Here is a 1,139,580-nt window from a genome sequence, read left to right as displayed (position 1 = left end):
CATCACTGCATTTCCATCATCTGCCGAGGAAGTACCACTCATCCTTTAGGGACCAGCTCTCATGCCCCCTCTTCTGTTAAAGCATCCAGCATCTGTGCCTTCTCTAAATTCCTGTCAAATTGGGCTCCACTTCTTTTCCCTAATGTTTGGTAGTTCTCTGCCTATTTTATGCCCATTATTGGATTGTTAGCTCCATAAGAACTATGATTTTTATTCACCTTTTTGACCACTCACACAGCATTTAGTAGGGGCATGATACATAGGTGACGCAATTGCAGAAGTTGATGGTCACCGTATTTTTTTGTTTGTTGGTAGTTTAATTTCTGCTTCCTAAAGCTTAAGAGATGGGAGAAAGATGCTGTAAACCAGATCCACATAAGAGATGGGAATTCTTTTTCTCTTGACTTCATGCTTTAGGCTTCTCGGATTTTAAGAGAATGGAAAGGGTCTTCGTCAAAAAAAATCAAGAAACGCAACCCATTCTTGGAATATAAGGTGGAGGCATAAGTCTCCAAGTTTACAATTTTTTCACCTTTAAGATAAATAATAATTCCTAGTCTAACTACCTCACAGGACTACCATGAGGCTCAAATAAGATAATGTGCATATGAGAGCTCTTTGCTAGTAGGAACACATGATACGGGTGTAAGGTATTATTATCCCTTTAATCTTTCTAGTCTCATAATGGAGAAAATTTTCCAAAGACAAATTGGGAGCTCATTTCAGTCTCTCAGCTGCCTCTTGCTACATGATGTCCATGACAATTAAATGCTGCAGAAGAGTCTGGCTGAATTCAAATAAACAGCAGCGTGAAATACATTTGTCAACACTCTAGTGCTGCTGAAGACTGGCAGAATTCTCCTTCAGGCCTCTAGGACTCATCCGCTGGCAGAGATGCCTACTCTCAGAAAAACCCCACAACTGCCATTCTGGTAAGACCTTCATTGCATGCATTCCAGTTTTCTGCTCTTACTGTGACACCAAGGGCTGCTCTGCAGGAGAACGTGACTGTTCTCTGTGATTGTGGAATGCAATGCCTCCAGAAATGAACGTGGGGAGCTCTGCCCCAACCCTCCCACCCCTTTGGGACTGGGGGACCCCTTCCCCCAGCTCCTGGGAGTCATGGCAGTGACGGCTCTCAGCTGAGTCCCAATCTGGGCATTGCCCTTAGCCTAAGAGAGCCCCTTGTCCAAAGCCACCTCTCCTCCCATCTCCAGTGACTGTTCAGTGGTGGGGAGAGGTGCAATGAAGGCCTGGCTCCCTTGTCTCAAAGTGGGACAACTCCAAAAGGAAATCCCAGCTCCAGAGCTCCCACAGGGTCCGCTGAGGTCTCTGAGGCCATTTTATTGCTACTCAACTTCTCCCTTTTCCCAGTCCTGTGTTCCTCACCCCTCACAGGTGTTGTTCTTGAAAACACTGCTTAATAAAGCTCCTGCATGCTGATGGTGGAGAAACTCTACCCACGGCACCTCTCAAATGGTTTAACTGTGAATGGGCTACTGCTCTGCAGGGATATTGATCCTCACAGCCCTTGGAGAAGCTAGGTGGGTCCATGGCAGCCCTTGCCCCCAGGCAAGTTGCCTTGGCTGGAAGCAGCATCTCCATTCATCCTCGTTTGCCATAAAAGCATTATTTTCTCAGACTCATGATGAGAAAAAGGTTGGGGAACACTAATGTAATGCGGAGCACACTCGAAATAAATCTATCTTAACACAGGGTAGTTGCCTTTCCAATATCTCTTTCTTTTCTTCCTTACTAACTCAATCCTGATTTTAATTCCAGGCAGTAATTTTCTTGGCTGAAAAAAACAAACCAAAAAATCCCATTTCCCAGCCTACTCTGCAGCCCTAGAGAGCCATGTACATGGTTCTTCCTCAGTGGATAGAAGCGGAAATTTGCTGCCTCCCTAATAAAGGCATCTCCCCACTTGCATGTTGTTCCCTTTTGTGTCTTCCTGCCTGGAACAGGGCTAGGAGGCTGGTGACCAAGAGGAGACCCACGTGCTGAGTGTACATTGTCTATTGCTGCATTTAAAAAATTACTCCCATACTTGGATATTTGAAACAAACGTTTATTATCTTATAGTTCCTATGTGTCAGGAATTATGGGGGAAGGGGTAACTTTGATGTATTCTCTTGGTCACACAGAGGAAATTTGGTATAATGTGGGAGAGAACTTCACAAGGATGTAAATACCAGGAGGCAGGGATCATTAGGGGCCTCCTTGGAGGCTGCCTACCACCGTCCACCCTCTGGCCCCAATGATGCACACCTATCCCACATGCAAAATATACTCACTCTCTCGCCAGATCTCCAAAAGTCTCATCCTATTATAGCATCAGTGTACAATTCAGAATCTTCTCATCTAATTCAGGTCCAGGTGTGGATGACGTGCCTTGGATGTCGTTCCTAGCAGCTCCTTCAGTACAGCTCCATCCCAACTCATGTGTTCTCTATCGCCTGACATTTCGGCTTCATGACTTGCACGTGAATGTATCACGAAGCAGGAAAAAGAAGGATAATTTGACTATCTTCTATTTCAATCATCTCTCTACTTCACCATCCACTGCATGGTAAAACTAGAGTGTGTCTATGAACTTGTACATGCACGCACCCACATACACACTCCTCCCAAAGCAAATTGTAAGAAATGATGCTCTCACCAATAGGCAAGACAAAGAAGGTGGCACGCAAGCAGAAAAGCCAAAGCTGATATCTTTGCAATGAGAACAATGTGATCAGAATGGAGCTGATGAGTGGCTGATCCAACAGATGTCAGCTGGGGATCCAAACTCTTGTTCAACCCTCCTTGAAGCTCCCCATTGAAAGCAGGGATGGAGCAAGAGTGGCATGGGGTGGGAGATGCTTGGCAAGTTTGAGACTGGGGCAGTAAGAGATGGGACCGGGAAAGGAATAACAGTTTATAGGGGGGCAGCACACCTGTTTTCCTTTAACATCCTGAGGAGACATCTCTGATTTTTTCCAATGCCATTCAAAACACTCTCTATGTTCTGCAAAACGAGGGGCACAGACGTACCCCTTGTGAGAATACCTTCACTTGCTGAACCGCTTGACTGTGATCTGAGGTCCCTCACGCCTATCTAGTTGATGGCACATCTTTGGCATCTGCATTAATTTCTGGTAACTCTCTCAGGTATGGCCAGCTAAGCCTTCCTTCATTGTGCTATCTGTGTAAAAAGTCACACTTAAGGGTCCTCAGAGGACGAGTCCAGATACAGATATAAAAGTCTGCCTTCAGGGGCCGGCTCCGTGGCCGAGTGGTTAAGTTTGCGCACTCCACTGCGGCGGCCCAGGGTTCGGATCCTGGGCACAGACATGGCACCGCTCGTCAGGCCACTTTGAGGTGGGGTCCCACATCCCACAACTAGAAGGACCTGCAACTAAGATATACAACTATGTAAAGGAGGGTTTAGGGACATAAAGCAGGAAAAAAAAAAAAAAAAGAAGATTGGCAACAGTTGTTAGCTCAGGTGCCAATCTTTAAAAAAAAAAAAGTCAGCCCTCAATACCACTCTGCTGGGTTTGCTGTCCGTGCAGATGTTCCCAGAGGTTCTCTCACTCTCTCTGCATTTTTAAAGTTCATTCTACAAAATTAACATTAATAACCAACTGAAATGCACTTCTTTATTCCAACTGAGACCACCAAGCCAGAATTTTACATTCAGCCCTTCCCATTCCATACCCAGGTAGGAGAAATCTAAGAGTCTATAGCTGGTAGCTAGTATCAACCCACCTTGGCTATAGTCCCTATCTGGTCTTGGTCCCTTGGTTCCAATAATTCCCTCTGCCTTGTTCCATTTGGCCAAGCTTTTGCCATAAGCCCCAGTTCCAAACGAATCTTGGCATTGCTTCCAATGACTTCAGCACATCCAAGTATAGGATAACACCTTATCCTGCATCTCCTGAGGACTCATGTGCCATTTTTTTTAATTGAAGTATTATTGACATGCAACATTATGCTAGTTTCAGGTGTATGATATCTGAAATATAAATTTGATATTTATAAACATTACAAAATGGTCATCACAGTAATTCTAGTTACCATCTGTCTCCCTATAAATATGTTCCTATATTATTGACCATATTCCCTATGCTCTTTATTACATCCCCATGGCTTGGCTTTTTTTTTTTTAAAGGAAGAGCTAATTCTTTTTTTTTTTTTTAAAGATTGGCACGTGAGCTAACAACTATTGCCAATCTTCTTCTTTTTTTTTTTCTTTTTTTTCTCCCTGAATCCCTCCAGTACATAGTTTTATTTTAGTTGTGGGTCCTTCTAGTTGTGGCATGTGGGACGCCGCCTCATTGTGGCCTGATGAGCAGTGCCATGTCTGTGCCCAGGATCTGAACCAGCAAAACCCCAGGCCACTGAAGAGGAGCGCTTGAACTTAACCACTCAGCCATGGGGCCGACACCCATGGCTTGTTTTATAACTGGAATTTTGTACCTCTTAATCCCCCTCATCTATTTCACCTAACCCCCCAACCCCCTCCCCTCTGGCAACCACCAGCTTGTTCTCTGTATCTATGAGTCTGTTTCTGTTTTGTTTTGTTTGTTCGTTTGTTTTGTTTTTTAGATTCCACATATAAATGAGATCATATGGTATTTGTCTTTCTCTGTCAGACTTATCTCACTTAGCAAAATACCCTCTAGGTCCATCCGTGTTGTCACAAATGGCAAGATGTCATTCTTTTTAACAGCTGACTAATATTTCATTGCATACATATGCCACGTCTTCTTTATCCATTCATCTATCAGTGGACACTTAGGTTGCTTCCATAGCTTCACTATTGTAAATAATGTTGCAATGAACGTAGGGGTGCAGATGTCTTTTTGAATTAGTGTTTTCATTTTCTTCAGATAAATACCCAGAAGTGGAATTGTTGTATCATATGGTAGTCCTATTTTTAATTTTTTGAGGAACCTCCATACCGTTTTCCATAGTGGCTGCACCAATTTATACTGCCACCGACAGGCATTGAGGGTTCCCTTTTCTCCACGTCTTCACCAACACTTGTTATTTGTTGTCTTTTCAATAATTGCCATCCTGACAGGTGTGAGAAATCTGATGTCCCATGTTTTAGCCCAAATTCCTGAAGATAGACATGACCTTCTACCTGGCTAGAGTCTCCCCTGGTGCCCACTTGTTCCAATCCAATCTTTCTTCCTGCAACTTGGGTTTGCTGGAACCTTATATGTTCCCAGGTCAAGGTTGGTGGCCTTTCCGCTCCATCCCTCACTTGTCAGACCACCTAAGAGAAACATGGCATTCACAGCTGGAAGGGACTTCAAACCATTCCAGCTTGCCTTGACTGACAGTAAACTCAGGAATCATTCAAACAACCCCTCAAATTCAAAGTTGTCACCTTGTCATGCTGAATAAGAACTACTTAGGGTGCAGCCCCATGGCTGAGTGGTTAAGTTTGTGCATTCTGTTTCGGTGGCCCAGGGTTTTGCCGGTTTGGATCCTGGGCACGGACATAGCACCTCTCCTCAAGCCATGCTGAGGTGGCGTCCCCCATAGCAGAACTAGAAGGACCCACAACTAGAACACACAACTATGTACTGGGGGGCTTTGGGGAAAAGAAGAAAAAGAAAAGGGAAAAAAAGGAACTACTTAAAGTCGAATATTTCAAAAAATTTCTCTTTACTGCTAAGGGCCAGGGTTGCCTTTGGAGGTCTCTGGATGCTAGACTGTTTTACTATCTGGATAACAGGTAGAGGAAGCCTGGCCATCACTGTCAGATGCACAGAGCCACGTTTCAGACAACAAAGAGATGACAGAGGATGAGAAGGAGGCAACCTCACACACTTCTGACTTCTACAGTGACAGCTAGCCTGCTTGTCCTCTCTAAGACTGGGCATGGACATCACAGCTGCCTCCTAATTCAGTCCCAAGATGAGGCCACCTCTTCAAATACTGTAGAAAAGGCTCTTGGCTAAGCAAGGAGGACTAACTTTATGGGTTTTGGCTTTTCTGTTTGGCGGATGATCTAGGAGTATGTGGATCTGAACTGATCTAGATGGCCCTCCAAGAGAAAGAATCTCCTTCCTGGAATCACGTTCAGCTAAGGAGCTATGGACAAGCCATGGAAACAAGCTCCCACCTCCACCCAAAGCTTTGGAGTTCTTCTGCAAAGCAACTACTCTCCCACAGTCCTCCTTCTAGCTTCACCCCCATCCAATCATAGAGCTGAACCTGGGTCCTTGACCCAGTCCGGGTCAGTATTTGTCTGAAACTGCACCCTTATAGACAAACTAGTCCACAGGACACCCTTGTCAGGATGTCCTGGATGCCCAAACACATCAGAGGAGGCTGGGGATGTGGGCGTGGTGCTTTTTATAGGTGTGGAGAAGGCCCAGTTAACTAAATCCGGGAAGTCCATGAAGTACGGCAGATTCAGGGCAAAACAGAATAAACAGGGACAAAAATAATTCAAAAGGTGCCCTGCTGGCAGCTCCAAAGCCTCTAATTGGATGCTCTTTGATTGCATCAAAGCTCCCACAAGTCAAGGGCACACTAGGCCATGGTGATGGTGACGCCTGGGCAGAAGGAGAAAGGAGTGAAACCACAGCGACTCAGATGTTCTGGCTGGGCCACTTCTAGATTACTTGTCGAAGCAGAGAGTTTGGAGGTAGCTAACCAAATAGAGACAAATTAGTTAGTTGTTCAACTAGATGTAAATAAATCGCTGGCAAGCGATGAGGCTCACCCAAGACTTTTAGAAGAGTTGGGGGAGGGGGCAGTGAAATTGTGCAACTCTCAGCCAATGTGTTGACTGTCACCACAGAGAGCCCTGATGTCTGGGGGCCAGAAAATTCCAGTGGGACCCCCCAGCATAGGGAAGACTCTGCATGGGGGTCTAAGAGCCAGAAGAGGACCAGCCTCCTTCCCACCCCGGCACAGGCAGGCCGGCGGAATCGGTGGGGCCCACCCAGATACGCAGACCTCACCCAGGAAAGGCAATTGCAGAAGGAGGAAGCCGGCCTGATTAATGCGCTGCAGGCTTTGAGAAGATTAATGTGCGGACGAGGGGAAACCAATGAATGTAATTTATTTAGACTTTCAGAAAGGCTCCACACTAACGGCTATTTTTTAAAAGTCACCGTGGAATCTGGGTTTTAAAGCACTAGCTTTTTGAGGTTAATACCAACGAAAACACTCACATTTTCCCGCTGCCACTGCCACAAAATATGGATGACTTGTGACTTTCACCCCGTGTAGCAATTTCTAAGCAGAGTCCCACCTCCTCTCGCCCCTCGAGAAGTGGCCTCTCTCTCCCTTCTGAATTCCCATGTGGTTCCTCTCTTGCTTACCACTTCCCACATTATGTGATTATGTGTGTGCACCTCCCCCTAATAGACCGGAAGCCATCTCAGGCCAGGGACAGTGCCTTGTCCATTTTGGCATCCTACACAGGACCATGACTAGGATTCCCTAACCCTGAGTCAGAGAAGACACCGTGACTTCAGACTCAATAGTCTTAACCACTACAGTTTATGCCTGGGAATTTTGCATAAGCACCTCAAATTCGGCATGGCCATCTCTGTGCCCGTCATCGCCCAGCCCACCACACACAGCTGTTCTTCTCATGCCCCCTCTTGGGTAGTAGCGCCACTCCCCACCCAGGGGGCAGTGCCCACCTCTCTTCATCCCCCCTGCCCCTACCTCAGCCTGGGCCCTTACTGCTGCACCCGGGGTACAACACCTCCCCACCGGTTAAATCTTACAAAGGCCCCAGCCAGCATGCAGGGCTCTCCATGTCCCCTCCCGATTTCCCCTCCAGTCTTAGCCTTTGAACTTCCTTCCGTCCCACCTGCCCAGGGGTGGAGCTGCTGCCAGATGGGGGCCCCCGACGTGTCCTTCAACACATCTTGATAACTCATGCTATCCTCCTATTACTTCCCACTCCTTCTTTCCCTCACTTCCTCCAGCTTCTTCCTGTAGTGAAATCCTACTTGTCCTTTATATCTCAACTCAAGTGCTAGCTCCTCTGAGAAAATTTCTCTGAACCCCGAGTCTGGTTTATTGCTTTTCTTGTGTGCTCATTCATTCAACAAATATTTCTTGAGCAGCTACTATGTGGCAAGTGTTATGTTAGGTGAGGGTGATGTAACAGGGAACAAGACAGACATGGTCTCTGCTCTCACAGAGCTCAGCATCTAATGAGAGGCACAGACAGTTTTACAAGGAATTATAAAATATACATGATAAGTGTTAAAATAAATGCTCCCTTCTGCCACAGGGCCTTTGCCTGTGCTATTCCTTTCCCCTGGAACTTTCTCTCCCCTTTGTCTTGTACTCCTTCAGACTGAAACTCAATTAATTCCCCTGGCTAAATCAAATCCCCTTCCTCTACGCTTATTTTGCACTTCTCCATCAAAGCATTTAAGATAATTATATTTCATATTTATTTGTATCATAACTCGATTAATGACTGCTAACTCCTCTAGACTGGAAGCTTCATAAGCACAGGGCCATGTCCAATTTGCTCACATAGATAAGCCTTACATAACAGAAATTCAACAGGTATTTGTTGTGGGAAGTCGTGGGGCGGCACATAGTAGAACTCCTCCTGGTTTAAGGGGGTGGGCAAAGCTGCCGAGAGGAAGCGATAAATCAGAGACCTTGAAGACAGTGTCAGAAGAGGCTGAGAGTAAATGGGCAGCAAAACTGTTCCGGGCAGCAAACACAGTTTGGGGAAGACTCTGCAGCGAGAAGGCCTGGTGTCTTCAAGCACAGGGTTCCACAGTAGGGTGCTTGCTCCCCAGGGGATGCACAAGATAATCCATTAGGAACACGAAGAAAAAATATTCATCCACTTATGCTGAATTTTTAATCTACCTAAGAAAAAAATTAAGCTCTACTATTATCTAATAAACAGGCTGAAACTGGTGACTTCCTTTGTATTAGAGGATCACGTGCATGCAAAATCCATGATTTATTCTGAAAGAAGAATGTCCATGCCCTGATGTCCAGCTTATGTGTGTCTATTACATGAACTCGTGGATTATATTACACAGTCAAAACCAAGCCTTACAAAATGAAATGTGGCTTAAAGAGATTCCTGCAAAGAAGTCACAGATTAAAGTAATGCTAATAATGTAAGTGCAAGAGAACAAGTATTTTCTTGTGAACTGACACAGCCGCACACATGTTCTTTGTCAGCCACGTGACGAGATAAAAATAATGATTTAATCAGACCTGACAAGAACTATGCCAAAAGAATACAAAATTATCACCTAGTCCTTTTTGAAATATGGATTTCAAATCCATATTTGAATTAATACTGTTGTTAATGTTGAATCTTGCTGTATTTATAATTCTCCTCATCTTGATATATTAGTTAATAGTGATAATACATGTATACTATTTGTAAATAAATATACATTCCTTGGAGTATGTATGTAGGTATATATATTGGATCCAAGAAAGATTTTGCTTACTTGCTGTTGTTCTCTAATTGAGGTGTACAACCAGACTTTGGAAACTGTTTCAACAAAGAATGAAAGGTCAATATTGTAGAACAGGTCATAGGGGCGGGCAGTGCTGAGAAAACGGACTGGAGAGGCAAGCAGGACACATGTCTCTACCATAGTATTTATCATCCTATTATAATTGTTTATTTTAGGGGTTCTTAACCTGGAATGTAGGGTTAAATTATACCCAATAATTTATGTGTGCGAGTATTTTGTGGAGATGATTCATAACGTTCATACAATTCCCTAAAGGTCCACGTCTCAGTAAATGTCAAGAACTATTGATTTAGTTAATGGTCTGCTTCTCCCGACTACACTGTGTTCCTTGTAGTCAAAGACTCTCGTCTTACGACCATCATCACAGTAGGTACGAAACAGGGCCTCAATAATGGTTGAATGAATGAGTGATTCGCCTATTGCTTTCTCCTCCAGCATCAGAAAGACAAAGGAATCAGAAGACCACATGCAGCCGAAAGTTGATTCTCTGGCATGGAAAGCGAGTTTTCTAGATTTTATTCAATATGTGCTTACATAACACTTACCGTATGCAGATACTAGTATAAGTCTTTCAGCAACATTAGCTCATTCAGTCCTCATAATAAGTCTAGGAGGAAGGCACCATCATTGTCCTATTTATTGGATGATGAAGCTGAGGCACAGAGAGGTTAAGTGGCTTGCCAGGGGTATACAGCTGGGAAGTGGCAGAGGCAGGGGGCAAACCCAGACCATCAGGCTACAGAATCTGTTCTTGTGATCACTATACCATGGCGTGACCTGCATGTCAGCTCACATTGCCAAAGGGCCAGTGTCATCAGAAGATGCCAGTGTAACCTGACAGCCAAGACCTGCCAGAACCTCCCCCACTCCTTGGCAAAGAGTGACCTTCAAAAGCAAAATAAGAGAAAGTAGAGTTCGAGTCCAAAGGCTTGGATTCATGCCCAAGGCTTGACAGGGCTCGGGTGGATAGCCCTGCTTTGTAAGAAGCAAACTGCTCACAAAGCTGTGAGTTTATATTTAATGTTTTATTGTGGAAATTCTCAAACATATTCAAAAGCATACAGAAAAATACAATGAACCTCCATGTACCCATCACCCAGCCCCGGCCATTATCAACACATGGCCAATCGTGTTTCACCCATACTCTCACTCACTCCCTCCTTTTATTATTTTTAAGTAAACTCCTGATGTCATGTGATTTCACAATGGGATTTAAAAATATTGTACTACTCACTTGGAAACTGTCTAGAATTGACGTCAATTCTAGTGATTGAATTTGAGTCTTGCAGCTACAATTTTCCAGCTGTGTCCTTGGGCAATAACTTCTGAGCCTCAGGTGCAACATCTGTAAATTATGGTTGATGACATCTGTTTCATCATGGGTTTTTAGGATTAGATAAGCCAACATGTGTGAAAGTAATTTTTAAACTGTAGAGTCCTGATCGAACCAAAGCATAACTCCGCTTCCATCTTGCCCCACCATGAGCATTGGGATGGTTAATTTTACGTGTCAACTTGACAAGACTACTGTGACCACACATTTGGTCAAAATCAGTCTGGATGTTGCTATAAAGGTATCTTTTAGATGTGATTAACATTTACAATCAGTTGACTTTCAGCAAAGCAGACTACCCTCCATAACATGGGCGAGTCTCATCCAATTAGCTGAAGGTCTTCAGAGTAAAGTTTCCCAAAAAAGAAAGAATTCTGCCTCCAGATTGTAGCAGAGAAATTCTTCCTGAGTTTTCAGCCTTTCCAGCCTGCCACTCACCTATAGATTTTGGCTTTGCCAGCCCGCACAATCATGTCTGGCTTCAAATCGGGGTTGGCCAATGAGAGTCAGCAGCAGGCGATTGGAAGGTGAAGGGAGAAAGAGGTTGGGTTATTTATTCCCATGGCTCTCTCCTGGTAGGTTGTTCCAGGCTGGTCTACTTCCCCTGCCCAGGCTCAGTACTGCTTCCTCCTCTCCCCTCCAGGGTTGGGCTGGTGACGCTCTCCTCACATTGTTCCCGGCCCTGGGCACTATCCCTTGAGGTTTCCTCACACTGTGCCTATGCCTTTGCAAATCGTCCTTTTATTAAACTCTCCTCAATTACCCAGTTTGTTTCCTACTGGAACCCTGAGTGATTCACATGCTAAAGATAGCAGTTTAACAGAGATTCCATACTAGGTCTGTGAATTAAACATATTCGCTAAGAATTCCATTAGGAAAACTTCAAGTGCTCATCAGTATCACTTTTCCTGAGTCCTCGAACTGTCGTGTTTAAGCTGTTCAGCTCTCTAGAAAACTCAGCTAATGCCTCCTCCACATCCTCCAGCTCCTCCTCTTCCAAATGCATCCTCAGCTGGGAGCTGAACTCACTCAGGTCCTTCAAGTCTGCCCTTGACCATTTACCACATCTTGGCAGTGGGGAACACCAGCTCCCCCTCTTTCCCACAGTATCACTTCATCTCCTTCCTTCCACACCACCCACATCCTCTTTCTCCATCCTCTGAGCCCTGCTCCCTCTAGAACCACCAGCCCACAGCCTCTGAAGGCAGCTCAGTCAAGGCCAGTGGTTCGCCGTCAGCTCCTAAAGACCCCCTCCTCAGCCTACCCTCCCTCATGGGCACACGCAAAAACATTTTGGTTATTTAAATTGCTGTTGTGACTTTTCTTTTAGATGTGGTGATTCACCAGTTTGGTCATTTCTGCAGCACAACACGGTGAATTTTCACCCAGAGCTAATGTGATAACCTCTCATTTTCCCCGCTAGTCCCCTAGCGTGGTTCCCACCACCCCTCACCCCCTTAAATATTTATAACTCCACTCCAAATATTAGCAGCATGTTTTGAAAAACACGTCCAATTTTACAAGGAATCTGATCTTACATTCAAGGCTAGTCACGGCCTTCCTCTCCTTTGCAGCTAACTTTGGAAGCTGAAAAACAACCTTTCTTGTTAATAAAAAAAAATAATAAAATAAAAATAAAACCTTGACCTCTATTCACCAGCACAACAGTGTGTGGAAATTTTGCTTTAAATAATTAAAAATACTAATAAACTACAAAGCGGCCCTCTACCCTGTTATAGCAAGAGATTTCTGTTTTAATGAGACATTGATACAATATAGCGATTTTGGCTTTCCCCTGATTTCATTAAAATGAGATTATGTGGGGGTGAGTGTGTGTAGCCATGAGAACAAACTCAAAGACAAAAAGCAGAAAAAGCATGAAAGCTGTTTGAAAGCTAATTAAAATGGCCTTCAGGATTCAGGGGCCAGAGACAAAGTAAACACCATCTTCCTGCCAGCCACCGTCTCTGTCACCAGCATCCAGTTTGGAGTCAGCTAGCATTTCTGCTTTTCGAGTTTAGAACCCAGCTGGTTAATGGCCCATGGACGTGAATATTACCTACCTCAGAGTCATCAATAAGCTAGGGCCTCTGACATTCCCCACCCAACCTTCCGTTAAGCCACAGCGCCTTGAAATAGGGAAACTTCCCTGAGCAGATCTGTTCAGCTGTTATGGCCAGGAAAGGATTTTGTACTCAATAGTGCGGAGGAGCAGCCTCGGGGACAAGGCTGAGGGTGTCTGGGAACCAGGCCGGCTGGGGACCACAGCAGGGACCTGAGCATCCAGGCCAGCCTGACCCCCACCCGGCTCTCTCCCTGTCAAGAAGAGGCAACAGAAACCAGAAGGCACACAGAATCCTCACAGCTTTTAAGAGAAAAGTGGCTTTTCTTTGTCCTGGTTAGCCATTAGCCTCCAAGCCTCGGGAGCCACTTAGAAACAGTAGGTGAGAAGTAAAGAAATATGCCTGAGTCAGCGTCTTCCGGACACACCCTACTATCCTCAACTCTTTCTCTCAAATCTCCCCACCGACCCTTCCTTCACTCACTCCACCATTCCCCGAAAACCCACTTAGAAAGAGAGTGTCAAACAGTCCAAGAAAAGAAAGAGGTTTTACATGGAGAGGTTTGTCTTCCATATTTTCTCTCTAGAATTAAGCCGCGAGGCCAGGTGGGGGCGTGTCTGTTGGGCTGTTGGGTTCTTTCTCACTAGTCTGTCTTCACATGTCTCAGGCAGGGCCTGGCCTTCAGGCTCAGGTGGACCTGGATGCTGCTCATTACCGGATGATTTGGGGACGATATTTAACCTCTCTGGGTCTTCAGTTCCTCGTTTGTCAAAAGGGACAACGATAGGACCTAACAATGGGATACTTATGAGGATTAAGGTAGTTGATGGATGTAAAGGAACTTTGGGCAGAGCTTGGAATATATCAGGTCTTCAACCACACAAAGACACTGCTATCTGCCCAAACCATTCCGGGGGCTCAAAAGTCACATTTTCTTTGGAAACTAATAGTTAAGCCCCATCTGAATATAGAAATCATGAGATTTTACCATGGGGGAAACCCAAGCCTGGGAACTTTGAGGAACAGAATGGCTTCACCAAAATAGTCTGGACTCCTAGGTTTCTAACAACTCTCATGGGAGTTAAATTTTCCCCAAGTTTCTGTTCTCCTGGTTGTACTGGGAGCCAGTCTCTTGTTTAAATGGATCAGAAGCTGAAATGAGGACACGATCCTGGTTCAGGGTTTCCCTGTGACACTTCCTCCCACCAAGTCTGCAGGACTTACATCAGGTCGCCTAGTTCCACGCTTGCCCCCACTACAGTTCATTCTTCTCACAGCAGCTAGAGGAACTTTGTTAAAAATAAATCAGGGCTAGCCCCAGTTGCCTAGTGGTTAAGTTTGGCATGCTCCACTTCAGCAGCCCGGGTTTAGTTCCTGGGCATGGACCTACACCACTCATCTGTCAGTGGCCATGCTGTGGCAGCGGCTCAAATACAGAAAGAGGAAGGTTGGCAATGGATGTTAGCTCAGGGAGAATTCTCCTCAGTAAAAATACATACCTACATACATACATACATCAGATGGTGACATTCTCTGCTCACAATCACTCAGAGGCTCCCCATCTCACTCAAGGTAAAATCCTTGTTCTTCATAGTGACCTACAAGGTCCCCCATGACATGTCCCTCCCTCCCCCCACTGTCTTTTCAAGCTCATCCACTCCAGCCACACTGACACCTAACACAGTAAGTTCATGCCAGCCACAGGGCCTTTGCACTTGCTTCCCTTAACCTGCAGGGGATTTTTCCCACTGGAAATCCATATGACTTGTTCTGCCACTTCTTTTAAGACTTCTCAAGCATCACCTCATCAGTGATGTCACCCCTAACTACCTAAAGAATAAAATAGTTTGGGGGCTGGCCCAGTGGCTCAGCAGTTAAGTGTGCACGTTCTGTTTCAGTGGCCTGGGGCTCACCGGTTCGGATCCTGGGTGCGGATGTAGCACCACTTGGCAAGCCGTGTTGTGGTAGGCGTCCCACATATAAAGTAGAGGAAAATGGGCATGGATGTGAGCTCAGGGCCAGTCTTCCTCAGTAAACAGAGGAGGATTGGCAGCAGTTAGCTCAGGGCTAATCTTCCTCAAAAAATAAATAAATAAAAATAAATAAATAAATAAATAAAATAGTTTGCACACAGGCACATACACGCCACCATACCATTACTTCTATACCTGTGTGTTGCTTTATTTTTCTTCATAACACACATCATCGTGCAACACACTATGCATTTTCTTAAATGAATAGACTTTATTTTTAGAAAAGTTTTAGATTTACAGAAAAATTGAGCAGAAAGCACAGTTTCCACATGCCGCCCTCCCCAAGTTCTCCTCTTATTAACATCTTGCATTGATGTGGTATATCAGCTACAATTGATGAACTAATGTTGATCGTGATTATTAACTAAAGTCCATGGCTTACATTAGGGTTCACTCTTTGTGTTGTACGTTCAATGGATTTTGACAAATGCGTAGTCATGTATCCACCATTACAATATCCTGAAGAAGACTTTCACTGCCCTAAAAATCCTTGTGCTTCACCCATTCATCTCTCCTCTCTCCCCCCAACCTCCTGGCAACCACTGATCTTCTTACTGTCTCTACAGTTTTGCCTTTTCCAGACTGTTGTAGAGTTGGAATCATACAGTGTGTAGCCTTTTCAGGTTGGCTTCTTTCACTTAGCAATAGGCATTTAAGGTTCCTCCATGTCTTTCTGCAGCTAATAGCTCATTTCTTTTTTATCACTAAATAATATTCCACTGTACGAATGTATCACAGTTTGTTTATCCATTCACCTGTTGAAAGACACTGTGGTTGCTTCCGCCTTTTGGCAGTTATGAATAAAGTTGCTATTAATATTCTTTGCAGGTTTTTATGTGGACGTAAGTTTTCAACTCATTTGAGTAAATACCAGGAAGCATGATTGTTGGGTCATATGGTAAGAATATGGTTAGCTTTGCAGGAAATGGCCAAACTGTCTTCCAAAGTGGCTGTATCATTTTGCATTTCCACCAGCAATGAGTGAGAATTCCCATGCCTCCACATCCTCACCAGCATTTGGTGTTGTCAGTGTTGTGGATTTTAGCATTTTAACGGATATGGATGGTATCTTGTTGTCGTTTTAATTTGCAGTTCCCTAAGGACGTATGATGTTGAGCATGCTTCTGTATTTTTATTCCTAGTTCATCAGCCCTATGGTATCAGAGACTCCTCTATTTCATTCATTGCAGTTTCCCCCGTGCCTCAGAATAGCATGTATGCAAGGTAGGTACTTTATAAGTGTTTGTTAAGTGAATGAATGAATAAATCTTAAGAAGAGCAGGTTTTAGGACTTTTAGTCCGCAGTTGCATGTCACATCCAAGATGACCCCCAGCATCTTGTGGAGTCTGGTCTTCTACTCGTAGAGCACTGTGGACCTGACACTGTGAGACTAAATACAGCTCCAGAAGGGGTGGGGTGAGACGTGCACTGTTTTTTATATTTTGGGGGAGGTGGTGGACTGAATAATGGCCCCCAAATTCACCTACATCCTAATCCCCAGCACCCATGCATATGTAGCCTTATGTGATAGAAGGGATTTTGCAGGTGTGATTAAATCCTGAGACGTGGAGATCATCGTGGACTATCCAGGTGGGCTCAATGTAATCATGAGGGTCCTTATGAGAGGGAGGCAGGAGGGTCACAGTCAGAAAGAGGATCATGTGATGATGGAAGCAGAGGTCAGAGTGTTGTGGGGCCACGAGCCAAGAAATGTGGGCAGCCTCTAGAAGCTAGAAAAAGCAAAAAAGACGGATTGTCCCCCAGACCCTCCAGAAGGAACATGGCCCTGCTGGCCCATTTTAGACTTCTGACCTCCAGAACTGTAAGAGAATAAATTTGTGTTGCTTTAAGCCACTAAGTTAGTGGTAATTTGTTCCAGCAGCAATAGAAAACAAACAGGGAGAAACTGCATATGAGAGAATATGAAAATGTATGAGAAATGCTAGAATCAAAACTAATCTCTTTGAAGCACTGATCTCTAAGACGCGGAAATGATGAAAAGCTCTTGAGATGAAAAGCTTTGCATCTCAGCACTGTGCTCAGAAGGCAAGGAGGAATAAGGGGTCAGTTCAGGCCCTGGAGCCCAGCCCTCCAGTGGTGCAGAGAATCCCTTCCTCATAGCTTGTGTGTTGCTCGTCTCCGTGTGCCCAGACCCTGGTGCGCATTAGGCACAGAGTAGATGCTCAGTGAATGTGTGTGGGATGAGTGGACTGGCATGGAAGGGAATGGAAGAGAAAACTGGGACAGGGGCAGAGATCCCACTGGAAACTGCAGAGATTTGGTCACTGGCAGCTGTCCAGGTGCTGAGGCCCTTCTGAGTCTGTGGAGGCCCCTCTTTGAAGAGGGAAAGAAATGGTACTGCAAAGAATGTCGGAGAGAGTAGTCCTTGGGTTCACTTTTGCTTCCATTTTCAGTAGTTCCTGAACAGCCTCTACCCTAGGCTACAGACCTGTCTGAGTTCATCCTGGGCCCGGATGGGGCACAGACCCTTGGGCTCAATTAGTATAATCAAGGACCATGTAGGCTGCACAGGTTTGATTTCAAAGATAAGGACACTAGTCTAGCTGTACAGATGGCTACTGGTCTGCCTCCCCTTCCTTATCTGTACCTGCGACCTCTGTTTTGCCCACAGCCAGCGTATACACAGTTAGCCCCACTTACTGGTTGCCATAGGAAATCCAATCAAAGTGAGCATTTTATGGTTCTTAATATTAGTGAAGATGAATCCCATCATGCAACACGTCGTCTCCCACCATCTCTACCTCCTTTTTACTCTCCTCTTTCCCCTCTCCAAGACAAAAACATAAATAAATAAATTTTGTTTCCTCATGCAGAATAACTTTGACTCTTTCTCTGAAAGCTTGGTGCCAGAGAACAGCTATGCATCAAAGGAATTGACTGCACAAGTGAGCTTATCATTTTTCTCAAAAAGCCAAGCCCTTTCCTAAGATGAATTCCTGTACCAGCTGCTAAGGGGATAGCATTTTTCTCATCTCATTGTGCCTGAGAACTGCAGCTGAGTGGAGTAAGGCATCTGTCCCACGGACCATCTCTAGGCAAAAACCCCAGGTGCTCATTGCTGAGTTCTGCAATAAAAGAGCAAATCATATCTCAGAGAGCTTTTTCATTGCTATTTCCACGGGGCTCTGACAACACAAGACACCGCCATATTGGTCCCAGCATCTCTGCAGTGGTGGGAGATAGTGCCAGGGCTTCAGAAGTGCCACACTCCCCTCCTCAGATATATAGGCCTTCAAATCAGACATCAACTGGTGGCAGCTGCAGTGGTGATCTAAGCAGAGAACCCATGCCTAGATGTCGCTTTTGGAGTTGGCCCAATCTAGCGTCATCCAATGAACAGGAAAAAGAAAGCTGCAGGTGCCGCTGCATAGACAAGATAACTAATTCATAGAATTCACCTGAGACACCCTCACCTTCAGGGCACCTTGAATGCTCTGGGAGGAATCTGAGCCTTAAAAAGATTAACTGCCCTAGGTTCTCAGCAGGGGATGGCAGGAGTGACCTATCAGGGGTCTCTCTGTCAGATTTCTGTAACAAATGGGAAATAATTCATAAAGTAAAACATGCGCTCTGTGAATTTGTCTTCCATGGCACATAGCAGCGTAACCTGTCTTGCTCAAGGTTATTTAACAATAACTTCAGAACGTGGAGGAAAGAGAGCTTGGCTGACCCGGCCCTCTCTTCCCTTCTCTACTACGCTCCCGTTTCCCTTTTTCCTTCCTCTCTGAAGGACACAGATATGGGAACAATGTGACAAAGGTTCTTTCTACTGATCCAGGAAAGGGTGGAGACACAGTTGCATCTCTGGCTAAAAATAATCCTGAATTTCCTTAACAACTTCCTCATCCCTCCATCTTTCCTAGATCTCTCAGCAATCCTGCCAACGCATGTAAGCTAAGATCTCGGTACCTATGGATATGGGATGCTAGAAGTTACTTCTGTGGGGCTGGAAGTCCTGTTCCTATAAATCTCAGATCAAGCGAGTGGCTTTATGGCCTGTCAAATCATGAAATCACTTTTACAAAATGTGAGCTAGAGCCCGTTCTCCCATCAGCTCCGCACGCATTGAATTGTCATCAATATCCTCCTCATCTCTTTAAGCTGTAGATGGACAAGCCACAAATTGTGGAAGATGAGAAATATACTGGAAGAGAGTTGAGCTTTCAGTGCTATTGTAAGCTTTACTTGATGTCAATACCAATTTGTTTCATATAATGGTCTGCATAGGAATAAACATAAAGAGTATAAGCGTGTCTGTGTTCAAGGTTATAATTCTTGTACTTGAGTTCACGGGTACGAGCAGCTTCCATGGAGACCCTTTTGTCTATGCCTGACTCTCTCCCACTGCTCAGGGTGATTCAAGCATTCCCCCAAGCAGCATTACCTCAAGGCAGAGGTCACCCACATGCAACAGGACCCTCTGACCTCATGCCATTTTCCCCCTCATCGCCGTAACTGCTGTGTCCTCCCTAGCACATAGGAATGAGGTTCAAATCAGCTTCTCAGAGGCTGGATGTATTGGCATCAGCATCCTTTCTTTCTCCCAAAGCTGAATTGCAAGTACTTCTCTGGACCGTGCACTCTACCTGCCATCTCTTCATGATACCAAATGCCTATGCATTTTCTCTTCTGTGGGTTTACTAGTATTTTTAACCAGCATCAGTATTTATAGTTTTCCCTCATAGTGTGCATCATTCAATTTTTAATCTTTTTTATTCTTATTTTCTCCCCCCTCCCACACATATGCACACTGTTAAAATATCTCTATCCAACACTTCACTGTTAGAGTTCCTTTTATCTACACAGTTATGCACTTTTTGCTGCCCTGTGATGAGAAACTTAGACTTACAATGACCACCATCTCTTATACCAAGTAACTTTGGCTACCATTTGTTGAGATCTGTGTAATCCCTAATGTAGAGATGAGGAACTTGGGAGTCAGAGTGTGTAAAGAACTTGTCTAACATTAGACTGCTAGTGAGTGATGGAGCTTACTTATTTCATGGTCTTTTTGACGCTGGAACGTGTTTTCTTACCCCCTGGCTTGTTATGTGCTGAGTATTTGAAATCAGTACTAACACTAACATTTGAGTGCTGTGCTACTCCCCCTGTCCTTCTAGACTCCCCATCTTACCCAGTAATACTCATATGTTTTGGAAGAATGGGGAATCCTTGAGCATTCTGTCCCTGCCAGGCCCAGGTACCCTGGGCCTAATCAGTCCCACCCAACAACCTCCCCAAGACCATGCTCCCCTTCATCAAAACCCCTATTCTTTCCCTCAGATGTCAGACGAAGGCAACTTACTGTATTTCTAGACCCTAAGTACAAAACAAACCCACATTTAGAATTATCATCTGTCACTTTAGAAATTCTTTATAAATGGTAGCGTTTGTCCTTGACCAACAAAGTTAAAATTTGAACATGACCTTCCCGCACTTCCAAGCCTGAAAACAAGAGAAACCCTATGGTGTGAAAAGAATCAAAAGGATCTGTAATGGCTCAGGCATGCCAAATTCCTTTGGTGATTAACATAGATGTTTTTGAAATAAATAACAAACCCAACAAACACACATGATCCCATAAGATCCAAAGATATTTTTGTTTTAGGGTTTCACTGTTTTTCTGGGCTCATATTGAGGGATACAAGAGCAATTTATTCTCTGTCTTTCTGTTATTTGATACAGTGGCCTCTACATCCAAGAGGCAAAAGTATCTGGCACTGGGGCTGAGAAGGTGTGAATTCCAGATTGATGGCAATTGGTATTTCAATAAGGTATCAGACTGAGTAAGGTCCTTTTTATATTGATATCATTTGGCTCTCAAAATAACTTTTCTTCTGAATCTAGACTGTTCAGATGAATTTAATAGTAGAATGTTTTCAAAATGTTCTTAGCTATTCTCACCTGTTCTCCAGATGAACCTCATAATTACCCTGCCAATTTCCAAAAAAAGTCCCATCAGCATATTGATTGAGTTTTTAATAAGGGGATAAACTAATTTGGGAAGAATTAGCATTTTCACAGTATTCGGTCGTGTTATCTAGAAGCATGCATACATCTCTATCTTTTTAAAACTTAAATTTATAAGTGGTGAGTATATTTTGCTGTTTTACCTCTCAAATTATACTAATTTTATGCTATCTTTTAAAAAGTGATTTCTGCTTTTACCTCTGCCCTTCTGCTCCTTCTATTTTCCTGAGATTTGTTTGATTCTTACTATTCTATTTTTTTCCCCAAAATAAGAAAATTGTTTGAGTCTATGAGTTTACCTATTAGTAGAGCTTTGGCTGCGTTCTGTTAGAGTCCATACCTTCATAGCTGATCTGTTTTATTATTTTCCCCTTGTTTTATAATTATAGTTTTGGTATTCTATTTGATTCAACAGTAGTTTAAGAATTTTTCTGTTTTGTCTTAACTGATTGGGAATTTAGATTTATTTCTTTAAATTTTTATTATTTGGAGTAATAGAGGATGTGACTAAAACAATAACAAGAACAGTAATAATACCAACAGCTAACACGTACTGAGTGCTTATTCTGGGCCAACCACTATAATAAGTTCTGTAAAAACTCATTTACTCCTCACCACACCCATAGAGGGGAGCTATTACTAATACTCACATTCTACAGATTCAGAAACCAAAGCTCAGTTGGCAAGCCAGAACGTGACCCCAAAGCTTCTGTGTTGTGCTTTCGATCCTCATAAAGATTTCCCCTCAGTTGAATTTACTGAGGTTGTCATTAGGGCTTAGGATTTACGATCAGCTTCGGTAGTGCTGCCTAGGTGCTTGAGAAGAAACTTGCCTACAGGTACCAGCTTTGGAGTAGGTCTACTAATGAGCAGTCCCCTTGTCCTCATTTGTATCGCCTGCTTCATCCAAGACTAAGAGGCTTGCTAAAGTCTCAGTGATTGTGCTTCTCTCCCTTTCTCCTGATTGTGCCTGGAACAAGTAAGACTTTTATATTTAGTAGAGATGTGCCCCATCATTGAGCTTATTTGCCACAGTTTCACTTCTGTCCTTTACTGCATCCAAAGTAGATTTTTAAAAATTCTTTTAAAAGATAAAATAAATAAAAAATTATTTTGCCTTTTCGTTTCCCTGCAAGCCCTTGTTATCTCCACTATCTCCATTCTCATCTCATCCCACAGCCTTTTCATCTCAGCTGCTCCTCTCATTACTTTATTCCGTTTCACAGAGTCCATGTCTTCTTACACACCAGCAATATCAAATTACCCCCTAAAAATTTCCTCTGATTTCAGAGATCTGCCTTCCCACCGAGCCTTGGAAACTGCATCCTTCTTTCTCCCCTTGTTTTCTCTCTTTCTTTCTGTTTATCCCAAACTTGGTACCTGCTAAAGCCGGAAATGAGAGTATCATTGGCCATCCTCTCTGGCCCCCCTTTCAGCTCTGTAGTTGGCTTATGAGTCAACGTGCGTGATCCCTACCCTGACTCCTAGTTCTGTCATGCTTTTTAAATTCAACTTTGCTGAACAGAGATGAAACGTCTGCTTCACTTTCTGATACTCTGACTAATGTGAACAGTAAAAGACGATCTTCGCTTGCACGATAGAGAGCTCTTCCTGTCTCCACCTTGGCTTCCAATAATTTTTCTCAAATGCGGATCCAGGAATCCATGAGTTCTGTGAGAATTTTTTAACTCTGTATTTTTATTTTTATGATAATCTAACAACATTTATTGTCATAGAGATTAATCTCTGTTTCCTCGATAATTTGCAATTGAAAGATATTTGCATAGAACCAGATTTAGTTTTTTTACATCACAGTTCTTAAAAATATCATGAGTCGTTATTAGCATAATTAGCACAATTGGATTAGATAAGAGTATTGTATCAATGTCACGTTTTCTGATTTTGATAAATGTTTATTGTTGTTATAAAAAGAGAAAGTTCTTGTTCTTGGGAAATAGATATTGGAGTATTTACGAATGTGCATAAGAGGTGCAAACTACTCTCACATGGTCCAATGAGTGTGTATGTGTGTGTGTGCGCACATATAGATAGGTAGGTAGATAGATAGATGGAGAAAATGGAGCAAAACATCAACAATTTGTTAACAATTAGTGAATCTGGGTAAAGGTTATATGGGAGCTCTTTGTATTTCTTGCCACTTTTTTATAGGTTTGAAGTTATATCAAAATGGAAAGTTTTTAAAAATGTCATGACTCTCATGGACATTGGTCTACTAAGTGTTCTTGGAGTTTAAGAAACAATTTTTTTTTCATTTAACAGTTACTTAAGTTGAAAAACATCAATAAATCCTCCACTGTTCCACCAGGTTGATCATGGGATGGACCAATTTTAGAAGCCCCAACCATTGTGCTTTCCTGCCTGACGTTTTCTGCTGATTCCTGAACACCGTGTTCCACGGACCTAGTCTGGCCTACGAGACCCTCCGTGACACAGCCCTTGCTCAGTCCCAGCTGCAACTACTCCTTGTTTTTCATGTAAAAACACTAACTACTGTGGCTTCCTAGGATCACTCCATAGTTTCACTGTTCTGTGACTCCCGCCAGGTTCTTTGCTTTGTGCAAACTGCCACTCCCTAACTTGCCCTCCTCACACACCCTTTTTTCTTTAACTGAATAACTTAATCATTTGTCCAAACCCAAATTTGATAGTGCCTCCTCCAGGAAGCCTTCCTTGAATCCTTCTAGGTTAAGTATGTCCACTCTGGGCTCCGATAGCTCCTTGAGGAACCCTCCATCCTAGTCCTCTTACTCCTGTCAATGTCTCCACCAGATCATGAGCTCCGAGAAGGTAAAGAAGCCTGCCCTCCTCTGTGTCCTCCACACCTAGCACAGTGGCCAAGAACAGAGAGAACATTGCTTGACCTGAGGAGTGGGGAAACTTTGCAGATGGCTCCCTTGGTGGGGTCCTGTCGTGCATGCAGGAAGAGAACATGGCTGTTCTGTGATGGATGCATTGCTGAAAGCTCCAAAAGAGTCTGCCTCCTTCAAATGCCTCCACACTCCTTTGCCACATGCAGTATTTGAAATTTCCACCTTAGCGTCCTTTGCTATAAGTACTGGTTCTAGAAGGATAGGTTTAACTGCACTGATGCTTTGGATATGGATATGGATAACATATCAGCATGCATTATTATAATGGCCCAGATGATTATCATTAATAAGTGTCTTACATGTTTGCAGAGTACTTTATGATTTACAAATGATGTTACTTCTTGAGAGTCTCAACTATCTTTGTGTATATTTTTGTTTTTTCCATTCCAGCAAAATTCCTGAGCACAGTAAGTGCTTAATAAAGTGTGTTGAATAAAGAAATGAATGAATGATTTTCACGCATGTTATCTCACTAAATGCTCACATCCCAAACTCGAAGCCAGGAGAGACCCTGGCTATAAACCTCCTGACGTCGTTTACCTAAAGGATGGGCTGTTTGGGGTCAGGGGGAGACAACCTGAGCTGACACACTTGTCCCATGGGCGTGCATGTTCACTCATGAACTGGGGTTCACAAGAATAAACTTTTTGAGGAGGATGGACAATGACAGATCTACCCGAGCCCCAAATAGGTGCTGAAATACCTCTTCTGACTACTGACGATTCAGTAAAGGGTTAATGGAAGCTTCCAAGCAGGCTAGATAATTAACGGGATTAAATCTCTACCTGTCAATTAAGCCAATATATTTGAGTATAATGCTATTTAATTCTGTACCAGGAACAGTGCAATAAATCAAAGTTTACAGATGTCTTCAGCAAGCCCTTGATGGATGAAACACCGTAACTCAGAGGTGCATAGAAAATCTCAAATAAGATAACCTCCCATGTGATTAATATAGCTGTCTACATTGGCATTGGCTCCAGAAGGTTCTAATCCAAACATGTTTAACATCACATACTTTATTGTGACAGATTTAGACACCTGAACTAACTAACCAGGCAAATGGTGCTTAATTATTCTGACTCATTATGGGCCTCAGCATTAAAGCTGGGACATAGAATTACATGTTAATTCCCGTCACCCATAGTCACACACACATAAGCAGCCAGTGTCCAGAGGGCCTCACAGGGCCTGCTGCACAAAGCACAGGGTGCAGGAGCAATCTGATTCCTCTGAAGGACTCTCTCCTTCTCTCTGTTCAATGGTGCTCATCCGCAGGCCTCGTTCAGACCAACCGGCCAGCAAATGCATATTACTGATCACAAGAGGAAAGAGGCAAGTAGACTTAATGTCTCTATGAACATTTCCCCATTTAAAAAACAAAAGGGATTAAGATTCAAATCTTTTTTTTTTTTTATAAGATTCACCCTGAGCTGACATCTGTTGCCAGTCTTCCTCTTCTTTTTTTGTTTTCCTCCCTGGAGCCCAAGTGCATGATTTCATATTCTAGTTGTAAGTCATTCTAGTTCTTCTATGAGAGCCACTGACATAGCATGGCAACTGACAGACAGGTGGTGTGGTTCTGCAACCAGGAAATGAACCCAGGCTGCCAAAGCAGTAAGAGCACCAAACCTTAACCACCAGACCATCAGGGCTGGCTCTCAAGTCTTTTTTTAACATGCAAAGGATGGTACCTACAAAAGTACATATGCACGACTGGAACTCTGAGGTTTAAGAGGCCAAACCAAATGCTTATCAACCTTCTGTATTTATTCTGGAATGCAATTTCAAAAGCATGGCTTTCTAAACAGGTATACAAATTCGAGTTATCAGAAGTGGGCTAGAAATTTCCAGGTACAAAATTCAACTCCCAGTCCTGTTTCTAAGCTCAACTTACTCATAGGGGACCCCTTTCTGTCTCAAAAGAGTGTCAAAATGATGTGCACAATTCGGGCAATTTTTCCAATAGGATCAAATTGTTTGACCCCATCTGTGCTAATGTCACAGTGTAATCATGAGGAGAGGGTCTCAGTCATTGCTTGCTGATTGGCTGAAAGATCAATAAGGTGTGCCAAATATTGTGTAAAGATGGTGTGGGACAGAAATAAAGCAGAACAACAGTCTCTACTCTCAAGACATATCCAATTTATTTGGGGAGAGCAGCTTAACACATACTAAGGATCAGAGATATGGTGTTGGATAAACATGAACTAAGAATTCAATGGAGAGGAGAGACCAGTGTTGACTGGAGTTAATCAAGAAAGCCTTCATGAAGAAGGCGAGTTTCAGATGAACCTTAAAGAAAGGGAAGGGTTTGGGCAGGCAGAGAGGATGGAACAGGAGGGTCAGGATGAGAGAAGACACCAAAGTACAGAAGCAGGAATTGGCGTGTTGGGTGAGTGACGCGCACGGACAGCAGTGTAAAGAGTGCAGATTGTGTATTGGTGGTGGATGGGATCGGTATGATAAAACCACATCCAGAGAAACACCCAGAGAAGCCTGAACCTCAAACCAATGGCAAGAGAGAGGCACTTAACGTAATTGGATAAAGATGAGACAACATGAGAAGAGGGTTTTAAGAACCTTAGTCTAGCAGAAGTGTGCAGACTGGACTGGAGAAAAACAAGATGAGCCAGAGCAAGCAAATGAGAACTTCTTACTCAATCTAGGAATAAAAGCATGAGCATCGTGGCTGTGGTGGCGATAGTAGAATTAAGATAAAAGGAATCAATTCAGGAGAATCAAAGGAAAACATGACCCAGAACATCTGTTTCTTTGACTACAAAATGGAAGCAGATAACGTCTGTAATAGATTCCCCACCATTCCATCCACCAGTGATGGCATCAGGATGGGGCATGTGGCTGCTGCTGGCCAATGAGAAGTGGCTTACTGGGAAATATTTCCTCTCTTTAAGTGAGGAACGCAAGATAAGACAATCTCCCTTCTTCCTCTGGACATCGTCTCATCTGGATGCGGTGTCTGGAACTGCTGCACTCTCTCCCTATCAGCTTTGGAAAATAATCCTTGACGCCATAACTGAGATGCTGAATGAACTCACTGTGAGTCCACAAAGCCCCCAGACTTTCAATAATGTGAGATAATTCATGTCCTTATTGTCTAAACAATGTTTGGGTTAGGGATTTTTGCTACATGTAGCCAAAAACATCCTAACTGATCCAGAGGTCTATCTTCTTGAGATGAGAATAGAAAACCTTTGTAACACACTAAACAATGAAAAGACAGGGAAAAAAGGAGGAGGAAGTAATGATTCAAAAGTTACAACACGATTTAAGTTAAGACTTGTTTTTAAGTCGTTTCATTGTCTATTGTTTGAGTCTACTGCTAAACAAAACAAAAATTTTAAATTATGGCACAACAGACTAGAATTTTTTTCCTCAGATTTGCTAAAATTTATATTTTCTTTTCACTTTTATCAACAGAAATGCCACTAACTCAAATGGGAATTAGTGCCTTCCCCCTCACCTTGCGTGAATAGTTACTAATGATGGCAATAGATATTTTGGTTATTCCTTAAGAATGTTGTGGGATGGTGGCCAAGATTTAAAATCTAATATTCTGTGTGATTCTAGCTCCTTTTGAGAGCTGACAAGAGCGACAGCCAGCTAAAAGCACGCACTGTAGCAGCTAGGAAAAGCTGGATGATGCTGTAGTAACAACATGAATATTTCAGGGGCTTAACAATAAACATTTACTTCTCAGTCACACAAAGTCCACTTCTGATCTAGAAAACTTTCCAGGCCCCCGTCCTGCATATGGTGGCTCAGTGGTACTGGGCACTTTGCTCTTGTGACTCTGTCAACACAGGGTTCCATGATCACCATGACAGGAGAAGAGAAGGCTGGTGGCTCTCACCCCAGCAGGTAAACATTCAGCCCTGATATGACACCCCACTTACAGCCCACTGGCTGGCACTAGTCACCTGGTCTGCCTTACTGCAAGGAGAGCAGAGACAGGTAACCCACCCATGTGCCCCAAAGGAGAGAAGAACTAGGTATGGGTGAGCACCAGAGTCTCTGCCACGTGTAGTAACCTGTGATGCACCCAGCACGCTCTTTAAGTTGTGAAGTTCTGAAGGGCATTATCCAGTCCTGCTGGTTAGAGTCTAAGAGAACTATAAGGCCTCTGGTAAAATGAACATGAATTAAGAATCAGAACCACTCCCATAATGATGCTTGTCTTGGTGGACTTTTAAGGAGCTGCTTTCAGTTATTAAATGTCTAGCTTAAACAATTGCCCACTTTGACCGTTGTCTTCCCAGTGACTCCTAATTCCCTGAGCTCAGCACCTTGCAAGGAAAATAGAATCAGAAAAAACAGTAAAGACAAGATGGAACTGGATCCAGCTTGTGTGGGAGGGAGACTGTGTGAATAACATACCCAAGAAAATCAGATGCTCCAGACTTTACAAAGCCGTACCACATGGGAAATGTCATAGCCTGGGCAGGCACTGCTCTAAATTCTCCTATTGAGAAACTGTGAAATGCTATCAGTTGCTTTGTGAATGAACATAATATAATGTGATAGATTTCCCCAAAATTTCTCAGTGTTTGGAGCAAGGAAGCTGTTCGGGAAAAGTCAGTCTCCAGTCCTTTGGGTTTCACACTAGCAACAGAGTTCCTCTAACCAAATTCTTGAGGCTCGGCCTGAGAAATAGCCATCAAAATTGTCATTTCTAGTTGATACTTATCAGCATCACATTTTACCAAAATCTTTGAGCTTCCCTTGCACCCTTTCCTTTAGATTGTTAGTAAAAATAGAAAATCATGACAGCTCTTTCTGAGATTTGGGAGATCCACTATTTATACTTCTCCTGGAGTTCAAGGGAAATATTGCTCAGATATGAGTGTGTGAACGGGCAAGATGGGAGGTAAGGGGGATTCTCTTCGCCCTCCCTCGGCACATTTCCACCTCCAGCTCTTCTTGCTCTTCTTACTAGCTCCTCCTTCCCAGAGATTGACCCGTCAGAGTATAGGGCGTTTATTGAGCTGCCTATTAGCAGAAGTTGGGATATCTGCATCTGGAGCCAGTAACCTGGCATCCACCATCTCCCCTCCTGATTTGGGGGGGCTTAACCAACCACCAATAAAGTGAAAACCTCATGGAAAAAGAAAGCCACCTTGATCTATTCTCTTGCTGCAAGTGGCTAGCCTCACCACAGCCTCTATAGCACCCGAAGTAGACAGAAAACTCCTGAAAGGAACTCTAAAAGACATGTGTTCTATATTTAAGGAAAGTTAATCTACTGGATATGTCGCAAAGATCGAATAGTGCCTGCCACTTAATAGATGCTCACTAAACCTTTTTTAAACAAATAGCTGAATTGGTTAACTGGATTTGCATCTGATAAATTTTTTTCTCTTATAATTCAAACAGGACTGTTTTGAATCTCAGCAGCACTGCCAACTTGCTCTGTGGCCTTGGGCAAGTTATTTAGTCTCTTTGAGATGAATTTCTACATCTATAAAATGGAAAATGATGATATAATGATAATAATGCCTCACAGTGTTGTGGGGAGGAACAAGTGACATAAAACGCCTGGTAAGTAACTATGATAATGATGATAATAAACCTTAAATGGGCTTTCCACCTTCTTTCCATAGTTAATGGATCTGACTAGAGCATTTTGGGTTACTTGTCTCAAAGTTCCTAATAACAGCAGAGCACTAGGGTCCTATCAGTAATTGTAACTTTTCCCCAAGCCCTTTGTTACTAGAATTTCAGTTCTGTCATCAGTCATCCAGTAAATCGAGTCAGCTTCTATCTCCTATTTTCCAGTTTTCATTTGACAAAAGAAACTCAGGAAGAGAACCAGTCTGTGTTTTATTCAATTTTTTTTTTATTATTTGGGGGTAAGCAATGCATTGGGTCAAATATCAAACTGAATAAAAGTCATATGTTGAATAGGCCACTCTCACCCCTGTCCTCACCCGCCCCATTCCTCTGCTTCCGGCCCTTTCTGGTAATCATTTTTATTATTTTCTCATATATTTAGTTTTTTTCCTTTCCATATACAAAAGGTAGCATAAAGTGCTCTGAATCTTGCTTTTATCACCTAACAGCATGTCCTAGGGCTCTTCCATATTAGAACATACACAGTTTCTGGATTTTTTGTTGTTGGAACAGCTGCATGGTATTCCACTGTGCAGATGTACCATGGTTTATTTAACCAATACGCTGTTGTAAACACTGCCGCTGCTTTTAGTCTTTGCTATTACAAACAATACTGCAATAAATAATTTCATGCTTAAGTATTTCATATGTGTGCAGCTAATAGGAGAATAAATTTTCAGAAGTGGTTTTGATGAGGATTTTTAGGCTGCTTAATTTTAAAATGGCTTATGATGAGGATTTTTAGGCTGGTTAGTTTTAAAACTACAGATGAGATTCAGGCTCCAAGGAGTGGAATTTGTTTGCCCCTTTGTTGGGAAACATTTACATTTCTAAGGGAAACCTCTATCTGTGAAGATGCCTCCCTCTCTGTGCCAGGAAGAAGGGGGGATGGTCTTATCTCTAGAAGCTCTTAATCAATGCCAGAGGCAAGAACTTAAGTTGGTTGCTGTCTGGCAATCTCATGTAACTGGTTTAGGGTGGTGGCGTCTAACCTTTCTAACCTTTACTTAATCCGATTTGATTCTTGTCTAAAAGTCATGGGATCACCCAATGACCAGACCCCACCTGCACTGATACCATTTTAACTTTTTTTCATGTTCTTTCCTTTGTCTTGTAAAGAGATGAATCATATACCTATGCCTTAAATTTAGCCCTAACCCTCAACTCGGGGCAGCAGCAGGAGCTCTGACTGCCCGTGGGTCCTGTCCCCATGCCAGCGGGGGCAGCAGCAGCGGCTCTGCCTGCCCATGGGCTCTGTCCCCATGCCAGCGGGGGCAGCAGAAGCGGCAGCAGCAGAAACTCTGACTGCCCGTGGGTCCTGTCCCCACGCACCAGCTCTGCCTGCCCATGGGTCCTGTCCCCATGCCAGCGGGGGCAGCAGCAGCTGCTCTGCCTGCCCATGGGCCCTGTCCCCATGCCAGCAGGGGCAACAGAAGCAGCGGCAGCAGAAGCTCTGACTGCCCATGGGTCCTGTCCCCATGCTATTCCACACTATTCTCTAAATAAAAGAGCACTACTGCCAGATCTTGAGAGTCTAAGAAATCTTTCTTTCGACTCCTCGGCTCACCGACCCCGCATCAGTTTTGCTGGCCCAAAGGGTACATGTACTTATCATTTTGATAGATATTGCCAGCTTGGTCTTTATATGAATTTTGCCATTTTCTCCTCCCAGAAGCAATGTCTAAGTGTGAAACAAGCATGTTTAAAATAATTTAACAAAAGATAAGTGAGGATAAATAATGAAAGCAAATGGAACTGGGTAAAGAGCATTGGTACGTTGTAGGCTAAAATTGCATTATTTCTTAGAAATGGGAAAGTTGTGTGTTGGTTATACTGAAGGTGGGGAAATGAGATTTCCAGCCCAAGCAGCCCTCACACCACTGTCTGTAAAACCACAGCAGCACATCGTGGCCTGTAAAGCCCTCTGTACGCATTAGCTCGGTTTGCTCTTCACGACATCACTGTGAAGCATGTGAGACAAACAGAATTACTAGTCCCATTTACAGGAAGGTCAAGGACTAGAAGCATGTGAGACAAACAGAATTACTAGTCCCATTTACAGGAAGGTCAAGGACTAGTCCAAGGTGAAACAGTTGGATCCCAGCAGTGCTGGGACTTAAGCCCTAATCTTCTCACTCCAGATCCTGGACTCTTTCTGGGAAGGGAACCTGTGTGGAAGCCAAACCCTCCTCCAACCACTAGACGGTTCACCCCCAACTGCCCCTCCACGCAGCGTCTCACCCATCTACTCACTCACTGTCCTTCCCACTTTTCTTGTCATTTTTTTCTTGACCTCCAACTCTCTTGAAGGTAGTGAAGCAGACCCTTTAACGCCCAGGCGCCATCCGCTCAGCCCATCTCCAATTTCAGCTGCAGCCATGGTGGACGGTTCCGGTGCACACTGCCTCAACAGTTCTGACAAATAAAAATGGCAAGTAATAGGATATATTGGAATATATGAGGAAGCCATTTGGTGTAAACCTAATTCGGCCTGACCTTGTCTTTCCAAAAGGGCCTGACCGAGGCCGTTGAACATGCATTGTATATCTGCTTTAGAGATTCCCTATGGCAAGAGCAAAGGCCCTTGAGATAAAGGTGCAACTTCCCTCCCCCTCCCAACGTTGGCATCTCCTTAAGGATTAAGTATCTTTCCTCAGGCTAGAAACTGATTGCTGCGCTCACCTGTGACCGCCCAGCCTGAGACAATAGACTTGCCTCCTGCTACGTCCACCAAGACAGCAGACCCACTACCTGCTGTGTCCATCAAGTGCTGTGCCGACAGGGTAATCTTGTGACTATTGTGGGAGGGACATTTCAATCATATGTGAAACACCCTCTTTGAGGGTATATAACCACCCTGTGTACCCCCACTTCTTTGGAGTGCTCTGTTCCTTTGTGGAAAGACTCTCCCGGGTTATAATCCTAAAATTTAAGCTCAGAATAAATTCACCCAAATCTTCATTTATAGATTGGTTATGGATTATTTTCGTTGACAGTTCCCACTTCAAGCACCTGCCACATCTCTTCATTTTTCTCTCTCTGAAAAGTGACAGGGCATCTTCTGAAGCCACAGGACCTCACTCAGCCTAGAACTGCAGGTGAGGGGGTATCAAAGCTCTGTGAGTAGTCCTCAACCAACAGGGGGCAGGATTTAGGGGAAAAATGCCCCAGCTGCCATCCTTTGGAGGGAAATCTGAGGTGCATTCCACACGGTTCCTTGGAGGACCCCCAGCACGATTGAGCCCCAGTTGGTTGTCTATAATCAGCTTCCCCTCCTTCTCCATCTCACTCTCCCTACTCTCTTACTCCTGCTTCCTGGAACCTCCTCCCAAAAAAACACCCACACCTTAGTCCTTGTCCAGACTCCACTTTCAGGGCAACTCCAAACGAGGTGGGTGGATGTATGTTTCAGCACATGTCAGGACACATAGGTAAATAATCCGGTAAGTTTCTGGGGGTGAGGGTTGGAGAGGAAGATGTGGAAGCTGTGGACTAACCTGGGACAGTGGAAAAGCATGACAGGGAGTCAGGTAAGCTGAACCGTTCTTGGTTTTGCTTCTAAATCATCATGTGATCTTGGGCAAATCACTTCCCCTCTCTGATCCTGTTTCCTCACATGCAGAGTGGAGATAGAAAATATTCCCTGCTGCCTCACAGGGCTCTTAGGAGTGTTCGTGTCCCATTTAACCTCTACGAGGAGTTCAACGTTTTCTCTTTGCAACAGCGACTCCACCCCACACTTGGAGGAGAATAGCTGATTGGTTCAAAAGGTCACTGCTGGACCCTGAGTTGGAGGGAAGAGTGCTTATGAAGAGGAGCAAAAAGGTTGAAATTCCTATTTTCTATCTTCTTTTCAGGACTGTCTTAGAAGTGTGTTCACCTTGGATTTTCTTGGTTATTCTTTTCTGAGGTGGCCTCCTTGCATTCTCTCCCTCATGTGCTGGTGCAGTAAGACCTGGGAGGTCCCTTACTTGAAAGAGCCCTGCCCTAGGAGCCTCAGGGGACTAGGCCAGTGTCTCATGGAGGAGAGGCTCCAAGGGGGTGGCTGGGGTCAGATCTGCTCCGGTCCCTAGGAAGAAGGGCTCTGAGTATTGCAACCCAGATGGCTGAGACCAGGGTGTGTGCTTTAGGGACAGGGGACAGGGGACAGGGATACCCTTCAGCTGATGCCAAACTAGACCTAAAGTTCAGGGTACAAATACAATCATTAACAGTCCCTCCTGGCCTGACCCGCCTCACCAGGGAGGAAGACCACACGGAGAGGGGGCAACAGCAGGCATGCTCCCTGCAAGGGAGCCCCAAGAGTGATGGTGCCCTCAGGGACTTGGGATCCTACTTACTTATCTTTCTCTAAGAGACACAACCAACAGTGTGAACCAAATAAGGTAAAGTGCGACAGGATCTGTAAGTCACGCAAATATTACTATGGAAGAAAAATGAGGAATCAGTGCAGAGCTGTGCTTCATGGCTGGTCAAGTTCTGCTGCCCCTGTCCCTTAAACCTTTCTCCCTTCCCTCCTAGAGCTTTGCCCAAGTCCCCACACTAATGAAACCTGCCAAGGAAAAGGGCTCAACTGTGGTTGTGTCTTGACACACAGAAGTTTGTGAATGATCTACGATTTTTTAATATCTGAGCGTGGAGTTCAGGTGAACCCTGTGATAACTTCACTCTCTCTTACCATCCCTAGGACTTCTAGAGAGGGAGAGAGTCGGGTGGCGTTTCAGCTGGAGGACCCCAGCCCAGCTTACCCCGGCCTCAATCTGGAGTGAGCAGGGCTGTTAGAATTGTGGGCATCTGGGACTAGCTGCGGGCTTTACTTGACCACCAAATTTGGGAGAGTTTCTCCAAAATCTGAGTCTTTCCACGAGAATGTGGTACCCTCAGGGACTTGTGATCCTCATTACTTGGGGTTCTAGTGAATATGTGAATGTTGTTCATCATATGTGTTATGATGGGGAAAGAAAAAGTTGCGAACCATTGTCTTGGGAAAGGCTCTTTAATGTGGAGTCTTTCCTATTTGGCGTGTTTGAGTACCAGTGGCTGTACCACTGTGTTAGGGTACAGTGGAGGCTACTCCAACAAGAACCCTAATGGACAGCAGACTGAACTTTCAGAGAGTTTGTTTCTCTAAGTACTAAGTCCAGGGTGGGCTGTCCTGGCAGGAGGGGCAGCTCAGTTCCCAACACTTCCTCTCTTCTGTGGCTTCACCATCCCGTAAGGCATTGGTCTGATGGCCAAAGCTGGGTCACTGCCTCACCCACACTCCAGCTTGCAGAAATTCAGGAAAAGTAATGTTCTTTTAAGCAACTATTACAAATTTGGAGGAACAAATTGCAGTCTACCACATCCACCCCAGCCGGTTACTCCCCACTCTCTTCTCCTTGGTAATTCCTCGAAGGGCCAATACTATTGGTTCAGGGATAACGGGAACCCAGAGGACTAGGGGTAAATCTATTATCATAAATGCAGAGTGTAGCATTCGCAGTGAGCAGCTGTTCTCAATGTGCCAGTAAGAAGGGAATATAAAACACAGACTTAAAATTCAGTACGGAGACACACTATTGATGTAAGAAAGGACTGTCTGTCGTATTGGAGGGGTTAAAGCATGCAAGCTGGGATATTGAAAAAGACTGTAGAATCGTCTTTCCAGCAGGCTCTTTCAGAATGTCATTGTTAGTGATCATTTCCGCCTGGAAACCAGAAGCTGAGCAAGGTGACCCCTTGAACTCCCTCCAGATTTGTGATTTTTATTATTCTCCTCCCTAACAGGCTTGTCATCCCCTTATACCAAAAAAAAAAATCAACTTAAAAAATAATCTGTGTAAAAAGAAATGCTACCTGAGGAAAAAAAATCAATTCCTAGGTAATTTTATTTTCATGTTAAGAGATTTTCTTCCTTTTATTTTTCTGACTTAGACTATTTGCGTGGAAACTGAATCACAGTTCCTTTGCTCGTGCTATTCTCTTTGTCTTCATATTCTTGTCTGCTCTGTGGCATGACAATCAGTTGCTGTGGAGATAACTACACCTGTCAAGAATAGAGAATTCCATAATTTCAGGTGTATGATGACTGGCTACCTCCTTGGCTAATAGATTCTGTGGTAGTTTTGCCTCTTCAGCTGCTTTTGTAAGAGCAAGAAAGATCTGTTAAAAAGAATTCTTCTGGGGGCTGGCCCCGTGGCCGAGTGGTTAAGTTTGCGCACTCCGCTGCAGGCGGCCCAGTGTTTCGTTGGTTCGGATCCTGGGCGCGGACATGGCACTGCTCATCAAACCACGCTGAGGCAGAGTCCCACATACCACAACTAGAATGACCCACAACGAAGAATATACAACTATGTACCGGGGGGCTTTGGGAAGAAAAAGGAAAAAAATTTAAAAAAATCTTTAAAAAAAAAAAAGAATTCTTCTGATTAATATTTTTAAAATTTGTTTAATTCTTTTCTTATTCTCAACCCATAGATATGGTGCCCATGTAAAGTCACTGTCACTTTACAGTTGTGGCAATTCCAAATGTTGGCAGAGGACTATCTCCTGGTTTTAAGTATTGCAGAAAATAACATGATATGTATACATGAACAAAACATCACAGTTTCCCCAGGGCTGTGAGTTACCTGACATCTGGCAGAAGCCTAGAAGGTAACTTATTTCAAGGCTCTGGCTAGCCCTCTGTCTCTCCCAAAGCATATTTCTTAATCAGCTGAAATTTCATAATTGAAAATTCCTTCCTTGGTCACCCGCTAAAAAGCAAAAGCTGCCTTTGAGTCCCTACTCCACCCACTTACCTGGAAAAGACACAGGGAGTGGGGACTCCAGTGGGTGGGACAGAAAGGGAAATGCATGAAGCACAGGAAGAGGGAGAAAGGGGCAGCTGGGAATCGAGGGACCAACGTCACTTTCTTAGTGTTTTCTTTGAGGGCAAGAAGAATGCATGGCAGAAGCTGAGGTGGCCCATCCGTCTCTTCTCTACACACCTGAAGTCACCTGCCGTTTGGTGGACACTTCCCATGCTGGGTGATGGCTAACTGCCTCAAGCACCTGTTTCTCCAGCCTCATAATAGGAGCATGCTTAGCTTACTCATGGGGAAACCGGAAGTGCCAGGGAAGTAGAGTCTCAGAAGCAACTTTCAAGCCAGTAAGATGGAACTTGATGGATCAAAACCTCAGCTTCCTCTTGCCTCAGTGGGATGGTCCTGAAGTCTTATTCATGACTGCATCACTATTCATTGGCAAACTTCATTGGAATGCTTTCATTATACTTGATAAATCCATCTTCACTCTCAGCTTTATTTTATTTTATTGAGCAATGAAGTCTAACTTCACGTTGAACTTTCTCATGCATAATCTCAGGATAAATGTAAAGGATATTTGTAAAGTTTGAATAAAATTCTGTTTACTCATTTTTAGTTAAGTGTAAAGAAAACTGATTGTATGTTTAAAAATTGAAATTGTTCATTTTGTGATTGATTCCAAGAAAGAAAAAAACTTGAGTGTTCCTCAAGTCTCTCGGAGGACCCCAGAGGGACTGAGTCCAAGTCGCCCACAGTGACAACCCTCTCATGAACATACCCTTCACTGGCTTTCCCTCCTCCCCTCTCACTTTTCCTCTTGTTCTCCATGCTTCCTGGGGTCACTTCCCGAATAAATTACTTATACCCAGTTCCGCACTCAAGGTTTGCTTTTGAGGAACTCAAACCAAGACATCATGTCTTCTCAAAACAATAACAGCTCATTCGCATCCCATCATGGCACCCACCACCCTAAATCAATTTCTCACAAGTCCCTACAGAGAAATGTCTGCTCCAGTCACACCCCTTCCTAGCTGTTCCCTGATGTCCACCTCGTCCCACTTCACATCTGTCGTAACAGTCTTGCCTTCTCTTGAAGAGTGTCCTAGTCTTTCTTTCTGCCTAAGTTCTTCAAGACCCATAAGGCCAGTCCTTGACATTTCAGACAAACTAAGTGATTTGCCAACATTGTAAACTTCTGGTGGGTTCTTGTCATCTACTTTTCCTCATGACCATCTCTCTGTTTGTTTCATTAGATACAAGTCCATGCCAACGATCCTATCAGAAGATGCAAAAGTGAAATTCACCCTTGAGTTACCCTGATGACCAGTGGCCCCTCTATATACTTCAAATGACAAAGGCTAGTAGCAAAAACACCTGTCCAGGTATAGCATGATTAAAACAAGGAGGATCATGCAGGCGGTGTGCATGACTTTCTTAGAGGAACCAATAGTGGGTTCCTATTTTCTATCTTAAAAAACTGTAAATTTTACACTTATAGAACAAATAGAATTGTGACTTATGCTTCACAATTTATGTAATTGATTTCTTGGATTTTTGACAGCTCTATCACACTTTCAACAAACATCTCTTTCCTCACTGGGAGGTTGGTCATATGGTGTTGGGAGGGGGTATTTCAGGGAGCCCTGATTATTTTCCTTTCCTTCAACTGCAAGGCAATTACTGACTAAATCATTTATTTGGCACTTAGCAGAGGCCACCTTGCGTTTTTAATTCCTTTTTCTACCCATGAAAGGCCAGCTTCCCCAGGCAGGCAACTTACCTTGGGCTTCTCCCAGGATCTGATAATTGTCAGTCATCTAAAAATAGTAAAATAATTTTTTCTTTTTATTGATGAGAATGTTGACAGTTTTCTGAAATATATTATAAAATTCTCTGCCTTCTCGAAGAAAGATTTTGGCAGAACTGGATCTCAGCGATTGCACCATACACCATTACAGTTCTACACCGGGTTTAGATTTTCTGTCTTGTCCTCAGTATCAGGCGATTAGCCAGCTCCCCCTCTCCCATGGCACCCACCTCAAATGCCTCCCTCTCCCACACTACAAGCCCAGTTGCCAGATCATAATCTGCTGCAGACTAGGAATCCAACAACCCAGATGGCATTTGGCTTGGAGTGAAGAAGAGACCAGGGGTCTGCCTTTGTCCGGCAGCTCCGTGATGGACATATCCAGTGCTCAGAGACCATTCCCCTCCTATCTCCAGGCTGGTGCTGTCAGTTGCAGAAGGCCAAGATTCCTATGGACACAAGGTCTTGGGCAGGTCTGGGTAGTGCCTGGCCCATGTTAAATGATACAGAGGAAGGAATCTTTGATACCCTAAAAGCGAGCGTGAAAACCTTTTGTGCATGGCTGTGACTCATGCAACTTCACTCCAACCCTAGTTTTCCATGATTCTGGGACTGGAAAAAAATAAGGCAACTCACTTCCTCAGAATTCAAAAACACCTATTGAGTCATCTATTGAGCCAGCTTTGCCCACACGGGTCAACCTTCCTCAGCGCTCCCCTCTATCAGTTAACTTTGCTTTGGCCTGTGGCTGGAAACCTCATCCCTTCCAGGCAACCTTGGGCAGCCATCCTGGATCCACCACAGAAACTAAATGCAACCTATGTCCGACTCAAGGTGATATGGCAGCAGTAAAGTTCACGTTCAGATGGGAAATATATATATAAAATGCTTTTTAAAAAATACTCCTATCTCTGTCTTTTCTAAAAACAAATTTTATTGGTTGTACAGGCAACCTGCTGTTGTACAAAAACAAAAGGCCTCGTCTAATTGAACAACCAATCTTGTTTCTAATACAAGATCTTGGGAAATTTGAGATAGATTGTTAGTGGGCATTGGGCTTCTCCTTTGTTCCCCCACTGCCTTTAGGATAAAGTTCAATGCCTTCATGTGGTTTACAAGGCCATGCATGTGCTCACCTTGTCTTTCCCTCTCTGTCTCATCTCTTGGTACTCTGCCCTTGAACTTCATGCCTTAGCAATATTACATGACTTGCTATTTCCTGAACTTGGAGAAAGGTCTTCAGGACTGTGTATAAGCAGTTTCATCACAACACTTCATACACACATCCCCTCCTGCAGTATCAAATCCCCACCAGAAAAGCTTGCGCTGGCAGAAAGAAAACCAAGAGCTTTGGTTCGACTTCCATGGAAATCCCAGGAAAGTTCCATTTTCATAGACATGTTAAATGTTGCACACGCCCACTGAGAAACAACCTGAGAAGTCCATGCTGTCAGCATGCTGAGAAGTTTCTGCAGCTGAGTGAGGTCAGCTAAAGAATGCTCCGTGTCAACAGTGGCCCAACCCAGGAGAACCATGGAAATCAGCAGTGAAACCAGCAATTCCTACAGAAGAATTCACCAGCTTTTTGGTAGCCTAAAAGGGTATGCGGGCATAACAGATACTCTGAGAATTCAATGTTAGGCCACGGTCTACTTGAAGATCCCTTGATGATCCTGTGACGACAAGCCAAGCCAATGAGCAATGTGGTGCCTCAGATACACCTTGTGTGGACAAAGGTGAAGCCAATGAGTCCTCACTTATTCCAAACCACCCTGTGTAGGTTCTGGGGCAGGTATTTTTTATTCTCATTTTATAAACGAGTCTCATAAGATTAAAACAACCTGCCTGAGGTCGCCCAGTTAGTAAGAATCAGTGCCAGCATTAAAACCTATGACTTTTCCACTGAAACTACACACACACTCTGAGGAAGATCCTATGTGGAAACCAAGCTTCTGGTGGTACAAATTCTTCTCCAGGGGTGATATTCAAAATATGTAGCTGCCCGTATGCCAGAGTATCCACCAATCGGAAGGGAGCCAGCAGTAAATAATGTGAACAACTGCCCAGGTGCGTGTGAACTGGATATCCGCCCCTCCTCACTCTTCCATGAACAAGATTCAGAACTGTCTGAGTGGTTGCGGAAGAGCACATGGAAGGTCATTGTCATCAAAATATTTTTGGTAATAAAGAAATGTAGATTAATTGTATAAAATTACAAAATATTTAAACTTATAAAAGAGAAATAAAATATTGCGTGTAATTCACATACACACACACGCATACACTTCTGTCACAGGTAAGATATTGTCTTTTTCACTTATATCATAGACATGTTTTCATGTCATTAAAAAAACCTCTGGTGACTTTATGTTGATGGCTGCTTAATATTTCATTTTAGGGACGTAATATAACTAACTTAATCTTCCTCTTATTGCAGATTTTGAGTCTTTCCGAGCTTTCATCTATATAAATAATGCTTTGATAAATATTTTTTGCCTGAAGCTATCTTTGCCCTTAAGTTTATGTCCTTAGGAAAATTCCCAGAACAGTTACTGGTAAAGATAATCACAGAGCCATCTAACATCATGAACTGGACTCTCAGCTACCAATTATTGTCTCCACTCACCTCCTCAATAGGGGAAATTTCCCTTCCACTCAATATAGTTACCACCAATACTAACAATTATCATCATCACTGTTATGCTTGTTGCCTTCATGTGATCTCTTACCCTGGATCTGATCACATTGTGTCGCACCCCTCATTTGTTCCCCCACTGCTTTTAGGATAAAGTTCAATGCTTTCGTGTGGTTTACAAGGTCATGCATGAGCTCACCTTGTCTTTCCCTCTCTGTCTCATCTCTTGCTATTCTGCCCTTGAACTTCATGCCTTGGCAGTATTACATGACTTGCTATTTCCTGAACTTGGAGAAAGGTCTTCAGGACCGTGTATATGCAGTTTCCCCTGCCTGGGCCACTTCTTCACCTCCAACCCCCAACTTTCCTACTAGTCTCTCCAGTTTATGCTTTGATGTTATTTTCTCTAGGAGATGTCTAAGAAAACTTACCACTGCACTGTACCTCATCCAAAGACTGGGTCACCTGCCCCTCCTCATGTCCCCATTGCTTTGTGTAGTGTCTACCCCATCACTCATTAGACTGTCCTCAGTCCTTGAAGGCAGGGACTGTGTCACACTGACTATTGTATCCCCAGAACCTTTTGCAGGTCTGGCATATGGTAAGCAGGGAATAGATATTCGTTAAATGAACAGAACACAACCTATCTTTAAAGTATGTAGTTTACTGCTCTGATTGAAAGAACCAGAGAAAGTACCCAAGAGCTGAGGAGTTGTGGATCTATGAGGAGCTGCCATTTTCTTGAAGGACTTTTTTTCTGATTAGAAAATGATATGCTTCAGCAGAAATGGCAAGAAAGTCAAAGCCAAATTCATAAGGCTCTGGTTGGTGGGAAACCACAAAAAGATGAAGGAAATGCATGCATCCCTCATCCCACAGTAAGTATAGACAGTAGATCTAAATGCTAATCTCAAGGAGGAAATTCCCATGCTCATAGATTAGTAGCACAGGAATGGGTGAACGATTCCAATTTTTAAGAGCCCAGTCACAATATGGAGACATAATCCCATCATGGCCCAGGGAGCAAAAAGAACCATGTCCAGGGGAGGTGGCATCTCAGACCTGTCATAACTGCTTTCCAGACACAAAAGAGAAACGTCTTCTCATGTTTATCAACACTTGTGAATCATCCCCCTAACTTGTCTCATCACCTTTGCAAAGATTGAGATACCAGATTCCAGCACTTTCTAGAATCTTCAGAGGAGATAGGATTGTGGTGACTTACTCCTCTGTGATCTGCCCATGGTCTTCTCACCCACTGGGTTGATGTGTCTGTACAAATACCTCAGGGCTGGCCAGCTTCCACGTTATCAGAAGGCTTTACAGTGCAGTGGTAGAATACAAAATTCGACATCAAATGACCCTAATTCTGGTCCAAATTTTGTAATTAATTTGATTGTGTCTATTTCTTTATGAGTCAGTTTCCTCACCTGAAAACTGAGATGTCTTGGAGTCAGGCCACGTTTGAGATCCCTTCCAACTCCCAGATTTTCCTAATTCAACTCCCACATAACCCTGTGCTTGACATCGTTGGGAAATGGTGAAATGTAAAAAATAATTTCAATCCTTAGGCAAACTTATGGGAGAGAAAAGACTACCTGGAGAGGTTCACATATTCTCCTGTTTGTGTAAATGCCAAATAAAGGTTCCACCACACTGTTGGAAACAAAGGAAAGCCTCCAGGAATGGATGAGACTTGAGCTGGTGCTTGAAGTAAACCATTTAGCAAAGGCCCCTAGCAAGGAATAGCCCCTGCCGTGAGCCACAGCCAAATCACAGTGCTTGTGTTATAAAATTCAGCCCTCCACCAGAGCCCTAGAGGCTCTCTCAGAGGGGCGGGTGCTCAGTCCAGCTTGTGGGATGGCATGGGACAGGGTGTATTCATGTCCAACCTACACTTTACTGCCATGCTTGCCTGTTATTCCTTATCCGGAGCCTAAGTCTCTCAGTGCTTCTCTCTGTGATACCACTGTTAATAATGCTTTAAAAAAATCCTTTTAGCTCAGTATATGTATGGCATACTTGCCATGAGTCTGTGAAAATGGAGTCTTGATCTCTGACCCTTCACCTGGGAGGAAAGAGGGAGAGTGAACTAAAGGTGGCAGGCACAGAGTCCAGATTAGAGATTAGGCCACAGGGCACTCTTATGACTTGCCCCTCCCCATTCTTTCCCCCCAACCCTGGCTTCTTGTTATCCAAATAAGTCATCTCCTGCTCCCCTCCCTGGGGAGGTTAGCTGCCCAATGAACCATGGGGTTTTAATGGCTGAGGAATTTTCCTATGGTTCATCATGTCCACTGTTCACATAAGATCATGCTTCTCCCCTGTGTCCACCTTTGGATTTGCAAACGGAAAAGAAAAAAAGGAGCACATAGAAATGGAGGAAAGGAAAAGAGAGGAAAGAAAAGAGGTGCTCTGGAATTGTTTATCTGGCTTGGAAATAGAGGACTTGAATGAAAGCAATGGAAGAATATCTATGTGCCACTCCCACTGACCCCCACGTCCAGTCTCAGGCTTCAAGTCTCCGTGACGCACCTGGTTGCCAGCTGCAGGAGCAGGGTTACCTGTAAATCATGTAATGCAGATTCCCTTTCTTAATTGCATTTTTCATATGCTATTAAAATGAATTTGCACTTGACCTTATTAAATGACAGGGAACTATCACAGGTCATTATCGAGGGTAACACTTGAATACAGCAGCTTACATTTTGTATCTGCCAGAATCATGGCAGGAAACAAATGGCACGTTCTAACGGAGTCTTTGCAGAAAGCGCATTAAAGAGATGCTGTGTGATGGTGTGGGTGGCGTTTAGGGAAGCCCACAAGGGATCGTGCAGGAGACCCCCAAACAAGTCTGCAAGTGGACCAAGCTTCAGTTCTAGGAGACAAACGGTTGCCTGCCAGAAGCTGTGGGCTTCGGAGGAGGAACACAGAGTGGCCGGAATGGAGGGAGCTGGGAAATAACCCTGCCCCCTCTTTCCTCTCACCCTCCAGTCTCCTGTGGGTGACCAAACCCAATGTGAGGCCCAGTGAGAGGGCAAGAGAGCCCCTGGATGCCGTCCATTCAAGACAGCTTCCCAGCCTCAGAGCAGAGACGGGAATTGAGGGGCTGGGTCTGCAGAGGCAAAGAGAAGATCGAGCTTACATTTGTGTAGCACATTGTGATATCCAGAGATATAGATATCTAGATATAGGTAGAGATCTAGTTTCTAATCTCATTTGATACTCACAACAACCCTGCAGGGTTTTCTTGTTTTTCAAATAAGGTAACTTGGGTTCTCAGAGATCAAATCACTGGCCCAATCAGAAGAGGTGGCAACATGAAGGCACCAGTCCAGGGTATTGACCATTATGGGTATCACTCCCTGCCTCTGTCTCTTTTCACACTCTGCCTCCCCTTATCCTCCCCTACCCAGGGTTGACCTGTCCTTCGAGTCTAGTTCAAACCTGTCCGAGTGAAGCAACTCCATTGATCCCATCCCTCCGACAGCTGAGAGCCCTTGGTGGTGGTTAACTACACACGCCTTACCAACTATCCATTTACTGACTTTGCATTGTTCTGGGGTTTTCGTCCCTGAGCTCCAGAGTCTATTTTCTTAAGACAAGATCAATAGAAGTTTCCTTCGTCAACTCCGACAGCACTTGGCACATTCTACTGCTCAGCAGATGATTAATAAATACTTCCCAAATTTAAATCAGCAGCGTGAGAAGGCAGTCGGGAACACACATGTGTATGTGAGTGAACATACATGTGCCAGGCAGGGTTTGATGCAGGAACCAGAACCCACCTACCTGAAAGGGATTGAATATAGGGAACCAGACAGTCCTGAGATCACTGGGCAAACAGAAGTAAGGAGGCCACTCTTAGACTATTGGTTTCACGACCAAATTACTCCAGCTGTGATTCACAGGTCAGGAAGCTGTTATTGCTAACGACGCCAGACAATTACCCCACACCTCTCAACGAGTGACCAGGCACTGGGACGTGGAGATGGAGTCAAGCCACCACAAACATTCACCTCTGACTGACCTTCTTCCAACAGCTACAGTGCAGGCAGATGACCGCTGCCTGCTTCCCCACTATTCATGCAAGTTCAGCTCACTTGCACATGCTAAACTGCATTGAGAACCCTAGCCCTAAGAAAGAATGGGAGGGCAGTTTTTGGCTTCTCCTCCCTTGAAATATTGAAGGGAGCATAGGAAGGAGTGGGAATGGATTCTGGGTGCCAACAGAGCATGTGCAGCACATGACTATACGTGTGCAGACGTAGAGCATCCATTTGCTGCTGTCATTCAGAAATCAAGACCGTAGTCGTGGTTGAATATCTAGGAGCATCAGTGGGCTCGGCGAGGTGAATTCTTTTGAGATATTTTAGATTGAGCACTTTTCCTTGCAAGGAAGCTTGGCCCTGAGCTAACATCTATTATCAATCTTCTTTTTTTTTTTTCTCCCCGAAGCCCCAGTACATAGTTGTATATCTTAGTTGTAAGTCATTCTAGTTCTTCTATGTGGGATGCCACCACAGCATGGCTTGATGAGTGGTGTGTAGGTCCAAGACCAGGATCCAAACCAGCAAACCCTGGGCCTCCAAAGCAGAGCATGCAAACCCAACCCTCGGCCATGAGGCCAGCCCCTAGATTGAGCACTTTTATTCCAATCAGTGAAATCTGATGGCAGCCTTCAAGACCAGCCTTGGAGAGAAAGGATGTCCAAGAAAGATGATCTGTACCATGAAGGGGTGTGTGGAGAGGAGAGGCAACCCGCCTTCCCTTGGAGCCAGCAGGGGTGCAGCAAGATGGGGCCAGCATACCAGAGGCTTTTGGTCATGTGAACCTGTGTCTTTTGAGCACCAACTGCTCATTAAAAGCCCCCCTCTCCAGCCCTCTATTACTACCTCACCACCTCACTCCACCCCCACACACCTTGGCTACCATCTTGAGCCTTTCTTGGTAAACAGCTTCCCCTAGTGGTATAGCACAAAAGTTTGTGTTTTCTGTAGCATGGCAACAAATCAGCTTGGTTTGAACTCAACTTTTTTTTTTTTTTCCTGAGGAAGACTGGCCCTGAGCTAACATCCGTGTCCATCTTCCTCTACTTTATACGTGAGATGCCTACCAAAGCATGGCTTGCCAAGCAATGCCATGTTGGCACTCGGGATCCGAACCGGTGACCCAGGAGCCGCCGAAGTAGAAGGTGCACACTTAACCGCTGTGCCACCAGACCGCCTCGAACTCAACTTTTACATGGAGGGAAAAACACAAATCTAAACTGAGACAATGAGCAAGTTGGAACTGGAACTCATAATGCTTAGCTCCCGGCAATTGGGGCAGGCTGTACCTCTTCTCCTGATGCGAGGGAGACTCTAGCTGGTCATAACTTAGACAATGGTTCCCAAATGGCGGCTGTTCTGCCCCCCAATGCACATTTGGCCATGTCTGGAGACATTTTTGATTGTCACTACTCAGAAGGGATTGCTACTGGCGTTCGGTGGGTAGAGGCCAAGATGTTCCTTCAACGTCCTACAGCGCACAGGACAGGAGAGGAGTATCTGGTTGAAAATGCCAATAGTGTCTCAGTTGAGAAATTCTGCCTTAGAAGAGGACAGTTTCCCCCCCAGGACCCTCCTCAAGATGTCACCAGCCTCAAACCGTCTGCATTGCTCACAGTTCTAAAAACTGAGACACTGAGAGAGACGCAAAAATGAAAGCATAAAAACTCACAAACCGCACACCTATTAGGATGGCTATTACAAGAAAAAGAAAATAACAAGTGTTGGTGAGGATTGGAGAAATTGAAACCCTTGTATTTTGCTGACGGGAATGCAAAATGCTACAGCCATTGTGGAACACTGTATGGATTTTCCTCAGAAAGTTAAACACAGAATTACCATGTGGCTCAGGAATCAGTATATATCCAAAAGAGCTGAAAACAGGCACTAAACAGATACTTGTACACCAATGTTCATAGAAGCATGACTCACAATAGCCAAAAGTGGAAACAACTAAAAAATCCATCAACAGAAGAATGGGTAAACAAAATGTAGTTTATATATACCATGGAATTGTATTACACTACAGCCTCAGGGAGTAACAAAATTCTGATATACGCTACAACGTGGATGGACCTTGAAAGTATTGCGCTAAGTAAAATAAGTTATATACAAAAGGACAAATGCTGTGTGATTCCACTTACATGAGGGACCTAGAACAGGCAAATTCATAAACACAGAAAGTAGAATGGGGGGGGGTGCCAGGGGCTGGGAGATACGGGAATAGGGAGCTAGTGTTTAATAGGTACAGAGTTTCTGTTTGGGAAGATGAAATAGATCTAGAAATGGACAGTGCAATGCTCCCACAACATTGTGACTGTACCTAATGCCCCTGAATTGTAGACTTGGAAATGGTTTAAATGGTAAATTTTATGTTATATGTATTTTATCACAGTTTAAAAAGCCAAAAGACTTGGGTTCTCAGCTCTTTTAGACCAAACAGTAGCTAAGGTCAGCAGGGTCCCCAGCTTGCCAACAGCCTCTGACATTGACCTACAAAGGCCCAAAGCAGTGTTTGCCAGGACTTATGCCACGTCATGACATATTAGCTGAGGATTTGCTGCACATGGCTTTGATTACCCCGGGCTTATTGGATTTCATGGGACCGAGGACAGCTGGCAGCAAGGTGGCCACCTCTTCAGCTCACCAAGAGGGCATCACATGAAAGTCTGAAATGTACTGCAAGAGGGAGCTCCTCAGATGCCCTTTGGCTTCAGTTGCAGAGTTAGCAGGACTGTCTTTCTGTGGGAAAGAAGATAAGAGAAAGGGGCTGGAACTCGTCCGAGGAATGAGGACATTACCGAGTCCTTCTGGCTGTCCCTAAGTCTCTGCTGCACGTATGAGGTGCCAGCTCCACTCAAGTTAAGACAAAGCTACTTTCCTTATCTTAGTTCATTTCTCTGTGGCATCTCATTCTGTGTGTATGTGTGTATGCACTCATGGGTGGTTATTTAACATTTTCCTCTAAGCTAGTGATCTCAGTCTTTAGAACAACAGGTTGATGAGTCCAAGGTTGTAGGTTCAATTCCAATTACAAACCAGCTAGCATTAAACAGTGAAAATTGGTTTGGGTCACAAAGAGCACCCTTGCCTTAGCTGGCCTGCTGGCCAGGGAAATAGGTAAAAGAAGGATGACTCTGGGCAAGCCATCCACAGCCAGCCACACCCAAGCTCTCCAGGAAACAGAAGCTTTCTAAAGCAGTGAGTGATGCTGAAAGACGTTAGTAAACGGCATGTGACATATACTGTCTTTCACCCAGAAGATGCTGCAGACCCCAGAAATACCCCATAGGGGATAATAGTCACTTCCCATCATCTGAATCCCCAAGCAGCATGATTTCACAATTCTGTTTCTAAAGCTGCAGGTGGTGTCCACTGTGTATTCCCCAACAACCTCTTTGGGTCCCCACTGAGAGGAGTCAGCAGCCAGTGAAGGTAGGAGCGGGGCGAATGCGGCTCCTCAGCTGTCAGGAGGTATCTATGTGACAAGACCAGCCCCTGCAGAATCCTCAGGCCATCAAGCCACCGTCCCCGCTGGGGGCCTTGACCAGCAGTTCTGGAATTATTACGGCACCCCCCTTGGACAACCACAGAAAAGCAGTTTCACAGTGGAACTAGGTATAGGGTCAGGAAAGCCATGGATGGTCTAAAGCCTGGATGTGGGGGTAATGTGACCCCAGACCACACCCTGGGGCCAAGCAGTGCCTCTGTCCATTGCCTGCTTGTGCAGGGTTTATGATACTGTGAGAAACACCAAATTTCTTGAGTCTCTTTAGTATACCTTCCCCACCCAAAACTCAGCGTACTAATTCCCATCTCTGTTTCTGTTTCTGTTATTCTCCCTGAATAGGATGCCGCCTCATCACCACCTCTTTATTCCATTTCCCCAGGTTTTATCCATCGTTATACAACCCGTTATCTAAGCAAGTTAAGTTAAAGCAAGCCGTCTTATAAAAAGTGTTTTCTTCTGGAGCCTTTTATCTGCAATTTCAAAACCTGCCACCAAGTGGCGGTGGCACCTTGCGCTTTGCTATTCCGGTTCCCACCGGGAACTAACGTTTACTGGGGACCCAACACGTGGCAGGCAGTGCACGAGTCATCCCCGCGTGACCTCAGTTTATCCTACAATGACCCTAGGTATTACCATCCCCATTTTACAGACGAGGAGACTGAAATTCTGAAAGGTTAAATAACCCGTCCAAGTTCACGCCCCTCATTAGAAGCGGAGCTGACGTTTTGAACCCAGATCTGGCGGCTTTAAAAGCCCCCAGTGTTTGCATTGAGTTTTGCTCTCAGGGCGGAGTTTTCTGAAGAGCTTCCTTACTAGACGCTGCCCTCTCCTCTCATTTTATGAGCCGCACAGTTTAGCCTCCAGTCAAGCCCCGCTTGTTCCTGTCCAGGTCTCTCACCCTGCGATTAGCTTGCCACTTTCCCTGTTCCGAGCCTGCCCCGCAATCCAGGCTCAGCGAGACTGCGGAAACGGCTCAATGCATGTTGAGGGCTTGACTGGCATGAGCTCTGGGGTGTAGGGTTGGGTGCTGACTGGACTTGAACTGTGGGAGGGTGGGGCTGCAGGGCTGCCAGAGGGACAGTTAACAAGGAAGAGCTAAGTGAGGCTGTGCAGTGGGGGTTCCTCTGTCAGGGCAGCCTGAATCAGCTGTGGGTCTGAGTCCAAAGGGTGAAGTGAGGACTCACCAGGGTCCCCAACTTCCCTTGGGTGCCCATAGGTCTTGTGAGCCGTGGGGCCCGTGCTTGCTAAAACAAAAGAAGGTGCCTCCAGAGACGGGTGGACCTCCGTGGGGGAGGAAGAGAGAAAGTCTGGGGCCCTAGAGGTGTTGAGAGAAGGGCAGGTGAGGTGAGCAGGAGGAGAGCTCAGGGAGGCCTTGGCAGGACTCTAAGTGCTCCCTGGCGCACAGCCAACGGGAGCTGATTATGTCAGCTAAAGAGAAGGGGAATGGGAGAACCCAAGAGAAGGAGACAGGGGACAGGAAGAGCCAGGGATGTGTACGAAAGTGGCAGAGGTTTCAGGCAGAACCCTAGGCATGAAGAACACTGTGAGTGAGACCGCTTGGTGTTCCCAGGCCAACGATCCTCTCAGGTTCCGAGTCTCTACTTGGTTCTGAGTATCGTTCTCTGGGGATGATTCTGAACTAGCACCACTTGTTCAAATAGCCCCCTCCCCAGAGGAGGGGCAGAGAGTCAGCCAGCACGGTGCGGGCTCCTGCAAGGCTGGCGGGGAAGGTTTTTCACTAAATTTCTGGATGGTAACAAAAGCAGAGGAGCAAGTGGAGCCCGGAGCCAAGATGTGAGCAGAACATAGAAATCCAGAAGGTGGCCGGCGGAGCTTACAGGCCCGCCAAACTGAAAGGGCGAGAAGCAGAGAGTAGACAGAGATGGGACCAGGAATCCACGGTCAGGGAGGCAGGAGGAGGGCGCTGAGAGGCAAGGAGGAAGGGCCCAGCCTGCCTCCAGCAGGTGCTCTTGGCCTCACCTCCTTTTAATGCACTCATGAGGCCTCTCGCCAGGGAGGGTCAGTGAAGGGTACAAGCAGGTTGGACCCCACAAATGGAAAACAAGGCTCTGGAGGTCGGCTTCTGATGGTAGCTTCCAGTCTTAGGAAGAAACCCCCAAAGCCACAGGTCAGGCTGTCAGTTCTACCTGAGCCAACCCACATCTCATGGTGCGCCTTCGTTAAAAGTGTTACATGATATGGAAGAGCACCACCAGAAAATGCTGCCGTGCTCGGAAAATAGCGTAAAATCTACCGTGCTGCTGAAGTGGCTGGGCTGGGATTTAGCAAGAATTAGATGACAGTCCAGATAGCAATTTCTCTTGTCCCTTTTAAAGTAACCGAACCCAAGGAACCAGAAGCAAGGGGAAGAGGACTCAGTGAGTCTCGGAGCTTCGAGAAAGCTCTTTAGGATAGTTTGCAAGAATTCTCTGAAGAAGCAATTCTGAGGAGAGGCGAGGGACGCTGCCGGGCACAACATTCAGAGTCAGCATGTGGTCAGGAAGCCAAGGAGAAGGCACCAGAAATGAGAAGAACTTAAACACTAAACAGGACGGACAAACCCCAGCTCACTCCTGCCTGTACCATCGATGCTGTCACCTAAAGAGATGCCCCTCAGGGACCCGCAGGACTGGCCAGCCAGAGCGTCCTGCCCCTGTGACTCCTCAGCCCTTTTGCAACCAAACAGCCCTATTGGTAGAGAAAGAATACTTGGCTCCTCTAAGAAGAATTGCTGATAAGAAACGAAACTGTCTGAGCAGCTGGAGTTGAACCATCTCTCATATCATTTTAAGATTAGGAGGAAGGGGGAAAACGGACCCACACAGCTCTATGCTGCCTTGGTGATAATATTCGACCTGCAGCCTCCAGAGTCTGGGTGTGGTTGACTCCGTCTGTCTCCTGACCATTCTCAAGGCCCTTTCACGTATGGGGTCTCACCGGCGTCTCATAGCAGTCCTGAAAGGTGGGCTCGTCACCCCCATTTAATGACTGAGAAAACCGAGGCTGAGAGACCGCGAGTCGCTGGCCCCAGCCACGGAGCCGATGGGGAAGTGAGCCACGACTTGAACCCATGTCTTTTAAGTCCAAATATTCCTCCCTCCACATTGTTTTTGTTGTTGTTACAGATCTGGACTAAAGGATCAAAACTAAGATCAACCTGGAGAGTTCTTTAAAAGCTAAATTTTTCATTTTAGAAGATTGTCCTGTATTCTGTGATAATTTCCTTCTCGCTTTTTTGGCATTAAAATGTCCTTTCTTTATGAAGTGATGCTGACTGTGGATAGTAGATCAACATTTTTTATTTGAGGCCTACTTGGTGAGATTAAATAAAATGACAGCCCCACGTTTGCCCCCAAGATTTCCATTGGGAGCTTCGGTAGTGTTTGACGTTGGAAAGCACGGGAACCAGTGCCTGCAGTGCACTGTATCCACAGACCACGCAGGCGAGTAAGACAGTGGGGAACCCAAGGATGCTGGGGTCCAGCCAAGCCCAAGTCCTCAGACGGTCCCTGCCGCAGTCCAGGTCAGGGATCCTGGCTCCTGCTCTTTGCTCTTCTTCTGTTCCACGGCTGGACATCGTCATTGCTGCTGATCTTAGTCTCATCGCCACCTCACAGGTGTTATTGGCAAGGAAGGACTCCCCTCAGGGCAAACAGGTGATGGACTCCTTCCGGGGCTGCTGCTGCTTGCTGGGTCTTGGGAGAGAAAAAGACCTCGCCATATTTCTTCAGCAACTTTGTTCCCTAAAATATTCACTTATGCAAAATGGATTCAGCACCTCACCGTTTGGAGGAGAGGTGGTTGGTGAACAACCAGATCGTGCCTGTGCATTAGCACAGCTCTGGCCCTGAACCTTTCAATGTCTCCTCTTTGCCTACAGATTAAAATGCAAAATCCTAAACTTGGATCAAGCCCATGCACAGTCTGGTCCCATTGTCCTTTCTAGCGAACTCCAGCTACCCACCAACCATTCCCCCAGTATTCATGGAAGCCAGTCCATTCTCCAGCACCACCTGCATTCTGCGCCAGCACTCTCCTTCATCTGTCTTCTCTCACTTTTATTCTGAGTGGAGAGGATGGATGAGCTGCAGCTCACTTCCCCGTTATCCAAGGACCTCTGTCATATTTACCAACACTTAGTGTCTCCCTATCGTGATACTTACTATCCAAATTGTTGCCTGTCTTTTTTGTTTTTATGACTAAAGCTCCACCAAACTACCCCTAATCAGATGTCAACATGGCCAGGGACCATTTCTAATAGAGTTGTAAAAGAGTGAATATGACTTGATTTGCTTTATGTGTAATATAAACAGTGGATGTTATGTGGGCTCCAGAATTCCCCCGCAATCCACTCTGGGCCCTTATAGTGGTGACACTTGCTGGTCTAACCTTGGGATTTGTTGGGAACACTGAGAATCCCTTGGCTAAAGTCCCTCACACTGAGCATGAGACAGGAGCTATGAATTCTGTGTGGTCCCTTGGTCTGAAGACCTCCCCTCTCCATGTCCTTTTGTGCAATGACTCTTCCCTCCCCAAGACGGCTGTGTTGGTGAGATGCGAGATAGCCCCTATCTGTTCTCTAGAATCTTGGTGATAGAAGACAAGACTCCAGAACTACTAACCTGTCTGCCCAAGCCCTGATGTCTCAATGCATCTCCATGGTGCCCAGATCACTGATGGCTGTCTTTGTTGAAGGAGCAAAGTCACCAAGCTCTGCTCTTTGGTATAAAATCTTCTGTGACTGTCTCTTCCACTTCCCCCTGTGGCCAGAGCTATGGCACCTGGCCAGTCTCACCAACACTGCCACTGGGAGAGCACACAGCCTGCAGCCCACCTCTGCTTGAGGAACTCCCACTGCCCCACTAAAGCTGCTCCACTGCTGTCCTGCTTGAGGGCGAGTGAGCCCAGTGGGGATCTTCCTGTTTTCTATTTCAGGCAGAAGGGAGAATGGACCTGAAAGTGCTGTGTCTCCCAGGACTAGAACTGATTTGGGAATCTAACAGCATCCAAGTATTTTCTGTCCTTCTGAGAACCTCAGAAGGTGGTCCCATGTTTTCGCTATCTCCCATAGGGAAATATAAGCCAGGGCCTCTCCATAGGGAGGGGCCAGAGAAACCAACTCAGCTCACCGGAAATGGGCCTTCTCAATGCCACACACAGCAGCCAAGCTGAAGGTGTCTCTTATCTTTAACAATCCACTCAGTAGAGGGGTGTCCAAATGTGCCTTTCTGATCCTCACTCCCCATGATGTGAAATGATGAACAATGTCCTCTAAAACAATTTACCTGGAATTAGCCCAACTCAAGGTTAAGGGCATAGTCCTCAAAGACTGCCAAGTCTGCACAAGACTTCTGGCACTAACTCCAAGTTTGGGGTTTTCCCAAAACCATCCTCAGTTTTGATAGTTCACTAGAATGACTCACAGAACTCTGGAAAGTGCTGTATTTATGATTATGGTGTTGGTATAGTAAAAGGAGACAAATCAGAATCAACCAAAGAGGCACAGAGGGCAAAGTCTGGAGCTTCCAAATGTGAGGTTTCCATGTCCTCAGGGACACAGTCTCCTCCTGTCATCCATGTGTGACAATATACACTGAGGATTATCAAGCCAGGAAGTTCAACCAAGCATCAGGGCCGTAGTTTCTATCATGTGAGCATGATTGATTGAATCATTGCCCACAGGGTTGCCCAAAGCCCTAATCCTCTACTCACATGCTTGGCCTTTCTGGCATGGCTAGCCCCACTTGGAGTCACCACGTTAACATAAACATTCAAGTGTGGTCTGAGGGGTTCAGTACAAAGAACAAGACATTCCTGCAACGTGGGAAATCCCAAGAGTTTAGAGGCTACCTCCCCGAAGCCAGAGCCGGAGCCGGGACAAAGGCCAGACCTCTGTTTGGGTAAAGTTACATCTTCACTACACACATCTCTATGATAAAATACCGTCTCCTGGTGCTGTTTGTTCTAACGCTCCAGGATGTCTCATAGACCAATGGCATAACGCTAAGCACAGCCCAAAATAATGTGGCCCAAGTGGGAGGCTTTTTAGCTCTGCCTCAATATAAGGGTAAATTTAGAGTATTTAGTAGAATAGCTGCACTGCATGCCCTAGAAGGAAAGTTCCATAAATAGAATTCCTCTCAGCTAAGCTTGTATGAGCTATTGAGTCAGTCTACACTCATGGATAACCATTGGAGAACTGGTATCTTATGTTATGGCTAAATGGCAAACCATATGCCTTAAGAGTCTGTCCAGCTAGGAGTAGCAGTGACATCCTCTGATGAACATAGAAAAGTTAACAAGCATACATACCTACAGTGACTCTCCCCACCCCAATGTGACAGGCTTTGGGATACCCTAAAACCTGAATGGATTAAAAGTATATCCCTCTTTCCAAAATCTTTGGGTATATATCGAATTAGCATCATTCTTTCTGCCAAAAGAACTTTCTAAGTCTATTTTTAAGTTGTAATACTTTGACAATTAAAGTTTTTCGGAACCCTTTAAGCTCTGGGAAACCTTGAAACTGTGAATGAAGTGATTTTTTCTTAAGTTTCAACAGCCCAAACAATATATTTTAATGAATCTCTGAAAGCATCACTCTGAGTGAAAATGGGGAGATATAGTTACCCTTGGATCCATTTTTGAACAATTGCGTCTATTCCTGGCTGCATATGATGCTTATTTAATTGGTACCCATCAATGGTGCACAGTCTAAACTACGGAAAATGGTGGACAAGCATCCCTCAGTGGGTCATCACAGGACAGGCTTGTCGAGCCTGGATCTGAAGGCCTTGTCTACCTCACCAAATCTACATCCACTGTTATTTGGAGACGCTTATATCAACTTCCCTGATTACATCAATTTCCTCCCATGTTAATACCGGTAAGGAGCAGATCCATATAATAACATCACTTGCAAGAGTAAGTATTATGTGGTCAATGACAAGAAAAACTGGCAAAATTAACATCCTTTTATGAAGCAGAAGTTATCAAGATAACAACTGCTCAGGCACCCCCACAAAAGCCACAAGCCAAGATCATCTCTCTGCCCTCCTTTCTTCTGGTGCCCATGGCTTCATCAGCAAATTGGCTGTGGCGCCCTCCTGTCAACTTGTCTTGCCCTAAGAGTACGGTTGCATCTAAAGGTTCATTGTCAGCCAGATTTACTTTGCCTTAAGCTTCCCACAGTCAAGAAAAGAAATGCTCAGGCCAAACTGCTTTATGACAAGTTAAGAAGCAATGTCCACCAGAGGAGTCTTTCTGGACCCTGGGCTGCTTTTGTGTTTTGTGATAATATGGCATTGTAATGTTTAGTGACACCATTGTGCCACCTTCCCAACCATGCTGGGCATATTACCAACAAAAATATAAGATCCTTTTTATAAATAATCCTCAGTTCACTTTGAGTGAATATTTACATATATCTAGTTGTTATTACCTTGAAAGAGAGTTATTACATGCATTGTACATAAGTTCCATAGAACTCGGTTCTGTGCCTTACATGAAACAGGTGTGTAATAAATGTTTCACTAAATCACAGATGGTTCTAAGTCAACCAGTTATAGAATCCCCTGTGGGGGGAGTCCATAGGAGAACTCCTTGTGATGTTAGAGTTTGGATATATTCGGAAATATTACTGGTGCAGTGTCCCTGAACTAACCGCCTTCCAGCTAAGCATGCCAAGGAGGTTTGAAGGTGATCAGAGGAGATTCTTATTGGTGAAAGAAATGAAATCATTTGAATTCCACTTGACAGTTCCAGAAATGTAGGTTACTCCTGGAGCATGTGTAGCCCTGGAAGGTTCTAGTCCTAGCACATCCTAGAACAAGTTGATGGATTCTGGCTTCAAGGTGAAAGCAGAGAAGCCAACAGAGCAGCTATAGCACCAAGTGTGTAAATAGTCAATATCATGTACGTATCAGGTGCTGTGAAAGCGCCAAAAGTTTTTTTTGCTATTTTGACCAGTCATTGCTGAAAACTTGCTCAGAGCCTAGAGGAAAAGTTCTAATATCTGTAGATTCGCAGTTTGCAGAACACTTTCACATACAGTATCTTATCAAATTCTTCTGACAACCAGGTGAAATAAATATTACTTTCAGAAAAGGAAGGCTTAGAAATGTTGCAACTTGTCCAAGTTGGGTGGGAAAATTGTGTCTCAAAACCCGGATTTCTAACTCCAAAGCTAGTTCTCCCCAACTATGCCATGGCTTTAGAGCATCTGACCCTAAGAAACTTACCTAAATGGATCAAAAGGATAATGTGGATTCAAACCCAATTTGATTAAAAATTATTATCTTGCACATTAGTGATTTCAGTGCATTGTGGGGTTGTTTTGTAGCCCTTATTGCATCTTTAGAGAATTCTGTCAAATTTTCAGTTTGTTTGTTTTGAGGAAGATTAGTCCTGAGCTAACATCTGCCACCAATCCTCTTCTTTTTTGCTGAGGAAGACTGGCCCTGAGCTAACATCCATGCCCATCTTCCTCTACTTTATATGTGGGTTGCCTGCCACAGCATGGCTTGACAAGCAGTGCATGGGTTCACGCTCAGGATCCAAACTGGCGAACCCTGGGCCGCTGAAGTGGAATGTATGAACTTAACCGCTGAGCCACTGGGCTGGCCCCCAAATTTTCAGTTTTGGAGGGAAGTTTCAATCCTTTTGCTGTTTACTTATAATTCATCCCCAATCAGGGGTTCCCTGTCTGCCTTATTTGTAGTTGCAAAATATTGGAACGAACAAAGTATCCAACCACAGAGGATGTGTTAGATCAACCTAAATATCTTGGCTTCTCTGCTGGAGTATAGAGGATTTCTCCCTCTTCTCTGTTTACACCCCAGTGACACTGTGGAATTCAAGTTCCTGAGCAGTGCTGGTCTCAGCCTCTAGTCTTGCTCACCCAGGCTCAACCAGGAGGCCAGGGGCCATGTGACCATGGGAGTGACAGACCCTCTCACTGATGGGTGTGGAAGCAGCCTCTTGATAGCATGTGTCACTGACACCGAATATTAAGTGCCACACAGCAAAGTGCTAATAAGAAACTAAATTGTGAAACAATAAAAACATCCATCCCCTTTACTAACTTCAGCTGTGGACAAAGGCAATCATTTTTATCCTAAGCAAGATTTCATGTGCTTTTCCTTCACTCCTCTTCTATCTCCATTTTATTGTGAGTGTGTGTGTTTTACACACATACACACAAACACATACACACACTCACTTCTGAGGTCCAGTCCTCCCATGGCAAGAAGGATTCAAAATGGAAAAAGATGGAGGAGGGAGGGTAGAGAAAGAGAAACAAGCTAGCTAGATTGACATGCCTCCAAATCTCTGGGGTACTGGCTAATGTTAGTGCAGCTTACAGACCGCCTAGTCATTTAATGAAACACATAGAAGAGAGAGATGCATTTGCTATTTTAAAAAGCCACAAGTCAGTGAATGCAAATGTGCCCTATTCGAGAAAACCGAATTAAAGGAACTGCTGGGAATTCTCCGCATAGTTAAGCAGAGCAATTTTCCCCTTTAAGGCCATGTTTACCCTTCCGAAATCACACACCCTTAAGCACAGAAACCTAGAAATGTGTCATTTTCAAGAAGGATGTGTTGCATTTGCCCAGCCCTGTCCTTCAAAGGAAGAAATTCAAAATCCATCATTGCCGTGGACAGCTTCTGCCGCGCTGCAGTTACAAAGAGAGAGAACCGGCTGCAGGGCTCACATCTGACTCTGCCTTGAGGTGACAGATGTCTGGGATGGCCAGAGCCTTGGCCTTCCTCTCGCCCACAGTCACACTCCAGCATGAAGACACCGCAAGAGATTGTGGACCAGAGAATCACCTTCCAAAGCCCGAGACAGGTAACTGGCAAGTGAACAGGGCTGTGGAGAGCTCATGCCCCCGTTCCTGAACTTTGTTACTGGGTCAGTTGTAATGATTGACTCAAGATATATATTCTTTGCTTAAATTGCTAAGGGAACTTCTTCCAGTTGTTCTGTCTTCATCTCCAACCAGCTCATGTTGGTTTCAGGTTATGGAAATGTACAGAGCCTAGCCCAGGTTAAAAGGGTTGATGTAAGGATTCTGGGATCGCATGAGAAAACAAAACAAAACAAAACCAGAGTGGGCAGGAGCATATCTGCCTCTCTCTGGGTCTCTGTCCCTGTGTCTGGATCTCTCTCTGTTTCTCCGTCACTGGCTCTATGTCTCTCCTCTTGTGGGGGTCTCTCCTCTTGCTTTCCCCACATTCTCTTCTCCAGCAGGAGAATCGTTCCCACAGCTCCTGGAGGACTTGTCTTCAATGCAGGCAACCAGCAAGACTGACATCATCTCTGATTCTTAATTCCACATTCCTAGAAATAAAACTCATGAACAAAGAGAACATACCCGCTGCCTTATGGAATTATAAGTTAGTAGAAAGAAAAAGATGCTACCAAAAATAGGCACATAAATTTATAAATTATGAAGTGAGAAGAAGGCGTACGCAAAAGCACAGCCTGCCGTGGTGGAGAAGAATGGCTGGGGGCGTGCTGTAGACTGACTGTGACCCCCCACTGCATATGCTGAAACCTAAGCCACGGTGTGATGGTGTTAGGCCATGAGGCCTTTGGGAGGTGATGAGGTCATGAGGGTGAAGCCCTCATGAATGTGATCAGTGCCCTTATAAAAGGACCCCAGAGAGCTCCCTCACCCCTTCCACTAAGTGAGGATACGGTGAGAAGGTGGTCATTTATGAACCAGGAAGTGGGCTCTCACCGGATGCTAAATCTGCCAGCACCTTGAACTTGGACTTCCCAGTCTCCCAGTTCCGGACTTCCTCGTTCTCAGAACTGTGAGAAATAAATTTCTATTGTTTATAAGCCACCCAGTCCATGGTATTCTGTTATAGCAGCCAGAATGGACTAAGACTGGGGAGATTACATAGACGGGGGGTGCCAGGACGTGCTATCCTGAGGGAGTGACATTTAGGCTGAACCCTGAAAAAGAAGTAGGAATTAACCATCCAGAGGGAAGGGGGAGAAGGACATTCCAGGCCAGGGAACCCCATGAACAAAGGGCAGGGAAGAGCTGAGCTTACCTGAGGACCTTAAATGCCAGTGTGGCCAGAGGTGAATGAGCAGAGCGTGAACTGGGATGAGCTAGAGAGCTCGCAGGAGCCACACTGTGTCAGGTCTTGTAGCCAGGTTAAGGGATTTTATCGGAAGCGCAGTGGGAAGCAACGAAAGAGTTTTAAGCAGATGCATCGTTTTTTTGTTTATTTTAAGAGATCATTCCAGTGACAACATGGACTGATAACTGGGAAGCAACAGTGGGAGCAGGGAGGCCAATTAGGAGCCCATTTGAGGGGTCCAGAGGAGAAACTATGCTGGCTTCACTGTCCCAGGTTATGACAATAGAGTGGAGAGAAGAGAAGGATTCGGGATCAATTTGGGAGATGTAAATGACAGGTGTTGGGGATGTATTTTCTGTGTGTGGGGTGGGGGGTAAATTAGAACCAAGAATCCTCCCCAGATTTCTCATCTGAGCAACAGGGTGGATGCAGGTGCCAGTACTGAGAACAGAAACCCCGAAGCAGGAGCAGACAGGACGGAAGGGGAAACTGCTCTGTTTCAGACACGTTGCACTTCAGGTGCCTCTGAGACATCAAAGTAGAGTTGAAGAGTAGGTAACTGTGTATATGAATCCAGCGCTCAGAAGAGAGGTCTGGCCACGAATGATAAATTTGAGAGCCATTAGGATAAAGAGAGTTTTTAAAATCATGGGAATGGGTGAGGTCACCCAAGAGGGAAGTACAGAATGAAACAGGGCCTAGGACTGAGTCTGGACAACTCCAACGTCAGGAGCTTAGGTAGAGGAAAATCATGTAGGAAGTCTGAGAGGGAATGGCTGGAAAGGAATGAGGAAAACTAGGCAAGCAAGCTGTCACAAAGCAAGGAAAGAGAGGGGGTTGAGAGCTAGAACAAAAGCTGCTGAGTGATTTAGTCACCTAAACCAACACTGACCCAAGGCCTACGTGTCAGGGTGGTGCTGGTCAGTGCCCTAGAAGGAGTTAATTAGTTAATGATGGCACTAGCCCTGTTTTCCTTCCAGCCCTTTCCTGTTTCACAACTGTCCCAGGTAACCTTTTTACTCTAAACTGTAAACATCCAGTCATCCATCCATCCACCTATTCATTCATCCATCCATCCATCCACCTATTCATTCATCCATTCATCCATCCAACCACCTATTCATCCATCCGTCTCTCCATTCCATCTACCTATCCATCCATCCATCCATCCATCCATCCATCTACCTATCCATCATCTACCTTTCCATCTATCCATCCATCCACATCCATTCATTCACCCATCCATCAGTCTGTGCATCCATCCCTTCCTTTGTCCATCCATCCATCCAAGTCTGACTTTCCACTAAGGTGCACAGCACACAAGAGTCCACAAGGAGGAGCCCTCAGTCCTCTTTCCTTTCATTTTTCCCTTTCCTTCTCTACTGGTTTTTGTTTTCTGGCTCTGAAGGAATTGTGCAAGATTTTCTCCACATACATACGATGATAGCCATTCTGGTACTTGGTCTTGGTAAAGCACCTCAGATCCCAGTTTAATTACGTTGAGTTAGTTGTAATAATATCACCAGTAGTAACACCATGATTGGAACAATCTTCCTTTTAATGAAGAGAAGGAATATTTCTAGCTTCCAGATTACCCACACTGTTTTCACACAATCTAGATTGCTTCTAACCCATTTAAGCCAACCTTCCCTCTATTCACTCAGTTTCTTTCAATATTTGCATTTTCTTTCAGCCTGTCAGCATGAAAAACTCTCATGCAGCAATGCCTTAAAGGTCAGCGTGGTACCTTCACAAAGACTCATGAGGCTATTTGCTGTTGTGCTACACTTGATAGCAAGTTTCATTCTCTGCTTGCTGCAGACAGCCTGTCCTGGCTTAGCCAGCATTCCTGCTCGTGGGCAGCATCTTCCCTAACTGTCACCACCACTAGAACCACAAGTTCTCCCCTTCTCAGTAGGTCCTTCTTCCTACTCCCCCCTGGACTTGCCTTTTTAATAGATCATTTATCCATGCAGCTTTGGAATGACAGTAGATTTCACTCGAGCCTCCCCACATAGATTTACATATTCCTTAATGATCCTCTGTGACACAAGTTACGAACTCAGACACCACCAGCCCTTCCTCAAATCTTCTGCTGTGTCAGAATTTACATACTGCCAGTTTCTTCTTTCTCTAGACTGCTTCAAAGCAACTCACAAATGGTTCTTTCACTCGGTGCCACCTGCAGCCCCTGGGCCTCTACTCACTGCGACTCAGCCCGTTCCAACGATGCGAAGTCCAGTCCAGATTTTCACGTGCCGAGGCCGTCCTTGATCTTAGGGGCAAATGCCACAGAGCACTCAGCTTTTTTACATCCTCCTTTCCCTAAACTCTGAGCCAGCTCCATCAGCGGGTTGCCTCATCCCCATTTTGGAAGTAGGTAAGGGCATAAATCCTTAGAAAAATAGATGGGCTCCATCGGCTTGCTTTTGCTGTGGCAGGTGATGAATTAGGGGGATTAAATTTCCAGCGAGGGAGAGTTGTTAACGCCACAATGGCTCCACCAAAAAGAGGTCTCTGAGTGTCTTTCCCTGGGGGTCTTTCCGAATAAAATGAGCCTGCCTCAGATGATTTAGGGGGACAGGTTAGATGACGTTTCAAAATTCCTTCCAGTCCTGAGTTTCTCCTCTTCATCTCTCCCTGACCCTGCCCTCTGATTTCAGAACCATGAGTGAAGTTCTGTGTGGATGCACCCATCCTCCCTACTTGTGTTTTCTGTTGCCGCAATTTTATTACCGGCGTGATGTGCACTTCTTGTAAATCCATCAAAAACGTATCTGAAGCATACTCGGGAACATATTAAGTCTAGGAACCTGATGTCCTTTTATTTCTGTCCCCGAATAACAATTAGGCATCTATTCCCACACTTGACCATGTCTCGGATTTGCTGATTTGCTGATTTTCTTTGCCCGTGTTCATCTTTCCAAGTTTTGAGTGAATGGGCACTTCTCTGAGCCATTGAACGTCTCCTGAGACATAATTAAGCCATGGAATTCCTCGCTTGAGAGGGCAACTATGAACCCAGACGCGTATTCCTGTGAAGGCTTCTGAATTTAAAAGCCCGAGAGCATTGCCATCTTGCTCAGCACAGATGTACTGAGTGGATTAACCCGGTAGGTGCTACTCCAGCAGTTCACTCGCTCCACAAACATTACCAAGCACCCACGATGTGCTACACCGGGTGCTAGGGAGACTCCCACAGACACAGCACAGTGCTGGTGGCACAGTGGTGAGCAGAGCTGCCTTCCGAAGACGTAGCACCTTCTACAGCAGAGCTGGGGGGAAAGGGGCCGGGAGAGAGAGCCCCGGCTCTGGGGCCAGGGCCACCTGTGCTTCTAACCAACCCCAGCTTCCCCACTGCACAGCTGTGTGACTTCACCCACTCTGGCGGTGCCTTGATCTTCTCCCGTAACTTTGAGAAATAAACGTTTTAATTATTTAATTAAAAATAATTTTTTTAAACAATCCTCCTTAGCTTGGTTTCTTCCTCCGTGAAATGGGATAATGTAAGATTGCTGCAAGGGTTAGGCGAGCAAAGGAACATGAAGCGTTGAAGCGGTGTAACATGTCCAGGGCGAGTTTTAATCGTGGGTCAGTATATTCCCTGGGGAGGAAAGCAGTGTCACTAAGCACAGTGAGGTGGAAGAGGCGTGCATTTCATGGGCTTCACAGACCCGGCAGTTACTCACCACCACACCCCACTTCACACACCCTCACCTTCCCCCATCCCCCCACCCTCCAGCCCCCTAACCTCCCAGCAGGGCTTCCAGCAGAAGTCCCGACAGTGCAGCAGAGCATCTGCAGCTCCCTCTCCGGGAGGACCTGCACATTCCCTACCCAGGCAGAAAGCATGAAAGAGACGCTGTTTGGTCATGTCATGGTCACCCAGGCTCCGCACTCCCAGGCCAGGCTGACTTCCCCAAGGTCACGCTCCATCTCCAAAAAGGCACAAAGCAGGAGAGGATCTGGATTTGAAACGAAGTTGATGTGCAACGAGCCACTGCCCAGCCCCCCATGGGGCCCCGCAGCCTCCTGGCGCTCTGAGGTTGACCTGGTCGCTGGGGAGCAGGCATCTGGAGACACATTCAGCAGCGGCACTCTCTAACATTAAACAGACTCTTCTTAATTAACCTTGGCTCTGCTTTAATCACATGCACTTTAAGGTGGACAGAGGGTGGCAAGAGACTGAAGTTAATTGAGTGCATTTCATGTGCCAGGAGTTTCACAAATGTAATTTTACTGACTTTTCAGAGATATAATAGGTACATGCTATTATTCCCTCTTATGATGAAGAAATTGAAGCTGAAGGGTTTTTTTCGTTTGCTTTTTAAAGATTTTATTTTTCCTTTTTTTCTCCCCAAAGCCCCCCAGTACATAGTTGTATATTTTTAGTTGTGGGTCCTTCTAGTTGTGGCGTGTGGGACGCCGCCTCAGCATGGCTTGACGAGCAGTGCCATGTCCGCACCCAGGATCTGAACCAGCAAAACCCTGGGCCGCGCAAGTGGAGGGCAAGAACTTAACAGCTTGGCCATGGTCTGGCCCCCTGCAGCTGAAGGTTTTTAAACAACTTGTATAAGGTCATAACACCCAGTAAGAACCAGAGTCAGGTTTCAAAGTGAGATCCATCTGATTTGGAATATCTACTCTTTCCATAACTCCACCCAGTTTCCCCTTCTTCAGTGTTTTACATTAAAATTAAAGCCCGTTACCTCTTATAGATCAACTTACAAATTCCTAAATTGAGGCTTAATAGAAAGACCCTCAAAAAACTCATTCACTTATCACTCAAAACACTGCACATACCCTGCCACTTTCATCTCTGGTTTTATTTATTTCCTGGGTGTGTTCAGAATGGACAAATGACTGTGATATCTGACATACAAGTAAAAAAAATTTCTCTGCAAATGAAGGAGAAAATTCTCTTTTTGAGAACATTATGGTCCAGGCCTCACCCCAGCACAGGCTCGGAGCAGTTGAAGACCATCCACTGAGTCAGCCACAATGTCCAGACCATCCTGAACAATTATTCGTGCAATGCTGTCATTCACCACTTCGGGAGCCAAAATAAGTCTATCTGTGTAATTTTTTTTCACAAAATTTTTTACACAAAACTTTTTTTTCACTAAATTCCGCATAGACTCAAACAGCAAATAAACCCAATTCCTTCCCTTGTAAAGCGCGTTGTCTAAATGGGCTTCCTTTGTTCACCCAGTTAATGAACTCTCCTCACTGACAGGTGAAGAAACAAAAACAAAAAAGAAATCTTTGGGGCCGACCCCGTGGCCGAGTGGTTAAGTTCCCGTGCTCCACTTCGGTGGCCCAGGGTTTCACTGGTTCAGATGCCAGGTGCGGACGTGGCACCACTCATCAGGCCATGTTGAGGCTGCGTCCCACATGCCACAACTAGAAGGACCCACAACTAAAGTATACAACTATGTACTGGGGGTATTTGGGGAGAAAAACCAAAAAAAAAAAAAAAAGATTGGCAACAGTTGTTAGCTCAGGTGCCAATCTTTTAAAAAAAAAAAAAGAAAGCTTTGATTAAAAAGAAAGAAGGGGGGCCAGCCTGGTGGCATAGTGGTTAAGTTCATGCTCTCTGCTTTGGCAGCCCAGGGTTCACAAGTTCACCTAACTACAGACCTAGCACCGCTCATCAAGCCATGCTGTGGCAGCATCCCACATCAAATACAGGAAGATTGGCAAAGATATTAGCTCAGTGACAATCTTCCTTAAGCAAAAAGAGGAAGATTGGCAACAGATGTTGCCTCAGGGCCAATCTTCCTCACAAAAAAAAAAAGAAAGAAAGAAAGAAAGAAGAAAGAAGAGAGGTCAGCCCTGTGGCCTAGTGGTTAAGTTGGGCACACTCTGCTTTGGCCACCTGGGTTTGGATCCCAAGCCACCTGGGTTTGGATCCCAGTCACTGGCAGCTCTCCTGTGGCTGCAACCCACACACAAAATGGAGGAAGATTGGCACAAATGTTACCTCAGGGTGAATCTTCCTCAGCAAAAAGAAAAAAGAAAGAAAGAAAGAAGAGAAGCCACTTATTCATTACCCACCTAGTCTGGAAAGTCTGTGCAGAGTGTCTGAAGTGGCTTTAGTAACGCTTTCTTTCAGAAAAGGTACTTCTTAACCTGCACCAGGCTTTTTTGCTCTTATATTTCTAACTTGACCTTCCCAAACGACATCTGGGCCTATAAAAGATGGGAGAAGGGGGGTCTCAAAGAGAAGGAATTGAGGGAAGTCAATGGGCTCCAGAATCTGTTCTTTTATCATTTCCCCTGCCCTCATAAGTAGGACCAAGAGGTCTGACCTTACTTGCTGAGATTTTGGGCAGAGTAAAGCCTTCTGCAAAAATGAAGCAAAACATCAACTCTCTGAATGCAAAGGCGTGTTCAGGAGCCGGGAGAGGAGAAGCCAAGCCCAGGTGTCCTCTCTGTCACACGGCCTCACACATGTCGCTGGAGGTTGTGTTTGCAGCTGATAGTGCCGGATTGCCCTTGGCCAGATGATTGCCCCTGAACTCCCTGCCAGTGAGAGAAGTGGTTCCGGAGGTTCCCCACATGATGACTGGCGCCACATGGCCCCACTTTCCAAGACAACAACAGTCATCATTTGTGGTTCAGCTTCTCAAATCTCCTGTGACACTGTCTTGTGAGGACTCCGCCAAGGACCATGTCTGCCTCCTCCAGGACCCCAGAGAGCTATCTGGCATATTGTTGACTCTATATTAATGACAAAAATTAAAGTGATGCTGACACCTGCCAATAAGGGAACTAGAGGGGAGAAACCTCTGTATGCTCTTGTTGTATCAGCAAATTGTGAGTTGAAGACGATAGTTGAAAACTTAGGTTGGAAAACACATTACCAGCCATGTACACAGCCATTAAGAATCTCAACCAGATGGAAGGGAAGAAAAAGCACAGCAGCCAAGCACCTCTTTCACTCTCCCAGCTACGTGGAACAGCAAAGCGCAAGACCATTTGAAGTATATATTGTGCAAACGACCTGTGCCGGAGACTTGAGGCACCCATAATTAGCGGCAGAGGGAAGCTGGCCCACATTTATAGATTTCCCTATAATGAGATCATTACTTTATACACTTATCCGATTCTGCGTGAAGAGCTTCTTTATAATCCCTTTATGGCTTTCTACAAGTTTATGCAATGTAGGAAGCAAGGAACTTACACGCATAAAACTTGGACTGTAGTAGGAGATGCCCAAGGGCCCCAAGAAAGATCTGGAAACTCAGCAGCTCTGGATTTAAATCTGGCTCCTGCAATGTAAAGTTTTCCTCAACTTGTAATTTTGTGCCTCAGCTTTCCTATCTGTAAGTTGGAGAGAAGACCACTAGTGTATCCCATAGGACTATTGAAAGGGTAAGAATTTTAAGAGATTAAAAACATGCTGGAGGACGAGAAAGAGGAGAGGGTGCTGCCATTTTAGGCAGGGTGGCCTCTCTAACAATTTGGCATTTAAGAGGAAACCCAAATGAAACAAGGAAGTGAGCCCTGTGGATATTTGAGGAAGGAGCATCCTAAGCAGAGGGAGCAGCAAAATGCACAGGCTCACCCATCGCTCAGGATCACCACCATAAAAGAGACCCAGATTTGCCTCCCCTAGAGGAGGCTGGGAAAGCTGAGGACCAGAGTGAGCATGACACCACAGAAGTCACACCTCTTGGCACTCTGGACAGGAGAGGGGCAAAGACACAGGAGGTCTGGCTACAGTCCAGCCTGCTCCATCAGGGAGCTGACAACCTGAGACTGTGTTCAGAACTCAGCAGTAGCAGCCCGCCACGGTTTTCTGAGACCCGTATTTCTCTGACTCTGAAGTGTGTGTGCCTCTGAAAATAGCAGCGGAAAACTTTGAGAGTGGTCTCCGTTGTACAAAGCAACACTCTTCTCCGCCTACGCTCTGCCTGTGAGCGGGCAGCAGGCGAACAAAGCCAGGGCACTCACTTCATACACAAAGTGCTCATTACCCTCTCGCTAAATATTATTTTTTGCAAAGGCTTTAGCTAAGTTACAAGCCACTTTACAGTCTGAATATACCCCACTGTAGTGTGTATATTATACTGAGCCATAAAATGTTTTGAGGTTTTTTGGGATGGGAATAGGTATGAAATTATAGTTCATTATTATTATATATTTCTTTTCATTACTCTTTGTTGTATTTCTTAAGTCTAACCAAAATAATTCTTACTCTGCTGCCTGTTTACAACCTTCAGATCTAAGTAGATGGCCCCCGGGTTCCCCCGATCGTCATTTACAGAGGCCTACCCATTCAGCTCTTTTAATCTTTCTTCATAAATCTAGTTGTCGTCCTCCATCACTCTGGTTGCTTTTCCCCCAACGCTCACCCCATTTGTCTGTACCTGGCTGGTAATCAGATGCTCAGAGCTGAGCACAGCCTTCCAGGTGGGGTCTCAGCAGGGTCGTCTGTTACTCCAAGTGTTGCTTAGCAGACCCATTTCCATTTCCTTCTGGGCCCCACATTTCACTCCAGACAGAGACAGGTCAAGAGAGCACAAAGGAGTGTAACACAAATATTACCAGACCCAGAAAATGGGTCCTGGGAGGAATGACTCCAAAGCTGGGCTGAGTTCTGTTTAGAACCCAAAGCAGGCAGGGGGAGACGGTGTAAAGAGGGCAGGGGTTCAATTTCTCCTCCATCTTCAAAGAGAATGAAAGGACTGGTTTGACACCACAGCAGACACATTTTATCTGAAGTGTCACTAAAACCTGCATGGGGCTGAGCTTTCTGGGGTTTCTCTCCTTCCGGAAGTCGCTAGAAGCCTCCTCTACAGTGAGGTGAGACACAAGGAGGAGCATCCCATCCCATGAGCGCGCTGAGCGCACAACCCAGCAGCTCCTTCTTTCTTGGCCATGTTCCCTGTCCTCTGCACATGCCCCTTCCTCTCCTGAGCCACACAAAGGGCACTTTCCGGCTGCTCGCTCACCAAGATCTGGGATTAATTCATTTTCTCATCCGCAGGTTTATGGAAGGGGAGAAAACCACATCAGCGGATAGCTTGCATGAGTTCATGTGAGTCAGTCACAACTCTGGCAACTTTGTTAGCTCGGGTTTTCTTCATCTTATATGCCCACCCAGCCCCATGTATAACATTTATCGTAGAGTAGGCATCTGACAGATAACTTGAGAGATGGCCCAAAACAGTGGATTAGAATGTATTTTTAAAGCAGACAGCGCTGGGCTTGTTGCCTCATTCTCTTATCAATTGTGTGATTTGGGGTAGATTACCTAACTATCCCAGGCCTCAGATTCCTCGTATATAAGACAGAAGCATTTCACTGGGGTTTCATGAAATGTAAGTGAGAGGCCGTAAGTAAAGTCCCTGATACCAGGCATTTATAGAATGTTAATTTTTCTCCCGGGGAGGGAAAACCTATTATGGTGGCTCACTCTGGTAGACCTCACAATCTCTCAGACTTACAAAATTTCTATAATCATCTCTACTTAGGAAAAGTTAGTGTTTGAAGGGGAAAAAAATTCAAAGAATACAGTTAGTCTAATCCATTAGCAAGACAGCGTAGAAGTTCATAACCTAGCTTTGATCTGCAATTTGGAGGAAGGAGTTTCCAGTACTTGAGGGATCATTTCTCCCCCTTGATGTGCTGTTGGAATTTAACTCCCATTAACCATTACAGGCATAATGAGTCGGCATCCAGGGGAAACAGACCCTCTAGTGCTTAATGAACACAAAATACAACATTTCCTTTTATCTTCGACATCTACCAGAGTAATTTGAATAATGATATTCATATTCATGACGCATAAAACCCTTCCATCGGCTCTGTATTGTCACTAAGGCTCCTATGGAATGCCAATAAGTACGCCAAGATCTTTTTGACGGTATTGTGGTGTGGAAGCTGCTGCTGCAGACGATTCATGGGATCCTAGATCAACACAAGGTAAAGAACATTCTACAGTAGCTGTGTCTTTCCACTCAAACCGATGGAACTTGGTGGCCTTGAAGGGTTGACCTCCAAACAGAGCACGAATCACCTTTAATAGAGCAGGGGCCTCAACACCTGATAGGATGAAATTAAAGTGGGGGCGATAATGAAGGGCATTCCGCCAAGCATGGGCTTCTGCAGGTTGCCCAGCTGGGACCAGAAGGGACAGACTTAGGAGCTTAAAAAGGACCAGGGGTTGGCTAAAGGACCAGGGCTCAGGCTATATTATAGTGCCAAACTGAACATAGATAATCTCTATAGTGAAACCATCTCTCTTTCTCATTATATCTGGGTGCTCCTTGAGGCAAAAGACTGTGTTATATATATCTTTGTATTCCCATCTCTTAACACAGGGGGAAGCGCGCAGTGGGCTAACAGTTTTGAAGCACTCACTCTGTGCAGGCCCTGTATTAAGCATTTTACATCATATAATCTTATTAATTTCTCATTGCAAGTCTATGTGGGAGGGAGGGAGTATTATTATTACCTTTCTACAGATTAAGAAACTGAGGTTGGTTTAGAGAATTCCAAAAACTTGCCCAAGGTCACTCAGTAGATGTCATAGCTGAGACTTGAACCCAGGTCTGTGTGGTACTGTAGCCTGCGATCCGAGCTGTACACTCCAGGCTGCTCAGAGAAATGTTCATTGAACAGTGCTGGAGTCAGGGGGGGTGGGGGGGGTGGGGGGAGTCAGCATGCGCAAAGGCTGTGTGGCTTTTATACATGAGTCTGTGGGTACAAACAGTTATTCCAATATGGGGTAAGACTAGAGGAGGTAAATTCATTCTGTAAAGGGCCAGAGAGTCAATATTTTAAGCTTTGTCACAACTATTCAACTCTGCCGTTGTAGCATGACTAACGCCAATAAAACTATTTACAGAAACAGGCAGTGGCTGGATCTGCATTGCCTCCCTCTGGAGTTTGCCAACAAAATCAATAGCTAAATTAAGTTGGGGAATAGGTACACAGTCTTCTGTGCTCCCCAGCGAAGACGGAGCAGAATTTGATGCTATCTCTGTCAGGGTCTCAGAGGGAAACAAATGACATACACAAAGAGTTCATCATATAGAGTTTTATGATATAATTTTCCACAGAATTGTGCACATGGATTGGAGAACCAACAAAGGATGGTGAAACGTCCAGGGACTAGCAAGACTGGTAAGCAGTTACCAGCCCTGGGCCTGAAGGGACAAATGGAGGAACATTATGATTGGAGACTGGCATGAGCTATATTGATGGGAAAGGAGCCGTCTGTTAGGGGTTGTGGCCCTAGATAGAATGATGCAGCCACTCCTAGAACCATGGCCCACGGGATGAGGGGCAGGACGAATAAAGACCCAACCTCTCTCTCTTTCTGCCTTCTGGTCTCCTCGCTCGTGACTTCCATTTGCCAAACTCAACTGGAAGCCAGTGAGAAGGGAGCCTGGGTGATGCATTCCACAGAGCAGAATTCCCAGGGCTCAAAGCAGGACGGAGAAGGGTGGAAAAGGGATCTGGAGGGTCAGTGGAGAATAACCAGCCCAGTTTTCAGTGATCAAGTTAAGCATTGCTGTTCCACTGAGATGCTGACTAATTTCTATGAGTCAATTAATATTCTTCTAAACCTCCTTTTCACCATATTTTTTAGGAAAAGACACTAGAGAAGGGCCATTTTCTGGTCAAACTATTACCAGTCCTACAGAGAGTAACTCACAGAACCACCGTACAATTTCGTCCAGAACTGTTGGAAAAGGCTCCTTATGCACAGCTGCCCAACTGCCGTCTGTCCCATATTCCAAGTGCAAATTAAAACTATGTCAAACCAGGTAAAAACTGAACAACAAATACTGAGTGAATGGATACTGAGAGAGAGACACTATTGAAAAAGAAGATGCTGGAAGGTTGTGATCTCTGAGTGATTTGGGGTTTGTTTGTTTGGTTTTTTTTTGATACTTTTCTATATTTTCCTTTTATTCTGCGTCAATAGGAAAAAACACCCCAAAAACAGGTAAATAAGAGAAGGGAAAAGAAAGATCTGTTCTAATAACACACTTTATGGTTCAGAGGGATGTCAAGGTTTACAGATCCAGGCTCTCCCAAGAATATGTTACTGCTGCCCAAATAGAGGCATTTATTCTTGAATCACTCATTCATTTAGCAAGTATTTATTGAGCATCTATTATGAACCAAGTATTATGCTAGGCTTCCAGTGCTGAAAAGGTAGCACAGCCCTGCCTATATGGAGCCAACAGAGCAAGAAATAGATGAATAAGACACAGGCTCCTTGCCTTTGAGGTATCCCTGATTCAGATGGCCTGAGCATCCAAGAAAGTAAGTGCTGTGAGAGAGGCAGGCAGAGGAAGCCGTAAGGACCTGAGGATGGGCACCTAGCCCAGCCGGGGTTCATGGAAATGACCTGGAGGATTTAATGCCTGAACTTATATCAAGAAATATGGAAAACTGATCCAGGAGAATAGGATGGAAAGGGCAGTCCAGGCAGAGGGACCAGCACAAGCAAAGGCACAGAGGCACAAGAAGTTCCAAACCATTAGACTGTCAAAGGTAAGGCAAGAAATGGAGGTAAATGGCTCTAGAACAGTGCTGCCCAACAGAAATTTCTGTGATGCTGGAAACGTTCTATAAATCCATATAATGTGGTAGCCACTGGCCACATGTGTCTGCTGAGTACTTGAAAATGGGGCTAACATGACTAAAGAACTGAATTTCTCATTTCATTTAATTCTAAATACTTTAAACTTAAATAGTCACATGGGGCTAGTGGCTTCCAAATGGGACAGTGCAGTTCTAGAGGGAAAGGTTGGGGTAGGGTTCACAGCAAGGGGCCACAGATCCAGTGCCTCGCTCTGGACCTTATTCTGTAGGCAATGGGAAGCCACTGAAGAGTATTAGTCTGGAAATGACTAGTGGTTAGATTTGTGCAGCATTGTGGAAGGTACACAAAGCATCGGGTGCTATAGGAGCTCTTAAGAGGGAGCCCCAACTCAGGATGAGTTTGGGGGGACTTCCTGGAAGAGGAGGCCACACCTGAGCAGAGCTAAAGAAATGAGCAGACATTCGCCAGGTGGCCCAAGAGGGAGGGCCCTGGAGATGGAAATAAGAGAGGCAAAGCAGCGAGGCGGGACAAAGGTGGTCCTGCTCACGCTCAGGGAGGCCCAGCCAGTTCTCATTACCACGGTCCCAGTGCAAGTGGTGTTGGGTGTGAAAACGAGGCTGGGAAGACAGAGTGTGAAGGGCCCTGGAAGGAATTTTGGATTTTTTCCCCCACAAAAATGTAGGAGATAATGACGCCTTTTAAACAGAGGAATGAGTCTTAGGTACGTGAGTTCAGGTTAACTCTCAACCTGTCCGAACTTCTATTTCATTTTTTGGCAACTGCAAACTGCGGACACTGAGGTCCACCTCACAGATCTGCCTGAGGACGGGCCCCTCTCCTACGGCAGAGTAGTTTCACATACATGTTCGTTCCCTGAACTCCCCCTCCACCCCCCACTGTCTCGTCAACACTTGGCATCTTGGGGTGTGCTGCAGTGTCCCTTTCTCAGCTGTCACCTCCACAGTCTTGATGCTGTGCAATCTGGAACTTCCACTTTGCAAATCCACCCAGCTCCTCTGCACCACTTCCCATACTGTTTCACGAAATTATGGGTGTTGGGGGCCTGGGGAAGGAAACCAATGCTGACTCCATAACAACGACAAAAAGAGCATCTGTGTTGTTACCGGGTTTGTTAATAAAGAAATGCCAAACTTTTATTCGTAACAAAAACCCAGACCACCACATTGGTGCCTCATGGGAAACCAAATTGATGTTAATTCTGAGATGTTTTGATTTTGCAGGAAAGAACTGCCTTCCCCTCCCCATCCCCCAGGAGCAAGCTGAAGTGAATGGCTTGTGTTCTTGAAGGTGGAATCTTCCAGGTCCACATTCGGAATCCTCTAGGATTCTCCAGCAGGAGATCAGGGCTTGAGTCTCCACTTTCCGAGGGCGCGCTGCAACTTCCAGCAATCAGAGCAGCATGAGGAAAGCAGTTTTCAGGAACGACACTTGGAGAAAACCTGTTGACGCACCATTGAAAACTTTGGAAAACATTCTGCTCAGGAGCAAGCTTTCCTTGTGTCAAAGACGTGGCAGGAACATAAAACCTTCTCTGCTTGGGGTTCCTCTGACCACTCCCCTCATTACTGACCATAGAGTTGTTTGTTCTTTATAAGCCGTCTGTCATGGCTGAGAAAAAGTAGGGGGGGTCTGAAACATCCTGGAAGAAATCTGGTCCCGGACAAGGGGCCGTTCCGGGATCTGACCCTGATGAGGTTGTGCTGTGGAAGTTAGGCTGGAGCTTAAAAAGCCCATGATCCAGTTTTCTTCTCTGTCCTGTTAGAACTTGCTGAAATACCAACAATGCAAAATGGGAGAGAAGCTAGTTGCTGCTAACAGCTCTGGAGATAGAGACTGTAACCCTAAAAGAAAAATAAAGCTGGGGAGAATGAACTCTCAGGACACAATCCGTAGCAGAAAGAGCACGTCCAGACCCCAGCTCAGCCACCAACTGCCAGGAGCACAGGTTATCAACCTCTCTGAACTTGGGTTTCCTTATCCGTGTCTGTACAATGAGAAGAAAATGATATACCTCTCCCATAGGGGTGTGACAAAGTAATACATGAGATGCTGTAATTTAAAACATCTGACAAAATGGCTGACACAGAATTGCTCTTCAATACTTGTCAATTATCTTAAAGAACACTGACATGTAATAAAGTAATTCGTTCACTCAACAGGCATATATTGAGTGCAACTATGTGCCAGACACTGTTCTAGTTGCTGGAGGTACATACGAAGTCCCTGGCTTCTTGGAGTCTACTGTCTAGTGGAAGACACAGAAAATAAAAAATAAATCTGTAAAAAGATAATTAATATCATGTTAGGTAATGCTAAAATAAAGAAAATAAAGCAGGGGAGGCCAGATAGAATGTCAGGGGATGCTATTTTAGATATGGTAGTCAGGAGAGGTCTCTCTGAGGAAGTAACATTTAAGCGCAGAACTGAATGAAATGAGGGAGAAGGCCAGGTATACACCTAGGGGAAGGGTGTTCCAGGCAGAGGGAGCAGTAAGCGCAAAGGGCCTGAGGCAGGGATGTGCCCAGCATACTGCAGGAACAGCAAGGAACCCAGCGTGGCTGGAGAGCAGGTTGCACAGGGAAGTGTGGTGGATGAATGAGAGGTAGCAGGGGCCCGGCCATGAGCTGGAGTTTCAAGAAGTCTTGGTGTTTTCATCTGTGTTTATCTTGCTTGTCTGATGAAACTGAAAATCTCTTGGGTCAGTGGAGCAGAGCAGCTATGACTGTGGTCTCTGGTATCAGATAGATCTGGGTGTTAGCTAAGCTCACAACTTTATGTCACCTTGAAAAGGTCTCTTAATCTCTCTAAACCTCAATTTCCTCATCTATAAAATGTAGATCATAATAGTGCCCATCTCATTGGATTTTTATGAATTTAAATGAGATCATTTAGGTGCCCGGCATTGAGTAAGTGCTGCATACGTTAGCCATTATTATTGAGGGCAGCTGGACCGTGCTCTACACCTTTCCTTTATCAATCAGCAAATACATATTAAGCTCTTACCTTGTGCAAGCCTTATGAAGTATAATCCCAGACTTCCTAGTATTGTGCTGACCACATAACTCGACTCCTAATGAATTTTTGTAGACTTATGAAACAACAATGACTTTCCAACCTAGCAGTCAGCTGACTGACAACTCTATTCAGAATCCGAGAACCAGAAGGAAAACAAAATATGTCTTTGAATTCCCAAAACACCTGTCAGAAAGTTTATGTGCTAAAGCTGTGAACCAGAATCACAGAGAGCTCCCCGTTCCTCACTCATTCTTAAGCCAAATCACACACTTAGCCAGCCGGTTTCCCAGGTTATGGAGAGTTGGAAGGGACAGTGGCCAAAGGCCAACAGCTTAATGTAAAGAGAGCAAAGAGCGAAAGAAGACAAAATTAAAACTATAAAAAGTAGAGAGAAGAACTCAAAAAAGGAATACAGGAATCTATTCACTTACTCCTTCATTCGTTTATTCAATAATTCATTCACTCAACAAATATTTTTGGATGGCTACTATATGGCTAATAGGCTAGGTACTATTGTTGGGAGCTGGGTACACTAAGTGACAGGAACCTCATCCTTACCCGCACAGAGCTTACGGTGTGGTGGGGGAGGGAGGCAAGGAAGCAATTTCCATAGTGTTACGTGGTAGACCACGGGGAGCACAGGACGCTAGAGGGCGCTGGAGGAGCACCAATCAGTTTTCAGCGGGCAGATGCCGTTTCCGGGAGGAAATGGGGGCCATTTCGTAGCAGGGCGCTGAGACCCGGGTTCATCCCGTAAGAATCACCACAGTGCAGTAATGGATGCTCAAAACCGCAATGTTCAGGGCACCAGATGAGGATAGCCCATGTTCTCTGTAAGATATTTGATAAAGCAGGGAATTACATGAAGATTTCCATTCAAAATTATTTCAGTACAGCAATTTTCAGTTCTAACATTGATGTGTTATCTGGAAATTTTTGCTTACTTGGAATCTTGACCTTGTGGTACTAAGATTTTTTTTCCTAGTGGTATTAGATCTATGAGGAATTATTGGTAGACTGTAGTTTTCAATGTATGAGGTATGCTATATAGTATTTTATCTTGTACATAAGTATTAGTTGAAGTATCTACTTTGGTCTTTTTTTTTTTTTTTTAGCTGTCTGGTTATTGGGAGAAGGTTTAGGAAGAAGTATCCTTAGCTATGGGAGTCCTGTAAAAGCTTGGTACTATTAATGCTACAGTTTGAATCTAAAATGAATAAGTCATTTAACTTGACTATATTTCATGGCTAAGTCATGGCCAATTGTCTAACTATTTGGCTTACTCAAAAATTCATGCCACTGATATTCACTGCAATGCTGTTTGTTAGAGCAACATATTGGAAACAACCTGAAGATCCAACAAGAAGGGACTGATTAAATAAAGGATGGCACACCCATAAATAGAATATTATGCAGTCATTAAAAAGAACAAGACAGTGCTAATATGAAACATTCCCCAAGACATATTGTTAAGGAAAAGAAATAGCATCCAAGTGGAAAAAAAAAAATCCTACCTATTTTATAGTAAATGGAAGGATGCACAAAACATTAGTGACGATGGTAGCCTCTACCTAGGGGTGCTGGGTGACTGGGGTTCAGGAGTGGAAGGAAATTATTTTACACTGGTATCCTTGTGCCTTTTGAATTTTGTATCATTTGCATGTATTACAAATTCAAAAATAAATCTAAAAAAAAAAATTTAAATGAAGAGAGAGCAAAAAGTGTCAGAAATCCTAAAGGGAACAGGTTGGGCTAAGATGGTGGAGCAAAATGAGAGATGTTAAAGGAAGGCTGTTGAAGGGCTGCCTTCCCCATTTCCGGGGTCTGTCACTTAGGGTATGATCAGGGGTTATAAGCCAGAAACTTACAGAAAAAATCTGGCTGAAAGATTGGTGTGCTCTGTGCCTTAAAAATGTGTATTCAAAGGACTTGAATAGACATTTCTCCAAAGAATATATACAAATGGCCAATGAGCACATGAAAGGATGCTCAACATCACTAATCATCAGGGGAATGCAAGTGAAAACCACAATGAGATACCACCTCACACCCATTAGGATGGCTACTATCAAAAATAAAAATAAAAACAAAAACAGAAAATAACAAGTGTCGGAGAGGATATGGTGAAAAGAGAATCCTTATGTACTGCTGGTGGAAATATGAAATGTTGTGGCTGCTGTGGAAAATAGTATGATGGTTCCTCAAAAAGTTAAACATAGAATTGCCATATGATCCAGCAATTCCACTGCTGGGTATACACCCAAAAGAATTGAAAGCAGAGTCTCAAGGAGATATGTGTAAACCCATATTCATAGCAATGTTATTCACAATAGCCAAATGTGGAAGAGACCCAAGTGTCCATCGACAGATGATGGATAAACAAAATATTGTAACTACATGCAATGGAATATTATTCACCCTTAAAAAGGAAGGAAATTCTGACACATGCTACAACTTGGATGAAACTTGAGGACATTATGCTAAGTGAAATAAGCCAGACGCAAAAAGACAGATACTGAGTGATTCTGGTTATACAAGTTATCTAGAGTAGTCAAGCTCATAGAAACAGAAACAAGAATGGTGGTTGACAGGTGCTAGGGGAAAGAAGGAAGGGTGAATGATTAACGGGTACAACGTTTCAGTTTTGAAAGATGAAAAGAGTTCTGGGGATGGTGGAGAGGGTTGCACAAGAATGTAAATACATTTAATACCATTAAACTGTACACTTAAAAATGGTTAAGATGGTAAATTATATATTATATGTAAGTTACCACAATTAAAAATAAATTTTTAAAAATGTAAATTTGAATGTATCCAGACAGAGTTTACACTTTCCAATTCCCTAATAAAACTCATACATTTTGCAGCCAGTTTCACACGTTTACCTTAAAAATCAGTTTTGCACATTTACCTTACCTTCCTGGCCCCATGTGCATTCAAATTTGTGAGCCTTAGAAAATATGTTTAACCTTTTTTGACCCTCAGATTTTCTCCTAGAAATGATAATCCCTGTCTACCTCACGTGACTGATGGAGGGGTAGATGAGCTGAGCGTGGAAGCATTTATAAACGGAAACAGTCCGACACTGTGACGCGCTGCGTCCCCCACCCTGGGAATAGATCGAAGTGTGTTTCAGTGTATGGGTTCGTAACATCTGCACATACTCTCCATACCTGAGTTGGGGAAAAGGCCACAAAAACAATGTAGGAAAATTAAAATTAAATGATCCCATGGGTTTGCTTTTTTCCTTAAAATATTATCATTTATTCTGGGGGCAGGGGGAGGTGGAAGCACAGGAAATAACTTTGAGACTTATCACACTTGATGTAAAAAACTTGGTTCTCTGACATCGTTCTTTTCCTAAAGGTGGCATAACAGTGTCTTTTCCTCATAGTTAGACTTGCCACCTCAATTCAGTCACACAATTTGACAAGCATGGATTCAGCAGCAATGAAAAGGAACACTGTGAGGCATGTAGACCAAGTTGACGTGGTTCCTGCCGTGCCATTCGGGAGCTCACTCACAGCACCGGGCACTAAGGACTGTTTCTTTAGGTGATTACTCTTCCTAGTAGCTTCTCCCACGGCAGATGCCATTTTCAACCTCTCTTCTCTCTTGCATCTAAGAGTCCCTAAAAAAGGAGCTGGTTTTTCTAAAAGTCCTTCTTCCTCTTCACTCCCCTCTCCTGCATCTGTTCCTCTGTTCCTCCATTCCTTCTTTCCCGCCTTCCAACCTTTACTTATTAAGCACTTACTGTGAGCCAGACGCCATCAAGATGTGGAGGACATTATGACCAACAAGACAAAATCCTTGACCTTGTGCCACTAACATTCTGGTCGAGGTTTCCTTCCTAGCCGAAACTCTGTGCCTTAACTACAGCACCCCAAAAAAGAACATCTTTGAATAACATCCTTGAAGAAGCTAGATTACACAAATCTATCAATACGCTGGGGCATTGCTTGAATCTGACCTATGAAACAAGCAACAGCAATATTTTGACTTTATAAATAATATCTTAAGTATATTTATAGCGCCTTTCCCATGCACAGTTCCAAGCATCTCAAGATTTATATGATAGAGAGAGGAGAAAATCATCCTCGTGTATTAGATATGGAAAACCGGTTTTAGACAACCAAGTGACAAATCTCGGTAGGATTGTCAACTTAAGGACACTTGTCAAGCAGTATCCCACAGGAGTCATCTTACTTAATTTTTTGTCAACAGCTTAGTTAAAGTGGATTTTATAAATGATTCAAAATATGTCTGAGTGGCTGGAAGTAGAAGCAAAGATGGCTTTTAAAACAACCTTGACAGCTTTTCCTGCTGACAACACGGGGGCAAGAGATGATGAACGTTCCGAAAGTGATAGGTCCTTCCTCACAAGGGAAGAGGACTGTGTAAAGGTTTGAACACGTTGAGCCCAGCTTCTGTCTAAGAAGCTGCTATTCATTCAAAGATGCAATAAGTTTGAACTCGGGGGAAAAAGAAGGAAAAAAAGTCTGGGAGATGAAGCCATGCCTACACTTCATAACTTTGGTTTTATGATGAAACAATTAAAATATTGAAGTTGAAATGACCCCTGAAGAAACCCTGGCGTGTCCCAGTTGTCAATTTACAGCTTCTCAGCTCCAAATCTACCCTTCATGCCCCTGCTAGTGATGCCGGAGCTGGATCCTGCAGACATTTCTCCTCTGCCAGGAGGTTCGATATGGGGCCTTGTCAGGGAGGTGCTGCAAGAACGCTACAGGAGGAGGGGGCTTCTCCTCCTGGTTCTGGTGGGTTTTCCTCTCTTCTTGTTCTGGCAGCACATGGGACATCCTATGGCACTCACTCTAGTGAGTTGAGCAATACCATTATAGTTGGTTACCAGAAAGTTCCACCAGAGCCCCAGCCAGCTTCCTAAAGAGTACAATACCCCCACCAGCAGCTTCCCAATGAGTTGGCAGGTGCCCCAGATGAATGCCAGAGGGTGGCTCACAGAGAGTTTTATCCGCACCTCACTGAACTTCTCTGCTAGCCAGAGGGCTACAGCCATGCCCTCCTCAGTAAGGCCGGAATCTCCACTTGAGAGGGAGACGTTCTTCTTCCAAATGTGTTCCTTCCTTGGGTAGTCTGCCTCAGTCCTAGGTAGTTGCTGCTCCCTGTATCTGCTATTCTTATAATCTAACCTCTTCTCATAATATAACCCTTACAGTAACTAATCCTCTGTTACTGATTAATAGTTCTTTATATTAAACTTTCCCCATTCAAACCACTGTGTTATTTCTGTTACCTGACTGGACCTTGATTAATAAACTGATATCCACGGAAATGTGTATTTATGTTCACCAAAACTATGTGCAAGAAATTTCATAGTAGCATTATCGTAATAGCCAACTCACCCATCACCAGGAAAAGAGAGAAATAAGATGTGGTATATTCATACAACAGGATGTGGCACAGCAATGAGAATAAATGAACTACAAACAGACACAACCTCACGGAGGAACTGACAAACATGACGTTGAGTGAAAGAAGCAGAAACTAAAGAAAATATTCTGTTTGTCCATTTATGCAAAGTCCCCAAACAGGCAAAACCGATCTCTGGTGCTAGAAAGTAAGGAAGCTGGTTATTCCTCGAGGAGATTAGTGATTGGAAGAAGGCACAAGGAGCTTCTGGGATGCCAATAATGTTCTGTTCCCTGCCTGGGGTGTGGGTTATATATCATTGTTTATGCAAATTCATTGAGCAGTACATTTTTGATGTTCATATTTTAAAAATTATGGCTGAAAAATATTACAAATGTATTGAGTTTATGAGGTGTGATTTATTTGATGAAGTCAAGATCATTCATTCAACAAAAAATATATGCACATATTATGTACCAGTCACTGTATACGATGCTAAGGATCTAGAAATGAATTAGTTATATTGGTTCCTGTCCACAAAGGGGCACGGTCTAGAGAAAAGCTACACACAGAAAGGTGATGTCTGAGCAAGGGACCTTCCCCTGCACAATGCAGAAATGCCTATTCACCCCACTGTCCCCCATTGCCATAAAAGGATGAGTAGAAGTTGGCCAAAGAGAAATGGGTATTCCGAGCAGGCAGAACAGCATGTGCACAGATGTGAATTTTGACAGTCACTGTGCACTCAGAGAACAGAGAGTGTTTAATGTGGCCGGAGTCCAGGTTGCACTGGAAAGGATGGCAGGAGATGAAACTGCAGAGTAAACTACAGTATACTTAGTTCACCACAGTCAACTAAGGCTTGATTGTGACGTGTTTGCATGTCTTCTACTGAGCGTGAATTTTACACGAGAAGCCAAGAGCTAGTCTTCAAAGACACCCCTCCCATACAAACACAACTGATGCCTTTGTTTGTCCCCTCCCACAAGGAATCTCGATTGGCCCTATGGAACCAACAGAATTCGGTGCAAGTGACACTGTATGACTTCTGAGACCGTTGCAGCTTTTGCCTTGATTTCTTGGAACACTTGTTCTAGGGAAAGTCAGTCATCACGTAAGAAGTTCCACTATCCTGAGTCCACCATATTGTGAGGAAGCCCAGCATAAGAGAGACCACGTGGAGAGAGCTGTTCATCAGCCCAGTCAAGCCTTCAGACGACTCCAGCTTCAGCTGACATCTGACCACAATGCATGAGAAGCCCCAATGGAGAGCAGACTAGCTGTGTGTTGAACATGGTCAAAATACAGAACTGTGAGAGGGAGAAAAACACTTTTGCTCTACATTATATTTTGAGTCACTACATTGTGGGTGGTTTGTTACACAGTACTAGATAATTAGAATAGACATCTTGGAATATCAGTGTGACATAAAGAGTTTGAGTTTGTTTTTGGAAACATAGTCTGGAGACAGACTGGAGGGTGGGCTGAAGAAGGCAGAAGCTGAAGGGACCAAGAAATGTTAGGAGGCCTTTATAGGGGGATAAGTGAATGTCAATGGGAATGGAAAGGAGAGGCTGGAACCAAAGATACTAATCTACAGATTCTAGAGGCAGATCGACAGGATATAGAGATCTCAGGCCACAACGCAGGTCTAGTCAATTAGAATCTGCATTTTAACACGATCCCCAGGTGATCACAGCTTTCAACCCTCGCAACGACCAGGGAAGATAGGCATTACTGTTCCCATCTTTACCTAGTGATGAGACAGAGGCTCAAAGAAGTTGCTTGAGATACCGAGCTGATTACCAGCTGAGCCGAGATTCAATCCCAGAATTTCCTGAGTCCAATATTCTTTTCAAGAGGTAGAAAAGTAATGTCACAGGAATTCCTACTTTCACTCTATTCAGGAGGATTATTTCAGAAGCCGGAACATCTCCAACGAACAATCACAGGTCTGAACTTGCAGTGCCGCCAGCTATGAGCTTGTGACAAGTGGTGGACGAATCTCTTTCTGAGCTCTTAGCGGCTCCGCAAGAAACGACATTGACAGAGTCCGAACTTCACTTCCCAGCAAGCCCCGCGGCCTCCCATCGCGAGAGGCATGACGGGCATCTCGCCCCACTCTGTTTTCCCGTGGAGCTACCCGGCAGACGCGGGACACGTGACAGCCTGACGTAAGGGCGCGCGGCATCCTGGGATGTGTAGTCTGGCCCGGAGTGGGACGCCCCCTCGGATGAATGGGGCCCGAGCGGACTGCGAGCTACACCCTTCAGCCGGCAGCGTTGGTGGCGGCCGCCGGGGAAGGGGAAATCGCGGCGGCCCGTGGAGAGAGCAGCGCCCCAGGACAGTGGCGATGTTCTGTGCAGCAGCCCGGCTTCCTGGGGTAGCGGTCTAGGCGGGCGCTTCCTCTACGCGCTCGCTCCCCTTCCCCCGCACCGGCCATGCGCGCGGCCATCGCGGTGGGCCTGGTGTTCGCAGGCTGCTGCAGTAACGTGATCTTCCTAGAGCTCCTGGCCCGGTGAGTGACGCCCGCGGACCGCCCCCTGGCTCCCGGGGCTGCGCCGAGGAAGTCGGAGGAGAGGCGCCCCCGCTCGCCGAACCCCGGATGCGCCCCCAGCCGCGGCGCGGGGCGGGGGTGGGACGGTTTGAGCCCCCGTCGGCTCGGGGCAGCCCGGGACCCTGCTGACCTGGCTATTTCGTCGTCTTGCGCACCCTCCGCTCTCCCGTCCAACACTTTCACAGCATCCCTCTCACCGGAAGGCTTGGGGTGCTGCTGTCGTCACCCATCTTTCACAGGAGAGTTTTTCACATGACTGGTCCAAGGTCGGCAGGGAACTCGAGGCAGAAAAGTTCCTCCAGCTCTTTTCTCAATACCGTCAATGCCTCATGTTTGACTTAAGCAAAGCTTCCTGACTTATAAAGTAGTCTGATTTTGTACACGCTGCAAAGAAAGTTTTCATCTGTATTAAAGTGGCCCGCAAAGCATTTGTTTTATTGGCTTTAGAGATGATTGTGAGTGCTTTGCCCAAACACACCTCTCAGCGATGTAGTAGATTCTTGTTTATACAGAAGATCCACCCAATTGACCCCAGAGACCATTTCCAGCTTTAAGATGTTATAGTCTTTACATTGGGAAGCTTGCATTTTGAGATGTAACTTTATAAATTAAGAATGACTGTGACACATTCCCAAAGGGAAACTGGGTTAGCTTTATTGAGGTGACATGCAAGTAATATTGAGTAATGTGCAAAGTTCAGTGGATAGAAGCTGTTACAGGAAAGTCAACAGGTGGACTGGAAAAGGCTCAGGACTAAATATCTTAAAGGTATGAATTTTAGTCTTGGCTCTGTCGTCCACTGGCTGTGTGACTTTTTTCAAGTCCCTTAGCCTCTGTGGACCTCCTTTTTCCTCTGCTGTAAAATATTATCTCTATGGTGCTATCTAGTGCCATGTTTCTGAATCTACACATTATTTCCATCAGAAATTATTATTGACCATCAGAACAATCTTGTGTACAAGATAGGTCAAGAATTAAAGTCTCTGTTTTACTGAAAGTGAAACAGGTCCCAAGAAGTTAGATGGTCTTTTACTACTTACTTGTAAGTGGCAGAGGCAGAACTGGAATCCAGGATATCTGAACTTTTAGTCCAGTATCTTTTTCAACCTCCTGATAATTTTTGAACTTGAGCAGCCCATAGGTTTTGGCCACCCAATTCCCCATGTGGTGCCTACTAGAAATGTATTTAATCAAGGATACCATTGATTAAGTCATTCTGAAGCAACCAGTTTACTTAAGGTAAACTCCATGTGGCGTTAATTTTTGCAGTTACAGAGCTTGAATTTTATTATGCAGAAAGCATTGATAAAGATCTGTTATTTGTCTTCTTGGAAATAGATGGTGAGAAATAGGAAAATGAAAAAAAATGGACCAGCCTGGTGGCTTAGTGGTTAAGTTCACCCACTCTGCTTCAGTGGCCCTGGGTTTGCAGGCCCGCATCCCAGGTGCAGACCTACACTGCCTTTCAAGCCATGCTGTGGCAGCAACTCACATACAAAACAGAGGAAGATTGGGACAGATGCTAACTCAGGGACAATCTTCTTCACACACACACAAAACGAAGATGAAGAAAAGAATGTATCTGGCTGTAAGCTAGTACACTTCAAAGGATGGTCACTTTGGAAATTGATTTAAAAATATAAAAAAGTGATAAAATCAGGCCAGCCATGGAAATGAAGGTCAGAGAATAATAGTGTAATATTCACGTTGACTATGCCATTAAATTAAATCTTGCCAAAGCCTGTATGATTTCAGAATATGCTGGCAACTGAAGGCCCTCTTTACTAGTTGTGAGCCCTTAGCTAAATTACTTGACCTCCTGTGTCTGTTCTCTCAGCTGTAAAAGCGAGGTGATGGTTCTACCAGCCTCATAGCGTTTGGAGGATTAAATGAGGTGCATGTTCAAAGCCTCTGCTTCCCCTTCTCTCTGACAACTTTGGTTTCATACAAATATATCTTGTTTTATGAGCTGTTCCTGAAAAGTTGTGGATAAATCTAACTGTACAGAATGTTTCCATGCATGATAGGAGCTTCTATTTAGAACACTGAGTAATTTGTGAATAAATCATCACTCCTTATTTATCTTTTTATAAATCTGTATTTTGCATATAGCAATAGGTTTTCATAAAGTGGTGAGGGGTACATTTACTAATTTCCTGAATGGTACACCAGACCGAATAGCAGCTTTTTCTTGATTTGCTTGGACAACTCATGACTTCTCATGTTACACATCAATAAAATAAGCGCTGCTTGGACCAGATGGTCTTTAAGGTTCTTTGTAGATTTAGCCTTCTCATAATTTGTGACGTTATCTTGGGACACCACCGTGGAAAGCTCATAAATTTTTATAGAGCAGGAACTGTGCTTCTTGTATGGCTTCCTTGGAACCATTAGGTGCCCCAATAAGTGGCAAGAAGAACACTAAATATAAAAGGAAATGCTATTGTGACTTGCAGGGTGAAGCAAACATTTTTAGCCACTTTCCCCAAACTGGAAAACAAATTTAGGTTTTTCTTTCAGATTTTTATACCTAAAATTGGGACCCATAATAAAATATAAAGCACCATGCAGTAGATGCAACGTAATGAATGAGTCCTTGATCTCCCTTTTGAAAGACCTTACCTTCCACCGTGGAAACAAAGTACACCCACGCCAGCTAACTAACTAGGCGAGGGGTTGCATGTCTTCTGGCAGGAAACCAATCTGAAACATTTTCTTTATCCCCCATTTTATTTTTCAATCCAGTACATAATGTTGAATCCACTAAGGAAGTTTCCTAAATCCAGAATAAGAAATACAAGAGGGATAAAGTATCTGCCCAATTCTTTCTCTTCGAAGTTGGTTTTTTTAAAGGTAAAACTTTGGATTCCTGCCAAAGAGGATTCAAAGTAAGAGAAACTGCAGTTAATGATTATTAAGAGAAATAAAGTTCAAGAAAACAAGGGATTTAGGGAAAAGGATTCAAGTTTTTACTCTGAAGTTTTAAAACGAATTATTCCAGTTAAAATAAATAGTTTCATTGGTAGCCATACAACGTCTTCCTAAAAAGCTCTATAAGTTGACTTTTTTTTTAAATTGAATTATGTGAGTTCATTAGGGAGATTTAAAATTCCTATGGAAATGGAGTAGGAAACGAAGTAGGTTAGGGTTGTCAAGGGAGGGGGGAGGGGAAATAGGAATTACTCCTATGGGTATGAGATTTCTTTTGGAACTGTCCTAAAAGTAAATAATGGTGGTGGCTGCACAACTCTAAATATACTAAAAACCACTGAATTATAAAAATAATAACAATAATAACAATAATAAGGGGGTCACAAACACCATTTATTTGCCATGTGGCCCTGGGAGACTTACCCAACTCAATACCATGTGGCCCTCAGTGTCTTTAGCGATGAAATGGGCATAATAATACCTACCTCCATAAAATAAAGATAAAATTAAAAATTATTATGATTCCTTTTAAAAAGTCCTATGGAGAATACACTTATAAAGCGAGTCATTTTTTGAAATAAGTTGTTTCTTTTTATCTTTCGTACAATCCTAATATTCTAGATCATATTTGCTAAAAGTGAGGCACCTCCGTGTTCATTCTGTTGCTTGAGTGAAGTCCAGACTGTGCCCAGAGAGCGGGGCACGGAGCTGCATGAGACATGGCTGGTCCTCTGACCATCCCTGTATGGCGCTGGGTTCTCACTGTCTCATAGTCTATTTGGCTCCCTCATCCTATTGTCGTTTCCTTAAAGCCAGGGATCAGGGCTCCTTCACACTGGGCGCTCCCTCACAGCTAGCACCTAACTTTACACATAATATGTCCTTGATAATTGTTCTTTAACTGAGTTGGCCTAGGCTTTTGGTAAAAATGGAAGGGAAAGCAAGGAAACTGAATGTGTCCCTTTTTGGCTAAGTCTCATGGTTGGCACTTGATGTATATTTTCTCATTGAATCCTCACTACAAGGTTAAAAATATAGCGCTTTCATTTTATAGGTGAGAAAAATTGGACCATATGTCTTTAAAAAGGTTACTATACTTAGACTGATGACCTTTCAGGACATAAGGTTCTAAATCCTGCTCATCCTTGTGGTTCTAGTCTTTGCCTTTTTCCCTGTGTGGCAGGCACTATGCTAAGTGCTTTTCTAGGACTGGCATGTTTACTCTGCCATAAACCAATGAGATAGACACCAACACTATTCCCATTTTAAGGGTAAGAAAACTATAGATAGGGTAATTAACTTCCACTGTCACAGGGTGAGTGACAGAGCTGGATCCTGCATGTCCCTGTGCACATTTAACCACAGTGGAGCACGGTGGTTCTCAACCCTGTGACGGCCACGTGGGAATGACCCGCTCATCTTCTTCACATACCTCCCCTCTTTTCCCCAGACCTGCGCTAGTGCCTCTCAACTCCAGCTGCTCCTTAGAATCAACTGGGAAGCTTTCAAAAGTACAGATTCCAGGGCCCCACCCCAGACCAACCCTATCAGAACTGGGAGGATGAGCTCCTCGGGTGGATGGGTTTTTAAAGCGCAGCCAGAGTTGAAAAGCACTACGCTTGGAACTTTCTAGAGCTCAAGTTCTTCCTCCTGTCCCTCATATTTAGGCTAATGGTTTTAATTAGCTCCTTGAATGAGATAGATGTTTTACACAATTGTTTATGGATTCCTGCAATGTTTAGCCCTGGCCCTTGAACGTTAGAAGTGGTAAAAGAAATGGTTGAATTGCATATAAAGCAGTAGTTCTCAAGGAGACCTTCACAGGCAGGAATGGTAGCGACAGTCCTGCTTCAGATGGTAAGCATAGCTCTGGATGAGGATGGCTTATGCCTGGAGTTGTCTATTTTTATGCCTGATGGATGTGTTTAAGAATTTGTCTATCATGGCACTGCTTTTTAATATTCGTACCACCAATGGAGAATGGTGTTGTTTTTAATAAATAGCGTTATGTTAATATATGATAATACAGTTAACTCCCTTTAATCACTGGCTTCAGGTAAATGTCTCTGGTTAAGATGAAAATACAGAATATGAAGACTGGTGAGTATTGGTAATATGGGAAATCTGGAAGCTTCAGGAAAACAAAGACAACTGCTGATTTGTACTTCTTCCAGTGATTGAGGAGAGCCCAAGAGAGGACAAGCTCGAGAAAACCACAGACATTTTTGTGTGTGTGTGAGGAAGATTGGCCCTGAGCTAACATCTGTTGCCTATCTTCCTTTTTTCGCTTGAGGAAGATTGTCACTGAGCTAGCATCTGTGCCAATCTTCCTCTATTTTGTATGCAGGACACCACCACAGCATGGCTTGATGAGTGGTGTGCAGGTCCACAGCCGGGATCTGAACCCGTGAACCCTGGGCCACCAAAGTGGAGCACGCAAACTTAACCACTCTGCCACCAGGCCATCCTCCACAAACATTTTAAGTAACTCGAAGGATGTCAAAGGAATTTTCCACCTTCTAAATTTGTTCCTAATAGTCACTGTGGAAGATTCCCCAACTCTTACATAGATCACTGAAGAGGTTCGATTGAATTCCAGGAACATTTGTTGAGTGTCTAATGTATTCAAAACACTGTGTTAAGGGTTGTGGGGAATAGTAGATTATAGTGGCATTTCTCAATCTTTTCTTCATTTCTGCTTCTCCCCAGCTCTGAAACACTGCTTAGACATTTTTTTCCCTAATCACCCCTCCACATATACTGTATGCTGGTGTATATAGTGTGTGTATATCTGTGCTTTATACTTACAGAAAGAGTTAAAATTCCCCCCACCCCACCCCACAAGCCAATTGTTGCCCCTGGTGGGGATGCTATCTAAGGTAATGTCCCTGTCATCAACACTGGGTACGTGTCTTTGATTGACAGCAGTCTCGGAGATTCCTGGTCGGGAGAATATCTAGACATTCTAGGAGACCTGAGGATATTTCTGTCCTTGGGCTTTGCTGCCTAAGCTGACTAGGATCCTGACTAAAGCTCTCTTGGTTAAGTGAGGACCCTAACGAGAACCTGTGACCAGCTTCCTACAGTTTACTAGCAAAGTTGTGTCGTAGTTCCAGGAACGAGCACATCACAGTGATTCTTCCTCATGGCCTGCTACACCGAGGCAAGAGTGACATGAGAAAGCCTGACATTCTTTGTGAGATATATTGCTAAATGAGTGTGGTCTGGGGTATGAAAACTGAGATAAAGAAGGACAGTGGGTAATGGAAATCTTCCCTGTTATTCTGAACTATCCATATAACAAGGCTTAGTGTCCTTTATCTCAGTTTTTTGTGACTTTTTTTGTTGTTATTCACTATACAGGAAGCATCCAGGATGCGGGAACATTGTGACATTTGCACAATTTTTATTTATCGCTGTGGAAGGCTTCCTCTTTGAAGCTGATCTGGGAAGGAAGCGGCCAGCTATCCCAATAAGGTAGGGCTCATTGAAGCCTCTTTTAGCTTTTGTTTTTTAAAAAAGTTAAGAGCTTTTCTGGTACCTACATAAAAGGAATATGACACATGCTTTTATAAGATTTGTATCAAAGATATCAGTAGAATAATAATTCATTTTCTGAATTTAATATGTTGTGAAACTCCAGGGAACCTGTTTTAAGAATAAAATTCCTGCTACAACACTTAAAATAACTATGATGGAGACAACAGTGTATACATGTGAATGTGTGTGTGTGTGTGTCCGCGTGTCTGTGTGTCCGCGTGTCTGTGTGCATCGTATATGGTCACTTAAAGGCCTACTGTGACCACAAAATTTTTAAATAGTTATGTATGCTATCCTCATGTTGATAAAGTTATCACGTATGCTAAGAGTGGTTTCATTGTTCGTTTTTAGAAACAAATGGCTTTTGGAAATAAATAGAGGTGGTTACACAACAGTGTGAATGTGCTAAATACCACGGAACTGTTCACTTTAAAGTGGTTGATTTTATGCTATGTGAATTTCACCTCAATTAAAAGAAAATGAATGACAAGCTAAGGCAAAACTATTGATTCCATGCGTCTGTCCATTGGTCCAGATTTGCATAACTGTACTCACGGGGCCAAATAGAAAACAGAGCTGTTCTTATAATAAACAACGTGTTGAAAACTCAGCATTCTTGCTGTGAGAGACTTGAAATAAAAGTGTAATCCATCCAATTGTATTTAGTAGGATAGGGTCACTCAGTCCCTTTGAGAGGGACCTTCTGGTGCCAGTGTATCCAAGGACTGGTTAATTCTCATCCTTGTTGGTGTTATTTTGCAGCATTCCTGAGTAACCTGCTATAGAAAATCTGGCTGAGTTTTGTTATTAATATTGTATTTTTAAATTTCCCAATGTGATGCTGAATATTCTGAATACTTTTTTTTTGTTTGTTTTTCATTGGCTTTAGTATCTGCGTAAAACTTCTGCTCCCAAGACCAGGGTTTTTTGATTCCTCCGACACTTTCCCTCCTCCCTCTACTATCTCTTTCCATTCTGGCTGCCACTAGCATAGTTCAGGGACATAGTTACTCTCACCATAACTTTCATAATGGTACCCTAGCAGACTGAACTCCAGCCCATCACCTCTTCATCCCTCCGTTTCAGCTTCCTACCGTTGTATGGTGGCACCCTCTCTCACAAGCACTCCAGTCACCATTAGGTTCAGAGTGAAGCCAAAACTCCCTGCCCTTTGAGGCTCCCCATGACCTTGCCCTAACAGCCATGTTCCCGTCTGTGTCCCATTTGTGCTGGCTGTTTTATTTTCTATCTGTGAAACCATAATCAAAATCTTGCTCATGTCATTCATCCCCATGAGCAATTTCTAGGCAGCACTGTGTAGGCAGCAAGGTGGAATCGTTGGAATTGATTATCCTGAAAGAACTGATGAACTCTCTTTATTTCCAAATGGCATCTTTTCAAGACAGGACTAAGAAAATTTGGCAAGAAACCTTGTGAAGTCACCAGTAGTGTATTACATAGAAGCTGTGAAATAGCTATTGCCAGTAATTTTGCGTGTGTGTAACACTGTTCTGTATTCATTGTAAAGCTTCTCAAACTTTCCAGACTGTGTTAACTTAGCCATGGTGTGGCTGCCTACAACATATTAAAGCATATAGCTCCACACCTAACCAGCAATGAAAAATAGGTTCTTATCAGGGAAAATAATTGAGACTCATGCTGTCACATCCTTCAGATGTGCAAAGGTGAAAAAGGGTGGGGATCTGTGCTCAAAGATCAACATTTCCGGAAGGATATGGAACCACCTATTTACCTTTGCCCTGCATTCTTTATTCATGTATTTCAAATATTGTTTTTTCTCTTTTTGAATGTATTAGGTTGAATCGTATGAAATTGCTGATTGAACCCTTTTTGACCTACAAAAAAATATATAGTTTTATATGGTTTGACCTGATACATATGAAAAGCATCTTTATTTTCCAGAGCAAAATGGGGACATACAAATATAAAATTATTTATTTTATTCATTTATTTGTTTATAAGTGTTCATTTCTATTTATCTCTTCATCTTTCTAAGTTATTAGGGTTACAGGATTTGTTTTTAGTTTTTTTTTTTTATTATTTAAAGACCTATAAATGCTCAAAAACCAAGGGGCCTGATTTTAAATAGAAGTCTATACCAGTCAAACGATGTCCTCATTAATTTGGAGGCCACTGGTTCAGAATGTGAGACAATTTTAACAGTTGCTAGGCTGAAAGTAACCCTTAACTTAGCAAATCTTTTCTTTAGAAAAAGTGAAAATTAGTAGTATAAACATGTGTTGTATTGAGGAAATATTTTAACCATTTTCAAGTTCTTTAGAGGTATATGAAAATTATATACAAAGAACTGATCCAATAATAAAAATTATCCACTTACTTTTAAAAACCTATTGATGTCTATCGGGTAACATTTTTTATAGCCTAGTTTTCAGTTGCTTGAAAAATATCAAAATAGTACATTTGAAAAATGTTTAAATAGTGTTTCTTGAAACATATTCTATGATTCAAGCTTCTTCCAAGTTAGTCTGGCTTTGTGAAGTATTTTCATATGTGCTTGACTTCACTTTATATGTATTTGACTTCACACTATAATAGTAATACAATCTTTTACTACAGCGGAAATAAGCAAAATACTTTTTTAAACAAAAATATCTATTTCCTTCTATACTTGATTTTTCTTGAAGTAATAGATTCTGTGCGCTGAGCTGTGCTGCCTGCATTTCAGGTACTACGCTGTGATGGTAACCATGTTCTTCACGGTCAGCGTGGTGAACAACTATGCGCTGAATCTCAACATCGCCATGCCCCTGCACATGATATTTCGATCTGTAAGTGCTGCCGGCTCACACGCCTAAGTTACTCTGGAAGATACAGCCAAGTGGGTGGATTGTAGTAAAGACTAGGGTCTAAGAAGAGGTCTCGTGGATGAGGGAACAGAGGCTGGCTTTCATCTGAGAAGTAAGGCGAAGAGAGAGAAATGTAAAAGTAAACAGTTTACTTTTATTTATCTGAAGTCTTATGGGTAATGAATAAAAAGTTAAAATTTCCCTGGGAAACAGATTTTACCTTTAATTTCCTTCATCTGGTTGATTTTGTATTTAGACTTGCTGTCAGTGTTATTTAGCTGAATTCTCATCTCTTACTTTTTGTTTCTTTCTTCCATAAAATTACATTTGCTTCTGGTACATGAAACAGATACTTCTCTTTCTGTTTTTTTTTTTTTAAAGCAGAGACTTAAGATCATTAAATAAATGGAAGTTCTTGATGGAGGTAGGCTTCTCCCAGAGCAGCGAGGTTTTCTTCTTTGCATTTTGTGTGGTGGGAGAGCTGTGTTGAGTGTGGATGTAAATAAGAACAGAGTGTCGCCTGAAGAGCAGGAGAGACCTCGAGGGGGATGTGGTGAGACCTGCAGCAGAATGCAGGATGGGTGACGATCGGAATTAGAGCATGTCTCTGTGCTCTGAGATTTTTGTGAGCTCGAACGTGCTATTCCTAAAGGGACTTGCTAGAGGTAATTCTAATTACTAAGTCACCTGCAAAGCATCAAGCACATAATAGACTTTCAATAAACTTTTGCTGCTTGAGCGACACCTTTCCAGAGAGGAGGGAGACCCCTGCACGACTTCTTTCATTAAGGCTGGGGGTGAGGAGAAGCTTATTAAAAACTCATAAATTAGATACTAAAAAATTTGACAAAAATAAGTCTTTAATTTATTCCTGCTAGCCCTAGCTTCAGCTATGACCAGTTATTGAGAATTGATCATTTTTATTCTCATTACCATCTTTCAAAGGTTTCCTTGTTTTACATGATAGATTTTTCTGGTTTATACTTTTTGCCATCATAAGAACACCTGAACCTTGCTAATTATCCATCAGGTGTCTGTCCCCCTTGTCCATGTCCATCTGGAATTATGTTATTGTCTTTCCGTAGTACACTAAAACTCTCTGTTGTCTCCTTTTACAGGGTTCTCTGATTGCCAACATGATTCTAGGAATTATCATTTTGAAGAAAAGGTAAAGAATGCTCTTTTATATTTTATGTATAGGAAGGATATCCAGAGCCCCAGCCATAAGCTAGCCATCTGGATTCCTCTTCTCGTAGTGGTGATACGTTTGCTCTTGGCCATCACCCTTGTTTCTTAGTTCTCTCTGTGACAATGACGTACCTTTCTGAGGCATCGGATCAGGTAAAAGGCCCCACCTGTGGCTTTGGAGCCACATTTTCTCTCTGTAGAACTAATTAGCTCTTGTCATCCTTGAATCTTTAGTACCATACTCTCCTATGAAGCCAATTGATCTGAAACTACACTGTCCCATATGGTCACCACTAGCTACATGTGACTATTTACATTTAAATTTGTTATTGAAAATTAAATACAATGAAATATTTAGTTTTTCACTCTCACTAGTCACATTTTAAGTGCTCAGTAGCCACATGTGGCTAGTGGTCATCATACTGGAGGACCCAGATATGGAACATTTCCAGCTTCACAGAAGTTCTGTGGGACAGTGCTGTCATTCAAGTACTACAAAATGAACTAAAGAATAGTCATGAGAAAGTATTTGTCTCCCACCTTGATTCTGAGCCTCACCCCTCACTCCCAGGGAGAGGGGCATTGGGGAGAAACAGCACAAACAGTCTGGAACATTCCTCAGGGGAAGTTCACCATTACTATTAAGACTAAAATTATACAAGTTGATGCCAACTTTTCACTGTATTCAATATCCACCCCCAGCATTAGAACTCTCTATACCAGCTTGGAAAGTAGCCATCAATTCAGAGGGTAAGAACCTAGAGTTTAAATAATAAAGGCTGTGTCATAAAAAAGACAATTGTCCTGTTTTACCAGGTTCCTTATCAGGAACTCTTTCTCTCCTGAGGCTTATGTATTCCCCAGATAAGGAGGATTGTAGTTGATTTCTTTGCTAGGCTCTCTGCATGTAAGCATATGTATATATTGTCAGGTTCGTTGCATTGGAAGTACCCATTGTGCTTCTAGGTAGCGCAGAATTCATCTTGGGACAGACCTGTGGTCTTTCCAACCTTTGACTTAGCTCAAAGCAGGGATACAAAAGAACCTATTAAAGGAATGTATTCCACTGATAGTGCCCAAAATGTCAGGAGTGTTTCTCAGACATCTCAGTTTCCCTGAAGAACTTACCTGTCTGTCATCTTGAGTCTCTGTAAGCCTTTTTGCCTCTCTTCAGTGTAGATCACCCAGAGAGCAGGAATTTCCCTAAGGTAACTATCCAGTCCCGTGAATTAGTAACCTACTAACTCCTTTTATTTATCTTGAGTTATTGAACTTGAGAGTGCCTCAAGTTCATAGTGTGCTCCTCATTCCAGGATTTGGAGGCCAGGTCTATATTTACCTGACCCACGCCCTTCGTTATTTTTTAGGCCTGAGTTATAAACCTGTCCGTCTTGATTTTCCGTTATTTTCATATCTGCCTCCAGCAGCCTGTTTCCTCACCCGCCCCTCTTCTCTAGCTTGGGGTCTTGGCCCCTTGCTCTGCTGCTTAGCCAGTTCCCTGGGCCTTTTATGGGGTGCTGTGACCAGAACTAAACAGTATCTGAGTAGAAAACCTCGGATGGTTCATCTTGTAAGTTTAATTTCTCCTAATTCTTTCCTGAGGCCTTTTGCTTTATCTCGGAGAGGGATGTTAATGATACTATTTTAGTTAATTTGAAGTGCCACTGTTATTATTGCCAATAGTCCTGTTAGTTTTTAATGTTCCTCCCTTTATCCAGTTATGACAACATTTAAAAACAACATTTAAGTCATTCAGAGACTTTAAAAAAATACACTCCCTGAAATTGGACGGTTGAGTTATTTCCTGAGTATTGAATGCTGCTACTTGTCCCTGATACTCCATTCTTCCTCTTGTGTGGTGTGTCTCCTCACACTCAGGCGTGGGCTCCCTGAGGACAGGAAAAGCAGCAGGTGCCAGTTAAGGTCTCTGTCAGGCTTTCGTTTGGACTTCTGAGAGTGGAATGGAATGTCATGTCTGGTCTGTGTCTGTTTTTGTGTTTGTTTTCTGATGAAACAGTCTGTTTGTCCACAAACTATTGGAAACAAACTATTTTAAACAACACCATGACAGGCGTTGTTTAGAAACCAGTCAGCATCCTGATTCTTCCATGCACAGACTTAACTTGGACTCTGCTGGGAAGCGACCGCTCGATCCTGTTTTGGTGGTTTGTACTCTGATGCGCCATCTGACTGTGAAAATGTGGAAATTCGTATCTGTGCTTTCCTAAGGTGGTGTTGTTCTTATTTTTGCAGATACAGTATATTCAAATATACCTCCATTGCCCTGGTGTCTGTGGGGATATTTATTTGCACTTTCATGTCAGCAAAGCAGGTGGTAAGGATCGATTCACAAATCGTTTATATTCAGTACTTGCCATGAGGGCCTGGAGACCCAGGTACTTATTAATGACGCAGTAAATTTAAATGCTTGTGTAATACAGGGATTCAAATCTCTGAAAGAGACTAGTGGAGGGAAATGGGTAACATAAATATTTCCCTTGTATCTGGGCACCTTGCCTGTAGTTCCAGTCTCTGTACCTAGTATTTTTTCTTATTTCCCAGACTTCCCAGTCCAGCTCGAGTGAGAGTGACGGATTCCAGGCCTTTGCATGGTGGTTACTAGGCAAGTACAGTAATTACAATAAAGTTAATTGCCTCTGCAGTTCTGTTTGCTGAGTTTCTTCCTAAGGGACATGTTTCTTGGCAAGAAGCTTCAGCTAAACAAATTATACCATGGAAGAGAGAGGCACCTGGGATCATATATCTCTGAAACTTCATGTTCCAGAAATGAAAAAAGAAAATGTCCACGTTCATGGAAATGTGTTCTACAGCATGGATCCATGTTTTTCTTGGTCGCCACTGGTAGAGAAAGAAAAGTACCTGACTGCTTGTCCATCTCACTCTCTGGGAGCAGTGCCGAGAGTGTCATCCATTTCTTCATGATCTGTTTGCTGAGTAGAAGCTTCTACAAAAGAAGGGCACATTGCAGCACTTGACTCTTTAAAATTTCCAAAGGTCCCATTTCTAAATCTTAAATTTATTTTCTTCATGACTTAGCTGTTCCATATGGCAGTGTTCCCAAACCCGACTGATCATCAGAATCTCCTGGGGAGTTTTTTAAAGTATAAGTATCTCTTCGTGGAGTTAATTAGACAACTGCTGTAGAGCTTTGCCTTCTCAGTGTGTGAAACGGAGGTGAAACTCTTTCCAGGTGCATTCGGTGATAGTGATAATAGATTGCGACTGACCAAGTGAAAGAGAAGGAGCAATGAAAGAACTGTATTCTTGCTTCTTGGCTCTGCAACTTTATCCCTTTAGGTTGTTATTCTTAACATAGAAGGATCTTTATGGACTATCAGAAGAATATCAAATAAAAATTTGCAAAGGATATGAACATACAATGCATGGGGGAAAAATTAATGCTCAATAATTTTATGTTCAGCCTCATTAGTCTAGTAATCCAAGAAATGCAAATTGAAACCAAAATGCGGTCCCTTTTGATTTTTGGTCTATTATATTGGCAAGATAATAAATGATTATTCTCATTGCTGCTGAGGTGCAATAAGACAATCATTTTCATATAAACTGTTTATGGTATAAATTGACACAACCTTTCTGGAAAAAACTCTATGTATTGAGTTTTTAAAATGTCTACAACCTTTGACTCAGTAATTCCCTTATGAGAGTTTATCTGAGGGAAATAATCAACATTTTGTTTAAAGATGTGTGTATAAGAATGAACATTGATTTTAATAATGAAATAGTTGGAAGTAATGTAACTATTCTCATATTATAAGACATTTAAGTATGGTACATCCACATGATAGAATAATATGCAGCCATTAAATTATACCTTTGAAAAAAAAATTTTAGTGAGTGACTTGAAGGAAAATCCAGGAAAAAGATCATGGAGAAAGAAGATATAAAAGTGTATATTCATTATGAAACCATCTTAGCATAAAATATATACATAAACGTATAGAGAAAGGAGCCGGCCCCATGGCCAAGTGGTTAAGTTTGTGTGCTCCGCTTTGGTGGCCCAGGGCGTGGCCAGTTCAGATCCTGGGCGCAGATCTAGCACCACTTATCAGGCCATGCTAAGGCGGCGTCCCACATAGCACAACTAGAAGGACCTGCAACTAGAATATACAATTATGTACTGGGGGGCTTTGGGAATAAGAAGAAGAAAGAAAAAAAGAAAAAGATTGGCAACAGACATTAGCTCAGGTGCCAATCTTTAAAGAAAAAAAAATGTAGCAAACTATTAAGGACTGGATTGTAGTATCGTGGTTGATTTTTATTTCTTTTTACAATTTTGTACATGTTCTACAATTAGTTTGTGATATTTGTAGAACTTAATGAATAAATGTTCTTTTAAGAAAACATCTGAAATGAGCACATGCAGGCCTCTTGTAACCCGACGTTCATCTTTCAGGTATTGGCGCACTCACTTTTGCTCTTCTGATGTCAGCGAGGATGGGTATTTTCCAGGAGACTCTATACAAACAATTTGGGAAACACTCCAAGGAGGCTTTGTTTTATAATGTAAGCAATTTCTTAAACCTGAGGAATATGAAAATATGTTATTATGTTATTTCAAACATAATATTCCATCTTTTTGATTAGTTGAAGGATCAGTGTATTATCTGGTAAGCTGCTTTGGGCCCCACAGACTACTTTTAATGGGCTACTAATGTGTCTTCTGAGCCACGGTTCTCTACATGAGATCGTCGTGATCAGTCAATGTGAAGAAAACGAGTCTGCTAACCAGGAGCAACCCCAAGAGACAGGGAACCTTCACCCCTAATGTTCCTACAGATGAAATCAAGTTAAAACCAATATTTAAACCTGGAAAAGGAAGATAAGTTCCAAAAACAGCAGGCCCAGGGGCATATGTGCAGGAAGTCGTTGAGAGAGTTGGGGGGTTGGGGTGAGAGGTGTCTTCCCTCGTTGGGCTTTGTTCATTGGATGGAGAATTTAATGAGTGAATCATACAGGCTTCCGCTTCTTTGTGTTAAACTGCTGACCTAGAGCCACCTCCTCTCACTTTTCTCCTCCTGCTCCCTCTTTCCTGTTGAGAGAACCCCCAAGGCACAGCCCCTCGGGGTCAGGGTCAGGGTGATGTAATTGCCTCCAGCGTCAGTGACCTCAGGGATTCCTTCACTGCCCGCTTTTTGTACTAAAGTTGCAGATGAGCAATTTGAGATATTTCATTGGAGCTAGAGTATGTGACTGGGGATTTAAGAAATAAAGGAGCATTTTGTCTGGTTCACGTCTTCCTTTTAACATAGTAGCTGGTACACAGTTAACTGTTCAGGAACTGTTAGCTGTGATTCCTGAACAGTATTGTGGTGATGGTGGGAAGTTGTCGTCAGGCACACCAGCCTTTGCTTACCTCATGTTTCCCCTTCCTCTTCAACCTCTTTTTATTCTTGTCTTTGTTTCTTTTTCCCTGACCTCGTATGGTCCTCCAATCTTTTTTCTCGTTAGTTTCCTAAACTCCCTGAAATCTGCCTTCACATTGTATGTCATTTGTATGTCATATTTGCTGAACCATCCTTAAAAATAGTAAAACATAGCAAATCCTTTGGGCAAAATGACTGTGTTTAAATTTCTCATTCCCTTTTGTTGAGGAAAGGATGCTGGCTCCATTTTTTTGTTTTATATGTGATGACCAGCAGACTCCATAAGGGCAAGAACCGTAACTTTGTGGTTAATGTCATGCCATACAATGTCAAGTGGTCAGAAGCACTGGATACATTAAGAAGTCTAGCTTGCTTTTCTTGATACTGCTTGTCAAACAACTTGTAAAACTTTTAATCATTGTATTATTCTGTAATGTTTTTGCATTTAAATTTATGTGAACTATTTCTTCCCATAGCACGCCCTTCCACTTCCTGGTTTCATCTTCTTGGCTTCTGATATTTATGACCATGCAGTTCTGTTCAATAAGTCTGGTGAGTTTGGGGTTATCCAAAAGCATTACTGACAGTTTCTGAGGCAGAGTCTCAGTTTGGCTCTTGACTTGACCACTGCCATTTTCCTGATCTTATCAAGCTCATCCATCCCCCGCTTCCCCCTTCCAGGAATAGAGTGCCCCATTAATCTGTAGTTGCAGCAACAAAAGCTTTTACAGGCGCTTCTCAATTATTTGCAAATGAAGTAAGAGAGTATCTTCAGATTTTCTATTTTGCTTTGGAACTTTTGTGTTTGCATTTGAATGTGGAATGTTTGATGTTTTGAGAATGCAAACAAATAGTAATAACCCCCTGCAGAGACTGGAGCTATGAGAAGTTGGGCAGCAGTCCAGCTCTCTCTCTTCCTCTTCCTCCTTTTCTGCTGAGAAAGGCAGACCTGCTCGTAGATCCAGTCCAAGCCGCCTTGGAGCAAAGGGACGCAAAACTTATGACAGGGCTTCAAACAACCTACAGGGTAGACAGGTGGCAGAAATATGTAAAATTAAGTCAAATGTATACAGTGTAAGTTAGTTTTTACTTTTTAAAGTGGCTATTTAAGAAATTAGCTATAAATTGCCAGTTAACTTGAAAGAAATTACATATGTAATCTAACTATCTACTAAAAGGCCTAGTGTCTTATACAGACAAATGAACACACAAGGAACAAATAAACTTTTTAAAATTAAGGCTTTACGTTGCTCATCCCTAAAATGGAAAGTATATTCTGTAGAAGGATGGTGGGTGCTAAGTGAACATTAGTTTCCTATCTGAACATGAGTTACCAAGTTGTAACTGTTGTAAACTGTTGTTTGCAATGTCGCCTCTCCCATTTGCCCACCAACAAATGTGTGATGAAGGTAGTGTGTAAGAAACTTGTTAAGGCTCTGAATTAATCATTTCTGATTTTTTTAATTGAGATATAATTGACATATAGCTGATCTTTGACACAGCGATTTTTAAGGTCTCTGAGAGCCCCTAGTAGCAAAGGGCTATTGAAATAAACACATAATCAAATCCCCTGGAATTGATTTTGATTTTGATTTCGTTATTAGAAAGCTGCTTCTAAAAGTTGCGGGGGGCTCGATAGTAATATAACATTTTTTTAGAATCTGCCTTCAACTTCTTCAGACTCATCTGCATGTTAAATATACATTTTTTTTTTCCCCTCTTGCTTGTCTTGAAGTCAAGTGTCTCAGATGAACCTGTTATTCTTGAATTTTCTAAGGGACCTGAATATCCATCTAAATATTTTAAGTCATACTGATTGTCTCTTTCCTCAGCAAATTAATACAGTGATGCTCTAAAGTTATTAAACAGTAATAGCATTAGTTAACTTTCTTCATTTCAATACTTGCTGAGTCTTTCAAAGACAACAGAATACCAGATTATTGGGATTCCCCACCCGTCCAGACCTACAGTTATAATAAATTATTTATGTATATAGCTTTCTATTTTTTTGCAAAAGAAAATTAATGTTCGTTTACTAACTAGATTTCAGCATCGCTTTGTTAGAATTTTCTAAGTTATGCTATATAATTCAAACTTCCAAAACAATTTAGCAATATTAAAAAACTGACCCTTTGAAGATTACTATGTCCTTATTCTCGCTGATCTTGAATATTTTATTTCCTCCCAAATATTTACTGTGCAAGCTTTCATTTTGTAAAACTAACATAAAAATGTATTTAAAGGAAGAAAAGTTATAATTCCATCACCCTACACATTAGCTAATTTCATTTTACCAGTTTCCTTCCAGATGTTGTATTCTCACCTAGCTGTAATCCTTGTTAGATATAATTTTGTACTTGCTTTTTTCATTTTCTTCTGAGTTTTTTAACGAGGCTATGTATCATCTTTATGATCTTTTTTATCGACTGTATAATGCCTCATGTAGTTCAAGGACCTTGGCTTACATAGCCATTGCTCCATCAGTGGGCATTTAGATTGATTCAGAGTTTTCCTAATTATAAATAGTACTGCAATGAATGCAGGACTTTTTTCTTCTTTTGTATTGTCTAGGATTATATTCCTAAACAGGGTATCAATATTTTTATAGCCTCTTAATAAGTATTGTGAAATTAATTTTTTAAAAAAACACCACAATTTATACTCCCACCAACTGAATGGCTGCCAGTTCCACTACCACCTTGCCAGATTAGGATATTTATACATTTTTTATTGCTAATTTGATAGATATAAAATAGTACAATCCTATTTAATTTAGAATTCTTTGATTACAAGTAGGATTGAACATATTTCCAAATGGCATTTAGTTGCTGGTTCTTTCTTCTTGTGTTGTCAGTTAAAACCATATCATTTTGAATTTTTTTGTGCTTTACCGTCTTTCTTTGTAAAGTAGGGTCGTATTCAGGTGAAGGGTTAAAAGTTTATTTTAAAATTAAAACAAATTATAATTTGTTTTAAGAAATCACTGTAATGACTCTTAAGACTGATGTAGCCTGGAATCAAGGTAAGTGAAGTGGTGTATGGTCCAAATCTGTTTGCAAAGGAAGTAAAGTTGCCATCTCTATTATGTTCAGTCTGTATTGCTTCATTCAAAAAGATGAAAACTTTGGTTGTCAAAAGTGATGTAACTGTCCCCCCTCTTAATCTTTGCAGAACTCTATCAAGTTCCAGTCGTTGGTGTGACAGTGCCCATCATGTGGTTCTACCTCCTCATGAATGTCTTCACTCAGTATCCTTTCTACTCCTCTGCCGTGTGGTCTTCTCTGTGTTACTCTGGCATAGGGACCTCTGTTCTTTTCTGCTAACAGTGCAGTAACTGAGTTTTGTTTTCGCCTTGATCTCTTCTGCCGTAAGCAGAAGACAGAGAGACCCATCCAGTGAGCTCCTTTGTGGAGGGCAAAAGAGCTGCTAGTGGTGCAGGAGGGCCGCGAGTCCCAGGGCACCATGAAGGAAAGGCTCTGGGTGGAGGTGTGGAAGTCAGTGGAGAATTAAGGATCAGTCTATGACATGAACGTTCTGTGATTTCTACCTGGAGTTTTCCAGTATCCTAGCATATTTCACAAGCTGCCACAAATTTCTGAAAGAAATTTCAAATTAATTAAAACAATTTTTTTAAGTGGGTTCTTTTGAATAACCTTAAATCCTTTATAAAAATTATCAAATGTTTGAAACAATTGAAACAGATTGGACCTCATTCTTCTAAAGTCACCTCATAGATTTGCCCTATAGTTTCTTTGCAAAGGAGAGGGTGGAAGGGCTGGGGACCAGCTCAAATAAAGGTGGGGTGATCTCCCTTACTGAGAGTGCGACCCTCTGTCATTACTTGGGAGGTGACCTTCACTGTAGACTGTGGGAAGAATCTAGAATAAGACTAATGGGAGGTCTTCAGGCAGTTTCGAGTTGGGATCCACAAATGGAATGGCAGGACAGGAATTCTGTAGGATATTCTACCAAGCCTCAGAGCAGTTGTAGCCGACCCCCATGTTTTCTGGTTCTCAGAATATGAACATTTAAGCCAAGAGCCATGTCAGAAGGTGCTCCCCACTGATCTCTCTGTAGTCTACAGGAAACCTCCTTAACGCCCCCCACAGGTACGTGTGCATTCGGGGTGTCTTCATCCTCACCACAGAATGTGCCTCCCTCACCGTCACTCTCGTCGTGACTCTACGCAAGTTTGTGAGCCTCATCTTTTCCATCCTGTACTTCCAGAACCCTTTCACTCTGTGGCACTGGCTGGGCACCTTGTTTGTCTTCATTGGGACCCTGATGTACACAGAGGTGTGGAACAACCTAGGGACCACAAAAAGCCAGCCTCAGAAGGAGGACAAGAAGAACTGAGGTCTCCCTGGAATAGAGAGACGAGTGTCATTGTCGTGAGCGAGGGTCTGGCCACCATTTCTCTCCTATTAATGCTGACTTACTCCCCAGTGTTGAACCAGCCAGGTACTAGAGAAACCTCAGGAGGAGGGGACTTCTCAGATTTCTCATAGCTCTACAGACCAACATTGGTGGACTCCCAGTAGAAACTCCTCAACCCTGAAAGAGAAAAAAGAAGTCTCTACTGCTGAGCAGCCTGTTCACTTGTTATGTCTGTCTTGTTTACCGAACTATTCAATACTGCACTTGTTTGTTGAATTCTGAGCTCCCAGCACTGCTAGTTTTATATCCGTGGTCTCGGAAAAGATTAGCCCTTTTGTTGCTGTTCTGATGATTCTCTGCCGTAGCAGTCATTATCTTCCTGTGACCTTGTCCCTTTGTCCTGTCAGCTTTCCACTCCACAGCAGCGTTTCGCAGTCAGTCGGACGCTCCAGGCGTCATCGTCAGGAACGACTGAGGGGCCAGGTGAACTGAGACACCGGTGATATTGGGGTTGGACTTTCTCCAGCTTGTTGGGAAAGAAGCAGTGGTCTCTGTGAGCCGAGCCCTGGTGACACTGGAGCAAGACTGGTGGGAACTCTTTCCCACATTTTGCTTTTTTCTTTTCCTATGCAAAAGTCATATGCTTTCACATCTGCTGTTCCCTGTGCTTAGAACAAACCTGCAGCATATCTCTATGCAGTGTTAATAAGGAGGAAAGGCTGTGTGTGAATTGGGAAAGAGAGACTTTTTCCCTCCGTCTTCTACACGAAGCCTCTGAGCCTAGAGCTGAGCTGATGACGCCAGGATGGCCCCGGAGAAGCTGGCCCTGGTGGGTCCCCAGAGAGCCACACCTTCCCCCTTGGACCCAGCCGGGCACTCGCAGGGCTGGCTCCAGGTCGGGAGGTTAAGTCTTCGGCTTCTTAACCAAGGAGATTCAGCTCCGAGTGGCAGCTCTGATAGATTCATGACCAGCCAGGCTAATGAGGGGACTAATAGGTACAGTGGGTGTGGGTGTGGTGTAGCAATCAAGTCAAATCACAACTAAAATGGGAAGTTTTTCTTTTTTTCCTATAGGTTTCTTACTATTCTTGAATGGGTATTTGTGGGGGTAGGGGGTTGTATGTGTTTTATTATTCATAGAAACATGCCCCCCTTTTGCTCATCATTTCAAAGGTCTGGTTTTTCTCCCATGGGATACTTTTGAGAAAGAGGACCGATGTCAGTGTAGTGTGTGTAGGCGTGTGTGCTCTCGTGTCATTTGTGTGTGATCACTCTGGAGAAGAGCATGAAAATCAGGTTTCTCTTTCCTCTCTTTTCACTCAGCTCTGGGCCTTTGTTAACGTCACACAAGTACCTGCTGTTTGGTAGGCAGTTAATTAACAGCCACTCTCTCTTTGCACACAGACAAAGGCCTTTCTCTTTGTGCTGGGTGCAGATTGCCATCTTAAATCGAGCCGTGGCTTCCAGGTCCCCGGTTTGGTTTTGGGGGGGCGGTACTATTTCTCCATCTAAGTCACAGGGTTTTTAGACCAATTTGTTGTTCTGGATGTTGACAGCTTTCCAGTGCCCGTAAGGGTCTACCCTAAAAGATGCTGAATTAGGTGTGAACCCATTCACGGAATCAAAAGGTACTTTCTGTGAAGTATGTGGAGCTCCTCAGACTGATGGTGCCAGAAATAACGTGTGTTAAATACCCCCTTAAAAACAAAAACAACAAAAGCTACTTTTCTTATGGCTTAATAGAAGAATCTGTCCCTATGGGCTGTTTGATTGCTACATATCTGAGGTCTTCACAGGATAATTCTTAACAGGATAGAGCCTTACATAACATAGTTATCACTCTTTTTATGTTGATGGGAAATATTAGAATTTTTAGTAATTGAAATACGTCGATGTACACAGTCAGCATTTTCTTGGTCCATTAGATTTCAGATTCTGGTTTTAGAAAGTGTGTGTTCCTCTAAGTCTGAACGCCTCTGCTGGTCTTACTAACAAGAGGTTATGTATGGACAGAGTAGGGCACTCATACAATGAAATGAACCCCTGTGAGAACAGAATGTCTTATATGCTCTGGGAATTGATTCTTCTCTCTAGTGGTAGGATATAAGTAAATATGTCTATTGGATAATAGTTAATACTTTTTTCAACTACTTTTTTTAACCATTTATTCCCCTTGAATAACTGGTTTTTTGATCCAGGTTGAAACTGATTTCAACCTTTATTAAAGGGGCAAATAAACCCTTTTGTCAGGATCAGACTCATACATAACTGGAGGAGAAATGTCTATTAAATGCCTCTCCTTTTTCTCTGGATCAAGACCATGTAACTTTGTGCCCCAGAGAGAGAAGATATAGTTTGTTTACAAAAGAGATTGATGTTTAAGACATCCAAACTCTACCCTTAGAGCAAAGATCGAATACCAGATGACACTAGCCACAAAACGTAGTGTGTGTGCGCGCGTGTGTGTGCCCCTTGTGCCCAGCTTGACCAGTGTCATTGATAAGGTAACAGGAGAAAAGAGTGGATATTTGAATTGTATTAATTTCATTTCTACATATACTTTATCACAATTCTTTTGTCGCATTATAAGTGCTAGCTTTTTCATTTTTTATTAGTAATTTATTTTTGATCCTTTATTTTCTTTTTCATCTAGCTAAAACAACCATTAATGCACTTGACAAGTTTCTGTCAAGCTCTAAAGTATTTAGACCCCATCCAAATAGTTTTTTTTCCCTTCTTCCTGCCCAGTTATCCAAAATGGAATGCTACCGTACTTTAATTTGGTCAGTGGGACAAGTGAAGATAAGCCATGAAAGTGGAGTTGATCTGTGCCACTCCCAGCACACCTCTTCTATTCTGGGAAGATCATCTGACGTTGTTAAAGGATTCTAATGTCTTGTGGTCATTTCCTAGGCATGTTTCCTCCCTTCTGCCCTATTTTTTCACTTCCTAACCCCGCCCTGCACTGTCTTCACTGCAGCCTCCCTTCACTCCTGTAGTTTTCTCCTTGCGACACCGATAATCTTGTATCTGTTTATGCCTCTGTTCTTTGGGGCTCTGGATATTTTTGTGGATTTTTACAGGATATTTTTACCTGTGTAGCATGTATTTTATTATACATTGTTTTAAACCTTGATATTAGGAGTGTGTGTCTATAAGGATGAGAATATCTGGCAGAGTATGTAAATATATGTGTAGATGAGTATGAACATGATGGATTGATGTAAAAATATTTATATATTCTGTTACAGCTCAAAGTGGGACTAAGAATCTTTGCCACTGGTCCCTTGTATATTTGGAAAGCAATAGTTTTCTTATTTTGCTCTTTTTACCTTACCTCTAGCCAACTTCACTCAACAGTACCAAATGCCTGTGGTGAGGGGGAGTGGGAAGCACGAGGTCAGAAATAATTCTAAACCAATGAGTTAGCTCTGGGCTGGTGGGCATACTCCTCGGTGGGCCATCCAACATATTGGAAAATGTCGCAAAGACCTGAGCAGATAGACAATTACACATCGAAAAGAACCGCATCATCAAGATCTGAAATCAGGAGCCTACGTTTGTTGTAATTTGTTTCTCTTTGGCTTGGAGTAAATGAAATTATGAGTAATTGTGCCCTTATTAGATAAACAGAGCATTTTAGTCTCAATAGCTTTATCCTAAAAAATGTGAGTGGAACTTACCTGTGGCAGTTCACTCTTAGGCTGAAAAGAACTGTCAATATAGAAAAAATCTATTATTACTGATTGGCGTGACATCTGAAAATGAGTATAGACAATATTTGTAAGTAAAAGAACTAGTCATAAGTATTGGGATATGTTCAGTACATCCCAAGCTGGGGTGGGAGACTGTATGTGTTCTCTCTTTCCAGCAGCTTCCTCACAGTAGGCACTGCAGAGAAGGGAGGGACCCGGGATCATGTCTTAGTCAGTTCTGTATTACCAGCCCCAGCACAGTGTCTGACTTGCATCTCATGAATAAATGAATGGCCCCCAAGATCTCTTATTCCTTCAAGTTTCTGAGAAACCTTCTAATGGTTCCTGATATCTCTTCTCACTTTTCATCAGCTGGTTGGCAAGAAAGCAGATAAGAGGAAACATTCCTAAGATTCCAAGCCAGAGAAGGAATAGAGGACAGACATCTAGGATTGCTTGGGTCTGCAGCTTTTTGCTCTCTGATTGCCTGATGGTAGGGGAAAGAGCATTATATATTTAGCACTTCACATCATTGGTGCTCAGTGCAAGGAGAGGCCTATCAGGGCAGCATTAAAGATTCCTAAACGTGTTTGAGGTAGGCTGCCTGGGGTGACCCTACATCTCCGTGGCGGGTGTCGTTGGTTTGTATCGCCTGATGCCTGGAGTTCACCGTCTCTTAGTGTCATACTGAGACACTTCCCCTGAACTTTACCTACTTAAATCGCTGACCATCCTGCCAAATGTCCTCAATGTTAATCACGTAAGGCAAGCTGCAAGGGTACCAGAGATAGCTGGTGGGGGAAGTGTGGTCTATGCCAGAAGAAATAAGACCCATAGTTTTTAAGGAAAAAGTTGTAATGATTCCTTGGCACGTTGAATTATTTGTATCTTGAGATGTAAAGAAGACTCCTGTGAACGAACGAGAGAAGCAGTAGTTATTCCCCAGCGCAATAAAAATGTCTTTGTGTATCACTTGCAATCACAAGTCATTTCTGTGCTCGTTGCTTTCATTTTAGAGAATGGCATCATCCTCCAAAAAAGAGGCTGATTTTTAAAGTCGAATTTCCTAACAGATCACGTGGCGTTGGCATGGGGAGGGCCGGTGGGGATTCAATCTGTGCCGCCTCTGAGCTCTTCACTTAGTCTTAGGTTTAAGAACAAAGATGGGGGGCGGGGGGCTAGACAGCAGGAGTGTCTGTGGAACAGCTAAAAGGCATTAGTGAGTATTCAGATTTGGAGCTGTGTAAATATCAAACATTGCTTCCAGCCTTATGAGTTATTTGAGCAGAGGGAAGGAGGAAAGGGAGGTTTTGTGAATAAAATGTTTTACCAAACAAACTGAATGAGGCTTTTTACCATGATTTCTTATAAAGAGCGGTTTTCTACCTTCTGCAACAACTCATCAGACACCTGGTTTTTCTCTTGAATTGTACAATCATTGTTTCTTAATAAAAGTGATAAATTTATTGCAGGTGTTTCCAATCACCATTACCTTTCAAGTGCTAGTGTGCCCTTTCAAAGGCTCTCCAATTTTTCCTTGCATGGTGGTGGTGATACATTTTACTAGAAATGACTGTAAGCAACTGTCTTCCTCATGCCTAGCAGCTGGATCGATCGCAAACCACTTCTCAGGCTGCAGGTCTGTTTCTACTGCAGAAATTTAAAGAGGATCAGCCTACTTCTGGAGCTTTTAGGAGGTCATGGCGGTAAGTTTCTGTAGCACATCTCTCAAAACCTCTCCGCCTTAATAGAAGCACATTGATTTTTGAAATGCTGCAATGGCCAGCTCTCTTTATCTTCAGTCTGTTACTTTTAAATAAATCTTAATGAGAAAGCAACTTTTAAAGCAGTTTACCACACCCAGTCTATTTTTAATCACGTTATTCAGTAGCCCCAGGTGGAGAACACTACAGGGAAAAACAACTGGGAGATTTTGCACAAAATATAGCATAATTCTAATTCATCTTTTAAAAATCTCAGCACAACTTTATCAGGAGGACGGGCCTTGATCTTCAACAGTCCTGAGCCTGGAATGGCATGCTGGAATGGCCTCGGCTGCTCCTGAAGCCCCTTCAGTCAAGTCATCCGCATAGAGGGTGGTAAACTCTAAAATGTTATGAACCGCAAGCCCGCACATAGGTGGATGTCGGAAAAGAACCGATTTCTTTGTCCCCATCTTATATTGGGCATTCAAGCAACTATCAGAAATGAGTAGGGATCAATGAAATGAGTGTGTCTTAATGTCAAAACTTCTCTCGAAAGGAGAGAAAAAAGCACATCTGGCTATGCAAGTATTTAATAGTCAAAGCTTTTCAGTGATGTTCTTGATCTGCAAATTAATTTAATAAAATCATCCCATCATTAGAATTAAGTTATGTTCATGTCTGATTGTTTCTTAATCAGCACTTCAAAGATTTAGCATCTGGCTTCATTATTGCCTGTGGCTCTGTGGTGCACAGATGTGTTCTTAGCTAAGGGAGCTTATGATGATGATTACTGGAATTTTATTGTTTCCCACAATAGCTTACAATGAACTTTTCTGTGTGAACACATTCCTTTTGTGCAGGCCACACATCTGTATCAATTTCCCAGAATCTTTATCATTGGTAAAACAATGGATTTCATCCCAGCAATTAAATGGAGTGAGTGACATGGTAGTGATAGTAAACATATTTACCATGTGTGAGGCACTTTGCTTGACAGATAGTAATTTATTCAATCCTCGTGACAAATCACTGAAGTTAGAAAATTATCCTCATTTCACAGATAAGGAAACTGAGGCACAGAGGAGCTAACAGACTTGCCTCAGTTACTCGTGTGTGTTGGAGCTTGGATTTGAGTCCTTGGAGACTGATTCCCGACTCTGCGCTCTCTTAATCACTGCACAGGGCACCTCTAAATCTCAGAAGAGACTTCACCGTCTTCCTTGCCCTGTCTCCCTGTTTGGTGTAGAGCTCTACATGCTAACTCAATAATTAGTCTTGTGTCTGTTGTTTACCATTATGTTAACGTGTCTTTGAATTCATATCCTGTTCTCTACCTTTCCCCTAAAACTTGTGATCTGTTCTGTAGTACGAGCAAGAAGAAAATAAAATTGAGAAAGCCCAAAACAGGGCTCAGAAACAGTTCTGGTTCCTAAACGTTCACATCAGAAGGTACCCTGTATTCCTGGTACCTGAAGCACACTGCATTCGGGTTAATCAGCAATATCAAATATGCAGTTTAGAAACTTAAGTAATTAAATCACAGAGCCTTTTATCAATGATTTGCTTAAGTAGCTGTGATTTACAGAATGCTTAATATATGCATTAACCGTTCTTTTAGTTTCCTCCAAGTTCTGTCTCAGAAAGCATTTAAATTATGTTATCTCCTCTATCTGGATAAATGCCATCCCTGAATTATACTTTGATAATAAACCTTCAACTATTATGCAAGGATCATTACAAGAGTTTTCATTTCCAATGATTCAGTATCTATGGCACAAGTGGAGTTTAATGCATCATCCATTATCCAGTGGATTGCCTAATATCCCCTTTTCAAACAAGAATCAATGTTACAGTATTGCTCAAATTTTAGTTCTAGCAAACATTTGTCTCTGCAGATGTGTTTGCATATGTAATTTTGTCAGGAAATGAAAACTTAACTGTCATCCCTTTTATACAGATTTTATCAGGATTAGGTTTAAGTGCCTGTAATAGAACTCCAGACTGCAGTAACTTAACCTAATGGTTTATTTTTTCACACGAGGTAGAGAGATTGGGGCTGTGCAGCCACTGAAGGAAGTCCGCAAGGGAAGCAAGCAGAAGCTGCTGTAAAATGACTCATCTGCGAAAGCCCATGTGTCTGCCTACCGTCGCCAGAGGAGCAGTTACATGGCGTCTGTTTCATGTTTGCTTTCCACATCACACGAGTACACGTCATCAGAGGAACCTACCCCAGAACACAGCTGGCGAAGACTCTGGGGAATGTAGATTCCAAGACTCTCCAACTCTCTGGTACAAGGGGAGATGAGGAGTAGATGGGGAAGTGGCTGAATTGCCAACAGGGAGTCCAGCACAGTCTGCCCCGTGACTGCACTATTAAACAGTAATGTTTAACTTCCAGACAAACAATTCAAGTAAAACAGCATGCTTCTGCTGAACATGATGGGACTATCCCTCATCCCAGTGAACACGCTCTCCTGCTTTCCCCTTACGTCACCGTATCCATCTCTAGTTCATTCGCAATTCCCCTTTGCTAGCCTGTAATTTGAAGCCTAGAATTAAAAGTTAACTGCTACATGTCTTACATAAAATGAAAAAGGCAGGGGGAGGGGGATTTGTTGCTGATAAAAAATTTAATTTGCTAATGTTAATACACTAATATCTTCACCACAATGCAAGGAGCAAAATAGGCAGCCTTGTTATCGTCCTCATTTTAGCAACTGTTCATGAGGCCATAGTTGGTATTTATAACTTTCTTATCCACTCCTCATGCTGTGTTCCCTTTGCCCTCTGGCAGCTCCTCAGCTGGTCAAGGGTCTTTACCTTGTGGAATGACCCAAACCTTTGTTCCTGAAGAGTCTGAGCCTGTTCTGATCCACACTGGTGGTGGTATCTTCCATCAACTGGTACCTTTGGACATGTAAGTACTAAGAAAGGTTCCCAGAGAATGCCTTGAGTTGCAAACATTCCTTATTCCTCTGTTTCTCCTTCATAATCAGGATCAATACCCGCGCCCCACCCCCACCCCCGCCGCCACACACACACACACACACACACACACACACACACACACACGCAGTGACAGTGGGCTTCTTCTTTGCCTATTGATTCAGTGACATAAGAAGTCAAAAGTGACCAGGTGGCAGTCTCAACTTCCTCCTCAACTGGGCCTCTGTTGCATTCCTCAGTGAAAACATTCCTCCCTTAGGATCTAAAACTTCTAGACCAGTAGTATTTAAAGGTGCGGGAACCAGAAACAACAATTTTGTAAGTAGGACTTTAGGGGTAATGATGTGACACCACTTCACGTCTCCCTCCTAGTTCTGGGACCTGTGTTGTCTCTCTGGATGAAAAGGGACCATGTATTGGTTGCAGATTCAAGCAGAAATTACATCTTGCAGGACAGTGGGTTTTAATTGCCCTTCCAACACATTGAGACTGAACCGGGCCAATGAGGATGTGTCAACTTGCCTAGATCCTTTGTTTCTGGCTGCCACACAAGCAACCAGGTCTCAGGTGTTGGGTACTGGTGTAGAACAGCTTGAGTGACAGAGTTGGCCCAGCTTCCTCTGTCTGTCTCTGGCATCTTCCTCCAACACTGCTTAAACACATGTAAATGAAACGCACATGCATTTGCAGTGTTTCTGGTGTGAATCCTGAAAGCTACATTTTTTCTTTTTCTTTTGAAGGCTCCCCGGTCCATCCGCCCCTACTCTCTTTCCTCGGTGGGCCCATTTTAAATGTGTTAATTCTAGGCAAAGATGTCATCGAAAGGAGAAAAACAGGTGGGGAAGAAAGAGATGAAAACACTCTTTGACAGTTCACTTCTCTTTTGCAGCTGTGAAAGCTGCAGATTTGAATTGTTACCTCCCTCACCAAGCTAATTAATTCTCTTTCTTTAAAAAAAAAAACACGTCTCCTTCCTTCAATCAGTGTCAACAGCCAATTACAATCTTTCATCATGTAAAGTGTAATAACACAAATGTTATCAAGGAAGAAAACAGTTGGACTGACAAGATTAGCAATTCACTCCTTTCTTAATCTTGTAATCACATGGTATGCAGTAGTTTACAATAATATACACCCAAGTTTGCCAGTAAATTACTCTATAAAGGCCGTGTGTAAATTCCCCATCGTGTCATGTCTACTTTTGGCAGGGAAGCACGTGTCTTCCTGTAGGAGACACGGGATGAATTAAGATCGACTCCTTAGAGAGCTTTCTCCTCATCCATTAACCACTGCAGAAGGTTGTTAATTATGTAAAGAGGGCACACTGGGTAGAATATATAACCGTGATGGCATTTAGGGGTAACAGAAAACTGAGACAGCTGACGGTGACAGAAGGTATTTCACCAATGCTAAGATTAGCACTTTGCTGTCATGTGCTGGAAGACAAAAGGCTTCTTGCCTTATGGGAGTCAAACATTTGTTGATATGACTTGGGTTTTTTCCCTAACATCTTTGGGAAGCCCAACTTTGGAATCAGCACTCAAAAACCACACTCCCCACCACCCTAATGGTGTGAGTGTAATGGGTATGAATTTTAGACCACAAACTGGATTGTGAAAGGAGTGTCAACATATATAATTGATATAAAGAAACTGACTTAAAGAACTGATTCCCAGCCACTTTGTGCCAGGCCGGTGGAGGTCTCAAGCTCTGTCTTTGCCATGGCTCCCACCTCTCCCTGGGGTTGAACAAAGACTCAGGAGGCTTATATGATAGTTAGAAAATGAATGAGGGGTTCCAAATTTCTGCCCATTCTTGGTTGTTGGTGTCCCTGGAGCCTGTTGACCCAGCAGCTGCAGCGCCTCCCCTGGGAACATTGTCTTGGTTTCTCCTTGGCTGTGTTACTCTTAGCATTTCCCTGGGTCCAAATGCCTGGCTTACTTCGGGCAAGGGAGCACAGAGGGCCTGGAGGAGGAATTAAAGCCAGGCAAAGAATTTTTTTTTTTTTTTCCAGGCAAAGAATTTTAATAAAGAAAAATGGGAGGGCAGAGGCAGATGAATGCTCAGTGAAACGCTGTGTACACCTGCACATCTGGTTCTCTTGCCGTGGGGAAGAAGAAGGAATGGAGGCTTGATTCTGAGCCTTCTGTCTGCCTGATGTCTTCTCCCAGCTTCCAAGAGGACTTATCACCCCCTGCCGCCCCACCCCCACCTCCATGGCTGGGATGGGGGAGTGCGGCCAGTGCCCAATGTGGTCTGTGGGGCCCCCTGGCTTCTGCTGCTGCATCCACGCCTATTCTTTGACTCTAGATCCTGTAGGAGGACAGCTCCTTCCTGAGTGGCTACAGGAATTTCAGCCAATCTTAGAAGATCTTATCTGAGACTGATCACACCCCTCTATTGAGGAAGCTGGAACACATTCCCTACTTTCCCAAAGTCCTGTTCATCATTTCTGCCAGGGCGCCTCGGGGGCCCTCATAGTAGGAGGACCTGTGATCCTATAACTGAATAGCCCAGGAAGGCGTGAAGATCAGGCCCCATGGTAAACACCACTGGAATCACGCACTTTTGATACAGGATCAGATCTTGGCAGTCAATGGGTAATACGACAAAATCAGAATATTTCTTAATGAAAACATATGTCCCAAATTTCCACATCATCTTTAAGTAGCCAACATGTAACCACTGTAGACAACTTATGGAAGACATCACTGAGCTCAGCATGCTTAGTGCCTTGTGCTTGAAAATCTCCCACCAAGAGTGAATGAAAATATATCTATTTCAAATCAAAGATGCACACACTCTGTTGTGGATACTGCACGTTGAGTTCATTTCACACAGCTAAGGCATAGATTCCACAGATATACTTTGTTGTGACAGTCTGCAGGCATTCAAAGCGGCTGGTGAAAAGGATGGTATGTGCCTCTGCCATTTCCGGTACCCATACTGCCCTTGGTGGATGTGGCTGGCGTGGCATGCCAACCACTCATTTTGCAAGCAGGAATATATGATGATAAATGGATTTTAGAATACATGATTAATGACAAGTTATTGATAATGAGCTATGAAGGATTAAGAATTCTCACTACTTTTAAGTACATTATTCTAATTAATTGTTGAGTACCACAATTCACAAACTCCATGCCAAACTATAGAAATGCCAAGGTGGAGAAACCTGGTACTAATTTCAAGGCACTTACGGTCTAATGTGGTAATTATGCTTATTGGCGAGTCCCACCACCCAGAGACAACTACTGAAAAATATCAGTATATTTCTTTCTAGTTTTTTCTATGCCTACATACCATATACCAAAATTAGGATCATACTAAATATACAATTCTATATTCTGCTTTATTTATTTAACACTGTTTTGTATGCTTTTCTTACATTCTTTGAAAATGTGAGTTTTAATGACTTCATGATATTCTATTGTGTGGATGTTTCATAACTGAACAAATTTATTATTGTTGAATATTTAACGTTTAATGTTTCCAAACTTACTTTATTATAAATAGTGATTGCGTGAACATCCTTGTATATAAATCTGTCTGCACTGATCAGATTTCTTTCTTAGAATACATCCCTAGAAATAGATTTATTGGTCCATTTTTTGATTCTTAAACACATATAGCCAAATTTTTGTGGATCTATGCTTCACGTAATTCACCAGGCAAATATTTTTTGAACAAGCTGCTATGTGCCAGGTATGGCGCTCTGGCACTAGGAACACACTGGTGAGTAAAATCAACAGGATATCCTTACAGAACTTATAATTGACTGAGAATAGCTCTAACCTAGGAATAAGAATCTCTGTAGATTTAATGTTAAATTTCATGCAGAATTAAGAGCTTTGCAGAAGGAAAAAACAGGAACAAAATGAAAACTTTGACTCTCAGAATACCGTTTATACAAATAATTCCAACAAGTGGTATTAAAATTTGCTAAGCATTGGGCTGGCCTGGTGGCACAGTGGTTAAGTTCACACGTTCTGCTTTGGCAGCCCCGGGGTTCACCAGTTCAGATCCCAGGTGCAGACATGGCACCACTTGGCAAGCCATGCTGTGGCAGGCGTCCCACATAGAAAGCAGAAGAAGATGGGCATCAGGGCCAGTCTTCCTCAGCAAAAAGAGGAGGATTGGCAGCAGATGTTAGCTCAGGGCTGATCTTCCTCAAAAAAAAAAAAAAATTGCTAAGCATTATAGCAGCTGTCAAATTACCTCTAAATTATGCAATTACTAATAAATTATGTGTTCAATTTGTTAAGGTTGTAGAGGAATATTAGAAATTGGTTTAACTCCAAATGGTACTCAGAGGGAGAAATAAAAAATAATTATTTTATTTCCACAATTTAAAAATGAAAATAAATAACTCACATGTCAAAGGTTTATCTATTTATTTTTCCAAAAACTTATCTAGGAAAAACTGCCCAAAATGCTAGGAATGGGAAAATTTAAGAGGAAGAGTCTGTTGGGAATTTCTAATGTGATGGTTTGAGCTGACATTGACAGGTCCCCCTCCTGTTCCAAATCCATAGCTATGCTGGGGAAAAGTGTAACAAGCAAGGGAAGAGGAAAGAAGAAAAGTTAAGCCTCAAACTAGGAGAACATATTTGTAATACTCATATACCTGAAAAAGGATTAATGTCCAGCATTTATAAAGAACTCCTAAAATCAATATGGAAAAAGACAACTGACTAGAAGAACAGGCAAAAAAGACGTGAACAGTATTTCACAGAATAAAAAACACCCAGTGGTCCCTAGACATGAAAGGATGCTCAATCTTACTAATAATTAGGAAAATATATCCTAAAACCAGAGTGATCTATCATGTTACATTCATCAGACTGGCCGACAGAGAAAAGTCAGGACATAGCAAGTGTGGACAAGGACTATATCAACAGGAACTTTTTATACACTGCTTTGGAGTGTAAATTGGTACAGCCGACTTGGAAAATAATTTGACGTTATCTTTTAAAGCTGAAAACATGTCTATCCTGGGACTAAAAATTTCACTCCTGCTTACACCCATGTGCACCAGCAAACACATCCAAGACTGCTCATAATAGTGCTGCTTGCTTTGCAAAAAAAAAAGAAAAGGAAAAAACCAAAATTGTCATTGACAAGAGAATGAAAAAATGGAAAAGGAATGAATGAATGATAGTTTCACTTGTCAACGAAGATAAATCACAAAAACATACTGTTGAGTGTAAAAAGTAAATCTCAGAAGGCAACAAACAGAATGATAGCATTTTCATAAAGCTCAAAAATTAGCAACATCAAACAATATATACTATTTAAAAAATACACGGTAATGGCAAATGAAAATTCAGGATTTGGGTTATCTCTAACTCCAGGGGATACATTTTAATAAGGGGAATACACAGTAAACAAGATAATTAAATGTTAGATGGTGAAAAGTGCTCCACAGACGAATGAAGCAAGGAAAGGAGATGAGTATTGGGTGGAGTGGGATGGGGGCTCTAGACAGACAGATTTCAAATAGGATGATGACGGAAGACAGTGGTGTGTGAGCAAAGACCTGGAAAGGTGAGGGAGTGAGCCACGTTGGTGCCTGGGGGAAGAGTATCAGGGATAGAGTTACAGGAAGTGCATATACTCTCATCAGTAGGTTAATTTCATATGTAAAGCTCATCTATTAACGCTGGTCCATTGCAACCAACCAACATCCTTCTCTTTCCTTTCTGAATCATATATTGATTGGGTTTTTAAGGACCTTCCCCAAGAATAAGCAAGTGGAGTAATTATTTGGGTAAAATTAATGGCCCAAGCAAAATCTGTATTTGGCAGAATTCATTGTTAGATCAAGAATTTTGCTACAATTTACAAGTACTGCAATTTCAGGAAAAATAGATTGGATGTCTGTACCTAATCTCAATGATCCAGTAAATATAGAATTTAAATATTCCGTCATGGCAATTGAGAATATTTTTGGCTTTACAAGGGGTAGGAAGTAGCATTTCTTGTAGGAGTTAGAGAATTAGAAGCATGCGTTAGGATAATAGAATTTTCAAGAGAACCTTATAAACTAGGGTGAAAATTAGATTTGAGGCTTTAGTGTCTGGGATTCTAATTTAACATGCTGTGGAATTCACCTCAAGAAATTGCGAAATTAATCTCTCATGCCAACAACTGCCTGGGTTAATAAAAAACCTGAAGCTTTTCACATGTTAATAAATAAGAGAAAATATAAAACGGCAGAACTCTCTCCTTAAAAGCAAGCAAATAGTACGTGACCTGAGCTGAGCCACTTTGATTTGATGGAGGCATTCTAATTAGTGGATCAGATTGCTCTCATTTTGCATAGTTCTTGTTCAACAAAACTTGCCGGGTAAGTTTTTTTAAACCAGTGATACACAGCTTCTGTCTGGTGCTAGGCTATCATCTTGAGAGCTGTTCTTTACATGTGGATTTCATCATCTTTGTAAGCAACTTCCTTCGTCATCAACAGAGTTTGGGATTGGGGTGTTTCCAGTAATCAGATACTTTAAGGAAGAGTTTTTACACATGACCACTTTTTAAAAAAGTTTGAAAACAATAACATACAATGCTTACGCATTTGGAGATCTCAGCAGCATAGATTCAGATATAGAGCATCTCCCCAACACTGTTGTGAGAAGTCTTTGTTTAAGGGGTTTGATGTGGTTTGGGAGAAGAGGATGGGGTGGTTCTCTGGGTGCCCTCACACCTCTCCTCCCTCCAGGGGCTCTGTGTGTGCCCTGCACTGTGAGAAAACCACCTGAGCACAGAATTCAAGGAGTTGCCATTCACTGGCTCCTAGCCATGGCCCGGTTTTCATTTTTTTCCCTTTTAGTTTTTGGTTTGTTTATTTATTAAGCAGATAAATATTATGTATATTTAACTATACTATAAACATATATGTATGTATTATGCACAGAGATATGTATGGTTTTAGTGAGTTTCTCTCACTCTTTTTATTGTTTTATTTTCTATTTATGTGATTATCCTATTTTACAATTTATCCGTTTAATCTTTGGGTTCTCTATTTTGTCTTCTAAGATTTATTATTACGTGTCTTAATGTAACACTTTACGATTACTTATTTTGAGCTTTCAGTTTGAAATAGTTCTTTTAATGTCCGAAATGTTTTTCATTTAACAAGTCCAACATGGAAACTTTTTCCATTGTGGTATTTCTTATTTTTTTCTTTTTAATTTCACTTTTTATTTATTCTTGATTTCTTGGTTTTTAAAGTCTGGTTCTTAAACATTTAAGTACTTCATTAAATCAATTTTTTATCCTTCTATATTTAAATTATTTTATTTCTTACACTGTATGAATAGAAATGGAAAGATTAACTCCATACAACCCACATGGAGAGTGAGCATATAAATTATTATCTACAATAGAACTCTTTTGAGAAGGAAAGGGAGCTCTGTTAATAATTTTGCGGGGACAATAGCCATAAACTGGGACAGCAGCAGGCAAACCGAGGTGCATGATCACTCAACCGACAAGGGAATTTTTTTTTTTTTCTGCTCTATCTCCCCAAACCCCCTCTGTACATAGTTGTGTATCTTAGTTGCAGGTCCTTCTAGTTGTGGGACGTGGAATTTTGAGGTCTTCCCTACCCCAGCATTCCCAGGCACATGAAACAGAGTAGCATTGCTGGTTTTCCCTAATAAATCCTTCATATCTTCCGTTAAGCCCGTCTTGCCAAAAATACCTACAAAAATAGCTAATGTTTATTGAGCATTTTTTATTTGACAAGTATGTTACACAGACAGTTCTGGGGGGAATATGGTGTGAACTTCCCCTGAAGGTAGATGCAGCTTCTTCCCAGACTGGGACGGTGTGGCTCTTCAGTCTGCCCTTCCAGTGCTTATGTGGGGTCCTGCGTACTCCAACAGTGGTCTCCGACACCCTTCCTGTTGGATTTGGGGCCAGCCTTGCCAACAACATGCTACCACACAAGAGGGAAAGGCCAGAGGGAGAGTCTGCTGACAATGATTTCTCAATAGTCCTGGCTGACTTGGGGCAAAGAAATATGTAACCATAGGCTAGTGGCACTGGAGGGGACCCCGGCAGGCTGTCCATTTGCTGTCTACCTTCCTCTAATTGTGTACTCTTATGCTTATTTGTGGTTTGACTCTTCTGCCTTGCTGAAGAAGGAATTTCTTGGTTCTTGCAGTTCCTTTCCCTCATTATGAGGGAACTGGAAGATGGCTAACACAAGGATTAGCCCTGTAGGGCTTCTTTTTACAACAGGAGAGCCATGTTTCTGCTGAACACCTTCTTGGACAGAGCTCTAACCAGACGGTCAGGGTTCTCTTAGATTGCTGGAAGTTTAGAGGGATCCATTCTACTGCCCCAAACAGACCTTGGCTGCCCCTGAGGAAAAACTGGTCTCTTACAATAATTACTGCTACCATATTTATTGCATCTAAGATGTTATAAATTTTAATATACATCATCATTTTATATTTCATCAAAAAAGAAAAACAATGCTGCCAATTCCGCTATGGTATGCCATCAATTTTAAAATGTGCCCTGGTTTTAAAGATGTAAAATGTGTCTCTTAGAATCGATAGAATACGGTTTTTTTCCCCTTCAATTTTTCACCACTTGATTATTAATTCTCTACTAAGACCCACCACAGGGGTCGGGGACTTGAGGCTGGAGACCTGCCTGCTATTATTCAACCTGATTTATTACCTCCCCTCATTCCACTCTACTCCCAGTCCTGTGGAATGACATCTCCATCATCCCCTCCACCACTGAGCCTAGCAGTGTAAATTGCCTGAGGTCAGACTCCTAGCAAATGGCTGACTCAGGATTCGAACTCAGGAATTCCGACAGCAGTCTCACACAATTATTCATGATGGTATAGTGCCTCCCTATATATTTAGACAGGGCCTCTCAAAAAACTGCTTTTGGGGAGGGAGCAGGGATTGTGATTTTGTGTTATATAGTTTACCTTGGGGAACATTACGAGAAATGGTCGTGTCAAACTCAAGACTGTATGTAATGCCTGTAAGGTATTGAGAACGTGGTCCACGTGTTCATACAGCGCCCCATGGGAGAACTGGGAAAGAAATATCTCCGAAAGTCTCATCAAGCAAAGCTGAGCTGCTCCTGGGCAACTATTTGACTTGATCTTAAGGTCACCATGAATCTTAAAACTGTGGAACTGACGTGCTTCCGTCTTTACGGTGACTGCTAGGAAGCTTAATTTCATGATTCGCCTCTAACAATTAGGCCTGCACTTGATACATTAAACATCATCTTTTTTCTCTTCACCCCAGTATGCTTATTTTTTCATGTTTTGTCTGATTGAATTGAATGTACTACTCTAAGTGTCCTCAAACCTTTCTGGAATGCAGTGGTATATAATACATACATGCATACATACACACATCTTTCTAAACTTTTGGAAATTTAGTGCCTTCTAGAAATTGAAATACAGGTGTCCAGGTTAATATGACAGCATATTAGCAGCTACCTGTCCTAACTACCCACACAATGAATTATGAGAGACACTCCCCCGATAAAAGCCAAACAAAACAACAATAACAAAAGTAACTGGCACTAGGAATAAATCTAAAGTTAAGTCCATATGCCAAAGTCTTGCTATACCCCCCACTGAATGCAGCATCCTGGGGAGGGCAGAAAGAAAATATAACCTTGAAATAGCAGAGTAAGTGTTTAAAAAATGTTAAAAACTTTGGTCTCCTCTCATTTCTCCTACCGGAATACAGAAGTTAAGCAGATTCCTCCATTACTGTGGAACTACTTCCTGAAATATTCCCCTCCCCTCACTTTCTCTTCAGGCTTTTAGGTTAAGAATTTGACAATGAGAAAGTAATCATATACAAAACTTGGCCACAAATATTGGAACTACTGAAAAATCCAGAGAAAAATAAAATAACATAAATATTGAATATAAAGCCAAAACAGCTTTTGAAGATTTATTTGGCAAAAAAGAGGGGTGGGGGGGTCCTATAAACTGAGTCCTAATTAGATTCCTAAGTAAATTTATAATTGTGGGAATGAGAAAGACAAGGAGAAATAAAAACATTTTAAATTCCATGATATACATCCAAATAGGGAAAAATATGCCTTCCAAGTCACTATAAATGAAAAGAGCAAAATATACAGCAAAAGACGTAAAACAATGAGTGAAACAGCAAAAAAACACAGTTCAAAACTCACCACAAAATATAAGACGAAATTAAACAAATAGGACTGATCAGTGTTAAAAAGAAATAAAAATAGTTTTTCTCCACAACTGAAGTAAAAGGCAGAGACTCAGACTGAGTTCAAGAAGAGGATCCAGCTATAAGTTTCTTACAACAGTGAGACCAAAATCAAATTACACTGAAAAAATAAGATTAAAAGGGTAGAATAAAATCTATCAGGCAAACACTAATAAGCAGAGGTGGCACTGGTATGATCAAAGGACAGTTCAAAGCAAAAAGGACCAATGCAACAAACAGGACCTTTTTATACTGAAACAAGGGGAAATCCATAATCGTGACGTAATATTCCTGAGCATTTATGAGCTCGTTAAGGTAACATTAAAATTTATATAGCAAAAAACTATTTGATATGCAAGAAGAAAGAGACAGAAACACAACTATAACGAGGTTCTAAAATACCAATATCATCTATGACAGAGAAAGTTGATAAAATAAAGAGGATATACCAGGTAATTTCAATAATGTAATTAGTAGATGTAGCAAAATTTTATACCAGGGACTTTCTTTTCAATTCCACTGAAGGCTTTTTAAAATTGAGCACATTCCAAAGCATAAAGAACATCAATAAAGTTTATAAAACATAAATTACATAAACCATATTTTTATTTCTTCACTATAATCCACCAAAAAGTAGAACTTATAAGAAAAGAACTCTCAAAATAACTATCAGGCCAATAAAACCCCCAAACTATAATGATAAATCCTTTAGAATTGCACTGTCCCACGTGGTAGGCACTAGTCACATATGCTTATTTACATTTAAATTAATTAAAAGTAAAACTAAAAGTTCAATTTCTCAGTCACAATAGCCACATTTTAAGTACTCAATAGGCATTTGGAGCTAGTGGCTGCCCTCTTGGAGTGTGAAGATATTTCTATGCATTTCCATCATACGGAAAGCTCTATTGAACAGCACTGCTTTTAGAAAATAGAGTTCATGACAACAATGGGGACCAAATGGTTAATATTTAATACACATAGTTCTCATAAAAATGTAAGAGAAAACACTAACATCCCAGGATGAAAATCTAACAAGGACAGGAACCAACAATTCATAAGAAGGAAATACTAATAAAAACTAAGCATATAAGAAATATTGAACTTAATCAATAAAATATCATTTTTCAACTATCAAATCAGTAATAATAAAAAATTATAACACACTTTATGCTAATGAGATTGTGGTGAGATGGTCATTCATAAAGTGCTGAAGGCTAATAAAAACTTTTGACAAAGTCATTCTAGAAAGCCCCTGACTCAACCCTCTAGGAGAAGTGGTTCTCGAACATGGCTACACATTGGAATCACTCTGGGGACTTTTAAAAAAATACATTGCCTGAGCCCCAGAGCCCACAGATCCTTATTTAATTGGCTTGGGATGGAGCCTGGGCATTGGTACTTTTTAAGCTTATGGAGAGTCTGATGTGCAGACCAGGCTGAAGACCATTACTCTAGAGACATAACCTCCAGCTCAGGGTACAACAGAAATCCCATTCAAGTGTCGGACTTTAAGAGCAGGGGCATTTGTGCTTCCCATATAGAGCCCCACCTGACACCCATTCACCGAGTCCCCGATATACCCACATGGTGGGAACTGGTCAAGGAAAGAAGACTGTGTGGGTGTCAAGGCATAGAGGGGCTGAGACAGACCTCTGGCCCCGGAATGGCACAAGGGAGCAACTGGTTTATTATGTGCTTTCATGAAAAGAACTAAAGTTACGTAAAAAAGAGGCTTGACATACCTGGACTGGTCAGAACGATGGGGATGCTGCAGCAGCTGCAGTCTTGGACCTTGGAAAGTAGGCAAGACCCAAGACTTCCTCATGAATGCAGGAACCAGAAGCTTTCCCCGATGTCTTGAAACTCTGTAAACTGGAAGTTGGATGCAATCCCAGGTAAAAAGCAAGAGGGAAGAATGGAAGTGATTGAGATTTTTCTGAATTGACTGAGAATACGATTAAGTTCCTTTCACTTTGATTAGAGTTTAAAATTAAGCGTTTGTGGCCTGAGATATTCTTTCTTACTACACATGCATTATCTAGCTTAATCATCACAAGCATCTTAACAGGCAATCCCTTTACAATCCTAGTTTTATAGATGAGAGTGCTTTAATTCAGACAGCAAGTAATTTACCTATATAAGGCTTTTTGCTTTATATACTTTGATGTTATATGACTCAATTCATAAGGGTTTTTGACTGTTATATCTTAGTAATGGGATGCATCTGGTTTAATGTAAAAGAGTGTTTTGTGTATCATTTAGTGATTTTTGTCTTGACCTCTTTAATTGTAATATTGCTACTTGTTTTTCATTTGTGTGATGTTACTTTGGATGCTTCTGTAAGCTCTTCTTTTGTGTACCACCTACCTTTCCACAGTCAGCAGGTAATCCAGGGACAGAGCAGGGGAAGGGAGGGAGGAAAGGCACAGAAACCCAATCACTGTGAGAGGTTTTTTTAACACAACAGTGTCACTAAGCAGACAAAACTAGAAAGAAGATACAATTAATATGATTCAATTAATACATATCTCAGGGGGCCAGCCTGGTGGAACAGTGGTTAAGTTTGCACGTTCCGCTTCTTGGCGGCCCAGGGTTCGCCGGTTCAGATCCCAGGTGCAGACATGGCACTGCTTGGCATGCCATGCTGTGGTAGGCGTCCCACGTATAAAGTAGAGGAAGATGGGCACGGATGTTAGTTCAGAGCCAGCCTTCCTCAGCAAAAAGAGGAGGACTGGAAGATGTTAGCTCAGGGCTAATCTTCCTCAAAAAAAAAAAAAAAATACATGCATACCTCAAATTTTTGTACCCTACAAAGAAAACACCTCTTTTCTATACTCAGTTGTGGTAAAACTCACAGTAAACCAGGAATTAAATGAAACTTCTTTTTCCAAAGAAGTTTATCTGCCAAAAATCTATAGCAAACCTCACACTTACTAGTGAAGCATTAGAAAGATTATTTTTATAATCAGAAGCGGGTAAACATGCCCACTTCTATTCAACATTTTATTGAAGGTTCTCTCCAGGGCAGTTTTTAAAAAGAAAAAAATGAAGTAAAATAAAAAGAAAAAAGAGAGTAATAATAGGAATAGAAAAAAAGGAAAAATTGTCATTTTGATGATATTATCTGGATGAAGATCTGAAATAATCTACAAATATACCATCATATTATATTGGAACTAATACACATGATATCTATAGAAATGAATTGTATTCTATACACCAGTCAGAAAATATAATCTTAAAGAATATTCCATTTACCATAACCAAAATAAAAGGCATCTAGAAATAAATCTTAGTAAAGATAAACATGTCCTTTATGGAGAAAATTATACAACTTTATCAGAGGAATTAAAAAAACCCGACACAAATGGAGCATGTTTATACATACAGAGATCCAATGTTATAAAGAGGACAAGCCTCTCCAAACTTATGAATTAAGTGTAATTCTAGTCAACTCCAAGCAAGGCATTTGTGGAGTTTGATAAACCAATTCTAAAATTACTTGGAAAAGCAAAATGTGAAGAATAGTCAAGATAATTTTAAAGAAAATCAAAGTGCACAACTTGTCCTCCAATGCTGTAAGTCTTACTATAAATGTATAGTAAATAAAACAGTAACATAGAGCAGAGAGCCCAGAAGCAGACCCAGGCACTGATGGAGGCATGGTCTTACAGATAGAGAGGAAAGGGGTGAGACACCTGGAAAAAGAGTCAATCCTACCTCACACCTTACACAAAAATCTATTTCAGGTAGAGACCTAAATTGGAAAAGCAAAATTTTTTTTTTGAGGAAGATTAGCGCTGAGGTAACATCCACCACCAATCTTCTTTTTGCTGAGGAAGATTAGCCCTGAGCTAACATCTCCCATCAATCCTCTTTTTGCTGAGGAAGATTGGCCCCGAGCTAACATCCATGCCCATCTTCCTCTACTTCAAATGCTCTGCTTCAGCAGCCCAGGGTTAATAAATAAAATAGGGGCTGGCCCAGTGGTGCAGCAGTTAAGTTCGCACGTTCCACTTTGGTGGCACAGGGTTCGCCATTTCAGATCCTGGGTGCAGACCTACACACCACTTTATCAAGCCATGCTTTGGCAGGCCTCCCACATATAACATAGAGGAAGATGGGCACAGATGTTAGCTCAGGGCTAATCTACCGCAAAAAAATAAAATAAAATAAGTAAAATAATCAAGCACTTAGAAGAATATCTAGGAGACTACATTTATCAGCATGGGATAGGGAAAAAAATCATAAGACATAAAAATTACAAAACATAAGAAAAAGATTGACAAATTTGGCCAGATTATAAACTTTTATTCATTAAAAGATAACACTTTAAAAAGTGAAAAGACAAGATACAGCCTTGGAAAAGACATTTGCGATTCACACAGTTAACAAAGAATCAATAACCAGAATATATCAATAAGTCCTGCAAATTGATAAGAAAAGGATAATTATCTGATTTAAAAAGGCAAAACATACAAATAGGCAATTCACAGAAAAGAAGCCATAAGCGGCCAATAAATTTATTAAAAATGTTTAACTTTACTAGTCAGTGTAAAAATACCACAATGAGTTTACGTTAGCCACTGGATTGGCAATAAAAAGACAATCAGTTCCACTTTTTGCTGAAGAGACAGAAAAATGGGAACTCTCTTACATGTTAGTAAAGGTATATTAGAGTAACCAGTATAGCAATATGAGGTAAAGTTAAAGATTTATATACCTATAATAGAGCAATTCAACTCCTAGACAAGAATGTTTTTAGCTACATCATTTGTAAAAGCAAAAAAAGTGGAAAAAAATTTAGCATTCATCAGCAGGAAAGTAGGTAAATTGTGGAGTACTCCTACAATGGAATACTACATGGCAGTGAAAAACATTTCAAGTCAAAACAACACAATCTACCTGGATTAATGCAAAAAACATAATATTGAGAAAAAAATTAATTGTTGAATACACACAGTATAATTGAAGTTTAAAATCATGGTGAGCAAAAGTGTATATTGTTTAGGGAGAGATACATATGTATCAGTCTTTATCAAGCTGAGGAAGGTCTCCTCTATTCCCAATTTTTGTCACAAATGGGTGTGGGACTTTGTTGAATCTTTTTTCTGCATCAGGTTGATTTCAACTATTGAACTAACCTTGCATCCATGGGTTAAACTCCTCTTGGTCATAGTGTATAATTCTTTTCATGTATTCCTGAATTTTATTTGCTAATACTGTGTTGTTAAGGATTTTTGCATCTATATTCATGAGTGATATTAGTCCATAGCTTGCTTTCTTTATACTGTCTCCCTAATTTTGGCATCAGGGTAATAGTGACTTCATAAAATATGTTGGGAAGTGTTCCTTCCTTTTCTATTTTCTGGAAGAGATTGTGTAGAATTCGTGTGAATTCTTCTGTAAACATTAGGTAGAATTCTCCAGTGAAAGCATCTGGGCCTGGGGACTTCTTTTTCAAAATTCAATTTTGAATTCTTTAATTCAATTTAATTCTTTAATTTCTTTAATATATTTATAGGGTTATTCAAATGATGTATTCTATATTGGGTGAGTTGTGGTAGTTTTTGTATTTTTCAAGGAATTGGTACATTTCACCTAAGTTGTCAAATTTCTGTATGTGGAGTTGTTTGTGATACTCCCTTAGTCTCCTTTGATGTCTGCAGAATCTGTAGTTTCATACCATTTTATTTCTAATGTTGGTAATGTGTGTCTTCTCTCCCTTTTTTGTCACTTTTACCAGAGAGAGGTCATCAATTTTATTGACCTTTTCAAAGAACCAGCTTTTTGTTTTATTGATTTCTCTCTATTGTTTTTCTGTTTTCAGATTTTCAGGGATTTCTGCTTTTTATTATTTCCTTCTGCTTACTTTGGGTTTATTTTGCTCTTTTTTTTTTAGGTTCTTGAGGTAGGAGCTTATTGATTTAAGAATCCTCATCTTGGAGCCAGCCTGGTGGCAGAGTGGTTAAGTTTGCACACCCCGCTTCAGCAGCCTGGGGTTCATGGGTTCAGATCCCCAGCGCAGACCTACACTACTCATCAAGCCATGCTGTGGCAGCATCCTATATACAAAATAGGGGAGGATTGGCACAGATGTTAAATCAGGACAAATCTTCCTCAAGCGAAAAAGAGGAAGATCGGCAACAGATGGCAGTTCAGGACCAGTCCTCCTCACCAAAAAAAAAAAAAAAAAAAAGAATCCTCCTCTTTTCTAATGTACACATTTAGTGATATAAATTTCCCTTTCAGCACTGTTTCAGCTGCATCCCATAAATTTTGATATAGTGTATTTTCATTTTGATTCAGTTCAATGTATTTTTTTTATTGAGTTATTGATAGGTTACAATCTTGTGAAATTTCAATTGTACATTAATGTTTGTCAGTCATGTTGTAGGTGCACCACTTCACCCTTTGTGCCCACCCCCCACCCCACCTTTCCCCTGGTATCCACTAAACTGTTCTTAGTCCATAGTTTTAAATTCCTCATATGAGTGGAGTCATACACAGACTATCTTTCTCTCGCTGGCTTATTTCACTTAACATAATTCTCTCAAGGTCCATCCATGTTATTGCAAATGGAATGATTTTGTTCTGTTTTGCAGCTGAGTAGTATTCCATTGTATATATGTACCACATCTTCTTTATCCATTCGTCTGTTGCTGGACACTTAGGTTGCTTCCACGTCTTGGCTATTGTAAACAGTGCTGCAATAAACATTGGAGTGCATAGGACTTTTGGGATTGCTGACTTCAAGCTCTTTGGATAAATACCCAATAGTGGGATGGCTGGATCGTATGGTAGTTCTATTTTTAATTTATTGAGGAATCTCCATACTGTTTTCCATAGTGGCTGCACCAGTTTGCATTCCCACCAGCAGTGTATGAGGGTTCCTTTTTCTCCGCAACCTCTCCAACATTTGTTGCTATTAGTTTTAGATATTTTTGTCATTCTAATGGGTGTAAGGTGATATCTTAGTGTAGTTTTGATTTGCATTTCCCTGATGATCAGCGATGATGAGCATCTTTTCATGTGCCTATTGGCCATCAGTATATCTTCTTTGGAGAAATGTCTGTTCATGTCTCCAGCCCATTTTTTGATTGGGTTGTTTGATGTTTTGTGGTTGAGTTGCGAGAGTTCTTTATATATTAAGGATATTAAGCCTTTGTCAGATATATGACTTGCAAATATTTTTTCCCAGTTAGTGGGTTGTTTTTTTGTTTCAATCCTGTTTTCATTTGCCTTGAAGAAGCTCTTTAATCTGATGAGGTCCCATTTGTTTATTCTTTCTATTGTTTCCCTTCTCTGAGAAGGCATGGTGTCCGAAAAGATCCTTTTAATACTGATGTCAAAGAGTGTACTGCCTACGTTTTCTTCCAGAAGCCTTATGGTTTCAGGTCTCACCTTTAGGTCTTTAATCCATTTTGAGTTTGTTTTGGTGAATGGTGAAAAAGAATGGTCAATTTTCATTCTTTTACATGTGGCTTTCCAGTTTTCCCAGCACCATTTGTTGAAAAGACTTTCTTTTCTCCATTGTATGCCCTCAGCTCCTTTGTCAAAGATAAGCTGTCCATAGATGTGTGCTTTTATTTCTGGGCTTTTAATTCTGTTCCATTGATCTGTGCACCTGTTTTTGTATCAGTACCATGCTGTTTTGATTACTGTAGCTTTGTAGTATGTTTTGAAGTCAGGGATTGTGATGCCTCCTGTTTTGTTCTTTTTTCTCAGGATTGGTTTAGAAATTCGGGGTCTTTTGTTGCCCCATATGAATTTTAGGATTCTTTGTTCTAATTCTGTAAAGAATGTCATTGGGATTCTGATGGGATGGCATTGAATCTGTAGATTGCTTTAGGTAGAACAGACATTTTAACTATGTTTATTCTTCCAATCCATGTACATGGAATGTCTTTCCATCTCCTTATGTCGTCATCCAATTCTCTCAGAAAGGCCTTGTAATTTTCATTATATAGGTCCTTCACTTCCTTAGTTAAATTTACCCCAAGGTATTTTATTCTTTTTGTTGCGATTGTGAATGGTATTGTATTCTTGAGTTCTTTTTCTGTTGGTTCATTACTGGAGTATAGAAATGCTACTGATTTATGCAAATTGATTTTATACCCTGCAACTTTGCTGTAGTTGTTGATTACTTCTAACAGTTTTCCAATGGATTCTTTGGGGTTTTCTATATATAAGATCATGTTGTCTGCAAACAGCGAGAGTTTCACTTCTTCCCTCCCTATTTGGATTCCTTTTATTCCTTTTTCTTGCCTGATTGCTCTGGCCAGGACCTCCAGTACTATGTTAAATAAGAGTGGTGATAGAGGGCATCCTTGTCTCGTTCCTGTTTTCAGGGGGATGGGGTTCAGTTTTTACCCATTGAGTATGATGTTGGCTATGGGTTTGTCGTATATGGCCTTTATTATGTTGAGGTAGTTTCCTTCTATGCCCATTTTGTTCAGAGTTTTTATCATAAATGGCTGTTGGATCTTGTCAAATGCCTTCTCTGCATCTATTGAGATGATCATGTGGTTTTTATTCCTCAGTTTGTTGATGTAGTGTATCACGTTGATTGATTTGCGGATGTTGAACCATCCCTGTGTCCCTGGTATGAATCCCACCTGATCCTGATGTATGATTCTTTTGATGAATTGCTGAATTCTGGTTGCCAAAATTTTGTTTAGAATTTTTGCATCTATGTTCATCAGTGATATTGGCCTATAGTTCTCTTTTTTCGTGGTGTCCTTGTCAGGTTTTGGGATCAGCGTGATGTTGGCCTCGTAGAATGTGTTAGGAAGTGTTCCATCTTCCCTAATTTTTTGGAATAGCTTGAAAAGGATAGGTATTAAATCCTCTCTGAAAGTTTGGTAGAATTCCCCAGGAAAGCCATCTGGTCCTGGGGTTTTATTCTTTGGGATGTTTTTGATTGCTGTTTCAATCTCTTTCCTTGTGATTGATCTGTTCAAATTGTCTGCCTCTTCTTGAGTGAGCTTTGGGATATTGTAGGAGTCCAAGAATTTATCCATTTCCTCTAGGTTATCCATTCTGTTGGCATATAGTTTTTTGTAGTATTCTCTTATAATCTGTTGTATTTCTGCAGAGTCTGTTGTTATTCCTCCTCGCTAATTTCTGATTTTGTTTATTTGAGCTTTCTCCCTTTTTTTCTTTGTAAGTCTGGCTAGTGGTTTGTCAATTTTATTTATCTTCTCAAAAAACCAGCTCTTTGTCTAATTGATCCTTTCTACTGCCTTTTTCGTTTCAATAGCATTTATTTCTGCTCTGACTTTTATTATTTCTCTCCTTCTGCTGACTTTGGGCTTCATTTGTTTTTTTTTCTCTAGTTCAGTTAGGTGTGCTTTAAGGTTGCTTATTTGGGATTTTTCTTGTTTGTTAAGATGTGCCTGTACTGCAATGAATTTTCCTCTTAATACAGCTTTTGCTGTATCCCATATGAGTTGGTATGGCATGCTATCATTTTCATTTGTTTCCAGGTATTTTTTTTATTTCTTCTTTAATTTCTTCAATGATCCATTGCTTGTTCAGTAGTGTGTTGTTTAGTCTCCACATCTTTGTGCCTTTCTCAGCTTTTTTCTTGTAATTAATTTCTAGCCTTATAGCACTATGATCTGAGAAGATGCTTGTTATTATTTCAATTTTTTTTTAAATTTGTAGAGGCTTGCCTTGTTTCCCAACATATGGTCTATCCTAGAGAATGTTCCATGTGCACTTGAGAAGAATGTGTATTCAGCTCTTTCAGGGTGAAGTGATCTATATATGTCTATTAAGTCCAATTGTTTTAGTTTTTCATTTAGCTCCACTATTTCCTTGTTGATTTTCTGTCTGGATGATCTGTCCATTGATGTGAGTGGGGTGTTGAGGTCCCGTACTATTATTGTGTTGTTTTTAACATCTTCCTTTAGGTCTGTTAATAGTTGCTTTATGAATCTTGGTGCTCCTGTGTTGGGTGCATAGATATGTATAAGTGTTATTTCTTCTTGATGAAGTGTCCCTTTGATCATTATATATTGTCCCTCTGTGTCTCTCTTTACCTGTCTTATTTTGAAATCCACTTGGTCTGATATGAGAATTGCAACACCTGCCTTTTTTTCCTTGCTATTTGCTTGAAGTATTGTCCTCCACACCTTCACCCTGAGTCTGTGTTTGTCCTTGGGGTTGAGGTGTGTTTCCTGGAGGCAACAAATTGTTGGATCGTGTTCTTTAATCCATTTTGCCACTCTGTGTCTTTTTATTGGAGAGTTCAATCCGTTCACATTGAGAGTGATTATTGATGCATGTGGACTTAATGCTGTCAATCTGTCGCTCATTATCTTGTTTTCCTGCGTTTCTTTTCCTGTGTGCTTTAGACTATCCATTTAATACTGAAATTTCTTATGCTGGGTTTCTTAGATTTTTCCTTATTTATGATTTGTGACTCTGTTCTGTACTTTACTTTAGTGTCTACCTTGAAGTTTGTATTTAGAATCTCATGTATAATATAGTCTATTCTCTGGTGGTCTCTTACCTACTTGACCAATACTGATTTAGACCCTTTGCTCTTCCCCTCCTAAATAATTATTTTCATTTTTTATTCCAACTCGTCTTATTCATTTGTAGTTAGAGTGCTAAGATAGTCCTTGTTTTGGTAGTTTCCTTACCTTTACCCTAATGCTATAATTGAATATTTGCTATCCTGTTCTGGTTCTATCCATCGGTCTCCCTAGTCTGTGGATTGTGTCCCCTTTCTCCCTTTTTTCTTTTTTCAAGTATGAGAGCCTTCTTGAGGATTTCTTGTAATGGAGGGCTTTTAGTTACAAATTCCCTTAACTTTTGTTTGTCTGGAAAACATTTAATTTCTCCCTCATATCTGAAGGAAATTCTTGCTGGATAGAGTATTCTTGGCTGAAGGTTTTTGTCCTTTAAAGCTTTGAATATATCACTCCATTCTCTCCTAGCTTGTAGGGTTTCTGTAGAGAAATCTGCTGACAGTCTGATAGGGGCTCCTTTATAGGTTATTCTCTTTTTTTTCCTTACTTCCCTGAGTATTCTCTCCTTATCATTCCTATTTGCCAACTTTACTACTATGTGCCTTGGGGTAGCTCTTTTTACATTGACATATCTAGGAGATCTAAAACCCTCCTCTACACACATTTCTCCGTTGATCCCTAGATTTGGGAAGTTCTCTTCAATAATTTCGTTAAGCACACTTTCTGCTCCATTTTCCTTTTCCATATTCTCGGGAATTCCTATGATCCTTATGTTCTTACTCCTCATTGAATCCATTATCTCTTGGAGATTTTCCTCATTTTTTTAAATTCTTAGTTCTCTTTCTTCCTCTGTCTGGCGCCATTCAGCCTGTCTGTCCTCGATTATGCTAATTTTCTCCTCTATGTTGTCTACACGGGCATTCAGGGAATCCATATTCTGTTTTATCTGGTCCATTGTGCTTTTCATCTCAAGTAATTCTGTTTGATTCTTCTTTATGATTTCAATCTCTTTTGTGAAGTAACTCCAGAACTCGGCTTGTTTCTCTATCTTTCTCTCTACCTCATTGAGTTTTTTGATTATAGCTGCTCTGAATTCATTATCACTTAGTTTACCTAATTCCAAGTCCTCAGGACTTAATTCTGTGTTTTTATTGTTTTCCTTCTGGTCTGGGGCTTTTATAAATTGCTGGATGGTAGAGGAGCGGTTTTTTCTCATGGTGGTAGAATTCAGTTGCAGTTACAGCCTGTCGCCACTAGATGGGGGTCGAGAGCGGCGTGTTATGAGCTCTCCGCCTTGGGGCAAGATGGCTGCGCCCACTGGCTTCGCTGGGGGGGGAGGGGCTGTTACTCACAAGTGCTGGTCTGGGTTCAGATCAGTTCTGTTCTCTGGTCTCCCAAAGCCCTTGATCTATGGGGTGCCTGTGGACGGAAGCTTTCCCCCCGTCAGCAGGTCTCCACTGAACCAGCGGCAGGAGTCCTGGATGATCCCCCGGTCGTGCGGCCCCTCCCCCGCTCCTTCCCGACCCACGCCACAGCGATCGCAGACTCTAGGGGAGGGAGCGATGTTCTCTCCTACCGTTCCAGCGCCTCCGAGGGTGTAAGCAAGGTTATGATCTCCTCCTTCTTGGTATAGTAGGTCTCTAACGAGCTGGCATTATTTTTGTTCTCTGAAATTCAGTTCTTCCAATCTTTTGTTGTATTTTGGAGGGGAGAGAATCCCGGGTCAGCTCACCCCGCCATTTTGCTCCGCCCCCTTCAATGTATTTTTTTTTTTTAATTCCCTTGAGACCTTCTCATAGACCTCTGGATTATTTGGGAGTGTGTGGTTTAGTTTCTAGATGTTTGGAGATTTTCCTGTTATCGTTCCATTAACTTCTAGTTTGATTCCATGATGGTCAGAGAACATACTTTGTATGATTTCAATTCTTTATAATCATTAGGTTTCTTTCATGGCCCAGGGTATGGTCTATCTTGATAAATGCTCCATGAGCACTTGAAAAGAATGCTTATTGGACTGTCATTGAATGGAATGCTTTATAAATGTCAATTAAATCCTATTGGTTGATGATGTTGAATTCTTATATACCATTGCTGATTTTCTCTGGTTTTCCAATAATTGTTGAAAAAGAAGTGTTGAAATCTCCAATGATAATTGTAAGTTTGTCTATTTCTCCTTTCAGTTCTATCAATTTTGCTTCACATATTTTGCAGCTCTGTTGTTTAATGTCTACATATTTAATCTTGTTTTGTCTCTTTGGTGGATTGACCCATTTCTCCTTACATAATATATCTGTCTCTGGTAAATATTTTTTCTCTGAAGCCTACTTTATCTGATGCTAATATGACCACTCCCACTTTCTTTTGATTAATGTTTGCATAAGATATACAAATACTTTTCCATCCCTTTATCTCCAACCTGCCTACATTGTTATATTTCAAGCGAGTTTCTTGTAGACACTGTATAATAGGGTCATGTGTTTTATCCACTCTGCCAACCTCTGCCTTCTAAGAGGTATATATGGACCATTTACTCTAATATAATTCTTGCTATATGAGTGCTTAAGGCTGCTTTTGTTTTGTCTTTTGGTTCTCTGTTTTCTTTTTCCCGTCTTCTTGTGTGTTACTTGAACATTTTTTTAAATTCTATTTTTATTTATCTATAGTGTTCTCGAGTGTATCTCAGAAAGAGTTTTTTTTTAGTGGTGTTCTAGGTGTTGCATTATTTGTATATGACTTATTACAGTCTACTGGTGTTGACATTTTAACAGATCTAGTGAAATGTAGAAAGGCTACCTCCCTTTAAGTCCCTTTCCTCCTATTTATAATTGCCTTAAATTATACATACCTTCTACATATATTGAGAACCACATCAGACAATGTTATAATTTTTGCTCAACCATCAAACATAATTTAGAAAACTCAAGATGAGAAGGTACTTCTATTGTATTTATCCCTGTTTTTACTCTTGCCATCGTTCTTTCTTTTTTCCTTCTTGATGTTCCAGATTTCCTTCTTTTATCATTTTCATTCTGTTTCAAGAAGTTTCTTTGGCCATTCTTTTAGGATTGGTCTACCAGCAACATACTCTCAGTTTTCCTTCGCTTGAGAATGCCTTGATTTCTCTTTCATTTCTGAAGGACATTTTCACTGAATATGGAATTCTAGATTGATGAGTTTTTTTCTTTTAGCACTAGAAAATGTTGTTCCACTTCCATAGTTTCTGGTGGTACCATGGTTTCTGATGAGAAGTCCACTATCATTTGATTTAGCTTTTTCCCTGTAATTAAGATATCATTTCTCTCTTGCTGCTTTAAGGTATTTTTCTTAGTTTTCAGATGTTTGATTATGTCTTGTTGCAGATTTATTTGGATTTATCCTATCTGGGATTCACCATCTTCTTGAATTTGTAGGATTTTTGGCTTTTGCCAAATTTGGGGAAACTTTAGTCACTATTTCTTTGAATACTTTTTCAGCCCCATACTCTTTTTTGCTCTCTGTCTGGATGTCTAATGACATAAACAATAGATCTTTTCATCATATAGCCCTACATGTCCCTGGAGCTCATTTTGCTTTTCAGTCTATTTTCTCTTTGTTGTTCAGATTGGGTAATTTCAATTGCTCTGTCTTCAAGTTCACTGATTTTTTTTCTCTGTCCTCTCCATTTTAATGTAGAGTTGATCTATGAGTTTTTAAATTTCAGTCATTGTATCATTCAGTTCTAAAATTTCCATCTGGTTCTTCTTTATATTTTCTATTTCTTTGCTAAGACTTTCTCTTTCCTTGCTGAGATTGTCTTTTTCATTTATTTCAATCATGTTCATAATTGCTTGTTGAAGCATTTTTATGGTAGCTGCTTTAAAATCCTTGTCAGACAATTCCAACATCTGTTTCATCTTGGTGTTTGCATATCTTATCTTTTCTTATTCAAGTCAAGGTTTTCTTGACTCTTGATATTTTTTTTTAAACTACATCTTGGACATGGTAAGCTATGAGACTCTGGTTCTTTTTTAACTCTTCTCTCTTAGCAGCGCTTCTCTGACACCACACCAGTGAGGGAGGGGGCACTGATTCATTACTGCCAGGTGAAGATGGAAGTCTTAATTCTCCACTTGGCATCTCTTGACACTTATGGTGGGAAAGGGGAAAACGATGCCTTATTAGAGCTGTGTGGGGTGGAATTTTAGGGTTCACCCCTAGGCCTCCACTGATACCACCCTGGCTGAGAGGAGGAGGGGCACTCTTTAACGTTCCCCACATGGCCTCCACTGACACTGCAAGGAGATAGGTCAGGGGTGCGAGTGCTAGATCTCCATAAGACCTTCTCTGACACCACCCTGATGGGAAGGGAAAGAGGTACCTCATTACTACCAGCTAGGGAATAGAAGTCCAGGTCCCTAAGTGTCCTTCAACGGTATTGTGGCAGGGGGTTCTTGTCAATATTGGGTGGTGGTGAAAGTCCTGGCTCTCCACAAGAACTTCTCTGACACCATCTCAGCAAGAAGGAGGAGGGGAACCTTGTTATAGCCAGAAAAGGGTGGAAGCCTTTACTGATGGGGTGGAGGGGTGAGGGTGGGGCCACAGTTTTATCCATGGTGGTTGACTAAAGTAAGGCAGTTATTATCCAAAGTTTTCTGTCCTGCTAGGCTACCCCTTTCCTAGTCCTTTAGCTAGAGAGAGTAAGCTTTCTGTTGGAGATTTTGTGGTCCGTACTGTTAGTATTTTGGGTTGTAGCTTCTCCAGCACCCAGTTCAGGATATTTGAGTCAAAGAGGAAGCTCTGGGAACTCACCACTATGTCATTACTCAGGTCCTGAGGTCCCCAGCTGCTCCGCCTTCTTCCTTCTTCCTTTCACCTCTCAGTCTTGTTGTGTTTATTTTATGTATAATTTCTAGGCTTTTTGCCATACTTGTTGGAGAATTAGGAAAAGTGCATCTCCTCCATGTTGTCTGAAATTGAAACTTTCATTTTTATATTTTCTAGTGTGTCTAAAATATTTTATAGTAGCTTTTTAAAAGGCTAAATGACGCTGGTGAAAGTTAAACTATTCTTTAAGATTCTTGGGGCACAGCACCCACTCTGCCTCCCCACTTCTCCAGAAAGGACTGCCTCCCTTTTCCTGTTGAGTCTTGTCCTCTCCTCCATGTTTCCCTCTCTCATTCCCTCCCACCAACCCCAAGAAAAGAACTTTAACCAGCTCTTGCTGAGAATAGAGCCAGATGCAGATCGTGTTACATCCAAATTTGAGTTATGGGAAAGGGAGTTATTAAAGAGGATTTTGATATTTTTTTAAAGGGAAGTCATTAGAGAGTCTTGATATTTGACATATTGAACAATTAGTACAGTACTACATGAAGGCTTATGTTCCCAAGAGTGGGCATCCACAGAGGATTCAGGGAAGAGACCACCTACCAATCTAAAGGGATGTGTTTCAATGTTCTAACAACCAGGATAGTCTTACTGGCACATGTGAGCTGAATACCAGCCTTACCTATAACTACTCAATGTTTTTTTCTGCAAACAGCAGGTAGTGAAACCACAAAGAGGATGAAAGTTGTTTAAAAACATTTCTAATGACAAGCAGTAATTAACCAGATTCAGGAAAGGGTAAAATAAAAGAAATATCTGATACTTTTTATTCTTTCATATTGCTAAATCAAGTCAAGAACCATGAAAGATTACATTAATTAATTCCTTTTGAGAGATGCAGTCAATATCATGTTGCCCACAACTTAAATAGAACTCTACAATCCTTTCAAAATTAGAAGAACAAAATATTTTAATCCCCTAGAGAATACACTAATGTTATAAATGGACACATTGAAATTTCAAGAGCGCAATTCCAGTTGGATAAATCCAAAAATCACTACGCACGTAGCAACACAGAGATCTTGGAAGATTTTGCTATCTGATATTTCACAGCAGGAAGCATCTGGAAGAATCATTAACAGCTTAGAAAAAACTGAAATTACACTTCTACAAGCTAAGAATAACTTACATTAAAAAAAAAGGATAGAGGAGCCAGCCCTGTGGCCGAGTGGTTAAAGTTCCGTGTGCCCCACTTCAGCGGTCCAGTTTCATGGGTTCAGATCCTCGGTGCAGTCTTACTCCACTAATGAGCCATGCTGTGGAGGCATCCCACATACAAGATGGAGGAAGACTGGTACAGATGTTAGCTCAGAGCTGATCTTCCTCAGGCAAAAAGAGAGGAAGATTGGCAATGGATGTTAGCTTAGGGCGAATCTTCCCCATTGAAAAGAAAAAAAAAAGATAGAGGAGCCAGCCCAGTGATGTAGTGGTTAAGTTCACACACTCTGCTTTGGCAGCCTGGGTTTGCAGGTTCAGATCCTGGGTGTGGACCTACAACACTCATCAAGCCATGCTGTGGCGGCAACCCACATACAAAAAAAGAGAGGAAGATGGGCACAGATGTTGGCTCAGGGCCATTCTTCCTCAAGCAAAAAGAGGAATATAGCAACAGGTGTTAGCTCAGGGCCAATCTTTCTCACCAAAAGAAAAAAAAAAAAAAAGAGCCAGCCCTGACAGCCTAGTAGTTGAAGTTCAGTGCTCTCACCACTTCAGTGACCTGGGTTCATTTCCCACTTGTAGAACCATACCACTTGTCTGTCAGTTGCCATGATGTGGCGGTGGCTCACGTAGAAGAACTAGAAGGACTTACAACTAGGATATACAACCATGCACTGGGGCTTTGGACAGGAAAATAAAGGGGAAGATTGGCAACAAATGTTAGCTCAGGGCCAATCTTTCCCTGCAAAAAAAAAAAAAAAAAGGTTGACACTATTCAGAGAATCACAAAAGAAACCGATTGAGAGAATTAAGGCATAGAAAACATTCTTTTATAGGTAGTTGGCTGAGTGAGAACAGCCAGGATCCATGGCCAGGTAAGATAAAGGGATTGGACATGATCAATGCAAGTTTTCCATGTTAAGATCAAGCCTCAAGCACTGGTCCGCTTGCCACCCTGAGGGATTGGAGGGAGGGGGGGTTTGGTGTTGGAACCTGGGCGACTGATGACTGAGCATGCATGTCTTCTGTGTTGGAGAGTCCAATTTTCACGTGGAAATGACTGCTTAGATAGTGCTGTAAAACATTAAGAAAAAAAGAGACAGTACATATAGTTAACTCTTTCGTATACTAAACGAATAAGCACTGTACGAGGTAGGCACCAGGATAATTTTTAGAATTTACTCATAACAAACTATAATAAACGAAATCCAGACAAGAAGAAGAAGGGATGAGGTTCAGAATATATTACGTGGGAGGCTGGACAAGCCTTGGGTTGTATAGATTTGCCCAAAAATCAGAAGGTTGCTACAGCAAGCAATTCCTATGCCACTCTTCTCTCCTGCTCATATCCTCTGTAACCATATCTTCACCATATTCTTTCACAATCATACATAAGCAGACTCAGCATGCATGCACACACGTGCGCACACACACACACACACACACACACCCTCTCTCTCTGAAGTCCCTCCTAGAAAAACCTCATCTAATGTCCTCTAAGGTTGGTCTGTCCACCAAGGATAAAATACCAAGGATGAACCATGGGGCTAGGTTCCTTCAGAGACCGTGGGAAGCACGTGGAGTTTGGAAGATAGAGACTGAAGGTAGAAGCATGGTAGTCACAGAGGAAGCCAAATTCGCCCTGGGGAGAATGCAGTGTCATAGGAATTGAGAAAGTGAGGCAGAGGATTCTACAGGGAGTGAGAGAAATGGAGTGGCCTATAACATAAGATCAGGAAGACTCAAGCTATTGGGCAAACTGAAGCAACCCAAAATGTTAAAGGCCAAATGGACTTTTCTAAGGTATATTCAGAGAAAGGATGGCATACTCCTTGAGAAGATGATGTCGTGTTAACAGAGGACAAAAAAGAAAAGAAAAGAAAAGGAAAGGAAAAGCTCCCCCTTGTGCTCCAAAGAAGGGAGAAGATAGCAGAAGATTGGGCCTCCTTTCTCCATCGGTTCAGGTTTACACACCCAGGTAAGTCACATCCCGGGGGCTGAAATAACTTACAGAAGTAATTTAGAGTTTCTAGTCTTTGAGAATTCACTGACTGCAAAAAAAGTACTGGAGACAAATAATATTGCCATTTTCAAAATGGAAATAAAGATATACAAACCAGTACACCTCACTTTAAACCTTAGCAAATTTGAGTGTATTAAAGAAATGGTTTGTGCATTTAGAGAATACTGCAGAGTGACAAATGTTAGAAGAGATTTGCAAAGAAAAATTACTTCAGATTAACTTAATTTCCCTTCTACTTAGGCAGGGGTCAACAATGTACAGCCCATAGGCCAAATCTGGTCTGCATCCTGTTTTAGTAAATAAAGTTTTATTGGAACCCAGCCCCACCTCCATTCATTTACATCTTGTCTACGGCTGCTCTCACACTTCAATGGTACGGGTGAGTAATGCAAAAGTCTATATGGCCCTCAAAGCCCAAAGCATTTACTGTCTGGCCCTTTACAGAACGTTTGCTGACCTCTGAGTTAGAAAATACCACTGATTTAATGTCTTGATTTCTCCAAGACACATGTCAAAGTTTCTCATATGAATACTCTAGAGAGATGTGAGAAGGACCACACACCAGGTAGAATCTCCCTGGAATTGAGTCTCCAGAGACTTCTCACAGGGTGCTGCTATTAGCCAAGTTCTGGGTCCTATTGTTGACAGTGACTATGCCAAAGGCATAGGTACCATGCTTGCTGGCTTTATAGAAATCTATAAGGTAGTTAATTTAGGAGATGAATCAAGACCCAAAATGACTTAATCAAGTAAGAATTTGGTGCTGAAACCAAAATGATAAAAAGATGAAAATAAAAATTTCATTTATGTAAAAAAAAAAAATCAAGTGTGCTTATATTGAATGATAGAAAACTGGTTAGGCATTTCATGTGAATAAGAGAGTTTAACTGACCCAAAACCAGTAATGTGATGCAATTGGTAAGAAAACCACCACAAAAAGATGTCAGCAGGATGGCAGACTAGGAAGCTCTAGCCCTCGTTCCCCCATGAAACCATCAAATAAACAACAAGAGACTAACACAAAAACCTCACAGGAGCTCTGGAAATCAGTCAGAGATCTACAGCAACCAAGTGTACGTCCAATCGAGAAAGAGCTACTTTAGAAACAGTGGGAAATTTCACGGAGTTTTTGCTCCCTTTTGCCCCATCCCTTCCCTGGCAGGTCAAGGTTTGGTTTGGGGGAAGGGAGGCCTGGCCCCCAGTTCCTTCTTTTGAACCAGAGAGCACAGGGCAATGTATAACCTGTCTAGGGGCTGGCTGCCTGGTGGTGACTTAACTCAGAGGTCAGATGGCCAAAACTGTCCAGACTAGAGGAAGCCACAGGAAGCAGTGGGCAGGGCACAGCTCGCGAAAACTGTAAGGAGGCCATAGGCCCACAGAGGTCTGGGACAAGAGATTACTAAGTGAGGAACACAATAGAACTGCTAAGCCCCAAGAAGCAGCAGGAGTAAGACTCTTAGGGAAATAAAGACATTTAAAAAGCATCTGTGTAGACCGGAGAACTGGGAAAAAGCACACAGGTCCAGGGAAAGTGCATGGTCAGAAAAGGACTGAAAAGACCTTAAGCCCTCAGACTGGGCTGATCCTGGGCTCAGAACACACTCCGCTAGTTAGGCAAGGTCTTCCCCTGCATGAGCCAGGCTGCAGACTTCAAGAGGTAGCTGCTTTTTCAAATGCCCGGTTTTCAACAAAAGATCACAAGGCATATCAGGAAAGAGGAAAACATGGTCCATTCAAAGAACAAAATAAATCTCCGGAAACCATCCTGGCAAAGAATTACCACACTCTTCTGCTATGTGTATAAAAATGTATAATCATAATACCTAGCAGATATCTAGCTCTTTACTTCTTACTTACACCATACCCATCTTGTCAAACCTGTGTTATTATACATAGATAATATATAGTATAATTACTAATATATGTGTATATGTATTATATATAACATGTATAGTTACTAATATGTAGTAATATGGGATATTACTATATTATTGTAGGACAGATATTACTACTCCCCAGGCTCAGACATTAGCTGATTTGCCCAACACTAGGCAGTCAGATAATAGTAGAATGGAACTAGATCCCAGGTCTTCTGATTCCTCATCTAATGTTCTTCCTACAGCACCACCCCACAGGTAAGAGCCCCACGTTGTTCTGGCTAAAGTATGTTTGGAATGCAGCTTTCAGCTCTAAGTATCCCATTTAAGGAAGGAGACAGGCAGAGGAGAGAAAATGTCCTATGGGAGGCCAGAACCATGATAGGCTTTGGTGACGTGTTTGGTCCTGGGCTCCTGGGTGCCCTCAGGCCCTGGAGTGGCAGGTCGCAGCCTTTAAGGGGTTCCTAGATCACTTCCCACATCTTGTGAGATGACATAAAGTGTCTACTTAAGAATTTTGGATTATTTCCTGGAACTTTGGTCTTGGGCTTCTAATCCTCATTGCTTGTGTCCTCCTTCATGAGTCCTTGAAAATACCTTATCTCCGCCAGCTCTCATGAATACAACAGCGGCTGAAGTGGGAATCCACCTTTGAAATGGTTAGAAGATGCCTGTTTTAGGTGATGCCATCCACTGTGTCCTCTTGTCCCTGGCAATCTAACAAGTCTATATTCTCTTTCTGGTTCCCCTAGTCACCTGAGCAAGCAGGGGATCCTCACTTCCTCTTCGGGGCTTAGGCAGAGCATCCGCCCTCAGGCTACAACTGGTGGTTCCCTCTGAGCCTCCACAGCCTAGAGAATTCCCCCAATTTACTCTTTCCTTTGTCAATTGCTCACCCAGCCCCACCTTCTATCCCAACACTGGGCCACTTTCTCCCTTTCCCATGTTCACCTCTAGCCCTTCAGTCTCCCCACACCATTCAAGGTCTTTACTGACTGTCATTTATGAACATGACCACTGAGCTCACACACAAAAATGCAATGAGCATTCTGTCTGTGCCTGGAGATATGCATTCACATGTGTGTTGGGGAGCAAGGAACAAAAAGGGAGTGGGGTCGTTGGGGGCACCGGGCCAGATTCGCCAAACCCAAAAGCATTAGGATTCTGCCAGATCCTCAGAGCAGTAGATCGGCCAGCAATCTGAAACCTTCCATGCTTCTCCTCACCTTCACTGAGAGGAGCCCCTCGTCCCAGAAGACACCTTGGGAGTGTGGCCATGTGGCAGAGCAGCAGCATTCACTCTAAGCAGCTAAGTCCCTTTCAGCACATTCCCGACCTTTCTGAACTTTCTTTCTCATCTATAGCTACGGCCGACAAATAACCACCCCTACCTCAAAGGAGAGATTCAGACTGAAAACATTCATTTAACTAAAAAAATCAGGAACAGTCAGAAAAACAATGGGAAATAGATATGATATTAATATTAATATTTATATGAGAATCATACGTAAAACAACTCAAACCTTTTAGGTCCTGATCCGTCACTCTATAACTTGTTCTTGATCCTGGGCGTGAACGACTCCTGCCCTCTGGAGGCTGAAAAGGCAATTCTTTTGACCACAGACAGGACTGAAGTAATGCAGAATATTTCCTGATGACAGGGAAATCCATGCCGCTGTAAAACGAAGAATGAATGATATCTTTGAGATGAAAAACTAACAGCCATATGACCTCTGCCTCCAACTTCTTTGGGCCACCTTTATCAAGTCACGTCAGTGGTCTGTGAACATGTTTTCAATAGCATCTACGGTAAGAGCTATGTAGCAGCCGACATATTAAGTACTTTACCTTATAGCATAAACTTCTCATCCATTATACAAACATAACTAAATATTCACTAAAAGCAAGGCATCGTGATAGGTACTGGAGTATGAAACAAGATGAACAAGGCAAAGATCCTAATTCCTAGGACTTTAGAATCAAGTGCAATTTACATACGGCAGTTCCTACTATTTCAAGGATAGAGAAAATGAAAGCGTGTTAGGGGCCTGATCTGGACCACACATTGAGCACACACGATGCCAGTTTTGGGGACTGATTTTGTTCCCCTTTTTAGAACAGAGTTAGGGTGTGATCTGGGTGCCTGAAGTCTCTGTGTCTGGGCCAGCGCACTTCCTACCACTAGGCTGCTCTCCTTTGAGATCCACCTGCTTCCTGGTTCCCTCGCAGGGGAGGAAGCTCCACGGGGGAGCTCATCCTGCAGAACGCAATGAATAGCTGAGCTTTGTTCACAGCAAGATTAAACATTATTCCTCATATTTATTAATTAGTCTTTCTCCCATCTTTTGTGAACTGTTTGTCTTTTCCTCATTCATCTTTTGAGGATCTTAGTGTTTTGCATATTAATTTGTGTGAACTCTTTATATATTGAATGTTAACTCTTTGGTTGTATTTTATATAGCTTGCTGTTTTCCTTTTAAGTTTGTTTTGGGCCATGAGAAACTTAAAATGTTTATATAATCAAAATATATTCATCTTTTCTTCTGTGACTTTTCTTATTTCTCTAAAAACATTTCATTAACATTTTAATCAGCCTACTATCTACATATAGTTAAAACTAAGTCATATGATACAGAAGAGCTTATAATAAAAAGCATCAATCACCCAAGTTTGACTTTCCTAACAGCCAACCATTTTTAACTGTCTGATTTTTAGATATTCTGACAATAATCTTATTTCCAAATAATATGTCACTGACTTTTATTGACCTATTGGTTTTAAGCATATAGTTGATAGATATGGACTTCTGCTATGATCGGAAAGGATTTAGCTCTATTTTTCTCCCCCCAAACAGTTCTTTCACTATTTTCAGTTCCTCCATCTGTCAGATCTACATCTTCATGTATCATATTTAAAAACCTCCATTTCTTGTTCCATCAATGACAGATGATCTATATTGAGTTTCCACCTCCACCTCCTAAACTTTGTCATTAGAGCTCTACTTTTCACTGTCAAGGTTGATTATGTTATGTTTTGTATTCATGGTTATGTCTTTTCATGATTTAGCCAAAGGTTGACTAAAAATGTTGAAAATTAATAGATTTTTGTTTACTACAGAGCCTAGTGTTTGGCTGTGATTTTACCTTCTTCTCTGCAGTTCCAATGTAATGATTCCTATCTCAGCAAAGATGTATGTTTCTAGGATGAAGTTCAAGTTGACCGCCACTTGTTCACACTCCACATTTAGCTTAAGATCATATTTGGCAGTAGCAAAGGCTGATGCAAATTGTGTCTATTCAAGATAAAGCCTGTCATTTAACTGAGGGTGTCTATGTCCACCAGGATGATATTAGGACCATAGCAGAGATGAAAAAGGTAGAAGCAAACCTTAATGTGATGTCTCCAGGAGTTCAGAGCTTTATCACTGGAAACACAGTCCAATTAGCTATCTGGGCCTGTCCTTAAGCCAGGATGAAATGTAGTGGGCAGTGTAGGCCTACTAAGGGGACATGTCCAATGTGAGGCCACTCACATTGTCTGTATTATGTTTGAATGGTAAGCAGAGGCTGCAGCATTTGGTGGGTAATGCGTGGCTGGAATCCAGAATGAGCCCTCCTGGAAAGTTCCCATACTGTGAGCATGGACACCTGCCTCCTGCTGGACCTGAGCTTCCTAGCAACCACAGCTAGGGCTAGATGGTACCAAAGTTCCCAGGCAGAGATAGTCCAGGATGGGGCAATCTCCCTGTCCCCAGGAGTTCTGCTTAGAAGTTTTGACTACTTGTTATCAACTGATAGAGAAGTCTAATTGCTTACCTTAAGGAGGGGATCCCTCTTAACAGCTTGGACTGAGTTCTTGATTCTCTCTTCTTTCTGCTAGACCACAGCTTTTGGAACTCCCTCACAGTATGCTGGCCTCCTTCAGGTTGAGCACCCAAGCTCCTAGAAGACTTTGCTTCCCAGTCTCTTGCTCTCACATAAGGTAACTGAGCTTGTCCAAAAAGCACTTTCTAGAGAAGTATAAACTGAGAACAATACTGCCAACATCTAGATTTTCCAGTGACTGAACAACCCTTTCCTCTACCCTTCACAGTGGAAAAGTGCCATTACTAACCCATGCTTGGGACCTTCTCTCTAGAAGTATAACTAGACTGAGTCTTTTCCCCCTAAATACGCCTTAGATGTGTTGATGTTTTATAGGCTAGATATTTTATTCCAAAGTATAGAAACATAAAGATGTTCTTCTCTCTTTTAGTGAAAAACATAATAACCTATAGATTTTATGACTAAGTCTCTAAAGTGATATAAATATAGTATGCTGAAGGAAACACAGAAAGAAAATGGCAAGAAAAATTGCACTGGAATTTTAATACATATTGCACTAGTTTGCTAGGGTTGCTGTAACAAAGTACTGTGAACTAAGTGGTTGAAATGTATCTTCTCTCAGCTCTGGAGTCTAAAAGTCTGGATCAGTGTGTCAGCAGGATTGGTTCCTTCTAAGGGCTGTGCGGGAGCATCTGTTCGGGGCCTCTCCTCTAGCTTCTATGGTTTGCTGGCCATCTTTGGCGTTCCTTGGCTTCTGCATCATCCCAAGCTTTCTCCCTGTGTGTGTGTCTGTGTCCAAATTCCCCCTTTTTATATGAACACAATCATATGGGATTAGGGGTTCGCCCTAATCCAGCATGAACTCATCTTAAGCTATCGAATTACATCTGCAACAACCTTATTTCTAAAGGTCACACTCCGAGGTACTGGGGGTTAGGACTCCAACATATGAATTTGAGGGCAGGGGACACAATTCAACCCATAACACTTATGTTTTGGTCTCTTATTTTTGGAAAAGAATACTTCCTCATTTAAAACACACACCACAAAGGGATCACAGAGCAAGTTCCGCCTTTCAACAATTACTTTTCCTTTGTATCAAAGAAAGTATTAGACGAAAATGCTTTGAAAGTCAGAAGTCAAAAAGTGGTGGAGTTGAAAGATACATGTATTACCATATGTGAAGGGTCAGACTTGAGTGACAGGTCTGACCTACCCTTTCCACTGTGGGAACAGATGATGTATAAATCCATTGCAGCCTATTAAGATTCTTTTGTTTTTCTTCTGTTATGCACTGAATGTTTGTGTCCCCTCCCCAAAATTCATATGTTGAAATCCTAACCTCCAATATGATGGTATAAAGAGGTAGGACCTTTGGGAGGTGATTAGGTCAGGAGGTGAAGCCCATGAATAGGATTAGTGCCCTTATAAGAACAGACACAAGACAGCTTGCTTCCTCTGTTTCCCCCCATGTGAGGACACAACAAGAAGACAGCCATCTGCAAACCAGGAAGAGGACCCTTATCAGAACCCGACCGTGCTGGCCCCCTGATCTCAGACTTCTCAGCCTCCTGCACTGTGAGAAATAATTGTCTGTTGGTTGTGCCCCGCAGTCTACAGTAATTTGCTACAGCAGCCTGAACTGACTAAGACATTCTCTTTTTCACTGGATTCCCATCAATCCACCTTACTGTACTAAAAATTTAGAGCTTTAATAATTCCTCAGTGACGCACAGTTTCAACATTGTCACAGAAAGCGAATTAACTAAGTATAATGCTAGAGTCTCTAGCATCTAGTGAAGTGTGCAGACTTGGGGGGACTATTTGGAGGGCACGGTTATTTTTCATCATCAAATTTATGAACGGAAGCTCAAAGTGTTACAACAATAAAACTCAGAAATGAAGGAAAGCATTACTCATTTCTTAAATTCTCCTTCTCATTATGATACATCACCCTCATAAAATATCCCTTTGCTGTGGCAAACTTTTAAAATAACTTTTTAAAGTTATGTTAATAATTCAAAAATTATAAACTGCTCATTGTTGAAAATACAGAGAAGAACAAAATTTTTAAAAATTGGCCATAATCCCATTACTAGAAGATAGTAACTGATAATATTTTGGGGTATTTCTTTTCAGTGTTTTTTTATTTTCTATACATAGAGATGAATATTTTTAAACTTACATTATGCTGAATATACATTTGCATTCGACTCTTAACACATTATTTTATTATAGGCATTGATTAGTATTTAACTGTAATTTATCCAGAATTTGTTTTAATATATAGAGTGATATGATAAACTTAATTTTATCTAAAGGACCATTTTTTCCCCATTTATTGAATACTTCATCATATTCTCAAGGATTTTTAATAGCTTTTTGAGGATATTAAAATAAAAAATATGTATCCTGTGCAGACAATTTAAAAGTTACAGAAGAAGATAAAGAAGAAAATAAAAATAACTGATAATTCTAGATCAATAGCTGCTGTTAACGTTTTAGTGTACTCCCTTCCAGTCACATTTCTTCTCAATTATGTTGCCATGCACTCAGACACTCCAGAGAGACTGCCAAGCCCACAGACCCCTTCGATGACTTCTTTACTTGGTTCTCTGTCACAGCTTTGGCCACAGACAATTAGATAAAGGACGAGTGCTTGACATAGGGGCAACCAATCTATAGACCCGCCTGCTACATATGAGGGCCCTGATTGGAGGTCTCTGTCCAAGAGTGGCACTCCTTAGTAGATGGCGACTGACTCAACCAGCCAGATGTTTGCTTGGGAGTTTGGATTCAAGACCTACAGAGAGATGGTCAATTGTAGTGGCAGGCAAAGCTGAGGTAGAAACAGAATGCAGCAGAATGCGTGCAAAAGCCAAGCACTTAAACCAGTGCTGGAGGGTCTGCTGTGGTCCCTATGGGGTCCTCAACTTACACACATTCAGACTTTGAGCCACACTTTGATGTGTTAAGCACTGGGACCCTGAAATGGCCTTTTATATAGTGGACATCAGCAGGTAAACATTTTGAAATATAGCATTGTACTAATCAGAGATGTTAACTGAAAATTACAGACACCAATGCTGGCCAACTTGAATATTAAAAAGGCAGTTATTGAAAAGCTATTAGGCGGGGCCCGCCCTGTGGTCCAGTGGTTAAGTTCGCTGGCTCTGCTTTGGCGGCCCAGGGTTCGGATCCTGGGCGCAGACATGATACCGCTTGTCAGGACACATTGAGGCAACATCCCACATACCACAACTAGAGGGACCCACAACTGGAATATACAGCTATATACTGGGGGGAACTTGGGGAGAAAAGTAGGGAAAAAAAAAAAAGATTAGCAACAGTTGTTGGCTCAGGTGCCAATCTTTAAAAAAAAGAAAAGAAAAGCTATTAGGTAGTCTATAGACAATGGAAAACCAGACAACTTGGCTTAAAAACTGGGCAGAACCAAGGTGAGCTAGGTGCCAAGAACAAAGATGAGTCACAATACAGAAAGAGGTTGGTAGATCATCGTTATCTGCACTGCACAATGGATTCTTGATTCTTCCCCGACTGGTGACTTAAATGATCTCTAACTGCCCCTGTGTCTTTGTGTCACTCCCTCAAGATTCAAAGTCTCAGAGAGAAGCTTCCAGTTTTATGAACCTACGTTACATACCTGTGCCCTCCCTAGAGAGCCAGGATCTACTGTCTTTGAATTCCACAGTGGGAGGTGGGGCCTTGCTTTCCAGTTTTCGGATTTCTCTGAAGCTAGGGATGAGCGCCACGATCTTAACTAACCAGCAGAAAACAGCCAACTCCATCCAGAAAAACTCAACTCACCTCTTTTCAGGATATGGTCGAAAGGCAGTTTTAAAATAATCTTCACAAAGTTCAAAATCTTTCTGTACTTCTAAAGCTGTAAAATAACGTGGACTATTGATGTTGGGTGTTGGTACTGAACCCCTGAAATTGGAAAAAAAAAATCCAAAGAATTTTGTAATGGTATCAAGCATACACACATATAATACCTAAATACTGACCATTACATCCCTCGTAAATGCAAATGCCAATAAAATCTACTTGGAATAATATAACGTATCCACTCATAAATGTTCATGTCACTGCTTGTCTCAGACACTGGCATTATCACATTCTAATTTGTAGATTAAGCAAATTTGTATTGTTGAAGCAAATTTGTATTGCTGTGAATATTCCTTATCCATTAAGCCATAAATATAGGCAAATTCTCTTCCTACTGATTAGTACATATTCTATTGTAAATCCTAGTCACATTTGTTATGTGAGATCCAGCAATATATCAACTGTTATAAAATTGAAATAGACATTTTCCAATTTTGTTTATAACCTAATGCTTTGAAATGACACCAGAATAAAATATTTCTAAAAATTCTAATATTATACTCCCAACTGAACTCTAGTATAAAATGTTATTTTTTTTGTCTATACTAGCCTGTTTCCCCAGAGTGACCAGAAAGAATCATTAACCATTTTTAGTGAATAAATCCTACTGCTCTTCACCCCAGACATGCTAAATAGAGCTGCTATGTGCAAAATAGTCCAATTGTATATAAATGCATGCAAATTCAAAGCAACTATCTGCCCTAGTTCAACCATTTGGAGCTCATATTTAAAACTATTTAGCGTCTCTGTCCACAGTGTTTCAATAGGCATGGCCGTTCTGTGGGTCAGAGGTCACACAGGCCCTGGCTTTAGCTGCTCTGGAGGACACTGCTTCTCTCCTGGCCACCACCATCCCAATCCCACAATAGAACTTTGTAGATACCACACAGCCTGTCTTTTGAGTCAGACTAGCCAAAGATAGCCAAAGATAGCCAAAGATGTGAAGAAAATTAATCACACTTTTTTTGATATATATTAGACAAATAGACGAAACAATTTTATTTATATTGGTTAAAGATTTTCAACAGATAGCTTAAAATTACAGACAATAAAAAGATCTGAAATCGAAAAAACCATTTAAACGGCTCTTTTATTCTGCTTCCTCAAATCACTGCACTCTAAAATAATGCAATAATTAATGTCTAGTCAATGCTCTTAATAACTTTCTGAAAACAGGGGCCTCACTTTATTACTCAAACTTTCTAAAAGGTCACAAAGAATTCAGAATACTGATGCCTGTAACATTAATGAGAAAATAAACCGCAAACATTTCATAAACATCCTGTGACCTGGTTAATTCATTCTGAGTAAATTTCAAAGCCTAAATGTGTCTCTTCATATGTAATAATTAATAGGACAATAATTATTATAGCCACTAATATCTATAAAGCCTTTACTATGCAGAAAGGACAAAATGAAACATTTCATATTAAGGACTAAGAATTCATGGATTAATAAAGATACAATGGTCCCCCCCTTATGGAATTTAAAGGTTAAAATGGAAAGGAGACATTCAACAAATGATCCCACAAATCATTAATTACTGTTGTTTTGAGATTCATGACACACAAGTACAGGATAAAAAAAAAACAGAATACAATTAACCTTCAGTTATAAACAGCCTTACCAGAGGCTGATACTAATATTCAGACACCACCAGAAATATCATCATCAGTTTCTAGTAGCTGTGAGCATATTATGCCTTTAAAAATATACACAAACGAAAGGGAAATACAACTTCTAGAACTAGATTTACTAGTTCACTGGGTCCATTTTAGTACAGAGGTCCCTGTCTATGTTGATGGTTTAGGATTCGTTTGGTATATTTGGATGCTAGAACAGCAATCTAAAGATGCCCAGGTATAACTAACCGTGACAAATCACTACCTTTGAAATAGGAGTGTGTGATGAGGAGGTGTCTTTCCTCTTAGGGCCTTCCGGGCTGTCTCATACTGTCTCTCCATGGAATCTCTTTCCTAGGCAAGAAATAGGATCAGAAAATTACACTGATGTCAAAATTACATCAGATAATTAAAATAGCTATAATTATTCTCTTCTTACTAGAGATTGTCAAATATGTGGAAAGAAAAAGGGGGGGAAAGATAAGCCTAAAAAACAATTGATATTTGTTCAGTGGGAAGAAAAAAAAAACTTTATAAATCAAATCAAAAGATTGTTATGATGGCTGCCATTTAATATATAAACTTTATTTGACAATGTGGCTTTTTTTTTTTTGAGGAAGGTTAGCCCTGAGCTAACATCTGCCACCAATCCTCCTCTTTTTGCTGAAGAAGATTGGCCCTGAGCTAACATCTGTGCCCATCTTCCTCCACTTTATATGTGGGACACCTACCACAGCATGGCATGCCAAGTGGTGCGCAGGTCCGCATCTGGGATCCGAACTGGTGAACCCTGGGCTGCCCAAGCGGAGCCTGCAAATGTAGCTGCTGCACCACTGGGCTGGCTCCACAATTTTTTACTAACAGTTCATGTTTATATTTTTTACCTTTCAATGAGAGTCTCTCTTAAGGATACAGATTATTATTGTCTTTTTAGTCTTCCCAGATCTTAGCACACATAGTAACTAACTGACTGACTATATCCAACAACCTTCAGCTATGATCCTGAAACAGGACAAATTGGGAAGTCTTTCTTCCGAATTTCACCAGCATCACCGTCACCATCACTGAATACTTAGTGAGCATTTGCTAGGGATACAAAAACATAAAAGACACAGTCTTTGAATTCAAAAGGTTTATAAGCTGGTGGCAAAAGGGGATTAAAGAAGATGGAGGAAAAAAACCACAAGATCGTGTATGCTGTTTTATAAACAGTACCACATGTGTTTACACAGATTATCAGATGGAGTATGACCTGTTTAGCAACTGTCCATGGGGTGGATTTCCTCAGTTTAAGCAAACCTAATATATACAATTCTTAATTTACTGAAACGATAAATTAGCAAGTGTTTATTTGTTTTACATAAAAGTCCATCATTTCTAAAGGGATTTATAATAACACTTATTCAAACAGCAATAAAATACATTTTAAAATACACTAATCTTTGCTTGCAGTAACTTAACCTGAGATAAACCTGACTTTTTATTTTAATGTCATTACCAGGCCCCTCTCTAAGTTGACATTCACTTAAAATTGCATAGGAAATAATAACAAACAAGTATGCGAGTGAAAGGATCAACACCATCCCTGTGGTGGTAGGCCCACAGCTCCAGGCTAACCACTGTTTTAGCCGTGAAGACTAACATAGTTTCAAGTGTTTGCACGTCTTCTGGGGGAATTTTTTAAGAATCAATTTTTAAGGATTAAGTTGATATGATTCTAAAAACATTTTTGCTTTACAAAAACTTTTCTGCAGGAGTGGCTCGGCTCTGCGGTGATGCCAAGATGGGCACAGTGAGCAACTCTGGGAAACAAGTTACATCCCAGAGACCAGAAGTCCCTTTGGTCACTCCTGTATCCTTGGCACACAGCACACAGGCCTTAGCACAAAGCAGGAGCTCAATAAATACCTTTAATGTACAACTGTGTAAATTGGGGGGTAATAAAGAGTGAATAACATATACCATTCTTTATAATCTGCCTTAGAATTAGCTGTCAACTGTTGCTAGCTTGAGAAGTTCTAGTTCAAGCTTTTGAAATTGTTCTTTAGAAACCAGGACACATGAGCGCTAACATGTGGCTTCACTGAACACAGGCTCTCAGGTGGACATTTGATGGCTGAGACCATTTTATCGTTTGCTTGACCATTAGCTCTGTGGTTCTGTGTAAGCAGGATGAGGAGAAAATAGCTGTTGGGTGGCAGGGAGGGGTCTGCAATAGGACAAGAAAGGAAGACAGGAACGAACACTATGTAAATTTCACCATTTAAAAACTGTATGTTTAAATAACTCCATGAACATCTAATTTTTCATATTAATATAAAATTACTTATATCGACCAAATGTGCTGTCCTACTCTCATGTTAATTTGTTATTACTTTTGCTCAAATCACTCTGTACTATCACACACATTTACTATTGTGATTTCACTTTACATCATCCTTATTTTTTTCCTATATTGATGTTTGATTTAAATTACATCATGATTGGGAAGATGACAGTGGTGGTGGAAGCATAGTTTTTGGATCTTCCAGAATCCCCACATAAAAATAGACATAGCAATTAAATAGCCACATCAAAAACATATCAAAACATTTACAACCAACCAGGTGGCAAGGTATCTCCTCAAACCCTAAAATACAGGTGACGCCTTAATAGTGACACACCTGCACAATATCCCTGTCTGTGCAAGAGGAAGCAGAAGGAAGCAACAGAGTGACTAAAAGACCTGAGAACAGGAGAACCTCCAAAAGGATTAGCTAAAAAGTATTTACTGGAAAGCAAAGCAGGACAATTTAGGAAACACACTGAAACATAGAAGGTGTTGTTCCCACCCTAACAGTGGGTAAGCATAAGGGGTTCATGGTAAGTTCTGAAGGAGCTAAATCAACTGTGAATTCTTGAAAGTGACCCACTGGGGCTCCCTTGTGAGACAGGGCCCCACAATAAGGAAAAAGCTGATGGGATGGGATGAAAACCAATTAGGACAGGATCAACAGAGACAAAGGAAACAGCAAGTCTATGCCTAAGTGGGGAGGGGAACAGAGGCAGGAAATCGCAGGAGGGAAGCTGCCATATAGGTGAACACTATTTGAAAAAAGCATGTTGCCTTCTACAAACTGAGAAAACTAATTTCACATAAAAATTAAAAATTTTCTAGTCAAATTCCACGCAAAGTTATTATAAGAAAAAAGAGAAAGAGGAGCAGAGGAACACCTCGACAGACAATGAATGCTTGCTCATAGAGCAGATAAAATCTGTAATCTACTGTTTTGAAATAAATTAAACAACATTAAGAAATGACATAGACATCAAGGAACAAATAAATTACAATTTTACAAACTTATAAATGAGGTGACAGAACTCAGGAAAGAATTAGAAATATAAGGAAAAAAATCACTTCGGAAATGAAAACTAAACTAGAAGGAATACCAGAGTGAAGAAACACAACAAATAATGCCTTAAGAGAAATAGAAAATGAACAGAGGAAAATTTTTAAACTTGAAAAGAAACAAAGAAAGACGTAAAAAGATTCAAGAGAAAATGACAAATAAATAAGATAAACAAAGAAGATCCAACTTACAAACAATGAGTCCTTGACAAAGTAATCCAAAACAAGGAAACAGGATGGTTGATAAAAACTACAATCCAAGTATAAAAAGTATATCAGCCTCTTACCAACAGGCAAGAATTCAGGAAATATTGCTCCCATAGCCCTTTCTTTTTCTAGCAGAGAATAAGCTTAGACAAGAAAACAACTAGAGAGACACTGAGGTAAGATCTAATGACGAATATTAAGTATGTACATATTTGAGAGCTAAGACAAAATGAGAGTTAAAGGGAGAGAGTATATAATGACTATATGCTCTGATAGTGTAGCTATAGTGCAACCATAAATAATGAGCGGAGAACATTTGCAAAAAAATCTTTTTAACTGTTTTCAGTTTTTATAATGAGTGCTGGTAGTATTAGTACTGTTATTCTGAGACATGAGAATTTAATGAGATATTATAATTCTATCCTCCCCTACATCTTTGAGGATCAGAATTCTCAGTGTGAAAGAAATAAAATAGGGAAGAAGTTAAGTAAAGATCCTGAAGTCTTGAATCTGAATTGGAAATATTAATGTGAACTCAAAAAATATTTTATCCAACCGTAGAAAAGCCCTAGAAACAAGGACCACCCCAACAGCAATACGCATACCTAGCAAACACAATGTGTTCTTGTACTACCATCTCCCACTTAAAGCAACCAAGGCTTCTTGGAGAAAAGATTGATTCCAGGTCTGGGACAGTTACTGAACAAAAGAGCATAGAATATCTTGTCATACCAGATAGATGGGTATCAAAGACCACATGGGTCATGTTAAAAGGACACAGGAGCCAACTCGAAGAGGCCCTCACTGGCCAAAGCTAGGATAATTTATTTTATTTTTTTATTTTATTTTTTTGCTGAGGAAGATTAGCCCTGAGCTAACATCTGTTGACAATCTTCCTCCACTTTATATGTGAGTCGCTGTCACAGCATGACTTGACTAGTGGTGTAGGTCCATGCCCAGGATCCAAACCCACAAACCTGGGCCCCTGAAGTGGGGCACACTGACTAAACCACTATGCCATGGGACCAGCCTCCAAAGGTAGGATAATTTGAGTTTCAACAAGGATAAAAAATGCAGCAGGTGAATACCCTTCAATATGCATAAATCAATATGCATAAATGCAAAATTGACATGCATAAATCATAACGATGATAAATGATATTTGAAAATTAGTCACCTTCAGAGAATAATAGGAAACCAATTTATTACCTTGAAAAAAGCATTCAGACTGCTGATCCAATACGAACTGTACCACATGGTAACCAGGTGGTAGATGAGAGAAGCATCTCTTTATAGTATTATTCCAGCTAATAAACATGGTGCTGAACACCAAGCAGTAAAAAATGCACCTGTGTAGAAGAAAGTATTTTTCTTTTGAAGTCAAAATAGACAGTTCTGAGCTGGGCAATCTTGGACAATCTCCTTGAGCTGACCCACCTCACAGTATTGAAAGGAAACAGTGCTTGGTAGACGTAGGTGCCCAATATGTTGTCACCACAGGCCCGCTTTCTCTGTGGCTGTCATACATTTGGGTACTTTATAGGATTGCATGGCCTTATCTGCTGCACACACACTTGCTAAACTGGCTTTCAATGAATGAATTGGCCGTTCAGCAATTTTTTTCTGGAGATGTGGCTTTCAGTGACTTAGCCTGCTTCAGGAGTAAGGGTGTCCCCTACAGAGGCTGGAGGAGCTGGTTGAAGAAACAAATCTTACTCAAGTTCAGAAAATCAAGCTTCTCCTAGGAGGCAAAGATAGAGTCATAACAATTCCGGAGCAAAAAATCCTCACAAAGCCGGCATGGCCTTCAGTAGATTTTCTAGGGAACCAACCACGCAAAAGGGGGTCAGGCGATAGACTGATATTCTGACAAGCAAAACACAGGAACTTAGATTTCTGTAACCAACGGTACAGTTGTTTTTCTTGTTTCATTACAGTTGTTTTATTTAATTTATATAACAATATTGTTATTGTATAAATAAAACCTCTCACTGGATAGTATTTGTTAGACATTTTTTACAGCAGTAAGAAAAAAGCTGTACATTTTCATTATTCAAACCTAAAAAGGAAACTGTAAGTGATGAAGCAGTAAGGCTGATTAAAGTTGTATTTATAGTTCTCCAAGAATGTTTTAGAGATGTTCAAATTAATGTGCTTTGGGAGTTATTTGGAAAAGTAAATAGTATTTAAAATATGAAGAGAGAAGTCATAAAGCAACAAAGGATTGCATAAGCAAGGAATGAGAAAATGAGTAGATTGAATAGTTTATGAAATTATTTAAATTCATATTAAATTACAGCCATATTCATACAGAGCATTTTATATTCATGAACTATTGGAGTCATAAGCAAGAAAAGTGTTATTAGCTGATTTTTTCAGACTTGAAGAGCAAAGAATAATACTCTTGGACATTTCTTCCTAAGAAGGACAAGTCAGTTGGGTCCTAGAGTAAATCCCTAGTGACTTTAACGAGGAGAAAGAAAAACAGCTGTCAGTGTGTTAGGAGTCAGTGATATACTGAGGGTCTCCACGCTCCATGAGCCCATTTTCTACTCAAAGAAAGAAGGCAGTAGTAGAAGGGCTAGAGATACCCTGACCTCACCCTGCCAATGAGAGGAGACCAGACGGGGTCACTACTTACCACACGTTCCATAAGGGCAGGGATCAGGTCCACCTTGTTCTAGCATCTGGAACAGTGTCTGGTCAGCAAATACCTGCCCTCTACTGAAAAGCAAATCCAGATCCTACATACGTGGTAGAATTCAACAAATACAGGATGGATAGATAGACGAACGAGTGAGAGGAAAGGAAGGGGAAAGGAGAGGGGAAGAGGGGAAGGCATAGGAAGGGGGGGAAGGAAGCCTTCTGCATATGGGCGCGGAGAGGATGGCTATGAGAGCAAAGGTCCTTCCTAGGCTTGCTAAACTAGCAAAGACAATGAACTCATCCTGCAATAAACTAGCACACAGACCACGGACACTACTCCTTTCACACATGGCCACAATTCCCTTAGCTCATTATTTCACTTTTCTCAGTAGGATAGTAATATGGGTCTCAGACCTTAACAATTCCTAATCTGTTCTATTTCTTGATCTAGATTCCTCACTCTCTTCAGATTCTTCAGATTGATCATCTAGTTGGACCTTTGTCTGACTTTGGTTTCAGCATCACCCTTGTACCCCCCGCACTACAGACAGCCCTTGGTTTTTCAAGCTGCAGCCTGTAGGAAACCCTACCCAAGCCCAGAATGGTTAAGTAACCTACTGAGGCTTGTACAGCTAATGAACAGACAAACGACACTCACTGCACTACACCAGGTGCCCTCCTCCACTCCACAATTGCCAGCATCCCTCAAGCCCCTTGAGATTCTTTTACCTTCTTCTTCCTCCACACCCCCACCCCAAACAATAAGCACTCTCTTGACTTTTACAGTAACCATTTCTTTATAGTTTTATCACCTAAACTTGCATCCCTAAATATTATGGTTTAGTATTGCCTGTTTTTAAATTATATATTAACAGAACCATATAGGATGTATTCTTTTGAATCAAGAACTCTTTGAATCAACTGCATGTTTGTGAGATACATCCATGGAGCAAGTTAGTCCATTTTCAATACCCACACATCTTTGATCATATGAAAATTTAAAATTGTGTCTGGCCACTCTGCTGCTGATGGACATTTGAGTTTCCGGTTTAGGACCACTATGAACAATGCTACTACAAACATTCCTTACATATCTCTTGGTGCCCATGGCCTCACCTTTCTGTTGGGTATACACTCAGGAATACCACTGCTGAAGCACAGTATGTTCAATTGCCTGTTCAACTTAGTAAATGATGCCCAACTATTTTCTAAAGTGTATGAATTGAACCCCTACCAGTTGTCTTCCAAGAATTCCCATTGCTCTGCATCTTAACAGTCAGTTCATCATTTTAGTACTTTTAATCTATGTCTAGTGGTATCCCATTGTGGTTATAGTTTGCATTTTCCTGATAGTGAGGTTGAATCTCTCTTCATATGATTATTGGCCATCTAGATCTTATCTTTTGTGAAGGTTTTTCTATAAATTATCTGGCTTTTTTCTTAATAATTTGTAGAAGTTCTTTTTTCTGGATACAAGCACTTTTTCAGTTATACTTAATTGTAAATATCTTCTCCTTTTCTGTGGTTTGCCTTTTTCTCTCTTTAGTGTTGTTTTTTTATTAACAGAAGTTCTTATTTTTAATGTACCTCAATGTTATAAATTTTTCCTTTGTAATTAGTGCTTTTTGCATTACATTTAAGAAATCTTCCCCCAATTCAAAGTCATAAACATATTCTCTCATATTATCTTCTAGAATTATGATTTCATACTGCTCAGCAGTGCCACTCTCTTCATAAATCATCTTTCCACATGTGCTTGAGTCAAATGTTTGGGGGCGCTTATTCAGCCTTTTAAGTTATTTTTGTGCCCATACTAGTATTTCCATATAAATATTAAAATCCACATCAATTTCAAAATGAAATAACAAAATAAAAATTTTCAATATCAAAATACAATCAATTTCCACAAAAAAATTTATGGAGATTTTGACTCGATTATACTGAATCTGTAGATCTATTTGGGGAGGGCTGACATTTGTAAAATATTGAGTCTTGCAATTTATGAATGTGGTCTATTCCTCCACTTATTTAGGTTTTCAATTTTTCTAAATAATATGTTTTATGTTTTTCTAGGCACAGATATTACACATCTTTCATTAGATTTATTCTTAAATATTTGATATTTTTAATGCTATTCAGAATATATTTTTAAAATTTTAAATGTTTAAAATTATTTCTATAGTATAAAGATCCAATTTATTTTTGTATATTGATATCGTATCTAATAACCTTGACAAATGCACTTATTAACTGTTCCAAAAATTTATACCAATTATTTCTTTTTTTAAAGATTGGCACTTGAGCTAACATCTGTTGCCAATATTCATTTTTTTTTCTTCTTCTCCCTGAAGCCCCCCAGTACATAGTTGTATATTCTAGTTGTAGGTCCTTCTGGCTCTGCTATGTGGGATGCTATTGTCTTAGTCCCACAATACTGTCAAAAGTGTCAGTTCAGCCCCTCAGCCATGCCTACCTCAATTGGCAAAGGTCTGGAGGGAAAAGTGGCCTCCAGTACCAGGCTCACCTCTCAGGATCATCTTTCATCCCTAATTCCTGGCCAGATAGTTTTTCACTCTTCTGTTTGCCTTCCAATACCTTCAGGAAGGTTTTTCTTTCATTCTTTTTGGTCCAGCTTTTCTAGTTGTACTCAGCAGGAAGGCTAGTCCAAATTACCAAGTCTGCCTTTATTGGAAGTAGAAATTACCTTTCATAAATCTGAAGGTTCTTAATGTTACAGGGATGTTGATGATGCTCCAAAGGAGAGTTGCTGTTCTTGAACATAAAGGAGTACACCTGGCGGCCTGAACGCTTTCTCTCTTCCCTGCTAACCATTATCACCATAACGACAACTAACATTTGTTTTGTGGTCAATAATTTACAAAGAAATTTCATATGCATTTGATACAATAACATTGTAAGGTAGGTATTATTAGCTCCACTTTACAGAAGAGGAAATGACATGTCATAACAGATAAGCAACTCCTATAAGACTATCCAGTAGGTAGCAAGGCTGTCACATGAACCCTGAGTCAGTGCATTTCCTCTCAGGTCAAGGAACCAACAGCTAAATGTAGATAGAAGCAAGCACAGACTAAAAATACACACAGAATCAAACACACACATAAATATACACTTACCCAACTGGTTATGACATGTGTATACGTGACTACCATGGAATAAGACTGGTCTCCGTAAGACACACACAAAACTAGCCTTGTTATTTTGTAATCACATCTTGACAGACATATAGTTATAAACTATGCACAAAGAAAGAGTGGAACTTTAGAATAGAGGGATTAGACTGAAAGATCTTTTGTACACAATGAACTCGGGGTAGGTGTGAGTGGAGTAGAATGCAGTCTTTGACGAAAGTGGGAGGAGTGCTCCAGAGAAACAAAATCAAAAAAGCACTGACGATGGGAATTTCCACTTTGTCCATCACTGTCAAATGGCTGTCTTGATAGTTTCCAAAGGTAAATACGAACACTTGAAACCCATAGTTAAGATACCAAAAAAAGCCCCAAAATTTCTACTTTTTTTGGACAATGTAAGACACAGATTTTTGACAGAGGAAGCTGTAATTATTTTCTTCCATTCACTAAAAAGTTTCAAAACTACATGAAAATTTATGTTGGGAAAGTAAAATGAGGAAAGTAACATCTTCTCCTAAGGGTTGCAATGAGCAGTACGGGAGATAATTTACATGAAAGCCCTTTTCAGATGATAAATGCTGCACAAAGCCCATATAGGTTCTCTCACATAACATTGCACCATCTCACTAAGGCTTCTGTTGTGATGATCTTAAAAAGGTATGTTGCTCATTTTGCAGTATTATAACAGCTATGCAAAATGTTAATAACCTATGAAATATCATAAAATTTGATAAATAGTTTCAAAATAGCATTGAATTCATAATCTTTAAAAGGAAATGAGGCACCAAAAATAATCTTAGGCGAATTCAGCCTATATCCATGACAGTAGCAATTTAGTATTCCATTTGCACTAATTTTTTTTTTATTAATGTTATGATAGATTACAACCTTGTGAGATTTCAGTTGTACATTATTGTTAGTCATGTTATGGGTACACCTCTTCCCCCTTTGTGCCCTCCCCCCACCCCCCCCTTTTCCCTGGTAACCACCCATCAGATGTCCTTGTCAATATGTTAACTTCCACCTATGAGTGGAGTCATATAGAGTTCGTCTTTCTCTGACTGGCTTATTTCGCTTAACATAATACCCTCGAGGTCCATCCACATTGCTGCGAATGGGCCAATTTTGTCTTTTGTTATGGCTGAGTAGTATTCCATTGTGTATATATACCATATCTTCTTTATCCAATCATCAGTTTCTGGGCATGTAGGTTGGTTCCACATCTTGGCTATTGTAAATAATGCTGCGATGAACATAGGGGTGCAAGGGACTCTTGGCATTTCTGATTTCAGGTTCTTAGGATAGATACCCAGTAATGGGATGGCTGGGTCATAGGGTATTTCTATTTTTAACTTTTTGAGAAATCTCCATACCATTTTCCATAGTGGCTGTACCAGTTTGCATTCCCACCAACAGTGTATGAGGGTTCCTTTTTCTCCACAACCTCTCCAACATTTGTCGCTCTTGGTTTTGGATGTTTTTGCCAATCTAACGGGTGTAAGGTGATATCTTAGTGTAGTTTTGATTTGCATTTCTCTGATGATTAGCAATGATGAACATCTTTTCATGTGTCTATTGGCCATATTTATATCTTCTTTTGAGAAATGTCTGTTCATGTCCTCTGCCCATTTTTTGATCGGGTTGTTTGTTTTTTTGTTGTTAAGCCGTGTGAGTTCTTTGTATATTATGGAGATTAATCCTTTGTCGGATAGGTGGCTTGTAAATATTTTTTCCCAATTAGTGAGTTGTTTTTTTGTTTCAATCCTGTTTTCCCTTGCCTTGAAGAAGCTCTTTAGTCTGATGAAGTCCCATTTGTTTATTCTTTCTATTGTTTCCCTCAACTGAGGAGTTATAGTGTCCGAAAAGATTCTTTTGAAACTGATGTCAAAGAGTGTACTGCCTATATTCTCTTCTAGAAGACTTATTGTTTCCGGCCTAATCTTTAGGTCTTTGATCCATTTTGAGTTTATTTTGGTGTGTGGTGAAAAAGAATGGTCAATTTTCAATCTTTTGCATGTGGCTGTCCAGTTTTCCCAGCACCATTTGTTGAAGAGACTTTCTTTTCTCCATTGTAGGCCCTCTGCTCCTTTGTCGAAGATTAGCTGTCCATAGATGTGTGGTTTTATCTCTGGGCTTTCAATTCTGTTCCATTGATCTGTGGACCTGTTTTTGTACCAGTACCATGCTGTTTTGATCACTGTAGCTTTGTAGTATGTTTTGAAATTGGGGATTGTGATTCTGCCGGCTTTGTTTTTCTTGCTCAGGATTGCTTTAGCAATTCGTGGTCTTTTCTTGCCCCATATGAATTTTAGGATTCTTTGTTCAATTTCTGTGAAGAATGTTCTTGGGATTCTGATTGGGATAGCATTGAATCTGTAGATTGCTTTAGGTAGTATGGACATTTTAACTATGTTTATTCTTCCAATCCATGTGCATGGAATGTCTTTCCATCTCTTTATGTCGTCGTCAATTTCTTTCAAGAAAGTCTTGTAGTTTTCATTGTATAGATCCTTCACTTCCTTGGTTAAGTTTATCCCAAGGTATTTTATTCTTTTCGTTGCAATTGTGAATGGTATTGAGTTCTTGAGTTCTTTTTCTGTTAGTTCATTGTTAGTGTATAGAAATGCTACTGATTTATGTATGTTGATTTTATACCCTGCTACTTTGCTGTAGTTGTTGATTATTTCTAATAGTTTTTCTATGGATTCTTTGGGGTTTTCTATATATAAGATCATGTCGTCTGCAAACAGCGAGAGTTTTACTTCTTCATTACCTATTTGGATTCCTTTTATTTCTTTTTCCTGCTGAATTGCTCTGGCCAAAACCTCCAGTACTATGTTGAATAGGAGTGGTGAAAGTGGGCACCCTTGTCTTGTTCCTGTCCTCAGAGGGATGGCTTTCAGTTTTTGTCCATTGAGTATGATGTTGGCTCTGGGTTTGTCATATATGGCCTTTATTATGTTGAGGTACTTTCCTTCTATACCCATTTTATTGAGGGTTTTTATCATAAATGGGTGTTGGATCTTGTTGAATGCTTTCTCTGCATCTATTGAGATGATCATGTGGTTTTTGTTTTTCATTTTGTTGATGTAGTGTATCATGTTGATTGACTTGCGGATGTTGAACCATCCCTGTATCCCTGGTATAAATCCCACTTGATCCTGGTGTATAATCTTTTTGATGTATTGCTGTATTCCATTTGCCAGAATTTTGTTGAGGATTTTTGCATCTATGTTCATCAGTGATATCAGCCTGTAGTTCTCCTTCTTTGTGTTGTCCTTGTCAGGTTTGGGGATCATAGTGATGTTGGCTTCATAGAATGTGTTAGGGAGTACTCCATCTTCCTCAATTTTCTGGAATAGTTTGAGAAGAATAGGTATTAAGTCTTCTTTGAATGTTTGGTAGAATTCTCCAGAGAAGCCGTCTGGTCCTGGACTCTTATTTTTGGGGAGGTTTTTGATTACCGTTTCTATTTCCTTACTTGTGATTGGCCTATTCAGATTCTCCATTTCTTCCTGATTCAGTTTGGGGAGGTTGTAGGAGTCTAGGAAGTTGTCCATTTCTTCCAGGTTGTTCAATTTGTTGGCATATAGTTTTTCATAGTATTCTCTTATGATCCCTTGTATTTCATTGGTATCTGTTGCGATTTCTCCTCTCTCATTCCTAATTTTATTTATTTGAGATTTCTCTCTTCTTTTCTTGGTGAGTCTGGCTAAAGGTTTGTCGATTTTGTTAATTTTTTCGAAGCACCAACTCTTTGTTTCATTGATCCTTTCTACTGTCATTTTTATTTCAATATCGTTTATTTCTGCTCTTATTTTTATTATTTCCCTCCTTCTACTGACTCTGGGCTTTGTTTGTTCTTCTTTTTCTAGTTCTGTTAGGTGTCGTTTGAGGTTGCTTATGTGAGCTTTTTATTGTTTAGTGAGGTGAGCCTGTATTGTGATGAATTTCCCTCTTAGGACTGCTTTTGCTGCATCCCAAATGATTTGGTATGTTGTGTTCTCATTTTCATTTGTCCCCAGATAATATCTGATTTCTTCTTTAATTTCTTCAATAATCCATTGTTTGTTCAGAAGCATGTTGTTTAGTCTCCACATTTTTGCACCTTTCTCTGCTTCTTTTTTGTAGTTGATTTCTAGTTTCATAGCATTATGATCAGAAAAGATACTTGATATTATTTCAACTCTCTTGTATTTATTGATGTTTGCTTTGTTTCCCAAAATATGGTCAATCCTTGAGAATGTTCCATGTGCACTTGAGAAGAATGTGTAACCTGCTGTTTTTGGATGAAGTGTTCTATATATATCTATTAAGTCCATCTGGTCTAATTTTTCATTTAATTCTATTACTTCCTTGTTGATTTTCTGTCTGGATGTTCTGTCCATTGGTGTTAATGGTGTGTTGAGGTCCCCTACTATTATTGTATTGTTGCTGATGTCTTCTTTTAGTTCTATTAAGAGTTGCTTTACAAATTTTGGTGCTCCTGTGTTGGGTGCATATATATTTATAAGTGTTATGTCTTCTTGGTGGAGAGTCCCTTTTATCATTATATACTGTCCCTCTTTGTCTTTCTTTATCTGTTTTGCTTTGAAGTCTACCTTGTCTGATATTAGAATAGCGACACCTGCTTTCTTTTGTTCATTATTAGCTTGGAGTATTGTTCTCCATCCCTTCACTCTGAGTCTGTGTTTGTCTTTGGGGCTGAGGTGTGTTTCCTGGAGGCAGCATATTGTTGGGTCTTGTTCTTTGATCCATCCTGCCACTCTGTGTCTTTTGATTGGGGAGTTCAATCCATTTACATTTAGAGTGATCATTGAGATGTGGGGGCCTACCACTACCATTTTATGTCTTGTTTTCCAGTTTTCTTCAATTTCCTTTGTTTCTCGTCCCATGGTTTAGTCTGTTCTGATGAAGAGCTGCTACTCTCTGTTGTTGTCCTTCTACTTATCTCCTCTGCTCTTGGTTTTGTAGCCCCTTTCCCTTTTTTTGATTTTTCAGGAATGAGGGTTTTCCTGAGGATTTCCTGAAGAGGAGGTTTTGTGGCAATGAACTCCCTTAATTTTTGTTTATCTGGGAAAGTTTTTATTTCTCCATCATATTTGAAGGATATTTTCGCTGGGTAGAGAATTCTCGGCTGTAGGTTTTTGTCCTTCAGATTTTTGGATATATCATTCCACTCTCTTCTAGCCTGTAAAGTTTCTGCTGAGAAATCTGCTGATAGCCTGATGGGGGTTCCTTTGTAGGTTAGTTTCTTTTGCCTGGCTGTCCTTAGTATTTTCTCCTTGTCGTTGACTTTTGCTAGCTTCACTACTATATGCCGTGGGGTTGGTCTTCTTGCATTGATAAAGTTTGGAGATCTATTGGCTTCTGTCACCTGAAGATCCATCTCTCTCACCAGATTTGGGAAGTTCTCAGCCATTATTTCTTTGAATAGGCTTTCTGCCCCTTTCTCCTTCTCTTCTCCCTCTGGTATACCTATAATCCTTACGTTGCATCTCCTAATTGTGTCTGATAATTCTCGGAGAGTTTCTTCATTTCTTTTTAGTCTTACTTCTCTCTCCTCCTCTGCCTGTAGCATTTCTATATTCCCATCTTCCAAATTGCTAATTTTTTCCTCCACATTATCGGCCCTACTGTTCAGTGCATCTAGATTTTTCTTAATCTCCTCTATTGTGTTCTTCATTTCCAGTATTTCTGTTTGGTTCTTCTTTATTGTATCAAACTTTTTGTGACATAGCTCCTGAACTCATTGAGTTGTCTATCTGAATTCTCTCTTAACTCATTAAGTATTTTAATGATGGCTGTTTTGAAGTCATCGTCATTTAGGTTATGTATTTCATTTTCTTTGGGATTGTTGTCTGTGTATTTGTTGTTTTCCTTCTGTTCTGGGAATTTTTTAATGTATTTTTTCATATTGCTTGATGTTGCAGATTTGTGCCTCCACATAGAGATAGAGATTAGTTGCTCCTTCCACTTGTTTCTGCTGGTGTGGTGGGGGAGCAGCTGTTTATACTGCACCAACCAGGAACCCTATCCGCAGTTGCTAACTGGGCCTGGGCCCCTCCTCGTAGTCACAGTGGTCCTTTGGATTCCCTATTCTGCCATGGGGGCCGTCACGGGGGGGGGGAGGTGGGCGGGCTTCAGGCTGCTGGTGCCTACTGTTGCAGCCCACCTAGATGTGCTCCCTCCTTGGGGTCTGCAATGGTGTTATGGGCTTTTCCAGCAGCCAGGGGTAGGATCACTTATATTTGCCGCTCCGTCACTGTCGGCACCCACAAAATCTCACTTGTCCACTATGGGGCGCAGCAGAGCTATTGGCATCTTCTACAGTCTGTGGTTAGCTCACCTAGCTATGCTACTTTTGTCCCGGGGTCCTCCAGCCTTGTGGCTGCCAGATGGGTGCTCTCTACTAGTGCTGCCATTTGCACTAATTTTTGAAGAGTGAGTCTGCTCTATATACCACAGCCTGAGACGTTTCGTCTGACATAACCTGTCTGATTCTTTTGAGCACCAACTATGGTTCTGACTTTAGAAGATGATCTGATTATCTGCTTGGAACAGCCTAGCCTTAAGGAAACACAACCAGGGAGTTGACAACCAAAACAAAATTTCTGTTGCTTTTGTGGCAACTGCAATTGCAGTGATTTTGGTCTCTTTGTATTCCCAGATCATCACATAAAAATCATTACAAATGGAAAATGAGCACAACCTAACTTGAAGGCAGTGCAAATTCTGAATTCAGTACTCCTGGACACGCTGATTTCTCTGAGTTCTCAGAGAACCGATTTGGGACTAAGCTTTATGACTGATTAAACAGTGCTGAGCTATAAAACAGGGACTCACTTTGAAGGCTCAGTACAAGAATACTCAAAACTACGTCACAACAACAAGGGAAATTTTCCCTTGAAATACATACTTTACAGCATTAATTCTATGGTAGTGCTTTTCTATTCTTGCTAACTGGAAGAGCTGAGTGTCAGAGTTTTGACAAAGAGCCTGGGGAAAGGTACTCACAAAATCTACACTGGATATTCTATTTTTAGAACCTATGACTATTCTATTAGAGGTGTAGAAAGGCGCAAAACAAATTGTCTTCAGCTGACACTAGTGAGAGAATAGTTTTGGGGAAACTTATTAATCTCAAAATATTAAATCCCTTTTTTGTCTGACGCTGTAAGGCTCCTTTGCAGCTTCCCCCTTCTGCCCCTCCTTACCACTGGTGTTTTTCTGGCTGCAAGTTTGGCCCATAATTCCACAAAGTAGTTTCTGTCTGTAGGATCCAGGAAATCCCATAAATTTGAAGTAGTAGGTTTCCTAGGAGACTCTCCATATTTCAGCTGAGGTGTCTTAATATCTGGTAGGGGAAAAAAAAAGTTTAAAATAAAAGGCATAAAATAGGATAAGGGGACTTTCTGAAGAGAGAAATGTTTCCTATCTGGATTTGCCCAAGCACAACAAACTGTATAAAGTATGTGCGTTTCAACTTGAAAGTAAGGTAAAACCCTGTCTTAGAAAAAGATAATAATAATTACTGTTGACTTTGCCTGGGCACGGAGTCTCACCTGGACTAGAGGTGGAAACACCCACAGGAAATCAGACCTCTTATCTTGTGCTGTGTGCTGGTATGGAAACTGAACTTGAACTCACACCCAATTGTGTGGCAATCCCGAGCCGATAAAACAAGGTAAAGGCCATTGCAGATGAGTAAAAGTATTTAATCACGGTAGGGAAGTCTAAAATTCCACAACCCAGCACCTGTCTTGAGAGAGGGGAGAGACTCAGAAGACACAACAAATGGGCAAACCCATACCCAAGGAACCCCAGGTGAGAGAGAACTCTGAAAAGGAACATTAGAGTAACTGTGTTTATAACAATCACAGTGATAATAGGAGACAATTGTACGTGGAAACGTTCTCTGTGAAATCTTCGTGATGGGAAAGCCATTCAACCCATCTTTGCTGAGCATCTACTATGTGCCAGACAGTGCTCTGGATGGCAGGGATAGAGCAGTAAATAAAATGTCCTTGACCTGTGGGAATTACACTCTCATGTTGGAGACAAACAACACGTCAGATAATGTCAGGTAGTGACAAGTGTGACAAAGAACCAGAAAGCTGGATAAGGGGACAGAGTGAGAGAAGGCATGACGGTCAAAGGAAGTCCTCTCTAAGGTGATGACATCTAGACAGTGACCTGAAGTCACGAAGAAGAAAGGCATTCAAATAACTGGAGCAAGAGTATATGAGGCAGAGAGAGTGGCTATGTGTAAGGACCCAGGAACATGCTTAAGACAGCTGAATTACAGTAAAGAATTCAGCATGGGTAAGCAAGGGGAAAAATGAGATGGAGCGGATGAATCCCTGTGATCATTTTTTTAAAAAACACTTGTCCATTTGATGGAACCCTAAGAGCAGAGCATTGTGAAAAAGACCAGATGAATTTGAAAAAAGTCAAGTAAGATAAAATTGGAAGAAACAGAAGCTATATTCATTGAAATAATTCCAATAGAAATGACCCATACGTCTAAAAGCTTATTCAAAACATAGTATTTGTGTTGGGGTTCCTTTTTCTAGCTTTCTGAGACAGGCCATTTGTACTGTGCTGTAAATAAGCCAAGTTCAATCTGATGATACAACGCAGCTGTAATTCCAACAATGTAAGGTCTTAATGATTTCTCAGCAGCAAAATATGTTGGGTAAAGATAACATGTTTAGATTACTATTAAACTACATCGTAATGCCACCACCATAATGACTTGGACTCCTGTAATAAAGAATTTCATACACTTCTTAATATAGTTTCTAATGTTTTAATACATCAATGTACAAGAGATCGCATTTCTCAATTTTTAAAAAAAACATAATTACCAATCTTACAATACCCTGCAACAAAGTTTCTTAATGTGGCCTTATTCGAAGTATCTAAATTAAAGTCAACCTTGAGGCAACATTAAAAATATATACATAAATTACTTTACAGTCCACAAAAAGTACCAAGTGCTTCAGTACATAGGCTAAATTTATTTAAACATAAATGAAACATAAATGAATTTAATGATGCATGACGGATTTTAAAGTTATTTTATGGATTAGTATCATTACCCAATGCAGGAAAATATAAATGAAATATCTGCAACAATGGGAACTACATCTCAAATTAATTCTAAATAGCTTAGACCTTTTCTTTCGACTTATATCCCTTTGCAGTCAAGTGAATTAAAGTAATATCTGTATAAAACACTTTTAAAAAATGAGCATAGACTTCAACCTAAATAACAAATGCAGTAGAGGCCAGGTACCTGAGAATAAAACATTTGTATGTATATTAAATATCATATCATCACACACACTAAACAGGGCCTTTTACTGTATAAAAGAAAGGAGAAAGTAAAAAAATGTGGATGATCTGATATTACAGGCACATAGCCATGTCAATAACTAGTAATAAAATTAGAATTTGGGGGTCAGACTGTGAAAATTTTGAAAAATGAAAATCCCTAGATCAATAACGAATTTTTCTACATTGAAGAGATTACTTTTATAGCAAAGCAACTAAATCATCCTATTGTCCAAAAACATGAGACTGAACACTTCTAAATATAAATTTTTTAACATTTAAATAAAACGTTGCAAAAAAAATGAATCAGTACTAGAGTCTGCCTCTCCTTAAAAACACTAGGAAAGGTAGGACGGGGAAACAGGCTTTCATTTTCAGACCAAAGTTCTCAGTGAGCCAGATGGTTTCAGGATCATTCAGTGTTTTCTCACTCAAATGGGGCTTTAAAAAAATGCTTATTTGGGTAATAGTGAGGTTGTTTTAACTAACAAGAGTAATTTATACCTACCATAATTAAATATATATAAAATGTAAATACCTATAAAATCCCTGTAAACGTCTCAATAACCATAAAAAGGGCCCAAAACAAATTAAAGCACAATAATCCACTATACAATTTAAAATATTTATTTAGTTTTAATAGGACAGTTACACAATTTGTAGTGGAAAATTAAGGGAAAAGCTCAGTTCATATCACAAAATTGAGTGTGCCAAAAGAAGCTATTTTTCCAGGACAGAATTAAATCTTAAAAGTCTTGTCTATCCGTGCTTCTAAGAAAGGAATAATAGCAACTAGAAAAATAATCATTTTACATAATATCCATAATAATTTTCCACAGACAAATAAGCTTTTATAGTAGAAAGCTACCACATAAGTCCAAGGAACCATAGTAATAATGTTCATGTTATAGATGGTAAAATGAACACCCTCCCTATACTAGCCTAACAAGAAAGTGCTATATTCTCGAGTGTCCAATCAAAGGAATAATCAGGTGTTTAAACAGGGAACAGATTCTACAACAAGACAAAGGAAACCATGCAAATGCGTATTCTCACACAGAGAGAGTGAGGTACAAGAAATATTTCTTTCCACTGAACTTCATACTTTGAAATGTCCTCAGTAGAGTTGAACTAATGGGCTTAATATTCGGGCACTGTATTCAGAATCTCCTAATTAAAACATATAACAATAGTGCCCCGAATTTCATTTTCTTTTAATGGATGAATTTATCATGAAGTAGTTCATTGACACTTTGAAGGACAAAAGATACAGGGCAGGTAAATTTCAAGAGTGGAAACTTCATACATAAGATCTGCATGTGTACAGAATTTGGGAGAGGGAGAGAAGAAAAGGGTAGCAATGATCGACAGGAAATGGGATAGAAAGCTTCAGGAAATTAAAACTTTCCTCTCCTTTGAGCAATACATTTGAGAACTAGATTTTTGATGTGATTTCCACCCAACTCTACACCCCCATCTCTGGTAAGTGTGGTCTTTTCTTGTCAAGGGCTCATCTTTCAAGAACAACTTTTCAAAGATGTTGTTTTGTTGGTCACTTCCTCTAACAAAGATATTTTTTGTCTTTCTTCACTTTGCTTTTCTATCTTTGTCCTTGGAAACAGGGTCTTTAGATCTGGTAGCTCGTAAAAGCCAGTCTTTCTCTCAACCAGCCACAAAGAGAAAGAAAAATGCACAATATCGGGTAGTTTATTCCTGAGTCAAGTAACTTGACAGCATTTACCACCTAGCCAATCTGAAACACAGAATATAAATGCCTTTAATTTTATCAACAATGAAATGGTAATAGTAAAAATAATAGGTAACGTTTATTGAATATATACCATGTGCCAGGTGCTATTACAAGTCTTTAACTGTGTGTCACAGGAAAATTTCATCATAACCTCAGAGCTGATGTTTCCCCACTCACTTCTCCACGCTGCAATGCTGCAGGTGAATGCCCAGGAAAGAATCTCTTGATCTCTGTAATATTTTGCTGAACCACAATTTCTTTCCAATATTATTCTAATTCTGTTTAAGCTCCTTAATTCAATCAAGGTTGTCAACATTTTAAAAAGGATTTTTAGAGGAGATCATTCCATTTGCCAAATATTTCCATCTAGTTTAAACAGTGTTATCCTATTCCAATTAAGGATAAAATGCTATTTTTAAAAATGTTTTTGCTGCTTACACGTTAATACTAACAAACACTCATATGGGCGCTTACTGTGTGCCAGACATCTTTCTGGGTCTTCTTCAATATATTAACTCAACTAACTAATCCTCACAATAAGCTTGAAATGGCTACTATTATTATCTCTATTTCATGCATGAGAACTTTTAACTTTGTAACTTGCCCAAGGTCACACAACTAGATCACAATGGAACTGGAATTTCCTATGATTATTTTGACTTTTAGTCTTATTTGAAATCATGAATTTCTAAGTTTACAATCTTTTAAAAAAAAGGTCATTATCTTTGATGATTACGACAGCACTCTCATAATCACATTTAAGATTAAAGATTTGGTCTTCTAACATTATTTGTCTATCATCAACACAAAGAAACAGTTAGGCTCTTCTTACTCTCGTCTCTGAAAGTCTGATCAATAAAGGAAAGTGACTTCTAGAATTATGTTTTTCAAATTGAACTAAGCAATTAATTAAATTCATTTATGAATATCCTGTGCTAGACACTGTATAAATAGTGCAATTATCTGAAGTAGAATTTGAAGGATCTTTTAGGGTAACAAGATGATCTTCAGTGTTGTCATGGAGCAAAAGGAAAGGAACTCAACAAAGTACTTGGCGGCAAAAAATCTATTGATCAAGATTGTTTTGAAGTCGGTATTTTGAGCTCTACAAAAGAACTTATTACTATGCATGTGAATTTTGGATATATTTTATCTGAAGTCCTAACATTGACAAAGAGCATAACTGCCAATACACTGGATCCTTGCTATTGTCCCAGAAAAGAATTCAGCATAAATCCTGCCAACTTGTCCCACCGCCCTTGAAGGCAACTAGAGCAGGGAAGCCACTGGTCGACAGGCTTCTAAGAACAGCACCATAGCAAAGCTCAAGAGCACTCAGTCCAGGGTTTTTGAAACTGCAGGCTGTGAATTAAATTGTGAAATCAATTTAATAGGTCACGACCAGCACTTAAAAAAAATCAAGATTGAGTAGAATAGAAAAGATCACAGCAGATCATGATAGTGAAGTTGTTTTATGATACTTGTTTCCTACGAGTGTGTAGTGTAGGTCACAATATTGTAAAAGATATTCCTAGCTATGGATCTTGGACCAAAAAATTTGAAAGCTACTGATCTAATGAGCATACTAACTGTGTGCAATTTTCTAGTACTAAGCACTATATTTATAAAACAGACTGCTGGATTCTTCACAGCTAGCAAGCAGAGCCAGGTGTCGTAAATGGATCATAGAGCATAAAAGGAAACTTAAATTCCCTCAAGTTCAACTGATCACCCCACACATGTAGACCTGTAAGATTCCTATCACAGAGTATCTAAGTTCTGGAAAAATCCTGTTTGCTCCTCTGCAAATGACTTCTAACTCTCAGAAAGTTCTTCATTATGTCAAATCAAAATAGAACATAAGGTTGCTGCTTTCACATGACAGCTTTTCAAGTATGTGAATTTAATTTTATATAACTTTTTCTGAATAAACAGGTTCACGGTAGAAAATTTAGAAAAAACTAAAAAGCGTAAATGAGAAAGTAAAAATTACCTATAATCTAACAACCCAGAGCTAACAACAGAACCATGCTGGATATACCTCCTTAACCTGCTTTCTCCTTAACATGCAACAAATGTTTTCCTCTCCCACATATTCTTCTAAAACACGACTATAATAGCAACATGGAATTCTAGCATGTGGCTGTAGCATATATAACCTTTCTTCCACAACTTATTTTTAAAATCCCATTAGGTGGCTAGATTATTTCCAGATTTTATTATAATAACATTAATATGAACATCTTGTACATAAATTATTTCCTTATGATAATTCTTGGATTAGAATACTAGGTTAAAAATATGCAAAGTTTTAAGGCTTTGATAGATATCTGTAAAACTATCCCCAGAAAAGTTGTACCAATTTACTTTCTGATGACACAGAAAGTGTATTTACCCTTAGCCTCACCAAGAAGAGGCATTAATTTGTTTTCCATCTTTGCCAGTTTGGTGCCCCAAAAGAGTCTATTCTCTTTTAACTTAAGTGAGGTTAAATACTTTTTGACATATTTATTGGCCATTTTTATTTCTTCTTTTGTGAATTACCCAATCATGCCCTTTGTCAAACTATCTTTTAGGCTCTAAAATAATTGATTCAGCTCTTTAAATATTTGAAGAAGGCTCTCATGCCCAGTGGAACTATTATCTTTGTTGATCTGAATACTATGCGCCAGACTTCTACTAAAAAGCTGAAAATTGTATTACCTAGTAGAGTGACTAAAGTCCACAATGGGTTTTTTCTTCCTCGTAAAGATCAGTTTGCTGAGAAACAAACCAAATGGTAGCTATATGAACTTTGTTTGCAAATGCAGATGGAAAATGACAATTTTTAAATATTTATATTATACAATTAAAAAGTAGAAGTTTCCCTCATACCAAGAAAATCAATAATAGCAATAAAAACCTCTCTCACTAGAGAGGAGTTGATGATCTTTTTAATCCTTTCCTCGGACCACGGACAAAACATTGTGCAGTTGCACTGAATCTGAGACATTTATACCACCAAAACAAAAACACAAACACAGACCAACACCTTACCATCATGGACCCCAGAGAAAGGAGCCAGAGCTTCCTTCAAGGCAAATGGATGGATATTTGGCTTCTCACTTCCTATATGAACCCTAATGAAAACGCACCCCCGAATGCTTTAAGGAGCCTCAGAACAAGTTGGTCAAGGAGGAAACCAAGTAAATTTCTAAAGTTCTTCACCTATCTGAAGGATGGCACCTCTAAAATGCCCCATACACAGCTCATATAAAACAGGTGGTTATCCTTATTTTCTTCCCCTCTTTCACAGTCTGCCTTCTCCCACATCCAATCCAAATATTTCTTGAATCTGTCCATTCCTGCCACAGTGTCTTACTTCAGGCGTTACCATCTTGTCAGGACTAAGGCAATAGTTTCCCAGCCATTCTTCCTGGCTCCTGTATTGCCCTCCTTAAATTTATCTCTATACTAATTCTAGACACACGCTTCTAAGACAAAAAAATTAACTATTCAATGGCTCCCCATTGTTAGAAGATCAAGTTTCCAAGTTCATTAGCATAGCACAAAAGGCCCTTTGGCTCTACATATGCCTACTGCTCTCCTGACATTTGAATCCTTAGAAGATGCTCTTGCCTCCATGGTTAGGCGTATGCTGTTCACTCTTCTAAGAAACCTTCCCTTCTCTCCCATCAGTCAGCTGACTAATCCTGCAAGCTTGATGACTTAGCTGAAGGGTGACTTCCTCTTGAAAATGTTTTCTGATCCAATTCTCACATTGCCAGCTGAATTCAGTGTCCTTCCTTGGTATCTTTTATGACATTCTAGAAAAGTTAACAAACGGGTTTTCTTATCTATTTGATGCTAAACATAGCCTAGCATTCTGTGGGGCCTCCATTTGTCCTAATCACATGGTGTTGTAATGACACCTCTCATCTGTCTCCCTTGAAGCATCCTCATCATCTTACTGTCTGGCAACTATCAAAGTCTGGCACATAGGAAGTGCTCAATTAATGTTTGTTGGATGACAAACTAACTAAATAAAAATAAATTATGATATGTTAAAAATTCACTTTACTACTTTCATCTTAGACAAAACAGATAAATTAGCAGGTAATTATTAGTATAACATAGTCTCTTCATTTACAAGAGGATTCCTGCATACTGACTCTTTAAAATATCAATTTCCTCTACGACACGCGAAATAACATTTGACATACAAACAATTTTGTGGACACATACCTTTCATGTATGATAAAACATATTTATATTGGCATTTGGCCATCAAGTTTTTAAGTACAGGATGCCAAATATAGCTTAGCATGCTGCTGTTTACACAGATGCACTCAATAAATATAACTTTTTAAGAGTCGAATCTTGGATTGGCTACTTTGCTCACAATTATTCTCTTTTCTGGGTATGCAGCCTCCATACACTCTAGGAGTAGGCCCAGTGGGTATGTCTATGTGACCCTGGCCCCCGGCCAGAGAAGACTGGTTTAAGAATGAGCATCTGACCCAAGCCAGGCCAAGCAGGGTCTTCCCCTGAATTTTTTTATCTTAGGATCAAGGAACATCCGAGTCAACCCCTTTCTAGTGGTGAGAGCTGCCAGATGTAAAGCCAGATGTAAAACTCGAGAGGAGTTGGTGACCATGTTCCCTGCCACATGTACAGAAACTGATACATGGTCATTTCTATCAAAGAGAACGAAGCCAACATGGAGAAAGAAACAGAGATGAGAAATGATGAGAGTCCTGGAGATGACAAGTATCCAGGAGATGACGACAGTCCGGGAGATGACGAGAATACTGGAGATGAAGAGAGTCCAGGTTATGTTCAATAACTGGTCCCCAATCTCTCGGAGGCTCTGCCTCACCTCTGCCCTCCCCATAGTTTAGCTGTGTGAGATATTTCACTTCCTCCGAATAGATTCACACAAGCTGGCTCAGGTTGGACTCCTGTCACTTGTCAGCAAAAGAATCCTGACAGTACAAATAGATAAATGAAAAACTGATTCACCTGAATGTTCCCCCCCACTAATTCGTTTAGCAAATTCAACCAGATGGTTTGGCATAATGAAGGCATGGGCTAATTTACATGAGGTTCCTATTCAGAGAGAAGGAAGGTATTCATTTTGACATATATTTAAAACAAAAGTAAGTTTCAGGCAACATACACCATCGCGAATCTGAAGTGTTCGATCAGTGTCACACGAACAAAGAACCTGTCCTCTTCCCTTCAGAAGGTTCTCACAAATTAACTGTGGGTTTGGAATCTCTGTGGGAGAGACCAAGCCCCAGAAACTGCAAAGGCTTCCTTTCTCAGGATTCTTTTAGCTTATGGACCCCTTGATAATGCAAGATAATGAGAGAATTTTCCAATCTAGAAGTGAATTTTCCTAATGAATAGAACAAAACTCAATAGCGTTGCTTCAGCCAGATTTGGAACTCATGGTGGAATCTGTGCGAATTTGAAGACAAAGACTTCTTGCTGATGCCAACCTTTAAGACTGGCTCTATCAGTTGGCAGAGGGGAAATTACTTTCTGATGCATCTCACTACAGGGGCTGTTCTTCCAGGCTGCAACGGCAAGACACAAAGGAGGCAGAGAAGTGCAAAGACTGGCGGCCTTCTAAGAACGGTGGCTGGACAGCGCTGGCAGACCCCTCCACCTGCGCGGACTTGGAGTTGCAGAGGGAAACTGATGTATAGACTCATAGTGCCCTGGCCATAGCTTTCCATTCTGTGACAGCACGGCTTCAGGGAGGCATAGACGTTAATGACCTGGGGACCCCAGGGATGGCTTAAACCTTGGTGCTCTGACTGCCCCTAGCCCGCAGTCTTCCTGTCCGACTGTCCTGCTCCTCAGCAGACACTTGATTCTGAGGTGTGGCAGGACTTTTGTCCTGTGGTACTCCCCCGTGTTTTGGGGTGTATTTCTCTTCGGTTTGCTGCCTGGAAGCATTGTCCCTTTGGACAGAGCTCTCTCTGATTTGACTGGTCCCTTTATGGACTTGCGTCTCTTTGACAGGCTGCTGGGTGGGGGCCACACCATCCCGCTCTGGGGGATCCAAAGCAGTCTCTCTCTTCTGAGACCTTCCCCGTTTGGGAACCTGTTCTCTTCTCCTTGGACGCTCCCCGAGAGCAGAACCATCCACTCCTGACTCTGCTGAGGCCTTTGCCCTCTGGAGAGGCCTCCTGTGCTGGGGTGGACCCTCTTGAGTTGGTTGATCACCACTGAGGGCAGTTTTATTTTCTTGAGATAATCCTCCAGAATTCTCTCTTTTCACAGATGGTCCTTTTTTGGACACAGCTACCTTTTGAGCCAGGTCATTTGAGGGGAGCTTGGTATGGGCCTTTTTCCTGGAATAATGTACTTTTTCCCTTTTCTCTTCCTGTACTTGGGGATCTTCAGGCAATGATTCAGTGTGGGGTGGTTCACGAACTTCTGGTGTATGGACTTTTCTCCTCTGGTTCCCCCCAGGGCTCTGAGGAGGGCTGGGGTTAGGGTGGTCAGGTACTTGTGGGGTGGTCAGCTTACTCTGGGCTTCCGGTCGCCAGGCTGTCTGATGACTTCCAGGAGGTGCCTTTTTCAGATGTGGTGGTCCTTTAGCTGTCTCTCTTTGAGAAGGGAGTTTTTTTTTTTTAGCCCCCACCTGCTGCACTGGCTCTTGGTTTTGGGGTGAGGGCTGCATATCTGGAATCTTCTTGCTAGAGGAGAGGTCTGCTTCTGGAGCTTGCCTTTCCTTTGCAGGCCTCGAATCATCATGAGCTGCCATGTTCTGAGGCAGCTGCTGCTTTGCAAAGGGAGTGGGAATGCGAGGGAGCCTGACTACCTGGGCCTCCTCTTCCTGGGGTGGAGCGGTGGCGGGTTGCGGTGCCTGCTCCTGGACGGGTGGACTGATTTGAGGGAGCTTCACCTCCCTGACTTTCTCCTCCTGGACTTGCTGAGGACTGTGGTCTGGACGGGAACTCAGATTCTGTGGTGGTTTGGACTGGGGAGGGCTGATGGGAGGAAGTCTACTGGGATCTCCGTCCTGAGCTGGCGGAGGCCTGGGAGAGGGAGTCATGATTTGACCCGAGGCCGTTCCTAGAGCCTCCTCCCTGCTGGGGGAGAGGAGTTTGGGTGTAGGCCTCCTACTCTGGAGGGGAGCGAGGATGCGAGGCTGGGGCAGCCTGGTGGGAGCCAGCCGGCTTCTGGGAAGCAAAGCCACTGCGTCTTCCTTGTCTTGGGTCTGTTTGGTATTTGTTGAGTCTTGGGGTTGTGGCAATTCTGGGTAAGGAGTGCCGACCCGGACAACTTCTGCTTTGGAGGTTCCCTCCTCCAGAGGTTGTTGAGACTCTCCCAGAGATGGTCCGAGGGCCTTGGCCCCATCAGGGTGAGAAGGATCTCTTGGAGGATCATGATGGGAACTGTAGGGTGGCAGATTGGCTGGCTCAGTTTCCTCACCCTGGGTTCTCTGGGGGCTGAGGGATGCTGGGCCAGGCCCCTGTGGAGGTTCAGATAGGGGAGGGTCCCTAGGGGTTACCTTGGCCTCCCCCGATTCCTCATCCTGGTCCGGCTGAGGGCTGTGGGCTGGAGGGGCATCAGGGTGCTGAGGAGGCCCTTGGGAAGGAGTGGCGGGAGGCTGCCCTACTTCACCTGCTTTCACCTCAGATGTCCGGGCCTCATTTTCAGGGAGATTTGTGGCTAATATTTTTGAAGGAAGATCTGATTGTTGAACATCCCCTTCTTTCTGGTTTGGGGATAAGTCTTGGGCCTGCTGGGGAATACCAAGTGCTGATGAACTGGGCTGGGGAGGAGGCTCAGCAGTGACATGGCTATTGGGAGAAAGCTCCTTTTGATGGGTTGCTCCCTCCTGAGTCAGCTCTTGATTCTGGGAGGGAGCTAGGTTCTGGTTTTCAGGGATCTTTGCATGAATCTGCATTCCAGAGAGATGCTCTGTTATCTGGCCATCTGCTTGCAGTTTTGCCAAGCGCCTCGGGGATGGAACCAGGTGTGCTGGAACCCCAGAGGGAGTCTTCTTGCTAGAGGGAGCTCCTGCTTTGATATAAAAAGAAGTTAGCTAAACACATCTTAACAAATACGATTATGTAGCTTTAGAAATTAATAACAAAAAATATCTTTCCTTTTGGGATACACATAGGCACTTAAAAAGAATAAAATTACACATATAGAAGAATTCAACTGTCCCTTCTCCTTGGGGATACTAAGTGCCCAGAATTCTCTTATTTAGTGGAACTTAGAACAATTTTATTCAACTGAAAACATGAACTTTAATGAATAAACATAAAGAGGCTTTTTCACAGAAGCAAAATTTATTTCCAGGTCTGATAGCGGCAAGAAAATATTCTAAGCAAATGAGATTTTAAATTTTCACCACCTTAGAGGTCAATGCTGCTTTAATGGTAGAAACTAGAAGATGGACATCTGAGCCAGGTGGAGTCCTGTCTGTTTCCTTGGTTAATGGCAGTCCTCTTAAAGAAGCTGTGAGCTCTGTGAGGAGTCATGTCAGTTTACCAATACCTGGCATTGGTAAATGGTGCACAGACCTTGGCGGGCACCCAAAAGATAAGTGATAAAGAAAAAAGGAAAGAACAGATCTATGGAATCATAAGGCACCACGGCTCCGAGAAGCTGCTCCCCAAAATCCATGATCCAAACTCCTATTCTCTCCCCCACTCCCAGGGTCACCCTTTTCCCTCCAAGTCTGCCCTGGCTTCAGAAATGGATCTCAGAGGCCACTAGCAAGGTTGATGTTGCAGAGAGGGATTGTTCCTTCAATCACCATGGGAGCAAGTTCTCAGAGTGAGTCTGTTCTCATGGACACAATCATCCCAGCGGGTACTTGTCTATGACAGAAGCCTTGATATACTCGGGTGGCCCAAATAGCATCTTAACCCAGTCCCAAGAACACGGCTCTGAAATGGTACTGGTCAGAGGCTCACGCCGCTCTGGAACAGCCTTGAAGAAACTAGTCTCAGCTCACTTTGGGGGAGGCCTGATACTCAGAGACTCCAAACCAAATCAGACCTTGGAGGTGATCCCAGAGTGCTCCATCCCCAGAAGCAAACCAGGCTCCTGGCCACCTCTGCTGTCACAAAGCAGGATGAGCTTGGACTACTCCAGGTTCTCATTGAAGCTCCTAGTCCAGGCATGTACCCTATGCATCCAGGCAATCCAGATGTCTCTGAGGAGGGCAGCGGAGGGGGTGGGAGGTTGAGGGGTGGGAAAGGGGGAACAAGGGAAAGATTGCCTCTTGGTGGGGCTTCTGAGGGGATGCCCTGTTCATCATTCTTATCTCCCTAGTTTATAACAGTTATAAATTAAAATATGAATTTAGCCCAGAAACAAGGTTAAAATAAAATAGAAGAACAGGGGCTGGCTCCGTGGCCGAGTGGTTAAGTTCACGCGCTCCGCTGCAGGCGGCCCAGTGTTTCGTTAGTTCGAATCCTGGGCGCGGACATGGCACTGCTCATCAGACCACGCTGAGGCAGCGTCCCACATGCCACAACTAGAAGAACCCACAACGAAGAATACACAACTATATACTGGGGGGCTTTGGGGATAAAAAGGAAAAAATAAAATCTTTAAAAAAAAAAAAATAGAAGAACAGTGAAAATATCTAGAGTAGGTAAATTCATAGAGACGGAAAGTAGATTAGAGGTTACTAGGGTATGAGGGAAGTTATTGCTTAGTGGGTACAGAGTTTCTGTTTGAGGTGGTAAAACATTTTGGAAATAGGTAGTGGTGATGGTTACACAACGTTATGAATGCAATTAATGCCATTAAATTGTACAGTTAAAGTGGCAAATTTCATGGTTTTCTTTTTACCACAATAAAAAAGTAAATTTAAAAAAGGTAGAATAATATAAGAACAGTGAAACCCAAAGCTGAAGTTTCTTTCCATCTTTAAGCCTCCTGGTTTCCTATAATCAGATATACAGGATTTTTTTTTTGCCCACTTTCACAATTTAACAATTCACATAATTTGGCAAATGATAGCATGCCCTTTATTAGAGATAAAGGCACCACTTTATGGACTGGTAAATTGCTCAATTTTCCCCTGTTTGACTCATCATCACCATCATCATTTTCCTCTATCATTAGTCAGAATTCTGAATAATAATTTGCAAATATAATTTTATTTTATGATCTTTATGGCAAGAACTCTGGGTGGTAGCTGAATCAGCTTTTTAAAAGCTTTGCTGGAAGCACTGACTATTCCAGAAATAGGTTGTATAGAGACAAATGGAGGGTAAAAACATCCCTTATATGAGTTGTGAATATAGTGAGTTTTTCCTTATTTTTATAGAGACTATGTTGTTTACTCAGGCTTTTTTTCAGTCTCCATGCTTTAGAAATGAATATTATCTGCATTGCTATAGGGGGAAAAAATAAGACAATTCTGTACTTTAATTGATATACATTTTCAATTAATGGTACATCTAAAGATCTCGAGACTTCAAATCACTGTGTACCCAAAGTTACTATTTTATACATGTATTAAATGAGAATTCCATTTGTCTCTCCCCTGGTGTAGGTTTACATTTCTGGGTCCAAGGTAATGGGCCTGCTCTACTCAGACTGATGGACTGCTGGCTTACTTTTATCACTTTGTGCCTTCCTCACCATTGAGAATAGAAATTAAAATTGCATTCTCAGTTACAAATTAGCAACATAAAAATTACTAAAGATAAGGCTATGCTTTATTATATTGGGGAATAATTTTCAGTTTGCACTGATACAGAATTACTGCTTCCATGACAACAATGCCGTTGGCCCTCAGATTTCTGTTTGTACTGAAACCTAACACATGAATAGTCTAATCCAGCTGGGAAAAACCTCAGCTCTGGAAGATCAGATTCCAACAATGTTCCATAATATTATACATAGTTGTTTTTGTTTTTTAGAAATGGGAGTTCAAAGTGATCTCTAACCAAATTTATGATTATTGGTGAAATTGAGAATACAAAACTAAGGCTTCCTATTTCCTTTCAGTTTTCTAATTGCTCAGACAAAACTGTCTTTCAAAATAAAAAAAAAATAAAAAAACTGTCATTCAAAGAATCTTAAATCTTTTTTATTTCAATTTCTTACTGTTGACAGCTCAATTATATAAAAAGAATATAGCGCTATATGTACTAAAATTACTGACTTTTGTTTCTAGGGATCCCACTTATGTAAGTAAGGTAGGTACTTACGTAAATATACCTAAACCACAGAACTTGAAATCAGAGTGACCCAGCTCAGAGCGGAGGCAAAGAGGTAAGAGCCGGGCAGACCCAAGGAGGTGACCCTGCTGGGGCTCTGGGCCTTGAGGTGATTTTGGTTGGGCTCCGCTCACCTTCAGGGAATCTGTAAACATCTGGCCCACGCTCCTTGGCACAAGCTTCATGGCCCTGAAACCCAGAGAGGCCTCTGCCTCTACTCTTTGGCCACTAGAGACACTGTAAGGCTTATTAAGGAGGACTATGTTAATTGGAACTTTTAATAGTCACTTGAATAATGTCTGGCCTGCACAAAGTCACTTTATGTGCAAGTTTATCCTTAAACCGTCAACTGAAAAATGAAACTTCCTCCACAGATTAACTGTATACATAAAATAAAGTGTTTGGCTCCTTAAGAAAACACATTATTTTCCAAAATACTAAACCCTGCCAGAAGAACAGGGGTCTGTTGAGGCCAGTGAGTTGATACATTAATTACAAACCCTCCCATCTACTTTTTAAAGCTGAGATTATATTAGTCAATAATCGGATGGCCCAGTTTAGTTATTAAATGTATCTGAGAGTGATAACATTTTTACAAATTCTATAATTCATACTTTTCATTAAATCAGACAGGCCTAACCCAATTGGTCCAAATAAATGAAGTTTTATTATGGCCCTTAAAATAGGAGTCCACTTTTCTATGCATACATTGTCTGGTCTATTAATTCACCGAATGGCAACTGCACCCAGTAGTCAGTGTTCTGATGCTTGTAGAATAAGAAAAGATGGAGAGACGGAGCCTGGCTGGCTACTGAGGCAGAGAGCTGCTCAAGCGCCACCATTCAGAGGCCCCCCTGTGCTGCTGATTCAGAAACACACTGTTTTCAGTTACTCAGAACTGGTCGGGCTCAAGGGACTGACTCATGTTTATCCAAACCCACAAGGGGCTGATTTGAAAGCCAGAACGCCATTTTATTAATTTACAAAGAGAGATGGGCTGGCTCAGGGATCGGGGCAGGGTGTCCTAACGTAGGGGACAAGCCCCACAGGGACAAGTCTGCCCCGGGACCAAATTAAAGATCAGAAGGTTGCTGGGTTTGCAAAGATTGAAAGCAAAGGGAGCCAGACTTCCTCAAGAGAAACTTCCACGGAGCTACAGATGCCTCATTAGATGCACTACGCAACTGGGCCGGCAGAGCTTTCTAAAGATCCAATGCCCGAGGCAGCGAATCGGAGCCGAGCTGGACAAGCACACCGCCATGCCCCTGACTGAATGTTCCCCCTTTGGAGACGGAGCACAGTCCTCCACTCCCCTGTTAATGCCTGTTTTCAGGCAGGGCGCACTTGCTTCAGGTGCTTTCCAGTCAGTAGGTTGTCCCCGGGTCACTTTCTCCTGTGAGACATACCTAAGAAAAACCTCAGTCATGATCTGTTGGTTGTTACAGTTTCAGACTGGCCTCATTCCAGAATTCCAGGGGCACCTGATCTAGGAAAAGTGTCTAAAATGGCAAAACAGCACAATTAGTTTGAACTCTGGCAAAATCATGACCTGGCCTGCCTCAGCCTGGCCAGGATGCAACCGGGCAACCAAAATCCTCCTTGGCCGAAGGGTCACAAAGGCTAAACTACACGTGACCACAAACCTGCGCAAGGACTGGCTGTAACAGCTGTGCAGCAGCAAGGGGCCCGTGCTAACATTTGACAATACGTGATATGCGAATGCAGTTCAGTTCATTGGGAGACCTTCTGTTTTTAGTACTATGGTGGCAAAACCACGTACCATAAAATTTACCATCTTAACCACTTTCAATTGTACAGTTCAGTAGCACTAAGTACATTCACATCGTTGTGCAACCATCACTGCCATCCATCGGCAGAACTCTTTTTGTCTTGCAAAACTGAAACTCTGTACTCATTAAGCACTAAACTCCCCATTCCATCCTCCCACCAGCCCCTGGCAACCACCATTGTACCTTCTGTCTCTGAACATACAGTATTCATGTTTTTGTGACTGGCTTATTTCACTTAGCATAACGTTCTCAAGGTTAGCCACATTGTAGCATATGTCAGAGTTTCTTTCTTCTTTAAGGCTGAATAAAATTCCATTGTCTGCATATAACACATCTTGTTTATCCATTTATCCATCGATGGACGTTTGGGTTGCTTCCACATTTTGACCATTGTGAATAATGCTGCTATGAACATTGGTGTACAAATAGCTGTTCAAGGCTGCTTTCAATTCTTTTGGGTATAAACCCAGAAGTGGAATTGCTGGGTCATATAGTAATACCATTTTTAATTTTTGAGGAACCACAATATTGTTTTCCACAGCAGCTATACCATTTTACATTCCCAATTTCTCCACACTTTGCCAACATTTATTTTCTATTTTATTGTGGGTTTTTTGTTCTTTATAGTAGCCATCCTAATGGGTATGAGGCAGATTTGGGGCGAACCTTTAAAATACATCTTAAAATACTCATGTACCAAAATTCTAAGTAGGGCTTTTGAATTCCTAGATTCCAAGGAGATATACTCTTACATATCCTACATCGTTTGCTGTGCATGATCCACGAGGCAGGTGGGGAACATTAACTTCAGCTAGCAGGACAGTAACGGAAGCTCAGAACAACTAAGCTGCTTGCCCAAGGGAGCAGCAGGCCAGGACCAGACTCATGTCCTCTGCCGTTATACTCTGCAGTGCAGCCTTTCCAGGACTGGGGCAAGGCAAAGTAAAGGAGATAGAAATTCCTTGGACTAAAACAAGACTACATACAAATCTGCCAATCAGAACACCACCTCAGCCCCACAAGGCAGCCAAACCTCTGGAAGGCTGAGTTCTGAACCATGAGGCTGACTCTTATCTACTATGAACCTCCAAGGCACTGGCCTGCATGTCCTTGAAGGGCAGTCCTCTGAGTTCCATCACGGTCACCGAGACAAGCAGAAGCTCAGGTTCAGAGGGCTGACTCATGCAGCTCTTTTGTGGGGACAATCACCCCAGGGAAGTAGAAGTATAGGGAGTAAAGAATTAAAACCAGCTATGGCCTGGGTGATGAGCACCCAAAGAATAAGTCACAGATTTGTTTTCTTTTCCACACACACACACACACACACACACAATTCTGGCACGAAAGGGATAGGATGATACCTGCAGTTGGAGCCAGACCCTTGGCAGTTTCCTCAGACAGTCCGAGGTATTCTCTAACAAGCTGACTCAGTTTTTGGTAGGCAACATCCAGATCATCTACAGTAAATGAGAGAGGGTACTTTAAAGCAACAGAATCACATCAAAATACAGTCAATTTGGTGTATTTTTTTTTTGGTGGCATTTTTTGGTCGTAGTGATTTTTTAGCTACGTTTAATTTTATGACTACTGTGGTAGGCAGAATTCTAGGACCCAAAGCCACTTCACCCGTGTACAAACTCCCCTAGAGTGGGTAGAACCTGTGAACACGATGAGATAATACTCCCGTGACTATGTTGCATTACATAGCAAAAGGAATTTTTGCAGTAATTAAGCTTACTTATCAGTTGAATTTGGGCAAATAAGGGAGATTACCCAGGTGGGCTTCTCTAATCACATGAGCCCCACAAAAGCAGAGTTTTCTGGTAGCAGAAGAGGAAGGCAGAGACTCAAAGCATGAGGGGGATTGGATGTGCTGTTGCTGGCCTAAAGATGGCGTGAGCCACATGGATAAGACCTGGGAGCACGCTCTGGGAACTGAGGGCAATCCTTGGCAGGTGGCCAACAAAGAAACAGGGACCTCAGTCCTACAACCACAAGAAACTGCATTCAGCCAACAATAAGAATGTACTTTGGAGCAAATTTTTCCCCAGGGACCTTACACTTCAAAAACAAAACTTGGCTGAAAGTTACTGACCTGCATTGATTACCGCATCAAAATATCCTGGAAATTTCTGATTAATTTTAACATAAAGGTCCACCCTGGAGACAGCAAATTCAATCTCTACACGACTAAATAATCCTTTCCTCCGCAAGTATCCCTCATAATTTTTCTTGTCCATGGGTACCACCAGGATATAGCGAGGCTCAAAATAGGAACATTTCAAACTTCTTACACCCTATGCGTTTAAAGAAAAGATAATAAATTAGAAACAAATACATGACTTAGAAATCATTTTGGACATGTCTGACAACATAGGTATAATAAGTAGTATTACACTGAAGAATTTATCTGTATAATTAGCTATTATTTTACTATAAATATCTCAAGATTGGATTACTTCTCTCTGTTCATCAAACATTAAATTATCATTGGAAATACAAGAATTCATTCTACCTGGTAACTTCTAACTAATGACTTTAATGAATATGACTGTTAAAAAAAGAAAATTGTGGGGCAGGCCCGGTGGCGTAGTGTTTAGGTTTGCGTGCTCCACTTCAGCTACCCTGGGGTTCACAGGTCCAGATCCTGGGTGCAAACCTACACACTGCTCATCAAGCCATGCTGTGGCAGCATGCCACATATAAAGTAGAGGAAGACTAGCATGGATGTTAGCTCAGAGCCAATCTTCCTCACCAAAAAAAAGGAAGAAGAAGAAGAAAGAAAAGAAAATGGCTAGATCAAATAGGTACACTGACAGCAGTACTGCATCTTCATTACTGAAGAGTAATTTCAATTTTACATTTCAAAAGGCATCCTTGCAGCACCAGGAGATAGTGATCTTACCAGAGAGGAAAGGCTCCTCTATTACCCTTCTGTCTCCTTGGGACCCTTCCTTTTCCTAAACTGGCAGCCTGGTTGGTTGGTTCCTATTATACCTCACGGCTTCTTCCCAGAGCATGGGAAAGCCAAGCTCATGATACCCTGATACCAGGAGCTCAGAGCGTGAACACTGGCAGGTGGTGGTCTGCGGATCTGGGGGGCTGGGTTGTGACTGCAGCTCTCCAGCTGCTGTAGACTCTGTGCAAATCCCTCCAACTCCCTGACTGCCAGCGTCCTCATGGGTGAAATAGAAGAGCTATTCCACACGAACTCTAAAGCTCCCTCCATCTAAATCTTATCATCAATAGTTTAATTCAATGTTCCAAATCTTTGCTTTAAAAATTTGGGGGAGGAAATACAGGCTCTTTTAAAAAAAAATTTCTACGAGAGTCAATACCAAGAGCAGTTTGGAAAAATGCTATAGCTGGGGAGAATCAGGAGAATAAAACCTGATTTATAGACTCAACTTCTAGGCAATGAGTAGGAGAAAGCTCTCAGGGAGAGAAAAAGTACAACAGGAGCCAGCACTCAGAGGACTGATGAACTGGAAACAGGTAGACACAATTTGCTGGAGACTTTCTGCATGCAAAGATGTCTTAATTTTTATTTCTGCCTTGTCCAAAGAAGACATTTTGGGGAAAGGCTTTTTTGTTTATTAGCATAGAAACAATGGAAATCTTCCTAAAGATGCAAAATCAATCAATTGCAGAAAGATAAGAATTGCAGGATTTTGAAGGTGGGAAAATTAAAGAGCTGGAAGAAACGCGGCCAGTTTCACTGAAGCTAGGCAACACTTAAACCAATGCAAGGAGCCAAAAGGACTCAGTCTCCTGCTCTGCGAAGTTATCAAGGAAATAAGTTTTAAGAAAGATTCAGAGTCGATATAAAGGAACACTAGATGTGCCCAGATTTGACTTTGAATAAGTTTGGTCTCATGGAATCATTTTTATTGCATCTTTTTCTTCTGACTACAAAAGTGTTATACTGTTTGGAGAAGTTAACTTGAAAAAAAAATCAGCTGTCTTTGAAGATTTCAAATATCTAATAAAGCCATATATTTAAAGACAAATGGGTGGAATATTCATGCTTTTACTCTGGATCTGAATTTTAGAGAAATTTCTATGTACTCTAATATAGATCACTGGGGGAAGACGGCATGTTGGGGCAGAGAGAGAAATCTGAAATCTGCAAGTCTAACTTGCTGGAAGAATGAATACACTGCAACCAGTGAGCAATGGGAGTCAGGTGACAGCCTAGCCCACACAGCTCCCATGAAGAACGATGGAACGTCAACTGCATGGAGCTGCCATGGTCCTGAGGGGACAGGGAACCAGTTCCACATCCTGTAAGAATCAGGCTTTATCTAACATCACTTTACACAAACAAAGACCGTGCTCTAAAAAGAAAAAGAATAATTTAGTGTGGAAATCACTTAGAAAATAAATCTTGAGTGGCAGTTTCACTCATAGCAAAAGTGCAATTTCTTGTACTGTCATTTAATCCCTGCCATTTAATTTTTCATGTGTCTTGCCTCCACATACTAATTATAAACTTAAAATCTCACTTTTGTATGCACTCCTCTTGTGCCTAAGGTGCTACCTGTACATTGTAGCTCCCACCCCAACCCCAAATATATATATATGTACAAACTCACTCATGTAAAAAATAAATTGATTGAATGAAAAACACTTACTTCTATTTCCATATGAATACAGCTCGCTAAACCATCTCTTGCGATACCTTCTACGGTGTCCCTATTTAATCCATAATTGTGATTACCATAATTAAATGTTAGAATGAATTTCCCCTGAAATTTAAGAAGTACAAAGATTTTCATATAACAGCTGCCATAATGGAATTTAATATAAATAAAAGTATTTGGTGTCTTACTTTTATATGATTCCACAAGACTTACAAATATTAGCAACTATATAAGAATGACAATGGGTTTATGAAACTCAATATCAAACTGTGATAGAGAAATTTATTCAGAATTCTCAGCTGGCAAAAACATTAAGCTTTTGGAAGTAATCTGCTGACAAAATGGTAGAGGAGAGCGAAGGTACTAAAGCTTATGGGAGAAGAGATCATTTTGCTTACTTACCCACTTCCTGCCAAAGCTGCACCATAAACCTTCGTTACTGAGAGAGTAAAACTAATAGTTCGCCCTTGCCTCAGCCATTTTGGCTATCCCAGCAAACCAGGTAGCCCAGAAAAAGCGTCCACCCTCAAAAGCCTTACAATCCCAGATAAGCCTGAAGGCCATGAATTACAGGGACATCCTAAAACTTTTGCATCCTGAGATAAGCCATAAAAAACAGATTCATCCAATTTTTCCTTATAAACACAGCTTTTTATTGAAACCGCCTCAAATGTTATTCAATAGAACTGTTGTGTGCCCATAGGCATTTGAAGTATAAATACTGCATTCTCTCTGTATTCTGGAAGCCCAGTTCCTCCAAAAGCTATCTTCTGTGTCTGCTGTGGGTGAGGAGGAAAATCCACAACACCCCCCATAATCAAAAGAAGTTTATTTCATGCTTTCTAAAGTTAAAATCTCAACAATAAATATCCTTAATATTTTACTTCCTCAGTGGTATACCTTCTTTGTTCTACGGAATAAATACTGTGACTCCTTTTCTTTTAATATACGTATTATACCTATATAGATAGATATCTGAATCTCCTGTCAGGTATGTACATTATCTTGTTTACTGTGACTCACTCCATTTTCAAAATGTACATTTGAATCACTTTTCAGACATATACTATGAGTGTATTTACTCATACGTAAGGGCCTCCCTCTGTGGACCCCTAAAACATTTCTTGAAAGGATGTAGGGTTGGGAGGAATCTTGCATTGTACTAATGCATATACTACTAATGTATATAAAACAGGCCCTATTAAACTGATTTTTTAAGAATTGAGCTGAAGAGGTACCCCAGCTCCTGGATGATGATACTCCTTTCGTCTCTTCCTGCCTGTGGACTTCTTAATAAATAGCAATAATCACATTTCAGAGACTCCAGATCTGTGGTCTTATTTCCACAAGCGGGGAAAAGTCTCTGCAGGTAAGTGATTGTGTATATGTCCTTAAAAAAGGTTCATGTGTCTGTGGGCACGTGGGGGTGGTGGAAGATCTGTGTATTGGCGGGGGGGGGGGGTGAATGTATACAAAGGGTGTACCAGTCTATGTGTATCTGTCAGAGTGGGTAGGTGTGACTGCCCACAGTAGGTGTGTGCCAATGGGGTATGCCAGGGTTGTCTGTCGGTGGTGGGGGCTGTAACTGACAGGGACACAGGCTGTCTGGGTGCGTGTTCTGTGGATGGGGGGTCCTGTGTACAGAAGGCTGAGTGTGTGGCTGAGGTTAGTGAAGATGACAATGTGTCACGAGTTCATAATCTCTAGGTTTGTCTTTCTTCATGAAACAGGCTCAAACTCACTTTAAAGAAAAGGAGATCAGAAGGAAAATTCAAGTCGAAGAAAATGACATTATATTGAAGTAATATAGGTTAGCAGAAGCAGTAAAAATGAGTACTTCTCAAACACATATGGATTTTTGTAGAGGGAGTAAAACTGTAAGACTAAATATAGTATACAAGTACAGTGATTTCTAAGAGGAGGAACTGAACCAGACTTACTCTATTACAGATCCGACAAGGTACGGAACACCAGGGGAGCATATGGGGTACTGAGAACAGATGAACTGAACCAAGAAAAAAATGCCTCAGACTCTAACAAGAGAAGTTAACATTAATTTTAGGAACTAGTTGTCTTTAAACCCAAAGAGTCCTTATCAATATCATTCAAAGAGAATGTTCCTTACTAATATCAAGATAACCCCTCAAATCTCTATTAAAGCTTTTAGAAATATAAACTCCCAGAGTACTCTTGATACATGAAAATGAACTGCCAAAATATAGCCCTAGGAGAGCAAATTATAAAGAATTTCCAATAGGTTCTTTTGACAAGGTTAGAGGGGAAATGGCCTAGGGATTATAGGACTTTCTCAGTGGGGGTTCTCCGTGAATACAAGAGAAACTACGTGCCATGTGTAAAGTTGGGCATTCCAAGTTAAACAGGTAGAAACTGCAGGGCCTGCACTTACATGTTCCACAGTTATGTACACTGAGGGACAAGCCAGGTCCATTGTTTGGGGATGGAGGACCGCGAAGGAGGGAGGAAGGGGACGGGGAGATGTAGCTACAAGAGCATCACTCGTTTGATGGTGATTTTTTGTAAAAAGAAATAGACTAGTCCTTAATCCGGCCCTTTGGCAGCTTCAGAAAAAAAAGTGGTGCAGGATTCATTTGGTGAAAGAAAGGATGATAATATAAACAAAATTAAGTCCTATGGTGAAGAGAAAATAAAAGGATTACAGACTCATCAGTAGTGATGAAAATCTGAGATACTTTTTCAGTTTAACTGAAGGCATGGGTAGATATGTATTGACATTAGCATATACTTTTGAGAGAAAAAATACACTTGGGTATGAGGAGTCCCTTTGCAGGTAAAGGCCAAGAAAGAAGAAATAAATTGTTTTTAAGAAAATGAACTCAGAGAAGAGGGTGTTGTGAATTATTACCAATAACTAGATTAACAGGGTTTCAGGGGATAAAAACTTAGTGGTCTCTGGACAGAACACTCCAATCCTAAGAATGCTTCGTACATCACATCAGGTCTGTGAGAACTGTCTATTTTGAGTAAAATCTGATTGATAATGGCAGCACCTGATGAACACAGATCACAAGAATTTTTTGTAGAGCTTTTACTTCTATTTTCTTAAAACATCTACTCATTCAGTTTTATTGGAAATTCGTAATATTTTCTCCAAGATCATAAAATAAGACAGCATGTGAACAATGATATATTGAGTGGTTTAAGGAAAAAAACAACTCATTGAGAACATCTTTCTCATAACAAATACAAAATCTGTTACCTTTCTGTCGCTACTTCCTAATATTTCTACCAGAGAACATATATGTCTCATGCAATAAAAATACAGGAGAACATTCTTACCATGTTTAGCATTTCATCGAAAACTTCTTGAGAAATAAAATGATAATCAACTCGATCCCCTTCTCCAAAGTAAGGCGGTCTTGTGGTGTGACAGGCCCTGAAAACGTAGAACAGATAACCTAGTCTATTTCTATTAACCTAAATTCCAAAATGGAAAAGGTTTCCGCATAAAGTATGTTTTAAAAATTGAAATTGATCCATGAATCATAAATCGTAAAGTAACATAACTGTGAAAACCCTGTGGTTTTGAAGCGCTAGACTATACTCAGCCACTACGCTCCACAGGGATTAGACACATTTTATATTATTGACACCAAATTCTTACTCATTGATATTTGTCACCTTCTGAACCACCTCCTCTGCTCTCACATAATAATACTTTAAGAAGTATAACAATATTTATTACTCACATATTTTCCACCCACGTGTTTTCACGTTCTCTCTGATCTACGGGCATTTTCCGCGTGCTCCCCTCCTCACCCCTCCTCCGGGCTAACCCATTTGTCTTGTAGGACTCAGTTGAAGTGCCATCCCCCTAAGAAGCTGTCCTTGACCTCCTATCACTGGGTTATGCATCTCTTTATACTCCTGAAGCCTCAGGGTCTTCCGCCAGCTGCATCCCAGCTCCTTGTTCAGGACCCCATCTCCTCTGCAGTTTGAGGGCAGAGATGAGCTCATTCCACTACGCTGCCAACACTTCTCAATACTCTGCGTGAACCTCCTATGGGAATCCATGATTCCAATGCTGAATGGAATTCTCAACTCACCCAGAGAGGGCTTCTCTGACCACGGTCGGAAACAACACTCCCAGCCCACCTCCCACACCTGCAGTTACTCTCTATCCCCAAAACTGCCTGCTTTTAGATGCATGTTAGGTTTTTTCCTCTTTTCCAGCAAGACATATGAATCATGAGGGGAGTATTTCATCTTGTTCGTCTTCCTGGCCACTGCATTCTCAATGCCCTGCACATAGTAGGCATTCACTAATATTTGTAACATGAATGAATAAACGAAACCTGTGCAGCGGCTAACAGCCATGATAACAGCCATTTTAGAGCTGACTATAACAATGACTTGTCCGAGGCCACAGAGCAGGCCAGTGTCGGTCCCAGAACTAGATGATGGGGGTCCCAACTAGCCCAGGACTCTTCACGTCATCCCATTCTGACTTCTCAGTGTTAAGCTCTGGGAATACAAACCAATTTTTAGATCATCCTGTAGTTTTAAAATAGGAGATGAGAAGAGCTAGACCCTTGATAGGTTATTTCATTTATTCCCAATAAAAACCATGAGGTAGGTGTTATTGTTTTCATTTTACAGATGATGAGACTGAGGCCCAGCAATTAAGCAACATCATTAAGTAGCCATGCCAGGATGACTCCAAAGTCAATTCTTTTTTTTTTTTTTGGTGAGGCAGATAGACCCAGAGCTAACATCTGTTGCCCATCTCACTCTTTTTGCTTGAGGAAGATTGTTGCTGAGCTAACATCTGTGCCAGTCTTCCCCTATTTTGTATGTGGGACCCCACCACAGTGTGGCTTGATGAGTGGTATGGAGGTCTGTGCCCAGGATCTGAACCCGTGAACCCTGGGCTGCCAAAGTGGAGCATGCAAACTTAACCACTATGCCACAGGGCCAGCCCCACCGGAGTCAATTCCTTTTAATATCATACTGAGAAGGTAAAGTCGTAACCTCAAAAGCCTCTCCATTACAAAGTCAAAGACTAATAAATTTTTGTAATTCATTCCACTGTTCTCCTTCCATTATAATCAAGAATTAACCACACTAGTAAATTTTAAGGTCTTAACAACACATTTAAACCATATACTCAGGAAAGAGAGTACATTCTAAGAGAAGACTGTCAAAACACCATGACATTTGTTTTGTGGTTTGAACACACTGGCATTGCTTCACACACCTCAGTAGGGACCTGAGACGCCCTGTCTACTGGTGACCTTGACAGCCAGGACAGATAAATCAGCGACTTGGCATCCTGTGCTGCTCACCCTCAACATGGCCTTTACACACTGCCTGGAATTTGCATTTCTCAACCAAAGGATTAAGCGGCAGGAATTTTTCCAGAATTTCTAAAAGGAAGACAAAGTAGAGAAGCAATTTGAAGCTTCTAGGCAGGTAAACAAAGAGATGGCTTCACTGACGTGGCAAATGCTGATGACAGAACTGCATCCTCTGTGGCACTTTCTATTAAGAAGGGCCTAAGATGACCTGCGGTTTTTTTAATCTGTCATCCAATTTTCACATAAAGATACATTCGCTGTGTAGTATGCCGCTCAAATATGAAGACCTTAAAAAGGAAATATTTCATAGTGAAAGCAATGTTTCGCTAAACTCACTTTGAAAAAATGATGCCAAATTTTAGACAAAGAAACTTGGGCCACCACCTTCAATATCCCTCCTCTCCCCTGTTTAAATATAATTTCAAGTGTAATTTAAATTTCCATGAGTTTATTGTTTACTAATTAAATCATGGTGAATTAGTTAAATCATAGTTTATAATGGGGGCCATATTCCCTGCTAGTTTCAACTAACAGATAAAAGAACTGAGTTAGAGATTAACCCCAGACCACAGCACTGCCCCTAAAAGTCTAAGGGTGAGTTTAGACATTCTAAAGGCCAATTCATTGGCCAGCTGTCCTGGAGGATCCTAATAAGCCAAGCCCACAGAGAGGAGCAGATGATCAAGAGAAAAAGGCATCTGGAAGGCCAGGCCAAATAAGGGAATGTTAAAATATCCAGGGAAATACATGAGGAAGAAAAGATGTGTAAGAAGAGCTCACAGGTGGATGAGGAAATAGAAATTTTTTAGTTTGATTCAGAAGCATGCAGATTTAGAATCTCAATTGTGGACCAGACTGTCTCAGGAAATAATGAACTTCTTGTTACTGCAAATATTTAAGCAGAGGCTTGGCTGTGAGTGCATCTAAAGTCAAGCATATTGAAGCACATCGTATTGTTGGTAAGTGAACTCTGTGAATGGGTGTCCACAAAAGCCCAGGTACTCTTGGAGCACTTGGTAGGCAAATTAAATTGATCCGAATGCCCAATGCAAATATATGTCAGTAAATTGCAGGACACGATTTTTTTTTTTTTTTGAGGAAGATTGGCCCTGAGCTAACGTCTACCAATCCTCTTCCTTTTGCTGAGGAAGACTGGCCCTGAGCTAACATTCGTGCTCATCTTCCTCTGCTTTATATGTGGGACGTCTGCCATAGCGTGGCTTGCCAAGAGGTGCCATGTCCGCATCCAGGATCCAAACTGGCGAACCCCGGGCCACCGAAGCGGAACGTGCACACTTAACTGCTGTGCCACCAGGCCAGCCCCTGCTGGACATGATTTAAGAGATCATGAACACAGAAGATTCCAGCACACACTGTGTCTGAGTATCAAATTTCAGGAAGCCACTACTTTGTCCACTTTCCAGTAACAACACACCACTTTCTAACTCATGCCATCATCACCTGTCGCCACATCCTAACTGTTCTCCTTGTCTCCAGCCTTCCCTCCCCAAGCTGTCTCCCATACGGCCGGCAGGGTGTGCTTTCTAAAATGCATCTGTGATCGTGACACAATTCTGCCTAGAAGCCCTTTATGATCAAACCTCTGTCTATCTGTCTGGTCTCACCTTCTGCCATCTCCCTTATACTTCAAGTGTAGCCATTCTAGAGAGAGTCCTTTCAGTTAACCAAACGTGCCTGTTGTTCTTTCCGCCTAGAATGCACCCCCGACTCAAGCCCCACATCCTACTCCACTTTAACATCTATCACAGAGGCTCTTTACTTCCCTCCTCACAGCACCCACCTAAGTATCTTGTTAGACAGCATTTGCTTATCTAAATCTCACCCTAGATTATAAGCTGCCAGGAGGACAAGACCCGTGTCTGTCTGTTTCAGTTTTACCACCAGCACATGGCACGTGGATGGCACTCAGCCAACACTGATTGAACAAATGAACCATTTCTATATAAACAGACTTTAGATTAGACTGTACTGAGGTAGCTGAACCACATACCATCTCACTTAGCTAAATAGCTGTGGTTTTTTATTGTACTGTTTTACAGGGCTAAAAGTAAAATATGTTTAGTAGTCAACACCACGAGAAAGGTTATGAAAATAGAGATTGCTAGAAAATAGAGATCTAAAGAAGAAGAATAAAATTTTTCTTTCATGACCATTCAGATCACTTTGAGGGCCTCCACTCTGGAAGATGAGCAGGCAGGCTGGTATTGTTTTGTTCCCCTCATCATCCAGCGCTCTTCAGGAAGCCACTGATCTGTGTGGTAATATTAAGGATGGAAATAGAGAGACTCTGACAGCAGTAAATGCATATGTCCAGCCCACTGATAACTAATACAGATAAAGAAAGAACATCTAACCTATTTCTAAAACCAACAACAAATAGTAAAGTTAAAACCTAAGACAAGAGCAAATCCCTCAGTCACACCAGTACTCGTTATACCACCGAGTTATGTTTCTAATATTTATGTATCTGGATGTGCAAGTTAGCACGCAAACATCACATTGAATGTCTTGGTCTTGGGTCAAGGCAATTTAAAAAGGAAGACAAAACACCAGGAAAAATGAAATAAATAGGAGGAAAGAAAAGATTCAAGCAAATGGCAAAGTGCCTCTGTAAATGCTTACATGTCTCACGATGAGATGGTATTCATGCCTTTTTTTCTTTTCATTTAATTAAAAATCAATAAAATTTATGTTAGATAAAGAATAAAATAAAATAGAATATAAACAAGAGTAATGAGCTGCTCCCAAGTCTGTGCTTGGTTTGATCCTTCGTTTTAATTAGAAAGTTGCTGCATATAATAGTAGTAGTATCTTATTCTCTCAATGGATGGAATTACTAGCTGTCTACTATCGTTTTGTATCCAATGCTATGATCTTTGATTCACGTCCTGATGGGATTTTTTAGAATGATTTGCCATTGAATAAACCCTGATCTCTGCCTCCACGAGGATGTCAACGAATGGCTGGACGATGCTTCTGAGCCTGTGAGGGAGGTGGGTGAGTGAGGGTGCAGTTGGTAGTGGAAGAGTCAGGAGCATCTTTGCGTTCACCATGAATACTACCCAGAGGAGAAAAATAGCAGTGGCAGCAGTAACAGTATAGACACGATGCTAATTTTAGGATTTTGTTTTGCCATCTTGTGCCTCCACACACACTGTACACACCACCAATTATTTAGGATCTGAGTTCCTCACTAGATCACAAATTTCATTAAGGAAAAGACCTTGCCAATCTCATTCTCACTGTGTCTTCAGGGCCTAGCACATGGGAGGAACTCAATAAACGCTTACTCAAAGAATGAATGAGCAAATGAATGAATCCATCCTTCTCTCCATATATCCATCAGCACAGGTTGGGCAAAATCACCTATGCTTCTTATCACAGTAATTTCCCACTAAACGTTGCATGCAATGCCATTCATTCATTCATTCACTCATTCAATCAGTTACTCATTTAACAAATATTTTTCATGCATGTATTAAGTGCCTGGCCATGTGCAGGGCACTGAGAACTCAATGGTAAGCAAAGCTGACATTAGTCCCTACCCTCACTGGGCATACAGATGAGCAGGAAAAACAGGCATTAAATCATTTAATAACAAGCCTAATGGCTAAGCCTTCTAATAGGGGAAACAGAGGCTTTAACGAACATGAATAATTAGGGGGCCTACCCGGGTGAGAATGTAGCATCAGACTGGATCAGAATCTTAACTCTGATGATGAGTGAATAAACATCTCCAAGAACACATCTGACCCTGTGTGTGTCAGCAGCGCTATCACAAACAAACATGAAGGACCAGGCCACCAACCATTTGCAAAACAACTGGTACCAAGATGTGAAAGGAATTCTAACCAGAGAAAGGCTTGGTTCTCCCAAGTCACTTTGGTTTGCTAAAAGGTTCCAGGTTTACATCTTAGCACAATAGTCAGGAGGCCCCCCTTTGCCCTAGTTTGACCTACCATTCATTGCGTTCCACTTATTTTTTAAAACAGGTTCAGTACTCCCATATGAGCATAATGGCCCTCTATCCTTTTTATTCTAATATTAAGTTTTAATTTAGTTTTCTTACTTCAGGGTGTTTAAGACATATTAATGAATAAACTATTCTATAGTATTTGTATCCTAGAGTTGTTCAAACGAAGGATATAATTTTAGATATCTAAATAAATGTACCTATTTAAAATAGTATTTACATTGTTTGAACATGTGTAGCCTGAGGGAAGGAACTTTTCTGTAATAGCATTAGAAAATAATTTGCATTTATTTTTCTTGCTGTCCAATGCATCTTTGCAGCCACATCTTCAGGTCACTAACAAACATCACTAATCTAAAAGCGATTTCTTTGTTATACATAAAAAATACAAGAGGAAACCAGTTCAAAAGACGACAGTGATAATTTGAAATCTGATTCCTGGAAACCTTTAAAAAGTCTGTAGGGGCTGGCCCGGTGGCGTAGCAGTTAAGTGCGCACATTCTGCTTTGGCGGCCTGGGGTTCACCGGTTCAGATCCCGGGTGTGGACATGGCACCTCTTGGCAAGCCATGCTGTGGCAGGCGTCCCACATATAAAGCAGAGGAAGATGGGCACGGATGTTAGCTCAGGGCCAGGCTTCCTCAGCAAAAAGAGGAGAATTGGCAGCAGATGTTAGCTCAGGGCTGATCTTCCTCAAAAAAAAAGAAGTCTGTAAATCCAGCTGAAGGAGTTTTTGGATGGTTCTAGTTTTTCGGATATTTCCCTCTATTTTAACTGGGTCATTAGGGAATCAGGCAGCAAAACAGTTGCTCCAGAAAACTGAAAGCATATTGACGGCTATCCTGGGGACATGAGAAGGGAACACTTTTGCTGCCCCCTTCCATCCTCCTCCTTTTCCTTCCTCCTGAAATAGGCCTCAAAAAAAGCAGACCTGTGTGGAGATAAAGCTGAAGTGCTGTCAGCATGAGTGCCGACAGAGCTGAGGAGAGGCTGTCACCGGTGCACAGGCTTGCCCATCACGCATCACAACATTGTGATTCCTGCTGTCACACTGCACAGCGACAGGATGAGCCTGCGTTCCAGCGCCACGATGCTTAATGAAAAACACCTGCATTTTCAAACCTTGGAGAATGATTTTGGCTGGCACTGAATTAAGTTAAATATTTGGAGAATTAAAGGAAAAATATATATATATTACCCAGTGTATATCACAGTGTAATAAATGGCAAAGAAGCTGATAAGCCTTCTATGGAAAAAGTGCACAATGGCATGGATGAATCATGTTTCTGTTTTCGTTTTCTTTTTTTGAGGCGGGGGTCACTGCCATGTGTTTACTGTCTGCTTCACAGAAGACAAAATATTTTGTTTCTTCTTGCTATTTGTTAAGCTATTCTTTTACTTGAAGTATACTTAGCAATTGTCTCTACCACGTCAATTAGAATGACACGAGAATCAAGATTTCTAGCCATTCCAAGACCAGGTAATCACATTGATCCTATATTATTAATAATGCACCTTCCAGGACTACAGCACTCAAGGTGTGCTGTCCTTACCAAGGTTAACATCTACTGAACATTCAAGTCACTTACCACTTTCAGCTCAGCTGTAAAATATAACGTAAATATAAAGTTGTTTTGTACATTTTTGAACTTGCTTAAAATCAATAGTCAAAATTAGCAATATCCACGATTTTACAGCCTTACCAAACAATAAGCAAACTTACCCGTATCTGAAGTAAGTGTTAAACTCTCTGCAGAGGCGGTGAGCGAGTTCTCGTTTCCCACAAGCCTGAGGACCGACTAATATCAACATGGGGTAAGGGGCATCCAGACTGGGAAGAGTGCTGCAACACAGGGCAGAGCAGTGACGGCCCATTCCAGTCACAGACACAGCGTGTTAGCTGCATCCAGTGTGCAGAGTGTCTGGGTCACAATCACAACTAATTCAGCAGACAAGCACTTGCTATGTAGACCCTGTATAGAATGAAGGTCCTACTTTCCGGAAGCAAGTTGATTATAACATGCCAAAAATAATACTCAAAGCATAGATAAAATCCAAATACATGTAAATTTACTTTAACAACCTTTTTAAAAGGAAAAATACGGTAAGATATATTAGTTCTTGGTTGATAGAATTCTCCCCTAAGAACTTCAAAATCAAAGAAATAAGACTGCACTCTGAAAATTAAACTTTAACATCCATACCTGTTGAATTAGAACTCAGATATGCAAAGAAAATGGTAATAACTAAAATTTACCTGAGCAATTACTATGTGCCGGGCACTACTCTAGGAGTCTTACACACATTACCCCATTTTAATTATCACAGGAAGCTAATGAAAATATTTCCAGCATCATCCCTATGTAAAACATGAAGAAACTGAAATACAGAGAGGTTAATTAACTTGCTCAAAATAATAGCTAATAAGTAAGAGCTGATGTATGAATCTAGGCATGGCTTCTGGGCCTGAAAGATTGAACTAAAGAATGAATTTATTAATAAAATCTCCTGCAACATACTGAGCTGGTGTCTGGATTCCACTCATGACACAAATTATAGAAATAAACAATAAAATATAAGATTTTTTATTTTTTTTTTCCTGCTTTATCTCCCCAAATCTCCCCATACACAGTTGTATATCTTAGTTGCACATCCTTCTAGTTGTGGGATGTGGGAGGCCGCCTCAACGTGGCCTGACGAGTGGTGCCATGTCCGCATCCAGGATCTGAACCCTGGGCCGCCAGAGTGGAGCGTGCGAACTTAACCACCCGGCCATGGAGCCGGCCCCAAGATTTTTTAAAAATACATGGCTGAGGTGTAGATTCTATGAAGAATGGGGGCAGTGGCAGCATAATTTTTCAATCTCTCTGAATACCCACGTGAAAGCAGAAAAACTTAGGAGCAAAAGCTCAAGGAAAGCATGGACAACAAAAACAGATGAAAAACTATCTTCATGAACCACAAACCCACGAGACTATCAGAGGAAGAAGCAAGGGGGAAGCATCTGACAGACCTGAGAACAAGGGAACCCCAAAACAGTCAAGGGATATCCAGTGGAAAGCAGGCAGGCTGAACCTGTCCACGGATAAAAGCTTGAACGTGAACGTGCATGGCAGCTGTATTTGCAATAGCCAACAACTGGAATCAGCACAGATGTCCTTCAAGAGATGAGTGGTTATACTGAGTATGGTGCATCCACACCAAGGAAGCCTACTCAGCCATAGGAAGGAAGGAACTAGTAATAAACCCAACAACTTCGATGACAATCCGGGGAATGAGGCTAAGTAAAAATAAGCCAGTTCCAAAAGGTGATATACTATATGATTCCATTTGTATAACGTTCTTGAAATGACAACATTATAGAGATGCGGAGCAGACCACTGGTTTCCAGGGATTAGGGAAGACGAGGAGGGGGGAGGTGACTTTGGCTATAAAAGGGAAGCACAGGGATTCTTGAGACAAAACTCTTCTGTATCTTGACGGTAGTGGTGCTCACAGGAATCTACACGTGACAAAATTGCACAGAACTAAATATGCACACAAGTACATGCAAAACGGATAAAATCTGATAAGGCTGGGGGATTGTATCAACAGCAATATCCTGGTTCATATTCTACTATAGCTACACAAGATATTACCACTGGGGGAAACTGGCTGAAAGACACATAGAATTTCTCTGTGTTAGTTCTTACAAGTGCATGTGAATCTAAAATCATCTCAAGACAAAATTTTTCAAAAGATTAAAAAGAAAATAATTTGAAAGCAAGTAACAAATATGGAAGCAAAGCAGATCTTCTTCCTGAAGAAGAAAACCAAAGCAAAGGAATAGAACAAATGTTAAAGAGTGTAATTCAAGAAAATTTTCCTGAAATAAAAAATAAAACAACACTATATATTGAAAGAGCACAAGGCATACCTGAGAATATTAGCCCAGAACAACTAATATCAAGACATAGTCTAGGGGCTGGCCCAGTGGTGCAGCAGTGGGGTGTGCATGTTCTGCTTTGGCAGCCTGGGGTTCGCCAGTTCGGATCCCGGGTGCGGACACGGCACCACTTGCCAAGCCATGCTGTGGTAGGCGTCCCACATGTGAAGTAGAGGAAGACGGGTGTGGATGTTAGCTCAGGGCCAGTCTTCCTCAGCAAAAAGAGGGAGATTGGCACCAGTTAGCTCAGGGCCAATCCTCCTCAAAAAACAAACAAACAAAAAAGACAAAGTTAGGGACTGGCCCCATGGCCCCGTGGTTAAGTTCGTGCACTCCTCTTCGGTGGCTCTCGGTTTCGCCAGTTTGAATACTGGGTGCAGACACGGTACTGCTCATCAAGCCATGCTGGGGCGGCATCCCACATGCCACAACTAGAAGGACCCACAACTAAAACTACACAACTATGTACTGGGGGGCTTTGGAGAGAAAAAGGAAAAATAAAATCTTTTAAAAAAAAAAGACATAGTCTAGTAAAATTACTGGACTTTAAAGAAAAAGGGAAAAAAATTGCTGAGTTAGAAAAAGAGAATACACGACTTATCAGGGAAAGAAAATTAAATTGCCATCAGATTTTTGAAAGCAATGTTTTACACCAAAAGAAAATGGAGTGACGTCTTTACTATATTCAAGGAAAAAAGTGTGAGCCATGGACTTTATATACAGCAAAAGTGACTTTCATGTATAAAGGGCAGAGAATATTATCAACATGTAAGAGTTCAAGGGATATTGATCCCATAGCCCTTCCTAAGGAATCTACTAGAGAACAGGCTTCACAACCAAAGTGACTCGCGAGAGATCAATATCAGGGCTGGTCGCGAGCAATAAATATGCAGTTATCCACAGAATCAAGATTAAATGACAGCAAAGGAGAAAGCGTTGCATGTGATGGATATATCTTCTGACAATATAAATATAGTACACTATTTTTAAAATGGGGTGATTGACACTTATATGAAATATATACCATAGGCAAATTCATACAGACAGAAAGTAGATGAGAAGTTCCCAGGGACTGGGCACGGCAGGGAATGAGGAGTTACTGCTTAACGGTGGCAGAGTTTCTGTGCAGGGTGATGAGAAAGTTTTGGAAATAGATGGTGGTGATGGCTGTGCAACATTGTCAACATAGTTAATGCCACTGAACTGTACACTTTAAAAATCATTAAAATGGCTAACTTTATGTTGTACATATTTTGCCACAATAAAAAAAAGGGGGTGGGTTAATGGGAAGAGCATAGGCAAAATGTGTTTTTAATGTTTTCAGTAATCATGTTGGCGATAATATTAGTATTAGATAATGCTGTATAATATGGGATTTTAAAAAAAGACTAATTATGGAACATTTTAATTTCATCTTCCTCTGTGTTCTTGGTGTGGGAGCAAAGGAGATACAGATGTGATAGTGAAGAGGTTAAGGAAAAGCTCAACTGTGTTCTTGAAATTGAATTGTAAGTGCCAATATGAATTCAGAAGGTACTTTATCATCTATCTATAGATCTAGCTAGATATAGATTAGATACAAAACAGATTAAATAGATGCAGATAGATAGGTACAAATAGACAGGATGGATGGATGGGAGGAAAGAAGGAAGGAAGGAAATATATTCCTAGCTCTGTCCACTAAAAGGCCTAGAAATGATGACCAATGCAGTAGTAATGATTATCTCTAGCACCCAGACTGTGATTGAGAAATACCAGCTCTCACTAAAACAAACCATGGCTTCTTAGAGAAAAAGCTGATTCCAGATTTTGGACAGGACTTATACAAGATGAGTCTGGAGAACTTTGTCATGAGTCAAAGTTCTGCTGTGTCATTTTAATATTGTGTCCTCATCCCAATCCACCAAAAGAGGGGCCAGTGATTCCCTAATAAGGCAGCATAAAAGTCCCAAGGTCGGGAGTCAGGGTTCCTCTCCTGGAGCCTGACTTCTGGGACTGCCAGAGAGCTGTGCCCCGGCTCAGAGTGGGAAGAGCAATGGCAGACCTGCTCCTGCCTCCACGAGTTTTTCACAGTGAACACTGCTCCATCCTGGAGCATCCAGGGCTGCTGGCCATTTGCTCTTGTCTGTCCGACAGCCAGAAATGATCAAAAATATGTATTTATGAGACACTGCTGTAAATTCCTTTGATATATATTTCTATATAAATGCACTCTAAAGCATGAAACAACTAGCAATCTCAGAAACTAGAAAAGAAATACAATGAGGACATAAATGCCCTTCTTTTAAATCAAATGTGCTTTTCCAGATGTATGCAAATAAATGGTAAATCATTTCACCTACATGGTTACCATAAATACATAAAACTGTCAATGTTTGTATTATTAAATTACATGTGAAAAATCATGTCCTGGCTGCAAAATAAAACATTTTGTTCTCTGTGGGAAACCAAGCACATGAAGTACAAGCACAAATACCACATGAAGAAGAGAAGCCATTTATAACCAGAAGATTCTACAAGTATTTTTAAAAAGCCTTCGGGTATCAATAGAATTTCTGCATTATACTTATAGCATAAATGGCCATCTGCTCCAACAGATTGTTTAAAAAGAAATGGAGAAACCATGGTAAATCTGTCTTCGAACTTAGAGGTGAGAGACTCTATTCATGTGTTCAACCATGCTGGGAGACTCCTCCCTGCTGGGTTGACTGCAGCTCAGAGCACTCACTAGAAAGGCTATTTCAGGTTTCGCTTAGGCTGGCTGGGCTTCCTTCTAGAAACTCTCTAATAATCTGCATTCATGGGATGCTCTTTGGCAGGAGTATCTCACAGCTAAGGAAAAATTTACAATAGATACAAATTATCACATTTCTCTGTTAATGAGGCTAAGGTCTGTGGTTCTATCCTACAGCAGAAAAGCTGACAGACTTTTTTTTTCTTTTTCACTGTCCTATGTCACATGCTAGCCACCATTCAAGGGGCCAGATGAAAGAGGGAAGATGAATCCACTCATCGCCACACTTGGGAAAACACCAACAAGTGAGCGCTATATTCAAGCATGTGATGACAATACACTATAACTGAGACAACACAGCTATTAAATAAAGACCTGATCCCTTCCCTCAGGGCAGGTGAGAAAGGAATGCCTCACAAAATAGAGCGCCAGGGAACATGACGAGGTGTCCTGCGCTTACCGCTCTGAGTTCTCTCTACCCCGTGGGTCCCTAACGAATACCTGTCAAAGATCCTCTGTGGCTGCATCACGCTGTTGACAACATGGGTCAGGTGATCCTGGGCTGCCACCACTTCTGGGGGAGGGTCATATTTATTCACTGCTGAAACCTTTTCCCAATGAGAAATGCAAAAGGAAAACAAATTTAATTTCTAAAAAGAAGATGAGGCTTAGATTTTCTTCAATAAAATATTCTAGACATGCATTCAGATATTGAAAATATTTTAATGCATGCTCAAGAATCTTTGTCTTCAGTCTTACGTCTACTCTAACTTTCCTAAATCCTAAATAATGAGAATTATTTTAAAATATTCAGCTGGAGCCTCTTGATCCCCTATGTCTCTATAGTCCCTGGTTTGGGAGGGAAAAAGCAGAAACAAAGCCCAAGTTTACTTTTAATATAGTCAAAATTCCAACTTTTAGGATGAGAAGAAAGAATAAAGTTCACAGTTCTAGATTCCAGGTAGTTGGTACTGCAGAATTCTTTTCTCATGCCATCTCACCAAGAACTATTCACTTATCTCAAATTCTGCCAAAACCTCCTCCTTCTTTAGCACAACTGTCTCTGTTCAAAGATATGGGCCTTTGCCTCACAACGTACAGTTCTCTATCCTCTTGTCTTTGTCATCCCTCTAAATACATTATCCTCTTCTACCACACCTTTACTTAGTACATGATTTTAAATTTATTCACTTCACAAAACATTAAAGGGGAAGAGAAATCTAAGTGCCTTTGAATGTGAGAATAATAACACACTAGCATGTGTAACTGTTTTTAACCAAGATTTCAGAAAGGCATTTACAAAATGGAATAGCTGCCTCTCAACATATTTATACCTGTTTTCATTCCCACTTCCAGTTTGCATCCAATGAAAGAAATCCCTCGTTAGTGGAGATTTCAGCTGTTGCCAGTCACTAAAGCATGACAAAGTAGCTACCACAGGTATGGGGGGAGGTAGGTCCAGCGTCCAAGATCTGGCGACTCTGGAACTACATGTCCGGAGGAATCATTATCTTAAAGAGCAGAATTAAGGACTCAAAATACCAGAGTCGTGATTTATTTGAGTACCTTTTCATTATGTGGTAGAATGGCATTATAGTACATTCCAGTACTAAATGAATTTTTAGAGTAACACAGAAAGAATCACACGCCCTCCAGATATGCTGGTTATCCAAGTGAACAGACTGCCACAATGCTGCCGGCCTACAGAAATGCGGCACTGCTTCTGCCCCCACTGCCACCCTTCACTGTACCAAGAGCAGAGCTTTCACTGCGTTCATGTTGACGCTCAGCTTTGCAGAGGGTCAAACGGACAGATCCCAGGACAAGGAAACACTCCCTATATAAATAATTAATTTACATATTGTTATGCGTGTCATTTATTGATTATATTAGTCCGCAGCAGGCAGCATGAGCTCTCAAGCGTGGTAACTCCTAAACATACAAAATGATGTGATTACATACCTTTTCTTCCACTTTAATCTTCTTCTGATCTAATTCTGTTAATCGTAGCAGCATAAAAATTACGAAGTACCAATATTCAGATTTTTCCTATTTAAAATATCAAGAGGACTATTCAGTTGCCTTTCTTTTCCACAATTAATAAGCACCAGCCCTCTACTTCCATGAGGCCTTTCCCCTACTTCCCCTGTCATTCACACACCACCCCCATAGGTCTCTACCTTTTCACGCTTACCAATCCCCTTATATTAACAACTCAAATGCAGACTGTGCCTGGTAACTTACAAAGCTCTTCAAATGTGTGAGCTTAATCTCCCTGGGAGATAAGCAAGATAGGTATGATCATCTTCAATTCTAGGGAGAAAAACAACTCAGCCTCGGAGAAGTGAAGCATTTCACCCAAAATGCCACGGCCAGTGATTCAAACCAAAGAGTTCACTATTGCAAATAACGAAACATTATTTATTATTACTTTTTCACTATTTATTTATTACTTTGTATTATTTTATATAAATTTGTATCATTTATTATGAATTTGTTTTACAATAAAAAATAATATTCATTTATAGAATGAATTACTTATTTCTCTCAACTATCTGCTGTGTTAGGATTACCTGAGTTTTAGAAATATAATTAAAGTTTTTTGTATTAAGAAGCCACATCTCTTTGAAGAGAAAGATATTGGTGGATGATAGATTTTACAGATGAGAACGCACATGAAATGAATATACAAAGATGTCTCTTTTGTACTTCAGTGTGTAAATGTGTCTATAAATGAGTTATGCGTGAAAGGGTTTGTGCCGTGTATTTATGCATATGCACAAGCACCCTTCACAGATCTGAAACGGGGGCTGATGGCCAGTTCAAGCTCTGCTCCTTTCTTTCCCAGAGGTGGTTTTAAATTGCCTGCCACTATTCCCATACCAAGAACTGTTTTTATCTTTAAATCTTATTTTTCATTTTTGATTTTGGTTTTTTGCCTGTCCAGACGTGTTCATCAAGACAGACACAAAAAGAATGACACCCAGAGATGCATATAAAGCTAAGAGTCTGTGGAAAGGTAAGTGAAGGGTAGATGTAGAAAAGCAGAATGAAGGACAAATGGACAAAAAGGGAGAGATAGAGGCCAGGGAGAAAGGACCTGTCAATGAAAGGAAAGAGAGAGGCCTAAGAAACGGTCATGGATCTTTGAATCCCAAAGGTGAAGAATTTGTGAGAAATACATTATTTTTTTCTAAAATCATTTTATAACAATACAAAATTTCACAGCTATATCCAGACAAATTATATTAGGAGTCTAATCTTAGACTTTCTTTCCCCTATTGTAAAACAGGAATCACATTCTGTCTACACCTCTGGCATCACGCATTCTCTAATGGGAAAGGACATTGCTCCCAAACGACCACACACAGTAGGCAGCCTCAGGCTTTACTCGCACTGACAGCGGTGCAGAGGCGCTACTTTGCTTAACCCTTCTAACTGTTTCCTGAGAGAAGGAGAACAAAGAGAAACACACTGTCTTCACGTTCCTGATGCTCTTTACCAAAAGTATTTCTTGAAGAACAAGAATTCCAAGATCGTCCTCATCCCCCTCCGCTGATGTAAATGATCTCTCACCTGAATTGGATTCCCTAGAAGACTGAGAACTCGAAGGAGGGGTAGATTTTCAATATATTCTATTTCACCCAGCTCAGCAATCTGTTTAATCAGAGAAACAAAACATCTTCAATGGACTAAATGCACAAAGATTATAGAAAACAATACAAGAGGAGCTACTTGAGATCCTTTAAATTCAACTTATTTTCAAAATTGCTCTGTTGAATATTCACCTTTTTAATGAGAATCCCACAGAGCTATGCAGAACAAGAGAATTACTGCACGCCCCTTCAATAAATGTGAACACACACAGCCACATTTTCTTTTTTTCCTCCCTGACCAGAGAACAGTGAGGTGTGCCTCATCTCAGCCATATTTATTTTAAGGCAGAAATAAAATAGCACATAGAATCAGAGAAATAATACCAAATGTGCATGCAAGGGCCAGCTGGTCTTCCCCACCCCGAACCCTTCCCAGCCCTGCTGTTCCCCCAGCTCCCTCCCCACCCCGCTTCTGCTCACCTGGCTATCTATGACTGGGGAAGCCTGCTGACTTCATGCACATGTGTAGCTCTACCATTTTTTCAATAAGAAATTATTTTAAGGAATGATATAAATGGAAAATTGCATGACATATTTCTTGATGTGGGTGTTACATGGGTATTCACCTTAAAATTTTGTCTTAAACTGTACATTTATGTTTTATACTCTTTTTCTGGGTAGGTTATGTTTCACAACTTTAAAAAGTAAAGGAAAAAAGTTTGCTTGGTACTTCCTTAATCTGCCCAAGGACGGAGCTTGGGTTGTAGCATGTCTGAATTTTCCACTAAAGACAAAGAGTTTTACTTAAATTCCCTGTAATTAGCATAATTATAATTTTATTTCAAATGTAGATATTGAACTTATGCAGAAAACTAATAATAATTTTTTCATTTGTATGTCTCCCCAAGTCATCTCTGCATGCATTGCAAAATTACTCCAACAGCAGAGTCACTGACAATTCCCTGGTTATCCAACCACAAAACATAGCTAAAATGTAAACTATTCCCAAAGCAAAATCAGGGGCAGAACACACGTGCCATGTTCAAAGGATGCCATTTTCAAAGATATAAAAGGCAAATTCTGAGTTACAATACACAACTTGCACACGTTAATCTGGTTACAGCAACTTTGTGCTACTACACACAGCTTTCTCCATAACATGACCAGACTGTCCATTAGACTGTCATTTGAATCATCTACAAGATAAAAGGATCAATTTTTGCATGTTGCATTATTCAGGAAGGTGGAAAAATAAACTTGGTTCATACTGCTCAGTCAGTGGATTGATTTCCCTCTAGCATAGAGTTCTTGTGCTTGGACCTGACATGAATGTTAGGAGGAGGCATTTTCCTGCAGTCAACACGTCTCACCAACAAGTCCCGGCCACCTGTACTAGCAGACATTGCTGATGACAGTGGACACTGGCACTTTCTTTCTAACATGCAATCTCATGTGTTACATACGCATAAGCTATGAATCAGCTATCCCATTTCAAGAGGTTTATACTGAAGGGCTCATCAGACAGGCAAAAATTAGAAACAAGAACGTTTAGTCTAATGTTTTTCAGTAAAAGTTTAAAATTATCTAAATTCCTAAAAAATCCATCATTATGAGATTAAATGAGTCATACTACAGTCTCATAATAGGAACGCTATGCAACCATTTTAGAAGATGGTGACATCTATGGTGACTGACTTGGAAAGATCTCCTTGAAATGTTGCAAGCACCATGAATAAAACGATCACGGACCACATACAATCACATTATCACTAAGATATCCGCTGGGATTGGCTGGTCTTCTGAGAGTCAAACAAGAGGGGTCCAGCTTCCCTCCCAGTCCTTCCAAAGGTAGGATGAGGTGGGGAAGTGCAGAGGGCAGCAGGTGTGCAACAGCATTGCTTTAAATTCCCACTGCGGAATTAGGAACAAGCAACAGATACAGGTTGTCCTGTTATGTGCCCGCCCTCTCCTGCAGACCTCCCCACATTCACCCTCACATCTTCTCCCCTCAAATGCCAAGACCCAAGGCTGTGTGTCTCATTGCACAAGGTGTAGGGACACAGCACCCCAAAAGACCTAAAGTGAAATATTGCCAGAAAGCTTATATTCTTAAAGGAACTTCAGCTGTCTGCTAAGAATGTCAGACAGGCACAGTTGATCCCATATTCCTGTCTGTCCCTCTTTTTGAACCTCCTCTGCGCTTGTTGGCTACGCCCCAGCCCCTAGAAGCCTGTCAACTTTGACCTCCTAGGGAGAGCAGTTTAGTTGACTCTTTTTTTGCCATTTCCTTCTAGGCTATGCTCTCCGAGCCTCACCATCCAGACCTAAAGGGGCCGATAAAGCCTTTTTCTTAAGATAGATAGATAGACAGACAGACAGACAGATATATTGATTTGTGAAATAATGACACTAAGATTCAGAGAAGTAAAATGGCATTCTCTAAGTAACTCCCAGACCAACATCTTGCTTCTGGAAGAAAGAACTGAGGTTACAATAGAGTGAACATTTGGGGGATAAGTTTTAGAAGTTAGAAATGACATCAAATCTAACAAGGACTTCATAGTGGAGAGTGATAAAGGCCCCCAAATCACTAGCTGATGGTAAACATTTGCAAGAACTTAAAAGAGATGTGCAAATGATCACGTGAAAGAACGCCGATGTTTCAATGGCGAAAACCAAGTAAATAATACTGATGGAAGCGCTGCCACTAAACAATCTTCCTAACATCAAATTAATCATATGAGAAGCAACAGCTATGCTATGTTGCTTTCAAACGATAAATTTTCCATCCCTGATACATAGTACTCTCAAGAGCACAGGAGAAATCTCTGAGGAAATCTTTAGATGGCTCAAAGAATATTTGGAAGTACTGTTGGTTGCTCCCCAACCTGCCCAGTGGGGAGCCAGGGAATCATGTTATTGTTACAGACCCAATTGTTGCCAAAGGATCCCCCCCTTTGGGACACGTGGTCACTTTTTTTTAATGGGGTCTCTTTAACATTTAAAAATTATAGACTCCTTTCTTCACTTGATGATACTCCTTTTTCCTTAAACTTTTTCAAATCTAATTTGAAAAGTCTCTTGAAATGGAAGAGAAAAATATATTATTTGCGAGGTCCTTTCTAGACCAGTGCTATCCAATATGGTAGTTATTAGCCCCATGTGGCTACTTACACTTGTAATATTGCTAGGATGAATTGAGACGTCCTGTAATGTAAAATATACACCAGATGTCACCAACTTAGTATGAAGCACTAGAATATAAAATATCTCATCAATAATTTTTATGTAGATTACATGTTGAAAATGATAATATTTTGGATGTATTGGGCTAAATAAAATATTGTTAAAATTAATTTCACCTGTTTCTCTTTACTTTTTTATTGTGGCTACTAGAAAATTTAAAATTGCACATGTGGCTCACATTTATGGCTCGCATTATCCTTCCATCAGAAAGCACTCTTCTAGAGCACTACACTGTACCCTTTTCTTGTCTTTTCTTTTTTAAGATTGGCACCTGAGCTAACATCTATTGCCAATCTTTTTCTTCTTCTTCTTCTTCTCTCCAAAGCTGCCCAGTACATAGTTGTATATTCTAGTTGTAAGTCCTTCTAGTTCTGCTATGTGGGACGCCACCTCAGAATTGCCTGATGAGCAGTGCTAGGTCAGCACCCAGGATCCAAACCGGTGAAACCCTGGCTGCTGGAGCAGAGCACATGAACTTAACCACTCGGCCACAGGCCTGGCCCCCTCTGTACACTTTTCTGAAGGGAGGGCCATTAGAATTTCATTGACAGTATTATCCTGCAGGGTCAAGAACATTGACCCTGGAGGCAAACCATTCTATACGTGAATCCTGGCTCTGCTATTTGCTGGATATATAACTTTAGGCAAGTTATTTAGCCTCTCTGTGCCCAGTGATAATAATAGGGTTATACTGAGGATTAAATGAGACGATACGTGTAAAGTGCTTAGAACAGTGCCTTGTGCATAAGTACTCAATGAATAGCTCTAGGTTATTTTACGACTGTAATTGTTGTTGTTATTATTACCATCACTCCTTTTCCTGAATCCTGAGATGCACTGAGTTGGCATTTATTGAGTACATTCCACCTTTCCAACACCCCCTCGATAATTTGAGCAGCATTTTAATGGCAATTTCATGAAAAAGACACTAAACGCATATGAAACAGAGATTGTGCTAACTTCACAAAACCCATGGCATAGTGAACAAAAGTCAACCCTTAGAATCAGCTTTAGAAGTTTGAGAAAACAATTGAATTTACAAATCAAGTGAAAATGAGGAAGAATAGTCTTGTCTGTGATTAAAAATCCACTGTTGCCAGACCTAATGACTGCTTTTTCTTGATTTTTAGAAATCTAACAGATGATAGCAGTTCATGGGGGAAAGAGCCATCAGACATAATTGATGAGCACTGTCACAGCTGCACAGAGAAATGTCTCCACAGTGCGTCTCACCCCAGGTGGGACCAAGGTCTCTTTCAGGGTCAGCCAGAACTTGTCATTTTCAAGAAGAAATACGAATTCAATTTCCTTATGAAATCTTTCAGAAACATGATTAAGGTATTCAGTAAGAATGAAATCACTTGGTAGACCTTACTGCATAAGAAGTCAGACACGCCATGATTACAAGCACAAATGCTTCATTAGAAATAAAGGGTAGGGGCTGGCTCTGTGGCATAGTGGCTATGTTTGTGTGCTTCACTTCGGCTGCCCGGGGTTTGTGGGTTTGGATCCCAGGTGTGGACCTACACATTGTTCATCAAGCCACGCTGTGGCGGCATCCCATATACAAAATAGAGGAAGACTGGTACAGATGTTAGCTCAGGGATAATCTTCCTCAAGGAAAAAGAGGAAAATTGGCAACAGATGTTAGCTCAGGGTCGATCTTCCTCACCAAAAAAAAAAAAAGAAAGAAAGAAAAAGAAAAGAAAGAAAGTGTAATTAAGAGTGAAAGCCTGGGGCTGGCCCCATGGCTGAGTGGTAAAGTTCGTGCACTCCACTTTAGCAGCCCAGGGTTTGCCGGTTCAGATCCTGGGTAAGGGCCTAGCACCATTCATCAAGCCATGCTGAGGTGGCATCCCACATGCCACAACTAGAAGGACCTGCAACCAGAATATACAACTATGTACTGGGGAGCTTTGAGGAGAAAAAGGAAAAATTTTTAAAAAGTTAAAAAAATTTAAAAATTAAAAATAAATAAATAAATAAAATCTTTAAAAGAAAAAAAAAGAGTGCAAGTCAATTTATATAATTTGTGAAATAAAATGTGCATTAAGCCAGATATGGTAATGTGAATAAATCCAATCCCCAACTCACACAGATTGGGAAGATACACCATTGTTACCAATAGGATATAGGAATTCTTGTTCCTCTTCCCTTTAAAGGACAGGCATGCGCAACACCAGCCTGACGCTATTCCTGTCTCTCCACTCTCCCTGCTCTGACATTTCAGACGTTCCTAATGCCATTTTTCTACACAAAATTTCACAGGAACACATCCACTTCACAAAGTCATGTGCAGTTGGTTGCAGTTAAACCTTTAAAACAGTGTAATTAGGGATCATCAAATTTTCAAAAATTAAGAATTGTAAGTATTTGTTAAAAAACAAAAACAAAAACAAAATAGTCCTTCTGCAACTGTTGCTCTCAGAGGTGTTCTGGAATAACATTTCTAAGTTGGCGTTTAATGCAACAGCCCTTGAGAAACTAATAATGGGTTCTAATATGTCCTCTTGTGTAGACACAGAGACTATGACATCACCTTATTATCTTCCAGGTTGATCACCTCCAAGAAGTCATGATTCTCTAAGCCTTGGAGGCTACTGATCTGATTGCAGGACAGATCCACGATCTGCAGGGCTTTCAGTTCCTCCAATCCTGTGATCTTCTTAATCTGGTTATTGCTCTAAAATTGATAACATACCCTTAATGTCTTAAAGGCCTCCAGGAGGAAAAAGCATAATGACGAGCTTTCATTCTGGAAATTGGCCCAAATCTCTTAAAATCAGTAAGCCATTCTTGTTCCCCACATTCTTATTTTCATCACTCACCTTCTTAAACACATATACATAAACCCCAGAAAGAAATTCCAGTTTTTCAGCTGAAAGATTCAGAATACAATATTTTCACTAAAGTTAAAGCAAGATGAACGTTCAAGTCAGCAGAATAGACAAAAGTTAGGTAGTATAAGCTTTTAACATTCTGACCTAAAGCCCAATGATGGCATAACTCCATGTTTATCTTTAGAAATAAAAATTTAATGCAATCCTTTCATTACCATCACAATAAATCACTTGAATATTGTAACTCCCACAAACACTTTATTTTCAAAAACATTCTAAGTATAATCACTTCACATTACCAGGGCTGTGGTAGTGTGATACATGCTCCAGTTATTGATGCTCCTGTGCAGTTCCCTCCTCCTGAATCTAGGTGGACCTATGACCTGTCTTAACCAAAAGAATACGGCAGAAGTGTGCCAGTTCCAAGTCTAAGAATTAAGAAGGCCTGGCGGCTTCTCCTCGTGTGTCTTAGATTCCCTGAGGTTCCATGTAAGAACTGTAGCTACTCTGTCAGAGAGAATTTGTGGAGAGGTCACATGGAGTAGGAGAGGTCCCATGGAGAGGGGTGCTAAGTCTAGATAGAGAGGAAAAACCCAGCCATTCCAGCATCCCAGTTGAGTCCAGCCCCCAGAAAATCTGCCAGCTGAATGAGGCAAAACCAGCAGAGGAACCACCCAACTGAACTCAACTCACATTGCAGAACTGTTAGCTAACAAAACGGTTAGCTAATAAAATTTCTCCACGCCACTATACTTGGGTGGCTCGCTGTTCAACAATAGATAACCAGTCTACGTTCTTCAATAATTCACACATAAGCATCCTTTCAGACAATGAGCATAAAACAAAGAAAAATTTAAGACTCAAATGTTGTCCTCTTTCCCAACCCCTACGTACCCATAACAATAGATTATAGTGATAACAATAATTTGCATTCTCTTGTACATTTTCCAACATACTCATAATTCCTTGGGTTCCTTAGCCTTGAGGTATAAGAATATACCACAGTAAAATTAAACTTTTAGTTCAAGTTGAAAATCATAATAAAGAGAATTTTGATGTTTCAATTAATGCCATATTATGCCCATCTTTCAATTTTTTAAACTTTTAATAAGCACTTAAAAACTGAAAAATTACAGTATTCCCATCCATCTACAGTATTTTTCCTGGTATATGTTTCCTGGTACATTTATTAGCAAGAGCTCATTTTCATCCTATTTTTCATAAGATTTCATTTCAATAATGAGTAACATTTGTATTCATTGGTATAATTCTATGGTTCTTTAAAATATATTAATAGAATGTTGATAATCTATAAAGTTGGGTGATGGTGCATGGGGGCTCATTAAATTATTCCCTATATTTTTAATATGTTTTTATATGTTTGAAAAATTCCATGATAAGAAGGAAAAAATACTCACAATCCCATTTTGCCTAAGTCAAACTTCCAACTGTTCAGAGTTCAAAGAATTTCTAGAGAGTGATAGAAGAGGAAAAGAAAAAAACTACACTAAACATAATATCCATATTAATGTAACTTACTGAAAAAGGACCTTAACATCCTATCTAAAATATGCCCACATATCAAACTTATATACAATATTCTTCTTCCCAAAGAACTTTGAAGTGCTGCGGATATGGAAGATAGATTGTAATAATTCTTTACAGTGTCTCTGATGGCTTTCAAAGTGGTAGATGCATAAAAGTAGAGTGAGGCATAGAAAAGTTTAATTAGATAGCCTATGGTCATCAAAGAAAGTAGAACTGAGAAATATTCTGAGTTGAAAGCCATCTATTCAAACTCTTTATCCAAAGCTGAAAAATTGATACATCACTCCTCAAAGTAGACATCCAGTTTCTGCATGAACAGTTCTTGTTTGTTTTATCATGATTAGCAGGGGAAAGGGGGCCTTTAGAGAGAAGCTATTTTCTTAAATAAATGAAATGAGAAATAGTCTTAATCTCCCCAATTTGAGAGGGAAAAAACAAGCGCCTCTTACTAAGAAAAAACAAATTTTAAAGTTTGGGATGCAATGCCCTTACTTGCTAAGGAAGGTGATTGACAGAATAGCCCATAAGCAAACCACATTTTTCCCTTACATTTATCATAAAAGTTGATGGTAGTGAATTAACAATTGTTTTGTATGGTGAATTGTTCTTTGTTCTCTAAATTGTCAAATAAATTATTGTCAATAGTAAAAAGCAACTGGCTTTATGATTCCATGAATTAAAAAATAAAAGCATTAAAAACTGTTGAAACAAATGTGTAGCATTTTATTTTCTATATTTTATTAACATTTGGAAAAGACACCCTTGCTATTCTCAAAAATTTTAAGGAAAATGAATGATGGCATAGTCTGTATTTTCTAGTTCATCTTGAGTGATGGGGGCAGGGACTGGGAACAATCCACGTAATCCATTTGTAGAAAAAATGTCTTTTATGCTTTTTCTAAAAGCTACTTGAAATGGAACTGTCAACATGGATTACTTATTTAGTTATTGAAACAAACTCTTAGGATAAAAGTGGTATGTGTTGTTATTCTTAATAATGAGTTCAATTCTCATTCCCTAAAGCACACCCCCATATCTCTTTCCACATATCATGCTCCACTTAAAGTTAATGGGAATGCCAATAAAAAAAGATATGTAAAGAAAAAGATAAAGTTCTAACGAGTTACAGATTGAATAGTCCATACTGCCAATAATCCTTCAAGACAGCATAATTTTAAAATGTGACTTTCTTTTATAATTTTAAAATTTACAATCTAACTTATCAAATTCATTTTGTTTATGCTTTGCTAACATGCCTAAGTGAACAGAAAACATGAAACCTTAGGGAAATTATTAAACCTTTCCACGCCTCAGTCTCATCCTCACTACTGGGAAGGACTTTACCCTCACCTAACTCACTGTAGGAGCGAAGGGTCATGGAAAAGCAATTCAAGCTCCAAGCTCGGGGAAAGAAAAATTAACACACAGCCAGCCTTCAGGTATCTGCGGTTAAATAAGACAGGAACAGTACATCGTACATGTCAAAAATCTGCAGATAACCCAAGACATCATTTCAAACAACAGTCCGACACTCTTCGGTGGGATAATTGACATAAGAAATTAATAAGCTACCAGCCTCATGGCTTAAAGTCCTCCCTGTCCACTTTGTGACAGATATAGAGATATAACAAAGAACAGCAGAGCCAACCAAGGGTAAGAAGTAGGAGAGAGGAGGAAAGGAAGAAGAAAGAATCCTGGATAACCCAAAAACTGTATTATCAGCCCCCAAATTAGTGAGCTATACTGTTATTTTAAAAATACTGTGTATATCTTTGGAACTATTATGATCCTGTTGATTTTTTAATAAATTGTCTGTACTTTCATTCAGTCATAGTCACATAGCATGTCATGTAGCTTAAAAAGAGTGCTCTCTATGGGAAAAATCTTAAAAATTTAAACTTTCTGATTGGAATTTTTCATTTATTCTCAGCACTAATTCTGCTTTCCTAGAATGGGAGACTAGCATATATTAATATAAAAGAACTGCCAAAATTCAGCGCCCAGAGAACATCTTATTGTTCATTTGAGAGCAATGAAGTGTTAACAGCAATAAATATTATCCTTAAATATTATTTCATCAATAGGACATTAAAAAATTCATTTTTAATAGTTGTTAAAAGTACACTTTTCTTTTTCAGTGTAAAAAAGTCAATCTTTTTAAAAATTGAATTTGAGTACCAAATTAGAAAACCATTTTACTTTACCATGAAATATTGATATCACACGCACAAACACACACACCAGATATGGAAAGAAGCAAACAAAACTGAAGAAAATAACATTTCACAAAGGAATTAGCTCTTTATAAACTTGAAAAATCCTAATCGTCATTCATATACTTACTAAAACATTAACTAGCACTTCTATAAAGAATAACATTTCTGTCAGACTCACCAGACAAAGTATTTTGATTGGTAACACGCCTAAGCCAGTAATTGTTGTGATTTTGTTTTGGGCCAAACTAAGGTGAGTTAGATTGTTGCACAGCTCAAGTCCACTGATTTCTTCTATCTCATTGCCTATATACCGTGACTACGTTTAAGGAAAATGTTATTAGAAACATTTTGAAGAAAAAAAGAATCAGTGTTAAATCATCATTAGAAAAATCAGACAACAGCATAAACAAAGCAGTGCTATATGCCGTATACAGAATGAACACTAATTCTTGAAATACATTTTTCATAGAGAAATTAATACTAGCACCACTTCAAATTAATTGTTTTTAAAAAGGCCTAGCTTTTGAGTGTGCTCAGTTGTATTTGCATTCACATGTGCTGATTTCATCAGCGAAGAAAGACATTTCAGAGTGGTTCAAAGCTGCCTCATTGGCAGTATGTTTTTCCTTGGTTCCTGAATGGTCTCCATGAGAAACTCCTCTGCTTTCCCACAGGCATGGCTTCTGACTACAGGGTCACCCTGGAAAGACAACATGTGCCCAGCTTTCTCATCCTCATAACCAGGTAGCAGCCTGGGAGATGTCACCTGCAGCAAGTGAGTGGTAAAAAAAAAAAACCAATACCCCGATAGAGAGAGGAACAGCCTTTTCTTTCTATCTATATCGGGTTCTCTTCTTCTTTTAAAATAAATGAGGCCTAAACTCTGCATTCATTTTCTCATTCATTGATTACGTTTCTACTCATTGCTACAATTTTAACTTCCTCTCTTCTGTGTTCCATCCTTGTAGTCACCTAAAACTGCAAACTCACCCATCTCTGTTCTCAGTCTCTTTGGCAAATTTCCAGTATTCAATATCATTTCCCCACCAAAGCTCAGTTTTCCCTCCAAAGTAACTAAGACATCACCATTTTCTCAGCCACTTATAATCTTCAGGACAGCCTACAATCACCAAGACCTGGCATTTTTGGCTTTAAAACATCGCTTTAGCCTTCCTTTTCATTCACTCCTCTGCCAACTTAAGTCAGCTTCAGCACCAACAGGGACCTCTAACTTCTAATTCTTCCTGCCCTCAAGTCACCTTGCCCACTGTAGTCAGGTTAATTTTTTCAAAATATTGATTGGATATCACGCTTCAATTAAGAAATTCTCATAGGATGAATTCCAAGTTCCTCACTCTGGCATTTAAGGCCCTTCACTTTAAGCAAAACCTATTTATCTAATTTTTCCCCATTATAATCCAATGAGAATTCTCCATTCTGCCAGGTCAATCTTCTCAATAGTTCTGGAATGTACCAACAACTTTCTTACTTGGCAGCGTACCTTTTTTTCATACTACTTTCCTCCTCCTTTCTAAACCCTGCCCACTCTTCAGGACTTAATTTCAAATTCCACTTTCTTTTCTTTTTCATTTTTTTAACATTCACATTAAACCAACATGTTAAGTATTTCTTTTTGACAGATAACCTTATTTTCTTACTTCTATTACTTTTGTAGTTACACAAGTAAGCACGATGGACTGGAAGAACATATTCACAATATATATAGTAATGCATATGTATAAAAAATATAACATATATAAAGGATTATTATCTAGAATACATAAAGAACGACAATAAATTAATAGGCAAAAAAAGGCAAAACAACCCAACAGAAAATGGAGGAAAAAATATGTCCAAGGAATTCCAAGAGGAGCAAATCCAAGTGGCCAACATAATAAATTTATGAAAAGACACTCTGCCTCACCCACAGTTGGAAGACCGCAAATTAAGACAAATGTCATCCTTTACCCAGTGGCTTAGCAAACACTTTAAAGGTTTTGAAGAACAGATACTTTCACACTCCTGGGTGAGAGGGTTCATTATGATATAGCCACTTTGGCGGCAATTTGGCAGTGTCTATCATAACTGTAAACATGTCACAGCAATTCCAATTCTTGGTATCCACTCTAGACAAACCATTTCTTCCTCAAAGGCTTTTCTGGTCAACTTCTAACCCCTCACCTATCTCCTTCCATTAATCATAGAATCAACACATTTTTTAAAGAGGATAGAAGGGATCATAAGGATCACAAAAACAAATAGTTTTCATCATAATTATTTTTAGTTATCCTAACTCTATTACTTTCCAGCTAGGTGACTTATCTTCTCCCTGCTCCTACTGTTCATTTGTAAAGTGGGGATGACACCAGGTTGCCAGGAAGGCCAAAAGTTAGATCATGCGAAAAAATTAGACAATGGGCGTGAATGAGTTGCACAAATTGTAAAGCACCTCCTAACTGCAAGCCATCATTATCATTAGTGAATTACAAGCACATGAGGCCAAGGAACCACATCCTGTACCTCTTGGCCAACAGCACAAAATGGACTATTCAAGGCCAGGATTAACTCTGAAAAGACCTCGGCCAGAGAAAGAGATAAATTAGGAAACTAGAAGCAATGACAATACAACATTGCCCAATAAACCACAAATTCCTAGATTTTCTTCATTGGTTTCAGATTCAATCCTTGGGCTGAAGCATAGTTCTGCTTGTTGTCAACATGCATTTTCAAATCTACTTTCATAGAGCTTCTGGCCAGAATAGTTCCACAAATAGACATTTATGCTCACAAACACTATGCTCCTTTCTGCTTCCATTTTCTGGGCCATTTAAATAATCATTCTGGAACTAGAACAAAGACCAGATTTTTGCAGATACGTATTACAATAAAGGATGTGAAATGTAGGATATAGGAGATTAAACTCTCATACAGCTAAGGATGAAATAAAATATCCTTGTGGTAGCAATCTTTGGGAAGAAAAATTAGCCAAGGAAAACTTCTTCAAATGGCCATCTGTCTCAATTTAGCCGAGGAGGCGAGAGTCTTTAAGCCCTGTTTCAGGAGCACTCGTGTCCTGATAGCTCTGCTCCAAACAAAATGAAGATACTCTGAATTATGGCAAAGAAAAAAACAAATGCTAGTGTGTAGCTGAGTCAGGAAGCATTCCCATGGGAAGCAGGCAAGAATCAGAAGACTAGAAAACAGGAATCCTGAAACTATCAAGAGATAACGGGAATTGAAAAGGAAAGCTTGTTTATTGTGTACACAGTAATTTTCCAAGACGTTAGAGGCCAACCACAGTTCCCTTGGTACATCCAGCTTTGACTAGTACGACAAGACAGGTTTTAGAAAATTACTGTTGCATGAGCCAAAAGGAGTGGGAATATAGTTGCCTCACTGCAATCATAGCCATGGCTCTGCAGCCACCATGCTGTCACTCACACCACTGGGGCAAAGGGTGAGGAATTGACTGAACATCTCTGTTGAGTAATAGGTTCATTTCAGAAAAATTGTCTCCTATTTCCCAACTCTTCACACGCCCTTAAATTTCAAGGAATTTCAGGCGCTATAGATTAATCATGTTCTTGAGTAAAGAGTACCTCTTACAGTGGCACAAGAGCTTTTCCCCTAAGACCTCCCACAGTCACATCATATGTGGCTACCAGCAATGGTCATGGTCAACACGCAGGACTGGTCCGTACAGAGCTCTGAGCTGCAGCCAGCTTCCAGAAATACCTTCATCTCCTCAATCTCACATTTTCTTATTTTAAGAACCTTCACAAAATGTTACTTGTCCTCCCTCCTTACATTATTCTTTCATGTTCTTTCGTAAGTCCTGAGACTTTCTGATAAGGAGAAATATAGTCTGATAAATTGCTAAACTATTACAATGAATTAGCTACTGGGTTAATCCTCTCAGGTACATTTTTATTTTAAAAGGCCACTATCAGGAGAAAGAGACTCAAAGAACTCAAAATGATCTTACTGCATTCCAGCTCTAAAGTTTTACGATTCTGTGAATAAATCTTCTACAGTAGAATTTTAGACACTTGTGGAAACTGAATGAAGGAACCCAGTGGCATATTAGCATAAGTTTACAGCTAGGGAAAAGTCCAACAATATATTTTCACATTTTGGCGATGCTGTCAGCAGTTCACAGTGCTTGACATGAATTATTCACTAGTTCAGTATTCGCTCTTATTCATTTGTCTACAATCATAAAATATGGTTTGGGTGTATAGAAAACAGTTACTGAGAAATAAGTAGGAAATCCATCACAATTCTCTTAGTGGAGAGAACCACAATGATGGCTTTAATCAAAACCAATCCTGAAAGATCTATATCACCTTACCAGTGAAAAATGTTCTCCACTGTAAGAGGGAATCTCTCTAAGAAATGAAACACACACACTTTAAATGGCTATGTGATAAAAGTAGTAATTACCGAGTGAATTGCAACACGGGAAAAACAATGTAACTCAGAAAACTAGCCTCAGTTCAACCATTTACCAAATAATCTTGGACAAGTCACTGAACCTCCCTGGGTTTCAGGCTCCTCTTTCGTGAAATCACAGTTAGCACTAGACAATCACTAAAGTTCTGTCTGGATTGAAAAATTCCATGTCACTTTTTAAAAATTCCATGATTCTATAATTATAAAATAAATTCCAATGGTCAGTCAATATTTACAGGTAAAGAATAAACTATACTCTTTCTAAAGACAAACAAATATTCTTATCCTTGTCGAAGTTTATCATCTTGTGATTTAGGATGATTATCAATTAGTCCTCAGTTATCCACATATAAAAGGACAAAATAGCATTATAAGATAAATTAAAAAGTTGATATCTTATAGTTAATTTATTCTGAGGTATTAACATAATCTACTATAATCACATTGTCAGCATTACTAGCTTAACTGATCTGTTTTTATCTTAAATAACTGCTTTTTAATATTGATAATTACATTTTAATTTAACGTTATTTTAAACAGAAGTGCACTTTTTTCCCCTTAAGTAAAAGAGACATATATGCCCACTAAGGAAAGCTTGAACAAACATAAAAAGCATAAAAAAGATAACGCATTCAAAAAAGGACAAATGGAATGGCATCAGATGAGGAAAGCATGCCTTGCAAGGTATAATAGAGAGGACTGAAGAGCTTAGAGCTATGGTTCCCAAAGTGTGGTCCTCAGACCAGCAATATCAGCATCATCTATCTAGGAAGTTGTTAGATATGCAAATTCTTGGGTCCCACGCCAGACCTACTCAACCAGAAGCTCTGAGGATGGGGGCCAGCAATAGGTGTTTTAACAAGCCCTCCAGGGGATTCTGATACCGCTGAAGTTTGAAGCTTGATAAATAATTGTTTTCAAAAAAACTTATAATTTTCAGATTTTAAAAATTTTTAATGGACACAGGTATATCATTGGCCCATACATGGCCCGCTTTTATTTACTTTAAATAATATGATGAACACTCTTGAACCGACCACCACCCTTAGCCCAAGAAGCAGAACATTAGCAGTAACTTACGTCTACCTCTGTGCACCTCTCCTTCACACCCTGCTGTCTTGCTCTCAGAGACAACCACTATGCCGAATTGTCTATCTTCCTTGGTTTTATACCTAAATTAAATCTGTTTTATTAACATTCATCCTTATTGCTGCATGGAGATACATTTCACTCATTTTCACTACTGTATGTTATGCTCTTGTGTGAGTACACCATAATTTATGCTTTCTCTTATCAATGAGAATTTGGGCTATTTCAACTTTTGCTTTTACAAGCAATGTTGCTGTGAGCATTCTCATACAAATCTCCAGATACATGTATGCTAAACTTCCCAAATGTAGGAATGAAAGTGCTAAGGCATAGGAAATTTGGATGTCCAACTTTACAAGACAGTATAAAATAGTTTTCCAAAGCGTTTGAATTAATTTCATAAAAATAAGGACGAAAAAAAGAGATTCTCTTGATCTACATGTTCTCCAACACTTGGTATTTTTAGATTTCTTAAATTTTGTCAATTGAATAGATATACTATCTCATGTGGTCTTGAGTTATATTTCTCTGAAAATAAATGAGAAGGACATCTCTTCACATGTTTATTAGCTTATCTGATTCATTTTCTACAAAATTCTTTTTACGTGTCTTCTCCCATCTTCTGATCCAGGAAGATGGGATATATTTCTCTTTAGTTAGGTCTTTAATACCCATCAATAAAGTTTTATTATGTTCCCTCCACAGGTCTTATTCACCTTTAATAAGATTCATTTTTATTGTTCTTGTAAATGGTGTCTCTTTAAAGTTGTGTTTCAGAATTGCTTGTATATGGTATAGAGAAATGTAATTGATTTGTTTATCAATGTCATATCTAATTATCTTGTTGAACTCCCAAAACTCTACTATTTTTAGTGGGTTTTTTGCAAGTTTTTCTTTATATTCATTGTAGACAATCATACCATTTGCAAAGAATTACTTATATTTTCTCCTTATCAATCTTTATACCTTTAATTTCTTTCTCCTGTTTTATGGTGCCGGCTAAGACTTCAAAACAACGATGGATACAGGTAGCAATGGTGGGCATCCTTGTGTGGTTCCTGATTTTAAAGAATGCTTAGAACTTGCCCCCAATTAAGATAAGGTTTGTTTCAAATGTTTTTATAGACATTCTTTATCAAGTTGAGGAAATTCCCTACTACTAGTTTATTAAGAGTTTTTATGGTGAATGAGTGCTAGATTTTATTAAACTTTCTAAATCTGTTGAGTTTCTATATCTATTGATCATATGGTTTATGTCCCTCAATCTGTTAGTTTATTGACATTGTTGATTTTCTAATGTTAAACCATCCTTACATTCACGAGATAAACCTAACTTAGTAATGGTACATTATCTTTTTCATATGCTGTCAGATTCAGTTTTCTAATATTTTGTTTAGGATTTTTACATCTAAGTCATGAGTGAAATGAGTCTGTCATCTTCCTTTCTCTTATGCTTCCTTGTCTGATTTGGATATCAAAGTAACCTCATTAGAATGAACTGTGGATATGTCTTCTATTTTTAATCTTTGAAAGAACTGTTGATTATTGGAAGATCAGCTATTGAAAGTTTGTGTCTGGTGAGCTTTTCTGCATGAAGATTTTTAATTTAATTTATTTTAATTTTTAGTGAACTCCTTTCATAGTCAAGGACTACTCAGGGTTTCTATTTCCAAATCAGCATTTTTGGTGCATAATATTTTTCTAGGAATTTGTCCATTTCATCTGTTTTCAAATGTAGTGGCATAAAAAACTTGTATAAAAATTCTTTTTTATCTCAAAGGTTTTTAGTCTTTTCAAAAATCTAATCTAATTGTGTAATTAGATACAATATAATAGGCTTGAATGAACAAAAGAGAAGCATATTTAGTACTGTTTACAAACTAGCTTACTATCTTTTCAGAATTGTAAGCTATCTAAGAAGTTTCTTTCATTAATAGTTTATGAAGGGTAGTTTGTTTTGCCTACTTGTCTTTGCAGTTTTAAATACTCAGGTGAGGAACATTCTATGTTACATATTACATTCTAATTAAGTGTCCATGTTCTGATGTAATAATTATAGCTTTTTATACTTTGGAGATAAGATTCAATTGCTACATCTAAAGTCAAGTTAAAAAAAACCCTAATTACTTTCTTCATGATATTTGACATTTACAAAGTCATAATACTTTAGTTTTTTACATGGAAAGATAAATTTATATAGAAGTCAAGACTCTCATGATAGAAACGGTTTAAACTGCATTCTCTGTTTGGAGACCAAAATACTGTGGAGTTGTTTTCTCTGGCAATTCCATGCTGCATATAGGAGAATAACTTTCTGAGAGACAGAGCACAGATGCTCCAACCCCAGACTGTCACGTCCCCATCCTCATTCAGGGTACCCTGAAGATTAGAAGGGGCTCTGGAAGCTCAGTCTCTTCTGGCTGGTAGGAGTTTAGGGGGCAGCTGACTTCTAGACCAGTGCTGCTCAAGCTTTAATGTGCACTCACATCACCTGGGGGTCTTGTTAAAAACGCAGATTCTGAGGTCCAGCCCCGTGGTACAGCAGTTAAGTTCATGAGCTCTGCTTGGGCAGCCCAGGGTTCGCCAGTGTGCATCCTGGGTGCAGACCCACGCACCGCTTATCAAACCATGCTATGGAGGGCATCCCACATATAAAGTAGAGGAAGATGGGCACAGATGTTGGCTCAGGGCCAGTCTTCCTCAGCAAAAAAGAAGAGGATTGGGAGTGGATGTTAGCTCGGGGCTAATCTTTGTTTAAAAAAAAATGCAGATTCTGATTTCATAGTTCTGGGATAGAGTCCAAGAGGCTGCATTTCTAAGAAGTTCCAGGCAATGCTGGTGCTGCTGGTCCTCCTTGAGCAGCATTCTTCTAGATGGCCTGAGATGAGTGGATTTCTGAGCCACACGGCTTCTGGGCTGTCAGACTCTATCTCTTTGCAAATTCAATCTAGATGACACTGAAGCATAAAGTGAGGTTCTGTGGACAGGTGCTGCTAATGTATACTACTTTTAGTTTGTCATCAAACATTTCATTTTCTCATTAGGCTATGTTCAGGAGAACTTCTCATTTCGAGAGCACCATCTAAATGTCTATTCATTGCTTATTTTCACACACAAGTTCTAAAGAGAGTGGTACGGTGTTATAAGCTTTCCATCTATGAATAAAGGTTTTTTTCTACAAAATATGTCTTCAAGAAAATGTACCTTCCCTTCTCCCCACATCTCAGCCCTATTACGAGTGTAGTGTGTACCAGCTGCTGCCACATCCCTGGAATGAGGCACCCAAGGGCAATCACTTCATTCTCCACTCTCTCCTGAAAAATCCTCAGGGAGGTAGAAAGATGCTTACTGAGAAAGAGAAGGTGCTGCTCCCCCATCACCCAGAGAACATCAGCCCCTGGTGTAAAGAAGAGACTCGAGCTCATTAAACTCACAGATCCCCAATTAACCCCCTAAGCTCCAGAAGCTGGAGGTTGCCGCCTACTTTACAGTAGGTGCTGTTTGCATGGGAGCCTGACTCGTGCAATAGATATGTTCCTGAAGTAGGCTGATAACCAAAAGCTGTTGGTTTTGCTTTTTTTTTTAAATCAATAGATATTTTAAACACACTAGAGATGCTCGCTATTTAAAGGGAGCTTGGTACGAATTCTTTTGTGAAATAACTAATCACTAATTTTCCTTTTGGCTTTATCTGGATTTTCAGATATTGAATTTATATAAAATAGGGCACGGGTTTAAGTAAATTTGAAAAGGAGCCAGTTAAAACAGAACTTCTTATCTGGTTCTAGACTTAAAGATAAGCCTATGTTAATCAGAAGAATGACTGTCCTACTTAGCTTTTCGGATATAAGATGCTCTTGGCAAGCTTTGACTTGCAATCCCACTCCTTGGCAAATAAAATCTTTCCTCATTTTGTGAATATCAATTCTTAATCATTTCAATGAGCCACACATCGCTAGCAAATTGCTTATCTGGTGCTATTCCATGTCATCTGATACACATTTATTAATGGGCCTATTAACCAAATTTTCCCCGTTACTCATTCAAAGGATACTGTCCAAAATTAGTTTAGAGAGAGCCTGGTATGCCGACAAATCACACATTTCAGATATTTGGTTGCGGGAAAAATCCACCTTCTGATGAGAAAAAGAGAACATATATCACACTTCATTTTTCATTTTTATCTTAAACATAATAATTAATTGCACAAGAAGAATGTAGTTTTGGATGTGGGGTTAGAATTCACTATTGAAAATACACTCAGGCTGTCATATTTACCCATATGGAATCATCTTCTAAGTAGGATCCTTGTCTGTCCCCTTGAGGGATGCTGAGGAGAAGACCCCCTCCTTGCGGCCATGCAGACATCCTCGAAACCTCAACACTTTCAATTCCTGTAGCTATTCTCTCCGTTTTCAGCATTTATTTCAATTTTTCTTGATCTTCCTTCAGGATTTACCTCAATTTCACCCTTAGTTACCACCATTTCTTTCATTTTCTCTAATGCCTTGTAAACTCTATTCACTTAGTTTATATGCATATCTTGTTTCTCTTTTCTTTGCCTTTTCTATTTCTATCTCAATGTATTCTCCCATGCTACCCCCTAAATGCCAGAAAAATCTTTCTTATTCATCCCTCAGGCCATGCCTCTTCACTTAACACTCTTTCTCAAAACTGACTATTTTAGCAACATCAGTTGTTCCTACTCAAAAATATGAGACTAAAGAAAAGCAACATTAAGTAACTTTGTTTAATTATTCACCTACCGGCAAAAGATAAGCAAAAATGATTTCTTTTTTAAAAAGGAAAGGAAAACCCAACTTTTTTGAAGCCCTGCATTGATAACTTGCTGGGGACACTGCAATCATTTTCTGGAAAACCAGCAAGCAACTATACAATAAGCACAATTCTCATCTTCTTGTGCCCTTTAAAACTGTGATTCCACCCCAAAAAATGTACCACGGTTACTTTATCAATATATTAAATACTTTACTGAAAACTTTAAATACTGAATCCAAAAAAAATTTTTTTGAAAACAACGCCAAGGGCAAGAGCAGACAACTGGCTAAAATGATTGCAATGTGGCAACAGAACTAGTCAGTAAAAGACAAGCTTGAGGACCATGGAAGAAGCAGAAATGTGCAAACAAAATATTGTTTGTAAAAAAAAATGAGGGGCTGGCCCAGTGGCTGATTGGTTAAGTTAGCGCGCTCTGCTTCAGAGGCCCAGGGTTTCACTGGTTCGGATCCTGGGCACGGATATGGCACCGCTCATCAAACCATGCTGAGGGGGCGTCCCACACAGCACAACCAGAAGGACCCACAACTAAAAATATCCAACTATGTACCGGGGGAGCTTTGGGGAGAAAAAGGAAAAATAAAATCTTAAAAAACAAAAAGAAATCAGAACACAAAATTTTACGCGTGTACAAATTGCAACTATGTAAAATGCATACCATGACTGAAATAAGAGGTCAGTTTGGCATGATGTAATGAAGTTTCACATTCATTTTTTTTCTCTATAATAATGATGGACTATAAATAAACATAATTTTCCGGGCTTGCTTATAACTGATACTTTTTCATCAACACCGTTCATTCTTGTGCCATAGCTGTGTCTGCTCGTATCTATCAGCTATACCGCTGTCGGGCCATATGCCAATATTGTGCCCTCTTCACACCTATGATATTAGGTCTGTGGAGAGACCTTAAAAGGCTTATAATATCGCTCTGACTCCCACTGGGAGTTCCATTGGAACCCAAGCCTTGTAGGAAGTACCCAACAATCAAATGAACCTTCTATACCTCCTGAGAACAAAAGCATTCCAGGAAATACAAAAAGTGCAAGAACAAGCCCCTGCTCTTTAGGAAATGTATGTTTTCTCTGGTTGCTGGCACGAGGCCTTACATAATAAATGAAAAGGAAACAGAGCTTTCCAAGAGGATGGGACGCTGTCCATGAGCCTGATTTACTGGGAAGATGTGGCTTTGGGTCTCAGGCATCGGGTTCAATCCCAGCCCTGCTGGCTCCCGGGAAAGATTAAGTAAGTTACTTAACCTTTCTAGACTTCAGTGTTCTCATCTGTGAAATGGGACTGTTCCAGCTGCCTCAGAGCTTTGTTGAGAGGATTAAATAAAATAATGCACTGAAAACACTGGAACACCTCCATCATTGCCTCCCAGGTTCACAGAGGGCTCACAGAGAGCTGAAGCACCTCCTCAGGGGCAGTCTGGAACTTTCTAAGCACTTCTCAAAAGTTACCAATACATTTACTCTTAATTCTTTGGGAGCTCGGAACCTTAGATGGGGTGTCCGATTTGTTTTTGTTCATCTGTGGAATCTTCTTGTGCGGGTGGGGTGAGGTAGGGTGTGAATGGAAGAACTCCAAGGAAGTTTTTCCCAGGGCAAGGGTCACGCTGGTGTCATGACTGACTCCCTGGGGTGGGGGAGAAGGCAAAATGGGACAGCAAAGAAGGCAGAGTTGAAACAGCCCTGCAAATACAATTCCTGCCAACCTGGAGACCATGTGGCCCCAGACTGAGTACAAATGGGCACTTGATGTGGCTTATTTGGACAAAGAGATGTCATCTTGGCAATAGCTATAATTTTATAGTGAAAAAACACACTATTGATAAAGATGGAGTGACGTGAAAGAACAGAAGAAAAATTAAGAAGGTGTCTCACTGGCAGTCTGGGGGAATCAGATTCTTAATTTCAAACAGATTTTGCATATTTGTGCAAGCCCCAGCAGAACACTTTGGATCTAAGTTAATTTGGTTTGTAAATAACATAAAACTAATGCATGATAAAGGGCAATGGTTGATGTCCATTCCTAAAAGTAACTTTTTGATGAAATATTTGAGTCCAATAGAAGAACATTCATCTTAAGTTTGTGGCAATGATTCCCAACTTTGTCGGCACTTTAGAGCCACCTGGGGGTCTTTTAAAAATTCCCATGCCCAGGTCTTACCTTGGACCACTTGAATCAGAATCTCTGGCAGTGGGATACAGGCATCAGGAGGTTTTAAAACTCCCTGGGTAATTCCAATGTGCAGAAAAGCTTGGGAACCACTAATCTATGACCTCTCTGCTTAAGTGTGGTCCATGGACCAGCAGTAGGGGCATCACCTGGAAAGGTGCTAGACATTACAGTCTCAGGCCCTACTTCAGACCTACTGGGTCAAGAAGCTCATTTTCACAAGAACCCCAGTGTATCCGTGTGCGCATGAAAGCGTGAGACACGGCACTCTACAGTATAGCAAGCTGCTCCATCAACCCCTGTTCACAGACCGTTTATTTCTGCCTCTGAAATGCAAAAGCAAATTCAGAGAAGCAAGAATGAGGATCTGAAATCACTGGTTTCTAAAAAAACTAAAGGCTGGATAAGTAAGGAGGGCAAAATTTGAGCGCCCCAGACATTTTTATACATTTTCAGGTATAAAATTGTTCTGCTATGATAAACATATACAAATAATAGCTAGTATTTAGATGAGGGAGAGCGAACAGAAGGAAGTTAGTTCTTCAGTTTGAACTCTAGGTTTTCAAAGATCCCTAAAAAGATTATCTGTTGATAAACCATCTCCCTTTTCCAAAATAAATGATACACGAATCCTTCTCCTTTTTTATTTCATCTCAGATACTAATATTATTTACCCCTACATCTTATTCTTTCTGAATTCTCTATTTTAGTGCTGTTTTGCTTATTAATATACTTTGCAAACTAGTTAAGATAGGTAGTTGGTATATTGATAAAGTCTACCTTGAGATTTTTGGGTGGCTTGAAATTGAAGAATGTAGTCAGTTTATTTTGAGAAGCATTAAGTTCTAGAAGATAAGGCATACAACTCACACAAGACAAATCTGGGGGAAAAATAAATACAGAATAAGGTAAGTCAATAAAATAAAAGTCATACAAAGTCATTAAAAATAGCATATGCTATATCAGAAAATTTTTAAAATTGTCAGAGACAAGCACATCTTAGTCATTCCAGATGAGTGAAATGAATAAAAACAGGAGTGTGTGGAATGCACATATACACACACTGTGCACACACACTGTGTGGAAAACTCTCCATGAGCCTACAATTTAACCTTCCTCCCCAGGGCCTCCCCACCTCTTCCATCCCCCTCTCCAAGACAGCCAGGTAAAATATGACCGAGGCCGCCTCTGTGTCTCGGCTCACTCTCCCACAAGCTGCGATCAGTCAAATGCTTCAAAGGTTGCCAGTCATGGAGGAAAGGATGAGGAACTAAAGCCTTAGACAATCCTCTTGACAATTAGTCCCTAAATAACTAAATTAGGTCTTTTCAGAAAGACGGAAAATGCCACAATTAGAGAACTTGCTTCGTTATAAATTAAATTTTGTTTTAGTTGGACTTAATCCTAAATCTCATTAATTATTTGAAGTGATTTAAATGATTGCTATTATTTTACTTCGACTGTGCATTGGTTCAGACACATATCTGAGTTTTGCATTTTATCCCAAGCAAATATTCTGAAATTCGAATACTAAGAAAAAGACTATAGTGCTAATATTCACTCCTAAGGAAATTGCATGTAAAGGATAAACATGGTGAAGTATTGTGTTGCCTTTCTTTGCCACTTTCCAGCAGACGCACTTGGAAGCAGCAGGAGGCATCAGGGAAGCCTCAGGAAGAATCACAGGATGCGGGTTTACTGTCTGTCTCTGCCAGTGACTTATTTCTCCACCTGACAATGGTAATAATAATGTCTCCTTGTCTTCTCATTCTAGGTCATAGACCCAGCAACTACACCTCCTCCAAGGATGTCCCTGGTGGGAGACTGGAACCTCCACACCAAGCAATGTGCGTCTACCTTTCACCAGGTGGCAAAGACACATCCAGCCTAGGAGAAGGAAGCAAGGCCAAGCGGCTGGGGTTGTGCCCTGGAGTGGGTGGAACAGACAATGTGAGGGTCACCTCCCCACCCACCTCCTGCAACATCTTTCCCTCTCAAGGGTCCTTGAGGCCAGAAGATCCCCACCAATTTCTACTTCACTTCTCTGGTCTAAACCACACCCTTCTTTAGCCTGTCTTTTTTATGAAATCAATCTAGGAGGGACAATACATTGAAACATTAACACTTGGGTGGGAATTAGTGAGTGAGCCCAGGGAGGCTGCCTGGGAGGGGAACCCTAAGGAGAAACTGTCATTGCTTTACAAGTTTTGCCTATTTGTCCATTCTGAGCTCAGCTCTGTGTCTTCCAGGAGTGGTCTCAACCATTAATTTCCACTGGCCACCATACTCCCATCTTTCTGTGGGCAGGTAAGTGCTGTACCATGGAGTTCTGTCTTGAAGCAAAAGGAGCAGCTACCATTTAGATAAACAGATGGCAGGTACAGTTCATACTTTGTAGATGGCCAATGCTTTCATTGTAAATGGCCAAATCACTGACAGAAAAAAATCCACGGTCTGGGTTGCTGGCCGTCTAACTCCGGTGGGCCCGTTCATTCCCTATCAGTGTAGTGACCTCTGTGTCCACCAGATGGCAGGAGCTCCTCACGTCTACACCTGTGGTTCTCAAAGTGTGGTCTTGGACCAGCAGCATCCGCTTGACCCAGCAACTAATTAGAAATGTACATTTCAAGTCCCACCCCAGATCTACTGAATCAGAAACTGTGAGAGTGGGGCACAGCCATCCATGTTCCAACAGCCCACCGCCCCAGGTGATTCTGATGCAAGTTGAAACTTGGTCTACCTCAGATCATCCATAAAGCTGTCCTCACAAAAAGAGAAATATACTGTACTTAACACAGTGTGTTCTCAAGCACTTGATGAGTTAATCAAATGGGCCATAAAAGATTAAAGAAGACTGATCTGAAGAGGAAAGCCTCGTTGGCAACTGTGGACTCCTTGCTCAAGCGGCGAGGGTATGAAGGCACATTTTCCTCTTCGCTAGCACTAAGCGTTGTTGAAGACTCCCACCACTCTGCAATTCCTTATCCAGTAAATGAAACCAACCCAGGAGATGTGGGGCGCAGGGAGCGGTCCCACCAGCAGCACTAAAAAAGTCTTTCCAATGCTATGATATGTGGCGCTTGCTTTAAAATAACTCCGGGGAAGGGCGGCAGGGAGGTATAGATGAAGAGGATGGGCCAAGGGCAGATAATTATCGAACCTGAGTATTCACTACAACCGTCTCTCTACTTGTGTACATGTTTGTAATCTTCCATAAGGCAGTTTTATAAAACTGGAATAAAAAAAATTTCAAAAACAGTAGCATTTTAAGAATTAAAATATGCTAAAATATTTTTTAGTCATTGAAATGAAAGTGGATTTTAATTATTGCAGTCATGTGAGTGGAAAAAATTAAAAATGAGCCAGAGAAGACCATATCAGCAATATTTAATTGTCATAAAAAAGACAGGCTAAAGAAGTGAGTAGAAAGATTATCAGTCAAGAAAGCAGATCAGAAATAAGGATTTGCTTCCTCCCCTAGAAGTCTAAAGAAAAGAAATTGTACACTTTAACTTCAAATAAGTTCAGAAAATTAGAACCGAGGATTAAGTTTTGAAGAAAATGTGACTAATGTCACTAAATGTGAACAAGGTGTCACAACATATATGTTATACAGAACTAAAAATGGCAGAGTTAGAGTTAAAAGGATCAGCTAAATATCCAGAGACAGTAAGAAGACGGGGAAAATTAACTTGTGAATTCCTGGTGCTCACACAAGAACGGAAGTAGCCAGCCAGGATTAAAATGCAGGTGCAAACGCAAAATAAAGAAAAGAATTCATTAAAGGAAAAACGAAAAAAGACCAAGTCATCTACACTGAATAAACTAATAGAAGGAAAGAAAAGGGAATCATCAAATATTCAGGAAGTATTAAAGAAGGAACAATTCATCTCTTAAAAGGAAAAAGCAAAGCAAACCTTCCATCTGGTACTCTCCAGTATCACCAAGTGCCTCTCAACCATAAGATAAGATCACATGTTTGCTGACCTGTGCTGTTTTCTTTACTCATTAGTCATTGGTGCCTTTATTACATGGAAATCAGAGGCACAATATATAAATTGATCCACAATAGTACTTATATCAAGTTTTTTAGCATTAAACTATATTACATACTGCAAAGCTTAAATTTGGAAATAATTCAGTGATCCATCAATTTACTAGAATGACAATTACGTACCTTCAATTTTATTTACTGAAAGATCCAACTTCTGTAGGTGAACATATCCACAGAGAATGCTAACGTCAATTAAATCATATCCCTAAGAAAATGAAAGGTAAAAGCCTTTAATGTTGTTTTAACAGGTTAGTACTAGCCTTCTCATGACATCTAGAAATAATAGTTGACAAAAGAAATCCAAGGGGGCTGGCCTGGTGGCATAGTGGTTAAGTTCACATATCCTGCTTTGGCGGCCTGGGGTTCACCGGTTCTGATCCTGGATGCAGATCTACACACCGTTTGGCAAGCCATGCTGTGGCAGGTGCCCCACATATAAAGTAGAGGAAGATGGGCATGGATGTTAGCTCAGGGCCAGTCTTCCTCAGCAAAAAAAAAAGAGGAGGATTAGTGGTAGATGTTAGCTCAGGGCTAATCTTCCTCAAAAAAAAAGGAATCCAGAATTTCTTTCAAAAGTAAGGTAGAAGTGAGAGAGCAAAATCTGAAGCCTACTACTAATAGGATCTCAAAACAGACTACATACACCATCAAAAAACGCATTCCTCTGAAGAAAATAATACCTTAGAAAATTAGTGTTGTTAGCAAGAAGAAAATACAACCTGAAAAGGCAAATTAAAGCGGTGTCATGAAGACCTTTACAGCAGAGTTCTATGTTAAAAAAGCCCCACACATAATAGCGATAAAGCCAAAGCCTTTATCTAGCAGAAGAAAAGAAAAAGCAAATGCCTAGAATTTAAATGAAATGTTAAAGAGAGCTCACACCTAATCGGGAGATCATTAATAACGATACCACCTACACTTTCACAGGGTTCATTTTCAATGAATTTCAAAGCTCTCCTACAATAATCTCATCAGATCAAACAAACCTGAGATCCGTAGGGCAGATTATTCCCAATTTAGAGATGAAGAATATGAGGCACAAAATGTATGTAAACAGCCTAAAATCACCTAGCAAGTCACGGATAGAGAAGTGAGTCCGAGTCTCCTGAATCCTTGTCCAAGACTCTTTCCATGAAATCTTGTGTGGGGATCAGAATTTGCCACTACAAAATGTGTCTCTTTGGCTTGATTAATTTTAAGGACAAAAGATGCTGAAAGAAACTTTGATCTTTCCCCTAACTGCCTACAAGAATTTAAGACAGAAGGCCTGCCCCAGGACAGGCCATCACCATAGACAGCTCTGGGTACAGCAGACTGGGAGGATGCTTGCTAAGTCCATTTTTAACACAATTCTCTCTCAGGTCACACTGTCTATAGATGGCCCAGCAAACATTTATTTGCCAAACACTTGCATTTCCATCTCCATGTGAATTGTCTTCCTCCCCTTTGAAGTCCCAAACCACTACCCACAATATCCTCCTTTGTGTTTAGCTGAAAATGGTATTTAAGGTGGTGGCGTTTGCCATTTTGGCAAGTTATTCATTCTCCTGAGTTTCTCCCATGTGTACATATTCTTAAACTTTGTTGGATTTTCTCCTGTTATTCTGTCTCATGTCAATTTAATTCTTAGATCAGCCAGAAGGACCTAGAGGGTAGAGGATAGTTTTTCCTCCTCTACACTGGCTTCTAGTGAACTTCAAGAGGAGCTGGAGGGGAATTTGGTCCCTCGGAACAGACTCACATCACTGGTTTATGTTGTGATGTCAGAATCAGAAAAAGCCAACCAAGGAAGTGTCATTATAAGCAAGTTCTCAGGGACTGGCCAGGTGGCACAGCAGTTGAGTGCGCACATTCCACTTTGGCAGCCCGGGGTTCATCAGTTTGGATCTCAGGTGCAGACATGGCACCACTTGGCAAGCCATGCGGTGGTAGGCGTCCCACGCATAAAGTAGAGGAAGATGGGCATGGATGTTAGCTCAGGGCTAGTCTTCCTAAAAAAAAAACTAAAAAAGCAAGTTCTCAAATACAATAACGATAAGAATGTTTAATGATGGCCACTAGAACAGTAACAAATAAATACTTACTGAAAACCTACTGTATACAAGGCATTGTACTTAGCATGGTGAGAAATACAATGATGAAAGAGAGCCATATTGTGCCCTTAAGACATGTAACTTTGAAAGGAGAGAAGCTAGGTACATAAGTAATAAGAGAAAGTAAAAAATAACACATAATATAAATAAGATATAAGGGGAAAAGAAATCACTAAACCAGGCACCCCTGAGAAAGTGTATTCAGTAAGACAGGTTATTAAGGCAAAGTAATTCAACATGTAATATCTCAAATGTAAGGAGGTCAGTGGCAAAGTAAGTTAAACTTCAGTCCATCTAGCTGAAATAAGATTTAAAGGATTGTTGTTTTCTATAGATCAATTTAAGGCATAGCACTACGTACATAAGCAGAATATTGATTGAAAGGGAGTTGTGTGGGATGTGTTGGCTGCTGGAATTACCTACCATTCCAATGCCTAACAGTGCAATGCACACAGGGTGCTCCCTGTCTGCTACTGCCTGACGGGCTGAGTCATCCAAAAAATGTTATAAAGTGAAAACAGTAAAAGATTAGAGCCTTAATATGCTGTCCTCAAAGGACACACCGTGGAACCAGCATGGGTGAAAAGAGCTTAACATTTCTTGGATAGTTTACTAGTTCAAATCCAAGACAGAAGAGCCTTGCTATGAATTATCTATACTTTAGCTAAATTATGGTGCTACGAAAAAATTTCAGTACACTTTTTTCACCTATGTATCTGCATTTACTCTGTGGCTCTCCAAGGAATACTTAATGCTTTACAATATAAGGAAGCAAGAGGAGTTTGCTTCCTAGCAAAAATAATAAATATTTTTATTTATATTTCTTTAGTATTTTATTTTATTATTTTATTAAATATTTATTATTAAATATATTTATTATATATTTAAATATATAAATAAAATAAAAAATAAAATTAATTTTTTCCTAGGACTATGGAGAAACAAAAGAAGGAAAGAAGCTAAAATACTCTGAGTACTCTGTTCTTATAGCTTCTCTTATGATAAAACTGGAGCTAAGATTCTGTGCTAGTATCGAAATCTTGAAAATTGATGAATAAGAATATTTTTTTTTTCGTTAATAATAGGTATCTTTTGGAAAGGTAGCTCTAGCTCAAAGCTATTTATTTCTTGACATGCTTAGAGGGGAAAAGTCAATACCAAAATACTTTGTTCCCTTGGATTCAGATATAAATTTTAGTCCTGGCACTGATCAGAGAGAAAATTCTTAAAGAGTTTTTGATTGGTTTTACAGAATCAAATTCAACCTTCCGGAAAGGAGGCATTGATTACTATAATATAGACTACTTAAGATGAAAGAAATAGACTGTGAAGGGAATGGAAGCAGAGGAATTTGGAGGGCTGATTGCTGGATTGGCCAGGCTCTTTGATGTCTGACATTTACATAAGTAACTCTTATTGCCAGTCTCCAGCAAATGAAAGACTCTGAAATTTGGAACCACCACAAAAGCTATGAGTACTAGAGAAAATGGATATGGTCCAACCAGCGTCAAGATGTAGCCAGCCAATGGCAATGTTGTCATACTCACTGATAAAGTTAGATTGAGGTAGACCTGCTCAGTCCCAGAGCCTGAGCGCCCCAATTGGTGAAGTGCCCCAGCCACGACATCCTCTCTCAGGACCCCATCAATTTCCTCCTGCAAAGAAACCAGAGAGCTAGGTGAACAAAGAAAGGGCTTCCATTGGCAAAGAAACTATCTAATTCATTGTATCCACCACTTATTTAGTATACTACGTATCCAGGAGCGGAGCCTTCCAAAATTTACCAGCCCCAAAGAAAATTCTGTGTTAAGGACACAAATATTATGAATAATTAAATAAATACCTATCAAATCAATGTTTTTATTACAACTGAATTTTTAGGTGGTCACTTGCATTAGGTATTCCAAGTGGAATGAACACAATAGCAGTAGAAGCATCAGCATTAGTAATTATAGCTACATTGACTGAGTGCTTCTCTGTTCCAGGCACTGTGCTAAGAACTCTCAATGGATAAATTCATTTATTCCTCTTGAGAACCCTGAGGTAGGTACTCTTAGCTCCATTTTACAAATGAGGAAACTAAGGCTTTGAGATGTTAACTTGCCTGAAACCACATAATTAGTATGTGACAGAGCCAGAATACAAACCCAAATCTGTCTGACGCCAGGGCAGTTTTAACCACTACACTTAACTGCTCGCCCACACCTCAAACAATCATTACCTCAAATTAAGGCAATTACTTCTCTAAATTTGGTATTCTGGAGAAAACAGGTCCCCAGTTCACTTCCTATTGGCTAATTTTGCTGGATTTATACAATTTGTAAGATTTATTAAAAGGGCAATGACAATTTCCATAAGGAGGTTGGCTCTTGGTCTGTAGACATCTGTGGACCAGTGGTGATCTGACATGCTCCCCAATACTGACAAACAGAAGAGACAACAGGTGAGTCGGTCCTAATGTTTGTGTGTCTTCAACTCCATAATGACCAACACATTAACAATGACATCAGAAGGAGGACACAAAATACAGAAATCACACCAGTCACACCAGTATAACTAACCATGACTAGTATTTGGACTATGATAGCAAAATACCCTTTTCCAGGTAATCTATATTAATTCAGGAACCAACAATGCTGCTCAGATTGCTGGGACTGATGACATAAGTATGTAGGCTTGTGCTAGTGTAAAGAGTTTCTTTCTCCCCAGATTTCCACTACCCTAGGGAAGCAAATTATTGCCCACATTGAGATAGCATCCAGGCTTTGGGGATGGGCAGGCTCGGGTGGAACTCCAGATCTGCCATTTTGGATGCATGACTTTGAGGATGTAAAGTTTTCTCCGAGCCTCATATTCCTCATCTATAAATAGGAAATGTTATTACTTTCCTTTAATGTTTTGGGGAGAATGAATAAAAAAGTGTATGTAAAGCTCTTAGCACAGTGCCTGGAACACAGCAAGTGTTGCCAATAAATGATAGTTGTCACTACCAATTGACGAAGTCGGAAATTCCATATCGTAATGTTTCATTCATCCATACCAATCAACTTGTCCACAAAGTGAGGGAAAGATATCTACTTTTCTAAATAAAGTTCCAATTTCTTATATAAGGCCTGGGAAAGAAAAGAAGTGGGGGAGTGTTATCTTCCCTGCAAAACTTTCCACCTGAACCTCTGTAGTTTACCTGACCCACTCCCTCCATTTCCTGGAAATGGGAAGATATTGCATCCCTCACTTATAGTAGGTGGATGTCCATTTCTCAACATAGCCATTGATATGGAGACAGGCCACACTGTCAGCATTTTCCCAGAACCCCAAGACAAGACCCCCCCCATGGCAACCCTATCACACCTCCTTTGAGGTTCCTGCCATTCTCAGTATCATGCCTTTCCCTTCTGGTCTTTGGTCATTTTCAGACCTTTACAAGCCCTATCCCTATCTTGGGTGGCTTCAGAATCCCTAAGGATGGCCATTCAACACCCCTACTACTCCAAGCGCATGCACATACGCACATTACTTTCCCAAGTCCAGAAACCTTTAAAATGGTCTCCACCCAACTTCAGCCACTCACTCCCATGGCGATGCCCTGGACCTACTCATCATGCCAAACTGCTCCACCCTAGAAACCTCAGAAGCCAGTATTCCACTTTCTGATTCTACAACTGCCTATCCTTCAACCTTTCCAACACCTACTGAACTTGTTCTTTAATGACAACAAAATCTCCAGTCTGTTCATCCTTCTCTTTCTCAGAGTCTATCTGTCCCCTCCTAACTATATTTCCTTCCCTAATGCATATCCCATGGACAATTTCAGCATCTCTCTGCCCTCAAGTCTCTGATTTCTTGTCCTCTGACTGCAACTACTGCATACATACCAAAACCTGAATCAAGATCACAATCAACCACTGCGCTAAGGCAGGGATTGTGTCATATTCATCTTTCATTTGGGATAAAAATCTGTATAGCATGCCAAGCACATGCCAGCCACTATGCTCCACTCAGTGGAGAGAATTATGAATAAGATATGGTGCCTATCCTTAAGGGATTTACAGTTCAATCTGGGAGACAGACAAGTACATAAGCAATTTCAGGAGTTTGATAAATATTACAATACAGGTAAGCAGAGTGCTTTGTCTAGAAGCAGTGCATCCATTTTATGTTAGTTCTAGTGGGAGCAGGAGGTTAGCAAAGGCTTCCTGGGGAAAGAGTGATTAAGTTGAGACCCAAGTTATGAGTTATTCTGGCAAAGGGGAAGAAAGGGCAGGAAAAAAGAGCCAAGAAGGGTCTTGCAAGCAACAGGGGCAACATGTACAGAATCCCAAAGGCCAAGACAAGTGTGGCCCATTGGGGAAACAACAAAGAGTTCAAAATAGCTGGAGCACAAAGTGGGAAGGGGGAATACAGCACCTAGTACATGGTGGGCACTCAAATATGGGTTAAATGACCTAATAAACCTACTCCTCTCCCTGAGCTGCTGAGTGGGCTGGGAAGGGCCCCACACCCATGCATGCTGGTGCCATTCTAAAGGCAACTTTTAGCTGGACCTTGATGCTATTAGACAGTCTCCCATTCTTCATCAACTGCCTTTCAACTCCCCACCTTGGCTAATCAAGTCTTCATCACTCTCCTCAAGATGCATGGTGCCTCCACTCCTTGGTCCTCACTCTTAGCTGATGCCCTTCTCTTCTGCTTCCAAGGCAAAGTAGAAACAATCAGACATTAACCCCTCGATGTTCTGCACCTGTCCTAATGCTTCTCTCTCAGGTCTCAGAGGAAGCCTCTCCTTCACACTCAGGGCCCCAGTCCCTCTGTTTCCTCAGGGACCTTGCTCAGGGACCATCAATTTTGCCCTCTTTCACCTGTGATTTCAACCTGTCATTCTTCACTGTCTTTCTCCAACCTGTCACTTCTCCAACTATACAAGTATGTGAGTCTCTGCTGTCCTAAAAAGGCTCTCTCAGTCCTGCACGTTCCTGCAGCTGTAGCTATAGTTGCCTTCAAAACCAAGCTCCTCCAGAGTTACTGTTTCATCCTTTAGATCCCCTCTTCACCTTTATTCACTCTTCAAGTCACTTCAGTTAGGCTTCTGCCTTTGTTGCATCACAAAAACCACATGGGCAAGGTCTCCCAGGAACCTCAAATAGGCAAAGCGAGGGAGCACTTTTTAGGCTTCTTCCCACTTAATGTGCTGGCAGCACAACCCATTCCCATGTTCTCGAGACTCTTTCTTGCCTTGGTTTCCCTATCAGACAGCTCTTGTTTCTTCTTTTTCTCTTACCAGTCCTTTCCAGTTTCCCCTCCCTGATTGCTCTTCATTGGCTGGCCACTTAAACACCTGTACCCCTAGACTTCTTTCCTTGGCCCTCTTCTTCACTTCTCCTCTCTTCTCTTCCTGGATGATCTCACAGACTCCAATGCTGATGATTCCCAGGCCTTCTACCCTGATTTGCAGAGTCCTCTGATTCATATATCCTGTTTCCTATTGAAATTAATGGCCTTAACATCCTCGCAGACCATGGCATAGACCTGGCAGTCATCCTAGACTTCTAATAGTCAGTTAGTAACCATCTCTTCTTAGATATTTGAAATATGTCTTCATCTTTAGCTTCCCCACTCCCACTTCCATTGCCTTAATCCAGACTCTTGTCTCTCCCCCATATATATTGCTAGAGCCTTGTCACTCATCTCCTTGCCTCCAGACTTACTATCCTCTAATCTAATCCCACTCGGCCAGCAGAGCAGTTCCCCACTGCTTAGAGACTCAAGTCCACAGACCATACAACAGCACAGAGCCCTTCACAATCTGGTCCCCACAGCTGCCTTTTCTGTTCTCCCCTATAACTCATCAGGAGGAAAGGCTGCCATCTGCCTGCCCACACACCACCTGTCCACTCAGACAGGGTCTACTTCTCTTGAAATCTTCCATGATCCCTGCAATCCGGCTGTCAACTGTACACATCTCTGTATATAATACTTCACATGCTAAACAGCTATGATTTACTTACATTCTTATCTCACCTTGAGAGCAGAGGCCACGTATGTCCATGATCATGTTCTCTTCTTCTTCTATTACGACTGTCACTACTAAGGATTAATTCTATAATATTTTGAGAGCCTACTCTGTACCAGACACTATATTAGGAACTTTAACATAGAGTTTCTCATTAAATTTAATCTTCATAACTATCCAATGAGTAGGCATTATTACCCACATTAAGTTACTGGCAAAAAGTGGTTTTCATGGATCAGACACATATCATGGGCCCAGACACTTCTTCTGCCCTATTTAGTCAGAGTGCTTCCCACATAGCAATCATTCAATGAATGTTTGTTCAATGAAGGCTAAATTGATTAAATCATTTAATGAACTGTAGTTAGCAGATAAAAATAGGCCAATTATTTGTATTGTAACAGTGTAAATAATATATGATGCTAAGTATTTTACATATAGGATCTCATTTAATTCTTACAACTCTCCCATGAGACAGGTATCATTATAATTCCCATATTACAGATGAAACAGAGAGAGGCGAAGTAACTTGCTCAAAACCTCATAACTAACAAAAGACTTTACACGCATCTTTCATTCCAGAGGCAGTATTCTAAACAACTGGTCTGCACTACCTCCCTGAAGCTCACAAGGGCTTTTGAAGTCTGAGGCTAATTGCGTGATAGGCCCTCAGTACTCATTGGGACCATCACAGCCTTGTAAATCTTAACCGGGAGAGGATATGGAAAATAAATTACTGAACATCAAAGTCCAAATGTTTCCTTTTAAAACTTTTCAGTCTATTCAGCCTATTAAAACTAATTGAGACATTATAAAAAGCTAAAATAGAATGTGAGAACGCAAAATAAATATTAATATTTAGAACGTAAATAGAAGAAATAATAAACTTTTTCCACACACAGCCTACGAGCCAAAAAGAATAACTAGTTCAAGTCAACCCCCTCAATGGTTTGTTGATGGCATACTGAAGACAGATTAACAACGGTACTAATGAATCCCCAGCCGAAGAGCATGCGTTAATTAGAATAATAAAGTAAACGGTGATTCATTTGTGAATTCCTCTGGGGTGGAAGCTGGTGGAAACCATACAAACATCTCAAAGTTCTAAAAACACTGCTAATTTTGCAATAGTCACTATTAAGAATAGCGAAGTAAATAACAGAAGACGAACAACAGAAATAATATTTTTCTCTGGTCCACTTTAAGCAAAACGAATGTAATCAGCACATGTGGAAAGAGATAGAAGAAGAGGAAAGACAAAACGGGGAACAAGGGTGGAAAAAATGGGCCAAATGTTGAAAGTGAGCAAAAGAACATTATGAAAGACGGGAACCCAAGTGGGGGAAGAGTGTACATGGTTCATGGCTGAATCAGAGTAACAGAGAACATTGCAAGTCACAGAGGGGAGAATAAGAAGAAATAGGACAAATGAGGAAAGTACTTTGTGAAAGAGAGCAGGCATCACAAAGAGAAACATGTTTTACCTCGAGGAGGAGAGGCGGCTAGAAAAGGTGCAAAGATGCAAAGAGGGGAAATCAGAAGAATATCACAGAGTGGGGATATTGGAAACATTTGATTTCTCTGTATTATATCTACTTCTGAAAAGAATTTGAAGCAATTTATACTATGAAGGAAAAGGAAAGGGGAGAGAAAAACCTAATCTAAGAAAAATATTGATTCTGCGTTTCCTGGCAGCCAAGACAAAGGGAAAACCTAATAGTTTATTGAAAGGCAGAAAATCAGTTTATGTTTTTGAAAGAAAGTAAATAATATATCAGAAGCCAAGAGAAGGAAGTGATGTGATGAGAAGTGGAAAGGGACAAGACCACAGGCAACAGGGTAAGGAAGGAACAGGATGACGATAAGTGTAAAAAAGAAGTGGGATTGGGTGGTGGTTAGAACATGTATTGTAGAAAAGACGGAATTTGTATTAATGTGAAAGGCAAAGCCGTCACCCTAGGCAATACACATGGAAACGCTGAGAACATTTCCCACATCCTAAAATACTCCCACAGTGAACTGGCTGTTTGAACATTCTATGGCTCCTTTCTGGGGTGTGTGTGTTGCTTGTATAATGCGTCATATGCCCCTGGCAGAAGTAATATATTAAACTTTTAAGTCATTTAGTCTTTGGGGAAGAACTTACATTATTTCAAGTGAGTAATTTTTTTTTTCCTGGGGAAGAAGGATGAAGGGACCAGAAGTGGGAGAGAGCGTTGGAGTACTTCACAGTCCAGAGGAAAGGTGGAGAGGATGCCAAAGACGAACTCTGCCTAGTCACAACATATGCACTACTGTGAAGGAATCATTTTGAAAAAGTTAAAGCCGTAAGTAACTTCCACACAAATAGATACTTTTTCATAACGGCGCTGTGTAAGCTGACGCTTAAGAAACCAAATGTGCTCCTGAAAAATAATGGAGATACTTGGAGGTATTTCAGGCAGGGGTTGAGGAAACGGGGTAACAGAAATGGGAAGAAGAGACGGGGAGCCTCGGAAAGGTCAGGAAAAGGCGCTCCTGGAGGCGAGAGGCCAAGAAATGGGCTCAGCCTTGGCCTGGTGAGGGGGGCGCCTGGGGGCCGCGGCTGAAGGAGCAAGGCCCGACGGCCGGAGAAGGGAGGGAGGGGATAGGCGATGCGGGGGCAGGCACACCTCCAAATTCGGCATTTCGGATTCTGAGGACTCCTCGGATTCCGCTTCGGTCTCTCCCTCGCCCTCGATCTCGTAGTCTCCGTCTGCGTCCCACTCCTGATAGCGGCGACCGAAATGCTGGAGCAGGTAGGAGGAGGCTCTGAGCAAATTATCTTTCGGTCTCTGCCCCATGGGAAAAAAAGACGGGCCAGACTGACGATCTCTCTCTGAACGCAACAGTACCGACTGGGCTCCAGCTCGTGAACTGCCTAAGCCTCCCTGGAGAGAGGAAGGCATCGGCCGCTGGGGATCTCTCCCGGAGGTCGCCATCTTGTTTACCCGGGTTGCCTAGGAGACATCCGGGGAGGAGGCGCCGCCAGGGATTCTGGGAGCTGTAGTCTCCGCCCCTCCGCGCGTCCCCGCTGTCTGTGTGGTGCTGGCGTGCGCCTTTCTCTTTCCTTTTGTGTACCTGTTCTATTATTTTTCTCTTTTTAGTCCAGTCAGTCACTGGCTTTGTTTCTTTTTGCTTGTCTTTCTCGTTTTCACCTCTTTTCTCCGCACGCCTTTTGTCTTCAACTGTTTTCTCCCGACTTCAAAGACCGTCATAGATTTTTCATACTACCCTAAGATCGCCTCTGAGCCTCCCATCCTGCTTCATTCACAGAGGCTCTTTCTACAAAGTGGCACTTTGGAAGTGTTAGAGGTCTCTAATGCTATCTCTCCGAAAACTAGTAACACTGAAACATTACTCCACGCAGAGCGCAGTGTTAGGAGATGAGGGGGTGCAGAAATGAAACAGAAGGCCTGGCTCCTGTACGTATGATTTAATTGCGAATAATAAAGTGAAACTACCAGAGGATGACTGAGAGCTGATTTGTAATTAATTTACGTTCTCCAACCTCCCACACCCACGCACCACCCGCGCCGTGATAAGCCATGTCCTTGGGGAGAAAAACTGGCAGTGGTCTAACAGTCCAAACAGGGAGAGAAAAAAACGACTGTCAAATTGACACTGTATCTGAAAGCCTCTGAAAAGCTGTTAGCATCCCATAAATAATTGTATTAGTCAAATGACCTGCATTGGTAATTATTTTTATCTCGTTACATAGGTTCTCTTTGCAGTTTTATAAAATACTCTTGCAAGATTACAAAGCATGATTTTATGCCAGTGTGATTTTATGTGACCCAAATCCCATAGCCTTGAGCTCCACAAGGTAGACAGTCTCTAGAAAAGCAGAATGAAAATTATAGTAACTATTATTGCCATAGTGATGACAATAGAGATCCTTGCAGGGAACTTGCCCTCGTCCTCCTGGCCTTACAGGGCCTTTTCTCCATGCTTCAGTGATAGCAGTTGCAAATACAAAATGATCCTGTCAATGGCTGTCAGGGGAGAAGGAGAAAAAATCCTTACGGACACCATCCATTGACTATTATCTTTCTCAGTGCTTGAGGGACCGGTAAAACTAACATAAAGCTTTCAGAATTACCTCCCTTCATTATCTTCCTAGTCGTAAATGTAAAGGCCACAGGGAAAGTCTCTCTTTTTCTAGGCTCATCTTGCTGCTTGCTTATTTCTTTTTTCCAGTGGGTAGAGACTCCTGCAAGCGATTTTTCCTCACCCTCGCTCCCCGTAGAACCTGGCTTTAGCTAACTGACATAGGGAAGAAGAGGGCAGAAAACACAAAAATGGAAACCCAGTGTGTTTTTGTTTTTTCAATAACTTAATCAGCATTTCTACCAAAGCAGACTCTGCCAATGTCAAACTATCGAGGAAAGTATCTTCAGGCAGAGTTAGGACCTGTTGAAGAATAATCTTCAAAAGGTTAAAAACATGATTCTCATACAAAAATAGAATGAAACACATGTGAAAGATTTTATTCAACTCATTAATTAATGAGGGAACCAGTAAGATGATAACAGGGTGTTCATAGTCCATGAAGAAAGACATTCTGAAATAAGTTCACTAGGTTAAAACGAGCTAATGCCTTACAGGACATTAAACTAGAGCATTTGGGATTATATATTTCCGAGTGTTTTGTCTCTTTGCATCTTCACATCTACCCTCTGTCTTTCCCCTTTTGACAGACAAGGTAACCGAAGTCCAGAGAAGTTAAATAACTTGCCCAAAGTCAAGTGGTGGTGCTGAAACCCAAACCCAGGATGACCCACTCCACAGTCTACCTTAATCTACCACTTTTGCAGGCAGAAAATGTGAGGCGAGTTAAAGCTATTCAAGGTCTCAGAAGAAAAAAACATGTATCAGTTAAAGTTCTTAAGTATAGGTAAAAGTATAAGTAAAAGGTCATTTTATGCCATGTCCCTTTCATATAGAGTCATAGCATGTCAGAAGTAGAAAGAGCTTAAAAGTGCATCTTATCCCAACTTTTCCTTTTACAGAAGAAGAAATCGATGGCCTTCCAGGGACAATGACTGGCCCCAAATCACCTGACTTGTTAGCAGGCAAGCAGAAACTAGAGTCTAGACCTCTTGTTGCTCAACCTTTGTTCTTGCTAGTTCACCAAAATGCTCTCTAGGCTGGAATTGTATGACCAGAGGCCCTACTTTGGGATTCAGGGCATCAAAATAGAAGGCATTGTCTCTATAAAAGCTATTTTACCAGGTAGAGACAACAGAATTAGGTAGAAGGAGAGGAGGGGAGGGGAGGGGATATTTTGTCTAAACTCTTCTTATTAGCATAAAACATCAATATTCGCTTCCATTTTATTCATGCGTACTGTAAACCAGACCTGTGCTAAGGGTGCTAAGTATACACATCTCAGTTAATTATTCCAACTGCTCTCTGAAATAGGAATTGATATCCCCATTCTACAACGGAGAAGAATGATGCTCAAAAATGTTAAGCAAGTTGCCCAGTTGCACAATTTGTGTCCAAACCAAAATTCTAACTCAAGTCTTCCTGGATTCAAAGGCCCTGATCTTAACCATTATTACTCTGCTTTCTCCAGAAGTATGAATTAGTTTCTCAGGAAGTAATTTTGAGGCACAGACAGTCTGGCCCTGATGAGATACTGAAAATGGTAGTGTGTGTGTGTGTGTGTGTGTGTGTGTGTATCTGTTGGGAGCCAGGCAGGAAGACCCCAGGTTTCTGGGGCCAGGGAAGCGGAGTGGGGTGGGCAAAGGCAGTGGGATATGATAATCCAGGAGAGCAGGGTCTTCTGTGATAGCTGTGTATCCTTACCACCTTGGGTGAGGAGAAGGAGAAAATGGAAGAGGGTCTCCATGACACTCGAGAGTGCCTCTCTTGAGAGGACATCCAGGACAGGCTGTTGGAAGCAGAGAGTCAAAAGGGTAAAGAGCTGAAGTTTGCAAGAGAGTGGAACTACTAGCTTCAGCTACTTGGTGGCTTTGCCTCAGAAGTATTATTTACCCTTACCCCTAATTTTTCTATGTGGAACAGAGGTTTCCCACAGTCTGGAGCCAGCACCCTGGTATAAGACCTTACCTCACTGAGAATGGAAAGAAAAGGCAGGACGAACCCTCTGTTTCCTGCATTTGGGAAGAGTATCTTCCCAGGAGTGTAGCCCTCAGGCAAAGCAAAGAATGTGTGCTCCCATCCCCCATGTCATGTACCTACACCCTCTCCCCAACTTTGTGTAAGGAAAAACAGGTTGAACAGGGCTTCTCAGGCATGTTGAGGTGGCAGCACCTTGAACTCACAGTGGTTTGGTTTTTTTTAATTTTATTTTTTCTATTTCTCCCCAAAGCCCCCAGTACATAGCTGTATATTTTAGTTGTGGGTCCTTCTAGTTGTGGCATGTGGGACGCCACCTCATCATGCCCTGATGAGCGGTGCCATGTCCACGCCCAGGATCCAAACTGGTGAAACCCTGAGCCGCGGAAGCAGAGCGCACCAACTTAACGACTCAGCCACGGGGCCGGCCCCTCACAGTGTTTTTTATTGAACACTTAAATTTTTACAGAATATCATGAAATGGGGAGAGCAGACAGGCTGTAGAAGGCACCACTGATATAATAATAACAATGAAACAAAACCACAGGGGCCAGCCCGGTGGCACAGCAGTTAAGTTCTCATGTTCCGCTTCGTTTATACAAATAATCGATTATACAAATATTCATTTAATTTCAATTGCCATAAGGGCCAAGGAGGGACAATATTGGGACCATGAGAATATCACCTGGGCCTTGACCCAATATGGTGTGAAAGGGTCCTTCAAAATGTCAGACACTTTGAGCCTCATGAGGTTCTTCATTTGTTGTTATTGTTAGTGCCATTGAGTCGATTCCAACTCCTAGCAACCCAGCGCACAGCACAGCGGAACCCTGCTGGGGCTTTTTGCGCCTTCCTCTCACTTCCTGTGCTATATCAAACAATGCTCCACTGCTATTCACAGGGTTTTCATGGCCAATTTTTTTGGAAGTGACTGACCAGGTCCTTCTTCCTAGTCTGTCTTAGTCTGGAAGCTCCACTGAAACCTGTCCACCAAGGATGACACTGCTGGTATTTGAAATACTGGTGGCATAGCTTTCAGCATCACAGCAACATGCAGCCTCCACAGTCTGACAACCAACCGATGGGTGGTGTGGTTCCCTGACCAGAACAGGAACCCAGGCCAAGGCAGCGAGATTGCTGAATCTTAACCAGCAGATCACCAGGTCTGGCTTCATTCATTATCTTTGTAGAAATCAGCTATATTCAGATTATGATGGTAGAAATTAATTGGGTTTATAGGGCCTGATAAAGTCCAGGCAGGATTTGCCTGAGCCAAATAGTAGCTGTTCTAAGGAGATATCAAAGGCATTTTGGGGAGCACCTACTAATAGATACCCTGGATCAGATACTGCTGTTGAGATTAAAGATAAAAATTGCAGTCTAGGAAGAGATCATCTTAAAAGCTCATGGACAAAGGCAGAAAAATCAAGCCACAGAAGAACTGTTTGCAAAGGAATTTCAAGCATCAAGTCATGAATAAAATCTGAACAGAGGACTAGATAAAGATTACTGAGAATTTCTAGCCCCAGATTACCTTCGCAGACAGAAAAGTGGATTTCATCACGGAAGTCACAGCAATTTAAGACCAAATTTTTAGAATGTTAAAATGATGACCAGAAGGGACTGTATGAAATCTGTTAGAAGAAGATATGAGGACTTGAGGATGTTATGCAAGGACATTCAGAAGATCAAAGAAGACCAGAAGGAATTAGAAAGAAAGAAGCACAAGATTTGGTAGAAAGGAAAGAGAGTTTGAGAGACAGGAGGTTTAATAAGCAAAGCGTCCCAATGGCACTGAATAATAAGGACAGAGGGAAGAGTAAACAGAAGACAAGGGAGCGAACTGTGCAAGAAATCTCACCACGACCCATACCCTTCAAAAATCACAATATACTTCACCTAGTTGAGAACAAGTTTGGAACAGTGGTGTTTTGTGGAAAAGCACATCGTGCAGGCTCTGACGTAAAGCACAGGAAACACCCAGGTCACCATTATCCCCCATTGATTACACAACCTACGTAAGTGGGGTCTGTTTCAGGCACTGGGAATACAAAAAAGTTAAAGTCTTGGTGTCTTTATTCAAGAGATTTGCATTGTGGTTGGGGCAGGACGATACAGAGGTTTTAAAACTGAATTAAAGGTACACAAGAGAAGGTAAGTCCCACTGATTGGTCTGGAGTTAGTGTTACAGGCCCTCGGGGAAGGACTGAGTTGGGAGCAGGTGCAGACTACCATTCCCCTTTAACACTCGTGGCAGACAGGGCTCACTCCATGAGGCAGATAAAGCAGTGCCCCAGGCCAGTCCATGGGAGTTGTCAGTAGAGATCAACCTGTGTCCCAGGACAGGGATGCTCAGAAGCTTCATGGATGAAGTAAGAGTTGAGCTAGGTCTTCAAGAAGGAAAGAGGCACACAGGGGAGGAGGTGGGCAGTCCTGGAATGGGAAGTGGCATAAATAGAGGCAAGGAGGCTGGCCTGGATGTGTTTCAGGAAGAGTCTCTGAGAAGTAATTGATATAGAAATAAAACCTGCTCACAGGAAGTTGGGAAGAAGGGGGAAGGTGCTGCCTTCCTAAAAGAAAAGGGGCATGAGTGAGGAAGCAGATGAAATTGCTTCATGTGTCAAAATGTCTTAACAGAATCTAGGGGATGAGACCTACAAAAGAGGGAGAAAGGATGGGCCTGGTGAGAGATTTTGACAACCATGAGGAGAAGGCAGGAACCGTCTAATTCTTGGTTTGACACAAAGTTCATTACACATGGATGATGCTTTCCCATGAGATTGATAACAGGCTCTGATATACCATGTATTTTAGGCACTACTCACTATTTACATCTACACCTATGGCCAAATTTCCTCAGTTACTTTTCTCTACTAGGGGTCCTTCCCTTCCTAGCAAAAAAATGCCTTGCGCATAGTAGGTGCTTCATAAACATGTATTAACTGCTTAAAAGTTTAGCTTTATAGCTATTATACTGAATGTAGCTGCGACTTCATTCCTCCTGAGTGAAATGACATCTGTGCAGATGAATGTTTGGAATTAAATTAGCAGGACACCTATCTCAGTCAGAAAGGTGTACCCAGACTCTGGAACCTCCAAAGAAATAAAAGACACAAACCAGCATTCAAAGAGTCTAACAGGACTTCTTTTGAGTCAGACCTGGGATCTAATCCAAGCCAGTCCTAATGCCTGCCTCCCAAGGCTATGGGGAGAGCTAAATGAGATGAGTGTAAAATTGGCTGATTTAGTGTGGTGAATTGCAAACACAGCCACTGATTCTCATCCTTACGTGCACACCCCTTGCAATGTGATTTCGTAGCCCCTCTCATTAAGAAGTGGAGTCTATTTCTCCACACTTTGAATCTGGGCTTGGCTATGTAACTTGGTTTGGCCAACAGAACAGTAGCAAATGTGGCACCAGCAGAGACTTGAAAATGCTTGGGCATTGGGCTCCTCTTGGGACCACTGTGAATACCCAATAAAGAAGCTAGGGCCGGCCTGCTGGGTAATGAGAGACACCAGGCCCAGTTCCCTGGGGCCTTGGACAGCCAACTCTCATTGTCAGACATGTACATGAAGTCAGTCTTGGTCCTTCAGTACCAGCCAACCTGCCAACTGACCCAAGATTCCAGAGGGAACCCAGCAAAACCAGACCAGAACTGCTCAGTCAACCCAAAGAATCGTGAGCTAAATAAATGGTTGTTTTAAGCCACTAAAATCTGGGATTGTCTGAAAGGCAGCCAAGTTAACGTTCCCATGTAGTGTCTGGATTGCCTACAGTCTGACTCAACCAGTTAGTAACAGACTGAAGTTAGAATCTTTATCTTCTGACTCTTATTCAAGTGATTATCATATTGGCCTTTGATACTGTCAGTATTCTGTTGCATCATAAACAAATCTTTGCTGCTATCTGGGTCAAAAAAGAAGCTGCAAATCCTTCCAACATTGTAGGTATATTAGTCAGGGTTCTCCAAAGAAACAGAAGCAATAGGAGATTTGATAGATAGATAGATAGATAGATAGATAGAATCATGGCTCACATGATTCTAAATGCTAGAAGTTCCAAGATCTGAAGTTGGCAGGCTGGAGAGCCAGGAGAGCTGATGGTGTAAGTTCCAGTTTGAGAGCAGAGGAAGGCCTTGAGTCATGTCACAGGGGCCTTTTATGAGTCATAGGACACTAGCAATGAACATTTCTGGAGAACAAAAATCAGTAACCATCAGAAGAATAGGACAGAATCCTGACCTTTGGCCTCACTGCCCTTAACTACCCAGGTGAGCACATTTGTGTTTCAATTACTTATCTGCTTTGTAAAGAGTCTTGCAGATACACACAGCTCTGAATATGCATAGTATTTTCATTATAAATAAATAGAGGCTTAGGGCAGTTTTCAAAGTTCATTAATTATTGAGGTCCCCTCAAGAAGCTCTCACTCTGTCATGTTTTGATTTTTGTTCCTGACCAAATCAAGTTACTCAAGAGTACATCTTGATTGTGAATTCATTCAGAAAATGATTCATGGGTTTCATAAAATTATTTTGAATAAAAATCGTGTTGGAGAAATTTGGTTTTAACTATTTAGGTACTGAATTGCTCTTTACTACAGCTTTTTAAAAAATTGTGATCAAACACACATAACATAAAATTTACCCTCTTAACCATTTTTAAGTATAAGTTCCGTGGCATTAAGTATATTCATAATGTTGTACATTATCACCATCCATCTCCACAATTCTTTTCATTATGCAAAACTGAAACTTGATACCCATCAAACAATAACTCCCCATTCTCCCTTCTCTCCAGCCCCTGAAAACCACCATTCTGCCTTCTGTCTCTGAATTTGACTAGTCTAGGTACTTCATAGAGTAGAATTAAACGGTATATAGTTGGCCTTCTGTATCCACAGGTTCTGCATCCACAGATTCAACCAACCACAGATCTTCTACTATGTTTATGGTCTGCAGTTGGTTGAATCCTCGGATGCAGAACCCATGGATACAGAGGACCAACTAAGGAACTTCAGCATCTGCGGATTTTGGTATCTGAGGGTGGTCATGGAACCAATCCGAGGAAGATACCAAGGGACAACTGTATGCCTTTTTGTGGCTGGCTTATTTCACAAAGTATAATGTCCTCAAATTTTATCCATGTTGTAGCATGTTTCAGAATTTTCTTCCTTGTAGAATGAAGAATGTTCCATTATATGTATAGACCAGATTTTGCTTACCCATTTTTCTGTTGGTGGGTTGCTTCCACCTTTCAGCTATTGTAAATAATGCTGCTATGAACATGGGTCTGCAGAGACCATGAGTATATACCTAGAAGTGGAATTGCTGGATCATACGATAATTCTATTTTTAATTTTTTCAGGAACTGCCATACTGTTTTCCGTAGTGGCAACATATTTTACATTCCCACCAACAATGTACAAGCGTTCCAGTTTCTTCATATCCTCAGCAACACTTCTTACTTTGAGTTTTTTTTTTAATAGTAGCCATCCTAATGGATGTAAGGTTGTATCTTATTGTGGTTTTGGTTTGTGTTCCTCTAAGCTTAAGCCTCTTTTCATGTGTTTATTGGCCATTTGTACATCTTCTTTGGAGAAATGTCTACTCAAGTCTTTTGCCCATTTTTTAATCAGGTTACCTATTTTTTTGTTATTAAGTTGAGTTTCTTATATATTCTGTATATTAACCTTTAATCAGATATACGATTTCCAAATATCTTCTCCCATTCCATGGGTTGCATTTTCACTCTGTTGATTGTGCCTTTTGATTCACAGAAGTTTTAAATTTTCATTTAGTCCAATTTATCTATTTTTAACTTTTGTTTCCTGTGGTATTGATGTCATGTACAAGAATCACTGCCAAATCCAATGTCATGAAGATTTTCTCCCATGTTTTCTTCCAAGAGTTTTATAGTTTTAGCTCCTATGCTTAGGTCTTTGATCCATTTTAATTATATATAGTATAAGGCAAGGGTCTAAGTTCATTCTTTTGTATGTGGACATCCAGTTTTCCCAGCATCATTTGTTGAGAAGACACTACTACTTTTCTATGTTTAAAATTCTCAAAAGAACAAAGATTGTCTCTTTAGGTAAAGAGCACTAAGACTTTGCAAGATGGGAGTAATTATAGGCAGGCATTACCAAGCACCTGACCAGTACTAATTCAATAATCTGTAAGGCATAGGCCTTACTTAGTTTCCATTTCTCCCCTGGCCCATCTGTTCCCTTCCAGTCTCTGGATCCCTGGAGGGGCTGACCCCTGCAGAGAGTATCACTTGGCCCCCTTGTCTTCTGTCTTTTGATTGATTTTGGCCAAAGGGTGGCAGGAGATAGGAGGACAGGCGAGAGAATGGTCAGTTTCCCTCACGCCTCCTGCATCCCTCTGTGACTATAATTCCTGTCTGGAGTCCCTCTTCCACAGCTTCAGCTCTCATCAGGCTCTGGAACATTATTTGCATCCCTTGATCTTTCACCTTTCTACTGTGGCTAGGCCCTGGGTATTTCAACATCCTTTGTTGGTTTCCTTAACCCTGCCCATCCCTCTGTAAATAGTCTCTTCATTAAATTCTCTTCAGAGTGCTATCTGAGTGGGCCTAATATTTCCTGCTGAGCCCCTGACTGATAAGAATGGTAAGTAAACATAAAGACAACCATTTGAAATGAGCTAATGAAACTAATTAGTCTAGTGAGATATTCACTGTGGTACTCACATTCTGTTTGGAGGTTGAAGGTTGAATGAGAGAGGCCCAGGAGTCCTCTCTCTTATTCTTTTTTTTTTTTTTTCTTTGGATGGGAGAGAAGCAGGGAGGAAGAGAAGGGAAATTCTGAAGTTATTTTTGTAAAGGCTAAGATTCCAAAGGGGAAATTTGACGTAAAAGACCAACATCCTCTGCCCAGTATGAAAGCTAGGTATTATAAGCAGATTAGAAGTAGGATTTTACACTGCTAGCACCTTTAGCAGCCAGAGGAGTTTCTCCAGTCTCCCCAAACCTAGTCAAGAAGTTATACATTGTTTGTATATCACTCAGCCATATAAATATGTTTACAGTTTGGGCATAACAAGTAAACCCAGGCCTGGATTGCATTAAGCAATAATTTATCATATCAGATGTTAGTGAGAGAGATGGCACCTATCTGTGAATACCCAACTATTCTATTTCTTTTAATCTTACTCCTTTAGTCATCTCTCAAAGGGATTCTATCTTCCCATGGCTCATTTCTCTTCTATGCATTTGAACTTAACTAATGGGCAAACTCAATCCACACTCAGGCCTGCCTCAGTTATTGAACTAACCTGATTGTCTGCGGAAGGAAACTGCCATCCAGCTGGACTGGAATTAAATCATCCTGTGAACTAGACCCAGAATTTTGTACCCTAGAGGTGAATCCTGGGCACACAGGTAATCAGAATTACAGGACTTCCTCCACCTGGCAGGTACCTCCATTGCTGATTCAATCCATAAGACGATGCTTCTGCCCTGATAAACATCCCAATCGCCTCCCGACAGCAGCTATCAGAATTGCAGGCTTACACCTCAGAAGGGAATAAACAGCATCCCAGTACTTGTGGGATATTTTGTAAACCCAACCTATTCCAAGGATGACAATCATCACAATTTACAAGCTTACATGGCTAATTCCTAGTCCTTGGCCATCTCAAAAATTACCCTTTATGTTAAAATTTAAAAGAAATAAATGGATATGTATCATAGTTAAAAACATAGATGGAGAGATCTTCTCCATGCCCAATCAGCTCATACTTATTCAAGTAATGACTCAAGGCTGAAAGAGAGGACTTCCAGATTTGATTCATATCTCCTCATCCTACCATTTCTCAAGCAAGCTGCCAAGTCTTCTTAGATAAATCCTAAACAATATTTTATATTTTCATTATGCTTGTTCTTAAAAATGAAAGTAAAAAGACAAAGTATTTTTCACCCTGGCAATAAACCTGCACAGGCAGAGAATTAGATGTCAGAATATTTAGTAGCAGCCACGTTATTTAGCTGATGAATTAATAGGAATTTGTGGAAAGGGAGGTAGGATTTAAAGTTAAAGCTGAATAGCAATTAGGTCTTAGTGTCATTAAAATTCCACTTTCAGCTGCTACTAATTTTCTTTTTGACCACAAAAGACATTAGTTTTTCTGAGTAAAGAGGAAAAAGATCTATATTGTTTTACAACAGTACCCACCGAAGAGGCTGCCACCATGGTAAGAGGTTGTCATTTGAATTGCATAGACAGGAACAGATGAATAGAAGACGGGAAGATTGAGGAAGAAAAGAATGCACTGGGGTGCATGTGACAATCTTAAAAGCATGAGCAAACTCAGATTGGAAACAGTAATACTGTTTCCAGTGGTAGGAAAACAGATGAGGGAGAGAAAGAAGAAATAGCAGAGGCCGGCATCTGGACCCGGCCTCGACACAGGGGGTCACAAGCACGGGACACCAAGGTGTCCACTGTGGAGAAAAGGATCAGGTGCTTTGAAAGCGAAGGTTGGGGGTGTCACGCAAGGCCAACAAGTCCACTTAACCAAATGACAGTGTGGTTATTGGTTTTAAGCCTTTAGCAAATTTCCATCCTTGAGATACCAGTCAGTATTTGGAACTTACTTGGGGAGCAGGACTTGGATTTGCAGCATGATTTTGCCTTACCACCTTTCCCTTCCCTCCCCCAAACAAATGCTGGTCTACTATGAGTGCCACTGGAACTATCTACGCACTTAATTCCCGATTAGAGATAACAAATATGGAAGCTGAATACATTTCATTGTTAAGCAGGTCCATTAATGGATTAATTGAGAGCAAAAAAGCATAAGCATTTTAATTATGTGACAAACTGTAGAATCTGACCTGTAGGCTGTCAAAACGACAATTCTGAGCTCAACCAATCAAAAGCTGAACCATCTAAGGTGGAGGAAACATCACAGCATGAGTATTGTATGGAATTCCAAAATAGCAACTAGGCCACCATTGCTAAACCTCAAGAATGTTTAGAAAATTGGACATTCTTCTTAATGCAAGTCTGGTAAACACATAGCTCCTTGAGAAAAGCAGCAAGGTGAAGAAAGCTGATTCTATAAATTTTGAACCACTCTATAGAATAGAGGAACAAGAACTCCCTCTCAAGGAGAAATAGTTAAAAAGAGAGCTGCCTAGAGAGGCTGAGATAAGAAAGGAATGACTCAGCAAGAAGATGGCAGCCCTGTAAAAATGAAATGTGGGTCAGAGCCTCAACCCTCCCCAGCCTCCCTAATGGCTCCTCTGAGGGTGGTTCTGTTAACTTTGCAGTCATCCCTTAAAGACAAAAATGAACATCCCATGACCTCATCACAGCATTAAAAGGGGTCACATATTAGTTGGCAAATGGCAGTCTCTCTTTGTAATTTACATACTAAACAGAAGCTTCTAGATTCCTGGAATCTCCCTTAGGGAGACAAGATAAATAAGAAAAGGTGCTTATGCTAACCCATGGTCTAGTAGGAGAAACTGAACTAAGGACAGATGATTCATAAAGATGGGTTGGTTTTGTAACACAACGTGAGAGATGCTAATGATGGAGCCATGGGCCAAGTGCCAAGGGAAAACAGTGGAGGCCATGCCTAACTGAGCCTTTTTTGAACCCAGCATTTCTCACTCTCATAAACTAGAGACCAAGCAGACAATCAAGTCCTGGAGAGGAGAGAAAGGGCATGGCAATATCTTCCCTTTTCTTTGGGTCCCCTAATTTGCTAGACCGACTCTAGATGCCTTCTTTCTTCAGAATTTATGAAAAAATACCTCATTCTACCAGTTTTCTCTGTGGACTCTGGAACTATGAATTATTTCCTCTGTTCTCCCTGAAAACAAACCCAGGATGTCACCCTCCCTGGCAAATTGATAAGCAGCTGGCCCACTCACTACTGTCACAATTTCTAACACAGATGGAATAATGGGATTTCTCAATAAGGACAGCTGCCATATGCCAGGCACTAAACTGGTTTCTTTATGTACTTTCTGTTTCTTAATATTCAGAATAGTAGGAATTATTATCCGCATTTTGCAGACCAGAAAACAGAGTTTAGGAGGTTAAGTGACTTGCCTAAGAGAACATAAGCCGGTAGGCAGTGCAGCAAAAAATGTAAACCCAGGTCTTCTGATCCCAAAGCCAGTGTTCTTTCTGCCACACTGTGCATCTCATGGAAAACTGAAATATAATCATGTACCACTGAAATCTCTTGGAGGAACAAAGCTGAGATTTCATTAGTTTAATAAGTAGAATTAAAAACTGGGCCCAAGATATGCATGCTGGTGCTCACCCAATATCATTCTGGGTGGTTATGATATAACCACGTTGAAATACGGCAGAGAGAGGCTGCATTCCAGAAAGGTGTAACATGTGAGCGAATCTTTAAAGGACCTTGACATTAAATGCTGAGGCTTTAATAAAATACACACGTATTTTATTCCAAGTTATAATGGTGGTCTGAACAAGGCACTTGTAAATAAATCATTTATGACCAGAAGAAAAATGATATGGTCTTGGACTTTTATTTTAATATGCAAAATTTGTAAAGACTAAGGCCAACTAGGTCTACGCACAAAGAAAAAAGAAATTTGCCTTATCCGTTACCGACAGCCATGCAAAGTTGCTGTTTGTTAGCTCAAGGAAATCTGACAATAAAAGATATTAGCTAAAACAACAACAACAACAACAACAAAAAACTCTAACATCTTACCCCAACACTCCTTTCTAACAGAGCCTCAACCCGCCCCTCCTCCCACCCCCGAACCCCTCCTTCCACCACCCACCGGCCCTGCTTCCTGTTGCCTGGAGGGTGGCCCTCACCTAGCTGCAGCCTCCATTGAGCACCCTGATTGATTTCAGGCAATCAGAGTGTGCCGTTCCCTGCTGATGATTGGTTTAGGATGGTCACATGCAACTCGTCTGGCCAATGGTATTTCTCTACTGGAGGGCCTTCTGGGAACGGTTTCCCAGCAGTTTAAAAGTTCAGAGACAGAGGTGATCTATTCTTGAGTGGATTGGTGATGGTTCCACATAGGGTGCTTGGGACTACGTCAGGATAAAATCGCCAGCCTTTGTAAGCCAGGGGATGGGGTCAGAGGGAGCCTGGGTTTCCGAAAAATGGCAGCCTTCTGCCCAGGCCAAGGACCGATTTGGGTCTTTCCTTATTTCCTCTGGTGATGGGAACCGCTCTTGGATGTTTCTAACGGTTAGACGGTTACTCAAGCTATTTTGCTTTTTTTTTTTTTTCTTTTAGTAGAATCTGGGGCAGTTAATCACTTTACATTCATTACTCTTTTGTAATGTAGAGAGCTTTCTCTGTGAAATGCAGCGCAATTTTCACAGAAGCCATAGGAAACTTCCCTCCCGCGTCCCTTCATAAGATCAAACAGGTATCTGTCAACAAAGGGCAGTCATCCCGCGCTGGAGCTCTTTAATGTGATAATGAGATAATGCCGGTCTCTGATTTCTCCTGGGCTCTTCAAGGGTCTGCAGATTCCATCCTGCCCGCACCTCTTCTCCCAATTCCGTCCTGCTCAGCATCCTCCTCCCACTTATCTCTCTCAAATTCAAATGAACTTCTCAATATTCTGTGTGTTCTTTTAACCCTTTTACTTTACAACTTTATACTCACAGGGCACCACAGATTTTTATCCCTAAATGTAATTCAACAAAGGCTTATGGAGTGCCTACTATGTGCGCAGAACTCTGATAAGCACAGTGCAAGATCTAAACCTGAGCAACATTCCTGCCCTCGGTTAGCTTGTACTGGAGTAAGGGAAATAAATCAGGGTAAAGTCAGGTAAGCAGAAAGTACAAATCAGGGTCCCATTTTTGACCAGCTGAGGCAGAAAGGGCAAGTGGGACTGAGGGTGTGAACAGACAGGAGGGACCCGGCAGAAGGGGGCCAGTCAGCTCCTTGTGCCCTTCATCCAGTTTGCAGATCAGCTATAGGACCGGTTGCAGGTGACAGAAGCTTCCACAGCATCTTTTCCACCTCATCCTTTCCTTGACCTCTCTTCTTACCCAGCCCGTGGACCCTTTGCGTGCACTTCTGCCTTCTCTCTCCAATGAGAAGCATTCTTCAACTATGTCCTTTTAAAAACGTGTTATTATCGCCATTAGCTGAAGCTCCCATTTCCACCTACAAGCTGGGTATTTGCTGGGCTCTTCTAAGGCTGGATGTGAAGCAGAGGTAGCTCCAGGACGTCAAGACCCATCGCTCAGCCTGTGGGGACAAGAGTTTAATAGGAGAGAAGGGGCTGGGACTTCCCAGGGTAGTGGGCAGCTGGCTTAGCCTCCTTCTCTGGATAATGTTCCCTGCCCAGCTTCGCTGCTGTGCTGAGCCACACCTGCATGGTGCTGTGTGGGGTGGGATGAGGGGAGGTGGATGGGTCCACTGACCCGTGTGCCTTGATCAGAATGTGAGATAGACTTGGAATATCCTCTGGCCTGCATCCATGTGACTCGTTCACTGTCAAAGATAAGGAAATCCACCAAGTATCCTGTCTGTAGGATTGGCCTCTGTCCTAATGTTACTCAGAGCTAAAAGGACTACTAATAGTGAAAATTAGGACCTCTTACTGGTACCACTTGTCAAAATGGACTTTAGTGGAGCCATTTTAAAATGAAGTCAGGGATGCCTTTCCAGAGAAACTGCTTTGCTGTCTTGAACCTTGAACTGGGTCAAACCTGTGGACTGGGCCCAAACATCAATTGTTTTACAAGCAATTCTGTGAGAAGTCAGCAGGAGAACTAACGTCCTGATCATAAAGACTGAGGATTGTGGACTGTCTGAAGGTAGAATCGAGCCAGTGGATGTCTAGCCAAGCCTACCTCTGTGTCTCCAACTCCACTTAAAGTTCTTTTTAATACAAACTCCTCCCTTCTTTGCCTTTTAAAGCCCAACTTTTACTCCCTAGTGAGACACTATTTGAGTTTCTACCTGAATCTGTGCTCCCTGAATTGCAATTCTTGAGACCCCAAATACACTTTTTTAAAAAATGGTTGAGCTATTTATTTAATTAATTTATTTTTTGAGGAAGATTAACCCTGAGCTAACATGTGCCACCAATCCTCCTCTTTTTGCTGAGGAAGGCTGGCCCTGAGCTAACATCCGTGCCCATCTTCCTCTACTTTATATGTGGGACGCGTGACACAGCATGGCGTGCCAAGCGGTGGTATGTGCACACTCGGGATCCGAACCATCGAACCCCGGGCCGCCGAAGCGGAATGTGCGAACTCAACCCCTGCGCCACCAGGCGGCCCCTTTTTGCTTCTCTTGTAGTTTATGCCTCTTATTCGTTGATGCACTTAACAACTGTTACTGGTAACATGTAACATGTAAAAGGCAAGGTATTTAGCCTCTTTTATCTTCAGTTTTCTTATCTGAAAAATGGGGGTAATGAACATGTTATGCAGGCTTGATGTGAGAATTAAACAAAATAACGTAAATGCAGCATCTAGCACAGGATGCAGCACATAGAAAGGACTTCGTAAATTCTAGTTCTCACCCACCCCCCGACAAATCCCTTTCCATAAACATTTACTCGAGATTCTAGTTTGGCCATAACACGAAATAATATTTGCAAACTGAGTCTTGCAGCCAACCTTTCCATAGGAGGAAATACCATGTAATTTTGAAGAGCTTTCTAGCAAAATATTTGGTGAATAATTTTGAAGTGAAGAAAGGTCATCCATTTTGAAAATGAAGTTCATGACTAGAGAACTGAGGTGGATGAATAGCTTAGCAAGGAAGAAGTCCCCATTCAGAAGAAGTCCAACAAGGTGGTTGCATGTGGCTATTGAAATGTGGCTAGTGTGAATTGAGATGTGCTGTAAGTATAAACACGTACTGGATTTTGAAGACTTCATACAAAAAAACTCCATAAAATATCTCAAAATTTTTAAGTATTATATGTTGAAATGGTAATATTTTGGATATATTGAGTTAAATAAGATACTTTACTAAAACCGTATTAAACTATTAAAATTAATTTCACCTGTTTCTTTTTACCTTTTTAATGTGGCTACTAGAGAGTTTTAATTACTGAGGTTCACATTATATTTTTATTGGATGGTGATGAGGTAGTGAGTAGTTTTGGTGACAAGCCACCACATGAGATCTTAGTGACTTTTCTTTGGCTTAATAAGTTTTGGTGATGAGATCTTACGAGATATTATTCACTTTTACCTGGCTTAATAAACACTTAAGCACAGAAGGAGTTAAGTATGGCTGGGGATGCGTTAAACAGATTCTTCTGCCACCCTTCACTGTTGATCTTAACCAAGGCTTTTCTTACTCCCTTTAAAGAAAGTACTTTCTCTCATTCTGGTGCTAAAAGCATTTAAGGTCTTCCCAGATGCTGCTGCTTTTGTCTCTTTCTCCTGATGCCTCAATTAAGACTCCTTTGACGACTGGAGCTTCCTCTGTCAGAGAGCTCAGTGTTCACCCACTAATCAACTCTCGAAAGAAAGCCCAGCTGCTATCATTTCAGCTTGGCTTTCTTACTCCCTCGGTGTCTCCACTTCCATTTCCTGCTATGACCAGGAGAGCAAAGAGGGGAGACCACTCTGGGGCTGGGGGGCTGCAGGGCCTCACGCTTGAGTTCACTCTTGTTTTTCCAGATGGGAGAGACTTTCCTTGACAAACAGCACATTCATTTCGTTCCTTCATCCTTCCACAGAGAGGAACGACTGCTAAAAGCAAGGTTTACGCAGTTTTGCCACTGACTAAGCCTTTTCTTTGTTAATAGTACTTAAAAAAAAGCAACCCACATTTGAATAGATTAGAACAACTTTTAAATGGATTAACAGTCATTCCCCCCCCCCCCCCCATTTCATTTCATTTCGTATATGGTAAAACTGTTGTTTTTCAGCTGGCTTCAAAATTTCAATTCTTGTGTCAAAGTGAATGATGTCATATTTTCTTTCAACTTCAACTGCCTGCTGGGTTCCTCTACTTGGGGGCCCCACAGACACCCCAAATCAATATGTGCAAAGAAACTCAACTCCTCCCACATGGTCCTCCCCTCCTCACTAACTCTGTTACTAGCACTACTGTTCTCCCGGTGACCAGGCTCAAAATGTTGGCAACGCGTAGTTCACTTCCTCTCTCTTCCTTCCTCTTCACCGACAAACATCTGCCAGGTCAACAGAGGATTTCATCTCTTGTCTTCATCCCCTCTTCTCTGTTTGGCTGCCATGTTCCTATTTCAGTCCTACTTTGCTTCTTTTTCAGGCGATTGGAGCAGCTTCTTACCTAGGCTGCTTCTTGTCACTCACTTCTCTAAGTAGATGTATCCCCGTTCATCTTTCTGTAGAGACTCTGATCAAGTCGCTTCCCAGCACACGACCTGTTCCCCATGACCTACAGACTAAAGGCAGACACCTCAAATCACTTCCTGCCAAAGTGGATATGAATAAATATAGACACAAAACAACCAACTGAGAAGCAAACTACCCCAGATAAAAAAATTTCCTGGCACTCAGTGTTCTCTATTGCCTGTCTGCAGTATTCCTTCCCACAGCTCCTCTTAAGACTTTTGCTTCCAAAAAGAACTGAAATATTGAGTGCTCCTGATATGCAAGCCCAATTCTTAACTTTCTAAGCTTGTGCTCGCCTCTTCATCTGAGGTTTTCTTTTTCTGTATCTAAAAAGACAGTCCTACAAATCTGTCCTAGTTGGCTAGAGCTGCTGTCCTAAGTACCACAAACTGGGTGGCTTAGAACAACATACATTTATTCTCTCACAGTTCTGGAGGCCAGTCCAAAATCAAGGTCTCAGCAGGACCATGTTCCCTCTGAAGGCACGAGGGAAGGGTCTGTTCCAGGCCTCTCTCCTAGCTCCCAGCAGTTGCTTGGTTTATGGCAGCATAACTCCAATCTTCACATGGCATCACTATGTGTATGTGTGTCTCCAAATTTCTCTTTTATACAAGGACACCACTCACATTGCATTAGGGGCTCACTTTACTCCAGTATCATCTCATACTAACTAATTACATCTACAATGATCGTATTTCCAAATAAAGTCCCGTTCTGCTGTACTGAGGGTTAGGACTTCAACATATGAATTTTGAGGGGACACAGCTCAACTCATAACATGAGCCTTATAGCCAAGTTCAAATGTTACCTCCTTATGGAAACATCCCAGGCCCACTCTCCCTCTTCCTCCTCCAAGCTTGACATAGTCTTGTGGGGGACTGGAATTGGCCACCCCAAGATATGTCTCTTTGGCATGAGGATTATTTTGGGCTGGTTACTTTTAAAAACTGCAGACAGGAAAGAAACTCTGAAAAGCAGAGTTTACTTACCCTTTGTTAAGAAACATTTACATTGTAAAGGAAATCTCCATCTGCAAAGATGTCTCCCTCTCTGTACAGGAAGATGGGGGATGACCTTATCTCTAGAAACTCTTATCAGTGCAGAAGGCAAGGACTTAAATCTGCATAATAACCTGACCCTTGTTTATTGCACTTGTCTGGTAATCTCCCGTAACTGACTCTCCCCACCCCCAACATCCTCCTTTGTCTTTAGCTGAAGATGATATTTAAGGTGGTGGCTTCAGCCATTTTGGCAAGTTTCTCAGTTTGCCTGAGCCTCTCCCATATATACATGTTATAAAGCTTTGTTTAATTTTCTCCTGTTATTCTGTCTTATGTGAATTTAATTTGTTCTCCAGCCAGAAGAACCCACAGCAGCTAGAGGAAATATCTTCCTCCCCTACAGTCTCTATCCCTCCTTGACTACCTTCAGTGCTTTACGACATGAGCACTGGCTTTCGTCTGGTTCAGGTATTCAAATTGGCTCCAAGATATTTTTTGAAGGGAATGTTGACCTGCCTGCAGGATCTCTAACTCCCACACCCATCTCTCATCTCAGAAGATGGAGGAGGAAAAGCATAAATGCTTTACAGAGAGCTCTCCTTGGCCCTGGGAACCTGCTGCGTGTGATGAGGAGGTGTCCCAGTGGTGATTCCCTGCCATGACGGTTGTCCCCAGAACCAGTGCTGGAGTTCTGAAGACACCTCTGAGGACTCTTTCACCTCCAACTGCTAGAGGCTGCACTTCCAATTGCTACCACTGAAGAACTGAGGATGCTCTGAGCCATCCCCACTCCTGCCAGCAGCTCTCAGATCCAGCAGTTAACCTACTATTTAAGATGCACATCTTGATTTCTTTTCACAGCCCGCTCAGTCACATTTTGCAGTTTTGACTAGGAGATAGCACCCTACGTGCAAGAATTAGGTCAGGTCACACCATTTAATAAAGCTATCATGAACGATGTGAGCACTACATACAAAAGGGAAGAGGAGTCACACAGCTGTACTCTTTGTGGCATGAAATCATGCAGCTTCCACTTGGGTAGGGACCTTTTTGATGTCACAGGGTGAAGGATTAAGTCATAATTATGTAGATCTAAATTACCTTCCAGCAAACCCACTGGCGATTCTTCATTAGCATCGCAGCAGGCTTTAATTCCAGCATAAGACTGATCACCCTTCAGCTCTCTGACATCCAGCCCACAGAATATGTTTGGAATTAAGCAGGGACTTTGTTTGAAAAGAACATCAGGTGCTGTTTCTCTACTTTTGTCTCAGACTTGAGTTTGATTAGCAAGTGTGCATCCTCCTTTCATGTTGGTACATGGGATGCGTGTTTGACCTCACTGCCCCAAGCTCACAACACTGGAATCTGAGAACCCACTAGTTATTAGGGACCTTAGTATCACTGGTCACCTCAGTTTTCATCAGAAGGCAGTAAAACTCCAGGTCAGGTTACTTTCAGGAATTTTTATGACTAAGATGGCCAACTGATATGACCATGAACGTTTTCTAGGCCCAAATCATACTCAGAATCAGAGCTCTGACATCTTAGTGTCTTTTCCATGCACATTGAAATAACCAGGAGGAGAGGCTTAGGGATAAAAGGGATCTGCTAGCAACTTGGATGTTTCCATCTCATTTCAGGTTGTGGAGGTTGATCCTCAGTCAATGTGCAGGATCTTTAGGATTGGTTAGTTGACTCTTGGTTTGGGTCACCCAGAAGCTTGTCTCAGCAAAGACTGTCTTTGAGCCAAAACATCTCCATCTTCTAGGGTAACCAAGGAGATTGGTTCCCAGTGTTAGGCAGGATAAAACAGCCTTGTTTTAGGGGAATGTAGGACAGTCCTTGTAAGCAATAGATGGTGAGATCTGCTTTTCTCCATTGAGGAGGGAGCTAGGCTTTCTTATACACATCTTTCAGGACTGGTTATCCATAGACTTTTTAAAATCTGTAACAGGGGATATTATTCACTTAAATCAGGTAATATTTAGCAGCTGACTAAAGCACAGAGGAGATAACAGAGTTGAGAGGGACAGTCTTGGCCGGTAGATCTCCAAACAGAATTAGCTAGTGGACTTAAAAAAAGGGAGATATTGCCAGGTCTCGCTATAGGCCTATGAAGTCAACATCTGCAGTGGTTCTTTAAGCTTCCATGAGGCTTAATTTTAGTTGTAGCAGCTCTCCTAATTCTTCTATGTGTTTTCTTGTCTCCGTTTGTTATTTTTATCTTAGCTTGTTTATGGATATATGTCATAATTCCAGTCCACTTCAAATTCTTTCTGGAAAACAGATGATGGTGGTAGTGGTAGGTGTCAAGTTATAAGTAATTTGAAAACAGAAGTCATCCACAAAAATCCTCTACCCACTAGATAAGGAAATCACATTCATCATCTGTGATAAATGACCATTTATCTTTGCTTGAAATCTTTAAGTGAAAAGCAGCTCACTACTTTAAAATGTGACCTATTCCACTGTGGACTGCTTTCACTATATAAAGTTCTTCCTTGTATTGAAACAGAAGTAGCTTCCTGGTAACATTCCTCTATTGGTCTTAATTCTTTCCTTTGATTATTTTAGAGGATTTTTCCTCCTAGCGTTTATTCGTGTGAAATGAATAAGAGAAACCTGATTAAATTGGAGTCAGGAAGGCCTGCAGGGGGAGTTCTCACACCCTATCATACATCGTCAATTACTCCAAACAGGAAGAGACTTATGCTGGCATCTCCAACAGGAAGTACAACTATTTCACTATTGAAGGAAGATTTCTCTCCCCACCCGGCAACAGCCCAGCCAATGAGAAGCACCACAGCTCAGCCAATGAGAAGCTATTGCCACCCTAAACTTTACTTTCCCCCAATGGACTTTCATTTGGAATAGCCCCTCCCCACTCTCCTTTTTCTCCATAAAAGCAAGCTCCTTCCTTTATTCTTCAGATTTTCCTATGGTTAACCACAGCATGCACATCCCAAATTGCATTTCTTTTGGCTATTCCCAAGTAAACTTGTTTTGAAGGTAAAATAACAGTCAAATTTGTCTTAAGTTGACATTAGTTACTATTGCTGAATAACAAATGATCTCCAAACTTAGCCGCTTAAACAACAGACACGGTTTGTGTGAGATACACAGCTTCTGAGGGTCAGGAATCCAAGAGGAAATTACCTGTATGGTTCTAGCTCAGGGTCTTTCATGATGTCATTAAGATGTCAGTTGCTGGGGCTACCGTCATCTGAAGACTTGACTGGAGCTGTAGGATTCACTTCCAGGATAAGTCACTCACATGATTGTTGGCAGGAGGCCTCAGTTCCTTGCCATGTGGCTCTCTACACAGGGCGGCTCGAGTGTCCTTATGACATAGCAGTTGGCTTACCTCAAAGTGAGTAATCCAAGAGAACAAGGAGACGTCTCAATGTCTTTAGGCCCTAATATGGTCACATACCATCACTTCTGCCATATTCTACTTGGTAGAATTGAGTCACAAACTGCAGCCCAACTCAAGGGGAGAAGATTAAGCTTGACATCTTCAAAAAATTTTTTCTATGTCTTTATTGATAGTCTCCTTATGGTAGACATTATTCTTATGCTTCCCTTTAATTCTTTAGACATGGTTTCCTTTAGTGCTTTGAACATATTTATAATAGCTGATTAAAAGTCTTTATAGGGGCCTGCCCAGTGGCATAGTGGTTAAGTTCATGTGCTCCACTTTGGCAGCCTGGGGTTCATGGGTTCGGATCCCAGGCATGGACCTACACACCACTCATCAAGGCATGCTGTGGTGGTGTCCCACATACAAAAACATAGGAAGATTGGCACAGATGATAGCTCAGGGCCAATCTTCTTCGAGCAAAAAGAGGAAGATTAGCAACAGACATTAGCTCAGGGCCAATCTTCCTCACCAAAAACAAAAATTCTTTATACAGTAAGACCAATATTTGGGCTTCCTCAGGGACAATTTCTATTGATTGCTTCACTTCATATGTATGGACCACACTTTCCTCTTTGTTTGTGTGTCTTATTTTTTTGTTGAAAACTGGACGTTTAAAAAATTTTATATTGAAATATGTCACATATCATAATATTCACACTTTAAAAGTGTGCAATGCAATAGATTTTGGTATATTCACAAGGTTTTGCAACCATCACCACTGTCTAATTCCAGAACATTTTCATCACCCCAGAAAGAAACTCCATATCCATTAGTTGAAAACTGGACATTTAAAATAATATAACGTGGCAACTCTGGAAATCAGATACCCTCCTTCACCAGGGCTTGTTGTTGTTGCTGTTTTGTTGTCATCATTGTTATTTGTTGGTTTGTTTGGTAACCTTCCTGGACAAATTCTGTAAAATATGTATTCCCTGTCATGTGTGGCCATCATGTGTGGCCACTGAAGTCTCTGCTCAGTTAACTTAATGGTCAGCAAATGACTGAAAAGAGATTTTCATAAATGCCTTGAACCAATTAGTCTCCAGCCTTTCCCAAGGGGTGCTGTGTATGTGCGTGTGCTGGGGCACATCTTCAGTGATCCTGAAGTTTACAACTTCCTGCTTGTATAGGTGCTCAAGGTCGGCCAGAGGTGCAAAGTTAGGTTCCTCTTAAGTCTTTCTTGAGTGTACACAGTCCTGCACCGGTGTGGCCTGCCAGATCCCAGGTGCTATGTTGGAACTTTTCAAAGCCCCCATGAACATCTCAGTCCCGAGATCTTCCTTTTAAGTTTTTGGCCAGGCTCTTGTCTGCCCCAATGGTATCACAGCCTCAGGCAGCTACAATGCTAAACAATTGCTGTTTATTGTTTTTGACAAATGCCCTAAGAATTAGGTCTCCTCCTCCCTCCTGCCCCTAGTGAGCTCTCAATCAGGTCAAATAATGACAATGTCCTATGGATGAGGCTTTTCATGGAGCTGCAAGACAGGTCAAATAGTGACAGTTTTACAGGAATAGGGCTTTTTGAGGAGCTCCAAAGCCGGTCTACCCCTCCAATGACTGTAAGGCTGCTCATTCTCACAGCTACCATGATTTTGAAGCTGCTGGTTTTCAAGGCTACTGTAGAGCCTGGGTAAGGGGTACTGGAATAGTGCGAGTTAAAATGCCACAAAGTTTGCTATTCTTACCCAGAGTTTGGAAAAGTTGATTTTGACAATTTTTTTTCTTTTTTTTTTTAAAGATTGGCACCTGAGCTAACAACTGTTGCCAATCTTCTTCTTTTTTTTTTTTTTCTGCTTTACCTTCCCAACCCTGCCGTACATAGTTGTATATCTTAGTTGCAGGTCCTTCTAGTTGTGGGATGTGGGACGCCCCCTCAATGTGGCCTGACAAGCGGTGCCATGTCCGTGCCCAGGATGCAAACCCTGGGCCGCCGCAGCGGAGCGCACGAACTTAACCACTCGGCCACAGAGCCTGCCCCATGATTCTGACAATTTTTGCAAACATTCTTGTTGCTTTTGGGAAAGAGTGGATTTTTAGAAGTTCTTATTCCACCATTCTGAAAGTCTCCAAGGTCTACCTCTTGAAGGGCGGTGAACCAAAGAATCTGTGGACGTGTTTTAAAACTGCCACACAGCATCTGTACTCAGAACTGAAATCCAAAATCTCACCTGCCAACCTGGCCCTGAGCTGCCATTAGCAGTCATGAGACTCAACAATGGAGTTAAAGAGGTGGGCAGGCCCGTCCTTTCGGGGAATATTTTCTTTACAGCTGAACCAGATGCATTTTCAGGGGAGCTTGTCCTCTCTTTGACTACTTGGAAAGCCTGTGCCCTCTGTGACCACCTGCCAGCCTTGCAAAGGCTGGGGGGTCAGGGGGCATCCACATTCAGGGAAGCATGCTGGAGGCCCTCCTGATATAAAGACAATCCAAAGGCAGCCCAGAGGTCAACCCGTGATAAGATTTGCCGGCCTCTTGGGACGTTCTCTGATCAGCTTTCCCAGTGAGTCTGGTGGCTCTTCTTGCCTGGATGGTGCCCCACCAATTGGCAGCCATATTCTTAATTTTGGCCAGCCCGTTTCACAGAAGGGAGCCAGTGCCCTTCTGTGAGAGTGTGCCTCAGACATGAGCAAGGGGCCAGGGTTAGCCCCTGATTTTCTGCACAGACCCTCTTAGGGTGCTAGGACTAAGGGCCCTGCTCTGTGTGTCACTGGATGGGGCTCCTAGGTGCATGCTTGGTGTGCAAGCTGGCCACACTGAAGTAGAATTCTCTTGGTGGATAGCAGATCTTGTGCTTATGACAAGCAAATATCTAGAAGGGAAATTATTGAGTCATGGATAGTTAAATTTCTAAGTATTTTGATACATACTGCCAAATTGTATTCCAGAAGGCTCCTACCAATTTCTAGTGCCTTCTACAGTCCATGAGCGTGCCTGCTCCCTGTCCCCTCAGTAACACTGGCTATTATTAACTGCGGTAGTAGCTGTGATGTTATGAGCAATGTCATCCATTTGCATGACCTCGGTTTGCTTATCTTTGTATCCATTGTGCCTGGCATAGCGTCTGGAACAAAGCAGGTACACAATAAATGTGTTTTGAATGAATAAAGACTCAAAAGACTGCAAAATCTATTCCTCCAAACCAAAGCCCTCTCCTGTCTACATCTTTTTCTAGATGTCCCCCAGGTGCCTCACATTTATCATCCACTCACTCCTTCACCTCCAACCCTGCTTCTCCTGCTCTCACATGGTGTGCCCTGTCCCATTGACTGGCAGGCACATCATCTAGCTAGAAACCTGGGAACCTTCCTTTCTTCCTTTACCACTTCCTCTTACTCACCCCTCCCATCTAACCAATGATCACGTCCTGACAGTTCTATTCATTCTTCACCCATTTTTCATTCTAAAAATAGTTCTTGACCACCTACTATGTGCCAGGGATTGTTCTAGGTGTTGGAAATACTGAGAACAAAAGATACAAAAATCTCTGCCCTCATAGAATGTATACTTCAGCATACTTAGCATATTTGAGTATATTTAGTGTATTTATTTAGGGGAAGACAAAAAGTAAACAAATTACCATTATCTAGGACGTCAGAGGGTGATAAATACTATGGAGAAAAATCAAGCAGAGAAGGGTGATCGGGTATGGGGGAGGGGCTGCTGTTTTCAACAGGTCAAGGAAGGATTCACTTAGGAGGTGAAACTCGAGGAGAGACCTGAAGGAGGTGACGGGGCCATCATGCTTTTAAAGGTCTCCTGCATCTATCCACTTCTCTCCATCTGCACTGCCATCGCCCTGATTCAAGCTGCCACCATCTTTCTCCTGGATTATTACCGGTCTCCCTGCCTTCCAATTCGTTCATTATCCATCTTCCCCCCAGGTGATATTTCTCAAGTCAAAACCTGATCCCACTTTCTTGCTTAAAACCCGTTAGTGGTCACCCCAAACGCCTCAAGGTAAAAACTAAAAATTCATGAATATCTCCTCCAAGCTCCCAAGACCTTCTCCAACCCTATGTTCCCCAAGTCCCCACTGAAAGCCATAGCTACTTTTAGTTCCTTCAACTTTTAAAAACCCTCTTAGGGGCCGGCCTGGTAGCGCAGCGGTTAAGTTCGCACGTTCCGCATCGGCGGCTAGGGGTTCACTGGTTCGGATCCTGGGTGCGGATGTGGCTCTGCTTGGCAAGCCATGCTGTGGTAGGCATGCCACATATAAAGTAGAGGAAGATGGGCACAGATGTGAGTTCGGGGCCAGCCTTCCTCAGCAAAAAGAGGAGGATTGGTGGCAGATGTTAGCTCAGGGCTAATCTTCCTCAAAAAAAAAACAAACAAACCAAGCTTCTTAAGCTCCTCTCTTCTCATTCCATAAAGAAAATAAAAGGGTGTTGTTGTTGTTATTGTTGTTGTTGATTCTTTTTTATTTGGATTTGAGATGCATTTTAGAGAAACTGGCTCCCTCTAAAAGGTAGATTTTGGGACAGGATGAAACTTTCTAATCAGTTAGGTAAGAGCTAATCATGCAAATGAGGGACATTTGTAGCTCAACTAAGTCAGTGGCTGCAGCTATACATTATTAATAAGCTATGGGCTGGCGGCATGGCCCTGGATATGAATTAATTTACAGTCCATCTAGCTTATGTGAGATGGGCTCTCAATCTTGGTGTGACAAGGGTACAAACTCTGAACCCTTGGAGACAGAGCCAGTTTGCACCAGCAATAAGGGGTGAGCTTTGGGGGTGGGGGGCTCTATGTACTAGTTCATGGGGTCTCTGGTCAGGCTTCCTGACTGTGGGTGACTGGAGTGGAGCGCTCAGTGGGCCAGAGAAGCACCATATCACTGGGGCCGAGCCTGACCTTGTTTCTGGGGAACACACGTAGTGACCTTGTACTCTGAGGCAGCTGGGACTATACCCTAGGTCCTGTCTTGCAAATTTGAGTCATAGGTCCCAAGGTCTGGTGGACCACTTAGTTCAAAGCCATGTTCACAACTAGGAAAATGACAATGAGAAGATGTCCTCTTGTGGGAGATTAGAGCAATTGGTGCTGCATCCAAAGGGCAGGCATTAATGAGGGGTGGGATAGCAGATAGCCACCTGAGAAATGCTGCCTTCAAAGACCACACTCAAAGCCATCCTTCCAGAACCCACTCTCCAGAGGTGGCTGTGGCAAACTTTTCAAGTATTGCTATCCGAATCTGAACAATACCAGAGGGTTGGTTAATTAGCATGAGAAGGGTTAGCAATGAGTGGTGACATGTGTTCAAGATTTGTCCTTGGCTGGTAAGACATTATGGACTTAACACTTTTTCATGAACGAATTTAAAAATAAGTAAACCCAATACTTGACAGATAGGGAACAGCACTCCAGGTTCTGGATCCCCCAAAATAATGGAGAACTCTGGCTCCAGATCTGACTAGCAGGTGAGTCTGGTCCTGCTGATAAAACATTTTTGTGTTTGCCTTGGAGAGAACCAGTAAAGGCGGTGGTCAGAGAGTGGGGACAGAGAGTGGGGACTTGACTGAACTTACAGAGCATGTTGAGAGATGACTGTTGTCCTCACTTTCTAATAAATGTTGTCTTCAGCCTGCCTACCTTGTAACATGCTAGCTGCTGGCAAAGGTGTGGGGAGGAGGCATATTACACTGACTTAGTTCTTGTGGTTGATAGCTCCTGTTGTCTACCAAAGGAACCTGGCAAATAGGAATGTCAACTCAGCTTAGATCGGTGCTATAGCCTGATGTTTCTGTTTTTCCAAAATTTATATGTTAATATCCTAATCCCTGATGTGATGGTATTAGGAGGTGTGGCCTTTGGGAGGTGACTGGGTCATGAAGGTGGAGCTCTCATGAATGGGATTAGTGCCCTTATAAAAGATACCCCACAGAGCTCCCTAGTCTCTCCGCCCATGTGAGTACCCAACAAGAAGGCACCTTCTATGAACCAGAAAGTGGGGCCTGACTAGACACCGAATCTGCCAGAGCCTTGATCTTGGACTTCCCAGTCTCCAGAACTGTGAAAAATAAATTTCTGTTGCTTATAAGCTACCCAGTGTCTGGTATTTTGTCATTGCAGCCAGAAAGGACTAAGATAATCAGTCCTCAATGGATTACTTAGACAGTCTTACTTCTCTCTGAACTCTGGGTAGGGTCTAGGACAGTGTGTAACCACCCCAGGGCTGTGCTGGGGCAGGACCCAAACCATAACTAACTGGATCTGGGAAACATGGAAATGAAAATCCAAGAGAATGATAACAGCTAATAAAACTGCAAAGCATAAGAATTTCTATAACCCCTGAGAAAATACTTTAATGTTTGTCGTATCGTAGATGAGTGAATTGCAGCTCTTTAAGTACCAAAGGCCTGGTCCTTTATTAGTCTCTTAAAACTGGCTGAGTCAACAGCACGTCAGTGTTATGCTTCCTCATTTTAAAATTGCAACTTCAGATCTCCTTGAAAACCATTAAGATTTACTTCCATTGGGACATCAGAGAAATACAAGGAACTCTGAACTGTTGGAGAAGAGCATGGAAAAACAGAAAATAGATTTTTTTCTCAGTCTTTTTCGTGTTTTAGTGAATGAGTCTGTGGTATCAGAGGATAAAAACTCAATTCTGAGGACTGGTGTTGAATGGCACTGTGATGGGAAGCTTCCAAAGAAAAACTGGCCGGGGCCGGCCTGGTGGCGCAGCGGTTAAAGTGCATACGTTCCACTTCTGCTCTGCATCTTCCTTCCTCTGGGACCAAGCACACTGAGTGGTCGCTGTCTGGAATGTTGCTGGATGTTCTTTGTGGCAGAGGGGCAGCGAGCTCTGGAGGGTTGCATACAGGTAATTAAATGCTTTGGCTGAGGAGTGACATACTTCTACTCACAACTCATTGGCCACCTAATCACATGGTTCCTCCCAAACACAAAGCAGCCAGGAAAGGCAATCCTACTATATTCCTGGAAAGTGGAGAGCAGGAAATATTGAGAATCTGATTAAAACCTCAGACTTTTATTTCCTCCATTAAGTTGTATCTGGCTAACAATAGTCTCCAGTTATTACTCCATCTTCTGAATTCCTCAGGTGTTTAGTCTGAAGCACAGAATGCACTTCCGGTGGTGCGCGGGCTTGTGATATTCCATAGTCAATTCACGTGTGTTGCCCTGTTCTTTCCATGAGACGGTCATGTCTTTGAAGGCAAGGTCTTACCTTCTATGCCTCTACTCGGCAGCCTGACAGTGAGGGGCCCATTTTTAGGCCCCCAAATGCAGGGTGCCTGGGATTGGCAGTCAAGAGACATGGGTGCTGGTCCCGCCTGTCACTAAGTGTCCCCCTCTCGTCTCTTGGACCGCCTCATATGACCCCTCAGGAAAGAGAGATGGTTGGGACATAAGCTCTCTAAAGTTCTATCAGGCTCTAATGAATCCACAAAAGGGGGAGTTACTGAGAGATTCATTGATGTAAGCCCCCAACCACAAATGAGAATATGAGGAACATCCCTTCCCTCTGCCACATTCCAGGAAGGTTATCTGGGGACTTCTCCCGAAGCCCAGGCTCCATTTACCCCAGCGGGCTGGTTCAGGGCTGAGAAAGAAGAGGGAAGGGAGGGGTCAGTTGGGAAACTCCCTCAAGCAGGATATTGTTTTGAAAAGCCCAGGATCTCCAGTGGCAGAAAGGAAGAGATTTGGCTTTGGAGGAAAGAAATGAGAACTGTCTAACCCGGAGTGTTGGCTCCCCCAAAGCTAAGAGAAGGCAGTAGATTCCACGGTGGCTCCAACCTGTGCTGAGCTCACAGCGCCATCCAGCAGGCAGCACCTTGGGGCGGAATGATTGCAGGGGATGCCTGTGGAGGCTGGACACTGAAGCCTGGGAACACGAGAAGGGACCCCTGCATCCGGGGCAGCAGCACACGAGGGCAGCAGGTTCCAGAGCAGGAGAGATGAAGCAATCATGACACACTGACCAAGATACTGTCTTCATGGAAACCTCCCCATCCCTTCCCTAGGAAGAAACCACAAAAAATGACTGAAGTTGGGCTTTTGCTGAAAAGGGTAAATAGGAGCTCAAACTAGATTTGATTTAGAAAATTTTTTTTTAAAAAGTGACACTTTTCTCACTTCAATTTCATTGAGCAATTTGTGAACTTATTAGAGATCCATGATATGACCTTCGTCAGCATAGGTGGGAAGAGTAACAGCAAACTCAAACCCTGGGCAGGAGGCCAGTAGGTCTGTTAATACCTGGTCCCTAAAGGGTACATGAACCTTCAGAGCTTAATGAGATGCGCATAATGTATTGGCAGGCAGTGAGATGCAAACTCACTAACAGCTAAAAAGGAAGTGAGCTTGAGGAACCAGACACCCAAGGGCTGTTGTCCTGTGTGGGGGAGGGGCTGGAACAATATCTGGACCTACTGTTGTGTGGGGGCTTCAGGCTTCCAAACACAGCAAGCAGCTGTCCTGCACCCCCTGGCATAGCCTAGGCCTCCCTAACAACAGGCCCTGCCACTCCCGGGGGCCGTACTCTTCCACCACATCAACAAAGCAGGTTTTCTAGATACTGGGTCAGAAGTTCCTCAAAGAAACAGACAAGAAAATATTATTATATTTTATGTATATGTAATATTTATTATGTGCCAGGCATCGAACACCCCTTTTACTTTATGCAGCAACTGATGGATAGGAGCTATTATTATTTCAGAGATGAGGAAACAGAGGCTCAGGGCATTTAATAACTTGTACATCAAACTATTTGTCAAAGGCTGAGGTGACATTCTGAGCCAAGGTACAGCAGATTCTCAAACCTGAGCATTCAGCCCACCCTCCTGACTGTGCCAGCATTTGGCTCAGGTGTGGGTCATCTTCGGCTTCCAGCTAGCTGGCTTAGCCCCTGGGCCAAAAGTTTGTGTTTTGAAGAGTTATGTTAATGTACCAGTCACGGGGGCTGGATCAGGCTGCAGGAGATGAGGAGAAGCAGAGGAGAGTGGGAGAGGCAGACCCAAATTCAGTCCAAGAGTGGCTCCCTCTGGGGGCCGTAGGAGAGGACAGACTGCATGGAGGTGTTAACTTACCAGAGAATGTCACTTGGAGCTCAAATATAGCACGTGAGGTCCCCTCCCTCTGCCACACGGGATGAGGGGCATCCCTCATAGAATAGAGAATAGAGGGGTTCCAAGCACAAACTCTGGCATCAGCATCTGTCTGGGGCCAAGTCCATAATCTGAGCCTTAGTTTCCTCTCTAAAGTAGGGATGATAATATATCTATCTCAGAGGATTAAATGGAAAATTGGTAAGGCATTTAGCACAGCATCTGACACATATTAAGTGCTCAACAAATGATATCTAAAATAACACAATAGCAAACATACAATAACAACACTAACAAAAGACAGGTACTAATAGATTCCTGCTCTCTCACAGTAAATAAACCCTGTGAAAGAAAACTTGGGCTGGTAAGTAATCAAATAAGTTTGGGATGAAGAGATGGCCAATTTTCTCCTTCTAGAGAATCTATTGCAAAGTCAGCAGGAATCTGAGGCCACATTTCTAAATGGGATAGACTATAATGGAAACTACACTCATCTGAGAGCACCTGGCCTCATTTTTTTTTCAATTGTATGGATAGACACAAGCTGTATTTTAAAAATACATGTGCAGCCTTTATAGGTCGTTGCGTCCCGAGGATGGGACTCCTGCTCCATATGTGTGAATGTCTTGGCAAGATTTTTAATTACAGACATACGTTTTTGGTTCAGGTATCTTAAAGCAACTCCTCAAATCATGCACATTTCATCACATTCACACCTTAGCTCCATCAGCCAAAATTCTTCTCTGGTCTTTGCGTCTTAGCTCATTTTTAAGGAAATTTCCAGCTCAATTCCAAGGGCTTTTGCATCTTATTACATTCTTGATAATTAGCTCTATCTCATTACACCCCAGCCCAGTTGAATAGGATTAGTTGTTTTCAGGTGCAAACCTGTGGCGTGCCTCTCACTACACCTCTTCAAAATTCCAGGCAGGCCTCCGCCTCAGCCAAATTAGGACAACCACTTCCAGCTGTGGACACTTCATTACATCTTCCATTTCAGGAAAGACTCTGCTGTATTTCACATCTGGTTACGCGCTTATTAATCATGTACTTCTTATAACAACTGTGCCTAATGAGGACAGAGTGGAGACCTTTGCTGAGCCCAGTCGTTCTGTTTTCTTGTTCTTGGTACCTCCTTACCCTCCCTCTCAATTAGGCCCAATTTGTTTTACATCCCTGCCACATTAAGACAATTGTTCTCAGGTGTGTGTGTTTCAGCACTGCTTTTCAAACAAAATCTTGCTGACCAGGATGCTCCTTGATTTCATATCCTGCTAGGACAGCCACTTTGCTGGTCTTCTCATCACATTTGCCCCCAGTAGAGTGAGTCTAGCTTGGGCTTGCCTGGGCTCTGTCATCCTCTGTTCTTTACTGTAAATTTCTGTGCCCCCTGGTCCTGGGAGGCAGCCACAGCTTTGCCTCAGAGCAAGAGTCTGGAAGGCAAAGGCCTCAGTCCATTCATAGAGCCTACGAAGTGGGAATCCATTTGTTCCATCAACAAATGGTAAAGGGTGAACTTCCAGGCTCTGTGCTAGCCAGGGAGGGACCATGAATAGTGAGATAGAGTCTAAAGCTTCCTGAAGGGCAAAGCTCAGAAGAGAGCAGCAGAGGGTCAGGCTAAAGATTTCAGTCTTCAATCCCTTGAGATGTCTTCCTAAATGAAAGGATAGCCTTGGCAGACCGAGGGGGGAAATATGGACTCAAGGGAGGACAAGATCAGAGTGGAAGTTTTATAACTCTTCATCAGAGTGGAAGTATGAGCTCCATGCCACAAGGGACTGTCACTTTTGCTTGCCATTGCATGAATCCCATATCACCTGAGCTGTAACAGGCAATTATATCTTTGACTGAATGAATGCATTAGTGCTAAGAGATTCACGGATATGACTTGACAGTAAGAATTATCCGGGTTTGGTTGCCAATTCCACTTGGCTGTATTTGAGTTTTTCTTTCCAAGCTATTTGGAACATAAATTAATGACTGTCAGGCTGAGGAAACGTTCAGGCAAGAACGAGGCCCTGAGGAGGGGCTGGGGCTTCCATGAATGAGGTCACTCAGCAAAGGGCAGTAATTCCAGGTGGAGGGTCCCCCACAGATTCTGCCTGACTGGCTATTTTCAGGATATAGGCCGTGCGAGCTCAGGCCTGGCCCTACCACTGAATTTGAGCCAATCTGCCTACTCAAGAATGAACTTGTCTTTCAGAGCCTGGAAGTAGGGGCCCTCTTTGGGCAAGGGCAGCATGAGGAACCTATCCTTGCCTAATCAGCAGGGATATAATCAGAAGAGAGAGGGAAAAAATTTTAGGTGTGGCCAATAAGATTAAAAAACCCCATTGTGAGGTAGAAAACATTGTGCTAGGATGAAAGTCCCTGGAAGAAACTGTATTAATAGTACAGATATAAAATGAATGTTCATGGGGTGAAGGGTACATATGATCCAAAGAGTATTGTTTATAAATTAAGAGGTGTAATGACAGGTGATAATAAGATAATCAAAACTAACAAAACACTGTAGAAGAAGCTGCCACTATCAGCAGTTCTGAGAATACAATTTGCCAATACACATCAGGAGCTGGATCCTATCCTTTGGATTACTACCTCTTTTTCACAGAGTTTATTCTAAGGGAGGCTAAGTCGGGAGAGACCCCTTTAGGATTTTCTGATCTCTTGGGTATGGAAGGAAGGAAAGTAGTAATTAGGACGTGGAGTTGTGAGAATGACATGGGGTAACGTGTTAAGTACCAAGAGTAAATGATGTGATGATACGAGAAGGAAGCTCTCTCAGGGCTGCTCCTGCCTGTGGAGCTAGTTCTCTGATGACCAGGCTAGATGAGCTCGCCTCACAGTCCTTCCTCATGGTCACATCTGTCCACCTCAGGACCCTTCCTCATGAGCCTTCTCCAAGGCGCTGTGACTAGTGCTGCAGACAGTATTCCACAGATGTCCATCGCACTTGTCACTTGTAGAACAAGATAATGGTTTGCTTGTTTTCAGAGTCCCTTCCGGTGAGGCCTATTTTGTTGGCCTTTTTAGCGGCAACAGCACATTTAGGGAGTGGTCATGATGGTAGAAAATGAACTCTTGTGGCTACCTATGAGTGTGTGTGTGTATGCTGGACCCTGTCCTTGGCAGACCCTGACTGTCTCTAGAACTTTCTGGTCATGGCTCTGAATAGCACAAAAACAGTCTCACAAGATATCCCCAAAGTAGGACCATAACATGTAGAAATCTTCACTTGGTCTCAAATGAAGGTAGGTTTTGAGGTGGCCATGCCATCTCCATGTGCATCCATCCAACCATCCAGTGAATGTGTCATTGGCTATTCTTGACCTGTTGAAGAATAATGATGTATCATCCTAAAAAGGAATTTGGTCCTTGAATGTCTTGGACAAAGAACCCCAGATCGCTTTTTCTGTGCAGAATCAGCACATTTCATTCCTATAGGTATTGTAAGCAAAGCAGGGGTTCCACTTTGCTAAATGTTCCTCTGAAGAAGCTCACCTGCCATTTTTCTGCCAGTTCAGTGTTTCTGGCATTCTACTCAGTTCGAACCCATGTTATTTCCACATCCAATAAAACTATCTTACCCACTCCCCAGTCCCACCCCTGGCTCTACTGGCATCACTGTCACCACTCCAGGGTTCTTTGCATAGAGTGGACAGGAAAGGGAAGAAAAGGCACAGAAGCTACGCTGGGAAGACAGGGCCACCAAGAGGAGGCTTCCAAACTGAAGTGGTCAGCTCTGATCTCCCCCTGTCTCCTTCCTCCCACCCCTACTTCTTGGGTAGACTACTTCCAATGATATTGTTTAGGGGCAGTAAGTTTTTTCATGGTTGTCTCTGACATACATTCAACTTCTCCCCAACTGGGCATCTGAAGCCCCACAGATTTACAATATTCCTTCCAGAATCCTCTTGAAGACCATCCTCCAGCCGCCTGCTGAATTCCTTTCACAGCTGCCTCAGTGTCTGACCTGATTTCTTTTCTTTTTGTTTTTCAGGGTCTTTTTAAAATTTTTTGTTTGTTATTTATCTATTAAAAAAAATTTTTTTTGAGGAAGATTAGCCCTGAGCTAACATCTGTGCCCACCTTCCTCTACTTTATATGTGGGATGCTGCCACAGCATGGCTTGATAAATGGTGTGTAGATCCATGCTGGGGATCTGAATTGGCAAACCCTGGGCTGCTGAAGCAGAATGCGTGAACTTAACTGCCATGCCACCAGGCTGGCCCTTGCCTTGATTTCTAACTCAGCCCTGCGTGTACATCTTTTGGGATTTTGGTTAGTCCAGTTCCCATCTTCTGTCTTAAAGGTAGGTATAAGGGTGTCCTCATCATCTAGGATCTGGCCCCATGTCCAGCAGCATTTGACACACATTAGGCCTTCAGGGGATGTTTGCTGAATAAATACACACAAAAAAATACACGACATTCATGCTTCTCAAAACATTTTTTAATTTTCTGCTTTTCCTGCCAAGACCAAAGTTGTACAAACAGCTGTAAAATTCTGTACCATCAGGGCATGAGGCATGGCCTCGAGAGTTCAAAAACCTTCTTGCTCTTCTTTCTATACATTTTCAAGGTGTGTCATGGTCAGTGCATTGCCTTCTTTGGTGACATATCAACCATAGGCACCAAGAGTGGCTGGAGACCTGGGGACAGTGGTGAGGTCCACTGTGCCAGGCATGGTGAGCACACACACAACCCAAGAGCACTTCAGAAATGGACTCAGGGGGTAGGTGCACAGAGGAGGAATGTCATGGCTGTCCCATATTTCCCGCACTCAGCTGAGCAGACCTGGGCTACTTTCTAAGGTGAGAAAGACCTAGGGGCTCAAAATGAGAGTAAGTGAGCATCTAAGCATCATTCACATCCAAACAGTGTTTCAAGTGAGATTAAAAGTTCTCTAACCATCATTTTCTCTTGGAAAGTACAAGGGAAAAATCAAGCAGAGGGTTGAATCACCTTTTGTTCTTCCATTTTTTCATTAATTTGATGGCTCTTGGGTTTGATACAGCAGAAATAAAAACAAAAAGGCAATACACCAACCTATAACCTCGTACAAGCTACCGCATACCAAACTCTCCCAGAGATTGAGATAAAAGGACTTTTTCCCCCTATCCCTGAAGAGGTCCTGTTTGGGTTAAAGAAATTTGTTAAAAACTACAGCCCATTGAGAAGCCATTGATTTAATCTTGGCAACAGAGACAGAAAGCAATGCACATACACTTATTTCATTGAATTGTAAACTGATGGGTCAAGAGAGTAAAAACCTATTGTTTATGTAATAGAGCCCTATTAAGTGGTTTTAGGAAGGGACTAAAACTTAGGCAGCACTCTACTTTCCCAAGATTGTTGGGCCTTAGTAATTCATGCACTCATTATCTCAGAGTCCAATTTGACACAGCCTTCCTCCCTATCCCACCCTAGTCCCCTTAATTGACTGCATTCAAGTAGATGTTAAATCAAAACACTGTGTACTGCAAACTCCCGTTAGAGTTTATATGAAAAGCCAAAACTACAGAGAAAAAAATCCTTACACCTCCACTACTTTCTCCAATAAATCCTTACATTCTCCACTAAAGTATCAGTGTAGAGAAAAGTAAGTCAGCTCAGAATATACCAAATAACAGCAAAGAAAGAAGTGAGATGACTGAAAAAGCAAAAATGACCCCCCCCAGCCCCCCCCAGCCCCCTGTAGCGAACCCAATTAAACTGTAGTTATTTTTTTATCCTTGGTGGCTTGCTTGATTGCAGCCTGCTCGCAGATGATCTCCTTGAGCCGCTGCAGCCTCATGTTCTGGGTGGTCTGGTCTCCCACCCCTGTCTGACTGCGGTGCAGCAAGGTCAGGGCATGGATGTACTCCAGCTCCGTGTACTTCACGCCCTGGTCCACCACGAGGTTCAGGAGCTCATCGGCCGTGTTGTATAACATCTCGTAGTACTGCCTGAGAAAGCAAGACAGAACAAGGTTCGCCATCACCATTGTCAGCAATTTGAGGTTTTAGTGGTAATGGATATATTATTTATAAATTACTTAGTTTACCTATTCAATAAACATTTATTAATCACTGGACATTGTTCCAGGCCCCACAAATACAATGGAGAACAAGATAGACACAGTCTCTATCCTCTTGGAGCTCACTGGGGCTCACTTCATGAGAAGAAGTCTAAATGCGGATCCAGGGAGACCTGACATCTTTCAGGGTCTCAGTTCACTCATGACCTTCTCCTAATTTTGCATTTATCTCAGAAGATTCAAAGGAAGAGAAGCCGGTGTACAGAACCAAGAGGGAGAGAAATAATCAGGCATTGCCAGCAGTTTCTGTCTCATTCAACCTCTCATTCATTCACTCATTCATTGGAGGCCCTGTGAAATATATTGTTTTCTACTCCATAAAGTGGGATAATAATAGTGCCTCTTAGAATGGGCCTGACACAGGTTTACACGCTCCATAAACATTATTATTATTAGAAATATACTAATGTCTAATATTAGTGTAGTAATAATAATAGTAGTATATAAAGATGAGCAATACACAGCCCCTCTCCTCAAATAGCTCAGAGACAAGTGGGAAAGGTAATGAAAAGCAGACAGATAAGGATTGCATGCCTGTTGATAAAGTTAATTTCCACAAACTGTGTCATTTCATGCTCACAAACCAATGGGGCTATGACTCCCTTTTCTCAGATAAGGAAGCTGAAGCATTGAGAAATAAAGGACTCGCCCAGTGTCACAAAGATAGTGAGTGGCTGTGCCAGGATATGAATCCAGGTTTCTGACTCCCAGTCCAATACTCTTTCTTCACAGACAGAGACAAGAAGAACGTTCTAAGTGCCATGAGTGAGGTATAAATGCAAAGAATTTTTAGCAGAGGAAGGAGAAATCACACCATGCAGAGAGGAGGGTGAAGGATCAAGGAAGACTTCACATGGGTGAGATATGTCAGGCACGGCTTCCAGGAAGGATGTTCTAGATTAAAGGAAAAGAGGGGCCGGCCCAGTGGCGCAGTGATTAAGTGTGCCCATTCTGCTTCAGCGGCCCAGGGTTCACCAGTTTGGATCCCAGGTGCAGACATGGCGGTCCGTCAGCAACAAGAGGAGGATTGGCAACAGTTAGCTCAGGGCTAATCTTCTTCAAAAAAAAATTATTAAAAAAAAAGGAAAAGAGAAGAGCGTGAGCAAAGACAGGAAGGAGTAAGTCAATTAGCCTGGGGAGCACAGTGGAACAGTGGACAGTTGGGGGAAAAGGCAGTTGAAGCCAGAGGTACAGAGTCTGATATCAGAAAAGCTAAGGCAATGAGAACCTTAGGCCTAGTCAATAAAGAACTTTAGGCCTAGTCGAGTCAATAAAGGACCTCTCCTCAAGGTTCTGTTGAGAGAAGAGGCATCATTCCAATTTGTGTTTCTGGAAGAGTAATGTGACAGCACTATGTAGAATGGTCTAGGAGGGGACCAGGTATAAGTCTAGCAAAAAAGAAGGGACTTGAGAGCCATGTGGCTGCAAGGCCACTGGCCCAGGTGGTGGAGAGAGGAGTAGTGCCTGTAAAAGAAACATGCATTAGAGTGAATCGTCAAGGCAGAGCAAAGATGAATGTGGGAGACAGGAAGGGAGAAGATTGCCACTTGCCATTCTTAAAACCAACATTATGCCACTACTAACCCTCACTGAGTCTATTGGACTCAGGCTAGAACTTGCATGGCTACTACAAATTACCCAGGACGTAAAGTTCAGTGCAGGCTCTGAGCCAGCAATGCTATCACATCTGGCTAACCAAAGGACGGGGAGCCTTCCCAGCTACAGTTTACTTCCTTCTCTCCTCCTGACAGGAAAGGTAGCTTTGCCAGGATTGAGGGGGCAGAACAAGGCAGTGGGCCAAAGGCAATTCTGGGGGTGAAGGGATCTTGCAGATCTATCAGGATCCTCGCTCAGAAATGTCGTACTATTGGACTCAAGGCCTTGAATTTGTTCTTTATCAGGAACATCTTGAAAAAGAGAATATCCTATGGGAGAACCAAGCCATCTTTGCAGTAAGGAACACATTCTGGGAGCTTCATAATTTCAAGGCTATTTTATAAACTGCTGCTACAACGGGAACATGGTCAGTAAGAGCGTTGGTGTGTTTTCACATGGCTAGTTCCTCTTCCTGCTCTGCTAAATTTCCTTTTCTAATTAACACACTCTTTTTGTACATAGGAGAAATAATACTCTTTTGTGAATATTTCCTTAATGGTGGTAGGAATGGAAAGTGCTTATCTTAGACTGGTAAATTTATGAGTGACTCCTGGCAACAAATCGTTCAACATCCTTGTGTAGAAGGTCGTCTTGGGGCTAATTTTCTATAGTGGTTTCAAATGAATGTTCACTTTAACCTCATGGAACCACATATTTAGGAATCACTGGCCAAGGGGAATCCTGAATGTGAAAGGGGTACTTCTGATAGAAGAGGCGAATGAACTCTAATCTCCAGAGGTCTGGGAGCCCAATATCAGCTATAGTCAGGAACTTTATTGAAGCTTCATGTTTGGCATAAAACCCATGTGACCTACTCCTATCCCATAATATATCTGTTGTAACTAAAAGACACTATTTTTAGGAAAAACTTGATGCTATAGGAAGATGCATCATACTTAAACCATGGCTTTGCATGCCCCCTGGCACACCACAGCTTCCCCCCTGATACCAGCCCCTGAAACATCTAATTCTGTTTCCCTTAGATGCACAGGTAAGGGAGAGAGCTGTCCATTTAGGGAACTACCTACGAATATATTTTTAAAATAACTCAAGAAGAACACACGTTCAAATCTAGATTTACCAAATGGAATGAGAGAGAATTCGGGGCTCACGATTCTTTCAAAGCTAGAAGGGACTTGACAGCTGCAGTACTAGACTGGTCATTCTCTAACTGTAGAGTGCCTGGGGAGCTTACGAAAAGCAAGATTCCTGAGGCTCCATCCCCAGATACTGTGATTCCCAAAGTTTGGTTTGGGGATATTTACAGAACTGTTCCCATCTCCTTGAGCCAAAGACCTAAAAGCATTAAGGAAGGAAACAGAAGCAATAACTGGGTTGTGATGCTTTTCACTGAGATTAAACCAAAAGAATTGGGTTTCCTTGTATTATGATGTTGATATTTTCATCATTTATCTTAAGAAGTAACATTAAACCCATCGGACCAGATAAAATTGGGTTTCTTTTGAAGAATCTGATGAATTGTTTCCAGGGACACTGGCTGATTCTCTACAGAGGCTGTTGTTCCATGCTGGGAGGAAACAACAAAACAAAGATGCCTGGATTTCTAGTCCTGGATCCTCCAGTGTGCTAAGTGATAAAGGGCATAGCACTTAAGTCCTTAACGTTTCAATATCCTCTGTGCAATGAAGACCTTTATAAATCCCAGAATGACACTTGGAAGTAGTCTGAGAGACTAAAACAGTCCTCAAGAGCCTTGGATGAACAGTGCCCCAGAACTGCAAAGCTGAGTTATTAAACAAAATTGACAGGTAACTGATGGTGTATTTTCTATAGTTAGGGAAAAAAATTCCCCATAACCATGATGATATATTAGGTCATAAAGAAACATAAATATTTAAAGACAGAATGAAATTCATTCATCTTTCAGAATAGTACCCAGTAGCAAAGACTATACTAAATCAGCATACCAACAGTTACACTTGCAGGTGGGGAAAGGGTGCTCCAAGGTGCCTGAAGGAGAAAAGAAGATGCCTCGAACTATACAATTAGAATGAGCTTCCATGATAAACACTGACACACTGAAATGAAATCATGTAACCCAACTGGGATAAATAACTTATCGGCACTTATTGAGGCCCCAAGAAAAAGAAAGCTTGATCTTCATCAAGCATTCAAATAGCACCATGGCTTCCAGGGCACCACGTTTTATACTAGATAGCACTTTTCTTAGCTGCCTGCACGGGATTGGTGAGCACACATTTGATTTAGACATTTTCTGGCTCATGACTTGTAGAGCAAGTCTCTTCATAGCCCATAATATTCAGCGGCCAATTGCTAAATGTGGACCAAATATTCTATTCTGGAAATCCACGTCACCTTGAATGGTAGAACATTCTGGGAGAGGTGGTTCTTCTCCCATGGTTTCTCTCGCCCTTTGCTGTGCATCTTTGGGCAGCAGTTCCCAACATGTAATGAGCAGAGAAGGAAGGGGCTGTAGTGATAGAAAAGTGGTGGCGTGATGTCACATGGACTGATCTACCACACGTGGTCCATAACATGACAACGATTACACTTTGTTCTGGTGCAGATTATTTTCACATATCTTCTTCATGTTTCCTTTATCAACAGACAGTTCCTCCCTGTGTTTTTTTCATCTTCCTTTATTTTACTGGTATTGCACTGCAACTCTTTCTTCCCCATTGATTCTGTCTGTAAACATTTATGCCAGTAATGATATGAAGGGCATTGTGGTAAGTTGGGCAGATTTTAAAATGCAGATTTGCATTTTAAAGTTTAAAAATAAATTTTGTCTTTCTCTGATTGAAAAGTTAATACATGTATCATATAGAATGTATGAACTATACAGAAAGATTAAGGAGAAAAAAGATTACTCATACAATTCCATTATAAAGACAAACCACATTTTGGTATTTCCTTCTAGATTTTTTTTCTCCCTGTGTAGTATTCTCTCAATTTCTTTCTTATAGCTGAAATATTTAGGTTGAAACACAATTGGACACTTTGGTTGTTTCCAATTATAAAATCTTTCTTTCCTGAGGATAGATCTCCCCAAACCAGAATTAGTCAAAAGATAAGTGTATTGTTTAGTATGCTGCCAAATTGCTTTCTCAAAAAGTTGTATCAATTTATCTTCCTACCAATAACATATGAGAGCACCTATCTCCTCATATTCTTTTAATTTACATGAGGTTGAACAATTTTTCACCTACTTTTTGGTTTTTATTGTATGTAGGCCTGCAGGTATGTATAAGCAAACTGTTGACATCTTTTCATCTTTTGGGTGTCACTGCTTTTCTTTTCTCTAAGAGCTCTTCATAAGTTTTCATAGACAAGAAGCAAGAAGCATTCTAGTCTCTCATCCCTGGTTCTACCTCCCATGTTGGCATACTCAGCGTGAAAGTTATACCTGCTTCTTGGAAAGCAATTGGAACCACTTTCAGTTCTCTTCTTCGTAAACTGAGGGAAGAAAGCCCCACTAAAACCAGCTATTCCCAACCCACAGCAATTCTCGTTCCTGTACCTGCAGGCGTTCCATGAAGTTTGGGTGTGCGGGTGGAAGGAACGCATGAGGGACTGTCTACAGCCCTGGGGAAGGCTTGGCCATCGGCCTCCCTTTACTGGGTGGGTTCGAGTCCTAGATCCCTGAATGGAAACTGTATTTTCCGTAGATATACAACTATGTCTCATGCTGGGTTTTAGACACTGTCTTGATTACAGCAATATTAATAGTAATATCGAACTTTTAGGTGCATTAACATATTCAACCCCTTGAAGTAGGTCCTGCAATCATCCACATTTTACAGGTGAGCAAAGTGAGCTACAGAGAATCTTCCTCAAGCAAAAGGAAAATTGGCAACAGATCTTAGCCCAGGGTGAATCTTCCTCAACAACAAAAAAAGAGCTACAGAGAGTATGAATGATTTGTCTCAAAACGAAGGAGTCTGAACACTACCCTCACTTCAAAGCCATAATACAGAAATATTTGAGACTATGAAAAGCAAAAGTACTAATTGCAAAGAATATTTGTATAGCTAATTCATTTTTAGTCATGATTTAAAGATTTTATTTTTCCTTTTTCTCCCAAAGCCCCCCGTACATAGTTGTGTATTTTTAGTTGTGGGTCCTTCTAGTTGTGGCATGTGGGATGCCGCCTCAGCGGGGCCTGATGAGCGGTGCTATGTCCACGCCCAGGATTCAAATCGGCGAAACCCTGGGCCACCGAAGCAGAGTGCGTGAAATTAACCACTCGGCCACGGGGCTGGCCCCTTAGTCATGATTTAGAAAATACAAATTAAATAAAATTCACATACTAACTCAAGTCTCTGCCTTCCATTGTAATGGAAAAAAACAGTATTGTGGCAATTAAAAATTCATTTATAGACTCTGCAGTTACATTTGAATAACACTGGATTTTATCTGGGAATTCAGTGCTCTAAACCAAATAATGAAGTCATGTTGCAAATTCAGCATTCAGGAGTTAACAGGAAAGACTTTTGATTTTGTTCCTTTTATCACTTCTCTTTATTTCTCCCTTTTTTGCCCCTCCAAGATGGTAATGGACAAGGTGACCTTTGTTTCCAAAAGTTGGCTGCCCTTCTGATTCATGACTTCCTTGAGGAAGGGGGATAATCAAGTAGTTTCATTGTGAAGACTTTCCCTTCTAGTCCTTCCTAAGATAAAGACAGTATTAATGTCAACAAGAAAATTAGGCTCTGAAGCTGACTTCTTAAATGTAAGTTTCAAAGAAAGAAAAATTTATCTGAATATAACTTACTATTGACTGTGGCTTCCAAAATTCCTTTAAGTCAATAGTTGCAGTATTTTGAGCACTTTAATAAAAACCAAGTAGTAGACGGGTCACTAAATTGTCAGGTAAAACATTCAACTCCTGTTTTCTCTGCTCAATCAATAGTCTATATGACAATAAGCAGAGAAATGGAAAGAGAGAATAGAAAGGAACTGAATAATCCATAAACTAGACAATCATCCCATAAATAATTGAGAGGTAGTTACAGCAGAAAGACTTAGAGAAATAAAAATACTCAAGAGATCAATTGAGCTCAGATTCTGGTTAAGTCTTTCATTCCACTCTAACTAGGTGTACGACCTTGGGCAAATGCCGTCAGCTCTTTAGACCTCTGCTTCCCATGTGAAAAACAAAGAGCTTATAGCAGATGCTATTTAAGCACTGGCATTTTTGGATTTTAAAACCTTTACAGCATCCTCTGCTTGGCCCTTTAAAATCATGGGCTTTCGTCAGAATTAGCTGACGCTGATTTTCCCCCAGCCATCACTGCAAGATGCAGTAGTGATTGATTTGAAAACATTCTGAACAAGTGTAAACTTAGCTCAGATGTACTTTCCAGACCAATAATAAAACGGATGGTAATCCTGGGTGCCAGTAGAATAAATTAGTTTATTAAAAAATATAATATAATTGCTCTCATTTGTCTTCCCCTTCAGAGAGCTTAGAGTTTATTACGGACATGATTGAAAATCCTAATTTGAAATAGTTGAAGTTATTTCTATTTCAGGAATAAGAAAACTAAGGTAGAGAAAAGCTAAATAATTTTCAGAGAGTTGGTGGAAGAATTAGATTTATATTCTGTACTGGGATACTTTTTAACACTCCTGACAACAGATTGTGCAGATTTTTGTTCTGGCCAAGACACTCTAGAAGAGAAGTAAAGGACAGGAGTCCCCCTTGTTTGTGATTTCACTTTTCATGGTTTCAGTTACCTGCAGTCAACTGCAGTTCAAAAATATTACATGGAAAATTCCAGAAATAAACAACTCATTTTTAAAATTTTGTGCCATTCTGAGTAGTGTGATAAAATCCCCTGCTGTCTGCTCTGTGAATCATCCCTTTGTCCAGCTGTATATGCTGCACACGCTGCGCTATCCTCCGTTAGTCACTTAGTAGCTGTTGGTTATCAGATCAACTGCCGAGGTACTGCAGTGCTTGTGTTCAAGTAATCCTCATTTTACTTAGTAATGGCTCCAAAGCACCATTAATCTCTTACTGTGCCTAATCTATACTTAAACTTTATCATAGGTAGGCATGTATAGGAAAAAACATAGTATATATAGGGTTCAGTACTATCCCAGGTTTCAGGCATCCACAGGGGGTCTTGAAACGTATCTTCCACACCTAAGGGGAGACTACTGTACGGTTTTTAGAAAAGACAGTGCAGAAATTCCCTCAGCTGGTGGCAGCAGAAAATCATTTCAAGAGGTAAAGAGAGCTTGGGAGTCTGCTGCCGTAAAGCTTGCACAGGCTTCTTTGATGGATCATCTATCCACATTTTCTTTCTATAAAGTGACACACACCACTGCCCTTCATCAATGGCACTATGCTTAAGTGGCAGTTACCTATTGGCCTAGTTCTGATAACCATCACGCTTCAGCAGTATTGAGGGGTATCTCTCCTGGGGAGACGATAAAAGTTAAAGTCAGCTGTGTTCATCCCTCTCAGGAACATGTCCTGATATTTTTGATAGCAGGAGCCAGAGCCTTGCTTTATTTCTCTTTAGAAAACACAACCACTCAAAACAAAGGAATTCCTCCAAGACCCATCACTGTTGAGATGATGACCCTCTCCTTAGCTCAGTTACAGTAACTGAAAAGAGAATAAAATTTCTTTTTGTTCCCTTAGCTAGAAACTTTGCTCCCCACCTTTGGAACACATTCTAAACTTATAAATATCTATAGTTTAAATTTCCTCCTCAACACTTTAAGGATTCTTATGTCACTCTCTGCTACATCAGATGATTTTTTAAATTAAGTTTTCTACAACAGGGCTGTAGGAAGATCTGCATTTTAAATTCAGCACAATTAAAACTGTGTCTCTTTGGTCTGGCACTGCCTTTGGTCAAAGCCCATTTGTATGAATAATTATTCAGTCCATTAAGAAAGCTGCTCAACTCCTCCCATTTTGAAGGTTTTAATAAATATTGATCAGGCACATTTCTGTTTGCACTTGCCAAAGCAATTCTGATGGATTCATCTTCTGATGTTATCAAATAATGAAATATGAAAGAGTGAATAGAATTACCCTCTTGTTCTGCGATTTTTTATTTAGGTCCTTCATTTTACTTTCATAATTGTGTTTGTCTCATACTCCTGTAAATGCTCTTTTGATTATCAAAAGGTGAGTCCAGGTTAAGGAGAGCTATGCTGGGCTGAACATCACTTTAGAGAGCCTTTTCAATTAAAAAAAAAATAAGTGATCGAACATCACTTTGGAGAGTCTTTTCAATTAAAAAAACTAATCTATCTAATATCATAGGTTGATAAAAGGACATAGTATCATGCCCTTTGGTGGCCCGAAAGCTACATATTGTTTACCGATCGGCATAAGGCCCTTATATTGGATGTTACCTATATTTTTCAGATTAGCAATCTAGAAAACAATTGCTGACATATGCCAAATAAAAATAATTCAGAGGTCCTAAGGCTTTTTCAGTTTTAAGTAATGAAATGGAATTATCAATTTTTCAATAAATAATGCAAAGGATTTCTTCAAAGGAACACCTAGTATTATTATTACTAATGCTTAGGAAGCTCTAATAACATTTTAAATGCTAATATAGAAAGGTATAGTCCTTGGCTTCAAAAAGCCTTTTTTATCTACACTTAAAAAAAAAACCAATCCAGGCCTAGATCAAAGGTATCTAAGACATTAGGCAAATGTTTTAATTTAAAGTAAAATAAATCCTGGGCTTGCTAGCCAGCCTGCCTGCTAATTCTGCTCCTCTCTTTTGGTACGTGGGAAAGGAGAAAAGAGCTGAAGGACCCTAGACAAGGACAGAAACCAAGGTTTCCGCTCCAAGTGACTACCAGAGTTAGTGATGGGTGACGTGAAAGTGTAACAGGTGTTGGGTTTCTGTATTTATAATATAGAGATCCTTCTCTACTTGTAAGTGTTTGGGGAGCAAGGTCAGTGGGGATAGGCCTGGACCGCATGGCTTTGATGGGAGCACATGCCCATCGGAGCATTATGCCAAGATAATGGATTGATTCTGATAGGTGCCAGTTAGTTCTGTTCTTTAGGCATTGCCTCTGCCCCTAGCCAGCTACCTCTCAGGTGTGTTAAGACCAGGATTGTGTGAGGTTGAATGGACAGCTCGTCACGAGCCAGCATCGCTGCTGAGGGCTGTGCTATTCAGCCATCCGTTGGCTGAGTTACTCAAACCCTGATTCTTGACTTTTCGGTCCTAGTTAGGGACCCTAGTATACTTCTTGATACTGTTATAAGAAATTTCACTACTTTGCTAAGACCAAAGACTGTCTCTTTTAGGACTGAAGGGCCAGAAAGGAAAATGGTTTTGGCAGAGGAACCAAAAAAATCAGAGGATGATTTGAAAAGTATGAGCATATGCAAATCAGTAGGTCCCAGTGGCAAACACTCAAGAGTGCATTTACTAAACCCTTAGGTTATTCATGAAAGACAGAAAACCTAAATAAACCAAACTACAAAACGGGCCACCTGAGATTCAAGGACATGTGACTCAGAACGGATGTCAATTAGAAAAATAACAGACTAAATCAGAAGGAGCTAATGGAAATATGTACAATATCCAGCAGGGTTTAATTAAAGACCCAAAGACTCTGACAAACGTGATGGATAGCTTTGGATAGCTATGTGAATTTGGTGGATGAAAAGACCACCGTGGCTGATATATTTTAGATGTCAGTGAACCATTTTATACAGTGCCTCAAAAAAATATATAACTAGCAAAATGAATTCATTCTACATGGCTACCCCAGATAGCATAGGCTGAAAAACAAACAAAGGGTAATGATAAAGATGAATCAACAAATTCAGGAGAGAAAGCATCCAGTGAATGCTAAGGACACTGGCTTATCGCTGATCTCACTTAATACCTTAATTCATGTGCAAGAACATACGGAGTGTTGAAAAGGACAAAGGTTACTAAATGGGGAAGGGCGGTGAACAGCAATAGAGAAAGAGAAATAATGTAAAGGAATCCAGAGAATTTAGAATTATAGGCAGCAAATAACATAATGAGATTCATCTTAGAAAAACCTAAGTGAATTTGTCTGGAAGAAATTCTAACCTCCTCTATTCAATCGTTGGGAGAAATCTTAGCATGGCACTGGTAAAAACAGTCCGCGAGGAGGTACGTGGGAAGGGGGTCAGGGTGGGAGAACAGCATGGAACCAGAGCACTTTTTCACTTCCTGGAGAAAAAAGTACCAGCTATAGGGTGAGCAGGTGGTAATAATCCCGTCTTTGTTGTACTTCATAGTTCTGTATTGCTTTATATCATAAACCAATTGAAAGAAAATCAGAAAAGAGCATCAAATGGGATTAAAGGGACAGAAGGTTGGAGGAAAACAGAAGATTAAAAGAGATTCAGTCCAATTTTTGCTCAAATGTCAGCTTATCAATAAGTGAGGTTTTCTCTGACCACCTTATCTAAAATGAAACCTGCCCCATGCTCATCACACTCTGTCCTTTCACTGAGCTTCACTTGTCTGTGTAGCACTCATCTCCACTTAAAAAATACATACTTCCAAAATAAATATTTTATATATTATATATATTTTTAAAATGTACGTATATACAGTTAGGGACACAGCATAGTAGAGTGGAGCCAGGGCCCTGGGTTTGAATTTCAGTTCTGTCTCTTACTATTTGTATGATCTTGGGCAATTGATTAATCTCTCTGAGCCTTATTTTCTTCATTTGAGACAGGAAACAGTAATATGGGGTTGTTACAAGGATCAAATAAGCAACAACAGAGTAAGTGTTGCATAAGTGTTTATTACAAAAAGAAATGTCTCCTTCCGCTCCTAGAAAACAGGCCTGTAAGCGCAGGGCTGGATTCTGCATCCTTGTTACCCTTGGCCTGAGAACTAGGCATCTAGTGGGTGTTGAATAAATGAAAAGGAACGAATGAATGACAGTCAACAGTCAGTCAATCTCATTAAGTGACAGAGCACAATGTCAAAAGCACTCTATGATTCTTTGACCCTGGGAGGGGAGGAACTATGAATAAAATAGTTGCTCCCTATAAAAGGCAAAGGGGTATTCTGACATAACTCTGAGAAGGAGACGTGGAGCACCCTGTGTTTGGGATAACTAGTTGCACAGGGGAAAGAGATCCATTTCTGGCTAATGATCTACAATCCTCCCCAACTTTTCTTTCATTCTCTGGTAGAATTAGACACGAATCCCATATCTTTTCCCTGACATGTATAACCTTGGAAATTTCTTGGTCTATCTGAATTTCAGTTTCTTCATTTACACAAGGGGGTAAATAATAGAACATCACTGGTTAGGTTTGAGGATTAAATTAAATGACGTGGTAGGAAACGTGCATGTAAAAATGGTAAAGTAACAGTTAAATTTTATTATACTCTGTATTGGCCACATAGATATCACCTCTGTGGATCTTCACTTCTCTACAATTGTATGCGGGATCACATCTTCCACAGTGAAATGGTTTTTATTAATCCTTCCCTCTCGACTCAAAAGAGGGGTTTCTTTTCTCCTCTTTTTTTCCCAAGATTAACCCTGTGCCTTTGATCAAATCTCTCCCAATGCCTTTAGGACCCTGCTGGGGTTTTGTTTTATTTTGTTTTGAACTCTTGTATTTACCCCTTTCACTGGTTCTTTCATGTCTGTCTTCAAATATCTTTATGTTTCTCAAACTTTGAAAAAAAAAACAAAACCAAACAACAAACCCCAAGCCCTTCGTGTGATCCTGTGCCCCCTCCATCTCTCATTTCTTTTGTTTTCATTGTTAAATTTCTCAAAAAAAATCATTTATATTCACTATCTGTCCTTCTAAAGTCTCCATTTTGTCTGAAACTATATTCAAAAACGTCACCAAAGACATCCTAGTGGACAAACACAATGGCCTTTGCTTAGTCCTCTTCCCTTTGACAGTTTTTCATCCTATACTCAACTCTCTTTGAGCCACGTTATTTAGATTCTTCTCCCGGCTCCCTCAGCTCCTTCGATTTCTTTACTGGCTCCCATTCTGCCTGCCCTCTGCGGGCCTACTCCCAGTCAGGCGCTGGCCCTTTGTTCTTCTCTCTTTGCTTCCAAAAGTCTTATCTGTACATGAGATGTTCTCTCTCTTCCTCTCAAGATCTGGTCCCTCCATAAATCAAAACTTCATTTTCACTAATTTGCAGACATTTCTACCAGATGCCCTCATCACATGGCTTCCCTAACTTCCAAATTTTGCTTAACAGAATTATAGTTTGCAAAACCTCAAAATGTCAGTGTCACTTTTGAGTCTTTGCTCTTTATTTCTCTTGCCTGCTGATCACCAGGTCTATGGATGCAACATCCGGTATATTCATTTCTTCTTTCCAATCTCATGATCACAGATCTTAATCACTTCTCATTGGGTTATTACAATCATCTCCTACTGGGGTCTCTCACAATCACTAACTCCTCCCAGACTAACCTTTTCCAGCTCTAACTAGATCATATCACTGTTCTGTGTTAAAACAACAACACTTGCGTGAACTTGCGTGTTCACTAGTTCTGATAGGATCAAGTCCAAACTCCTAAGACTGACATCCAAGGCCTTTTAAAGATTTGGCCCCTATTTCACCTTTTCTCCTATTTTCCCCTTGCATCAACCTATTTAAGCCAAACTGAGCTACTCAATATCTCTTGAACATACTTAGTACTTTTTAACTTTGGGTTTGTGTATCCAAAGCCTAACCAACCTCCAAGAGTCTCCTACCCTATAGAAAGCTATCTCGAGCAATTTCTTCCTTCTCTGTTACTTACTGTAAAGGTTGCCTATTTAACATGTATCATTAGAGTAGTATCTGTTTCTTAAAAAAAAATTACTAAGATTCTTTTTGAACTGGTGATCCACTAAAAAAAGTTATTAGGGTATATACTTACTACCTGTGTGACCTTGGGAAAGTTATTTAACCCCCCTGGGCCTCAGTTTCCACATCCATAAAATGAGGATATTGATAGTACCTACCTCATAGGGTTGTTAGGAGGATTAAATGAGTCAATATCTGTAAAGTGCTTAGAACAGCACTTGGCACATAATACATAGTGTTTGTTAAACAAGCAAAATAAAAGGTACAAAAAAGCATACAATACAAAGTCCCTTTCCTACTCCCATCTCCTAGCCGTTACTGTGTTCCTTTCCCAGAGACACTCACTGTTACTAGTTTCAAATGTATTAGGGTACCCTTCTAAATACATTTTATACATATACAACCACAGTTGTGTGTGTGGTGTGTCTGCATGTGTGTGAGTGTCTGTGTATACACACACACACATATATTTAAAGAGAAATCGTGTTTACATGCTCTTCTGTACCTTGCTTTTTTCCACTAAACAATATATCTTAGAGATGGTTCCATTTCAGTACACATCGACCTGCCTCACTCTTCTTAATGGCTGCAGAGGATTCAATCATATGGATGTACCATAATATATATTTATTATCTTCTCCATGAAGGCAGGTTTCTTGATGACAAAGACTATGTCTTATGACCCTCTATAGCATCCTCCATGCTTATACGGTACCTTTCAAAATTCTATTTTTGTTCAGTTGCTCAACAATTACTACCAGGTAGTATACAGTAGGTACTGTGGATACAGAAATGAGTAAAACATAGCCCTTGCTCTCTGGAAATGCAAGGTCTGGTGTGACAGTAGCCATGTAATTACAGTAATGTGACAGTGGTTGTAATAAAGCTACAAATGAGACTCTCTAAGATCAAGCACAGGAAGGGTGTATCCTTCTTAGAGCAGTCAGGAAGGCTTATTGGAGGAGACATTAATGATGAGGCAAACAGGAGGGAAAGAAAGTACTTGAAAAGCGAAGGAAGTGGAATGTGTGAAGTGGGCAGGAAAGTAGGAAGGATATGGTATTTGGGGTGAACCACGAATGTGTTATTCCTCACTGGAGTGCAAGGGATGTGTGGAGAGGGAAGGAGAGACAAAAGGTTAGTAAGGCAAGCGGGGCTAGATCACAATGGACCTTGTGTGTCAGGCCGAGGACTTCGGACTTTCATAGGGGGAAGGAGGGGATGGAGGGTGAGACTGACTTAGAGTTGTTAAGCTTTTATTTTGCCTAGGTTATTAAGACAAAACAATTATCATCTATTATTACCAGTATTTTAAAAAAGAAGGTATTTTAATACTCCTCAAGCAGAAAGGAAATAATCTCGAACAAAAGTCACATTTTTTTTTTTAATTGGAAACTCACTACAATGTCATAATTTTTCTAATTTTCCTAAGGATGAGGACACTCTAGCTTCAGTTTACACCCTGGCATTTGCGAACCAATGCTGTACTTGATGGGGAGGAACCCGAAGATAGAGAGTTCTCGAAAGAAGTCAGACATGATGACAACTGCAGCTGCAGGGTGAAGGATGGACAGTCTGAGAAGCAAGAGCCTTTAGACTGTCGGCCTGCCCTGCTTCTTGGTTTGCTCCACTTCATCTCCTCTATCAGATCAAATCAATCTTCTAGGTTTCCTCACAACTCCATGGCTCCAAGCTTCTAGCTGAACAAAATCAACCTCAAAGAGGGAGAAGGGTGCCAATATCTCAGCAGAAAAACACTTCTGGGCTCTCACCTCCAGTACCTTTCGTTTGGGTCAATCCTGGCATGGAACTATTACAGCACACACAACTGGACTGAGGTGAGGCAGAGAGGAAAGGGAAGGCTGGCAGCAGGAACAGAGAAAGGCAAGAGGGACACCTCTTCCCAAAAGGCACCTCCTATCACTTCTCCTCCATTGGTCTGGTTGAAATGTGAGGGAGGAGGACCTAAGATGCAAATAATTTTATAGATATTTTAACTATAAATTAGGAGTACAATCACTATTTCATCTAATCTGTTGACAACCACACACAACAGGCTTGATAACCCTAGTTTGGCAGATAAATAGAGGGTCTGAGAAGGACACAAGTCTTCATGTGAGAGACCCTGGATTCAAACCCTGGTCCATCAGATTCTCTACTCCAGTTATGGGGAGCCTGGGGGAGCAGCAGTAACTCAGAGAGTCATAGGACACAGCAAGAACTTACACCAGATTCTTAGTTTAGAATCAGGATTTGAGTCTGGGGAGGGCGTCTGGAGGGAAATGAGATACAATAAGATAAAATTAACCACAGGAAAATACGTTCTGAGAGTTGAGCAGAGAAAATCAAGCACAGAGGGACAGAATAGCATTTTTTTTTTTTAACTGGCCCTTTCCATATTAAAAGACTAATACTGAACCTGCTCAACAATGCCATTCTCCTAAGTCAATATATAAAGAACGGGCCTTTGATGGGGAAAATATATATAGCATTTGCATTCTTTTTTAGGAAGAAAAAAGTATCGGATTTGAAAAACCTCTCAGAAAGGGCAACGTTCGACGAGGAAGGTCTTTGAGCACTTAATGCCTCTATTTAAATGCTAATGCTAACCTATAGCTCTGGGCCATGCAAAAACTAAAGTTTTTCAAAGACCATAAAGTGAATTTAAAATGAAAACTTAATTTCTTGAATAAAAGATTTTTATTTCTGCAGAGAAGCTGACACACAGAATTTCATGAGAGGAACACCCTTCTGATCAGGGTAAAAACCAGCCGGCGACACAGCAGGTGAGTTTAATGGCAGGAACAAGGGCAGCCTCTGTCACAAATGGGGGTTTCCCCTCAAAGACTTGCCTTAGGAGCTCAACGTTTGCTACAAAATATACCTTGCAGAGGGTGATGGTTTTTTTTCTTCCTCTTTAATGGCCAGTGCTGAGTGAGTGCTCTTGTTTGGAAGAAAAGCTCGTGACCAAGGCAAGGTGGAGGCACAAGGCCTGGGGTCACTTGGCTCAGAATAGCGAAGAGGACACAGAGTACTGGGTGAGGGGCTCCTGAGAGGTTTAGCATTGCTTATTTCCCATGGGAACCAAATGTAATGAATGCAGTGACTGAGGCCCGGAGTGCTGGCGAACCGTCTGTTCTGAAGTCAGAATTCGGTGGAGGCTGGGAGACCACATGCCCTATGTGAGTGGGCAGGGAACTGAACTCAGAAAAATACAATTAAACAAAATCAGGAAATACCTGTAGTGGGGTAATGACTAGGAAGGGGATAGAAAGAGGCTTCCGGGGTGATTCTAATATTCTCTGTTTTTATCTGCATGATGGTTATATGGGTGTATTCACTTTGTAAAAAGTAATCAAGCTGCATAGTTAAGATTTGTACAGCTTACTGTATATATGTTATACTTCAATGCAAACATATTACCTTCCTCCTCCCTATCCCAGCAAAAAGAAAAAAAAAAAAGAGACCAGGCAACAGGCTATGTGTTGGGGTGGGTACTTGGATATATTTTTAACTCAGTTTCATATCCTAACATTAAGACAAATGCTAATTTTATGAACCTTGAAAACATTATGCTAACTAAAAGAAGCTGGTCACAAAAGACCCCACGTTGTATGATTCCCTTTACACGGTATGTCCAGAATAGGCAAATCCACAGAGACAGAAAGTAGATTAGTGGTTGCCAGGGGTGGGGCTGAGGGAACGGGGAGTGACTGCTAATGAACACAGGGTTTCTTTCTGGGGTGATGAAAATCTTCTAAAATTGGCCAGTGATGATGGCTGCACAACTCTATGACTACACCAAAAAAGCCAATGAATTGCACACTTTAAAAGGGTAAAAGTTCATGCTATGTAAATTATATCTCAATAAAGCTGTTATCAAAAATGCTAATTTTATGAACTAGAACCCTGATTTCTTAACTATACTGAAGATATACATCCACAGCCAATACTGTTGTGAAGATTGATCCATTAATCAAGACATTTGCTGCTGGTCAACGTTCTCCTGTGATATTTGCAAGAAAGATCCTGTAAGCTGACAGATAAGAAACATTTCCACCAGCTCACATATTCACTAAGTGGCCCTGAAACGTACGAAAGCCATTTCTCAGGGTTCTACACTTTTGTAGGTTCTGTGATCCCCCAGCATCTTTGCACTAAATGCCTTTGAACTCCCTCCATTCTTATATACTATTCTCAACAAAAATTTATGACAACTAATAATGAATCACCCCTACTAGGACAATAGGTTTGAATTGGGAACAATTCTATGTGTCTGATTACAGAGTGACAGAAATATAATTGAGCCAAAGATTCACTAAAGAGTATATTAATGTTTTTATTAAAGGGAATGATTAGTATTTATTTAACAATTACTATATGCCAGGTACTTTTCCTGATTTCATCCTCACGATTAAGGGTCACAAAGGCTAACAAGCTAGAGTCCTCTGGCTGGTTAACAAGAGGCAGATTGAATTCTGCCTACATAATACACTACCCTATCACACCTCCCTCAGATCACGCCAGGACAGCTCTGAGTTGGGCTGTGGGAAAACAGTTTACACTCAGAATCAAACTTGGGGAGAGAAACGTTTACTCATGATCAAGATACCTGTTGAGATCATGTTTGTGGCAGCCCTATGCAAACTGTAAAATGCTATACAAATAAACATATCTGGCAAGATTGTATTAATATTATTCTAGCCTGGGTATTGGGTGGGAGAAAAACTAGAAGCTGAGGGGCAGATGACCGCTCACGGGGCGAATGCTGTGCTCACTTACACTAAGAGAAAGTGGGAAATGAAACTTCTTGCCATTATCTGCTCTTTTACGTGGCTGATCTTCAGATCTTTATTCACGGTAATGAGTGACTCTTCAAGGTTGAGTTGAGGCTGTACTAGAGAGGAAGGCAGGGCGGGGTGGCCTGTGGTCTCAGCGGGTACAGATTTAAAGAAAAAATATGTTGATCCTTAATAGGAAAAGTCAAAAGTTATTCAAAAGGCAGCATAAATAGCCCGGGAACCTGAACCGGGTTCTTCACAAATACTGCAAAAGAAGGTGGTAGGAAAGAGCAAAAGGGCTTATTCCCATTTCCTTCACACTTGCTACCTTCAGAATTAGTGTCTCATAATTTCCACTGCTTTCAAAAATCTAGTGAAAACGTTCACAGCGCTTCACATATGGTCTAGTGGGGCTCGGTCAGCACGCAGGATGTAACCTACGGATTACTCTCCTGTGGCCTCAGGGAACTGCTGTTCTCATGACCTGAGCATCAGTGGAGAAACGAAATCAGAGGAAGGTGGTAGAGTGGATTACTTGAGGTCATCCACGAGTCAGAAGTAGAGTTATGATTGAACCCACTCTGCCTGAACCCCCAAGTTGCTGATCTAGTCACTCGACCACACTCCATCATTGTCCAGGCCAGTGCTCCTAACCAAGGTTACCCCAAATACCCTGCTTCAAATCAGCACTGCTGTATTGGAGCTGCAGACACTATGCAGGGCAGTGTGGAAACAGACAAGGAAGAAACAAGTAAGCCTTCGGTCTGTCCTTTCTGCAGTGAGGCTGTTCTGGCCAGTTTCCTGCCTCTTCTCTCCGCACTTCTCAACACTTCGTCTAAATTCACAGGCACAGGAGAGAACTCACCTGCTGTCCAAAATACTCACCTGAGCGTAGCACTCCTCAATATATTATAGTTCGAAAGCAAAGAATGTCCAAGTCTAAGGTGATGCTGGGAGATGTTACACGGTACTTATGAGCCAGGAAAAAACCATTATGCCTGGAGGTCCCTGAATGGCCCAGACCTGGGGTGTCCCGCCCACGCCAGGCTTACACTTCTGTTGATAATCTGCTTTACTGGCAAACATTTCTAATGTTTTCTAAGAGAAACATTTCAAATGTGGTGGTGAAACAAACATTGGTTTGTGACCCAAATGTTTCTGCAAATGTTTTCTCAGGCTTGGGGATGCAAATGTTTACAAACCATTTGGGCAGGAAAAATGCAGTGATGCGTTTCAGAAATAGTTGCTTGGGGGAAAAAAATCCCAGTGCTACCGAGTGCAGCCAGGATGCCATTAAGAAAATGTCCATGGGTTCTTTTATAGTCCACGTGACATCGCAGACACAATGTGACATCTCAGATGCATCTACTCCAGTCCCTGCCCTGCTGCTAGCTAATTAGTGATCGTGATCCCACCACTTAATCCCATTGTACCTCGGTTTCCGTATGTGGAAAAATAAATAGATTAGACTAGAAAAGATGACATCTAAAAACCATCCCAACCCATGGAGGAGACTTAAGTTGCAGGAGAGGCACATTAATATTATTTCCACTTGCCAGAAAAAGAAATTCAGGCTTGGGGGGATTAGGCCCCAAGTCACACAGCTAATCAGCAGTACAGCTTAAAGCTGCATCTCCTAAACCTGGACTCTTCTATCGCACCACACAGGCTCTTGACAGTTTTTCTGGCTCCCTGGCTTCCTGGGTGCCTCGGTAGTAAACAACGGTGTCCCCAGTCAGAGATGGCCCACATTTGCTATTTGTCCTTTCACTTTCATTTTTTTTCTCCCATGCTTTGTGTCACTCAATCTACACTGAAAAAAGAGGGCTTTTGACAAGAGCATTGAGCACCCTGAGAATGCGGTAGATGTTGCTTTATTTCAGCGCATATTCAATGGAAAGTAATAGTGGCTTCACTGTAATAAAGAGCTCTATTGTGCTTTGTAATGAAGATACAAAGCACTTAGTTGAAATCACAGTCTTTTAAACTAATCTGCTTTATATTCTATAGTGGAGACCCAGATACAGGGAATTCAAAGTGATTTCTACAGAATGATTTACTCAAAGTAGCCAGACCTCCGAGTGGGAAGCTCAGTTTTGTCCAGATACTTACCTCTTGGGTCAGGGCTTCTTCTCTTTGCTCTTTTCCTGCCGTGTTTAGGCGGGCACTCTCTGATCTTTCTCAATGTTTATTCTACTTGTGAGTACTGACAGATTTCCCAGTAAAAATCATTACACGTCACATGGTCTCAGTCAGGGTACAGAATCCCACACCATCTACCTCTATAAACACACTCACATGTGCACACCAGAATACAAGACAGCTAGCTCAGTGGGAGGAGACGGAAATGAGGATTTTAAAGCCTTTAAATAAAGATTATAAGTGTTATTGGACTCCACAAAGATACAGAGTAATTAAAAAGCTCTTCAAAGAAGGGAATAAGTCCATTAAATCCAGTTAAATAATTTTTCAGAAACATTTCTTGCTGTTTCGTTCTCTCACAATGAACTGGAGGAAGAATATCTCATTTTCCAAATGGGACTTTATGGAGTTTTCAATAAGTCCCCTCAGTACTTATCTAAATCTTTAATTAGTTCTATAATATACTGATGATATCAAGCCTAATTAAATTTATATAGATAAGGCGCAATGAAATTCTAACCAAGTGAGCTGGAAAGCATATATTAAATAGTAAATTTAATGGTTCAAGCTGATAACTACAATTTTATATCAAAAAATTAAATTCAATTTACATGTTGTATTCAAATTGATTTTGAGTGTGCAAATTATTGGAAAAATCTCTTGAATATATCAGTAAAATTGCTAATCCAGCCTGTTTAAATATCAGTTATTAATGTCTGCACTTGCAAATAAGCCACACACATTTGCATTTTTGCCACATATAGTAAAAAATTATCTAAACTTTATACCATTTTATTAAGAATACTAAGTGATTTTTCTTTTGGCTTCATGCGTATATTAAGGAGGTAAAGAAATGACTATTGGGCCTAAAGAAGAGAGTCAGTAATTCAATATACAGCAAGCCAAAGACAATAGATATATTTTGCTGACTAAAGCAGTTGATGTTACCCTTTGGAAACAGCAATTACGATGGTAAAATTCTCCCTTGCTTTGGATCAACTAGAATGGAACCATACACAAACAGCTGATGCCATAATCACAGGGAGAGGCAGACATACACCAATTTGGTGGTGTTTACCATCAGTTTTAGGAAGCAGAGGGAAATGCAATGTTATGTTTATCAGAAGGTAAAGGTACATAACAGCTGACTGCATTTCTCAGTTCAGTCAAGGAATACGCTTGGGAAGCTATATTAAACATTCATTTGACTAGTCAGAGAAGGCCCAACCACCTACACCACATAAGTTGATTGATGCACATTTGTAAAAATTTGTGCAGTGATTACTCCGGACCAGCCATTATCTGCTTTCCCCAAAACATACCTCTATTACCCTTGGATTCCATTGCTTGGAAAGCTATTTTTGAAATTATCAAATATTTATCAAATATCCATTATATGTCATGTGTTTGCATTATGGGAGATACAAATAACATGCCAGTGACTTCAGAGAACAGAAAAATGAGTGTCAACTGGAGTAGTCAATCATTCCAGAAGCGGGGTGGAAGTGTGATGCATTACGAAGAACAGGAAGCTTAAGAATAAGTCAGAACAGCCAGAACAAAGGCATGGAAGGTGGAGTACATGTAATGAGTTACATGTAAGGAGGACTGTGAGATCAGTGGGAACAGAAGTTTCTGGAATAAATAATGAGAGAAGAAGCTGGCCAGTTAAGAAAGGACAGTTATTAGTAGAACTTCTATTCAAGCCTGAAATGAATAGATGGATGAGGCATAGAGGGTGTCAGAAATTTTTGTTATGTAAAATCTAAGCTTAAGGGATAGGGAGTGGAACGAAGGTTCACATTTGGCAGATCTTGAGCCTACTTTTACAGAGAACCAAAACCAAAGTGAATGAATCTGCTACTAATATCTGAAAACTTAGAGGGAGAATTGCTAGGACCAGATAAGGATGATGCAAGATCATCAGGAGCCAAGGATTACCCAGATTTCCTTGGTGAAAAGAGAATGTTGTCAAGTTTAGAAACAGGAACTTGCTTTATGAGAGAAGATGAGCTCTTTTTGAATGTACACCGTTCAATAAAGTGAAAGCCTGTGTATTCGGAGACTCTATCCCCATGGTTTTTCATTCCATTGCAGCAGCTAAGTGAAACATGAATAGCTGGGGAGCGGTGGTCAATTCTGAATGGAGGACTATGATGGAAGGCAGAGAAGAGGGAGACAGTACTACCAGGTCTGGCAAGATTATATCATTTCAGCTTTAGTATGACCACCTGTTTTTATCCTGAACTTTTAATTCAGAATGTTCCAAGGATGAGAGAGCAAATACAGAGGGCCAAAGAGAAGGGATTTAGAATCTCACAGCATCTTTTGAAAATTTGGTAAAAGTATGGGCTGTCTTGCCAAAGAAAATTAACACCCACATAAGCATAGATTTTGCATAAAATGTTTGGGTGTTTAGGGACCCCCTGAAGCTCTATCATGCACTCCAAGTTAGGATTATATAGTTTATACTCTAAATATCACACACACAGACACAAAAGACATGCACACACACACACACAAATATCTATATCTATATAGAGAGAGACTCATCTTTTCTAAACGAACATATACCGTTAATTATGTGCATGTTTGTCTGTCTATCAATAGGGCCAAATGTAGCTTGCTTTCACTCACTTCTATTTCTGGTTAATCAGGATCTCTGTTCAGACCAGATGGAAGGAAGAGAGCTGGGCAACATAAAAGTGGGTGGATCTTTCTGTGTCACAGCAAGGAAAATGAAGGAAGAACCTCACTATCTGCAGAAGTAGGAACACAGGTTACGGCATTTATCGTGTAGACATATACATGTATATCTTTTCGTGTGCACTTTGAGTGCTTTGAGAGTACTGGGTAAGCAAATGTTCATTTATCTTGATACTTAAGGTCCTCACCTAGAGCCAGTCAAGCCCTAGAAAGATCTTGGTTCAAACTTATAGCCCAGGGATCTTACAAGAGCCCTGGTTATGGCTGATGGTAATATATGCAGACTGAGAGCATCCTGTGGTGTGCCTGTCTGCTTGGTGTAGGCCTCGCATTACTATCTGCAAAGATGCGGGGTATGGGGGCCATGGAGGAGAGCAAAGAAACATAAGGTGAGAAATAGGGAAAGTAGAACAAGAGAGATGAGAAGGCAGAGGTAGGGGAGACCAAGATAGAGAATAAAATTAATGTTTTGCAAGTGATTTCTCAAGAAAGATTAATTTACCCACATAATTTAGCTCAGCACTCCAAGACAATTTAAGAGCTATGTAAAACAAATTAGAGAGGCCAACAACTTCTGAATAACTGACTCCATGCAGTGGTTCCCGAAGAGCGCAAATGTAAATATAGATGCCTGGAGTATCAACGCAGCGCTCGGGGAAAATATTTTTATCCACACTGTATAACGTCTCCTGGAATTAATAGGGCTTAAATCTTTTTATGTGTTCACGGGATCTCCATGGGAGAAGTCTCAGGCTGCTACATCTCAGGCTGCATGTTAAAATCCTAAATCTGATGTGTGAAAGTTCAGCAATGCCAATCCGCCTGGTGCAGATGCCTGGCAGTTGAATGAGTTCAGGCAGTCCCCATCTGCCAGCTATGCTAATTCTTATCCAATCAATATTGCAACTCGTAGCCTCATGCTTCCCAGACCTGCCTCTGAAAATGTGATGTCAGTTCCACTGTGCTGTCCACAGTAGGTGAAGGAGGCAGATATTGCACTGGATTCTGTTCCCATCTTGACCTTTTAAAGATGGATAGTGGAAAGACAAGTTACCTGTTTTAGTTCTGTGTTATTCACAGTGCTAGGCATTTTGAAAAGAACTCCCTAGATTCAGAATCAGGTGGTAAGTAATAAGATGCTGAGGATTACTGTTTTATAACTAGAATACTGGAAATAAAAATATGTGCTTTTTCAAGAATTCCTGGGCTCTAGTTGGGGAATAAGAACCTGTAAAAAGTCAAAAGAAGTCTTCAATTTATTTTATTGTGGCATTCCGTTCAACAAGCTGTTTGAATCTAAGGCAACTGCTCAAGGGCATTCAGAGCAGAAATGAGAAAGATGATGCCTCCATGTAGGACCAAGAAAGCCCCCAAGGAGGGATGGGGATAACTCACTTCTAAACTGTGCCTAAAATCTTCATGGTAAAGCATACAAAGCCATGGATGCTAAAGCTACAGGAACACTGCTCTGTCTCCGTGCCTTCGTACAGCACGTGTAGAGCAGAAAATCTAACACCAGGATCTCATCTCGATTGATGCCTGTTGTAACTAATTGAGATGATACTTTTGAACCTCTTTGAGCCTCTCCACCAGGGAAAAATACTAGAGAAATTCAATTATTATTGAATTATAATCCTATAATATACTTTATCCATCATCTCATGCTTTTTGATTATCTGAGCCTGATTTCTTTTTATAATTCAAAGCGTTTCACTGAAGAAATAAAGTTACCCTGGTCTCCTTCTGTGAGGAAACCATCCCACTGAAATCCCCTTCAATGGAGCTCCCTAGGACGCGGCTCAGGGCAATGTGGGAGCAGTTTGCAGTCTTTGATTGAGAAAACTTGGTCAAAACCAACTGATATCATCTCCCTTTGGTCTTTATCCTTGCTGCTTTTCATCTCGCCCCTTGTTACTATACTCATGTTTCAAATGAGAATTGAATTCCTCTGCCTTGCCCCCTAATTTGACTCACTTTTCAATAATGTCAACTGACCATCAAACACATAAAAACTGGGAAACCAAGTGCTAGATATCCTTTTGCATGTTGCAATAAGAAGAAAAAGAACTGACAATTGCTGACATCCTCCTTGTATTTATACTAGTAGGTACTTCTGTTTGCAGTTTCATTTAATCCTTAAAACCACCCTAAAACGTAAACCAATCATTTCCATTTTAGAGATAAGACAACTAAAGTGTTAAAAGGTTAAGGAACTATACTGGAGGTTACGCAGCTACTAATAAGTGGTAGAGGTGGGATTCAACTCTGGTGTGCATTTTCTTTCCACTTTACCAAGTTGCAACACAAGAAAGTTTTGAGAAGAGACATAGAATCCTTCTGTTTATATAGACTCTATATATTATGGAAAAGCTATGGATTATCTAAAGAGATGAAGCATCTCTCAGGATCTACGGATTATATACAGCTGTTGAATCAAAGAAAAAATGATTTAGCAGCTCTAAGGATCCTGATTTGATACATAATCAGAAAGAAGGAATCTATATTTCTAGATTTCAAGGGAGAATTACTGAACAAGGAAGCTAGGCAGTCACTATGGGTTTTTGTTTTTCTGAATTATGTCTGTAATTGAACTGAGTATAGAGACAATACAGATAACAACTTTCCTTTAATAGGCCTATTGGTATGAATATTTATCAATTGAGAGAGATGAGATTAACAGTTGTCATGCCTAAGTCTTAGGTTCATGCTGAGATACAAATTGCCATTTCCAGGGACCTTCAGCCAAGTCAAGTCGGCTGAAGAGAGGCTGCAAGAAGGCAGCTGTCCATTTCTGTTGCCAGGGACTGGTTTAGAGGAGGGTGTGTGATACAATCTGGGCCGGTAAGACACGAGAGGAAGTCTGCAGAGGGACTGCTGGGAAATGCTTCCGTGTTGACAAAAATAAAGCACAGAAAGAGAAACAGTCTTTTTCCACTGGTTTTTGTGATGCTTGGAAATGCAGGAACCACCCTGGGACTGCAGAGTGGGATCTGGAGGAGGAAGCCAAAACACCTTGAGGAAGGAAGAGCAGAGAGCTGGCAAGAACCTGTGTTCTTAAGGACATCATTGGGCCACTGAACTAGCCAACCTTCCAGCCACTCTAGCTTGGGACTTCACATTATGCGAAATAAAACATTAAGAAAGTGTTTTAAGTCACCTAAGTGAGGGCTTTCTGCTACAGGCAGTCAAAAGTACCCTAATAGATAAACTTCCTGTAATACACCTCCTCTCCCTGGTATTTTATTATGGTAGTGTGAAAATGCTGTTCTTCATAATTTAAATAACCTATCTAAACCACTGTTTTTACTTCCACTAATCTGCCTGCCCCCACATTTTAGGATGAAGCTATGAATTTCCCTTTTTTAAAACTTTCTTCCTCCCTCTACTGTCTACCCTCTGCCCTCCACTCTGACCCCATCTTCCATTCTTCCATTTTCTCTCGGCTGCATTGTCACTTTTGCCAGTACTGTCCTGCAAACACAATCAAGTCTGCCATGCTTTGTCTGCATGATGATTCATGAAAAACAATAAAAAGTATTTACATCAATGTGTGTGTGCTAAGTAGTGTTCAGTGCAAGGTGCAATACTGTGTAAAGGATTACATTTCCTTCTCCATCAGTAAGTCATAACTGGTGGGCCTCTCAAGGAGGATGCTTCTGGAAGTTTGCTTTGTATTTGGACCACGAATTTCTTGTACAGTTATTTTTTTCCTGAAAATTTCTGATTGACTTTTGTTTTTTTACATTGTTTGTATTTATCATACCTTAAATTTTTTTTTTAACTTCTTAATCATACTATTCATTTTCTTGAGTCCTTTTCCCTCCCAGAGACCTTCTGCCGAGGGTGTAGTATCCTGTCACTCCAACTTGGACTAGTTCTTCTCTAAGACTGCTTCACAGCGGCCCTTTCACCATTTTTTCTGAGTGGGAAGTGTTTTCTAGATGCTACGTTTTCTAATTTTTTGGTTTATTTACTTGCTTTGCTTGAATACATCCTCAATTACTTCCCTAGGAAGAAGAGCATGAGAAATAAACTTTCCGAATCCTTATAAATCTGAAAATGTCCTTTTCTTGCCCTTAGAATTGGCTGACACACTCTTTGGATACATAATTCTAGGTTGAAATCACTCTTCCTCAGAGCTGAGAAGACATTGCTTCATTATTTCCTAGCACTTAGTGCTATTGATCACAAGTCTGACGCCAGCTGACTTTTTTTTCTCTCTCTCTCTGAAGCTTTTAGTAACTTCTCTTCTGGCATTCTGAAAATTCATGAGGCTGTGTTTAGGTGAGGCTTTTTTTCACTCTCTGCCCTGGCACCCAGTAGACTCTTTTACTATGATGATGAGGGCCCTTTCTCAGTTTTAGAAAAGCATTTCTACTAATTCTTCAGTACCTTCCTTCCCCCTTCATTTTCTTCTCTCTTTTCTTGGGACTAGAAATCTAGAGGACTAGCATCTAGCTGGATACTAGACCTCTAAGAATTGGTAGGCTCATGTTCCTAAAAAGCTGCTTCTCTTAGTGGAGGGGAGTTCTGCCTGGGAGTGTTATGTGGGTGGTACAGAAAGTGCTAACAGGTAAGTTTCTCTTTAGGGTGAGCAAGTGGGATGCCAACTGCCAGGCTGGGAACCTCTTTCATCAATGCTACAATGAGGAGGGTTTTATTCTGGGCCTCCAACATCTGCACCAGAAGCGTTGACTTCCGGGTAAATATTTTCTAAGATGGCTCTTTCAGGAATACATTCTGGATGCCAGCATTTTGAAGGGGTGAATAAAACAGTGCTATATGATAAATTTTCACATCTATAAAATTTTCATTAATCCCTCTATTTTCAGTTTCTCTTGGCATTCTCACTCTTATTTTTTTTTGAACGGTTGATTATGAGCCTGGAACTTCTCCAAAGCGCTCACTGCACATTCCAGACTGAGGTTTTTCCTCACTGGTTTATCTGTTAACTGTTCCCATCTTCTTCCCATCTTCCAGAAATCTCCTGGCATCTTTTGTTCACTGGTAAATCCCTCCTATTCTTTCTCAGTTGTGGATTTAATTCTTTTTATTTCTCTATGAAAGTACAGTAGTTGGGTCTGTCATCTTGAACTTCACATATTATTTAAACCTTGCAAGCTCTGCTAAAAATCCTGGAGATGATGCAGAACATTTGAAAATAACTTTTAATGCATGGCACTGAAACTCAGTGTACTATCAGGGAGGAGCACGGTATTGCTTCTTTGGGGTACCTAAGCAGGCACACAGTGAGGAAGAAGCTGCCGAAGCTGTCCACCACGCTTAGACAGAACAGTTTTCAAACTGCTGTCATCTCCGGAAACAAATAAAGAAGAGAGATGCTGGGCTCTAATGTGCTGACTCTTAAAAGTACAGGATGCTTTGAGTCCCTAGGTCCAGTTTCACTGAGAGGCCCAGCTGCTTCCACAGGTAGCAAGGGGACTGTCATACTCCCTTCACCAGCAAAGTCACCCAGCTCAGAGCTGGGCTGGTCCCAGCTGGCGTCACTGCTTCGAGGGTGGTGATGAGAGCAGCAGTAAAGGGTGTCAGATGGTTCTGAGCCTGGGGTGGCGAACAGCTTCTGCACCTTGATAGGGCATGGAGAGGTGCCAATCGGTGCCATTAGCAGCAGGAACACAGTGGCAGGGGCAACAGCTTGTATGTGATGGTGATGACAGCAGCGACAGTAAGAACAGGCTGGCAGCTGCCACAGACAGCAGAGTAGCAGCCGCTGGACAGTGACAGCAGCTACAACTGCAGGAGAAAGTGGTGACAGACTTATGCCACAAATACCTAACACTTTAATGTAATATGTTGAAAATTGCTTTCAATATACAGAATATTGCTTTCTAGGTAATGTGGTTATAAGATAAGACTTCAGTTTGCTTAAAGATGCTTATGACAAGGGGCCTCTTCCTAACACCACGGTCAGAGGACCTTACAAAGAGCCTTTGTCACCATCTCTGTATCACTGATTCTGAATTTCAGCTTCCAAGGGGTTAATTTGTTTCTAAAAAGGCTAGTATTTCCAGGAGGACTGTACTCTTTGTTGTCATCAGGTGGCAATAAAGAGTCATAATTTATAATCCCAGATCGTTTAGGTTTCTAGGGAGATCAGACATTCAGTATTTTAAAATACAACTTTGTCACTAACTCACTGTCTGCTTATTAAAACAATCTGAACCGAGAGATTCAGTAACAAATGAAAGCTTAGAGAAGAAAAATCTTCATTGCAAATACAAAACAAAAGAATTCGCTTGAATTTCTTTAGCTGTTCTTAACTTAATGGATCTATAATGGAGTCTCAGATTCATTTGCACAGAAGTTTCTTTCCCTTCATTAGATGCATCTATTTTAACTTTGGAATTGCTATTTCTTCAGTAGCTTATCGCAACATAGCTCCTTTCTATAATAGGAACATCTTCCTCCAGCTGGGTTGGAAATGTGTGTCAGATTTTGAAGTAGAAATACCTGTTTCCACCCTCCCAAGTGTAATCTACTCTTTCTCTAGCTGGAAGTTCTTTAGTCCTAATTAGCTCCATAATCAACTCTTAATAATAATTTAAAAAATCACCAGGACTACTAAAAGCATTCCCTTACTTCCAGAGGCAGTGATACAAACTTTGTGTCTGTCTTTCCTCAACCACAGAAAGTTTTTCCCTTTTGGGGTTGGGATGGGGAGGCGGGAGGGTAGGGGGGAGAGAGAAAGAGAGAGCTCCCTGCCATTCTTTATCACTACTCTCAATTTTTGTTCTTATTAGATTTTTTTAAAAAAACAGCTTTATTAAGATATAATTCACATACCATTTAATTCACCCATTTAAAGAGTACAAGTCAATGGTTTCTAACATCTTCATAGATATGTGCAACTATCACTGCAGTCAACTTAGAACATTTTCATCATCTCAAAAGAAACTCTGTACCCTTTAGCCATCACTGCCCTGTCTCCCTGCTCCCCACCTAGCCCTAGGCAACCGCTTACCTACTTTCTGCCTCTGTAGATTTCCCCGTTCTGGACTTTCATATGAATGGAATCATATGATCTTTTGTGACTGGCTTTTTTCACTTAGCATAACGTTTTCAAGATTCATTCATGTTGTCGCATGTATCAGTACTTCACTCTTTTATGGCCAAATCATAGTCCACTGTATGGATATACCACATTTGTTTATCCATTCAACCAATGATGGACATATGGGTTGTTTCTATCTTTTAGTTATTATGAATAATGCTCCTATAAACATTTGTGTATAAGTTTCTGTGTGGACAAATGGTTTTCATTTCTCTTGGGTATAGACCTAGGGGTGAATCTTATGAGGTTTTAACATCCTTTCTTATCTTAATCCTCTCCCTCTTAAGTCTTATCACACTGAACTGCTCACATTACTGAGTCCAGCCTGCTCCACTATGTACAAGCAGGAACTGCATCTTCACCTTTGAAGCTCCAGGAATGGTCAGCTCTCACATACGTTCAGTAACTATTTGATGAATGAATGAATGACCCTTGCCAATTTGTCACAACCACCTCAAGCAACTGACTTCTTTAGGAAACGCTTCTGATACCGAAACAGTTTAAATTATAAATTTTTGTGCTTGTACATGGTTTTGTTCATTAAGGAAATCAGTGGTAAGAAGCTCCCAATGGTGGATGGTTCCAAAGATGTATAAGAACCTGAGAACAGGCTGCTGTAAAAGGACCACCAAGGTGCTAAAGTGAGACAGACATATAATGTACAATAAACAACAAAGATATTAAGCAACGTATTTTGGATAATGAGAATATGTCATCCCTCAACATAAGAAAGATAATCCATTGGATTTGCCGTGTCTTGGTCTAGACAAGGTCTTTCCTTTATCAAAGTAAGAGAAAACCATCTAGGTAGGTTTCCCACGCTCAAGAATTCTGCTTTGCCCTGCTCCCTCCTAACTCCCTAGAAATGCCTGGGGTCTGAGGGTCCTCTCATGTCTAATCACCAGATATGGCTATATAACTGAGAATGTTCTTTTAAGGCAGATGGCAGATGTCTAAATTAGACTAGATTCCTCTCAGGGAGAAAGTAAGAATTTGAAGGTTTTGTGTAAGTGACCCTAACACCAAACCTCAGCTCTCCTCCAAATTGGTCAGATATATAGATTCTCTCTGTCTACCTGGCACTTTAAGGGTACTTCTCTACATTATCATCATGAACTCTGCAGCTCCAGAGAAGAACCTGTATACCCTGTGGAGAAATCTTCATCAGAGGCAGAAAACTAGCACCTGGTCCAGCATTTAACAAAGTAATGACCTTCATCTTCCAAGTCTGGGCCACTGCACTGTGCCTACTGGAACAGGAGTCCAGCTGCCCTCCACACTGGGGCTGATCTGAGAAGTCCAGGTGCTTCTGCTAAAGATTTGACTTTCTGTTCCTTAGTAGCAGGAGAAGTCTCCCCGGACAATATCTTCCTCTCACATAATCATAGTTCTTATATTTTGTTTTGACTTAGAGTTTAGTAGATTTTTGATAGTAATTAATTGTGTTATTTTTACTTCAATTTGCCTAAGAAAAAGGATTCAAATTGATGTGGGCAGAGCAGATATTTATATAGAGAGAATATGGCAATATCAATATCAAAAGCTAATAAAACTAATAATCTTTCTCTATGTACTTAGTAACAAGGACACGAGTATGTATAGACAGTGAACAGAAGTCACAATTATTACCACACAGTAATTTCTGTTTCTAAAGCAGTGCTCAGCAGCAATATTATTCTAGTCTCAGACAAGCAAATATTATGGGGAGGGGGGGTCAGCAAGAGAGCCTCAGGGTTGTATCAGAAACTGGGAGAGGAGGTTCAAACCACACACGATGCCCCTTCTCCCCGGGACACCTGTCATCGCCCTAGGGCATCACTGTATCTAAGGTGAATGTGAACTATGAGAGCTTCTGACATCAGCCTGCAGGAGGCATCAATCAAGATCTCCATGAGGGAGCCCTGAACAGGGAGTTAGGAAATCTGGGTTCTAGTCCCATTAGGCTCATTCACTGGCCAGTTATTCCATCTCTCTGAGCCAGTTTCCTGCCAGTTAAAGAAACGGGCGAGAGGAAGGGGTCCTATCTAATGAAGATTTTCTAGGTTTCCAGGAAGAATATGATCTAAGTAATCCAAGAGCCAATTAGGACTCTTCTTACCGAATTCTAAACTTTTCCTCTGCCCTTTCCTGCTTTCTTCTTTCACCAATCTTATGGAAACTGTAGTCAGTTTAGCCAGTTCAGCTTTTGCTACCTCTCTCCTCATACTCTCAGTTCTCTTTCACCGTTTTTCAGAGAGAGAGAGGGAGAGCGCAAGCGAGCGAGCTGGGCTTCCTTTCCTTTCCTCCTTAGCATACAGAGAGAGGAGCTAAATTAATTCACATTCATGGAAACCTTCAGCTTCACAGGCGGACCATAAATACAGAAATGCAGATTACTATTATTTCTGGTAATTTCAGCATCGATTGTTAATCAAAATGACAGAGGACAACAAATGAATACATATTTTAAAAAGGCTTTTCTTTTCCTTTGATAGCAATCACCTTGGAAGTTTTATTTTTGTATGAGCCCCTTAAACACTTAAAACACCCACTTGTCACAGCCAGGGTTAAAAAAAAAATTCTTCGTTGGAACCAGCTAAATCTGACATGATATAGTACAACATACTGTAGTAACCAAACTCTCGGTTTTCTTTTGTTTTGTTTTGTTTTTGTTTTTGAGAAAGATTAGCCCTGAGCTAACATCTGCTGCCAATCCTCTTCTTTTTGCTGAGGAAGACTGGCCCTGAGCTAACATCGGTGCCCATCTTCCTCTACTTTATACGTGGGACACCTACCACAGCATGGTGTGCCAAGTGATGCTATGTCTGCACCCGGGATCCGAACCGGCCAACCCGGGGCGGCTGAAGTGGAATGTGCACACTTAACCGCTGCGCCACGGGCCGGCCCCCAAACTCTCGATTTTCTTTTTTTTTTTTATTGAGTTAATGATAGGTTACAATCTTGTGTGATTTCAGTTGTACATTAATGTTTGTCATTCGTGTTGTAGGTGCACTGTTTCACCCTTTGTGCCCACCCCCCACACACCACCTTTCCCCTGGTAGCCACTAATCCGTTCTCTTCATCCACATTGGTAAATTCCTCATATGAGTGGAGTCATACAGAGATTATCCTTCTCTAACTGGCTTATTTCACTTAACGTAATTCCCTCAAGGTCCATCCATGTTATTGCAAATGGGATGATTTTGTTCTGTTTTGCAGCTGAGTAGTATTCCATTGTATATACGTACCACATCTTCTTTATCCATTCGTCTGTTGATGGGCACTTAGGTTGCTTCCATGTCTTGGCTATTGTAAATAATGCTGCAGTGAACATTGGGGTACATAGGACTTTTGGGATTGCTGACTTCAGGCTCTTTGGATAGATACCCAGTAGTGGAATGGCTGGATCGTATGGTAGTTCTATTTTTAATTTTTTGAGGAATCTCCATACTGTTTTCCATAGTGGCTGGGCTAGTGTGCATTCCCACCAGCAGTGTATGAGGGTTCCATTCTCTCCACAACCTCTCCAACATTTGTTACTATTAGATTTAGATATTTTTGTCATTCTAATGGGTGTAAGGTGATATCTCAGTGTAGTTTTGATTTGCATTTCCCTGATGATGAGTGATGATGAGCACCTTTTCATGTGCCTATTAGCCATCCGTATATCTTCTTTGGAGAAATGTCTGTTCAGAAACTCTCGATTTTCTTAAAGGTGTAGTTTAAGGAGAACAGCAGCATCCAAAAAGTATACTTTGTCACCTGTTCCCTTTTTAATAGCATTTGGTTCTTGAGAAAGTAACCTTTCCTCTGACTGTAATATCCTCCTTCCTTTCAAATCTCACCTCCCTCAAAGTACAGCTCGAAAACTGCTTCTTCTACATTTTTCTCTGATTATTTTAATCCACTCTGGACAGTGTCCTAGCAGCACCTCTACTTAACTCTTTCCATAAAAATGCCTTTCCATGAAATAATTTTTTTAAGGTCTATCTTCTTTGGCACACAGTAAACTCAGTACTTTATTGTCTGTGGGACTTATTGCTTAAATTTTATTCATTCAGCAAACTGCTATTGGGTGTGGTAGTTATCTCTTGTTTTTCTTTATCCAGCATCCATCCCCCTTCTTTTGGTAACAGAATATTTCCTTTTCTCCAGAACATGTTCTATGAGGTCCAGGTTGGGCTGATCAACCCTTCCCAATAAGTGTGGACACAATGATGTGGCATGTCCAGGTAGAATGCTCCATTCTTCTCGGTCATAGCAATTGGCCTGGAGATGGATAGGGCCCATCAGAGTCCCTCTATGTGATACGCTGCAGGTATTTTAGAAGAGAGAGAGTCTCTCCTTCCCTAAGATTTCCAGCTATGAGTATGCTATAACTTTAGGGCTATTATTTTGTCACACGGGGAGACAGGTTATGTAATAATAAAGCCAAGCAGATGCAGACAGAATTGGGAGTTTCAGAGGAAAAAAAAACCTGAGTCCTGTTGATACGGTTTGAGACCTTGGACAAAACCAAGTATAAAACCAATTACCCCTTGAATATCCCAGTTTCATGATTTAATAAATTTCCTTTTGTGGCTTAAGCTAGTTTGGATTTGGTTTCTGCTCCTTGCAACTTAAAGAATCCTGACAAATACACTAGATGTCTGCTGAACCAGGCACTGAGCATCTACTCTACGGCCTGAAGTTCAGATATAGTGGTAGCTAAATTCCAAAGATAACCCCTAATGAACCATGCCTACTGTTATTCATGCCTTTGTGTAATTCCCTACTAAACTAAATCTGGGCTTGCCCAGTGACTTCCTTTAACTAACAGAATGTGGCAGAAGTGATACTGTGCCAGTCTTGGGTCTAGGTCTTAAAAAACATTCATGCTTTTGGGATCCCTAAGTCACCATGTAAGAAGTATGACTCTCCTGATGGAGAAACCACATGGAAAAGCTATGTGGAAGGCGGAATTTCTGAGACTACATGGAGAGAGAGAAAGAGAGGGAGAGACAGAAGGACCTAGCCATCTCTGTGTCTCAGCTGAGCCTAACTTTCCAGTTCTCCCCACCAAGTCACCAGACATATGAGGTCGCCATCTCGGATATTCTAGCACCAGTCGCCATCAGATTACAGCCATGTGAGAGACCTCAAGTCAGTCCAGCAGAAGAAGCATAAATTGAGCCTCAGACAATCTGCTAAAGCAAGAGAACTAACATAACAATTGTTGTTCTTGGTTCTAAGTTTTGCGATGATTTATTATACAGCAATAGATAATGAAAACAAATGTATAGATCCCATAAGTAAGTTTTCACAGCTATGGGGAGCCAAGCTTCAAGGCATGCAATCTAGCCAATTTTGCTTTCTTTTTATAAAATTAAAATTCTTGATAGATATTTAAGTATTCTATATAATGACCAAAATAAAGAGATATGATGTAACTTTATATTAAAACTTTAATAGTAATGAGTCATAATCAAATCAAAGTTTAAGTCAAAATTTCAATAGTAATGAGTAATAATCTAAGACTCCGAGCTTTGCTGAGGATTGGCAAAATTAAAAGCTAAAATTGACTAGATTCACTAGATTTTACTAGGTATGTATTTAACAGTCAAGTTCTAAGTTACAGAGAAGGAATTATTGAAAGGACACTGGATAACTCATAGATGAGCCAGGAAGACTGGAGAATCAGGCTTGGAAAGTGAGCACGAATAAACAAAGCTAGGCAGCAGCTGGGATCATGGCCAGAATCACTCTTCAAAGGCAGGTTCATGAAGATACCACCACTGCTGCTGCTGAACAGAACACCAAGTCTTGCTCTGCTGCCAGCAGAACTGGATGGTGACCACGCCATGGCCACTGCTGCAGCAGCTACCCTAGGTAACCGGAAGTTGCCACTGCTGCTGTTAGCATCTCACAATATTTTCCATTACCCCCATCCTTGGAGTCCCTAGCTACCCGATCAGAGACTGGAGTAGGTAGATCTGATTGATCCAGCCTGGCTTAGGTTCCCATACAGTAAGTAAGCCTGGACTTTGTGTTTTTATGATGGAAGGTGGGCTCTGCCTCCCTCCAAGACCATATTGTGAGAATTCTCTAAGCGCAGAAAGAGATTTAGAAACTAGGTAGTCAATAAATGACAAATAATAATATATCACTAAGTTAATTTTTCTTTTAAAATGACTGGATTTTCTATTGATAGAACAAAAAGATGTAGTTTCTTACTTTCCCTTCCTTTCTGAATATTTTAAATTCATTTGGAAAACACATAGTACCTTCTTAAAAGCTATTTTTTTACGACAACATAGAGCAGTTGTTGAGGTATTGTCCCAGTACTTTCTATGTAGTAACTCATTTTTTAAAATATTTTTTTCTCTTTCCTTTTCTACCCTTGTTTTTTTTTTTTTTTTTTTTTGGTGAGGAAGATCGTCCCTGGGCTAACATCTGTTGCCAATCTTTCTCTTTTTGCTTGAGGAAGATTGTTGCTGAGCTAACATCTGTGCCAATCTTCCTCTATTTTGTATGTGTGACGCTGCCACAGTGTGCCTTGATGAACGGTGTGTAGGTCTGGGCCTGGGATCTGAACCCGCAAACCCTGATCCCCAGGCTGCTGAAGCAGAGTGCACGAACTTAACCACTACACCACAGAGGTGGCCTCAGTAACTCATTTTTTTTAACTGAGGTAAAATCAGTATATAGCATTATATGTTTCAGGTGTACCACATTATAATTTGATATCTGTATATGCTACAAAGTGACTACCATGAAAAGTCTGGTTACCATCTATCACCATATGATTCACCCCCTTCACCCATTTTGCCCACCCCCAAAACTCCTTCCCCTCTGGTAACCACCAATCTGATCTCCGTATCTAAGAGTTTGCTTTGGTTTTGTAATTTTTTTTAGATTCCACATATGACTGAAATCACACGGTATTTGTCTTAAAAGCCATTATAATACAATTTCATCAGTCATTGTATTACCATCATATGTAGGCATTCTGTTGATACTTTGGGAATTGAGGTTTGCCCTTGGCAGTGGCCCCAGTCTCCCTGTGCTGTCTGGTCCGGCCTCCCTCCCTGACCTCCCAGCCACATCTCCCTGAGGCCCTCCAGCCCTTTCTGCCTCTGTTGGGTTCATCCATGACTGTGATCATTCCTAGACAGGCCTTAGGTGCTGTGCTAAAATCCTTTCTCATTATCTTTTTGGTCTTCTTTTGTTTATCCCTGCAGGCCTACAAAACAACATCTCCTTTCAAATTCTCTCAGGGAAGATAAAAAATTGTTACCCCTCCTTCAAGCCCTTTCAACTAGGAACACCCTGTCATCACCGTTTAATAGAGTCTATAAAAACACTGAGGCTGTGGTATATCTTCTTGAAATACTAATGCATTACATTGTCATAAGCCATATAGCACAATAGCTAAAATGCAGATAGACCTGGCTTTGAATCATGGTCCTGTCATTTGCTAGTTGTATAGACCTTGGGTTACTTAATGTTTCAGAGACTTAATTTTCCCATTTATAAAATGAAAATGCTAATACCTAAGCACACTAGGTTATTATAAGGAATTAATAAGATCATGTATATAAATCACATAAGTAGAATGCCTTATATAAAGTATTTATTCAATACATAGTACTTATCAGTAATAATATTAACAATAAAATAATAAAAAATAATTATTTTAAGCAATTTGTTGTTACCACCTAGTCTTACTTATATGTGGAAAAATAACTTGCTATGGCAGAATTATAGAGATATAAAAACTCCATGATGCAGCATGAAAAGAAAATGAGGGGTTACAGTTAATCAAATATTCTGTCTTATACTAATATATCATATTGAGTCACCAATTTTTCAAAGACGGAATACAGTAAAACACATGTAATGCAAAAACGACACTAAACGCAGTAGTATTCTTTGATGATGGACAGGATCTTCCAGTCTCGGGGCAAACACTATGAACCCCAATTATCATTGCAATGAAAAAGCACAATAGTCCCAGTCAGTATGATTTTCTATGCAGAAGAATTATTGATAACCAATTCTTACTGTTCTTCTATTTTGTTCTAAATATAAACAACAGTTCAAAGAAAGAGATTAATATTGGAAAGGGCAAAACAAACATTGTTCAAAGTGAGGGATAGCTTAATCTAGGAGATTAAGCAAATCTTTGAAGTTAGGACTTATAATGGCTCATTGATCAGGAATGGACAAGACAGATTAGGCAGGATAAAAAAACTTAACTATTTGAGTTAAAGAAATGTGAACATGTATAGTTCATTTTGTTGTTGTTGTTGTTGAGGAAGATTCGCCCTGAGCTAGCATCTGTGTCAATCTTCCTTTATTTCATATGTGGGACGCTGCCACAGCATGGCTCATGAGTGGTGTAGGTCCATGCCCAGGATCTGAACCCATAAACTCAGGCTGCTGAAGTGGATGGAGTGTGCCGAACTTAACCATTAGGCCACAGGGCCAGCCCTGCAGTTCATATTTTTAGGGGTGAGTCAGCCTTAGTGCAGAACAGCAGGATACCTATGTGTGATAATATGTCATGCTGGTCAGTACATAGTCCCCACATTGTAGCTGTCTGGGTGAGGATTCCTTTTAAGACAGTTGCCCAAAGGAAATCTCTCTCTCTTTCTACAGGTGAGCTAACACAGAGGTTGGTATTATCCAACCAGATCTGTACAGGTCCTATCAGAAGAAAGGGACCTCAGAAAAGAAGATGCAGGTTTTAATGGAAAACTGCATTTTTTTTTTAAACTTTAAAAAGGGGAAAAGAGTTATTAGAGGCTCTTTAGCTTCAGGGCCCGTAATGTACACAGATGGCATTGGTGAGAAGGAGCCTCAAAACGCCCGAGAGTACATTCTTCTCTCTGCACAACAAACAGTAAAGATTTAAGGCTCATTAGAGGAGCTGGCAAATAGCTGATAGCCAATAGCTACAAAACTGAACTAAGGCAATCAGCTGCCCGGCAGACACACGCTTCCGTGTTCAAATGATAGTTATGTGTCATTATCATTTCAACACTTTCATCCCTGGAGAACTAGGAAACCAAGAAAGGAAAAAAAGGCAAAATTTCTGAAAACTGAAAAGTAAAAATTCTCCTATGCTGTATAATTAAAGTTAACAAAAGACACAGACCGACTGCCACATACATGGAGCGGAGAGAAGCTGAAACTTCAAATGACTGATTTACCACAGCAAGTAATTACTTTATGTTTTTCACAAACATTTGAAACCTATTATTACTTTCACAGCGGCACACATCAACAGAAGACTGTTGTCACCTAAGGGAGAAATGGGGAACTGGGCTGTAATTAATTTCTGGTCAAATATATCATGAAGCCTTTAATGTTGCCAAAAAAATGCTCCAGCCACTAAAAATCCCCAACCTCTCCCTCCCTTCTCTGTCCCCAGTACCCCAAAATGTTTAATCAGCGTCTCTGGGAAACAGATTGCCAAAAGGCGAATGAGATGCAGTGTTAATGCCTGCCTCAAAGTTGAGGCCATCGATCCACTCCTTCCCCTGACCCGTGTATCAAGAGAGAGAAGTCAATCAAGAGCGAGCCTCTCCTCCCCCTACTTGTTTTTTTCCCTCATTTGACTCCATCTCCAACTGAGACAAAAAGAAGGTGTACAATTCTTTGGAGGAATTTGAACATGTAGATGCGAGGCAACGGAAATCATTACGGCAGCAACTGAAGCCTATATCTTTAAAGGTTAGAACACAAAGATTAAGAGTGCCTCCAGGAAAAAGTGAAATGGCTGATCTGAATAAAACCTTTCCATCAGGTGGAAGCCACAGCACAGCAAAGGAGATGAAGAGCTACAGCCGATGTGACATTTATATTTTTGAGTACCTGCATGTTTATTTTTTGAATTATTGTTCAGAGCCTTCTAAGACCTTTATAGGTCATGCAAAAGCAGTAGCCAGCTTCTATCTCTGTCTGTCTTACTCTCCAGTATGTGTGGTAAGCAAATGCCACAACCACGATCTTGACTATGAAAAGCAACAGGCCCACATTACTTCTTTCTTCATTCATTCATTCATACGTACATGCATTAGTCTGTCCACCAGTCAATAAATATTAAAGTGCCTGTTAAGTACTGTATATCTCAGAAATCATTACAGTATCTTTATGGAATTGGTTTAAAGTTAGTTTCCTTCCTTTTAAAAACTTCTGTGAACTAAGAAAGACAAATACCAGATGATTTCACTCATATGTGGAATATAAACAAACACATGGACAAAGAAAACAGTCAGTGGTTACCAAGGGAAGGGGGGGTGGGGGGTGGGCACAAGGGGTGAAGGGGAGCACCTATGTGGTGACAGACAAGAAATGATGTACAACTGAAATTTCACAATAATGTAAACTATTATGAACTCAAAAAAAAAAAAAAGAAAAAAACTTCTGTGATAGTCTCTTTGGAGAGCTAGGGGTCAAGATGGAGCTCTAGACCTCGGAACCCCATCACCAGCTCTCTCATGGAGCTCTGGGCAAGTCCTATCTGCAAGAGACCCTAGGGCTGATCTTTTGTCAAACTCTTTATTTTGTAGATGAGGGAACCTTGGCCGAAAGAGCTGGAGTGACTTGCTCCAGTTTATGCAATTATGGGTTGAGTTTATTTATTGGCCCACCCACTAGATAAATGAAATATCATTTAGTTCACCCCCAAATTTTCAAGAACACAACTTAACTCTGCCTCCAAATAATAATGGTGACTGCCTTGGGGGATAGATTTAATGATGATTCAACTTAATCCAGAAAAGTGTTTTCCGGTAATTTTTACTCTCACTGCCTCCAGCAGGAGAGAAAAAGAGAAAGGGGAAATAAAGAGATTAAGAGGCTGAGAGAAAAATGGCCTGGATGTTGGATGAGTCTCAAAGAACATGAGGTTAGGCCAGTATTTCTCCAAGGGTGTCCAAGAATTACCCGCATCAGGATTTCCCGAGCACTTGTTAAATAAGCTGCATATGTCTGGGCCCCAGTCTCAACCTTCTAAATCAGGATTTTTAGGGATGGAGTCAAAGAATTCCACTTAAATTCCCTAGGAAATTCTTATACCCTCTAGCCTCTGAGAACCACTTGGTTAAGCTGCTTGGTGTGTCAAGAATACAGCTGTATGTATTTGGGACTAAGACTAGAGTTTACCAGGGAAGTGAATCCTGTGCTAGTTCTAATTTGTGGTCGGTTCCGAGAGGCGGTGGTCTTGGGTGTCAAGTGCTGCTGTTGCAGGGCATGGGTTTGGAGGGTGGGCAGAAGACCAACCAGCAGCAGCAAGCACCTGATGGCTGAGCAACACCAGCCCCCACACGTTCCAGGGTAGGAGGGGTCTGTAGAGCCTCTACAGTGAAACTGCTGATTAAGGCTAATTAATACTGCCAGAGACCAGAGCTCTGTGGAAATCAAGCGAGAAAGACACACAATCAGAAAAAATAAAGGAAAAGAAAATGTTTGAGAGCTAAGAGCCTAACTGAAAAAGGAAATCATATTTTATTTAAAGAAAGCAAAACAGAGACCCAGTATTTACCAAAATGACAGCTCTGCTTTCACATGGTTAAGAGCACGTGCAGACTTTGGAGTTGGACTGACCTAAGCTTGAACCCTGACTCTCCATTAGGTAAGCGGGAATGAGCCTCTTTGAGCTTTAGTTTTCTTCGTCTAGACAATGTGGTAATAATAGCTACAGAGTTTCAGGGAGGACTCAGCGAGCCAATGCAGGTAAAGCACTTCCTATGGCTCACCTCACGGACTGCATTCGATTATATAAGAGGAACAATAATTACTCTTATCATGGTAATATATCTTCAGCATCACTGAGAGAAAGTAACTAATTTAGGCCTCTAGGTGATTTACACTAAAGTTACTTGTCTTCTGGAAGCTGTCCTCATTTTAGAGAAAGCAGTTTAGAGTTCAAGGTCTCTAAGGCCAGCCACATGAATTATTTCTTGGGAACCCATTTGTATTTAGCTAAGGATGCTCTCTGAAACATACATGGAAATTTATCAAACATACTTTGAAGCTTAAATTACATTTATAAATTCTTTAGATTCCTATTACAGAGAAGTCAAGGGAAAAAAAACCTCCCAGAAACCAAAACCAAACAAAATCATGGTAACTAGTCACAAGAACTTTATAATGAAGTGGGGAGGGAGAACACGCTAGCAATAAAATATTAAACGATGAGTACAAATGAAGAACAATATGGCATATAATGAGGTGTTAATTTTAGAGAATAGAAAATTGGGGGGGAGGAAGAATAATAAAGAGAGAAATTGACATGGGCCAGACATGTTAGAGAAGGTTTTAGAGAGCAAAGGGACTTCATCTGGGGCTGGCCCTGTGGTATAGTGGTTAAGTTTGGTGTGCTGTGCTTTGGCAGCCTGGGGTCATGTGTTCAGATACTGCTATTCATCAGCGGCCATGCTGTGGTGGTGACTCACATATAAAGTAGAGGAAGATTGGCACAGATGTTAGCTCAGGGTTAATCTTCCTCAGCAAAAAGAGAGAAAAAAAAAGGACTTCATCTTGGTGTTAACCACTGTGCTCACCAAGTGGCCTCCCTTCAGCTCATAGGTCTTGTTCTCCTCAGGATGGCAAGGGTGTTAAGAGGAGCAGGAGGTGGGAATGGTGAGAAGAGCTTTCTGTATAAAACGGAACAAGGAAAGGGGTGAGGGAGGAACTGGGGAGGAAGTCTGGCCTTGATAAAGTTTGTAAAGGGTTGTAGCTCTCCTTTTACAGCTATAGCAATTGTGCCTGTTTTCTACTTTTAAGCATCAAAATTAAACACTATATCTTTATTTAGAAAACAAGACAGGTCAGCTTCCAGCCTCAAGGTTTTCAGTAAGAATTCTAATAGAGTCCGTAAATGATCATTCTTAGGCTTTAGTCACAAAACAAACTTAACGTCTTTTTAGTACAACTCAATTTCCTCCTGACAGAAAAATGGCCTCACTGGGTGAATTAATTTAATTTCCTAACTATGACGTCTACAGAGGTAGCGCAGGGTATGGAAACAGCACAATTTGATAAGAGATTTTGGACCAGTCACTTCTGATTTCCATTCCTTGGGATCTTCATTGGAAATAATCACACCTGCCATCTATGCTAATCTCTGAATCACTGCAATTTCTAGCGTGTGTGCTACAAGGAAAAGACTACCACTGTCTGCCAATAATTTCGAGGAACCCTAAATTATACATCAACATCATAGATGTACAAGGTATGATGACATCAAGTGAGCATAAACAAAAGAAGTCTTACGTAATCAAAGCATTGCACATGAGATATGTATATGAGAAATCAAACACCAATACTGACAGGAATTTTTTTTGAGAGCCTTATAAGTACTCATTATTCTGGGGTGTTCTAAGGGGGATATACAGACCAGTAGGGATACTCACCTGCTTTCAAAGAGCCCTAATTAACCAATTAATTAGAGGTCAATTAATTGTTAGAATGTATGGAACATACTATAAGTGCAAGAAACACAGAAAAAGGAGATTAGTAGAAAGTGGGACGATCAGAAACAGGGTAGCAAAGTCAAATGAAGGTTTAATTAGGGAGATGTAAGATTATTTAAATCTACTTACATAAAGATCTTTAAGAAAGTTTTCTCAGCGATCAAGCCACACAAATTTTTATTTCATTATTAAATTTTATTGACTGGCCTATTTCCTCCTACCAGGTAGCAAAAGCTACTTCCCCATCATAGTTCCCAATTTACTCTGGCCCCTAGGAAAGTCAAGGCTAGCTTTGCAACACCATTAAATTGAAGAGACATAACAGAATTTTTAGGGGCACTATCAAAAGAATTTTGATAGCAGGCTAATCTCTCCTACAAAATTAATCATAAATCCACATGGTTAATAATCTTGAGCCAAAAATCTGGACTATTAGAGGTAAAGGTTGGAAAAGGGATAGGTCACCCCAGAATTGGAAAGGCAGATAAGACCAATGGCAGAATAAAGCTGGGAAAAAAATACACAGAGGAAAGGATGTGAAAGATATTTTGTTTCTTTTTCAGAAACAAACTTGCGCTTCTAGCAAGCCAGTCAAAGAAAATTTTGTTTGATAGGTGGGGGCATTTCATATTTTCAGCCAAGTCGCCTCTGAAGCCCACGTCAGGGGCAGTGCCCGCTCCTGAGATTTCAGAGACCACAGACCCTCATCTGTCTGGATGTCTGTGGGTGCTTCCAGTAGATGGCAGCATGCCATTGCTAATCCCTGTCTATCAAACTACGCCCTGGTCACTCCGAATAGAAAAAGCTACAGCCTTTTCCGCAGAAAACCAAAGTAACAATCCTGGTGCAATAGGTTTGTAGGAAACAAGCCTACCTAAACCACTCCCTTGGAAGGAATTCAACATTCTCAGCCTGCCAGAGATCATTCCTGGCCTCAGTGAAAGTACAAGGTCAAGGACAAAGCAGAGGTCCGAAGTGATACATTTAGTTTCTAGGCTGGCTTTGTCACTCACTTTGCCACCTTGAGGAAGGTACCTAAACAGTTTACTTCAAAGACCAGTTGGAGAAGGTAAAATGAGAAGATGCTTCAATTTACTGGGAAGAAAGATGCTATACCACTTATGGGGAAAGTACCATTTCAGCGCAGGGAGCACTTCCATGCATTGTCCTCTTCCAGCTCTTGTACTGAGGGGCCGTTCTTTCCCTAGCCTCTTTACGGGGGTCCTCTTCCTTCTCATGCCCTTTATATGCTGCTAGTCCCCAGGCGATCATTCTCCATCTGCGGTGTTTATTTCCTCTAATGGTTTTAAATAACTCTATACTGACGATTCCCCAAATCTGTTTGTTCAATCCAGGCCTCTCCTCCAAATTGCTAGCTTACGTATCCAGTTGCATATTAGACATCTCTGCTTGGAAATCTCCAAGCATCTTACACTCATCATGTCCACTGATGATCTTGCTTCCATCATACCTTCTCCACCCTCCTCCTGTAGGCTTATCTTCCTTTTCTTTTTTGGTGAAGAAGATTCGCCCTGAGCTAATATCCATTGCCAATCCTCCTCTTTTTTTGATTGAGGAAGATTAGCCCAGAGTTAACATCTGTGCCAGTCTTCCTCTATTTTGAATGTGGGTGCCCCCATAGCATGGCTGATGAGTGGAGTAGGTCCATGCCCAGGACCTGAACCTGTGAACTCAGGCCACTGAAGTGTAACTTTAACCACTTGGTCACAGGGCCAGCCCCAGGCTTATCTTCTTTGATGGTACTATGATCCAGTTAGATACTCATGTCAGAAAGTGGAGGGTGAACATGATGTAGTCTACATGGAAATCAAAACATAATGATACATATACACTTGAAATTTACATAATGTTATAAACCAATGTTACCTCAATTAAAAAAAAAAAAGCGGAGGGTCATCCCTGACTCCTTTTTTTTAACCTTCACTACTCAATCACTCTCTAAATCCTGCCAACTTTAGTTCCTTCATACGTCTCAAATCCGTCTTCTTCATCCCCACCAGCACGGACCTAGCTCAGGCCTACACTTCTCTCTCTCAACAATCACCTTTCAATTGGTCTGCAAGGCCTCCAGTTTTATCGCCCTCAAATCCATTTCCTACACAGCTGTGGAAATAAGTCTACTTAGAATACAAATCTGACCATCTCACTCTTCCACTTAAAAGCCTTCAGGGGCTGGCCCCGTGGCCTAGTGGTTAAGTTTGGCATGCTCTGCCTTGGTAAGCTGAATTTGGTTCCTGGGTGAAGACCTATATCATTTGTTGGTGGCCATGCTATGGTGGCATCCCACATACAAAATAGAGGAAGAATGGCATGGATGTTAGCTCTGGGTGAATCTTCCTCAAGTAAAAAGAGGAAGGCTGGCAATGGATGTTAGTGCAGGGCACATCTTCCTCAGCAAAAAAAATAATAAAAAATAAAATAAAAAATAAAAAAAATAAAAGCCTTCAGTCACCTCCAGAGTAAAGTCCAAACGCCTTAACTTTAGCACCCCACGAGTATTTCCTGAGTGCCTGCTACATGCCAGGCACTGTTCTAGGCCCTGAAACATCAGAAGTGAACATGAGTCCTTGCCTTATGGAGCTCACACTCTACTCCCAGTAGATGAGGAACTGACAAACAGTTTTCCAAAGCAGCTGCACCATTCTACATTCCTACTAGCAACCTATGATGGTTCCAGTTTCTCTACATCCTCTCCAAACTTATCACCTGTCTTTTTGATTACAGCAATCCTAGTGGGTGTAATGTGATATCTCACGGTGGTTTTGATTTGCATTTCCCTAATAATGAATGTGTTGAGCATCTTCACGCATGAATTGGCCATCTACATATCTTCTTTGGAGAAATGTCTATTCAAATCCTTTGCCTATTTTTATTTATTAATAGATCTTATTTTTTCCAACAGTTTTAGATTTACAAAAAAATTGAGAAGATAGTACAGAGATTTGCCATATAAGTTGCACTCAGTTTCTGTATTATTAACATCTTACATTAGTATGATAGATACATATATCACAACTAATGAACCAATATTGATACATTATTACTAACTAAAGTCCATAGTTTATTCACATTTCCTTAGTTTTTACCTAATGTCTTTTTTCTGTCCCAGGATCCCAACCAGTTTCCTACATTACATGTAGTTGTCATGTCTTCTTAGGCTCCTCTTAGCTTTGATAGTTTCTCAAACTCTCCTTGTTTTTGATGACTTTGAGTTTTGAGGAGTACTGCTCAGGTATTTTATAGGATCTCCTCTAGTGGACTCTGTCTTATGTTTTTCTCATTATTATGTGGGGGTTATGGGTGTTTGGGAAGAAGAATGCAGAGGTAAAGTGTCATTTCCATCCCCTCATATCAAGGGTACATCTGTTGACATAACTTATGCATGTTGATGTTGACCTGGATCACCTGGCTGAAGTACTATCTGTCAGATTTCCCCACTATAAAGTTACTTTCCCCCCATTCCATATGTACTGTTTGGAAGGCAGTCACTAAATGCAACCTACACTCTAGAAGTGCAGAGTTCGTCTCCCCCTCCTTTAGGGTACAGTAGCTACATAATTTATTTGGAATTCTTCGGCATAGGAGATTTGTCTCTTCTTTCTCACTTATTAATAAATTCAATCACTTATTTATATCAGCACAGACTCACTGGTATTTATCTTATACTCTGGGTTATTATCTCATAATACTTTCTTTTCTTGCTCAAATTGTCCCAACTTTGGCCAATAGGAGCTCTTTTTGTTGGTTCCTGTACCCCTTTGACACATCCTCATCAATGTGTTATTTTTGTGTATGTTTTTAGCACTTCCTTACTTTCTGGTAACCCAAGATGGTCCAGGCTCATCTTGTGTATTTCCTGCCCCAGTCCTATAATTTTCCATTTCTCCCAGGAACGCTGGTTCCTTTTATTGGAAAATAGTTATTAGAAATCAAGATCTGGGTACTGGGTATGCTCATTGCTACTGGGGTGCCTTTATCTATTCTTTAACTGGGTTATTTGCCTTTGTATTATTGAATTGTAAGAGTTCTTTATATATTCTGGATACAAGTCCCTTTATCAGATAGATGATATGCAAATATTTTCTCCTATTCTATTGGTTGTCTTTTTGCTTTCTTTTTATTTATTTAAAAATTTTTTTTTTAAAGGAGCTTTTTTTTTTTTAAAGATTTTATTTTTTCCCTTTTTCTCCCCAAAGCCCCCCGGTACATAGTTGCATATTCTTTGTTGTGGGTCCTTCTAGTTGTGGCATGTGGGATGCCGCCCCAGCGTGGTCTGATGAGCAGTGCCATGTCCACGCCCAGGATTCGAACCAACGAAACACTGGGCCGCCTGCAGCAGAGCGCGCGAACTTAACTACTTGGCCACGGGGCCAGCCCCTAAAAATTTTTAAAAAATTATTTTATTGAGGTCATACTGACTTATAATATTGTGTAAATTTCAGGTGTACATTATTGTATATCAGTTTCTCTATGGACTGCATCATGTTCACCACCAATAGTCTAGTTTTTATCCATCACCATATATGATTTAACCTCTTACTGAGTTAAACAAATATGGTGTATTGTTCTTCTCCATATAAACATGTGTTCAAAGGAGGCATGTCAGGCAAGATTTTTCCCTCCTGTGGTCTCCAGGTTCCCAATGGCTCCTTCTCTACCAGTGAGATCTTTTTGTTTACTTCTGTGGAGCAGATGTTCCTATGTATGGGCACTGTACATAGAAAACATACGGCTGCAGTGGTGAAGTGAACATATATAGAACAGCTCCAAAGCTAACCCAGAGTTGCTGGAAGTGGGGCTGGGGCTGGGGAAAGGAGGGGTGAGGAAGCTAGAAGCAAAGACTGCCTGTCGTTAAAAATGAAACGACCCAGTTAGTATCCTCCTGGAGCGATCACGACTCTGCTTTAACATGGGAAACACAGGATGAGTACCTATGCTGGAAGAGCAGGGCTTTCATAGTGACCATCCAATGAGAAAAGAGAAGCTGCCAACTTGGTCTTTTGTATATCACACTGGAAACACTCTAACTGTATTTTTGTTTGCCCTGAATGCCTCAGAACCTACCAGGGAACTGAGGAGTGAGAGGTTGTTCCCAAATACATTTAGAGCTTGTTTCTACACACAGGTCAATCGTGGAGGAGTGATAAAGGAATGCAGACCAAAGCATTTCGGGCCTCTTGTCAAGCCCACCAGTGGCCAATTCTCTGTCCTGAGCTAATTTAACCCATCAGCAGCATTTGACACAGATGAAAATATCTTCCTCTTAAAACACTTTCTTCACTTGACTTCTGGGACACAAACCTTCCCTGGTTCTCTTCCTACTTCGTTGGCTGCTCCTTTTCAGGCTCCTCTGCTGATCCTGCTTCAGTACTCCAACATCTAAATCTAAATAGTGGAGTACCCGAGGCTCAACTTTTGGATATCTCCTCTTTCTTCTGCATTTGTGTTCTTGTCGACACCTCACCCTTCACTCTGTCTCATGGCTTTAAATCCTATCTACATGCTGACAATTCCCAAGCTCCTCTTTCCAGCCCAGACCTCTTTCCTGAACTCTAGATGCGTACATCAGCTCTCTCTTCTTTATTCAGATGTCTAAGAGGCATCTTCAGATTGAACATTTCCAAACCTAATTTCTTGATATCCGCTTCCTATCTGCACCTTCCCCCTCAACCTGCCTTTCCAATAGTCTGGATCATTTTCATTTCAGTAAATGAAAACTCTATCCTGTGAATTGCTCAAAACAAAAACCTTGGAATCATTGGTTCCCTTCTAACCCCTCAGCAAATCCTGTCAGCTGTACTTTTAAAATATATCCTAATCTGACCACTTCTCATCCTCCCCACTGCTACCATCTTGGTTTGAATCACCACTATCTTTCACCTAGATTACTGCAATAGTTTTCTAACAGATCCTTCTGTTTTTGCCCTTGGCTGCAATCTCCTCTTCCCAATTGTCTATTTTTAGCACAGCAGCCAGACTGACTCTTTAACAATGTAAGTCAGATTATAGCACTCCTCTGTTCCAAACCCCCTAACAGCTTCCTATCTCACTCAAAGTGAAAGTCAATGTCATCACAATGGCCTTCAAGATCTCAGCTCCTTAGATTAAACCTCTGACCTCATCTCTTCCCCTTGCTCATTTACTTCAGCCATACTGGCCTTTCTGCTATTCTGCAAATGCCCAGCACTCTCCTCCCTCTGTCTCTTTGCTCTTAGATTCCCTTTCCTGGTATGCCTTTCCCCTACATACCCATGTGGCTTGCTCCTACTCTTCCTCTAGGTCTGTCCTCAAATGTTACAATCTCACTAAGGACTTCCATGAATACTTTAAAATTGCAGGTTATCTATTATACCCTGGCAGGCTCTACTCTCCTTCCCAGGCCTAATTTTTTTTACCATATCATATATCATCATCTGACATACTTTATATTTTACTTATTTATCAGTTTGTCCGTCTTGCCCCACAGTAATGTAAATTCCATGAGGGCAGGACTTAGAGAGAATGCACACTTGATAAATATTTGTTGAGTGAATGAATGAAGGAATCAATGAATAAAAGGATGAGGAAGCTTTCTTATGTTTTAGAACTTCTCCCCTTACCACTTCTTGAACCTTAGCTTTCAGTTCCTTATCTTTGTCAGATTTAAGAATGAGAGATACCAGTCTAAATAAAATCAAAACGAGAAAAGAATCAAGCAGAGATGAAGCCCTGGAGGAGGAAAGCAGGAGATAGAGATGACAGGAGAGAGAAACGAGAAAAGAGAGCGAAGTGAAATGGGAGAGACAGATAACAAAGGGGAAAGTGAGGCAGAGAGGGAAGGAGGAGGACAACTGTGGGATATTCTTCTTGAATAATGGCTTCACTTAAACTCTAGAGACTGCCAGGTGCGCCGTGGGGACTTCGGTGCCCATTCAGACCTCTCCCGTGATGCACCGCCTGGACTCCTGGGTTGCTTCTGTGACTCAGTCCTGGAGAAGTGCATGACAGCTCAGGGTGAGAGGATCTCCGTGAAAGCAACTAAAAAGCACACTCACAAAGTCCTTCCAATTTCTAGTTAATCTGTAATGATTTTCGAGGACAAAGTATCTTTTCGAGTCTGAAAATCAACAGTGGGGTCAAAAAGGTCAAAACCATAGCAGAGATCATTACCATAGAGGACAGGGTCTCTCTGTAATTCTGGTGATTATATAGGTGATCTTGATCCTTTGCTCACCCAAGATTTATTCTCCTATTAGAGATTAGAGTAAAGGTGTGTACGAAAAGAGACAACAATACTACAAGCAGAAGAATCCACATCAATGGAATCACTCCAGTTCCTTCATTCTTTCATTACAGAAAGCTTCTATTTTCCACTGGCCAGGAAGCCCATGGAAGTGAAAAACTACAAGAGCCTTGCAACATCTTGTTAAATAAGTTTTCTGACACATGGCAACTAGTGATTAATTACTGTGTTAGAAGACAACATTCCTACAGAGAGTTGCTGGAAATACAGATGCTGCCCATGCTTGATTAGACATTGCTTAAGGAATGCTGAGGCACACTGCTGCAGTCTATTATTTCTGGATATTTTGGTATCGCTGTTATATTTATTTTACACAGCTTTAAACTCAGTAGAATTGATGGAGCCCATTTCACAAAACCTGTCCCTATCAAAAACAAGAACAGAAAAAAAATAAGGCTATAAAGTGTGTCTGTGTATGCGTGTATGTATAAGAGCAGGAGAAAATGAGGGAGAAGGAGACTATGAATAGTAGGGATGTATTCTTCCTGTTTGTAACATTTTCTGCTCTACAAAGAAAGAACTGTGAGGGAGATGGTCTGCTCCTTAGACGCCTATAAGAAAACTGACCCACATCAGCTGGTTAAAATTTCAGGGCATAAAGATAAACTAAACTTTCTCATTATCCAAGCCCTTCACCAACGCCAAAACAAGCTTTGATGTGACATGTATTCATGCATCCAGTGCACACAGTGAGCACTTACTGTGGTCCAAGCACTGAGGAAACAGACAGAAAACATCTCGGCCTCTTGGAGCCAATAGTCTAGTAAGGAGATGTCTTCTGAACCAGGACCAGAAGGACAGAATCAGCCAATTCTACATGTTCATGCTAGCCTATTTCCTTTTGTAATCCATTTGATTTAAAGAAAGTAACAAAAGAGTAAAGAGTAATAATAGCAGTACTTGTCCCAAGTGGCCACGTATCAGCTTATACTCGTTCCTTGGACATCATTCACTAACCCGACTGTGAAAGGCATGCCTTGCTGCCATTCAGTTATTTCCTGAAGAAACACTTTGTCAGCACATGGCCCACCGATGCCACCCTCAATACTGCCCAGCCTGCATTTCATTATTCAGATGCCAGTATTTTTAGTACGTATTTGGGCCCCATACTGTCTGCCAAAACTGTGTTAATTTACTTATTTCAGCTAAATAAAAAAATCATTTAAAAAAGGATGATTGAATTGAGGAATTATACTCCTCAGAGAATTAGTAATGCTTCTCTGTATCCCTCAGGCCTCCATGTTCTTAGCTTCCCCTTGTCAATGTTATTATGACTAGACTAATTCAATAATGAGATCATTCCCCATAAGAGCGACCAAATAATGCAGCATTCAGTCACACCTGGTTTCCCTAATCTGAGCGAGGAAGGCTTGCCACCAAATGTAGCCTAAAACAGGGAATTTAATGAATACACACACACCAAGACAAATAGGAAAAAAAAGACAGGGAAGGAGGACAGAAAAGCAGAGGAACAGGGTAGCATTGGAACAAATGGAGTGACAGATCGGAGAAGAAAGGTTAAAAATGAAGATATATGGTTATACGTTTTTCAAAACAAAGACCCTGGCATATATGTCTTAATAATTGTCAAAGTAATACAATATTTCATCATCCCCTTAAATGTCTCAGGAATTGCTTCAAATTTTCTTGAACTTCTCGTGGAATCAAAAAATCAAGTGAAAAACAAAGCAGTACTAAATATTTGGCAGGAGCATTCTGCACTGTTAAAAACCAATGACTTCCTAGCCATAAAGGAGCTTATGGAATAATTCACCCAGGTATAAAAAGCAATAAAGCACTAAGAGAGCATAATCTATCCTCTTCAAAACTGTTTAAGATTTCATTAAAGCACCAAAGGTCTGATGATTTCAGTAAGGTGTAGATAGTGTTGAGACCACATGGAGAGAAAATAAAATTAACTCTCAACTTTGGAAAAGTGCATTATAAAGAAACACTAAGAATTGAGATGAGCAAACCTAGAAAAGAGCAAGTGAAAGTGCTATTTAAAAGAAGAACCTTCGATTACCTGAAGGCAGAGCAGGGCCAGAGATGAGTAACCACTCCCCACCCAATAAAAACAAGAAGAGGAGATGGGTTGCAATTGGAAACGATAGAACAGATAAGGAAATATACACATGTAAAAATATATTCAACATGTTATTCATAATGAGACGAAAAAGGGAAAAAGTCCAATGTCTACAAATTTGCAAATGACTAAATAAATAAATATGGTTCATGTTTACCATGGAATATTTGTTCAGGTACTAGAAGTAGTATTTTCAAGGAATATTAATGGATATGAGAAAAACTATGTTTTCAAAGAATATTATTGATATGGGAAAATGCAATTATATGAATATAAAACTATATTAAAATAGTTCCAATTTTATAAAGAGAAATCATATACAAACGTATGTGTGGAAACTCACGTATACACACAGCACATGCACAAAAATCAGGAGAAAGTATACCAAATGTCATAGTTTAAAGTTTTATGAGTAATGATTACATTCTTCTTTGTATTTAATTTTACATATTTTATGCACTAAGCATATCTTACTTTAATAATCAGAAAAAAGTTACTGAAGTTTTGTACTAAGAAGAACTTAGGTTAGAGAATAGGAAAAGTTACCTGCCTAAGGGATGTTAAATATCCCACAGAATTTTTTTTTCTAACATCCATGCCCAATGTCCTCCATTTTATATGTGGGACACCTGCCACAGCATGGCTTGATAAGCAGTGCATAGGTCCACACCCAGGATCCGAACTGGTGGACCCTGGGCCGCCAAAGCGGAATGTGCAAACTTAACCGCTGTGCCACCAGGCTGGCCCAAATGTCCCACAGAATTTTATAGAATTACCTTCTTTATGACTGAAGAACATCTATTTGTTTTTTTGTTTTTTTTTAAATTGAGATATAATAGACATAAAACATTACATTAGTTTCAGGGGTACCATGTAATGATTTAATATATGCATATGTTGTGAAACGATCACCACGATAAGTTTAATTAACATCCATCACCTCTGTTTCATATTTTTTTAAACTAACTTTATAAGTACCAAGAATTTGTCTTTAAAAATGACTTTATAGGCAAGGAGGTCTCGGTTTTGGTACAAGGAACTGAGCCCAGTCTTCCCTCCTACCTTGCAAAGTCCAGGTCTGCTTCCCGTGACATGGTGATGTTGGTCAAATTCTGCTGAAGAACAAAAATATTTCTACACATTTTCTTGATACCAGATTCACTGATTCGCCTGAAGTACTGGGCACCATTAATGAGGATGCAGGAGATCAGGTGTCCCAGGCCTGAGGGGGTCAGCACAGGGCAGTGGGGTGAAAAGAGAAGACAGGTTAGTGCCATACTGCGTAAACGCACATACAGGAGCTCTCTCTTCTAATCCTCCACAAATTTAAATGACCAAAGAAAACATCTCTGATGCTTGTAACTGCTGATCTTACAATCATTTTAGAGTTATACATTACTCTAATAGTTGCAAATGGGAAAACTTTATGCTGGCAACAAAACCTAGTATATCCATAGCTCTAGCATTGCCATATACATCTAAATCCACCATACCAGGGCTTAGAGAATATGCAAGGTTGTTATAAACTACTCAAGTGCATAGGACTATTGTTTTTCTGCACAGATATTTTGGGAGCAAAGAAGAACACATGTAAATACAATGGTCTGTTTGGTCTCCTCTTCCTCCCACAAAACAGATAGGGGTGCACTTTTGGCTCAGAAGTTGATTGGGAAGCTACACAAGCAAAAAAATATCAATAAGAAATTGGGCTATTGGTACTAATGCTAATATACCTCAACACTGATAATGGACTATATTTTTAAAGTAGTAACTGAAGAGAATGTAATCAGAAAGGAAAAGCAGATTATACATTAACTGTTGAGTTCCCATGAGACACCTATGGACATTTTTGGGGTCTCATAAGTGGTTTGTTCTCACACTGAAAGGACTGTCTTATGGTCTACGGAATCTGGCAAAGGGTACCTCAGTACATTAACAACTAAGAGGTCCCATTCAGATTATCCTTTGTAATTAAGTTGAAGAACGTTGGTTCCAAACAACCTTACCATTTTTAAAAGTTACATTTTAATTCTAAATACTTGCAATTGAGTAAAGTTGTCTTCCATCTTTTGCCCTTATTCTTGCAAAGTTAGACTGTAGTAGGAAATTTCCCCTAGAACTCTACAGCTAGTCTGGCTACTAGCAAGAAGTCTACTATTTTTGTTATTTTCCTCTGCTAAGCTCATAGTCCCTCCACGGTGACCGTGGTCCAGACCCAAGCTTAGGCACATCTTCAGGTTCAGTGGCTCCCTCTGTCTTCAAAATGAGTTTTCATTTCATTTGAAGTTGGAAAGGACGAGGAGGATGCATTCTCTCCTGCTTCAGCTACACTCACCCACTGTTGCTTTAAGACCACAAACTCACTTGTATGTGCTACTACGTGAAAGTGAAGTTTTTTACTCAAAGGATTTTACACGTGGATTTTACAGTTAGATAATTTATTTATGTGAAAAATCTCTACGGGTCAAGAGATTTGGTGTGACTCTTCTGAGCCCATAACTTCAGGCATAATTTTGTTCTGCCATGGTATAATGCAGCCTGCCCTAAGTGTAGGCAATGAGGAGACGCATTATTTGTAGAGAATAATAAATAATAATAAACAAATTTATATAATAGGTATAATAAATAATAATCAATAATAAAACAAATTACAAGTTGGTTTGCTTTATATTGTCACTATGCATCAGCCATTCTAAACAGTATCTGTGATAAAGTACTCCTCCCTGCCACATCAAGGAGGATTGAGACCACTGACTCTTTCCCCCGCCTTGGGAAACTCAATTATTATGCCTTTTGAATTTAGAAAATTATATCCAGAGAAATCACTAGGTTTTTAAACAGGAAGTCTCAAATTTATGAATTCTTAGTTAAAATCTTTTCTGTGTCAGAGGATTACATCTGTATTTCAAGATGCTGTTGCTCAGAAGGATTAGATGTTAGGAAATGTCCAGGCCAAATGAAAAGAAAACTCTGGAAACTGCTGATATGGAGGGCTTGAAAGAGCCACAGTCAGAGTAAGGAGGAAGCTCTGTGTAGGAAGGGAAAAGCAACTTCCCAGATGGGCATTGTAGCTTCAAGAAATTCACAGTGTTGTGGGGCTAACGCCTAACTATTGAATCACATACTTTTTGGCTAAACACTTTTAGGGGCATTACCATTCAGACCACATCTCCATCTTTATGACATACTTTAATGGGAAAATAAGATTTTGGGGGGAGGTCCAAATTTGCTGGAATATAACTGTTTCATAAACAAGCAATGGCCATGCACTGACGCTTTCTTTCCTTACTTCAGGTTGCCACAATCCTTTGGACAATGTGCCTTCTTAATTGTTTTAAGTAACATTAGTTTAACTCTGTGAGAGACCATAGATGCTTCTGGCACCCAGGTCTACGTACAAACCAAAATAAGAAAAAAGGGAATATAATTTGAAGCCTAATGGGGGTCCTATGGTAGGAATTTAGCATGAAAATTATTTGGCTGGCATCACATTTTTCAAAATGTTGCAGGTGAACGCCTTGAGATGGTCCCGTCTTCCACACCCGTGCTCGCCTGCCTGAGCCTGAGGCAGTTAGGGATGCGGCCTTCCTAAAATCACAGTTAATCGGACGTTTCTGTTCTTTTCAGACAATAACACATTCTCTAAAAGAAAACGTCCCTTTCCAGTGATAATTTTAGCTAACGCAGGATCTTTCAGGGTTCTCTTCTCATTGTATGTTTCTTTTTCTTTTATGAGCTCCTCTTGAGTTAATTCATGGCCCACTCCACATATTTACCCAACTCTCATGAGTGGCATGTCAGGGAGGCAGCCGGGCTGCCATCTGCCTTATCTTGGATTAAATCTCCTTATCAGCCAGGAGCCATATTGTAGTCTACCTAGCCATACATAGAGAAGCTAGGTATTGTAGTTTTAATTTAAAAAACAAACCAACAAAAAACCCCAACCTTTTTCTACAAGTTTTGAACTTCAATAATACAGAAAAATCATGAAAACCTTCACCCTTCCTTCTCCCCAAACTCCCAGGAGCAGAGGCAGGGTCTGACCTTCAAATATATACTGGAACTTGTGCTGCTGCAGGCTGGCGCTCATGGCCTCTTCAATGGCGCTGATGTCTTTGTTGAGCTTGACCACCAGAGGGTCATAATCCATACTTTCCACATTGGCGACAATGGCATAGTTCCCCTCCTTTGCAAGGGGGATGAGATAGTGGAAACAGTGAACCCTGAGAAAGAGAGAGATGGGGAGAGCAGTTAGCAATAAATCTTTCTGATGAAAATAATGATCTTCTTGTGACAGAGTGACCGAATATTTAAAGCAGCAGTGACCCTGTAAATATTTACATACTTCTTTCCTTTTTCACAAAAAGCCATCTTAGTTATTCGGCAGAACAGCTGAGCGATCTTGAGCAAGTCAGCTTCTGTGATTCTCGCTTGTTTAATCCATGCATTGGGGGTAGGAATGGATGAATTCCTTTCAATGACAGGACTGTATGCGTAGTCTGAAAAGCACTATACTTTTCAACAGATATTGCCGTAGTGAAAACGAGAGGCAGAGCTCACAGATCTTAAAAGTGTAGGCTTTGGAGTGAGACTACTTTGGTTTCAATTCCCAATTCCAATGTTTACTAGCTGTGTGACTTTGGGCAAGTTACCTCCTGTCTCTGTGTCACAGTGTCCTTATCTGTGCAATGGGGATAATAACAACACCTACCTCACAGGATGCGCTGAGGAGCTACTGCATATAAAGTATACAGCACAGGGCCTGGCATTACTATTATATTTATTATTGCTAAGCTATTACTTAAATAAAATGCTTACTAAACATTACGCACTTGTTAAAAATTGTCCTAGGCCCTGGCAATCTAAGACACAGTTTGTGCCCTTAAAGACATCACAGTCTAATGTGGATAACAACAACAACAACAAAAGATCAAAAGAGGGCAGTGCCTCCCTCAGAAGCCCACGTACCCAGGGTGCCATGGAAATCTGCTGTGGGACATCAGGAAAGGTTCAAGAAGGAGATGATACTCGAGACACATAAGAGGGATCTGAGTGAGCCTGAGGAAGGCGTGTATTTCTATGTTGAAATGGCCTGAGTAAGTTTGGTCATATACAATTCTTAGGTTCTTTTTGGTAAATATCGGTAACTGCCAAAGTCGGAGGTGGGTAAGGATAGATTACTCCATAACCTTTGTATTACGATGTAGTGAAAGCAGGTTTCAGTCCAAATAACTCTACCACATATACAGGTATTTATTTAAAAACAAAACCCACCATACATTGGTAAATACAGTTCAAACGGGCTGTTCTGTAAGCTCAGTGAAGTGTCCGCTCTGTTGTTTTGGGTGCTCTGTCTGCCTGATCTTGTCATGGAATGTTTGCTGGGCATAGACAAGACGACAATCCAGAGTCAGGATTCTGTTACCCTTATTGTTGGCATCAGGTAACAGAAATATTCCTTGACAAATGGCTGCAAAAGCCTTGGGCATTATCCCTAGTGATGCACCTACAGGTTTGACTATCATCTTTCTTTTCCTAAGTCAGGTTTACTGAGAAATAATTTACAAAGAGTGAAACTTACCCTTTTCAGTGTGCCGTTGCCTACAGCTGTATAATCGCCACCATAATCAAGTTATAGACCTCTACCATCACCCCCAGAATTCCCTTGCACCCCTTTGAGGTCAATCCCTACTCATACCCCAAGGCTCTTGCAACCACTGATCTATTTTCTGTCCTTATAGTTTTGCTTCTTGCAGAATGCCATATAAATGGAATCATTGGAGTATGTAGGCTTTGGAGTTTGGCTTCTTTCACTCTGCCTAAAGTGGCTGAGATTAACCCATCTTGTTATTGCCGAGCAGCCTCCTCACCTATGGACATCCTGCAATTTAACCATTCAGCAGTTCACATCTGCATTGTTTCTAATCTGGGGTGATTATGAATAAAGTTGCTTCATGTACAGATTTTTGTGTAAATATAAATGTTCATTTCTCTTGGGAAAATACCTGCAAGTGGGATTGCTGAATCATTCAGTGAGTATAGGTTTAATTTTATAAGACAGCGCTAAACTGTTTTCCATAGGAATTGTGCCACTTTCCTTTCCTACCAGCAATACACAAGAGTTCCAGTAGCTCCACGTCCTCACCAGCACCTAAGTGTTGTCAGTTTTTTTTTTTTTTTGAGGAAGATTAGCCCTGAGCTAACATCTGCTGCCAATCCTCTTTTTTGCTGAGGAAGACTCGCCCTGAGCTAACATCTGTGCCCATCTTCCTCTACTTTATATGTGGGATGCCTGCCACAGCATGGCTTGCCAAGCAGTGCATAGGTCCACACCCGGGATCTGAACTGGTGAACCGCAGGCCGCCAATGCGGAATGTGCAAACTTAACAGCTGTGCCACCGGGCCTGCCCCTACGTCTTGTCAGTTTTAAAAAAAAATTTCAGCTTTGTTGATGTGTAATTGGCATATAAAATTGTAAGATATTTAAAGTGCACATCATGGTGATCTGATATTTGTATACTGTGAAAGGACTCCCTCCATCTAGTTAATTAACACCTCAATCACCTCACATATTTATCTTTTTTTTTTTAGTGAGAACATTTAAGTTCTATTCTGTCAGCAAATTTTAATTATACAGCACAGTGTTATCAACTACAGTCACCATGTTATACGTTAGATCCTCAGACTTTATTATTCTCTCAAAGATTTTATTTTTTTCCTTTTTCTCTCCAAAGCCCCCCAGTAGATAGTTGTATATTCTTCACTGTGGGTCCTTCTAGCTGTGGCATGTGGGATGCCGCCTCAGCGTGGTTTGATGAGCAGTGCCATGTCCGCACCCAGGATTCGAACCAACGAACCACTGGGCCGCCTGCAGTGGAGCGCGCGAACTTAACCACTCGGCCATGGGGCCAGCCCCCTCAGACTTTATTATTCTTATAGCTGAAAGTTTGTACCCTTTTACCAACCTCTCCGTTTCCCCCACGCCCATCCACCACTTATCTACTCTGCTACTATGAGTTTGACTTTCTTTCTTAGATTCCACATATAAGTGATACCATGCAGTATTTGTCCTTCTTTGTCTGACTTATTTCACTTAGTATCATGCCCTTAAATGTCTGTCAGTTTTTTAAAAAAAATTTGTCATTCTAATAGATATATAGTGGTATCTCACTGTGGTTTGAATTTGCATTTCCCTAATGACTAATGATGTGGGAATATTTTCATGTGCTTATTTGCTATCCATATATCTTTGTGTTCATGTCATTTGCTTAACTTTTTTATTGGGTCGTTTTTTTCTTATTATTAGCTTTTGAGAGTTCTTTATATATTCTGAATATAAGTCCTTTATTAGATATACATTTTGCAAATATTTTTCTCCCAGTTTTTGGCTTATCTTTTCATCTTAACAATGTCTTTCAAAGAATAGTTTTAAATTTTGATGAAGTTCAATTTATCATTTCTTTCTTTTATGATTGGTGCTTTGGGTATTGCATTTTACAAATCTTTATCCAAACAAAGTCAAAGATTTTTTCCTATGTTTTCTTCTAGAAGTTTTATAGTTTTAGGTTTTACATTTAGATCTATGATCCATTTTGAGCCAAGTTTTATGTAGGATGTGCTATATTCTTATAACCTATTCATGTAAAGGAATCCAAATATCTTGACTACCAGTTCATTTCAATGATGTCTGATCATCTTATCATCTGGTAATCAACTAATGACTAATTTCACCAATAAAAACTCATTCTGACATTCATGTGCTAATTGGCAAAATGTATAGTTTTGATCAAGATAACAGTAACTACATCATTTGCAGCCCTCTCTGGAATGTGACCTTTCTGATATCATGAAAGTTGATCAACCCTGGAGTGGGATTCATGACTAGGAAACTGATTGCTACTTGGTTGAAATTTAAACTAAGTAGCTCTTAGTTGAAAATAAAGTCAAGCCATCAATGCAAAAGCATTTTTACAGTAAATTACAGATGTCATAACTCTAGACAATGGGAAGACCATGTACAAAGCCATGAGGGTGTGAATGGAGGACAGTTTTAAGGAGTGATGAGTGGTTCCTTCTGGTACACACGGATCACATGACAGAGGCATGAGGTGAGCTTGGGAAGATGGGTAGGGGCCAGGTCATCATAAGCTTTGGAGGCCATCGAAGGACTCTGGACTTATTTGAGAAGCCACTGGGAGCCTTAGAAGGATTTTAAGAGGTGAAATGATATAATCAAATATCAGCATTGGCAAGATCTCTCTGGCACAGTGTAAAGGGTGGATTGACAGTGGAGAACAGAAGCAACTGGAAGTAGAGAGACCACTCAGGAAATCACTATGAATTGGAGTTGAGAGCTTAGGAGATCCTAAAGTAAGTGGCAGAGCGGAGAGTTAAACACTGTTTTAAGGTACTATCTTCCCTTCTCAAAATGACTAGAGACAAAAAAGAAATTAAAATAGTCACTGGCAAATGTCAAATTCACATAGTGTTCTTTTTTCCTTTTGAATTCTGGCATGTTGTTGCCGACCTCAACATGACTTTGGCATTAATGTTTTCTGCAAATATTGCTGATTGCACAGCGGGATGGTTGATTTTTAGAAAGTAGGCACTTAGGATCCCAACAGTGACAGGCAGTTGCTGTTGAACGCACTTAGAGCCCTCCTGATGGTGAGAGAAATCAGCTGATAAAGGTGACATTCTTGGCATCTTGGACTCTAACGGCAACTTAATTTTTTTCTTCTAAAGTTCAAATAGGAAAAAAAACTCAACAATTTTTAATGGCCTCACCATGTCTTTCATCTCTTGAGGGTGTCATTTGCATTATGCTTCAAACTGTGGGAAGGCGTTGCTTGGTGGTTACATGTGACCTACAGTGACACAGGTAAAATGTCAAATGCTCTTTGGATGGGTCCTTCAACATAGAACCTACCGGATTTGAGAACACGTTTTGGTTTGAACTTTAACAATGTTAAGGAAAAATATGGGCTATGGATATAAACATATTTCAGGAAATAAGACAAACTTTTGGCATTTGAGGTTGTTCTGGACTTCTTGCTAGTATTTCCCATTAATTTTTTGTTTGTTCTATCTGTGCTTTCTTATTACAGTGGCTTCTTGGGTAAAAGTGCCAGAGACAGTGTCTAACCAGCCACTTCTTCATCGCACCAGCTCTTGGATGACAGGGCCAAAGTTCTAATTTCCTTTTACAACAGGATAGGAACAAAACAAACAACTGATTATGATGACAAGAATGATGTTGGACATGCAGTCTCTGTACCTCTTAAATACAAGTAGTGGGCTACCAAGTGAAAACAGAATCTCCAATCAATTCATCTTTTTTCTTTTTTTTTGCTGAGGAAGATTAGCTCAGGGCTAACACCTGTGCCAGTCTTCCTCCACTTTATACGTGGGTTGCTGCTGCAGAATGGCTGACAAGTGCCCAGGATCTGAACCTGCGAATTTGGGCTGCTGAAGTGGAAGGCACCAAACTTCACCACTACATCACAGGGCTGGCCCCTCAATTCATCTTCTTTAACAAGCAACAGGTTTTGTTTGGGGAAACAGCACTTATTTTATCTTGGTTTGGTTTCAAACCAGCTAATCCTCAAGAGTCACTGAAGTTTTTATTGAGTACCTATTATGCAGCAGGACTATTGCAGGTTCTGGGCCGTAACAATGAACAAGGCACACCTGATGCTGCCTTCTGGGCCCTAACAGCCTCCTCTGCAGTCACCCACTGTGGAGACCCAGAGCACTCAGCAGTCTCCCCTCTTTGAGTATTATCATACTACAGTATAATGATTTGCTTGAGATGTGTCTTATTCATTTTGCACCATCAACTGTACAAACCAGGGGAAAAAAAGCTTGTTACTGTGAGAAGGAAGGAATAAAGCGTGTCAACATTCACTCTCTGAGCTATACGTGGAGTGTTCCGCCTAGTTTTATGTACCATACTTCAAAAAGAACAAAGACGAAAGGGAGCATATTCATAAGAAAGCAACCTGAATGTTGAAACTATGTTATATGAGGAGGTGAGGAAGTTTAATTTAGAAAAAGTAAACATGTTCAGTGTTCTTAGTAAAAATAAGGAAAGATAATTCTGCATCCAGGACTCTAAAATTCAATCATTTTGATATTCCTTCTTAAAATGACCTTTTTCTGTTTTTAAAATAATGCTGAAGGAGATATAGAAGTGGGTGTTTCAGCACTGACTTGTTTCTCGTAAAGTTAATAAGTAATGCGTAAAGTATGTTCAGCATTATTAGGAATAGGACCGCCAAGATGTACAAAAATAAAAAGGGCACAATAGAGGTGAAGACTCAAATGTGTTGAAAATATCCCACTCGGAATTCACTACACTACAAGCAAATAATTCCTAATGTCGAACACCTCGTGCACCCACACAATCAATAGCATAAATTCTAGGAGCTGTGATAGTAATTAATTTGATGTTCTCTTGTTTTTCTGTGCAACCCAGGTAACAGAGGTATCAGAATGTTACTGGCTGATTTTTTTTTCTGTCTATTGCATTTATCTATTCATTGAAAACACCTGATTTATTTCACTGTCAGCTTGTAAATAAATAGAGAGCACATCTAAAAATTATCATAAAACAAATCAGAAAACATAGAGGAAAAGTCTTTATTTCTGGATAGCTGAATGTAAGAAATAAGATCAGAAATAATGATGAGTAAAATAAATTCCAAATCTGCAATGCTATTTCTTACTCCCTTCACAAATGCTCACAAGCAATACAGAAGTAACTCATTGTACAAGATAATGAAGAATGAAAAAAGCAAGTGGCATACAAAAGAAGTGACATCGAAAATACATTATCAATTAGGCTTTGCCTGAGCACACCTGAAAGATATCCAAGTTCTGACTAGAGTCCAAATGTATGAACCAAAGTCCTGTTTACATTTTTAAAACCTAAATTTAGTAAAGACTCTAAATGAAAAGATACTCTATCAACTTTAATAATGTCCCATGATAATACAGGAGAAAATATACTACTGTACCCTTTCTGATCCTGAGGTTTCTGATCCTGAAGTTTCAAAAGTATACATCCAACTGTCTGTCTGACATTGCTACCTTGATATCTAATAAGCATCTCAAGCTGCATGCCTCCAAAACGGAATTCTTGATGTCTAGCCCTCCCCAACCTCTCCCCACTCTGTCTTTCTCAGCTTAGTTAATGGTCCTGGCATTCACATAATTGCTCTGGCCCAAAGCTTGTGGTTTTCCTTGAGTCCTTCTTTTCCCTCACTGCCACCAGCCCCTGTGCCCAATCCAATCTATCAACAAATGTTATCAGCTCTACCTTCAGAACACATCCCAAATCTAACGCTTCTCACACCTTCACCTCCGCCACTCTGGTGCTCATAACTGGTCTCCACTGGTCACTCTGTTTCCATTCATATTTCTCCCTGTAATCCCTTTTCCATACAACAGCCAGAGTGTTCTCTTAAAAATAGGAATGAACGAATTGATGAATCTCTCTCCTCTGCTTTAAAACCTCCCATGGCTTCTTAATGCACTTAGAATAAAATTTGAACTATTCACTTGGTCTGTAAGATGCCACAAGGTGTCGGGCTCCATGACCGCCACATGCTCAGGCTCAGCCTGCCTCTTTACCTGTCCCTCCACTCCTCCCCTCTCCTTGTTCACTGGGCTACAATCACATCGGATTCCTCTCTGTTCCTCAAAACTATTAAGCTTGATTTTGTCTCAGGACCTTGTGAGTGCTGCTCCCTCTATCTGAACTCTTTTCCGGTAGGTCTTTGTACAGATGCCTCCTTTTTGTTGCCTTGTCAGTTTCTCTGACCACTCCATCTAAAAAACAAAAAAACAAATCCTTCTTTCTAGTCGACCCCAGCCGCTCTCTGCACTGTCCAGTATAACAGCACTAGCCGCATTTGGCTATCGAGCACTTGAAACGAGACTAGTCCAAATTTTGATGTGCTGTAAGTGTAAAATATGCAGACTTCAAAGGCTTAGTGCAAAAAAATGCAAAATCTCATTAATAATTTTATGTTAATTACACATTAAAGTGATAATATTTTGGACTACTGGGTTAGATAAAATATATTTTACGTTTCCTTCCACTTTCTCAAGTGTGACTATTAGAAAACTTAATTCATCTGTGTGGTTCACATGTGTGGCTCACCTTATATTTCTATTGGATAGAACTGCTTGATTCCATTATGCTATTTTGGTTTTTTAGTTGCACTTATCTGAAACTTTCTTTTTTGTTTACTCATTGGCTGTCCTGCGGCCTCCCTCCACCCTCTGCCCCCTCAGTAGAATGTAGTTCCATGACGGCAAGGACCTAGAGTGCTTTTTTTCATTGCTGTATCCCAATTTTTAGAGCACAGCCTGGAACCAAGAAGGCATTCAACAAATATTATTGAATGAGTAGATGAATGATTGAAGATTTCCTAGTCCTTTTCTTCCTACCATTTCCACAGGTGTGATAATAGCTAATCAGAATATTATCATCAGATAAAAGCTAATCAGAATATTCTACAATGCAGAGGAAGGAATAAGAATCCAAGAGTATGGCATCTTTGAAACTATTTTCTTCAATTATCATTTAACTTAATCTCTTCAATTGGGTTTTAAGTTCTTGAAGAAAGGGATCATGGTTCTTGCGTCTCTATACTCCCTCCTTGATTAGCAGAGTTACTTAGTAAAAATGTCAGTGATAATCAAGTAACCATAACTGCACAGCTACCACATTTGACCACTTACTATGTGGCAGGCATTATACTAATTATTTATTATTTCATTTACAAAGTCTATAAGTTAGGAATTATTGTTTCATTTTTAAGACAAAGAAACAGGGTGAGTAAAGTTAATTAACTGCCTTAAGATGGCCTAGCCAGCTAGTAGAGACATTCAAATTCAGATCATTCTGATACAAACTCTGAATCACCATATTCACAATACAGCATGTGCTTAAAAACTTTAACAGTGACTGAATAACACTAAAAATCACTTTCAGTGTAAAAAAGGGACAACATCAATAATAATCAAAAATTATGGTGATACTCTCCAGAAATAAGCAAGGGATTTATGACCCACAGTGCATGTAAATCACAAAGTCTTGTACTTGGCTGTGTCATACCTGACTTCCAGATGTAGGACCAGCAAGCAGCGGTCAGCCATATCCTGGAAAGATTTGGCAAGTTCGCTCAGAGTCTGCATGATCTGCTCTGACACTGGGGGGAGATCCATGTTCATGTGGCTCTCTTGAGCAGGAGACATCACTAAAAGAAGGGGTGAGGACAAAACACCAATCATTTTATTAGATGCCTACAGGTTTTTTTGAAATGACATATTATTTTGTTGCTCATCATGCTGTTTTTACCAATTTGGCTAATGCTAGTGTTGGCAGCATTAGGCATCCAAGACATGTTGGACTATTTTTGTACTTGATTAAACACAGAAGCCCAGCTGATTGTCTTGAATCAATTCACAGAATGATAGAAACAGAATCTCAGAGTTGGAAGTGAACTTAGAAGTCAGTCATCTGGCCCCATCACGAGGTCTATGTTTGTATAATTTGTACATCTTCAAGTGGCTGTTCAGCCTGTGGTTGCACATCTACACAAACATTGGGGAAAGGAAACTCAATAGCTTTTGAAGCAGTCATTCCATTTCTGAAAGATTTGACCATCTAGCATCAAGCCATATCTGTCCTCATTAACTTCTAATCATTGGCCCAGATTCTACCACCCTTGCAATCATTCTCATGTGTGTCAGTACTTCAAGTATTGAAGATATCTCTTTTGGCTTCCTTGAAGTCTTCTCTTTTCCAGGCTAAATGTCCCCAGTTTTCCAACTATTCTTCAAATAATCAGACTGAGTCATTTTACAATTCTCGTAATTCACCAAAAAACATTCTAATGGTTCTATATTTCCCTCAAAATGTGGGATTCAAGACCAAACATAATGAATACTACAGAGTGGTCTGCCCTGACTAGAAAGACTGATTAATTCTCTTGTTCTAGATGCCAGGCTGCTTGCATGTCAGCCTACAATCTTCCAGGCGTTGAGGGGAGTGGCGGTGTGTTGTATTCTACTTTAACTCACAGAGAGCTTGCAGTCAGCTAAAAGCCTTAAAAAGGTCTTTTTGGAAAATTTGATAAAGCTACTTTCTATATCTCTCTCAAATAATTGATAAAATATTTAACAGTACTCCAACATTTTCTTCAGGAAAATACCAAACAGCAAAAATGTGAACTATGTTTTTTTTATGTCTAGACTTCTGTTGTATATCCAGTTCCCCACAATTTCTCAAAGATCACCAACAATAATTTGGCAATTTCATTCAAAAGCTCTTTTGGTTCTCTAGAGCCTCAAAGACTGGTCTTGAGTCTTGGCTCCACTACTTACTGATTATGTGACCAAGAGCTAATTACTTCTATTCTGTCTGCCTCAGTTTCTTCTTCCGTAAAACGGAGATAATAGCACCTACAGCATGGGGTTGTTGGGAGCATTGAATGGGTTAATGTAGACAAAACACTTAGAACAATAGTATATAAAACTCAATGTTAATATATATAATACACGCAAATAATTATTACTATTGTTTAGTATGTGATTTGTCTAGGTTAAGTGTCTTAAGATCAATTACAGCAACAAAGTACTTAAAAGATAATTCTATCCATCTTGAAGTTCAATTTCCATTTGTCAGTATTTTTTGCTTTTCCACCTGAAAATTCTTCTCCCTATCAGAGGGTACAGTGTCCTTTGGAAGAGGGCTCCCCGGACTTAGAGCACATGGCATTTGGTGAGGTACTACTGACTAACGCAGGAGGTGTTCACCTTACAGGGTAGGGAGTCAACATCTGGCTGCAGCAGTATCTATAGTTACTGGCTTTCAGTGCTGCGTCTACTCCTAGACTCTGCCAAGCCCAGAGGAGAGCCCAGAGGGATGGTCAAGACTTATAAGGCCAAGTGGAACCAGACTTTAATAAATTAAAATACCACACAAACATTAAAAAATGAATTTTGTTCAAGGGAACTGACGTGTAAGGAAGACGAGAATGTAGTGATGTAGATTTAAAATTTTACCAGCCTTGGCATCATCTAAGATATTCACTAATGTGATTTGCAGGACTGGATGTGTGACACTGCATGTCCTCTCTAATTTAACATCATTCAAGTTGTTTGATTGCCAGGTGAGATCACGGTCTTCATAATGTTTCCATTTGGCAGGATGTATGAAAGCAACTGTAAGTCAACATTGTTCTAATATTTCAAAGCATTTTAGGGCTTTTGAGCCTCTGGATTCCTCTGTTGTGTGACGCTAACTGTGGCATGGTGAGGTATCTATACAGCAATGAAAAGAGGAAGAAATCAGACTTTGAAGAAATCAGACTCGAGGTCTGAGGTCCAAAGCTATACCATGTAATCTCCCAAACCTTATCAAAGGCATTCTGGACAAATTCCACCAAGAAAGTTAAAAAAGTCTCCCTTTCTTATTATAGAAATATACAATTTCATCATGTGTAGCCAATGACCACTGCCAAACCGTGCAAATTAAAAAAAAAAAAAATCCAAGTAGAGGAAGTTAACAGCAAGATAAGCAGCCAAGATAAAACTTGCAAAGATTGAGGTAAAAGTAGTTTAGAATAGCATCATGCTGTACATTTTGCTCAACCATAATCTAAAGCAAAAACACCTCTTAGTAAAGCAGCATGAAAAATTATGCCCAGAACACTTTTGAAAAGCTGGCTTGTGAATTCCTCAGGGTTGACTGAAATTTACGAAGTTTTCTTAACAAGAAAGAATACACTGAGCACAGAAATGCTGAGCACTGCAAAGACAACACCAAACAATTAACTAGCTCTTAAATGTCAAATGGAAATCTTCAAAAAAAGCAATGCTGACAGAATCTGCTTGGGAGATTATAGTCAAGATAGGAGGTTACTGGACACACACATGCACACACGTTTGCACATACCGTTTTAGAGGCTATGATGGCTGTTATATTTATCTCAGGCATTGCTCTTCACATTGCCAGAGCCCACATACGTTGCGCTTTAAAAATATTAGTACTTGATCATTTTATCAAGATATGGACTTTGAGCTGTTTTTCTAATGCTGTGGATCGGTCATATCAGATCATTCATATTATCTTTGTTCCTCTTATAACCATTGCATAAAAGCAGGCATTTTTGATACTCCTAGCTAACTCTTTGCAGCGAGGTAACTGCAGCTTTCTGTACTAAATTGATTGGTCTATATGAGGAAGCTGAAACTTGTCTCTGGCGCAGACACTGCTCGTTAGGTGAACCAACTGGTATTTCCTTCCAATTCTCCTTCGCTCATTAAACTATAGACTCTAAAAAGCTACACGTTTGCATTCCCAGCTTTGTTCGCAGCTAGACTTGGCCATGTGTCACCATCTGACCAATGACCCTCTAAGTAGATTCTTCTGTGGCAACTCGATCTAACCCTAGGATAATCCTGCAACTCATCTTCTGACAGGGAAACAAAAGTACGGATTGTTGCCACTAAAATTTTCTGGATTTTAATTTCAAAAAGGTCCTCAATACCACTTGTCAATCCTTCACTAGTTTTTGGCTAGCTCTTTTCCCTTTCTCAGCAACTTTCCCAAATTCATGCTGCTCTCCCCAGGCTTTTTGTCCTTTCTACTCTCTGTTACTCTCTCGAGGACCTCAGATTCTTATTAAGACTTCACAAGAACTGTCAACACTTGCTGTCTCTGTACTCTTGCCTTCTACTAACTCTTCCATGTGCCATAATCTGATTTCTGCCTTCACTTCTTTACTAAATAACTATTCTGATAATTGTCATCAATGCTATTCTAATTGCCAGATCCACTGGGCACTTCTCAGTCCTAATCTCAGAAAGGCTCTCCGCTACCTTCAACGTGACTGGCCATCTCCTTCTCGAAAGTCTGTTTCATACGGCACCATATTCCTCTGGGTGTCCTCTTACCCCCCTGACATTGTTACATCATTTTCACAGTGCCCTTCACTGGGCCCTCTTCCTTTAGCCCACCCATAAACGCTGGTGTTCCCAGGGACTTTTTCCTCTATTGGTCTCCCTTGTCATTCTAAATGGTCTCTAAGGGTGAGCTCATCCATTTTCACGGTTTTTGCTATTATGGAGGAATTGATGATTCCTGAACTTCATTTGATCAACTGTTTGCAAGCTATCTTTACCTGTATATCCCATAGGCATCTCAAATGCAATGTGTTTAAAACCAAACTCATTATCTATCCTTAGCATCTGTTCTTTATCCTGAATTCCCTTTCTATCAGCAGTATAGTAATCTGGGAATCTCAGCTGCAAACGTGTGAGCAATCTTTGAATCTCTCCTCTCCCTCACTCTCCTCAGCAAAGACTAATTTTTCCAACTTTATTTCCTAAATGTTTTCTTAATATACTTTGTCTTTTCTATGTCTACTGTCACTTTCTTTTTTAGCCCTCATCTTTCCCATGGACTACTATAATAGGCTCCTGACTGATGTCTTTGCCTCATGCCTGGCCCCTGCCTTAATTCAATCCTCCATATTTACCTAATTAAATGTGAGTTAGACAAAGAAAGTTATTTATCTAAAAGACAAATTTGACTATGTTAATTTCTTGTAAAAATAACATCAATGGTTCCCATTGCTTATATAATAAAGTCCAAGCTCCTTAGCAAGGCTTTCCATGATTTCTAGTTTCTGCCCAATATCTCAGTTTTTCTCCATCTTTCACCACTCTCTTTCCTCTTCAATTTCACCCCTCCCCAACCCTGGCCCTTTGACCCACCACTCTTTTAAAGTACATTCCCTAAACATATCGTGGTGTTTCAGGATTCTATACCTTTGATGGCTTTTATTCCTCTTTCTATACTATTCATGCTTTCTGGCTTACAAAGCCTTTCCTGGGGCTGGCCCAATGGCCGAGCGGTTAAGTTCACATGCTCCGTTTCAGTGGCCCAGGGTTTCGCAGGTTTGGACCCTGGGTGCTGACATGGCACCGCTCATCAGGCCCTGCTGAGGCGGTGTCCCACATAGCACAACAAGAGGCACTAACAACTAGAATATACAACTATGTACTGGGGGCTTTGGGGAGAAGAAGAAGGAAAACAAAAAGGAAGATTGGCAACAATTGTTAGTTCAGGTGCCAATCTTTAAAAAAAGAAAAAAAAAGAAAGACAGAAAGCCTTTCCTTATTCTTCAGGCAGGGTCATTGGCTCTTCTGGGTGTTTTTTGTTTTTTTGCCCACATAAATTTACTATAGTAGTTATCATATTCCATTGACATTGTTTATCAATATGTCTCCCTCCCAGATCATTAACTCCTTCAGGGCAGGGATTATATATGCATTCCTATTTTGAAGGCAGTGGAATAACCGGAGGCATTACAGGAGCTCAATCAATGCTATAATAATTAAGCTGAACAAATGACTTAATTGACCAAAATAACATGGCAAATAATTCAAATAATAACAGACTGATAAAGATCAGGAAAGAGAAAGAAGAACTTGCCATTTACAACTATAATTTTCTCCTTAGTTTCTTGAGTATATTCTAGGGACTGAGTGGGGATGTGGAAGTGGTTCATCATGCTGGTTTCCTGGGCTATCTGGGGACCTTGCACAAGTACAGTCTGAAGCAGTTCTGGTCAACCCTTACAATCTCAACACCTTCCCTGTAAACTGTGTTGCCTTTAGAAGTTACTTTAATTTCATGAGTCCACCTTGCTGCAGCAGAGATTTGAGATCTCTCTTTTTCACTGACATAAAATTCCTGGCATATCAAATACTCAGCATCTCTCAAGGAAAGCCAACATACTAACTGTCATGGAGAAGCAATCAGCCTAGGACATTAGGATGTCTCAAGTGCTTCCACATCCTAATATTAACCAGACTGAAATCTGTTTAGGTCTTAAAATTAGTCAAAATTGGACTCATTCAGACCCAGAAGAGCATCTGTTTTCAAGGATGCAGCTGCTACACTTTCAACGGCAACTTACTGTGACTTCTTTAATTGATTCATATGAGGATGTCCTTGTGCATCTGCAGTATTTCCTAAAATTGTTACAATATTAGCTTAGACTGGTATCAGCTGTCATGAAAGTGATAAATTGAAAAGGGAAAGATGGTTATCATGGCAGTAAAGAAAGGTGAGCGCTGTGAATTCAAACATTTTAGAAGATGGAAAAAGACAATAAAGAATGATCCCATGAGATTTTCTCACTGGAAAATATTTTAGAAGATCAAATTCTGGTACAATCATTATTTTGGACTCCTCTTCTTACTTGTACAGAGAAATGAGACCACATAATCTCTGCTTGAACCCAGGATAAAATTATTTAATTTCCAATCTTCCGTTTTCCTATTTAGAAAATTGTGGCAATAGCATTTTTCTAACTCCTAGAGCAACGTGTTATTAGGTTTTGTAAATAATTTTGAGATCCTTTGATGTTGTTACCGAGCTGACATTTTTTAAAATAAAGATAGGAATGCTGATTAGTTCTGTGACAATAAGAGCTCATGGGGCTTACAGAGTCAATGGGGGCTGTGACAGCAGACTCTCCATCTAACCCATTTGCTCTCCTTAAATGCCTGTGGGATATGCTACTATCATCTAACACTGGGGTAGGATTTAAAAGTGTCAGACACTATAATACCACAGTTGCAAGTTGGAACTTTAACACCAGCTAGTTCTATCCTCAGCTTTCTTAATTTCTCTGTACCACTATCCCTACTTTCTATTCATTCTCTTGAATTATTTGCAAATTATATAAGTTAACTGTCCCCCACCCCAGTGCTTTGTATACAGTAGGCACTTTCTAAATGTTCATTAAATAAATTATTTATTTATGAACGGAATGAATAGATGATCTCCCTATGCTAAAGTATCTACTGTCTTATTAAGCATCTAATGTGAATTTTCTTAAGATAGAGATGTTCTTTCCTCCCTATCTAAGTCAGTTACTACAAACTAAACTCTTTTTGATCTTTCTCTGTCCTGAGATACATTTTTAACACCTAGCTATTCTTCACCAACAGTTCTAGCTTTAGACACTATTATCAAGCCAGTTATTTAGTCGCTCTTTCCCACTCTCCAAACAATCTATAACCTAGTTGTAAGCTCTTTTGTTTGACTTCTACATAGGATGAGCGTTATCTAAGAAACATGTTTGGTAGGTTCTCTTCATTTTGCTTCTTATTGCAGAAGCAATAATTCTTCTGTCCCCAAATAATAACTATTTCTTTTCAGTCTAGATTTCCCTAGAAATTTTGGGTTTGAACTAGCAAAGTCAATTGATTTTGAAAACCACAACACTGACTCAGATTGTCCCTTGTCCCACAGAATTACGATCGCAAAGGATGGGGGTGTATTGCACATTACTCAGATTTGACTCCATACATGCATACACACGTGTATAACCAGCTCTGGAAATACAGCCTCCTCTCTGAGACATAACACCCAACCAATGAATCCTTTTATATCTAAAAGCTATGTAGCAAGAATGGCAGTCATCAGTCTTTTCATTGCTGCCTCTGGAAGGAAGCTCTCTTTTCTCCATTCTCACAGGGGAAGAAGGGCAAATGGAAGGGACTTTTGAAAAACTAGGGTGGGGAAAAGTGGAAGAAATTCATTACCAGGAAGAAAAAAAGAGATAAAGATGGGGAAACAGCAGGATGAGGTGAAGGTGTCTTATTTATATTTGCTTTTCTAGGGTCCATTCCCCTAATTGATAATGTGTTTATTACCAATAAAATAAAATTAAAATAAAATGCTTCCACCACGTTACAGGAGGCAAACACTTCTTTTCTGTGGTACAGTTATTTAAATGATCATGTGTTGCATCTTTTCCCCCTATTAACCATAAGACAGTGGGCATTATAACTTCCTAGCGTTCTTTGGGACATCTCTCTCTTCCTCTCCTCCAAAATGTCTTATATTACCCTAACTATAGACAGTGACTCTTTGGGGGAAGAAAAGATAAGCCAGTCCTACTCACTGCCCAGTCTAATGACTCGGATGTTCAATGACATTTGTTTGAAAATGTCTTCTTATGAGGCCCCCCCAACCCCACAAAAGACCAAAGATGAAACTTTTATAAAGAAATTAACTTTAAGGATGCTTCTTAAGAGTAAATTTTCATCTCTATGAAACCATACTCTTTCCTGCTGCTCCCCAGAGGAATACAGTTTATTCTTTCACTTTTTATTACCTCTAGAACACATTTCTTAACAACTCAAGCCTCCTTTTCCTCATCTATACAACTCAGAGTTGTTGTGAGGACCATGTGGGGAATGTGGCCCCTAACATGGTGCCTACCGCAAAGCTAGGGACAATTCTCTGAACTCCAGTAGCACCCTGCTTCCCCCTAATGGCCTTAGCACAATTCATCTTGCACTGTACTTGCCTAAGGCATCCCTGGCAGACTGTGAGATCCATGAGAACAAAAGCAATAACATATTCTTCCTGTCATTTCTGATAGCATATAGCTCTTCCTTACACTCAGAAATACTGCCTGTTGAATATAATCTTTAAGTTAAGGACAAATCAAATAATTTTATCTCCTTTTTTTCCCATTATATCTTCACAATGCCTTTAACCTAACGTCCTCTCAATAGTTCATTAGCCTGGAACATTATTCTATTTCAGAGTGAGAAATTGAAGCTCCAGAAAAGCTATGAATGTTTGAAACTGAAGAATTATTCCAAATATTGATCCTCATAGGAAAACAAAGGAAATGTGTATAAGACCCACTGTGAAGAGCAAAACAAAAATAAGAAACAAGGTAACAAATGACAGCTGTTCCCTTAAGCTACCACAGGAGAAGAGGCCAATTCTGAGCCAACAGTATATGCACACTGCACAGTTCCGTGGAAGGAAAATCCCACCCAGTTATGAACCACTGCTTGAGGGTAACAAGCCTGAGCAAGCCCCAGGTCCTCCACGACATTTCGCTTTAGGCTCCTATCTCCATGCAGCGCAAACCAGCACAGACACACGGTCTTTCCACCTTGTGAGTGACACTACAGACCTCAGTCTCTTTTGGTCCTCAGGGCAAACACTAAGATTGATTTTTCTTTTATTCCAAATAATCCTCCCTGAGGCTTGGTAAAAACCTAATCATCAACTAAAAAGGCGTGTGGTGTGGCCAATTCAGCTCCTGCCGGATATGAAAGAGAAATGGAGGGAAAAAGCTAATGAACAGCTCTAGTCCTTCTGTTGAAAGGCACTATTGTGGAGCTATATTAGATTTCCATGGACTTTGTTAGCTTTTTGTATTTCTATAAAACCCCACATCAAAGAGCATCTTAAAGTGTTAACAAATACTTAACCAGATATTTTAGGTGAATGAGCGACACAGATTTAAGTTTTAACAGAGTTTTAGAGAGAAAAATATTACATGGCAAAGAGATAACATTTATCCCTGTGTTCAAACAGGAGCCTTACAGCTTTAGCATTTGTAAATCTTCCAAAGAGCTTTAGGGGATGGCTTATTCATGGGGTAAATTAGAAATATTGGTGCCCTTTACAAACGGTGAAACTGAACCAAACAGAAATAAAGCACGTTTCCCAATACGACACAGCAAACAAGTGCAACAAATAAAGACAGAACTAAAGGAATTAAGTTGAAAGTCCTATATGGGGTCTCTCTTCAATTTAACTTTTTCCAGTCGCCTTTTTTCATGAGCGTCCTGTTCAGGCAGCTGCATCATTCATAAATTTAGGCCCAACTTGAGAAATCAACTTCTTGACGGAGAGCGGGTACAACCTCACAGTTATCTTTGCCTTTCCAGTATATAACGCAGCTTCTGGAACCCGCAGGTAAGTATCAAGTACAGTGAACAAGAAGGTGCCCTTTGGAGACAGATAGACCTGAGTTCAAATTCTGACTTTTTCACATCCCATTTGGGTGAACTTCTCTAAAACAGATTCCCCACCTGTAAAAGGAGATCATCATACCTACCTCACCGGATTCTGATGATTAAATGAGAAAATATATAAATGCCTAGAATAGCATTTGACACACAAGTGCTTAATATATGGTAGTTACTATTACTACCCCTACTAGTATTTATCAATGAAGATGTGTTGAATGAATAAATAACAAAAACCCAGTTTCCTTCTCCTCTATAGCTTTAAGTAGCCTTTGGAACAATAAGAGTATCCTTATATATTTAATGGCAAAACCTGATGAGCTACTGTGACTGCAGAGCAAAACAGGGAGACTCCTGGAAACACTGGTCACCCTGATCCTATCACTGTGTGGACAACACACAGACAACTGACTTATCTGGAAGACAGAGGTGACCCTGCCAAGAACACAGACGATCACCAAGACTAGCTATGCAGTTGGTGTCGGCTCCCTTTGAAGCACGTTGGAAGTAAGAAATAGAGAGAGAATTCACTTGCTAACACATGGTGCAAGACTTTCAGGTGTAAATCTTGCTAAGAGAATTTCTGGTCATTGAGGACAAGTGTGGCCACTGCTCCAGTATGAGGCAAAGACTACAGTTAAGTGCCTCCTCTTTAATTTCCCTTGTGTCAGATATTCCCTGTGTGGGCTAAATTGATGCATTACTGCCATACACATATTGACTAATGCCTTGTGAAGGTTTATAATATACAGCTAATTTCTGTCTTTATACATTAGTAACACATGAATGCTGTTCACACATCCATTCTAGTTTTGTAATATAATCCCTAGAATAATTAACAGTTTAGATAGATGCTTCCAGAATCAAGTTCCCTAAAAACCAAAAGATTAATAATCTGTTTTTATGCCAGCTAAGGGTAAGCTACATAGAGAAGCAATCATTTATCTATCAGGTGATTATACAATTTCAGGATATTGCCTCAAAATCTAAATAATCTTCTTTCCCTAAGTAAAAGAATATGTATTCTCATATTAATTATGAACCCAATTTTCCTACCTACAACATTTCTTTTGGATTGACTACCTATGTTTAGGCTCAGAAAACAGTGGTTAAATTCTGTCTCAACCACTTACTAACTGAACCACCTTGGGTAAATTGTGAAACTCTGAACTGGGGCAATAACAGTTTCAGCCTCAGAGGGTCATTGTAAGGATTCAATGATGTAACACACACAGAGCATTTAGAACAATGTTCAGTGCACAGTAAGCACTCAGTAATCTAAGCTATACGGTTGGACCTCATAGTGGGAGCCTGGAAGATTGAAACTCCCAAACTCATCTCCTTACTCATCAAAACACCTTGGAGAAAACCAGAGAGCTGTGGGCTTCGTTGTTCACGTGGCTAATGGACAGAAAGGATATGGCATATTGATATATTGAGACATTACATTGTGTAAACTCATGACATTTTAACCTTAAAATAAGGAATCACAAAAGTATGAGAACACTACAGAATTCTGGCAATGTTCAAATCAGGGAGACATCCAAGAGAAAAAAGGGATTAAGGGTGGCAGGTTTAAATTGTATCTTTTCATCCACAAAAAGGGGGAGAATGACTTTCTCCAGAGTTGCCAATTCAAAAAAAAAGAGGTGGCACTTCAGGCAGGCATGAGGAAGTGGTAGTTGGTGGGAAGCAAGGAATGACACTAAGAAACAGCTTGGGAGGGGATAACACAGTGTTTCTTACATTATTTTGAGGGAGGAATGACAGGGACCTCTCTTTTCAAGGACAGGAAGCCTGCAGAGCTTGGTTCTTTAGCAAAGTGAACTTAGGCATCATCTTAGGAATTCAAAAGGGTATTCAACAAAGCTTTGAAATCGGGTTTTTGAGAGATCAGGTCCACCTTTCTCACACAGGGTCTGAAAGCTCATGTTTATACTTATATTTTGACTCAGCATTTATTCCATGGTCACAGTTTACTTTCCCCCTGCCAAAGGCACTAGGAAGAGAGAGGAGAACAAACACACACGGGTGTGTGTCCCTGTGGTATAGTTTAGGGTTAGGAACGATTATGGGGAGTAACGATTATGAATCTATACAGCCCATGAAATTTTGACCTGGAATGGTAGAAACTGTTATTTTCATTGAAGAGACAGAAATTGTGTTATAAATTATTTCAGTATGCACATAAAAACACTGACAAGTCAGGTCTTCCATTAAGGCTAAAAGAGCTGAATCGGGCTTATTTTGGAAAGACGTTTTTTTCTATTTACTACCATAGGAGAGTTGTTATTTTATTTGCTTTCTTGGGAATATGTTCCCCTTGATATTACCTTAGATAAATCTGATGTAGAAAGTGAGACAGGCGAATACCCTGTGCCCTTGTCTGCTGTCAACTCGGCACCATCCCCAGCCCCTTTCCTGGAAGCACAGGAACTACAATTTCCAGCTTCTTGCCAGCAGGGTTTCGAGTTTAGACTCTGCCAGTGAGAGGCACTCCCAAAAGATGTGGAAGGCAAACAAAAAGGGAGGCGTTATTTTCTTGCAGTGGTAGAAAGATGCTCAGGCAGATGGCAAATAAGAGGCTTGCAGTAGCTTCCAGAGGAGCTCCTGCAACAGCTGCTTCCTCACTGCAGGTAGCAGAAACCACTGGTGCATTTCCTGCCAGTCGGCAGCTAGTTTCCTTGCTCTTTGCTTCTTTCCAACTGTTTTCTAATCCCGTTTAGCAATTTTTAACACATCTAATTCCTTGTATTAAATTCCCTCTTGCTAAAATGGTTTGTGTTTTCCTGACTGAGCTCTGATGAATAAATACAACCTTCTGAGGTATTTCTGAGCTATGGCCACTCAGATCTCAGAGAACATCTGGAGCAGGAAGAAGGGGGAAGAAGGGGGACGAAGGGTCACTAAGAATCCCGGGTTATCCTTTAATGGAGTGTTATAACTCCCACGGCAAGGATCTTCAGACTGTGCTCTGCAGAGGTCCTAATCTCCTGGTCTCCATTCACTCTGGTTTGCCCTCCTCCTCCTTAATCAGAAAGCTCCACTTTGGAAACAAAAAGAGTTGTGTACAAACCACAGCCCTTGAAGAGGAAGGATTTGGTCCCAAGCAAACAACTTCCCACTGCACTCCAATCTCCAGGTGCCAGCCAAAATAGGAGTAAAAGTCAAACATTTCAGTGATGACACCACTCCCACAGAGTGAGGATGAGTGGCAGGAAGATCTATACAAACAATATAAACAATATTTACTTGGAAACAAATGACTTGCTTTATCTTTATTATTTTAGTTACATGAACTCTAGTACCTTTTTTTCCCTATTTACTGAGTACTGAGCAAACTATGAATTGCTCTCATTTTGAATAACACATGCCAAGATTCCATTGCAAAGTAGATTCAACCTTCCCTTCAGAAAGTGTTTCACAGAATCATTTCACCATCAAGTTTTTCAGAAAACTGTACCATGGGATTTTCCTACTATTTTCAAAAGAAATCCCAGATTAAAGATGTAGACTTCAACAAGGCAGACTTATTATCGCGGTCACTCAATTTGGAGCTGCTTTCGATGACCATATAAAAAGCTTCAGTTTAATATTGAATGTATCTTCCACAATACTCCATGTTTGTGAGCACACTAAGTATGCAACAACTTCTGGGCTCCTTAGTTTGGATAACCAGCTCTGGGGCAACCAGGAAAAAGGCACGGAATTTAGAAGGGACCAACTCCTGACCCGCAAAAGCTTAGATCTCTTTTTTCTTAGGCTTATTCATCAGAACACTCACTTTAAAAAAGTGAATAATACTCAAGTTTTTGTATCTTCCTCTGCTGGACTGACTAAGTAGAATTTTATTTTCAGAGAAACAACAAGCTGATATTGGTAAATCTTGGTTGATAAAACACAAGAGCTAAGTTGAAAAACATATTCACATCTATTGGAAAACAGACATACACATTTGAGATTGTGGCAAGACCTGGTGTCCACCCACTAATTATAAGTATATATTCACAGTGCCACCCGTTCCCTCCACTGTAAATCCTGTTCTGTCTCTTTGGGTGGCCTTTGGGCAGCTATGATGCTTTGCTTTTCCTTCTATGAACCGAGGTTGGCTCCTGGCACTCATCACATTCTCTTCTAGGTGCTAACAATCATATTTGCTCTATGAATCACTGTCAAACTTTAATCTATAGTTTCTAGAATTTCTTCAGATTTTACTGTTTTAAGACTAGGGGGGCCCGCCTGGTGGCGCAGCAGTTAAGTGCGCATGTTCCGCTTTGGCGGCCCGGGGTTTGCAGGTTTGGATCCTGGGTGTGAACATGGCACTTCTTGGCAAGCCATGCTGTGGTAGGCATCCCACATATAAAGTAGAGGAAGATGGGCACGATGTTAGCTCAGGGCTAGTCTTCCTCAGTGAAAAGAGGAGGATGCGCAGCAGTTAGCTCTTCAAAAAAAAAAAAAAAAAAAAAAGACTAGGAATATGTGCTGTAATCTGGTGTTCTGCCCTCTCTTACATGTTCCACATTTTCTTAAGTTCAGCAAATTTCCTTAAATACTCCAAGATAATATATTTGAACTCTACTGCAAAGAAGTCAGATGTCACCTGCTGCTTTCCTCACAATTGTATCTTACCATGACCTATCCTATCCTTTCATTTGAAGAACAGTCCCCTTTCTAAATAAGACAGAGACAAAAGAGAAGCAGAGTGGTTCTGCTTTCTATTAACACACCTTCACACTTTACTAGTCATGGGCCTCTCCATTTCCCGTTCTTTCTGGGACTAAACATAGCTGCATTTTGTTGTCCTCAGCATCTCTAATGACCATCAAGTCATTTTGGGCTTTTGCCTCCAATACTTTACCTACAAGCTCACTGTACATTTCATGTGCCTGCTATGCATTCATCTATGATTACAGGTCGTTCTTTCATTCTTACATTCTCCTATGTGAGCTCATCAGAGAGTTCTTTAGATGCTATACATCAGCCTGGTGGTTATAGTACAGACTGTGGAAGCATGCTGAACAAGTTCAAACTCTGGCTCGAGCACTTAATAACTTGACAGTATGTGTACCCGGGTAAGTTATTTCACTTCTCTGTGCCTCAGTTTTCCAGTAGGCAGAAATGGAGATGATTATGATATCTACTTCCCGGGTTATTTTGAGGATTAAATGAGTGCATGTATGTGTATTTTTAAGAATACAACCTGGCAGGGGGCCAGTCCAGTGGTGTAGTGGTTAATTTTGTGTGCTCCACTTCAGTGGCCTGGGGTTCGCGGGTTTGGATCCCAGGCGTGGACCTAGCACAGCTCATCAAGCCATGCTGTGGTGGCATCCCACGTAAAACAGAGGAAGATTGGCACAGATGTTAGCTCAGTGACAATCTGCCTCACCAAAAAACTGAGGAAGAAAAGAAAAATCAACCTTCAGGGGGAAAAGATACACCCTAACATAGATTGTGCTTGATATTATTTTTTTGTTGTTGAAATTACTTAGCATTTTGTGGCTCAAATTTTATGTCTGAAGTCTTGCCCAGCCCTCCTCATGAACTATTCCCTTGATAGACTCTAAGCATGGGATCACACCTATATTTTCTCCAAATGCCTGAAAATCTAACTTTCTGAAAACCCAACATCCAGCTATGCCTGGTGTTTACTTTCTTTGCTGTGTGAACTCCAATATGATATGGTAAATAACATTCTCCAAAGACTATTACAATTTTTACTTTCCCAGTGAATTCTTCCTTTTGGTCAGAATTAAGTACAGAATATTGAGTCTCCAGATTTTTCCCTCTTGAGAAGAAAAATCATCCTAAAGACAAGTCGAGAACTTACTTCTCATCTTATTTTAGCTGCATTAGACTTCTGGAAACATCAAACTAATTCAAACCTCCCATTGCTAAAATCACCATGTCAGTGTCATCATTACATCAAGAAAGCATCATTCATAGCCTCTTTCTCACTGAGTGGTCTGTAGTATACTTTTACCACAATATCACTTGCCTCTTCCTTCTATATTTGTGTGTGTGTGGTTTTTTTTTTAGGAAGATTAGCCCTGAGCTAACATCTGCTGCCAATCCTCTTTTTGCTGAGGAAGGCTGGCCCTGAGCTAACATATGTGCCCCTCTTCCCCTACTTTATATGTGGGCTGCCTGCCTCAGCGTGGCTTACCAAGCGGTGCCATGTCTGCACCCGGGATCCAAACTGGCAAACCCCAGCCCACCCAAGCAGAACGTGCGCACTTAACTGCTGCGCCATCGGGCCGGCTCATTCTATATTTATTTTAATTTTCATATGAATGTTGTTTCCAATCTCTTCTCAGAGAGGTGAATTTCCATAGAATATTTCCCACATTTTAGCAAGGATGGTTACTAAACAGTTGAGCTTTCCTCCATATGAGATACAGAACTCAAAATAAACATACAGGAATTTCTACAGGGTTTTAACTTCCTTGGGTGCTACAAATGGCCTATTTTGTACTTTGCCATTATTTTAGGTAAAAGCACTGTATATAGAGAGCAAAGACGTTGATAAGTAATTACAAAAATCATAGTAGAGTCAATTCTCAGTGAAACTTACACTGGACCCCATATTTTCATTTTAGTTAGTAGTGTCAACCTCTTCCCTCATTAAACCATTCTCAGGAACTACTAACAAGTTAACCTACGTTAGGGGCATTGAGAAGCTTATTGCCCAGTGTGGGGATTATCTCTGAACCCTTCTAGATTACTTATAATTATTATAACATGCTTATAATTCCACATGTTAACCCCTAAACAGAATTCCTGGTTCACCCTATCTCCCAACATGGGATAAATACAGGGTAATAAAAAAATGCCATTTGAATGAGTCCATTTTACTACTTCTAGCAGGCCTGTTAGGAGAATAAAATAGCTAAGGTTAGATTTGTATATTATAGATCCAATACTATTAATATAAATATGCCTAAAATGAGAGAAATTTCTATGAATCATTTGAGTCTATATCCTAAGGAGAATTTTATACAATACAGTTCTAGTTCAACTCAATAATTTGGATAAGTTACCTGTAGTTGTTCGCATTTAGATTTATGCCGCATGACAAATTTGTGATGTGTGGTTAGTTTCATTTTAAAGAGCGTCATTTTAACAGACGGCTCTGTTTGGCAGAGCTAATTCCATGTCCTAACCCAGGTGCTTGGCACAGTCATAGTCCACGCAGTTGTATAGATAAGAGCCTAGAAAGGCCTTTGATGCCTATGTCTCCTGTACCTCCCGTAAGTAATCAGCAATGAAGGCTGGCTGATCATTCTTCCTTCATATCTCTCAATCCATCCCCACTGCCTCCAATCTTGGTACGGTCCTTCACCATCTATCACCCATATTAATGTAGCAGGTTTCTGACTAATCTCTTTGCCTCAGGAGTTATTCCTCTCCATTTTACTCTCCCATGGTCTTTCTGAAAAAATCATTTCAAAACACCGTCTGATTATGTCTCTCCTATTTCTAAACTCTCAATAGCTTGACCTTGTCTTCCAGATAAAATCTCAGCTGGCCCTTGCGCACATCTCTAGTTTCATTGCTTGTTGTTCCCCTACACCGAACCTTATGTTCCAGTCCTACCCTGAACTCACCATATTTTCTTTCACTTCATAGCCTTTCCTCCTCACCTCTCTTTCCCTTTTTGGTTTCTCCTCCATAACATTCCCTTGTGTCCCCTCACTGTCTGGCTAATTACTGTTTATCCGTTAAGACCCAAGTTAGCCGCCACCTTCCCCAGAAAGTCTTCCCTGATATTTACATTCCCCTTCAAAGCATATACTTCATATATTCCCACAGCATGTTGTGCTTACCCTATAGCTGCCAAATCACAGTTTAGCGTAATTACTTTCATGCCTGTCTTTTCCATGACTTACAAACCCCTTGAAGGCAGAGGCTGGGTCTTCTTTATTCATGTCCCGAAGGCCTATACATAGCTGGTACTGTGTTATTTGTTAAACTGAGTTGATCCACAAATATCTACTGAACGAATGACCATCTTCTCTGATAGCCCCATAAGATAGTACTTCACTGATCTAGTTTAATTTCTATTGGATAAATTCAACAGAACACATGATTTATGATTCCTGTCTATGCCTGTAACCATTGTGAGTCTCCAGCTGACTGACCATGTGTCTCTGTCTCCTCAGTAGGGGGTGCCTCCTGGAGAAGACGGATGGACACTGAAGCAGCTGGCAAAGCTGGGGAACACAACCGGCCAAGTCAGAGGTCACAGGCAAAAAGAGAGGAAAGCCAAATTTACTTTTGTAAATAATACCACTTGCAGCACTTCCTCATTCTCTAAAACTGAAATAACTCATAAAACACAAAATTACAAAAAAATTCCCTAATTTAGAGAGTGAAAATTGCAATTGCAGTGTTCATCTGAGAGTTGCTTTATGTAAACATAAAGACACGTAAATAATATTCCCTCTGCACATCCTACCACAGTCTGCTTTCAAACATGCTTTAAACTTAATGAAGCAATTTGGATATTTCAAGTTTGTGAAAATATCATTATACCTCTTTTTACTAGGTAAGGAAACAACTTACATGATAAGGGAGATAAGTAAAGGACTTTTGACTCCAGAAAGTAGAAAGCATGTCCAAGAACCACCAAAACAGATTTTTAGAAGGAAATAAATAAAGCTCTTCAGATGAATGATTGGTAAAATCTCATATGAGAAAGTGGAAATCATAAAGTGGACAGACGAATCATGTACAATGAGGGGTGCTGAAAGAAGGTAAAGCACAGAATATGAGAAGGAACAAGTCAGAGAAGCAGAGTAAAATTTCTTCTTAGTTTAATGAAAATTAATGTGGCTCCAAGATCAATATCCCAGCTCTGTCACTGGCTAAGCATAGTTCATACTTTTTTGCTTCAGTTTTTCCATCTGCAAAATGGGAATAAAGATGCTAGCTTTCTCATTAGGTCAGAATGTGCCTGTGGGGATTACCAATCTGTAGTGCTAGAGAGTTTCTGCTGGGGACACAACAGGAAGTCAAAGGGAAAGCGACAAAAACAAAAATGGATAGAATAACTTAACTTCATAGCTTCCTTAGTACCTGTGGACTGCTCATTCCAATGAAGTGAGGTGGGATGCCCAATGAAGCTCAGAAGGTGATGTGAACTCATTTGAGATGAGCTGTGATAAGCAGGCCTGACTACGGGCGCCATCAGCTCAGCAAACACTAATGATGAACAGAGTGCAGACTGCCACTGGTGATAAAGAGCCAGCTAAACACTCTATTAGTTTTTCATTTTGTGAATTAATGTCCTTCATAGCGTGTGTACACTAACCAGTAATGAATTGTCTCCCCAGAACTGCCTGGGGTACTCCTCTCTGCTCTGCAAGAGGGCATACATTTCACATGGAAATTAGCACTTTTAAGGAGGCAATCACTCCTTTAAAAGAAGTTTGTTTTCAATTAGTTTCTGCAAACATCCTTTCTTAAGAAAATCTGCCCTTTCTTTCTATCTTGTAAAAATTTTTTTTAAAAAGGGCAAAACAATCCCCATAAGATTTTATAGACAGATAGATAGATTGGATTTATGTAAGAGCCCAGATATGAGCTGGGAATATTTTTAAAAATCCCAACCACTCTGAAGCCCTGTTGGTCTTCTACAACAATAAAGAGGAATCAATCTCTTACTAGTCAAGTCTTGCACATTAACCCTGAGGATTGGGTTTTCTCCAGTTGCCAAGGTCCTCTAAACCTTATCTACCCCTTCAGAATTAGAAAGTCAGGCCTGGGCCTCTGAGGCACACAGATGTATTTCATTTCTCTGGGGTTTATAACCATGATAGCTCACACAGGACTGTACAGTCAGCGCTGAGGTTCTCTTTTCAGTCTCTAACCAGCCTCTCCGTGGTTCTTCATCTATAAGACATTTAAGGAAGATGGGTCTGGGCAAGGATGCTCAGAAACCGGAGTCTTCTGCTGGTGCTTGTGTGCTTTCTGGTTGACAGTTTTGAACCAGTGAGGCATATACTGATAAAACTAGGTTTAAAAGCCTGAGAGAAAAATATGGCTATTTCTTCAACTTTTTAATATAAAAAGTTAATATCTGGGAGATTGTATTGTATTCTGACAAAGAACCAGATGAGGAGCCAGAAGGTCTGAGTTCTATGATTGGCTCTTTTGCTGATTTTTCTAAGAGAGTTTTGGATTTATTTTCTTCCCCAAAGATTTATATACTGCTTATTTTCCTAAGAACTTGAAGTTCTTTCTCATATATTACCTTATATTAGCCTTGCAGATTTTAATTAAAAAGATTTCACACGGGCATACATACATAATAAAAACAATCTCATAAAATATATAAGATACATTACTATTTCTTAACATTCATCCCTTCAAGTCAAGCTGCTCCTTTCTTCTTTTCCCTATAATCTTCAATATTTTAACTGTGTTAAAAATAAAATTAAAACCTCTGTGTTAATTTAACCATGTATCTGCATTCATGTCTTGTGTAGATAACAGCCCCACGAGGCTATAAGGCCCCAAATGGCCTGGACCACATATCTTTTGCTCACTATCGAATCCCCAGGCTTAACTCAGTCCTGGGCACCAAGCAGCCTAAACGGCTGAAGTCACAGAATGAATGAAGGAATAATATCCTTTTGTGCTCGGTGTCAATTCCACCCTTCTTTCTCTTCATGGAAGTTCTCATCTCTTCTTTTTTTGACACTTTAATATCACGGATTCCTCTCTAATAATTTACATGTAAAATCAGTCTTTTCCCCAAATCCTTGACACTGCAGTTATCCCACGGTTTGGTGCCCACAACATCTACTATTTGTCACTTTCCTTTTACTCCTTGTCTTACTTGTCAGAAACACTCCTGAGCGCTGGCATTTCTTTGCCCCTGGACTGTCTCTAATCTAAAGAGAAGTTCCTAAGAGTTCAAAATTCCTGTGTTCCAGTGTGGAAAATATTTTGTAGTTTATTATGTCACAATAGTACTTAAATGAGTTTGATGGTTTTCTTATCGGTCAATTAGCATTTATTAAACACTTAGAGTACATGCTAAAATGTGCTCTGATACTAAAAGGCATTCACAGAGATTTTCTTTGTTTGTTTTTAAATTTCTGAGCCTTTCAAAGATCTGAGCCCTTTAAATACGGGAGCGAAAAAATGGGAGCCCCACGACAACCCTTCTGTACCATCTGAAGTAGGGAACCAAGACGAGGCCCAAGTGAAGGGAGTGATTAGCCGGGGGCCACCTGGTGAAGGAGAGGAACCAGGAGAAGTAGCCACAGGCTGCTGTTCTCCCTCCCATGGGAATCATCTTGTTTTCATAATTCCTGCCACCCTAGTATCTCACAGCCATCCCTACATGTACAGCATGTGAAAACATATTGAAATCCTCTTTGGATCACAATACATCTGTTCTAAGAGACTGAATGAGAGATGCCAGGGGAACATTAACTCAGAATTTCCTAACTCGAGTGCAATTAAAATCTCAGCCACAGTGCGAAATTAATGTAGCCCTTTGCATTTTAAATACATATTTTAATTAAATGACACCCATCTGTAGAATATGAGACTGCATTTTTATTGAGGATTTCAAATGATATAATCTGTTCCTATGAAGCGTAAATGGCTTGGTTCATGTTTCCAGAAACCTCAAAAGAATTATATAGATCTGGCATAAGCACATGTGGTGACACTCAATTTTGCTTAAATTTAAATCTGTTTAACTTGCATGATGAGTGTTGTTTGTGTGAGAAGATTTGGATTGTGTATAAAAGTGGCAGGAAATAAGAGCACAGCCCTTTAAACGTCTTGGATCATGTCTCCGGAGAGGCTGTCTGAGGGAATGACAGGGTCAAGGGTAGTGCATCTCTTCTTCCCCGGCTACAGCTGTGTAGTCACAGTCAGTTTTAACTCATTTAACCTAATGAAAAGCTTCATCTAAGGTAAACGACATGTTAATGATCTTAACTACTAAAATACAGACAGGACAGCTACTTGGGAGATGCACAATTAATTTTGACAGAAATGATTTGGGGTAGGTGTAAAGCTTCTCAGGAAATCGAACAATACTAACAATAAGTAGAGAGCAAATGCATCCTTTTCTCTTTAGAGCTGTTCATGAGTATCTGCTCGATGTGGTTTTTTCCAACTGTATTTTCTTCTTTCTTGAATGTTCTTCAAGAAGAGGAGCCCTAGAGGAGGCAGGAGATAACCCGGGTTCTGGACCTGGTTGTGGCACCATGTTGATGTGTGACCTCAGGAGAGTCAGATATTTGGCTCTCAGTTTTCCTGTCTATAAATTGTGAGAAGATAGCAAAGTGGTGTTGCGATTAAGAATGTGGGCACTCCAGTCCGGCTGCACAGATTTAAATCCTGCCTTCACTACTCTCTTTAACCTCTCTCGGCCTCAGCTTCCTCCTCTAAGGAGTGAGGATAACCCCTCCCTGCCTCATAGGCCGCTGCAAGGACTAGACAAAATATCACAGCAGAGATGTTAGACCAAGGCCTGCCTCATACTTGGTTGGTGTTTAATAAGTGTCAGCTATTGTTGCAGAAGAAAGAGGTCTGGGAGTTACACTGTTCTGGGTTCCAGTCCTGGCTTTGTCATTTACTGCCTGTATGATTTTAGAGAAGTTAATCTTTTGAACCCTATTTTTGTCACCTGAAAAACAGAGATAATAATGCTTACTGTATTAGTTTCTTATTGCTGCTGTGACAAATTACTACAAATGCAGTAGTTTAGAATAACACAAATTTAATATCTTATAGCCCTGGAAATTAGAAATCTGACACAGGTCTCATTGGGCTAAAATTTAGGTGACAGAGGCTCTAGGGGTAAATCCATTTTCTTGCCTTTGCTAGCTTCTAGAGGCTGCCCACATTCTTTGGCTTGTGGCCTCTTCCTCCATCTTTACAGCCAGCAACGAGGATCAAGTCTTTCTCACACTGCATCACTCTGACCTATTCACCTATCTCCGTCTTCCACTTTTAAGGATCCTCGTAATTACAGTGGGCACACCTGGATTATCCAGGATAATTTCTCTACCCTAAGGTGAACTAATTAGTGACATCAATTCCATCCACAACCTTAATTCCCCTTTGCTGACCATATTCACAAGTTTTGGGAAAAAAGACATCGATACCTTTAGGTATCACCTACCACACTTACCCTCACTGTATTATGAAAATTAGAAATACTATCCTAAAATTCCCAGTATAGTGTCTTGTGCATAATAAAAGCTCAGTAAATGGCAGTGTTCATTGTTGTAGCTGAGTAGTGACTAAGATCCTGTCAATCTTGGAAGCTCTGTGATCCTAGAATCATACAGCTAAATGTTTTGCTAATAGTTTTATGTTTTGATCATAAAAAAGCAAGTTCTAAGTTCTGATCATATATCTACAAAGATCTGTCTGTTAATAGGCAGACTATTGTAACAGTCTAATATCTGGTTCTCTGGTTAATCTGCTAGTAGCAATCTGAGGCAAGTTAAATCTTCTAGCATGATTATTATACTCCTAGGGGGATTTGCCTCAAAAACTGAGTCAAACAGCTTGTGGAAATATCTTAACAAGAGCAAATTGTTTATATTACTGCTTATGGAGGTATAATGTTACATCTCTAAATATTAAACATACTTGAATTATTTTACCAATTTTTCTCCTGTGTATTTATTTACGCATGAATGCACACATAATGTAAGGGCTTAAAAAATTTCATTATACCTAAAAAAGAAAAAAAGCTAAGTCAAATTATCAGGGTTCAACTGTTTCTCATGTAAGTATTGCTGATAAACAGAAGCCTGTTCCATACACTCTGCGTTAGGCATCCTCCTCTGAGAAGACATGCCCTACTGGTTTGATCTAATAGTCCTTAGGAAACCAGAAAACACCTTGGTCAAGCCAGTGTGTCCATGATCTAGGCAGAAGGCAGAAGAAGGCACCTGGGATCGTATTAAATTCTGGATAGTAGAGCTTTTATCATCTCACTCAAATCCAGGCAAATAAATTATTCTGGTAAGATTTGGGTTTGGTGGTCAGTACCAGGAATGCGGTCAGATCATATAGTTACTCTTGTCATCAGTTTCACAGGAGAAATTGTGAAAGCCCAGATTCCAACTGCCATTTGGAAGGTCCATTTGTCTCTAGTTTCTAGATCTCACGAAGACTGACTGGAACTTTGTGGACAACAGGCTCTTCCTTGATTGAGTCTACTAACATGTTTTCATATATAGGGTAAATTATTCATTAGAATTGACTAAAAACTTAAAAGTGAGCACCCAGTGAGGACTTTTGCTACTGTAATCACTTTTTAGTTCAGTCTTTATTTTAATCAAAGCTAGATATGCACACAGACTAAGGAGTTGAGTAGTTTTTATAAGCTTTTTCACTAGGCCACTTTCAACTTTCAGCTAATTTCTTGGGTTCTTCTCCCTGTATAGTTAAAGAAATTGCTACTTTGCTGCTTCTTGATTTTTCAGTTTTAGGTGTTTATTTGTTGCCTCCCACTATGAAAGATGAGGCTTTAACTCCCTCTGCATATGCACACTCTTCCCATCACTCTCTCACTACAGTGGTCTCATAACTTTGGTTGGATCAATATTTTGTGTTTATGTCATTATGACTAGATAAATGCTACTGACATCTAAGGCCATGTAGGATTCCACATTTTCCCCCTGCAAGACAGGTTTGTTATCTCTGGTGCTAATAACAGCCTTGTTATTTGTTTCCTTAGTTTTTTGCGTACTTAGAGATCATTCAACTCCAAACAGTTCCCTGATTGAACAATTCTCCTCTCAATGAATCCAAACACACTGAATCTTCCTGAACAAACCTCTCCTAAGACCTTCTCAATCGCTCCTTTCTGGGCTAGTTATTGCCTATGCCTGTTGCAGAGCTGCCATCTTGGTAGCTCCTGTCATCATCATTTTGGGGTTCTTTCTCTGAGTCAGAATCTCCATTTCTTGTATACCATGCCTTCCTATTTTTATGTAAACTCTTTCAGTTTGGTAGATTCTGAGGACAACTGCATGGAAAGTAAGTGTTTTGAGACCCTGTCTATCTGAAAATTTCTTTATTCTTTCCTCACACTGGATTAGTGGTATGGTCAGGTATGTAACTCTGGTTGGAAATAATCTTTCTTAGTAGAAAATACCTTTCTAAAAGGTATTTTTCTATTGTCTTCTAGCTTCCCTTGTTACTTTTGAGGAGTCATTGCTTTACTGTTTCTTGATTCTTTCTATAAATTTTTTTTTTCTTGGATAATTGTAAGATTTTTTTTTTATTCTGAGGGTTTTACAATTTTGTGCTGATAGCCTTGGGAATCTAGGTCTATTTTCATCCACTATGCTTGGCACTCTGGGCCCTTTCAATCTGAAAATTCATGTTTTTTGTTTTGGGAAGTTTTCTTAACTTTTCTTTGATGATGCTCTCTCCTTTATTTTCCCTCTTCTTTCTCTCTGTGGCCCTCTTATTCACTTGTTGGACATACTGGACTGCTCCATAGGGTCCTTTTTATTGATTTATTTTTTTTTTCCTATTTTCTATTTGTCTTTATGTTCTATTTTCTTGGATATTTCTTCAACTCTATCTACTAACCTTTCTTCTGAGATTTTTATTTTCATTTTATTATTTTTTATTCCCAAGAGTTCTTTTTTGTTCTCTGAATGTTCTTTTCATATAGTATACTATTCATGGATGTCATATCTTCTCTTATTCTAGAGATATTATGTATAGTTTTTTTTTTAAGTGTTTTTTCCTGGATAGTCCTTGTTTTCTCTAAGTTACTTTTTCTGTTTATTTTGGTCTCTGTTTCATATTATATGGTCTCCTCAAATGTCACTGTATTTGGCTGTCTGCTCATATTTAAGTGGGGCTGACTGAAGTTTTGTTTCTGTGGGGATGGACCTTATGGACTGTGGTCATCATTGTCGGTGATCTGGTTTGTTTCACTGGGGAACCACTGATGTCAGTATCTTTTATTTTTGTTTCTCCTTTCTCGTGGGTTGATCAGATTCCCCAGAGACGACTTACCAGTCTCTTGTCTTAACATATATACCTGGCAGCCAGCCAATCAAGTAAAGAAGGGAAGACTCAGTAGTCATTAATGTGAATTTTGAATTATTTGCCCTAATTTCAGGATGGTAGTCCTATACTCAACTATGACTTATGTCCCACAATCCAAAAAATCTCTATTTTACCATTTTTAGAGAATAAACCTCCAGTGCTCTGTTGTGATTTTGATAAGATCAGTGGCACAGCTATGTGAAGTAGGGAGAAAATTCGAGGGTAAATGTTTCATAAACAAAGTTTAAACAAATCTTCCTGGTTTTAGCCCCATCTTCATTCCCTGTTTCAGAGGTAATTAGCTGGGCCATTTTTTTTCCCTAATATAAGTTGGATAACTTCTTGGTGTTCCCACTATTGGTTCAGAAATTAGCTTTCTTGGATTTTCTCTTCTCTTGTTCTCTTTGTGCCCATGTACTTAAATCTTAAAAAATCCTTTTTGTTTTGCTTCAGTGCAGTTAATGGAGGAAGCATAGATAAATGTGACTGTTCATCCATCATATTTTTTACAATAATTATTTAAGGTTCATATTAAGTGCCAAATTGTTTTTCCTTATTAACTTTATGGTTCTATTACCATGTGGTTGGACCTGGGATGTATTTTACTCAAAATGGTATTCCTGTACTTCCCCCAATCTATTGATCTATCAGTTCACTGAATGTCCCTCCTAAGCTCTATGCCAGTCTCTTTCTTGGTAAATTGCACGTCTGGGTGTATCACAGCAATATTCTGTGTAAGTAATAGGCAGGTTTCAGGTATCACAATCGATCACTGCTATCCCACCTACCTCAACGTCTTGGGAAGAAATCTGCGAGGAACAACATAAAGATGGAGTTGGCAGCTTTTACTGATTTTTCACAGCCTCTAACTCTGTGGACATGACCAACTCATAGCTAATTCTATGAACCAAGTTCAGCACTAACCTCCAGTTACTGGCATAAACTTTAAAAGGGGATCTGATTAAAGTAGAAGGTGGAAAGCCTAGAGCAATGTCTGCTCAGGACTCCTGTAAACTGTCTGGAAACCATTGCTCTATGGCAAAAAACAAAAAACAAAAAACTGGTGTTCTAAATCAACAATTCATTAGTCTACTAGAGTAGACTAGAATCATTTGTTGAGAAAGATTGTGACCCTGCCTATAGCTCTTCTTTTAGCCCAACTCCAGACAGGTTTTCTTAATTGGCTCTAAAAATGTTTACCGGACCTATGCCACAATATTGCCCTAGTGAGAGAAGTTGTTCTTGTTTATATTATAGCATTGGTTATGGTCCACATCAATTTATTTTAGGTGTAATCTCATAGTAAGTAAATGTGAGAGATCAAAATTAGGAGAGCTATTGAGATTTGCAGAGGTATTAGGTGGGGAGAGAAAGCTCTGAGACTACAGCTCAGGGGGCTGTGTTCTTGAAGTCATTCATACAGAAATATATATTTCCACACTGGAATAATATTGTTAATGGAGGTTAAGGTTGATTAGTTTCTCCATTTATTTGCTAATTGATACAATCCACATATTTCCATGTACTAGGTATCGTATTAATTGGTAGTATAAAGAGAAAAGAGATGACGTCTATACTTTCAAGGTGCTTAAATTCTGATTGAAAAGGCAGATATAGAAATAGATAAATGGCTTAAAAGACTACGTAAAATGCTGGAGCTAGTTCTTGTGTGTTATGAGAGCTCAGAGAAGGGTTATTTAATTCAGTCTGAGAGGGCCCAAAAAAGTTTCTTGAAGTGGTGATGCTGAAGCTGAATTTTAAAGGAGGAACAGAAATGAACCAGGTGAAGGAGAATGGGAAAAGGTAGGAGAAAGAGCATTAAACACAGCTTGAATACAGGCAAAGAGGTGAGAAATGGCGTGGCAAAGCAGGGGAACTAAGGGCAGCTCAGTGCCCATAAAACCAGAGATCTAGACTGTGAAGAACCTTCTGTGTCATTAGGATCTTGGACACCACCCAGAAATGATGAGAAGCCACTGTAGCAAGTTCTCTGCTCACATCTGCATTTAGATAGATTACTTTGGTATGGTGGTTGTAGCACAGGAGGATAAGGAGAATGGAAGCAGGCCAGTAGGAGGCTACTGAGATAATTCAGGTGAGAAACAATGAAGGTGTAAAGTAGGACAGTGACAGTTGGAAAGAAGAAGAAATGATAGATGTAGAAATATTTAGAAAGTAAAATTAGCTGATCTTCATAGGAAATATCAGAAATAGGAATTATTATTATACCTAATTTACAGATGTACAAAATTGAGACTCAGCAATAAAAATTATGTCCTACATCCCATAACCAGAAATAACATTTCTACAGGGAAAATGCAGCCAGAGCTTCTAGCAATTAATTTTAAAAAGAACTTCTAGAACATACACATTCATTAGTCAGTGAGTGAATATTTGTGCCAAAACAGGTACAGAAGGAAAGATTGCTTAAGGAAAGGAAAGACAAGTCAAAGAAGAAGGTCAGAAAGAACAATTTCAGTACCCAAATCCACACTTAGCAAGGGATAAAATAAGCATAGAACTAAATATACTGCTTTAAATAAAGAAGTTAGTGACCAAAATATGTGGAAATCCAAAGGTAATTGTACTGTTTAATCCTAGGAGAAATTCTTAACAGAGATAAATGGATGACTTGGGAGGAACTGTGCTTTATAAGATAATTGTTACTATCGGTGCCCGAAATGAGAGGGAGAAAAAAGGGAATGGTAGTACTGGAGAAATAAGTAAAAGGGTTGGCTCATTTATAGACACAGACTTAACCACCCAATTCAGCAAATGGAAGAAGGGTAGCAGATTTCAGGCCCTCACTGGAAGCCTTTTGTTAATTTAATTCAGTTTAATGAAACGTTTACTGAGTACCTGCTATGTTCAAGGAGTTATGCTTTGAACGATACTATTAGATTGGCCCTGTCGACATCTGTATCAACATGAAGTACTCACCTAGCCCTGAGTCGCTCACCCAGGTTGGCTGTGATTCTCCCTGGTACTTTGGCTTACAATCTAAGCCAATACAGAGCACCGACGAGGGAAAGGAGTCTTGGGAGTTTTACTGCAAGCTGAGTTGTTACCTAATTCACATGACTAATTCAGTGTGGAAAGTAGAAAATTAAGTGAATTGCAACATGGGTAATTGACTCCTAATGAATTCAAGCTAAATAGCTATTTTCACTATTCTTGTTTCCCAGCCCTTCCAAGTATATTACCCGGATGCATTTCTCAACTGCTTAGATGTTTCAAATGGTTCTGCTGAAGCTAAAAGAAGCTCTGTGAAAGATGAAGCCTTTTTGTTGTTTCACGATGTATGTGAAACCATTATAAGTGATCCTAAGCAAAGGACTGGTATACAAAGGAAATCATGGAATAATCCACTATCCAAATACTGAACATAGGAAATACCATATTAGCACTTAAGAACCTTAACTTCTTAATCTAAAGACCAGAATGGCTTAAACTTCTTACACCCTTATAAGGAAAATCCTACTTTAGATTAAGTTATACTTTGCCACCAGGATTTTATTGAAGACTAAAGACTAGAGTTAACAAAAATTAAGTACTATAAAGTTAAGGTAGATGCTTTAAATTAATGCATATTTATTTCTTATTTTGAAAATGTCACTATTAATGGCATTAATGAAGTGTCAGTATTTTTTTCCCCCCGAGGAAGATTAGCCCTGAGCTAACATCTGCCAATCCTCCTCTTTTATTCTGAGGAAGACTGGCCTTGAGCTAACATCCGTGCCCATCTTCTTCCACTTTATATGTGGGATGCCTACCACAGCATGGCTTGCCATGCGGTGCCATATCTGCACCCGGGATCTGAACCAGTGAACCCTGGGCCGCTGAAGCAGAACGTGAGCACTTCACTGCTGCGCCACCAGGCCAGCCCCTAAAGTGTCAGTATTCTGTTCACCTTCCTAGGAATATTCAGGGCTACTCAGACATTTAGCAGTCTATAATTATTCTGCTTTTAAAAAGAAACAATTTATAAGAAGTCTAACTGAAAATAAAATCCACATGAACAGTGAACTCAGAGACATGTTACCAGTTAATCCCTAATGAAGAAGAGAACTCAGTTGAATGCAGACAGAATCCCTTGATGATAAAGGCCCAAGAGCTCCAGAGCTGCTACAGGTCCGTGCCTGAGTCCAAAGACCACAGAGATTTTGCAAGGCCGTTAAATATAAGTGCTCAAGGTCTGATTTCAAATGCAATACACCTAAGATCCCTTGACAGTGAATAAATGATCAAGAAGAATGGCCCAGCTATCAGAAAGGATAGGAAAAGGGAGAAAAAACTCGAGGCACACCTGGGCATTTCACATTGAGTAGCACTATGGGCAAATATTGGCAGTAAATGAAAGACTCGGGAATAAAATATTCTCAGGAGGGCTAGGAATGAGGAAATGAGCTTTACAAAGGAGAAGAAATAGAAGGAAAAAACTATCATTTATCAAGAGATCACCATTTGCTAGGCACTATAGCAGGTGGTGGGTACACATTGGTTGACTTGATCCTCAAAGTAACCCTATGAGGGATTTATAACACAGATGACACCATTGGTGATGTTAAGTGCCTTCTTCAAGGCCAAGCCCATGCTTATTTATCTATTGAGTTATGCTTATGCTGAGGAACAGAAATAAGGCAGGAATGTAACGTTAGATGTTGGTCTTGCCTCAATATTCCAGGGATGGGACTGGGTCAAGGGAAGGAAAGTCTGGGCACAGTATTGAAGAAAAGCACCTCTCGCCACTTGTTTTCGGGAACGGGAGGTGGTGGGAGGAGTTTCTGGCCACTGGTGGTGCTTGTGGCAGCCATCTGTCTCTCAGTGACCCCTGCTCTGCTTCCTGGAGTGAGGCAGATACAGCAGCATATGTAAAACTCTTTTGTGGGGGCGTTTCTCTAGCACATTTCCAAGATTTCTGTGAAAAGCCCAAAGGCTGCTGGCTTGAGCAAATGCGTTAATTGGGTTTGTGGTACCTTTAAAAAAATTATACAATGGTGGAGTTTTCGTCACCCTCCCTCTTTTAGAAGCAGACATGACAGAAGTTCTGAATATTCCTCTCTGGGTAAAGTTTGAGCAAATATTTTTCTTCATAAAGCCAATCCTAAAGGATGGCTTTTATAATTAGCGTGCGAACAAAGACTGATGTTATTTCTGGTTTTTTTTTTTTTTTTGAGGAAGATTAGCCCTGAGCTAACTGCTGCCAATCCTCCTCTTTTTGCTGAGGAAGGCTGGCCCTGAGCTAACATCCGTGCCCATCTTCCTCTACTTTATATGTGGGACACCTACCACAGCATGGCTTGACAAGCAGTGCCATGTCTGCACCCTGGATCCGAACCGGTGAACCCCGGGCCGCTGAAGTGGAAGGTGTGAACTTAACTGCTGCACCACCAGGCCAGCCCATGTTATTTCTGTTTTGATGCTCACAATAGTCCATAAATCTTAAAATGAATATTTAGGTGAGAATTTCTCTCTACACAATCTTTCTCAGTATCTTGATATCACAATTTAAAGATTGTACTACAAAAGGTCAAAATCTTGTTATCACAGTTCTTGAGTGAAATTCTCTATTTTCCAAAAAATCATGCAAAAAACTCTCTTGGAGATAATGGACAGGTCCTCAGTAGGCCCAAGGAGAGAGTTTCCAATCTTTACAAAAGAGGATATGTGGGCGTTTCAGGCTACCTCAGCTAAATCCCCAGAGATTCTTCACTATAAAGAGAAGAGACTTGGTCTTAAATGGAAAATAGCACTACTCCACGAAGGTGCCCAAGATAAAACCTGGAATAAAAGCTTAACATCTAGAGGCATGTGTTATAGATCAGGGCCAAAGTTTGGATAAAGTATACTCATCTTTTAAAAATAATTCACTTGGAACCATAGCTAGTTGAATTTTTTCAGACTTAAAATGTTAAGATTCTCAATAATGAGCTATAAATAGAAAGAGATATTATTTGAACTGGCATTTCTCCCTTAGGTGTTAGGCTAATGACTTTATCATTTTCCTTTCAGGAAGTTTCTCATATAAAGACAATCTTGATATACAGAGACCCACTTACATAGCTTATCACCATCTTTATTGAGTTCTATAATATTATCATTCCAATAATACCTTGTCTTGTCTGCTAACAACATTAGGCTTCATAATACCTCATCTTTGCCATACACTGTGTGTTTTAGAAGAACGACGTTCCAAAGAGATATAGAATACACAAATATTGGAAAATAAAAAGAATGAAAAAGAAAAGAGGAAAACCCAATTGCAATTAAAATGCAATAGCCCTCCTCTGCATGTCCCAATGCTAGTTAATACAGACATTTCCAATAACTTTAATCTTTAAGTGGTGATTGTTGAAAAAAAGAAATCAAGTTTGCGTTTCTTAAAAGACAAGAGGGAAGAAAATGACTTGTCATATCTGACTGGTTTGGAAATATAAAATCCAATTCTGAAGAAGGAGAGATAAGAAAAGTGCTGTGGAAGTGCCATCAGCTTAGCAAACACTAAATAATGAACAATGCAGAGACTGTCCAGCATGATAAAATACTCTATTAGAGGGACTGTTTTTAAATGAGTGATAATTGTGGCACATCCACAGTGAAAGGTTATTGAATTTTTATCTGTAGCCGGAAGCTTTTGACAGACTTGCTGAAAAGTCACCTACAAATAGTGCCTTCTTTAGATGAATTTGACCAAAGGAGTTTTCCAGCATGTAACATCTTTCTGACATTTACAGGATTTTTGCTTCCTTGAAGAATCTGATTGGATATTCTTGGTTTCTAGAAAGACACTGAGGTTTTTCATCAGTCCTATAGAGAAGTCCTAATTATTCTTCCTTTCATAAAAATTGGATTAAATTGTTAGTTAAGAACTCCAGCCAAATTGACCTAGGATTCAATGGCCAGAGCTCAAAGATGTTAGTGCGTAGAATTAACTGCTATTAATAAACAACACTGCCCCTTAGAGACCGACGCCTGATATATCCCTGTAACTCATATGAAGAAGGAGGTCTTTTACACTTTTATTGTATAATTGATAATACTGGATAAAAATTACAGTATTGAATTTAGGATAATAAAGTTTAAAAAAACTTTTTCCTAAATACATGACTACAAAATTTGGTTCCAAAATAGACCCTTGGCAGGAGTACAGCTTTTATGCTTCAGCTTCTTAAGAGTGGGGGAAGTGTCAAGATCACTCACCCCCACTCCCCCTTTTAAAGTGCATTTAATGCCATTCATACCAGGGACTGCATCGCATTCATCTTGCTACTGTAATTTGGGGAGACAGTGGAAGAACAGCATTACCTCTGTTGGGAAACAGAGGCACGCAGGTTTGGTGTTCTGAGGCACACTAGTAACAGGTGATTATGTTGTTTTACTAGACACTGTGCTCTGCACTCCGAGAAAAGTCAAGTTTAGTCTAGATTTTGTTACTGTCTCATTTTGACCTTGGGCAAATGGCCGGACTTCTGTGTTTCATGATCTTGCTTTGTAAAACTGAGAGAATAAAGGCTGGTCTGTCAACGACAGCTTGAGGCAGGGATAAGGGATTAAGAACTAATCATTATAAAGGTCCTTGAGAGTATGAAACGCAATCTAAATGTTGAGTGTCATTACTGTCATCATGGCCTCCTTTGGGATCGTTACATACACACACATTCGCACATCTCGCCCCTTTGCTATACTTTCCGAGGGCTGGCGGTCTGGAAAGGGTCTTTACGCACTATTGATTAATAAATAAGCTGCCTGAAAAGCAGATCTAGTTTACATTTAGAACACTTTTCTACATTCAGTCCCACAGTGATGGAGATTTCTTCCACTGAATCTAGGTCAGCCCTCTATCCTCTGTTTTCCCCGTCAGGATTCGTCTCTTCTGTCCACTGCATTTTGTAGCATACCTAAACTGAGTTTCAAGAGTGAAGAAACCAAAAGACACACTCTTTTTCTAGTGAAGAGTTCATTAAGTCATGGCTTCACATTGGTTGGTGGGCTTATCTCAAGTTTAAAAGCACCTATCTGAGGGCTTCTCTAGATAAGAGCTTAGATTTAATAGTACAATCAACGCCTGCAAGTACAGTCTTTCACTTGCTTCTCATTATAAGAGGCTTTTCTGTTGGGTAGCCAAACCAGTCCCCTTAGATGACTTGCTCAAGGCCTGCTGCCCTCGTAGCCACTCCTCCCACTACTGCGTGGGGTGTTGGCTCTGGGCTCGGGTAATTCTGCATTTCCACCATCTCTTCAGTCTGGCTCTGCAATTTCAGCGTGCCATTTTAGAGACTTTCTTTTCAACTTCTTCTGCCTCTCCCTTTCCCAGACATTTCCATTTCTTATTTCTTCTTCCTGGTTCCATTTTATAGTTCTGTTTGAAGATACAATCATTCAGTTGGAAGCTCCCAGTCACCACACTTAAGCATCCATGATATTATCATATTTTAATAAAATATTTCCCTTATGGATACAAATGTTGGCATTTTCAAAGAAAACAGCCACATAAATCTTTATGAGGAGATACTTAGAACTCCATAATTACACTGAAATGCCTACAGCACTAGCCTTCTGTAGCTTCGCAATTGATAATCACCTCCTCGCCGAGGGAGGTAGGGCACGACTTTCTAATCAGTACTCAACACGGGACAATGAACTCTACAGTGACCAGCTGACTGATAAGAAGTGAATTGCATTTGGTTCTGGCATGTTTTCCAGTAATAGTTAAGCCCTCTTTTCATAGTTTTGAAGAACAAAAAGGTATCCTTTTGAGATCTGACTTTGGCTTCTCAGACACTTGTAGGGCACTTGTAGACAGTGGCAACTTTCAGAGGCAGGTCCATTTTCAGACCCATTCCCATGACCTCAGAGACATTTAGGAACTCTGGTGGAGTGACAGCCATGATTTACTACAAATGATTCAGGAGCACAGATGGTGATAGAGTTTTAAAAGCAACCACAGGACTTGGGATAAAAGAGAAGAGAGAAACCCGAATGGGTAGGAGGAAGGTGAGGACCCAGTCCTAGGGGAGGAGAGCACTGAGTGAGAGCTCCAGTGATAAGAACCCCAGGAACCCCATACTGAGTCCCACCACGTATCACACACTGCTAAGAACTCCAAGTTCATCACCTCATTTAATGGTTACAGCAACCCAATGAGTATGAATCATTATTTCTACTTAACAGGTAAGGAGACCTGTTTAGCTCAAAAAGGCTGAATAATTTCCCTATGGTGATACAATAACTTGCTTGATTTGTCCCCAAGTGTGCCTGACTTCAGAGTCAGATATGTGCTATACACCTCCTAGCCTAAAGAAGAAGCAACGGAAAGATTCTATGAATTAAAAGAAAAACACAGATGTTTAGGAAGAGGCAAAACGACCATGATTTAGGAGCCAGGTGAGGGTACTCAGTGAGAGGAAAGGGAAAAAAATAGAGTAGAAATGTTGAAAAAGGGGACTAACCCCTGTGTATCAGTATTTAAAATGCACTAAAAACAAAGGAACAAGGGAACCCCATGGGTCAGCCTGAAGCTTGGATGATACGTAATAGTAATAGTGCATAGTACATTAATGTGGAGAAGCAGCTAGAGGGGTCTGGATGTTTTTCCTTATAAAATGAGAGAATTACCAGCATCTCCATTGTTAGTAACAATAAGGGTTTCAAAAGAGTCCTAAGAACAATCAGGTGAACACCCTGAGCACAGGGACTTTCCATACAATTCTTTCTTCATGAAGATAAATTTCAATCAGTTTGTAAATAATGAGTGCAATTAACACCGAAAATGAACACAAGTGAATCATCATAAAATTATTATTTAGAGTTTTTACTCCTACAAAACTTGATTAAGTTGTCAAATTGGGTACAACATAGAAATACATTTGGACATTTTAAAAAGTGATAAAGGCTCAAAAGTACAGGTAGTCTCAATTAGATAAGATCAAAACAAATTCAGAGTTGGACCGTGGGCGGGAAACTCACAAACAAGATATGCTACCAATGGTAATTCAATTTTCTCAGTAAACAGCATGATCATGAAATTAGTGAATGACAATGAATTTGGAAGCTATCACCAACAGAGGAAGGAGAACAATAAGAATGAAGCCACGGAATGAGAGGCAGCTTACGAAAATGACAACTAATAAGACCAGAAAATGATTACGGCATAGAGAGCCTACTCTCAGAAAGATGATTAGACAAACTAAATATGTAGTTAGGCTAAGCAATGCCTGAGGAGGAGCTGTCTGATAACAGTCTACAAATATTTGAAACTTGTAAATACCGAAGCAGGAGAGGAATTACCATGCACTGAGTTTTAATTAAAAATAATCAGATGAAATTATGACAGGGAAAATTCTGGCTTAATGGTTTGACAAAAGCAAAGCTGAAATAGGACAATGTCCCATGAGATCTTGGCTAGGGATATTTTTATTCTCATTTGCGTCAAGGCAGAGAAATAAACAGCAGAGGGGGTCTGCATTTTATCTTTCATTTACCATTAAGGCGGAAAAAGCCCATAATAGGGAGCTCTAGCATGGGAGAATTCATATTCCACCTTCCAGAAAATGTTAAATCATAGTAGGAAATGCATAAAGGCCTCCTAGTATGCCACAGAGCCATGGACGTGGGGGAGGTACAGACGCCTGGGCCTTTTCCGTCTTTATTTCAATGATATAATTAACTTGTAAACACTTCCACGTTCATTTAATTGGTTTGGCAATCACAGCCTTTTGTGTTAAGAGAGACACTGATTCCTTGTGCCCTTCTCATTCAGCTGTCTTGGAAAGGGTAAATGGAATGTTATTATTTTTAATCAGATTTGGGGGACAGTTTGGCTAACTAAAAAACTGTTAAGCAGAAGTGGGTCATTGTCTTGAATCTGGCACAGACATGAAGTGCCACATCTCTGTGTCTGGTGTTCTTGTCCATAAAATGGTAAGTCATGTTAATCCCAAGCCTTTGAGAACAGAAGAACTGGCAAAATAACCACAAAGCATTTCCCAAATAGAAAGAGCTACAGAAATTAAAGAAGAAATTTTGAGGGGCCCTAAATCAGTGGTCCTCAATCTTGGCTATTTGTCGAAACCCCTGAGGAGATGCTAAGAAGGACAGTAGTCTGAGCATCTCCCCCAGAGAGTCTGACCAAAGCTCAATAGGTAGGTGATACTAACATAAGCCAAGCTTGAGAACCATTCCTTTAGAACAGTGGCTCTCAACCTTGGATTTGATTGGTTTGGAGATGCCCAGGACACATCTGCAAACAATTTAATGGAAATCTTTGGGAGTGGGGCCTAACATCAGTATTTTTTTCCAGCAGCAGTATTTTTAAAGCTCCTCAACTGACTACAGCTGATGTGCAGCCAAGTTTGAGAATGACTACTCCAAAAGGACATTTCTCAGGAAGCAAGTTTCACTTGTAAACAGGTTTTGAGTCAACATCGCACATTAGATCCTAATGAAAATGGATTAAAATAACTTTATTTTTAGTAAAGAAAATTCAGATAACTCTTTTAATCTCAGCATGGCTGTGTCTGAAATTAACATGGTTGTGTACATTTATTAAGGACTGTTTAACATATGTGGCCATGAACAAGTAGCTACAGGACCTAATGAAGTGGCTCAGGGTAGAAAAACAGCTCCTCCCACACAGAGCCTTTCAAACCCACAATATTATAATCCATATCAACTGCATAATTGTTTAAGGTGCACAACTATTTTTTTTAAGCATCTATTCAACTTGTCCAAACATCAGGCATTCATCATGTTAAAAACAGTCACTTAGAAATATAAACAGACAAAAGCAACTTGTGGTGGAAAAGCGGAGGGTTGATCTAGAATTCAGAAACAACTGTCTAGTGAGGACTACATGAATTGGAGGCAGAAAAATCAATCCCAGAATGCGATCAGTGATAAGTCATGTTGATAGGAGTTATCCTTGATACAATGTGATAAGAATGGAACTTTATCTCTGTGGTTTTCCTTCCCCAAACCAATAAGCCCAGTCTAATCATAAAAAGACATCAGACAAACCCATATTGAAGGACATTCTACAAAATACTCGACCAGTATTCCTCTAAACTATCAAGGTCAACAAAAACAAGGAAAGCCTAGGAAACTGTCACCGTCTAGATGAGCCTAAAGAGACATAAAGACATAAAGATGTATTACGACATCGTACAGGAGATCCTCGAATAGAAAAGAGACATTAGGTAAAAACCAAGAAAATTTGAATAAAGGATAGACTTCATTAATAATAATGTAGCAAGATTGGTTCATTAGTTGTGAGAAATGTAAGATGTTAACAACCGAGGAAACTGGGTACGAGATACACAGGAACTCTGCACTAACTTTGCAACTTTACTCTAAATCTAAAACTCTTGTAAAATTAAAATTTTATTTAAAAAAATCAATCCCAGGAGCCCCACAATGAATACATTAGCATTCGTCAATGAATTAAGGTGAGAAATTATATCAGTAGCTAGACTCTTTGGGAATTGTGAAGAAAGTGCAAGGACTGGAAAAGGGTCAGTATAGTACCCAAGTTTGAAACAAGCAAAAAGGAAACCATAGTTTTTTTATATTAGTCGACTTGAACATTTCTAAAAATAATTATAAAAAAGTCAAATAATCAAATAACCCAAATGCAACAGAAGTCATCTGATGGCGTGCAAATTTGCCAATAATATAAAATTACATTCCTGCAATAGTGAAGCATCTGTCCTGCCCTGTGCCTGACTGTCTTGGGAGAAATAAAACATACTGACAAATTATAAAGACATAGCACAGGACAGTGTTTTCCAGAAGTTGTTCTAAGGAAGAAAACTCCTGTGAGATGCTCTGAGGCCAGAGAATTCCACTGATAAGTTTGGGAAACATGGCATTGCTGTAATTGCCCCATTAACACAGTAAGGACTGTAGAAGTTTTATTGTATGCAGGAATTATATTTAATGTTCTCTAATCTAATGTTTCTCAGTGTATTTAACCACTAATTCCTTTTCCCTCTAGCATCAATAGAAAAAATTTTGGATAATGCTAGGCCTAAAATCTACTTCTCTATCAGGGAATTTGGGGGCTGGAGAATGGAAGCTGTCGTTATCCCTGTCTTGATATGACTTGTGGACATTTAAAGTGTGTTTCAAAGGCTAAGTATCTGGATGGGCATTATTTTAAAGCTTTATCAATGACCTAGGTGATGATCTCCAGCACTGTCCAGCAGAACTTTCTGTGATGATGGAAATGTTCTGTAACTGTGCTATCCAACACAGTAGCCACTGAGCATCTGAAATGTGGCTAGTGTGACCGAAGAACTGAATTTTTAGTTTCATTTAATTTTAATTAATTTAAATTTAAACAGCTACACAAAGCAAGTAGCTACTGTATAGGACACTACAGTATCTAAAATATACTACATAACATGATAACAAGACAGGTGGAGTTCCTAATTGAGAAAATACTTGCAAAACAAAAACAGAGAGTGACAAATTAGGGAAACATTTCATCACAACTAAGATAAAATTCAAAAGGGGTATGTGCAATAATCCCATATATTTAAAGCATAGCCGTTCTTGTTACACACAGAAAATGATGATCAAAAATGATTACAAGTTAACTGTAGGCATTGAAGTATGTCCATTAAATTACGATGACCCTCCTGGATGGTTTAATAGAAATATGGTATGAATGAACCTGCTAGTGCTGTACCTTAGTACTGGTCAAGACAATGACGTAGTAGAGAGAAAATTAAACTGGGAATTTAAAGACTTGCTCCCATCTCAGTTCAGGCACAGACATGCAGCGTGATCACTCTGAGCCCGTAACTTCCTCATGTGCAAAATAACTGCGTTGGACCAGATGATTTCCAAATCCCTAGCAATAATTCTACTTTAAGACAGATGTATAATTTGCACGCTCATGTTCACTGCAGCATTATTCACAATAGCTAAGAGGTGGAAGCAACCTAAATGTCCATTGACAAGTGGATGGATATAGAAAATGTGGTATATACATACAATGGAATATTATTCAGCCTTAAAAAAAGAAGGAAATCCTGTCATTTATTACAACATGGATGAATCTTGCAAACATGCGAAGTAAAATAAGTCAGTCACAAAAAGACAAACACTGTATGATTGTACTTTTATGAGGGTATCTAAAGCAGTCAAACTCTCATAGAAACAGGAAGTAGAAAATGGTCACCAGGGGCTCGGGGAGAAGGGTAAGGGGAAGTTGTTCAATAGGTATAGAGTTTCAGCTGTGCACGATTAAAAAATTCTGAATATCTGTTATACAATAATTTAGTTAACACTACTGTACTGTATACTTAAAAATGGTTAGGATGGTATATTTTATGTTATATATTTCTTACCACAATAAAAATAAGATATACAGTCCGCCCTCCATATCTGCAGGTTCTGTATTCACGGATTCAACTAACCTCGGATGGAAAGGCCTATGATGGTTTCGTCTATACTGAGCATGTACAAGCTTTTGTTTCTTGTCATTATTGCTTGAACAACATGGTATAGTAACTATTTACATAGCATTTATATTGTATTAGGTATTTTAAGTAATCTAGAGATGATTTAAAGTATACAGGGGGATGTGTGTAGGTTATACGCAAATACTACACCATTTTATATAAGGGACTTGAGCATCGAAGGATTTTGGTATGGCGGGGGAGTAGTCCTGGAACCAATCCCCCAAGGATACTGAGGGACAACTGTATATAAATAATTGTATAACTAGCACTGCAATTCCTAAACCAATTCCAGGAACCACAATTAGGAGATCTATTTGCCTTGGAAGTTAGAGGGATGTTTAACTTTGTGGTTTCTCAGACTGAAGAAGACTAGGGTACGACTTTTATTACTTTTCATTATCCATGTATGTGGGCTCAGCAAGAACTTCAGTAATGGGAACTGAGTGAGCCAGTGGTGGATAGGCCTGGTGTCAAAGGAAGCTACAATAGGGCCCACATTCACAAAGGCGAAGAGTCAAATCACCATCCAAGAGAGTGTGAATGAACTTGGGCCTGGTCTGGGCTCCTAATTCTGCTAGATCCGGTTGCCCTTGACTCAGAGACTGGGGCTGTTAGGCCAAAAGTCTTTAATATTCAGAGATGGGCAGGGAAGGGCCAGGGGAATTTTTTCAGATCCATTAGAGTATTTTATAGACAAAATTCAACATTTAATTTCTGAAGAATAGGACAGAGGAAAGAGGTTTAGACTGAAGCAAAGTGACTTTAATAAAAAAAAAAGATGACCTCCTAGATTGCAAAGTTGTTTAAAGAGTAGAATACATAATCAAGGAAGTTTCAGAATCTCTAATCCTGGAGATTTTTTTACAGAATCCAAGAAAGAGAGGAGGGCTCCCCCGAGGAAGCAATGTAGACAAAGTAAGCCCTTGGGCTCCCTTCCAGTTCTCTCTGGTCTATTTTTAAAAGTAACATATCCCTAAAATGAAAGGATAAAATACAAAAGAAAATCATTAATGTTCAAATTGAATACACCCCAACGATTTTTATGTAGGTCACATTTTGCTGAGAATTTTCTTAACCATAGCAGTTTATCTCAGAGTTCTTACCCAGGATTTTTACAAACAGCAGTTATTACAAAGGATGATATTATTTTGTGCCGTTACTATAAGGTTGAAATTTTGATCAACGGGGGAAAATACATATAAACCTTGAATGCCCAATGCTAAATATGATCCTGCTCAATTTCCTTGCACTGAAAGCACATCTGAACATAAAGGAATTCTAGGAGTGGGAGCGGGAGACAGAGACAGAGTTGTGGGTGGGGAGAAAGACAAAGCTAGAAAACAAGGCGTGTACAAGGAGAACCAGAGAGACCATGAAAGAAGGTCAAGCTGGGTTAATCCAAGTCCTCTCCAGGACTGTTTCTGGACTTCTTGGCAAAAATGCTCTTTTTGTTCTGGATGAAATAATTCTGGGTCTGCTGGTGTTCAAGGTTGTTGCCATATGGAAAGCTCTTACCTGAGATGGAAAGCAAGAAGGAGAAAATAACAAGGGATAGAGAAATGGGCAGAGAGAGAGCAGATATGTAAGCAAGTCTGTGATGTTAACTTGTGAACTTCTGGATCCAGCCACACCTGAAGTCTTTTGATTTACCAGTTTTATGAACCAATGCATTCTTTTTCCTTCAAGTAGTCTGTGCCTTTCAGTGGAAAGAATCTCAAGGAGAACGGGTATAAGGAAGATTGAGGGTGGCAGTGGGATGGGGGGAATATCAGAAGAAATGGAGCAGGAATCATGACTATAGTAGGACGAAAGTAAAAGCAGTGGCTTTGGTGTAATCAGGATCTATATGAGGTGAGGAGACTTTTTTAAGTGTAAAGAAGACAGAGTGACACTTAAGCAAATGCTAAAAGAGATGGAAAAATTATCTTCAAAAAACTGGTTAACTCTTGTCTCCTGGACAAATGGCCAACCATGCCCTGCCACTAAAACGCAATACTGTCTTCAGTATGACATGAAATGTTTCAGGTGGATGAATTCTGCTGTAATATTTGAAGAGATATTCTACTATGAAAATAATTTTCTGCAAACTTCCTCCATTCCATTACACTAATAGCTTCTTAATTATAATACAACATGGCATTTACCATACTAAATAGTCAACAGGATGTGGAACAAGAAATGAACCTAAAACCTTCTTTTCTTAATTTCTTCCCATCCTGCTGAGTATCCATGAGTGCTAGATAAAAGGCTGGCATTTTCTTCATGCTATCTAGGCTCCAGACTTGGAACACTTTTGTTGAGGTAATCATTTGGTTCACTTTTCAAAAGAATAATAAAGAGCTGTCCCTTATTCCCTTTCTAGAGTCACACTGACATGGAGCAATCAAAGTAACCCATTATCAGAAAATTCCCTGCTTTGTTCAAATTATAAACATCAATGGGCATCGCTCCTGGGAATTCAAAGAACAGACGAGTGTGTGAGAGCTAGGCTTGTTGTTAGCAGAATAAACCAGGTTTGCTTGATGCTTTGTTTTAGCAAAGACAACATAAGTAGTGATTACGGTTCCCCTGGGTTTTGCACTGATCGTCAAAATGCTGACAGTCACTTAAATCACTCACTGGGCGGAATAATCATCCTGAGAGGAACTGAGAGGGTACAACTTATATTATAAAATGGAACTGAGCACATGAGACAAAGTATTAACGGGCATGGTAGAAGAGATGTCAGAATAACGGAGATGATTAAAGACATGAATTAGACATCAACTATACTCGGTACTCTTAGTGACACGAACACAACAACTAAATTGTGCAATTACAAAGCTGAGCATAACTCAGAGAGCATCTTTGTTTTTGAAAACAGCCTATGCCAGGTTAGCCTGTGTGAATCACTTCTGTGTGAACCACTCAGTGGCTTGCTATAAAGGTTATGCACTTTCTCACTTTGTAGAGCCCTTTTAGGCATAGACAGAATAGAAAACTGGAATGTTGGGCCACCAGAAATAAGAGATTGCATTATTAAATATTAGACATTGGTGGCCCACAAAACAAGGACGCCTTTCAATCATCACTAATAAACCTACCCAAGCAGCCCCTGCATTTGCAAAAGTCAAAGGAAACCAAGAAAACAGGCATCTGATCTCTTTTCAGAGCTGTTTATTTTGCAATTAGCAAAAGGGAAATTAGTTCTCTCTGACTTTTTTATTTTTGGAGGAGTGGGGTGAGTCTGGGAGATAAAATGGGTAATTTAGACTACTGCTTGTGACAGACTGTGTGCTATGACAGACTATAAAGTTGAGGGCCTTTCAAGGAAACCTACTCATGCAGAGTCTGCTCAGATCCCTTACTGTGCCCAAACTATCCTTAATAGGTGGATACATTTTTATTCTTATAGGTTTCTGAGAATAAACATGTATAATTTTATCAGATAAAAAGTAACATTTTAAATAAAAAGTATAAAAATAAAAGTATATAAATAAAAAGTAATATTTTAAGAAGACTCCTGAAGCAGATCATATAATCTCGCTCAAAAGCCCGCCTCCTACTGTCCATTTTCCCCAACTCCTATTGACCCTAAGGATAGCCACATAATCAGCATTAGAACGTAGGTACTGAGCATTCAAGGGACTCCTAAACTCTGCCTGTGTGGCCTGTATTTCAGGGAGTAATTTACCCCTGTGAATTTCATCCACACTTCTTCCATCTCTAGACTGGAAACCGCAGTTAATCAGGTAATAACTTTCCAAAAGACAATGACAATCCATAACTTACTCTGAAGTTCACAGTCCAAATAATATAAGCATTTTCTTTCTAATAATATTCTAACAATTGAATCGAGTATTAAGTTCAGAGCTGACTTTGTTTCTTTCATGTTCTTGTTGTCATTTTTCTTTTTTCCATCCTGTTTCCATGCACTCAAATCTACCATCTCCTTTCTTCCTTCTTCATATCACTTTTTCTTTGCCTCTGTTTTTAACTGCCTAACACATACTTCTAAACTAATGCTTTTAAAAAATATTTATTTTATAGTTATTGAATAAAGTTTGTGTCCTAAAGTTTTTCAAATTATTTTTCTCTGAGTCATTGGTCCTTGATTGGAAAAGGTTTCTCATTATTTCATATCCTATTCCTTAATTTCCCTGAAATCTATAATTATCTCTCAGCAATCTTTTTTCCAGAATAATTGTTTTTCTCATTGTCTCTATTTTCTAGCACCTTAATCACTTCTATCATTCTCTTTTTAGACACCTCTTCATTAGCTTTACATCAGTTAAAATGAAAACGTCAACCATGTGCTTGGCTCTGAGCTCCGAGACACAGTTTCTACCCTTGAGAAGTTGTAAGGAGGACGAAATGTGTGACTTTCTGTGCTTGAGACATAGTGGTTCATTCTCACACAATTTTGTTTCTAAGGTTTAATATCAAGCTATGTTAGCATGGACCTTTTTGGCTTCCCATGCCCCACATAGAGAAGCCAAGATTAATTCCTTTTGCAGAATCACAAAATATGGGAGGTGCAGCATAAGCAGAATTCTTGCAAGAATCTTCTGACAACTTGGACATGTCCCCCATATGGTGACACGTATACACACACACATTTCAAATGACAGCACTCAGTCCAGTTCCTCAGCTGTCCCCACCATAGCTGCCTTACTAGATACTTACTCTGGGATGTGGAAAGATTGGAGAAAGCTGACTTTGTTCGACCTGCTAACCATTCCAGGCTTTCATGCATGTTGGCCAAGGCTTTGAGGTCACTGACATCACGGAGGATGTCTTGTGGAGGGATTAATTTATCACCCAGGTTCCCGATAAGAACTTCTGACTCCTTGCCAAAGGCTGCCCTGAAAAACAAATCAGAAACACACTTCACATACAGCATGGAAAAGAGAGGAGTGAGAACACTTTTTAAGGCATGTCTAGCAACGTGGTTGTTATAATCACTATATTACAGAATGTTATTTTTCCTAGGTTTAATCTAGTGAAAAAACTATCATATACCTGCTTAAAATTACTCTGGTATAAGAGCTCTTGGAAGAAGAATGAAGTGACCTTCAAGCTTGTACCTTCAACACAACCAGTTTGGGCCTGACCTATACAGTGATGGTCCCTAGGGATGGCTTCGATGGCTGCTCTCTTGTGGGTTTTTTCCTTGCCTCTTCTCCTGCTAGAAAGTTGACGAACAACTTAGGATGTTAAACATATACATGCTTTGAAGGTTATTACAATAAATAAAACAACCAAGTTGATCTGGCAGCTAGAAAATGTTTTAAAATGTTCAAAAGCAAAGAGGGCCCAGCCTCTTTAAGAAAGTAGACTATAGTTGAGATGGACAACAGGTCTCATTCATTCATTCACTTATTTACTTGTTCTAAAAATGATCGGAGGCAAATAAACCATAAAGCATGAAGGTATTCATTACTTGGAAAGAGAAACCAGTAAAAACTAATGCTAGGATCCTTTTACTGACTGGAAAAATAAAATCAGGTAGATTTCACACAGAGCCCAGTGTCTTTATAATGCTTTTGGGAGGGTTGAAAAATCAAGTTACGTGGGGTTACAGAAGGGTGAAGTCGGAAGGGACCCTAGAGACCACATGGCACAGCCACTGCACAGATGAAGAGATGGAGGCTGAGAAGGTTAACTGTCCTGCCTACACGACACACGAGTGGCACGGCTGGGACTCAGTCACCTAATTCCCACAGCTCTCTTTCTTTCAAAAAAGAGAGGGCTGAAATGACAAAAGATGACTGAGGATGTTAGGGAGGAAAATAATGTCTTGTTGGGAAAGTTACACACAGGTAGGTAAGCAGAGCTGATGCTGGTGAAGGTTGGAACAGGCACCTGGAGAGTTTTCTGTAAGTCTCAAGGCTTTTACAACTCAAAACACCTTAAGTGAGCAGAAGCAAGGGCTTTATTTAAGTAGAACACACCAAATAAAGTTTCAAGACAGCAGTGATTAATAGCAGCTGACATATAGTCAGACTGATGCTTAATTGACACATAGGCATTTAGGGCCCAGCACCATAGCAGGCACTCAATGTTGAAAGAAACAACTGCGGTGAATTAAATGCTTATTAAAAATGTTTATACTACCAAGTAGTGACTCATGATTAGTCTTCTTATTTCAAGAGAAGGTTATACACATATACACATTTTTTTTTTGAGGAAGATTAGCCCTGAGCTAACTTCTGCTGCCAATCCTCTTTTTGCTGAGGAAGACTGGCCCTGAGCTCACATCCGTGACCATCTTCCTCTACTTTATATGTGGTTTGCCAAGCGGTGCCATGTCCACGTGCGGGATCTGAACCGGCGAACCCCAGGCCACCGAAGAGGAACCTGAGAACTTAACCGCTGTGCCACTGGTCAGGCCCCTCAACAGAAGGTTACATTTTTAAGGAAAAGCCCTAAGTGATCATCTGAGTTGGTAAGTCATGGCAATGCAGTGCAGCAGATGGAGCACAAGAACCTTCTATGTACATACAAACCTTACTTGGGTGGCTTGTAAAAGGTCGGGTGAGACCAAGAGTCTGCATTTCTAACTAGATTCAGGCTGCTTGTCTGGGAAGCATGTTCCCTTTGAGTAGAAAGGGATAGTGCACAGGCTTCAAAGTCAGACAAGCCTGGGCCTGAATCCTGAATCTGCCACTTGCTCGCTGTGTGATCATGCTCAACTTCCCTGAGCTCTATTAGCTGGGGTAATAGTGCTGACCTCATACAAGTAATGTAAGAAGTAGATAAGATGATTTTTAAAATCCGCATTGAGAAAATTTCAATAATTACAAACATAGAGAGAAGAGTATAATAAACATAGAGAGAAGAGTATAATAAGCCCCTGCTCAGCTTTAATTATTAGCAACTCAAGGTAAGTCTTATTTCTTCTATCCTGATCCACAGCCTTCCCCCACCTGACCTTGGAGTATTTTGAAGCAAATAATTCAGATGATATTCTTAAGTGCATAACCTAGGGCACGGAAGTTGGTGAAAGCTAGTAAGTTGTAGCTATTATTATTCTTAGGTCTGTTGAGATGGCTGGTTTATTTAGTGTCAACTCAAGGTATGCTATGATGAATAAATTGAAATGGATAAGAGTGATCAGAAGTAAATAAATTAGATCTCAGGGGTTAGTTTCACAAATGGAGCCTTGTAACATCAGAGCAAATGTCATTGTGTTTCAGAGCCCAGACTTTGCTCAAAATCTTCAAGAGGCAAGTTACTGTGATAGAAACTAGTAGTTGCTTATCCAGTATCCATTATCTCATGCCTTCTTAGTAAAAGGACCCTGATATTATTGGGGTCAGTAATGTGCCCAATTTAAAAACGAAATAAAACAAACAAAAAACTCTACTCAATTTCCCAGGCCCTCTTGCAGATGTGATGGTCAAAAATATAAACGGAAAGGAGTAGACGGGCTTCCAAGAAAGCTCTTTCAAGCAGTCTTAGTTGGCAAGGACCTCTTTTGCCTTCCCCCTTTCTGGAACACAGCCTTGGCAAGTGAAGCTGCAGAAGCTCTTCTTCAAACATCAGGTGATCTTGAGTATGAAAATAATGCTAAGAACAATGGAGCCAAGACAGGAGGTCATGGGTGCACCGATGACATCAGGGAGCTGCAATGCACCCCAGACAAGACACTTCCGGGCTTCATGTTGTAGGAGAGAAAATGAAACCTTATTTGTTTAAGACCCTGCTAGTCCAAGTTTCTGCTACTAGCAGCTAAATGCAATTTCCGACACAATTATCTAATTAGCATAAGTGAAGTCATCTTCAGAAAACTTTCTGAATTTAGATATCCCTAAAATTGAGTTACTGGGAAAAGCAAAACAATGTCTCCTCCATGATTTGAGCCCAGCAGACAGTTATAATATCTTCCCCCTGGCTGTCACTCAGTCAAGTTGTAAATATTTAGTTTTCTTAATCTGTCCTTATATATCAACTCTCCCAGCCCCTTAATCATTTTTGATAGATATAACACAAAAAATGCCTCTGAGCTGGGTGGTTAAAAAGCAACAGGGGAGGCAAACAGCTTTGAAAAACAGGCTTGGAGCCATTTTTATGCATGTAGGTGTAACCCTGGGTGGAATGTGACAATCAAGACAAACGTATTTATGTAGAAGTCTAATCTGCTTGTGTGGGGATCTCTGGGCCCTGGGCATGTCTGCGGTGCGCTGCCAGCCCAGATGCCTATCCCAATTCCCTTTGGCTCACTGAGATTTGCTTAACTTCCTCCGACGGGGGAGCAACAGACTGAGGAAAATACAAACTGCCTCATGTTGAATACATAGCAGACATCTCATTTGACAGGAATCCATAATCACCCCCTAACAACCTGGAGAGAGCACAGAAACCATGACATCGAGGATAAATGATTGACAGCTATAACTATTTCACACAAAAAACCATTCCTTCAAGGATTTGTGTGTGTCAAAGAGCTTGGTGGACAGTTTTTATGCGTTACAATAACCTAAAGGGAATGGCTTTAGTTGCCTGACTACAGATTTTTTCTAAACCCTCTAATTTATTAAATAAATTATGATATCTGCACTATGAAAAATTATGCAGTCTTAGAAATTACATAGTAGAAAATTCTTAAGAACACAGAAAAATGTTTGGTATAGCTTATTTTTAGCCATGATATGCAGCTGAGTAAAATAAGCTGTATGCAGTGTATGATATTAAAAAAGAAAATAATTATATATCTATATGAACCAAAAAATGATTGGATATCTATAAAGCAAAATGTTAACCGTGTGACTGGATCATGCTCTGTGCTTCTCTGAATTTTCTACATTTTCTCCAAAGAACATCTTTACTTTTCAATGAAAAACAAATATTGAAAACCCTACCTCAAATGAGAAAACCTTTCAAATGGAGGCATTAAGAATCTCAGGAAAATTGGCAGACCAGAGTATTACAGTTACTTGTTCCAGAGGTGGTTAGTGTCCACGCAGAGGGTCTCACTGCCAGAACCCCTACCACCCAGCATCTGGGCCAATACTGTATCCTCTTTCTAGATCTGAATTTTTACTTGTTCTTCATCTTCTGCTTATTATGAAAGCACATTATTTAATGAAGACATCACACATTTTTGAGTGAAATGGGCAGCAGAATAATCATTATCCTGAGAAGGTGAAGTAACAGAGATTCAGAAGTAAGAGGCACTCATTAATTGTCCAAAGATTATCTGACATAGCCAAGAACAGAAGTTAGAACTCAAAACCTGTGTGTTTTAGGTATTGGCCCCATGTGAGGAGTCACCTTTATCATCAGTAAGCCAACAGGCTCATGCAGAAGCCTAGGATACTGACGAGTGTTCAACCTATTAAGCTGAATTTTACCACACAATTATAATCTTTAAAGAGGTCGATCTGACAAGATGCATTTAAGAGATTTTTGCCAAAGATGCCAAAAATTGCCTCCATTTAGTCTTTACATAGTTCTGTTAGCCACTGAAATCTTAGGAAGGCAAAAGAAAGAAAGAAAGAAAGAAAGAATTGCATTTTCAGCAGACTAAATGCACTTATGAAAGAAATGTCATAAATAGTTTCAAAATGATTAAATTTGCAGATTTGGGCTATATTTGATAACATGACATATACACTTGGACTCATTCCTCTCTCTCCCTGCCCCCTTCCCCAAATCTTCCACCATTGCTTCCTCTTGCTGAATCTGCTGTGAGATAACTGCCCCAAGAGCCTAGGAAACTGCCTGAAGGGCAGTTCTCCTGTGATCCAGAACAGAGCAGGGGAAGGGCAAGGACTGGCTCAAACAGTGAACCAGACTCACACATTCTTGCATCTTGGAGCGGGCAGTGCTGTACCCACATTGGAACAAGCCACTCTAAGTACAGAATTGCTTTCCTGGTCTGGTCTGAAATGTTCCTACTAGCACCACTGTCAGGAGATTTACTCAAAGTCTTATTCACAATCATGATCTCCTATTCAACAATATTTCTGGCCAAGAAACTATTTTACAGCAAAAGGAGTAAGGCAGAGCCCATGCTCCTGGAATTCCCCTCTCTAGCTGGATACCCAATCCCCCAGGAGAAGCCGGCCTGACAGAAGGGTGAGATGGCCTATGCAGGATTCAGCTATGGTCCAGTTGGGAGACAACACTTATAAGGCTGGAGTGCTGGATCCAGTACTGTTACCCAGAGACCAACATACAGGGCTTTTAATTTTTTTTCCAGTAACAAGAAAATATGGGTCCTGGAACCAAGGACTAAAAATAGGAATGCCCCCTCCCCTCATTATTAAAATCACTCATAGAGGTTCTGCTCTTGCCCCAGCAACTTTGGGCTAAGCTGGTCTAGAGGTACTCAAGCAAGAATGCTTCCACCAGAAGATACAACAATGACCATATTAAATTGGTAGGAGAGATTGACATCTGGCTATTTTGGGCTTATAATACTGAACCAACAGGCAGAGAAAGGGGTTACTTTGACACCTGGGATGACTGACTTCAATTGCCAAGGGGGAAGTGTGTTGGTTCTATGCAATAAGGGCAGGCAGGACTACGCTGGATTCACTGGGACCCCTCTTAGTATTTCCACTGACATGGTAAAAATAATGGAAAAGCACAGCAGGCTAACAAAGGCGGAACTGCTAAGAATCAGCTCTTTCAGGAACAAAGGCTTAGTTCAACACAAGCAGGTAGAGAACTCTGACCAGCTGAGGTGCTGGCAGAGGGCAAGGGCAACATGGGTGGGTGGAAGAAGCAGCAAGTGATAAATACCACCTACTGCCTCGTGACCAGTTCCAGAAATAGCGACGGCAGCAGCCTTGCATTTTTATGCACATATTAATCAATGGTTTCTTTTTCTTTTCCACTTCCCCTAATATATTTTTATTGTAGTAAAATATATACAACACAAAATTGACCATTTAAACCATTTTTAAGTATACAGTTCAATGGCTTTAAGTACTCATGATGCTATGCAACCAACATCACTATCTATTTCTAGAAGTTTTCCACCATCCCAAAGGGATACTTTGAATTCATTAAACAGTAACTTCCTAGTCCCTCCTCCACCTCGTCCCTGGTAACTGCTATTCTAGTTTGTGTCTATGAATTTGCCTATTCTAGATACCTCATATACGTGCAGTCATATATGTCCTTTGTGTCTGGCTTATTTTACTTAGCACAATATTTCCAAGATTTATCCATGTCGTAGTATGTATCAGAATTTGATTCCTTTTTATGGCTGAATAACATTTTATTGGATGTACATACACATATTGCTTATCCATCCATCCGTTGATGGATATTTGGGTTGTTTCTACCTTTTGACTATCCTCAATAATGCTTCCATGAATGCTGGTGTACAAGTATCTGAGTCTCTGCTTTCCACTCCTTTGGGTATATACAAAGCAGTGGAATTGCTGGATCATACGGTCATTTTATGTTTAACTTTTTGAGGAACTAGCAAACTGTTTTCCACAATGGCTGTACCATTTTTCATTCTCACCATAATGCACAAGGGTTCCAATTTCTCCACATCCTTGCCTAAATTTGCTATTTTTTGTTTTTCAAATTTTTAATTAAAAAAAATCTTTTTTATAATAGCCATCCTAATGCGTGTGAGGTGGTATTTCCCTCACTATTTTATATGAGGAGCTGGTAGTGATTAACTTTCCAATTTAGTTCAGAGGTCACCAGATATGAAGAATCACAGCTGACTTGACATCAAGGACTGTGGAGATCCTAGACTTGAGATGAATACAGTGACTGATGAGACTGACTCTGCCTTGTTGGGGAGAAGGGAAGAATGCCTTCATATGATGAATAGTACCTTATCTTAAGCAGAAATACGAAGTTTTAAAATATCAGTATAAGAGAGAGAATGGAGAGTAACAAAAAGGGTGGACTCTAAAAGTCCTAGGCCTGTTTGCCCTGAGATCCAATCCGTATCTTTCCTTTGTTCTGCTCTGTATTGGGAGGAGGTGGGGGCTGACCCCTGCAGGCTGTTTTCCAGGCTCCCAGCTGGCTACTGATAATGGGAGGCTTTGGAGGGTCCCTGAAAGGCAAAGAGAAAGGAGAAGCCAGGGCATTTATCCCCCTCCCTCTTTGCTTTGGGTGATGTCTCCAGCAACAGATGGATCTCCTCCTTGGTCTGGCTCCTACCAGGCCCCAAATTACTTTCAGTGCCTTTGTGCTCCAATAAATGCCTCTTCCCTCTGGCATTCCAGCTATAGAGTGGCTCTTTGCTGTTGCAATCTATGGATTATCTTAATGTCTCCTGTTTGACACTCAGATCCTCATTCACCTTTATTACCAATTCCCTAAGTTAAATTCTCTTTGATGTAAATACCTGAAGTGGTTTCTGTTTTCCATATTAGACCTTGACTTATATACAAGACCTAATAATGATGTCTGACTACACCCAATGCTACTGGGAATTGAGTAAATTATTTGGTGTGGGGATTAATTAGTTTTGTTGTATAGGTAGAGAAAGTGAGACATGTTAAGGTAACCTGTAAAGTTCACTTAGCTATTATCTGTCAGAGCCCAAACTGATGAAGGTTGTAAGAAGGTCAGGTCACCTACCTAGATTTGTAATAATACCAACTGATTCTTATGAGATGTGACAATGACACTTCCATTTATCACTTCTGCTTTTCACAACTGCTCAATTTTCAACCCTTTCAAAATCTGTCTAATTTGTCTGTGTCAAAAATAATGGGGGTAGTACCGTACCGCTCTGATGGGCTCTTCAGTCAGGTTTCCAAAAACTTTTTCTAAAATGATCTTGGCTAAAGCCTCATAAATAAGTAATAAGATAGTCCAGTTATCTTGATTACAGTATTATTTTTTTCCTCCTAGGAACTGCTAAGACTCATCACTAAGTCTATCCCTCAATGGTTTTCATGCATGTACATTTCATCACACACTATCATATGAGTAGCTATTTTTCATATTTAATAAGTAATTGTTCCTCTTTAGAAATTTGTCTCCCCCTTCAATAATCACAATCAAGAATTTTTCATTTGCTTTCTTTGCCTACAGTTCTTCCACCATTTAAAAACTTGCAATGCTCCTGACTGGCTAGATGAGGCTGAGTGGTCCACAATTCTGTGCAGAGGCAGAACGGGGAAAGAGCTGGGGAGGGGCCTCAGGGTGTTCTTTGCAAGGTGAATATATGAAATATCAGCAACTTCTCTTCTCCTAGTTTCTGCTTGGGACTTAGAACAATATTCATCTTTTTTTTTTTTTCCTGGTTGCAGGAAAATTGTGGTTTCTGGGTTTCTACTAACTCAGAGATGACAGCCAGAGAAATTAATCATGACTGTCATCAAGGTGGGGGGAGGGTTCGACCACTGGCTCTTCCCCTTGCTCCTTTAAATTGGCTTGCTCAGAGACAGGCACAAAACACTAGACTCACGGATTTATGGTGTTCTGAGACTGAGAGAGATCTTGGAGGTTAGTCTAAACCAGTGGTTCTCATCCTGGCTATACATTAAAAGCTTAATCAGGGAAGCATAAACAAAATATCCCATGCCAAACTCCACCTGCAGAAATTCTGATTTAATGGTCATGGGTGGGGCTCAGGCACGGGCATTTTTTAAAATAACAGCTTTATTGGGATATAGTTCACATACCATAAAATTCACCCATTTAATATAGGCAGTTCAATGGTTTTTAGTATAGTCATAGAGTTATGCAATCATACCACAATTAATTTAGAACATTTTTATCCCTCAAAAAGAAACCCTGTATCCATTAGACTTCACACTTATCCCCAACCACCACCACTACTCTACTTTCTGTCTCTATGGATTTCCCTATTTTGGACATTCATCTATGACTCCTGTTCATGTAAATGGAATCATCACTATGCTGTCTTTTGTGAATGGCTTCTTTTACTTAACGTTTCCAAGGTTCATCCATGTTCAAGCACGTAGCAGCACTTCATTTCTTTTATTACCAAATAATATTCCATTGTATGGATATACCACATTTTGTTTATTTATTCACCAGTTGATGGACATTTGGGTTGTTCTCATTTTTTGGCTATTACGAATATTGCTGGTATGAACATTTGTGTATTTTTGTGTGGATGTATGTTTTCATTTCTCTTGGGTATATATACCTAGGAGTGGGAATTGCTGGTCATATGGTAACTCTATCTTTAACCTTTTGAGGAAATGCCAGACTATTTTCCAAAACAACTGCACCATTTTACATTTCCACCAGTAGCAATATGAAGATTTAGATTTTTCTACATCCTTGCCAACACTTGTGATTACTGTCTTTTTAAAAATTATAGTCATTCTAGTGGATGTGAAATAATATATTTTATTGTGGCTTTGATTTGTATTTCCTTGATGACTAATGATATTGAACATCTTTCCACGTGTTTATTGACCATTTGTATATCCTCTTTAAAGAAATGTCAATTCTGAACCTTTGTTCATTTTGTAATTGGGTTATTTATCTTTTTATTACTGAGTCATCTATTCTTTAGCAGATATTTACCAGGAATCCACCATTACCAAGGCCCTGTCTTAGTTTCTACGGTGGGGTCAAAGCCCACTAAAATGACTTCATGATGTGCTAATATGCCATGACCCAGAGTTCGAAAAATACTGTGTTAAAAAGTCTGCCTGGCCCTGTGAATGTATTCCTTGACTGAGTCTCCCAAAGATGGCAAACTTGTATCAGACATTTTATAGAGAGCTGAAGCACACAGAGGACTATGTGCTCATTTGTACACTGTAGCAAAGGCGAGAACAGAGCTTGTTTCTGCTCTTAGTTTACTAATCAGGGCGACGATCCATGCCGCCTCTCACGAGTTGCAGTAGCTTTAGCATTTGCCTTTGCCCAGGGATTCAAACAGGCCCTCCAAGACATAGAAAAATTGCTTCTTATCGTGGAATTGAACTTTCTTGAACACTCAACTCTCAAGTAGAGCAAAGGAGGGGAGACATATACAGATCTGTCATATCTCAGAGTGGAGCCCCTTAATAGCAACCAGCACCTTCCTCCTTTTTAAGACCAGAATGCTTGACTGATGGGCAACTGCCAACAATAAAGTAAATCAGAAGCCTTATGGGAAAACAGTGTTCCAGCTCCTTGATATGTTTATAATCCACAAATGATGTAAGATTTTCTGTGGGGCAGAGAGAAGGAGGACACAAAACTCTTAAATTCAACGTGAGTGCACTCTGAAAGAAGAGAAGGATGAGTGAATGAGCAAACATGAGGAATGGCTGGTGAGAGGGGATGACTGAGGGGACGTTACCTCCATTAAGGATGGACCTGTTACTTCCGCTAGGTCACAAGTCATCCCTGTGCAGTGGGTCACCTTGGTCCACGGCCTGGGTTTAACAGTGATGAGGAGCCTTTCCACAAGTGGCCTGATGCTCTGACAATTTAATTAGTTGCCTGCTCAGTCTTTGTTTTAAATTAATTTTTTAAATGGAGGGACGATGGGGATAGTTCTGCTTTAAGTCTGTTCTTGAGTTACAGGATGTGTCACATATGCTTGGCTCAGAACAACATGCTGAGAGAGCTTTTTTTTTTAAAGATTTTATTTTTTTTTCCTTTTTCTCCCCAAAGCCCCCCAGTACATAGTTGCATATTCTTCGTTGTGGGTCCTTCCAGTTGTGGCATGTGGGACGCTGCCTCAGCGTGGTCTGATGAGCAGTGCCATGTCCGCGCCCAGGATTCGAACCAACGAAACACTGGGCCGCCTGCAGCGGAGCGTGCGAACTTAACCACTCGGCCACGGGGCCAGCCCATGAGAGAGCTTTTATTAAGAGAAAGGAACCATGAGAGATGTGAGAGCACTCTTCTCTAAAAGGAAAAAAACTCACAATTCCCATCTCTTCCAGTGATCCCATTATTTTAGTCATGCTCCTAAGTCATGCTCTAGCAGGTGAGATGTTAGTAAAGGTAACAACAAATTGTTAAGTACACAGAACAGAGAAAACGGAATTGCTTAATGCAATCACATTTTAGAAATGCTAGAATCCCTTGCTGTTTCTGAGGCTCCCTGGAGAATGAAAGCAGCTACTTGCCAGAACTCTCCCATCCAGGCCCTTAATCTGAACATGTAACAAAAGGAAAACATTTAGGTAGGCTAATGAAAGTATGTGTAATCAATCATGATCATCTTCAAACATTTAAATCATTTTGATGTGACAGCACAAAGATTGACTCACCCCCAAATGTTCACATTATTATTAGAGAGATAAGGAATAAAGTCCCCAATGCAAATACTTTCCGTTAATTTACCCACCATTCTTCCTTTTCCCCATAAAGCTTTCCTTCCAATTATGCCTAAAGCAATGACTAATAGAAAGCCATCAATGAGATGAAGAGAGAAAGAGAAGGGGGGGGGGTAGGAGGAAGAAGGGGAGGGAGAGAAAGAGGGAGGTGGAGGAAAAGTTCTTTTTTTACAGAAGAATGTCAGCTAATAAATGTTTCAGACAAAGTTCATCAATGGATGCCAAAACCAATAGTTGAAAGGTTGTTAGAGAACAGGAAATTCACATAGTCTCAAGGTATCATCCCACAGATTACTACTAATCACAAAAGAAAATAAATGCACCTTTACAATGGGAAGATCTGGCAGTCACTACCTTAACTAAATGGTCAAGCTTGCCATTGCTAAGCACAGCTAGACTTTATGTGAAACGACATAGTGGGAGGCACAAAATATCACCTATGTGGTGTTCTCGACAGAATGTTCAATCTGGATGTAATCACAAAGAAACTGTTAGATAAATTCACACCTCTATTTGATAACTCGGCTAGACTCTTTATCAAAGAATTTCATGTTACGAAAAATAGAGGGAGTTGATGAGACTGTTGCAGATTAGTGGAAATTAAAGAAACATAACATAATGTGTGAACCATGATTGGATGCTGGATTTTAAAAAATCTAGACAACATTCTTGGTTTTTTTTTGGTAATTGGGGAAATAAGACTACGGGCTGTATGCTGGATAAACTTTGAATAAAGGCTGATTTTGTCAGGTGTGGTATGGTTGGCAAAATAACAGCCCTTCAAATCTTGGGAACCTGTGAATATGTTACTTTACAGGGCAAAGGGGAATTTGCAGGTGTGATTAAGGATAAAGACCTTGAGATAGGGAAATTATCCTGGATTATCTGGGTGGACCAAATCTAATCACAAAAGTCCTTAAAAGTGGAGAAGCTTTCCTAGCTGTGGTCAGGGAGAGATACGATGATCGAAGAAGGGTCAGAGAGATGCTATGTTGCTGGCTTTGAAGATGGAGGAGGAGACCACAGACCAAGGAGTGAGGTTGGCCTCTCCCCAAGGAGTGAGATGCTGGAAACACAAGGAAACGCATTCTCCCTTAGAACCTCCTGAAAGGAACGCAGCCCTGCAGACACCTTGATTTTAGTCCAATGAGACCTGTGTTGAACTTCTTACCTACAGATCTGAAAGAAAATGAATCTGTGTTGTTTTAAGCTACTAAATTTGTGGTCTTGTTATGGCAGTGACATAAAACTACTAATACATATGGTAATGACATGGGTGTGTAGGAGAACGCCCTTGTTCTTGGGAGACCCATGCTCAAGTGTTTAAGAGTAAAAGGTCACGATGTCCTTAGCCTGCTTTTGGATGGTTTGGTAAGAGGGAAGTGTATGTATATATTTGAAGAGAGAACAGAGTGGGTATGGCAGAATGTTAACAGTCAGTAACTCTAAGTCAGGGTATATACGCATTCACTAGACTATTATTTCAATTCTTCTACGGGTTTAAAAATTTCCAAATTTAAAAAAAGTTTAAGTTCAGGGAAAAAATAAGAAGCTAGAAATAGACAATTGCTGCACTTTTCAAAATCAGTATCTCTCTCCTGCCCCTCCCCAAAATAGATCCTAGGAATCACTCCTTAGACGGATCCCTTGACATTGATCTTTAAGTTTCTTCCCAATGTGCTGAGTTTCCAGAAATGAAGGTTTTGTACAAGGTATGACATAACATGTATGATGACAATTTAATGCATCAATTAAAAACTTGAACAACATTACGAAAGCAATCAGAACTCTTGCAAATTGTTTCAGCCATTCTCATTTCAGATCTGGAGAGAGAAAATTTAGAATGACAGTGAGTTATGTTTTGACATGTTGAATCCACACAGGCATAAATGCACAATTTCTTCTGTCAGTCCATCTTTCCATCCTTGTATAAGAATTCTGGAGTAGTTACGTGTTGTGTTCTTATGGGTAAGCACGGAGAAACTATTATGCCCAAGTAAGTCTATTCTAGGAAAAAAAGGATAGAGCCATCAAGGCAATGGATGGCAGGGCAAAGGTTGAGAGTGAACTGCAGCCAACATTTCCGCTGAAGGCAGTTTCACCTCCATGCAGGTTCCCTGCCTAAAAGAAAGACACAAAAGCATCACTCTTTTTATACAAAGCCTCTAGAGGCTGTGCTGGTAGCAAAACACCAGGGTTCAAAGAGTGAGTCTCCAATTAAAGGCCAAGATTTTAATCACAGGTCAATGTAAGTGACTGTGAAATAAGTCCAGATACATTATTATGGGAGATTCATTATGTAAAAAAAAAAAAACCCTGCTCCTGTTTGACTCAGAACTGCATAAGTCATACGACAAGAAATTCTTTAAACTTTCTCTATAATTATAGTTTTAATTTAAGCTGCCATTTCTCTTCTCTGGCAGCATAACTTTTGTCCTTTTGCCCGTATTACTAACAATATATTCTATACATTAAACAGTTAGCTTTTAAAATTTCTGACTAATTTCTGATCACTAATGTAAAATTACAGCTCAGATTGTAGGTAAACAGTTAAGTATTTGCAACCTGCTATGGACTGAAATGTACCCCTACCCCTCTTCATATGTTGACGCCTGAAACTTCAAAGTGATGGTAGTTAGAGAGAGGATCTTTGGGAGGTACTTAGGTCATGAAGGTGGAGCCCTCGCAATGGGATTAAGCACCTTTATAAGAAGAGACATGAGAGAGATCTCTCTCCTTCTCTCTCTGACATGTGAGGACACAGCAAGAAAATGGGCCTCTGCAAGCCAGGAAAAAGAAATATCCATATATGTAAACATACTAGAAATAGAACTAAATATACTAAAACTATTAGCTAAAAAATAGTAAAATTATATTAAAAATTCTACAAAATGAATAGAATACAGTAAGTATACTCATTATACAAAGGGCTCCAACCTACTCTAAGGTGTAAACACACAACATAGAAACACAATTTTACTGGACATTAAAGATGACCTAATATTCTACTAATATTCCAGTCAAAACACACACACACACACATACACACACAGAAACCAGCCTCTAAGTTCTAGAATCAAAGGCTGTCATTTACAGATGAAGGATGGAGGTGCAGAGGGGTGAGGGGCATGGCTAAAGACACATACAGAATTAGGGCAGAAAAGGGCAAAAACCCAAGGCTGAACCTCAGGGTTTTCTCCACGTTCTGTACCCTCATTTTTGGTACCAGGTAGATGAGTACACTGACGTATCGGTGGGTAAAGACAGTGAATAATTCCATGAAAATCGATACTAGGTAATGACAGGCAAAGAGCTAACTGTGAAACAGCACATTATTTTCAGGCGGATGGCACTTGCTCAGCGTTCTGATACAGACTCAACTTGGAATAAAGTTGCATAAAAATGCTCGGTTAGCTTGGAACATGAATGCCTCTTTCTTCAGCCAAGCCACTCAAATAAGCCTGGCTACTAAGTTTTCTTTGTAGGATGTTGCCAAGCAACACTGGATATAAACAATAACGTACAAGTTTTTTCTGTAGGTGCGGGACCTTCCAGAGGTATGCAGTTTTTCTGCCAGGAGCCACTATAAGTTATGCATTCATACAAATAGCACTAGTTTTCCGTAAAGAACATTTCTTAAGCTTTAAGACAGATTATCAATATATAGGATTAAAATAACCAATAATTACTTATTATAAGTTGAACACATACTTTCGTTTTTCAGCTGCTGAGAATGATTACAGATTTGAAAGTCAAAATGTATGTAGCATTGAACTTCCTTGTCTGTGTATTCCAGCTTATTGATCATTCTGGTCATTTTTCAAATTGGCAGACAATTTCCTTTCGAAGAATCTAAATCTATTCAGAGGACAGACACTAAACAATGATCTCAAACAAAGGCAGCGATTCCAAAACTAAGCACCATGTGCCATGTGTTCAAGGTAGCTCTTTTGGAACACAGAGGGGGAAGGGACCGAGGAACGGGTAGGGGCACAGAGGTCTTAGGAGGAAGATAAAGAAAGAGATGGGAACCTCTGGGGCAAAGTAAAATACTGTAGAGAAGAGTAAATGCTTTGCATAAATTTGGCAGAAAAGTGAACATGGCTTAGGATCAAGAATTTTTTCAGGGATAAAAAAATGTTAGAATGACAACATATTTCTGGAGAATTATAGAACTGGGAGTGAACAGTAACAGGGCTTGAGGATGGCTGGAAATTATTTTTTAAGCAAATGAAAATTTAAAACCTAAGTAATAATTACTCATGGTTAAATAATCTATAATGATGAGCAGTGATTCCCTGCCCCACCCCTCCCTGTGTTTAGCCTTGTCCTCCAGAAACAAGCACCTATAACTTAAAAAAAAAACCAACTATTTCTGTTTCTAATTCTTCCAGGGTTATAGCCATCTCTCTACATAATCTGTGGAAACTGCTACCTGTTTATGTATTGATTGTAGACATTTTATTCTCATGTCCTGCTCGATGGATAGCTGTGGAATTAGCTTACAGATGTCCCCTCCTCCCACACCCAGTTATACCCATTTCTCCTGTAATTATAATGTAGTTATATTACTATTTTTAGTTTTTCTACTGGCCTCTTTTTTATATATTTACCCATATCTTTCCCTCTAGCATAGCACTCACCATACTATAAATTGCTTATTTGTCTGACTCCCCGCACACTGTGAGCTCCTAATCCAGGAGGGAAGCGGGGTAGGGTGCAGAAGTGGGGAGGGCCTGGGGGAGGAGATGTTGGAGGAGTTGATACCTGAGCTGTATCTTGAAAGCTGAACTGGGCAGGTACAAGAAGCAGGAGTGGGATGAGCAGAGGGCATTCCAGGAAGAGGAACGGGCATGGAAAAGGCACAGAGGTAGGAAAGCGCGTGCGGGATTGCGAATCTGAAGAAGTTCAATAGGGGAAGAAAGACAGGGTCAGAAGGCAAGCGGTCCTTCATCATCTGACAGGGAATTTAAGCCTGCAGCAGAGAGAGGCCGTCAGCAGAGACAGACTGGAGAGAGACGCCAGCAGGTGCGGGCCTTTCCAGCGGTGGTTTTGGACTCTCTCACTGCTTCCTGTGTCTTAGGAACACCTCTTCCTGCTCCTACCCTGGCTAGATAATGGATGTCTCATCTGCCACCACCATGGCACAGACCATCATTCTCAGCCTCCCTTTCTGAAAGGCTGAGGGGGACTAAATTAGAGGAATTAAATTTGTTTTCTTTTATTAAGATTCCAAATAAGAGAAAGAGGAATGGTATTACAGGTACAGCTAAGTAAAAAAAATTAAATAATTCCATGATCTGAAATTAAATAAAAAAATAAAATGTAGAAAAGACGATATTAATGACTTTTTAATCATAGTAACAGATAACTATAATCCTCAAATAACTGTCTAAACAGACTAGCATTTGTGCAGTGTACAGAGGAGATTTAGAATTTTTTTTCATTTACTGCCAATCTTATGCTAACAAGAGTCATATCATTTTGATATAATAACAAAGTGCCTAATTCAATCATCTTGAACATTAATTGATATGTTTGTAGCTGAGTCTCCAGTTAATTACCTGTCTTTTTTGTTTAATTTTGAGATTTAAGTCTGCTTCTCATCTACTCTTGCCTGGCAGTGTCCTACATCCATCTATGACCTTCATCTTATTGAACTGAGGGGGAACAAAATTTCAGCAAAGCATTTTCAACTCTTGTACTTATTTAATATATTCATGTTTTCTGATTCATCTTTCCTTTTATAATTATATTTTTAAAGTCATATTAAGCATGCAGAGATAGTGAAATAAATGTCTACACTCTAATGAACAATTTCGTTCAAGCCAGCTAAAGTCTTTTTCCTGCATCAGATCTTTTATTTGCTCCTTCAAATTTATCTAAAGTTTCTCTAATAGCTATAGTTATCTGGAACCTTTTTTTGTGTGAGGAAGATTGGCCCCGAGCGAGCATCTGTTGCCAATCTTCTTCTTTTTGCTGGAGGAAGATTGTCGCTGAGCTAACATCTGTGCCAATCTTCCTCTATTTTACGTGGGATGCCGCTACAGCGTGGCTTGATGAGCGGTGCTAGGTCGGGGCCCAGGATCTGAACCTAGGAACGCCAGGCCACCAAAATGGAGTGTACAAACTTAACCACTATGTCACTGGGCCGGCCCCTCTGGAATCTTTTAACAGCTGTTGCTTATATTATTTTGAGAAACTTTTAAATTTCAAAGTACAATTTTTCTGAAAATTATTTCTGCTCTACTTTATTCATACTAAGTCCATATGTGCATACGTTCCTAGACCTACTAGATTTCCCTTTCTTTTAATTGTCTAATCTGTGCTGGATAAAGAATTGAAGAGGTGTAAGGACCCACCAAAGGCAAAAACAAAACAAAACAAAGCAGACTAGTTGATGGCAGTGTTGAGGACTAGGACTCAGGCCGGTGAGCTTCCAGAAGGAACATGTTACTATACATGTAACTTTTAGGGAGGCCACTGATGGCATTTTCTTCCAATTAAGGCGTTTGGCTCACCATTCTTTATATTTTATTCTTTTCATTTAAAGAGTGGCTGATCCTTCCTATTCTTAAATTCACTTTTATTCACTCCACATTGATTGAGGATCTATGATGTACTATTAGTGTTTCGTTGAAGGAAGTGCAAAAGTGTAACCCTGCTTTTGGCTTTACTTTTCTTTTTTTCATTAAATATATAACATAGAACTCATGCCAAATAAAATCTTAGGAATCACTTTGCTCTTTGAAAACAGTATTTTGCTGCTCTTTAATCACTTTGAGTTCATAACTTCGGAGAACAACAAAAGAGAACAACAATAAGCAGTCTTAATATCACTCATTTGATTCTCTAGACAAAATTAAAAAGTTATCTTCTAAATAACTCAATAATTAAAATAGCTAAATATGTTCTTTAATCTCTCTTCCCTACTCGGGACTGCATCATGCTTTATCTGAAACCTACATAACTTGTTTTATATCATTTTAATATTTTCATCCCCTTTGTGTCTTCTTTCTCTTTACAATAATGATTACTCTTATTTTTCCTTTTCTTTGATTAGACAAACTCAGAGGAAAGACAAGATAGTCAGTTTTAAAGTACCTATATTCCCGGTTTCAATACATTGTCCATGTCCATATAGCTAGATATTCTGTGAACAACCTGTTATTGAAAGGGAAAGAACCTATAGAAACTTTATACATTAAATATAATACAATGAATATCAATAATAATGAGCAAAATCTAGAGTAAAAACACTTATATGATGAATGTTTGTGACATTAGCATAAAATGATTAGAATATCAGTCAAGATTATGGTGACCGATGAAAATGAAGGAATAACTCAAACGTCCCAAAATACAAATCCCGGATCCATTTTTAGGCTGGTTGATCATAGTGTGGTAGCTCTGGGAGCCAGACTACCTGTGGTCAAATTCTAGCTCTGTCACTTACTGGCTCTGTGAATGTGGGGAAGTTACTTAGTCTCTCTGCACCTGAGTTTCCTTGTCTGTTGAAAAATAGTACCTGAAAACTCATAACGTTGCTGTACAGCACCGGCACTGTCAACTCTGATTGTTGTGATTGTTGAAACATTGCACAGTCTTTCCAGAAACTTAATTCTTTATCATTCATTCTTCTGCCTTTTAGAATTGAAGACTAATTTGTAGGCTTTATATATTCTCTGACTTTTATCACCTGAAAACTCTGATCCTGCTCCCACCAATCACATTTATCCACTTAAAGGCTTTCAAACCTGGCTCTAGAGAAATGATTCTTACTATCTGAAATTCTGGGGCCTTGAGTGAAATGGGGGTAACATATCTTTTGGGACATTCTTTCTAAAACACATGGCTTTCTCAACTCCTGGACAACCCTTCCCCACCCCTTTTACTTCTCCCAACAGCTTACCCCTTCTGTTAATTACATCTCCAGAAAACAAGACTGCTTTTATCAGTTGATATTCAGTGATCTCAAAAAGATAAATATGTACACATATATGACAGGTGCAAAGACAATGGGCTAGCAAGCTTGCTTTCAGTTACTTTGGGAACAAAAGGATATTTGCTATTTTTCTTTTTTCTATTAAAGCCCTAGCTTGACCTATTTTTTTTCTTCTATTCAGAGTTAAGCCTGGAAATAATACATTTTAGTTTTTAGTTAAAAAACAAGAATAGGAAAGAGCCTCATTCAGTAATGAAGGGAACATAACCTTTATTAAATGCAAAGGGGACTGGATTCTATATTCATCCGTGTGCCAAATAGCCCTCGGAGCTTTAAAAACTAATTATAGGAGGAGAGTGTGACTTTTCCATCTTTTTGGCTTAGGCCATGCTCTATGGTACTCTAAAGTGCTATATCAAGGCTCTCTGTCAACTCTACCACATGGAATGTCAACGAAGAGTGTTTTTTCCTGCTTGCCTTGGCTTTCAATTTCTAACCAGGATAGAGAATGCGACAGATTAAGAGGAAAGAATCAATCACATATAAAACGAAACAGACGCCCAAATTATTTTTTTTCCGTTAAAGCAAATTTAATTTACTTTCAAATCATGTCTACATAAGAAATTAGATACTATGATTAAATTTATACAAAATTTGAGACAGGCAATACTAAACTAGGGTGATAAAAGTCAGAATAGTGGTTACCTTGAAGATAGCCTTCTGAGTGCTAGAAAAGTTCTATATTTTGATCTGAGAAGCAGTTACATGGGTATAATTACATATAACATTTCACTGAGTTATATTCCTAAGATTATGCTTTACTTCATATATATTATAACTCAAAAAAATTTAAAAATCTATGTATAATTTCTTTTGACTTATGGAGGGTGATACAATTCAGGGAGCAAAATAAGAGTAAAGAAAGCCAGAACCTTAATTCCAACTCTTCTAAATCAGAAGGTATAATGAGGTGGTATACAGAGGTCATCTCTTCACATCAGCATTCTCTTTTCTGTAATACAGCTAAAAACTCTTCCCTTTAACTTTAAGCTATTGAAGATAACTAATAAGACTGACTTAAAATCTCTTTACAAGCATAAAATACAATTAAAGAGTTACATAATAAGCTGAGGCACATAAGAAAGAAGACTTACATTCATTTCAAGTAACCTGAAAAGTAGGGGGGAAAATAATGTATCCTCCAGAAGTTGCTTCTAACACAACTATTAAGGTTATAGACACGATTAGAGGAGTACACTTAAAGAGGAGTGGGAATATGCTTACCCAGACCTCTTAAAGATCTGGCAGCAGGAAAATATGATGGTAATACTGAGAGAGAGTAGAGTCTTGCAGACTGACCTATCCTAAGGTCAGTTTTATTATTAATAGTTGGGGCTTTAATCAATCGATGTCTCAATCATTCTTTACCTCTCTTGATAGAAAAATCATGAGACTACCCTATGCTACTATTGCCATAACAACAAGACCTAAATTAAGGGGAAATATAGAGAGCAGGGATAGGAAACAAAAATTTAGGAGTTTATAATTTTTTTCAGATGCTGGGGAAAAATATGTTCATCACAATAAAGGTTTTAAGATTTTATTTTTCCTTTTTCTCCCCAAAACTCCCCGGTACATAGTTGTGTATTTTTAGTTGTGGGTCCTTCCAGGTGTGGCATGTGGGATGCTGCCTCAGCATGGCTTGCCGAGCAGTGCCATGTCTGCGCCCAGGATTCGAACCGGTGAAACCCTGGGCCACCAAACTGGAGCACGTGAACTTAACCACTCAGCCATGGGGCTGGCCCCCATCACAATAAAGGTTTTAGAGAAAGACATCTCTGTGACTTTGGTATAAGCCAGAATTTCTAAATAGGATAAAAAATGTTCTATCCATAAAAAAATAATAAATTGGACTTATTAAAATTTAAAAACTCTGTTTACTCAAAGACCCCATTAAGAGAGTAAAAAGGCAAGCTGTAGAGTGGGAGATGACATTATCTATCAATCAATTAATAAATCTCTAACAAAGGAGTTACAATCATATATATAAAGAATTCCTACAAGTCAGTAAGGAAAAGACAGACAACGTAATAGATTTGAACAAATATGTTATGCAAAAAATATTCAAATGGCCAATAAAAACATAAAAATACATTAAAAGGTGCTGAGCTTCATTAGTCATGAGAGAAATACTTATTACACCACAGTAAGATAACTCTACAATTGGCTTGTCAATAGACTGGGCATAACCAAGGAAAGAATCAGTGAGCTTGAAGAAATGTCAATATAAAGTTCTAAAGTTGAAATCCGAAGAGAAAAAAGAAGATAAAGACAGAAGAGAACATCCAAAAACTGTGGCACAATTACAAAAGGTGTAACATAAGTGTAATGGGAATATCAGAAGGAGAAGGAAGAGAAGAAAGAACAGAAGAAATATTTGAAGCAATAATGACTGAGAATTTCCCAAGACCAATGACAGATATCAAACCACAGATGTGGGAAGCTCAGAGAACATCAAGCATGAAAAATACCAAAAAAAAATATGCCTGGGTATATAATGTTTAAACAGCACACAATCAAAAACAAAGGAAAAAATCTTGAAAGAAGTCAGAGGAAAAAATGACCTTATCTATAAAAGAACAAGGATTAGAATTACACTGGACTTCTCTTCAAAAACCATGGAAGCAAGAATAGGGGAGTGAAATGTTTAAAGTGTTAAAAGAAAAGAATCACCAACCCCGAATTCTGTACTCCGTGAAATTATTCTTCAAAGGTGAAGGAAAAATAAAGACTTTCTCCAACACACAAAAATTGAGGGAATTTGTCATCAGTAGACCTGCCTTACAAGAAATGTTAAAAGTTGTTTAGGGAAAAGGAAAATGATATGCGTCAGAAACTTGGAGAAACATTAAGAAAGGAAGAACATTAAAGAAGGAACTAATGAATGAAAATAAAACCTTTTATTTCTCTCATTCTTAATTGATCTAACAAGTAATACTTTGTTCAAAATAACAGCAACATTACATGCAGTGATTATAGCTTATGGATAGATGAAATGAATGACAGCAATGCTATAAGGACAGGAGGGAGGAATTGAGAATACTTTGTTACAAGGTGCTTGCATTACCTGTGTTGTGGTATAGTGTTATTTGAAAGTAGATGTGGATTAATCATAAATGTATCTTGCAAACTCTAGGGCAACCATTAAGAAAAAGGGAAAAAAAGGAGTACAATTTATATGCTGAGAGAAGAGAAAAAGTGGAATCATATAAAATACTCAATTAAAAAAAGAAGGCAGAAAACCACAATCCATAAAAGAAAAAAAATCGGTAAGTTGGACTTTATTAAAATTTAAAATGTCTGCTCTACAAAGACCCTGTGAAGAGAATGAAAAGACAAGGTACAGACTGGAGAAAAATCTTTGCAAAAAATGTATCAGATAAAGGACTGGTATCCAAAGTACACAAAGGACTCTTAAAACTCAACAATAAGAAAACACACAATCCAATTAAAAAAAGGGCAAAAGATCTGAACAGATATTTCACTAAAAATATAGATACAGATATTAAATAAGCATCAAATAAGCAAAGATGCTCATCATATGTCATTAGGGAAATACAAATTAAACCAATGAGATATCACTACATATCTATGAGAACGTATCAAATCCAAAACACTGGCAACACCAAATGCTGTGAGGATGTGGAGCAACAGAAACTCTCCTTCACTGCTGGTGGGAATGCAAAATGGCAAAGCCACTTTGGAAGACAGTTTGGCAATTTCTTACAAAACTAAACATACTATTGCCATACGATCTAGCAATCGCATTCTTTGGTATTTGCTCAAATGACTTGAAAACTTACATCCACACAAAAACCTACACTTGAATGTCTATGGCAGCTTCATTTATAATTGCTAAAACTTGGAAGCAACCAAGATGTTCTTCAATAGGTGACAGGATTAATAAACTGTGGTACACCAACACAATGGAATATTATTCAGAGATTAAAAAAAAAAAGAGCTATCAAGGCACAAAAAGACATGGAGGAAACTTAAGTGCACACTGCTAAGCAAAACAAGCCAACCTGAAAAGGCTACACACTGTATGATTCCAACTATGCGACATTCTGGAAAAGGGAAAACTATGGAGACAGTAAGGAAAATCAGTTGTTGCCAGGGATTCAGGGAGAGGAAGGCAGGGATGACTAGGAGGAGCACAGAGGATTTTTAGGGCAGCGAAACTATTATTCTGATGGATACTGTAATGGTGTATACACTCATTTAACATTTGTCAAAGCCCACAGAACGTACAGCACAAAAAGTGAACCATAATGTAAACTACAAACTTTAGTTAATAATAATGTACTATCATTAGCTCATCAATTTTAACAAATGTACCACACTAATGTAAGATGTTAAAAATAGAGGGAATTGGTGGGGTGGGTGAGGGGATATGTGAGAACTCTGTACTTTTCCTTCAGTATTTTATAAACTTAAATCTGCTCCTCTCCCCAAAAAAAGTCTACTATTTTTTTAAAAAGTAAACTGTATATACAGTTTTCTTATATTAATGTAACTAGCTGACAAGTTTTTCTGAGACAATGAAGAAAACAAAAAGGAAGGCTTTAAGTTAAATTACAGGTGAATTTTTGAGTCGATTTTGAGAAAGTTTTAAACGGCACCGTGGCAAATTTTCATAATAAAATGTTGGTAAAAATGTGGCACTATAGTGTATGAATACAGTTAATTTCGTGAGCAGTAAAGACCTATTTGTCTACAGTCGTGACCTATATTCTGAGAAAGAGATGAGCCTACAGTTGTACGATGAATTACAAGTAAAATACTGGCCATTACTTCTTTTATTCTTCTTCTGGTCTTTGCGTCTTTAAAGTGCTTTTATTTTATTTTATTTTTACTATTTATTCATTCCCTTGGATAAGCAAAAGACAATAAGGATAAACCTAATTTTAACGTGACAAAGTATTACCTCCATTTTTTTCTACTTTATACAGCTCTAAAATGACAGAGGTGAAAATATTTCACTGTGGCAAACCAGCCGTGTGAAAATGAGTAGCCTCATCAAATTAGGGCACATTTTCACGGCTAAGTAAATCATTTAAATTGTACAAAGGTAAATGTTGAATGATAAAGTTGAAAGAGAGACCTTACTTTGTCAAAATAAGTAGAAAACAATCAGAGATTATTCCATGTGTATGAACAAACATGGGAGGCACATTTGTATTTCCAGAAAGTTCAGCTAAGAGTTCTATGAACTGAAGAACATGCTAAGAACAACTTTAACATACTCTGTATGGGCAGGAACTTTATCTTATTAATTGTCATATTTCTAAGGCACGGTCTATAATAAGGTCGATATAGCTTTGCTGAATAAATGAATGAATGAACTGTATTTTTCCCCTAAGAAGGGAGAAAAACCTACAAATTAAAAGATATTTTAACTCTATTTAGCTATGCTCCAAATTTGATCCACATTAATTCCTTCTAAAGTTTTGAGCATAAGGCATATTTGCATGGGAAATGAGGTGCAGCAGGATAAAACAGACTTTACTGAAGTCAGTTAATTGCTGCTTGATATTTAGAATTGGACAAAATTTCATGTAAGAGTTAGCTAAACAGATGTTTTTCCTCCCTATGTTTAGTATGACTTAGGAAATAGACCTCTTACCTTATGAAATCTTCTTCCTCTTCTCTCTTTGGCCTCAGCTGTTTGGGTTGAGCCATATTAATCCAGTTTGGTAGAGATTTCAAGAGCCTGCTGATATCATCATCTTTTGCCCAAGATGCACTGATGACAAGTTTTTCTTCTGACTGGACAATGCCCCTAAACACAACCAACAAAAAAGAGACAGTTCAGCACATTGCCTAGAATCCAGTTAGCATTTTCATCTACCTTTGCTGCAGAAAAAAAATAACACCCCCATCTTTCTTATTAACATAATCCATTATCTGAGTTGGAGGCAGTGACATCCATTAATAGGTTATATTACTGGGAAACACCATTGCTAGAGTTCATTCTTAGTTTCTCCATTGTTGAGTAATACTAATTAGTTAATACTTAATAATACTTAATTAGTTAATACTGTTAATACTAATTAGTCCCCCTTATCACAGTTAATCCCGTGGGATCAATAAAAGTGTATGGTAGGTTTTGAAGGGATCTTTCAAGAAAGATGTAGAATAAATAAAAAGTGGGTAACCATATGAAAGAACGCTATTAAAGGACAACATAAATGGCAGTTGAAAGGTGACAGAGGTGTTACAAAAGGCTGTTTTCTGACTTCTTGGTTTAAACTACCAATTAGTTCTAATTGAAGATATTTTTTGAACTATGGACACCCCTCTATTCAAAGCAATCCACCATCATACAGAAACCTTCTGTCCCTTAAGTCAGGCAGAAAAAGTCCCTGATTATGGCTCTCTTCAGTGGACTTTGACTAGTGACCTAGAGTGACAAGCTTCGAGTCCTTTAGTAGGGCCCCAGTGTTAGCTATTAACATTGTTCTTACCAGAATGTATCTGTAAATTCATCTTAAACGTTCAAATTCAATTTAATTAAAAAGCTTCTCTTTCTGTTCAACATTTCTCTCTCTATAATTTCAATGGTCTAAAAATCCTCATCAGCAATACTTGGTGATAGAAATGACATTTATTTATGAAGGGAGTGTTAATTAGCTGGCTACTCCTCTGAAGTTGACCAAGACTCCAGGAGGTTTTCCCCTCCATCACAGGCAGGGATTTATTTTGGTGTAAGGGTTATACTGGGGGACATTATGCACCTCTAAATATGCAAGATATGTATGGTGTGTATGCATGTCTGTGTGATAAAACCTCCTTTACCCAACAGACGATTTAATGTTAGTAGTCAAAAGAAGCTGAAGCCTAAAAACCCTAACTCATGAAAACCTGACTCAAGGTAAGATGGTTTCATGTTGTAGGGAGCAATACTGCCCTGGTTCTCCGAAAATAAGCTAGAATAAATAAGAGAACCATAGTTGATTTCTAGAACTCTTCTAACTCACTATAAGCAAAAGTTTTCTAACGGTATCTGTGGTCAGCAATACAAAAATCAGCCTATGAACCTTTCCTTGGATCTCTCAAATTACTCTCACTGGTATCTTCTATTCCATTTTCTTCTTTTTTCTTTTCTTGAATGTTTTCGGCAAGATTTATGGATTAATCCCATAATCTAACTTTTATACTTGAGGTGCTGGGTGCGATCTTACAGAACGGTACCATCTCAAATTCTGTGCCAGATGGACCCTCAATGTTCTTTGGCATTGTTTTTACCTGTCTCTGTTCAACTTTCCCTCCCGCTTCCTTCAGAGGCTACTTTTTAAACCTTCGCCCTTTTCTTTATCTCCTCATTGCATATCCCCCACATTCTTCCTATCTGACAGAGAAAGGAGGGGATCTAACCACATACCTTCAACCACTCCACCTTTGATCTCCCACAGGAATATATTCAAATCTATTTCACCCTCATATTCACTTCCAATAATCCCTCTACCTAGGCTCTGGGGATCCTTTCTCCCCACAGTTAGCCTTTCCTTTTCTATATGTCTAGTATCTCTCTGTATTCCCCAACCTATGTTACTTTTTTAAAAAAATGAATGAATGAATGAATGAATGAATGAACAAATCTCTTCCTTGAACCAGCACTTCTCTCTTGGAAAGCTCCTCTCCCTCCTTCACAGACACTCTCATCAAACGAGTGGCCTTCACTCAGTGACTTTACTTTCTCATTCACTTTTCAATTCATGAAATCTCTCTCTTGGATCTACTCTATAATTTAATTCATCTATTACTTATTGAAAATTGTTCAATTATTATATCTTTCATTTGGCTCTTTTATAAATCCACTGGCTTTCTGTCTCCAAAATGTCCTGTTCTTATATTACGGATTCCATTCCTTCACCTCTGAATATTTTTAAAGCAGCAGTTTTAAAGTTCCTTTTATGTGGCTCTATATTTTTTGGTAGTTCTTTGGATGTCAAATGTCCTGTTTGTTGCATTTTTCTTCTTTTCTCATGATGGTGAGTTTTTCCACGTGGTTTGCTATTTTGGTCTGCAAGCTCTCCCTCAGTGGGACTTGTCTTCTACAGGAATCCCACATTTGCCCCGAGTTTTGGAGATGTCACTTTTTGGTTTGCTTTTGTCTCTTCTGGATCTTTGGGTTTCACTAATTCCAAATAAGTTTTGAAGGTTTTTTTGGCTTAAAGCTTTCTCTCCCTACATGGGTAGTGCAAGCTGAGGTCTTCACTTTGCACATGTCACATGCGTGGAACTCTGATTTCTTTTAGGGGCCACTTTTTCTACTTCAAAATTGGGGACTCATTCTCAATCTCAGAGTTTTCCTGGTTCCATTCATGGAGGAAATAGCCCCTTACATAACTTCTGCAGAGATAAAGGTCCCTGTCATGCAGGTGTTAAAATGCTAGCCCCTATTTGAGTCTGGACCTCTGCTATGATCTGAATGTTCTTGTGCCCCCCAGTTCAGATGTTGGAATCCTAACACCAATGTGATAGCGGTAGGAGGTGGGGCCTTCGGGAAGTGATTAGGTCATGAGGGTGAAGCCCTCATGAATGAGATTAGTACCTGTATAAAAGAGACCCCACAGACTTCCCTAGTCCCTTCTGTCATGTAATGATACATTGAGAATCTGTGACCCAGAAGAGGGCCCTCATCTGGACCTTCTAGCACCGTGATCTTGGATTTCCAGCCTCCAGAATTGTGAGAAATAAATTTCTGTCGTTTATAAGCTACTCAGTGTGTGATATTTTATTATAGCAGCTTGAATGGATTAAGACAACCACTGTACGTGGTCCTGATACCTTTGTGGGCAACTCAACTTCAACATTTGCTTGTTCCTATGGCTTTTAGTTTCTCTTTAATTTGCATCATTTGGGGGACTTTTCTTTCTTCCATTTGAATTTGGGTATCTATTTAAAATATTTTTTAAAAGTTATATATTTTTATTTGGACCTTCTATGTCTTAGGAGTAGGAAAAGGGCTTCCTAAATCTATCCACTTCACACTTTTGACTGGAATTTAAAATTCCATCTTAAGTCAATTGCAATCAGGGTTCTAAAACCATCATTCCTGAAACTGCTCTACCAACCCATGGGTATATTTTATTCTTCACACTCTTTGATTCTTCTAAAGCATCCGATACTTCTGGTTATTCCCTTCTTGACATATTGCTCCTTTGGTTTCCACAACATCATCTTCTCCTGGCTCTCCTCCTACTACCCTAACCTCTTTCTTAGCCAAACTGACAGCTGTCTTCCTCTGTCCATACTTTAAATCTTGGTGTTTTACAGCATTTGGCATTTCTCACTTGGGCAATATCGTCTTCTTGCCAGACTTGATCCACCTATATTCTGATGACTCCCAAATCAATATCTTCAGGGCTTCCCTCTTTTCTAAGTCTTGGGACCTGCATATCCAAAAGCTTACTGGAGAACTCTAATTGAAAGCCCTGCCAGTATTTCAAATGAAAATGAATCAGAAGGACCTCATTTGAGCCAGTCCTGATGGCCTCGTGGTTAAAGTTCATTATGCTCCACCTCAGCAGCCCAGGTTCGGTTCCCAGGCATGGAACCACACCACTCATCTGTCAGTAGCCACGCTGTGCAGTGGCTGTTCACATAGAAGAACCAGAAGAACTTCCAACTATACAGAAACTATGTACTGGGGCTTTGTCGGGGGGAAAAAAGAAGAAAAAAAAAAAGGAGGACGATTTGCAACAAATGTTAGCTTAGGATGAAACTTCCCCTGCAAAGGCAAAAAAAGGGAACTCATTTATTATCTACCTCTCCCTCTCTCACTAAACCTCTAGCATTCCCTATTTTGGTCAACAGTCCAACCATCTATCCTGTCAGTCAAGTCAAGAACTCAGGGTCATCCTAATCACCCATAGTCACCAGATCCCACCATTTCACCTCCTTAGTATCTTATAAACCTGTCAAGTCCTGTCCAGGTGAACTGCCATTGACCTATATTTAGATCCTCATCATTTCTCACTTGGACTTGGCTATAACCTTGTAACTGGGCTTCTTGAGTGGAGTTTCAAGACCATCAGTCCAACTCGCCACACTAGTCAGAAGAGTCATTTTTCTAAACTATAAATCCAATCACGTTATTCTTCTTAGAACTCTTCACTGATTCCTAATCCCATAGGAGACCAAGATCATACAAGACCAAACTCAGAAAGGCATCTACCTTTTCAGCTTCATCTCCTGCTACCTCTTTCCTCCTCTGTCTCTGTTCACTACTCCCAGCCAAACCCTTGCTTGTGTTGGCTGAACACCCTATACATGAGTATTCTAGAGTTTTTGAATGGGATATACTGTTTCCTGCCACTGTGTATTACCTCTGCCTAGAAAGCCTTTTTCTCATCCTGCTTGTTTGCCTCTACTGATTAAGCATTACCTCGACTCCTCTCTTGGGATAGCTGAGTCCTCTCTTTTGTGCCTCATCACCCTTATACCAGGGATTTTCAACCTTGATTGCATATTGGGATCATCTGGGGAGCTTTTAAAAAAAACTAGATGATCAGGCCACACACAAGACCAAGTAAGTCAGAACCTCTTGGGGTGGGACTCAGGCATCAGAATTTTCAAAAGTTTCCCAGGTGATCCCACTGTGTACTCAAGGGTGAGAACCACTGCCTTCAACATGCCTTTCCTATCACTGGTCCTACTACGCTTCTTTACATGTTGGGATCCCATACCAGATGATGAGTTTTCTGAGGGTAGAGTTGATTTCTCATTAGTTTTTGTGTCCCCAGGGTTTAGCACAATACCTGGTATTTGGAAAGTACATAAGAATTAAACTGGAGATAAAAATAAGCCCTCTTCACAGTTTTAGGAGTCTAGATAACTTATTAAACCAAAACCATTTTAGCGGTTTTCTTTTATTTCTTCTCTGCACTACAGGATTCAGGTGAGCTATCAAGTCACTTGGTAATTTAAACAAATGATCACTCAGCCAGGCTCTCACCATACCTCTCTAAATTCAAACAACAGAATAGTGAACACAAGTGTGTCTCCCTCTGAAAAAAAAATCCAACATAAAAAAATCCTGACTCACAAAAAAAGAGAAAGAACCCAGGAGTGATTATTGACAAGCCTTCCTCTTCTACTCTACTTATTCCTAAGTGGCCCGTGCTCGGGACATCTCAAACTCTTACCTTCTCTGTGAAGAATCTGTTGACTGTCAGACTACAATAATCTCTCCCTTTGGAAAGTAAACAAACAAAAACCCTCCCTTCATACTTATCATCTGTAACTTCACAATGGGTTGAGCAAACTATGGCCTGTGCGTCAAATCTGCCCCATCAGCTGACTTTGTATGTCCTGTAAGCTATGAACAGTGTTGACATTTTAAAACGGTTTTCTAAAAAAATCAAAAGAACAATATTTTGTGACACGTGGAAATGATATAAAATTTAAATTTCAGTGTCCATGTCTAGAAAGAACTTTGGGTGGTTCAATTCCTCTCAGACCCGTATTACATGTTAAATTTGGCTTCACAGAGTTAGAAGCCGAAGCCCAACTCAGTTTTACAGTATCTAAATCTTTGAGCCTATCTGCCTTAGGGTTTAGGAAACAGTTTGGGTCTGTAAGTGTGAAATAGTACTGTACATTTTGAGGATCTAGAATTTTTCATTTTAGTAGTAGCTGGAATAAAAAAATTAGCTTAATAGGATACTACGTTACAGGTACCCACATTATTTACTTACATGTTTTTTTACGACTGGCTTAATTCAATAGTTAAATATTATATTACTGCCTTCACTGATATTCATAGATCCTATCTTATTAAAAAACAGTAATCCAAATTAACTAAAATGCTACCTATATGCTGCCCTCAGGAATAAATCATTAATTCATATTAACCATATCAACCCCAAATGCAATTTCAAATATTCTCATTTGAAATATTGGCACTCACTAGCAACATATAATTACCCTAAAGGGAATTTTTCATTCAAATGGCAAAGTTTCCATCCTGACCAGTCGCATCTATTAGTTTATAATTTTGTGATAAACTGGATTGTGTAGTCTACAAGATTCCAGGGCATATGCAAATAGCCTCAAAAAAAGTGAGCTAAATCTCCAACAATGATTCCACAAGAGGAGTAGCGTTAATCATGACTACCAGAACCATAATCTACTCATTAACTCACAGCTCAATGGGCCACAGACAGAGCCATCTGCGTATCTATTTGCACCTGTTCCCAGGAGGAAGAGGAAAATAGGTCTACCTCTTGGAACAGGTGATAAGGCTGCCATGCGAAGGGTCCACCCTCTGGACACAGCTGAGTGAATTTCATTCAGAAAACATCTGCTAGTGTCGACCGGCTCTGACGTGCATTGCTTCCTCTCTGGAACAGTTGGGAAGAGCAAGTGTGCCTGGTCCCTGGACACAGTCGGGGCGGTGAATCTTTCATTAGGTAAACAACTAGGGGCAGGTGGGGCTAATTGGATTCAACTGTTTGGTGACAGCCAGGGTATGATGTTTACTTTCCCAGACTGAATCTTCCAGACACTTCAAAAACTAGGAGCCAAGCTAGGCAAACGAACTCCGGACAAGGCTGGTCCAAATTAAGCTGCTGTAGTTGACGTTTGACTGTGAATGACTCGGCCTGTAGCAGGCACCACAGTGCAACGTCCAGCAACACAGCAGTAATGACAATGAGGGATGCAAAAATAAGAGCTGGTACGATGCTGCTGATTAAAACAAAACTAAACAAACGCAGAAACAAAACTGAAAAATCTCTTAAGATGAGGCAGAATAAACAGGAAAAGAGCAGAGAAACATCAGGTTATCTTTTATATCACAGCGGTGCTGGTCAGAGAGCTTTATGATGGCGTGTATTTCTACCTAGGAATCACAGTTAAGAAACAGCTGATCACTCGGGAGAAGGTTCATGGAAAACAGAAACAAGAGAACCTGGGGAAAAGGATTTGGAACTTGAGAGCTTACAGAAGGTGACTCTTGGGGATAATTTAATAAAAACCTTTAAGCAGTTCTCATACAAAGGGTCATAACGGTTTGGAACTTAAAAAACCAAGAAAAGAATTATATTGTAACACAGTGGACCAAGAATTAATATAAAATTTGTCTCAACTGTCATTATTCAGATTTTTCTTATGATAAGCAAATTTAAATATGAATATCTTTAAGATATTTATAAAAAGGTTATCAGACTAGGTAACCTCTTGTTTCAACCCTGCATGTCTTCCCACTGCATTAGAGTATAACTCAAATTCCCTGGCCTCGAGATCCTTCATCAATGGTCTTTAATCTTGGCTGCACATTAAAACACCTTGGAAGCACTAAAAATATATTGATTTCACATTCTGAAGTGAGGCTTGGCATGGGTCTTTTTTAAGCTCCCAAGTCATTCTAATGTGTAGCCGGAAATAACCCAAATGATCTGATCCCTACACCTGTCCAACCTCACTCAGTATTCAATCTCTTTGCTCACCCTGTTTCAGTTACCCTAACCTTAATTCAGTAAGTTCTAAGTCTGTTTCCATCTTCATACCTGCTCCCTCCTCTCTGCCTGGGATGCTCTTCCCTGTATCTCCATGTGGCTCCTTCTCATCCTTCAGAATTTAGCTCAAACATCAAGTCTTCAGTGAGGTCTTTCCTGATGCTGCCCCTCACCCTGAATTTTTTTTAATCATATCACCTTTATTTCTGAGAAGTTTATTTGTTACCTTATTATTTTCTATGATATTCCATTAGAATGTAAAATCCATAGAGACAGGACCTCGTTAGTTTATTCACTTACATATCCTCATCCCTAGAATAACGCTGACCCCTAGAAGTGCCTAATAAATAATTATTGAATGAATAAAGTAACGGACTGAATGAATGAATGACTGATACTATTGAAGCACAAAACACCAGGGAAATAACAGATGGCATGAAAATATTTTTCTTTTGCCATCTTGTTAGTGACTATCAACAATATTATCAATGAATTAATTTAAAAGTAAATAATGACAAAAAACCCCAACAGCAGCAACAATAAATAATAATATTGGCTGGCACTTATTTAGCATTTACTAAGAACTTGGCATCCTTCTAAGCACTTTACACATATGAACTCTTTTAGTCCCAACAACAATTCTGTGGGTAGGTACTGTAATTATTCCCATTCGAGAGATGAAATACTGAGGCAGAGAGCTTAAGGAACTTGCCCATGGTCAAGCAGTTGATGAGGGTAGAGCCAGAACTGAGCACAGATCGACTGTTTTGGAGTCTCTGCATCTATTACCATGTCTCTCTAAATCATTTGAAATATTTTTCAGGTTTCTCATTTGCTCTTTAACTCCACTGCCTCTCCTTTGGGCTTTACAGCCAGACAGACTCAGCTTCTAGTGCACGCACTCAGACTCCCATTCTCTGTGACCTTACCCACGTTATGAACCTTTCTGAAGCCCCATTTTCTTGTCTGTAAGGGTGGAAGTATCTAATCTTCAGAACTGTTGTGACTGACTAGATGAGTTAATGACTATAAAGTCCCTTCCACAGTGACTATGTACTTTACTTAGTTTGTATTTCCATTCTAGTCCAGATCCTTATTACTTTGCATCATTTCTGTACTAGATCATGGAGGCTCAGGTGGGAAAAATTAAGACTGGCTGCTGGCTACAAATTCACGGGACACCTGGTTAGGTGAGCAGCATCCGTATCTGGCCAGCAGAGTGGCTGATGTGCACTGGAAAAGTAGAGTGACAGTACTCACTTGATCAACAGACATGAGGGAAAGGCCTATATACAGACATCATGCTAAATGCTGAAGATAATTATGTGGAAAAAGACAGAGTAACTTCCTTCAGAAGCTCAGAGTTCAGTAACACACATGAGAATCACTCTGGGCCATTTTTCAAACTGCTCTTGCCTAGGCCCAGTGCTCAGTGGGCCTAATGTGGGAAATCCAATAAGTGTGTTGAAATCTCCCCAAATAACTCTGATGTGAACCCACAGTTGAAAAACAATGTTTTAGGGAGAAAAAGACACATAAACCAATAATTGATCAAATAATATATAATAAAAAAATCTTAAATTGCAATACAATGGAATAAACACCAGAATAGAGTTATGCATAATAAACTATAGGAGCACATAATAAAAGCTCTCAATTGCTGAATGCTCTCTAGGAACCAGATACTTTAGATATTTTACAAATGTTCTTTTGTATCTCTTCAGTATTTAACAATGAATATATCTATGCTCACTAAACCAAGAGGGTGGGTCACAACATAGTTTCAAGAGGCAGACCAGGAGACAAGCTTGCATGGAGCTTGCAGAGTTTTCCTGGGCAGAGGCCCTTGGCTCTTCTGAGGTTCAAAGTTAGTTAGCAGGCAAAGGCAGCAAGGCACTCTCAGCTAGGCTCTCATTCCTGCAGGGCCCTGGGCTCTGGCTACACAGGAAACCTGATGGGCTTCATGAGCCATCACAGCCCCTGGCGTCTAATCTCTGCTATTTAGCACAAGGGACCACAGAGATCTTAAAATTCCACTTTGATGATGTCATCCTCCTCACCAAAACCTTTAGTGCTCCTTTACTTAATATGAGAAGTTTTCAAAACTCACCTTTTCTACCCATTCCTACCCAAGTACTCTAGTCATTTTATTTATTTATTTATTTTGAGGAAGATTAGCCCTGAGCTAACATCTGTGCCTATCTTCCCCTATTTTATATGTAGGACGCCTGCCACGGTGTGGTTTGATAAGCAGTGTGTAGGTCCTCGCCTGGGATCCAAACTGGTGAACCCTGGGCCACCGAAGCGGAACATGAGAACTTAACTGCTGCACCACCGGGCTGGCCATTCTAGTCATTTATTTTGCGTCACATTCCCATGCATCACATCCATCCATGCTGCCTACTGCGGGCTCATCATGTTCAGTGTCTGGAATTACCTCATCCATCCAACAAACATACTGAGGGCCAACGAGGTGTCCAGCCCTGTGCCAGACCTCATTTCTGCCATCAACAATTCCAAGCTTATCCCTATGTCACTCTTTCTTCATGCTCTGGCATGAGTTCTTGGTCTTCTAAGGTGAAGTGGTAAAAGGGGGGCCCTGAGGATGGTTACACCTTCTCCTAATAAAAACATGCTTGTGTCTTACATCAATTGGGCCTCTAAGATTAGAAGATGTTCTTTCATTTGTATTCTCTACCAGGGAGAGAGGCCAAAAAGATGAATGAACTGATGCCAAATTGGAACAGACAGAAACTTCAAAAAACTGCAATTTCCATTCTTAAAATGACTATTTGGGGACATATAAGCTGCTGGTTGTACCTCAGGACAAAGAGGATGAGCAAAGAGAGAAGCACTCAGCTTGGAGGTAGCAGGCTAATGGACCAACTGCCTGATTGCTAATGCACACGCAGTAGAGAATTCACAACTGAGTTTTCCTTTAAGCCCCAAGGGGTGTGACTAATTAAGAAAAAGACTTCTAGTCCTCATTTCCCTCTTAGGAAACCTCTCTTTATCCAAAGCATGTAACATGACATCATTATACAGTATAGTCTTTCTCTCCAGAGAGAGGTGCTCACAGGAAGGTAAGATGTTTTTGACCTTTGCTCAGATCTCTACACTCCCAGTGGATGCTCAGGTTCTCATGGTAAACTTGGAAAACAAACTGACTCTCAGCAGAGGGCATTGTGAGCTTATGGATTTGATCATTTCTGTAAAAGATATCTGCTGAGACAGAATCAGATTGCAATGTTTCCCTGCTCCCTTCCTCCTTCCCCAATGTTATATCATTTTGGATCATTTGAATTGTATATGGTTTTCTATTTAAGTCAGTCATTTGCTGGCAGCAAAACTAGAACATTTCCTGTTTTTCCTCTCACTGTAATCAGGATTTGGCTGTCCAAATTAGGACTGCCCTAATTACTCCTCAGCAGGTGCCAATCCGGGGGAGGGCACTAAATGGGAAGAGAGGAAGTAAGGACACTTTGCGTCTTCAGACTCATAGAATAAGAAAACACTTTTTCCCTAGCCTGAAAAACCTGATTAAGTAACAGGCAACAGGCACCATGGGTCTATATGTGTGTGGGTGCGTGAATGCGCATTGTTGTATAACAACCGTATAAATGATTTTCTGTTTAATCCCCTTCAAAGCTTCATAGAATCAGGTAAATTCATCCTAGACCGGTAATGCAGCACCTGTGTAGATGACTACAGATATTACCCTGTATGTGGAATGATCTGACAGTGGGCACCAATAAGTGGACCCCATTCCAAAGAATTTAGCCAGGAGGGATATCAATGTGGTATAGTCTCTTGAGGCAAGGAATCAAGATCTCTTGATGACCACAATATGTCAAGAACCAAACGCAATGGCTATGTTCCAAGAAGAAGCAGGACAAGGGAGCTAGAGTTTCACTGTTTGGGCAAAATGGCGACATATAAATGACAGAGAAATAACTCAATTCCTATAGACCATGGTGAACAAAACTATTCATGTCCCTGCCTAAAGCCAGTCACGCCACTTGTGCATTACAGCCCACCCCTACTCATTAGCCGAAACCATAATTTCAGCAATTTGCCCTTTTCTCTCCTACATCAATAATTTTCCCTCTCATCTAAATAATTTTCTTCAAATACAAACATGCATTTATTTCTATTTAAAATGACACATAAAACACAAAAAACCTTTCATATGACCTAAATTCTCCAGCTACTATCCCATTTCTTTGTTCTCTTTTGCTGCAAAACTCACTGTATAAGTTTTGCCTATATTTACAATTTCTGTACTCCCAATTTCTTTTTTAAGCCCACACCAATCCAGTTTTCACTCCTACTATTCCATAGAAACAACACTAGTGATGATCACAAATGACCTCCACATTGTTAAATTTATTAATCAATACTCAGTTCTAATGCTGACTGACCAGCAGCATTTGGACAGCTGATCGCTCTCCTCCATCCATTTTCTTGGTTTCCAGGACACCACATTCCCTTGATTTTCCTCCTACTTCACTCATTGCTGCGTCTCAGTCTCCTTTGCTGATTTCTCCTCATCTTGCAAACTTCTTAAAGTCCATGGTCATCTTCTCTGTCATATTTACACTCACTCCTATGGAGATTTCATCTAGTCCATGGTTTTAAATACCATTTAATATATACTATTCATCTATCAATGGCTGCCAAATATGTACCTCCAGGCCAGACCTCTCTCCTTTTGATATATATTCAACTGCCTACTCCCTATCTCCATGTGGATGTCTAACAGCCTCTCCAAATTTAAATCCTGATCTATTTGCTCTCAAACCTGCAGTGTTCTCTCTCAATAGCTGGCAACTCCATCTTTTCACCATTCAAATGAAAAATCTTAATATCATTTTTGACATCTTTCTATCTTTCACACCCTATATCCAATCTGGCTGGGAATTCTGTTGACTGGCCCTTCCAAATATATTCAAAACTCAACCAATTCTCACCATCTCTGCTGCTACCAACCAGTATGAGCTGTTTTCATTTCTCACCTGGATGACCACAATAGCTCTTAAATTGGTCCCCCTGCTTATATCCTTTTCCCCGACAGACTATTCTCCACACTTACACTTTCAACTGTAACTAAGATCATGCTGCACGTAGGTACAATTCCTGCAATGGCTCCCCATTTCAGTCAGTGTAGAACTCAACATCCCTATAGTGGCCTACAAGGCCCTACATGGTCTGGCTTTCTACCCCTCCTCCTTGCTCACTTTACTTCAACCACTCTGGCCTCCCTGCTGTCCCTGAAGTGTCACGCAGAGTCCTGCCTTACGGCTTTTGCCTTCTGCCAGGACACTCTTTCCAGATATCTTATCTAACTACCAAAGCTCCTTTGTACCTTTCGTCAAACCTCAACTTGCCACGGCCTATCTGGGGCACCCTATTTAAAACTGCAACCTCCTTCACCTACATTCCAGAGTCTACTCACCCTACTCTATTTCTTTTTTCCACAGTACTTATCATCTTCTCAAATTCTTTATAACATAGTTATGTATTATATTTATTTGTTGTCTATCTTCTCTCTCCCATGTCCCAAAGAATGTAAATTCCATCAAAGTAGATATTTTTTTTTGTTTGGTTCTTTGATATATCTACAAACTCTTGTATAAGTACTCAATACACATTTGTTGAATGAATGAAATCTTAGAAATCAAATAAATAAGTTATTTTAAGGATGGAGCAATCAACTGCGTCAACAGTTACTGAAGATTAAAGAATATTCTGACAGGTTTAATAAATTTAGGCAAGGACCTTGGAGTACTGAAATAATTCAAACCACTGATGACAATCTTAGAAATATCTTGGTAGACAGCAAAAAATGCCTAAGAGCAAATGCCCTAAAAGAGAAGAAGGTAAATTACAGAAGTTGGGTGAGTTTGGAATTATAGGCAAAATTCTATTAAAGACAGTTTGTGAACAATTAGGAAGTGGTATTCACTAGGAGCGAGGATGATCACGCAAAGAACAAGTCACGTGACTTTCCCTTTCTTAATTGGGTTGAATGAAGAAATGGTAAATTTGGCTGATGGTCAAGAGACGTTGTTTCCAAGTGTGATTTGTAAACTTGTGTCCAAGACACAAGTTCTTAAGAAAAGTTTCTGCAGAGCAGGGAGTAGTGAGTCCTAAAAGTAAAGGGATGGGAGGACCTAGTATAGTCCATAGCTGGCTTGCATATGCCCATCTTAGGGAGACGTGAGGGAAGGTTAGCTGCATTAAAAGTATCAGGACTGGGAGAACACGACCAAGAAATCTCAAACCTCTTAGAGGGCAGATGATGAAATATAGGAGGTAATGTCATGAATGGTGGTAAAGGTAATCTTAGTCATCATCATTACTGTCATTATCAAAATAGCAGCTAATCATTTGGGGAGAGCTCACTATTTGGCTAAAAACAATTCTAAAAGACTAACATCTTCAAAACAAACTTATGAGGGAAGAACTTATTATCCATCCCTTTTTGCAGATGATAAAACTAAGGCACAGAGAGACAAAGTGTTCAAGGTCATATAACCGATAGATAGAAAAGCTCATATTCAGATTATGGCTGCAGAGCCTGCCCTTGAGCTACAGTCCGGGTTCACAGTCAGAAAAACACACGGACTCCTGCAGTACTGAGTAATATATGGATGTCAATCTCAAAGGAAGTCTTGAGAGGTATGCCCCTCAAATTCTCAACTTAGCCCTGTCCTAGTGTACATTCTTTTCAATGACATACATAAAGAAACTAAAAGATTGCTTATAAAATCAAAATGACAGGGAATTTGGAGGAATAGCTAAGATTTTCTGATGACAGATGAAGATTCAAAAATATCTCAATAGACTGAAATGATGAGCTGAAAATAACATTAAATTTAATGGTTTTTTTTTAAAAAAAACTCTACAAATACAACATAGAAAAGATAAAGCTAATTGTGACTAGTATTCTTCTTATATTCCTTACGCACTACAACCAACCAATGGCCACGTCCTAAAATTTATCTCCTAATGTCTCTTGATCTGTCCCCTCTCCTCCACCTCCTTTGCCTCTCTAATTTAGGCACTCATTGCCTCTCTCCCCTCTGCCTCCACACTCTTGTCTTTCCAATCCATCTTACACAAAGCTCAGAAAAATCTTCCTAGAGCACAGGTCTATACCTGGTAGTCCCTGCTTACTCACCTTCAGTGGTTCCCCACTAATCTGAAATTTAGGCTTCCCTAATTTAAAAAGGCCAACTTCCTTGAGCCTGGCATTCAAGATTCTCCATTTTGGCTCAGGCTTCCTTTCCACAACCCAAATATTCGACATTTGTTTTTCCTTTTCCTAGTCTTCCTCACCTCCTTGACACTGCTCTGGTTCCTTTCTTCCTTCAGTTCCTTAAGCTTAAATCCTGTCTAAATTCTCCTCACTTTTCACACGACCTAGTTCCTATCCTTCACCAAGCCTTTGTTGTCCTTCTTAAGTACTTTCTTCCTCCTGGAGCATGTCATCTTTATGTATCTTACCACATTTTCTGCCATACATTAATGCTGTGGATATCCACGTCCTATTTCTTTGTCCCTGTTTCTCTTTCTATCCTCTACCAAGAATGTAAGCTCATTAAAGGTATAATCTGTGACTGATTGGCTTCTTTATTCCCACACACTCACAGAGTGTCTTGGATCTGATAAAGGCTCAATAAATATCTGACAAATGCAATGATTGGATATAAGAAGAAGCACTGTGTCCAGCACTGGGTCCCACACAAGGAAGGCAATGGTTTTGCTCAAGTACAAAGAGCACACCTGGAACGCGAGGCTCAGTTTGGAGTAGTCCTTTTTAAGACAGACACTGTCAGACTAATGGGCAACAGAGATAGAAGACTGGGATGGTTTGCAGAGCCAGGACATATCAGAACCCAAGAGTGTTCAATCTAGTAAAAAATGAAAAAAAAACTAAATGGACCAGGATAGCTATCTTCACATATCTGAAGGGCTTTCATGTGTAAGGATTAAACTGATTTGGAATCACTCCATAAAAAAGGACAATGTCCAATGGGTACAGGAATATCATTTCCAAACAAGAGACTGTTCAACAATGACCAGTCTGCTTTGTGGATGCAGTGAGCTTCCCATAACTTGACATGTTGAGAGGCAGGATCATAAACAATGAGGAAAAGATCACCTACAATAAATCAGATGCCAAGCTATATGAAGTTAAAAGGTTTCTTTCAAAATAACAAGAACAACAATAATATATAAAGGGCGATCAGTGGGATTTAGATTCTAGAGTCAACTCTACCGTAACTTGGGCAGGTTATGTAACATCTCCCCACTATAATTAATATTCACTGGCATTATTATTTGTTAGAAATTATTGGTTGGCCATAATGAAATATGAGGAAAAGAAGATATGACTTGCTTTTTAAAAAAAACTTAAAATTCAATGGAGTTAAACATAAACATAACTGTAAAATTAAAATGCAATGTTATTAAAATGCAACTGATCTTAAAATATTTTAAATTTTTTTAATATTTAAGCTTTAATATTAAAAATATGCCATTTGATTCTCATTTGGTACATGTGACATCGGTACAACCACTTTGGTTTTGTAAGGCTGAAAATATAATACTCTGTGGCCCAGAAATTCCAATCTTAGACAACTAACCAAGAGCAGTGGCTTTTAACAGTTTTATTTGTATATCCCTTAAAGGAACTTTGAAAAACTATATTCTCCTTTCCACATTTTTAAACTGACATTTAGTATTTTTCATCATGAGCTTAAATGGTCACAAAAGATATAATTTTGGCATATTATAAATACTGACACTTTAAAATCACTATTTTAAATGTATCCAATGGAATTTCAATACCATAGGGATTTGATACCCACCATTACACATTTAAAACATATATGAATAAGCTCTTCTTTAACAGTTGGGTATTTTTCATTTTTCTCTTGAATTTGTATTTCTATTTCACTTTCTCACTAAATTTTATCTTAATGGAATACATGTTTAAGCTAGAAAGTATTTTACTAACTACTCTATTGTAGTTTTCTGCAAAAAACTGTACAAAATAAAATCTAAAAAGTTAAATTAACATTTTCTGTTACCACAAGACTAAATTTTAACATATTTTTGTTTGAATTGCTGTTATAATTATTATTTGGTACCCAAGTGATTATAGCACAATTATTGATTATATATATGATTTAAACCTAAATATTTTAAAATTTTCAATGAATAATTATTGAACAGAAAAAGTAAAATATTGGGAGTGCATCTCTCAGGGAGGTGGTTGGGTTTCTTTTCTTTAATTGGTTCATGTCACTGTGGATAAATGTTAGTTACGGCTGGAATAAAGGTGGTTAAGCCTTAATCTATGTTGTATTCCTCAGCCAGATTCATCTTTCTTAAACAGTGCTTCCTGGCTCACTTATAATGACTCTTTATCATCATCTTACATAACATCTAAATTTCCAAGTCTTATTTTTTAAGACCCTTTGTTATTTGGTCTTGCTTTTCCTATTCAACATTAGCTCCTATTACCTTCTACTACGAACCCTGTTCCATTCAGATGTCCTCCGCATTTCCCCCCTCTGAATCTCCGGCAGCTACGTGTGTGCCTCCTCTCCATCCCTGCAAGGCCTTTATTTATTCCTTCCACCTCCCTAAATCTCATTCATCTTTCTAAGGTCCAGCACATAGCTCACCTTCTGTGAAATCTTTCCTGACTCCAAACACCTTTCTCTTTCTTTCCCTCTTGGGTTTTATTCCTTCTGCTCTTATATTCTGTATTGTGCAAGTACTGCCTGATTATGTACTGTACTTTACCTATCTATCCTTAATTATGTATCACACAAATTTAGTATTTTATTATGCATTTGTTTCTTCCCTAATTGTTTCAGGTCTTGACAACCAGACCATAATTTGTTCCTATTATTAGCTTTTTACAGGAAGTGCTATGATCCTTTTTATGAGCTCAAAGAGATTTCTGAACCCAGAGACACGAAATGAGAGGGAAAACTAAAGGTTTTCAAGTTTATAACAATGGCTTTTCATTTCCACTGATGCTGAAAACAGGTTTGACTGTCCTTTCATGACAGCAGGAAGGGTACACATCAAACGTCAGGAGGAACACATTTGTAAGAACTAAAAAGAAATCACATCATAGATTATTATGGGTTATAAAGAGCTCAAAATTGCTTTACTTTAAAGATCTTTTAGAATCACAAGATGGACTAATCCAGGTCTAGAATTTTCTAGAGGAAGACCTATCTTGCAATCCTAGCCTTTCATGAAAATCAAGCCTGACACCTCCTCTACGCCAGCCAATGGCAGTCCTCAGTAGCTCTGCCCCGTTGTCTCCTTCATTCCCTCTGCCGGTATGACTATACAGGCATCTAGGAGACTATTTCTGTGGCACGTGTTCTTGTCAGGCCCCTTGACACACTCGAGAGTGGTCCTTTTCTATAATGGTGGACAGTCAGGCTACGAAGCCAATATCACCAACTGGAACAATCATCAAGTTCTAAAGTGACTTTGCTTAGCTCCCCACAGAAGCTCTACCTGTAGGCCGCAGTGCAAGTGTCCTTATATTCCTGGAGTTTCACACACACCATGTTGAGGAACTGATCTGAGTAGGCACTCAAGTCATGCATCAGGTTCATGAGGTCTTGCACTGTCTTCTCCACAATGATTGTGCTCTGGAAAAGAACACAAAGAGAGAGGCCACAGAAATCATGAGTTTTTCTCTCTCAACGTGTAGGACAAGGAAGGACAACTGAAAGGATGCGATCATCTAAGGCATTTGAGCTTTCCTGGGAGGATGTGACATTTAAAAATACTGATTAAAATCAACAACAAAATAAGTATCTTGCATGGCGCTGGTCTTCCAAAGGCCTGAGAAAGTGTTTTCTGTAAAAGGACATAGGACAGGGATTTTCAAAGTGATTTCATGGAATTCTTGGCATACACACAATATCTCTGTGGCTTTTTTTTTTTTTTTTAAAGATTTTATTTTTTCCTTTTTCTCCCCAAAGCCCCCGGGTACATAGTTGTGTATTCTTCGTTGTGGGTTCTTCTAGTTGTGGCATGTGGGATGCTGCCTCAGCGTGGTCTGATGAGCAGTGCCATGTCCGCGCCCAGGATTCGAACTAACGAAACACTGGGATGCCTGCAGCGGAGCGCGCGAACTTAACCACTCGGCCACGGGGCCAGCCCCTAAAAGCTAATTTTTTTTTTTTTTTTTTTTTGAGGAAGATTAGCCCTGAGCTAACATCTGCTGCCAATCCTCCTCTTTCTGCTGAGGAAGACTGGCCCTGAGCTAACATCTGTGCACATCTTCCTCTACTTTATATGTGGGACAGCACTACAGTATGGTGTGCCAAGTGGTGCCATGTCCGCACCCGGGATTCGAACCGGCGAACCCTGGGCTGCCAGGAAGTGGAACACGTAAACTTAACCACCGTGCCACCAGTCTCTGTGGCTTTTAAGAAAGAAAATACACATTCAGTTGGAGCCTCATTGATCACCTCAAGGGCTCTATTTTGACATTAGGGACCTATGACAAGCAGCACAAAGAAAAAGCCTTCCATGATTTGTTTTAAAAATTTCAAAACCATCAATGTATTAAGAATAACAGCAAACATTTGTATTGTGCCTTACAGCTTGTAGAATGTTTCCACGTACACAGCATATGTTATCCCTCTTGAAACTTACATGATAATCACGATAATCATGAACTTTTACGGGTTCTTACAAGCGCTGAGGACAGCACTAGGCACGCTACATACTTCATCTCATGTAATCCTCGCAATATGCCCACCTACCAGGTGAATCCTATAACCACTCCCAGTTTAACGATGAGGAAACTGGCTTAGAAAAATGAGGTTAAACAAAGCAAGGGCTCCAGGCTTTGCTCTTTTAACTTCACCATTCTGCCTCACAGCTAGACCTGAGTTCTCCTGCCTGTAGCCCAAATGTTTTCTCCAAAGATCAAAGTATTTCCTGGTGTTGTTTTCACTGCAGAAGCAGCGTCCAAACAGACTCAGATATATTTGACAACTGAATTAGAGAAATGCCAAGGGAAAGAATAACAAGCCTACCTTACAGCTAGAGACTGATAGTACTGTGCAGCAAATCAGCGTTATATCTGAAAAGAGGCATATTCAATAAATTCTAAATCTTTGGTTAAGAAAAGACGGAGTTATTTAAACCATTAGTTCATGCTTCTTTCAAAAGGAGCTGAATCACACTGGAGTAAATACGAATCACAGGCTTAGCAGCTTGGAATCCTTTGGTCAGTAAGTGGTTTGTTGAATACGTATTTATTTATATAGAATTACATAAGCTATGGTAGACTTAGCCATAAAAGTAAAAATTAAAATTTTTTTCCTCCAGTTTGACAGTGATCCATGAAAGAATCAAAGGCATTTCATTACGCTTAAATGCAGACTATAGGGTATAGGGTTTGGGTTAATTTTTTTCTTCTAAAAATAAAAAGAATGGATAAAAGTGTACAGGTTTTTGCAACACAATGGACGATCCCCTTGAGTTGTGAGTTTACATGTGAAAGTTTATTCAAGATTATTTGGTTGTAGAGCTTTCTTGTTTTCTTTCCTTCTCTTCTCCTCCCTCCCCACGTATCATAATCAGAAGGTGAAAAAGAAAGAGCAGCTATATTCTGTAAGACAAACCTCACAGGAAACCACATTACAGTCTCTACAGAATCCCCGCAAGTTCCACTTCCCTTTCTGGATTGATTTTAAGATGAAAGCGCTGCAGCTCACGCTGACCCATAATCCCCTTCCTCTGGATTTGTGTGTGAGTGACAGGAATTGATTCTGCTTAGCTACATGTCCCCACGCTGCTAAGAGGAGTCTAAAATCCTCATCCTGATTTGGAACACAGGATATCCTACAACACGTGGGCAGCAATTAATAAAGGAGAGTAGAGTTCAGCCATCCTAACAAAGTCCATTTAAAATCTAAAACACTGCAGGGAAGATGAGCACGGAGACATTACTTGGATAATTAAGAGAGAGGACCTGGTTCTATTCCCAATTATGCCATTGACAGTCAACTCTGGGGCAGGTTTGGAACTGAGTCTTCTAGTAACCAAGGCTAATTTGATGGCTCCACCACTCTACTGGCCCTCACCACTCAGCTATTCAGTTGGTGCATGAGTGCTTTTACACTTAGAGAATACTGCGTAATTGGCCTCAGGTCACCTCAGGTGTGTTTGGCCTTCCTGATTAGAGTATCAGCTTCTCAAAAGTGAGACTGGCATTCTTTTCCTTTTGTCCATCTCCCATCCTCCCCTCCATCACTTGCTTATAATTTCTCAGTATCTTCAGGACAATGCTACTAATAAAAGAAACAATATTAAAAACATTAATACACATAAACAAACCTCTCTGAATGTTGTATGTGTGAGGCATGCTAGACACAGACATCTTTGCATTTTGAAGTCTTTTTGGGTGGATTCAGTTTGGTCTGTCTTTATTCAGTTTGGTCTTTGTTACTCCAGTGCTTTCGTGGACTAGAACTATGACAATCGGAGGGGAAGGGGAGAGTGCAAGCACACAGGAATATTCCCTGGTGATAGAGGTTTTGGGGTAAGCAGGAAGTACCTGTTGGGAATGATTAGAATGCCATGGTTTAATTCGAATGGCTGTGCTCAACACAGGGCCTGAGTGATGCTGTATGATTACATACAATTTTCCACCTATTCGGTTGGTTTACCTTGTCATGGTAGCACTCTGGATAATCAATCACTACATTCTCTTCAAAGAAAATGACACTGTAGTTTGCCAAATGATGGGTAAAAAAAAGTTCCCATTTTTCAAGAATTTAGAACAATTTCCAATCAGTGGCTCTGACAGATAAACGTTGAAAATATCAAATTTCTAACAAGGTCAATCTTATTTTTATTCATTTGATCTCTTTGGCATCACAAATGATTTACTGACTCATTATTAATTTTGGGATTTGCCAATGTCGAATATAATGATTTCATAATAAGTAAAACCCTGATTTTATTCATTTCTATTAAAGATTTCACAAGTGATTGATATTTGTTTAGAAACAACTCAATTCTCATTTCTTGCAACTTATTACCAGGTAATAAAGTCTGGGCATGACATGAAAAATGATAAGAGAAAAAAAAATCCCATGATAGTTGATGCAACAAAAAAAGCATCACTAGGAAAAATAAATGATAAATAAAAGTTTATTACAGAGATATGCCAGTAATCTCAAATAAGAGGGTCTCTAAGGATGAGCTCTTTGGTTTTACACTTTTAAGCAATTTAAGGAAAGAATGAATGAAGATGATTGGACCTTTGAGACCTGTCCACTGTTTGCCAAAATAGGGCTCTGCTGCACGATACTAATATTAATATTATGGGAAATTGGCTACAAGTCAAATAATTTGGAAAATGCTGAGTTAAAGAAAACTCAAGTGGTTTCTTCACTAGAGGACTTCAGAAACTTTTAATATGCTAATGTCATTGCGACTCTTAAAGAGGCAAATGAGGTTTTCAATCTTCCCCTAACTATTGAAGTAAAGAGAAGACTTTTCACAGCACATCTTTTCACATCTACTAGAACAGTGTTTCCAGAACATGGTTTGGGAACAACTCTCCCCAGTTTTCTGGTTTTACTGATGAGGATGCCAGGCCCAATGACATGCTGGAGGGTACATAGAGTCCTGGCAGGAAGAGGGTGAGAAGCCAGGTCTCCCTTGTCAGTCCATGCCCTTTCCTACACGCCAATCATTTTAAGCTCTGGATCCTGCCTAACTCTCCAGCCTTCTCTCTAGCTTCACTGGGCATGCCCACTCTGTGCTCCAACCACACTAAACTACTAATCATTCCTTGACTGCACCAGGCTGCTTCCTGCCTCTGTGCCTTTGAGCTTCCCAATCTCTGTGTCTGGCATGCCCTTCCTAGCTCAGGCCTCTCTCATTCTTCAAGAGTCAGCTCAAGGGTTATCTGTTCTGATTTAAATGCCCTCGTCTGTGCTACCAGAACACCCTGGGCATAATTTTAGCCCAAGTCCTAAATGGACATGGCAACCACTGCTTCACTTGACTGTCTCTTTTGCTTGACTATAAATTCCTTTTGATCAGTTTACCTAAGATGCAACATATCTGGCATATTGCAGGTGCTCAATAAATGTTTATTAGCTCAATTGATACAATGTATAGCACATTCAGAGGAGGGTGAAAAGACAGATTTAGGGGATAATTATAATGCAAAATAGTGGGTTAAAAGCCTGATTTGTTAAGATAGAATCAGATCACAGCCACTTTCTTACTACATTACTACATGGGAATTATTTTAATTCCCATGGTTCTAAAGACTGAACATTTACTGTGTCTAAAGGTCTTAGATTTTTCTAAAAAATATTCCTAATTTCACCTGAATGGATTATTTTCTATAATGGCAATCCAGTATATATACAATGAAATGTGCTAATTTTAAAGTTTTAAGTCATATAAATAAACTCACAACTCAGAAAAACAAAAACAAAAAACTTTAGTTCGGAGAATGCAGTCTCCCTGGAGCATAGATGGTGCAAAGGACCTAAGGTTCTGAGAAACTGCTTGAGGAGGAATTCGGAAGAGAACATTGAGTAAATCCGTCCATCATTCAGAGACACTCCACCACCACTGCACACACATACCAGCAATTGTGGAGGAGGGGGACTTCACAAATGTTTGATGATGACAATAATGTTTCTGTTTATTGGGACATATTCAAATACTAGTCAGTAAAACTTGTCATACTATATTGTCCTTCCAGCTACTATCAGCTCCAAGTTGTAGTTGGCTGTAAATGATAATAACTACAGCAATAAGAGAATCCAAAAGGACATCTACTTTCTGTTTTTTAATCTCTGTTTTAATTTGTGTGATGTTTAAAATGCTCTGGATGGGCATGCTCCTTTAATCAGCCAGCTGGTAAAAGGCTATGTATCCAGGTGCCACTATTCTCCTCCAAATCATTCTCCACCCCGCAAGCAAAGGGATCTTTTAAAAAAGTTCTATCTCCCATAGAAATGAGTGCTTATGTCCATCAAAGTACATGCACACAGGTATTCATACCAGTTTTATTTATAATAGCAAAAAGAAAAAATAAAAGTGGTCCTCAAGTCCATCAGTAGTTGAATGGGGAAAGAAATCGTGGTATATTTATATGGTGGAATACTGCAGAGCAATGAAAAAGGACGAATTATTGCTACACATGATGACATGCGTGAATCTTGCAGACCATATGCTGAATGAAAGTAGTCAGACAGAAAGGAGCACAACTGTATGGTTTTGTTATTATTGTAGTTCAGTAACAGGCAAAAGCAATCTCTGGTGATAGAAGTCAGAATAGTGGCTACCCTTGGAGGAGGCGGGTCCTGACTGGGAAGGAGAGAACCTTCCAAGTGCTGAAAATATCTTGCTTGGGTAGCTGTTGCATGAGTAAAAACATGTGAAAATTCTTTGGCCTTAAGATGTGTACTTTTCAGTTTGTCAGTTTAATTTCAAAAGAAAAATTTTAAGTTCTATCTGATTATGTCTCTCACCAACTCCAAACTCTTTAATGCACTAGGCTCCACATTTTTCAGATAACCCATAAGGCCCTTCATGACTTGGCTTCTATCTACCCCTCCAGTCTCTTCGTCGACCATTTTCCCCTTGCCTCTCTAAGATCTGGTACATGGGGCTTCTTCAGTTCTTCATTCCCATTTCAGGCCTTGCATTTGCCTGCAAAGTTTTGTCCTTTGTCTTCCTTTCCTGGGGTACTTTTTCTTATCTTTCAGGTCTCAGCTAAAAGCTCCTTTCTGTTAAAAGACTCTCCCTAGCTCCTATTAGGTCCTCCTGTTAGAAACACCTGGAAAATCCCCCCCACCCCCATTTGGTTCTCTTTCTCTGGAGAACCCAGATTAATACACTTTTGCTGGGGAAGGGGGAGATAAGGACTGGGGGGGACATCTGGTTGGTGGTTACATGCATGCATGTTAAATCTCAATTTTAAACAATTTATGTCGAACCATTATACAAATGAATAGGCATAGGCACTCCGTCAAAAACTTGTCTGAGAATACCATCTGTAAGTATATAAGTATTCTATTATAATGGTTTTCACTTATGGTATATTTTTAAAACGTGAAGATGTAACAGTATTGTTGGCAGTACTATTGTAGACCACTAGAGGAGAGCTGTTCAGAAGGATCAGAGGTGCTTGGGGAAAGAGCAGGGAACTTAACTAATTGATTAAATAGATACGTATTTATTAAGTAAATATTTTCTCTGTGCCAAATACCAGGCTAACTGTAGGAGATGAAAAGCCAGATGAGACAAGATTCCTGCCCTCCAGGGATCTTAGATATTAGTAGAAAGAGATAAGTTCACAAATAAGGATAATAAAAAATCATAGGTGCTGTCCTCGGCATCTGTATATTGTACGGTCGAGGTACAGAGGAAAAAGGAGTTAATTGGATTGGAGTGGAAGGGTGGGGGGAAGCGGTGAGAAAGAGGAAGTTATAATTCAACTGAGTCCTAAAAGACGAATAGCGACTTGCAGATTGACAAAGATGAAAAAAAGCACTTGAGGTAGATGGAGCAGCATGAGCATGAAGGAGCGTGGGATTCAGGGAATTGCAAGTGGTTCTTCACGGTGGGGTGAAGGGTGTGTGTGAGTGTGTGTGCGTGCGTATGTAGATCAGGAGGGCAGGCTGAGAGAAGCAGTCAGAAGCTAGATCCTGGAGGTCTTTTTATAACATACACATACATAGTACCTAAATATTTTGAATATTCCTCTTTTCTCCTTCTCCAGCAGCAATACAAAAAAGTAATCCAATTGATGTCACTAATCACTAGATGATCCACTCCAAGCATAGGAAGATAATTTCAAAAGGTTCCACTGTTCAGAAAAGACAAATATACAACTAACAGGGAAAGACATTCCGAAGCTCTGTTTGGCACCCTAAAGAGTTAGGTAGAATTTATAAATAGGCATAAACAAAAACTATGAGGTCAAACTTTGGGCAGTCAGAAAAATTATATCCCTTTAGAATGAATATTGGTGATTATAAAATTTATTTGCCAATTAAAAACTGGGAAAACGTCTATGATGATGTAAATTATTAAGACAATTTTTTTTAACATTTTGGGTAGAGGATCATTTATGACTGAATAAAATCTGTGCCTAACATACCCTATAAGCACAGCTGGCTTTTTATGAGGTTTATTTAGGGGTTTGTGATTTCATATTCAAAACAAAACAAAATACAGGAAAGGGGAAAGAACACCACAACAGTTGTTTTTAATTAGACTGTGAGATCCCAGGGGGCATCTTTGTTTCCCTAGCTAATATTAGGTAATAAAGAAATATTTGTTGACTTATATACTTCAAATCAATGTAACTCTATGGCCAGGTTATCAATGCCCCCTGAAATGTAATAGAACCCAGAGAGTGGAAACAGATCAACGAATAGGGAGCATGAGTACTTGTAAGAATATCTCCAACTGCACTCCCCAATACACACATACATACCCCAGATACATATTTAAGGGCACCTTTAAGTTACTATTCTGCAAACTACATAGTGCTACATGTTGGGAGAGACATAGAAATATAATAATAACAACAAGAGCAGCTCTAGTACTTCCTCTGTGCCCAGCAATGTTCTTGGGGTGAAGCATAGTCTCTTTTTCTGGGGGTGACAATAGTCTAGCTGGGATAACATCATTTAGAACAACAAACAAGTGATAGTCCAAGAGAAGATGCAAGTAAGTGCAAAAAACAATGTAGGGGAGTAGGGGTAAGAAGGTGGGGGAGCCTGAACTGGCATCTGGAAGATGGGTGAGGTTTGGATCACACAGAGGAAGAGGCAAGGTATTCAGGCAAGGGAAAAGGTGTAGGCAAGGGCTAGGAATAAGGGATGAGCTGGCCTCATGTAGCAAACAGGAGATAAGTGTGGCTGGAGGAGGGGCTTCCTGTTGAGGAGAAAAGGAGGGAGCCAGCTTGTGGAAGGTCTGAAGGATGGGCTGAGGGCTTCCTCCTGCAGCTGGAGAGAAGCAGGGCAGCGTATTAGGTGGTGGAGCTCAGAATCCTAATTCTAGAGCTGAAAGCAACCACTTGCTATCCACAGTCTAATTCTCTATTTTTTAAAAAAGAAAAACAACCAAAACAAATTATTAAAGGGCCTTTCACAGACACATAGCTAGTTTATGATACTTTAAAATCTAGAATCCAGGTCTCTGAGTTCCCCTTGGCCAAAGCTGATGATTGGAGCATCAAATGGAATAAATTATTGTAGTTGATTATATTTATTGAAAAACATGAAAAATCAATGCAGAGCACAAATCAGAAAAAACTCACTTATCATTTGAGTGACTATTAAATTCTTCTTTGAAAATTGATAGAAAGAAAAAATTATCCATTTACTGTTTTTCCAGTAGGAAGTATATTTCAGGATTATCAAATAGGGAAAGCTCTACTTTAGGGAAGAACGCCAGCTAGAAGGAATAACAGAATTAGAAAATCATTTTGCAGCCCCTAATAAAACAATTGATTCAGGAAAAGATTATCAATTGATACTAAAACAAATAGAAGAAAGTTGACAGGGAAATGAACATTTTTGTAGTGGCTAAGTTACCCCACACAGATTACTTTCTGGTCACACCAGGAAACTGTAACTGCACAATGGAGGGACCAGATGGTCACAACTCTCAGCCAGGGGTCAATCTTAACATCGTTAATGTTAGGAAGCCAGCTCTTACAGGTCTGCAGATGTGATGGAATATGAAATGTAACATCATCTATGATACAGTCTTTCTAAAAATATACGACTTCAACGTAATCAAGCTGTTAGATCTAACTTCAAGTAACAGGAAACAGATGAGGCTGTCAGACAAATGCAGAAGATGGGATTTTCCAGAGTACAACTGGCTGGGTCTGTTCAACATGTCAGCGTCATGAAAAAGGTGACTGTTCTAGATTAAGAGACTTAAGCCACACAATAATTATGGTCCTAGATGGAATCCTAGGTTGGACAAACTAGTCGTAAAGAACATAATTGTGACATTTGGGAAATTTCAAAATGGACTAAATATTAGACGATGTTAAGAACTTATCACTAATGTTGACAATAGTGACAATGCTATTTTCATAATGAAGAAAACACTCTTGCCTTGTAGAGAAGTAATACTAAAGTATTTTGGTATAAAATAGCTTGAAACCTTGCTTTAAACAACTAGAAAACCAGATGAAATATATGAAGTAATAGTTTTCGGACACCGGAGAAGGAAAACAAATGAGGTGAGCTCTACAAATGCCCCACAGCTGGAGTTTCCAGGCCACAATACAGGAATGGGGGACCTAACCAGAGCCTAGAAGTCTTGCTGAGTTGCGGAGACAGAATCTGGAGTTTTGAGAGGTTAAGGCGGCTAGAGTTTTGTGGGGCAAAATACCGGAGAGGCGGGAACTGCACAGAGAGAAGGAGAGGGAGAGGAAGGGAGAGAGAGAGAGAAAGAGATTTCTGTAGCTCTTCAGAAGATCTTTCGCTGAGTATTGATCTGCTCATGTGTGGCAGAAACTACTAAGGCCGGTGAAAGAGCTACCTGAAAAGAGCAGGTGGAACCCCAGCATTCACACAGGGTTAGGAATGGCTCACGCTCCCACTAGCTAGAGTGGAAGAGCCTCCTACTAGACAGGGCATCTGGTAGGGTCCTCTGAAAGGTATTGCCTCATAGTGGGGCCAAACTGGCCTTAGACTAAATGTTGTCCTGGACATGTCTAACAAAGCCTAGAAGCAAACCTTGAAATGATCAGTGTAATTCTAGGTCACTAAAATGTGTCCTAAAATAAAGTTCAATAACATGTAAAGAACTACAACGAAATCCCACACTCAACAATGTCCAGCACACAATCAAAAATTATCTGGGGTGCAAAGTAGGGGGAAAATACACGAAGAGGAGGAAAATCAGTTAAGAGAAACAGACTCAAAAATGACACAGATAATAGAATTAGTAGACAAGGAGGTTAAAACAGCCATTATAAATATCCTATGTTCAACAACATAAAGGAAAACATGAATATGACAAGAAGAGAAAAGGAAGACATGGCATTAGAAATTATCCAAAATAAAACACAGAGAAAAAAGGATGAAAACAATGGAACAGAGAGTCAGTGAACTGTGAGACAATATCAGACAGCCTAATACCCATGTAACTGAAGTTCCCAAAGGAGGTGGGGGACAGAAAAAATAAAATGGCTGAAAATGTTCCAAATTGAGGAAAACTATCAGCCCACAGATCCAAGAAGCTCAACCAACCTCAAACAGATGATAGAAATATAGGAAGACTCATCATAAATTGCTAAAAATCAGTGCTAACTAGAAAAATCTTAAAAACAGCAAAAAAAAAAAAAGAAAAAAAGAAAGAGAGATTTGAAAGGAAAAAAGAATTCCGACCTTTTGATTCATCCCCATTTTGAAGCTCTCTTTATTTCCACATACTGCACATTAGACACATACTGGTGTCAAAGGAAGATGGCCCTGGCTGACACACTGGAGGTGGACTACAGATGTGAGAGTTCATGGCAAAGAGGTTGACTCAAACCCCAGCAGTAGTCGAGGGTGGCTTGGACAGTGGTGACAGGAAGAAAAGAGGATCAAACAGACCAAAAAAGAACAGAGATAAAGACAAAAAAATCAAGAAAGCAAAGTATGATAAAAGCTAAGAAGAGTTTCAAGGAAGTGGAGTAGTGTAAGAACATCTAACTTTTAAGAAATAAACCAACCACTCACAAAATCCTCCAATGGAGAAAGAAGAATCTCCAATGGGAGGACTTAGTCCAGGTAATAGTGTCCTCTGGAATTTTATTTCCCAGTTGTATATTTCTAAATATGCTCTTTTTGCTCAAAGGACGCATGCTCTACAGTCTAGCTATACATACATTAAAAAAAAATCCCTTCAGGGGCTGGCCCCATGGCCTAGTGGTTAAGTTTGGCACACTCTGCTTTGGCGGCCCAGGTTTGGTTTCTGGGTGTGGACCTACACCACTCGTGTATCAGTGGTCATGCTGTGATGGCAGCTCACATACAAAATAGAGGAAGACTGGCACAGATGTTAGCTCAGGGTGAAACTTCCTCAAGTAAAAAGAGGAAGATTGGCAACAGATGTTAGCTCAGAGCAAATCTTCCTCGGCAAAAAAAATTAAAATAAAAGGCCCTTCATTCTTTCCTTAAGCCAACCAATACAGGTTTTTTTTAAAAAGGTATTTACTCAAAGAAAAAAGTAGTGGGGCCAGCCTGGTGGCATAGTGATTAAGTTTGCACACTCCATTTTGGTGGCCCAGGATTTGCAGGTTTGGATCCCAGGTGCAGATCTACACACAGCTCATCAAGCCATGCTGTGGAGACATCCCACATACAAAACAGAGGAAGATAAGCACAGATGTTAGCTCAGCACCAATCTTCCTCAAGCAAGAAGAGGAAGATTGGCAATAGATGTTAGCTCAAGGCCAATCTTCCTCACACAAAAAAAGAAAAAAATAGTAATAGGAAGTAGCATAGAAGTAAAAAGGCATGCAAAAGAACAAATATAGATGAGCTTATAGAAAACAGATGTCTATTCAAAGGTAACCAAATTCTAGCCTGTAGCTGACTTGATTGATGAAGGTAAAATACTCAAGTACTCTTATTTCTTTTCTCTTATTTTGGATATACCTGTAAACATAAACAGCATTTATAACGTAAATGTGAACGTTAGGAAGAGCTACTTACCTACCATCCATCTGTCAATCTAGCCAATATTTACTGAGCATCTACGACATGCCAGGCACTACCACTGTGCTACACCTGGGAATACAACAGTCCTAATGAGCTCCACACAGGTCTAAGTGCTTCATATGCATGATCTCTTTTAACTTCCTATAAATCTTATCTAACCAAGTATAAGGTGGGTACTATTACTCCCATTTTACAGTTGAGGAAACTGAAGTACTAAGAGATCAAAGAGTTATCCAGAGTCACACAAATAAAAAGTTGTGGCTTCAGCCAGGTTTCAACTCAGACAACTGGAATCTTTTGCTGCTTCTAGTAAGAACACAGAAACAGTAAGTGATGATTTAATCTTTTCAGGCAGTCCACAGCGTCAGGTGCAGGATGGTCAAGGTGAAAGAGGACTGATTGTGGAAGAAGGTTACTGTGACCTTCAGATGACAGTTTCAGTGGTGGGGTTGGTGAGACCAGATGAGGTTTACAGGAAGCTGTGAAGGGAGTGCGTGGTGAGGAAAGAGAGACACCACCTGAGATGTCTGTCAGTGAAAGTAAGGTGCGAAGCAACTCTGCATGTAGATAGGACTGAGGCAGGAGAGCAAATGAAGGTTGGACCCTCCTGCCGGTCACTAGGCTGTTCCGTATGACCAGCCTTCTGGAGGCACAGGCCACTCCAATGCCAGCAGCCAAGAGTCTCTTCAGTGACAGTTTTAGGCCAGCGAGGGCTCTTCTCTCTTCACACTTTCCTGATACCCTGGCCTCTCAGTTCACCCAGAACTGATACCTAAGACAAAAGGACAGGACTTAAGGACATAAGATTGCCATATGGCTAATAATTCAAACTCTCTTTTTTTTTTTTTTTTTTTTTAAGATTTTATTTTTCCTTTTTCTCCCCAAAGCCCCCCGGTACATAGTTGTATATTCTTCGTTGTGGGTCCTTCTAGTTGTGGCATGTGGGACGCTGCCTCAGTGTGGTTTGATGAGCAGTGCCATGTCCGCGCCCAGGATTCGAACCAACGAAACACCGGGCTGCCTGCAGCAGAGCGTGCGAACTGAACCACTCGGCCACAGGGCCAGCCCTTCAAACTCTCTTAAAATTATCTTTCTGAAATTATGCTTTTGCATAATTTTCCATGCCCTGGTAACAACATCACCATAACATTTTTTAACACCGTTTTTCTTGAGAACTAAGACTACTTTGCAAATATCTCAATCAATATCCCAACAGATTGTGAGAAAGTAGAGCAGTCATTATCGTCCCTATTTTTTAGCAAGTCTAACACTTAGAGCAGTTTCAAGGAACAAGTTAAACACTCAGAAAGAGGTTTTTAAAGAACTCCAGAACATCAAGCTGCCACCAAAGGTGGTCCTAAATGCTTGCATTTCCTTAAATTTCTCAAATTCTCATTCCATTCTGCCTAGTTTCTGTCATGTCACAAAGCATCTGTATTCACAGAAACCTCTCTCTTGATCTAGCAGTATTATTCAAGCATTTTATGTGATTATTTTGTCCTTTTAAAGACATGTCCTCAGCCACTCCATTTAGTGCCAACAACCTAACTCAAAAATTTGCCAAGCAGAACCTTTACAATTCTTCTCTTTGCTAGCAGAGGCAACGTCTCTTCAGCAGGAAGCTCCAGTGACCCACGACGGGGACGATTCATTAGGGAAGAGCTACAAATATATAAATCAACATGTCAGAGGAGGAAGTCCGGCTGGACCCCGTGGGAGATGCGCACTATGCACACATTTGTTCCGCTCTGTGCAGCCTCACCTGTCTTTGGTGGCTCACACCATATAATAATCAATTATGCTGACAAGTTTTGCTACAAATTGTTTCAGGCTCAGTTACTCATGCACCTCAGAGGTGAGCTCTGGAGCCCTCTAAGGAGGAGAAGGAGCACGGGAGCTTGGCTTCCAGGAAAACAGAACATATGGAACTGTTTGAGGAAGAGAGTGTGTGAGCAAGCGTGGAAGCGTGTACATGCAAGGGAAAATTTGCTCAAGGGTAGAGCTCAACTCAGCTATGCCCCATCCTGGGAGAGACAATAAAATTTGAGAAGAACTAATGAATTTTAAAAAGTAGATCTTGTTTGTGACAAAACTGACTGTCGTAAACCCAGCATTCTAGCTCATTCTAGGAATAAAGTTAAGTGCTCTGTATGACCTTTTCAAGCAGAGCAAAACAGTATGCACTACTAGGCAAAAATCAAATCACTAGTAAACAGGAGACTGGGTTCCAAACATGGTTTTAACACCGACTGCCCTCACAATGCTGAACCTGTTACTCTCCCTTTCTTGATTCACAAGGGCTGTGATATTCTTCCTGAACCACGGTGACATCCTCAGCCTGCCCACCGTAAAGTCAACTTGGGCTTTAACTAATTTTCCAAAGTTGAGGAGATGAGTCATGCACACTTATCTTTCCTAGATTTTAATTATTAAAGCACGTTATTGGTGAAGGGAGAGGCCTATTTGAGATTAGAAATTACCACAGTGTATTCTGAGGAACTAAACTCGATGGCATCTCGCCACAGTTTGTGTGGAAGGAACAGTAATAGAATCACTCACAGACTGTCCAGGAAAGCATCTTTTCTTCTGAGTCCAAGAACAGTTAGTGGTTAAAAATCGGACTATCGAAGCTTTGATGTATTTCCTTCTACGACAATCTCTTCACACAGGAAACACCCACGCCAGTGGAAAGGATACAGCGGACACACGTACAATCATTTCCAGACTTTAGGATTTCATCAACCAGGAAAAATAAATGGACCAATACAGATCCAACTTATTTTGCCAAGTTATGATGCTTAAAATAATACAAAACAAAAACATATCACCTACAATACCATTGTTTTCATAAAATTATGAATATTTTAACACCGAAAAATAAGAGGAAAATAATATCAGAAAAAAAGGACAGTCCTCCCTACGAAAGTAAACTGGAAAATACACATACCCACACACACACACACACACCTCCCCCCATCCCCATCACCAACTGCATTGACCTTACTTTACCCATTTTCTATGGAGCCCATGTTTGATTGGACTTTGGGGCCCATCACCCTAGGAGGGAGGCGTTAGGTATCACTAACAGAGTACATGTTTTACAGATCACTATGCCTAAAGAGACAGAGATGCTAAAGGACAATGTTCAACTGTTGTGATTGTTTTTAACTTTGCAGTGGGAGTGGGTTCGCTTTTAAATGGGAAGTTGTCATTCTACCAAACCAGGGCTTCATGTTTATTCTAGATTCTCTTACTAGACTAAGGATGAGAACAGAGACAGGCTCATATGTTTTAAGAAGTAGGAGAGGGGGCCGGCCCCGTGGCCAAGTGGTTAAGTTTGCACGCTCTGCTGCAGCAGCCCAGGGTTTCTCGGCTCGGATCCTGGGCGTGGACATGGCACCACTCGTCAGGCCACGTTGAGGCAGCGTCCCACATGCCACAACTAGAAGGACCCGCAACTAAGATATACAACTATGTACAGGGGGGATTTGGGGAGATAAAGCAGAAAAAAAAAAAAAAGATTAGCAACAGTTAGCTCAGGTGTCAATCTTTAGGAAAAAAAGCAAAAAGAAGTAGGAGAAATTAAGTACACAAAGATTCAGCTGTCACTGGATTACATGTATAAAATTTTTTTAAATACAAAATTAATACAAAACTCAAAAGTACTAAATGGAATAAAATTGTTCAACAGCTTTTTACGCCGGGTAACTTAGGAGGCACTTTAAGACATGCAGATATAATTTGGAAAGAAAACTCTAATGATTCATAAAATTACCACAGTTCCCATGTAACTGAAAACAATAGAGCCTACAACAAAATATAGACAGAGCATTCAAATCATTTTAATGGCTTCTCATTTTTTTCTTTTAAACTCTCTGCTCCTTTTACCACCAAGATTTTTTTTTTAAATGAAAAGTAGAACGTCCCTGCTGCCCATTTTCTTCTTTTATTGTTTCCCTTTTGTTCTAAAAATGAGGGTAAAATTAAGTGCTTAGATCACTAGAGATTTCCAGATGGTCAGACAAATGAGTACTGGGGGCTACAGGCTTGCGTTTTTCATTGATATGGACACACATCTCTCACTCGGTCTCCATGGCTCCTGTTCAATACAAATTTGATTTAGCCTAAGTACCTTCAGTATGCGACAACCAAATTTCTGCCTAGAGGACCAAAGTGGGTTTAATTGCTTAAGTCAAAATGGGAATTTTCTATGCATTTATAAAGTATCCCTTTACTTTTTGGTGTATATATTTGAAATAAAATATAAAGTTTATATATTTCAATCTTTGCAGATTATTCTGAAATGTAACTGTTTTTCTTCTTTTTTATTTGTCTCCCTTCCTGCTCTCCACCCTTCTTCCCGTTTATTTTGTTAACCCCTTTCCTAGCTCTACAGAGCCACTATTCCCGTAGTACAAACCCAGACCATTCTTCCTCTTCTTTCATTTTCATGTGTTCCTTTTGCTATTCTCCTTTCTGTCTTGAACTATCACATAATAAGCTTTTAGGCAAGATCTGGATAACCACTGGAAATGTTTATTTTGTTAAATAAATATGCATACATTGCTCACTATATACCAGGCATTATTCTAGCAGCTTTTAAAATTAACTCATTTAATCTCCCGAGTAACTCCATGAGGTAGATACTATTATTATCTCCACTTGCAGATGATAAAACTGAGGCACAAAAAGCTCAATAACAAGCCCAAGGTAACACAACTAGTGAATGGCAGAGCCAGATGCCAAGCCAGTCAGTCTGACATCAGAGTCCTTGCTCTTAAGAGGAATAAGAAGGATTTGAAAAGAGAAGGGGAAGAGAGGTGGAAAATACAGGGAGAAAGAGAGAAATTAATGACTGATTCATTGGGGATGAGAAGGATGGAGGGAAGGGCAGCCTACAAGTGGCCATGGATCCACAGTAAAAATCTGGGTTTTGTGTTCACTAGGGCTGTGGGTCAAAGAAATGTAAGGCAGGTGTGACCACATTGGAGGAAAAGTTTTGTGATTTTGAAGATAAATAGTAATTGACGTGGCTCAAGATCATTAGTGACTGGAATGCTGGCAAAGGTAAAATGGCATGACTAGTAATGTGCCGATAAATGTTTGACAACTGGCTCTCCAGGGAGATGAGCGAGTCCCGGTTTGCAGTGTTTGCTGGTTTCTGTTGTATACACTCCCACCATGGCCGATTTCAAGCTACCAATGTGATGTCACTGAACTTAGAGTCAGAAAGAGATATACAATAAAACACATGGTAATATAGTATTTCTGCCATCAGCTACAATAGATGCAAATAAGCAAGAGCCTAGATAATGGTAAAATAGTTAAGAAGTGATGAGTTTGAGTATTTATTCCCTTTGTTTTTAATATTATAGAACTTACTTCTTAATAATGGCTGTGTTTAATAACCAGCTAACAAAATTTATGAAAATTTAACAACCAGCTTGTGGGAGCCTATAAGAGCCAACTCATGTACACCACTGAGTGGGACTACTCAAATACATTTATTCCAAAATAAGCGGGTGGATAGTGGTCTGGAGACTTGACTTTCACCATGTCCCAAATTTGCCATAGCCAGGAAATAAATTCAGGACAAGACAGGCAAACAAAAATGATAGAGCTTAAAAAATGGAATATCCACTCTAAACTGATGAAGAAAGAAGTGTGAAAAAGAGAGTTTGAGAAGATAAGTTCAGAGAAGGCCGGAGTCTGTGTTCTCTAACATGCTCTAGGCCATGAGTGGCAAACAGAAGAACACTGTAGAATCTTGCCACCCATCCTCAGATTCCCTAAGCGAGGTCTTGCATCTTCCTTCTCTGTTCTCCATAGACTCTTTATTCATGGGAGACAGAGATGTAAAGAAGGAATAGAAGCCATCGTGTAAAAGGACAAGCTTCAAGTAAGCAATAATGATAAACTGTTGAAATAGAAAATAAGAGACAAGAATTAACGAATACTTTTTCTACATAAATCTAGACATGGCACTGAGAAAAATCTGCATGGAAAGCCCTGATACAGAGAGAAGAAAAAGTCAACTATCAGGGAATAGGCAATCTTCGAAGAAATCCAGTCTGTTTCACTCACCAAGATTTCCCCAGAAACAAGCACAGAGTCTAGCACAATCATATTCAGTATTTTTTTCACTAAATGAATTTCCATTATATCTGCTCTATGAGGTAATTGTCTTTGAAATTCTTGTCACTTGCATACAAAGGGATGCTTGTGTGTGTGTGTGACTGAGAACTGTTTTTATGGAAAACTTTCTGCCTCTTTCTTTGTTGCTCAAGATTCGAGTAATATTTGAAAATTCACGAGCTCACACAGGAATGTACATTTAAAACCTGTGACCTCTAGCTCTTCATGAAACCTTACGAGGTGCAGTCCGGTATAGGATTTTATGTATAAAGCACTTACCCAATGCTTGTTGAATTGAAAGATTAGTGCAAGATCCATCTCATTATTCCAAACTGCTAAATAATGGGCTGTTTTGCTAATTGACACCTGAACATATAATTATAACTGGCAACCCTACCTAGCAGAACACCTTAGGTCAAAAAATCAGCTAGCTTCCAGGTCCCAAGTGGCAGACTGTGGCTAGAACTGAAAGTTAGTTAACACAGTTCTCATTTGTATAATTGCAGAGAGGAAGCACAGCTGCGAGCCTCAGGCTGGCTTTGGTAAAGCCAATACTGAGATGGAGGCCTTTCACTTTTATTGAATACTGTGTGTCTGCCTCTCCCAGTGCCGCCCTTACTCAATTGATAAGGATTTCCTGCCATAAAATTCTGCTTTAGAGAAGGGATTCGACCTTCCTGCTATAGTTCATGTGGTACAGTTTGGATATAGAAAAACAGAACGGCTATGTCTAGAGAAGAACCTTTATCAAGTTCTTTTTCCAGAACAACCATTTAGTGCATATTCTCGAGCATCTATTACAAGGAGGTCACTGTGCTAAGGAGATGTGAGCATAGAAGCGGGGAGCGGGGACTAACCTTTATTAAATACCTCCTTTACGCCAGGGATTATGCTAAGCAGGGCCACATGCTTTATCTCATTTGGTCTTCACATACCTCATTTTACAGAGAAGATAGGGAGCTTCAGAGACGTTAAGTTCCTTGCCTGAGCTAACACGGTAAGTGGTAGGGCCCAGAGCTGCCCTCAGACTTGTCCCATTCCAAAGCCCGAGATCTTTCCATTATACCAAGTGACAACTTAAATCACGAATTCTCAGGCAAGGCCCTCGCATGAAGGAGACTGCAATCTAGTTTTAGTCTGCTTGAAGGGGCTATAAAAGATATATATACACAGAAACTCAGCTACTCACCGAAGGTATATATGAGTGCTTTTCATCATGACCTGAGATGCTCTGGAAAAGTTTTGCAGACAAGTTAGAATCTGAGTTGGGCCTTCAGGGAAGGTAGGCAGAAAAGCTGCACCCTAACAGCATGGAGGAGGTAGGAAAAAAGGGGGATGGGTTTTCCATATTCCTCCAGTTGCCTGATGGGAGAAGGAAGGCAGGGCTGATGAGTAAAGGCATAGGGAGCAGGGATGAGAAAGAGGTACCTAGGGGAGAATTTACTTGTGGGTAAAGAGAGGAGATTGAACATACACAACCTATTCTCTCTCCCTCCCAAAATCTCACTGAAATGAAGGTAAAGAGATAATTTTTTTCCAAGACACAGGCTATAAGGATAAGGAGAACTGGAGGGAGAAGACAAAGCAACACAATTTTGGAAGCTGGAAAGCAGATCAGGATAGTAAATGACTGTAATAGGCTCAAGAAAGTGGAATCTTATGTCAGTAGGAGGAAAAGCTGAGCAGCAATCCAATTTCTACTGTGAATTCCCAACAGGCCCAGGTACATGTGGATGTGGGGGCAAAAGGCAAGGAGTGGCTAATGTAAGGATTAGCTGAAAGTCTATTTAAGAAGTAGGCAGATCCCCAGATCCCTTCCCCCAAGGGGTAACTGTGTCCCCTCCACTCTGGTAAAAATCTGAAGGTTTATTCTCGGGAAAGAATAAAACAGAGGGTCTTGGAACTGGGAGACAGGATGAACAATTAAGGACGGGGAAAAATCACAGGAATTAAGTGAACGTATGCATATTGGATGATGAGAATCCCCAGCCGTCTTCCGTCCTCTTCCCATTTGGTTTCCTGGCAGAGAGGCCTTCACTCTCCAGAGAGTAGATTAGAGAATCTTTCTCTGTGGAGTCTGGTCCAAGAGGAAGGACCTAAAGTACTTACATTGAAGGTTTCCCAAACAAAGGGCCCAATCAAATCTTTGTGGTTCTATGACCCCAGCCCAAGAGAGGAAGTAAGATCAGAAGAATAAATAAAAGCTAAAGGACTCTTGTGCTAAAAGAGCTAAATAAATAAAAGCTAAAGAATTCTCATTTTTTACCTTCTGTGTTCTTAGCAATTATTTGATTACCAAATTGATGAAATAACCTCAAATTCATGCTGGTTTAAATGAGAAGGCCATTAGCACACATACTTTAAAGATCCCATGGAACCATATCGTCAGATAACACACAGAGTGCAGGGCACAAGTTATAATCTTCCTTTAATTAAGATAATCAATACACATTCGCTCAGGGTTCTAGTGAAAGAACCTGGTCTCTCTTAATATGCACACCCATCTCTGAGGCTTCTAAAAATTAGTCTTTGGCAGGTTTAAGTAAGTGATTAGAGTTTTCCACTGTTATCCTACAGGTCATACCATGTATCATATTTAAGTGAATGTGGCAGGATAATCTTCTAAGAGACTAATTTCTGTTCTAACTGCCACAGGAAACTTGACGGGGAGAAAACTCAAAAGATATTTTTCCCCTTCTCTCCTCCCACTTGTAAAAGAATAACCAAGTCTTTGGTTCCCCAGGAAAGGCTTAACAGCTTCCTTTTGCTTCACGGGGCTCCCCAGAAGAAAATCCACCACCTAGGTCTGTGGGAGAGGAAGTTGGACTGCCTCAGTGGGAAGGGCTAGGAGGTTTTGCACACTTTGAAAGGACTGATGACAGTGAAGGTAAAGATAACAACATCGAACTTTTACTGAGTGCTGACTACTGTGTTAGAAAGTGTTCATATTAATACGTAAGTTGTAAATTTACATATTAATTTACTTAACCCTTGCCATAACCCTGTGAAGAAGGTACTATTATTGTCATTTCACAAAAGAGAAAAGTGAGGCACAGAGAGGATAGGTAATGTGCCCAAGGCCACACAGCTGGTAAGCGGCAGAACCAGGACTTGAACCCAAGCAATGTGGCTCCAGAGCCCACTGGCTCAATCATTCACAGTGGAACCCTGGAGTCTGGGAATGCTTGCACTGAGAAGCTGTAGTTTCACTAAGTGACAGAAGCTACTACTATACAGTGCTCCAGCAGATAGCAGGATCATTGATGAGGTGGTGAGTAGATGTCTGGGAGCTCCACACTATGCTACAGTCTTGAGGGCCCCAGGACAAGGTCCACCGGTTGACTTTCGTTGGCATGGCTGGAGACATTGTAGGGCACAGCAGAGCCAAATGTTTTCAAATCAATGAAAGAGACTTGCAAATGACTAGGATGGACAGAATCCATTTCAGTAGACGTAGTATGCACATTTCTGTCTTCATTGGAGAAAGTTGCATAATTCTTGCAAAGCTCTAAAACTCAAAGCTTCAGAGCATACACAAGGTCTCAGATCCAGAGATGAATGAAAATGAGTTCTACTTTGGAACAAAGAAAGAAGATGAATAATTAAATTGGAAGGTACTTGTCAGAGCTGAGATTCAGTGGAAGAAGGAAGTAGCAATACCTCAGATTAACCAATCCCCATTGCCCAGCCTGCCTGACTCCGTAGCTCCTCACCAATAATGGTACAGCAATCTGACCAGCAGGCCTCTCCAGCTAGCATCACCTCTCGTCGATCTTCCCCATTGTCCACGGCTGCACTGAACTGCACACCCTTGCCACATCTGTGCCTTAGGCCCTCTTCTTCGCCCTACCTGAAATGTCCACCTCTCCTTTCTGTGCTTGGTACCATCCTACGCAATCTGCAAGATCAAATGTCAGCCTTCTCTGCAAAGCCTTTCTTGACTTTTTCCAAATAAGTCATTCATTCCTTTGTGCCCACAGGGCTTTGAACAAACCATTACTGTAGAATTACTTGTTTGCTATCTCCCTCTATTCCTTAGCCCCCTGCCCCCAACTATTTCATAGAAACTAGACCTTGAGACATACGAGGTCCTGCATATACTGAGTGGCTAGTCAGCATCTGGCACCCACTAAGCCAAATGCGTGAGGGAGGAGCGGGTATCAGATAGAGGCAGGAGTTAGAAAGGCTAGGATTCACTCCCAACTCTGCCAGCGACTTGCTCTGTGACCTTAAGAAGTCACATAATTTCTCTCAACCTCATCATTGCCGTTAAGATTACATGAGATCATATCTATGAAAAGTATGTTGTTTAACACTCTCTTCTTTATAAACGTTAGTGCAATGAATGTAATTTTCCTGAGAAATGAATGTAATCTTTACTAAGAAAATACACATAGCAAAATAGATGTGTCCAAGTATACAATAGTCATTAATAGAGGTATCATAATAGAGCAACTAACTAGGATACAAGTATTTCTATAGAAGAATGAAAAAAAATAAACATGAAAATGCAAGAGATGGGAAGATAACATAGCCCAATGTATGTTCAGAATATCACCATCATTTAAAAGAACTGTTGGCATACACAGAATTTATATATCACTTGTAAGTAAATTACACGAGAGGACTCTAGAGGTTTTCATTATAAACAAACTGCACTTATAAAACATTTTCATCTGTTTGTTTCAATTCATTGCCAATGTATTTCTTAATCTTTATTTCTACTGATATAAGGTTTCCAGTGTTTTTTAAAGGAAATGAAAACAAGAATTCAGAAGACTGAAAATCTTAGAAATCATCTTAAATCTGATTGGGCAAATAAAATTAGTCAAGATAACTTTGCCCCATGAAATTTACCCAGAAAAAGTATTATATAATGGTAAATATCTCTCAAATTACGTGCATACTAATCCTTCACTATTCACTTTCATTTTTGAGACAAGGATTTCTCAAAATCCCAATTCCTAATAGGTGGTTTGCTTATTTCAAAATAGTATTTAATAAAACAAAATTCTAGTACAGGGGCCAGCCTGATGGTGCAGCAGTTAAGTTCGCACGTTCTGCTTCGGTGGCCTGGGGTTCACTGGTTCAGATCACAGGTCTGGACCTATGCACTGCTTGTCAAGCCATGTTGTGGTAGGCGTCCCACATATAAAGTAGAGGAAGATGAGCACGGGTGTTAGCTCAGGGCCAGTCTTCCTCAGCAAAAAGAGGAGGATTGGCAGCAGATGTTAAGCTCAGGGCTAATCTTCCTCAAAAACAAACAAACAAAATTCTAGTACAACCATACACTGTATATAATTTCCTACACTCCCATCTCTGATGATTTTTCTAAAATATATTCCTACTTTACCAGCTTTTAGAGTAGAATCCATAGATCTTAATGTAACCCCATAATGACTCATTACAAATGAATCATTTGTCATTATTAATATTAACCTTTCTGTTTAGCAATAAAGCCATGTCCTTAAAGGCTACCATGGCAGGTAGAGCAGTTTGCACCCCACTTAAATGGCTCCAAACCAGTATGTTGTTTTACGACTTTATATAGTGTTTCTTATAAAGACTAGCAGTTATTAAATCTCAATGCTTTGAATAAAAAACAGCAGTAAACTCTTATTGCTGTCAGTTTCTGTGATTGCTAATTTGCTTGTTCTTAAAATAATGTGAACCAGAAAATCAGATAGGCAAACTTTTCAAGAAGAAATAAGCTTTGATAAGGGCCTGTAGGCAAAGCACATGGGCTTTGGTACCTAGCTTTATTATGACCACTATTTATGTAACTCAGAAGCTTTCAATTTTGCTTATACTCATCAACTTTTGGTACTTAATTTCTGAATCAATCAAGTACTCAGAGGAAATAAAATGCAAAAGCATCACTATCTTCTCTGACAACAAAAAGCCAGGTGTGCAAAAACTACTATGAATTCTCTGATGAATAAGATAGGATTCGTGATATAGACGTATTTTTCATATCCTGGTGTTAAAATTTAAGTTTCTTGAAAGCAAAGCCTGGTCCTGCTCATTTTTGTATATCTCAGATCACCTAGCATTGTACTGTACATAGTTAGCAATCAATTATTGTTTATTTCCTGAAATAATCATGTGAGAAGAGAAAAGGAGTCTTTGGTATTTCACTAACTGCCTCCAGTGAGGATGAGAGCAACGCATGTGGGCACATTTCCCTATCAGAACACGGGCTCGGGAAGGGGGAGCCTAACAACCACGCGAGAAACCGGAGAAGGAAGCCAGAGGCTGACCCCACAGAGCTGGAGAAGATGAGGGCTCAGAGAGGACCTTTCCCTCCATTGTCCCCAGACCATAACTCTCATCCTGGCTTATGGGGACTAGCTGTCTATTCCTTGGGTTTTCATTCTCAGGGATCCTGCTCTGAGGAATCTGATCATCTAGGCTCACTCTTAGATTTTCACTTCTTACCACATAAGACTACTAGATCTGAATATACCATGGCACGGCAAAGTTTATGTTTCTACATCTGGTATAAGTAATTTACTTACAAAATCCAAAATTTTAGTGACAGGAGATCTATCTCTTGTTCCATAATTATCTATACTCACCAAACCCCTCTGCCTTTTCTAACTTGAGTGCAAATGTCTTAAGGGCCAGAGAAAAGGATGTGACAATTTACTGCTTACCAGCATGCCATGGATCGTTATTTGGCAAGTGATTAAATACTAATACTGGTAGGAAAAGTTTGGAAGCCAGCAGAATTACCTAGCAATTCCTATCGACTTTTGTTAATTAATGAGGACCCTCCACCTGCCCTAAAGCTTTCCTGATCCAGAAGAGGCAGTGTAGCAGAGTGAGAAGAACACAGAATCAGAGGTAGAAGATCTGGATGCTGGGTCCTGATCTACCGCTTACTAGATGTATTATATTAACTAAGTCATAAGTTTCCTTCTGTATAACATGGAAGAAATAACCTTCCTCACAAAGTTGCTGTGCACATGATACAAAGGCACTAGGTAAAATGTCATCCAAATATTCACTAATTTCATCAATTTCCCTATACAAATAAGTGCACTTAGTCAAATCAAGTTTCAGAAACCTGTGAACAATACAAACAGTGGCTACACAATACTCTGTAGCATTTCATCATAGCTATTTATGTGAAACAGCCATCAGAGAGTTCAGCAGAGATGGTCAGCAATCATCAAAAGAAGAACTGATAATGGTGACAAGAATAAGTCCAAGGCATAAAAAGAACAAATTCCAGGATCAACATTAGAAGATATACTTCATACTGCTGCTAATGCCATCCTAAACACAGATACAAGTAGAAAATAAATAACTCAATGGCCACCCACTGCCTTTTATGCCTTTTATGAAATCTGTTTACTCATATAGCTCTGTTTGGTCAGTAGATTCCAGTAGAACTGTTGAATGTCACAACTGTCAGTCACTAGTGCAGAGCTGCAAAGCTGGGAGTTTTCCAAAAAAGAAAGCCATCCAAATGAGATGGCATCCTGTAACACATTTTATTTTCTTGACGAAATGTTTAAATGAAATACAATATACAAACAAAAGTGAGTAAATCATAAATGTAGAGCTCAACACATTTTTACAAAGTTAATCCACCCATATAGCCACCACCTAAATCAAGAGAGGAAACAATGCCAGCATTCCAGAAGCCTCCCTTATTCACTCTGCCAGTTACTATGCCTGCCCGAAGGTAATCTCTGTCCTGACTTCTATCCTTTTGATTCCTTTGATGTGTTTTTCAACTCTATTTTAAGAAATAACACAGTACATACATGTTTGTGTCTGGCTTTTTTGGCTCATTATTATGTCTGTGAGATTCATGCATGTTGTGGTATTTAGCAAGAGTTTCTTCTTTTTCATGCATTATTGGATTCTAGTATATAAACATACCATAAATTACTTATGTATTCTATTGTTTGTAGATATTGGGTTGCTTCCAGTTTGGCTATAAACATTCTAGTTCACGCCTTTTGGTGAACATAGGGACATATTCTTACTGGGTATATACTTAGGAGTGGAACTGCTAATATGTACGTGGTCATCTTTCATAGATACCGCCAAAGAGTTTCCAAAGTAGTTATAGCATCTGCACTCCTACAGCAGTACGTGAGAAATCTAGTTCCTCTATCCTTACTGCTTGGTATTGACAGGGTTTTTTTAAGTCATTTTGTTAGATGGGTAGTGGTATCTCATTACAGTATTTTATTCTATATTCCATGAACACTAATGATGTTGAGCATCTTTTCGTATGTTTATTGGAATAGCTTATTTTTATAAATGGCTACTCAAGTCTCTTGCCCATTTTTTATTTGGTTGTCTGTCCTTTTCTTACCAGTTTGTGGGAGTTCTATATATATTCTGGACATACATCTTTGGTTGTAAGTATGCAGTATAAATATCCTCTCTCTGTGGCTTGCCTTTTACCCCCTTAAAGGTATCTTTCAATGAAGAGAAGATCTTAATGAAGCTCAAGTATCCATCTTTTCTTTTATCACTATGCCTTTTGTGTCTTGTTTAAGAAATCTTTGCCTACATCATGAAGATATTCTCCTATATCATCTTTCAAAAGCCTTATTTGTTAATTCTCGTTGGATATCTAGTTGATCCAGCATCAATTATGGAAAAGATCACCCTTCCCCCACAGCCCTGCAATGGCACTTTTGTCGTAAATCAGGTGTTGGTCTGTTTTTGACTCTCTTCTGCTCCACGGATTTCTCTTTAATGCCAAAAATTGTGCTGACCTCCCCCAATGATATCTGTACTTTCAGTATTCATTGATAAAGAAAATATTTAATGAGCCAAAGATACTATGAATTCAGTAATGCTTACAGATTATTTTATAGTTTTGTCGTTATAGCTTTCATCTGTATTGACAAATAATACATTTATGTATGAGACCTAATTATCCAGATTCATGATCTTTGCAAAAACTCAGAAACCCTCAGCCTGATAACTACTGTTTTAGAATTTTTAAAAGCTTTTACTCACATATCTTAGCCCTAATATAATTTCTCACCATTTACATAAATCTATCAACATCACCAAATGTAAAAAGAAACATGTATGTACATTATCTATCTATCTATCTATCTATCTATCTATCTATCTATCTATCTTTAGTTTAAAAAGCAACCTGGGCTTCTTGTAGAGATCCTTGAACATCTTAAGAACGGCTATCAACTTTACAACTGGAAGCAATGACTTAGCTTAACTAAAGGTCATCTTTTCTGCTGTAACTAGTATTTCAGTTAGTCAATCAATCAATCAAACTAGGAAATAAAAAGCCTCAATTAATGAAGCCTCTAGGAATAAAGCTCTTTTTAATGAAGCAGGCCAAAGTAAAAACAAACAAACAAACCAAAAAAAGATACAGAAAACTCAAGATATGAATCTTGTGAACCAGCGTTGGTGTATGCCTTATAGCTTTATTGGACTGTTTCTAAAACTACACACATAAACAACAGCTGACCAAGTACCTTGTGTCACGACTTTTATTTGTAATCAGGAAAGGAAAATGGGTTTGACCTCAGATAGAACTGTGAAATCATCCCTTTGACTTTTCCAACCTTGCATTCCTTACGCGTCATTATCTTAACATGCAAATTACCTCCCTCCAAACCAGTGTTTCACAAAATGTGGCCCAGGAGACACCTTCATCAGAATCACCCTGGAGTGCTTGTTAAAATCATGGATTCCTGAGCTCCACTCAAGATTTAGAGAATCAGGATCTGTAGGGTGGGGCCTAGGAATTGCCTCCGCCCCCCCCCCCAAGAAGATTAGCCCTGAGCTAAAATCTGCTGCCAATCCTCCTCCTTTTGCTGAGGAAGACCGGCCCTGAGCTAACATCTGCGTCCATCTTCCTGCACTTTATATGTGGGACACCTGCCACAGCATGGCTTGCTGAGCAGTGCCATGTCCACACCCAGGATCTGAACCAGTGAACCCCGGGCCGCCGAAGCGGAACGTGCGCACTTAACCACTGCACCACCGGGCCAGCCCCAGGAATTACTATTTTTAAACCAAGTCCACAGGCAATTCTTGTGCTCAAATTTGGAACCACTGTTTCTGATCCTATTGTAGCTGTAGCTTTTTCTCATTTCCTGAAAGCCACTGGGGATCTTTTCTACAACTTAGTGCCTCCCTGTCCGAATCTTCCCAGTTCTTACCTGACTTGGGAATAGATTGGGAGAATTACTTTCAGCTGAGGAGAATTAGGCGGTGCTCTGTGAAGGAGGTGACAGTTGAGCTAGTAATACTTGGATATTTAGGAATGGGTGGAAGGCATTCCCAGCAGAGAAAAGTGAAGGAGTAAGAAGGTAAAAGCAAGAATGCTCTCTGCATATGAGGGGAAGAGGGAGCAGCTGAGTTTGGCTGTAGGGCCTGAATTATTCCTAGTTATATCTAGAGAAAGAAACGTACAGACGTTGACATCATGTGTGCTATGCGTATAATGCATTTAGGTAGATCACGAGATTATATATGTATATGGAAGTCCTTTAAAAGTTTAAAGTGTCTTGCATAAGGCATTATTATTATTTCATGCACATAAAAATTTTAAACACCATGCCCGAAACCTGGAAATAGAGAGGAAAAAGAGAAATAACATCTATTAAGCACTTATGTGTGTTGACTCTATACTAGACACTTCACTATTTGATCTTCAATTCACCAACATTTCTCTGAAATAGTATTTTCTTTAGTATGAAACCAAAACTAGTAGACATTGACATATTTGCCTAAAGTCACAAAGCAGCTATATGGGGGGAGGGGGAGAGTGGGATTTGCTTTTCTCTTGTTTTGCATTTTTCCTTCTTCTCTCTCACAAATAGCCAAATAAACACATCCCTGGAGTCACCAGAATTAAAGTTTTTCATTGTAAGTGGCACTTTTTAGGAATGAGGAATTGCTGGCTCTTTCACTTTCTTCCTCAGAACTTTGAGTTTGATGATCGTTCATGCTCCGTTAGCTCGACTGTGTGATGTGTAGAAACACTGTGGAGAATGAGGCTTAGGAAGGGAAGCGAGCTGTCCGACATCAGCCCGTCTGTGGGACCAGATGTTCCCCGAGCACAGCAATTCTGAGGCATATTTCTGACTCACACAGTTAACAGCTTAGAGTTGAGCTCCTCTCAAGGACATATGGGCATTGGCCTACAGGCTTTGGACTTTTTCAAAGGGGAAAACACAGCTATGGTGCTGTTGGCTTCAGAATTTTATCTAAAAAGCCAGCATTCTACAGACTGAATCATATAAAATTGGCAACATTTGACCTTGTTTAACCTACAAAAGCGGCAATTTCATAATCTGATAGAAGCATTCCAGATGTGTTCTAAGGAATTTTCTAGTCGGCTTCAGGCCCTGCTTTTTAGATGATAATACAACTATTTGTTACAAAATTTCCTGCATTTTAAAAAGCTTCAACACACAAAACAATGACAACAGTGACTATTACACTTAAAGTGCTCAGAGCAATTTTCATCTAGCACTTACTTTATCTTCACAATCCTGTACGTTGAAGACACACAGAAAATTCCATTCTTTTTCAACTCTTAAAACTCAGAGATGAACCTCTTCTGTTAGGCCATTTGTTCTATCTCTAGAAAGATTTTGTGACCTCTAAAGAAAAACCAACCAAACTGTCCTAACTGCTCAAGGATGGCATGAAAGCAGCTCTCTCTAGTCCTTGTCTTCAGTATGATTTCCTTCCCGTGCTAATGACTGTAAGCCACTACCCTGTGAATAAGCCCATTTAGGTCTCCCAACGCCAGCTGCAAGAAGGAAATTAAAGTAAATGGAGAGCCAGGCGCTGCAGCAGTTCCAGTGTGGGTACGGGATCCAAGAGACTCATCCATTAACCAAACAGCAGCACTTTCAAACCCAGCGGGAACCAGTGGCTCCCTCCTGAGAAACAGAAATTAACTTTGTGAGGAGATAATTCATCTTCAGATGGTTGTCATATTCAGAAAAGCTCTCTGGGTTAGGTGGTGGGAGAGAGGGAGAGAAGCTCCTGACAACATAGCCACATATAAAACAAAAGCTTATCAGGGAGCCAGGTGGCACTGAAGATTGATGTTCTGTCTCGCTACCTCTGGGACATGTGCTGGAAATGTAGCAGGAGCTGTGGTGCCATTTACTTCTAATGGCTGCTTGGAAAAACTAAGACTGCACAAACAATGGTTGCAGATTTAACTCAACCGAAAAGGATCAATGAGACAAGTGGAAGAAGGCTTTTGAAAACAAACTGGTGTCACTGGGTGGGGTTTTGCAAGATTTGGGAGGAGAAGAGTCAAGTGCCCAGAGGGTGCCAAAGATGACAACAAAAAGACCTACTGGAGTAGAAGGCTGTCACAAAAGAAGCAATCAGAATCTGAAATGCACCCTGGGATTGGACAGCAAGCTGCAACAAGATGCCACTTGTTATTCAAAACAGATGAAGCATAAGAAATGCCTAAGACTGTGACACTATTTTGAATAACTTGAAAATAATTTATTATCACAGGGTTTGGATTAACTGCCATGGGGTAAAAGTTTAGGAAAACTCTCTGATGTCTGAAGTGAACAGAAGACCATCCAATTTCAGAATCAACCTTTCTTGAGCACCTGCACAATGGCAAGTCCCCACCCTCAAGGAGTTTCTAAGACGTGTGATTCCAAAGTGTGTCTTCAGAGGGTCTTCATCAGAGCTACCTGGCAAATAAAATGATGTCTGTTTAGTCCCTGGGTATTAGAACACAATCACCCAGGTAGATCAAGTCGAGGTATTATTTCTAAAAATGTTCTATTTCTCCATTGCATATCTGGCTTTAGATAAGGCCCTACCAAGCAAGGAACTTGAATTAAGAGGTGTTAAGAAGCCTGGAGATGCAGAACGGAAGCAGCACTGTGGGTGTCACACAAGCTACATTAATTGGCCATTGCCCTACCATTTCCAATGTATGGTTAGTTTCACACATTCAGTGATATCAATGAGGTACTACAGTATAAAAGGTATAGCAAATGATAAAAGTCATGCATTTATTCATTCAACACACTTTTTCTGAGTACCTACGACATGTTAGATACTCTACCAGGAGATCACGTGCACTGAGAAGACAGTCTGTCTATACTCAAGGACTTAGACTTGTGGGTGACAGAGAAGTAAACAAGCAGTGACAAAGAGGTGATGTCACACTGGTGGTAAAAGGCAGTGCCAGAAATCAGGCCTGGGCAGAAATCATAACATACCAACTGTTATGATGCTCTCACAACTCTTAAGCTGCTACAGCATCACACATATATTTTCTCATTTACAATTGCACCAATAACTTTAATCTGCATAGAACTTACATTCATAATGTACCTTCATATGCTTTACTTATTTAATCCCCATACTGATACTGTAAGGGTCGAGTTGGCATTATTTCCATTTTACAGGTCAGGAAACTAAGGATCAAGGAAGTTAGGCTTCCTGTGAAAGTCCAAACAGCTGGCGAGTGACAAGTCTGGGATCTGACTCCACATCTAATTCCAAAGGCCATGTTTTTTTAACTATTCCAGCCAATTTCTTAAAATCAATATTCATGTAGGGGCTGGCCCCGTGGCCGAGTGGTTAAGTTCGCGCGCTCCGCTGCAGGCGGCCCAGTGTTTCGTTAGTTCGAATCCTGGGCGCGGACATGGCACTGCTCATCAGACCACGCTGAGGCAGCGTCCCACATGCCACAACTAGAAGAACCCACAACGAAGAATACACAACTATGTACCGGGGGGCTTTGGGGAGAAAAAGGAAAAAAAAAAATCAATATTCAGGAAGGGTTTCACTTTACAAAGTGCTTCTACATGTTCTCTATCATTTAATCTTCCAGACAACACGGTAAGGTAAATATCTCACATTACAGGTAAAGAAATTGAGGCTCAGAGATGTTAAGGGATAGAACCCATTTACACAGCTAATAAGTGGTAAAGCTAAAGGTCTACACCTGGTGCCAGACTCTAAATAGATGCTTTTCCACTACAGTCTACATATGTAATAACCGTTCACCAATTTCTCAAGTGTGAAAGAGAATGCAGGGTTAGTTACTTTGACTGGCAGATGAAACATGGGGAACTGACTTAAATGCCTACCTTCCTATCACTAGTTGCTTCTACTCTCTCCCCACAGAAAAAGGTACACTCTATGCTTTCCAGAATCGTTCATCATTCTCTATTAAGAGTTCTATTTCATCACCACTTGGGCACTTAGCACAGAGAAAATGAATTTGGAGACTTGAAGGTTATAGGCTGAAATATGGATCCCAGGATCTTAGCCTTGAAGCCACATATCTCCAAAGGCAGTTGTGCAGGTATCTTGAGAATTGAGATAAAGAATCAACCCTGCCTACCCAATAAGTGGAAGACATATGGACATGGATGTTCTTAGATCTTATTTTCATATCTATTAGACACAAGAAATCTTCTAGGGTACCTGCTGTAGTATAGAGGAGCAGTTAAAATTCGCAGGTGAAACTAAGTTGGTTTTCTGGTTTAGACTGATTATTCAAGGAAGGTTGGTGGTTTGTGAAGGTTTGAGAAAGAAGTATAAAGTAGTAGAAGTACTCCCTACTAAACGCCTGGGAAAAGTTGTACATGAGAAACAACTGCTCACTTCTCTTTGCTGGTAAAACAAGCTGACTTGGCAATGCCTTGGGAATAGGAGGAGGAGCCCTTTACAATACCATCATCAGCTAGAGGGCAACCCGTGTTATCTCCTTCCTGCAAATGAGAGAGACAAGAGACATTATGAGACTCACAAGAAGCAGGAATACTTTACTGCACAAGTCTCTAGGTGATGGTGTAGATCATCAGGCTTCTTCCTTCTTTAATTAATGCCAACAGGGAAGTTCTTTTTTCTTTAAATTGGTTTCTAGAGAGTAACGAAAGGGATGCTGAGGAGGATATACCCAAAAGGAAGAAATGGCTAAGAATGACTATTGGAAATAGCGATGGGGCGGGAGGGAAGAGGGCTCAGAAGTTTAAAGTGCCTCAGGGTCCCATACAGTCTCTCAATTTTGCTGATGGCTATGCTTGTGTTTTAAAAATAAAATATCTGCTGAGTGGATTAAAGGAGTGAATTGAATTCCCGAGGCTCCGATTACCTTTCCCTTTGCCAGTTTTTATCAGCAACCATCAGTAAGACTGTCAGATCGGATGTAAACTTCTCTCTTGCGCTCCTTTCAGCTGCAGAGTATATGAAGAACAGGATTAATTTTTTTTTCTTTTGAACAGTTGAGCCCAGGAGGAGAATGTGCTAGAAAAATACCTAGTAAACAGAAGACCAATAAGAGAGGCACGTATGTGTGAGGGGATGCTGTTCTCAGAGTCTTTGAAGGCACTTCCCTCCACCAGTCCCCAGGGTCCCCACATGCCCTGTGTCTATCACTCACAGCTCTACCTCGACTCATCCTGAGAAAAAGGAAGCTGGATGCCAGTGCCTGGAGAGGCAAGTGTAAAATGACACTGCTGATGTGTCATTATGAGTCCTTTCCCCACGGTCAAATGGGATAGACTGTTTCACACACACCCTCTCCTAGGAACACTGCCTTTCTGATGAGGCAGATGCCTACCAGCTCCTTGGATGGGGCTGTCTCCTCTGTGTACCACCTCGTCTAGAGGGCTCTACACTCTACCTCTATAAGGCAAATGTGAATACAGGCTACCCACCGGGGACTGTGACGTGCCAGAACCTGTTCATGAGTACCTTTATGCTCACAGACAAGTCAGGAAAAGAATGCACCTAGAGGCTGAGCTCTCTCTGAGGAGGGAGGAGCAAAGCCCGGGTTGAAAGGAGCTTGCAACACAGATACTGCTCAGCTGACATGAACCAAGATTCTTCTGAGCTTAACCTGGCCAGAAGAGGTGAGAAACATCTCTGGAATAGAATCTCTGAGTCCCCAGAAATGAATATGAACCTAAGCACACAGTACGGGTTCAATAAACACTTGTTGAACTGCACCAAACCCAATCAGGATGTCCAGGGAGTGGCAACACTTGTGAACTGGTTTGCTGGGCCTCAGATGTGCCTAAACCTGATGCTAAGCAAGTTAAACGTTAGGGCAAAGAGAGATCTCCTTTCTCCATAAAATAAAGGTGATGATTATCAAAACAATAGATGAGATCCTAACAATAACAATATTGTGAAGAAAAGCGGATGGCAACAGAACTCAGCTAGCTATACGAAGCAGGTGTTGCGGCTGGTGACTAAGCACATGGCTATCTTTGGCATCACTAAAGAATGGCATTGTCCCCAAGAAGCCTGAGACTACCTTGACTGCCTCATACCCAGCCAAATTGCACTTTAACAGGTCCTTTTATACCTTAGGCTAGAATTGTTTACTGGATTCTGAACATTAGGAACAAAAAGACAGGTAATTGACTAAATCTAGCTTCCAGTGACTTAACCCATCTCAGATCTCTCAGGTCTTTAAGGAATCCTTAAGAGCAAAGGTATCTGATTGTCTTTTATTTGGTTATTGTTATGTTTTGTATTTTTAACAAATCATTGGTTTCTAGGTCACTGTAAGTGTGCTCAATAAATATGAACTTGTCTTGTGTGAATTCGTATCAGGCATGGATTTTAAGTGACAACAGACGTCGCTATTCCTATACCTTAGAAAGAAAGCTTTTATCCAAGACTCCATAAGAGTTTCGCTTGTTCCCTAATCTCCATCCCAGACTGAAGTCAGGAAAATGCTGTGCTTATTTTTTTTTTTTTATGGGAAAGAATGCACTTTAGAAAGTATTGATTAAATTTCAACCATCTTTTGGGTTACGAGTATTTAGAAAAGGAAGTGTTATCTAAGAGCTACCGTGCATTCACTAAGGTTACGTTCATTTTCTTTCCTTTTCTCACAGGATTAGTAGACTCAGTGATCTATATGTCTTCAATTATCTTGAGGGCTATCCTTATGGTAAAAATATGGGGTGGACAATGGTTCATGAAGTATTAGCAGGTGGTTGAAAAGCTATACTGAGGAATAGTTGCTTAATGGATTCTTTTCAACCTAAAGGGATATCCATAATAGACTACAGTTCTTGGAAATGACCTGTACAACAATTTTATGGATCATTTTGAATAAAGACATATAAAGTTTATTTGTTAACTTTAAGGAAAACAGGAAGCTGAGGATGCTGCTATTAGTACTGAAGACAAAGTCAGGATTCAACATTATTCTGATAAGCAGGAAACCAAAATTATGAAATTTAAGAACACATGTTTTTCACTTAAGATTCCAAATTACTGGCTTTGTCAAGAGCATTAAACAAACAAAAAGAAGACCTGGGGATTTTAATTGATCAAAAACCAAGAGGAATTAGAAATTTGATCAGATTCTTAGAAAAATATCAGCAATAAGCAAAAGTCCTGGGCTGGATTAACAGCAGTACAAGGTACTATTCACAGGAAGATCAAATTAACTGGAAACATCCTTTAGAAGCTCACATTGCTCTCCCTTCTCTCATTATACTCCCCAACCCAGGCTTCCTTCCTATTGACAATACTACTCATAGATGCTGATTCCTTGGTTCCTTTGTATCAGTCAAGAACAGTTCAAACATCATCTCCTGAGAGTCCTTCCCTTACCACTGATCTGAAACAAGCCACTTCCTTCCTAAAAACTTCCTATCAGAATAGACATTCCTGTCTTATTGCCTTTATAATTTTTTTTTTCCTGAGGAAGATTTTCCCTGAGCTAACATCTGTTACCAATCTTCCTCTATTTTGTATGTGAGCTGCTGTTATAGCATGACCACTGACAGACAAGTGGTGTAGGTCCACACCTGGGAATGAAACTGTGGCCGCCGAAGCAGAGTGTGCTGTAACCACTAGGCCACTGGGGCTGGCCTGCCTTGCTAACATTTTTGACTATCCAAGACCATCTTACTTATTTCCTGGTTTATTTGTTTTTTTCACTACTAGCCTGTAAGCTCCCTATGACCTTGTTGTATTACCTACTGTATTACTGGTGATTAGAATAGTGCCCAAAATAGAATAGAGGCTCCAGAAGCGCCTGTTGAATGAAAAGTTAAACGCTTGCGCTTGGCAGACCATAGGAGACCATGTTTAACTCTAGGTATCTCACTTTGTGTGTGTGTGTGTGTGTGTTTTACTGAGGTCATAATAGTTTATAACGTTGTGAAATTTCAGTTGTACATTATTATTTGTCAGTCACTATATAATGTGCCCCTTTACCCCTTATGCCCACCCCCCAAACCCCTTCCCCTCTGGTAACCACTAATCTATTCTCCTTGTCCACATATTGTTTATCTTCCACATATGAGTGAAATCATACAGTGTTTGTCTCTTTCTGGCTTATTTCACTTATTTCATTTCTTCTTTGAAAAACTGTCTGTTCATATCCTCTGCCCATTTTTGGTCAGGTTTTTGGTTTTTTCTTTTGTTGTTGAGTTGTATGAATTCTTTATATATTTTGGAGATTAACCCCTTGTTCAATATATGATTTGCAAATATTTTCTCCCAGGTGGTGGGTTGTCTTTTTGTTTTGTTCATGGTTTCCTTTGCCTTGCAGAAGCTCTTTAGTCTCATGAAGTCCCATTTGTTAATTTGTTTCTTTTGTTTCCCTTGCCAGAGTAGATATGGTATTAGAAAAGATCTGTCTAAGACCGATGTCAAAGAGTGTACTGCTTATATTTTCTTCTAGAAGTTTTATGGTTTCAGGTCTTACCTTCAAGTTTTTAATCCATTTTGAGTTACTTTTAGTGTGTGGCAAAAGATAACGGTCTACTTTCATTCTTTTGCATGTGGCTGTCCAGTTTTCCCAACACCATTTATTGAAGAGACTTTCTCAATTGTACCTTCTTAGCTCCTTTATCAAAGATTGCTGTCTGAACACGTGTGGTTTTACTTCTGGGCTTTCAATTCTGTTCCATTGATCTGTGTCTTTGTTTTTGTATCAGTATCATGCTGTTTTGATCACTAAAGCTTTGCAGTATATTTTGAAGTCAAGGATTGTGATGCCGCCAGCTTTGTTCTTTTTTCTCAGGAGTGCCTTAGCTATTTGGGGTCTTTTGTTGCCCCATATGAATTTTAGGATTCTTTGTTCTATTTCCATGAAGAGTGTCATTAGGATTCTGATAGAGATTGCATTGAATCTGTAGATTGCTTTAGGCAGTACGGACATTTGAACTATGTTTATTCATCCAATCCATGTGCATGGAATATCTTTCCATTTCTTTATGCCATCATCAATTTCCCTCAATAATGTCTTATCATTTTCATTGTATAGGTCTTTCACCTCCATGGTTAAATTTACTCTTAGATATTTTATTCCTTTCATTGAGATTGTAAATGGGATTGTAATCTTGAGTTCTCCTTCTGTTAGTTTGTTATTAGAGTATAGAAATGCAACTGATTTTTTTAAGTTGATTTTGGACACTGCAACTTTGCTGTAGTTGTTGATTATTTATAACAGTTTTCTGATGGATTCTTTAAGGGTTTTCTCTATATAAAATCATGTCATCTGCAAACAGTGAGAATTTCACTTCTTCATTGCCAAGGTCGATATATTTTACTTCTTTTTCTTGCCTAATTGCTCTGGCCAAAACCTCCAGTACTATGTTGAATAAGAGGGGCAAGAGTGGGCACCCTTGTCTTTTTTCTGTTCTCAGGGGGATGGCTTTCAGTTTTTCCCTGTTGAGTATGATGTTGGTTGTGGGTTTGTCATATATGGCCTTTGTTATGTTGAGGTATCCTTCTTCTATACCATTTTTATCATAAGTGGATGTTGGATTTTGTCAAATGCTTTCTCTGCTTCTATTGAGATGATCACGTGGTTTTTATTCATTTGTTAAGTGGTGTATTACACTGATTGATTTGCGGATGTTGAGCCATCCCTGTGTCCTTGGTATAAATCCCACTTGATCATGCTGTATGACCCTTTTAATGTATTGCTGTATTTGGTTTGCCAATATTTTGTTGAGGATTCTTCCATCTATGTTCACCAGTGATATTGGCCTATAATTTTCCTTCTTTGCATTGTCCTTCTCTGGCTTTGGGATCAGGATGAGTTGGACTCGTAAAATGTGTTAGGAAGTATTCTGTCTTCTTCAATTTTTCAGAACGGTTTGAGAAGGACAGCTACTAAATCTTCTTTGAATTTTCTGTAGAATTCTCTAGAGAAGCCATCAGGTCCTGGACTTATTTTTTGGGAGGTTTTTGATTACTGTTTCAATCTCTTTACTTGTGATTGGTCTATTCAGATTCTCTACTCACTTTTTTTTTTTTTTAAGACTAGCATCTGAGCTAACAACTGTTGCCAATCTTCTTTTTTTCTTTTCTGCTTTTTCTCCCCAAATGCCCCCAGTACATAGTTGTATATTTTAGTTATAGATCCCTCTAGTTGTGGTATGTGGGACGCCACCTCAGCATGGCCTGATGAGCAATGCCATGTCCGCAGCCAGGATCCGAACCGGCGAAACCCTGGGCCACCAAAGCAGAGTGCACAAACTTAACCACTCGGCTATGGGGCCGGCCCCCTCTATTTCTTCTTGATTTTAGTGGTTGTATGAGTCTAAGAATTCATCCATTTCTTCTAGTTTGTCCAATTTGTTGGCACATAGTTTTTCATAGTATTCTCATATAATCTTTTGTATTTTTGTGGTATCCATTGTAATTTCTCCTCTTTCATTTCTAATTATATTTCTTTGAGCTTTCTCTCTTTTTTTCTTAGTGAGCCTGGCTAAGAGTTTGCCGATTTTGTTTATCTTCTCAAAGAACCAGCTCTTAGTTTAATTGATCCTTTCTACTGTGTTTTTTTTGGGGGGAGGGGATTTCAATTTCACGTATTTTTGCTCTATTGTTTTTACTATTTTCCTCCTGCAGACTTTGGGCTTTGTTTGTTCTTCTTTTTCTAGTTCTGTTATGTGTAGTTTGAGATTTTTCTTGTTTGTTAAGGTGAGCCTGTATTGCTATGAATTTCCCTCTTATGACTGCTTTTGCTGCATCTCCTGAGTTGGTATGGTGTACTTTCATTTTCATTTATCTCCGATATTTTTTGATTTCCTTTAACCTTCAATGATCCATTGGCTGTTTGGTAGCATGTTGTTTAGTCTCCACATGTTTGTCACTTTCCCAGCTTCTTTCTTATAGCTTTCTAGTTTCATAGCATTATGGTCTGAAAAGATGCTTGATATGATTTCAATCTTCTTAAATTTATTGAGGTATATCTTGTTTCTCAACATATGGTCTATCTTTGAGAATGTTCCATGTGCACTTGAGAAGAATATGTATTCTGCTGATTTTGGATGGAGTGTTTTATATATATCTATTAAGTCAGTCTGGTCTAGTTTTTTTGTTTAGTTCTACTATTTCCTTGTTGACTTTCTGTCTGGATGATCTATCCATTGCTATAAGTGGAGTGCTAAGGTTCCCTACTATTATTGTGTTGCTGTTAGTACCTCCTTTTACGTCTGTTAATAGTTGTTTTATGTACTTTGGTGCTCTTGTATTAGGTGCATATATATTTATAAGTGCTATGTCTTCTTGGTGGAATGTCCCTTTTATCATTATATACTGCCCTGTTTTGTCTCTCATGGCCTTTTTTATCTTGAAGTCTACTTTGCCTGATATAAGTATGGCAACATCTGCTCTCTTTTGTTTGCCACTTACTTCAGTCTCATTTTCCATCTCTTCACTCTGAGCATGTGTTTGTCTTTAGAGCTGTGTTTCCAAGAGGCAGCATACTGCTGGGTCTTGTTTTTAAATCCATCCAGCCACTCTGTGTCTTGTGATTGGGGAATTCAATTCATTTACATTTAGAGGGATTATTGATATATGAGGGCTAAATGCTGCCATTTTATCCCTTGTTTTCTGGTTACTCTGTACTTCCCTTGTTTCTCATTCCATATATTTTGGACTGCCAGTTCAGTTTGGTGGCTCTGTATGATGGTTTTCTCTTTATTTATAATTTGTGTCTCTGTTCTGATTTTTCTAGGTATCTCATTTTGAGAGGGACATTGGACACTACCTAGAGGAGAGTAATCAGGATGGTGAGAATTCTAGAAACTTCCTCATATGAGGAAGAGTTAAATAAACTAGAAATATCAATTTGAAGAAGAGAAGACTAACAGGAAACATGATAGTTATCTTGTAGAAAAGGAAGTAAACTTTTTTTGCCAATATTCCAGATGGCAAAACTAGAAGTAATGGGTAATTTACAGAGAAACAGATTTTAAGGAAGAACTTTGCTAAGGAACAAAAAAAGAAAGCAAGAAAGAAAGGAGGCCAGCAATGGAGTGGACGGCCTTTTGGAGTGGTAAGTTTTCCACTATGGCTGGTATTTAGCAGAGGCTAAATGGCCATCTTTCAGGGGTGATGTAAAATGGATTCTGACACGGGAGTGGGAGTGGGGGGAAGTAACCTAGATAACTTTTAAGGCCTTTCAATTCTGTAAGTGATTGATGATTCTGTAAATCTGTTCATATGCTAGTGTGATATTTCCCAAAGAATATTCCTTAGAACATCAGGTCCTCATGATACTCTTGTGAAAAAAGTTTATTTGGGAAAAAGAGTATATTGTATCCCCTTATGTGATGTGCTACTATAAAAATACCTGTTTAATGCTGAACTAATTTTTTCCCAAACTCATTTCTACCTTGGAACCACTTCTCACACAGTACCTATTAACATCCCACTGAACTGGATCCTGTGGAACACATTTTGGAAAATGTTAACTTACACTATGGGAAGAATATTCTTTTCTCCTTAGAATACCTTAAAGTACAAAGATGCTAGAATTTCTAATAATGGTTACTGCCAAAGCTTTAGACTGTAAACATGGAAGTTCTGCAGCATCCAGATAAAATTTTAAAATTTTCTGCAATTTTATAATAGACAAGTAATCTACATATCACAGGAATTGGCAGTGTTTTGTTGCTTTAGAAGAACACAAACAGATCAAAGAAATTGACATTCTATTGAAAAACAGTTCCTGAACATATTTATGTTATTTCTTTGAACAGTATGCCCATGAATAACTCACATACCCTTAGCTGCAAGATACTGAGAACATTAATATTTCACATGCTGAAGTACTTAGAGATGAACATTCATAGTATACTGTTAAAGCTGACCAAAATCAAGAAAATAAAATGTGGCTTTTAGGAAACGAAATTCTTTTGATATGCTGTATCTTTTGCGGTGTATTAATTTGGTGAGAATGCAAAAGACTGGAATGATTCATTCAGTCAATAAATGCTTGAGTACCTAACATGTGGAAGGCATTAGAGCTGCAATGGTGAACAATCAAGACGCTGTGCATGCTTTCAGGAAGCTCATTATATAGGGAAGAAGGCAGACAATTAAATAAACCATTATCATACATTGTAATAAGAACGGTGATGTGCTGGAGCTGGCTCCTATCAGCTTATGAGAGTGAATTGTTAAATTTTTAGGACTTCAGCAAACCAGTTGTTAAACACAGGCATTACTGAACACATACATAATATTACTATTATCCATGCTTTTATATCTATTGTATCCATACAGTGAAAATTCTATATAATGGTGTGCTATTGTGTATCTCTTCTCAGCACCACATTCAGCGTCACACTGGTAGACTAAAATTGGCCATGGGAGCAGCATTACAACACGGAAATTGGCAAACACTACAAATTAGGGCTTGATTTATTGATCTCCCTCCCATCCCCCATTTTTTTCCCCCAGAAAGTGGGTTGCTAAACATTTACCAGAATATTATTGGATAAAAATTACTTTCAAGTCCCAAGACTTCAGGTTAAAACAGATGAGACTGGCATCAAAATGTCAAAACTACCAAAGAAGGTTTTTGTATCCTGGAATTCTTGGCTTCTGAAAGGCTCTCTTACACCAAAAGAATATTTACTTTTGCTTACATATATTTTCACTCAAACATCTACACATGAAGACATTAAGGGGTCAAGAAAATGCCATGTATGCTTTCGGGAAACGTGACAAGACCAATTAGACAGCTTGTATTATACAAAATACACCATTCTATATAAGACACAATTATCGTCCACAGTTGTCCCTTATGAGACGTGTTTACAAGCTAGCTTCATTAGTGTTAAAAATATGGAAACTGGGAAAGTTTTAATATGATGTCTCTTGAGTGTATCAAATCCTCCCTGGGAACACTTGGATGGGAGGGAGACCATCCGTAATACCGATCATCCCATTGACTGCCAAGGTTGATGTAAAAGATATCACAGGCCATGTGGGCATCCTCTCCCTCCCCCTATATGATCTTCCTGAAGCTGTGTACTCAGGCAAAAGGGGCCATTTCCTATTTCTTCTCTTGCTATGTGATGTATTGCTAGTGTTTCAAATTAGAATCACATGCATATGAACATTTCCAGGTGCAGTCTACTTCCCAGTCTGGGGCTCTCTGAGGGCTCACAGGGGTTCTGCTCCCAAACCTATAAATTCCAAGATCTTCTGATACAGTTGTGGGAAGTAAGAAGTGATCCTCTGCTCCTAGAAAAACTGCCCTTGCTGCTATTCATAGTACTCATTAGGAAAAAAGACTATGTTTACACAGTACTTCATAGTGAACAAATCTTATTCATCTATATTATCCTATTTAACTTTCTAAAACTCATGTGAAAATCCAGCTCAAAGTCCAGCAATCTTGCCACTGTACTAGGGGTTAGTGGTCTAAACTATGGGCTGTGGGCCAAATCTGGCCTGCCATTTATTTTTGGAAATAAAGTTGTATTGGGACATAGCCACATGTGCTCATTTACGTATTGTCTATGACAACTTTCCTACTACAAAGGCAGAATTGAATAGTTGCAAAAGAGACTATACGGTCTGCAAAGCCCAAAATATTTACCATCTGGCCCCCTACAGAAAAAGTTTGCTGATCCCTGCACTATACCCTATTGCCTCTGTCGAGTGGTCCTAAATTCCCAGGAGAACAGCATGGACTCTTTCAGTCCAACATGTAATGGAGCAATCTGTATAGTCACTGGCCACTGGAAAGGGACTCTCTAGGCCCAGAGTCCCACTGTGGGATGCCTACACCTCAACCACAACTCAGCTAAGGGTGGTAAAAAGGCTTGATTAACCTTCACAGGTTGGCCTGTGATTTCTATTATCAGCATTTTGAGGTTTACAAGAAATTGAAGAAAAAGAACTGAATAAAAAGATAGAACTGAAGCCTCAAAAGATTAAATTAAAGCCTAAGGTAATGAAGCAGCCGGCTGACAGGGCTAGAAATGGATTTTATGCAATTCCAGTCTCAGCTTGATTCTTGCAGTCTTTTCCCAAATTTCCTTTCACTTTATCCCCTACTTCTTTGCTTGACTGAAGACCAACTATATAGATACAAAATAAGTGGGATGTTTCACTATTTTCTGCTATAAATTAAAATTTTCCCCTTTGTGTGGGGGGTGTGGGGGGAGTGAGGAATAGAAAGCAGCTATCATAGAATTCATTGCAAAGTCTGTTGGTTTATTATGGTGAACAAATGCCTGCCTTTTATGTTCTTTTAAATCCTATAAGATTGACAAGTTTAGCCAGTCAACCAGACACTTCATTTCTCCCCAAAAAAGAAGAATGCACCATCAGCACTCTGACACCACTGCAGCAAAGACCAGATTATTGTTACTTGTGTTCATGACATGATTATAAAATGAACCTTTCATCTGTTCAAGCAAGCAAGGCTTCTTTCGATCACTGCACACAACATGAAGCATGCAGTTTTGTTTCAACTAACCTCCAAGCTGGTATCAAGAAAGTCGTGATTTGCTGGGTGAGAGGGAGACAACGTGGCTGGGACATGTGGCAGGAGATTCAACACATGTGAAGTGCTTCTGTTAGGGAGAGAGCCCACCAAGGGGTTTTCACTTTCTGAGACAACCAGACACTAGATGGTTGGGGATGAGTCCAACTCACAGATCTCTCCAGTCAGCACCCTCAGCAGAGGCTATGTTCCTAACCCGGCTATCTCTGCCTGCTAGGCGGCTCCCTCTAGGCACTCAATACACTGACTGAACGCAATGTTCCCAGTGGGCCATCTGTCTTAAGACAGCCCAGGGAGCAAGATGTGCGTGGATCGCACACATGCACACACAACTGCAGTTTCTGCACTAGAAAAGCAGCACAAGGCATATGCCTACCTATTCACAGCAGGCCTCCGTATCATCCTTCTAAACAGATGAGGGTTTATTCACTGTTTTTCATACAAAGAGAAAACGTGTAAGTAACAAAAACCAAAGTTCCCATGAAGTAGAGGCTACTTACACATAAAAATTTCAACTTCAATATGCAAGTTGGCATTTTCAGGCTTGAGTTAATGAAAGGTCCTTTTAAATAAAATAAATAAATCCATTTTAGATAGAACAAAATCTATTACAATCAAAGAAGAAAATCTAGTGTGGTTTTAATGTAACACATTATTTTCAGGGGTCGGTTTAGAGAGGGTGCACAACGACCTTCTTTTTAGTCAGCAGTGGGCTTCTGAGGAGACTTTTAAGTTCAGTTAGGTAAACTGAGTGGAATCTGAGGAGAAGGATAAAGTAATGTGCTGTTACACTTGTAGAAGCATAGCAGAGAGGTACGGCCAAGGACACAGAGAAGAAACGAGAGCAGTAAGGACTGCCTATGTCAAATCGGTAAGAATGGAACACGTGGAGTAGTGAAGAATCAGTGAAATTAAATTGGTTGGGTAAAAATGTAAAAGGGAGTGTATGGTTTGAGGTGACTGTTGGGTTTAATGAGGGCGTGAAGATGGGCAATCAAGCAGTTTTCTTGGTAGGACTGTGGTGGAGTTGGTGGTGATTTATACTTATGTGAAGAAGTAGGTATGAATAACCATCTTTGTGTAGAATAAGAATGGGCCTAAAAGAAGAGACAGCTACAGCAGAAAAGGCCTCACCCATTGTGGATACTATATTCTCTATCTTATTAAATGCCATCTTTCTAATTAACAAATTTAAAAACTTGGGATCATGGTAGACCCTGGCTATCCATCCCCAACTGAAGCTGTGGCGATGGGATTCTACTGCCTAATCCCCTTCATACCCATTCTTCCAATTTCCTACTGCCTTATTTCAGGTATTCATCCTCTTTTGAAAAATTTCTTATTGTGAAGTGCAACATATATTTATGAAAAAAGTTTATAGTATGTATGCACTTCTTAATAATAATAAAGCAAATACCCAGTGGAACCAGAAACCTGATAAAGAAATAGAATTTTCCAGTATTCCAAGTGCTCCCTGCCCCAATCAAAACCTTCTCCCTTCCCATCTGAGGTAACCTTTATAATTATCTTTTTTTTTTCTTTGCTATTCTTTGATTTTGCCACTTAGATATGTATCCCTAAACTATATAGTTTATTTTGCCTGTTATGAATGGAATCATATTTTACATATTCTTTTACATCTTGCTTCTTTCTTCCAACATCACATTTGTTAGATTCATCCAGGCTACATATAGATTCCATTTAAGTATCATCTCCTTTATGAAATTTTTCTTGAAAAACTACTCCCTCTCCTGAATTCCCAATGTGCCAAGTACAAATGTAGATCACGGCAGACATAACACGGATTTGTTATTATGTCTGCCGCTCTCTACTAAACAATAATATACATAACAATAAGAAACAACTTGAGAGCAAGACTCAGTTCTTCTTCATCTCTAGTTTCATGTCTTACATCATGCTGCATACTGAGTATACACACGATGCATGTTGGCTAAATATGTGCAAGGATAGTTAGATAACTTTCAAGTATCAAATAAATAAAGTACATGTGATCTACATCAAAGGATTAAAAAGGTAAACCTGGTACACTGGCCTGAGGTTCAAAAGTCTGGATTTTAATCTTCCCCTAAAGCACTTGTCACTATAGGATTTGGGTATTGGCACAAGTTCTCCATGGCTGATATCCTAAAGCTCAATAGTACTCTTCAATGATTACCAACTTTTGTCTTCATTCTTTGTTGACTACCAACTCATATGCCATTTCTCTACTACCTGCAGACAAAGCGGCAAACGCTAAACAACCTTCCCAAGGAAAATACAGTGAAAATGAATTTATTAAGAGCATAGATTTTTCACCAGAGCACAATCTTCAAAGCAATATGCTGCACTGTCATTATCTCATTACAGTAATTTCAACACTTGCTCCTGTTAACTTATTAAAAAACATTTTAAATCATTTTCTTCATTGCAGGCACAACAAACTATCTCATTACCCAAATATGGATCAGTGCCAAATGATATGGCAAGGGATGTGATAAAAGAAATGCACATACGCAGCAAAGAGTCAGAGATCGGAGAGAAACATGCATATAACAATATATAACTGTAAAGTACTGCATGCCAAACAAGAAGTAGTTTTTCAAAATGTTGTCACCATCATGCCACAACAGTGCTAAAACATTATGTTTCTCACCTTATTCTAAGTCCTCCAGAGCGAAAAGATATCTTGTTATTTGGCTTAAATTTTTGCTTGCATAATACCTCAGTAGAGCATAAATTAAACTTTAACATTGTAAAGAAATCCCATGTAAACATTTGGATGAAAATCTTAAAGTTAAAAAAATATATGCATCATTTCACGGGGTCAGCCCTGTGGCCTAGTTGTTAAATTCAGCATGCTCTGCTTTAGTGGCCTGGGTTCAGTTCCTGGAGTGGACCTATACCACTCATCAGCAGCCACGCTGTGGTGGTGGCCCACATACAAAATAGAGGAAGACTAGCACAGATGTTAACTCAAGGCAGAGCTTTCTTAAGCAAAAATAGGAAGGTTGGCAATAGATGTTAGCTTAGGGTAAATCTTCCTTAGCAAAAAAAAATAAATAAATTATATATATATATATAAAATCATTTCAAAGACATTGTCTAAAGCAGGGGTTGGCAAACTACAGCCCGCAAGCCAAATCCAGCTGCTGCATTTTTTGGTAAGTAACGTTTTATTGGAACACAGCCATGCTCATTCATTTATATATTGTCCATTGTTGCTTTCATTACACAATGGCACCATTGTTCGGACAGAGACTGGCAACAAGTTCACAAAGCTTGGTGACCCCTGGTGTATAGCTTTGCTACTCAAAGTATGGCTCATGGAACAGCAGCAACAGCATTACCTGAGTGCTTGCTCAAAATGCAGAGTCTCAGAACTCAACCAGACTGACTGATAAGAATGTGCATTTTTAAAAAGACCCCCTCCCCCAGTGATTAATATGAATATTAAAATTTTAGAAGCACTGGCCTGAAGAATATAATCCTAAAGATAAATAAAATTACAAAAAAGAGGTGGGCTGATTACTAGATTCATAATATTTTATTACTAGACAACACAGGAGAGGGCTGCCTGCAAAGATTTTTATAAAGATGAAGAAGAGGAAAAAGGAGGTAGATGGCAAAGTATGGAAAGCATCAATATTATATATGAAGGGGAGAGATTTCTAGCATCAATTTATACCCCTAGAGAGGATGGGACATGTACAAACTACTTTACCCCAGATGGCTAGGTTTTTTTCATAAAAGAACCATTACTGTTGAAAGCAGCTCTAGGCCCCATATCACTCTCCTCAGTGCAAAAACAACAAGTAAATAAGAAACCAATTTCCCGATTTCAGCCAAGTCCATTTGGTTGTCATATTCATTTCCTTTTTAAATACTCTATTTTCCCTGTGTAACAGGAAAATTGTTTTTCCAATAAGGCAAATGGGTTATGATTTGCTCCCTGAAAATAAACATGTTATAAAATCCACTCTAAATCTCTATTTTATCATGTGTTATTTGTGTTCCATTTGTAGCAGGCTATATGCTGTCATTTTGGGTTTACTTTAACCAACACTGTAAGGATCTGACAGAGATGAATACCATTTCCTCTTAAAGTTGCAAAGCCTGACCTACCATCGTGTTTGTATTTAGTGTCTTTAAGTTTTCCAAGGTCTTGAGTTGGCAAGTTTCACCATGTCCAAACTAAACACCTCCAAAAGGAAAAGAACAACATATGCAGAAGCACAAGAACCTTCCAACCAACAGACAGTGAAATTCAGACTTGTGAAAAACACATGCTAGCACCAGAATCCTCACTGGAAAAAACAGCTTCCTGAGCTACCCAAAAGATGTCAGGCAGTAATTTGAGAGGAAAAGTTATTGCTCCTTGGGTAACCACTTTCAGTTGCTCAGAGATTGTTACCTTCTGCCCCCAAACACACTCTGCTTTGAACATGCTGGACTTAACAGGTAGAAAATATATTCAAGAAAAATGAGTCCTTTGTTTAAGAGCTTTCAGACTGGACTGTCTTTGATTTCAGAGGTGACAAACTGACTTCCGTCACAGAAAATTTATACTTTTTACCACCCCCCACTCTTCCAATTAAATCTCACAAAGAAGGAAGATGGCTGCTGCTTTATGATCTTTTTCCAGAGCATCATGGAAGGTTACAGCTAGAAGGGAATTCTGAAGAGGCTTACTATCCTTTGTTTAGCGATGAGAAATTGAGGCCCAGGGAGGTTAAGAGCACTGCCCAAAGTCACGCCACAAGTTGACAGCAGATCACCAAGATGTGTGGTCCTAGAGGGCAGTGTTCCGTTTTAAGTCTTTGCACTTCTTACTGCTTAGTCCGGTGCTTGGCACACAGTGGCCATCCAGAAACTGTTCTGCTGCATACAGATCCCTGAATTCCAGTCCAAAATTTTTTCTATTGTACCATGCTCGTTCCTGTTTAACAATGGATTAATCTCACTTTGATCTTCCAAAAGAATCAAAAGTCACATTTCAAATTATGCTTTTACACAGGTATAATTAAATCTTTAAAAGGTGGGATGGCAAAGAAATTAAAGGCTAGAGCATAACAGACATTTTACAACCTGCAGATGCCAACAGCAGGCAGCCCACCCTACGCTGCCCCCCTTCCCCTACAGTATAACGGCAATTATATTCCAGGGTGAATAATATAATTATCTAAATGAAACCAGAAAGAAAAAAAAAAGCATACAACATAAAAGGATTAGCTGTTCAAGGACTTGCGGTTGCAGGAGGCAGGAGGATGGATCCAGGCTGACAATTTCATAAAGTAGCCATCAATTATTTAAATCATTGTGACTTTTCAGACAGCATTCTGGACAGCAAGGGAAAAACACTCTAAAATTTTGAAAACCATAAATTAGAAGAGAGACGCTTGTTATTTGGTTTTGGAGTGAAACGTGCTTTGCCTTTAGAGAAAGGAGCAAAAGGAAAAGCAAAGTCACTTGTTTACAAGACATAATTCAAGATGTTACTTTTCTGGAAGTTCAGCAGAACCAGCTTTTTTTTTTTTTTATAGTATTAAGTGTCAGTGCTGTTAAAATCTAGTGTAAATAAATTACTCAGTACATGAAAGGAGAGCAGATTTTAAATAATACTGCAGGTAGAATGGAAAGAGAAGTGGGTCAGCAGAAGAGAGGCCTGGATTCTACTACTGGAGTTGCCATTTACTAGATGTCACCATGGACAAGATACTTAACTTGTTGAGCTTGACTTCAGTGACACAGGTGGATTAAAATTCTAGCTCTAAAATTCTGTTGGAGTCTAGTCTTTCTATGACAGAGAATACCAATGCTAGCTGGGGAAAATTAACACTGTAGGTTAACCATACACAGTCTTTTACTAAAGAGAGTTAGGACTCACAGAGAATATTTGTCCCACGTATATGAGTTTGGTTACAACATTCTTTGCTATGTTATATTTCTGTCATATAAAGAAACCAGACTGTTCCTACATGTCCAGGACTTGAAAGAAGTAAGAAAACAGAATGAAAATGAAACCAAATTTTTTGCCATTACTTGAAGTATTGCATTTGCTAACCAAGTTATAAAGCAATTGATTATTTCTACTCAGGTACAAGGTCTGCAATTGGGTTAGTACTCATGAGGTCAATCTGATCAGGAGTTTCATGAGCCAATTAGCTTGGCTTCTCCTAGATATATCTAGTTGAGAAAGAGTAAAAGTAGCTTTCAATTAAGGCATCTACGATTATTTCTATAAAACTACTCCATAAAATGGGGCCGGCCTGGTGGCACAGTGGTTAAGTTCGCACGTTCCGCTTCTCGGCGGCCCGGGGTTCGCTGGTTCGGATCCCGGGTGCGGACATGGCACTGCTTGGCAGCCATGCTGTGGTAGGCGTCCCACGTATAAACTAGAGGAAGATGGGCACGGATGTTAGCTCAGAGCCAGGCTTCCTCAGCAAAAAGAGGAGGACTGGCAGTAGTTAGCTCAGGGCTAATCTTCCTCCAAAAAAAAAAAAAAGAAAAACTACTCCATAAAAAAAGCAGACATTATAAATATATAACTAATCACATAAATATTTAACTAATGCATTTTAGACAAATGCATGAACTATATAGCAAGATTTTTAAAAATATAATTGCCCGGGGACTAATTATAAACATTCACCAACTAAATTGTAACATTATAAATTACAACTTATCTGATTTTCTTTTGTTTTTCACTTAAAGAGAAATCTTTAATTTTCTCTTATTTATGTTCTATGTATCAAAATGTTTCTGATTACTTGCAGCTTACAAATTTCTTGTCATGCTGGGTGTTCGAGAAAGTTCTTTCTGCACTTACAATTTGGTCCCTCTGCCTTTACTCCTTCTAGCCTATTAATTCCTCTGCAAATGAAGAGGACTTGCTAATTGAATCAAGCCTCTGAGCATGTGTTATATTTTACTAATATGCAGGTGACTGTACATTCAAGAAGGATGTGCATGTACCACCTCTTGCACATTTCCATCTCCCAGGCAGTAAACACACTTTCTTTCTCTCTCTATTCCACCTTCTTTACCAGTGACTGGTGTGTAAGTCAGGCTCCAATTGGCCCAGTCGACCCAACCATCTAACATTCAAAGGTGTGCAAGCAGGCAACAAGAGGCCTCTTAAACATGCCCCTGGCATCTCTTCCCAGAAGCTTAACACAAAAGATCTTGAAAGACGTAAGGTTAGCTCTTGACAAAGCAGGGTTTTGTTTCCCACGTCGCTAGTTCCTTTGAGTTTACGTACTTTTTTAAGAAATCCCTGGGGGAGAAACCTCAAATCTCAGAATAAATTTACTTGTTGTTAGCTCTGAAAGACTTGGTAACAGAATTATACTTGCTCTTTCATCCTATTAATTCCAGGTTTCCAGCTAGCTAAAAGACCCTATGCCATTGTTTTCCCCCTCATGGGCAAGAGCCGTTTTTTCACTCTTACATGGATTTTCTCCTCTACTATTTGAGCCAAAAGAAGAAAACTCATTCAGTTCTAACGGAGTCTGCCACCAGCAAATCCCTATGACCATCTTTTTTTCAGACAGGAGATTTTTGTGCCGCCTGACTCACGCTCTTTACTGCAGCAGCATGTCTTCAGCAAGCTGCTTTTATTTGTGGGGGGAAGACAGTGGAGTTAAAAGTAGAGAGTGTTTTTCTTGGAAAGGAATGCTAGGTTATTTTTTAAAAATAGAACCTAAAAGTAAGTTTTAAAATAGAGACTAAGAGTAAACTTGAGTATTTTCACTTTTGCCTTTTTCTTAGATTCAACAGTTTACTCATCACGTTCATACTTTTATTAAAGCACTTACCACCGTGATGTACTTGCTTATTTAAGGCTGTCCTCAGTACCACCACAACCCCATTCATCCCTAGAACTTCTATACAAATGATGTGAAAACTTACGACCACACAAAAACCTACACATAGATGTTTATAGCAGCTCTATTCATAATCATCCTACATGAAAGCAACCAAGATGTCCTTCAATAGGTGAATGGATAAACAAACTGTGATATATCTATATGACATACCACATCCATAATCCATAGCATGAAATATCATCCAGTGATGAAAAGAAATGAGCTACTGAGCCATAAAAAGCCAGGAATGAATCTTATGCATATTGCTACTTGAAAGAAGCCAGTCCGAAAAGGCTAAATATTACACAATTCCAATTACATGAACTCTGGAAAAGGCAAAACTATAGACAGTAAAAAGATTGGTGATTGCTAGAGGCTTGGGGGAAGGGGAACAGATGAAGTATAGGGAATTTGGGGGGGTGGTAAAAACCACTTTGTATGATACTGTAATGATAATGTAATGGTAGATATATGACATTATGCATTTGTCAAAACCCACAGAACTTTAAAGCACAAAGAATGAATCTTAATGTATGCAAATTTTTTAAAGATCATTTAGGAGGTTAAGGGATCCCAGGATGGAGTGCAGAATGTCACAAAACCATCTAATTGTATTACAAATGTATAAAAAAATCATTTTGAAAGGAGCGGGAGAAAAAGTGCTGACCCAAGTAATTCTGGAAATTAGTAGAGTCTGTAAAACTAAAGGTAAAAGAAATTGTACATAAGGACTGTGCACTAGTTGATAAAGTTGTTTCCTATAAGGGTATGGGTTACCAATTCTGATATTGTTATATATGTATGCTGGGATTAAACAGTGAAGGAAAAGGATAGTGGATGGTGGGAGCCAGATTTTCACTGTTGGAGAGGGAGGTTACAGATAAGCAAGAGGAAGAGGCTAGAATGATCCATATAGTAATGCATTAGAATTGGAGACATCTGTAGGAACTCATTTTTAGCTTAATAAATAGATACAAGTGGCTACATATAGAAATATGTATAGATATGAACATATACAAAAGTTAGTATACACACACAACTTCCTTTCTCTGTCAGCTGAGAGGGCCTAGTAGCAATGATGCCCAAGGAGCAAGAAGCATACCAAGTCCCCAGATCTTGGTTGCCAATATTATTCTCCAATAACAACAACTTGGAAAAATGGCTGATTCTAGGACTAGAGCAGAAAATATACAGATGGAGCTTGGATCATACTGCAGTGTCAAAAAATAAGGAGCTAAAAAAAAAATCACAAAGATGGGGGACATAGGAGATATAGGTGCCAACTGAAAAGAGCTCCCAATGGCCAAAGCTAGAACAATTTGAGTGACAAAATAAAGTAGTATTGGATTATAACCCACTGTATACATGAAAATCCATGAGTCCATACCGATATAAATAAATGATTGAATAAATATAAAAATGGGAGAGAAGAGACAAATCTCTCTGTAGAAGCATTCCAAATAATATATGCAAATACTCTACCCTCAAGGAAGCAAAGCATAACTCCCCACTCTTTGAATGTATGGGTTGTACAGAGTGACTTCCTTCCAAAGAGTAGATAGAAAGGGGGAAAAAAAGAGTAATTTTCTAGTGGAGAAAGCTGACAAATACTGCCTCTCCCAGGGGATCAAGGTTAGTGTTGACAGTGATAAGTCATGCTGAGAGCCTGTACACTTGATAAGATATGTTGAGAATGTGGCACTTTACGTCTGTGGTCTTCCTTCCCAAAAAACATACTCCTAGTCAAATCATGAGAAAAACATCAGACAAACCCATATTGCAGGATATTCTACAATGTACTTAACCTGCTGTCAAGGTCATTAAAAAAAGGGAAAGTCTGAGAAACTGTTACATCCAAGAGGAGCCTCAGAAGCTAGGACAACTAAATGTAATGTGGTATCCTGGATGGGATCCTGGGACACAAGAAAGACATTAGGTAAAAAAACAAGGCAATCTGAATAAAGTATGGACTTTAATTACTTAGAATGTATCAATTTTGGTTCATTAATTATCACAAATGCACCACACTAAAATAAGATGTTAATAATAGGGAACACTGGGTGTGGGGTATACGGGAACTCCTTGTATTATCTTTGCAACTTTTCTGTAAATCTAAAACTTTTCTGAAATAAAAAGCTTACTTAAAAACAAATATTTAATGCTACTTGCCTTGGCAAACAATATAGGTTTGCTTTTATACACCCTAATCCTAACCGTGTAAGTCAGAGGACATCTTTTAACATAACTGTTGGCAATTTCCATTTTATTCACTCAACAAGTGAGTGCCTACTATGTGTCAAAAGATTTCTTTTGGCTCTAAAGCAAAACTCTGAAAGGATGGAAGAAAAGGGGAATTTCTTGTTCTAGAGGTAAGAAATTAACTGCCAGGCCAGCCCTCTCTCTGCTCAGGCAGGCTGCTCATGCTGGTGAAGCCTTGGAAGCCATGGGCAAACACAGCAAGCAAGGTCACCAGAGCACTTCTGCAAACACCTGATAGGCAGCCTTGACCTTGGAACAACCAAGGAGAGAACAAATTAAAAAGTGCTTTGTGGAATAAAAAGGAAGAAGCAATTAAGCTCCCGTGGTTGAAATGGGGCAAAGAGAAGAAAGTAGTGTGTGTCCAACGAAGAGAGGTACAGAATGGCTCTCATTTAAGTGCAGTTATCTGAATTTGACTTTGTAGCTATTTGCAAGTGAATACTCAGGGTATCCTGGACTCCAAAGATATGACCATCCATCAAGGGAATAGCTGTAACTATGGAGGGAAAAAAAAGGAGATAAAAATGAGGAAGAAAAAAAAAGGGAAACTAGAAGCCTAGATGGATTTTTTTCTCCTCAAAATACTCTATTTCCAATAAGTACAATCTGAAAAGGACATAATGACATAGATAACCTGTTAATGAGTTCACTGCATGTTGCCTTTTCCCCAAAGCAGGACTTTAACTGACAGAGCTCCTGTGTATCTAAAAAGGTAACAAATGAGAAATGTACAGCTTAATCTGTAGACAAATATGAACACACTGCAGCCAAATGGCTGTTCTTGTGGACAGAGGTGACGAAGAACCCCATCCAGTCACTGCCTGTGCGGGCTCAGAGAGGAAAACCTGATGAAGATTGATGAGCACAATATTTATCCCAGAAAGTAAGCCTGTCTGGTTTGTTTGGCCAATTATGACAATCAATCAAAAGAACGACTTCAAATCTGAGCTGAGCAAAATGTTGGGGCTCACCAAACCTCAGGCAGCCATGAGGTCACTACCCAAAGCTTTGGTCTGGAGGGAAACACTCATAAGAAATGTTCTGTCTTCCCTTCAGAGCTGGATTATTGGACTCCTGCCTTGGCTGGCCTCTCTGACCCCAGGCTCTTTGCCCTCTAATCCTGTCTGTGGAGTGTCAAGCCCACTCTCCCTTAAAAAAGCAGCCATTAGAATGCAACCCCCTCTTCAAGACTGTACCTCTTCCCACTTCGAAAGCACACTGTTCTGTTCAAAGCTTCAGACCCCCAGAAGAGTTTTGTGCCCCCTGTTAGCCTTATTTCTCACTCTCCATTCATTCCTTCACTCATCTAGACTAATCTCACTGTCTCAGGAACACTCCTTTTGTGTCTTCACTTATGTTATGTCCCTTGTTTGGGTCACTTTCTCCTCTGCCTTCCCCATATCTACGCATCCTACAACGCCCAGTTCAGGACCCACCTCTTGCCTCAAGTTTCTGGAGTCCTCTAGTCCTCAGTAGTCACTCTCTTCAACTCTTAAACTTCTTCTGAACCATCACATTCAGCGTTCAATTATAAACTGTCCTCTACTATTCTCAGATTCAAAGGTGTAAGGAGCTCTGATTCCCTAACTAAATTGGAAACTCCTGAGAAATGGGAGGTGTGCTTTAAATTTTTTTGGTATCTCCACATTTCCTTGTCTAGTGATAGCACAGAGCAGGTGCTTAATAAGTAAATATTTATCATTTAGTTTTATTAGGATTTCAACAGCAGAAATTACTCAATAGTATAATATCACTCTTGTTATGGTAGAGGCATGAGCTTTTTACCAGCCTATCTTAGGGTGTCTATGCTAAGATAAAGTTTTTGAGTAGGACAGGGTCCTTGAAAAGCACAAAGAAAAACAGCTGCTTTATTTGAACAGTTAATCTTAAAGGGCCATTTGACTTTCAAGCTGAGACAGTCTTGTTTCTCCCTCTTCATTTTCTCACTGGAACATCTCTAAGCCAGAGCTGCAACATCCAGACAGAGCAAAAATTACTTAGGATAAGAACCTCCAAAATTCCCAAGAACAGCAGTTCTCGTCTACACTCATCTGGCTCCTACCAGTAATCTCGCCAGATCAGCAATTCTGCTGCCTCCAAGAATGATAACTATCATTTGCTTGGGCTGTCGAGCCAGCCTTTTCTCTCTTCTTGGTATCTTTTGATGGGATGCTTTTCCTCTTCTCTAGTGTTTAAGAAAAAGAAATGAATCTGAAGATGCCTCTGTTAGCAAGTAAAGTCAAATATATTTCAGGCAAAGGCAGCTCTCTAAAGATCTGAGCGACAGAGTGTTAATGTAGTTCAGTCCCTGTCAGCAGATCTGTCATAAGTCATTACCTTCTCTCCTGCTAATCCACCAAGGAGTGGGCTGAGGCAAGATCAAAACAGACAGCAGCCAATCAACATCTCCAAACACTTAAACCAAATGAGCCCTGTTTCACAGAACATTCTGGTGACAACTAAGATGGCCATCAGTGGGCCTACCTTTGCTTAGATAGAAAGTAAATTCAAAATCCTAGTTTAAAACCCAGGGCTTATCCCTATACTGATGTCATTCTGAAATAGCCTGGTGCTCAACAAGTTTCTTAGTACCAAGTAAAGCTGGTAAACAAGTGTCACTACCTGTAATTACTTTCTCGTTCAGCAGTCCCTCATGACTCCCCTCTATCCGTGTGGATAAAGCCTTCCAGCTTATTCTTTTTAAACTGACCTCATAACCCAGATATAAGAAATTCTTCAAAAGTTGTATCTAAATTAAAATCTTTCCAAACACATTATGAGAAATCATGGATTGTTGAAGAAACATTTGGAATTATAACTGACCTCAAAAAACAAACACTTTGAGATCATTAATGATTCTTATACAACGTACAAGGCCAAGTGCAGAAAATGAGCTGCAGAAGAAAGTTCTTCTCTTCTAGCTCCTGTGGGCTTTCTCAAAAGCCTAGCTGGCTACACTATATAGAAATTAGTTTAAAATACATACATATATATTTTTTTCTCTCTCTCCTTGTTTTGCAGAAAGCTACTTACAGAAGTCTAGTTAACCAGGAACTTCTCTAAGAAAACCAGGCAACCAGACAAGATCCTATTTCTTTTTCATCCAGAAATAAGACTACAAAGATATCTGTAAAAATTCAATTGATCATATTATGTGCCCATTCTGCCTGTATATAAAAATTCTCTCTCACTGGCTCACCGCACAGCCTTTTTCATCAATAGTTATGAGGATAAGTTCCCTCGTAGTGTTACATCAATAAAGGTACCACCTACAGATTAATCACAAGTATGAGCTGGTCAATTTTCCATTAAGGACAGTACTTAAAAGAAATGTTTAGATGGGTACTTTTAGACATTGAATACTCTTTTAACAAAGCAACTACTTTCCCACTTATAAATTTCTATTTATGTTCAGTTTTTCTAAGTAAGACATCAAAACGACACTGTGAGCGACACTATGGTAAAATGCTTAGGGAATAACTGAGAATTCACTTCTGAGATGGCTGAAGAATTAAAATTACCAGGTTTGGTTATGCTATGAAACAGAGCAAAGTGTTAATTGTAGAATCTGGATGATGAGTCTGTGGGTGTTCACTGTAAAATTTTTTTCATCCTTTTTAAATGTTTAAAATATTTTCATGATAAACTGTGGAAAAAAATATTGCCAGGTTCTTACACCGGTTGTTTAATCATGTAGGAAACAAACTGTTGGTAAAAACCAGTGAAGCTTTTCATTTACTAGAAAACATTTTTCCCTTCTGTAGATGTTTTCTCAGCACCATTTCGTTTAATGCTAATGGATTTTCTGAATGGAGCAATCACGTGGGAATGTGGACCAATAATAATAACAATCATGAAACAACTCAGTACGTAGAGCAGCTCAGGAAGCCCTGCTGAATACAAGAGCCCATTGTGTTCTCACCTTTATCTTATGAGGTAGTCTGAGCCAGCACCATTCTCATTTTATAGATGATGGAAGTGAAGCTCAGGGAACATTAGTGGCTTGGGTTGTCTATGGTCACTTAGCTGACAGGGAGACCAGATCCCCATTTTATACACTTTTCCCACCATGCCATGATGAAATTTACATTAGTTATTTTCCTGAATGGCTAAGAAGAATCACAAGAAAAATTCTGCAAAATATAAAATGTATTAAACCAGTAATAGAATTAACAATATAAAAATAACACAACTTGATAAGACAATCTGAAGGTACAGGTGAATACTGTAAGATTCCTAAAGTTGCCATTAGTAACGAAAGACTGAACTTGCTCAGCTGTTTCAGAAGTGAACAGGTAAGCGCAGAAAGCCATGGTGAGAATATAAACAACCGAAGATAAGAATAAAGGCATCTTCTACTCCATCCTCTGGACAAAGCCTGAAGAAGTTACAGGTGGTTAGTTATTCGAGGCCCCTGCTTGTGATGAAGAGGCCAAACAATACTGCTAATGAGTAAAATAAAATAATAAGAGTAAAATTCAAAGAAAATCAAAACTACAAACTGTGGCAAGTTAGTATTTCTCTACATCTAGACAAATACTAAAGAATCAGATCAGACCCCAGGGATCTTGGTCCTAAGACTTATTTTAACACAATGAGGCCATTAGCACCACCTCTCAGAGCTTACAGGAGGGGAAAAAAAAATCAATTGATCTGCTCTCTTTTCAACTTAATGATTTGTATGATGACTTCCAGCAGACCTTAAATGGGACTAATCTATTTACACTAATAAAAGTTGAATCTATTCTGTATCACAGAACAAAATGGCAACAACTGGCTGTGATGCAAATACCACTCAAACGCAACATTCTTCATATTAACATAATTTGATATGATGAAAACAATATGCTACTGCTGCTGGCCATATTTCCTTGGGAAACCAGCAAGGTTACTGGCAGCACCTCGGCTTAGCTGGAGAGATAATAGGTTTGGGCATCAGTGTAATCACCTCTAGCAAATCATTATACTGTAAGCAGCTGTGTCTACCAACCTTCAATGAGACTTAACTAGAGCTCCAGCAATTACTCAGTCTACCAAAAACTTTCATTTGGAACCCTTTTGACACCTAGAATTCAGAAAATTCTGGCCCTATTGCCTTAACAGCAATATTTCTACACTGGTTCCTGCCAGAGGATCTTCAAGGAAAATATAGCAAATTGAATATACTGCATTCTATATAACCTGCTTCCAATTATTAGCAGTACTGGGTTGAATAGTGTCCCCCCGGAAATTCCACATGGAACCTCAAAACGTGACCTTACTTGGAAATAGGGTCTTTGCAGATGTAATTAAGGTAAGGATTGGGATGAGAGCAATAGAGTGGGCCCTAAATCCAATGAAAGTTTCCTTATAAGAGCCAGAAAAGGACAAACGGAGACATAGGGGAAAAGACTATGTGAAGATGGAGGCAGAGATAGGAGTTATCCTGCTGGAAGCCAAGAAACGCCAGGACTCCCAGAAGCCGAAGAGGCAAGGAAAGGTCCTCCTCTAGAGCTTTTGGAGGGAAGGTGGCCCCTAGACTCCAGAACTGTGAGAAAATAAATTTCCGTTGTTTTAAGACACCAAGTTTGTCATAATTTGTTACGGTTGCCCTAGGAAATGAATATGCTAGCTGTAACATGGTCACAAACACTGTGTGCAGCTTCTGCTGCTAATAAATGATCAGTGGGCAAACTCCAGGGAAAAGAGAAAGGAGGTGAAACAGTATCATCTCTTGCTGTCACACCAGGACAGTAGGAGGCAGGAAAAAGAAGTTACTAGATGGGTGCTAGAATACAAAGAACAGGAGAGGGTACACAGCAAGTGAGCGATGAGAGGAGATGCAGGTTGAAATCTAGACTGAGATGGAGGGGTCGAGGAGCACAGTGGGTAGGAGTCAGAAGTCTGTAAAGGAGAGAGTTAAGGAGCAGTCAATGCTGAAATCCACACATATGTGATGTGGGGGAGGAAGGAGCTATGCTTTATAATCATTATTCAATGTTCTCATTAGAAATGATTCCTGACACAGATTTTGTTATTTTTGTCTTACAGAGGAGAACACAGGTACAGAGAGGTTAACAATTTGGTCCTGGCCACAAAGTTTTCAACTGAAATGGCTGGGATTTAAATCCATCTGTAACTGATTCCAAGGCTTGTGTGTCAAAAAGAGCCCTCTGTTATGAACCTGACTGAATTAAAGAATGCCTTAACTATAATTTTTTTATAACTTCTCAGGACAATAGTTGATTCTACAGAGTAGAAAGATCCAGGCCAGTGGCACAAATTCTGGCTGCACACTGAGATCACGTGGACACCTTACAAAACACTGATGGCCCAGGCCCCACTCTTGATCAACTGAACCGAATCTCTGGGACAGGATCGGGCAGTGGTGTTTTCAGAAAGTTCCTGGGTAATTCCAAAGGGTATTGTTGCTGAGAACCACGGCTCTACACCCACAGGTAACAGTGGGAAGCACAGCTGGCTGAGAGCGAGGAGTTTATGGGATGACTCCAACCATTTCACTGCTCAGAAGTACTCTGACAAAAACTGGGGCAGTGAGGAAAATGAAAATAAGCTTTAAATGTTTCCAGATTGCCTAAAATTTTTACTTGCACAGCTTATGTTTTTTCCTTCAATGATGCAGGAATTTGAGCCTAAGCCTTAGGAAAGTCGCCTCTGTCTCACATTGTCCCACATGAGCCAGAAAATGTAGGCTCATCCTGTGTTTGGAAAGAACTTTGCAAAATTCAGCAATGTGCAAGACCAGGAAGCAGCTTCTGCTGCCACTGCAAATATTGTTTTTACAATTTCTGGGCCTGTATGAAACAAAGCTGAATAGTATTTTTAAGTGACTACTATTCGCTGCAATGCTAAGAGCTCACAGCATTAGTTTCCATTTCCTAACCTCCAGCTGGCCGTGGCGGTGTATGTAAGGCAATGCATCTAAAACTTGAGTCTCTATCAAAATCACCTGGAGAGCTGGTTGGAACAGAGATTCCTGACCTGACCCCAGAGTGCAGTGAGGGTCAGGAATTTCATTTCTCACAAGCCCATGTGATGCTGATGCTGATGCTGACAGTCCATGGACCACACTTTGAGTTGGGCTGGTACAAGGCAGTGCTTCTCAAACTCTAAGATGCATACAAATTACGTGGCTATACTGTACAAATGCAGATTCTGACTTAGAGGGCTGGTGCTCTTGAGGGTATGGAGAATTCCATGGTGTGAGGGTGGGCAGGGAAACACACTTTACTTGCACCTTTGTTCACATAGTCAGATGTCTATTCAGCAATTTGACAGATACAAAACAAAAACCTTAAGCATTAGTCCCCTGCCCTTTTTTTGGATGGAGACACTAAAGAAGAAATAAGTTAAATGGCATCCCCAAATCAATAGTAAAGTAGGGAACTGAGTGGATATTTCCTCGTGTCTAAGGCATGAACAATTTGTAGACTCCTGTAGACATATATGGCACGGGAGGGTATCCACTTCAATTGACTGTTTCCATAGCTCCATGTCCAGAATGCCAGAAGATCTGACTCAGGAGAAATGAGGAATTTCTCTTAAGAGAGTTCCTCAATTTGAACCACCAGGCTCTGCCTTGCTACAAGTGGAAGTCATTTTGCAAAAAAGTGACAGCAGTAGAGGAATCTCAGAGGGTAAGACGATGAGGAATGTTCAATTCTACCTTCATACTGATAGCATTAGAGGCATAAGAATTGTGACATTTTAATTTAAGTACTGTCAAGAATCTTAAACCCAAGACCATGAATCTTATACCATAAGGGGAAAACATGCACACACATGTCCTTGTACTAAGGAAGTCATCATTAATTCATTCATTTTCCTTCACTCATCTATTCATTAAATATTGAGTACCTCCTCTATGGCAGACGCGGTTCTAGGAGCTGGGGATTTAGGACAGAACTACCTGCAACAAATTTCCAAGCTATTCTACCTGTTGGAAAGTGCCTCGGATGCTGAGGCAAGAGATGCTTGGTTCTATGCTTTTACTTCTCTGTGAGGCGATATGGGGGAGTAAGGGATTTAGAGCAACGTGTTGCTAACCGCCTGAGAGCCCAGGTTTTCCCCCAATCTATAGTAGATTGAGACTTTTATAAAATACAATAGAAACAAATTACTAGAAAAAAAATTTTAAAAACCACAAAGATATATAAAACACAAATCTTTTTTTTATTATTAGATCAGATGATGTCAAGTTGCTTTAAAAAATGAGAGGGGGCATCTAGACGCTTACTCTCAAATTCTGTACATCTCATAGCAGATTGGTAACCAACAGTCTGCAGACGAGCATACTCCTCAGACTATGCTTTGAGTACAACTCATTTAGAGCACTGACTCCAGGGTCAGGTTGCCTGCCTTTAAATTACAGTTCTAGTACTTGCTAGCTATGTGACTGTAGGTAAGTTACTTAATTTCATTGTTTCTCAGTTTCCTCCGCATAATAGGAATACCACCGTCACAAAGCTGTTGCCAATAAATGTAAAACACTTACAAGTCAATACATATAAAGCACTGAGAAAAGTGTCTGGCTCATAGTAAATGCTATTACACTGTTAGCTGCTGTTATTATTACTATTACTACTACGAATGCTATCATTACTACTATTACTACTTCTATGAGTCCTACTGGTACTATGCTGCTGTATCATTTGGGGCTAACACTTGCATAGCTGTTTCACCTATAAAATGGTACTTGTAATCTCTTCCTTCCTATTTCCTTCCTTCCTTTCCTTCTAGGAATTCTGTGCCTAGAAAGTGAAATTACCAAAGCAAAATCACGTTATCACCCATGGAAATGTCCATTATAACCAGTTGTCTATACTGCCCAGATGCCATTTCAGAGAGGTAAGGACCAAGTGTCCGAGGGTTCTCCACATCTGCACGTCAGCACAGAAATGACAGCAGCACTGAGATAGCTGTCTTTCCACTCTCCCTGAAGAAGTCACTTGGGCTGATGCTATGTGACATTGGGTGCTGCCTCAGGGGAAAGGCACAACCCTTCTGCTCTGTGACCAAACAGTCTAGTAGATGGAATGACTTTAAAGCACACTTTTATGCTTAACGTCACTGAATACTTAACCCACCTGCACCTTTCACACATACATATTTCTCCAAGCTCCCTTCTTAAAGTTGTTTTGGATTCTCAGCTGAAATTTTTTAGAATTATTTACTTTTTCTTCAAATTAGTCACCTACAGTTAGCCGGGAGCGGCAGGAGGAGTTAGCCTGAGCGGCTGGGTTTGCAGGCTCTGCTTTGGCGGCCCAGGGTTTCACCAGTTCGAATCCTGGGTGCGGACATGGCGCCGCTCATCAAACCATGCTGAGGCAGCGTCCCACGTACCACAACTAGAGGGACTCACAACTGAAATATATATACAGCTATGTACTGGGGGGCTTTGGGAAGAAAAAGGAAAAATAAAATCTTTAAAAAACAAGTATCAAGGTGACACAGAAACACGTTTAAGAAACTTATGTTAGAAAACAATTTACAATCAATCATTATAAAGCAAGGAGAAAGGAAAATAACCATCTTCTCATTTGCTTTTTAGATCTCACAAGTCTGAGAATACTAAACAAATTTACTGATATGGTCTAACTAATTTGCATTCTCATCAAATAAAATTTCTATAAAGAAAGAGGGCAACAAAACAAACATATAAGAAAGGTGTTTTGGCTCAGAAAACAAATTTGGAGATTAATAACTTGAATGGCCTTACTTTCAAGATTTACTCATTTATAGAGAATGATCACATCTCGACTAGGTCAAAGAGAGAACAGGTAAATTTGGAGTTTTTATCTAGCCTCAGAATAGAGTAATTGATTTAAAGAACAGGAGGCAGAGTAACACATATGAATGACTGGGGACGAGGTTGGGAGTGATTTGACAAGCACAGCAGTTGACTGCCCAGAGGTGTCATTTAGCTGGCAGTGTATGGCCTGATATGGCCCACATTGCAGTCAACTAGTCATGAGTTTTCATGTGTCTTTGCCACTCAAGCTGAAAATTATCATGTTTAATAAGCCAGTATCTTTAGTTCACAGATTCACTCTTAGTACATTGTCGTCTTTTGTTTCCTTTAAAATTCAGTACACTAAGCATATTAAAGTTGCTCTGCACAGCATATAGCATGACACTTCAGGGACACAAATACTGAAAGGTTTTCTGATGGAGAGGAAGTTAATGATATGGTCAGAAAAAAGATAAATGTAAACAAGTTTTTGTCACTCTCTATTTCTCATCTTCCCGCTCTGACTCTGCTGTTATTTATAACTCAAAACTTATTCACTGTCTCTATCCATCTATCCATACGTGTATGCATTCATTCAATAACTTATTTATCAAGTACTTTCCTGGTGCCTGGTACTGTGTTATACTTTTGGAACTTATGTTCTAGTGGGAAAGGACAGAAAATAAACAAGTTAGAAAATAAACTAATAGTTACACTTGCGTTAACAAGGACAAAAATTGAAGTGTTAAAATAGTGACTAACTGGGGAGATCTATTGGGGATCCTGCCAAAAAGGAGAATTCCGTTCAGATGATTCAAATGAAGAAAGATTAGCAAAGAGATGACTTACAGAGGTATCAGCATCACTGAAAGCAACAACAAGGATGCCGAGGCACCTAGAGACTAGTAATAGCAGAATGCTATAATCAAGGGGCAAGGAGAAGAAATGGCGTTGCCAGAGTCCAGTGAGAGCTGAAGCTATGGACAAAGTGTCACCTGGCAGGACCTCTGGTTATGAAGGGATGATGCACCCACAGCCAGAACCATGATCCAAAGAGGAGAGGAAGGAGACAAGAGATAACCCAACTTCTTCCTCCTCTCACCCTCCAATCTGCTGCCAGTGCTTCCTATTGGCAGAACCTGATCGTGAGTCACTTGACAAGGGAGCTTTGGTGCCAGAGTCCAAAGAGTTTGACTTTAGTGTTGAGAATGGACTGGGGGGCTCAGAGGGGAGGGGAGAATCGAGAATAACCCGGGAAGGGGACCTACTTAGGTAGGATAGTCAGGAGAAGTTTCCCTGTGGAGGTGACATTTGAAATGTGACTTAGGGGGAGAAGGTCCCAGCCACGCAAAGAGCCAGTGGAAGAGTAATTCAGCACAGGGACGAGTGAGCACAAGCCTGTACCATTCTCCCTTCTCTGCATCCCGTACTCAGTACAGATCCCTCAGGAACATATCTGACACAGACCCAGACAATCCAAATTAACTCTTTTCTAGGTTTGATGCTATTACTCAAGTTCTGGGAGAAGTAAATGCCTCTATTCTATTTTCTCAATACTATAGGAGAGTTTCTTTTAAAAAAGAATGCTCATAACTAGGACACTTCCCTATGGAAGGTCCAGCATTTCTATTAATTCTAACGTACAAAGAAGGAAAAATCAAGAAAGACACATGTAAAGGCAGGTAAGGGCAAGCAAGTGAAGCAACTATAACTCCCTTCCATTTATACAACTTTTCTTTGAAGAGCCTAAGCCTTCCACATTCTGAGATATCCTCACATCATACAAGTTTTGTAAAAAATCCTAGTGTGCACATCATTCTCTTAAACGAAGAAACATTATAAAGATTCAACTACAATGTAATGATAGTTAACATATACCCATAATTTAAACTCATACTCATTTTCTTTTAGTTTTATATTTACCTCCAAGGCATTGGCTAAAATGGATATAAAATAAGTATCTCAAGCCTATTAATCCAAATATCTACTGACAAATTATTTTATTTCTATTGCCCAGAAACCATTTCTTTATACAGTCAAAGTAAAATTTTCAATATTAACAAGATCATCACTGAATCAAATGATCTGACTTTTGAAAGCCAGTTTGCTGGTCGGTTCCAGTTCACCGTGAGCTAGCCAAGTTCTTTACAGTAAGTCTGCCCACAAACGATGCAGAGGGTTTCCTGTTGATAAGTAAGCTTAGGCTGAGTAACTTCCTTTCTGTAAGTCCTTCACATTCCAGGATGCATTCACCAATGGAAAAAGAATTCCTTTCAATGACAAATTCCAGGCAATTAATGAGAAGTTGCCTGCATGTTAATGAGACTCACCATCTCCCATATTCAAGCTAATCACTTTTTTCTTAAAGATCTTAAGGAATTTCCATTATCTCTACATTAGTCCTAAATTTCCCTGGTGCCTGTTTAATTTATTTCCTCTTGTTTTGTCCCTGATGACTGTGGAAACAGATGGTAATTATTCTTTTTTCAATTTGTGACTCTTGCCAAGTCAATGAAAAGTGTTGATAAAAACAGCAAGTTCAAAGTAGATCATTACCTGAAGGAGAGGCCGCTGTACACCCAGCACCTTCATGGTGTCTGCGTTAGCTAGGATCTTCAAGGGGTCAGATGTTTTAGTGACTCCTTCAATCTCCTTGTTGATCTCAGCCAAGACTTGATTGAGAAAGATGTTTTTGATGTACACAGTCAGAAATTCTCGAAGAGGACATTGTTTGGCTGGGCCAGGTCCCAGGGCATGCTCAATCTCCTGAATAAATCTGGAAGACAGACAGAGTAAAACGGCTGCTAAATGTATCAGAAAAACAGTTAGAGAAATATGACAAAACACACATGGGGATTTCTAGGCTTTGGCTATTTCCATGAAGAGATGCGAGGAAATTCCCAGAATTCTTAACAAGAGCATCACTATATTATTCATCTATATCTTTTTTTTTTTTTTAAAGATTTTATTTTTCCTTTTTCTCCCCCAACCCCCCGGGGTACATAGTTGTGTTTTTTTAGTTGTGGGTCCTTCTAGTTGTGGCATGTGGGATGCCGCCTCAGCATGGCTTGATGAGCAGTGCCAGGTCCGTGCCCAGGATCCGAACCAGCGAAACCCTGGGCCGCCGAAGCGGAGTGCGTCAACTTTACTACTCGGCCATGGGGCTGGCCCTTATATCTGTTTTATTTATTTATTTATTTTTTAAAATACAAGTTACTTCACTAGTTGAATAGAAATTGGGTCAAATAAAAAAATGTGACTTCTAAACTATGGGGAAAAAAAAGGAGATACGAAAAAATATTTTTACTAATTCAAGAAAGAAATAAGAATACAAGAAGCAAAGGAAAGCATGATAAACAGAAAAAAAATGTGATTAAAAGCACACCCTACACATATAAAGATTCTCACTGAGATCTTTATATGTGTAGATAGAAATGTTAAAAAAAACAAGAGAGAGAGAGAGAATAAAGGACATTCTTTCAATTTGTGATGATGCGTAAGTTGTGAGGTTATGAAAGAGAACAGGATGGGAAGTGGGGACAAAGGAGAACTTCAGCCTTATTTGTAATTACCTATTTCCTTTATTAAAAACCCTTAAAGCATATATAGCAGAATGTTAATAACTGTCAAACTCAGAGATGAGTATGCAGACGTCATATTATTCTTTGTACTTTTCTGTCCTGGCAGTTCCTGCTTTGCACAATTCCGATATGCACAAATTTAAGTTACTACAGTTTAGTTAACAACACCAGTCCTCCAAAAACAAGGTTTCAGTCCAGTTACCACAGTATATTACCTGTGAGTAACGGCATAAAGGACAAACTTTGCTGCTAATTCTTCTGTCCAGAAATCTCTATGTAAATAATCGATGTTCATCATGATCAATTATCAATCATGCCACTTCTTTCAAAGTCTAGCGGTGATTGATCACTGTACATCTCTCATTTGGTTCATGTACAGACAGTATAGCCTGTAGTTGTGTTGTCTCCTTGACTCCCAGTGATAAACCCATGTGATATTTTACAAAAATGGATAATTAAAAGAGTGAATTGGCCAAAAATGATAAGAGTACAGAAAAAAAAAAAAACTAAAAGTGATAACACTGGAAGTGAATTTGAATTGAATATAAATGGATTTATGGAAGAAATAGTCAACATTGCCCCATTTAAGAGGCACACGCAGCCAGAGTGAAGGTGAACTTACTGACGTAATGAGGAAAGTGGTTGTGAGGAAAGGGAGAAAGACATCCCAGAGGAAGTGATGCCGGCAAAAAACTTCACCTTAAAGGAACTCTTGGAGATATTTCAGGACATGGAAAAGCAAACAACAAAATGCTGGCAATTGATCTAAACTTGGAAGGAGGAATGACATTTCACCAAGGCATAGAAAAGATGCTCACTGTATACTGTAAAATATGCAACAAAAAGAAGGCGTCAAGCACTGTTGAAACTACTCTTGATAAGATTTAACAAAGAAATAAAACCTTACCTCTCAGTGTTTCTAATGTCCCAGTGTATTAAATACATATTAGTTTTCTTATTTTTTATTTCTGTATACATTTATAACCGACAGTAAGAGAGTTTGAATGTTTTCATAAAAATTTTTTAAAGTCTTGAAACAACTGCGATTTTCCCCATTGGTTAAGATTGCTTCACAGTGATTTTTACAGTTCCACAATGCTATACAAAGCAAGGGCTGCCTTGTAACTTAAAATTTTCTCAAAAAAAAGTAGAAAGGAAATCAAATCAAATCAAGATAAAAAAAATGAACAACTAACTGGGAAGATATATCTGCAACTTGTATCACAGATGACAGCTAGGAAAAAACCAAACAACTTACTAGAAAAATGATCAAAGGACACGAAAAGATAGTTCGCAGTAAAAGAAAGACAATGGCCATTAAACATAAGAAAAAATTCTTAACTTCATTCATAATGATTAAAATAAAAAGTAAACTATACTGAGAAGTCATTTTTTACATCCATGCATTGGCCAACTTCCAAAAGTTTGAAAACACACTGTTGGCGTAAATGTGGGGAAAGAGGAATTCTCATATATTGTTGATGAAAGTGAAAAACAGTACCACCCTTATGAAGGGCAAATTGGCACTATCATTCATAATTACAAATGCATTTCCTTTTGACCCAGAAATCCCACTTTTGGGGAATTCATCTGACAGCTATACCCGAATATGATTATATAGATCAGTGTAGCATTGTTTTTATGGCAAAAGACTGTCAACAACTCAAAACATCCATCAATCAGGGATTAAATAAACTGCGGCATATCTACACATTGGAATACAGTGCAGCAACTCTGCCGCCAAAACGTGGAAGCTTTTGATGCACTAACATGAAAAGATCTCCAGGACATATTGTTAAGCGAGAAAAGCAAGGTGCAGGTCAATATGTATTTAGCAGTATTTACTACACTGACCTTTGTGTAAGAAGTACGTATCCCCGTTTGTTTATTTTATTATAAAGACACCCTGGGAAAACTCACAAAAAACTAATAATTGTGAATACTTGTAGAAGCAGGGGTAGGGGTGGGGTCTGGAAGAGGAGTGGGAACAAGACTTTTCAATTATAACTTTTAATAATCATTTGATTTTTTAAAACCATGAATGATTAGCTACTTAAACAAAATTAAAATAGAAAATAGAAAAACTACCTACAGTAATATCAAAGAGTATACTTCATAAATTGCTTTCTAATTAGACCACATTTAAAAGTTTGGTGTAAATGTTCCTTAAGTTTAGCTATTTAACCTAATAAAGAGTTCCTTTACTTAATAAATAAATACATTGTGGTTAATCTTGCATATAACCAGTTAAACATTCCATTAACCTCTGGGTTGTGTGTGTGTGTGGTGGGGAAGGGAGGAAGTACGTATAGGATTATCATAACGAAAAAGTAACCCAAAGAATGCAGGAAAGAATGTGGAAACTGAGAAGCAATGAGGAACAGCAATGAGGCTTCTTAATTGATGTTAGCAACATGGAAAAGGAAATAAAAGCATGACCCCAAACAAGACATAATATATCTTCAAGGAGAGAGTGAGTGGCAGAAGGCAGGGAAAAAAGAAAAAATAAAAGTAGACCGTTAACCATGGCCGTAATTTTAAGATTTCCAAATCCCACATCTTGCTATGTTGACCCCTTCTGATGTCACCTAACCCTGAGAGAAATCCCCCACCCAGGTACATCTTGGTCTCCTTGGTCTGCCTCGGAAAGTAAACCACGGTTATTAATTTGCTAATGAGTAAATACACCAAAGGTCTTTTTGTCTTATTTTTTTTAATATTATGGGAATCAATCATCAGAATCCCTATTTATTCTTTTCAATGAGACTTAGAAAAAGAGTTTTCTGAGAAGTACTTCTTACATTTTCAAAATCTTTAACATTTATTAAAACAATATTTTTAGCAGTTAACCTGCTCCTAAACAGTGACAGAAGGCTCTAAATTATCCACATTTTCTTTTTTTCTAGTCCCTTATTTGCCCTTGGTGTCCCTAAGACATGAAACCGCTCTGAGCAGCACTGATGGAAGGGCTCCCATCACTTCCAGCTGAATGATTTCTCTCAAACACAAATCATTTATTCCCTAAAGCGCACACATCAGTCTAAAATGACACATCCAGGTTGATGTTGTCATCTCTACCTCGAGGGGACCCATTCAACATGTTTCCAAATCTGCTTTCAGAGCTGTGAGGGCCCTCACTGTGCAGAAAGCATGAAACATGCGAGAGAGGATGAAAGAGAAAAATTATGGCTGTCTTATCAGCCCCTTTTTTACCGTAGTCAAAAATGGGAAGCAATTACATTAAATGGGCAAACTGCCCTTTCTTGGGCAGGAAGGACACAGAATAAGAACTTTCCTAGGTATCCAGCAGATAAACCAGACTCACAGAAACTACAGGGAGGGATGATCTAAGGAAGAAGAGTGGCCAAGAGCAGAACACTTAGGGTGGGTCTTCCTGAGTCTGAATCTTGAGTGTACAGACTTGGGCAGATTACTTAGCCTCTCTTAGTCTTACTTCTGTATTCTATAAATAGATATGATAATACACAGGATTGCTTTGATGATTAAATGAGGAAATAAAAGTTAAGCACCAGCACACAGGCTGACACATAGTAACTGCTAAGCAAATGGTAGCTGCTGCTATTTGTATAATTACTACCAGCATGCAAACCCAAATGAGGTTGGAGATTCAAGGCAAGTGTGACATTTTTTATGATTTTTTTCACCTTGTCCTTTACTTTCCCATGCAATTGTCCATAATCAGCAATTTGGACCACTAGATCAATACTTTGACTATTTCAGCAACACTCTGATGTAGAAATGACCAAAGGTCTATGTGACCAGGGGCCAAGCGTAAATTGCTCACTGCTGTATCCTCAGTGCCTTTAGTGCTCTATGGCTAGCACATAGTAGGTAGGACCTCAGGAAATATTTGATGAAGGAAGTGCTGAATAAAATAATTAACAGGTCCTTTAACTTCAACCCATAGTTCCTGAGACTAGGGTGTGACCTCTCTGACAAATAATGCCCTTCTCACAGGAATTTGGACTAAAGGTCCAAATAAAAGATTAAAAAAAAGAAAGAGACAAAACTCATCCCCTATCTCCACCACTGCAAAGGTTGCCTCTTACTGAAAGAACATTTGCTAGGCCTTGGCCACATCTCCATGTTGTTTTTCACTTTGTACAACATGATTGTTCACAATATGGTTGTTCCTGCGTAATCTGCTCTTTCGCAGAGTATTATAGACTCATTCCATCATGCTAATGAACACATTATTAAACCAAACATCTATTAGAGAACATTAGTGCTGTTTCCTGGTTTTATTATAGATAATCGTATAGTGAACATCTTCATTTTGCTTCTGTTTATTTCCACAAGTTACTGGGAATAGCTCCTCATCATCTTTCATGGATGAGTCTATACTTCATTTTCCTCAAATTCCCACAGTATACTGCACAGCTCTGTTCACCTAGTAAGTACTTTAAAAATGATCCGATGGACACATAGATCAATGGGACAGAATCAAGAGCCCAGAAATAAACCCACACATCTATGGACAGCTAATTTTCGACAAGGGAGCCAAGAACATACAATGGAGAAAGGAAAGTCTCTTCAAAAAATGGTGTTGGGAAAACTGGACAACCACATGCAAAGCGTTATCTTACGCCATACACAAAAATTAACTCAAAATGGATTAAAGACTTGAATGTAAAGACCTGAAACCATGAAAATTCTAGAAGAAAACATAGGCAGTACACTCTTTGACATTGGTGTTAGGAGCATATTTTCAAGTACCATGTCTGACCGGGTAAAGGAAACAATAGAAAAAATAAACAAATGGGACTACATCAAACTAAAAAGCTTCTGCACAGCAAAAGAAACCATAAACAAAATGAAAAGACAACCTAACAATTGGGAGAAGATATTTGCAAACTATATACCTGAGAGGGGGTTAATATCTAAAATATATAAAGAACTCATACATCTCAACAGCAAAAAAACTAACAGCCCAATTAACAAATGGGCAAAAGATCTGAACAGACATTTCTCCAAAGAAGATATACAGATGGCCAACAGGCACATGAAAAGATGCTCAACATCACTAATTATCAGGGAATTTCAAATCAAAACTACAATGAGATATCACCTCACGCCCATCAGAATGGCTCTAATTAACAAGACAGGAAATAACAAGTGTGGAGAGGATGTGGAAAAAAGAGAACTCTCATACATTGCTGGTGGGAGTACAAACTGGTGCAGCCACTATGGGAAACAGTATGGAGATACCTCAAAACAGTTAAGAATACAACTACCATATGACCCAGCTATTGCACTGCTGGGTATTTATCCAAAGAACATGAAAACACGAATGCGTAAAGATATATGCACCCCTATGTTCATTGCAGCATTATTCACAATAGCCAAGACTTGGGATAAACCTAGGTGCCTATCAAGGGACAAATGGATAAACATGTAGTATATATACACAATGGAATACTACTCAGACATAAAAAAGGACGAAATTTGGCCATACACGACAATGCGGAGGGACCTTGAGGGTATTATGCTAAGCGAAATTAGTCAGAGGGAGAAAGTCAAGTATCATATGATCTCACTCATAAATAGAAGATAACAACAACAACAAACAAACACATAGAGACAGAGATTGGATTGGTGGTTACCACAGGGGAAAGGGGAAGGTAGGAGGGCAAAAGGGGTAATTAGGCACACATGTGTGGTAATGGATTGCAATCAGCCTTTGGGTAGTGAACATGATGTAATCTACACAGAAATCGAAATACAATGATGTACACCTGAAATTTACATAACGTTATAAAGCAATGTTACAGCAATTAAAAAAATAAAAATAAAAAATAAAAAAATAAAAATGATGTGTTGAATGGGAGACAGGAGAGAGTCAAAGGTATAGAGGAGAATCATCAAAAAACCCAGTTTTTCCAAGAATGCTCCTCATCAGCTCTACGAAGTAAGAAAACATTGAATTTCTAACAGTGAAAAGAATCTCATTAGGAAAGAAAACACTTCAAAGTTAAAAGATGGAACACAGATGGAACCCTGCCACAAGGGTATTATCTAATCTCATGAAGTGCTTTCACACCAGGGATTTCCTATCCTTGTAAATGATGAGAAGGCAAAGACAAAGCCCAGGTATGTCTTGTACATGGAAAGAGAAGGAGAATTAAAGAAAACGATCTACATAATGCTATATGCAGAGCATCTAATTACAGGACTTTGAGGAACTTTCTTCAGATGAGCCTTGTAAACCTAAGGTTGCAAAGACAGATGAACCAAAAAACAAATGAGTAGGCAACTGATTCACACTGCACTTCAATGTCTAAAGCATGGATCTTATTTCCTAAGTTCTAATATTGCTATTTGTAAATATTTAACCAAAGGTTTTCTTTTCAGAATATCATCAACTAGGGAGCCTCCTAAAATATGCACATATGCAGTACCTATATTTTAAATGCACGCTTTCTTACAGCAAGTATGTGTCCTTTGGAATGCATACATGAACACAGACTACCTATATTTGACCCAGTATTTTCAAAATTTTTATCTTGATTTGATTTCTATCCAGGGAAATTGTAAACTAATTAAAAGTTCATTCAAGCTGCCTAAGCCCCCCGCTTAACCCAGCCTCCTTATCACAAATTCTATTTCATTGGAAAGCTCCAATTCTTCCATTTTATCTCAGCCAAGAATTATGGTGGGTAGCAGCTGGAAATATCCTCGAACACGGAGGGCGTACAGTGTATTTTGGAAGTTGCAATGAGAGCAATGATATTTATCCATTTGAATAAAAATAGTTGCTCATAGTAAATATGTATTCCTTACATTCACACCCTAATGAGTTTTTAAAATTCTATGGCCAACTCTATCAGTAATAGGACAAACTGACATCACGTGCCTCCTGATATGACAGAAGAACACAGCATCACTTCTCTGATATTCTTGCTAAAAATGTCTTGAATCCAATCATGGGGAAACACCATCTTTCCATAAAACCAAAACACAAAGTCAAACGTGCAAATTTCAGAAAATTCAAACTCCAAATTCTGGCTTTTGAAGTACAAGGAATTTATTCAGGTCTCTTTCATGAACAGTGTGTCAGTGTTTATTGCTAATTACATTTTTAATGTGTACGTTTGTATATAATCTGTATCACACAACATACAATAACAATTTTTTTCACTTTGATGTACATTATCACACGTGTTTTGGTAGTTTAGGCTAAATAACGTAAACTAAATATTTATCTGAAAGCCTTGGGGATTTTTCTGCTGATCCCATGTATTAGCACTAATAGAAATGTGTGATTTATCACCCAGACCTCCCACATTCTGCAGGAACTCAGAACATTGTTTCCACGAACGTATCTTCTAATCTAGTCTTGACTCTCTGCAGAGATATTCCATGCCAACCTCCACCAAGAAGCTCTGAATCTCTTCTACTGCAGAACAGCTTTAAAGATATTTTTAAAAATCTGAACCATCTTCCCTTCATTTTTGTCCAAGGTTTCTAAGTGAAAAAATCCATGGTATTTACAGGCCTGCAGAAGCTCTGCTCAAGTCATCCAGCATATTCAAACCTAAGTCACCATGGCACCATCCACATCGTGCAGCACTCCACCGTCACATTTAATATATGTACATTTAATCCTGTTGTATGACACAGAATTTATTAATGTCTACATTAAAAACTTAATTAGCAATAAACAGTGATGCACTGTTTACGATAGAGACACGAATGAATTACGTGTGCTTTAAAAGCAAGAAATCTGAATTTGAATTTTCTGAAATTTGCACTTTTGATTTTGTGTTTTGATTTTATGCAAAGAATGCAAACAACAGCAGTAACAACAACCCTATAACATGAATGACACATGAGTTACAAGGAGACATTTTCCTCCAAATCCAGTCTATATAAATAATCTTTGGACCCAGAATGAGAACAGAATACTGCCTGCCAAATGCAGAACTTTTCTGCAGAAATATGGGCCCATGTAAAAAGATGCCAAGCAGCACTGATAACAGAATCCTGCATGCGGATGACACTTTCTACACATTACTCCAAGGGAAACAGTGGACTTTTATGAGAACACAGTATACTCAAAATGCCCACAATGCTTGATTTTTAGGAAAAATGTCAATTTACAACCCATAATAAAATCTATTCCCCGTGTCGGGGAGGAAAAATTTTCCTTTACCCTACAAAAGTTCTTTCAGTTGGTCTAACAAACGAATGGTCATAAGATAGATTAACAGGAGAAAATTAAATTTAATTCATATATATGGGAACCTCACATACATGAGACAGTGAGAGACCCACATACATGAGAGGTTCATGGACAGCAAGGTAAAATGAGGTACACACACCATCCTGAACTAAGAAATGGGGAGAGGGGCCTGGGGCTTCAGAGTGGAAGAAGACAATTCACAGGACGATAAGGAGAGTTTGGTAATTTGATGTTTGTCCTGCCATATGGATGGGTTACTCACATAAAATTTATCTCTGGTAATAACTCTCCTTCCGGGAAAGACCTCCAACTTAGATTCTTCTAGCAAGTTAAGGGAGGAGCAGAAGTTTCTCCTGAGCCTGCAGGTCTTGATAGGGTTTAGTTCTAAATAATCCACATGCCAGAGTGACGCATCTTGAGGAGGCCTGTTCTGAACCCCTTCACCAGACACAAGCCCATCCTTGCACAAAGAACTGTGACATGGTTAAATGGGCCTTTGGAATCAAACCCAAGTGGGGCCGTGCAAAACGCTGGAAATAAGTGTGTAGACAGAAGCCACCCAACAAGCATGGCTCCTTTAAGACATTATTTCTTACTTGATCAATTACTCCCAGATATGACATTTAAGGCACAGAGCAAACTGAAAATAACTTGGGCAAAGAAGGAAAGAAACCTCAGAGGAACTAAATGGAGCTATATTCAACCAACTTGGATTATCTGACTCAAAAACCATCATTTAGAAGTGATTTACAAGGGACTCATTCAGAAACAGCAGCAACAGGCATATTTAAGACCATAAATCAGAGGAACATGAAAACCAAAGAAAAATCCATAAAGGTTAATGCACTTTAGAGCACATTTGCCTCTTAATTCATGGGAGTAAGTCATCAGCACATCAGGAAGAGGCTCCCCCCCAGTCTGTAATTGTTCATGCTGAGTCTAACTACTATCTGTGATTTTTGTATATAAAGATTTTCTGGGTAAAAGTGCAAAATAAGCTCATCGTTGCAGAGCCCAGTCATGTCCTCAGCCCATACCCCTAGGACACAATTTGCTGAACTAACGCAATAAAAAGGGATTTAGGTGCTCTTATTTGTAGTGAGTAAAATTCATGCCTAGGACTAGAGGAGAAAAGACGTAAAAATCATTAAGTAAAGGGAGAAACGAATATTATCTACAAAATTTGAACTCTGCAGGCTTGTAAACAAATTTAACTTTAAAAAATCTTGCCATGACTATATTGCGAGTGATTTGTGACTACATTTAAATGCTCCCTCAGACTGAAAAGCACTTTAGGTAAAATGCAGTAAGCCTCTTTAAAATGACAGCTGTTTAAATTTTTTAAGCATATAATTTGGAAATTGAAGTAACTCAAACTCTGACCCTTAATATCAAGCAATCTTTTTTTAACAACAACAACAAAACCCCCCACACATATAAATAAATAAATAAATAAGGGCTATCAATATAAAACTCAGAGACAAAATGATAACCCTACTTTTCCAACAGGCCTGGAATTCCATTTTTATCTTTCCCATTTATCTGATTTATATTAAAATAACCTCTCCTTTATATTTTTTTATAAAAGGATGTCAGAAAAATTTTCAAGAAAAATTGCTACTACAAAATGTCTATCACATCACACGTAACTTATGTGTAACATATTAAAGATACTTTAAGTGTTCCATATCAGTTTAGCCTTTAGATATTTCAATGCAAGACACAAGGGAATCTGGCAAATCTTTTAGCTGATGCTATGTGAGTAGGAGCTGTATTAATAATTGCTTACAGCTATTGGGCTCTTACCATGTCTTGATCGCAGAGCTTTATATGGATTATTTTATGCAATTCTCACGACTCTATGAAGTCTGCACTATTACTATCTGCATTTTACATTTGATGAAACTGAGCAAGTGAAAAAATAACAGTAACATTATTAGCCGACAGTTATATTGTGCTTACAGTATGCCAACACTGTTTTAGGTAATCACCATGCTTTGCTTCACTTATTCCTTAGAACACTATGAAGTAAATTGCTTTTAGAATTGCCATTTGGAAGAAGAAATGAAGGCATAGAAAGGTTAAGCACTTTCCCAAGGTCATACAGCTAAGTAAGTGATGGGGCCAAAATTTGAACTTGGTTGGTTCGGCTCCAGAAGCCACACTGGATTTCACCACCCTCTATTCGACATACTCTTCTAAGATCACTGCCCTAAATGCTCACCCCTAGGGTTAGGACTTTTGAGGGGGGCTGGTAAGGGGAGGACAATCGACAGAAGTCCATGCAGAAAACCCTAGAGTGTGTGCTCATGTAATGGAACCTCGTGTGGATTAAGAGGACCATAATATTGCTAAACACAAATATCTGATTATACCAAAGACTGAATTCTTTCTCCTGAAATATAATAAACCTCATCACCAGCTCTGACTTCTTTCCTCAAGCGCCTGACCTACATTTTTTTTGTTTGTTTGTGTTTTAAAGTATGGATATTTTATTCCAGCTCTGGGAAATGAAAAAAAATGGGAAGAAGGGAACACATCCTTCCACATACCTTTCTAATTTAGCTGACATTAATTCAGAAAAGCTAAAGCAACTATGTATGTGTATATGTATAAATATTTATATGTAGACATACATAGGTTTTCAGATTTTAGTCTCATCAGTGTTCATATATTTACTGTTTTTGTTTTTTTCATAAACATCCTTAAAAGTCATCAAACACATCCTAATACTTCTACCTCTGCCTCTTCATCACTCATTTAATATTGTTTGGATTGTGTTCATAGTTGGTGTTTTAATCACCTATGTGATTGGTCAAACGGTACATTAGAAGATGTGAGGGAAAGACATGGTTTAACTTACACTCTGTGCGTCACAGTTCCCCATCACGATTGTTTTCATCATTATTTGCAGCTTCACACATCTTATAGTTCTCTACGCAGACCATTTCAGCTTCTAGTGCTGTACATATCTACGTCTTCTGGATGGGACTGCCCGTGATCCATGAGCTTGGGGTCAGGCATAAACTGTGTAGCACCTGAGGGGGATTCTGATTTCGTCTTCGTTTCGGAGCTGAGTTCTGTTGGCAAAGGCACTGAGTGTTTCAGGTCGTGAGTCGTTTTTGCAGGTATTTCTATTTCAGCAGAGCTTCCTAGCTTAGTTTTTTCTTTAGGTTCAGGAAGTGACTCTTTTTTGTTGTTTTTTGTCCACAATGATTTAACTGCTTCATAAATTTGCTGGCTTGTAGCATATGCCTTTCTCTCAGTTACCTTTGCAATTATTACTGACTGAACTGGGTAACAAACAGATGCTCCTAAAGTGGCCAGCCCCAGTGGATAAGCAATTTTCTTAAACCTAGAACCTTTTCTCGCTGAAACCAAGCCTGCCAACCCTGAGACTGTAATGACTCCAACTTTCGAAAGAAAATCTCGAGGTGGATTCTTCAGATAGATATAGGCATCTTTTCCAAATTGTACTGTATCCATTATCCCATTTTTTACAAAGTCATAAACACCCTTCCACCAGCCAATATAACGACCAGTTGTAGAGCGGATGGACACAAAGCTCATTTGTAAATTACCAGGCTGCTCTTTAACATCTTTAGATCGGAGAGGTGGTGCAATATATATGGGGAGCTGCTCTGGCTTCACCAGCTGCTTTTTGGAGTCCTTTTCTTTGGCTGCATACACAGTTATAGATGCACATATCAGACCTGTAGGCATGGTTGTCAGCTCTTCCATCCTAACGGACAACATATCTGTGACCCTCTCCGCCCCGGTTTTCTACGGAGAGCCCTCCTGACCTACATTTTTAATCAGCTGTTAGATACATTCAACTGGATGTCCTCTTGATAATTCAAACTTTGTCCAAAATCGAACTCTTTATAGCTGCCCTCCCATTATTATTTCAATGCTCTTCCTTCTGTGTTCTCTATCTTTGTACCATCCTTATTCCAGCTACTCAGGCTCAAAGTTAATCATCTTTCACTCCTTCCTCTTATTTTCAGCCTTGCTACTCATGCAAGAAGCTTCCAGATAGAGACATTCTCTTTATATTGTTTCTTATGTTCATGCATTTGTTCACTTGTTCATTCCTTCATTTATTTAAAAAATATTTACAGAGTGTCTACTTTATGCCATACACTATTCTAGAAACTAAAGCATCCACAGTGAAAGAATCATGCCCCAAGGACTGCCATTCACATAGCATATGATATGAAGGGTACCACCTCAATTAGTTTCTTGCTGGAGCCTGGACAGACATCCCTGTGCCCCCATTTGTAACATCCAGCACCATAATTCAGGCTTTTATTAAATGAGATGATGTAGATGAATGGACATAATTTAATAGAAGGTAATTTATTTCCCAGGCCTCTCTAAAACAATCTCCTAACTGGTTACTCTATCTTTAATGCCCTCTTCCTTCAATTTAGCTAACATACAGCTATTATATTAATCTCACTAAAGCACAGAATATATAACTACTTGGAGTTTCTTGAACATGCTCTGCTCTCTCTCGCCTCCGGGTCTTTGTACATGCTGGTCCATTTGCCTAGAACACTCTCCCCATACCTCTTTTCCCAAATGTCACTTGCCCTACAGCCACTAGCTTAAATATTACTTTCTCCAGGAGGCCTTCTCCCTTGAGTCTAGATTGAATGCCCTTTCACTTTGCCCCCACAGCACCCTAGGTCCACAGAATATTCCTATTGAGCTGTCTGTATTCTCTGTTAGTTTATAAACATCTTGAAGAGAGGCAATGTGTCTTGTTTACGGTAGATAATGTTTGTACCTAGGGCGTAATCAAGAAATACGTCTAACATATTTCCACTTCTACTCATCAGCAAACTTTGCTCTCTGTGTACTCCCTGCATATTTTTTTTAATTTCATGCCTCTTCTCATGATGTCCACGTGGTCTACTTGTAGTTCATCTAGGCATTTTCTAAATCGTGGTAAGTAAGCCAGAGTGGAGGTTTGAAAACCTGTCATTTTCACCATAGCCTTCCTCCGAGGACCAATTCAAAGCTCACTCTCTCAGAAAGTTTACCCTTATCTCTGTCAACCAGGTGATTAATTGAACTACTTTACTTCATTACATAGCATACATCTCCCTATTGGAATTAAGCTCCTTCAGAGCAGCAACTGTGTACCTCTTTGAATCATACTTGAAGCACTTAACTCTAAGTACAGTGAATACAGTTAATAAACATTTTAAGAAATGATAAAATTACATTTCTATCACAACTTACTTAGGCTTGTCTTGAAAGACCGGTCCTTTTTAAAACGGTTACAATGCACAGATTACTTTAAGGCTATGTTTTCAGGAATAAATATGGCTGGCTAAACAAGGTAAGAAAAAGAATAGAGATAGTGAAAGAAAAAAGCGAAGTTTGTGAAGTTAAATGATGCATGCGTTATGTTAAATGTATCAATGTGAGGCATTTTTAGGCAAACTATTGGCAAATCAAAACCTGTTCACACTCCCAGTAATGTAAAATTTAGTGAATATGGCCTAAGCTGAATACTACTTGGGCATCGATGACAGAAGTGAGAGACTTAGAAGTATTTCATGTGCCAAAAATATGAATTGTGAGCCTACTGTGATAAAATTACAGTACACGTTTGTTGGAAGAGACAGGGCGGCCACTTGGTTCTCTCCTTCACTGTTCCTCAACAGGATGGATTTCATTCTATTTAATAAATGCATGCTTTGGAAAACTCAGTTTGAATTATCTCTAATGAGCCTATTTGGCAGCTAACCTTGTTCCTGAACTTAGCTTATAATTATTTCTTATCCACTCTTATGTTTATTACCACCTGATTAACTGCCAACCTGAATGCAAAGTGCTCTAAGAAAAAGTGCCTGGGAAACAGGGAGTGACCCCCTAGTCAACAATTATGATATGTGGAAGTCACAGACATCTCTTGTCCCCTGAACTTTTCTACTTTTATCTCCTTAGTCACATACTTGATTATTTCAACTAAGCCATGACAATCTTCTATCACTGTTGGTTCCTTTCTCTGCTCCCACATCCACATTTTCTCAGACCAATACCTATAATTATCTGGCAACAATATTCACAAAGTTATTTTTCATGATGTCTCAAAGTTCTCCAATTTACCTCCTACAGAGCTCTTTCCTATTTGGAAGAGATTATCCGCTTTCTAGAGTCTCATTTTTGGCCATCTATTGTCATATCACATTCCTAGGGTTTCAACATGACAAAACAGATTGGGATGACATCAACCTAATATTGAAAGTGAACTAAACTAAATATTTTTAAGTTTCTCAGCTGGCCGCCTACCATTTTTGTCTTAGCTTCCTTCTAGAGGCCTCAGAGTCATTTCCTTCTTTATAGTTCTACTTACTAAATAGGAATTAGAGACTTTATAATTCCCACCATTCTATTTTATTCAAGTTTTCATATCCTCTGTAAGGCTAAATCAGAGTTAAAAATTATGCTAACAAATCTGAACTGCAGAAAAGTATAGATAATTACATTTGTATATGGAATAATACAGAAAAAAATAGTTTCCTGTCTAGCTGATTACTTGTAGGTGAATATCTATCAATCACATAGGCATTATAATGATGGAATACATAATATTTCCAAAGAAAAACTAGACCCTATATAAGAATTTTGATTACAATATTACCAGTTCCAGCAGAACTGATGTTCATCTGGATTAAGCTGATGACAAACACCTACAACACATAGAAGATAAAACAGCTGTCCGACAGTCGGTGTCTGTAATCAGGTTACTCGGTGAGGCACACTCTTGGGCTGATTGTTGCTACTAAGTGCAGCTGAATATGCAAGAGACAGAAAAAGCCAATGGAAGTAATTTGAACATAAAAAAAAAAAAATCCATTGTAAGCCCTTGTTTCATTTGAGAAATGTTTCCTGTTTTCAAACCAATAGAAAAAAACATAAGGCATGAATGCTTTATCATAGCACAAATATGCAGTACATCTTAATGGAAAAAATTATTTCGGAAAACTTTGTCTCATATGAAACTTGTGAAAAAATTTCTAGCCCAGACTGGCAGCTAGTTCCCTTTGACACTTTATTTTCAATATGAGAGTATGCATAAACCTGTTCATTTTTATGAAGTCAACAATGAAAAATTATGGCTACAGGCATGATAGCCACAGGCACAAGAGATAGTTTTGAATTTAGCATTTATGTCTTTAGATTGTTGCTATGTGCATTCATACCTACTAATACCTTTATTTTTATATCATTTCCCATGTGTGTATTTTGTTTTGGCAGCCATATAATAAACTCCTCTTGGGCAGGAGATATTCATTGTATTTTCCCTCTTTTAAAAAAGTATGCAGCTGGACACATTTTACTCTTTGTCTTTGACAAATTCTTGGTAATAACCATTCATGCAAGACCCCAGCAACAATCTGAAATACAGTGGTAAATCTTCCAAACATCTAACTAATTAATTAGCTCAACTAACATCTACTGGCCATGTATAAGGCATGTCCTAGGAGCTGGGGATGCCAAGTCCTCTAAGTCAAGCGGACACATGACGAGCTCTCTTCCGTAGTGCCTGTTAGCACTTACAAAGGACTTTCACATCGTTGAACCTCACTCTGTTTTGGGGGCTGCTTTGACAATGATAGTTATTTCCATTTTACAAATGAAGGAATTGGAGTTCAGAAAGATAAGTAATTTGCCAAAGGTAACACTGCTATCAAGTTTTTAAGATTGTGTCTTGAACCTAGATCTGGCTTCTAATTGCTTCATCATTCTTTCTCCTAAAAATGGTAAAGCCCATATGCATGAAAATTCAGAAAAAAGTAAAGGAAATGGTCACAGATTCAATGATTCTAAAAAATTTCCCAATGTACTCTCTTCCGAAGATAGAAAGGCATATTTTTCACAACTAAGTTATAGATATTGTGGTAGTTTTAAAATCACTGGCAAAGTCAAATGCATACAACTTTGTTGGAAAAATGAGTGAGAAAAATGCATATATAAAAAAGAGTGACATGACAAGAACCTCTAGTATCATTGTGTTTATTCCTATAGGAAAGGATTCCAGAATGTGTTACAACATGACACCAATGCCACACACAGGCCCAAGGAGTTATGAGAGATCTGGAATTTTATAAGACTCAATCACAATGTTAGGCCAAGCACAAAATCTGTATCTTCCACCTCCTAGTTCAATGTTCTACTCTTCAATGACAAAAGTGAAAGAGTAATTAGACTAGGTGGGTTTCTCTTTAACCTGGTTGGCTATTTCTCCCAACAGTACAATTACCCTGCTAATGAGATTAAATTTGGTTTAACGAGAGGATTATTTCACAGCAGAGCCCCTGCTGACTCCAGTTGCCAGAGGACCCATCGTTCTGTAGATGCACCCATCTAACATTCATTTGCCTTAATGAAAGCCAGACATAAGAATCGGGCCTACACAGTAGCAAAAACCACAAGGGCTTTTGTTTATATTGAAAAAGAGCCTCATTTAGTCAATCTGAATCTTCCTAATACTCAGTGAAATATTTATTAATGAGTATCAGCACAGCAAGCCAGATAGTCTTATTTGCATTAATTTAAGCCATAAATAATTGAAGGTAGATTTCATCCTTTAAGTCATGGTTTTAGAAAAAACTTCTCAACAGCATGCTGAACAAAAAGAGACCATTAGTGAAGTAATGTATTAAAAGTTGAGGGTGGTAGTTGTTTTGCCTACCCTTGGACTACATGGATTGTTTCTCAATTATATATAATTCATTATCCTGTTATATCCACCTCAGTAGAGGTGACAGAATGAGACACTGATAATCTTTTCTTATTTCTGTCGGTCAGGATCATAGGAAATATATCTGTGCTATTCATCAGGTTGGATCAAAAATTAGTTCTGAGCAGATTTGCTTACCCATTTATTCACTCTCTCACCAAACATTTAGTGTGCCTACTGTATGTCAAGCATCACTAGATGATAAGAATGAAAAATGGATAAAACATAGAACCTGCTCTTAAGAGAGCTCAGGCTAAGGCAATGGTGAACCAAACCACAACTCACACCCTATTAGAGGTTGGGAAATAAAACTAAAGGATTGCAATCATCATTGGGAGAGACTGATATGGGGTGGGGTGGACTGAATAGGATAGAAAATATCAGTGTATTACATATAATAATGGTAAATACTGATTTGTGTAATCTTTAGTTTATATGTGTGTGTGTATATTATTTATTTATTTGGGTTTTTTTTACACACATGATGTAGGAATGTACCAGATCCTGGTGTAAAACACAATTTTTACTGTGAAAACAAGTATGAAAGCTACTGTTGGAGAGAGAAAAGAACATAAGAACTATACTCTAAGCAGGCTAACAGCACTTATGGAACAGATCACTTTGTCATTTGTTTCTGTACCTTATCCCCCTACATGACTCTAGGTTTTTGGAGGGTAGGATATCAGTCAGCTCTATCACTGCATTCCCCTCGGGGCCTAGCAGGGTGTGTGGGCAAAAGCTCAGTGCAAACCTCCCGCATAACGTGTACGTTAAGCCAGCTTTGAAAACGGTCATGATGTAATAAACCAGCTAACTTAGGGCTGTGTTTAGCTAAGCATATGTGAAGAAAATATATATGCATTTGCTCTTGGCCAGTGTTTATGATCATTTTATGCTTGTATCTTCTCTACTCATGACAATTAGAGCTAACTTCATTTGTGCAAGCTCTTATAAATTCATAGTTCTGAGTCTCTACCTTTAGGAAGTATTCAGAAATCACAAACAGTGTTGCTGCTAAGACAAACTGTGCCTCTTATTAGATGGGTATGCAGTGGTGCAGGGGGAGGGAAGTAGGCCAATTGATTATTCACAAAGAGCAAATATACTCAACCAACAAGAGAACACAGGCATGAGGCGATGCTAGTAAATAATGTCTAGCTCACAGCCAACAAGAAGAAAATCATTTCCAAACAGTTCATGCCTCTCATCTCATTGCTCCCCTTGGAAATTAGCATAGAAATAAACAGTTTTGTTAAGAAAGCAATAAGGAGTGGAAAGAAAGCCCCCTTCAGGCTCTAATTCGCCTGGCCACACACACCATGCCTTCATCACCTGCCCTCACTATGCTCAAGTATCTGGTGGGCGTCTGCTGTGTAGGTCGGGGCTCTTGGTCAGTTGTCATGTAACAATTTTTTTCATCTGAAAAAAAGATGGGGTTGATCAACTTTGACCACAAGGCTGACTCATTCTATTCCCCAAGGTAATTTATGTAAGTTATAACACTAGAAAGGAACAAAAGCACGAGATGATTTAAAAATTCTGTATCTTGCTCTCTGACTTAAGAAGTTATATGTGCTTGACACTTTGTAGTATTTTACTAGAGAATACAGCATGTCTGCCTGTTAGGTCACCACACTGGGAAAAAAAGTTTTAATTAGATGTCAACACTGTCAATTACTTGGGTCACCAAAATCTTGACCAGGGGATGTCCATGAAATGTTTCCATAAATGAACTTCCCTTTGACTACTGTTCCTAAGATTGCTTGAACTTTTGAAGCAAAAGAAACAAAACCTATCAGAGAACTGAAAATTCAGTGCAGGAATATTGATTAATAATATGACTATTACTTAATACTGTTTTATAAGGAAAATAAAAGGGATGTTATTAAAACAGCAAAACTTTTTTTTTTTTTTTTAAAGATTTTTTCCTTTTTCTCCCCAAAGCCCCTCTGGTACATAGTTGTATATTCTTCGTTGTGGGTCCTTCTAGTTGTGGTATGTGGGACGCTGCCTCAGCGTGCTTTGATGAGCTGTGCCATGTCCGCGCCCAGGATTCGAACCAACGAAACACTGGGCTGCCTGCAGCAGAGCGCGCGAACTTAACCACTCAACCACGGGGCCTGCCCCGAAACAGCAAAACTTTTATTCTTAGAGTTGTGAATCTTTCATTCATTCAGAGCATCATAAAGAGAAACAAAGTGATAATTTTAAGTCTTGATAGGGAGAAGGAAGACTCCCTTCCTCTTTGGTAAATTAATTCTCTAGGAGAAGGCATTCTCAGAAAAATGCAGAAGGAATCTGAATAATTAGAAACTGGATCATTGAAGGGTGTATTTATTTTCAAATGTGCAAGCAATACATACATCTACCTATCTAATCTGAATATTTTAAGAGAACCCAAAAAGGATGAAAATGAAATAATTATAATATTTTAAATTTGTCTTCAGAATTTTCAAGGTACTTTCATATTCATTACCTAATTTAATGTCACCGTCTTACAGTGCTACACTGGGATTGTTATCTGGAGAAGTAATGTGTTTGACAGTAAGTATAAATTTAAAGAGGGAGGAAAGAACATTGGATGGATGATAAAGTAGATTCCAAAAAGCTATAGCCAGCTGATGCATTAATTTCTTGGTCTTTAACCTGCTTCTGTGAATGTGTATTATTCCCTTGAAATTGCCTTAATGAGATCAATTAAGGTGAAAAGGCAACAAAATCATCTTCAAACAAGTCCACTCTCTCTGACTGGCCTATGGTTCTGGTCTATACCCTCTTCTCCTAGATTATTATAACTGTCTCTGGACTGGTCTTTTCCATTCCCACTTCACTCTCTACCCTATGTTTCACCACCAGAATCATCTACACTAAAGATCCCTTTCACAGTGATATTCCATTTCTCAAAAACCTTCAATGGCTTCTACTTCCATTACATGAATCTGAAATCCTGTCAGGTTCTCAAGCCCTCCTGTGATCTGGCTCCATTACTTTCCCACATCTCTGCAGCATGCTCATTTCCTTATTATTTCATAAGAATCCAAAATTATTCCTGCTCTGGACTTTTCACTTATGTTTTTCCACTCATTCAGAACACACCTCATTTCAGTGAAGCTCCAGCATATGCATGTTCAATATATAGGAAAATATAAGCTATACATAGGAAATCAACAATACACAGGCTGAGAGAGAAAGGGCAATATAAACACAGCAAGGCATTAGGCCTGCTATTCTATTTGATGAGAGTATGTCCCAGGGTAAGAGGACAGGGAGATGTGAATCCAGGTCCCTCTGTCAGACTCAGGTCCTGGCTACATTTCGTGGTGTCAGCATCTAGCTACTCTGAGTGTAACTAGGTAATCTAGTATTTTAAAATATGTATTTTTAATGCAATATAATTCCTGTTATTCATAAGATGAATACTTCTTTTGGAGCCTAGCCGAAGAGGGGGAAAAAAACTGGAGGAAAATCTAGCTGCACTGTATTTGCCATGTTGAGAGAGAGTAGTTCATCTCTAACTTGCTAAGTGATTTTCGTAGGTAATCATGATGATATCTGCTTTTCACCCTAGGGACAGGAGTAGATTCTAACACCCATATATGATTGGAACACTATGATATGGCCTGCCTAAATTCTACCTGTCTTCTAAAAGCTCAGCTTCAGGCCTCTTGTCTCTGGCCTACATTAATCTCCCTCTCTTCCTGAGCTTTCATAGTCCCAGGAATGCAATTATGTGTTTATACCTCATCTTTCACTGTCTTCTGTTGTTTCTCATGTAATCATCTCTTCCCAACTCTGTTTTCACTTCTCTGAGTACAGAGAATGTGCTTTTATTTTTTTCTGTATTGCCCATGGTTCTTAACACAACGTGCCACTCATTAAGAACTCCATGGTATGATCTTCTGAACAACATGGTGTACAGCAGAGAATACGGTTTGGGGTCAGAAGGCCCTCGGTTAAAATCTCAGCTCTCTCAGATAATAAACTGTAGGACTTTCCTGACCTCCAGGCTCCTAACCTAAAAAATGGGGGAATAATACCTTCTCTGGAGGGTTATTGTGAGGTTGGCAATGATGTGGGTATTGTACGAATGCCTTATATTCACCTAATGTGTACAACAAAGTGCCTTTAATATAGTGGCACTCATTATATGGTAGGTAATACTTCTAACAATTAATTCATTTGTTCATTCATTTGTAAATTTGCCAAATGATAGAGTATTTGTGTCATAAAAGTTCTGTCACCACTGAGTCTCTTTAAGGAGGAATTCCTTTGAAACTTTTAATGACTCCGCTTACAACAATGAAGATCTCTAGAGCCCACTTGACCTTACTAACAATATCTTGTGTCTATATATAGTTTAGAGTTTACAAGACCCTTTCATACACATTATCAGTCTTTCCTAACTTGCAAACAAGAAACATTGGGGATCTTTATCAGGCAAAGGAACCAGGCAGCACCTGGTGTCTTGGCGGCAACATTGACAAAAATACTTAAACTGTCCTCTGGGCCTCTGAAAGTGCTGGTCCCGCTGCCTGGGCTACTCTTCCTCCAGACAGTCACACAACTCACTCTCTCACTTTAGTCAGGTCTCTGCACACCTGTCATCTTTTGAAGATGTTCAAGGAAGGCCTCACATCTAAAATAGCTCCCCAATCACTCTCTATCTCCTTTAATTGGCTCTTTTTCTTTGTAGAACTTATCATAATCGGATACCACATATATATCTTTACTTTTTTATTTTCCATTCGCCTCACTGGAACGTGAGCGCCGTGAGGACAGGGACTTTAGGTCATAGCTGTGGACCTAGAACCTAGAAAAGTGTGTTACACGTTGTAGGCACTCTAGAGATACCTGTTCAATAAATGAAAACTCGCTGGATTCCCTTCTAGTTCTCTCCATGAACTGCGAGGACTAGAAACTCCAGGAGGTGATGATTCTCACTGAACCAATTAGTGAATGAACGGAAGCAATATCTTTACTACCTCTCCCCCATCAGATCCATCCTAGGCAGTTGTTCAGAGAAGAATAAAGCTCCAGAGCCCAGTTCTGCTTCCAGACTCTCATATTTACCCCATCCCATGTGTCCCCTGATCTCCAGTGGTGTCAGGCAGCAAAATGGGAATCTGTGAAAGGAAAAGAGTCTTTATGCAACACTGCTCTAGATCTTGTCATCTTTCTTTAATGTCTCATTAAGACTGTTGTTTGATGATCATACCTGAAAAGTAAGAAAAGAGTAACAGTCTAATGACATTACTTGGGCAGAATAGCTTAAATTTTTTTTGAATTATCACCAGTAGCATATTCTTACATGTTCAAATCCTGCAGCTCTCAATCTGGCCCCCTGTAAAAAGTAACATATGCTCACAATAAATCTTTAAAATGGCTCTATTAATAGAGTGGCTGCAGTGACAGTTTTATAAATGGGCCCCATCTTTATGCAAACTGTGTTTTATTAGATTGCATTATAATGATTTGTAATAGGAATACAGAGATGAATTCTTCCAGGAGGAACTCCAAACGTTCCTAAGCCAGGCAGGGGTGTTAAAGCCTATGAATTCTGTGTGGCAGACTGTGCATTCCGGGAACAACAGACATCATCAGATTAGTTTTGCTATAGTTGTATGCTTCTCCGCCTGCTTTTTCCAATCAGATAATAACAGTCTAATAACTGGCTTTGTGTCTGTCAATCCAATTACTTCCTATTTGGGATGTGCTGACACTCCATTAAATCTGCAGACAGATGGCAGAGTCTTTCATTACCCTCCAAGTGAATAATTAGCTTTCTGGGCACATAAGTAGGGAAGGAGCCCATCTATGAAGTCAGGTGTCTTTCAAATAAAACCAAAAACACAGATCTCTAAAAATAATCTTGTTAGGCTAATATTATGTCCGTGCCATGCGTGTAACAGGCAAAGCCATCTAGTTTATCCTTCCGTCAGTTTAGGAGCCTTTCCGGGCAGCTTTGATTAGGAGGGGTGGCCCCCTGGCCATATTTCTACTAGAGCTCTTTCCCCCTTAAGTCTGATTAGTATGCATTCCAGGAAAAATACCACCTCAGTCTGGGATCCAAATGACGTCACCTTGGGAAAGTAAAACTATTCTTTGATCTGAGCTAATCTCATTAGAAATGAAACAAGTACAATACTCACTAAACTAAGCTGCCTCTGGAGAAAGTGAAGCAGAATTTAACCTAAAACTTTCAAGGCTAGACGACTGGGTGCCTATAGTAAATTAAAATGCAATCATAAGAATTTTAATGATGTTATCTTATAATTACAAATCTTCATATGATGCTTACAATACAATTAAGAAAAAAGAATTTAAAAGGAAGCACCATCATATGTCTTCCACATTCCCCACTCTACCATAATGATCAGCACTTACCAGGTGTTCCATAACCTCTCTGTGAATCAACTTAAGGATGTTTTAAAGAAGTTGTTAATAATCATGGTGATAATTTTTACAAGGAAAAACTGTGATATAGTTGGTGAAGTTAATACCCCAAAATATAATGAGAGTTTACTTCTAAGAACTTACATGGTTGAGTTGACAGAGATCCTTTTCTACTTCTCTACCCTCCTTGAGTAGCTTTGTCACATATATCTCATCATATGGTCAAACTCTAGATTTTTTTTTTTTTTTAAAGATTTTTTTTTTTTTTATTTTTTCCTTTTTCTCCCCAAAGCCCCCCGGTACATAGTTGTGTATTCTTCGTTGTGGGTTCTTCTAGTTGTGGCATGTGGGACGCTGCCTCAGCGTGGTCTGATGAGCAGTGCCATGTCCGCGCCCAGGATTCGAACCAACGAAACACTGGGCCGCCTGCAGCGGAGCGCGCGAACTTAACCACTCGGCCACGGGGCCAGCCCCTCTAATTAGATATTTGTCATTTCACACTTTCAATGGGTTAGAACCTCAGGAAGGAAAACTGCAAATTAATGTGGAGACAAGCATGCTGTCGTAGAAAGAATATGGCCTGGGAATGGGAAGACCTGGATTCCAACGTGGTTGTCCTACTGATAACTGTGTGACCCTGGGCCTTAGTTTACTTGTGAGATAAACTGGACAGATCCTTTGAGTACAGCCCTCACACTCCATGACTCGGTATGGGATGACGGGATGCTGGCATGATTTGGCCTTTTTCTCAGCCTTCCTCATTGCTAAGAGTAATTCCCTAAGGGCCCTTAAAGGGACCTGGAGTATCACTGCTATCTCATTATGAATATTCATCTCCAAAGGCCACAAAGACTAATAAACTCCCAGCTGCAGGAACAGAGGGTCAACAGGCTAAAACAGCACTAAAAGCAAGGAGACATTAGTGTGCTGAACTACTAAAGCAGACAACTTTACAACCCTTTAATGAGGATTATATTTTTTCATGGCTGCAGTTAAAGGGAAAAGTAGGCCCATTAACCGTTGTCCTCCCTTTTCTAAGTGTCTTCATTCTTTACCTATTGAGGGTAATAGTTATATTCAACAATAGTTACATATGAACTTGCTTGTGTAATACTTGATTTTTTTTAAAGTTCTTTGAATACACAGTCTCTTCGATTGAACATTTAAGAAAGCACTCACAATGACTGGTTGCTTTGAAAAACAGAGTGACTAGACTGAGAGAGGCTCAGTCAATGAAGCCAAAGAGTGCTGCTATTGAAGAAGACAAGGTGATCAGTGGCAGTTGGTTGTGACACATTCAGGCTATTATCAACAGCCTGGACAGCTTCCAGGGAAACTAATGTAATGATGGCAGGAACACCTGGGCTAAAAGAGTTGAAACTTGAATGAGTTTAATTGAAAGTAGTGTCTCTCAGGTGCTAAGAGAAGAGATGGAATAGCCTAGTAACTACAGTTCAAAATCAGAAAAAGCTGATTTAATTTTGAGATTTTTACAAACACTGAAAATTAAGTAAGAATTCCAAAGCAGAAGAGGTAGGCTCTGCTTCCAGGCTCACTAGGCGGCCAGGGAGTGTCAATTTCATTAGTATAGGTGACAAAGGGGCTAGGCCACCAGTGGCTTTCTGAAATAATTCACCATTTAAAATGGGAGAGAGACACTTAGTCTATGATTCATCTGGACACCAAGGATGCAAATATTACCCTAATTACTGAAGTCACCTGAATGTATATGATATGGTATCTCTAAAGAGTTATTTTTCCAACTTGAAGTCAAGAACACTAGAAGCCTCATGAAGAATCCAAAATTGATCAGACTGGAAAGTAGAAAAAACCCCCACTCACTAGCAAAATAATGGGCAAGATATACAAGGAAAAATTGTCTTCCCATGCTCCAGGGCCTCAAATCTAACTCTTCAATCAGTCTCCCACTGAATCAGGAGAGCTATGGAGGAAAAGAGCGACAAAATGCAAGGGGGGCATTTTCATTGCTGTTAGAAGGGCCATGTAAAGCTGGGGTCCTCTTGGAGCTGTACACTTGAGACTCACAGTTCAAAAGTTATGTGAGGCACCTGATTAATATAGTCAAGATCAACAGAATACTACTGCCTCTGTTAGAGTCTCTTCGAAGCACTAGCATTCAAATCATTAATGAAGATGATAAAATAAGGTAAAACAGCTCACTGCTCAAACTGCTCTTTGAGGATTTTGAGGCCCTGCTTTTATTAAACATCTTCATTTGCCACTTAAATACATTGTGCTTACTTTCCTAATAATCGACATATTTTCACAGGTAAAGAAGAGAAAGTGTGGGGGTGGGATGGGAGAGAATGCCTCAAAAAAGCCAAGTGAGGAGCCAGCCCCATGGCCCAGTGGTTAAGTTTGGCACACACTGCTTCGGCGGCCCAGGTTTGGTTCCCAGGCGCAGACCTACACCACTTGTCAGTGGCCATGCTCTGGTGGTGACTCACATACAAAATAGAGGAAGATTGGCAGAGATGTTAGCTCAGGGTGAATCTTCCTCAGCAAAAAAAAAAAAAAAAAGGGCCAAGTGAATGTCCACCTTCACCCTCCTTGCTTGCACCACTCCTGCTGATGTTCCAAAGTCAAGAACAATCTGGAAGACTACTCACCATTTGGCTCTCTATACTAACAAGCCTCCAAATCCACTCAGACAACTAAAGTTGACTACTCCTTTTGATATATCCTCTTGAGAAAACATAAATGCATATTATTTTTGTATACTTTTTTTCAGAGCATCAAAATTGTCTCAGTTTTTACAGTTCCATTTTCATTTTGGATAAAAATGCACATTCTACAATAGCTCCACTTACGGCTTCATCAAAGCACAGTAATTTAGATTTTTGTTCCTGTGAACAATTTTCCTCTATAGCAGTTTTTTTCATTTTCCATATTTTAAGAAATGAAAATGCCTTAGTTGTAAATAAAATAATCACTTTCTATAGACAATGTGAAAAGTATGTTTTGGGGCATTTTAAATGATGAGACATTATGGGCTGCTTAATTCTGATCTAATCAGAAGCAAGAGTGAAAGCCCTAAAGAAAACATCTGAAACCAAGGAAGGGACAAAGAGAACAGCAGCCGACTCCCTAAACCAGGGTCCTTAACCTGGGGTCTGCGAATCGCCTGATGCTGCATGTCAAATTGCCTGGGTCTGGGCATACAAATATTTCTCCAGGGTCCACAGCTGTCACCAGATTCTCAAAGGTAGATGCAACTCCCCCAAATTTCCTACACTCCCAAATTCTCCCCGATAGAGTCTCATCTGCATGTGAAAAAACAATGTTTAATTAAGTTTCCACATGTTAAACATGAATAAAAGAAAGAATAACTATAGAGGTAAATTGTATTTAAAGCCACTGATGTTTGATTTCTAAATCTTTGATAACATTATTTCATAACGATTAAGCACATAAAGAAATTTGATCTGTTTTAGATAACACAGTTTATGGTAGGCCGAGTGCGGACCAATAGCTCTGGATTCTAATCCTGATTCTGCTATCATCCTGCTAATCAGATTGGAGCAAGCTAATTAACTCACGTGGAGAACTGTTGAACATAGTTTATGCATCAAGAACTTATTTTACTAATTCACTCTCACTGAGATTTTGTTTTGAAATATTTTTACTAACCAAACTGCTTTTATTAAATAACTTATTTCTCCTTTTAAAAATTAATTTGTTTATAAATTGCCAAAAGGACTGATCAGTTCTTCTTCTGCCCATTTGTCCAACCAACAAATACTGATGAACGTCCCAGCATGTCTGAGGCCCTATTCAGGGAGCTAAGGACACACAACTGAACCGAGCAGACCCAGCCCCTACTTCTATGGAGCCTACAGTAAGTGCTCACCTTGAGCTCACAGAACTCCAGCCAGGATATAAATAAACCTATTGGTAATGTTGCAGCCATATCATGAGTGCATCCATACTCATGAATAAACTGAAAATAACTTGTGAAGCTTATCACCAACTTCACAGACTTCTAGGAGCTGGGAATTCTGGACAGTCAGCTGTTGAGTGAGATCAGCCGTCATATTCCTTCTAGTTCTAAAACGTGAAGATCTCACCATTCTAAGTGGAGAAGAGAGGATCCAGAGTTCAATATTCAATACCAGTTCCGGATATGCAGCCCTAATAAAAATGATACTTCAATCGTTAAAACATTCCCACATCTCCCCAATCTACAGAAATGTCTTCTTTCACTAAAACCTAATTATGTCTATAACCAAAGTAGATATTTATACTGATAATTCAATTTATGTAATATACATCTTCCTCCATGCTTCAGAGAGTTGAGTTTAAATGCCTTTTTGATTACTAATTATTTTCTAAGTGAGTTTAATGCTTGTGAAAGCTATTGGGACCACATGCCTGAGGATAAGTGTTCTGTTTATTTGACAAGCAGGTTCCACAGAGCCCCCAGTAGTGTGCAGCATGAACCTCTACCCACAAATTCCAATTTGGAAAGGTTTGTGTTGTGAAGCTAAAGAATATTTCAGTCATGATATCTTCCCTTCAGTTACTGCTAGTTTAAAAAATAAGAGAATAACCCAGATCTAGAAATAGGGGATCAATTATATGAAGAATTTGCCTAATCATTTATTTCATATGGAATGCATGTGACCACTCACAAAATACAAATTATGTGAAATAGGGCTAACATGTTAACTTGTAATAAAGGTAAATAGCTTCCACATGTTTTCTTCCCATTGTGTAAGTTCAGTTTGAAGTGTTACAGTAATCACCCCCATAGTTCCGGGAAATTAAATCATGTTTTTGCATCATTTGTTTCAGCCTACTCAGTGCTTAGCAACCTGTAAGTGCCCTCAATGGGATGGGAGAGACTCATTAGAAGCTTAAAGCTTTAGGACTATTAAGCAATCTTAGGTAAAGACATCTCTTAGAATTTTCCAGTGAAAATCAATTCATCAAATTCCTCTCCTGTCTACATTCTATTGCATGCTCTATTGCTCCTAAAAAACCTTGTTTCTCCTCCAGCTGGGGTAACTGCAGTTCACTCAGCAACCACTGATTCATGGACCACACTGTGGACTGTAAAGTAGGCTGACTCTTATTTCTGCTGGGGAGATGAGGTTGGGTTAGTTATGTGCTCATTATTTACCAGGCTGGAGGCAGCTTCTGACTCCCTTAGGAGCTGCCTAACACTAATGGCGTCAGGTTTGCCACATGAGAATATATATTTCTTCTAATTACATGGTCAATGGGCTGAAGATCTTGCTATCCAGAAAAAAATGGCAAGCCCTTGGACGCTTTAAACCAGATGATCAATATGCTGACTACATCTAAGATACAGAGTTAGAAACTAAATCAGTATAATATGGTTGTGATGGTCAAAACGCACAACTTACACTTACAGTCTTTCACTGCTTTCAACAACAGTGTATTCTTAGAAACTAAAATGTGAAGGAGGAAGTCTTTTCCCATCATCCCCCACAGCTGACACCAAAATAACATTTTCCCTTTGAAATGGATAGTCTTAAACTGACTAGTAATTCTGCAATTATTATAATAGTAACACGATTTATAACCAAACTAAGTAACTGAGTACAGACTTTCGTAATTTGACCAAGGATACACCTAGGTAACACTGGGCCTAGAACCCGGGATTTTCATATCCTCTTCTGGTCTTTCCAATACACTGTATCGCTTTATCATCAAATGATAATCCTTTATTGTTAGTGTGGCAGACTACATAATTACATTAGGAAGCTTGCTGGAAATTAACAATTGGAAGGCAGCTATGCTCACCACTACACCACCAATGCCACTAGAAAATTAACAGTTGAACAAATTAAGAGAGGCAAAAGGAAAATATGTGCCATTTTGTGGTGGGGAGGTGGGGAGAAGTAGCATAGAATTGAATAAAGGTCAGCAAACTACAAAGTGGCACAAAGTGGAGAGCTTTTGTTAGCCTTAAGCCTGAGGAAAATGCTTTTCTTGACCCAGTGTTCCAGAACTTTTCAGATAAAAAATTCCTTTCTTCCCTTCCTTCCTGCTTACATACTAGCTTTATTAAGATATAATTCACATGCCAAATAATTCTTTCATTTAAAGTTTATAATTCAATGGTTTTTAGTATATTCACAGAGTTGTGCAGCCATTACCATAATCAACTTTACAACATTTTCATCAGTCCTAGAACAAACCCCATATCCATTAGCAGTGACTCTCCACTTCCCTCACAACTCCACTCCACTTCCAGCCCTAGGCCACCACTAATCTACCTATTTCTATACATTTGTCAGTTCTGGACTTTTCATATAAATAGAACCATACAATAGGTGGTCTCTTCGACTGGCTTCCTTCATGTAGCATTATGTTTTCAAGGTTCATCTATGTTATGGCATGTATCTGTACTTCATTCCTTTTTATTGCAGAATAATATTCCATTGTATGGGTATACCACATTTTATTTACCCATTCATCAGCTGATGAACAACTTGCTTTTTGATGTGCTAAAATCCTTTCTCTGGGCTCTTCATTAACTTACAGTCCACTGTTATCACTATTTTCATTTTTCATTCATAATCACTAATGGAGTAGTGTTTTTTATCTGATTGAGGAAACCAAAGCAATCCGAATATGAACTGAAAGCCAGATTAAAGATAACTGAAAGACCATGGGTTGGTATGAGCAATGATTAAATTAACCGTAAACCATTAACAGGATACAAAAAGAAAGCGATGAGGATCGTGGGAAGTAGGTGATATGTCATCTAAAGGTGCTGATGTGTAGATACAATAGCATCACCAAAGAACAGTGACTAAATAGAGATGGCAGGTTTCATAGTGCCTGCCTTATGACTTCTGAGTACTTCATTAGAAAAGGCAATGTCACTGCTGGAGCTACTCACCTGTCAGCCATGTCTTCCACATCTTTGAGCCTCCTCAAAAGCCTAGAATAGCATGTGGTCACACTAGAGTTAACAAATACTTATTAGATGATCATATATTTCAGCTTCAGGGTTCCCTGTGAGAATGCCAGAACCTGTCCTTGCACTGAGATCTCACAGCGAACTTCCTAAGGGACAAGCTCTTTCAGGTCACTGCTGAGTATGAAGATATTTGATCCTTGGAATTGTACTTAAAATGCCTGAATTGTTTAGTGTTGAATAAACAACTGAACCCAATTGATAATCAGTTCACAGGTATTTGTTGAGTTTCTACTACGTGGCAGGCATTGCTTGAGACACTGAGGACCCAACAGACAAAGCTGCTGACTAATGCAGTTTACATTCTAGTTAGGGGAGACAGACATGAAACAGACATGTATTAAGTAGTGACAGATGCTATAAATTAAAATAAAGGAGACTGAGGGCTGGAAAGTGATGAGCAGTTGCTCTTCTAAAGAGGACAGTCAGGGAGAGCCTCTGAAGAAGATAACATTTGAACGGAGACCAGAATAAAGTCAAGAGTGACACAGATTTCTGAAGCTACAGCATTCCAGGAAGGGAGAATAACAAGTGCAAAGATCCTGAGGAATAACAGAATTTTTGCATTTGAAAAACATCAATGAGGCTAGTGGGGGTGAAGCAGGAAGAAGGAAAGAGTGATGAGAGATGGAACCTGAGAAATCACTGGGGCCAGGTCATGAGGGCTTTATAGGTTCTGGTAAAGAATCTGAATTTACCCTAACTGAGTGTTATGATCTACTTTGTGTTTTAACAAGATCACTCTGACTGCCATGTGGACAACAGAATATAATGGGCAAGAAAAATAGTAAGAACTTCAGATAGTAGGCTGTTGCAACAGTGCAGATGAGAGATTATGATGGCCTGGGTCAGGTGGGAGCAGTGGAGGTGGTCTATGTAGTCTGAGGGTGGGGCACACAAGATTTGTCAACAACCTATTGTGTATGGGATATAAAAGAGAGAGGTGTTAAGAATGACATGAAGAGTTCTGGTCTCAGCAAATGGAAGGTTGAAGCTGGCATTTACTGAGATGCGCAAGACAAAAGGAGGAAGAGGTAGGAAGAAATTAAGAGTTTCGTTTTGGAGAAATGTAGTTGAAGATGCCAATTAGACATCTAAGAAGACAGATCAAGTGGGCAGTTGGATAGATGACTCGAGAGGTGAGAGGAGAGATTGGCAGTGCAGATAAAAATTTAGAAAATAATAGTGCATAGTAGCTATCTAACATCATGAGACTAGAAGTACATCTGATAGAAAAGAGAAGAAGTCGAAAGACTGAGCCCTGAGATATCCCAATTCAGAGACAGAAAAGACAAGGAGGACCAGCAAAGGAGAAGCAACAGCAGTGAGGGAGGAGGGGAACCAACCAAGAATCTAATAATTACAGTGTTTTGAATGTACATGAACTTTAGTCCCTTTCCTCTAGGAAATTCCCTAAAATTGGACATATCCTAAACAATGTACCATAATGGTTAAGAACATGAGCACTGAGAAGTATCTGGGTCATGCTGCTACTACCTGTGTGACCCTGAACAAGTTATTTAACGTCTATGAGCCTTTCGCTTTATAAAACAATACCACCCATATGTTGAGGAATTAAATGACATAGCCCATAAAAAGTGCTCAATATAGTACCTGACAGAAAATGATCAATAAACGTTACTTATCATTATTGATGTTATTCATGAATCCTTCCTCTTCTTTGTCTAAAGCACTTTCCACCTAAATACTGATCATTTGGGATTTATTTACAACCTTGAAGTATAATGGTAACTACTTCTGTGTTTATGTCTCATGTGTCCACTTAAGTGTAAACTATTTGAATTCAGCAACTGCTTCAACTTTCTTATATTCTCCGCAATTCTAGCACAATACTCTGAGCACAACAGATACTAAATATATACATATAAATAATGGATTAACTTTATTATTTTACATTTTTGACAGGGCAAAAAACAATATGGGTCTTTGGGGTTTTCTTCTCTGTTTGCCTGGATGCTTAGAAGGGAAATTTAATATGCAACCAACCATAAGTTCCTTGGAGACACATAAACCATAAGTCTTCTAAGAGCCAGGATGATGAAGTCATCACTGTTGGATCTTCCCTGGCCTTCTGTTGGATAGGGGGAAAAGTGGCAGGCAACTGAATAAAGGTCAGCAAAATGTAAAATGACAGAGCGTAGACCTTCTATGTGGCCTTAAGCCTGAGAAAAAACGCTTTTCTAGACCTAGTGTTCCAAATTTCCCAGGTGCTGAATATGCTTTGAGAGCTTTCACCACATTTCTGGAATGAGTGCTCGTCTAGAAAACTCTGACACTTGCTTTTTGATGAATTGAAATGAAGCCTCTGGGACCTTCAACAACAACACGGACACTTTTTGAACGGCCTACCCAGTCCCCTTCTCAGAGAAGACTCCATAACCCCCAGAAGGGTAGACTCTTTGAAGCTATTTTTTCTGCTGCATGGCCTTGTCTTTGCACTAATTGATTTACATAGTGTCAGGAGATACCTGGCCAAGGTGGGAGACCCGGGTCATATAAAGGGAGCACGACGGAGGGAAGACTTCCAGACTCCTCCTGCTGAGGTCCCCAGAGCTACCCTTCCAAAGGTTTCTGTCCTTCCAAAGGCTTAGATTCTACGAAAGACTACTGCCCTAAAAAGTTTCCTTTTTTCTTGTATTGCTTTCTTTTACTTACACTAAAGAAACTCTTCATTGATATATTTGGTATTTTGGAAAGAGGCTGAGATTTGACGTAAGAAGACTAAAAGTCGTCTAAAGTAAAACCAAGAATATAGAACATATACCCACTTCCCTTCTCCATCCCTTCCTTTGACCTCTTGGTTTGGTAACTGGAGATAACGCAGTTTTCAAGTGCTGAGGATGGAAGGAGCCAGGCAGCTTCAAGAAAGTAAGTATGTGCTTAGGGAACGAGGGAGGAATACGAGACGGTTCTTGTCCAGGTCACCCCAGTTCCTCCCTCAGTTACCATTCTATCCCTATATTACTCAGTAAACCAAGGCTAAAAGGCCTAGATTGTGATACAGTATAATAAACCAGACACATATGAGAAGGAAAAAAATCTATTGAGACAATTTCTCAATTCTATGGACGTGTCAAAGAAAATAATTATTGAAAAAGCTAAGACGACAAAGTGCTTACATGATTTTTTATATTTAAAAGGGAGCATCACAACTGATAACTAAAAAAAAAAAATAATGTACAAGTATGACTATGTACAAGTAATGTACACATATGTACAAGTTTTACTCACAACACTCCTGACACCACTTGTGTGGATTTTTTCCACACCTACAATCGATTCTCCAACTATCCAGATACCAACTAGATGTCTAATGATTCAATCCAATTCTGACCCTAACTACCTGGAGTTAGTGATAGACCTCACAAGTTAAGGGCTGGGTCCCACAAGACTGCCCCCACTTCAAATACCAATCACAAGTCTCAAGCCTCTCATACTTCTGACTGACCAGCTACAAAACAGGGTTCCCACGACCTCCTCCTCAGGTTCGATAATTTGCTAGAATAGTTTACAGAATTCAGGGAAAACAGTTGACTCACTATTACCAGTTTATTATACAGGAACAAATGAACAGCCAGGTGAGGAGGTACATGGGATGAGGTCCAGAAGGGTCCCAAGCACAGAAGCTTCTGTCCCAGTAGAGTTGCTGTGTGCCCCCTACTGACATGTGGATGTGTTGACCATCTGTAGGCTCTCTGAATCCTGTTGTTTAGGGGGTTTTGTGGAGGTTTCATTATGTGGGCATGACTGGTTAAATCACTGGCTGTGGATGATAAGCTCAAGCTCCAGCCTCTCTCCCTTCCCAGGAGGTCATGAGGTGGGGCTGAAAGCTCCCACCTTCTACAAGTGCCTTGGTCTTTCTGGCAACCAGCCCACATCCTGAAGCTATCCAGGGGTACTCAGTCACCAGTCATCTCATTAGCATACAAAAGACACTTGACTATATCACTCCAGATATTACAACGGTTTGAGGCACCTGTGCCCAGAATCAGGGACAAAGACCAAATAAGTATTTCTTACTGTAGCACAAGTTATAATACTTGAATTCTAAAACTTATGTACTTAGCACATAGAAGACACAGTTTTAAGGTATCATTCCAATAGTGGTGGCACTTTTGGACTGATCGACAGAGATTCTTTTCCCAGATCCCCTTTTGCTAACATGGGAGACGGCTAATATCGGAGATAGGATAACTGGTGGTTTAATTTAGTGAAGTTAGTTGATCTCATGGGAACTGAACTCATGGCATTGGTCTCTCTCAAACTATGGTCCAATTAACTACAATATACTATTCTGGGACACGTAGCTGCTGCTGTCTGCCTGGAGTAGCACAGCTGTTCAGAGTGAAAACCAGCACACAAGAGGTTAAGTACATTTGGGAAAGAAAAAAATATTTTTTTAAATGCCTTCTTTTTTTAAAAGTTAGCCCGAGTGCAGCTGTGATCTTGAACAGCTTGTTCTGAACCACACGGCCTTCCAGCCTCCCAATCTTTCCACTATGTTCCATGCTCAACTGGCTTTCAACAGCTTTCCCGAAGCAACTCTTCAGCATACTAAACTTGGGATTCTTTAACACTAAGTAACACTTTTCTCTCTTTAATGGGATAATTTAGCCTTCTGACTTTCACAGCAGATGCATTTAAGATTTAGTGATGTCATTTAATTACAGACTCTGAAGAAATCTGAAAGCATCATTATAACTAGCCTATGCTGTTAGCTCCCTGATGGAGCCCATCAGCGATGCTATGTACAAGAAGAACGGACTCCAGGGAGGAAGAAAGAAGAGAAAAAGGCACAGGTCAAGGCCTGTGCTCCATCACCTGAATATTGATGTCCAAGGTTCTCCATATATCATCTAGTTAAATGGAGATAAAACTCAGAAAGGGAGAGACCAAGGGTCCAAATTAGCAGGCAAATGAATGATCAGGTCAATAAACCTACTGAATAATTATTACGGTGTATTTTCTCAATTAGAGTGATCAAATTAAGATATCAAAGGTACATTTTTTTGTCCTCTTAATGGTCTCTTAAAGTCTTAACCACTAGAGTTCAATAACTATTATGCACCATTACAAGCACTTGTACTTGACCTTTTTGCCTAGTAAGAGCGATGATAAAGATTAAGGGAAAAAAATATAAGCAAAGAAAAGCCTATATGTTAATCAAATGAGAAAGTGCTTTAAGAAAATTAAATGCCATAATTAAAAATTTTATTGATTTGAATTATTAACATAATTATTAATATTATTGCTGAAAATGGAAGGATAGATAAAATGGGATGTTTTAAACAAATGATTACTATTCTCCAAGAATATAAAGATGGGAGTGTGAAGAATTTATCACATTCATAAGCTGTCCAAAGAAAGCACATCAAAAACAAATATGCATTCCATCTACTGCATAGAACTTTTCTCTTGGTACTCACGCCACTGCCAGCAACTAAGGGTCTAAACAACTCAGTTCTATAGAAGAGTTTCACAAAATCTGAAAGCATCACAACCCCAAGTCTATAATACCTCCTGTTACTGACAACATGTATCACCAGCGTATTGTAAGCAAAGGAAGAACTAAGCTATCTTTGTTTGTCAAAATCTGAACGTTCCTCCCTTCCAAATAACTTACAATTTTTAAAACTAGCTACAAGCAATGATCCCATACACTAACTCTCCACACAGTTCACTGAATGCACACTTTATTACACTACTTAAATGCAAGAGTTCAAGAGCACAGAGTAATTTTGCATGGTGAATGAGATGAACATTCTGGCCTTCTGCCACTAGGAATCATATAAAATTCAGTGTTCATAAAAGCAGTTATGTCCTTGTGGAACTGTAAGGAAGATGATAGTCAGGGTCATGGCTTAATGATATGATGTCAGACATAGCAGTGTTTCATACGTAAGCATCAAAGTCTACACGGATATGTGGCTATGATCCACTCTTCCAACAATCAACCACAGACAATCCCTGGTCTCTGGATATCTCCAACCAGAGCTGGTTTTGGCAAAGGGCTTGGCAGCCTATGCAACAACGTGACTTAAGGATGCTATGAAGACATGGATCCTCTACTATTGGAAAGGGGCTAAAAAAGTAAAGTTTTCAAGGGATATAATAGCTCATATTCACAAGAGAGGATATGAGTTACAGAAGGTTTTTTAGAAAATCATTTATTGAATATTATGAACCGTAGCAATTGCTTTATATATTTTATTACTAATCTTCATAATACTCCGTTGAGATAAACATCCCCTTATTAAAGATGAAGCACAATGAAGCTGAGTAACTTGTCCGTTGAGATAAACATCCCCTTATTAAAGATGAAGCACAATGAAGTTGAGTAACTTGTCCAAAGTCACTAGACAAATAAAAATGGTATGGCTGGGATTCAAACCCTAGTCTGTCTTGACACTTACTTGGGTCTTTCCACTCTGTCACCCTACTTTCCAGTGAATTAAGCCCGTGACCTTGAAGCCAGAGGGAAGGTTGTGGAGACCTGTCCTTCTGTATACCCCATATAATAGCATCAGCCTTTGATATCATATCTCTCCCCCCACATGCACGGTAAACTTGTAGGTATGTGCCTGGGTCCTGGGAACATTTAATCTAAGGACAATTTCCTGGCGTTCATTTAACCAGATTTTATCTACAAAAGAAAGTGTTTCAGGGGATCCATTGAAGTGTGACTTACCCCAGGCTCACTTCTACTATGGATGACGCTGCAAAGAAGCCTCCTATGTTGGGATCATTCTTCTGCCCTGATTTGAAACTTACCCTTTGATAGCCTTCAGCCTGCCTGATCTGAGTCTCATCTGTTCAAGTAGATTACTGCAAAAGAGACTCCTTGTCTAGTGAGATCAACAACATACAGGGAGCATCGGATAATTTCTAATTGAATTTTGCATTACTTCGATTAATGTTAATGCCAGCAAAGCCCCAAGGATGGGTGCATTTGTGTGATTTGAAATAATCTAATAATTTTATAAAAGCAAGAGATATTTGCTTATTGTAAGCCTAGAGGCCCAAGTATCTAACTAGTTTCGATCCCAGAATGACTGCACGCCCTCAGAGGTTACATTTATTTTAGTAAACCTAGATATGTATAAATATAACATTTCCTAATATAGAATTTTGACAAATAACTAGCAATGTCTGGATTGACGACTTCCTCTAAGCTAAGGAAGCTAACATGTTCTCAACAAAAGCTTAAAAGATACTATGAACATAGACAATACTGAAACCCTTGGCAGCCTTTTAATACTGACCCAACTTGATTGTATTCATCCACAAAGATAAATTAGGTAGAAAGACTCATAGAGGCTAGGATTACAAAGGAAAGGTTAAAAAAAATATGAGAAGCCACAGGGAATGAATAAAACTAGAAAAGGTTGATTCTGACACAACAGAAGCTTTTTTTGCGTTGTCACTCATTAAGCAGCATGTCTGGAAGGAGGTATTATTGCATTTTGTAGCTGGTGAAACTAAAGATAAGTTAGATAACTTTCCTAAAGGCGTAAGAGTAAGCCAAGCACTCAACTGGGAGTTGAGTTTCTGCGCCCCTACCACTCCACTGATCACAATGAGTTAATGCTGAGCCCCACATGGGAGACTCACACAGTGAGGGCCCAACGCAAGACCAATTCTCAGGAGATGTATCAAGCTTTCCCACAAATTTCAGGTATGGGAGTGGCTGGGCATCAATCATCTGGAAAAACCCCAGCCAATGACAGAATCAACAGATTTTAGAATTGGAAAGGGTCTCTGCATTCATTGATACTTCATTCCTTGCATTTACAGATGAAAAAAAAAAAAAACAACCAACCCAGAAAGACTAAGTGATATGCTGAAGGAAACACATCTAGTCAGTGGCAGAGCCAGAACCCAAACTCAGGTCTACCAACTACCAGCCCAGTTGTTGTAACACTATAGTGCGACACACTATCTGTAGATTTCAGAACCTATAGAAAGCCAGCTTATTTTTACAGTGAATCCAGCAGCCCCGAGAAGTCTAGTCTAATCTAGAGTTTAAGGAGTCCCACTCCCCCACTCCCACCGGCTACCAAAAAATGAACCAGATAACCTAAAACAGCCTTCAAAAGTTTTCAGCTTCCAACAGCCTTCTTCACGGACTGTTTTGAATTCTACATTTAGAGCTTTTTTTGATTCTTGATACTTTCTATTTCCCTTATATAGACAGACCCACTATCTAAGAGTTATTTTTTTTCAGAACCAAAGTGGTGGAGGGAACAAAGGCAGCAGGTTCCACTCTCATCAGTGCTGCTGACACACTGGCCAGTGTCTCATGCTTCCAAAGACTAATAAAAGATCATCTGCCCAGTTTTGTGATGTCACATGTGGATTCACCAGGAAGCAAGGCGTATTATAATTAGAGCCATCTTTAGAGGATCAAGTAATCTCTTAGCATTTCAGGAGGCAATATAAAACAATTCTTAGTTTTAAAAATACCAACATGCTATCAGGGGTTGTGGCAGCCATGGAGGTGCTCCACTTAGATCTCCTTCTAAGAGAATGTGCTGTGGGGAGCAGAGCTGATTGTCAGCCTACAGGCACCACACCTGTGGATCCCCTCAGTGTTCACGCCAGGCCACGTTTTCCCGAGGTGCTCCCAGCCAAGGACCGAGCAAGGCAGGCAAACCTGAACTGGGCCATAGCGATCCAGCGTGGGATTCTTTATGACACCACGAAGCTCCAAAACAAAAAAAGAGACTTGCTCTTGGGAATTATTAACAATAATTCTGGTAGACTCCTGGTAAATCTGAGAGAGCTGCTAAGTCCAAGCAAGAGGTTGTCTCTAATAATAACAAAGGGCAGCTAAAAAATATACATATTTATAAGAAGAAACTTGTTTAATAACAAGCTCTTAAAACCAGTTTTTGAGCTCCCAAATCTAACACATCTCTGAGGCTGCTATCATTAACACTTCCCTTCTCCATATTATAAAGGCAAAACCAACAAAAAAACCTCTTATTCACTTGGTAACACTGTCAAATAAAATGCTAAAAGAGTGGCTGTTTTAGATTCTCTAAAAGCAATTATAAGAGGAAACTACTTCAAATATGAAGAAAATGAATTCTTTTGGAAAGCATGTTAACTATCAGTGTGAAGGAGTTTAGGGTACTGCTTGATGACTAGAAAAAAAATAGCTAATAAAAAACTGTAGGTGACCATTTGTTCTATGATAGTATCATTTGTCAAATGAAACCCATCCCTCCAGCATCCAACTCCCGCCCCTCCAATTTACCAAAACACCCTGCCCCGCTCCCCAGTAAATGATCAGGATAAGTCCTCTGACTTACCACTAACAGACATTTCCCAAATGATCCCAAGACCAGTGAGTTCTGAAAAGTTTCAAGGAAGAGAGTCTCTAAGATATTTGGTCCTTCTCTTTTTTCCCTCACTCTTTGCTTTTTATGGTACTAGAAAGCCACACTTCTCACCTAGCAATACTGCAAAAATAAGAGTTAGTAGCAGTGAGAAAGCTATTAAAAAAAAAAAAAAACCTCTTTTTATAGATGGGGCATTAAATGGACACTATTTAAATCTCTTGCTTATACAACAAAGATGGGAAATAGATATAAATTTTACAATATCTAAAAGCAAAACCCTGTAGTCTACCAAAACAAAATTCCCTTTGTAATGCAACTTTGCAAAGGAAACTTAAACTCCAAAGGTAATTTTGCATCCAAGGTACTCACTGAATCACATTCGCAGAGATGAATCAATAGAATTTGTTTGATTGCTTCATCATCCCTCCATTATACCAAATCTTCTAAGGCAGCAGGAAAGATCATAAGAATGTTTGAGGATTGCTTATTTGAAGATAGAGAGGAGGCCAAATCCTATCATACCTATTACGGAATAGAGCTTAACCATAAAAATCTTAATTAACACTGTAACAATTTACTTAGAAGTCTCTGATGCAGCCCATGTGAGGCTAAATCAGAAGGGAAACGCTGTTAGCATTTTAGAAGAACTAAATTAAAAGAAAAAAACCAATATGGCAGAGGCCACATTATAGACTAATAAGGGATTAGATAAAGCAATTATTGCTTGGGTATTGTTTCTGCTATGCGACAGAATGAAGGGAAAACAGCTCTGAGCCTTGGGTTAGAGTGTGATAAGTTTTCCAGTAAGTAATGGTGGGAAGAGTGGTCCTCAACCTTCTGACTCTATCCACATCCTAGAAACAGTGAAGAAGTCTTAAAGAAGATAATATCTCAGAGCAAGTAATATCTCAGATCAAGTCCTGTTTAAAGTTAATAAGGAATCATGAGGAATTTGGTTTACATTTTTTTCTCATTAATTACTCCCTAAGATCAGAATCAAGAGAGAGAGTAGGGTGAACAACTTGGGTTAAAAATCTTACCCAACATACTTTGGACCTTTCCTTTGTGTTAATCACAGAACAGTCTTCGGAAGAATGTCTGCAGTACTCATCGATCTAGTACACTTTTATAAGCCTCTTAGAAGAAGTGTGGTTAAGTTCACGTGCTCCACTTTGGCGGCCCAGGGTTTCGCCGGCTCAGATCCTGGGTGCGGACCTAGCTCCGCTCACGCTGAGGTGGTGTCCCACATAGCACAACTAGAAGGACCTATGACTAGAATATACAACTATGGACTTGGAGGCTTTGGTAAGAAGAAGAAGAGGAGAAAAAAAAAAAAAAGACTGGCAATAGACGTTAGCTCAGGTGCCAATCATTAAAATAAAATAAGATAAAATAGGGCATAAAGTAAAGAGTAAATGTTACTAGATATCTAGGCTGCAAATAGCACAGAAGTGTGGTGGAGATGCAGTTCCAGGAGAACAGAATATTACACGGGTAAGGTATGGTACCTAGACTGTCTTCATAATGACTCATGATAATAGAAGGTGCTATATATGATATGTACTCGTTATATGCTAGAGACTGTTCTAAGAACTTAATGTGTATTAACAAACTCAATCCTTACAATAGTCCTATAAGGCAGGTACTATTATTATCATCCCCATATACCAGATGAAGAAAAAGAAGAACAGAGAGATTTAGTGACTTGCTAAATGTCACACAGCTAATAAATGACTGGGCTAGGATTTGAAGCTAGATACGATGGTTTTAAAGTCTGCACTCTCAACCACATGCCACTGTCTCCCATCTATACTACATACCTGCTTCCTACTACAATTCCAAATCAGGCCATCCCTGATTCTACCAATAATCATACTACTGCCTTGTTCTTTAGAATGACATTTACTAGGAACGTGAAAACACTTTTCAGGTCTAGAGTAGCAACTCGTCATGTCCCACCACAGGAAGTATTTTTACTATACATTCTAGTCTAAAAGGAGACCCTCAGATTGTCTGAAACAGACCTAAATATACAATCCAGTAATAAAGTTTCCTGATAATTTCTTCTAAAGATAATATGTTCTCAACACAACAAGCAGAGGCCTAGAAGAAAGAGCAAAATGTGCATGGTTTTTAATCTCAGTAGAAATCCTGATAAATGTTACGTTCAAAGGATTCTTACAGGGAGCAAGAATCATTAAGGATCCTGGTAAAATCATTTTAAATCCATAATCTTAGCACACTAAATATAAAAAATTAATAACAAAAGATAATTACAAAATAATGTCTGAAAATACAAATTAAGTCATTTTCTTGGCCCTCAAGTGGTCTTATATTTAGAACAGAATTAAAGCTCGTGCTCTTTTTTGTTTTCATTTTACCTCCTTTCCAGAAGGCTAAAAGGGCCTTCTTGTTACAGGACAGTTGTGTTTCACATTTTTAATATGACTTTAAAAATACACGTAAGTATTCTTAGACACAAAGCAATTAGGAGGACATCAGTAAGGCCGGGAACAAACTCATGGCCCATAACTTGCAAAAAAGAAACAGAGAAAATCATACTTTGTGAAGAATACGTATGTGAAGACCCAAAGCAATAGGTTTCTGAAGCTCATCCAAATTATTTGTCATGTCAACAGGCTTACTTGGAGCCAAATGTTAGCTCTTGAGCATTTGATAATGTTTGAAAAATAATATGTTGATGATTTAACAGGCTAAAAATCAAATATGAATCAAATTTTTCATAAATTACACATGATCTTAAAAATTAGAGAGAAGAGTGAATGAATCCTCTCCACATTACAATGGAACCCAATTCATCATTCACATTCTGTAGTCCTTCATTCACAAAGAGGTCCATTAGCCTTCTTTGCCAGTCCTTTTTCCACATAAAGGAACTGGCCTTGGGGCAACACATGCCAAATGTCTGGAACAAGAGACAAGATGTTCAATTAACTCCTGAAAGTTGATTGAATAAATTAATATAGAACTTAGACTAACGTGTCCGTGCAGTCAGCAGTGGAAAGAGAGAGGAAGAAGAGTAACCTGTAAGGAGGATGCTGCACTTTATTAGGCAACGACATAAAGACACCATCATTTGTATTTCCAGTACCAAAGAGTGGAATCAGAAAGTGGACTGTGGCAATCATAAACAGACAGTGAAAAGAGAGACCCAAAAACTCAATTTCCTGAAGCCACTAACCTATTCCTTAAAATCATATTTACAAGTTGAAGTCCCCCCTTCCTTTAGCTTTCTAGCCCAGCTAGAATTAGATTTCTAACTTATTTTGCCTTATTTCTTTGATTTAAGAGTATGGGTTAATAGAATGCCCATAAATGTCCAAAGAACCTTAAGTCCACTAAGACTATAAGCAAAAAGAAGACAGATGTATTTCCTTCAAGAGAACTGATGATGTGGTTTTCTTCTAGCATTGAGCCTAACTCTACACTAGCTAGGAATCCTTTTCTGAAGTTTCAAGAAGGCCAAATTTCAGTTCTTTTGTAGACACTAGAGCATCTCATATGGTCTACAGCCATGACTTACCTGCATCGAGGGCCCCATACGTCCTTCTGTCTCCTATGTATTTATAGTCTTGGGATGCTCAACAGAAGAGTAAATGAGGGATTATGAAAGTCTCACAGGAGACATGGACAGGGAAAAAGATCTCATATATTTTCTCAGCTATTTTGATGCCTTTACTGTGTCACAGTCCTCTCTATTGGACTAAATCCACAGAAAAACTATAAGGAGAACATTAGTGTAGCTATACACATATTCTGCTAGATACACCTGCTACATCTTTGGCAGATAAAATTAATTTGTCCTCTTTTCTAACTTTATTACAGATGATAAACTAAAACAAAGAGTACAAGGACAGCGCTACATTGTGTACCAAGATTAAGAAAGCTGTGTGTCTTTGCAGAACACCCTGTGAGACTGTCAACTTGATTACTTTACTGAATAAACTAAAAAGTGGCTTGAAGTAATTTCTGTATGATACAGGCTAAGAATGACCAAGGAAAACTCCTAAAATTTATATAAAAGTCTGATGCATGGAGGCTGTGCATTTCATCCATGTTGATTTCCACTCCTTTATCCCAAAGGATAGGCATATTGCAGATTAAAGAAATTAAGAAACTTTGGCATGTAGTACTACATAGTAAAGCATTTAGGAAAGAAACGGAATTCCTCACTTCTAAAGAGACAAACTCAGAAAAAAAAAACGTAAAATATTGTCTACCTTTTTGAAAAATTGCCATAATCATGACTCCGTAAAGAATTAAATCCTCTTAAAACGCATAGACCTGGAGGCCCGGGGTAAAGGCGGGGCTCCATTTTACTGCCATATACCTGAGTTACTGCTGGAGGTAACAGACGTTAGTCACGTTAACCATATTTTCATCATTACTTATTTAACTAATAAGGGGGGGAGGGACAAGTTGAGTGGAGGATTAGAATCTTCAGGGAAAAATAATCGTAAACTTCAAGTCGACATTGTGAGTTGTCCATAAGCTTCAGTGATTCCTGAAATTGGACCAGGATGAGCTTCATACAGCCCATTTAATTCACCAAAAAATATTTAATTACCAAAGCCAATGGGAAGATGAACTCAGAACTAATATCCATAAGTTAAGGACCATATACTATAATATGCACAAACAGAGTAAAAAGTTAGGCTTGAACTAAGTGGATTTTTAAAATGGCTTTTTTTCTTAAAAAAATCAAGTTAAATGCCTTCAAGTTTCTATGCTTAATATCCATGGTCAATACACCACTGTTTATCAGCAATAACTTGAATTAAACAGCAATGTCATAAGAATAACAGCAATAACCTCAACGGGAGCTAACATTTACTGAATGCTTACTATGTGCTGGGCTCTGTCTAAGCTAATTTTACATATATATGTATATATACATAAAATCTCATTATCTTTGATTGCCTTCTTTTTTCAACATCTTTTATTCAATGTCATTCTAATTCCTACTGGAATATCTTTAAACCTTTACAAATATTAAAAGTCCACAGCTGGTAAGGAGGCTGCATTCATTGAGAAAGCAAGTGAACCATTATAGTAACACATATGGAATTGGCTAAACATAAGCTTTCTGCTCATGCCTGAGAATAATTCAAGATATCAGTCTGGATCTTCAGGGATGTTAGTGGTCTGCACTCCTGCAGCCTTCCCAACTTTGCCCTGGCTGGTTAGTTCATTGGGTAGAGATCCACACAATGAGGTCAAGGCTATGGCTTAATCTGCTTTTTGATACCAGTTTATTCTGCACAGAGAATAATCACTCAGTATCACATACCACATCCTTAATCCCAGCTACGTGTTTTGAAAATATGTGCCTTTGATTGTGAGGGGACCAGATGTAGGAAAGCAGCTTAGTATCAACTCAGCCCTGTTATTAGGATGATGGGTGTGGGGAGATTAAAACCACCACCACCACCAAAGAAAACAAATCGCAAATGTGTTTTCTACTAGTAGTAGACAGCAGACCTACCTTCATAGACGCTGGCTATCTGCTATCCAGTCCATTTAGGTCAGAAGGGCTATGGAGGGCGTGGTGGTGGAGTTTGCATGGGCGGGGGACAGTGGGGACAGTAGGTTTGTGTATGTATGACTACACAAGAGCAAGGAAAGGAGAGCTAGTACCACCAAGAATTTATATTATCAGCTTACTGCTGACACTTCAACCTCCAGAATGTAAAAGCTCATTAGAACCCACAAAAAAGTATCCAGAGATTTTAGCAGCTGTAGAAGGGAGCACATTTTGGGATATGATCTGCTCTGGTAAGCAGCATCTCCCAGGCACCCATCTAAGGAGCTCAAAAAGCAAAAACAAGTAAAAGAAAATCTAGCCAATATACAGATTTTCAGGCTCTGCTCCAAACCTACTAGATTAGGTTTTTTCTCAAGGGGGTTGACGGGGGGGGGGGGGGGGGGGGGGGAGGGCCGGGGTAGAAGTAGGGCAGGGAGCAGTAATCTGCACTCTTAAGAAACTCTCTAGGGAATTCTTACTCTGTCATGTTTGGAAACCACCACCCTAGAGACATAACTTGGGTTGAAAAAGATTGAATTTCCTTACATGACTTGAGCGGCCATGTCTCTAAAACAGAAAACAAAAACTTAGTGGGTAGCCTGTAAAAGAGTGTGCTTTTCAACCAGAAAAGTACTGAGACTTTCTTATGCAGGTGTTAATGAGGCCTAGGCACGCACTGGGGAGAGATGACATGTGACAAAAGCCATGGGGGCAACACAAGATTGCCTGGAGTCCTACAGCGACTGTGGAGTCGCTTCTCCGTTTATGCTCACAGCAACCCTAGGAGGTAGGTATTATTCCTGTGCCCATTTTCCAGATGAGGAGACTCAGGGTCGGAAAAATCTAGTGATTTGCACAAAGCCACCCAGATAATAAGGCAGGAGGCAGTGCTCTAAATGGAAAAGAATAACAACCTGGAAGTCAGGAGAATGGAGTTTCAGCTCAGCCTTGCCATGAAATTACTTTAGCACCCCTGGGCCGCAAATGTCCTTATTTGCAAAGTGAAAGAATTGGATTAGATCATTTCTAAGGTCCCTTAAAATTTTAACAACCTATGATTTTAAGCTGTCACAAGCAGGGTTTCCGCCTCATGGCGTGGTGTCTTTTACTGTCATGTATCCCTTAACACTGGGGATACGTTCTGAGAAATGTGTCATTAGGTGATTTCATTATTGTGTGAACATCATAGAGTGTGCTTACACAAACCTAGACAGTATAGCCTATGACACACCTAGGCTATATGGTCCTAATCTTATGGGACCACCCTCATATATGTGGTGTGTTGTTGACTAAAACATCTTTATGCAGTGCATGACTGTATATTATACTTGACTGCCACATTATAATGATGTTCAGAAAAATGCGGCATTAAAAATCTAGGTTAGGTACTATGGCAGGAGCTATTTGAATTTAAGGCTTATATATATGAGAATAAGTAATTTTAATCAATGCACTGCAAGTTTTGCTTTACTAAAGATGGAAGGGGGGGCTAGTTGTTTGAATTCCACAGTGCAAAAGATTCTTTGTGTTCTAACACATAAGTTGCAACAATAAGTGGCATCTTCCATGAGACCAGGTGTTAGAGACTGCTGTGTGAGATGTTCCTAAATATTACCAGGGCTGCAGTAACAACTTTGCCTGCAAAATGCATGCGCGGCACAGCCTGGGATGCAGAGCACATACTAAGTAGGAAACGTAAATGTGCAGAATGGCTGTATAATTGTTGAACTCGTGCCTCATATATTCATAGTTAATTTTGGCAACCGATTTCAGTTACGGGAAGGGGGAAGATGGGGAGGGGGTGACTTCTCCTGTCCTTCAACTTCCCAGAAATGTATTAGAAATGACAGCCTATGATTGCTGCAGACAGTATCTAATTAACTGTCATTATAAAACACATGTCGAGCCTGGGGCCTATGAGGGATCTGATGTCTAATTTCTCTCCAGAATAATAAGAGTCTCCTTTGAAACAAGCTGGTGAATGAATTTTGTTGTCTTATTAACCAACTGATTTCAATCTGACCCCCTATTCCCTCCCCCACCTCACTCTTTCCTGCTGCATCCCCCTCCCCTAACTACTTTGGAACCCATATTTTAGACAAGTGATGGATTTAAAACAACTTCTTGTCATCTTCTGCCTAGGCAATCTCAATAAAGAGCTACTGCAGAAATATGATATGGAAATGGAAGCTGTTTGTAAAAACTATTAACTCAATAATGAAACAATTATTCCTAAACAACCATGAAAATTACTTACAAGCCTTATTTTCTCTCATTTTGCCATACCACGATTGCAATTCTATTTTCATTCCTATTAATTAGAACAAAGAATTTAATCCTTTTCTCCTTCTATTATGCAAAAGCAAGCATGGTTATTAGGGAGCTATCTAGTTTCCAATTAATTTTATTTAGGAAAGAGTTACACAGACGGAATCATTACTGATGTCCTCTAACTGGGGGGTTAAGATGAAAAGGGGCGTGAATCAACACAGAAAGTAAGACACCTCCCTCGGTTCACTATTCCATTTGCAAGATTACTCATCAGCTTCCCCAAATGGATCCATGACATTCTTAACTAAGCAAGGAACATTAGGCAAGGGAGGCTGAATGAAACAAGAAAAAAGCTGATAAAAGTTGCGTAACATCTTGCATATAATACATCCATGGTGACTCCCACTCACCCTCTCCATTGTACCACCATTGGCACAGTGCACATCCAAACCATGGATTTTCTGGGAGTGAAGACCAAATTCTGTACCCACTTAATCTGTGTTACTGATAATAACCAAAACAGTGTTTTTCCATCTGTGCATCATAACCAGCACGAAATGGATTGACTTGCATGCAATGGAATAGGACAGAATAGAACAGAAAATATCAGAGTGTAACATATATAGTAACATATGTCTATATATATGTATGTATGTAAGTATGTATGCCTGTATACTATTTTAGTTATGGCCAAAATTTCTGAAAATCCTTGGAGTAAGGCAAAGAAATTGGTCAACAAATATTCATTAAATATATAGATGACCCCGAAGCAAATTGAACTAGCATAATGCTCATCAGTTACTTAATTTAACTTCAGACTCTACTCATTAGACATATTTGTTCCCATCTTTCTTCCACAGGAGTAATGAGACAGTGTGGGAATGATCCTAGTGCCAAAGGTCTGAAGTTAAACCTATGACTTCTGCTAAAATCAGTTTCAACATCTGTTGAAGAATTAGCAGAGATTTAGGATGCTGGTAAATGTTGAAAAAGCTCCATTATGTGAATTACTGAAATGTAAAATAAGCCATAATATTTTACCTAGGTGATCATAGCTGATAATTATGTTCTATTTTTAAAATGCTATGATCTCGACTATATAGTCAGAAGCAGTCACTTAATTGTGACATATTTGAGAGCCAATAAAATCCAGTAATCTATACATCAGATATTTACAGCTTCCCATGAGAGTACTGATAAGTAATGACTGTATTGAAAATCAAAATCTGAATTTTCCTACATTAGCTCTGCTACAATACCTTGTCCAGAGTCTTATGTGGCTCAGGCCTTAGAGGAGTGAAACTGGCTAGATGTTTAACAAGGCCAACGGACTTTGGGAAATGGGTTGTAATATACAGGGTCAGCTCAGGACAAAACTGTTCATTTGTTCATACAACCATCCACCTATGCAATTAGTATTTACTGAGTGATAAGTATGCATTAGGCATAATGCTAGGTACTGGGCTATGGAGATAAAGGTATGGTGTTTTCTTTGTCCTCAAAAAACTTTACTATCTAGTAAGAGGATACCAACCTGTAAACACATGAGTGCATTAAATGTTAGAGATTCTGCGACACAAATATACGCAATGTACAGTGGGAGGAAAGGAAGGGGCCATTAGTTCTCAGGAAAGGTTAGTCAGAGGAGAGCTGATGCTTAAGCTGGACAATGGTTAGAGGAGAAGAGGACATAAAACATTCGGGTATGAGTGAGGCACAGGGGTCAAGTAGAACCAAAGAACAGAAGACCTGCAGATGTAGGCCAGACCTTGCATGCTTCACTGAAGAGTTTAGACTACACCCAGAAAGTAGGGAAGGATTGTAGGCAAGGTAACAAAGTCATTGGCTAGGTGTTTTAGAAAGATTGCTCTGGGGAGAAAGACTAGTCAAGAAGCTCACTTAGAAGTCATTGACTATGAACCTCTCAATTCAGAGTTTATCTCCTCAAAATTATGCAATCTATCTCCCACAGCAATTAATTATTTAGTACTCTCACATTACTTCCTGTCTAGACTTTATCACCAAAGTATCTCACCTAAGAACCTTTTGAAAAGGAAAAAAAAAAAAACAACAAAGTATGCCTCAAGATTTCCTCTCACTTACTTTGATTAGAGAATATTTATTTCAAATATTCACTATACTTCTATATAACCAAAGCACTGGATAAGATATCCATAAATAAGACAAGTACTTTCTAGATGAAAGAACATTTAAATTTGGTGCATGGGTGATATTTCTCACCCTTGACGTCCAGCCTAAATGTCATCTCCCCCAGGCAGTGTACCCTAATCTCTTGGCTAGAAGTATTTCTACCCCTTTTTTGAATTGCCGCAGCATTTTATTTAAACTTCTTAATGTCCACCTTTCATTCTCTCTCTCTCCTACTGCGTTCTTAGCTCCTTAAGGAAGCATTAAGAGAGCACAGGCTTTGGAGGAAGACAACCCCAAGGAGGAACCTCAGTTCTGCCTTTAGTAGTTTGTGAGCTTGGGTAAGAAACTTCTCTGAGCCTTAAATTCCTCACCTATACCGATATAATCACCAATCTCCTTTCAGGCTTGTTTGGAAGATTAACTAAAGTGGCTAGTACAGTGCTTGGTACATAGTTTGGGTTCAGAAACTGCTGCTTCCTTTTCCTCCTCCCTCGACAAGGGGCTAGGATCATATCTTTACCTCTTAGAGTGCCTAGGAAGAAGCAATACACATTAAAGATATGCAACAAATACCTGATGGCTGAATGGATAAATGAATGAATGACAAACAAATGAAAACAATATATTAACTGAATCAATCTCCAGTAGGAGCATTCAATTGCAGTAAGGAACTGGGAGAAAGACTTTCGGACATGGAAGTGTCCCTGAAACCCCTCATATCAAATTATGAAGATGACAGTTTCGTGACTTTCTGGAAGGACAGCCCAAGTGTTAGGCTCTGGAGTGTGAAGAGCCAATCATTTGATGTAATTTTGTGGGTTTCTTGGGAGTGATAAAACACATTGCTGATTGGATGGAGAGTCACTGTGAAATATCACAGTACTTGGAGGTGATTTTTGAGTTCCAGTCATTAGGTCTCCCACCTCCACCCCAACGACCGCCACCACTGTGGTTCTGGGGGTTGCAAACAGCAACTTGTACACCTCTGGCTGAGACTTGGCTCTTTAGTCAGTCAGTTTCCCACAGGGGCCAGGCATGATACTTTTGTATGTAAAAGATGCTAATCTTTCAGCATTTTCATGAGTAATTAATCAATGTAAGACATCTAGCTTACAAGTTGCTGGAGAAGACGCATTTAGGCTATCTTCTTTAGCAATACAGACAGGCTACAAGACAGAATTTTCTACTAGGCTAAAACAAAGAAATTTTTAAAAAGAACTGCTTCCCATACTACCTTCTATATATAATGATATACTGTTCCATAAAAGGCAAAGTAAAAGCTCCTGATGAAAAGAAGATGAGCAACATTATTTTCGAGCCATGAAGCTATTGGGCCCTTTTGTTCTTTTTCAGCTTGGAAACTTATTCTTCAAGATCTTACTCCCACCGTCAAACTTTCACACCTCACCTAAAAATATCAAAGTTGCAATTGATATATTTTATCACCAAGTGGTAGAAGTTTCTTGGGTCATAGTTGAATATAATTCTTAAACATACATAATTATAAAAAGGCAACTTTTAAAAATAAATAAAAAGGTAAATTCTAATTGGTACTTCACTTGATTATTCTTAGTCTTTACCCTAGTCTTAGATTAGAACTCCCCTTGATAACTCATCCTGAATTTATTTCTTCAAATCAAATCCAGGGGAAGGTTTGTCAGTGACACCGAAACTTATTTCATGGTAGCTTAAAATCAAAATCTACTCAAGTATTCTCAAATGGCATTTTAAAAACATTCCATGGCCATTCTTTAATTCATGCCGTTGGAGACAATGTCCAAGAGGTTTCTCTCCTTTGTTTACACAGGAAAAGAGCAGAAAGCTATTGGCTATACCTACGCCAAGAACAGTTTAAATTGCCTCTAATGTGTTACCCCAATCAGTTGTTGCCTTTCCAAATTATTTTGCAAGAAGAGAGAACCCTCTGTCTTCTCCAATCAAGTTTTTTTAGAGCAGTCTACACCAGCGGTCGGTACTTCCTCAGCCATCTCAGTGGTTCTCACAGAACATGCTTGCCTGAAAGTGACAGGCGATCTCTTGAAGTGCTCATCCTCTCTGAAGTCTCCACACCCTTTGACACTATGGCCTGAAACTCCCTCCTCATGCAGGAAGGAGACACATTGCTATCCTTCCATTCATTGTTACACCTCCCGTTCTTTCTCTACTAATTGCTCCTCTTCAATCTCTTTAGCTTCATTTCTTCCATCTAACTTTAAATATTGGTCACCTAGTTGTTTTTACTTTGTGTGCCCACCCTCAATAATATCATTTTTTTGTAGCAGCTTCAAATCATCTTATACACTCATGATTAAATACAAAACTTTTTTAACTAGTGCTTCAGACCCCAAATTTCCCTTTTTTTTGTTCGTTTTTGAGGAAGATTAGCCCCCAGCTAACTACTGCCAGTCCTCCTCTTTTTGCTGAGGAAGCCTGGCTCTGAGCTAACATCCGTGTCCATCTTCCTCTAGTTTATACGTGGGACGCCTACCACAGCATGGCTGCCAAGCAGTCCCATGTCCGCACCCGGGATCCGAACCAGCGAACCCCAGGCCGCCGAGAAGCGGAACGTGTGAACTTAACCGCTGCGCCACCGGGCCGGCCCCTTCAGACCCCAAATTTCAACTGCCAGCTTTATATCTCGAGCATGATACAAAGGAAACAACTTCAAAATGTACAGCATGATCACAAGCTCCTCTCCCAACCAAACCCTCATTCTTCCTACTGTACTCCACATCATGGTTAATGGCATTCCCTTTCTTACTTAGCTATTGCCATTGCCTTGGTTCAAGTCCTCATCATTTTGGACCCTGCTGACTGTTATAGCATCCACATTGCTGCAGCAGGGAATTCTCTAATGCAGAAATCTGATGAGATGACTCCTCTGCTTAAGGCCTTCCCAGGCCTCCCCAGGGTCTAGCCACAGAGAAAAACAGTGCAGACTCCCTGTGGCACACAAAACCCTCCATAACCTGGTGCCAAGTTGCCTTTCTAGTCCTGTCTCCCATAGACACCCTTGCCAGGTTATTTAACGATTCTGCGTCTTTGTCCTTGACTTCAGCTCTGCCTGGACTACCTTCTACCTTTTGGTAAATCCCATTTTCAGCGCCTGAAGCCTCTCTTCTGCGAATGTTTAACTCAACTGGGTCAAGTGAGCATTCCCTCCTCTGGGCCTCCACGCCTCCATTCAGTGTATGAGTCCACAGTCCCCTCTGCTAAACCCTTAGCACCAGATGTACTTCAGAAATGAGAAAGTTCCGAATTTAGAAAAATTATGCAGGGTATTTACTATATATTATGTAACAACTCCAGCAGAATTTGGAGTCGCACCTCCTAATCAAATATATATAAAAAATTATACTAAGAGGTAAAAATAAAGGCCATTTTAGCTTCATATCAGTTCAAGTCAGGTGTTAGTGCTAAATGAGCCTCACACAAAAAAACACTCACTTCTCAGAGCTTTTTGGAATTTGGAATTCTTGTACATTTTGCCAACTAGGTGTGAACTCCTCAAGGTCAAGAGATATCCTTTTCATTTTTTAAACTTCAATGCCTGGTATAATGTTTGGCTTATTATTAGCAAAAGCATACTTGCTTAGGAAATATTAAGTCTGCATTGGCTCCAACTCGCTTTTAGTGTTTACCAACAAAACTATTAATAAGCTAATAAGCACTATCATAAAAGATCAAATTATGTGTACATTAAGGACTGTCGTGTAGGAAGTCTACTTTAGAAGTTCACAGAAGGATTGAAAAGATGCAAAAGAGCCTAGTGTTGAACAGCAAAGGCTCTGGAACAAGACAGGCCTGGGTGTGTATCTTTGCCCTGTTAGCTGTAGGATAATGGGCAAGTGCTTGACTTCTCGAAGCCTTAGGATCCTCATAGATAAACTAGCACACTAGTATTGACCTGATAGGACCAGTGTAAAGATAAACAAGATAACACAGGCTAGGTGCTTACTATGAGTCAAGTGATTAAAAAAATAGTTAACTGATATTACGATTATAAAATAATTATAAGAACATTTTGACATTTTTAGAGAAATAGCCACATGAAGAATCAAGGTGACATTCCACACGTGTAGAAAGCTATACATGTTGATTTTACCAAGCTTATTAAAGAAGTGATCTACTCTTCTCCAACATATAATCTGGTCACTTTCTCGATGTCTCATCTTGGCACAGGTAGACATATGTAAAATACAGCAGCTGAGGCTAGTGAAACAAAGGCACTTGCTATAACTACATGGAAAATGATTCTGTTCTGGAAAAAAGGGTGGCAGATATAATCGAAGTGTGAGGCTCCCTATGGTGATTCTTAATAGTCCTTTAAACATGGAAGGTAATTCTGAACAAAAATCGGCTCCTTTCGATATTAAACATGCATGATAAAGGGAATAGGGGGAAAGTTCAAAACTGTCTCAGATTCGCGGTTATCTAGGAAACAGGATTGTCATATTGCATTTAGATATTTTTTCCTCATTAGAAAATAACCAAAACTTTCTCTGAAGTCTTTTTTCTTCTTAAATAGTTAAGTATTTCCTTTAGTAGTTAATAAAAAGGATAATAAAAAGAAATCATTTGTCCTTCTATGTGCTACATGGCTCAAGGCACAATGTGTGCAGACAGACTTTAAAATTGGAATAAAAACCAGACACAACCCCAGGACAGAAAGATTTGATGGATCAAAAACATGCCTGTTCAAAGTCTCTGAGAAAAATGGCGCATTAATTGGGAATGAAACTTTCCATTTTAGTAGCCTAACCACTGGGTTAGGTTGGCAACCACTGGGTGGTTGGCAAGTTTAGCCACTATCAAATACCAAAATTTGGCTTTCCTGGCAATGAAAGTTCAATTTTCAATGTTTAAAACCAAATCAACTTAGTTTTAAACAACTAGGCACCAGGCCTCAGTTAGCTTCTTTATATGCATTCTCACATTTAATTCTCACAATGTCTTGTAGTAAATACTAAATGCAGCTGTGGAAAGGGATGTTCACAGAGGTTAAGTAACTGGGCTATGTATGATCACACAGCCTTCCAGTGGCCAGCCCGGTCTCTGGTGTTGGTGTCAAAGCCCGCCTGCTCTCCATTCTAACAGAAAGCATCTAGGGTATCCTACCCCATGTCTTCATCTACCTAATTCCTAACTTATTCTGAAAGACTCAGTCTAAATGCCATGGCCTCTGACATGACATCCTCTTTTCTATGTTCCCATAACCTGATATTTATATTTCTCCCATAGCACTTATTACAATATTTTGACATTATCTGTTTACTGATCCGACTTCTTCACCAGACCACAGCTCTCTGAGAAGAGGGGCCTTGTCACTTTCCTCTTGTACACAGTTCAGTGCCTGGCACATGGTAGTCAATCAAAAAGTGTTTGTTGAGTTGAACTGTTTAGAACATCTGTCTGAAATTTGACATCAAATTTTAGGAAATTTATTAGAGTATTATCATGTAGCTGAGAGACATTACCTTTCTGGGAGCCAAATATAAATTTAAGATGATAACTAGGAATCCCTCTCAAAAAACACTGCAGTAGCCCCACTTTTGCCAATTAAAGTTCATTATCTAAACTTGGTGATAGTTTAAACTAGATGCTTTACAAATGTTATGTCACTTGACTGTCTCTCTAGCCCTATAAAGGCAGAGACCACTGATAGTCCCATTTGACAAATAAGGACTCTGAGGGCTCAGAAAGTTGGCAATTTACCTGAAGAGGCATGTTTTAAAGTCATTTCTGTCTGGAGCCAAAGCTAAAGCTCTTGAGATAGAAAAGAAAGTTTTGATGAGAATTAGGGAGAGTAAACAGGAAGAATAAATTGCAAAAGTTTTTAAGTTGATATTTTAGAGAGAGAAATTAATTTTAAACTAAAGGAAGGAGAAGAACAGATAAGAATCAAGTCCTCTGAAGAGAAGCAAGTATGCACACAAATGAAAGGGGATATTTACGTAAATATGAGTTCCTAGCACATTATAAGGTAAGTGGGGGACATTTTTAAAAAGTATCTAGTGTCTGACAAAGAGTACGAGGAAGGAGAAATCTATAGAGGTAGAAGAATTTTAAAATTGAGAGAGGATGAAAAGAATGAAATGGAAAAGACTCAACTCCATTGGGAATTGTATTTTAACTTCAACGAAAGATTTGCAAGTTTAAGAATGTCTATACATATACTAAGTATACTGAGTGATCATAACCAAGTGATCTGGGCAATCTGACACTCAACAAATGCTCTAGAGAATATGTTAGAAGGTGAACTGCACTTGTTGGGTATTTGAGAACCACCATTAAGTACTAATTCTCTTCCTCTCTCTTCTAGAGTAGACGATCAGAAGTTTGGAAGGGCAGGGAAGCTTTCCCTTAAAGGGTGAAAATTTATCCTTCCACAGATGAACCATGTGTAGCATCAGTTGCAGGTTTGGTAATGTTGACCATTATACTCTCAAACTTTATGATTCCCAAATACAATTTGATATTAAAACAACTCTGTTAAATTTCAGCCAGTCCAAATTCCACTGAGGTAGATAAATATTTTTCAACTACCATTCTAATGAAATGTCACTACTATTATTTTAGGAAGCATATTAAATTGGAATTTAATTTAAATAGAAAACGAGTTGCTTTCCTTTAAAGAATTACACTGTTTCCTGTGTTAAGCAAATAATAATTAACACAAGTACATACAGTTATAATTAGCAGGGAATTTAATTAAACAAAGATGCCAACATAACCAGATGCATGACAAAGTAATTGTAATATGCTTTGCCAATGGATTCTTTCCCACTTCATAGTTCTTACATTGTAATTATATAGCTATCTCTCTCTTTTTTTCTTACCAGCACAGAAATTCTAAATATGAGCCTTCTAATTCAAGCAAAAGAAAGCAAATACAAGAAATCTTACTGAAAGGGAAGCATAAGAGAATGCAACCAATTATTTCACTCCAACTCCTGGTGAAAGTTCAATTGATTTTGACTCTTTAGCTCTGTCTGAACTTCACAAGATTTCATCGTCACTTCAGTTTTATGGGGTTGTATTCCTAAGCCAGGCAGAGAGAAAACTATATATATATATTTTTTTTAAAAAAGCCTGATTTGATATAATCTCCTAGAGTAATTACTCTGTTCTTCGAAAAGAAAGTGAGTCACCCAGAAATCATATGCCACTTTGAGTCCCAAAAGAGAACAGGGAAATAAATTATAGAAGGGAGAGGAACTATGATTCACAGGTAAGATTTAAAGTATGCATGATTATTTAACACTGAGGAAAGAAAAATGAGGGGCTATTCTGATGGTTTAATACAGAGGAAGGTGATTAATGCAGACAAGAGAAACATTTAATTAGGTCATTTCTAGAATAACTCCAAGTATGAAATTTAACAGCATAATGCTATGCTATACAAAGATCTTAAAATGCACTCCTTTGTAAATTTTTATCCTATACTTCCAAGAATATGACGCTTTTGGTGATTAGGAAACAATGATTTGCCCACGGAAAAAGAGCACATCTAGAGACATACATACAACTTCTAATTCCCGAGTCTACCATGATTAGAAACTTCCATTAACCTTGGATTTTCAAAATGAGAACAAGTCATTTTAAAATCCTGTCTACTCTGCATACAAAAAGATTCAGCTATTCAGCTTTTAAAATTTTACCTATCACAAGTTATATGTAAATCAGTGATAAAGTCAACCAAAAGGCAGATGAGTTATCACTATACATGTTGGAGATCACTTCCATTTAAACAGTGTCCTGGGGTGGGCCCCGTGGCCTAATGGTTAAGTTTGCCCACTCTGCTTCAGTGGCCCAGGGTTTTGCTGATTTGGATTCTGAGTGCAGACATAGCCCCGCTCATGAGGCCATCTGAGGCGGTGACCCACACAGCACAACCAGAGAAACTACAACTAGAACACACAACAGTGTCCTGGGGGGGCTTTGGGGAGAAGAAGAAAAGTAAAAATAAAAAAGAAGATTGGCAACAGATGTTAGCTCAGGTGTCAATCTTTAAAATAAATAAATAAATATTGTACTAAAATCAAGGGGCAAAAAGAGTGATGCTGATTAGATATAACGCCCAGTTAAATGAAGGTATAAACTTTCCGTAAGCAACAGGATTCACTCATTTTACAGGGGAAAAAACAAACATGTTCACAATGTAACGTAAAGATAGCTGCAATAGCCTCACAAGTCGCACGACCTCTCTGGAGGACTTCAGAGGTTATAAAAAGTTTTCACACATTTTACCTTCCCTGATGGTCAACAACAACTGTAGTTACCTAGCCACTGGTATCTATTTAATAATGCAGTAAGTGAGATGTGGAGAGGTTAAATGTCCTGCCCAAGATCACCTACCTAACAAAAGGCACAACCGGGATCCAAACTAGGTCTTTGGATTTTGAACTTACTGTCCTTCCCACCACCTTGCAGATGTGATACAAAGGAGAAATCTGTATGCATGTACAATAGACCTCAGCACTCTCCAGACTGGCAAAAACTTGATCAATATCGAGCAACTCCCAGCCTGGTTAGCTAATAGCAAAACAGCTTATCAAATTACTCAATACACCTGAAACTACTAACTTTCTCATTACTTCAAATAGTACTCAAAAGAAAATTAAATGGCAACTGTGCATGTCTGAGATATAAAGTTTCTTTCCTATTTCACAGGAAATCACCCTTCTGGGACTAGGAAGGTTTGAACTGAAAACTTCAAACCAACCAAATTCCAGTGGCACGTCTGCCTCAGGAAAGCGCCGTACTCCTGGACCAAATCCTCAGTACACAGCATCCTGGAGCTCTCCTAACAGGGGTCAATGAATTTGTCCCCAGCTTAGAGAAACCATAATGAAATATTCATGAAGGCTTCTTGCACTGGAAGAAAGAGGGCTTCATGTTTTCACTGGATAAATTAACTTCTTAGAGCACATCTCGTTTTTAATGGTAGAAGTACCAGAAGGATTATTTTAAATTGTGACCTTTCAGAGCAGTTTTTGAAAAAGTATGGCAATCTTAGTAAGAAAACTACTTTGATTCCTTTCAAAATTTGAAAACTACATAGAAATTGTGGAATGCAGAAAGATGAGCAGAAGTGAAGGTGGGAAGGTGAAATAAAATGAATTAACATTTATTAAGCTGGATTAGCTGTGCACCTGGCACCTTGCTAATTCATTTACTCACATTTCCTCATTTAATCTTCACATGTAAACTATAAGGGAATCAGTATTGTCATTGCTAACATAAGAGACATGGGCAAAAGTCACGAGGTTAAGAAATTCTACTGATCCCCAGGGAGTTATGTTTCTTTGTGGTTTATTTGTATTTTTTTATTGCTACAAAAATCAAAAGAGGACTAAGAAATTTTCAAGTACTTTCGAGAGGTGTGATAGATGGTAAATCCCGGGACTGTGAGGGCCAGTGAAAGCAGAAATGTCAGTAGAAATCTGTCAAAGTGCTTTCAGAGAGCTCTATTTTGTCCATAATCCTTTCCCCAAAATTTCTATACTTAATAAAAAGATAACTTCCCTCTCTTGAAAGTGTTTGGTGTTACTTTTTTTTTTGCTGAATACTCAGACTTTTTGTTTTTGAAAAACGTTATAATGCAGGCAGCCCTGTATGAAAGTAACAACAGCTGCTAATATCTATTAAGCACTATTCTAAAACTTGCAGATTAACTCATTTAATCCTTCCAACAACCTCATGAAGTCATTTTACAGATGAGCAAACTGGGGCACCAAGAGGTTAAGTAATCTGCCCAATGTCACACTGTTAGCAAATTAAGGGAGTCAGGAGTCCAATTCATTTCTTATGATTTCAAAGCTGTGCCCTTCACTACTTACTTCATTCCATAAACCAACCAACATAACTGAACATTTTTTCCCATGCCAGGTACTGTGCTAAGTGAAGGGGATAGAGAAAGGAAAGTCACGGTATCGAGTCCTCAGGGCAGACACGTACAGATGGGGAACAAACCGTACTCCAAACCTGTATTTGTTAGAGCCTGATGACTTACAAAGAGACCAGCATTTATACTTCGTGCTCTGTCCTGTTTTAAATAAACCTGACCACCCTTCATAGCAGTATGTGTGGTACCCTGACTCGCAGTGCCAACACCACCTGGAAACTTGACAGAAGTGTAGATGTCCATGGTTCTGTGTGGACATGCTAACCTTTGGCCAGGAAGACATCCTGAATTTATAAACTGGTGTCCAACAAACAATTATTTTAAATGTCCTCCCATATTATAAAAGCAATACGTGTTAATTGCACAACAAAATGAAAAGTGCAAAGGAAAGAATAACCATTGTCAATGTTTTAGTGTATTTTCTTATCTTTTTTCTATGTTTATAAGTAGTTTTTTACATTGTTAATATCATATTGTATATACTATTCTGATACTACTTTATTCACTTCTTATATTTGACACTTTTCAGTATCATTAAAAACACTTGGTAAATGTAATTTTAACGACCATATAACACTACATCATATGGGTGTAGCATGACTAACTTACCATTCCCCTATTACTACATATTTAGTTTGTTTCCAATGTTCTGCTGTTATAAACAAGCTGTGATGAACATATGCGTGCAAAAATATTTACTCACATATCAGTGTACTACCTTGGTATAAATATCTACTGGTGAAAAACACTAAGTTTAAATATTTCCATACTTAGAGATTGTATTAATCAATGATCCTACTGGCAGAGTATAAGAGTCACTTGTGGCTTACCATTTGACAAAGGTAAGGAAATGGTTTCTTATTTTAATGTTCAGTTTTTGGTTTCTAGTAATGTTGAACTTACATATTCACCAGCCATTTATGACATTTTTGCACACATATGATGTCATTTGTTGATTCTTACTATTTAGGTTAAGACATTTGAATTTGCCCTTTTATATGTAAAATATAGTTGGAAATCAGCAATTTCCTATTGTTCAAACCTAAGAGCTTAACTTCCAGGATTTAAGATTGCATCACTTACACGGTGACAGAATTTTCAGTTTATTTGGGACACAAGACATATGTACAAAAAGAAGAAAAAATATTCTTGTCATTAGTTTCAGTAGCATCTTGGGTCCCACTCAGAGGCCAGACCTGTGGCATAGTCGTTAAGTTCGTGCACTCTGCTTTGGCAGCCTAGGGTTCACGGGTTCAGATCCTGGGTGTGGACCTGTGCACCACTCATCAGGCCATGCTTTGGTGGCAGCCCACATACAAAATAGAGGAAGACTGCCACAGGTGTTAGCTCAGCCACAATCTTCTTCAAGCAAAAAGAGGAAGACTGGCTACAGATGTTAGCTTAGGGCCAATCTCCCTTATCAAAAAAAGAGTTCTTGGGTCCCACTCAGAGCTCTGCCAACTCCTACAACCAAGTACCTAAGGGGATTATAAAAGGCATACTCTTATCTTAATAGAATGTCAGTTCCTAGAGTAAGGAGGAAGAAGGGAGGGAGGGTTATAAAGTCACTGGTAACCTGTTCCCTGCGAATCTCAGAATCAGTATGTTCTAGGACGAGTCTCTACTCCTCTCACCACTCTACCTGATATTACCCGATACCTGCACTTTCTCTCCTGTTCCAAAGATGTAGACAGAAAAGTCCAGCATGAGAGAGCTGAACTCAAGGAGGTAGAGAAGAGCATTCATATCTCTCTTCGTGTGCCTTTTTCTCACTCCTTCTTGGCAAGCCGCTTCCATGAAGTTTCACGTGAGGAGGGAGAGGAAACACTTTACTAGTAAAAGCCAACCTAAATTGTCCACTTGGTCAGTCCCGTGTTAAGGTAAAAATCACTGGGTCCAGGTGAAAGTGTTTGCTTCCTAGTTAGCAGCTAGTAAGCTGTACAGGGAGGTGGTTAGTACTGAGTAAACCAAGTCAGACAGAGAATTCACTTATCAGCTATTATCTCAATCAACAAAGTTGACTGCACCTTGAAAAGTAAATGAAATACCAGCCAAGCAAGATGGTGGGGTGGGAAGAGCAGTGAACGTCTCTTTATCTTTCAGGCAACCTGGGGTCCAGCCCTAGCTCTGTCGCCTAAATTAGTTATGGAACCTTCACTGAGTAAACAGCCAATCTATACATCAGTCCAACCCTTTGTAAAAAGAGATAGACTAGAAGAGTTCTAAAATCTCTTTTCAGTTCTAAATTCTGGGAAGACGTTGACAATTGGATAATACTATAGCCAGCCTGTTTTCCTTATACTCTGGCAATAATACATTTTATCAAGGGAGACTCATAGCAAATCTTTCAAAGCAGGCTCTTAAGCACCCTTAAACTCTCACATATGCTAGAAAATACAAGGCTTTTATGAGTTTCATGAGTCTCTTCAGATGCTTTAGAACAAATAGTGTTATCCAAGCTAATTAAATCATTTCATCTGTGGGCTCTATGCAATTGTTGAGATTTTTCCAAAAATGGTCCTTAGGGTATCTTACACTGACATTGTTTTATTTAAAATTTCAGAGGTAAACATCAACAGAAAATGCTAATCTTCCTTTAAGATTTCTTAATTAGGGAAGGTTGAAACCCCAGCGGATTTATTGTTAATACTAAATTCTTAATTTATCGGTTTGTTTGCTCTCTCACTGATTGTTGATAAGCCGATATATGCTAATTTGGGTGCAGGGTTGCGAATTTGCTGTCTTGTTCTTGTCATCAGGTTGTAAAGCTAACTATTAATGGACAATCCAAGAGATGATATATATCTGTTTATTGTTATAACTTTGAAGTATCAAATACTACTTGCAACAAGGAGACCATTTCCTAGCCAGTGGAAATATTTTCGTTACACAGAACTTTCTGTCATCTTGAAAGAAGGCTTCTTTCAAATCAGCCTGATAGGACATTAGATATGCAGTGCTGCAATCAATTTTTTTTTTTTTTTTTAGGAAAGAAGGTTTTGCGGTATAGTGGAAGAGACAGAGGGATGAAAGCTGGGACACCTAGGTCCTGGCTTTGCTACCAATGTCTCTCCTAAATGAGGCCGAGGGGCAAGGTCAAACCAGCTGGGCAAAAGGGAAGCCACTGGAGCAGCGGAGAGAAAGTGCAGGGGTCGGGTAAGAGCAGACAGAGAGGAATGAGGAGGGGAGACTCGTCCTGGAGGACACTCGATTCTGAGATTCGAAAGGGACAAGTTTCCGGTGATTTTATGGCCCTCCTTCTCCTCCTCCCCCTTACTCTAAGAACTGACATTCTAGTAAGGGAATATATTGAGATGATATATATCCTTCCATATCCCATCCCATCACTAAAAGAATATTTGGGAAAAGTTTCTGTGTTAATTAAGAGCATTACACATATTCAAATATAGTTAGTGTACAAAAACACTACACCAAAAATCTTACATTCTTCACTAAAAAAGACTAAATGAAAAAAGGACAGGGCCTTCTGAAGGTCTCTGCTGTATAAATCCACTTTGACTCAATAGCATTTGCTGTGTTCATGGCTCTCTAAGGACCTCACTACACAGAACTGAGCATCACAATAGCACATGTGAAAACAGAGGTCATCTCTCGGTGATTTTTCCTGTAAGGGCTCTGACTTGTCCTGACATTTTCATCCTTGGGCAGGCTGGTGCTGAGTTGGAGAGATAATGATTAATTCTAACCTGTACCAAGCTTCTTCTTATTTTTTTCCTATATCCCTTGTGTCTTCTTTTCTCATGTTACCGGTTACTTCTAGAGCAAACTGGAGAGCAGGTAAAGTTGACCACTACTCTCCCACTTTACTTTTCTTCTGCTGTACTCCTTCCCAAACTCCACCCACACCCTTTCCCCCTATACTCAAGGACTGATGCCCTTTCTCAGTACTCCTTCCCCTCACGGCCCATCAGAACTCCAACTTTGCAAGGCCCCTTTCTCAGCCTGGTGTCATAGAGAAAAGGGGTCAACGACTAAGTGACTCTAGGCTGCAAGTATGATGACAACTTTACGTGTAGTGTTACACGGTGGTGGTAAATACAGGGGTGAGTAGCTCCAGAGTCATACGACCAGGGTTTTAATTCTGCTCTCCATTTACTAATTGTGTAACCATGAAAAAGGTATGTAATCTTGTTAGGTCTAAATATCTTCAACTGTAAAATGAGGAAGCTCATAAGTTTACTGTATTCAAATGAGATAATCCAGGTGAAGCTACTTTAAATCTGTGCCTGGGATATAGTAAATACCCAATAAAGCTTAGATATTATTTTATTACATCATTAATATGTTATCATCATCACCATCTTATTATCATTTGTTAGCCTCTCCGAGATCCATTTGAATTTTAAAAGACTGTTCAGAAAAGTAATATCTTAATCCAATATTCCATGAAAAAAAGAATTCTGTGGCCATATAAATTTGGGAAATGCTAGTATAAATAAAACTAAATGGATTTTTTTTCTTATTATGAGACTTCTTAGAATTTTCATTATCTTAAGGAGTAATAAACTGCCAAGAATGGGATTAGTTGCAGTATTTTCCAATCCTATTTATTTATAGAACTCTTCCTATGCCTAGAACATCTACTAACATCTTGCAAAATAACAGAATTCTACAGAACACAATTTAGGGGAAAGCGCCTTAACCTTGAAGATTTTAATAGTATAATTTCAGGCACTGTTCTACGCCAGAGGGAGGAGGCTTCCAGCATGGGGAGCAATCCTTGAATCCTACAAAATTTCATCCTATTTAAAACGGCCTGGCCTGTCAATATGCCACTGTCCCTTCTTATTCTTCCCCACCCTTCAGAATGCCAGAAATGCCTCAAAACTTCCACATTTATTCCTTAAGCACCTGCAACCGCCCAAGCCCTTTCATTCTTGATTTTCCCTTATGAACAACATGGTCTTTACACTCTTTATAATCTAAAGATTGAAAAGACACAATGTATCCCAGAAAAAAATACTATATATCTTAGGTTATTAAACTTCAAAGATTAAGAATTCTTTGGGTATAGAAGAAAAATCACTACTTTTTATGCACACTCACACACACACACACACACTCTTCAGTGTATAATTGTGTAACATTGTACACCATTAGAATTGTATACCATGTTTCTGTTTTACTTATTAAAAATGTACATACATACTTAACAAAGAAAGAACATGTGTTCATCTCCAGGCTCTCACTGCATTTGTGCATATTTCACTACAGAAACTCCTGTCCTAAGTGTACCTGTTGGTTTGCATGTCTGCCTCTCCTACACAGAGGGACATGCCCTTCGGGGACAGAAGTCTGGCCTTTCCATCCTTCTATCCCTAGTGCCTGGGATGGTTCTTGGGACATCACAGGCATTAATATCCATTCAATTCAATGAATAAATTATGCATTAATTTAATTATTTTATCCTAGCTTCACGACTTTCTGCCTGGGTCACAGTCACAGTGGTACCATTAAAGACATTTCGTAAAGACTCCAGCAGTTCAGAATTCCCCTGACTGAAGAGAAAATACAAGCAACCATGAAAGTGACCCTTCCTTAACCTCTCTGGATAAAAAAGCAAGATCTTGATCTAGATGTCCTGAGTTCCAATCTCTACTTTACAACTTACTTGGTGTGTCAACTTCAGCAAGTTATTTAAATTTTTTTTAAGACTGTCTCCTTGCCTGTTTCAAAACGGGAATAATAGTAGTAGTGTATTAGTCAGGGTTCTCCAGAGAATCAGAACCAAGAGGATGTGATATCTCTCACATCCACCAAGTAGTTTTGACTCCAAAATCTCCCAGGAAAAGAGCTGCCTGATAACAGTCTTCTCTCCCATCTTAACTTGCGCATTTCCAAAGCTGAAGCACCCTCATGACACTCTTTTAAACATCTAACTCAGAAAGCAAAGTGTCTACATCTTAAAAATGAGACACTCTGTATTTTTTTCTAAGACTACTTTTTTTCTCCCTATCTTCTTTAACTCAGCAGAAAAATCCTGAGCAACTTAACTAGAGCCATAAAATGCAACTTATGTTCAATGCTTACATTTAACATTACATTATTTTCCCACTACAACCGCATTTTAAAGTAGGACCCACTATCTTCACATGTAAGAAGAGGGCCTTGGAAGAAAGAGTGGCCTCATCTGTACTAAGGCAGAATGATAGCATCTGTTTATTCTCTTACAGACAGAAAACAAAATCTTGAACAACCAACTTCACATACAGATTTTCTAACAATGTACAATGAAACCAGGGAACATATTTAGTTCTACAATACATATTTTTAAAAAGCAAGCAGATAAAGATGATCTTGTCCATTCTCCCCTCTCTCATTCTAGAAGCCTGACTTTTATATTTCCATGTATAGCTGCGAGGGTCACCATCTTTGACTACAGTCACAGTGATTCTCCCAAACTAAATAATCAGACCACATCCAAATATTTAAAACTCATTTTAGTCAATATTTTTATGTCACTTTACAATGTGTTTTATACATGATTGTCAGAATTTCTTCTCATTTTCTGTTTTCTGGGCTGCACAATATTAGAGAAAAATGAACAGCACTGTTTGTCCACTTCTCAAATATGAAATACTTTCTAAATTCTATGTCATTTCCACAAATTTTTCTTTCCTGTGCTTAGAGCAAAAGAGTCTTGGTTCCCAGATGATCTTGCGTGAAACATTTTATGTGTCTGTGCATAGTGACATTTGTAAATGAAGAGGGTCCAAAGCTTTCACCACATTCTTAATGGGGTGTATGACACAAAAAAAGTGGAGAACTACCAATGCAATAGAGGCTTATTACATTAAAAGAGTAATAGGGTCATAGACTGGCTACAGTGAAAAAGGACTTTAGAGATAATATCAGAGAAGATAAAGCTCAATACCTTCATTCTATAGATAAAATAATGGAAGTTCAGAGAGGTTAAGTGAATTTGAAAGAACTTTTTAAAAAAAGTGACACTAACAAAACAAAAAGAAAGTGGCAATCGAGGTTTCCTTAGCTGTTTAAACATCCCTAGGCTTCACCTTAAATTGTAAGGCAGGTACTTGAAAATAAGCAACAAGTGTCATCAAGATGGTTAGATGGGTGATTTATTTTCTGCAATGGGGTGATACTGTTTTTATGATGAAAATGATAATTATGAAAATTATATGAAAAAATATGATGTGTAGGATAAAAAGCAGAATATAAATGAATACATGGAGTATTATATGAATACACATGCATGAGGAAAATAACTGGAGGGTATGGAACTAAAAGATGTTATGTTGGAATAGAATGATAATATTTCTTCATCCACTTATTTATTTTTTTAATAAAAATATAAAATGTTTTTTATATTTATCTTTATTTATATATTTCATTGGTACCACAATATTTTTCCAACGATTTCACTGGGAAAGGAGCCACCACGCGGACTCTGGTAAAACCAGCTAAGTCTTGAAGGATGAAGAGGTATCAGAGAGAAGGGAGGGCAAGGCATTCAGAGCAAACATTCCACCTTGAGTCAACACATGAAGAATTTAAAGCAGGAATATCTGGGAAAAGGGTACAAGAAGTTCACAGCCAGTTGTGAGGACGTTCAAGAGAGAAAAGAGAGAAGACCTGCTTTGTGCCTATTTGCACAGAGCCTAGTGCACAGTAAGCATTCAGCAAGGGGAATTTAGTAATGCTGTTACTACACTATAACTCCTTTAAGAAATTCTAAATGAAAGGCTCACTGATTGCTTCAATATGGCTTTCCAACGTGGTGTGAAGAATCTCATAAAGCATCAAGTAGGCCTTGTGCTAATAAAACTGGTGAATGGGGAATTGGTTAGCCCCTATTTTCTGGTGGTCTATAGTCTGATTTTCAGCATCTGCATTATATTTTAAAGAGACTATGTTGATAGAGGGAGGTTTATGAGAGAAATGCAGGGTCAGCTTTTATGCCAAGATTTTCTTTTTCTGCAGGAAAATGATCATTATCAGTAAACATTTATGAATCAGCAACTAAAATACTTTGTTTATAAATCTATGGAAAAACATGGACTATCTTTCCTTGTTAAGAGCAAGGGCATGTATGTAGAGAAAAAGAAAGCATCAATTCAGTTTCTTTGAGCAGCTTTAGACCTGGATCTTAGTTGTAAGAAAGAAAGAGAAAGATAGTCAGACTTAATAACTAAGTTATTATTAACTTAGTGATTAATTATTATTAAATACATGATGTTTTATATTTGCTAGCATTAAAGTAATATCAATTAGATTTTAAAATGTTACTGTACATATTTCACAGCACAGCACCTCATATAATCAATCAGTACTGTGCATCTACGATGGCTAACACTTCACCAGGGCAAACAGTCACAGCGGTTTGTAGCTGCAGTGTCTTCCCTTAGTCCCTCTTCCTCTGGCCACTCCTCAAGTGGAGATATTCCCTAAGGTGTCACCCAATTCTCTTCTTACTTAAACTCCCTAGTCCATTTCCATTACTGCCGAAATACCACAAACTCCTTTACATGTACCTCCTACCGCTACCCTTTTGAGCTCCTCAGAGGCATTCCTAAGTAACCAATGCACTCCTTCTGGATATTTCATAAGGACCAAATGTCACAAGTTTAAACCTAAACTTAACATCTTTCCTCTGAAACCTGCTGCTGCTCTCCTAGCCTCTATTTCAGAGAACAGCACTGCCATGTACCCAGCTGCCCAAGGCAGAGTTGGGGCGGCCATCTTGGCCTGTTCCCTCTCCTTCACCTCCAACAGCCTGTCCAGGACCTGACAGTTCTGCTGATAAGACTCTTTCTCTCTAGGCTTGCTGAAATGATTTTATTTCAAGACACCATCATTTCTCAACCAAACTATTATAAAAAACAAAACAAAACTGTTTTCAATGCCTTCACTTTTGCCTGGTTCAAAATATTCTCTACACCACTGAAATTACTATGGGCATTAAAGATGTGAGGATTAAATGAATTAGTATATATAAAGAACATAGATTCTGTCTGGCACATTATAAGAACTATATCATCTCCTCCTCCCTTTCTTCCACCTTCTTAAGTTCAAATCTTTCTTTGACTTAAACTCTTTCAATATTCCCCAACTCATAAAGTCCAAAGTTACCAGCCCTTAACATAGACCCTCAGGCTCCAGCCTTGCCCCATCTCTCTGGCCTCACGTTCATCACAGCTCCACATACACTCATCACTCTAGTTTCAGTGAGCAACTTGTAGTTCCACAAACGTGTGAGACTCTTTCCTACACTATGTTATCTACATGTTAAATTCTCAGGCTAGAATGTGCTTCCATCCTTTTCAACTGGAGAAATCCTTGTCATCTTTAAAGATTTAACATGAATAGTTGCTACAGTTTGAACGTTTGTGTCTCCCCCAAATTCACATGTTGAAATCCCAACTGCCAAAGGAGGAGTATTAGGAGGTGGGGCCTTAGGAAGGTGACTAGGTCATGAGGGTGGAGCCCTCAAAAATGGGATTAGTGCTCTTATAAAAGAGATCCTACAGAGCTCTCTTGCCCCTTCACTTTGTGAAGATATAATGAGGAGTCTGCAACCTGGAAGGAAGCCCTCACCCAAACATGCTGGCACCCTGATCTCAAACTTCCAGCCTCAAAAACTGTGAAAAATCTCTGTTGTTTATAAGCTACCCAGTTTGGCATTTTGTTATAGCAGCCTGGACTAAGACAATGAAATAATGATCACAAAGCCTTTCTGGACCTCCCCAGGTAGAGGTCATTTAACACCTCCAGTGCAGCTCTCAGCACTAACGACAGCTTTACTATCCCATTAGATATTTACATATCTCATTTCTAGAGTTTATGTTTGTTGTTTAGATGTAATCTAAGCTCTTCCCTGAGTGTTTGTTAACATAGTCCTTTACTTAAAAACATCTTATCAAGTATCTACCATGTATCACAGTCTTGGACATGCTAGTGACACAAGAGTGAATGAGTTCCAGTCCTTGCCTCAGTGAGATCGCTGTAAGGTAGGAGGTTTAAAAAATAAACAGATACAACGAAGACTACAGAATTGGTCTTGGGAGAGAACAGTTATTTCAGCTTCTTGGTGTTCACATTCCTAATAGGTAAAAGTTTCCTATATTTATAAATTTAAGCTGAACACACTCAAAATCCACAAATAAAGCATATTCTAAAAGAGATTAGGTTCTCTATTGAAAAGATGGTCAACACGGTGGAGGAAAACATAAGGAGCATTCTGTAGGATAGGAATAAAAGGCTTGGTGTCAGGGAAGCAGGAGTGACCAAATCACAGAGAAAGGAAGCAGGCTTCACGTAAGCAGGGTAGCACTAGCGAAACATGGGGCCAGATGCAGGCAGCTATGTGGGATAATGTCTGATGGAGCAGGCTGAGAGCTCAAATGTTGACACGAATTGGAAAACTGAGACTCTGGTTAAAGAACTGCAAAATTTGCAAAGGGTAGCAAAGCATGGCCTATTTTAGTTCATTGTCCATGAAAACATCCATTAAGTTAACATCTATTTGCTGAGCAAATTTGCTCGTGACTTCTCTCAGTCTCCCACCCCCTACCAAAAAAAAACTTTAATGACTTCTGCTATAGACTGAATGTTTGTTTCCCCCTCAAATTCATATGTTAAAACCTAAGTCTCAATGTGACAGTACTTGGAGGTAGGGCTTTTGGGAGGTGGAGCCCTCATGAATGGGATTAGTGCCCTTATAAAAGACCCCAGAAAGCTCCCTTGCCCCCCTGCCATGTGAGGATACAGCAGGAAGATGGCCATTTATGAACCAGGAAGCGGGCTCTCCCCAGACACCGAGTCTGGCTATGCCTTGATCTTAGACTTCCCAGCCTCCAGAACTGTGAGAAAGTTTCTGCTGTTTAAGCCACCCAGCCTATGGTATTTTGCTATAGCGGCCCATAGGGACTAAGACGGCTTCTCATTGTTCCTCCCCTGTAATGCTTCCATGGCATTCTCTACTCACTCTTTTTTGCTCTTAAACAGTGACTATACTTGTAACTACTTGTTTGATGTCCACTTTCCCCCCTAGACTATAAGCATCATAAGAACACAGACCATGTCCAGCTTGATGTCCTCAGTGTTGGCACAGTGCTCGACAGACTAAGGGCTCAAAACATATTCAGAATGCATGAATAAAAGAATGCACAAACCAAAGAATGAATAAACGAAAAAAAGAACAATATCCCAGAAAGATGAGTGCCATCAGTCCCACTCTATGAAGAGAATATCACTGCTCTGAAAAGTTGGCTCACCTGACCAAACTCACAGAGACAGTGAGCAGCAGAGCCAGTCGTGAACCCAGGACTGTTCAGACTCTACCACCATGTTCTCTCCTCTTGATCACACTGCTTCCCTTAGACGGCAGTGCAATAAGAGAAAGCAACCGAAAAACTAAATTCCTAAATGCTGCAGAGACATAAATGAGTCCCCAGGAAAAGGAAGACTAACTGGAAGAAGAGATTTTAGAAGCTGGTCTTCAAGAAAATAAATTAGAAAATTCAGGAAACATAATAGAGTATCCATTTCAAGTGAAAGTAGTAGCATATAAGAGGGCAGTTTCAAGGGCTCTTGAGACCAGTTAATATGGAAAATTAGATGTATTTTGCAGTTAAGACAACATGTTAAAACCAATATGACAAAAAGAGCTATATATGAAACTGTGGTTTTGATGGAAATGAAGAACAACAAAGCACTAACAAACACTCAAACCAAGATGCTGTTATATATGGAGTTATTTGTTCATTTACATCATCCACCCAACTTTTGCTTTCCTGATTTAATTCAGTCCATGAAAACCAATTATACTGAATGAAATGGAAACCAAGCAGTTTGTTGGAAGATGTAACGCCCTCCTACATGCTGACAAATCAAATTTGGGCAGAGGCAAAGCAGCAAGGAAGTTTCAAACTATTTTGAGCAATGTGTTTTCTCAGGTCTTTCCCTTGCTAACCCTTCCCACTCTGGATATTTACTAATTGGAACTCTAGATTGCAAGCAGAAGTCTTGGGCTGTAATTTGGTACATCTGCTTAGAAATGTGACTAGAATCTCAAGTGATTTCATTGTAACATTTTGGAATGGTGAACACTAGTGCAATTACAAATAACTACCAGAGAAATGCTAATAAATGTCACTTTGATGGGAAAGGAGAAAGACAGGATCCAACTTCATCCAAGCAATTAAGGGTGCCTTTGTGATCATAAAGTACACTGGTCTTCCAAATTTTGATGGTCGGTCTTTAATGAAACGAAATACTCGAAGGATTCGGTAAACTAGTCCAGGGCAAAAAGTACTCTCTGTGTGATCGTCCACCTCCATGCTAATATACAGGTATGGGCACGAAATACAAATGACTTCTCTCCTAGTGGCCCAACTCTTGCATTTCGGGAAACTTTGCATTCTCCAAAAATTGGTTTTCTGAAGTTTTCCCCTCAAAAATGTTCAAAATAAGTCTATGATCCCCTCACACATCGGCTACTCATCTCTCATGTGTCACACTATCTTATTTTAAAATTGAACTCCCCACAGTATGAAGCATCATAGGCATTTCTGCTTTACATATATATTCATTCGTGAAGAAACCAATGATCCATCATTAGTGCTCTGAGTCTCCATCCAGGGAAGAGCATGTAAAACCAAAGCAACCTAAGACTTTCTGAGAAACTGGAGTTCAATGGACACATTGGGAAAAGTGTTTTAAGCCAATGATTCTTAACATATTAGGGTCCAAATATGCTTAAAACATAAAACACATTTCCATCAACCATTAATAACAGTGGCTCATTATTAAGGGTATACAGAATCCAGAATCCTGGAGAAAAGGAGACAAGGGGATACAGTAGAGAAGCAAAAGCCCATGTAATCTGAATCCCCAGATAATTCTAATATGCAACCCCCTTTCTCTGCTGATGACTAGAAAATCACAATACGAGGCCTTGTAGCTTTCCTTGGCTTCAGATAAATTTCCAGCAATCTCATTTTGGTCTGAGAGGCTTATGTGTTTAGTATTCATGGCACCAAAATCTACTGATGAACAAAAAGCCAACCAACCTTTAAGAAGGCCAACAAGGAAGGGCAAAAATATGTTAAGCAAGTGGTTAGAATTCTTTGTCTTTTACTGAATACTGAAAAGGAGAAGCAATTTAGTGTGGAAAAAGAACTGACCATTGATTTGATGTTAAAATACTAGCTCACACTGGATGTGGGTTGCTGCCTGAACTAGGGAATTTCAGACATAAGATTATCTTTTAAAAATTTGGCCATATTAGAGTCACTCATGACACAGATTGAACAAAACTCAAAACAATTAAGTCACATTTCTAGAGTTGTTCAGTCTGATTATACACAAAGCTTTTTAATTCAGGCCACCGTCCATCAGGACGCAGAGACATGGATAAAATTGTAAAGTAGGCCCTCTGAGGGAATCTCCCTCCTTTCCATCATCCCTTTGGACTCTATTGAAAAGTCTATCAGTTGGGGCAGGAATTCCTAAAAAAGAAGAACATGACACTAGAATCTCTTGATTGTAATTTCCAAGTAATGAAGTTCCTCCAAATTACTACCACAATGAGTCATCTTTACTGATGTGAGGATGGAAGTGTTTCTCTCCTATCTACAAGAACAGATATCTCACCTAAAGCCAACTGTCTTCGCTCCTGAGCCTATACCTTCATGTCATACTTTAGCCGTCTAGCAAAATCACTGATGCTAAGTACCCTTGTGAGGAAAACGGTTAACATAGCAAGCCTGAGGCTACTATCTTACAAAGGGTCTGCTTGCAAAGCTGGTCCTTGGCTAGTATTTGGGAATTTGGATTTTGGAAGCGTTCTCACCTTTCCCTAACTGATAAGGGTGGTTTACTGTGCCTAGATTTTTTGTGCAAATAATGTGGTTTATGCTGAACACCTGCTTTCCTTCTTGGAGTATGGAATTTTGGTATGTGCTAAGCAGAGCATGCCTACGTGACCAGTCTCTGAGCTTGGCTGCTGAAGCTCTCATACATATTGTTGCATTTTTGTTGCTGAGAGAAGAGTATGCTCTGCATGACTCCCTCATGGGAGAGAAAGAGCATAAGGAAGCCAGTATATGAATTCCTCCAGACTTCACCCACGCCTTTTTCCCTTATCAGCCAAATGTGTATCCTTAGTACATTACCATAATCAATCTTAGTTATGGGTACAACTATATGCTGAGTTCCACGAGTCCATCTAGTGAATCTCCAAACATGGGTGGGATCTTGGGAAACCCCCAGTGGAACTACGAAACGACTTCCCAATCTGGGGCTTCACATGGTTCATCTCACCACAGGGGCTCATTTGTTGGTAGACTTCACATGCCTTCTCTTGAAGCTTGCCCTAGATTATTCATAAAGTATATTAATGAAGAAGAGTCACTGTAGACTTCCAGAATCTGAGGTCTTCCTTCAAAACCATATCATTTTTGACAAGTAGATTTCTGAGGAAAATATCTTTAGGTTCATTATCTAATCCAAAATATTAATTCTGGTGATAGAAGTTTAAGGCCAGGTTGAAAGATGTTAGTTCAATAACTGATTAGTATAAGAGGAATTTGGGGGCAATACAGGTTTTGCAGTGCCTCAGCTCATAGTACACCAGCAGTTTCTAGATCTGCAAATAAGGTTGGCATGGCAAAAGGGAAGGTTTAAGGGACATAACCATAGGAAGAGAAAATCTACTGGTCTCTTAGCCTCTTTGTCTAGATTTTCAATGTGAGAAGAGAGAGCAAGTTACCGAGTCATTCTAAACATGAAAGACTAAAATGTTCAATCAGGATGTAGATGTTACAATTATGTGGTGATGGCCGATAGGCAAGAAAATAATTAATATTCTCCCTGGTTGCTGGTTTTTCTTGCTGAATCATACAGATTTTAGACACTGCCTCAGAATAGGAACAGTTATGTTGAGCTGGGAGGGAGGGGGGAGCAATGGAGAGTCTAAGTTAGCTTGCAAGCTCAGTCTGATCCTATGAAGGGCAAAACAACTCAAATTACCTTTATTTTTGAGCAGAGTAATTCAATACATAAGGGTCCAGAAAGCTATATCATCATCATTTTACTAACATACAATTCAATGTATGTGAATTTCAAAACCAATTCACAAATTATTTTACTTGACTTTCACAGCACACCAATTACTGTGAATATTTCTGGAGTGATTTTAAATAAATGATGTTACTACTAATCCTCTTGGCATTCTTATCACAAGTTAAACAACATGATAAATTTATTTCTTGTAAGAAAAAGAAAATAACAACAATATCAACAACTGTCATCACTGCCATAAGAGTAACATGGCACCCACCAGTTATTTTTTCTACTAAGTATTTATTCTGGACTATGTTACTTTTGATGGTAATTACTTCTAGGTGTGTTCACTGCAATGCATTCCAATATTATATAAAAGTACAAAATAATAAGTCTTAACATGCAGCAATAATAGTATTTCAGAAAACTGAATCATTAGCAATTTGGAGTTAACCTGGCTTAAGGGCTCAGAGAAGAGAAGTCTTAGACCTTCTGAGCGAGAAAATACTACCGTAAGATTCACCACATACATCTACTTTATGTCATTTCTATTGTAGATTCAGAGATGCAGATGCTTTCCTAAACGTTGGTGGAAATAACATATCTTTTGTCCTGATACACCTGACTCTTAACATTACCCAGGTGTAGTTGTACTGGGTAATGCCCTTTTTCTTGACCTCTAACTCTCTTTCCTCAACTTATTTTCTTCTCTTAGTCTCCTTTGTTTGGCTTTCTCCAAAGTGCTTCAGTGACACCCTCTTTAGCGAAGAGAAAATTCTGTCCTGACTTATAAGAACCATCGTAGAATTTACAGTTGTCAGTCTGGTAGTTGAATGAGGAATCATGGGAAAGATGGGTTGCATCTCTGTGACTTCGAAATTTTTAAGGAACAGATGAAAAGTTTTCTGCATTCTGTCTGAATTCCCTCGGTACGAACCTGTGTGTATCATTACAATCCTATTTCGCTGAAGTTTCCTCTTCAAAAATGAGCACTGAATTATGGAGCTACCAGAGAACCTCATGAACCTTAACAATGAACACCAAGGCCAAGTTCTACTGGAAAGCAAAATCTCTGGCACAGAAGAAAGTATTTCCCCTCACTGGCACATCTGTACGTAACTCAGCATTAGACAGAGATGGACCACGGCTCAGTGGGTCAAAAATGTACTAGGGAGCAGCTCTGGAATGGGAAAATTAATGCTGAGTTTTTTTTACCACCAAAGGAATCTATGACTTAATTAGTCAGGTTATCATTTTTTGAATCAAAAATTTAAATTTTTCTGCATATATAATAAGGCTTTACGGTAATACTTAACAAGCAAAACAAGTGAAGTTCTCCATGTTACTTGGAATGGGTAGTTATCCTAACTAAAAAAGAAGAGCTGGGCCGGCCTGGTGGCACAGCAGTTAAGTTCACAAGTTCTACTTTGGCGGCCTGGGGTTCGCCAGTCCGGATCCTGGGTGCGGACATGGCACTGCTTGGCAAGCCATGCTGTGGTAGGCGTCCCACGTATAAAGCAGAGGAAGATGGGCACGGATGTTAGCTCAGGGCCAGTCTTCCTCAGCAAAAAAAGGAGGATTGGCAGCAGATGTTAGCTCAGGGCTAATCGTTCTCAAAAAAAAAAAAAAGAAGAGCTGTAGGATGTTCAAAACAAAAGACTGGAAAATTAATCTACCTAGGATTTTTCTAGATGGATTAAGAAGCCAAAGGAAAAAAAAATCAAAAAATTAAAATAAATACAGGCTGTGTGTTGGAATGGCCATTTCAAAAAAATCAAGTAAACATGTAACGTGAGAAATGTTTTCTTACTATTTGCTACCTTACCATGGACTGTAGAGCAATAATATGCCTTTAGGAAGGCTGAGATGTTGTTTTTAAAATAGCTTTTTTCCTATTATAACAGAAATTTTCTATTAACATAGTTGGAAAACACAGTAAAGTGAGAAGTAAACACATTCATTCAACAAATATTTATGAAAAAGATACCCTTTGCCAGGCACCTGGCACCAGACACACATATACAATGGTGAAAAGACCAGCATGAGTCCCTTCTCATAAAACATCCTTTCGAGGGGGAGAGAGAAAAACCAAGTAAACAGATCAATAAAATAATTGTGCATGGTGATAAGTAACTCAAATTTACAAAAAAAGGAGATAAAGATTAACAGGAGGCAATGGTTGTAAAAAAACTACAATTAATATTTTGGTCTATTTTATTCTAGTCCCTTGAAAGTGTTTAAGTGCTTGTTTTTATAGGTGTAATCATCTATCACTTTATATCCTGTTTCTTTCATTTAAAATTGTCTCATTAACATTTTCTATATTATTGTGCATGCCTTATGAACATAATTTTAATAATAGTTTTTATTATTAAATATGCTAACACTTATAGATAACTGTGTAAAAGGCGTTTTCTATATATTAGCTCATTTAATCTTCGCAACAAGCCTACAAGATAGGCATTTCTATTATCTTCATTTGATAAATTAAAAAATTAGGCAGTAAGCTTAAGTAACTGATTGAAGACTTATAGTCAATTCAAAGCAAAGCTGAGATTCAAAGCAGGCAGCCGGACTCACATCTAAGCTCTTATCACATAACTAAACTATAGCACCTTGTTGCATAAGATTCTATCACTGTTATTTGGTACTTGGTACAAAACTTTTTACATGGTAAAAATGAAAACCACAAAGAGAAAACACATGGAGTGACAACGGAAATAACAAAAAGCAGAGAAGTAAAAAAAAAAAAAGTTTCCCTTGGAGTGTCTAAACAAAATGGGTCAAGAGAAAAGAAAAATGAACTTTCAAAACTTATCCCCTTGGCAAATTTCTAAACATATCTAATCCAGAGTGATTATCTATCTACAATAACTTTTTTTAAAGTAAAGGAGCAAATGCTTATTATGTACTATTTCTGCCATGGAAGCATCAGCTAGAACCTTCCAAACATTTGGGATCACGGGCAATAAACAGCAAAGAATTCAGTCATCAGATGTGTCCAGGTTTAGCTGCATTTGCAACTCCTTGACCTCAGCTAATCTAAAGGGTGCACAGAATCTTCTGGGGGCCTTGACACAGTCTTATAAAAATGACAGACCCAAATCACCAGTCAGGACTGGTTTTACTTGCTGGAAGTCCTACCTGTAGTAGAGATTCACATATGCAAGCCCAACCAGTGGTGGAATAATACAAGGCCATTTGTAATATTAAAAATAATTAATAATTCTCACCAAAGCTCTAGTTCTGCCTGTGCCTCATCTTATTTTTTGATGCTATTGGGCGTATACATTTTATTCAATATGCTCCCATGCCCACACCCTAGCATCGCTATCATCAATTAGATTTGAGTTCACTGAGTAAAGACTATGCTTCACACATTTCCTTTTCCCCTACAGTCTTTTCTTTATTAAGCCTCAAGTAAAAATTACAATGTAATAAAAGAGCTAAGAACTTGTGCTTTGAAAGGAGACCGTCCTGGATTCAAATCTTGGCTCCATCACTCACTTTGATTTACAAACTTAGGTGAGGGGTGTGGTGGTGGGGGGAGGGGATGAAGTAGAGAGTTTACCGTATTATTTCCTGTACCTGGGGAATCTTCTATAACGCTTCATACATAGCAGGCACTCAATAAATATCTTCATATTATATTCCCCCATATCTAAATTTTCTCCGCATATTTAACAAGATCTAATTTTCTTCTACATTTTTTTTGCCTCTGAGAAATATGTACCTGGCAGATGTTTAACAGCTACATATCAGCAGTGACTGAAATGATGTTGGTACATAATTTGCTTGTAAAGTTTATAAAGTGCTTTGAGTTGACAGAAATAGTGCAAATGAAGACTGTAAATGGACATAAAACATGAAATATCTCTCTCACTAACCTATCTTTTCTCCTTAGATTTATTTCTCCCAAACTAGGGATTCCTCTATTTTTTTCCTTCCCCTAAAAGGCAGACACACCAACATAACACGCAGCAGTCAGAAACAGGGTAGCTCTGATCGATTTAGGACTTCCAGTATCAGGGCCCGAAAATGGCAAAGTAACTCAAAACCAAAGATTAGGCTCATTCACTTAATGTGGATAGCTTGTTCCTTAAGGCCCGATAAATGGGCAGTGGTCCCTGTCAATTACGGCCACAAAGAACAATGGTCAAAGCCTGGGCCACATTGGCAGTCATAGGGTTTTGAGTTATTTCACGGTTTTCTAAAGGATAGCATCTAATTTCCAGAAAGATTCTGTTTCTGGGAGAAATTCATCCACTTTCTTCCTCTGGAGCTTTGATACATGACATGTCACAGTGCTTTTGAGTGGGCTTCTGCCAGTGGTGCAAAAACTGATGACATGAAACAGGTACCAACAATGGCACAGCTGCTAATGGGTATATTTAAATCAACGTCTATTCTTCCCATGCCATCACGCAAAGCCCCTTTTACTGCTCTAAAACAAATACAGCTTAATTTTATTTCCTGCCTGGCTTTGTATAATTTTGACATGTCCTCAGTCAAACACGACCCAGTCCTTCAATCAGGCCCTATTTTTATGGAGATGGGAAAACAAGAGGAAGCTAAAGTAATTATTGAAAACTCATAAGCAGCAGCTTTAGCCTAATTACCTTGACTTTCCTTTTTAATTTTTCTATCGATTGTCTCTTGTTAATATACAAGTATTGACTGAGCTGGTAGAGCCTGGTGCAATGATGATAAGGACAGATGCCGCTAAGAAGCAAAATGTAATTAGAAGACCCAATGCTCGGCTCTTGCTTTTCAGAAGCGCACATGTACAGCACAGACTTTGGTTTGAGACCCTCTTAAGAATCAACAGCAGCATCTACACAGCAAGGATCTTTGTTAAATGCTTTTGCGGCCCATTGTGCCTTTGCCACCAGGGGGCAGCTGGGAAAAAGAAAAACAACCCTTTTTCTTTGTTTCTCTTTTGATGTTAAAATAATATGTTTCCCTATTTTCAGCACATACTCTATTGGAACTCCCGGGTCAACAACTTCAGGGAGATGAGCAGTCCTGGAATGAAGGTGACATCCTTTTGAGCTGCATGTGTTGCCTTTTAAATGCTGTTGTATTTAAAGTTTCAGCTTGAAAATAACTAAGCAATATTGGATGAGCTGCCCTGAATATTAATGTATCATTGACAAATGCTTTTAACAGTTCCTGACTTCTTTGTCAGAGAGAAATGTGAAGTTTTCTTACAGCAGAATATGAAACTAATTTAAAAAATAATTATTTCTAAATTACTTTAAACTTTCCAATTTCTTATATATCTAAGTTTTCAGAACATTAATAATACATTGTAGGTTGAGAATCTTAAATTGCCAATAAGGTGTACCTCACTATAAGCAAACACAGTTTAGTAACGTGGTGTGGAAATCAGTTTTTTAGGAACCAAAAAAACCCTGGTAAACCGGGGTGTCATGTTGCATTCTGTTTTATCTTTTAAAGCAACTCTAAGAGAAAATAAACAAAGCAAGAGCAGTTAACAATGCTAAAAGTAATCAGAAATATCTAAAAGGGGGAGTTCTCAAAGAATAAACCCTGGTCACAAATTCTATTACATATTCCAGAAGGAAAGAGGTATTCTTAAGGACTGGCAACAGCCATAAAAGACAATTTAGTGGTGCAAAATTCAAGCCTGGGGGAAAGTGAGAGGGAAAGGAAGCCAATGGATACAAAGAAAAAAAATGAATGAAAGGTTTATTAGACTAAAGAAGAGGGTTAAAGACTGGTACCCAGCAGAAATGGTGCACTGAGCACTAGAAGCAGAAGTAGCAGAAATAGTTTAGTCCCTATAAGGCATATTGTAAGAACCACAAAGGTACATCAACTATAAAGCAACAAGTCTACAGACTTTGGGGGTCAGTTAGTGAAAAGGGAAATGGATTTCTATTAAAACAACTTCATGAGTCCCTGAGGGCATCATTGTATCCAGCTAGTCATAGGTGCAGATGTGTGGTCAATCCAGATCAGCAAATGGCAAGGAATTCACTGGAAGGTGGTGAGAAACAAAGTCAGATTACAATCTGTACAACAGTACATAATGACGTCAGATAATATCACAGACATGCATCCATAATATAGGTTTCGAACATGCTTCAGTGAAATATTGGTACCTTAGATGATATTTAGGATTCAGAAATAAAAGCTGAAAAACATCTTTAGGATTTTGAATTAATGAATTCCTAAAAGTAACACTGTGATCTGCATATAGCTGTATTAGAACACAGACAATGTTTTGGCAGTTTAGGAAATGTTTTCAGAGCGCCCACTATGACCCAGATGGTGGAATACAAAGCGAGATATGACTGTTTTTCTCTCTACAAAGGTCATTGTCAAGTGGAGGGAAGCAGTCAAATAATTATGATGCAATGTGATAGGAACAATAATTATGATAGGAACAAGATGTTAAGCCAGTCACACAAAGAAAAGGAAAAGCTTCATTTTTTAAAAATGTTATATTTAAGGTGTATCTTAAAAACATATTTGAAATGGCCATCAGGAGAGCGGCAGGACTGGAGTAGTGGGTAAAGAGAGGTTCTGGCATCATCAGGTCAGCCCAGGCCCCAAGTAGGAGGGACAAACCAGTGTTGGGAAGGGAAGATCTTTCTTTAGAAAGATGAGTGGGAAGAGAGATAGACACCTGCTGGGAGGCTACTACAGGAGATAAAGGGAAAAATAGACAAAGTGAAAGAAAAAAGTAGAGTCATCTTCCAGAAATTGAACTATAGCTCTTACTGACACCCTAGATGTGGTATAATAGAAAGGGTTATGGATTTGCTGGCACGTGACTGGATTGATGTCCTAACTCCACTATTTGCCATGTATGTGACTGTTCCAACCAGGATTATTTCAGCTACAAGTAACAGAAAACTGACTAAAAGTGGTAAACAGCTTGGGTTTCACTGTAAGAAACAGAAATCACTAGTTATTTTAAACAGAAAGGGATTTAACATAAGAAATTTTGTGCTTACAGTATCACAGGAAAAGCTGGTGGAGCTGGGTCGAAGCTGGGTTTCCAAAAATATCAACATCTCCCTACTTGCTCCCAGAAAATAGCCAAGCTACAAAAGATAACCTTCAACCCAGTTCCCCCTTCCAAATGTCACATTAATGCATCTAATAGGAAGAACCTAATTTATCCCCTAAATTCTGCAGCAAGAGAGACCAGGACATGCAATCACGAAGGGACACTAGGAGGAGCTTGGAATGTTTTCTTAGTGCCAAACCACCAGATTCACAAGTAGATTAAACAATAAGGATAATTATTAGCACTTGTGACAAAAATTCCAAAGGCAGGGCAGTTTCAGAATTAGTTAATTCAGTGGCTCTACAATATCACTAAGGACTCAGGGTCTTTCCATTTCTCTATTCTTTAATCATCAGGGCTTGTTCTCTTTTTGATTGCAAAATGGCTGTCACAGATCCAGGTAACACATATACATTTGACACTGTTGACAGAAATGAAAGGCCTATTTCTTTGTATTATCATTTAATCAGAGAAAACCTTTCTCCAAATGCCTCAGTAGACTTTCAGACTTGCTGACCAGAATTGTACTATTTAGCCATAGCCCAGACCATCATTGACAAAAGAAACTGTAGCATGACTGGTCTAGACAAATCACGATGCACCGTGAGGGGCAGGAAAAGGGACCCTTCTGGAGCACAGCGCACTGCAGAAAAAGAGTATCCGGAACAAAATTAGCATTTGACAGCTAGGAAGAAGGGGGTTGGGTATGGGGTGGCAGGTAATCAAGAGGTTTAGCAAGTTGCTTATCTCCTACTCTCAGGGTCTTACTTTCCTCAATTCTAACACAAGGATGTCAACACCTGCCTACTCATCTGACAGGGGCTTCATTCTTATGGTAACCTATGCCTGTGATTTCACAGGGCCATCTTCCTGGAAGATCACAGGAACTGACATATGTAAAACCTCTACAGACAATGTGAGATAGCACCATTGTTATCATAAGAGAGAGTAAGAAAGGAGACTTTGGTTCTCAGAAAGTCCCACCCTCTCTGAATAGTCTTAATTGAAAGGGCAAACAATTGTTTTAAGGAGAAGCAATTTGCTGAGATGTGTGTGTTTCAAGCGTTTTACATTGTCATTATGGAAAGAACGCTAGATTCTATCTGAAGAAAGACAACAAATAAACCATGAAACTGCCCAACAGCGTTGGAGTGTTTCCGGAGAACTTTTGTTGTTTGAACAGAGGCTCTCAAGCAGTGCCACTATGTTGATGAAGCACGTCAACCACCAACCCAGCAAGTAATAGCGGATCAAGGGCCTCAAGTTTAGAGGACACGGTTTACTGTTAATGCACATGCTAATAGATGCAGGCTCTTAGATATAAAATCTATGGATAACGGCAAATTTCATAGTCCTACAGTTTTCTAAGGGTCATATGCTTACCTGTTACTTACAGGGTACAAGCTAATGCATATCAGTTCCTGCTGTCAAATTCAAGCTTTTTTTGTACATTCAGTGGAATTTCATTTCATATAGTTATATGAGACTAACAAGGATTATTGCCTATTAATATGCTTATAGTATCTTACTGCTTGCTAAAGTTAATTTCCGGAATCAAATTACATTATAATATGAAATATTAGAGAATTGATCTCATAAATTGATGACGAAATTTTTCAAAGGAATTTCCCCTAATATTCTCATTTATTTACTCTTAATTTTCCCACATTAGAATCCTATACCCTCAAATAAAATGAGCCACTATATAGGATTCTCAGCCCCACAGTAACATTAATGATGCAATCATGTATGCTGGCTATGCCTGGAGTTTTGTGACTCCTATGCGGGTATGTCTTTAACTCAATGACGAAGGTGCCAACCTGTAGGACACTCATATCATCAGGGCTGGAGACAGTGAGAAGTGACATTAATTCTAGCCCATTCTCGTAGGTTCTAGCTTGACCTGGCTCTCCCTTACTTGATATCCCTCTCTCCTCCTCCCAGACTGTGGGCCCTGCAGACTTCAAATTATAGCCTGAGCTGTAAAGAAAATGTTTAACCAGAGTTCACAACTGCATAAGGTCAAGTCCCGGTAACAAATTTTTGATTATAGGTATGTTTTTATATTATACATACACACACATACACATGCTTCTGCTTTTCTGATTGAACACTATTATCTAATGCCATGATTAACTTGTTGGAATATTATTCCATGGCATATTGTCCATAAAGATCTTTATTTTGAAGAGACAAGACCAAAGGTAAATTTTGTTTTTAAAGTTCCTACAATCTAGTAATTGACACGTGTGAATCATCAAGAAATGGATAAAGCTCAAAGAGGCAACAAAGATTACTACACGTTTAAGAGAGATTTCTATTTGAAAAGGTTCGAACCAAGATTTAGCATCAAAAGCTAAGCCTCAATTATCTGCTAAATTTCGCTTTTAAACCTTTTATTCTCCACTCATTATAGAAAACTTTGGTTTTGTTATATTTGAAATTTTGATTTTTCAAAACATATATTACAGAAAACAAGAAAATGAAAACAGCATAAAGAGTCTGTTAAATATATAGATCTCTACATAAAGGGAGGTAATACCAGCATCTACTATACAAAAGGGTTAATAACAGGAATCTTCTAAAGAATAATAATTATTATAACTAATATTCACATATATGGTTCTGCAATGAAATGTCACTGAAAAATACAGGCCTGTTTTACGAGTTTTAGATGTAACATTTTACCTCAACAACTATTCTATAAGGACAACTCTATGATTACCTCCTTTGTATTGATGAGGAAACTAAGACAAGAGAGATAAACAACTTTCCTAGGATCACCTAATAGGAAAGCATCAGGCCAAGGCATTTGCCAAATCCTGAATTCATACTCTCAGCCAAAATGCCATGCTACAATTTTAAAAATTTACACAAAATGTTTAGAAATAGAAATACTTCTTATAATACTCAGTTACTCAACATATGATGCCTCTTTCTTATCTCAATGCCTTTATTCATATTCCCTAACCAAACCATCTAGGTATAACCAGTTTTCCCCAATCAGAATGTAAGTTTCCTGAGGCCAGACCTATACTTTCTTCATAACACTTCAAGATACTTCAGAGTGACATGCATATAGTCATGGTTTTTCTGAATCAGTGGTTTGTAGTATTTAAGTGCCAAATGGTATAAGCCTCTTGATGCAGATACCGTATCTTTTACTTCCTAGCATCCTCTCAACTTTACAAACAGCAGATACTCAGTAAAGCTTTATTAATTTTAACAGTCAATTGGTTTTTTAATCTGGCAACATAAAGCTGAAAACAGATACAAAAACAGATGTTTCACTGAAAAAATCGATAAAAATGATACACCGAGCCATTCACCAAATTGCTTAACTCTACAACAAAGGGGACCTATCTTAAAGCTTAAAGATCATTTCAGAACAAATCCAAGAGAATATTATAAACAATGGGTAGAAGATGTATAGAACTTGTTATTGTTATTCAAGGAAGCAACACAGATTCAAAATAATAAAGACTGCAAAAAGGGTTTTGATAAATTAAAAGTACACATTAATTGTGAGAAACACAACGCAGGTTGATGTCATGAAGTTCACTGTTGTCCTTTCACAAAATGTCTTTTGTTGTCCTGTTAGAAAAAGCAAAGTCCTAATACTACAGTGAGTATTCTTAAAAGGCAGTAGATGTCGGAGTATTGGATCTCAGACCACCACACATAATTTGCATTTATGTTACATTTACAGTTTAGATTGCACTTTTGGGTCTCAGGGCTTGTTTCAGTCTCCATTTGGGCCAGTTAGTTTTGCCACAGCTACAAACTGTCAAAAAAAAAAGCCATCTATTTTATAAATGTGTTCTCTATATAAAAAGGAAAACTAGTCTAGAACATACTCATCTCAGTTACTGGGGAATAATTCAAATGGAAGGGAAGGGAAGTAAGAACACAACTTGGAGTTGGAAGGGAACTTACAGGCATGCTGGTTCATATGGGACCAAGCTCCTTTGTGTGGCATCCCTGGAGATGTCAGTAACATTATCTTCAAATCAAAAGTTAATAGTTGAGACAATTTCTAATAATTACTACTTTAAAAAAGATTTTAAGTCATGTTCTACGAAAAAGATGTTCTCAAAACACCAAAAATACATGTCCAAAATTATCTATGCAAAACAGGTCATGATGACTGGAACAGCTCAGCTTTTGCAGGCATGCAGAGTCTGCTAGTTAATCACTAAAGAACGCCTCGTGGCAGAAAGCTCACAGAGCAAGAAGTCATCATTTTGTCATTCCACTATCCACATCTTCAAGTATAAAAAAGCTCATTCTGCTAAAAGAATTCTTCTTGTCTTTTTAAAATGTTGCACTAAGCACTCTATTGTTTCCCAGCAATGCTAACCACAAAGGTAATGATGCTGTACATTTAATTTTTCCAGCCTTCATGTGTCTGCCAGCATTATAAATGAGTCATTAACAGTCTCAAATAGATTGACACTGTTATTCGCTACTGCTGAGAAATCTCATTTCTTTCAAGACAGCAGGAAGACAATTTGGGTTTAATAATTGAGGGGCACAGAAAGCATGCAAAGTTAAAAGAATCTAAAAGTATATTGGTCCAACTTTGTAGGATATTTATTTTTGTCACTGAACTCAAAGGCTGAATGTCATATTTCATTAAAAGGTCTGGTTTGGGAAGATAGACTCTAGCCTACAGGAAAAATGGGAGTTGCCTCTAATAAAAAAGTGAAAAATCTCATCTTTAGCTTGCATGGTTTGAAGGAAAGGGCAATTAGCTAAACAAAGTCCCAGGAAGTCCCATGCATCATAATCAGCCATAAGTCATCTTCTAACATACGCCCACACTGGGTTAAATGATATCCAAGCAACCGGAAACTTTAAGCTACTTAGTTCCACGTTGACTTTATAAGTCAAATAACACGAGAAGGAGCCACACAACCTAGAATATGGCAAAAATTTTCCTTCCTAAGAGATTCAGAAAAAATTAATAAGTTTCATTCACACAAGAAACATTTACCCAAGAAAAGGAATGTCAGAAAAAAAGTTTAGAGGTGAGGGAACAGCAAAAAGCCCAGTTTAACGGAAGCATCGAGTCTTATGGAAGAGTAATGGGGATGGATTGAAAATGCTGGCAGGGACCTATTACCAAGGGCCTAGAATTTCATGATAATTGTTTGTGTTCAATTATAGTCAATAAGGAGCCATAGAAGGTTTTAAAGGATAGTGAAAAGATTGGAACTGTGCCTGAAAATTAATACAGCAGGAATATGTAGGACACAGTAAAGATCAGCTAGGGGGCTATTGTCATCGTTCATATGCAGCCAGAACAAGATTAATGACTGTGGAAATACTAAAAGAATAGCAAACTACAGAGCAATTCCTAGGGTAAAGTCTATAGGATTTAGATAATAACTGCTAGTGGCAAAAAGGAAGATAAAATTGAAGATAAATATGATGCTTATGGCACAGGTGGCTGCAGCTATGAAGAAGCTAGATGTTAGAAAGAAAAAAAGGGCCGGCCCCATGGCCGAGTGTTTAAGTTTGCATGCTCCACTTCGGCGGCCCATGGTTTCATCGGTTCGAATCCTGGGTGCAGACATGGCACCGCTCAACAAGCCATGCTGAGGTGGCATCCCACATGCCACAACTATAAGGACCCACAGCTAAAAATATACAACTATGTACCAGGGGGCTTTGGGCAGAAAAAGGGAAAATAAAATCTTTAAAAAAAGAAAAAGAAACAATTCCAGCAAGATGATAAGCTCTTCTTTGGACATTAGTGCCAATGGCATACATAGGTAAAGATGTCTAGGAGGAAGTTTGTAATGAAGGTTCTGGGTTTGGGGAAAGAGAATAGGGTGATATTACATAAATATAATGGTAAAGCGAGGAAATAAGATCACTGATCTACATTATATAGACTAGAAGATCTACTGAGGTGAATAATTTGGACAGAAGCAATATTTTAGGAGTAGGAAGGAGAAAAAGGAGGCAAAAGAGGACAGAAAATGATCAGTCAGAAAAGTAGGAGACGAATACAGCGTACTGTTCCAACCATGAATATTTATGAGCTTAAGGAAAAGGTTTTCACCTATTTTGAAGCGATAAGACAAAGAGGAATGTTGGGGAGAAAACCTAATGGATTTAACAATTGGGGGTTATTGTAGTGATCATTAAGACCAGTGGTTCTTAACCCTGGCAGCACATCAGAATCTTCTGGGAAGATTTTTAAAATTATCTATCGGGATGCTTACTGACCAATTAAATCAGAATTTGTTGGGGGTGGTGTCCAGTTACTTGTAGTTTTTAAAAGCCACCCAGATGATTCAAATGCAGCCAAGGTTGAAAACTACTGTTCTAGACAGAATGATGAAGTAAGAATATTTTAAAAAAAAAAAAAAGCTCAGAGTTAGTGGGTGGTAGAAAAAGGAGCACAGCTACTCTTTGGATACACTAGGTACAGAAAAGAGGACAGGGTCTTGAGAAGATCTCAGGTTAAGAGACAGGATATGGATATGGAGAGAATGAGCATGTTGGTAGAGGGAAAGAAATCAGAAGACGTAAAGAAAATAAATAGGAATTATTATAGGAATGGAGAGATGGTTGGATTGGGGTGGGTAGGGAATAAAGGAGCAAGATTCTGGAAAATTTGGGAGAGGATCAATCAAAAGCACAAATGAGGAGCTTAGCTTGATATGGTGGAAGAATATTTATTCCTCAGAAAAAGGAATAAAGGAAGAGAAGTACCAGGAAAATAAAGAGAAATTTTTGAGGTAGAGTAGAACAGGGGCATGGTAAGAGAATCTTCTTTAGTAAATTAATAGGTGAAGATTCGGGGTTTCAAGAAGTGGAGAAGGACTAAAACATCTAACAAGGTAAATAACCTAAGATCTCATTTGACTGAGGCAGGTAAACAATCTTTGAATGCAACGAATTATATTTCTTATGAGAATAGACCAGAAAGATGACCAGAGTAGTGGAGAGGACTCAGGTAGACTTGTGAGCCACCTGGTAGAGTTTTCTAAACAATATGGCTCAAGATGAGAAGTCAGACACTAACAGCTTTTCAAAAAAGGAAATAGACCGTTTGAACCAAAGTTACAACTCACATCTACACTATGTCTGAAGAAAGTTAAGATCTGACCAAAGTTTTGAGTTAGGAATGGCTTTAAAACAGTTACTGGGGGTGGCCCACTGCCGTAGTGGTTAAGTTCGCACGCTCTGCTTCAGGTGGCCTGGGGTTCAGGGGTTCAGATCCCGGGTGCGGATGTACACACCACTCATCAAGCCAACCTGTTGTGGCATCCCACACACAAAATAGAGAAAGACTGGAACAGATGTTAGCTCAGGTACAATCTCCTTCACCAGAAAACCCCAAAACAAACAAACAAACAAAGCAGTTGACTGATACTAAAATATACTTTAATCCTCAAGAAATAGTGACAATAAAGTGTAAGTCACATTTGTTAAATCCCTAAAATTTCAAAAAGTTGCATGAAATCAATACAGAAAAATTAGAATGTCAAGGAATGCCTGGATTTCTGGAAGGCATACAGAAACCAGAAAAAAAAAAAACATCTTTTAATATAATTTTTCCAATAAATGGAGTCTAACAGAAACAATCAGGGATCATCTAAAGTTCCAACCTCATACCCATGTTGAAAAAAAGTGAAGAATTATCATAAGATAAGTGAACTTCACAGATTCCATTTACATTCTGCCAGGTTCTGTTTAAATAAAATGGAAAACCAATTTATGACCCATCACCATCTCTCTGCTTAATGTGATAATGACTGCACAGGCTTAAAAGGTTTAATTTTAAATTCTTTCTAGTACTTGGGATGTTCCCATCAATAATTTGAGTTTTTAAGTGTCACCAACTCTCACCCTGGGCTGCTAACGGAAGCTGTCCCAGTGATACAATGAAGCTCTCCTATGGATAACAAACAACATACCTGTACCAACTGGATCTGCCAAAGGCGCTATTGTCTAGTGCTTAGTAAATGGTTTGTATAAAAATCCATATATTGAGTTGAGCAGAAATGAAATAAAGTCTGAGCAGTGACAGAATGTCAATTATGGAGTTGGTAAAATAGTCCTTTTAAAAAGTTGTTAACTTTGGCATTTTTTTGATTCTAAGAATTTTATTTAAATACCATATTCCTCTGTCACAAGCCACATTTTGAAAAATAGCAAGAACTATTTGGTAAAGAGGAGAAAAATTATTCTTTTAGGCAGTTGTCTTCTTGGGACTTCACTAAAGATAAGCTAAAATTTGCATTTTAAATTACACCTACGAGACACATTTGGAAGAGAGGGCAAAGAGGCAACAGCACTCTTCAACTTGTCTAAAGAACAACAGGTCAAGTCTGTGTCATTTGCCTCGTATCTTGATGGATCTGTGTCAACAGATCACAACAAGCTGTCTACAGAGATATGGTGGCTCCAAACACTGCAAAGGAAGTCACCATAGACTTACAAAAATGAAAGTGTAGGAACAATAATCATCAAAGTATGACACTCAGATTTGTCAAACGTAATGACAAGACCTCGATGTAGGATGTTTAGAATTGACAAGGAAAGGCAGTAAGAGGGAAACACCCAGGTATACGGCAAAATAACATACAAATTCACTTCTGAAATGTGAGTTCTGATTTTCAGAATACTCTGACATAATTAACTTTTTGGTTTCTTACAATATCCCTGTGAGGTAGGTAAAGCAAGCTTTTAGAACACCCATTCTAGAGCTGAGGCAACTGAGGCTCAGAGTTTAAGTAACTTGCTCAGACGCAAGTGTCTAGATTCAGGATTCAGACTGAGGTCTTGTCACGCCAAATTCCATGCTAGTCCACTGTACCAGTGAATGTTTTATTTGGCTGGATAAATAACTATTTTGTTTATCTCTTTATCCTTTTTTTTGCTGTTTTGCAAATTAAGTCATCCTAGAAGTCAGCATCTTCCGTTGTACTTATTATTTTACAAAGAATCCAAGGATAAAGGACATTCTTTTGTTTATGTCCCACATAAAGGAAATCAAAAGCAATAAAAAGGGGAATGGGGGGCTCCTGTCTAATGGGTAAGATTTCAGTTTGGCAAAGAGAAAAAGTTCTGGAGATGGGTGGTGGTGATGGCTGTGCAACAATGTGAATGTAATATCAATGAACCGTACACTTAAACACAGTTAAAATGGAGCCAGCCCTAACGGCCTAGTGGTTAAAGCTCAGCATGCTCCTCTTCGGTGGCCCAGGTTCAGTTCCCGGGCACAGAACCACATCACTTGTCTGTCAGTTGCCAAGCTGTGGCGGCAGTGCATATAGAAGAACCAGAGGGACCTACATCTAGAATATACAACTATGCATTGGGGCTTTGGGGAGGGGAAAAAGAAAATAAAGAGAGGAAGATTGGCAATAGACGTTAGTTTGGGGTGAATCTTTTCTAGCAAAAAAAAAAAAACACGTTAAAATGGCAAATTTGATTTTATGTATATTTTATCACTAATAAAAAGCAATAAACATTTTTAAATTCACACTAAAACTCTATTGAACTATTGTTGTAAGAAAGATAAATTACTACCAGGTGAAATCTACTACTCTTTTTTGATTATCTATGTTAAACATGCTGCTCTTTTATTTAGATATGACCCATATTTTAAGTAAAATCTGAAGTAAAAAGAAAAACTAAACCTCATTTTTCATTTGAATAGCTAGATTCACTTTGTAATGATTATCAAGTGAGTCTTGTTAAGTCAAATGAAATCTAAGAGAGAAAAGTAGAATATTTAATCTTGCTAAAGGCTTATTTCTTTCACAACATTCAACATGAAACGACTAAAGTTCACCATAATAGTGTATATCTGTTAATGTGAGCTAATCCATACAAAACAGGGGAAAAAAGCGATAATGTACATGGATTCCAAGTCATTTAATATTCAATATTGGTACTTTGGGGCACTTCTACCAAAATGCTTTGGATTGTAAACTCCACGAGCACAAGGCCTTGTCTTATTTTTTGCTGTATGTTCAGAATTTAGCAAATAACAGAAGGCAGGGAGGGAGGTAAGAGAGGGGAGGCAAGAAGGCTTCATACACACATCCAAACAAGCATCCAGAAAACTTGGGGTCTGCCACATCTGAAAGAGTACTTCATCAAGCTGATTACATCAAAAAGCTGCTTCTGTCTAGAGCCATGATCAGCAGATATGGCAGCACCCTTAATAACATCTTACTAATCTATCACCTGTTTGAAAGGAATAACAGGAATATAGAACATTTCAGTAGAGGGTCATCATAGGCAATTAATCCTGAGACTCCGTACTTGGGATCCTGCTTGCTAACCTCTAGGATTTCCCCTGTAAGGTCCTTGTCCAGGTAATAGAGAATATAATTTCAAACTCATTTAACAAGATTCCCATTATTGTCACTGTAATTATTACCTTGTTTCCAATCATCTCACTTGTACTATGTAGGTCAGACCGAAAGTCACGAAAACACTGCTTTTTCTGCCTTTGGGATCCATAGAAGTTTTTTGTTTTTTCTTTTTTAAACCATTCTTACTTTGCGGTTGTTAGAAATAAAGGCAATATTAGAATAACATAAAATCAAAGACATGCTATTATTTAGTCAAAAGCCTACATCATGTATTCTCTTCACCTAAATCTAAGAAAATCATTGTAGTCAATGATTATTCATCTGAATGCTATAACATTTCATTTCTAGAGGTCAGTTACTTTATATCTTGCTTTGGGAGGTTTCCAGATTAAGATTTAATTAGTCTTATTCCTTTGGCCAAGAGACTAAGCTATTTTAGATCTAGAAAAGGAAGTTTTCTTAGTCTTCTGTGGTAAGGAGAGACTCTATCTCCTGAATTGATAGAAGTATTCAGAAAAGGAGAATCATGAAAGTTGATTTTGACTATTTCAATTCTTTACCAAAAAATCATGAAAAATATGAGTATGAAGCTTAGCTAAAGAAGATTTATTAAATCAAATATTATATAAAAATTGGTAACTAACTAAAAATAAAATAACATCAGGAAAGCTTAAGAAAATCTTACTATGCCCCAGGGATCCAAGAAGATATCCTATAGGTAAGTACTCCCTTCCAGTCATTCCGGATTATATTTCAATAGGAAGCACAATGAGTGCTTTCCATTACTCCCTAATACTCAGTGAACTGATAGTACTGCCTCTTCTTAGCTAAAGAGGCATTTACCTGGCAGTACCTTTCATGTATTTCTCCCTTCCCCTATTCCTTCAAATAGCAGTTTGCAAGATTTGCAGAATAGGCCAAAATGAGTCCAAATCCATTGATTAGTGATGACTCAGCAAATAGTAGTGCTTTAACAATTATACAATACACTGGTGCAATTACTGTCTTCTCAAAAATTTAAGATTTTCTGTAATAGCATAAGTAGATATTTACTCAATAAAGAATAACCAACTCAGCTGTTAATCACTGCCACATTTCTTTCAGCCTGCCCCAAGTTTGTAGTCAGCAATTAAGTTTTTTGCATTTGTTGTATGTAACTTTTCTTGAAACTAATTCTAAAGAAAAATAAAGGGAGAGAGTTCATTAATAACCAACATTACCTGAGAACCTACAGGGTTTATAGAATAAAACCATGTTCTTGTCATCCAAATTCCTGAAGGACTGTTTTATGGAAGAGGGATTAGACTATTTCCTTGAAAACGAAGAGGCAGGAACTGGAATGGACAGGTAAGGCTGCAAGGAGACAGAGATTTTACACTACAAGAAGCCTTCCTAATAGGCAATTTCACTGAATGATGAAATCAGTTTCCTCAAAAGATGGAGAGTTTTGTATTACTAAAAGTCTAAACATTGGAATGGACAAAATTTAAGACAGAAGGACACTGTAGAAAACCTGTGTTGGAGGATGGTTGGAATAGAAGACCCTAAAGGTTCTTCATAAAACGACCTGTACACAGAAGTCATTCTTAGCGTTGTTATTAGCTAACGAAGAAGTGGGTTAAGAGCCAAAAAGAGCTTACACAAAAATTTTACATCATGTTATAGGGGAACATAATATATTTTACAAATAGCTAGAAGGCAATGAAGTAAGGAAAGTTTGCACTTAATGTCAAGACAAATTACCAGTAAATAGAACCATTTTCCAAAGAAGAATAGAAAATCTAGCTTAAATATGACAAGGGAAGGTGCTCTTTAGTTGATTCAATATAGTCAAAAGGTTTGAGACATTCTATAACTCCCAATGTTATCATAGTTCTGAAATGAAAAGCTGTCTTCTTGCAGCCGGCCCTGTGGCCGAGTGGTTGAGTTCCCGCGCTCTGCTTCAGCAGCCCAGGGTTTCACTGGTTCGGATCCTGGGTGCAGACATGGCACCACTCATCAGGCCAAATTGAGGTGGTGTCCCACGTGCCACAACTAGAAGGACCCACAACTAAAATATACAACTATATACTGGGGGGACTTGGGGAGAAAAAGCAGGGGAAGAAAAAAAATAGAAAAGCCGTCTTCAGTAAACACTGTGACAACATCAATGGAAAGTCTCAATAAAAATCTCCCCAGTACACACTGTCACAGAACCAATCCTTTCAAGACAACTCCCCAGCAAATATTCTCGAGAAAGAACAACCATGCTTCTTGGAGCTGAAGGTTCACAAAGCCACCAAGCAGAAGTTTAGCTCTCCATGTAACTTTCCCTTTCTCCACCTGATGCACTACCATAAATTTTAACATAATGTTTAAAGGTCTAATGAGATAGTTTTTTAAGTATTGACTTTAGCTGCAGGTCCTTCTCACTAAGAGATGCTCTGTTGATTAACAGGAAAAGTGGCATTTGAGAGCAAAGGAAGAATCAGATATTCATGTGCTGTTATCAAGTTAATAAACTATCAAGTGGCAATTATTTTTCCTTTTTTTTTTTTTTTTTGGAGGAAGATTAGCCCTGAACTAACATCTGCAACCAATCCTCCACTTTTTTGCTGAGGAAGACTGGCCATGAGCTAACATATGTGCCCATCTTCCTTTACTTCATACGTGGGATGCCTGCCACAGCATGGCTTGACAAGCAGTGCGTAGGTCCACATCCAGGATCTGGACTGGTGAACACCAGGCCGCTGAAGCGGAACATGAGAACTTAATGGCTGCACCATGGGGGTGACCCCACAAGTGGCAATTATTTAAAAGAATTTCAACAAACAGCGTAAAATGAAAAAAAAAAAGAAATTCACCTGTTAATTAACTTACGGCATAAAACTTAATGTTTAATCTTTTCAATGTAAAAAATTTAAGAGGAGGTATGTGCAAGAGAAACACTGTAAGACATAAAAATTCAACAAACTCTTTATGACTTTTCCTTGTACAAACTTGTTTGTTAAATTATTTACATTGAAAAAAATTAGCTTTAATCTGACACACAGCAAATGCAACAAATGCACAAACTTAGTATGACTATCTCATTTAATTCTCATGATGCCTTATTTATCTTTATTGAAAGGTGAAGAAACAGAGCCTCCAAGAGTTTAAGTTACTTAGCAAAGTCACAAGCCAGTAATGGCAGAGCTGGTATTTAAAAACAGGACTGTTTCATACCATTGTCCATGCTCACAATCACTTTCCTCCAGTGCCATGCTCCTGCTTACAGGGAGTCTAAAATATCATGTGGGAATTAAAACAAACCACTGGAATCAAATGTACAGTGGGAAAAATGTTAGCAGAGCCATGACAAGGTTTTCAGAATGGGTGAGAGGAGAGACGGAGGGAGGGGGAATTGGGGAAGTATTCATGGAGAAGAGGGCACCCAAATTGGCCTTGACTGTTAAGATTTCAATAGATAAAGAGGACAGAATGGCATTCCTAACATAAAGGAATCTGAACAGAATGAGTAAATGAAGAAATGTGAAATTGCAGGGCTTCCTGGAGACCTGTGAAGAGGTGCTGCAGTTTGGCTCCCAGTCATTTTAAAATGTAAATTCCTGGTCAAGGACTTGGACTTTATTTTGTAAGCAAAGGGGAGCCATTAAAGACTTCTGAACAGGGAGTCTGTATATTACAACTCAACAGAAGTCTGTAGTTCATTGACTCTACAAATATACACGTGCCTACTATGTCCCAGGAGCATTTGGTAAGTATAGATGAATCTTTCTTTGATACATTTTATTTGGTTGTTAGGATACCACTTTCTTGGTTGCCTGGACCCTTCCTTCTCCTTATCTGTTTTACCCCTACACATGGGAGTATGCCAAGGATCGCTCCCTACACCTTTTTTCTTCTTTATCAGACTCTTACTTTAGAATCTTACTCATATCCATGGGTTTAATGCCATTATTTTTTATAACTATCAAATATCTCTGTAGTCCAGATCTCTCTCCTCAACTGCAGACTCCCCCGAATGCCTACCAGACATCTCAAACTTAACAAGGCCAAATTCAATGGGTTTCTCCTTCCAAATCAGTTCCTATCCAAGTCTTCCCATCTCAGTGAACAGCAACCACATTTTACCAAATGCAGAGGACAAACACCTTCACATTATTTACTTGAGTCTTCTCTTTCACACACAACATGCAGTCTACAAATAAATCCTGTCAACTCCACCTTTGAAGTACAGCCTGGTCCAAGTCACTTCTACCTCTTGTCTGCATCAGGGGTCAGCAAACTACAGCCCAGGAGCCAAATCAAGCCCACCAATAAATAAAGTTCAACCGAAACACAACCATCCTAGTTCATTTACATATTGTCTGTGCTGCTTTCCTGCTACTATGGCACACTTGAGTAGCTGTAACGAAGACCATATGACCTGCAAAGCCTGAAATACTTATTATCTGGCACTTTACAAAAAATATTTGCTAACCCCTGGTCTGGATTATTATAATAACTTCCAAAGTCTTCTCCCTGCTTTTCTATCCCTCAGCCTCCCTACACACCGTTCTCCACAAAGCCATCAGTGACAACTTAGAACTGTGCTGTCCAACATGCTAGCCACTAACCACTAGCCATATGTTGCTGTTCAAATTAAAGTTCTATTAAATAAAAAATTCAGTTCCTTAGGTGCATTAGCCCCAGTTAAAGAGCCCAATAGCCACAAGTGGTGAGTGGCCACCCTATTGGACACCACAAATTTTGGAACATTTCCATCATCAGATAAAGTTCTGCTGTTCAGCATTGCTTTAAAATCTAAGACCTTTTCCCTCTACTTCTCTAAACCTTCCAGCAACTTCCTTTTTAATTCTCTGCCAGTCTCTGCTAAGGCCTACCATCCCCAGTCCTCCATCACTTCTCTGCCCTCATCTCCTTTCACTTCTCCTCACTCATTGTGTTCTAACCATACGAGTCCTCTCGCAGTGCCCTCCAATGCCAAGCATGCTCTTGTCTCAGGCACTTTGCACTTGCTCTTCCCTCTACCTAAACGTCCATCTCCAAATATCTGCATCAGTCATTCCCTCATTTCCTTGGGCCTCTGCTCAGATACAACCTTCCCAGAGACCCCTTTTCTAAGGATCCCCTTAGCCTACTTTATCTGTCTTCATGGCACTTGTCACCAGCTGACTTATTGTATGTATATTTTATGATTCACTAATAAAAGAATAGTATGACATTAATAATATCTGCATTTCCCCACTAGAGTGTAAGTTCCAAAACACAGAAATTTTATCTGTTTTGTTCTCTGACATATCCTCAGAGCCCAGAACAATGCCAGGTACACAGTAAGTACTCAATAAATATGTGTTGAATGGGTGAGTGAGTAAATGAATGAATGGGGACACCCTGCAGAAGAGGTTCTAGAAGAAGTAAGATGGAAGAGGTTCTGCTTTGCAATCTGCCTCACTGACCTACCTTCCAGATGTGGGTTTAAAATTTGCCTTTTACTTCCACCAAAGTTTAGTTCAACTGAGATCTCCTTTCCTTTGACTTTGGAGTAACTGATAAAGTAAGTGAAAGTTTCTCAACAGCCCCGTTTGACTCCTCTCTGTCTCACGCTATTCTGCAAGAAGGGTGGAAGACTCTGGAAATACCAGCTCGAGGAAACCAGATGGGACCAAGCAGCCGAGGCCCAGGCTCAATTTACCAGCCCAAGGGTAAAACTTGCCACTGACAAACCTGTCAGCCTGGGGTTAATTATTAATCTTGATAATGGGATTTTCAATTCTCACATAATTTATACTGGCATGACTAGCAATTACATGTAAGTTTTTTTTTTGTTTATATAACTCAGGGCTTCACGTTTAATTTTGAATAAGTCATTATGTTACAAAATTAAACTTTTTTAGTAGCTCAGGATGCTATTCTCTATCAAGTCACGGGGTACTGCCATACACTGCCCAGAGGGAGACACTATTTCTCTCATTTTAAACAGTGTTCTGTTTCTCCATCTTAACCAACTCCACCTAGGGTTCAATGAAGAGGAGGTGGAAGGGTGCACGCCACGGTTCAAGGCCAAGCAGAAATGCCACAAGACCAGTTGGTGCCAGCTGCAGCACGGCCAATTCCGAGACGGCCCACCTGACTTCCCTCTTTCCTGCCTCTTATAACACTTTTTATTTTTGCCAACAACTTTAATGAGCAACAGATGAGTAGCACAAATATATTTGCTCATCTGACAGCTTTCATCTGGCAGATTTGTAATATATGAATTCCAAAGCAGGTAAATAATTTAAGATTACTAATGTAAATGGAGAAGTAACATTTGACTTATAAATAATACTCATAAAGAATGGAATTTTTATTCTCTGAGGCATATGAATAAAAGCAATCTATGAGATGATCACTGACCTAGGAAAAGGTTAAAAGTGGCTTAAATAATAAATGCAGAAGTAGAATTCAGACTGACATAAATTTAATTTTCCTGCTACTGCATCCATATGGCAATAATCCAATCCAAGAAGCTGAATTTATGCAGTAAGGGCATAACTCAAAGTCTGCTTGTTTAAAACGCAACAATTTAGGGCAGTTTGGAGTAGTGATATTATACACCCTTTTGCATTTTGAATGGCAGGGAAATTTTACATTGATTTTCACAGATGATACTTAAACGAACACTCCAGTAAAAATTAATGGATTATTTTCCCTTTCCTGATGACCTTTAAAATGCCTAGAATTCGAGCTGAAGTACCTAACAGTTATCACTTCCGCTTACTGCACCAGTTATATTATACCAAAGACCTAAAGTTTCAATAATGTTTTCAAATTGGCTACTGCTGGAGACACATAATTGCCCAAAGCAGAGTTTAACAATAGCCAGTTTCCCTTTCCTTGTGAAAAAGATACATCTCTTCTTTAACATTTCTCTGTCTGCAGAATCTTGATTTTTTTCTAAAGGAGAAAGAGATTAACTACTTTCCTCCATTTAAAGAGCTTCAGATTCACCCCTGAACGCAGATAAATACAAAAGCAACAGGAATTTAATGAACTCAGGTGAAGTAGCTATGTGTAGCCAGAGAAACTGGTTTTCTCTAGTTTTATGTCTTAAACTCTCAAAATCAAAGAACATTATCTACAGATTTCCAACATTTCATTGCAATGAAAGAATGGTTTTAAGACTTCTGAGTTCCAAATGGGATAAGAGGTAAGGTCTCTTTAGCAAGAAATCTTAAAGTTACATTTTATATCTTGAGTTTGGACCTCTTCTTGTGTGTCAGAACTTACATGCAGTTGCCAATTGTGTCAGATGCATAACTTCATCTATGTACTTACTTTAAAATCAATATGTTCAAACTCAGCTCCGTCAGGAACTGTGAAGGGTCTGAGCTTTTACCCTACTCACAAGCTAACAAGTTAGCCTGCTACAGTTTCAGGGATGCTGGCAGAAGAAAAAAGCCCCCTGGGTCAGAGACAAAGGACATTTTATTACCTTCAGCAATAATATTAGCCAGAGTATCATCATTTTCTTGCACGGGTTCCTTGAGGCCCATTTCCCCAGTCACGTGATGAGGGTCAGGTGATTCATGACACATAGTGGGCTGCAGTACAGGAGGAGGAATCCTGAGGTCAGGACACCCCATTCCTTTATAATGGGCTGCAAGCCCACCTGCCCCATCTTTGCACCCTGGAGGGAGACATTATTTTTATGATACTGAATAGCAAATAAACTTGCCCTTTGCTCTAGAGGAGTAACACTTTCTTCTTCCAAGGCTGTTCATTGTACAACCATCCTTGAGAAGACAGCTCACGACAAAAAGGTATTGCAATTCTGTTCACAAGACATGAAGAAATGCAAGAGACCCACAGAGAATTGTCTCCCAACAAACACTCTTACAACATATACCTACCCAGTGGTTACACGTAAGAGACACCTGACTCACAAGGAGGTCACGAAAAAGACCCGGTGCTTTCGGTTGACTACAAGGCAGAAAAGCTTACTCCATCTTACACCAAGCATCACATTATATTAGCATTTTTCGTTCTCTAAATCTTACAATGTACTAAGCCTAATGTGATAAAATCTGGCCTCTGACATAGTAACAATATGAGGGATAGGAATGAGATTTTTTAGCTTCCAAACATATTATTTTTTCTGCCACACCACACTGTCTCCATGTTAAAAGAGATTCTCTATCTTATTAATGGTAACAATTACCAGTTTTGATTCCTGGTTTTCCCCTAAGAATATTATATGAATCCCAAATAGGGATACATACTCAGGAAGTATGTTTGATGATGTTTTAAAGTATTTTTCTTTATAATAAGCTCCTAAGGGTATGGAAAATAGTAAACTACAAGGTGATTTCATTGCTGATAAATGTACAAGATATGGATGTTTTTCTTAAGCTTAATGAAAAAATGGAAATGAAGCTCCATGTTTTCCCATCTTCACCCAAAACCAAGGCCAGTCGATTAATTTAGTGACAAGGAGAATGAGTTACCTGAATTTCAAGTTCTCCATTTTCCCTTAATTGGATATAGATAGTAAATGCAAGAGTAAGTCCACCAGAAGCAAAAGAAATAGAGTAAAATGACAATCTTAACGTCAAACACCACTGAGCTACATATTTACTGTAGGAAAATTGAAGGGTCCTATTTAATGCTAAGAAGCTCTATTTTAGCCCAAAACAATTTCTTCTTAAAATTATCAGATAAATTTAAGCCTTGAATAACACTCTATTGTATTTGTGATGGTGTGTTTAGAATGGCAGTGAAGTCAGTTTCAAGTTATCTATCCCCTTGCTGGAATGTTCACTGTCTGCATTTCCAAGTGGTCTACGCTCTGTTTATCTACCACAGAAATATTACTGTTTGCCAAACACAACAGCTGGACTGCCAAAACTATCATCAACTAGTTAAGTAAAATATTGTTCTGAATCTCTTAAAAGTTCTTTTTCTCTTATATTTTAACAGAAAACAACTGAGCCAGGAGTGAAAAATCTACTACATTGTCAGAAATTTCTAGTCTTACAATTTGAGATATCCCCAAAGTAAATATTTCCTTTTACATGAATAAGAAAATAAAATACCTCCAAAATCAGATCCTAAGGTTGACTGGTTTGTGCATCATGGTTTCCTTGTATAAAGTGGTTGTTTCCTTATTGGTGGTTATGCCTTGAAATCTCATAATTATGATGGCTCACAAGGCAGCACTCAGGAAACAAGTTTCCCTATTAATTGCATATTTAGCAGATTAAATTATTATATTTCTGAAGTATTTTGTATTATATTTCAACCTATTATTTATTAGCAAAATAAGTGTTATAGACATTTTTAAAAATAAGGAAACTAAGGCTCAGAGATCTTAAGTAAGTAGCCCAAGGCCAAGACACAATCTTTAATTGGTGATGTACTCTCTCAAAATCCCATATTTAACCATATTTCTGGAGCAGATTCACTTATTCAAGAAACAATGAGGAGCTGGCCCAGTGGCGCAGCGGTTAAGTGCGCTTGTTCTGCTTTGGTGGCCCAGGGTTGGTCGGTTCTGATCCTGGGTACGGACAGGGCACCGCTTGACAAGCCATGCTGTGGTAGGCATCCCACATATATAGTAGAGGAAGATGGGCATGGATGTTAGCTCAGGGCCAGTCTTTCTCAGCAAAAAGAGGAGGATTGGCAGCAGATGTTAGCTCAGGGCTAATCTTCCTCAAAAAAAAAAGAAAAAAAGAAAAGAAAGAAAGAAATAATGAAAGACTATTTTGGTAACTGAGGATATAGTGAGAACAACAGAGGTGCAGTCCTTGCCCAAGAGGCCCATGGTCCAGTGGTGGTGATGGTGGGAGACATATTAGACAATCGTACACAATCAATCACAATCCACTGGGGTAAGGGCCAATAATTCTGAACTCCTTTGTAACCCATCAATTCACTCATTCATTCATTCACTCATCCATCATATCTTGATTAGCTTCTGTCAAGCATTATGCTAGACTGGGTTGGAAAACAGAGTGCTAAACAACACATTGCAAACTTTTATAAACCCTAGCTTGTTACATTAAAAATAATTCCTTCTTGAAAAGCAGGAGCATTGTTTCTAAGTCTCTGTCAATTCAATTTAATGAGAAATAACCAAGATCCACTTCAGAGAAATGCCTTACATATATATGTTGTTTTATAGTGTTTTTATTTGTTACTGTGCCTTACTAAAATAATTTTAATTACTCTTTTAACTCTTTGTTTTTTACAATGCTAAGCCTCAAACTGTGCACAGAATGAAGAACAACAGCAGACGGACACAGGTCCGAGGGCATTTGCAACAAAGATTATAACTAACCGGATGGAGGGTAACGGCGGACTGAATGGAAGTCAAAGTTCAAACAACTCAAATCCGCAGCTTCCTGGAAAATAAATTACTTCCTAAAAGCTAAAAGCTCTCTCTGCTTTCAGTTTCTTTACCTTTTAATATACCTGGAATGCATACTACCACATTATTTTTCTGAAAAATTCTTCCACATGTCATGGTTAGACAAGAAAATCTTCAACGGCTCCAAACTGACTGAAGGATAACTCTTTAGTCCCGCATTACAGGCCCTCCACAAATCCAGTCCTATTTTGCCCAAAATGAGCCCTCTCCGACAACACTGGTCCACCCACTGTCCCCAGAACATGCCTGCTCCGCACAAACGTTCTCACATCTTTTGGAGGATTATTATCCTTCCTTTTCAGCTAATGTTCGCTGAACATTGACTATTTTATGTAATCCTCACTACAATCCTATGAAGAATATTATTATCCTAATTTCATATTACAGAATATTGGGGTTTAGAGAAATTAAGGGCCTGCAGTCACACAGCCGGTAAGTGGGCAAGCTGGGATTTGAACTGAGGTCTCTACTTCTGAGGCCCAAACTCTTGACTACTGAAGTGCAACAAGCAGGATTCTCTGATGGTGACCCCAGAGCTCTCTCAGTGTTGCCTGGACATCACACTAGCTGGGGCAGGTGAACACCTTTCTCCCAGCTGAAGGAACTGTACACCAGATCAGTTATCTACAGCAATGGTGGCTTCCTCCTGCAGAAGAGGAAACAAACTTCCCATGGGTCTGAAAGCGTCTAGAGACCAGTCAGCTGACAATCTCAGACAACTTCTAGAGGCAGCTGGGACACCAAACTGAACCGCTGGGTCCTAAGCAGCCTAAGTATTCTGCCAATGATAAGGATGCTTTCTCATTCCTGACCTGTGGTAAGGCAGACTAACAGGAGAACTCAAACCCACACTGCAGGCTCAGCAGAGCCCAAAACCCAGTCTACCTCTCTGTGGGATGACGAGAGAATTGGGGTAGCTATGCTTTCTTTTCTCTTGCTGGCTTAGCCTTGTAAGTGTTCCTTTTCCCTAGTAAAACCTATTCCTTAACCCATGCTGGGTGAGGTGGTACAATCAGTCTTGTATCCTGGTACATGACGAATGGAGACCTAGATGGAATCTACTGGACAGAACGACCACCACCTATAATGCCTTTTGACATAAATCTTAACCATTCCTTTGAGGTTGAGCTAAAGTCTCATTTCTTCTGTGAAGAAGCCTCAGATTCTCCTTCGTGAAAAGTTATCCTTGGGCCTCTAAACTCTAGCAGAAGTTATCCTTTGGTCTCTAAACAAAGCACATCTTTGATAAATATCATCATTAGTTAAGGCCTTTTTTTCCAAAAATATATATTTTGATTCCAACGAAATTGTAAGCTTCCCAAAGGTAGGGGAGGGGCCCTACATATTTAGTACCTTTAACAAGCCGAGAGGCAACCCCATATACAACAGGCACTGAATGGATATTTGCTGGCTGTGTGTGTGTGTACGTATGTATATTTCATTATTCAGAAGGTCACATTTCATCAACTCATTACATATATATATGTGCACCTGCTATACACCAAGGACGGTGTTGGGCACTGGCTCTACAAAGGCACTGTTCTGACATGAGGAGCTCCTAATCTAGCAGAAAGATGGATATACGGATGATGTATTATAATAAAATTATACAGAAGCATGGGGTGGCGTGGAGAACAGATCATACGGGGGTTCACAGACCAGCGAAGTGGGGGGATGAGATGCTTACAGGCAGAACAGTCACATTTTAGTACGGCCTTGATGAATGAACTAGACTAAAAAGGAGCAAACTTCCACAACTGAATGAGAGAAATACACCAACTCTTTAGCTATTAAATGAATAATACTCATTTAAAAGGAGATGATTCCTATCATTTGTAAAATTATAAAGCTCACTTAATGATCAAAAGTTCTTTCACCAGTTATTAACCTTGAATTTCATATAAAAGGGCAATTTTACTGATTTCATTCTTTGGCAGTAACCACCTGAGAGGATAAGAAAGCGCAATGAACCTTTCAAAAGTTCTAAGAATTTGTCTTTTTCTTTTTTTCTTAAGAGTTAAATCTAAATCTATAGGAAATATCAAAAGGAATTACTTGCTAACAAGAATTTTAAAAAAAACAGTGAAAAAATAGTTTCTTGTTTCTTTGTTTATATCTGAGTCTAAGGAACAACATGCTGGTATTAATTATAAGCAATTGAAGAAATATACTTTTAAAGAAGATTTTATAAAACTAATGTAAAACAAACTCATTAATTATAAAAACACTCTAGAAGAAAGCTCCAGTTTGGGAGGTATTTTCATTCTTATGTTCATGACAGGTGACCAGATCTTTATTAAAAATCATACTAAGTCTTCAAGTCTAACAGGTGAAGCCACATGTGAAAAGTGCATACATATTCTGTGAACAGGGAGAATTTCTCTCATAGATCCTTCTACTGCAGTGCTCTTCTCTCTGATTTTTCTAAATCCTTCTTTGTAAATAGGTAATGTTCACCCAAGAGTCTCTCCCATACAGATATTTCAGTTCTGTAACAAGCTCTCACAATACTTGTACAATTTTTTTTCCACCATATGGAACGCCCCTTGAAGGGAAAGGCCCAAGTCAACTTTTTCGTGGCTACATCCCCAGCACTTTGCAGTGCACTGCACATAGTGACTATTCAATAAATATTTGCTGAATGAAGCACTGAGTGGAATGCATCTAGAAAAAGAATATTTAACAAACATCATACTAGAACAAACCTCTCTGAAGATAGTGTTGTAACATATAGTCTTTGAGAACTTGCTTATAACACTTTTAAGAAGAAAAACATTCTTGATTGGGATAGAGTATGCTTTCTACATAACACAATGCAAAATTAATTGCTTTAATGACTCTGCATTGCCTATAAATGGCTCTCCCCATTTGAACAAGAATGACTATTTGACAGTAACTTTCTTATGAAGAAATACTCTCTCTAGAGTAAAAATAAGAGTCACCATGAGAGGTAAACTGCCTACTTTCATATGTCTATACTACCAATAACCCTTTCTTCCCCAAATTAAATAATTAAAGACACTGGCACCTTGCCCCTCCCCCCTCCTCCCCTCCTTTCTCTCTCTCTGAAGGTCCCTAATAGTGAAAACAAAGAAACAAGCCATGTCTGCTGAAACAACACACAAAATGCAGAAGAGATAAGAAGGGGGTCATCTTTGAATTAATCACAGATTAGGACAGAAAGTCCCTAAGAAGCAGCTTAGGAATTAAGAGAAAAATACAAAAGAAAAGCAGAGATAAGGCCAGAATATTTTAAAAGTCCCTATATTCACTCAAAATATAGAGGCCTTTATGTTTAAGATTCTAAATTACTCTTTTAACTTACAATTTTTAACCTACGATCTCTACTGTTTGTTGTATTCCCAATATTACCACCCCCTCTGTCCAAAAGTCATTAGAAAACATTAATGATTTTAATGGCTACTTCATGGTCAGCAGGGAAAGGGGTTAGAGACCAGATCCATCTTTGTAGTCTACAGCCAGGTGAAGACAGACCATTTCCAACTGGGAGGGTTCAGTGGTGGCAGCAAGAAATGAGAGGACAAGGAGACCCCTGAAGTCCCCAATAACTGGTTTGGCATTCCAAAGCCCAGAATACCCAGTACAACGTTACCGATAATTGCTACTCTCTGCCTTCTAGCTTTCCTCTATTTATACAATCCATCAAGGAACTTACGCTTTTGTGAAGATCATGATGGTTTTAAGAAAAAGAAGATAAGGAAGACAAAAAAGGAAAAAAAAAACCACAACACTAATGGAATCAGAAGGTTTTAGAACTACAAAAAAAATCTTGAGATCAACAGATACAATTTACTCCAATATACTGAAGAGAAAAATGAGGCCCAGAGATGGGCTGTGTTTCTCAAGGTCATATAGTGACAGAGCAGAGGCTAAAGTCCAGAGTTACTTACTCTTTTGTAGTCCAGTATTATTTTTATTATATTATGACAGTGATTATAATATAAATGGGAAAGAGAGTTAGAGTTGAGTTCCAAGGATGAGGACTTTAATCCTGGCTGAGCTGTAGGCAAGTCACTTCACCACTAGATCCTTTGTTTCCACGCTGGTCAGGTAGAGATGATGCTTGCTAACTTACATAACTGCTTTCTTAAGTAGGAGCATGTATTTGAATATACAATACAGGCTATGGAATATAAACATCCAAGGTGATCTATCCATCAGGATGCATTCAGCAGTAAGGAAACAGTAAGACCATCTATTTTCTTCTATACCAGGAAGTCCAAAGGCAAGCAGGGCTCCAGGAATGTCCATCAAGGCTCTCGCTCCAGTTGTCTGTGATTCTCTTGGCTCTTCACTTCTCCAGTCAACTTATCCTCAGGTTATCTTCCCTTAAAACTGCAAAAGAGACAAAACTTCTCTCCCAATTTGTAACAAAAATCCTTCCTTTCAGTCTGATTAGGACAACTTAAGTTTTGAGTCTCCCCTACACTAATAATAATCCTTAGGGATTAAGCCACTTTGGTTTAAAGCTGGGCTTCTAAAACAATCACTGCAAAGGGAATAAAATCATCAGGACTGGATTAGATTAACCTGGCCTTACTGCTCAAGCTTGGGAAATGGCTGACTTCTCCTAAATCACATGGGCTGCTATGGGGAAGAATGGATACTATTAGCAAGGAGGAAGGGAAAATAGATCCTGGGTAGGCAAACCATATAGTCCACTACTGGTAGTACTGTTATGATGCCGAAAACAATGATGACCACACAAGTTATGTTTCATAATAGGATCTAGTCTCAGTGTAAAACAGGAAAAAAGCTCAAGGCCAAGGACAGAATTCCGGACCATTAACAAAGATGTGCTTATTCCTGGTGGCCTGTATTTGTGATCAAAATCTTTTGCTTAAGATCCAGACTCCCCCAATGCCAGAAGTCCTTATTTTTCTCCTGAATCCTGAGGCCTGTTTTGCTGGAATTTGGACTTAGCATCTCTTGTTATCTCTGACACCTGCCTAATTACTTTCACCTGACTTTATTTCCCCAGCTGTGAGTCAACAAAACCCAATGTCTCAGGCAACATCCAACCCTAAAAATTACAGATATACAGATTATATGTATTTCTTCCTTGCTGCTGATGAAGCTGTTGGGGAAAACGAGCAGTTGCATATCTTCTGACTTTGCTCTTCAGTTTTGTTGTTTTCTTCAAAAACATTTCCAATTCTGATCTTACAAGTTCAAAATCAGTTGGCTAACATCATGAGAGACTTAGAAATGAACAGATTTTTGCCTGCATTGATAAATCTGATCTAAATCTTCTAAAAACCTAGTTTTATTGATGACTTGTCTCCTCTTCAGGAGTATATTTTCGGAAACGGGTATATCCAACAAATAAGTCTTCAGTTCCCAAGGCTGATTGTTACCAGTTCAGGTATAAGCATCATTTTGAGACCAAGGTGTGGATGACAGTCATTGGCCACATAAATGAACTACTAGGTTGAGAGAAGTCAGTATTATATAAATGGTGGTTGTTGTATTGTTGTTGTCATTATTATTTTACTTATCACTGATAATTCAGACTCACTCTTAAGCACCGTAAACTTCTCCTTCACAATGGAAATCTCTTAACTTTATTGATTTTCATGCATTAGAAAAGTTTATAAGTCAAGAAAATGACTAAGCATAAGATGTCTCTTGGGAATCCAGAGATGATTTTAAAAAGGCAGACAAGAAAAATTAGAAGATAGGAGAACACAGTCTTTTCAGATAGAAGAATCAGAAACATCAAAATATTAATTCTTGCCACAAATTCTTTTATAAGCTAACAATTATCTTGTCATTTTGGTAAGTTATCTATTACTCAAGAAAGATAATTCATTTGTATATTACTAAGTTTGTGACCATCTGTTCACAGTTAAGATTCATTACATGCCCTATAGGTAGATTATCATCAGCACCAGGGCAAAGAGAGGGGATAGCAGCTGGGGACAGATGGGGTTCAAGAGTTAGAATAAGGCTAAGGTATGAGAGAGACACTGTGTAGAAGGTAGAACACAGAGTATGCCAGACCTAGGGGAGTGTGTGGAAACAGGATCATCACAAGCTAGAAATCAGTCAATGAGTCCCACTTGGGAAGACTATGGTCAAAAGCTAGGGAAGACTTAAAACCACGTAATGTACCAGAAATCCTGGTATCACACCGGCAGGAAGTGGTACAGCAAGACAATGTTCAAAACAAAAGGCACCCATACCAGTAACAAGAACAAGGCATCTAGTTAGAGAGAGGATAAGTAGTGAAGAATCTAGAACTAAAGGTGGAAGCAAGGCCATGGGAAATCCAGGCAGAAAGTTCAAGGCAATGGCAGCAAGGAGACTTCAGTATTAAGGCAATCATCTACTTCATCCACAAAGACTTTTAACCAGAAAGCTTTTACCTAAAACTGAAACTTATCATAGGTTTGAGGGTAGGCCTGAAGGAGGTCATGGTCCACGTCCAAGGTTATGTGTATCCCATCAAGCAATAGACACCAGTGCCCTCCCATATTTCTTTGTCTCAATTTCCTGTTTCCATTACAACCTTTATCACACTCTATGATACTTTCACGTATTTACTGTTTCTGGTCTTTCTCCTCAGCTATAATTTAAATTCTAAGACAGATGGATTATATCTATCTTGATTATATTTATATCCCCAAAGAATAGCACAATGCCTGTAGCACAGTAGACTTATTATTTTGGAGTGATGAAATTAATGACTATGAGGTATTTTTAAAAAAATAATCAATAAACCAAAGACTAAACCGCAATCCCAAGAAAGCCACAATCTAGTTGATAGGTGAGTGAACATATCCCATATTCCTCCTGCTGTAAATTAAACTAACTTTTCTTATTTAGGTAATTCTGCAGAAGCACAGATCAGGTAGTGATTATCTTTCAGAAAACACATATCACGTGAGAAGTTGTTTTTATCAAGCTTTTACTTTCCCTTCTCCTCAATAACATCTCTGGCACCCCTGGTAACCACCAATCTGCCTCCTGTCTCCATGGATTTACCTATTCTGGATATTTCATATAATAGAATCATATAATACATGGCCTTGCTTTCACTTAGTATAACATTTTGGAGGTTCATCCACATTGGATGTATCAGTACTTTACTCATTTTTACAGCTAAATAATATTCTATTGTATGGACACACCATTAATTTGTTTATCCATGCATCCACTGATGGACATTTGGGCTGTTTCTACATTTTGGCTATTGTGAGTTGTGCTTCTATGAACATGTGTGCACACATACTTGTCTGAGTCTTTCTTTTCAATTATTTTGGGTGTATACCAAGGACTGCAATTGTGGGGTCATATGGTAATTCTACGTGTAATTTTTGAGGAACGGTCAAATTGTTTTCCACTGTGGCTGAACCATTTTGCATTCCTACCAGCAATGTAAGAGGGTTCTAGTTTCTCTACATCCTTGCCAACACTTATTTTTTGTTCTTTTGTTATAGTGATCTTAGTGGGTGTGAAGTGGTACCTCATTGTGGGACTTTAATCTTTTTAATGCTGTAATTTTTAATACTTCCATTTATTCTGGGTAATTCTCAATGTTCTTAAAGTTCATCATATCCACTTTAGTTATGGTGCTCACATTTAGGCTAGGTAGGGCATCTTTTACAATATCTGACTGTTGAGCAGAGAGAGCGACAAATCCAAAATGAGCACACATGATTCAAAAAACAGGGTGGCAGGGTAAGAGCATGAGAACTATGGTCAGTCGAGAACTATGGGCAGCAGTCAAGAGATGTTAATAACAAAAGGTGCCCATATGAAATGAACCCTCTCTCCCAACGAGGAAAGCTCCTAAAACCTTCTAAATGATTCCTGCTAGGAAAAGACTCAATTCGAGGTATGGCCAGAAAATAACTTGGACTTTAACCTGTTCTTCACTAGCTGAGCTCTCTTAAGAGCAACTAAACAGGCAAAGCGTTAGAAGTATTCGAGGGCTATTATAATGACACTGACTATAGGCAAGTACGCCCCGGGCTGGCAGAGTCTGAATTCCTCCAAATGTAGGGGGTCTTATCAGCTGAGTCTATTTTCCCTATAAACATCCATGAATTGCTTAATACCATGTACTTTTATGAGACACTCAAAAGTGATCGTGTGTATCTTATCAGTGGGTTTCAGTTTGTGCATCCTTCTACAAAAATTCATGAACACTCTCTGCTGTGAGTTTCACTAAATCCATTTCTCTCATTTCAGCCTGAGCATTGCAATCCAGCTCTACAGGTAGCAAATTGAAATGTTTAGTGGCCCATTGCAGACAGATTGAATCTGAAAAGAATACGGCAATAAGAAAGAAGCAAAGCATCAATATCATCCAGTGAAGCTCTCGCCAGCGACAGTGATGATGTAGGGCGAACGACTGAGCATTTGTTAAACTTCTACCACTGGGAAAGGAACCTATTATTTTCCTTGTTGTGCACTGAAATGCCTCAATCACTGACCGAACAAGTCAGTAAAAAATGATATAGTTTATTTTCTATTGCTGTTGTTCTATGTGGACAGTCTGGCATATGGTATCCCACACCCCTGGAACTCCACTTTACCAATAGTGTGCTTAATTTACCCCCGCCTTTGCTCATTTTGTAAAATGTTTGATAAACTGGTAGTGATGGCTTTTCCTTTTTCTCTCCTTTTTCTTTTAGGTTATTAAAATTAAGCCTGATACAGTTTAATTTTAAGCCTAACATGACATAGTTATCCAATTGAGGATTACTTATAAAAAAGAAAATAAAAAGAATGTGGCAATCATGTCACAGCAAAACAAAGAAAAAAGAAATCAGTAGCAGCTGCGCCGGAATATGCTTCTTTGTCTCTCTGCTGCACCATAAAAATAGTCGAGGTTGTAGGATAATCTCACATATAGCATTTTGTATCTGCAGCTACCCATTTATATCCCAACTAGTTACCATGTCCAAATCATCTCACCACTGAGTATAATCCCTAAACACAACATGAGCCACAGCGGCTGCACTGGCCCAGGGCTGGGGGCAAGAGGGAAGACACAGGAAGGCGCCCAGAAGATCAGGTGTAGAGGAGATGAGCACATCCCCAAGGTCTGCCCGAACCTGCGATGTGAGCTCCACCATCACCTGTGCTGTTTCTGCTGCACTTGTTCCCAAGTGCTACGGACTGAGAGCTGGTGTCCCTCCAAAATGCACATGTTGAAGTCCTGTTAACGCCCAATGCGATGGTATTGGGAGGTGGCGGTTTTAAGAGGCAATTAGCTCATGAAGGTGGAGCCCTATGAATGGGATTAGTGTCCTTTTATAAGTGTCCCAAGAGAGACGATCCCTCTTTTGGCCATGTGAAAATACAGCAAGAAAGCAGCTGCCCGCAAATCATGAAACAGGCCCTCACCAGACAATGATCTGCTGGCACCTTGATCTTAGACTTCCGGCCTCCAGAACTGCGAGATGTTTCTATTGTTGAAGACACACAGACTATGGTATTTTTGTTATAGCAGCCTGAAGTAAGATACCAAATATTTTGTCCTAAATGCCTCACTACTACTGCATGTAATATTTTTATTAAATTTACAAGTCCTTTTATGGCTAATATAGGCAAAGCACTAAGAATCTAAAAGTAAATACTCTTGTTCATCTGCCATTTCATGCTAAGAGGACAGTGGTGACCAGTTTAAGTATGGCCTCTTAACATGCCTGTAATAATAACAAAAATAACATCAATAATCATAATAATAACAGTCTACCTGATGCATATAGCATTTACCATGGGCCAGGCACTCGTCTAAGGGCTTTACTCACAAAAAATCCTATCAAGTGGATTCTATGGCTGTGCTCATTTTACAGATGCGGAAATTGAGTCAATGAGAGATTAAGTCATCTGTCCAAGGTTTCGCAGCTAGGAAGAGACGGGCACCAAGGCAGCCTGGCTACAGAGCCACAGGTTCTCTACCACTACACTAAAATCTCACTGCTCCCTAAAAAGGAAATAGAAAACAAATCACGATAGTGACGGTTCCATCACAGGAAATCTTAAAAACAACGCTAAACTTCCTAAGGCAAGGAATATATATGATGCCCAGGCCACTACTCTGAGGTTTAGTCAAACACATACTAAATAGGATTATGCCCCCTTCTCTTGGGCCAGAGGTAATCAAAATCTTAATCTGATAAGAAACAAGGTGTCCATACAACTTGGCAGGTAGGAACACTACCCTGCTAGGGCAGGGCCCGGTGCCAGGCCATCGGCGATAATCAGTTTGTAGAATGTTTCACTGCAGCTGATCAGTAATGTGTGGAACTGTCTTGCCTCCTTTTTATCTTTTTTCTTTTCTCTTGATGCCATCTCCTGAATTCTAATCCTTCAAAAAATCTATACATTTGTATAGCACCTGAGCCAATGTCAACCTTGGAGACACCACCTGATTATAACTGGCTGTCCTTTGCTATGACACAGACTACACTATTAAAGAGGCAACTGCTTATCAGAATCACCATTCTGAAGATAGTGCCCATTAAGCATCTTCCTTGTTACTGAAGGAAGCAGGCATCTGCGCTACCAGATGAGACTAAACAGATGACACGTAATTTCTTTTGAAGACATAACCAAGCCCAATACTACAAAATAACTGCCCTGAAAAAAAGCAACTGAATGATGAGCAAATGTACAGGTACTACCATCATTAAATGCTGACACTTGGCAAAGTATTCTTATAAAGAGCGTGACCATGGGAGAGAAGCTATGGGGTGAAGCAGTCAGATAGAACAAGGTTTAAGGATCACTCCTGTTGCTTACAGGCTGTGTAATCTGGAGCAGCTTAATGAAAACTCATTTCTTCTTCTTTAAACTAGAAATAACGCTAACACCATAGGTTGCCAGGGGACTTGTGAGAGCATATATATAAAGTACCCAGCACAGTGCCTGCAATGAAATAGAAACTTCTCCCCCATCGGTGTTTAAGTTCCATAGGGCAGAGATGCTTGCTGTTTATTCTCCAGAACATAGTAAGTACTCATTGAATATTTAAAGAATGAATAAATAAACATATTGATAGACTTTTTCCTTTTAACAATGTTGACTGATGTCAATTCCTCTTTTTCAGTGATATAGAAAGAAATTCTTTTATTAAGACTAGGTAAGTTACCGAATCCTTTCAATCAATATGTCCCCACCTGGCCAACCAGAATGTTCTTTCCCAAACTCAGTATGGAAATCTCAAGAAGAACTTGTGACGGTAAATGCCTCACACTCTTCATTCATTTTAGTTTATAAAGTCACTTATGAAGAATTCCTTTTTCCTATATTGACCACATATTCTATTTTTTTGTCTTCTTTTTCTCATAATAAGTCTTATAAATCAGGAGATTCAGCTGCATTCTAATAGAAGGACTAATGGATCTCCAGTCAAAAGCAGAGTATGTCTTGGATGACGGCTGTGTGCCCTGCCCCAAAACTCTGAATGTGAGGTTTTCATTAGGTTATATGTTAAGGATTTCAAAAAAGCACTCTATAAATAATGTGAACTCTAAGACATCATACAAATTTCCAGCATTCTTTTTATTGTTCTATTATCTAAGTAATTGCCCATTGTCACTTAAGATAACCAGAATTTCAAAATTTCAGCTTCTCAAATCTGTCAGAAACAAAAATGATAGCAAATATTTTTCAGAAATAATCATCTGGGGGTTGAGGAAAAAATGAGGCAGATTTCTATAATCTACTTTAAAATAGAAAATTGTTAATCTAGTTAATTAGTATTTCATCGCTGACTGAGTTTTCTTTGTTTCTATTTAACAATGGCTCTTTTGTAATTTTCTTAACTAATCACTGGTATAAGTTGAATTCTATAATTTTACCAGTAAAAGCTTCAGTGCAAATCCTTCAACGCACCTAACAATTAATTATGTGCTAAATGAGTCTCTTGGCTTCAATTTTATATTGTTTAAAAAAAAAAAGGAATAGGCAAGAAAAAGCCATTGAATGTGTACATGCAAAACATAAGAACTCTGGTTTACCAGGAATGGAGACAGTAAAAGCTTGAGATATGAAAGCAATCCCCCTGTTATAGACTGAATATTTATGTTCCCCCAAAATTCACATGTTGAAGCCCTAATTCCCCCAAATGACAGTATTTGGAGGTGACGCCTTTGGGAGGTCATTAGGTTTAGATGAAGTCATAGGAGCAGAGCCCCCACTGGGATTAGCGCCCTTAAAAGAGAAGCAAGAGACATCAGAGCTTCCTTTCTCCACCATGCGAGGACACAGCAAGAGGGTGGCCGTCTATAAGTTAGGAAGAGGTAACTCACAAGAACTTGACTAAACTGGCACCCTGATCTTGGACTTCCAGCCTCCAGAACTGTGAGAAATAATTTTCTGTTGTTAAGCCACCCATTCCATGATATTTTGTTACAGAGGCCTGAGCTGACTAAGACACCCCCTTCATTCTCTGTCTCCATATGCATACTAATTGGGCCTGAGAGTCTGCAGTGGCAGAAACTTCCCATTTGCAATCTCTCTGGAGAAGCAAATTACTCAAACAGCTCTGCCCCTCCCCTCAGAGCAGCTTTGGTCCCAGCCCTCCACACCAGGAATGTTAATGGAAGCTAAGGCAGGCTTCCCACCTCGGCAGGCCTCCCACGGTGAGGAGACAAGCAGGCTTTTCCTCTGCTACCTGAGAAGGAATCAGCAAGGACTGGAAATTTCTGTGTTCTTATCCCTGTTTTAAATTGAAGAATGCTGCTTCTGTCAGCAAACAAAGAAAAATAATTCAGGCAGCTCTTTTGGTGGATATTCTTTGTGTCCACATATATTTAGAAAGCTGTCTTTTTTTCTACCCTGTGTTTCTTTTTCACTTTCTATACTAAAGAATTGGTGATCACTGCAGAGGCTGTTAAACGATCTATGATTTCATCCTCATTTCATTATTCTCGCCATCCTCATTCTCTTCACGGCTCACACTGGGCATGCACACTGATAAGCATCTCGCCCTGTGCTGTCCAGAGTAGCCACGAGCCACATGTAGCTATGAAGCACTTCAAATGTGGCTGGTCTAAACTGAGATGCACTCTAAGTGTAAAATACACATTGGGTTTCTAAGATTTAGTATGAAAAGAAGAATGTAAAATATCTTAATTTTTAAATTGATTACAGTTTGAAATGATTATGTTGGATGCACCCTATTACTAAAATTTATTTCATCTGTTTCTTTGGACTTTTTTAATGTGGCACATATTTCTATTGGAGAGTGCTGACCTGTACATTTATTATCAGTCAAAAGTCCTGTCTAATGTTGACTTGGGAGTCTGTATATGTGTATAAATGTAAATACAAATACAAACGTAAGTGTGTTTCTATCACCTTTGCAGTATGCTTTTGTAATTGATAAACCAAGTTTGTAAATTCCTATAAAGTAGAAGAAAGGTACTATGCTGGAAATTGTTTAATTACATATTTTCATCATAATAACTTAATTATACTGAGTTTATTTGAACTAATAAAATGAAAAGGTATACACATATATATAATTTTTCACACACACAGACTTGGATACATACATACACGTGGTGGTCATAAAAGTGACGTTAACTGAAACTAGTTGGGAGGGAAGTCCATTGACACACTAGCAGAAAGGCCAGGCGCAGATTCCACTTTCATTTAAAATTAAGTTTGATCATTTCTAAAGTTATAAATGCACTGGAACTTCTAGTTAAATGGTGTCTAGTAGAAAGTATAATTTAATGCACAAATAAAAATCACACATAACCAGCAGAGCAAAGCCTCAGTGGAAGCAAGCTCTGTAAGAGTACCTAAAAATGACTTGATTATTAGCTATTGATCTTGTTGATCTTGTTTAATCGTGTTAATATTATCCTTCATATTAAAATTTTTAAGGTAATATTATGCTTCAACTCAGCTCCAATTTGGATTATCCTATTGCAGGTCGTGAATTATGCAATTCTATTACACTCTGCACAAATCTTTTTGAGGGTAAGAGCTATCTGAATAATGGAAAATTTCTAAAGTCTTGGACTATACTTTAATTTTAATTACTCAAGGAGAAATTGAACTTGGAAAATTAGGACTTTGTAGGTGCTTTTAACCCTTTGGTGGAATACTACTTACAAATTCAAAATACTGTGTTTTTAATTGACATATATCTCTGCGTTTTGATTCTGAAATCTACTGCTTACCTAGGCCTTTCTGTTTATTACACCAGATAAGCATATGCTATGAGATAATTGCTATTTTTAATAAACATACGAGAATTTAAATAACCAAATAAGAGTTAGTCTTTCCAAAATATTTGCCTATGGATATTAGATATTTACCTCAGAGCTGCTGCCACTGTTAAAAATATTCTAGAATTCTGCCTTAAATTCCTTTAGGAACTGCCTTAAAAAAATTAAATGATGACATACCTTTGTCCGCTAAAACTTTTTCTGACTACTTAAAATCATTCAAACCTCAGTCTAACGAATGTGGAAGTAATCAAATTAGGCACTATCACTCGATGTTAAGAAAATATAAATGCATGTGTGTTGTGTGTATAAATATATATGAGTACATAAATAAAAAACATAAAAATATATAAAACAACAGTCCTTAATTTTTGGGTCCTTAAATTTGCTCTAAGATAATTCCAAAGGAAAAGTTTTAAAAAATGTTTGGGACAATGGCAGCATTTTAAAATATATATTTAAAAAATACTCCTAAAGTTAGTATTTTTATAAATAAAATCCAATCAGATGATCAAATCTGCAATATTTACTAAAAGAAATCAGTCCCTCTATAATCATGTTTCTAACATGTTAACTCAAGAATCAGTTGCAAACGGCCCAGCCCCATGGCCTAGTAAGTTCACGCTCTCTGCTTCAGCAGCCCAGGGTTTCGAATCCTGGGTACACACATGGCACCGCTCATCAGGCCATGCTGATGCCCACATGCCACAACTGGAAGGACCCACAACTAAAAATAAACAACTGTGTATTGGGGGGATTTGGGGAGAAGAAGGAAAAATAAAATCTTAAAAAAAAATCAATTGCAAAGATATGTTTACCCTGCTTCCTTTTACATTCTAGCTCAGAATCACAGAATTATAATCATATTAGGTATGATTTTCCACTCCCTCTTAAGTAAATGGAGAGATGGAGTTGTCCTAGGTCAACAAAGCCAGAAAATGGTGGAGTCTGGTGTCCTGAGTCGCACTCCTACACTAATTCACAGCTCCCTCTTCCCTTACAAATTCAGATAGGTCCAGTATTTTCATTCTCAAATTCACAGTATTTATTTTATGTGGATGGTTTTTTCCCAGACTACCTTTAACCAAATTAAGTTACTTCTTCCCTTGGGGAAACTATAAAAACTCAATTGTCCCTTCCACCATTATGAATCCCACCCAGTGACAGCACTAACACTCCCTTGAACCGATTATCCTGGACACTCACAGGTTCTTTCTCTTTACAACTAGTGCTATGGATTCTCTCCCCAAATCCACAATCTCTATTACAGCTTTCTGAGGTTTCCTTCTCAAACTACAATATAAATACCTTTAACTGACCTCTTGTAATTAAACTTTAATTCATATTAAGCCTGATTTGAATTTGATCAAGTTAAATTTTCTTAGAACAGATACTCAGTTTATTTTAATATCAGAGAAGGACTCTCTTTTTCTCTTTTTTAACTAACAAACTGCAACAGAGAGTGGTCCCTGCAATGTTTCTTAGACCACATTAGATACCTAAGTTTCCATATAAAAAACAATTACCAGGGCCAGCCCAGTGGCATAGTGGTTAAGTTCATGTGCTCCACTTTGGTGGCCCAGAGTTTGTGGGTTCGGATCCTGGGCATGGATCTGCACACCATTCATCAAGCCATGCTGTGGCAGTGTCCAACATACAAGAAATACAGGGAAATTGGCACACATGTTAGTTCAGTGACAATCTTCTTCGAGCAAAAAGAGGAAGACTGGGAACAGATGTTAGCTCAAGGCCAATCTTCCTCACAAAAAATAAATAAATAAAATAAGAAAAATAAAAAATAAATAAAAAACAATTACCAAGCCAAGCTACTTCAGGCAATAAAACATAAATTTGGTAAAATAAACGAATGTGGATCGTGTATAGTTGTTTGTTATAATACGATCTGACATATGCATCTTGACCAGGACCTATGAGCAAAATAAGGACTATAGGCTCAAAATCATGAATCCAGAGGTTGAGTATTTGACCATGTGTCTCCCCACTTATCCCCTTTACTAAGGGATAAATGGAAACAATTTCCTGCAATTTTGGAATTTGTCAAAACTCATGGAGTAAATCAAAGACACATCCAGGGAAAGAGTCCACAACCAATATCCTTCAATTCCTTTTGTTTACATACAAAGTCAAGATGACTCTGATACAAAGAACTTGAATCAACATCATACAGAATTCATTTAGTGCAGAAATTGCATCTTGCAAAAAAACTAGTCTCTCAAGAGAAGATAGGAGTAATTTTAAAGGGGGGTTCTGTTAACATACAACCTGGAAAGTCCCACATGCTATATCAATCTCTTTGGCACTACGCACGTTAGGACATTATAGTTCAGAAAAGACCTGGGGTAAAAAGAACCTATTAAATTTTCCCTAACCAAGGGATTTTTTTTCCCCAAATTCCATCTTCTCCTTCACTGGCCATGACTTCAGTTACATTTCCTGAGGCACTAGTGTCCTGTGGAACACAGTTTGGCAAATGCTGGTTTATTGATAAGTAAATAGGATTACAAGACAAACACAGTGTCAGACTAAATTTAAGGAACATTCTGTATGACTTTAGCAAGTATTCAGCCACCCTGGACCTCAGTTTTCCTAAAAATAAGAGTTTTAATATCTCACAACTATGTAATGCAAAATTAATTGCTCTACATTTTCCATTGAAATAGCAAATAATAAACTTATTCTTTAATCCAAAATCAAACATTTAGTGAATGAGTAATGTTTCAGACTCTGTTGGAGCTCCTAGAGATGGATCTTAAATGAAGGAACTCACCTTTAGTTGAGAAGACACACACTTAAATAAATCATTACAGGGAGCTATTAGTGGAAGAAATACTGATTCAGCCTAAAAAGTGCCAGGCAGAGAAAGCTCTACTGAGGAGTGGACCCGAGGGATGAATATCAATTTCCTTGAGGGGCTAAAGGTGAAGGACATCACAACAGAGAAAAGATTTTAAAGATATGAATCTTTAAACAGTCTAAACGTAAATATAGGGGCCGGCTTGGTGGTGCAGTGGTTAAGTGCACATGTTCTGCTTTGGCGGCCCAGGGTTCACCGGTTCGGATCCCGGGTGCAGACATGGCACCGCTTGGCACACCATGCTGTGGTAGGCATCCCACATATAAAGTAGAGGAGGACGGGCATGGATGTTAGCTCAGGGCCAGTCTTCCTCAGCGAAGAGAGGAGGACTGGCAGCAGTTAGCTCAGGGCTGATCTTCTTCTTCTTCAAAAAAGTAAATATATCCCTCTGTAAATATATTTCACACCAGCCTCTTTAATGTGTGTTCTAATTTCACCCCTGCAAATATCTACAGCATATCTATCAGTTTTCTAAAAAAGGTAAATGCTGATATTAAACAATAACAGTACTTTTAAAAAGCAACCTCAGGTTAGTGCATAGTTCTATGAGAAATAACATATGCATGGCATAGAAGTGGTAAAGCACATGTCTATTTTTATTTACTAATTTATTATGATGGCCCAATTTTTAATTTCCATGACAGACACACAACACACACAAATAAATTAACCATCAACCTCTAAACTTTAACATTCTCTGCAAAATCTCAATACCTGGCCTCAAAAACCATCAAGAAAAAAAACAATGGCCAACATATTTGACATAAGAGGAAAAACACAATCGTGGTACAGAGTAACATGTTCACTGAATGTTGGTAACTATTTTCATAAATTTAAGAGAAAGTTTATAGTATCCCCATGCATCTTTTTAACATTAATAGTCTCAACTCAAAAGTGAAGCACTACTTAAAACTATACACAACCATTACAAAAAGTAGCCTAGGGCTTTTTTTCATGGAGTGGCACTGATACACGGTGGGGGGGGGGGGGGAATACTATCAAAGGCCATGAATATAAAATCAACTTCACCTTTTTTTCATAGAGCATTTGAGCTTTTTCATGAAGCATTCAACTCATTTGCATTTTTTCTTTGTTCTTAAAACAGAACACACATGCAGTTAGCACGACACATTTTTAAAACAACTAACTTCAGTTTTAGGGTATAGCTGGTGATATCAGAAGAAAAGAAGAGAGGCTCCTGAGTTAGACAGCTTTTGGTTCTGAACCATGCTCCTCCATTAACTACATGTGTGACCTTGTGCAGGTTTTTATAACTTTTCATGCTCTACGAAGAAAAAAGGGGGAATAATACTACTTACTTCACAGAATTACCTTAAGAGTTAAGTGAGACAATCTATCTTAAAGTGACTTCCCTTCCTTAAGCTTTAGAATAAGCCACTTCGCCTCCCCATTTTCCTAATTTCCAGTTTGTTTCTATGAATGAGAACAAAGATAAAGAATAATAGAAACAAAGATAATGACAAAAGCTAAGAGACTAATAGCCAGTCCAGGGAAAGGATCATCAACCCTGAGGGAACATTAGAATTACCCTGAGACCTTCCTGGGTCCCAGGCCTCAACCTACAGTGTCAGGACCACCCAGGCATGGAGTCCAGGAATGTGACCCATTTTTAAAGCTCCCTAGGTAATTCTGATGCAACCAATTCCAGATCTGTACTTAGAACAAATTTCCTAGAGCAGATAACAGTCCTAACACAAATTTGGTGCTCACTAAATGTTTATTAAATAAATACACTGCAGATGATTGAGTGATTGAGCCATCCGTGATATCATTTAAAAAAAGTTTTAGGAGGCCGGCCCCGGCGGCCGAGCAGTTAAGTTCACACGCTCCGCTTTGGCAACCAGGGGTTTCGCGGGTTCGCATCTTGGGCACGGACCTGGCACTGCTCATTAGGTCATGTTGAGGCAGCGTCCCATATAGCACAAGCAGAGGCATTCACAACTAGAATATGCAACTATGCACCAGGGGGCTTTGGGTAGAAGCAAAAGAAAAAAAAAACGATTGGCAACAGACGTTAGCACAGGTGTCAATCTTTACAAAAAAAAAAAAAAAATTAACACTACACTAATAATGCCCCAGCCACGGGACAGTGACACATAAGACTTTTTGCCTTCAGAGTCTAATAAGGGAGGCTGACACACAAACAAACAAATCAAAATAAAATCATGATAAATACAACAACAGAAACACAGTGAAAAGGACAGTGCAATTAATGAGCTGCTCTAAGGCAGCTAATTTCAAGAAATCAATAGATTATGTTCTTCAATGTCAACAATAACAATAATAAAAAACCCAAAAGATTATATAGAAAAAGAGACCAGAATTTAAGGGGGAATATCAATTTGTTTTATATTTATAACGTCACACTTCAAATGCTCCTTGGTCAGTAGTATATGTCGTCTTTTAATGACCCAAGAAACAGTACAAATGACCTCTGAAACATGGAGGATACTGGACCCATATTCATATGTTAGTCTTCATATAAGACAATATTATTTCAAGCAATCCCTAATACAGCCACATTTCAGTATAATAAATGAAACTGGACAGTCTTTTGGCTTTTACTATAATAGGATTTGATGCACGCAACATAATTGTTCAGATAAGCATAATTCAGATATCTCCAGAATTGCATGTCAAACTTCTAAAATGCTGAGACAACTTAATGGGCATGATTGATAATGATGATTAGAAAAGGTGCTACACTATGAGTGTAACAATTGTCAACAGAGACTTATTTAAGCTAAGTGTCTCAAGACTGACTGGTTAGTTGGGAAGAGTCTCAACTCTTGAGAGTAACATGGCTCCAGTCTTCGAATAGCTTATAAATATAACGGAGAGAGACAGCTAATAAACAACTCAGGCAAAGTCTCCCTGGGCAGATGACACTGAAGTTGAGCATTTAAGGTCCTGAAATGGGGAAGAGCTTGGTATCTTGAGAAATTGAAAAGAGGCCAGTGTGGTTAGAGCACAGCTATGTCATACCACTCATAACATGTGATACAAGGAATCACACGAGTGATATACATGTGCATCTCTATACTGACCAAGCACAGAGCAAGCTCGGAGACACATTCATGGCCCACCTCTGACCAGTGCACCATGACTGGCTCTCTCTTACTTTCTGAGCCACAATCTCCTTTAGTTTCCTATTTGTCAAATATCATTAAGTTTAGCTTACTTAGTTGTATCTTCACAACCCACTTTAAATCCTTTGTGGAAAAGGGCAGAATATAAACAAATGTATCTATTTGGTGTGATGAGGCACTTTATGCACAGCATTTATTTATCCAGGGGAGCTGCTCCTTTCAGGAAAAGGTCTATGACAGAGAAGATCATACGTCCAAGGAGGCAGTGGCTGCATCAGCAGAAAGAGAAGAAAGAAAAATGCAAGGAGCAAATAGCATGGTGAGATAAGACCTGTGGACACACTTGTGGCAGCCGTTGTGAGTCTTAACTTGGGGGTTTAAAGAGCTATCCAAAGAGGGTGTTTACAAAGTTTTGCTGAAAATGGATTTTAAAAAGTGATCTTTCTCTACTTCAAGAAAATCAGGAGTAAATATCTTTATTAATTCACAGTTCTCATGGTTGGACTGGTGTATTAAGATCGGACCATGAGATTGCTCATTTTTTCCATGTTTTACATGTGCCAGAGTAGAGAGATGTAAGAGGAACTGGTTGAACACTAAAGAAGGCAGCTTAAACAGGCCAGGGAAAGCATTTCAGCATGGTCATGAACGATCACGCCACTATCAGAATTCCTTACCAAGAAATTATTGGATGTGTTGGCTATTTTACTTGGAGACTAAAACATAGTTTCAAGACTGGATTTCTTTTAAAACTATTTGACCTACAGCAATAAATATGGGGATGAGAAGGGCTAGGCTGCATATGGAAGAAACTATTTAGATAAACAGTGATGTAACAAAATATATGTAAGGAAAGAGGGCTTTTGAACAACTAATGTGCACACAATATTGCGAATGCTTGACTGGTAGAGGGGCTACCACTGGTTAATCCCAGAAGAACTGAAATCCTTTGGTTCCTCGAGTATTCAGAGTGTAATACAAATGTCAAAACTTTCACACAGGAACCAATGAAGCATCTCCTGACAAAGAAAAATGGGCCTGGACCATGAGGCTAGGCCTTCTGAAATGTTTAAAATGACAGACAAGCTGAATGACATTTGAAGTTTTCATTTTTCTAAGGCAGACAAAGTACATTTTTACTTATACGGAAAGATAGTTTACTTGTTTAAAAAAATATATTCAGGCCATGTTCTTCTATTTCCAGAGCTTCCCATACCACTTATGACAGAGAACACTAACGACTAATAAAATTGGGCACCACTTCTTTTCTTATCAGTCCCAAAGGAACAATAATCATCACTATGCTGTCATTTCTAATGCAAAGTAAAATCACTAATCCACTGGGACTCAAAGTAAAAAGCTGCATGGTATTGTTTTATTGCTGCCACTTTTTTCAATACATATTTTCATTTTGTGGAAGAACTCTATTTAATTAAACATATACATTGATCAAAGGAAATGTGCATGTAGTCATGTGCACAATATAATGCCTATATACATGCCTGTTCTATATACATCGTGTGCCTACACACAGAATTCCATTTTCAGCTGGCTTCACAAAAAGGCCAGTTCTTTCAGAGTCAATCATGTTATAAAACATCTAACTTCTTCCTGACTTTGGTGAAGACCCATATAAAATTACACAATGACCTCAGGACATTTCTATTTGCATAGAGTGTCTCAATCATGTTTCTAACTCTAAGTTCAAGGGCATGTGATGCTAAATCGTTCTACTTAGAATAATAGACCAACTATTTAGAGTGCTTCAAGGCAAATAAAGATATCCTTTAAGCCTACTTTTAAAAGTAATTTTTACATATGTCTGTACACAGTTTGTTAGATTCAAACACTAGTATTTTAAGCTTTAATGCAAATATGTATGTTAAATAAACAACTTATCCAACAAATTCTTTCTTTAAGTCGCATTTCATGGTAACTGATCAATCACTAGTTAAGCTAAAATAATGAACAATTGCTTGAATACACCTTAAGGCCAGATGAGGAATTTAACTAGTTTGGAGAAAGGTTAGTGGTTGTATTAAATAGCCAGGTCCTGAGGTGTAGTGCAAAAAGGTGCTAAGAGGCAATGGAGAGATGGGTAAATGCCAATATGGGAATTTACAATTCAAAATACATGAAACAATAAGGATACTAGAGAGCCGAACGTCAAACTTAGTACTATTCCAAAGCATAACTACTCTTTGCCTATAGATTTACCAAAACTGTAGCAGCCTAGTCAAATCTGTTTGTGCTAGCTGATTAGATGGACATTATACTTTGCTGACTGTACATAGCTGGGTGTATTAATTAGATCAAGTAACTGCCACAGTCACTGAGTACCCTTGCTCCACACATATCCGCTGTTGATGGTGTCAGCCTAGAGACCTGGTTCTACAGCATGATTCCATCCTACCAACCTGAGCTAATTGGACCATGGGTAAACATCCTATCCAATGGCAGCCAGTTCAAAGGCTGGCTAGAAGCCAAGATCATGGTCCTGCTCGTAGAAAGCTGAAATTGAAATGAGGTAGTTAACAGAGACAAAAGCAACAAAAGGATCATGATGTGTAAGTTGAATTTTTAAAAGAACCCAAATTGTGAGAAAATAAAACCATAAGGAGGGGAAAACAAGCATGAAAGTTAGCTGAATCATTTACTGGAAGATGACTATTTGTGGGCCAGCTATCATTCAGATTCTGCTGTCTCCTTCTGCTCATCTTTACAATGTTTACTACCATTCCTGTATTTCCCATGCATTTTTTAATAACTCCCAAGTACATCACATACATTCCACAACACACGCAATAATCTGAATGTCTCTATTCTTTGCAAAGAAAAGATCCAGTTAAAAAATTAACCAAAAGTTTTGCCAATGAATTTTAAAACTGAGTTAAATCTTCAAGTAAGCTGTCATCTCCACAACTCATTCTTCTCCATTTGACCCAATTACCACTGGACAGAAGAATACAGATGGTAATAATGGCCTCACAACCACCATTCTTAGCAATTTAATAATCAGTAACTCCGTCACTTCTTGTCTCTTTCCAATCTCTCCTCCCTATGCCATATATACCCCTTCTCTTTCCCATTCATACTTACTTAGAAAGACTTCATTTATTGCCAGGTGTTTGAGAAATGAAAAATACTCACCTTCATCAAAATATAGCAGACTGTTACTACAGATATTCAGGAGATGAGAAGATTTTATGCATATAAAGATTTTCAGTGGTATCGCTAATTACAGTATAAAAGCTCAAATTCTACCTTGCTCATTATCAAGCAACATATTCTATTCATAAACAATTCTCAGACCTCAACTATAAGGTTCCATATCTCCTATTTCACTTCCTCCCTCCCCCACTCCATCCACCTCCACGTGCCAAAGCTCCAAATCTCCCAATTAAGTAGAAGTGCCCAGATCTTCTTTGATCTTTTTCCTATGTGGTAAACTATTCACTTAAACCAAAAGGTAAATAAGATTCACTTAATCTCTATCCTCCAAATGCTTTCAGACTAAGTATGTCTTTCCTTCAAAGAAATTGTCATGCAGCTTCTTATCACCCCTATTCACTAAATCTTCATATTCCTGTTTAGATTTTTATTATAAAACACTCAGACATACAAATAAGTATAAAGAATAATGAGTACCCATGTAGTTGCTACCCATTTAATAAATAAAATCTTAAAGCCTTGAGTGTAGTCCTCCCTAATTTCATTCCTTTTCCTCCTCCACTCTCACCCCGAGAAGTAACCATTATACTGACTTTAATGTTCATCATTCAAAACTACGTCTTCATATTTTATACATGTATGGATTGCCAAAGAATAAAAATAGAGATATATACATATGTACAGTTTCTCCTATTTTCAAACTTTAAATAAATGCTATCATACTATTTTCTTTGCCAAACATTATGTTTGGAAACTTGATTCACATTGCTATACATAGCTCTCTCATTCAATTATTTTTTACTGCTGGAGAGTATGGGTAGCTTTTTAGTGTTGTAACATACCACAATGTATTTATCAGTCCTTCTTTTGATGAAGAGTTAGGATGTTTCCAGTTTTTCGCTATATGAACTAATATAGATTCTACTTTATTGGTAAGTAATCTATCTTTTCTTTCTGGCTGCTTTTAATGTCTTCTTTGACTTTGGTGTTCTATAGTTTTATTTTTCTGCATTAAGGTATGGGTCTCTTCTATCTTTCCTGCTTGGGATTCATTATGCTTCTGGGATGCACGGATTCATGTCATTTATCAATTCTGGAAATTTCTCAGCTTCTATTTCCTTAGATATTACCTCTTTCCCATTCTTTCTATTATCCTTTTTTGAAACTTCTTTTAGAACTTATCATCTTATTTGTTCCATTTACCTATTGCTATGTAAAAAAACCACTTCAAAACTTAGTAACAAGAACCATTCCATGGGTCAAAAATTCTGATAGGGCAGAGCAGGGATGGACTCTGTTTATTATATGATATATGAGACCTCATCTGGGAATACTCAAGTAACTAGGAGGGATCCAAAGAGCTAGGGCTGGACTTTCCAAATGGTTTGAGATTCCTCAAAACGCCATAGCCTCAGGGTAACTGGATTTCTTCATGAGCTCAAGGTTCCAAGAACAATTATTTCAGAAAACACGGAAGAAGCTGTATGGCCTTTTACAACTTAGCCTCAGAAATTATATAACATGATTTACGCCATTCTCTTCATTCAAGTAGTCACATGCCTGCCCAGTTTCACGGGCATGGACTCTATTCAAGACAGGATTAGCATCACAGAATCTGTGGGCCTTTGTGAAAGTGCCACAGCATCCTATGCATTTTGACTTCTCTTTCACATTTTCTAATTTCATGCATTGCATTTTAAGTAATGTGTTCGGATTTCTTTAGTAGTTTGCTAATTCTCTGTTGAGGGTGTCTAATCTGATGTTTAAACCATAAACTAATTTCTTAATGCAAAGATAAAAATTTTCATTCCTAGAAGTCTTTCTTGTTCTTTTTCAAGACTGCCTAGACTTTTTTTTGACAGCTTCTTATTCATTTATCATGTTTCTGATGCAAATTTTAATTTTTAAAAGTTTGAAACATACCCATTTTATAATCTGCAATTAGAAATTCCATTTCTTAAGTTTTGGGGGACTAATTCGATTGCTTACTGTTTCTGCCTGACTCCAGTTCATGATTATGTATTCCCTGTCTACGTCTGTAATTTGAGGTTGTGAACTCATGTTTTAGGAAATTTTATCCATGAGAAGGCCTAAATTGAGGGCATATTCCTCTCGAGAAGTATTGTTTGCTATGGCAGGACAAATTTCCTTGTCATCTCCCTTTGCTGATGAGTGGATTTTTTTCTATTCTACCCTTTTACTGAAGATGTAAGCCTTCAAAAATTCTATGCTTTAATTAATTAAATTTAATTCTACCTCATCTATTGGACAGGCCCACGGTCCTGTCTCTAGGAGTGATGCAGCTGTTAAAACTCAAACGTCTGGGTTACTGAGACTGACAAATGCCTCCAAGGCAGCTGCAATATCAGTATCAGCTTACTGCTCTGGTTTTTAGTTTTGTTTTTTTTTTTTAATTTTCATCACCAGGAGACCTCTTACTCTCTAACAAGGTCAACAATACATTTAAAAGGAAGTTTATTACATTATATTCAGCATTTCTAACTGCTTTTTACTGGGAAATTTTCCAGACTTTCTAGCTCTCAACCTTGCCAGAAGTCAAAGTCCCTTCATTTTATTTTTATGTGGTCGTTTTTAATATTTTTTCTTTCCCATTTCCTTTAACCTAGAACCCACAGATTTGTTAAATATCCAAAATCTTTTTACTTCACCAAACTCAATTATTAAAAGTTAAGGTAATTTGGTACTTTTTAAATTACCAATCTTTAAAATTGAAAATCAAATAAAAATATGGCAATTTTGTATTAAAATTCTTTGTCTTTATAAGTATATCAAGTTTATATATGGTATAGTTAAACGATCACTTTTGCATCTTTTACAAAGTTACAAGAGTGCATACAATTCAAAGAATAGTTTTCCGGCATTTTAAACAAATTTTTAATTAATTTTAATTTAATAAATTATCATGAAGAATTAATACTTTATCTTTCATTTGTAAAACACTATTCCATGGTTTACATACAGTCCTGCCAAAAGGCAGAAGTATGATGAGACATCTTTTCTGAGCTATGACCGGTCCTCAGACAAGTTCCTCGTATATGTGATAATCAGCACCCACTAGTTAAAATTTGTTAGAACAGAATTGCCTCAACTAACTGGATCAACTGAACATGTTATTTTGGCAGAATAATATCTGTTTAAAATGGCAAATGCTACTGTTACTTTCTAAATGATCAACGCAGATTGCTAAACATATAAACAGACTTGAATGCACATTCTGATCATTTGCTCTATAAGCTATCTTTTAATAAAAGAAAGAAAACTCCTATTTTCTAAGCATTTTATTTTTATATCCTTATATTTTGGATATTTAGATGTATAGGTAAAATATTCATCAGCTTTTCATATTTTGATGTTAATACATATTAGCTGAGTCTCTTTCCATATGAGTATGTCACAACAGTGACAACTATTTTAATAAAGTCAGCAAAATTGCTTTTCTTGGTTCAAGAACATTTAAAATCTCATGCATGTCCCAAAATTGGGTAAAGGAGACAGTGTGCTATTCAGAGACCATAAAGGTAGATTAGGAGTAGGGCTTTTAAATGAGGATTTTACTGGAAATTACTTTCACAAATTCTAACCTTAAACAATAATTAATGATCAGTGAAAGAATAATAATCACAATGTATTTTTATTTGATTCAAAAGCTACAGATATTAGTTATAATGGCTCAGATGAGCAAATTATAAACCATTCATTCTTCTACTGCCAGCCTCTTGACAGTTTAATACATACGTTAGATACTGAGCCCTAAGATATGAACCAACACTGCATATGAAATTAGCACACTGTGAGTTAAATTAACAAGGCAGATGTAGAAGAAGCTGCAAACTTGATACTGATCAATTATGCCCCAAGCAGAGCAATCAAGGAGTGCTATCTTTGAAAGTAAGCCTGTTGACCTGAAAGAATCAGAAACAACACTCCCAGTGATTTTATTCCTTCTAAACTGTCTGATAACACTAACAAAATGTGTCAGCTGGAATGAGCCACATAATATAAACACACAGGGAAGAAGAAGAGAGGCCCCACAAGGAAAGCCAGGAGTAAAAGAAGAGGACAGATGACATTCAAAGGAGTCACAATGTTCAGAAAATCAAGGTGGGAAGGGCAGTCTTTCCCCCCGTTCCCCTTGTGCTATCCCCTCTTTCTCCTTGAACTATCCCCCCGTCTCCTTTACTAACCCCCGTTCCCCTTGTGCTATCCCCCTTTTCTCCTTGAACTATCCCCCTGTCTCCTTTACTATCCCCCCGTTCCCCTTGTACTATCCCCTCTTTCTCCTTGAACTATCTCCCCTTTCATAGAATGACAAAGTCTCTGCAAGATCAGAACAGCAACTTGTTTACAGAAAAGCATTTCATGGTGTTCAGGACAGCGGGAAAATCCAGATATCCCTTTGCCATGTGTGGACCAGCTCCTTTCCTTTAAAAGCATGAACTGGTGCCTGAGAAAACAACAGCCAGCGTGTTTCAGGGCCCAGCAGGTGTAGCTTTTGAGTCATTTTGACTGAGAGCCTCAGCCCCTATGTGGTAGTAAAGGGTCTGATAGTAAATACTACTTTACATCTGGTCCAGGACTAGCAGGCAATGAAACTGTAATGTGTGCATGAGAAGAGTGGCTTGTGAAATGCTCAGGGTACGCTCCCCTTCCATAACGTCGCACACGGTTACCGGAGTGTTCCTTAGTAAACGTTATGGTATAAACATGGTGTATGAATTCTCAGAAATACAGCAAAATGGTTGGTTTGTGTATTCTAAGAATTTAAGCTTTACCTCTCTGTGTCTCAATTTCCTCATCTATAAAATGAAGATAATAACAGTGCCTACTTCATAGGTTAAAAGTTTTAGTTGTAAGGATTAAAATAAATTAATATATGCAAAGTGTGTAAAACAGTGCCAGATATATAACATTCCATAACTGTTAGCTATTCTAATTGCATTATTATCTTTATCATGTGTAACAGACTTATTAGTTTTCCTGATTTCTGTATCATTTATCTAACTTGTAAATTTTTATATTTTTTGCGAGCTTCTATCTCAACCATTTTGATATAACATTTCTCTCCCATAGCAAATGGAAAAGTATGTATTAAAGTTTATATTTTAAAATGAACATCAGAATAAAGGAAAAGTATAAATAGACTTGCAGAAGAAATAAATCCAATAAAATGTATAATAGAATAATTTCTCTAAAAAGATAAAAAATTAAGTCAAAATTTCATATGGTAGCAAAATTCTATCAGATTAATCCAATTTTTCATTATACAGATTATATAGATTTTTTCTATTATACACAATTGAATATGGTACACAATATCACTTCTTTTGAATAAAGTTGTTATACACTTATATAATACTTTCCATGTACTAGATGTTTTTTAACATTGTATTTTGAAATAATTGTACACTTACAGAAGAGCTGCAAAGACAGTACAGAGAGTTCTTGTATACCCCTTCAGCCACTTCCCCTTATTTAACCATGGTGTAATTACCAAAACTAAAAAGTTAAGAGTGAGTCGTGACGGCCTAGTGGTTAAAGCTCTGTGCACTCTACTTTAGCAGCCCAGGTTCATTTCCTGGGTGTGGAACCACACCACTCATCTGTCAGTAGCCATGCTGTGGTGGCAGCTCACATAGAAGAATCAGAAGGACTTACTATAGAATATACAACTATGTACTGGGGCTTTGGGGAGGGAAGAAAAGAAAGATTGGCAATAGATGTTAGCTCAGAGCAAATCTTTCCCAGCAAAAAACAAACAAAAAAAGTTAACATTGGTACAACGCCATTAACTAAACTACAGACTTTATTCGGATTTCCCCAGTTTTTCCACTAATGTCCTTTTTCTGTTCCAAGGTCTAATCCTTGATGCCACATTGAATTTAGCTGCCATGTCTTAGTCTTCTCCAATTTATTATAGTCCCTTAATCTTTGTTTTTCATGATTTCAAAACTTTTGAAGAGTATCTGCCAGTTATTTTGTTTCTTTGACGTTTTCCCAGGATTAGACTGTGGTTATGGACTTTTGGGAAGAATACCACAGAGGTGAAGTGTCCTTCTCATCTTACCACATCAGAGGATACGTGACATCAATATGTCTTATTACTGGTAAGGTAAACCTTGATCACATGTGCAAGGTAATGTTTATCAGGTTTTTCCACTGTAAATTCACTCTTTTTCCCTTTCCAGACACTAGAGTTGTTAGAGGTCAGTCACTACGTCCAGCTCACACTCTAGGGCAGGAGGATTAGGCTTTGCCTGCTAGAGGGAAGAGTATCAAAGAATTTGCAGACTTACGTTAAAACCACCACAGTAAGTAATAAATACTTTGGGAAAGACATTTTGAGGCTATACGAATATTCTGTTCTACAATTTAGGCACTTTCAAAAGCCATTTTTACATATATCATTTCCTTTGACCTTCACAAGAATCCCTTACTTTATGAATAAATAAACTAAGCCTGAAAAAGATGGCCTTGGCTCACTATAAGTAAAGGGTAGATTCCCAAGTCCATTCTAAAATTGTAAACCTACATGGCAGTGCTAATTCTGTTGGTCAACACTGGCACTGGTAGCTTTCACTGTCCAAACAGCAAATGTGGGCATAAAAAGGCACGCCCACTCATTCGGATTATCTCACTTTTCTGCACACTAAATCTGAATAATAGAAAATAAGGAAGGGGGCTGGGCTAGGAGACAATTGTTTGATACCTGAGCTATGTCTGCACAAAATCACCATTCCCCTTCTAACTCCAGAGTGTTGTTTACTGACCTAAGAATGTCTACTTGACTCTCTCTTCCTATAAAATAAACCAGACTCTGGACTACCTAATAGGTTCTTCACGGATGTCTGAATCCCAATGGGGCACATAGTTTAGGATTAAAGCCTAAAATACAGTTTAGATAAACTTATTTTCTAACTGGTGAATCATGCTTCATTCACTCTTTGTTGAAAATTTTAGTAAATACCCTTAGTTAATCCTATTTATACCTGAAAGTTCATAACATTTAAATTCTAAAAAACAAAAAAAGCCTAGACTATTTTGTATACTTTTAGGTAATATTTAAAAAGCACTTTCACATATATTTCCTCATTCAAACCTTTCAACCACATTGTGAGATAAACAGAAAAAAAACACCTTACTTCCATTTTACAGATGAGAATTCTAAGGGTTTAAGTAGTTTCCCTAAGACCAACGATCTAGTAACCAGTAGAGTTAGGACTTGCAACTGGATAGAACTATATTATGTTGTAAATCTACATTTGGCCTACATGGATGGCTATTCCTTTCATTAATTTATATATGAATTTTCCTGAGCATACTGGGATGCATCAGATCATTTCTTTTAGACAGAATGCATTCTTGGATACTATATTGGCATCACTGACACTTTTGTAAATCACCACTTTTTTCAAATCATAAAACATGCTCATCTGATGAAAACATAAAAAATACAGACAAAATTAAAAAGTAGAAAGAAAAAAATAATATCCAGAGATAACTATGTTTATTTGTTATATAACCTCCTAGTAATATTTTATATAGTTAAGATCATATTGGGTCTATAATCTCACATTCACTTGAAAGACACATACTTCTCTTTGCCAATAAAAGGTCTTCATGGACATAATTTGAACCTACCACTAATAAAAATAGCAAACAGATATATGATGCTTACATGCCAGTCACTGTTCTAAGTGCTTCCCCTCAGCTCTATGAAGTGGGTACTATTATTTCCATTTTACAGAATGGGAAACTGACTAATGACCATATAATAGTACACTATCTGAAAATACCATAATTTACTTAGCCTTCCCACTATTTGTGTTTAGGTTGTTTACAATTTATAAAAGTGTAACGAACAAGGTTAACGTTAAGTTCTGACTCTGTATGTATTATTAACATAACTGTATGCCGGTTTGGCTGGAACTGCAGATTAAGTAAGCTGACAAGTGAAATATGGTCTTTATTAGACATTGCTGAATAAGTGGTACCAAAACAAAAGGTAATAAAAAGCAAGGCTGGCTTTAAATTTTCAAATACTTTGGACCGCCTATAACACTGACAGTTAAGTCTCATGGCTGAGAACTCACTGAATCACATTTTTGCCTGAAGAACAGTCACTACAGGTGATGTCACCTTCCCTCCATGATCATAACATTTGGTAGTATGGTTTAGTAAAGGAAACTGTGACACAGAAAAGCAAACTTACTCATGTATGGTCAGTCAATAACCAGCCAGCTGGATGAGAAAAATCACCTGGGTTAACTACTCTGGTCTGGCAGACCACACTGCCTTCCAATTTTAAAACTAAATAAAATGTTCTAAACTCCTTCAGAAATGTTTCTCTAAATGATTGTGGGAAGAAGACTGAAGTCCATATACTAACCATACTGAATGCAAGCTAAGGCCCAGTGAATGGGGAATCTTGCTTTGTTACTGCCAGTTTGGAATTGTTTATAGGAATAAACAATAAACAGGTATCCTATTTTGTTACAAATACAGGCTTTTCTCACTACAGATACAGAGAGAAATTTCTTTTTAAATTAAAAAATAAAAAATCCACTTCGAAGCAAGTCTCCATCATTCAAAAAGATATCTGGTGCTGAAATGCCCTTTACCTGCTTTATTTACATGAGAAACAGGACAGAAAGAGACTTTATGCTCTCCACCACCTAATTTCTCTAAGCTACAGCCATTGATTCTTTGTAAGTTTATTTATTCAAAACAACAGCACAAACAATTCCTTTTTCTTGGGTCAGCAGCTTACTGAATTAACATCAATCATCAAAGGAGACGGGCTGAAAGGAAGATGGAGCCCATTTTCTCAGAGATTGATTTTTTTTAAGGCAAAACACAGGCATAAGCAGGAGGCTATTTACCATCTAAAAGGTTCAACTTGAAAGTCACAGCCAAAAACTGGGCACTCACAGTACTGACCAGCTTCCTTCAAATCTTAAAGAACATTTTTTTAATCACAAATTTCTTTTTTGACGGCCTTGAGACTTTGATTACTTCGCTATATATATAAAGCCCACCTGAATAGCTTAAAACAAGGGGAGGGGCGTTCCCAAGGAGAGGGAAGTAGATCAATGTTGGAGTTTATCATAATGATTTTCTAATGGCTTTCTCTCCTCTCTTTACTTATTTTGATGTATTTAAAGTGAGAAAAGTTCATCAAAGACCTCTGTGATTAGAGGCTTAAATGTATTTAAATAGCTACCTTTGGCGTGTTTGAAAGGTGATTTGCTCCATAGGTCCCAGCAAAATTATTCTTTGAAAACCTTGATTTGCTTCTTGCTAGGAATTCAGCTCAATTATTTTTCCTTGCAAGGTGGGGGTGGAAAGGTCTTACCTGAAAATGAAGTCAGAAGGGTCAGTATTCCTGAGACTGCTCTAAGAACTGCAAAAAGTAATTGGTTTATATCCACTTTACATCCTGTCGTGTCAGGGGAATGTGTTTCCTTCCTATAGCTTTTCTGGAGATTTATGTAAGGTGAGGAATGCATTAGACCAAGCATGTATGAACTACCCGCCTCCTATTTCAGTATAATGTGCTTTATTCTTTATTTTAGATATTTTCTAATGTTTGCCATATTGTTAAATCATTTGTAGGAGAAAATGTGCGATTTTCAGTCTAGGGTACAAGGAAATGATGAAAGATGGGGAAGAAAAAAAAGGTCCCATATGCCTGAGTTGGTTGGCAGAGAGGACCCTGTGTTATCACTATTATCTCTCAAGTTGAGAATTTGAGACAAAATTTATTTCAGTTAAGAATTTGATATCAAAGCCATCAATCACCATCTTGTATTAGAATGAAGCAGGAACAACCAATTGTTTTCTAGATGTAAAACAAAGATTTTTATCCTCTAATTCACAGGGATATGCTGAGGAATAAATGTGGTTTCTTGGGAGGGAGAAAATAAATAAATTCATTAAATAAAATCAATAAAAAGTATGCAGGACTTTCACCTAATTTTTTTTTTTTCCTGAGGAAGATTTGCCCTGAGCCAACATCTGTACCAATCTTCCTTTCCTTTGTATGTGAGTCACCACCACAGCATGAGTGACGAGTGGTGTAGAACCAAACCCACAAACCTGGGCCGCTGAAGCAGAGTGCGTGAACCTAACCACTATGCCACAGGGCCAGCCCCTCATCTAATTTTTTAAAAAACTTCTACTTAACAATGAGATATTACAATTTGTTAACCATTCTAAACTTTCATTTCTATTTTATTCCCATACGTAGATCACAAAATAGCAAACTAACACTGTACTCATACATTATCATCTATGGCCATTTCTGAGTAGACTTTTAGCTTCAGCATTCTACAGAATGTTGGTCACTGAGAAAATGCAAAATCTAGGAGAAAAAAAGTCCTGCCACAAAGAACAACTGCAATGTCAACTGATTATAAAGCATGATAGTTAATATAATGTCTATATCATTCTATGAGAAGGTGAAGAGAAAAATACTCCCCATGGCCAGCTCTTGGGCACGATACAGCAGCTTTGGGAGGAGCCTCTGGAACATGAGGCCCAAGTGGCTATGAGTGGCTCTGTGGACATCCACGATGAGAAGAAACCTCAGAGGCCTTCAGAGCACTAACAGCACGGGGGAGGGGTAACTGACCACAGCCAGTTTTGAGAAGAACTTAAAGACAGCATTTTTAATAAAATGTTTAAAAGCATGATTTGGAACAAAGGCAGCAAAAGGAAGAAAAAGGCTTTGTAAAATTCTGAAAATTTCCTAAAATTTTCAAAATGGTGCCTTCAGTTTCAGCATGATGGTTCATCTCCAAAAGAACAATCTATGGAAGAGAAGCCTCAGACTTATAGTGATAATAGGTGAAAATATGTCCTGCTTTTCCAAGGTTGTGAGTGTTGACAAAAATATTCCAACGTAAGGGTCTAAGTTTTTAAGATGTGGTGGGCCTGAAATATTTTAACAAAACAGAAGTCCTGAGATTGGTTTGAACTATAAATAACAGAAAAATATAAAAATAAAATACCTAAGTAAAAGAAGTAACTGAGATCAACCAGGAAGGAAGAGCGAGGGTAGGAGCCATCAAGAACTGGTTTGGTGACACAGTGTGGAAATTTAAAAAGAGAAAAAAACAAAAAGAGAATGAGGCCAGGTGACTCAATTTATGACCTCTCCCTAAAATAAAATAATTCCAAAATAAACATGACCTTGAGAAATCAGTTACTTTAATAACGGGGTCAGCATGAGGGAAACAGTTGCGAGTAAACTGCATTGAATTATTTCCTCGTGAGTGAACATACAGTGTAATAAGCTGTGAAGAGTGTAATTCTGTACTTACATTGTGTTTTGTAAGTAAAGTGGGAAATTGAGAATTACTGAACCTTGCTTAAGTTCTTATCCAAATGAGTGTTTCAATTAGTTAACTAAGATTTCCCCTTGTTTTAGAACTGGAGTTAGTATGTGGAATAAAGCAGTCCATCTATGGTGCTGTAAAATGGCCTAGCAAATTTGTTATACATGGAATTAAATCTAACCAAAATTACTTGTATTTATAACACACAGCAATAATATCTGTATTTATAACACACAGCAATATTATTTAGGTAAGATCTTTTAGGTTAATCTTTATATATAACAGCTTTACTGAGATATAATTTCCATAACATAAAGTTCACTCTTTTTTTAGGTTATTCTTAACTTGAACAAATATAGGAGGAAATGGAGCCTTATTAAAATTAGTCAGCGAAAGTTTAAGAGTACAATTATAATGATGCATTTTAGGCACAGTATTCTGTTGAACACATTTTATAGGCCATTAAATAAAAATTTTAATTCCTTAGTGATGTAGGCTCTCTAAAATATATATCTTATCTACCAATGAAGGAAACAAAATATATAAAATCTTTTAATTAAAACTAACAAGGAAAAAAACCAAAGCATTTTATTCTGATGCCATTGAACAGAAAGGGAAGGATTTAAGAGCAACTGTGTTCTTGGGTGGCTTTGGAGTGGGGAAAAGGAAAGGAGTTTTCATTTATTTTTTTAACTGTCAAGGTGCTGAGCACAGTTCTTTGCACATAGAGAACACTTAAGAAATATTTGCTAAACTAAAGAATGAAAGAAGCTGGAACATAGAAGGAAAGCAAAAGTCAAAGTAAAAGACCAGAGAAAAGCAAACTTTAAAACACAAGCCTGTAATTCTAAATTGAAGCTTTGCAATTTTATTCCTATAGTTGATTAGTCATTTTTTTTAATGCATGAAATACATCTGACATGTGAAAAATTCTACCATGTATCCCTTGTGGCGAGATCAGTATGGCACTGACAAAGATGGAAGTGTCTAAAGACGAAATCATGGAACAAATCAAGCACAGTAAATCATGTGGGTAGGGCACTTTGACCGTGGCTTTGATAGAAGGTTTATGGAATGGCAAAGACAAAGAATTTGTTATTTGTTCCTAGAAAAAGAAACACATCTTAGTCATAATCTAAATTTTTTTTCTAGAACTTAAAAATGAGAGACAAGGGAAACACTAAGAGCTACTAAACTAGTTAGCTTTATTTCATACACAGGAAATAGAGAATTCAAATAAAACAGAATAATCTATAAGGGTAACACAGATACTATCACTATAAACAAGAATGACCTTCAGAATAAAGGAGGCAAGAACTCCATGCCTTGGAGAGTCATCACTTTGTTCTCATTACCTCCTTAGCTTCTCTCTCCTTCTCCCCACCCCTCTCACACACACATTGACTATATTTTTGAACCACCAAATGATATATATGACTTTTTGAAAAGCTTTCTATAATATACATAAGAATCTCCTACTGAAAATAAAAGGTCTTAATCACAGACAACCTTCAGTAATGAAAATTATCAGGAAAATAGGAAAATAAATAGTTCAAGGATATACATACTTGGCTATCACATAGATATAGAATGCCCTGTTAATTAACGTATTTATTTAATAAAAGAGAGAAAAGTAAGACTGCCTTGGGAAGAAAGGAGACGGTGGTAGTTAAGAAAATGCCTTAAGGGAAATTAATGAATCACAGAAAGTACAGGACACTCCCCTCCACTTGGTATAGATCTAATCCTACTGGATTCAGCCCTTGTTCCTACACATGAAGAGAGGCAATACTCTACTAGAGAAGAACCAAAGGAGGGCAATCCAGCTATTTAGAAGAAAGAACTGTTGAAGAACTAGGGCTATTTAGCTGGATATTAGGCTAATGTAGCTAACATATTTAATGGCTGTCGTAAAGCAATTAGATCTACTCTATGGTGCTCTCCAAACTAGGCATACTCAATCTTTTACTCATTTAAAAATTAAAATTTTGAGCACATTCTAAATGTAACGTACTGTGCTGTGCTAGGTGACATGGAAGATACAAAGGTGATCAGACAAAAATCCTGTTCTGATAGAGTATACAGTCTAGAAAAGAAATTAAGACATCAAGTTAGAGTATGAGTACCATCTAATATCTGGAACAGTGCCTGGTATGAAATGGGCACTCAAAAAATATTTTTTTGAATGAATGAATGACTGCAACTCTCATCCCACTGATCTGACCCTCTGCTTGACTGAGTTGCATCTGGCTGATTCATCTTCTTCATCAAAGTTGAGGCTCATACAGTAGGCACCTTTCCCAAATAGGGATGAGCCATTCTTTATTCATGAGACAAGTACAGATAATGCACAAGGCAGAAACTTTCAACTGCCAGAGAAGAGAACTAAATAGTGCTATGTGGATTTAGAGGTTGAAGAAATTAGGAGTAAAAATTACAAGAAGGCAGATTTTATCTCAATCTAATAATTGAAGTTGTCCAACAAAGGAACAAGTATTGAACCCCCAGCTGCCCAAATCAAAATTCTGCTTTCTTTCACCAGAGGGTTATTTTATACTGCTCGCCATTCCTAACCCGTTATCTGGAGATACAGTCTGGGGCTATTCATCTTGGCAGGGCCATCAGGAATACAGCCTGCTCTAAATCGAAAAGCCTAAAAGTAGAATGATTTGTCCACACTAGAAGCAGACAACTAGTAAATCGGCCCTTGCAATCTTTCAGAATAAAGTCAACTCTTTCCTGATAGAGAACCACAACCTTACACACAGCCTATATTGTATTTCCATAATACACTACCTCAGTTTTATGAATACCTTGCGGTTTTCTAAGTTGACTGAACATATCCTTAAAGAGAACTATGAAGACAAAGTCTTTATAGGTTGATATCCTATTACATATATATATATATATACTGTTCTAGTTGATACTAAAATTTTACCTAGAGAAGCAACATTGGGTTGTAGAGATGATCAATATGAATTCTCCTGAACAGCATACAATAAACAATAAAATTGTAACTTTAGCAAATGCCTTTGAATGAAATGAGAAAATCCTTTGCTACTTATCTTTTTTAAAGGGTAAGCTTGCAGTTGATTCCTCCATCTGGTGGTGATTGCTTACCATTTGCTAGCAGCAAAACACAGTTACCAAATCACTTGTCTAAGGCTCTATTATCACAAAGGTAAATCTCGGCATATCCCTCTATCATCCATATATTGCCATATAAACATACAATAAAATAAAATTCAATTATATTGATTTTTAAAGACTAAAAAATAAAAATGCAATATAAATAAAACCTAAGTATTTTGTGTTTATTGAAGTATATATACCTCTACTTTGCAACACCTAACTTCATTCAGCACTCTTCCTTTAAAGATGGTAAAAGTTTGAGTGATTTAATTTCAAGGAAAAGTCCCAGCAATGTATCATGAGGTAAACACGCATGGCCAGGGAGAATCAAAATGGAGGCGCGCTCAAACAGGTAGTAGATGACTCAAGCTAACAGTTCAATAGGAGCTTGAGTGTATAAACATTTTCATGAACTTATAATTTAAAGCAGAATTATCAAACTGGAAACCTATGAACCAAAACCAAAGTGCTGACGTATTTGATATGAGACTATTTAATTTTTAAAAGTTAGGTGACAAGTGAATATACGAGGATTGCACATAAAAATCAAAGATATCTTGCTTTTTGGTTTATTTTTCAAATTTAGACCATTTGGCACTATTGGAACTATATTCTAAGTGACAACGATTAGTTGCTGGGCCCTTTAGATGAAACAAGCGTCCTCTTATTTGCCTAAATTCCCATTTTGACCTAAATTACTCACTTAGGTTATCAGTCAAGCTCCTATTGGCATGTAAACTTACAACTCTTTATTTCAAGGAACAAATGTCTAATGAAGGGAAATAAAAGCAAAGATAATACAAAGATGACCTGGAAAAAATCAGGCATACATTCATACAGAGTTTTGAACATTCATGAATTAACTCTTTCTGGACTTCAGCCATGAAATAGAATGCTGCTATTGACCAATGACCACATTAAGGTTCTGGCTTGTAGATATTTCATTTAAGAATAACTGACAGTTAAGGTCATCTTGAAAACCTGCAAATAGATAAATTGTGAAACAACGTCCCCCACCCCCACCCTCCCCTAAAAAGTCCAAGGGTTTTCCATAGATGAAGATGGTGGAAAACACTAACCTAACATTGATTCAGCACAAGAAATTAAGTGTTATATACTTTTTTTTTTTTTAAAGATTTTATTTTTCCCTTTTTCTCCCCAAAGCCCCCCGGTACATAGTTGTATATTCCTCGTTGTGGGTCCTTCTAGTTGTGGCATGTGGGACGCCGCCTCAGCGTGGTCTGATGAGCAGTGCCATGTCCGTGCCCAGGATTCGAACTAACGAAACACTGGGCCGCCTGCAGCAGAGCGCGCGAACTTAACCACTCGGCCACGGGGCCAGCCCCAAGTGTTATATACTTTTAAGAACACTTTCTTACTTGAATTGCTAATTTGGAATTGATCTAATCTTCTAAAATGTTAGTAATATGACTGAGTCTTTTCCCTCTCCCAGTCTCATTACATTCAGATGCCAGTACTAAGCATAATGCTAAGCATTGTAATTCTGCCTTTGTTAGATTCAGGTATATAAATGGCATCCCAGTGAGCATGGTGAATTTTGATCATTATTTCTCCACTCAAGTTGTGTTCATCTTCCTGCTGAGAGGATGATCACTGAGTTTTACCACAAGCCCAAGGGAGCCATTATTTATTATATTACATTTTATGGTGTGGAGTAAATAAATAGCATTAAAGTGCTAAATTCATTCACCAAGATGAACTGTATTCATAAACTGGAGAAATTCTTTAAATCAAGCCTATGCTGCTAATAGGCTCTTCATAAAAATGCAGGAAACATTCATTGTAATATGGCAGCAATAAAGGGAGGCAGCTGGGTTAACACACAGAAATATTGGAAAGCAAACAGTGTAGGCAAGGTGCATAAATGGCATATAACAGAATCATGAGGCTAAACACACAAACCTCACTTAGTAATGTCATTTTCACGTAACTGGATTGTAAAAATTCACACCTGAAAAATATTATCATAATAGAAAAATTAAAAATAAACTCAGTGTATGAATGCGTGAAGAATTCAGTAATCCTTATCCCTCCTAAGATGGGCCTTAATTACTGTCCATTTTATGTTAATTGGCTTGTCCTATATTAAAAGCCCATTCGGCAGGGAATGCACGTGTATTTGTCTTTCGTATTAGATATATCCACTCTCATTTCCATCTCTGATTTCTAGAGTTTCATGCAATTGCTTTTAGATAGCCTTTGACTACAAAAGGTTTTCTAGCCACCTATCCTTTGGGATTTTCTTCCCCTATCCCTCATGAGACTTCTAATCATTTAAGGCAATCTACAACTCAGAACTTTTTCCTTGGCAGATTTAAACTCAGTAGAACTTGGGGGTGATACCAATTCCTTGCCTCCCTTGGACTTCACTACAGAAAGTCACTGTGGATCACAAGGGTCAGTCCCATATTACCCTAGCTCTGTTACTCCTTATACAGCACTGCACCAATACTACCCACGTGACTGTATTTTAACAATAGGAACGATGATGGATTTTCTGTGTCAATTACAACATCCACTTAGTATTATAAGATGGTACAATACAGATATAGAGAACAAGGAAAATGAGTATTAACAACAAAGTATGGCAGTAATTATTTAAAATCATACTTAAGAGGATTACCATAGAACCTATAATCGACATATAAAAGGTGGCAAGGAGAAAGGTATGTCTGTTGTCTCTTTGTTTTTGAGATTTCTCTCCAAGCTAATCAGAGATCAAGGGAAGCAATATATCAAATACAGAATGGAAGCTAAGGCAGAGCCAGGTGCATGGAATGAAGTCAGAGGTCTGGAAGCAGGGGAGAAATTCCAAAAGCAACGATGTGCATGGTTCGACCAAGTAACATAGGAACAATGAATGGAACTTTTCAAAATAGAGGAATAAATGGAGAAAAGAACAAACGAAAAACACATGCAAAAGAAAAGGCAGGAGAGACCAAGTTGACTATCAACATTGAGTCCAGAAAAACTACAAGAGAAACTGAGAAAAGGAAAAAACTATAAAGATCTAGGTATCACAACAACCAACTTAAGAAGCCATACCATGTTTCAGGGATTAGGGGCAAAATCATCTGCTGCTTCCCAGCCACATCCCATAACTTCTTAATTTGACCCTAAAAGTTGGCACAGGCCAAGTATACACAGAGCTTCCAGCTTCCCCATCCAGAAATTCCCTTCAGGAGGATTCCTGTAAGGCATCAACAGCAGAAAGGCAAAGCAAGGGAGAGAGGGAAAGTCTGGGTGTGGGCAAATGTTTGGTTCTCTCACTTCAACTCCTGGGATAAGAAGCGCTGATGCTATTTCTGTACCAGCTTCCCCAAATCATGTTCTGTTAGGACTGGAGAGGTGGAGATGGTCCTAAGTACTGGAGGGTAAGACGCAGTAAGCACAGTTTGGAATTTCCAGAAGGTAGTAGTTCTAAGATTTCAATGCATTAACAAAATTAAATAAGGAGCATATTTCCTGAAAATAAGTTTGTAAAACGTGATTGATCCATTCATTTGTTCGACATTCTTCACTTTACAAACGATTATAAAGCAATAACTAATTGCTAGGCTGAGGGATAAGCAGTCTTTAAAGAGGTAAGTCCTGAACTGATTCACCATATGATGAAAGTGATGGACAGCTCAGCACCAATTGACATAGTTGCTCATTCTCCTTAAAACACTTTCTTCACTAGGTTTCCTGGAAACCACTTCCCTTGACCTTTTGCCTCCTCACCATCTGCTCCTTTCGAATATCCTTTGCTGGCAGCTCTGTATTTTCCTAACCCCTACATGCAGGTCTTGGTCCTCAGATATCTTTTCTTCTTCACCTATGCTCCCTCCCAAGTATACTCTGTCAGTCTCATGGCCTTACAAAGCAGTGGAATGTTGATAACTTTCAAATTTACACCTACTGTCTTCCTTGCTGACCAATACAGTAGCCCTAACCACATGTGACTATTTAAATTTTAATTTAAATTCATTAAAATTAAGTAAAATAAGAAATCAGTTCCTCAGTTGCACTAGCCACATTTTAAGTGCTGAATAGCTAGTCATGGCCAGGGGCTAAATTGGACAGAGAAGTTATAAAACACATCTAGCATGGCAAAAAGTTCTATTGGACAGTGCTGGCCTAATTCTCACTTCCAGACTTTAGAGTCATGTATTCAACGAACTACTCAACATATACACTTGACTGTCTAACAGATGTCTCAAGTTTAGCATCTTCAAAACTGAACTCATGCTCCTACTCCTCAACTAGCTCTTTCTGTAGTCTTCACCATCTCTGGAAATCACATCCTCATTCTTCTTGTTGCTTAGGCCAAAAACCTTTGAGATATGCTTGACTCCTCTTTTTCTTATGACTCCTCTTTTCCTACACTCATATTCAGCCCCTTGGCATATCTTCACAGTACATTCAGAATGTGACCACTCCTCACCTCCACTGCTACCATCCTAGTTCAGGTCATCATCTCTTACCTGTATGTGCAACGGCTTTCCATTCTTGGCTACTACTTTTGCCCCCTACTGCATATTCCTCATATGGCAGCCAAAGCAATCCTTTAAAAAAGTTACATCAGATTACGAAATGACTTTATTCAAAATGCTCCAACAGCTTCCCACCTCACTCAGGATAAAATCCAAAGTCTTGACCACCATCTAGAAGGCCTTAAATAATCTTGTCCCCAGCATCTCTCTGACCTCATTTTTGACATACTCCCTTCCTTGCTCACTTGACTTCAGTCATTTGGGTCTGAGCTTTTGGCTTACTCTTCCCTCTGCTGGAATGCTTCTCTCCCAGATACCTCATGGTTTTGCTCCCTAGATTCATTCAAATCTTTGTTTGAACACTTTCTCTGAAGAGGCTATCTAAAATAGCATCCTACTCCACTCCTCCTTACCCTGCTTTATTTTTCTTCATAGTACTTACCACACCTGAGGTATTTTAATTTGTTTATTGCCTGACTCTCCCACTAGAATGTAAACTCCATGAGAGTAATGACTGTTTTTTTCATTGCTTGGTACATAATAGGAGAAAAATGAATATTTGTTAAACATAAGCAAAAAATCCTATCTGCCTTAACAGAGGAATGTCCTCCAGAGCCATGAACTCAGTCCACCAGTTGGGATTTTTTCAATCAGGCAAATATTATCCACAAAGATAGAGACTCAGGTACAAACATTCAAGAGACTTCCCACTGGTAACAAGTTACACGTGAGGACAGACAGACAGACAGACAGAATTGGGGAATCTAGGAAGGCAAGAAGAAATTCTGGGGGCTCCTGGCCCTGACAGAGAAGTAAAGCAGTCTCACAAGCTTCCCCTCCTCACTGGGTGCTTCCGCAAACACCCTCCAGCCAGCCGGTGCTGCTGTTTCCCTGCCTGCTTGTTAGCAACAGGCCAAGAGCACACAGAAATGGAATCAAACTAAACAAACCAAACATTCTTTGGGCAGCTAGAAAATGCCAAGACCTTTCCCATATGTCATTTGAGTTGACACTTAGAACAACACTGCCAGCTATTATTTGCCCCATTTTACAGGTGAGAAAACAAGGTCAGATAATTAAAGAACTTGCCCAAAGTCACAAAGTTGGCCAAGCTATAATTTTAACCTAAATATGACTCCAAAGACTCTGAAACTTGTGATAAGTTAATACAGCTACTGAAGGCAGCATTCAGGTTAGCAATGTCAACATCGACCTTTGAGCTAGATACTAAAATCACAAACAAACACCCACTCGCACCAGTTATTTGCAGTTTTAATGCTTATCACTAAAATCAATTGTGAATTCATACTACCAAAAGTTGAAATAACTAACCTCCAGAAAAATCTACCAAAATTTCATCAGAAATGTTGGTTTTAAAATTAAAACAAGCTTCCTAACTGTCCCCCTTCCCCAATCTCATAGTTACAAAGCCAAAGTAGGTAAAGAAAATAACTATGTGAAAATAAAATGCTTTGATATGAAAATATTGTAAGAGAAAGAATATTCTTTATAGTCCTTTTAGGTGTTCCTCAGAAATGAGAATGTTCTCTCTCGATGACCTTCAAGAAGCTTTGAGTGAATCAAAGGGACTCTCATGGCATCCTTCTCAGAGGACTCTGAAGAATTTTATTTTGTGTGTCAGTCCATCTATGCTCCTCCTCTTTCCAACATCCTCTCTTATCCCAAATTTATACAATTACCTTTTATTGCAAATTTCTATCTTTTAAAAATATAAATATTTAGGAGAGTGAGGGTAAAGGAATAAAACTTGTGTAGTAATGATGGTCAGGTCATTTAATGAACATGGTTCTTCATTCACTGTAGTGTTTCAATGTCATTTATTTGGTTCCTAAAATCCATTTTTCCATGCTAAACTCTCCAGGATTTGTCACTAGACCACAAATTCTGATCCATTAGACAAGCACTGAGAGTCTCCCGTCAACCCTCTGCCCCCATACACACCTAGGTACCTCAGCTTAGCCATGATGCCGGCATTGCTTGTCTCGTTAACCTCTCTCCCCACCTCAACAATGGCTTACCCCGGCACTGTGATGTGGAGATCCAGCCCCATATTCAGGCAGCCTCATTACCTACACACTCCAGTTGGGATGCCATAGAAGCTCCTCTTCCTTACCCACTGCAAGAAATGTCTTATTCCTCCTCCATTCACCACCACAGACTCTGTAACCACCAAAGACAACTCAATTTTGCTCCTCATCTCTTCCCTCCATTCAGGGCCTGCTTGAGTAAGGGCCATTTTGGTGCCAATAGAGGAGAGAAAGATGAATGTCCTCTTGACAAAAGAAATGGGGTTCACTCAAATATGCCTCAGTAAGTAGAAAGGGAAAGAAGGTGGAGTAGGGTACAAAGAGAGAGGCAAAAAATGGAGAACAATTCCGTTGCGCCTAACAAGAAAAGTCCCACATATTCTCCCTCACACCCAGATCCCCATCATTACTTCACTTTCCCACTCCTCACCCCAGAACTGCCATCTGACTCAGGCTACATCCTACTCCTCAGATCAGTGACCCCTGGAGACTCTGCCCCTCACCAGCTAGCTCTCACAAGAAAGAAACTCTGCCCCAGGCCTAGGTATCACAATTAGGGCATGTTAAGAGTGATGTCCTTATTCTCTAAAAGATGAGGGCTGGACTGGATGATCTCTAAGGTCCCCTCTATTTACCATATCCCAACACTGGGTATGAGCTTATGATCCCACTCCCAAGTTTAAGCATGAAGACATATGCTCCTAGAATCTCAAGCAAAACTCTAAATCCATTCCCAGGACACAGGCTTACATTTTAGATAAATTTGAGAAAGCCACAGTAAGACACCAGAGACATAGAGAAAACTGTTTTGTGGATTTCTGCACCAAATAAGATAAGATTATTTCTATGAGAAAATGCATTCTGAGTTTCAAACAATGGACTAACAAATAAACCAGATGTATGGACTATAATCTATTCACAAGAACGAAACTATATTGTTATGATGCTACTGGGTACCGTCTTAGAGAAAAGCTTCAGAAAACAGGCACTTTGGCAAATGACCATGAACATGATCTAAAGATACCCATGGACTATTTCTACAACATATGTACACATTTTTATTTGACTTACATGCATTTCTGGAACACATTTATGAGAAAGGCAAGGCCTGCTTATAACTTATTTTCTGTTCATACATTTAATGTTTTTTATTCCCCTGCCTATAATTACTGCACTTTCTTTGACATAAAAAGTCATTCAGAATATAATCAACACGGGGCTTCTGTAGTGCCCCAGATTTTAACAGTGAGTCACTGTATTCATTTGTGGAGCATGGAGGAGGAAGGCGCGCTGGTACATAAAACGCAACATGGCTATTTAGGTTAAAAACACCCTAAACATTACAATGATGAGAAAACTACCACAAGGTAAAAACAGAACAATTCGCTGATTCAGATATTTTGCGGGAAAATAGCAAAAAGCATTTCACCGTAAAGGCCATTTTTAGCCTATGTCATTGTAAAGGCTAATTATGTAGAAGTTTCTACCAAATGCACTGGTTGTTGGAATTCCAAGTATTTGAAGTAGAAAATTTCTGATCAGGTATCCTCTGAGACATAGCGTCGTATAGTGGAAAAGTCAGGAGACTTGGGGTTTTTTTCAAGCTCTGCTTCTAACTAGTTCTATTATCCTCGGTAAGTCACAAAGACTTTATATGCTAGTTTCAACTTCCTCTGGAGTTGAATATAGGGGCTAGACTAGGTGATTGCTAATCTTTTAAGAGTTAGTCTTATGCATAAAAATAAAAACACCTTATGTAGATTGAGCATAAGTGTGAGCAGTGGGGAGGCAGTCTGTTTCTCTTTCATAGGCTGCTACTCAATTTGGGGGAAAAAACAGCTTTAAAGAGTAACTAGATTAAATCCTCAACAGCTATTCTAGGAAAGTTGAATTGTCTGCCCATGATCATTTCTAGTGCTGTCTGGCAAGTGGATGGTGAAAAATGTCCATGTCCTTAATTATTTAAAGTATGTTCTAAAGAATACTAACTCCAAAATATACTCTTTGAATAATGTGCTTCTTGTTCACATAAGTTTAGAAAGCATTACAGGCTGGTTGCCTCTGGAAATTCACAATGAACCTGTATACTGAAAGCTCTGCAAAGTTCTGCAGTAAAGATTAAAATCAAGCAAACAAAAAGTACACTACACTTCTGTGGTACTAAAAAGAATCCACTAGAACTGTTTCTTTTTTTTTTTTTTAATTGCTTTTTCTCCCCAAATCCCCCCAGTACATAGTTGTATATTTTAGTTGTGGGTCCTTCTAGTTGTGGCATATGGGATGCCGCCTCAACATGGCCTGATGAGTGGTGCCATGTTCACGCCCAGGATCCAAACCAGCGAAACCCTGGGCCACTGAAGCAGAGGGCGTGAACTTAACCACTCGGCCACAGGGCCGGCCCTAGAACTGTTTCTTAATTCACCTTTCTGGCCATGGCCCCCAGCACAGTATCTGATATATGACAGTGTTCACGTTGTTTGAAAAAGTGAGTGACTGAACCTGGGAATCCTGGAAGCTGCCCGTGTGGCTGATGTTCTTATTAGATCTTGTATAGCTAAAGTAGAAAGTAAAATGTGTTAAGAAAACGTAAATGTAAAAGTAAAATGTACAACAACAAAAAATAGCTTTCAGTGAGGACAAAAGAGTAAATTCAAACCAATAAATTTCATGGAATACTTTCCCCACACAGGAAGGAAAGGGGAAAGCTAGAAACAAAAAATATTGCACAGGGCTTATGAAAGTATTATGCTCCACACGGGCTCAATAAACATTAGCTGATGCTTCCCAGCAGTGTCTATAACTTATTTATCTATCCACTTATGTTCTCAATGCCTCAATTTCCCTGTCTATAAAATAAACAAATATTTACTGTAAAATAAAACAGCAATCCATACTCACTGAGGAGTTAGGAGGCTTAATTTACATTTCAGAAGCATTTGGAAAAAGGCAGATGATGGATGGGAGTGTCGATCGTCATCACCATCACAACAGCTATTGTGATAAACAGGTTAGAAAGGCAGCAGGCCGGCTCTCCTGACTCCTACGTTTCCTGCCATGGGAGAGGTGGTCTTTTTATAAAACCGCACACTTCCCAATTTCTTAGGGTATGGAGAGAAACATGAGAATCGCTAAGGCAATAAACCTCGAGATGGCTAAATTCTAATAATTTGTATTAATAAAGATTTCCTTTATTAATCTATGACAAATATTTTTGCTCACAAAGTATGTATAAATTAAATTATTTCCTAGGAGGTGCCAAGATATAATTTAAAAAAAGATATAGATCTGGGCTTTGAACACAGAGTTGATGGAGAAAAAATCTTTGATTAGGATCTTGACTGTATAGCATGGGTTCCTAATCCATCAGTTTGTAAGTTACTGGAAAGCAGGGATGGTGGCAATCACTCTTACATCCCTGGTGACTGGCACAGTGTCTGGAATACATTAGGCACTGAGGAAAGGCTGAATGAATGGATGGACGAATACCCATGCCTCACTATTTTATCAAGCAATAATCAAAACCTAACCGACTATGTAAGGGTTGACAGTAATGATTCAGTTGTTTGTAAAATGCTTTGAAGGAAAATTTAACATGTGTCCGTTCTCCATTAGCATAAGTCTTAAACGTAGGAGAGGAGGGGAAAAAAAGATAGCATCTGTATACTCTACAAAATGTCCACCAGCTTAATATATGACATGGCTATCAATCTGTACACCACTCACCCCAATCCATTCTGAAGAAAAACCATTTCTTCCAACATAATACACTAAAACAAATTTATAAATGTTAATAAAATTTTTAAAAGGTCAGGTCACTACTTCCTGTAACATATGTCAGAGGGAACCTAATACATCTCAGTATCAGGTCATTGGCAGGACAGCTATGACATTAAAGGATGGAGAAAATGGAATTTTTCTCTTTTAAGATTAGTTAACCAGCACATCCGTCTGTTTCCCCCTTGGCTGTCTGGTATGGAACGAGCATGGTAACAGGGGAAATTTATTGAAACATACCATTAAATCAATATGGCAGAGCACTCTACTTTATATGGGGCTGTAAAAGTCATGCATGTGAAAAAACTGAAGGAAACAAATTGGCACTGAAAACAGAATGAAAATGTTTTTTAAAAGTAAACAGAGGCCTAGAATTTACAAATTTAGTAGATCGGGAAAATTTAGTAAACCAGGGTCTTGAAATTTGCCTTGTAATCCTTTCTTCCTAGAATAAAATTAGAGATAGCACTCTTACTCAAGAATCTAGCTTGAAAATGACACACAAAAGAGAGGGTTCTGGTTGAATTATCAGAAATTACTTTGGAAGAAGGTAATAAAACTGGATTTATAGAAAAGAGCCATACCATGGTTTTATTTCATAACAAATGGAGATGCTATTTTTGCGTAGATCACCTACGGAGATTCAGAGGGCAGGGAGGAAAAGTGTTGTACATGAATTCTACTGTGGAGTAAAATGTGTTCTGAGTATCTGAGAAGCAAACACTGAAAATACAGAACATATAGGTCATACTGACATTCTGAATGGATTAAAAGAAGTCCTAGGCCAGATTATTCACTATTTCATGGTCATATATGTATACATAAAATGTAAAACCTGTGGTTTCTAAGAGTTGGATATGAAATATTTATATTTATATATCCCAATTACTTAAATTTATAAAATATACTAGAAATACTAATATATTTATAGAATATACCAGAAAAATTGCTCTTGGAAGTGTTAGAATAATTTAGTTCTACAACTGAAAGGCGTCTTAAGAGATCAACTGGTCTAATATTCACATTGGCATCATTAACTTAAATGTTTTACAGTAGTTTATAAAACATGTTTATCCATACGCATTCAATCTTCGTAAGAATCACATGCAATAGAAAAAGTTAACTGATTTACTTAAGACTATCCAGCTAACCATGAGAAAGTCAAATGGGGAGGAAAAGGACATATAAGTAAATAAGCTTGTCACTTAAATTAAGAATGGGAAAGAAATGCACAGAAAATGAAATCAACCAGCATGGATCAGGATGAAAAAGGTGTAAGTGTCTATAAGGAAAAGTAACAAGCAAATAAAAAACTCAATTTAACAATTTGCATGGCAATGCATATGTCACAGAAAAGGAAACAAATGAACTACATGGAGCTCTTGTTGGGAATAAAGGGCACTGAGTTTCTACTTAATACAGCAGAGAGTCCCCCATCACTGTACAATGGCATATGTACCTTTTACAGTCAAGACGCATGTGCTTTCAAAAAGGAAAAAGGAAAAACAAAGAGATACCATGAAAATCATCTTGAACTTGGCCTGCAGGTTGTTTCTTTGCATCTTTGGATGTGGTTTGGTTTTGTTTTTTCATTACCATTATCAAGAAGGTGGAAAAATCCCCACCTTGCATGGCAGCTAGGCCTACAGAGACCCATTTTGTCACAGGCCATTAGTGTTCATCATTACACAGCTTAATGCAGTTGTCTGTTCCCTTTAGTGAACTCTGCATAGATTTATCTTCAGCTAATGCAGCAGAGGCTAAGGGAAACTACAAAGGTCTCTGGATTTGTTTGCCTTTATGGGATAGCATTTTGAAATCATTCTGGGCCAAAGAGACTCTACAGAATTGAGACGGTAATACGGGCCTGTCCTGTCACACTGGCTCTAATAGGCAAAGCTTGCTCACAGAGATAAATATCTGGGTACTTAGAGGCACCTTTGTTCAGAGATGGAAAATTGTTATCTTGGGACTCTAGCTCAGAAAGCAGAAAAATTTTATTCACAGACACACATATACTTGCATACCCTGACTCCACAACTCTACTTTATGCTCTGAAACTTCATTCATTCATTCAGAAAAACATTACCTGAGGGGCCTAAGATATGTCAGGCACCATTCTAAGTGACAGGGAAACAACAGTGAGCAAAACAGACAAAAATCCTTGCCCTTACGCAATTTACATTCTTAGTGAGAAGAGACAGGCAATAAGGGAAATGGATGGAAAAAAGCAGGGCATATTACAATTTTAAATAAGATAGCCAGGGAAGGCTCACTAGGATGGTAACATCTGAGAATTGCTATTGGAGAATTTTGAGCCAAAAAAGTTGGTACGATGTGACTTACATTTTAATAGGATCACTATGGCTATGAGGGAGGAGAGCGAGAAATCAAGCATGAGACCAGTCAGGAGCCTAATTCAATAATCCAGGAAAGAGATGATGGTGGCATGGACCAGGGTAGTAATCATGAGGTGGTGAGCAATGGTTAGATTCTGGATATTTTTCTGAAAAGCCAATAGGATATGCTGATGGATTGCTTCTGGGGTGTGAGAAAAAGGGATGACAACTAGGTTTTTGGTTTGAATAAGTGGAAGAATGGTGTTGCCATTTACTCAAAAGGGAAGATTAAGGGACAGCAGTTGGTAAACAGATGGTATGGAATATTGGGATCTCAGTTTTGGACATTTTTAAATTTGAGATCCCCACATTACAAAGAAGCAGAAATGTCAAGTAAGCTGAAAGACATCTAAGGCTGGATTTCACTGGAGCAGTCCAGGCTGAAGATACACATTTGGGAGTCATCAGCCTGAGATGGTGTTTAAAGACCTAAGACTGGATGAGATGACGAGGGAAGTAAGTGTAGATTAAAAAAAGCGAAGGCGGCTAGGAACTAAACCCTAGGTACCACAGGCTAAGAGGTTAGACAGGTGAGGGGGAAACTCACAAGGATTCAATAAGGTGAGAGGAAAACTAGAAGAGTGCATTATCCTGGGAGCCAAGTGAAGCAAGTCTTCTGACAAGGAGGTAGAAATTAGCCACATCAAACACTACAGACAGGTTTAGTAACACGTCCAAGTAGCTGGCCACTAGAGTGGGGACACTTTGTGCTGGCCAGTAGGAAAAAGTATATACCAGGAGAGAATGCAAAGAAAAGGAAAACTATTTGTTCCATGTCATTGCTTTCTGTTTCAATTTCTCCACTACAAAAAAAAAAAAAAAGGAAAAAAGGAAATTAACAGCCTTACACACATCATATTTTATTTATGAAAATTGAGCAAGATGTGACATGTTTTGAGGTCTTAGTAAAAAGCCCAGGAAATCTCACTCTTAATAGAGTCCACTAACACATTTAGCACATCACCTGTTGCCATCTTGTATCTATTCCTTCTCAGTAAATCTTCTCCTAGGCAAGATAAAGAAAAAATTCTGGTATTATTCTGCTGTTCTCAATAAGTCAGACATTATGTCACTTGTTTCCTCTTTGTTTTAAATATGTATTTACTTATTTATTTTGGAGACGAGAAGGTATGGGGCAAAGAAATGAGGGGGGTCTCGCATAGGCTCTCATTTGCTAAACAACGTTCAGAACTATTATCCTAGACTAATGCTTTTAAACTAGCTTTAAATGATATCCAAGGATAATCACTAAGCAAACGAATCTGAAGCTTCAAAAATGAACGGCATATTGAGACATGATTAAACGCCCTACTCAAAACTGCCGAGTCAAGTTCCCAAAGACACATAATCTCCATATCTAATAACTTGTCTCTCTTCTTTGTGATTTCTGCAGCTTTTAATAATTCCCTCCTCTGAACACTCTTGCATGGCTTCCATAACTGGCTTTCTTTCTATGTCCTTTGCTGGCTCATCACTTCTCTCATCCTCTTAAAATGGCGTGTTCTAAGATTAATTAGCCTCAGATTTCAACTATATTCAAGGTTTAAAAATCACCTCTAAACAGAATACCAGTGGGATTAAGAGCTTGGATTTAAAGATCACCAAGATTTCTGCTTGAATCTCACTGTAACATTTACTAGTCGTGTGACCTATGGCAAATTACAAAAATTTCTGCTGTGCCAGTTTCCTCATCCGTAAAAGGTGGATATTAACATTACCTACTTCATAGAGTTTTTGTGAAGGTTAAGTTAGCTAATTCGTCAGATTGGTACATATTAAGCACACACAAAAAAATGTTGCCTAATTGTGACTCACAGATATAAATACTTAGCTCCAATCTCTCTTTATTTGAAGCTTAATTTCTACTGACTACTAGAATTAGTCATCTGACTCCCTCAAACTCTTTGTGAACCAAAGACAAAATAATTTAGAGATATCATGGATTAAAGAAGATCTATTGATGTATCATTAGTAAGTCAATTACAGCAAATCATTCACTAAATGTGAGCCTAGGAGAGTGATGAGTAAAATGGCATTCCAGTAATGGAAACCTCACTTGCAATAGTAAGAATGTCTAGAAGGTGTTTCACAATTTCTTTAACCTATGCCTCCTACAATGCTACCTTACTCCATCTTCTTTGCTTCACCAGCCTATACCTGGTCAAGTTTCATTTTACAGTTTTTGTCAATAAAACAGCACATTTATTTAATCAATCATTCCCACCTTAGACAAGAATCACTGGTCTAGAAAAACGTCATATGGAACTTCAGAACCCCATGTTTCTAAGGTCTTTTCCTCTTTAAAAGAAACCCTATTATTAATAGCTTTTAAATAACAAATCATTGCCATTTCAAATACTTTATACTATTATTGTAAGAACCGTTTTGGAGGTAATGCTCACAGAGAACACTTAGCACCCACATCTGTCCCATCGTTCCCCCTAAGAGCACTGTAAAGTAGCCTGTCACAACAAACTCCTGCTGGACATGTAGCTCACTGCTTATTTTTAATTGGATACTCTGTATTTGTCAGCAAAACCTAAACTGGCCAATAATCTACTTTGAAATATAGATTCTCACTGTCATCAAAATTCTGTTTTTTCACACGTATATAGCCCCTAACCATAAGCAGTTACAAAAAATATATCCATAGGGCCAGTAAATGTATATTTTACCATATCTGTGTGAGTTTTCCCTATTCTCTGTAGCTATAAACCTTTTACTTTTGCCCAGAAGAAGGGGGCAGAACACCACTATGACTGAGGTTTTGGAGGTAGTTACTAAAATGCATAGAATGCCTCCTATATTGCTCAATGACCAAAACAGTAAGGTGTGTAAATGGTTCACTGTGAATGGTTTGCGCCTCTTTCTCTCCAATGGCAGCTCTTACAGTAGTAATTCCCAGTGCCTCACTCCGCGCATACACAGCTGCTCTGCTAGAGCGGAGCAATGCAGACTTATGAGAACACACATGTAAAAGGGGTGACCTCTGTGACCCCTCTCTGGGATCACGCTGAACCCTTCTGCTCTTTCAGCTATTTCAAGTGGTCCCTCCCTAACCCCCAAAATGCCCTGGCTGGCTTGAATGGTGTGCTGGCAAGCAAATGAAACTTAAAGTCAGATAAATGTGAGTTCAAATTTCAAGTTCACCATCTAGTCCTGTGTTCTATGCCCTTGAGCAAATCACTTTCTCTCTTTCTCAAATTACTAATTTATAAAATTAAATGATTGTTCTGAGAATTAAGACAAGACATGAAAAGTAGTTGGTACATGGTAAGCACTTAGTGACTGAATAAATGCCACTTCTCTCCCTTGAGGCTGTGTGTGGACTTCTGCGGGTGGCAGCACATCTCTGCACATCCACCCTTTTCACCAAATTCAGCACTCAACTTTAATGAGCTGTTCATTCTGTATCCCCAAAGAATAAAACTGGCATTGGGTCTCCCTACAAGGTAATCAGAGGGGAAAAAGATAAGGGAAGAATGAAAAAAAAAAATAAGGAAAACTCTAAATTGCACTCAAAGGTTTAGTTTTCTTCTCACTGAATGGTTTTAAAATTTACAGAGTTCTACTAGGCCCATTCAGTGTGGAATATATCTTTTTCATGGCTTATACAGATCAACACAAAACAAAAACAATAGGCATTGAAGTGCTACAAGCCTGCTATCAAGAGGTCTTTCGCATAATGTGGCAGAAACGTTATCTTAGAGGGAGGGGCATCCTTACCACTGTTCTTTCTTCCCTCCTGTTTATATTGCAGTAAAACAGCCTCACGTCTCTATTGACGCCTCGACATTTCCCTGCACCCCAGCTCACAGACAGCAGTTTTCTCATACTCCCCTTTGCTTGGAAAATACTCTGAAAGAAATGACTGGAAAGAAATTAGTCATTTTGCAGTCTATTGATTAAGACACACTAGATCAGGGTCAGATGAGGTATGCTTTGGGGGAAGGGAAGCAATCAATTCAAGGCTGCAAAACAAACTAATGAAAACATGCACAGAAGTTTCAGCCCTTTTCACCTTGTCATTAACATGCAGGTTGTGAAACCTGAACATATGGCCCAAGGGCAGTAGCAACCCCTATGACTGGGAAAGGGAAGGCACATTATTAACCGTGTTACACGGGAGGTCAGTGGTAGACAGGTATTGGCCTCTGCTTCCTGAGTTGTAGAGAAATGGATGCTTGTAACAAAAGAGTTATCGAGAGACAAAGACAGTTCAGCTGTATGTTACTGATTTCTGGAAAAATCTGTGTACATGAGGCTACTAAACAGGTAAATTGCCATTTCATCATTTAAAGTGAAGCAAAGAGGGTTTTTCAGGATCGAAAGTTGTAGAAGGCTTATACAACAGAAAGAGCAGGAAAGTGACTGCTATCTTTCTTAATGCAGCACCAAATGGGAAGTCAGCGAGACCATGTGATCTTAACAGGCTGCCATCTTCAGTGTGTGTACGAACCACCTGGAGAGCCTGTTGAAAGGCAGACCCCCAGGCTATACCCAGAGTTCTGACCCAGCAGGTCCAAAGGAGGGACTAGGAATCCACATTGTTAATAAGCTCCCCTGCTCATTTTGATCCAGGTGGTTCTTAGAAGACACTTTGACAAACACTGTAAAAGTATAAAACTAAATGAAATAAGCAATAATTTTGCTTTTGAAAAATAAAAAGGAGGAAGAAATTCAAATAAAATACAAAACCAGTCATTTCCCCCTGAAAACCAGGCTAGATGACAAGGCCCTTTGAGAATCCTTAATATATTCACTTAGTGAATAAATGAGTGAATGAATGAATGAGTGAATATCCTCATAGTCAGGCAGTAGCTACCATTTGTTGAGTACTTATGTAACCCTCAACAGCTTTATGAAATAGGTATCACTACTATATCCTCATTAGAAAGATAAAGAAACTGAGATTAAACAATCTTCCCAATGTCACACAATCAAAAAATTGTGGAACTAAGCCTACCTTATATCACAGTCCCCGCTCCTATCCACTATGGATAGTCGATGGCTAATGATTTGAGGGCATTTTTCCTAAGAGGGGAGATCTTAATCACAAAAAAAAAGCTTCCCTGAATTCTAGACCTCCTTACCTGGGCATAGGGCAGATGAAAATAATTTTTAACCTGCTGGGATTCTGTAAGGCCCTAGAAATATACTGGGAGGGGTCCTGTGGACTATAAAGTGGTTATACTTTCAAGCCATCGTCAAGGAAGAGCAAGGGCTAAGGGCCAAACAAGTTCATACCAGCACTATCTGGCAATGGTAATATGCAATTTATGAACTTGACCTTCAAGATCTTAGACTCATAGAATCCTCACATATGTGTGTGGATCTCTCTCTCTGCCCTGTCCTTCACTGCCATTGCACATGCCATACTCTCTGAGTTCTTCTCTTACTTCTAAGTATAATTCATCCTCCAGGTCTTAGGTAGGATATTTCTTATTTTAGGAGGACTTCCCTGACCCTCACAGCCTGTGTTGGATTACTATATTCTCCCATTCTTTGTAGCACTTAACTTCTTTCTTCAGGATTGCATATCTCCCCACTAGCCTGTGAGCACCATGAGGGTTGGAAGTGTTATTCACGTCTATTTTATTCCTACTAGCTTGCATAGGGCCTAACACATGTACTGGTTTCCTTGCAGCAGTATAAAGTGCCTAAACACAAAGATCATGACTTGCTTTCTTCTGAAAGCCCAGACCAGTGTATTACAAGATGCATTACAAAACCCACACCTCTTGCTTCCAGGTAGCCTCCGTAACCAATTCAATTATCTTCCAATGCTGATTCAATACCCAACCAAGCAGGATCCACACTGATTTCTAAAATAATAGTGCATCTCTTGTTAGATGAGAAGAAACTCAAAAAATACACTCCCCATCAATAATATGCTCAGGAAACTGAAGATCATTTCTGCTTATAACTACAATTTATACTAAAAGTATAATGATCTTCTTGAGTGAAAATATATTTTCAAATTTGGAACATCATTGAAACTTAATTGTGTCTGTCAAGGGGATTAGAACAGATTAAGTAATATGAACTTCCCATGATGTCTAGGATCCATGCTAAAAAAAATGCTCTCAGTAACAAAACTCTAAGTTATCTAGATTGTTCTATTCTCAGTAACAAAATTCTAAGAACTTCTTAATAGCAATGAATGCCAGTCTCTTTTAGGGGGGAAAGTTAATTGTGAGAGCAGAAAGAAAGTGATGTCAGTGAGTCTCTGCTGGACTTCATTCATTATCAGTAATAAGAAACTGGAAGTGATCAACAACTATCACTATCAGTTGGCATGACTTTTGTTTTTGTTTTCGTTTTTTAATCATGCCTCAGTTCCCAGAAAAGATGCCACTTACCATACTAGACTAAGAACAGAAAAACAAGAAATAATATCTGTCACTTCTGATGATGTCCCTGGTTGTCTTCCTATCTTTACAGCACGCGTTAAATTAGATGAATGGGTTTTTTTTCCTCCTGTGTCGTTTGTTATTTGAAATGTTCTTCCGAATTCTTCTCATTTCAAGTCCCCAAATCTGATATTGTTCCCCATTCCCATGACTTAATACCTAAACCTGGACATCAGAAGTAGGTTATAGGCAAATATTATATAAAATTTTAAAAGAAATCACCATAAAATGTACCGCATCTTGTCACAATATTCTAGTTGGTGTTAACTTTTTGGGGACATATCATATATGGAGAGTCAGGCTTGATTCAATTCATTCAGATAACTGTAACTCTTGTTATTTCTGGATACATTTTCTGCTAAAGATGGAAACATTTTAAAATGGGTAGCTGCCTATCTTTTTATTCCATAAGGGTTCACTGTAGTCCTCACTTATAAATAATTTGTTTAATGTAAATGTGTCTGTAATGGGTAATTTCATCTGTATTCTCCTGCCATTCCATTTGCACCATTATTTTAATTGATGGGTCATTTATCATTTTACTAGAGCTTTTTTTGTATTTGAGGGGGCTGCTGTTACCTTCTTAGTATTTTTAGAATTTAAAAGTAATTCTCACTATTCCAGCTACATACTTTAGATACTTTATACGATGAAATTCATTTTCTATTTCTTCCAGTCTCCAATTTTGCTATTGTTTTTGCATAGGCAGAAAAGAAAGTAGCATATTCTATGTATTATTATGAAAGCCCCCAAAATGGTATCTTTGCCACTAAAGCTTAAAATTCAGCCCTTAATAATCTAAGTATAAGCAATATTTCTCCAAGTCCTTCTATACCACCAATACTGTGGTGGAGCAACATATCTCATTACTTTACTGTGAATGAGTCCTGAGCAACAGGAAAAGGAAAGAAAGAGAATTGCTGGGCCCAGTATTGAGAAAAGAAAAAGGGGCAGGTATCCCACCTCCTACCCCCAACTTCAGTTTGCTTTATCCATAACTAACAGCTCCACAATGCTAAGGCCTCTCAGATCAACTAAAACTGCTAATCCATTTAACTATCCATTTTCAGTTTCTATGACAACTAGCTCTAAGAATATCATTTATGGAGATCTTACTGTTTCAAGTACAATTCTAAGTAATTTAGGTACATCGCCCATCCTCTAACAATCCCACAAAGCTCATGGTATTTTTCCTATTTTACAGATGAAGAAACTGAGACTCACCAAAGTTTAGCGACTAAAGTGGGAATGGAACTTAGATTGGTTTGACTCCAACACCTGAACCTCAATAATATTTCTGCCTTCAGGGCCGAACAATCTCACGCAGAGCTCTCACAATGCAAACAAACTTCAGGCACTCCTTGCAATTCCTACGAAGGCAAATTCTCTCATGCAGGATTGATTTTTACAAACCCTCATTCACACATCTGTAGAGCCAGTGTTGGGATGACAGAGATCGCCCAGCGCACTACTTGATTTCTTATTATTAAGACAAAACTCCACATATTAGAAACTCTATTCCACGAGTCCCAAAGGGGAAAAAATACATGATGTCTATGAGAAAGTCATTTCTTCCCATGACTGCCGGTATCTTTCTCGACTGTTTCTTAATTATAATTAGACTTTCTCACTTCCTATTCATCCTGGCCTAATGGAACTTGAACTCCTCCAGACCTGAATTCTCTGCTGTCCCAGGCACTCAGGCCTTTACTCTCACAGCAGGCAAGTACAAAGACACATAGCTATGGAGGGAGAGCACACCATTCTCACAGGTTTCTATTTTGTTCATTTCAAATTCTGCGCAGTTCAGAAACAGGCAAGTTGTTTGGAGAGTGAGAACACAAAAAAGGTTCATAAAGTTGGGCTTCCTCTTTCTCATCTGGCAAAAGAGAGGAAAATGGAGCTATATAGGGAAGGAAATTCAGCTCTGCAAGGGAAGGTATTTGCTGAGTTTTAGAGAGTTTACAAGGAACCAGAGGATGTTTGCAGAGCTGAAGGCTGAGAGAAAAAAAGATTAGAGAAGGTATTTACTCTGTTAAAACTGCCAGAGAGAAGTGAAAGTTCTAAAAGGTACATTTATTGTTGTGTTTGTGCACAAACAAAAAACAGTGCAAAAATATTACAGGGCAGTCTTGCATACCCTTCAAAAAGAACTCTGAGGGGTCGGCCTGGTGGCGCAGCGGTTAAGTTTGCATGTTCCGCTTCGGCAGCCTGGGGTTCACTGTTTTGGATCCTGGGTGGGGACCTATGCACCACGTGTCAAGCCATTCTATGGCAGGCATCCCGGATGTAAAACAGAGGAAGATGGGCACAGATGTCAGCTCAGGGCCAGTCTTCCTCAGCAAAAAGAAGAGGATTGGCAGCAGATGTTAGCTCAGGGCTAATCTTCCAAAAAAGAAAAAAACAAAAACAAAAATTATCTGAGACATAATTTTACAAATAAAAGGGTGTGTTGGTAGAGTGTGCACCTTCAACTGTGACAGGCAAGCACGCTGAGAACTATCTCATCCTGGTAAAGTGCAGAGGCTAGCCTTGGCCTTTAGGGAGGAAAAAGCTTCTGAAAGCTGAGTTATGGTTTTAGAGTCCAAACCAACTCAATGTAATATAATGTCTACCTACAAATATAAAATATTATTATTGTTAATTTTAATAATTTTTCCTTCCTCTATAAAGTTGCATTAGAAGACACCCTCAGGCTCATCAAAATCTACCAAAAATACTACATACAACTGCTCCATTATGGATGCAAATACATAACCTCAGGTTTCAAAACCCTCAAAGGACAGAATCTCAACTATTTACTATCATTGCTCTCTTCCTAAAATTTATCCTAATTAGAAAACAGTAAGCATTGACTTGCTATTTATACTTTTAAATTTCTAAAATTTCTTTGTCCTGGAGATTTTTACTCTTTATTATTCTTTTCAACCAGGAAAAAGCAGGTTAATATTTAAGTACAAAAAAATGTCTACTTTAATATAGTGCCTGGCCTGTGAGCTTTTAGGATATTGCCACAAAAGCATTAAAGCTATTTTTATTTTTAAATCTATAAGTAAAAACGAATATTATGAATGAGATTTTGGAGAAGAGAGAAACAGTCAAAATTGCATAAAACAGTAAAAATAGCCAGTTGCTCTGAGGCTGACAGACCAAGGGCGCCACAGAAGGCCTTGGGCCTGGGGTTGCTTGCCTTTCCCTTCCCAGCTGCCCACTGTCTGCATGTCTGTCTCACAAGGTCTCCGGGAACTGTGTCCCCCTCTCTCCCCACTTCCTCCTTCTCCCTGGATCTAGAGTACTCTTTTCTTCCTTCTTTACATGGCTTCCTTTTGTCATTCTCCACTCCTTCCCTTTGCTCCATTCCCTCTGTTAAGTGGCTTAAATGCAACCGAGATATCTTTCTTTTCCAGCACTTGTGTGTTTAGTAAATAAAGCACCGCAATCTCTCTATTATGTTAAAGACAAATTAAATATCTTATATTTCTCTAATGACAAAAAAAGAGACAGAGAGAAAACTACATTTTACCAAAGTATACAGACTTCAATTTATTTTGGGATAATCGAAAAAAAACTCTCACCTATTTTCCACTTATCTTCATTCAAAATATACTGCATTTCTAGACTTTTGTGAAAGTAATCACAATTCATATTTTTTCACATACAAACTTCAAAAAATACATCCTTACATCCATAAGTACTTATGCTGGTAGCTTTTCGTCTACACTGAGAATATTTACTGCGGATGCCATAGGCAGAATAGCAGTTGTAAACCATCAACATCAGAGCCAAATTACCTGGAAAAGGAAATCAACCAGCGTTTCTGTTTATCTCTAAGCTAATAATGAGAATCAATCTACCAAGTAGCATCTGCCTACTAGAATTTTGGAGTTACACAGTAAAGTCCTTGCAGGCAATTCTGGTATCAGACAGAAGTCCTCAGAGCAATATTTAAAATCATCCTATTCAATGAACAAGCAATCTGTATCTTCATATTATGGTTTAATGCTACAAGGCTAATGCATAGCAAAAGTGATCCAAAGCCTATTTCTATTAAGTCAACAACCCTTTTATTATGATAATGCAATAATTTCTCAGACTAATGAATCATGATGTTTTTCTGAAAATGTTCACTTTAAAACAAATACAGAATCCGTAGTGCTAACAGATTATAGGTGTTGATTTTTTTTCATTTTGTTTTGATTTTTAATTTTTGGAAGATATATCATCCTTTTCCTCTAGAATTATTCAAGTGTGAACGAAAAGTTCCTGCTTCAGTTCAGAGTTTTGATCCTCTCGGCTATGATGTCTTCCTTGGCCTAGACTCTAATGAGACTAAGCCCCTACAGACGCTGTCAATCTTCTATATCAAATGCGGGAAGTGAGGAGAAAGTGACTTTTATTACAGAACTCTGAGGCCCTCTTTGGGGAGAAAAAGGGAGAAATGTGATATGTGACTTCTTTCGATTTTTCTTCTTCTTGCATGGGGAGTACTTTGAACATATTCAATGAAGCTTTTACGGACATAATAGTTAAATCAGTAAAGAACCCCCTCCTCCGTTTTTTTTATTTCTTTAGGGACACACAAGAAATGTCCACTCCAGAAATGAAACTGCCCAATCTCGAGATACTAAGAAAGCTTTATTTACAAGCTAAAATGAACAACTTCTTTCTAACGTATGATAAAAATAACCTAGAAAATAAGAATATGTCTCCTGGCTTTTCTCCCTCTTTGAATTGCTTCTATTACAGATTATGTTACAGATAAGAATTAGTCCTCCCAAACAGTGACTATCCAGCAGGGTAGGCTATTGATTATATCTCATGATAAGAATATCACTCCTGATTTGGGCTTCAAGACTGTACGAGAAGTCGGCCAGAATTATCAGTATAAAATCTTAATATAGGATTCATTTCCTTGTTCCATGGCATAATTACTATAGTAAGGGATCTTGAAACGGCCACTTGATTAGTTTTAAGTGGTACTAATTAGGATGTATAATTTAGATCCTAGGTAATGCATAGACATAAACACAGAGTATGTAAAGTTTTGGCTCTTTCTATAAGAAAATACCAATTTTAATATTAAAAATATGACTAAGTAGTCTTAAAGGACACAATTTTCATTCTAGAAAGGAAATAAGCAACCTCAAGTTGTTGCCAGTGGGAGGAAAAACTGAGTTTAAAGCTCCATTTCACAAATTAAATTCTGGCTGCATTTTAACATCAAGACTTTTTTTTCCCTTCACAGTGCCAGAAATACATTCCAGAGCCAATGTTCTCAAGTGAAAACATACAGTATTTAGACAGGCAGTAATTTGCTAGTAATGTTTCCACATAATCATTTCACACACGATTGCTAATCATGCCATGTGAGGGAAATCTCTAAACTAGGGAACATATATGTGGCCATAAAATTAAATTATCAAACTGATAAAGGAAAAATGGTCAAATAAAAGACTGTTCTAAGCTGCTTCAGAATATTAATAAAGTCTCTTTTGGATAGTTTTAGATACTTACAAAAGGGTAGAAATCTGGAACATAACCAAATCTTAGGAATATAAACACTTTCTTTCTCTTATTCCTGAAATGCTTAGCTAAAATTACTTTTTCCCCAAAGTAGTGATATAACATTCAATAGGTTCTCACTCAGTCACTTGTCATAACTTCTAAGAACTAAGCTGTTAAAAATTATTTATTGAGGTCCATTCCAATAGTTTTCCCACCAAACCACACTCTCCCTCCTAACACTCTCTTGAACCACTAACAGGCAGTGACAGAGATAGGCTGGAATAACACCAGAGGTTCTGAGTGCATTCTCTTGCTGAGAAGCAAGGCATGGCATAACCAATTCCATTTTTCTCCTCTTGCTCAAAAGGAACGATACAGAAGATGGAGATTGAAAGCATTAGCGAGGTTTACATAGAGGAAAGCCAAGAGAAACAGTTTGAACAGGCACACCACTCCCTCCTTTCTTCAGCAACACAAATGAGCATGGAAGAAGTCAAAGTTATAAATAATCTTTAGTGGTAAAAAAGTAGCAATGCTTCACACATGGCAGGATCTGGCAGAGTATGTTACAGAGCCAGCTCATGAAGTGCTTAGCTATCAAATTAATTCCAGTTGGCTGGGATATGAACCCTGTCACGTATATTGAAAACTAGATGAAACATAACTAAATGTAATGATAAAGAGCAACGAAAGTGGTGCTGCAAAAGTAATCATGCAGCTTCAGCTTGTTTAATGGTTTTGTCAATATCTGGAGAAGAGGAATTCCATGGGACCAGAAGAAACCACAGGGGGATTTTGCAAGCATTAGGAAGAAATTATACAAAGGGTTTTCAATACCAGTACTTTCAAAAGGGGGAAGGGCATTATTATTTTAAAATAATGAGCTCAAGAGAAATCTAAACTAAATTTTAAAACTTAAAATGATTTTTTCCTTTATGAGTGGTATACCAAGACTTACCACACTAGGAACATAAAGTCTACTCAACATTCATTGTAATCCACCACAGAGACGAATCACCCCTTTCATTCTCTCTCTTCCTGATATTTAAGACACTATAGATGGAAAAGCATAGGTATATTAAGAGAAATGAATAAGAAAAATTAAATATGTCCTCTGCTTTCCTTTCACAAATTGTTTCTGGCATTGTTTCCCCACAACTTCAGCTTTTTGATTTTTTTCTTCTGGATTAAGACTTATTTTAATATATATAACATATAGTACTTTACTAATGTCATTTTCTATGGGACAATGTAATTAATTCAGTGACATTAATATTGACCTCATACAGACAAAGGAAGAAAGCTGGGTTTTCTTGTGTACCACATACAAAACCTGTGAGGAACGTCACACATAAAAGATCAACTTAAAGGATGAATCAAGTTTACAGTAGTTGCTTCCCACGGTTCTCCCTCAAGACTTGGATGCCACCCAGTGTTGCCGTGTTTGTGCAGATGCCATCTCTGGACCACCCAACTACCTCCTCTTGCCAGCCCCAGCCCCACAACTTCAGTTTTTAACTGCTCCTCAAACAAAACATTTGATCAGCTGCCTCACATTCTTTTTAGGAAAGCATGAACACTTAATGAACAAGTAAATTTTAAAAACTAATGAAATTTCTGAATCAAACTGCTAATGCGTTACTCAAACTTTTCCAAATAAACATACAGACGTGCCCATTCTTCCTCATATAAGAGTTAGGTTTAGCAAGACGGCACTAACAAACGGCCTGGGTAAGTCAGAATTGTCTGCCTCCCCTTTTATGGCTCCTACTATACGATCCTGCTTTAAAATAATCCTATATTGGCAGATTACGTGTTTAAAGCCAATTCTTAATAGCATCATGCAGACCAAAATATTTGAGAATATTATACTTCTTAAATCTCACTGGAAAAAAAGAAGGAGGCACAACTGCAGAAGTCACTTGAGAAATAATGTAATGGCACAAAATACAGAGAAATGCACTCTCTCCAGAAGACAACAGCAATAGAGAATGGTGACAAACAGACATTCCTGCAGGCAGCAGAGGGCTTCTTGAGAGTTTTCACTTCATTTCGTACCAAGACCTAAAGCTAACAGGGAAATCACAATGTTCTGTTCCAAAAATACTGAAGTACTCCTTCTTCCTTGCAATAGCGATATCCCTAATCTGTGTAGAGAAATTTTCTTTTAAACAAATTGAATTATATTTTAAATGGGCTTGAAATTTTACCTTGGGTAAGTTTATAATAAAAGTCCTTAAGTTATGCAAATAATTATATGTAAATTAACCAGGTGAATTAATAAAGTTTCCTTCTAAATCAGCACAACTATTTCTAGATGCTCATTATGTAGAAGCAAAACTAAGAGAAGGGTATAGTCATGGGACTCAAATACCGTGAGAAAGTACTTGAGGCTGTGATCTTGACCTGGCCTGTGATGTCTCTGGGACCCAGAGCTAGTCATATTGTATCTTTTCATTTAAATTTTTTAACAGAAAAAATCATTTATTCTAACCCAACAGGAGAAGCATGTTTATTAACCGCTTGCAAAGTGTCCTATTGAAATGGTATTTGGCATCAAACAGCCCAATTACAGCCATCATGAAAGAGTAGTACAGCCTGAGAAACCTCCTATTTTCAGGTTTTGAGTGGAGGCACACACTTGAAATACAGAAGAGAGGGTAAGAGATAAGGCTCTGGGGTACTTCTGCCTAGGCTTGAATCCTAGCCTCTCTAATGACAACAGCATGATCTTAGTCAAGCTATCTCAACTCTCTACGCCTCAGGTTCCTCAGCTATCAAATGGGGATAATAACAGTGCCTACCACATAGAGTTGCTGTCAAGACTGAAGTAGATAATACATTTAAGCATTTATAATGTAAGTAGACACATCACGGGGCTCAATAATTTTAGTTACTTTTATTATATTGACTTCAGTTAACTGAGATCTTTACAATACATAAGCAGATTGCAAAACTGAGATCCCAAATGTACACTTAGATGACCAATTCCATCCCACATTACCCTAACATTCCTAGAATTCAGAATGTTTGAAAACTATTATTACACTTTTGTATATAATCCAAAATATAAGGATTCAAGATAAATGCTCATTACTATTTCCAGGTACAAGGAGGAAACAATATTAATGTTCCAGAAATTCAATGTTTGCATGGCATCAAACTCAGTGGCAAATGGGATGTGAGCAAGGCAAGCAACATCACTAGGACTGCATCAATAATCTGACTCCTTATGGCTTCGGTGAGAGTTTCCCTGGAGTTTGCTTTGATAATGAGTATAGACAGGGTTGATCCATTAAGGACTATGCCTGCTGTCTTAATGCATTCCCTCAAGTAATTCAATCATGTTTGTTTGGGAGAGACTTTGCGTTATCTTAAGGACAAATACCAGGTTTCTCAGAATATGCTAATATATTTAAATTATAGAGGGGCTTCCTGATTGCATTAGAAATGCATCCATCTTCCCCTTCTTGTCTTTGCAGAGGGCATGCCACAGGCTCTGTCACAACCAAATGCAAACTTCTCCTAGGCTGGGTTGCTCATTCTATTTTGAAGAGTAACTGCTTTCTTTCTCAGTAGTTATTCATCATCCACCAAATAAAATAATATCTGAAATATGTGTGGCACACATAAATATATTTCATCCAACTCCCAGATAAATACATATGTGGATGTTTAATACAATAATGGGGTTGATAAAGAGTCTAGAAGACTGAGAAGAAACTAAAAGAAAAACAAATAGAAATTTTAGAAACATCAAGGTCATTAGGAAAAGCTTACTCTTTCCTCTTCAGAGAAAGTAAAAAAAAGAAAATGAGTTATAACTAATATTTAGAAGAAAAAATATCTAGCTCCTAGTAGTGCAGTTCACAACCATTGCTATAAAGATTTCAAAATGTTAGCTTAGGCTTCCTGCCTCTCCCCAATCCAAACTATGAATAAAACTTCCTGCAGAAGTGCCAAAGCCTGTGACAAAATTCCTCTACCATTTACATCTGTAATGGTTTTTCTTCTAGAGAGAAGAGAAAATATGGGGAAATAAAATTTTTGACAGGCTTTGTGATGTTCAGTAAGGTGGAAGTATGTTTGCAAACTGCAAATCGGAGTGACTTGTTGAAGTGCCTTCTCTGACAGGCAACATTAAACAAACGTCTCCCATAGGAGGTTCCTCTGGGGTGTGCGCTTGAGTTTCGGGAGGGGAGGAGAGGAGAGGCTTTATGTGCTGTCATGGGAAATTAAGGGTCTACCTGAAGGAGTTTTACAGACTCTCATTTTTAATCAAACACAGGCAGCCTGTCAGTTAATACACGCACTAAAGAGGGCAAAATAAGTGACTTTCTCTCTCTGCTTCATCTTCATCTCGACAATGACCTAAATAAGAATCAGTTCTCTTTAATAACTGTACCACAAAACACATCTGGAAGTTTATCTTCGTAATTTATCCATTTGAATATCACAAGCAACCCCAAGAAGGAAAACTAGATACAAATCCATTTTAGGGCCAATGATCCTAAGGCACATAGGAGCACAAAACCTGAACCGTGAACTGTGCTCGGTCACCTAATAACCAGCCGCCTATCCTCATTACTATGGTTCTGACAGTGAGAACTATGAGACCTTATTTTCCATGAAAAGTTTATATTATTAATTCACTCATCAAACACTTACTGAGATTCTAGTACATGCTGGACATCATCAAAGTTCCAGGTATGCAAAGCCAATCAAAAAATGGTCACTAGCATCTTCTTTATGAGGGAGAAACACATGAGAAAAAAATACTTGGAGAACAATTACATGCTGAGTCGACCAAGGCATAGAGGAAAGGGGGGGAGTAAGAGAGGTGTCAGAAGGGGTCCCAGAAAAGATGTTGCTGAGGGATGAGGAGAAATTCACCAGATAAAGGAGGAGGAAAAGGGCATCAAGTAGAGAGAAAACACATGCAAAGGAAGAGGCATGACAGAGTACTATGGTTTGTGGGATGCCAAATAGTTTAGGATGGTTAAACAGATGACAGGAAGCATACAGGAAAATGAAGGACAAAGGGCTCAAAAGGTAATTCTACAAACCCATTTTTCTCAACCAGTTACTAAATAGGACTCTGAGGGCCTAGAAGTGAGAGGAGTCACAAAATGGAGGTGGCCTGGATCCTGAATCATCTTCTGGTACATCCCATGAAGTACCTGAGACAGACACTCTTCATGCCTCGGCTCCAATCCAACACTGTGCAGAGAGCACAGGATTTAGAATCAGAATCCATAGGTTTATGTCCTGCCTCCAATACTGTGTCACCTTGATGAAAGAATTGAATGTTCAAGCCTCATCCATGAAATAGGGATAATAATACAACTCTTTCAAACTATTTCTCAGGGTTGTTATGAAGACTGAATAAGACATGGCCTTGGAAGTATTTTGTAAATTGCTGTTTAAATGGTAGCTATTTAACGCTATTATATACTTTACATACTTAAGCACATACACAATCATAGCAATAACATTATTATTTATGTTTTGGTAGATCAAGATCTTGTGTGCTAGACTCCCCCTTTTGACTCTTTATAATTATAAAATAAATATGTGGTTGTTGCAATAAATTCAGAAAATATAGAAAAGTATAGCAAAGAAAATAAAGGTAACCACAATCCCACATTTACTTCTAGGTATATAGGTACTCATAAACAAAGATATATATGTATTTATATATTTTAATCAAAATTGGTCATACAATACATTCTACCTTATAATCAGTTTTTTTCTCAATATATTGAATATATCCTTCTATGTTAATAAAACTCCACCTACTTGCCCATTTTCAATGTCTGGACAATGTTGTATGCATGGAACATAATTTACGTAATCAATCTCATCTAGATAGATAGTCCAACATATGAACACAGATCTTAGCTAAACATTCCCTGTGCTCTGTCCACTTAGCAGTCTTTTAATCCCTCCCTTCACCCCATCCTCCCACGCACTCACCCATTTAATAATCCTTTTGTTTTACTTCTTTGGCAGAACCTGTATCTTGATCTTGAAGATTTTCTGAAAGTCTTCAATTCTGCATTATGTGATTCAGTGATGTATTAAGCTTCACTTAACTGGACAACTGTGCAATGACTTAACCTGTATACTCCCGTCTCAGCTACAAATGTCACTAGCCCATCTGGCTTATACTCTTTATCCACGAGTCCCACTCTGTCCTTCATAAGCACTCCTTCCCCATCCCCAGTTCCAACTTCCAAGCAAAAATCCTGAGTTTGAGTACAGTCCATTTTTTTTCCTCATCTCTATTTTTCCACCATTTTCTCCTGATAAGGAGGTTATTTTCTTATTCTAATATTTTTACTAGGTGTAGGCATATTAATTTCAAGATAAGACTGTATTCTGAGCATCTCAAGAGAATATGTTAAGTGCTATAATGAAAATATGCCTAACACACAATAATTTAAAAAAATGAAAAAAGGAGACACTGGTGAACTCACATCTTGCAAGAAGTGCAGGAGCAAGTCCAAGTGAAAGTTGATAGAGAAGGTGATAGGAAAAGGTTGAAAGATAAAAGCATGATCCACTGTGTAGAATGTTGGCAAAATCAGGTAAGATACGACTGAAAAATACCCTTGAGATTTGGCAATTAGATGGTGACTGGTGAGTAGAGTGCAAAGTGAATGGGGGAGGAAGAAGGGAAATGAAGAGCATAGTATATTCTTGAACAGTTTAGTAGGAAGGAAAAGAAGGACTTAAGTAACAGGTGAAGGAGGGAGGTGACAAGCAAGTTTAAGAAAAATGATTTTATACAATGGGAGAGGTTGAGCATATTTATAGGTCCCAGGGAGGGAGCCAGTAGAGAGGAAAAGCCTAAAGGCACAGGAGAGACTGTTTCTAACACAAAAAGAACAAGATCCTAGAGGCGATGAAGGAAAACAGGATCGAGACCAGAGGAGAAACTGCCTCTGAAAAAGGAAAGGGCACACAAAGAGATGTGCCTCTACAACAAATAAACGTCTATAGGTAAAGAAGGAAAATCAAGGAAAGTCAGCACAGGTCGAATACTGGACTTCTTCGTCATGGATTTTCTTTTATTCTCAAATTACCATGATACCCTAATTAGGAACATAAGCTCCACGAAGGCAAAGACAATGCTAGGCACACAATAAGCACTCGATAATTATTTCTTGGGGAAAAAAATGAATGAAAAATAATTAACAGAAAAATATAGCTAAACTGAAGAATTTTCCCCTAAAATTCAGTTTAAGTACAGCCAACTCCACTGAATGTAGGAGTTGTATCTTGAAAAATCAACATGTCAACCAAAAACATGTAAAAAAGAAAATGTAATGAATCAAGGCTTATAAAGCGGAGGGACTTCTAACTTTCAGAGAAAGATGTTGCTTCCTTTTCATTCTTCAGTGAAATCCTCATTTCAATTTTCCTGAAGGCTTCAAAATAAGAAAGAACTGTAGATTCACTCAGATGTATTTCTGAGCATCAATGTGCCTCTATCAAACCTGCTCAGCACTCCTAATTTCATTCTAAAGAATGGATTTAGTGGAAATAAATAAAATATGCAAACAAGATATTGATGACTTTGCTGCTACTAGCACCCTGAGCATACTGGGCAGAGTGAGAGAGCTGCCTGTGGCTGGCATGGGATCCCTGCTGACAGGGCGTTCTGGTAGCCACCAGGAGAGGTTGTATATGAATTAAAACTCAGGAAACAAAGTGTCTATGACAAATGTGAATCTACAAACTATGTTATATTCTAACAACCAAATAGCTAAAGTGAAGGCAATGAATAAATATAATTAACAATAGCCTCCAGATAATATAAAGAGGTTAAAAACATATATCTGTAATATGCAAGACTCCAAAGACTTTTATTAAAAGAATACTTAATATCCGTCAAGTTGATCTTGTGTTTTTATAACCGGCCGACTCACTCACCTCCGATTCATTTGCTCATTTTCTCAAAACAGTTTTATTGACTGCCTATTACAGACCAGAGCCCTGTGATTTACTACTCACTATAACTATATTAGGGCCTCTCAACTGGGCCCATGCCTGCCATTGCTTCTTGTGACATTCCTAGATCCAACTGGCTCTTCGTTAATGCCTCATATCACACTTCTCTCCTCCCCCTTGGATGGAATTTGTTATTGCCAAATACTAGCCTATATATTGGCAAACCTAAGAATGTTGATTTAAAGGTCCCAATTATTTTGTTTTTAAAAGGACAGTACTTAATTTCAAAGTAGTATCATTTTTACTTTTCTTGGTGTCGAAATTCCTTCTCTTTAACAAAACTGGCAACTTACGTTAATTGCCAATTATTTTTTTCATTGATTGATTCGTAAATTCCAAAGTCTGGGAAGTACAGTTAATTAATTTTAGCTTCCCTGGCGTTTCCTTCCAAGGCTGTCGGACACAGTCTATATTCATCATCTAGAGAATCTGGCTCATGGGCACCCTGGCTCACCACTCAGCTAGACCATGCCCCACCACCCCAAGATCTCTTAATTGCCTTAGAGGCTCCTTGATCCACAAAAACAGGGAATCAAAAGATTTCTTGAGAAGTTGTTTTGAAGAAATTTAAATTGTAAGCAATTTTAAGGACCATAAGATCCTAAAAAATTCTTACTTATTCTGAAATAATAATTGAATATTGTTTTTATAACCGCAAATTTCAGTGGTATACTGATACAACAGCTAACATAAAGGAACCAACGACTACTGTGCTCCCAGTAACGTGGACGACTGACGTGGACATAATGCTGCACAGAAGAAGCCATTTCTTCTCATCATAGATCACTTTCTCACCTATTTACAACGTGGCAGTTTACAGGAATAGGCTTTAAAGAATGCTCACCGAGTTTAAAAATAGTAATCGTCAAATAATTACTATTCTTCCACAAGTACTGAAAACTACTTGAGGACATAAAAAATGCCAGTATCTATTTCAATTGCAAGACAAAAGAAAGGACAGACCCAGCATTTCCAAGTTCAAAACCACGACTCTTACCAAAAACTAAAATTGAGGTAATTAAAAACTAAATCATCTATTATGATACTTCCACTTCCATTCTTTACGTCTGGGTGTTCTTGCTTCTCTTGCTTGAATCAAAGAACTTTTCTCTCTCACTTATTAAATAACAAAGTCCTAAGAAAATATTGTTGCTTACTTTGAGGTTTCTTTTTGTCTGTTTGTTTTTAACTACAAAAGGAAAATAAAAAGGATTTCTTGACCGTGAATGGAAAATATTTCACTTGCAGTAAAATATATTAAAAAAAAATAGTAGGCTATTAAAAATTAAATGTTCAAATGACATTACTGAAAGGAAAACATTTGAAAATGACCAAAGTAGAGCCTTTGGTATTATCCGGAAGCCCTTGTAACAAAGTATGCAAGCAGTAAGAAGAGAACAAAATGAATAGGAGTGAGTGTGAGTGTGAGTGTGAGTGTGTGTGTGTGTGTGTGTCTTCTGAGAGGTAAGGAGAATATTAAAATAATTTTCCAGATCATACAGAGAAACAATGTATAGCCAATACCCGAAGGAATATAAGTTATTAAAGGGAGAGACTGTGTTTTTCCTCTAGGTAGTCCTACATTATTTTTTATATCGAATTACATTATCAATTTAGTTTTCAAAATCAAATGTAAATGGGCCTGTAGCCGGACATAAACATATTTCATTGGATGCTGAATAAGCATATTTTAGCTATTGCAGTCCAAGACAAATACATGTTCAGAATACATAAAAAGCACACATAAATTATGTAAACATTTTGCACTGAAAAGAATCTTTTCTACTGTCTTTTATATGTAAGCTTCCAAAAATGTTAATTGAGAATTATAAAATTTAATTGATAGAAAACAAAAAAATCTGCATCTAATGTCAGCTTAACCCTAGGTCAAAATTACAGGAGCAGTCATGATGATTTTAGGTTTATGTGGAAACACAGTTTTAGTCCCATATTAGCCTTTATAGCAGAGGAAAGTCAGCTTTCTTTTGCCTTTAAAGTCACTGAAAGAGTTAATTTATACTCACTTGTACTGGTTACTGGCACAGGAAAAAAACAGAAAAACACGAGCAGAGAAGGAAAATAGAAAGAGGACTAAGGAAGCCCAGGGTAGGGAGGGGTGGAGTTTCTCTAACAACTGCTCAAGATAAGCCACAACACAAGTCTCTCTTACCCTTGTACTGGAAAGAAGAAAATCAAAACTGAAATGACGCAGAAATCTACTACAACTCCTTGATCCTGACAATGATAATCATCAACACTAAACTGAAGTATAACAAAGTAACCTAAATGAGTAAGACTGGAAGAAACATATCTATCCAGAGCTCTGAAGTTGCACAGTATATTAGAAAGACTGACAGTCGCAGATTTAAAGAATGTAGACCTGACAGTTCACCATTTAGTTTACTGTACCTTGAATTCAGCTTCTGCTTAAGCATCTCCAGGAAGCATATGGTCTTCTAAGGAAAGCTTTCCTATATCTGGATTGCCTTATTCACTAGAAAATTTGCATTATGTAGAGTCAAATCTCTTTAATATTCAACCAAGTAGTTCTAATGCAGACTTATGAAATAACAAAAAACAAAATGGCTTTATCTCTTTTAAGTGATATATATTTATATATTTGAAAACAGACATCAAATCTTATTCTTCACTAACATTTCTAGTTCTTCCTACTGTTTCTCATAGGAATGACCTGTATTTTCCTGCTCCCTAGACCGGCACCTTTTGCCTCTTTTGACACTGTTGTTGAAATGTACATTGATATGTGGGTTGGAGCCTTGATTGGCTCCCAATTTCACTTACTAATATAAAATTGCCAGTTAGCTGCAGTCAGTGTTCAGCCATATATCATACAACATATTTGGAAAGTACCAAAGTAAAATAAAAGCTTAGAAAAGAAATTTTAATCTCAAAAAATTAATTTGAAGATTAAAAGCATTTCACGTTTATAATATAAATTCACAATCAGTTTCTCAAATGTGGGGTTTGAAATCTAATATACCACCACTCAAGTGCTTCACAGGCCTTCACAGGTCAGATGTTCTGAAAACATAGCAATATTTTTCATAATTCCGAGGACCGGGAAAAAAGCAGTGAGTTTCATAAAAATGCAACAGGGTAGCCACATTACCTCCCATGCATGAATAATGTATGATCTACAATGTTATTTGCTAGACTGTCTAATCACCAGCATCTTTCAAAATGTCTACATACGCTTTAGTTCATTAAGAACAAACATGTATCTGTATAAAAATATCACATACCTGTGAACACTCAGAATAATATTCTGCCAAATAGCAATGCACACATCAAACTGACATGGTAGGACAACTTTTGTGCATTTCTCAAAGGTAAAAACATTGGGAAAAGAAATACAGAACAATTATTTCAACTTGTGACATTCATGCTTACTCTAAAGTCTCAAACTTAAATCCTCTTTCAAAGCAAACCACACACACTATATATATGTATATCTAATATCAAGGAATGATGCAGAGGCTATTGTATAGTTTTAAATGAAAGTGAAGAAAAAATGGGCCAGCCCTGGTATCCTAGTAGTTAAGTTTGGCACACTCCACTTTGCCAGCACTGGTTTAGTTCCTGGGTGTGGACCTTCACCAGTCTGTTAGTGGCCATGCTGTGCTGGTGGCCCACATCCTAAAAAATAGAGGAAGACTGGCATGGATGTTAGCTCCAGGTGAATCCAAGTGAAACTTCCTCAGCAAAAACAGAAAAAAAAAAAGTGAAAAAATCTAAAAAAAGAGTCCAAATAAGAAAGATTACAAAGCAAGGTTTCTTGTATTAGAAAAGATTTATAATCTTGGAAGGGGCTTCCATGATTCATGAAAGAATGATAAGGCAAAAGTTACTTTATGTAATCATAAGTTTTCCCTGTAGTAATAGAAAAAAGAAAAGGTGAAAGGAAAAAGTATCTAAATTTCTAATAACTACTAAAAACAGAACATGAAGCTAAGTTACAAGAGTCGTAGTTTAGGATCAATGCCGTTAAAAAAAGCAAATTTCTAAATTTACCTTTATATTTCTATATTTTATCCTATAACACTTTCTAGTTACAACAGAACTACAAAGATGCAAAAAAATCTAGTGTACCATTGTTAGGTATGCAAGAAAGACTGATCTACTTCAACCTCATGACTAAAGAAAAAATAATTTTCCTTTACATTTTTATTCATATCTGATTAAAAAAATTCACTTCAAATCAACAAATATTTGCTAAGCACTGCTATAAGTTACCTATTAATTCTTTAAGCAAATATTTATTGTGTACTCCCTTCATAGAGAAGACACATCTCAACCACTGTCCTCCCCCTTCACTGTGAAGTGATGTCAGGAAAGGATTTGAGAAAGGAAAGATCATGAAGAGCAGAAATCTAAGATCTTAAAAGAATGCAGATTTGGAATTTTGAAGACCTAAAATGGTCTTACCAAATTCACTCATTTATGAGAAAGAGTTAGTGCCAGAAAAGGTTGAAAAGATCTTTTGTGCTAGACCAGGTTTAGACTAATATATATAATTCATAAGTAGTTAAGTGATTATCCTAGAATTATTTTTTATAAAAATCTGTTAGATCTGTTGGTAAAGCTTATAACAAAAATTATAAGACCTTCTGCAAAACAGTGTACCAAGCCATACTACTTCCTTAGGAGAAAACAGGAGTCTATAGTTCAGCCACAACTATTCCTTAAAAACGCATATGTCTGGAATGTCACACAGGATACCTACTTCATAACAGCTTGATAGGCTAATGGCATAATAATATTTGCTCAATATCTTTGGATAATACTGTCAAAGTGGGCTACATCAAATAATAATTTTCCATTTCAGGATACATAATTGTTAGGAGGGACAAAGGATTTTCAATACACCAGAGAGAGTAGTGCTAATGACTTCTCCATTAAAAACAGAACTTCCCGAATGTCCCAAATCCAGTAAGATAAAAGTCTCAAAAAATAGTTTTCCTGGGGCTGGCCTGGTTGCCGAGTGGTTAAGTTCGTGCACTCCACTTCGACGGCCCAGGTTTGGTTTCTGGGCACAGATCTACACCACTCATCAGTGGTCATGCAGTGGTGGCAACCCACATACAAAACAGAGGAAGACTGGCACAGATGTTAGCTCGGGGCAAATTTTCCTTAACCAAAAAGAGGAAGATTGGCAACATATGTTAGCTCAGGGCCAATCTTTGTCAGCAAAAAACAAAAAAGAAGAAGAAGAAGAAGAAAAGAAAAGTTTTTCCTGACAGCCCTTATATCAGGCTTTCTCTAAGCCTTGATAGTCTTTGGAAGTTTAGATTTAGTCCCCAAAGTTTCTTGCAAATCTAAACATAATGCCCTCCTTGATGTTTAAACAAAAAGAAGGAATTTTTACCTTGACTACCCTGCCTACTAGCTCCCCACTCATCTGCCCCAACATCCCCACCCTCACCCCCAGCAACACACACCCCTTATTCACATTAGTCTGCTCACTGTTTCATGAACATATCCTTTCCTCTTAAAATTTCCTCTGCCCAGGTCATTCTCCCCCAGACAGTCACATGGCTTCCTCCCTCACTTCATTTCAAGTCTAATCAAATGTCCTGTTCTCAGAAAGGCCTTCCCAGTTTACCCTATCATCCAAAATAGTGGCCCCCCACACTGCCAGTCACTATCAAATTCCTAAATCTTCTCTGTTGTTCTTCAAAAAACTATCAGTACCTGATATTGTTTTCTATGTGTATTACTTTACTTTTTTATTGTCTGGCTTTTCCACTAGATTAAATTACACAAGGGCAGAGGCTTAGTTAGTCATGAAATGGAGAGGACCTGGCATAAAATAAATTCTCAATAAATTTTGTTAAATGGATGAGCAAATGGATTTTTATTATGCTTAATTATAACAGTGAATTTTATATGCCTTTGATCTGCCAACAGTGTCAACAAGCAATATTATAAGTGCTATAATTAATAATACAAAAAATATAAAATAAAAATGTTAATCACAGTTGTCATTTACTTTGGAATACCATTTTTAGAAATATAACCCACTATGCTAATGGCATAATCAATTTTGGAGACTTTCATTGTTCCAGGTTTGGTTTCTGTTACCTGTTGACCTAACTTCAAGACCCCTCATAATCACAGGCACTTTAAAGCTATTTCACAACCAGGCCATGGGTAACTTTGGAACAGTCCCCCATACTGTCTGCTAACTGGCAGTTTCTATATCCGACAAGATTCTTTTAGAAGTTATTCTTCTCTGTAATTAGAGACAAATATGATTAGACGATATGATCACAATGATTTTTTGTTCTTATTGCTGTTGCCTTAAGAAAGGCGTTCAGCCAAAAGGAGAGATACTGTCCATCACCAAAGCCCAAGATGCCAAGAAAGTTTCATCTCCCTCACTGACCTAAATGCCAGCCTCTTCCTTATTGACCAATAAATATTTCATTTTTTGTTCTACCCAGGAAGACTTTAATTGCTGTCTGATTTTAATGAAGTGTGGCTGATAAATACTGAAAAATGTTCACAGCCTGGATATTCAATATTCAAGTTGCATTCAACAGAGTAAGCATCAGTGACATTTCTGCAATTTTAAATGCCATCATCATCCACTATGTCTCCAGCCTCTTACCTCTGCCAAGTCACCCCAAGACTGCAAACATCTGCTCTTCAATTGTCTCCTAATAAACACACTTTATGTGTGCAAAGTGCTAACCACCCTAAAGAACCAAATCCTTTTAAAAGCTAGTTGAAGCAAACAAGCAAAACAAGGAACATGTTGTCATTTGGACTTTTAAATTTTAAAATGTCACGCCTTTGGAGTCCCCAAATATTATAAAAGCATTTCCCAGTCACAGGATTGCATAACTTGAAAAGTAGATAGCAAAATCTAAACCAACCAACTCCTTTATTTTACAGACAGGGAAAACTAAGACTCCCAGTGATTTGGCCAACATCAAAAATAAAAATGTGGTCACTCTTACCCACCCCCCAGCCCACTTTCAGTGGTCTAGTCTCTCTACCATGCAATATACAAGATGTCTTTCCATTGAAACAATGGCTCCAGTGCTAAAAGAATGATTAAATAAGTCATTTACTAAATTAATTTCCTGAGTTTGTTCTAACTGCAAAACTTAGCGTACATTCTCTGCAGGAGATAATTAAGGTAAATGAGGTCACAAAGGTGAGACTCTAATTCAATAGGGCTCCTGTCCTTATAAAAAGAAGAGGCCATGTGAGGACAGACGGAAAAGGCTTCCTGGGACTCATGAGACTTGTCCTAGCTCTAAGGCTTTGGAATTTTTGTTTCTCAAGCAATGATGGGCTGCATTAAATCTCAACATTTTTCTTTGCGATTCCATCTTTGAAACCAGAAGCCTACGGTTGTGAGATGGAGAGTCCAACAGAGCCAAATGTATGACTTTGTTCTCATTAATAACACTCCCCATCAATTTGCCTTATTGGCTCAGATTGCATACATGACAGATAAACAGAGAAAGCATTAGAGCATTTTCTGAATACTTTAGTCATATTCTACAAGCATTTAGATTTTTAAAGGAATAATTTTTGTTGTCACCCATTTTCTGCTACATGAAGAAACTGTACTAACAAATCTAAGCCACAATATATTCTCTGTTTTCAGTTTCTAGAGAATAAAGAATGAGAAACAAAAGTAACAACAAAGAGAAAAATAAAGTCTTACTCTCTCCCTCCAAAATTCCACAAATAGCAGCCACAGAGTAATTCCAAATTTCTTGAAATGGTTTCATTATATATTAATTGTAATTAAAAACTGTTACTCTATGTCAAAATGTGGTTGATATTTTAATAAATTATACTTCATTGGTGAAGGTTTATTTATATTTAGATCATGATTAATAATTACCATGATGTAATTATTAAAAAAATTATTTTTGTAAAAAACCTAAACGCATGTCAAACCTAGACAAAAGAAGAGAAATATGCCATTCAAATTTCAACACTAACATATCTTCCTTCTGTTCCTCAAATTCAAAGCCTATAAAATATATTCCATTTATCATAGTGAATCCATCCATTCCTCTGGAATGTTTCCAGAGAAAGCTGAAAACAGCAAACGTTTCAGCAGAGGAAAAAAGAGTCTATCGTGTTCAGGGTCTATATTTTGGTGAAAGTATTTCAGAATCTACTTAGGCATGGCTAGAAACCTATTTATTTCACCATGTTTTTGTTCATTTAGAACCTCAGGCAGAAAAATTGATTAGATGACCTCATCATCAAAGCCTTCCTTAAGGGTTTACTTGCACACAATGTCTTGTAAGGCTAAGAGTGAAGCAAGCAAGGTAATACTATAGCTCATCTTTTAAAAATTTCATTCTCTAAGAGACAATTTTCTGGTTTCTTAATCAGAAAGAGAAAATAGTAAAGAAAAGCATTAAATAAACAAATCAAGGGGCCAGCAGAGTTAATGGGTAGTGAGCAAATTGGAAGTCAGTAGATCTGCCTCAAATACCCATGAGATTTCCTAGTGATGAGGCTGGTACAAAAACAAGTTTGCAAGGTTACCAGATCCAAAGACCTGGAACAATAATTTTATGGGAGGATAGGATAAATGACTGCCAGGAATATATAAAACAGCATAATGGGGATCTGCTGTGTGGTGTTCTTAGCAGGGTGGTTCAGAGTTTTCAATATGGAAAACCTTTAGGCTGCAAAGAATGTGCTGCCATCTGAATAAAAATTATGCAAAGAACATTTTTAATAAACAAAGTGTAGAAAAGCCGTACGCAAAGTTTCTGGAAGACAGAGTACAAGTGTTGCTAGACATGGGGGAAGAGCAGCAAAGGAAAATGAAGGATCTACACACTTGAAAGGGTTTCTCCCTTCCAATGAAAAATATCTGAGTTCAATAACAGAGTGTAAGAAAACAATGACAACGTTCAAACATGTTGGCTTGTGATAAAAGTCAACTTGTGCTAAGGTCCTTCTGAACTTACTTTTTGAATATGTGTAAGTTCTAAATAAAGAATAATTATTATAAGCAGTTAGAAAAAGAGTTTGAAAAATTGAGATGGGAAAATAACATGAGTCACTCCATACAAGTAGAAACTCATTTGGAGGGGAACCACTGGGTGGCAAGATATGTGATTGCTCAATAATGTCAAACTAGTTTCAAGAGAGGATGTATTGACTTACATACTTGGTATGAGAAATCCCACTGATGCACGTCCTCTCCAATAATTGGTGTTTTGGGCTTCTTCATTTTTGCCACCCATGCAACTACCAAGTGAGTACCTTTCAATAAAGATTTGATCTTATTTTTTTGTTTCCCCAGGACCTGGCATAGAATCAGAGTCCAATAAATAACCAGCGAACAAAACTGAAGTAAAGGAAACCAGATTTGAACCTAGATAACTTGTGGTTTTCGCTTTCAACTTCAAATCCTGTGCTTTTTCCCCATCTTCCCATTCTTCTACACTGCCTCTTCCACTATGTTTATATTGTCTTTTAAATAATAAAATGGTAAATCACATTCATTTGGAACTGGCATGGAAAAAGAGCAACGGGCAAAGGATGGGAAATTTATCTATACATATTTTACTTAAATAATCCCATAAAAATAAGAGTGACTATTTCTAAACAAAAGTCCACATTTAGGGGAGAACACACATCGTATGTGTTCAATAAACATTTGTCGAGAGAATAAAAGAATGACTACAGGAGAAATGAGAAAAGCTTTCTTTAAATGATAATAGTAAAAATGAAATATCCTTGTATGATAATGCACATTGATTCTTCTCATTACCAAAGCTAAACTTCCAAACTCTAGAAGAAATAATAAATCCAATAATCAGCCAACGGTGAAGTGTAAAAACTAAAATAAAAAAATGCTAAAAGATATTAGTCATTTGAAGTTCAATAAGCACATTATGAGTTTTCAGCTGAGACTCTATAATGGGTTTGAGAAGGAACACTGCAATTTGAGACAAAGGCTAATTTAAAGACTATAATGATCACCTGCTTAGAAAGGAATTACCTTGCAGACCACGAAATATTCTTGTGACTTCCATTAAGAGTTACACAGAGAACAAATGAATGATAAACTATTTATACCACGCAACAAAACTTTCTCCAGTTCTAACCTATAATAAACTTAAATTCTGAGTGAAAGTAGAGACCAAACAAGTGAGTATAACGAGCAGGAGTATTATCAAGCTGAAAACTCCCTAGTGAAGCAGCATAAATACAATACTAAAAAATAATTGTCAAAAATTATTGGGGCTGGCCCTGTTGTGTGGTGGCTAAGTTTGCAAACTCCACTCCAGCAGCCTGGGGTTTACAGGTTCAGATCCCAGGCATGGATCTACACATCACTCATCAAGCCACACAGAGGTGGCATCCCACATACAAAGCAGAGGACGACTGGCACCGATGCTTGCTCAGGGACAATTTTCCTCAAGCAAAAAGAGGAAGATTGGCAACAGATAGTACTTCAGCACCAATCTTCCTCACACGCACAAAAAAACTGTAATACATTAAATTCTGCAAGTATTTTACCAGAAATGCATTTTGTTAAGTGTGAAATAACCATATATTTTTTCCCATTCTCCTGACTTCACATTAAAATTTTTTTTAAAGTTTATGGGAAAAAAATCTCTTGAAAAGTGGTTATTGAGCACACTGCTAAAAAGCTTCCAAAGGGTTTCTTCTATACTTAGGAACAAATGTAAGCATAAGGATTCCATTTATACAAGCCAAAGCATAACTTAGCAGTAAATTATGGTGTTAAATCTAGGTTAGAAGATGCCTATAATGATTAAGGTATTTCTCCATTTTCCTAACAATTAGCAACACTAACTAAGTAGAAATCAATTGTAATTGGAGAAGAGAGTGAGTACTAATTACCAAAGTCAGTTGATATATAAGAGCATTGTTACTTAATCTAGAAATTCTATATGTTGTAATATATATATATGTAAAATCAACTAAATTTATAAAGGAATAGTCTTACTTCTCTCAATTCCTTGATTCTTAAATTATATGAATTTACTTGCTGCAAATGTTTGCTAAAACAGATTTTCTTAAGGTTAATAACATTTCTTTAAAAATCTCTTATTTTATGTGTGAAAGCCAGGGTTTTTTTGTTGTTTAATTTACGTATTTGTATTTTTGCATTTAAAACTAATTGGGTAAAGTATTCCAGTACAATTTAAAAAACTGGTTACCTAAATAAGAGATTTAAATTGAAGTATTTCTACCGATATCAATTTAGTAAGTCTTGGTTAATGAGAAGGTAGGACAATTTCAGTAATAAACTGCTTATGGTTTGGAAAAGTATACAGAGTATTATCTCTGGCCACTTCAGTAGCATTTGTTTAACTATTATACTAAATGCCTCAAATATCAGAGGAGTCACCTGAGACGTCAATGTGATGAGCTGGGGTACCTAACTTTAATGAACCCAAGAGTTTCTGGTCCATTATAGAAAAATACGACAAAAATGTACACTGGTTCATTACAGAGAAAATGCACAAATAACATTATCTTGGATATCTGTGTCCAGAAAGTACTCCTTTTTATTGTGGTCAAAAATACATAGCAAATAATTTACCATCTTAACCTTTTTTTAGGTGTACAGTACAGTAGTGTTAACTATATGCACATCGTTGTATAAGAGATCCGTAAAATTTTTTCATCTTGCAAAACTGAAACTTTAGATCCATACAATACCACCTGACTTGTCCACTCCCAAGAAGTACATTTTTAAATGTATTTAGGGATTAGAAATTTTTTAAATGGAAGTATCATGAATTCTTATTGTCTGACAATCATAGTATCACAATAAACTGAGCATTATAACAGATTTCATTCTAGTCACCATCAAGTTTTTCTTCAAGATATAAAGCCATGTATTTGACTGATATAATGTATTTCAGTTTTTATAAATCATTTTTGTTCAGGGACCTGCCAATTCTGAAAAGATATCTGAGTCATTAGTGTAAATTAGTTAGGCAGATATGGGTCTGCAATTTTCTCCTGTACAGGGCCAGAGAGTAAAGATTTTAGGCTTTGTGGGCCATATGAGTGCTGTTGCAAATATTCAACTCTGTAATTGTAGCACAAAAGGAGCTATGAGCAACACACACACACGGAGGTGCATGACTGTATGTCAATAAAAATGTATTTACTGGGCCGGTCTGGTGGCCAAGTGGTTAAGTTCTCGAGCTCCATTTCAGCGGCCCAGGGTTTCCCCAGGTCGGATCCTGGGCACAGACATGGCACCACTCGCCAGTCCATGGTGAGGCGGCATCCCATATAGCACAACCAGAGGCACTCACAACTAGAATACACAACTATGTACCGGGGGAGGGGAGGGGAGAGGAGGAGGAGGAGGAGGAGGAGGAGGAGGAGGAGAAGAAGAAAAAAGAAGATTGACAACAGATGTTAGCTCAGGTGCCAATCTTTATTAAAAAAAATGTATTTACTTAAACACATGACAGGCTAGATTTCTTCCATGGGCAACAGTTTGCCAACCCCTGAAACAGCTAAGAAGGGGAAGGGAGAGAGAGCGAGAGGGAGGGGGAAGGGGCAGGGGCAGGGGCAGGGGCAGGGAGCAGGAAGGAAAATCAGATCAAAGTATTTATGGAGTGAACTCCTGAGAACAAGTAGCTTCTTAGTGGGGTTGACACTACTTGTTCTGTTGACAAACTTTGAGAGTGAGGCCCTAGAAAACGGAACAAGTTCTTAATGACTTGGTTCAAGGCTGACTGACCTACCAGCATAAATAATGAAAACACTGATCTTCAGTGAGTACATAGGATTCGACTTACCTTAGTAATGGATGGAATATGACAGTAATATTTCTGGCTCCAGGTTTGCAGACAAATTTTGTTCCTCCACCTTCAATTAAGTTGTCATCAGGACCCCCTTTCAGCAAAAAGAAAAAAGAGAAATTTAGTTTATTAGAACTTTTACAAAGAAATAAACCAAGCCTATACAGACAAATGTTATACTGTTATAAGTAAGACCATCTTTGAAAACGATTGCCTTCAACATGTACAAAATTATTTTGAATGACTTGATCCAGTCCTTCTTATTAACTAAACTATGGATTAGCATTTTCTCTTTGAAGCGATAACATGGAAGCAGAGTAAGAATAAATAATATGTTTAAAGAAACAGTGCAAGGATTTAACTCAGTTAAGGCTAATTTTGACCTCTAATCAGCAGTGCCTATCTTGGAAAGTACAGCACATGAAACCTTCAGGGGAAGGAGGAAGTGCCACTCAAAGATGTCCAGGGCTGTAAAGACTGGAGCAGAGACCCACAGAAACCTAACCGACCAAGCCTAAGACCCTACTGATTGTTAAGATACACTACTGTTTTATGTAACACTAAGAAAAAAAGTCTTGCTAATTAAACTATACAATGCTTCCTTATTACTTAGAATCTTTATTTTTCTCACTGAAAAGTTCCTTTGGTTTTTAAAATAAATAGATGTTTACCATCAATCTTTCCTACACATTTAATAAGGAAATATAAGAAAAATAAATTGTTTAAGGTCTTCTTAAAACTATAACAGTCAGAGTCTAGCTCTTCTGAATGACTCAGCATTGTCAAAAAGCTCATTTTCTAAACAGTGTCACCAAGTATTTTATTCCAGGCTGCTGATATCCATTCTGCAACGTTTAATGTTGACATGTTCTTGATGCTATCAGAAGGTTTAAAGAGAAGCTGTTCCTAAACCAAGACTCATATTCTTTCCTCAAATGGTCCTTAAGAGGTTCATGAATTGAAACAGCCATTAAGACGCCATTGATTTAAGATACATCGTAATTTCAAAGAGTTTAGAATGTGAAAAATGTGTACTTTAGGATGCTGGGAGAAATGCTCCCCCTCCCCCATTCATGCTTCTTTCCATTAGAATGAAGCTCAATTAATGTAATTTTTGGCCTCCCTCCATCTTTTACCCACTCTAGGGGAAGTGAAGAAACTCTTTAGGTAAAATTGAGAAGAAAAAGCTGGGCATGCATGCCTCAGGAACCCCCTATTCCACTTTAGAAACCAGAATTCCTGTAGATAGTAAGTGTTGTCTCGCTAAATTTGGCAATGAAAGTCCTGCCTTGTCAGAGAAGGATGAAGTAGTCTAGCACCTTCTCTAAGTGGATCAGTAAATGTCTAATTTCGATGTTCTGTTAGAAAACTCACTTTGCTCTCAAACTAGGCTACATCCTTCAGTCTCACTTATACCAATATAAAAGTGGTATTTCACCTTCCACCTACCTTATTTATGTTAATAGTTTCTTAATAGTTTCAGAACTTTGACAGGAAAGGAAGATGCTATTTAATGGGCTTCCTCAAAACCCAACAATCTATACTTAAAATATTTCATTTCTTTTGTCTAAATTAAACATTTTCATTCTAATTATAGTTCTTTGCAGGATACCAAATATAACTAAATCTCACCCGATTTATTATCTGTCTTAATGGTCTCTGCGGCATCTTGGAAATTGACTGATAAAAACATGTGAAGCTTCAGAAATCCATAGCCTGGATCATCAAGACTTCCCAGAGGCATGAGAGTCTAGACAAATCCCATTTGGATCAGTTGTTTCCACCAACTAATCAGAACATGGTTTTTCTTAAGAAAAACAGAAAATATAATTGGCATGTACAGCTCTTGATTCAAAATCATGAGCTGTTTTCTCTCATTTTGAAAAAAATGAAAATATTACTATATTTGCATCAGAGATATTAGTGTTCTGCTAAGTCAGTGATTTTGCTGAGTTAAAAGGAAAGCAAAAGGAGAGAGTCTAGACTACCACAAACTCTATTCCTTTAATAAAAATCCTTTTCAAAAGGTCACATGGTATGGTTACAGACAGACAAAACCCCAGAATAAATATATCTTCTTTATCAACACTTCTCTTTGTCAGAGCATAAAGTGGAGTCCGATCTGAATCACCAAGGAAGCGTGCATGTGTAGAAGAAACCGGGTTATATTCTGCACTCCAGGAAAACATAAACAACTTCCTATAAAATACATAAATCTACACCAAAAAAATAATGCACTAATCTAATCATTATGAGCATCTCTTTTAAAGACAAATGTGAGCTGAACTACATGACCTCCAATGGTTTCTAAAAATTCTGAAGTTCTATGATTTTAGATATTCAGTAATTAAATACAGACCTGATTAACCTAGCTCCAAATTTCACGCACACTGAAAGCGTTGCATGTATGCCCACCTCCATGCCCTGGTCCACACTGCACTCCCATCTGGAGAGCCTCCTCCCCTCCTACCACTCCTTTAGGCCTCAGGTCTAGCCCTAAACTGTTGGGTGCCTCTCTCCCAATGGGCACAATTCCATTAACAATGACTTTATATAAAATAACCCATAGAACCTCACTTCTATTATTGTCCTTTGTTTTCTAAAGCTTATGTAAACTTTTGGCCACCTGGAATGCAACTTCCCAGAAAGTAGTTATAAAAGCATACATTTGCCGAATGAATGAAGGAATAAACACCTAACTTCATAGAATGTGTTAGAATTAGATGAAAAGGTACACATGAGGTCCTCCGTAAACTGTCAAAAACCTAACAAACTAAGCAATTCTTTCTGTACCCCCAAAGCTTTACAGGTAGTAGGTGTGCTTAATAAACATTTGTTAATAACAATCATATAGGGAACAGAGATAACAAAAGAAAGATACAATACCAAAAATAAGGCACAGGAGCCACCAGAAATGTCAGTGAGAGGGAGACTGGTTGTGAAAATAAAGGCACGATAGTGCATCAGGCTAGAAACTAAATAATAGTTTCATTTGTTCTGAATCCCTGATAGTTACAGAAAGATGATTACTGATTCACACAGTGGGGTTAAACTAAATAAAAAGCAAACCTCGGGTAGAAATAGGAAAAAAGAGACTCTCCTCTTTACCTGCACCCCTCTCCCCCTGACCAAAATTCCATCTATAGAAACCTCATATACTCTTCTAGTCCCATTACCAAATGCCATCTACACTGCATTTAACGCAATCTCCTCCTTACAGGCTGTAAGTCCAAATCTAGCTTACTAAATTACCAATTAACAGCACCAACCCAAAGAAAACATCTTTGAAAATAAAGTTGTCAGAATGAAAAGAAAAGGCCATGACCGAACACTGTACGGTGGTCTGCGAGTCTCTACCCTCTGAGATTTATTCTAGCATTTCAATATTCTGGGTGAGAAACAAAACCTGCCTCTCCTCACACGCCTTCCCGTAATCAACTAACCTGGGAGGTGCTGTCATGAACATTCTTAAAGAACATGTTGTTCAGTCCTGAGAAGTGTACCGAAAGGGCCAGAGCATCTCTCTCTCCTTCATTCATTATGCTTACGGTCTAATCTCGGCTGTCAGAGGCCAGGTGATAGTCACCAGAGAAAATGCTGAATGATGATGGATGGTTCGAAAGAAAGGGAAACTGACACTAGGATTACAATTAGAATATATATTGTGCAGAAAGAAGGGGAAGCAATGCCCATCATACTTCCTGTTTCTCACAATGAGGACAATGCTTTGACAGGCTCCCTCAGATGACTGGCAAGAGGCACCAAGGCCACCCCATGACTGCTGGGATGACAGCACCTCTGTGTTTGCAGCCTAGTCCCTTCTTTTAGAACTCATTCACTCATAAGTAATTAGCTCCTAAATTTATTTATTTCTTGATTCTTCCCAACTAGAATTAGATGTAGTTTCTAACAAATATCATCATATTAATAAAACAGAAAACCAAAGCCTCAGAAAGAGATGGAAACAAATGTTCTCACTGAGAAGACTATGGTACAGTGAGAAGAATGAAGAAGATCTGTCAGACCTCAGATCTGCTACTTATTATTAGTCTAAGTGTGAAAAAATTATTTAAATTCTCTGAGCCTCAGCTTTCCTGTTTATAAAATACAGATTGCAATAAACTCTTTCAGCCTTGTAGTGATGTTTAAGTAAGATAACGTACTCGAAGGCATTTAGTACAGTGCTTGACATCTAGTACACCTCAGATAAATGGTCATCTGCTTTTCCCATCAATTTCTAAGCAGTTAGGGCTCAAACTGGTCACACACACACACACACAGACACACACACAATATCACTGGAACTAAAAACGAAAGGTCTAAATTAAAAAAATCTTATTCTTGCTACTTTAGGCAACTTTGTACTAGTCAATATCACTATGAGAGCAATTAAAACATGTAGTCTTATTTTGGGGGCAAAGTTATTGCACTGAAAGGTTTAGAAAATTGCCGAGAACACTTACAGCATAACAGAATGAAATTAGTCTTCCTCCACTCTTAATTTTTCAATTAAAAATAATTATTATTAAATGTATAGACGTTAACATTATGAATGCTTTGTGCCAAATGCTTAGACGAAAAGAGTATAGAATTTGATGGTCACTTTCGTTGAGTGACAGAAAGCAGCATGCCTCAACCAACATTTTTAATGTGTTCTGGATTTAAAGTCAGCCTTTCCACATAAAAAAGAACCAGAGTGAAGGTGAATGTTTTTACAGCAAATATTTTGCTTCATAAATACTTTCTAGAGCTTATCGAAATGCATACAGTACATTAAATATGGAATTCCTGAGTGCATCAATAAACAGGGTCTTTAATTGGCTCTAAAAGCCAGCTGAATAGTCTAAGAGTGCCCTGAATTCACAGCTGTCACCCTGTCAGAGGTGTTCTTTTTTTTTTCTTAATTTTTTTTGCCGAGAAAGATTTGCCCTGAGCTAACATCCGCTGCCAATCTTCCCCTTTCTGTATATGAGCTGTCACCACAGCATGGCCACTGACAGACAAGTGGTATAGGTCCATGCCTGGGGACCAAACCCAGGCCGCCGAAGCAGAGTGCACCAAACTTAACCACTAGGCCACCAGGGCTGGCCCTGCAGGGTTCTTTTAGATTAAGTTCTCGAGCAAGCGCATATTCTTAAAGCACAAATTATCTCTATGACTTAATGCTGTTGCTGCTGCTGTCACCATCACCAAACTGTAAGACGCGTCTATACGAGAGCGCGGTGCTTGGTGCTAGATTAAGAAGAAAACAAAGATAAAACACTTGTCCTTACCCTCGAATGACTTACTATTAATCAAGTCAAGCAAACCAGGATTGGTGATCATATTTTGTTGCTCAAGGATCTGGGAAGAAAATCCAGGCAATAAGCCCCTTCAAGAAAAGGATCACCTTTTGGACTCAAATCTTACCTAGCGTGTAATTATTAACAAAATTGCTTTGTTCATGGATGCAGCCCTTGTGCTTAGAATACTTTTTGGCACATAATAAGCATTTGGTAAATATTTGTTGAATGAATATATGAATAAGCAAATGAACAAACAAAAAATGAAAAAGAACATCTCTTTTAGACCAAGTGAATTCTAAGTACAAGTCACATAGGAACAAACAGCAGTTGTGTTTTGCATAATGTATGCTCAGTGAGGAATGCATGTTTCAATACAGTGCTGGAAAAGTATATTGATTAAGATATTATTTGTAGAAGACAATCTCCCAAATAGAAACAACATAGTTATTCCCAGCATAAAGGAAGTAAACGGCTTGCCCATCTTTCATTGCTCAATTATATTTCATTCCTGGGTGACTCTAATGCCATCTGGTTGATAATTAAGACAAGTGTAAAGCATTACGCAGGGTACGTAGGAAGACAATCAAGACGGGGAAAGAGGATTCATTAAACATCTACTAGGAAACTGGTACTGGGCTGGACCCTTTTCCATAAAATATCTCACTTAATCCTAATAATATCCCTGCAATATTATTACCTAACACAGAGATGAAGACATAAAGGCTTATGGCAAGGGCAGGGGAGGTGTCTTACTCAAGGACACACGCATGGTAGGTCCAGTATGCAAACATTTTTTTTCCAATTATATACATTACAATCTGCTTAATATCACTTTATGTTCCCAAGAAACTCACAGGCTGAATAAAATGATGTAGATGATGGGTGATACAGGAAAATTCTAAAATAGGGAGCATGAACCCTGAATTTCTTGTGGTTGACACATAAAATGCATTTTCCATTAAATACAGCAGTTGGTTATCCAAGGCAATGCACAAACAGCCTCTTGGATCAGAAAAGTAAGTAAAGCTTAAGAAAAACAACATTCTATACATAAAAACACACGTACACAATGATTCTGGGGGAAACACACTTAATGGTACAACTGAGGCCAGAAATAACATGTTCCTCTCTAATACTGTCCAAGCAGCAAGAACCGGAACTCTACTTTTCCCCATCTCTCCTGACCAACCAGTAGATGTATAACAATCCCTCCCACCCCAAACTCCTAAAACTCCAAACTACTGGCGAGGGCTGCCTGGACATCCAGGAACGTGAAGGTTGGAAGACAAGAAAGGGTTGGCCTTCAGGGAGGGAAGTCTTGAAAGTTTGCCTGTATTAACACCCAAAACACTGAGAGAAGCCTTGTTTTTTCTGTTTCTCCTTTTAAATAAAAAATTCCAATGGCCCTTCCTTGATTCTTCTTTTACTATTACCACAGGTCATTTCTATATGTCTAATCATCTGAGGCCCACACAATGTTTTACAGTTTCCTCAGGACACAGAAAATACATGGAGTCCCACAGAGATCTAATAGTTTTTAATTAGCAACAAAGGAAAAAGGGAGGATGGGGAAAAATTTAAAGTTAGGAAAGTCCTAAAAGTTGCACAATAAAATGAGCAGTCCTAGTATGCAATTGAAGTAAAGTTTACTTTTGTCTTTTTTTAACTTAAAACGTTATCTATTTCTTTTTTCAGCTTTATTGAGATATAACTGACAAAACTTTAAGATATTTAAAGTGTACATCATGATGATTTGATATACAGATATGTTGTGAAAGGATTCCTCCCACCAGTTACTTAACAGATCCATCACCTCACATATTTATTTTTTTGTGTGTGTGAAAACAATTAAGTTCTACTCTCTTAGCAAATTTCAATTATACGATACCCTTCTCTCTATTTCTGTTGTCCTCTGTAACTCTTGAAAATACTGAGCATGAATTTTGGCCTAATATTCATGAAATACATCTTCCCTCCCTCGACCCCCAATTATTGAAACCTGAGTAAATTCATGATTGATTTCCTTAGTGGAGTGGAATCTTAAGTTGAGTGGTGATGCACTGAACTAATCTTTAAGAGGAATGGGAGGAAAAAAATATTGATGAAGGATTCCTTGACAATCCTTCTATACTGCTGAGGTCCCAGATGAGATGAAACAACTGGAATTTATAGCAACACCATACAATCATGGAATATTCTAGAGCAGAAATAAGAGTGGAGAAGAGAGACTTTGAGAGCCAGAGTTAAGGACTTACTAGCTGGATGTGTTGGAAGAACAAGAGGAATAAAGAGTTGAAGGTTCTGGTAAGAAAGAAATCGAGGCAATTAACCATAGATGGGTCAAGGCTTGATAAGAAAAAAAGTGAAGTTTGGGAAAGGCTTGATTGAAGAAAATGGCGGAAGTTGACACTTGGACATCTCCATAAGGTCAAAGAGTATTTATGGCTGGAGTCAGAGTGAGAGATTTGAAAGGAATGGGAGGTAGTAGTTAGAGAGGGACATACTTAGAACTATATCCTTCCTCACTGGTCGCAACCCCAGGAAGCCCTCCTTTGAATTAGAAATGGGGCAGTGCGGGGGGGGGGGGGGGGGGATAGTTAAGTTTGATGTTTGGTAGTTAAAATTAGGCAGCAACAAAGTTTGGGAGTGGGGGGCAAGACTGAGAAATGAAAGGAATAAAGGAAATTCCAAGGATGTCAGCCAAGAGGAAAAAGGGAAGTTTCTTTTGGTGCCCCCCAGAGTCACTCACAGGTATAAGGCATAATGTAGGGAAAAAGGATCTAAATTAGGACAGCCTAATGATGAGTTATGAGAAAGACAAGTAGTGCAAAGTTTGAAGTATAAAGAACAGTATAGTATATGTATGTGCAACACCTTATATCTGTTGGAAATTTCAATGTGAGCAGACTGCTAGGAAGCAAATAACATTTGAGTTTTGCTTCAAGTAAGACCATCTCTCCTAGAATTTGGTTATAGACTATAAAATAACTCTCATAAAGAAATAAAAATCATATTTTGTAGTTCAAGAATTGAATATATTCTAGCTCCTAAATAACAAGTGAATTTTATAATAATCTCCCCTTTGGGAGTGGCCTCTTAGTTTAAAAAAATGAAACGAGGGCCGGCCCAGTGGTGCAGCAGTTAAGTGCACACATTCTGCTTTGGTGGCCAGGGTTCATCAGTTCAGATCCCGGGTGCGAACATGGAACCATTTGGCAAGCCATGCTGTGGTAGGCATCCCACATACAAGGTAGAAGAAGATGAGCATGGATGTTAGCTCAGGGCCAGTCTTCCTCAGCAAAAAGAGGAGGATTGGCAGCAGATGTTAGCTCAGGGCTAATCTTCCTAAAAAAAATAATGAAACGAGACACAAAAACACCCAGTTTCTTAATTATCTCCCTAACAACAAATTAAAAGAGGTTTTGGAGGATGGGATAACAAGGAACAAAGAAGAATGTAGCAACAAATTTTAAGGTTAATAATAGCTCATCCTGAGCCATCAGTAAAATGCCTTCACCCAGAGCTCTTCCATGAGCATAAGTCAAAGAAAGTTCCATTAGTAAGAGTACTGACTGTTTCTATAATGGAGTCTGAAATGGCATACTCTATGAAGAGCAAAATGTAAGATATGGGCCAATTACCAAAGGATGCACAGTCACTGCATGCACATTTTTAAATGGTTGATCAATAAGGCACAAGGGAACTTTAATTGACCATCTTTGAGGAGCATTCTTATCTTAGTGACATTATCCTCCAATTCACTTTATTTTAAGGCTACGTAAGAAGATTGCATTGATTCTTTCTTCTTTCACTCTTTAACTAATTCCCTAGTTTTAATTATCTTGAATCTATTAAATACGTTTTAGTGGTTAGTTGGGATATCTAACTCCGAGATTCTCATGTGTGTAAGCTGGAGTCCCCTACCTTACTTATCAAGTGTCTGATTTCTTTCATTTAACATAATGTTTTCAAAGTTCATCCATGTTGTAGCATTTATCACTACTTCATTTCTTTTTATAGCTGAATAATATTCTAATATGTATATACAATATTTAATTTATCTATTTACCAACTGATGAGCATTTGGGTATTTCTGTTTTTTGGCTATCACGGACAATGTTACTAGGAACATCCGTGTAAAAGTTTTGTGTGGACATATGTTTCCACACAACATACACCTAGAATTTGTATTGCTGGATCATACGGTAAGTCTATGTTTAACATTTTGAAGATCCGGCAGATGGTTTTCCAAAAATGCTATACCCTAATGCTCCTTGTTGGTTTTTTTTAAAAAAAATAATTAATTGTTTAAAAGAAAATCTGTTTGTGTGGAGGGTGATGGGCAGCATACAGAGGAAGTATGAGTATTCTGTTCTCCAGAAGAATCCTTTCCCACACGCCCCACATCTCCCCCTGCCTCCTGTAGGGGTGGCCCTATCTGTTTCGAAGGATCGTTGAGGAAGCATGACCAGATGTAACAGGGGATGACGTAACAGGGCAGAAGCATTTGGGAATTGGCACAACTGGGCAACTATCTGCGCTATCTGTACTGTTTCAATTAAGTGTCTGTGCTGGTCCATCACCCATGATTAAAACAGACAATACGGTTTCTCTCCTCACTCAAGTTTCAGATTGCAGATTTTACTGTTTGCTCAGTAGTTCTTATTAAAATAAAGCAAGAGTGATATGAAGGACGATAGGATGCAGTGCAGTTCTCTAATCAGATGAGCCCATCTCAGTGCTGACCTAACATGTATGTTTGACTAGGCAGGAGTCTTCCAATGATGTCTTGCCAACAGAGTGGTAGATTTATGGTGCAGATAAGCATCACGCTGAAAACAGATTGAGCCCATCAATTTTATTTTGCCTGTGAGATGGTCTACGATGGAGCCTAGGCCACTGGAAATGATCAGTGCATAAATATACCAGTTCATATGGAAGAAATGGTATTGTTAAACACTCTCATTGTCTTCACACTCAGAGATGTGCTTAATCTAAGTACTTCCAAAATTTGAAAAGAATTATTTTGAAGGGCTTGATGTGACACAGAATAATAACCCAAAATGACTATGAGAAGTAGGAGAGATAAATGTCTCTTTAAATACAAATTTAGAGTTAAAATACAAGGTGCAAAACATGGTAGCATTTAGCTTATTGACAAAGATAATCAGTGCTGGCATCCAAACAGAAACAGCATTATATCATGGTTCACTGGAAGCATCTGGATTACTGAGGAACAGGTGGCTTTAAATAACTTTACCAGCAAACCCATAGTCACTGTTTAGGTTTAATTAGCAACAGTCAACTTTCCAGGCACTCTAGGCAACAACTCTTGCAATATTCTCACAGAATTAAATCGGTCTTCCAAGTCCACTAAACATGAGCCATAACATGATCAACAACCAAAATTACAGCTGGCAGAGGCATTTTTTTGTTTCAGCATAAGTAGAGCACAACATAGGATTGTCCATACTCTATGTTCAGCAAATAATTGATAAAAATAATCATAATTTTACAATCTATTCAGACTGTCCATCCTTTGCATTTCTCCAATGTCCAATACATTTTTTTTTACCCTAATGGGTAAAATTACCACATTGATAAAAAAAAAAAAAGAAAAGAAATACAACTCTCTCATTCATCTACAACTGAAATAATGACAACCATAAAAAAAAGATGAGCCTTCTATGTTTTAAGTCTTGACCTCTGCCTCTCATTAAATGCAATAAGTTCAATGTCAGCCATCCACCAAATCAAAAAGGAGTGAATTTTTCCAATCATATTTGCTCCACATCTATCTGTCACACTTATATCTTGTACTTATTCTCAAAATTTTTATTTTCCATTTTATCAGTCATGATTGTTGTAAAGCACATACCGTAAGTGTTAACATTTTACATATTACATGACTCCAAGATCCCAGTTCTAGGAATTTCCTCCCATGCCTAATAAAAAATAATATCATGAGTGAACTTAAGATTTGGCAACAAGGATGTTCATCACATTTACATACTACTTGACCCCAAAAGTCTAGTCCTAGGAATTTCTTCACAACCTCAATAAAAATTAGTATTATAGGCAAACTTAAGATTTGGCAACAAAGATGTTGACCCTCACAGTTCATCTGAGCACCCACAGTGAGCCAGGATGGGACCTAGGGGAATTAGGAGATGGGGGACCAGCACCTCCTCCAGCCAAGTTGTAACTTCCTCCTGTTCTCTGCCACAGCATGACTGAGGGAGGCAGGGGGTGCCTCATTAAGTGCATTAAACTCTTAAAGAATCACTTAAAATGCAAAACAATAGGGAATTGATTACAAACATAAACACACATATGTAATTGATACAATAAATACACATATATAAATAAAACTGGAATATGATGCAGCCACTAAAAATATACCAACACTGAAATAAGGTCCAAAAAAGATATATAAGGCAGGAGTCGTTATGGCAAAAGGTTATTAATTAAAATCATATTGTGAGATAAGCCTATATCATGTGCCTCACAACTGCAATATTGGTAGTCTTTGCTGACATGATTCTTCTGTCTCTCACCTCTGCTGAATCCTGTTTCTGGATCCTTTGTTCCTGTATGTGTCATGTATTGTGCGTGTGTGTGTGTATGTGTGTGTGTGTGTGTGTGTGTGTTATAAACTCATATTCCTTAGACGTTTATCTGTAGCAATTCTTTGAGGCCTAGTTTGAAGGTGTGTTCCATTAGAAAACATTAGCAATAGCATCTGCTAGTTTACCTAAGGGAACTACCAACCTGGAACCAATTTTAAACTAAACTCTCACTTTGAAATTTTCTCACATCACCCAGAAGATGTATATTTTGGAAGCAGACTTGGTTTCTCTAGGGATTTTTTTCCTCCCTTCAGCCTGTGCCAAGGCGATCAATTTTCTTTCAGTCCCTTACAGGAGGTGGGAAGATATTTCTAGATGATCCATTTACTCTATGTGGAGTTGAGGGGTACTTTCTACCAGACTCCCCAGGTTGGGTAGGTCCTGGGCTTGTTCCTCTTCTCCGGTGCCTTGCAAGTTCACTGGGGTTTGGCAAATCCCCTCAGAGTGAAAACTGCCTTTGGTGGTACTTTCTCCAACCTCTCTCTGCAGTCCTTTTTTTTGCTTCCTGGTAATCCTAACTTTCTTGCCAGTTCATCAAAGCAAATTAACACATTTTTAAGTGTTTTACCCAACACTGTAAATTTTTCATGGGAACATCAACAAAGGTATCAATCATACTGCTGGAAGAGAAGTCTCCACATAATCTACTCTTCAGAACTGTCTTCACATAACTTCCCCTCTGAATTCAATTATTCCAGTGCGAGTTATCTTTAGATTCTACTCAAATAACCCTATTACTGTTTGCTCGTTTGTTTTTAATCAATTCTCATAGTTATCCTAAAATAATCATTATAAATAATACAAGAAAAATAATAAATAGAATAAATAGAATAAATGTAGCTCTTGCCTTATATGTTAACAGTTAACTTGATATAGTGAAATATAACAATATATGATAAAATACAATTTGATATAGTACATTATAAAATCAGATATTAGGAGAATGAAGTTCTCTTTTTAACTTGGATATCAAGTAATTATATGGCATTAAGTAAGTCTCTGAGCCTTCTATTTCTTACCAATAAAATAAGGAAAATGAACCAGATAGTGTACTCTTGAGAAACCTTTCCATCTATGAATTTTTATTTCCTAGATTATAAAATTTCCTTTACAAATATATTCTATCTATTGGTTTTATTTATATTTTTGATACTGTATAACATAATGTAGTAGTACATTTATCAAGTAGAAGTTTATGCCAATTATTATAATCATTGAGATATCACATGCAATAATTCCAATGGGATTTTAAATGAGAATGAACTGTATTTTTACTTTGGGATATTAGTTATGCTTCAGGAAAAAATAATTAGTATCATTTTGGGCTGACATTTTTACACCATCTAATTATGATGATCTTATGCTCTCGTTATTTTATGGGAAGCATCTTAGATCCTGCCTTGATTATCACAAGAATTCCCCAATGTAGAGAAATAAAATGGGTTAAATTCATGGCATGTGTGTGCAATTTTAACCTAAAATGTTTCTCGATTATTCACCCTAAAATAGGTATCAGAACTTTAAACAAATCACTATTATCAATGGTTTCCAAAAAAGCAATTCAGACAGATATATATTTAATTGGAAAACACAATTTATTTAATTGAATTCAATCTACAATCAGGAACTCAGCATCTTTGTGCCTTGGAGTGGGGTCATAGCAATATCAACATAATTAATAGACACAGGCCATGACCTCAAGAAGTTCATGTTATGACTGGGGTATAAAAAAGCACACACCAAAAAGAAGGGACAAAACTATTATAAAATATAGCAAAAGAATTTAAAAAATAGCATTCCAACAAAACAGAACTATTGCTTGACTTTGGAAATCAACTTGCATAAACATAGTAAAATTCAGGGAAGACAGGTGAAGTTACAGTTGTTTTCAGAGAAAATATGACATTGTTCCTCTACAAAGTAGCCTGATATTAACAATAGAAGAAAACAGATTGGAAAAAATAATATGTAATACAGAACTCCTAATATTGGTATTCAATAAATGCTCCATTTGGCTGATCAAAAAAAGTGACTCAATCATATAACAAAGAAGCTCCTTATCAACATTTTCTAAATACATCATATAAAATTATTGCTATAACCTCTTCCTGGAAAACTACTTTTCTTTTGTATTTCTTCAACGATCAGTGAATCTGCTTTTTAAATGTTGTTTTTCAAAAGCCTAAAATATAGACAAGGCTTTTATTAAAATAAAATGCACAAAAGAACGACTTGTCAATTTAGCTCTGGAGGGAGCAGAGGCAGGCAGAGGTTACAAAGAAAAAGTCTTTGAAGAAACTAGACAAAGCAATTTAGGCCTAGAAACTAATGGTCCGTGGACACCGCTTCAGTGTAAACATTTTTTACCTCAACAATCAAGCACTACTCCAGCAATAGAGAACTAAAGAGAGACTAGAACAAAAAGACAGGAGGTAAATAAAATTAAAAGACATTCAATAAGTATTTATTAAGTACCAACCGTCTACAGGTACCGTACAAGGTCCTGAAGACAGTGAGAGCAACATCAACCTTTGTTTGCTCACGTCTAAAACTTTGGAGTCATCTTCACTCTTCTATTTTACTCATGCCTCTCCATCCAATCCATCAGGAAATCCTGTCAGTTCAACTTTCAAAACATAAAGACCCTCACCCAACATAAAGACTCATCACCCTCACTGCTACTACTTTCTAAGCCACCACCATCTCTCTTCCTGCTTCCACCATTGCCCCCTTTCAGGGGATTCTTAACATACAAGCAAGAGTGATCCATAAAATGCAAGGCTAATCCAGTTACTCCTCTCTCTAGAATGCCCCAAATGCTTCCTATCTCATTTGGAGTAACAGCTAAACTCCTTACGATAGCCTAGAAGACTCTATACTAATTGCCCCTGTAATTTTCTGTGCTTATCTCCTACTACTCCTTCCCTGTCTCACTCTGCTCCAGTTACACGGGTCTTCTTGCTCGCATTCTTCTTGAATGTCCCATGCGAGCATCTGCCTCAGGGCTTCTGTTCACCTTGTTCCCTCTGCCTGTCAATACTCTTCCCCAGATCTACATGGTTCACTCCCTTATCTCCTTTGGGTCTTTATTCAAATATCTCCTTCTCAGCAAGCCATTCCTTAGCATGTAAAGTGAGAGTAAAATAAAATATAAGTTCATTTAAATAATACATTTAGTCAGTAGAAAGCATATATTCCTATATACCAGCAACAATCAGTCTATGAAAAATGAAGTTCCTGAAATCTGGCCACGATGGTATAATTCTGAGGAAGATATTACACAGGGAATACCTGCTAAAATGACACATTTGCACAAGCACACAACTCAAGCACACGCATAAAAAATTGAAACCATGTATATATGTGTTTGAGGCAGCTTCTTCCTCCTAACAGTGTATCCTGAGTGTTTCCCCACGTCAGTAAGTATTCTTTAAGAATATGATTATTAAAGATTGAATAATACCATGGGGACGTACCAAACGTTCACCAGTCAACAATCAGTAGAAAGCCTGCCGCATGCCAGGCACTGTGCAACGTGCTGGGAAAAAAGAGTGATCAAAAAAGACATAGCCCCTGCCCTTATGGAGTTGACCATATTGTAATGAGATAGACATTAAGCTATCACACAAATAATACGTAATTACAAACTGTCTTCTGTGTTCTGAGGTTGGAACAGAGTAGCAGGAGAGACCATGATACCTCTATAAGATTTAACACTAATGTCTATAGTATCTATTAGGGGCTAACATACTTGCAGGTCAGAAAAAAGAGGGAGTGACGTTACATAGAGCCTGAAGGATGGGTAGGAGGTGGTCCGTAAGGAGGAGAGGAAAGAATGTTCTAAGCAGAGGGAGGTGCATGCATGAAGGCCCTGAGGCAATAAAGAGCTAGGCACATTCAGGGCACTGAAAAAAGTTCAGCGTAGAGGGCCCCTTCCCTTTCTCTCATTTCATCACCTTTTTAATTTTTCATTTTCTTCCTTATTCAACCAAGATCTCATTATGCATAATGCAAGGAGCACTCTTGCCAACACCATCACTCATCCTTCTGGCCTTTCATCATTCCATGCTGTAAAAGTCAACCATGGAGAAGCCCAGTTACCTGCCTTCTCTGTGTTTTCACCTAACTACTGCTACAGGGTCACCAAACAGGGCATACTGGAGAACTAAAACAAGCCCTTCAACACTGCCTAGCAAGTTAACTACATCTCTCTGGATACTTCATTCCCCCACTGCCTACGACAATTCTATCAACCCTTCTCCACTCTCAAACCCCAGCCACACTACACTCCCCCTCACTCTTACCAGATGGCCTTACTTTTTATTTTACAGAGAAAATAGCTATCAACAACCTGGGTATCATTCATCTTCCCATTTCCAGAAAAACAAATATTCCTACAAATGCTTTGCTGCCTTCTAAACATCCCAAACAGAGTTCCCCCAACCTAAAGCTAATCCCTAACAGTCCTACCTAGAACACTTTTAAGCTTATTACATAAATTAAAATTCAGCCCAACTCAAAATAACCAGAGAATTGATAGCACACATTAAACTGACAGAAATTCAATATTATTTAATGATGTGTGACAATAATAAGACAAGTTCCATAAACCAGATTTATTTTTTCAAAATTTTTCTTATTGTTCATAAAACTAACAATAAATTATTTCTAAATTTTAAAATTTGAAAGAATGGAAAATATAATAAGAGTATAAAGTATATACCATGCGTGTGTGTGTATCATCTGGTTGGACCTAGAAACTGTAAGATGTTTACGACATACATATTCATAGAAAACAGACAGGTGATTCAGCCTAGAGGAATACATCTTTGCCCTATGATATGAATCTCAATGGAAGCTGTATCTCTATAAGAAGGGAAATATTAAAGCCAAATTTTTTATTTATTAGAGATTCTACCTCTAAATAATTCCCTGATGAATAATGCTTCAGAGAAGCAGGCTACACAGTCCTGGTTCTTCACCCTGGGGAGGTCACACAAGCCTTTCAGAATCTAATCTAAACTATGGTTCTTCTCCTCAGAAAAATGCACATATACATGAAGACAAGATTTTACAAATAATTCCAGGGAGTTCACAGACAGCACCAAGACCAGAGACCTCAAGTTTAATAGAATGAGTAGAGTTTCTGGAGCCAGAAAGATCTGGATTCAAATTCAAATTCCACTACTTCCTCCCTATGTGTCTGTCTGTCCTTGGTCAAGGTATTTAAACTTTTCCAACATCTACTTATCTATAAACAGCATAATACTTTCCTTGCCCTTGAGGATTTACTATAAAGAGCAAATAAAATTATGTATATGAAGCTCTTTGTAAAATTTTTATAAAGCACAGTGTAAATGACAGTTATTATAACATGGAAACAGTTACATGTTTTACTAATCCCCACTATGAAGAAGCTCCAAGAGTCAAACCCTTAGAGGAAAGCAGGTTCAAGTGACAGCTTCATTCTTGAGCATTAAAAAAAGGGTAGAAGAAATGGGAAATGTTTAGGTTGGGGGAATCGGAGTGTCAGGAGGAATATGATTATTGTCTTCAGACATGTGAGGTGTTACATTATGAAAAAGGGGTCAAAGTTATACGCTATGGTCCTAGAAAGAGTATTAGGACAAATAGGTTGGAATCTTCAAAAAGGGAGATTTGGCTTTACAAAAGGAAAAACTTACTAAGGATTAGAGGAGCATGAAAATGTAATGACTATTTTAGGAGACAGTTTCTTTCTTATAATTTAAGGTCTGTCTTTGTTTTTCTAAGACAAGCCAGACCTCCATTTGTCATGGTTTCATAAAGGAGATTTAAAGCAATGATTGGAAAGTAAGAATCAATTCCAACAATGAGATTCTGAGATTTCACAAAAATGTCCTGAGATTAAATCCATAAATATTAAGTCAAAGATCATTACCAAAGATTCCACAGTACTCAATTTCTCTACAGAATTCACCATTATATTCTGCCACAGTCACATAGGATGATAAAAATGGAATTAAAATTATAACATGTCTAATTATATCTAGTTATATCTAGTCATATCAAAAATAAAAAGGAGGGGCCGGCCCGGTGGCACAGCGGTTAAGTTCGCTCGTTCCACTTCTCAGCAGCCCGGGGTTCCCTGGTTTGGATCCCGGGTGCGGACATGGCACTGCTTGGCAAAAAGCCATGCTGTGGTAGGCGTTCCACATATAAAGGAGAGGAAGATGGGCATGGATGTTAGCTCAGGGCCAGTCTTCCTCAGCAAAAAGAGGAGGATTGGCAGTAGTTAGCTCAGGGCTAATCTTCCTCAAAAAAAAAATAAATAAAAAGGAATATCACACACATTAAAGAGCAAATGGGGCCAGCTCCATGGCCTAGTCATTAAGTTCAGGACGCTGTGCTTTGGTGGCCCGGGTTTGGTTCTCAGGCACAGACCTACACCACTTGTCAGTGGCCACGCTGTAACGGCAACCCACATACAAAATAGAGGAAGACTGGCACAGATGTTAGCTCAGGGAGAATCTTCCTCAGCAGGAAAAAAGTAAAGTGCAAATGATTATAAAGCAATGTAAATAGTGTTTAAAAAAAAAAAAAGGCTAAGAGTACATTTATTGGATCTCTCGTTTCACAGGTAGAAAGTTTTTCATGGACCATAACCACTGATGTGTTGGTAAATGTTTGATAATGGGCATAATACTCCCATCATGGCCAATTTCAATCTACGAACATGATGTCACTGAACAGAGAGTTGGGAGGAAAAGTTCACAATGAGCTCCAGCAAGCATGCAAGGCTGCTCTGGCCCACCGATGAACTGAAGGCTATTCTCATGATTCTTACCAAATAACATGAACACCACCGCCCTACCTCCTCTCCACAAAAACAAACAAAAAAAACCCACGTATAAGGTAATGATATCTTTCCTTTAAATAGGGGTTTTTGTCATTTTGGTTATAACTAGATTTTAACATATAAATCGTATTTATGTCTCACTGTGAGAGCTGCAGTTTATTGAAAAATATTCCTCTATCGATATTTCTCCTCAACCAACTTCTACGTACCCCCTATGCTTATCACATAACAGAAGGAGAGTAGAGTGATTCCTACAGACCTATTATGAGTGAATAATATCAGAAAATCATTAATAGTTTCCAGCTGGCTGCAGGCACAGTACACACGTAATTGGAATATGCTAAAATCAAAAAAGCCAAAAAAATATTTGATATAAACATCTGAATCAAAACTTTTGAACAACTATAAGTTCAATTTAAGCATGGAAATATTCCATACATAAAATAGTATGAAGGAGTTCTATATGTTAGTATTGGGTTTCATATAATAAAAATGATTTCTCTCCTACCACTTCCTTTTAATAGGTGAACCCTAAACGAAAGCAAAATATATAATTAGAGTTTCCAACATTTCCATGGGGCTTAGGACAATATTAACAATTGTCAGACTTGTGGATATCTAAGAAGGTACCCTTAGTACTTAAGGATGAATATTCAGGCAGGGAAGGAAAAAAATGACATGATGTCGAGGAATTGCTTGAAAATACTTCAGCAACAAATGAAAAGAAGAAAAGAAAACAGGAGATGAAGCAAATAAGGTACAATCTTCGTAACTATTGAATGTGGGTGATGAATACGTAGAAGTTATATATACATATATATATATACACACACACTACTTCCCCAACTTTTGTTTTTGTCTGAAATTCTTCTAAAAAATAAAATAAAACAAAGCTGCCAGAAATACAGTAGTTATATTTAACATAGATAACAACCATAACAACCATTTATTAATCTTCCCTGGATCCATTAGAGTCTTTAGTGAAAAATCCTCCTAAATCCTGTTCCAGAATGTCTGCATATTACATACATATTTATTATTATTAACAATTGAGGGATAAGAACAAAATTTAACTACTCAGGCAAAAACTGTGGATAGTACTCTCCAATGCAAAAGTACTTACATAAAGCCCCGAGACGTTCTTAGCATTCTTTTCTGATCTTGCACAGATATCTATCATCGTATTATAACATTAATTGTTCTGTTAAAGGAAACTCTCTCAAGGGAAACACCACCTTTCATCATTTTAGATCTCTTTTGCTAAGTACAGGGCTGGCAAACAGTACACACTCAGTAAGGCATGATTTAGGTAAAATAGAAGGCTTCATAGCATGACAATGCATGTTGTCAGAAGCATTAGGTTTAATAAGAGCTGCTTAGGGATTGCATTAAAAGTATCTAACTAAAGGAATAACCTGACCTAACAGATGCTTACAGTACCCGTCCAAATCATAAGGCAGGCTGAAAATAGCACATCACAATTGGGTACAAGTTCGCTGCAAGATTATTATAAGTGGAGAAAGGTTTCACATCCTGAGCCCAGAACTAATTACTATTCCACCAAACTCATCTCATGCATCTCATATTTTGCTATTTTATTTCATCCTTGTTTTCATTCTATTCTGAAAGAGTCAGATGTGGTGCCCTGTCACTTCCCAGGGACCGTGACCATCTTGAAGGCAGGGTCTTTTTATCTCCTAATTTCAGTATAATGCCCAAAGCTCTAATAGAGTGTTCAGCAGATGATGAACACAGTAAATATAAAACCATTCTGCGAAGGCAGAAAAAAATTACTGCAAACTCAAATGAGGTCATCAAACTGTTAACCTAGGTATCTGTGAGGAATATAAGACAAGATATTCACTAGACTTATCCTTCTGTTTTTTCCAAAGGAAGGTGAATTTCCATTCTTGTTTTCCATCCACCTAACCAAAAAATAGTTCCAAACTCAGATTTAAGTTCTATATTAAAGATCCAGAATCTAGCTTAAAACAAACTTCCAGGAAAATTCTACTATGAAACGTTGAACATCTTCAAGTTGAAGCATATTCTACCAAAAATGCCTTACTTAAAAAAAGAAAAAAAATCAAAGGAAAATTTTCTTACTCCACTTATGACTAAAAAAAGTCAATAAAAGATGATTTAAAATTACTTAATGATACCAATTTTTGCTTGCTGTTTTCCCCCATATCTTTACTTGGCAAATATTAAATTCAAACTTCAGAGCCATGCCTGTTTGCTTTCTAAAATCTATTTTTATCCTTAAGTTGTAGGTAGTTTTATGCAATGGTCCATTTTCTAACACTGCGAACAAAAGAGACGACCACATGGCATACGTTCCAAGCAGATTCACAAGCACAGATGCAAATCTGCCCATTATAACAATTTGCATTTCTACTGTTAACATTTCTTATGAGAAGTCTATAAAGCGATTACAGTCTTCTGATCTTCTTAAAGCACAATAGAGAAGGAAATATTAGAACGATCACAGACTGCTTGTGGTAATACAATTTCACTCTGATCTCTTTCATGTACAATTCCACGGAGATCTTGAAGGCTTCTCTTGGCACACTATAATTATTTATTTACTAAATTTCTGAGCTTGATGCCATGAAATGGATTTAAATATTGTTATGCAGATGATGCTCAGGTACAATGTCCTTCTGATGCTGCCTAATCTATTTTTACTCCCAATACTATCTTGTCTAAGATCCAACACCATATGCATTGAAATAAGTTGTTCTTCAGTGTTTCAAAACCTGATTTATTGGTCATTCACATTCCATCTGCCTCAGAAAACTGCAATGTGCCTTTACTTTCACTGGCTGCACAAAAGGTTGAGGCTCAATTTTCCTTCACTTTATCATTTGATCAGCATATCTGACACATGTGTTAAGTTCTCCTTTCAACTACATAAACCACTTAAGATTCAGGCATTTTTTTTAAGATCAGGCCAGTACAGCAGGAGCTTGACTATAGCATTTGTCATCTTCCATATTTACTAATGTTTCAAAGAACTGGTCTCAAAAAATTGTCCTTGCTATTGTAAAAAAACACTGATGCCAGGCTGAAACACTATTTGTCCAAACTGGGAAAATGAATTACTTTATTATTAGCAAATACATATTGCATGATCTACAGCTAGGAAAAGGATGCAACAATCTTAGGGTCTGTAAATAACTATGACAAGAAATAACAGATGCAAAAATCTGAGGGCATGGGAATTTTTAGGGAGAAGAGAAACAAAATGGTCTGGAAGAGGCAAGGAAGACACCTATCACATCTCTCTATAGAACAGAAAGAGGCACCATTTAAACCAGCAGAGAGGAAACAGCCTCTCAAGGGTGAGATGGATTTTAGTTCTCATTGCTCTAGGGAGAAGGTTACAGGAACATTTAACAAACATGTTTAGCATATAAGGGATTGGCAATGAGGAGACGGGTAAATTCAGACACTGGACAGGAGGGAAATGGAGAGTAGTGTTGGAGATAAGGGGCCTGAGGATGTTGACTAACTGGGGAACCCTGGGCTCTCTGAAGTACCTGACATGAATTAAATACGGGGCATGAGGAGATGGAACAGACTGTAGAGGTGAGCCTGTAAGAGTTGTAGGGGAGGCGCCGGCCCAGTGGCTCAGTAGTTAAGTGTGCGCATTCCGCTTCGGCAGCCCGGCGTTCGCCGGTTCAGATCCCGGGTGCAGACATGGCACCGCTTGGCAAGCCTTGCTGTGGTAGGCGTCCCGCATATAAAGTAGAGGAAGATGGGCACGGATGTTAGCTCAAGGCCAGTCTTTCTCAGCAAAAGAAGAGGAGGATTGGCAGCAGATATTAGCTCAGGGCTCATCGTCCTCCAAAAAAAGAAAGAAAGAAAAGAGTTGTGGGGGATTAAGGGCCATGGGAACTGCCAGGAGTATACACAGTTCTGGAGTCCTCACCTTCACTCTTTCGATGGTGATGTGGAAACTACCCTCTTAAAATGGTCTTAGTGAACAATTCTCAATCTTCATCTTTCTTATTGGATCTAGCAGTATCAATTGACACAATCAACCATTTCTTTCTTGAAACAATTTCTTCACCTAGCTTCTATGACCTTATAATTTCTTGGTTCTCCTCCTTGTCACTAGCCAGTCCTCTGTTTTTTTTCTGGTTCCTCCTCATCTTCCTGATCCTTTATCATTCAACTGCCCAAAGGCTCAACCCTTGAAGCCTTTCTCTGCTCTAGATACAAGCCATCGAAGATGTCATTTAACCTAGTGGTTTTAAATAACATCTGTATGCTAATGACGTCTCAATTCATATCTCCAGTCCAGATCTCTCTCGTGAACTACAGAGTTGTATGTCCAACTGACTAGTCAGTATCTTCACTGGAATTCTAATAGGTATGCCTCTAATTTAATATGTCCCAAAACAAACTCTGGCCCACCTCCCATCCCCTACTGCTCCTCCAATAGTCTTCCTTATCTCAGAGAAAAGGAATGAAGTACTAATTCATGCTACAACACGGATGGACCTTAAAAATATTATGCTCAGTGACAGGAACCAGACACGAAAGGCCACATATTGCATAGTTTCATTTATACTAAATGTCCAGAATAGGCAAATCCAGAGAGGCAGAAAATAGATTAGTGGCTGCCAGAGGCTGGAGGAAGGACGGGTGGAGAGTGACTGCTAATAGATAGAGGTTTCTTTTTGCAGGGGGGGAGTATTCTGGAGTTAGATAGTGGCGATGGTTGCACAACTCTGTGAACATAGTAAAACACTGAAGTGTATACTGTAAAATGGTGAATAATATGGTATGTGAATTTTATCTCAATAAAAACACTTAAAATTAAAAATAATAAAAGATTGCAGGAACTTTGTTTGGTCTTGTATCTCAAGCACCTATTAACAACATCTGACAAGAGGGGGTACTCAAAATATTTGCTGAATAACTGATGAAGTAGTCTTTAAAGTTGATACATATATACACACTTACTAATATTTTGCTCTTCTCTTTTCTTCATACGTCAATACCTAATGATGTGTGGAAAAGGAGCAGAAATAAGATCAAAAGTCCACTGTTTAATCTTGAAATCAGCCTTAACAGTTAACGTAAAGACGAAACCACAGCTGAATAAGAAATACCAGTGTGTCAATTCTTTCAGTTCAGAATTCTCTCAAGTTAAGTAATTAGGTATAATACTGCATTTAAGGTTAAAAATTATTTTTTGTAGAGCACAAAGAGTAAATTCTAAATCAATAATCCACAGATAGGTATTATAAAACTATTTTGTGTATGCCACAGTGAGAGAAAACAAAAAGTCTAAGATACACTACCCTACCCTCAAAGGATTTATAACCTACAAGGGTAGAAAATAATTACCCAAGTCCTAAACTCTTCCAAAGATAAAGTCCTAAAACTTCCATCTAAAGATAAAAGACCAGTAAGTAAAAGAATAAAGTTATGTAGAATTTTAATTTGGTAGCAACTGGAAAAAAATTTCATATCCAATATTCTTAACTTTTAAAATCTGGCATTTTATTTTTAAATGTGGAAAGGCACATATCATTAACTGGCGTAGCAGTAGATATTCAGTAATCGTTTTTATTTAGACGACCATAATTCCACAGTGCACCATAAAACCTAGGGAACCACCTCCCTCAACACGTAAACACTCACTCTTTTACACACTAAGAAAGGAGCTCATTCCCATTTCCCATCAGCAAGCAAAGAGCTCGTTCCTATCAGCACAGGTTTCCCAAGTGTGCTGCTGTCTGCGGTGCTCATGCCAAGGCACAGAATACACTTGCCAAGGAGAAAGGCCCGGCCAAGCCTGAAATATCTGATTGCCCAGATTTCACCCTGCCATATCATATTCCTCAACCTGTTCATCCGTAATCTCTTGTAGATGGGTTTCTTTCCCTTCTCATTGTGGCAGCGTTGTTTTGTCTGAAATTCAATCACAGATGAATTAGACTTTAGGAAACATTCCCATTCTAGCTCTGTAGTCACATCAGAAACCCTAGACCCCATTTTTAATTTTGTTACAGCTTTTAGTTCTCGTATTTCAATGCAAAATCACTTCCCCCTGGAGAATGCCACTGATATTGGCAAGAAAGCACAAGGGGCTGCCACAACTCAATTGCCAATAACAACCCGGGAAACTCAACCCTCAGCAGACATTAGTAATCACGGAAAACAGCCAGGACTTTAATCACAATTCTTTCAAAAACAGCCAGGGATTTCAAAATGCTGTTATTCTAGGATATGACCCTAATACAGTGCTTAATCAAAGCCATTGCCAGTACAAGAATAACCTGCAGACTTTAATGAAAATCAATTTCATAAAAGTCAGTGTGTCAGCATCATGCTGGACCCAATTTAGTAAAAACTCGAAAGTTTACATATATACATATTCTGTAGATAAAATTCACTTAAGATACCCTACGGCACCTCTATGTTTGGGATTGCATATTTATACAAATACATACAGACTTCCACAGACAGATACAATGCCATTTAGGCATGCAGTCACACAATTAAGGTTATATAATCAACAAAAGCACTGGAAAATGTGAACCTGTATAATTGGTGACCAGATGGGTGGGCAGGTGAAGGAACTGGATTGGATTGCCCCCATGTCCCAGAGATGGTCTGGAGCTTTCTTCAAAACAGAAATTTGAGAGAGACTATTTTTGGTGCCAAGCCCATGCTAGCAATAGACACAAGTCCCAGATGTTCAGGAAGCCATGAAGCTTGACTTAACTCTGCCACCAGCTCTATTTTTAGGCTATGTCATGGCAAAACGGCAAAGGCCATGATCACACCTTAAAATACAGCAGCTGCCACAACTGCTACTGTAGCTGGAGAGAGCACAGTAGAGCTGATCTCTATCATCAAGAAGAAGGAAGAAAAAGTAGAACCTGCTAGCGCATCTTGTCCACTATACTCCCATGTCTAGGCTTTTCTCTCTTCCCAACTGGGAGAGAACTTGGGAAAATGGCAGGGGTTCAGCAGCAAAAAGAGGGGGAGAAAGGCTGTATTGAAATGTTTTGTGTATTTATAAAGACCATTTCCACCAGGGAATGTGAATATAACGGTGAGATAGACATACACAATTCAGAGTGATTTACAGCCTTTCGAATTGAAAGGAATGAAGGGAAATTTCACACACACACGTCTTCAAACATTTCCACAGACTGCTGTATATCACCAGATCTTTCCACTAATAAAAGGAAGAAATTCCTCTGCATTAGAAATAATGTGACTACCAGTGAGTATTCTAGGCCAATGACACCAATAAAAATCAAAATTCAGCATTTCAATTAACTAAAAAACCAATCTGAGATTTTTTTATCCCTAAAAAAAAAAAAAAACAGGGGCCGGCCCCGTGGCCAAGTGGTTGGGTTCGCGTGCTCCGCTGCAGGCGGCCCGGCGTTTCGTCAGTTTGAATCCTGGGCGCGGACATGGCACTACTCATCAAGCCATGCTGAGGCAGTGTCCCACGTGCCGCAACTAGAAGGACCCACAACTAAGAATATACAACTATGTACCGGGGGTCTTTGGGGAGAAAAAGGAAAAAAATAAAATCTTTAAAAACAAAAAACCCAATCACAAAAAAGTCTATGGGGGGGGAATGAAAAGAATATGCCAAATAAACTATTTCTTAACTTTTTTAAAAAAGTAGCACATAAACAAGGGAGAGCCTGGGCAAGGGCGTCTACATCTGTCGCACTTGCAGGCACCGTTAGCAGGACAATCTTCAGGGGATTATTCCCAGGATCGGTGATTCACAGCACAGCAGCTTTCTAATATATGTTGATAATAATTATGTACTTTCCTGGCATAATCTGTATGCAGTTGATGCTTCTATGGAAGATAATAAAAAGGTGATTTCACAAATATCTGATCCTATCTGACTAGACAAAGGTTTGAAATGTTAAGAAAATAAGCCAGCAATGCTTTAAGCTAGCACCCTTCACTGATTAGAGAAATAGATGCATTTCTGTCCCATAACACTTTGTCGGGAACAAAGGGATAAGATGGCAAAATTGTTAAGCTTCTTATTTCCTTCTGAATCAGACTGAATTTTTATTTTGTTTTTGCTTTTGATACTTAAATTATGAATTCTGGGAACATAAGAGAGACCCATATGCAAATGTAAATGCTGAAATATTTTCTGAATGATTTTCTAATTATCTGCCTTTTTGGAAAACTTACAACATTGATTCTGTCCATTAGTGCAGACAGTAGAGGGTACTCTGCACCCAGATGACTGGGCAAGTGGCACAGTATACCACCCTCATCTCACTGAAGAAGAAACTAGGTCTACACAAATAATACCTTACAACAACATAGCTACTAAATGTCCAAACTGCTTTTGCAATCATGCTCACATCTGAGCCTCACAGTACAGTGAGGTAAAGGCAAGTGTTATTGAAGTAACTGATGACAAAATCAAGATACCAAAAGGTGAAGCACTTTGCCTAAGATCCCTACAAATGGGTAGTAGTTTAAAACAAATGAAAATGCTAGGCAATGCAAGGAACATTCAAACACCCCAAAAGTCAAGGGATCTGTCTAGCTTCCAAGACCTGCTCTATAATGAACTTGAAGTGGGATATTTACGGGAAATAATTTCAAGTTGGACAGGAATTGGCACTTTGTAGAATAAGAATCATAACACTTATCCCCCAACTATGTCATCACAGTTACCAAAATAAATGACAAAATAAATAAAAGATATGCTTTGGACATAGAACACTCCACATTTCAAGAAAAAGGTTTGGTCTCTGCTCACCCATTGCAGAAACAACAAATGTCCAGGAAGACTCTTGGTAGATGTTGAAGTGAGTGTGGCCGAAAGGCTAATTTGTATCTGTCATCAAAGCTGCAACAATACCTCATATTCAGTGAAGGACAGTACATGAATATCACACAGCATGGTCATCTGCTCCCAAACAGCAATAGACAGGAAGACTTACTTGAGGTCGAGAAAGGGTTAAGCGGACGCCTGAGGAAAGGATGACGACAACGTAGAAGAACAAGAGAGGAAGAAGTAGAGACAAATATGAATACGAAGAGAAGAGAATACAGTGGCATCCAGCAAGGACGATATGACAGAAAGATAAAACCCAGTTGTACTTCTCTTGGAAATTTCTGCTTCCTCCGAAACCAGGAAATGTTAGAAAGCCTCTTCATTTACATATGGAGTCATGTCCTCTACTGAGAAATGAGGTTTTACAACAGTGCTGACCAATGCAAATACAACGTGACCCACATATGTAATCTGAATTTTCCACTGGTCACATTAAAAAAGAAAAGTGAAACCAGTGAAATTAATTTTATTAATATTTTTATTTAATCCAGTATATCTAAAATATTACCATATAAACATGTAATCACATTACAAATTAAGATATTTTACACTCTTTTTTTCATACTAAGTCTTTGAAATTCAGTTTGCATTTTATACTTAGAGCACAACTCAATCCAGATGTTAAATGTTCATCAGAAACACTTGATCTGTATTTACATTTCATAAAATTCACAGTTGAAAAAGGTGATTTCACATATCTAACTTGTTAGTGATATAATTAAAAGTTTTCAATAACTGAATCAAATATGAGTTTTTAATTAAAATTAATTAAAATTAAATAAAATTAAAAATTCTGTTCCTCAGTTGTGTTACCCACATTTCAAGAGCTCAATAGCCTCATAGGATCCATGGCTACTATGCTGGACAGCACAGCTATATACATTAAGTTCTGCAGTCTCCAGGATGTCAGGCATCATTCCGCTGCCACTGGCACAGTTTTCAAAAGGACAAATAGAGGTAAACAAAGTACAAACACTAATTAATTGATCATCTGTTCACTAACATAATTAATTCAGGTGATTAGACTGGGAGAGTGTGGCAGAGGATGTTAGTTGTAGCCAATGTTCACTCTCCCACACTAATGGCCTCCTTGATTTTTAGTTGTGCATCTTGGAATAAAGGCTACATTTCTGGCCCTCTCTCAAAGTTAGGTGTGACTCTATGGCTAAGTTTTGGCCAATGGGATAAAGCAGAAGTGTTGTGTGGTAGCTTTTTGGAATCTGCTTTAAAAGATAGCTGGTGCAAGCCCTTAGTTTCCTTTCTACTTTGCGTCTTTTCTGCATTCAGTGACTGCAATGGCCACCATCTTGGACCATGGTTATGCCAAAGAATGAGTTGGAACTCAAGGCAGAACCATGAATTAGGACCCTGACTCTCCAAGGACTTTGCAGAACAAAACCATCATACCTGAACTACAATTCCTGACTTCGAAGTAAGGGAGAATTGAGATCTCTGCTACTTGCAGCAGAGCCTAATCCATAATGATAGAGCGGGTGCTCTAGATACATCATTATCATTACACTCTTCAAAAAGCTTAACCTGGGTGATCTAGCTGGCTGAAGGCATATTCCATGTATGCTGAGGAAGACAAACATAACTTAAAATCTGGCTGCCTGACCAAATTCATATCCCCCACAATTTCTTCTTCTCAAAAGAACTCTGATTTTCTTCCTCTGGACAGCAGCATGCTTCATGGGAGGCTGACCCAACGACCTCACCAGCGATGGATTCAGGCAAGGGTCTGCAATTCAGGCCAGTGAGATGTGGGATCTTCTAGGAAAGTCTCACTTGTTTGGTACAGGAAATTTAAAGAAGAGGTGGGCCTTTGTTGCCTCTGGAGATCTTGCATGGATGTGATAGCTGTGAAATCCATGATGCTTGGAGTATTGGTGCCATCTTGAAGCCAATTTGGAGATGAAGTCCACAATTGGAAAAGGGAAGAACCATGAGAACAGCAGAGAAACAAAGCTGGAGGCCCCCTGTACTATCCCAGAAGCCTATCCTACCAGAGAGACTCCTTGTTGCACTGATTGGGAGAGCAAATTTAACAAGGAAGATGGGGTGATTCTATTCTAATAGCCAGAGGCATACAAAATGATACATGAATTTCTCCACAGAAGCACCCTATTCTTTTACCAAGCTTCATAACAAAAACCAAATAAACAATTATAAACAAAACAAAAAATACATAACTGAGTTATGGGAACAGAGTGATTTATTACATAAAGAATGGGATTTAATAGCAGAAAAATCAGATTTTAAGTAGTCCTACTATTAATACACTGAACAAATAAGAACAATGCAACGTACATCTTCCTTATCTTTAAAATAAAGTTAATGTTGCCTATTTTTGTCTTTTCTCCAAAATGAGGCAGCACATTAGGAAACAGAATAAAACATCTAGAACTCTCACAAAATTTCTCACAAATCCAAGGTACAATTTCTTTTTGTAATGTAAAATAAAATAACCAAATAGCATTTCCACTATTGCAGCTAAAGGATGACAAAGAAATCCAGACTAGGTCAAGGATTAAGATACCCAACAAATGGAGTATCTAAGCTATGGAATAAGAGAAAGAAATGACACAGGGATGGAGAGATGGCAGACCCATGAAGAAAGTTGTTGCATAGGAGCAAAGCTGGAGCAAGGCATACGGTGGTATAAGGAAAGTGGCCAAGGCCACTTGGGAGCAATGCCTAGTCAGCTAGGACAAAGACAAAAACAAAGACAAAGAGAGGCAGCCAGAAGTGCCAGAATCTGGGTTTCAGCTCCTTAGGAGAATCCAGAGACAACAGAGGCCTGGTGGGGAGGAACGAGGTGGGGGGAATCCCCAAATCTGAGCCTTTCCATCAATTTCTTAGAAAAAAATCCAAGAGCCCACAGGTTTGGTTAGAAGACAGTAGGAGATATAGGAATTTCTTGTTGTTGTTAGGAGCATAAAGCTTTAGAGTTTAAAAGACCAAAGTTCAAAAAATAGCTCTGCCACTGGTTAGTAATGTGACCATCAATAAACCTCTTAACCTCTCCGACCATCATTTCCCACATCAATGAAATGGGGATAATGGTAGTTATATGGCATAAGGTTATGACAAGGATTACATGAGATCTTGTATGTATTGTGCTTAGCACAATGTTTGGCTCTAGAGCTAAAACACCTTGGGTTTTTTTGACACACACACACAAAGCAAAATAAAACAAACACAAGAAAAATAGTGCATCCCATAAAAGGAGATGGTAATCTAACGAAGTATGCAAAATAGACATGTGGGCAATATCTCAAGAAAAGCACGTAAATAAAGGCAAGTTAATTATGGAAACTAAGGAACAAATTGCAAGGAGCAAAGAGCAGGGGAAAGGAAGAGAAAGACTTTCTTGGAGTGGAATAATTCGGGACCAAAAGCATTGTCCACTATTTCTAGTGCACTATATCCAGTGGCATTTGACACAGACTGTTAGTCACTTCCTTCTCTTGGCCTCCAGGACACCATGCTTTCTTGATTCACCTCTTACCTCAATGGATGCTCCTGCACGGTCTACTTGGTTCACTTCTCCTTAATCTTTCTTTCCCCCCAAGGACAAAAGTTCTCTCTGATCTCATCTCCCCACTCTCCCCACTATTCACACTGCCCCATCCACACTGGCCTCCTTGCCTCCTCAAAGACTCTCCCCCAACCCACAACCAACATCTGTATGGCTCTTTAACTTCCTTCAGTTTCTGCTCAAATGTCACCTTATCAGAAAGGCCCTGACCATTTGATCTGAAATAACAACTCATTTCTATTCCCACTATAACTCTGTTCCTTTAACTGCTTTGTTTTTCTTTTTAGCAGCTCCCATAATCAGACCTGCTTATTTACTTCCTGTCTCCCCCACTCTCCATAAGAATGCACGCTCCACGAAAGCAGGGAACTTGTCTGCTTTACTCACTGCTTATGCCCCGTGCCTAAAACAGTGTCTAGAACATGGTAGCTGCTCAATAATTTCCTGAAAGAAAGGAAGGGAGAAAGGTCTTCATAATGGAAACCTTTTCATTCTTTTTCTACTCCATCTCTCAAGATTAGCTTTTATTTTCATCTACTTAAGATTTTACCCATTGTCTCTCTAACCTATAAAGCCTCACTCACAAAAGCCTTCTCCCTTTTGATTGAAGGGAAGCAATGTTTAACCTGCGTCAGACTGGCTCCCCTTTAAGGTTTCTGGTAACTCTTAGATTTGAAAATTCCTCTCTCAGTTTAGGCTGTGACAGTTTTGCCTCAATGACACCCAAAATGGTCAATATGACTATCTTTGGTTTAAGGACAGTCTGTTATTCACTATGCCCCAATTCTGCTTGTTGGAAGAGTATTGTTTATTTTTATCTAATGTATAGCTAGGCATCACAGGAATTTTTCTTTGATAAATGTATTTTTAAAAAAATTATTAAATTGTACTACATCTTTATGTAACCACATAAAACACGGATTCTGATAGGAAACTAGAATGAATTTATTCTGGTTTTAATATTTAATCAGAATAAAGCACAAAACAGGTTTATTTTTATTGCTTAATAAATTATTTTAAGATATTGTATATTTTACTATATTTCTTCAAATATGCTTGAACATCTATTACAGAAACACGCTCTCACAAGAATTTGCAAAAGTGAGGTGCAGGAGTTGTGACAACTGGAGATAACAAGGAAAGGACTGTTTTAATTAAAACCAATTCTTGAAATGTGTGGAAAACACAGAATTGAAGAAGAATCTAAAATCAGGAGGGACTTCTATAATTTAAGAGCTTCCATTCACAAAGATTTCCCATGATTAGTTACTACATAGCTCTGAAAACTGAACTTGATCAGCTTTTCTTCTCAATCTAGACTCCCAAAGACAAACTGATTCTATGTTATAATCACATACACATTAGTAATTCAGGGAGCAAGATGGCCTATGGCTTAACGACTTCTAGCTGGATTATCTCAGACTCTGAAGGTTATGCCTGCTGGGTAAGGATTACCTAAACTAATTTTAGATAGTGAACTGGAGATATCAAGACTAATGAAGAAATGTCAGAGTCCACAACGAGGACGATACAGCAGCATCTCCAATCTTGCCTTGACAAATCTCTCCTTGCCTAGATGGTATCCACTCTCCTGTTTCACTTGCAAAAACAGAACAAAACAAAAAGCACCACAATACTTACCTACAAGAAGGAAGTGGTGACTGTCCACAGTACTTTTTATTTCCTGTGTTTCACAACAAATGAAGGCTGAGAAGAATTACTGAGACCAAAATCAAAGAGTTTCCTAATTTTTTGAAGATTTAATCCCTTTGATTAATATCTATTTAGTTGTTGGATGAATCTTTCAAGGCCTCTCCAGACAATCCCAGGTGTAAACATTCCTGCATACAATATAGATGGCTAAAAGCTCACCAAAGTCTTCTTAGGTTGCAAAGAACTCAAATCCAGATCTTACCATACTTTCGTTTGGCCAAAGAATATTCCCAGCAGGTGAATTTCAGTGTTTTGAATGGGAAAAATACAAAAACTGGTTGGTCCCAACAGACTCAAATTACACTTGCAGGCTACAACACACATCGCTGCCACATCTCTACCTAACACAGTCCACCTTGTTGCCACAGCACAGGGCAAATGAACCAACTCTCAAACCTACATTCATTCAATCCCCCAAAACAACTGTCAGCTTTTATAATCCAAGGAGCTGCCAACTCTGTCCATCAGTGTGCAGACCTAAGAGAATTCCCTTCTGCAAACAGACCGTTAAAGAAGACCCTTATTAAATTCATATCGGCAGCTTAGTTCAGAAGGTGTGCTTTTTAAACAAATATATACAGTGTTAAAAATGAAGGAAAAGAGGCAGTGCTGCTAGGAATCTCTCTCTTTTTTTAAATTATTAATTAAAATGGAACTACATCAAAATAGCTGAAAAGGGCGCAAAAAAGTGGTAGGCCTTCATTTCCTTTATATTTGGACATCTCATTTTATATAAAACAAATAGAGGATAAGGGCAAAAAGGCAATCTTTGTTACTATCTTACTCAATGACTAATAAATTATTGTTCTCCCAAACAAAAAACCATAAATAAGCAAATCAGAAATAATGAGATAAATGCCATTTTATTTTTAGGATGCTATTTAATCATTTAAAAGGGTGGAGTGGGGTGGGTCAGGTGGAGAAGGAGAGAGAAAAGGAAAGCATTCATTTTGTGTACGTGGTATTGAATTTCTTTTCTGGATGGAACTGAGGATCTGGGTCTCGTGATCTAAATGCTGCCACATGGCCCAGTTCCTAATGATTGGTCTATTACACTATAGTTGGATTTATTTGAACAATTAAATGGCTTGTCCAAAACAGAAGGCATTCCTGCCTTCCAACAGATAAAATACACGAATTCCCTTAGGAGACGAATATAGGGCACGAATACAAAGAAGTGTGTCTAACAATGGTAAAAACGTCAGGAAACAGAAAATGTCAAATCCCCAAGGGAAAAACAAACTCAAATTTTGGTTAGTGCTCAGGCACCACTTTTTTTGTGACAAAATTATAGTCTACAGTCTCCCCTAAGGGAAAACTGCTCGAACTCATCAAAGTGTAGTGCTTAGTGGATTTTCCTTTTTCAAAGTTCAAAACAAAAGCAACAGCAACAACGTAGCTTTCATGTCATTGTTGGCAGGAAATTTAAGGCTTCTCAGGATAACTTTTGTTTGGAAAAAACTGAACCAGAAATGAGAGTTGCACATTCTGAGTTCCTCTTTCTGATTCCAATTTCCTGCCTGGTATGCTGGAAGCTGAAGAAATCTGGAGGACAAATTTAACTGTTAATTACATATTCAAGCCATCATCCGATTTTGCTGATGAGTTCAAACAATGATGCTAAAACTCGGGCATTTTACTTGATGATTTTTGTTCAGTATGACACACAAACACCTTGAAAAAGACAAACAATTTGAATAAAATTGGCTGCAGACCCCCCGCCCCCCAGGCCATTCCAAGGCCAGTCTAGATCAGTTTCAGTGTGGGCACTGAGGGTTCACTTGGTGCTGAGTTCAGGCAGTCTCCCCTCAGAGGCCTAGTTTTTGTGATGAAACTCAAAGGCAGTGCCATCCTCAAAGTCTCCAAAGAGCAACAATAACGCCCGCTGGCAGCAACTACTCTTTCTTCTTCCAGTTTTGATTTTACAATTCTAAGTGTCTGGCCTAATACAACATTTTAACTCGCATGGGATTCCACCAACCTCCACTTAGATATGAAGGCCTTGCCTTTTCCACCATTTCCAGTTATATTTTGATATTGTGTCAATTTCTTGTCAGGATGATATATTTCCTCTGCAATAAAAGTGGGGTGAGGAATATAAAGAGCAAATACAAATTGTCCCTTGGCTCAAGGGCCCCAGAATGGAGCTGAGGACAAAGCTGACTAATCACACACATCCAAACAGTAGCATGTCACAGACTAAGTACGAAGAGTGTGTCAAGGATTCAAGGATTTCAGAAGAGAAAATTGAGAGAGGCCTTCCCTACCCACCCTATCTAAAATCCCAACCTTCCCTCTTCATATTTCATGGCTCCCTTTCCTGCTTTAATTTTTCTCCTTAGCACTTATTATTAAAACATTATACATTTCTCATCTTGTTTATCACCCATCTTCTCTTCTAGAACGTAAGTTCCACAGTGGCAGGGATTTTTGTCCATTTGGTTCACTGTTGCATCCCCACTGCCCAGAGATTTGTTGAATGAATAAATAAATGATGGAACAAGAGGACTCAGAGGGACAAAGGTCAGAAATATTAACTACTGTGCTTCACATTTCACTTTTTTTGTTCTTATTTTAACCTATACAATGTCCTTTTTTACAATAAGGAATCTGAAATTCAGAAAAGTAAGTTGCTCTAAGTTATTCAGATAATAGGGAGCTGCACAAGGATTTGCACAAAGCTCTTTAGGCAGCACCACACTGCCTCCTCTTCAAAGAGGACATGAGACTGGAATTGTCGAGTTGGACCTTTGTATGAGTGAGAAGGAGTGAAGAAGGTAATGGAGACAGTGTGAGAAAAGGCAGACGTGAAAATTCAAAAGGATCAAATGTTGCAGAATGGCAAAAACCTAAAATTTATGCTGAGATTTATGTTCAAAAAGATAAATTAGAGACAGCCTCTGGAGGGCCCTGAATGCCAGGATGTGTATTTTTACAAATGAACACTTTCAAACTTTAGTTTTCTTAAACAGTAGAACTTTTGTCATTTGAAAGCTTATACAGAATTCTGATTTATTAAGTAGATAACAAGTCGGAGAGAAAATCCTGAAGACAAGAAGATACGTTAAGAGAAAATTGAAATAGACTAAAAGCAAAGTCCTGAAAAATAATGACGCAAGTGGAAAAACATAAGAAATGCCAGATTTGAAAAGTATTGTAAAAGAAAAAAAAGCAAAAGAACTTGGAGACAGATTAGGCAGAGGACTTGCAATTTTGGATTCCAATACATTGAGAATGCTGCTATCTTTAGAGAACAAGGAAATTTAGGAATAAAGGGGTTTTGAGGAGAGATGATGACTATGACTTTAGATAAGTATGGTCTTCTCTACCTCCACACATCCCTTCCATGTTGAGGACTCCGAGGCTCTATTCTCCAATTCTTTGCTCTTCTTCCTCTCTCCCGCTTGATAGTCAAACGCACAATCACAGTATCAACTACCACCTGAATACTAACGAAACCCAAACACATGTGGCTCTGACCTCTCTCCCAACTCCAGATTTCACCTGAATATCTCATACATTTCCAATTCAATGATCTGAACTCCTCGTCTCCGCAACCTACTCTTCTCTGTTGGACCCTCTACCACTCAATTTCCCATGCCAGGAGTCATCTCACAGTCCTCCCTTCCTTTAGAACTTCTCCTTCCCCCACCCAATCAGTCAGAGGGAGTGAAGAAGGATTTTCAAGTTTACCTTACACCTTTCTGCATTATTTGAATCTCTTCATAACATATGTAACTCCTATAACTTAAAATCTATATATTCGACAGAAAATAACAAGTGTTGGGGAGGATGGAGAAACTGGAATCCATGTGCACTATTGGCGGTAATGTAAAACGGAAAATAGTATGGAAAACGGTATGGCAATTCCTCAAAAATTAAACATACAATTACCATATGATCTAGTAATTCCACTTCTGGGTATATTTTCAAAAGAATGAAAGCAGGGTCATGAAGAAATATTTGTACAACCATGTTCGTAGCAGCATTATTCACAATATCCATATATTATGATTTCAATAGCCAAAAGCAGGAAGCAACTCAAATATCCAGTGAATGGACAAATGGATTAACAAAATGTGATATATACATACAATGGAATATTATGCAACCTTAAGAAGGGGGAAAGTTCTGATGCTACAACATGAATGAACCCTGAGGACAGTACACTAAACGAAATAAACCAGTCACAAAAAGACAAATTCTATGTGATTCCACTTACATGAGACAACTAGACTAGTCAATTTCACAGAGGCAGAAGGTAGAACGATGGTTGCAAGGGGCTGGGGAAAGGGGGTCATGGGGTGTTATTATTTAATATGTACACAGTTTGTTGGGAAAGATGAAAAATTTCTGGAGATGGATGGTGGTGAATGTACTTAATACTGTACTGCACACTTAAAAAAGGTTAAGATGGTAAATTTTATGTTATGTGTATTTTACCACAGTTAAAAATTAAAAAAAAAAGGTCAACAAAGCAACTTAAGCAATCCCAACTACATAAAGATAAACAGTAGTGCTTAAAAAGAAAAGTACTTCAACGCCGAAAGATGTTAATAATGTGTCCATTATACTCAAGAATAGTTTTATCTTATCAAAAGAAATGATGCATTGCAAGGATAAACAAATTATTTACTCATGTCAGCTACTACATTTTCATATCAGAGACAAAAAGCCAATAATTACACTTTATGCTAAAGTATCCCTTCACTGTTAATCAACTTTAAATGAAACTCTTTACGGATGGCTAGAGACCTAAAACTGAAGTATCAGTATACCATTAATATTTTAATTGAACTCATGAATATTCAGACATTTCTTTAAAGAACAAGATAACTAAATTATTCTACTATGCAAATTTCAGTCCTGACAAGACATCTTGCCTTCATCTACATTACAAAAACCAATGCATTTTGGGCCCATTCATTATTTATGTAATCCCAGAGATTTTCAGGTTAACAAGAACGATTGAACATAAACAGCATTTTCTCAAATGGAGGCAGAATAATTGTGGTGTTCCAAAGCCATTTTGCTCTAGCCATCTAAGAATTGTATTTTTTTTCATGATTTCAAACTAATTTCAACACCACCCCCAACACCTGTTCTTCACTACAAGCTCAAGAGAACTAGGAGAATTGCAATGTTATTAAAGATTTGTTTCCCTGCTTTTTCTTTCAATGCCCTGGGAAACTCCAGCTCCAACACTGCTAAGAATGCTAAGGACTTTGACAGCTATTCCAATTGTTTTATAAAAGTAATAGTGCAATACTTCAATTGTCAATTATAAATAAATTTATGCAAATTGATTGATAGTACCCCCAAGCGAAGCAACTCATTTTGATGCAACAGTACAAATAACCTATTGATTCAAGGAGCTATCCAGAATATATCATCATGGCAGGATTACATATATTTTAAATCATGTTATTATTTCAAGTTAGCTATGGTGATAAGAAATACAGTGGCTAAAACTTCTATGAGAAATTCTAATTCTCACTGATTTTGAGATTAAAAAATATATCCTAAATTCAAAAACCATGTGACTGGAGAACAAGAGGTTCCATTTTTAGTCACCCAGTAAACAACCAGCAATCTGGGAACTGCACTCAAGGTTCTGTAGCATCAAGTAAGTATAAAGATTCCTTTTTATGGACTAAGGATGGCCAGGTAAATCATGAAAATCTCACTAAGTATGTGACAAGAGGTGAAACTGATTTCAAAAAGAAAAATAGCCAAAAGAGGGCTACAGAAACCTGGACTTCCTCTTCTTTGAATCCCATGTGATAATCCCATTACTTATGTATTACAATTTCAACAAATTAAGACAATAATATAAGAATAATAATCTCAAATGCATATTGACTTGGAAAAAACTTGAATCTACCTATTGGAAGATTATGAAAGGAATACCCATATTATACTGAAAATCTATACTCTGTACCATGCTGATTTGTCTCCAATTATGAACATTTACTCGCATAATGTGATTGTGCTGGTAATGTCCTTCCACCAAATAAGCCAGATGGATCCACCTTGATTTCTTTTTTTATATTAATGTTTTTTTGGGGGGGAAGTCAGAAGAGTTGCATATGCAAAACTATTATTTTCATTCATTCAGTGAACAAATATGTATTGAGTATTGTTTACAAATAAGGCCTGTGGAAAAGAACAAATCTGAATTCTGTAATTCAACTATTAAAACATGGATGAAAACATTGATAACAATTGCTACGTAGAAAACTGCATCCTCCTGACTTTAATAGGCAACTCATCCAGACTGAGAATGTGATAGGAGGCAGCAGGATCAGAAGCAAGAGAACTGAGCGGCAACGAGCAGCTCAAGATTCTTTCTCCAGACTCCGTGACTTCCTTTGTTGTGCAATCTTAAACAGGTCATTTAACTTTTTGGGGCCTCAGTTATCTCTTCTTTAAAACTATCCAAGAGGTCTTCTAACCTTATAATGATTATTGGAATAAAAGTAGGAACAGTTATCTTAGGAAGAGTTATTACAAGGAAGAGAATAAAAATGCTTACGATAGTGATCCAGGAACTCAGAAGACGGCAGTTTTATAATTCAAAAATTTCTCAGGAAGAAAAATATTACTAAAGTGAAGGGGAAAATAAAAGACAAATACAAGTTTATTACTTCATCATATATTTGCTAGCTTCCTAAAGTCTGATGAATGCACAGAGCGAATATTTATAGGAAAGTGGAGGTTAAGACATTTCACTTTTCTAATCTAAAACATTGCCCACACTATAACAAAGGTGGGTCCCAGATCCATCATTTGTATAATTTATTCTTTTTTATTATGCAAATCTTTTTTTTTTTTTTCTGGGAAAGAGTCACCCTGAGCTAACATCTGTTGCTAATCTTTCTCTTCTTTTTTCCCCCTCCTCAAAGCCCCAATACATAGTTTTAGACTCTAGTTGTAAGTCCTTCTAGTTCTTCTGTGTAAGCCACCACCACAGCACAGCTACTGACAGATGAGTGGTGTGGTTCCACACCTGGGAACTGAACACAGGCCACCGAAGTGGAGCATGCCAAACTTTAACCACTAGGCCATCAGGGCCTCCGATTACGTATATCTTTAAACTACATTTCGAAAGAGACTGCCACGTCCAAGCTCTGTGCCTCCAAGTATGTGAGCATCTTGTTCCATTTATTAAGAAATTAAAATACATACCCAACTCTGAGCATATTATCTTTTTCCCTCTCACTCATGCACTCACATACACACACACAGTGAATAAAAGAACTAGAAAGTAAAAGACAAATTAATTTAATCTTAGCATATTTCTTGTAAGCAGAAATAAACGTCTATCACCATCATAAGAATTAGGCGTTACCACCTATGTAGAATGCCAATGCTTACACAAATGTTGAATTAATAATTATCACAACTATGGATATTTTAAAGGTCATCTCATTTGTCATCACTGAAGTTAAACAGATGAATTAATTTGCCCTAAATCTCAAGGACTTCACTAAGACTTGCTGTGTTATGAAAGGGCTGTCTGGGTGCAAAGGCCTCACAGTTACCTCTCTAACAGTACACTGTAGTCAAGCATCACTGTCTCCATGTTGATAACCAATCTTCACTGAGACGGTTTCACTGGTCCCATTTCTCACTTCTAATTGTTTATTTTTCTACTGAGACTGTGTGAGAGCACCTCTAGCATTATCTGGGTGGTGACTGTTCATCCCCTTAAGAAACCATCTTTACAGATCTGAGATTATTGGGATTCCCTTCTTTGCTCATTTTGATTTTGCTGGCTGTTACTGAATTGGCTGATGTAAGAGAATGTTTTAAATAATTCAAGCTCAACTAACAGATGCCCTCTATAAATGGGTTAAGTGAGTTTGTCAAAAAGACATAGCAATATCTACATAATGGTAATTTGACTGTGATGGAGACAACGGATTAAAATGAAAGAGACAAGCCAACCAACCACTTTTCTTAAGGTGTGATCTGCCAATTATCTCAACCAACACAGATCCTAATATTATCATTCTAGGCCATATGTGTAATTCTCAGGCAAAAAATAAATCTTTTAACAAGTCTGTAAGAACTGTTGGCACCCATTCATGCCAGCCTGCACTAACATCTTGAGAATTTTCTCTATTCCAAAAAATATATAATGAAGGGGGAGTAGAAGTGGGAGAGAACCTAGCGATAAGTGTGATTTAGTTATAGGTTCAAAAAAAGCTGTGAAGATCCAAGCGATTCTTTTTAAATTTGCTAATAGATAATAACAAAATGCTGGCAGTGCTCACCACTCACAAGATGAAGGAGTATGCGCAGGTCCAGAACACTTTCAATACTCACTGTGCCCATCTGTCAGCAACACAGTCACCGAACAGAACGAGCAATTACCAAAGCCCTTTTCAGATATAATCTGTCAACCACATCTAGTCCTCCTGCCAAAAGAAATCAGAACTGAGGAATGCAAAAGCAGACTGGCCTTATGAGACCAAGCAGAGGGTCATTTAAGATGAACCCGGAGGTGAAGAAAGGAGAGGACAAAATTAGAGGACTGTTATAAACACTCATCAGAATATGTTTGAATTGCATGCCACCGGGCATCAAGGAAGCAGGGAGGGAGAGAGGCACCACTGCAATATGAGCCCACTTAGCTCTACTGTGCTTATTACAACTTCAAATTCAAGAAACTGTCTACTCATTCCCAGAACGGGTTCTCTCTGGACAATAAACATACTACATTGACCCCTCTCTACAGCTATCCCATTCCCACACCCTACCACCAAGGCAGCAGAATTTTTTAATCAAGGAAACATTTCAATTCATCAAATATTTATTACATGTTTTCAAAATCTGAAGCAGTATTGTATGTGTTATGGGTCCAGAATTATTTTAAGGTCAGGGGAGCCCTTCTAAAGTTAGTGCTACACTACAAACCAACACTTCTCCTGTCCACTTTGTGATCATGCCTTAAGTCTGCATGTAAACAGAGTGCACTGAGAATGAAGTATGCAGAATGGACCAGAATTAGGGGAGACGGCATTAGGTGTACAGGAACAGACGTGAGGTGGTGAAGACCTAGACGAGGTGGGAGCAGAGAGATTAGGAAGCCACACAGGTAAACCTAAATGAAGGAGGAAATGACCAGATTTGGTGACAGGTTAGACCTGGGAGACAAAACAACTGTGGTACCTTCAAAAGTACATATAACAAATACATATGACTTCCTTGAGGGGGAAAAAAATCACTTTAAAACTTTTTTATTTGGGAATTGAGCACATCTATTTCTTGTCAACAAATGGGTATGATCATAAATATAATTATTTGACTATTGGTGAGCACTTCACTGATATAGGTAATATACGGGCACACTAAACAATCAGTCATCCACTCCATGAATATTATCATTTTTATTATAATATTCCCTCCAAAACCTTGTTTCTAACAGATTTGTTAACGTCACTGAAGGTAAAGATAGTATTTTAACTCTTAAGAGGTCCCAAATCTTCACCAAATAGCATCTCTGCAGGTGACATCTTTTCTGATGCATTTGGGTGCAAAGGGCAGAGATAAAGTTCTAATGAGAAAAAGATGAAGAGAAGAAAAGGAGAGCAGCCAGCACGAGACAAAGGACAACAATATTAACAAGAGTGAGGACATTTACATTTCACAGAAGCAATCGTGATGCTGACCACCAGCTTCATCTTTCCTACTTGTAAGAGCAGACACTTCAGGATAAAGACACTTTCCAGTGGTGGCGGGCCTGCGACCCTTAGACAAACTGATTGACTAACAAATACACACAAAGAGCCCTGACTTTAATAATCCTTTAGAAAAAAATGCCCACCTTACTTAGTACTAAAATCAGGGCAATCAACAAATATTTTTATTCAGTGTTTATTGAGAGAAAGGAACAACAGGGTAATTAAAAAATGCCTACGCTCAAGCTTACAATCTAGTTAAGTGTATAATCTAGATCCAGTCTAATTCTCTCCTAAATACCTAAAAGAGCACATATGTGTGTGTATATTGGTATACGTATATATATATATATATATATATATATATGTATATATTTAAATAACATGTAGGTATACGGATTTTACACATGTATAGATTGTACATGTAATGATGCATGTGACTATAGATAGTTCTATATTCATGCACAGACACGTACACACATGTATACACACACACTCTGGTTCCATTCAAAAGCTAGAGCTACTCCTTCCGTATACTACATACCTTCCACTTATTCCCGCCAGATATTGGCTATAAATAATAATGTTAATCACTCAAACTATTAATAAAAACAGTAACTTATTAGAAGTCTTACCTGATAGCCAGTGATATTAAAAACTACTTTAAGAACACAAAATATTTTATATACACTAAATAATAACTGGAAATATTCATGTAACCAAAGGTCTTTTAAAATTTTACAAGGCTGAGGAATATCTCTTCACAGCAGAAATAAAGTCCCTAACATCTTTATTTATTTATTTAACACAAGAAAATACAACCCTGACAGCTATGAATCAAAACCACAGTTGGCAGTTAAAGGCCTGGCTCTACTTCCACAAAGTTCTGCAGGACTGTGGACTTTGGGGTGCATTACCACAAGCTTCCTGGGTCCCAGATTCCCCACTTATTAGAGTTGCCTCTGATGATTCCTCAACTGGATGGGCCCAAGTAGAGGATCAGAGGTGACGACCTGCGAGAGGACAATGAGACTGAAGCATTACCTGTACTACCTGCCATCTGATCCTTCCTCCATTCTTCTAAGTAGCTCTATGGCTTATCTGAACTGTACCCCAAAAACCTGGGATCCTATTTGTCTCTGTCAATAACTAGTCAATTCACCTCCCCAGATCTAAGTTTTGTCATTCTGTAAAAATAGGGTTCCTTCCAGCTCACTCTGGCATTCTAGGTAAAGTTATGAGTGTCATGTACATCACAGACTAGCATTGGCTTCTTTTTTCATTAATCAGAAACTCCAAAGATAACATAGTAACTCTATTCAAGATCTAACTGCTCATGTATTATCACAGTTAGGTATGACCATACTCTTTTGTTTCACAATTGGTATAGTTTTAAATTACCTATATATATAGTAAGTGCTTTATCAAAATGGTCATATCCTTAAGTATTATCTTAAGAATTTGACTAGGGCTTTCTAGTAAGTGGAAGATATCTAATTTAAAAATTCAAAACAAAACAGATTGTTTTCCCAAAACATTACCCATTTTCATAGTGGGGAAGCAAGTTTATTAAATTGGAAAATTTCTAGTAGTCATGAGTAGGGGACTGAGTCATAAGTCTTTTTAAGTCACTGTAGATCATACTCAGATACCACTGTTCTTGGATTATTAATCAGCAATCAAAATCACACTGTTCCAGGGGCCAGCCCTGTGGCCAAGTGGTTAGATTGGCACGCTCCACTTTGGCAGCCCAGGGTTTCACCGGTTCAAATCCTGGCCGTGGACACGGCACCGCTTGTCAAGCCACGCTGAGGCAGCATCCCACATGCTACAACTAGAAGGACCCACAACTAAAAATACACAACTATGTACTGGGGGAATTTGGGAGAAAAGGAAAAATAAAATTAAAAAAAAATCATACTGTTTCAGTAGGATGATATTTAGAGACATCCCAAAAGCTTCCCCAGAATCCCAATAGCTCTTCACATCAGTAACATAGGTCCCCTAAAGTTTATTATTTTATGTTACTAAAGTGATTTTTGTTATGCCAGAAGGAATTCCTTTTATATATGTTTTGTTTGTACTTCCTTTATTCTGCCATAACATTTCAAATGCTAGAAATCCTTCATATACACACACAGAAACTATCAATTCTTTTGTTTATGTTATTCAAAGTAAAACGATTATCCAAGCAACTTGGTTGTTTATTATTCTTGATTTATTGCTATTTTTATATTGAGTAAGCTTTTACAAGTTTTTTTCCTAAGCTTATTGATTTTTCAGTTCCAGTCTTCTTTTCCAGGCAGGTTCATGTTTTAGCTTATTCAATTATTCACTGCTATGATTCAGATTTACTGTTTGCATTGCTATAAATTTGGAGGAGAAATTTAGACCGCATTCTAGACAAGAATTTAGGCTGTAATGATACAGAAACAAAAGAAAATAAACTGGAATGTTGCTTTAAAGTACCTCTAAGCACAAACAAGTATGACTATTCAAATAACTGTCTAGTTTCTTTAATAACTACCGACAGTTAAAGTCTTCATTCAAAAACACTACTGCCTTTCCATCAGATTCTCTCCTTCATTGTCTAGATTATTTTCACCCAGTGATTCATTAACCAAGAAAATCTCCACATCTACTTTCTTCGTAAATCCTAATTTTTCATTAACCTGCCTTCTAAACATATTCATTTTTATTAACATTTTCCACACTCTGGCTCCCTTTTGTCTGTTGACATCTTGTCTGTATGGACCATCAAAGGAGCTTATCTGGTCACTACTCTGACTCACATTTGTCTCTCCTGTGAACCTTATATGATCCAGAGCCACACAAGGAATCACTTAATGAGCACTTTTTTAATATTGTTCCTTAATTGTTTATATATTTAAGTTGTATCTTCCACAAGACTGTAAGTTACTTAAAGGCAGAGTTCTGAAACAATTCTAAATTCCATTGTCTAGGAGGGAAAGGCCACCCAGGATGCTCAGTAGGGTAATGATTGAAAAGCAGGGAGACACCAATACTTAAAGTAGCATCTCTAATCGGTTTCAAATTAAATGGTTTTTAAAACATTAGTTATCATAGTCTTACTTCCTTTAAATGCCTATTTAAAGGTGGCTCATGGTGGGCAATTTTACTCTGGTTACTAACAAGTATACGTCACCCTAAGCAGCGGACCATGTTGATTTTAGCTGCTTCCAAAATCTTGCTCCTAACGTCTATGTGGAGTCAGTCACTTCACTTTCCACAACATGAAAACTATAAAACAAAAAGATGTTGAGGAGTGAGTAAGAGTCCTGGTTTCACCACTTCTTAGATGTTAAGACCGTGGATATATAACATCTTAGTACTCCAGCTTCAGGCATGACATGGACCATCCTCTCAGAGGGTGGCACAAGCACCATCTTCATCTGTGTGGATACTCATTTAAACACTACTAACCTGACTTTTATACACCAAATTTGAACTATCAAATATTTCCGATTAATCCACGGCAGATACCAGACCTGCTGAATCAGAATCTCTGAGGTTAGAGATCAAGAATCTGTACATTTACCAAAAATCACTTGGGGTGCACTGGAAATTGAGAACCACTATGGCAAAGGAGCATTAGGTGCTGAAAAAAAGCAATACAGCAAGTCAGAAAACCTGGTTGTTAATCACACCTCTGCCACCAAATTTGCCTTGTATACTCAGAAAAAAGCTTCTTTAATGTTTTACTCTCCTCAACTATAGGATAATGTGACTGAACTAGATGATCACTAACCGCTACAGATGGAAGGCCTCAGATTTCCAACCCCCAGTCTAAAGACACCTGGCGACCCTTATTCCTCACAGTATTAAAAATCTGCAAAGGTTCTACATTTTCAACATTCATACAGTGTCATCTATTATACATTATATATTGACACTACTAACTTGACTTTTATATACCAGATTTTAACTGTCAAATATTTCCAGTGAATCCGCAGAGGCCTTTCCTGACAGCTCACAGTTCAATTTTAGCAGCTTTGCCATCTTGGTACAGAAACAGGCAACTATTCAGTATTTTATTGTGCTTTGTCATTATCTTATAAAATTCATGTGCTGGCAATAAGCATAGGTCTCATAAACATCTCCAGTTGAGACACAGAAGTAAAACATTAGGTGTGCAAAAGTACAGAATCTTTAGCAGCTAACACACATTTACTGGGAGAAGCCCGAAAACCTGGGGATTCGATTATGAAGGAAAAGAACAATAATAATCTTCATGCATAAAATGCAGAAGACTGTGTCAAACAATAGAAGAATTATTAGATATTTTATACTTCTTTTGGATCTCTGGGAACAAAACCTAATGCCGTACCATAATATCTGACTCTGTGTGTGTATATATATACATATATATTTGGAATATAATCCACATACACTTTTGGCTTTTCTTCCAATATTAGCTCGTCCTCATTCTTTCTTCTCTTAATAACACTAGGTTGACGCATGCTTAACTCTAAAGATATATGTCTCTACTCTGCTTTGGAAACAATACATCTTTTCTAGTTGAAAATAACTACCTGCTGGTACCTGACATCAAATTTCATTCACTTGAAGGTTATGTTAACTACACATTTCTTCCTACTTTCAAAACGTAAGCTGTTCTCTTATCAATTATGTCCTTTAAACATATCTAACACCTTTGCTGTCCCCTTCATTCAAGTCCTGTAGGGTGACTGCAAACTCTTTCCTTTTTCCATCAGTTGTACCAGGTATACATTTCCCACATGATTAAGCTTCATTTCCTCTGGTATCTCACAATTTATTCTGTCACCTGTCTAGTTATCTGAGGCTCTTTTATTAATTAATACTTTGGGCCTTTTTAAACTTTAATTACCCTTGGTTCTTTTTCAAAAGGAGTTTTAAAATCATAAAGTTGGCATGTTATTGTTTTTATATTACCATCCTCCCTTCATCTTGAAAACTGGCTCTCTCAAATTAGTGTTCTTAGTTTTATTTTTTTTTCCTAGCTACAAATATTGCTAGAGATGCCAGCCTTATAAATGTGAATCATATCTCCAGTCTATCTTTTCACACCATGCACTCAATATTTTTATAACTCAGACTGTACCAGGTCTTCTAAATCAATCTTTCAACTAGCATTTCATAAAACTGAATGGTTTTAAGACACTAATCACTTCAAAAATTAGTATTAGTATAGTTTGCGTATTTCCTTATCATGACCCCTGTCTTTTCTTAGACACAGAAAGAATTAATCACTCTTTTCTTTGCATTCCCAAACATCTCTATCTTGTACCTATTGTGCTTTTTCATGTGTAATTTGATTTGGAAATCTTATCCATCCTACTAAGCTACAAGATGCCCTATAAGAGAGCATCCAGCAAAGTTCCTTGCACATAAATGGTACTCAATAAAAATTAGTTGAATTAGTGAGGTCATAAATAAAGCTAAGTCAAAGCACAAGTGATTTCCTCATACTTTATATCTAGGTAATTTCCAGTGAATTAAAACCTTTAATGAAAAAAAAAGAAACTATAAAAGTAATGGAAGAAAATCATGAGAAAATTCCTTATATTATAACCTCAGCCAGTGGAAGTCTTCTATAACTGTCACAAAGAATCCATAAAACAAAAGCTTGTTATATTTAACAAAAGAAAAATCAAACATTTCTTTTTTTTTTTTTTTAAAGATTGGCACCTGGGCTAACAACTGTTGCCAATGTTTTGTTTTTTTTCTGCTTTATCTCCCCAAACCCCACCTGTACACAGTTGTATATCTTAGTTGCAGATCCTTCTAGTTGTGGGATGCCGCCTCAACGTGGCCTGACGAGCGGTGCCATGTCCACGCCCAGGATCCGAACCCTGGGCCGCCGCAGAGAGAGCACGCGAACTTAACTACTTGGCCACAGAGCTGGCCCCTCAAACATTTCTGATGGCAAAAACTATGGTAAAGAAAGTAAAAAAATAAATGGTAAAAAAAAATGGAAACACATCTCAAAGTGCTAAAGTACCTGATAAAGAATTCCTACAAATCAATAAACAGAGGAAAAAATGAGGTGATTAAAAATTATTCAGGGGCTGGCCTGGTGGCGCAGTAGTTAAGTGCGTACATTCTGCTTTAGTGGCCCAGGGTTCGCCGGTTCAGATTCCAGGTGCAGACATGGCACCACTTGGCACGCCATGCTGTGGTAGGCGTCCCACGAATAAAGTAGAGGAAGGTGGGCATGCATGTTAGCTCAGGGCCAGTCTTCCTCAGCGAAAAGAGGAGGATTGGCAGCAATTAGCTCAGGGCTAATCTTCCCCCCCCCCAAAAAAACATCAAAATAATACAGACAGGTCACAAAAAAGGAAATACAAAAAGTTCTTAAACATATGAAAAAATAGTGAACCCCACAAGAAAAATATAAATTCAAACTAAAGGAAAACACTGCACAAAGAAAACATATCAGAATGGGAATGAGTCAAGAGTTTGATAACACAATGTGTTGATATGACTACCGTGAAAAAGCCTCAAACATAGCTTGGTGAAAGTATAAATTGGCATAACCACTTTGGTGCACAGTAGGGCAGTGTCCATCAATATCACAAATGTAGATACCATTTGACTCACAAATTCCACTTCCAGGAATTTATCTTTCAGATATATTCACACACGTGTGAAAGGACATTTATATTGCATATCTGCTTGTGATAACAAAGAATGAGAAATAAGTTGGACACCCATTAACAGAGAATAGTTATATAAATTATGGTACATCAACATAATGAAATAGTGTCTCACCATAAAATAGAATGAAGAAAGAAAACTCCATGATACATAAATGAAAAAAACAATGTTCAGAACAATATTTATCATGTGCTACTATTTGTGTAAAATAAGAGAAAAAAGAATATACATATATTTGTTTATTTATGCAAAAAACATCACTGAAATGAAACACAAGAAACCAACGGTACCAGTAGCTTGTGGGAAAGATAAGAGGATGGCTGGTGTACAGGGGTTGCCAGGAGATGTTTACCATATACACTTGTAAACTTTTGAATTCTGAAACATGTAAATGTATTACCTATTTATGTTGACTTTTTATAAATAATAAAATAAATGCTTTAAGATAGCATAGTATGTCAAAAGGTTAAAAAGAAAGAGAGGAAAAAAGTCAAGTGACTTTATTCTCTCATCAGTACTTTTGAACGCTTTTTCTTTTTTGGAGGAAGATTAGCCCTGAGCTAACATCTGCTGCCAATCCTCCTCTTTTTGCTGAGGAAGACTGGCCCTGAACTAACATCTGTGCCCATCTTCCTCTACTTTATATGTGGGACGCCTGCGATAGCACGGCTTGACAAGCGGTGCATAGGTCCACACCCGGGATCAGAACCAGCAAACCCTGGGCCACTGAAGTAGAACATGCAAACTTAACCACTGCGCCACCACGCCAGGCCCACATAGTACTTTTAAAGAATATACATGTGAAAACCTTTCCATTTTTCCTTACATTCTGGATGATTCTGTATATATGCCCAGGGTTGTTATTTGAGATATTCTAAACCTTTAGTTTAATGTGAAATCCATAGAAACATAATCTTTCAATATAACAAGATTACCTACACATAACTATAAAATATTTTAAATATAGTTTATCGAAAGAGTTTACCAATGGCAGTCATCCTACATTCTTTCCACATATATTTATTGAGGCTCTATTATGTGAAAGACGCTGTTCTAGGAACTAAGGATAAAATAGGTAAGAAAACAAGCATGGTCCCTACCCTTCTGGAGCTAATATTGTAGTGGGTAGTACACCAAGTAAGTTTAAATATGCATCTTCCTGCCCACCATGAATCAATGATGTTTCCTGGTCAAAAAACCCAACGTGATTCAGAAGATTCAACAATGGTTTAAGAATTTACCCGCTAAATTGAAGATTTGAGTTGTGCTAATCCTAATCTTATTTTAGCCAAGGTTTATGCGCTTACTACATGCTAAGCCGTGCTGTATGTTTACTCTTGTATCTGAGGCTCACAACCAGCCTATGAGGCAGGGACTATTATTATTTCCACTATACAGATGAGAAACCTGAGGCTAGGATGGGTAAAATAACTGTCTAAAGCTCATGAAATAACCACTCTCTATATTGCCTCTTGTGTGACTCTATTTCTGATCTCTCATTTAAAGAGAGATTATAGATAAAGTACAGATGATTCTGAAGTTCGGCCCCTCACCCTCTTACACCAAACCCAAAATATAATTCCTGGCATTAAAAGGCTATAAACGTGAAATTCATGAAGCCGTGGCTAAATTAAAATCATACTAAAAAAGCGGAATCTATTATTTTCACCCCATTTAGGCCCAAGCATTTACATACCTTCATAAATGATACTGAACTCATGTGCCTTATTTTAAGAAACTACACTATATACCTATAACCCCCACTGGACTGTCACTATTTAGACACTAACAGTATTGCATTGTATCTTTGACATCCTTTGAACTTGCAGGGAACTTTACACTTTGTGCCTCAGTTATTTGAAAACGATTGTTCTCACAACCGTCAGTTCCATCCAGCTGCAGATACTGAGGTTCTCAAAGTGTGGTCCTAAACTGGCAGCAGCAGCACCACCTGGAAGTGAACATTTGACATGCAAATTCCCCAGCCCCCACAGAGGAGAGTTGCCAGATTTAGCAAAAACAAAACAAAAAACAAGATGCCCAATTAAATTCAAATATCAGATAAACAATGAATTTGTTTTTTTTTTTTTCCTGAGCTAACATCTGTTGCCAATCTTTCTCTCTCTTTTTATTTCTTTCTCCCCAAAGCCCCAGTACATACCTGTGTATTCTGGTTGTAAGTCATTCTAGTTCCTCTATGTGGGTTGCCACCACAGCATGGCCTGATGAGCAGTGTGTAGGTCCGTGCCCAGGATCCGAACCAGGGAACCCTGGGCCACCAAAGCAGAGTGTGCAAACCACCCCTCGGCCACGGGGGGCCAGTGGGGTCCCTGAATTTCTTTTTTAGTATAAGTATGTTACAAATATTGCATGGGACACACTTTAAAAATTAGTTGCTGTTTTTCTGACATTCAAATTTAACTGGGCATCCTGTATTTTATCTGGCAACTCTACACCAGAATCAGACTCTGAAGGTGGATCCCAGCAATGAGTTATAACATGTCCTGAATTCTGATGCACACTTAAAGTTTGTGAAACACTGGCTAAGACAGCTCCTTCCTGAGCCATTTCTAACCAAGCCTGTGTCTAAGTTAAATCCTTTGAGTGGGTATCATCTATAATAGCCAACACGTTTACCGAACATTCACTATGTTCCAGGCACCATTTAAGTACCCTCCATGAATTTTCTCCTTTAATGTCCATAAACAAGTCCATGAGTTAACTATTCTTATTAAGTATTATCATTTCACAGATAAAAAAAATAAGAATAAAAGAGGTTAGGCACAGGATCCAGCATGCTTAGGAGAGCCCATCAAGTCTGTGATCTTCCCTATCGATCCCGCCATGAACAGCCTGTCCTTGGGAATTCGTGCCTCCCTTGGCTCCTAATTGGTTATGGTTCTGCTGAACCCCAATCCATTTTGCTACAGTTCTGAAAGAGAAAAGTCTTTCCCAGGGCCACTAACTAGGATTCTAATTCAAACTAAAATGGCACACTTGAGCACCCCAACACTACAATTCACCAAATTAGACATTTCTCTTGCAATTCCCCAGTCACCAGATTAGACCCCTGGGTTATGTATAGTTGGCTGGGTGAAGCTTGAGTTCATGGAACCCCCTGCAGACTGTGATTAAGACTGCTGAAACGGATCTCAGCAAGCTTACCTCATAGCCTTCAACATGCAGTCCCAGCCAAGCCCTAAGTTAGGACATACATCAGCTCATTGAGAGTAAAATTAATATGTTTCCTCTTTATCCTTACATTACATGTCAAAAGTCTTACATATTACAAATCGTGGAAAATATTAAATGAATAGCGAAAATCTTTGCCTGTCTCCTGCCAGTCAGTCATCAAAACTGAGCATTTTTACTGGTCGTAACCTTCAAAATTGATCACCAGAAGTTGATTTAGTAGGGTACAGTTAAAAGTACGTCATAAAGTGACTTAAGCATCTTTATTTTACCTCATTTAATTCCTTATATAAAATAAATAGAAGATAAAAAAGGTAGAAACTTGACTTTGACCTGCCACTAAGTAGGTAAAATAAAAGAATCTCTATGAAGTAAATGACCTTTCCATATAGCCCAATTTGAAATATACCCATGTCAACAAAAACAAAACAAATTCTCAGCACCTTCATTTTTTTCTCTAGAGTAACTCCATTCTACAGAATCATGCCCAAAAGACTAACTCAGCAGGAAAATTCAGATGGACAAAGCGGCTGAGGTCAAAAGACCGTGGTTTCAATGAATAATTTAACTCCTGGCAATTTTGCAGAAACAAATTTCTATCATCACCCAATTTTGCATTCATGTTGAAAGTTTAAGTAAGTATATTTGAACCACTGTGGTTTAAGGCCCTATTTTGGAAGGTCTTTATCTAGTCTAGAATTTGTCTAATTTTTCCAACTTGTGCCACCTAGTTTTATCAAATCCATTTCAATGAAAATATAGACAGTAAAGACAGGCCATGCTATCAGACACCGCCTGCTCACGCAGCACAGAGCTGGGCTACAGCTGGTGCACATTCAATTCAACTGTTAACAGGTGCTTAGAAGAAAAGGCTTAACTGATAAGCACACTTGTCTTTAGGTTCTTACAAATAACTAAAGCGTCTTAATTTTTCCACACAAGCAAACCCATCTGACCCATACACCAGCAGGAAAGAGGAAATAAAGTGACATGTAACGAGGGAGGAGCAATGGAGAAATAAAACTAGAAACCTCACAGCCAACAGCAGCTGCAAGGCAATTAAACTCAATGCTTACAGATGTTCATGAGAAAGAGCTCATTTGCCCAATTTTGATTTACTTTTTAAAAACACACATACAGTTCTTGAGACTTAAAAAAAAAAGTCCATCTCATTCTGGATACTTTAACAATTAAAAAACATAGTTTTCCTTCCTTCCAACACTTCAGTCTCTTTCAATTTCATATGCCATTAAAAATGGCCATTAAAAATGACCACTAACGCCAGAGGGTAACAATCCACGAATACAAATCAAACAAATGAAATATAACACTCAACTTCCTGAACGCTGACCACGAATAGTACTTGTTCGCCTGAAATAGCCATTTTAAATTTTAAAAGTGGTACTAAAATGACCAAAATAAATTTCGTATTTTCATGACTTGAGGAGTCACCACAGTCTATCCCAGCAGAACAGTGTATTCCTAATGAGCCTTTCTATTATTAAGATTAATTAGGAAAATATTCAGTTTGGCCACAGGGGGGCTAGCAACACAAAATGTGATGACTCAGGGACTAAAAATTAAAAGCTCCTATTAAGAGGCATGAAGATTACTAAGGACACATTAAGATCCTTTTCTTTTAGATTTCATAAGTCACAGGGTCCCAAGATGATACATGAACCCCATAATACATTAGCTGTATCATTAGAAACTACAATGACTCAATGCCCTCAATCCTTCTTTCAATTTGTTGGCTCAGTACAAAACAAGAATATTTCAGCTGTGCTTATCTGAAACTAATTGCAATTTTCCAGCTCTTCACACACTTGTGAAAACAGCTATGGTTAAAATAAAGCTAATATTTTTCCTAGGTAAGACAGAACTCTGTTTGTCAGGGGTATGGCATAACTGTTGAAGCAATGAGACCTAAAAAAAATGACAAGTCTGGAAGGGCCAGATGAACGGGATTTAGAGAACCACATGAACCAGAGGCACAAGGCTGCAATGCTGGGAGGAAGGGGAACCTAGTAATGCAGAACCCAGGAATCAAGACACACCATGAGCATTTGGTTCAGAGGTCAGGCTATGGCCCAGTGAGACTGCTTATCATTAAAGCAGAAACCAACTCTTGGACATGGGCAGCTAGGAGCAGGAAGGCAGAGCTGACTAAGAGAGCAGAAGCACCCTTCACCGAAGTTCAACTATTTCTTTACAGTAAAAAGCAAATGAACAAACACAAATAGTCACCACTCCAACTCAGTGAGGAACGGACCAAAGCAATCCAGTCTAAAGAGTCAAGGAATGGCATTTAAAACTGATGGAAACAAAGTGTAAATGATTTCCAGGGTTTTCAGGACTCTGTCCTGAACTGTACAGGTGGTATGTGGGATAATGGCTTCTCAGAAATCCTTGAGGGGGAAAATAATGAAGAATTAATTAAGGAGTAGTGTACCATGATTCTGGAAAGTAAGTCTCAAAATAAGAAGCCAATTCTCTGTTTATAAATCTATAAATTCAATATATTCCCATCAAAAAAAGAGGGAATAAGTAATGGAACCTGATACGTTGATTCTAAATTTCATCTGGAAGAATAAATACCAGCCAATAATATTTTTAAAAGGGGACAAAAAAAAAACATGAGAAGGTACTTGTCTTCCGGTTTTCCAAGGACAACAGCACACAGCATTGAATTGGAACAGACATGGGTAAATAATTAAAATGTCATTTTTTAGAGAGCTTAAAACCAGACTCATGTGTTTAAGGTACAGCATGCACCTAAGGAAGTATTAGTCTCTTACTAGTCACTGCACCTTTATCCATATGGTTGGAGTCAGGGCTGGCTAGGTTCTTACATGACTTCATTTCCAGGACACAATGAAGGTCAGTTGATCCAAACAGAGATTTTTGGAATGGAGACGAAAAGAGTCAGTCTCTTTCAGGGTCGATGAAAAGCTCAGGAACCATTTATAAAAAGGCAGTCTATATTAAGAAAACAGAATGAAGCCAATATGTAGAGACAAGAGGAGATGAGAAATGGAGAGAAAGAGAATGAAAACCTGATGGCATTTGAGGCCCTGGTCATAGTTGTTTTCCCAAGGCTCAGCCACATTTCCTGTTCTGTGGTTCGGAGGGACAGCTCACTCTCCTTAATAATTATCCTTTTTTGCCTAAGCTAAGATGGCTCCTTTTCACCTGAAATCAAGAAACCCTAATTACATATGCAGGGATTAGTATATATTTCAAGCCACTGGAGAAAAGACAGAATTGGTTGATAAAAGGTGATGGGACACTGATTTTACATCTGAAAAAAAAATTAAGTTGAAGTTCTATTTTACATTTATACAAAAATAAACTCCATATGGATTAAAGACCTAGATGTAATAAGGAAAAATTGAACTACAGAATTATAAGAGTCTAAGGGAAAAAGTGTTTGTTTTTTTAACATTGGGATAGGGAAGGTTTATTTAAATGAAATTAAAAACCAAGAAGCTGTAAAGAAAAAAGAGAATGACACAAAATTTTAAACTTGCATAATGATAACTATTATAAACAAGATTTAAAAAATGAGCAGCAAACTAGGAGAATATAATTTTGCCATATGTAATAGGAAAGGGTATCTACAATATATACAACTCAATAAAGAGTACAGAAAAATGGTCGGGATAAGAACTTGGCAATTTGCAAAGAAAAAAATAGAAATAGAAAAACATACCAAATGCAAGCCAAAATTTGAGGTAATTGGTTTAACGCTTAGATCAGAGATCTGATAAGCATTTTACATAATTATATTATCATGTATTTCTCCTCTTATGCCCTTTAGTCTTAAAATAGTATAGAGGGTTAATGTGGTCAGTCATATGGTACCCCCAGTGGTAACACAGAATTTCCTTCATCTACCCCTCCCACTTCTGGAAGTTGCCATCAGTAGCACCTCCCTTTTGAGCAACTGAAAATTTATTAGATGCGTTGAAGAAGTATCAACTGTGTTAATTCTCAGATATTTTAAATGATTCATTAAACAATTTATATCTCATATCTCTTTAGTGAGTATAACCATGCCTATGGGGACTATAAGAAAAACAAAAAACATATATTAATTCCTTTAAAATTGAAATAGAAAAAAAGGAATAGGAAAGAGATTTAAGGAATATTTATAACATTTGTTTGTAATTTCCAAAATTATTGTTCTAACATTACAAGGTGGGGAGGGGTTAGCTTAAACACAATTTTCCCATTAAAATAGTCAATGTTTACTCACTCACCCCAAAATGCCTCAGGTATTTCATGAACTTAAAAGAAGTTATTATTCATACATTTAACTGAAGAAATGTATTATTATGAAATTATACCTAGAAAATGAGTATAAAATAAAATATTGCAGTAACTCTTTTAATTTCAAGTTACATCTGAACTCTAAGAAGCCACAGTTCTAATGCTGTTATTAGATTTCCCTTTTATACATTCCCTGGGAATTACATCTATAACAGATTTCAGGGCAAAAATGTTTTTACTAAAAAAAGAAAGAAGAGAACCAAAATGCCAGCTAACATTTCCTTTCAGGAAGCATTTCACCGTGGGTGTTTTAACAGGCATATTTCTGCTTTGATCAAGGAATAAAAAGCAGATGAATTAACAAACATATGACATAGGTCAGAAACAACTCGTGAGGGGAAAACACTTACACTAATTTCCCACGCTCCTGCTGTTTTAAGTAAAATGAAGAAGGGACTGTTAGATTTAGGCAGTTAGTATCAGGAGAATTTTCTTTATTATTCAGAGTTCCATAGATATCATGCATGTTTTATGCACTGCATACCTGTATCTCAACATCCTGACAGGTTCTAAGAGTATGAACCTAACAACTCTATTTATTCAAAATAAAAGTCTAATTTTTAAAAAATAATCTAATGAGAAATGGAAAGCTTTAATTTTAAAATCAAATCACTACCACTGGGTTCCTGAAATCCCTAGGCCATTTACAGTAGGCATATGGCATGGATCAGTTAACTGGCAGAGGATCAATATGCAACCTAAGATTTTTGTGTTTGTTTTACTTGGGAAGGAGGAGAGGAGGCCAAGTGGTATTTAAAAGAACGTGATGACTACAACATTCTAAGAAAGTCAGGTTGAATAAAAGCCGTATTACTACTTATGTTGAAGAAATGGGTTTCTGTCTCCTTGGTCAAACACACCAGTAGACTGCTTTAGGGTAGCTGCTCTATTCTGAAGAGCTCAATGAGCACCCACGATGCTGAGGTGAGAGGCACTTAGAGACTCCAAAGTAGGCCCATTCTCTACGTTTCTAACAACAAATTCTCTTTCTCTGACATACTTCATTCACACTCACTCACTGCTGAAACAGAAGGAAGCAAAAAGGCTTGAAGAAAATCCTAGGCCAGGAACCCCAACTCAGTCCTTGGGTTTCAGGAAAGGCCCTCACTGGCCTGGCTCCTTCTCTTCTCACTTCCACATAACCATGGATTACCCAAAAACCAAGTTCTTAGGCCTCTGCTCTTGAATCCACCCACTCTTTCAGCATTTCATTCATCCTTTCCACCAACACCCACAGAAAATGCTCCATTAGTGCCTTATCTCCCTCATGTCCAGCCCCACAATTGTTCTCAAAGTGCTTAATTCCTATCATAATTCAGTACCCGCTTTGTAGGTCTGCAGCACCTAAGCAGAAATGCTTATCTTACACACTGAAACTCATCCTCACCGTGGTATTTCTTATTTTGTTTCTTTAAAAATCTGCCATTCTACTAAGTGTAAAGTCAGAATTCACCCTTTTCTTTCTGGCCAATGTGGGAGCCATGAACTTGGCAAGGAGGCAGGGACTGAAGATGGAGGTGAACAATAAGGAACTGGACGCTAAAATCAAGCTAACCTGAACAATGGGATGGAAAAAGTAGGGCAAGAAATCTCCTTTCAAAATAAAAAGAATTAACTCTAGATATGTATGGAAATTCCATTTAGGATAAGAATCAGCGACAGGAAACAGCCAGAAGGGACTATTTGTACTGAAATACAAGCCATTAACTTAAGCCAAGCTAACAGCAAATGACTGCAGTGGCAACTGCTGGCTGCAGATAATTAGTTTAGAACCTATTTTAGCATGAATATTTTATCATGCAGCACAAAACTCGTTATGGAGAAGAATTAGAGAGCCAGGACGTCTGAAAGCTCTGGAGAGGTGATCTGTCAGGTCCCGAAAAAGAGACTTTGAGGAGAAAGCAGGTTTAGTGATTCAGTGAGACTGGATTTCATTAAAGTTACACCAATCCATTAAGAACATATCTGGTGACAAGTTAAAGAGCAAGGTACCCAGCGACATTGCAACAACTTAACTATGGGCAACAGCTGATAGGGAAAATGAAGTCAGTGAAAAATCACTTCAAGTGATTACAATTTTCTCAGTATGCACAACACACCCCATTTCTATCAGAAACAACATAGCATGCCTGGCCAATTATGTCATAAAAGCATAACTATCCCATGTGCTTATATACAAAAGGTGAAAAATTCAAAAGTCTGAAAATTACAAACTGCATTTTTCATGCTATGTAGGACTGTGTCAAACAAATTTTTACGTCAAAAACAGTTGTATATTAAGCGTATGTTATAATAGCTAACAATCATTGTGAAGAGTCTTACGTGTATTATCTAATTTAATCATCAGACTTGCCCTCTGAGGTAGGTAGCACTATTGTCCTGATTTTGTAGATGACAAAATACAAAAGAGACGCTAAAGTAAACATGTTTACAATCAGGCAGCTGAAGCAGCAAAGTCAAAATTCAAATCCAGGCAGTCTGATTCTAAAGTCTGTGACCTCTCTCTCTGTGTATTTCAAGTGACCATGCGGCTTATGAACACAAACCCAAGTTCTTAGAAGAACAAGGTTACTGTCTTTGAATTGTATTAAAAAAATAAAATTAAAAACAAGGGCACACAGGTATTACTCGAAAAACTACTACTGTAAAGAAATAAATGCAGCTAAAAAAGAATAAAGTTATGGGTTATCTTTGAGGACAAGACATGAAATGTCTTACTGGGGAAAATAGTTAATACACAGCTAATGCACTACTGTCTTCTTAACCACTATACACCAGCAAAAAAAAAAAAGAAAGGCATTTTAATTATTGCTAGTTTTTCAAGCTATTTAGCTGCCTTAGTCTATACACAGAATAGCCAAATCTAGCATGGTGCCTTAGGCTGATAGGGGACTCAATAAATATTTGTTCATTGTTATTTAGATAAATAACTTACCCAGGCCATTCTGTGTTATAGGAATTAATCCATACCCAGAGGCATTACAGGCTAGATTCAATTTTTCCAATAACTTCTAATCTACTGCTTTCCCAGATATTTTCCATCCATAGCAGCCTTGGAGGTTCCTATATATTTCATGACATACTGCCATACCTAAGGGGAACTAGAAGATGAGGACTCTTATGAGTGCTAATCCATCAATTGATTCCACACACATTTACTGCATGTAAGTTGCAAGACACAGGGTTATAAAAAATTAGTAAGACATGATTCCTGCCCAGAAGGATCTCACAGCCGAGTTGGGGAGACAAATATATAATTAAAAAAATCATAAGGCAACGTGATGACTGTTAATATATAAGAAGCTAATGGAATAGGAAGGAGAAGACATTAAACTCTGTCTGAGAGGTCAGGTGGGGCTCTGTCAATGAAAAGCGATGTGCAGGATGCTAGCCTGTGGCACAACAGGCAGGCCTAGGAAAAGAGCAGCTTCAAGTACAGTGATGAAGAGGAAATGACAATGGCCACAAAGCCTAACACCTGAAATGAGCCCTGTGATTGGAATTCTGATTCATGGTTCTTTTGTTAGATAAAAAAAAGTCATTTGTTTTGAAGCATAGATCAAACAGGTTGGCACAGATACTGCCCTAGCCCTGGACAGAGGCTGGAGGGCAGAGCAGCGAACTTCTCTTTCAGAGATCAACTTATTTTGAAATTGACGAAAATTACAATTCTACTTTTGGTGTAGAGAGCTTGGAAACTTAAAATTTAAACATATTTTCAAGATTTTTGTTACCCAAACCTTATTAACAATAAGGACTTCTAGAGAATAGTGTTAAATTATCAAGAGCTAGAGCTTAAAATTGGATCAACCTCTGGTAATACAGTCTATGATGGTTTTACAGCTTTCAGGAATAGGTTTGGACTGCATTCCTATAGATATTACCACCTAACATGGGATAAAGTATGACTTAGGAAAAGCTGATATATGGAAATCTAAATTTATATCACAGATAAACTGAAGCTTTTTAACACACAAATCGAATTTTTACTTTCAAGACAGCTCACCTCTGCGTGCTTCTAAACAGCATTATTTCCTAAGACATTTACATTATAAGATTCATTTAAAATTTGTAATATATATCATATAAGATAGGAATATTTATAGATCTACATAAAATCCACTTATTAAGTAAAGGAAAATTTAAGCGCCATAGAATAGACATGGGTGGGGCAGGAGGCACAGGTGACATGCTACACGAGAGAGAAATACCTACCACAACTTTTAATTTTCCAACAGAAAAGTAAAACCTGGGATCACCTCTCACTGTGTTGGGAACAAGAGAAAATCAAATTGGGTCATAATACTTCCCCCTAGCTGCCATCCCTTATTCCTGGCTCCCATTACTTATTCCATTTCTATAAAAGAAAAACTGGGTCTGGTAAAGTGGGGAAAATAATTAATGGTAGAAAATCATATTTGAGATGGACCTTGAAAGATAGATCAGATTTTACTGAGTAGATACAAAGTGAGTTTAGAAGGCAGGAAGGATTCTAGGTAGAAGCAACAGCAATGCAAGGCACATAGTGGGCGAGTGTAAAGAGTTTGAGGAATAAGTAGTTTGGGGAATGGAGTGGGAAGAAGGAGAAAATAACAGCTGGAAGAGTAAACAGGTGGCTCAGTAAATAAGTTTTGAAAAGAAAAGTAACATTTTTGGAATATTATTTCAAGACCACTCAACACATTCTATGAAAGCCAGAGATAGGGAGTTTATTTAGTAGAAGACAGATATAATCCAAGTGTGAGGTTGCAAAAGGCCTGAATTAATTGGGGCAGTGGGAATGAAAAAATATATATATATTACAGATATATTATAATATAATAATATCTTTTACATGTATATCACTCTTTATAAAACACTGTATATCAATTTTACTATTTGATTATCATAATCCTGTAAAGTAAGTAAAATACCTAATAATATCCCTACTGTACTGATAAAGAACCAGTGCCTGATACTGTAACCTGCCCAGAGTCACCCCCCCGACTAAGAAACAGTGAGGGTATATGAGAGCTCGGTGCATGTTAACCTGATGATCCTTCAACTATACAAAAAGCAAAGCGATCAGACATGAGGAAGGGTAAGTTCTGCTCCTTCCACTATTTATCTCAAACACATTTTGTTAAAAGATTTAATAAAAATTTTTGAAGAGGAGAGTAAACACAACACATTAATGGTAAAATGTGCCTTGATTTCAGAAACATTTAAATGTGAAAAAGCATGATTTTTTATTACCAAGAAAATATGACGTTTAGTACTTTGCACCAGACACTGTGCCAGGTGCTAAGAACACGGTGGCGGAAACAGTCAAGCAGGCTGATTGGGCTGATTGTGTTGATTAGACGCATATGATCAGTTCTCGCACCAGTTGGGGGAGGTATCCCTCCTCCCCATCCTCATTCCAAGTCAGGCCTGCAGCAACCAGCCAACTGGCCATATGTTTCTGGTGGAAAGGAGGTAATGCCTAATGTATCTGGCTTTCAAGATAACTTCAAGTATCAATAATTATGCCTCAACTTTCCTAAGATGGGGGGATCAATAAAATGCCTCCAGTGAAAAGTCTCAAATGTTTGCTAGACTGTAAACCAAAGGTACTTTTTTGTTTTTACGTGACAACAGCAACACAAAGACACCTTCAATGATTTCTGCCCTGTCTATTAAAACAGCTGCTTTGAAGAGAAGCTAAAACATTTAAGAGGCAATGTAAAACAATGCTAGCTGACACATAAACCAATAACTCTGTCTGAAGCTTAGAGAAGCATTTTTATGAGGTCTGAAAACCAAGCTTCAATGGAGCCACTTTTTTTTTCATTTCTGAAATCAAAGGTTCTTAATGATATAAAACAACTACAAAGTCATGCAGTCAGAATGCAACCAGTTTTATTACTTTTTATATTCAATCAAAATGCCAAATGCCGTTCTCAATACTATCATTCCTGAACCATGAAAATACATTTAAATTCATTATTATTATTACTTTTAAAGATGTCCAAATGATCTAACTCTATTTCTCATGAAGACTCAGTAAAACAAAAAATTAACTTCCCTCTCTACTCCGCAAGTCAGCAATGGGTACACTGCTCCCACTGCTAAGGAGGTGGTAGGAACACTGCCACTATGGTACTAATGCATTCATTTAATGGATTATTTTTTCTTAGTAATTACTATAATAACAGTAACTCATCACAAACTTCAGCATTTTAACACTGGCATATTATGTCCATTTCCATATTTAGTTTGCTTACCTCTTGGACAAATTTAAATGAATGAAAATCAGCTAGATTACAGGTGGTAAAAACCCAAAAAGAAACACCATATGGAGATCCATATGCTTTGGCACTATATCAGCATGTGACAGAATCCTGGAATATAACTTCGGGATAACTGACATCCCCTCTGTATCAACTCTGTACTGGTGCTCTAGAACACTCACATTTTAAACTTTCTGCTAACATATTCTACACCTAACTACTGAATACAGTAAATCAAAATGCACAGCAGTTACTTTTCTCCTTCCAAAAAGAGTAAACAGAGCAATTTCAAAACAACTAAAATTACAAAAACATTATCTCCCTATACTCTAGACCAGAAAATCATAAGATAAGACTTTCCTTCTGAAGAAAAACTTGGAAAAAACAAAATCAAATGGCAAAGTAGTAAGTTGCAACAGTAGTACAGATTATGGCAGCTGTGCAACTGAAAAGTGTGAAAAATAGAGGTATTTCTCACATAGCAAGAGTCTTTCATAACATGTAACATGGGAACAGACTGATGAATTAGGAACCATGCTTTGCATTACACTATTCAACATAAAATTATCAGGACCACCTCCCTGATAGGGTAATGTATCAGTCACAGTTCAAACAGAGAAACAGAACCAGCAGAAGACATAGAATAAGAATACCAAGAACTGGAGGCTGGCTAGGCAAGACCTAAATCCTTAGGGCAGGCTGTCAGGAAGGGCAGGCTCTAAGTCTCAGGCAGGAGCTGAAGTTGTTGACCACAGACAGAACTTCTTCAAGGAGGCTGCAGCTCTGCTTTTAAGGCCTTCTGCAGGTGGAATCAGGCCCACCCAGATTATCTAGCATAATTTCCTACATGCAAAGTCAACTAATCACAGACTTGCATCGTATCTACAAAAATACCTTCACAGCAACATCCAGATTTGTGTTTTATTGAGTTAACTAGGGACTGTAGCCTAGCAAAGGTGACACATCAAAATGGCCACCACAGGTAATAATTTGAAGCTGAGACCAGGCCCTCATTTGTGGGATTAGGGAAGAGTTGACAGCATTCATGCAGTTGCATCTCAACTAAGTTTGAGCACTTATGCTTTCTTTTTATTCTTTTTTAATACATAAAAATGGGTGATAAAGTACAAAAGGGCCTTCACTAACAATGCTGCTGGTGGTAATAAAAAACAGAAAGGCCATTACTCTTGAGCAAAAGCTAGATGTCATCAAATACTAGATTTGCTCAGAGATAGAGGTTTTACAGACTCAAAGTTGGAGTTGTATTTTTTTTTAAAAAACCTTTATTTTTTTTTAAACTCAGGTAGGAAAAATCATTGTGATTGTAAATGATGACCATAAATATATAATAAAACAAGCCCAAATAGGATCTGGCATTTAATACAACTGAACACAGCACATCCTGCTAGCAAAGCGTTGGGGCTAGAGTTAGAGATTCTTATTTATGGAGCAGCTACTGTGCATCAGGCATTCCGCTTGATGCTGGGATCACAGTGGTGCACAAGAGAGACAGGGTGCCTGCCCTCAGGGAGGTTATTTGGTAAATATAAATGGTTTACTACATACCTCTCTTCCCTACCAATGTAGGGTTGTTTAATACTGAATTAAAGTGACAAGAGTTTCATAACAAAAACCATGCCTTCAATTCAAATACAATAATGTCTTACAACAAACTTCATAGAAGTTTTGATTCATAAGAAAAAGTCAGTTCAGATGCAAAATCCAAACAGCGTACTATATGATAGTTTCAAGGTCATATTAGTAGGCAGAGAAGGTTACTGGACTGTTATGTAATGAAAATCCAGGGCAAAAACTGTGTTCCAGACTTCCATCTGCCAAGATTTCTTGTGCTGTCCTTGGTTAAAATATGTATAAATATAAGCAGAACAATAATATACTTAGGTGGATTAACTAACGTACAACACCAGAAGAGATGGATAAGTAACTAAATGTCAACTTAGAGAATGTTCTCTAGTGACAAACAAGGGTTCTGCTCTTTGCTCTTCTCTTTAGTCAGCCTTATTTTTTTTTCAATAACATGGAAGAAAAATACAGTCAAATTACATACGAAATTTGTGCATTTCACAAGACTAGGAAGACAATAAAAATAGAAATAGGATCCCAAAAGATCATGGTAGTCTATAGCCATGTACCCATGCTAAGATAAAGAAAATTTAAAAGAATAAAGATCAAGTTCTATACCAGAGCAGAAAAATCAGCCATGTAAGAATGAAATGGTATCTAGAAAAGGCAAACTTATAGAGACAGAAAGATTGCCAGAAGCTGGGGCTCAGGAAAGAGATTTACTATAAAAGGGCACTAGGGAACTCTGGGGAATGAGGGAAATGTTCTATATATCCATTGTGGTGATGGTTACATGACTGTACACATTTGTCAAAATTCATCCAATCGTCCAATTAAAGGGAGTGACTTTTACTGTATGTAAATTGTATCTCAATAAACCTGATCTTAAAAATAATAAAGTAGACAAATGGAACTTAAAAATAGCACCAGTGAAGAATCTTTAAGTCAATATGAATCAACAGAGTAACCAGCTATAAAACATATCTAGAGTAATATTACATTACATTAACAGAAATACAGTATCTAGAATAAGATAAGTAAATCATCCAACTCTCCTCCAGAACAGTCAAATCATGTCTGGAAAAGGTATCCTTTTTTTTGCTTGAGAAACATTGTCCCTGAGCTAACATCTCTGCCAATCTCCCTCTACTTTGTATGTAGGATGCCACCACAGCATGGCTGATGAGTGGAGTAGGTCCATGCCCAAGACCCAAATGCATGAACCCAGGCCACTGAAGCAGAGCGCAGAACTTTAACCACTGGGCTACAGGGCTGGCCCCAAGAGTATCCATTTTTTAAGGGTGATTTGAACCAAGTGAAACAGTTAAGAATATCAATCAGAATGTCAAGGACACTGGAAACCCAGAAATATAAACTAGGAACTGAGGGTTTTCATGTGGAAAAGAAGAGGCTCAGTGGGAACATGCTGGCCCTCCTCACATGTATCACAAGGGCTGCCACATGAGACCGAGATTAGACATTCTCTGAGGCTGGACGGAGTCAAACCAGGACCAGTATGTTCAAACAATAGTTACAAACTGGAAAACTACTCAAAGAAATAATGCAGAGAGAATTCAAGTATGGGGAGAATAGTCAAAGAAGATGGCTTTTAAGACCCTTTAATATTGAAAATAGTTCAAGTGAGTAATGAAAAGAATCTGAACTGGGGAAACTGTAGCAAATATGGACAGAAGATAAGAAAATTAATTGAATATAAAATCTAAATGATTTTGTGACTATGAGAATAGTCTATGAAGAAATAAGAGAAAGAGAAGTTAAATCAAGTGATGGTATTTAGTGGGAAAACGGAAAGAACCTAATATGTATTAAATGGCTATTAAGCATCACATGCTGTCCTAGGTATTTTATACACATTTAATCTTCAGAATAAACCATTGAAGTAGGTAGGTATCATCATAAGTCCATCTTTAGAAAAGAGGAAATCGAGACTCAGAGAATTCAACATCTAAAAACTGGAGGAGCTAGGATTCTAACTTGGATTTGGCTCAAAAGCCCATACTATGTCACTGGAAACCAATGTGATTCCCAAAGGTAGAATTTAGTTATCTGGAAAATTAACTTTTGAGAGACACTTTGTTTCTTAATGACACGAACAAATGAGGCATTACTATACCTTTTTCTCCATAAAGCAAGAATCTTAAACCTAAAGTTGGGGAGGGAGGAAATCTCTCACTTCTGAGTATTTGGCAGAGAAACAACTACCACACGAGCAAAAAAAATTGTTTAAGTAACCTTTTATCCCTTGCAAATTTTCAAACACCAAGCACATATACAGATCCCTTGACTTTTAATGCCCCAAAGTAAAATGGAGTTAAAAAACAAAATAATCAGAACAAAAGGTGAAGAGTTATCCTCCCACTCATTCAAATCTTATCTCCCTATTATGTCATGTATGAGATACAAAGCTCTGAAGCATGCTGACCGGGAAAAAGAAGGAAACCTACAAAAGGAAGATAACAAGGTTTTGTCCACAGCCAATCAAGCCAGCACATCAATATCCTGTTGCTTTAGAAACAGAACATAAAAGGTTACTGCTTTAATTCCCTTGATTTGGTTAAAGCTCACATTTGACAAAATACCATCTAACAAACTTATTAGCATGGTCCTGGAGATCAAGAATAGACGAAAGGAAAAGAAAACGACAGTGTTGAGATTCTAAAATTTCAGTTAAAATACAGAAGAAAAAGGTATTAGACACTGTGAGGTGACCTAATTTAATTTGTTATAGGAGTTGGTAAAAATGGGTTCTAAAGTCCTTGATTCTGACTGACAAAAGACAGTTTCAAAACAAAGATACCAGAGTCACATGGAGAAGTAAGGCAAATCAGTTTCCTACTGGGAAAACAAATGAATGGTGGAAGTTACTATAAATATAAAAGTCACTTTACCAGCAGGAATTATAGTAGATTTCAATTTAACTTGATCTTTAAATGATTAGGGGATGAGAAGGAAGACAGATAAAACAATGAAGACATTAGTCCTAGACATGCTGTGATTATCCAGATTCTAAAATTTATTTTAGATCTGAAAAAAAAATCAAAGCACAAATACCTGGTAAAATTTATCTTAAATATGTATTTTTCAGTCTATCTGGATATAATTTTTAAATTAGGTTTCAAGCATAGATGTTAAGGAATATTTTGTTCTGTTCAGGAAATACATGTTGAGTTCTTAACACTTTCACTTTCCCAAAGCACCATTATTCGGTGCTAAAAGCCAGGCAAAAAATATATGTATATAATAATCAAAATGTAGCCCCTAGCCTTTACTATTTAACTTTGTTCAGAAAGGTATAATTCAAAATTTTCTAAGTAATGCTATTTCTTGGAGAAATATGATAAACCTAATTTCATTTACAGGCTAACTAAAGACTGAGGGTCCATTTATCATTTTTTAAAATGCTAGCCCGAAGATAAGATTAGTTTCTGTCACTCACAGCACTGTCAAGATGACTCAATATGATTGCAAAGTCGATTTTTATGGCCATATTTGAACAAATAATAAATGTTCCCATGGAGGATTCAGTTTGAGGATCTCAAAGAATTTGATTGATATAGAGGATAAACGACAAGCACACTTCTAGCAGGTTCATTTTATAATCTCATACTACTCTTTTCTAAAGAAGATCTAGAAGAAGCCACTAAAAGTATTGAAGCCTGGATAAAAGCAGCACAGAAATATAGCTTAAAAGAACTGGGATTATTGTGGCTGAAGAAAAGACAGCATTAAGCATAACCTAATAATAGTTATTAAATATATGAAAGCTTATTGTATGAAGGATGGGTGAAGCTGTTCAAGTGAGCAACTCAAGCAGAAACGGAATTAAGGAATCAGGTAAAATGAAGAAAGAACTTTCTCACAGTATAGCCATTAGATATTGAAGTATAAAAATATTCCTCTGAAACTCAACACTAGAGAATATCAACTGACTAACAGCTTAGGTGGAGTCAATAGAATTAATTAAATCATATCGGGTTACTCGAGGTAATCTACTGAGATTCCAAAGAAATATTGAATTAAACAAATAATGAATTAAGTTGAAATAATAAATTAAATAGAAACATAAAAGTCTGCCTCAGGGAAAAATCTTAGACTGTAGAGATTATGTCAGGATACTCAATTTACATACAAAGTGAATTATGGAAAATTTATAAAAAAATCTCTCTGATTGCCTTCTTAAATCATTACCAAAAGGAGACAAATATCAAAAACATAAACTGCAAAGCCAACCAAGAGTTCAAGGACAAATCTAAAACGCTGAAGTTTCCCAAAACACTCAAGCTGTTATGTTTGTGGTCTAGCTAAAAAATAAGCAAGAAATTATTTTGACAACTGCAGTCATCTTACAGTTCTCAATTGGCATGTTTCTAGTCTAAACACACTTAATACTACTAATATTTTTTAATCTCTAAGTTTTAATTCTGAATCCATCAAGTTCGGAAAAAACAATTCAAATTTTTCTGAATACATATTAGAAAAATAAAATTGGTACTGATAATCAAATATAGAATTTACCGCCACTCATTAAATCAGTTCCAAAGCATTTCAAATCATTTTGTGAACACCTTTAAATGAGCATTCTCTGGCTACCCTCAAGAAGACAAGAGATAACAAGTGTTGGAGAAGATGTGAGGAAAAGGGAACACGTGTACTGTTGGTGGGAATGCAAATTGCTGCAACCACTATGGAAAAAAGTATGGAGGCGCCTCAAAAAATTAGAAACAGAACTATCACATGATCCAGCCAGTCCTCTTCTGGGTATATCTAAAGGAAATGAAAACAGGATGTCGAAGAGATCTGCACTCCTATGTTTATTACAGCATTATTCACAATAGCCAAGACACGGAAACAACTTAAGTTCCCGTCAACTGGATAAAGAAGATGTGGTATATATACACATAATGGAATACTGTTCAACCATAAGAAGGAAATCCTGCCATTTGCAACAACATGGATGGACCTTGAAAGCGCTATGCTAAATGAGATAAGACAGACAGAGGAAGATTAAAATACTGTATGATGTCACTTATATGTGGAATTTAAAAAGCTGAACTTGTAAAAACATTGAGTAGAATGGTGGTTACTGGAGGCTGAGATGATAGAGGAATTGGGGACATGTTGTTTAAGGGTACAAACTTGCAATTAGTAGATAAAATAGGTCCTGGAGATCTAATACACACTATAGTGATTATAGTCACCAATACTGTATCATAAACTTCAAAGCTGCCAACAGACTAGGTCTTAATTGTTCTCACCACAAAAAAGAAATGATAATTACGTGACGTGATAGAGGTGTTAGCTAACACTACAGTGGTCATCATATTGCAATATATAAATATATCCATCAACACATTGTACACCTTAAACTTACACAATGTTATATGTCAATTATATTGCAATAAAAATATAAATGGGCATTCTCCAACCGACATACTATTTCAAAATAATTTAAAAAATAACTTTATAAAATGTATTTATACTGTGTACTAAAATAGAGACAGACTGATATGAGAGTTCAGGACCTCAGAGTCTCCCAGGAACCAAAGTGCATGACCACCAGGAGAGATTTGAGCTTCAGCCTTCCTCACTGGTAACCCCTCACTCACATGATGCAAAAACAGTGCCCTGGCAAAACATCTTTCCCAAAAGATTACTCCCAACACTGCCTAGAATTTTTTATTCTATCATACTTCCGAAACATCCACCAAGTAAAGGTCCAAGTATATGGACAAGAATTTTTCTTCAAAATACAAATAATAACTGGGTGGATGATTCACACCTAAAAGGAACTATTTATGGGGCACCATGCATCATTGTTCTCAAGTGTTTATGGCCAACAGCTTTCAAAGGTATCAGTGAGATGCTCACCAGCAGCACTAAAGAATGGAGTAGGTAAGGGTGACAGACACGTAAAATTAAGCTGAGTGCCATGGGCGTAGATTTTCAGAGATGGCATATCTAACTTATGCTTCCTGTGTAGTGTACAAATTCTTAAACTGTTTAAAAAATGGCAGAATCATTTCCAGTAAGAAAGAAAGTAAACAAAGACTATAATTAGCTTAATTAAACCTATTATTTCAGGTAGACACAAATATTCAGAATATGGGCCATGATTTTCCTTATTGTTACCTATTTTACTGTGAAAACTTTGTTTCTAAAATTAAAAATATGATTGTTAGTAATGTCAGAAAAAGGGAAATAGCTAGCGAGAAGTGCTTTGGTTCATTATGTAAAAATATCCTACACATCAAGGGATTCCAAATTTCAAAACAAAATATTTTTTAAGTTTTTTAATAAGAAGTAAATAGAGTATAAATAAATGTATCTCTGCAACAAAGTGTTTCTCTACTTTATAATGGGAAGCCATTAGTTTTGCAACTGAAACTGGCAAAGTCTATCAGGTCAATATATTGTTCCAATTCATGCAAACTGATATATGCTGGCAGGAATCTTTCAGAATAAGAGACCCAAAGCTTTTGAATAAGGAAGAAATGTCAATTTACCAGAAACAACAGACAAGTACATATGTATAATGAGCTATGCATTAGTAAATGAAAGCACGGATTTGGAAATTATGTTTATAAATTCGAAAGTAAATAAAAAGGCAACTTAGCAATTTAGCAATTGGTTATAAAAACGAAGCCATGCATGGAAAACTTATTAATGTTCTTTTAATAGTTTTCTAATGTAATAAGAACTATGATGGGGTAATCAGTTGGAGTTACACTGGTTTTTAATATGTCTTCTTTTCCTGGCCACCCAGTACCATATGTTCCTAGGAAATTTCCATTAGTGGCTCATTCACAAATGGGACAGAAATAGTATTCTAGGGCTGGAGTTTGAAGGAAAAAAGGAATCCAATGGCAACATTTAGGTGGATGTGGTTTACCACAGATTACATAATGATAAAAAGTGGCCATCAGGAATAAAAGTGTAGCTCCTGTAAGCAATTGCATTAGCGAGGCAGGTGCTGCATGAATGATAACAAGCAATGGCAATGGTAATAACAAAAAATGCCTTATGTTTATCTAACGCCTTCCTTCTAAAGTACTCAAAACTACCAACAAGAGATAGCTCACTGCTCCTCCCAGGTTTTAGAGGTTGTTGGTGATTTTTTTTTACATATCTGAATTGTAGAATGGCTTATCAAAGAATCATAAAGCAAGAAGAGATTCTGAGAGATTATCTACAGTGAACGCATTACGTCTAAAGTCGATGTGCCCCCACAGCATGCCTCCTTAGAATGTTCTGGGAGAGAGTTTACAAATTCTCATGTCTAGGGATTCATAAACTTCATAGAGCAATAAACTTCTTCCAGAAGGACAACTAAAAATTCAGGTTATATCCATGATGGGATCTGGGGAAAGTTTTTATGTGTATAAAACCATATTATAATTTAGCTTCCTATATTTGAAAACTGCTAAGTCACACAAAAAAGGAGAATCTCCAAATTATTAAACCGTTACAATCTACACAGATATTATGGTTAGCTTTTAGAGAGAATCCATGTCTGAGACAAATGGCTTTTCCTGTTCTTGATCAACAGGTACTAAAATAACTTGTCTTCACGTAAATCAGCAAGGAATAGAATGCAACTGAGATCCAAAACTCTGATAATCAGTCTTGCCAAAGGAAGCCAGGTCCTGAGTTCATAATTTGAGTTCATTTTTAAAGTTCGGACATTGGCAGTTACACAAAATGGAAAAATACAGCCCAAGAAGTAAGGATAAGGACAAAACGAGATACAGAAGAGATGGCCAGGTGCATCAGATATCAGCTGACGACAATAAAACGAAAAAAAATCTGTTACCTAATCAAAGTATCGCAGTGCTTGAAGTAGAACAGAATGAAGAATAATGATATTCCCATTTCCATGCAGGGGTAGGACACTCTGCCACTGCTTTCTGCCCCACTCTTTGTAACTATATGATGATAAACAGCGTATGTATATAAATATAAAATTACTCTTTTTAGAAGTAACGCAGTAGAGTCTTAAGCATACCATAGGTACAAAGTACATGGAAAAAAGATAAAGACAATTAAATATTTCTGGAATAGAGGATCACAGATCAGTTTAGACTAAAAATGTACTGGATAAAGGACACTAAAAGAAAAAAAAATACACATGCAGCAATTTCACTGAGACAAGTGTGACAATGTGACCCTTGCCTCATACAAATATTCTGTATCCCTAAAAAGATTTTAAGTTCCTGAGAGCGTGGACACAAATTTTAATGTATATTACAAGTTCGAATCATGGAAGAAATGGAAAAATGACAAAAGGTACAAGATTTTAAGGAAAGGGAAAGAGATCTTTGTTGAGCTATGGATGAGGTGAAAACTGTTTAACAGCAAATAAAAGACATCAACTCTACTCCAGCTGAACATTTTGGTAGAAATGCAGTTTCTACCATGAAGAATGATTCACCTATTCTGAAAAAGCAGTAACAGGGAATTCTGGGAACTCACAATCTGTGGTAAGTGAAAGAATCTTGTTCTCCAGCTCTTGCACTACAGTGCAAAAGGAACAGAGTTTGGATTCAAAAGATCTAGGTGTGAGGCCTAGGTCTGCTGCTTACTAGTTATATGACCTCAGACAAGTTACCCAACCTCTGAACCCAGCTGCCTCGTCTGTTAAAATAAAAATACTCTTATGGCCTCACATATCTGTCAATCACAAGAAAGTATGTGAAGAAAGCAGGGAAAGTTCTTGTACGTGTTGCTACTGAAGAATGAAAACATTTATTTAGAAAAGGAAACAAAATGATCCAAAAGATGGGCTATTGTGATTGATATGTAAAGCTTTTTACAATTACATCTTCAATACAGTTCATGATTACACCTGAGTATTGATGTATCTTAAATATGGACTATATTTCCACAGATGCTTTGATAAAAATAAACTAAAGGGTGCTATACCACCATTATTCAGGTTGCAGACAATATTAAAATTCACATATTGGACTACTTTCAGGGAATGTGAGAAAACAATCCAACATGGCATTCTGCTAGATTGCCTGCTAAGCGTGTAGCCAATGATCATAGAAGCTAATTGATTCAGGAATAAAGAATCTGACTAGGAGAGACATTTTTCTCTTGGCAAGAAAATGAACACAATAGAGTACAGGTGGTATTCTATTTCCATAGGCAGTGTAGACTTAAACAGATCAAGTATGGTACAAGAAGTAACTAGGTAGCTATCTAAATGCTTCAAAAGAAAAGGATTTGATTTCCTGACCCCTTAGCAAAGGATATAACACATCTCAGAAAAACCAAAAAGCTAGTTGTCCTCAAATATCCATTCTTTCCTCCTTGTCTGCACATGGATGATTGAAACAGACCACATTTCTGAGTCTTCCTTACAGCTATGTATGGTCATATAATTAAGTTCTGGCCAAAGAAATAGAAGAGGAAGTCAGTGTGGACGACTTCCAGAGAGAGGGACATGTCCTACTTTGCCCCTGCCTACCTCCTGCTGACTAATATGTACATTTGATGGCAAGAGTTCAAGTACCCATCTTAGACAAAGAGACCTTAGGAATGGAGTATACACATGATGAAACCTTAAGAAGGAGCCTGGTCCTTGAAGATGTCATAGATCAAAGCCACCATATTACGTCTTGATTGCCAGACTTTTCTGTGAAAGAGAAGTAAAATTCTATCTTGTTTACATCACTGTCATGTTGAGTCTCTGTTATTCACAACCATACCTATTCCTACAGCCAGAATAAAGATGTTTGGAAGGAAGTCTGTCAACTTGATAACGAGAGTTTTAAAATGAATTGACAAGAAAGAAAGAAACAAGTTCAGATAAAATAGGCAACATGGTATGACAACAGGTATGACTGGGAAAAGTAGCATGATGAAAATTGTACCCAGTAATATTTTGCTGAAATAAGAAGGCTGGTCAGAAAAAATATTGTTGACCCTATTTGTCTAACACTAATGATCACAGCAGGGTCAAAGCCATCTTCAAAGTGGGTAAGTGTGATCTCATAAGACTCAGTAAGACTTTGGGGTTTTAAACAGAGAAAGACAAAGAGAAGGAGAGGGAAGAAGAGAAGAAGGAAAGTATAAAAAGTTTGGAAAACAGTACTGCATATAAAGGAAAATTATAATTTATTGAACACTTACTCCTAGCAGGGAATATGGTAGCCATTTCTCTGCAGTGGCCCTATTTTATCCTCACAATAACCCAACTAATTCCTATTATTATAGATGAGGATAACGTGGCTGGAAAAAAATTTAGTCACTCAGGAAGCTAGTAAGTGGAGGAGCAAGAATCCTAATTCAGATCTTTGTCTCAGAAGCCCACACTCATTCCATCACATGATGCTATTGCCTCAGAGTTCTATTTCTGAACAAAACTCGCTAGACTCATAATAGAAGCAAAGTAAAACACCCAGTCTGGCATTTAAGACGAGAAATAAATGTGATAGTGCTCTATTAGTCTGAGCCATCAGGAAAGAAAGAGAGAATGTGATAGCAACAGAAATCTTGGAAAAAATGAATATGTTCATTCAGTTTATAACAGCAACAAAAGGTATGCTAAAAATACTTGAACATGCACCCACTAGTCTTAGAAGAAAGAAAATGACGACATGTTTGGAAGACAGATATGATTCTAGAGCTAGAGTCTATAAAAGAAAACAGAAATATATAAGGTAAAAACAACTTTTTAATCAGAAAAAAGAATTGATACTACCTTAAAAATATGCATTAAATTGGTTTCCATAAATAGTACCAGACTCCTGATCCCCATGCTGTCCTCAGTTTGAATGCAAATCCTACAATCTTCTCAGAGAATGCTGGCATAAACTTTGGTGTCATTCTTGCTTTCCACAATGCTTCCAATGTTAGTGCTTATCCTAAGTGAAGTTAGGATTCACAATGGCTGTGGTCATTCAGAGATGATTGTAAGCATCAAGGTATGAGGAATTTTTTAAAAAGTTAAATCCTTATCATAATTATCTAGCATCGTGTTAAGCCACATTAATGAGACAGCTGCCATGTGGTTAAAAGACAAAATTATCACACCTGGAGTCAAGAAGACTTGCATTCAGGGTCCAGTTTTTGCTTATGGGTAGTGTGACTTTGGACACATCACACCTGCTCAGAACTTCATCAGTAAAGTCAGGGTGAAACTTACCTCCCAAGATAAAAATGTCATGTCAAAAGTGAAGTACACAAAGACATTAGTCTTTATAGTGGATTCCCAATGTATAGTATTTGAGTTTAATTGATGCACAAAAAAGTTGTTTTTAAAAAGCAAAATCTAGTTGTTTTATGTGCTCATGCAGAGATGTTATATAATGTGTGACCCCACCCCATGGCCAAATAATGACTCCTATGTCCTTTCACTGTTCTGCCTTATAAGTACAAATTCCAGATATGTTAACATACCTACACAAGCACCACTAAGAAGCAAGCAACAAACACCACTTGGAATAATGTCAGCTCTAAACATAAAACCTATCCCATCTACCCCATAGTTTTTCAGTCTATGTCCCCAAAGGTAGTATATTTTCAATCAAGCAGTTCTTCAGCTGGATATGAGTGATTCAAGGAGACCAAAGGTAAACGTGCTGTTTATGTTTGCTGACTTGAAATCACAAGAGAAGCCATCCTCGAAGTCTATTTTCTTCCTTTGTTTGATTCGGCCTGATTGACTTTGAACATTCATGTAACACTACTTCTGTGTGTGTACGTGTATGTGAGTGTATATACATGTTAATGTAATTCAATACTACTAGGTTAAACTGCAGAGAAAACATTTTTCAGCCCTTGATTAAGGCCTGCATTAAACCATCAGACCCCATCACAAGCCTTGCTGATGAGTAGCTATTTGGACACACACAGAGCTGTGATTTCCATCCACTTTACTAATCAGCAAGTTCAGATTTGCAGCTAATGTGACATTGATGAACAGGAATGATGCTAATGTGACAGTGATGAACAGAAATGACAGCTCAGGGTTGATTATAATTAGCTAAGGTTCTTCAACCCAGGACAAAATGGAGCGGATTTGAAAACTTCTACAGCCAAACATGCATCTCTGAAACAGAAAGGAAACACCAAAAACATATGTTTACTGATTATACATAAATTTGAGCAAATATACACTGCAATGTGGCATCGTTTAAAATGTAGGCAGTCATTATTCAAATCCTACACTAAATCAAAATGGCAATAAAAACACAAATACACAAAACCAAAGTGCTGAGCAAACAAAATGCCAAAAGGTAGAGGGTTTGGTTTGATTATGAAAATACAGAGCACACTAGAAACACAAAACAAGTGCTTATCAGAGCTGAAATAAAATTCTCTGATTTAGGCTAATTTAGGAAAAGTGTTCTCAAATGCCATGTGGGCTTCTCACATTTGTCATTCGCAAAGATTTAGATATCTTGTCCAAAGCCTTCAAGACAATTCCCTCACGTTCCTTACCATCCCCTTCCTCACTGTCTACTCCCATGCTATCGAGGCCAAATCAGTATATTAACATATGGGGAAACAGAAGAATCACTGGACTGGGTTTGTAAGAGTCAAAATCTGACCAAACTGAAGAAGCTGGAACATACATTTCCAACAGTAAAATAGTTTCCAACAAATTCTTCTTAATCCACCCACCAATGTTTCTAGCAGCATAGTACAGTTTCAAAAAAATGCAAAACAAAAACAAAACCAGAAAAATCTACACAGAGATGGCATGGTCAGCTGTGGCACTACCGTAGCTTTTGATGGCAAGAAGCTGACCATAAATGATCCACCTGCACAGGGTATCCTCAGAGCTAGAGCAGAACCGAGTAGAGATGTCATTTACTTATTTTTTTTTTTTTAGTAAAAGTCCATTAATACATTCTGCCACTGTTAAATTCTAAATAAAGTGACCAGATCCTCGTGTTGACAGTACTGAATTTAATTTCTAAAGACAGATTTACTCAAAACACAAGCTGCACCAAAGAGTCATTCTAAAAGGGTTGGCATCCACAAGCCACAATGTTCTGGTATAGGCCTCATTCTAGCAGTAAAGATCAAGAAGCATTTCAACACAGACATTCATATATATGAGGCTCTACAAAAAATAAATAAGAAAAGTATATTATACGGCAAAAATACTAGTCTCAGAGTTCTAGCAAATTTTAATTCAGGTTTTGTACAATGTTAATATTGCTATCAACTGAAATTTCTACTGGTAAACACTAAACAGAAATGGTTAAGTGGCTTCTAAGAATCCAAAAATCTATAGATAAACCAGACACATTTTACAAGCATTTCTGAAAAGAGGTAACAAAGGAGATCAAAGAATAAGACACACTGCTCAGAGCTTCTGTAATCAGATACTGAAAGTCAATCAACACAGGCAAATCTCCAATTATTGTATTCCCGGTGGCAATCATCGACAGGGTTGTTTCTGGGTCATACTCCATCCATGTAATTTGCACCCTGAAATCTCAGAGAACCAACATTTTCAGAGAGAATCTCTCGTTTTAAGATCTAACCTTCTACAGTAACGTTATCCCCTCTTTAGTAAACAGTTTTTTCTCATGCATAATATAATTCTCTAAATTATCCTTTATTAAAATTCCTTCCCAAAAGTAAATTTTCTGAAATTATCTAAATTATCTTATTGCTTCTAAATAAGTCAATTACAGATGCCTCCAAACAAATTTATATTTGAGTAAATAATTCAGTGTTTTTTCTTCTGCTAAGGTTCAAAATCAAATACGGTTTTTTCAAACTTAAGAACAGATGGGGTCACATATGACTTAGATACACCAAAGTCCCATTCACTTGCAGAAGAAAAGGATATCAAAAGCAGGCCTTCTCCTAGGTCAATGTTTTCTTTTAGCATTGTGCTTTGTTCTCTGGGATTAACTTACTACTACAGCACCATGTATGAAAAGCACTCAGCACTCAGGGAAATAAATTACCTGCTAAACTAAGCGCCACCTCTCAGTCAGTGTGGTTACTCTACTCCTCTCTATTCACAATACAAGAATGCAACCGATATTCATTTCCTAGGAGGGTTTTCACTGAAGCAATCTTTCCTGAATCTTTCATTCTGAGCCATCCCTCCTTTAATTTTTCTAGAATATTGAACTATGATGGGGTATATGCTAATGAATACAGTTAAAGACTCAACTTCAGGCTAAGGAAGAAAGAAAAATTTCAGAGAATTTTTGGAAGGAACTGGGCTCCGCAAAATTAGAAATAACAAATACTGGGTACCTGTAGGTCGACCAGGACTCTATTCCCCAAAACTAATTTCTAAAATCTATTCAATAGGAAGTTTGTTTGTTTGTTTGTTTGTTTTGAGGAAGATTGTCGCTGAGCTAACATGTGTGCCAGTCTTCCTCTACTTTATGTGGGATGCTGTCACAGCGCAGCACCATTCTGAGTACCATACTATTAATTTTATAATTTAAAAAATTTTTCCTCCCTAGAAATTTTTTGTCATTTTCCTAGAGTTTTGCTTTGCTACAGAAAATATGTATATTAAGAGGCATTTGTATGTGTATGTATACTAAGGACTGTCTATTACTCCACCCAAATGGTCAAGGATTACAGTGTCTGCTAGGTCCTGCCTTCCTGAGTCTTGCCAGGACGTCAGAAAAGCCATGTATTTTATAATGCTTTAACTAGGAAAAAAGATGAGGGTAAGTCCCTCCACTACACTCAAGGTTATGCAGTTAATATGCCAAAGCACCTGACATCGTTCCTTCCTTGCTCACAGAGGCCTTGGTATGGAAAGTGAACCAGATGCCCATCCTCCATCTCCTTTTACCTCCAACAAAGGTGTCTGTGTGCAAACCCTCTAGCCTTTCTCTGTCACTGCTTTGAACTTTTTTAATTCTCAAAACCCCCAGTCCCTTCCATTTCCCAACTACAGTGACTCAGAAATCATATAACCAATTTTCTTGGATTAATCCAAAGTATATAAAGTAAATTTACATGTACTTTAACTTCTCTTTAGGAGATTAGTATTTAAGAAGGGATAAATGTACCTCCATTTTCTTAATATTTCTGTTTTGCTGATGGAAAAAGAAAATGTCCAGGTGCTCAAATAATTTACCTCTCTTTTTCTAGTCAATGATTCCACACCACTCACGCGTTTTAACCTGCCACTTCTTGGCAGCATAGCATAGATTGAGAGTGAGCTCTGGAACCTGATGGCAGCTCTTGCCCCGACTGTATACTTGCAGGCTATGTGGTCTCAGGCATATTATTTAACTGCTTTGGCCCTCATTTTCCACATCTATTCCAACACTTCCTAGAGGATTAAATGAAATAATGCATGCATGTGGCTGGCACATTGTAAACTTTCAATGTATGTTAGTGGAGAGGTTGAAATGTTTCTCTCTCCAATTACAAAGGAAACTCCAGATTCCTATTCCTGATCATCCCTGCCTATTTCATTTACTAAGACCGAATAAATCTCCACGCAGAAAAACGATGGCCTAGATATGAATCTGAATCTCCAGGTAAAAGTGGTATTTTTCACATAATTTCTCTAACTGTCTTTTTGTTCTGAATAGATAACCATGCCTCATAAGCAGACAACGATGCCATGTGAAAAATGAACATGGACATTTGAGTTTATATGTAACTCGCCAAAAGGCTGCATAAGTAGTAGAGAGAGATTAGAGTCAGTAAGACACAGGTTTGAATCCTTGCTCCACAATTTACTCATTGAGTTATTTGATCTTTCTCTTGCTCAGAGTCCCATCTACAAAATGGGGTGATAGTAGTTACACCTCATAACCACAATCAAATGAAGCAATGTGAGTGAAGCACTGGTTCAAATTAAGCACTCCAATGTAAGCTCCCTCCTCTGGGTTAAGTACGACGAATCTAAGTTGCAACCCCCTCCCCAGCAAAGTTGCTTCTTATCCCCAAAGGAGCAAGGATGTCTGAATAGTAGAGATTTATTTGTGAAAATCTGTTCTTAATATTCTTCTAGCTACATAAACAAGTGATATGTACTAATTACATTGAGGTTTTATTTTTTGAAATAAAAGGCACAACATACACCATAAACATAATAAAAAGCCAAAGAAGATAACAAGGGAACAGCTGGTATAAACTGCACACATCATTCAAAGAGGCAATGGGGCCAACAGAGTTTTTCAATAAAAGCAAAGAGAACACTAGGTGGTAACGAAATGGATACTTTAGATCTGGGGAAGCAAAACATATTCACTACTCTTCGGGATGCCAAGGGAGGCTTGGATAACATCTCCTGTCTTAATGAGCTAGACTTCATTCCCAGCTGTTCAGAACAATGACAGAGTTCACTGCGGCAGAGAATCCGTACACAAAAACTCCAGAGTCCCTGGAGCCAGAGGTGCAGGGCAGATGCTAAATCATACATCTGATGGTGTTTGGATGCATAAATGAACAGGGATTTAAAAAAAAAAACACCTTGCACATCCCGGATCTATCTTCTCCAATAGCTGTCAAACTTACGTGTATTTTCTAAATCTCTTCTCCTTTTGTTCAGACAAATGTGTTGGCTCTGAGCACTTTTTTTTTTAAATTAATCAACTTTATTTTTAGAGCAGTTTTAGGTTTACAGGAAATTAAATAGTAAAAAGAGTATCCACATATCCTTTCACTTAGAGCATTTTTAAGGGTCCTGGCTCATTTAAAATATTAAATGATCACCCAAATTTGAATGAACCAATAAAGAAAATGACCAAAAAAGAGAATTTGAGACCTTATTCCTATTTAGGTTTGCATAAACCAAGTGATGGTGACAACAATCTGAATACAATATAATGATCAGCCACAGAGAAAAAAAATGTATATATAGCTGCAGATTTAGACAGTACCTATCCAGGGCATCACTAAAGGCAAAGCCAAAGTCATAGCAACTGATAAAACATTTGAGTGTATCTGAAACAATCAGTATTTTCACAGCTACTTAATAACATTAACACCTCCTTAACCTCCATATTTGCTAAGACTGTAAGGAAACATTTCATAATTAGTCTATCTCCAATCCAGATTCCTGAGATCAAGGCTCATAGCTTCCTTTATGTTTATTAGACAGCTGCTTTTAATTATGGAACTGCTCCCTTTTGTTTTTAATAAGATGAGGTGCTCTATTGGGTCATGCAGACACATTAAGCAAAAGATCATCAGTTAAGTTATCACTACCGAAAGGAAACAATTAAGTGGATAATATAGTGCAGAGGTTCTCAAAGTGTGATACCTAACTTGTCAGACATGCAAATTCATGGGTCCCACTCCTGACCTAATCTGGGGGATACCCAGCTGTCTGTGTTTTAACAAGCCCTCCAGGTGATTCTGACGCAAATAAAGTTTGAGAATGATAGTATATTCAAGGATGTTTGATAATGAAAAACAAAAAAGGAAGTGAAAATGAACAGTAAATATGTTCCCTCCCTCCTCTTTTCCTGTGCTAAAAATAGGAAAGAATTTTGATTATTTTTAGAACAATGTTCCATTTTCTTTGGCAATTTTCATGACTGATCTGTAGGGCTTCCTACAATGTCCTACATAATAGAAAACTTTCAACTAGTGCCATCTTTCTTAATTGGGTACAATTCATATATTTCATGCATCACAATATGAACTGAAATTTTTTGTTTTATCTACATACAATTTTTCCCTTCAATACAATTTGAAATTTATTCTAACTAGGGTTTTTAACTAAATTTGTTTTCTTTAGTTTTACAGTGGCTTTCCAGCCTTCCTAAACTACCTTCCACCCTACTGTCTAACTCTTCTCATTCCTTTACCAATAGTTCAGGATGTAATATGACAGACACGCATACCACAGGAAGATTCTAGGTTCATGTAAAGATCTCTATTTGTATGCTCGAGCCCTTAGTTAACCAAAATAAAAGGCCCAACCATTGCATGACTTAAATATGTATTATTTACTTCAAATCAACTACAGCTTGATGCAAGAAAAAGCCAATTAACGGATGCGGTATTACAGTTAGTGTCCCTTTAACTTTGCACCCTTTTCTATTTTCCCATTAGTCTCTCCAGTAAAATTAGTTACATTCTTACTGCTGATTTTCTCTAATGTGCCCAGAGAAGTGAAACGCCTTTGTGAATCGATGTGTTAAACTAGGCAGCCATGATACATTTGTTTGCTGCAGGAAGCTATGTCCTGGTGAACTTCTCTCTTAAGAAATAGAAGGTAGGATCAACGGGAAAAGTTTTATAGAATCTTAGATCATGAATTTAAAAAAAAAATGCTCTACAAATCAGTTTGGTCGCTCTTCTTAATCCAGTGAATAATTGCTTTATTTCAAATTACTGATCTTATATCACAAACGAATTCCTAACCTGACATCAAACTTGGATAAAGGAGGAGTGGTCAACATTTATAAATGGGATTAACTTATTTGAGCAAATGGGAAAGAAAAAGATTGGGTATTTCTGTCAAACTGATTTATGCTTTGATCTACACCATCACAAAGAAAGAAGAATTTCTTAACATCTTGGATACGATGTTGTATTGGTCTCTCAAGTGAAGAAAGAGCCAATTATTGGGGAAAGGAAAATAAGGCACCAAACATATGTCTCTTCTGGCAGAAGAAGCTAAAGACACTGAAACCTCAGCAGCCTTATAGGCCTCATCTGTTAATGTTTAAGGAAGTCAGCCCTTCAGGAACAAAAGGCAAACAACAGTCTCTCTCACTCTGGAATACTAGCTCAGGAAAAATATTGATCAAAGAAGCAGGAATCCCTTCAGAAAAGAGCTTCTTCATCTGGGGTCCATGGATAGAACTCAAAAAGTGCATGACCTCGGATGGGGAAAAAAACCTATCTTTATTTTACTAACCACTAACTAAAATTTAGCATTTCTTTTAATTATGATCACAGGCAACAACTATAATAGTATTAACATACCTATAACTTTGTGACCAATAGAAATCAACAATATTTTCATATCATATTACAGTTGTTGCAAGTATCTCAAAATTACACTTATGCTCATAACTACTTTGAAATTATAGTATTATTAGACTTGTCACTAGATCTTGTTATTTATTATAACGGTATTTCAACATAGTTCATTCCTTTTGTACTCCTATGCATTTTTTATTGCATTTAACAGCACTATTCTGAGAAGCTGAAAGGGTGATTTTCATGATTCAAAAAAGGTTAAGAACCCTACTTTAGAAAGAAGTAAGTAGTATGGGAAAGAGGAAATACTCCCAAGCAGTCCCTGAAACTCCAGCATAAACTCCACCCCAACATGAAGAAGAATTTTCAAAGAAAAACATATGCTTATTGTTCACATCTGAAATCCACGAACACACTGGGAAGCAACACCAGCTTTTCTCACTTGGAAACTCAATAAAACCTTTAAAAGGTTGGGATGGCTTATTTGGTCTCAATAGGAATAATTTCCAACAATCAGTTTGACCTTAGAAATATTAACCTAACAGCAGTGGCTGCTTTGGAAAAGGAAAAGGCAGCACAGTGATAACTCAGCAAACACATCATCAGGAGCCACATCTTCCTCAGTCCAAAATACTACCTACGGTACCACTGAAGGGATACTACGAGGCACTTCAAGAACCACGGTCCTTAACAGTATGAGAGCAGTAACTAGCAAATAACCTGTGGTGGACAATGCAAGTGGCTAAATGTCAGACTTACAAGACTGAATAGGTCAAAAGCTCTTTGTATGGAAAGGATTTCAAATGCCCCAACAACAAAATAACTTAGCGTAATTCTAGACAAGAGATTAAAAAAATCACAAACCAACATCTTTATAATTATCAGATATGTTTAGATAGTTCAATCTCTGTCCATAAGAGATATTCCTGAAATAACGGTTTATAAGTTAGACATTTTCAATGTGCTAAAGTAAGAGCTCATTGTTGAAAGGAATCTTACAATAAGATTAAGTTGTCTGGGACCGTGCTTGGGAAAAATATGGCAGTAAACTATGATCTCAACATTACATAGATCTAACCAAACTAATTTATAGGGAGCTATTAACCATTAATATATTTAAATCCTTACTGAATTTAATATGTAGCATGTGTGTTAACAGAGGTGTGCACTATGTAACTCATCATCTGCCATTAAATGCTATGATATTCTAAACTTTAAACTTTTCTTTCTGGCATGATCTTCTCTTCTAAACTATCCCAGAAGTGAGTAATCTCAAGCAAACACTACATAAGAAGCTGTGGCATATAATAGTGATTAGCTGGAATTTTAACTGAGGGTAAATAATAAAGTAACGATAAATCTTATCTTTAAGGCATACATTTCTTTACGGCATCAGGCAGAAGCAAACACAAAGTGGAGAGTGGCACACCAGTAGGCAACTTGATGTCGCTCAGAAATGAAATGCTCCAGATGCCCTTCAAATGGGATAGTTTCTGAAAAGAGTTCAAAACAAACCAGTTGCTTTCATGGCACGGCTTTCATATGGCCATATCATAGATCCTTAGGCAGATAGGCTCCTATTTCATTCTAGTCACCCATAAAATGAAACTTATTAAAATCACATGTATGCAAGGATCTTACAAATGGATATTTCTGAGCAGACTCTGTGCATTTAAAATGCTCTTCAGCTGAAAAGAAACACCTTTTCCCTCCTTATATAGAGAATCTTCAATGTTCTACACGCCTCTATGCTATATGCCATCCCAATTTTTAAAAAATCTGCACACGCAGTTATGATTCAGTTGAAAACAAAGATAGTGCCACTTTAATTGTGCCCAATGAGCCCAAAATATTAAACTTTTATTTTCAAGTAAAAAAAAGTGGCTTTCACCTCTCCCTCTTCCAATGTAGTATAAATGATAATATATTATTTGTTATTCAGAAGGGAAGAGTTCCATACAAAATGAATGACTTCAATTGCCTCATAAATAAAACATGGATAAATGTCTTGGTAAAATAAATTAAAGGAGCATTTGTATTTGATCACTCCATCATATTACTGTCTTTACCTACAAGCAGAAGAAGCTGTTATTGTGTATTTCCTGAAATTCATTATGTGTGAAGTTCATAATGGAGAAAAATCACCACTAAGTTATGGCTGAAACTCAAACAAATCACACACATTATGCATCTCAGAGAGATTCAAAACACATTAAAGGAACAAAACTCAGAAAAGATAATGGTGGCTCACACCTGTAGTTTGGGGGTTTGTATGTTTGTTTTGGAAGAGCTTTTGCTAGCTTGACTATTTTGAAAATTAAACTGTATCACATTACTGAATGTTAGTATTAAACTTTCATTTCTTAAAATTTACTAAAATGGTTGAAGAGAACAAATATTAGTCTTAATGAAATACCTGATGTTTATTTAATGAACAGGACTCATGAGATAAACTACTAAATTCATTTTTAAGGAAAGCTGAATCTACGTCATTGTTATCATACTGTTAAAGTTACAAATACATATGAAAGAGAACTGGAATAAATCGCAAATAATAAATACAGTATATTTTGCTCTGGGGTGTAATTCTAGGTTATCTTTCATTTTTCCCATTCTTGTTGGAATTCATTGGGGGCAATACAAATTTCCAAAAATACACAAATAAATAAGGAACACATTGTTTAAGAGAAAGCATTTTTAAATAGAAATGACAAAAACTACTTTCAGTGAGATAATCATCAAAGGAAAATCTTTTTTCTCACATGCTATGGCAGACTGATTTACAAACATAAAATCTTAATTACAACCATCATAAAAGATTAGGTAAAATAAAAATCATTCAACTTCTAAGAACTTCAAATTTTCAACTAGAGTTTTCCATAGTATAAACAGTTCTAGAAGAACAATATTAAAATAATGTTAGTAAGTGTATCCAATGCAATAAAAGTTAAAGCCTGATTCATACAAATGTCACTCTGCAAATTTATAAACACTGTCATTCCCACTACCAATATTAAATGGCTCAGTTTATCATCCAGATCATGTAATGTGCACATACTAGCCCTGAAGGGTCAACATTCCACCTAACATCCTTTTATTTATTTTATACACCATCACCGACAGTAATCATCCTGCCTACGAAACTTATTTCCCCTCATACTGGGCTATCTGAAACACATACTTGTTCGATTTTTATGGCTAAGTAAGGGAAGGCATAAATGAAACTCAAAACTTCACTCCCTTGCTGAGTTTCTTCTAGGGAGGAAAAGGGAGCAAAAATTAGGGGAAGAGAGGAAGAGAAAGTACAGAGAGAGAAGAAGAAAGAAGAAGAGAGGTGAAATAAGACAGGAGGAATGAAGGTAGGACATCAAGAACCAAAAGGGAGAAGAATTAGCAAGGGCAGCAGAAAGATTTCCTATAATTAATTTATATAAACTAATACATTTGTGTTATCTGCATTTATAATTTGACTCCAATAGCCATTCCAATTTTATTGGAACACCTATTTCATCTTTTAAAATATTTCACACCAAAAATCATAATCGATGCTACATTTTACAATAATTTAATTGACTACTTTTCTCCCATTTACTCAAATCAGCTTCATCAATTGACAATGCATTCGTCAGCATGTCACATCTCAGTAAAACAAGGGCCCCGAAATCTAATTCCTTCATACTCAGATATTACTCAGTTCCTTCTTTGGGCTAGATTTTGTGATTGTCCCTAAAAAGACTAAAATGAATAAGGTAGCCCCAAGTGAGTGAGATGGATACAAAAACAGTAATTAGAAAACAGTGTGGTAAGTAGAGGTCTTATTGTGCACCCCAAGGAGGCTTGTATCTGGTAAGAACTTTAGCCTTTCTGTCATATTTGTTGCAGTATTATTCAATTTATTTTTTTAGGCTTTTAATTTTATGTTTAGATAATAAAAGTTTTTACATATTTACGTGGCAATATTAAATTATCCTTTCCTTCATGAGTTCTTTTAAACCAAAACTCTTCATATATCCAAACATCTAATAAATATTTACTTTTACCTTCTAACTTATTATGTTTTGATTTGTTACATTTACTCTTTTAACCATCATAATTAATTTTGTTAGATAATAAAACACAAATTAGATTTTTTCCCAAATTGTTCTAGCACCATTTACTCACTAAATCCATTCCACATTGAATTATCATAAACAGTAAATTCTTAAAGAAACTGAGATGTCTTCTCACTCCCATTGGTCTAGCGATCTGCTCCACCATGAGAAATGCATCTGAAAACCGCCTCGAAATGGCAGTGGCTGGCAGACCTGACTTCCTATAAATGCCAACTTCTCTAAACTGTTTATAATTCCCTTTTGGAGGCTAATTTGGTTGTGGTCAACTTCTGACAAACATTTTTGTTCATTTTCTATGAAGAAGTCTATATGGATTCCTCTCTGGCTTGGCTTTTGTTCCTTCTAATTATTTTTTTAAAAATTTTTCTCATAGGTGGGCGGAGCAAAATGGCGGGGTGAGCTGACCCAGGATTCTCTCCCCTCCAAAATACAACAAAAGATTGGAAGAACCGAATTTCAGAGAATAAACATAATGCCAGCTCGTTAGAGACCTACAATACCAAGAAGGCGGAGATCATAACCTTGCTTACACCTTCGGAGGCGCTGGAACGGTAGGAGAGAACATCGCTCCCTCCCCTAGAGTCTGCGATCGCTGCGGCGTGGGTCGGGAGGGAGCGGGGGAGGGGCCGCACGACCGGGGGATCATCCAGGACTCCTGCCGCTGATTCACTGGAGACTCGCTGACAGGGGGGTGAAGCTTCCGTCCGCAGGGACCCTATAAATCAAGGGCCTTGGGAGACCAGAGAACAGAACTGATCTGAACCCAGACCGGGGCGTGTGAGTAACAGTCCCTCCCCCCCAGCAAAGCCAGTGGGCGCAGCCATCTTGCCCCGAAGGCGGAGAGCTCATAACACGCCGCTCTCGACCCCCATCTAGTGGCAGAAGGCTGTAACTGCAACTGAATTCTACCACCATGAGAAAAAACCGCTCCTCTACCATCCAGCAATTTATAAAAGCCCCAGACCAGAAGGAAAACAATAAAAACACAGAATTAAGTCCTGAGGACTTGGAATTAGGTAAACTAAGTGATAATGAATTCAGAGCAGCTATAATCAAAAAACTCAATGAGGTAGAGAGAAAGATAGAGAAACAAGCCGAGTTCTGGAGTTACTTCACAAAAGAGATTGAAATCATAAAGAAGAATCAAACAGAATTACTTGAGATGAAAAACACAATGGACCAGATAAAACAGAGTACGGATTCCCTGAATGCCCGTGTAGACAACCTAGAGGAGCAAATCAGCATAATCGAGGACAGACAGGCTGAATGGCGCCAGACAGAGGAAGAAAGAAAACTAAGAATTTAAAAAAATGAGGAAAATCTCCGAGAGATAATGGATTCAACAAGGAGTAAGAACATAAGGATCATAGGAATTCTCGAGAATATGGAAAAGGAAAATGGAGCAGAAAGTGTGCTTAACGAAATTATTGAAGAGAACTTCCCAAATCTAGGGATCAATGGAGAAATGTGTGTAGAGGAGGGTTTTAGATCTCCTAGATTTGTCAATGTAAAAACACCCACCGCAAGGCACATAATAGTAAAGTTGGCAAATAGGAATGATAAGGAAAGAATACTCAGGGAAGTAAGAAAAAAAAAGAGAATAACCTATAAAGGAGCCCCTATCAGACTGTCAGCAGATTTCTCTACAGAAACCCTACAAGCTAGGAGAGAATGGAGTGATATATTCAAAGCTTTAAAGGATAAAAACCTTCAGCCAAGAATACTCTATCCAGCAAGAATTTCCTTCAGATATGAGGGAGAAATTAAATCTTTTCCAGACAAACAAAAGTTAAGGGAATTTGTAACTAAAAGCCCTCCATTACAAGAAATCCTCAAGAAGGCTCTCATACTTGAAAAAAGAAAAAAGGGAGAAAGGGGACACAATCCACAGACTAGGGAGACCGATGGATAGAACCAGAACAGGATAGCAAATATTCAACTATAGCATTAGGGTAAAAATAAGGAAACTGCCAAAACAAGGACGATCTTAGCACTCTAACTACAAATTAATAAGACGAGTTGGAATAAAAAGTGAAAATAATTATTTAGGAGGGGAAGAGCAAAGGGTCTAAATCAGTATTGGTCGAGTAAGTAAGAGACCACCAGAGAATAGACTATATTATACATGAGATTCTAAATACAAATTTCAACATAGACACTAAAATACAGAACAGAGTCACAAATCATAGATAAGGAAAAATCTAAGAAACCCAGCATAAGAAATTGCAGTATTAAATGGGTAGTCTAAAGCACACAGGAAAACAAGATAATGAGCGACAGATTGACAGCATTAAGTCCACATGCATCAATAATCACTCTCAATGTGAATGGATTGAACTCTCCAATAAAAAGACACAGAGTGGCAAAATGGATTAAAGAACACGATCCAACAATTTGTTGCCTCCAGGAAACACACCTCAGCCCCAAGGACAAACACAGACTCAGGGTGACGGGGTGGAGAACAATACTTCAAGCAAATAGCAAGGAAAAAAAGGCAGGTGTTGCAATTCTCATATCAGACCAAGTGGATTTCAAAATAAGACAGGTAAAGAGAGACACAGAGGGACAATATATAACGATCAAAGGGACACTTCATCAAGAAGAAATAACGCTTATAAATATCTATGCACCCAACACAGGAGCACCAAGATTCGTAAAGCAACTATTAACAGACCTAAAGGAAGATGTTAAAAACAACACAATAATAGTAGGGGACCTCAACACCCCACTCACATCAATGGACAGATCATCCAGACAGAAAATCAACAAGGAAATAGTGGAGCTGAATGAAAAACTGAAACAATTGGACTTAATAGACATATATAGATCACTCCACCCTGAAAGAGCTGAATACACATTCTTCTCAAGTGCACATGGAACATTCTCTAGGATAGACCATATGTTGGGAAACAAGGCAAGCCTCTACAAATTTAAAAAAATTGAAATAATAACAAGCATCTTCTCAGATCATAGTGCTATAAGGCTAGAAATTAATTACAAGAAAAAAGCTGAGAAAGGCACAAAGATGTGGAGACTAAACAACACACTACTGAACAAGCAATGGATCATTGAAGAAATTAAAGAAGAAATAAAAAAATACCTGGAAACAAATGAAAATGATAGCATGCCATACCAACTCATATGGGATACAGCAAAAGCTGTATTAAGAGGAAAATTCATCGCAATACAGGCACATCTTAACAAACAAGAAAAATCCCAAATAAGCAACCTTAAAGCACACCTAACTGAACTAGAGAAAAAAGAACAAATGAAGCCCAAAGTCAGCAGAAGGAGAGAAATAATAAAAATCAGAGCAGAAATAAATACTATTGAAACGAAAAAGGCAGTAGAAAGGATCAATGAGACAAAGACCTGGTTTTTTGAGAAGATAAATAAAATTGACAAACCATTAGCCAGACTTACAAAGAAAAAAAGGGAGAAAGCTCAAATAAACAAAATCAGAAATGAGCGAGGAGAAATAACAACAGACTCTGCAGAAATACAACAGATTATAAGAGAATACTACAAAAAACTATATGCCAACAGAATGGATAACCTAGAGGAAATGGATAAATTCCTGGACTCTTACAATCTCCCAAAGCTCACTCAAGAAGAGGCAGACAATTTGAACAGACCAATCACAAGGAAAGAGATTGAAACAGCAATCAAAAACATCCCAAAGAATAAAACCCCAGGACCAGATGGCTTTCCTGGGGAATTCTACCAAACTTTCAGAGAGGATTTAATACCTATCCTTTTCAAGCTATTCCAAAAAATTAGGGAAGATGGAACACTTCCTAACACATTCTATGAGGCCAACATCACGCTGATCCCAAAACCTGACAAGGACACCACGAAAAAAGAGAACTATAGGCCAATATCACTGATGAACATAGATGCAAAAATTCTAAACAAAATTTTGGCAACCAGAATTCAGCAATTCATCAAAAGAATCATACATCAGGATCAGGTGGGATTCATACCAGGGACACAGGGATGGTTCAACATCCGCAAATCAATCAACGTGATACACTACATCAACAAACTGAGGAATAAAAACCACATGATCATCTCGATAGATAAAGAGAAGGCATTTGACAAGATCCAACAGCCATTTATGATAAAAACTCTGAACAAAATGGGCATAGAAGGAAACTACCTCAACATAATAAAGGCCATATACGACAAACCCATAGCCAACATCATACTCAATGGGCAAAAACTGAACCCCATCCCCCTGAGAACAGGAACAAGACAAGGATGCCCTCTATCACCACTCTTATTTAACATAGTACTGGAGGTCCTGGCCAGAGCAATCAGGCAAGAAAAAGGAATAAAAGGAATCCAAATAGGGAGGGAAGGAGTGAAACTCTCGCTGTTTGCAGACAACATGATCTTATATATAGAAAATCCCAAAGAATCCATCAGAAAACTGTTAGAAGTAATCAACAACTACAGCAAAGTTGCAGGGTATAAAATCAATTTGCATAAATCAGTAGCATTTCTATACTCCAGTAATGAACCAACAGAAAAAGAACTCAAGAATACAATACCATTCACAATCACAACAAAAAGAATAAAATACCTTGGGGTAAATTTAACTAAGGAAGTGAAGGACCTATATAATGAAAATTACAAGGCCTTTCTGAGAGAATTGGATGACGACATAAGGAGATGGAAAGACATTCCATGTACATGGATTGGAAGAATAAACATAGTTAAAATGTCCATTCTACCTAAAGCAATCTACAGATTCAACGCCATCCCAATCAGAATCCCAATGACATTCTTTACAGAATTAGAACAAAGAATCCTAAAATTCATATGGGGCAACAAAAGACCCCGAATTGCTAAAGCAATCCTGAGAAAAAAGAACAAAACGGGAGGCATCACAATCCCTGACTTCAAAACATACTACAAAGCTACAGTAATCAAAACAGCATGGTACTGGTACAAAAACAGGTGCACAGATCAATGGAACAGAATTGAAAGCCCAGAAATAAAACCACACGTCTATGGACAGCTTATCTTTGACAAAGGAGCTGAGGGCATACAATGGAGAAAAGAAAGTCTTTTCAACAAATGGTGCTGGGAAAACTGGAAAGCCACATGTAAAAGAATGAAAATTGACCATTCTTTTTCACCATTCACCAAAATAAACTCAAAATGGATTAAAGACCTAAAGGTGAGACCTGAAACCATAAGGCTTCTGGAAGAAAACGTAGGCAGTACACTCTTTGACATCAGTATTAAAAGGATCTTTTCTGACACCATGCCTTCTCAGAGAAGGGAAACAATAGACAGAATAAACAAATGGGACTTCATCAGATTAAAGAGCTTTTTCAAGGCAAATGAAAACAGGATTGAAACAAAAAAACAACCCACTAACTGGGAAAAAATATTTGCAAGTCATATATCTGACAAAGGCTTAATATCCTTCATATATAAAGAACTCTCGCAACTCAACCACAAAACATCAAACCACCCAATCAAAAAATGGGCTGGAGACATGAACAGACATTTCTCCAAAGAAGATATACTGATGGCCAATAGGCACATGAAAAGATGCTCATCATCGCTGATCATCAGGGAAATGCAAATCAAAACTACACTAAGATATCACCTTACACCTGTTAGAATGACAAAAATATCTAAAACTAATAGCAACAAATGTTGGAGAGGTTGCGGAGAAAAAGGAACCCTCATACACTGCTGGTGGGAATGCAAACTGGTGCAGCCACTATGGAAAACAGTATGGAGATTCCTCAAAAAACTAAAAATAGAACTACCATACGATCCAGCCATCCCACTACTGGGTATTTATCCAAAGAGCCTGAAGTCAGCAATCCCAAAAGTCCTGTGCACCCAATGTTTATTGCAGCACTGTTTACAATAGCCAAGACGTGGAAGCAACCTAAGTGTCCATCAACAGACGAATGGATAAAGAAGATGTGGTACATATATACAGTGGAATACTACTCAGCTGCAAAACAGAACAAAATCATCCCATTTGCAATAACATGGATGGACCTTGAGAGAATTATGTTAAGTGAAATAAGCCAGCAAGAGAAAGTTAATCTGTGTATGACTCCACTCATATGAGGAATTTAAAACTATGGACCAAGAACAGTTTAGTGGATACCAGGGGAAAGGTGGGGTGGGGGGTGGGCACAAAGGGTGAAGTGGTGCACCTACAACATGACTGACAAACATTAATGTACAATTGAAATTTCACAAGATTGTAACCTATCAATAACTCAATAAAAAAAAAACTGGAAAAAAAATTTTTTCTCATGGTTTAAAAGATAATACATACTTGTTTTTATGCATTTTATTTACATGTTTGAGGTTGTTCTGAATGTAAATCTTCATTTATAACGTATTTCTTCTTATTAAATAGTCTCATAAACATTTTAATTAATACCTAATACTTTCTAAAAATTAGACGAAATATTTACATACCTACAATTTCTGTATTGTTAAGCATGTAGGTAGTTGCCAAAATTTCACTGCTGCAGTAATATACTTTTTGTGTGTGTGTGGTAAAACACACATAACATAATTTGCCATTTTAACATTTTTGAGTATAGAGCTCAGCAGCATTAGGTACATTCACAGTGCTGTGCAACCATCACCATCATCCATCTCCTTAACTTTGCCATTTAAATGAGTGGAACTCCTATAACTCTGTGAAGTTCTCATTTAGTCTCTCTTGTCCAATATCAGTCTCTTTATGGTTATGGTATCCCTTGGTTCATGAGAAGGATACACAACTAGATATACACATTTGGAGTAGAAAGAATCAATTTAGGTGGATATATGTGTAAACGGTAGTTGGTGACTAACCCGCATCATCAATGGACAGAGTCACACATTGGGAAAACCAAAGGTAAACAACTCACCTTGAAGACAACGACCTGAAGCAAAAATCTCTTACACGAACATGTTCAACTATGAAAGGTTCAAATTCTGTAAAAAATGAGCAGGCAGTTTGGCAGTAAACAGTTACCACATCACCCAACCTTTCCACTTCTAGGTATACAGGTAAGCAAAACGAAACACATGTCCACACTAAATCTTACACATGAACATCCACAGGAGCATTACTCACAGTAGCCAAAAAGTAGAAACAACTCAAATGTCTATCAACTGATGAACGGAGCAATGAAAAGCAACGAAGGATTAATACACGCTACAATATGGATGAACCTTGAAAACATGATAAGTGAAAGAAGCCAGTCACAAAATACCACATATTGTACAACTGAATTTATATGAGATGTCCAACAAAAGAAAATACTTAGAGAAAGAAAGTAGTCAGTAGCTGCCTAGGACTGGGGAAGATGAGAGGAATTGGGGAGTGAGTATTAATGAGTACAGGATTTCTTTGGGGGATAAACATGTTTTAAAATTGATTGGTGATCATTGTACAACTCTGTGAATATCTTAAAAACCATTGAATTCTACACTTTAAAAGGGTGAATTGTATGGTCGTGTGAATTATATCTCAAGAAAGCTGTGTTTTAAAAAGTTTAAAAAAAGATGCAAAAACAAAACAAAAAAGCTCCCTCAAACCTTCTAGTTTTTATACAGCTGCTGAGACTGTCATACGACCCACATTAGACTGTAATTTCAATAATGACGCATCAAATCCTTCAAGTATTTTAAAAGCACTGCCATTGAGCAATGATTCAACTCAAAGATGTATTGATGAGCGTCAATTAACATCAAAGACACATTTTCTATTCAGATGGATGAAACCACAGTTATTGACAATAATGCTTTTCAATAGCACGTTTTCATTATCTTGATAATGATTATAAATTGTAAGAAGACAGGCTGTACATAAGTTCTTTAAAACTGGCTGTCCTGGGACATCTATTTTTGCTACTGTAAAAAAAATTGGTTTGATGAAACAGAAGTGCCATTGGAAAACTCAGTGTCCCCTACTACTGATGGAGTGACCTCAGCGGTCATTAGAAGTAAAGATTGATAGCCCACCTAAAGAAAGGATGTTCTGAAGTTCTTGCAATACACTGTATTGTGTATCAATATTAACTGGTTGCAAAAAAATATTAGTCCAGTTCTTTCCCCTCCTGCAGTATAATAATTAAAACCAAGAATAGTATAAAGTCATATCACAAACAAAATGAGCTAGTAATGAAAGTAAACTATCTTGTAGAGATGCTTACAAAAGAAACAACATGCTCTAAAACATTTATTCTTTTGACATTAATATTGACAATATTCTATTGCCATTAAGAACCAGAGTTTACTACTTGGTTTATCAATCTGAATCTCTCATTAATAATAAGGAATAAACCAGTGGTGGCAAAAAAAAAGTTCAGAATATCCTTAGTCCAATGCATCAGAGAAAAAATTCCTTTATATGCAGAGAATATAATTTACTCTAGAATGACAAACATAAAATATTGAATCAAAAATAATCCCCACTCTTCTGTGGGACCCAGATTTTTCTCATTATGGTGCCTGGTTCCTAGCACCCCTAAGTCTAAGCCCGCAGAGTTTCACTGCGATCTCATCAACTAAAAAATGTTAACCCACTCTTTGTTATACATTTTTGCATTTCCATTATTCTCCTTTTAAGAACTTGGAGCATCTTGTTGCCTCCACGGACACTTTAAAATCTAGAGTAGGTAGCCTCTTATCAGTATTTCAGGTCCTGAAGCACCTCTTTGTCAAATTTTCTAGAACATGCATTTTCAAAGTGGATTTATCAGAAATCACCTGGAGGAATTTCCACTTGTTGTGAATACAGGGATGTTCCTATGAGCTGAATATTAGAACTAAATTAATCAAATTGAATTACATAGTAGTAGTAGCAAAATATTAGCAATATCATTAATACATGTAAATCACCTAGAACAATGTCTGGATATAACATTCAATAAATATTAGGTATTAGATTACACACAAAAATAAACAAGCATGATATGGGGCCCTGAACCAGCCATAAATGTGCTAGAAAAACATCACTCATTGCAACAACCAATTTTGGCCTCTGCCCAATTACTGTCCAGCAATTTGGAGAGCAGATACAGCTCACACATACCCAGCAATTTCATGAATCCAGGTAATAATCAAGAACTGAAAGTAAACAAAAAAGGCCTCTCAGGGGACAAGATAGATGTTACAGATTCTATAAGCCTGACTACTCACCTCGCGTCTATTTACTTTTACTTTACACAGAGCAATGCATTCTCATATCCAATTTCTATATCTAAAGGCAAAAATGAAAACAAAGATTACTAGAAGAAAGTAAGCTAAGAGCAGAAGAAAATATCTGACAATAAGGAAAGACATAAGAAAGAAATGGAAATTCAATTAAATTAAAAAGCAGACCGAAGAACAGAAAAAGACAGGAGGCTGGTTGATGTGAATCAAGGACGAACTGACCTAAACCTCAGTATAATACACTGCTTGAAGTCCACAACGATGACTCAAAGTTACCAATAAAAAGTTATATGATATTTAAAATATTCTGTTCAGGAAGATGAGAAATACATGAAATATCTTAGAAAGCTTTCACTAGAAAATGGATAAAACTTTTAAAGATAAAAATAACATCAAACATAGGGCTAAAAGTTTCATATACTTTACCTTCAATTCTGCCTCCCTAATCAAAATATGTATTTGCACACTGCAATTTAGAACTCTAAGATGGTTCTTACCTGTGAAACCCTATGAACAACCAAAACGTGACAACTTGTGCATTACCCAGAGTATGCTAATACAATCACTACAGCTTCTGCTGTGATCTGCACCACCCTGTCCATAATGAATTGAACAAACTATTATGACAATACTAATTAGTCACTTGCAGCCCAGTAGGTTCCATTATCACCACCCACAGTGCATTATTGAAGATCACTGTAAAGGAGTGATTTGTTTTTAATGTATGCTTTTAAAACTATTCTATTGTTTGAATGCCTCTAGTGCTTAGATTTCATAATAAATGATCTCATAGTATTTCATTTAATCCTCACAGCAACTCCATGAGGAAGACTATATCACCTTTTAGAGATAAGGAAATCACATCTCTTAGAGATGAGCAGTCAGGCAACTTACTTGAGGTTACCATAAAGTGGAGAAACTAAGGGTCAAAGCCGTGAAGAGAAATGTTCATAGCAGCATTATTCAAAATACCCCAAAAATGAAAACAACTCACATGTCCATCAATTGATGAATGGATAAACAAATGTAGTATATCCATATAATGGAATGCTATGCATCAATAAAAAGTAACAAACTACTGTTATATGCTACAGCATGAATGAACCTCAAAAAATTATGCTGAAAGAACGAGATAAAAAGGACCACAAAATTGTAGGATTCTATTTATATGATATGTCCCAAAAGGCAAATCTACAGAGACAGACAGAAGATCAGTGATGGTGTGAGGCTAGGAGAGGAATTTATTGTGAATGGGCCCAAGGGATCTTACTGGGGTGACAAATACATTCTAACGTTGGATTGCAGCAATGTTTGTACAACTCAGTAAACTCACTAAAAATCACTGAATTGTACCTTACAATGGGTGAATTTTACATTATTTTAATTATGGCTCAATAAAGTTGGTAAAAATAAAACAGGTGTATCTGACTCCAAAACATGCTATTTCAAGAGGAGGAAAGAAAAAAAAAAAGAAAAGGTGTAAGATGACACGGATCCAGTCATACCTGTGGAATAACTTACGATGAATTTACAGGGTCAGCAGTGAAAACATCTCATAGGTTTTAAAGACATACCCTTCTTTAAAAAGAAAGAAAATGCCATCTTCAATATTAATAGCAAGGTTTGCTTGCAAATAACAGACAATGCACATAAATTGTTTAAACAAGACAAAGGGTTACTTCTCTCTCCCATCTGAAGCTTACAGGCCAGGGTAGAATGCTGACTCCATGTTCATCAGGGACTGAGGCTCCTTCCTGCTCTTTCCAACATCAGTGCTTGGCTTCCAATCTCAAGATGGCCTCAGTCTAGGATGGCTCTTGAAATTTCAGCCATCACATCCAAATTCCAGGCAGAGAGGGAGAGGAAAAGTTATAAAGAGGCAACTTCCAGCTGAGTCAGGCCTTTTAAGGAGTTTCCTTAGAAGACCCATCTGACTACCTCAGGTTACATTTCATTTCATTGGTCACACCCAACTGTAAAGGACACTGGGAAATGTATTTTTTTTAAAGCTGGGAATATTACTACCTAGAATATAATGAGAAGGGAGGGGTGGGGAGCAGCAGGAAGCTGGTAAATGGACAGTGACTAAGCAACTAACAGTTTCTGGTAGATTTCCTTTAAAATTGCTCAGGATCAAAAATAATCAAAAGGAAATGTAGAATAAAAATCCAAAAAGCACTAATGTACAACTAAACACCTAGCATAAAAATAATGTCTTGTGTCTAATATTTTATTCTTTTCAAGGATGTGGTATGCCTTTAAACAGCTAAAGTAGTAGTCATTTTCAATTCAAAATTAGAGTCTGAAATCTCTATTGAGATAACAGTTTACAAGCTAGCCCTCCATCCTTTTACTAAACATTCTCCCATCTCCAGTTCTGTAATTCATGAATAAAACCCAAATGAAGGAGACTTGTACAAACACCCAATTACAGAGCCTGTTAATTGTTAATTTGTTACTATAGCTACAGGTTTTATGTCATTTAATGGGAATGTCTCTTTTCAAATTGCTCTAGGCCCAGGGGAAAAGGTGTAAGGTTGATGATCTCCTAATGCACATGCATAATTCTATTAGGTTTGATCTTCTCCAGAGGAAATAAGATAATTCCTAAGTGCTATAGTGTAGAAGAAGCAACAAAAGTAGCTGATCAGAGAAAACAGGGCTATCCTGCCATTTTTTATTTTATTACAAGCTTTAGAGTAATGGTTCTCAAAGTGTGTTGCCTGGACAGCAGCATCAGCATCACATAAGAAGATGTTAGAGATGCAAATTCTCAGATCCCACCCCAGACCTACTGAATCAGAAACTCAAGAAATGGGGTCCAGCAGTCTGTTTTAACAAACCCTCCAGGTATTCTGATGGGCCCTCAAGTTGGAAAACACTGTCTCAGGATATACTCCATATTTCACTCCTTTCACTGAAGAGACATAAGTTTTCAAGGACAAATAAGAAATGTCATTATACACTCAATTAGATATCTTTGTGGCCATGGATAAAAATAACTGCATATTCGTTGATTTTGTATTTTAAAAAGGGGAGCGGAATTATAATACCCTAGTTTACATCTTACTTTATATCTCACCACCAACTGCTGGTCATAGAAAAAAAAGTCAACTCATCATGCTAGAATTATTCCAGCCATGTTCAGCTATGGTCACCAGCCAGGTGGTAATTTTTCGAGGATGTCTTGAGGAACAGAACACAGAACTGATTCACATGCCTTCTACAGGAAATGCCACATCGCTAGACAAGATGAAACACACTTGCCATGCAAATAGCGCATAGTTATCTTGAGAGCACATCTCAACAGACTGAGATTCCAATTTCTGGTTCTGCTGTGGGATGACCTACAGCAAGTTATCGAACATCTGCTCTTCCTTTATAAAAAGTACAGATGATGCCCACTCACACTATCCAGAAGGGATACAATGATGATTACAGTCTATAAAACAGACTAATTTTAAGAAGAAAAACGAGTCAACTTACTACTTACTAACTAAAGATGTGAAACATTAATTAAAAGACAATAAAATCTTGAAATTTTATGTTGATAGGAAAATTTTTGTAGACTACTAAGTAAGCTGGATAGCTATTCCAACTAATTGAAGGTGTTAACTATTCCTTATTTAAATTTTTTTAAGTTGAGAGACATAAAGTTTGTAAGGACTGTGAGACACTAGAAGAGATTATCCAAGGAAAACTGCAATACCTACCTACTTAAAAATCTTTTATTTTTTTTTTTATTTTTGAGGAAGATTAGCCCTAAGCTAACATCTGCCACCAATCCTCCTCTTTTTGCTGAGGAAGACTGGCCCTGAGCTAACATACGTGCCCATCTTCCTCTACTTTACATGTGGGATGCCTGCCCACAGCATGGCTTGATGAGCAGTGCTTAAGTCCAGGCCTAGAATCTGAACCAGCAAACCCCAGGCCACTGAAGCACAGCATGGAAACTTCACCACCACACCACTGGGCAGGCCTCTTAACAACCTTTTTTAAAGATCTATCTATCCATCTGAATCATACCATCAAAAATATTACTAGTGTAGTGGCTTTAAAATTATTTTCAGAAAAATAATCATTTTCCCCTCAAATTAAATCTTAGGTAAGTGTCAGATTAGGGAAGAAAAAAATGTGTGTTTATAACACATTTACCTCTAGAAAATTTAAAGAGTATCTAAAAATCATTGAAGAGAAGCAAAAACAGACAACTCAATAAAAAGTAGGGAAGGGGTTAAGGATTAAACAGTTTTAGACTCTTAATAACAATTCTGTGAAAAAACTACAAATGTCCAATAAATGTAGAAAAAGATGCTAAATCGGGCTAGTAATCAGGCAGTCTTTAAGAAATTGATAATATCAAACGATATCAAGGACGTAAAGAAATGATCGCTTTCACAGGCTTTTGGAGGAACTGTAAACTGAGAAAAAATGTTTGGAATGTAATTTGACTGTGTATTCAAGTCTAAATGTTGAATAGGCTTATCTTTTTACCCAAGAAATCCTCTTCGAGACTCCTATTTTAAAGGATTTTTCACAAATGGTCATAAAAGTGTTCACTGCAACATTTTTGAAATAGCAAAATTTGGAAAATGTGTATATGTGAAATCATGTAATACATATATAAATGCAGAGAACAGGAACTAGAAGGATGCATACTAAACTCCTTACAAAGGATAGTCTGGCCACAGGAACAGGAGTGACAGGTTGAAAGATTTCACTTAAAATTTTTTAAAAAATCACACCAAACATGAACAACAATTCCATGTATAAAATTCAAAAAACACAGAAGTAACAGAGAAATGCATGAAACGGAAGAAAAATTTTACATTGAATCCCAACCTCTAAAACAAAAAAATAAAAAACTGGAGCCTTCCTGGTTGAAGTTTTCAAGGGAGGACTAGGAATCCTGGCTGGTCAATTTCTTAAAACTTCTCAGGCCTCTAACTGTTCCAGAAAACAAACACAGTTTTGAAGCTAGTGGACTATATTAACTCAGAAGATGCTTCCTAGACCTAAAAGAGAATTTAACATTTTGGAGGGATTTAATATCACTGATGTCCATCCAAATTGCATTCATGTACATGAGTAGACTTAGATTTCTAGACCACTACCATCAAGTTTTCCCTTCAACTTAAATCAATCACATATAAATATCAAGAAATGTATGTTCGTAATCACCTATTTACATATTCCACAACATAACCTGACATCCAGTTGCCAAATATATTACAACTACCAAATAAGCCAAGTGCTATGGGAAAAGAGTAGTTTTGCAAATATTTCTTCAGCATCTCTCCCACTTAAAGAAACTCTAGTTGGGGAAGGCCTTTTGGACATATTTCTACCTTCAATGAACACACAAAGAAGGGATTGTTCATTCATCCTGTACTAAATGCTGCTTATGGGCAATGACCGCACAGTGAGTAAGCAGGAGACTTCAACAGTAGTTAATGGCAACTAAGCTGAACACAACCACAAAATCATAGCAATTTAAGACTCCCAGAGAGGAATGTGGGAAATCATCCAAGCTACTAATCATTTATAACATTTTTCACATTATTTAAGGGAACCCAGCTACAGAAAATCAAGCTTTTGTTGTTATACTATCAAGAAATTAGACAGAAATCTGAAAACACTAACATGTTTGCAATAGTATTAAATTCTTAGAAGAATCAGAGTGAGCATGAGGTCCTCTCAGAACGTGGGAAGTCTCACATTACCTGGGCCTCAAAGAAGGTTTATATAAGAGATGAAAAGAAATTCTTGGTGTTATATTTAAAAAAAATTCATGGCTCTGGTTCATTTCATGTCATCAGAACAAGCTATTTGCATTAAAGACGTGATGCCATTATTTAGTCAAAGATTGTTTTTCACTGACCATTATCATACTGGTTGCAAAAGTCATACAATTCTAACGCAGGAACTTGCAGTCAAGCACAGACTATCAAACCGTTAACAGAAACCCATAGCTTTGGATATACTAGGCTCACAGACAGAAGTATAATTATCAAACTGACAGAAGGGACCAGAAGCAAAGGCAAACACTTGATTATGGTTACTGGGAATCATTAAGACCTCAAATGGGTGAGTTTTCTGGAAGATTTTTTTTTTTTAAGATTTTATTTTTTCCTTTTCCTCCCCAAAGCCCCCCGGTACATAGTTGTATATTCTTCCTTGTGGGTCCTTTTAGTTGTGGCATGTGGGACGCTGCCTCAGCGTGGTTTGATGAGCAGTGCCATGTCCGCGCCCAGGATTCGAACCAACGAAACACTGGGCCGACTGCAGCGGAGCACATGAACTTAACCACTGGGCCACGGGGCCAGCCCCGTGGAAGATTTTTACACTTATAAGCCTTAGTTGTCCACTTGCCCACCCTCTCCCTAACTTATTCAAGACACTCCTCAAGTGTCATGAGCTATTCTTCTTCAACCAAGTCTTAGTCTTACACTTTCCTTTGCATTTATCCCCACTTTAAAAGCTCACCAACCCCAGGGTTTTCACTCACCGCATAAACGGTTCATTTATTTCAATCCCTGACCTCAATGTCTCCCAATCCATTGCTTTGAACCCTAGGTTTCAACCTTTCATTTCACTGGCCAACAATGACCTTCATGCTCATAAAAATCTAATTTCATAAATTAGATTGCTCAGGATCCTAAGAAAATAGGCTTCTTTGTTCCTACGCTATTTCTGCTAGAGTAGGATATCCTTATCAAATCAAGTATTTCAATGGGAAATGGGATTAAAGAAGAAAGCTTCAAACACTCAATAACAATGTAATTTTCCCGGTAGAAATTTCAATAATAATTAAATATCTATATATTTAAGAGTTAAATATCTATATCTATACAGATAGATATAATCATATAAACATACATGAGTCAGTCACTATTAAAGATTGATTATATTATACTTGAAAGTAAAAGCTTTCTGTTCCAATCATCGCCAGCAAAGATTTTTAAACAGCCTTCTCCCAAGTCCACCATCCACCACTGTCTAAACTGAACACAGAGCAACCCAAACAAAGCAGAAATGTTGCCAGTAGAACAGCTGACATTCTCACCTCACCACTGGGAATTCCAGAACATAATAAGGTTACTACCAATTGTGAGCCTCTTAAAGTAAATGAAGTTTCTTAATTAATTAACGATAGCAAACCATACTTTTAAAAAACCTAACAGTACAGAAAAAGAAAACCTGGAATACTTTTGGTTTTCCCACTCCACTAAACAATAATCCTTGCTTTCTTTAAAATGCTTCACATTAAATTACTATGCCTCTCCTGATTAATTTTCCAATTTTTATAAATTCAATTATTTCTACCTGCCTTTGATACTTAAATATTTGACTATAGGTATATATGAATTTAGTTTACATTTATTACAAAAGGATATCCTTTTATGTGCTTTTATTGAAGTTATTTTATTGTTTTCTTCTATAGATAATAAGGCTCTCAAAGTTGGGAACTGTATTTATATATGTACTCATGAATGTGTGTGTTCATACACTCACACGCAATGATAGCATTTTGCTAACCCAATGAAAACTAGGCTCCTCTTCCCCCTTCCCTGACAAAGTTGTATACAATGCTGGGTCACGGACTCCCTGAAGGCCAGCCATGCACCCCTCCCCCCAACACACACAAACACACACACACACACACAGAGGTTATGAATCCCTAATTCATCTGTTTAAGCTCCCCCTATGATATGAACCGGAAACGTAGAAACATTTTCCAACAAATAAAATATCTAAAAACATAACACTACAAATTCTTTCAGCAAATATTTATTGGGCACCAAAAAAAGCATATAATCATCAACATCCAAAAACGTGATGCTCAGCATTAAGGTTGCTGCTACAAATCTGACAAGATCAACTCTTCAGCCTCTGATTGGCAGTTTTTCTTCCTCCTTTCCCCAAGATTAAACTGCAGCCAATTTTCATCCAGCCAGTGATAGATCAACAAAGGAAGGAGGATTAAGCAAGACTGACAAATAAAGCTCAGAATTCATAGTGGGATTGCAAGAATGATAGACTAGATCAATGAATCATGTTCCTAAATCAGAGATGCTTTAGGGAGAAAAAGGCAAGGACAGAAATCGCTGATTATATAGAAGCCATATGGTCCCTTCCATTCATGGTTAGCACAGTCCAGAAACTGCTTATGAAGCTGTTTTTTAAAATAACCCCCAAGATTCTAACAAAAGCTCCTACCCTTTATGGAAATAGAGAAATTGAGGCTGGAAGAACATGAGAGAAGCCAGATTTACTCAGGCCTATTAACAAATTTTCGACCCCACGCCCACCCTCCATCCCATGTCCAAGAAGGGTTCTTCACCTGTGTTCTATCTTAGTAGTGCCAACAATTTCCCTGATGTCAATAAGCAAGAAGTCCATAAATAGTACATTTTGACAGCTTCAGATATGCAGAGCACCATCAGAAGGGCAAAAAATACGGCAGTGAAGAGAAGGCTGGGCGATTCAAAAATACTGATAACGTCCCTTTACTTAGGAATCTTAGAATCTAATGGATAAAGAAGAGAAAGGTAAGAGTTTTACCCTGGCAGAGTGAGCTAACACAACAGATACATTGCTCCTCTATTTCTCAATTGAAATTAGAAGTCTAAATTAAGAGAAGATGAAAAATATTTTCCAGAACAAATGAATTTTCATTATGTTGTATCTCCTTGGGGAGAACTAATTATCCTGATGACAGAATACACTTTGCTTTACAGAAGGTCTGGGGTGGCGTGAGCCTCACTCACAAAGGTCTCTTAGCATTAAGCGCTAATCTATGTCTTGAGATTATTCACTACCTAAGCTATGTCTCAAGTGATTTAAAATAATTAAAAACTCCAGTGAAAATAGACTCCAAGACCAGCAAATCACCATTTAGAAAAGAAGCTTCCTTTTCTAAGGAAAGAAATTTTGGCTTATCTCCAAAGCAGACAAGCACTTTAAATATTTGTTCAGCCACTGAATATCTTTTAGATATTTATTGGAGAAAGATTGAATAAGTAATAATGCAGGAACAAAAAATATTGCCGTGCTTCTAAAACATACCCCCAGCAAACACTTACAACACGTACTTTGCATAGCAAATAGGCCACTAAAGAATCACGCATCTCAGGTTCTTGCATTTTCAGATTTTTTGTTCTTCCACTTCTCTGAATTTTCCATTGCCATAATAGCAATCTCAGAATTAAAATCAAAAGATATTTTTTTTTTACATGTAATTTCACACTCCCCCACCCCGGCTTTGCTGTCAAGTGTCTGACCCTGGTTTGATAATCTCATTTCCTGAGAATCAAAAAGCTGGAAATTTAAGCTTCCTAGAGTGTTAATTGCGGCCCTGCTCCATTGCTAATCAAAAAATTGGATGTTTTGCATGAAAATGCTTCTCTAATTAATTCTCAGTCATAAATCGCCCCGGTTTTAATAACCCCTCCTTGATTGGATAGCCTTTGAAGAGACAGTGCAGCTAATCCGCTAAACTAGAAAAAACACACGCAGAGGAAATAATAAGCGGGCTTACGAGGTATGAGCTAGATGATTGCATTAATACTGTCAAGCCAAAAAAGTGTCTCCTTTCCAGGCCTTTCATGCCTCACCCTGCACCCCAGTAAAATAAGTCATGAAACTAGAAATCATGAACAAAGGTAACTGTCACAGAGGTCACACATCAAAAGTCACATCTTTTCACCCTCCTTCCAGAAAACAGCTATTCCTATCATTTTTTTTAAAAGAGGTTTCCCTTGACATTTTTTTTCCTAGAAACTGGAGATCCAGCAATGTCCACTTGTCACATTGTCTATTTTAATAAGACAGGGTTTTTGCTTCCCCCTTTCCCTCTGCTTCTGACTGACAATATATTATCATACATATCTCTAAGAGGTGCTGAACTGAATTTTCATTATCCAAAATGTCAAGATTCGTTTTTGTCATCAGAGAACACAGCTGGTCTACACCAGCAGCCCTTTGATTAATTCAAATGGAACAAGTCACCTATACATAACTTCATTTTCCCTAGACCAGGTCTTGCATTCTGCAAGTTTTAATTTACAGCTTGTCAGTTTAAGATACCATTTTCTGCCATGGTGGCACTCAAAGAAAAACAGAGTCTTAATTAGTGGCATTTTGCATTAGTCCTATGATTACTAATAAGATAACAATTGGGGATTTTTAGCTTCAGAGTAGGACTTGTTTAGAACTCACTCACTGCTGTTTAGTAATATTATACAAACTTGTGGAAGATGCTGGATCTATATAGATGCACAACAGTGAGTACTTTTAGTAAGCACTATTTTTAACATATAAACAAATATACAGTTGTCCCTTGGTATCCACTAGGGATTGGTTCCAGGAACCCCCACAGGTACCAAAAGTCCAAGGATGCTCAAGTCCCATACAGTATACAATGGCGTAGTACCATGAATACAGTTGGCCCTCCATATCTTCAGGTTTCGAATCCACAGATTGGAGGGCCAACCGTATATGCGGCTTTCCAGTTGACCTGTAAAATAGCTATCTGTTTTCCAGGTGACCTGTAAAATAGTTATATCTATACTTAAAAACTTCATGGAGGTAGATATAAAAAAAGTTATTCCAAAAGAAACAATATAAAATGACAGGTCTGGAATAATTATTGCAACAAGAGAAAAAGGATTTGAGGTGATTCTAACTTGCATACAGAATGCTCAAATTCACAGCTGTATAGCCTTCTACATCAATAAAATATTACAACAAAAATGTACAAACCACCACAATGAAATAGCACTATACACACACAAAAGCATCTGAAATTAAAAAGACCGACAAGTCTAAGTGTTGACACACACTGCTGGTGGGAATATAAAATGATACACTCACTTTAGAAAACTGGCAGTTTCTTAAAAAGTTAAACAGACACCTATCACATGATCCACCAATCCCACTCCTAGGTATTCCCAAGGGAACTGAAATATCTGTCCCCCAGAAAGACTTGTACACGAATGACACAAATGTTTATAGCAGTAGTCACGATAAGCAAAAACTGGAAACAACCCAAACATGCATCAACAGCTGGAAGGATAAACAACATGGTATATCTATATCTATTCTGGTAGATCCATACAAGAGAGTACAACTCAGCAATAAAAAGGAAAATACTACTGATATATACAACAATATGGATGAATGTCAAAATCATTATGTTGAATGAAAGACGCCAGTCACAAAATTGTATACTGTATGATTCCACTTATATGAAATTTAGAAACTGCGAGCTACTCTATCATGACATAATCATTTTAGTAGTTACGTGGGGCTGGGAATGGAAGAGAAACAGACTGCAACAGGCCATAAGGAAACTTCTGCGTGATGAAAATGTTCTGTATCTTCACAGGTGTACATATCTATAAAAACTCATTAAATTGTTCATCTTAACCGAATGTGGCCTTTTGTACGTAAATTATCTCAAGGAACAAATTGCACAAGCCATTTCAAACGCAAGTTATTTTGCAAACCCTATCTAATAAAACTCTATTGTATTAATTGTTCAACTCCGTCATTTTTGGTTATGTGACTTTGGTCAAGTTACTTAACCTCTATGAGTCATGGTTTTCTTAGCCATAAAAAATTAGAAAATAAGGCCTACTTGACAAAATGATAATTACACATATACTCAAAAAAATGCCATCGTAGTAAGTTTACCCTCTTCTCTCAAATAAAACTAGATTTCCTTATCTTCTTTAATATAATTTAATCTATGATATATTCATATATCTCTTCAAGTATTATTAACATATTGGAAAAAGCTCTAAACTTGGAGAGAAAAAACAAGCTTCTGTCTAGTTCACCACTTGGTTAAGGTGTAATATTGTACTCCTTTTCATTTGTAAAAATCATCAATATTGATTAGGCGCTTATTATATGCTAGACACTGTACTAGGAGCTTGGTATGAAAGGTAAACTCAACTGACACCGTCCCTGCTAGCATGGAACTTAAAATGAATAATAAATACACATTTTAAACAAACAACAAGTAATTCATTGAATAATTATAAGCATGCCATGTGTTACAAATAAGGAAACTAGCCTTGTCTGGGGGGAATTTGAAAAAACAAACAAACCAAAAAAAGTTTCCCCAAGGAAGTAATAGTTAAAAGGATAACAGGAGATACTCCACGTAAAATTTTTAGAATACTGATTGACACATGGTGAATACTTAATAAGCATGTGTATTAGTTTTCTACTGATGTATAACAAATTATCACAAATTTAGCAGCTTAAAAAATACAAACTTATTATCTCACAATTTCTGTAGGTCAGAAGTCCAGGCATGGGTTAGCTGGGTCCTGTGCCCAGAGTCTCACTGGGCTGAAATCAAGGTGTCAGCCAGGATGCCAACCTTATCTGAGGCTTCGGGTCCTCTTCCTAGCTCATTCAGAGTGTTGGCAGAATTCAGCTCCTTGTGGTTGCAGGACACGGGTCTTTATTTTCCAGCTGGCTTTTGGACAGGGGTCATTCTCAGCTTCTACAACCACCCTCAGATCTTTGCCACATGGCCCACTCTTCTCACAAGAATTACTTCTTCAAAGCTAGCATCTGCTACTGCTCCTTTTCTCTTTTAAGGACTCACTTGATTAGGTCAGGCCCACCAAGGATAATCCCCTTTTTGATTAAGGAAAAGACAAACCATTAGGGACTTTAATCACATCTTCAAAATCCCACTGCAGTTACTATATAATGTAACCTAATCATGAGAGTGATACTCCATCATATTCACAGATCTGGCCCACACACCAGGGGAGGAATTATAAAGATTGTGGGTCATTTTAGAGTTCTGCCTACCACCAGTGGGAATATCATTAAGACACATGTAGTAAAGATATAATTCAAAATAAAAAGCCATCAATCAAGAAATGGCAAAGAGGGAAGAGAGAAGATATCCTTCCATTCCATCTCAAAAGTGCTAACAGATTAGTAGGTGATTTCTAGCAAGAAAGACCACCCAAGGATTCTGGGTAAAACTATATATACACAACCACGACTTCTGGGAAGAACACAAGGTCACTTCACTATGAAAAGCTGTATGTTAAATCAATGAATCAGGATATAGCCTGTAAACTAAATAATCATATCCAGATACTCCTATCAGACTGAGGGGGAAGGGAAAAGTGGCAGAAGAAGGGAAAGCTTAGAGATTCTTTTTTAAAAGAAATAAGGCAGACTACACGTGCACCAGAATGGTGAAAACTTAACAGGCTGATAAAATCACGTTAGCAAGAATGTAGAATAACTGAAATTCTCATACAATTTCTAACTAGTCTCTACAACTGTAAAATGCCTGTTCGTATCTTCTAAGGATGAACTTATGCCTATCTCATGACCCAGCAAGTCCACTGCTAGGTTTATCCTCAAGAGAAATGAGGGCATATGCACCAAATTGTTCATAGCAGACTGATTTATCATAGCCCCAAAGTGGAAATGATAAATGTCTATTACAAGAGAATGAATAAATTGTCCTATAATTATACAATGGAATATACTGCAATAAAAACAAACTGATACATACAATGACAAGAATGAATCTCGCAGACATTATATTGAGCAAAAGAAGCTAGACACACAAGACATTGTATGATCCTATTTACACCAAGTTAAAGAATATGCAAAACTAAGGGATAGCATTAGAAATCAGAATAATGGTCACCTTGAAGGGATGGAACCGACTGGAAAGTGGCATGAGAAGACCTGGGTGCTGGTTACACAGGTGCACATATATATGAAAAAATTTAGCTGTACATTTAAGGCAAGTGCACTTTACACACTTCACTTCAGGTATATTCTACCTCAATAAAAAGTGAAATATAATAAAATGATAGTAATAATAAAGAAAATAATATAGAAAAAAAGGAATAAAGAACAGAAAGGATTTAGTTCATAGGGAACCAAAGCTCATGTGTTAGACACAATTTCTGTTTATACAGTGTATATGATCATTTCTAAAAGTATTCGAGACAGCTCCAAGTTTCAAAGTGTAAAATGAAACAATTATAGCTAAAAACTAAGCAAATTCCGTCTTAACTTTTGCTAATTATTATCCTCTTGGGCAATTTATTTGTCTAAAAACGTCCTGGAAGTGAAGGTAGAAAAAAAACCACACTATGGTGTGGGGATGACAAAAGATTTCAATTTCTTAGAAGACCAAATTCTGTATCTATTGAGTTAAACAGAGTAAATAGTTTAGAAATGATAAGAGTCAACCACTCAATTTAGATGTTAAAGAATTCCTGTGGCAAAAGTTCTTCTTGAGAAATATTAAAAAATGATTCCGTGAGATATTTAAGAGGAGCTGGAATTTCCGATCCAGTAGGAGTCGTGAATCTAGAAAGGGTGGATAGTTATACACAAGTAAATGGTTTGTCCCACCAACAGCCTGGCTGTTATCAGTCCTCTTTCTGTAGCCATGCTGTGAGGAAAGATGTCCATAAACAATTCACTGCTCACCTTCCAAGCCAAGTCAAAAATTTCCCTTTCAGATTAGACATAATCGTTTTTTTTTTTTTTTAAAGATTTTATTTTTTTCCTCTTTCTCCCCAAAGCCCCCCGGTACATAGTTGTATATTCTTCCTTGTGGGTCCTTCTAGTTGTGGCATGTGGGACGCTGCCTCAGCGTGGTCTGATGAGCAGTGCCATGTCCGCGCCCAGGATTCGAACCAACGAAACACTGGGCCGCCTGCAGCGGAGTGCGCGAACTTAACCACTCGGCCACGGGGCCAGCCCCCATAATCGTTTTTTTTTTTTAACCTGTTTCAGTCATACATCTTTTATGGTTTTTAAGACTTTACATTGTTTTCAAAAGATCATTTCAACTTATTTCCCTTTATGGTACTAATTTGCGATCTCTGCTACCTCTAGGATTTTTTAGGTTAAGAATTGTTAGCAAATCGTGAATTAGAGTCTAACTGCTTTCTTTATTTTTTGTTTTCACAAGTAGCAAGGAAGTGATTTCATACTGGAGGCCAGAGGTGGCAAAAAACAGAGTACACAAAACATGGTCAAATGCTCAGATGTAAAGTGGTTAATTCATAAGTAGGAGGAATGTCTTTTCCATTTTAACTTCCTTTTTTGCCATATACTAATCATTCTAAATTATTTGTGTAAAACAGTGAAGAGTTAGTGACAGTGAAGATCAAAATAATTCTGAAGAGAAATGGCCACTTTCATCATTGCCATGAATATTCATCTCTGGGGTGGATCTAGGTGGGAGCAGCAGATCTCTAAAGAGTCACCCAGTGCTGTCCTCTTGGTTAGAGATATCTGGGAAGTGCACCCAGACTGTCACAGTGGATGCCACTTAACATTACAAGATTGGGATGATCATTAAGGTAAACATGTTTTCTCAACACTCTAAGGACATGGTTAAAAAAGGAAAACAGAAAAAAACAAGAGTTTCTAAGGACATTCTAGGGGATTCTACTTGAATTTATTCGTCCACTAGCATACTTATTCATTCATTCACTTGAAAAAAATTTATTGAGTGTCTCCTATGTATGAAAAATAACACTAGGTGCTGGAGAGTGACAGATAAATTAACAGTAGTTAACAACTAGTCAGTACTTAATATATGCCAGACACAGTTCTAAACATTTTATACGCGTTAACTCATTTCCTCCTCACTATGGTCTCATGAGATACGTATATCATATTCATGGTTTATAGAAAATGAAACTGACACACGAAGGAGTTCATTTGTCTGAGGTCACCCAGGTAGTAATCTGACTGCAGAGACACACTCTGAACCTCTAACTAGTCCTCAGACTCAGATGTCTACACACAGATAGTGACCAAGTGGCTGAGACTCACGAACCTAGCGCTTTGGACTGAAGGAAAGTCACAGAAATCATTTAACTTCTCTTTACAATTGAGAGAGCTGGTTAAGTGACTTGCCAACTCACAGAGCGAGTTATTAAGAAAGATAGATGGCAGCTTTATTTTAATAATAATAAAAGACAGGGTAGATCTAGGAATAAAAACTAACGGACTCATATTCTTCAGACTAAAATGGGCACTAAAAGGAACAGACCAACCAAAGCCTGGAAAGGAGAAAGCAGTATATGGAGTTTAAAAATAGGAGGAGGAGGGAGGGAAGACAATCCTAACTCCAATACTCTGGACTTAGGAAGGAGAATGGTGACGGTAATCATAAACTGCTGAATGCCTTAGACGTGAGGGAGTTAATAACAGATTAGATTAGTTAGGTTAGATATGGTTAGATTAGATTAGATAGATCTAAACAAACTAAAAGAGAACCACAAAAATATATGTTACAAAAAAGCCACCCTCACCCCCACCTAACACTCCATAAAACCTACTCCTCTTCCTATATTTCCCAATATTAACAAATAATATCATTATCTACCCAAGTTACCAGGTTGGAAAACTGGGAATCAGCCAAAATGCGTATCTCTTGCTCAAACTCCACATAGAATGAGTCTTCATGTCTAAATGATTCTACTTCAAAATTAGCTTTTGGTTCTACTCCCACCTTTCCATCCTCACTGCTCTTACCCTTCTAAAAAGCTGGCATAGTTTTCTACAAACTCTATAAACTCTGTAAACTCTAACCTGAAGTAACAACACACCTTGCCTCCTTGTCTCCAACCTCAGTGCACTCAATTCAGCCTCCACATAGACACGGGAATACTTTCTCTAAAATGCATATTTGATTACGCCACTCGCGAGCTTTAAACCCTTAGACGACTCCCTATCACCCATATGAAAAACACCATGCCTTCTTGCTGTTATACCAGGTCCCTTGAGATCTGCCCACCTGTCACCCTTGTCTAGGTCAAATCTTCCTCATACACTCTGTGCTTCAACCACAGCAAACTGCCTACAGCTCCATGAAGCGCTCACACATCTGCGTGTTGTTTCACATCTCCCTTCCTGCAGTGAGCACCCTTCCCCTGGTCAGTCTGGTTAACTCATCTTCCCAATTTCAGTAGAAAGATTCCTCTTTTGTAACACCTTCTATGGTTCTCCCTGGGAAAGTTAAGTGTTTTCTCCTCTATGGTCCCCAAAGTACTTATAACGTTCATTAAAATTCTATTTGCATGTCTTGTCCTCAATGGCACCTAGAATTCTCCCATATGCAGATGTTCCAGAAGGGGGGCATAGAACACAGTTGGTACAGAAATGTTGACTGTATGTTGTCACCTCCTATATGTCATTTCATACTTACAACAACCCTAAGAAACAGGCAGGGTAAATGTTGCTAACTTCATTACACAGATGAGTAATCCAGGGCACAGAAAGGCAAAGAGACTTGCCTAGTAAAAGCAGGATGAATAATAGGTACTCCTTCCACTAAACCGTGATGCTCCCCAAGCTACTCAAAGCACAAACAGCCGCACCAATATTCCACATACGAGCATCACTAACCAACTGAACAGGGATATGTAAATTAGTTAACTGGTGCTGAAATCAGACATTAATGTGCAAACAAACAGGGACTTATTTGAGCTAAGTGGGCATGAATATGCAAATGAACTGGCTGCAATTCAGAAGATGTCATCACAATTCTAGGAATGAACATCCTATATTATGACTATTATAATATTCATGTAGCATTCACACATACTATCATATATTACTGTAATATGGGCTTTTGGAGTTTAAAATTGTGGTGAAGCCAAAAGTAACTTGATGTATATTTTCATCCACACCATAATTACAAGCTGGAAATCAGATGTGAGCACACAGAATTCTGCAATCTCCATAGAGAACCAAGCTGCCATTTGCAGTCCAAGCTGAACAAGGTACTTTGGAATTAGGTTAGGAATTAGGTTAGAATTAGGTCCTTCATGATCCAGCCCCTGCCAATATCTCCAGCCAAATCTACCATGCACAGTCTGATACAATACAATAGTTGCATTTAAAACAAAGTTAGGTTTCCTATAGGATTTTAAATAATAAGTGGCATGGCTATACCACTTGAACACCACTCAGACAATCCAGTTTGTGATTACATTTAGCTTTTGCTCAACTATAATAATGACTTTTGGGGGGGGGGGGGATGACTTCTTTTTTTTTTTTTAAAGATTGGCACCTGGGCTAACAACTGTTGCCAATCTTTTTTTTTTTTTTCTGCTTTATCTCCCCAAACCCCGCCCTTGTACATGGTTGTATATCTTAGTTGCATGTCCTTCTAGTTGTGGGATGTGGGACGCTGCCTCAACGTGGCCTGACGAGTGGTGCCATGTCCTCGCCCAGGATCCAAACCCTGGGCCGCCGCAGCGGAGCGCGCAAACTTAACCACTCGGCCACGGAGCCGGTCCCAATAATCACTTTTATTTTCCTATCATGACCAGTACATCACTGGCTTCTATCAATTCTTAATCTCGTAACTGTTATGATGAACAATGGCCAAAGCCATTCACAATTTTGGTGTCTTTTCAGGAACAATCTTTTGTTCCTGAAAGTAACAAATTATAATCAGTAGAGGTCTGCATACATAAACTACCTACCTTATTTAACACAAAGAGTTATATCCTATTCATGTTATAAAATGAGAAAAGCCTATACTCTCACACTTTCATACCTTTATCCTTGTCATGCCACTGCCTGAAATGCCCACCCCTTCTTTCTTTATCTGGAAAGATTCTCTTCATCTTTTACAAGCAGCTTGAACCTTAAGTACTTATGAAAGCTTCCCTGCCTTTCCCAGCAATTGTATACACATCTCAGTTACATATATATACAACTCCATCATAATGGGTATCACAGAGCTGTGATCACTTATTCGCATGTTGAATTAATTAGGATATAAGTAAGGCTGCAAGTAACAAAGAACCAAAATACTAATGACAAAAGACAGAATTTATTCCTCTCTCGTCGAGGATGGTACAGTGGCTCTGGTCATCAGAGGAGCGACACTTCACAGTATCAGAACCCAGCTCCTTCTATCTCATTACTCTTCCAGCCCTACAATACTGCCTCACCTGCATGGTCTAAGACGGCTCACCACTACATTTCATTCATATTATGTGTATGAACACCTTCACACATGCACAGGGCTGGAAGAGAAGAAGAGTCCTTCCTTTTAAATGTAAGACCTGAAGTTATACACATCACTGTCACTCACATTCTGTTGGTTAGAATTAAATTATGTGTCCATGGCTGGCTGCAAAAAAAGTTTAGAAATATTTGTATTTTGGGTAGCCATGTGTCCAACTAAAAATCAAGGGCTCTATTAATATAGAGGAAAGGGAGAACAAATACTGTCTGTGACACATTCATGGCCCCTTTCTGTTCTTTTGCCTTTCAAAGGCAAAACTTGGTTCTGCTTACTACAGTATCCTAAAGGCCTAGTGAAGTGTCCAGTACAAATAAATATAACAAATCTATACAGATTCAATACGCAAACAGAAAGTCCTAGAAAACACAGGAAACAAAAGTAGAATAGCTGCTGACTTGACTTAATGCTGGGTTCTGACATCCCCAACGGAGGATGAGAGAGAGGAGAGAACAGGCAAGTTGGGGAGGAGCCCCCCTGACCCTGAAGTTGTCTTCTCAGGAACAACTTAAAGTACAGTACTGGTTCAATAACAATTTACAGCTTCGGCATGGACTAGGAGTTTCAATGGAATGGTGCAGGCCAAAGAACCAATCTAGCTCTCACAGAAAACTCCCCATTTGGTTTAGACTTCTAAATGAGAGCATCAGACTACACATATGATTTTGTCTTTGGAGATTTACGAGGGCTTTTTAAAAATTGTTATATTTATACTTTTTAGGAAATGTATAATATATGAGAGTATGTGACATCTGTACAGTTTTAAAAATAATAAACAACAGTATTTCCATCATTTAGCTTAAGAAATAGAACAGCACTATTATCCTTGAAGCCCCATGTGCTCTTCTAATTTTATCCTTCTCCATCCTCTCCAAGGGCGATCTCTTTTCTGAGTTTTTTATTTATGCCCCCACCTTACCTTCTTTACATTTGCATCACATAAGGATGTATGCTTAAAGAAGATACTATTCTGACTGTTCCTTACCTTCATAAAGATGGAATTAGACTATATATATATTCTTATGTGACTACTTTTGAGAGTCAATCAACTTAATGCATAGTATAGTGCATTGATTTTCATTGCTACATAACATTCCACTATATGGCTATACCACAATTTATAAATCCATTCTCCTGTCTATGGTATTTATTTCCAGGTTTTTGTTATTCAAACAATGCTGCTATGAACATCCTCATCAATAGGTTTTGCCTCTCACATTTGAGTTCTCGACCAACCAAATTTTTATTTTCCTAAATGATGTAAGGTTCAAATCCAATGTCTTTTTTTCTTTATGAATAAGCAACTGTCTTTACCCATTCTTGACTAGTTTCTCCTATCTCTACACGTTGGTGGCGTCATCTCTCTCCCACATCAAATTTCCCTTTGTACAGGGATCTTCTTCCGGGAGTCGTTAGTTTGCTAACGGTGCCTCAGGTGCCCCACAGGGGAGGGGAGAGGGGCCGATGGAGCAGGGGTCTAAGCAGGTGGGGTTCTGAGCCCCCAACCCCACTTAGTCAAACCGTCTCTACACTAATGTTTTCTATACTGAACTGTGAAATAAACCTTAAACAGAAGATGGGCTCTATGTCTGAAAAATGAGTTTGAAAAGTACGAGATTATGAGTTCTAAAGCACTTTCTACCATTAAAATCTATTGTTTTATTTTCTAGACATTATACTACATGCACGTTTATATCAGTTTCTTCTGAATTTTGATAATCAATCACTTCAGATAAGGTAATCTCTAACTATTACAATTCCTGAAAGAACTCAACCCTACACTTTGAAAATGTAAAATTCCTCATGAATTGTGTCTTACTGGGACAGTGAAAACTTGTTATGTAGCATTCTCATCAGTTTCTAATAATTACCTCCTTCACTGTATACCATAAATGTTTGTGGTCTTTTCTATTTTCTAAAATACCTCAAGTCAGAATTCGTTGTATCATATAAACTACTAGAGTTGCAAAAAATATAATTTCTTAATCTCCTAAAGAAAGTCTAAGAAAATGAGCAAAGCTGTTATTTTTACATTAAAAAATTAAAGTGAACCAAATGATGAAAAATATGAGAAGGTAACTTTAAAATTTTCTTTTACATCATGTTAGGAGTTTTTATTTTTTCATTCTTAGTTTAAAAAAACTTAATTGAAGTATAAATATACATAAAGAGAACTGCATATGTATCATTTTTAAAGCTCAATACAATGAATGAGAATTCAACAGCATTCCTTCTTTTCTCACATCTGTATGGATAAATGAATAAATGAGCAGAAAAGAAGTTTTCTAAAAATAAAGTTATATGCCCTCAACCAGATTTCTGTGATGACGAAGGATCTTTCTCAAGAGCGAGGCTCTCAGGCTTTACTAAGGCTTTGTGATGGCTATTTTGCACTCTCAAGATCATTTTCTCATGACCTCCAGGCTCTTCCACATGGCTTGGCTACCAGTGGTTTGTCCACTGGGTAGAGAGAATGTTGTATGAACTAGAATTAGTCAGAAAATAAATCCATTTTATATAAATTGAACCCACAAACGAAGAACATTTTAAAATAAATATCTACATTGCACAGATTAAGGCTAAAGGTGGTATACTCAATAACAGTCTTGGCATAAGGAATATTTTTATTTCTTAAATGATTTGAAATAATGCATTAGTCTGTTCATGACCTGAAGAAAGTATATTTATTACTCACTACTTCTTAGGAACAGATAAAGAAATTAGCATTTATAAAAATTTCATTATAATTTCATTATAAGACAAATCTTACATGTAAGTAAGTTAAGATCAGTCTTTTAAAAAAGAATTGAAATATACAAAAAGAAGGGGAATCAATTTTTATACACTATTTTATAATCTAAAACAGAAGAGATAACTATGAAAGATTAAGGTTATTTTGAAATAATTATACGCAATTTTAAGAAGAAAAAAATGTACTTTTTTTCATGTCCCCAGCATACTGTTACATAGTTACTAACAAAGTTATTAAGCAAATTTAAAGGACTACAAAGAATTTTTTAATCAAATTTCAGGATATAAAGCTTTTACAAGTGCTTCTTATACTGAAGACTGTGGAACAAGTGGAGAGTATGAGCGTGAAATTGTTGTACCTCACTTTAGCCAAAACATCCTGAAAACATGTGCACAAATGAAATCTTGCTTTAAATGCTCCATTACAGAACAGCTTGCTGTTTAAGAGATGCCATTATAAATCCTTTTGTAAAAAGGAGAATCAACTCACAGTTGATCTGTATCAGACATTGCCTTACCTTAAGGCAAGGCACCTCCAAACAGATTAATTACATACAATATCATTAAGCATTCACAACCCCAGTCACCAACAACCCATCAGAGAGAAAAACTCAGAAAATTCAGGTCAGGTCTGTATAAAAGCCCAGTTTTCCCTGATGCCAGTACTTCCATATTTACTATGTAAAGCAAATCCTCTTAGAGAAGTCAATTCTCAAGTGGTTGGAGCTTTACAGACTATTTTAATGTCAGGGCTATAGAAAGCCACTCATTAAACTAATGGGAATAAAAATGGCACTCTAAAAGTAATATTTTAGAGTACAAACATAAGTACTGAGTAGCTCCAAGACAGAAAAAAAACTGTAATCAAAACTGACTATACATTTCTACTTGGATCAATGACAGCTAATGTACTCTAGCCATTTGTACTTTTATTATCTTTAAAAATAAGCCAAGACAAAGCACAGGACTCTTACTCTACATGTTACTTAACTCTCACTAACATTACTCAGATAAGTAAGGCTTATACCTGCACCTAAGGAGATAGTGAGGATAGAGGTCTTCCCCATCACGTGTTTTTTAAGTGCCTAATTCAAGTCAAGCATTGTCTGAGGCACTGGAATGCACTAATGAATAAGTCTTGCATTTTGGGTATTTTGAGGGAAACATAGAAAATTAAGGAGTTAACAACACATGTACATATTAAGAAAAGTGTTATGAGGAAAATAAAAGGCATGTTGTGATAAAGAATGACAAGATGGGGGGCAAGATACTGGAGGAGGTCAGGAAACAATAAAGAGATTTGGGAAGGAGAGCAGATCTGGAAGTCATCTGCACCCAGGCACTAAGCAAAGCTTGGTTTTGGCTGAGATGACCTGGGGAGAGTCTACACAGTGAGCACAGGAAAGACCCCAGGACCAAACCATGAGACACGCCAACTGCGCCTGAGAAGACTCAGAAAGAACGTGAGGAGGAGAAAAGGGAAAGAGCTGCTGCAAGATCAAGTGAGAGGAACACAGAAAAGCAAATCTGTCACATCTTCGAATCTGCCAAGATGGAGGTCACTGGTGACCTTGAGGAGAGCCAACTCAGTGGGACCATGAGACTGGAGGGGGGGAGAAAACAAGAGATAAAGAAGTGAACACAGTTCTCCTAATTCCACAAAAGAATCATTTTAATATAAATCAATTATAGCTATATTTGAAGTTTTCCAGAGTTTTAATATCTACTTTTATAGTCAAAACAGCTCCCTAAAGTAGTCAGAACTGATAACAGCTCTATTTGTCAAATGAGAAAAACGAGACACAGTGGGACTGATTAACCTAAGAGCTTATTTTGGTCATGAGCAGTATTTTGATTTTTTTTTAACCCTCGTGAGATAGCATGTTCATCAGTTATCTTATCCTCCTGAAGAATCACACATTAAACCCGAGAAGCTACATTCAAGCTAAACATTCATTAAAACTACTATCTTTCTAACCTATGGCACGGCTATCTAAGCAGTACAATGAAGCAGGAGAGATGCTCAAAACAACAGGAAGTCTATGATTAACGTAGACACACACACAAGTTAGACTTCCACCTGTTATCTTGCACACTTTGAAACAGCATCCCCACCTCCTTTTGCCCAGTTGCCAACAGCAGACTATATAATGAACCATCTGTACCCTAACAGTTAGAGCCAACTGAGATGGGTTGATGATACCAAAGAAATCACATTTTTTCATTCTTTTTTCCCCTTGTGTGTTGTTAGGTTGAATAACATTTTTAATTGCATGATAAACTGCAATTTGTTAGCAGGAATTTAACTGTTCTAAAATTTGAGCTTTTTAATATTACTTTGATGGTCTTTCTGGTGGATTTCCCCTGCAACAGAAGGAAAAGTTGACCCCATGAACCAAACCACTGGGAAGCGAAGCCTGCTGTGTGGCGTTAAGAGAAGAGACAAAAATCTTCTGCCAGTCTCTATGATTTGACTGAACTATTCAATCATGCCTTTTCAAGGATAAGCTGAAATGCAGATCTCACTGTGGTCCTTGGACCAGTCAGATTAATAGAATAACTGAAAAAGGATGGTCATTTTTAATGGAAAACAGGTGTGATTTTTTTCCTTTTATTCCTGTCGAAATATTAAAAGCATTCATCAGAGAAACTTTTGTTCCTGAATAAAACAATATCAAACTCTTACAAAAAAATGATCAGCTGACCTATTCTCTCATCTAGCATGTGACATGGCAGCTCAGTTAAATTATTTTTTAATGATTATTATGAACATGATATGTTTGCTAACTACTTTCTCCCCTTGTAACCAGAGATAAATCCTCCTATTTTGCTGAATACTCATAAGTACAATAGACTATTGTCTGAAAGTTCCATTTTTCAATTAACTTTTTGAAGGATGGGAAAGTTCCTAGTTAGATTATAATGATTCTTCAATTAACCATCCTCATAGAATAAACTTCCTCTGTAACTTAGTTAGATTTTAAAATGTTTTCCAATTTCATATAGCAGTGTTGTCCTAGGCCACACAGCTCAAAGGCAGCATTTCTACTTAATGAAGTTATGTATAAATGCAGAGAGCAAAAACAGATCTCTGAACAGCCTCTGCTTCTCCTTAAACTTAAAAGCTAATGGGAACCCATGAAGCTGATAATGGCTGTCAGGGCCCCATCTCCTTGGGGGCCCATCGTACCTCTCAGTGGTAAGCTCAGCTATCCTACTTTAGACCTCAATTGTCCTCATTCATTCTGTCACCAGTATTTACTGAACATTTACTGTACCAGGCACTGTGCTAAGCTCAGGAAATAAAATAGTATTTCCTTCATGAAGCTTTTAGTTTTGTGGCAGACTCAGACAAGTGAGCATAATCCACAACGTAGTGTGGAAAATGCTCAGAAAGGGAACTCTAAAGATGTGAGCATACAGCAGGGGCCGCAGCCCCAGAGTGTGCATATGGTAGGTTGGGGAGAGGTGGGACCAGCAGGGAGGGCTCATGAGAATAAGTGGCAATTAAATTTAAGTTGGAGGGGCCGGCCCCGTGGCCGAGTGGTTAAGTTCGCGCGCTCTGCTGCGGCACCCCAGGGTTTCGCTGGTTGGGATCCTGGGCGAGGACATGGCACCGCTCATCAGGCCATGTTGAGGAGGTGTCCCACATGCCACAACTAGAAGGAACCACAACTAAAATATACAACTATGTACTGGGGGGATTTGGGGACAAAAAGCAGAAAAGACAAAAAGAAGATTGGCAACAGTTGTTAGCTCAGGTGCCAATGTTTACAAAAAAACATTTAAGTTGGAAAGCCAAGTAGGATTTAGCCAGACAAAGAGACAAATAGAATGCATACGAAAACTCTGACAGTACATCCACGCATCGCTTAATGGCAAGGATAAGTGCTGAGAAATGCATCATTAGGGGATTTTGTCATTGCGCAAACATCATAGTGTGTACCAACACTAACCTAGATGGTACAGCCTACTACACACCTAGGCTATACTGTACTAATCTTATGGGATCACCATTGTATGCATGGTCCCTCGCTGACTGAAACGCTGTTATGCAGTACACCCATGACAGTCCTAGCAATAATAACAATGCTTGAGAAGGAGGAAGGCATAACATTTACTATATGTCAGGCAGTTTTCTAAACACTATTCATAGCTTAGCTCACCTAACTATCACAACAATTCATGAAGTAGGTACCATTATTTCTGTCCCCATTCTATCCCATTCAGAGATAGGGAAACAGAGGCACAGAGGTTACGAGGCTAGTAAATGGGGAGCTAAATTTTAAATGTAGGCATTTGGGCCCAGAACCCTCTGCTCTTCATTGCTTTGCTATACTCTCTCTCAAGAGATCACAGACCACTGGTGGGGAGGGGCCTCATTGAAAACCAATCCACAGAGCTGGAGCACAGAGTGCTTACAATTCTCACTATCTAACAAAACAAAAGAAAGAAGCTAGTCATTTACCCATGTTGACTAATTATGATTGAATCTGAGTGAGTGACAGCTTTCACTCCTGTCCTATTAATTATATGGCTACCTTTTCATCTTTAAGTGTCAAATGAAAGGCTTCATTGTGGTGAGGATGTCAATAGTAGGGGAGGTTGTGTCTGTTGGGGGACAGGGAGTACATAAGAATTCTTTGTACTTTCCACTCAATTTTGCTGTGAAACTAAACTGCTCTAAAAAATAGTTTATTGGGGCCAGCCACATGGCCAAGCAGTTAAAGTTCCACGTGCTCTGTTTTGGTGTCCTGGGTTCATGGGTTGAGACCCCAGGCAAAGACCTACTCCACTCATCAGCCACATTATGGAGGCATCCTGTCCTGCATACAAAATAGAGGAAGATTGGCACAGATGTCAGCTCAGGGCCAATCTTCCTCACCACCACCACCAACAACAAGTTTATAATTAATAAAAGAAAGAAATGACTAGGATTCAAGCTAAAAAAAAAAAAAAAAAAAAGGAAGAAAGAAATAAAGACTTTGTCCCCATTAAAGGAATTTCATATACTAGAAGCCAGATGGAGAGAAATTATGGAGGTAAATTTAAACAATTCCTTAAGCCAATTCTGAAATTAAAATTAGGGCACTGTGAGTACAGAAGATCTCTCTAGCCCCAGATAATCTGCTATGCCCATTAGGTATGATCCTAAGTCCCCCTCCTCCTTCACTCCTTGTCTGACGGTAGAATGGGTCACTCCTTCATTTGTCCCAATTCTAACTATTCTCTGTACTCTTGGACTTTAGGACTCCAAGACATACATTTCACATCGTCCAGAATGTGTAACAACACTTTAACACATTTCTAGGCTTTTAGTTCTGTTACCTATACATATGAGCTGTGGTACTATTCCTGTGATATAAATATGAGAGAACATAGCAGAATCTTTGAGAAAACTTACAAGTATTTAGATTAATAATGAAGGTAGGAATGACTAGGCAATAGTCTTTAAATTCAGAAAGACTTGCTGGTTACTTCATAGTATTTTGATGTAGAACTATGATGAATCTTGAAAACTAAATATTTAATTGTATAGACTAGTCACTGCAAAATAGTCCAGGCCTCCAATGCTTAAAAACAGTGAAAGTGTTCCTATCAATCCCTCACAGAGAAAGCCCACAGTTCTAAAATAATTTAAATATCACTCCTTTCTCTCAACAACACTAGTAATACCATCTACTTAGTTGTTAGCATTTACTTCCTGATACTATTATTGAAATTCATGCCTTACTTACATACCTGAGGCTTTATCTTTTATTTCCTTGCCCCGACTTCCATCCTTTCCAAGGCTTAGAATGTCTTTAACTTGGCAGGTCCTCACAAATCTTTCTTAATTGATTACATTTACCATGATTAGCATCCTCTTTTCACAGAAGAAAATGTTAATGACTCTGATTTTTTTTTTTTTTTGCTGAGGACGATTCACCCTTAGCTAATACCTGTTGCCAATCTTCCTCTTTTTGCTTGAGAAAGATTTGCCCTGAGCTAACATCTGTGCCAATCTTCCTCCATTTTGTGTGTGGGTCACCACCACAGCATGTCCACCAACAAGTGGTGTATGTCAGTGCCCGAGAACTGAACCCAGGCCGCCAAAGTGCAGCACACCCAATGTAACCACTAGGCCATGGGGCTGACCCTTGATTTTTTTTTTTCCTTACTTAATTGAATTTACTTATTTATTTTCTAAGTATTTTGTCCTTCAGATTACAACTCTTCAGTAACCACACATGGGTATCAAATATTCTGTGCATCAAAGTCATGTTGATTCGAACATACTATTTAGAGGTATCCTTCTTGCCTTTACATCATGACAGGCTGCATTTGCCCTTTTCCAAAACTCAGGTACTCCTGCCATCTTTAAGCAAGAAAAGACTAACCTCACCTCTTTTTGCTTTGAGTTCCCTCTTGAATGGTAGCAGGTCTATAAATCCCATGGCCATAGTAATAGTTTTAATTGCTTGGCAGCAGATACTGGGAAATGATAGAAGAAACAGATCACCAAGTCTTTAAATCTTGATCTTAAAAAAAAACCCTGTGAATGCAGACCACAGACTCACACGCTATAAACATTTCAGACCTTCCTCCAGAAAACTAGTTTTTCCAGAGAAGCTCAATCACCCACCTTGAAGTTCTCCACTCCGACTGTAGAGCTCCCTTCTCTGCTCTCGCAAATAGGCACTCATACTGATGGCATGGGAGGACGATTCGAATCTGCAATGAAACGCAGGGTAAACAAATGGTTAGGTGGCAACAAATAGGTGGTGCCCAGCTATGTATCCTGGAAGTTCTACTCTAGGCTATGTGATGCTCCCTGATGTTCCATGACCAAGACGTTCTGGCTATTCCACAACAGGGCCAGGGCCAGCTGCCATACACCTTGATTTATGAAGAAAATTCCAGGATAACACTCCTCTGCAACAAGGTTTGGATCTTGTGCTCATTCTCCATTTCAACTGGTACAACTCTGATCTGTTGCAACTTTCTTTTGCCTCCAGAACACAATCATCCTTTGCCAGAATCCCTATACACACAGTAAGAAGGGTATCTACAAAGTCATTCTTAAGATACTATCTAGCTCAAAAGCCTTCAGTAACTGTCACCTGCCACAACAGAAATCCTAGCTCCTCAGAGCAGACATCCTGCCTTTCTAATTCCCCCAGTTAGAAGGCTAGTACAAATGGCATGCTGGAAATGCTGCTGAATAACCACACCATAGAAGCAAGGCACTCATGGTCTCTCCTTCAAAGTCCCCCAAAACGATATAGTTTCTAAATGGCTGCCACGTTTTTGACCTGCCACCAACCACACAAAATACTTTTAAAAATACCAAGGTACAAGCTGTTCGTTGACACCCACCCAGGAACTGTTTCAGAGGTTAGAAACAGGGAGGATAGGCTCATGATATAGAACAGGTCTCTAAAAGCGAAAACAATGAATACAAAACAGAAAAAACAAAAACAAATCAGAGTCTGAAGAGAAACTTGCAGGTAAGGAACAAAAACACAGGGAAAATTATGACTGTATCAAACAGCAAATCCTTTGATGTGCTAAGAAATTCCATTTCAAACCTGAGATTTTCAAAGTCAGAATAACAAGCTGACAGGAGAAATCCTTCAAAGAATTACTGTCACTAAGGGGTAAACAGCAACATAAGGAAAGAGCAACAGTGATAATGGGGTAGGTTTCTGGCAACAAGGTAGAAGCACCATCATTTTCTTAATTATGCCTTCTTTATCCATTCCTTAACAAGGAAGATGAATACCAAAATGAATGTCAGTCTGAGGCCAACCCCTGGGTTACTTGATCCTCTCTCTGCACCCTGCCAAGAACTAACAGGGTACTAACAGCCAGAAGGAAGGCAAAGTGTGCAGTACTTCAAAAGTGCCACCTGCCAGTCAAGTGCAGAAAAGAAGCCACTGACCTCTCCAAAGCATGCTGACAGCTATTGATCAGAAATGGCAAGGGAAAAAAATTAACTCTTGAGCAAAGAATAGAGAGGCACACATTACACAATAAGAGAGAACTTAAACACACTTAATTAACCTTGGCTAGGGGCAATTAAAGAAAGTAATAAAGTCCGTCATGGATGTGATAAAAACAGATTACAGGTTGCCAAATCTTACTCCTTTATGAGCTGATGTATTTTTGCTACTCAGGAATCCTTTTTATGTTTGCAACAAGTCAGAGATTGGTATAATTTTACAGTAAAAGAGGCACCAGAGATGATTCAGTCTCACCACCTTATTTTATAGTCAAAGGAGGCCCTTTAAGACAGGAGACCTGTTCTGGCTCACACGGCTCATTAATGGTAGAATCAAGACTAGAAACAGGCAAATAATGGTCTAATTCTGTGTGGATGATGAGTTTTTATTACTATGCAATAATAATAAATGTATGACAATTATTTAAGTTAATTTATTCATTTCTAACCATTTATATGTTTCCAATTCTCCAATCTCAGGACTGGCTAAATGTTTGAAAATGTCCCTGTGGTCTGAGGCTGAAAGTTAGGGGTGATGGTTGAGAGCATGAAATCTAAAAACCCTGAAATCCACTTTCTGCAATACACTCAGGTTTAGAATGGTAAGTTGAACTAGGGGGAGAACAAAAGAAAGAAAGAAAGAAAAGGCCTAAGGATTAGGCAGCATCTGAGGCAGTCTCAGTGGCCACTGTCAAACACCTTTTGCTTGCGCTCTCTCTCTTGCTTGCTGGCCTAGCCCCCATTCTATGCAGGTATTCTCTTCCTTGTTCCCTCTGCCCTCAGCAATGTGCTCAGGAAAAGCAGCTCCTCTCCAGCTCGAGACCTATCCCCAGAGAGGAACCCTGACCGGTTTAAGACAATAACCATGGTCAGCTTCCCCTTGCCAGTGAGTGGTGTAGGAACGGGCATTAGATCCGATCCTAGTTTTCTTGAGGAAAACTTGCAGAGGAGCTTTGTCACTGGCAGAAAAGCTTAATAAACGCTAAGTAGTAATAAGTTATTAATAAAAATGATTTTAAACGGTCGAGCCACTTGGCAAGACAGTTTGGTAGTAGTGTCTTACAAAGCTCAGCATAGCCTTACCATATGATCCAGCAATCATGCTCTTGGTGTTACCCAAATGAGTTGAAAACTTACACAGAAACCTGCACATGTTTATAGCAGCTTTATCCAGAACTGCCAGAAGGTGGAACAACCAGATGTCTCTCAACAGTTGAATGGAAAAACAAACTGTGGTACATCCACACAATGGAATATTACTCAGCCATCCAAAGAGATGATCTATCAAGCCACAAAGACATGGAGGAGCCCTACATGTGTATTACCAAGTGAAAGAAGACTGTCTGAAAAGGCTACATACTGATGATTCCAACTATAAGACACTCTGGAAACAGCAAACTATAGAGAAAGTAAAAAGATCAATGATTACCAGGGGTTCAGGGGATGGGGAAAAGAGGGAGGAATGAATAAGTAGAAAACAGGGAACATTTAGGGCAGTGAACCTGTTCTGTATAATACGGTAATGGTGGATACATGGCGCTATGCAGTTCTCAGAACCTGGTTCATCAACTGTAACAAATGTACCACATTAATGCAAGATGTTAATAACAGGGGAAACTGTGGGGGCGGGGGAGAGTGGGAACTCTCTATACTGTCTGCTTGATTTTTCTGTAAACCTCAAATTGCTATAAAAAATAAAATCTACCAATTTAAAAAAAAATGATGTGCAGGAAGAATCAGACCCCATTCCCCATGCATCACCATGTTCATTTCTAAAGACAGAGAAGTGGAAAGGGCTGGGTCCTTGATAATATTGTACTGGTGAATTAAGGAATCTTCCACATTCATCCTGATTGTGTGAGATAATAACTTTCCTAAGGTTTACTCTACACCATTTGGGGTCCTACGTTACTTGCAGACTAAAGCGTTTTAACTGATACTGCATCCAACCTCTGAACAAAATTGTAAAAAAAAAAGGGAAAGTATTCAATAAACAGAATGGATTTTATCCCAGCGCAGGCACAGTAAATCTCCTCTCCTCTAGACCACGAGATAAATGAACTGTTGAAACCTTCCTTAATGATTAAGAACTCTATGAATCCATGATAAAAAACAAATCTGAAAAGTGAATCAATAAAAGATACTGGAGCCTCAACTATTCAAAAAGAATGAATTCAAAATACTGGGATGATACTTCTGTAGTCACTTCATAGGCTTAGATTTACAGACACAACTTCTTAAGTACCTATTAACTCCTCAAAAGAACACATAGGTCTGCCAAGATTAAACCCTGCTTCTACCACTTGTTAGTGATGGGAACGTACATAAATTACCTAATCTCTCTTGTGCCTCAATTTTTTTTATGTGTAGAAGAGGATTAAAAAAGAGAACTCATGCCTATAAGGTTGTTGTAATGAGTAATTGAGATAATCCAGGAAATGGCTTAATTCCTCAGCTAACAGTTAGTAAGGACATCGTGACAGCCATTACTCCAGCTGCCAAAATTTGGTATAATCTGAATTAAATTATGTTTAATTGAGGTTATTTTGAGAAACTCATCTACCACAGTGCCCAGTACATAGTAAGAACTCAATCAATGATAGCTGTTATTGTTGTTGTTATTATTAATATTAGTAATAATATTAACTGTTAGCTGTTACCAAGTGACATACACTTAAAATATATACATGGCCTGGTAGGGGTACCTGATAGTAATTAGAAAATAAGAATTTCCAGACTGTTTCTGTATTAAATCAAATAAATCCAATATTACTCAGCTAGGGAGATTTGCATAATTTTATTAACAAAGGCTGTTTCTTGGCACCTAGGGCTTTTTTAAGGGTTGAAATATTTCATTTCCTTTCGTTTCATATAAAATTCCCGGAAACAACTAGAGAGTTTCATTTCTCTTCATTTTATATAAAACTCCCCAGAAACAAATTCCAGCTATTTTTATTAGAAGTTCTAGATACCCTAGTAACCATACTCCAAAGCAGCCACTTCCCCTTAAAGAAAACAAAGTCCACAAAATTAAATATATATTCACTTCCTATAAATGATTTCAAATCAACTTTAACTGGGTGAAGTAATGGCTGTCAATAAAGTAGAAAATCACTTTACTTGGCTCTAACACTTCTTGACACCTGCTATATTACCAGGAGGGGGACACTTACTTGAAAAGAGAATTTTTTGGTCTTTGAGGTTTCTTCTTGGCAAAAAAGGCTGCAAACTCTCGTCCAGTGCTAGCATAACTTAGTTGAGCTGATGGTTCAGAGGCCGTACGAGTATTTTTCATATCCAAGTACTCAGTCAACAGCATCTGTGCAATGAGATCAACAGTTTAATACACACGTTTGTGATGTGCTATTACGAAAAGTAATTTTATGTAGCTGGCCCAGTGGCATAGTGGTTAAGTTCGCACACTCTACTTCGGCAGCCTGGGGTTCGCTGGTTCGGATCCTGGGCACAGACCTGCACACCACTCGTCAAGCCATGCTGTGGTGGCATCCCACATACAAGATAGAGGAAGACTGGTATAGATGTTAGCTCAGCAACAATCTTCCTCAAGGAAAAAGAGGAAGATTGGCAACAGATGTTAGCTCAGAGCCAATCTTCCTCACAAAAAATGAAAGAAAGAAAAGCAATTTTAAAAACAGAAAATCTAATTCTAACACTTAATTCTTGATACTCAGAAGTATATTAACGTATCAAGAATTATACTCAGAAGTATATTAACGTAGCTATTCAAATTTCTAGTTGTAGAGCTGAAAAAAGATTCATTATAGCCAGAAAGTCATCTATTTGCTACCTACTCCTAAAACTGGGAACGGAGTGTGGAAGGCATTTGAACATAGGAGTAAGGGGAACATTTTTATTGAGGGCCTACTACATGCCAGGCAACGTGCTGAGTGAGTTAATCAATATTCTCCTTTAGTCATAATTTAATCCTCACTATTCCCAATTACAGCAGCATCAGCAACAATGCCATAATATTTACTGAGGGCAAGGGCTATTACAGGCAAGGGGCTAATCCATTTAGATGTGTAATATCATTTAAAGCACAACATTTTATCAGGTAAATTAGTTGTCAGATTACAGATAAGGAAATGAGGCTCAGGAGTAGGTCCAGGAGCCGCAAAGCGAAGCCTGTGGACTGAATCTGCAGTCCATGCCCTTATCCCCCACTCTAACAGCACAGTGGATAAGCTCTCTAACAAACCTGCCAACAAGAGGTATCGGAGGGCAGAGTCGGCTAAGCGGTCCTGACCTGCAAATAATTTCTAGGGCCACTACTCATATTTAGTGCTTCAAAACAACAAAAGCAACAGCTTTTTTTTTATTGCTAAAGCCAGAGGGTCCTGCTTATAAAATCAATCCACTTTAGAGCCTCAGGGGGTGGGGCCTGGACTAGCATCAGCTGTTCCACTATTCCTAAGACCAGTGTCTAAAAGACTAAAAAGTTCCCATAGCTGTGAAAGAAAATAGCGGATCTAGAACAGAAATCATCATGGTTCCAAAGAATATCTAACCTGGGGATAGAGTCTATCAACTCATTTCTATAATCACTTACCACACGTAAAATTTTAAGATAACCAAGTGGTGTAGTACATGCGGGCAAGCAATTCTACCCATGACTGAAGTAAAAGCTTTTCAGAGACTTAGGGTCCCAGGACTATTCACTCCTGCATTCATGCATTCATTCGCGCACTCATTCATTCAATAAAGACTGGAGGACCACATTAAGCACTACCATCAAAAAACATGAAGCACCCTGTGAACATGATGATGGCTCAAGTGAGTTTTAAAGTCAATTATGCCTCCCTTATGAGCACTTATCAAATAGCGGACATTTAAAAACGTCATGAAGGAGGAGTTACCATCTGCATCCTAGAGATGAAGAAACAGAATTCGTGGTATTAAGAAGCTAACCTATATGCACGTGCAGGGGTAGGGATTAATGGGAAATCTCTGTACCTTCCCCTTAATTTTGCTGTCAACCTTCAACTGCTCTAAAAAAAAAGTTTTAATAAAATTGAAATTAGCCTAAGGTCTTCTAATTACAGAATAACAAGCCAGGATTTCAGCCCAGGTTTAGTGACTCTGGAGACTGTGCTCTTCCACATGACACTCTCCTCTCACCAAGAGCATAAAAAATGCCAATGAGAATGGCTGAGTGGCAGTAAATGGACTTTATTTATTTCATCTTCTGCACAATAAAGATTTTACTGGGAAAGTATAAAACATGTTAACAGATTGGTCAATGTTTTTTTATTTATTTACGAGGCCACTAGAGTGTTATTCAGCAGGGTGATGAAGTAATATAACGACAAACACTATCTCTGTTAATACATCACCTAAACTGCCCAATAGTTAGGGGAAATATCGAATTGGGTCTCTACTTTAGCAACAACTCAACTGAGGGACTCAATTATTTTGCAGATTTGGCAGTCATGCTAACACAGTTTGAAGGAATCTGTGATCAAAAGAAGGCTAATAAACCAGAATAGAATTTCAAATTGATAGAACGTAGAAAGATAATCTACAAACGCACTGGTTTCGCTCAAGTGTTAGTTTTAACACCAATCAAATGACAAAAATAAATTTCTACCAAAGTATGAAGATACACTAAACCAAGTAATTCTTTTGAGGTACTTATTGTCCTAGAATTCAATGACTGGCTTTGTATAATAAAATACTGACTGACAAGGGCCTAACTAACTAGCATCCTTAAAACCCAAGTATTTTAAGAGCACTCTTCTTTTTCTCCACATCAATAAAGTTCTCTAAATCATTACCTCTCAGCATTGTTAGTCTATTCCTATCCACTGGCTTCTCCTTTTCTATCCACAAACATGTACTATTTCTACCTTCTCAACAAAAATCTTGCGTTGGTCCTCATGCTTTACCTAGAATCTTACTTCTTTTTTGTCTTTACGTTCCTGACGTCAAAAAGTAGCCTTCACGTATGTTATTTCCTTTACCATGACGTAGTTTATTCCTGATTTCTCTCTCAAGCTCTAGTCCCAGATCTGTGACTGCATGCTTGACATATTCACATAATTCACTCATAAAAATCAACCCTACATTCTGAAACCTAAATCATCTTCCCATAAAAATCAGTAATTCCTTCTGTCTTCTTTCTGTTTATCAGGTACCTTCTTATTCTCACTGACCTCCAGATTTAAAACTTCAGAACCATCTTTTGATACATCCCCTTTTCCTTTGTATCCACAATGGAGTTAGTCGCCAAGTCCATTAACCACTCTCAACTCTCTATTGGTTTAGCCCTTCTCCTGTTCATTCTGACAGGCACCAACTTAGCTCAATTCATGCAGTTTTCTCATTTAGTTTTCTGCCTCCCATCCCTTACTCTTCCAGTCCTTCCCATACTCCATCAGCAGAGTGATCTTCCTAAAACACTGCTGCTGCTATCCAAATAAGGCTACTCATCTCATCAGCTGCAACAATCTGGCATCAATATCTATTTCCAATCGTATCTTATTCTCCCCAACATGAAACCAACACTCCAATCAAAATCACCTACTTAACTCTTCCCTGAATATGCCTGGGCCCTCTCATTTCTGGGACTCCTAACCTAGATTACCTCTCTCCTAAATAAATCCTAACAAACCCTTCCAAAAACAGTTCCACTGTTTTCTCTTTACTGACTCCTTCCGAGGCCACTCTAGGCCAGCTGTCCCCTTTTCTAAGCTCCTAAAGTACTCATTTTACACATCATTCAGTAAGTATTCACCAAAAACTGCCTGATACTATTCGGTATTATTTAATGAAAAGATACCTGACCACCCCATCTTAAATGCTACAATCCTTAAAGCATTATATTTCTCTACTCCCATGCAACACACCAGAGAATCCAAAAAATATAGCAACTCATGGAATTTTTGAAAGTATATGATAAGAAGCCTTGATGTAAATGTTGTTATACGCAAATTAGAGATCATCTTCAAATAGAATGAGCCCTGTAAATTAGTCCTCAGTACAAAAATCTATAAGTAAAATTAAAAAGAGGTGTCATTTTAATCACAGGCTTTGTGATGTTTCTTTCTTTCTTTCTTTTTCCTAATACCTTTCACCACCAGCTGGAAAATACTGCTTTAAGACAGGTAAAGTTTTATTTTGACACCCAAATTGGTAAAAGTGCATTTTTAAATATCTCTAAGAATAAACAAGCCCCTATTTCTAAGATGCTTGAAATTTGTTTGAATTAGGCTAAATCTTCCACTACAGAGTCTTGACACAAACATCAGATGCCTGGTATTAAAATATAACCATACAATTTCTTGGTGATTCCACATCATTGTGGATAACATATTGCATCTTCACAACATAAGCATACTAAGCACTCACCTATGAGTTCAAATTTCCATTTTTATGAAGAGAAATAAGCTATACAGGCTGTCTTTTGCCTGAGGAAAATCACCCAAGATTAGAATTCTAGGGCAAAGGGCATTACACATAATATCAAATACATACTGCCCACAGAAAATCTGCAGAAGATAACCCTGTGTTCTTGCTAGCTCTAAATTCCTTCATATTTCAGACACTCATTTCTTTTCTCTTTTTATTATTATTATTATTTTTTGGTGAGGAAGATTGGCCCTGAGTTAACATCTGTTGCCAATCTTCCTCTTTTTGCTTGAGGAAGATTGTTGCTGAGCTAACACCTGAGCCAATCTTCCTGTATTTTATATGTGGGATGCCACCACAGTGTGGTGTGATGAGTGGTGTGTACGTCTGCGCCTGGGATCCGAACCCATGAACCCTGGGCTGCCAAAGCAGACATGAGAACTTAACCACTATGCCGCCAGGCCAGCCTCCCTCTTTTCTCTTTTTAAGTACCAAGAATTGCTATTTCTTGTTGATCAAGACTTCAAAAAATAAGAGTCAAAGTTCATGGGCATTTTAAGTTTAACTTAAAGGGCATTAATTTGTAAAACCAAAGACAAGAAATGTAAGAACGTGGTTGGAATGCACCTGAAAAATCTATATATCCCAGTCATACCGTGGTTTGCTATATTTTTTGAGTACCTGGTACGTTGGATAGTTCTGTGGTATAAGCAAAGAAATATAAAGCTTTAAAGAACATACAAATTGGGGTGGTCAGGAATCTCTTCTACTATAACATTTGATTAGCAGTTGCTAAGATGCTAGTCAGAAATCTCATGATGTATAAAGCAGGGCCAAGACTCTCAGATTTTTCTGAATGAATTTCTCATTTACCATTTAATCCTTTTTATTTAACATATTGCCTGTGGCTGCTTGTGGTTACACTGCAGAGTTTTCTAAAAATAAAAGTGGGATTTACAGGCTTAGAATTAGCACATCTCCTGTCTTCAGCTTCTCCATTTATCCAAGTAGCTACTCACTGAAACACCCATATCCTCCTAGGTAGTTAATGTGATGTGATGGATTCCTTTCAGTAATTTCCCAGCTTACAAAATCCTCTCCCCTCATCTAAGAACGGTTCCCCAGCCACACAACGGACTCTGGTACCCATGCTTGTACCCTGGGATCCCACCCTCTCAGATAGAGCGTACTCCACCAGGGAGACAGCCAACCCTGTAATCAGCCAATCAGATTCTCTTCCCCAGGAATGTTTTAGTGGGACGCAGTCTCCGCTGGTCAATGTAACTGAGGAGGTGTAAATTCTTTGGGGCCACCATGTGGATGAAAAATCAAAGAAAGTCAATCTGCACAGAGAAAATAAAGAATGAACTAGATGACCAGAGACAAAGAAATAGGAGACCCACAAGAAAGAGATTTAAAGGTTGCAAGCTAAGTTTTCCATAGGGTACAGGTCTCAAATCCAGTTGCTGATAAGGTCTTAGATTTTCAACCCTTTGACTCTGCAATATATTTTTAGAGACTTTAATACATGTTCCTTATTTTTTCCTTATGACAGATTGACTTCCTCACTAAGAAATGGATAAATGCATATATACTAACATGCGTCTAGTGACATTTATATCACAAATACTGTTTTTGTAGACTAGTGGTATCTCATGATAACAGGAGTAGTGGTTTGCACAGATTTCAATCTCTGCAACTAGGAAACCAATTCTCCTGACTACTAACTTCAAATGTTCAATGATTTACAGCAAAGCCATACTGTATTTGCCTCCCCTGATGAATCTGAGAATTAGATTGCTTCCTATGACAGGAGCAATAATAAGGTGAAAAAAATCACCGTGAGCTCCCAATATGAACTAAGACTAAACCTTCTTGGGCAATATCTTGAATGTGCCTACAGTAAATACCATAATTTTCAATAATTTGCTGTTTTAAAATGCTCATGCCTAGGAGTTGATTTCCAGTAGCTTCCACTGAACTAACTTACATACTGATAATAATCATAAAAGCTGAAAAAACATACTGAGAAGACAAGAATTGAGAGGAACAAAATTAGGCAGAACCCAGTGGCTATGACTCCTGAAAGAAGAAAGGACGTGCACTAGGTGAGTTCCTCTGGCTTTTTCCCAGAGAGCACTCGTAGTTTCCATGCAGCAAGGGTAGAACCCAAGCAGAAAGAACAGTCTTACTGGATGGAGGAGACAAGGCCTCGGTACAGGGATACCAGCATTTCCCAAATTTGAGAGGAGAATCCCGAGAAGGGGGAAGAGAAAGTCAGTGTAATACACTCCTCAAACTATCTCCTTGACTCCAGAAAATGTTACAACAAAGAAATTGAAACAATTTGACAGTATTTTTAAAATCAGGACCACCATTTAACGTCGGTAAAATGATCAGATTTCTGCCATAGAGTTGCTAGTGAACAAAATACTAATGACAGAAAAAAAGCAAAGTTATTTTTTCATCATAACAGTCTCATTTCCCTATTGTATAAGGACTAAAATATTCAGCAGTAAGGAAATCAAAAGAAAAATAAAGTCATTTTGAAAATGGAATGGCTGCCTGCTTAATTACATTCACTATCAATGGCAATTGCATAATTAAAACCACTGTTAGTATGGTCTTGTGAATAGTTCCTCAGTGTTCAAAGCAAAACAAACCAAAAAATTCCAAGAGTACACATGTATCTTCTGGTCCTGTACCAAACATCTGATCAGCAAAGCCTCAATCAAAGAGCTCAGTTTAGCTCCCGCCATCCACCCAACAGAGGAGCTTTTAACAAAGAAAACTCAGTTTTAATAGCTTTCAAAAGAAAAGTTTTCATTTATTTTAAACATATATTTATTTAATATAAAAACATGCAAGGTATTGTGCTGGATATAAAAACAAGATTAAAAAAATCCTTCCCTAATATCAAAACAAGGCAACGTTACTATATGTAAATAAAATTTTTAAGTGAATTAAAAGCCAAACCAATCAATCAATCCTTCCCTCAATTTGCTTACCTAGAAATGGAGACACAAAGGAATGACTACATTAAACAGAGAAAGTGGTCAGTATCAGGACAAAGAAACTGCTGTGAGCATTGATAGCAGGACAAGATTGCTCCTAACTAGAACAATGAAAAAGGTTTCAAGATCACAGCACCACAAGACACAAACATAACCTTAAAATGTGTACAAGGCCAAAAAAACAAAAATGGCAGAAGGAACAGAACAAGTGAAAAACAGTGCTGGGGAAATTCAGGGTATCTCGAGTGAAAAGCAAATAGTTCACGTAACATAAAAATGAGAGAGAAGACTGCGAGGTAAGCCTGGAAAGGTGGTAAATGGACAAATTTCTCCCGACCTTTAACACCAGGCTCAAAGACTGAAGTTAAAGACAAAATGAGGAGGCAATAAAACGTTTTCAATAGGTAAACAAAATGGTGATAAATATACTTTAAGTAAATTAATCTGGCAGCACATAAAATAATAGATTAGAAGGCAATGGGATTTGGGGCAAAAGGAATGATTAAGGAAATACTTAATGATAAAGGAAGTACTTCATACATATCTAATGATTAAGGAAGCACTTCATACATAAAGAAAAACCTACTTGCTGAGACAGTTCAAGAAAAAAAAGTTTAAACTAAAGTAGTGGTAGTAAGATTCTTCAATTAGGGATACATGTGAGAGTCAAGGCAGAAAAGAAAACGAACAAAATTCAACCAGTTATTCTGCAAAGGAAAGAAGAGGAGAAATAAAAAATGGCTAAAAGATTGCACATCTGAGGAACTGAAAACTAGTTCCATGAACAATCATCAGGAATGCAGGAAGAATCTCTTTAGCAGGGACAATAAATTTAGTTTGGAACGTATGCCCTTGTGAAGCTCATGAATATTCATATTCATGTGTACCCTCAAACACATAATTGTGAAAGGGGAAATAATGTTGATGAGATTTCCATGATTTATACATTAATTAACTTGCATCAGGATTGTTAAGTGTATGTCTATATGCTCTCTGAAGGACACTGAAGGACATATATCCTTGAATATTTGTAATCTGATTTTATCCCATCGTATTTTTAAAACAGCTTTGTTGACATATAATTTACATACCATAAAATTCACCCATTGCAATGTACAGTTGAATAATTTGCAAGTAAATGTATACAGCTGTGGAACCATCACCACAATTAATTTAGAACACTTCTAACACCTCAGAAAGTTCTCTTATGATTTTAACTGCAGGTTTTTCATAGAGCCTATCATCAGGTTAAGAAAGCTCCTTTCTAGTCCTACCTTGCTAAAGGTTTTTGTTTTTTAATCAATGGGTGTCAAATGCTTTCCTGTATCTACTGAGATCATTATGGGGGTTTAGCCCTTTATTCTATTAATATGATGTTTTACATTAACTGATTTTTTGACAAATCCCACCTTTGTGATGCATAATACAGTTTTACGATGATGGATTCAATGTGCTAATATTTTCTCTAGGTTTTTGCATCTATGTTCATGAGGGATGTTGCTCTATAGTTTCCTGTGATAGCTTTCACTTTTTTGTCAGGGTAATCCTGGCCTCATAGGATGTGTTGGAAAGTGTTTCTTCATTACTTTCTGAAAGAGTTTGCAAAGAATTAATATTATTTCTTCTTTAAATGTTTGACAGAACATTTGTATGGCTTATGTATCTGTAGGAAAATTTTTAACTACTAATTTATTTGTTATGGGACAATTCAGATTTTCTACTTCTTGAATCAGTTTTGGTATTTTGTGTCTTTCTAGCAATTTGCGCATTTCATCTAAGCTAAGTGGTTAGCATAAAATTGCTCATAATATTCTTTTATAAGCTTTTAATTTTTTTTTCTTTTTGTTTTTTTAGGAAGATTAGCCCTGAGCTAACATCCGACGCTAACTCTCCTCCTTTTGCTGAGTAAGATTGACCCTGAGCTAACATCTGTGCCTATCTTCCTCTATTTCATATAGACGCTGCCACAGCATGGCTTGATGAGCAATGCGTAGGTCCACACCTGAGATCCAAACCAGCAAACTTCGAGCCACCAAAGCAGAGCACGAAAACTTAACCACTACACTACCAGGCTGGACCGAATATAAGCTTTTCGATTTCTTTATGGTCTGTCATGATGTCTCCTGTTTCATCTTGATTTTGGTATTTTTTGTGATTTCTGTCTTTTTTAATTGATCAACCAAGCTAAAGATTTACCAATTTTGATCTTTTCAAATAACCAACTTTTGGTTTCATTACTTTTTTCTGTTATTCTTCTGATTTTTTATCTCATTGATTTTCACTTTAATCTTTATCATTTCCTACCTTTGCTTGTTTTGGGTTGATTCTTTTTCTCCTTTTTCTAGTTCTTAGGGTAGAAACTTAGATTGCTGATTTTAGGTCTTTTTTCTTTTGTCCAAGGTGTATTTAGAAGTTTGTTGTTTTATTTTCATTTATTTGAGGAGACTCAAAATTTCTTCCTGTTGTTTACTTATTCTGTTGTGGCTAGAGAATATTCTTTGTGTGATTTCAATCCTTTTGAATGTATTAAGACTTACTTCATGGTCTAGTATATAATCTAACATGGAGAATATTCTATGTGAATGTGAAATAATCTGCATTCTGATGGTGTTGAGTAGAGTACACCATATATGTCAGTTTCACTCAAGGTGCTCAACCGTGTTGTTCAAGTCTTGTATGTTTCTGTCTACAGGCATATCTCATTTTATTGTGCTTTGCAGATACTGTGTTTTTTCACAAGACGCTCCACCAGCAAAAAGATTATGACTTGCTGAAGGCTCAGATGTTAGCATTTTTTAGCAATAAAGTACTTTTTATTTTTAGATATAATGCTATTGCATACTTAATAGACTACAGTGTAGTGTCAAGATAACTTTTATATGTAGTTGTTTATTAATTACTGAAAAAAAAGTACTGAAATCTCCAACTTTAATCATTGAATTTTCTACTTTCAATTCTGTCAGTTTTTCCTCCAATGTATTGTGGACCCTGTAGTATTTTGATGATTGTGTCTAATTCACTCATAGAAAAATAGAAGAGAGGAAAAGAGACCATGTTAGTGGAAGACACAAAAGTGGTCTCAATGTCCAAATGCACATTCTTAACTCAGCTTCAATACATTCTCTGCCCACTTCATTCAAACTTATTTTAAAGTTCACTCTACCTATTTGCATTACTTTCTCCCTTTTCCTCATCAAAGTTGACTACCAAGTTCCATGACTTTCTTACATTATCACAAAGTAAAACTTCAGCAATTGCTGTTACAGTTTTACTCTGTACTAGGACTCATGTTTCATCACAATATGTTAATGACTCTTTTTACCATCATACAGTCTTTCTTAGTCCCCTCAATTCCAAGGACCTCTACTCTATTACTCTGCAACATTCTTTCTCCTTTGAAAATACTCCTCTCCAGAATCTCCAACTCTGAATTCCCCTCTCTGACCATGATGTTTTATCTCCTCCCAACAAATCTATACCTCTTCTTTCTCAGTTTGTGTTAAAATTCTGAAAAGATTGGTCCGTACACAGGAATCACCTGGAGAACTACTTTAAAACAAGATTCATGTGCCCCACCTTAGAACTGCAAAATGAGAGGGCAATAAAGAAATGGAGAAAGTCTGTGCTTAAAATCAGCTCTACCATTTATTAGCTGTGTGACCTTGGAAAATTACTGAATCCTAAACCTTATTTCCTTCATCTGTGAAATAAGGATAATAACAGAACCTACTTCACAGAATTAATATGAGAATTAAAAGAAATAACACATATAAAATGCCTAGCACATTAACAGGCTATTATTATCTCTGAGGATGAGGCTCAGAAATCTGTTTCTGGTTTTTTTAATGCATTCCAGGAACCATGGAACTAAGATATTACCTCTCTGTGCCTTAGAACCTTGGTTTCCTCATCTATAAAACCAGAATAATAACATTACCTATCCCACAGAACTAGTGTCAGGATTAAATGAGTTAATGCTATCAATCACTTAGAACATTGCCTGGAGCACAGCAAACACTTTATAAGTGTTATTAAAAAAATTATCTCTATATCCTCATAATCTTCTCACTGCTATCTTCTTCTTTCCTTCTCCCTTCTCTCTACAGTAAAGACCTCAAGCACTAAATCCAGGCTTCTGCTAATACTCATTCTCTAAACTTTTGGAATTTTTCACTTCAATAAGTTCAACTATAATAGTTTTCAGCCCAACTATTTGAATACTCAATATCCCTACTCTTGCTCTTAATCTTTTCCATTTTAGTTATTTCTGCATTTCAGATGATTCCCAAATCTCCTTCTACAATCATACTTTCTCCCAATCTCTAGAGACGCACTGCCATTGCCTGCCAGAGCATCTGGTTTTGACATCCACATCACAGTAAGGAGGTGAAAACAGCACAACAGACATTAAGGGAGTGCTGGGGCCTGAGGTCAAGGAACAGCCTGACCAAGCAAACTCTTTATTATCACTTTTCTTCAAAAGGAGGAAGGGAGAGTGAAAGGTCCTCTTAGTTCCCCTCTCTGTTAATACATTATCAACATACAGATCTCCCAGGGTCAAAATTTGTACTTAGCTCTGACTCTTCTCAGTCTTGTTTTCCAAATCACCTGCCACGTTCTATAGATTTTACACTACACATCTCATGTCCCTCCCTTCTTCTAAACATTTTCATCCTCACATTCATCCCTCTAAATCTGATCCTCATTATCTTTCTCATAAAAAAAAGCTGGGAGACTTTCTCATAGTCTCCCAACTGGTCATCCTGCTCAAACTTCTCATGACAATCTATCCCACAACTTGTTACCAGATCAAGCTCACTAATGCAGAGCTCAATGTCGCCATTCTGCTCAAATCCTTCAATGGCTCCCTCCTTGCCTGCAAAATAAACCCAATCTCCTCACCATTATTTAGCACCTTCCATAGCCTCAATTGACCTCTGCAGCCTTAGTTTCTTTTAGATGTTTTTACATAATTACCATTTGGTTAAATTAGATTCTTTCCTGTTCCCTAAATAAGTCTCAACGTTTTTGGAGGAGTTTTTTTGTTTGTTTTTTGGTGAGGAAGATTAGCCTTGGGCTAATATCTGCTGCCAGTCTTCCTCTCTTTGCCCGAAGAAGACTGTCCCTGAGCTAACATCCACACCAATAGTCCACCTCATATGTGGGACATTGCCACAGCATGGCCTGATGAGCAATGCGTAGGTCTCCTCCTGGGATCTGAACCTGTGAACCCTGAGGCACCAAAGTGGAGCACATGAACCTAACCACCACACCACTGGGCCAGACCCTCAAGACTCTTTTGTTGTATCTGAGTTAATCTTTTTTCTCCCCTGCTTGTAAATATACCTCCTCCTTCTATCAAGCATGGGGGAATGACATCAAGAAAAAGGATTTAAGTATAACTTGATTGACTTTAAACTACATGTGCTCCATTCAGATGTTACTAATCAGAGTCCACAGGCCCAGCGGAGACGCCAACCCCATGCATGAGGAAGCATAATTAGGTGTTACATCTTTGAAGTTTTATCTTTTCGTGGAAGTGTTATTTCCATCTTCTTTACTAGCTGCCTCTGTCTTCACAATAGATATAAATGTGTACCACACGCTGGTGGGTAGAATAGACCTTCCTTATGCTCTGTACTACCTGGGGGTCAATATCCCACCAATAGGCTGACACCAAATTGAGACTATCAGACAACCAGTGAGTATACCTCCAAAAGATACTGGCTTTTTTCCTGGTTTTCACATCTTTACCATACTCAATTTAGGTCAACACCAGACATTAATAATTTACACCTCATAGGGGAAAAAAGAGCACATGTGAAAATTGTAAAAAATGTTTCTGACTGATCTACCACTCATATTTTACCATTATATGTGTATATACATACATATATTTGTCCATATTTATACACATACATACTGAGAGAATAAATACGAATAAGCATAGTGTGAACATGTCATGGTCCCTGCCTTCTGAGAGGTTACCATCTTTCTTAAGTGTTAACTATGACATCTCACTCTCATTAAAACCCACACAGCAGTTTGTATCGCTCAAGGATTTTATCTTGTAGCTATCTGCCTTCTCTCCTGCCTCTTAGTTCAGGCCATGCCTTTTCTCGGTATCTCTGTTAACATCTAGCACAGTGTCTTGAACAAAGGAGGTGCTCCCTGGTAGGTTACCTAAATTGAACGTAAGATGCTCAAAAGGGCAGCTACTTATTGATGTTTTCCATTCACATACGAGCTCGTCAGACTAGAACTACAACACCCATGGCGAAACTTCAGGCTTTCTGAGGTACATTAATTTACTCACATCACAGGCATACCATTTATTAAATTTCTGCTCCAATGAGATAAGTGCTACCCTAATAACCTGAAAGAGTTAATGCATCTTGGAAAAGACCCAAATTGCTCCCTGGAGAGAGTTTATTCAATTAAATGGCTACAACCCAGAATTTTCAATTAGCAGTTCAGTTACTAAAGACTCCTCCATTTTGGTTATCTGTAATCTGTGAACACTGACACACCTATAAAAAATGTTTGCTTATAGTTCATTCAAAATGGAATCTTTAAGAATAATAAGTGCAGATTCAGATTCAATTAACATTTGTTTTTGTACCTACTGAGTGCCAGAACTGGGTTAAGTACATCCCCATGAGGATTTGAGGGGAATGCTGTAAAGACTGGGAGATAACGGGGTTTAGAGGCACTGAGGATACACATCACAAGAACACAGAGACAAATAAAGTGGGTCCTTTTTTTTAAGGAGACCACAGAGAAGATCTGAACTGAATTCATCTAAGGCTCTTCAGAACCTGGTTTCAGTCTATCTAAACACATCTGAAACTCTTCTGTACGAATTGTGTGTATGGTAAATTCAGTAGTGTACTCACTATTGTGAATACATGCATATTATCCCTATCCAGAACGACCTCCCCACATACTTAAATCCTAGCCTTGCTTAAAGGACCCGTTCAGCCCCTACCACATGCACAAAACCTTCTCTGACAAACCTATCTAAAGTCATCCCTTAAACTCCTACAGGCCTCACAGGTGATTAGATGATTGCCTGGATTTGGCAATTAATCATACACTGCTTATATTTAACTTTTCCTGTATTTATCTCTTAAACCCCCAACATGACTTTATGAGAAGGCATTTTGTCTAATAATTCCCTATATTACCAAATTCATGTCACACTGAACCACCTTAACTAAAATCCTGTATAAATGAAGAAGCAACTTAATATGACTCATTTCTCTACTTCGTCAACTTTTGCATCTACAAGAAAGATTTTGCTATAACACAAGCAAAATTCTTCTACCCAAAGGTGATGAGATATATATATACCTTGAACAAGATACTAAACTGATGAAAAATGCCTGTTGAGAGCTTGATTAAAAAGAAAATCCTATTTTATCAGTCTTGTTGTCAGAAAAAAAATTTCCAAATCTGTAACAGGCCTGTGATTATTACATGCTATTTAGTCTGAAATGTTGTACATTAATTCGAAACATGGGATTAAACTATTTCATTTATCTACTCTACTTGAGGTTAGCCTATAATTTAAAAGGTTAACCAAATTAACAGCACTGCTGGTTTAAGCAAGTTTCCAGGGTCCAAAACTGGAGAACTACTTCATTGATATTTCTGGCATCAAATTTAATTCTCTTAGATCGGTTTTCCTATTTAACTTTACTTTTTCCCAAATACTTCTTTGTTTTATTTTGATCTTTCCTTTAAAAGCAATATATGCTCATAAAAATTTCAAACAGTACAGAAACACGTCAAGATTCAAGTTTTCTTTAATAGTACTGTTATATGCAATATATTTGCTTGATTTGCCTTTGCTGATACTTCATTATTTTCTCTTGTCCTTTCTCTAAATGCTAAAAAGCATAGTGGTTTGCACAAAATACCTAAGAAATGCATTATATGCATCTATCAGAGCGCCCAATTCTCAGCAAGTGAAAAAAACCTGCCAGATTGGCAGCTGATGGTTCAATAGGATCCTTTTGGCTTTCAACTATTTACCCCATTCTCCATACACCACAGCACATCTCAGTTTGCTAATTATATTACACCTGCCTGCTCCCACACATTTAACTCCTCCTTTCTACCCCCAAACTCAAGGGGAGTCTGAACAGCTAAAATGCCTAAGAGAAAGAACTGGTATACCTGAATCATTTCTCTCTCCAAAATCTATGTCTTTTAATTTTAACTCAAAAAGAATACCAGACTCAGTAGAGAGATGCAATAAAATGCTACGTCGTAGGACGATTAACGTGACTCCATATGATGTGAAGGGGAATGTTTGCAAACACACCTTCAGAACATCAGAGGGAGGTGAGCCTAACCCTCCTAGTTAGGAAAAGTGCCACAGCTCCACCTAATTATCCTGGGCCCTATTCTACCACTTGGTAACAAGCTGATACCACAAAGTGAGTCATAGAAAAGAAAAAGACAGCATGCTATTTAAATACCAACCATGTTAACGCAGAAGCAATACAGTAAAATTCATGTACCTCATGTTCTCTGCTAATTGCTTAAGACATCCTGCTTTAAGGAAGACAGCAGCAGTAGCCAGGGCTTAGTCTTCTTTAAATGCCAGCTCTTAATAACAAACTCCAAAAAGGTCTTAATTGCATTTACCAGGAGCTCATGAACTTTAAAAGTTGTTAATCAGATTTCCATGTAAATGGAATGACGATTAAAGGTTAAGTACAGGTTTCTGAAATTTCAGAAGTTGAGAATATATTGCCCTTCACAGGGGGAAAAAAAACTATCAGCCTTGACAGGAACTAAATATCTTAATTAAACATGCAGAAGTACTATGCTTATTTTTACTCGAAGTTCTATTTTCAAATGTCAAAGTTAATCACGCACTTGACTAAAAATGTGCAATATTCACACTACCAGAGAAGAAACGCTTTAGCATTCTTTTCTGAGACAACATCTGCAGATCTCCAAAAGTTTCTCTGGTGTCCCCTCAGACCTGGTCCCTGCCTGTGCTGCACGAACACCTGAGAATCACGGTGAAATGCCTTCTACAGAGAGATCATAATTGCTCTCCATCTGAGGAGTAATCTAATGCCACACGTTTTCAATCAAGTCTGCTTCATATTTATGTGGCTCAGGAGAAACACGAGGTGCTTCCTCCATAAATTTGCTGCACCTGTGTCCCTGGAGTGACATGTTGACAAATGAACATGACATCGTCTCAAACTCCAATAAGAATTTATTATTCTTTGAAAGAACATATTTGATCAATTATAGTGTCATCACAGTTGAAAGCAAAACCATGTCTTCGGAGTGCACTTCACAAAATTTGTGAGTGCTTGTATTCTGCAATAGGGTAAACGACAGATCCCAAACCCCCAGTCAGGTCCTCATCCTCACTCTAATACTCAATCTCGGATTCTCCGGCCTGAGAGGAGCTGGGTACAACAGCCAGTGAGTATAATAATGACTCAGATGAATAGCTATGGAGTGCTCTAGACAAAATAACGGCAGAACTCAAAATCAGAAAATATTTGTAGTGTAATATCTAGCCAATAAAAATGAATAATTACGCTTTAAGCTAGGTACACACTTACGAAAGAAAAAAATTCCTTCTGCAACTCTGGTTTTTTGCATTTGTCTCTGATTATACTTCTAATTCTTCCTTCTTTTATTTATTCTAAAAGTCTGAGAAAAATTCAGTGTGTTCTCAATACAAAGTACCTACAGCACACTTAGAAAAAAAAGCTTAAGTTCTGAGTGTTACTATCAGAGCTCCAGCTACTAATGCGGTTAGAATTATTTCTAGTAATTGTACTACCATGATTAAATTTGGCCACAGAACAAAACCAAAGCTCTTTGAGTTTTAAAGAAATCCATACATGAAAAAGTAGGAGAATATACGGTTAGCCAACTTAAAGTGAAAGAAGAGGAAGCAAGGAAGGGAAAAATTTTTTAATGGTTCTTTTTTGCAAAATGCCTCTGCCAAATTATGATGTCTTTTGGCAGCATCTGTAGCTGCCTCTCAAGGACTGGCACAAGAATGGGACTAGAAGGTGCTCCCTATTCCTGAGGACAGTTTCAAAGTTTCAGATTTGATTCAATCCACTAAGTATCAGTTAAGGCTTTTAATAAGCAATCTGATTGAGAAAATGGTCCCCCTCCGTATGGTGGTCGCTCTAAGCTGTAGGAAGATGGGTGTACTGAGCCACCGCACTTGCTCCTTGCTACTGCCTCTTTGTAAGCAACAGCACACAGTAAGGCAGCTGATCAGGACTTATGAGATTAACCTGTGAGATGGAATTTCTCAGTCGAAAAGTGCCTCATTCTCCTTCATATTTCCCCAAAGAAGCTTACACAGAGTCTTATTGTTTGTTTGTGTGTGTGTGTGTGTGTGTGTGTGTGTGTGTGTGTATGCAATCAGTAGCAACTGAATAAATAGTTTTTATGCGGATAAAACCTATAAGCCTGGCCTCATTAGTACCTGTTCTCCTAAAGTAGGTTTACCCAACAAAATAATCAGGACAGGGTTTCAGTAAAGATAGTACACAAAATTCTAAGGAATTGGTCTTTAAAAACAACCTCTTATCAAACATTTCCACCACAGGTCTCTAATCAGACTCATCCAGCTCAAAATCAAACCAGCTCATTCCATCATCTCTCCCTTATTGAGAGAGCCCTACTGCTTTGAAACACCATCTCATTTCCCTCTACTATATGAAATTCAACCACCTTTTAAGACCCAGCACAAATATCAACTTTTCACTAACGTTTCTATTCACTTAACAAGCATCTATTGAATGCAAGGCACTGTGTTGGGGACTACACGTACACAGATACATAAAACAGTTTATGTCCTGAAGGAGCTCTCAGCGTTCCTCAACGGTCTGCCAATCCTTTAAACTACAGCATTTAGTTTCTCTATTGGCATACAAATAATGCTGCAAATAAAATTAACCTTAAAAATATTGCAAACATCACACCAAAAGTATATATTCAAAAATAGCACTAGAGCAGAGATTCCAGCCACCAACTTGGCTCTCATCTCTGTTCTCCATATTCTCTGGCCTGTTTCTGTAACTTCCTTTATTAAACAGTATTTAAAAGTGCCTTCTATGTGGTAGGCACTAAGTACCTTAATTTGTCACCTAATTGCTATGTGGAATGACCCAGTTCTGTAAATTACCTATCACGTCCTTCATCCTTGGTTCTATGATACCCAATTCCACACTGGTAGCAGCTGCAGCCCAGTAGAGTAAGCTCCAAGAACTTGGGAAGGTACATCTACTATCAAGTACAAGATGATTATCTGTACCATTCACAGCAGCTGTGGAGCTCAAATCATATGTCTCCTAAGTTTTCTCATACATAGACATTGATTAGACAGAATATCATCTAGTTTGCTATTATTACCCAATCTACCAGGGTAGCCCCATGTGAAGTTTCTCTCCCTCCTGAGGGTGTTTAACTATATGATCACATGAATGTAAATTATGGTGGTGAGCTCCATCAAAGCAACAGAGCTTATCATTCTTGATAGTGATGTGCTTGCAAGTAGTAAAGATATATTAATAGTTCCTATTTTGTTGGCCTTGGTACTTGGTATTATTTCTTTTGGACCAATGAAGCCATTACCTAAACATTTTCAAGCCACATGTTGACCCTTCTAGAATCTGGTGACCCATAAGAATACAGTGAATCTAGGAGTCAGTTACAATAACTTGCACGGAGAAATTGGAATTATTAATGATAATGTATAGGCTGGCATACAGTTGCTCTCATTTCCTTTGCATTTACTTTCAACTGAAAAACATGTCTTCACCTTTAAATAATAGCTTCCATGGATAAAGGCAGAATACACCTAGATTGAATATAGAATGTAGCATAGCAACGAAAGACATTGTGGTTTAGCCCAAAGTGGAAGGAAACAGACTGCTCATATAATTTATTTTCTCAGACTGAAGATATTATAATCAGTAATTCTCAGATTGAAAAACAATATAGGTAAATAACATAAGTTTATGATTTGGGACATGATGGACAAGGGGAATAGTTGCATTGCTCATGTTTCACGGAATTCTGTTACTTTTGCTGCTTGAAACATTGTTAGGACCATAGATAGCGCATTCAATTTTTAAGTCAAAATAGGATTAAGTTAAAACCCATAAATCCATGGAATGTCAATTACACATATTATACATGGAGTTTTAAAGTGGCAGGCAGCACTTTTCTACCCAATCACTAGCTCAGACTTATTCATCAATATTGGTTCATATATATGTATCTATCACTTGAATTTTTAGATTGATCAACTCTGAAACAGTTTTCAAAGAAACCTAGAACTCTCCATAACAAAAACATTCTATAAGTAACAACTTTAGAAAATACAGACTATTTTTTTTTCTCGTGTGTCGGCGATGATACTTTAAAAATCAATGATAGGAATATAGATCATGGTATTTCTGAGCTTTATCATAGATGAGATGAAAATTGGCAAGATAATTCTATTAAATAATAATCACATATTGCCACCTTAAAAAGATGTTCTACTCGTATCAGGGAAGGAGGTGTTTTTTGTTTTTTGTGTTTTTTTGAGGAAGATTAGCCCTGAGCTAACTGCTGCCAATCCTCCTCATTTGGCTGAGGAAGACTGGCCCTGAGCTAACATCCATGCCCATCTTCCTCTACTTTATATGTGGGATGCCTACCACAGTATGGCTTTGCCAAGCGGTGCCATGTCCACACCCGGGATCAGAACCAGCGAATCCCGGGCCACCAAAGCGGAATGTGCACACTTAACCACTGCACCACCGGGCTGGCCCCAGGGAAGGAGTTTTATGTTTTGTAGCCTTCAGCCTAACAACAAACCAAAGCAAATCCTCTCAAGGAAGCCGTAAGTGTTGGAAAAATAATTGAAAGTATAATACGAAACATAAAAAGAAAAGGTTTCATTAGTATGGAAGAATTTTCCTTTTAGAAATAAATTAAGGAAAACATCTCCTAATATATTGGAAACTGAATATTTAGAATGTTTCCAGTCCAGTTATGTGTGAATAGGGGAAAAAATGTAATAGCAGCCTGTCTCAAGTTTTCTTTAAGATTGACATTTAAAAGCAGCCTCAACCACACAATGTAGAACTTAATCATATATTGTCTTAAAATGTCAGTGCTGTTAAAAATAATATTAGTTTGATCTCAACCAGGAACCAACCTAAGAACAAGTACTGTCACACTTTTTCTTGGTTGCTCAATTCCAATGACATGAATAAAGCACTTTTTATATAGAAAGAAAATAATCCTGCTTTCAGAATAAAGTGGTGCGCTTAACATATAACTCTTAACAGTGTAAGAGTTACAAATAAAAAAACACTTTCTAAAGCAAAGAATATCCTGTCTGCTAAAACAGCTAATTAACCAAGAGATGATATCTTTAATATAGAGAATATTCTCTTTAGTACATATTTAAAAGGTACTAACGTAATGTTTATGACTAATTTTCCTTAGAAAATTTTGTTAAAATAGATACAACATAAAAAAAAATTAAGGAGATTCTCTAGATGCTTTACAAATAAGCAGTGCAAAAGTTAATCACTAATTTCAGAACAACTTTTTAAATAAGTGAAAATGCAATGCTTGAAATTTTCAATAGAGATTTTCAATTTTTAAAGGATTAAAAATCTGTATGTTATTATTTAAGAGCAAACATAAAGAGAAAAGGTAAAGATTTCTTTTGAGGATAGCCTGATAACGACATAAAAAGCAAATGCAATCTCCAATAGCAAGTAAGCATCAGCGTTCCATACTCTCAATCATCAGAAAGAATTTAACTATGGAACTTTCTACTATATTCCACATGGAATCTGGTCAACGAATGTTATTAAAATCACTGAGCCTTACTGTAGTAGGGAGAAATATATTTCTGCTTTCATATAAAATGATTTCTGTAACCCTGCTGTATTATTTATAATTCACAGTGATTTTTATATTCTCACAGTCTACTACAGATTTTTCTCAGTGATTTATGTTAGGCTCTTTTAAAGCCTTGTTCATATTTATGGTTTATTCTCCTCCCAGAAAAGGTAACAATCCATTCCTGTATATGTGTCATGATAAATCTATGGATTGACAGAGGGTGGACACACGCAGATTTTACATAATGGAAAGGAGACTGACGAACAACTGGTGATGCCATTATAAGGTACTTTTCACATGGAAAAAAATATAAAATGGACTAGAGAATTGAACAACTAACCTCACATGACAGAATTCTAAACAGACATATTTCAAATGTCCGTATATTGCTCATTTGCTCAGAGTAAACACAAAGGTTAGTAGTGCATATGTATAACATTTTCTGGGCTATTCTATCATTATTACTAAGAACATGTCTCCACAGTGTACATTTGTTAGACTGTCAGTTGCTGTCAATAATTCATAATGGTGGAGAATCAAAACAACCTAGTTAAAAATAACGTTTATAAGGAGAAAACCCTATTATCTAGTATCAGTGAGCATTAGCTATTCTGGACATGTGAGATGGGCAGAGAGCTGAAGGCTGGGTGGGGTACGAAGATGGCAGCAGTTGCTGAGGTTGTCAAGACGACTCTTGACCCTTCTCTATGTCTGTGCTGTGGCACTGTTCTATCTCTCTGGTCACCAGCTTTCTCCTCAGGCACAACATTAACTGTTCCTCATCACTATATATGACATTTCCCCATATTTCTTAGATTCGAAGGTATACATTTTCTCACATTTTAACATATCTAAAATAGTTATATCTTTAAAAATAGTTATCAACAGTTGCTTTATAATAGATGTACATATTTAAGGTGCTTTTTCTTTTTTTCTTAATATTATACTTCTTAGTGTCTTAGAATCAAGGAAATGAGATATTTGCGAACACTGCTCCTGGAGGGACAGTTTCTAATCTAAGTTTTATTCTTCTTCCCTCCTCTCTGCTTTTCTTCTTTCTTTATTTCTTTCTTTTTTTGTCTTCAGTTGTTTCTCATACACTTCTTTCATTGGGAAAAGCTGGGTTATTCAACAAATCACAGTGCAGAGGACCAGTTATCAGAGCCTCACCCCTTTCTCGGTAGTAGGAGAAAAGGTTTAAAAGCAACACAAGGTTACAACAATGTTAGTTACTTCTAAGATGTACACTTAAAAACGGTTAAGATGGTACACTTTATCATCTTTTTTGGGATACTTTTTCATCATCTTTTTTTATCACAATTAAAATTCAAAAAAGGTAAAACAAGGCACCGGGTCCCTCTGGAGTCACCCTGGTACACAGGCATGTCTTCTCAACCCAAATCATTGATCTCTTTCCATCACATCAATTACCTATGGACTGACCAGGTCTACACTGTCAACACATTGTAAACTGGCATCATGCAGAAGACCACTGAAGAAACATCAGAATTTAGGATCCATTTCATTCTGTCCCTAGCATGGCAGTTCATTGATGGGCAGCCACCATCTCAAACCCCTACATAAATCCCTGTAACTCTTTCTCTGACTCAAGGTTTTTAAATAAAATATGCCTAGGGATGAGGGAGAGTACAATATACAAACAGAAAAAAAAGCAAAATTTTTAAAATACTGTGAGTCTATCAAGTGAATGAAAGAAAAATTCATTTGGTCAAGAATGCCTGAAAGAAAATGCTGTCTTATATTAATAAGTAAAAAAGGAGGAAATTACCTAAGTTAATAAATATTTATATGAATCTGTGTTAAACATATACATTTAAAATCCCATTTAAAGGTAAGGAAAACAAGATTAAAAGAGGATCTTGCCCAAAGTTACAAGTTACTAGGAAATCGCTAAGTAGAAACAAGAAACAAACATCAGACCTTCAAGTTAAAATGCTAAGATGGTATTTGCCTAGTAGTACCCCACACAGTCTCTCCCACATACCCACTAAAATACCCATGAGTGCAAAAGAAGACAAAAAACAACTCACAATGCGAAAACTCCAGGCCCACACACAACTACTGCCGGAATCTTCAAAGAATTTCCACTAAATACAAGGTTGATGGTTTAACTGCTGCACCAATGGAAGGAAAGTGAGTCTGCCTTCTTGGAAGTAGGTATAAAAAGGCTTTCCCACTCTCCGACTGCCTATACTATCTAAACCAAACAAACCTGGGCAACCATTCACTATTAGATGGATGCTGACTGAGAGGCAGCAGCCCTCCTGCTCACACCCCGCACAAACACTTCTTGTCCTCCATCCATTAGAAACAGCACTTCAAATCAAACCATTTGCTAGCAAGCAGGAGAGGACTGGCAGTGGGGCTCTGACAAAGAGAATCTTCTTACATAAAAGACTGTAGATGAAGACAAAATAATCATGTGAGATACATTTATGTTTATTTTAATATGTCACCTATTCTCTGTGTATCAGGAAGTCAGGTAGAAATGGAGGTTGAAGATTCCATCTCAAGGAAATAGATTTGCATTATATGAAAAATAGGAATTGAGCAGGCAGATGTACACATGAAATTGATTTCTAGCAATAAAACTCAGAAAATGATTTCTTTAGCACCCAAATGTTTACATAATAGGCTAAGAGGCAGTCTTCATATACCAACGTTGGCAAACATTGGTCTAGGTGGATCTCCTCTCATCTGAGAATGAGTAAACAAGAAAAAGAAAAAAGAAAAAGTGAGGAAGAGAGAAATCTCAAGAAACTAGAAACAAGCAAATTTCAATAAATTCTGGCACCTTCAGTAGCATATAAGAAGAACACACGGATTCTTGCAACAGTAAAATAACCTTTAAAGAGAAAACAGGCTGAAAGGAAAGGGCGGCAGGATAAGATAAAAATGGACAAAGGAAAGATAAGAAGAATTGCAAGCAAAATTAAAATGCTATATCAGAAGAGAAAGCTACAATAAAAGCAATAGGCTAATAATTTATATTCCATAAAGTAAAATCAGAGGTGCAAAAAACAAATTTGAGAAGTATCCCCAAATGTAGGTGGGAAAAACAACAACAAAAAAGGTTGAAAACAGATGACAGGTGTGAAGATTTGAGAACAGGGATTCAATCCAAGAATTACAGGAACAGCTTTAAAAAAGAGATGTATACACACATATATACACACACACATACAGACACATTCTGAAGTATATTTTCTTGCTTTGGGAGAAAAAAATACTGAGTAAAACAAAACTGTTTACCACATTTGGCGGGGCAGGGATAGGGGAGAAACAATGAAATGACCCTCTACTTTGATATAATTTGTGAGGCAAATGAAAAAAATAGGCAGAATAAAGAACTTATAAAAAGAACACCCACAACTAGAAGGACCTGCAACTAGGATATACAACTGTGTACGCGGGGGGAGTTTGCGGAGATAAAGCGGAAAAAAAAAAAAACCAAAAAGATTGGCAACAGTTGTTAGCCCAGATGCCAATCTTTAAAAAAAAAAAAAGAATAAAACTCAGGACAGTTCTACAACACTATATGACACTAGACTACGGAACAGTGTCTGCAAATTTTTAAGGGAAAAAAGCATGTCCAAAAAAGAATTACCCTCACATTTTAAAAAGCTCAGAAAACATAACTTGAGAGAGTTCAGAAAATAAGGCACCAGTGGTCTAGGAAAGTGCACTGGTTTCTTAGGGCTGCAGTAACAGAACACCAAAACCAGGGTGGCCTAAAACACCAGGAGCCATCCTCTGACACTTCTGCGGGCAAGCAGCCTGACGTCAAGGTGTTGGTAGGCCTCACTCTCTCCGAAGGCTCTCGGGGAGGATCCCTCCTCGCCTCTTCCTAGTTTCCGGTGGTTGTGGACGCATCACTTCAACCTCTGCCTCCACTGGCACATGGCATTCTCCCCGTGTGTCCTTCTCTGTATCCAAGTTCCCTTTTCTTATAAGGACATCAGTTATTAGATTAATCTGAGCCCACCTCATCTTAGCCTGATTACATCTGCAAAGACTTTATTTCCAAATAAGGTTCCATTGACAGGTACTGGAGGTTAGGACTTGAACATATCTTTTGGGGGTACATAATCCTACCCATTATGGAGGAACAGTTTTAAGACATACTCTACGCTACCAAGGATGAGTAGAAATTAGGACTGAAAGCATATGGAAGTCACGATGTGAAAGGACTGGTAGGCTTTCCCAGCCCCACTGTTAATAACCCAAGTGGACTGAGTGTGGTGGGGTGTACTGTGCAGTTCAGGGCAAAGTGCAGCCAGAGAACACTTCCCAGACCTGTGCCTTCCCTCTTCTGCCCTTTACCCACGACGTCTCATTTTGATCCAGAATCAAGAAATTAGTTACACACTCAAGACAATAGCAGTGTTATTCTTTCTACCACCTACTAATGGTAGCTCAACTATTTTAAACACATTTGGACAATATTCCTGGAGAACTACTAAATAAAAAGTGTATTTTTCTCTCTAAAAGGGAATAGTTATGTAAAGTCATTTTTGCTTAGTTACCTAACAGTTACATAGCCATTTTTTGCTTAGAAACTTGAGAAATAGTTTTTCACATCATTGAAACTCACCCTGAATGACTGAATCATTAGCCTTTTTTTTATTAACCCTTCTCTCATCTAGGTGCTGTGACTATACCTATATTAGGTATACTTAAAGACAATTAGGATATGAATTCTACTATGCTTTAAAAAAACCAAAAGTAAATAAATATGTGAAAGTTAAAAATTATCCCTGGGATGTAGGATTCTGGATGATTTCAAAATTTTCTACTTTATAAGTTTTCTCTGTTTTCTAAACATGTGTATAATGCACATGTAACTACATTTATAAACAGAATAAAATGGCTTATTTAAATAAGTGTAGAGAATTTTGCATTCCCAACATGATGACAATTTTACGATTTTTAACGAAGCAAAAATCTGGAGAAGGAAATCCACTAAAATGTAAACAAAATTATTTCCAGGTGCTGGAAACATGGAAAAGTTAACTTTTCTTCTTCTTTTTTCTGTATTTCCTAAATTTTCTGTAAAGAGCATGTTCTTACACGTCACGTGCCGCATAATGACACTTTGGTCAACGACAGACCGCATATACAACGATGGTCCCATAAGATTAGTACCATAGAGCCTAGGTGTGTAGTAGGCTTTACCATCTAGGTTTGTGTAAGTATGCTCTATGATGTTCGCATGATGATAAAATCACCTAACAACACATTTCTCAGAATGCATCCCCGTCATTAAGAAATGCGTGACTGAAATAGGACATGATAATGTAAGAAAAAGGCGGGGTGGAAGAAATTGCCTGTTGGACTCTGCAGAAAGAAGAGAGAGTGAACCAATTTTCCCTTCTCATCTGTTAAATCTATATACCCTAATTGGAAAAAAGGCAAGCAGAAGTCTCTGACTGCCTAAAACAATGTGTAATAGAAAAGGATCAACACTGATGTTTTCAAGCCTCAATATGCTTTAGAAAATGATATAACTTCTAGAACGTAATAGTAAAAAACATAAATACATCTGAATATAAAACATGATGAAATGCTTAGTTGACTTGGCCAGACTCACTTAAAAATGTAAACGTAAGCTGCCAAAGCAAATCAAAAACTATTTTTCCCCTTTAGTTCTTGACTCATGGTTCAGAATCCAACATTAAATCTGCCAAAATGTTCCTGTGTCTTCAAAGGGCTAAATAAACATCTGGAAATGTACCTGCAGCCTGAGGAGAGCAGGTGGCAGATAAAGTGTCAGAACATGTTTAGAATGTGCTATTGTAAACTGAGGCTGAGTTTTATACTGTCTCACCCCCAGAACTGGAGGTTTACCACTGGACAGTTTGTCACACTACATCCTCAAAATAGTCTCAAATCAAGAATATTATCACTGCTCATCTGAAAAAAGTAGGGGTGGACCTTATTCCCCTCAGTTCCTGCTGGGTTCAGAGATCTAGTCCAGGGCTTCTGAAATTATATAGACAAACCTGTTTTAAAAGCTGAGCATAACCATTCAAAACACCATGCACAAAGAACGGCACAAAAAATACAAAAGTAAATCTCTCAATCCTAAAAACTGGACAAAGTCCCCTTTTAAATGAGAAAACAGTTTTATTGGCAGTTTTTGGTTGTAATTATATTGGGCTAAGGAAAGAAAAGGGTTGGTCCAGCTTCACTGGTCTTATGTCCAGGCAGACAGAATGCTGATGCCAGAGGAAGAATGTGTGATTCAAACTCACAACCAGAGAGGGAAAACAGTCACAATAAGAGTAAAGGCTCTGTCAGACTTTACTGGAAAGAAAACAGAGGGCTTCCTTACCAAGATCAACAGGAAGTGTCCTGGTTGGCTCAGCAATCTCTTAAGAGTTAAGGATACATACATCTGATGTCAACACAGCTCCTGGCAAGGCAGTTTGGTACGGGCTAGTGGCTCACAACTATCACTTCATTTCAGAATCACCTGGGACGGCCTGGCCCAGTGGTGTAGTGGTTAAGTTTGCACGCTCAGTGTTGGCAGCCAGGGTGCACAGGTTCAGATCCTGTGTGCAGTCCTAGCACCACTCATCAAGCCACACTATGGTGGCATCCCACATGAAATAGAGGAAGCTGGGCACAGATGTGTTAGCTCAGCGACAATCTTCCTCAAGCAAAAAGAGGCAGATTGGCAACAGATGTTAGTTCAGAGCCAATCTTCCTCACCAAAAAAAAAAAAAGAGAGAGAGAGAGAGAGAGAATCACCTGGAGGGTGTAAAAAAGAAAATCTTTGTCCAGGCCTCTGGGGCTAGGCCTGAGCATAAATGGGTTTTTTGTTTTGTTTTGTTTTGTTTTAATTCCCAAGATGATTCTAATGTGTAGACAAGACTGAGAACCACTGAGGTAATAAAAAGAGCCATGGCATAGAAATTAAACACTTGGGTTCTAAGACTGTAAATTTTAGCTGTGTGGCCCCGTAGCCATCCCTTCGTATTCCAAAGGCTTACTCTGCACAACTGTAAGAAAAAGAGCACACTATCTTCCTACCTCACAGGGGTTTTGGAACCTCAGATCTGTGTTCCCTATAAAGCACTTCACACATGTTCCAGCAATCCTTTTTAAATACAATATTTACTAAGAGAGAGATTTGAGGGACTCTTAATAAATCAGAAGATCAGAAACCTATGACTACATATGCACACTTGAGTAGATTCTATAATGAGTTTAGAAAAATTTCAATTTGTCAGGATATAAGTTGAAACTTTGAGAAACACTGTCTTTTAGAATCAAGTACATAGTAGGAGGAACTTAGCAATCAGTATACATATGATCCAGAGTCATGGAAAAAATGCACATACAAAATCACATTCATGATGCCAAAGTTCGCCTAATTAAAAAAAAATTTGTTCTATTTAAAATAAGAATTTTATATGCAGTTAATCTCTAGGCAAACAGACATGATTAAAAGACCCCAGAAACTGTGAGTGTGAGATTTCATCCAGTCCTGTGACTTTAAGACACAATCTATCTGCCAAGACCTCTCCATCTATCAGCCCAGACCTCTTCTCCTGAGACCCAGAAGCATATGCCCCACTGCCAACTCAATCTCTGATATGTCACAGGCAGCACAAACTTGATACAGCCAAATACAAGCCCAGTTCTCCTCTCCCCTTCCCCAGTCTTAATGTGGCTGTCTCTTTGTCATCATTCAGGACTCAACTCAAATGTCATCTCTTGAAAAAGAGCTTTCTGACTACCATAGCTTGAAGACACCTCCAGAACAAATCACGCCCTGCAGTTTTGTTTCTCTAATTTCATCATTTTCATAGCAGCTCATCAGGAAGGAAATTATCATATGGACGGACGGCTGGATGGATGGATGGATGGATGGATGGATATATCTGAGTTTATTGTCTCCACCCACCCACTAGGTGTGTGATCCATGGGGGAAGGAACTCTGTCCGTGTTGTTCATTGCTACGGCCTCAACATGTACAACACTGTCTGGTACAAAGCCAGTCTTCAACAAATACTACTCTGCAACTAACTGTGTCTGTGTCCAAACAGAGGCATGTGGAATGGGGGAGATTCAAGAAGATTAACAGATAAGGAATAAACTACCCACAGATGGTCAGGCTCTTTTAAAGATTTTCTCCTTTTCACACCTGAGACCCCACGTACAGGATATACAGATACTCACTCTGATGCAGAAAATTCCTCCAGGCTCTACTTGCTACTCTGCTTTGATTCTTCCTTTTCTTGTCTCCCTGGTTCATTATGCTAGCTCTGATCCAGTCTCCCTTGCCCTTTTGGACTAGAAACTCCTTTAGTCAGCCAGCTTGACTCTGTAACTTGGCTTTTCCTGAAGACAACACTCAAGTTGAATCCTTGGCCATCCACAATCAGTAAGTGAGCCACACCTCCTCTAATGTGGACCTGGTTTTTCAGTACACCCAGGTCTCCTGGGAACAAGAAAATAGGAAGAGATCATAATTCCCTGAACCACCTTGTTCCCGGAGTCTATCACTTGTCTCCCGGTTCTGTTACTTGTCCCAGCGCAATGGCCAAAATAAGGGCCACTCCAGCCCCAGCTTTCTTTATCTGGGCCCCATCCTCTTGCTGCAGGTGCTTCTTGTACGGTTTGAGCTTTCCCTGCATAGAAAACAACACCTCACTTAACCACACATTCCACTTTGAGTGGGCATTTTCCAGCTAACATTTCTGGGAATTTAACTATGTGAGACAAGGATAAGGATGAAGTCCCTGGGCCCCTAGATACTATGCTTGGCTCTGGCCCCTCACCACAGCCAGGAAGACAGAAGAACTTTTCCTAAAGGCCACTCATACCAACCACTGACACCCCCAGAGAGGGCAAGCCAACAGGCACGCAACTGAATCTGGAGAGCAGCAGAGACAAATATTTACTCACCCAGAGTGTCTGCTGGATTCTGCACCCTGGTGCTTGACCATGGCAAGGGTCATGGAGGAGTTTTTGGTATTTGAGTTTCCACCACCAGAATGAAGTGACAACAGACTCAGGAGCAATTATTATGCACTTCACAGACCAAGTCCTTACCTACATGCCTGATTTCTGACTCCATCCAAGGCTACCCAGCTGTTCTATGGTGAGGAAACCAGAGACGAGCCCACACTCTGCACTGCACAGGAGAGAGTTTACCAAGAGCCTGGTGTGTCTACTGTTCACCTTTCCCCTTGCTCTAGGCCTCTTCTGCTAGAATTTCCTAGAAATCAATCCTTCTGCTTCTAGCACTACTTATGTTTCACATACCAGGTCTAGCCTCCACAATCATTCCATGCCTGAGATCCTGGAGAAATGTATCACCTATGGAAGTATATCTAAGGATAAAGAAGGTGTGGTGCCACCCCTACAGGGAAATGAATTATTTTAAAACTCACTCCATGCCTCCTTTCACAGCAACTACAGCTTCTCACTCCACCACTTTCACAAAACCTCCCATTCACAGACGTGCATTTAGGATTATAGATTACATTATCACTACACTCCTCTTTGATCAATGGTGCTCACCTTTATCTTCACCGGTCAACCTTATCAACCTTCACTACAAGCTTCCTATTGGACTGCCATCATCTCAAACTCAAATGGGTTTAAAGCAAATTCATCCTTTCTTTATGACTAATAGTGCCACTATTCTTTTAGTTACACAAAACTGAATGCTCAGTCAGCTTTGATTTCTTTCCTTAATATCCAGCCAAGCTTCGAGTCTCTCAAATGCCTTCTGCTTGTAGTCAAAATCCATTTACTCCCACCTCCTCCATACTTCACTTAATTATCCCCTCTCTCTTCTCAATCATAAATAAACCCCTCCTTCTCTACTAGGTTCTATCCTTTAGCTTATAAATAGGCTCAAATACCATCCCTCTCAGGCTCCCCTTGAGCCCCTTCCCCAACCCCACCAGAAGGAATCCTTCCTGTTTCCATAGCATTTCAGCACTGTTCTATCATGAAGCACAACACATTATCACAATTGGTGTGTCTGAGGCCTACTAGTGAGTGTTCCTCAAAGCACAGATTCCAGCTTTTTCAAATTTAAATCTCCAAAGTATAATAAATTTCAATAAACGTTTACTAAGTGAATAAGTTCTCTGTATACATCCTCTCTAATAACCATCCCTTTCTTTCTATCCTCACTGTCCTTATTCTGTTCCTCCTCATCTCGTCCTAGACTTTCAAACAAGTCTTTTTAATTGACCCTGAGTCTTATCCCTTCCAATTCATCATGAAAACTACATCCGGCACATCCTTTCTAAAACAATAACTTCATACTATCAATTCTGGGTTAAATACACACACACACAAACACATAAACAAACCAATAAAAAACCTCCAATGGTTCCCCATTGTTTACGACAAGCTTTGTCAGCAGGTTGATCATTAGTAACTAGTAGATCCGAAAGATCATGTGGTCAGAATTTCATTTCACAGCTTTCCAAGATTATTCATAAGAGGAGAACTCAACCAGAAGTGCTGTCCTCTCTTCCACTCTGCTAAAGGACTTCTATCTCAGGGATATCCTTTGGGATATGAATATCAAATTAGGATAGGAATATCCAAAAGCTTAGCAATTTTAGTCAGAATTAGTTTCACTGTATCATTCACAAGCCCTATCCCCTAGAGTATGATTGGAGCCTTAGAGAGAGTGATAAATGCCTCTTCAAGATGTTGGAAACCCTTGCTCTATAAAATATAAAGTCGAAAGTCTTTAGCTGGGATTGGTAGGCCCTCCATGACTCAGCCCCATCCCACCTGGACATGATTTTCTCTTATGCATGTCTTACCCGTATAGTGTCTGTGATAGTCCATTTAGTACGGTCCGTACCCGCACATACTCCTTGTACTTTCCCGCCTCTACCTGTTTCTGGTACTGCTTCTCCAGATCTTGCTTGCTTGCTCCTCTGTAATACCACTCCTATCTTGAAGCATTTCCCAACAATTCAGTGATTTCTTCTTTCCTTTAACTCCCCTGGTACTTAGAGTCCATTTCATTTATTTGGCATTTTCCACTAGCTGTTAAAGTTACAACTTTTGAAATGGAAGATTTCAACTAAAATCTCCCAGTAGTACTAAAATACCTCCAGTCAAATCATGAACATTGATGACCAAATGTAGCATGAGAAGTTAATTCTAAGGCTAAAAGTGCTTGAAAGGAAGAGGGAATTGAATGGGCAGCCAGGGGTAGAGATAAAGGTGGGAAGAATAACAGACTGAGAGCGTTCATAAAAGTACAGAGTTGATTCTAGTACTTTCCTCTGTATCTCTAATTTGTCATCCAGGAAAAGTAAGACTCAGTGAAAACCTAAGAAGAAATAAGATAGCCCTTATAGTTTTCAGGAACTACAGTAACTTTTTGAAAAGTTTAAAAGATAGCTGATGTTACCTGTGCAAGACCCTGGCTTGGGAATAGTTAAAGTGTGTGCCTGTGTGGGGGTGGGAGAAGGTTGCCAGCAAGTGATTATTCAATTGGATCACTAAACTTGCTTTTAAAAATGCTTTTAAACGAACACATTTAATTAAAAGGAAAAAATAAAGAAAGAGGCTGTAACTCACAAGAAGCATTGTGCTAACCTGAGTTTGGTTTCTGTGAGCTGTCTGAACTGAATGATAGATGGAAGTTACCCACTGAGTTATAGTCACCCTGATTACTTTATTGTTAGAATTCTCTACACACTCCACAATTCAATAGAGAGGCAGATCCAGGGGAAACACGAGAAGGGTCATCTGGGCTGAGAGACTGATAGTTTCCCGCTACATCTTGGCTTCTTTTGTGTTACAGACTTTATGTCTCTTAATAAATCCCGACTCTTTCATGAGTGCCAGACCAGTAATACGTCTTTTTTGGTCCTAGGCAATCATGTGTCAGTATTTAGAAGGTAGCTTGTGTAATATCATTATCCTCATAAATACAAACACACACTGAAACACACAGGCAGTATTTATTACTTATGCACATTATTTCACATTTTAACATCTCTGAAATTGGAAGGGGTCTGATAAATGATGACATATTAGAACTGATGGAATATGGCACATTTCCTCTAAACTTGACTGTAAGACCTTGAAAACAGAGAGCACAACTAAGATTCAAACACCGACTAAAAGGAACATTAGTGCTCTAATCCAATTCCCTTCCTTTTGTAAGTTACGCACACACGCATGTGCATACGTGCACACACACACAAACACATGCAGTGAGAAGGAAAAAGCAAACCTAGAATCCAAATCTCCTGATTCGCAGTCTTTGGGCTTACGTTCTATAAGCCCGCCAGCAAGAAAACTCATCAACTGACTCACTGTTACATGGAAACAATAGGAAATCCAAGAAGTTTTTGAAATGGAGAAAACCATTCAATATACTATAAGTACTGCAAGATCAGGGACGAAGTCCATTTTCCTCTTTCTGATATTCTATGTGCCCAACACAATGCCTTGCAGAAAGTAGGTGTTTTAGAAATTAATTTATAAATGGATGTTCTGAGATGAAAAGTCTGGCTGTTGTATTTAAGTTAACAGCCAAGAAGCCAGTTAGCAGGTGGTAGCAGGAGTACACAGCAGTGTGGTCAGTGGACCACCTCATCAAAACCTCTTGGATGTCTGTTAGAAACGAAGATATCCAGGCTCTTCACAGGCCAAAAGAATTAGAATTTCTGGACTTGGGACCCAGGAATCTGGCCTTTTAACAAGCATTCCATGGTGATTCTCATGGCCATTAAAGTTTGAGAACCAGAGTATAGGAGAACACAATCATCTGCACTGGAGGCAACGGAAAGAAAGGAGCAAACATGACAGAAATAAAAATTTAAATTTAGGGGCGGACCCAGTGGCGTAGCAGCTAAGTTTGCACATTCTGCTTCAGCCATCGGGGGTTCACCGGTTCGGATCCCAGGTGCGGACATGGCACACCACTTGACAAGCCATGCTGTAGTAGGCGTCCCACATATAAAGTAGAGGAAGATGGGCATGGATGTTAGCTCAGGGCCAGTCTTCCTCAGCAAAAAAAAGAAGAGGATTGGCAGCAGACGTTAGCTCAGGGCTAATCTTCCTCAAAAAAAAAAAATTTTAAATCTAAAGAACATAGGACATTAGAGAAAGAAGAGACAGAACTTTGGCAACAGGGAAAAAAACAAGGGAAAGTTAGTTATAAACTAATGTAAGAACCATTTAAATATAAATGTACAAACATTAAAGAATTAGGAACTCTGAGGAGTCCCGGGATGAAGGATTAATTCCATTAGTGTGCAAGAGGCCAGGAGTACCATATGAGATGTCATTAGGATAATTAAATAATTAACACACATAGGATTAAAATTCCTCTTGGGGAAAATGATAATGAACAAGAAACACCTAATGTAGTTTCACAAATGACTCTTCAAATATCTACAAAAACAGATCTGAACTAAAAATGGAGAAAAGTGAAAAGTATCCTGTTAGACTCAGCTAAAACTTATAGAAGAGAGTCAGAGGTAGCAAATTAATTCATGCTACTAGGGGAAGTCAGACATGAGAAGACGAGCTTTTAAAATTATCAAGCAGGAAAAAAGACTAGGAAAAGAAAAATGCTGCTAAAAATGGAGTGGGGTATGGAATTAATGAAGACTAAACTAGCTCAGAAACTGAACTAATTCTTTTTAATTTGTCTTTGACATGAAAAATGAAGAAGACATATTTGTATAATTAGAGAGAATGAAGACTTTGCAAAAATAGCAACTGACAAAAAGCAGACGGGGAACACTTGACAAAACTGAACTCATACCAATCAGTGGGCCTGGATGATGGGAAGCTAAGCCTCTCAGGGGAATTCACTCACACACTTGAGGAGTAATTTACAATCATTATGGAAATATCACAGAAAAATGGGGAAACAGAAGATTTGAAGGGGAGAAAAAATTAGATAAGGAAATTCCTATCAATCTTAAAATGATTACAAAGAGAGATTATGGCAAATGTAAGGGGTAAAACCAGTGACATCTTCTCCCTTCCAAATTGTGAGCTCCACGAGTCCAGACACATTCTTCTTCACCATCAAACATCAGCAACAAGTTTAAAGCAAAGAGCAGTGATCAGCAGGTAACTGAACACGTTAAAGGCAATGAGCTAGAAACAGCATGCCACCAAACCTTTCCACGTCTTCTGAGTTTAAAATTTTACCTCAAAGGAGCTCATAGCACATTATTTTTCTCTCATATATGAAATAATGTAATAGAAAAAGGTAAAATACTTGAACAACTGGTACATAATTAAATTATAAATATAATCAGAATAAAAACCTAAAAATTCTAGTAACATAAATTTAGATTTGAGAAACTATAAAACAAAAGCCAAAAAAAGTACAATATATACCATAAATTTGAGCAAATATTCTCAGTACTTTCTTTAAAAAGAAATCCTCTAATATATTTGGAGAACATGCAAAGCTTAAATAGAAACCAAAAATAAACAAATCCTAAAAACTACCTTTACTATGATTATATATAATGTAGTGAATGATGGAAGCTCCTCACATATACACACACACCAACTCAATCCCCATCCACAAACACTCAAATATATTTTTATTAATTTAGCTTCAATTTTTAAATAGGGCAGATTGGCAAATTTATATAAATGCATATGCATTTAGGAGGTTGACACTAAGCTAATGGGGAGAGATCACAAATAATTATAAACATAAGCAAAAAAGGCTAAATACTGCATTTCCTAGATGCCAAGTAAAGAGCAAAGGAAAAAGCAGATTCAAAGGTAATAATATCATTTATATAAGTAACAACCACTCTGGCCTAAAGAGGACAGAGTCAAATTCAAGATCTTCTCATTCCACGGGCAAAGCTCAGGGTGGAGGGAGCGGCAAGTGCAGACATATCAGCTGAGACGGTAAAAGGGGAGTACAAGGAGGGCCTAGGCAATTCTAGGTTTGACCCAGATCACATTCACTCAGTTTGTCTGGATGCTAAGAAAGAAATATTTCAAAAAACAATCAAGCTGATAGAAGAGCACTAATCTCTTGAAACAAGTGGCAAGAGTAAATCTATCTCCTTACAGCAAAACAAAACACACACCAAAAAAAGCCATTTAATATAGCTCAAACACCCTTTTATGACCCTTAGGAATAAAGATGGACAAGAGCAAATTAAGAGATTGTTTCCATGTCTTGATTATTGTGAACAATACTGCAACCTAAGTGTCCACCAACAGATGAATGGACAAATTAGATGTGGGATACACACACACACAACGTAATTATTAGTCAGCCATGAGAAACGACATCCTGCCATTTGTCAACAACATGGTTGGACCTTGAAGGCATTATGCTAAGTGAAATAAGCCAGACAGAGAAAAATAAATACTACATGGAATCTCTTATATGTGGAATCTAAAAAAGAAAAAACCCAAAAAGTTAAATTCATAGAAACAGAGAGTAAAAGAAGGGTAGCCAGAGACTAGGGGTGGGGGAAATAGGAAGACGCTGGTAAAGGGTACAAATTTCCAGCTATAAGATGAATAAGGTCTGAGGATATAATGTAAAACATGGTGACTATAGTTGATATCACTAAAAGAAAATTTTTTTAAAAGAACAAATTAAGAGAAAAAAATTTAACCAAGGATTTGACTCAAAAGAAAGAAAGAAAAAACCCACTTGCTTCAGCGTCAAAAGGGGCAAGTTTATTCATTCACTTATTCATTCAACACAATCTAGGTAGCATAACAAGCAATGGCAGAAACTTTATACCTAATCCAGAGACTTCTGGAAATTAAGAAATTACTACATAATGGAGCCTTTTCCCCAGAAATGGATGTCCACAAATGTCTAAAACTCAAGTGATAGAAATACAGATGGACAGAACTAGGAGAGAGAATTCTACAATAAACATGTTTTAGGTCTCATTTGATTGCCATCGTTAGCCCAATGATACCCAATTTATCTGGCAACCTGGACCACTGAGAACTTTAAAGAACAGGAAAGAAAGTAAAGGGACATCTCCATAGCCAAAATTCACTTATGTCACAAAATCCATAATTAAGAACTTCAGAGCTTAATGCCAGAGAGTGGTTCTCTGTTTACTTACTTTACACACAATTATAACCACCTTGGTTCCTGCTTTCATAGCTTATACCATGTACATGGGCAACTTAGAAGGCAAGAGGAGCTTGTCTGAGGCAGACACAATAAACAGCTAGATATGATAACCTACAGCCACACAGCAAGGGAAAAAAAAGAGAGATGGCATGAAAAGTAGACAAGTGAGACAGAAAGAAATGGAAGTCTGGGGCTGGTTCAAAGTGGAGGCAACACTGTACCTGTGTTGATAGACACAGTGTATAGTGTTGTGATAAGGTGACCTCTGACACACCATAACATGCCCATTAAAGGTAGTGCTACAGAGTTCACATAAAGCATCAGTTAACTGGATTAAAAATGATGGCCCTTCGATCATCAAGAGAAGTCTGAATGTGCTCAGTATTTTGCGACAGAAAGATGTGAAGTAGTTCAGAGCATGTCACCTTCAAAATATGTCGCTTTGGCATATTAACTATTTTGAGTTAAAGGCACTTGAAAAACAGCAATAAGAAAAACACTCTGACTTTCCTTCTTTCTCTTAAAAGCAGGAGATGAAATTCCTATGTGAAAGATATCCTCTCTGTACCAGAAGGAAAGCAACAGTCTTATCATCAAGGACAAGAAGTTGAGACCAAGAGAATTCTATACACATAGACCTCGTTGAAATAATTCTTATCTTCCTTTAACCTCTTCACAGAGTTGAGTCACTTTTCCGCAATTGCTTCTCTTTCTTCAACCTAATACAAAAAAGTAAGTAGGTTTTGCCATGTCTTTGAATCTTCATTTCCTTACGAATGTTCCCATGTCACATAAAACTTATATTAAATAAATTTGTATGTTTTCTCCTATTAATCTGTCTTTGTCAGTTTAATTTTCAGACCCAGCCAGGGATCCTAAGAGGCTCAAGGAAAACTTTTTCCTCTCCTACAGACTGAATTTGAGAAATAAATTTTACAAAATTTTCCATTTAAAAATGTTAAAATATAACATTTGGTGCTTAAAGGGGTGAGATTTTGTTTTCTGAAGAATTAAGCTACAGTGAAAATCAGATTCCTAGACAGTGCCAAATAAATTGGGCGTTACAAACCTTCCTTTCAAAGAAAACATGATGCAACAGCTAGGAGTTTACTTACAAAAAGCAATCAGTCTCCATTAGAACAAAGATAGCCATCTAAGAAAAAAAGAAAAGCAGTAAGGATAAAGCTTTAGTTACAAAAACAAAGAGCCTTATGGATTTGTCTATTATGACAGCACAATCCTGAGGTTTGTGAAAAGGCATTTCATTTCAGTCCTGGCACACGAGCCTTAAAAAATTGTTAAATAAACTCAAAGTATCTTTGAAGCAACATCAATGGTACGCTGGGTTTCCGATTTTTGCTTCACTGAATTAAAAGTTAAATATTGCAGGCAGTTCCTCTGCATTCCTTAATCAACAAACTCTAGGAAATAAAATCCCCCCAAACTCTAGGAGACAAAAGCAGCCCCTACTATCACTTTACAGTCTAGAGGGTTTGCAAAATGACATGGTGGGGGAGCTTTGACGTTTGTAATAATGGAAAGAGAAATATACCATGGATGCCAGAGGGGGGAGCTCAGAGCAAAGAGAAAGATCTTGTTTATAATGGGCAAGAAAGAGAAATTCCAAAAACCTTCTGAGCTTCTACACAATATCCTTTTTTCTCTTTTTCTAGTGTTCTCTTTTGAAGGATGAGTTCCAATACCTTTTGAAGGATGAGTTCCAATACCTTTTGAAATAAACAATGTTTTTCCCCCCCATTTTTTTCCTAGGTAAAGGGAAAATAAATAAAAGTACTGCCGAGGGTAACAGGTTTAAACAATGAGCAGGTGTCTGAAACCTCTGCCCTAGGGAAGTCTCTGCACACAGCCTCCCCTCTCTAATCACTTTTGTTTGCAAATGAAGCTACACAGTAGGATCAGCATCTAATGATGCTGGAAGCACACTAAAGGAATTAGCCCAAGACAATCATTATTTTAAAGAGGTGTTCGGCCTCCTCCAGATTCCCTTATATGCTTACTTCTAAAGACAAAATGGAATTTTAATAGGCTCTTTCCATAATTAAAGAGACTATCTTTGTATATTCTCTGCCCTTTTCACTACTAAGGAAACACAACGACTTTATCCAACAAGAGAGGAGCCACGGGCCATTATCTTCTCCTAGAAACAACTTCCAAGTACAGAAAGGTTTGCAGAGATAGCCAGGGTCAACCAGCACCCTTCTCCTAGCAGATCTGAGTTGTTAGCATTCCTTTTAACTGAGCTTTCAATCCTGAACAGTTTTGTCAATGACCAGAGACACAAAATTGGCATTAAAATAGGTGCAAACAATAAAGCTTTTGATTCTAAGGCTCCCAAAAAGTGCCCAAAAAAAATCTTTAAAAGAAATCAGCATTCCTTTATATCTGTCAGCTCCTGTCATAACAATACTAATAAACTACCTCAAAACTCAGTAACACACAACAATAAGCATTTCTTTCTTGCTCACTTATATGCTGGATATTTGGGATTCGGCCAAAGACCAAGTTCAAATGCACAAGCACATTTTAAGCCTTTGCCAGTGGCATACCTGCTAACATTCCATTGGACATGGTAAGTCACATCTTCAAGACCCATATCAATGTGGGGAGAAAGCATATTGCTCTCATGGAGGCAGGGGTGAGTAGTGGTAGGGTGGGTTATCAAATAGATATTTGCTTAACAATAATCCAATTGATGACATCCTTAGAGGCAGGCTGCTGGAGGTTTTTTTGTTTACCCACACCTGGTATCCTGCTGCTAATGGAATACAAAAGACTCATCTTTACACCATGTAGATAAAAGAGTTTTATAAGCTTGCCATTTAGAGAACCATTAGAAAATAAGAATTAAATTGGGGGAAAAAAACCTTTAAAATTGAGATTATACAGTATTTCTGAGTATAAATGGACACAATTAGGAACTTTATTAGCACCTCAGTAATTTGTTGACTGATTGTCTACCTTACATCAGTATCAACAATCTTTTATGCAGTATTAGCTTTGCACAGAAATAGCATGCTAGGCAGCAAAATCACAAAGAAAAGAGAAGTAGAAAAGATCATGCCTAGGTTTCCAACTTGGACAATGGAGGCAACAGAGATGACATTGGTAGAAACCAGAAGGGTGGAAAGCACGTGACAAACGGACTTACAACAGCTACTAACAAATCTTTTCAGCAATCAACATTTTAACATAATTTTAAAAGGCTCTGATTATCCACAGACATTTAAGAGTTAACTTGCCAACCACATAACCAATTAAATCCTACAGGAAACAAGACGTGGGACAGAGATAGACTGGTGGGGGTGTGTGTGTGTGTGTGTGTGTCTGTATGTATGTACATATATGTACAGTCATGCACTGCATAATAGTGTTTCAGTCAATTATGGTCTGCATATATGACGGTGGTCCCATAAGATTAGAACCATATCGGCTAGGTATGTAGTAGGCTATACCATCTGGGTTTGTGTTAAGTACACTCCATGATGTTCACACATGGATGAAATCACCTAACGACACAATTCTCAGAACGGATCCCCGTCATTAAGCAACACAACTGTATTTGTATAACAAAACTTTCTTAAGGCAGTCCAATGAAACCCAGGTTCAGATTCCATCAACAACTTCCGAATGCCTACTATGTGTCCTACACAATGTCTCACCAAACACAAAAGCTATGTTGTAAGGAATTATTATCATTCATGTTTTACAAATGAGTAAAGTGACCCTTGATGAAGTTCTGTGATTTAAACTAGAGCTAGAATTTGAACACAAATCTTCTAAATAAAGTCTGTTTTTTATCCCCCACCATCCCATGCTAATCCCTAAAAATGCCTTTATTTCTTAACAAAAAGGAAGATTCTTTTATATTTTCCCACTCTCAACTCCCAACACTACATGGATGGAGTAGACCAGAAACACAATTATTATCTTAATAGCCTTATGATCCTCCCTAGGATAGGTCCCATAGATTGGACATATTTATGACCAGAATTCAGGAATCCATCAAACCTCTTACTTTAACATCAGGTTCAATCAGCTGGTGAAAAGTTACAATAAGGGGAAAATCTCAATACTTTCTTGGAATGAGGTTTAACTAAAGTAACTGAATCAACTGTTTCCCATAAAGCCTTATAAAATAAAGGCTTTGTCAAAAGGAAGTGAAATATATACTCTTTGCATTCAAAGGCTCTAGATTTCTACCTACAGTCTATAGCTTTTGCACAACGATTCTCAACTTCATTATGAGTCCAGTCTATAAACCTATCCTTCATGGCACACAACTCCACTTAATATGCACATATGGCTCCAAGAACACTGCCTCAGATACAGGGTAATCTATGCTACTCACGCTATGATACATTTAATTTATACATATATTACTCTGGAAGAGCAGAGTAGGGAGCAAAGACTGATAAAATGGATTCCTCCATACATAAGGGTGATTAGGAAAGAAAAGAATAGTGGTAAATAGATAGCAAACCTGTATTAACTGGTCTCACTTTCAGATAATTAGTTGTGAATTTTTCAAGGCAAGTGACTCACAAGGGAGGGTACAAATTTATTGTCTTCTACAATCTAATAATCTTGGCAGCAATGAAAGTTATCTATTTATTGATGGGCAACTGTAATTTATCTTCTCTAGGTAAAATGTAGTTATTTAAATGTTTTTCTCCTTTTATGAATGCTAGCCTCAGCAGTAAACATGTAAATGACTTCACAGGAACAAAAATACTCATTAAATGTCAATAAACTCCCAAAGCAAAGCTAAAAAACTCTCAGAAAATGCTGTACCCGGTCAGCAATGGACCACCAAGTTCAGGAAGAAGAGTGAATTCAAGATGACTGTGACGGTAAGAGTTGGCAAGGAACTCAGGCACAGGATTCTAGCTGTTGCTCTGCCATTAAGTCTCTGTAGGACCTTTAGGAAGTTACCTGACTTCTCAAGCCATCATTTTTCTCATTAAAAACCAGAGGGGTTTCAATCAAAAAATGGGCTGGAGACATGGACATTTCTCCAAAGAAGATATACTGATAGCCAATAGGCACATGAAAAGATGCTCATCATCGCTGATCATCAGGGAAATGCAAATCAAAACTACACTAAGATATCACATTACACCCGTTAGAATGACAAAAATATCTAAAACTAATAGCAACAAATGTTGGAGAGGTTGCGGAGAAAAAGGAACCCTCATACACTGCTGGTGGGAATGCAAACTAGCCCAGCCACTATGGAAAACAGTATGGAGATTCCTCAAAAAATTAAAAATAGAACTACCATACGATCCAGCCATCCCACTACTGGGTATTTATCCAAAGAGCTTGAAGTCAGCAATCCCAAAAGTCCTATGCACCCCAATGTTCATTGTAGCATTATTTACAAGCAAACTAGGTGCCCATCAACAGACGAATGGATAAAGAAGATGTGGTACATATATACAATGGAATACTACTCAGCTGCAAAACAGAACAAAATCATTCCATTTGCAATAACATGGATGGACCTTGAGAGAATTATGTTAAGTGAAATAAGCCAGCAAGAGAAGGATAATCTGTGTATGACTCCACTCATATGAGGAATTTAAAATTATGGACTAAGAACAGTTTAGTGGATACCAGGGGAAAGGTGGGGTGGGGGTGGGCACAAAGGGTGAAGTGGTGCACCTACAACACGACTGACAAACATTAATGTACAACTGAAATTTCACAAGATTGTAACCTATCAATAACTCAATAAAAAAAATAAATAGGGGCTGGCCCCGTGGCCGAGTGGTTAAGTTTGCGCACTCCACAGCAGGCGGCCCAGTGTTTCGTTGGTTCGAATCATGGGCGCGGACATGACACTGCTCATCAAACCACGCTGAGGCAGCATCTCACATGCCACAACTAGAAGAGCCCACAACGAAGAATACACAACTATGTACCGGGGGGCTTTGGGGAGAAAAAGGAAAAAATAAAATCTTTAAAAAAATAATAAATAAATAAATAAATAAATAAATAAATAAAAAATAAGACAAGATCCTGGCAAAAAAAAAAAACAACCAGAGGGGTTTGATTGGATTCATTCATTCATAAACATTTCCTGAGAACCTCCTACTATACAGCACTGATACAGGTGGAGCGGACACAGCAGTGAACAAAATGGACAAGGTACCTGACCTCAGGGACCTTCCATTCCAATGGGAAGATGGATCCACTAGAATCCCTCCCCCTATAAAATTCTATGCCCTCTCAAAGCTTCAGGTAATACCTCATTCCAGTACACCTGGTGTCTAAAACGGCAGAAAACAAAGACTACACTTACTTTTAATAGTATGTCAGTTACATTTCAAATAATATGCCCAATGTGGTGGGAATATAAAAGGTGCAGCCAATTTGGAAAACAGCTTGGCAGTTCCTCAAAAAATTAAACAAAGAGTTATCGTATGACCCCAAAATTCTATTCCTAGGTATACTGAAATTATAAATATATCTTCACGCAAAAACTTATACATGAATATTCATAGCAGCATTATTTATAATAGCCAAAGAGGGGAAACAACCCAGATGTCCATCAACTAATGAATGGATAAATCAGATGTCCATACAATGGAATATTAGGCAATAAAAATGAATGAAGTACTGACAGAGCTGTAGCATGGATGAATCCTGAAAGCATTATGTTAAGAGAAAGAAGCCAGTCACAAAAGAGCACATATTATACTATTCTATTTATATGAAATGTCCACAGTAGATCAATCTAGAAATAGAAACTAGATTGGTGGTTACCAAAGGCTGGGGAGAAGGAAGAATGGGAATGATTGCTAATGGTGAGTTACTGTCAATGATTAGGTTTCTTTATAGGGTGATGAACAAGTTCTGGAAATAGATAGTGGTGATGGATGCACAACCTTGTGAATACACTAAAAAACTACTGCATTGTACACTTTAAATGGTGAATTTTATGGTATGTGAATTATATTTCAATTTTTTCAGTCTTAAAACAATTATCAAAGAAATACTGTTCCCTCTATGTAATAAAACCACTTAAATTAGAAAATGGTATATTGAAATAGAAAGCAGATGGTTTGCTAGCGAAATATTTAAAATATTCAGATTAGGATTTCAAAGTAAATTTTACACTTGGCTCATTATTTTGAGTCCAAGGCAAACATTGTTTAAGTTGATTAAAACAGAATATGAAAAGCTATTTTTCTACCAATTCTTTCTCTAATATTCCATTCTAAGACTTCATTGTTCCAGTACCCTTACACTGCTAAATCAATATATCCCCTATTTCTCCTTCAGCATTGTTCTTCTTTCCCATATTATTAATTACCTCAATCCCTATTCTCAAATCACATCTCTCTTGGTTAATATTTTCCCTGCCTCTTCAGCTTTTCTAAGGCATCAATATTCTACCATCCTCCTTTAATCAGCTTTTGACTCATATGAAATTACGATTTCAGATATACACATCTGCATAACATTCATAAGGTAACTTTTGATTAGTAAAAAAGGGGAAGAGATAAAACACAAAAAATTAAGAAATGACGATATTCACTGTAATCAATTTTACCAAAATTAACTTGAAGTCCTGGTATAACCCAGTTCAGAACTACACATACAAAACAAACACGAATAAACGCTTGTGGAATAATAAGAACACACACTAGTGTAGAATCTAGCTGAAGGAACCTGGAAATTACGTTAAATAAGTCTTCAAGCCACAACTACTAAATCAGTTTTCTAATTTATAAATTCTACAACAGCAAATTTCTGAACGTCAAATTTGTGCATTATCTCGCCAAACCTAAGAACACCCCAGGGATTTTTAGAAGAACTGTATGAGGGCCTGCATAATAAATTTAATAAAATATTAGCAGAGAATGATTACCATTTTTTCTGAGATTGCTTCTTCTAGAACACTCTAAGGCATGTACTCTAGTTCATGGTACATGCTTATATGGCTGCTGGAATAACAAACAGCGTTTAGATTCAATGAAGAACAAAAGGAAGGGTGAAGGAAATGTTAGTCATTCTCGGACTGAGAGGTCTAAAAGGGAAAGAACTCCTTAAAGCTCAGTTTGGTTGGCCCTGACCAGAAACTTCCCTGTGGTTGAGAAATTTATATCCTCCTACACAATACTACTGAAAGGATAGCTGCTCCTCACATCAGATCAAGGGAATAAAACTGGAAATTTTTAAATCAGAACATTCTCTACTCTGAGGTTTAATAATCCATAGACATACAAATCCCTGTCAAGTGTGATCCAGCAATCCTGAGAGCAGCATTTTAGGCTTCCATTAGGCTGGAGCACTTTTACCATGATCCTATCAGTCATAAGCTGAAAAGTTAAATACCCTATTTCTCAAACTCTTGAAAGCATCCCAGACTAAAGGCAAATAATTTGCAAACACAAGGTAGTTATGTCTCACATCCTTTTCTGTAATAAGGAAACTGATTCTCTCCTCAAAATCTACCAATTAATTTTTTCCTTGTTTCAATCAGGATTATTAAAAGGTAGTATAATTTCTCTACCTGGGAACCTCAGTCTGAAAGGAGGAACAGCAAAACAGTGGATCCCCAAGGGGTGTGTGTGTGTGTGTGTGTGTGTGTACTGCTGTCACACTTCACGCTCCAGAAACAGTAAGAAAAGATCTCACCACCAGCCTTCCAAATTCTATTCTCTACCATGGCAATCAATGGAGAAAACTGGCAAAGACAGTCCCCAAAGACAAGAGGTTAATTTACAGAGTTCAGTGGTTCAACCCTCCTATGCCATGTCCATGTTCTCCTGCACCCCAATGCATATGTAACCATTAGATGGCAAAATAAGGTTAAAGAGTAACTGACACAAACTAATCCAAGACACAAAATGCTCTGGTTTCCTTTCTGACTAGGTGTTAAAATTCCTTTTCTAGAAAAATTAATGCGAAAGTCCATTTCCATTCTACTTCTTGTCTTGTAAACAATTGATGATTAATCACAATGTTTGGCATGGCATAAGACAACAGTTTCTAAATTATGTGAAAATATCAATGTTGTTGATGCAAATGCATAGATGTGAGCAAAATGCCTGAGACTTAGCATACAGAGAGCAAATAAATAAAGGAGTACCCTAGTGAAGGTGTGTATCACCCTATCGTGGGAGGCATTCACTGGATAAGACCAGCCTGGAAAGCTGGATAGAAAAACAATTACACTTTAATCCCAACTAAAATGTCCCCTAGCTTATGAGGCATCTGACATCCAATCCAAGTTAACGACTCACACGAATTGATTACCTTAAAAGAACTCATCTAATTACCTGATGTACCTCAAGGAACACACACATACACAGGTGCACAGAGAGCCCCAGAAAGATGTGGAGGTTTCTTTAGAATGTGTGGAGCACTACGCAGAGTTTAGAGCTATCCTTTCAAAAATGAACCCACTCACTCATTAGCAGAAAAGGCAGGGACCTAAACCATGGATCACACTGTCAATATAAACTGTTCAATTTCCTGTGCTGCCTTAAGAGAGGAAATGTCTGAAGTTCATCAAGAAGCCGACATCAAAAGATATTCATGAAAAAGACGAACAGAAAGTCAATCTGGACTGAACTACATGAGTGCTAATATTCAACAACCACCACCTCTGTATTATATAACGATGCTGATAATGGCGGCCATTTGTTGAAGGCAGAAAAAACCCACATAAAATTAACAGTTCTTTCTTCACCATGTATACACAGTCTACAGAATTGCCCTTGGCAAGGCAATGACAACAAGACAAAGTAATGGTTTTCACAATTTCAATAAAGTATTTCTGAAAGAAAGACTAAAGGAACCAAGTATTTATCATTTTCTACAGGAAAATTAGCAGAAAATTGAGCCATGTAAATAAACTTACCATAAACATCCAAACAGATACTATTATTATCCCACATTTCATGAGCAACAGTTATTTGCATGTAATTAATTTGCTTATTTCTGGTGCCTCAGACAATGTAATATGCTTATCAGCTTGGTTTCCAAACAATAAGTGTTTAACTCTTCCTTTTATATTTATAAGAAAATATTTATCTTGCTCTTTCCTTGACAGATTCAGAGCCATCTGCAGGCATAACACACAGAGCTGCTTCTGTGACAATTACAGACATAACCCCCGACTGGGGCGTGACGTCACCAACTTGAAAGTGAACATGGAATTAGCCAAGTTGCATTCAGTAACACCTCTGCTATCTGGGCAGGCATGTTGACCGGTGATAGATCTGTGCCAAAAGCATCATTACCAGAGACAGAGAAAACACCTAAGGGAAAGAGGGAGGGGCAATCAGCACTAAACCCAACTTCTGAATTCTGTCCTCCCTTGAAAGGGCAACTCCCTACCAACATCCCCTTTATCCCTGTAGCTTTCATGGCTGCTCAGCTCACTGCCTTCAAAACCACTCTTCCCACAGACCCATAACTGCGAACCACGGAGCACATCCCCTGTCCCAAAGGGCACCTGACAGTGTCTCGCCCCTCTCCTGCGCTCTGGCCCTAGCAAAACAGCACTGCTTCCTCCACTGGAGTTGCTGCCACCATCGACTTAGTTTGCAGCAGTGAGAGCTCCCATACCATTGTCTGTGCAATGGCCAAACTAGTTACTAGAAGCTTTGTCCCCAGAGAATTTCAGTAATCACTTGCCAAGTCATGGGTTAAAGATTACAAACGTCCCACCTAGTGATCCCTCTCTCTTAGTCTTCTTTTCTTTTCTTGTTTTAAGGTTAGCATCTCTCTGACAGAATATAAGAAATAAGAGTCAAAGTGATCACATTTTTCATGGATTATTTACTGACTATATACATAGTGCTAAACCTCACATCAAATATACAATATTCCAAGAGCTTAAAAATGATGTTACTTACAAATATTTCTGGCATACGCTTGTATGAGTAATGCTCATAGAGTACAGGGTTATGTGAATAAATAATAAATATACATTCTTCATTCAATAATTACTGCGTGCCTACTATATCCAAGGACAGTGCTAGGTACTGGGTACACAGTGACAATAAGGTAATCACATGGTTCTCATTTTCAATGAGCTTAAAATCTAGCGGCAAAGAAACTGACAAATGTGTACACAAGTGCACACACACGTGCACACATACATACACGCTTACCAAATGAGCAAAGTGATGTGAAGGTAAGATAAAGAGTGCTATGAGAAAACCACCTATGGGTTATCTCAGGTGAGACAAAAAGGTGGGATAGAATATCTAAGCCAGTATTAGTTTTACCAGTGTTTTCACTCCTCTGTAAGTAGCAAGTCTCTAGACCAATTCTAGAATTAATCTCTAGAAGAATTCTCACTTCAAAGATAATTATTTAGCTTAACCTTGGTTACTCCATTAATACTGTTACTTACCCTAATGACATTTTCAAAATAAGACTACGTGGTTTCTTTTCTTCTTTTAAAAATATAAGCAATTCCCACAATTTCTTTAGTAAGATAAAGTCTTACACACTTCTCTAAAATTCTAACTACAGATTTTTTCCTATTATTAAAAAGAATGAGATTCCTAGTTTTTTAATTGCTCAATAAATCCCCAAAGGATTTTCCACCAACGCCCATTTCAAGTAGCTCTCTCTAAGGTGAATGTCATTCTGAACTGGGTCATCTTGAAGAACCGCGTGAGCCAGTAAAACATTTAACCTATATAACCTGCATGTTAAGAAAATGCAGTTCTAAAATCAGCCCTATGCAGTTTGGCTATAATTTCACTGGCTTCCATCTAATTTAAGCACCCATTTTATTACGTAATGCAAGCTATAGGGAACACAGAACTTTATATTAGGTACCCTTTTTATTATGCAATGTGAGCTATATAAATACCTTTTTTATTACATAATGCAAGCTATAGGGAACACAGAGCTCTTATATTAAGTACCCTTTTTAGTATATAATACAAGCTATATAAGTACCCTTTTTATGCACAGTGCAAGCTGTAGGAAACACAGAACCTCTAAGAACAACCTTAAACATGGAAATACTCAAATCACCCTTAAGTAAGGGTGAATTAGTCATCTCAGGAGAGCAAATAACTTCACTGAGCAAGTTTAAAAAAAAAATCTCAGCTCTCAGCTTCTGTTTTGTCATGTTTTCAGCTTTACCTACATCATTGTAGTTCCTGTCACCCACTTTAATAAAGAGAAGCATACATGGCCAGCCTGCCTGGCCTGCTTGCAGAGCTCAGAGGCCTGGGCAAAAATGATAGGTCCAAAAGCACCAGGCAGGACCTCAGCATCAGTCAGGGACAAAAGGGCTGGTTCTTCTCAAAAAGTTAAATTTTTAAATTGCCTTAAATAAGGCCATTGAGCAAAAGATAAAGATCACCTCATATGAGTTGCACATAGTACTTATTTCTTTCTTCTGCCTAATGTTTTAAGTGGTCATTTCTATGTCCATCTCCCTCAATAAATTAAATACTGCTTGAGGGCAAGGATCATATTTCTTCATCTCACATCACTAAAGTACCTGAAAAAAGTACTCAATGATTGGTCAATAAATGAAGGTATATAATTGGCCTTTAAAGACAAATTATGTAGATAATGGGGGAGAAAAAGGAATGAGCAGTTAGGGGGTTAAAAAAATGTTTAAGTACCATACTTATTGGCCTTCTTTTCAGCTCTCTAGTTGAAAGTAACAGAAAACAACTCAAAATAGCTTAAATAAAAAGAGAAGAACTTATTATATGAATTTAGAGGTATACAGTATGCATTATACAACTCAAAGTCCACAACCAGGTAAACCAAGTAGGAAATGGAAAGTAGACATGATCCCTAGAAGACTGCCTTCTCTCTTCACGACACTGATTCTCTCTGCAGGTCTAATATCCCTCTTCCCCCTGCAACAAGCTTTCTCTGTTACTCATTCCACATAGTAGAAGACAGCTGCACTAAAGCCTCCTTGGTTTCTAATCTCCTTATATCAGCAAGGCTAGAATTGTCCTCTTTTGGTCCCAAATTCAAATTCCAAGATGGAGAATCTGTGTGGCCCTGTTTGGGTCAGGCATCGTCCTTGCTCTGATAGTCTGTGGCCAGACAAACACAATCAAGGTACAATCATGACTTTTGGGAGCCTACTTCTACAGGAAGAGGGCAGCACGGCGAAGTAGGAATATACAACAAAAGGAGTCCACTATAACATCATATAATGCTTTACACTTGAGTAAGAACTTTCTTCAATTCATTCAATTCACACAATAACCTTCTAAGAGAGAAATGATAGAATTCACATATACGAGAACTAAGGCTGAGCATAGTTCAGCGACTTTCCCAAAATTGCTCAGCTATTATTCTGAGCGGGGGAAAAACCCCAAGTCCAGTACTTCCCACCAACCTCCATGACCAAAATGGAATAGCGAAATGGAAAAGAACAATCTTTGCTCAGAAAGTCAAAGTTAGGAACTCACAGACTCAGAGAGAAGTTTCTGACAGCATCACAAAACTAAAACTAAAACACTACACCTAACTGGAGGTGGGCAGTGGTGGGGAAGGGTGGGAATGGTAGAAGATACAACAAATTCTCTGATGTGAATAGGCCTTTACACAACAAATTATTTTGTGGGTCATAAAACAGTCCACCTGGCCAATTCAAGCCCAAAGAATTTTCTTCTCCCTCTAAATCAAATTCTCTTAGTACCTATCATCTATAACACTGCTTCTTAAAATGTAATCACCTGGGGAATATAGTTAAAATGTACATACCCATTTAGAAGGTGTCACAGACAGACTTTAAGATGGCCCCCATGATCCTCACCTCCTTGTATCCACCCTTGGGTGTGAGAGGGACGTGTGACTTGCTTTTAACCAGTAGAATATGGCAAAGATGACAAGATGTCACATTACATTATATAAGGCTCTGTCTAGCTAGTAGACTGGCTTACTCTTTTCCACTGCTGGCTTTGAAGAAGCATGCTGCCATGAATCCCGGAGCAGCAAGGAAATTAATTCGGCCAACAACCCAGGAAGGCTGGAGGCAAGCTCTTTCCCAGTCAAGCCTGTGAGGTGAACCAAGCACCGTGACTGCAGCATGGTGAGACCTTGATGAAGAGGCACCAGCTAAGCTGCCAGGACTGCTGACCCACGGAAACTGAGAGATAATAAATTTGTGTGCTGTTTTAAATCACTAAGATTGTAATAATTTGTAAAGCAGCCATAGAAAACTAATAGAGTAGGTATGGGATGGCACTGAGATCTGAGATTGCCACTTTGAATAGCACTACTATTCATTTGACACCAACATATGCTGCCTTCTGTTTGGGTTGACCTTTCAAGTTGCTCTTTCCCAATCAGACTACAATCTCCTTAAAACACAAACCATATACTCCAAGACAGTACTCAATAAATACTTGAGTGCTGGCTACATATGATCGTGCCACTGTTATCTTCCTAATCTCGCTTCATCCAGACTTTGGTTTATCCCTTTTAAATCTGCCTCACATCAAAACACCATAGTCAGGTGGTAAATTTCTTTACTGTTGGTTCTCGAAACTTACTTTTTACTTCTTTCAGTGATGAACACCAACTTGGAGAATTGGAGAATTTGAAACTTGCACTCGTAAATAAGCCCTTAATCTGTTCCATACCATAAGCCTCCTTTCCTTGACATTCCTCTTCCGTGACATTTTCCGAGTCCTACTGACCATACATCAGCTCATCTGCCCCTGTACTATTATTCCATAGTCACCAAAATTCTCCCTAGATGATTCATCTGATGTCCCTCAAACTGAAACCCCCTTGTTATTTTCTTGAAATCATTTCTCCACTCTACCTTCTTTAATTCTGCCCAGACACCCTGCTACTTGAAATGACACTATCATTCAAGAATCTCTTGCCTCTTCTGCTGCACAACACTCCTTGAATTCACTTATACCAGGAAGATTATATTGAACCACTTTATCACTTCTAAACATAGTCAAGGATGACCTTTTTCTCAGCACTGAAAAAATCTGTCGTCCTTACAATATTTCCCTATAAATGTCCATTTTTTTTTCTCATTTTAATTTAAATTCTAAAAGCTTATCATGTACGAGGGCTTTATCAAATCCTATATCCTACATAAGAGTTTGCTATAAAATAGCTGGCCCATCAGTTACAATGGTCTCCCAGCCCCGCAGTATATTCACCAGCACAGTGGTCCTCAATTCATCTTCTCTCTAACAATATGCACAATAATCCTAACGGTAGTTACAAGTGGTGAGTGTATATAATGATTCAAAGCAGGATAAAGGACAATGTAGAATCGAAGGAGTGATGGCTACAGCAGAGCCTCAGGATGTGGGTCGTGCATATTTAGAAAGGTTTTAACCGTAGATTCTGTTGTGGTCTCTTGAAGATTGTGGCCCCTACACTGACCCAAGAAGAATCAATGCCCTGACCCATTTCTTCTCTCCAGCACCTAAGCAACCTGTGCACATTTTAGACATTCTTCTCAGTAATTTCTAACACATTATTTTCCATGAATGCTGTGACTAATTCAATAGTATCTTAGTGATACAACATGAAAGTAAGAGAGTGATTATTCAGTGTTCTCTAGGAAGCAACACATGACATTAGTGAGAAAAAAGAGCTAACTGAGAGCCAGCCCCCAGGCATAGTGGTTAGGTTGAAGCATTCCACTTCAGCGGCCAGGGGATCACCAGTTCGGATCCCAGGCATGGACCTATGTACCACTTATCAAGCCATGCTGTGCCAGGTGTCCCACATATAAAATAGAGGAAGATAGGCACAGATGTTCACTCAAGGCTAATCTTCCTCAAAGAGAAATAAATATTTTTAAAAAATTTTTTAATTTAAATAAAAAAGAGCTAACTAGCCAACCTTATGATCCAAGCTACTTTTCCATTCCTTTTTTTTCACATTTAGATGAAGCAAGAGAAACTAAGCAATACTAAATTTCCGTGCACAAATGTACCACATCCAAAAACAGTATTGAGGCGCCGGCCTGGTGGCATAGTGGTTAAGTTCACGCACTCTGCTTCAGCGGCCCAGGGTTTGCTGGTTCAGATCCCGGGCACAGACCTACATACCACTTATCAAGCCATGCTGTGGCTGGCATCCTATATATATAAAATAAAGGAAGATGGGCACGATGTTAGCTCAGGGCCAATCTTCCTCAGCAAAAAGAAGAAGATTGGCAACAGATGTTAGCTCAGGGCCAATCTTCCTCACAAAAAAAATGTATTGAGTTTGGGATCCTACAAGATCACAGCCTATAGCATATGTATGTTAAGCACTGAGCCAAGAAAGAAACCTGAGTTCTGTACTAATTAGTTGAGGCTTGTCCTGGACTTCATGATATATTTGACACCATTCTCTTCATGAGGTAAGTGAAACTGATAAAACCACTGTTCTTTCTATTACCAAGAGGAGATGAAAGGGTGGAAAACATTGGGAAATAAGAATTATTTAGAAATTGTGTTTTAGTAAAGATGGAAAAAAATAGTCATTAATAGTATGGCCTTTACTCAAAATAAAAAATTCATCTATTGATTGATGCCAGTGAAAAGAAAATCATATAAAAATTGGAAATGTATAAAAATGTTCATGTTTCAAATGCACAATCAACAAATAAACTTAAAACTCCCTGGGCTTTATTCCAAAGAAGTAATTACAGTAATCCAGTCTAAAATGAAGTTTTAAACGAAGGTAAAGACACATGGAACCTAAAGGTACTGATGAGACACTGGCTGAGGATTACTGCAAGTAAGGGGAGACATGACTGTTGAGATCGTGTTGTTAATGTCAAGAGTAAAGAGACAGAAAAAAGGTGGAAACTATGGCACAAATATTCTCCAGTCATCTTAGATCTTTGGCTCCTTTCTGGTTACAACAGATGTCCAATCTAGCTTGGATTCATAGTCATTACATTTTTTCTGCTCTTAACTACAAACTAGATTTTCTTACCCCACCAACCTTCCGATCATAAGATGTTGTAACACCTGAATTGTTTTTGGTTGACATGCAGTCAGACCTTCCATCTTCACATGCCAGCCTCTCTCTGAATCCTGCCCCTGACAGGAAACACCCTATCTCTGAAAACAGTGTATTTCAACATTAGATAGCTCTAATAATGGTAAGTTCTCTCACTGAGCAGGAATCTGTCTTACTTTGACTCTTTAGCCTGAGCTCTGTCCTCTAATAAAACAGAATTAAGAGAATTATGTATCCACATGGGAACTGTCCAAACATGTAAAAGGATTTACCATGTCTCCACCAAATCTTTGCTCTGCAGCCCTGTGAATCCCTTCCCTTATATTACACATTCCGTATACTTTTCAACCCCAGCTTCCAGTGCATAAAAATCACATATTCACATAGACCTCCTCATTCATACTATCTAAATTCAAGGGAACTCTCAGTGTTGCTAGACAATGCATTTAGTCATCTGCCTTTTATTTCTTCGCTCATACAAAGATATTCCAGATGTTCTTCATTCCCTTTAATAGCGCACATTGCTACCTCCATCACCGTAGGACCTCACTTCACCACATGGAGGGCACTGACCATGCATTGGGTCATTGCTCCTCCTCTGCTCCAACACCACCTTGTCCTACCTCCCTGCTTTAAAAATTTCACACTGCCACCCTTTCTGAGTCGTCTAAAATTGTTTTTCTCAAATATCTGGTAGGGAAGGAGTAATGAGGGATTATAAACATTTACTGACCATGAGTTAGGTATTTTTCATGCACTTTGTACACACTGTTTCATTCAATCATTCCATTTTTTTTATTGCTTTATCACATACAAGGTATCTCCATGCTGAACAAAGTTGTTCATTTTAAAACTAAGATATTATTTATGCATCTACTATATGTGAAGTCCTGTGGTTGGCAGTGGTACAAAGATGAATAAATAACCCATATTCCTTCACTCAAAGGATCTTAAGAGCTAGAAAGAGAAACAGCCATATATGCAAATGACATAATGTTTTTAACAAGGGAGGAAGGGGAGAAGACATGAATAAAGAAGTAGTCACTCTCAAGTTTCTAAATTGGAACAGTGTTGCTGTGGTGCCACTTAGAAATTCCACCCTGTTCACATGGATGATGGTCAAGTATGGTACCAAGTTTGACGTGCAAAGGCTAAACAAAGTTCTTTGATCCATCTTTCCTTTTAAGTTATTGCCCTATTTCTCTCCTTTAATTCGCCAACAACTTTTTAAATGTGTTTTACTATGTTTTTCTTACACACCATATTTTTCTTACCTCCTACAATCTGAATTTGAACCTTCTTCTAAAATCAAAACTCCATCTTCGGAGGATGTTAATGAGCTGATTACTAAATAACAAGTTTTGTTGTTTTTTTATTTAACAAAACCACAATCTTTCACACTCTGCAACATTTGACATTGTTGACAACCCTTACTTGGTATCCGTACTAATAAGTGATTCTTCAACTTACATCTTTTTGACCAAATTTAATTTCCTATTTCTCACATCTCTCCAAAACGGAAGCATGCAGCAAAGCACTTCTAGGATTTCTACTCTTTTTTTATTCTTCCTTAGAAAAATTTTCTACTCTCGCCACATCAGCTATCATTTTTGAGTAGTTGTCTTTATATATATAAGGATATAGATATAGCTTTTTTACACACGTACACATACAAAAATAGAAAGTAACAGCCACTAAGAATCTACCACCATGATTTAACAAATGCTAATATTTTGCCTTACTTGTGCCATGCCTTTCTTCTTTTCATTTTTTAAGAAGTAAAATGATACAAATATAGCTAAAGCCCCACTCTCCCATCTCTCCTCATTTTTATTCTTTTATTATACATATATGTATTGAGAAACAAGGCATACTAGTGTTCTGTATGCTTTAAAAATGTGTATACAGTCAATAAACACGTGAAAAATGATCATCATTAACCATCAGGAAAATGCAAATCAAAACCACAATGACACACTGCTTCACACCCACTAGAATGTTTATAATAAAAAAGATGAACAGTAACAAGTGTGAGCAAGGACATGGAGGAATTGAAACCATCATTTGCTGCTGATGGGAATGTAAAAGGATGCAGCCGCTTTGGAAAACAGTATGGTAGTTCCAACACAGAGTTACCATACATTACAGCAATTCCATTTCTATGTATATGTCCAAGAGAAATGAAAATGTCTATACAAAAACTTGTACACAAATGTTCATAGCAGCATTATTCATAATAGCCAGAAAGTGGAAACAACCCAAATGTCCATGAATTGCTGAATGGATAAATAAAATGTGGTATATCCAAACAATGGAAAATTACCTGGCAATAAACAGAAAAAAAGGACTGATCCATGCTACATCAGCGATGAACCTTAAAAATATCATCTAATTGAAAGAGGCCATCACAAAGAAGCTCATATTGTATAATTTCATCTACACAAAATGTCCAAAATAGGCAAATCTACACAGACAGAAAGTAGATTAGTGATTGCCTGGGCTAGAGAGAATGGGAGACTTGGGTGGGGGGTGTCAGCTAAAGGTTTCTTTTAGGAGTAATAAAAATGTTCTAAAATTGATTGTGGTGACAGATGCACAACTCTGTGAATATACTTAAAGCCAGTGAATTGTACATTTTGAATGGGTGAATTGTATCATATGTGAATTATATTTCAATAAAGCTGGGTTTTTTATATATATAAAACACATACAGCATACATATTATGTTATAATATATTATATTACATATATTACATACCTATATAATAGTTACATTACACACATATACTATATATTCTTTTATACCTTATTAAATTTAGTACTATGTTTCTGAGATTTATCTCAGACAATTTTCTAGACTAATGCCTAAAAGCAGAATGGATGAGTTGCAAAGTAGAATGTGCACATCTTCAACTGTATCAGATATTTCCAGATGGCTCACAAAAAATATTACAGCAATTTATTCCCATCAGTTATATACAAGAGTTCCTGTTTCTTCTCATCCTTGCCAACACTTGGTATTAGCAAGCTTATTAGGTTTTGCCAATCAATAGGTGTAAAATGGAATCTCATCTGGGTTTTATTTTTCATTTCCCTGATTATTAGTGAGGTTGAGCATCTTTCATAATGGGCCATTCGATCTTCTTCCTCTGTGAATTGCCTTGTGATATCCTTTGTCCATTTTCTATTGAGCAGTTTGTCTTTTTCTTATTGATTTGTATGACTTCTTCCAAACTCTGGACACTTATCTTTGATCACTTAGAAGATTGCAAATATGTATTCCCAGTCTATGATCTGTCTTTTCATTTTGTCTTTAATGCCTTTTGCTATACTGAAGATTTTTATGTTAATGTATTCCAAAAGGTCAGTTTTTTTCTTTTAGGGCTTGTGATTTTTATGTCTTGTTTAAGGAATTCTTCCCTATCACAATGTCATCTAAATATGCATTGTGTCTTCTCCTATGAAAGTTTTAGAGTTTTGCTTTTCACATTTACATCTATAACTTATCTGGAATTTATTTTCCTGTGTGGTGTGATGTGGATATTTTAATTTTTCCCATATAGATAACCAACAGCTGTATGTCCATTTTTTATTTATCAAATCCATCTTAACCCCTACTAATCAGTAACTGATACATTACTTTCAAATTTATATTTTATAATCACCTATGTAATAACTGAATCAGGCAAAAATCAAAACTGGATGCAGGAACTTTCTTGTGAAAGGTTGTTGAGAAAGAGGATAAACAAATGGTCTCTAAGTATCACTCTATATATTGCTTATTAATTATAAAGGAGATCTGTCCCCTTAAAATGGAGAGAAGCAGAGGAAATACCTTAACCAAGTAATGAAACTCAGCATCACCAGTAATAGAACAAAGTGATACGTACTTCCCGAAGTGACATAATCGAAAGTACATAACACCTCCTATGCAGTGTCCTTGCCAAATTTTCCAAGCTAAATCTAACCAGGAGGCTGAATTAGACAAGTCCATATGTGGGACATTCTTACAAGACAACTAGTCTGGTCTTTCCAAAATATCAATAAAAACAAAAAAAGTGAAACGACTATTCTAAATTAAAAGAAGTTAAATAGGCAGGACAAAAATTTTAATATACAATCCTTACATGTATCCCAGATTATTCTTAAAAGCCCAGTTGTAAAAGATACTTTTGGATAATTGGAGAAATTTAAATATGGACTGCACATTAAATTTGTTGTCAAAAAGTTCTCTTGACTTCATGAGAATATGACCACAGCTGACACCATGCAGAATCTTTCATCAACCTACTTTCAGTGAACATTTATTGAGTGACCTTGATGTGCCATAAACACTATTTTGTGTGCCAAGAAATAAAACATGAATACAGCATGGGCACTGAGCCCAAGAAGGTCACAATAAAAACAGTTAAGTAAACACAAAGTTACCACAGTGTGTTAAGTCTGAGAAACAGAAATGAATACAATATACAGACCAGGAAGTGAATAATTCTTTTTAAGGAACAAGTTATCTAAACAAGAACTCTGAAGGCTGAATAGAAGTTCACCAGGTGGACCAGAGAGACAGGGCAAGCCAGTAAGATAAACAGCATGTACACAAGCAAAGAAAAATGAAGAGCATGAGAGGTTCTGGCCTGCCGCAAGCCCTGTGAGAACAAAAAGCATAGGAGATAAGAGGTAAGTATCACGAGAGAGGAAAAGTTCTTGACTGCTACACTAAGAAGTTCACGAATGGCCAAGCTGACAAGTTTTAAGCAAAGAGACAGCTGTGTGTGCAAAAGAAGGTATGTGTGGGTGTATCTGTCTGTGTGTGCACATGTGTGTCAGTAGTGATGAGACTGTGATTAATAAATCTACTCAAAGGAAGTAGTACTTAGTAAGTACCAAATATGTGCCTGACATTATCTCATTTGATCCTCTCAATAGCCTTATGACATCTACATTAATTCCCTCATTTTACAAGCCAGAAACCTAAAGCTAAATGAGGCCAAGTAATTTCCCAAGGCCACACAGATGGTACATGGCAAAGCTCCATTGCTCTCCCCCTATTTCATTAGTACCTATTAACTCTTGCTTCATTCACTCTCTCATAATGATTACTCTACACTCTCCCCTGTGTAATCCATACAGATGTCAGATCAGACATCCTAATACACTGCTTTCAGCATATTACTACTGTGCTCAAATCATCTCACTGGCCCCTTATTACCTATCAGAAAACATCCAAATTCTATAATGTAGCCTCTATCCTCCAAACTCCCAAACTGGGGTCCCCAGAATACAGCCTCTGAGACAGAGTTTAGCATGCATAATGTTTATTAAGGAGTACTCTTGAGATCAACACCCACAGCTTGCTTACAGAGAAGTAACAGAAACAGGATGGAGCAGAGGGAGATGTCAAGCTACAATAAAGGCCCAACAACAGCATCAATTGACACTATGGAGAGCTGTGGAGCTAGAATGGCCCTTCGGATTTGTCCAGAGTTTGGCTGCCTTGCTGATCTTTATGTTCCCTCACTGATCAGTCAATGAGCCAACCCACGAAGAGGCATCTTGGGTGATGTGGCTCTTTGCAGCTTTGGCAGTTTCTGAAGGGGCTGATAGCTAGATTCCTGGGCACCACCATCTCTGGTCTGATCTACAATGCAAATATGAATAGTTCCCTATTTAAAACTCTTAAGAGACCACTGCCCTTCCAACAAAGTCCAAACTCATTAAGCATGGCCCACAAGCCCCTATGTGGAAACTGAGATTTATAAAAATTAAGTCATGTGCACTATATCCCAGAGCCAGCCCAAGTGGCAAAACTGAAAATCAAGCCTCAGACTGACACCAAAGTCACTGTAACTTCTATAACATCACCAATAAAATACCAATTTGAGGTACGGTAGGGGATTCAACCTAGGGATGACTAAAGAAAGCCCATCTACAGCAACATTTTCTTAAGAGCAGTTTTAGCATCTATCTAGGTTCCAAGAAAACATGACTATTAAATAAAGCAAATTAAGAATGCTCCCCGATAACTCCTTTGGATTTAAGCACTAAGCAAAATGACAGGAAATTTGGTTTTGAAACGACCAAATTACCAGTTTAAGCATAACCTTCATTGGAGCTTGTAAATCAAGAGAAAATTCAACGAACTGTGCAAAAGGAAAATCACTGAATTCAACAGAAGGAATCATTCTGAAATGGGCCTTCAGTAGATGGAGCTCTCCCCTCTGAATTGGTGCTGAACCACAGAGCAGGGAAATCTGGAGAGCTGGAAGTACAATCATTCAGACAAAGGTTCTGAATATTTGCACTGATTAAAACGCCAATCACCCTTCTCCTAAGAGCACTGGTATTAACCCTGTTGTACCAGCCACATTTCAACCCTGAATAATGTTATTATTAAACACGAACTGAGCACCAACAATGCATTCAGCCTCTAGAAGAAAGAGACAGAATCCTTGCCTAGTAGTCTGCCATTAAACCAGCGTTCTGAGAAAGACAGCAGAAGGACTGTAAACCACTTCTGGATTTCATTTTCATGAGAAAAAAGAAACCCTCAAAGTTTATCTCTCCTCTTAAATTTTAATATGATTCAGGAGTTTATTTATGGAAAAATGTTCTTTATGATTGCTACTTTTTTCTCATGTTTGCTGCTGTCTTACGAATTAGGCTTACAGCTAGGCTCTGTTTTAATTAACTAAGGAAAAAATTACTTGATTTCACATGTTGGTTTAGGATTAACATACAATTGTGAGGATGCAGAATTGGGCAACCCTTAGAAGCTAAAAACTTTATACCTGAACATTTAAAAGGAATTAGATATTTACCCCAAATGAGATGGAAATATTAAAATATCCAAATACATTCAAACAAAAGTATGTCTAATCTTTCAAATGTCCCACCACAACATGCCACTTTCTATTGGCTAACTAATGCCAACTCACCAAATATTGGCCAAAGAAAGCTGAATTCTGAAGTGCTCGGGTACAAATCAAATTCTGCACAGTCTAGAAGCTCTTACAAGGCTTAGAGTTAGATTGCCCACTGCAGAGCAGCACTAGCTTTGGCCCAGTAGTCAAGTAACAACCGCTCAAAAGCAACACACACTATAAACAAGCTCACTGAATGACAGGTGATTATTATTTAAGGATTCACTTTAAGGTTTAGGGTCCTACCTCAGCCTTTCAAAGGCCACACTTAGAAGTAAACCGCTTTATTAGAGAGGAACAGAAAACCTGGAACTCAGAATCGAAGGGAAAAACATTGCTTTATGATGCTTTACTCTATGACTTTTCAAAAGACAGAAGACAGATAGCAAGTGAGAACATACAGTCAAGTATGTTAGTATAAACCACACTGCATGAGTTCCAAATCAACTATCATGTACCACTTGCCATTGGGACACAGCTTTCCCTATACCAGCATACTTTTGTGACCTTGAAGATAAGTCTCTCATAACCTGATCATAATTTGCACCCAGAGATACTTTCAGTGGGGTATTTGATGTTGGGATTTTTGTTCAAATGACTTTCTTGAGAATGTCAATATGTATTTAGGCGGAATGTAAAGACCAAGAAATTGTTCTACTTTTGCTAATGCTGAGTTCTGAAAACATTAAATCTACAGATACACAATCTGTGATAAGATCTAGTTAGAATTCTGCAAGTGTAAGGATGTGCTAAATGTACTGGCAGAGGTCAGGAAAAACACAGGAAATGGGAAATGTCTTCATAATGCACAAGTGACTAAGAATACTTCTATTTAATGATAAAAATTCTCAAATTTATTTCTAATTTCATTCCTATTAAAGACAACTCTATAGTAGGCAAAGTAATTCAGTGAGGATCTATGATCTACAGATGGTAAAAAGATGCTTCGACTTCCTTACATTTGGTTAACACTTTTTCTTTTTTTTGAGGAAGATTAGCCCTGAGCTAACTGCTGCCAATCCTCCTCTTTTCGCTGAGGAAGACTGGCCCTGAGCTAACATCCGTGCCCATCTTCCTCTACTTTATATGTGGGACGCCTACCACAGCATGGCTTGAAGCAGTGCCATGTCCACACCCAGGATCCGAACCAGTGAACCCCAGGCCGCCAAAGAGAAACGAGCGTGCTTAATCACTGCACCACCGGGCCGGCTCCTGGTTAACACTTTTAATGAACTATATTTAAGGCCCTTTTGTATCCTAAAATGACTCTACAGATATCAGACATGAAGTTTAACTGTTTTTTACAAAAGTGGATATGAGTTTATAGTAATCTACACACATTCTTTTGCCAAGCTCCTTTTGATACAAAAGATGGGTATCTTTAAGATGGCTGACCTTTATTTATTTATATAAATTATACATATAATTTATTATCTACAGTCAAAAAAAAACTGACCCAAGATAGGTAGCATCTATAACTTCAGCCTTTTAAGATCACAGTCCCATTCAAAGTAGTGCCAGTCCTAAACTTTAGTAAAATAAGATGAGAGATGTTTACCTAGCCCAGTTTAAATGGTCTAGATCTATTGATGCAAATGTAGATTAAAAGAACAAATTTTACTACCATCTTTTGGGGACCTCAGATGTACTAATTCAAACAAATACAAAATAGGACAGTAGACACATGCCCATGTGTGTATAATGTGAATGTGTGTATAGCTGTACGTAGAGAATAAAATCACACACATACAGACACACATTCTTCAGTCTCTAGGTTCTTTTGATAACCCTATGCAAAACTCTAATTTCCCCTAATACAATGCTTTTTTTCTCATTTAATGCTTTCTTCTCTCCCTCCTCTGATATCCTGTAAGATATAAGTCCTGATAAGATGACTCTGACCTACCTTGAAACATGTGCCCAACACATTATTGTGATTCCTGCAAGCTAACTGTGTGGTGCTAATGGGCATAAGACCATTTCAAAACGACACTCACTGTGTATTGCCTCAGTGGGATGGGCTGTCTGGAGGTGGGGAAAAAAATAAAAAGCAATAAGCCGACAGGCCCAAGTAAAAATATAATTTCATTTCTTAGCCTGGAAAGAAGACTCCTTGCAAACCTATTTGCTTAGTCCTCTATGTCCTTATTTGTAAAAACAAGCTAATAATCCTGGATATCCTCTTAAGATCATAGAGATAGGTTAATTAACAATAAAATAACCCAGTAAAATGCAAAATTCTTTTAAAATGTTAACTGACAAGAGGTTTCCCTGCAAGTAAGGTCCAGTAATTTCCAATTTCATTCAACTCCCCTCCCCAGCCCTGTAAGGCTAAATAACCCAGAGCAATGAAGAGCAAAGTATTTCCAACACTTATCAAGCTGGCCCAAAGTAACATTCTTCAGAACACCAGATCCCTGGGGTAATTAAAATATATAGAAAAGAGAGAAAGAATTAATTGAACGACCACAGCCTGCCAAATGTCTGAATAAGGCTAGTTGTTAATACCTTCCACAGTAAGAAAAGTTGAGCCAGGGTCAGGATGAGGATATGACAAAGTCACACCCAGTGCTCAGAGTCAGTGATCTCTAAAGGTAATAACGGAAATGCTCAGAGAAACAAAAGCAAACCAACTCCTCTGGCCATTTCTGGAAACACTGTGAACATAAACAAAGAAATTTAGCCTCCAGCTCATTCTGCCTCTCCTAGCCAGTGCTATGCCACATGATTGCTTTGAGAAGACGGGAGGGAAGCACTGGGCTTAGCTGCAGCATGTACCACAGACATTGTACATGCATCTCTTCTCTCGCTTGTGCAGCAGGCAGATTCTCGAAGAGGAATGAATTAAGAGAAAAGGTAAATCTAATGCAGCTAAAATTCTAGTATTTTTAGACCATCAAAATGGTAGCTCTGTAGTAGGAAAACAAAACCTCAATAAAGTGATTATAAAGCTTGACCATTCTGTTACTGCACTTTACTTTAGCTAAACATTTATAAATTTGCTAGTTGATTGTACAATTCCTGATGTACAACGCAGAGGCACAGCCTATGAGTAAGAATGACGATGATTCATCCATATACTAACCTACTGGGAGGTTTATCTGATTTTGATTACACTTCTTTTTTTATGCAGTCAGTCCAGATAGCTTTAGCAAGAGAAAATTCTTTATACAAGATGGTCCTAACACAGGCTACCTATGGTGCTTCAGAAAGGTCTTTCAGTCTTATAAATAAAGCATTGAATATTAAAATATGTAAAGGTAAATGAAAAGAATCATTCATATCTGTTTGACCACCTTCTCCTAGACCCACAGTCCCAGAATCCATGGCTAGTGTCACTGTTCTATGAAAATAGATAGAATTCACAAATGGTGGATGGGAAAGAATATAACATTTCCATAGAATGTGCAGACTTTGATGTCAGACTGATTTAGGTTGAAATCCAACGTTGCCACTTGGCAGCCAAGCACTAAAATATGGACAGACCATTGAAATGTAGGTGAAATGAGATCATCACAGAACTTAGAACAAAAGAAAATCTAAGTAAGAAATAGCTGCCACCATTATATCACCACCACCACCTCAACCATCACCACCAACACCTCCACCTCCACTACCATCACCACTACCCCACCATCACCGTCATCACCTACATCAGCATCATCAGCACCTCTACCATTACCACACCACCACTACCAACTTCATCATCATCATCATTATTTTACTGGTTTTGGAGTCAGGTTTGGGTTTAAGTTCTGGCTGACCTGAAAAATTATTTGGCCATTTTTAGCCTCAAGTTTGTCTTCTGAACAAGTGAAAATGAGTAATGGTCCTGGCTTTTCCTAACTATTGAGAACACACAAAAAAAATTAAATGAGACCAAGTATACATTTAGAAATCAAGGTCTTCAACACAAATCACCTCTTACCTAAATTCTACTTTCTGTGCCTATTCTAGTTTGATTTTATATGTCTTTGCATCATCTTTTAAAGAAAAATCGTTCATAGTTTATTAATTCTGGTATTTATTATCAGCATTTTGTTTAAATCAATCCAATTCCTATAATTTATAGCCACCCTTTTAGGTTTGCTAGGGACTTCATCTTACACACATCTTGTCTTACTGAAGGCTGCTATTCTACTCTATCATAGCTTAATTTTCAAATATCACATATTTTCATACAGTTGATATCTCCTTCTTTTCACATCAAGCCAGGATGACCTTTATACCCAATCACAGACTTGATTACTTGAAGTGCTTTTGCTGCTGTTAATCTGTTAGAGAAAAAATCATTCTGACACTTGTAAAATGGTCAGGGAGGCTTTATTCAAGACTATTGCAATAGAGTTGCTGCAATAAGAGAGAGAGAGAGAACTCAACTCCAAATACAGCAGAGATAGCTGGGGATTTATAGCTGAGAAGCAGACTATGGGGGTCAGTGGTTGAAAAATTACTAAGAGGAAACACAAGGGTGGAGAGATTCTTGCTAAACGCAGGTCAAGGACTTACACATCAAAAGTGGGGAATTCTTAGACTCTTACAACATCCCAAAGCTGAACCAAGAAGAAATAGAGAATCTGAATGGACCAATCACAAGGAAAGAGATTGAAACAGTAATCAAAAACCTCCCAAAGAATAAAAGCCCAGACCAAATGGCTTCCCTGGGGAATTCTACCAAACTTTCAGAGAGGATTTAATACCTATCCTTTCAAGCTATTCCAAAAGATTAGGGAAGATGGAATACTTCCTAATACATTCTACAAGGCCAACATCACTCTGATATCAAAGCCTGACAAGGACAACAGAAAAAAGGAAAACTACAGGCCAACATAGCTGATGAACATAGATGCAAAAATTCTCAACAAAATTTTGGCAACCCGAATACAGCAATACATCAAAAAGATCATACATCACAATGAAGTGGGATTTATACCAGGGACACAGGGATGGTTCAACATCCGCAAATCAATCAATGTGATGCACCACGCTAACAAAATGAGGAATAAAAACCACACGATCATCGGGGCTGGCCCCGTGGCCGAGTGGTTAAGTTCGCGCGCTCCGCTGCAGGCGGCCCAGTGTTTCGTTGGTTCGAATCCTGGGCGTGGACATGGCACTGCTCATCAAACCACGCTGAGGCAGCGTCCCACATATCATAACTAGAAGAATTCACAACGAAGAATATACAACTATGTACCGGGGGTGTTGGGGAGAAAAAGGAAAAAATAAAATCTTTAAAAAAAAAAAAAAAAAACCACACGATCATCTCAATAGATGCAGAGAAAGCATTTGACAAGATCCAACAGCCATTTATGATAAAAACTCTTAACAAAATGGGGATAGAAGGAAATTACCTCAACATAATAAAGCCCATATATGACAAACCTACAGCCCATATCATACTCAATGGGGAAAAACTGAATGCCATCCCTCTGAGAACAGGAACAAGACAAGGATGCCCACTATCACTACTCTTATTCAACACAGTACTGGAGGTTTTGGCCAGAGTAATTAGGCAAGAGAAAGGAATAAAAGGAATCAAAATAAGGAGTGAAAAGTGAAACTTTCACTGTTTGCAGATGACATGATCTTGTATGTACAAAGCCCTAAAGAATCCATCAGAAAACTATTAGAAATAATTAACAACTACAGTAAAGTTGCAGGGTTCAAAATCAACTTACAAAAATCAGTTGCATTTCTGTACTCTAATAATGAACTTACAGAAAGAGAACTCAAGAATACAATTCCATTTACAATCGCAACAAAAAGAATAAAGTACCTAGGAAAAAAAATAACTGAGGAGGTGAAGGACTTATACAGTGAAAACTATAAGACTTTATTGAAAAAAATAGATAATGACATAAAGAGATGGAAAAAGATTCCATGCACATAGATTAGAGGAATAAACATAGTTAAAATGTCCATATGACCCAAAGCAACCTACAGATTCAGGGCAATCCCAATCAGAATCCCAATGACATTCTTCACGGCAATAGAACAAAGAATCCTAAAATTCATATGGGGCAACCAAAGACCCCGAATTGCTAAAGCAATCCTGACAAAAAAGAACAAAGCTGGAGGCATGACAATCCCTGACTTCAAAATGTACTACAAAGCCAGAGCGATCAAAATGGCATGGTACTAGTACAAAAACAGACACACAGATCAATGGAACAGAACAGAAAGCCCAGAAATAAAACTTCACGTATATGGACAGCTAATCTTTGACAAAGGTGCCAAGAACATACAATGGAGAAAAGACAGTCTCTTCAATAAATGGTGTTGGGAAAACTGGACAGCCACATGCAAAAGAATGAAAGTGGACCATTATCTCACACCAAACACAAAAATAAACTCAAAATGGATCACAGACTTGAAGATAAGTCCTGAAACCATAAAACTTCTGGAAGATAATATAGGTAGTACACTCTTTTGACATTGAACTTAAAAGGATCTTTTCAAGTACCATGTCTTCTCAGACAAGGGAAACGAAAGAAAAAATAAACAAGTGGGACTTCATCAGACTAAAGAGCTTCTGCAAGGCAAAAGAAACTACGATCAAAACACAACCCACCAATTGGGAGAAAAGTTTTGCAAATCATATATCCAGTAAGGGGTTAATCTCCATAATATATAAGGAACTCACACAACTGAACAATAAGAAAACAAACAACTCGATCAAAAAGTGGGCAGAGAAGATGAACAGACATTTTTCCAAAGAAGATATACAGATGACCAATAAATACATGAAAAGATCTTCAGCATCACTAATCATAAGGCAAATGCAAATTAAAACTACACTAAGATACCACCTTACGCCTGTTAAAATGGCTATAACCACTAAGACTAAAAATAACAAATGTTGGAGAGGCTGTGGAGAAAAAGGAACCCTCATACGCTGCTGGTGGGAATGCAAACTGGTGCAGTCACTATGGAAAACAGTATGGAGATTCCTCAAAAAACTAAAAAGAGAACTACCATATGACCCAGCTATCCCACTACTGGGTATCTACCCAAACTACTTGAAATCAACAATCCAAAGTAACATATGCACCCCTACATTCATTGCGGCACTATTCACAATAGCCAAGACATGGAAGCAATCCAAGTGCTCATCGACTGATGATTGGATAAAGATGTGGTGTATATATATATATAGTGGAATACTACTCAGCCAGAAAAAAAGACAAAATCATCCCATTTGCAACAACATGGATGGACCTGGAGGGAATTATGCTAAGCAAATAAGCCAGACTGAGAAAGACAAACACCAGATGATTTCACTCATATGTGGAATATAAACAAGCACATGGACAAAGAAAACAGTTCCGTGGTTACCAGGGGAAGGAGGGTGAGGGGTGAGCACAGGGGGTGAAGGGTAGCACCTATGTGGGGACAGACAAGAAATAATGTACAACTGAAATTTCACAATGATGTAAACTATTATGAACTCAAATAAAAAAAATCAGAAGTTTTCAATGGAACCAAAAAAAAAAGTGGAGAATGAGAAACTTTGATCATATATCAAGGATGGTCAGATATCAAGGGCGGGGGGATTCTCGCCAAACTGACTTAGTAGGACTCTTGCTAAAAATGGACTCAGCAAGGACAAAGAAGCCCAAAGTAGAGATCTAGTCAAGAAAAGGGCTCAGAAAAACCTAACCACTGTTTAGTCAAGAAGAGTTATTTTTCAAATCCATGAGTAAATAAGCCCTGAACGAAGGCAAGAGTAGCCATCCTAAGAAAGGACATGAGGATCACCGCATGCGCTCTGGGACAAGCACATTGGCCACAACGGACTGTTCTCTCTCACGCTCTGTTCAAGCTGAAGATTATAATAATACCACTTTACCTTCATATAGCATATTACATTGAATAAACCATGGTTACATTCATTTTTATCAATTGATATTGTCAGTAGAAATGATAGTTGCTTAAATGAAGACTTTCTATACAAGCAGATATAACAATAATCTAAACTAAAGTGAACTATGAGAACTGTATTTTATTTATATGCTAAAATTCCAATAGGATATTTTTTCCTCTAAAGTTCCTTCTGCCTATAAGAACTTCACCCTTTATATTTTATCAATATAGCAAAGAAATTACAAGAGGCAAAGCGAAAGAATCAAAAGAAATTTCAAAAAATATATACCCTCCTTTACAGCTAAATTAAAAATACAGCCATAGATAACATTACAGGTAAAACCATGTTTTTAATGTTTTAGAGCACTGGAGACTCTTTAGGTAATATAACGGACGCAAGTTAGGTTGTATTAGTCCACAATGCTCAAAAATTATTAAGCATTGGAACATGTGCCATAAATACAAAAAAAAGTATTTTTCAAACCATGATCTTGAAAATTTGTTAGGGTTCTGTGAGGTATTCCATTGAAGCCCAGGGAGGCCGTATAGAATAGTGTAAGAAAATAGCACAGGATTTAGAATCAGTCTACCCTGGGTTCAAGGTTACTTTCTCTACTGGGTAGCCATGTGACTACGTAAATTACTCGCAGTCTTAGTTTCTTCATCTGTGATGTGGGAATAAAGGGAGATAGGGCACATGAAAGAGCTTTGTAAGCAGTAAACCACTACACAAGTATTAACTATATTGAAAACACCAATATAGACTCACACTTGAGATGTTTTTGTAAATTATGGACATATTTTATCTTTAAGATGATATGTATCTTGCTTGCAACCCCAGCATCTAGCACTTTGTCTTGCCCAAAGTAGACACTCAAGTATTTGCTAAATGAGGTGGATGGATGGGTTGATGGAAGGATGGATGGATCCAATTTCTTTCTCTTTTGCTAGTTCTAAATTGTAGGCCCTTTACCGCTTTATGGTAGCACATTTGCCCGAAAAGGCAAACAAAAATCATATTCTGAAAACAGGAAATTGTAATATCAGTATTTGTTGGCAATACTTAAATTACATTACCATGTTCTGAATAAAGAAACCACAAAAAGGAGAAAGAATTTCATCTTTTACAATTTCCACAATCTATCTCTACTCAAATATTTATTATTGTTTATGATTATTATTCCAGATCTTTCCCTCCTTCTTCATATTTAATATGGATCACTGCCTATATACTTACATAAAATTAAAAATTTTGTCTTATTGACATTTGCTCTACATATGTCACTACAACTTTACTACTAAATCAATGTTGTATGATTTTAATATAAAGTTTCCAAAGCCTCAAAAACATTGTAAATTCTGCCTTAAAACAAAATAAAGATACAATCCCTAACTTATAGCTTTTTTTTCCATTCAGTCTCTTATTCAATAAATATTTCTATGTGTCAGGCACTAAGAATACAGCTGTGAGTCTTTTCAACAAATAGTACTGGGAAAACAGGATATCCACACGCAAAAGAATGAAGTTGAACCCTTACCTAACACCATATACAAAAGTTAACTAAACATAAATTACAGACCTAAATGTACGACCAAAAACTATAAAACTCTTAGAAAAAAACATAGGGCAAAAGTTTCACAACATTAAATTTAGCAGTAATTTCTTAGATATGACACCAAAGGCATAGGAAGCAAAAGAATAAATGGACAAATTGAACTTCATGAATATTTTAAAAATAAGTGTATCAACAGACAATATCAATAGAGTAAAAAGGGCACCCACAGAATGGAAGAAAATATTTGCAAATCATATATCTGATAAGGTATTAATATCCAGAATATACAGAGAACTCCTAAAACTCAACAACAAAAAAACAACCAACCTGATTGAAAAATGGGCAAAGAACTTGGGACAGACATTTCTCCAAAGAAGATATACAAATAGCCAATAAGCACACAAAAAGATGCTCAACATAGCTAATCATTAGGGAAATGCAAATCAAAACTACAATGAGATACCATTCATATGGCTACTATCAGAAAAACAGCAATAACAGGTTTTGGCAAGGATGTAGAGAAATTGGAACCCTTGTGCAGTGTTGGTGGGAAGGTAATATGGTACAGCCACTGTACCAAACAGTTAAAAATACAATTACCATATGATCCAGTAATTCCACTTCTGGGTATAAACCCAAAAGAATTGAAAAGAGGGTCTCAAAGAGATATTTGTACATTCCTAGCATTATTCACATTATTCATTATTATTATTATTCACATAATAGCATTATTCACAACAGGTAAAACATGGAAGCAATCCAAGTGTCTGTCCATTGACACATGAATGGATAAGCAAAATGTGGTATATATGTACAACGGTGTATTATATAATATTATAAGATGATAAATTTTATGTCATGGGTATTTTACCACAATAAAAAAAATTGGAGAAAAAAAAGAATGCAGCTGTGTACAGGACTCAGTCATGGCCAAGAAAGTTCCCAGTTCAACCAAGAACAGGCAATATAGGATGAAAAACTGCTAGGGCAGGTAAGTACATAGGGCTTTAGAGATGTCCACAACAGAGGTACCTAATCCTGCCTTGGAAGTTCAGGAACTGCCTCCCAGAAAGCTTGACACCAAGGTTGAGAAGCGAAAGTGAGAGTTACCCCGGAAAGGTGGGGTGAGAAAAGGTATCTTAGACAGAGGGTATAGTATCCTCAAATGTTTGGAGGCAAGAAAGAACAGGATCCCATCAAATCTCTCAAGTGAGATGTAAAGCTGCCAAGGCCAGACTCAAGGAACGCCCTGTATGCCATTTCAAGGAGTTTGGACTTAACCTTCAGAGTTTGGACATTCAGGAGGGATGCATCATTTAGAAAAATGACCCCAGCTGCAAAGTGAAGAGTAAATCAGAACAGGGCTAGAAGATCAGTTAATAGGATGGTCCAGTGATTAGGTGGGGTGGGAGAACATGCCCAGAACTAAAGCTGTCACCTTGCAGAGAGAGAGAAAAATTAGAGGGTTTTAGAGATGTGAAGGGATGGAATTGTTAGATGTTAGTGATTGATCTGGGATGTTTTTGATGTGGAGCATCTAGAATGATAATATTCAGAAGTCATTAAGGTAGAGAACACAGCTGGCTTAGTACCCAGCACTGAGTTAAGCAAAGATGAGGGACTCAATAAATACTGTCGGCATCACTGTAATGGTCAACCACTATAACAGGCCGAATCACCTCTACTAACATTGACAACCCACAGAGAAGCTCAGAACTTGACTTCTGGATCATGTGCTGCCCAGCCCGCAGTCTTTCCACAAATCCAATGGGATCACAGTATTTAGGGGAAAAGGATACTGAAGGGACAGCAGTAGTGATCACAGCCCTTCAAAGACCCCAAACATCTCCCCAATCTTTCAAGATAAGAAACGCTAAAGGATGGCATACATGTGTTCCCTATGAGTAAAAAGATTTCTCCCCTGGTTCCAAGAAATATTAATTAGTGTCTTGCTACTCAAAGTGTGGTCCAAGCAGCATTGGCATAGCCTGAGAGCTTTTTAGAAATACAAATCTAGCCCCACCCCAGAACTACTGAATAAAAGTCTGCCTTTTAAAAAGATCAACAGGTGATTCGTCCACATGTGAAAGCATGAGAAACACTAAATTAGGGTGCTTGTCCACAACTCACCTCTCTAACCTAAAATGAAAACATCAGCACACCTGTTTGAAGGGAATAACTCAGCAAGAGCCTTCAAATTATGCAATTTAAAAAGCAGTACTCACTCGTACTTAATGGCACTTAGCATGAGTCAGAAAGTTAACTTCTGGGTTTCCTGTATTCAGCAGCCAGAATACTTAAGCAAACTAATATAACTATGATTTGTTGTTTTACATACTTTCCAGAGAAAAATTTCATTTCCACTACACATTTATTTAGTAGAGCAATAGATAACTTACATACTTATAACTCATTCCTGGTTTTCTAGTTTCCCAAAGGGCTTTGCAAAGCCCTTAATTATATATTAGTCTGGAACAACTATTTCATTAGCTAGTTTTCTGCCCACCCCCTTTTGTCAGGTGAAAATGTGTTACCACAGTTCTCGGTGCAAGCACATTTAATGTGTTTTGGATAGTGATTTGCCTTAAAAGGGGTAATTAATATTCTAGTTCCAAAATAAATACCACAGCTATTAAAATAATGCATTGAGGAATAGGTTAAAAGGTTGAAGAAGATAAATTTATGTCAAAATTTAGACAAAAAACAAAAGATGTCATGCAAAATCACAGTATATACTATTTAATATCTTTAGTTATTTTCAAAAATCTTTGATGAGAAAGACTCAGACTGACGATTTATCCTCTAATTATTAAAGAACATAAAACACCGTCCATGTTAAGAAAGACCAAATTTTAGGACAAAATCACTGAGAGGTGAAACAACTGACTGAATAGGAGCAAGAAGAAAACAGATACTTCGTCAAATTTGGATCAATTTTAATAGAAAGCCGCTACAAAGAGGGTCTGTCTCTTCAGACTGCTCCATAAAAATGACATGTGCGCTCTGGCATCAAGAATAATGTTGTATACAAATGGTGATGGCGAGCAGGATTCTTAGGCACACCCCAGAGTGGTATTATAAATCATGGCAACTCTTCTAGTTGGTTAAAAGAAAACTTGAATGATATTTTTATAACTCGTACTGCTTCCTGCACAACTTGGTTGAGTTTTAGAACCAGACTTCAAGTAGGAACCTATGGCTACAAACAGGTCCTCCTCCCACCACTCCAAGGTCTCAAACCTTTTCATTTTCCTTGTCCTGTTTTCATCCTATGTATTTGTTTTATTCCCTGCCTCTGTTTTTCCTTCCTTCTTAATTCTGTACCACACATTTTCCAGAATACTCCCTAACCTACCAATGTATATATCCCACCTCTCTGTATTCGTCCTCTCATTACCTAGTTTGATTGACCCTCCATGCAACACAAAACAGGGGTATAAGACCTCTCAGAGGGGTGATGGAATAGAAGGAGGGCCCTAGACAAACCTTAGATAGTTGTTATGGCCAACAAGTAGTAAAACTGGGAGGAAGAGATCAAAAGTAATTCTCAAAGAGATCTAGCTTTGGTTCCTAAAATGAGGAAATGAGAAATTATAGACTCAGTGATCTGACATTAGCATACAACTGTAAAAAAGAAAAGCAAAAGTTCCTAAGAACAAAAATGGAGGAGAGAGCACTGTAAAACTACAATCTTCAGTCAGTGGGGTGACTCTCAAACAACTGGTTATATACAGATATTAGGAAGTAACTTATTAACTCGTTGCCCCCAAATTAACCAATGCCAAGTGAGCAGAGGGGCAGAGTGAGCAACACATGAAACCTAGTATAGAGATGCATCTATAGGAGGTGATTAGTAAATATCTACCAACTAAATACTCATTATATTATTGTAAAGTCATACATTAGATTACATGTAAAATAATCAAGTAAATCTAATGTCTTTATTCTCTAGGTCTAGGCTTTAAGTAGCTGGATTTACAAATTTTAGGACCAAACCTAATCCAAGGTCTCATCATCTCATGTCAGATTAACCAAAATAGTCTTCTAGGTGCTGTTTCTGCCTTTAGTCTCTCCATTTTTCTCCAGGCTGCTCCTATGACTTCAGTGCCACTAACTCCTGCCCCCAAAGCCCCAACTGTCTTGAGTGTAAACTCAAAATGCATATAAAGGCAATGAACATTATGACTAACACTCAGATGATATTCAGCGTCAGTTTACAATGAATCCTTAGCTGACATTTAAGATCCTCAAAAATGTGGCCCCTACTTACCTCTCACATTTGAATGGTGACTATTCCCTTACAGGAATCCGCTACTCCATGCAAAGTGGGATACTCCCTGCCACCAGAACATGCCACATGCAAGATATCTCCATTTTCCCTGCTCGTAATATATGCCACACCTACCCTCTGCTTTTTTTCCTTCGCTTTACTCAATCCTACTCTTCTGTCCAAATTTTCTATCCCAAAGGCAGCCCAGCTCTAATCCCACCCCCATGTGAAGTTTTTTTAAAAAAAGGACCCAGCCTTGCTCCTGTGACGTCCAATAGTATATTTTGTCTAAACTACTCATGGGGTGTGCATCTCTTTCTGTGAATATTAGGTGCTACTTTAAACTGGTGAGATAAAATTTCTGGAATGTATAAAAATGAGTTTGTTAACTGAAGCAACATCTCAGCACAAAACTCATTATGTCCATAATTCCAACTATACTGAGCTTCACATCTCTAGTCTGTAAGACAGAATCTTGCACTCCAATGAACTAGATGAACAAGTGATGGGAGAGCTTCAGAGAACCTGGTAGTGTGTTGTTTCTTGACCTGGGTGTTGGTCAAGAATCTGACTTCAACTAGGAACCTATGGCTACAAACAGTTCCTCCTGCCACCACTCCAAGGTCTTGAACCTTTCCGTTTTCTCTGTCCTGTTTTCATCCTAGGTATGTTTTATTCTTTGCATCTGTTCTTGGTCCACTATCTAAGGTTTGTCTAGGGCCCTCCTTCTATTCCATCACTCCTCTGACAGGTCTTATTCCCCTGTTTTGTGTTGCATGGAGGGTCAATACAGAGATAGGTGGGATATATACATTGGCAGGTGAGTGGGTATTCTGGAAAATGCATAATAGAGAAATTAGAAGGCAGGAAGAACAGATGTAGGATGTTGATTACATGGGTATGTTTAGCTTGTGAAAAATATATACACTTATGATATGAACATATTCGCATATGTATAAAAAAATACAAAATAAACAGGTGAAGGCATGAAAGTGGGGAAAGTGAAAGAGAAAGGAAAGAGGAAAAACCTAAGATATACCATCTGTAAAAAGGAAATAAATTAGCTCTCAAATATTGGCCTGGCAGCCATCTTAGTAGTTCCAGGCATCTGGTTATCTTCAAGAGCATTAAGAATGTTTACCTTTAGTGGTTTAAAAGCTATTAATCACTTTCACCCTTTTAACAAGGTGCAGTTTGGCTGATATAAAAGTAATAACTATAAACTAAAAATGTCAACATTCCAGAGGATAATACTGACATAATTTATAGAAGCGCCAAGAGGACCAGCTAATTTACATGAATAAAGCACTTTGGAAATGTAAATGGTATACAAATTCTAAATGATGATGATAATGATGGTTGAGTTATCAATATTTTAACCTTTATAAATGTAATTAACAAAGAATAAGCACTTAAATACTGCTTTACATTCTCTAATCAGTTTAGAGATACTAATTAAGCCACAGGTCATCCTCTGAAATATATGTAAATAACTCTATTTAGAGAAAATGAGAGTCAAGTCACTAAATTAGGCTCACACTGAAAGGAACTAAAGATAATTCTTTGGTCCTTGGGACTTCAATTGAGAAGGTGGAACATACTGAAATAAACAAAGGAGGACAACAAAAACTCAACTTTCTCACTCTGCTTTTAGCTTGCTCTATAAACCTTGCTTAAGGAAAGAAAAGATTACTGGGGAATGTCTGGAAAGGGAATGTTACTAAAATGAAGATCTGGCCCCACTATGCTCTAGTCCACACCAAAATTTCAACACAATTGAATAAAGCAAAAGCAGAGAGTGAGTGTGAAATAAAGAAACAGTTTTACATGCAAGTGTCCAAAGTCACCAGTATCCTGGATTGAAAAGAACTGTTTGCAATACCAGAAGGAAGTAACTAAACTAGGGAATTGCTGATACACCCCTGTTTCCTAATAGGACCACGTATGCATCCTTCTCCTTACCCCTATATTGGAATCTATTGAAAATGGCTCCCAAGCTTAAATATGAACTAGAGTGAGGAGACAGCTTGAGCTAAGTGAAAGAAATCCTAATCTGGGAGGCTGTAGCCCATTATGGACCCTGATGATACTCAGGTCCCTCTACCAGAAGATTTGCAAGATTTTACGTGTAGGGCTTCTGGTCTGGAGGGCCTGCCTGGTAGTCTCTACAGATTTTTTTTTTTCAGATTACAACAAGAATGTTAAGCCTAATACATGAGTAAGACACAATAATAAGGGAAGCAGACAAAGCCATAAAGGTTTATATTAATTTTTAAAACAATGGAGACAGTATACCATAGTGGTTAAGTGTCTAACCGGAAATAGACAAAGCTGAGTTTGAATCTCGGCCTCATCACTTAATAGCTAGGGTAAGTCACTTAACCTCTTTAAATCTCACTTTTGTCACCTATAAGTAAGAAGAATAATGGCATTATCAACGTGGGGATTAAATGAGGTAATATGTGTAAAGTATGAAGCATAGTGGTATGCGGTAAATGTTCAGTAAGTGTCAGCGGAAATTTTTAAATTATTAATAGCGAGAATAAGTTTACAGAGAGGAAGAGAATGGTGCCTCTATAGTAGGGGAATGGCAGGTACAAATGCTCAGAGGTGAGAGGATCAATCATAAATACTGACCAAAAATGGAATAATACATAGAGGACGGGCTTGAAAATAATAGAAAAGAAAGCAAGATAAGGAAGGATCAAATACTAATTCTTTATGAAATTATTGAGCACCTGCTATGAAATGACACAGTATTAGTTTACAGACAAAGAACAAAGACGTCATCCTCAATGCCCAAGAGCTAATAATTCAGCCGAAGAGACTGTAACCTTAGGTGACAGGTAGGGGGAAAAACAACAAAAACAACAAAACCAGAGGATGTGCACAGGCTTAGATGAGACGGCTAGATCGGCTCTGTTTGGGATAGATCCCGGCTGGTTCAAAGGCTGTATGAATCAAGGCTTGAGGTGGACAGAAGCAGGATTGTTGTGACAAACAGCAAAGTTGTTAGTCAAAGAGAGATTTCAGGTTTGCAAACGGATTCTTCAATAAAATGCCCAGAAAAGTGAACTTCAGCACCTTGGTTAGTTTGTATTTCTTTGCTCTTTGAAACAGGATGGTAGCAAAGTTTCAGTCTTACAACACCAATACAAACAGAAGGAAACTATAGCTCTTCCACTGAAAGGAGATGATGACCTTGAAAAAGTCACTCCACTATGCTAATTTTTCCAATTTGAAGTGAAGGCCTCACTGTAAAAGAGGGGGCACACTCCACAGGGAAGTGACAGTCATCTAAGGAACCAAGACTCCAAGGAGGAAGCCTGTTCAGTGAGTAAGACACTAGACTGAATAAATCAGTCGGAGAAAATGAACGCCAAGCTGGGGCTAAATCTGAGTACTAGGTTTACACTCTGGTTTGCTCTTAACAACCAGATTACAGTGTAACCTCTTGGCTACCTTCCTAAGGATGACATAATTAGTTGCAAAAAGTCACAAATACAGTCACTTCAAATCATTCTTTTTAAATCTTCCTGTTGGATAGTAGTTAAAACAATAAATGTTGAAATCAGATCAGGATTCAAAGCCTGGCTCTACCACTCACCAATCATGAGCTTGGACGCAGTGTCATCATCTGGGCATGGGAATAATAATACCAAGCTCTCTGGGGTTGTGAGGGTTGAAGGAAATAATGTATTTAAGGCTTGGTGTCTAATTCCATGGTTCTCCTGCAAATCAGAAGAACTAGGAGGGTCTATTAAACACAGATTGCAGAGACCCATCCTCCCGGAGCTTCTCAATCAGTAAATCTGGGATAGAGCCCTGGAATTTGCACGCCTAACTACTTCCCAAGTAACGCTGATGATGCTGGTCTGGGGACCACAGTTTGAACTACTAGACTATCTAAAGTCATTCCTGATGCCAACTGTACACCTTGAATAATTTTCATGATTAAGACAAAGGAATGAAACTCTTCCAGAACAAGTCAGAAAAGGCAAAAATTAAAAAACAAAACAATCGTTTGCCATGTACATAGGCAACAAAGAAAAAAAAAAGGCACCTGCTGAGGTGAGAGCTAAACAATTCCTAAAGAGAAGCTTTGGGTGCCACCTCCCCAGACCCCTTTTCATAAAATGCTGGCATACATTTATTCTGTACAAATCCCGAGTGATCCATGTCAGATTGAATCCGCACAGAAATTCAGGCAGAATGAACAGATGGCTTCTTCATACTATATATGTGTATGTAATGTATATAATTTTTTTACCTGAGCAGTAAAACTCACTGCCTCCAGCATCACAGAGGGCTTAAATACGAATAATCTCAGGGCATTCATTACAACCACAGTTCTGGGGTCCCATTCACTTGCTCCTTTAATATTGGGAACTGCTCATTTCCTATCCGATCCCAGTTGGCCATGGATGAAGGGAGACATAGCAGATATAAAATCAAAAGCATAATAGACATAAAAGATGAGGGTTTTCCCAAGCTCCTCTGGCTGCCTCCAGGTTTTTATTTTAAAGAAAAAGGCACGGCTCTCCATTGCATACACTTTCCCATCTCTCTAGTCCCACAATTAACGATCCTAGAAGATAAACAACAGCTCTTCACATATATCGGACTGGTGTTTATGTAGGTAGAGGAAAATTATAAGATATTTTGTATTAAAAATGCAAACTTTCTTTAAAGTGAGCCCTTTAAATGTCTCTATTTCACTTTAGGAATTTCACCTTTTAACCTTCCACAAGTAAATGTATTCTTTATCATCTCTAGTTGCTATCAGGCAAGAAAAAAGGCAGAGCTGCATTTGACCAGCAAGAATAATATAAAGACTTGGGGACCATGGCAAAATTAAACTAATTACCACAGATTAGCTGGGCATCTTCAAATTGAGGCTCTCAGAAGTAATTTACCACCATAAATTGACTCAATTACAGCAATTTTAATTTCATATTCTTGTAGTTCCTTTTTTCCATTTTTTTCCCCTTGTAACTTTGCTAGTCTTTAAAAAGGACCCTGTCAGGCACTTCTGGTAGGATCTTTTTTTTTTAATACTAGATTTGTAACATTCTCTTGAAGCTTGAAATTAAAATTTCTTTCTCCTACCAAATTAGTCCTTTTCCCATTTGGCAAACATCTTTTTTGATTCTTGCATGTCTAATTGAGCTGAAAATTAATATGACTTTTTTGTTTAATTCTTTGATTATGCAAAAATCACCAATGATGTTAGCATGGTCCTTTTGTACAGTAGGCTAGGAGTTGTAATAAAAGCCTTACATTTCTATAGCATCTCATCTCTCAGAGGACCACAGAACACTTAAACTATACTCAGAGGAAACACTTCCACACCACTCACTTGCAGCTGCCCCTCAGGTGAAATGCACGCTCTGATTAAATAGCATTTACTCAAAAGAATTACATAATAGAAGCTCTGATGATTCTAAAGAAAGACTTAACACTTAAAGAAGGTAATTACACATAAAAGATATCACTGAAAGAAGTGGATTTAATTTACAGCAAGTACGGTTCACTTATAGCAAGATTATGAAGGAAAACTTTTTAAATAAGGCTAAGAAAATCTAAATGAAAAATCAAAATGTAAAATCTACTTTTTTCCAAAGAACTACGGACAATTTTGGATAGCTTTATTTTAACTTAACCTACCATCACATTCTTCACCATTCTTCCAAATCTATTGTCATACCTACAATAAAAATGATGCCAGTGGTAATTAGTATAATCTCTTGCCAACATTATTTTACACCCCTTATCTCGAACCCTGAGCTCATCTGCCTGGCCACCAGAAACCCTGTGGATGATTTAACTACTGTCCAGTCTAAGGGAAAGCAGGATGAACTGGTCTCCAGGGAAAGCAGCAAATCTTTAATTTTACGATTCCTCTGCTACATGATTTTTAAAACCACAAAGTTCATCACATTTACAAGGTATTTAAAATTCAACCTTAAATCAACCAATCAATACATGTGCATTAGGTATCTACTACTCATTCGTTCAAGAAATATTTATTAGGTGCATACTGCATATAAAAAACTGTGCCAAATTCTAGGGTAAGGGGGAACCATAATTAATGAACAATGGTCCCTTCTCTCAAAAGACTTAAAGTCTAGTTGAAAAATGAACTAATAAAGAATGAAAATGCAAAAGCACTGCGAGAAATTTAAAGACATATAAGAAATGGTCCTCCAAAGGACTTTTATCTGATGTGGATTTGGTAGAGGAGGAAAAATAATAACTAAGAGATATGCCAAACGACTAGTAAAAACAAGAAGTACAATGAGTTCCTAAAAGGAAATGATCAATGAACGCTTCATAGATGAGATCAGAATAGACTGGAGCACATCAAAGAAGGTATCCGGGTGGAGGCAAAGACGGTGGGAAAGGTGTGCAGTATAAACAAAAGCACTGGTGTGAGAAAGCAGAGAGAGACTAATTTAATTGAACCACATCATTTCTATAGGAAAAGAGTAAAACTAAGCATGGAAAAGTAGGCTTTGTCCAAATTGTGAAGGCATTTGAATTGCCAAGCTAAGAAAACAATCTTATCGAACAAGCTAGTTTTACTACAGGGAAACACAGATCATTTGTAATGAACCTAAAATTCAGTTTGCATTTTCAACTTACTTCTTTGATACACGATGATGTTACTACAGACAAAGACTAGCACGCACATCATCACCATACCATAAGGAGTCAAGCTTTTCTTCAGGAGCCTTTTCTCATCCAGGAATCTGAAGCTATCATATTTCTACAAGACACAGTATGGGTCTTTGGTCACCTAGCCTGCTGAGTATCCTTTTTCCTTCAAGTAAAATCCTGAGGGGGGTGAGGGTAGGAGAACAGGACCGGCATTCACTTCTGCAGCTCTTCTATTCCCAAAGCACCCCAGGGAAGCCAGCTTGCATCCCTGTTATTAGGTATCTTTGAAGAAGACCCTGACCCCAAACACATCAGCCTACTCTATCAAATTTATGCACCTTCAGTAAGGGACCCTAGTGCTGCATCCCAAATAGGGAGTAACGCTATAAAATCAGGGGGCATGGTGCCAGGTCAACCTCAGGGCCATGAAGCTCCACTTATCTTACGTCAATCAGCAAATCATCTAAAACGTGCCTAGGTGTAGAAAAACAAGAGATGGTATTTCTTTCTAATCACAGCAGATGAGCAGATCATCAACAGTGGCCCCAACACCAGAGAAGAAAGAAATTAAAAAGCCTACAGGGATATTCAGACTATTTCCCTACTGATACACAGTCAATTCTGTTAGGATCAAATGCCCAGTGAAATTCAACCCCATTTTCCCAGAGGACTATCCTATGACCCAATGGTTCTCAATGAAGAAATATCCCCTGACATTCAGTTTACATTCTGCATTTCTTAATTTATTTCTGCTGTGCTCATCTATACCCCTGTGAAAAGTAATTCCTTTATTTCATATTTGGACTTTTAAAAATTACTATAAAGTCTCACCCCATGGTTCCCATGTTTAACATTTGCACTTGAATTTCCAGTGAGAAGCACCTGACCTACATTATCAATTATTTTGTATTCCTTTTTCCAGTATAGCAGACATTTGTGCATCCCTTGAGAAAAACACAGTTGGCAATAAACAAGTACTTAATTTTGCTTTGGAGCCCCTTTCTGATGATCTGCTATTTGTGAAAATGCTTGAGTAACCCCTCAAAAGTGTATTAAACCAATGCCATCTATTGAGGAACCATAACTCCCTTCTGGGTGACTAACTTTACAATGATATTTCTTCAGTATCATCCTATCTCCAAAAAGGTTAGCATCTCTTTGCTTCTGTTCTCATTCATAAACATGTCAGTTCTTGCACAAAGCACCAAAACTTGCCTCATCTCTGAAGTCCTGAATCAGTGCAGATGCTCTGCTTGGCACTCCTACCAATTTGTCTCTGTTTTGGTCACACGTGTCCAACACTCAAGGCAGCATCGCTAGAACTGGGTAGACAGGGATGATTGGCCCCAGCTCCGTGATGAGATGCCACTTTGTGCAGCACAGCCAAAAACAGCGCTGGCCTTTTTCATTGCCATATCACATTACTAACACATATCTAATGTGCTGTCATTTATCACCCCTGGGAGACTGGCTATTTCATGCTGAGATTTCGTCATTTGCTGTAGTTCACTTGGTGGCAGCCGTTATTTTCCTTAGATAGAACCATATCCAAAGCAGTGGATTTTGTTGTCATTGTTCACTTTATATTTTCAAAACCCTTCCAAACTTTTAGGTAGCTAATCAAAAAAGGTTCATGTCACATCCAAGTGTGACACAACTCTTTGGCAATACCAGCAAATGCTTCTGGGAAGCCTAGAACTATTTAAAAAACATCTGCACCTTTGAAGGCTACAAAATTTGCTATATAGTCTTACTAAGAATAAAAAACTTTAAAATTATTCTGAAGACAATTCCCCTGTGAAGAAAGGTCCATAACCTTTTTTTAACATTGCAATATATTATAGACATAATTTTTTTTTAATTGAGGTATAAATGACATATAACATTACATTAGCTTAAGGCATACCACATAATGATTCAACGTTTGTATACACTGTGAAATTACCACAGCAAGTCTAGGTACCATCCATCACTATAGATAGTTACAAAATTTTTCTCCTCATGAAAACTTTTAAGATTTACTCGCTTAGCAACTTTCAAATATGCAATACAGTATTATTAACTATAGTCAACATACTGTACATTTCCATGATTTATTTATTTTACACTGGAAGTTTGTACCTTTTGTTCCCTCCACCCATTTCCCCCATAACCCACCACCCCTCTCCTTTGGCAACCACCAATCTGTTTTCCGTATCTATGAGTTTGGTTTTATGTTTTGTTTTGTTTGTCTTGTTTTTTTAGATTCCACATATAAATGAAATCATACAGTGTTTGTCTTTCTCTGTCTGACTTATTTCACTTAGCATAATGCCCTCAAGGTCCATCCATGTCACCACAAATGACAAGATTCCATTATTTTATGGCTGAGTAGTATTCCATTGTGTGTATATATATACCACATCTTCTTTATCCATTCATCTCTCAATGGACACTTGGGTTGTTACCATATCTCGGCTATTGTAAATAATGCTGCAATGAACATGGGGGTGCATATATTTTTTCAAATTAGTGTTTTAATTTTCTTTAGATAAATACACAAAAGCAAAATTGCTGGATCATATGGTAGTTCTACTTTTAATTTTTTGAGAAACCTCCACACTGTTTTCCATATCAATTTAGAATCCCACCAACAGTGCACAGTTTTCCTTTTCTCCACATCCTCACCAATGCTTGTTATTTCTAGTGTTTGATAATAGCCATTCTAACAGGTATAACGTGATATCTCATTGTGGTTTTGATTTGCATTCCCTGATGATTAGTGATGTTGAGCATCTTTTCATGTTCCTGTTGGCCATCTTTATGTCTTCTTTGGAAAAAATGTCTATTCAGATCCTCTGCCCATTTTTAAAACAGATTGTTGGATTTTTTGCTATTGAGTTGTATAAGTTCTTCATATATATTTAATATATAAAGTTGTCTGAGTTTTTTTACATATATTAATTCCTTATCAGATATATGATTTGCAAATACCTTCTCCCATTCAGTAGGTTGCCTTTCCATTTTGCTGATGATTTCCTTTGCTGTGCAGAAGTTTTTCAGCTTGATGTAGTCCTATTTGCTTATTTTTGCTTTTGTTGCCTTTGCTTTTGGAGTCAGATCCAAAAAATCATAGCCAAGACTGACGTCAAGGAGCTTACTGCCTATGTTTTCTTAAAGGCATAGAAGTGACAGCAAAAATTTTGTCCATCCTTCTACAACTTTATGCAAAAGTATACATAAAACACAGGTGGGTGAATGAGATGCTGTTAAACACTTTAAGAAATCTCTGATAACACATTTCTTAAGATACTTTAAGATAGGAAGAACTTTTTTATGACTATATACAATTTTTGTGGTTTCCCATTAACCACATTCCCTGGAATATTCATGGATATAAGAGAGAAGAAACAGGAGAAGGTATAGGAAACTCTTGGTTGTCCCCTCACTAACCAGTTCTCAGCCACAGTGTAGCTCAGGCTGGCTAATACAGGGAATAAGAGGAAAATGAGTATCAAATCACCTCAACTCCAAGGTCTTTTCCTTATGGCTGACCCAATATACCTCTTGTCCTACTTGCTCTGTTTCTTCATTTCCTTCAAGTCTCGCTTTTGGACCTGTTAACACAGGCTTTTATTTCCTCTCTAAACTGTCTCTCCACATCCCCTAAGGAATCACCAGCTTCTCAAAGCCACCAGCCCTGACTTGAACAGCATTTGACCTGCTCAAACATGTCCTGCTTTATCACTCACACACGATGAAAAACTGCAGAAGCAAAGAAAGGTAAAGGTGGCATGACTACAAAAACTCCCAGTCTCTAGGGACTATATAATATGCTGCTTGTGGCAACTATGGAGGGCTGACTGAGCTGCAGAACTTCTTAAGGAAAGTAGTCCTCGCTTCACGTTTACACCAGTAAGTTTCTGAGCTGGTCCATTTGTGCAGTTCAGCTATTATCCTGTAGCAGAGAGATGATCCCTAAATTTCTGTCTCCTGTCCTAACCGCTCCCCTAGCTTCTCATGCTCAATCTCTAGCTGCCTCTAACACAATTCTACAGGGATATTCTGCCAAACCTCACATTTAACAGACATGAAGCACCATCTTCCCGATCCTCATTTCCACCCACCCAGGTTCAAAACTTCACCCTGACTTATGGCTCTCCATTTTTTAGAGTCAATGTTCAAAAGTTTTGAAAATTCATTCTTTTGAAATCTCTCTAATCTCTGCTCTCTTTCTGTTCACTGTCCCTGCCCTAGCCTAGCCTTTCCCTTCTGCATTGACTGAACTTGCCTACTATTTGGTATCTCTCTCCATCCATTTCCTTCTCTACCAATTCATTTTGCACACTGCTGCCAGATAAATCATTCTAAAAATATTAATTTCACCATTTTACTCCTCTATCAAAAAACCATATCTACCCCATCACCCATGAATTAATTATGCCCCCCAAAATCAATTTCAATCTGATTAATTCAGCCTCTAGACCTAAGTTACAGGACAATAATAAATAGCAACTGACACCACGGGGAAGCAATCAACAAAAGGCAAAATGTGGGAAATTCTACAGGACAAATGACCTGGTTTCATCAATAAATTTCAAGAGGTAAAAATAAAATGAAAAATGGAGGGGAATATATAGATTAAAAGAGTTTTAAGAAATTTACCAATCAAATTGCAATATTTAAACTTTAGTTGAATCCTGGTTCAAACAAACTGCAAAAAGTATACAATTACAACATTTGAAACAACTGGAAATGTGAACACTGACTGGATATTTGATGATAATAAGAAAATTATGTTTTTAGGTACAGCTATGTTTTTTAAAAAGAGTCCCTGTCTTTTAGAGATTCATATTGGAATACAGATGAAACAATATAATCTCCAGATTTTTTCAATATAATAAGGGAAATAGGTAGGGGTAGAAAGGAAACATTACCATAAATTGGTAATTCCTGAAACTGGTGAAACTGAATGATGAGTACATGGGGGCTCATTATACATGTCTATGTATTTCCGAAGATGTTTGAAATTTTCTATAACAAAAAACATAATAGCAGCCCACTGCCTAAAGGGGCAAGTCCAAACTGCCCAATCTCTTATTCAAAGATCTCCCTGTCACCCAAAATTATTCAATCCTATTTTTTTGGTAAAACTTTCTAAAACAAACCAACCAACCAACCAAAAAATACTCCATTCTCCCTAGCTCTCTATACTATTATTCACATAATGCATTCAATTCTAACCACGTTAAAATGCGCCAAGTCTCACCTTGTCCATGAACTCAACTGCTTTAACCCATTCTGACCTCTTCCTTCTATGGTCGTCTCTAGCACCTGTGTTCACACAGAACATTTTTCCATGGGCGCATAAACTGCTCTGTATTGTTCTTGGTTTACGTTTTTGTCCTAACTCCCTGCAAGTTTAAATAATTCCTTAAATTCCTTTTATATGAACATGTTAAAAAAGGAAGAAATATCTTTTCCCCCTCAGTTAAAAAAAACAAATTAATATAAATTTAGAAAACTCGTACAAGTAATAAATAGGGGTGGAGGAAGAAGCACCACAGAAAACCCCCTTCTTAATAACAGATAATAATTATTGACATACTGATATAATTGTTTCCAGTCCAAAAAATTCTTGGATGAAATAACATATTTGTCGACATTCTCAACTATTCGAGTCAAAATTACCTATGTTTGCTGCCTCGGGCTGCTACTCCTAAATAAGGATGACCGACATCTGTAAATGGAGATCAGTCACAGCGCAGTCATTTACTTTTTCCTTTCATACTAAAGTGTGTGTATATTAAAGCATTTTCCCACCTTCATAAAGTTTCAACTTGCTATTATTTGCTATATGTCACAAAACACACTCTCCTAAACATGCTATAGTGACGTCTCTCTCAAAAGTAAACTAAATTCACTTTTTGTGCATTTCCCACACCCCTTAAGACTGTCTTTAACAGTCTGGGTTTTAATATGACCAAATCTTTGATACTTGCTAATCCTAGCTCTTAACCGGACCATGCATTAGCATCAGTCAGAATTCTGCTGAAGGAGGCTGTCCAGATGTGGGGTCCACAGGTAATTTTGATAGTGCAGCCCTGTTTTAAGATAGTGGAGACAACAAAACTAAGATTAACCATGACTAGTATAACAGAATCCAGAAGACTTCATTGACCAGATTACATATGTGTTTAAAACAGACCAAATCATGGGATTCAAAAGGTCATGGTATACTGTCTCTGACTTTGGCATCGGTGCTTCTTGTCGCCTCTTAATCATGGCAACTGGGTCCTGCACAGCACAGGAGAGCTTCACAAAAATTCCTTCTTTCAGTATCTCTTTCATTAGCAGAACTCATTCGACTAATGGAGATCTTACAGGCTACGATAAAAAGACATACTATAATAGTAGCTTCTACATCACCTCTCACCTCAGAAGGTTTAAGGTCAAGGGCACAAAATATTAATATCCTGCTGTTCAACTTCCACTCAATTTTTAAATTCAGCTTTGCATACTCATATTATGAAACAGACATCAGAAATATCCCCCGTTTCTGTATTCCAATCTTTACTCCAGAACAAAAATAAAAGCAGTGCAAACTAACATAGGCAAGGATTGCTCCGTACACCGCTACAATACAGTCCTCACTGGAGTGACAAACAGGCACAAGATGTGCGCCCTCAACGCAACAGCAATCGCCAAAGCTTCTTTGTGCTCCCTGCTGACAACCATTTCATAAAAGCAAGATATACAAGAGAAATCTAAACTACCTCTAAAAACAGGAAGAAGGGGAGGAGGGACGGAAGAAAGGGATGGAGGGAGGGGGAAGGGAGGTCCAACTGTAGCTACCAAAATATTCAGAACATTCAGATGATTCTAATCTGAAGCCACTGCAAAAACATAAATGAAATAATGTTAAAATTTTCTTGATCCTATACAGTAACACAAAGACTTAAACCAAAGTTAATGTGTTTATCAAAATCTTTGGCATTTTAGAACTGGAAAAGCCAAATCTCTATTCAGTGACTGCTATTCTTTTCAACTTGAAATCCTCAATCTTCATAATTTGAAAACATGTATAGGTGTAAATACACCTGTCTACATATAAACACTTAGTAAATGCCTAGTAAAATATATTCCTCAACAAAAAGCTTCCATTCTAAAAATATGTGAACTAAAATCATTTCAACTAAATGAATCAACTAAAAAAGTATCACAGATTCTCTTAAGTTAAATGTCATGATGCCAAAGTATAACCCAAGGTAGGCTTGTAAATCACTGACTTAAAAATTGAAAAAGAAAGCCAGGGCAAGCCAAGTTCTACATTTGACCCTTTCATGATAAAAACATGATTTAAATCTTATATCAGTTTCTCTGTCTCCAAAATGGGGACAACATGCTATGGTAAAAACAGAAAGGTCAGAGGGATTAATAAGATGTAAGAAATCATTTTAGTGCTTGAGTCTAAAGTGACAAAGTATAATTACTGTAAGAATTTTCATAAACTCACTTGAACAAAGCAATTCTGTGAAAGACCTGCATTTTTCTAAATGCATCTTGAAAGGTCTTTGTTTTAATATGATCAAACTGGTAAAATTTACTGAGCCTGGTAATCATTTAAATATTTCTAACCAATTAAGAGCAGTGCGCAAGAACAAAATGCTGGCCTTTATCTTGTGACAAAGACCCAGCAACAATAATCTCATGCTAGTGTCTGACTCGGGTAGATTATTCTAGAAAAGCAAACTTAGAAGCCCTACAATGCTGTGGTCCAGTGAAGACTGCCACAAATTCTTTGCCACTCTTCCAACTGAATGGACTCTACTTTCCCTCCACTTGAATCCAGGCTGCCCTTTTGACCAACAGAATGCAGCAGATGTAACAGCATGGAATGTTCAAGCCTGGGCCTTAAGAGACACCAGCCTCCGCCTTCGCCTTTTAGAATGCTCCCTATTACCAGCCAGCTGTCAGGTAAGCAATCCAACTACGCTGAGACCTCAAGCTGCGAGGTCCTATGGGGAGAGAGAAGCCACATCGAGAAGCCTTCTTGGACCTTCTAACCCAGCACATCCTTTAGCTGAAGCAGTCAAGTGAATGATAGTAGAAGCACCGCCCAGCTGAGCCCTGACTGAATTCTTGATTCACAAAACTGTGAGCAAAGAAAACGGCTGTTGTCTTAAGCTACTAAGCTTCTGAGTAATTTGGTACGCAGCAGCAGGCAAACCAAAAGGACCATCACTATATTCAGTAATTTAAGTATACTCGCAAATTATTTCCACAATGAGAATAGGTTTAAGAAAAAGAAATTATTAAAAAAAGTATTATTGGGGCTGGCCCCGTGGCCGAGTGGTTAAGTTCGCGCGCTCCGCTGCAAGCGGCCCAGTGTTTCGTTGGTTCGAATCCTGGGCGCGGACATGGCACTGCTCATCAAACCACGCTGAGGCAGCGTCCCACATGCCACAACTAGAAGGACCCACACCGAAGAATATACAACTATGTACTGGGGGGCTTTGGGGAGAAAAAGGAAAAAATAAAATCTTTAAAAAAAAAAAAAGTATTATTAATTAAAAATTTACCAAAAACGTATTACCAATTCAGGAAAATAAAATTATTGTTGCTCTAAAATCTTCTCTGGTAGGCAAGAATAATGGCAGTAAAGGCCATGTCAGTTGTTTTAATCTCACTCAAATTGTATAATGAAGTATCATTATACATCACTCTCTACATCACACTGTTTCACCTCTATCATCATTAATCACCACCATTTATCATGGCCTCTTGCTTGCTAGCAACCCCTTTGCTTTGGCCCAGGTACACCAAACCTTGATGAGCACACAGCTTTCAAAAGGACGCTTAAGTTATCAGTAGCAGTACAAGTCTAAAGGGCACTTGGCTTTTAATTGTCCATCCTCTAAAATCTCAGGCAATACCAGACAAAGAGATAAGCTTTGGAGGTGGTGGGTTGAAAGGAAGACCTCTCATTTCTACCCTTGGGTCCGCTGGACCAAGATCTAATCGGGCCCAAGCAGACCCATTCTGGGTAACTAGGAATTTAAGGAGAGCAGACATCCCACTAGAACTACCTATTCTGAGGTATCCACCCCCAAGCTACTATAGTGTAAAGTTTGGCCCAGTGTATTAAGATTTCCATGATATTTACCTCAGGTTTCACCAGGGCTTAGACACTTTAGCACTTTGACCTGGGTATCTGCCACATCTGTACTGGGAGCCAGAGGGACCTCCTGAGCTGCTCATCAGTTCCCACTTTAAGCACAGTTAGGGAACGTTAAACAACACAGGGGAGAGTCCTGGTGCTACAAAAGCTGACTCCACTTTAGAAGATTTCTACTTTAACTCTCAAATGTTAACTTAATTCTGTTCACTGAGCAGCATGCTATCTACTGACAAGATGGAACAAAAATCCTAGAAGTGAGCACCTTTCTGGGGATTCAATGGTCTGGCCAACAACACAACCTTAATACACTACCTGAAAGAAAGGCCTTCAAAAAGTTTTAAAGGTTATGAAATGACGAAAAACTATTTCTGCAAAAATAATCTCAAAAGTTATCTGGCGGGGCTGGCCCCATGGCCCACTGGTTAAGTTCAGCACGCTCCACTTCAGTGGCCCGGGTTCGCGAGTTCGGATCCAGGACATGGACCTACACCACTGATGAGCCATGCTAGCAGTGACCCACATACAGAGTAGAAGACTGGCACAGATGTTAGCTTAGGGCTAATATTCCTCAGCAAAAAATAAAAAGTTATCTGGCCTGGAATACTGAAAAAAGCTAGTTTTACTTTAAGATATGGAATTCTCAGCTAATCAAAATATCAAATGAAATAAAACCTAAGAATAACCTAGTTTCAGACCTGGATTCAAAATAGAAATTACAACTGTCTCCTTGAAAAACCTCTTCAGGTCACACATCAGTACCAAAAAGATTTGTGGATTTTCTTACCTGACAGCAAGTTTCAAGTTCTCTCTGCAGGAGGTTAATTTTATCACTATTTAGACATTTACGTAGCAGTTAACAAAAGTAAAATGATTTTTACATTCTGTCTCTGGTAACCTCCTGAAAAAGAGATCAAGGCACTAAAAAGTGAAGCAACTTGTTCTGGGTGTCACCATCCGTGGTAAACAGTGTAATTAGAATCCATTGCCTCCATCTGTAAAACACTGCCTAGGCCAGTAAGCGATTACACATTTAAGCCAATAGTGGCTAAATAGGCAGTTTTGCTTTGCAATGAGCTATGAAAAAATGAGATTCTTTTCATAATCATAAAGCCTGAAGGATGTGTTTGTTCAAAGTGATCCTTTTATTTCTTCTGTTACGTGGAATTCCAGAAGAAATAGAATATTTTGTGCTTCTAGTGTACCTCACTCTTATACACTTCAAAATGTGCAGCCAACAGTATGACAGGCATGTCACCAAACAGGTGACATTTTGGAAGGTGCCGCTGCTGCTCAGAAGGGCAAAAACATGTATTTCTATTATCACGGTTTCAAAAAGAGTATAAAATTGAAAAAAGAGTGCAACGGTGTGTGGTCACAGGACTGACACCAAGAGAAAACTCTGACACCCTGTTACTCTGATAGCTACAGCCCTATCTTCTCACAAGGCGTCTCCAGACACAAACATGCCAAGACAAATGAGCCTGCCAACTACGGGATGGATCCCGCCTGCCAGGGAAAGCCCAGGTTCCAGTGGAGAAAAACTGCTGAAGTCTTTAAAGGATCAACAATTATTTAGCTTTCCAAGATTTATTAAACAAAAGCGTATTTCAATTTTTCAGCAAGAAACTGAAATTCAAAAGAACTCCATTCAAAGAAACACTGAAATGTAACTCCATTCATCCCATGATCCATCACCTCATTCATGCTGGTACATACTTAACAGCAGGTGTCTATTGTTCTTCTCAATTATTTTGTTCTCCAGGAATGATTTCAGCCTAAAGAGCATGCCACCAACAAGTACATGAAAACTTAATTGGCCTTATGCATAAAACTCTACATGGAAACTTAAACCAAAAGTCTTCTTTTCTAAACCCTCCATGTTGGCAAACATTCTCCTGCCAAACGGCTACACTGAATTTAGTAGAAAACATACACTATTGTAGGCTCTCCCTCACTTCACCAGAGCGAGCTCTCCATCTTGTGTTCATCTTTAATCCCAATACCTGGCATGTAGTTGGCCCCAGGAACTTAACACTAAACCATCATTAAAGTATCTGTCATACTGGAAACCAGGCTGACAGGTCGACTACATGGTTTTACAGATTTCCTAAAAAACTCCCGAAAGATTTACAAATCCTTCTCTCTTCTTCGTATTTCTTTACCATGCCCCATGAAAGCCTGTCTTGTTTATTTCACTATTAGACGACACCTCAAGTAACATAATCCACAGACTCGCCATTGCCCTATAAAACAGTTTCCCTGTCTTAGTCTCCAGCCTCTCCACTCAGCCCTTTCCACTGCTACCACGTTAATCCTCCTCCATCTCATCACATCCCAACCAAAATCCCCAACGGTCCAATATTACCTAAAATAAAGGTCTTCAAATAAAACCGTGCACACGAATCACCTGAAGGGCTTGTTAAAACCCTTCAGATTGTACAGCGCCACCCCTAGAGTTTCTGATTCCATATGTCTGATATAGGGATAAAAATATGCATTTTTAATGTTCCCAGGTAACACTGATGCTGCTGCTCCAGGAAACATACTTTAAGAACCACTGACCCAAAGCAACGGCTCGCAATTACAGGATCCTAAACAAATATATCAGAATCACCTTAGGAGCTAAAAAACAAAAAAGAACACATTATCCTTATTCAATGATTCTCATTCAAAAGGTCTAGGAATCAATCCCTAGGTAAATCTAATGCATACCCAGCTTCATAAATCATTAGATTTCCGTCACCAGCTTCAGTCTAAAGAAAAATCACAAACCTCCTTAGGTAACACTAAAGGCCCTCCACAACCTGCACTCAAATCTACCTCTCCAAACTTATCTTCTAGTCCAGCAAATAAACCCTCAGTAACAACTAAATCATTCTTCTCCTTACTTATCCCTGAATATCCTTTTCATTCATTCCTTCTGTGCCACTTACCAATATCATCTCACTTGCCATTCCAGCCACCTGGAGTGCCATTCCCATCTCCTCTACCTCTGTGAATCCTCCAAAATCAGCTGATCGTCAACCTGGAAAACCTTTCTTGGCCCATTCCACATGTTTCAGAATGATTATATGACACATGCCAACTACTGTTCTTCCGTTTAGCAACATTAGTTCATTTGTGTATCTGTGTCACTGCATATCCAGTTTATTGATGGATGTATAGCCAATATTACCCAGCAATTTATAACCTAATTTTTTAAGGAAATAAAATATAGGAAACTAAAAACAATTTAAAAGTTGTGTAAACAATTTCTACTATATAATAATTTAAAACATTTAGATGAACCTCATTCAAAAATGCTTTATCCTCGAATCTGTGAATTAATAAAGATGAGTAGAATAGATAGTTAAGAAAGAATCTCAAGTCATGACTAAGGTCATTCTTCCAAAAAATATCTAAGAAAACAAAAGATGGGGGCAGAAAAGTAGATAGGTAAGAGGAAGAGAAAAAAGGAGGAAGAGAAAGGAAAAAAATAAAGAACACTGTCATACCTTGAACTCAAACCAATTAAACATGATACATGAAATGAAATGTTATTTCTATGTTAGACCTCTCATCTTGTATTATAAGATCAGCTTTAGTTTTCTGTTCTTTCTGTGTCAAACAGCTTATGCCAATGATATACATAGGCAGTAACACGAAAAAGCAATAGTGTTGCCAAGTGTATGATTTAGGGACTACAAGTTACTGAGAGATACAACACACAAATTGCCTTCTTTAGTGTCTTAAACACATCTTGGGGGTGAAGACAGTGGGGAATGGGAAGTGACTGCTAACAGATACAAAGTTTCTTTTTAGGGTGACAAAAACATTCTAATATTATATCACGGTGAAGGTTGTATAACTCCATGAATATACTAAAAATCATTGAAATCTATACTTTAAAGGAGTGAATCTTATGCCATGTAAATTTTATCTCAATAAAGTTGTTTAAATAAACAAACAAATGAATAAGTCATTCCATAATATGAAGATAGGATTCCCAAATCACTCATCTGAAACAACATGTATGAAAGGTATAACTCATTTATAAGCCAGAGACATATATTTTTAATCATGTTTACATTTTAGCTGTTACTATATGATGGAAACTAAAGTTTAAGGAACTTAAACTTTCTTAATTATAAACATTTTTAATATAAGATAATAGGTTTTGTTTTCAAAAGTATAGTAAATATATTTTTGACAAACAAAATAAATAGAGCTAAGTATGGCACAATATCCTACTTTGTTCATAATCATAATTAATTCTTCATGATAGTATTATAAATACAACCCTAATAGACTTAAAAGTTTTGAATTTAGAACATTAGTCTAAGTTGGTCAAATATCAGAGATCATAAAAACTTATTCATAAAGTATTTAATAACCTTGTGAGAGTAGGTTTACACAATCCATAGCATACTTCTAGGGCTTGATGTATTCAAGTTTTAAATGTCATATGTACTATGATACAAATAATACCATTTGATAGTATTACATATTCTAATAGTGTCCAATGTTTTCATAATACAAATTATTTTTTATTAGTATCTTATGGCATATCTCTTTCTATTCATATAATTTTAATCTATCCACATCTTTATATTTAAAGTGTATTTCTTAAAAACAAAATGAAAAACTTGTATTAAAAGATGGTAATATATTCTTCAAAATGCCACTGTTATAAAAGGTAAAGAAAGACTATGGGAATGTTGAAGCTGAAAAGAAACTAAAGAGACGTGAAAAGTAAATCCAACATCTAACCCTAGACTGGATTCTCTACTAGAGGGGCAAAAAACTCTGCTATATAGGTCATTGCTGGGTCAAGTGACAAAGCTAGAATACTGACAGATTAGATAACTTTACTAATTCTTTAGGAAAAAATATTTGTGTGTGTATTGATACACACATACATATGAACATAGATAAAACGATTAATAAATGGCAAAATGCTAAGAGCTGAGTTGAATAAAGAGCTCTCTGTGTGCTCTTTGTACTATTCTTAGCCTTACAACCTTTCTAAAAGTTTGAAATCATTTAAATATAAAAAAATAACATAAAATGCATCTCTCATAAACAGCATGGTTCAGTCTTTTTTTTTTAACTAGTCTGACAATCTCTGCCTTTTAATTAGTGTTTAGTCCAACTACATTTAATGTAATTATTTATATGGTTGGTATAAGTCTAACATCCTGATATTTGTTTTCTGTTCATCCTATTTTTGCTTTCTTCTTTGTCTTTTCTTTCTTCTTTGTTCTTTTTTCTTCCTTTCCTGCTTCTTTTGGATTAATCAAATATTTATTCAATGTTCAATTTTATGCCCTTTACTAGATTTTTAGGTATATATCTATTTTACAATTTTGTTTGCTCTAGGGATTAAAATATGCATCCTTAACCTACTAAAGTTTACCTTAAACCTCATATCTCTTCATGCATAATGTAAGAAACTTACAACAGGACGGTTTCATTTACCTGACTCCCACTTTGCACAATTACTGTCATACATTCTACTTCTAAATATACTATAAAATAAACACATATATTATTGTTTTTCCATTAAAAGAAATTTAAAAATGAGAAAAGTGTATTTTATTTTTGCCCACATATTCACCACCTCTATCCCTCTTTATATTTTCCTGTAGATGAGTTACCATCTGGTATTATTTTCCTTTAGCTTGAAAAACTTCCTGTAACATTTCTTGAAGTGTAGGTCTAGTGGTGACAAATTCTCTCAGCTTTAGTTAATCTGAAAATGTCTCTATTTTACCTTCATTTCAAAGGATATTTTCAGAGGATATAAAATTCTAGATTGACAATTTTTGTATTTTTCAGTACTTTCAAGGTGACATCCATTGATTTCTAACTTGCATTGTTTCTGATGAGAAGTTAGTGGAAATTTTATCATTGTTTCCCTGTAGGTAATGTGTCTTTTCTCCTCTGGCTCTCTAAGATTTTTTTCACTGTTTTTTGGCAACCTGATGATTTATCTAGGTACTGGTTTTCTTTATGTTAATCTTGGTTGGAATTCATTGCACTTCTTAGATCTGCGGGTCTTGTTTTTAAAAAAAAAATTTAATAATTTTTTGGTCATTATTTCTTCCAAAAATTTTCTGCCCCAATCTCTCTCTCCCGTCTCCTTCTCTACCTGCAACTACACAAATGTTAGATTGCATGACACTGCCCCTCAGAACACTATGGTTTTATTCATTTTTCTTTTCTGTCTATTTTCTCCCTGTGCTTCAATTGGCTTAGTTTCAACTGATTTATCTTCAAGTTCTCTGATCCTTTCTTTTACAGCATGCAATCAGCTGCCAAATCCACCCGGTGAATTTTTCATTTCAGATATCAATTTCTATCAACTTTTTTTAAGCCCAGTCATAAGTCACATTTTTCTCATTTTTCACAAGTATAATGATTGTATGCTCTGTTATAAACCAATGTTATTTTAATAAAAAAAGAGAGAGGAAAAGTCATTTAAAAAGGGAAAAAAATACTAATCATATGCTGGACACAGTAGAAGCTTCATTATTGAGAACATGGATTATATCGTCTTACTTTAGAGTGAGCTTTGTTCTGGCAGGCAGTTAATTTATGGGCAGATCAGGCTGATACCGTAGAGACTTGGTTTTGGGCTTTGTTATGTGAGATCTAGAGTAACCCTCACTCTATGGCTAGAACAGCCCTATTCCTAAGATATAACTTTTCTGAGGTCACATATGAAAGCACAGGATGGTCAGCAAGTTCTCCCCACACTGACCAGTTTGAACTCCAACATTTGCAAGCATTTGGCAACTTTCGGATTTTCCATTTAGCTCACAGTCCCACAGTAGCTGTTTTCTGCCAAGCCTTGCATGTGTGCAGCTTCATATTTGACCAAAGGCTCGATGGCAGGCCTTCAGATTTCTGAGGCTCCTTTTCTATGCAATTCCCTCTTCTCCAGTATTCTAATCCACAAATTCCAGCTGCTTCCGCATCCCTGAACTCTGATCTCTGCTTCCTCTGCTTAGAGAGTCTGCTGCTGTCTGTTTAGGCTTCACTTCTCTGTGTCAGTTTGGAAAGTGACCCCAAAGAGGAAGCTGGAGTGAATATGGAACTCACCTCATGTGCTCTCTCTCAACTGACTGTGCTAATGGCCTGAGTCCATCCATTTTTAGAGTTGCTTACAGCAGGAGTTAACTTCATCAAGGCCAGAACCAGAAGTCCTTAACTTTAACTTTTTTAAAAAATAACTTTAAAGTCTATTATCTTATTTCACCTTAAAATAAACACGTAACCTGATAAGCACATGTTATTCCCATGACAGATTAGCAAACCAAGATATAAAATGTTAAATAACCAGTTTCCAAGAAATATATTTTATTCCATATGCAAATATTCATCAAGCACCTACTATGGGCACTTTGTAAGTGACATAGCAGCAAAAGGAACTCAGAGAATGTAGTTGCAACCTATATTCTCTATATTCAGTCATCAATAAAGCACACAGACTGTACCAAAGAAAATATGTCTAATGAATGAATAACCAAGAATCAATCATTCAGTCCACCAGGAGCATGCCTATACTCTCAAAAACGACTACAATTTACATTCATGATTTATTTTTTCCTGAAAAGACTCCTATTTGCCCTGCAAGTAATTCCATTGCTACACAGTTATATTTTTCAATTCCCTACATATACTTAATTTTTTCATATTAGTAGGTACTGTCTAACCAAGTCATTTCTATTTAGCTATGCCAAATTTGCTTCAGCTAACCCTTAATCGTATTTCTGATTTTCACCTGGCAAAATCGAATATATTTTCCTGGCACATGGAGAGAAAATATAATAAAATTTCTAAATACCATTTCTGCAGCATCACACCAAATGGTAATATCATTTCTCCCATCTTCAATAAATCAATCAAAGTGATACGTTTCTACCTTACAGATTTTCATCTCTCAAAGAACCTCTTAACCTGTCATTTAGCCCAATATATGTAAGAGTGACTGTAGGAAAATGGTCATAAAGTTAAGCTACATATATGTTTATGAAATAGCATTTAAGGACATTTTAATATTGATTACCTTAATATATGACTAATTCCAGTAAAGTAAAGTACATTACAACAGAAAGCCAGACACTGTGCATCTTCCATTGCTACATATTGAATATCTCCTCCTAATTTTAAAGCCTGGCAGAAAAAAGTCTGTTAAAAGGTTTTTTTGAGATGATAGAAGTTCATGACAGCAGCATCACCTTTAAATAGAAACATTACTTTCGCGCTCTGTTTACGATTAAGGGAATATTTTAGGTGGCTAACTTTTTGTTTTGCTTTAATCTGTTATTCTGAATCAAGGTGGCACCCTTTAAAAAAGGACCTTACCTGCAGAACATCTTGGATCTTCACCCACACGTCCGCCATGTCATACAATTTGACATCTTCCTGCTGAGTCTGTGGAATCACGACAGTGTCTTGCAGGTATCCCAGGACCACAGAGTGTGCAGTGGCTACAGCATTAAACTTGTCAAATAGCAACTCCAGCAGTTCTAGAAGTAACCTAGTGATAAAAACAAGTATAACACAGCATTTACACACACAAACACACGCAAAGACAATTTACACCGGACTGCAAGAAAAACATGAAACTAAAGTGAAGTACCAGACTACCATGTAAAGAGCCCAACATAGACTTCAACAGATTTGATTCCGAACAGTTGTACGATCTACGCAACTTCTGAAAATTTATCTAAGCCTCAGTCTCCTCTGCCATAAAATGGAGATGATGTAAGAATTTAAAAACCAATTGTAAAGGCCCCAAACCAGCAGTAGCAGCTCACTAAGCATTTGTTTCCTTTTTAATATATTTCAGTGATCACTATACTAGTACTCTGTATTCATACAGGCAGTTTCTCTAAGGAATTCAGGCAATTTTTCAGACAAAAGTTCAGATGTCACACAGAATATGCTATTCTCTAGCAATAAATTGAGCACTTTGGTAAGTATACTAACCCCTTTAGTCATAGAAAGCTGCACTCACTACTATTCAAATGTATAGCCTAAGTTGCCTGAAAAAAAAATACACACCTGCCAAGCAATCTGATTTTCACCACATGGAGCAGCACATTATTTCATTTTTCATAGTGAGAGATGCTGGACACATATTATTACATCAATTTTATATAGTCAAGGACACAAAATGAGGTTGCAAGGCAGCTGAGCCTAGAACAAAAGGTTCCATGTCAGTGCATTTAGCCACCTACCCCTCACCATAGTTCTAAAATGTAGATGTATGTTTAGAGAGAGCTCGGAGCTTCAGGTCACGGATGCAAAGTAATTCCTCTATCACTGAGCCTTACAGCTTCACTGATCTCCCAAGCCTGGAATCAGCCTTTCCTCCTCTGAACTTGTATAGTATTCTATCCCACTTTTAAGCAACGTACCACTTGTGGCTCACATACATGACTCAATAAATGTGGGTCACATTTATGTTTATATAGACATTTGACCTCCCTTCTCCACTATTACTCTTTCAGGGCAGGCACTGCCTTATACACCTCGGTACACTGGGGAGCACTGAGAACAGTGATCAGCAAATATTTACTGAATGAAGCTAACGTGTATACCATGAATGAGAACAGAAAATTTTGGAATGTGATCTTTTTTGTATATTGTACGGCTCTCAGTTCATAGTTCCTAAGCAGACTTATAAACCAACCTGGAAAGTAGGAAAGGAAAGCAAAGGGCTTGTCAGCAGTGTCAATTAACAAAATTTTATTACCACAAATAAGAGGTTACAACTACAATCTCATCAGAACATATAGCATATTATGTATTACTATGGCTTCTTTACTACCCAATTACTATAATTAATGTGCCAATGTGACAGCCAATAACCACCTTATGATAAAACCCTAACATCTACTTGACATTTTAATTTAGATGAGACAGAATCAATAAAAATTTATGTTGTACTCCTAGTCTAGAATATACATAATCCAGAAATTACACATTGTATTTATAAATAGGAGCTATTCTACTTTTTGAATGATGATTTTTTCAATCTCTCAAAGCTCAATTCATATTTATACTCATATACACCTAAAAGAATTCTTCTTTCTCATCTATGTTATTGGAGAACTACTGAAATATCAGCAGAGAGAGGTACAAAGTTCAGGAAGATGTGTCTAACATAAGAGCCAAAATAACTAACTCAGTGCAGAAAAATAATCTGTATAAACTGGTAACTGGCATCATACACAGTAAATATCTGATTAAGTGTGAAGGTTCTACTTTTCAAATAAGGATTTATGCTAAGTATGTAAGCCTGTAGTTCCAAAATATCAGTGCACAGACCATAATGTATTTTTCAGTGGTAGTTAGCAAAATAAGAAAAATAGGACCATATACCATTTACTTTTCACAAAGGTAAATTTATTTAATTTGATATTTAGGGTACTCTCTTGATAGGAAAATTTCAGTTATTTTCTCTGGCAGTTATATTGTCAAATGTCCTTAGTTGAAAAAATTAAAACTTAATAACCTTATGTTATACCCCAACATTTTTTGAAATCATATTGATCCATGCCATTCAGAAGCCTGAAGGACACTGGTGTCCAGCCTATCAATGACATGAAGTTCTAGGTACAGGCCTACAAACCAGCAATAAAGCAGAAAACACTGGAAGATAAATGGGTGCTCAGAATGGAGGGGTGCTGCTGTCTGGCTCCTAGTGGGAAATGAAGTGTAAGATGAGATCCATGGTATCTATTAACATCATGGAAATAGCAATCCTTTGATAAAGTGCTGACACACAGCCAGCTTGCGTCACTCCTAGGGGATCAAGGCCAAGACATACCCGTTGTAGTGTGACCATCATAGGCACAAGACAGGCTATAGGGGGAAGAAAGAAGGGAGAAGAGACAGGCCAGAAGTGGAAAGATTCTACTTGCAGCTCTGCCTTCTTTGAAACATCCGCCCATGTCAGAGAGGGAGGTTCTCCTTTGCTTACCACAGCACAGTCATGGCAATGTTAATAAAACCCTCAGCTCCGACATCAGAATTAAAAACTTTTGTGCCACTAATGACACCACCAAGAAAGTGAAAAGACAACCCACAAAATGGGAGGAAATATTTGCAAATCATTTATCTGATAAAGGATTTGTATCTAGAATGTCGCAAGATTTCTTACAACTCATAATAAAAAGACAATTTTTAAATGGACAAAGGATTTGAATATACATTTCTCAAAAAAAGATATATGAATGACCAATAAGCAAACAAAAGATGCACAATATGAGGGGGCCGGCCCCGTGGCCAAGTGGTTAAGTGCACGTGCTCCAGCTTCGGTGGCCCAGGGTTTCGCCAGTTCGGATCCTGGATGCGGACATGGCACCACTCATCAGGCCATGCTGAGGCAGCATCCCACATGCCACAACTAGAACCCACAGCTAAAAATATACAACTATGTACCGGGAGGCTTTGAGGAGAAAAAGGAAAAATAAAATCTTTAAAAAAAAAAAGATGCACAATATCATTAGCCATCAGAGAAATGCAAATCAAAACCATGACATACCATTTCAACCCACCAGGATGGCTATAATCAAAAAGACAATAAAAAGTGTTGGTGAGGATGTAGAGAAATTGGAACTCTCATACAGTGCTGGTAGGAATGTAAAATGGTACAGCTGCTTTTGAAAATGGTTTGGCAGTTTCTCAAAACATTAAACATAGAGTCACCATATGGACCCAGCAATTCCATTCCTAGGTATATACCCAAGAGAAATGAAAACATACACAGGCACAAAAACTTGTACACAAATGCTCAGAGCAGCATTATTCCTAATAATAAAATAGTAAAATTGTAAAAGTAGAAATAATCCAAATGTTCATCATCTGATGAATGGACAAACAAAATGTGGTATATTCATACAATAGAATATTACTTGGCTATAAAAGGGAATGAAGTACTGATACATGCTACAACATGGATGAACCTTGACAGCATTATGCTAGGTAAATAAAGTCACAGAAGACTACATATTGCATGATTCTATTCATATGAAATATCCATAAAAGGCAAATTATAGAGACAGAAAATATATTAGTGGTTACTTAGGTGGGTGAGACTTGACTACTAAAGCATATGGGGTTTGTTCTACGGGGGGACAAAAATGAAACACAGAGTAGTGTGAATATAATAAAAATCACTCAATTGTATACTTTCAATGGGTGAATTGTGTAGTATGTGAATGTTATCTGTTTAAAAAAAGAAATCAGTTGTGGCTCTGAGTGAAGACAATCAGAACCCAAAACATTCCCTACAGTAAAGAGAAAATATACAGAACAGTGAAAAAAGGAAGCTGATTGTCTCAAAGTGAAGTACGATGAAAGCTGATTCCTTGGGAATCTTACTACCAGGAGGACATTAGCTTTTCTCTTTTGGTTCCCTTGGTTTTGTTGGTTTGTCTTTCCTTCTTATATAAGTAACCTGTTAGAAACAACAAATTCATAATCTTTCCCAGCATTGATAATTCCTAGCCATTTAATCACGAAAAAGTACCACAACTTCTCCAAGTGTTCCCATCTGTAAAATGGAAGTATTAATTAAAACCTGTTCTAGAAGCCTCACAGAAGTGCTGGAAGATCAAAGCAAAAAATGGACAGAACGAGTTGAGGTAACGGTACCACATTAATGAGAGAGGATAGTTCAGGATCCCTTTGTCTGGGTTTCTGGGTGGAGCAACTCTGAATACCATGGTTACCTTTCCTGAGAGAGAGAGAGAATTAAAGATAGAAATTTGGAAGCAGAGGTGTTGGGTTTGGATCTGGACCTGTAAAGTTTAAGGTGTTAGGTACTTGGATATGCAAGTCTGAAACTCAAGAGAGAGACTGATATTGGACATTTAAGAAGTGATAAACATTTGAGAGGATGAGATCACTCAGGGATGATATGCAGAGCAAGAAAAGCAAGCAAGTCCAGAGCCAACGCTCCCCGAAACAGCAGCACTGAAAAGATCATTAGGAAGTAGCTAGGGAGGAAGAAGGAAGCCAGGAAGGAAAATTTTAGAAGACAAAGAAGAAGAGAATATCAACATAATCAAGGCTACACAGAGGTCACATAAGGTAAAGACAGAGAAATTTACAACTCACAGGCCTCAGTGACCTTAGCAAGAAGGGTTTCAGAGGAGCACTGGAAGCTGAACTCAGCAGTGGGATGAGGAGTGAATGGTTAATAAGGAAAAAGAAACCAAAGTCAATCACACACTTTGCAAAAGCATACCATTCTTCACCAACATATGCACTCTGAAAAAAGAAAAAGGAAAAAAAAGACGACTTTCTCCTGATGCATCGAAGAATCAAAGAGATTAGGAATCACTCACATAAATAGGACATAAAAGGGCACCAGTCTGGCCCAATTTAAAGCTACCAGAAATAAACTGAAATATGTTAATATTCATATACACTCTCCAACAGCCCACACAATACTAGATTGAGAAAACAAATGTTCACCTTCAGCTGCAGACACACTCAAGATGACCTAAACACACAAAGCCCCACTAACATCATTCCCTACTCCACTCCTACCACAAAATATTAAAAAAATAAAAAGAAGAAATAAAACATTACATTCAGTTAGCCCACTTGCTTAAATCCTGTTAGGATCAAGGTTTTTACCACTGATCTAAAAGACAAAAGAGCAGGCCAATCATTAAATTACTAGAGATTCCTTAAATGGAATTAAATAAGAAAAGGCCTCTTTTAAGAATAAGCCTAAGAACCTTAGCATTAGAATTTCAATTAATTGCAATTTCCACCTTTCAGAGGAAAATAACACACACACACGTTATTTCTAGAGTCACAAAATAGTATGCAACAATATGCAATACAACATCACAGTTGGTGACAGAAAATATTAATCCTGGAATGGCAACGTGGTATAAATGCCAGTAGAAAGGACTGGCATTAGAAACCCAGACTTGACACCAGCTCTCTACAGAATAGCCATGGGACTTTCAATACGTCACGGGCCTGTATGAAATCTCAGGTTCTTCAAAGATAGGTTTCCTCAACTATAATTTCCTAATAACAAATTGTGAGAATTAAATGCAAAAATGTATGTGAAAGTATACTAATAAAAAAGCAAACTCAAAACAACAGTAAGTTGTTTTCTGTACCTTTAACAGTTTCCATCTAGAGGGGGAAGAAAGGGAGAGATGAGAGACACCACTGATATTCCCACGGCCCAGCTGCATCTCTGTCCTTCCCTCAGCTTGGTTAGTAGAGTCTTGCTTATATTCTATAAGATGCACCAGTATCATTCCAATAAAACTCCCTCTATAATTAAGGTAGTTGGAGTTGGGTTTCTGTCACTTATAACTAAAAGAGGCCTAATTCACAGAAGAGCCAATTCTTGATTCCTCTGTGATTCTACAATCCCTCCAAACAAAACCAGACGATCACAATGGCCTGAGAGAAGTGACAAAATACTGACGTGCATGGCTTCCTGGGCCAGAAAGTGAGGACTCAGTCCCTGTTTTATGCTTCTCAGAATGGAGAAAACACTCAGTCAAATGTTGTGGGTGACAGAGTTCGGGAGCAAAAGAATGAGCAGAGGAGGGCGGCAGTATTAGGACAAGGCTAGGATTAGAGACACCAACCTGGGATCCTCTGCATGCAGCTGGCACCTTAAGCTGTCATGACGGAGGAAAACAATAAGGCTGATGGAAGATGACGAGGATCATGACGACAGCGACAAGGACTATAACAAACACTGCTATGTCAACAACTGCCACACTGATTACAACATACGTACTAGGCACTATGTGAAGTGCTTTACCTGGATTATTTCATTTAATGCCTGGAACAACCCTGTGAGGAGGGTACTACTTTAATCTCCATTTTATAGACAAGAAAACTAAAAGATAAGGAGAGAACGAAGGACTCAATTTTGGAGAATGTCCCTTTTTAGGATGTGTAACGCCCCTTTTTAGGGGTGTTGGAAAAAAAGGAAGTAATTTAAGGGAAAAAAAGGCCAAAAAGATATCAGTACTGTACAATGCTAAGGAAACCCAGGCTAGAAAGAGCATCAACAGAACTGTCTATACTGCCTCCACCTTCTCACCGCAAACTGGCTTTTACCCTGGTACTCTACTAAACCAACTCTTGCAACAGTCTCAAATAATCATTTGTCTCAATCTACGAGGCACTCTTCAGTCCTTATTGAAATACGGGCAGCATTTGTTTCTACTGAGCACTTACTCCTTGAAACACTACCTTCCACCAGGTCCACAACCCTGAACTCTCCTGCTTTCCAGCCACTTATCTGGCTGCTCCTTCTCAGGAACCACTTCCTCAGCCTGTTCCTGAAACGCTGTGAACTCTTCTCAATCCTCACACCCTCTCTAGGTGAACTCAATCACCACGTATGCACCTGCTGATGACTCACAAACAGCTTCCGGCCAGATCACTTCCCTGAGCTAGAGACCTCAAACTTAACATGTCTTCAACAGAACTCAGCATATTGCTCCCCAAACCTACTTCTCCACGTCCCCAATGTCAGTGAATGGTACCAATTGCCCCAACAAATCATCCCTCCATCCCTCCTCCCTCAAATCCAACCAATCGCCAACTTCTTTTACTTCTGCCTCCTGACAATCTCTCAAATGGGACTACTTACTCCACTGCCGCTGTTACTCTGCTAATGCGGTCATATCGTCTCTTCCCTGGATTATTAAAACAGCCCTAAACTCGCCTCCTTTCCTGCAGTCGCTGCCTCTCCCCCTCTAGACCGTAAACTAGTTGAGGTTAAGAACTGTATCTGATTCACTACTATATTCTAGTATGTGTCACAATATTCGGCATGTGATAGGCAATAAACAAGTATTTGTTGAGTGAAAGAAGGAAAAACTGAGCTCCAACAGATGGCAGAAGTAAAGGTCTGATTACAGACAACAAACGGTAAGAAACGAAATTTATAGATTATAACCTCCTGGTTTTAGAAGCTCACAATAAAAAATACTTCACATAAAACTACCTTCTCAAAAAGATAACCTATCAACCTAAACATGAGAACCAAAAGAAGTATAGCTACAAGCTGAAATACACATGCATTCAGAGCTAACATTAGTAATACTGCAATAAAAGCCATTTTATGTTAAAAAAAAAAAAAAAGAGAAAAGCGTCAATATGAAGAAAGTATTTGTTCTGTAAACACGCATCCACTTATCTGGCAGGGTTTGAAAATAGCCTTCCTATAGCTATAAGTAAAATGTTACCTGTGCCCCAAGATCTTCTTCTAACTTCCTACCCATAGCCTTCTCTATGTATCTCATCTTCAAGTGCCACCATGAAAAAAGGCAGAAGAATAAGAAGAAAATGTTAAGGAACAGTCACAGTTGCACAAGGCAAGAAATGTCTATGGTATAAAGCTGTATCATCAAGCTGTGAAAAATGTTCAATATTTAAGGTGAGATACGACTATCTGAATCTAAATTTAACATCCAGGGAACCTTGAATTAGTCATTTGGCTGGAAAACCCATGTCTGCAGCCAAGAAGCTGCCTTACTTGGTCACGAAGCAAAGACACACAGGCAAGGGAGAAAATCAGTTCTGTTCTACCACTTATCTGCTGAGACCTTAATATCAGGGTTCTGCATTTTCCCACTGACAGACAAAGGCAATAACCAGAGAATATTTATTTCCCCACTACTATGCTCTAAAAGATAAGAAAATATTGAACTCTGAGCTTAGGTTTTAAAAGAAATTGATCATCAATTATTTCATATCAAAATGGTCTTAGTTTTATATGCCTATATCTCACATACACATTTTCCTACTAGGCTTGGCTGAGCTAGTATTTTTCATTTCCAACAGGACATGGATCCCATTTAATCTGCAAGGTTATCTAATACCTGCTTTTAAGGGGTAGAGATAAGTTTCACCACTTATTAATAACAATCTTCATGTAAAAAGAAGTTACTATTTGAGGAGTGCTGACTAATTCTCCATCTGCACTATGAAAAGAACAGGAAAAAAACTATTAGCAATATAGAATGAAACACAGTAAAAATAAAAAGAATACTGAACTGGGTCCTGGCTCCAGTCATTTCCTTCCTGTGTCACTTTCCTACTTGTCAAGTCAGCCTCTCATGCTCAGTTTCTGAATTCTGGAGAGATGACCTCGAATGAACTTCTAATTCTAATGTGTGGCAAATTAGAGACTAAAATTAGAAAATAAGCCCAGGCCCTCTTTGTTTTAATGAAAGTATTAGTATCATTCTTTCATAAGCCTTTCCCAGGGTAGTCTCTTCAATAAAATGTATTGGGAAAATTGGACAGCCATGTGCAAAGGATTGAAACTGGACCATTATCTTACAGTATACACATAAATCAACTCAAAATGGATTAAAGACTTGAATGTAGACCTGAAACGATAAAACTCTTAGAAGAAAATACAGGGGTAAGCTCCTTGACATTGGGCTTGCCAATGTTTATTTGGATTGGACATCAAAAGCAAAGGCAACAAAAGCAAAAATAAACAAGTAGGACCACATCAAATTAAAAAGCTTCTACACAGGAAAGGAAATCATCCACAAAATGAAAAGCAACCTACAAAACGTGAGAAAATATTTGCAAAAAGTGAAGTATAACGAAACTTGTTTCCTTCAGAGTCTTACTACCAGGAGGACATAGCTTTTCTCTTTTGGTTCCCTTTTTTGTTTGCTTGTTTTCCCTTATATGTGCAGGTTATTATTAAATAACCTGTAATAAACAAAAGATTCACATTCTTTCCCAGGATTGATAATTCCTAGCCCTTTAATCATGAAAAAAATCTCTCAATTTCTCCAAGTTTCCCATTTGTAAAACAAAAGCATTAATTAAAACCTGTTCTAGGAGTCTCACAGAACTGCTGCAAGATCAAAGTAAAAAATGGACAGAACCAGTTAAGGTAATGGTACCATATTAAAGAGAGAGGAGAGTTCAAGATCCCTTTGTCTGGGTTAATATCCAAAATATATAAAGAACTCACACAAGTCAATAACAACAACAACAACAAAAACAATCCAATTAAAAAATGGGCAGAGGAACTGAATAGATATTTTTCCAAAGAAGACACACAAATGGCCAAAAGGTACATAAAAAGGTGTCAGCATCCCTAATCATCAAGGAAACGCAAATCAAAACCACAATGAGATATCACCTCATACCTGCTAGAATGGCTATGACTGAAAAGATAACAGATAAGTGCTGACAAGGATATGGAGCAAAGGGAACCCTTGTGTACTGTTGAGTGGGAGTATAAACTGGTGCATCCACTATAAAAAATAGTATAGAGGTTCCTCAAAAAATTAAAAATGGAAATGCCATATGATCTAGCAATCCCACTTCTGAGTACATATCCAAAGGAAATGCAAAGAGGGTCTCAAAGAGGTACCTGCACTCCCATGTTCACTGTAGCATTATTCACAACAGCTAAGATATGGAAACAACCTAAGTGTCTGTAAATGGATGAATGGATAAAGACAATGTGATATAAGCATATATACATAGACATGTATATACATATATCACACACATATATGCATACACAATGGAATATTATTCAGCCATGAGAAAGGACATTCTACCATTTGTGACAACATGCATGGCCTTGAGGACATGTTAAGTGAAATAAGTCAGACAGAGAAAGAAAAAGACTGTATGTTCTCACTTACATATGGACTCTAAAAAAGCTGAACTCTAAAAATGAAACAGAGACTAGAAGGGTGGTCGCCAGGGGCTGGGGGTGGGGGAAATGGGGAGATGGTGATCAAAGAGTATAAACTTCTAGCATTAAGATGAATAAGGTCTGGGAAGCTAATATACAGTAGGGTGATTATAGTTACTAACACTGTATTATATACTCGAGAGCTACTAAGAGAGTACATTTTAAAAGTCCTCACCACAAAAAAGAAATGGTCATTCTGTGATGTGAGGCAGGTGTTAGCTAATGCTATGGCGGGAATCATTTTGCAATATATAAGTATACCAAATCAACATGTCATCTACCTTAAACTTATACAATGTTATATGTTAATTATATCTCAATTAAGCTAGGGAGGAAAAAGCCTTTCCCTCATTCCAAAAATAATATTTTAACACAGCAGAACATTAGAAAAATTATTCATAAATCCACTTCCCAGAGATAACAAAAGTTAAGATTTTAGGTGTATATTCTTAGTACTTAGTTGTTGTTCAGTCTTAGGACAAGAATGTACAAGGTTTCCAGGGGAATTATTTAGGTATTTAAGTCATCTGTTTGATTGTCAGGTGAGCTAATTAAGGTCCATTTACTTGGTGGCTGCTGATCACACTTCTATCTCTGAGAGGCCTGCCACGGATCACAGTGTTGGATATAGGGGGGAGAATGGATACGTCAGTACAAATACTGCCCTTCTCCTGAGGAAAAACAAAATCAAGCCCAGGAAAGTCATGTTTATATAAGGCAGAAAGCAAACTTACATGATGGAGACTACTTCTACTTTTTTTTTTTCCTCCCCAAATCCCCCCAGTACATAGTTGTATATTTTAGTTGTGGGTCCTTCTAGTTGTGGCATGTGGGACACCACCCCAAAACGGCCCGGTGAGCGGCGCCACGTCCACACCCAGGATCCAAACCAGGGAAACCCTGGGCTGCCGAAGCGGAGCACATGAACTTAACCACTCAGCCGCGGGGCCGGCCCGAGACTACTTCTACTCTTAAATCCACCACCAACAAACTTCGTGAACTGTCAAATTACTTCAGCTTTCACATTTCCCTGGGTAAATCTGGGATTAATAATATCGCCCCTACCTGTGATGACGCCAACAGTGAGCCTCACTCAGGTGAGATACCAGATGGCAGACTGCTTTGCAAAGCATAAATGCTACAAAACTGCAAACCTTGGTGATGTCTGTGATGTTATAAAGAGTGTTCTCAGACTTCAGCATGCATAAGAATCATCTAAAGCATAGATTCCTGTGGGCCCTGCACCCAGAGATTCCAATTTAATCATCCCTCCACCACAGGGATAATTTGCATTTCTAACCCTCAAGTGACATTGGTGCTGCTGGTCCTTAGCGCCCCACTGAGAGATTTAAAAAAAAAAAATTCCTCTTATTAAAAAATTATCTTTTTTTAATTTATACATTCATTAAACTTCTTGGGCATTTAATATGTTCCCAGCCCTAAATCAGGCTGCAAACACAAAGTTTTTTCTTCTTACAAACTCATGGTCCAATCTGGTGAGAGATCATAATAATAGGATGGTCCAGGAGCTACAGGAGCCCGGAAGACATGAAATACAGCCTGAGATACACATGAAGGTAGTTTAAGCATATCTGACACCACTCCTAAACATCATCAAGGGAAGAATTTCATTTGACACAAGTTTTTGTTTGTGTGTTTCTGCAAAGAAAAAGATTCAGTGTTAGTTTGAGCGTAGAATACCTTTTTATTATGACACCAATAAGTGCACATAAAATGACAAGGCCTAAGGCAGCTCCCACTATGTGCCCAGTAGAGCAGTGGCCTTGATGCAACATGAAGGCTGACACCTAAATAATGTTATCAATAACCCATGAAATAGATATTATCCAGAATTCTTTAACTGGTCCAATCTCTAATTTGAATCTGCATTAGTATACAAGAGAAGTCAAAGCAGATTTTTTTTTTTACTCTGAAAAATATAAAACAAAGATTTAAGAAATGTGATATTGAGAAAGACCTCTGGCCCATGCAGCCAAGCATCCTTTCTCTAGAGACTCTGGCCCATGCAGCCAAGCATCCTTTCTCTACAGACTATAACCCAAGGACAATACACAATCAGAAAGATAGCTGTCCAACTTCATGTTTACAAAAGAACTATGAACATTACTGACATTACTAATTCACCTGCTATGTTATGAAGATATCATCAATTAATTTATTTAAGTCTTACTAGAAGTACATAGGTTTGGGACCAGGACTACTTTCCATGGTAATGAATTGTATATTTTAGTTAACAGTTGGTGTAGTAACTCCCATATGTAAAGAATTAATTCCTTTCATTTGTTTTAAAAATATTTCAGTAAAGCTGCAGGGGATATTTTCTCATTGAGGAATAGAGGGATTTCTTCTATGTGTCCCTGGCTCATCCTATTCATACCCTTCAGTGTTTAATAGTTGGGCGTATTTAAAGCATGTTCTCACTGATACGTGTAATCAAAAGAAGATGTTTAATCAAATGGAATCATAATCACTGAAGTTAAATTTACTTGCTTCCCACATGCTTTGATTCGAATTAACTACTCATCTAAATTACACCGACGCCCTTCCTGATTCCAAGCTTGGCCAGGTGCTACCTGCAGGGCTTGGGAATGGCTACAAGAAGCCACAAGGACAAATGCTTGACCTTGCTTCAAAGCTGTTCTTACATGACTCTTCTGTAAAATAAAATGATCAAACCCCAAAAATCCTACATTTCAGATACTTAGGAGAGAGTATCTAATAGTCAAAGAGGAGATGAAAGGAAATACTACTTATTTGAAAAAGAAACACATGCCTGACTCTAGCCACAGGTCTAAAGAAATTATGAGAAACATCTCTCATTTATTTCCCTTTTCATAAACACTGTACTTGCAGTACAAAACTAATCTGAGCCTCTAGACTTTCTCATGATAAAACCACTTTACAAGACTGACCTGTTAGAACAGTAGGCCCTCATTCTGAATTCCGGGCTCTGAATTAAAAAAAAAAATTTAAGTATATTTTTTCAACTTTTAGAGCAATAATTCAAGGTATTTCTACAAATCTACAGCCTTCATAGACTGAGAAACTAGAAAAATAAAGTTTCAGAAAATGAGGCAAATACCAACCTTGAAAAAACCCACAACTATAAAGTAGATGATTCAGTGTTAGAATTATTCAGCAAGCATTCAGCTAACACTGACAATCAATAACATGATAGATACACAGGAGGCAGAGATGAAAGGGGTATACAGTCCATTACAATACAATGTAATGTTACATCTGTTTATAAGTAGTGTGGCCACTCCTTCAGATTCCAGATGTATCAAAAACATAAATATTAAGAATATACTAGAAGAAAGTTTGGGAAATTTTATTTATAATCTAAGAGTGGGGAAGAACTAAATTTGACACAAAATGTAGAAGCTATAAAAGAAAACACTGATGAATATGGCCTCAGAAAAATAAAAACAAATGTCTACATGGTCAGATATCAGAAACAAAGTCAAAAGAGAAAGAAACTGGGGGGAGAATTGCAAAGAACTAATTTTCTTAATGTATAAAGAGTTTCAGCAAATCAATAAAAAGACAAACATCCTAGAAAAATAGTTCACTGAAAAAGAATCATTATTTGAACATTCCATTATTGAAAATTCAAATGTTAGAAAAGTAAGATAAGATAATGACAAAGATTAAAACACTGGACAGCACAATTTGTTGACAAGGGAAAAGAGGAACTCAAACATTTTTGATGACATGAAAACTTGGTATTATCTCTAAGAAAAGCACACTTGGCAATAAGTATCAAAATCTAATCAACCACAGACGTCACCAAAAACTTCGAAAATGGCATACGAAGAATCTAGCTGCTTTCCTTCTCAATCTTATATGCCTATGTCAAGCTAGCTGCAAAACCAGAAGAACAACTGGTAGGTGCTATCAAATGAACAAAGCTTGATAGCTACAACTTGTACAAAATAACAATAAAAGCTGCCTTACTTTATTATTTAAAACACACACACATACACACAAGACACCCTCTAATGCCCACCTACACAGACCAGATCAGGTCCCCATGGCTATATGCTTTCACGACACACTTTGCTTTTCTATAGCACTTAACACAGTTTGTAATGTGCTTAGTTGAGGGTTCTCTGATTAATGCTTTTCTTCCCCTCTAGACTTTAAACTCCATAAAGACAGGGACAATGTCTGATTGTTTGACATTTTAGCCCAGTTTCTGGCCCATGGCAAATATTCAAAATATGTGCAATTCATTCTTTCATTCAACAAGTATTTATTATGGGTCAGGGCGGCCCTGTGCTAGATTCTGGAGACACAGTGTTGAACGAGGAAAACGAGCTCTCTCTTCTCTTGAAGCTTCCATTCTAGTAGCAGTCAGAAAATGACCAAACACACACAGACACACATATACAATGAAAAGTAATCGTGGACGTGATCCAGTTGGTCTGCAAACAAGTATTATGTTTTCCCATACTGATACCCTCAATAGGCATTTCCATTTTAGTGATTTCTTTTGATTAAAATAACCTGAGTAATACTTTAAATTAATTCTTAAACAATAAATTTATTTTTCACTTTAACTTAGTTGCAAAATCGAAGGGGGAAAAAAACCCATACAACCTTACTATCCAAACACAACTACTTTTAGCATTAAAGTATATTTCTTTCCTGTGTTTTCCATGAGTCTTTCTTCAATATCACCATGAACACAGAATATGCAACATTCTCTGCTTTTTATATCAGACACTTAATCTTCCTTCATTCATAACAGAGATCAAGAAACATTGCAAAGTGGTCTCCTCCCAAAAGGGAAAAAAGTCCCCTTGGCAGCCATGACTTCAACTCCTTCAATCCTTTCTGCCCTGGTCAAGACCAACAGTTTTACCGAGCAGAGCAGGCCTCCAGCACCTCCCCCTGCAATGAATTTTCTGCCTTCACGTTTAAACTGGACCATTTTCAAATAGATGGGGTTAGCTGCCACACACATGTCAATCAGTCTCTTTCCGACATTCCTCTCTCTTCCATATCCTTGACAAGGTATCACACCTTTGAGAAGATTTTATTTCTTCCATCTATTCCTTATGTTTTCCTTATTTATTAAATACTAGACAACTTCTAGCTTCTTTGAAACAAAAATGATATGAAAATGCTCATGAGCTAGATTTTTGGAAAGAATCAATAATTAGGCAGCAGCAGTTGAAGAAATTGGTTATGAGCTACACAGGCTGCAGACCACATTAGCCATCTCAAACTGAAGACACAGCCTGCCTGTCTGAGGAAATTACGGGTAGCAGGTGGTTCTGGAAGATTAGCAAAGCACATGTTACCCTAATGTTTATCAAGTTGGCAACAATAGTGGTTGAATATTTTCCTTTAACAGTAAGCAGAGGTTTATAGACACCAGATCGATTATGAATGAACAGAAAGATAAAATATTTCTCCTATAAATAGATAATAGTTTGGGGGGGTCAAAAATAAAATAAAACAATAGGTGGGTCACCAAAGTGATTTTTAAAAACTGGCTGTGAAAGTATTCTGGCTCCATAGGAAGCAAAAGCAAGACAGAACTCACTAGCCTAGTTCCTTCCACTTTTCTAGAAAAATAGCACACAACATTAATTCTCTTTACATAAAGACAAATGAAAACAGGTCTGCAATGCATCACAACTAGAACATATTTAATAAAATGACATTGAACAATGAAACTTTTAGGGAAAGTTACAGCTCTGGTATCTTGCCTCAGAGAAGCATTTATATGCCTATGATTTAGAATACGTTATTTCACTGGGGGGTGAGGGAGAGAAAATGTCTGTTGGGGAAGGAGGATTCATGGTTCTTTTTGCCTAGGCTCCAACTTTCTTTTGAAAAAACAGATTCTTATACCTTTAGTGTAAGATTCCTTGAATGGCAAATAATAATAATAATGCAAAGTATTGTGACCTCTCTCCAAAATAAATGCTACTAACACCTTCCCAGTACAGTTCGATGAGCACAAAGCACCATGCAAGCTTCGTGGGGTAACCTGACAATACTCTTTCTAAAATTCTAAACTTCTAGAAGCAACAATGCCAATCACTTTTGAATGAAATTTCCAAGGGCATTAATTCTTGCAGAGTTTTAAAGCATTTGATAGCACACAGCCACCACAGACGACCTCAAAATTACCAGTCATTTGGAAACCCAGTCCAATAATTTAATCTTTGACTTTCAAAAAGAGTGATGCACCCCAAATATTTACTTTCTCTGCACTATTTTATCTCATAATAGAGAGTTTTGGCCTAAAATTTCAGATTTGTACATTTTATAAAATGGGATCATGTTATAGACATGAAACCAAGACAAACAGATTGTTCACTTGCTAGTGTCCAATATATCTTGCCTACAAAACCCTTTAAAATGCTGATAAAAAATGAAACAAATAGGGAAAAAAGCCCTCCTGCTGACTCATTCCTCATAGAGAAACATTTATTATTTCCTGGGGCAGTATGCTGAATTTCCACTTCCAGTGCTATAATATCCACTCCTGAATTCTGGAAGGGGCTTAGGGAATGGAGACGAAGAGGTCAAAATCCTATGAAAGACACAGTGCTTTTAAGGGTACTGTAATGAGATCTGCAGAAAAGTTATTGATCCGTGCCCTTTCGTTTTATTTCCAATATATACTATACTCGTGTTATTTCCCTATGAAAGTTCAGTGTATTCATCTAGGGACTTGCAGCAAGAGGGCAAATAGCAAACCAGAATTTCGGAGTGTTCATTAGTAAAGAGGCAAAAGGTCTTCACGGAAATCCAGGCACCAAGCAAAGAAAGACGAAAAGAAAAGTTCAATTTAGAACCATTTCCAGCTTCCCTCCATCACAATGTGAGTGATGAAAGAACATGGAAGTTGAGGAAAGAACCAAGAATAAATAAATGTGTGTATTTACATACATACGCGTGCATGTAATCGTACTTACTGGCGCTGCTCCACTAACTGCTAACCATATAACCTCATCCAAAGCAAGCAACCCTGTAAAACAGGTATTATTTCCCTCAGATTACCGAGCTAACATTTTAAACGCAGGTCTGCTTGACTCCAAAACCCGTGCTCATCAAAACACATGCCGTGAAATATTCTGTGGCAGAAGAGGGGTATAGGATGGTTTCTCCACAAATCATACTTCTGAATGAAGTTTACAAGGGAATTAGTTTTTGAAGAGTTTTAAAGTATAGTTAATACCAATGTTATTTAGGTATACAAAAGAATATAGAAAATGTAAATAGAGTACATTAACTTTTCCAAAAAATTTAAAGGAAGTCTGGGAATTCTATACTACATAAGCTGCTATTATTTCTCCTTAAATTTATCTTCTTTTTAAAAAAAATTTAAAGCCCTAAGTACAAAGAGTAAAATTTCCTGAACAACATAACAAGATTATGATCCCTCCTACACAATGTTTATCACCTCCCAAGAGCTCACATTATTTGAGCAATTGAGAAGACACTTTACTTTGCCCTCTGCTCTCATATGAAATTGCACTTCCCGTTGGCCTTTTTCCCCCCATGCCAAATTCCTGCCTTGTCCACATCTGGTATACATGAAGGGTTGGGGAGTAGAAGCACAGAAGGGGGAAGAGGGAAGAGAGACCCATGTATAGCGAATCTTGGATATTCTAGGAAAGTCTCAATTTCAACTATCTCGACCCACCATCAGATGACATTAGTCTATTATGCCCTAAACTCTGGTTTGGCAAACATGATCTCCCAGTGTACGACAGTCAATATAGAGTTAGGATCTGAGTACAATTTCAGTTTTCCGCTTATGAAACAAGAATTACAAAATCCAAACCCTATTAGTTGTTTTAAGGAGACACAGGAACTCCTGAGACTGATTTGCCTACTGGAAAATAGGTCCACACATTAAAGAAGAAAGCCCGGGACCAAGGAAAGACCATGGATTTGTTTTCAACTCCAAGACCAGCCACTTGTTCTGTGACTCTGAGCTAATTACTTATTCTCTGAACCCCAGTTTCCCTAACTGTTAAATGTGGATGCTAATAAGCAGCTCATAAAGTTGTAGCGAATATTAAATGAAATCTATACATCAAGTTCCTTGAATATTGCTTAGTACTTAGCAAATATTCAATAATTGCTACATTCTTTCATTTGAGTATGGACAACATGCTTTAAAACTTCTCAACAACCTCAAAAACCAGCTGAATTATGTTTATTCAAGCTGTTTTCCCCCATCTGAGTTTGTATCGTATCCAGAGTTGAAGGAATAACACCAACAGAAGATAGTATTTTCTTACTCCTCACCCTAGAAAATGTACAATAAATAGAGTTATCAAAAATGCAAACTGCACCCCATCTACCTAGGCTGGTTCTCCGCAGTGAGGTTCTCTCCCCTCTGATAGCTACTGTCGGCCACCTGGGTTGTAGACCTCTTTACAATTTGCTTCAGCTCCTGCTCCAAGCGTTCTTTGATTGCCTTCACTGTCTCTGGGATCTTCTTCAGTTTGGCCAGCCCCTTAATGAGGATGCCCATAAAAAGGGTGCTGTTCTCCTCCGGATCCAATTCCAAATCCTCCTTGATGTCCTGCAGGTTCATCTCCTTCACTGTAAAAAAATAAATAAATAAATAGACATGGATTTCATTACAAATTCAAAGACAGAAAGGAATCAGACATTTTTCAATTAAACTTGTAATTAAATTATATTTACATAGAAACTATCTAAGAATCACAAAATAACAGTTACATTCCTCAAATCACACCCATCAGTTAGTAAATAAGAGGTAATAGCAATTAAAAAGAAGTAAGCAAATCTCCAAGGAAAGTTTTCCATAGACTACCACTTCTACGATGAGTCAGCCGGTTTGTGACATTTATTAAGCATTCACTGTTTATAAAATGCCATACTCGGTGCTGCAGGAGAATTCTAAAGAGCCAGACTGTAGTCTCAAATTCCTATTTATCAGTTAGAAGAAATAAGTAGTTTGATAAAAAGATATTATAAATACATATAGAAAAGAAAAGGTAAATAAGTTAAAATTACAACAAATGATAAAAGAAACGAAGAGAAATAAAGGAAAAACAGTATGCACAAGAGAGACAAGACTTCGAGGAAAAGAGTAATGAAGGGTATTTCATAAATACGAAACAATAACCTCATAGTTTTCATTAAACATATGTCTACCATAACATCAGTATCTACTGAAGACAAGTCTTGCTAATCCATGGAAGTTTTCTGAGAAGTAATTTTATGTCAAATGTCTCTGTAGACCTTTAGACTACAGTTTTCATCCAAATCATCTGGTTTTGAGGGGCTGCCCCATGGCCGAGTGGTTAAAGCTCCACCTCGGTGGCCCAGGTTTGCAGGTTTGGACCCCAGGTGTGGACCTACTCTGCTCATCAGCCATGCTGTGGAGACATCTTACATACAAAACATAGAGGAAGACTGGCACAGATGCTAGCTCAGGACTAATCTTCCTCAAGTGAAAACAGAGGAGGATTGGCAACAGATGTTAGTTAGCTGAGGGCAAATCTTCCTCATACACACACACACACACACACACACTCTCAAATTATCTAGTCTTAGGACGGAAAAAATAGCCTAGAATAGTGGTTCTTAATCCTTGTGGAGAGAAGACGGGACTGGAGTCTGGGACTTCCATTACCTACTGAAAACCATAGGCCTTTCCCTCAAACTAATGCACATGTATGAAAATTTCTCACATAACTTCAGGGTTTTCAAACCACCAAAAGAACCACAGGTTAAAAACCTCTGGCCTAATACTAGGTTATGATCAACCAAAGCAAAAGTGAGTCTAAAGGCAAACCCTAATAGTTAAAGTTTTTCCCATCCTCCCCTCTTCTCCACTCCTCAAAACAACTGGAAGATTCTTTAAATATGTGATATCCTGAAAGAATGTATGCATTCTTCTTAAGTAGATTCAACTAAATCTATAAGCTCAACTATACTATAAGCCTACTCTAAGTTGCTCAGCACCATGAGAAGGTACTCAAATCTATTTACTTAGGGAAAAATGAAAATATCCCAGTATATGGAGCAAGTCTTTGCAACTACCGCATAAAGTAGAAGTCTAAAACCGCTCTTCAGCTGACATGTAGGCTATTTTCCTCAATCCCTTTGTTTTGCTCCCAATTCATAAAACGCACTTAAATATGAACCAAAGGCATTCAATAACACATGATATAATTACTTACACAAGCTCATTCTTAAGTGAATAAGTCCTCCACATATTTATCCATGATGCTGTTCTTACTTGGACCCCCGAAACCCATGAGGAGAGAGAAGCACACAAACAATGACCAAATCCATATGGCTTTCTTTGCAACGTAGAGGGCATTTGATGATATGGTATTTAATTTTTGAAAGTTTAATACTAATAAACTGAGAGTAGAACCAAGAAGCCTTAAACCTCGAAAGACGACATGACAATTCTGAAAGCAAATCAAAAAAAGTCACCAATATTTCCAAATGTGACATTCCAAGAATAGACGTTTGAGTTACTTGTTTTGTTTTATACATGAAACGAGCTAAACGCCTCAGGCCACAGAATTACTACATTCTGCAAAACCAAGCCCAACAGCAAGAAGAGAAAAGTACTTAAGAGCCACGGAGCTGAGGAAATTCATCATGTTAGAGAGGGAAAATGAAGCAAAACTAAAAGCAGAGCTTCAGGCAGGAAAAGAAGTAAGAGAAATTTAGCTGGGACAAAAGGATCTTGAGTCACAAACAAGACACAAGCAAGGGGCCACCTGAACATGGCAGCCACCTGCCACAAGAGTGATTGGTGATGAGAGAAACTCAGTTTAAATCAATAAGTCCCTAGATTATGTGGCATATGGCTACTTACATCTGCACTAATATGATAGATAGCCTATTAAAAAATAACAAATAGGCAAGGTATGAATAATAAAATGCCACAGCCCCCAATGACACATTTGTTTACAACCTTATCTTTCTGTTTGTCTCCTGAAATCTCCTAGAGCATAAACACTGAATAGATCTAATATTAATTAATTTATATTATCTATTTCACTTACATCAGCCGAAAATTAAAAGGCAATTTAAAAGAATAATAGAATCAACCACGAAGACTAGTCTAATAATCACAAAAACCCTGTGAGGTCAGATTGAATTATTGGTGCTTTATGGAAAAAGCCTTATACAAAAATAATTCAGGTGAAATTTAGTAAGGCCTCATACCACAATTAGAACAAAACGTACATATTTCCAAACTACTACACCCCTAATCATTCCCCTGTATCTATATTGCTATAATATATACTCAATGTGTAGGTTCTAGAACACTTTAAAATTAGAAATATTTTACTCCCTTTCCCAATCCCCCTATCTTTGATCTTTTGTTCTGAGGATCTTATCAAGCAAGGGTTTCTTTTTTTATTTTTTTATTTTTTTGGTGAGGAAGATTGGCCCTGAGCTAACATCTATTGCCAGTCCTCCTCTTTTTGCTTCAGGAAGATTGTCACCAAGCTAACATCTGTGCCAATCTTCCTCTATTTTGTATGTGGGACGTTGCCACAGTACAGCTTGATGAGCAGTGCGTAGGTCCGGGGCCAGGATCCAAACCCTGGACCACCGAAGCAAAGCACGTGAACTCAACCACTACTCCACTATGCCAGTCCCAACACGTGAGGATATCTTGATGCTGGTGTTGAAGACTCTCACTGATAGTATAGTGCTAAATATTAAGGACTTTTGTGTCCTTTAACCAATTATTTCTACTAAAATCCTATTGGTCCTATTCTATTGGTCTATTGGTCCTAATTGGTCCTAATCGGTCCTAATTGTTTCTTATTACACACATACACATACACACACCTTGATATTGATAGATAAATACATAAACAGATATAAACATATATACCTATATAATGGGATATATAAGTATCTATGCCTAAGTGGATATAAATCATGCCTGTGGTTGAGGCTAAGCATGAAATCGTGGAAGGAAGGTTTAACTAAGACACTTTGGGCACCGCTTGGCAACAGCCATGCTGTGGTAGGCGTCCCACATATAAAGCAGAGGAAGACGGGTACAGATGTTAGCTCAGGGCCAGTCTTCCTCAGCAAAAAGAGGAGGATTGGCAGTAGTTAGCTCAGGGTTAATCTTCCTCAAAAAAGAAAAAAATAATAATTCTTGTGCTTCTTGTAAATTCATACTTGAGACATTCAATCTGGTCAAAACATAATTATACATAAAATATAAATTAAGAAATTAAAAATAGTCTGGCTCAAAATTGAGAGTAACGTGTCTGTGGACAAGAAATGCAAACAGTGAGCAGAACCAGACTGTGCGTCCAATGAGCTCCGGGTGGAGAAGCAGATAAAGGCAGGCAGGATTTGGCCCATGTAGGGCTACAGAGACTTCACACGCTCCACTGGCCAGGGAGCGGACAAAACCCTCTATCGAGGGCTGCAAACACAGAATCAATCAAACTCCAGACCTAGGCTAGTAGGCTGCCGACCTCTCCAAATCCTTCCCCTCTATTCATGCCCCATTGGAGGGACTTGGTCAACTATATACCTTAAATACCATTCGTTTCACCAGTGAACAATTACTTCTAACACCTTTTATTCTAATTAACGCACCCACTGGTGCAAATTGAGAGAGCAATATCAGATGCACTGGTTGCCTCTGGAGTACTGAATCTTGATTAGGGTCTTTCAAATGTTAACTAACTACCCCTGGAGTGTGGATTCCTGATTAAGGTACTTCAAAAATGTTAACTAAGCACCCCTAAGGTGTAGATTAAATTACCGTAAAGAAAACTGCAGACAATGGAACACCCCACTCCTGAAAAGAGGCTGCCAAAAGCTATTGCCAGCTGCTACTTGGGGCTATCATAGACACGAAGCTAGGAGTTTTGCAGCCTCAGCACAGGATTAGCTTCAACTGAGAGGTAGAGATAAACCCCACATTACAATAAGTTTTGACAGCACAATGAATGGGCAGTGGTCCTTCCATAAGTGAAAGTGGGCTAAGGGGGAAATGATAGTATGTTTGCTTGTGGGGAGGGTAGAGCAGAAGACTCTATTAAGATAAAAACAAACAAAATTAACCCTGTTGAATCAGTTTTCCTTGGGACAGAACCTAACTTGCCTTATCTCATTTACAGCAAGAAGGATGTACCTTTGAAGGTCAAGAAGTAGTAGCCAAGGGAGAAGAGACTACTAAAAATATAACAGGGGGGCTGGCCTGGTGACACAGCAGTTAAATATGCACCTTCCACTTCGGTAGCCCAGGGTTCGCTGGTTCAGATCCTGGGCACGGACCTATGTACCACTTATCAAGCTATTCTGTGGTGGGTGTCCCACATATAAAATAGAGGAAGATGGGCACAGATGTTAGCTCAGGGCCAATCTTCCTCAGTAAAAAGAGGAGGATTGGCAGCAGATGTTAGCTCAGTGCTAATCTTCCTCAAAAAATAAAAATAAAGGTAAAAATAAAAATATAACAAGGATACAGGATAAGAGACAAGGACCAGATGAATAAATTGATAGTTTGTACTAATAGCCACTAAAATGTATTAGGTTGCGTCCTTTGTTAATATTTTTGTAAGTTCAATTGCCCAGGGAGATAGCATGATGTAGAAAGTACAAGAGCTTAGCATCATACAACTTTAGATTTAATTACCATCTTTACCACTTTCTAGCTGTGTGATCTCTCTCGAGTCATTGCATCTCTCTGGACTTCAATTTCTTCATCTGTAAAGTGTAGATAACATTATCTACAGAATTAGACGTATTAAATGAGATAATGTGACATCAAAACACAAAATCAAACCCCAAAAAAGTCAAAAAATGTACTTTTAAAACTTCTAGTTTGGGGGCCAGCCCAGCGGCGCAGGAGTTAAGTTCATACGTTCCACTTTGGTGGCCTGGGGTTCGCCAGTTTGAATCACAGGTGTGAAAGTGGCACCACTTGGCGAGCCATGCCGTGGTAGGCATCCCACATATAAAGTAGAGGAAGATGGGCATGGATGTTAGCTCAGGGCCAGTCTTCCTCAACAAAAAGAGGGGTATTGGCAGCAGATGTTAGCTCAGGGCAAATCTTCCTCCAAAAAAAAAAAACTTCTAGTTTTATGAACTCCTGGGTTGCTCAAGACAATGGTAGCTTAGATTCCCATTTCCCAACATTTCCTCCAAAAACAACATAGAAGAAGAAGAAGAAGAAACAAAAATTATGCCCTCAGAACAACTTAAAGACAGAAATTGCTCAAAATTCAAAACAACTGTAAATAAAAATAAGAAAAAAACACCAGTCCCAGAAAGTGATCTCTCATCTTCCCGCTCCACCTCTGCTCTGCCATAAGGCTTTGTTGTAAACAAAGGCAGATTGTGAAAAACTACAATGAAGAGACAAGAAGGGAGTTAGTGATGAACCTAAGACTGATCTAAAATCATCATTGGAAAGATTCACCCTAAGTTTCAAAATACTAAGAGAGTATGGAAGCAGATCAGAACATGGACTACAAGGAAGGGAATTAAAAGCAGACACAATTTCAACAAGCAGTGTTTGACACACATAGCTTCTGGGGAAGAAATAAGATAACAAGAAAGAGAGAAAGGCTCTTTGGCTTTTGGATGATGAAGGAAGAAAGAAGCAAAAAGGGAAAATTGAGGATCCTACAAGAGTTAACATTCAGAGAACAAACAACCTTCCCAACCACCAAAGCAAACAAAAAATCCACTAAAGTATCTGGATTTTGCTATACTGACAGAAGAGGGAGCCAATGAGCTAGGAATTCTGTAAATCACCCCAATACCATAAAAATGAACACAAAAAACGATGAACAGGTGTATGACCAAAAAAATGCAACACACATCAAGGGAGGAAAATTCCCTACAATAAAACAACCATGAAGCACCAGAAAACTAGAAGACAACACTCCAGATGAAATTAATATACTCAAACAAGAAGCTGAGGCTATGAAAAGCCACTTTGAGTCAAAAATCCAAAATCTAAGAATAGATATAGACAATCAAAAAGAAGGTTTAGAAGAAAATTGACTAAACCCAGGTATGATATGAAAGAAAAAGACAAAATTACCTCATACATGAAGAATAAATTATAAAATACCCAAGAAAGAATAGATTCAAACGAATATTTTAAAAAGGGTAATGAGAAAATGCCGGGAACCAAAAAAGAGGATAAAAGAGAGATAAGGAAACGAAAAGACCAAAGAGAAGGTAGTGGAAATGGAAGACAGGAAAGGAAAAATAATATTTTATCAAAGTAATAAAGAAGAAAAACAAACAGTAGAACAGATGTAATACTTAAAATTGTAAACCAAGAAAATTTACTAGAAATTAAAAATATATCTTGAATGTATAAAATGAAAGAGCCCATTGGCTATCTGGGAAAATAAACCCAAGAAAATCAACTCCAAGACATATCCTACTGTAACTAGTAAATTCCTAAGGTTAAAAAAACCTTCAAGGACTACAGGATCAGGTAACTTACAAGGGAAAAAGAAAATTAGACTGGCATCAGAATTTTCATGAAACACACAAAAGACATATGCACAAAGTTATTCCTTTCACCATTGCTTGTAATGGCAAAATATTGAAAATAACCTATACATCCATAGATAAGAGAATGACTGAACCATGGTAAATTGACACAATGGTGTACTATGCAAATGTAAAAAAATTAAAAAAGCAAAGTCTCTATAAACTAATATGGAGTAATTTCCAGGATATATTATAAAGTAAAAACAGCAAAGTATATGAGACTAGATATCCATAGGATCCTTTCCTTCACGGAAGAAAGGTATAACAAAAGATACATATATCTGCTTGTTCGTGCAAAAAAAGAAATACAGGAAGGATAAACCAGAAACTAATGACATTGATGAACTATATGAGATGAGTGGAAACAGGACAGAACGAATGGGAGACTGGGAATGAGATAAAAGAGATGGGATGGGAATGGGAGGTGACATGTCTGCATATCTGTTTATATGTCTGACATTTAGAACGTCATAATGTTTCATATATCACCAAAAATAAATAAATAAGTTGAAATCAACCAGGATGTTAGTGGAACCCAAATGAAATACAAATAGTAAAAAAATGAATCTAACTGTGCTGGAAATAAATAACATAACCAAAAACGAATCTAACTGTGCTGGAAATAAATAACATAACCATTCTGAGTGAATTAGGGAAGAAAAGAAGCAGCCTAAGTAAATTCAGATTTTGACTATTTTTGATGCAGGGTCGGTGAGCCGAGTCATCGAAAGAAAGATGTCTTGGACTCACCAGGTCTGGCAGTAGTGTTCTTTTATTTAGAGAATAGTGTGGAATAGCATGGGGAGAGGACCCATGGGCAGTCAGAGCTGGTGCTGCTGCTGCCGCTGCTGGCATGGGGAAAGGACCCATGGACAGTCAGAGCTGCTGCGTGGGGGCAGGACCCACGGGTAGGAGGAGCTGCTGCTGCCACCGCTGCTGCTGCCACATGGGGACAGGACCCATGGGCAGTCAGAGCTGCTGCTGCTGCTGCTGCCACCACTGCTGCTGCAAACATGGGTGGAGAGTAAGGCTAAATTTAAGGCATAGGTATGTGAGTTATCTCTTTACAAGACAAAGGAAAGAATATGTAAAAAGAGTTGTTAAAATGGTATCAGTGCCAGTAGGGTCTGGTTATTGGGTGGTCCTATAACTTTTAGATAAGAATCAAACTGGATTAAGTAAATGACAGAAGCCACCACTTAAATATTATCTTCAGCTAAAGACAAAGGAGGATCTTGGGGGGCGGGGGCGGGGGGGGGGGGGGGAGGGGATCAGTTACATGAGGTTGCCAGACAGTAAACAACTTAATTCCTTGCCTTCCCCATTAAGAGTTTCCAGAGATAAGGCCATCCCACCTTCCTCCTGGTGCAGAGAGGGAGACACCCCCAACAGATGGAGACTTCCTTCACAAATGCAAATGTCTCTCATCAAAGAGCAAGCAAATTCCAGTCCTCAGAGCCTCCTTCTCATCTGCAGTTTTCAAAAATAACCAGCCTAAAATCCTCCTCATTTTGACTATATTCTAGAAGCCTTATAGTATGCAAATAGAATTGTACACAAATACTGTACTCAGGTTAATCTGTTTTTCACCAGGACATGAGTTGTTTCTCATGGGTTAGCAATTCTGAGATTATATTACATGTATACTAGGACTGTGCAAATAAGTGAAAAAAAAAAAAGTACAAATACACACATATACATAAATGTGTGTGTGTGTGTGTGTATATATATATATATTTCTGGAGCAAGGACACACCAGAAGTGATGAGTACAACTAGAACACAGGTCTTGTGTTCTTGGTTACTACATATCATTTACTTATAAAAGGAACTAGAGTCTTTTAGAGAAATAGTTAATTCCAAGGCTAGAATAGGGAAAGTACAGGTGAGCCCGAAATGTCTAGTGGTAACAGAAAGTAAGGAAATGTTCAAAAACTGATGGTGGCATATTGGAAGGACAGAGGAACCAATCTGAATGAGCTACCAGTGGCCAAATCTGGGACAATTTGAGCAACAAAATAAATAATGATGGCAACTGATTATAATTCATATAACAAGATAAATACCCATGAATTATAATTAGTGAATGAAGAAATAAATAAATATGGAAGAGGCAGTTCATCACCGTAGAATTCCAACCAGTAAATGGAGAAAGAATGATACAGAATCACAATTTGGCAAACATCTAATAATTGCTACAGGCAAGATTCATAACTGGGAACATGTACTGCATTTGAAAGAAGAAAGAAAAATAGATGGTTGAAAATTTTTAAATATCTTTATAGCACAGTAGGTACTACAAAAAAACCAAAACTACAATCTATAGCTTCCCATCCAGCAAAAGGGTAAACAATTGGTCAAAAACTAAAAGCAAATATCATATTTAATGGTGACATTTCAGAGGCATTTCTGTTAAAGGTGAGACCCACTATTGCCCCAACTATTCAACTTTATACTGCAGGTTCCTAATATGGAAAAATTAATAAACAAGCAGAAAAAAGGGAAGAGAGACAAGTAACTTAAATTTTTAAACAAAATTGTCCTTAACTACAAACACTATAATTATTTACATACAAAATCCAGGAAGATATACAAATATATTTTTCAAATATACTATTCTAATTTTAAATAAATAATTCAGCAAAATTGCTAGAAACACAATCAACAGGAAAAAATTAAACTTTTCAGAATATAACCAAACAGAAAATGTAACAAAATAATATCATTCTCATAACAACAAAAAACATAAAGTATTGAAGAACACATCTAACAAAAGATGAGCAACACACTTATGGATCTAAAGAATTAAATGAAGAGGTATCCCAAGTTCATAGATAGGAGGACTCAATAAAAGATATAAATTCTTTCTAATTATTCTATGAATTAAATGAAATTCCAATCAAAATCCCAACAGGGTTATTAATGGAATTTGACATCCTGATTCTAAAATGTACATGCAAGAGTAAAGGGTCAAAAATAGCCTAGATAATTTTGAAGAAGAGCCAAATGGGAATATTTCCCTTGACAGGTATCAACATACACAATAAAGCTATAGCTCTTTTCTTTTTTTGAGGAAGATAAGCCCTGAGCTAACATCTGCTGCCAATCCTCCTCTTTTTGCTGAGGAAGCCTGGCCCTGAGCTAACATCCGTGCCCATCTTCCTCTACTTTATACGTGGGATGCCTACCACAGCATGGCTTGCTGAGTGGTGCCATGTCCACACCCAGCATCCAAACCGTCGAACCCCGGGCCACCAAAGCGGAACATGCGCACTTAACCACTGCGCCACCAGGCCGGCCCCAACTATAGCTATTAAAACAGTGTAGTATCAGTACAAGGACAGACAATAATCCAGTGGAACAAAAGACTCTATAAAAAGCCACATATGTAGAAACATGATAGAAGCGGCAATAAAACTCAGTGGGATCTCTTTATTGTCTTTGCAACTTTTCTATAAATCAAAAAACATTTTAAAATAAAAAGTTTATTTAAAAAATTGTTTTAACAAAAAAACAGCCCACTAATTGGGAAAAAATATTTACAAGCTACTTATCTGACAAAGGATTAATATCCATAATATACAAAGAACTCACACAGCTTAACAACAAAAAAACAAACAACCCGATCAAAAAATGGGCAGAGGACATGAACAGACATTTCTCCAAAGAAGATATAAGTATGGCCAAGAGACACATGAAGAGATGTTCATCATCCCTAATCATCAGGGAAATGCAAATCAAAACTACACTAAGGTATCACCTTACACCCGTTAGATTGGCAAAAATATCCAAAACCAAAAGTGACAAATGTTGGAGAGGTTGTGGAGAAAAAGGAACCCTCATACACTATTGGTGGGAATGCAAACTAGTGCAGTCACTATGGAAAACAGTATGGAGATTTCTCAAAAAGTTAAAAATAGAAATACCCTATGACCCAGCTATCCCATTACTGGGTATCTATCCTAAGAACCTGAAATCAGCAATCCCAAGAATCCCATGCACCCCTATGTTCATCGCAGCATTATTTACAATAGCCAAGAAGTGGAACCAACCTAAATGCCCAGAAACTGACGACTAGATAAAGAAGATATGGTATATATACACAATGGAACACTACTCAGTCATAAAAAAGGACCAAATTGTTCCATTCGCATCAACATGGATGGACCTTGAGGGTATTATGTTAAGCGAAATAAGCCAGACAGAGAAAGACGAACTCTATATGACCCCACTTATAGGTGGAAGTTAACGTATAGACATGGAGAACCGATCGGTGGTTACCAGGGAAAAGGGGGGTTGGGGGGAGGGCACAAAGGGTGAAGTGGTGTACCCACAACATTACTAACAATAATGTACACCTGAAATCTCACAAGGTTGTAATCTATCACAATCTTAATAAAAAAATAAAAAGTACTAAAAAAAAAATTGTTTTAAGTCAGTGGGGGAAGGATGGACTATTAGTAAATGATGAAATAACTGGCTATGCATATGAAAACGAAATTCAGTTCCTAATAAAATAAATAAAAACAAACATTCTAAATAGCTTAAGAGACCTATAAAATATTGAGAAAACACGGGGAAATACTTTTCTATGAAATCATAGTAGGAAAGCACTTCTTAGGATAGAAGGAATACAAATTATAAAGGAAAATATTGATAAATTTAACACATTAAAATAAAATCTAAAACATTTATATAACAATGAAAAACAAAGTGAGACAGGCTATAACTAGAAGACATCTACAAGTAACCCATTTACAGGAAAATGATTAGCATTCATTTAACTTTCCTAAATATTAATGGAGAAAATAAATGGCACGATTAAAAAAAGGACAAACAATAGACAACGTACAAGAGAACCAAATGGTCCACACATGGATAGATTCTCAACATCACCAGAAACCAGAGAAATGCAAACTAAAATAACTTAAACTCAAAAAATAAAAATAAAAACACAAAATATGTCAGATGTGCAAAATCAATTTGCAAAAATTAAAGTCTAACAAAGACAATTCTAAGGGCAAAAAGTAGATAGGCTGCACATGGCTAGAGAGGACTTGCCTAGGGATTCTGACTGCCCCCAGACCCAACCAGCTACCCCAAGGGCTGAAGGGGTCAGCATCTCAGATATATCTATAAGCCATTCCCAGGAGACAGTGGCTGGGAAACTCTGTCTTACAGAAACATGCACAAGAACATTCATTACTGTAAGGTTCCTAATAATGAAAAACTGGAAATGACTTATACTTTATGCATAGGGGAATGGATAAATTGTGATCCATTATATAACACCATACAGCAGTTAAAATTAATATGCTAGAGCTATTCTGTCATATAAGAAAATCACAAAAATACAACATTGAGTAAAAACCCAAGTAGTAGAATGATACATACTGTAGTATACAATTATAAGTAAATAAGTAAATTATACAACTAATATTAAGTAAATAAGTAAATTACAATATTAATTGTAATTAACTACAATTAAATTTATTCAAGTGAATAAAATATTCAAAAGAATGATAAAGTTTGCATATATAAACAAATATATGTTATATATAAACACAAACATATAAACTATATATATTGTATCTATATTTACAAATGCACAATGTATATACACATATACATAATAAAAGTATGAAGACATACAAAAAAAGATAGAGAACAATTTCAAAATAGTAGTCATCTCTGGGGTAGAAGACAGGGGAAAGGAATTGAGGAAGCATTCATAGGGGGCTTCAGTTGGACCTGTCATGTTTTATTTATTTAAGATTGGAACCTCAGCTAACATCTGTTGCCAATGTTCCTGTTTTTTTTTTAGCTTCTTCTCTCTGAAGCTCCCCAGTACATAGTTGTATATTCTAGTTGCAGGTCCTTCTGGTTGTGCCATGTGGGACACCCCGTCAGCATGGCCTGATGAGTGGTGCTAGGTCCATGCCCAGGATCAAAAGCAGTGAAACCCTGGGCCGCCAAAGTGGAGCCCATGAACTTAATCACTCGGCCATGGGTCTGGCCCCTAATGTTTTATTTTTTTTAAAAAGAGAATCTGAAGCAAATATGGAAAAATATTAAGATTTATTAATCTAGTGGGAAGTACATGGTGATGGTTATATTCATCTCTGATATAGGAATAATGTAATTCATATTTTATAATCTGTATTTATAATAAATATATATTAAATAACTGGCCTTGATTCATTTTTACATTTAGGATTATTTGAACTATTAATTCTATTTTGCCTCCCTGGTACATATTCCTCAACTCTACTTTTGCTCATAGAAATCAACAGATGTTTCATAAGACCAAATGCAAGGATACTGTAGGAACAGCTGATTTAAAACTCCAAGGGAGGCCCTTGCCTGAGGACAAAAGAAACTCAAAATGCATCACATAATTTTGGAGGATCAAATCTTCACTATTCTAGACATGTGAGTTCCAAGAAGAGAAACTTCATCTGCTTTTATGTTAGGGTTCATAACTCCCACCCCATGTAGACAGAATCTTTTAAATATCAAATCTGAAATTTTTAAATATCGAGTCTCAGAATAAGACTTTATAAATAAAATGCAAGTCAAGAAAATAGCAGCAGAAGAAAAAAAATCAATTAATTTGTGCTCTTTTTAGGTTTTATTGCTTAACCTATGCTGGTACCAAAAAGAAAAGAAGTAAGAAGTCCAGTTTCCTTATAGCTATGTTCACAGCAATCCCAGCAGGAACATGAATGAAATGAATAAAGAAGCCACAAATGAAATGCCTGTGTACCCTGGGAGTAATTGCTCAGTCAAAACGTTCCAAAGGCAGTTTGCCAAATGAAAGAACATACTGGGAATCCTAAAGCTTACACCAACATTTTACTACAATTACTGGCTTTTCTCCACAATTCTCCCATCCTTCTATACAAGTTAAAGTTGAATTACTACATCTAAATTAGACACAGTTTCCCTGTACATTATAAAATACTGTGACTGATGAGAATAGGAGAAAGGCTTGCAAAATACATCTCTCAAATATTTAGAGTGGGAACAGCATAAGGCCAGGCTCCAACAGTTACCATCTTGGTTGAACCTGGACCAATTACCCAACCTCTCTGTATTCAACATTCATATTTGTAGAATGAGCTTTAAAAATAATACCTGATTAGTACACTCTTTGACACCGAACTTAAAAGGAGCTTTTTGAATACCATGTCTTCTCAGACGAGGGAAAAAGAAAAAATAAACAGGTGGGAGTTCATCAGACTAAAGAGCTTCTGCAAGGGAAAAGAAACTAGGATCAAAACAAAAAGACAACCCAACAGTTGGGAGAAAATATTTGCAAACCATATATCTGACAATGGGTTAATATCCATAATATATAAGGAACTCACACAACTGAACAACAAAAAAACAAACAGCCTGATTGAAAAATGGGCAGAGGATGTCAACAGACATTTTTCCAAAGAAGATATACAGATGGCCAATAAACACATGAAACGATGTTCAACATCACTAATCATCAGGGAAACGCAAATCAAAACTATACCAAGATAGCACCTTACACCTGTTAAAATGGTTATCATCATTAAAACTAAAAATAATAAATGTTGGAGAGGGTGTGAAGAAAAGGGAACTCTCATACACTGCTGGTGGGAATGCAAACTGGTGCAGCCACTAAGGAAAACAGTATAGAGATTCTTCAAAAAACTAAAAAGAGAATTACCATATGACCCAGCTATCCCACTACTGGGTATCTACCCAAACAACTTGAAATCAACAATCCAAAGTAACATATGCACCCCTATGTTCGGTGCAACACTATTCACGATAGCCAAGACATGGAAACAATCCAAGTGCCCAGTGACTGATGATTGGACAAAGATGTGGTGTATATATACATGCAATGGAATACTACTCAGCCAGAAAAAAGACAAAATCATCCCATTTGCAACAACATGGATGGACCTGGAGGGAATTATGCTAAGCAAAATAAGCCAGACTGAGAAAGACAAACATCAGATGATTTCACTTGTATGTGGATATGAATACGAACAAACACACGGACAAAGAAAACAGTTTAGTGGTTACCAGGAGAAGGGGAGTAGACACGGGGTGAGCGGGGCACTCATGTGGTGACAGACGAGAAATAACGTACAACTGAAATTTCACAATGATGTAAACTATTATGAACTCAATAAAAAGCTAAAAAAATTAAAATAATAATAATATCTGATTAACTAGAAAATACAAGCAGTTTTTCATATATTTACTAGCAGGGGTTTCCTCACATACAAACTGCCTAATCATATTTTCACCTATTTTTCTACTAGCTTGTTTTATTGATTTATAGGGCTTCTTTATATATTCTGGAAACTTAACCTCTGTACAAAAATGCAAATCTTTCCATGCATATGGACTCTTCTGGGAACTGACCATTATTTGCCCAGTACTTTATTATGCCATTTCTTTTCTTCATTAATACGTAGAAAAGCTAAGAGAATACGAATCATTTTTCTGTTAATGGTTTGCTTGCTTCTGACAAACTGTGCCTTGATTTTGCAATTACGTGTTTTATTTTTTAATTAGATGATGCATATACACAATTCTATACTTTTATAACTTAAAAATTTGACAACATATTTAACTATGATAGACATAAATATAATCATCATGATAATGACAATAGTACCTGCCCTAGCCACCTCATAGGACTGTTTCCTCAGTTGAATGATGTAACATATTTTGCAAACTCTAATATGTAAACTATAATAGAAAATCTCTCACAGAAAAGTCACAACGCTACTTCTAAATAAGACATTTGAAAAATGACTCATTTGCAAGCAATCGAAATTCTTGTTTAATTAATAATAATCTGCAAGTTCTCAGGAATCACCTCCAACCTTAATTTATGGCACCCCAGTGGGAGATCGGTTCTGCCCAGGGATTCCCTATTGGAACTTTCTCTATAAACATGTCAGTTCTAATGGATTACACCCTCAATCCCACTATTTCACAAGATGAGAGGGGCACTTTAAAAGCCCATGTTAAATTCCTTGCTGAAAATGACTATTACTTTCTAGGCTGACTTGCAGAGCACTTCACAAATAGACCCTTAGGACTTACTGTTCATTATTAAAAATAAGACAAAATGTCTGCCCTTTATTATATTTCATCAACCCTACACTTTTATAAGTATTTAGTAACATTTTCTGCAGGATAATTTACATCTTCCTCATTTACACAATCCCCTTTAATAATGTGACCCAGATTAATACAGTTCCAAAGACTAAAACTGCGATCTAAAAAGACTTAATGCATAATTTCAAGAAAGTCAAATTTTTACACATTGGTTCCTAAAGATAACTTAAGTCAGAAATTAGGCAGTGCAGAGAGTGATAAGCTGAACAATGGTCCCCAAAGAGATCCCTGTCCTAATCCCCAGAATCTGAATGTTAACCTTGCATGGCAAAGAAGACTTTGCAGCTGGGATTAAGGTTAAGGACCTTGAGATGGGGAGATTATCCTGAATTATCCCGAATTATCCCGGGGGATCCTTCTAATCTCATGAGCCCTTAAAAGAGGAAGAAGGAGGTAGAAGAGTGGGTCAGAGAAATGTAACGTGAGACGGATGTGACCCACCGTCTCTGGTTGTGAGGGTGGAGGAAGAGAACCCTGAGTCAAGGAAAGCAGTAGCCTCCAGGAGCAGGAAAAGGCACAGAAATGGATTCTCTGTAGAGCCTCCAGAAAGGAACACAGCCCTGCCAACACCTTGATTTTAGCACACTGAGCCCCACATTGGACTTCTAACCTACCACACCCTAAGATGATAAATTTATGTTGTAGAAATTTGTTGTGGCAGCAACCAAAAACTAATCCCAGAGCACACCTAGCTTATTTGCAGGAAATAAAGCAGTTAGAAGCACATACTCTGGAACCCAGCTCCTGACTTGAACTCACGGCTCTACTACTTGTCAGCTGTGTCAAGTTAAACCAATTATTAACTTCCTTAAGGCTTGGTTTTCTCATCTGTAAAACAGGGTTAACAGTAGTATCTATCTCATAAGATTGTTGAAAGACTAAATGAATTAATTCATGTAAAGCACTTAAAATACTGTTTCACAGGGGCCGGCCCAGTGGTGTAGTGGTTAAGTTCGCACACTCTGCTTCAGTGGCCCAGGGTTCCCTGGTTCGGATCCCAAGCGCAGACTTATGCACCACTTATCAAGCCACACTGTGGCAGGTGTCCCACATATAAAGTAGAGGAAGATGGGCACAGATGTTAGCTCAGGGTCAGTCTTCCTCAGCAAAAAGAGGAGGATTGGTGGCAGATGTTAGTGATGTGGATTAAGGCTGCCCCAGGTAGAGAAGCCCAAGGTGACCTGGCCTACATGCCGAACTATATGACCCGGTGGATTTTTATGGTATGAATTAGGGCTGCCCCAGGGAGAGAAGCCCAGGGCATCCTCACCTACATGCCGATCTATATGACCAGATTCGTATCTAAAGTTATATGACCGCACAATAACCAGACCCCATCTGCACTGAAATCATTTAATGACTTTTTACATCATCTTTTCTTTTTCCAGTAACAATAAGTCACGTACCCATGCCTTATAAATTTAGCCCTAACCCTCAACTCAGGGCAGCAGCAGGAGCTCTGACTGCCCATGGGTCCTGTCCCCATGCAGCAGCAGGAGCTCTGACTGCCCATGGGTCCTGTCTCCATGCCTGCAGCTCTTCACTGCCCATGGGTCCTGTCCCATGCTATTCTGTACTATTCTCCAAATAAAAGAGCACCACTGCCAGACCTTGAGAGTCCAAGAAATCTTTCTTTCGACTCCTCGGCTCACCGACCCCGCATCATTAGCTCAGGGCTAAGCTTCCTCAACAACAACAAAAAAAAACGTTGTTTCACAGACACAAAGCACTAAACACATCCTAACTACTGCTATTGTTGATTTTAATAAATAATGTTTTAACTACCTTCTTTTCCAGTCACCCACAGAGAAACCACAAGATCAACAGTCTTCAAAAGAAAGAAATGAGCCCTTCCAAAAATGAAAGGTTTCTCCACATATCTACAAGCAGTCTCCATAATGGTCCCAGCTCCACTAAACTACCATGCGGTTCTTCAAGAGTCATTCCTGATAATGAAGGAACAGATGCCAAAGTCAAAGTGTCACCATGAACTCCACTAAGTGATAAACACTAACTACAGGGCCTGACAGAAAAAGTGCCCATCAAAGAGTAAGAGCTGCTTTATGAAAAATAATAGATGTAGCAAAATTAGTTTCTGCTGAAATTTGCAATAATTGGCATTTTTCTAGTTATTTGGTATTTATACAGCACTTTTCATTTGCAAAACGCCTACCCTATCATTTCTTCATAAACAATTAAAATTTTTATTTTACTTGGCCACTGAGTTGGCAACATTTACATAAATTGGTACAACCAGGCTAAGCAAGGTTTATTCACATTAAAAAAACACAAAGATACAACAATTGGTAATTTCCACAAAACGTAGAAGTAAAATTCAAAAGTATAAATATATATTCTATTTCTTAATTCCACATTAAAAAAACACAAAGATACAACAATTGGTAATTTCCACAAAACGTAGAAGTAAAATTCAAAAGTATAAATATATATTCTATTTCTTAATTCCACACTCTATACCAGCTCAAAGCAGTGTCAAAACTCAAAGAATAACAACACAATCTCAGATAGAGGGAGAAAACAAAACCTTTTAACTCCAGGAAGAGGCATCAGTACAAACGTTTGTAAAGTGTCATAAAAAAAAAATGTGTTTGGGTTTTTGTTTTTGTTTTGTTTTGTTTACAAAATCAGTAACTAAGCAGACTAACAGAAAAATGTATTATAAAATAATTCCTACACTTTTCCTATAGTAAAAGAAATAAAATTCACAATTCCAAGCCTGAATAAATCTAAAATTTAATTACATGATATTTTTAAAGGTAATTAAACATGCCTCAGCAACAATATATTGTTAGGCTCTCAAAAGAAACACTTCCAATTAGTTACATAAAATGTATAGACTGACTCCAAATTATTTTTCTATCTTTTCATTATTTCAAGCTCTGCAGGACTACAGAACTAGTAAGAACTATAAGAACTAATTTTTATCTGAAAAGCCAATGATAATCAACATTACTATTTCTTTAAAAGGCACTGAGGATTTTGGCTGTCACACGAAGGCACCTGCAGGGCCTCCCACAAAGACATCCAGTTCCCTTCTCCCCAACCCAAAGCTACAAGGCAGAGCAGCTCTTCGCAGAGCCCCAGAAGTTCTCTGAGCCCAGCTGAGTCGAGCCCTCTGAAAAGGCAGGTCTGAGCCATTCCAGAAGAAATCCCCTAAATCATTGCATCCGTATTCAAAGTACATCCTCCCTCACTCAACTTTAAATATAGGCCAAAATGACTCTCCTTTGTCTTATGCAACAGGATATTAGGTAGCCCAAGAAGAAATGTGATTAGTTTGTAGATATGTCCTCAAAGTACGTTCTGCATGTGTATGTATTTGTGTGTGTGTACACGCGTGTGCAGGCATATATTGGACATGTAGAGGCCACTGGAAGATACAAGTAATCAGGATATAGAACAGAGGCCATACACTCAAAAGCTCTCAAAGACCAGACAGGGAATGTAATATTTGAAGCAGCTGGGTAAAAGCTACCAGGAGCAATAGAGGTTATGGCAAAAAAGAAAATACACTATCAAAAAGCATTCAAATTCAACTTTAGAGAAACAAACAGTGCTGGTCAAATAAAACACATCATCTACAGCTGGAGTCAGCAGGCAGGCCAGACTCAGCTGCCAGTCTTCAACCTTGATAATGCAACAGGCCCAACCAATCATCTTCCATCTTATTTCCTCTGAGGGTGGCAAAGGGTCACCACAGGCTCCAGGCACCAACCTCAGGACCTCACTCCCCCGACCCGACAGGCTCCCTGGGGCTTTTCCTAGGAACTATAGAAACTAAAAAGCAGTTAGTGGCTGAAGATTTAAATACTTACCACTGGAGCTTCCAGGAGTAGAATACTGTGAGGTTTCAAGGAATTTTCGAGGAGTAGGAAGGTTTGTAACATCAATCAGAGGAACAGGAGAAGCATCTTTCACAAGGGAACTGAAGGGGAAAAGTAGCAGCAGTTATTTACCACTTACTCCAAAACCAACCTAAGTCCCACTACATGCCTGGCCCTTATTACTTTCGTTTTGCCTTGAGCCCTCATTACACCGTGACTTCAAATATCTCCCAAGTATATTTCCAGTAAAGTGGTGATTGTTGCAATATATAAAGATGTATTCTAAAGGTCCCATGTATTTAAATTTTTGTCTTTTCATTTCAATGCTGGATTTAAAAAAATTAGTGTAAGTATGTTCTGGATCATCTGAATGACCATCTTATAATGAAATTATGCCATGCAATTTCAATACCCTCCTTTATTTCTATATTAAAATTAATTTATCAGCAAAGAAAGGTCAAATGGCACATCATAACTGAATGAAGGTTTAACAATGGTTAGCCTAATTTAACTTGTGTTTTTCAAGTTGGAGTTTTTTGACATATTCTGGGAGTTCATTACATTTAATTTTCTTTAAAAGGGGTTCATAAATTTCATAAAGTTGAGAAACACTACAATAAAAGATGATTTAAGGAATCTTAAACAGGTTAATTCAGTATTTCGTTACCCATTTCAGCTTTTCCAAAAAGGCCTTGCCCCTCATAATGATTAACTTGAGAGTTTTCAAAATAATTTTAAATGACACAAAGACTATAAAAAACAATTAAATTTTCAAGTTAATTCCCATTTACAGGCATCTGTTAAATGTAAGAATGTAGGCAATGCCAAGGCGAGTTAACACCTGAGCCCTACCCTCAAGAAACTGAATCATCTAATCATATTGTATCTAAAACAGAAAAGCTTCTCTAAGTCCCAAGGGTAGAGAGGTCAAAACCATAGTTCTCACCTCTTTCCAGTTCCAATAAACATCAGTAGTCGTGGCCACCCATGGAAGTGATTCTCAAAGTGGGTTGTAAAGGAAGGGCAGGCAAAGGGGGAGCAGGGACAAGACCACACCTGCAGGAAGACTTTCTCCAAATGAGATTGAAGAACGTGTGTGATTTTGAACATCTGCCCCTCCACAGTGACATAACCCCATCTCCCTTCCACACCCCTTTTGGAACCAAAGTGCGAGGAATGTGTGTATTTTTAAACTAATAAAAAAAATAAACATATTCTTTCAGAAAACTTTGAAAAACAAACTTTAAGTTAAAGGGCAAAATTATCACTTAAGGTATTATTTTTATCTCATGCTGATGATGTGTGAGCGATTGTTCTAGGCTGTGAGAATAACTATGACCGTCATTAACTTCTCCCTTTTCACTTCTTATAGAGAAGGGGGAATCATTACACAAACAAGTCTTGAGCATCTGTTACGTGCTTGGCACTGCGCTCAGCGCTGAGGATCCAAATATGACTAAGATACGAGCTAAACAAAACGTAGCACATTTCCAATTGTTGGAATGACTTGCAGACTAATGTGAAACCTCAAGTGAAGTATAAGATATAAAAGTAACAGAAATAGCATTTACCAGGGACTGAACCAAGAATAGTTAGTTCCAATAACTCTTTTCCTCCAACATAAAGCTCTAAGTTCCTATTTGCCTAAACTATTTTAAGATAATCCAATGGTGCCTTCAAATCCACTGACTTGTCACAACAGTTTTCTAGTTATGAAATCAATTAGATCAGAGATCTATCCACTCATCTTTTACATATTGACTCCTGTTGTCTTCTCATTTTTTCCTCTCAGCTACCTCATCCTCTTTTACCTGTCTTTTACTCACAATTAGAAAACCAGCTCTACGCACCTCCCTAGCCTCTAGATACAAATGCCCAGAGAGACAAAGAATGGTCACCGATGTTTACAGTGCTGCTACTGAGTAACTGAGAAAAAATTAATTTCAATTTTAAACGATAGTAAAAATAGTAAATTTTATAAATATTTCCATAATAAAAGTAGAGGAGTTATTTTTAAAGCACTGGTAAATGAAGGTATCAGCAGGAAAATTCAGGTGTACAGCTGGAATACTGCCTGCCAAGCCTACAAATGAGGGAGCACAGTTAGCGCATATGTGTGCGCACAGTAATATGTATATATATGTGAGTATAATACACACTTATATAAACACAGATGTGCACATGATTCACTTTAGGTTAAAACCTACAATTATTTTCTCAGTTTGAACCTCAAAATATATTTCAGTTAAATAAAGGGTGATAAACAGCTTGCCATTTTAACTTTGAAAAACATAACCTGCTGACTTTATTATCAGAGCCAGAAGGGCCCTCAAACTCCATCAATAAACTTTTAGAAAGTCAATTTACCGCAAAACTATTTTCATAGACTCATCTCTCTAAAATTTCCCCTTGGGCTTCAATTTTCTCCTTTGTGAACACTAAGCCAAAGGCAAGTAACTCTGGAAATGGCTTTTGGTTTTTCTCTTGTTCTTTTATGAGAAGAGTCTCAAGAGTTCAAGGGAAAGGAGGCACACCCGCTCATTTAGTTATGCAGACATTAAGCTCAAAAGAAGGGAGGTGCTACCAGAAAATATCACATTTAAGTAGGATGTACCTCAGTTTCCATTTCAGAAGAGAAAAAAAGGCCTGTTCTCCCCATACCTCAGAGATGAAGTTGAGAAAGAATTATTATCCTTAAAGGGTTTTGAATCTCTCAGAGGAAGTATTATGGAAAAAAAAAAATCAAAATTAGATTGTTCTTTCCAAATTTCTAATTAATATGAATGCTCTGAAATCTGCTTTATTTTGAAAGAAATATTGATAGAAGTTAGTTTTCTTTTCAAATACATATGATTACAAATTTTTCATGTATTCAGAATCATTCATTGCGGAGTTGAAAAAGACAACTCATGTCCATCAAATCCTTCCCAGTACGAGACAGTCCCCTAAAATTACTAATTGTGTATTGTGATTGAATGTGGTTTGCTGTTTAATAAGCATGTGGTGGCAGAGAGGAAAACTATAAAGCAAATTAAACTACACCAAAAACAACCACCTCTACTACCATAACCCCAAGGACTTTCTGGGTGTTAACCATCCATACAACTAGTAAAGATCTACTTCTAAATGTGTTTGATTTCAGTATTTCAAGTCATGAAAAGTTCGAGGGCGTTTTTTTTTTAAAGAAGAAGGCGTAAAAGTGCTAACAGCTTATTAAACATTTGCTTTTTAATTAGAATTTATTTCTGTTCCTTCACTTGCAATAAATATGTCCAACTATGTCCAAAATTTATAGCAGCAGCTCATTTGGATGATCTTACTGTCAAACTAAAACCTGACAGAGGTGAGTTGAACTTTAAGTTGTAAATCTGGTAACTGCCATATTCTCCTCTATAACCCCAACAGCTGGCACAGTATGTATCAAAGAGCAAGTGCTCGCAAAAATTTGTTAAATCAAACTGAGCTGAGAAATATCTGTCAAAGATGATATGCCCTTAGTCAGAAAATTTAACTGAATAATGAAACAGGAATGGCTGGCATAGTAATTCTTATAGTTCTAAGATCTGCCTGAACATACAGAAAGAATAATGAATGATTCAGAGAGTGGAGAAGTCAAAAAGAGTCATGGTCTCAAATGCTAGACCAAGAGTGAAGACGTAATATGTACCAAATAAAGTGAAGCTAAAATCTAAGCAAAGAGGAAAAAACGAAAAAGAACTGAAAGATAAAAACAAAACAGACACATATAAAAAAGAAAAAAAAATTAAAGACAAAATAGTTACAGAGCAAATAATAAAATGGGATCAAGGTCACTCTGTACACACTCAAATACGGACACCAAAACCCATGGATGTGAAATTGACTCCTCCATGAGCTAGAGAGTATCCAAGGAAGCAAGGCCAAATCAAGTATTAACCCAGGATGCATGCAATAAGTAAAAGAATTAACTATTTTTTAGATAACTTCTTATTGATTTTATCTGACTATAAAGGTATTATAGGTTCTTTTGTGATAATATAAATAAAAATAACCTACTAATATAATTTTAATGTAATGCCCTCCAAAACATTTTACAGAAAGGAGTCTCCGTCTGTCCATCTATCTCTGCCCTCCCCTCACACACACATACATACATACCAGAAAAATGGACACATGCTCTTTTTTCAACATTCTTTGGATCATCCTGTATAGAACTCTAAATCCTAGTTTTTCCCTTCAACAGTAAACATTTTGACATTTCATTAAAAATAATTTTCAAAAGCATCATCAACCATTATATTATTAAAGTAATAATACAGGCCAATGATGAATGCATTCACAGTGCAGAGGGTATGAAGTAAGTCCTTCTTTCCTATTCTCAACCCCTCATTTCCATTTCCCATAGGTAATTCCTTTTATCAGTGTTTCACCATTATCCTTCCAGGAATTTTTTATACACATACAAATATTTATATCTATATATAAAAGCTACATATTTAAATATATATCCTTTCGATTCTTACACAAACAGGTTAATGCAGTATATCTGTTTTTCAACTTGCTTTTTTGGGCCCAAGAATGCATCTTAAAAATCTTTCCCTATCACCACAAAGAGATCTTTCTCATTGATTTTAAGGTCTAGTATTACATGGCATAGATATACCATAATTCACTGAACCATACTCCTCTTGATGAACTTTGAAGTTATGTATTTAGTTGGGAATAGAGCCACCAGGAACAAAATAAAGGTTGTCATTAAAAATGAAGAAGAGGAGAATGGATATTGGGTGGGTAAAGGACTATCTCTGTCACAGCAGATAACGTAATTTTTTTTTTTTAAATTGGCACCTGAGCTAACAACTGTTGCCAATCTTTTTTTTTTTTTTTTTTCTGCTTTATCTCCCCAAACCACCCCATACACAGTTGTATATCTTAGTTGTGGGTCCTTCTAGTTGTGGCATGTGGGACGCTGCCTCAACGTGGCCTGACGAGCAGTGCCATGTCCGCGCCCAGGATCCGAACCCTGGGCCGCCACAGCGGAGCACGCAAACTTAACCACTCAGCCACAGGGCCGGCCCCAGATAACGTAATTTTTCATAACATAAATTTTCTTCCTCCCTGTTCTTAGAGAATTTGTTTTTGAAATTCATAAAAATTTCCTGATCACCTCTGAGAGTAAGTTTTTTTTTAATTAATTTTACCTTGAATCATTTTAATTTGCAGACCAAGGTCTTCTTTTCTGTTTAAGTAGGTTTCTTTATTTACACTATAATTATTGCTTCTGTTCCCCTTTGTATTAGTTTGCTACGGCTGCCATAACACAGTACCATAGACTCAGTGGCTTAAACAACAAATTTATTTCCTCACAGTTCTGGAGGCTAGATATCCCAAGCTATTGGCAGGGCTGATTTCTTCTGAGGCCTCTCTCCTTCGCTTGTAGATGGCCATCCTATCACTATCTCTTCACACAGTCTTTCCTCTGTCGGGGGCTGTCAAAACTTCTTCTTTTTATATAGACACCAGTCTTACTGGATTTGGGCCCCCCTAATGACCTCTTTTTAACTTATTTAATTCTTCAAAAGACCCTATCTCCAAACATAGTCATATTCTGAGGTACTGGGAGTCAGGACTTCAATATATGGGGGACACAATTCAGCCCATAAACTATGATTTTAATGTCATTCTGTGGAATACCTAAAATCATTGGATTGATCACTATTGTCCATCTTTCATATCTCCTATCGTTTTTTCATCATCTTGTCTTTTTCCTCTTCTTGACAAGAAAATTTATCCCTCCACATCACTGATTCAATTCTTCTAATACTTCAAACAAAGACTTAAATTTCCCTACTTTATTTTGGTTTTCCTTAATTTGGTTCAGCATATGCTTGCTGAAAATCTCAGTAATGTTCAATAATAAGCACATATTTTGGTAGTTGGCTGATCCAGACTAGGCAGCTCAGCTGATCTTGGCTTGGTTCCACATGTCTCTCATCCTCCTCCTCCTGGGACCAACACCATCATGGCAACGGCAGAGGCATGAGAAGCCATGCCCATGGGCATAAGCACTTTTCAAGACCCTCCTTGTGTCACATGTGCTAATGATGGGCAAAGCAAGAGCACAAAAATCAACATACTTCTCCCACTAAAGTAGAGGGGGATGGAGTGATCATTTTCAACAATACTCTAACCTACTACTACCTATATCATCTTGCATCTTTTGAGAAACCTCAAGCTTTAGTCTCCTAAATTTTTCTTGTTTTGCTTTACAAAATTTTCTTTCATATAAATGCTCTTCCCTGAGACCTCAAGGTAATTCTCACTTTCCCTTATGCTAAAAGATATTTTCACAGGACCCAGAGTGATTTTTTTTTTAATCCTTGCATGGGAACAAATCTATTCGGACCTTTTCATTTACCATCAGACACTGTGGAAGGGATCTCCATAGCACTGCCCTCACCGACCACTTTACTCTCTGCTTAGGTACTGAGAGCTATTCTATTCAGATCCAGTCTTGAAGTGAAGTCTCAGGTACATGACCCTTAGCTCAATTTGCGTGCCTGGCAGAAGTTTGCCTAGTGCCCATCTGCAGAAAAGAGATAGAAACTCCTCTTTCTCTGTCAGAGTCACTGACTAAACTGAAGCATCACACACAAAGTTGGCAATTTTTGTTTGAACGAGATAGGACTTGAAAGACTTCATTCCCAGCATACACTGCTTCCAGTGCTCCTCTTGTCTATAGCTAGATAAAAAATATGAAGACATGTACTTCAGTAGATAGTGCTAAACTCTGAAAAGATGTTACGGCTATGTTAAAGGAATGTTGGAAGGACACATAACATGCACAGCTATCAGATACATGTTAATAACTGCAATGTTCTACTGTCTTAAGATCTATCTTACTCTCTACCAAGTCTACACTAACCTAATGAATTTCTTGAGTCCACCCAGGCCCTTAAATATAGGACTACACTACAACCAGCCCAGGGATAAAAGAAAAGTGTTCTCTCCTGAACTATTCCAGAAAGAGAGTTATCTAAAGCTGAACACAACCCTAAGAAACAAAGAATCTTATAACTTCAGTTTATACATTTATATTTCTTAATTAGACTGACTTCACTGTCCAAGGATTTTTTTCACTTCCTTCTGAGATATACCACAGTATTGCTGATATAGGATATTAAAGGCCCACAGTAAATGTTCCTTATGTATCTGTACATAAGAGGACCATAATAAATGTAAAATGAAAGAATGAACAAACTTTGAATGTCAGCCTTTTAGAACATGGAGTATTTACTATTATAAAACCATCTTATAGTTTCAGAGACAGTATGTTAAAAAGAAAAGTAAGAAAAAAACTACAACAATATTCTGGGAAAGAAAGAATTTTCCTTAAATACTACATTGCCACAAAACACTGTAGCAAAGAGCCTCTTTAACCAACCTCATCCTCCCTTTTTCCTTGTTACGCTGTATAACTCGGCTAGTAGATTTGATGTACAGGTGTCGGTGCAGTTCATCTATGAGAACCAAGTGGAGGTTCATCTTCTTGCTGTGAAGCTCCAACCTAAGGTCACTCAGTCCTTCCACCTGAAGCAGGGGACCCTCCAAAGACTCAACTGCTGACACCTGAAAAGGGGGAAAAAAGAAAGACAATTAAGCATGATAACTAAATAATCTAGCAATATTATAAATAAGAAAGACTTTTTTAAAAGGTACTGTAGGGGAAGGCAAAAGGGGTAAAGGGGCATATATGTCTGGTGACAGATGGAAACTAGACTTTTGGCGGTGAACATAATGCAGTCTATACAGAAGCCGAAATATAATGATATACGCTGGAAATTTACACAGTTATAAACCAATGTGACCTAAATAAAATATTTTTAAAAGCCAGATAGAAATAAACAATTTTTTAAAAGTTGCTGTCTGTCAAAAGGGAGTTATGAGAACCTCATCAGCACACATCACCCTCTGCAGAGTATAATGTGGATAGGCCTAGTTCTGCCCTTGCGGGGTTTAACATCTGAGACAGAATTCCGAAGACAATAATTTGAGAAAGATAAACCTGAAGGCATGTAAAGCACCACCACAAAGCTGTACGTATTATTTATTCCCACACACATTGCCTATCAATGGACACATGTAACATGATCTTCCCAATTAAATGATATCATTCATATTTTCACAAGAACTCCATGTAATAATGGCTTAAAGAAACTTTTAGTCAAGGCTAGCCTTTTCAGATTAAGACTAAATAAAAAAGCACCATAAATTTTGTAATAAGTGCTTCTCACAATGGTCATGAGTTGGAGCTTAGTTAGCTGCAGTCTGCATCTGTGTCTACATAGTCTCTCTCCAGCTCTCTTGTACACAGACACACGCACAAGTAAATGCAATTTTTACATGAATGCTCCAAGCAGACGATAGCAGCCATCCCCTCTCCTTGGCCTGATCCATTGTGACAGAAGAAAAGGGATCTGAATGGTGAACAGAAGAACAACTATGGAAAGGGAGACACTCCCGGTGTATAGTGCAACTGGGGAGTTTTTAAGACGAAAAGGATTGGACGAATAAAATTGGTGTAGGAATGCCTACAACAAATGGAGAAGATGAGGGGCTCAGGGAACCTGGAGCAACTCACTCTGAAATCAAAGTGATAACTGTAAAGAAAAAAAAAAGACAGCACAGGTGATATCCCATTTATCCATGTATATAAAATTCTATATATGTCTTTCTATATGTATAAGGATTTTGTACATTTTGGAAGAAAAAAACTTGAAGTGAAGAGTATTCTCTAGGTACTAGTCCTTGGGGAAAAACAATAGGGGGGAGAGAGAAACACAAAGAATGCAAAATATATATACAATAATAATAAAGATGACTGTAAGCTGAACTCAGAGGGAAAAGAGCACTACCACGCTCCCTAAAAGAATTAATGTGCTATGAGTATTACCTGCTTAGGTTATACTTCTAAATACTCCAAATATGTACAGATGAAGGCAATAACTAATACTACTTCAGGGTAAAAACATTAAATGTAATTATGGATATAAACATGCTCCTAAAAAATAAAGCATTTATACAAAAGCAATAGATAATGAAAGGCATGAAACATACCAGCAATCAAAAACGCTGATCACAGATCTACACCAGTATAAGGTTGTGGACAGTGAAATAAAGAGAGCTTGGCGGCTGTCAAATACAAACTGGCCTGAGATGGGGAGGAAAACGCAATGGCTTACCCACAAACATCACTTGTTTCATGATATGCTATAATCAAATGTCAGGAGCAAATAAGTTTCCTTAAGTTAGCCAAGAAAGAACCAAAGAATGAAAGAGTGACAACCCCTGGGCCAGTTCTGCCCTCCGAAGTCTGCCAGTTCATTTTCACGCTGAGTGGCAACTGCCCCTGCTACAAGAGCCGCTGGGCCCCGTACAAGTGCCAGCAATTCCAAATGGAAAGGCAGTCTCACAAAATGACCAAAGTGTCCCCCAGGATGAAAAACAACAACAAATTCATTTACACTTATGCTCTAAAATGGATTTTAACTCGGGTCTCTAGCAGAGAAAGGAGGATGCATTAACCTTTAGTGACACTGAGATTCAGAAAATGAAAAATAATTTGGTAAACCACTGGCCCATCCTGTAGTCTTATCCCTTACGATAATTAAATGCAGCTGAGATGTTTATGCTTAAAAACCACCCACTGCACATCCACACTCGATTTGTTTGTAGGAATTTGCATGAAGATTATTAACCCAAACGGCTCATGTTCCAAACACAAAATTATATGACAATGTCAACTTTCAAAGCCACTCAATTAAATTTTTTAAAATATAGGTAAAGCACTTGGCAGTGCCTGGCACAGAGTGAGTGCTCACTGAAATTATTTTTAACAGAACCTATTTATTCTGTGAATAAGGAAACCTCGGAGGATGTTCCCAACATGTTTTAATGCAGCAAATTTTCAGTAAAGTGCTGTTCCCTCATAGAACCATTATAAGCATTTAGATGACAAACTTTCTGAATATCTTTTCTAGACCCAAAGTACAAGTACATTTAACATATATATAATCCTGGGTAGTCTTAGAACTTCAGAGATTTGAAAACCTTACCACAAAGAGAACAGAGAATAGCCTATTTCCATATGAAATACAGCACTTTATTTTCTGGCCTTCACTTTCTAAAAGACTATTTATAAAGTTATAATTATGGAAGCCAGGCAAGGTCATCCTCTTCCCCTACTCTAACTTTACTAAGTGGTACTCAAACCAATTTGAAGAAAATAATTGTCAATTCAACATTTGATCTGGTTTAAAGTAGCTTGTACCACAAAGTTTACACATAAGGAAAACTTGGTGAGGCAGCAAACAGCCAACCCAACCCACCATCACTGATGGTCAGTTCTGTTGTATTGCGGGGTCTGGTTTGCAGGCATTTACTAACATCAAAGCTTTCCTAGCAGCAAAATCATTAAATATCCACCTACATTTAGAAATGATAGCATACATTTATCAGTAGCATAACTACAGATAAAAATACAACTAAAGAGATGTTTTTTAACATATGAGAAGAGGTCATTTTATACATTATTCCACTGTTTTCCAAATTTAATGACTACAGAGCACTTTTTAAAATACTGATGAAACATCAACAGGAATTCAAGAGATCCAGTTGGATTAAAGTAGATAGCAACAAAACGGTCTCACAGATTAGTTGCTATGAGAAATTACCAAAATTAGGTTCATAAGTGTGACACACAATGAATAATGTCGCAAAAATATAGATAGGACAAGACACAGCAGATGAAAGATCAAATAGACAACATACAATGAAACAGTTCATTGGTAAATACCATCTCCGCATCTACTCACAGACGGAATACCATGCACTCATGCCCCAAATGATCTATGGCCTTCTAGAATTCTCAAGTATGCCACACTGTTTCTTAAAGGTAGATTACTACATAATGAGCCAACTAAATGTATTTGGAATTTTTCTTACACGTATTTTCAAACATAAATTTTGGGGGGAAAAGGACACTACTAGCTGGGAATCTTTTCACAGAATACTAATTACTAACAGAACATTCGTGTTCCACTCAACACAGCTGGAGACTGCCCATACAGATAACAGAAATCTGTTTTGGAGTTGAAAACAAATATTTCCTTTAGGATTACGAAAATAAGCCAATATTTACAAAACGTTTTAACATATGATGTTGAAGAGGATGGCATGTTTTGCTATTAGATATCTACTCATTTAGGAAAACAAAAATTCCAAAAATTTTCCATAACTTAAAAAAATACGTTAAAAGGTACAGTTAACATGTACATAATCAAGAATTGCCTGGTATTTCAAAAAATTTTTGCCTTGACTTGAGAGAGAGGTTTACAATAAAGGAAATCTTTGTACTTAGGAACTGCAGTACCCTTAAATTTTTTTCCCCAAATATCTATTTCTCAATTTCATTTTGGTTTTAATTAGTAAATTATTATCTCATAGTTAAGTGCTTGTCTTCTGCCAGTCTGAATCAAGGTGATTAAGTAAAAAGATCTAGTTTTGTGCTGTGACATGAACCAATGGAAATATTTTTGAGGAACACCAAACTCAGCCATTCTAAACAGCTGCTTCATTGAAGAAATGCTGGAAAAGAGAGTACCAATCTTTTTTATTTTTCTTTTTAGTTGGGTAGGTAAGATACACAAAGGTAAATGACATTAGTAACTGTTTCTAAATAGAACTAAGGTTCAAGCCAAAAAAGAAGAAAAACTTATAAGTAAACAAAAAACCAACCTGATAACTAAACCATCTGCTAGCTAATGAAAATGCTTATTTTGGCAACAACATTCCCTAAAGAAAGCAAATGTTTGCCACTGTTGAGTCTAAAACAAATATTTCCTTCAAGTCTCATAATTACACGGCTCCAAAATGTTCTATCACTTTTCAATAGGTCAGTATGTCTCCCTTAAGGAAGCATTTTTCTAGTAAAAGAACATAACCATTCTGAAAATGTTGCCTTGGCCCAACTTACAGATGCAGTAAAAGATATGAAATTAGGCTATTCCAGAGAACTGATACCTTCCTCCTTCCTCTATGTATACAAGAAGACATAATTTAAACAAATTTTTTGAACAGTCTCAACTATTAAGAACACCAAAAACCTTTGGCTACAAACAACGAAAGAAACATGCCTTGGAACCCAAGATTTAGTTAGTGCCCAGGTCACTGGCCCACTGCCACCCTGCCGCTGAACTGCTGGAAGCAAACTGGTGGCTCAGGCCCTGCTCCTCAAGACAGAAGCCTCCACGTTCAGGCTCAGGGAATCCTAAACAGGCACGAGAAGTCTCCCGCTGAATGCAGAATGACTCATGCCCACCTCTATGCGAGCAGGGAAGGCGCCTGTCACCAAGAATCCCAGATCATTTACTTACCAAACATTTCCATTTTGCTACACCATATTTCCCAAAGCAGACATTTTATTCCTTATCAGAAAGGAACTGGTATAAGACAAAGAAACCAACCTAAATGCAGCTCAAAAAAAAACCCCAAAAATACAAAAAAAAAAAAACCCACACTATCTTTCACGTATTAATTTGAAATTTGAACCATATGAAACTATTGTTTTTATAAGTCAAAAACGATCAAATATTGGCTGTTTCTTATGGTTCAATCTAATAGTTTTAGGAGCACATCTGAAAGCTTCGATGCACCTAGGACATCATAGTGCTGTTTGTAGAACAATCTGGCCTTTATAGAACCCTGTGTATTAACTGCATCAGAGAAATTAGGAACAGTTTTACTAGCAGAATATAATAACATAATATGTGTATGTGATATAAAACCACAAGTATGTGACCCCCAAGGATTTTGTTCACAACAATCCTGTTAAACATAAACTTGATAATGTTATCCATTCAACTTGTGTTTACAGCATGACACCAGCCACCTCAGGGGACACAAGTAGAGATGATGGCTTAGACTGCTCTTCATGCAAAAAAGGATGGGGGCTAGGGGGAGAGAGTGTGGGACATACAAGGGAGAATACAGGGAATCCACGCAAGGCTCAGGGCTATAGTGAAGGTTTGGAGGAGTCTTAGGGGATCCCTAGGAAAAACAGAATCTCTGATCCTAGCTTCAGCAGAGAAGACTAAGACATTTTTTGGCTCCCTACAGCTCAGCTTTGCCACTGACTGACGGCCTCAGGGCTATTGACAGTTTGGTATTTAAGACAGACTTCCAGAGAAAGCTGCATCACAGAGCAAAGCCAAGTGCCAGGAGCAAGAACACTTTCTTTTCCCTTAACTCCTCAGCCTGTAGCTAATCAACAGTGATCAAATCAGGCAATCAAAAATGCCCATTCTTAAAATCAGTTTGCTAACATAATATTGATCCAACCTATTCAGGTGCCCCTTATCCCTCAGGAAACCCAATACCTATAATGCAGACTCAGCATGCTCTCACCATTAAAAAAAGGATGCCGTCTACCTCCACTCTCCCTTCATTACTGCCAGGGTTATTGCATGTTTTTATTTAATAAACCTTCATCAGCTCAAATGAAGGGTTGTTATTAGTTGAGCTAACAGCCAAATGATAATGCTCCAGAGAGATATCAGTGCTTGTTGGTGCATTAACAGAGAGAGGAGAAGGGCTGAGGTCAAGCATGTGTCAATGTAAATGAGGCGATATTAGGTACTAAAGGCTTAATGCAATAGACTGCCTGGGAGATAATGGAATTTACAGGATAAAGCAAATGAGATGAAGTTATTGATAAGTGAAAGAAGGCGGGGGGCCTCTAAGATAAAGTGCTGTCAAAGAAAAGGCCTTTTACTTGTGAATTTCTTCTTTAAAGTATCTTCAAATTTATCTGAGAAAACAAAACTCAAAAGAGATCAAATGTGACTTCTAGCTTCATGCAAGAGCTCATCCCATTACTGCTGTTAAATACAGACTTGTTCTAAAACCATATCATTTTATTAAGCTATTCTTAAGCTTTCTTCAGGGTTCTCCTTTTTCTGTTTTTTTTTTTTTTTCGCTTTTTTCTTAAACATCAGGGCATTCTACCACAAAAAGTTCCCATAGTTTATTAAAGCATAAGTCATCTTTTTTTTTGCCTCTTGTAAAGTAGAAGCAGGTCTTCTAAGAGATTTCATCAACCCATTCCTCACAGAATGACAGTGTCTGAGGAATGACATGCAAGAATTTTCTATTTTAAAGGGCCTTTAAAGGTTGTAAACACTGAGGTCCCACCCCAATTTTACAGATAAAAAAAAGTAAAGCCCCAAAATATACCTTTTTTCTTAACATTTATTTTTCTTCCAAATTAGAAAAGTAATACATGCTCAGTCAAGAAGACTTGAAAAACCCAGGAAATCACAAAGGAAAATGATGATCCATATTCTCACTAATCAGGCATAATAATATTTTAACCTGACTCCTCCCAATCATTTTTCCAAAGTTTTTACAAAAATATTGTTATTTTTAAACATGCTTTTTTCACCTGGCAAGTACATTGGGGACATCTGCCCATTACTAAATATATGATTTTTAGTGTTTCCATACTAGTCCAGAACATGAGTATTCCACAAATGATTTAAACCAATTCCCTAAACTTAATTGCTATTTTTTTACTTTCATAAAACTGACTGTGATAATTATCCTTGTATACATATTTTTTAACACATAATAATTAAAATTCTTAATTCTTCCCTTAACATAACATTCTAGAGGCAAAAATCCAAGTCCAAAGTTACACACATATTTAGGGCTTATCCAAATTAAGAGCCTTATTTGTTTTAAATGGACTTAGCTCTGTTCACAATTACTTTCCTAATGAAATTAAACTATACCTAACACCTTATGAGAAAGATAAGAATTGCAATTGCTTATGGAAAAGTTCACCAAAAAATCCTTCTTTGTTCCTAATCTTATGATCCCTTCAATTCTCAGTTCCCATCAGTGTTCCATCAAGAGAGCATTAAAACCTAGATTTCTACTCCAAAATACAAAAGAAGAGACCACTAGGAAAGACATTCTCAATTAACAAGTGTCCCAAAGTCCTTTACCTTTGTCATCTTATTTGTTATTCTGGGACAAGAAAAAGTTACAGAACAACTCTCAAGAGCTGGCAAAGGAGGTCTCTGAAAATCACTTCACATTCACTCTTCAATCAAGACAATTTCCCCCACACTCTGCAAGAGCCCCAAATCCATCAGAAACGCTCAGCACTTACATAGCTCTCTACTAACATGAACGATTAAAATCCCACAAAGGAATGTGAGAAGAATATGGCTTTTTTCATTTTAAAAGCTAGGCAACCACAAGTAATTAGTATTGGACTGCATCTCAGAGAAAATAGACTTCTTTAACAAGCTCCTCCTATCTTGTCAAGCCAAGCGAAAGCTACTGATCAGCATTCTCAGACCATCATCAAGCTGCGATAGAGGGCTCCCATCAACAACATGGTTGTCACCTGCCACAATTTACACATATAGAGGGTCCCCATCTGACCACAGACCACCAATCAAAACCTGTTCAGGCAAGTCCATATGCAAGGCTGAAACCAGAAATAGGATGAAAGATGTCAGCAAAGAATTTGCATACTATTTTTTACTTAGATCATTCCTTCTACAGACTGAAGTGTGTAAACACACGCTCAGGCACACATACACACAGTTAATATGATTAAAACAACATGTATGTATTAGTGATGGTAGCATCAAGACAGAAATGCTGCTTAATGTAAACAAGCCTGAGACTACTGCTTTTTCTTTTTACCTGGCACTGGATGATGATGATGATGATGTTGATACCTATGCCATATTAAATCTGCATAATGCTCTATATTTTACAAAGCACTTTACCCATATAAAATCTCACTTTTATGCTCACAACCATTCTATAATGCAGATAGAGTATTTGTATATCCATCTCTACAAAACAGGGCCCTACTATAAAACAGGGAGAGAAAGTGATTTATTTGCCTAAGCTCACAGAACTGGTGAGTTGTTGGGTCAGGACTAGAATTAAGAACACCTGGCTTTTAAACCCATTTTGTTTGCACTATACCACACTGTACCCAGACACCACTTGTCAATAAATAAATTTGTGCCCCAGTTTCAGTCCATTAAGACCCGGCAATAAGTCATAGAAGAACACACAGCAAAGATGCAGGAACCAGAGCAGCAAGATGACAGCTCTGAAGAGTTCCAAGTCAGCCTAAACCTGGAGAGCATCTAATTTAACCATTTAAACTCTTTTTGACCAAATAATCAGGCTATAAAATCAGAATAAAAGCCAAATACTCATCAGCTCTTTCCCAAAACTGCCAATAGAGGATGGCAACAAAGCAACTTTAGTTGAACAACATTTCTATGTAAATGTGAATATCATCATAGGATGTCTGTTCTACGCAAGTACTTGGTTTCTAACTACTTGGAACTGGTGTCAAATGAAGTCAAAGACAATTCGTTTTGCTCTATTTGCACAGCACAAGCTATACCCTACACCAGTGGTTCCAAATTGGTCTGCATGTTGGAATCACCTGGAGAACATCAAAACTTACCAAAGCTGGTGTCCCACCTCCAGACATTTTGATTTACTCAGTGTGGGGTGTGACCTGGGCTTTAGAATTCTTGAAGGATCGCCAAGGTGCAAACAAGTTTGGGAATCACTGCCCCAAAGCCAAGGGAGCCAACTGAAAACTGCTGAACTTTAAGAGGTTTAGTGTAAAAAAAAAAAACCTAGAATTTCTATTTGCTTTGAAAGGAAAAAGGCAAATGAAGAGCAGATAAAAGAGCAAAACAAAAGAGAATAACCCCATGCCTATCAAACAGCGTGCCTTTTAGAAAGCCCAGCCTTCAAAAATAAATATAAACAAAAAGGGCAGTGAGCAGCAAGAAAAAGAGTTACTACAAAGCCCTGTACTTTTAGGAGAAAAATAAAGCTGCCTCACTAAGACTACTCACGTAATTTTGGACACAAAAGCCATGTTTACGCATTCAGTAACTTTATTTTCAGCTTTCTCTAAATCTTTTGGAAAGGAGATCAGAGGTAGGTGTCTGAGGGAAGGAAGGGGTTCCAAATGCAGCTGGAAGCAGCCATAGCTGAGCACTCTATTTAAATAGCAAACCATTCTACCCCTCCCCCACCTCCAGCCCCAGTATTCCTGGTCCCCCTTGTTGTTGTACTGATTGTGGTATGAGGTACTGTTTATTTGTTAATCATCTTTCTCTCCCAACTAGCACGTAAGCTCTTTCAAGGTTAAGGCCACCTTCACAGATACATACAACAACAACAAAAGTGACCAACAATGATATCATCACATTCGTCTATCAAAATATGTGCCAGATTCTTTCCTGATAAATTATTAGTAGAGAATACCGGCATCGGTCTTTCAAATCAATATTTTACACTAGGAACAGATGGGCTTTAACGGTCGCTATTTCATTATTGATCACTGATATATTTTTTATCATGTTGTAGAGAAATCTATATGGAATATTGAAACGTTTTTGCAGGGTCACCGAACCACTTTCAAGTTAAGTCCAATAAATTCACTAGAATGTTCCACCTCCTCATATTTATAGAGTTTTCTCCTCAACACCATTCTCTAAGTCATGATGAGAAAGAAACCTTGTGAGATCTCAGAAACTTTAGAGCCAGATAAAAGAGATGTGCCTTTTGGCCCCTTTTTTCCTACTTGTACATTACTCATTTGATAAAAGATGCATGATCACCCCTTACCTGCCCCAAAGGATGAGAAAATAAGAATTAGCCTATTTGCTAATGATATGATTTTACTGGCACAAATAAGAGCAACCTCACTGATCCACTGGTGCTGCCATCTAAGTACTGACAGAAAAAAATATCTTAACATCAACTACACTAACACTAAAATCAAGATTTGTGATAAAGCACCTTCCAATAGTGAACTGGCTTATATCTAATTACAATACCCAGCAGACTTACACATTTAGTTACCAAAGTGCAGATTTTGCAAGAAGCTGATCTTGGATAGTTTACCAACAAATTACATTGCTTATAATTAGAAAGCCAACAGGTATCCTACAAACATTTACTTGATGTGGGCTGAGGAGGCATTTGATAGCACAGAACCTGAAATGTGTCCATGCCAAATCCCAAAAATATGGTATAGAACTTTGGGGTCTTGATCATCCACCTGTGCATGTGTTAGAGCAGACTAGACACGTTTTCTGAGAAAAATCCTCTGTCCACAAGAATTTCTTTGCCTGTATAAAATGAGGGCTAGCCTTTCGTTCAGACAGATGTCCATGTTGGGCAAGAAGAAAGGGAATCAAAAATGCTTAACCTAGCCAGCCCTACTTCAACCTTTTTATCAGCTCAAAGCAAGTCCACCTCTGACCAGTTTTTGAGATTATAACACGGGAGCAATCACCATATCCTTTCTCCAGTATCAGTAAAAATAACCAATTAACTATATATAATATTTCTAAGCCCTTATTATGTATAGTAGGCATACTTTACATACATAGCTTAATATCTCATTTAATCCTTTCAACAACCCCTGGGGATATATATTACACATTCTTAACTCCAACTTTCAGCAAAGTCAAATTAAACAATTAGCCCCAAGCCATCCAGCTGGTAAAAGTCAAAGCTGGGACTCAAGCACAGGTCCATCTGACCCACACTAAGACCCATGCTGACATTCAAACCTTGAATGTTGTCCAACAATCGCCAAGGATCTTGTAAACTGAAAATATTATACTCATTTTTATTACAGGATCTTAGAAAACTATGGAATTAAATCGCTGCATTACTATCTTTATCCCAGACGTGGCCACATTTTCACCGTGTATGTGAAATAACTCCAGTACGCCATTCTCTCAGCAAAGCTCTCTGGGAAGAAGGCAGCTACATAAACATAAGTTATTATTATAATTATCATAATAATCCTTATTTGAGTATACAGCTATGGATTCTTTTTGAAAAGGTATATAAATAAAAAGAGACAATATGATTAAGAGACATTCAAAATCTCTACAATCTCAGGAGGACTTAGAAATGAAAAAATTATTTTAGTCATAAGCCTCGCAACTGTCAGCTAACGTGCTCCAAAACGACTTGCACTGGCTGGGTTTCCACCGATTGAATGCAATTATGAATTGACTTCTATGGGTTGATAAATCACAACTTGTGTAAGTGGTTTTCAAAGCTCATCTGTGCAATTTTAGTTTGATACAAACTTCCACACAAATTTTCCTTAACAAAAAAAGTTCATAAAAATATTACCCATCATGAAATACCTTCCTGGATAGCTCATGCCACAGGGAAGAAGCTGTTATTCTTATATTAATAATTCTTCCCAGAATTAATCAGTCGTTGTACATTAGAACCAGCAGCTGGAGTGTTTTGAGTGATAATGAAACCTGTAACAAGGCATCTTCAGCCGTCTTTTCAAGACAATAAGGGAATTAAAATTTCAATTTAAATGCAGAGGTTTGAAACACGCTTCACTGGCAAAATTACTTCAATTAATGTGAGTGGAATACAAAGGACAGACTGCAGAAATGTGATGCAGCAACCAGAAATTATGTCATTAATGTGCTTGCATCCACCAGCACAATGACTGCAAAGGTCTCATTTAAACCATACGTATCACAAAGCTACAGGCTACAATATTAATCAAGACTCTGATTTCAATGTGACGGACACAGGCTTCTTGTTGGATCATTTTTAGCTTTTCATAAGCTAACAGCAGCTGTTTACCTTGAAGAAGGAAACAAAAGGCCATGCCTATTTGCAGACAGGCCCTGTCATGACAATTTAATTATTTTATGCAGTACGCAGGTTATCATATCAAAAGAAGAAATAAATATCCCATCTAGAAGCCACATCTATAGCTATCAGACCAGTCTGATGGTGAAGTAGGAATCGCAGGAGCTGACAAGAGCCATGGGTCACCACTGATTTATTTACTCTGGATTTATTAACCTGAGTAGGGATTAATTTACTGGGCATCTGCACCTGCCTGAAAATGGAAATGCAAAATCTTTTGATAAACAAATGCAAGGAAATCAGAGGGTTTTGAAAGACTAGATTGCTTTGTCTTCACTTTCCTCTGATGTCTTTTTAGCAAAGCTTTCCATTTGGACTCTTGAGATGGCCTTAAGTAGATTTTACTTCTAACAGCACATAACCATAGGGAAAGAAAATGTGATCATTTTTTCATATGACGTCTGATGAAAGAGCAATTATAGACCTTACTATTCACTCTTGTAGACAAAAGGCCAAATAAGAATATTTCCAACCTTTTAAGCACACCTTAAAGCCTACCTCCATGAAATCTTCACTGTATGTTAGGGCATGCCAACTCCCCAGATCATACAAAGCAACTACCTCATCTGGAAAAGGGGGATAATGTCAGAAATCTCTCTCACACAGGGTTGTTGAGAGAAGTGGGTTAACAAATGTTAACATACTTAAAATGGTCCCAGCACATAGTGAGTGCTCAATACATATTAGCTATTAGCACTATTGTTTTTGTTGTCCGTTTAAATATTGCAAAAAGGAAAGGTTAGAAACTAGAGAACCTTGCCAAAAAAAAAAAAAAACGGAAGGAAAAACAGACCAGAGCTCCAAGAGAGGAAATGCCCTTTTCTCTATACTGGCATGGGTCTTTCACATAGTTATCCGTTTGGCTAATGATCTGTGAACTCTGACTACGTGAGGTGCACTATGCTAAGCACAGGGCAGACAAAAATAGGTAAGATACAGGCCCTGTCCTCAATGACCTATCTTATACACAAAAGCAATTATATTATGATGAACTACCTGCAGCTTATGGAACCATAAAGAAATGTGGCTACTCATGTTAAATATTCTTACCACAATAAAAAAAAATACACAATAATTTTTTTTTGAAAAAAAGGATGAGAAAACCATCTAATTGAATTACCTGGGACATTCATAGACTTGATGAAATTTGAGCCAAGTCTTAAAGAATAAATCGTCATTTTCCAGGCAGACAGGATTGGGATTAGGTTCAGGGAAATACATGATCAATTAAAAAAGAAAAATCTATCGCATCCCTATACAGCAGCAACAAATAAGGAGAAACTGTAATTAACAAAGAGCTACTGTTTTAAAAAGCCACAAAAAAATATGATTCCCAGAAATAAAACTAAGACAATATATGTAGTACCCTATGGAATACATTACTAAGCATTCTTATAAAAGGACATTCATGAAGACTTCAATAAATGAGAGACACATCCTCTTCCCTGGAAGAACTCTACCAAAAAGATGAACTTCTCTTAAATCTAATCAAAATCCCATCACATTTTTTGTGGAACTTAACAAGCTGATACTAAAATTCCTATGGAAGAGTAAAGAGCCAAGAATAGCACAGACAATTCTGAACAGCAAGGTGAAGAAATATCTTCATCTGCTATCAAGACATATAATAACATTATAGTAAGTAAAACAGCATGGTTTTGGTGCAGATATACAGGAGACCAACTGAACAAAATAAAGAGCTCAGAAACACACCCATGCATATGTGAAAACTTGGTATGTAACCAAGCTAGCAATATAAATCAGTAGGAAATGGATTCAACAATTGGTTGGAGCCAAGCAGCTGTTTAAAGATAAAATTAGATCCCTAGTTCACACCATATATGAAAACAGATTCTAAATGAGTTAAAGAAGACAACATAGGAGACTCTCTTTATGATATTGGGATAGAAAATTTCTTAAAATAAAAGTCACATAACATAAAGGAAAATGAAAGAGAAATTTTATTGCATTAAATTTTAAAATTTCCTTATAACCAAAGACACCAAAAACAAAGTAATAAAGCTACACCACCAACCGGGAGAAGATATTTACAATCCATCTAACGGACAGAGGATTAGTATCCAGAACATACAAAAGAACTACAAATAGAAAAAAGGAACTTCTGGGAAATGTATCTCATATGCTCACCTTTTTCTGGAGGTGACTGCTCTTCCTCCCCACCCCACTCACCAGGCCCCTCACCCCCGCAACCACAAAATTTTAGTTAGAACTGACAATCATAGCACCCAAGCTGGCCCAGTCTAGATCCTACCCCTGCTACCCCTGCACTTTTGAATTAGCAAAAAAAGGTTATTTTCCTCTGCAAAGCTCGAAAGATGTAGGCCACAGCCTCCACTCCTCCCTCTCCTCAAACACCCAAACCCAGCGCACAGGTGGAAGGAAGAGTCCCTAGGAGAACAAGGAAGACGACATGAGGAAAGAACACACAGGTGGCACCCCACATCTACTCCCATCCTTTTAGCAGACTGGGTACAGGAGTAAAGCAGTTCTTTTACCTAAGCTAGCTAGAGTGGAATTTCTGTAATTTGCAACCAAGGACTTAAAGAAGTATTTAATAAGGTCCTTAAGAAAGTAAGTAAAAAAAAAAGGGCCGTATTCATTATTGATTAGCTCTTAAGTAAATAAATTAGCCCCTAAGTAATAAAACCATAAAACAAAAATCTGAAATCCTAAAATGAACATAACACAGAAATAAATTCTAACAACCTATTTTTAATATATAGCATTTACTTAAAAGCAGGCCCACAACAAAAAACCATGATTCAAATAGATGTGTATATGATACACCAACATATATAATCTTATCTATTCTGATTGCTGAGTCTTGGTAATTTAGCACATATATGCAATTCTAATGCACAAACCAACAGTAAAGCTGAAAGGTGATTAATTTTTTTGTCAAACACCCTATAGTCATTATTATGGATGATGTCACTATGAACAGGATACTGAAAATAACCTACTCTTTTGCGACTCTCAAGAGCAGAGCGTTATTAACCTCATTCCACTGTGGAAACTGACTATTCACCCCTATCACACAACCAGATTTTAATATACAATAGATTGTCACAGCACATCTCACCTCTTGGTTATCAAACCTCCTTAAAAGCTTCTTACAAAGAACTTACAGAAAAATTCTTCTTGAAAGTTTCAATGAACTAAAACCACTTAGAGGATTTAACCTGTTTCTCCCACCAATTCCTCTCAGTGTTTTTTCCAATGTTACAGCCAATCTAATTCGGTGAAACAGGTAAGGCATTTTCACCTACCGTGAAAAAGAAAACCCACATACAGTCTATCTATTACTGAGAGTTTCTGCAGTCCCCAGACAACTGCGAATGAGAAGGAAGAGGGGTGCTGGTGTGGAAAGAGGAGGGAGATAGAGCCGCCCTAAGAGCCTGAGGCCCTGAGAAAGTTAGGGTCATTAGAGAGCAAGATGAGTATTTTCATTTTTCACTCATTTTCTTGACACTCAGTCACATGCACCACCAGTTGCAAACTTCTCTGAATTTTCATTTCAAATTCACAAAGTAGCAGAATGGATGAAGATAGAGGCTAAAGGCTAGGCTGTAGAGTAGTCTTGCTTGACAATATTACTTCCAGAATTATTCCAAAAACATTATTTTCTTTCTTATCAATTTAAAGGAAAAAACAAAGCCCTAATATAAAAATTCCTTCAAAGAATTTGTGGAACATCAAGTTTATAAATCTAAAGTTCTCTCTCATGCAAATTTCTTTCTTTAACATGGGATTCATTAACTTTAGGTTCCTCTGAAGCTAAAAAAAAAACCTCTCATTACCATTCCAACACGATTTAAGTACTGTTTTCTTAACATTATACTTCTTGCCATTGTTACAAAGGCAGACAATACATAAATAATAATAATCTACCATTTCAAACACTGGAATTAGGACGAGAACTAGCCAGGCTACACCTGCAAGGGCTCGTGAATTCCAAGTGGGCAGTTTGTAATGTGCTCCATGAATTAAAGAATTCAGAGAGAACAAAGGGAAGTGCTTTTATATCTCAGCAGAAACGACCATTGGAGCAGACTGATCTCTCACCAGCATGTCGGTGGCGCTGAGATAGTGCTTGCTAACCATGCACTGTTCCAGCTTTTGAGGCACTTGCTTGATATTCTCAATTTCATCCAGCAGGTTCAGGACATGCTTATGTTCAATTCCCTCAATCCACAATTTCCGAAGCTCATCCCGTTTGCAGTGCAACAGCATCTTGCATGAAAGCAGATTCTCTTTTACCTACAACAAAACAGATTCAATCTTAGGTCAGTCCAAAGTCTTGCCAGCCTAAACCCCTAATCTGGTTAGTATTCTTCATTGGTACTACTGTAAGTGACACTTTCTAATTCCCACTCTCTCTTATTCCCTTTGCTTGGTCTGCTTGCAAAAGTCTAATCCTGGTTCTGATGCTGACTCACTTGGGTGCATCTCTGCCTCTCTATGTTTATATTTTCTCTCCTGTGAAATGAGAAAACTACTCCTAACCCACCTTTGAGTCAATCTAGAAAAAATTACTTAGAATATAAAACACTCTGAAAACAGGAAGTACCACACTGATGTTAACATATCTAAAAGGGACTGATATGAGAGTCCACATTATCATTCCTTCCCCATTCTTCCTTGCATAGTTCCTATTCAGCTGATAGGTCACTTGGTCAGTCCCTCTAGATAGAGAGCTTCAGCTGAAGTTTACAACCAAGGAACTAGGCATTCATTTCAACTGACTAAAATGAAAATGAGCTCAGTTTCCAGAAAGAGTAGACACATCCAGAGATAATCTCAAAATAAAAGGAATTAGGGCATACCAAGGATTTTTCTTTTTTGCCAGGTATTCTGATTTTTCGGTTTTAAATAAGATCATTGCAAGCATCTCATAGATCTCACACTTTAGTGAGCAGCACAAGCACAGACTGACAAAATAGAAGGAGGTGGAGAGCTGCAGCGAGGGATGGAGTCAATGTACATTATAAATATATCTTCATTTTCTACTAATTAAAAATTTTCAATTTTTACAACATAAAAAAATAAAAAGAGGGGCCGGCCCTGTGGCCGAGTGGTTAAGTTTGCATGCTCGGCTTTGGTAGCCCAGAGTTTCAGCTGGCTCGGATCCTGGGCCGGACATGGCACCACTCATCAGGCCATGCTGAGGCGGTGTCCCACGTACCGCAACTAGAAGGACCCACAACTAAAAATATACAACTATGTACCAGAGGGCTTTGGGGAGAAAAAGAAAAAAATAAAATCTTTAAAAATAAATAAATAAATAAATAAATAATAAAAAAATTAAAAGAGTCATGACCTTTCACAATTCATAGAACTACCATCGTATACTTTTGACATTCCTTACATGTATTTTTACTTAAACTAGAATTTAAGTCTACAGTTTCGTGTTTGGTTTTGTTTGAGGTAAAATTTATGCATGAATACATCTCAAGTATACCATTTGATGAGTTTTAGCAAATGCAGACACCCGTATAATCCAAACCTCCATCAATATATAGGACATTTCCATCACTCTAGAAAGTCTATCATATTTTTGACAATTGCAAACCTGTCTTCTTCTTCTACAAGATTTGGTGTGGAGGTGCACATACTCACTGACACTATACTCCTGATGATTACAAAACTGAATTTCAATATTTTTCCAACAAACATGCAAAATATGAAGATACAATGCTAAGATTAGGTTTCTTGAGAAAGTATCTAATCTATTCCCACAACTTAGGACAACACTTATATCATACTTATATAAAACTCTCCAACATAAAAAGCCCTGAATAACAGGATTTTGGAATCTCTCTTGATGGGCATGGTAGAATGATTATTGGCTTTTTGGGGCACATCCCTCTGAAAATCTTTTGAAGATGGTCCTAATTACCTCTGTTCCTTCCTATAATCCCAACGTGATAGCAAAAGAATTTTTTTTTTTTTTAGCATAAAACACCAAGAAAAGAGAAAGAGAAGAGAGAACAAAATTTTAGAAGCTGGCGAAAAGATGAATGATGGGTAACTAAATTAGCAGAGCAGAGAAATCCGAAAATCTTAGCAAGCAGTGGGGTTTGCTAACACCGAAAAGGAGACATGAAGAATATTAAAAGCAGGAGTACGAGGTTACAACTTTCTATAAGGAGTATTTTGAGCCCTAGATCCTCATCAAACCACATGGACAGGTAATTCCCTCCCCCTAACACTGGCCAATTAGAAGGTTTATGATCTGAAGAAACTGCAGGATCTGGACCAGGAAATACCAGGCACGGCTGAGGGGAGGGTGTGATGCCCTGGACAGAAAACAGGAGGATGACATCAAAGTGGGCCTACAGAACAGTAATATCCTCCACCTCCTTCCAGGGTTGGCTCCAATAACACTGAGCTTGACTTTTAGCCCCAACGCAGGAAAATTACAGCTTTCCCCTGGGAAAAGTAACCAAGTGAAAAGACTATAGACAGTGATATCTCAGGTTTCACCAGGAAACTGCTGGGTCCCTGCCAATCATCTCTAGACAAGTCCCATAACATGCTTGGAGCTTCCAATCAGCTTTGTAGCGCCTCTCTCTTACACACAGAGAGTCAGCCAAAGGTCACCAGACAGTCAAGGAAAGTCTGTAATATGGAAAGACAGGAATCAAAACAAACAAAAAGAAAAAGGTAGTGGAGAGGAGGAAGGGACAAACTATGCAGCAAACAGTTTTTTAAAAAAAAACTATAATATCCTTAGGAAAAGTAACATATTACATCAATGAAACAAGAACAGGATGCTATAAAAAATTCAGACAATGAAAAATAGCTCTTGGAAATTAAAAATATTATAGAAAAAAATCAAAGAGTAAAACACAAAAACAAAATATAGGAAAAAGGAGATCAAAGAAAATGAGGGGATTGATCCAAGAGGTCCAATACTTGCCAAATAGGAGTTCTGGGGGAGGAAAAATGAAAAAAAAAAAAAAAAAAGGAGAAAAATACCAATAAAATAATAAAAGAAAATTACCCAGAACAAAAGACATGAATTTTCAGATTGAAAAGGCACACCAAGTGTTCAAGACAATGGAGTGAAAATAAGACCCAGCCCAGGCATGCTACCATGACATGTAAGAACACAAAAGATAAAGAAACAATTTCTTAAAAGCTTTCAAAGGGGGGTAAAAAGAAAATAGGACCTATACAAAAGATTGTGAATCAGAATGCATCAGATTTTTCTCAATAGCAACACTAAAAGCTACAAGACAAAGGAATAACATATCTCCAAAATCCTAAGAGAGAATTATTTCCCAGGAAAACTATCAATCAAGTATGAGGAAAGCATAAAGACATTTTCTGACTGCAAGATCTCAAAAAATAAATCTTATATGCACCATATCTCAGGAAAATACTGAAGAATGTGCTCCATCAATACAAAGGAAAACAAAAGAGAAAAAACCCAGGACCCAGGAAAGGGGAGGTGTGTGGGGAGTAGGGGGTTCCGATGCAGGAGAAAGGCAACAGGATTATTCAATCATTGATTCCAAGGAAAACAGCAACAAAATTGCACAAGCAAAAATAGCAGCTGGGGATGGCTTCCATGGAAATATGTATATACTCATAATAATGTAAGCACTATCTATTTAACCAAACCAAGAACTAGGATACAGCTCTCCTGGAGAGCACCAGGGAAGATGATGGGGTGGGGTGGAGGAAAGAGTGACAGAGGAACTACATCTTCATCTTCCATAGCTGGAAGTTCATATGCAATGTCTAAGATAGAAAATTCAAGAAAAAACCAGTATAAGCATATTACTTAGAAATATAGAAACAGGACTATCTGGGGAAAAAACAACTAAAAGAGCAAAAGTCAGTGTCTCTGAAGTGTTGGAATTGGGATTGAAGTAGGACAAGGCAGGGGAGTGCTGGTTTTTATCAGCATTTGTGGTATTATTTGATTTTTTAATCATATTTCTCAAGGCCATTCCTCAATCCTCTTGGAGTTCTTGGTCTCTGGGTTAAGAACTCTAGCTATTAAATCCATTCTATTTTAAATATTAGTTAAAGTCTGTTAGAATTAGATTTCTGATATTCTATTCACATCACCTTGGGTCTATAAATCTCAGCTTTTTCCTCTGTGGGTAATGGTTACTATGGAAACAGTAAAAATAAATTTTATGTCATATAACACCCAACTAGGCTCTTGATCAAGGGAATGGGGAAAAACTTACAGAGTGTCAGTAAAGTTTAGCAAACTCCCTTCTGATGGGAAAACGACCATTATGGCATTTCACATCAGGATATACACAATGTAATCAGCTCACCTCTCAGTTTTGCTTACTACATGGAGGAAAAATGAAAAAGAAGGTAGAATTTGGGAGTAGGGTGTGAGGGAGATGGGATTGGCCTGTGTGGAATATGAACATCACCAAAATTACTCCCAAAACAGAGTTAACCAAAGCTGCAGACATAAGAAGCTACAAGAACGCTTAATACTAAACTGCCCTGAGGTTTCAGCTTTTTGCTTAGAAAGTTACAGTTAAGAAGAAATGCTATTTTAAAACGTAGGGGATGGGAGAAATACTAGTCAGCAATAAAAGAGAAGAAATATGAAGAATCTCAACAACATTACGCTGAGCAAAAGAAGCCATATGCAAAAGAATACATACTGTGTGAAGTTCTAGAACAAGCAGGTATAACCCATAATGACAGAATTCAAATCATTAGTTGCTTGGAGCAGGAAGGGGGTAGGAGGAGGAACTGACCACAAAGAAGCAGGAGGGAACTCTCTGGGGTGACAGTAACACATTCACAGATATATACATTTGCCAAAATTCATTGAACTGTACTCTAAAAATACTGCCTTTTATCGTATATAAATTATAGCTCAGTAAATATGATTTATTTAAACAGAGAGGAAAGAAACAGGGCTATGTCCAGCAATGAATAATAACATCTAAAAGTGAGAAAGGTACCAAATTACATCCAAACATTTATTTCTCAAATGTCTGTTCTACTTTTATAAATGTACTGACAGTACTTTAATTCCATTCTATTTAATTTATCAGGACAATTAAGATTGAAAAATTATGTTACTCTCTCTTTTTCTTCCTTAAATAAATCCATGAAGAGCCAAACTGTTCAAATCATGACATCAAAACCCAAGTACAGAAATCCTTCCCCAAACACAAGTTCCCTTTGCTTCCTTGGAATTCTAGTAACTCCACAGTTGCTTCCAGTCACCTGTTCAGCAATCCAAGAATTTCAGTTTCAATATACAAGAACTGCAAGTCACTCCAATCAGAGACTATTAGAAAAAGAGAAAGTAAGGAAAACAGGGCCCAAGAGACTATTCTGAAATGGATACGTGAGATGATAGAGAAAGCAGAGAAACAGAGATTTTTGCAACCCTGCCTTGGGAAAGACGAAGAGAGAAGGAAAACTAACTGAGGCCTCTGAACAACACTGTTGCAGGATTTGTGAGAAGAGCCACAGAGATATATGTTAGAGAGGTGGACAGATACCAGCATGGGGGAGGTGGTGGAAAGCCGTAAGTTTTAAGTCATAAAATGAGAAAAGCACCAAATTTGCATCAAGAATAAAAAGGGAAGGGGAATGCCTTTGAGTGTGCATCTTATCTGTAATAAAGTACAACAGACGTGCAAGTGCCTCACTGAAACTGTAGACTGGAAATATCCTGAAAAGTTCCCCATGAGTAAGGGATGGTAAATGGAAATTAACATAACAGTCAAATTATTCTAATTCTCCAACATCACTCTGATACCAAAGCCTGACAAGGACAGTACGAAAAAGGAGAACTACAGGCCAATATCGCTGATGAACATAGATGCAAAAATTCTCAAGAAAATTTTGGCAACCAGAATTCAGCAATACATCAAAAGGACCATACATCACAATCAAGTGGGATTCATACCAGGGACACAGGGATGGTTCAACATCCGCAAATCAACCAATGTGATACACCACATCAATAAAGTGAGGAATCAAAACCACAAGATCATCTCAATAGATGCAAAGAAAGCATTTGACAAGATCCAACAGACATTTATGATAAAAACTCTTAACAAAATGGGGATAGAAGGAAATTACCTCAACATTATAAAGCCCATATATGACAAACCCACAGCCAACACCATATTCAATGGGCAAAAACTGAGCGCCATCCCCCTGAGAACAGGAACAAGACAAGGATGCCCACTATCACCACTCTTATTCAACATAGTACTGGAGGTTTTGGCCAGAGCAATTAGGCAAGAGAAAGGAAGAAAAGGAATCCAAATAGGGAGTGAAGAAGTGAAACTCTTGCTGTTTGCAGACAACATGAAAACCCCAAAACATCCATCGGAAAACTAATAGAAATAATTAACAACTACAGTAAAGTTGCAGGGTACAGAATCAACTTACAAAAATCATTTGCTTTTCTATACTCCAAGAACAAACTTACAGAAAGAGAACTCGAGAATACAATTCCATCTGCAATTGCAACTAAAAGAATAAAGTACCTAGGAATAAATTTAACCAAGGAGGTGAAGGACTTATACAATGAAAACTATAAGCCATTACTGAGAGAAACTGATAATGACTTAAAGAAATGGAAAGAGATTCCTTGCTCACGGATCGGAAGAATAAACATAGTTAAAATGTCCATACTACTCAAAGCAATCTACAGATTCAATGCAATCCCAATCAGAATCCCGATGACATTCTTCGTGGAAATAGAGCAAAGAATACTAAAATTCATATGGGGCAATCAAAGACCCTGAATTGCTATGGCAATCCTGAGAAAAAAGAACAAAGCTGGAGGTATCACAATCCCTGACTTCAAAACATACTACAAAGCCATAGTGACCAAAACAACATGGTACTGGTACAAAAACAGGCACACAGATCAATGGAACAGAACTGAAAGCCCAGAAATAAAACCACACATCTACGGACAGATAATCCTCAACAAAGGTGCCAAGAACATACAATGGAGAAAAGACAGTCTCTTCAATAAACGGTGTCGGGAAACTGGACAGCCACATGCAAAAGAATGAAGGCAGACCACTATCTCATGCCATACACAAAAATAAACTCAAAATGGATCAAAGACTTGAAGATACATCCTGAAATTATAAAACTCCTGGAAGATAATATTGGTAGTACACTCTTTGACACCAAACTAAAAAGGATCTTTTCAAATACCATGGCCTCTCAGATCATGGCAATAAAAGAAAAAATAAACAAGTGGGAATTCATCAGACTAAAGAGCTTCTGCAAGGCAAAAGAAACTAGGATCAAAACAAGTAGACAACCCACCAATTGGGAGAAAATCTTTTGCAAATCATATATCCGATAAGGGGTTAATCTCCATAATATATAAGGAACTCACACAACTGAACAATAAGAAAACAAACAACTCGATCAAAAAGTGGGCAGAGAAGATGAACAGACATTTTTCCAAAGAAGATATACAGATGGCCAATAAACACATGAAAAGATGTTCAATATCACTAATCATCAGGCAAATGCAAATCAAAACTACACTAAGATACCACCTTACAACTGTTAAAATGGCTACAATCACTAAGACTAAAAATAACAAATGTTGGAGAGGGTGTGGAGAGAAGGGAACCCTCATACACTGCTGGTGGGAATGCAAAGTGGTGCAGCCACTAAGGAAAACAGTATGGAGACTCCTCAAAAAACTAAAAAGAGAACTACCATATGACCCAGCTATCCTACTACTGGGTATCTATCCAAACAATTTGAAATCAATAATCCAAAGTAACATATGCACCCCTATGTTCGTTGCAGCACTATTCACAATAGCCAGTGGAAGCAACCCAAATGCCCACCGACCAATGATTGGATAAAGAAGATGTGGTATATACATACAATGGAATATTACTCAGCCAGAAAAAAAAAGACAAATTCATCCCATTTGCAATAACATGGAAGGACCTAGAGGGAATTATGCTCAGTGAAATAAGCCAGTCTGAGAAAGACAAACACCAGATGATTTCACTCATATGTGGAATATAAACAAGTAGTTGGACAAAGAAAACAGTTCAGTGGTTACCAGGGGAAGGGGGGTGGGGGTGGGCACAGGCAGTGAAGGAGAGCACTTATGTGGTGACAGTCAAGAAATAATGTACAACTGAAATCTCACATTGATGAAAACTATTATGAACTCAATAAAAAAAAAGAAAAAAAATTATTCTAATTCTAAAAGCACAAAAATCACAATATTTTATTTTTATACTAAAAATAAACATACATGTGTTTTCATGAGTATTTTCCTGATGCAAGTGTCCAACCCATTTTCTTCCACAAAGTCTTACAGAAAGTGCCTAGAAAGACTGATCTTCAGAAACACTGTTCACTGTTTTGTTTAAAAGCCCTTTAGAACTAGAGATCATTTTGAAATTACCTTCAAACTTTTATTTCCCATGCTTTTGTTCCCCTAGTTTTTTTAGCTGCTATTCTAAGGTCTTAAATTCTCTGAGAGGCTCCACTCAACCCTTTCCAAGGGCAATACTCTCCTTTTGAGTTGCAGAGCTTGGATACAGCACACAAATACAGACAGAGTGAAACTTAATGGAAAGATTACCTCATAGTTCTTGTGACTGCATTAATGCACTCCAGACTACCGGCTGGATTTTAAATTACAATATCTCATTATTGCCCACTGTTTAGCGTGTCCATTTCTGGACTTTCTTCCCTTTCTCATACAAGCAGCTAGGATTTTCCATCTTATATTTCAGCTATAAATAAGTTCCTACCAAAACCATGTTGTTCTACTCTTTTTTTATATTAATTAAGGTTATTCTTCATTCTAATTCTACCTTTCAAGGTATACTTCCACATAAAAGCCACAGAATTACTTTTAAATGTTAAGTAACGGATGCTGCGTTACTCAATGATTAAGCCCTAACGACTTCACTTGAATAATCATGCATGGTTATTTCCAATTACAGGCAATAAAAATGAGCTAAGAGCTTGATCTAGCACCAACAGGGCAGCCCAAATTGGGGTGAAACGTACAATGTTTGTGTACACATCACAAGAGATACAAGTATCTGTGCTTTCCCTTCAGCCTACGATAAGCAGGAGATGGACTACTTGGTATCTCGAAAGAAACCCAATGTCATCTCACTCGCTTAGCACACCATGGAGGAAACACTCAAATTCACACACCAAGAGGCATCATCTAGACAGCCCGAGTCCCCAACTTGTATCCACTTGTGTTCATCTGTTTTGGTGCTGCTGCTGTAATAGTCATTATAATGAGAGACCCTGGCAAAACCTATGGATTCTGTAGTTTTCTAATGCAAAAATATCTCATTTTGACCAATTTCACAAAGTATTCAAAAATAACAGGATTGCCCAAATATTTTGCTTATTATTCACATTACTTGACTTGAACAATCATCCCTGGTATTTTATTTGCACATTTTTTCTTAATCTAGAAAAAATTTCAAGTGAACTTGACCAGTGTAAAAAAGTTTGGACCATCTGGGAAGTCAAATCTGTCACTCATATTATCCTCCAGGACATAGATTCTACCAATACAACATAAATCCACATATGAAACTAACATCAAAATGGGAAATGTAAACAGTTCTGTGTTCTCAAACTTTTAAAGGCAACAAAAGCCTGAATATGAACATCTTCATCTGTTTTGGTCCCCACTAAAATCGATTCTCAGTATAGTAGTTACAATGGCCCTTTAACAATGTTAGTCACATCATGTCACCCCTGTGCTCGAAGCCTTCCAATGGTTTCCCATCATACTCAGGGGTAAAATCAAAGCCCTTACGGCGTTTGAGACCCTGTATGAGCTGGCCACTCTGCCACACCTCAGCCACCAGCTCTCTCGTCTCTCTCTGGTCCAGCTACTCTCTCCACTTCCCACTTTGCTCCAGGTCCATGGGCCTCCTTGCTGCTTCCCCAAAATTCCAATCACGTTCCTGCTTCTGGATGCTCTTGTATCCGCTATTCCTTCTTCCAGAGGTGCTCTTCCTGACTCCCTCCCTCACCTCCTTTAGGCGGGCTCAAATGCAACCTCAGGGAAGCCCTCCCTGAGCTATCTATTTAAAGCTGCAACTCCCTGTTCTCCCTGCCTTGCTTTTTTTTTTAAGCACAGCACTTATTATCATCTGTTATATCACATCTTACTTAACTTATGGCCTGTCTGTTTTGACTAGAATGTAAACTGCACGAGGACAGGAATTTTTGTCTGTTTTATTCACTTCTATACCCCAAAGCCCAGAGCAATGCTCAGCACAAAACAGACACTTAATACACAGAGACTAAATCAGTGTTGTTAAATACCATCTGTTTGTTTGTTTTTCTGTCTCTTCCCATTAGCAGGTAAGCTCCATGAGGACAGGGACTGGTGTTTTCCATTGATACAGCCCCAGCATCTAAAACAGAACTAGGCATGGAGCTGGCACTCAACAAATATTTGTTGAACGAATGCTCTTTACATTCTTTTGGCAGAGAGCAGAAAGAAAATTTCAACTCAAATCGACACGTTCTCAACATCTTGCTTGGCTCTGAAATAATGCAGTCCTATGATTATTGAATCATCCCTATTTTTACTTTAAAAATGTACACACCTATATTTTGCATATAATCCAAAGGGCAATTTAAAAACAAAAAATAGGCAAAGATTAGTGAGGAAACATCATTTCCTTGGTGATAAGAAATGGACTTTCACAATACAAAATTGTCAAATTATACAATGAAACTAATTCACTTCCATTTTTCCCAACATTTTTTTCTCCCATTTATCAATTATTAAAGGCTTTTTTGAAAATAGTTTTAGCCCTTTCTTTTTCTTCCCAATACTGAAGCTAATTCATAACACAGAATTATGTGACATTTACTTTCTTGACAACTGTCTGATATAATAAACACAAAGTTTCCTTTTTTGGTTTTCTTTTGCTCAAAACTCCAGGATACTTAAAAACGAGGATGGCGAAAGGACTGTGGCTACTAAAGCAAAGGTGAAATAATCAAGATGAGACTCTTTTTCAATACCAGCAGACACTCTTTGTTTGGGCAAAGATGCTATCGACTCAGAGTGATAGGAGTCGGGACAGAAACCACAGCAGTGCTTCCCTTGAGATTAGGACAAAGTACTTTCAGTCAAGCAGACTAATCAGAAAACACAAATACCAAAAGGTCCTTCACCCTTCCTGTGATTCCCCGAGGCAAAGCCAGAAGGTCAGCAGCTCCATACGTTCATTTTCTGACCCCTCTTGAGCTTAGTATATTGGGTCAGAATGGACTACAGTTTACTTTAAATCCAGAGCAACTGATCTATAGCTTTACCTAGTTTCACAGATAAATCCATAGGATGAAGTCACCACTTGTAAAGGCTAAGAATGATAGTATTCCTTTTGAAAATGTCCAGTTAATTTTAAAATGTAAAGAGGTCAGCACATTGCTTCAAAAAAGGTTAAGAGTTTCAGCATTCTTAGAAGAATAATTTATGTATCTGCCTACAAAATCATAATTATAAGGTCTAAAAGACAGGAAGAAAATATGTGAGAATGCCATAAGCACAGCTATTATTGGGTGGGTACAGTCCAAGAAACCTCCTAACCAATCAAATAGCACAGGGCAGTGCATTTCAAATGGTCTGTGCAGCCCTCTGGCCACACAAGTGCTTGTGGGGAAGCCACCGACTGCTAAGGAGGGGACTAAGATAAGGCTCTGAGTCTCACCCCAATACCAAACAAGAAGTGACTGGTATGTTAGGGTTCTGCAAAATATCGTATTTTAAAAGGGGGGGGTTATTATTGTTTAAAAAATGAAAACCAGCAGGAAGGGCTCTAGAGTGAGGGAGACCAGAGTTTAAATCCTAAATTTGTTGAGTGAGGAATAGACATAATCATGCCTGGCAAGGAGTTGGTGCTCAATAAGTGCAGCAATGCTGTTATTTACTAGACAGTACCACCAAAGGATATTAAAGGAGTCGCCTCAAAATACACAGCCAAGAACCACATAACTATGATGTAACAGTTCAAGACCTTTATTTGACCAGTTCATCCCTTGGCCAAATAAAAAATACCCCTTACGAACCCAGTTTACGCATAGGCACTAAAGACATGGTACCCAGGAACCAAGAGATTTTCAAAGACCCTACCATAAGAGGAAGGAAGCAGGGGAGGGCGAGTGGGGGAAGAAAAGGAAGGAAGGAAGGAAAGAGGGAGGAAGAGAGAAGGGAGAAAAAGAGTAAAAGAAAGAGAAAAGAAACAGTTCCAAAATATGAAAAGAAAATTACAAAATAAAAACTAATACATGCTTGTCACTACTAAAGAATGATATTCAAAAATTTCAGTATTCATAAATATTTCATTATATGTTTAAATAGTTTGTAAGTTAGATTTTCTTCACAAAAATTACCCAATACTGAAGCTAATTTGTAAGAATGTACAATGACCACAGAAAAATCACAACCAACTTCACATTAGGTGACATATTCAAAGGTAAAATTTCAAAAAACAAAAAAATGTTCCCACTGCTACAGCAACATACACACACATAACGTGTGATATGAGCACATTAAATACGTTTGATACACTGTGATGGGAGCCTCCACTAGTAAGAGGCCCTAGAGTCTTAAAACAGCTCTCCTCTTTGGTTTGGATTCCTTTCATTCTTCCTCAAGTTGAGGCCATCACCTATGTCATTTCACATTCTCAGACTGCAGTGAGAAGTAACAGCAGAAGCCAAGAGCAAGACCTCGGGGAGGGAAGAAGCAAGCCCAGGTTGCCCTCTCGGCTCCTCTTCAGCCAGGTTTTCCCAATACCTGCATAACTCCTGAAAAGCATCACTAGAAATCACTCATTAAGGCCATTAGCCACTACTCTGGCACCTCTCCAAGCTACAAGCTGGACTAACAGAAGGTGCTACAATCAGCAGACAAGAGGAAAGGAGGCTCACCTGCTTTATTTTATTTCGGGAGTTGGTGATGCGCTCTGTGATGCTCTGGTACGTGCGAATGGCTGTCGTCAATTCCGTATAGTGCTGCACAATCAATTCATCTAGGTCACGGTCACATTTCTCATACGCCTCTTCAAGGCGGCCCTTCTCATTTTCTCTGTCTTCAACATCATCACTGGTAGACAGAGTCCTGGTAAAGACAAGAATATTTCAAGCTGAGTCAAACTTAAAAGCAAGAAGGAAAAGACAGATGACTTAATGAATATGCCAGCACATTCATCTCACTAACTAGGAAATAAAACAAGTTACTAACAGAAAATATGAAACCACCCTCATAGCAAATTCCAATGACCCATCGAAGTGGATTTGTTGGCTGCCTATCCACAGAGCTCTTCCCTTCACTTTGTCCTCGGCATATTTTAATCAGATAACATTATTAAATGCTGTCGCATGAACTCTGCAAGAGTCTGAGCAGGGCTTGATTCGTCTGAGTGAATCCTAGTAATTCCATTCTCCAGACCAGTGACCAGTCTGGCCAATGAGACCTAAAGACTTCTAGGAAAAGTTTTCTTGCAAGAAAATTAACAGGAAGCATGTCCCTTTTCCCGACACTATATTGTTAGACAAAGATAAGATCCTCAACTACTTCAGCCATCTTACAACCATGCAAGGGAAAGTCAAAGAGAAATGCCAAGCTACTGCTATTATGCCATTGGGCCATCAAAGCCGCCAACCCTGCAGCCACCTTACCTCAGGACTTCTCGTTAGGTGAGAGAATAAATATCCATTGTTTAAGTCACTTCAGTTGGCCTTCTGTTATATATAGCTGCAAGAGTACTAACCTATAAAATTACGCATACACTGAGGAACACCTTTCAAAGAGCTCATTTAAATGACCTGAATTTGGTACAGAGCCCCCAGCAGCCTGGAAATAAGGTCATATTAAGTCTAAAACCTGTTACAACAGCAATAATATAAGCTATAATACAAGGCAGTCCCTGCTTTTACTACTCTTCCAACAGCACTAACAGATTGATATGAATCAACAATAACCAGGGAATGAGATAGATACACTTATTAAAAATCTCTCAATAACTTAGCTTGATACATGGGCCACAAATCTTTGTTTCCTCTATTATCTTTCTTGGATAATTTTTTTTTAATTTAGTGTTATAATCAGTAACAAAGAAACCTTTTTCTCTTATCTGTTGGCTGGGCTAATTTAGAGTTTCATTAAATTCCCTCCGATTTGTCAGCTTATACATTCAGCATACTTTATTTCATTTATCTTTTTTAATTTAGGGAGGGGGGTATTTTAGGCTCTCCATGATGGATGCAATCAATTATAAGTCCATCATTAGAACTGCTTTCAGAGATGGTCTGTCAGCAAATCAATCACATATCCACTTCAAGATATTTGCAAGCAAAATACTGTACAACGGTCTTCTCCAAACTGTCATTTACAGCAAAAGATCTTAATTCATGAGCCACATAATATATAAAACTTCTTTTTCAATTGAGAGGGAGATTCAGCAGGCCAGTCTTTGACTTCAATCTAGCCACCAAAAAGAATTTTGTAAATGTGTTAGGGATGCCAAGAGATCAGGTCTAGCATAAAATGGGGGAGGCAGGGAGCAGAGGAAATGTAATGAAGGAAATAGCGAAGCCTCTAAGGAATGTGGGGTACACCCAGGAAAGCAACACACTGGGATCCCCAAGACTTGAAGGAAACCCTTTACCATGCCAGATCCTGTGTCCTCTTCTGTCAAGTGGTGATCCTACCCCAGACTACCTCCAAGCTTACTTGCAAGTAGAGAACACCACACAAGTGTTTGACTAATAAAGTAATCAGAGTGAAGAACTTAGGGGGAACTTGGTCTCAAAGACAGAGTACCAAAATTCCTTGCAATACTTGGGGACAGAGTAGTTTAGCACGTCTTCTTGTTTCTATGATACATAACTTTGCTCTTTAAATTTGAAACCTTCCTGGCTGTTAATCTAAAGTAAAGCACAACCAGAAAATGCCTCCAATTTATCAACTGTCCCAAAGGGAAGAGTTCCTAGATATTTAACTCTATCATTTCTCCTTCTAACAGCAAAGAGGCAGAGAATTTTCAGCACTATACTGCAGCAGTTTGCCATGTTTAAAAGGCTTTGCAGGATTTCCTCTCCACCATCACTGTGGAAGGAAACATGCCAAACATTTCACATTCTTTACATTAACTAGTAGAATTACCATTAAGGAAAATGTCAGGCCCAGAGAGGACACTTTCTTGGGCATCAGCTGTCACTGTAACACATTACCAGAGCATAAGGAGTTATTTAGGAAATAGAAAGGGTTACTAAAATGAAGATTAGATGGTAAATTGGGTCTATAGGGGGTTTTAGCTCCTATTTTCATTTTTAGAGAATTTTTATATAAAGAAATAGTCCATGCCAGGTTTGCCCCACATCTGAAATTCATCCTCTTAATGTAAACTGGGCTGAATGACATTTTGCCTTTAGTAAAAAACACTTACCTTAGAGAACTCTGAGAGTACAAAACCATTAAAGGCTTGTTTTTTTCTTAATTAGAGAAAAGGAAGGCAGCAAGGATAATAATAATAATAGCCACTAATATTTAGAGAGGCTTACTAGCTGCCAGGAACCAGCTGTGCTGCATGCTTTATGGAACGCATATTTAATCCTCATAACAGCCCTTTATAGAGTGGGTCCTATTATTACCCTCCCCCCCCTTTTTTTTTTTTTTTTTACAGATGTAGCAGCTGAGATTTGAAGAGGTTAAATTAATTTGCCCCACCTCATGCAACGAGGGTGAGGGACAGTACAGGGATGCAAAACCCAGGCCAGTCTGTTTTCAGATTATGCTCCGAACAGAGTCACAGGCTCCGGAGTCAAACTGCCTGGGTCAGAATCCTGGCTCCACCATTTACTACCCATATGACCTTGGTCACGGCATCTCATTTTGGTCAACTATAAAATGGAGATAATTAGTATACCTTCCTTATAGGGTTGTTGTGAGAATTAAATGAGATGAAACAAGGCCTGGCTTAACATTAAGCACTCAACAAATGCTGGTTGGTATTGCTAGCTATATCATAGTTATAGTCATAGTAGCAGCAGTAGCAGCAGAAGCAGTAAAAGCAGAGCATTTGTCTAGAATGTAATGGAAAGGACATCCTTTGGAGACACATCACCCTCAAACACTCGATCACTTGGCACTGGGCGTGAGATCTGAACTCTCTGACTCTCACTTTACACCTTCCTAATGTCAAGAACTGTGAAGACTCTGAGATTTTATCCTACTTACAAGCTAACAAGTTAGCCTGCCACAGTTCCATGGATGCTGGTAGAAGACACAAAACTCCTGGGTCAGAGGCTAAGGACTGTATTACTCATAGCACAGCAAGTAGCATGAGCACCAGCTTATTTGTTTAGTCCCCCTTTTCCCCAAGTCCCACGAGGGTTAAGCAGATGGGCCCAAATGGATGCCTGCACAGACTGCGAGTTAGTGGAGAAGAACCCCGAGCTTAGAAAACCGAATCTTTTATATTGGGCATTAAACATGCCTGCCCTTCACTTGAAGGAAAGACTATCCCTGTCTTCCAAGACTGTCTGCTAAACAAACATCCTTGACAAAATAGTCTAAAACAAAGGCCCCTCAGTGCTTTGCTCACAAGAACTTCAGAAACACAACACTGCCAAGGAGAACTGTCTCCCAACAATACTCATTGGGTTCCTCCAAGAATTGCATGGTATCAAGCAATAGTAGGCAATAAATAAAGATTCATTTTCAAACAGGTTTCTTTTCTGTACAATGAGACCAGAAATAGAACATCTCACACCATAAACATTTGTAAAATGAATGAATGATAGACCATAAAAGCAGACTAATTCTAGAGAGAAAGTTCCCACATATGCTACCAAAACCCAGCAAATTTCCATGTGGGATTATCTCGCTGTAGGCCAGTCACCTGATCTGAACTGAGAGCAGAGGAGAAGAGAACACTTGTTGTCTAGCTCACCCCACCAGCCAGGTCAGGAACCTCTCCTCAGCCTTCCAACCCTGTGCAACGGAAAGCTCACTAGCTCACAAATCAACTCATTGCAATTTTGAACAGCTCTACTCATTACAAAGCCTTTCATTAAAATAAAATCAGCCTCTTCATAATGTCTACCCGTTGATCCTAATTCCACCTTTTTCAGTAAGACAAAATAAGCTTATTCCCTTTTCCAGAAAATTCCTCTTTAAATGGTAAAGGACTCTCGATACTTCTTTCTTCCTCAGGTTAAACATCTCCGATTTCTTCAACTGTTTCTTCAGCAACATGGCTTCCACAAAGCCCACCATCCTTACTGCTTTCCTGTCAAGTCCCCTCAAAAACGGCTAACACTCACATAGAACTTACTATGTGTCTGGGATTAAGTGACTTACCATAATAATTCATCTACTTCTGACAACAACCCTATGAGGTAGGTGCCATTATCACCCCTCTTTTTCTGATGAAGAGACTGAGTTGTGTTTTCCAGGCACAGAGCCTTTAAATAGCAGTCAGGCCTCAAACCTGGAGAGTCTGATTCTTAAAACTTTGCCTATCCTGATTCTCAAAAAGTAGTACTCTGAACTGAACACAACATAATGCTAATGTGGTGTTATCAGTTCAGACAGGAAGAGGTGTTGCATGCCATAATATGGGCCCTAGCCTAAAGCTACATGGCATTTTTTTTATTGAGTCCAAAAATTATCCAGGATTCCTTTGACAGTAACGGCTGACAAGCCAGCTCTCATTCAGTCTCTACGTGGGAAATTTTAAAACTAAATGCAGAAATTTACATACATCCCCATGGCCTAGATTTTGAGGAAGGGAAGGTGAAAGTGTGGTATAGGATATAAATTACTGAGTGTCTGTTATATGCCAGGCAATGTAGTGGTTATTTCGTGCACATAATATAAGGCAATCCTTGAAATAGCCTGGAGAAATAGTATCACCACCCTTTTTACAGATAAGAAATCAGAGGAACAGAGAGGTCAAGTAACTTACACACATGCACACAGCTAATAATTTTAGAATTGGAATTAAAACCAACTATACTTGACTACAAAGCCCATGCCCTTTTCCACGACACACGTTAGAAAATCCTCCTTTCCCGGCCTTCAGCTCCGGAGCTGCAGGACTGCGTGCTACAAAAGCTACAGCTCACAGGTAAAGAGAAGAGCGGACTGCTAGAGACGTGAACAGCACGCAGCAGCTTTGTGAGGAGTAACAGCCTTGAATCTGGACAAGAGGGTTTAAAAAAGCAAGAGCCAAAAGTCACAAGCAGAGGACAAATGGCTTGAAGTCGCCACCCCAAGATGCACTCAAGTTGCTGAGTCATTCTTTAGATATTTTTTTCCATTCCTATCTTAAAAGCATTATGATTTACAAACTATTGCCAAGTTCATGGAAGAACATAAAAGTGTAAACTAGATTCCAGGTAAGAGGCCACAGAGACATTTCCGGATCACTAAGAATTTTTTACTAAGACAGCTCTGGCATTTTGCATGATGAATTACATCTCTAACCATGATTAATTAATCCCCAGGAAGGTATTTATTTACCTAATGGGCTAAAAGGACCATGGTACACGTTTTAAACTATTGTTAACAGCACCTAGTAGGAACATGTATGTTATATGGTTCTAGTGAATTCACAGCCATCTGCTCCAAGCCAGCCCTGTAAACAAGCATAAAACCCAGGATAAATAACTGCAGATCTAAAACTGAATTTGCCAGTTTCCTTTTTTTATACCAGATTCTGTATTTCAGTGTAGCCAGTCAAGTGTTTTGAAAGGAAAATAACTAGTCACCATCGCCAGCTCCTTCTACGGAGCAATTTTGCTTTCACTTTGGACCTAACAGAGTAATGGAGTCCAGACAGGAGTAAGTACACAAAAGTCGATATCACTCTTAAAAAAGACACAAGGAAGATCCAGTAAGCGAAAAAGCACACCAATGAAAATAAGGTTAGGCACCCAAAGGTAACCCACTACTCAAGAGGAAGAATAACCTTCAGTCAAAAACAGAATAAAAGGATGCAAAAAGAAAAAACACAAATCTAAAATAGAACCCTTAAGAACCCACCAGAAAAGTTTCTTACTATTCTCATCAAATATGTCAAACATGAGGCGTTTGCCACTTTCAGGCTTTCTGACCTTGGGCAAGTCACTTAACAACAGACAAGATAAGAACAGCACCTGCCTCACCAGGTTGTGTGAGGCCCGGGGAAGTGTGTGAATGTGCTTTGTAAAACATAAAATGCAATCGAAGTGTGGGCTGATACATTATTAGGAACAGAATAAATCATCTGTGAATCACAACACTGTTAGCCCAAACCCCTAAAGCCGCCCCCATTCGAAGTGCCTGAGGAGCTTTCTTTACGAACTGAGATCAGACCTCTCTGTACTCTCCTGGTGCCTGGTACACTAAGTGCCTGGGAAAAGCTAAATAATGAGCAGCAGCAAGACGCAGGATCTGAAGGGGTCACGGAGGGCAGGTCCCCACCTTAAGAAACAACTGCAAGTAAATTATCTCGCACAAATGCCTGTTCAAAACTCTTTAAGAAATGACAAACTATAGTTATGGTGACCCTATTTAGGTCATTTATTCATTCAACAAATAATTATTAAGCAGCTACTACTTAGCAGACACAGTTCTAAGTGGCTAGAGATATGTCTGTGAACAAAACCAATTCTCCCTCCTGAAGCTTACATCTAGTAGGGAGGCAGGCAACAAAACAGAGAAACACATAACATGTGGAGGCCGGGAGGTAGCCGCCATGGGAGACAGAAGGCAAGGCAGGAGGATGGGGACTATTTTACATAAGGAGGCCAGAGAGGGCCTTTCAGAAAAAGGTGGCATTTGAATGGAACGTCCTAGGAAGTGAGGGGGAAAGAGGTGACACTATCCAGGGAAGCTGATTCCAGAGAGAACAGAAGATGGACAGACCCAAACCAGGATGTGTTTGGCCTTTTCAAGGAACAAGGATGACAAGGAGGTCAATGTGGCTTTCGAGAAGTGAGGAAGGGTGACAGGGAGAGGAGATAAAGTCAGGAAGGAAGCTGGGAGCCAGACCACATATAGCTCTGTGGGCCTTTACTCTGAAAGTGTTCTTTGAAGTCACTCCAGGGATGGAACCCAGGCAAAGAATGAGTTTTGAGCCAGGATTTAATAGTGAATACTAAAACTGAATAACAATATTTACTTTCAAGTTTCATTTTAATTCTATCCTACCTCTCTCCAAAAAAGATCTGAGATGGTTTGTACAAGAATGTAGGTAGTACAAACAAGAAAGTGGAACTAGTTAAAGAGATGCAGGACAAAACACCACCACATAAATGCAAAACATAAGTATGCAGGTCATATGGGCAAACATAGCTTATATGAAATGAGCCCCCAACCTAACTCTGAGGTTCCTAGTAACCAATGCAAAAAGGAAAACACAGCCTGTTATATAATTCTCATTATCAAAAAGGCAGATTCCAGTTCCTCTGAGGAAGCAAACTTTAAACTAGCACTAAATTCTAAAAGAAATCTTTCACTTAATAAGGAAGACATTATACACTACAGTGAACAATGCCCTCAACAACCTTCTGAAAACAAATTTTACGTGGCCATTTCTTCTAAGTTCCTTCAAGAACATAACATTAAAACACAACTCAGACCTAGAGATTTTGAAAAATTCTAAATATAGTCCCACTGTGAAGCTTTCCAATGATCCATTTTCATCTAAGGCTTGAACTGAGGGAATTTATAGGACTCAGTGGATCAAATCATGTTTCATGAATGTCCTCCTCTCAGCAAGCCTTTTCATAGTTCAAGCCGATCAGACAGTACTTCTTTTTGAAGAATCTACAGTACAAGTATTTGGTATTAGAGGGTTAGTGGAGAACTGTTAAATATTATAAGCCAGAAAAGCAAGCAGTAAGGTTGACAACCAATTGTGAAAAATTAAGAGCCTGCCCAGGGCTCCTGCCTGAGCCTCAAGATTACCTGTAGGTGGTGACAGACCATCACTCTGGAAGCAGTTTAGGGTATTTTAATAAAGTAATGATTCCCCAGAGTATCACCTATTATGGACTAAATTGTGGACCACACTCCCCACCGCATTCATATGCTGAAGCCCTAACTCCCAATGTGACTGTTTGGAGATAGGGCCTACTAAGGAGGTAATAAAGGTTAAGTGAGGTCATAAGGAGCTGGTGTCCTTATAAGAGGAGGAAGAAACAAAGGAGAGCCCTTTCTTTTCAAGCACCCACAGAGGAAAGGCCATGTGAGGACACTGTGAGAAGCAAGCGAGCCCTCACCAGAAACCAACCCTGATGGTACCTTGATCTTGGACTTCTAGCCTCCATAACTGTAAGGAAGTAAATTTGTTGTTTAAGCGATGCAGTCTGTGGTATTTTGTTACAGCAGCCTGAGCAGCCTAATACACATGCTATAAGACACAGGCAGTATTATTTTGGTTGGGTAAGTTCTCAAGGCAGATGTTATCAGTCACCCCCCTTAGCCTTAGCAAATCCAGATTCTTGGCAAATCCACAAGAACTGCCTGCCTAATACAGCCTCAGATAACTAAACTAATTAACCTGCTGTAATAAATACTTAATGTAACACACCTGAATTTTGGTGACACCTGCAGAATAATTAGCATTAAGTCATGCTTTCTGAAAACACTTAACAGGCTTAATTGTCTACTAACGGTATTCCCTGTTGGCATCCAGTGACCTCTCCTCCAAGAATAATAAAGATTAACAAAACAATTAATGGAAATCCCTTCAAGCAACTCAGAAAAACTAATTACAAGTAAGGCTCCACATATGCAAAAAAAATCACTTATCAGGAAGCTTCAGCTCTATAGAGCACAATCTACAATCGGAATCAACCTCCTCAGTGATCCCCATTCTGGAAAGTACTCAGTGGGCCTCTGAGCAGACAAACTGGATGTCACAGAGCCCCTAGACTTTTTATCCATCAAGCACCCGAACCCCTCTATCAGTGCTACCTTTTCTCGTTAGGACAACTAACAAATTTTTTTTTAACTGCACAATGGAAAGAGCACTAGACAAAGAGTCATACTCATTTATTTACAAAATATTCTAACACATTATCATAAGGCAAAAACAGTATTTTTAAACTGTCAACAAATACTCAAGGGTTAACTAGTTTCAGAACCTTGATCCAAGTACCACAAAAATTAACTATTAGCTTATGGACCTTTCTAGAACATAATATTCTGTTTTATTATTGATCCCAACACAAGAAAAAAAAGTCTAGAGCTGACATGATTCTTCAAAAATGTGAATCCTATTTTCTTTCCCAAACCGCTTTTAACTCAAAGATATTAGGTTCCACTACTAGATCTATTTAGCCCTTATTTCAAAGTGTGAGCATCAGACTTTCTTTTCCTTTACAATACGAAACAGCCAACCTAAAACATGCCTGACAGCAACATAAACCTATTATGTCAGCAGGCGAACTAAAGACAGTTGTAAGCAGGAGCAGGGCGAAAGCACAAACTGAAGAGGAGAAAGAGATTGCTAAGACCCTAAACACTAAGCAAACAAGTTGAGGAGCAGGTCTGCAAAGCCTCTGATTCTGAGCAGAGCATTCTGTATATGAGGAATAGGCTATAAACGCTTCCAATGAATTACAAAAATAACAAACCTTCACCATAATTCTGTTTGCGGAAAAAAACCACACATTAAAGAAATGTTCGAGATGTGTATCACTATATAATCACATTGGATATGGTTTCACTCAAAGCATAACCAAATCTACATTACACTTTAAATCGGTTTTTATTATATTCAATTATACAATGCAATCACTTCTTTCTTAATTATGTCTTATTAGAGCCTACAAAATACAAGATAATCCCATCCCAATTGATAGCAATTCATGATGACAAGTCCCTCTGAAAAAGTTTTCTGATGCATAAAAACAACATCCCTTAATTCAGTACGAGATTCATTTAATACCAAGTGACAGTAAACAATTTCTGCTTTAAAGTCAATTGAAAATTCACTGGTGTCTTGCTTCAGACAGCACTTAGGGCCAACTACTACAGCAAACACATACAGTTTTTCAATACTATTTCAATTAACTTGATATACAAAACACTTCTGGGGACCAAAAGCTATAAATCTTGTAGCCAAAAGGGAAAGCCATTATCTAAAATTAAGTAAAATCACCCCCACTAAAGCATAAAACTGAGTCCAGGGTCAACAATGTCAACTTAAAATCTACCCCCATCCTTACTGAACCCAACTCTACCCACTTTTCCCACTTCCATTTTAAGCCCCACACCCTCCTTAAAGCTTAGAGCACAATGATCATATTTTTCAGCTCCAGTGGAATGTACACATTATAGTATTTGGTCATTCTAAAGGTGTCTAATATTTCCTAATGTGGAGTTTCTGTTGAGTTCCTCAGAAAGATGCTTTATAAGACATTAATAGATGTTATGTGGTAACAGGTTACTTTGGAAATTCTGGGTTACACAGATTGAAGCAAGTGTCTTAACTGCAGATATCCAGGGCACTTTAATATGTTATTGTGCAAGGTGCCTCTAGGAGGGAGGCTGTCAGGGTGGGGGCTGAGTGGACAGGACATGAATATATTACGCAGGATTTCTGCAATTAATCTACAGAACCTTGCAATTCCCACCCCTTCCGTCTCCCCAGCATATACATATACAGAAACACATACACATGTACATTTCTACACAAAGTGTCAAATACGTACAAAAATTAAGAGACTCGTTGAATAAACCCCGCTTCAACAAGTATCAACACATTCTAATCTTGTTTCATCTATACCCTCACTGACTGAAACCCTCTTTCCCAATTATTCTGAAGCAAATCCCAGACATGATATCATTTTTATCGGTATATTTCAGTATGCCTCTCTCAAGAGTACTCTTTTTAAAAAAAAAAAAAAAACATAGCCATAACACCATTATCTTGGCTAAAAAAAATTAATAATGCTAATTGGTTTCTTCTATCTTATTTCGCCAACTAAATTATGTCCTTAGGGCTACTGAAACTTTAACCTGCATTTGAAATAACCTAGGAATCTTGTTAAAATGCAGACTGTGGTCAGGTGGATCAGGTGGTGCCTGAGATTCTGCATTTCTAACAAACTCTCAAGTGATATTATGAGTATAAACTTCAGCACAGTGATAGGCAACAAGTTTTTAAATGGAAAAACACCTTTTGAATTACGTGCGACTTTATTTTTTGCAAGGGCTTTATAAATATTTTTAAAAGAATAAATAAAACTTAAAAAAGGTTCTCCTAAGCATCTTGAAATACTTCATTTTTCTTACTGTGTCAAATGATACACAAGAACTTTCCCTTATAACTTCCTATTAAATGGGAAGTTCCCATGTTCTCCAAGGAGAAATTCCCAACACACAAAGGACTGGCTACTAGAAAGACCAAGGTCATAACTCATTTCATGGCTTGAAAGCAGTTAACAAAAATGTAAGCAGCAGCACAGTAGAAGAGGGAGCAGGGCACACCATTGCAAACCGAAAAATGCAAGCACAGCCTGCAAACACCCAAATGCAAACAAAAAACAAAACCACCACCAGAAAGAGTCTAAATACCGTGCAGCCAGAAGAAAATCCATTTACAACCGCATTAGACCTCAGGCTAACAATTAACAATACTATCACGGGCATTAAATAACCTAAACAAAAAAGAACTCTATTTTTAAAAATAAAGAAATATATAAACAGATGCATAATAGTTCCAAAGCATTTCTAAGAGTTCTTAAGGAAAAGTTCCTGAAAAGGTACTATATGAGTAAAGGTACTTAACTGTTTAAGTACTCTGCAAAATTCTGCCAAATCCGAAAGACCATCAGAGCCAAGATAGCAAGTTCCCTTTTCTAACACAACTTTATATAGCACATCTGATTACCTTATTTTTCCTCTCTGAGCATACACAACACAAAATTTGACCCTTGAAAATTAATCTTTAAAGATATATTTAAAAATATGAAGCATTGATGGACTTCCACTTCTGGCCTGGACAGAATAAGAGGGACTGCCCTTACCCTCCCATCTGAAACAACTAACAAACAAACAAAACAGGTTTCAAAACCTTGGGCAGAGTAACGGAAAGGACAGATAGCTACACAGAGGACCCGGAGACCTAAAGAGCGGTTTCCTTGAGTCTTCAACTGAGTATCATCAGCACCTGCTGGGAGGAAACTCCCCAGGGCCAGGAAAAGAACCACCTGAATGGATTAGCAGGAAGAATTATCTGAAATCACACGCAGCAGAGTGAAAATCTCATCACTCACAGTGCTTTGGTTGGAGTATACTCAAAAAGATTTTGCCACAGTAGTGAGACAAAATCAGCCCTAATCTAAATGTTGCCCTGCTCCCAATTAGCAAAATTTAAAACAAGACCTGAAAGGACCGACCGCACTGTTTCCAAATAACCACATCCCAGAACAAAGCTCAAGAATATTTATAGGGAAACAAAGACATCCAATATCACTATCCAACAAGGTCAATTCACAATATCTAGCATCCAAAGAGTACAAGGCACGTAAATGAAGGGTGGGGAGACATCAGTCAACTGAAACTAACCCAAAATGACACAGATGATCAAATTAGTAAATAAGAACATTAAAAGTTATTATACTTGTATTCCACATGTTTAAGAAGCTACGGGAAAGAATGAACATGTAAACAGAGACACTGAAGATACTTTAAAAAAAAAAAAGACCCAAATCAAACTTCTGGAGGTCAAAACTACAATCTAATAAAAATTACCTTACATGGGATTAGCAGCAGATTAGGAATTGCAGAAAAGATTAGTGAATTTGAAGACACAGCAATAAAAACAATACTAAAGAGAACACCGGGGCTGGCCGCCGAGTGGTTAAGTTGGCACGCTCCACTGCAGGCAGCCCAGTGTTTCGTTAGTTCGAATCACTGCTCATCAAACCACGCTGAGGTGGCGTCCCACATGCCACAACTAGAAGGACCCACAACAAAGAATATACAACTATGTACTGGGGGGCTTTAGGGAGAAAAAGGAAAAAAATAAAATCTTTAAAAAAAAAAAAAGAGAACACCAGACCAAAAATAAATAAATAAACATCAACATTCAGTGAGCTGTGGGACAACGTGAAGCTGCCTAATACACGTAGAGATAAAACTGACCAACAATACGTAAGATTTACACATTGAAATCTACAAAAAAATACTGAGAGAAATTAAGGGAATTAATGAAGAGATACACCCTGTTCATGGATCAGAAGACTTAACATTGTTAACATGTTAAAATATCCCATATTAATCTGTACATTCAATGCAATCCCAACCAAAATCCCAGCGGGTTTTACTGTAGAAATTGACTAGCTAATTCTAATATTGATATGGAAATGCAAACGACCTAGAACAGCCAAAATAAGTTTGAAAAAGAGGAATAGAGTTGGAGAGCTTACACTCTGTCTTCAAGATTTATAAAAGCAGTAATCAAGACTATGTGGTATTGTCTTCAAGATAAAGAGATGAATGGAACAGACAGGAGAGTCAAGAAATAGACCCAGACTGGTCAACTGATTTTTGACAGGGAGGCAAAAGAAATTCAGTGAAGAAAGGATGGCCTTTTATTGACTCGTGTTGGAACAACAGGATATCCCTACACAAAAAAATGAACTGGAAAAAACTGACAGGGACGCTGGAAGTGCTCTCTATCCTGATGTGTGTAGTGGTTACTCAGGTAAAAAGTCATTGAGCCATATACTTAATATATGTGCACTTTATGTATGTATACCTCAAAACGGGAGATGAAGTTAGCTTATAGGTTAGCATGTAAAGATCCCATATTTATTTAAAAATTATTTCTATCCATCAATTTTATACAGTCATATACACAGAGAGAGAGAGAGATGTCTGAAATTAGGTTCACTTATCATCAATGATGGTAACTGATGGAGGATAAAGTTTGGAACAATTTATCTTGTTTCTTTCATCTTCACATTTTTCTGCATTTCCATCGTTTGAATTCTTTAAAATGACTGTGTACCATTTTTATAACAATACGGTGATTTTTAAAAACTGGAAGCAAAGTTATTAACAATGGTTAATTCTGGGTGAAGAGAATATGAGTAATTTATATTTCTTCTCTGTAATTGTCTATACTTTTTAATTCCCCCACTTAAAAAATATTTATATAACTACAAAGACTACATAGCAACATGAAAAAACGTTATGCTAAAAAAAACGTTAACTTTGTTATAATTACAACTATTAAATTTCTGTATGTACCTGGACAGGATCCACATGAAAACCATAAAAAGGAAACACTAGTATTTGGGGAAATTGTTGAACGTTTCTTTTTTATGGCTCTTATTTTTTAACAAATTTGTGCAATATAGTTTTATAAAGGGAAACGGGAAATGTTGCAAAGACGTGTGCGTAGGAAGAGAACCACCACCATGGAATGCTGTTGAAGATCCTAAATAAATCCAACAATGGAGAAAAGATAATCTTTTCAACAAATTGTGATGGAACAACTGGACATCATATGCAAGAAAAATGAATCCAGACACAGATCCTACACCCTTCACAAAAATTAACTCAAAATGGATAATAGATCTAAATATAAAACTCCCAGACATTAACATAGGAGAAAAATTTAGATGACAATGGGCATAGCAATAACTTTATAGATACACCACCAAAAACATGATCCACGAAAAAAATAATTGATAAGCTGGACTTCATTAAAATTAAAAACTTTTGCTCTGGGAAGACACTGTCAAGAGAACGAGAAGACAAGCCACAGACTGGGAAAAAATATTTGCAAAACACATATATCCAGATACATCTAACAGCACTGTCTAAACAACAGTGGAAGAAACACTCCCTCTTAATTGCACAGTAGAGGAAAGTTAATAAAGATAATCATCAAAAAACATCCGGCTTCTGGCAAGGGCATGGGAAAACAGGTACTCTGAGACACCATTTACGGGAATGTAAATTCTCATCTTTCTGGAGGACATTTTGGCTCTGTCAAGATACAGAATGTACTTATTCAGCTGTTCCACTGCCATTGCCATGAATTTAAACTATGACATACTCCACAATGTACACGAATCCTCACAGCAACGTATCTTTAACAGAAGATAAAAAGAAACAACTGAAGTGTGTGTTAAAAAAAAAAGAGGGGCACCAATTAATCAGATTACAGTGTATCCATAAGACAGAATGCTCCACAGCCACTCAAAAGAATGAGATAGATCAATATGTGCTGCTAGAAAAGACCTCCAAGATATAAAAGAAAAATAAATGAACAAAGATTCAAAAGTATACACAGTATGATCCCATTTGTTTAAAATATATATAATATATAATCTTTATTAATATCCCTTCGGTATACATAAATTCATAAACTATATTACATTAATATGTTAAAGAACATATATTCTTTTGTTTAAAGATTATACATTCACATTTACTTAAATACAGTCTGTTTTCCTCAAGGAACCACAAGACACTTAACAAGGGCTTCTTCCAGGAGGGAGGCGAACAGGAAGAGAAGTCTTCACTTCTATTTTGTTCCTCTTGAAATATTTTAATTTTCTAAATATGTAAATAATTTTAGAAAACTATGCATATAATTTTAGAAATCATACATAAAAAATTTCTTTACAGCAAAAAAGACTTGTGTTTAGAATTGCCAGTTGGACTCAGTTTAGATGATCCCAATTTTGTTGGCAACATCCAAAGCATCATAGTCAGGAGCCAGTCAAACATACACCTTCTCTGCATCAGGCCTGATCAGGGTGCTGACCTTGGCCATGTCAATGTCACAGAGCTTCTTTACAGCCTGTCTGATCTGATGCTTGTTGGCCTTGACATCCACCATGAACACGAGTGTGCCGTTGTCTTCTATCTTCTTCATGGCTGACTCAGTGGTCAGGGGAACTTGATGATGGTGTAGTGGTTAAGCTTGTTTCTCTGAGGGATGCTCTTCCGAGGACATTTGGGTTACCTTCGGAGCTGCAGTGTCTTGGGCCCTCGGAAGGTGGGTGATGTACGGGTCTTCCTTTTGTTGTGGCTGTGGATGCATTTTAGCACAGCTGTCTTGGCCTTCAAAGCCTTTGCTTTGGCTCCAGCTTTGGGAGGGGCAGGGGCTTCCTTCTTTGCTTTCGGCGCCATCTTCATGAAAAGTATACACAATTTTTTAAAGGCAACAAGGGTTATTTAGGCAAAGAGATCATGGGCCCTTTGATTTGCTTGTTTATAGTCTTTCTGCCTTTAATCTAATAAATGTTTTATATTTTCTGTCTGTTTATATTTTATATGTTTTACACACACACATAAGCATATATATATTTAAATTTAGCTTCTTTATCTGACTCTCAAATTATCAAATAACTACCATCTTAATTCAGCTACACAAGGTTTCCTTGTGACAAAGAGACCATTCTGACAACTGGAATCAAATATTCTAGTCAAACTGGCAAGGAAATTTCTGATGGAAAATTAACATTATATCCTGGTTGCTATCCAGCAAACATTAAAATCAAGTTTCTAACCAGAGAAGCTTCAGATTCTGAAAAGAAGGAAATGAACATTTGAGTGCTTTCTCTATGCCAAACTGTGCTAGGCGCTTTTATATACTCTAATTTTCCCAAAAACCATAGCAGATCATATTATTCCATTTTACAAATGAGAAAGTAAGACACAGTGGTTTTAAGTAACTGGTCCAAGGTGATTTTACCTGGGTAATACAGAAGTTTCACCAACTATACTGCACCTCCCACCGAAGACTATGACCACACCTCTCTACAAGTAATGGCTTGAAAAAACGTAATCATATCACTCAACATTAAAACTATATGCCTCAAAGCCTTCAAGAAATTCCAATGTTAAAAATTACACGGGAGGTTAAAAACTAAGACATGGGTTCCCAAGATATTAATTCTGCATGTTTAGCCAGAAAAATGGAAATTATTTTGCCCTTTACATCCACACATGCTGTTAGATGTCTCAGGACTTCTGGAAAGTTTATAAAGGGTTTAGTCTCCAGGCATTCTAGCAGTAATTTTCAAACAGTACTGCACCGCTAGTGCCAAGACTCCCCAGGGTACAAAGAGAGCTGGAAACCCTAAAAACCATTATGAGACAGGCTCAAATGAAAAGAGGAGGTGGTGCTGGAAACAACAGTAGCTGCCTAACACAACTGCCAGGACTCTGCTCCGAACAGAGTGACCACATTCCTTTCCTGCCACAAACTGCGTCACGGACCTCAAAGCTGTTTGTTCAAAGCTCTGATCAAAGCAGGGACCCCTTCAACAAAGCTTACTTTGAATTAAATACGAGGCTGACCAAATACTCTCTGAGGAAGGGGATTTCACAGGTGTCTACGATAAAGGATTTTCTAAGTTTTTGAAATTCCAACTTCTATGAAGACATGAAAGTTGATGAAAACGTGAGCCTTCAACTGCCTTCAAACCTCCTTGACATCTGTAACCAGAGTCTGTCTACAAAAGCTCTGCTCCGAGGTTTCAATAAGGTCTCCTCAAGACACAAAGTTTGTCTTCCCAATTAAACTGGCTATTAAAGGCCAACTTATAAAGAGAAGAGAGTCAACATTTAATTGGAAAGCAAATCGCCTATCAGTAAGTGGTAGACACATTTCCCAATTAAAAATCTGACAAGAACTCACAAAAATAAAATAGCATCTCCAAAATGCCATTCTGCTTATTTCCTGGTTAGAAAGGCTGCCTGCTCCAACTCCACACCAAACAAAAGGTTAGGGGGAGAAATCAATAGAAAAGTAGGAAAATGCCGTCTGTGTGTGCACAGGTGAAACTGTCCAAATTGTACATCAGCAGGTAATCAGCATTCTGTCCACCCAATTAGTTCCAAGTTAAAGGGCCAGTGGCAAGATAAAACGGAAAGCTATGATGAGCTGCAGCATCTGACAAACTCAGTCCCAAGCACTGTCTGTCTCCTCATCAAAGCCCCACCTCACAGCCTGAGGACCTCTTCTACAAAGCCCCGGGGGGCCATCCTTTCAAACATCTGAATGTTTTGAAAGATTTTTATTCAGTACTTTTTAAATAGTTAAGAATTTCATTTTTGAATCTAAAGGTTCTTAACCATCTACCGAATATAACACTCTCACTACAATTACACTATACAGTTGGCCCTCCATATCCACAGTTCTGCATTCGCGGATTCAACCAAGGAAGGAAAGGTCTACGATGGTTGCATTTGTACTGAACATGTACACACTTTTTCTTCTTGTCATTATTACCTAAACAATAAAGTATAATAACTATTTACCTAGCATTTACATTGTATTAAGTATTATAAGTAACCTAGAGATGATTTAAAGTATATGGGAGGCTGTGCATGCATAGTTATATGCAAATACTACACCATTTTATATAAGGGACTTGAGCATCCCCAGATTTTTGGTATCCTCAGGGTCCTGGAACCTATCCCCTGTGGATACCAAGAAATGACTGTACTTTATCTTTAAACTATTTTGACTTTTAAATGCTTTAAAGTGATGGACTATCACACTAGCAAAATAAAGTCCTTATTTAACTGTTTAGTACCATAGCTGGAAAGAGTGACGGGATTGGGACATCCCAGTCTACATCTACTCTGTCCCTCTGTCAAACCCTCATCCACCTGAGGGGTTTTTTTAATCCAGTGTGAAAAGATGATTGTAACAATAAATGCTCTTCTAACTAACAGGAATGGCATTAAAAAACATATATAAAGTGTTATGCTAATACATAATGTAGTATAGAAACGATATTTTTTATATATCTGAGCAAGAGAATTGAAGTTTAACATTCACTATTCAAAAAAGAACACCACCTGCTTGGTGATATAAAGCTAAACTAATCAAACTTTTCAGACCACAGTGGACTCTGTCACTAACAAGTAATTTATTTGTGACAAAATGATGGGTCCAAGGAAATATGAAAGAGAACTGGCATGTACCAGCTACATCTTCAGGAAGGCTCAGATTTTATACACATGAGCCTAAAATGGGTTTTCCTTTTTGAAGCTTGTTGCCAAAGCAATGAGGAAAGCTACAGTCTGAGAGAAAACTTGAAAAGAGGTTAAGGACAAGAGGAGGTAATCAAAGTATTATATGAGGAATTAAGAATCATGAATACAATGTTTCAAGAAGGGTAACACAAAGAATACAAATTGAACAGATAAAGCAGCAACTTCAAAATGACAGAGTAATTTACTAAAGAGAAATATACATTCCCCATTCTCTTTGTCTCCAGTTTTATTGAGATGCAATAGACATATTACATTGTATTCATTTAAGGTATACAGCATGATTTGATATTTGTGTATATTGCAAAATGATTACAATTAGTTAACATCCGTTACCCCATATAGTTACATTTTGTTTCTTGTGATGAGAACTTTTAAGTTCTACTCTTAGCAACTGCCTTCCCCATTCTAGTCTTCCCTGAAGTACTCTCTCCCACCCCAAACACCAAAGTAATGCTACCATCCCCCTCTCAATCACTGCCCCTGTTTAAGAAATTTAAACCACTGGGTATGTTCTAAAGCACATCAGGAGGGAAACAACGAGAGTGAATTAGCAATACCCTTAGTCCAACCCCAAAATTTTCCTGTGACTCAAATGTTGAAATACCCACAACATTACTCCAGCACCGACAACATCCAGTCTTAAGGCCATGTAACCATGAACCCCAATCTTTACTCAACTTGCCCAGGAAGCTAGGTCTGGACATTCCATTATACCATACTGGTAACAGATATAATAAAATAAAAGCGTTATTCAAGTGGTCTGAGGATCAAGGATAAAGAAGAAAAATGAAAAACACAATAATACACCACAGAAGTCACAGTAAAAAATGCCTAGGCCTAAATCATGGCAATAACATGAAGCTAATAGAGATGGGCATAAGAGATGGATGGATAACCACAAAATCGTATTTCACACATCCAGCAGTAAGACATTCCTCCTGAAGAACACAAAGGAACAGACGACCAAAGGCAATGTATGTTTCTGAATCAGAATCAGTAAAAACACTTTAATTTGGTTTTTATGCTGTTTTCAAATATGTGACATTTACAGTTAATTTAACAGGCATTTTAGACATACAGCATAAAAAGAGATGGGTAAAGCCTACAGAATCATAAGTACACAGCTGAGATGGTACATTTGTATTTAGCTGCTATCTTCCTTAATCTCCACTCCACTTCCACTGGAAGTAACCACTCCTCCGGGACTCCCATCACATTTCATCTCTCTCTTCCAGTCTTATGTCATAGTTTTTACTACATATTTTATCCCTTGAGTATAGTCTACTATAACATCATGTTTACTGTAACATCATGTCTGATTTATCTTTGCAAAACTCAGAGCATTCACTTATTTGTTCAACAAATACTAAGTATGCAGTAAGTGCCAGGCACCCTACTACAAACTGGCACTAAATATGGTCTGTTTGAATGAATGTTGACTATAAGGCAGAAAAAATAAACAAGTTCAAAACAGAATCCAAATAAATTCATGCATTACAGTTCCACGGGGGATTAAGATAGGAAGCTACAAATATTCTAGTTGGAGTTTTAGTATCATGAGAAACATCTACATTCCCTGTGTATTGTCACAGCAAGCACATGGGTCCATAATAGAGCAGCATTTCCTCCATATGGCCCACCAAGTATATCAAGTATTTCCATACAGAGAAGAATTATCCTCTTATTCCTAAAGAAGATTTGGTAATAATGATTGAATACACCATAAACTAGAGGCCCCTAAATAACAGCCATGAGATGAGTCCTTATCAATTTATGAGTGGTAGGCTGTTTTAAAGTTGGATCCATTCATTCATTCAAGTGCTTATTAACTACCAGTTATTGTTGGGCCTGGGTTTTAAAAAGATCATCAGGGCACTCCAGGAGCCCTTCAAGAAGTCAACCAAAAGTTTAGCGTAGGTGGGGGAAAAGAGTGAGGAAGGGGAGCTTTTTCTTCTACGAAAAATACCTGAGTTGAAAGTCAAATGCCAACAACGTAAAAACGTGTCAAAATAGGGGCTGGCCCCGTGGCCAAGTGGTTAAGTTCGCGCGCTCCGCTGCAGGCGGCCCAGTGTTTCCTTGGTTCGAATCCTGGGTGCGAACATGGTACTGCTCATCGGACCACGCTGAGGCAGCATCCCACATGCCACAACTAGAATGACCCACAACGAAGAATATACAACTATGTACTGGGGGGCTTTGGGGAGACAAAGGAAAAATAAAATCATAAAAAAAAAAAAAAGTGTCAAAATACATTTTATTTCAGGTTGTTTTTAGTCACTCCCTGTACCATCCTTAATGATGTTTCAGAGGGATCCTCGCCTTCAATTTATTTCACTTAAAAAAAAAAAAAAAAAAGAGCCCCTAAAAGGTCCACTACGCTTATTCTGGGAAAATAATATGCATAGAGGATAATACGAAATTTTTGTTTTAAGCAATAGACTAGGAGAGGAAGGCAGAACAAAAATCAAAAACATGTGTGCCTTCAAATCCACAGCCTTTCTACCAGCTCACTATAGGCTCTTGTACAGCCGTTCATCACTTAACCACGAGGGATACAATCTGAGAAATGCGTCGTTGTGTGAACATCATAGCGTGTAGTTACAAACCTAGATGGTATAGCCTACTACACACCTAGGCTATATGGTACTAATCTTCTGGAACCACCCTCGTATACATATGCGGTCCATCGTGGACCAAAACGTTGTAGTTAGGCGACGCGCGACCGTATGTTAGGCTGTGTCCATGCACAGGTGGTTGGAGGTGTGGGAAGTGTGAGAACACACCCTGCAACTCGTTACAGGAGTCTCCGGACCTCAGGGCCTTAAACCCAGAAGTCCAGGAGACAAGCCGCCTTCCCCAGTAAGCACTGATGAAGGCGATCAACAAATAAATGGTGTATGAATAAAGGAACACACCTGGCTTTCTCTACCAAGCCCCCAACAGCGTGCTGTTAGGGTCCGGGGACCCTAAGGGAGAGCTCTGGCCCTAAAGAAAAGACTGCGAGGCGGGGCTCCTCCCTCTAGCCCAAGCCCAGAGAAAAAGTGGCAACTGTGGGGGCCCTGGGGAAGAGCTGGGGGAAGGCAAGGAGGGAAGGGAAGGGTCGGCAGGGTGGAACCCAGCTAACCCTCTTCCCTTCCAAAGCGGAGGTCGAGCCGCTGCCCCCTGTCCCCTGACCCTGCCTCCTGCCTCCCTCACCTTATCACAGAGATGAGCAGCCCCGAGGGGTCTTTGCTTTTGCTGACTGTGCTTCTGTATTTCCCACCAGCTGCTTCTGCCGCCATCTTGGTACGGGGGCGGGGGAGAACCGGTAGGCCAGAAGGAACTATAGCGAACGTAAACTCTAATTGACCTCGCTGCAGAGTCTACCAATGGGAGAAGAGAAGTTCAGAGGCACGGAACTGGATAATCCAATCGTTGGAGTGAGGAGGCGGGACGAAGGCAGCAAGTTTCGAGGCCCGACAGGCGCTCTGAGCACTCTGGGAATTGTAGTTTTCCTTCCGCTGTTCTTGGGCGCGCAGGAAACTAAACTAGTGGCAACTTCGTGAAGTTTCATAATGAGTGTCGTATTTATGTTTATTCTCATCTTGGGGTTTTTTTTCAGTTTCCATGTTATTAGGATTTTATCAGTTTTTTTAATCAAATTTATCTGATGATGCCAAAATGTACATTTGGGGATTTGTATTTAAGGGGGCGGGGGGCGACCAGGGGACAGGTCTATGCTTAAGGTGTATGTGCAAAGGTTTTACTTTAAACACAATGGTAAAACAAAATCCAATAAAATGCGAAAATGAATAGACACAGACGTGCTTTTCTTTAGTATTCTCTAAAAATGTTTCTGCCTTCGTTTTGTGTGTGAGTTCAATTATATTCCAGTGTCTGTATTTCCAGATAATCCTAAAAAACATACGCGCGGGAACACAAAAGAATGTTGATAAAGATCAAATAACAAAAATGACCAGATTGCAGATTACTTTTCTTCCCACGGTAAGTAAAACATGGGTAGTAATGTACGTTTGTGCTTTATTAATATTTTTATTGGTAAGTTTACATATTTCCTACATTTGACTCTACTGGCTTAGTTGTTAATTCGGAAGATGAAAGATTATAATGAGCATGTATGGAAGGTGGGTAAATCAAGGAACAAGAAGAAAAATAAATATTGCAAAGGCCGGATGGAGGTGGCCTGTTTAGTAACAGTAAAGGTTTTAAAGAACTTCACAGACAAATAGAAAGCAAACTCAGAGGTCCTGCAGTTGTGAAGCAGCAAACAGAACACATCAACTACTTTTAGTAAGCAGATAGTAAGCTGATTTTTAAAACTCAGTTGGAAATTTATACATATATATATATATATATATATAAAGTGTTTATAGTCTCTAGCTCAATCATTGCAGTCCTAGGAACTTTGTTTCTACAGAAATAGAGATATGGAAGAAATAGTGAAATTTTTGAAGCAACATAGAAGTATTAAAGAAATGATAGCACATCTATATAAGGACATAACATATAGCCACTAGAAATCATAATATTAGTGGCTTTTAATGAAAAGAAGACTTTAATTGTATAAGTGCAAAAAGCAAGCTATAAAATTAAATGTCATAGATATATAGAGAGATAAGTGGGCCTAGTGGCTAAGAATGCAAGCAGGAGGGAAAAAACACATGATCATCTCAGTTGCTGCCAAAAAAAGCTTTTGACAAAATGCAACACCTTTTTCAGGATGAAACACTCAGAAAATTGGAAATAGAAGGTACCTTTTTCAACATGATAAAGGATATTTATTTAAAACCCACAGCTAACTTCATATTCAATGGTGAAAAACTGAAAGCTTTCCAGCTATAATCAGGCACAACACAAGGACGGCCACTCTTGCCACTTCTATTCAACAAAGTACTGGAAATTCTAGCCAGAGCAATTAGGCAAGAAAGGGATAAAAAGTATCCAAACTGGAAAGGAAGAAGTAGCCAATGTGATTTTAAATATGGAAATCCTAAAGAATTTTTTTAAAAATTAGAGCTAATAAATGAATTCAGCAGGGTTGCAGGATACAATATCAAGACAAAAAAATCAGCAGTGTTTTTATACACTATCAATGAACAATCTAGAAATGAAATTAAAACAATTCCATTTACAATAGCATCAAAAAGAATAAAGTACTTAGGAATAAATTTAACCAAGGAAGTGAAAGACATACACTGAAAACTACAAAACATTGCTGAAAAAAAATTAAAGATTTAAATAAATGGAAAAACCTGTGTTTGCAGATGGGGAAAGTTAATATTGTTAAGATGTCAATAACAAATTCAATGCAATCCTAAAGCTATCTACAAATCTAATGCAATCTCTATGAAAATTCCAATGACCTTTCTTGCAGAATTGGAAAAACTGATCCTAAAATTCATATGGAATTGCAAGAAGCTCCAAATAGCCAAAACAATCTTGAAAAACAACAAATTTGGAGAACTCAGACTTCCTGATTTCAAAACTTACTAAAAACGCTACAGTAATCAAAAGTGTGGTACTTGCATAAAGATGAACACATAGATAAATGGACCATAATTGAGAGTCCAGAAATAAACCCATACATCTATGATCAGTTGATATTCTACAGGGGTGCCAATATCACTCAATGGGAAAAGATTAGCCTCTTCAACAAATGATGCTGGGAAAACTGGATATCCATATGCAAAAGAATAAAGTTGGACCTGTCTTAGTCCATTCAGGCTGCTGTAACAAAATACCCCAGACTGGGTAGCTTATAAACAACAGAAATTTATTTCTCACAGGTCTGGAGTCTGGAAAGTCCAAGATCAAGGTGCCAGCATAGCCATATCCTGGTGAAGGCTCTCTTCATAGTTCATGGTGAGTGCCTTCTCACCGTGTCCTCTCATGGTGGGAGGGGATAAGGGTTTCTGTGAGGTCTCTTTTATAAGAACGCTAATCTCTGATTGCCTCCCAAAGTCCCCACTTCTTAATACCATCACCTTTGGGGGTTTGGATTAAACATATGAATTTGGGGGGAGGGGGACACAGTCAGATCTCACGTCATATGCAAAATTTAACTTAAAATGGATCAAAGACCTAAATATAAAAGATAAAACTCTTAGAAGAAACCATAAGGTAAATCTTTATAACCTTAGAATTGGCAATGGCTTCTTATATATGATACCAAAAGCATGAACAACAAAAGAAAAAATAGATGAGTTGGACTTCATCAAAATTAAAAACTTTTGTGCATCAAAGGACACTATCAAGAAAATAAAAAGACAACCCACAGAATATGAGAAAATATATGCAAACCGTTTATCTGTTAAGGATCTTGTATTCAGCATCTAGAAAGAATTCTTACAACTCAAGAGCAAAAGACAAAAACTCCAATTAAAACTAGGCAATGGACTTGAAAAGACATTTCTCCAAAGAAGATATACAAATGGCCAACAGACATGAAAAGATACTCAACAACTTTAGTCATTAGGGAAATGCAAATCAAAACCACAGTGAGGTACCTACATCACACACTAGGATGGCTATAATTTTTAAAGATGAAAAATACATGTTGACAAGGATGTGGAGAAATTGGAACCCTTGTACATTGCTGGTGAGAATGTAAAATGATGCAGCCAATGTGGAAAACAGATTGGTGGTTCTTTAAAAAGTTAAATACAGGGGCTGGCCCTGTGGCATAGTGGTTAGGTTCATGTGCTCCACTTCGGTGGTCTGGGGTTTGTGGGTTCAGATCCCAGGTAGGCACCTACACACCACTCATCAAGCCATGCTGTGGTGGCATCCCACATACAAAATAGAGGAATATTGACACTCATGTTAGCTCAGCAACAATCTTCCTTAAGCAAAAAGAGGAAAATTGGCAACAGATATTAGCTCAGAGCCAATCTTCCTCACCCCCCCAAAAAAAGTTAAATATAAAATTATCATATGACCCAGCAAGTCCACTCATAGGTATATATCTGAAAGAACTGAAAAGAAGTGCTCAAAAAACTTGTACACAAACATTCATAGCAGCACTGTTCACAATAGCCAAAACGTGGACCCAAGCCAAATGTTCATCAATGGCTGAATGTGGTATAACATGTGCTATATGATTGAAGTATATAGAAAATGTGACATATCAATACAATGGAGTATTATTCAACCATAAAAGGGAATGAAATGCTGATGTGTGCTGCAACATTGATGAACCTTGAAAAGTAAAGAAGCCAGGCACAAAAGGCCACATAATGTATGGTTCCATTTATACGAAGTATCTGGAATAGGCCAATTCATGCAGACAGAAAGCAGATTAGTGATTCTCAGGGGTTAGGGGAAGGTGGGAATGGAGAATGACTGCTTTATAGACACGGGGTTTTCTTTTGGGATGATGAAAATACTCTGGAACTTGTTAATGGTGATGGTTGCACAATTTTGTGACTGCATTAAAGGCCACTCAATGATACACTTTAAAATGATTAAAGTGGTAAATTTTATGTTATGTGTATTTTACCACAATAAGAAAAATAAAGAAAGCAAGCTACACAGTAGGACCACCTAGATTCCACCCAGCTTTCCACTTACTGGCTAGGTTACCTTAGGTAAGTTACTTACACTTGTACCTCAGTTTCCTTATTTATAAAGCAAGGGATGATAATACTTGCCATAGAGGGTGATCGTGAGACTGTGTGAGAACCGCATGGTCAGCACCTGGTAAATATCAGCTACTATTATTAAAGTATAGTACTAATTTTGTTTAAAATACACCTCTGTGGGTATTATGAAGTTGCTTTGAGGAGCAAGAATATGGGTAATTTTTCATCTTCTCTTTTCCAACTTTTCTGTAAATAGGTGTTGCTTTTATAAACAAAAATAAATAAAAGAATTTTCTTAAAAAGCAAGAATTGGATAAGCATCAAAAGTGATGGGCTTCTTTTATCACAAACTGGAAATGCAATTTATGTGATAATTAAATCAACACACGCCAATTAAACCTTAGTTCAAAAAACTGTATTTGCCTCTCTGTTCTGCTTTCTTCACATGCTGCCTTAGGAAATCTCACCCTTGGACCTTTCATCTTCAGGTGACATCCATACCCTTTCACATCGCTTCTGTTCTAGGGGACCTTCTAAACTAACCTAAGACTTGTACTAAACTGTGAACAATGAAAAAAAAAAATCATGGAAGGCTTAGTGGGTCTGCCCATTTGCAATCTTCAGCCTTCAACTGCGGTCTCCCAAACTCACCAGGTTACTTGGAACCAGCTAAAGTTTGTGAACATCTAAAGGACTGATTATAGACTCCTCTGTGTGGAGGGGCTGACGTGCTAGACAGAGAAATGAATGAAAAGTAGACCATAAGCCACAGCGTCTATTCCATCCCCAAAGAATAAGAGTATAAATGCTGCAGATGTTTCAATGGGAAATAAGCAAAGAAGACTATAGAAGTTTTCATGGAATAGATGGGTTATAATTAAGCTAGACCAAAAAAAAAAAAAGAGTACAGACTCAAATATCTGAAAAGGAAGAGAAGGGCCTTCTAGACAGGTTAAGGTGCAAGGTGAAAACACACATCCTATGTTATGGGAATAATTTGACTAGAATAAAGGATTCATGGAGAAGAAGTAGTGTCACAGGTGAAGAGTACATGGAGATGGGCTTAGAAAGGACCTTGAAGCCCATGACCAGGCATTGGATATTTGTGCAGTGAGGGCGAGAAGCAGTGTGTGTTCAGGTCTTGTTTTATGTTGCCTATTATAGTGTAAACCAGGGCAGACTGTTTCTTATTATTACATTTGTAAATATACCCAGAGGCTCTTAAAGCCACGGGAACATCCAATTAAACTAAAATGCTTTGACCTCTTTAGATGAGAAGCTGTATATAACTCCAAGGTATTGATATTCTTATTATTGTGGATAAATGAAAAGTGAGTGAGGCCAGCTCAGCAGCAGAATAGCTTCCTTGGGATTCATAAAAAAATAGCAGGCCTGGGTGTCTGCTGGACACCCAGCACAGACTCAGGGGATTTTAAAGAGAATGTCTCATAAAGTCTTTTTGACTTTCAAAAGAGTGTCTCATGATATTGGCCACGTGGGCAGAAGTCTGGAAAAGGAGAATTTCATGCCCCTATCTACATTGCCTGCTTACAAGAACCAGCTTACCTAAGATATAAAAAAGGTGCGTTAGCCATGGCCAAGTAAATGAAGGCACAGCATACAGATTATAAAGTGAAGGAAAAAGTCAAGAATGCTTTCACCATGGAATAAGCAACTCTTATTTACTCAGGATTTAAATTTTATATCAGCTTTTTAAATTACTTCGGTGTAAATAAATCTTACATAAATATAAGCTTAGTATAAGACATATACACATAGATATGTATTCTGTTTGGGGGAGATTTTGTAAGTAGATCACAGTAGGCTGAATCTCTTACCAGTTGATTTTGTTTTCCATATTCTCAGTACCTTGTTCAGCCTGTATTGTCTCTTCAAGGAACAGTGGTTTAAGCTTTGTTTTGCATTTGAGTTTCTGAGTTTTTTTGAGGTAGGACAAGAATAGTATTTTCAATAATAACGGACAACTTTGCTGAAAAGGGAGTGTCCTTTGCTTCTGTGGGACACAAACCTAACTGCTGGTCAGCTAAGGCAGCAACCGACCTCCAGCTTCTCTCCCCGAGTCCATCGTTCAACAAACACGGAATGCATAAAATGTTCTAAGCGTCTTGTATAGCCAAACACCTTCTGGGCCTCCTCTCCCAGATTTCCAATCAATGCTTTGAACTGAATCCACTTTTTCCACCTTCTTCCATCCCCATCAGCTTCTTCCCCTGTGGTTCCTATTTCAATAAATGGATCAAAATCTATTGAGTGAAAGGACAACCTACAGAATGGGAGAAAATATTCGCAAATCATATATCTGATAAGAGTCTAATATCCCGAATATATGAAGAACTCTTATAACTAAGCAGGAAAAGACAAATAATCCAATTTTTAAAAGGAGTAAAGGACCTGAATAGACCTGTGTCCAAAGGAGATATACAAATGGCTAACACACACATGAAAAGATGCTCAGTATCATTAGTCATAAGTGAAAAGCAGATCAAAAGCAGAATGGGATACCACTTCATACACGCTAGGATGGCTATAATAAAAATTTTTTTAAAAGAGGAAAATAAATGTTGACAAGTATGAGGACAAACGGAACTCTAGTACGTTACTGGTGAGAATATATGTAGCTGCTGTGGAAAACAGTTTGGTGGTTCCTCAAAAAGGTAAACATAAAATTACCACATGACTCAGCAATTCCACTCATAGGTATATACACAAAAGAACTGAAAACATGTGTTCAATAGAACCTTATACACAAATATTCACAGCAGCACTATTCACAAGAGCCAAAAGGTGGAAACAACCCTAATGTCCATCAGTGGATAGACGCATAAGCAAAATGTGACATAGCCATACAATGGAATATTATTCAGTCATAACAAGGCATGAAGTACTGATGGATTCTACAACATGGATGAATCTCAAAAACGTTATGCTAAGTGAAAGAAGCCAGACACAAGAGGCACATGTTGCGTGATTCCTTTTATATGAACTATCCAGAAGAGGTAAATCCAAAGAGACAGAAAGTAAATTAGCAATTGTCAGGGGCCGGGGGAAGAGGGTATGGGGAGACTGCTTCATGGGGACAGGGTTTCCTTTTGAGATGATGAAAATGCTCTGGACCTAGGTAGTGTTGCATACCATTGTGAATGTATTAAATGCCTCTGAAGTGTACACTTTAAAATGGCTTTTCATGTCATAAATTTTACTCTCCCCCCCAAAAAATAGACAGATAGATAGAGATAGCTATATATAGTCCCCGTGCTAGGATCGTTTAAGTCATCTTTCAGCTAGTCACCAAGTTCTAGCAATATGACCTGCACAATGTTTTTTAAATCCATCCCCTTCTCTGCATTCCCACTCCCATTGCCTTGCTCAGATCTTTGTCATCTCTCCTCTCAGCGATTTCATAGCTTCCCACTCATTACCCCCTTCTCTCCTGCCGTCCTCATTCCAGTCCACCCACCACACCTCCTCCTGAATCATTTTAAAGCAGGAATCGGATCCTTTGACTCCTGCCTTCGAAACCTCTAACGACTCCCATTGCCCAGAGCAGTGTTTTTCAAACTGTTTACTAGAGAACCAGCTCCACACTGTCTTTCCAGCGTCCTTATTGACGACTCCCCATTGTGCCTACTCTCTAGCCATCTCTCAAATATGCCAGCTATTCTTTTAGGCCCCTTTTTCCTACATACTTCTGCTCAACCTAAAATGTCTCTGAGCCTCAGATTCCATATCTGCTAAAATGTGGCTACTTATCTTCAGAGATAGCTTTGTTGAGAAACTCAGAGATAATAAGATACGTATGTAGGACACTCAGCGTATGGTTATTTTTAAGAAAAATTTTCTTTCGATACAGCTGGTTAAAATTCTGCTTACTCTGTAAGACCCAAGTTCAGTAACTCACTTAGGCGCTCATACACTGCACATGCACACACCACAGCTCCCTTAATTCTCGGTTAGTGGCAGTTATAGCAAGACAATATGATTGCTATAGAGGTTGTGTTTGTTCTCTTCAGTCTTGTGCATTTGTAAACTTGATTGCAGAAACACTGTTGAATTCATTTTCATACCCTCAGTGCCTTCCACAGAGCAGGGTCTCTGTAAGCATTTGTTGAACTGAAGTATCCTCTATATTACTTTAATATATAATGGGGCTAAGACTTAATCTTCCAAAATACTTGATAGTAAGAAAACTATGCCAGGGAGGCTGGTAAAAGTCACCACAGTCATCAAACCAATGATAAGTGATTTATACACAGTATTTCCTTCAGCAATTTTAAAAAGACTTTACCATTGAGTTGAATTAATTCAAACTTAGTTGCCTTTGGGGAACAATAATGAAAATATAAATCATTTTTGATTGATTTATAGATTATAATCTCATCTTAATATGTAAAATCACGAGGAACATTAAAGCAGAATCAGCAACATAATTTCATATCTGAAGTTTTTCATGCTCTCTGGGGTAAAGTCCTCTAATAAGTTGTTTACATTTTTCACGTAATTAAGTAAAATTGTAGATAATGCAAAATCCATATGCTTGTTCTATAAAAATGCTTACAGATGTATATCGTGGAATGAAACAAATATCCAAAACACAAAAGCTTTTGAATTTTTTGTTTAAATACTTATTTGATGCTTATTTTTGACCTTAATTGGCTCATCAGTGATTTAAAAGACAAAACAAAAAGCTTGGACCAGACAGTTAAAGAATGGCATTGTCCATTCCAAGGTATCAAGTATTAATGTTTCAAGAAGTTCAATCACCCTGAAATCACACTTCCCATTGTGATGGGTACCAGCTACCACAGCATGACCACCATTTATCTTCAACTCCTCTGAGAGGACCTTCAACCATCCACAGAGATCATTTTATTTGTTATGGCAATGCCCTTTGATATCCAGAGATTGGAAGGCATCACAAGGGAACCTGATTCACTTGTGGGATCATTATTCTGCATGAATTGAACATCTATTGGACAGAGACTATCAAGTTGAGTTGGTTCAGCTGATAGGTGAAAAACAGCTACTGACATGCTATAATTTGATTAGTTCTCCAAAACTAACTTGCCTCTATTAGTCCTGTTTCATAAAAACCCTTGTGAAAAAGCCATTGTGTGTGGAGACAGTGATAATGCATTAAGATTTATTTACATTTTATATATATATGTATTTTTTCCCAACAGATGTGAGAGGACATGTGCACCAAGACACATGTAAAAGATATTCATGTCAGCCTTATTCATAATATTCCAAAACTGGGCATTAGGAGAAACACTCAAGACCAGTGGAATGCATAAACAGTGTCGTAGGCATACAATAGAGTACCCCGGAGCAGTGAAATAGAAGCCAGCTTCAGCTACACACAACATGAATCAATCTCAAAAATATAATGTGGAATGAGCAAAGACAGATGCAAAAGAATGCATATAGTATAATTTCACCTATATAAAGTTCAAAAACAGGCAAAATAGACTAGACTGTTATAAGTAGAGATAGTGGTTAGCTTCCAGGTAAGAGGACCAGGGTAGCAATCGGAGGGAAGGGATGCTGGCAATGTCTCTTTCTTGATTAGGTGGTGGTTGTGTAGATATTATGCCTACACCTGCGTTATATATCCTTCTAAGAATACAAGAAGCTGATAATGTGATCACCTTGGTTGTCTTTGGGGAGGGAACTGGGTAGCTGAAGGGCAGGAGTTTTATTTTTGAAATTTTGAACCATACAAATGTATTATCTGTTCAAAAAATAATAATTTAAATAAATTATTATGACAAGCTTTACCCAGCATAACATACACTATTCTGGCAGACTTTAACAGTTTCAATATTCTGGCTCATACTTAACCGTATTTTACTTTTGTCATTAATATCTTGCATTGCACAATGCTTACGCTGGTGTTCTATTAAGGTGATGACAGCCTGTTGACTATTATTAGCATCTATTTGAGAATTTCGCTCTTTCCATTTCCACTCAGTCTCTTTTTCCAGTGTTCTCTGCCCATGTTCCATTTCAGTCTCCAAAAATCTCTTCTAATATTCATTGGCAATTCTAACAGATTTTCAGAGTTTCTACACACAGTTCATTCGCTTTTACACATTCTAAAACTTTAAAAAATTTAATTAAATGATTGCTCAAAATCTCATCAAATTCTTTGAATATGTGAATAATTTCTCAGAAGCACCACTTTGATAAACACTTGTTGCATTAAGTAAATGCAAAATAGAAGACATTTAATTTTACAGGTTTGTTAAGTTTCCACACTTAATTTCAAAAATATTAAGTAAATAAATGCTCCGATATACACACAATTCTTAAGAAACATCATTACCACCTGTTACCTGTTCAGTGCCAACATTTGTAAATTAATAAATACAGTTTTCACCTGAGGAGTGAATGCTGGTTTTTTTGGCTGGAATGATCACGTACAAAATGTGCTTTTCTTTTGGGAAACAGAAACAAGATTTTTATATATGATGGATCAATAATGAAAAGCAAAATGCAGAGAATTATGGGAATGAGTTACAGGGTGACTTAACACCTTAAATAGTAAAAACTGTTTAATCCTTAACCGAGTGACTTGATAAAATATCAGAAGTCCTAAAATAATTTTGTTAAGAGTAACCTCAGTTAACAGATGGGAAAATGAAAATAGACACAGAGTAATCTGGAATGTGTGTAGTCAAGGTTTTCATTCTTTTAATTCAGGAGTGATATTTAAAAAGTTAAGGGGCTGGCCCAGTGGCATACTGGTTAAGTTCGAGTGCTCCACTTTGGCAGCCTGGGGTTCACAGGTTCAGATTCTGGGTGCAGACCTATGCACTGCTCATCAAGCCATGCTATGGTGGCATCCTAAATATAAAGTGGAGGAAGATTGGCACAGATTTTAGCTCAGGGTGAATGTTCCTCAAGCAAAAAGAGGAAGATTGGCAATGGATGTCAGTTCAAGGCCAATCTTCCTCACCAAAAAAAAAAAAAAAAAAAAGAATGGTATGACACAGATACCAACCAATTAGGACAGACATCTCAGCCTCATCCTGGAGGTCATCTGCAGTGCCAGGAATTAAGACTTCAGGTGCTGTGGTGTGGCTGTGAGAGGTGTGAGGAGGTGTGCATATTATGGGGCCTTGTAGGGGCTTCAGGCAATAGCTATCTACCAACAGTAAATAGCATTTCAGTATTAATACCATTGCAACTCTACTGGTGCATATCAGCAGAATACCAACCCTGTTCTCATCCTAACAACAATCCTAATCTTCCCAATAACAAGAGCTTGACATATATGCTAGGCCATATTCTGGGTGTTCTAGACATGTTATCCCCAGTCCCCCTATAATCTTTCTAGGTAGAAATAATGTTTCCAGATCCTACCAAGAAGAACTGTGGGAGAATAAAGAGAAACAGTAAATGAATGATTTTGAACTTCCATGTTCATTCAAAGTGACTTTTTGGATGTAAGGAAAAAATGCAATCCGTGAACCTTAACGGGTTCCTAGATTTTTAAAAAGCAATAATAACAACTGTACATGACATTTTGGAGGCAATTCTGGAATTTTAAATATGGACCGGATATTATTCTTTTTTCTTGGGTATCAAGATAGCATTGTGGTTATATAGGAAAATGTCCGTAATTTTAGGAAATGTGTGTTGAAATATTTATGGGTGAAAAATCATGATTTCTGCAGCCTATTTTCAAATGGTTTAGAAAAAATATGATATGTATAAATGGATAAAGCAAATGTGGCCAAATATTAGCAACTGGTAAATCTAGGTATACAGGTTCTCATTGTTCTATTCTTTCAACTTCTCTGTAGGTTTAAACATTTTAAATATATATTGAGGGGAAAAATATAAAAGGTGTATGTGGAAAAAGCATATTTATGGGGTATTTAATACATACATAGCAATGAGCCAGATGTGGAGAAAAATAAATCTGAAAGTAGTGCCCACCTTGTAGAAACACACCAGCAGGTCGGGAAGCAGCACAAGTATGGTTGGTGCTTGATTACACTTTGACGTTACCATATGGTTTTTAGAAATGAAGTGTTTAAACGATAACACCGTCAGTCAACAGCACAGAGAGGGAGAGGATGTTTAATGGTGTTGCCCAGGAAGTGCCATGGTGTAGCCTAAGCAGGATCTTTTATCACAGCTGCCAAATAGGAAGTACTACTTCCCACCAAAGGGGGGTGAAACAGCTCTGCACACGCCACCATAGAGGGAACATGGATTGCACCAAAGCAGAAACAGAGGCCAAAGAGACCGAGGATGCCTCGCACACTGAGCAGAATGAGAGAGACTGCAGCACCACACACCCATTTTTGTTAACAAGGAGAGCAGATAACTAGCAAGCAATTTGTAGACTACATGGCAGATAGGGAAATCTTCCAGAGGAAATATGTGGTAAAGATTCTCTTCTTAGAGCTGATGCTTTGACAGGCAAATGCATCGGCATTTGCAGAGAGAACAACATGGAACACATAAAAGAGGGCACTGGTTAAGGCTTTTAAGCAAGGCATTAGAAGATATGCTTGCAAGTGTGTTTAATATAAATGCCTAGAGAAAAATAAGCTATTTTCCTTACAGAGAGTGCATTCAGTCTTTCTCACCAAATCTTTGCTGCCGTTTTCATAAAGTTCTGAGATAAGGAATTTTTCTATGTATTATTATATTTCAATACCCGGACCCAATGAGTCCCATATTATGAAGTCTGTATTCCCCCATCCCAAGTAGGCAAACAAAAGCTACGAAGCCCCCTTTGCAGAATTCAATTTCAACAGCCTTATTCCTGTCTAGGAGGCTATGTTACCTTAACAGGAGGGAGACCAGGCTAGAGGTTTGAAAAGATTGGAAGCTGAGGATGAGACTAGGAGAAACAAAACTGAGAGTGAGAGAGAGGAAAAAAAACCTTAGTAGGAAACCCAGAAAGATAATGCAGGGTTACCTAGGAAGCAAGGATTTGCTGACTATAAGGATTGTGAGTCACACAGGAATGAGTGACTGCGGGAAGTAAACACACACACACAGTCTTCACAAAAATCTGTGGGCTGTGAAAATTCTATTCCCCCCACAAAATCGGAATTGTTCTTCCTACAATAGGAAATGCTCCTTGGTTGACCTCTCCTTCACAGTCATCAACCCCACCTTCAACATCCTTCCATATCGCTAAAGGAAGAAAACATAAGCCTCAGCCTGCAGCGAATTCTAAAAGGCCTTTGGCGTATCACATTGGTTTTGCATCAAATTTATTGCTGAATTTCACTGGCTTCTCCTGATCTGGTTTATTGCTGATTTTAATCTTGTTTGTTTTAGGCTTCTGAGCCCCACTGCAAAATACCTAGTATACTCTTTGTAGCTAGAGACTGTGTAAGTAAAATGTATCATATTCCCATTATAACCACGCTATATCATCCACATTAGGCAGCACCCATAGGTGGCCTACATTTTTAATTATTTTCCCCCCAAAACTCTAAATTAATACAATGAATTTAGAAACTCCTCCACCTCTCATCAGAGCAAGTAATTGAATACTCCGTTACGATACCGTTTCTCCTTGTAGGTGCTCATTCCCAGAGGGCTTTGCTCTGTGCAGTAAGTCTGAAGGCAACAGTTCTGAAAGGACAATGTGTACTGTGTACTCAGATAATAACAGTTTGTTATTTTGCCTTAGATCTTAAACACTTTCACTCTAGCAAACCCTCCCAGTACATGTGGCAAAATGTATCAAGGGAGTTCCATTTTCTGGGTAGCGAAGCAATTTCCCGTCTCTGGTGATGAGGACGTTCTTCTCTTCCTGATGCAGGGAAGGCACCTTTCTCATGGGAAATTTTATGGCATGGTTTTAGGTAGAAAGGGGGAAGTCAGAAGGCCTTCCTGTATGTGCTGTTTCTCAACTATCTTCATCTCAAAATAATCACTGTGTCAAAGGGGCGTATTTGGAGGTAGCATGTCCTGAAACCCTTTGGTAGGCCAGGTAGGCAGTCAAGTCCATGATGAGGCTGGAGGGATGATAAAATGCCTCTGAACAGATTCATCTCCCCTCCAAGAAGCCACAGGGATGAAAAATCACTCATCAGTCCTACGCTTCACATCAGAAGCTCCTCTAAAAATAAAAATAATCTTGGAGGGGAATGGCGATTAGCATCTGATCAGCTCTCCCTTCAAGACCCTCAATGATTACTGATTGCCTAACAACAAATTCCTCCCTGGCTTTCAAAGCCCTCTACTCTATGGCCACAGGCTGCTTTTCCCACCTGAACTCTTAAGTGCTTTCCACATTCATCTTAGCTCTGGGCCTTCTGTTCACCTAGCTGCTGGTACTAAAGTCTAGTCCAGCTAGAAATAATTCTTCACAAGGCATCTTTTCTAAGGGGGCCTATTTACCTGATCTGAGCATGGGAAACCCTCGACAGCAAATGCCACTAAAGCCTGTTGTGTTCCTCTGTCTAACTCTGCAATACCTAAAGAGTTTTCATATCGAAAGGATTAATTGCCCACACAGCAGTGGGAAATTTATATACAGTATCTGGCAGTTAATCTTCATCATAAACCCAGCTATAATTCATGTACAGTGTCATTCTCTCACATTTCCAATCCCTTCATGCTACGGGGCAAAATGTACTGTGTACTCAGCACAAAAGGAAGAAGCTGTCCCCTGTGGGGGCTCCTGAGGGGGTGCCAGGGATACTAAAAGCCACAAGACAAACATGGAGCTTCTTTCTGAATCGTGTCCTTTCCACCATGCAGCCATTTTTGTTAAAGCACGCAAGTGACTAGCAAACAACTGCCAGAACATTTGGTGGATAAGCACATCTTCCACAGAAAATCATAGAGTCAGGACTTAAAGACAGTTCTTTCACAGGAAAATGCAAAGAGGCAGGAAGGACCTTCTGCGATGCTAATCGTGTTCTATGTCTTGATCCGGGTGGGAGCTACACAGGGGTGTTCGTTTTGTGAAAATTCATGCAGCTGCACGCTTACGAGTTGTGTACCTTTCTGGACGTGAGCTATACTTCAATTAAAAAGCTCATTAAAGTATTAAAGAAAATTGAATACTCTAAGTATTTGTACTGTTTGAAATTTTAAAGAAATTTTAATTAACTGTGCAAATGGACTATTAATCAATTTAAAAATTATTGACCAAAATTTGCTAATTCTATGAAATAGAATAAGATTTATAAGCTGAACTTAAAAACTTAAGGAAAATATTATTCAGCTATAAAAAGGAGTGAAGTTCTGATCCGTGCTACAACGTGGATGAACCTCCCAAACATCATGCTGAGTGAAAGAGGCCAGACGTAAAAGGCCACAGACTGAGTGATCCCATTTATGAGAAACATCCAGAATAGATAAATGCATAGAGACAGAATGCCGATTGGTGGTTGCTAGGGTCTGGAGGGAGGGGGAAAGGGTGAGAAACTGCTTAATGGGTAAAGGGTTTTACTTTGGAGTGATGGGAATGTTTTCGAACTAGATAGAGGTTATGGTTGCACGATATTGTGAATGTACTCAATGTCACTGAATTATTCACTTTAAAATGGCCAATTTTATGTGAATTTCACCTCATTAAAACACTTAAGAAAGATTAGATTTAGATTTTGATATATTAAAATGTAATACATTCAATAACAATTTTTAAACCTCTGAATGGTCTTTTCTGTGCACCAAAACAACCCTGAAGGGCAGGCAAAGCAGTCCCATTTCTTTTGGCTTTGACTGTGGGGGCTTTGGATCGTGTTAAGTTCACGGCTGGGTGCAGGGATAGGAGTACCCCTCTGCATTCTTTGTGTGCAGTGATTTACCGTCTCTGCAAGTTCAATTTCTTATGTTCTCCCTAGTTAAAAAAAAAAAAGGAGAACTGGACACTTCAAATAAGAATGTAATCAGCGTAACCTGGGGAATTGTTTAGTGTTTGCGCCTGCCGTTTGGCAAACCTGAATTCAATCTATTTGAGATGGCCTGTCTCAAGTTAACGAACTCCTGGGAAGGAGATTCTACAAAGCTTCTGTGATAGATCTTACACCCAGAGATGGATTTGCAGGGAAAATCCTGACACTGATGATTAAGGCTTCGTAGGGATATGCCATGTGGTCCATAAAGAGCTGAACACTAGGTACACTTTGTGATTTAACTGGAGATGTTTGCCAGTTTGACAAAGGAAATTATCTGAGTGGTAGAGGAAGGTATTGAGCATCTTTGGAATTTGGGGAGAGAGAGAACAAATTCCAAGCTACCTCTAATTGAAAAAGTTTTTCCAGCATCTACAGAGTGGGAACTGCACTTAAAGTATGAACTTTGAGTAACTACAGGCAGAGGCTAAGAATTGCTTGCAACTAATCTATGTGTCCTAATACAAGAAAATGACTGTTCCAACATGGACCAGCAGGTGACAGTGACAATGTCCTCAGCTCCGATTAGACTACATTCAATGGTAGAATGCAGATCTGAAGTTTAATGAAGCTAGGATTGCCATATCTAATAAATTAAAATATAAGATAGCCAATTAAATTTAAATCGCAGATACATTTTTTTAAGTATAAGTGTATTCCATGCACTGCCTGGAATAAGACTAAAAAAATTATTCATTGTTTCATCTGAAATCCAAATTTAACTGGGTATCCTGTGTTTTAGCTGGCAATCCTAAATTAGGGATGTGTGTGTGTGCGTGTGCGTGAGAGCGTATTTAGGAGAGAGCCTTCTCTGAGGCTCAGAGAACACATGTAGCTCATCCAGTTTACACAGTCTGTGTGGTGAAACGGAGTCTCCGTTCATTTCACCCTAAGATGCTATGAAAAGGAAAAATAATGGTCTGACAAGTTTGGAGTTTTCTTGATCCCTATCTCTTTCCTGATCCTCCCATGCTACCTCTGCCTTTTCTGCTTTATAGCCAAACAGGTTTCTAATTAACCTCTTCTGTCCCTTATATTGGCCACGATCCTCATGGTTTATGTCTCCAATGAGCCTGTCTCCTCTCCCTGTTTTCTTATCCTGCCCCTGAGGTTTCATTTTGTTCAGGAGTCTTCTGGAAACAAGTAGAAAGTAAATGAGGACTGTCAACTTACTGCAACCTGGACCAGGTGGGGGTAGGGAGGTAGCAAAAACATGAAGCAGAGGAGAAGAAAACATAATCTGCTGTACCATTCTCTTTCTGCCACATATAGCAGAATACAGGACCTGCTGCGTCTGTGTGTATTTACCTTTGAAACAAGCTGTGTGTAAATTGGGTAAGCCACTTGACCTCAGGTTTTTCAACGGTAAATAAAAATAATCTCAACCTAGGACCGCAAGCAGGCTCCAATGAGCAAAGGATGTGAAAGCACTTTAGAAAATGTTAAGGGCTATGATTATGGGTTATTTTAACATATGTTTTTGTCCTCTTGGAATACCACATGAATATGTGCTTCGATCTCTATAAAAGAAGTGTTGTCAAAATAGTCTCTTCACTTTCACCCTAATCCCAACAACTAGTCAAAGGTGTCATAAAATGAGCAAGAATCTTAACTAAGGTGGGTCAAGTGCCATCTCCAGCATAAATCACCTTCCAATTTCCCTGGGCTAAGCCCTTCTATGGGGAGCAGGTGATGATTAGGGGAGAAACAGTCTCTTTTTAAAGCCACCTTGGAATCTCTAGGAAATGACAATTCTTCAGCTGCATGAAGGGAAACGTTCTGGAGCTAAACACCAGGAAACATCTATCAAAACACAAAGGAAGTGACAAATTACTTTATAATATGCAGAAAAATATGCATTATCATCTTTAAAGACTTTTTCTCTTTTTTGGAAAATAACACATTTACGGATGTTACGCAGGAGGATGGGTGACTGCTTTATTCTTCTATTAAATCTTCCCAGAAAAAGAAACTTTAGGGACTCAAAAGGCACTCACACATCACACTTAGTTTCTCTCTTTATTACTGGCTTTGTTTTTTTTTTTTTGACTTTTGCTCTCAACGTGGTGCCCAATTCTGCTAGTTCCATCCATCACCTGTGTTGGGTCTCAGCTGTGATTTTTTGTTTTTAAAACATCCTTCTTGGGGTCTCTTCTGTTCAGCTCCACGGAGACAGCTAAGCGTTTTCTAGCGGTTTGTGTTCTTATATCCCTTGCATTCAATCCAGCTTTGCCAACCCAAGGTACAGTGATTCCTTACCTCTTACAAAAGCGGATGTGCCTCTCGGGAGCCCTTGTTGGAGGCCCTACACGGCTATTTAATGCTGTTAGTCATCGTTAGTTGCCAGCAAAGGATTAGAGCTTGGTCTCTAAAGGGGGAAGGTGGGGTAATACGTGACGTTCCAGGGATTGGGTAAAATGATTCACTGGTATAAGAGGAAAAATAATAGAACATTTATTTCTCTTAAAAAATGAAAGGGGAAAAAAGAGAGAGAGTGAAGAAGAAGATTGGCAACAGATGTTAGTTCAGGAGGGCAAATCTTTCCCAGCCAAAAAAAAAAAATGAAAAGAGTTAAACTTTAATGTTTAATTTATGGATAGACACTGCCACCCTCATTTGGTCCATTCAGTCATTCATCACCAGTGGTACCCCAAGTTTCCTGGGAAGAGTGGGGATTCCACAATGAGTTGAAATTGACAATGTCTCCCCATTCTCATTCACTCTATTTCGTAGAATTGTGAAATATTGCAATTTTCATGTGTATAGTTACATGGTGGTACAGATTGTGTTGTTTAGTTTTAATCCAAAAGATGAAAACGTAGCCTTAAAATACTCCTGCAGAGAGCCGTGAGTTGAGTTGAATTTTAATAATGCAGACACAGAGGCGCAGCAAGCAGTCAGCAGTGCTGACACTTGCTCTTCTCCTGGCATGAGCTCTGTGTCAGCCACATTGCAGAGGATACCAGTGAGGATCTAATAGGATGACACATTACTCTTGCTTGAAAAGGGTGGTTTCCACTGAAAAAAACAGTTTTATATCACAAATAAATGAAATAAAACCTATTTTAAAATATTGTTTGTTTTTCCCTTACTAATTTTTATAACTATATTAGAGCAGTACGTGTTTACAATGTAAAACTAACTACCAATATTTTGCAATTGTATACTCGAAGAATTGTTACTGATAAGCATATGCAACCACAAACATTTAGCGATCACTGGGAAGTTGGCATGCTGAACTGGCTCATATAGGCTCACGAGAGCTGATTGCTAACTTCTCAGGAATTTTTCAAGTTATCTGTTAAACACAACTGTTATTAAAATGTTAATTATAAAAACATATAAATTATGTTAAAAACAAAAGAAGCAAATATTCAAACCATGTCACTTCCTAATTATTTTACTACTATCTATGCTCTTGAGTTATTTACATCTATTTTATCTGTGTGATGGTGTCTTAGTGATCTATTGCTGCATGACAAATTACCCTAAATTTATCAACTTAAAATAACAAACATATATTAGCTCACCAAGTTTCTGAGTCCGGAATCTGAGAGCAGCTTGGCTGGGTAGTTCTGGTTCAGGGTTTCTCATGAGGCTGCAGCCAAGAAGTCAGTCAGGGCTGCAGCCGTCTCAAGGCTTGCCTGGGGCTGGAGGATTCGCTTCCAAGAATGTTCACTCACCTGGCTGTTGGCTGGAGGCCTCAGTTCCTTTCTGCATGGGCTTCTCCGTCAGGCTGCTCAATAGCAGGGCAGCTAGCCCCAAACTGAGTGATGAGAGAGAGAGAGAAAGAGAAGCTGCAGTGCCTCTAGTAGCGTAACCTTGGGAGTAACATAACTTCATTTTGGCCCTATTTTGTTGGTTACACAAAGCAGCCCTGGGACAATATGGGAGGGAAATAAACATTAGGTTTGAATACCAGGGGGTGTTATCTCAGAGGCTGGCTAGCACAGGTGGAAATACTATATGATGATGTGCTACTGTGTCTCTTCCCAGCTCCACATTCAGTGACATCACACTGATTGCTTGAAATTGGCTGTGGTAGAAGTATGTATCCCACAGAAATCAGATGCTACAAATCAGGTGGGTTTTGTTCGTGTTGTGTTGTGTGTGATATTTTGTTTGTTTGTTTTGCCTGGAGAGCCAGTTGTTAAACACTTACCAATACATCCCAGTTTAGAGTACACCTCCACACTGTGCTGTCCCGCTGAGTGTGGCAAGGCAACGGGGCAGGAGGAGGTAGCCATAGGTAGGGGCGTGTGGTAGGGAGAATTAGCTGGAGGCTAGTTGGGATCAGATGGGGGCTAAAGAACCAAGGTAGAAACAGCAAACCAAGACTGAGGCGGTAGGAGGTACAATCAAGCAAGAGACTGGTACCTTGGTGGCTCTGAAGGAGGGTGGGGCAGCCTTCAGATCGCTCCATGCTTGTTATAAATGTCTAGGATGAAGAAACACAAGACAGAAACTCACCACGTATCACATGGTGTGGACCCAAGGCTTCCATAGGGGCCAACAGACCGTATCTGAATTTTGACCTTGAGCTCATATCAGTGCCCTAATCTGAGGCTGGAGTGGGAGTGATTTAAGATTGGGAAAGCAAGAATTGGAAGCACTGGTTACAGAAACAGGGAGAGAAGCGTGGTAGAAGCACAAGAGACAATGAGAATGGTCTTCTGGACAATAAAAGGCTCTTGTACAGAAAAGTGAGCAGGATGATGACAGTAATGACCAGAATTGAGTTTGTCCTATAAGATGAGATCTGTTTTGGTCTCTATTCACTACGAGGTGATGAATGCAGGCTTGTGTTATCATCAATGTAACCATCCAAAATTTATTTAATAAGTGCTTATTTAAGACTGCTATGTACCACAGTTTGGGCTGAGCTCCTGGGAACAGTTTGGGTTGGGAGGTAAGAGAACTATATTAAACAGTCTCTACTTTAGATGACATTACAGAATTTGGGTGTCATTTACAACATTTTAAATAACCTCTAATTTTTTTTCTAATAACAAATAAGGATATTGGATCTTAAAAGTTCTTTTCTCTGCAGTAAAATATACATAACATAAAATTTACCACTTTAACCATTTTTAAGTGCACAATTAAGTGGCATTAAGTACATTCACAATGTTGTGCAACCATCACCACTATCCATTTTCAGAACTTATTCGTCATTCACCTAAAAAGAAACTTGTACCCATCAGACATTAACTCCCCAAGGGATGTTGGGAACTTTTCATATTTTGGATTGCTTTCATTTTTCTTTTCCATGATTCCTTCAAAGTCTGGACATTAGGCATTAACTATGGAAGCATCAAATCACTGGCCAGTGTTAGTGAGCCCAAGATGGATTCAAATGTTTTTTGTTGTTTTTTTTTTTTTTAAGATTTTATTTTTCCTTTTTCTCCCCAAAGCTCCCCAGTACACAGTTGTATATTTTTAATTATGGGTCCTTCTAGTTGTGGCATGTGGGATGCTGCCTCAGCATGGCCCGATGAGCGGTGCCATGTCCATGCCCAGGATCCAAACTGGCCAAACCTGGGCCGCCGAAGCGGAGCACGCAAACTTAGCCACTCTGCCACGGGACCAGCCCTCATATGTTTTAAACACAAATAAAACAAGGCTTTAACCTACCCTGTATAACTGCTGATAAATTAAAACTGAAAATGTAAAGATCAGTGAAAGAATAGGTTAATCAATTTAATTGCAGAATTGGGGAACAGCTGAACATAACCAGCCCAGCAATAACGACCAGCAAGTTCAAGTGTACGCGGAACAAAGAAATTAGGAGGGCTGAAACAGGAGTCATAGCTGTATCTTTTAGAATTTGGCCATCCAACTGTGTACAGAATCCAGCCACTCTACTCTGACTTGCATATCTGTCACCAGATTTTATATATAATTTTATTTTTTTTACAGACATGTTCTAGAGAGTTCAGTGGTCTTCCTACACCCTCCCCCCTCAGCCCACTGTCTACACTTGACAGCTAGATCTACTTTATGTTCACTCTTAGGAATTGTACCAAAGACAAGTATTCAAGTGCAAGCGGTTTCTTCTGGAGGGGCAGGAAACTCCATAAGGGAGTGGGGAAGTGAGACAGAGACAGCAATCAGCCAATAAAGGGTGAATTATCAAGCTAACTTCTGCTTGGGTGACTGCAGCTCAGTCCCCTAAGGGGCTCTGGCAAATGGTACAGAACACACACCTGAGTCGTCCGAGCCGAGGGCTGAAGGAGCGGGGGCATTGCAGGGGAGGAAAAACAATTTTCCCTCTCCTGTTGAGTTCTTAGCTGAGACTCCTGTAATAAAAGACAAATTAGGGGCTGGCCAGGTGGCACAGTGGTTAAGTTCGTGTGCTCCGCTTTGGCAGCCTGGGGTTCGCAGGTTCAGATCCCCAACGTGGACCTACACACCACTCTTCAAGCCATGCTGTGTCAGCATCCCACATACAAAATAGAGGAAGATTGGCACAGATGTTAGCTCAAGAGCAATCTTCCTCAAGCAAAAGAGAAAGATTGGCAAAAGATGTTAGCTCATGGCCAATCTTCCTCACTAAAAAAAAGAAAAAAAGACAAATTAACAACAGAAGAACAGACAGAAGTTTATAAATGTGAATACCTCATGCATTCATGGGAGATACCCAGGGGAAAATAAGTAACTGTTTGAGGTGGCTTAGAATTTGGGCTCAAAACAATCAACATACCAAAGTGGCATATTTTCTGGAGGTATGTCCTGAACACCTACAGTCATATTGTGGGATGGCACATTCCGCTACTCTCAGTGTTTATATACCAACTCCCAACAGTCATTGTTTGAGGGCTGTTCCCAGAGATTGATAAAAAAAAAAATAGCATAAAATGTAAGGCTGCATTTGACTTCATATGAGAAGTTGGAGAGGCAGACCAAAGGCTGCAGGGACTGGAAAACACGATGAGCGGTAAGAATGAAATCAAGAATTTTATCCAAGAATTTACTCTTGAATCATTGGAAAGCATTTTCAGCATGAGAATGAAAGTATTTTCAGGGGCCAGCCTGGTGGCTTAGTGGTTAGGTTCACATGCTTCACTTTGGTGGCCTGGGGTTCACAGGTTCGGATCCCAGGCGTGGATCTAGCACCACTCAAGAAGCCACGCTGTGGTGGCATCCCACATAAGATAGCGGAAGATTGGCACAGATGTCAACTCAGCGAAAATCTTCCTCAAGAAGAAAGAGGAAGGTTGGTGACAGATGTTAGCTCAGGGCCAATCTTCCTTACCAAAACAACAACGAAAACAAAGAAACAAACAAACAAAAATAAAGTACTTTCAGAATGGGAATATTGGTGGGCTTATGTTTTTGATGAGATTTCTTGGGCTGCAGTGTGAGGAGTAAATGGAAGGAGAACAATTGTTGAAACAGAGAAACAAATTAGAAGCTATTTTAAGTTAGTAACTGGGGTGATGCTGGATGATGAGGGCTCAGGCCAGGGTGACGGCAGCAGAGACGGAGAAGCGGCGTGATCCGCGGTGTATTTTGAAGGTAGAATCAACAGTACCGTAAGTGAAGGCTGAAAGAGAGGAGTCAACAGGGACTCAGATTTTTGACTTGAATGACTGGGTTACTGGCAATGCTATTGCTGATTCTGAAGAGTCTGGAGAGGCACACGTTTGGGGATAGAAATCAGGAATTCTCTTTCAAACGTGTTATGCTTGAGATGTCAGTCAGACATACAAGTGAAGCTGTTAAGTAGATGGTTGGAGTTACAAGTCTAGATTTTTAAGGATCTATAAATTTGGGCCTTAATAACGTCAATGTAGGTGTCAAACACAGAAATAACATTTAAAGCCAGGAGATCAAGCTTCCAGTTTTAAAATACCAGCAGAAGACATTTCTAGCCCTGTGCTGGATATCCTCTGTTTGCCCCTCCGGACCCACTCTCCTCCCCTTTCTACCCTGCTTTCTGCCTCAAGGGGATTGACATGTGTGTCCGGAGCCATGAATAGGCTCTCCTGCCCTCCAGCTCCTGGCTGAGTTCCACCCGTGGGGGAACCTACCTCCACCCCCAGGAGACGAGAGGAAGGAAAGATGAGGAGGTCCTTTCGTTGCCTCCTTACAGAATCAGCTCAACCAAAGGTCACTGCTACTCTCTCAAGATGGCTTCCTCCACTTAATTCTGTCTTCTGGATCCCAGCTACTTCTCTCTCTTTGCCCCCTCAGGCTGGAGGCTGGGATGAGTAACAGCTCTGCTCCAGCCTCTGGCACTGTATTGTCCCCTGTGGTTTCCTACATCCAGCTCGTATCTGTGTAAATAGTCCAATTATTGAACATTCCTCAAATTATACTAAGTTTAGTATACCACGTGTTTCCTCTTGGGTCCCTGAATAATATACTCCCTTTCTCCTCTTCAAAATCACCCCAAGACGATAATGAGGACAATGAAGAGAAGCGCAAACTCCGTCTTGTCGTGTGTAACCCCAATTCGCACCATATGAAGATGGAAAAGTGGACGAGGAATGATAAACGATTTGGCAAAGCTTTGGAAAGTCGAGAATTGGAAACTCCAGGTTCTTCAACAGGCAGGGGTGAGGCAAAGGGATAAAATCAGAAAGATTGTTTAAAAGGTTGTCTAGCAACACACGTGTCCTGACCTCTACTTCAAATCTAGGATGATTAGTCTCAGCCACTCCTGAGGGAGATAAGGGATTTATTTTCTGGAGAAATTAAACCAGAGAGGGTCCCAATTGGAGCAGGAAAGGGGTGGCTCCAAAAGGAATATCTCCAGGAAATAAAAATTAGGATGGACCAATTTCCCAGTCAGTTTGACTACACAGACATTCTTTGCAGCAGCATTTTACATTTCTCTGTGATTGTACAGGAAGGCTTAACTATATGTTCAAAGAAGACTAAGCAAATGGAAAAATGAGCATATTTTAAAACCTTGGTAAAACAAAGAGTTTGCACAAGAAAATAAATGTAATTATGGCACATCGTTGGCTAAGCAGTGAACAATATTTATATGTTCATTATACTGAAAAGAGATTTAATACATTACTATGTTGGGAAGAAAGGAAGTATCTATTAACTTAAAATGCACATACCTTATGACCCAGAAATTCCACTTTAAGTAATTTATAGTGTATATTTGCACGTATTCAAGGATATTTATGGTAGTGTTTGAAACAGCAAAAAGTTGAAAACATAAAGGACAATAATAGAGTTAAATCAATAGTATTCGAAACAACGGAATACTATTCAACCATCAGAAAGAATGCAGTAGGCTAAACGTACTGACACTCAAAATATCTCCAAGATATATTGTTAAGTGAAAAAAGCAACATTCAGAGTATTATGCAAACTTTATGTAAAAGTGGGCTTGTGATTGTACGTGTAGAGAATATCTCTAGAAGGGGATACAGGACACCAGTAATGTTGGTTGCCTCTGGGGAAGGGAGCCAGGTGGCCAGGGCGTGGTGTGGGAGGGAGACGGATTAGGGTGGGCTAAGACAGTGGTGTGTTTTTGTTATAAAAGCCTCTAGCACTGTTTGGCTTTTTGAAAAGTATGTATAGATACCATTGATCCCCCCTAAATCAATGCTGGAGCCTCTTTGGCAGTCATTCATGAATACACACGGAGCAGCAAAAAATTTGAGCCACCCAATGCACACATTCCCAGCTGACATTTAACAAGGTTACACTCTGCCTTCAATTTTCACCCTGTGAACAAGTGTCCCCTTCATGGTCTATGCAGTGTCGTGTTTTTTGCATTTTTGTACTTTGTGTTGGTGATTTCACTGTGTAAAATGGCCCCCAAGCATAGTGCACGTGTGTAACTATTTCTATAGGATCAGTTTATACAGAAGTGGAATTTCTGGGTCAAAGGAAATGAAAATTAGAGTGTTTGAAAGATATCTCCAAATTTTGTTTCTTTTTTTGAGGAAGATTAGCCCTGAGCTAACTACTGTCAATCCTCCTCTTTTTGCTGAGGAAGACTGGCCCTGAGCTAACATCCGTGCCCATCTTCCTCTACTTTATATGTGGGATGCCTACCACAGCATGGCTTGCCAAACAGTGCCATGTCCGCACCCGGGATCAGAACTGGCAAACCCTGGCCGAGAAGCAGAACGTGCGAACTTAACCCCTGCGCCACCAGGCAGACCCCTATGTCTGGCTTTGTTGATGACATAATGTTTGTGAGAGTCCTTCACATTATTGCAGGTAGTTATGGAACACTCATTCTCATTGCTTTATCTCATTGTTATTTAAATTTGTATTTTGTTGATCTTAAGAGGAATGATGTTTAGTTTACAGACAGAGAATAGGTGTCTTTATAATATTAAATCTCCCCATTTGGAAACAAAGAAAGTCTTTCATTTTACCTTATTTTATTTTTCTTCTTGTAGATATTACACATTTCTTATTAGATTGCCTTCTAAGTACTTTATAATCTTCATTGCTATTATGAAAGGAATCCTTTTGTTTCTATTACATCTCATTATTGAATTTAAGAGTTGTGGACAGTGATAACAAAATGGAATAACATACATCAAGCATTCTAAAATGGAGCTGGGAGGCCATTAAGGAAATAGGGCTTATGTGTGCACACCTCGTCTCTATCCAGACGAAATGTAACTTTTGAAATGTGCTTTACTGTTGTCATCCTGACCTTCTTTCAAGAAATATGCTTACTCCCATTGATAAGAACTTTTGGCCTTAAAGATGGCCTTAGCAACCAGCCACGTGTAGCCAAGAAGTAACAGTTGTTGCCAGTACCAATCGCAAATTTTGCAAAGCAACCGTAATTTCTCTCTTTTTGCCTTTATAAACCAATGCTTCCTTTGTCTTCCTTGGAGCACATTTTGGGTTTCTGGCTGAATCTATGTCTCCTGAATTGCAATTCTAATTGCCCAAATAAATATCTACTGTTTAAATTGCAGTGATTTTTCCTCGGTCAACAGAGTGTATAGGAAATATGATTTTTATATGCTAATGTCAAATCCTGCACATTTCTGAACTTTTTTATCAACCCTAATGGTTTTAATGAATTCTCTTGGACTTTCCAGTTACACAGTAATTTGCAAAGGTACAAATAAGGACAGTTTTGTTACTTTCTCCCATTAGTTGTGTCATTTCTTTGTCTTCTGGCTTGAAGCTCCAGTACAATGTTGAACAGCTGAGCTGGTGCAGGCACCCTCCCCTCTTCCTGATTTCGGTGGGAAAGTTTCTAAAGTTCCATCAAGTTTCATTGCTTGCTCTGAATTTATGGCTGAATATATGGCAGGTAGGATTTGTCAAGTAAAGGGTGTTTTCTTCCTCTCCTATTTTAGTATGAGGTTTTTAATGTTAATCAGAAATAGGAGCTGCATTTGAACAGATTTTTAAAGCATATATCAATGTCAATTTCTCCATTTGTTGATGTAGAAATTACATGAAAATATTTTCTAACTTTGCAATATCTTTATATTCATGAGATTAAATCACACTTGGCTATGGTGTGGGTTTGTGAGATTACATATAAATCTTGGTTTTATAATATATTATTTAGGATATTTATTTGTATTTATAGCCATACAGCTTTTTTGTTCTATCCATGACTGTATAACAAGCTGAGATGCTTTCCATCTTTTCCTACTCCTGAAATAATTTATATAAGAATCATCTGTTTCTTGAAGGTCTGGTAGAACATGTCTGCAAATCGTCCTGGACTGAGCCTTTTAAAGGCTAGATCTTTGGTACTTATTCAATGACTTTTACGGCTATTGAAGTATTCAGCTTCCTAATTCTTATTTCTCCTTAAGTCAATATGGAAATTTTTTTTCTGGAAAATCATCCATTTCATCTATATTTTTAAACATGATGGTATAAAGTTTACATAATCTCTTGTAATTTAAAAAATTACTGCTGAACCAACCATTAGTTTGCTTGCTTTCTTTTTCCTAAGGTTTATTATTTTTACTTCTCTTTTATCTTTATAAGAATTGCTAAAGATCTTTTTATTTTAGTACACTTTTAAAATAATTCATTTTGTTTATATTGATCAAGATATATATTTATATTCTGTTTCTGCTTTTATTTTTATAATACTTCTCCTTTACTTTTGCGTTCTTTTCAAAGGTTCTTATGATGGATGACTAATTCATTTATTTTTAATCTTTCCTATTTTCTAATAAATACACATAAGGCTATAAAATTTCCTTGGCCACACCCCAAAGGTTTGGATATGCGGGGCTATTGCGGCCATTCATTTCTCAATACTTTTGTAGTTTCAGCATTGATTTCCTTCTTAAGGCAAGAATTATTAGAAATGAGTTTTAAATATCCAGGTTAAATTTTAGGGGGACTTGAATTTCCTCTTTAACCCAAGAAAAGCGTAACAATGTGGACAGACCTAACAGTACTGAACTGGACACTTAAAAATAGGCAAGATGGTAAATTTTATGTTATGTATGTTTTACCATAATTTAAAAAAATTTTACTGCACAAAACAAGATAAGTAGATTTCTGGGTGGGCTCAATGTAATCACAAAGGTCTTTAAAAATGGAAGAGAGGGGCAGAAGAATGAGAGGTACGGTAGTGTCAGAAGGACCTAGCATCCTTGCTGACTTTGAAGATGGAGGAATGGGTCTGTGAACCCAGAAATGGGGCAGCCTGTAGAAGCCGGAAAGGCAAGGAAATGGATTCTTCCCTAGGGTCTCCAGAAAGGATGTGGCTCTGCCAGCACCACCTTGGTCTTAGCCAGACCTGTTTTGGACTTCTGACCTCCAGAACTGAAAAATAATACATTTCTGTTGTTTTCAGCCAACAAAATATGTCTAAGTGTATTTCTTAAAAATACAATTGCACAGATTTTTAGAGAGGCTATGATTATGCTAATTCTAATGAACTTTTATTGGCAACTGTTGAGTTCATATGAGATACAGCATTAGTATTAGCTCCTTTCTATATTTAATATAAAAGTAATCTAAGCATGTGATATACATGGCCTGGCATATAAGCCATAGGGAAATTCTTCCTACAAGATACTCAAAGCCTCTTGTCCTCTCGCCATCCTTTTGCACAAGCATAGTGCAGACAGCACCATCCAAGCTTCTCAAAGAGAAAACAGAGGCAGAAGGGACTTAATCTCTTAGACCTCAGGATCTCAGTGGTGGACAAGGGGGGCAGAACCTTCTAGGTCAGGGCTATTTCCACCATCCTAACTGAGCGCTCTCCAGAACCCACGCTACACAGCCAAGATGGGAACACAAAGCCCCTGGCACCCACTCCCAGTGAGCCCCAAAGAGTAAGAGCTTGGGAAATATTGACCTGAAACACTATTAAAACTTTCCTTTGCAGTGATGAGAATGGTAGGGAAAGAATAAGCTCAGCAGAGAGAGAGAGAAGCCACAGAGCGCCAGGCTCTTTGCCCTCTCCTGGGCTTAAGGGAATTTCATTCCCAGAACTGTGTACAGAACCTTTGCCACTGTGTCCCGAATGTGTTCCACCTGCTCATCCTTTGAACTTTAGATTGCATTAGAAAAGCCAACATTTGCTTGTTTGTAAGGAGGCTGAGGTTCTTCTCAACCCTTCTCCCTGGCCATTTGAGAAAGGTCTGAGAGTGAGAACGATTCCTTTAATAAATGGAGACAGAACCTCATCTTCCCAACAATATTTTCATCAATCTTTCATTTTACTATTTTTTAAAACCATTTTCAAAGTGGTATTCAGATTTGGTACAGTTCCTCTGACCTGTGATTCTCTAAGTTTGTGATCAGTGCAAGACTTTCCAGCCTATAAGATGGGGAAACTGAGGCAGGGAGTGGGGGAGCGATGGAGTCCAAGTTACTCAAGATTGGGAAAAGAGGCATTTGAAAACCCGTCATGGTATAATGAGTCGATGAGAAACTCAGCCAGAGGGTTTCTAATTTTTCCCCCCTCTTCCTCTCAATGATTCCTTGGCATCTTAGAATAATTATCTCCAGGGCGTCATCTATAGCTCTCTTTCTGCAATGCAGAAAATGAAGGTGCAGATGGACTCCACATGTTTGAGCCGAAGCAATACTTTCTCTCCTACCCTGTCCCCTCCCTAAATCATCCAAATAATTTCCACAGTCCTTGTGTACTGAAAAAAACTTAAAATCTCCTTTAAACAGTTTACATCTCTGGTGTTAAATTACTATTCCAAATGTAAATTCTGCAGGCAAAATGTTTGCGCACAACAATTTTTATTAGGACTTTTACAATGTATAATCTTTACAAACGACTTTCTTGTGTCATCTTCAGAAAGCAGTTTACTTAAGAAGGCAGTTTATGAAAGTTCTAAGTTGTTAAGAAGTTACTAAGAAAAATCATTTATGTGCAAAATAAAATATTGATCAAATGGTTATAACTTGAAGTGAGCTCTCACAGAAAAGAAAAATAAAACACAAAGATGTAAAGACACTCAAGTGAAGAGAGAACTAGAAATAGAATTAATTACAAAGAGATTTTTCTGAGGGGCTAAAATACCTTACCTGCTCATAATCTCCTGCTTTTCCTGGTTTTTGAAAAGAATCAATGAAAAGACCTGAAACTTATAAGGAACTACTTCAGTAGAAGCTGTGAGAAAAGGGAATGACTGAAATGATTCTTTAAGCTAAAGCAATAGCTGATAGTTGATAGAAGTTATAAAAACAGCTTTTCATGCTAGGGCAGTCTATAGAGCCACAGACATGAACCATCTGCCATATTATAGGACGTTAAAATAAGGATTCAAAAGAACTTACAAAGACATTCAAGAACCAATCTTGGGATAATAAACTGTGCCATCAATGATCATATTTAGAATTTGTAAGGAATGAACTGAGTTTTGCCACCAGGTTTTTTCCAATTATTATCCATAGATTAATGCCTCTGAAGCAAAGGGCACTAGAGGCAGAATGCCAGTGCTCACCAATATCCAAGCCTTTTCTGTTCTACCAAACATACCATGAGACTACAGTCCCCTTTCCAATTTACCGTTAGGTGTGACCTCTTGATTGAGTTCAGCCCTGGACTTATTACGGCCACTGCCACGATAGCTTGTAAAAATCCTCAAAACTCTCATGTACTATATAGGCCACATTCTCAATCTTCCTTCATTTCTTGGCTGGAGTCTGAGTTTTTCCACAGAGGACTCCAAGTGCCTAGAAGATGACAGAACCATGAAATGAAAGGAGTGTGAGTACTTGAATCTCTGCCTGGAAAGCTGCCAATCCATTAGGATCAGGATATGAGCAAGACAGGAACCTTTTACTGTGTTAACCATCTGAGGTTTGGAGGTTATTTGTTATGGCGGGTAGGCTACCTTGATTAATACAATGCTTATTTAAATGACAGATTCCTTGGTCCATTCCAAGATACATTGAATCAGAAACTCTTGGAACAGGATCCAGGAATCTGGAATTCTTAACAGTTCTCCAAGCGATTCTATGCACACTGAAGTTTGAGAAGCACTGTTTCAGACTTTGATTTCTTTGAAAGTTATCCATGTGTTTTAAAATGAAACCTTTCTTAAAGGTGTTAAGTTGAGCCATTCAAAAGAGTTTTAAGTCTCTTAATGTAGAACAATGCGTTCAAAACGTTAATCTTGTTTTCTTTCTCTTTTTTAATCTTGTTTTCGATGCCACACTCATAGGTTAAATCAGCTAGGTCAGAATATGCAACACTTATTTAACCAATATTTATTAAACACCAACTATGTGCCAGGAACTATACCAGATGCTGGAGATACGTGATCAACAAAATATCCACCTTCTCTGCTCCCACAGAGCCTCCTGTGGATATGGATAAATATAGGGCATTGTGATAAGTGGAAATACGTGGTGTTCTGAGAGGAAACCTGAAAAACATTTAAACCGGGTGTGGTGGATTCAGGGAAGACATCTCAACTTAAGCATGAAGAATGACTAGGAATTACCCTGATGGAAAAAAAAGAGGACAAAAGGAGGGTAAAACATTGTTCCAAGTAGGCAAACAGCACACACTAAGATCAAAAGGGGAGGGAGGGCTCGCAACATAGTCTTAAGGATGGGCATGGTGAGAGCTGTGGCTAAAGAACTAAGTGTGGCCCAGGTCAAAGAGGCCATGGAAATCAATTTAAGGAGCTTGGAAAGTATCTTGAGGGGGATGAGGTGCCACTGAAGGGGTTTGAAAGAAAATGAACTTTATCAGATTTGCTTATAAAAATTACTCCAGCTGCATTGTAGAGAATGGATTGGATGGGCCAAGACTGGAGAAAACCAGTTAAAAGACCGGTTTGTGTTTGTTGCAAAATTTCAGGTGATAAGTTAACTAATTAACTTGTTCATTCAACCAACTTTTATTGAGCCCCAGGTAAGGGACTTGGGATACAATATCAACAAAACAGACATAATTTCTGTCCTCATGAAATTTAAAGGTTGGAGAGAGAGACACAGAGAGAGAGAGAGAAAAATTGAGACTGAATATGTAATAAAAAGATGATATGGCCCAAAATAGCCACAGAAAGGATGGAGAGAAGTACTGGTAATTGATGAAATGTAGGAGTGGAGGAAGAAGTCCGAGATGATGCTGTGGTTTCTGGCACAAATGAATGGCACCACCATTCATTGAGATAAAGAAGACAGGAATAAGACCAGCTTGAAAGAGAGAATGTGTTCAGTTTTGGACTTAACACTGCCTGATTTCAAGACTTATGATAAAGATACAGTAATTAAGACACTGTGATATTGGCATAAAGATAAATAAACAGATCAATGGAACAAATTAGAGAGTCCAGAAATATATGTGCATGTATATGGCCAGTTGATTTTCAACAAAGGCACAAAAGCAATTCAATGGAGTAAAGATGGTCTTTTCAACAAATGATTCTGTAACAGTTAGACAACTATGGGTAAAATGAACTTCAATCCATATCTTATACCATAAAAAATTACTCAGAAAGGATTTTAGATCTAGATCTCAAACTGTAAAACTTCTAAAAGAAAATATCTGTGCCCTTAAATAAAGATTTCTTAGATATGATACCAAAAACTCAAACTGTAAAAGACAAAAATGAATACATTTGGATTTCATCAAAATTAAGAACTTTAAAAGAGAGAACTTCATCAAAATTAGGAACTTCATTAAGACAATGAAAAAACAAGCCACAGACTGGGGAAAAATATTTGAAAATCTCATATCTGGTAAAAAACTTAGATCCAGAATATATAAAGAATTCTCAAAATTCAATAATAAGAAACAATTATATTAAAAAATGAGCCAAAAAAATGAGAAGTCACTTTACCAAAGAAGATACATAGATGACAAATCATTACATGAAAAAATATTGAACACCGTTAGTCATTAGAGAAATGCAAATTAAAACTGCAATGAGATGCCACTGCATACTCATTAGAATGGCTAAAATTAAAAGACTGATCATACCACGTCTTGGAGAGGATGTGGAGTAACTGGCATTCTCATACACCACATACACTACTGGTGGGAATGTAAAATGGTGCAACCACTTTGAAAAACAGTTTGTCAGTTTCTTAAAAAGTTAAACATACATTTACCATATGACCATCGACTTCTACTTACTGCGGAAAAGTGAAAACATACAAGTCTATACTTAGACTTGTACGCAAATAAATGTATATAGCAGATTTATTTGTAACAGGCCCCAAGCTGGAAACAACCCAAATGTTTATCAGCAGATGAACGAGTAAACAAATTGTTGTGTATCAATACAATGGAATACTAGTCAGCAACAAAAAGGAATTAACTATTGATACATGTAACAATATAAATGAATCTCAAAATTATTATGATAATTGAAAAAAGTCATGGTAAAAGAGTATATGCTATGTGATTTTATTTACTTAAAATTCCAGAAAATCTAAACAAATCTATACTGACAGGAAGCAGATCAGAAGTTGTCTGGGGACTGACAGGGAGTGGTGGCATGAAGAGGTGGGAGGGATTACAAAGGAAACTAGGGGGGTTAGGGATGTGTTTATTATCTCGATTGTGGTGATGGTTTCATGGGTGTACATGTGTAAAAGTTTTTCAAATTGTACACTTTCAACATGTGTAGTTTCTAGTATATCAATTATACCTCAATAAAACTGTTAAATACTTTTAAAAATAAAACTATGTGGATGGCCTCATCCAATTAGCTGAAAGCCTGATAGAATAAAGGGTTGAGTAAGAAAGAATTGGCTCTCTGTGTTTGACTGTCTTTGAGCTGGGACATCAGTCTTTTGACTTCAGAATTGGTCTTGGACCTGAACTTACACCCTTGTCTCTCCTGGGTCTTCAGCTGGCACTACAGATCTTGGACTTCTCAGCCTCCATAATTACATGAGCCAATTCCTTAAGTAAATCTCTCTCTCTCCCTAGTATATATATAATATACATATAAATAAGGACCATATGTAGTTCTATATAATTATAGTATATATAATTCTATATATTTATATATAGAATTATATATAATTTTATATATGTAGAATACAGAATGTATATATTAATATATACAATTCTTATATATGGAATACAGATATACAGAGATATATAGATATATATCTCTCCCCCATTAGTTCTGTTTCTCTGGAGAACCCAGACTAATACAGAAGCAGAGAATGAGGACAGCTGGATCAATGCTGTCTGGCCAGGTGGCTGAATTGGACAGACAATGAGACAAGAGAGTAGAGAAAAGATAAAATGATGAAGACAGGAGAATGGAGGTGCTGGGTATGGGGAAAATAGAAGGGTCAGGGAACTAGCACTGTCAAAGTATAAACTAACAGACACAGAGGGAATATGGGTGGGTGAAAGTAGTTGTCAGGGTGAGAAGTTTAAGTGAAATCTTTCAGACATGGAGATATTCTAGAGGATGACAGATCCAAGGATGGCCTTGGAAGCAGAGGGCTGAGAAAAAGTGGAGGTGATGTTTACGGGCATTGTGTGAATCAAGAAACTGACCAGGGTGTTGAGTCATCTGTGTGTCCTTGGTGAGAGGAAGATTCAAAAGAATCCAGACATGTGTTACTAATTGACAGCAGCGTCTCCTATGTGTGGGTTTTGCTGTTGTAAGCGATGCAGTACCTATGGAGAAATTATACTTCTAAACATAGAAAATGATCATAGAAAATATCATGCCTGAAATAGTTTGATCAGAAAAACTGGGTATTTACTGTTTTAGATGGTGCAGCCCCTTTTTTTGTCCTTTTATGGTGTTTTTAGCCTTGCAAGCTATAGGACTTAAAAAAATCTTATTCTAAAAGTCCCTTTCCTGTGATTGATCTTTCCTAATCCCTCACCTGGCGCTCTGCTCTAGCAGAATAGCTTGAGTTAGTTATGATTGGATGGGCTCTGTGAAATGAGGGCACTGGATTAGATCCGTGAGAGATTCTGGACCTCTTTTTTGATTGTTGACCTCTTTGGAAATGTGGTGAAAATATGACTCCTTTTTCCAGGAAAAACGAACGTTTGCACATACCCAGACAATTCAATTTAAAGGCAGTTCACAGACTATCATTTAATACAACCTGAATTTTATTACTGTGGGTATCTTTTCAGGTCTATAATTTTATGACTACAATTATACTACGAAATCAGTTGGTTTGTTAGCCAAAAAAATTTTTAAACTCTTATGACACTCCTTTCCTCCAAACTTGTCTCTGAGATCCCCTCCTGTAACTGGTGAGGTCTAGAGGCAGCTTTTTAAATGCCTCTCTGGGGTCTGACGTTTCTCTCCTCCTGTGGCCCTTCCCTGTCAGAGCACCTGAGAGTCTTACGTTCTTCACTCCAATAGATTTTATTTAAAAAAGATCAATCTCTTCGGCTGAAACAGCTGAGGCTGACATCCTGTTTGTTGACTGGCAACAGCCCAAACCCACAGCTGAAGTGGTGGAAGGGACCTCAGAGACACTTACCATGCAGCCAGTTCACTCTGACTTGGGAGTTCCAAGTCGGAGAGAGGAGTTTGGCACAGAAGGCAGGGCAGGAGACGGATGGGCTGATGAGGGGTCTCTGCTGAGCACGTTTGCGCCTGTAGTCTCTAGAGTGCTTAGAAATGACAAGCCTAGGAAGAGCGCGTGGGGCAAAATGAAGAAAGAGGAAACAAAAAAATCCCCCCAAACAAGCAAGCAAGCAAAAAACACACACCATTTAAAAAAGCCTGTCTGAAATACTGTATGATTTGACTGGTATGTGGAAGATATTCACACGAGTAAGGAGAACAGAGAAGATAGGGGATGGGAGGAGGGTGAAGGGGAAAAGGGGCACATATGCATGGTGATGGATAAAATCTAGACTATTGGTCTACACAGAAATGAAATATAATAATGTACACCTGAAATTTACACAATATGATAAGCCGATATGAGCTCAAAAATAGAAATAAATAAATTGGAAACACACACACACACACAAACACAAAAGTCATACCTGGAGATAGCCTTAATTTTTATTTTTCTTAAATTAAACTCTGTCACCAAGATCTCTCTCTCTTTGTGTTAAAAGGTCACTAACAGTTTGTCCAAAGCAGCAGGAGGAGCTCTAACTGCTCAATATCCAGAATGGGTGCAACTTCTAATTCATTTTGGAAAATAAGTGGGCTCTGTCGATCAGATTATTTCTTCCCACTCTTCCTCTTAGGCAGAAAAGTTACCTTCACTGCTTCTCTGTCTATGCCTTCTCCTTTTCTGTGGCAGTTTTCTCTCCGCCTGTAGCTGTACTCTAACAAATTCCTAGAATGGTATATAAAATATTCATATAGCTTATTTACTTATTATTTTGATTTTATCTACTGGCCAAAGGATTTGAAATAATTTACAATAAAGACTAAAATGCTAGAGAACCACTAAAAGATAGTAAAAGAGCCAAGCATTAGGTGGATTATAGTTGTGTCATAAAAACTTAGGCTAAGCAAAACTACTGCAAGAAAACATGTGTGAGCTCCCTAGGAGCCAAGGTAAAAAGATATGACTGAGGTAATTTTCATTACCTATTAAATTAAATGTACCATAAATTTTTTCCCTATTATTAAATTCTAAAATAATTTATGTGTCATGGTGATATTCAACTAATATGGTAGATTTAAATATCTTGTTTTCTTTGAGATATAGAAATATTTTTATACAGAAATTCTCATATATATCCTTGGTAAATGCTGAAAAGAGAATGTTAAATCATAGATTTGTTAAGGTTTTCTCATAGGTAGCTTAAAGAAGTCTGTCATAGGAGTGTTATTTGCTAGTTTTTGACTCAGTATGAGGCTAGAACTTAGGGTAGAGGAGAATTTAGGCTAGAGGAATACATCATTAGCTATGCTGCTTAGAAAAATTCTTGTTAATTATCAGATGTCTCAGGTGGGTAATTAACAGACAATGAATGGCAGGTAATTTGAGACTTAAAGCGTAGATCTCCCACATTGTTAATAGAAGATTCCTATGCTTTAGGTGTCTGGTGTGCTGATGGCAAAGCTAAGGTTTTATTATGAAGACTAAGGATCTTGATTTATATTCTTACCTAGATGGAAGGTCTTTCCATTTCTACCTTGGGTAGGTTTCAGGTGCACACACAAGCAGTGCCAAAATTTTTCTCAGGAAACAGCTTTGGGTAACTAAAGTATCTCCTGATAACTAACTTAAATAATAAAGTTGTTTAGTCTGGAAACTGGAGCACATCTGCCCATGGTGACTATTTTGAATTTGGCAAAATTAGTTTTAGGTTTTTCTTTTTGATAGTAGTTAGTCAATGCGATTATTTGCTTTAGGATGATTGCTAAAGAGAGAAAGACCGTGTCATCATTATAGAAAAGAATGACCTTTCTGTTTTCTACGGGAAGAGAGAGTGCACCCAGATTATCTAAAAGTTGTACCAAAATATTTGGTATGAGTTCCAGGGAATGAGAAAGGAGTTATATAGTTGCTACGAATAGGGCACAGGATCTCTCATTTCTGTTCCTCAGGACTCATTTAAGGGTGCTGCTGAAGTTACACAGAGTAGAATCAGATTTACCTTATCCATTTCAGTAAGGACAAAAGGGGACATATTTCAAGCTATGAGAAGCAAAAGATTCATAATGTCAGCATGGTTGTTAAAGCAAGAGGAAATTTTCATTACAGTTTTCTATATTAGACTAAAAAAATGATTTCTTTCAGATTTAAAGTTCACTCAAGTACTTTGTGCTATGATTTAGACTTTGAGAACAAAGAATTCCTTTGCTCTGTATCCAGCTATTTCCCCTCTGGGAATTTGATTATCTTGTGTATCAATAAATAGATAGAATGGAGGTTCTAAGAAGAACATAGAAATAAAAGACACTTCCTTGAGTTTCAGGATTTGAAAAACAAATTCAACCAATGTTGACAGTGTGCTGTGAACAGAGGAGTATAATTGATAGAGTCATTTGGACCTAAGGTCCAAATAAACAACAAAAACAACAATGACAAAATGTCTAGGTCTTAAAATAAACTTTAAGTCAAAATTGTTTACAAGAGACAAAGAAGGTCATTATATAATGATAAAGGGGTCAATTCATCAGGAGGCTATAACAATTGTAACTATATATGCACTCCACATCAGAGCACTATATATTAAGCAAATACTAACATATCTGAAAGAAGAAATAGACAACACAATAGTAGTAGGGGACTTAATTCTTCACTTTCATCAATGGATAGATCATTCAGACAGGAAATCAATACGGAAACACTGGACTTGAACTACACCTTGGACCAAATGGACCTAACAGACATAGACAGAACATTCCACCCCAAAACAGCAGAATATACATTCTTCTGAAATGCACAGAGAACATTCTTCAGGATAGATCATATGTTAAGTCACAAGGTAAGGCTTAGCAAATGTAGGCAGATTGAAATCTTATCAAGCATCTTTTCCAACCACAATGGTTTGAAACTAGAAATCGATAACAGGAGGAAAATTGGAAAATTCACAAATGTGTGGAAATTAAACAACACTTCCCTGAACAACCAATAGGTCAAAGAAGAAACCAAAAGGAAAATCGAAAAATATCTCGAAACAAATGAAAATGAAAACACAACATATCACAATTTATGGGATGCAGCAAAAGCAGTTCTTAAAGGGAAGGTTGTAGTAATAAATGTCTACACCAAGCAAAAACAAAGATCTCAGATAAACAAGCTAACTTTATACCTAAAGGAACTAGAATATGAAGAACTAACTAAGCACAAAGAAAAGATCAATGAAACTAAGAATTGGATTTTTTTGTTTTTTTTGAATTATTTTTTTAATTAAGGTAACATTAGTTTATAGCATTATATAAATTTCAAGTGTACATTATATTTCAGCTTCTGTGTAGATTGTATTATGTTCACCACCCAAAGACTAATTATCATCCATCACCACACACATGTGCTCAGTCACCCCTTTTGCCCTCTGGTAATCACCAATCTAATCTCCTCATCTATGTGTTTGTTTTGCTGTTGTTGTTTTTATCTTCTATTTATGAGTGAGGTCATATGGTATTTGATTCTCTCTCTGACTTATTTCACTTAGCATAATACCTTCAAGATCCATCCATGTCGTCATAAATGGTAAGATTTCATCTTTTTTATGGCTGAGTAGTATTCCATTGTGTATATATACCACATCTTCTTTATCTATTCATCCCTTGACGGGCACTTAGGTTATTTCCCAGTTTTGGCTATTGTGAATAATGTCAAGATGAAAAGAGGGGTGCATATATCTTTATGCATTCATGTTTTCATGTTCTTTGGATAAATACTCAGCAGTGGAATAGCTGGATCGTATGTAGTCGTATTCTTAATTTTTAGAGGACTATTTTCCATAGTGGCTGCACCAGTTTGCATTCCCACCAGTGGTGTATGAGGGCTCCCTTTTCTTCACATCCTCTCCAACACTAGTCTAAGTCCATCTAGTCTAATGTGTCATATAAGGCCAATGTTCCTTATTGATCTTCTGTTTGGATGATCTATCCATTGATGTAAGTGGAGTGTTAAAGCCCCCTGCTGTTAGTGTGTTACTGTCTATTTCTCCTTTTATGTCTGTTAATAATTGCTTTATATATTTAGGTGCTCCTCTGTTGGGTGCATAGATATTTACAATCGTTATGTCCTCTTGTTGGATTGTTCCCTTTATCATTCTGTAGTGTTCATCTTTGTTTCTTGTTACAGTTTTTGTTTTAAAGTCTATTTTGTTTGATGTAAGTGTTGCTACCGCAGATTTCTTTTCATTGTTATTTGCATAGAGTATCTTTTTCCATCCCTTCAGTTTCAGTTTGTGAGTGTCTTTAGGTCTGAAGTGTGTCTCTTGTATGCAGCATATATATATGGGTCTTGTTTTTTTATCCAATCAGCCACCCTATGCCGTTTGATTGGAGCGTTTAGCCCACTGACATTTAAGGTAGCTATCGATAAGTATGTACTTATTGCCATTTTCTTACTTTTTTTCTTGGTGTTTTAGTAGTTCTTCTCTGTTCCTTTCTTCTTCTAAGAGCTGGTTTTTGAAAAGATAAAGAAAATTGATGATTATTACCTAGACTTACCGAGACAAAATGATGGTTCAACATCTGCAAATCAATAAATGTGATACACCACATGAATAAAATGAAAGATAAAAATCATTTTATCATCTCAGTAGATGCAGAAAAAGCACTTGACAAAAATCAACATCTTTTCATGATAAAAACTCTCAAGAAATTGGGTATAAAAGGAACGTACCTCAACACAATAAAGGTCGTATATGACAAACCTACAGCTAACATCATACTTGACAGTGAAAGGTTGAAATCTTTTCTTCTAAGACTAGGAATAAGACAAGAGTGCCCTCTCTCACCACTCCTGTTCACCATAATACTGGAAGTCCTAGCCAGAGCAATAAGTCCAGAAAAAGAAGTAAAAGGCATCCAAATCAAAAAGGGAGAAGTAAAATTGTCTCTGCAGATGATGTAAACTTATATACAGAAAACCCTAAAGATGTCCCCCCAAAACTGTTAGGATAAATGAATTTAGCAAAGTTGAAGGATACAAAATCAACGTATAAAAATCAGTTGCATTTCTATATAATTACAAAGAACTATATGAAAAAGTTATAGAGAAGACAATCCCAATTACAGTAGCATCCTAAGTAATCAGATACTTAGGAATAAACTTAACTGAAAAGATAAAAGATCTATATGCTGAAAACTATGAGACATTGTTGAAAGAAACTTAAGAAGACATAAGTAAATGGAAATATGTCCCGTGTTCATGGATTGGAAGAATTAATACTGTTAAAATATCCATACTACCCAAAGCCATCTGTAGATTCAACGCAATCTCTATCAAAATTCCATTGGCATTTTTTCACAGAAAAAGAAAAAGGAATTCTAAAATTTTCATGGAACTGCAAAAGACCCCCCAATAGCCAAAGCAATCCTGAGAAAGAAGAACAAAGCTGGAGGCATCACAATTCCTAATTTAAAAATTTATTAGAAAGTTATAGTAATCAAAAGAGTATGTTACTGGCATAAAAACAGACATAGACAAATGGAAAAGAAATGAGAGCCCAAAAATAAACCCATGTATATACAATCAACTCATATTTGACAAGGGAGCCAAGAAGACTCTTTGGGAAAAGGATAGTCTTCAATAAATTGTGCTAGGAAAACTGGATACCACATTCAGAATGAATGAATGAAATTAGACCCCTATCTTACACCACTCATAAAAACTAACTGAAAATGGATTAAACACTTAAATCTAAGAGCTGAAACTGTAAAAACTTCTAGAAAAAAATATAGGGAAAAAAATCATTGACATTGGCCTTGGCAACAATTTTTTGGATATGACACCAAAAACATAAGCAACAAAAGCAAAAATAAATAAGTGGGACTACAACAAACTAAAAAGCTTTTGTACAACAAAAGAAATAACTGTCAAAATAAGAAGGCAGCTTATGTAATGGGAGAAAATATTTGCAATCCATGTATCTGACAAGTACTTAATATCCAAAATATATAAGAAATTCATACAACTCAATAGCAAAAAACTGATTAGAATAATCTGATTAAAAAATGGACAAAGGACTGGAATAGACATTTTTCCAAAGACATACAAATGGCCGATAGGTACATAAAAAGATGTTCAACACCACTAATCATTAGGGAAATGCAAATCTAAACCACAGTGAGATATCACTTCATGCCTGTTAGAACGGCTATTATCTGAAAGACAAGAGACAACAAGTGTTGTCTCAAAACTCCTGGCGAGGCTGTTGAGAAAAGAAAACTCTTGTACACTATTAGTGGCAATGCAAATTGGTACAGCCACTTTGGAAAACAGTATGGAGGATCCTCAAAAAATTAAAAATGAAGCTACCATATGATTCAGGAATCCCACTTCTGGGCACATATCAGCAGGAAATAAAGTCACTATCTTGAAGAGGTACCTGCATCCCATGTTCACTGCAGCATTATTCACAGTAGCCAAGACATGGAAACAACCTAAATGTCCACCAATGGATGAATGGAAAAGAAAATGTGATATATGTATGTGTGTATATATCATTTATATATATAAATGAAATGGAATGGAATTTTATTCAATGGAATGAAATATCATTCAGTCATAAAAAAGAAGGAAATCCTACCTTTTGTGACAACATAAATGAAGCTTGAGGGCCTTATGCTAAGTGAAATAAGACAGAGAAAGAAAAATACTGTATGTTCTCATGTAGATGTGGAATCTAAAAAAGCTGAACTCAAAGAGTGGAATGTGGTTACCAGGATCTAAGGGTTGGGGGAAATAAGGAGATGTTGGTCAAAGGATATGGATTTCCAGCTATAAGATAAATAAGTTCTGAGATCTAATGTATAGCACAGTGACCATAATTAACAATACTTTATTATACACTTGAAAGTTGTTAAGAGAGTAGATCTGAAAGGTTGTCACCACAAAAAAAAAAGGTAATTATGTGACGGGCTGGAGGTGTTAACTAATCTTATTGTGGCAATCATTTTGCAGTATATGTGTATCAAACCATAACATTGTACACCTTAAACTAACATATGTTTTATGTCAAGAATATTTCAGTAAAGCTGGAAAAAAAAGTCTAGGTCTTGACTAGAGAACTGATTGTGTGTGTGTGTGTGTGTGTGAAAGAGAGAGAGAGAGATTCCATTTCAACAGATCAACGTTCCCTGAAGTGTGTTTCCCACCATATGAATTCCATGCTAGTTCCATAGCAGCTCCAGATTCAGCCAAAATAAAAAAGGGTTTTCCTTAGTCGGATAAGTATGGGAATCTGCACACTATGTCCTGTTTCCTGGTGATTCACAGTGCACATTAGCATGCACAGAGCAGCATATTTTGTTCAACCCAGAGTTTTTAAAACTTATTTCACCCAGGAATTCTTTTTTATGTGACACTAATTTCCTACTAAACACAGCAGTCAATGAATTGCCTTTTCCCATATCGCTGGGAACTGAAATGTTGGCCATGTTTCTTAGTATTGTGTAATAGTTCTATGCTTACGTTGTAAATGCAGAATCCAGTAAGCAGAAGTCTTTTCTTCATGAGTTTGCCATACTTCAGTCAAGGCAAACTTCAGACAAGTTAAGATAAGTGCGTATCCTTTGGATTTTTTTCTTATTAACACGAGTGGTCCCAGAAAAGCCTGGCTTCTTTCTTAGTGTGTACAGGCTCTATTACTTGTGCATCTATGGAGGAAACTAATCTGCTCAGGGAGATCCAGATATTGCAGACAGCTACCATGCCAAAGATGCCTGGAGTCAAAATTGTAAACATTTGTTGTAAAAATTTCCTGGTTTAATATGGATAAGAATAGTTTTATGTGTGTGACATTTTCCTGTAATTGATCATCTTTAAAATTATTATTATTTGCCTATTTGCTTAAAGTAGCTGTTTAATAAAGAAAAAACAAGACAGAGATGGGAACTATCATTTATTTGTCACCAGCTACATTCCAGCTTCTACGCAGGATTCTTTGCATAGGTTGTTCATTTACTATTCACAACAATCCTATGATGTGGGTCTTATTTATTTATTTTTTTAACAATTTCTTTTATGTATTTAATTTTTTTATTTTGTGAGGAAGACTGGCCCTGAGCTAACATCTGTTGCCACTCTTCCTCTTTTTGCTTGAGGAAGATTGTTGTTGAGCTAACATCTGTGTCAATCTTCTCCTATTTTATGTAGGATGCCACCATGGCGTGACTTGACAAGCAGTGATAGGTCCGCGCCTGGGATCCGAACCCTCAAACCCCGGGGCCACCAAAGCAGAGCATGCAAACTTAACCACTATGGTGAGGCCAACCCCTAATGTGGGTCTTACTATCCTCTTTTACAAGTTTGAAAATTGAGGCTCAGCAATGTCAATAAATACTGCTCGTAAATGGGCAAGTCAGAATTTGAATCCAGATCTCTTGGACTACAAAACCCACATTTTTCTCCTATTTCACGGGATGTAGGACATAGGACGCTGGAAGAGAGGTTTGAAGACAGCTTGGTCATTTACTAAATGTATGGTTTTAGCCTAGTGCTGCCCAATAGAAATATAATGCTGACTATGTATGCAACTTAGAATTTTCTAGTAGTCACATTGTAAAAAGTTAAAAGAGGGGACTGGTCCTGTGGCTGAGTGGTTAAGTTTGCATGCTCTGCTTCGGTGGCCTGGGGTCTGTTGGTTCGGATCCTGGGCACAGACCTGCATACCACTTGTCAGTCCATGATGTGGAGGCATCCCACATAGAAGAACTAGAATGACCTACAGCTAGGATATACAACTATGTACTGGAGCTTCGGTGAGGAAAAATAAAAAGAGGGAGATTGGCAACAGACGTTAGCTTCAGGGCCAATCTTCCAAAAAAAAAAAAACGTTAAAAGAAACAGTGAAATTTATTTAGATAATATTTTATTTATTTTATTTACTCTAATATATCCAAAATATTCCAACATGTAATCAATATTTAAAAAATTATTAATGAGATATTTTACATACTTCTTTTTGCACTGTCATCAAAATCTAGTGTGAATTTCACCCTTATAGAATATTTCAATTTAGACTGGCCACATTTCAAGTGTTCAGCAGCCACATGTGACTAGTGGCTGTCATATTGGACAGTGCAGCCTTAGCCTGTATAATTTCCTCTTTTGTAAAATAGAGATGACATTAACCTGCCTCTCAAGGTTGTCTTAAGCATCATATGAGATAATTTATCTAAAAGTGTTCTTTAAAAAACGTAATGAGTCAGGTTGAATAATGGATACACTCAAAGATTTCCACGTCCTGATCCCTGGAACCTGTGACTTGTTACCTTCAGTGGCAAAAGGACCTTTGAGGATGTGATTAGGTTAAGGGTCTTGAGAAGGGTGGATTATCTTGCATTATCTGGGTGGGCCTTGTGGTAGTCAGGTGTCCTTTATAAGAGCTCCGGAGGCAGATCAGAGCGAGCAGTGAGAGATGTGAAGACAGAAGCAAGAGGTTGGAGTGATTCAATGAGCCAAGCAGTGCAGGTGGCCTCTAGAAGCTGAAAAAGACAAGGATACACTCCTCTTCCCAGAGTCTCTTGGAGCAACCATCCCTGTCAACACCTTGATTTTAGCCCAGTGAGACTGATTTGGGACTTCCGACCTCCAGAACTGTAAGATAATGAGTTGGTGTTGTTCTAAGCCACCAGGTCCGTGGTAATTTGTTACAGCAGCAATAGAAAACTAACACAACAGGAGATGTGAAGGAAAGGTACCATCGTTACCACCTGTTGATGTAAAAGACCATTTTAGCCTTGGAAAGAATTGGAGATTACTGGGGTGGAGGAGGGGGAACTGGATTGGGTGCGGATCTGAGCTATTGCCAGATAGAGGAGTAACTCCCCACTCCCATCCTTCATCTATTCGCAGTCACAAATAAGAGGCAGTACAGCCACTTGGGGAAGATATATTAGACCCTATCCCCTTCCCTCCAGGTATGAAAGACATAAAGACATGTGTGGTAGACTAGTCCTCCAGCCTAAGACGGACTGCAGAACAGGACATCTGCATTCCTGAGAGAAGACACATCACAAAGAGGAGGAAATATGGGCTGGTGGGCTGGATTTAGCATAAGTGGCTTGTCTGTCAAAGAAAAGTGCTGGTTTGAAGCAGAGACCACGAACTAAAACTTCTCACCCAGTCTTCCCAGCACTCTGAGCCCGCCATGTGAAAACGGCTGTAAACTCAAAGAGCTGTACCCCTCTGAGACCCAGGTGGATGTGTGGCTGGCTGCCTCTCCTGGCATTCCATTTGGCCTAATGTCAGGGGGCAGAGATGGAGACTCCAGGCCAGCAGGAGGCCCAGCAGGTCCCATTGCTATTGACTGGCTGGCTGCCCTCAAGGGCAAGTGACTTTTCCCTCTCCTGGCTGCCGGAAGCTGGCGAGCACTGAGTGGGCCTCTCAAGAGAAACTGTGGGGTTCTTGAGGAGGCATCGGTCTCAGTGGTGTGGCGACGGGGTTTTAAAGAAAATGTAAGTATCTTGCTTTTTGTTATAAGCTTGTGGGTTTGGGATATTTGAGTTATTTTAGGGAGCTTTTCAATCCTCCATTTGCATCAGGAACTAAGAAATGACCATGTGTAAGTGATGTGCTGGGATTAGTGTACCTAAAAGTTAGTGATTAGACAGTACCCGTTGACAGCAGTACTTAAAATGACAACCATTCCTGGAAAGACTGTTCTTATCGGGAAGGTTCTCTTGAGCAGACCACCTGTCACTTTAAGAGAGGGGCCCCCTGTGGTCTGAGGAAGGCTGGCAAGCCTGCTCACAGACAATACGTCTTAGTATAAGGGCTCATCTCCAAGAAAACGCTGAGAAGCTGACAGAGATGCAGGATGGCCCTGAAAGGGGAACCAGGGGAAAGATGTGAGGGTGACCCCAGGGACTGCAGTGGGTGCTGGTGAGCTGGCTCTGTGGGAGGGCTGCCCCAACACTCCCAACACTCCCTCCCCAGGGATTAAGCCTTTCGTGTCCACTGATCATTTGAAGTATTAGGGTGGACCTTGAGAGAAAATCCTGGGGTTTCTGCCAGTAGACACAGGGCAAAGTTTTGCTGTAGGGCAAACAACCACGGGGAAAGCAAGAGAACTGTGACCATATTTGCGTCCCGAGTTGGTGGAACAAACAGATATACAATTGACATAAATAATGCTCTCCTTCCTGAAGCATTCAGCATTCGGTAAGATCATCAGTGTCACCACTCCACTCCTGTCAGACATTGCATGGCCCTGTGCCTAAAACCTCAGATAGGGCAGTCTTAGCAGAAGAGGCTGGGAGATTACCCTTTTGCTGCCATCTTTTGCAAACAGGACTCCAGACAAGCCTCACTAGGTTTATCTTACATTTGCCAGATTCCTACATAAATAACCATTACCTGAATCTCTAACAGCTGGGAAATAAATAAGATTTAATAGGTTCAGACGGATAAGGTGGTACAATCCAGCTGACTTTGTTTTGAAACAAGATTAGACACCCTTGTAGGAGCGGTAAGAGTGTAAATATGTGCTAAATGTGCCGCTGAAAGCCTGTTAGACACAGCTCTGGGCTTCACAGAGGTGTGAGGGGAAGAAATTTCCTCGGTGCACAACTGCAGAACATTTTAACACCCTCTGTCTCTGTGGATGAAACACTGTCACCCTGTTCAGTCTAAAGTGTCTCTAAGTTCTTCTTTAATATTCAGTTTTGTTCAGAGAAAATGATACACGGTAATTGTACAAGAGAGCCATCACAGGAAGAGGTCAGGTTGGAAAAATGAACTGCTCCAGGCTGCTGGAGCTCTTATTAAGGAGACAGAGTGTATGCAGATGAAGACAGACACGCTTCAAGATGGAGGGAATGCTTAGAGCAGGTTGGTAAAGAGACTCGAAAAATCTTTTCTGATAGGAAAATGACCGTTATGGGGCTTCCACGGTGCTGACCTACAGGCATGGAGGGGTTATAAACCTCTCTTCGCAGCTGCACTGAGTTCAGTCCAGGACTCCCTGTGCAGTTAAGGAAGCTCTGCATACGCTCCTTTGCATGAAACAAAGTGAAAAAACTGCAAGTAACAGGAGGAAGAAGGAAAGGGAAGGATAAGGGGATTGGTGATAGGGAAGGCCTGCAGAAGAGTGGCTTTTCCATCTACTTCCTCTAAAACGTCTTCCAACTGTTCGCTGATACTCAGCGTTACCAATCCAAAGCAGCCCCAGACCTCAATAGTCAAGCTGGGGTGGGGCTGAAGCTCTGCCAGCTGATCCCAATCACCTACCTAGGTGGGTGCTTTCCACTTGCAGAAGGGTGACCTGGCTTGCAGAGGGGCAGCAGGAGTCCCAAATTTCGGCAAGTTTCCCAGCACGCTGAACTTTTCTGCTGTCCTAAGATTTACAGGGAAATGACTGGACTGGTTCTGTGGCCTGATGGTGCAGGCAGAGGCTGGAATGTTGGAGCATACCCAATTAAGGCCACTTATAACTCAGAAAGTCAAGTCACAAGTTTCAGAGATGAAGCCAACGGTGTCTGTTAGCGATAGAATAGTCAGGAAAGACATAAGGCCATGTAGAGAATCTGGGCAAATTTGTCCTGGTTCTAGTGACAAGTGTAGGATAGGAAATAATTCTTTATGCAAGTGTGACATGGTGCAACCAACCTCAGAGCCTTTGGATTTCAGCTTCCTTAAAACTCTAGATCCCGTCTCTCAGTAAGAGCTAGGTGCTATATTTGGTTGGTTGATGGGCTGAGACCCATCAATTTCAACATCCCTAGATTATGGCAAAATCATTTAGAAGCTCCTCTGACTGATGGGCTAGTCTTTTCCTCTTCCATCATCACAGCATGTCGACTATGTGCCTGCCATAATTAACTAACTTAATAGCAAACTTCAATGATGTATATCAGCCCTCAAACTCACTAAGATCTTAGGAGAGAAAAAAAGACTAATTTTTTTTTTCTTGCTTAACACAATCCCCTGGGGAAATCAGAGGCTAAGGAAATTTGCAGCGATGAAATTAAAAACTATTCCCTCAGTGAATTAAGTCAAATAATAGGGAACAATAGTGGCTGTAACTTAACTGTAAGGCACATTTTAGTGTCATTTCAGAGTTGACAATGCTGGCACACAATGGGCCTTCACAGAGAGAGAGAGGGAAAGAGAGAGACTGAGAGAATGAGGGATGGATGTAGAGAGGGTGGGAGGAAAGGAACAGGGATAAGGATTGCTGACTCATGGTTAGCTCTGATTTTTGAGGAAGACAACGAAAAGAGGAACTAAAAATATATATGAATAGGTATGTTGGAAAGGTGTTTAATTGCTTCCAATTGACATGTCAGTAGCTACACTGATGTGTAACTAACCATCAAGTGGATCCTGTAAATGTTTTATTAGAGTGAGGGTAGCCTCTCAATATTGCTTGCAGTTATGATACTGAGCGCCATCTGGAATTGGAATGAGTAAGGGTTATCTAAGTCAGGAAAAGACAAAGGGTTTTTTAGGAAAAGTACTCTCATGAAACTCTCGGGTAAAAATGAGAAAACAATGGTACTCCTTATTCTCAATCTCTTAAAAAAAAATATATATATATATATAGTTTTTAATGAAAAGATTCAGTCCTGGAAATTAGTGCTCAATTAAGACTTTCCTGGTGATTCAATTAAAACTGTCTATAACACTTTAGAAACCTATCTTTACAATTTGGGAGCTGGACATTAGCATAATGTTGACAGGTGGTTTGTCGTAGTAGTCCATAGTATTTTAGTTTGGGGCTTGGGGTTAGCTTTATATACACCTTCATCACTCTGCCAGAAATTCTAAGTGTAGGATGTGACCTCACTGCATAGATATTAAAGACCAAATGAATAATGATGACAATCAAAAATTCCTCTTTTAAACTCTCTTGAGGAAGAGAAGATTGAAAAATTTGTAAAAATGGAATATGAAGAAATTGGACCAAAGGAAGGGAAAGACGAAGAAGGAAATGATGGGAAAGGCCTTGAGAAGCGATCAAAAGTAAAAGAAATCACAAGAACAGTCATTGATTAAATGGGCCAGAGCACCCATCCCAGAAGATGGCTGGCATGACACCAAGAGAAACATATGTCACCATCTTCCAGAGAGGCAGAGCTCAGGCACCTGAAGCATGAAGTCTAATGTCCAGAGCCATTTGCATTTACTGTCTCCAGTGCTGTTTCTCAGCCATATCTTCCACATAATACAGACTCCGTCCTCCAGAGCGTAGGGACCTGAACATGCAAACTGGGCAGGGAACAAACACCAGGGCTCATTCGGCCCAGTGTGCTTGCGTAACACCCGTAAGTTGCCAACAGGCACTTTCAGTTTTCTTTCCCAGCTCCACTTTTCTCTTGCTGGTTCTAGGGTAGATAAACATTCTCTCTTTGTTTCTTTTATTCTGTACTAGCCAAGTCTCTTTCTCTCTCTTCCTCTCTCTCTTCATTTTTAAGGGTTTATATTCTATCATAGCCTATTAGTTGTGGATTATAATTTGAGTATAAAGAAACAAATTAAGATTTTTTGTTGTTATTGCAATGTAACTCAAAACTGACTTTAGCACATAAAGGAATTTATTGGTATTCCTAATGGAAAAGTCCAGAGCTTCAGGTATGACAGGGTCCGGGGGCTTGAACCATGTCAAATCATTATAACTCAGTTTTCTTCTTTCTCATCTGTATTAACATCATTTTCAAGAGGATGTTTCCCATATGGGAGCTCCCAGCAGCTTCAAGCATCTGTCATCCTTCTATTAATAGTTAGAAATATTTGCAAGAGCTTACCTTCCCCTGTAATTCCAAAGAAAGTCCCAGGATTGAAATGCATTGCCTAATTTGGATTGAATACCCACCACTGAACTAATCAGTATAGTCAGCAGAATGGAATATGCTGACTGACTATACTTGGGCCACATGCCAATTTCTGACCCTGTCGGGGGTCAATTCTACAGAACCACACAGACTGAGTGGTGCTGTGGCCAGAAGAAGGGGGAATGAGTTTAGGGCACTCAAAAGCAATCAATGTCCACTACCTATCTTTTCTCTTCTTTTTCTTTTTCTCTACGTTCTTGGAGACTTAAGAAGTTTCTTTCCTTTGCTTTTCAGGAACCACTTCTACCTTCAGTTCCAATTGGAAAATGAATTTCTCAGTTACTTATCAACTTAAATGATGTGCTCCTCGTCCCCTGCCCTCCTCTCTCTTCTCTCAGAGCCTCAGACTAAGTGAAAATATTCCCCTCAGCATTTGCTGTCTGCTTTCAAGGCTCTTCTAGACGACCTGCCCATGCTCAGGTAATTTTCTATTTTCTGATTACTTCTGCTTTCCTCCAAATCATATCACGTCATCCTGCCAAGTCTGCTGCCTGCTCCCATCCCTCTGAATGCTTCCCTTTGCCTCATTCTGTTGGCATCTTTGAGATTCCAGGCCTGAAGGGCCTTTAGCCTGCCAAACAATGCTCACCTTAACATAGAGTAATACAATTATTTGTTAAACTGTTGACCAACAAGACATAGTGTTTTAAAAATCCTCAGGAATTTGGGAGATGGTGAGTAATTTACTATAATAAGTGATGGTAAGAATTGCAAAATTATTGCACATGGGTAAATGTATGGAATGATTTTGCTTTGAGTTCCAGGGGTTAGTAATTTGATGATGTGGTCAGTATCCTGGGAGATACAGGGAAAATTCTGAATTTATAGGCAGGACTTTCTTTCCCTCACAAAATATGCACCACTAAGGGTGCAAATTCAAGTGTGTACAGAAGCCTGGCAAGATGACATAAATAGGAACATAACCGGATCTCAAACAGTAGAGAGTGATGGGGACAACTGTGGTGAGTTGGAACGTGCACGACCCTTTGAATGGTGGTGTGTAGCAGTTAAGAGCACGGAATCTGGGACCAGACAGTTTGAGTTCCAATTCTGGTTCAACCATTTCTTACCTGTGTGACCATGGTCTAAATATCTGACCACTCTGTGCCTGACTTTCCCATCTGTAAAATGGGCATATCACCAGTATCTGCCTTGTAGGATTGTTATAAGTACTAAACGAGCTAATATATGTAAAGCCCTTAGAATGGTTTCTGGCACATAATAAGCACTGTGTAAATGTTGCTGATCATTATTTTCAAATCCAGCCAATAGTTTCCACACAGGAATGTGTTCTATCTCGACAAGCTAGAAACGCAGTTTTTCATGTTAAGTTTCCTGCCTATATTTGTTTGAACTAAAACAATTTAATTTAATTAATTTTTCAATTTAATTGAAAAAAATTTTAAAACACCAAGAAGTGTCTGTTGGTTAGGAATGCGTTCAGTTGCAAGTTACTGAAAATCCGGCTTACAGTGGCTTAACTAAATACAGTTTTATATTTTTTTCACATAAAAAGATGTCTGATACAACCACTTTGGAAAACTATTTGGCAGTGCATATCCTATGATACTGCAATTCCACTCTTAGGTATACACCCAACAGAAATGTGTACATGTGTTTATCATCAGACCATTTAAGAACCTTCATTGATAATAACAAAAACTGACTAGTACTCAAATGCTAATCAACAGCAGAATGGATAGATAAATTATGATATATACACACATGGCTACCATACAGTAATGAAAACAAACGAACCACAACTACACACACCAGTGCAGAAGAATCTCACAAACATATAATGTCGAGCAAATGAAGCAAGACACAAAGTAATGCACGCTGTACAATTCCATTAATGTAAGGTACAAAGTCAGGCCAAATTAATCAATGGTGTTAGAAGCAGGAAGGGAGTTATCTTTGTGGAGGTAAAGGCTGAAAGAGGACATGCGGGTGGGGGACACTGGGGTGCTGGTCATGTTCTGTTTCTTGATCTGGGTTCTGCTTCCATGGTGTGTGCAGTTTGTGAGATTTTGTTGATCCGTACATCAATGGTTGGTGCCTTTTCTGTCTTTATATTATACTTCAGTAAAAATATTTAAAAAGAAGAGGAAGAAGTCAGAGGTGAGTGGTTTCTGATATTGATTCCGAGACCCAGGTCTTTATACGCTTTTGCTCTACATCCTCAGCTTGTTGGCCTTCATCCTTAAGCCTGTCACCACATGGGGCAATGACCACAGCACTCCATGTCATGTTCACCTTCATGGCATGAGGAAGCAGCCATCTCCCTTTTTATCAGGAAATCAAAAATTCTCTTCCAAAGGTCCCCTTCACACTAGCCCAACAGTCTTTTGCTTACATCTCAAGGGCCAGAAGTGGGTCATGCACTCACTCCTAGTTGCGAGAGAGCCCCCACCATGGTGGGAAGTGCCAAGGAAAAAGGCATTTGGGAAAGCTGTTTTTGTAATCAATCAACAGTGTTGGACAGACAGGCCAAAGAAGATACATTTGCAAGTCGGGTGTAATGGTTGTTACTTCTTCCCAGATCCATATGTAAGGGTGTTTCCCTGTATGTGTTCATGGGTAGAATTCATCATATTAAATTTAAGAGAGATTTTTGAGGTTAACATGGCTGATCACTGAATTGTCCGACCTGATAAAGTCAGGCTTACCCAAAATGATGTCAGAGACGAGACTGAACATGAAGGTGGTCCAGACTGATGGGTTTCTTTCGTGACAAATTGTGAGACTTTCTTTGGATGAAATAAACAATGAAATGCAGGATGGCTCTTCTATAAAATCTGTACTAGTCAGATTTCAGACTGCAAAGGCTAATTTTGTGCATAAGTAAAAGCAGGTTTATTCTTGATTTGAACACTGTCTGAACATCCCTTCCAAAAATCCTAACTGAGCCCTCGGTAATCTCGAATCTACTTTTCGTCTCTAGGAACTTGCCTCTTCTAGATATTTCATATAAGTGGAATCATGCACCATTTGTCCTTTTGTGTCTGGCTTATCTCACTTAGCATAATGTTTTCAAGGTTCATCCGTGTTGTATCATGTGTCAGGACTTCATTTCTTTTTATGGTTGAATAATATTCCATTGTGTGGCTACACCATATTTTGTTTAATCATTCAACTGTTGTTGGACATTTGGGTTGTTTCCACCTTTTGACTATTGTAAATAATGCTACAATGAACATTGGTGTATAAGTATCTGTTTGAGTCCCTGTTTTCAATTCCCTTGGGTATACACCTAGGGGCAGAATTGCTGGATCGTATGGTAATTCTATGGTTAGCTTTATGGAGAACTGCCGGACTATTTTCCACAGCTGCTGCACTATTTTCCATTCCCATCAGCAATATAAAAGGGATCCTCTCCAAGGACCTGTTCTTTAACTGAGTTTCTGCTGTTAATGGGCACATTCCACATCTATGCACCCTCACTCCACACTTCACGTTTCTGAGAGAGAGAATGCTCTTGGTCCAGCGTAGGTTGGGTCAGGAGCTTGCCCCTGTTTCAGTTGGCAATGGGGGGAGGAGGTCGGGATCGGATGATATGAATATGGTCACATGGGGGAGGGATTGTGTGAGCTGAGCAGTCAACCCAGAAGTTTGTACAATACTCACTTTGCTCTTTTCTGAAATGAGGGTAACAATACTTAATGCAGTGTACCTGTGAGGATTAAGTAAGAAAATGCATGCAAAGTCTTTAGTATCACCTAGCACTCAGTGAATGAAGGACAGTAATAACAGTGGCAGCAGCAGCAAAGGTCTGAGAGTGGGAAAAGATGCTTTGTGGGCAAACACAGCTATTCTCTGTCAAGTGTCAAGTACACGTAGCTTTCCTATTACAAAGGAAACCCTCGGTTGTAGATTTATAAATCTTGAATTTATCCAAAGCAATTTTTGAATCTATTTCTATTTTCAGCCTATATCGCCTTCAGGGGCAACATGTTTCATTTCTTTACTACCTGCATTGTTGAGTAGTAATTTGTTGTATTTTTCCTAAAACCATCCCTTTCAAGCTCCTGAGGCAGCTTCTTGGTTCTACCTCAGCAGCCCCCGAGACGGTCATCACGAGGACCTGTTCACATTTCTGAATTCAAGTGAATGGGAACATTTGCCCCTGTGCTGGGCTTGCTCCTGAGTTGCATTCCAAATCGTGAATTTTCTCTTCATATCTTCATGGACAAGCTTAGGGCCTTTTTAGCTTTACTGAATGTCAGGGTGAAATAATTTCTTTACAGCATTCAAGTGAGTTGCTGCCCATGAGAAGGACAAAGCTGAGATGCTGAGTGGCTGCTTGGTGACTGGCTGGGTGCCACCACCATCGATAGACCTTGTTCCTGTTATTTGTCACCGAGCACAGGTGATCCAAACTCATGCCTCAATAAAATGATGAATTACCTTAACTGCCTTTGGAGTTACTCTGATCACAAACCAAAATTCATGAGTGCAAAAGTCTACTGATTCAGAATTTACTGACCACATGCATTTTTTAACCCTTTTTATTCCTTTCTGAGTAGGAGTGCAATTAAGGGACATCTGAAAAGAGATTTTTCTCTATATCAAAGGACACAGATCTGACTCACGTTCTTCCTTGGGCTCCCCCAACAGAGCTAATCACATTAACCCAAACTCTGATAAATGCTGCTGTGATGTGATCCATATGCGACAACTGTGTACCTTCCCGGTATACAGTCATCTCCCAATTATCTGTACAAATGCAGGGGTGCGGTGGTGCAGATAATTCAAAACAGCAAACAATCCAAATGCCATTTCTGCTTGGCTTGAGAATACATTATGCAAATCTTTGGCAGCAAATTTACCTTCTTTATTACATTTTGCTTGGATTCATATTAAAAAAATTGTTTGTCTTCTCTCCGAGTGTGTGCGTGTGCATGTGGGGGAAGGGGGAACATGGCACCCCTGGAGTTCAAGAGAATCATAAAACCTTGGCACTGAAAGGAGCCTTAGAATTGTAATGAAACATCCTCCTTCATTTTTTTAGAGGAGAGGTTATGTGACTTAGGTGGGATCCCAAATTAAACCGGTGGCAGAGCAGGGACCAGACTTAGCTCTCTGACTCCCTCATTCCAAGGGGAGAAACACTATTAAATCTGACCCTGACTGCTGGACAAACCCAAACACATAAAAGATCTTGTTAATCGATCCAAAGGGTGAAGCCATGTGCATGCTCACTCTGGAGGCACGGACTTCCTAACAAGGCTGACTCAGAAGGCTCCACCTCCATGCAGACTAGACAACACCTGTTTCCCCAAGGCAGCTGACAGGCCTGGTGGGCTCTGAGCCTTCTTACCACATGCTGCTGGGATTTGAGTGGCTTGGCGTCAGCCAAGAGCGCTCAAGAAGGGTCACCTGACTTCTGTGTGAGTTGGGAGTAGGGAATTGCTGGGAGGCCACAAACACTGGAGTTAGTGGATCTGTACCTTGGGGAGCACGGCAAGGGAGAGCACGTGCAAGTACTACTGTGCTTTGAATCAAGACTCCAGCAGCATATGCCAACCTGATGGGTAACCTGGGACTTGGCATCCAGTGAGTTAAGTTGACCTTGAATCACAGCTAAAGAGCAAACATGAAGCAGATAGGCAGGCCTCCACCTTGGCTAACCTCCCCAAGAAATACAAGCAGTGAGGTTCAATAAAAGACATTCACAAGATCAGCCAGCCAGCAAATAGCAGCTCAGGTGCCTTTGGGGAGCTGGGTGGCTGGAGGGGACAGTAATGCGCTATGCTGGGTTGCCATGCTCCGCATCGACTTCCAATCCAACAGGCAGCTGTGCCAAGGGTCATCATCAGCTAATGACTTTTTGTAGCTTGGAGCCAACTGGCGGTATTGCCTCCTGCTTTCCTGTGTGGGCAGGTGTTCTCAGTGCCTTGGGTCCTCCTGGCGCAATTCAGCAGAAGGTGCTGGAGCACCTGGAGGTGCTCGGAGGCTGGTATAGCATTGGAGGCTGGCTTCAAAAGGGGATTCAAATCCTAAGGTTGAGGAGATGCTCTGGGCAGAGACACAGGCAGGGTTTGCTTTGAGCTTTCAGTCTGGCAAATCAGGTCTACCAACACTGCTCGCCTGTCCTACACACCCTTATTTTCTGACAAGAATGAAGACAAATATTTACCTTTGAATGCAGAATAAAGTCTGAAACTATTTAATGGGTGAAAGGCCTTCTTTTTAATCAGAGATGAATTTTATTAATGTTTTATTAATTCTTTCTGGGCAAAGCCATTTTCTCTGCTCATAGCAACATCTGCTTAGAACTGCTAGGGTTATCACTAATAGCAACGTTATAATACAGTAGGTTTCTAACAATAATACGTAATAGCAATATAACTTTTGTTTATGAAATATTAATATGGATGGGATAGTTTGCAGAAAATTCCCCATTTAATTCTCACAATAACATGTAAAGTAGATAAGAGCGTTGTATTATCTCCAGGGCTTCTCAGAGGTAAACTGGCTTACCCAAGGACACAGTGGAGTGGAACGTTGAACCCAAGTCTTATCATTCTTTTTCAGGTTCCATGGCTCTCCCTCCAAATACTTAGGAGGGAAAGATTAAATGGCTTACGATAAGACAAAGTGAGGGCTATATGCTCCCCCCGCCCCCAGTCCCGGGCAGGATGCTCAGTTCATCGTGGGTAGAGCAATGATGCATTGAACGCACTGCTCTAGATTACACCTGCCATTTGGATTGAGAATGAGGACACAGAATAGGTAATTGCCTACATAGGGCAATTTGAGGATCATTAGAAAGAATTGGAAATGTGAATTCTCACGCCCTATCCAGACCTGCTGAATCTGAAAGCTCTGGGGGTAGACACAACAATCTGTGTTTTAATAGGTCCTTCAGGTAATTCTGATGCACACGAAAGTTTGAGAACCACTGGCTTAGACCAGGGGTCAGTCACCTTTTTCTATAAAGGACTAGATAATAGATATTTTAGGCTTCGAAAGCCACACAATTCTGTCAAGATTATTTAACTCTGCCATTGTAGTAAAAGCAGCCATAGAGAACAAGTAAATGACTGGATGAGGCTATGTTCTAATAAAACTTTCTTTAGACTACTCAGGGCTCACTTGGTTAATGGCATTAATGCACACCAGTGTGAATATACCTATAGAATAAATTCCTGTAAATAAAATTGATTTTTCAAAGTGTAATGTGCTATTTTATGAAACTTTGTCTTATTTATTTTTATTTTCTGATGACACGTATCCAGTCTAAGATACCTAGCTTTTCAGCATTACAAAGACACCTAAGTGGATTGTCTTCCTTTTTTTTTTTAACAAAATTATAATCCTTATTATATTGTATCTTTGCTTATTATATTGTATATATATATTGTATATTTGTTTATTATATTGTAGCTTTGCTGTCTAACAAACTATGCCAAAGCTTAGTGACTTAAAACACAACCATTTATTATTGTTCCTGGTTCTGTGGTTCAGCTGGATGATTCAGCTCATCTGGGCCAGGCTTGGCTGATCTTGACTGGGCTTGCTTATTGTCTGTGGTTAGCCAATGAATTGGCTGGAGGCTTACTGGTCTAGGATGACCTCACTCACATGTCTGGAGGTTAGCAAGCTATTACCTGGGGTGATGATGATGATGGGGCCACATGTCCCTCATAGGAACCACCATGGACTTGTTTACATAGTAGCTGGACAGGGCTCTAAGAGAACTAGTGAAAGGCCACAAGCCCTCCTGAGGCCTATGCGCAGAACCGGCATAAAGTCACCTCCACCATATTCTGTTGGGAATACAATTCACAGGGTCAGCCCAGATTCAAGGGGTGAAGAACTAGAAAAGCCCTCTTGATGGAAGGAGCTGCAAAGGCCCGTTACAAAGTGAGGTGGATTCAGGGAGAGGAATAATTGTGGCTTTTTTTGCAATCTACCATAGAGATCTCTGCTTTTTAATTTTTAATATTGAGATTTCAGAAAGTTGTGAGAAAAACTGTGTTGATCATGAAGCTAACAGAGTCCTGCATGACACTTTGGGTTTCTCTATCCCCGCTGGTACATCTGAGAGAGAATTACGTTGAAACTCAGGCCTTATGAGACCTTAATGACCCACCCCGTGCAGTGAGGAAAGGCCCACGGAGGTGGGATTATTTCAGTCTCATTTGACCATCTGTGAAGCTGAAACTATTTGGGAACCATTGTCCATATCCTTTATCCTCTCTCTTTCTCTGTCCCTGTTACTAGATATAACATGCATGCAAAAAAATTCATCCTTTTTAGTGTGCAGTTCTATGAGTTGTGACAAACGCATACAGTTGTTTAACTCCCAGCAAAATCAAAATATAGACTTACTCTGTCACCTCAGGAAATTCCCCTGAGCACCACACTCCACCGCCTGCTCCTGGCACCGCTGATCTATTTCCTGTCCTTACAGTTTTACCTTTTCCAGAATGTCATATAGATAGAATCAAGCCTTACATAATCTGTGGTTTTGGCTTCTTTCCCTTAGCATAATTCCATTAAGATTTATCCAGGTTATGGCATGTATCAGAAGTCTGTTCTCTTTTATTGCTGAATAGTATTCTGTTGGTGTTCTTTTAAATGACTCTTCAGGAAATTAACTGAGGCCAAGTTCAGAGGTAGGTGCTAATCAGACGAAATGTTCTTTTCTACTCCAAAGCTTATCAAATTAGCATAAGAGCAGAAAAAAGAAGCCATGCAGGAAAAAAAGAATCTTTAGTGCTTTAACATGCTAGTTTCTTTTCATACTTTTCTCCTTCCAGCAGTTTCTTTACTTAGAGGTTTTCAATAAGTGCCTTTTAAAGCTAGGAATAATTTTAAAGATCACTTAACATAATCCCGAAATTATTTCAAAATAAATGTTTACTTTTTGTCAAATTATCACAAGCATGTAATTTTTAAAAATCGAACGTTAGTAAAAGACACAAGTGAAAACCACAGTGCCCAGCCCCACCATTTCCTGACTCCCCACATGCCAACTCCTTCATTTTTATTTTATTTGTTTCTTTTGTTTTTTACCTCTGTATTTCTAAGTCATATACTCACACTGATAATGTTCAAGTTATCCTTTCTGATGTTTTCTATTGACTTCATGTAATGTTAGTTGAAGATTTAGGTCTCTTACATACTCTCCCCTTCCTCCAGACCCATAATATAGTTACTTCAGAGTTGAAGGTGAAATTGACATTTGTATATACATTATTTTGACGGTGCAAACTTTGTTCACTGATCTACCAAGAAGTATATGATGATTTTTTTCTTTCTTGGACATTTTTTTTCCTCTAGTGTTAATGATTGCTTTATATTTTTCATTTTCTGTTTTCTTTGTAAATATTTGCTATTTCGTCCAACAACCTCTCAACACAATTTTCTATGCTGACGCATTCATCAGCTGATCAGTCAGTTCCTTCTTTTCCCTGGAATCTTCCATTCTCTTGATCTAATCTTGATTAATTGTGTTCCGGACTTACCCTCTACTAAGAATTCTCTGTATCTTTCTCTCTTGTGTTGGATCTCCAGTTACCTGCTTCCCATCTTTTCTTGTGCTTGTTTTAATCCTTTTTGTAGAGTGCATTCTTTTGTAGCTTTCCTAAGAATGATGAATGAGAGGTAACATTTTTATGTCCTTTTATATTTGAAAATGTCTTTATTTTACCCTCACAGTTGATAGTTTGGCTGGATACAGATAGAAAGTAATTTTCTTCAAAATTTTAAAGACATCTTCCCACTATATTCTAATTTCAAACAAGGCTATTGAATAATCCAACACCATTCTGATTCCTGATCTTCTGTATATGACTTTTAAAAAACCTCTAAAAGGCTCAGGCTCTTTAGTCCTGATGTATTGAAATTTTACAATGATATCCTTTGGCGTGCATCTCTTTCATTCTCTGTAGTGACATTTGGGGCTCTTTCAATCTGGAGGTTCGTATCCTTTAATTTTCTTGTATTATCTCTTTGATAATTCTCTCTCCATGACTTTCTTTGTCCTTTTTTCTGATACATCCGTTAATCAGATATTGGAACTCTTGTTTTGAACCTGTAATTTTCTTATTGTTTCTCCTATGATTTATCTCCTTGTCTTTTTGTTATACTTTCTGAGAGACTTCTTAAACTCTTCTTTCCACCCCTTTATTGAAAAGAAACTTAAAAATTTTTGCTGTAATATTTTTAATTTTTAAAAGCTCCTTATCTCTGATTATTCTTTTCATTGTTCCCTATTCTTTTCCCACGGATGTATCATTTCGTTATTCCTAAGAATATCATTTATACTTACTTTTGAAAATAATTTTTTGCTCCCTACCTTGTCTCTGTTTCCTCCTAGTTCCTTTTTCCCATGTATATGTGTGCGCATGCGTGCACGTGCGTGCGTGTGTGTGTGTGTGTGTGTGTGAGAGTGGGTGGTTTAGTGTCTTTCATATTGGAAGATTTCCTCAAATGTCAAGATACCCTTGGTTGTCAGTTCATATTTTAAAAGAAGCCATTAAAAAGCTGATTGGAAATTCTATCTGTAAAGCTGAGCTTGCTGGCTTCGTTGTAAATTAGTGGAGTAGCAAGTTCCTTGAATTTTATTGGTTGCGTTCATATCTGTATCTCTAGGTATTTTCTCCAGGACTTTCAGCTATTCTAGAGAAGAGTTCTACAATTTACTTTCTTTTGGTAGATAGTGGTGGAGAAAATAGGAGACCATGGCAATAAGGCCGGTTTCCAGTGTTCTGGCAGCTAAGCATGGGGTAGGAGGTGGGGGTCTCACTGTTCAACTTACACATGCAGTAATTTACTTTTTTTTAGTTTACTGCCTGTTCCCCATCTTCCACTGGGCTGATGTCCCTGAGTTTAAAGTTTTAATTTCTTCTTAGTACTGGGAATGTGAGGGAAAGACACCTGACTGTTCAGGATGGGGTGAGGCTCTGAGGGATTCTCTCTGTTTGTTATACAGACTTTTAATCAATCTCCCCATTTTTGGCCCCTTTCCTTTCTCCTGCTTTCTGTGGTATTGTCTTAAAAATCGTATCATTAACCAACTTTACAGGCTTCCTCCACTCTGCCATATCATTTAAAATCCTTCATTCATTTTCGTGTATATTAGAGTTTGAGGTTGTAAGCATTTCCCAACTTTATGGATTATGAAGTTTATGATTTATTTCTCATTATCCTTGTTGGTTTTAAGAAATTTCTGAGAAGGAAAGGGGACAGAAAAAAATCTTTACTCTGCTATCTTAAAATTGGAAATCTGACAGTGGAGTGTCAGTAGAGTTGTATTAACATATGAGAAATTGCACGAGTTGGCTTGTTCATATATAAAAGAAGACCCAGGGAAGTGGAATCTGAAGACCTCTGGATCCTGGGACGTTATTCTCTAGTTTGCCCTCTCAGAATTTCCTCGTGGGAGGCAGGGAGAGGTGATGGAATGGGGTTGGGAGCCTCATCCTGCATCATGCTTTCTTCTCAGCTTCCTGACTTCTTAGCTCTTAGTTTTACACAGTGTGTGTCCTCTAAGCTGTTCAAGGTGCCATATAATCCCTTTGACAGTAAACATTTCATAAACGTCACAGTAGCCCAGCTGTTAGACACCATGCTAAAGGGAAAAATTTGGCACAGAAGCTAATCCAAATGTTTGAACTGCCGTCACTGGGGGTTGTGAAAGGAGCTGGTTAGAAGTGAAAGGTTTGATTAGGAAGTCATCTGTCCTCGTGTTTGAGAAACTTGAGCAGATTGGATTTTCCGTTTAATGGACAATTCTACGCCATTGAGGGTCCTTCTTTTTTTTTTTTTAATTTTTTTTTTTTAAAGATTGGCACCTGGGCTAACAACTGTTGCCAATCTTCCTTTTTTTTTTTAAGGATTCACACCTGGGCTAACAACTGTTGCCAATCATTTTTTTTTTTCTGCTTTATCTCCCCAACCCCCCCCCCACCCCCCCACCCCCCCCCCCCCGCCCGTACACAGTTGTATATCTTAATTGCAGGTCCTTCTAGTTGTGGGATGTGGGACACCACCTCAACGTGGCCTGATGAGTGGTGCCATGTCCGCGCTCAGGATCCAAACCCTGGGCCACCACAGTGGAGCACACGAACTTAACCACTCGGCCATGGAGCCAACCCCTGAGGGTCCTTCTTTATCTAGAAATATAAAGTACCAAAGACACTAATGGAAGGTATATAAGGGAGATTTGCTTCATTTTTTTAAATAATTAATTAATTTATTGATTTATTGCTGAGGAAGATTGTTGCTGAGCTAACATCTGTACGTATCTTCTTCTATTTTGTATGTGGGATGCTGCCACAGCACGGCTTGATGAGCAGTGTGTATGTCCGCACTCAGGATCTGAACACACGAATCCTGGGCCTCTGAAGTGGAGCGCGCAAACTCAACCACTATGCCACCCGGCCAGCCCCATTTTAGCAAACTGAGTACACCAAATGTGAAAGTACTTTGCTAATATGTGGCAGATCTGCTTCTTTCCCCTTTATTGACATTTTATGGGGCCTCATACCTAATTCCCAACCCCTACCTTGTATCTGCGGCTAGAGTGGGGAAGCAGTCTCAGTCCAGCTCAGAGGCTAAGGGAGTAAATAAAGAAAGGCTCCTATTTAGTGTGTCAGATTAGCTACACAAGTGTCACGGCACCATCTCGTACTTTTTTTTTTTGAGCCTAAACAACTATATCTTATCTTCTAAGAGTTGCTCTCCTCAAAGATTTAAATGGGTCTGTAATGTTCTGAAAAATTTAAAAAACAAGCAAACAATAAGGCTGGTGTCATTTAACAGTGACTTATGGTTCCAAGTCTACTTCCCTGCATTTCTTCCCCCTCATAAAAAGGCAAAATGGAAATAAGCCTCTTTCTTTCCTGACATTGGATGAGAAAACCCAACCACATACTTTGCCAGATTTTTCTAGGTGGAGGATAGACAGGGATGTCTGCTTTAGATTTCAGTGAAGTTTCCAAGCATGATTTTTAGTTTCCCTAGTGAATGCCTAACACCTGTAGCTCTCCAACACCACACCGCATTTCTACCTTATTTAAGAGACACCCAGCAATTTCATCAATAAGGTTTTTTTGTTGTCACTTGACAAGGGAACGATATGCTGACAGACTAAGCCCACAATAGCTTCTATCAATTAAGCGTTTTGGGAAATCAGAAATGACAATGAAACCCACTGCATTAAATAACCCATGGTGCTGGGAATTAATCAGAAATCTGGTGCTGCTGAAAATAAATGAGTTTTTAATAAATTAAATTTGAGAATTACCTACACGCTGTGGATTATGGGTCTGTGTAGAGGTGGCTTCTGATTCATTGGGAAATCCGCAGGGGGTACCTGCTGCTAAAGCAGACAGGAAAATATGCTCGTTCCCCTGGAGAGAAGGAGAGGAGGCTGCCCGTGTATGTGCCAACTTCTCCTCTCTTGCCCATTCCCACATTGGCCAGGCTATTCCCACATTGGCCAGGCTTGATCTTTCCTTGAGGCCCTTACTTTCTCTGTGTTGACTTTGATATCCAACAAAGAAACATTTGTCCTACTTATGCTCTTGCATGTTCCATCTGCTTTTCATCTTAGATTTAAATCACCTGAAGTTTTAAAGTAAATTTTTAAAAATATGATGACACTCAATTTCATAATTAAATTAATCAATTCAGTTTGTTTGGGAGATGTTCAATATTAATGATCTATGATAGGCTGCAAGACCTGGTCCACCAGACCCTAACAATCGATTAGACTTAATTCAAGACAATACATCAATTAGTTATGGAGTGCCTACTATGTGTGAGATGCTATACTATGTATTAGGAATACAAAATTGCCAGTCTTTCAAGGATCTTAGGATCTTGTGGGGAAGTTCTGTCTGAATACAAAGCAAGGAGTCCTAAGTGCTCAGATGAAGTTATAAATTGCTAGAGAATGGTGGAAGAGGGGCAAGAAATTCTAGCTTGAGGTGTTTGGGAAGACTTCACAGATAAGGGGGCACTTAAAGTGAATGCTGGGGGACTAATTGCAATAGGTGAGGGAAGGGTTAATGGCATTCTAAGCAGATGGAACAGTATGAACAAACGCTATGATGGAGTCTTGAAAATACAGAATAAGTGTAGTTAGCAGTAATGTATTATATATTTGAAATTTGCTAAGATAGATCTTAAGTGTTTTCACCATACACACAAAAAAAAGAAGGAAAGAAAAGAAAATTGTTAACTATGTGAGGTGATGGATATGCTAATTAGCTTGATTGTAGCTATTATTTGACAACGTATATGTACATCAAAATATCAAATCCTACACCTTAAATATATACAATTTTTATTTGTCAATTATACCTCAATAAAGAGGAAGATAGAAAGTACAGGGCATGTTTGAGAATTGTCATTCATTCATTCATCCAACAATCATTGAATGTCTACTCTAGCTTAGCTACTTTATAGTGTAGTTGAAGTGTAAGGTTGAAGCAGGAATAGAGTAGGAGATGAGGCAAAGGCAAAGTTTGGGACTAGAGTTTGAACGACCAAGAGTTCATATGAAATACTTAGTTTTATTTCATTTAATTTCGTTTTCATAAATGGAGTCATCCTGAGCCTACTTTTCTGTTGCTTGATTTTTTTTACTTACTACGTCTTGGAGATACTCCCATGTCCATACCTGTAAGACTGTCTCATTCTTTTTTTTATTTCTGTATCATATATAGAGATGGACTATAATTTATTTAACCATTTTTCTATTGATGAATATTTAGGTTGGGGGAAGCTATCCTAAGCATTTCTTTCATGAAATGAAGTCAGCCCAAATGCTGTTACTATGTTATAGAGTTTTCATCTTAGATTTAAATCACCTGAAGTTTTAAAGTAAATTTTTAAAAATATGGAAAGTATATTAGAGCCAAGACTGGATAATATCAATCAATCAATCAATCAATCAATCAATATTTGCAGAGGACTCTATCAGAGTCTTGTGAGAAAAGAGATAATACATTCAAACTAGATAACTGAGAAGGGTTTAATAAAGTTTAATAAAATTTGATAAAGTTCATGAAACTTAATAAAGGTATTATATATAAAAGTATAGGCAGGGTTTAGGAAAACTACCAAAAGATGGTGTCATACCCCACAGGCTAACATAGGGAGCTGTCACCACCTCTAGGCCAGACTGGCAAGGAGGGGGAGTGGTTAAGGGAACCTAAAGCAAGTAATTGTACAGAGAAAGGCAGCCAACTCCTCATGACCAGGCAAGGAGGGATCCATGGTGTATGGACACCCAGACCTCACTCTTCTCTTGACTATTATCTTTCACCTGTGTGTCCCAGTGGCCAAATCATTAAGCAGCCCGTGGGTAAGATGCTATAGGCCACAGAGGTCAGCCTCCTGGGTCACAAAGCAGGATGGAGAAGGATGGAGAGAGAATCTGGAGGATCATTCAGAAAATCTCTAGTATAAGGACCAATTAAGAGTTATCTAAATTTTTATATTAAAAAATTACACCAAAAGATAAGGCGTTTTCATCAAGAGGTTTAGGATTTTTACCTATTGGGGAAGAAATTAAATATTTTTGAAGGTCAAAAATAGGACTTCTAGGACATTTACAATATACTTGACCAGGATTACACAAAATAGGACCTTTAAATCTATATCTTTATTCCTAACTTTTCTCTTGAGTTCCAAAATTAGATTCCATTTGATTGCTGAGCATCATTCCTATGTCAAATTTAACATGTCTCATTCATCCATCTCCAAACCTATTCCTACCCTCAGCCCTCCTCGACTACTCTCTCCTTCCTCTGCCCTTGATCTTCTCTATTTCTCTCAACTTGTTATATGAGCCATCACTTTAAGTGTCCTCAACTGGATTGTTAGAGCGTGGAACTCAAAACAAGCATGTGACTCCTTTTTACCTTCCACGATGTCCTGTGTAGAGCCTGTCTACCTTCATCTTGGGGAGAAATAGGAAGACCTGCTTCCCTCCCAAAGCAGATCTAGTCCACAGGACTCACCCCAGTTTGTATCACCTTCACTATTCCCAAACCATTCCATTTTCTAGCCATTTCCTCACTATATTGTAAGTTATTTGAAGGCAGGGACCATGTTTACTTGTGTTGATATGTCTCCTGGTGTCTCATTTTCTGAGGAAAGAACTTAACACTCAGTAGTAGCTACTGTTTATGACTTTGCTCTCACTGTTAATTGGGTCTGGAGTAAACCATGTCTCAGCTTGGGCGCCATCTAAGCTTACTAGACAAACTTCAACTTAAGAATGAAGTTTGGAACTGTTATATTAAAGACGGATTCCTGTTGTGTCAGGGCTCCCAACTGGGAAAATTGCTTTCAGTTCAGCCACTATTTAACTGCTTTGTCAGCTGACATGAATATGCAAAGGAAAAAAAGTCCACCGACAGATCACAGGGTGGCTTGGTGATTAGGCATTAGCAGACAATCAAAGTTTTGGACAGACCGCTTCTTCAAGTAGTGCAGATGTCAAGAAAAGGTACTAAATCGTTCTGATTTCATTGAAATGGCTCTTAGACAAGACTGAAAAATACATGATTTTAACTATCCCTTTGTGGGTCTTTTCCACATTCATTTGAAAGAGGCATGGCAGCTCATAAAGAACAGCAACTTCCTTGCAAGCCAGAGGGCTTAATGAAGAATTAAGGATATTGCAACCTTGTAGCTGAAATAATAGAAAAAAAATGGAATTATTCTTCCCATATTAAATGCATATATTCCTGCGTGTTTCTGCCAAAATGACTTTCTAACCCATGGAGTGAAATGCACTTTGTTCTCACATGGGTGCACTAAACAAAGCTGTGGGCTCTACTACCGCTGCTGGAAGGAAACAAAAAACATCAGAATGAAAAAGCGCTCTCGACGTATGGTTATATCAGCCCTAAATTGTATCACAGCTGCTTCTGGCACCATTAGACGGAACACTGGGTAATTTATAGAAGTCATTTTTAACAATTTGATTGTTGGTATATATCTGCTGAATTGATTGGTTGTGGAGACAGATCTTTATTTTTATAATAGCAATAACATCCTTTGCAGATTACTGCTCAATTTATTCCTGATGCTAACATTACCAACTAGTATCTATCAATTTATATTGGAAAAATATGTTCTTATTTCTTAATTATCTGTTTAATTGTAGGAAGCTACAGTCCCGTGATGCCCCAATTTGACTGCACTGGGGAGCTTGCCAGAGTTGCTAAGAGTCTTGCTGTTTGGCTTCTAGAGGGCTCTGTGCAACGTTGTGATATTAACAACCTTTACCCCTGTGTCTAAGAGGGTGCTCGTGCCCTGAATTACAGCTAGCAGCACAGCCTGCTCTTCTGTAGCCCAACCGAAGTCTCCACAGCTGGCAAATGCCTTCTCCATTGACCTACTTTCCTGCTGATCTACTCTCACCAGCTCTAGTCACCAGGAATCCTGGTGATGACATCCTCCATCAGGTCTCCCTTGGGCACCATGGGCCTCTCTGGAGCGTCTTTGATGAGAGGACATGACTGTCCAAATTTCGTGGCAGCTCCCTGGAATAGATTATAGACCTCATTTCTGACCATTGGGTTCAAATTGGCAAAAATGGAAGTTAAACACATTCAGCCAGTTTCCTCTCCACCCACCACCACTAAATGTAAACGTAAATCTATGTAATAGACATGCATCAGAAGACTACTACTGCAATTAAGTAATTTCATTCATATTGACCCACTCTTTCATTGTGACTTTATTTTTTATTTTTGCTATGTAAAATATATGTAACATGTTATCATTTACCATTTTAACCATTTTTAGGTGTACAGTTCAGTGACATTAAGCATACTCACATTGTTCTGCAACCGTACCACCACCTGTCTCCGGAACTTTTTCATCTTCACAAACTGAAACTCTGTACCCATTAAACAATAACTCCCATTTCTCCCTCTCCCCAGCCCCTGACAACCACCCACCTTCTTTCTCTCTAGGCATTTGACTACTTTAGGTAGCCAGTATATGTGGAATCGTATGATATCTATATTTTTGTGTCTGCCTCCTTTTATTTAGTGTCATATCTTCAAATTTCATCTATGTTGTAGCATGTATCAGAACTTCATTCCTTTTTAAGGCTGAATGATATTCCAGTGCATGGATGGACTATATTTTGTTTATCCATTCATTCATCCATGGATATCTGAGTTGTTTCCACCTTTTGTGATTTTTTGTAGTGGTATGCTTTGATTCTTTTCTCTTTATCTTTTGTGTATCTTCTAGAGATTTTTTCTTTGTGGTTACCATGAGGTTTACATAAAACATCTGATAGTTATAACATCCTATTTTGAGTTGGCTATTGTGAACAATGCTACCATGAACACGAGTGTACAAATATCTGTTCAAGTTTCTGCTTTCAATTCTTTTGGTCTCGCCTACTCTTTAGAAGTACTGCCCATCTCCTTTACTATGTGACCCCATCCCAACTTTGATCTTCCTGTGATATATAGTTCCTGCCAATACCTTTCATTGTCAGTGCCTGGATTTCATTTCTTCTCATTATCTGCCCTCCATGCATGCCCTTCTTTAGCTCACAGATTCTGATTTATCGCCCAAGCTTTCTATTCACCATCAGCCTGCTATTGAAAAGGCAGAAGCCCAGGGCTGGACTCCTAGAGGAGAGATACTCTCATCTTTTCTCCTTGATGTCCAAGAGCCTAGGTGGGTCCCCTTCCCAAGTCTTCTACAGCTACAAGCAATAACCCCTGAATTCTACCCGGCAGCCTATGTGAATACATGAAGATCATCCCTGATTTTGAGACTCTGGCAGAAGATAAAGGCTGAGCACAAGCTGCATAGTCAAAGATCAAAAGCCAGAACTGTGATAATGGCCTCAGCAGCTTTGAGCTCCATCAGTACTGTGACAGGAGGAGACAATCCTTGTCCCAAGTGGGATCCAAGCTCAAGTAAAGAAAGCCCTCTCTCCAGGAAGAAAAATAGTTTGCTTGGGGCCAGCAGCCTGTTCAGGGACTATAATCACACCTTTTCTAAATCACTTTGCTTTTTTATTGTTCTTTTATTACAAGCATCATCATTATTTTAGATTACTACCATTTGTTGCATGCTTACTATTTACAAGGCACATGATGAGAAATTTACTTGAATTTTTTCTTCTTTCATGTTTGTAAGAATCTCACTGTTGATAGGAAGCAGAATACTCTTTGGAGCCAGACTGCCAAGTTCAAATTCCATTTACCAAAGCCTTGAACCTCTCTATCCCTCAGTTTCCTCATGCAAGAGGAGATGGTAACAGCACGTACCTTTAAGAGCTGTGAGAATTGATGGAGCTAATCCATGGAAAGCATTTAGAGTCATATCCAGCACATAGTCAGTACTTGACTAAGGTTAGTTCTTCTTATTATTTCTCCATCTTAAAGATCAAGAAATTAAGGCACAGCAGGTTAAGGAACTTGCCCAAAGCCATACATTCTAGGGCTGTTGACTCTCAAATATATGCTCATAATATTTCTCAGGTTTATAGATGCTTACTCTGTGGTCCATGGAGGAGGAAATAGAACAAGCTGTATTTCAGGCTTTTATATAAAATACTGGTATGTACCCATCTCAAGATATATTTTCTGTTAACTAGCCTACCTCTACTTCAAGTTGCAAAGAATAGATAACACAGAGTTAAATAAAATTTCTGCCTCTAATTTTTACTGACCTAAGGCAAGCGAATATTTAAAAGGCTGATATATTGATAATATCTTCCATGCACAAACACAGGTAAAGCGTGGAGATTCCTTATCTCACCCTCTGCTAAATCTCTCTTCTCAACGTTCCCAGTCACTGGAAAGCAGACTATTAATCCTTTGTCCTATCTCACCACCCTCGTCACTCTCCACACACTGGTACGTGAGAGATAGTGAATGTAGACGGCAGTTCACAGGGCCGGAAATGATCTCCACAGGTATTTCTTATTCAGAAAGCTTCCCATTTCCCGAGAGGAGGGACCACATGAGTCCCGCTCAAGTGCATTTCAAAGTCATCGCAGTAAAACTCCTTTAAAATCTGGACCTTTTCGGGGGGCTGGCCCCGTGGCTGAGCGGTTAAGTTCGCACACTCTACTTCACAGGCCTAGGGTTTCCCTGGTTCTGATCCTGGGCGTGGACCTAGCACTGTTCATCAGGCCATGCTGAGGTGACGTCCCACGTACCACAACTAGAAGGACCCACAACCGAAATACATACAACTATGTACTGGGGGAGAAGAAGGAAAAATAAAATCTTTAAAAAAAATCTGGAACTTTTCAAAATTACCTTTAATAGACTTATTGTTTAATTTTCTTGCCTTTACTCAAATCAGAAGCAGTTTCATTTTTACTTCCCCTTCTTATCAAACCCCATGCTATGGTTGATATTGATTGGTTATTTATAATGGGCATGGCTCATCTCACCATATGAAGGTAATAGGGCAAGTTTGTGAATGTAGAGAGTTTTATTTACTTTTTACTTTTTAATTGAGGGAACATTGATTCATTACATTATATAAATTTCAGGTGTATGTCATTATATTTCAATTTCTGTGTGGACTGCATCATGTTCATCACACAAAGACTAATTACCATCCATCACCACACTCATGTGCCCAGTCACCTCTTTCACCCTCCTCCCTCACCCCTTCCCCTCTGGTAACCACCAATCTAATCTTTGTATCTATGTGTTTGTTTGTTGTTGTTTTTATCTTCTATTTATGAGTGAGATCATATCATATTTGACTTTCTCCCTCTGACTTATTTCACTTAGCATAATACCCTCAAGGTCCATCCATGTTGTTGAAAATGGCAATATTTCACCTTTTTTATGTCTGAGTAGTATTCCATTGTGTTTATATGCCACATCTTCTTTATCCATTCATCCCTTGATAGGCACTTAAGTTGTTTCCAAGTCGTGGCTATTGTGAATAATGCTGCGATGAACACAGGAGTGCATATATCTTTACATATTTGTGTTTTCGTGTTCTTTGGATAAATACCCAACAGTGGAATAGCTGGATCATATGGTAGTTGTATTCTTAATTTTTTGAGGAATCTCCATACAGTTTTCCATAGTGGCTGCACCAGTTTGCATTCCACCAACAGTGTGTGCGTGTTCCCTTTTCTCCACATCCTCTCCAACACTTGTTATTTCTTGTCTTGTTAATTATAGCCATTCTGATGGGCGTGAGGTGATATCTCATTATAGTTTTGATTTGCATTTCCCTAATAATTAGTGATGTTGGACATCTTTTCGTGTGCCTGTTGGCCATCTGTATATCTTCTATGGAAAAATATCTGTTCAGATCTTTTGCCCATTTTTTTAATTGGGTTGTTAGTTTTTCTGTTGATGAAATGTATAAGTTCTTTATATATTTTGGATATTAACCCCTTATCAGATTTATGGCTTGCAAATATCTTCTCCCAATTGTTAAGTTGTCTTTTCCTTTTGTTTATGGTTTCCTTTGTTGTGCGGAAGCTTTTCAGTTTGACGTAGTCCCATTTGTTTATTTTTTCTATTGTTTCCCTTGCCCAAACAGACAGCGTATTTGAAAATACACTGCTAAGACCGATGTCAAAGAGTGTAGTGTCTATGTTTTCTTCCAGAAGTTTTATGATTTCAGGTCTTACATTCAAGTCTTTAATCCATTTTGAGTTAATTTTTGTGTATGGTAATGGTCTACTTTCATTCATTTGCATGTAGCTGTCCAGTATTCCCAACACAACTTATTAAAGATACTTTCCTTTCTCCATTGTATGTTCTTGGCTCCCTTGTAGAAAATTAACTATATACAGATGTCTGGGTTTATTTCTGAGCTCTTGATTCTGTTCTATTGATCTGTGTGTCTGTTGTTATGCCAGTATCATGATGTTTTGATTGTTATAGCTTTGTAGTATATTTTGAAGTCAGGGACTGTCATGCCTTCAGCTTTGTTCTTTTTTCTCAGGATTCCTTTGGCTACTCGGGGTCTTTTGTTGTTCCATGTAAATTTTAGGATTCTTTGTTCTATTTCTGTGAAAAACATCATTGGAACTTTGAATCTGTAGATTGCTTTAGGAAGTATGGACATTTTAACAATGTTAATTCTTCCAATCCAAGAGCATGGAATGTCTTTCCATTTCTTTGTGTCATCTTCAATTTCTTTCAATAATGTTTTATTGTTTTCAATATACAGGTCTTTCACCTCTTTGGTTAAATTTCTTCCTAGGTATTTTATTCTTTTTGTTGAAATTGTAACTGGATTGTGTTCTTAATTTCTCTTTCTGCTACTTTGTTGTTAGTGTGTAGAAACACAACTGATTCTTGTATGTTGATTTTATATCCTGTAACTTTACTATATTCATTTATTATTTCTGAAAATTTTTTGCTGGATTATTTCGGGTTTTCTCTATATAAAATCATGTCATCTGCAAATAGTGACAGTTTCACTTCTTCCTTTCCAATTTGGATCCCTTTTATTTCTTTTTCTTGCCTGATTGCTCTGGCTAGGACTTCCAATGCTATGCTAAATAAGAGTGGTTGAAAGTGGGCATCCCTGTCTAGTTCCTGTTCTTAGAAGGATAGCTTTCAGTTTTTCTCCATTGAGTAGGATATTGGCTGTGGGTTTGTCATATATGGCTTTATTATGTTGAGGTATTTTCCTCCCATACACATTTTATTCAGAGTTTTTATCATAAATGAATGCTGTATCTTATCAAATGCTTTCTCTAATTCTATTGAGATGATCATGTGATTTTTATTCTTCATTTTGTTAATGTGGTGTATCACATTGATTGATTTGTGGATGTTGAACCATCTCTGCATCCTTGAAATAAATCTCACTTGATCATGGTGGGTGATTGTTTTAATGTATTTTTGTATTTTGATTTGCTAGTATTTTGTTGAGGATTTTTGCATCAATGTTCATCAGTGATATTGGCCTGTAATTTTCTTTTATTGTGTTGTCCTTTTCTGGTTTTGGTATCAAGGCAATATTGGTCTCGTAGAATGACTCAGGAAGCCTCCCTTCCTCTTCAATTTTTGGAAGAGTTTGAGAAGTATAGGTATTAAATCTTCTTTGCATGTTTGAACTTTTTGCATGGTAGAACTCAACAGGTAAGCCATCTGGTCCTGGTCTTTTATTTTTTGAGAGGTTTTTGATTACCATTTTGATCTCCTTACTGGTGGTTGGTCTATTTAAATTCTTTATTCTTGATTCAGTTTTGGAAAGTTGTATAAGGATTTATCCATTTCTTCTAGATTATCCAATTTGTTGGTGTATAGCTTTTTGTAATATTCTCTTATAATCTCTTGTATTTCTGAGGTGTCTATTGTAATTTCTCCTCTTTCATTTCTAATTTTGTGTATCTGAGACTTCTCTCTTCTTTTCTTGGTGAGTCTGGCTAAAGATTTGTCAATTTTATCCTTTCAAAGAATCAGCTCTTAGTTTCATTGAGTTTTTACTTTTTTTTTTTTTTTTTGGTCTATATTTCATTATTTCTGCTCTAACTTTTATTATTTCCTTCCTTCTACTGATTTTGGGTTTTCTTTATTCTTTGTTTTCCAGTTCCTATAGGTGCTCTGTTAGATTGTTTGAGATTTTTCTTGTTTGTTGAGGTAGGCCTGTATTGACATAAACTTCCCTCTTAGAACCGCTTTTGCTGTATGCCATGAATTTTGTCATGTCATATTTTCATTTTCATTTTTCACTAGGTATTTTGATTTCTCCTTTGATTTCTTCACTGACCCAATGCGTTGTTCAGTAGCATTTTGTTTAATCTCCACATATTCGTGGCTTTTCCAATTTTCTTCCTGTTGTTGATTTCTACTTTCATACCAATGTGGTCAGGAAAGATGCTTGGTATTATTTTAATCTTCTTAAATTTGTTGAAACTTTTCTGTGGCCTAATATGTGATCTATCCTGGAGAATGTTCCACGTGCATTTGAAAAGAATGTGTGTTCTCTGGTTTTTGTATGGAATGTTCTGTATATATCTACTTGGTCCACTTGGTCTAATGTGTCACTGAAGGCCAATGTTTCCTTATTGATCTTCTATTTGGATGATCTGTCCGTTGGTGCATGTGGAGTATTAAAGTCCCCTACTATTATTGTGTTACTGTTAATTTCTCCTTTTATGTCTGTTAATAATTGCTTTATATATTTAGGTGCTCCTATGTTGGGTGCATAGATATTTACAGGTGTTATATCCTCTTGTTGGATTGTTTCCTTTATCACTATGTAGTTCCCTTCTTTGTCTCTTGTTACAGTTTTTGTTTTAAAGTCTATTTTGTCTAATACAAGTATTACTACCCCAGCTTTCTTTTCATTGCAATTTGCATGGAGTATCTTTTTCCATCCTTTCAGTTTCAGTTTATGAGTGTCGTTAGGTCTGAAGTGTGTCTCTTGTATGCAGCATATATGTGGGTCTTTTAATCCACTCAGCCACACTATGTCTTTTGATTGGAGCATTTAGTCAATTGACATTTAAAGTAGCTATCAATAAGTATGTACTTATTGCCATTTTGTTACTTTTTTTCTGGGTGTTTTGGTAGTTCTCTGTTCCTTTCTTCTTCTCTTGCTCTCTTCCCTTGTAATTTGATGGCTTTCTCTAGTATTATGTTTGGGTTCCTTTCTCTTAGATTTTTTTGTATTTATTATAGGTTTCTGGTTTGTGATTACCATGGAGTTCATATATAATAACCTACGCATATAGCAATCTATATTAAGTTGATGGTCTCTTAAGTTTGACCTCTTGCTAAAAGCTCTACTCTTTTACTCACCTCCTCCCACAGTTTATGTTTTTGATATCATATCTAACCTCTTTTTTGTGTACATTTATTGGTTATGTTCTTATCATGGAAATAGATAATTTTAGTACTTTTGTCTTTTGACCTTCATATTGGCTTCATGGGTGGTTGGTCTGCTACCTTTACTGTGTATTTGCCTGTACTAGTGATTTTATTTTATTTTTTTATAATTTTATTATTCCTACTTGTGACCTTTTCTTTTCCACTTAAATAAGTCCCTTTAGCATTTCTTTTAAGGTTGGTTTATTGGTGATAAACTCCTTTAGGTTTTGCTTGTCTGCAAGAGCGTTTTAAATTGAAACATCATTTTGCCTCAATTGTAGATGGGTCTCTGGACATAGATAAGAGCTCATCTTTGAAAGATAATACCATGTAATATGAAAATTATGGAATGCATATGTATTTCTCTTCTTTGGAGGTAGTTAAGAAAATGCTGGGGCCAGCCCGGTCGCACAGCTGTTAAGTGCGCACATTCCACTTTGGCAGCCCAAGGTCTGCCGGTTCAGATCCAGGGTGCAGACATGGCACCCCTTGGCACGCCATGCCGTGGTAGGCATCCCACATATAAAACAGAGGAAGATGGGCGCGGATGTTAGCTCAGGGCCAGTCTTCCTCAGTAAAAAGAGGATGATTGGCAGCAGTTAGCTCAGGGCTGATCTTCAAAAAAAAAAAAAGAACGAAAAGAAAATGCTGGTGGGGCACATATCTAGATTTTATGGAAACTTTTCTTACAGAAAACAAGGTATTAAACTAGAAAGTGAAATGTAAATCTTCTTTCAATCACCATATTTCTGATTTTATAGGAGAGAGAGTGAATATGTGTGTTGGGGAAAAGATTATGTCTGGGTCAGGGGTTGGCAAACATTTTCTGTAAAGGGACAGACAGTAAATATTTTAGGTTTGCAGACCATATGGGCTTGCCACAATCTCTCATCTCTGCCATTGTAGCAGGAAAGGAACCACAGACAATACATAATTGAATGGGCATGGCTGTGTTCCAATAAAACTCTGTTTACAAGAACAGGTTATGGGCCAGTTTGGTCTGTGGGCCATAGTGGTCAACTTCTGTTCTAGGTTCTGTGCTGGGCACTTTATATATACTATCTTAATTGCTCAGACCACTGAACATCAAGATATAGTCTAGTTACACTAACCTAACCTAGTTAAATTATATGAACATAGGTAAAGAGACATTTTTCTCATGCATCCAGGAAGGACCGGTAAATAAGGCTGGCCCCAGACTTTTCCACGAAAGTATTCAATGCTAGAAGGACATAAAGGAGGAACCTCATGAGAGTTCTAAGGCAAAGAAAGTGTGCCATGTGAACACTACATTATCCAAGATGCCTTCGCGTAAAAAGCTATAGGCAGACCCTCTCACACATGAAATAACTCAAAGAATACAGACTCATGAGCACTTCTTTAAAAAACTGTGCATAACAAAGTTCTACATTGAGATCAATCTAAATCAAGAACTCAGGAATGGGCATTCCACAATAAAAGGACTGCTAATGAGGATTAAATATGTTTGAATATAGAGCCAATTGTAGAGCCAAAACTGGATTCCAAGCCACCGTGGGAATTATCTGTACAGAAATTAAAGTGAAAGCTACAAATGTGGACAATACAAAAACAACAACGCTACCAACGCAAGTCAAGAAGTGGGTGAAGGGAGTTGGAAGGAATTGTGAGAATGCTGAGTCTAAAATAGAAACATGTAATGACACTAACCTTCTAATATTTTTCGTGTTCTCTTTTTAGCTTTGGAGGTATCTTTTAAAGAATTGTTTCTGGGGCCGGCCCCATGGCAGAGTGGCTAAGTTTGCGTCCTCTGCTTCAACGGCTCAGGGTTTCACGGGTTTGGATCCCGGGTGCGGACATGGACATGGCACCGCTCTTTGGGCCATGCTGAGGCAGCATCCCACATAGCAGAGCCAAGAGGACCTACAACTAGAATGCACAATTATGTTCTCGGGGGCTTCAGGGAGAAGAAGAGAAAAAAAGAAAAGACAAAGAAGATTGGCAACAGATGTTAGCTCAAGTGCCAATCTTTAAAAAAAAAAGAAAAAAGAAAATTGTTTCTCTTGTAGTGATGGAAATATTTATTTGAAGTTCAGCAGTTCTTCTGTTTCACATCTATTAAAATAAACTAAAATTAAGTTTAATTCCTTTAATTTAAAAAGCATCTATGGTGTAAGCTCATTTTTTAAAAATGTATTCTATCTATTTTTCTAACTCCACATTTGCATTTAAAAAGATGCTTTGGATAACAAAGGGTGTTTGGTTGTGTTATCCTAAATAAAGAATAGAATTTCAGGATAGAGGGATTTGAGCTATTTCTATATTTCTAATTCTTTTTACATTTCCTTATTGATTGAATTTATATCATGAGCAAGTAAAATTTTTTTTGGAGGTTTAATTACTTAAATTTTTATTATGCTTATGTTAAATAATAAATGATTTGTTTCAATTTTTGGGTGAGTCGTTCTGAGTGAAGATGGCAAAGGTTGATCGAAACAATAACAACGTTCATATTCAAAACCAAATAAGTATAAAATAAAGTGGGACTTCCAGATTGACGAAACCAAAAGCTTGTTATGTGGACAAATGGAGTTGAGATTTGCACAACATCGATGAACCTGGCGGGCATTATGCTCAATGAAACAAGACAGACAGAGAAAGACAGGTACTGCCTGGGGTCACTTACATGTGAACTCGAAAAACAACTAAAGAAAGGTCAATTCACAGAAACAGAGAGTAGAAAAGTGGTGGCCAGTGGCTGTGGAGTGGGAGGAAGAGGGAGAGGCAGGTAAAAGGGGACAAACTTTCAGCTCTGAGATCAAGGAGCTCTGAGGATCTCATGTCTGATGTGTTGCCTAGAGTCGAGAACACTGAATTGTATAATTGAGGTCAGCTAAGAGAGCAGCATTTCAGTGTCCTCACACACACACAAAGTCAATAAGTGAGGTGAAAACAACAATCAGAGTTGAGGAGAGAGGAGAATGAGGGTGTGAATCCTGGGAACTAGATCAAATTCCTGGGAGAACTTCAGACTTTCAAAGGCCCTGAGATAGGTGGGTTCAAACCAAGAATCCAGGAGACGCAAGGAATGGGGTGACATCTGGCTTCCAGGCAGAAGAAATAGAAAACTAGCTAAGGTCTAGAAGCCCCAGGAGGGTGGAGGGAAGCAGTTGTAGGCCAGTTGGTGGCGGAGGGGCTGTGGTCCAATCGGCTGCCCTCCTCTCGCCTCCCCCCCTCAGGAGCCCCTGTGACACGGCCACAGTTCCATGATGAGGGCGTGGGGTTCTAATCTCCAAGTCACTCCCAGTGCTCAGTTGCCTGAGAGTAGAACTATATTTGAGATATGGAAACTCCTATCATATCTAAAAAGCATTGTTGCTACCTGGTTGAGCTCCAGTTCTGCTTCCTGGGTGATTGGTACCATCCTCCGCATCCTGTATGGACTGGGGCTCTTCCTCCTGTTCTTTCCCTCCCCCAAAAGGAATCTGCCCTTACAACTAACTTACAAAAGGAGAAACGTCAGGAAGGTAAGAAATCCTGGACCGAGACCCACCAGAAGATGAGTCTCTCTTCTTTTTCACTGTGATTTCCACTTCTCTGAATCAATTAGAGGGACTCCAGGGATGGGAAAGAATAGAACATCATCCTTCTAGAGACAAGCCAGGTTGGGTGGGCAGGGGTGAGAGTGGGCACAAGGATTTCGATCCGAAGCTCTCCGAGCAGGAGTCCCGGTGTGGTAGAGGGCTCCAGGGAAAGTCCCCAGGCCAGTGACCAGTGGCCATGGATAGGATGCTGAGTGGGATCTGTGGGAAGACAGGCCCTGAGCACTGGTTCCCCAGCCACCTTCCCAGGGCAGGTGTCTCGGGCGGGCGTTTTCTCTGTCGTGGTTGATCTGAGGGCAGAGCTGAGCCCCCGAGATTCTCTGGGCAGGACCTGGAGTCGGGCTGTAGCCTCAGGAAGCAAAGTCCTCCCTGAGGAAGCTCACCAGATGCTGTACATCCGAGAACGTGCGTGCCTCTCGAGCAGAGGAACAGTGACAGAAGATGCATGCTGGTCCCACATGGGGACCTTCTTATGATCCTCAAAGAAGGAAGACAGCAAATGTCCATTTTGTGTTCAATTATCCACTTCAAAAGTAAGTAAAAGGGAAGAAACACCCCAGATCCCCAGGAGTTCAGTGTAGACAGTCATCTTGCTCACAAACGCTGTGCGTCTGCAGCTGGTCCAGAGAGAGGAGAGGGAAACCCACAGTTTCTTGTTTTTCCTCTCATTTCAGCATCAAGTGGAGCTGAGAGGGAGGAGCAGCAGGAGCAGGAAGAAAAGGGGAGCTTTGAAAGGTAAGCTCCTGCCATTCAGCCCGGTGCCCCAGAGCTGGCCTCCATCTCCTGTCCCTGAGCACCCAGCTCCATGGGCTCAAGGATGCCAGGGACAGAGCCTGTCCCTCAGGAAACAGAGCCCTCAGGGAGGCTCCCGGGAAGGAGATGAAAACCTGAGTACTTGCCAGATTCTGTGCTGGGAACTAAGGCCAAGGCCAGCAGGTGTCTGGAACAGGGTGTTGCCCAGCAGGCGCATGTGGCCTGTGGTAGAGGTTGAAGCACTTGGTCAACGACAAACCTCAACCCATCAGCAGCCTTGCCATCCCCGTCAAGGATCCCGTGGCCTTGGGCACTGGTGCCTGGGCTCCAGAGTCTGACCTCAAACAGTCTCCCCTAAAGGCACATTGCACTCAGCCTCCTGTAAGAGCCCTAGGCCCCTGCCTTCATCGCTGTGACCCAGTGCCCTAATTTCTAGCTTGCAGAGCTGGCCAGAAGGACCTGGCAGAAGTGGGGGGCCTGATGTCCCTTTCGCAAAGGTAAGGAATCTTGCCCTTCTCTCCTGGGCTTCTTCCTCGTAGAGTCTCTGATGTGCCCCAGGGCTACAGGCAGCTTGGGGCTGAGCTGGGAGGGGAGCCATGGGGCAGGGGGGGCAAGAGGCCTGGGGTGAGGGACAGCAGGAGAATTCGGTGAATTGAAGGGAGGGCCAGGGAGGGCCATGGGTCTCAAGGGGCCACCCCCACCTGGCCTGCCCTGCTGTCCCAGTGCCTTCTGCTCCTGGCTACAGCTTGTGCATCTTGTTTCCCGCAGCTCCCCAGGGAGGCTGTCTTGTAAGGGATGCTTCCATCGCTTGTCATCTCAAGACTCCCCTGGGGAGGCGTGCAAGACAGCATCTGCTAGAGTCTGCCAGCCATGTGGAAAGCCTGTGGAAGGTGCTCCTCTCACCATGACTCCAGCACTTTCCCTGGCTCTTCTGACCCAGCGCACTCTACCTTTGGCCTCCACTCTGCCAGCAGAACCTCCATCAGCCTTGACCAGAACTCCACTAGGCCCTGTTGCCACGAGCTCAGCTTCAGGTCGCTCCTGTTGGCCGTTTCCCAACTCAGGCCACGGCCGCGTGAGCTGTCGCATTGAGTTCCTCTCCCGGTGGAACATGATCAAGGTCTGGTTCTTCCCCGTGTCATCACACTTCGAGTCCCAGCAAGGGCACCTGTCCTGCCACCGACCAGTGGCCTCATTCTGGGGAGGCCCCACAAATAGGGAGGGAGAGACTGATAGCCCCTCAGTTGCCAACCCTGATGTCCAGAAGCTGCTCAAGACAGAAATCATGGAAAGAATACAAACGGAGGTCTGGGAAAAAGAACAAGATGATCCACACACTCCTCAGATGCTCGAAGCACACACAATCATGTCTGGGCTGAATTTCCGCTGGGGCCTACCCCTCCTGTCCTTGGGGCCTGCAGATCTGAAAGTATGTGAGGCTCAACCCTCGGCCCTTCCACGGTCCCCTTTTCCCCCCGCAGACACCTGTGATTCTGGGGCCCCCTCGAAAGCTGACTTTGCACACTTCATGGGAAAACCTCTTGAGCCTCCTCCAGATGACAAAGTCTTAACTTTGACAACAGAAGCCTCAGTTCCCAGCCTGGCCCGTCCCCTCCCCGCTCCCTCACCAGTGTGTGAGGAAGATCAGAAGGCCCTGGGAGGGACCCTAGCTGGCGATGGCAGTGGGCCCTCAGAAGCCTCTCTCTTGGGACAGGAGGGCCGGCCGCCTTCTCCAACCTTCCCATTCAGCCTCTCAGAGAGAAAAGGGCAGAGTGGGACCTTCGTGGGGGCCGAGCAAGGCCGTCGAGAGCTGACATCAGGGTCAGCAGTGGCCAGGAATGAGCCTCGGGAGGAGAGTAGGGGTGGGGCCTCACCAGAGCCCTGCTGTGGGTGGCAACACTGGAGGGGGAGTCAGGGTCCCAGTCTTGGAGCCAGCTCGGGGGAATAGGAGACACCCTCGGGACCAAACCCCTCAAGCCCCTGCCTGAAAAGGAAGAGGTTTTTCATGACAGCCCTTTCAGAAAAATGTTGAGACGCCTCCTGCCCTGCCTAAGGCCCAACAAGGATGAAGCACCAGAGGATCCCCTTGCAAAGGCAAGCCCGCATCAGCCACCGCCCAGAGCCAGGCACGGGTCACACACAGCTCGGCGTCGGATGGCAGGGCTGTTCAGGAACCATCGACAGTGACATCCTTTGCGCCCTGGGAGAGAAACTGAGGCTTGCCGAGAACTTCTGGCCTCCCAGTCGAAGCATCATAAAAACCATTTCAGGCCTGGGAAGCTGGACATACCTGTTACCACGACATTCCCTCCTCCCCAGAGCAGAGAAGAACAATGACAGAGGACAGTCCCCAACCTACCTCCAGGAACCACAACTGTCCGACTACGAGGGAATGGATCAGAACAGGCATGGCAACTGGACCTTGCCATCCAGGAAGCCGCGGTCCCCAGCCAAACCCTGCCAGCCTGCGCTGAGGGTGGCAGCTGCCTCAACCAATCCATTACCCACCATGCTGTCCTCAGATATGTGTCTCCTGGGATGAGTAGACTGTGTCTGACACACCTTTCCTCGCAGGAACGCTTATCTCCCCAAATGGGGAAGTGGAGGAACAGAAAACCTGGTTTTTCTCCTTATCCCACCCTCTGTGCTAATGGTGTCTTCCTACCCCAATTTTCCCCAAATACGCTTTTTTTCTCCTTAGAGGTCGTGGCTTCTGTTTGTGCCCTGCTAGTGGTAAAAACAGGGTCAGGCTCCACCCTTCCTGAGTGTCTGCTTTGGCTTCCAGAAGAGACAGGGCCATGGGGGGAGGCTGACTGCAGAGTGGCTCACCTGCCCTCACCCCAACTCCCCCATTGCACCTGAAGTCCCCATCACACTGTCCTTACAAAAACAAATGGAAGCTTTGGGCTATTTCCAGATGAGCAAAACCTCTAAGACCCCAGCCCAGGATGGGCCCCGCCTGTCCTTTCCTGCATTCTCTGGCCCTTGAACTTGTGGGGCTGTAGGGAGGGGGTTTGCAGAGGCTCCAGGAAGTGTAGAGACAAGTTCACAGGTCACAGAGTGGGGAGGGGAGTGTGGGGCAGTGCTGGCCCTGAGTCCGGGGGGCGAGGAAGCTTGCCCTGCACCCCAAGCTCTTGGTGGGAATAGAGGACGCTACCCCGGGAGCTTCTTCTCTCCCTGATGAAGCTGCCATGGAGATGGGCCTGCGCATCCCTCTTGGCCCAGCGTCACCGTCCCTCTGTCCTTGTCACAGTCTGGAGCAGCAGCGACAAGGATGACTGTGCTCCCGGCTCTGAGGGCGGGCGGGTGGGGAGCACGGATGCTGCTGTGGGCCTGGCCCCTCTGCCCAGATGAGCTCAGAGCTCTGCTCTCCTGCACCTGCCTTCTCCTCGGCACTCCTCCTCGTCGTTGCCATCGAAGCAGTCGGGGAGCCCGTCGCACTGCCAGGTGCCAGGGATGCAGCGCCCGTTGCCACACATGAAGTTGCCTGGAATGTTGCACTCATTGGTGAAGTTGTTCCCTGGGAGCAGCTGGCCCTCCGCCACGCTGCCCAGCATCAGGCACAGCGGCCCCAGCAGCCACATGGCGCGGCCGCCGCTCGCTGCCGGCGCCACCGCTGCCCCTCGGCACGCCGCAAGTAAAATTTTTAACAACATGGTGGAGTGATTTCCAAAAAGAAAAAAATTAAAATGGAAAGGGAATCACACTTGTTAGCAGTAGTTAACTTTAGGTGATGACACAAAAAAAGGTTGACAATTTCCTTTTGTTCATTTATATATTGAAACAATTTTATAGAAACCAACCAATATATTCTACTTTTTCACAAGATAGAATAGAAACCATAGAAAGAACGTTTTCAAGAAGGAGAGAGTGGTCAACAGTGCAAATTCTAAAAAGAAGATGAACAAGATTAGGGCAAATATTAGCAACAGGAATGTCATGGTTAACTTTAATGAAAACAATTTCAAGGAAATGGTGGAAGCAGAACAGAGAAATAAATGAGCATGGAGTGAATGGGAAGGGAAGAAGTGGAGAGTCTGAGTTTTAGGTGATTTTTTACCAAATAAGTCATTCTTCAAAAACACCTCTTGAGATACTGCTATTTCCTCCATTCTTACAGAGAAATTGAGATTTATGCTTCTTAACTAAAATTTTATGGCTGGTAATTACTGAGCCGGTATTCAAACCCAAGTCTTTCTGACTCCCAAGCCTGTTCTCTCTCACTGTACCATGATGTGTGTGAAGTTTTAGTTGGAAGAGAAGATGGAAGATACAATTAGAGTGGAGAGAAAACAGAAGTTACAAGGATGCCTTTGGAAGGGCATGTCCAGCCCACACTCCCTACACCTGAGAACTTTCTATAGTCATGATCATGATAGCTATGTGTGTACTTCATGGCCCTACCATCCAGGCCATACTGATGAACTATAGTGGACAATCAGTGGACAATACTGATTGCACTGGCATAGACCAAACATTAGCCTAAATCTGCTAGGAATATTTATTAGAGCTACAAGATACTAGTACTTTTTTTCAAACAGTCACTTGAATTGAGGAGAATTAAAATGGGCCAAGGTAGCCATATTTGTCTATGTGTGCATGGAGACACAGAGAAAGCTGATCAGCAGAGACAGATAAACTGAAAAAGACAGAGATGGAGATAGAGATGGAGAGTCGGGGGGATAGAGAGAGAGGTCATGTAGGGAAAGCAAAGATGAGAGATCATGTGGCTCCAGAGAGAGAGAGGGACCAAGTGAGGTGGAAGAGGAGTTGCTTTGATTCAGATGGCTTTCCAGTTCCAGTTCCGGTAAGATCTAGCTGCACTTTTTGATTGAGCCAATTTGAGTGGGTTTCTGTTACTGCCAACCAAATAGTCTTGAAAAGGCGGGAAGGTAAGAATTTAGACACGTCAGGGAAGACTAATGGAGGTTCGAAAGCTGAAGGATTACCTGACATCACCATGGCCCTGGGCCTGCTACTTATCAACATGTCATTGGATGGATTGCTTAGCCATTGGAGAGTTCCAATTCTACTTAATAAAAAAAGTTTCCTGAGAAATATAGCCCTGAGCCCTCTTCCCAGATGCTTTCATCCCTCTCTGACTGGGCCAAGAGAACCCTATAGCATGGAATTTTTAAAAAAGAATATAATAGGAAGCATCTGTAATTCAAAAGCAGGCTGTGAGCTCTTGAAGTCCTCCTCAAACTGCAGTGAATTCTCTTTCCTTAACAGGACAGCATGAGCCCCCCTCCAGCGCTTCGCAGTCTTTGAGGGCTGCGTGTTTGTTTCCAAGTTCCCTTACTGTTCCTTGAGTTGGGTTTGGAGAACATAGGGTTTCCACGACTGCTGGGTCCCAGTCCTTCAGGCAGCAACTGGAGGAGGAAGACATTGTAGAATTCTGGTGTCAAATCTTTATTTATATTAAAGAATTGTCTTTAGAGATTCAGGTCATTCATTATCATAGTTTTCCTGAAAAGTCGTATTTTTTAATCCATTGGTTAGAAGAGTGATGACAACAAGACCCTAAGTTTAACTACAAATAATTCATTTCGCATTATTCTGATTCGAGGTGACAGCTGTTAATCCAATCATATGCTTCATCAGTTGCTTCCTATTGATCCATCAGCATCCATGGCATCCACTGATCCACCAGCATCGATACTTGAAGAAGATCTCCTCACAGCGCCATGACTTATCTTATAATAGACAGGAGGCACCATCCTCTTACCAAAGTTTGGAGTGTTTCCCTTTGTCAGGTCCTCTCTCATAAGAACCCAGTGGTTATGGATTTTTCCAGAGGAGAGCTGATAATTCAATGTAGTGGATGAACTTTGGCTTTCAGATGGAGTGTGACACAGATGCTTTCCCTTGATGTATTTTATATCCTCAGCCAGCACCTCCTGCACATTAGATCACATCCTCTGAATAACAAGCATCAGTGTCCAAGCCAATGTGTGCAACTTGGCTGATGTAGATTTAAATGCTACGTTGCATTACAAAGTGCTACATGTCACCCCAGGTTGTGTTCGGCTCCATCATGGCTTAGGCTGATGGGATGCAACATAACAGGATGTGGCAAGCTGGGTGATGTATAATGCAACGGTACGTGTCCTGCCTGCAAAGCAGTGTGTTCTCAGTGGGAGCAGCACATCACAACAGAAGGCCCTGCTCTCAACTGCTCCGGTGTCTGTCAGTGGACTTGGGGGAGCTGGCTCACTTGGATAATGGGCTCTCTCAACACCTTAGAAACCACCGCTCAGTTCTAAGTTGCCTTTTGCCCAATTCTCTCAACAATTGCTTTCAAAAAACGAAGCCCATCAGCCTCAACTTAAAGCCACCTCAGGGAAGAGCTGAGCCTCGAATTGCATGTCTGTGGTTAGAAATTAGGTGTGCTTGAGGTCTTGTCATTGGAAGACTCTTAAGTGCAACTTCCCATATAACCCCTGCGTGTGTTTGTCAGATTTGCATTTCACTCTATGATGGAGTCAGTGATACCAAAGCATCTACACAAGGCTACTGTTAGCTTAGAAGTTGCCTTCTTTGTAAATTAGAAAAGGCACTGCTTTTTCTACGAGGTGCTTACAGGACTGAGCTTTCTGACAGTAGGCACTTGCTATCCAGAACAATCCCCCGTTCTTGGTCACTTGGAGGAATCTCTAACCTATCTCTTCCCAGGCCTCCTCGGTCAAGCTATCCTTGTTTCTTGCCCACTGGCACTGCCTCTTGCAAATACCTATCTCCACACAGAGCCCACTTCAGAGAAAACTTACCTGGAAAGTGAGGGGATGTTTAAACCCAAGCTGTTCCAGAACACCCACTCCCTAAGGGCAGGACCAAAGCACACCGATGGTTATGTCCACAATGGTGAAGAGAATGTAGGCTCTCACTGGATACAAGATGCTAAATCATGATTAATAAATGAGGTGTTGGTGTTTGTAGATAATTGGCTCTCCCAAGTATAAAAATAGTGTTTTATTTTTAAAAAATTGAAATGTAAAGTATAAAGTAGAAAACTAAAATCACCTGTAATCCTACCACTCAGAAATAAATCACTATTAATGTTTAGGTGTATTTTCTTCCCATTTTTGTTGTAGGCATACACATGCATTAAATAAAACTCTTGAGATTTTATATATAATACATATTATCTTATATAATGATTATGTTATAATTATAATATTATTAAATAGTATACAAAATATTAATAACATATGGCATAGGTATATCATATCATATCATAACATATGATAATATATTATTATAGATAAATATAGTATGTAATTTTATTCCCTTCTTTTTCCCCACTTTATATAACGTTATTAACATTTCCTCATGGTTTATTTTGGATAAATCACTAGCACAGGAATTAGTAAGTCAGAAGGGCGTTTGTAAATCGTACGATACACACAGTCAATTTACAAGGATGCTGTCTGTCTGAAATCCCAGCAGCCTCGCAGGCCAGTGAAGAACAATCCATTGCCTTCCCCTGAGAAGGACTCAGTTCATTATAGCAGCTAGTCCACAGTGGCTGGAGGCTGAGAGCAGGCTTCCACTTCATTCACCAAGTCACTGGAACAAAAAATACTTTCACCCTTGACTCAGTTTCTCCCTCTATGAGAAGAACTTACAAACGACTACCTCCAGGATTCGTAAGGGCTTTTTGAGAGGATTGTCAGACACCCAGGATGGGTTCCCAGAGTTCCTCACACTTACTTGTTACTGTCTTGGCTTTCCCGAGAAGCAGGTCATTTCATACGCTCAGTTCTCCCACAGGTTGGGCAAAGGGTTCTCCGGTGAGCAGAGGGTTGAGAGTAGAAGTGAGGGCCAACAGACAGCAGGAAAATGTTTCAGAAGCCGCGTGCTCTGCTCCATTTCCTAAATTCTTCCTTCATTCCCAAAGACTTTTCTCAGGAGAAGTTGGGAGTAAAACATAAGTTTTTCCTTTAAATGTGTCAAATGCAGTAGCCCCTAGCCACATGTGGCTATTTAAATTTAAATGAATTAAAATGGAATACAATGAAAAATTCGGTTCCTCAGTCCCGCTAGCCACATTTCAAATGGTCAATAGCACATGTGTCTGTGCAGAACATTTTCGCGATCCCAGAAAGTCCCATGGGCCACGTTGCCCTAAACTATTCTTAGACAGAGGAGAGTAAATGCATATCCCTGAGATTCTAGAGCCTCTGCTAGAACTTTAGCAGGTGAGAAATTTCTTTGAAGACTCTCATTTTCTTTTAAAAGCTCATATGAATTTTTCATTCTATAATGTAATGCATACATATTTGCTAAATAATTTCAAATACTGAACACTGAATAAAATTGACAAACCAGAAAAGCCTCGGACTCATGCTGTGTTTTCTCCTATGGAAGTTGAGGGAACATGGTTTTGGGGACACGGAGGATATTGCTTTCCTCTGCCTGTCACAGTGGTGAGGCTTCCTGCCTTGCTGGAAGAGAAGGGGCCGTCCCAGTGAAGCGGTTCATCATTAGTCCCCGAGAGCCATCAATACACGTGCAGACCTCTCACAGAAGCTCCCAGCACGGCAGAGACGCTGGGAAGCACAGAGAACAGTGAGGGTCTTTCCAGAAGGTCTTTCCTCTTTTTTTTAGCTATGCTGTGACAACCTGACTGGCTGAGTAGACGCAGATTGAACTTGTTGATCGGATAACAGATTTCCTGTCTGATCAGTGGGATCCTCGCAGCCTGTCCTAGGATGCTGTTCTCAGAGAGATCACTTCAAGCCCAGTGCTGAGGTTTGGTTGACCTAGCCCAGGAGTTTTCAAAATCACTTGGAGAGGTTATTAAACATGTAAATTCCCTGTTTAAAAGGAGCCTTGAGGGGCTGGCCCCGTGGCCGAGTGGTTAAGTCTGTGCGCTCCGCTGCAGGCGGCCCAGTGTTTCGTTGGTTCGAATCCTGGGCACGGACATGGCACTGCTCATCAAACCATGCTGAGGCAGCGTCCCACATGCTACAACTAGAAGGACCCACAACGAAGAATATACAACTATGTACTGGGGGGCTTTGGGGAGAAAAAGGAAAAAATAAAATCTTTAAAAAAAAAATAAAAATAAAAATAAAAGGAGCCTTGAGTAATTATATTGCACGTGATCTCTTAAAAACAATACTTACTGGGGCCGGCCTGGTGGTGCAGCAGTTAAGTTTGCACAGCGGTCCAGGGTTCGCCAGTTCAGATCCTGGGTGTGGACCTATGCATCACTTGTCAAGCCATGCTGTGGCAGGTGTTCCACACATAAAGTAGAGAAAGATGGGCACGGATGTTAGCTCAGGGCCAGGCTTCCTCAGCAAAAAGAGGAGGATAAGTGGCAGATGTTAGCTCAGAGCTAATCTTCCTCAAAAAAAAACCAATAACAGCAATACTTACTGAGCACCTGCTATGTTTTGGCCATAGTAGCGGATAATGGAAATACAAGGCAAATAAGCATTAATTTTTAGAGTCCTAAGATCAAAAGAAACCTCCAAAGGATGTATAACCCATACCTACGCCTTCAGTGGCTTCAGTTATACTCTACAGACTGACCCACTTCAATGCGTGGAATGGCGTCTTCTGTTAGTGATTTGGTCTATACTTTTTCTAAAGCAGTGCTTTCATCTAGCAAAGGCTGCCTAATGATTTCCAGCACAGAAGTTGTCCAGAAATTGTGAAGCAAAATGAAATTTTGTGTAGAGCATGAAGGGGGCGTGTGTTGGGATTTGTGGCCTCTGCAGTTCAAAAGGCTGTAAGGGAATTAGATCGGAAATCTGTGTGGCTTCCTATTTCAGAATCTCAAACGTCGAAATGTGTGCTTAGTTCAAATTCCTCATTCTGTGGTTGAGATTTATTTCTCCTGTGTGTTCAGGAGAGATGGAAATGGCGAATCCCTATCCTTGAAAAAAAAAATTAAAAACTTTCCCTAGTTTTGAAAGCCTTTATTAAGGTATCACACAGATTTGCATCCCAGACGAAGTCCTCTCTCTTGTCTCACCTTCCGCATAGATGCTGTTTTCCACCTCGAATCACGCTTGCTCATTTCTGGCACTTCTCCAATTTACCCCTGCCCACTGTAGGGTGAAAGTACTGGACAAAATAAGGTCCGAACCACGCTGCAGAGTTGAATCCGACCAAAACGACACCAAGCCATCCAATTTCAACTGGCTTATTGGTTTTTCTCTAACCTGCGGCCCAACACCTGTTTTTCTGTTATTTTCCCCCCTATTCAGACCAGCTCCCCACTCTATTAAGAATCTCTCAGCATTCAACTGTTGCAAATATATCAAATACAGGAAGTGTTATTGCAAATATTTGTTTCAATTAATTAGCAATGGTCTTTGATGACGCCTGAGTGCATTTTTCTATTGTAACCATGTGGTGGCTCTAGCCCCAGGGTGATGCACAGCCCAGCAACATTCTTTAACGATCCTCTTAATTACACAGTTGGGGTAACCATTCTGTATAAAAAATCTGCTTTGTAATTACAAAATCACCAGCCCAGCCAGCCGTGTTGACCCATCAATCGCTTGCATTCCACTGTGTCCTCAAAATGTGCGCTGTCTTCTCTCCAAATGGCAGGGAAGCTTCGGGAACTGGTGAGTGTGGGGTGCAGCTGCTCCTGTAATAAATGTCTCTCTCTCTCTGCCCAGGGTTGCACCACCGCTGGGCTTTTTCCTTTATTTCCTGCCATCTTTTCCTCCACAATAGCCTCAAAAACATGAGGGAATTCATCCCCTCTTTCAAATCCATCTACAAAAAGCTAGTTGCAGTAATTTACCATAAGCCTAAAAAAGTACTTTTGGCCCCTCAGGTTGACTGGCTTGATTCCTTGGATGCAATTTCTTGTGGAAATCGCCACTTAACTTGCTCTCAGTACTAACCAGGTTTGTATCATCAGCTCCAAAATCAATGCGTGTCCATTTATTATTGTGTGTGTTGCATTGAATTGTGATGATTTGTGGACATCTTGGACTCCTTCATTGTCCTGGGAGTTCTGGGTTGCTAGCATCTAGCACAGTGGCTGGCCCATAATACAAGCTCAGTGCATCTTTGTGGTTAAGTGTTGGCAAATGAAAAAGCTGGCAAGTTAACTTCTCTGCTATGTCACGTCTTTTCACTGTGAAGGCTCCTGCTGGTAAACTTGTCCTGACTGCAGTGTACATGAGGAAGTCTTGGGACCCAGGTAACACATGTGTATCTTGAGTGTCTGGTTAGTGAAGCTCCTTCTGATGTCGCAGAAGTACTGTTTGCCTGTGTAATGAAGATTCCTAGGATCCCAGGTGTCCTCGACATGCTTTTCCCTTCTTTCAGCCAGGAGTCATCACTTCCTTTTATACTGCAAAAATAGTGCTTCTCCAGGTGTCCTTTGGGAACTAGTGGCGCCCAGAGCCACAGGAATGGTGGATTCCAAGGACTTGTGCCTCAGTCACCAACTCTTCCTATGGAAATCCTGCCTTTTGGAGCAGTGGAGGTTGGCTAGGAGCTTTTCTTCATGTTTTGAGTGACGTGATTTGAATTCAAAGAGAAAGCTTGGAGGAAGAGGAACTCTCATTCATTGGTGGGGGAGTGCAAAATGGTGCAGTCGCTTTGGAAGGCAGTCTGGCAGTTTCTTGCAAAGCTAAACATAGACTTAACATACGAGCCAGGAATCGTGCCCCTGGGTATTTGCCCAGTTGATTTGAAAAGCTATGTTCACACAAAAACCCACACATAAATGTTTATAGCAGCTTTATTCATTATTGGATGGCTTTATTCACACGGCTTTATTCATAATTGATAAGCTTTATTCAAAAACTGGAAGGAACTAAGATGTCCTTCAATAGGTGAATGGATAAAGAAAGTGTAGTAATCCATACATTCAACGATAGACAGAAATGGGCTATCAAGCCACCAAAACTCATGAAGGACCTTAAATCTCCTAAGTGGAAGAAGCCAGTCTAAAGGGCCACATATTGTAGGATTTCAATTTTACGACGTTCTAGAAAAGGCAGCACTATACAGCCAGTAAAATGATCAGTGGTTTCCAGGGGAGCAGGTGGAGGAGGGGAGGCTTGAATAGATGAAGCACAGAGTATTTTTCAAGCAGTAAAATTATTCTGCGTGATACTATAATAGATACATTGATACTGGATATCGTACATTTGTCAAAACCCGTAGAACTTCATAGCACAAATGGTGAACCTTAATGTACGTAAATTTGCAAAAATCATTTAGGGGTTGAAGCGTCCCAGGAAGGAATGCAGACTATGACAAGAGAATCTAAATGTATAAAATGATCTCGCTGAAGGAGGCAGGGGAACAGGTGCTGACCTAAGTAACTTTGGAAATCAGTGGAGTTTTAAGACGGAAGACGAAAAGCACTGCACATAAGCACTGCATTCTCGTTGATAAAGCTGTTAACCACAGGGGTAGAGGTTAACAGTTCTGATGCTACCATACGTGTATACTGGAAGGGAGCAATTAAGTAAATGAATGGCAAATGGTGGAAGCCAGGTTTCTCACTATTGGAGCGGAATTTGTCAGATGGGCAAAGGGAGGACCCTAGAATGATCCATGTGGTAATGGATTAGAGTTGGAGACATCAGTATAAACTCATGTTTAGCTTAGTATAGATACAGAAGATTATATATAGCAATATACATATACACATATGTTAACATACACACATATATTCTTTGCTCTTTAGCTGAGAGGGCCTAAAAGAAGCAACACCTCAGTAGCAGCAAGCACACTTAGCACCCAGATCTTGGTTTCCGATATCATTCTCCAATAAAAGGAGCCAGGACTCCTTGAAGAAAGGGCAGATTCTGGGACTTAGGGCGAGTGTAACATGATAAGAAATATGTATTTGGTCTCTGTCTCAGGTTCCTGGGATAGAACTCCTAAAACTCCTGGAATTTCCTGAGTGATTGGGTAAGAGGGACACCTTTTGTTACTCATAATATGCCCCTTACAAGCATGCCTGAGTTTATGCTAACAAGGTGACCCTTGGAGGATGGAAGCTGGTTGCCAGAGGAATCAACCATGTGATTAGAGGGTTGGAACTTTCAGCCCCCACCTCTACCCATCAACTTCCAGAGAGTAGAGAGGGGCTAGAGATTGAGCCAATCCCCCAATGGCCGATGATTTAATCAATCACGCCTATGTAACAGAGCCTTCACAACAACCCTAAACCATGGGGTTTGGAGAGATTTCAGCTTCATGAACACAAGGAGGTGCTGGGAAGGTGACACACCTGTGGAGGGCATGGAAGCTCCATGCCCTTCCTCCTTCCTTGTCCTATGCATCTCTTCCATTTGGAAGTTCCTGAGTTCTATCCTTCATAGTGAACCGGTAATAGTAACTAGAGCATTCCCCTGAGTTCCGTGAACCCTAATAGCAAATTATCAGACCTGAGGAGGGAGTCAAGGGAACCTCCAATTTGTAGCCAAGTGAGACAGGAATGTGGATCACCTGGGGACCCACTGCTTACAATTGGTATCCAAAGTGGGAGACAGTCTTGTAGGACTGAGCCCTTGACCTGTGGGATCTGTGCTAACTCCTAGTAGTTAGTGTCAGAGTTGCTTAAGATGTTAATAATAGGGGAACCTGGATGCAGGGTATATGGGAACTTTCCATATTATTTTTTCGATTTCCCATAACTCCAAAACTGTTCTAAAATATAATCTATTTTAAAAGGCAGGAGGGACAGGCTCTGTGGTCAGCAGGGCTACCATCCCGTTTCCTTCCTCTCATGCGCCCACATTCTGTGAATGGTACCTTCTTTTATACCTTTGGCTAGGATTCTGCTTGTCCCTCCAAATTCACTCATCACACTCTCTCTTTGCCTCTAGAATTTACCATTATGAATTGCACCCGCTGGGCTCCCTTGCCCTCTGATATCTGTTGGGTTCTGCAAATGGAAGCCCCCGGCAAGAGATCAGAAAACGGAAGGAGAGAGAAGCTGGGGTATTTATTCGCCTGTGCCCCTGCTGCTCCATCGTGGGCCGGCAGTGACTTGTTGCACTGTCTAAGGCGGGAGCTCTGTCTGGGTGGCCCTTTCAACAGCTCTCCCACAGTTTCCTTCCTCACTCCCCCCTCGTGCTCCTTCAGGCCTAGGCTGGTAACTGTCGCTGTTGCTACCCAGATATTTTACCATTGCTCATTGGTTTCTTTTACCCCTGCCCACACCTCTGTAAGTAGCTCCTTAATTAAACTCTTCCTAATTTACCCACTTGAGTAGGCCGTCTGCATCCTGCCCTGATCCAACTGATTCTGGGGGCTTCAGGCCCTAATTTACACCGATACTCCCATATTGCTGGATCCACCCCCTGACACCCTCAGCCCCAATGGCCTGTAACCCACAATGCTTCTCTCTAAGAAAAGAAAAGAAATTTGTCTCCCATCAACACGCTTAAAATCCACCCTACCTGCCCCAGTGTCTGCAGACCAGATTCTGCTAGAAGTGAGCGGATGAGAGACTGACTTCATCTCCCAACAGGGACTAATGGTGACTAGCTCTCTCATTACTTCCCTGGGTCTTCACTTGAACAATGGGGAATTGCCACGGCTCTACCTCATTCCTCGCTGTAAGAATCGCTAGTGATAACAAAAATAACGTCATTAGCAAACCTAAAGAATCACGCAATAACATCACTTTTATAGTCTTTTCTCCTCATTATATAAGTAATATAACTTCCGCAGTGTTAAATTTTTTACAATAAGCATGTATTACTATTGTAATGAAAAGACTATAAAAATGTAAAAATAAAAGTAACACGCTTATTATCAAAAGTTTGAAAAATATTTTTAAAATTTAAAGGAGAAAATAAAAATGGCTCACAATGTTGGAACAACAAAACCTCATGTTGAAAGAATGAGAATTCTCAGTCCAAGTACTGACTCTATCACTTCTGGCTGTAACCTTGCGTGAGTCACAGCTTCTCTGAGCCTCATTTGTCACAGCTATAAAAGAGGGACACTAATACCGCCCTAGCAGGATTGTGGAAGAATTAGGTACAATCTAAGCACAGCCTTTAGCCTAGTGCCTCAGGCAGAGGGTATAGGAGTAGAGACAGGCCTGGGATTGAACCTCTGCCTTGCCAGAGACAAGCCATTTGACCTGGGGAAAGTGAGCTAACCTTTCTAAGGCTGTCAAACAGGGAGATAAAAATGATAACTATTTCCTAGGGCAGAACACATTAATTAACGAAAAAAGAGCTTCTTGGTACAGTGAATAGCCCATGGCAAACAAGGGCATTGCAGCCATTGTCTTCAGCTTCATCATCATCACTTTATGCCTTTATTATCATCATCAACAGCAATCATCATCTTAGGAAGGAAAACCACCCCTGAAGAGACCCACCAGCTCTGTCCTTACAAATAGGGCACACACACATTCAGTGAGGCCTGGGGGGCCAAATTGGGCCCATTCGCTGTCCCTGAAGTTCCACCTTCAGAGATGCGTTTCCTTAGTGCAAGCCAGTTGAAATGCAACGAGGATAACATAGGCGCTCACTGGTCACTGAGCTTTTAGAAGGACTGCTCCCGAAGGGTATGGGGGCCAGGACCCTTCCTATCTGTACATTCCCAGACCCGTAAAACCTGGTAAGAATAAGCAGTAGCAACAACCTTAAATTGAAGGGGAGAAAAAGGAATTAGGTGTGAGCCAGAGTGAGGACGGAGATGCGGTAGAAGGTAAAAAGAGGGGTGACGGAGTGGGGGTGTTAGGAGAGATGTCTGTCCTAATTTGTCTCAGCAACGGGGGTAAGGTTTGCCGGCTTTTTATTCGTTTTACTTTGTTTGCTTGCTGAAGAATCCCATATATTGTTTTCCATGAGTCAGGCCCTGTTCTAAGCACTTTACAGATAGTTACAAACATACAAACTCACGATACAATCATTTGGTCGTATGTAGGCCTCGGAGTCTCAGGGCTTTTCAACACAGCGGGTACACCTGTTCTCTCTCACTCTGCCCCCTCTTCTCTGGAGGGCAGACTGACAGCTTTTATGTGGCCAATTACTTACCATTCGCTTTTTAATTCTTTCGAGAAAGAGTTACTGAGCACCTAAGTCAAGGAAACAGCTCACACTCATTTTCTGGAGCTTATATTCCAGTCGAAAGAGACAGACAGTGAAAAATTAGTTGTAAATAATTACTCTAGGCGACCTAGCATTTCAGTACGAATAAGTTCACCAGATAGTCTTTCTGAAAGGAGCTTTTGATAGATGAGAGGGTGGCGAGAAGGTAGCAACCTGGTTTTGGGGAACAGGGCTATGTGGAGACATGTCAGCTAGAGGACGACTCAGATGGGGTGATCAGAGGTCGGGGCTGGTGCCCACCTCACGTCTGCCTGAGGTCAGCCCAGGGGCCCTGCCTCGAAACTGCGGGAGCTTTGACATCTTTAGGAAAACAGGCTCTTCCCAACCTCACCACCTTTCACCGGGAGCTCTTGGATGTGGCGCATGCCCACACAATGTCCAAGAACCAGGGTCATGCTGAGCCCAAAGGCCACGTGGCTTCAGAACTTCTTTATCTCTTTATCTCCTGTGGGGACGGTTTCAACAAGCCAGAGGGGAGCCAGGGATGATAAATTTTCTTAGGAAAATCATATTAAAGTTCAATTTGTTAAATCAGCCTCCTGATCTTATCAACGGTGGGCACTTGTTCTAGCTGCAGAATCAGGAGACGATAAATCCTTCAGGCTGAGTCTGCAGATGGTTATCCTAACTGAGGACGAAATCTATGGGGAAGTCATCTAAGGAACGTACTTGGGGCTTGTATAATAGCAGGCTGGTAGCGTTGCTTGATCACATTGCGATCATTATTTTCCCTTGGTGTGTGTGTCATTTCAATAACAAGGCTTTCAACTTGCTTGGAATTTTCCTCTTCTCCTGACAAAAGTAGCAGAAATACCTGTTACTCGTGTTCCTGTTTTCAACACCAAAATTCACTTGCTGACTGTGCCAAAGGGTTTCTGGGAAATTTTTGGAAACAAGACTGGGATGGGAGGTTCTGTGCTGCTGGTAATTGATGCAAAGCCACATGATGTAAGTGCTTCTCAGAGAGCCTGCAGCACTGCGGAAAGAAGCCTAACAGCCTGATGGGCAATAGGTTGGGGGAGCATCTGCCTTTTGGGAGACTTCATCAGCACATCGGGCATGAAGTTAAGCAAGTGAATGGTTTTTTAGGAAACAGTTTAAGGACTGATATTTGCCCCATTTGTCTAGTCACCCGAGAAGGGCTGAGCACCTTTTGTGTGCCAGGAACTGTGCAAAACACAGAGGAGAGGCTGCCTGAACCATCGTTTCCTCTCTCAAGGAGCTTAGGGTAAGGGCAGGGTCGGCCTCTCTGCTCCTGCTTGCTTTTGTACAGCCCGAGGGCTGTGGATGGTCTTTACATTTTTTTAATGGTTAAAAAAAAAAAAAGGATATTTCATGACAGGTGAAAATGGCATGAAATGGAAATTTCACTGTCCACAAGCAAAGTTTTGTTTGGACACAGCCCTGCTCATACATTTCTCTATTGGCAATGGTGGCTTTCTCACTACGATAGCAGACTCGAGTAGTTGCCAACAGAGACCTTATTGCCTGCAAAGCCTAAAATATTTATTATCCAGCTCTTTAAAGACAAAGTTGGCCAACCATGAGTAGAGGGCACAGGCAAGGAGGAAGCCACCTCCCAATGTGATAAGTGCTAGGGGGTGGCAGGTGCCTCTAGGACTCCAGGACAGCAAAGACACTGAATCAGTCATTGGTAAGTGTGATCGCTGTTCCAAAGAGAGCTGACTTAGCAATGAGGGAGTGTTTAAAAGAAAGAGAAGTTGGGGCTGGCTGGTGGTGATTAATAATAGAGTAAGTGAGAAGACATCAACCTGGTGAGAGATGCAGGGGGAGTGGATTAGGGAAGGAGACTGACGGGGTTTGGGTTTCTTTGAAAACAGAGCCTGAGACAAGATCTTGAGTACAGGGAGTTTATTTGGGAGGAGATCTCAGGAAACAGGAGCGAAAGGGTGGAAAGAGTGAAATAGGGAAAAGAAAAAGCTAATAAAGGGTATGTTATTGACTGGTTACTGCTGTGGGCAACTGGGGATCAATCCTTCCAGGAACCCTCTGAAGAAACGTGTAGAACAAGTCTCAGAGCTGCGCACCCACCATGGGACAGGGAACGTGGGGCCTTTACTCTCTGATCCTCTATTGGTTAAGCTTGCATCACCCCCTCTGCACTTCCAGGTTTCACCTGCAGGTGGCAGCTGAGCGCCTTCTGAAGCTTGGGAGAAAGCCCTGGGCCAGCAAGGTGGAGAGCCAGGCTTGAAGAAAGATGCTGCAACACGCATGGAACTGTCTACCACCGCTGTGCTGAAATCAAGTGCATCAAGGAGATGTGGCGGCAGGTACTATGAAGATCTGCTGCAGGGATGTCCACACAGCTAAGTAGGAGTAGAATCAAGCTTTGGCCCCAGGCTATGATATGTTCTGTTGGACTAATATCTCCTGCTGCTGGCTACTCAGATCCCCTGGCTGGCCTTGCAGCTCCTGGGGAGGATGTGCCTCATATGCTGGAAAGAACACAGTTGTGGGAGTCAGAAGGCCTCACTCCATCTGAGCCTATCCTGTCTTGGTCCCTGAAGAACCAACAGGAGGTACACACACACACACGCACGCGCGTGCCCACACACACACACACACACACACACACAGAGGAAGAAATCTATTATAAGGAATTGGCTCATCCAATCATGGAGGATGAGAAGCCCCACGATCTGCTGTCTAGAAGCTGGAGACCCAAAGAAGCCATTGATGTAATTCATTGTGAGTCTGAAGGCCTAAGGACCAAGGAGCAAATGGTGTGGATTCCAGTCTGGGTCTGAGGGCCTGAGAACCAGGAATGCCGAGGGCAGATCAATGTCCCAGCTCAAACAGTCATGCAGGAAGGCCAAATTCTCCCTTCCTCTTCTTTTTCTTCTATTCAGGTCCTCCAAGGATGACGCCTACCTCCTTTGGGAGGGCACACTGCTTTCCTGAGCCCACTGATTCAAATGCTGCTTTTATCAGGAAATACCCTCACAGACACACCCAGAAATAATGTTTAGCCAAGTGTCCAGGCACCCAGTGATCCAGTCAAGTTTGACACATAGAATTAACCATCACAGTCCCTGACTGACCCTGGTAAGCTACTTATCTTTTCAGACTAGAAAAAACCTGCTCTTTCTAACTCATACATTTGTGATAAGGATTAAATATATTTCAAGCGTCACAAAATAGAGTGCCACACAAATATGACATTATTATTGTTATTATTCCTCCCCTTCTCATTTCTTCTGTAACTCAGCAGACTTTTCAGAGTGTTAGTGCCCATCAGCACATCGCTGAGAGCCCAATGTGTGTACGTGGAGCCCTTCTCCGCAGTGGAAGTTGCCTCCGTGGAGAAGATGCATTTGCTTGGCCCCAGAATGTCTTGTCACCCACTGGATATATTGGCACTTTCCTCCCTCTTCGTTGATCAGTCCACTAAGGAACTGTAAGCATCCATGAAAAACTATAGGAAGGTTCCTGTCTCTGACCAGAGCAGATAAACCTTTGACCAGGGCTTCTCTTTCGAATTAAAAAAAGAAAAAAGAAGGAAACTGTGGGAACTCCCTGAGCCCCAGCCCACTCTGTTTCCCCCTCCCCAAAAAAAGAATTCCGTTTAGGTTGTAAATGTGTTCACGTTATGGGCATCTCATTTTCCTGGGATCATTGAAAAGACACTTTTTGCATTTCCAAACAGATCGTCTTTGATTGTGTTTGCAACCTGTGCAATATCTGGGGAGAAAAAAATATCCTGTTGCTTTTAAATATATGCAAAGTATCTCACCCTGATAGAAGACAGTTTCCATCAAAGGGAGAAATAAACAGAGAAAGGGAGAGGGAGAGAAGGAGGGGGAGAGACGGAGAGAGCAGTGAGCCATCTCATGTTGCCATCCCTACCCTGGGCTGTCAACAAAGAGGCAGGCGCAGAGAGAAATGATAGCAATAGGGGATTGGCAACATCTGGAATTCACCGCTCATCACTTCTTGGTTCGGTCTAGGTGAAAATGTTATGAAAAGATCTATTCTGCTTAAATCTATTCATTTTTACAACAGCTGAGAGAGGCACCAAGTATAACCAATTCCATTTTACAGATATGGGAAGTGAGTACCAAGTGTTCTATGACAGTGGGGCTGGAGAGGGAATCCAGAAACATCCATTCCCCGAGCTCACTTTGGTTAAAGCAGTCGGGGTCCCTGGGGTCCCTTTCTGCCCTTCTTTTGCCAGGTCATCCCTCTGCCTCCTATGGCATTTCCTTCTCCTAGGTAATTATGAGCAGTAGTTCTGAGATTCTGCCGTTTGGAGAAAGAAATTTTTTTAAAAAATTGAAATTCTCACACTCTGGAGTCAATCCCTTAAGGTTCCTTCTTGTTTTAAATACTGATGGGCAGAAATGCTCACTATTCATAAAGAGAAGCACAGATCAAAGGCAAGAGTTAAACCCACAGTTACAGATCTGTCATTTAAAAGATTTTCCCACCAATGCTGCATTTGCAATTTGCAGTAAGCAACGTCTCATGTCAATTGCTTCACATTTCTTTCATGCTCCCTATTCCTGAGAATTTGACAATCTAACAAATTTGTTTCCCTCCCAATCACAAAAGTCAGCTTGATATCCTTATTTCTCCTTAATAGATAAAGGCCCTAAGGCAGAGAAATGGCAAATGGCTTTCCTTGTGGTCTTATTTATTTATTTATTTATTTTTGAGGAAGATTAGCCCTGAGCTAACATCCGTGCCCAACTGCCTCTACTTTGTATGTGGGACGCCTGCCACAAGTAGGCAAGCGGTGCATAGGTCCATAGCTGGGATCTGAACTGGGGAACTCCAGGTCTCCGAAGCAGAACGTGAGAACTTAACCACCGCACCACCAGTCTGGCCACCCTTGTGGTCGTATCAAAGTCAGTAGAAGAGTCAGTTTCTGAAGATATAACTCTGGAGTTCCTCCTTCTATTTAGGCTTCTATCTAATATGTATAGTCCAGTCCTGGACGGACTGCACTGTAATAACGCAAAGAGAAATAGTAAACTATGAAAATGCATTCACTGGAGGACCCGGGTGGTACCTCACGGCATCCAACACAGGGAACTAAAGATGGATACTGATAATTCCAACAAAAGAATATAAATCAGATGCAGAAGGAGAACCCACAATCCCTAGTGCCTCTAGCCCATCTACAAAGTCCTTTGGCAGGAAGCTTGTTATACTCATTCAACAGGCTCTGGAAGATGTGAGACATAAGCCAAGAGATGGATGCTCAAATCTTCTTGTTGCTGGTGGCTGCACAGCCCCTAACTCTGATACAGAGGACATGTCCACTAGCACCAGGGAGCCCAGACACAGCTTCAAGTGTTGATTCTACAGGGGAAGGACCTGATTCAGAGGAAGAGGTTGTCTTCATTGTCTCTAAGGAACCTGTGCTTGCAGAATTCAGATTGGTTTAACTCAAAGCTACCTGGAGTGCAGTAAGCAGCAAAGGACAAATTCAACAAGATTTCAATTGTTATGAGAGTTGAGTCATGCTGTGACACTGTTCCCTTAGTGACTGCCAGAGTCAGGGCAATTTGAGGTTCTTGAACTAGCTACTCTGAGAGCCTTCTACTCAGTGGCTGGAGCCTGGATTCTAGTAGCAATGTAATAGAAGCTTGTGGAATGCGGTGACCCTAAAAGTGAGAGTCAGATCTACAGAGAGAAAATCTTACCATCCCTACATTTTGGATATCCTTTTCCAGTCTTGCACTCCAGCATTTGAAGTTTGGTCTACGTGGGGAGACCTGGAGACTGGAATGAAGCTCTGGTCTTACAGAGTTCCAAGTGGGATGGTTATGGTTGAAGAAGGTCCAAATCAAATCGAGAATGGAGGGCTGACCTGCTGTTTTCAGTGATGACCTTTCAAGTTGTGAATAACTAGAAAGTTGAGTATATGGTTGAGACTGAGCCTAGCAACAGGCCTGATCTGCTTGGATCATCTTGACTTCTGAAGGTAAGTTCCTCTATCGTATCCCTGTATAGAACCTTCCCATTCACTCTTTCAACAGACATTTTTGTGGGCCCACTCTGGACTAGGCACTGTATTAGGAATGGCAGATACAAAAAGGCTGAGTAATATAGGGACCTTTTCCTTGAGGAATTCATAGTGGGTTTTACAGTGGTATTTCCTGGAATCACTATGTCAACCTTAGTGTTGGATAGGGCAGGGTTAGCATAGAGTAGAAAGGTTGATCAAGGACCAGCCTCAAGCCCAGTGACCTTGACTACTCGAAGTGAACTGTAGAGTTTCTGCTGAGGCAAGAGCCCTGCCCTGAGCCTCAGACTTTTTGACCGGGGCCTTGACATCCTATCTGGCACTTGTGAAATTCTACTATATTGTTGCGCTCTGACCAGGATGGACTTCTTGAACTCAGATAATGCCATTTTTCCACCTTCAAGCATCTCAGCATCACAGAAACTTCTGCTGACATGCCTCACTGAGTGGGCTGGACCCCCACGTATTTATGCCATCCCAGAGTAAGCTGAACTTGCTGTAACCCTTCGGACTTGGGGATTGCCTGCCTTCCCGCCTTCTTTCCTTCTTTCTCATTGGGACAAGACCACAGGTTACTCCTCCTCGAGGACCACCCAAACAGCAAAATTGACACCTCAACCCCAGCCCTACTTATTTTTGGCTTCTTCCCTTTCATATTGGCCTGCAGCTGAGAACCCAGCGTGCCTTTAGGACGAGCTCCAATTGCTATGACACTGTCTGGATTAAACCTTTACAAAGAAAGACCTCATCCTCGGAGTGCCCCCTCCCCTGTTCTCCCATCATGGATTCCTGTATGTGTTTTGGGGAGAACAGCTGCCTGATATTATGCTGCTGCTTTTGGACACTGAATGGGATGATGTTTTCATACCCAAGTGTGAAGTAGAATTGACCCTTGACCATCAGCCCGAAGAGCCTCCTTTGACCCCCTCCTCCAGATTATCCTTTAGATCAGCTTCAACAGAGGAGTTAAGCTGGTGCTCCAGGGGCAACAGGCTTGGGTTCTAATGCCAGCTCTGCCTTCCTCTGTGACTTTGGATACATTATTTGGCCCTCTGAGCCTCAGTTTCTCTATCTGTAAAACAGTGTTAATACCCTCCCTCAGAGGATTATGAGTATTTAAATGAGATGGTGTATTAAAGTATAGGTTTAGTGCTTAGTAAGAGCTCAAAATGTGGCAACTATTATTCTTTTCTATTTTGAGGATTGTTGTTATCCCTATGGCTACCCCTAACTGAAATCTTAAAAGAGACTCAATCCTACATTTGCAATGACAGTGCTGAAATGTGGCTCAGAAAGACCTGGAGGAAGACCACAGGAAACTATGCAGGTGACATGGAAAATCAACCTTAGAGAGAGGGAGGAAGTAAGGCTCAAAGTCATATCCCGTCATTGGGTGAAATGTGCTTTTCTTCTTCGTCTCATGTTCCTTCCTTGGGTCTCTCTTTCTCCTTTTCATTATGGATATTTTCAAACACACACATAAACAGAGAGCATACTTTAACCAGCCTTCCATGTACTCATCATCCAGCATCAATGATGATTTGCTAACCATGTGAAATTTGCTTTTGGTGCCTTAATTTCTCCCATATACAGTAAGGAATGATCACTGTCTCTTTCTCTTCTTGCTAACAGAAATGGATAGTGATGATAGTAGGAAACTGCCATTCTCCCACTCCCACAATACCTCCCTCCCATGAAAGCCTGGAAACACATCATTTCATTATTTCAAGTACAAGAGGTGTCTGAAAATGTTCAAATTTTCCCATCTGGCATCCCCATTCCCAAACTTGCCCATAAATCCAGGACATAGTCCTATCACACTTTCTTTCTTCCTCCAACTCCTCTTAGGTTATGCAAGAGGAAACAATTCGAGATTAAAGTGACAAATTAACTATTAACTGTTAAATATTTAATGGCAAGAAAAAGTCGTTTAAAATCCATAAAAAATCCGGCAATAAATCTAAATAGTATAGTGGGAAAATGTTACATTAACTTAGATTTTGCAGCACCTTAATACTGTCATATCAGATGTTCGCCAACTGGAGAACACACAGCACATTTTCTGCACAAATTTATGAACACATTCTAGTAACCCCATCCATTTTCTCTGTATTGTTTTCTCTTGGCATTTATAGCAACTTCAGTTTGTCATCGCACAAAGATAAGTGATTTTTAATTTTTTTCTTCCAGCTTTGGCCCTTGTTTAGTGGAAGTGCACTCACGGCCCGCTCACTTATCTTCCTTCACCCTCGGAAAATGTAAGTGATAGAATCAAAGGCAGGACTGGACAGGAGCTGGAACCCAAGGATGGGAAGCTCTCACTTCCTATCTCTGCCAATAATTCACTCTCAGAATCCAGGTTGCTACTTTTAATGTATTCTATGGAGGTTGCTGTGAGGGTAATAATACTTGCCACAAAGCAATCCTCCAGAGATATAGAGGAAGTTAATGGAGTAATAATAAGGTGAAATGCCCATGAGTTATAGAGTAGTCCTTGGATTAAGGTGGTAATAAATAAATGTGAATCAAATGAGAGGAGAGCATCTGGGTCTTTCCTCATGTTGTTTTCACTTCCTGGAGTGCTTAATCCCCTTCTTCTTTGCCTATTCACAGGGATGCCATATACAGCTACATGGATTGTGCACTGCACAGCTCCAGGGGCTCATTCACACAGACCACAATGTGATCAGCTCTCCAGATCCTCCTGCTCCACCTCTGGGAGGCCTTTCCTAATTCACTCGGCCCTCAGGGCTCTGTCTCTTCAGTGGACACGCAAAGATGCTACCAGAGTTGTCTCTGACCCCAAGCTCTTGAGAGGACCTTGCCCCAAAGAATAAGGATTCTCGCTAGGAAATCCTGAGGATCTCAGATGATCCACCAAGGGTGAACCAAGAAAGGGGCTTTAATCCCACAAGTAAAACCCAGTCACCTCAACAGTGTTGAACCACCCACAGAAAACCACAGCAAGGGTTCCTGGGCCAACGGGGACTCAGCCATTGGACAGGGAAACCAAAATGGGTGCTCGGACACAACTAGTCCTTTCGTCTGAAGGGAGACAGCTGATGATCCTGCCTGGGGACACTACTGAGTGTCTCAGGGTACCACTGCCAGAGTTCCGTGCCTAGATGCCGAGGCCAGGGCCAGTCCTGCGCATTTGTTCCAGCCTCCAGTTCCATCCTTGGGAGTCGTCAGGAACTGGGTTTAGTTGAGCTGCAACTAAATCTATGTTGCTTCAAACGAGAGCCTGGAGCCTTTCTATTTATATCATTCAGGCCCCCAGCCCAATTCCTGCTGTAGACCACAGCCTGACCTGTTGGCCGTGTCCTCTGAACCTGGTGGTCCACCTCCCGATCACTGTTTCTGGCCCATTGTTCAGGGCCGTTAGGCAGCCCAGGACAAGGTAGCTGTACTAATAGTCACCTGTGATATGTGTTGAAAGTGGTATTCCTAGGGACACAGGCCAGGTTGCCTTGATCTTTCTATTCCCAAGGGGCCAGGGCAGCGATGAACACACCGTGGGTATTCAGAGCGCATTTGTTGATAGTGCCAAGCATATAAAATGAGCAGTTTAAAATTTCCTACAGTAGGGAGAGGAACATAGCTCTAGTATCATCTATTTTTTATTACCTTTTTTTACATGCCTCTGGTTAGTAACCCAAACCTGTTTCCATGGTGAATGTGGCAGGACTATGTGGTTATGGGTCTGTAACTCTCTCTTCCTTTTGAAAAAGCAATGTGTGAGCACTAGGACTATAACTTTTTCTACCTTTGTAAATTATTTCTAAATGTTATCTCATAGCTCACCTGTCACTGCCAACGGCCTCCTACGGTGGGCATCTCCTGCCACGGAGTGGATTATTTTGTGGAAAGTTCTTATAAACGTTTAAGGGGTATTAGGGCAGGAAATTCCTAAAAGTCAGAGTGAGGAAAAAAGAAGTAACATTTCTGTGGGATTATCTGATGCTGGGATATATCTGACTTCATTTAATCCCCCCAACCCCATTTTATAGACGAGAAAAACTAAGTCTCTGAGAGGTAAGTAACTACATAAGATAGGGCAGGCCTTTAAAGGTAGAATTTGATTCAAATCCAGATATCTCTGACTCCAGGGCCCAAGCTTCTTCCTTAATACGTGCTTCAGAAGACGTTGGGCAGTAAGATAACTCAACAACGACGCCATGGAAGGCCAAGATGAATTGTTTGAAGGAAGACAGAGGGAGAGAATAGTCCTATAAGATATGCCCTTGATTTTATCCCAGAGAAGGGCAAGGATCCCGTCTGTCCCATTGTTACCATTGTCTCCCCACTGCTTAGTGCAATGTCTGGCTCCTAATTTGTGCTTAATTTGTCAAGTGAATTTATAGTCTCTGATGAAAGGCTTTTTTTAAAAAAAATTTTTAATGAGGTTATGATAGTTTACAACATTGTGAAATTACAGTTGTACATTATTATTTGTCAGTTATCTTATGGGTGCATACGTTCACCCTTTGTGCCTGCACCCCACTTACCTTCCCCCTGGTAACCACTAATCTGTTCTTTTTGTCCATGTGTTTGTTTATCTTCCACATATGAGCAAACTCACACAGTGTTTGTCTTTCTCTATCTGGCTTATTTTGCTTAACATGATACCCTCAAGGTCCATCCATGTTGCTGTGAATGGGACGACTTTACCATTTTTTTGTGGCTGAGTAATATTCCATTGTATCTATATACCATATCTTCTTTATCCAGTCATCATTCAACGGACACTTAGGTTGCTTCCATGTCTTGGCTATTGTGAATGATGCTGCAATGAACATAGAGGTGCATGAGTCCCTATGAATTGCTGATTTCAAGTTATTTGGATAAACACCCAGTAGGGGGATATCTGGGTCATATGGTATTTCTATTTTTAATTTTTTAAGAAATCTCCATACTGTTTTCCATAGTGGCTGCACCAGTTTGCATTCCCACCAGCAGTGTGTAAGGGTTCCTTTTTCTCCACAACCTTTCCAACATTTGTTACTTTTTGTCTTGGTTATTATGGCCATTCTAATAGATATAGGGTGATATCTTAGTGTAGTGGGGTTTTTTTTATTGCTTTTTCTCCCCAAATCCCCCCAGTACATAGTTGTGTATTTTGGTTGTGGGTCCTTCTAGTTGTGGCATGTGGGATGCCGCCTCAAAACGGCCTGATGAACAGTGCCATGTCCACACCCAGGATCCGAACCTGCAAAACCCTAAGCTGCCAAAGCAGAGTGTGCTAACTTAACCACTCAGGCACAGGACCAGCCCCAAGTGTAGTTTTGATTTATATTTCCATGATGATCAGTGATGATGAGCATCTTTTCATGTGCCTATTGGCCATCCGTATACCTTCTTTGGAGAAATGTCTGTTCATATCCCCTGCCCACTTTCTGATTGGGTTGTTTGATTTTTTGTTATTGAGTTTTGTGAGTCCTTTGTATATTAAGAAGATTAACCCTTTGTTGGATATATGATTTGCAAATATTTTTTCCCAATTGGTGGGTTCTCTTTTCATTTCAATCCTGTTTTCCCTTGCCTTGTAAAAGCTCTTTAGTCTGATGAAGTCCCACTTGTTTATTCTTTCTATTGTTTCCCTTGTTCAAGGAGACATGGTGTCCGAAAAGATCTGTAAGAATTTTTTTGCAGTTAAGTCTCAGCAAGAACAATCAAATGCACCTTTATGGTTTCAGCTACTATGCTTATGACTATGTAGCCAGTGACACCTCAGAGCTTGCCCTAAATCTTTCCTAGAAGGCAATTGAGCAAAGTGGTTTTGAGTTGTTATGTTTGGATAATCAGGGACCACCCAATATGGCATCACTAGCTGCATGTGGCTATTTAATTTTAAGTTAATTAAACTTAAACAAAACTAAAAACTCAGTTCCCAAGTTGCACTGACCACATCTCAAGTCTCAAGAGCCATATGTGACTAGTGGCTGTTACATTGGACAGTGCAGAGAGAGAACATTTCCATTATCACAGAAAGTTCTACTGGACAGCACTGGCTTAGAGTGCAGCCTTTGGTGTCAGAAAAACTGGGGCGGAATCCTAGTTCCACTATTCAATAGTTGTGTAACTATGGACTAAGTAATTAATTGGCAACTATAAAATGGAAATAACAATAATAATTGTCTTAGCCTAACTTCCCCCAGAAAACAGGGTCTACAACAGAGGCCTAGTGTAAATACCTCATTGGGGAGTGTCTTTGCAGAGAACAGGAGGAAAGGATCAGATAAGTGAAGTAGGAAAAGAGAAAGAGCCCATATACAGCTGTATGTTTGAGTGGCCCTCAGCTAGAAGCAACCAGCTGCTTGAATCTGCGAGACCAGCGGAAAAGCTGTATAATGTTTAAACCTGATTCAGTTGTCTGGGGAGTGGAGGTGGATGGGTAAAATTTATCTATTGGTTCCTACGTGCTTTGCTTCCCTCATGGGGGTGACTCAGACACTCATCTCTGACCAGTCTAAGCTTTGGTTGCCTTGCCCTTGCCAGGAGGTGGTCATTGTAATTCCCATTCCCCACTCATTGAGGGTTGCCCCCATGGAATGCCCTGGACACTGAATCCCCAGACATACTCCTCCCTACTAGAGTTGTGTGTCAGTAGCTCCTTGTGGTAATCAGGGTCAATTACATCTGCTAGTAGTAGAGTTCCTTTCTTAGTCTCCTTGTGCTTCAGCATGAGGATCCCAAAGTGATCATGTGGTCGTGGCAGCTTCAAGTTCCAGTGACTAAGTCCTCAGCACAATCCCTCCCCACATCATGTGGTCTAGCTATGGGGGAAATAGCACTACATACATTCTTTCGGCTCAGTGCGTGTACTATATCCTGGAGCAAAATGTTACAACTGCACCTCCACAGGGTGTTATCCCTGAGACGGAGCCTTATCGGAGAGGACACTCCTCAATTATGTATTCTATTAGGCCAGTTGCTCCTGAGCAAAGATCCTGTGCTCATGTGTCCATTCTTGCACCTGTTTGCCACAAAAAATGGATCATTTCTTCTAAGGCAACATTGTGCTGGATACCATGCAGATCAGGTATTCTGTAGATCAATAATAGTGGCTTTGGTGGAGGCACTCTGGGCTGCAAAGGCAAACACATATGTGGAGTAAGTATCAATTCTGTTAAGGGCAAATTTCCATTCCCTCTGGGGTAGAAAGGTCTGATACAATCAACCCACCACCAAGTGTCTGGCTGGTATCCTTGAGGAATGGTGCCACATCAAGAGCTCAAGGTCACTCCTTGCTATTGATGGGTTGAACATTCAGTAGTACCATTAGCCTTGGTGAGAGGGGACCCATGCTATTGGACTCACCCTAGTCTCTATTCCTGATGCTCTGTTTTTAGATCCACTGTACCACCACTGGAATGGCTTTGGAGAGAGGCTGGCTGACATCCATAGGATGAGTCATCCTGTCTGTCCACCTGGCTGTTTAGAGCCTCCCTGGTAAGGGGTGTTCCCTGTTGGGCATCAGTGTGAGACACAAAGATCTGCCTGCTTTCTACTCCTCCCCAGAGGCCCATCCACATGCCTTTTCGCAGACTCCTCTGTCTTATATCTTTCAGTCTTACTCCTTTCAAGTCCCTGACCAACCAGCCAAAGCATTCACCACTACCCAGAGATCTATTTAGTTATACCTCAGGCTACCTGCCCTTCCATACATAATGGGACAATTAAGTGTACAATTATTCTCCACTCCACCTACCAGGAAAATTTCCCTTTCCCACTGGACTTATAAAATCCAATTTTGGCCAGCACCAACATATAATGCCATCTATGAGCCAGATGCAAGTTCTTTCTTCCTCTATTAGTTGGATGTAGGGACACCCTCCTCCTGCTCCATAAAGCCGTTAGTGTGAGATGAAGGACAGTTGTTGGTGCAACAGGGGTAGGTGACTTTTGGACTGAGCCAACTAATCGTAAAATTTGCTGTGCATTCTGGATCTGCTCCGACAGGATCCCAGGTGTACTGTTTGTTTTGCATAGTGAACTGCTGCTGTGCCCAACTGACTTTATGACTTGCTGGTTCTGGCAACAGTGAGTTCAGAATGGTCAGTTTGGGTTTCATAGCCATTTGTTTTCTCAGGTGTTAGATCTCTTCTAGGGCCCAAGGGCACACCAGGAACTATTTCTAAGAAGGAGAGTAATCCTCTGATTCAGAAGGTATGGTCTTGCTCCAGAAACCTGCAATAATCTTCATATCAGGATTTGCAAGAAACTCACCCAGCATTCTTACCGACAAGGGCTCTCTCTAGCACTATTGGACCTGCTGGGTCATGTGGCCCAAGCAACAGGGCAGTTTGCTTCACAGCCTGGATCTGTTGCTGAATTGTTTTTGTGCTCTGGATCCCATTTGAAAATGGAAGCCTTTCTGGTCACCTGTTAAACTGGTCAGAATAGTATTTTCAAGCGCAGTGCATGCTGCTTCCAAAATCCCAAACGCTCATCAAACCTTATGGCTCCTTCTTAGTGGTAGGATGAGTAAGATACAAAAACCTGTCCTCCATCTTAGAGTGGATATCCCAGGACATGCCCGACTCTACGGGCTTCTAAAGATTTTACCACCGACTACATATTTACAGGAAACACAGAGAACATGCCAAAAGACATCACAGGGAGGCCATTAGCAAAATCCAGGAGGGACCCAGTTTCTTTAACAAATTACAGGGAAAAAAACAGAGAGTTGAAAGGGGCACTAATAAATTATAAGAGACTTTTAAAAACATATCAACTAACTTCCGTGTGTAGCTTTTATTTGTATCTTTATTCAAACAACCAAAATTGTGATGTTTATGAAACAACAGGAAAATTGAAAAATGACTGAATATTTGATGATATTAAGGAATTATTAAGTATTTATACATATGAAAATAGTATTGTAATTATGTTTAAAAGAAGTCTTAACTTTTAGAGTTATATGTAGAATATTTATGAGTGAAAGAATATGATGTCCGGGATTTGTTTCAAAATAATATGGGAGGAGGAAAGTGAATGAAGTTATAGATGAAACAAAATTGCCTATGAGTTGATAACTGTTGAAGCTGGGTGAAGGATACATGATGATTCATTATATTATTCTGCCTGATTTTGTTTATGTTTCTTTACTTTTCTTTTTTTAAGATTTTTATTTTTTCCTTTTTCTCCCCAAAGCCCCCTGGTACATAGTTGTATAGTTTTAGTTGTGGGTTCTTCTAGTTGTGGCATGTGGAATGCTGCCGCAGCATGGCTTGATGAGCCCAGGATCCGAACCCGCAAAACCCTGGGACCCCAGAAGCGGAGCGCAAACTTAACCACTTGACCACGGGGCCGGCACCTATGTTTGATATTTTCAAGGATAAAGTCTAAAATTTTTAAACTTAAAAATGTAAAATTTATTATTAAATAATTACATTAGTAGTGCTTGCAACCTGAGTCTCTGTAGGATTTATCTCTACAAACTGACTCACTTACAAGAAGCATCCAGGATACTTTCCATCCTGTTCTCACCAGATCCCATTAGTATGATGTCATTAGTTAATTGTAGTCAAGACAATTGAGTCCCTGCAGACTCTACTGGGGTAGAGACCAGGAAATTTCACACAGCCTGGGGGCAAAACAGTGAATGAACTTCTGTCCCTCTTGTGTAAAACCAAACTGATTCTGATTCTCCTCCTACTTGTCTGGATGGGGAAGAAGGCATTTGCCAGACCAATAGCCACATACCAAGAGCTAGAGGCTGTGTTGATCTGCTTTAGTAAAGACGCACAGCTGGCATGGCAGTTGCTAATTGGGGCTACAACTTGGTTAAGGTTGTGGTTGTCATCCACCATGATCTATCTTGGATTTTTTGTTTTTGTTTTGCAGCATCCAGATAGGTTAATGGCATGGAGATAGTATGAGAACCACTATCCTTGCATCTTTCAAGCCTCTGATGGTAGCACTAATCTCTACAATTCCTTCTAAGATGCGTGATTGCTTTACTGTCTTGATCAGAAAACTGGGGGAGGAGGGCAGGGACAAGAGTTTCCACACTGTCCTTCCTATCATACTGGCTCTTATTCTAGAGGTCAGAGAACTAACAGGAGGGCTCTTCCAACTTCTGAGTATATCTATTCCAATTCAGGGACTTCCTCATAGCATCCCAAGCTGCACATCCGCAGAGAAGCTCTGGGGCAGGAAGCATGGGACTGAGGGCAGGGATCGCCAGGCTGCATCTGCACAAAACTGGCTGGACTCTGTGCAGGACTAGTCACTGTAGCATTGGCTAGATTAACAGTTAAATGAGACTCAAGATTTGAAGTGGTGTACAGGGGGCGTCCTATACAGTCACATCCATGTCAAAGGATGATTGGAAGGATTAAATGAAAACACCATGTAATGCTGCATTGCATATTACATACTTAAGTACTCAAAAATTGTTAGCTACTCTGTCATTACTGTCATCATTATTATTATTATTATTATTATTTCCCTGAGGAATAGACCTTTTATTTAGAGAAAGAGCAAAGTGCAGAAAGCTTAGATTATTATACCACACCTCCCATCATCTCTGAGATCTTCTTCTCCAGGAATTCATTTGCTTGCTTGGGCCCCATAAGGCATGCAAGCGTAATTAAAACTACAGGAGCAATTGCCATTTTACTTCTTCCACCAGAATCTTTGCTGATAATAACAAGTTATTTTTTTTTCAGCTGTCTTTTCTCCCATTATTAATTAATTTTTTACTCAGTAGTCATGCTGGATACTTCTTATTTCCTAAATTCTCTTTTCAGAGGCCTGTTGTGATTTCATTATAGCACCTGGATTCTGGGATAACCTTATTTTGAATCTTGCTGACTATATTATCAGGTTCACAAAACCTGCTTTCATGAAGCGTAATATCCTAGTAACTTTAAAACTAGTTCAGAGGGAAAAAATGAGAAAAGTAAAAAGTAATCAATTTAAAAGAAAGCAAATAAGGAAATAGAAAATAAACATATAACAGAGAGGAACAATATAAAGATGAGAGGGTAGATATAAACCTGAACAGATCAGTAATTGCTTAATAAAAATGGACTAATGTTTTAGCTAAAACACGAAGATTTTCAGGCTAGATTTAAAAGATCCAAATACATATTATTTACAAAAACACATCTAAAAAATGAGGCTCTAGAAAGATTAAAAGTAAAAGGATGGAACTTCTGCTTCCAGCCAACATTGAAATAACAGGGATCAAATTTATTTTCTCACCTGAAACAAACAAACAATAAAAACGGACAAAATATTTGAAACACTGGTTATCAAAACACTGGACATTAGGCAAGGAAGAACAGCAATCTCTGAATGATGGGAAACAAACGAGGTAAGCACTGCCATTGCTCCAGTCTAATACCTTGAGAGTTTGCAGGTCACTGGGTAGGGAGGCAGAAGCCAAGTAGGGGTTGGTAGACCCCCTGAGTTGAGGAAACAGAGCTAAGAGTCTGAGGAGACACAGGTGGCTAGAATTTACAGGACAGAGTACTGGAAGGAAAGAGCTGAAGAGATAGAGAACTCTGGAGATCTGCAGGGGGTCCTTGAGTATTCAGCAGAGTACTGATCAGTGCATGCATGTGGGAAACTATCTGAGACTGGGGAAAGAATCACTTGAAAGAGTGAAAGGGAACAGTACATGATTCTCACACAGGACTGGGGACAGGCTAGAAGTTTAATTCACAGATAACTGGAGAGAGTACTTAGAAGGGTCTTTCCTCCGTAGTGTAGGATGATTAGTACTAGATTAAATATTGTTCTGGTCCTACCTAACAAAACTTAAAGAAAGAGCAGAAAGGATCAAATAGTTTCCAAGTAACCCAACTACATTGCAGAATACACTCAAAAATGTTTATAGGCATACAAAAGTATCCAGCACTCAGCAAATTAAATTCACAATGACTGACATCCAATTAAAAATTACTAGGCATGAAAAGAAGCGGGAAAATATGACTCAGAAAGAGGAACAAAATCTGTTAATTGAAATTGACCAGGAACTGACTGAGATATTAGAATCAGCAAACAAAGACATTAAAACAGTGATTGTAGCTATATTCCATATATGTAAAAAGGCACTTAGAGATATGGAAGATATAAAAAAAACCCTGAACTTCTGGATATAAAAATTATAATGTGTGAGGTGAAAATATGCTGGATGGGTTAACAACAGATTAGACACTGCAAAAGAAAAGATCGGTGAACTTGGAGACTAGTAACAATAAAAAATATTCAAAATGAAAGAGAAAAAAATAATTTTTTAGAAATGAAAAGCACTTCAGTGAACTGTGAGACAACTTCAAGTGGTCTGATGCATGTGGAGTCTCTAAAGGAGGAGGTGGGTAGAAAAAATATGTGGAGAAATGAGAAGGTATGATCTATTCACACAAAACATGGACGAATTTTAAAATAGTTATGCTGAGTGGAAGAAGTCATATAAAAAGAGTACATTATGAATTATTCCATTTACATAAAATTCTAGAAAAACAAAACTACTAATCCATAGTGAGAAAAAACATATATCAGTGATTGCCTGGGAACTGGTGGGCGAGGATGCAGGGAGAGTCAGGGGGAAAGGGCAAGAGGCACAAGGAGACTTTTGGGGATGATGAGCATGTTCATTATTTTGATACACAAAGTTATACCAGGGAAATACTAATTGAAAGAAATCTGCTAAAGCTATGCTAATATTTGGTGAAATAGACTTTTAGTAAAAAATATATATATATTGTTAGTGATAACAATGATCATTTCCTAATGATAGAACTACCAAAAACATATAGTAAACTTAAATTAATGTACACTTGATAACCTCATCTCAAAATATATAAAGCAAAAATGAACAAACCTAAAAAGACAAATAGATAAATTCACAAACTTAGCAAAATATTTTAACCACTTGTCTCAAAAACTCATAGACAAAACAAACAAAAATCAATAATATGGAAGACTCGAAGAATTAACAATTTAACTAACAGAATTTGCCTCATAGCACCCAACTGCAGAGTACTTAACATCTTTAGTATAATGATGGTTTTTAAGGACCCATAGAAAATTTACCAAAACTGATCATGTGGTAGGACAAAAAGAAATCCCCACACATTTCAGAGTGTTGAACTCATACAGAGCGGTGTTGTAAGTTGGGTTCTCTGGAAGCATATCCCACACAAAGGGCAAAGGACCTGGGGTACTTACATACCAACACCTATAAGTCATTGGTTTTGGAGGCTGCTGCCTGGGTTTGGGGGTGGTGAGGCATTAATTTCCAGCACTTCCTGTCCAGGTTCTGAGAGCCAGAGAAAGTACTCGGGTAAAGAAAGGCAGGTAGGCAGTGGGAGACTGGATCAGTGCCCGCTGACATGGTAAGGGCAAGGGCATGGGACAGAGCACCCACCATGTCTGTCATACCGTGGAAGGGGATGGGGTGGGTCAGTGTGGTGATGAACAGCATATAAATGACCCTTTCCAAAGATATCCTAACTCTTGGCCTCTAATCTCTTTAATAAATTTGCCTTCTCTTATATTGCCTAGAGGGGGGTGATGGGTCAATGCTGGCCAAAATGTTTTTACCACCCCTTTTTGCGTGTCCTGTATCAATGGACTAGCATTGCAGTTTAGAATGTAAGGGTATTTTGCACCTGTAACCATGAGTTGGGGAGCCTGAGCCAAAATTCTGAGATGGAAGAATCCCTTTTCACATCCTATTACAGATCCTTATAATTCGTCACCCTTCCCTTTTTTCTCCCTAGGTAACTTGGGCAAATCTCCACTCTTTGAAACACAGAATCCAATGAAAACATATATATGTTAGCGAACAGGGTGTTAATTATAGGACTGAGAGGGAATAGCCGTTTAAATATCTTTGGAAAGTACTGGAGCATTAGTGATATTTGAAGCATACGGCAGAAGTTCTTTTGCTATTTCTCAAAGAGCGGAACAAATTTTCTTAAGAAAGGAAATCTTCTAAGTGCTGGAGTTGACTGTAGTCTGCGTTCTGTAATACATCCATCTGTGCAGCAGCCCTCCTGCCCCTGGAAGCTCAAGTCCTAGGCATCGTCCTCCCACTTACCCGAGTAAGTAGTTTAGAGAAACTTTCCATCTCAAGTCCAACCGAAAAGTTAGAGAGATCAGTTTCACAATCTGCTCAGACCTCAACATACCAGAGCAACTCAGTCCTCCGGAAAAACAGCGCTGCTACCTCCAACTAGAGCTCACCTAACTTATGGCCAAAGGCCTCCCAGGCCTAGCTCTTGGGGTTAGGCAGTTGAGTCTTTTTTTGCAGTGTCTCTCATATACGTCCCTCCATTCCCAATTCCTGCCTTCTTAGATAAGGGTTCCATATAACTTGTCTGAACTATGGTCTTCTGGAAGATTTTCTTCCCTCCCATCACCATCTACCCTGTGTCATCTGTAGCCGGGATAAGCAACTTAAAATACCACTTTCAGCATTTCATCCTCCTGTTCAGTATCTACTCTGACTCTAATATTTTATCCAAGGCCCCATTTTGGTTTTCAGAAGTCCGGCCCTTCTTAATCTGTCTGAAATAACCTATCCCTAATTCCCAATGTGTGTCCTGTGCCCTCCCTGTTCTGCTCTGTTGCCGAAACTCGTGACACTTTTTCTTTCTCTCACAGTGCACATGCCACTCCCTTGCTACCCACCACTAACATATCCAAATACTACTAAATGAGGTTACATGTGTGGAAGAATCTAACGCTCTACCTGACAGAGTCAATCTTCACCTGTTAGTTCCCTTCCTACAAACCTCACCGATAATAATTTTTGAGACCCTAATTGTGCAAAGGTCTCCATCTCAGAGGCAGAAAGGGAAACTGATTTCAAACTTTAATCAACGGAGTCTTCCAAACCAATCAACCTGTTACTCTTCCATCTATTTTAATTTTCTTCATAGCACTTATTATGATTTGAAATTACCTTATCCATGTATTTATTGATTGTCAATCCCTCCCCACTAGGTTGTGAGCCTTCCTGGAAGAGTGCCCTGTCTGTCTTATTCACCACTTTAACCCCCAGTGCCTGTGCTCGGCACATAGTGGGTGCTCAAAGAATAGCTGAATGAATGAAGGAATCTGTTTCATGAAGCCTTCTCTTACCGGGTTAGCTGGTATTGATTTCTCACTTTCCTGACTACTTCCTCAGTACCTCAGATTTGACTCTTGGGTGGTGTGGCAGCTTACTGAAGCTGTTGGAACTAATTTTATACATGTATCTCTTATTTCCCCACCCAGATATAATTCTGGTTACTTCTTGTTGGTAAGAATTTAAGCTTGGTGATCGAGGTCACTGGTTTTGGAGTAAGACAGAACTAGATTTTAATTCCATTTATTAGCTGGATAACTTTGAATAAGTTACTCAACCTTTCTGACCTAGAACAAAGTAAAAACAGTACTTTCCTAAGAGGATTAGTGGAAGGATTCAACGAGAAATTGCATGTAAAGTGCTTGTTGGAGTGCCTTGGAGATAGTAAATGCTCATTAAATGTCAGATACTTTTAATTTGAAAAAAATAAATACAGAAAATATAATGCACATTTTTACATTATAATGTATATATTATAAAACATAGTGTATGTTTTAATATAAATTGTAATGTATATACTGTAAAAATGTAGTGTATATTTTTTAAAAGGTAATAATATAACAACCATTTGCCCACTCTTCTGAATTAACAGCTGTTAACATTTCATCATTTTATTCGGATATTTTTAAATAAAAGAAATACTTTATAGATAAACATAGATATGTCTCTAGAGCTAAATGTTATTTTGACTCTAATTATGATTCCCACCCAGAAATGCTCCTTTAGGATGAGAATCATGTGATATGTTTTTTTCCATTCCAGCTTTTCTAGAAAAATGATCGTATAGGCGCCCTAGGAATACTTACTGAGTTAACTTGAGATGATAGTTTATTCCCACTGTCGAAATCTGATTTAAAGAAGATAAGAAGCTTCTTGACTGTCAGAGGCAGGAAAACTCTGCACTGTTTCTACATCTTGCATGAAAGATTTTATTAAGTTTATCAACCCTGTGACAAGGCTGGAGATAAGGTCTCTCCCTGTAAGATCTCAGAGAAACAATGCAACTTGAAAAGGAACAAAATAGGGGGATGGGACTCACATTCCACTCCACCTGGAAAGCCTTTGAAAGCAGAATCCAGCCAGCTAAGAGGAGTTGGACAGGCTTCCAGCGGGGAAGAGGTGATTAAGAAGATTCTGGTCCTTTCAAGGCAGTCTCCTTTTGTGAACCAAACCACAGATAGTGGACTTGTTGGTTCCAGGCGTTGCCAAGCTGGGTGGCAGCACTGAACAGAACCAGCACCAAAGCAGGTGTCAGAAGATTGGGGCCTAAGTCTAGCTGTCACAGATTCACTCCATAACCAGTCCCTTGGCGTCCTTTGGGTGCAGGCTCCTCAACTTCCTAAGGAATTGATTGGAACAGTTGGGTCCCTGTAAATTCTAAATATTGTGATATTCTGAATCCACTGTGTTTCTGAACTAAGTCTGGCTCCTTCATAGTTAAAGTTGTATTAGTTATCTATTTCCATGTAACAAGATACCCAAAACTTAGTAGCTTAAAGCAACATTTATTGTCTCAGTGTCTGTGTGCCAGGAATCCCAGCAGGACTTAGCTGGGTGAGCGGCCCAGGGTCTCTCATGGGGTTACAATCAAGGTGTCAGCAGGAGCTGCAGTTGGCTCGAGGCTGGACGGAGGGAGGCTCTGTGTCCAAGCTCAATTAGGTGGCTGTTGGATGGTCCCAGGTCCTCGCTGGCTGGTGGTGGAGATATCAGTTCCCTGCCACGTAGGCTTCTCCATAAGGCTGTTTGAAACATGGCAGCTGGTTATCCTCAGAGGGAGAGGGAGAGGGAGGGAGAGAGGGAGAAAGGGAGCACGCAAGATGGAAGCCACAGTCTTTTTTCTAAAATAATCTCAGGGGCCGGCTCCGTGGCGCAGTGGTTAAGTTCGCACGTTCGCCTCTCGTTGGCCCAGGGTTCACCAGTTCAGATCCCGGGTGCAGACGTGGCACCGCTTGGCAAAAGCCATGCTGTGGTAGGCGTCCCACGTATAGGGGAGAGGAGGATGGCCAGGGATGTTAGCTCAGGGCCAGTCTGCCTCAGCAAAAAGAGAAGGATTGGCAGTAGTTAGCTCAGGGCTAATCTTCCTAAAAAATAAATAAATAAATAAAATACAATAATCTCAAAAGTAACATCCATTCACTTCTTTCCTATTCTCATTAGAAGTGAGTGAATAAATCCAGCCCACACTCAATTGGAGGAGATTAACAAAGGTATGAAAACCAGGAGGCGGGGATCAATGGCACCATCTCCAAGGGAGCCCACCGTAAGAGTAGAAATGGAAACTAGTTTGGATGGAGACACAGGACCAGCAGGAATTTGCCTGGTGGGGCCAGTGATGCGGGCACATGTAGGGTGACCAATTCATCCCTGTTTGCTTGAGACTTTCTTGCTTGTAGCACTGAAAGTCCCACATCCCAGGAAACCCCTCAGACCCTGGCACATTGGGACAGCTGGTCACCCTATGAGTGTTCTGACGATTGCTAGTTCTCTTTTCTAGAGCGTGCTCTGTCAGTGTGGAGGAGGTGCTCTCTATTACAGTAGCTCTACACAGACAGAGCCGATATTACCCATGGGATAGGGTCTACACTGAAATGAGCCGTGCGTGACTTGCTGTAATGAACAACATGTTCCTCATTCGGCAGCTTATGCCTTCCCTGGGAAGACTTTCTTGCTGAATGGTATACAGTTTATTGTGTCACGCAGGGCATTGTTGCTAATGCCACCTTGGTTGGCACTGGGGC

General features: G+C 39.2%; 3 protein-coding genes and 2 pseudogenes across 16 annotated transcripts; 1 reads left to right on the top strand and 4 right to left on the bottom strand.

The window, feature by feature from the left end:
* The first annotated feature begins 82,704 nt into the window (after positions 1 to 82,704).
* On the top strand, positions 82,705 to 107,815 carry SLC35B4 (solute carrier family 35 member B4). Its single transcript, XM_014839392.3, has 10 exons — positions 82,705 to 82,843; positions 89,177 to 89,290; positions 92,061 to 92,163; positions 93,300 to 93,349; positions 95,623 to 95,704; positions 95,932 to 95,992; positions 97,805 to 97,914; positions 99,251 to 99,326; positions 101,946 to 102,021; positions 102,884 to 107,815. Exons 1-10 carry the CDS (start codon positions 82,767 to 82,769, stop codon positions 103,128 to 103,130), a joined length of 996 nt encoding a protein of 331 aa, XP_014694878.1. The 5' UTR covers positions 82,705 to 82,766; the 3' UTR covers positions 103,131 to 107,815.
* Positions 107,816 to 137,823: 30,008 nt separating this feature from the next.
* On the bottom strand, positions 137,824 to 246,682 carry LRGUK (leucine rich repeats and guanylate kinase domain containing). 5 transcript variants are annotated; one of them, XM_014839393.3, is made up of 20 exons: positions 246,369 to 246,682; positions 239,255 to 239,362; positions 235,738 to 235,819; positions 232,341 to 232,441; positions 228,636 to 228,717; positions 219,219 to 219,343; positions 214,976 to 215,119; positions 209,171 to 209,251; positions 207,557 to 207,643; positions 206,096 to 206,202; positions 200,659 to 200,778; positions 192,925 to 193,021; positions 189,598 to 189,711; positions 187,059 to 187,260; positions 186,325 to 186,420; positions 168,107 to 168,246; positions 151,762 to 151,850; positions 149,794 to 149,916; positions 143,665 to 143,816; positions 137,824 to 139,315 (listed from the first exon to the last, which is right to left on the bottom strand). In XM_014839393.3, exons 1-20 carry the CDS (start codon positions 246,675 to 246,677, stop codon positions 139,173 to 139,175), a joined length of 2,502 nt encoding a protein of 833 aa, XP_014694879.3. In that variant the 5' UTR covers positions 246,678 to 246,682; the 3' UTR covers positions 137,824 to 139,172. The 5 variants fall into 5 exon arrangements, 4 of the variants coding, with proteins under 4 accessions (XP_014694879.3, XP_044601661.1, XP_044601714.1 ...); XR_011504623.1 differs by lacking the exon at positions 168,107 to 168,246 and having other exon boundaries at positions 137,831 to 139,315; XM_044745726.2 differs by lacking the exons at positions 137,824 to 139,315; positions 143,665 to 143,816; positions 149,794 to 149,916; positions 151,762 to 151,850; positions 168,107 to 168,246 and adding an exon at positions 174,520 to 180,003.
* A 36,407-nt stretch (positions 246,683 to 283,089) lies between these two features.
* EXOC4 (exocyst complex component 4) lies at positions 283,090 to 1,019,561 on the bottom strand. Of its 10 annotated transcripts, XM_044746180.2 has the most exons (19): positions 1,019,418 to 1,019,561; positions 997,118 to 997,307; positions 984,245 to 984,439; positions 967,782 to 967,966; positions 960,350 to 960,459; positions 940,146 to 940,389; positions 921,405 to 921,579; positions 822,413 to 822,558; positions 817,881 to 817,969; positions 692,649 to 692,745; positions 528,870 to 529,010; positions 505,899 to 506,118; positions 439,377 to 439,513; positions 420,983 to 421,138; positions 395,791 to 395,969; positions 350,859 to 351,000; positions 341,777 to 341,955; positions 338,795 to 338,954; positions 283,090 to 284,606 (listed from the first exon to the last, which is right to left on the bottom strand). In XM_044746180.2, exons 1-19 carry the CDS (start codon positions 1,019,501 to 1,019,503, stop codon positions 284,369 to 284,371), a joined length of 3,069 nt encoding a protein of 1,022 aa, XP_044602115.1. In that variant the 5' UTR covers positions 1,019,504 to 1,019,561; the 3' UTR covers positions 283,090 to 284,368. The 10 variants fall into 10 exon arrangements, with proteins under 10 accessions (XP_044602115.1, XP_044602153.1, XP_044602181.1 ...); XM_044746218.2 differs by lacking the exon at positions 528,870 to 529,010; XM_044746246.2 differs by lacking the exon at positions 984,245 to 984,439.
* On the bottom strand, positions 517,996 to 518,897 carry LOC123276835 (MICOS complex subunit MIC27 pseudogene; annotated as a pseudogene).
* Positions 1,012,727 to 1,013,487, bottom strand: LOC139045701 (large ribosomal subunit protein uL23 pseudogene; annotated as a pseudogene).
* Positions 1,019,562 to 1,139,580: the final 120,019 nt, after the last annotated feature.

The sequence above is a fragment of the Equus asinus genome, chromosome 1 (genome assembly GCF_041296235.1).
Source record: "Equus asinus isolate D_3611 breed Donkey chromosome 1, EquAss-T2T_v2, whole genome shotgun sequence".
Classification (NCBI taxonomy): domain Eukaryota; kingdom Metazoa; phylum Chordata; class Mammalia; order Perissodactyla; family Equidae; genus Equus; species Equus asinus.
This window is presented reverse-complemented; position numbering and strand designations above follow the sequence as displayed.

Excerpts from the sequence above, each read along its gene's own strand:
- SLC35B4 (XM_014839392.3), top strand. The coding sequence starts at position 82,767 with ATGCGCGCGGCCATCGCGGTGGGCCTGGTGTTCGCAGGCTGCTGCAGT. Across the intron at positions 92,164-93,299 it reads TGCACATGATATTTCGATCT|GGTTCTCTGATTGCCAACAT; the intron begins GTAAGTGCTGCC and ends CTCCTTTTACAG. Across the intron at positions 93,350-95,622 it reads ATTATCATTTTGAAGAAAAG|ATACAGTATATTCAAATATA; the intron begins GTAAAGAATGCT and ends TTATTTTTGCAG.
- LRGUK (XM_044745726.2), bottom strand. The coding sequence starts at position 246,677 with ATGGCGACCTCCGGGAGAGATCCCCAGCGGCCGATGCCTTCCTCTCTC. Across the intron at positions 232,442-235,737 it reads TTCAGTAAATAAAATTGAAG|ATTTGTCTTGTGTGAGTTGT; the intron begins GTACGTAATTGT and ends TTTTTCCCCCAG. Across the intron at positions 206,203-207,556 it reads AGATTAAAGTGGAAGAAAAG|GTTTCAGCAGTGAATAAATA; the intron begins GTATGTAATCAC and ends CATTGGGAAAAG.
- EXOC4 (XM_044746180.2), bottom strand. The coding sequence starts at position 1,019,503 with ATGGCGGCAGAAGCAGCTGGTGGGAAATACAGAAGCACAGTCAGCAAA. Across the intron at positions 529,011-692,648 it reads ATATTCCATCCATTACTAAG|ATTCCCATTTTGCTGCCTGA; the intron begins GTAAGTCGAATC and ends TTCCTTTCACAG. Across the intron at positions 421,139-439,376 it reads ACTTGCACTGCGGCCTACAG|GGGCATTGTCCAGTCAGAAG; the intron begins GTAGAGCTTCTG and ends GGTTGTGTTTAG.